Source organism: Podarcis cretensis (assembly GCF_951804945.1).
Source record: "Podarcis cretensis genome assembly, chromosome: 10".
NCBI classification, from domain to species: Eukaryota; Metazoa; Chordata; class Lepidosauria; order Squamata; family Lacertidae; genus Podarcis; species Podarcis cretensis.
In genome coordinates, this window is record NC_137179.1 from 2,098,456 (window position 1) to 3,086,238 (window position 987,783).

The window sequence follows — 987,783 nt, forward strand, 5'->3', positions numbered from 1 at the left end:
GCCAGGATGTGGCCTTGAATTTGTACTGTGCCTCTTGCTTGCATGGTAGGAAGATTGAGAAAGAGAGAGAGAGTGTGTAGAAATTAGCCTTCTGCACACAGGTAGTGTGTATGCACACAGGTAGTGATGTATGGAAGTGAGAGCTGGACCATAAAGAAGGGTGGTTGCCGAAGAATTGATGCTTTTGAATTATGGTGCTGGAGGAGACTCTTGAGAGTCCCACGGACTGCAAGAAGATCAAACCTCTCCATTCTGAAGGAAATCAGCCCTGAGTGCTCACTGGGAGGACAGATCCTGAAGCTGAGGCTCCAAGACTCATGAGAAGAGAAGACTCCCTGGAAAAGACCCTGATGTTGGGAAAGATGGAGGGCACAAGGAAAAGGGAGGACAGAGGACGAGATGGTTGGACAGTGTTCTGGAAGCTACCAGCATGAGTTTGACCAAACTGCGGGAGGCAGTGGAAGACAGGAGTCCCTGGCGTGCTCTGGTCCAGGGGGGCATGAAGAGTCAGACATGGCTAAATGACTAAACAACAACAACACAGGTAAAATTCACATTTGCCAATTGGGCCACTTTCCCCCTGGCTCCACCCACCACTGCCATGTGCCCCCTGGAAGATTGCCCTGGAGGGCTTACGGCTCCCAAGCTCAAATCGTTCCTTATCCCTGCTGTAAAAGGGGGCCAGCCAAGGTCCCTAGAGGAACCTCACAGCTGCCTTTCTCCACCTGCTTTGTCTACTCGGGTGTGGCAGAGAGGCCGCCTCGGCCGGGCTCTCACCTTTTGCTTTGCTGAGTCCCCAGCCACTGATGTAGCAGAAAGACAGCGCGGCCACGCTGACGGTGCTGTCGGGCATGCAGGCCGGCTGGATGTAGTCGCTGCAGATGATGGGCTGGTCCAGCTCCATCAGCGCCACGTCGTTGACCTGCGTGGTCGGCTGGTAGGCTTCGTGCACCACCACTTGCTTGATGTAGCGCACGTGGACCTCCGAGCCAAGGATGGAGAGCTTTGAAGCACCGATCACTGCGCGCCAGTGCGGAAGGCTCCTGGAGAGCAGAAGAAGCTGTGAAGCTGAGCACAGCTGAGGATTCCAGTACCCCAAGAACTGCCTCTCCCCTTACGAACTGACCTGGACCCAGGAGGTCCAGAGGCTGGCAACAGGAGAATAGGGCCTTTTCAGTGGTGGTTCCCCTTTTGTGCAATGCACTCCCCAGGGAGGCTCGCCTGGAACCATCATTATATATATTCAGGCAGCAGGCAGAAAGGCATTGCTTTGTAACCAGCCTTTTAGGCATGGAGAACTTACTCGTTTGATATTCAGTGGACACAGCTTGGATATTTTGTAATACTAAATTGTATGCAGGTATACTGATTAATCGTAGAATCGTAGAATTGTATTGTAGGGTCATCCTAGTCCAACCTTCGTTTCAGAAGTCACAATTACATATACAGTTATATATACAGTGGTACCTCAGTTCCCGAAAGCCTCCGTTATCGAATGTTTCAGAAGCTGAACACCGAAAACCCAAAAGTAAATGCTTCCGTTTTTGAACATTTTACTGAAACCCAAATGTGCGATGTGGCTTCCGCTGAGTGCAAGGAGCACTTACAACCAATGGGAAGCCGTGTCTCGGTTTTCAAATGTTTCGGAAGCCGAACGGTCTTCCAGAATGTATTACGTTCAAGAACCGAGGTACCACTGTATTCACGTTTCAATGATCATTTCCATTGTATCCCCTGTGGCTTTGTGTTTTTTGTTCCTTATACTTGGGGACCCGCCCCCCTGTTTTCCCCATTGCCCCCTACATGGCCTGGTTCCCAGTGGTCAGGGCATATGGCCAGTCATGGGGGGGGGGGCATCTTCCTTCGCCTCATCCATCCCCAACCACTTTGGCTCCTGCTTACTTTTTGCTTCCAAAGCAGTGGGCGGCTGTGAGGACCCACCGGGCAGAGATGAGGGCGCCTCCGCAGGTGTGCTTGTGCCCCGTCAACGTTGGCAGCTGCAAGCTGACGATCCAGGGCCAGGCCCCCGGCAGGGCGTCGGCCCCACCCATAGTCCGCCCTGTGCCGCCACCATGGCCTGGCACCAAGGGGCGCCTTCCGCAGACTCTGGAAAGAGAGGTGGTGGTCAGTGCTTCCTCGCTCCCAGTGGTCCGTTCTGCACATCGAGAGGCAGTGTGGTGCAATGGTTAGAGCGTCAGACTGGGGCAAGAGCAGGGTTTAAATCTCCTCTCAGCCATGAAGCTCACTTGTGGTAGTGACCTTGCGGGCCAGACACTCGCTCTCAGCCTAACCTAGGGGGCTGTTGTGGGGGATAAATGAGGACCGAGGTGGCGAACCATGTGCACCACCTAGAGCTCATTGGATCAAAGATGCATCAATGCAATAAACATCTTGCCTGGTGCCAGCTAATGTTTTCACTAGAGAAAATGGCATGGCTCATGTTCCCGCCCAAATTGCTCCCTACCGTCCTTAGACACTGTTCTTCCTTAATCAATGAACCTTTGGGTCCATGCAGGTCTTGAACTTTGTTAGTGCTCGCCCATCTACATTCATCCTCAAAGTGGGGATGTACTCTACGTGGGGCTGCCCTTGAGAAGGACGCAGAAACTCCAGCGGGTGCAGAATGCCACGGCGAGACTCCTTACGGGGTCCTCGCTGCGGGATCACATTCACCCGGTGCTATACCAGCTGCACTGGCGCCCGGTGGTGTACAGGATCAGATTTAAGGTGCTGCTTTTAACCTTTAAAGCTCTATATGGCCTAGGACCCTCGTACCTACGGGACCGCCTCTCCTGGTATGTCCCATGGAGGAACTTATGGTCTTGAAACAAAAACATCTTGGAGGTCCCAGGCCACAGAGAGGTTAGGCTGGCCTCAACCAGAGCCAGGGCTTTTTCGGCCGTGGCCCCGATCTGGTGGAATGCTCTGTCCCAAGAGACTAGGGCCCTGTGGGACTTGACATCTTTCTGCCTGAAAGACAGAGCTGTTCCACCAGGCCTTTGGCCAAGGCGCAGCCTGACCCCCTCCTTTGGTGATCCTCACAGAGCTCTAGCCCAACGGTTGCCATTGATTTGATTTGAAGTGATTTTAGTAATAATAATAATAATAATAATAATTTATTATTTATACCCCGCCCATCTGGCTGGGCCTCCCCAGCCACTCTGGGCGGCTTCCAAAAGAATATTAAAATACTATGATACATCAAACATTAAAAGCATCCCTGAACAGGGCTGCCTTCAGATGTCTTCTAAAAGTCTGGTAGTTGTTGTTCTCTTTGACATCTGGTGGGAGGGCATTCCACAGGGAGGGCGCCACTACCGAGAATGAATTGATTTTAGAATGTTGTATTACTTTACTGTTGTTAGCCACTCTGAGCCCGGCTTTGGCTGGGGAGGGCGGGATATAAAGCAGGACCCAGGCACATGGAGCCCTCTCCACACCTGCAGTTTCCAGCATCTAGTATTCAGAAGTCTTGCTTCCTCCAGCACTGGAGGCAGAGCAGAACCTTCCTAATAGCCACGAATAGTCCTCTCTTCCAGGAATTTGAAAGCCACCCAAGTTGGTGGCCATCTCTGCCTCCTGTGGGGGAGAGTTCCATTGTTTAACTAGGCACTAAACGAAGAAGCATTAAGCTTCCTGCTGGACTCTTGTCTGTTCCCGTCACTTACTCGCAAGTATCAACTATGGCACAGCTGGGCCAGACAGTGGCAAGGATCTGGAGTAGCAGGAGCAGCCATCTCATCCTCCTCTTGGCTCCAGATGCTACTCCTATCACCGCATTCTCCCACCGCTCTTGACCTCACAAATGCACTTTGCCAAGCCGCATCCAATCAGCAGGGAGACAGTATGACATCACACGGAACGGATGTTCTTTTTTGATCCGGAATGCATTGGCAACATTAATAGAAGCGCCTGGGCCAGGTCCCCCAAGCCCAAGGGTGGAACGGTCCTCAAAGCATCACCCATGGTCTGGGCTCCCAGCCTTGGGAGATGTGTCTCCAAGCAACCTTGGCTGCAGGCACAGCAGGAAGAGTGTTCTGCGCCCGACCTCTTTTGCATAAGAACACCGGGAGAACCTCCTGGATCAGGCCGAAGGAGCCCCGTCTAGTCCAGCACTCTGTTCTTGCAGTGGCCAACCAGGTGCCATGGTGGGAAACCGGCAAGCAGGATTGGAGCGCAAGAACACTCTGTCCCTGCAGTTTCCAGCAGTTGGTATTCAGAAACATTGTTGCCTACAGTTGTGGAGGTTGGCGGTTCGAATCCCTGCAATGGAGTGAGCTCCCGTTGCTCTGTCCCAGCTCCTGCCTACCTAGCAGTTCAAAAGCACGCCCGTACAAGTAGATAAATAGGTACTGCTGCGGCAGGAAGGTAAACAGCATTTTTGTGTGCTCTGGTTTCCGTCACAGTGTTCCGTTGTGCCAGAAGCAGTTTAGTTCTGCTGGCCACATGAGTTGGAAAGCTGTCTGTGGACAAACGCCGGCTCCCTCAACCTGAAAGTGAGATGAGCACCACAACCCAAGAGTCGCCTTTGATTGGACATAACCATCCAGGGGTCCTTTACCTTTACCTTTTTACCTGTGTGCAGAAGGACTCTCTTTTATCCACCCTGAATATTCTCACTTTCAGCATCATTAGATGCCCACAACCTCTACTGTTATGAGACAGAATAACTTTTTCTGCATCTGCTTTCTCTGTACAAACCTTTAACACGTTGCCTCTTGCAATGCCCCAGCCGCTGCAAACTCTCCTTATAGGGCAGTCGTTCCACCCCCTCAATTGTTTTGATGGCCCTTTTCCGAACCTTTAGCAACCCTACAATATCCTCTTCAGGGTGAGGTGACCAGAACTCTACACAGCACACTGTTCTGGTACTCCAAGTCTGTACGAGAATCCCCATAACCCATTGCATTTTCCCTTGCTAGGGTACCCTAAGAGATAAAGTCAGACACATTGCCTGGCACTCAGGAGAACCAAAGGCACCGGTTTGACACACCCGGCAGAATGAAGTGGTTAGAATTCCGAGATAGGAGGGGGGAATCTCCCTTTTCAGAGCTTCGGAGGTAGAGAGTGCCAGTTTCAAATGCTCACCCATGTATAAATAATCCTCCGCATGTAAATAATAATAATAAATTCACATCAGAAGAGTGGTCTTCTAGCCCAGCTCATTCCCTGCCTGTTTTGCACTGAATTTGTCATGTGGAGGAGCATTTTTTTAAAAAGGGTTCTCCCCTCCAGCTGTGATGCAAAGTGGTATATTCCATTCTCCACCAGATTCTGATTCCTGCACAGTGAGCCAGGCTAGAGTATAGAATATAGCGAGAGCTGCCTTCCCTGATCCAGATGTTTTGGACTACAACTCCCATCAGCCTCAGGGAGCACCAATGGGAAGTGACCTTTGCTGGGAGCAATAAGTTACCTGGTTGCAATAAGTTACCTGGACCATTGGGTGGGAGGATAGACAGAAAGGCAACCTATTCTTCCCTCGCCGGTTCCTTCTCTTTCAGCAGCTGTTTGTTGGTAAAGTAGGTGACCTCCTTTCTGACTTTGTGTCCTCCCTCCCTCTTCCTTCTCCAGGTCAGCATGAGTTAGTGTGCACTAGTGCCTCCATCTTGGCCCTGGGAGAAACCTGTGCTCAGAATGCCTTTGTTTGGCACGACAAATAAGCCTCCAATTTGCTTTGTCCTTTCAACCTCACTGGGCTTCTTTTTCTGTGCAGCGCTGCAATATATTTACAGCAGGCCCACATCCTACATGTGGGGTTATTATTACAGGGGTTTGTAAGACCCCTGGAACCACACATGTACACATCTCGTTTGACTATCCTTTAGTTTGTAGTTTGTTAATGGATTCCTGGGGGCATGGCCCTGTCCGAAGGCTAAGGGGGTTAGGGCCCAAGGTACACCCCCTAGTGGTGACCCTGGGAGAGTTCCTAGTTGATGTGCATCAGCAGGACTCCCCCTACTGGTGGTTAACCCTCCCCGGACTTCAAGCGGACGGGCTGAATCCGGATATAGTTGGTTAGGACCAATGCCTAAGCCAATACCGCTCATCACCAGGAACCAATAAAGTTGTGGGTTTTTTTAGCCCATTAACCTTAATAATTGTGTCATGTGTCATTATTTCCACCGGTGTGTGTGTGTGTGTGTCAGGAACTCGCCATGCAAGCGGGAAAGTGTTAAGGCAGGAGCCGGTTGTCATGAATGGTGGGATGGAGGGGCAGCAATGACTTGACCTTTGGTCGCCTGCATTGCTGCAGCATGTCAGAATGGAGCGGGGAAGGGGTGAGCTGGGGGCAAGGCCAGCATGGTGCAATGCAGGGGGCAGGAGGCAAGGGACAGCTCTGCCAGGGTGTTTGCACCAGGCTGAACTTGCTCCCTCCTTGGACCCCTCCTCTGTCCTGGTATTTAGCAGCAGCTCAGGCAACCAGGAGTGAGGTGGGCTCTGCCACACCACAGTGCCACCTGCTGCTTACTCTGAATCAGGTAAAATAACCCAGAGCCTAGCCCTGTGCTCCTTGCTGAGGAAGGGCAGGAAATACTGTACTTTTCTGTGTATAAGTTGCCCCCATGTATAAGACGTCCCCTATTTTGGGAGACTCAAATTTAAGAAAATGGGGAGAGATGGCTCAGAGTTGTTGAGCTTTTTTGGGGGGGAGGGATTGCCAAAAATTGCTCACCCGCATGCGGCACAAAATCAGCCTCTCGTCTGTCCCCTCGCTGGCAGAAGCTGCCAATCGCCCACCCAATTGCCACAGAGTCAGCCAATCAACACCAGCCCTTGGTGCAGCAACCAATAACAAGCCCAATAGCCGCTGACAGCAACCAATGGCAGCAACCAATCAAACGTCCACCCTATGTACTATCCATGTACAATATGACCTCCACTTTTTAACCTAATCTTATACACAGAAAAGTACGGTAAATGCAATCAATCAATAAACGATGATGATGGTACCAAAAAAACGACTAGCAGAGCAGAAACAAGGAGCAGTAAACGGGTGAATATAAAAATACTGTATATTTGTAAACAATAAGGAGATGGAACGAAGAGTTGAATTTTATCCCATCAAAAAAATGGATTGGCTGAGGCAACCCAGCCAGATGGGTGAGGTATAAATAATAAAACTATTATTGTTATTGTTAAAAATGGAGTTGTGTCAGGGGAAAGAAACAGTCTGTGTGTTCCTCCATCCAAAGTGACCTTCCAGTGGCTCATTAAAAGTGAGTAGATATTATGATTATATTTATTCATGTCCCTCCTTTTTCCAAGTCAGGAACTCAAGGCAGCTTACAGATAAAATAGAGATGGCTAAAATCATAGGGGGTAAACAATGCCTAGAAAGTGCCAATGAAGGGTTAGAGCCTGCCACCTTCTAAGGGAGTCCATTCCACTGCCAAACAGCTCTTGCCGCCAGAAAACTCTTCCCAATGTTTAGTCGTAATCTCCTTTCTTGTCATTTGAATCCATTGGTTAGAGTCTGACCCTCTGGAACAGCAGAGGGCAGGACTTATTTTGCTGCCCCGCCCACTTTTGCCTTAGCCACACCCACTGCTGGCATATGGCCCCTGGGGAGGGGCTCAGAAGGAAGTGTGGCCCTTGAGCTGCAAAGGGTCCCTCACTCCTGGGTTTGATGGATGGAAGAAAACCTAACATGGCATAAGTCCATTTTCTACCTACCCCTGCCTTCCCACTATGCACTGCCCAGAGAGGAATGACCAGGACAAGCTCAGTAGAAGTCTGGCACCACTTTTATTTTTAATGTGCTTGTACAAGAAGTTCCCACAGGACCCACCCAAAGAAGGAAGAGGGTCTTCTCACCAATAATGTGCCATGAGTCGAGGAGCTTCCAGATACTTTGGGCATCTTGTCTGGTTCCTTGGGTGGGAATTCATCCTCAGGCTGGCTCTGACATGAGCTCTGACAGAGTCGCCATCATCCAGAATCCTCCTGCCATCTTTTGCTTCCCAAGACGGTTGCAAAAGGGCAAACTGAGGATTGATTCGTGCCGGAGCCCAGCTGCAATCTCTCTGAGTGACAGCAGCATGGCAACGGATGGGATCAGGGTCAGGCCCATAGCTGTGCTTTGAACCTGTGGCCAAGACCTCTGGTCTGTGTTTGTGGTTGAAGGCCTATTTGCCCCAGTTACTGGGCCTGGTTCGGCGCGTGTACTGCCACTGGGTCTGTGGTCGCGCCATGGTGGTCCAGGGCTGGTACTGCCACCGGGTCGTTGGTTTCACCGTGGTGGCCGGCTTCCGCTTGGGCAGCCTGTAAATAATGCTAGGCCGCACATTCCAGCCCAGGAACTTTGTGCTGGTGAGATACCAGGGAGTTGTCGGCTTATAGGGGGGTAAAGTGAACTTATAGGGAGGGAAAGTCCTCTTTGGGCCCGTGTACCAGCCCCACGTGCTACGAGGCCGGGAGGTCGTGGTTGCAACATAACCGGGGCGTTCAAACGAGTAAGTTGGCCGGGCCTTGCCCCCGTACCCGTAATACTTGCCGTTCACCAACATATGAGTGGGTCTCTTTAAATTGGGTGCCGTTGCCCAGGCTGGGGGTGAAAACAGGGTGGAGGCGGTGGAGGGGGGCTTGGTCGGGGGCGGTGTTGGTTTGAATGGTGGGACAAGAGCGGAGGCAGGAGGGTTCTTCAGTATTCTCTGGATCCAGTAGTAGAAGTGCTGGGTGGCGGTGAAGACGCCTGGGACCTTCCCGACCGTGCAGCCTCTGCCCCAGCTGTTGAGACCCACGACCCAGAAGCGCTCGGATCTCGCTGGCCTGCACATGAGGGGGCTGCCCCCATCACCCTGCAGCGGGAAGAGGGAAGCGGCATGAGGAGCAAGGGCAGAGGCAGCCCATCTCATTTTGCCGGCAAAGAGGGGAAGCGCCACCCTGTGTGTCCATTTCCACCCCCCTTGATACCCCCACCAAAGCCTTGCTTGCTGGGGTCACCTGGTTGCAGGTTGCAGGTTCTTTTGTTATTATTATTCACATAATAAACATTCTTTACAACAAACAACTCCAAAATAAAAATCATATACAGTGGTGCCCCGCAAGACGAACGCCTCGCAAGACGGAAAACTCGCTAGACGAAAGAGTTTTCCGTTTTGGAGGCGCTTCGCAAAACAAATTTCCTATGGGCTTGCTTCGCAAGACGAAAATGTCTTGCGAGTTCCTGCGGGGTTGTTCCCGCCCCCCTTTTCTAAGCCGCTAAGCCGCTTATCCGCTAAGCCGATAAGCTGCTAAAAGCCACTAAAAGCCGCTAAACCGCTAATAGCGCTAATCCGCTAAGCCGTCAATGGGCTTGCTTCGCAAGACGAAAAAAACGCTAGACGAAGAGAGTCGCGGAACGGATTCTTTTCGTCTTGCGAGGCACCACTGTATAGCAAAACCGTAAGTCTCATGTTTTCATTTACACTGATCTCTGGGTTAAACCACAGAGCCTAGGACTTGCCAATCAGAAGGTCGGGGGTTCGAATCCCCGCGACGGGATGAGCTCCTGTTGCTCAGTCCCTGCTCCTGCCCACCTAGCAGTTCGAAAGCACATCAAAGTGCAAGTAGATAAATAGGTACCACTCCGGCAGGAAGGTAAACAGCGTTTCCGTGCACTGCTCTGGTTCGCCAGAAGCGGCTTAGTCATGCTGGCCACATGACCCGGAAGTTGTATGCCGGCTCCCTCAGCCAACAAAGCGAGATGAGCGCTGCAGCCCTAGAGTTGGCCACGACTGGACCTAATGGTCAGGGGTCCCTTCACCTTTACCTTTACCTTTCCAATACTTTTACCGTATTTTTCCTTCTATTACACGCAGATTTTTTCTCCTAAAAAGGAAGGGGAAATGTCTGTGCGTGTTATTGAGCAAATGTGTGGTCCCTGGGGCCAAATGGCGCGAGGGGAGGCAAAAAAAATCAAATCGCGCGTCTCGGAGAAGGGAAACCTGAAAAGCGGAAGCGGCTACTTTCCTGCATTCTGCCTCAGGGTCTTACTGCCCACCCACCTCTGTTTCCTTGCTGTGTTTGCTCAAACGGAACAAAGAGCAGGGAAAGCCCCTCCCCTCCAGGCAAGCAGAGGGGAAAGCTGAAAACATGCAGGAGGGAAGAGAGAGAGAGAGAGCGCGCGAGCTGGCTGGCTTGGGTGGGTAGGTGAGGGAAAACTTTTGCCTTCCTTTCCTCCCTCCCGTTACACCCCTCTCCTGCATTCTTAGCCAGCTGCTTCTCTGCACACCCCTCTCGTGCTCCTTGTCCGTTCTGTGTTTTTCCTTCCCTCCCCACTTAAAATGTGGTTAAAAAGCATGGATCCACATGGATCCTCAGGATCTTTGCATTCGGTCACCCCAAATTCACCATCAGATCACATAGCATGTCCATGGCTACAGCCTGCCCCCCAAAAATCACGCACCCACTGTTGCCTGGGGCTGCAATGGTGCAAAAACGTGGTTAAAAAGCATGGATCCACATGGATCCTCAGGATCTTTGCATTAGGTCACCCCAAATTCACCATCAGATCACATAGCATGTCCATGGCTACAGCCTGCCCCCCAAAATCACGCACCCACTGTTGCCTGGGGCTGCAATGGTGCAACAACGTGGTTACAAACCATGGATGCACAGGGATTCTCAGGATTTTTGCATTGGGTCACCCCAAATTCACCATCAGATCACATGTCTGTGGCCACAGCATGAAGCACAAAAATGATACATCCACTGTTTCATTCAGAATGTTTTTTCCCTTGTTTTCCTCATCTAAAAACGATGTGCGTGTTATGGTCAGGTGCGTGTTATAGTGCGAAAAATACGGTACTTGATATTTCTTGCTGCTTTCTGCTTTCCTTATAGAATCTTTATGGAAATTTAAATCTCTTAAATCCTATACCAATCTTTAACAATTTCAATTAATCCCTTCACCTCCCTCCCCCACAACCCAGTACTTCCCTCCACCCCTGTGCGATACTCTTTACTAGTATTTTTGTTATTTTTGCGTTACTCACTTTATTTGTTATTCGATCCTTAATATAATATTATCCTATCTCCTTGCGCCTTTTATACTTTTGCATATTAATTTTTAAGCTTAAAAGGTTCCAGGTTCTGGCGGCATCACACAAGGGCCCCACCAGATCACTCGAGAGCCTCATGAGATCACATGGAGGCTTCCCTTGACCTTCCTGAGACCTGAGCAAGCAATGGCAAAGTTTCTAGTCTCCTGAGATATTGCCAGAACCTAGAAGCTTCTCTTCCCTTATCTGGTGGCGGTGGTTCCTGTGGATTCTGCCACCTGAGGCAGCCTGCCTCATGGACAGGCCGGCCCTGGGCAAGGAGACTCAGTCATTCAGAACCCCTGAGGAGCCAGGGAAGGGCTAATTTCACATGGCTGGAATCCACTGCCAGTGCCGCCGCTCTGCGAGCGCCCTTGCACAACTCAGTTAAAAGGGGCTTCTGGAGGGGAGGCCTGGCGTGGCAGCACCTTCCCATTCTGCCTCAGGTGGCAAAATGGGATGCACCAGCCCTGCAAGGAGATCCTTGCTTTCAGGAACTGCAGCTGCAGTGCACATCCAATGGCCTTCGCTTTCAATGGGATTTGCCCAACAACACTCTTACATGGGACAACGCACAGCCAGCCACAGTTTTACCACTGACAGGAAGGAAATGAATCAGGTGGGCTTGCAGAATCATAAGATTGTACACTTGGAAGGGGTTCCGAGGGTCATCTAGTCCAACCACCTGTGGTGCAGCAATCACAGCTAAAGGATCATAGCAGGTGGACATCCAGCCTCCTTTGAAGAGAGTCCCCAACATCGAAGATTACTCTTTGCGCTAGCAGAACTGCCAAATCCATGTTGGAGCCCAAAACCAACTCCCTACTCTGAAGGAATCTGTTAGCCAGGCACCAACAGACCCCTGCACATTTTACTTGAGCAAAGGACCTTTAATGGGAGCATGGGGGGGCACATCTTAGGCTCCTCCCCCTGTTGAGTGGCTCCTCCCACTTTCCCACATGCCTGGGCTTCGTTTCTGCAACAAGGAGCCTGCTCTGAGCTTGCAAGTTCCTCCTTAGATGCCTGAACCATCAAGAGCACCAAACCTGAGACCTCCGTTAGCTTCTGATCCTGGTTGCTCAGCGTGTAGTCTAAATACTCTCTGCTCCACAGCAAGCTTCTTCCTCACACTCCCGCTGGCCTCCACTGGCCCTCCCCAGCAGGTCTTGGCTTGTAACAGGACGCCTCAGTTTAGAAGGCCAAGGTGGAGCTCGGAAGACCAGAACCACCATGATGGGGAATGAGGACACGGGGCTTTAGCTCGCACCTACCTTACATCGGTCCACCTTTGCTTCTTCAGATATGACGCAGATGTTCTCCTGTATGATCTGTCCGTCATACCACTTGCTGCTGTTGCAGATGTCGGAGGGCATTATGGTCACCCTGGCCTCTTGCATGATGTCCGCATATGGGGCACGCCCTGTGGGCAGAAAGCAGGGAGAAGGCCGAGCTGGTACCTGCCTGATGGACCTTAATTTCTAACGCAAGAGGTCTTCTGGGCAAAGCTCATCAAGAACTGACAGCACCTGACCTAGTGAAAGCCCTTGGTCCCAAAATCTTGGGTGTAAGAAGATGGGCTGAGGGTTTCTCTCCTCAATGAGAGAACGTCACTCTGCTCCACCTACCCAAGAGATACTTTGTGATATCAACATAAGCGCTGACCCAACTGCACTGGCTGCCAATTAGCTTCTGGGCCCAACTCAAAGTGCTGGTTTTCACCTATAAAGCCTTAAACGGTTCAGGACCACAATATCTCTCAGACTCTAATAGCCAGGGAGAAAGGGGCTGCTATCCAAAATCAGGTTAGGAAAGGCTTATAGTTTAGTTTGCTTAAGCATTGGACCAGAAATCCAGGCATCTGATCTCTTCTACATGGGATGAATCGCACACAGCTGTTGAGTTCTGGTCCTTCCTTCTGAAGATGCCATGACAGAACTCTTAGCTTCTAGGGGAGAAGGCTGTGGCAGGTGATGGGAGGCACCTGTGGAAATGATGCTGCACAGCTGCTGCATATCAGGATAGAGGATGCTGGGCTGGTTTGGCCAACAGACAAGGCAGCTTCATGCATTTGTCCAGGGCAGCTGACTACCAGCTCCATCTGGTATGCAGGATGAGACCCTACCTGCCTGCAGACTGTCTCGCAAGAGTGGTGCATCTCTAGTTATCTCCCGCTTGGACTACTGCAATGCGTTCTACGTGGGGCTACCTTTGAAGGTGACCTGGAAACTGCAATTAATCCAGAATGTGGCAGCCAGACTGGGGACTGGGAGTGGCCACTGAGACCACATAACACTGGTCATGAAAGACCTACATTGGCTCCCAGTACATTTCTTAGCACAATTCAGCATATTGGTGCTGACCTTTCAAGCCCTAAACGGCCTCGGTCCAGTATACCTGAAGGAGCGCTTACACCCCCATCGCTCAGCCCGGACACTGAGGTCCAGCTCCGAGGGTCTTCTGGCAGTTTCCTCACTGTGAGAAGGGAAGTTACAGGAAACCAGGCAGAGGGCTTTCTCAATAGTGGCGCCTGCCCTTCTGGAATGCCCTCTCATCAGATGTCAAAGAAATTAACAACTACCTGATGTTTAGAAGACATCTGAAGGCAGCCCTGTTTAGGGAAGTTTTTAATGACTGATGTTTTAATGTATTTACCTTTTGTTGAAACCCAGCTAGATGAGCGGGGTATAAACATATTGCTATTATTATTATTATTACTACTATAATTAGGGACGCAGGTGGCACTGTGGCTTAAACCACAGAGCCTAGGACTTGCTGATCAGAAGGTCGGCAGTTCGAATCCCATTGCTCAGTCCCTGCTCCTGCCAACCTAGCAATTCAAAAGCACATCAAAGTGCAAGTAGATAAATAGGTACCACTATGGCGGGAAGGTAAACGGCGTTTCCGTGGGCTGCTCTGGTTTGTCAGAAGCAGCTTAGTCCTGCTGGCCACATGACCCGGAAGCTGTACGCCAGCTCCCTCGGCCAGTAAAGTGAGATGAGTGCCGCAACCCCAGAATCGGCCACGACTGGACCTAATGGTCAGGGGTCCCTTTATCTTATTATTACTATTACTATTATTATTATTATTTAAACAGCAACAATCCATTGACTAAGAGATTAGTACAAGGGTGGGGGATGCATGGACCTCCAGAAGTTTTGGGGCTCCATCAGCCCCAACCAATGTCCAAGGCTGATGGAGACTGAAGTCCAGCAACATTTGGGGGACTGCAGGTTCTCCCACACCTGGACTTGTCCCTCCAATTTCTGCAAAAGTGCTGCCCTCTGTTATGCCATTCCCCCCTCCCTCAATTCCTGTGCTCAGCTTAAGGTCCTTAAGAGTCTCCAGAGCAACAATTCAATCCCTCTTCCTTTCCTCGCCTTCGCTTCTGAAACTCCCAGCGGGGAAGCATCCTGATGACAAGAGGCTGGCTGGCTCCCAGCCCTACCTCAAGACCTGAGGCTGTCAGGGTGATGGAGAATGGACCACGAGAGGCCCCTGCAAACCACGTCTCTTTGTGGGGAGGGGGAGGGGGTGGTCCTCACACTTTATCTGTGTGATGCCCCAACCACAGGTGTAGCAATGGGTCAGGGAATCCACCTCCAGGTTTTCGTCTGGCAAACAGGCAGGCTGGATGTAGTCGTTGCAGACCACCGGCTTGTCCATCTCAATTAGGGTGATGTCGTTGAGATACCCCTCGTGGCGGAAGTGTTCGTGGTCCACGATTCTCTTGATGGAGCGGACCTGGGCATCGGGGCCGGGATTGGAACGCTGCGTGACGCCAATGTGCACCTTCAAATACTCAACTTTTACAAACCTGGGGGGCGGGGGGAGGGAAGACTTAGAATGAGATTTCAGAGAATCACAGAATTGTAGAATTGGAAGGGGCGTCAGGGTCATCTAGGACAGCCTTCTGCAATACAGGAGTCACAGCTAAAGTATCCCTGACTGTTGGCCGTCTAACTTCTACTTAAAAACCTTCAAGGAAGGAGAGTCCATCACTTTCTGAGAAAGTCTTTTCCGCTGTCAAACAGCTCTTACCATCAGGAAGTTTTTTCCTGATGTTTAGTTGGACTCTCCTTTCTTCCAATTTGAAAACATTGACTCAAGTCCTCCAGAGCAGCTGAAAACAAGCTTGCTCCGTTTTTCATGTGGCAGCCCTTCAGATATTGGAATACGACTATCCTATCACCTCTCAGTCTCCTCTTCTCCAGGCTAAACATACCCAGAGCCTTCAACCGTTCCTTATCAGGCTTAGTTTCCAGACCCTTGATCATCTTGGTTGCCCTCCTCTGCACACCTGCCAGCTTGTCAACATCCTTTTTAAATTGTGATGCACAGAACTGGACACAGGATTCCAGGTGGGGACTGGACACTAAACTTCTGTGGATACAGCTACACCACACTATTGTTGTCTACTAAGACACCTAGAACCTTTCCACCTATACTGTTGGCAAGCCCCGTGTTCCCCCATTCCATATTTGTGCGTCTGCCAAGGCACAGTTGAAATTCATTTTGTTAAAGTTATCCTGAATCCTGATTCTGTGGTATTAGCTGCCCCTCCCAGTTTGGTGCCATGTGCAAATCTGATTAGCATCCCTTCAATTTCTTCATCCAAGTCATTTATGAATGATTGGTGCTAGGCAAAGCCACTTTCGCCCTACGGAGGAGGTGGGGTTGTGGGCGTCATGGCCCCAACATGTGTGCGGTGGCTGGAACCAGTCGCTGTGCAATTGGGGAGATTCCCGGCCGCGTCGTCACCTGGCCAGCCAATCGGCTGGCTCAGGGGGTGTGGCCTGCCTTATTTAAAGCAGGACGTGGCCGGGGATCTCCCTCTTTGCCACCTGCCAGTTGTTCCTGCTTTTCCCACCCTCCCGCCCTATATTGTTTTCGTTCTTTGAGCTTGCTATGGACTTTGGTTGGTCGCCATTGAGGGGCCTGGTAGGAATTTTTCCACTTGGCAAATTGGTACCAGCCACTTGGTTTTCGCCTACCTTGTAGAAAATTGTCACAACTTTCTGGGTATTGGTGGTTAGGCATTGGTATATTTTTGTAGATGGAAGAGGAGAGGTAGCACCATCACCTGCCCCACATATTGAAGGGTAGTTTGTTAATGGATTCCTGGGGGCGTGGCCCTGTCCAAAGGCTAAGGAGGTTAGGACCCAAGGTACACCCCCAAGCGGTGACCCCGGGGGAGTTCTTAGTTGATGTGCATCAGCAGGACTCCCCCTACTGGTGGTTAACCCTTCCCGGACTTCAAGCAGAAGGGCTGGAGTCAGATATAGTTGGTTAGGACCAATGCCTAAGCCAATACTGCTCATCACCTGTAACCAATAAAGTTGTGGCCTTATTTAGCCCATTAACCTTAATAATTGTGTCATGTGTCATTATTTCTACCTGGGGGGGGCCGGGAACTCACCACGCAAGCACCAGGCTCAGGACAGAACCTTGAAGAGCATTCCAGGACTCACCCAAGGGGCTGAATGTTTTGGGGAAATCTCTGGTGTGTGGTTGTGTGTGTGTGTGTGTGTGTGTGTGTGTGTGTGTGTAGCACAGTGGAAAGAATGGTGTGTTCAGAAAGTGGCCCTTGGGTCATCAGCACCAAGCATGATGGAGTAAGAGTCCAAGGAACATGAAGCGAAAGTGGGGGGAGGGCCAAAAGGGACCACTTGGGGTCTGGTACAGGAAAGGAATAACAGCTGCTTGTTGATCTAGCCAACAGGATGCCCTGTCTTCCCCAACAAACAGCAATGCTGGCTTGGGCTGGTAGGAGTTGCACAAACAAAAAAAGTGTAAACCCCCCCCCCCAAGAGCAAATACAGGGTGAGTCCTTTAAAAGAGGCCCCCGTGGATACAGAGTACACATGTTCCACGGGGCCTCTCTTAAAAGACTCACCCTGTATTAGTGAAAGGCACACTCAAATAAACATTTGTCTTTGTGAAAATAATGTGTATGGGGAAATTCCTTGCCAAGATATGTTCTGTATTTCACTCCATAAGACGCACCTAGTTTTCAGAGGAGGAAAACACACACAAAAATATTCTGAACGAAACAGTGGATGTATGATTTTTGTGGTTCATGCTGTGGCCACAGACATGTGATTTGACAGTGAATTTGGGGTGACCCAATGCAAAAATCCTGAGGATCCATGTGGATCCGTGCTTTGTAACCACGTTTTTGCGCCATTGTGGCCCCACGAAACAGTGGGTGCCTTATTTTTTTGGTGCAGGCTGTAGCCATGGACATGCTATATGATCTGATGGTGAATTTGGGGTGACCCAGTGCAAAAATCCTGAGGATCCATGGGCTTTTACCTCCCCCCTCCTAGGCAGCCTCCTTTATCGCTAGCGTCCTTTATCACCCTCCTGATCACTTGCCAATCAGCTGCTCAGCAGCTTCGTTTTGACACCCCCTTCCCTCTTTCTAAAAAAAAAAAAAAAAAAAAAGCACGATCTGCTTTTTGCCCCTGGGCAATTCGGCTTCAGGGACCACGCATTCGCTCCATAAGACGCACAGACATTTCCCCTTACTTTTTAGGAGGAAAAAAAGTGAGTCTTATGGAGTGAAAAATACGGTATATCCCTATAGATCGGAACATTAGATGAACCTTCATACAGAAAACGCTTGCGAATTTTCATTCCGACTGATGTGGGCATGGGGAGAAGCTGAGTAAAGTCGAAATGGGGCAGTTTGTCTACCTGGCTTTGCTTACTTTTGGATCATAAAGCAGTGAGCGGAGGAAAGGATCCACTGGGCGTTGATGAGGGAGCCTGCGCAGAAGTGCTTGGGCCCCTGGCTGGTCGGGAACTGGAAGCTGACGACCCACGGCCATGTCCCCGGCAAAACGTTGGAGCCGCCCACGATCCTCAGCGAGTTGCCGTGGCTCATAGCCAACGGGCGGCTTCCACACACCCTCCTGTGAAGAAGAGAGCAGATCAGGGAGACAGACAAGGAAGGCGCGGTTTATAGGTGCAGGTGGGAGGAGGCAGGTGAGGCTGCACAGGCATCATGGCTCATGAGCTCCATTCCATTTTTTTTAAAAAATAAATTTTTATTAAGATTTTAAAGGTTACAACAACAAATATATATATATATATATATATATATATATATATAACAGAACAAATAATAACTAATAACAGATAATAACTAAAAACAGAACAATACATAACAACAAACATCATCAAAAAACAAAAAGCAAAAAAGAAGCAAATCAAACCTTTACATCACATACTTTCATTCACTTACTTCCTTGACTTCCTCACACCTCCCATTTTTGTATTCTAGTTCAGTTAGATATTTCAGCAAATTCTTTCCATCTTTGTTTTTATCTTAATAATTTATCTTAATATACTATAATTTTGCATTCTCTTCTTTCACCAATTCATTTTTGCTTAATCCTTTATATTTTTTCTGCTAAAACCACATAATTTTATTCCAACATCTTTCTAACAATCCTTAATTTTACAATATTTCTGAAGATAAACTTTAAATTTTTTCCAATCTTCTTCCACCGACTCTTCTCCTTGGTCCCGGATTCTGCCAGTCATCTCAGCCAGTTCCATGTAGTCCATCACCTCCATCTGCCATTCTTCCCGGGTGGGTAAATCTTGTGTTTTCCAATACTTTGCAATAAGTATTCTTGCTGCTGTTCTGGCGTAGCTCATGAGCTCCATTCCAGTGGATGAAGAAGAGAAGAAGAGTTTGGATTTGATATCCCACTTTATCACTACCTGAAGGAGTCTCAAAGCGGCTAACATTCTCCTTTCCCTTCCTCCCCCACAACAAACACTCTGTGAGGTGAGTGGGGCTGAGAGACTTAAAAGAAGTGTGACTGGCCCAAGGTCACCCAGCAGCTGCATGTGGAGGAGCGGGGAAGCGAACCCGGTTCCCCAGATTATGAGTCCACCACTCTTAACCACTACACCACACTGGCTACATCAGAACTGCAGCCCCACACGACAGGGACCCTGTTAGCAGTGGCGTAGCGTGGGGGGTGCAGGGGGGCCCAGCCGCACCGGGCGCAACATTTGGGGGGGGGCGTGCTCGCACTCGCAGCTCTCTGCCCCTACCTGGCTCACTCACTCTCTCTCACTGCAGTGCTGGCTGTGCGAATCCGATCCGAGCTGCCGGGTCGCCGCCCACTGTGGAGGGGGAGGGTGCCAGGCGTGCGTTGCGGTGCGGAGCGGAGAGAGAGCGAGGGAGGGACTATCTGGGGGAGGGACAGTGCAGCGGCCGCCCAGCACAGCGCTGAGCGCGGGAGAGAACCACACCCGACCAGCCCAGGCAGCAGCAAGAAGAAGCTGGCAGCGGCGGCAGGTTAGGGGTTAGGGGCGCAAATTACTTGCCTTGCCCCGGGTGCTGACAACCCACGCTAAGCCGCTGCCTGTTAGACTTGGAGAAGTTTAGACCACAGCGCCACCCGCGTCACTTATGGACTCATTGTTAAAACTGTGTTTATGGAAGACAATCTTACTTGGCCACGAGGGATTGCCAAGGAAGAAGAAGACTCAGAAACATTGCCATCCTGCCTAGTAGCCATCAATAGCCTTCTTCTCCTCCACAAATTGTCTAATCCTCTTTTAAAGCCATTGCTGCCTCTCCTGTGGCAGGGAGTTCCATAGTTTAACTATGCACTGCGTGAAGAAGTCCTTTCTTTAATCTTGCAGCAAAAAGATGGTATCTTGCCATTCCGCATAGGCAAAATGGTACCTTCAAGAGCAATCTGAGAGACTCTGGTGTCCTTTTACTAATTATATGGAACAGAAATGTGATTCTGAATTATTTAAAGCTTTCTCACTGAGGTTATAAATGGAAAGCATCTTCGGGATATCAAAACTGTAATTTTGGATGTTCATGCATAAAAATGCAATTAAAATAACTGCATATTCTGAGGATAACTACATTCTAATTTATGCTTATGCAAATTTCCACCCTGTCTCTCTGCCCCTCGGGTACCCACAGCAGTAACTAACAACATTTTTTTAAAATAATAATAATAATAATCCAATAATGAAGCCAAATGCATGCAATGTCAAAACACAGAAATAGTTTTAAAAACAAGAGCAGATCAAGAGAGAAGCCAGCTCAAATGGGAAGCATCCAGCATGAGCAGGAGAATAGTCAGGTCACCAGGACAGATTAAAAGGGTTTTTGCATTTATTTCCCACCTCTTCTCCAAGGGGCTCAAGTTAGTGTATATATAGCTCTTCCTGTCACCCTTCCCCCCTCACAACAACCCTGTGAGGTAAGTTTGGCTGAGAGACAGTGTGTGGCGCAAAATGACCCAGTGAGCTCAATGGCCAAGTAGGGGGTATATCATGGGTAGGCAAACTAAGCCCCAGGGGCCGGATCCAGCCCAATCGCCTTCTCAATCCGGCCCGCGGATGGTCTGGGAATCAGCGTGTTTTTACACGAGTAGAATGTGTGCTTTTATTTAAAATGCATCTCTGGGTTATTTGTGGGGCTTAGGAATTCGTTCTTTCTTCTTCTTTTTTTTTTAAATGATATTTTATTCAATTTTCACAGTAAAACAATAAGCAAAAAGAGCACAGGGAAAAATACAAAAAAAAACACAAAAATACATGAAATACAGATTAACATAAGAAGACAATAAGAAAAAAGAAAAAAGAAAAAATCCCTCTTTTTTTAATATCTCTTCTTTAGTTAACATATTTTCCTGACTTCCTCACGCCTCCCTTATTTGTCTTCCACTTAAAAATTGGTTCAGCAAATTCATCTAATAATTTATCCTTTATTATTTTTCCTCCCATATTTTAACTTCAAAATTTTCATCTAATATTAGTCCATTCTTACCTAATCTTAACCTTGTTGCATCTTAACCTTGTTTACATGAGTAGAATGTGTGCTTTTATTTAAAATGCATCTCTAAGTTATTTGTGGGGCTTAGGAATTCGTTCTTTCCCCCAAAAAATATAGTCCGGCCCCCCACAAGGTCTGAGGGACAGTGGACCCGCCCCCTGCTGAAAAAGTTTGCTGACCCCTGGGGTATATGAACCCCGATCCCCAAGATCATAGTGCAGCCCTCTAACATCTACACCACACTGACTCACTGTTGTGCGCCCGGAAAAGGCGTTATTTGTTCACTAGCGGACTGCCATGGAGGCTCCAGAACATCACTGGGGCTAACTGCGATGGACGGACGGGTCCTCCTCCCCCTCTCCCCGATTCTGGTGTAACTTACGTGCAGGTGTCATCCTGCGCATGCGTGGACCACAATGCGGAAAGAGCCAAAATGGGGAGAAGCAGCCACAACATCCTACATGGCGCAGCGCGTGACGGGTTCCACTAGCGATTCCCATTGCTCGCGACATCACAAACTGTCCTTTTGGGGTCTGGCCAATCAGCTTGTAGCCAATATGACATCACACATGGTAGAATGACGTTCTGGGTTTTCTCTTTGCTCCCTGGAATGGATGGTGCCCAAGAGTCCAGGCCCAAGGTTCCCATATGCCCTGGGCTGGAATTAGGTTGGATGAGGCCCTAAGCGACTGAAGGTCATGGGGCCCTTGATATGTCCAGCTGTCCTTTGTCAACAACAAATGGTCACTGATTTTTGTGTTGAATATAAGCTATATGGTCATTGATGGACCTAATAGGTATCTAAAGCCATTTGCACATAAAAAATAGGAGCCCACAGCCCACACAACACAAAACACTGTTTCTGTATGTAGGTTTTATTTTATTTGTTTAAACCCAAACCGGAATTAAGATTGCCGGAAGAAATATCAACAACCTCAGATATGCAGATGACACAACCTTGACGGCAGAAAGTAAGGAGGAATTAAAGAACCTTTTAATGAGGGTGAAAGAGGAGAGCGCAAAATATGGTCTGAAACTCAACATCAAAAAAATGAAGATCATGGCCACTGGGCCCATCACCTCCTGGCAAATAGAAGGGGAAGAAATGGAGGCAGTGAGAGATTTTACTTTCTTGGGCTCCATCATCACTGAAGATGGTGAGAGCAGCCACGAAATTAAAAGACGCCTGCTTCTTGGGAGAAAAGCAATGACAAACCGAGACAGCATCTTAAAAAGCAGAGACATCACCTTGCCAAAAAAGGTCCGTATAGTTAGAGCTATGGTTTTCCCAGTAGTGATGTATGGAAGTGAGAGCTGGACCATAAAGAAGGCTGATCGCTGAAGAATAGATGCTTTTGAATTCTGGTGCTGGAGGAGACTCTTGAGAGTCCCATGGACTGCAAGATCAAACCTATCCATTCTTAAGGAAATGACTAAACAACAACAAAATCTTATGTTGGAAATGTACATCCAGTTTTTTCCTTTAAATTTTTTTGCGGCCCCCCAAGAGAGTGGGGCCCTAAACTATAGCTTGTTTAGCTTGTACAAAATCCGGCACTGCATTTGCCTCCGTGGGTTTGGCATGCTCTCAAGCCAAACAACTTTGAAAACAAGCAACAAGATCGCCTCAAATAACTTTCGTGATTGAGGCCTCTGGAGTTCAAATGTTTTCCAGTCAGAAAAAGGGTTTCTCAACCAGTCCCTCTGCCTTGGAGCCTCCATGAGTGGCAAAGGATTCTGGGTGCAGCACACTTCCTGGTGCCCATTACTGCTTTGAATTTGCAAGGCCATTGTCCAGTGGCAAGGAGAGAGTGAAGAGAGGGGAAAGTTTTTCTCCCTCTCTCCTAACACCAGAAGTCATGGGCATCCAATGGAGCTGAGTTTTGGAGGTTTCAGCACAGATAAACAGAAACTCCTTCACCCAGCGCATAGTTAAACTATGGAACTCCCTCCCACAGGAGCCAGTGAAGGTGTCATGAAGGAGCCAACCCCTAGGGAAGGTTTGCAGCCAGATCCCAGTGAAGGTTTGCAACCAGCTGAAAAAAGCAGCCAGGAACAGAGAGGGTTAACTGCCAGGCAGGATGAGCATCGGCTAGTGCCAGCTGCCCCATCCCTTGGAGTGCCATTTGATAAGGGAATGGCTGAGAGCAGGCCAGAACCCAGCCAATGCTCTCAAGAAGTGCAAACTGGCGCAAACAGAGAAGGAAGCAGTTTGTCAGAATGGGAAGAGATTGGAGCTGAGCCAATCCCTTCTAAGACTAGGCTAAGGGGAGGGCTGTTAGACCGGAAACAAAGCAAGAGGCACAAAGTGAGAAAGTTCAATATCTTCTGTAAACAGCGCTGGTAGCCATGGCATCTATCTGTTCATGCAGCTTTCCCAACAGATAAAATGTCCTATTCAATTCAAGCGTAACTTTTTTCTCCGCCGACATCCTTGAAATGTCCAAGGTCAAAGCTAGTTTCTCAGAGTTTTTATCTTTAGGCTAATTTCCCAGCTGCATTCTTATGACCATGTCCCAAAACTCCCTCTAGTGGAAAGCAGTCTATCAATCCTTCCAGCACAGTCCCAAAAGTCTCAAAAGTAAATTAATAACAATTCCAGTTACCTTTCCTTCTTTTTAGACACAGAAATGGACAATGGAAACAAAGTCTTTCTTTGTATCTTAACAGCTAGCTGTCAAATTTGACAGCTGTCAAACCTTTCTATTCACCGTCGATGGGCTCCTCGCGGACCTCTCCCGGGTTTGGAGACGTGACGCTTCAGTTCCTAAATTTTACCTTTTCCAGCAGGCTTCCCCTGCTTCCAAAGGGAGTGTAAGTAATAGTTTCAATCAGTGAAGTTTTAATCCTTTACGTAGAACTTTCCAAGACCTTAGTTAACAATCTCTTTGCTTCAGTCTATTTACAGAAGGGGGACTTCCTGTTTAGACCTTCCCCCGTTCCTTGCCAAATTAAATTGTTTTAAAAACCTAATTTCCCGTTCTACTCACGGGTTGTTGTTTGAAATCCAATTGTCCACAAGAAAAAGTCAGCACTCTCCGGCTACGGCTGTGCGGCTTCACTCCGTAAAAATAGCGGTCGATTCAAAACACCACGTCACTCACCCCACGTCGTTTCGAAGCCCCCAAAAAGGGGTTTCCCTGCGGGTAGGGGGGGGCGCTCCTGGTGTCAGCCGAATCCCACGTTCCCAGGCTAAATTTATTTTACGGTCTATATACAAAGAATCCATCAGCATGCCTGTGCTCTCTCAGCATCAGTACAGAAAAACATCACACACAGAAGTGAAACTAAAGTTCCAACAGTATTAAGACTTCCTGTCTCACGCTCTCAGACACTCACGTGATATAAACAACATCGTGCTACGTACTGGAGCAGCACGGGTGGATAAAAATCCTAACATCACTCCCCCATTTTTAGGTAACCCTCACTGTGAAAGCTACTGCAGCATCAAGAGACAGAAACATTTGTCATACACATAGTATACCCCTGTTGTACCAGTTCCATTCTTGGAACTACCTGCAACTGGACTGACCAGTTCAAACCTCTGGTTACCTGTCTTCCATGGGACCAGAGCTCTTGCTCTATCTTGGTCTGAGGAAACAGTGTTGACTCTTGCAACCTTCAGGTGTGGCTTTGTCTCTCCTGTGGACAAACCTTGTACTCACTCAAGACCTCAGTGTCTGGTTTGAGCTGCTAGCCACAGCTATACATGCAACAGCTGTGTTAGCAAACTCCCAAGAGTACCTCTTGGGTGGCAATCCCTTTGTGACTCTCTCAGATCTACGTATCAGGTGCAAATCCTCTTTGCTGGCTGGTTCTTCCTTGGGACTTTTGGGAGAACCATGACCAACAGTAAACAGTGGCTCTGGCAATTCCAGTTTGGCCTCAGACGATGGCCTGGACATTGCTTGTGTACCTCTCTCAATAACCGTGTCATCTGTACTAGAACTCTCAGTGGTGCTTTCAGCGTCACTCTCAATGTCATAATCTATATGTGTGTTGGCATTTATGGGGAAACTGTGGAGAAACTCTCCTGTCATGGAGTGCATTCTGCATTCCTAGTAAGAATCACTGTGTCAGAATCAGGCAATAAAACTCTGTATTGACCTTTTTCATAACCCATGAAAATGCCTTGTCATCATGACTGAGGCGTCTGGAGCTATCTGTTGTTTTGACAATAAATCATCCCTTTTAATTAACTTCACTTACTGGAAGTGAGAGCTGGACCATAAAGAAGGCTGATCGCCGAAGAATGGATGCTTTTGAATTATGGTGCTGAAGGAGACTCTTGAGAGTCCCATGGACTGCAAGAAGATCAAACCTCTCCATTCTGAAGGAAATCAGCCCTGAGTGCTCACTGGAAGGACAGATCCTGAAGCTGAGGCTCCAATACTTTGGCCGCCTCATGAGAAGAGAAGACTCCCTGGAAAAGACCCTGATGTTGGGAAAGATGGAGGGCACAAGGAGAAGGGGACGACAGAGGATGAGATGGTGGGACAGTGTTCTTGAAGCTACAAACATGAGTCTGACCAAACTGCGGGAGGCAGTGGAAGACGGGAGGGCCTGGTGTGCTCTGGTCCATGGGGTCACGAAGAGTCGGACACGACTAAATGACTAAACAACAACAACACTGTGTGATCAAGCCAGGGACTGGACTCCTGACAAAAGGCCACCCACCTAGACGGGCTGTAAAGGAAAATCTGACAAATTCATGGAAGCGAGTGCTATTTATTTATTTATCATAATTCATTCATTCTTTCATTCATTCGTTAAATTTATATACCACCCTATCTATACCTGGAGGTCTACCAGCCATGATGTCTTTGCTTCTGCCTCTACAGTTGGAGGAACCCACACTTGCATTGTAGAAGGCATCTGATAAGGTATGCTGGCACCTCAAGATTCTTTGCCACGTTATTGCGGACCTCTATGGTGCTTCTGAGCATTTCAGCATTAGCTGAGAGACTGTAAGCTAACATAGCCTGGAAAAAACTATTCCTAAAGGAGAGTTTACATTCCCAAATGCTTGTATTTATTAGCAGACTATATAATCCAGGGGCCATCTAAGACTGCTTGATGAATCTGTGTGTGCATGCATGCACATATTTGTGTGTGTCGACTATGTGAGAGAGAACACGAGGTGGACCCTGGACCAGAGCACGCCAGGCACTCCCGTCTTCCACTGCCTCCCGCAGTTTGGTCAAACTCAAGCTGGTAGCTTCGAGAACACTGTCCCACCATCTCGTCCTCTGTCGTCCCCTTCTCCTTGTGCCCTCCATCTTTCCCAACATCAGGGTCTTTTCCAGGGAGTCTTATCTTCTCATGAGGTGGCCAAAGTCTCCCTACTAGTTCCTTTTCACCCTTGGGGACCCAAGCTCTCCTATTCAAATGTTCACCATGCAGGGACTCTCCAGATCTGTGGAGGAGAACGTATGGGGCAGCAGCAGTTGCAGAAGAAGGCTGCGTGGCCGAGGAGGAATGGAAGCGGGTGCAACGGGCTCATGATCCACATTAAGCTGAGGTGTGGACAAGCCCCATTTGATGGGCAGCAGAGACAGATCTGAGTCTGGTGATGCAGTGCCTTGGAATTCCACTGGAGGGCTGGAGCATCTCTCTGATGGGCTATCTCAGCCCCTAGGAATTGGCTCCTATACACACTGTGTGGGGTAGGGTGTGTGTTTATAACCCCCCCCCCCCGAGTATCTTAAGAGAAACCTTGTAGTGATGCCACCTCCTTGAAGGGCATCCTGATCAAATTTGCAGATGACACCAAACTGGGAGGGGTGGCTAACACCCCAGAGGACAGGATCACACTTCAAAACCACCTTGACAGATTAGAGAACTGGGCCAAAACAAACAAGATGAATTTTAACAGGGAGAAATGTAAAGTATTGCACTTGGGCAAAAAAAATGAGAGGCACAAATACAAGATGGGTGACACCTGGCTTGAGAGCAGTACATGTGAAAAGGATCTAGGAGTCTTGCTTGACCACAAACTTGACATGAGCCAACAGTGTGACGCGGCAGCTAAAAAAGCCGATGCAATTCTGGGCTGCATCAATAGGAGCATAGCATCTAGATCAAGGGAAGTAATAGTGCCACTGTATTCTGCTCTGGTCAGACCTCACCTGGAGTACTGTGTCCAGTTCTGGGCTCCACAGTTCAAGAAGGACACTGACAAACTGGAACGTGTCCAGAGGAGGGCAACCAAAATGGTCAAAAGCCTGGAAACGATGCCTTATGAGGAACGGCTAAGGGAGCTGGGCATGTTTAGCCTGGAGAAGAGGAGGTTAAGGGGTGATATGATAGCCATGTTCAAATATATAAAAGGATGTCACATAGAGGAGGGAGAAAGGTTGTTTTCTGCTGCTCCAGAGAAGCGGACACGGAGCAATGGTTCCAAACTACAAGAAAGAAGATTCCACCTAAACATTAGGAAGAACTTCCTGACAGTAAGAGCTGTTTGACAGTGGAATTTGCTGCCCAGGAGTGTGGTGGAGTCTCCTTCTTTGGAGGTCTTTAAGCAGAGGCTTGACAACCATATGTCAGGAGTGCTCTGATGGTGTTTCCTGCTTGGCAGGGGGTTGGACTCCATGGCCCTTGTGGTCTCTTCCAACTCTATGATTCTATGATTCTGTGATTGAATTCATCTCTCACAGGTGCAGATAAAAGAATCATTTTGCAGTGGACAAAAATTCTTTTTGTGGATGCAGAGAGTGACGACGCAATCTGTCTCTTATGTGTGTCCTTTGGGGATGAGGGAAGAGGGACCCTGGAAACTGAGAAATGAGAAGGACAGGTAGATGAACCGTTTATTGATTTATGGTGTTTGAGTAAGAAAGACTCCTAGAGCAGCTTACAAAAATGTAAGGTGGTGCTTACTTCTCAGAAAAACAGAGCAGACAAGGAAAAGGGAACAGGATGGAGAAGGGAAAGATGGGTGGAGAATTTATTCATGGAATTTATGTATTTAATGTACTCAGGGCATTTATTCAGGAATGGGGAGGTGCACACACGGGGTAAATGTGCATTTTGGTTGAAGGATGGCGATGGGGGCCTTTGGGGGAGAAGGAGAAACTTCAGCCCCCAGCCCAGGAAGCCTTTCAGAGGACCAGCATGTTTCCCTCTGCAAAGTCCTTCTTGGGAGTGATGCCAAATGGAAGTTTCCAGAGAAAAGACGAAGGCCGCAATTCACCCATCTGGTGGGGAGAGGGGAGACGGACCTGCCCTGTTAGGACCCTCATCAAAAAGTTCTCATGGAGCAACATTCCAGGACCATGGCTGGCGGGAGTTCAAAATGGCATCCAACTTTGGTACCACTTGCATTCCGGGGCAAGAAAATAATAATATTATTTGGATTTGGACTGATTACAGGGGTGAAATTTGGACTGGTGGGGCGGTGGGGAGTAACTCACCAACCAGTTCTGGAGCTCATTTTGGTGAGCGACATTTTTCTTCCCAGTTAGCCTCCGAGAGCTGTTTGATGGTGGCAATGTGATGGCCGAAGTTCTAAGATTTGGTACGTTGCTCGGGATTGCCTCTGGGTGACTACTGGCAGAGGAAGGTGTGTGTGGGGTGTGTGGTGCACACTGGGTGTCAGTCGTGAGGGTGGGCGACATCATCGCACCACTCCCTGTTGAATTTGCAGTGTCCCAAGCACAGCGGAATGATGAGGAGTACGTGCCACATACTATTACTTTATTTACACTTCAAAGCTGGTAGATTACAGAAAAACATCTTGCCTCTGCCGGAGCAGAGAAAGCATCCTCTCTCCTCTAAAGCACGGAGAGAACACAGTGTGAACAGTGAAAAACAGGAAACCAGTGTACGTCACATCCAGTCTCCTTTCCCGTGAGAAACTCCAACAGCAATTGACTGTGGAATGTAAACACCTGTCTCGTGACAAGCACTTTCGCTGCACAGTGAAGGAAGCAGAAACCAACACTCCCAACCCCACCCCATGCTCGCCTCATGGGAGGTGCCCCCGGACACTGGCTGTGTGGACAGGAGGCAGCTAGGGATGCTCGCCATACGGGCGGCTAGCTGTGCCACCCCACGCTCATCATGCGGGTGGCTAGCCCCGCCCCCACGGGCCAGTTGCCCCACCCCCACACTGCTCCAGGTGCCGGGGCAGGTAGCTCCGCCCCTGTGGGTGACATCAAGTTTTTACACAAAGAGGGTAAGAGTAGTCTTTCCACCTGCCCCATGAAAACCACACTGTTAGGAGTTCAGCCTACACTCGAGTAGGACCCTGGCAGAGACACATGCCCGACTGGCATGTTCTCTCCCTCCTGGTCGATCGTTCGGGAGCGTCATAAGCTTTCTTCAGCCAATCGACACCGGCACATTTAGGGATCCGCAGAGTTTGCGCAGTTGTGTTAACAGACCTCAGCAACTCAGCATTTTGGCTAATCTACTTTATTTACACATAAACGCACACGGAGCACTGGAACATGGCTCCCTCTCTCTCCAGCATCAGACAGCAAAGAGAAAAAGGACAAAGGACAATAGTCCCACTTCATGGAACACAGGAACACAAACATCCTGTTTTCGTCACTTCCCACTCTGTGGAGTCAAAACATACACCATCATGTGAAAGACAACAATCTCATGACTGCAATCACGGAGCAGGAATTCTAACACAAACATCCCAGTAGCCTCATTCTATTTCACTTCCATTGACCCCCCACCCATCTCTCTTCTGCCCTCAGAGCATTGCCTACTTAACTGAAGGGGAAATATATGAATAGATGACTCTTGGGGTCCCTTCCAGCAATACAATCTCTTGATTTGAAGGCAAAGGATCTCTCTGCATCTAGCAGCCGCTGAAAAACACTCTCTGACTAAAGGAGAAATCACCAGGGGAAATAAAACCTGAGAACCTCATTTTTTAAACACTTCTTTGGTGAGGGGAGGGGCAGAGACAAACCCCAGAACCTGCCCAGTTATGCTAGAGAGGAGATCTGCTGGGTGATGGTGCACACGCAATTCCCCCTTTAAAAAGCGCAACAACTTTGGGCCATCTCCCCTCATTTGCTTTAAATTTAGTCCCCCCAAATAGGGGGTGTCTTATACACGGAAAAATACAGTATGTGCTGTCCCATTTCCCTTGATGCCCTAAGCCTGTGCTTATTTTGCTTCATGGTTCATCCAGCCCTAGTCTGCCATCAAATTTGTCTGCTGTCAAAAGAAGACTGTTGTTCTCACATAATAAACGCAGCGGCAAACCTGATGATCCTCCTCGGGGCATAGTTTACAACCTTCTGATATTCCAGGAGGTATTTCAGGTCGCTTATTCCTATAGATGATGTGTTCTTCATTCAATGTGTACATCAGGAGTCACTTTTTTTACCTCCTTTTCTCTCTTGATGGTTTTAGCTTTCATCTTTCCTGACAGCTGGACAGATATCTCCTCCTTAAACCACCGAACCTTTGATACGTCTTCTGGTGCCATCAGCACAGCTGCAGAGTAGGTTCAGAAGAAAGCTTTGGTTCTGGAGAAAGTTTGGATGGTATTAGTGTTATCAGAGAGTAAACACTAGGGATAAGGATCCCCATTGTCCAACAGACAGTTCTGAAGGAGCAGGGATGTTTGCTCTTCAAATCCCCAAGTAACCAGGCCTTTGTTGACTGAAAGTGTTATCTAGGAAGCATCCCCCCCCCTCCATCTACCACCTGTAACCTCAGAGTTTAGAAGATGCACCTATTATGTCAGCTAGTAGCCAACACGACTATGTTCTTCCTCCGTGGTTGGAGCTGATATGTCTCTGAGTAAAACCAGCTGCTGGAATCCGCAGGACGAGAGAGGGGTCTTGGGTTTGAATCCTGCTTGCAAGTTTCCCATGATGGGCACCTGCTTGGCCACTGTGAGAACAGGACATGGGACCACATGGGTCGTTGCCCTCCTTTCTTATAGTCAAGAGTCCTTTGTAGCCTGCCAGATGGTAGTGTCAGGGTACTGGAGCCAGTGTGGTATAGTGGTTAAGAGCGGCAGTCTCGTAATCTGGGGAACCGGGTTCGCGTCTCCGCTCCTCCACATGCAGCTGCTGGGTGACCTTGGGCCAGTCACACTTCTCTGAAGTCTCTCAGCCCCACTCACCTCACAGAGTGTTTGTTGTGGGGGAGGAAGGGAAAGGAGAATGTGAGCCGCTTTGAGACTCCTTAAAGGGAGTGAAAGGCGGGATATCAAATCCAAACTCTTCTTCTTCTTCTTCTTCTACTGGGGAGGGGGGGCAGAAGAGCACAGGGAACCTCCAAGTTGTTGAGCAGTAGCACTTGGTCAGGCAGTGGAGAGAGTCACCTCGGAGGAAGCAGAGGGGCAAAGCGAGGCAAAGGCTCACAGATGTTACTGTGAACCCAAGCACCTCGCTCAGCCAGGCTGGTTGGGAAACAGACATGCTGCTTCCGTCACCCAGTTTTCGCAAGGGGGTCAAACGTAAGGAGGGGAGGTGGAGATTTGGGGTGTCTAAGTTCTTATGCTGGGGGGGGGACAGGAAGAGGCTACTCCTGGAATCTGCAAGTGACTGAGACAGACATGAACTTTGGGTTTCTGCCCTGTACATAAAGGTAAAGGTAAAGGGACCCCTGACCATTAGGTCCAGTCGTGGCCGACTCTGGGGTTGCGGAGCTCATCTTGCTTTATTGGCCGAGGGAGCTGGCGTACAGCTTCTGGGTCATGTGGCCAGCATGACTGAGCCGCTTCTGGCGAACCAGAGCAGCACACGGAAATGCCGTTTACCTTCCCGCCAGAGCGGTACCTATTTATCTACTTGCACTTTGACATGCTTTCGAACTGCTAGGTTGGCAGGAGCAGGGACCGAACAATGGGAGCTCACCCCGTTGTGGGGATTCGAACTGCCGACCTTCTGATCGGCAAGTCCTAGGCTCTGTGGTTTAACCCACAGCGCCACCCGTGTCCCTTTACACTGTACATAGTTTGCAGGTCAGAGTCCTTACACTGTAAAAAGCAGGTCGGAGTCCTGGCTGTTTACTCTTGAGCAACCACCTGCAAACCTGACAGGTACCATGTTTTTTTGCACCAAGTGTGACCTGGGAGGTGACGCTTGACCTCAGCACACAGATATATCCCGGCCACTGCCAGTCATTCTGAGATTCAGAAGCATACCCTCCAACATTTCTCTAAATGAAAATAGGGACATCTTACTCCATAACAACATCATCATTATCATCATCATCATCAACAACAACAACAATTTTATTATTTTTTATTATTATTATTCATACCCCGCCAATCTGACTGAGTTGCCCCAACCACTCTGGGCAGCTTCCAACATATATTTTATAAGAATATATTTTATAAGAATTCCAAGGTCCCAAATATATATATAAATGTAAAAGGCAAACGCATAAGTATATAAACCACAAGTCTGAAAAAGCACAGGAGAGCAATTCTGAAGCCATTTTGACTCTCCCAAATTGACCTCAATATATTTCTCCTTTGTCTTTTTGCTTGCAAATCATGTCTTAAGGCCACATTTGTGTATGGATAGGGTGAGCCTGTGACCTGGATTCAGGAACTAAAAGTATTAACCATCACAAACGAATGGCCAGGCTGCCCAGGTGAAGCAATCAGTGACCATTATCAGGTATCCTGACAAACACGATTTCTGCTGGAGACTGCCTCCTTCTGTGATGTATGTTTGATGCTTTAGGGAGGTGGTCTTGGGCTACAGGGTGGGCAATTTCAGAAGTCTATATAAGGGCTTGCGCACCATTGTTCTAGGTTCTCCTCCCTCCTGCGTGTGATGAGTGAGGACCTTGTTGCAACAGTTTAATAAAGAACATGCTCACTAGCCGCTTTGCTTCTCAACATTCTCTGCTTGGCCTCTGTTATTTTCTCCTACCGATAGGGAACCCACTTAAGGACTCTATACAGGCTGTTGGATACCCCATAAGGGGAAAGGAGCAGGTTTTTTTTTCCTTATAACATATATAAAAACATAATAAAACATTTTATGAGTAAGCCATCTTGGAGATCCTTCTATGGCTAGGGAGCGATATCATCTGCCCTTTTAATTGACAATGACCTTAAGCTGCAGGCGAGTGGCTCAGCTAATAATGCATGTTATTTCTTCACTTCATAGCTTTTTTAGCCTGCATTTGGGGATAATCTCCCGCATGGGACAATACAAAACACAGTCTGGAACTCTGAAGCATTCCCAAAGCCTTAAAGTTAGCCAGCACATCAAAACAAGAGTCCACACAGTGCAGTCATGAAAACATGATATTAGCAGACCCAGAACGGCACCACCGTATCAGCGGCCTGCTTAAAAACAACCTCATAAAAGCAGCAGAGAACAGATGCTCAGAAGAGGAATCTCCTTTGATCCTAAAGCCAGCAAACATTCTGGAAATTTTGTCCAATGCAGACATGGCTGGGAGGAGGGCACAGGGCTCCTCTTCCTCTTCTGACATCTTTGTGTTGTGTGTTGAATGCCTGTTGGGTTACCCCAGTTCCCCTCGAGGCCCAGGCACCCAGCCCAACTGTCTTCCCACCAAATGGATGCTTTAGCTGAGATTCCTGCACTGAAGGGGGTTGGGTTAGATGGCCCTTGGGGTCCCTTCCAAGTTTGATTCTGTGATTCTAGGAAATTGTTACTTGGAAATCAAAAGCAAAACAAGACCGTAAGGTGTGGCCAAGTTTACAGGTGCTTCTGCCGACACCCCAATGTCATTCTTCAATATCTCAAGGCAAATGACACTACTTCAAGGACCGCCTCTTTCCATATGAACCTACCCAGACTCTGAGATCATCTTCTGAGAGGCCCTTCTTTATGTACCTCCTCCAGAGGGTGACAACCTGAGAACGGGGCCTTCTCTGTAGTGGCTCCCCGTTTGTGGAATGCTCTCCCCAGGGAAGTTCATTTACGCACCAGGCAAAAATGTTCCTTTTTAACCAGGCCTTTGGTTGATTTGATTTACATCTTATGCCCTCTTAGAACGTGGTGGGGTTTTTTTTTGGGGGGGGGTGCTATTGGGTTGTTGTTTTTATGTATTTTGTGGTTTTGTATTTTGATTTTATTCTGTGAACCAGAATAAATGACAGGCAGGGCCACTGCCGACTGACTACAAAAGGTTGCACGAAGATTGACAGTTTACAGAAGCAGAGAAATATTAATGGAAGAAAAGGAGCGTGGTGAGACAACATTGCTGATCTATTAAGTTCAGAACCAGCCCTTCCTCCTCCCAAGGGAACCTCGGGTGACAACCCTTAAATGGTAAAACATATAACCAACTAGACAAGCAGGTGAACAATATTTCGGTAGCCAAACAAGGGGCTTAATCTAAAACAAAATAGCAAAGCATATGACAAATTCAAGAGGGTGAATAAGGCTATCGGTGGCTACTAGACACAACGGCTATGTTCTCCTTACCCAGTTGGAGCCAAGAAGCCTCTGATTACCGGTTGCCAGGAATCCTAGAAGGGAAAAGTGCCACTGCTATGCTCAGGTCGTGTTTGTGGGCTCTCCATTGGCACTGTAAGAACAAGATGCTAGATACCTGAAGGAGCGTCTCCACCCCCATCGTTCTGTCCGGACACTGAGGTCCAGCTCTGAGGGCCTTCTGGCAGTTCCATCACTGAGAGAAGCCAAGTTACAGGGAACCAGGCAGAGGGCCTTCTCGGTGGTGGCGCCCGCCCTGTGGAACGCCGTCCCTTCAGATGTCAAGGAAATAAACCAATATCTGACTTTTAGAAGACATCTGAAGGCAGCCCTGTTTAGGGAAGCTTTTAATGTTTGATGCATTACTGTATTTTAATATTTTGTTGGAAGCTGCCCAGAGTGGCTGGGGAAACCCAGCCAGATGGGCGGGGTATAAATAAGTTGTTGTTGTTGTTGTTGTTGTTATTTGATGGGTCCCCCTCTGGCCTGATCCAGCAGCCAGCTTCTTCCTTGTGCTCTTCTTGTTGTGGGTTTGGCAGGGGGGTCAGTCTGGAGCGCCAGGGGCAGAGTGATCTGCCCACAGGGGCAGGGTGATCCGCCAAGGGGGGCACCACAGCGAACTGCCCCTGGAGTCCGCCTGGCTGACGCAAGCCCCACGCTGCCGTTTTGGTCAGTGCTGGGCCCTGAGCCATTGCCTCACTCCCAGGAGAGACGCCTGGCTCTGGCGTGCTGCAGGCCAGGCCCCGCGGTAAGTGCTGACCCCTGCAGTGTGCCATTTTGTTTTTTTTTTTAATAAATTTTTTATTAGTTTTCCAATTTTTAAAAAACACAACAAGAACAACATACAAACAAACACATAAATTCATAATTTCTTAACCTTATTTTCATAAGCCTCTTTTCTCGGACTTCCCCATACCTTCCCCTTTTTGCATCCTTTTTTGTTTTTAACAATTATTCAACAACCCTTTTAACCAATTAAATTTAAATTCATTCTCCTTTTCAATTTCACCCTAAATCAAACAAAATTTACCGCTGTAATTCTACGTCTTCCTCTCCCTCTGCATTTTAGCACTCCTCAATTTTATAGTAGCTCTTAAGATATATTTTAAACTTCTTCCAGTCTTCTTCCACAGTCTCTTTCTCTTGGTCACGGATTCTGCCAGTCATTTCTGCCAATCCCATGAAGTCGATCACTTTCGCCTGCCATTCCTCCAGCGTGGGTAGCTCTTGTGTCTTCCAATACTTTGCTAGAAGAATCCTTGCTGCCGTAGTAGCGTACAGAAAAAAGTTTTTATCCTTCCTCGGCACCAACCGGCCGACCATACCCAAGAGAAATGCCTCTGGTTTTTTATGAAAGGTGCATTTAAGTACTTTCTTAATCTCATTATAGATCATTTCCCAGAAGGCCTTAATCTTTGGGCAGGTCCACCAAAGGTGGAAGAAGGTACCTTCAGTCTCTTTACATTTCCAACATTTATTATTGGGCAAATGATAAATCTTCGCAAGCTTGACTGGAGTCATGTACCACCTATAAATCATTTTCATAATGTTTTCTCTTAAGGCATTGCATGCCGTAAATTTAATACCTGTGGTCGCAGTGTGCCATTTTGTCACCCCCCTCAAGGACGACACCCAGGGCAGTACACACCCCTCACACCACCCTCCCCATGCCTAGGAGGGAATAGTGCCACTGTTATGCTCAGGTCGTGCTTGTGAACTCTCTCTTGGCACTGTAAGAACAAGATGCTGGATTTCATGGGTCCCCTCTGGCCTGATCCAGCAGCATCCAGATTGTGGGTTTGGCGGGGGGGTCAGTCTGGATGATGCCAGGAGTTCCTTCCAGTACTTGGGGTCCTGTGCTCAGTAAGGGTTAGAATCGAATACAGGATTCAATTGCTAGTCACACAAGTTTCTGTGTTGGACAATGACTGGAGTGTCCTCCTCAGCGTCCCAAAGGAATGAGGCAGTTTGCAAGAGCTACATCTAAGTGAGGGGGCCCTCCAGGCTTTCCTTCACCCCCCCCTCAACCAGCTGCTAGATAGGAGAACAGCAGCAAAAGTTGGGGTGTGAGAGCTGAGCTGGAACCAGGCTGGAAGCTGGAGACACGGAAACCTGCTTGCTCTGTGCTGGACTGGACTACTGCAATGCGCTCTCCGTGGGGCTACCTTTCAAGGTGACCTGGCAACTACAACTAATCCATGCTCTGCCTTCCCTGCTTCCACACGGCGCCTCTAGTCTTCTCCCCTGATCGGCCATTGAATGCCCACAATCATGAGATGTAGGAACTTTCCATGATAGCTTTTGGCTTTTAAAAAGAAAGCCTTGGAAGACCACACTTTGTGTTTGGCAATCGGTTCTGGAAAAAATCCTTTTTAATTATTATTATTTTATTTATGATTTCTAGTTTTATACATTTCAATAATTTTACACTCATTTTAACATTTCAAAACTCGACTTCCTTCCCTCTCTTTCTGCCGTTCCTGAAATTAATTTTTTATATTTTCTGCATATTCCAAGTTAACTTAATTTGCTCATTTATTCATCTTCTTTAAATACATACTCTTCTAAAACTGCAGGTTATTACAATAACCCTGCCAATGTTCTTATCTGTTTACAGTTTATTTGTAAATATTCAACAAACCCTTTCCATTCTTTTATAAATATGTTTGTTATCTTGATTTCTTACTTTTCCGGAAAGTTTTGCCATTTCTGCATATCCGATAAGTTTTTGTATCCATTCTTCTTTCTCTGGGACTTCTTCTTCTTCTTTCCACTTTTGGGCAAAGTTTTCCTAAAATTTTCAATAAGGTTTAAAATAATAAAAAGAAATCGCTGGGTTATCTGATGGTGTTAGCCACTTGCAGATGCTTTTGTAAAATAAAAAAGCAACTGATAAATTTAAATAAGAATAATGGTGGCAATGGTGATGATAGATGGAGATGATTTTATTTTATTAATGCATTTGCACCCCATCTTTCCCCCCAAGCAGCTCAAGGTGGAACCCATGGCTCTTCCCTTCCTCATTTAATCCCCACAACAACCCTATGAGGTACATTAGAGGAAGAAAGGAAGCATCTCCATTCCTATGGTCACCAAGGGAGCTTCATGGTGGAGGTGGCATTTGAACCCAGATCTCAGTCCGACGCTCTAACCACTACACCACCGCTGCCTCCCCCTCTGCTGTTTGCTGTTCCGCAAAACCTGTCTGCTTCCATTGAGAAGTTTCTGCATGTCAGTACCTCACTCCTTCCAGATTATCAAGAATGTATAAGAATTTGGCGAATGCTTGTTGGAGATGTGGAGGAAATAACGGTGACATGATCCACATGTGGTGGAAGTGTCAAAAGATTAAGATTTTTTTTGGGGGGGTAATATACGATGAATTAAAAAAAAGATGATGAGGATAACCTTTATTAAAATACTGGAGGCATTTCTATTATTTTAGACAAAGAGACCCCCAAAAATTCAAGAGAGTTATTCTTGTATGGAACTGCAGCGGCTCAAATACTCGTGGCCAAGGAATGGAAAGATCAGGAGGCTCCCCAAAAAACAGATTGGCAAATCAAATTACAGGAATTTGTGGAGATGGCTCAATTGACTAGCAAACTCAGAGGAAACTCAAAGCAAAAATTTGCGGGAAAATGGGATGGTTATAGAAGATATGTTCAAAAATACAATAATAGTTTTGACTCCATGGTAGCATTCGAGTGACAAAGGAAGTAAAAGGAGGTGGATAACAATTAAGGATTTGTTATGTTTTCTGAATGTATTGGAAAATTTATATACAGTGGTACCTCGGATTAAGTACTTAATTCGTTCCAGAGGTCCATTCTTAACCTGAAACTGTTCTTAACCTGAAGTACCACTTTAGCTAATGGGGCCTCCTGCTGCCGCTGCACAATTTCTGTTCTCATCCTGAAGCAAAGTTCTTAACCCGAAGTACTATTTCTGGGTTAGCGGAGTCTGTAACCTGAAGCGTATGTAACCCGAGGTACCACTGTAGGAAGTTTTATTGTTTTGTGTACATTCAATTGTAAGATAAAACATATGCGAAGGGACTTGACAGGACGTCAAAATTGAAGAAAAGATTTTGTAAGATAAAAGGGGAAAAATATTTATTTTCATTATTATCATTCTTATTCTTTTTGTGTGTGCGCATTTTGTATGGGATGTTTGGGAGGAAATAAGACGGTAAATAACAAATAACAAACAAACTATTGATATATGTGATTTTTATTTCTCAGTTGTATTTTGTGGTAGTATGGCTGTAATGTTTTTTGTAATATAAAATCATTCAATAAAAATTATTTTAAAGAAGAAGAAGAAGTTTCTGCATGTCATGAATGTCCCTGGACATGTTTTAACTGCACAGTTCCTTTTATTTATTTTTTGAAAAAGCAGAATAGTCCTTTTTTGTGCTGCCAGCTGCTGGGCCCAAGAGGAAAATAGGGGGAGCGGGTCAGACTGCAGTGACAATGCAGACATAGAGAATCTCCCATCCCTTCCTTTCATCTCCAGCTCCTGCCTTTGATCTCTCTGATAAGAGGACCATCCCTGTCTGTCCGGTTTGCTGAATCTCTCTAATCTCTTGTTTGCTTTGGGTGGGGTGGGGGCTTTGGGGTTACATCTGCCACATGTCCTGCAGAGAGCAGGATCTCCCCAGATGGAGGGGGTATAAAGGCAGCAGAAGCCACCCATCTCCTCCACTGGCTGACCTGCAATCACCTCCCTTTGGGAAAAGACGGACAGGTGAGTCTCAAACCGCTTCCCCTTCCTTTTCTTCCCCTTTACGCTAGAAAGCAGCAAGCTCTCCTTGTTTGATCGGTGGGTTTAGCCAACTGACGTTTGGCAGAGGATTAATATTTTTATTCCTTTTTTTGAAAAAATCATAGCCCTTTAGCTGGAGATTTGCTCGCCCCTTTGAGCAAATCTGGCACCCAACGCTGAGCCAAAGAGCTCACACAGAAGCATAGCTGTCAACTTTCAGATTTGAAAATAAGGGATCAGCAGCCTCAAAAATAAGGGATCAGCAGCCTCACCTGTCCCGGGGACAGTCTACGGGATATCTAACAATCTGAGATAGCAGCGGGAAACGGCACTGCAATAAGGGAATTTCCCGCAAATAAAAGGGGAGGTTGACAGCTATGCACAGAAGGGAAACTTTCTGTGCTTGCCAGGCCTGTTGTTGGCACCTTGCAAGTGGGTGCTCAGCAGAACAGCAGCACCTAGAAAGCACAAGGGCTTTGCCCTGTCTCCGCTGCTCCCCCCTGGAAAACCTATTCTTTAGGGATAGGTAAAGGTAAAGGGACCCCTGACCATTAGGTCCAGTCGTGACTGACTCTGGGGTTGTGGCGCTCATCTCGCTTTATTGGCCGAGGGAGCCGGCGTACAGCTTCCAGGTCATGTGGCCAGCATGACTGAGCTGCTTCTGGCGAACCAGAGCAGCGCACGGAAACCCCGTTTGCCTTCCCGCCAGAGCGGTACCTATTTATCTACTTGCACTTTGACATGCTTTCAAACTGCTAGGTTGGCAAGAGCAGGGACCGAGCAACGGGAGCTCACCCCATCATGGGGATTCGAACCGCCGACCTTCTGATTGGCAAGTCCTAGGCTCTGTGGTTTAACCCACAGCGCCACCTGCGTCCCTTCTGTAGGGATAAATCAGAGCAAATGTCAGTTCAGAGAAAACCCTGTAGTTGTTTGCTCTGATTCAACGGTAAATATCAGGTTTCTCCCGGGGAAAGAGGTGGAGCAAGAGCAAGTCTGGATGAAACCATAGAATTGTAGGGTTGGCAGGGATCCCCAGGGGACATCTAGTCCAACCCCTTGGAATCGTAACAAGAGAATCCCTGACAAGGGCTGGCCCGGCTTCCGAGATGCTGTTGAAGTACTCAGAGGCATACAAATGCTTACAAAGTGTATTAAACAAAAAAACCTGCCCTTATTCCCTTATGGGGAACACAAGAGCCCTTATAGAGTCCTTTGTAGGTTCTCCATCAGTCGGAGAAAATAACAGAGGCCAACCAGAGAATATTGAGAAGCAAAACAGCTAGTAAGCCTGATCTTTATTGATCTGTTGCAACAGGGTGCTCCCCTCACACGCAGGAGAGGAGGAGGAACCCAGAACAAAGGTGTGTCCGCCCTTATATAGACATTTTAAATTCCCTGCCCTGGAGCTCAAGACCACTCCCCACAAACATCATACCTACATCACAGAAAAGGCAGTCTACAACAGAAATTTGAGTTACAGATAGGTAGCCGTGTTGGTCTGCCATAGTCAAAACAAAAAAAATTCCTTCCAGTAGCACCTTAAAGACCAACTAAGTTAGTTCTTGGTATGAGCTTTCGTGTGCATGCACACTTCTTCAGATACACCCAAGTGTATCTGTGTATCTGAAGAAGTGTGCATGCACACGAAAGCTCATACCAAGAAATTTGAGTGTTGTTGTTTTTCCTGTCTGGCAGGTTTTCTGATAATGCCTTATCTGATTGCCTTTCCTGGCAGTCTGGCCATTCCTTTGAGATGGTGATTTCTCAATTCCTGAGACAATGGGAAGGTTCCCTCACCCCCCCCCCCTGCAGAGAAAACATTTGGTCAATTTAGGAGTCAAAATGGTTTAAGGGAGTCAAAATGGATTCAGAAAGGTCTTCCTGTGCTGCTCCAGACATTGGTACATTTATGAACATTTATTATACAGTGGTACCTCAGGTTACAGACGCTTCAGGTTACAGATGTTTCAGGTTACAGACTCTGCTAACCCAGAAATATTACCTTGGGTTAAGAACTTTGCTTCAGGATAAGAACAGAAATCGTCTTCCGGCAGCAGCAGGAGGCCCCATTAGCTAAAGTGGTGCTTCAGGTTAATAACAGTTTCAGGTTAAGAACGGACCTCCGGAACGAATTAAGTACGTAACCAGAGGTACCACTGTATATATAAGACCTTTTTTTTATTATTTCAAAAGAAACAAACAGCACTGGCCACCCCAAGCCGTCAGTTCAGGGATGGCAAGGTTGTCTCCAAACATTTCTGCTTCTGGCACTGAATGGGCAAGGACCACAGAGCCCTCCTCTCTTCTCCTGATTCCTCTTCCTCTCTCTCTTTCTTCCTGAAGAAGAAGCAAGAAGATGGGTCTGGTTTCCTACTTCAGCCTTGGGCTCCTGGGATGCTTAGTAGTCGGACCCTTCATGAGTGGTGAGTTCCTCCAAGACCCCAATGGGGATGCATGGCCCCCCACCCTGTCTCTTGCACCCTGAAGATTTTAAGGGGATCATCCTGGTCCAGTGCCCATTATTATTATTACAGTGGTGCCTCGCAAGATGAAAAGAATCCGTTCCGCGAGTCTCTTCGTCTAGCGGTTTTTTCGTCTTGCGAAGCAAGCCCATTAGCGGCTTAGCGGATTAGCGCTATTAGCAGCTTAGTGGCTTTTAGCGGCTTAGTGGCTTAGCGGATAAGTGGATAAGCGGCTTAGCGGCTTAGAAAAAGGGGGGGGAGGGGAAAAAAGTCAGAAAAACTCGCAAGACATTTTCGTCTTGCGAAGCAAGCCCATAGGGAAATTCGTCTTGCGAAGCACCTCCAAAACGGAAAACCCTTTCGTCTAGCGGGTTTTTCGTCTTGCGAGGCATTCGTCTTGCGGGGCACCACTGTACTATTACTATTACTACTACTATTATTATTATTATTCCTGCTTTTTTCTTTAAAAAATGTTTAGGGGTACTCTCATTTTGATGCAAGAAAACCACCATTTTATAGTTCAAATCGGGGAAAATAAATGGAGAAAAGTACAAAGATTCACAAAATGTTTAGGGGTATGCGTGCCCCTGTGTACCCCCAGGAAAAAGCACTGATGGTGGTGAGGTTGAATTTATACCCTGCTCTTTCCCCTAACAGGGACACAAGGCAGCTTACAGATAAAAATTAACACAGCTAAAACCCCCTTGGGGAGGGGAGAACAATAATTTTTTAAAAAGCGACTAAACTTTGATAGTATATATGTGTATCCTGGTGTGTAAGAGAGAGAGAGAGATCTAGCCAAACATACAGATCATTGCAATAAAAGCCACACAGCAGCTGCACTTTCCTTAAAAGCAGTCCGTTCCCAGAACCCTACTGGGGCAAGAAAGCATTTGCCAGCGACAAGGAGGGGCAACAAGGAGGGAGCCGGTCTGGCTTCCCTAAGGAGCTGCCTGGGAGTTTTGGTCCTAGCTTTTTGACTGTGTCATTTTAATTTGTCCACCTCGAGTCTCAATCTGGAGATCTGCACCGGGTTGTATATATAGAGTGAGAAATGTTAGTTTGTTCTTGGGTTGTTTGGTTGCTTAGTGAAAGCTGGTAGTAGCGATGTGTGTATAGTTGCTCAGTCGCTTTTGCAGAAAGTACTCTGCAAGGACACTTTCCTCGTGGACTCTTTTATGCCGACAAGGGTCCAAGGACCAGGCTGAGGCGACAAAGGGAGGTCAGAACCCTTTTTTAAATAAAACAAACACTGACAAGATCGGCATACAGTGGTACCTCGGGTTACAGACGCTTCAGGTTACAGATGATTCAGGTTACAGACTCCGCTAACCCAGAAATAGTACCTCGGGTTAAGAACTTTGCTTCAGGATGAGAACAGAAATCGTGCTCCGGCGGCGCAGCAGCAGCAGGAGGTCCCATTAGCTAAAGTGGTGCTTCAGGTTAAGAACAGTTTCAGGTTAAGAACGGACTTGCAGAACGAATTAAGTACTTAACCCGAGGTACCACTGTATAAATAAAATAAAATAAGAATAGCAAATAAGCCTGCAGCCCAGACCCTTTGTGCCCACCATTAGAATGGGGCATGCTACCCAGAGGTGCCCCTCCCTGCCCTCCTCTCTCCTAGGATGGGTGGCTGGGGGGGCAACCAGGAGGTTCTGTATCTCTCACGGTGATGCTCTGTGTCCCACGCAGGAGGTGTACGTGCTGCACAATGTCCCAACAACTGGCTGTCTTTCCAGGGGAAATGCTACGGTTACTTCCCCCAGGAGGTGTCCTGGCAACATGCGGAGGTGAGCAGCGTAAAAGGAGGGCTCCCCCCAAGATGGGGTGGGAGGGAGCCCTCCCCCTTTGTGGGTCCTGCTAGCAACATGAGCAGGGATGCGGGTGGCGCTGTGGTCTAAAACCACTGAGCCTCTTGGGCTTGCCAGTCAGCGGTTTGAATCCCCGCGACGGGGTGAGCTCCCGTTGCTCTGTCCCAGCTCCTGCCAACCTAGCTGGAAGCTCCTGCAGCCAAATAGAAGCAAACCGTTTGGCTTCTGAAAATTGTTAAAAAACAGGAACACTCACTTCCGGGTTTCGATCGTTTGGATGCCGATTTGTTCAGAAGCCAAGGCATTTGAGTTCCAAGATACGACTGTATTTATTAAATTTCTATAAGCTAAAAAGTCCCAAACTCTGCACCCTTTCCCCTGTATTTATTAAATTTCTGTATTTATTAAATTTCTATAAGCTAAAAAGTCCCAAACTCTGCCCCCTTTCCCCACAGGGGAGTCTCCCCACCCCATAGATAATTTTGGTTCTGAACCTTCTCCAACTCCTTTTTGAGGTAAGGCAACCAGAACATGACTCAGTATTCTGAATAGCTTGGACTCACCTTTTCCCCTCCCTCGACCAGAATGAATGCCAGCGCCTGGGGGGACACCTGGCCTCCCTTCTGGACAGGAACGAGCACAATGCCGTGGCCAGGTTCCTGCAGCAGGCCCAGAGGTGGGACGACGACGATGTCTGGTTCGGTCTCTCCATCCCTGGCAGGGTAAGTGAGAAGCATCATCGCCCATCAAAGAATTGTAGCCTTGGAAGGGCCCCCCAAGGGTCATCTAGTCCAACCCCCTGCAGTCCAGGAATATGCCCCCATATGCTGCTGTTGCTTGTGGTGCGTGTTGACGTTCCAGCATCCATGTTTCCATGTGGGAGAGGCCAGAGCACCTGAGAAATTGCTGGAAGGGAGAATTCAGGCTCTCACCTGAATGCAGAATTTCCACAGCCCCAAACACAGTTATCCTCTGACAGGGCACTTCTGGGGGTTCCCCACACAGCCCCTGAGGTTTGGTCAGCCTTTACTAGGGACCAAGCCTTTGGTGTGGGAGGCTTTGCCCTGTGGAACTCCCTGCCAGGGGAAGTTCAGCGGGAACCATAGAATTGTATGTTGGAATTCCTGCTCCACGTTTGCAGTCATGGGATTGTTGTCTTTCACATGACGGTGTATGTTTTGACTCCACCGAGTGGGAAGTGACGAAGACAGGATGTTTGTATTCCGTGAAGTGGGACTATTATCCTTTGTTCTTTTTCTCTTTGCTGTCTGATGCTGGAGAGAGAGGGAGCCATGTTGCAGTGCTCTGTGTGTGTTTATATGTAAATAAAGTAGATTAGCCAAAATGCTGAGTTGCTGAGGTCTGTTACGCAAGCTGCGCAGACTCTGTGGATCCCTAAGTGTGCAGGTGTCAGTTGGCATCGGTTGCTGTGATGTTCGGGCAGAAGAAAGCTTTCGAAGCTCCCAAACGATCAACCAGGAGGGAGGGAACATGCCAGTCGGGCATGTGTCTCTGCCAGGGTTCTACTCGAGTGTAGGCTGAACTCCTCACATTGTACAGTTGGAAAGGACCCTGACGACCTTCTAGGCCGACCCCCTGCAATGCAGCTGTCCCATACGGGGATCAAACCTGCAACCTTGGCGTTATCAGCACCATACTCTAACCAGCTGAGCTATCCAGGCTGACATCCCGACCTTCTTCCAGATGCCGTCTAAAAAAATGGTGTTATTCACAGAGTCCTTTGAGATGAGTTTCTTTCTACCAAACAGTATTTATTTATGCATTTGTTGTATTTTATTTCATTTATAAAAAATGTTACGTAGCGCCTTGCTGGGTTTTTCTGAAAGCTCGGCCCCTAAATGTTCCAAATGCTGGTTCCCAGATACATTTCTCGACTTCCCCATTTGCAGAGCACCACCTGGGCCTGGGCAGACGGCAGCCCCGTGAGCTACACAGCCTGGGAAAAGTACAAGAGCTATCCCGCTCTGAAAGGCGAGCACTGCGCTGCCCTGGATGAGTCTTCAGGTGAGGAAGTGTGTGCGAGAGAGAGAGGGATTTAGAAGGGTGGCTCTGTTCTGGACACCAGGCAGCGCTCTCGGCAGGAATCATTCACGCTCGGCGCCGTTCATCTGCGGAACTCCCTGCCGCAGGCTGTTGCGATAAGAACTCAACGGGGTGTGACACAAATGGAAATATAAAGGCAGTGCGGCATTTGTTAGGTGGGTTCCTGTGGCAACGTGTATGTTTGTCGCAGGGTCTGCAGTGAACAGGAGGGGAAGGAGCTATGGAACTCGCTGCCACAGGAGGCAACCCAGTCCTTTTAAAAAAGGACCAATTCATGGAGGTGATGGCTAGCAATGGCTACTGGCCACAATGGCTATTCACGGCCTAGGACCCTCGTACCTACGGGACCGCCTCTCCCGGTCTGCCCCGCAGGGGACCTTAAGGCCCATAAATAGCAACACCCTAGAGGTCCCAGGCCCTAAGGAAGTCAGATTAGCCTCAACCAGAGCCAGGGCCTTTTCAGTGATGGCTCCGGCCTGGTGGAACGCTCTGCCTCATGAGACCAGGGCCCTGCGGGATCTGATCTCTTTCCGCAGGGCCTGCAAGACAGAGTTGTTCCGCCTGGCCTTTGGCTTGGAATCCACTTGATCCCCTTCCCCTCTTTCCTTTTTCCTTTCTCCTTCTGTGATGAACTCCTATCTGGGGACTTTTTTCTGGCCCACGTAGGACCAGTCTGGATAGTTGGCCTTGGTGAAGACTTGACGTTTTCATCCCCCAATAGTTTTTGATTTGAGTTTCTACTGAAATGAGGCTGCATTTCAATGTTGTATTTTAATCTTGTTTTTAAGTTGTATTTTAATCGATTGTTTTTATACCTGGTGTTAGCTGCCCTGAGCCCAGCCTTAGCTGGGGAAGGCAGGGTATAAATAATTTTTTAAATATTATTATTATTAATTATTATTGCTGGAAACCGCAGGAGGGCAGAGGGCTCGGGTCCTGGGGTCCTGCATGTTTTCCTTTTGGGGCATGTGGCCGGCCTCTGCAAAAACAGGCTCTTCGGATATTCTTATTGGGCAGGTTTCCCACGACTGACTCCTCCCTCTCTCCCCTTTTCCAGGGTTCATGCTGTGGGACAACGATTCCTGCTACGACCGGAACCCCTTCGTCTGCAAGGTGTAGACAAGCACACCTGGTGGGCAGGAATCCTGGAAGCTTCAGCACAGACCACAACCTGCCCTGCTCTGGGCGGGTGCCTGGAGACCCCGGTCTCCTGTCTCCAGCCCTGCACAGACCCCTCTACACACCCCATTTCTCCCTCTCTCAAATCAGCCACCCCCCAGCTCCCTTGCTCTGACTCTGGATGCCAACCCAGGCAGGCAACAGCATGGAAGCCGCAATAAACTTCTCTTGAGCATGTAGAATGCACCGTCTCTGTTTGTTTTCTGTGGGGGACTACACTTTTTTAAGGGGATACATGGAAATTGGGACCCTCTAAAGCATGGGTAGGCAAACTAAGGCCCGGGGGCCAGATCCAGCCCAATCACCTTCTAAATCCTGCCCATGGACAGTCTGGGAACCAGTGTGTTTTTACATGAGTACAATGTGTGCTTTTATTTACAATGCATCTCTGGGTTATTTGTGGGGCATAGGAATTTGTTCATCCCCCCAAAAAGAATATAGTCTGCCCCCCCCAAGGTCTGAGGGACAGTGGACTGGCCCTCTGCTGAAAAAGTTTGCTGGCCCCTGGTCGAGTCCAACCCCCCTGCAATGCAGAAATCTCAACCAAAGCATCCATGCCAGTCATGGCCACCCAACCTCTGCTTAAAATTCCCCAAGGAAGGAGGGTCCAAAACCTCCCTGGGGATGTTTGCTGTGTGGCCTTCAGGGGACGGGGAGACTTTTCCTTGGCACATCCAAAGTGATAGCATAGCTGAAGATAAAAGTCTTGCAGGAGTGAGGGCAGATGGTGTGCACAGGGTCAAGAAGGCAGTTGAGGTAGCCCCAAAGGCTTAGGCTGTTCTCATCTTTCGGTGGGGCAACGAAAAGTATGGACAATGGCACTCTTGGGGGAACGGGCAAAAGAAGGGAGGCCTCTAGCTGGTACAGGTGGTGGTGGTGGTTTTCTGGAAACCTGGTATCTTTTCTCAACATTCTCCATCAGAAACTTCTTTGACACCTTCCGGAATCACTCCTGCAACTGTGGCAGAAGATCTTTTCTTCCATAGCCTAGCAGGGTGGGGTGGTCCTGGTATGTTCATGGGGCACTGTTGTGGAAATCCACGAGACACAAAGATATATGAAGGTGATGCAGTCTGGGCATCTGATGCCACACCGCCCAAGGGTTCCATTGCCAATGGAAAATGAAGCCATCACTTCCTGGCAGCAGCCAAGGGGGGCCTGTAGAAGATGCAGCTGCCCAGAATCACAGCATCCACAGTGGATGTGCCAAGACTAGAGGACCTCTCTTCCCCATTTCCCTCGCTGGGCAATCCACGGTTGTTTGACAGAGTTCTTGGGCTTGGCCTGCTTCTCACCCTGCCTGTCCCTTCTTTGGAGAAGCTCCCTCATCCCAGCCCCGTCTTCATGCCCACCTTAAGATCTGACCTGCACTCAGCACACCTCCAGTGGTAAATCATTTGAGGAAAGATGAACTGGCAGTGTTGGCCAAGAAAAATGTTGGGTGGGTGGGGGGAGGCTGCAAGACTCTTCGGGAAGCCCCGGTGGGCTTAGTGCAACTTACTCCTGTGTAAGCACTCGTACGACTGGGCTGCTTAAGAAGAGTTTGGATTTGATATCCCACCTTTCACTCCCTTTAAGGAGTCTCAAAGCGGCTCACATTCTCCTTTCCCTTCCTGCCCCACAACAAACACTCTGTGAGGTGAGTGGGGCTGAGAGACTTCAGAGAAGTGTGACTGGCCCAAGGTCACCCAGCAGCTGCATGTGGAGGAGCGGAGACGCGAACCCAGTTCCCCAGATTACAAGACTACCGCTCTCAACCACTCCACCACACTGGCTCTCAAGTGGAACCCAAGACTTGCAAATAATCTCCAAAAAGCTCTCCCAGCAGGGATGCTCAAAAACTGCCTCCTTTGGGGTTCAGAGATGCACACTTCTTTCTAAAGCTTTCAGATTTATAGAATCATAGAATCATAGAGTTGGAAGAGACCACAAGGGCCATCGAGTCCAACCCCCTGCCAAGCAGGAAACACCATCAGAGCACTCCAGACATATGGTTGTCAAGCCTCTGCTTAAAGACCTCCAAAGAAGGAGAAGGATTCAGCTGAGTTTTCGTGGCACTAAGAAACTGGGACCCATTAGGCAGCTTCCACGTGGATGAGAGCAGGAAGGGCCAGTGCTGCAATCGAGGGCCAGGGCATCCCTCTGTGGCCCCTTCCTCCTCTCCCTGACCAAGGCTATTGACTTGGGCCCAGCCTTGCGAATTTGGCTCCAAGGATGCGTTGCCAATAGCCAATAGACTGGGGGGGGGGGTCCTGGAAGTTTGCCAACGTAACTGAGTGTGGAAAAGAAGGTTGTTTAGCAAGGTGTTCTGGGAAGGAGATGGGGGGGGGGGAAGGCTGGCTGGGAGAGATGCCTTGGATTCTAAGGTTGCAGTGGTGTCGGGGACAAGCCCCTCTTGAAATGACCGTGCTGTAAGTTCTGGATGTTAGGATATAGTTCCATTTCACCTTAAAAGGGTCAGGCATGACTGTTGTGTATCACATGCCTGTTTATGTCCAGCACAGTCTTCTGTTGGGAACTTCCCTTGTATGTTGCTTTTGCTATACTGCTGTTTTGCTGGACATGAAGGCAAGCAGACATGTTTTTTTTCCTTTGTTCCTGAACTACACTGAATAAATGCTGTAAATATGCTTGCACATTTCTCTGTCCGCCTCTTCTGCTGTACGAAGATTTACGCACTCTGCTGACAGAGCGTGCATGGGTCTCTAAACGTATCTGAGGCTTGTGTCACTAACTGATGCTGTTCCAAGGGAGACCGGCTGCCGGCCGGTGGCTGGAGCCAGCTGGGGGCCTGCCTGATGCCCCCGTCTCCCCGGCAGTATCCCAACACTGGACCCCCTCCACGCAGGCTGAAGGTGCAAATAGGTGAATAAACCATATTTCTTGAAACTATGACAGTCTCTGCCATGTCTCAGGACTCCAAAGGAACCACAGTGCTGGGAATCTCCCGGAGTCTTGCAGAGAGTTGGCCCCCGACTTGTGTTACAATACTGCGCAAGAAAGACCATTGGTCCAATAGAGGGGCTTTGCCACACGTCCAATTGTGCTGTGCCTAGAAAGCAACTGGCCCCAGGGATTTCCTCCCTTTCCTATCTGAGTGGTTTTCTGTTTGCCACGCTGCTCTCCCCTGGAAAACCAGCTCTTTGGGACTAAATCAGAGCAAATGTCAATCTGGGGAAACCCCGATGTTCGCTTGCTCCAATTCAGCGGCAAAGTTTGGACGTTTGCCCCGGGAAAGCAGAAGAGCAGGTGAGCCCCCAAAGCAAGGCTTTGCCTCTGTTCTCCAGCAGCTGTGCAGCAAGGAGGTTATGACTGCTGACCAATACCTGGAGTAGGCAACACGGTGACCATGTACATATGCAATAAACAATCTTTGTAGAATGCCTTCAAACCATAACAAGTCCAAGATGAAATCTTTAGTCTCAAAGTCTCTGGAAATCTTTAAATGAAGCAAGGTACCAGACTTTATGGGACGCGGGTGGCACTGTGGGTTAAACCACAAAGCCTACGACCTGCCGATTAGAAGGTTGGCAGTTCGAATCCCCAAGACAGGGTGAGCTCCCATTGCTCGGTCCCTGCTCCTGCCAACCTAGCAGTTCGAAAGCATGTCAAAGTGCAAGTAGATAAATAGGTACCACTCTGGTGGGAAGGTAAATGGCGTTTCCGTGCGCTGCTCTGGTTTGCCAGAAGTGGCTTAGTCATGCTGGCCACATGACCCGGAAGCTGTACGCTGGCTCCCTCGGCCAGTAAAGCGAGATGAGCGCCGCAACCCCAGAGTTGGTCACAACTGGACATAATGGTCAGGGGTCCCATTACCTTTACCAGACTTTATACGATGACAGACAAGCTGTGAAGCTTTGTGTTTTCAGCAAATATGATGTCCAACACTGAACAGCGATTCCGGATATTGCCTACTAGAATCCTTCGTCAGCGTGGTGGGAGGATATAGAATTGCTTCATGAACCCATCTTATTTCGAATGAATGTATGTAAATGAAAATATCCAATAATAATAATAATAATAATTTATTATTTGTACCCCACCCATCTGGCTGGGTCTCCCCAGCCACTCTGGGCGGCTTCCATAAAAACCAAAAATACACTAAAATATCACAGATTAAAAACTTCCCTGAACAGGGCTGCCTTAAGATGTCTTCTGAATGTCAGGTAGTTATTTATTGCTTTGACATCTGATGGGAGGGCGTTCCACAGGGCAGGCGCCACGACCGAGAAGGCCCTCTGCCTGGTTCCCTGTAGCTGTGTTCCCAATGCTGTGAACTACATTATTACATGAGCATTGTTCCACGGGATTGGATATTTTCATTTACATACATTCTATATGTAGTCTATATATAAAAGATTGTTCATTGCATATGTCATGTTGCCCAGACACTGCTGATGTTCTCTTTGCAACACAAAGGGGTCAGTGTGAAAGGAAGCGCAGGTGAGCCCCCAAAGGAAAGCTTTGCCCCTGTTCTCCAGCAGCTATGCGGCAAGGAGGTTATGACTGCTGACCAAAACCTGGAGTAAGCCTGCAATTTTTCATAGAAAGATCCGTTCTTTGTGCCTCGGCTGGGGCTGGAGAGGGATGGGCCCTGGGAATGCACACACCACCCAAGAAAGAAGCTGAGGGGGAGCCCCCAGCTCCTGCCACCCCCCCTGCCCAACTTGCATTTCCTCTGCCCCCTCCCCGTTCCCTCTTAAGAGACACCTACAGCAGAACAACTTAGAAAACAGGCTCAGCGCCAGGCACCCGCAGCCAAAAGTGTTCCTCCTTTATGAGTGACATCGTAAATACACCCTGCCCCACTCTCTTGCCCGTCTCCTGCCAGCCTCTGGGGTCCCTCCATGGGGCGCCTCCTCCGGGCAGAGAGGGCTGGGGGGGGGCAAGCAGCTGGCAGTGGGGCCCAGAAGCATCCTCTGGCTTTCCGCTTGCCAGGAAGGAGCCAGCTCTGCAGCCAGCTGGCCGGGTTTGTGTGTCTCTGTGTGTGTTCCTTGTGGCTCTGGTCAGAGTGGGCCCAGGACAGAGGGGTCACCGCCATTGGAAGCCCAGTCCAAGCTCAGTCGGCCACTTTCTTGGGTGGCGTTTCAAACAGGGCTGCAATGTCCAGCATCGCCCGGTGGATGTTCTTCCCAAAGCGCTTGGAGTCCTGGGGAAGAAGAGAGAGTTGGGAAAGGTTCAGGAAAGGGCAGTCAAAATGACCAAGGGGGTGGAGATACTCCCCTGGGTGGAAAGGTTGCAGCATTTGGGACTCAAGAGAGAGGCGACATGATAGAGGATTGTGTGATTATGTTTGGCATGGAGAAAAAGGGCAGGTGGAAGTTTTTCTCCCTTGTGGAAGTCCAGTGAAGCTGAACATTGGAAGATTCAGGATGGATAAAGAAACTTCTTCACACCGCACATTAACTATGGAACTCACTGCTGCAGGAAACAATGATGCCCCCTCCCAAGTTGGATGGCTTTAAAAGAGGATTAGACAGTCATGGAGGATCATAAGGCTATGCTCTGTCTCCGCAGTTGAATCAGCAACTGAAATAACCAGCTGCTGGAAACCAGAAGAGGGGAGAGTCCTCCTGCGTTCGAATCCAGCTCACAAGGTTTCCCATAGGCATCTAGGTTGGCCACTATGAGAAGAGGATGCCAGACTCAATGGGCCATTGGCCGAATCCAGCAGACTCTTCTTATGACAAAGGGATGCTCAAGGCAACTTCCCAAATGGGCCTCATCCCCGTAGCCCCCAGGAGACCCCAACCCTGCCTCCCCAGTCACGCTCACCGTCTCAGGGCTGGAGAACTTGCTGGAGACGTGGAAAGTGATCAGGTTCTCTCCAGCAATGATGTAGGAGACGCCATAACCATCATCAGCCACCTGCAGGGAGCAGAGGGAGAGGTGCTGAGGCCCACGGCAGAAGTGGGGTGGCCAGTTCCGCACCAGAGGGAAAGTGCACTAAAGGCAGAGGGGCAGTAGGGGCTAGTGGCACCGGCAGGTGTCAGAGGCCGCCTGCATTTCAATGACAGCTTCCTGGGGTCTATCAACAACAACAACAAATTTATTATTTGTACCCCACCCAGCTGACTGTGTTGCTTCCATCATGTATAAAAATATTGAAAACCTCCTGATACGAGGCTGCCTTCAGATGTCTTCTAAAAGTCAGATAGTTCTTTATTTCCTTGAGATCTGACGGAAGGGCGTTCAACAGGGCAGGCACCACCACCAAGAAGGCCCTCTGCCTGGTTCCCTGTAACTTGGCTTCTCGCAGGGAGGGAACCACCAGAAGGCCCTCAGAGCTGGACCTCAGTGTCCAGGCTGAACAATGGAGGGTGGAGACGTACCTTCAAGTATACTGGGCTGAGGCCGTTTAGGGCAGGGGTCAGCAAGGTTTATCATGCCTGGGCCAGATCGGTCCCACAGAGATCCCTCCATGGGCCAGAGAGAATGCCCGCACCCACGATTTTCTGCGTCTGCGCAGACACAATATTCAGCATATGCGCATGCACAGTTTTCAGCGCCGTGGAAGCAAGTCCCTGCGCTGCGCTGCTCCGGTTTAGCACAGTGCATGAGCAGGCGGCTTGGTTCGAGGGAGGCTTGTGGGCTGGTCAAATGACCTCCACAGGCCACTTCCGGCCCATGGGCCTAAGGTTGCTGACCCCTGGTTAAGGGCTTTCAAGGTCAGCCCACACACTTTGAATTGCGCTCGGAAACATCCTGGGAGCCAATGAAGCTATTTCAGGACCGGTGCTATGTGGTCTTGGTGGCCACTCCCAGTCCCCAGTCTAGCTGCTGCATTCTGGATTAGTTGTAGTTTCCAGGTCACCTTCAAAGGTAGCCCCACGTAGAGCGCATGGCAGTAGTCCAAGAGGGAGATAACCGGAGCGTGCACCACTCTGGCGAGACAGTCTGCGGGCAGGTAGGGTCTCATCCTGCGTACCAGATGGAGCTGGTAGACAGCTGCCCTGGACACAGAATTGACCTGCGCCTCCATGGACAGCTGTGAGTCCAAAATGACTCCCAGGTTGCACACCTGGTCCTTCAGGGGCACAGTTACCCCACTCAGGACCAGGGAGTCCCCCACACCTGCCTGCCCCCTGTCCCCCAGAAATGGGCTACCCAGTTTTCCCTGGGAATGTCAAGGGTTCAACCTGGAACCTTCTACATGCCAAGCAGATGTTTGAGCTACGTCGGCTCTTCCTTTTAAACAACTCCATTGCCCCCCCCACTTCCCTCCACCCACCCTGGGGTCCCCAGAAAGCCTTTCTCCATTCTCCCCCGTCTTTTACACAGCTCCTACTCACTGGGCCAAAGCCCCCTCCTGAGGAGACGTGGTCCGGATTGGCTTCCATGTCAAACATTTTGATCTGCTGCTGGGGGGTCTGGCTGGTTGAGAGGCGCCAGGGCTCAGACAGCACCTACAGGAGGCAGGGCAGGAACAGAGTGAGTGGTGGTTTCACCCCCCCCACCCACGCCCCTGCAAAAGCACCTGGGTCAGCCGCCTTCGCTGGACATGCGAGGAGTCGCAGGACGCCAGTCGCAGGGAGCCCCTGGCTGCGCATCGAGGCTCAACCTGCCTAGTCCAGGTGGGTGGGGATGGTGGCCAAAGCCCCGAGCTGCGTCACCTTGGCGAGGAAGGGCGAGTCGACCCCCAGGTAGCGAGAGACCACGTAGAGGCAGAAGAGGTGCCTGTCGATGCCAGAGCCCGTCATGGCCAGGCGGTACATGTTCTGGTGCTTCTCAGCCGCCACCTTGAACAGCCGCAGGGATTCGGCTGGCTGCAAGGGGGAAGCGTAAATTTATGGAGGAAGCAGGTGGAAGAAAAAGGTTTTCCTCCCTCTCTCGCAACACCAAAACTAGGAGACATCAACATTATTATTTTTTTCTGGAGTACCATACAGATATATTTTCGCACTTATTATTTGTAGGGATGTGAGTTCAGCAGTGCATTCCTTTGCAGCTTAAAAGAGAAGCTTTGATAGGTTAGTTTTAGCCTTTTTGTTGTTGTTTAGTCATTTAGTCGTGTCCGCCTCTTGGTGACCCCCTGGACCAGAGCACGCCAGGCACTTCTGTCTTCCACTGCCTCCCGCAGTTTGGTCAGATTCGTGTTTGTAGCTTCGAGAACACTGTCCACTCATCTCGTCCTCTGTCGTCCCCTTCTCCTTGTGCCCTCCATCTTTCCCAGCATCCGGGTCTTTTCCAGGGAGTCTTCTCTTCTCATGAGGTGGCCAAAGTCTTGGAGCCTCAGCTTCAGGATCTGATTTAGCCTTTTAGTTTAAGTAATCTAGGATGCTTTTAGGCAGACTGTATCCTCCTGGCACCTATCTAGCAAACATGGCTGTTGATTTGACTGCATTGTAAATATCCCACAATAATAGTAATAATAATAATAACAACAACAATAAATTAATAACGTTGCCTTGATTTTGGAGCGCTTTGCTTTTGGAACGGACATCTGGAACGGATCAAGTTTGAGAACCAAGGTACCACTGTATAACAATATATAACAGAGAGAGTGGGAGGAAGGGAGAGAAAGCACAAAAGGGCTTCTGACAGGCAGGAAGGAAGGGGTCAGGATGAGGGCCAAGGGGGCAACGATGAAACTCACAGTGCACTTTGAGTTGGACATGCTGCGCACGAAGGCTGTGGACTCACTGGTGCAGGATCGAACCGTCTCCGTCCTCCCTTCCCTGAAGAGCCGCGTCATGGAGGCCTCATAGGTGAGGCAGAAGCGGCCCTTGTCCTGGAAGAAGAGGCATTGAGGACGTGGGCTGGGGGTCACGAGAGGAAGCCAAACCTGAGTGCCCCCATCAGGGCTGGATTTCGGTTTGATGAGGCCCTCAGCTACTGAAGGTCAACAACAAATGGTCGCTGCTTTTTGTGTTGAATATATGCTATGTGGTAATATATGGTATCTCAAGCCATTTGCATATGTCTCCATGCAACCAGTCCATGCAGAATGCAGGCTCCCTATATATAGAAAGGAGCAAACCAGGGATATTTGAGGGCATAGCTGTCAACGTTTCCCCTTTTTTAAGGGAAATTCCCTTATTCCGAATAGGATTCCTCGCAAGATAAGGAAAAAGTTGACAGCTATGTTTTAGGGAGCAGGCTAGCAGGCGAGGCCCATGACTTACATCATAGGAGCCCACACAACACACAAACACTATTGCTGTATGTAGGTTTTATTTTATATGGTTTTTATCTTATATTTTGGAAATGTACATCCAGGTGTTTTTTCCTTTTTGGGAGCCCCAAGAGAGATGGGCCCTAAGCTAGAACTTGTTTAGCTTATACGTAAATCCGGCACTGGCCTCCACGCCCCCAACTTTGCAAGGATCACATCCAGACCCCCATCCTCTCCTAAACCCCTTCTCAAGGCTTTGAGCGCCCTGACACTTCAGGAAAGGGTCCCAGCTAGTGGTCCCACCCCCATTTTTTTTTTGGGGGGGGCGGAAATACCACCCCCTCCATTCCATAAACTCATCCCTCATACAACTCTATAAAAAGCATTATTCAGAATAGCAGTTTGCACAGCCCACTTAAGGGAGAACAACAATAAGATTCAACGCGGTAGCAATCAGTTGCACATTTCTTCAAAACGCTTAAAATAGCTAAAGCTATTTAGCTTAACAAACAAAACTGGTGGACTTTGGTGGGGTCTCCAATGGCCATCTAATCTGACCCCATGCAGTGCAGGGGTCACAGCTGAATAATCCATGATGCAGGGAGGATAGAGGGAGGTTTGTGCCAGGGTGGATTTGATTTAAATCAAATGGATTTAAATCACTAGTCAGTAAGAGTTGTTTTAAAGCATATTTTTTACAGAAAGGTTCAATCTTGCTGACATCATCTTAATATTTACAACCAGATGAAGGTTTCATTTTTGGAATAATAAATTTTCAGAGTAGTTTTTACAGTTATATCAGAAATTACTGATTTGGTTATACTGTTAGAAATACATAGACAGATAATTATGAAATTATTGTGAGGTTTAATAAGTTAACTGTTTATATTTGTACAACTTTTCTGCGGTACAATCATTTCCCTAATAACAATTTAAACAATTTATTTAACTAAAACAATAACATTATAGCATATGTATCCATGTTTGTTAACTGATGTGGTTAAACAATTAAAAACAACTTAGACTGAGTTTTAGCCCACATGAAAAACTTAAAACAAATCCTTACTTCCAGATGAAGAGCCTTTGGACTATAATGTAACTTCAACAGAAAACCTCCAAACCTCCAAAAGCATTTTATTTTAAAAATCCGATTAATTTTTTTAAAAAATTCGATTTAAATTTTAAAAAATAATTCATTTTTATCCACCCTGGTTTGTGCGCCGCAGCCGTGAAGGAACCCCTGCTTTTGCACGCGGCCAGTTGTGCAAAGGTCAGCCCCACATCCTTGCCTCGGACCCCACCTGCCACTGTTCATTGGGGAGGGGGTGGGCGCTTACCCGAAAATGCGCCAGCTGCAGGGCGATCTGGATGAAGCTGTCTGGACTGGTACGGCACTTCTTGATGCGACCTTTGCCAAACTCCGTGAAGCGAAAGGAGTGGAAATCCACGTCGTCCGCCAGGGTCCTGGCCACGCGGTACGAAAGCTCAATGGCCTGGCTGCACTGGAAGGATATGCCGGGGGAGGGGTAAGAACCAGGAGGGAAGCCCCAAACCCTGCCCCACACTCTCAAGGGTGAGGAGGGGGCACAACAGCTCTCGGTTGGGAGCCAGAGAGCAGCATGGGCCGTGTGGCCCTGCAGATGTTCCGCACAGCGCCTGGCACTCTGCTGGAGCAAAAAATGGGGGTGCTGTTAATCTGAGGGCTCTCTTGGACAAAAAACAAGGACGCCAGCCAGGAACACCAGAGCAAAAGAGCAGCCAGTAGGCTTGGTCTTTATTGAAGACTGTCACAACAGGACTCCCACCTGCCACCAGGTGAAACAAGATGGAAGCCCCGAACAAAAGAGAACCCAAACTTTTATTAGCGGCTAGTCCCCATGTTAAAAAGGTAAAGGGCCCCATGACCATTAGATCCAGTCGTTGCCGACTTTGGGGGCGCAGCGCTCATCTCGCTTTACTGGCCGAGGGAGCTGGCATACAACTTCCGGGTCATGTGGCCAGCAGGACTAAACCACTTCTGGCAAACCAGAGCAGCACACAGAAATGCCATTTACCTTCCTGCCAGAGCAGTACCTATTTATCTACTTGCACTTTGAGGTGCTTTTGAACTGCTAAGTTGGCAGGAGCAGGGACCGAGCAACGGGAGCTCACCCCGTCGCGGGGATTCGAACCACCAACCTTCTGATTGGCAAGTCCTAGGCTCTGTGGTTTAACCCACAGCGCCACCCGCACTCCTAATCCCCATGTTACACCCCCCCAAACTACATCACTCATACATCACGGTTACATCATGAAGGGGGAGGTCTGGTGGCAGTAATCTGAGCACCCTGGACCCTGCCCCATGGTTCCCCTTGCCCTCCACCAAACACCCATCAAGTGAAGCAAAAGAGATCTTTACATTTCCCTGTTTCCCAGCCAAGTTCATCACACCCTTTTGTCTTCATCAGGGTTTGTTATTTCTGGAATGGCTACCTGTCTGGCACTCAGGTATCAGGATGCCAGGAATTATCCCTCAGGCAGAGGGGCTGCTGAGCAGCTGAGCTCACATGTCTATATGAACTTCTGAAGTTTTCCCTGTGAGCCAGTACATAAAGACATTTATCAGTGAATTCTTACATTTGGTATCGTGCAGCAGAGGCCCTTTGAATAGATAGGAAGAAACTGTGATGAAGTGTTTTGTGGGGACAAATCATAAAAGTCACAAAAGTGATTGTGCTTGTTTTGGCAGTGGGCTGCATGTGCATGATATCTGCTGGAGGGGAACACCCCCCCAACCTATACATAAATTCCTACAACAGTGCAAAGCCTACCTCCTCAGAAATGTCCCACGTCAAGCGCTGTGGCATGGGGAGGTCTGTGTTGGGCACCCCGTGGCAATGTCCGCTGCTGCAGTACCCCAGCTGGAACTCATCTGTGGCCAGCATGAACTGGGGAGGAAGGCAGAAAGGATGAGAGCTGTGGGGGGGGGGGAGAGAAGTTCCTATAGAACAGGCACCCCCAAACTTGGCCCTCCAGATGTTTTGGGACTACAATTCCTATCATCCCTGGCCACTGGTCCTGTTAGCTAGGGATCATGGGAGTTGTAGTCCCAAAACATAGTCCCTTATGTTTCCCTCCCCTTATGGTCTTGATTGAGGCTGCATTTTAAATTGCATTTTAACCTGTATTTTAAATTGGGGGTTTTTCCCCTCTCCCCCCCCTTTCCCCCCTATTTTACTGTGATTTTATTGGTGTTAGCCACCCTGAGCCCGGCTCTGGCCGGGGAGGGCGGGGTATAAATAAAATTTGTTGTTGTTGTTGTTGTTGTTGTTGTTGTTGTTGTTAAACACCTGGAGAGCCGGGTTTGGGGGTGCCTGCTATAGAATCACAGAACTACACAGTTGGAAGGGGCACCCAAGGTTCATCCAGCTCACAGCAACCCTCTCTCACAGTTGTTCACATGGGGGAGTCAAAAGGAGGGACTCCTCCCTGCCTGCGTCTCACCTCCCAGAGGTGCCCCATGATGGGCGCATCGGCCCACGAGTGTTCAGCATTGGCACCCAGCTTGCCGTTGCGATACACCACCAGCGTGAAGGACTTGTCGAACCACCTGCAGAGAGAAGGACGACCCGCGTCAGAACAGGGCAGAGGCTGGGGCAAAGCCAGGCAGCCACATGCACAGCCCGACTGAGGCTGGATGAGGCCCTCAGCTCCTGAAGATCATGGGGCCCTTTCAATGTCCAGCTGTCCTTTGCCCACAACAAATTGTCACTTTTTTGTGTTGAATGTATGCTCTACGGTCATTTATGGACCTCATAGGTATCTCGAGCCATTTGCACATAACAAAACATGTATTTTAACAAAGTGATTGCTGAACTGAAATACAATTAAGAAGATGTCTACTAATAGTGACAGGGACGCAGGTGGCGCTGTGGGTTAAAGCCTCAGCGCCTAGGACTTGCCGATCGAAAGGTCGGCGGTTCGAATCCCTGCGGCGGGGTGCGCTCCCGCTGCTCGGTCCCAGCGCCTGCCAACCTAGCAGTTCGAAAGCACCTCCGGGTGCAAGTAGATAAATAGGGACCGCTTACTAGCGGGAAGGTAAACGGCGTTTCCGTGTGCGGCTCTGGCTCGCCAGAGCAGCGATGTCACGCTGGCCACGTGACCCGGAAGTGTCTCCGGACAGCGCTGGCCCCTGGCCTCTTAAGTGAGATGGGCGCACAACCCCAGAGTCTGTCAAGACTGGCCCGTACGGGCAGGGGTACCTTTACCTTTACCTTTTACTAATAGTGACATAATTCTTAAGCTCTAACTTAACATGATTTTTTATTCATAAGAAACTTACTATTGCAAACACATTGGCATTTGGCAATAACAAAAGTTCCTTTAGAAACACAATTTACAAAGACTCGTAATCTAGTCTCTAGAAACTTGCTATACAGTAACATGAAATAATAATAGGTGTAAATATATGATGCAAATAATTAAAATATCCCTCCGGATCTGGCCCAATCGCCTTCTAAATCCGGCCCCCGGACGGTCTGGGAATCAGCGTGTTTTTAGATGAGTAGAATGTGTCCTTTCATTTAAAATACATCTCTGGGTTATTTGTGGGGCATAGGAATTCGTTCTTTCCCCACTCAAAATATAGTCCGGCCCCCCACAAGGTCTGCGGGACAGTGGACCGGCCCCCTGCTGAAAAAGTTTGCTGACCCCTGCACTATGGGAATTTAGAAGTGTGATAGCCTTAGGAACATGGAGGAAGCCCAGGAAGATTGAGAAACACAGCAGCCATTTGTGGGAGCACCTGCCGCTCCCCTGAGCAGCTGGCACCTGGAACAGGTGAGATCCCTCAGAGCAGCAGGTGGGCAGGTGTGTGTGCTGGGCTGCCCAAAGAGCTCTTTTCTTCCCTGCTCGTCAGGGGGAGGGTATTTATGGGCTCTGGGCAAACAACCAGGAGCAGAAGCATCATGCCAGGTGCCCAACGGCTGCCCCAGGCGACTCGTGGAAGCGAGCCAAGCCACGCCTGCAGAACCCTACCCTGAAGGAATTCAAGAGCGAGTAATCATGGATCAGGAGTGAGGACGAGACATATGCACTATATTGTTTTAAACCGATATTTGGAGAAAATCATGATAATAGTTGTTGTTTTTAAAAGAGCTGGCAATTTATCGTGAATCAAGTGTGGTATTGGAAAATCTGGGGGCAGTCTATGCATCGCCCTTGCTAAATCTGCCCAAACTCCTTTCTGCCTCCTGCAGGCAGAGAATCACCAGAACTGGCTGTGGCTGAAAAGACTAAGAAAACACAAGCAGCGTTTCCAGTTCCCCCTGCCTACGGCTGCAAATCTCAAGAGCTGGCTGGCAAAAACAGTCAGAATCTCTCTGCAGCCAGTGGTCTGCTTAAGAGGCTGCTTAAGAATGCTGGTCCGTTACTAGGCGTGCCAGATTTACGTATAAGCTAAACAAGCTATAGCTTAGGGCCCCACTCTTTGGGAGAGCCCAAAAAAATTTAAAGGAGAAAAAAACTGGATGTACATTTCCAAAATATAAGATAAAAAACCAATAAAATAAAAGCTACATACAGCAACAGTGTCTTGTGTTGTGTAGGCTCCTATGATGTAAGTCAGTGTTTCCCAACCTTGGGCCCCCAGCTGTTTTTGGACTACAACTCCCATCATCCCTAGCTAGCAAGACCAGTGGTCAGGGATGATGGGAATTGTAGTTCAAAAACAGCTGGAGGCCCAAGGTTGGGAAACACTGATGTAAGTCATGGGGCCTCCAGCTGTTTTTGGACTACAACTCCCATCATCCCTAGCTAGCAAGACCAGTGGTCAGGGATGATGGGAATTGTAGTTCAAAAACAGCTGGAGGCCCAAGGTTGGGAAACACTGATGTAAGTCATAGGCCCCGTCTGCTAGCCTACTCCCTAAAACATCACTGATATTGACTATGAAACAATAAATATCCAGAATAACTGTTCAGTGTTGGACATCATGTTTGCTGAATACACAAAGCTTCACAGCTTGTCTTTCATCGTACAAAGTCTGGTACCTCGCTTCATTTAAAGATTTTCAGAGACTTTGAGACTAAAGATTTCATTTTGTCCTTGTTACGGTTTGAAGGAATTCTATAAAGATTGTCTATTGTGTATGTACATGGTCATCGTGTTGCCTGGACATTGCTGAAGAATATGTAGAAAGCACAGTAAGGTGAATTGGAAGTCAAAAGTGTGCGTGGAGTTAGAAGCCTTGTTCTTAGTGTGTCTGCAGTTGTTACTGACGTACTGTTCTTTTCCTTTAGTTTGTGCTGTTTTATGTAAACTATTTTGCTATATACAGTGGATGCTCGGGTTGCGAACGTGATCCGTGCGGGAGGCACGTTCGCAACCCGCAGTGTTCGCAACCCACAGCGCTGCATCTATGCACGCGCGGGTTGCAATTCGGTGCTTCTGCGCATGCACAAAGTGCGATTTAGCGCTTCTGCGCATGCGCGACCACCGTAACTCGGAAGTAACCCGTTCCGGTACTTCCGGGTTTCGGCGGGTCCGTAACCCAAAAAAACGCAACCTGACTCTCTCTCTCTCTCTCTCTCTCTCTCTCTCTCTCTCTTTCTCTCTCTGTGTGTGTATACAGTGGTACCTCGGGTTAAGTATTTAATTCGTTCCGGAGGTCCGTACTTAACCTGAAACTGTTCTTAACCTGAAGCACCACTTTAGCTAATGGGGCCTCCTGCTGCTGCTGTGCCGCCGGAGCATGATTTCTGTTCTCATCCTGAAGCAAAGTTCTTAACCTGAAGCACTATTTCTGGAGTATGTAACCTGAAGTGTATGTAACCTGAAGCATATGTAACCCGAGGTACCACTGTACATAGGTAAAGGTAATTTAGAGGAAATAATAATAGTAATAAAAAGATATGACTTGATGTTGAAAATCAGACTCCGCCCAGCCCTAGTGAGGACCACAGCGGTGGCGCTCAGAAGGGAGGTCCGGCTAGGCAGGTGGGCAGAGCGAGAGACACTCCTTACCTGTCGTAGCATCTCCCGTGCAGGAGGCTCTTGGAGTAAAGATCCAGGCTGTCCTCGTGGTCTGGGGAGAAGCCTTGCTCGTCCTCGTCCAGGGTCAAGAAGAAGGCGGCTCGCTCAATGCAGTCCAAGGAGGCCTTGTTCTTCCCTCGGCCAAAGTATTTCTTCCGGGCTTCGGCCCACGGACCCCTGAAATATAATAAATAATAATAATAATAATCAATATATTATTTATACCCTGCCCATCTGGCTGGGCTTCCCCAGCCACTCTGGGCGGCTTCCAACAAAAGATTAAAAATACCGTATGTTTTGCTCTATAAGACTCACTTTTTCCCTCCTAAAAAGTAAGGGGAAATGTGTGTGCGTCTTATGGAGCGAATGCAGGCTGCGCAGCTATCCCAGAAGCCAGAACAGCAAGAGGGATCGCTGCTTTCACTGCGCAGCGATCTCTCTTGCTGTTCTGGCTTCTGGGATTAAGAATATTTTTTTTTCTTGTTTTCCTCCTCCAAAAACTAGGTGCGTCTTGTGGTCTGGTGCGTCTTATAGAGCGAAAAATACGGTGCATTAAATTGGAAAAATACATTAAAATTGAAAAATACATTAAAAGCCCTAAAAGGAAGAGGAGAGCAGCCAAGTCATCCCAAAGGAGGCTCCTCTGTCTGGGGGGGGGGGGGAATAAAATTCTATTGGGGGAGGGGGCTCCCCTGCTGAACTGGGTGGGGGGACTTGACCTGGGAGAGTCCCCCCTGCCCCCTCCTCCTCCGGCCGCAGCGCTTACCGTTCCCCGGCGGTGAGAGCGGCCAGCCGCACCTCGTTGGGCTGGGGGGGCGAAGGGTCGTCCAAGATGCGCTGGAACTGCATCTCTAGGTCGCGGGGGGAGAGCAGCTTCCCCGCCTGGTAGAGCCACAGCTTGTAGAAGCGGCCTTTGTGGAAGACGGCCAGGTGCCTGCTGTCCGACAGGTGCAGGAGGTAGTCTAGGGGCAAGAGAGAGCCAGGATGAAAGCACGCCTTCCTCGTATATCATTTTTTTATTAAATTTTCTGTTTTGCAATTTAAAATACAGTGGTGGTCTTCTTCTTCTTCTTCTTTGGTCATCCCTCGTAGCCGAGTACCGTATTTTTCGCTCCATAAGACACACTTTTTTCCTCCTAAAAAGTAAGGGGAAATGTCTGTGCGTCTTATGGAGTGAATGTGCGGTCGGTCGCCGGCTCCCTCCCCCCCCCCCCTTTCCCAGGCCTCCATTGTTGAATGTTCTGCAGACGGAGGCCATTTGTTTCCCCAGCGACATGGGACTGGCTGATTAGATTATCCGTCTGGAAACTGTAGAAACGGCCCCCTTTCCTTTCCTAAAAAAGCTGCAGAACTGTGAGCTGAACCCCATAAATACAGGATTTTTTTCCCTTTGCAAAGTAAGCTCAACAACTTTGAGCTCATCCTCAAAAAAGGGGAGGTTTTTCCCCTTTGCAAAAGAAGCTGCACAACTTTGAGCTGATCCTTAAAAAAAGGGGGTTTTCCCCCTTTCCTTTTCTAAAAACTAAGTACATCTTATGGTCAGGTGCGTTTTATGGAGTGAAAAATATGGTAAGATTGTCTTCCACAAACACGGCCTTAACAGTGAGTCTGTAAGTGACTGTGGAGGCCAATTCTGGATCCACACGTCCTTCCACAGTGGGGACAGAGGTTTCTGGGTGGGAGTTGATCCCGGTGAGGGTTTGCCAAGCGTGCCTTCCTCTTAGCACGTTTCTCCCTTGCGTCCTGAGTTTGAGTGTCTTCAAAGCCCAGGACACCTTTGGGAAAGGCTGTTCTCCAACTGGAGCGCTCGCAGGCCAGTGTTTCCCAGTTGTCAGTGTTTATACTACATTTTTAAAGATTTGCCTTGAGACAGTCTTTAAACATCTTTTGTTGACCACCAGCATTACGCTTTCCATTTTTAAGTTTGGAATAGACTAGTTGCTTCAGAGGACGATCATCAGGCATCCGCACAACATGACCAGTCCAATGAAGTGGATGTTGAAGAATCATTGCTTCAACACTGGTGATCTTTGCTTCTTCCAGTACACTGGTATTAGTTCGCCTGTCTTCCCAAGTGATGTGTAAAAATTTTGGAGACTCCGTTGATGGAATCTTTCGAGGAGTTTATAAGTGGTCCATGTTTCACAAGCATATAGTAAGGTTGGGCACCCACGACCCCAGGCACCCACAGTTGCGGGACCAAGCTGGCACTCCCGCAGAGAGTCCTGAGGGCCAGGTAGAAAGGTCCACAAGGCTGCTTTTCTGCACCGCGCCTGAGGAATTTCAGCGCATCACACTGGTGAGCTGGCAGAGGGCCCCTGCCCCTGCTCCGCCATGCCACCTGCTTCATGCTACCCGAAATGCCACCCACCTGCCTCCTCTCCAGGGATGCGGGTTGTGTTGAACATCCTCTCCATCTGGTAGGAGCACATGGGGACCAAGCCCAGCGCCATCACCTGGGGGCAGGGACAAGGAGCGTTAGCCGCTTATCGGGTTAATCAGTTTTCGGTTCAGCTGCTGACGAGATTGCTAATGGTAATAACATAAGCCAAAAGTTAGCATCACATCTTTAAAAAATATATTAAAAACTACGGGCTAGGACCTGGGAGAGACCAGGATTCAAATCTCCCCCCCCCCCCTTGGCCATGAAACTCATCGGTTGGTCGTGGCCTCTCAGCGTCGCCTACCTCAAAGGGTTGTTGCAGTATAAAATGGGGAGAACGATGAAACCCACCTTGAGCAACTTTGAGGAAAGAAGGGGGGGCATAAATATACAAGGGGAACTTCCACTTTGAGAAATGTCATGACGTGGCATAAAAATTATTTTAACTTCTCTTGGGATCCTCAGGCAGGACCTGTGGCAAGAGTTGGCCTGTCTTCTGTCCAGAGAGCCTGTGAATCAGGGGCATGTCTTGCAGGCAGGCAGGCAGAGGGAGTGGAGTGGAGTGGTTGGAGCAGGGGTCAGCAAACTTTTTCAGCAGGGGGCCGGTCCACTGTGCCTCAGACCTTGTGGGGGGCCGGACTATATTTCGGGGGGGGGGGAATGAACGAATTCCAGAGATGCATTTTAAATAAAAGCACACATTCTACTCATGTAAAAACACGCTGATTCCTGGACCATCCGCGGGCCTGATTGAGAAGGCGATTGGGCCGGATCCGGCCCCCGGGCCTTAGTTTGCCTACCCATGGGTTAGAGTACCAGATGCCACAACAGTCCCGCTGCCTTGACGGACTCTCAACAGAACAGTGTGTTAGATCTGATGCCACACTGACATTCACCAGCAAACACCTTTTGGGTTTCAAGGTTTTGAAAATGGGGGAGCACATTGGATTCGCAAAAATAGGATGACCTAAATTCCCGGATAGTGATGTATGGAAGTGAGAGAGCTGGACTATAAAGAAGGCTGATGGCCGAAGAATGGATGCTTTTGAATTCTGGTGCTGGAGGAGACTCTTGGGAGTCTCATGGACTGCAAGAAGATCAAACCTCTCCATTCTGAAGGAAATCAGCCCTGAGTGCTGACTGGAAGGACAGATCCTGAAGCTGAGGCTCCAAGACTTTGGCCACCTCATGAGAAGAGAAGACTCCCTGGAAAAGACCCTGATGTTGGGAAAGATGGAGGGCACAAGGAGAAGGGGACGACAGAGGACAAGATGGTTGGACAGTGTTCTCAAAGCTACCAGCATGAGTTTGACCAAACTGCGGGAGGCAGTGGAAGACAGGAGTGCCTGGCGTGCTCTGGTCCAGGGGGTCACGAAGAGTCGAACACAACTAAACGACTAAACAACAAAAATTCCCGGATCCTTCTTTCGGGAGCCCCCCACCCCAACCTCCAACCCCCTTCCCTGGCCCTGACTCACGGGTGGAAGGTCCTCGTGATCCAGGCGTCGTCGGTACAGCATAATGGCGTGCACGGCATTGGCTGCCCGGGCCGCCTGGTTGTGGGTGGGCGTCACATACAGGAAATCCTGGCCAAGGAAAGAGGGTGGGGTTGGAAGTTTGAAAGCACATCAAAATGCAAGTAGATAAACAGGTACCACTCTGGCGGGAAGGTAAACGGCGTTTCCCTGCTCTGCTCTGCTTCACCAAAAGCGGCTTAGTCCTGCTGGCCACATGACCCGGAAGCTGTACGCCGGCTCCCTAGGCCAGTAAAGCGAGATGAGCGCCGCAACCCCAGAGTCGGCCATGACTGGACCTAACGGTCAGGGGTCCCTTCACCTTTACCTTACTGGGACACCTGCCCATAGGAGCGGGGGGTGGCGGGGCTGGAGCCCTCCTGCGCTCTGCCCGCTTGGTGGCCAGATCCGGCCGGTGGGATGGAGACCTGCCCCACCTCCAGGAGCACATGCCCCCCCCCCACTCACCATGACGTAATAGTTGCTGTTCACCATGATGGGGCTTCTTCCTCGGAGGTAGATGTACTCCTCCCACCAGTCGCTCACCTGCCGGAAGTACAACAACACCTGTCACAGCCCGGCCAGGTGGGCAGAGGAAGGGAGCGGCAATATATAGGAACACGGGAAGACCCCACAGGATCAGGCCAAAGGGATCTGGATCTGGGCCAGCACCCTCTTCTCAAAGGGGCCATATGCGGAAACCCACAGGCAGGATCTGAGCACATTATCCCGGAAGCTAGAACAGAGCCATCCTGACAAGCCTTTTGGTCCCCCATGAATTTGTCTATTTCTCTTTTAAAGGCATCCTCTTCTCCCTTGCCAAAGTCCCTTCTGCCCCCCAGGACTTCAGTCTGGAGAAAAGGATAGTGATTGGGGCATGATAGAAGTTTATAAAAAAAATTAGGCACGCCATTGAGAAAGTGGATGGGGAAATAAAGCGTCAAAATCGAGATGTGGAAAATATGGAAACGACGAGGAGAGGCAGGACTGAGATGTGGAGATATGCTTCAGAGATCCAGCCTGTGGGGAGCTCTGAAAAATTAATAATTATAATTTGGACTATAATTTGGTGTGTGTTTTTTTAGTTTTTAATTTTAATTGGAGTATTATGATTGGATATATTAACTGGGTGTTTTTCATTGGAAAATCAATAAAAATGAAAAGCCGCCCCCCCCCCCCAATTCTCATAAAACTAGTATTTGATGACATTCAGTGGAGCTGAGCATTGGAAGATTCAGGACGGATAAAAGAAAGTCCTTCTTCGTGCAGTTAAACTATGGAACTCACTGCCACAGGAGGCAGTGATGGCTACCCAGGTGGCTATGAAAGAGGATTAGACAAATGTTGGGGTGGTGTTGGGCGTATGTGCTGCGGAAGCTCAGTCAAGCAATTAAGCTCACCACAGAGAACAGTGGTTTGGCAGAGCTGTCTTTACTAGACCAAAACCAATATCCACCGCTACACCCACTATTTGCAGAGGTTACAAGTGATCTTCTCTCTCTGAGCCCAGAGAGGGCTCTTTAACTTCAAAGTCCTTGTCATGATAAGTCGGCAGCCAAGTCCTAAGTTCAGTTGCTTGCAAAGTCCTGCAACTGATAGACATCTCTAGGTTCTGGCAATTTTCCAGCACCTTCCCCATAAATGATCTCTCTCTGAGCCCAGAGAGGGCTCTTTAACTTCAAAGTCCCTGCTGTGCTAAGGTCCAGATTTGGATAAGCTCAGGTATGGAACTCACTCCCATGGGAGGAAGCGACGGCTTTGAAAGAGGGTTGTATACATTCATGGAGGAGGAGAGGTCTTTTGACGGCTCCTTGCCAGGATGCCAATGCTTTGCCCGCCACAGTGAGAGGCAGCCATACCAGCCGGGTATGGGAAGGGAAGACAGCCCTTGCGCTCGTGTTCTGCTTTCCAGCTTCCTACAGGCGTCCAGTGGCTTGACCCAGCAGGCACTTATGGGAGGCTTTTGCCTAGGGAGCCACAGAAGGGGTGGGACGCCGGGTAAGAATTGGGGGTAGATGCCCAGGATGGAGAAGAGGAGGCAGGAGCTGCTCTGAGGTCTGGCAGAAGGCATGCAGGTGGAGACACCCTGGGGGGCTGCTCAAGTGCCCCACCCCCATTGACATGGGTCGGAGGGTGCGCCATGGCGGGGCAAGCAGACTCACGTAGTTGGTGGCCCACCAGGACTTGAGGACGAGGTATTTCTGGAGGCGGGGGGCAACGTTAAGCTGGAAGTCCAAGGCTAAGGCCTCCATGTCGTCATACTTGTCTGCGTCCAGCAGGGGGCGGACAGATTCCAGGTACTGCAGGAGAAGGAAAGCATGGGAACATTGGAAGGAATCCTGCGCCCTTGGGACCCCCCATCGCCTTGCCCCAAGGCAGAGGAGATGCAGGATCCGAGCTTGGAAAGGGCCTTGGCATCTCCTCTGCCTGAAGAAGGTCCCCGGTTCCATTCCTAAGAGGATAGGTCACTGGGGAGAGCATGAGACTCTTAATCTCGGGGTCGTGGGTTCGAGTCTCACCCCAAGCAAGCAGGGGGGTGGGCTAGATGACCCTCGGGGAATCTATGACCTCCAGCGTGGCATAACGGTTAGAGTGTCAAAATATGGTCCAGCAGAGAACAGGGTTCAAATCCCCATGCAGCCACAAAGCTTCCTGGATGTGACCTTGAGAGCCAAGTCGCCGTCTCTCAGCCTAGCCTACCTCACGGGGTTGTTGTGAGGAGAACGATGCACACCACCTCAAGGGAAAGGGGGCAGATAAATGGAACAAGTGTACCAAGCTACCAAATAAAAAACAGGGCTGAGAAAGGCTCCCTGCCTGGGACCCCGGAGGGATGCTGCCAGTCTGTGCAGACTGCACTGGGTTGCATGAACCAATGGTGTGGTTCGTATGGTGAAAGGACATGCTCAGTGGAAGAATATCTGTCTCGCTAGAGTGGTGCATGCTCTAGTTATCTCCCGCTTGGACGCCTGCAATGCGCTCTATGTGGGGCTACCTTGGAAGGTGACCCGGAAACTGCAACTAATCCAGAATGTGGCAGCTAGAAAGGTGACTGGGGGCGGCCGCCGAGACGACATAACACCGGTCTTAAAAGACCTACATTGGTTCCCAGTACGTTTCCAAGCACAATTCAAAGTGTTGGTGCTGACCTTGAAAGCCCTAAACGGCCTCAGTCCAGTATACCTGAAGGAGCGTCTCCACCCCCATCGTTGAGCCCGGACACTGAGGTCCAGCTCTGAGGGCCTTCTGGTGGTTCCCTCCCTGCGAGAAGCCAAGTTACAGGGAACCAGGCAGAGGGCCTTCTCAGTAGTGGCGCCTGCCCTGTGGAATGCCCTCCCTTCAGATGTGAAGGAAATAAGCAGCTATCCTATCTTTAAAAGACATCTGAAGGCAGCCCTGTTCAGGGAAGTTTTTAATATTTAATGCTGTATTCTTTTTAACACTCGATTGGGAGCCGCCCAGAGTGGCTGGGGAAACTCAGTCAGATGGGCGGGGTATAAATAATATATTATTATTATTATTATTACAGTGGTACCTCGGGTTACATACGCTTCAGATTACATACACTTCAGGTTACACTAACCCAGAAATATTACCTGGGGTTAAGAACTTTGCTTCAGGATGAGAACAGAAATCGTGCTCTAGCAGCGCGGCGGCAGCAGGAGGCCCCATTAGCTAAAGTGGTGCTTCAGGTTAAGAACAGTTTCAGGTTAAGAACGGACCTCTGGAACGAATTAAGTACTTAACCCGAGGTACCACTGTATTATTATTATCTGCCTTGCATGCAGAAGGTCCTGCATTCATCACTCAGCACCTCCAGCTACGGTGGGAGAGAACCCTGCCTCAAACTCCACAAGAGCTGTTTCCAGTCAGCGCAGGGCATACTGGGCTGGATGTGCCGGTGGTCGGCTCAGATCAGAGCCTGGCTGCAAAGCGAGGATGCCGGTCTGAGCTGCCTTGGGGCTGAAGCAAGATCTCTCTCTCCCAAGCTGTCCTGACTTGGAGGAACGGAGCCCCAGTCCCTCTTGCCTGGCTGCCATTCCCCGCCCAGGCATTGAGCGCCCAGTGCTTTGCCCGTTCCTCTTACCCTCTCGATGGTGTCCTTCACGCAGGGCACGGGCAGCTTGGGCAGGGAGGTCTGGAAGCTGTAGAGCATGGGGTTGCACCCGGACATCACCTTCACCATGGCCTGCCAAGAGAGGGGGAGGCAGATTTGACCGGTCAGCCCTGTGGGCCACAGCACTCCACATTCCCAGAGAGGACAATTTACTTGCTCACTTTAGGGGCAGTTGGGTGGCACTGTGGTCTAAACCACAGAGCCTAGGGCTTGCCGGTCAGAAGGTCGGAGGTTCGAATCCCTGCGACAGGGTGAGCTCCCATTGCTCGGTCCCAGCTCCTGCCAACTAGCAGTTCCAAAGCACGCCAGTGCAAGTAGATAAATAGGTACCGCTCTGGCGGGAAGGTAAACAGCATTTCCATGCACTCTGCTTTCCGTAACGGTGTCCCGTTGTGCTAGAAGCGGTTTAGTCCTGCTGGCCACATGACCCGGAAAGCTGTCTGTGGACAAAGGCCAGCTCCCTCGGCCTGAAAGCGAGATGAGCGCCGCAACCCCATAGTCGCCTTCGACTGATCTCAACCGTCCAGGGGTCCTTTACCTTTTAACCTTTACCTTATATGTGCAATCTCACTGTATACAAGTTGTAAGGTAAAGGTAAAGGGACCCCTGACCATTAGGTCCAGTCGCGGACGACTATGGGGTTGCGGTGCTCATCTTGCTTTATTGGCGAGGGAGCCAGCGTACAGCTTCTGGGTCATGTGGCCAGCAGGACTAAGCCGCTTCTGGCAAACCAGAGCAGCGCACGGAAACACCGTTTACCTTCCCGCCGGAGCGGTACCTATTGATCTACTTGCACTTTGATGTGCTTTTGAACTGCTAGGTTGGCAGGAGCAGGGACCGAGCAACGGGAGCTCACCCTGTTGCATGGATTTGAATCGCCGACCTTCTGATCGGCAAGTCCTAGCCTCTGTGGTTTAACCCACAGCGCCACCCACGTCCCTATACAAGTTGTACAAGTGACAATGAAGTATTTCAATATGCTGCCTTTCCACAAACGATGGTGCCGCGCCAAAAATCGACATGCAAACAGTAAAAGTGCGGCTCGGACAAAAATACTAATTCTGCCATGTAAACTGCACGAGGAACAAAAAGCGAGGGAGGAGCACCTGGAAAGGTGCAATGGAATAATTCCCCTACCCCCCCCAGCCCCCCGCAATCGCCGCTCACCGCCCAGATCTTGGTGCTGCGGCTGGTCTTCCCGTGGGGCTCGAACATCCAGCCGTGGTAAGAGAGAAGAAGCTTGAGGGTCTGTCGGCAGAGCAGGATCCCCGAAATCCAGGCACCCGTGGAGAAAAGGACAACACTCAGCAGGTTTTTGCTCCGGGGACTCAGGCAGTAATTGCAGCTGTGGGGAAGAGAGGGTTAATAATGGGGGGGTGCCAGCCCCGGGGACGTGCTCCTCCTGGGTGATGCTGTGGCATCCCCTGCCTCCTGGGGGCCCTCCTCCTCTTCTAGACGCTCGAAACTACAATTCCCACCAGCTCCAGCACCATCCAACCACGCTAATAATAATAATAATAATAATAATAATAATAATAATAATAATAAATTTTATTTATACCCCGTCCTCCCCAGCCAAGACTGGGCTCAGGGCAGCTAACACCAGGTATAAAAACAATCGATTAAAATACAACTTAAAAACAAGATTAAAATACAACATTAAAATGCAGCCTCATTTCAGTAGAAACTCAAATCAAAAACTTTTGGGGGATGAAAACGTCAAATCTTCACCAAGGCCAACTATCCAGACTGGTCCTACACGGGCCAGAAAAAAGTCCCCAAATAGGAGTTCCACCACAGAAAAAGAAAGGAAAAAAGAAAGAGGGGAAGGGGATCAAGTGGATTCCAAGCCAAAGGCCAGGCGGAACAACTCTGTCTTACAGGCCCTTCGGAAAGAGATCAGATCCTGCAGGGCCCTGGTGTCAGGAGACAGAACGTTCCACCAGGCCGGAGCCGGTGTTGAAAAGGCCCTGCCTCTGGTTGAGGCTAATCTGACTTCCTTAGGGCCCGGGACCTCTAGGGTGTTGCTATTTATGGACCTTAAGGTCCTCCGTGGGGCAGACCGGGAGAGGCGGTCCCGTAGGTACGAGGGTCCTAAGCCATGAAGGCCATGATGGGAGGTGTGGCCCCAAACAGCTGGAGCAGAGGCGGTTTTAGGGTTTGCTGTGACTGTACTGGGTGCCGTGCTACAGGGGGCACCCAAACAATGATGCAGAATGCAGCGCTAGAGGCGGCGGGGGGTGCCGGATTTTATAGCCACTGGCTGGAGGGCACCAGGTTGGCAAAGGACACTAACGCTCTAAACTTGCCCTTCTGACTCTTTCACTCCTGCAGCCCAAGGACAAATCTACACTGGCCGGTTAAAACGTTAAAAATAACAATGAGACACCAGAGGGCGTTACAGAGCAGCCATACGTCGGCAATGGGAAATTGCATTGAGAGCTGGGCAACTTTTTTTTGTATAGCCTTTAATAGTGTTTTTACAGATCAGTGTAGATCCAGCCCCACGTTGTCTCTTCAAGGGCATCTTATGGCAGGTGGCTGCTTTCTAAGGTAGCTGATTCTAAGCCTTCTTTAGCCTTGAATTCTAAGCCTTCTTTAGCCTTGGTTTGCAGTGGTGGCCAAACTTGGCCCTCCAGCTGTTTTGGGACTACAGTTCCCATCATCCCTGGCCTCTGGTTGGTTGCGAACATGCCTCCCACACAGATAACGTTCGCAACCCGAGTGTCCGCTGTATATTAATAGTGAAATAATTATTAATCTTCGTTTTGGAACGCTTTGGCTTTGGAACAGACTTCCGGAACGGATTAAGTTTGAGAACCAAGGTACCACTGTATATAGAAAGGAGCAAAGCAGTGATATTTTAGGGAGCAGGCTAGCAGGCGGGGCCCATGACTTACATCATAGGAGCCTACACAACACAAAACAAAACACTGTTGCTGTATGTAGCTTTTATTTTATTGGTTTTATATCTTATATTTTGGAAATGTACATCCAGATGTGTTTTTTTCCTTTAAATTTTTTTGGGGCCCCCAAGAGAGTGGGGCCCTAAGCTATAACTTGTTTAGCTTATGAGAGGGAGTTCTGTATACTTCGGCCCAGTATACCTGAAGGAGCGTCTCCACCCCCATCGCTCAGCCCTGACACGGAGGCCCAGCTCCGAGGGCCTTCTGACGGTTCCCTCCCTGCGAGAAGTAAGGTTGCAGGGAACCAGGCAGAGGGCCTTCTCGGTGGTGGCTCCCTCCCTGTGGAACGCCCTCCCAGCAGATGTCAAGGCAATGAAGAACTATTTTACTTTTAAAGGACAACTGAAGGTTGCCCTATTTAGGGAAGTTTTTTAATGTCTGACGCTGTATTGTTTTTAATATTTGGTTGGAAGCCACCCAGAGTGGCTGGGGAAACCGAGATGGACAGGGTATAAATAATATATTATTATTATTATTATTATTATTATTATTATTATTATTATTATTATTATTCTGTTGCACAGGCAAAAATCCTTGCTCCAGAGGATCTGTTTCTTCAGACACCACGCGTCTCTCTTGCTTTGATATCCCAGGAGATGAGGGAGTGCAGACCTGGGATGCAGAGGTTCGGGGGAGACCTGGGAGGGAAGGAGATGAGGTGGGCACTCACCTGCGCGGCAGGTGCCTCTGGATCCTGAAGATCAGCCCCATGGAGACGTCGACGTGGAATAAGCTGGAGCCCAGGGTTGTTGCGAAGATCGCCAGCCAGCCGGAAGGTGTTCCTGGGTAGACCCCGGTCAGGATGCTGTTCTGTGGGAAGCAGCCGTGTCAGAAGGGAGTGACAAAAACAAACCCCTGCGTTGCAATACAGAGATATCTGCTCAAATACAGTGGCAACATGTGGCTAATGAATGTATGGTAACAGATGTGCTACTATTGGTAGCAGAAGGTCGTCCAAAATTTTCATTTTCCAAATAATATCCAAATAATATATTTATGTCAGTCCATAACCAAAGAGTAGTCAACGTAATGAGTTACTGGCAAGGAACACCACGATGCTGGCCTTTCAGTGTCCAAGAACTATTGCACAGTGGTACCTCGGATTAAGTACTTAATTCGTTCCGGAGGTCCGTTCTTAACCTGAAACTGTTCTTAACCTGAAGCACCACTTTAGCCAATGGGGCCTCCTGCTGTTCTCATCCTGAAGCAAAGTTCTTAACCCGAGGTACCGGTACTATTTCTGGGTTAGCGGAGTCTGTAACCTGAAGCGTATGTAACCTGAAGCGTATGTAACCCGGGGTATCACTGTAGTGGGTGCTCCAACGTAACGAATACAATAGCAATCAGCAAACAAGCAGAATGGTATACAGTCATACCTCGGGTTACAGACGAGTCAGGTTGCATTTTTTTGGGTTATGGACTGCCAAAACCCGCAAGTACTGGAACGGGTTACTTCCAGGTTTTGGCGGTCGTGCATGCAAGGAAGCGCTAAATTGCGCTTTGTGCATGCGCAGAAGTGCCGAATCGCAACCTGCGTGTGCGCAGATGCGGCGCTGCGGGTTGCGAATGCCGCGGGTTGCGAATGTGCCTCCCGCATGGATCACGTTCACAACCCGAGCCTCCACTGTATCCGGATTGGATCAATTGTTTCGAAGATGAATCTTTGTCAGGTGACGATGGAATTAAACACATTACATGCAATGAATGACAACAAAAATAAACCTGCAACCTGCAGAAGGGAGGCCAGAGGTGAGGGAGCACAAGGAACCCAAGGGGTCAACCCCATCTGCATTGGGGGGGTTGGACTAGATGACCCTGGGTGTCCCCATTTCCCCCCCCCCCACACACACACACCGGCATTCATTTAAGCAAGGATTTGGGAGCTTCTACAGCCCAGGAAGCACCTTCTCCTAACAGATCAAGGTTTGCCAAAGCTCTACAACCGGTATCCCGAATTCGGAGCAAGCAAGGGCTGTTTTCGTTGCACGAGAGGGTCCACCTCTGCACCTGACATATTGTTATAGATCCGGGTAAACCCTAGAAATCAATAAACTGGGATATGGATTAAAGTGCAGAACAGGGCCAGAGAGGGAATTCAGGGAATTCCCAGGCTGGCTTATGGAATCCAGCCTGACCAAGCAAGCGCCATTAAGGGGGGGGGGAGAGAGAGATGGGCCCTTGAGGAGAGGAATCCTTTGGCCTGGGGGGGTGATGGGGTGTAGGTCCGAGGGGACAGGAAAAGGGAGGTTTCAAGCAGGGATTCCTGGGAAGAGGAAGGAGGAAGAGGGGGGATCCATCTTTGATTGATTGATTGATTGATTGATTTTGTATATGGCCCGATACCGGGGGTCAGCAAACTTTTTCAGCAGGGGGCCAGTCCACTGTCCCTCAGACCTTGTGGGAGGCCAGATTATATTTTTTGAGGGGGGGGTGATGCAAGAGCACCACGAGTCGCAGTGGCTGCTTGCTTGTGTCTTGCGAACGGCAGGGGCTGGCAGCGGTGGCGGAGGGATGATGAGTGGTGCGCAAAGGGCTCCGGAGAGGGGCTGCTTAAAATGGCGGCCGCTCGAGCGCTGCTGCTGCTGGCACCAACAAAGCCCAACCCCCTTGATGTTGGTTTCTATTTCCCTCACTGAGCAGCAACTGCAGTCACAAGGCATTGTTTTGCATTCCACAGTCAGAGTTACCGTTGGATTCCCATGGGAATGGGAGACTGGATGTGACGTTCACTGGTTTCCTGTTTTTCAGTGTTCTCTCGGTGTTCTTTGTTTCCGAGAGGAGTTGCTTCTCTGCTCTCACAGAGGCAAGATGCATGTTTGTATTCTCTCAGCATAGAGTGTAAATAAAAATTAAGAATGTAGCACATACTGCTTATCCTTCTGCTGTGTGACGACGCTCTGCTTGGGCTCAAGATAAGACGCTCTGCTTGGGCTCAAGATAAGACGGGCCCATAAGATGGGCCGAAGCTGGTCAAAATCTCACACTTCCTCCTCTAGGCAGGGCAGGGAGAAACCAGGAGGAGGGAGGTAGGAGTCGCTGCCACTGCCATGGGAGGGAGAGGGAGGCAGAGGGAGGGAGGGAGAGGAAAAGATCGCATGCGCTGGTGATCCAAGCGGCGATTCCTGGACTGTCTGCAGGCCGGATCCAGAAGGCAATTGGGCCTGATCTGGCCTGTGGACCGTAGTTTGCCAACCCATGCCCTATACCCAGGCATCAGGCAGCTGATGCTGCGGCCTCTTGGAATGACTCTGCTGTAAGATCTGGACCCCATCCAGACTGAAGGTTTAAATAGGTGAATAAACCCTATATATTCAAGCACGACAGTCTCCGTCGTGTCTTCCATTCTCCAGAGGGACACAGACCCTGTGTGGATGCCCAAGACCCCCACAGATTCTTGCCATGGCTTGGCAGAGAGAGGCTGGCACCGGGCTTCTGTAACAAAATAAAGCAGAGCCAGGCAAACTAATGCCAGTGCACTGGAAGAAGCAAAGATCACCAGTGTTGAAGCAATGATTCTTCAACATCAACTTCCTTGGACTGGTCATGTTGTTCGGATGCCTGATGATCGTCCTCTGAAGCATCTACTCTATTCTGAACTTAAAAATAGAAAGTGTAATGCTGGTGGTCAACAAAAGAGGTTTAAAGACTGTCTCAAGGCAAATCTTAAAAAATGTAGTATAAACACCAACAATTGGGAAACACTGGCCTGTGAGCGCTCCAACTGGAGAACAGCCTTTACCAAAGGTGTCATGGGCTTTGAAGACACTCGAACTCAGGACACAAGGGAGAAATGTGCTAAGAGGAAGGCATGCTTGGCAAATCCACACCGGGATCAACTCCCGCCCGGAAACCAATGTCCCCACTGTGGAAGGTGGTGTGGATCCAGCATTGGCCTCCATGGTCACTTATGGACTCACTGTTAAGACCATGTTTGTGGAAGACAATCTTACTCGGCTACGAGGGATCGCCAAAGAAGAGCCTGATACATTTTGGCACCCGTGGCAGACCCCAAAAGGATGCCTGCCCTCCCTGAGAGGGGAAATCTGCATCAGGAACAAAGGGGAAGAAAGACTGAAATTGGGATCTGCTGCGCTGGAAAGACCTACCGCCTGAGGCAGCCCCCTTCCCTTGCCTCTTGGGTGGGCCGGACCTGACCTGACACAAGGCATTCTTATACCACTTCAACAGCCATGCTTCCCCCAAAGAACCCTGGTTTGTTAAGGGTGCTGACCCTCCACACGGCTACAGATCCCAGCGTCCTTAACAAACTACAATTCCCAGGATGCTTCACAGCTGTTGAGTTTTGAATGGAGGGATACCTCTGTGAAAGCCATGCACTGGAGGGGATTATCAGATATGGCACTTTGGAATAGATGAGGCTAACACAGGTGAAATAAAACCCAAGGTACACAGAAGGGGACTCTGAAACTCTGGAGGAAATTGTAGCGCTGGAAAGGACCCTAGAGGTCTTCTAGTCCCTGCAATGCATTGGAAGGAAACAGATTCCGCGTTGTTCCACTCGAACTCAGATCCTGCTCACCTTGATGCGGGCGAAACGCTTCTTCCAGGAGGAGAGGCCAGACAGGTAGATCTGCTTGAGGGCTTCTCGGCTCAGCTGGAAATCCACCCCTTCCGGGGTGACCGTGAACTGGAAGGCCACGGCCTGGTGGGCTTCCGCCATCTTGAAGGGTCCGCTGTCACCTGGACGTGGGGGCGGGGGGCGGGGAGGAGGGGTTGAGAACAGCACCCACAACCAGACAAATCCACTGTCCCCAGAAAACCCAGAGCGTTCTTGTAAAAGACTAACCCTGAAATAGGAATAAAAACATATATGCCCCACATCGCCGACCCTCCAAGTGTCCCTGTTTTCCCAGATTTACAGAAGCCGCCCTGCTTTTCCTTAAAAGCTAAAGGAACCCCTGACCATTAGGTCCAGTCGTGGCCAACTCTGGGGTTGGGGTGCTTATCTCGCTTTACTGGCCAAGGGAGCGGGCGTACAGCTTCCGGGTCATGTGGCCAGCATGACTAAGCCGCTTCTGGCGAACCAGAGCAGCGCACGGAAACGCCGTTTACCTTCCCGCCAGAGCAGTACTAATTTATCTACTTGCACTTTGAGGTGCTTTCGAACTGCTAGGTTGGCAGGAGCAGGGACTGAGCAACAGGAGCTCACCCCGTCGCAGGGATTCGAACTGCCGACCTTCTGATCAGCAAGCCCTAGGCTCTGTTTCCTTAGGATGTCTCTATTTTCATTGGAGAAAAGTTGGAGGGTACAGAGTTATGCGACCCCCCCCCACCTGCAAGGGTCTGGGCAACTTTCTGGGATGCCTGGCAGTGGTGGGCGGGGCCATGGGCCAAGGTGGGCGGAGCAAAAAATGCAAATTGCACCCAGGTAAAGTGGGCTTGCTCCTCAACGCGCACGCACACACACACACACACACACACACACACCTGAGAATGGCAAGCAAGAGGTAGATCAGACTTCCAGGATAAGCGTCCCCTGCCAGGCAAAAATAATCAAGGAGGGGTATGATTTATTTATGGGCTACTTTTAAAATTAGGCTGCTTTTTAAATTGCATTTTAACCTGTATTTTAAATTGGGTTTTTTGTTTTTGTCCTCCCCCCCCCTATTATGTTTCCATTGTAATTTTACTTGTGTTAGCCGTCCTGAGCCCGGCTTTGGCCAAGGAGGGTGGGGTATAAATAAATAAATAAAAATTATTATTATTATTATTATTATTATTATTATTATGTGGAGGGTCGGTGAGGGGTGTTGCCTGAAGACAGGGGGCGTGTCCCAGGGGCAAAGAGAGAAATCTGGCCCCCAGGCCTGAGGTTCCCTGCCCCTATTCCTAGTGGTTAGGATTTCACACTCTATAGGGTCACAATTCCTGTATTTCAAAACACTTCACTTCACAAGACAAGAAATAAACGATGCAATCAAAAGCAGCAGTGCTTTTTTTCTTTTCTTTTTTAATGTTTAGGGGGTACTCTCATTTTCCTGCTCATATTGAAACAATGCCCCTCAATGAGGCCAAACTTAGATTCACAAAATGTTTAGGGGTATGTGTACCCCTGTGTCTCCCCAGAAAAAAGCACTGAAAATCAGAACAGCACAATGTAGCGACGTAACCACTAAAAACCATAGCTCCGTATATCAGTCTCAGATTATCTAATGTACATCCCCCAAAGCCCATTGAAAGAGATACGCTTAACTGCCTGCCACTGCAAAGCCACGGTGCCACTACAGAAAAGGCCCTGCACAGGAATCCGCCCCCTGGGCTTCCTACGGCCAGGTACACAGGGCAGGGCCCCCTGCTTTGCACCTCAGTGCGTGGGCAGATCTGTAGGCCAAGAGGAGGTTCCTACTTTATTTTAAAGAAGGGGATAGCACCCGTTTAAGAAACAACAAGGAGTTTGGCGCGCTTGCATCTGCTCGGAAAGTACCACCCAAAGCAGCTCCCAGGAGAGAGGCTGAACCGAGCCAGGATCAGAGCGGAAGGTCTAGCTTCCTCCTTCATCGCATCTCCATGCTGGGGAAAGCCCGTCCTGTTGAATTCCTGCCCGTCATGGAGCTGTCAAAGGCACAGCAGCCCTGCCAGAAGGGGGGAAGAAAACAGCAAAGTTGGCGATGGAAATCACCCCCTCTTGGGCTGCACAGCACCAAAGGCAAGCCAAGGGGTTTCTGCAGAAGCAAAGTATTTTGGAGTGCCAGGGGTGCGAGTGCGAGATCCAAGAGGAAGGGGCTTCACACCTCCCCCTGCAAGATGCAGGTCAAAGGTAGCTGCTCACCGATGGATGTCTTCTCAGGGCAGGGGGTCCGCCTCTTTCTTCTGAGCCCCCAACTGCCATGGAATCCCCAGACCGAGCACCTTCCTCCCTGCTCCATTTAAAGAAACAGGTCTACTGTGGGCATCTTCTTCATAGCAAGAAATGCGGAGCCTCTAGCAGCCGAGGAGCAGGCAGAAAGTCACCGGGGGAACTTTGTGATAAGAATTTTAAGGTCTTAGCTATGTAATAAATGTTCATAAATGCACCAAGCAAACACGTACATAAATATAGAAACCCCATGTCTGAAAAGCCCACAGAAAAAAAGTCCTGAACACATTGACCTCAATTATTTCTCTGCAAGGTCAAAGTGGGAAACCTTCCCATTGTCTTTTTCCTTCACAAATCCTGTCTTAAGGGCACATTTAAGATATGAATAGGGTGTGAGGCTGTGACCTGGCTCAGGAACTAAGTATTTATTATTACAAAAGACTGGCCAGGCTCCCCAGGGTATCTAATCAAGTGACCATTAAACAGGTAACCTGGCAGACAGGAGGTAAACAAAGCACTCAGATTTCTGTTGTAGACCGCTCTTTCTGTGATGTAGGTATGATGTATGGAGGAGTGGTCTTGAGCTGCAGGGCAGGGCATTTAAAATGTCTGTAGAAGGCCTTGTGTGCCATTGTTCTGGGTTCCCCCTCCCTCCTGCGTGTGGTGAGTGAGGACCCTGTTGCAACAGATCAATAAAGATCAGGCTTACTAGCTGCTTTGCTTCTCAGTATTCTCTAGTTGGCCTCTGTTCTTTTCTCCTACTAATAGGGAACCTATGTAAGGACTCTATATGGGCTCTTGGGTACCCCATAAGGGAACAGGGCAGATTTTTGTTTACAACAACTTCTCCCTTCACAGCACCCCCACGTTGTTGTTTTTAAAATTGATTTCCAATATATAACAAGAGAGAGAGAAAAGAATACAGAACCACAATCCTCACTTGCCCCCCCCCCCCACTCCAGGACAGATCAATCTAGTTAAGATTGCCCAAGTCCGATCTGTAATTTTGGTCATCGCCATTCTCCGGCATATACCGTATGTTTTGCTCCATAAGACGCACCTGACCATAAGATGCACCTAGTTTTTAGAGGAGGAAAACAAGAGAAAAAAAATTCTGAATGAAACAGTGGAGGTATCATTTTTGTGGTTCATGCTGTGGCCACAGACATGTGATTTGATGGTGAGTTTGGAGAAACCATGTGGATCCGTGCTTTGTAACCACGTTTTTGCACCATTGCGGCCCCACGAAACAGTGGGTGCCTGATTTTTTTGGGTGCAGGCTATAGCAATGGACATGCTATGTTATCTGATGGTGAATTTGGGGTGACCCAATGCAAAAATCCCAAGAATCCATGGGCTTTTACCTCCCCCCTCCCAGGCAGCCTCCTTTATTGCGTCCCTTATCTCCCTCCCGATCGCTTGCCGATCAGCGGCTTTGTTTCAACACCCACTTCCCTCCTTCCCCTCCCCCCCAAAAAAAGCACAATCTGTTTTTGCCCTAGGGCAATTCGGCTCCAAGGACCACGCATTCGCTCCATAAGATGCACAGACATTTCCCCTTACTTTTTAGGAAGAAAAAAGTTCATCTTATGGAGCGAAAAATACGGTATTTTATAAAAGGATGCCATATTTCAACAAAATCATCTACACCACTTGTATTCTTCAACGCGTGCAATCTCTTTGTTATTTTTTTCTGATGCAGCAATAGCCCCTGCCGTCGGTTTCCAGCAAGAGACACACAGATGTTTCCTTCCTTTCCAATGCTGTGTCAATGCATCTACCTGGTTGTGCTGCTGTGGAAAGCTCATCTCTGCTAAGGAAAGAAAGGGAAAAGGCAAAGGGAGAGGACTTTCTAAACAGTGGCTCTCCTTTGCCTGCCCAGGAAACGGCCAGCTTACATGGCCTGCTGTTGTGTTCACCATAATGGCTATCGATCTGAAATATTGTTGAGGGTTTGGGAGGCCAGTCAAGATGTTGTCTTGAGTCCCTCTCCATTCTTGGGACCCTGTATCTGTGCAGGTAGAAAGACTCTCTCAAGGCAAATCTTTAAAAATGTAGTACGCACACAGACATCTGGGAAACACTGGCCTGCAAGCACTTCAGTTGGAGAACAGCCTTTACCAAAGGTGTCATGGGCTTTGAAGACACTCAAACTCGGGACACAAGGGAGAAACATGCTAAGAGGAAGGCACGCTTGGCAAACCCTCACTGTGATCAGCTCCTGTCCAGAAACAAATGTCCCCACTGTGGAAGGATGTGTGGATCCGGAACTGGCCTCCACAGTCACTTGTGGACTCACTGTTAAAACTGTGTTTATGGAAGACAATCTTACTTGGCTACAAGTGATTGCCGAAGAAGGAAGAAGAAGAAGGAGAAGAAGAAGAAGAAGAAGAAGAAGAAGAAGAAGAAGAAGAAGAAGAAGAAGAAAAGAGCAAGCTTGCCAAACCAGTCCTTTTGTCGGAAGGTCGGCAGTTCAAATCCCCGCGACGGGGTGCGCTCCTGTTGCTCGGTCCCTACTCCTGCCAACATAGCAGTTCGAAAGCACATCAAAGCGCAAGTAGATAAATAGGTACCGCTCTGGCAGGAAGGTAAACGGCGTTTCCGTTTGCTGCTCTGATTCGCCAGAAACGGCTTAGTCATGCTAGCCACATGACCCACATGACCCGGAAAAACTGTCTGTGGACAAACGCCGGCCAGTAAAGTGAGATGAGCGCCACAGCCCCAGAGTCGCCCACGACTGGACCTTACGGTCCCTTTACCTTTACCTATAAAGCAGGGAACTCTTGTGAGAGCCCATCCCCGGCTGCTGACCATCACCACTGCCTCCTGGGGGAGTGAGTTCTGTACATTAACAGGCCTCCTATACCCTTCAAATATGTACAACTGGGTGGGAGAGGGGGCTTTTTCGTCCTCCCTCTCTGCCAGCACTTGCTGGGAGCAGCAATGCAAGGGAAGAAGGCAAGTCGTGAGCCAGGAAGAAGGCAAGTCCTGAGCCTCCTGCCACTCAGGACTCACTGTTTATATCTCCTGCTGGGAACAGAGCTCAGCCTTGGCTCAGGGAGGCTGTTTCCATCACGTGGGGCTGGCCTGGGGCCAAGAAGGGAGGTCTCAGCCTCTGCCCTGGGCGTCAGGCGCACATGAGCCACAGGCACCCTCCGGTGCGTCACTCCCAGAAGACTGCTGTCAAATGAGAAAAGGGTCAGCTTCAGGAGCCATGAGAGAGAGAGAGAGTTCTTCTCCTGAGCGCGTGCAAAGTGCATTTCTTTCGACAGTGAGCAATCATGCCAATGGAGGAGGCGTGCGGCGTGGCTTCTCCACCGAACACCCATTGCATTCTGAAAGTGGTGCCTAACCCAGCCTCCCTCCCAACTTCGTTCCAAAAAGGCAGCAAAATGGCCAAACAACATTATCTTTGTTACGGCTCCCTAAATACAAAGAGCAGCTCTGTGCGATGCGGACGCTTCCTTCGTTATTTAAAAATGATTTGATAGCCAGAAGGCATACTCATAGAATCATAGAGATGATGATGATGATGATGATAATAATAATAATTTATACCCTGCCCATCTGGCTGGGATTCCCCAGCCACTCTGGGCAGCTTCCAACAGAATATTAAAATACAATGGTCTGTTAAACATAAAAAGCTTCCCTAAACTTCCATCATGAATGTTCTACTTACTCACCATCTACTTCTGGTCGCTTGCATACACAATGAAATTTGCCACCAAAATCTATATACAGAGATGGAAGGGACCAACAAGGGTCAACCCCCTCCCCCGCCCCCTGCAATGCAGCAATCTCAAACGCGAACCCATGAGATTGAAAGTCTCAGGCTCCACCGACTCTGACCTGTTCTGTGAAAGACTTAACATTGTAAGCCACTCTGAGATACTTTTGTAGTGAGCGGCAGGTAAACATAAATATTAATACGAATAGAAGCAGCATCGGACTATAACAAAAGTGCCTCTGACCACAAAAGAAGTGCCTTCTGGTTCCACTGGTCTGTATATTCAGGTACCGCCAGTGCAGTTCAGAAGCACCCTGCGCCTTTACAAAGCGATGCAAAATGCATTGAAGGGGTTGGACTGGATGACCTTCGGAGGTCCTCTCCCGCTCTAAAATTCTAAGGTTCTTTGGGAATGTGGAGCCTGCCCCTCGGACAACCCTCCCCAACAGCAATCTGATCCACTGATGACTCAACAAAGTAACAAACGATGTACTTTACCAATAAAGGCAAAGCAGGGATCCCTTATCATCTGTATTTTTTCTTATCATTTTCTGGGTTTGTTTTGAGTGAGGGGGGGCCTGGAGGGGGTGAACGGCTGCCTTGGCCGCTCATCCCCAGCTGGCAATTCCTGCGTTTGTTTAAAAGGGGGATAAGACGCGGGTGGCGCGGTGGGTTAAACCACAGAGCCTAGGACTTGCCGATCAGAAGGTCAGCGGTTCGATTCCCTGCGACGGGGTGAGCTCCCGTTGCTCGGTCCCTGCTCCTGCCAACCTAGCAGTTTGAAAGCACACCAGTGCAAGTAGATAAATAGGTACCACTCCGGCGGGAAGGTAAACAATGTTTCCGTGCGCTGCTCTGGTTCGCCAGAAACGGCTTAGTCATGTTGGCTACATGACCCGGAAGCTGTACGCCGGCTCCCTCGGCCAGTAAAGCAAGATGAGCGCCACAACCCCAGAGTCGGCCACCACTGGACCTAATGGTCAGGGGTCCCTTTACCCTTTACCTTTAAGAGCAGTGAGTGACACGCCCCCAAGGACTAGCATCTGGAGTCCCTTTGCTCCTGGGGGTCTCTGCCCCTGAGCACGGAAGGCCTGGCCAAACACCCCCCACCCCCAATTCCACCCATGTCCCCCTGAAGCTGCAAGACCACCTGGCTGCCCAGCCTCCTGATCTCACACAGAGGGAAGATTTGGGACAGACAAAAGGACTTCTTCACGCAGCACAAAGTTAACCGATGGAACTGCCTGCCACAGGAGGCTGTGCTGGCCACCAAACTAGGCCATAGCTGTCAACTTTTCCCTTTTCTTGCGAGGAATCCTATTCAGAATAAGGGAATTTCCCTTTTAAAAGGGGGACAGTTGACAGTTATGAACTAGAGGGCTTTAATAATAATAATAGTAAATTTTTATTTATACCCCACCCTTCCTGGTTCAGAAAATCAGGCTCAAGGCGGCTAACAACAAATTCAAAACACTTAAATGATGCAACAAAAAACCAGCATAAAATACAGTATAAAACGTGAATAACAATAAATTCAGAATTCAAAAATCAGTTTAAGGGGAAAATCCATCCAATAAACATTAGATGATCACCAGGGCTAGCTGGCTAAATTAGTCCTGTTTGGGCCAGCGAGGAGACCAGGGGAGAATTAGCTGTGGGATCCCAGAGCAGGTAATCTTCATAAAAGGGGAGGGGGAGGGAAGGAAGGGGAATAAAAGATCAAGCTAAGTTCAAATTGAAAGCCAGGTGGAATAGCTCTGTCTTACAGGCCCTGTGGAAGGAAGTTAAATCCTGCAGGGCCCTGGTCTCCTGGGACAGAGCATTCCACCAGGTCGGAGCCATCACTGAGAAGGCCCTGGCCCTGGGGGAGGATAATTGGACTTCCTTAGGGCCTGGGACCTCTAAACTATGGTTGTTCATGGACCTTAAGGTCCTCTCAGGGCAGACCAGGAGAGGCCGTCCCGTAAATACGAGGCCTGGACAAATTCCTGGGGGAGGAGAGGGCTATTGATGGCTACTAGCCATGGCTGGAGGCAACAACGCTTCTCTGGTTTGAAACCAGAGGAGGGGAGACACAGGACTGGATGGCGTCATGGGCCTGATCCTGCAGGCACTTCTAAAGCTCTTAACCAGATGCAACCCCCCCCCCCAAGAAGCCCTTCCCTCCCCACCTGCGATGCTCAGCACCAGAAATTCAAAGGCAGCTTCCCTCTTTGGAACCACCGCTGACCAGGGGGCATCACTGGGCAAGAAATGGGTAGGGGGGGCACCAGCTGCTCCCGTGGACTTCAGTAGGCCCCCAATATTCAAATCAAGGGGGGCACGAGCACCTCCTTGCCTATCCTGACACAACACAGTGGCTACCTAGTGGCTGAGATTCCTGCATCGCAGGGGGTTAGGCTAGATGACCCTTGGGGTTCCCCACAGGAGTCGCCGTAATTCCCTGAAATTGCCCGGGGGGGGGAAGGGGGCCTGTGGGATTTTCTAGGGAGGGGGTCTGTCTTCTCCCCGTTGAAATATCGTAGCGTCTTTGTGATCCCTCCGGGGTGTCAGAAAAACCCATCGCCGCAGTCCACCCCTCGCTGCTGCGGACGGGGGGGGGGTTGTTGCGACGGGAAAGCACTCTGCACGCACTCAGAGACGCCGGTGTTTTTCCTCTGGGAGAGGCCCGGCGCAGCGCCCCTCCCCGCGTCCAGAGCGCACTTTTGCGCCGCGCCGTCGGGGAGGTCAGGATCCGGTCTCCACCCCGCACCCGCGCCCCGATCCTGCAAAAAAAAGGCAAGGCTCCAGAGCCCCCACCCCTGCCAGTCGGACGGTAGGCGCTGGTACCTGCTCGGGGACTGGGAGGCGAGGCGAGGCGGGGCGGGGGTCCCCGTCGGGCGACGGCTCCGCTGCAGCCCTTCCCCGGGAGACGGGACGGCTGGCCGGCTGGCTGGTTCTCTGGCGGGGCTCCCTGCGCGCCCGTAACCTGACACTGGCGCGGCTGCGGCTGCGGCTGCCCTACTTGGAAGGAGGGAGCGGGCGGCGCCCCCACCTCTCCAAGGCTCTTCTGCGCCACAGGGCGACGGGGTGGGGTGGGCTGGGGGCACCCAGGACGCTGCCTCGCTCCCCTGGCCGCCCCCTCCGATCATCAGCTGGGGAGACCTCCCCCCTTCTCACAAGAGCAGCGCCAGTTCCCTTCGTTGGCGGCTGCAGAAGCGCCCTCGCCCCTAGGCATGAAGACCCCCCAGCCTGTATGTTGGGCGGTGGGGGGCGCGAGGTTACCCGCAGGTTATTGGCTCATAGCTGTCAACTTTTCCCTTTTCTTGCGAGGAATCCTATTCTGAATAAGGGGATATTCCTTAAAAAAAGGGAACGTTGACAGCTGTGTATTGGCTGCGCAGGCTGGGCTGATCGATTTATTCTACTTTTCTGATGACATTTGTATCCAACTTTCCTCCGAGGAGCTGAAGGTGTCGTATGCGGGTCTCCCCCTTTTATCCTCACAGCAACACCGCGAGGCAAAGAATGGGCGTGAGTGACTGGCCCAAAGTCACCCCCTGTCGAACTTTGTGACTCTGACCACTAGGCCAGATGTTGATGGGAGTCAGGCTCCAAGAGTTTTTGGAGGGCCACAGGGTAGCCCTCACATGATTTCAGGCACATACGCTTCCTGAGTGCGTGTCTCTGGGAGCATGTCCAACAGAACCCACTGAAAAAGCATTTGCTGTGCACATCAATTGTATTTTAAGGTGGCTGCAATATATAGATATATAGATTAGAGGCCCAGGTCGGACAGGGAGGCAGAACAGAGTGGGATTATGACTCCCCATGATCTGGACACTGGACTTCTGTTGATGCAGCCCAGAAGAGGCTTTTTTGCTGCTGCGTCACACCGTGGACTCATGTTCAGCTTGTGGGCCACCAAGACCCTGAGATCCTTTTCACATGTGAGTTCCATAGTTTGACTCTGCACTGTGTGAAAAAGTCTTTTATCTGTCCTGAATCTTCATTGAAAACCCACAAATTCTCCTTTTGGGAGAGAGAAAACTTACCGGTACCTCTATCTGCTTTCTCCAGGCCATGGAGAATTTTATCAACTTCTGCTGTGTTGCCTTCTTACTCACCTTTTTTAAAAAGTCCCCAAAACCATCCTAGGGGAATCACTCCACAGACACCCCCCTCGGTTATTTCAGTTACCCTTCTCCACCCCTAAGGTTTCCTTACTGAGCTGCTGCAATGCCGCTGTAACTGTGTGATGTCTTGCACATTCTCACCTGTGCACAGTGCAAAGGGAACCCTCTCCAGGAATGAGTTCCCTGGGTCTCCTCCAATCACCTGCACCAGGAGATGCAGAGATAAACCCTCCAGCACCCCCCCCCAACAGCACCCAGGTGGCCAGCTTGCTTGGGACTGCGCCTCCCTGCTTGCAAGCTCCAAGGCTTTTACCTGCAACCTTCTCCTTGCGTGGCTGACCTTCCTTCGTCCAGGTGAATCAGCTCAGCTGGGCCCAGGTAGCTGCTGTTGCAGCAGGCTGCAAGCAGCAACCTGCAGCCTGGGACGGCCCCTTGCAGCCGGAAGGGCATTTGGAGGAGACTCCTGGCTCCCTGTGCGCCAAGCTGAGCCATTCCCCCCCAGGAGTCACCAGGCTGCACGGATAGAGGAAGCAGGAGGGGCCAATCCTGCTGCTTTTGCTAAGCAAAAAGGGGTGTGTGAACAACAGGCATTGTTCCAGCTCCACCAACTGGACTTGCTCTGCAAGGTCTGTGCAAACTCCACTTGGCCTTCAGAGAAAAGTGTCTTCCCAAGGTCCTGGATAAATGTCAGAACGTAAGCAGAGTGCTGCTGGATCAGGCCAAGGGCCCATCTGGTCCAGGATCCTGGTCTCACAGTGGCCAACCTATTATGCAAGCAGCATCTGAGCGCAAGAGCAGCTCTCTCTCCCCTCCTGTGGTTTCTAGCACAGTGGGACCTTGGTTCTCAAACGCCTTGGTACACTCAAACAACTTGGAACCCAAATGCTGCTAAACCCGGAAGAAAGTGTTCTGGTTTGCGAACTTTTTTTGGAAGCCAAACGTGCTCTGTTTTGAGCACCACACTTCCATTTTGAGTGTTTCTGTTTTGGCTATTTATTTTGAGTTATTGTTTTTGCAGCTCTTTTTGTGTGTGTTTATGTGACTCTGTAGAACCCAGTTCAGCCACTGATTGGTTGTGTGACTGCAGCACATTGATTACTGCTTTCATTTTATGGGTCCATGGTCTCGTTAAATTGCTCTTTTAGGGGTTGTTTTCCAAAGTGTGGAACAGATTGATCCATTTTGCATTGCTTTCTATGGGAAAGCGCACCTTGGTTTTGGAACGCTTTGGTTTTGGAACGGACTTCTGGAACGGATTACGTGTGAGAACCAAGGGACCACTGTAACTGGGAATTGGAAGTATTGTGGAGGCAGAGCAGAACCATTGTTTCTAGTAAGTCATCGGCAACCCTCTCTTCCTCCTCATATGAATTTCTCCAACCCTTTTAAAGCCATCTAGGTTGTTGGTCACCACTGCTTCCTGTGGCAGGGAGTTCCGTAGTTCCAGTCCAAGGCTCAGTTTCCTTAGACTGAAGGGCAAGGGAGACTGTCTTGTCTTTAGAGAATATGGATTTATTTACACACACATATAGCCAGTTGCTAGAAACCACAGGAGGCATGGATGTAGCCAGGATTTATTGCAGGGGGCAGGGGCACAGAACAAGTTATCTGTGATGCAATTGGTCAGTTAGTTAAGCATTTTTATTTATTTGCTTGATTTTTTCGGGGTGCGGGGAGCAGCTGCCGGGACGGAGAGACCGGGATGCCTTTCCTGCCATCTTCCAACCCAGCCAATTTTTTCTCCTTCCTAGGAGGAGCTGGCTACCAGCCAGGTGATGTGGGGAAAGGCCCACCCCCTGTCTCCATGGCAACAGTGCAGGTGAAGGTGTTTAGCTGGCTCAGCTGGAGCCATTTAGCCTCATGAGGAAACTGCTTTGGCCACTTCAGCAGGTTCTCCTAAAAACTTCACGGATATAGAATCACGGGCCTGGAAGAGACCGCCAGATATAATCTGGACCTTCCCCACCTCCCCCCACCTGGCCCAGTAACAGTAAAGGTAAAGGACCACTGGATGGTTGAGTCCAGTCAAAGGTGACCCTGGGGTTGCGGCACTCATCTCACTTTCAGGCTGGGTCATGTGGCCAGCAGGACTAAATAATAATAATAATAATAATAATAATAATAATAATAATAATTTATTATTTATACCCCGCCCATCTGGCTGGGTTTCCCCAGCCACTCTTGGCAGCTTCCAACAAAAGACTAAAATACAATAACCTATTAAACATTAAAAGCTTCCCTAAACAGGGCTGCCTTCAGATGTCTTCTAAAGGACTGGTAGTTGTTGTTCTCTTTGACATCTGGTGGGAGGGCGTTCCACAGGGCGGGTGCCACCACTAAGAAGGCCCTCTGCCTGGTTCCTTGTAACCTCACTTCTTGCAGGGAGGGAACTGCCAGAAGGTCCTCGGAGATGGACCTCAGTGTCCGGGCAGAATGATGGAGGTGGAGACGCTCCTTTAGGTATACTGGACCGGGGCTCGGAAATGTACTGGGAGCTGCTTCTGGAGCAACGGGACAGCGTGATGGAAACCAGAGCACATGGAGACACCGCTTACCTTCCACTCCAGAGCAGTACTGATTTATCTACTCTCACTGGTGTGCTTAATAATAATAATAATAATAATAATAATAATTTATTATTTATACCCCGCCCATCTGGCTGGGCCTCCCCAGCCACTCTGGGCGGCTTCCATAGAAAGCAAAAATACAATAAAATATCACACGTTAAAAACTTCCCTGAACAGGGCTGCCTTAAGATGTCTTCTGAATGTCAGGTAGTTGTTAATCGCTTTGACATCTGCTGGAAGGGCGTTCCACAGGGCGGGCGCCACTACCGATAAGGCCCTCTGCCTGGTTCCCTGTAGCTTTGCTTCTCGCAGGGAGGGAACCGCCAGAAGGCCCTTGGCGCTGGACCTCAGCGTCCGGGCAGAATGATGGGGGTGGAGACGCTCCTTCAGGTATACTGGACCGAGGCCGTTTAGGGCTTTAAAGGTCAGCACCAACACTTTGAATTGTGCTCGGAAACGTACTGGGAGCCAATGTAGGTCTTTCAAGACTGGTGTTATATGGTCTCGGCGGCCGCTCCCAGTCACCAGTCTAGCTGCCGCATTCTGGATTAGTTGTAGTTTCCGAGTCACCTTCAAAGGTAGCCCCACGTAGAGTGCATTGCAGTAGTCCAAGCGGGAGATAACCAGAGCATGCACCACTCTGGCGAGACAGTCCACAGGCAGATAGGGTCTCAGCCTACGTACCAGATGGAGCTGGTAAACAGCTGCCCTGGACACAGATTTGATCTGTGCCTCCATGGACAGCTGTGAGTCCAAAATGACTCCCAGGCTGCGCACCTGGTCCTTCAGGGGCACAGTTACCCCATTCAGGACCAGGGAATTCTCCACACCTGCCCGCCTCCTGTCCCCCAAAAACAGCACTTCTGTCTTGTCAGGATTCAACCTCAATCTGTTAGCCGCCATCCATCCTCCAACCGCCTCCAGACACTCACACAGGACCTCCACCGCCTTCACTGGTTCTGATTTAAAGGAGAGGTAGAGCTGGGTATCATCCGCATACTGATGAACACCCAGCCCAAACCTCCTGATGATCTCTCCCAGCGGCTGCATGTAAATGTTGAAAAGCATGGGGGAGAGGACAGAACCCTGAGGCACCCCACAAGTGAGAGCCCAGGGGTCTGAACACTCATCCCCCCCCACCACTTTCTGAACACGGCCCAGGAGGAAGGAGCGGAACCACTGTATGACAGTGCCCCTAGCTCCCAGCCCCTCAAGACGGTCCAGAAGGATGTTATGGTCGATGGTATCAAACGCCGCTGAGAGATCCAGCAGAACTAGGAAACAGCTCTCACCTTTGTCCCTAGCCCGCCGAAGATCATCAACCAGTGCGACCAAGGCAGTTTCAGTCCCATGATGAGGCCTGAATCCCGACTGGAAGGGATCCAAATGGTCCGCTTCTTCCAGGCGTGCCTGGAGTTGTTCGGCCACCGCTCGCTCAATCACCTTGCCCAAGAATGGAAGATTTGAAACTGGGCGATAGTTGGCCATCGTGGCCGCATCTAAAGATGGTTTTTTAAGAAGCGGTTTAATAACCGCCTCTTTCAGCGGGTCTGGGAAGGCTCCCTCACGGAGGGAAGCGTTCACCACCCCACGAAGCCCATCGCCCAGTCCTTCCCGGCTAGCTTTTATAAGCCAGGATGGGCAAGGATCCAGGAGACAGGTGGTTGGCTTCACTCGTCCAAGCAGCCTGTCCACATCCTCGGAGGTAACAGATTGGAATTGATCCCACTCAACTTGACTAGACAGAACTCTAGCACTCTCCCGCCCCGGCCCTGCTCCCACGGTGGAGTCTACTTCTTCCCGAATCTGAGCGATTTTATCTGCAAAAAACTTTGCAAAATCATTGCAGGAGAACATGTGGCCCGTACTGGGCCCCGATGTTGCAGGTGGTTCCACTAAATTGTGAACCACCTGAAAAAGTCTCCTGCTGCTGTTTTCTGCAGATGCAATAGAGGCGGTGAAGAAATTCTTCTTCGCCGTCGCTATCGCCACTTGGTAGGCTCGACGTTGAGCTCTAACCTGTGTCCGGTCAGATTCGGAATGAGTTATCCGCCACCGGCGCTCTAGCCGTCTCAACGATTGTTTCATTGCCCTCAGATCCGTGGAAAACCACGGGGCTGTCCGGGCTCCATGCAATCGAAGAGGGCGCTTCGGAGCCAAACAGTCAATAGCCCTGGTTAACTCCGCATTCCAGCGGGCCACCAGGGAATCGGCTGAAAGGCCATCAACATGGGATAAAGCATCCCCTACCACTCTCTGGAAACCATTTGGATCCATTAAGTGGCGGGGGCGGACCATCCGAATTGGTCCCACCTCCCTGCAGAGGGGATGGGTCGCAGAGAAGTCCAGTTGCACCAGGAAGTGATCTGACCATGGCACTTCTTTCGTTTCGCTTTTACTTAGTGTCAGATCACCAACATCCATAGAGGTAAACACCAGGTCCAAGGCATGTCCGCGACTATGGGTTGGGCCAGACTTATTCAGGGACAGCCCCATGGAGGCCATGCTTTCCACGAAGTCCCGAGCGGCCCCTTGTAAGGTCGTGTCGGCATGGATGTTAAAATCCCCTAGGACGACCAGGCTAGGTGTCTCCAGGAGAACATCCGCCACGACCTGAAGCAGCTCGGGCAGGGAATCCTTGGTGCAGCGGGGAGGTCGGTACACCAAAAGGAATCCTGTACTGCCCCTATTGCCCAACTTCCAGAACATGCACTCGGAAAACTGGGTCTTCCCAATAGGACGCCTGGTGCAAACTAATGACTTCCTAAAAATCACTGCAACCCCCCCTCCCCGCCCACATGACCTGGGTTGCTGTGCGTAAGAGAAACCTGGTGGACAAGCAGCGGCAAGGACAGGCCCATCTGCTTCATCCAACCAAGTCTCTGTTACACATGCCAGGTCAAGTCCTCCATCCATGATCAAGTCATGGATGGCAGTAGTCTTATGAATCATTGACCTGGCATTGCACAGCAGCACCTTCAGGTCATGTGGGTATCCCTTGCTGATTCTAGTATCCATCCGGTCAGGACCAGACCCGGAGGCAGGGATAGTCCTCAGACAACGACTAAACCTGCCTCCTCTGTAATGACATGGTCTGGTCTTAGCGTAACTCCTCCTCCTACCCGTGATCACTGAGATCGGTTGTCCCAGTGCATCCCCCCCTGTGGAACATGCCCCAGCCATTTTGTGGGCTGGGGCCCACTCCCCGGCAGCCCTGACCCCTCCCCCTAAGAACAAAATAACACCTTAAACAAACAAAACCAATAAAACAATACAAACAAAAAATGTAGAAATTACAAAACATCAAAAAAATAATTAAAAAATAATAATCCCCAAACCCAACCAAACATCCATCCCACCCCCACCCCCCACATATAAAATTTTTTTAAAAAACATTTTAAAAACACTCTGCCCCTCCGGCAGTAACAACAACTGTCCTAGTGAGGCTTGTCAGGCCCCGCCCTGGGCCAGGTGGTAAGTGGCAGGAAGGAGCAGGACCCTCAGGCACTCAGGGGGGTCCTCCTGGGCAGCAGGCAGCAAGCAGCAAGCAGTCCTTGTGAGGCTTCAGGCCCCGCCCCAGGCCAGATGGTAGGTGGCAAGAGCAGGGCCCTCAAGCACTCACTCAGGGGAGTCTTCCTGGGCAGCAGGCAGCAGGCAGCAAGCAGCAAGCAGTCCTTGTGAGGCTTCAGGCCCCGCCCCAGGCCAGATGGTAAGTGGCAAGAGCAGGGCCCTCAAGCACTCACTCAGGGGAGTCCTCCTGGGCAGCAGGCAGCAGGCAGCAAGCAGCAAGCAGTCCTTGTGAGGCTTCAGGCCCCGCCCCAGGCCAGATGGTAAGTGGCAAGAGCAGGGCCCTCAAGCACTCACTCAGGGGAGTCCTCCTGGGCAGCAGGCAGCAGGCAGCAAGCAGCAAGCAGTCCTTGTGAGGCTTCAGGCCCCGCCCCAGGCCAGATGGTAAGTGGCAAGAGCAGGGCCCTCAAGCACTCACTCAGGGGAGTCCTCCTGGGCAGCAGGCAGCAAGCAGCAAGCAGTCCTTGTGAGGCTTCAGGCCCCGCCCCAGGCCAGATGGTAAGTGGCAAGAGCAGGGCCCTCAAGCACTCACTCAGGGGAGTCCTCCTGGGCAGCAGGCAGCAGGCAGCAAGCAGCAAGCAGTCCTTGTGAGGCTTCAGGCCCCGCCCCAGGCCAGATGGTAAGTGGCAAGAGCAGGGCCCTCAAGCACTCACTCAGGGGAGTCCTCCTGCTAGGCTGGCAGGAGCTGGGACCAAGCAACGGGAGCTCACCCCGTTGTGCAGATTCGAACCTGTAACACTACGGAACTAGTGTCTGAGAACAGGTCCTCCCTTTGCTTTGAGGGTGGGAGAGGAAGTGTCTCTGAAATTTTGTTGTTGTTTAGTCATTTAGTCGTGTCTGACTCTTCGTGACCCCCTGGACCAGAGCACGCCAGGCCCTCCTGTCTTCCACTGCCTCCCCCAGTTTGGTCAAACTCATGCTGGTAGCTTTGAGAACACTGTCCAACCATCTCCTCCTCTGCCATCCCCTTCTCCTTGTGCCCTCCATCTTTCCCAACATCAGGGTCTTTTCCAGGGAGTCTTCTCTTCTCATGAGGTGGCCACAGTATTGGAGCCTCAGCTTCAGGATCTGTCCTTCCAGGGAGCACTCACTCAGAAATTATACAGGTGATGAAATTAAAAGTTGAAATGTGTGTGCGGAGGGCGAAGCGAGAGAAGGTTAGAAAGGGATGGATGTGCTTGCAAAAGAACCGTGAGGAGAGAATGGGAACAGCATGCGTGCGGCAAATATTGCTATCAATCTTGAGAACAAGCAGAAATAGAAGTGGGTATGTCTCGTGATTATGGGACGCAGGTGGCGCTGTAGGTTAAAGCCTCAGCGCCTAGGGCTTGCCGATCGAAAGGTCGGCGGTTTGAATCCCTGCGGCGGGGTGCGCTCCCGCTGCTCGGTCCCAGCGCCTGCCAACCTAGCAGTTCGAAAGCACCTCCGGGTGCAAGTAGATAAATAGGGACCGCTTACCAGCGGGAAGGTAAACGGCGTTTCCGTGTGCGGCTCTGGCTCGCCAGAGCAGCGATGTCACGCTGGCCACGTGACCCGGAAGTGTCTCCGGACAGCGCTGGCCCCTGGCCTCTTAAGTGAGATGGGCGCACAACCCCAGAGTCTGTCAAGACTGGCCCGTACGGGCAGGGGTACCTTTACCTTTACCTTTATGTCTCGTGATTAATAACCTAGTAGAAGGAAATAATTACTGTATATGGACCTGACTGCCCCTTTGCTTCCCTTTGCTTGAAAGTGTATAGAATTCATAGACTCCTAAGGTTGGAAGGGACCTCAAGGGGTCATCTAGTCCAACCCTCTGCAGTGCAGGAATCCCTTTGCCCAACATGGTGCGTGAACCCATGGCCCTGAGATGAAGAGTCTTACGCTCTGCCGACTGAGTCCCCCCCCCCCCCCCCACTTTTGGTGTGCCACTCCTCAACTACCATAGTTTTCCATGCATTAGACAAGGTTTTCCCCCTCAAAACGAACATTTAAAAATGGGGGGAAGGGAGCGTCTTATACAAGGGAGCGTCAGTGCATTTTTGTGACTCGGGCTGGGTAGCTTCCGCGTGGGTGTGATTGTCAGCGGTGTGATTTTTGAGAGTGATAAGGGCTGTTGTGTATTTCCTGTTGTTGCTGCGGCTTCTTCTTGCGTTGAGGGAACAGCTGATAGGCGGGTTTAGCGGCAGGGCAGATCAGACGTGCCAATTTTCAGCAATCCTCCCTCTAAAAGGAGAGAGCTATTCTGCCTGGCTTTCAATTTGAACTTAGCCTGATATTTTATTTCCCTTCCTTCCCTCCCCCTCCCCTTTTTATGAAGATTACCTGCTCTGGGATCCCACAGCTAATTCTCCCCTGGTCTCCTCGCTGGCCCAAGTGGGACTAATTTAGCCAGCTAGCCCTGGTGATCATCTAATGTTTATTGGATGGATTTCCCCCCTAAATTGATTTTTGAATTCTGAATTGATTGTTATTCACATTTTATACTGTATTTTATGCTGATTTTTGTTGCACCAATTAGTGTTTTAAATTTGTTGTTAGCTGCCCTACTGGGGGCAATCCACAACTACTGGGGGTAATCCACAAAAAACCTGCAGAACTCCTGGCAATGCCCCCCATTTTCTTCTAAGCTCCCCCTAAAAATAGGGATCTCCTTATACATGGGGGGGGGGGTGTTATACACAGAAAAAATACGGTACTTGCTAGTGGAGATTGTCACACCAGCAACACCAAAATAAACATATTGTTTGTCTTGTTCTCTATGCAGGCAGGCCTTGGCGGAAAGGATATTTGGGGCCGTTGACCAGCACGTTCGTCGTCTCTCTCCCTCCTGAACAGGAGTGGCGGGCAGAGGTGGAGGATGGACCTCTACCATATGTGGTGGACATGTAAAAAGGCGAAAGGCTTTTGGGAATCAATCTACAATGAGCTCAAAAAAATATTTAAATATACCTTTCCCTAAAGACCCTAACCCTAACCCTATATACCTTTCCCAAAAGACCTGAAGCCTTTTTGCTGGGAATGATGGGTAAAGAAATCAAAAAAGAAGACAGGACGATATTTCTTTATGCCACCACGGCAGCAAGAATTATGTGGGCACAATACTGGAAAGTGGAAACCATTCCCAGCATAAATGATTGGCAGATTAAAATGGTAAACTATGCTGAACTTGATAGACTAACAGGCAGAATACGAGATCAAGATGAACAGAAATTCCAGAAAAATTGGAGTAAATATTGGAATTATATTGGAACAAACTCATAAAGTGAACTGGCTAGAACAATTCTATCAGCGAGTGAATTTAAGACTTAAAGATTAAAAATCAAGTACGTAACAGAGGAAAATATTTGATACTTACCAAAAGGGTGGAAGGGAGTCTAGGGCTCGGTTGAGCCCAAAACATTGTGGGGTTTTTTTGTTTTTGTTTTTTCCTTTTTTTCCTCTTTTTTCTTTTTTTTTCTTTCTTTTTTTCCTTTTTGAAGATTTCATTTTACTTTATTCTTTTTTATATATAGTTGGGAGAAAGGAAATGTTAGCCTATGTACCCATACTGTTATGACCTTTTGTGTATTTTTCCTTTTGATGTATATCTGTTTATGCAAAACTTTAATAAAAATGTATTAAAAAATAAAAATAAAAAAAGGAGTGGCGGGCAGAAAGCGAAGCAGGTGATGATGGCATTGCAGGCTGCGCACTTGGAGGCGGACGCCTTCCTTGTCTGCCTGGTCCACGCTCTGATCACTGAGCAAGAATAGGTCATGGGCCTTTGCCTCGGCGAGGTCAGAGCTGGCCGAATTTCTCACATTTGCTCGGTAATCATTCTGCTCCGGTCAGATAAGAGGAAAGATCGGGTGGAGATTTCCCCGGAGCAGACAGAAGCACAGAGGTTGCTAAGTTAATGGGATAGCCCACAAGGGTTGTGGGCTGGTATCCTTCCCACCCCCACATCACTGGCCATCGCACATCGACCTCTGCACGCAAGCAATGTATCAGATGTTGGACAGAGACTTTGTGGGGCTGATCTCCTGTTTCGGTGAGGACAAAAGCACAAAGACAGACCGGATTGTCTTCACCTGCTTCCAGCCCCTTCAAGGCCCAAAGAGCTCCTGCAAATATGAAAGGGTTCCTGTTCACCTGATTCCTCACACCGGCATGGGGAAAACGTGTCTTGAGTCCATGATACCATTCCCCAGGATCTTGCGTCAAGAGGAGCAAGATGCCTTCAGGAAAATCCATAGCCTTTCTCATCTGGATCCTATCACCAAGATCCACAATGGATCGGTGTTTACTAAGAAGCTGTGCAGCCAGATGTTGATCATCGGTGGTCCTCTGATGCAGTGGCTGGAGGGTCTCTTGAAGAGAAAGGAAGACAGGCTGTAGGCGCTGCAGCAGGAGAAACAGAAACTTCAGGAGGAACTTGCTGCCCTGGAGAGAGAAGAACAGAACCTCACGGCCTGAGAAATGAAGCAACAGCCCAAGAATTGTAAGCTTGGCTTCATCCTTCTTTGCTGCTTCTCCATGCCTTCCCATCTTGTTGGGTGTGTTCTGTGTTTGTGCAGCACAGAAGCTTTAAACTCACCACATGAAACATTTGTTTAGCAGAGTTGTTGTTTACTGCACACACACAAACACGCACTGCATATACATATGCTTTATATCCCGTTACAAGTAGGACTCTCTCTGTTCCCAGAGAGGGTTTTTTTGCTTCAAAGTTCTTGCTGTCCCACAGTCTGCAGCAAGTCCTGAGCTCTTTCAAAATCCTGCAACTCAAAGCATTCCGTTTTCTACTGCAGTTCCAGTCTCCAGTCTCCTCCTGCTCAGATCTCCCACGCTTTCCCGACACTGAACACGGTTAAGCAGGCAAATAATAGTTTATACCAGTAACAATTCAAAATTATACGTTTCAGAATCCATTCTTTTTGTCACTGGTTACAGATATCAGAATTAAATGGAGAAACAGCGAGGAACGAAAAGGGAATAACTTATGTGCACCAAACTGTATTGTATAATGTAGGTACCTTCCTACGATATGCTTCATTGTTTGTGAAATTAATAGTCACTCCAAACCACAAATAAAATAAAATAATTCTGTATGACTGGCAAATGGTGTCTGGATTTTATGGGCTGCCCGGGCTGTGAACCCAAAGGGTATTGGGTACTGAACCGCAACATTTCTCCAATAGATGCAGGCCACTCCAGGCACGGGGGTTGGACTAGATGGGATTTAGGTGCCCTCCCTGTGCCCTGCAATTTTGTGATGATTTGTAGTAAGCTTAAGCCTGCAGCTCCTTCGCAGCAAAACAAGAAGTTCTGAAGGACCCTGGGCAGTTGTGAGTTAGGGGGAGCATCTGGGTCAGAGAGAAGCCCCAGGTAGCTGTTTGGGCCTGGGGCAGGGGGGAGACGCACTCCGTGTTGTGCGTGCAGAATCGGGAGTGGAGAAAGGAGCCAGACCACCCTTTTCGTTTGCAGCAGCAGCTGTTTTGCAAGCCGTGGTGCTATAAATAGAGGCCGGTATTTGGGTGAGAGGGCAAGGGAGGGCGGGGGAGGGTGCTGCCTGCCCAGCAAGAAAGCTTGACCCAGGAATGGCCCATCTCGGCTGATAACATCAGACAGGTCGAGGTGCCTTGAGCCGCCAACCGACTTTGACAAGTCACCAATAATCTGGTCCAAACCCCAGAGCTGCCGGACAGACGGGAAAATAAATTATAAGATTTTAAGTGATATCAAACAAGCTCAAGAGCAGGGCTGAAAATGCTTCCTTGAGTTTATAAAAAAGGTATGAAAACCTCAATGACAAGTTTTAACGTCAGCAGGTCAGGAGCGCTTCACCCTGTTTTTGAGTCTGTTTGAAACTTAAAACCTCAATTTCTTAATAGGGCTATGTTTAAAACTTGTTTGAGTCTCTGCCCTGTTTTTGAGTTTGTTTGAAACTTCAAACCTTAATTTTGTATTACTATTGCTTGGTCCTCTTAAAAAGGGCTATGTTTAAATCTTGTCATTGAGGTTTTCATACCTTTCTTTAACAACAGCAGCCAGGAGCGCCTCAGCCCTGTTTTTGAGTTTGTTTGAAACGTCAAACCTCAATTTCTTATTACAGTGGTACCTCTAGATACGAACAGGATCCGTTCTGGAGCCCCGTTAGCATCTAGAGGTAAACGTATCTAGCGACGGCACGTCTGCACATGCACGCGTCACTTTTCACCGCTTCTGCACATATGTGTGATGTCATTTTGAGCATCTGCGCATGCGCAAGCAGCGAAACCCGGAAGTAACGTGCTCCGTTACTTTCGGGTTGCCGCGGAGCACAACTCGAACGCAGTGGCGTAGCGTGGGTTGTCAGCACCTGGGGCAAGGCAAGTAATTTGCGCCCCCTAACCCATGGATTTGCGCCCCCTAACCCTAACCCTAACCCCCAGATGTTGTGCCCGGTGCGGCCGGCCCCCCCTGCACCCCCCACGCTACGTCACTGCTCGAACGCGCTCAGCTCGAAGCATATTTAACCCGAGGTATGACTGTACTACACTCAAGGTGCTACACTCAATATGCCAGCAAGTTTGGAAAACTCAGCAGTGGCCAGAAGATTGGAGAAGATCAGTCTACATCCCAATCCCAAAGAAGGGCAGTGCCAAAGAATGCTCCAACTATCGCACAATTGCACTAATTTCTCACGCTAGCAAGGTTATGCTTAAAATTCTACAAGGAAGGCTCAAGCAGTATGTGGACCGAGAACTCCCAGAAGTGCAAGCTGGATTTAGAAGAGGCAGAGGAACCAGAGACCAAATTGCAAACATGCGCTGGATTATGGAGAAAGCTAGAGAGTTCCAGAAAGACATTTACTTCTGCTTCATTGACTATGCAAAAGCCTTTGACTGTGTCGACCATGGCAAACTATGGCAAGTTCTTAAAGAAATGGGAGTGCCTGGTCACCTCATCTGTCTCCTGAGAAATCTCTATGTGGGACAAGAAGCTACAGTTAGAACTGGATATGGAACAACTGACTGGTTCAAAATTGGGAAAGGAGTACGACAAGGCTGCATTTTGTCTCCCTGCTTGATACGGAAGGAGGGGGGGGGTACCTTTCCTCACCCCTCCTCCTTGTGACTACGGGGCCCGAGGCGATGACCTCGGTGGCACCCAGCTCTGCCGCGACTCCTGAACCCCCACACCGTTGCACAAGCACCACACTATACCCCCGACTTTATAAATAATATCTTCTCCTTATATATCTTTCCTTCTATATACAGCCTCCGCTTGAGTCTTGTTCCCCTATTTCTAATGAGTAGACCGTATCATATTGTTTCCCCATTGACCATAATGGCTGCGTTTTAGCCAATCAGGAACGTGCATTCCCCTGCAGGAGCTAGCTCAGGGAGCTCTTGCACGCCTCATTTAACCTCCTGATAAGTTGTTGACGGCCCCCCGCTGCTACAACAATGGATCCGAAACTAGCGACCTCGTAAAACTGTCAAAGTCCTGTTACATTGTATCCATTTGTTTCCGCTCTCAATTTACAATATACACTTGACCGGCAAGAAGCCGAAAACTTCGGAAAATAATATAAAATCGGCCGAAGCTTCGATCTTCTCCATTTTAATGTTATTCTACTCGATTCCCTCCGGACTCCATGATGCTACCCTCGACGCCATAATCCCCGAACCGACAGGTCACGTACTCAGGGAAACCTTAATCCTGTCGGATGGTCCAGCCAAGCCCTTCCTCCGGACAATACCAGATAATGGGCGATGCATGGCTATGCCATTGTCTTGCCATCACCTGTACTCAGGAAACGTTTATGCATATCTCTACCACTCCAGGCAATCTCCGCTCTGCCTACCTTATTATACTGCTGATCTCTGTTCTACCTACCTTACTATACTGCTGATCCATACGATCTCTGCCCTGCCTACCTTATTGTACTGCTGATCTCCGCCCTGCCTACCTTACTATACTGCTGATCTATGTAGCCCCCACCTTGATTTGTGTAAACCCACCACCCAATTTCTTGTACTGCTGATCCGTGTAACCCCACCTCTTTATGATGTATATGTGACGTTTTCTGCACTGTATTCTGGGACCTGGAGGGAACCTTTAAAAGTTTATGTCACCCCACTCTCGGGGTTCAATGCCACTTGTTGAACCTGTTGCGCAATAAACTTGGGATCTCCGTTCATTGCTCCTGTCTCCGGCTGAACTCATTTTTCCGCTAGGACCCGCGGACATTGTCCGACGAGCCGGGTGGCAAGGAAACTCAGCACCCGGAATTTTTCCGTAACATTTGGCGCCCAACGTGGGGCCGGGCGGTTCTCCCGTGTTGCTGACCGGGGGCCCCGAAATCTTCAGCCGGCACCAGGCCATTTTGCCTGGGAAGATCCTTAGGACCCCCGGCCATCTTCCGGGCGGTAATCGAACGTCCCAGGGTTCAGCCCAGGAGCAAGGGGAATCCGGCCGGCATACTCATCGATCCCGGGATCAACGTTGAAGACGCGTGAGTATAGTGGAGAAACCCAGTGCACTGGTGGTAAGGGGGTGGAATCTCCTGGCAACTGAATTCTCTGCCCTCCTCTCTATCGATCCTTCTTACCCTTTCCCTTGGTCCGTCGCGAGAGAGAACGGGGACCACTGCTCAACCCAAAAGGGGGTTCTGAGCTCTATCTCTTCTCCTCTCAAACCCTCCAGTCAGCTGCACCAATTGGGGGTCCGAAAATAAGACGGAGAGACCCGGCTTGAAAAGATAGCCGACTCCCCGCAACGGACTCTCTCAGTTGAAGCAAGGGTCTGGAATTCTTCTTCCGAACTTCCCGAGCGCCCTTACGGAGGGGGCAGGAAGGGGTCTGACTTTCTGTATCAATCCCAGCCGCACCGGTCGGGCCACGTAACACGTGAATCGTGCGTGAGCCCGCTTCCGAAAGCAAGGGGGATTTTCCGTTCAAAATCTATCAAGGGACCACCCGATCTGGCACCGCACGGCGCGGGCGTTCAGTAGGGCCCCCTTTTCCTAAGATTGTGACGATAGGTAGGAGGTTGCCAGGAGGGATAGTCCAGGGAGGACTGGGCGGGACTTGGCAGAGTGGAAGGAAACCCCAGGAAATTGAAGAGGAAGTAGGAAAGGAAGAGAATAGGAAAAGTAGAAACCCAGGAAATTGAAGAGGAAGTAGGAAAGGAAGAGAATAGGAAAAGTAGAAAGAGCTCTCAAAACCCCGTTAGGAAACCGTTGACAATCCCCAATAAACCCTAACGACCCCCCTCTCCCTCTTTTTACCCAGACACGCGTGAATAAAATGGGTACCCAAGCTTCTAAACATGAGCGGGCTCACTCCGGGAAGAAGGCTTCAAGGAAGCCATCTGAATCCCAGAGGGACCCCGACTCCCCTCTTGAATTTGTCATCTCCTATTGGAAGTCTATCCCCGGGCACAACTTGCTGTCGAAGCAGAAATTAGAAGATCTATGTAAAGAAACCTGGCCGGCCGGGACTGCCTCTGCAAAGCCCGAGTTACGGTGGCCAACAGGGGGCTCCTTTAATGAAGACCGCCTGAGGCATCTAAGAAACTACTTGATGGAAGAAAAACCCCGTCAACTAGGGTATTTAGCCGCATTTGAAGCCGTCCGAGGACTGCTCCACGTTGCAAAGGGAGGAGCGACCTACCAACTGCCTATCCTGAATCATGGAAGGTCTCCTCTGCCCCCCCCTTACGAAGGACACCCTATAGACGACTCCGTGGAACAAACGCTCATCCCCTTTTACTACAGACAAACTGTTCCACCCGCCCCAAGGGATGACCAGGATAATGATAACAGCGAAGAGACAGAGGAACAAGGGGCACGGGGGGGGGGGCGAGTCAAATCATAACTAGGCAACGAGCCAGAGGAATGCAAAATGCTACCTCGGAAAACCTTAGCTCCCTCCCACCGGCTAGAGAAGTTCAGGGTACGACCTCAGAAAACATCAGCCCTTTGACACGAGCAAGGGAGATACAGAATGCGATCACGGAAAACATCAACTCCTTAGCCAGGGAGGTACAAAATGCTACCCTAGGAACCTCACTCCCTTTAGAAAGACCCGAAGAGACCCCAGAGACGTCCAGGCAATTGGACTCTACGGCCGTCCAGATGCCCTTAAGGGCTCTGCCAATCCCACCGTTGCAGCCGGACGGAGCCCCCCGAATGATATATACCCACCAACCATTCTATACGGCAGACCTGGTAACTTGGTCGAACCAAATGCCATCATTGAGGGACGACCCAGATAAATGTCACCGTCAGGTCAGCGCAATATTTTCAACCCATAAGCCGACCTGGCCAGACGTTCACGTTCTCCTGAACGCACTTTTCAACGAGGCTGAGAAGGCAGATATTTTAGCCAAAGCCGGAGAAATGATCGAACTCCCGGATTATCAGACAGGACGCCCGGTAGGGTTAGCGGCGCTCACAGCCCAATGCTTGCGCACCGAACCGACATGGGATTATAATACCACAAATGGAATCTGGTGCTTAAATTTGTTTAAAAAGGCAATCTTAGACGGCATCAAGGCCGCCGGACAACGCACCGTTAACTGGACGAAGGTCCAGACCGTGCTACAAGGAGCAAACGAACACCCGTCCGACTACTATACGAGACTTGTATCCGCCATTAAGACCTGGGGAGGAATTGATCCAGAGAACTCTCAGCACGAAGTCATAGTGAAAGGCTTCTTTAAAGATCAAGCCTGTCCCGATATTAGAAAAGCCTTAAATTTGCAGATAGGATACGATGGGAAAAGTATCAGCGAAATCCTCTCCATCGCTAAATCAGTCTATAACTCACGAGATGAGAGGAAGAAAAGGGACCCCAAACCTGAAACCGAACAAGTCCTAGCCCTTAGTATGGAGTTAAACCCTAGTAGGGGCAGGGGCTTCAACCGAGGGAGGGGAATCCGAGGAGGAGGAAACCCCAATCCCCATAGGCCTTGGGGACCTACCACCACCGGATGCTTTTATTGCCAAGAAGAAGGACACATTAGGCGGTTTTGCCCCTACCTCAATAACACGATCTACGGGACACCACATCCAAACGCAACCTATGGATATGGAAACCCACCGCCCATCACTTACAACCCTCAGCCAGCCTCTGCCCCCCACAAACCACCACCGCCTCCAACTATACCTGCTCAAACCCAAAGACCCTTACCAGGACCAAAGGCTCAAATGCCCGCGATCACTCCATCCACCCGCCCGTGGGCCAACGCTACAGCACCTCCCTTACACCCCCCTAACCAACCCCCTCCGGACGATCAAGGGAGTTATTGACAATTAGACGGGGATCCCAACCAAACCCAAACTATCTGCCCAATCTTAACGTTATCCTCCGAAGAACCATTCTGTACCATTGAGATAGATGGCCATCCATATCAATGTTTATTGGACACAGGAGCCACTTATTCCACCTTAACGGATAGCCACCTGGAACCAAGTCCGGAGACCAGAAAAGTCATGGGTCTGGATGGGATACCCCGCACTTGCCCACTATCGCGTCCGACTAAAGTTACCCTCGGACCCCTACTAGCTGAACATACCTTCCTTTTAACCAACAGCCCGGTGAACCTCTTAGGAAGGGACCTACTTTGCAAATTAAATGCCACCATTAAATGTTCTGAGGAAGGCATCTACTTACATATGCCAGAGGAATCCATCCCCGCCTTCCAGGGAATAATTGAAGAGGCAAAAATAGACAGGCAGTTCCCGGAACTCCCTCCAGAACTGGAAAATGACTTGCCCTCCTCTCTATGGGGCACTGAGTCAACCTCAGTAGGTCTTTTGTTGTCGGCAGCCCCAGTCAAAATCGTCTATAGAACAGACTTACCCTTTCCGTGTACAAAGCAATATCCCCTACCTAAAGAAGCCATAGAGGGACTAACTCCTATGATAGAGGACTTCCTCGAGAAGGGCATCCTGATCCCTTGCGCATCCCCTTGTAATACCCCAGTACTCCCAGTAAAGAAACCATCGACAGAAGGAGCCCCAGTCCGGTACCGTTTTGTCCAGGATCTGAGACTGGTGAATCAATTTGTAATACCCCGCCATCCAGTAGTCGGCAATCCCAATTCCCTCTTGAACGCCATTCCAGCAGAAACCAAATGGTACACTGCCGCAGACTTGTGCTCCGCCTTCTTTAGTATCCCCCTGGACCCAGCCAGCCAATTTCTTTTCGCCTTTACCTGGGGACCCAGTCAATTAACCTGGACGAGGTTACCCCAGGGATACGTGGAATCACCTGCAATATTTTCGGCCATCTTGCACCAAGATTTACAGGATGTCCAGCTCCCTGCAAACTCCGCCCTCTTGCTTTACGTGGATGACCTCCTTCTCTGTTCCACCAGTGAGGAAGCATGTAAGATAGACACCAAACATCTCCTTGCAGAACTAGCCAGAAAAGGACATAAGGTGTCACCAAAAAAGTTGCAATACTGCAAGCAAGAAGTAAAGTACCTCGGGCATATCCTAGGAGTAGGCACCCGAAGCTTAGCGACCGATAGAATAGAAGCAGTCACTAAGATTCCCCTTCCTAAAACTAAACGACAACTTCGGGGATTTTTAGGTATGGCTGGCTTCTGCAGAGCCTGGATCGCAGGATACAGCGAAATAACAAAACCCCCTGGGAGGCAGAGAAATAAAAGAGAACAAAAGGGACTGTCGGACTTATCCGATGTCGCTGCCAACGGAGAGACTGTCGGTCGAGCACTCTTCCCTGCCTATGGGGCCGGCTCTAATCATGTGGACATCCTCCGGCTTACCGACATCCTTCTGAAATTCATGCAAGAGGCAACCCAAATCACCAACTCTCTGATGTCGGAGCTGTCAGAGGTGAGACAACTTAGTTTGCAGACCAGGATTGCGACGGACTTTCTCCTGTCCAGCCAAGGAGGGACCTGTGCCCTGATAGGCACTGAGTGTTGTACATATGTGACTGATCAGACTTTGAATATTACCGGACATTTGAACAATATCCACGAGCTGGCAGGGAAACTAGATGAGATACGACATGAAGGTCTATCTGACATAGACTTGTGGGGATGGTTACCCAAGCTCGGATGGCTCCGACAGTTACTCAAGGTGATACTGTTTACTGCCCTTATTATTATCCTTTGTGCCTCAATGCTCTGCTGTACTATACACTGTGTCTCTCCTTGTTGCTCTCTCCTCCGCTGTCCTACTCAATCCACCCCTCTTCCTATCCGAGCTTATTCCCGCTCCCCCAGTGCCTCTATATTCCCTGAATATGTACAAATGAGACACCTAGGGGAAGGAGAGTACGAAATCACGGGGGTATAGGGTGCGGAGAAAAGATTTGCAAGTTCTTACAGAACTTTAATGCAAATCTATCTCCGAATGGGGGACTGATACGGAAGGAGGGGGGGGTACCTTTCCTCACCCCTCCGCCTTGTGACTACGGGGCCCGAGGCGATGACCTCGGTGGCACCCAGCTCTGCCGCGACTCCTGAACCCCCACACCGTTGCACAAGCACCACACTATACCCCCGACTTTATAAATAATATCTTCTCCTTATATATCTTTCCTTCTATATACAGCCTCCGCTTGAGTCTTGTTCCCCTATTTCTAATGAGTAGACCGTATCATATTGTTTCCCCATTGACCATAATGGCTGCGTTTTAGCCAATCAGGAACGTGCATTCCCCTGCAGGAGCTAGCTCAGGGAGCTCTTGCACGCCTCATTTAACCTCCTGATAAGTTGTTGACGGCCCCCCGCTGCTACAACAATGGATCCGAAACTAGCGACCTCGTAAAACTGTCAAAGTCCTGTTACATTGTATCCATTTGTTTCCGCTCTCAATTTACAATATACACTTGACCGGCAAGAAGCCGAAAACTTCGGAAAATAATATAAAATCGGCCGAAGCTTCGATCTTCTCCATTTTAATGTTATTCTACTCGATTCCCTCCGGACTCCATGATGCTACCCTCGACGCCATAATCCCCGAACCGACAGGTCACGTACTCAGGGAAACCTTAATCCTGTCGGATGGTCCAGCCAAGCCCTTCCTCCGGACAATACCAGATAATGGGCGATGCATGGCTATGCCATTGTCTTGCCATCACCTGTACTCAGGAAACGTTTATGCATATCTCTACCACTCCAGGCAATCTCCGCTCTGCCTACCTTATTATACTGCTGATCTCTGTTCTACCTACCTTACTATACTGCTGATCCATACGATCTCTGCCCTGCCTACCTTATTGTACTGCTGATCTCCGCCCTGCCTACCTTACTATACTGCTGATCTATGTAGCCCCCACCTTGATTTGTGTAAACCCACCACCCAATTTCTTGTACTGCTGATCCGTGTAACCCCACCTCTTTATGATGTATATGTGACGTTTTCTGCACTGTATTCTGGGACCTGGAGGGAACCTTTAAAAGTTTATGTCACCCCACTCTCGGGGTTCAATGCCACTTGTTGAACCTGTTGCGCAATAAACTTGGGATCTCCGTTCATTGCTCCTGTCTCCGGCTGAACTCATTTTTCCGCTAGGACCCGCGGACATTGTCCGACGAGCCGGGTGGCAAGGAAACTCAGCACCCGGAATTTTTCCGTAACACTGCTTATTTAACTTATATGCAGAATTCATCATGCGAAAGGCTGGGCTGGATGAATCCCTAGCCGGAATTAAGATTGCCGGAAGAAATATCAACAACCTCAGATATGCAGATGACACAACCTTGATGGCAGAAAGTGAGGAGGAATTAAAGAACCTTTTATTGAGGGTGAAAGAGGAGAGTGCAAAATATGGTCTGAAGCTCAACATCAAAAAAACGAAGATCATGGCTACTGGTCCCATCACCTCCTGGCAAATAGAAGGGGAAGAAATGGAGGCAGTGAGAGATTTTACTTTCTTGGGCTCCATGATCACTGCAGACGGTGACAGCAGCCACGAAATTAAAAGACGCCTGCTTCTTGGGAGAAGGGCAATGACAGGCCTAGACAGCATCTTGAGAAGTAGAGACATCACCTTGCCAACAAAGGTCCGTATAGTTAAAGCTATGGTTTTCCCAGTAGTGATGTATGGAAGTGAGAGCTGGACCATAAAGAAGGCTGATCGCCGAAGAATTGATGCTTTTGAATTATGGTGCTGGAGGAGACTCTTGAGAGTCCCATGGACTGCAAGAAGATCAAACCTCTCCATTCTGAAGGAAATCAGCCCTGAGTGCTCACTGGAAGGACAGATTGTGAAGCTGAGGCTCCAGTACTTTGGCCACCTCATGAGAAGAGAAGACTCCCTGGAGAAGACCCTAATGTTGGGAAAGATGGAGGGCACAAGGAGAAGGGGGCGACAGAGGACGAGATGGTTGGATAGTGTTTTCGAGGTTACCAGCATGAGTCTGACCAAGCTGCGGGGGGCAGTGGAGGACAGGAGTGCCTGGCGTTCTCTGGTCCATGGGGTCACGAAGAGTCGGACACGACTAAACGACTAAACAACAACATGACTGTACTACTGCTTGGTTCTCTTAAATAGGGCTATGTTTAAAACTTGCCTTTGAGGTTTTCATACCTTCGTTGTAAACTAGAGGAAGCATTTCCAGCCCTGCTTTTGAGCTTGTTTGATATCACTTAAAATCTCATAATTTCTGTATTTCCTTCTGAGGAAACTGATTAGTTCAGTAAAACGAGTTTTCTAGCCGGCATCTCATAAAGTCTTCGTTTAATTCTAGTTTATTTTTTGATTTTTGTTATTCTATAGTCGATTACTTCTTGTTTCAGGGATTTTCACGGTAATTTCTTTTGTGTAATTTCTTGGTTCCGCGACTGTCTTATTTTCACTGGACAGACAGGAAAAGACAGACAGACAAAAGGGAGGAGGGGGGACGGGAGACTCAGAGTCCCTGGAGTCCCTTTGACTCTGTTTCTTCTTCCCCACAGCCTTCCGGGGGGAAGTGGAGCAGGAAGATGGCCTCGTAGGACAGGGGAAAGGGTGGCGGAGGCAGCGGGCGACAGTCCGGGACCCCGAGTTCCACTTCCAAGAGGGCGCCCAAGTCAGGAGAAGCCATATAGAGGGTGCCATCCAAAGCCAGGCCTTGCCCGGCCAGGCTGCACTTGGGCAGGGTCCGGGCAGGGCCCCACTGCCGGGTGCTGGGGCAGAAGGAGGTGACCACGTTGTCTTGGGCGTTGCCCCCCACCACGAAGAGGGGCTCCGTGCCGCCCAGGAAGTAGAGGCCAGGCAGGTCAGCGTCTGCCCGCGTCAGAGTCGGAAGCAGCTCCTGCCACGTGTCTGCAAGGAGAAGAGAAGGCGGGGATGTAACCACCCTCAGGCTGGACTCACAGCCCAGATCCCCTGCCCTCGCACCCACCGCCAGCCCTTGTTCATACCCCTGTCCTTCCCTGCCCACTTAACTCACAATCAGCCACCTCCGTCTTCCCCATTGTGTGCCCACTTGACCATGCTGATCAGTGGAACCGCCGCAAAATATCTGTTCTGCTTTCGTGAGAACTCCTGGCATGGCTGCACCTACACTTTGGAACTCCCTGCCTCTTGATGTACTCTTCCCTCTACTCTTTTCAGCACCCGCCGAAAAGGTTCCTGCTTAGAGGAGCCTCTCCAGATGTTTCGAAACTTACAAGTTTTAACCTGTTTTTAAAGTAAAGGTAAAGGTATCCCTGACCATTAGGTCCAGTTGTGACCGACTCTGGGGTTGCGGTGCTCATCTCACTTTATTGGCCGAGGGAGCCGGCGTACAGCTGCCGGGTCATGTGGCCAGTATGACTAAGCCACTTCTGGTGAACCAGAGCAGCGCACAGAAACGCCATTTACCTTCCCACCAGAGTGGTACCTATTTATCTACTTGCACTTTGACGTGCTTTCAAACTGCTAGGTTGGCAGGAGCAGGGACTGAGCAACGGGAGCTCACCCCGTCGTGAGGGTTCGAACCGCTGACCTTCTGATCGGCAAGTCCTAGGCTCTGTGATTTATCCCACAGCACCACCCGCGTCCCATAACCTGTTTTTAGTCTACAGTTATTTCAACTTTCTGAAAGTTTCAAATCATTGTTCATTTTTCTGGGTCGTAATATTACTATCCAGGGCTTTTGGGGGGCCAGAACTCACCAGAACTCAGTTCCAGCACCTCTCACCCTTGCCCTTATAAGAGAACAAGGTTCAAGGCTGAGTTCTGGCACCTCTTTTCCAGGAAAAAAGCACTGTGGTTATCTTTTTTTGTAAACCGCTACGAGGGTTTTCTTTTTTTTAAAAAAAGAAAAAATCAGTGTGTAAACCTTCTGCAATGAATAAAAATAAGTACTGACACCCCTATCTCTTTTCTCACACATAACACCACCTTGCCTTCCCCTCTCTGCGCAATGCTGTGGCACATGAGTGCCAACTTGGCAGCGCAACCATGGTGGGTGCTTTGCAGTGTGCCTGACCCTGGCACTGAATTTTGTGGGTACCTGGCTGATTGATGGGGAATTTTGTGGGTGCTCAGGCACCCAGGGCCCCAGGGAGTCGGCACCTATGGCGCGGCACATAGGCTGCTTCATTGCCCGCTCCTCACCAGTGGCCACATCGTAGCACAGCAGAAGTTTCTCCCCGGTGCGTTGTATGCTGCCCAGGGCATAGATGCAGCCGCCATGCGCTGTGCAGAGGGGCAGGTCGTGGGACAGGGAGACGGCGAAGGAGAAGTCGCCCATGGGGAGGGAGGAGACGAAGGCCCAGGAGTCAGCCCAAGGGTCGTAGCGCTCCACGGCCGTGTACAGACGGGTGCTGCTGTCTGGGGGCAGGAGCGAGTCCAGGAACCAGCCCCCCACAGCATAGATGTGGTGCCCCACCACAATGCTGCTGAAGTGTCGCCGGCGCTGCAAGAGGAACAGGAAAGCAGAGAGTGTCAGGAAGGGAGAGGCACTGCTGAAAGAGAATAAGATTGAAGGAATGGGTTTCTGTGCAGTCAGTCTGAAACGGGACCCAAAATCCTCATTTTTCCTTCTCCAAGGAAGCATTTCTAAAATGCAGTAACTTGAGCACTTGAGCCAATGTATAAACAGAAACCCAGCTGTATAAACAAGTGCTCAAAGCCCTCTCCGTTATCAGTCCGTGACGGCAATGGATGGCCTTGCCAGTTCCGAGTGGAGCAGGGATGGCACATCTGGGTCTTATCTTACACACTGACGCACAGACCTTGTCAGGTCTGACAAGAGACCCGGGAACGGTGCCAGGAGTGCTCTTAGAGTTGGTGATCTTCCTGCCCCAAGATAAGAGTATAGGAACAGGAAAAGGAACAACCTTTTATGGTCAAGAGTACCGGAACAGGAATATCTGTTTATGGTCATGGATGTCAACTTACGTGTATAAGCTGACGTGGCTGGATTCCTGGGGAAGGGGGGGAGAGGGTGCCTGGAGGATATATATACTGCATGAAATTTCTCATTTCTTTGGACTTGCTGTGGACTGACCATGCAAGTGCCTTCTGCTATCCGGAGAGCAGAATAAACTCTTTCTCTGAATCAACCTCGGTGTCATTTGACTTCCTTTCTCCCTCCTGGGAGCAACGCAGACCCCACCAATCGGTACAGTCTAATAAGGCTACAAGATGAAAATGATGTACCGGTGGTATCTAACCCTGGTTAAATTAGCAGAAATGTATAGAACAAGATCTAATAAGTGTTGGAGATGTAAAGACCAGGACCAGGTGCTCAGCCTGAACTCCTATTTACACGGAGGAAGCCGCAAAGGCCATTCACTGTTAATAACTCATTTTTAAACTGCCCCCCTTAAAAATCAAATCACCCCATGCTGGGAATCATGGAATTGGAGCTTTTCGTTTGTTTGTTTTTGTTTCATGCTCAGATTTTAGGAAACAAAGCAAATGGAAGAGGGGCAGATGAAAACGATGGACTTTATAGAAGTGGCGAAGCTGTCAGGAAGGATCCGTAACCAGCAGGATTGAGTATTCCACAAGGACAGGAGTAAATGTATATATACGATACTTGAAAGATCACTGTAAGCAATAAAACATCACTAGCAGGGTTGACTGAAGACTTGTAATGGGCAACTTCCTCCCTTTTAAGGATAATATTAATTTCAATGCTATCTGTAATGAATCAACTAGAATTGGAAAACGTACAAAGGCAGTGATATAAAGGTTAATTTTGAAAGCCATGAGACGGGAGGGACGGAAGTCAATAGGCTCTAATGAGCAAAAGAGATAATGTGGATACAGTGGTACCTCTGGATGCGAGCCGGATCCATTCTGGAGCCCCATTCGCATCCTGAAGTGAACGCAACCCACGTCTGTGCATGTGTGGGTCACGATTTGCCACTTCCACACATGTGCATGGCATCATTTTGACCGTCTGCGCATGCGCAAGCAGTGAAACCTGGAAGTAACACGCTCCGTTACTTCCGGGTCACCACGGAGCACAACCCAAAAATACTCATCCTGAAGCTACTTCAACCCGAAGTATGACTGTAATAATGATGTGGCTATACTGTATATTATAAAATGGAAAATCAATTTATACACACACACACACACACCCCGTATTTTTCCATGTATAAGACTAGGTTTTCCCCCTAAAAAATAATGTCCAGAATTTTGGGGCGTCATACATGGGGGCCATCTCTCCCCATTTTCTTAAATTGGAGTCCCCCAAAATAGGGGGGCATCTTATACATGGGGATGTCTTATAGACGTAAAAATACAGTGTGTGTATGTATGTGCATATGTGGTACCTGAGACACAGCCCTGGCCTTAGAGCAGGACCTGACCTTATTGGGGGCGGCGGTGGGTGCCCACGTTCCCGTCAAGGGGTTGTAGCGGAAGGCCGCCATTCGGAAGGTGAAACTGCGGGGGCCCCGCTTCTCCCGGTAGCCCCCCATGACGAAGAGGTAGTTGAGGAGCTGTGCTGTGCTGAAGCTCCACTTCTCGGCCTGGAAGGGCAGGCGGGTGGCACAGCGCCAGTCCCCCTCCTCGGGGGGCAGAGGGCGGTGGTAGAGGCCCCGCAGAGACTCCAGGGGGACCCCGGGAGCCAGGCTGATGTTCTCCTTGCGCAGGGCGCACAGCATGGGGTGTCCCTTGAAGCGGAGCTGTGCCAGCTCCTCCTGCAGTTGGGGGTCCAGCCGTCCAGTGATGGGGGCTGGCAGCTCCAACAGGTGGGCACTCAGGTAGCTGGACACCAGGGCCCTTAGCTCAGGGCATCCCACAGCCTCCGCAAAACCCAGGTATGACAGGCAGTTCTGGGGGCTCAGCAGAGGGCTCAGCGCCGCCCAGCACTGCTCCAAAAACCCCGGGAGCATCAGGTAGCTGGCGGTCTGCACCACTGGCAAAAGGTCTTCCTCTTCTAGGCTGAAATGCCCAGAGAAGACCCACTCCAGGATGGTGCGGAAGGTCCCCGAGGGCACGTGGCTCAGATCCAGCTGCCTCTCCGAAGCCTCCTGCATGCGAGATCTCGAGAGGGCCTCAAAATAGGTGCTCTCTGCCGCCAGGCGGGCCAGATCCACCTGCCAGGCAGAGAGAGAGAGAGAGAGAACATAAGAAAATTATGTGAGTACAGTGGATGCTTGGGTTGCGAAAGTGATCCGTGTGGGAAGCACGTTCGCAACCTGCGGCGCCGCATTTGCACATGCATGGGTTGCGATTTAGCGCTTCTGCGCATGCACAAAGTGTGATTTAGTGCTTCTGCGCATGTGCAAGCGCTGAAACCCAGACGTAACCCATTCCGGTACTTCTGGGTTCGGCACGGTGCGCAGCCCGAAATCGTGCAACCCGAGGTATGACTGTACTTGGAATTCGCGAAAATGACGGCGTCAATAAGAAATCAATCAACAGACAAAGTCAAAAAAGAATGGGAATGTTTTAACAATTACTTAACAAAACAAGGTTCCAACAATAAGACTTGGCTGTGTCTAGAATAATCTCGCAGATAGTAAAATATTCCTCTTCATTCCAAGATGAGTAAGAAAACAATGAAATACAGGGGAAAAAATAGGAATACTCAAACTGAAACTGTAATGAGGTAGAAGGAAGTCAACAGTATAATAAATTGAAAAGGGATTCAACCCAAATTGAAGGCTAAACACAAAAAACAGTAATATTGGTTTGAATTATATTAAGTATTACTTTACAATAGATAGGTATTTTTATTGTTTAAATTGTCATTTTGACACAGTTGTTTATTCTCTTCTTTTCTCCCCCTTTTTTCTTAGATATTGTGTTGTATACATTACTACAGAATATATATAATTTATACATTACTATATAAATCTTAGATTTGTAAATAATTTCACTATATATAAGTCAAGATCTAAATCAGTATAAGAATAATCATTGTAAGATTGTTTCATCTTCCTTTTTTCTGTTATGCGTGCTTTTTTCTATTTGCTTTTTTCTGTATATTTTTCTTAATAATAATAAAAGGACATAAGAAAACCACCTTCACTGGATGCATCCCTCTTCAAAGCCATTATCTTTGCAGTATCTATTGCATTTAAGCTCCATGCTTCTCCAAGGAGCCCCGGGTGACTTGTGTGGTTCGCCCTGCTCTCCTGCCCACTTCCCACAACAACCTTGTGAGGTAGTGACTGGCTCAAGATCACACCAGGTGAGTTTCATGGCCAAATGTCGGAGGAATTTGAACCTTGGTCTCCCTGGTCCTATGGGACATGGGTGGCGCTGTGGGTTAAACCACAGAGCCTAGGGCTTGCTGATCGGAAGGACGGCAGTTCAAATCCCCATGACCGGGTGAGCTCCTGTTGCTCGGTCCCTGCTCCTGCCAACCTAGCAGCTCGGAAGCACGTCAAAGTGCAAGTAGATAAATAGGTACCACTCTGGTGGGAAGGTAAACGTCGTTTCCATGCACTGCTCTGTTTTGCCAGAAGCGGCTTAGTCGTGCTGGCCACATGACCCGGAAGCTGTATGCCGGCTCCCTCGGCCAGTAAAGCGAGATGAGTGCCGCAACCCCAGAGTCAGCCACGACTGGACCTAATGGTGAGGGGTCCCTTTACCTTACTCCCTGGTCCTAGTTGGACACTCGAACCACTGCACCCCACAGGCTTTTGGGGGCCATCACTGCCCTCTTGTGTTTTCTAGGGGCCACGGCAGGTGAGAACTAGACAGAAAGGTGCATTTTTTAACTGCCTGTGGCGATGGGTTGTCGGAGCTTGTGGCCTGAGAGCCAGCCTTGATTCTGTTCAGAGACCGGAGCTGCCTCCCCTTGCTGCTATTTCCTCTTGCTTGCATTTAAAATAAAAATAAAATATTTATAAAGATACTTGCATACCACTGTGTATACAAATATGCATCAAAGCCATTTACAGCAATAAAACATAGAACACTACAGTAAAGCCATACATAGGTGAAAATCAGGCATCAGTTAGTCACAAGGACATGTTCTTAATCGCCTGCATAGAGGAAAAAGTTTCCAGTAGGAGTTTGAAAGTTGGCCCAGAAGGCGCCTGCTGAGTTTCCAGTGGCAGGGAGTTCCACAGGGCTGGGCCAATGGCACTCAAGATTTGGTTTCCCATCTGTGAAAGACCAAAATTGGGCACCCCCTTCTCTTGCTTTCCATCCTATATTGTTGTGGTGCCCGCTGCAGCACTCTCCTGGCTCAGTGCTCCCTGTGGTGGACTGGTTGCTCCCCTGTAAACCTGTCTCTATTCCCATGGTTGCCAAATGAGCCTCTCCAAATCGGGGGACGCTCTGTGATGCTCCTGCAGGTGATCTTAGCGACTGAGCTGGGCTGTAAGGGTTCAGACAGTCTCTGAGATATTCTGGACCTGAGTTGTCCAGGGCTTGGCAAATTGATACAAGCACCTCGACCTTGGTTGGGTAGCAGATGGGCAACCAGTGCAGGGTTTGGTGTTGCATGTTCTTCACCAGATGCTCCCATCAGACCACAGCATCCCGCACCTGCTGGAACTTCTGAACCAACCCCAAGGGCAGCCCCACATTGAGTAGTCCAGATTTGAGGTTACCCATGCATGGACTATAGTGGTCAGGCTTGTCCAGAAACGGTCATAGTTGGCGCTGTTGCGATTCCATTCCACCCTTTGCTGCAGACATGGGATTGTTACATGTCACACGTCTGTTTGCATTCCAGCACAGATTGCTGGCGTGAGTGGTACTTCCGCTCTGTATTGCTTCTGTTTTCCTTCTCTCTCCAATGTTTTCTTTGTCCTGGTTTATGTTTAATAAATGCGTAGTTTAGTATGTGTCTGCAGCCTCAAGCCTCTTCTGTTGCCCAGTTTACACTGCTGAGTAAAGTGTCCTCAAGTCTGCAAGCTTGAGTCACTGAGCAGAGGATCTCCGCAGCGGCAAGGCTGAAGGGAGACACTCCAGCTGGGACTGAGCCAGCTGGCCTTTTGACCCCCCCCCCCCCGATTCTAACAGGCTTGACAGGTGAATTTGCATCTGACTCCCGGGGAAAGCCTCCATGCAGCCTGGATAGCTCACCATGGTTAGATAACCATGGTGCCGATAACACCAAGGTTGCAAGTTCTATCCCCGTTGGGGACAGCTGTCTATTCCTGTATTGTGGGTGGTTGATGATCCTTAGGATTACTTTCAACTCTACAGTTCTATGATTCTACGATTCTTGCCACCCCTTAGCACAAGAGGGCACCCCGCCAGACCCTACCTGGAAGCTGTAGGGCTGTGTGTGGACCGTGAGCAGCTCAGCCTCACCATCTCCTCCCCGGTAGACCCTCAGCTCGGGGCAGCTCTCCCATGGCTTGGGCAGGGGCCCCTGAGCACCCTGCCTTTTCCAGGACAAGGCGATGAGGCCCCACAAAGCCCAGAGGGCACCGGCCAGGAAGTCGAATGCCCGCTTGGCGAGGCGGGCCCAACCCAGCCAGGCAGATGCAGCAAGAAGCCCCTGTAAAGGGGTCGAGCGCAGACCTCCATGGGGCATGGCCAGGGGATCATTTGCAGGTCAGAGCGCCCCTTCAGCCGTCCCAAAGCACACACAGGCCACGGCACAGAGTTTGGCTCGGGCGCCGGAGCTATTTTTAGTCTGTGTTTACAGCAGAGCAGTCATGTTGGTGCCCAGAGCCGTCACCAGGAGCGGAAGGGGCCACAGACGTCAGAAAGTTACTGGGGAAGACTTTCGGCTGGGAGAGGAGAGATCGTGCAGAACACTAACGTTGTGTTTCGTTAGCCCCCAAATGGAAAACGAGCGAGGTCCCAACCAAAGAAGCATGGCAACTTAAACTGCTGGAATATGTGCAGCTTGCAGATCTAACTTACAGAATAAGAGAACAAGAAGAACATTCTTGTAACAAACTTAGCTGGTCTCTAAGGTGATACTGGACAATTTTTTAAATTTATTTCAAGAAGAACATTCGTTTAAAGAAGATTGGGAAATGTTTATTGAATATATGGGGGGAAATGGCGTGCACTTGGAAAATGTGGGGAGCATTAAGATAAATTCAACAGTGTAAATAAGTTTTGATGGAAGTAATATACAGCAGAGCCTCAGGTTGCGAACGTGATCCGTGCAGGATGCACGTTCGCAACCCGCAGCATTCGCAACCCATGTCTGCGCACGCGCGGGTTGCAATTTGGCGCTTCTGCGCATGCGCGACCGCCAAAACCAGAAGTAACCCATTCCGGTACTTCTGGGTTTTGGCAGTCCACAACCCGAAAAGACACTACCTGAAGCGGCTGTAACCCAAGGTATGACTGTAATGGAATACTGAATGGTTTCGTTTATATAAAATATGCAGGGATTTATGCTATGCAAAATGAACCACGGAACGAGAAGGGAAGTCAGATATTTTAAGGTCGTTTAAATGTTACAAATATTATGCATAAACGTATCCTTTCGACTTGACAGCTCAGGGAAGTTACCTAGCTTTAAAAATCATATAAAATCAACTCCTTTGCCAGTTTCCTTCATTCCACCGCCAATTTGCGTCATTGGCTAAGGGCTTGGAAACCACTCGGTCCCCTCCATAATCCCTCAAGCGGGAGGTCACATACTCACAGGAAGGTACTCATAGGTGTCGATCGCTGGGCAAAAGCTCTCCTCCGGACTTGCCCAGGAGGCAGACTATGCAAACCAAAGTTCTATTGCTGTTTTGCAGTAGGTGCTTAGAATGTACTTCCCAATACATATCCTGTATTTGCCTGTTCCCTTGACACATTCCTCCTATGTGAATCATGTATAACCCTCCCCTTTTCTGATGTAGCAATGATGTTCCACGAACTGCATGCTGGGATAAGATAGAAACTTTTAAAAGTCCTTGTCACCCCATCCTCGGGGTTCAAAATTCCTCTTTCAACCTGTTGCGCAATAAACTTTGATCTACAGCTATTTGCTCCGGTTGGTGGCCGGACTCCTTCCTTTATTCCGCAGGGACCCACGGGCTCTGCCTGATGAGCTGGGTGGCTGAGCAGCCTCGCACCCGGATTTTTCTGTAACAATGATCAAGGCTCTGGAAGCCAGACCTTATGAGGAGCGCTTGAAGGAGCTGGGTATGCTTGGCCTGGAGAAGAGGAGACTTGAGTGGAGATAGGATAAAGGTAAAGGTAAAGGTACCCCTGCCCGTACGGGCCAGTCTTGACAGACTCTGGGGTTGTGCGCCCATCTCACTCAAGAGGCCAGGGGCCAGCGCTGTCCGGAGACACTTCCGGGTCACGTGGCCAGCGTGACATCGCTGCTCTGGCCAGAGCCAGAGTCGCACACGGAAATGCCATTTACCTTCCCGCTGGTAAGCGGTCCCTATTTATCTACTTGCACCCGGAGGTGCTTTCGAACTGCTAGGTTGGCAGGCGCTGGGACCGAGCAGCGGGAGCGCACCCCGCCGCAGGGATTCGAACCGCCGACCTTTCGATCGGCAAGCCCTAGGCGCTGAGGCTTTAACCCACAGCGCCACCTGCGTCCCTGAGATAGGATAGCAACCTTCAAATATCTGAAGGGCTGTCACATGAAAGAGGGAGCAAGCATGTTTCCTCCTGCTCCGGAAGGGAAGACCCAAACCGATGGCTGCGAGTTACAAGAAAGGAGACTCCGACTAAACACCAAGAAGGACTTTCTGATCTTCCTTGGAGGTTTCTAAGCAGACGTTGGATGGCCATCTGTCATGTTGGATCTACTTGAGATTCCTGCATTCCAGGGGGCTGGACTAGATGACCCTTGAGGTCCCTCCCAATTCTATTATATTGGTTGCTGGGGGTAGCAAGTGGGGGGAAGTTTCTTTTTCTTTTTCTTTTTTTTAAAGAATTATAGCTATTTGTTTACTGTCAGCATAAACAGTACCGTGCAGTTGCCAGATTTTTCAGAGGAAAAACAAATACATGACTGTCAGGGAACTGACATCAAAGGGAGAAACGGAGGCAGGGCTCCAGAGCGACGCCGGGGAGGGAACCAGCAGAGGGGAAGGGTTTGAGCGTGGCACCAATCGAGAGGAGAGGGACACGGAGGAAGAGGTGTCAGGGCTCCAAGACCCTTCAAGCGAAACTAGCGGAGAGAGCGCTGGCACGCCCCAGCCTTCCCCTTACTTGCGCAGACGCGTTCCGCGCAGAGAACATAGGAGGAGACTTGGGGTCAAGCAGCTTTTATGCTGGAAGAGGTTCAAGAAATGCCCACTGGCGGATTCTGCAAGTGACTAACAGGTCACGGAGGGCGAGCTCTAACCCTAAACATGGTTGAGCAATCGATCTAATTGAAGTGGAGGCAGTTTACACACAAGTAATCACCCTACACCATTACAATGACCAATTGAAAAAGCAACCTATTGAGACAGTGGAGAGAAAGAGGTGAAAATTCTACCTTTGCTAAGAATTTAAAACGATGCCCTGTATTCTGTAGACAACTTTCTACAGAAGTGTGATGACCAACTTTATTCCAAAGAGTCAGAAGCAATATTTTTTACACTTAACTGGGAGTTAGGGGGAATATTACGTTTGGCCTAATATATTCTTCCTTTCAGCCTTCTTTAAAATTCTCAGTATGGCAGGAATCCCTTTTGCTCATATGCTGACCAGATATATTATCCAAATGGATACATGCGTTTGATACCATCAACCATAACATCCTTCTGGACCGTCTTGAGGGGCTGGGAGCTGGGGGCACTGTCATACAGTGGTTCCGCTCCTTCCTCCTGGGTCGTGTTCAGAAAGTGGTGGTGGGGGATGAGTGTTCAGACCCCTGGGCTCTCACTTGTGGGGTGCCGCAGGGTTCTGCCCTCTCCCCCATGCTTTTCAACATTTACATGCAGCCGCTGGGAGAGATCATCAGGAGGTTTGGGCTGGGTGTTCATCAGCATGCGGATGATACCCAGCGCTACCTCTCTTTTAAATCAGAACCAGTGAAGGCGGTGAAGGTCCTGTGTCAGTGTCTGGAGGCGGTTGGAGGATGGATGGCAGCTAACAGATTGAGATTGAATCCTGACAAGACAGAAGTACTGTTTCTGGGGGACAGGAGGCGGGCAGGTGTGGAGGACTCCCTGGTCCTGAATGGGGTAACTGTGCCCCTGAAGGACCAGGTGCGCAGCCTGGGAGTCATTTTGGACTCACAGCTGTCCATGGAAGCACAGGTCAAATCTGTGTCCAGGGCAGCTGTTTACCAGCTCCATCTGGTACGTAGGCTGAGACCCTATCTGCCTGCGGACTGTCTCGCCAGAGTGGTGCATGCTCTGGTTATCTCCCGCTTGGACTACTGCAATGCACTCTACGTGGGGCTACCTTTGAAGGTGACCCGGAAACTACAACTAATCCAGAATGCGGCAGCTAGACTGGTGACTGGGGTCAGCCGCCGAGACCATATAACACCGGTCTTGAAAGACCTACATTGGCTCCCAGTACGTTTCCGAGCACAATTCAAAGTGTTGGTGCTGACCTTTAAAGCCCTAAACGGCCTCGGTCCAGTATACCTGAAGGAGCGTCTCCACCCCCATCATTCTGCCCGGACGCTGAGGTCCAGCGCCGAGGGCCTTCTGGCGGTTCCCTCCCTGCGAGAAGCAAAGCTACAGGGAACCAAGCAGAGGGCCTTCTCGGTAGTGGCGCCCACCCTGTGGAACTCCCTCCCATCAGATGTCAAAGCGATAAACAACTACCTGACATTCAGAAGACATCTTAAGGCAGCCCTGTTCAGGGAAGTTTTTAACGTGTGATTTTACTGTATTTTTGGTTTCTATGGAAGCCGCCCAGGGTGGCTGGGGAGGCCCAGCCAGATGGGCGGGGTATAAATAATAAATTATTATTATTATTACACTGAACACCTAACAGGACGAGATAGCTTTCGACGTGGTTTAAAGTGGAAGGGAAAGTTTCTATTGAGCTCTGGTTCCTGTTGTGGGGCTTCCCTCTGGGGGAACTGGCTTGCAACCAATTCTACGACTAGAGACATCCGACCTCCTCGCCTGGTGCAGACACCCCAAAGTGATCAAGCCAGGGACAAACACACAGAGGATCCTAGTGGATGGAGTGCCAGGCTTTTATTGGCAATTGCAGAGATTACATTCCATGGTTATCATGAGTGATGCCGGAAGAGAGGAGCAGCCCTGAGAACAGAGAGAGAGGGCAGGCAGCCTGCCAAAGGCTAGCTTGCGCCCGGGAGCCCACCGCATCCCTGGCTCTCTCTGCTGGACATTCATAGAAATGCAGATACAACCAAGTTAACAAAGACTAAAAGGTGTCATTTATCTCCCACCGCCCCCAGCAAGCAAACCTATTCTTGGGGAAAGGAAGAAACAAGGTGGAAGGCCCCCTCCCCTGCAAAATCTGACCCTCCAGCAGGTCCAAAAGCTTGTGCTGCTGCTGGGCAAGGGGCAGGAGCCGCCCCCCAAGTCCTGGCCTCAACTGCCTGTCATTCCGGAGAGGCTCCGGTGAGGTGGGCTGGGATTACATCTGGGGAGGGAAGACCTCCAGAGCAAACCCTGCCCCCCCCCCCAGGATCCTCTGGGGCAACCTTGCCCTCTGGACCTGCCTCCGAAGCCCTCCCGCTGCCTCCCCAGTCCTGGCCAAGGCGTCTCCTTGGGAAACTGCACGAGGGAACCAATCCAGTAATGGGAGACGGCGGCCAGAGCTGGGGGTCCCTGCAGCACCAAGTAAGGCCTAGAGACCCTCTACCTCTGCCCTAAGGCTCACTGGAGTGGGGGTGGGGGGGCCTCACTAGCCCTTGGTCTTCCGTTGCGCAGTCTCTGTCCCCAAAGGCAGCCCCCCCATGCCATCTGTGGCGAGCACTGAGGCAGACCAGGAGGGCCCGTGAGGAGTCTAAGATCTGGAAGGGATGGGCTACGAAGGGAAGGAGAGGGGTATATTGTGCATAGATCTGGGGCAGGAGAGAAATCTCTGGGGGAGAGGGCTGAGCATGGCCAAGGGAAGGCACAGTGGTGGAGGCAGCAGAGGGCATGGAGGGCCGGGGGCAACAGAAGGCGGAATGGAAGCAGGCGAGGGCCATGGGGCGGCTCACACATCCCCTCCCTGTCCCAAAGTGCAGTGATCTCCTCTTCCCAGCCTCCCCGTGCCCAAAGGACCTCCATCATGGAGTGACCGCCTGCCGGAAGCCATGCCTGCTACATTTAGCTGCCTGGCATCCTCCGGGTCTGCTGCCACCCCACGGGGGCTCCTTGGCCCCCTTGCCTGGCTACAAACCAGCCCAGCCAGAAGCCAGAGAGTTTTTGCCGCTGCGGAATGAGAGCTGGCCAGCCAACCCTCTTCCTGCGTCTGGGGAGAGAGCTTTGGTCCACTGGCAACAGTGCCTCTTGAGGTCCAGGAGTTCGAGTTCAGGTCCCGCAATGGCGCCAGCCAGGCTGAAGCCTGGGCGCGGAGGCAGGACGGGCGAAGGTCACTCGCAGAGAGATTTCTGCTGGAAGTAGGCTTCGAAGCGGCACTGGGCATATTCCTGGGAGGTAAGAGGAGGGGAGGAAGGAAGAGGGCAGAGTCAGGGTCAGGCATTGCACCACCTTTCCCAGAACATGAGAAGCCACCAGCACCCAGTTCTAAAGGGGTGCTCTTGTTGCATAATGCATCCCTCTGCCTTCACAAACCACTGGAAGTTCGCTGAAAGCATCACATGAGAAGAGCCTGCTGGGTCAGCAGTGCAAGGACTCACCAGGTAGCCAAACTCGATGGTGGAGATCTTGGCCTGCAAGATGGACCACAAGCCCCAGAAGAAGTGGGAGGCCATCGCAAATCTGGGAGAGAGATGGGGAGGAGAGGAGTCAGGGAAGGAGGAAGAGGAGCTGGAGGCGAGGCAACGGGGGTCCAAAGCGGCCCCTCTCCATCATATGGAAGGGTACTGGCTCAGGGATGGAGCAACTGCCCTGGGCATCCATGCTTCCAGTTAGGCAAAGATCAAAAGACGACCCGGATGATTGCCAGATTATGTGTACAGATCTGTAGGTGCAGACCATCCCCCGACCCAAACTAGTTTGTTAAGAAAATCCCCAAACTCGGTTCCATGGGTGACTCTGGGTCACCTCTCTGCGGTAGCTTACCTTAAAAGTTTTAAGTGCCTATACGCTTATCGCATTTATAAATTTTAAATTTATTGTTGTACATTGTTTTAAATGTTTGTTTTCCTTCTGAGATTGTACCCCCAAGTGTGTTTTATAAGCTGGTCTCCAACCGTAATAAATTATCTATTATCTAAAAATAGGGGCAGAGAATGAAGCATGAGTGACACCTTGAGCCCTTTGGCAAGATACAAATGGCACAAATGGGAAAAAGAATGTGAAATATTCCTGCCCCTACTGGAAGCTCCTGGTAGGGCTGGCAGAGCCCGTTTGAAACCCTGGAGAGCCTCTGATTGATTGATTGATTGATTGCATAGATAAATAATACAGATCTATCTCAAAGGCACACTCCTCCATTGTCTCCATTGTCTACACTGCCTCTCTCTGCCAGTGTAGGCAATAGTGAATTTGACCTTTAAAGCCCTTTGTGGCTTAGGGCCCTCGTATTTATGGGACCGCCTCTCCTGGTCTGCCCCGCAGAGGACCTTAAGGTCCATGAATAATCATAGTTTAGTGGTCCCAGGCCCTAAGGAAGTCAGACTACCTTCCACCAGGGCCAGGGCCTTCTCAGTAGTGGCTCCGACCTGGTGGAATGCTGTCCCAGGAGACCAGGGCCCTGCAGGATTTAACTTCCTTCCGCAGGGCCTGTAAGACAGAGCTATTCTGCCTGGCTTTTAATTTGAACTTAGCCTGATCTTTTATTCCCCTTCCTTCCCTCCCCCTCCCCTTTTTATGAAGATTACCCGCTCTGGGACCCCACAGCTAATTCTCCCCTGGTCTCCTCGCTGGCCCAAATAGGACTAATTTAGCCAGCTAGCCCTGGTGATCATCTAATGCTTATTGGATGGATTTTCTCTTTAAATTGATTTTTGAATTCTGAATTTATTGTTATTCACATTTTATACTGTATTTTATGCTTTATTTTTGTTGCATCAATTAAGTATTTTAAATTTGTTATTAGCCTCCCTGAGCCCGGTTTTCTGAACCGGGAAGGGCAGGGTAAAAATAAAAAAAATATATTATTACTATTATTTATTAATTCCCAAGGCGACTTTCCTGTGTTCCCAGACACTGACCGGCTGATCTCCAGAAGCATCTCCTCCTCGAGGCGCTCCTGCTCTTCCTGGGACGGGCGCGCTTTCTTCCCAGCCGCCTCCTCCAGGTAGCAGCGGATAAAATGCAGCTGTGGAAAGAGTAGCCTCAGGGTGAGTTGGGAGAACAGAGCCGGGTCCTGACAGGGCAGGCTGCTCCACTCTCTGAGTTCGCCTTGCTCTGGCCTGCTTGCCCGAACATGCTCATTACTGATCCTCTTAATTTGATTTATAACCACCTCAAAGTCCCAGAGCAGGTCACCATGCTTTCAAAAGGCAACACTGGAAACTAAAAAGCTTGTGCTCTTCGGAGACCTACAGTTGTTTCTCCCCAATAAATATTTCCCTTTAAATAAAAAAAGACGATTTATTGCTTTTCGATGAAGCTGAGAGGCAGCTCAGAGAAATGGAAGAGGCTGCTAGACCAGGCTGGATGATGGACTTGGATGATGGACTCAAGGGCATCCTGATCAAATTTGCAGATGACACCAAACTGGGAGGGGTGGCTAACACCCCAGAGGACAGGATCACACTTCAAAACGACCTTGACAGATTAGAGAACTGGGCCAAAACAAACAAGATGAATTTTAATAGGGAGAAATGTAAAGTATTGCACTTGGACAAAAAAAATGAGAGGCACAAATACAAGATGGGTGACACCTGGCTTGAGAGCAGTACATGTGAAAAGGATCTAGGAGTCTTGCTTGACCACAAACTTGACATGAGCCAACAGTGTGACGCGGCAGCTAAAAAAGCCAATGCAATTCTGGGCTGCATCAATAGGAGTATAGCATCTAGATCAAGGGAAGTAATAGTGCCACTGTATTCTGCTCTGGTCAGACCTCACCTGGAGTACTGTGTCCAGTTCTGGGCACCACAGTTCAAGAAGGACACTGACAAACTGGAACGTGTCCAGAGGAGGGCAACCAAAATGGTCAAAGGCCTGGAAACGATGCCTTATGAGGAACGGCTAAGGGAGCTGGGCATGTTTAGCCTGGAGAAGAGGAGGTTAAGGGGTGATATGATAGCCATGTTCAAATATATAAAAGGATGTCACATAGAGGAGGGAGAAAGGTTGTTTTCTGCTGCTCCAGAGAAGCGGACCCGGAGCAATGGATCCAAACTACAAGAAAGAAGATTCCACCTAAACATTAGGAAGAACTTCCTGACAGTAAGAGCTGTTTGACAGTGGAATTTGCTGCCAAGGAGTGTGGTGGAGTCTCCTTCTTTGGAGGTCTTTAAGCAGAGGCTTGACAACCATATGTCAGGAGTGCTCTGATGGTGTTTCCTGCTTGGCAGGGGGTTGGACTCGATGGCCCTTGTGGTCTCTTCCAACTCTAGGATTCTATGATTCTATGATTCTAGGCCAGTGGCCCATCTAGTCCAGTTGCCCACGGTGGCAAAATCAGATACCTGCGTGAAAATCTGAAAGCAGGATTTGAGCACAATAACAACTCTCCCCTCCTGTGGTTCCCAGCATCTGGGATTGAGAAGGATTGCTGCCTTGGAGACACAGCACAGCTATCCTGCCTAGGAACCCTCAAAAGCCCTCTGCTCCTCCTTGAATTTGCCCAATCCTCTTTGAAAGCCTTCCAAATTGGTGGCCCTCGCTGCCTCCTGTGGCAGTTGAGTTCCATAGTTCAACTATGCGTGGAGGACTTCCTTTTCTCTGCCCTGAATCTTCCATCACCCAACTTCATCGGATGTCCACAAGTTCTGGTCTGACAAGAGAGAGAAAGACCTTTTCTCTACCCACTTTTTGCGTGCTGCGCATCATTTTATAAACTTCTAATGTGTTGCCTCTTTCCCACCTTCTCTCTGAACTAAAAGGTCGCAGACATTGCAATCTATCTTTGTAAGGTCATTGTGCCATCCCCTTTCCTAAACTTTTCCAAACTCTGCAATATCCTTTTTGAGGTGAAGCAACCAGAATGTGGTTGTACCAAAATTTTGTACAGTGGTACCTCGGTTTAAGAACTTAATTCGTTCCAGAGGTCCATTCTTAACCTGAAACTGTTCTGAACCAGAAGCAACACTTTAGCTAATGGGGCCTCCCGCTGCCGCCAGGCAATTTCTGTTCTCATACTGAAGCAAAGTTCTTAACCCGAGGTACTATTCCTGCTGAACTGTTTCCAAGTCAGGGACTCTCACAGTTTCCAATTGTGTCTGTAACCCGAGATACCACTGTATAACAGCATGACAAAATTGACAGCCTTCTTCCGAATCTTCCAAAACTCTGCCTCTGTATTTTAGTGGAGTTTAGTGTGCTTTGGAACAAAGTGTGACAGATGAGGGAGGCAGGAATCAATGTTCAAATAAAAATTCCTGTCGTCTTGCTGCTCTGGGCAGGGGCTTCTGAGAGACCCCCTGCCCTCCAGCCTCCCTGAGCCTTCAGCCTCCAGAAGCATTAAGGCTACTCAACTGACCAGTTCCAAACACTGCTAAGTCAAACGGGCACCAATGGCTGGTCAAGCCAGCAGCAACTTAGTGTAAGAGCCTAAGAGGTTTCTGCCAATTACGACGACACCCTCCAAAAAACCCATTACTTGATTAGATTTGAAACGAAAACTCTTGTAATCTGTGATTTATAACAAAATGTTATGCAAATGTAAGGGAGAGACAGTGATATTCAGAGGACCCAGCTGTTGATATACTGGCATTTATTCTGGAAGCCCAAAGGCAGGCCCTGTAAGTCAGAAATGGGTTTACAAAGCAATTATAATGCTTTCTTTATAACTACGCAAATAAAAAATCAACACCCCTGCCCCCTGCGCAAAGACTGCAGGAACTACAGAAGACAGGCGTCTGCTTTCAAATGCAGTAATGGGGGAACCTAAATGCTTGTTGCAAACCACTTTTGAGATGTAAAGGCAGCCAAAATTATCAGGTATTTGGGACTTTAGAGAAAAGACGAGTGAGAGGCAACCTGATAGAAGCTTATAAAAATTATGCATGACATGGAGAAAGTGAAAAGAGAAAAGTTTCCTCTCTTCTCTCACAACACTAAAAGTGATGCACAGCCAGCGAAGCTGAATGTTCAGAGGACTTATTGCAAACTGCTTTTAGCCAGGGTTTCCTGTTGGCCTTGATATTAATTCTCCTTCTACCTACATTTACTCAAACTGTGATTCATCAGCTGTACGTTATATGAATGCACATGTGTCATTCTACTTCTCCCTTTTGCTGTGGACACTTCAGCGCAACGGCAAACCGCAAACATGGAATAATTTGGCGTCAACGGAGAAACGGCCACTTCCTTCAAGCGAGAGACGTCACGTCCTTGTGGCAAGCAGAGGGCAGGCGTTACCTGTTGCTGGCGGCTGGGGTAGTTTTCTGGGCTGGCTTTGTAGAAAGGCCACTGGTCGTGGGCGTAGTTGTACACCCATTCGCAGAAGTGATTGGCAATATCGAAGCCCCTGCAGGGAGAGAGGGAGGGAGGGTGAAGCTCAGCCCACTGGACTCTGTGGCTGAGAACCAAGCCAGGATCACACCCGCCCCTCCAATATGGGCAGGTCCCTCCAGTTGGCCTGCTGCAGGGCTGGGGCATGGGATGCTTGCCAACGGGCTTCACTGGAATGAAACCTCTTTTGAGAGTTTCATGGTGGGAAAAAGCCCCATCAGTAGTTGGGCAGCAGGCCTGCCCCCCCCCCCCATTTTTCCTCAGCACAAAGAAATCCAGAGGCTTGCCTGGTTAAGGGGTCACTGCCCCTGTGGTCATTGCCAGGCCTCTTGCCACCAATAACAACAACAACAATAATAATTTATTATTTATACCCCGCCCATCTGGCTGGGTTTCCCCAGCCACTCTGGGCAGCTTCCAACAGAACACTAAAATACAATAACCTATTAAACATTAAAAGCTTCCCTAAACAGGGCTGCCTTCAGATGTCTTCTAAAAGTTTGGTAGTTATTTTTCCCTTTGACATCTGGTGGGAGGGCGTTCCACAGGGCAGGTGACACCACCGAGAAGGCCCTCTCCCTGGTTCCCTGTAACTTGGCTTCTCGCAGGGAGGGAACCACCAGAAGACCCTCGGCGCTGGACCTCAGGGTCCGGGCAGAACGATGGAGGTGGAGACACTCCTTCAGGTATACTGGACCAAGGCCGTTTAGGGCTTGAAAGGTCAGCACCAACACTTTGAATTGTGCTCGGAAATGTACTGGGAGCCAGTGTAGGTCTTTCAAGACCGGTGTTATGTGGACTCGGCGGCCGCTCCCAGTCACCAGTCTAGCTGCTGCATTCTGGATTAGTTGTAGTTTCTGGGTCACCTTCAAAGGTAGCCCCACGTAGAGCCAATTGCAGTCCAAGCAGGAGATAACTAGAGCATGCACCACTCTGGCGAGACAGTCTGCGGGCAGGGAGGGTCTCATCCTGCGTACCAGATGGAGCTGGTAGACAGCTGCCTTGGACACAGAATTGACCTGTGCCTCCATGGACAGCTGTGAGTCCAGAATGACCAAGTCCCGATGTCTGCCGCCCGCTTCCCTCCCTGCTCTCACCCCCAGCTCACCGGTAGTTGTAGCTGCTGTACTCGAAGTCGATCAGCATGAGGCGGTCAGAGGCGGCGGACTCACGCCCAGCCAGGAGCAGGATGTTCCCTGGGTTGTGGGGAGAGAAGGAGGAAGAGGAGAAGGCATCAGCGGCCACTCGCCATGGCAGCTATGCGCTCCATGCCCCTCCAGTGTCAAGGGCAGCGTAGTGTAGTGGTTAAGAGTAGTGGACTCGTAATTTGGTGAACCAGGTTCGATTCCCCGCTCCTCCACATGCAGCTGCTGGGTGACCTTGGGCCAGTCACACTTCTCTGAAGTCTCTCAGCCCCACTCACCTCACAGAGTGTTTGTTGTGGGGGAGGAAGGGAAAGGAGATTGTTGGCCGCTTTGAGACTCCTTTGGGTAGTGATAAAGGGGGATATCAGATCCAAACTCTTCTTCTCTTTTTATAAATATATTTATTTCTATCCCACCTTCTCCTCCCCCCTGACAAGAACTCAAGGCAGCTCAGTTGAAACAGAACCTTGTGGGGAAGCAACTGTTAAACGCATACATATTTTGTAGGTATAGGTAATTTTACATGTAATATATATGTGTAACAAAACATTTCTTTCCCATCGCCATCTGTATTTTTCTCCAATGGTTTGATTTCACTCCCAAAAGTGCCCTTGTACCCTGAGACAGATGGATGCCAACAAAAATTGTGCACAGTGTATGTCTCCCTCTGTGTGATCTACAAAAACATACAGATAATTCCAAGAAAAACAGCCCTCTTGTTAAAAGCAGCCAGTTCCCCAAAGCCTGTTGGAACAAGGGCAGCACTCATCTGCTGAATAGGGATTCTATATCTGCTGCTGTAGGTATTCATCTGCTGGCGGAAGGAGAGCCAGGAGGGAGCCCGTCTGGCTTCCCTAGGCAGGGAGATCCAAAGACTGGGAGCTGCCACCAATAAGGCCCTGTCTTGCGTCCCTACCCAGTATGTCTGTGAGGGGGATAGGAACGAAAAAAGGGCCTCCTCTGGAGCTCTCAGAGCCCAGTCAGGTTCATATGAGGGAACAGGATCTTTCAGTATTCCTCTGGATACCGGTTTCTGGGAGTCACAGGTGGAGAGAGCCCTGTGGAACTCAGGTTCTGCTCCCAGAACTGGCCTCAATGGGCCCTTTGGGTCTGATCCAGCTGCAAGGCTCTTCGTATATGGCCTTCCATTCAGGGTGGCTGCAGGCACTGCGTCAGTGGCGTAGCGTGGGGGGTGCAGGGGTGGCCGGCTGCACCGGGCGCAACATCTGGGGTTTAGGGTTAGGGGTAGGGTTAGGGGGCGCAAATCCACGGGTTAGGGGGCGCAAATTACTTGCCTTGCCCCGGGTGCTGACAACCCACGCTACGCCACTGCACTGCGTTGCTCTCATAGCAGAAGGTGTGCCTTGCCCCGCTCTGCTCCAAAGAAGCAATCTCAGCATCATTCAGGGGGTGGGGAGTGGGACTCTGAGCACCACCCAATATTCACAGGCCCCTGGCCTGAACCTGGGGGAAAGATCACACCACCACCCCAGCTTCGCTTCCCCACTTCAGTGTTCTCACCTTCTTGCACGTCGTTGTGGCAGAAGACCACGGGGGACGGGGTGGACTCCAGCAGCTCCCTGAAATTCCAGGAGAGAGAGAGAGAAGAAAGAGAGTTGGAAGAACGAGGAGGGTGTTTACTTTGCACAGGGGAACCCCCCACCCTGAAACAGAGCATATTTGCAGAGGGAAAGGGCCCCCGAAAAGAAAACACAGAAAATATTCACATCCACCCCATCAATTCATGGGAGACAAGAGGGAGTTTTCTCCTGCTCCAGAAAGCAGGATTCAACCCGAACCAATAGATTCAAATGACAAAGAAGGAGATTCCAGCTCAACTTTTGGAATAACTTTCTGATGGCAAGAGCCATGGAATGGACAACCTTGGAAGGTGGTTGGAATCTCCTTTGCTGGAGGTTTTTAAACAGAGGTTGGATGGCTGCCTTTTGCTGTGTTTCCGGCATTGCAGGGGGTTGGTCTAGATGGCCCTTGGAGATACCATCTGTCTCTACAATTCTGTGATTATCTTGGCCAGAAATGCATCTTCCCTGTTTCGAGGCCGGTTGCCTCTCGCAGCCAGAGGCTAAAGGCATGTCGCTGCTTCAGACAAGTCCAACAACTGGTCCATTTCCTCTGGAGTTGGAGTCCACCCCCCACGGCTGCCCCAAAGCCTTCTGGCAGCAGAGGGGCTGAGGCAGGCAAGGGACGTGCTCTGCCACTTAGAGCTATGGACCCTGCCTTGGCAGGGGGCGCGTGACGGACAGCAAGGGGCAAGGCATCCCACCATGGACTTGCTAGTTCTGCCAGGGGGCACAGCACTGATCCAAGGCCCCCGATTCTGTGCCCCTCTGCCGCCCGCTCACCTGAGGCTGCGCATTTCCGCTTCCAAGTTGTACGCCTTGAGCTTGTTGAGCTTCTGCAGCTGGGCTTCCTGGGGGAAGGTCAGATCAGAAATCTGCCTCAAGTACCTGCCAACAGGGGGAAATGAGAATCGGTCAGTCACTGGCTTTCTCCAGCCACAACCCAACAGGCTGTGATGGCCTGGGACTCGGGACCAGAGGAGTCTCAGTCCGCACCGGATCCTTTGCCTCAGGCATCATCTGAACCGAGTCTGGGGCCTGATCCTGAAGAGTCCCAGTCTGCACAGGTTCCCCTGCAACAAACACCAGCTGGGCCGAGTCAGGGGCCTGAGCTGCCCTGGCTCCAGATGCGGGGATGACCTCGTTGCCTCCAGCTGGGCCTTCTTTCTTTTCATATATACAATGGTACCTCAGGTTACAGACGCTTCAGGTTACAGATGCTTCAAGTTATAGACTCCGCTAACCCAGAAATATTACCTCGGGTTAAGAACTTTGCTTCAAGATGAGAACAGAAATCGTGCTCCGGCGGCACGGTGGCAGAAGAGGCCCTATTAGCTAAAGTGGTGCTTCAGGTTAAGAACAGTTTCAGGTTAAGAACGGACCTTCAGAACTAATTAAGTTCTTAACCTGAGGTACCACTGTATATATATATTTAACATTTTTATTAACATATAAAACACATACGTATACATTTACGCAATACACGTACACAACACACTACCTTCTTTTCATAACATAAAACATACCTACATTACTCTATATATTACCTACCTATACTGTACTTTCCTGCCAACCTAGCAGTTCGAAAACACGTCAGAGTGCAAGTAGATAAATAGGTACCGCTCTGGTGGGAAGATAAACGGCGTTTCCGTGCGCTGCTCTGGTTCACCAGAAGCGGCTTAGTCATGCTGGCCACATGACCCGGAAGCTGTACGCCGGCTCCCTCGGCCAGTAAAGCGAGATGAGCACCACAACCCCAGAGTCGGCCACGACTGGACCTAATGGTCAGGGGTCCCTTTACCTTTTATAGTGTACATATCAACATAGCTACACACCTACCCCACATGGACACCCACCAAGTGACTTGACTTCTAGCCGTTCTTGTTACTTTTCCAAGTAGCCTAAACGCATTTCGTTATTTCTTTAATCTCTTCTTCTGTCTTGACTTTCCTTTCCTTTCACTCTAATCATTTTCTGGATTCACACAATATCTGTCAGAAATTCTACTTTTCCCACATAAATGTTGATGTATTCCTTAAAGATAGCCCACTCCTTATTCACTTTTTGTACCATATCTCCTCTTATCCTCCCTGTTAGTTCAGCAAAATGGAAGTATTCCATCATTTTAGATAACCTGTTTTGGTTGGGACGCTGCTGCTTTTCCAATTCTTGGCAATCAATAACCCTGCCGCAGTAGTTGCATACATAAAATATTGGTCTGACCGTTCTTTTTATTTCCTCTGACATGATACCTAGGAGAAAGGATTCTGGTTTTCTAGCCTGCAGCTTTCAAAAGCACAAGAAGCCTTACTTCTCCATCGTCCCGAACATCCACTTGGGCTGCTTATTGAAGGGCATCACCATCTCGTGGAAGCGAGCCATCTTTGTGGCGATCTCCCCCGAGATGCTGGGGTCGGGCAAGTCCTCCGTGGTCAGGCGCCGGCTCTGCGGGGAAGAGACATGGGCGCATGAGAGCCTCTTCCTCTCCCGCCCGACGGAAGCCAATTCCCTTTGCGAGCAATAGCTCCGTGGACACCTGCCCCAGAGGTGTGGGGACCCCTGCGCAACAGAGCGCAGAAACAGCAGGCAAGAAAACATCTATTGAGAGTCCGTATCACAGGTGGGAGGAAAGTTGGGTGTGCGTGTCTGGGGCCACTAAACCACAGCCGGAAAATGAAGGAGGGCATTGGCTCGGACCCAGGTTCCAATGTTTGTATGTTGGCAACATCCACAAGCGGACCAGCCTACCTCACAGGGCCTCTGTGATGAGAACACTGGACAGCCAACTTGTACAAAGCATAACTCAGAATAGCAGCTTCCACAACCCATTAAGGAAGATAATATGACACTGGCTCCCGGTGGAGTACAGGATCAGGTTTAAGGTGATGGTTTTAACCTTTAAAGCCCTATACAGCCTAGGACCCTCGTACCTACGGGACTGCCTCTCCTGGTATGTCCCATGGAGGGCCTTACAGTCTTCAAACAAAAACATCTTGGAGGTCCCTGGCCACAGGGAGCTTAGGCTGGCCTCAACTAGAGCCAGGGCTTTTTCGGCTGTGGCTCCGATCTGGTGGAACAAGAGACTAGGGCCCTGCGGGACTTGACATCTTTCCACAGGGCCTACAAGATGGAGCTGTTCCACCAGGCCTTTGGCCAAGACACAGTCTGAACCCCTCCTTCTGTAATCCTCATAGAACTCTAGCTCAATGGTTGCCATTAATTTGATTCTGAATTGATTTTAGAATGTATTTCAATTAATTGATTGTGATTTTATCTAAACTGTGTTATTTTTACTGTTGTTAGCTGCTCTGAGCCCAGCTTTGGCTGGGGAGGGCAGGATATAAATAAAATTATTATTATTATTATTATTATTATTATTATTATTATTATTATTATTATTATTAAATTCAAAGTGGAAACAATTAATTGCATTTATTCAAAGCCCAATTAAAACTATTTAGTTCAGGTTTCCTCAAACCCGGCCCTCCAGATGTTTTGAGACTACAATTCCCATCATCCCTGACCACTGGTCCTGCTAGCTAGGGATCATGGGAGTTGTAGACCAAAAACAACTGGAGGGCCGAGTTTGAGGAAGCCTGATTTAGTTTAATTAATTCCAACAAACCTGATGAACTTGAGCCAGCTTTTCCAAGTCTGAAAGTCATTTACACCTCCCGTATTCCTTCTGCCAGCCCCTCAGGTAGTCCCGCCCCCCCATGAACCACTGATCCAGGGCACAGTCAACAACCCACCGGGATATATTCCTCCAGGCGCCCCTGGGGGAAGATGCCGTAGAGTCGCGGTCCCAGCATCCGCTCAGCCAGGATGGCAAACATGACGCTCTCGAGAACCAGCGAGTCGACCCCCTGCAGGAGAGAGAAAAGTGATGGGGTCAGATTCTGCCCTTGCCCCCCCCCTCCCCGAAGAGAGAGGGTGTTGCACAGCCCTGGCAGAGAAAGACGTGCAAATCATAGAACTGTAGAGTTGGAAGGGACCCTGACGGTCATTTGACAGTCAAACGGCCTCAGCAGGGAAGGCAGCAGAATTGTGGGGCCTCAAAACCCTGGCCCCAGAGGGACAGAGAAGGCAAAAAGGATTCGAGATCAGGCTGGCCACAAACGAGACCCTGAAGTGGCCTAAGAAGAGAAGAAGAGCCTGCCAACGGCCCATCGAGTCCAGCATCCTGTTCTCACAGTGGCTGACCAGATGCCTTTGGGAAAACCTGCAAGCCGGATTCACACCAGAGCAGCACTTTTCATTCCTGTGGTTTCAAGTAACTGGGATTCAGAAGCATTCCTGCCTCCAGCTGTGGGTGGCATAACAGAGCCATCCTGGCTGGTAGCCAATGATAGCCCTCTCCTCCTTCCAGGAATTTATCTAATCCTCTTCAAAATCCACCTAGGTTGGCGGCCATTATAATCTAATCACCAAATAGCACTTTAAACTTGGGTTATGGTCGCCACAATGGAATGTCTAGGTGCCTTTTTGAGTTATTTTATTATTGTTATTGTTGTTGTTGTTGTTGTTGTTATTATTATTATTTTCATTATTTTATATGTTAAAGAAAAAACCTCAGAGCGGTTTAAAAGGTAAAGGTACCCCTGCCCATACGGGCCAGTCTTGACAGACTCTGGGGTTGTGCGCCCATCTCACTTAAGAGGCCAGGGGCCAGCGACACCTCAAAACATCAAATTAAAAAAATCCAGAATACAGTGGAGCCTCGGGTTACATTGCGTCCAGCTTACGTCACCCTCGGCTTGATAATAATAATAATAATAATAATAATAATAATAATAATAATAATTTATTATTTATACCCCGCCCATCTGGCTGAGCTTCCCCAGCCACTCTGAGCGGCTTCCAACAAAATATTTAAATACTGTAATACATCAAACATTAAAAGCTTCCCTAAACAGGGCTGCCTTCAGGTGTCTTCTAAAACACCGGCACAAACCTGGAACAGGTTACTTCCAGGTTTACGTTGATCGCACAGAAGCGCAATATCGCATGTGCGCAAACGCGACGCTTTGGGTTGCGTCACTTTTGGGTTGTGGTGGGGCCTCTGGAACGGATTCCCGTCATAACCCGAGGTTTAAGCTTCAAGGAAAATATTTCAGATCCTTCTCTAAGTGACATTTTGCTTTCCTTAGTCACCTACCAGGCATATAGAGATTCCCATGTGGTCGCAGATGCAGTTGCAAAATGCACCTGGTGACTGGCTAATTTCTAACACTGCTCTTGTGGGAGGCATCCCCCAATCCCTGAACAAGCTTCAACTTCTGCTCTTTATGCTAACCAGGAGAGCTGCTCCTTTGCAACCAGAACTGGAAGAGGATCTAGACCCGCCCACCCAGGCTGCCCTCAAGAGACAGTGGTAAAAAGCAGAAGAGCGCCAGTATCCACACAAGACGCCATCTGGGGTAGGAGTGCAAATTGCAGACGAGAGCCCCAATTCTTGCTGGATCTTCAAATGAGGGGCAGGGCTGCATTTAGACACCTCTCTGCTCTTGACTAAAGTTTCCCGCAAGGTCTGTCAGCGCTACATCAGTTCTTCTTCAGCCCTGGGGGAGCCAGCACAGAGAAGGCCATGCCAAGGGGTCGGGGACCGGAAGATCTCACCTGGAGGATGACCCCGTAGATACGGAGCAGAACTTGGCGTGGCTCATCTTCCGCAGTCACAATGTGATCCGGGAGGGTGCACTTGTAGAGGAGGTTGCTCAGCCCCCCGCTGTGGAGAAAGCACAACCCAGGAGGGGAGGAAGAGTCAGAAACGGGGAGGGGAGGTGGAGACGGAAGAACAGCAGAACTGGCAGGGAGAAAGAGCCTCCAGGCAGGAGGCCAAACACCCCCCCATCCCAAGTGTCTGTGTGCGAATGCTCAGACTTTAATAATGCAAGAAGAGCTTCCTGGATCAGGCCAATCGCCCACCTAGGCAAGCATCCTGCTCTCACAAGGGCCAAGCAGAAAACCTGTAGTAGTAGTAGTAATTTATTACTTATACCTTGCCCATCTGGCCAGACCTCTCCAGCCACTCTGGGCAGCTCCTAACAGAATATTAAAAACACAATAAAACATCAAACATTAAAAATGACCCTAAACAGGGCTGCCTTCAGATGTCTTCTAAAAGTCAGATACAGTCATACCTCGGGTTACAGACACTTAAGGTTGTATTTTTTCGGGTCGCGGACTGCCAAAACCCGGAAGTACCAGAACGGGTTACTTCCGGGTTTCGGCAGTCGTGCATACACAGAAGCACTAAATCGCGCTTTGCGCATGCGCAGAAGTGCTAAATCGCAAACCGCACACGCACAGATGCATCCACTGTATATAAAAAAAATGAAAGCTGCAAGCTAGACTACCCCGGTTGCGGCTAGGGCACTGGGAGAACATTACCAGTGGCTGCTCGACACAATGGCTCAGCGCTGCCTCTCCAGCTGGAGGCGGCAATGTTTCTCAATCATCCCAGTTGCTAGAAGACGCATTAGGGAAGATTTGCTCCTGGGCTCAGATCCTTATGTTTTATGCTATGAAAATTAGGTAGTGTGTTGTGTACGTGTGTTGTGTAAATGTATATGTATGTGTTTTATATGTTAATAAAATAAAAAAAAGGAAAAGTCGTCTCCACTGTGCGGGCAACAAAATGCCAACAAAACCAGAGGCCTTTCTCCTGGGCATGGTCGGCCAATTGGTGTCAAAGAAGGATAGAACTTTCTTTATGTATGCTACAACAGCAGCAAGAATACTTATTGCAAAGTACTGGAAGACACAAGATTTACCCACCCGGGAAGAATGGCAGATGAAGGTGATGGACTTCATGGAACTGGCGGAAATGACTGGCAGAATCCGAGACCAGGGAGAAGAGTCGGTGGAAGAAGATTGGAAGAAATTTAAAGTTTATTTACAGAAACATTGTAAAATTAAGGAATGTTAGAAGGAGGCTGGAATGAAGTTATGTGGCTTTAGCGGAAATATTATAAAGGATTAAGTAAAAATAGATTGTTAATGGATGAAAGGAGGAAAGGTAAAGTTACATTATATTAAGATAAATTATAGGATAAAAATTGGGAAAGATGGAAAGGATTTGCTGAAATAGCTAACCGAACTAGAATACAAAAAAAGGGAGGTGCGAGGAGGTCAAGGAAACAAGTAAATGAAAGATAAGTTATGGGAAGGTTTGTTGTGTTTTTTAATTGTTTCTATTTTTCTGTTTTTTATTATTTTTTTCTTTTCTATTCTCTTCTTTTTTTATTGTGATGTGTTGTTATGTTTTTGTTTAACTTGGAATTATTTCTTTCTCTTTTTGTAGCATTTAAAACTTTAATAAATATTATTTTTTAAAAAACAAAACAAAATGCGAATTTTAGCTACTCCCCAGAAGATATTCTGCCCTCCTTCACTGCCCTGTTGCTTGCCAATCTCACCGGCAGCTCCCACCCCAGCCTCTGCCCAGCCATGCTCTGTGCTGGGCAGGGCTCTGGCAGTGTGGGAAGCGTTCCTGGAATGCCTTGTGAAGGAGACAGTGACCCGTAGTAGGCCGGCTGTGGCACATCCCACAGCAGAAAGGAACAATTGACCCACACCCCTCCTCCTCTGGGGGCAGGAAAGGCGCAGAGCCTGCAAGGAAGAAGTGAGTCATTTTCCGGAGAGCTGAGCTGTCCAGCTGCAAAAGCAGCAGCAGCGGAAGCAAATAATAATAATAATAATAATATAATAATAAATTTATAATAATTTATAATAATAAATAAATACCCCGCCCTCCCCAGCCAAGACCGGGCTCAGGGCAGCTAACAACCAATAATAAAAACAAGTTGATTCAAATACAACTTAAAAAAACAAGATTAAAATACAACATTAAAACATTAAAGAAGCAGGCCAGAGGGATTTATATCTGTCTCTACATACAGGGGCGTAATTGCAAGGGCCTACGGCTTCAAATATCTGAAGGGCTGTGATGTGGAAGATGGAGCAAGGTTACAAGGAGCAGCGGCTTCAAGTTACAAGATAGGAGATTCCGACTCAACATCAGGAAGAGCTTTCCGGAGGCAAGAAATGTTCGCCAAGGGGGGCTCCCTCCGGAGATGCTGGGCTCTGCTTCCTGGGAAGGAGGTTGGATGGCTCTGTTTGAGAATCCCTGGCAGATCAGCCACCCAACCGCCGCTTAAAAAACCTCCGGCGAGATCCCACTTCCGAACAGCTCTCGCCAGCAGAAGGTTTCTTCTTCTTCCAGGTGTATTTAGTCAGGGTCTCGCTTCTTGGAACTTGAAGCCACTGGCTGGGTCCTACTCACCTGAGCAGGGGGAAACAAGCTTGCGAAACCACACAACAACCCTGTGAGGTAGGTCAGGCTGACGGAAGACAGCGACTGGCCTTCCCCGGGAGCTTCATGGCAGAGTTGCAGGGGGACTCGAACCCTGATCTGTCTGAGGTTCTATTCTGACACTCTAACCATTACGCCGCACTGCCTCTCCTCCCCGTTTAACCTCCTCCCCAACAGGTAGGTTGGGCTGAGGGGCAGTGACCAGCCCCCAAGGCCACCCTATGGCCAAGAGGCAGAACTTGCTTCCCCCCAGATCCTAGTCTTCGTTTGACCCCCGACGCCAACCCTTCCAGGTAGGCTAGGCTGGGAGAAGTGGTGCCTGGCTCCCAAGGTTCATGGCATCAAGCCCAGCTCCCTCCCAGGTCCTAGTCCCGCGCTCTAACCATTGCAAGGCACTGCCTCTCCTCCCCATTTCACCCTCACGCCAACCTTTCCAGGTAGACTAGGCTGGGAGAGGTGTTGCCTGGCCCCCAAGGTTCCTGGCATCAAGCCCAGCTCCCTCCCAGGCCCTGGTCCAGCGCTCTAACCATTGTGCCGCACTGCCTCTCCTCCCCATTTCACCCCCACGCCAACCCTTCCAGGTAGGCTAGGCTGGGAGAGGTGTTGCCTGGCCCCCAAGGTTCCTGGCATCAAGCCCAGCTCCCTCCCAGGTCCCGGTCCAGCGCTCTAACCGTTGTGCCGCACTGCCTCTCCTCCCCATTTCACCCCCACGCCAACCCTTCCAGGTAGGCTAGGCTGGGAGAGGTGTTGCCTGGCCCCCAAGGTTCCTGGCATCAAGCCCAGCTCCCTCCCAGGCCCTGGTCCAGCGCTCTAACCATTGTGCAGCACTGCCCATTTCACCCCCACGCCAACCCTGCGAGGTTGGCCAGCCTGAGGTTCTAGCCCCATTTCACCCCCCCCCCACACACACAAATATAGCAACCCTGGGAGGTTGGTTCACGGGCGAGATTCGAACCCCGCTCCCACTCGGGGCTCTTTTCTGAAGCGCAGGTCTGGTAAGCTGGTGCGCCGCTATTCGACGCTCTACGGCAGGAGCGGCGAGTGGAGAGAGGCTGACGTCACCCGGCGCGGCGGCGCGGCTCTTCGTCGCATTACGGCGGTGGGGGCGGGGCTCACCTGACGGGGACGACGCCGAGGTCTTCGGGCGCCGCCAGGCAGCGCCAAGCGCCGGCCAGGAACTCCCGGCACCAGAGGAAGGCGCGGAGGCGCGTGGGCCCGGGCACGGCCGGGGAGCCCCGGGGCGAGCTGGGCACGGCGAAGTCCCCTCCGGACCCGTTTCCCTCAGGCGACTCCATCCCGCGGCCCGCTCGCCTGCGCTGGCCGGAGCCCGCCAATCAGAGCAACGCTCGCCTCAGCGCCTCGGCCAATGGCGGACGCGCCGGGCCTTCGCCCCACCCACCGGGCCCCGGCCCGCCCAATCGCCTCTCCGTCGCTTGGACGGCCCCTTTCGCTCTCATTCGCCGCACGTTCTCCTTGTCTCCGGCTTTGATTGGCCTCTCGCGGCGTCAACGGAGCTGCTGACGGAGAGGTGGGCGCGGCCTTGGTGAGACCCCACCCCGCAACTCCGCGGCCAATCCGGAGCCGCCGCTCCAGATCCGCCTCTGGCGCGGGGGGCCAATCACAGCGGTCAGGGAAAAGGGAAGCCTAGGCGCGGGAGACACGTGTTCGAGTGCTTGTGGGAACGCGCAGGCGGGTCGGGGTCGGGCTTGGGGGCTCCGGCCAAGCTTCTGGGACTGACGGTGGGTTCAGCTTCTGCAACCCCAGTGCTTGAGATATAGAGCATGGGGTGAGGTGGGTGGGGGGCAGGGCCGGATTGAGGTTTGATGAGGCCCTCAGCTCCTGAAGGTCATGGGGCCCTTTCTATGTCCAGCTGTCCTTTGCCAACAAGAAATTGTTGGCTGTTTTTTGTGTGTTGAATATATGCTATATGGTAATTTATGGACCTAATAGGTATCTCAAGCCATTTGCACATAACAAAATATGTATTTTATCAAAGTAATTGTTGAACTGAAATGCAATTAAGAAGAAGTATATTAATAGTGAAATAATTATTAAGCTCTAGCTTAAAATGGTTTTTTATTCATACCAAACTTAATAATGCAAACACATTGGCATTTGGCAATAACAAAAGTTCCTTTTGAAACACAATTTACAAAGACTCCTAATCTAGTCTCTGGAAACTTTGCTATAACATGAAATAATAATAGTTGTAAATATATGATGTAAACTACTAATAATTATAAAGAGCAGAATGTAGGCACCCTATATATAGAAAGGAGCAAACCAGTGATATTTTAGGGAGCAGGCTAGCAGGCGGGGCCTGTGACTTACATCATAGGAGCCTACACAACACAAAACACGGTTGCTGTATGTAGGGTTTATTTTATTTGTTTTTTATCTTATATTTTGGAAATGTACATCCAGGGTTTTTTCCTTTAAATTTTTTGGGGCTCCCAAGAGACTGGGGACCTAAGCTATAGCTTGTTTAGCTTATACGTAAATTTGGCACTGGTGGGGGGCAACATCTGGGGCCAGCCAGGTATTCTGGCCCTCAAAGCCCATGGCTGGAGGGGAAGACGCAGCCCCTGCCTCTGAAAACAGTTTAGGGGAAGGGGCGAGTAAGAGGCAACACGAGAGAAGTGTATAAAATAAAGCCTGTGACAGATGGAGGGAAGCTTCCTCATGGGGATTCGAACCGCTGACCTTCTGATCAGCAAATCCTAGGCCCACAGCGCCACCCGCATCCAATTTTACAATATAGCAGTATTCAAATCTTTTTATTTATATAAATTCTTCCCCCTGAGGTTCCTAAGGTTCGTAGCCAGAGGGTGATTTTGCCAAACTCACCTGCCTTGGGGCAACAGGCAAACTGACCAGCTCCCTGCATACCATGAGAGAATTCTCTGCAATGCTCGTTCCGTGGCAGACCTGTGATTTGGGTAGTGGGGACACCTTGGTGTGCAAGGATTTGCAAAGAGTTTCCCAGGACCTTGAAAGCACCTGCACTGGATAATCTTATTTGCCTCTTTTGAACTTCGCTGTTTTGTTCCAGATGCCCACAAACGTGGAGATCAAGGCGCGGGTTCGGGACCGGGCTGAGCTACTAAGGAACGCTGAGCGGCTGAGCGAATCCCCAGGCTGTGTCATTCTTCAGACGGACACTTTTTTTCCTGCCCCCAATGGGCGGCTGAAGCTTCGGGACTTCAGGGTGAGTGAGCAAACACAGATGGGGGTCTTTCTGTGCTTAGATGGAGGGTGTCTCTGAACTCTGATAATCTGCTTCTTTGTCTAGTCAGAGCAGTGGTTCTCAGAATAAAAATTAGCAATACATGGGAAAACAAAAAGGAACAACTCCTAGCAGTGCTTGATTTACAATGCAGAACACACCTTCTTTAGAATACAATCATGGGGCATAAAACGATGCAACTACATAAGAACATGAATCATTCCCAAAATAGAATTATATCCAAGCCTCTTACGTATGTACCTTAAATATGCATACATACTCAATGAGAGGTATGAGTGAGCTTGCTTTTTTGCCGGATAATCTCATTTATATTAGGTCTAATTTGAGACAAATAAACTCTCTTCATCTACACAAAGAAGCCTTTCTTTTTTCTAATCTTTCAGATTGGTCAGAGTTGAAAATCCCTGTTCACAACAATATGACATGGAGAACTGTAGAAGAATGCTATGCTATACTATATCTAAATATTTGAATGTTTCTTATCCTTGACTCTCCCTGCCACACCAATGTGGCACTCCACTCCCTTTGAGAACCACTGGGTCAGACGATAGAGAGGGTTGTTTTGCCTGTGCCTACTGCACACAGGTAAAAACATCTCTTTTTATTGCCCCACCCACTTTCGCCTCTGGCTCTGCCCACCATTGACTCGGGTGGCGCTGTGAGTTAAACCACAGAGCCTAGGGCTTGCCGATCAGAAGGTCGGCGGTTCGAATCCCAGCGACGTGGTGAGCTCCCGTTGCTCGGTCCCTGCTCCTGCCAACCTAGCAGTTCGAAAGCACGTCAAAGTGCAAGTAGATAAATAGGTACCACTCTGGTGGGAAGGTAAACGGTGTTTCCGTGCGCTGCTCTGGTTCCCCAGAAGCGGCTTAGTCATGCTGGCCACATGACCCGGAAGCTGTACGCCTACTCCCTCGGCCAGTAAAGCGAGATGAGCGCCGCAACCCCAGAGTTGTCTGCAACTGGATCTAATGGTCAAGGGTCCCTTTACCTTACTGCACACAGGTAAACATCTCTTTTTATTGCCCCACCCACTTTTGCCTCTGGCTCCACCCACCATTGACACACAGCCCTTGAGCTTAAGACGGGTCCCCAGCCCTGGCCTTGAACTTCCAACTGCTGCCCGATTTCCCCTGCTTTGTTAGACTGACCTCACAAGCGAGCTGTCAGCCTCCAGGAGACCAAAGCTCAAACTCTGCGGGTGGGTGGATAAATTATTAGACAGGAAATCTATCGTCAGTCCAAGGGTGAGGCCATTCTGGAGTTCTCTTAGCTCAGAACGGTCGAAGTCAAGAGCCTGATAACCATCTCTAGTAGTACTTTAAATCCCTTTTCAAGGATCCTTTCAGTTTCCAGAGTGCTTTGTGGACTCGTATGATTTTTCTTCTGAAAGATCTTGTGAGGGAGAGGCCAGTACCCATTTTTACTGGTGGTGAGCTGAAAAGTCTCCGTCCCTTTTAGGTAGTGGTGATTGAAAAGCCACATTTGCAAGAGAAAGAAGGTTCTTTTTATCATATGTGGTGCTCTTGTAGTAAGGCTAAAGTTTACTGGGAAATGATGTATAATGAATTGGTTTAAAAGGTTTAAAATAACCTTTGTAAAAGGTTTAAAATAACCTTTGTAAAAAAACACAAGATGCTTTTCTTTTGGGAATTATAAGGACAGAACTACCTAAAAGGTATAGAAATTTATTTATGTATGCGACAACAGCAGCAAGAATGTCACTCGCCCCAAAGTGGAAAGAAGCAAAAGGTAGAATGGATACAAAAACCTAGGGAATACGCAGAAATGGTGAAACTTACTGGAAGAATAGGAAATCAAGATAACAAACTGTTTATAAAATAATGGAAATGGTTTGTTGAATGTTTACAAACACACTGTAAACAGATAAGAACATAGGCAGGATTATTGTAATAACCTGCAGTTTTATAAGAATATATATTTAAAGTTGATGAATAAATTAAGTTAATTTAGAGTATGCAGAAAATATAAAAAATAAACTTAAGGAACTGCAGAAAGAGGGGGAAGGAAGAAATGTTAAAATGATTATAAATTTATTGAAGTGTATAAAATTGAAAATAATAAAAGAAAAGCCACATTTGCAAAAATGAGATGATAATAATAATAATTTTATTATTTATACACCTCCCTGGGAATCCATTTGTGGCATGTTGCATTTCTTCTCAGACTGAATTCTGGGAAATAGGACAGTGCAGGGGGAAAAGAGGGGCATACTTCACATCCTGATGAATGAAAATGGTCGTACCATGAATTTCCTTTCCTCTCGGGGAGGCGGCTGTTTCATCGCCCGTGGGCTGACGCCAAATCTTCTCTTCCAGGAGGGCCGTGGGCAGCTGGTCTTTTACAACCGCTCTGACGCCGAAGGCCCCAAGCTCTCGCATTACACCATCTCACCCACGGATGATCCCACCGGGCTTACGGTAATTCCTTCTGGGGTGGGAGCTGTTTCTCGTGTGCTTTCTAAGGGCTCCTGAATGCTGCCCAGCAGCCTACCTGGATGGGGGCTCTCTAACAACAACAACAACAACAACAACAATATTTATTTATACCCCGGCCATCTGGCTGGGTTTCTGCAGCCACTCTGGGCAGCTTCCAACAGAATATTAAAATACAATAGTCTATTAAACATTAAAAGCTTCCCTAAACAGGGCTGCCTTCAGATGTCGTCTAAAAGTCTGGTAGTTGTTTTTCTCTTTGACATCCAGTGGGAGTGCGTTCCACAGGGATGGCGCCACCACCGAGAAGGCCCTTTGCCTGGTTCCCTGTAACTTGGCTTCTCACAGCGAGGGAACCACCAGAAGGCCCTCGGAGCTGGACCTTGGTGTCCGGGCAGAATGATGGAGGTGGAGACGCTCCTTCAGGTATACTGAACTGAGGCCGTTTAGGGCTTTAAATGTCAGGACCAACACTTTGAATTAATAATAATAATAATAATAATAAATTTTATTTATATCCCGCCCTCCCCAGCCGAAGCCGGGCTCAGGGCGGCTAACAACATTAAAACAGTGTGACATTATAAAACATTATAAAAATGAATTAAAATCAAAATTGATGGCAACCATAAACTAAAGCTTTGTAAAGATTGCCAGAGGAGGGGGTCAGGCTGCGCCCTGACCAAATGCCAGGTGGAACAGCTCTGTCTTGCAATTGTGCTTGGAAACATACTGGGAGCCCAACGTAGGTCTTTCAGGACCAGTGTTATGTGGTCTCAGCGGCCGCTCCCAGTCACCAGTCTAGCTGCCGCATTCTGGATTAGCTGTAGTTTCCGGGTCACCTTCAAAGGTAGCTCCATGTAGAGCGCATTGCAGTAGTCCAAGCGGGAGATAACTCTGGCGAGACAGTCTGTAGGCAGATAGGGTCTCATCCTGCATACCAGATGGAGCTGGTAGACAGTTGCCCTGGATACAGAATTGACTTCCACCTCCATGGAGAGCTGTGAGTCCAAAATGACTCCCAGGCTCCCAGCACAGCTACCCCATGCAGGAGTGGCCCCCCTTCTCTTGGAAGCTGTGCTCTTCCCATCCAGCCTCTTGAGCTCAGTCCGAGTGGCCTTTCTGTTCTTTCTGCCCAGGACCCTGCATAAGAAGAGCCTAGTTTCTGAAATCAGAAACCAGGAAGAACAGAGTTTCAATGATGAATGGAGGAAATGTATAACTTACCTTGGAGACCACTGTAAACAGTTGAGCTCTTTAGCAGGATTTGAATAACACTTGTAATGTAACAAGAACTAGGAACGTATGGGAGGTTTAAAAAATTGAAGTGACTTAAAATATGCAGCGGAAAAGGACTAGTGACAGAACCCACAGAGGGGTGGGGGGAAGTCCAGAGATTTGGTTGAATGTTCGTTTATCTTTTTACTATTCATGATTTTGGATGCAAATTTTAGTCTGTAAAAGCATATGCATATATATAGCATAAGAAGAGCCTGTTGGATCAGGCCAATGGCCCAACTGGTCCAGTGTCCTGTTCTTGCAACCAGATGCCTGAGCACAACCGTGGAGGCAGAACATAACCACCAATGCCTGGTAGAAGAGTTTGGATTTGATATCCCGCTTTATCACTACCCAAAGGAGTCTCAAAGCGGCTAACAATCTCCTTTCCCTTCCTCCCCCACAACAAACACTCTGTGAGGTGAGTGGGGCTAAGAGACTTCACAGAAGTGTGACTGGCCCAAGGTCACCCAGCAGCTGCATGTGGAGGAGCAGGGAATCGAACCCGGTTCACCAGATTATGAGTCTACTGCTCTTAACCACTACACCACACTGGCTCTCCAATGCCCCTCTCCTCCCTGAATTTGTCCATTCCTCTTTTAAAGCCATCCAAGTTGGTGGCCATCCCTGCCTCCTGTGGCAGGGAGTTCCATAGTTTAGCTCTGCTTTGTATGAAGGAGGACTTCCTTTTCTCTGTCCTGAATCTTCCATCATTCAGGGCCCTTGGATGTCCACCAGCTCTAGTGTGAGGAGAGAGGGAGAAAAGCTTTTCTTTATCCCCTTTTCCACGCTGTGCATAACTTTATAAATGTCTATTATGTTTTATATACAGTGGTACCTCGGGTTACATACGCTTCAGGTTACATACACTTCAGGTTACAGACTCCGCTAACCCAGAAATCGTGCTTCAGGTTAAGAACTTTGCTTCAGGATAAGAACAGAAATCGTGCTCCAGCGGTGCAGCAGCAGCAGGAGGCCCCATTAGCTAAAGTGGTGCTTCAAGTTAAGAACAATTTCAGGTTAAGAACGGACCTCCAGAACGAATTAAGTACTCAACCCGAGGTACTGCTGTACAGGGGTCCCTTGGTTCTCAAACTTTAATCCGTTCCGGAAGTCCATTCCAAAACCAAAGCGTTCCAAAATCAAGGCGCGCTTTCCCATAGAAAGTAATGCAAAACAGATTAATCCATTCCAGACTTTTAAAAACAACCCCTAAAACAGCAATTTAACGTGAAATTTACTACCTAATGAGACCATTGATTCATAAAATGAAAGCAATAATCAATGTACTGTACAATAAAATAAAATAAATAAGGCAGTATTGTAGATGATAAAAATAAAAATTAATTTTTTTTCTTACCTGCACTGATGATAGTCATTGTTTCCACAGTCACACAATCAATCAATCAATCAATCAATCAGTAGCTGAACTGGGTTCCACAAAGTCACAAAAACAAATTAACCGAAAGAGCCTCAAAAACAAAAACACAAAATAAATAGCAAAAACATACTGAAATGTTCGAAAACAGAGGCACAGCTTCTGATTGGTGCTGGGCCCCCGGAAACAATAGCCGACAGCCGCATCGGACATTCGGCTTCCAAAAAGCGTTCCAAAACCTGAACACTTGCTTCCGAGTTTTCGGCGTTTGAGAACCAAGGTACCACAGTAATGCATTTGTTTTAGTGTTTGAATTGTAAACTGCTTTTGGTGCCTTAGTAGAAAGGCGGGATATGAATCCAGCGAATAATAATGCTGTCGCTGACCTCCTCTGACTGGCAGCTGCTGTCCAAGGCCTGAGATGCAGAGGAGAGCCCTTTCCCAGCTCTGCTCCCTTGAGAGCCTTTAACTCAAGACCTTTTGTGTGGCATGCGCAGGCTGGTTGGTAGACCTGGTGGAGAACCTGATATGTGCATGTGTGAATGCTTCTCTCCCTCTGCCTGACCCCCACTCACTCTTCCCCTTGCAGGCTGTGCTGTCCCAGGCCCTTGGGGTGCAGGGGACGGTGAAGAAGGAGCGGCGCCTCTACCTGGTGGGCCAGACCCGTGTCCATGTGGACCGCGTGGAAGGGCTGGGTGACTTCATGGAGCTGGAGGTGAGGGTAGCTGGGGGTGTGTAGTGCCTTTGGGAATCTTTCCAACTCACTTCCCAGGTGCTAGGTCAGCCGGCGGATGTGAAATTTGGCCCAGGAGGGAGGCATTGCTCAGATAAGAGGCTTGGGAGTTGAGACCGAATGCAGGATTTGGCCTGGAGAAGGAGCAAAGCGGAATAAAGGCCCAGTGGGATCTGGTTGCACCAGGGGAGAGGAATCTGGTCAAGGTAGCAGATCCAAGGGGAGGTGGAAGAAATCTAGGCAGGTCAGGGGGACTAAACAGAAGTGCAGGCAGAGTTCTTCCAGCTTCTTTTGGCAAGGGATGCAAGAAAACCAGAAGCCAAGAAACCAAATCAATGTCGGAAATCAAGCCTATATCGGGAGTAACTGGCAACACTCCCAGGCACCCGGCTTGGTCTCCTGTTGACCTCCCTGGCTGCATTCCCAGCAAGATCCAGGCTAGGTCGCGATAGGCGATTCTTCTCAGCATGAGAAGAACACACCCCCTCCCTCCTGCTCTCCTGGCAGGGAAAAGGAGATAGACAGAAACGTTTTTACATGCTTTTATTTCTGTCTTTGAAGCATAACAGAAAACATAACTGCTTTCTTCAAGCTCCAGCAGTCGAGAGACAAACACTTCCTATACTTCCTGTACAAGAGCAAGAGAAAGGTCTCATATTACACTCTGAGCTAATTCCGGTGCATTGCCCTGTGAATTGACTGTCCCTCTGTTTCCCACGGAACAGTCCCAACATTCCATCATGTGATGTTTTCAAGCTAGCAGTTTGCAGCTGTATTGCTTCTATATCGTAACAATCAAACCGTCTTGCTAAATTGGGTTCTAGTTATGGAGTTGGGCAGAGAGTCCTCTATATTATCTATACAGGTGAGGGGGCGGCACAGGGGTGCTCATTGTTTAATCGCTGCAGCTCCCTGCCGGGACCTGATGAGGCCCCATCCCAAACCACCCTCCCAGGACTGCAGCAGACTCTGCTTTGAAGATGGAGGCTGGGAGCTGGGGGCATTGTCATACAGTGGTTCCGCTCCTTCCTCCTGAGCTGTGGCCAGAAAGTGGTGGTGGGGGATGAGTGTTCAGACCCCTGGGCTCTCACTTGTGGGGTGCCTCAGGGTTCCATCCTCTCCCCCATGCTTTTCAACATCTACATGAAGCCGCTGGGAGAGATCATCAGGGGGTTTGGGTTGGGTGTTCATTAGCATGCGGATGATACCCAGCTCTACCTCTCTTTTAAATCAGAACCAGTGAGGGCGGTGAAGGTCCTGTGTGAGTGTCTGGAGGCGGTTGGAGGATGGATGGCGGCTAACAGATTGAGGTTGAATTCTGACAAGACAGAAGTACTGTTTTTGGGGGACAGGAGGCGGGCAGGTGTGGAGGATTCCCTGGTCCTGAATGGGGTAACTGTGCCCCTGAAGGACCAGGTGCGCAGCCTGGGAGTCATTTTGGACTCACAGCTGTCCATGGAAGCACAGGTCAAATCTGTGTCCAGGGCAGCTGTTTACCAGCTCCTTCTGGTACGTAGGCTGAGACCCTATCTGCCTGCGGACTGTCTTGCCAGAGTGGTGCATGCTCTGGTTATCTCCCACGTGGACTACTGCAATGTGCTCTACGTGGGGCTACCTTTGAAGGTGACCCGGAAACTGCAACTAATCCAGAACGCAACAGCTAGACTGGTGACTGGGAGCGGCCCTAAATGGCCTCGGTCCAGTATACCTGAAGGAGCGTCTCCACCCCCATTGTTCTGCCCGGACACTGAGGTCCAGCGCCAAGGGCCTTCTGGTGGTTCCCTCACTGCGAGAACCAGGCAGAGGGCCTTCCCGGTAGTGGCACCCTCCCTGTGGAATGCCCTCCCACCAGATGTCCAAGAGAAAAACAACTACCAGACTTTTAGAAGACATCTGAAGGCAGCCCTCTTTAGGGAAGCTTTTAATGTTTGATGGATTACAGTATTTTAATATTCTGTTGGAAGCCGACCAGAGTGGCTGGGGAAACTCAGCCAGATGGGCGGGGTATAAATAATATTTTTTTATTATTATTATTATTATTATTATTATTATTGACACGCACACTCATAATTGGCTTCAGTCTAGGTTTTCCACCTCACTGGTAGACCAGCCCACTCGACTCCCCCAAGGGATCTCCCCCTTAGTGCGGGAAACACGGAAGACGTCCCAACAACACGTTACGTGGAATGGCCTTCGCTGCCACCAACTTGGATGGCTTTAAAAGAGGGTTAGAGAAACTCATGGAGGGGGAGAGGGATGGCGATGGCTACAAGCCAAGCTAGCTAGACTCTGCAATAAATGCTTCTGAATCCCAGTTGCTTGAAACCTCAGGAGGGGAGAGCTGCTCTTGCGCTCAAACTGTGCTTGTGGGTTTGCCTTTGGGGTATCTGGTTGGCCACCATGAGAACAGGAACTGGACTGGAGGGGCCCTTGGCCCGGCCCAGCAGGCTCTTCTTAGGTTCTGTTCCATCCCCATAGGTGGTTCTTCAGGAACAACAGAGCCCCCAGGATGGCGAAGAGGTGGCCCGGCAGCTGATGAAGGAGCTGGGCGTTCGCCAGGAGGACCTTCTGGCAGGGGCCTACCTGGACCTGCTGCTGGCGGGAGGAGAGCCTCGCCCCTGACGCTGGACCTTCCTGGCCCATTTGAAGGTCCTCTTCCGGGATTGTGTTTCCTTATCTGCTAGATAAACAAATCAAAACGCAACAGGTGCAAGAAGGGATGGAAACTGAACTTGGCTCAGCAGAGAAGGTGGCTTCTTTTCACCTCCGTGGTCCAGACTTGGTCTTAAATAAAGTCAAAAACCTACTCCAGCTTCAAATGGACTGAAAAGCCCAGAGCTCATAGCTGTGTTGCCTTTTGTAGTGCGACTCATGCAACACGTTGGCGACTAATATACACAGAACAATAATTATACATACTTTATCAACCTTCTGAGAAAAATACAAAATGTTAAACAAAGCCACAGAGAGTTGCGAACTACCCAACCTAAAATGAACTTATAATGTCGGGTTTCAATAGATTTTTCAAATGCTTAACTCAGTCTTTTGGATAAGTTCATGAAAATAGCAACAAAAGTTAAGTTCTGTGTTATTCACAATACTGAGAGATGCTGGTGGAGTTGTAGATAGAGGTTAATAAAGTTGTAGACAATGAAGTTGTAGACGACAGGGTACCAGTGTTTTGCACCTGTTTCGCCCTGGCAGTCCAAGTAATCAAGAGGCTGCTGTTCGCCCCTGATGGGGCCCTTTTACTGGGGCTTGCAGGTAGCACACTCCCAAGGTAGTTTTCCGGGCTTCTTCAGTGGTCTAATCTCAAAGTCTTGATACGTATATTGATATTCAATCTTATAGAGAATACTCTTTCTTGGCTTAAACTTAAGAGACGGATTTGCTTAGTGTATCAAGACTTTGAGAACTTACCTTTTGAATTTTTCTCAGAAGGTTGATAAAGTATGTATAATTATTGTTCTGTGCATATTAATCGCCAGCGTGTTGCATGAGTCGCACTGCTTCTATCAGCCGCACAGGTTGCATTTTTCTAGCAGTGTTGCCTTTTGTGGCCAGAATGTCCTTTGGATTTAGCCTCCCTGCCCCACCCCCAATATACTAGCAGCCCAGGCGACTCTTTTGGGCAGCAGCAGCAGTGTTGGGGGCGTGAAAAGTGGCTTCATACAATCCTAGAGTCCTCTGTGGCATTTCAAGGGCACCCAGAGTGCGCTACCCAGGCCCCAGCAAAATGCCTCTGCTGAAACGTATCTGAGAATGTGAGTTCATCACAATAAACCTGTTTATCACGAAGAGGCCACAAGGGTCTTTGTTGTTTTATCTGCAAATGTGCCCCTCTGCAACCGCAGTGACCCCTCTGGATCCTGGGTGCTCTGTCTCACAGCCAGCATGTGCAACTGGTTACCAGGCTCCGTGTGGTTTCGTTTCCACTACCCTGTGGCTGGTTTAATGTGCAGAGCGGTGGCCGCATAAGACAGGGGTAGGCAACCTAAGGCCCAGGGGCCAGAGGCGTCCCAATCGCCTTCTCAAACCGGCCCACGGACGGTCCAGGAAGCAGCGTGTTTTTACATGAGTAATAATAAATAATAAAAAAATTTATACCCCACCCTCCCCAGCCAGAGCTGGGCTCAGGGCACCTAACACCAGTAAAATTACAAAAAATATATAATGGGGGGGGGGAACCAATTTAAAATACAGGTTAAAATACAATTTAAAATGCAGCCTCATTTTAAAAGTAGCCCATGGATCAAAACCATAACGGGAGGGAAGGTCAGACTTGAGTCCAAACCAAAGGCCAGGTGGAACAGCTCCGTCTTGCAGGCCCTGCAGAAAGATGTCAAGTCCCGGAGGGCCCTGGTCTCTTGTGACAGCGTTTCACCAAGTCGGGGCCAGTACTGAAAAGGCCCTGGCCCTAGTTGAGACCAATCTAACCACCTTGCGACTTGGGACCTCCAAAGTGTTGTCATATGTGGACCTTAAGGTCCTCCATGGGACATACCAGGATAGGTACGCAGTAGAATGTGTGCTTTTATTTAAAATGTATCTCTGGGTTATTTGTGGGGCATAGAAATTTGTTCATATTTTTTTTCAAAATATAGTCCGGCACACCACATGGTCTAAGGGATGGTGGGCTGGCCCACAGCTGAAAAAGGTTGCTGACCCCTGGCATAAAATGTCAACACAGGCGATGAGCAGTTGTGGTCTGCGAGCTCCTCCAGCTGCGCGCTAAGCTGTTCCAGGAAAGGAAGGAAGCTGGTTGGTTGGGGATGTGTCCTTTTCTGAACAGATGTTGATCCAGCTTGTTCTCTTGCCCTAAATGGCACAGAAAAATCAATCCTAAGTGCGTTGCCTGAATAACAGAGCAGAGGCAGATTGCGACAGCAGCAGCAGCGCCAGACCCACTTGGCAACAGTGAGCAGCAATTTCTTTAAAAATAATAATTTGTAATCCCCGTTTTTAATCCTCAGTCTTTTCATTCGCCTCTCAATTCTTCCTTGCATTGGGTAGCCACTCACTATTTCCACTATTTTTATTTCATAAAATCTAAACATCACTTGTAAAAAATAAAACAAACAAAACCCAACCATCCCTCAAAGCGATTTACACAAAAAGGATAAAACAATAAAATTATCAATAAGAAAAATAAACAACAGTAAGGCTTCTGCAAATCTAAACAATAGGCTAAAAACATATTAAGACTTGCATCAACTTCCTAAATATCTAGACATACTTGTTGAAACAAGTACAGTGGTACTTCGGGTTAAGTACTTAATTCGTTCCAGAGGTCCATTCTTAACCTGAAACTGTTCTTAACCTGAAGCACCACTTTAGCCAGTGAGGCCTCCTGCTGCTGCCGCGCCGCCGGAGCACGATTTCTGTTCTCACCCTCAAGCAAAGTTCTTAACCAGAAGCACTATTTCTGGGTTAGCGGAGTCTGTAACCTGAGGTGTATGTAACCTGAAGCGTATGTAACCCGAGGTACCGCTGTATTTCTTAGCAGATGCCGAGAAAAATGCAGTGAAGGGGCCTGGCTGATATAAACAGGCAAGGAGTTCCATAGTGTGTTTGTGCTGCTGTACAAAAGAGACGAGTTCTTAAAAATGCAGAGCGGTTATTATGGGGCACCTGTCAAGTTGGCACCAAGGAACAAAAGCAATCTTGTAGGTAAGCCAATTCCAAGGACTGTATATACTAAGAGTAACTCCTGGAACTTGGCACTCCTTTATGATATACTAGGAAACCCCAATACCCCAGGTGGCTTTCTCCCTGCATAACTGTGCTTATTTAAACTTGTTTACCTAGAAAGTTGGGGTTTGTAAATTCTTTTTTAAAAAATAGTTTTTATTAAGTTTTTCTAATTTACATTTCAAGATAATCATTTAGACAACCTTAAATCAATGACTTCCCTCTTTCTTCTTCCGCACTTTATTTTGCATGTCATACATCCCTGCATTTTTTTACACGAACTAAAGCATTCAATAATCCATTGTTACACCATCAAAACATATTTACACTGTTGAATTTATTTTAATGCTACCAGTGTTTTTAAATGTACAGAACTTTCACCCAAATAATCAGTTAACATTTCCAGTCTTCTTTAAACGCATGTTTTTCTTTTCTTATTCTATATGTTAAATCTGAAAGCTGCACATATTTCATCAATTTAAGTTGTCATCCTTCTTCGGTTGGGATCTTGCTAGTTTTCCATTTTGGGGCTAACAAAACACGAGCCACAGTAGTTGCATACATAAATAACCTTTTTTGACACCTGGGAGTTTCTTTCTGAACTATCCCCAACTAAAAGGACTCTAGTTTTTTTGTGTGTTTTTTTTGGAAATGCATTTTTAAACATTTCCCCCCCAATTTATTGTGGATCATTTCCCAATACTCTTTTACCCTTTTACAAGTCCACCACATATAGAAATAGTCTTGTTGGCAGGATTTAAATAAACATTTGAAACTTTATTTACAGAGAACAAGAAGTATAACAATGTGATAACATAATATTGTATATAAGCAGCAGAATGTATCATCTGATGTAATAAACCAGAAATGGTAGTTGAGGGAAGTCAACAGGGAGGGGGGAAATTAGAAAATGGTTGAGAAAAGAAAATCAAATATATATATATATATATATATATATATATAACAAGTCTGCCACATATGATAAAACACCCTCTACCTTGTTTCACCTCCAGCACTTATCTGATTCAGACTTAAACATTTTAGCAAGTCTGCTCGGGGTTAGATACCATCTATAAATCATTTTCAGGTAGTTGTCCTTCAGTGAATAATATGCTGTGAGCTTCAGATCGGCTCTTCCTGGCATTTGTAAATTCAAGCAAGGGGGAAATCTGAGCCACCCCCCTTCAGCCTGCTCCTCACACAAGTGATGAACTCACAGGTCCGCTTGGTTGCTTACCTTCCTGTTTTTCCCACTGGAGCAGAGACGCTTGCCAGCTGGGCCTCCTCCCCTCCTACCTGTACAGGTGACTTTCCTAACCACCAGGCTGCTGTTGTTTTCTCCTAGCAACAAAGTGATGCCCCACCTCCAAAAAAAAGGGGGGGGTTCAGTGAAGCCAAACTGCGTTAGGGGAAAGTGCAGCCAGGCATTGTGTGTTGTGCATTGATAAAAATCACAGAATTGCACAGTTGAAAGGGACCCAGAGCGTCAGTCTAGTCTATGGGTAGGCAAACTAAGGCCCAGGGGCCGGATCAGGCCCAATCGCCTTCTCAATCTGGCCGCGGCCAATCTGGGAATCAGTGTGTTTTTACACGAGTAGAATGTGTGCTTTTATTTGAATTGCATCCCTGGGTTATTTGTGGGGCATAGGAATTCGTTCATTCCCCCCCAAAATATAGTCTGGCCCCCCACAAGGCCTGAGGGACAGTGGACCGGCCGCCTGCTGAAAAGGTTTGCCGGCCCATGTGGTCAAACCCTCTGCAATACAGGAATCACAGCTAAAGACTTCATGACAGCATGCCATCCAACCTCTTGTTTCAAAATCTCCATTGAGGAGTACCATTCCACTGCTGAACAGGTCTTACCAGCTCTTGCCATCAGAAAATTATTCCTAAGATTTATTCAGAATATTTCATGTCATTTGTTTTCTTTCCATGGTTCATTTTACATAGCATAAATCCCTGCATATTTTACAAAAGCTATACCATTCAGTATTCCATTATTGCTTCCATCAAAATGTATTTGCACTGTTGAATTTATCTTAATGCTGCCAGCGTTTTCAGCTGTACACAATTATTTTCCATATGTTCAGTAAGCGTTTTCCAGTCTTCTCTAAACATATGTTCTTCTTGTTTTCTTATTCTATAGGTTAAGTTTTCAAGTTGTGCATATTCTGTCAACTTAAGTTGCCATTCTTTGGTTGGGACCTCACTCGTTTTCCATTTTGGGGCTAGCAAAACACAGACTACAGTTGTTGCATGCATAAATAACCTTTTCTGACACCTAGGAATTTCTGTCTGAATTATTCCCAACAGAAAGGACTCTGTTGTTGTTTTTTGGGGGGGGAGTACTTTTAAGCATTTTTTTCCTATTCATTATAGCTCATTTCCCAATACTCTTTTACAAGTCCGCCACATATGATAAAACATACCCTCTACCGCATTGCACCTCCAGCACTTATCTGATTCAGACTTATACATTTTAGCAGGCCTACTCGGAGTTAAGTACCATCTGTAAATCATTTTCAAGTAGTTCTCCTTCAAAGAACAACATGCAAATTTCAATTTGCTTTTCCTCAATTTCCCCCAGAGGTTGAAATCTATATTGTGTCCTATCTCTACTGCCCAGTGTGTCATTGAGGCTTTAACTAACTCATCTTTAGTTTCCCATTCTAATAACAAGTTATACATTTTAGACAAAAGTTTACCTTTGTTTTGTGGGAGTTCTTTTTCGAATTGTGAGCTTTGGTCTGAAAAACCATTCTTTCCATCTTATTTGCACATGTCATGTAACTGATGGTATTGTAACCAATCCGTAACATGGCTTTCCTGACATTTGAATCCATTGGTTCGGCTCCTACCCTTCGGAGCAGCAGAAAGCAATTATTATTTATTATTATCAAAGCAAGTTTGCTCCATCTTTCAGGTAATAGCCCTTCAGATTCTGTGATACTCTGTGATTCTATGAAGCAGCCAATGTGGCAGTGTGCTTTTCAACATCTACAAGAAGCCGCTGGGAGAGATCATCAGGGGGTTTGGACTGGGTGCTCATCAATATGCGGATGATACCCAGCTCTACCTCTCTTTCAAATCAGAACCAGTGAAGGCGGTGAAGGTCCTGTGTGAGTGTCTGGAGGCGGTTGGAGGATGGATGGCGGCTAATGGATTGAGGTTGCATCCTGACAAGACAGAAGTACTGTTTTTGGGGGACAGGAGGCGGGCAGGTGTGGAGGACTCCCTGGTCCTGAATGGGGTAATTGTGCCTCTAAAGGGCCATGTGCGCAGCCTGGGAGTCACTTTGGACTCACAGCGGTCCATGGAGGCGTAGGTCAAATCTGTGTCCAGGGCAGTGGTTTACCAGCTCCACCTCGTACGCAGGATGAAACCCTCCCTGCCCACAGACTGTCTCGCCAGAGTGGTGCATGCTTTGGTTATCTCCCGCTTGGACTACTGCAATGCGCTCTGCATGGGGCTACCTTTGAAGATGACTCAGAAACTGCAATTAATCTAGAATGTGGCAGCTAGACTGGTGACTGGGAGCGGCTGCCGCGACCACATAACACCGGTCCTGAAAGATCTTCATTGGCTCCCAGGATGTTTCCGAGCACAATTCAAAGTGTTGGTGTTGACCTTTAAAGGCCCAAACGGCCTCGGTCCTGTATACCTGAAAGAGCGTCTTCACCCCATCATCCAGCTTGGACACCGAGGTCCAGCTTCTTCTTTTTTAAAAAAATAATAATATTTATTAAAGTTTTGAAAGTTACAGAAAGAAAAAAGAAAAAGAATTAAACATAACAAAACCATACAATACAACCCAAAAACAAAAATATTACATATACATAACAAAAATTAAAGAACAGTTAAAAAAAAGAAAAAAGAAACACAACCAATACTTTCAATACAAAATAAAAAAATTCCTTCCAGTAGCACCTTAAAGACCAACTAAGTTAGTTCTTGGTATGAGCTTTCGTGTGCATGCACACTTCTTCAGATACACTGAAACAGAAGTCACCAGACCCTTCTATATAGTGAGAAGGTGGGGAGGGGTAATACTCAGAAGGGTGGTGGGATTGGGTAATACCCCTCCCCACCTTCTCACTATATAGAAGGGTCTGGTGACGTCTGTTTCAGTGTATCTGAAGAAGTGTGCATGCACACGAAAGCTCATACCAAGAACTAACTTAGTTGGTCTTTAAGGTGCTACTGGAAGGAATTTTTTTATTTTGTTTTGACTATGGCAGACCAACACGGCTACCTATCTGTAACTAATACTTTCAATGTTAGTAACTTTCTTTTGCTTGTTTCAGCGACCTCCTCACACCTCCCTTTTTTGTATTCCACTTCGATTATTTATTTCAGCAAATCCTTTCCATCTTCCTAAAACTTCTGTCCTATCATTTAACTTAATAAATTCTAACATTTTTTCCTTTAATACAATTACAATCTATTATACTTAATTCTTTATAACATTTCTGCTAATGCCATGTAACTTCATTCCAACATCTTTCTAGCATTCCTTAATTTTACAATATTTCTGTAAATAATCTTTAAATTTCTTCCACCGAGGTCCAGCTTCGAGGGCCTTCTGGTGGTTCCCTCCCTGCCAGAAGCCAAGTTACAGGGAACCAGGCAGAGGGCCTTCTCAGTAGTGGTGGCTGCCCTGTGGAACGCCCTCCCAGTAGTTGTCAAGGCAATAAACAACTATTTTACTTTTAAAAGACAACTGAAGGCGGCCCTGTTTAGGGAAGTTTTTAATGTCTGATGCTGTATTGTTTTTAATATTCAGTTGGAAGCAACCCAGAGTAGTTGGGGAAACCCAGGTGGGCGGGGTATAAATACTAAATTATTATTATTATTATTATTATTATTATTAGTCTGCTCTTTGAGAGCGGGAGAACTTTCTGCCCCGATGCTGCCTCCCCTCCTGCCCTCTTGCACCCCTTCCCTGGGTGCAACCTCCTTACAGCCAGCTCCTCCACCAATCTCAGCAGATCCCAGTGTGCCACCAGCAGAGAACCACAGGAGGGGTTCTTTGGAATGAGACTGCCAGAACAGATTGTCCCAGGTGCTTCAAGATGGTGAGCCAATGTATAGGGAGAGGAACAGTGAGCAGAAACAGGTCAGCCTTACCTGGGGAAAACTTCCTGATGTCAAATATAGTAATTAAATTCCAAATATAGTTGGAAACATGATGCTGGGCTTAGATGGAGCTTTGCCTGATGCAGCAAAGGGATCCTTGTGTCATTGGATCCAAGTACCTTCCCCAAGGCAGGGTCTTCTTCTTGGTGGGTCCATTTGACCAGATGGGGCACTCAATACCCATTTGAGGCAAGGCCCAGGAATTGCAGAAATCCCTGCAAAGCAAAGGCCATCAAGCAAAGCAGCCAAAAGGGCAAGAGAAGCCAGAAAGCAAACCATTACACTGATGCTGAGCGGACGACTGGGACATGTTCAAGGTATTGATGCTAATACACAAATCCGTGCTCAGGTGACCCGAAATACCTCCTGCCACTGCACAGACCTGCGAAGTCCATATGGGGAAATTCTTGTGGCACCACCACCTTATCAGGGTGGTGACCTGAAAACGGACATTCTCTGTTTTCGCCCCTGCACTGTGGAGTGACCTCCTTCCCTCTGCCGTACAGGAAGCAGTAACCCTCAGCAGTGCCTTCAAACACCCTTGCGAAGGGTTAACCTTCTGCCCAGGTCTCTGTTCTAAAATTCTAGAGCTCCTCCAGCCTTGCCTCATAGGATTTGGTCACCAGACCACCTTCTGTCACACACTCACCAGGTTCTTTTAATATCCTTTTTAACCTGTAGAACCCAGAACCAGGCACAGATGTTTTAATGTATTTTTAATCTCCTGTTGGAAGCTGCCCAGAGTGGCTGGGAAAACCCAGCCAGATGGACGGGGTATAAGTAATAAATTATTATTATTATTATTATTATTACTACTACTACTACTACTACTACTACTACTACAGAACTACAGGGAATGTGACTAAAAGACTAAACAACAACAACAAGACTTTAAAATTCTTATCACAACTCGTTGCCCCCCCCCCTTTTCCCTGACTCTGCAGGCTCTCTCCTCATATCCTTATGGAGGACTGGTGTACACATTCCTTAAAAGGTAAAGGGACCCCTGACCATTAGGTCCAGTCATGACCAACTCTGGGGTTGTGGCACTCATCTTGCTTTATTGGCCGAGGGAGCCGGCGTACAACTTCCGGGTCATGTGGCCAGCATGACTAAGCCGCTTCTGGCGAACCAGAGCAGCGCATGGAAACGCCGTTTACCTTCCCGCTGGAGCAGTACCTATTTATCTACTTGCACTTTTGACGTGCTTTCGAACTGCTAGTTCGGCAGGAGCAGGGACCGAGCAACAGGAGCTCACCCCGTCGCAGGGATTCGAACCGCCAACCTTCTGATCGGCAAGTCCTAGGTTCTGTGGTTTAACCCACAGCGCCTCCTGCAACCCTTACACATTCCTTACACTGAAGTAATTATGAGTGTGTGCTTCTGTGACTACTGCCAGGTGTCTTTAGAGCATCAGGTGCTGCTGTTAAGAGACAGGGTGTTGTGTGGGCAGACTCCTCATCCCATTCCAGCGTTTCATCCAAACTGACAGCTCTGATGACCCCATCATTTGAGCGGTGATGAGATCAGTGTTGGCAGCCGAGGAGGCTGGTCGGCATAAGGTGCAGGTGGGCCATCGCATGTGTCCGTCACGCCGCCAAGAGCAGCCTATCCGCTGCCCCAAGGGAGCAGCTGGTGCCCTTCCCTAGATGTAAGGGCTGCCCGCCTTGCAGCCACCAAGCACCACCTTGGCAACCCGGAGACGTCGCCTGAGGCTCCTGGGAGCTCCGCACAGACAGCCGAGCCTGAGGCCACAAAGCATGTCTCTCATCCAAGCAGCCACCCAATGGCGCTTGTCACGAGGAGGCCAGTCCCTTCAGCAGCCGGGCTGGCCCAGATTCCTCCAACAGTTGCTTGGTCCTAAAATACCCCACCCCCGTGTAGAAAACCGCGGGCGTGAAGCAGGCTTGCAGATACATCCCTATCCATCGGCTGCATCACTATGGCAATGCGCCCGCCTCCCCCGGCCTCCGGGGAGGAGTCACGGGGCAGCTGGGACGCCCACATAGCCACCTCTCTCCAGGAGAAGCTGGCAAACTAGGGGAAACCAATTAGTGCCCTGGCGGTGGGGGTACGACACCCCCCTTTTTTCAGCTCCTTCCCCTCTCTGGGGAGAATGGAGACCCTCGCTGCGTACATAGAAGCATAGGGGACCCAGGCCTGTCGGAGGTTGCCCTTTCGCCCACGGTGGCGAGCGGTCCTTCCCACTTCAGCACCGGGCACACGGACAGCTCCCCACGGCCGTTGTTTCAGCACCAGAGCCGGCGGACAGCTCCCCATCCTCCTGCCAGGCTCCGGGCGGAGCGGTTGGTGGCGGAGAAGCGGGGAGTTTGCTAAGTGGGGTGTCCAACTCCCAAAAAGGGGGGGCGAGAGGAGAGGTTCCGTAGACTGGCTCATCCAAAGCCTTCCTCCCTTTGTCTTGGGAGGCGGGGATCGGAGGCTCAGGGCGCGAGTCCTTCTCTCCTCCCCCCCCCCCCGCCCCTCGTGCGCCGCCTTTGCTATAGCGGCGCCGCATCTGCATTGGGGGGGGGCGCTGTTGAGCCTCGCCCCTCCTCCCCCGGCGTCGTCGAGCCGGAGAGCGACGGGCTAGTGGGTATTGGCTCAGGCCGCCTCCCTCCGCTCCTCTCCGCAGCCAGCGGCCCCCCCACCTCCGCCGCCCCCCCCCCCCCCGGCCGCTGTTTACTCGGGCCTTGCCGGACGGAGCGCGCGTGATGGCTGCAGTGGCGAGCGGCTCCGGGCACCAGCATCAGCAGCCTCCGCAGTGACAACCCCCGCCCGCCCGCCTGCCCTCTCCAGCGCAGCCCGGCCCTCGCCGCCGCCCCGCCCGGCCCCCGACAGCCTCGCCCTGCCGTGCGCCCCGCCAGCCCCAGCCTCAGCCCGGCTCGGCTGCGCCGCGGAGAAGATGGCGGATCGGGCGGAGATGTTCTCGCTCTCCACCTTCCATTCGCTCTCCCCGCCGGGCTGCAGGTAAGCCGACGCGCTTCGCTTGGCGCAGCCCCGCCCGGCCGGGCTCCGGGGTGCCCGGGGGTGGGGGAGTGGGGGCGGGCGGGCGGGCGCGGAATCCCCCGCACGGCATCAAACCCCACCCCGGATTGATGAGGTTGGGGGCTGGAAGGTTTCCTTAACCTAGAGCTGGAAGCTCACCCTGCAATGAGTGGGGGGTGTCGTTAGGTTGGCCTCCCCAGATTTTCCCCCAAGGCCTTCTAGGACGTAGAGACAGGCTCTCGACCCCAGGAGGACACAGTGGGCAGGGGGAAATATACCCCCCAAGGCCTGGCTGTTCTCTGTTCTCGCCCCCCTCGGAAGAGCATCTGCTGGGCTCTGCCTCGTCCCGGAGGCCTGGGCCGGCCCCATGCCTCTTACCAACCACCAGACTCTGGGCCTGCTTCGGGTCCCAGGCAAAGCCCCCCCCCCGCCCCCACGGCCTACCCTTACAAAGGGTTGGCCTCATCCCTTCCGTGCTGAGAACCCCCCATTGGATCCATCCCTTGCTGTTTTCAGGGGCTGGGGGGGGTCCCTTGGGGAATTCCCAATTCAGAGACTGCTGCAACGCTGGAAGCCGCCACCCCCTCTGCCCCGCCCCAACGTGCCCTTGGGATCAACACCGTGCAGAGCTTTGCAAGCTCCCCCACATATTTTCTGCCTCCCCCTCCTCCCATCCATCCAATCCTTTAATGTGTTTGTTGCCAAACCCAGCAGATTTCGCTTGATTAATCTCCTTGCCCCGCTGCTTTGCAAGCAAAGTGGATCCCTTGGCAAAGCCCCAGCCATCCCTCGAACCTCCCCCCCCCCTTTCTCTCACGCTCTAGGCTTTTATCTCCTTCTTCCCTCCCTGTCCCCACTGGGGGCCTTGGATCCCATTTGCAGAGATGGGCCTCCTTTAGATGGATCTGGCAGGCAGTGGGAACAGGTGTATCCTGGCTTGGCCTGGTGCCCTCCCCAAGTACTGGTGCGGAAGAGGAAGGGCCCAGTCCAGGCCAAACAGTAGCTGTGCCCAGGGCTCTATTAAGGCAAGAACCACACCTGGTTCCACGGGCAGGTGGCGGCAGGTGGCTGATGTGAGGCCCCACACCTGGGGAGTTGCGTCAGGGAACGAGGTCCCTAATTGCACACAGGGCATCAAGGTGGCCTAAAAAGCATTGGTGATGTTCAGGGTACCTGGGAGGCGCCAGGTAGTCATTCCTCACCTCCATCTCTTGAGTCCAGGAAGCCAGATCCACCTTGATGCAGCGATGCCACAGGGGATCCTGCTGCCTCCCCCCAGGGGCGGGGAGATCCAGCACGTCCCTCTTGTAACCCCTGGTAACTGCTGCAGAGCTGGTATAGTGATGTGTCGTGTTTGCTGCTGCTGCTGCTGCTTTTAGAGCCTACCTCTCCATCATCAGTGCTTGGAGAAGCGTCACCCTGGAGATGGGGAAGCAATGCTTGGGTTTCCTGTATAAGGGAGAGGAAGTTAGGAGTTGGTGTCTGTTCTGTGGGGCTCTATAGAGCTGGAGAGATGGAGCTTCCGGGTGTGAGGGTCCTTGGAAAAAACCAAGGGATGCTTTTCCTTGCATCAACCTCCAAGGTTGTGTTGGGTGAGGACTGTGCTGGACTCCAGCAATCACCACAGCTCAGGTCAAGGGGAAGAGATGATGTCCAGGGGTCCCTGGTGGTTGTCACATGGGCCCACGGGGAGCATTTGGGGATGGTAGGGTGGCCAAAAGGTGTGGACTACGTTGAGGAGAGAGATGACTGGCTGCCTATGGTTCTCATCAGCTGTTTCTCTGAAGGAGGAGGTGGGAAGGGGGTCTTTCATGATGTCTGCTGTTCTCATACTCAAATGTGAAAGCACAGGAGCACCATATTCCTCTGGGTTGACCTTCCTTTTAACAGCAATTACATTTCAAGACTTTTTCACTTACTGTAATAATAATAATAATAATAATAATAATAATAATAATTTATTATTTATACCCAGCCCATCTGGCTGGGCTTCCGCAGCCACTCTGGGCAGCTTCCAAAAGAATATTAAAATACATCAAACATTAAAAGCTTCCCTAAACAGGGCTGCCTTCAGATGCCTTCTAAAAGCCTGGTAGTTGTTGTTCTCTTTGACATCTGGTGGGAGGCTGTTCCACAGGGAAGGCGCCACTACCGAGAAGGCCCTCTGCCTGGTTCCCTGTAACTTCGCTTCTCGCAGGGAGGGAACTGCCAGAATGCCCTCAGCGCTGGACCTCAGTGTCTGGGTAGAACGATGGAGGTGGAGATGCTCCTTCAGATATACTGGAGCCGTTTAGGGCTTTAAAGGTCAGCACCAACACTTTGAATTGTGCTCGGAAATGTACTTATTGTGGGAGAGGATGCACCTACCAAAGGAATGGGAGTTTGTGGATGTGCTGGGGAGCGACTATGGAACTCCCTGCCTCTTGAGCCACCAACTTGGGCAGCTTTAAAAAAGGACCAAACAAATTTGTGGAGGATAAAGCTATTTATTGTCGGCTGCGAGCCACAATAGCTCTGCTCTGCCTCCACGGTCAAAGGCAGGGATGCTTCTGAATCCCAGCTACTGGAAACAACAGGAAGGGGAGAGTGTTCTGGTGCTCGAATCCTGCTTGTTGGTTTCCCACAGGCATCTGTCTGGCCAATGTGAGGACAGGATGCTGGACTCGGTTGGCCTCCTTTGGCCTGATCCGGCAGGTTCTTACTTAATTTCTCCAACACCTCCAGGAGCTCACATAGCAGAATAGACTGCCCCTTCCCCATATGAGGGCTAAGAGAGCAGCAGCCTTCCTCAACCTGGTGCCCTCCAGATGTTTTGGCCTTCAACTCCCATCAACCCCCCATGGCCAGCTTCTATAAAGTTCAGCTCTGGCAATGAAGTCCACCAAAAGCCTAGCTAGATAACCAATGGGCATCTTAAGGTGAAAAGGGGAAGGCAGAGTGGAGGGCATTTCAAGGGTTGAGCCTGGCGACTGAGGAAGCTCTCCTTTATGCTGCCACATGGCTGCTGTCGTTGTTGTTTAGTCGTTTAGTTGTGTCCAACTCTTCGTGACCCCCTGGACCAGAGCACGCCAGGCCCTCCTGTCTTCCACTGCCTCCCGCAGTTTGGTCAAACTCATGCTGGTAGCTTCAAGAACACTGTCCCACCATCTCGTCCTCTGTCGTCCCCTTCTCCTTGTGCCCTCCATCTTTCCCAGCATCAGGGTCTTTTCCAGGGAGTCTTCTCTTCTCATGAGGTGGCCAAAGTATTGGAGCCTCAGCTTCAGGATCTGTCTTTCCAGTGAGCACTCAGGGCTGACTTCCTTCAGAATGGAGAGGTTGGATCTTCTTGCAGTCCATGGGACTCTCAAGAGTCTCCTTCAGCACCATAACTCAAAAATTATGGTAGGCCTTGGCTATTGTTGTACAGAACAACTAAGAGAGTCTCCCTTGCAGATCCTGACAAATGGACAGATAATAATAATAAATAATAATAAACTGGCCAGAGCCGGGCTCAGGGTAGCTAACATCAATAAATTTTCAGTAAAAACATAATAAGGAAAAAGAGAAAAACAATTTAAAATACAGGTTAAAATGCAATTTAAAATGCAGCCTCATTATAAAAGTCAAAACCATAAGGGTCAGACTGAGTCCAAACCAAAGGCCAGGCGGAACAGCTCTGTCTTGCAGGCCCTGTGGAAAGATGTCAAGTCCCACAGGGCCCTGGTCTCCTGTGACAGAGCGTTCCACCAAGTCGGGGCCAGTACTGAAAAGGCCCTGGCCCTTGTTGAGACCAATGAAACCACCTTGCGACTTGGACCTCCAAAGTGTTGTTATTTGTGGACCTTAAGATCCTCTGCGGGGCATACCAGGAGAGGTAGTCCTGTAGGTACGAGGGTCCTAGGCCGCATAGGGCTTTAAAGGTCAAAACCAGCACTTTGAACCTGACCCTGTACTCCACCGGGAGCCAGTGCAGTTGGTAAAGCACTGGATGAATGTGATCTCACCCAGATCTGCCCAGGAGAAGCCATTCTGTCAGGTAACCAGGCTTCAGGCAGTGTCGGGCTTTGTAAGCCAGTATTGTTACACGCCACCCAAATCTCCTGGTGGCGAGAGATTCCAGGAGTTCCAGAAGCACTTACCCAGGTCCTCCTTCCTTGGAAAGAAGGTCAACAGAGATTGTGTGGTTTTATCTACACATATATACAGCCTGAGGCTAAGGAAGAGGGGTTCTCAGCATTAACACCCAACAGATCTTGCTTCTCCATTAGTCATGGCTTTGGGCCCAGCGTAGAGCAAGCAAGTCTCTGTGTCTCCAGCTTCCAGCCTCTCCGCAGCTCTGCTCAGACTCACTACTCTAGCTATTGCTGGGTGAGGGTAGGGTGTGGGGAAAGGGCCCACCCATTAGTTTGGAAGGCCTCATCGCTTAGTTGTAGCTCTTGCAGAGTGGCTCATTCTTATGGGATGAAGATACTTCAGTGGCCAGTTCATGCCATTGTCTTGCAAAGAAACTTGTCTGACTAGGTTTTGGCAACATCTTTGGCTCCCAGTATGTTTCTGAGCACAATTCAAAGTGTTGGTACTGACCTTTAAAGCCCTAAACGGCCTCGGTCCAGTAGACCTGAAGGAGCATCTCCACCCCCATCGTTCAGCCCGGACACTGAGGTCCAGCGCCGAGGGCCTTCTGGCGGTTCCCTCCTTGTGAGAAGTGAGGTTGCAGGAAACCAGGCAGAGGGCCTTCTCGGTAGTGGCGCCCGCCCTGTGGAACACCCTCCCACCAGATGTCAAGGAAATAAACAACTCTCTGACTTTTAGAAGACTTCTGAAGGGAGCCCTGTTTAGGGAAGTTTTTAATGTCTGATACTGTATTGTTTTTAATATTCAGTTGGAAGCTTCCGGGTCATGTGGCCAGCATGACTAAGCCGCTTCTGGTGAACCAGAGCAGCGCACCGAAATGCCGTTTACCTTCCCGCTGGAGCAGTACCTATTTATCTACTTGCACTTCGTGCTTTTGAACTGCTAGGTTGGCAGGAGCAGGGACCGAGCAATGGGAGCTCACCCTGTTGCGGGGATTCAAAGTGCCGACCTTCTGATCGGCAAGTCCTAGGCTCTATGGTTTAACCCACAGCGCCACCTGTGTCCGTATTATTATTATTATTATTAAAACAAAATAAAAAAATTCCTTCCAGTAGCACCTTAAAGACCAAGTTGGTCTTTAAGGTGCTACTGGAAGGAATTTTCTTATTTTTTTTTGACTATGGCAGACCAACACGGCTACCTATCTGTAACTGGAGCTATTATTATTATTATTATTATTATTATTATTATTATTATTATTATTATTATATTATCTGCAAAGGCAGAGAAGTAATGGGAACGACAGGCTTGGGTATGTAGGGCCAAATCTCCATGTGCTGCCCCACCTGTGGCCCGTGGCTGGCTCTGCTGCATGATGGACCCAACCAGAAGTGAACGCAGATGTGCCCCGGTGCATGAGCCAAGAGAGCATAAAGGCATTGCTGGGTCTGTATGGGTGGGCGCAGCACATAGCGGCCATGTTCTGGTGGGCCAGGGGCACCAGCAGCCAGAGCAGGACCCCCCACATACACACATCCCAAGGGAAAAGAAAGTCCTTTTTCATGCAGCACATGGGCGCCCAACCTAGATGGCCTCAGAAGAGGATTGGGCAAACTCATGAAGGAGAAGAGGGCTCAGTACAGTAGTCCCTTGCTTCTCAAACTTATTCCGTTCCAGAAGTCCGTTCCAAAACCAATGCGTTCCAAAACCAAGCCGCGTTTTCCCATAGAAAGTAATGCAAAATGGATTAATCCGTTCCAGGCTAAAACAGCAGTTTAACATGGATTTTACCACGGGGAGGCAAACTAAGGCCCTGGGGCCAGATCCAGTCCAATCGGCTTCTAAATCCGGCCCACAGACTATCTGGGATTCAGCATGTTTTTACATGAGTAGAATGTGTCCTTTTATTTAAAATGCATCTCTAGGTTATTTGTGGGGCATAGGAATTTGTTCATCTCCCCTCAAACAATATAGTCCAGCCCCCCACAAGGTCTGAGGGACAGTGGACCGGCCCCCTGCTGGAAAAGGTTGCTGACCCCTGGATTTTACTATCTAACAAGAAGACCATTCATACGTAAAATGAAAGCAATAAACTATGTACTGCTATCCACACACTCTATCAGTAGCTGAACTGGGTTCCACACAGTCACACACACACGCAAAAAGAGCCACAAAAACACAAAATAAATAGCAAAAATAGACAGACCTCAGCGTAACACTCAAATCGGAAGCGTAACGCTCAAACTGAAGCATGTTCGGCTTCTGAAAAGGGTTCGCAAACCGGAACACTTTCTTCCAGGTTTGCAGTGTTTGGGTTCCAAGTTGTTTGAGAACCAAGGTGGTTGAGAACCAAGGTCCCACTGTACTGTCAGTACTGACCGTGGGGTCCTCAGACTGGTGACAGGGGTAGTGACCCACCAGGTCTCTCCAGAGATCTCTTTGGACTGTTGTCCCCAGGCCATGCATCTCACTGACCAACTTTTGACCCTCCTTGCATGATTTGGGCAGCTGCGATGTGTCCTCGACCTCCGATCATGCTTCTTGCTTGTCTGGATAGGGGTTAGAGCTGTTTAGGGTGTGTGTTTGTGTTTGTGTGTATAGATTTACCAGTCTACCATACAAAGATTTTTTTTTAAAAAATATCACATTTGTTGCTTTGCCACTGTTGCTTCTGGCTCCCAGGATGTGGCCCGTGCAAGACTACCCAGAAGGAACTGTGGCCCTCAGTCTCAAAAAGGTTCATTAGCCCCAGTCTCTGCGGACTGGAAGATGCTCTGCAAAGCCTACTGTGAGAGTCTTTCCCAATCCTACATGGAGATGACAGGGATGGGAAAGGACCTTCTCTTGGTCCCGCCACCCTCACAGGTCTGCTTGGTGGGGATGTGCGAGAGGGGCCTTCTCGGTGTCTGCTGCCAGGCAACTTTGGAACTAAAGAAGCCAGCAGGTTAAGACTTTTCTTGTTCCAAGGGGTTTTTTGGGAACCGGCTGCTTTTAATGAAAGAGCTGGTGCCGTGCTGCTTCCATGGTATTATCTGTATCCTTAACAGATTGTGTGTGTCTTAAATTGCTTTTTAATCATTGCCTTTTCCATGGTTTTAGCTCTTTCTGTTTTGTCTGTAAACAGCCTTCAGTCCCTGTCTTTGGAAAAGGTGGGATAAAAATAATAAAAATCAAGTAGTAGTAGTAATAATAATAATAATAATAATAATAATAATAATAATGCATTCCACTGTCAAACACCACAACTCCCATCAGTCACAATCTGCATGGTGGGTTGATGGGAGCTGTACCCCCAAACAGGTTGATCCAACCTCAGCATCTGGGGCCTTCCTGGAGTAATTGAACTCCTTGCTGGGGTTTCATGGGAGTTGTAGTCCAATAACACCTGGCATCCACCACATGGACTGCCTCTGATCTAATGGTACATGCACACTGCGCATGGCAACTGGCCTCCACCACCCAGAGTTACCAACAAAGGACCCTGAGAACTCATCTCTGCAAAACATTCAGGGGCTTCAAGCGATTCATTCCTGGCAATAATTCCTGGCTCTTTTCACACAAGGAGCATGAGTCTTGGTAGGAGGTTAACTCACACGGTTGGCAACAGCATGGCTGAACGGACCCAGGGCTGACTCATGTGGTGAAAGGCCTTAGGAGGGGAGGAGAAGAAAGCAGGGAGTTGTGTTTTGGAGCTGGTGGTCCCCTCATGGCTCTTTGTATCATTAAACGCCACCCTGATCTCCAAGTGCTGAGAGACTCCCGGGGTTCCAGGCGCATACCCAGGTTGCGCTTCTTTGGAATGAAGGTCAGCAGAGACTGTGGTGTCCTTAGGATAGATGGTTTTATCTACCCACACACCCACACAACCTGGGCATAGGACTGGGGTCTCAGTGCATTAACCCCCCAGATATTGCTTCTCCATCAGTCGCAACTTTGGATCCAGCACAAAGCATGCAGGTCTCTTGTGGATCCAACTTCTAGCTTACATTCCGCTCTCTCTCTCACACCTCTTTGGCTATTGTTTTCCAACCTAGCAGCTAGGTGAAGGGGGTGGAGAAAACGCCCACCCATTAGCCCCGGAGGCCCCCTCAGTTAGTTGTAGCTTTCCCAACCGAGCCCATTTTTTTGGGATGCTGATGAGGACACTTAAGTGGCCAGCTAAGGTCACTGTTTTACCAAGGGATGCGGGTGGCGCTGTGGTCTAAACCACTGAGCCTCTTGGGCTTGCTGATCAGAAGGTCAGCAGTTCGAATCCCTGTGATGGGCTGAGCTCCCATTGCTCTATCCCAGCTCCTGCCAACTTAGCAGTTCGAAAGCACGCCAGTGCAAGTAGATAAATAGGTACCACTGCAGCGGGAAGGTAAACAGCGTTTCTGTGCACTCTGGCATGGTCCTCCATGTGCCAGTAGTGGTCTAGTCCTGCTGGCCACATGATCTGGAAAACGTTCTGTGGACAAACACTGGCTCCCTCGCCCTGAAAGCGAGATGAATGTCGCCTTGGACTGGACTTAACTGTCCAGGGGTCCTTTACCTTTTTTTTTTACTGTTTTACCAAGAAACTTGTGGATTGGTTCAGCAACAGAATACTCTATTAGATCGTAACCACCACCATCCCTCACCCAAGGATCATCTTATCCAAACCTCTGCAATGTAGGAATCACAGCTAAAGAACTCGTAACAGATGGCCCCCCCCAACCTCTGTTTTCAAATCTCCAGCAGTGAGGAGTTTGTCGCCTTTTAAGAGAGTCCGTTCTGCTCTTACTTTCACAAAGTTCTTCCTAATGTTGAGCCGCATTCTCCTTTCCTATAGATCATGTGCTTTGCCTCTTCACTGACTGTGCTTTCAGCATATGGCGGGGGTCTGCCCCCTAGGAACTGTTTTGCTCATGCCGGGAATATTGTGCTGCAGGAGTTGAATCCAAGAACATCCTTGCATTAGTTGCTAGCAACACTTAATGGTGGAGAGCAGGCAGCAGAGAGAAATTGCTCTCCAGGGGCCGGACTGTACCTGCTTGTTTTCACCTTCGCCTCAGCTTCTTCCTTCGTCTCTTGGCAGAGCTTAGTTTTTCTTTTCCTTTTTAACCAGATGGTGCACGTGCCTGTCTTTTTTTTTTTTTAAGAATATTTATTAAAGTTTTCCAAAAAACAACAACACAATACAAGACAAAACAGGAAAAAAGAAGAAAAACAACAAAAATACAAAAATACAAAAATAATTTAAAAATAAATAACGTTTTCATTACTTATTTTCTTTTAACATATTTTCCAGACCTCCTCATACCTTCCTTTCTTGTATTCCAATTCAAAATGTTAGTTCAGCAAATCCTCACCATTAGTTATTACTTATTTCTAGACCTTTTTTTTATATCTCTTAAGCATTAAAGCTGGAAACCACTTAATTTCTATCCAACATCATTCTAACATTCATTAATTTTACAGTATTTCTGTAAATAGTCTTTAAATTTCTTCCAATCTTCTTCCGCCGACTCTTTTCCCTGGTCTCAGATTCTGCCGGTCATTTCTGCCAGTCCCATATAGTCGATCATCTTCATCTGCCATTCTTCCAGAGTGGGTAAATCTTGTGTCTTCCAATATTTTGCAATCAGTATTCTTGCTGCTGTTGTAGCATACATAAAAAAAAGTTCTGTCCTTCTTTGGCACCAATTGGCCAACCATGCCCAGGAGAAAGGCCTCTGGTTTCTTCAAGAAGGTATATTTAAATACCTTTTTCATTTCATTATAAATCGTTTTTTTTAAAAAAAAATAATTTCAATTGATTTTTCCACATATTTTTAAAAATAACTTCCGACTTATATATAACATAGCAAATATTTGGCTACCCTAGCCTATGGCTTCCATCCTCCTCGGCTGATGGTTTTCCAACTTACTCTCTGATATTGCATTTTATTAATAATAATAATAATAATAATTTATACCCCGCCCATCTGGCTGAGTTTCCCCAGTCACTCTGGGCAGCTTCCAATCAAGTGTTAAAAACAATGCAGCATTAAATATTAAAAACTTCCCTAAACAGGGCTGCCTTCAGATATTATAGTTATTACTATTAAATCCTTTTCATAAATAAAAATTATAAATTATACCTTGCAATAATTAATAAAATTATCCTTACAAAACTTCTTGTAACCCTACTAGCGATGTCAGTTGTTTACAGTTGTCCTTCAAATACACCATAAATTTATTCCAGTCTTTCAGGAAAGTTTGGTCTTGCTGGTTCCGAATTTCCCCAATTAGTTTAGCCAACTCAGCATAGTCCATCAAATCTTCTTTCGTAGGCATCTCTTTCTGCTTCCATCGTTGGGCTAATAATAATCTTGCTGCAGTTGTTGCATATAAAAACATTCTTTTATCTTGCTTATGTATTTCATTACCTACAGTACCAAGTAGGAAGGCTTCTGGGTTTTTGTTTTTTTCACAAATGTATATTTCACTCTTTTTTCCTTTTCTTTTTTTGCACATCTGACCCTCTCAAGGTTATGCCTGCCTAGCTGGGTGTGCACATACCATATTTTTTGCTCTACAAGATGCATTTTTCCCTCCTAAAAAGTAAGGGGAAATGTGTGTGCGTCTTATGGAGCGAATGCAGGCTGCACAGCTATCCCAGAAGCCAGAACAGCAAGAGGGATCCCTCTTGCTGTTCTGGCTTCTGGGATTCAGAATATATATATATTTTGTTTTCCTCCTTCAAAAACTAGGTGCGTTTTATGGTTTGGTGCGTCTTATAGAGCAGAAAATACGGTATTTAGCATTAGGCAGATTTTAAAATAACAAAAACCCAGCCAGACCGAAAGAGGTTACCCCCAAGATCGCCTTACCCCACATGAGCCCACACAACTGCTTCAGTGCGTGGCATTCTTACTGACGACACATAGCGCCCATTCTGTATTTGTAAGAATTTGATCGTTCAGCATGGCAGCACCTGCGCTTTGGAGCTCCCTGCCTGCTGAAATCAGGCAGTCGCCTTCACCCTTCTCTCTTTGGCACCTGCTAAAAACCTTCTTTAGGCAAACTTACCCAGATGCTTAGGAAGTTGTTGATTTTAATCCGTTTTTATATTTTAGCTTTTGTCTGCTTTAAGGTACAGTTGAGGGACGTGGGTGGCGCTGTGGTCTAAACCACAGAGCCTAGGGCTTGCCAATCAGAAGGTTGGTGGTTCGAATCCCCACGATGGGGTGAGCTCCCGTTGCTCGGTCCCTGCTCCTGCCAACCTAGCAGTTCAAAAGCACGTCAAAGTGCAAGTAGATAAATAGGTACCACTCCAGCGGGAAGGTAAATGGCGTTTCCGTGCGCAGCTCTGGTTCGCCAGAAGCAGCTTAGTCATGCTGGCCACATGACCCGGAAGCTGTACGCCGGCTCCCTCGGCCAATAAAGCGAGATGAGCGCCGCAACCCCAGAGTCGGCCACGACTGGACCTAATGGTCAGGGGTCCCTTTACCTTTTTAAGGTACAGTTGTATTATATTTTTTTATTTTCTTGTTTGTATCTTTTTGTAAACTGCTTTGAGGCTTGTTTGCTTTTAAGGTCAAACTGGGCATAAATTTTATGAAACAAACAAACAAACAAACAAACAAACCCTAAAGGGGAGGGGACATCTACCTAGAGCCCTAGATCTTTTTCACATGTACCCTTATCAAGGCAGGTGTTTCCCCATCCTATATCTGTGCATCTGGTTTTCCCTGCCTAAGGGCAGGACCTTACATTTGCCCCTATTGAAATTCATTTTGTTAGCTTGTGCCCAGCTCTCCAGTCTGTGAAGGTCGTACTGCAGAATCCTGTTCAAATCTCTCACACAGATCTCAGGCGTCCTTCCATCCATCCGTCAGGAGACCCACAGGAGAACTCAGAGTCAATTCCCTGGGGGTCAATTTCTTTTCTTATCCACAAGGCTAACCTTATCAGAAAGCCTGACCCTTGCTCGGCTGCCAGAGAAAATGAGCCTCTTTTCCACTGCCGAGTCATTTAAGCAACTTTGGCACTGCTCCCGCTCTGCCTCCCTCCTTCGCCAAGCGGGCAAGACATCTGACGGAGGGTCAGAATTTGCTGGGTGGTCACAAATGTGCAGCTCGAGAGACTGTGGTGCCGACTTGGCAAGCTGAGAAGGATTTGCTTTGCCTTCTCGTTACATCAGCCAGCCTGTCCTGTCCCCAAGGCAGCAGAACCACCTTGCCCAGCTGGTGCCAAGGACTGTCCTGGCATCAGCAGACTGGTGGTATTTTGGATTACATTAATGGGAACCTCTTATCTGGGATGCGAGTGGCGCTGTGGGTTAGACCACAGAGCCTAGGACTTGCCGATCAGAAGGTCGGCGGTTCGAATCCCCACGACAGGGTGAGCTCCCGTTGCTCGGTCCCTGCTCCTGCCAACCTAGCAGTTCGAAAGCATGTCAAAGTGCAAGTAGATAAATAGGTACCGTTCCGGCGGGAAGGTAAACAGCGTTTCCGTGCGCTGCTCTGGTTCGCCAGAAGCGGCTTAGTCCTGCTGGCCACATGACCCGGAAGCTGTACACTGGCTCCCTCGGCCAATAAAGCGAGATGAGCGCCGCAACCCCAGAGTCGGCCACGACTGGACCTAATGGTAGGGGTCCCTTTACCCTTTACCTTTTAATGGGAGCCTCTTATCTGGGACTTGGGGGGGGGCAATAATAATGATGTGGGTTTGGGGGGGGGTCTGTCTGGATGACACCCTTGGCTCCCTTCCAATTCTTGGGGTCCTGCGCCCAGTGAGAGTTAGAACCCAATAGAGGACTCCATTGCTGAACTAGCCAGAAAAGTTTCTTTGTAAGAGATTGACCTTATCTGGCCTCAAGTGTCCTCATCAACATCCTAAAAGAAGAAGTCAGGTTGCAAGAGCTACAACCAAGGCTAACGGGTGTGCCTTTACTGCCCCCATCACCTAATTACTAGATGGGAGAACAATAGCCAAAGGGTTTTGCGTGAGCTAAGCTAGAAACTGGTGAGAAGATGGATCAAAAGCTGTGTGTAATAGAGAAGCAAGATCTGTTGGGGTGTTAATCAGTCATTTTATTTGTATGCCACCTTTCCAAACATAAAACCATCCTCAAGGTGGCTTACAAAATATGAACAATTACATAATTACAAACGTAGCAAAAGTAGTCATAAACAATAAATATAATATCAAAAAGCACACAACCAAACAGAGCAATTTCCACATAAATCATAAGATCTAAAATAAAGACACCGAAAATTAATACAGTCGTACCTTGGAAGTCGAACGGAGTCCACTCCAGAAGTCCGTTCGACTTCCAAAACATTCAGAAACCAAAGTGTGGTTTCTGATTCACTGCAGGTTTGTGGCGTTCAGGAGCCAAAACGTTCAAGAACTAAGCTGCTCAAAAACCAAGGTACGATTGTATCAGTAACAGCAACAATCCCTGCCCAACAAAAACCCCTAAACAATACCCTAGCCCATGCATAGGCAAACTCGGCCCTCCAGATGTTTTGGGACTACAACTCCCATCATCCTTAGCTAACAGGACCAGTGGTCAGGGATGATGGGAACCGTAGAGGCAGCAGCAAGAAGAAGCTGGCAGCAGCGGCAGGTTAGGGGTTAGGGGCGCAAATTACTTGCCTTGCCCCGGGTTAGGGGGCGCAAATTACTTGCCTTGCCCTGGGTTAGGGGGTGCAAATTACTTGCTTTGTTCCGGGTGCTGACAACCCACGCTACACCGCTGCCTCTGGCCTGTCTTGTCAGTTTGTGTTTTCTAATCCCTTTCAGACTCTAGTCTAGTTCCTTCTCATTTTATCATCTTCCCCGACTGAAGAAAACGACTTCAGAAGGCTGGAAGCAGCCAAGGGGCCCAGTCCTCTTTGTCAGGCTACACCAGTGGCAACCAAATTTTTTTGGGGGGAGGCTCCCCCCTGGTTCCATAAACCCAGGGGTTTTTTTCCAGCCGGAACTCACCAGAACTCAATTCTGGCACCTCTCAGGTGGGCACCATTGCCATTCTAAGAGAAAGAGTTAGGTCAGGGGTTGGCAAGGCTTACCAGGCATGGACCTGCGGAGATCCTCCGTGGGCCGTACTGGCGCAGCGCAACACCAGAAATCACATCTGCACATGTCCTCGGTGCCGGAAATCACTTCTGCGCATGCCCAGATGCCAAAAATCGTGCCTGTGCAGAAGTGATTTCCGGCGTCTGGGCATGTGCAGAAGCGATTTCCAGAGCCGCTGAAGAGAGTCCCCACATCGCGCTGTGCCGCTTTAGCGCAGCGCAGGGAGACTCACCAAGCGGGCGACTCATGGGTTGGTTAAACGGCCTCCGTGGGCCACTTTTGGCCCATGGGCCTTAGGTTACCGATCCCTGAGGTAGGCGTTCTTGGTGAGTTCCAGCACCTCTTTTTCTAGCAAAATAGAATGGCATAAACCTAACCCCAGGGCCCCTATCGTACCCGATAAAAAAATTATTATTCCAAATAGTGGTTTGCACGACCCACTAAGGAAGATAATAACACAAAGAAATTCAAAATAGGAAGACTCAATTGCACCTTTAGTCAAACTCCAGTTAAAACTATTTCGTTTAATTAATTCAACTGAACTGAACTTGATCCAGCGGCGCCAGCTATTACCAATAATTGGCTATCTTGTGATGACTCAGAATTGTAAATGGCCAAAGGAAATGGTTTTGAAAGCGACGAGGGCAGAAAAACTTTATATATATATATCTATATATCTATATATATATATTAGTTTTACATAATTTTATACATTTTAACTTTCACCATTTCAAACATTAAAACAAAAGGCTCTTTTGAACGTTCGAGCCTCCTTCCCTCCCTTCCTGGGTTCCGTATTTAAAATTAGATTTTCTGCATCTTTTACCATTATCCATCTGTTACATATCCATAGGTACTGTCATTAATTCCACATTACAAGTGTCATCACATCCCTGTCAATGATTTTAACTGTTTACAGTGGTCGTTTGAGTAACTTAGGAATTTACTCCAGTCTTTTAAAAATACCATAATTGAGCTTCCTGGTTTCTGATCTTCCCCGTCTGTTTCGCCATCTCTGCATACTCCATCAGTTTTGTCTGCCATTCTTCTCTGAGCAACAACAAGCAACATGTCGGCTAATAATATACTGACAATATTTTTATAGCACTGTTTCAGAATTCATAAACAGAAGACGTGTAATATGTGCATGGAGTCACAAACTAATAAGAATCAAATAAATGTTCCATGAACAGGAATGGTAGGAATGGTAAGGCACTGTCAAAATCCCTGAAATGGATTAATAGTCCCCAAAAGTACCGTATTTTTCGCCCCATAGGGCGCACTGGCCCATAGGGCACCTAGTTTTTTTGGGGATATATATATATTTCCCACCCCAGCCCCCAGAACAGGCTGCTATCCGCAAGCCTTGTGAGCCCGGCGGGAACTGCCGCGGGCTCGCAAGGCTTGCGGACATCTGCCCGAAGCCCAGGGTGCGCTCCGGAGTGCGCTCCGTGCTTCGGGCTGCAGGCTGCTGCTCGCAAGGCTTGCGGATAGCTTGCTGAAGCCTGGAGAGCAAGAGGGGTCGGTATGCACTGACTCCTCTCGCTCTCCAGGCTCCAGCGAAAGCCTGCATTCGCCCCATAGGACGCACACACATTTCCCCTTCACTTTTGGAGGGGAAAAAGTGCGTCCTATAGGGCGAAAAATACAGTATATCAAATGCATCAGCTTACTGCACTTTTTAGTGATAACTGATCCATGGCCATTTGATGTACTTTTGGGGGCTATTAATTTGCTGATGAAGAATTATCATTGAAACAGTTCATTATCTTGGAAGAAGTGTTCTGTCTGCTGCTGTGCTCAGAGCACCCTATTGTGGCATTCAGAGCACCCATCATCTCACGTTTGTAGGATATTGACTGTGGAAAGGGCTTCTGCCTCCATTTCAGTGATCCTTGACAGTGACTTACCACCCCTACCCTTCCTGTTCATGGAACATTTATTTGATTTTTATTAGTTTGTGACTCCATGCACATATTATATGTCTTCTGTCTATGAATTCTGAAACAGCATAGTGCCGACAAAAATCCGTATAGTTAAAGCTATGGCTTTCAAGGTAGTGATGTATGGAAGTGAGAGCTGGACCATAAAGAAGGCTGATCACCGAAGAATGGATGCTTTTGAATTCTGGTGCTGGAGGAGACTCTTGAGAGTCCCATGGACTGCAAGAAGATCAAACCTCTCCATTCTGAAGGAAATCAGTCCTGAGTGCTCACTGGAAGGACAGATCCTGAAGCTGAGGCTCCAAGACTTTGGCCACTTCATGAGAAGAGAAGACTCCCTGGAAAAGACCCTGATGATGGGAAAGATGGAGGGCACAAGGAGAAGGGGACGACAGAGGACGAGATGGCTGGACAGTGTTTTCGAAGCTACCAGCATGAGTTTGACCAAACTGCGGGAGGCAGTGGAAGACAGGAGGGCCTGGCGTGCTCTGGTCCAGGGGGTCACGAAGAGGCGGACACGACTAAACGACTAAACAACAACAACAATAGTGTTATACAAATATTGTCAGTACATTATTAGCCAATGTGTTGCTTGTTGTTGTTCAGAGTGTTCTGTTCTGCAACACAGGTGATTTTCTTGCCAGTGTGGTGGAGTGGTTAAGAGCGGTGGTGGACTCGTAATCTGGTGAACTGGGTTCGCTTCCCCGCTCCTCCACCTGCAGCTGCTGGGTGACCTTGGGCTAGTCACACTTCTCTGAAGTCTCTCAGCCTCACTCACCTCACAGAGTGTTTGTTGTGGGGGAGAAAGGGAAAGGAGATCGTTAGCCGCTTTGAGACTCCTTCGAGTAGCGATAATCAGGATAGCAAATCCAAACTACTCCTCCTCCCCCTCCTCCCCCTCCCCCTCCCCTCCTCCCCCTCCCCCCTCCTCCTCTTCTTCTTCTTCTTCTTCGGTGTATTCCTCTCTGAGGGCAGTAAAATTTTCAATAAGAATTGAGGAGGGTGTTTTGCTCTAGACCCTCTAGATAAATTAATAAAGAAGCAATCACTGTGCTCAGAGGGACCTCCTCCAGCTCCCACCACCACCCCCATTGCCTCTTAGGACTCTCCTAGGTACTGTATTTTTCGCCCTATAGGATGCACTTTCCCCCCTCCAAAATGAAGGGGAAATGTGTGTGCGTCCTATGGGGCGAATGCAGGCTTTCGCTGAAGCCTGGAGAGCGAGAGGCGTCGGTGCGCACCGACCCCTCTCGCTCTCCAGGCTTCAGGAAGCTATCCGCAAGCCTTGCGCGCCCGGGGGAAGTTGCCGCGGGCTTGCAAGGCTTGCGGGCAGCAGCCTGCAGCCCAAAGCACGGGACGCCCTCTGGAGGACGTACCGTGCTTCGCGCAGGTGTCCGCGAACCTTGCACACCCGGTGGGAGTTCCCGCGGGCTCGCAAGGCTTGCGGGCAGCAGCCTGTTCTGGGGGCTGGGGTTGGGGGAAGCTCGGGCTTCCCCCGTCCCAGCCCCGTGGCTAGGGGGGGGGGAATGATTTTTTTTTATTCATTTCCCCCCCCAAAAACGAGCTGCATCCTATGGGCCGGTGCGCCCTATAGGACAAAAAATATGGTAATTCTCCTCCAAGGGACAGAAATCTCCACCTTGGGTACCACTGGGCTCCACTGACTGCCTAATTCTGAAAGAGAGAGCTCACTGGGCACCCTAAATCCTGATGTGCAGTTCATTACTCATTGGTAGTGAGTGACATACACTCTGCACATGCTCAGCAATGCCCTTCTTTGTCATCAGGTCCCTTTTGTTTTGCCAGTGCTGATACTGGCCCTAAAAACCGGATTCGAGCCTTAGCTTAAATGAAATCTCGGTGCTGCTGCAGCTGCTGACCGTTTGACGTTGCAGGCTAATGCTTTTCTCTCTTCAAGAGGCAGGAAAGCACTGCAAGCTATTAAAGGAGGCAGGGCGAGCACAGAGCTTAATAAATCAGGAGAGGAATATGGATCTGGCACAGGTCCCATTGGGCAGATTCTTACCTTTGCCGCTAACCTCTGCAGCATCAGATGAGTGAGGGAGCAGGCAGGGTGGACCTGAGAGGAAGAGGCAAGGTCTTGTTTTGGACTATACACGCAACTCCCATCACCTTCAGCCACAGTTGGCTGGGCCTGATGGGAATTGTAGTTCAGAACACCTGGAGGGTGTCAGATTGTGGAGGATCTCCAAAGAGCCATGATGCCCAAAGATGGAAGCAGGTCAGCCTAAGTCGTGGTGGGGGGATGGGCCCTTTCGCTCAGGCCTCGCCCGTCCACTGCCACCAGATAAGAGCATGAAAAGAGCCTACTGGATCAGGCCGGGGCCTCAGCCCAGTATACCTGAAGGAGCATCTCCACCCCCATCATTCTGCCCGGACACTGAGGTCCAGCGCCGAGGGCCTTCTGGCGGTTCCCTCATTGAGAGAAGCAAAGCTACAGGGAACCAGGCAGAGGGCCTTCTCGGTAGTGGCGCCCACCCTGTGGAACGCCCTTCCAACAGATGTCAAAGCGATAAACAACTACCTGACATTCAGAAGACATCTAAAAGCAGCCCTGTTCAGGGAAGTTTTTAACGTGTGATATTTTACTGTATTTTTGGTTTCTATGGAAGCCGCCCAGAGTGGCTGGGGAGGCCCAGCCAGATGGGCGGGGTATAAATAATAAATTATTATTATTATTATTATTATTATTATTATTATTATTATTATCTCCGTGCCGGATTTACGTATAAGCTAAACAAGCTATAGCTTACGGCCCCAGTGGGGGAAAAAAGAACTGGATGTACATTTCCAAAATATAAGATAAAAAAGCAAATAAAATAAAACCTACATACAGCAACAGTGTTTTTGTGTTGTTTAGGCTCCTATGATGTAAGTCATGGGCCCCGCCTGCTAGCCTGCTCCCTAAAATATCACTGGTTTGCTCATTTCTATATATAGGGTGCCTACATTCTGCACTGTGGGTTAAACCACAGAGCCTAGGGCTTGCTGATCAGAAGGTCGGCAGTTCGAATCCCCGCAACGGGGTGAGCTCCCGTTGCTCGGTCCCTGCTCCTGACAACCTAGCAGTTTGAAAGCACGTCAAAGTGCAAGTAGATAAATAGGTACCACTCCGGCGGGAAGGTAAACGGTGTTTCCATGCACTGCTCTGGTTAGTCATGGTTAGAAGCGGCTTAGTCATGCTGGCCACATGACCCGGAAAACTGTCTGTGGACAAACACCGGCTCCCTCGGCTATAAAGCGAGATGAGAGCCACAACCCCAGAGTCATCTGCAACTGGACTCAACGGTCAGGGGTACCTTTACCTTTACCTTTTACATTCTGCATGGACTTTTCAACAATTACCGTATTTTTTGCCCTATAAGACTTACTTTTTCCCTCCTAAAAAGTAAGGGGAAATGTGTGTGCGTCTTATGGAGCGAATGCAGGCTGCACAGCTATCCCAGAAGCCAGAACAGCAAGAGGGATTGCTGCTTTCGCTGCGCAGCGATCCCTCTTGCTGTTCTGGCTTCTGAGATTCGGAATATTTTTTTTTTCTTGTTTTCCTCCTCCAAAAACTAGGTGCGTCTTGTGGCCTGGTGCGTCTTATAGAGTGAAAAATACGGTGCTTTGATAAAATACATATTTTGTTATGTGCAAATGGCTTGAGATACCTATTAGGTCCATAAATTTCCATATAGCATATATTCAACACAAAAAACAGCGACCATTTGTTGTTGACAAAAAGCAGCTGGACATTAAGGGCCCCATTACCTTCAGTCGCTTAGGGCCTCATCAAACCTCAATCTGGCCCATCTCCTCCAGAATCCTGTTCTCACAGCTGCTGAACAGTTGCATGTGCTGTAGGAAACCAGCAAGCAGGAACGGAGCGCAAGAAGAACTCTCCTGACTCTGCAGTTTCCAGCAACTTGGATTCAGAAGCAGAACACAGCCTTCCTGGCTAGTAGGCACCCCAAAATCCAACTCTTCTGGACATCAGTCATACCAGAAATATGCAAAATAACTAAGCAAGTATTAGAAGTCACCCCAGAACTGGCCCTACTGAACATCTTCCCAGACCATAATGCCCATTCACATCACAAAAAGCTCATAGCCCACCTACTCTCAGCAGTCAGAAGCATCCTAGCCAGACACTGGAGAGACTTGTCAGGAGGAAGCATGGACCAAAGGACCAAAGTATGGGAAACAGCCTTATTAGAAAAACTAACCAGTACAGTCATACCTTGGGTTACAGACGCTTCAATTTGCGTATTTTTGAGTTACAGACGTGCTGAAACCCGGAAGTACTGGAATGGGTTACGTCCGGGTTTCGGCAGTTGCGCATGCGCAGAAGTGCTAAATCATGCTTTGCACATGCGCAGAAGCACCGAATCGCAACCCGCATGTGCACAGATGCGGCGCTGCGGGTTGCGAATGTTGCAGGTTGCGAACGTGCCTCCCGCACGGATCACATTCGCAACCCGAATGTCCACTGTAAACTGAAACTGACATGGGGACAAATAGAAGAGGACACCTTCACCCCGGTATGAGTCCCCTTTATCGCATATGTAGCCCAACAAGACAACGACAAGAATCTGCCGACAGCATACGAATCAATCTGGCTAACCTGATCCAAAAATACACATGTTACCGGAAAACTCCGAGGGCTCCCTTGGACAAAAAGTAACGACACCAACCAGAGTAAATTGGAGCAAATCAGCAGCCTGTAGGCTTGGCCTTTATTGAGTGTTGCAACAGGGTGCTCCCCTCACTTGCAGGTGAGAGAAAAGACACAGAAAAATGGTGTGCAAGACCTTATAAAAACTTTTGAAATTCCCCTCCTCTAGGTCAAGCCCACCCCCAGAAACATCATGCATACATTACAGAAAGGAGGGGTTGAGGGAGGAGTTGCGGTGGTAACCTGAGTGTCCTGTCACCTGGCTGATTCCCTTCTCTCCCCCTCCCCATGAGTCACTTCCAGGAGACAAAGGGGAGTTGGCAGTTTCCTGCCCCCAGAGGGAAGATCTGATCAGTGTCCTTTGTTCCAGTCCAAGCTGAATCCACTCCCATATGCAAGCTCTTTGTGATCTTGATTGTCTTCTGTCTAGGACCATCAGGGTTGGCATAGCAACTAGACAGGGCTCCTGTGGATGTGCTGGGATGGTGAAGGGATTATGGCTGCCCTGTATCAAACCTTCCCCATTTTGTAGTCCTTCCTTCATGGAGTAAAATAAAAGTGGAACAGTGCAAATCCGATGTATGATTGATTTTCTATGAATTTATAACAGAAGCGTAGCGTATGTAGTGTGTGAGTGTGAGTGTGTGTGAAGTTTGTACAAACTGAATGATGGGGGGGGGGTTCCTGCTACACACACACACACACACACCCCACTCACACACAAAAACAAATCTCACTATAGCCAACCAAAGACAACCAACCACACCCAAGGCCAGGGGTCAGCAAACTTTTTCAGCAGGGGGCCAGTCCACTATCCCTCAGACTTTGTGGGGGGCCAGACTATATTGGGGGGGATATGAACAAATTCCTATGCCCCCAAATAACCCAGAGGTGCATTTTAAATAAAAGGACACATTCTACTCATGTAAAAACATGCTGGTTCCCGGACCATCCACAGGCCGGATTGAGAAGGCGATTGGGCAGCATCTGGGCCACAGGCCTTAGTTTGCCTACCCCTGCCCTAGGCCACCCGCAACCTCTCTCACCACCAAGGAAATACAACAAGCAAATAGTTTTAATGTATTTTTAATTTCTGTTGCAAGCCGCCCAGAGTGGCTGGGGAAACCCAGCCAGATGGGCGAGGTACAAATAATAAATTATTATTATTATTATTATTAGAGAACCCCCCACAAGTGATGCTGACACAAAACCCCACACATATACTAAGTAGAAGAATAGAAGCATTGCCACCTCACCCCACCCCACTCACCATTCCCCCTCCCCCTCTTCCCCCCTCTTTTCTTCCTAACCTAACACTTTATGCAACACTAATGTCTCACAACAAATGAAACTGATCTGTAGGAAACACAACTTGAAAAAAGAGACAATGCAAGTATTTTTGTAAACTAAGAAATCATATATATATATATAGCCCATTCCTCCATGAATTTTTCCAATCCTTTTTTAGGTTGGCAGCCATGACTGCTCCCTGTGGCAGTGAGTTCCATAGTTTATGTGGCGCCCAAAGAAGTGCTTTCTTTTAGCTGTCCTGAACCCCATTCTTCTCTCTGTCAATTTCCTCCATGCCACACAGATGGGTGCCCCTTGCACCTGGCATTGGGGCAGCCCAGCTCCACTGGAATCTCTGGCGCTTGTACAGCAGCCAAGCATTTCTCTGGTTATATAAAGCCTGTGGTTAACATACATGAGGATTTGCGGGAAAATCGTATTACTACTGTGAAAATGTTAATTGCAAGAAACATTAATGACGGCATGTCGGGCAATTAAGGCCTGGCTGGTGCAGAGAGCCCAGGGCTTGGTGAGGAGGTGTGGAAGGCAGATGAGATAACAGGCTTATCTAAGGAGCAGAAGAAATGCCAGATGTATCAGAAACAGTACATTCTGATGAATTTATTTATTTTTTAGACCTGTGGTTCGCAAACCTGCCTCGTCGGTTCCATAATCTCACCCCAAATGTCCCCCCAAAAATAATAATTCAGAACAGTGCTTTGCTTCAGACCTACTCAGGAAGATAACCGCCCCCCCAACCACGAAATTCAGAACAAGAAATTTCACATTTATGCAGGATCCGGTTAAAACTAGTTACCTTGATTAAGGCAACAAAATGGAGGAACTGGATGCTGGGATACCAGCTTTTCGAAGTCTGATAGCCGTTTACACCTCCAGCGCTTCCCCCCATTGCCGACACCCCTTGCATCTTAGAGCCCCCCCCCCACTTTGGGAACTGCTGGCTCAGATCGTAAGCTGCTCACTTTGTTCTGCAGGGATGCTGCAAGCGCGATGTACTTAATAACACATGGGATAATGAAGGAAGATGGAGGGCGGCTGCTGTTTTGTCTACAAGGAAGAGAGCACAGCTGGGGGTCTCCCAATTGCTTTCCCCACCCCCACTGAGCCAGTGAGTTGGGAGAAAGACGGGCGTATAATTATTTCGCCCCCCACAAAGGACCACTATTTCTCTCTGGGAGAGGGTTGGGAGAGACTTTTGCTGCGTGGGCAGAGAGATTTTGCATTTGTGCAAAAGATGAATTCGCCTTCTAAGATTAAACGGTGAGGAAAACCACCACAAGAAGCCAGCCCGCAGGTGGGTAGGCTCAGCTTGATAGAGCATAGGTAGGCAAACTAAGGCCCGGGGGCCGGATCTGGCCCAATTGCCTTCTGAATCCGGCCCGCGGACAGTCCGGGAATCAGCATGTTTTTACATGAGTAGAATGTGTGCATTTATTGAAAATGCATCTCTGGGTTATTTGTGGGGCATAGGAATTCGTTCATCTTTTTTTTCCAAAATATAGTCCGGCCCCCCACAAGTTCTGAGGGTTAGAGAGTCCAGGAAGGGTTAGAGAGTCCAGGAAGGGGTGCGTCTGTTCCGCTGCCAAACAGCTTTGGAAGAGTCCTCCCAGGCCTGAGTTTCTTAGAGCTAGAGGAAAACGCTTGGCTAATTTATGGAAGAGCAGGGAGGGAGACTGGGCTTAGGCTGTGAGTGAGAAGGCTGAACTGTTCAGCAAAGCTCTGGGACAGCTGATTGGGTAGAGTATGAGGCTGTTAACCTCCAGGTCGTGGGTTCAAGACCCGTGCTGAGCAAAAATTCCTGAATTGCCGGGGTTGGACCAGATGAGCCTTCCAGCTCTATGATTCTTCTAATTTATGAAGCAGCATCTTAAGAACACTTTTTGCAGGGGGTTAGACTAGATGACACTTGGGGTCCCTTCCAACTATACAATTCCATGATTCTAAGATAGAGCGGCATTTTTCAGGGCGGTTAAGATCCCTTTTGAATTAAATGTTGGGATGCCTGGAGCCTTCCTGGTGGTCCCTTATTCCATTGTCCTGCCCAGTGCAAGATTTACGTTTAAGCTAAACAAGTTCTAGCTTATGCCTCACTCTCTTGGGGGCCTCAAAAAATTTAAAGGGAAAAAGAACTGGATGTACATTTCCGAAATAGAAGAGAAAAAGCTAATAAAATAAAACCTACATACATACAGGAACAGTGTTTTGTGTTGTGTAGACTCCTATGATGTAAGTCATGGGCCCCGCCTGCTAGCCTGCTCCCTCAAATATCACTGGTTTGCTCCTTTCTATATATAGGGTGCCTACATTCTGCATGCACTGGTTGCAGGGCAACATGTGCAAATGGCTTGAGATACCTATTGTTGTTGTTTAGTCGTTCAGTTGTGTCCGACTCTTTCTGACCCCCTGGACCAGAGCACGCCAGGCACTCCTGTCTTCCACTGCCTCCCGCAGTTTGGTCAAACTCATGCTGGTAGCTTCGAGAACACTGTCCAACCATCTCGTCCTCTGTTGTCTCCTTCTCCTTGTGCCCTCCATCTTTCCCAACATCAGGGACTTTTCCAGGGAGTCTTCTCTTCTCATGAGGTGGCCAAAGTCTTGGAGCCTCAGCTTCAGGATCTGTCCTTCCAGTGAGCACTCAGGGCTGATTTCCTTCAGAATGGAGAGGTTTGATCTTCTTGCAGTCCATGGGACTCTCAAGAGTCTCAAGAGTCATCCACCTGGAGCAGAAACCGGCAAGCCACTCCCATATCCCTGCCAAGAAAACTCCATGGACTCTTGAGAATCTTGAGATACTTATTAGGTCCATAAATTACCATCTAGCATATATTCCACACAAAAAACAGTGACAATTTGTTGTTGACAAAGGACAGCTGGACATATGAAGGGCCCCATTACCTCAGTAGCTGAGGGCCGAAATCCAGCCCTGTCCCTGCCCCTGTCCCCCATCTCACAACGTTCCACTAACAGGCACCCCCTCTCTCCTCTCTCTTCTCCAGGCCTCCTCAGGACATCAGCCTGGAGGAATTTGATGACGAAGATCTGTCTGAGATCACCGACGACTGTGGCATCGGCCTTAACTACGACTCGGACCACTATGAGAAGGTGAGAGGGGCAGTGGACGGGGTCAAGGAGGGATCGGTGGCATTTGGACACCAGATCTGTCACCGACGTCCTCTTTCCTGCAGAAGCCCCAGAGCCCAGCTCTGTGGGAGCTCCACAACTTGCAGCTCCTCTGCTCCCGAATAACTCTCAAAACATTTGTTTCCCGGGTTTTCCTTTTGCTTTCAATGGAAATAGGAATGTCAGAATCTTCCTGCTGGATCAGGCCAGCCTGATACACAAGTGGGATGCAACAGCAATAGCCTCCTCCCCCTCTTGCTGGCTGCCATCCTCAAGTAGACTGGCTCTGTCCATGGAGGTTCCATTTAGGAATCACGAGAAACTAAGGAGAGCCCTGCAGCGGCTTGGCCAGGCCAAAGGGGTCCTGTCTCGCAGTGGCCAAGTGGAGGCCTCAGACCCTGCTTGCGATTCCCAGTCATAGAATCATAGAATTGTAGAAGGGACCCCAGGGGACATCTAGTCCAACCCCCTGCCAAGCAGGAATCACAGCTATTTAGGGCCAACACTGCCTTAGATAAATGTCTGGTGCCCTTTAGAGTGAGACTTGGGAAAAGGCGTCTAAGGAATGTATTTTTGCCATGCACACACACAGACACACAGAAATTTATTATTATTATTATTAACCCAGTTGAACCAGATCCTGCAACAGGAGGTGAAAATTCCTGTTTAATTCCTGTGTTTTCGGCTACTGCTAAAGGTACAGGAGAGCAAAACAGAAGCAGCTTTGATCTCTCAAGGAGCATCACTGAAGCCCCCAGTGTGTGTGTGGGGGGGAGGGTGGGCAATTTTTACACCTTCCCCTGGAGTAATAATAATTATTTATTATTTATAACCCCACATATCTGGCTGGGTTTCCCCAGCCACTCTGGGTGGGTCCCAACAGAATATTAAAAACACAATAAAACATCAAGCATTAAAAACTTCCCTGAACAGGGCTGCCTTCAGATTTCTTCTAAATGTCAGATAGTTGTTTATTCCTTTGACATCTGGTGGGAGGGTGTTCCACAGGGCGGGTGCCACCACCAAGAAGGCCCTCTGCCTGGTTCCCTGCAACCTCACTTCTCGCAGGGAGGGAACCACCAGAAGGCCCTTGGACCTCAGTGTCCAGGCTGGACGATGGGGGTGGAGATGCTCCTTCAGATATACTGGACCGAGGCCGTTTAGGGATTTAAAGGTCAGCACCAATACTTTGAATTGTGCCTGGAAATGTACTGGGAGCCGATGTAGGTCTTTAAGGACCGGTGTTATGTGGTCTCGGCGGCCACTCCCAGTCACCAGTCTGGCTGTCACATTCCAGATTAGTTGCAGAGTTAAGAGCAGGGGTCAGCAAGTTTTTTCAGCCGTGAGCTGGTCCGCTGTCCCTCAGACCATGTGGTGGGCTGGAAAAAAATATGAACGGATTCCTATGCCCCACAAATAACCCAGAGATGCATTTTACATAAAAGCACACATTCTACTCATGTAAAAACACCAGGCAGGCCCCACAAATAACCCAGAGATGCATTTGAAATAAAAGCACACATTCTACTCATGTAAAAACACGCTGATTTCCGGACCGTCCGCAGGCCGGATTGAGAAGGCGATTGGGCCGCATCCAGCCCCCAGGCCTTAGGTTGCCGACCCCTGGTTAAGAGGGTCTGGAGACTTTCCCTTCCTTGTTTAGCCCATGTGGGTCTCTTGCTGGTGCTGAGAAGCCACCTTCGGCAGAGCCGGTGGTTGACAGGTCACCTGCGGTGCGTTTGCTGAGTCAGTGCCTATTCCCTGCTGCTGAGTCAGGGAGAGAGACTTCCCTGCCAGCAGTTTCGCGCCCTGCGAAGGCACAAGACACTCAGCACTTTCCGTCTTGGGAAATTGTGGAGCAGAAGATAAGGACACAAGAAGAGGCTGCTAGATCGGGCCAGTGGCCCATATGATCCTGCATCCTGTTCTTCTCACAGAGGCGACCCAGATGCCCATTATGGGATGCCTGAACTCAGGATCCGAGCACCAAAGCAACGCCCCCCTCCTGGGGTTTCCAGCAACTGGGAAGGTGGTGAAGGTCCTGTGTGAGTGTCTGGAAGTAGTTGGAGGCTGGATGGCAGCTAACAGATTGAGGTTGAATCCTGACAAGACAGAAGTACTGTTTTGGGGAGATAGGGGGTGGGCAGGTGTGGAGGACTCCCTGGTCCTGAATGGGGCAACTGTGCCCCTAAAGGACCAGGTGTGCCGCCTGGAAGTCATTCTGGACTTGCAGCTGTCCATGGAGGCGCAGGTCAGTTCTGTGTCCAGGGCAGCTGTTTACCAGCTCCATCTGGTATGCAGGATGAGACCCTCCCTGCCCGCAGACTGTCTTGCCAGAGTGGTGCACACTCTGGTTATCTCCTGCTTGGACTTCTGCAATGCGCTCTACGTGGGGCTACCTTTGAAGGTGACACAGAAACTACCACTAATCCAGAATGTGGCAGCTAGACTGGTGATGGGGAGCGGCCGCTGAGATCACATAACACCAGTCTTGAAAGACCTAAACTGGCTCCCAGTACGTTTCCGAGCACAATTCAAAGTGTTGGTGCTGACCTTTAAAGCCCTAAACGGCCTGTATCCCTGAAGGAGCATCTCCACCCCCATCGTTCTGCCCGGACGCTGAGGTCCAGCTCTGAGGGCGTTCTGGTCACTCCCTCCCTGCGAAAAGCCAAGTTACAGGGACCCAGGCAGAGGGCCTTCTCAGTGGTGTTGCCTGCCCTGTGGAACGCCCTCCCACCAGATGTCAAAGAGGAAAAACAGCTACCAGACTTTTAGAAGACATCTGAAGGCAGCCCTGTTTAGGGAAGCTTTTAATGTTTAACAGACTACCGTATTTTTAATCTTTGTTGGAAGCCGCCCAGAGTGGCTGGGGAAACCAGCCAGATGGGCGAGGTATAAATAATAAATTATTATTGTTGTTGTTGTTGTTGCCTCTGACTGTAGAGGGCAGAGTGGAGCCATTCTGGTGAGTAGCCATTGACAGCCCTCTCCTCTATGAATATGGCTCAGGGCCGGATTTAGGTTTGATGCGGCCCTCAGCTGCTGAAAGTAATGGGGCCTTTGATATGTCCAACTGTCCTTTGTCCACAACAAAATGGTGCTGTTTTTTGTGTTGAATATATGCTATATGGTCATTTATGGGCCTAATACATATCTCAAGCCATTTGCACATAACAAAATATGTACGGTATTTTATCAAAGTAATTGTTGAACTGAAATACAATTAAGAAGAAGTATATTAATAGTGAAATAATTCTTAAGCTCTAACTTAAAATGATTTTTTATTCATAACAAACTTAATAATGGCATTTGGCAAAAACAAAAGTTCCTTTAGAAACACAGTTTACAAAGACTCATAATCTAGTCTCTAGAAACTTGCTAGAACATGAAATAATAATAGGTGTAAATATGTGATGCAAGCTATTAATAATTATAAAGAGCAGAATGTAGGCACCCTATATATAGAAAGGAGCTAACCAGGGATATTTTAGGGAGCAGGCTAGCAGGCGGGGCCCGTGACTTACACCAGAGGAGCCTACACAACACAAAACACAGTTGCTGTATGTAGGTTTTATTTTATTTGTTTTTTATCTTCTATTTTGGAAATGTACATCCAGTTTTTTTCCCCTTTAATTTTTTTTTTGGGGGGGGGGCAAGAGATTTCAAATGGGACAACTGATGGAATGTTTAGTATAAGTAAGATTCAAAACATGACGCTCCTTTTTACTGTAGATATTCTCCTGTACTGTGAGATAGGTAAGGAATCCCAAAATTGCAGCTCTTTCTCCAAGACACAAAACAGCTTGACTACATTTTTTAATTTATTTGTAGCCCATATTCCCAAATATATCCAAATATCTAATAGGATTTTGTTTTTCTCCCCCTGCCAGGACTGTCTGGTGCTGGAGAGATGTGAGCAGCCCAACCCCATCTCCACCTTCCAGGACGATTTCCAGGAGTTTGAGATGATCGATGACAACGAAGAGGAGGAGGAAGGGAACGGGCTGGAGGAGGTGCCCCCCTCACCCTCGGGGTCTCCAATCCCTTCTCCCACCCCAGAGGAGACCCAGAAGCATCGCCCTACCACTCTCAACCTGACCGTGACGGGCACACAGGTAAGTCTGGGAGAAGAGCCTTGGGCACCCGGAGTTTTGCAAACGCAACTCCTGGGAGCAACTTGGTCCCAAAGCATTCTGCAACAGCAGGTTTGTTGTTGTTGTTTAGTCATTTAGTCGTGTCCGCCTCTTCGTGACCCCCTGGACCAGAGCATGCCAGGCCCTCCTGTCTTCCACTGCCTCCTGCAGTTTGGTCAAACTCATGCTGGTAGCTTCCAGAACACTGTCCAACCATCTCGTCCTCTGTCCTCCCCTTTTCCTTGTGCCCTCCATCTTTCCCAACACCAGGGTCTTTTCCAGGGAGTCTTCTCTTCTCATAAGTCTTGGAGCCTCAGCTGCAGGATCTGTCCTTCCAGTGAGCACTCAGGGCTGATTTCCTTAAGAATGGAGAGGTTTGATCTTCTCGCAGTCCATGGGACTCTCAAGAGTCTCCTCCAGCACCACAATTCAAAAGCATCCATTCTTCGGCGGTCAGCCTTCTTTATGGTCCATCCATTCACCCGCGATAAAGGGGGCTTACTAGGAATCTAATATTGAGATGCTTACACAAGCCTGCAAAGAGCTATGTGCTGTGCATGTAAAAGGGGAATGTAAAACTTTGCTAAGTAAAGGAACTTGCTAGCGCGAGTTAGGAAAGATATTAATAGACAATGTAGCCTTTTTAATCCATGGGTAGGAATAATTGTTGCAACCGAGCGAGACAAAAGGAGCCAAACAACACCAAGGGGTTAATCCAGAGAAAGAGCGTTTTATTCTGCCATGGGGGGGGGGGGGGCAGAGGCACCTGTGTGATTCAGTTCACAAAAGACAGGCCGCACCGAAAACATTTTACAAGCAGGTTTTTATCCTTTTTTCAAACCCCTTTTTTCCTCTCCCCCTTCACAGATTCATACATAGAAATGTTGCTTTTCGTTCTCTGGCTCTGTTCACGGAAGTATGTTGCAAATCAATGTACCAGGACAAGGTTATCTGGGATCTGGGAAGCGAAAAGCTTTACTGTTCTCAGCTATGGGTTTGTTACAGCGTTTTTGTTACCAAGAGGACTGCTTAGCTCGTGCTTTTTGTCTTAGAGGAAAATGCAGTTTTTAAAATGCGTACGCCGAGGCCTGGCTGGGGGGGGGGGATTCACAGGTTTTTTTAGGGCTTTCTGGGGTAACCCTAACTGTACCCCTTCAACAGTATATCCTGACTCCCTGAACATTCCCACATCCTGAGCCATCCAAGCAAGCGAGAGAGACGGACTGACTCCAGGAGCATTTCGCATCATAAATAAACCAGGAAGGAGTCGCTCTTCATCTGCATTAAAAGCTGCAAGCAGAGAGCAGAGTCCTGCTTTGCACCCCCAAAATGAGGCTGGGAGAAGGGAGTCTTCCCTGCCTGGCAACTGCTGCTGCTGCCACCACTGGCCTATTTGATGCACAGATGGGTTTCCAGATCTGACAGGATGTCCAAGAGTTTGGATGGCAGCGCCTGCGATGCCCAGAGAGGCAGTGTGGCGTTTGCACGGAGCCCCCAGTCGCCTCACGGCCACCAACCAGGTCCTCCCCGGTAAATCAGTTCGTCTCAGTCAGGTTCTTAAGTTAACAAAGAAGAGTGTAGTTTATTGCAGACACAAGTAAACTCTAACTGCGTTCAAAACCTTGTTACTCTTTACCTTCTTAGTCTTATTTTTATCTTGCCTCTAACTTTTCTACCTCCTCTCACACAAGAACCAACTGCACTAACTGTCTGCCAACTGCTTTCCCAACTGCCTTTCCCAACCAACCAACTAAAACCAACCGACCCAAACCTCGGGCTAAGCCCTTTTATAAGCCTCTACCTATTAACTCTTTCTTTCTTTCTTTTTAAAATGATATTTATTCAAATTTTCAAAAATACAAAAGCATTTAAAAATATCAACCAAGTAGAAAAAGAAAAAGAAAAAGAAAAAAGACAAAAAAGGAAAGAAAAAAGAGAAAAAACTATATAAATTCACAATTACTTCATTTCATTATCTTATGTCTTAGACCTCCTCATACCTCGCTTTTTGTATTCCAGTTTAGTCATTATTTCAGCAAATTCTTCCCATATTTGTCAAAAATACTTTATCTTAACAATCTTTCTCAATTTAAGAATATTATCTTTAACTTTATCTTTTACCTTCGAAACCATAAACTTTAAAGTTTAAAATTTAAATTTATATTTATACTTAATACTTAATCAAATCTTTCTGCTAAAGCCAATTATTTCCTTTCCGGCACAAACTATTATTTCATTAATATTACACAAAAATAACAATATATATATATATATATATATATATATATATATATATATATATATAAAGTTCTCTTCTAGTTTTATCCATTGTCCCTTTCTTCCTGGTTTCGGGTTGTGTCCGTCCTTTCTTCCCTTTAAATCTTGACCTTCAGTCTGGTGTTCTGATGTCTGAGGCTCTCAAGTCACTTCCATGCCCCCTCTGCTGACTTTCTTGATCCTGATTATAATACGACACTTCCTGCGAGAAGTGAGGTTACAGGGAACCAGGCAGAGGGCCTTCTCGGTGGTGGCGCCCGCCCTGTGGAACGCCCTCCCATCAGATGTCAAGGAAATAAACAACTATCTGACTTTTAGAAGACACCTGAAGGCAGCCCTGTTTAGGGAAGCTTTTAATGTTTGGTGTTTTATTGTGTTTTTAATATTCTGTTGGGAGCTGCGCAGAGTGGCTGGGGTATAAATAATAAATTATTATTATTATTATTATTATTATTATTATGTGTGCGTACGTGCGCGCGCGCGCACACACACACACACACGGTGGAAATAGGGCTGAGTGGACCTTTGAATGATGTGAAACTGATAGCAACTCAAACAGGCTGAGCTCTGCCTCCTTCACTGCAGGGGGTTGGACTAGATGATCCTCAGGGTCCCTTCCAAGTCTAAAATTCTCTGATTCTCCAATTCCTTCTTCCAAAAAGCACCCAACTGGATGTTGGATCGGTGCATCTTTAGTCTTCCCTCCTTTTCCCACGGAAGCAGCTGCTTCAAACCCTCCCCCCCCCATCTCGTGTCAGTTCATGTGCTTGTCACTAAGCCCTTTTCGGAATTAATCTTTCCCAATCTCGCCCCCCCCCCAACTTTAATCTGCTGTGTCATTAACCCTCCCTAGAGGGCTCAGTCGGCAAGGCTGCAAGTGCAATTTTCCGAAATATGCATTCCGAATAATGTGCCGTGCGGAAGAGAGGCAGGAAGGCAGAGGAACGGCAAAGAGGCCTCGCTTTCTGAAAGCACCTTAGCATTCCAAAAGATGAATGAAAACATCTTATACCACCAGTGCCCCGGGTTTTTGTCAACAATGAACGGACGGGTTCCGATTCATTCACATAAAAACCCTTTCCTAAAGCCACTTATGGCAGTGCACAGATCAGGCTGGAATAAACCTGAGGACACTTGCAAGAACTCAAGTTATTTTCGCACAGCTGGCAGCACCTGTGGAACTCCCTGCCTCTTGATATCACTGCACGCTATTTTGCAGCCTGCTGAAAACATTTTTGCGTAGAAAAGCCTGTCCAGATGTTTGGAAAGTTTTTTTTTAAAAAAATAATTTTTATTAATTTTCATCATTAAGAATACATATCACATCACATTGTAACTTTAACAAATTTTTCACTTTTGGACTTCCATCAGCCTCTCTGATAATCATCCGAATTAAACTTTTTAATTACACATTTCCTGAATTTACTATTGCCTTTTAGTATATACCCTTCCATACCTGTTTTTCTTTTTTGCAATATTTCTTAGGCTCTTACAGAGCTTCTTTAAATGCCACCAACGTTATTTCATTATCACTTATTCCTTCCCAATACTCCACCAACTTTCCCCAGTCCTCGATAAACTTTTGATCTCGTAGATATCTGATCTTCCCTGTCAATTTGTCAAGTTCTGCATATTCCATCAGCTTCATTCTCCACTCCTCTAGTGTTGGTACTTGTTCCTGTTTCCAATTCTGGGCCAGTAATATTCTTGCCGCTGTTACTGCATATTGGAAAAGTTTACAATCCTTTCTATTTATTTCATTTCCTATGATTCCTAAAAGAAAAGCCTCTGGTTTCTTAACAAATGTATATTTCAACATTTTCTTCAATTCATTATAAATCAGTTCCCAGAAGTTCTTCACTTTTTTACATTCCCACCACATGTGATAAAAAGTACCATCTTTTTCTTTACATTTCCAACATTTCTTACATGTTTTATACATTTTTGCAAGTTTCACCGGTGTAATATACCATCTATACATCATATTGGTGTGAGTTTTAATTCTGTTCTTAGTCCATTGTTAACTTTTTAAGAGTTTTTAATCATTAGCTTTTCTTATTAATGATGGTCATCTGTCGTAGATAATTTAGTTGTGATTTCTGCATTTCAGAGAGTTGGGCTGGATTACCTTACAACTCTGCATTTCTAAGATAATTTTATTTTTATCCTTTTTTTCTAAACCTCTTTGAGGCATTGTTGTTTTGCTTTCATGGAATCATAGAACTGTAGAGTTGGAAGGGACCCGATGGATCATCTAGTCCCAACCCCTGGCAATTCATGACAGGTGCTCATCCAATCCCTCCAATGGGGTAAAAATAGGAGGTTGGATTTTTTTTGCAATCAAGCGTTGTGCAAATTTTATGAAATAATTAAATAATGCAGAAAAGTTTGGCGATGCAGCTGTTTTCTCACCAAAAGCAGGCATTCCCAAACACATTTCACCTGGAAAGGCACCATTTTAAATTCCCTTGGATACTTCTCCAATTCAAGAGTTGCTTCACAAAATTCATCTATGTTCTGATCTGCACATTAATCCAAATCAGGTAACCTCATACCAGAATTTGGAGTATTTGTGCTTCATGTGGCAGCTAGAATGGTGACTGGGAGCGGCCGCCAAGACCACACGACACCGGTCCTGAAAGACCTACACTGGCTCCCAGGATGTTTCTGAGCACAATTCAAAGTGTTGGTGCTGACCTTGAAAGCCCGGAATGGCCTCGGTCCAGTATACCTAAAGGAGCATCTCCACCCCCATCATTCTGCTCGGACACTGAGGTCCAGCTCTGAGGGCCTTCTGGTGATTCCAGCATTGTAGGGGGTTGGAATAGGTGGCCTTTGGGTGTATCAACCCTACGATTCTGTGATTCTTCTTATTAAATTTCTTCCCCCCCTTGTTTCCCCCCAAAAGGCCATATATTGTTTAATTAGCCCAAGGCCTGGGAGAAGAGGAATGTTTTTGCCTGGTTCACACACACACACACACACACACACACACACACACACATTTATTAGTTTCCATTTTATCACATTTAAACACATCCTCATTACTGTATACTCTTTACATATTTGCTCTATCGAGCTTCAACTTTCCTCCATCCCGTCTCATGACTTTCATAGTTCATGATTACTTCATAGCATTTATACGTTTTGCAGTTTACGTTTCACTCCTTCCGTTTATCACAAAATTTCAAATAAATATGCAGAAGGTACAAATCATACACCTTGTAAGTTTTCTTACAACAACCCTGCTAGTGTTGTTAATTTTTTACAGTTATCCTTTGGATATTGTACAGATTTACTCCAGTCTTTTTTGAAAGCTTGATCACGCTGGTTTTGGATTTTCCTGGTCAGCGTTGCCAGTTCTGCATAGTCCATCATCTTCATCTGCCACTCTTTTTACGAAGCAATTTCCTGTCACTTCCGTTTTTGGGCCAAAAGAGTTCTTGCTGCTATTGTCACATACATTAACCACTTAATGTCTCTCCTTGGGGTCTCTTCCCCTGCTACAGCTAACAGAAATGCCTCTGGTTTTTCCCCCAAAAAATACTTTTAAAAATTTTCTTTAACTCACCTCTGCTCTCTTTTCCTCCCCTGCATGACCAGGACTCCCTGAACAACAACAGCGGCTGCAACCCAGCGGCCCCCTTGCAAAGGGCCACCTGGCAGGAGACTCTGCTCCACACTTCTTCTTCCTCCTCCTCCTCTTCAGTGCCCCATGCCGGTGAGTGCTCTCCCATACCCTTGGCCCCCTGGGAAGAACTGGCTCTCCACAGCAAGCAGAAACTGTCCAGGAGGGTGGAGGTACAGAGGTGCAGAGACTTTCAGCCCACCGGTCTAAATAACCCCGTGCGGGTCCCAGTTAGATCACTTGGCCTTCACTCCAACAAATCACATTCTGTGTGGTTACAGGTAGGTAGCCGTGTTGGTCTGCCATAGTCGAAACAAAATTTTAAAATAATCCTTCCAGTAGCACCTTAAAGCGTAGCTGTCAACTTTCAGATTTGAAAATAAGGGATCAGCAGCCTCACCTGTCCCAGAGACAGTCTACAGGATATCTAACAATCCAGGATAGCAGTGGGAAGCAGCAGGAAACGGCGCTGAAATAAGGGAATTTCCCACAAAAAAAGGAAAGGTTGACAGCTATACCTTAAAGGGACCCCTGACCATTAGGTCCAGTCGTGGCCAACTCTGGGGTTGCGGCACTCATCTCGCTTTATTGGCCGAGGGAGCCGGCGTACATGTGGGAAGCATGACTAAGCCGCTTCTGGAGAACCAGAGCAGCACACGGAAACGCCGTTTACTTTCCCGCCGAAGCAGTACCTATTGATCTACTTGCACTTTGATGTGCTTTCGAACTGCTAGGCTGGCAGGAAAGTAGCACCTTAGAGACCAACTAAGTTTGTTCTTGGTATGAGTTTTTGTGTGCATGCACATGGAAGCTCATACCAAGAACAAACTTAGTTGGTCTCTAAGGTGCTAATGGATGGATTTTTATTATTATTATTATTCTGCGTGGGGTCAGGTATGGAAGAGGCTGCAGAGGAACAGCTGAGAGCTGACAATGGTTCCTTGCAAGCAGGGCTCACTGTTGGTGTCGATCAGCCGACAGGGAATCTTGCTAGTGCCAGGAACTCCATAGTGCATTCATTCTCCGGCCCCCTCTGCATTCTTCCTTCTGCAGAGGAATCTGCCTGCATGGACACTGCTTCCTCCATCCCGACTGCAAGTCCCCTTCCAAGGCGCCCTCCCAGTGCCAATCAGCTGATTGGTGCAGAAAGTGTGTCTCCATAGAAGGTTGCTGCAACTGCCAATCAGCTGAATGTTGGCAGCTGTTAGTCAGCTGTTGTTGTTAAGGCATCAGGCAATTGAGTCACAGGTGGGCGGCCCCATCCCCTTGTCCAAGTTGGTGCACAGCAGGGGCTGTGGGATAGTGATCCATGTGACAGTCACCTCCAGGCTTGATTATTGTAACTCACTCTACGCGGGGCTGCCCTTGAAGCTGACCCAGAAACTCCCCTTACAGTTTTGATCTATTTAAATTGCATTTTAACCTGTGTTTTAAATTAGTTCCCCCCCCCCCATTATGTTTTTATTGTAATTTTACGGGTGTTAGCCACCGTGAGCCTGACTCTGGCTGGGGAGGGTGGGGTATGAATAAAATTTATTATTATTATTATTATTATGGATCCAACACCCTACTTCTGTACTAGAGGGATTCAAGGGATGGGCTGTGGAGTCCAAGAGCCACAGGACCTGCCAGTCAGGGTCTGGGCCATGGAATGGCAACAGCAAAGGCCTTTGGAGGTCTGGGATGTATCACACGATGATAGGTCGGTCCAACTAGATAAGGCCCAGGATGAGCAGCAGGCTTCAGGTCTAGGCGGTGGTTGTGTAGACTTCCCCAGGTTGCTGGCTTTCACCTCACTAGAGCGTTGTCAGGATGGTTCCTGAGTCCTGAACTTTGCTGTCTGCTCCTTCCCCTTGCAGAGAGATCCTCCCCTGTGCACCCGTGTCTCCAGGACGGACCGTGTTCGGACACTCGGAGTGGCACAGGCCCTGGCCGAGCCCAATCTCCTTGCAAACCACCGCTTTATGATGCCGAAGGGAACAGCCAGGAGCTGCGGGAGGCCCCGCCCCCTGCCCGACCTGGGGAGGACTACAACATGAACATCGTCTCCTCCATGCCCTGCTCTCAGCCTCCTTCAGCTTCATCTGTCCAGGCCCCCAGGGAGGTTGCAGAAGACCCCCAAGGTCCCAACACACGCCTGGCGTCCCAGACACCCGTCTTCAGCCCCCACAGGTCACCGGCAACGGAGATTTACTGCGCCAGGTTCCAGAGGGATGCGGCAGGATGCCAGGAAGCAGAGAAGGTGGCTGGGGGCTCCCCCGTCGTCTTTGCTGGAGGGAAATCAGGGCATGGGTCCCCCATCTCACTGATTGACCAGGGAGCCTCCCCGCTGTCGGACGACGAGCCTCCCAAGGGCCGCCGAGACACCGGGTCTGGAAGGAGCCACCCCACGGGAGACCATGCCGCCCCGACCAGAACGGCGACGGAATCCCTGAGCTCTGAAGGAGAAAGCGCCCACAGGGGCCGGGCGCCCAGCGTGCAAGGGCCACCTTCCGCCTCTTCGGACACCACGTCTCCCTCGTCAGACCCTGGTATTGAGGCAGACCTCACCAGCCGCAACTCCAAGTCCTTCCCACCATGCAGCCGGCACAGCGAGGACCTCAGCTCGCCTGGCTCCGACTCGGACGTGGAGGGCGAGATCGAGGCGGCCTTTGCCTGCAGCGGGAACCGCCTGGCCAGCAACATGATCTCTAGCATCTCGGAGACGGAGCTGGACCTGAGCAGCGACAGCAGCAGTGGACGCTCCTCCCACCTCACCAACTCGATCGAGGAGGCGAGCTCCCCGGGCTCAGAGGCTGAGCTGGAGGCGGACCTGGAGTCCCGGGGAGTGCTGGGCCTGAAGGACACCCTCCTGCTAGACGTGGGCAAAGAGGAGGAGGAGGAGGACGGGGTGGCGGTGGCACCGGAGAGCGCAGTGGTGAGGAAGGACAGCCTGGCAGCCCTCAAGATAGAGGAGTTCTACGAGGACCCGTCCGCTCCCGTCGAGCCAATGGACAGGCCTCTCTCGGACTCGCTGGACCTGGAGATCGACCCCGACCACAGCCTGGAGACTCTGCGGCGCTCCTTCTACTTGCCGGTGGGGGCCAAGCTGGTGCCCAAGGGCCGCAGTGACAGCGACGACCGAGCGGGGAACAGCGAGTACGACTCCGATTCCGACTCCGAGTCGGAGCCGGACCTGAGCGAGGATTCCGACTCCCCGTGGCTGCTCAGCAACCTGGTGAACAAGATGATCTCAGAAGGCTCGTACCCCATCAAGTGCGCCGACGAGTGCTTCCCGGCGGCCCACTCCCTCTCGGACACCATCTCTCCTGCCTCCGACCTGGAGCCCGAGATCCCCAGCGAGGCCCTGGGGGAGGCACAGCCCGGCCCTCCGCAGAGCATTGAGCTGGTGGACATGGAGACCCTCCGGTGTTCGCTACGGGAGGAGGAGAAGCCCACCGAGCCAGGGGGCCCGGCGGACGAGGTGGGGCCCTACCTGTTCATGAGCAACCTGACCAACGACACCATTGCTCCTGTCTTTCCTGGGAGGCCACTCTCCAGCTGCTGCAAGAGCGGCGGCGGCACCCCAGCCAAGGGCTTGCCCCCCAGGGAGGTAGCGGTCAAAGCCGACCCAGCCACAGGGCCCGAGGACTGGGCAATCGACGGGGACCTGGACTCTGGCATCTTGGAGGACAACGACATGATTGACGACGTCCGGTTAGAGGGCAGTGAGGGGCTGGACGTCTCCACCGCCAAGACCAACCGTTGCTTCAGCTTCGCCTACTCTCCCGAGGAGGAGGAGGACGGGGAGGCCCCTTCCCTAGGCAGCCTGAAGGGCTCCCCCTTCTCCGAGGAGATGCCCCTGCCCCCGCCCACCATAGCCCTGGACGACTCCCTGGCCTACGACTCCGTCAAGTACACCCTCGTCGTGGACGAAAACACCCAGCTGGAGCTGGTCAGCCTCAAGCGTTGCACGTCGGTGCTGAGCGACGACAGCGAGCTGCTGCGGGCCTGCGACGCCGGCGACCTGGAGGACGCGGGAAGTGACTTTGGGGAGGGACTGGTGGCCCCGGATGGGCGCAGCTCTTCCTCGGAGGACTCCTCGCCCGAGGCTGACCTCCACTTCTCAAAGAAGTTCCTCAACGTCTTTGTCAACAGCACCTCCCGTTCCTCCAGTGAGTGCCACCCCCTCTGTGGCCGGAGGGGGCAGGGTGGGTGGTGTGGGAGGGAGGGAGGGAGGGAGGGAGGGCACTTCCTGAGACCAGCACACGACTGCCTGTTGCCACCCCAGTCACCTGGATGCAAGATCCAAGGGCCCTTCTGCGTTGGTCTCCTGGCTCCCAAGCAACAGGGACCCTCTCAGGGCCTCACCTGCTGCTGCCCCATTGTGGCCACAGACGGTCTTGATTGGCTGTCTTCCTGCCGACAGGCAGGCCTCTGCAATTGGCTTCCTATCCTTAGAAGAAGAAGCCCTCTGTTCAAACAGTTTGATTGGTACAGATGCCACACCCTGCCCTTGATTGGCAGAGGTGCCCCACCCCATCCCTGATTGGTACAAGATGCCCCACCCCATCCCTGATTGGTACAAGATGCCACATCCCATCCCTGATTGGTACAAGATGCCACACCCCATCCCTGATTGATACAAGATGCCACACCCTGCCTTTGATTGGTACAAGATGCTACACCCCATCCCTGATTGGTACAGATGTGAAACTCCTTAACCGATTGGTGCAGCAGGAGCCCCCATTCCTGACTAGTGCAGCCCCCCTTCCCTGATTGGTCAGCCCCTTGCTTTGGGCAATCCTCTGTCTGCAGCCTGCTGTGATCCTTTCTCTGCCCCCTCAACCAGGTACAGAGTCCTTTGGCCTCTTTTCTTGCATGGTGAACGGGGAGGAGCGGGAACAGACCCACCGAGCCGTCTTCAGGTGAGAAGGGAGAGGGGAGAGGTCTGAGGGTTCCCCAGCCCTTTGCTTTGAGGCTCCTTCAGGCCAAGAGATCAGTCCTGCAGGGCTGTCTTGGGGGCGGGGGGCTCCCACACTCCCCCGCAAAGCAGAAGAGCATTCGAGAAACCCCTTTGAGAAGAGGGAACCAGGCCCCACTTACGCTGTTTGCCAGGGACACGCCAGTCAAGGCTTAACCGTGGCTCCAGAAGAGGCTTTTCAACACCCTGGATCTCAGCAGCACTCTAATATGACAGAGGGTGCTGCCAGGACACAGGGTCCCGAGTCAATTAAAAACAGCAGCCCCTGCTCAAAGGTAAACCACCACACCACCTGCTGGTATACAGACCAACAGGGGTCCAGATTCAGGAATCCAGGGGATGAGGCCATCCCCTGCTAGAAATTTAAGAACCTCGGAACTGCCTGGATCAGGCCAAAGGGGACCCATCTTGTGCAGCATCTTGTTCTCACAGCAGATGCCCCTTTTGCAGGATCCGAGCACAAGAGCCCTCTTTCCTATTGTGGTCAGTAGCGACTGGTAGATTATTCCCCCTCCATGAATTTGCCCAGTCCTCTTTTAAAGCCATCTAAGTTGGTGGCCATCGCTGCCTCCTGTGGCAGGGAGTTCCGCTGCCTAAAAAAAAGGAGGGGAAAAAAACTTTTATGTCAGTAGGCTCAGTAACCCAAGGAGTCTAAAGCAGTGGGCTTAGAACCAGAGTAATTTCACAGGAGCTCACGCCAACTCTTCCAGCAGCAAGAGTTATTTAAGGATTGCAGCAATTATCATGTAAATCAGAGGATCCCAAACTTTTTGAAGCCTCCTGCCTTTGAGTTCCATAATCCCAGCACCCCACTGCCTTTTGAAACGCAGCACAAGCACACAAAAGAGCTAATAAAGAACTGAGCTGGAAAGAGGACAGAGAGAAGTTTTTCTCCATCTCTCCTAAGGCTGGAACCTGTGGACACATGTTGAAGCTGAATGCTGGAAGATCACAGAGTTAATCTATGGAACACCCTGCCACAGGAGGCAGGGGTGGCTACCCATCTAGATGGCTTTAAAAGAGGGTTAGATAAATTCATGGAGGAGTTACAGATAGGTAGCTGTGTTGGTCTGCCATAGTCAAAACAAAATAAAAAAATTCCTTCCAGTAGCACCTTAAAGACCAACTAAGTTAGTTCTTGGTATGAGCTTTCGTGTGCATGCACACTTCTTCAGATACACTGAAACAGAAGTCACCAGACCCTTCTATATAGTGAGAAGGTGGGAGGGGTATTACTCAGAAGGGTGGTGGGATTGGGTGATTGGCAGATAGCTGTGATGAGCCTGTTGACGACTCTTAACGACTGCAATAGGTCTTACAGGAAAAAGCAAGGGGTGAGAAGGTGAAAAATGGCTTTGTCATGTATAATGAGATAAGAATCCAAGGTCTTTGTTCAGACCAGGTCTCTCCATGGTTTTAAGTTTGGTAATAAGTTGCAATTCAGCAGCTTCTCTTTCCAGTCTATTTCTGAAATTCCTTTGTAATAGAACAGCTACTTTGAGATCTTGTATAGAATGTCCTGGGAGATTGAAGTGTTCTCCTACTGGTTTCTCTGTCTTGTGGTCATGGAGGAGGAGAGGGCTATTGGTGGCACTCCTGCTTGGATCCTGCTCCCAGTAGGTTTCCAAGCACAACACAAAGTGTTGGTGCTGACCTTGAAAGCCCTAAATGGCCTTGGCCCAGTATACCTGAAGGAGCGTCTCCACCCCCATTGTTCAGCCCAGACACTGAGGTCCAGCTCCGAGGGCCTTCTGGCGGTTCCCTCCCTGCGAGAAGCAAAGTTACAGGGAACCAGGCAGAGGGCCTTCTTGGTGGTGGCGCCCGTCCTGTCAAATGCCCTCTGTCAGATGTCAAGGAATGAAACAACTATCTGACTTTTAGAAGACATCTGAAGGCAGCCCTGTTTAGGGAAGCTTTTAATGTTTGAAGTTTTAGTGTGTTTTTAATCTTTGGTTGGAAGCTGCCCAGAGTGGCTGGGGAAACCCAGCCAGATGGGGGGGGGTAGAAATAATAAATTATTATTATTATTATTATTATTATTATTATTATTATTATTGCAGGCCTAGAGTCCTACAGGGAAGGGAAGCAGCGTGTTGGCTGTGGGCCCCCAAAGTCTCCCCCAAACTTAGTGATTCTGAGATAACATCAAGAAGCTGCTTTCTACTGAGTCAGACCCATTGGCCCATCCGGCTCAGTCTAGCCTACACTGGTTGGCAGCCACAGCTCTCCCATCCCCACTTGGGACCCTTCTGCTGCTGAGCTGCTGTCATGGCCTTTCCCCAACTGGCCCCTTCTCCTGCCTCCAGGTTCATCCCTCGCCACGAGGACGAGCTGGAGCTGGACGTGGACGACCCCATTCTGGTGGAGCTGGAGGAGGACGACTACTGGTACCGGGGCTACAACATGCGCACGGGGGAGAGGGGCATCTTTCCAGCCTTCTATGCCCACGAGGTGGTGAGCCAGGCCAAGGAAGTGACAGGTGAGCCGGGGGGGTGTGCCGGTGGCGCTGCCGGGCCGGGAGGTGGTGGCAGAGGGGGGCAGAAGAAGCTTCCTGGCTGCCCAATGTCAGAGGTTGGCTGCACAAAGGCCAGAAGAGGGAGGAGGAGGAATTGGGTCGAGGGAAGTATAGTATAGTGTGATGTAGCGGTTAAGAGCGATGGACTCGTAATCTGGTAAACAGGGTTCGCGTCTCCGCTCCTCCACATGCAGCTGCTGGGTGACCTTAGGCTAGTCACACTTCTTGAAGTCTCTCAGCCCCACTGACCTCACAGAGTGTTTGTTGTTTGGGGAGGAAGGGAAAGGAGATTGTTAGCCACTGTGAGACACCTTGGGGTAGTGATAAAGCGGGATATCAAATCAAAACTCTTCTTCTTCTTCTTCTTCTTCTTCTTCTTCTTCTTCTTCTTCTTCTTCTTATGATGATGACCCATAAGGGAAATGGTGCATGTTGGGTATAATGCCTGTGGGAAGTCAGGGAGTCAGAAGAAAAATTCTCCTCGACCTTAGTTAACAGGTCCTTTGCTTTAAGTTGTTTACAGAGAGGGAAGGGTGACTTCCTGTTTAGACCTTCCCCGATCATGCCGAATTTAGAAAAAAAATTCTTTAAAGTTTCAATTTCCGTACTACTCACGGGTTGTTACTTTAGAGTCCAAATGTTCACAAGAAGAAGTCAGCGCTCTCCGACAAACGGCTGTGCGGCTTCACTCCGCGGAAGAAGCAATCGACTCTCAGCACCGCGCCACTCACCCCGTCCCTTTCCGGAGCCTTTAAAAAGGCTCCTTTGCGGCTTGGGGGGGGGTGAAAATGGTGCCCGCTGAGTCCCCACGCTCACAGGCTTCACCCGCCTGTGATTTTTTTAGGGTCCCCGCTTCGCCGCAGTGGTAAGACCCGATCCCGCAGAACCGATCCCTCCGGAGCTCAGAGGGAATCCGCCATTAGCCGTTGGCGCTAACCCAGGAAAGGATATATTGTTTATTTAATACCCTTCCTAACTTGCGTTACCAAGTTCCTTTACTTAGCAGAGTTGTTTTTTTAAAAAGATATTTATTAGAATTTCCAATTTAATACAAAAAGCCAACAGAAAACAAAAAATAACAAAAATGCACAAAAAATAACAAAAATACAAAAATACACAATTAAAAAAAAACAAAACAAATATAATTCCCATTACTTATTTCCATTACCTTGTTTCCCGGACCTCCTCTCACCTCCCCCTTTTGTATTCCAGTTCAAATTTCCGCTTTAAAGTCTCTTTGCTTTGCTCTATCTACAAGCAGGGGAAGCAGACTTCCTGTTTATACTTTCCCCTTTCGGCACTGATTTTATCCAATTTGTTCCTCCAATTTAAATCAATAAACCTACTCATGGGTAGATGCTTTAAAGTCCAATTGTTCAGGAAAAAGTCAGCGCTCTCCGGCCACAGCTGCGCAGCTTCACTCCACGAAAGAAGCAGTCGACTCTCAGCACCGCGCTGCTCACTCCGATCCGTTCTGAAGCCTTTAAAAAGGCTCTTTCACAGTTCGGAGGGGGCGCAAATGGTGCCCGCTGAGTCCCCATGCTCACAGGCTTCACCCGCCTGTGATTCTCAAGGGTCCCCGCTTTGCCGCAGCGGCAGGACCCGATCTCGTGGAGCTGGTCCCTCCGGAGCTCAGAGGGATACCGCCATTAGCAGGAGGCGCCAACCCGGAAGTCCTCCTACTTAGCAGAGTTTACATTCCCCTTTTTACATGCACAGCAGATAGCTGTTTGCAGTCTTGTGTAAGCCTCTCCCTATTTTACACAATTCAGTATTTAATTGTACTGTGTATTCCTGGTAAGTTCCCTTTCATCTCTCTTGAAAGAATAAAGACACGACAATCTTATTTAAAGTCAATGAAAGTTGTTTACTCACACCAGTTCACAGTTGGATCCCTGAAGGCAGACTTAGTTCAGTGGCAGAGAGCAGGTGGGGCGGGGCTGGCACTTGTCCTGGGGGTGTGGTGCGCCACCTGTGGGGGTGTGGTGCCCAGCGTGGGGGGGGGCACTCAGCCGTGATGGCACTCCACCGGGATCGCGCTGCCGGGGGCCGTGTGCTCCCCCTGCACTCCTCTTCCTCTGCCAGTGACTTAGTTACAAATCTATACATGTGGATCTACCCCAAATGGGAGAGTTGATCCCAATGCTTCTGCTAACTGAGGGCAAGAACTGTTCAGTGGAATGGACTCCAGCTGCAAACGTGGCTGGAGGGCCGCCTGTCAAGGGATTCTTTACTTGTGACTCCTGTATCGCAGCGGGTTGGGCTAGATGACCCCTGGTCCCTTCCAACCATTGTATAATTCTGTGCCTCCCAGGCTCTGGCCTGAGAAGCTAGCAGAGCAGTCCTAGCCAAGAAGCTGCTCTAAGGATGGAGAAAGCAAAAGAGAGAGAATGTGACAGCCTGTCCTTTTCTGCAAGAGTGGGAGTGGCGACGAAAGGGGAACTGTACCTTGACTCTCTGCTGGGTTCCTTGCAGGCCTGAAGCGGAATCCGTGCTGGGTGGAGCGCTTCAACGTCCAGTTCTTGGGCTCGGTGGAAGTTCCTTACCATCAGGGCAATGGCATCTTGTGTGCCGCTATGCAGAAGGTGAGGCAGGGAAGAGGGGCTGTGTGCGTGTGTCTGTCTGTCCATGCAATGCTCTCTTGGGGCTGCTGCCAGGACAGAGAATCCGACCTGCTATGTGTGGGAATGTTGAGGGTGGCAGGAGAGGATATATTGTTTATTAATATCCTTCCTAACTTGCGCTAGCAAGTTCCTTTACTTAGCAGAGTTACATTCCCCTTTTTACATGCACAGCAGATAGCTGGTTGCAGGCTCGTGTGAGCCTCTCACTGTTATACAGTTCAGTCTGTCTCAGATTAAATTATACTGTCAGGGGCAGCTCTGACATATACGTTTCTGGTAAATTCCCTTGAATCCTTCTTAAAAGAATAAAGACGCCACAATCTTATTCAAAGTCAATAAAAGAAGTTTATTCACCTCAGTTCACAGTTGGATTCCTGAAGGCAGATTTAGTTATAAATATATACGTGTGGATCTACCCCATGTGGGGGAATAATCCCAGTGCTTCTGCTAGCTGAGAGCTAGCAGAGCGGTCCTAGCTAAAAGCTGCTTAAATGAAGAAGGAAGTCAAAAAGAGAGGGAGGTGTGCTACGTGACAAAAGGAAGGATGTTCCAGCCAGGAGGAACAAGAAGTTTCGACTGGCTGCACCAAACATCCCCTCACATGTCTTCTCTAGCATTTCAAGGAATGCTGTACTTGACTGCTCTCAGTGGAGTACTGTATTTTTCGCTCTATAAGACACACCTTTTCCCCTCCAAAAATTAAGGGGAAATGTGTGTGCATCTTATGGAGCAAATGCAGGCTCCATGGCTTCAGGGAAAGCAACGCGAAGCCTCCGGAGCACAGCGGGAGCGCTCCTGCCACGCTCCGGAGGCTTCACGTTGCTTTCGCTGAAGCCAGGAGAGCAAGAGGGGTCGGTGCGCACCGATCCCTCTTGCTCTCCTGGCTTCGCTTCACTGGAGAGGCGCTGCACAGCAGGAGGAGAAATGGAAGGGGCTCTGTTTCTCCTGCTGCTTCGCTGAAGGGGCCCTGCGCAGAGGGAGAGATTTTTTTTCTTGTTCTCCCCCTCTAAAACTATGGTCGGGTGCGTCCTATAGAGCAAAAATACAGTACATCCCACACTACGTCTGCCTGGTGCCATGTCCCCTTGTCCTTTTCCCTTGGGATACACCGTCTAAACTCGGCGGACCCCTTCCCGTCTGAACCCGCACCCCTGCATGTGCACCCACCCTCTGTCCTTTGCAGATTGCTACCACCCGCAAGCTCACAGTACACCTGAGACCCCCAGCCACCTGCGACCTGGAAATCAGCCTGCAGGGCATCAAGCTTATCCTGACCGTGAATGAGTACAGCCGGGATGAGGAGGTGAGTGGCGGCAGCAGGAGGAGGCGGGACTGGGGTGGGCCTGTGCAGCTGAGAAGGCCTTTGGGGTCCACGTCCCCAAAGACTTTGGCGAGGTGCCCAGCCGAGCAGGAGGCAGGATGTGTTCAGGGCACTTGCTCCAGTGTGGACTTGCATGCCCGTGGTCTCACTTGGCAGAGTCTGCTTCTGTCGGGAAATCCCCCTGCCCAGAGGGAGAACTTGGGCAAGGAGGGGGCAGGTGCAGCCGTCGGGGGCCTAATGGGGAAGTGGATTTATAGGGGAAGGGGAGCCTGCTTCTGCCCCATTTTCTCTGGCTCAGTCCTACAAAGGAGGGAGTGGCGTGATAGACCCACATTTCAGGGGAAACAGGCGTTTGAACACCCAGTTTGAGACCCAGATGGCTCCCCTCAGCCACTTGCGGGCATCTCCTCTCATCATCCCTGTAAAGGTATCCTTCCTTCCTTCCTTCCTTCCTTCCTTCCTTCCTTCCTTCCTTTCTTTCTTTCTTTCTTTCTTTCTTTCTTTCTATAGCACCTTATGATGGTTTATTGCCTTCACCTCTTGGCATAAATCACTTCCGGCAGAGTTAGTTGCCGGTGGCAGTTGCTCTAAGTCAGCGGTTCTCAACCTGTGGGTCCCCAGATGTTGTTGGACTACAATTCCCATCATCCGTGAGCTTTGGCTTTGCTGGCTAGGGTTGATGGGAGTTGTAGTTCAACAACAACATTTGGGGATCCGCAGGTTGAGAAAGGCTGCTCTAAGAGATAACTCTCAAGACACAGGAGCATTCCAGTCCATTAGCTCTTTATGGACGGGTATGAAGTGTTCAAGGGACGCAGGTGGCGCTGTGGGTTAAAGCCTCAGCGCCTAGGACTTGCCAATCGAAAGGTCGGTGGTTCGAATCCCTGCGGCGGGGTGCGCTCCCGCTGCTCGGTCCCAGCGCCTGCCAACCTAGCAGTTCGAAAGCACCTCCGGGTGCAAGTAGATAAATAGGGACCGCTTACCAGCGGGAAGGTAAACGGCGTTTCCGTGTGCGGCTCTGGCTCGCCAGATGCAGCTTTGTCACGCTGGCCACGTGACCCGGAAGTGTCTCCGGACAGCGCTGGCCCCTGGCCTCTTGAGTGAGATGGGCGCACAACCCCAGAGTCTGTCAAGACTGGCCCGTACGGGCAGGGGTACCTTTACCTTTACCTTTATGAAGCGTTCATGGTTGCAATATACGCAGAATAGTCCATTTAAGCTACTGGTCCCAGCAGCAAGGCATCTCATACAAAATGCAGCCGCCTTCGGCATTCATGCATAGCTGCAAGCGGTTGTAGCAGCAGGTTCATCAGTTGGCAGGCGACGAGAAAGTCTTAGCACACTCACCGACTCTTTCTCCTGCTGAAAGAGAAACGAAAAAGCCAGCCTTTTTAAGGCTACAAGTCCCTGACACTGTGCGAAAGAATCCAATTAACCTTATCTCGCTTCTGTTTAAGCAATTAGGCTTCTCGGGTCAGTTTCTGGAACATGCTCCACTTCCAGTTAATAGAAACTCACTCAGACAGTTTTCTGCAAAACAGCCTTCATCCAAAGATCACAGGGTGGTTCACAACATGCTGTGATTGGACTTGTTCTATGATTCTAGACTGGAGGGGGGGTCAGGAGACACAGGAGTTCACAGTGGTACCCCTGCTGAAGATTTCTGGAGCCCCTTGTGAAAAGGCCTTGAGGGGATTGGGGGGTGGTTCATCCCGGGGTGTCCTTTAAGCCCTCCCCGTTCTCGTTCCAGTTTGAGCGCTGCAGCCATTTCTTCCAGATGAAGAACATCTCCTTCTGCGGCTGCCATCCCCGCAACAGCTGGTGAGTTGCACACACACACCCCGCCCCTAGGGGAAAAGCCCGGCTCCGGGGGCAGGAGGGCTGCTTGCCCCCAGGGCGTGAGGTTTCCTTGCTGCGGCACCTCAGGCAGGAATCCCCTCCTTGGCCGTAAAAATACAGCAATGGCAGAGGAAAAGAACTAGCCTGTTGGCTGCTCTTTCCTGATACCCCAAACCACTGCCGGGGGGCTCTTCTTATATTCTTACTTTAAAATTTTAGGGCTACCTTTAAAACTGTGATGCATGTGAGATGGTCAGCTGAGGGTGGGCCTTGCAAGCTGGCTGGCTGGAGAGGTCCTACCGGTTCCTGCATTGATGACCTTTTGGGCCCCTTCTAACTCTAACATTTTAACGATTCTATGATTCCCACTTTTGGTGCTGACCCTTCCCTTCCCTTCCAGCTACTTTGGCTTCATCACAAAACACCCCGTGCTGAGTCGCTTTGCCTGCCACGTCTTCGTTTCCCAGGAGTCCATGCGGCATGTTGCAGAGTGCGTTGGGTGAGTGGAGGGGGTCGCGGAGCTTTTTGGCTGTGGACTGATGGGAGCTGTCCAAGGTATCGAGAGCACCCTTGAAGCTGACCCAGAAACTCCAGCAGGTGGAGAATGCCGCAACGAGACTCCTTATGGGGTCCTTGCCACGGGATCACATTCATCCAGTGATTTACCAGCTGCACTGGCTCCTAGTGGAGTACAGGGTCAGGTTTAAGGTGCTGGTTTTGACCTTTAAAGCCCTAGGACCCACGTACCTGCGGGACCTGGTATGCCCCATGGAGGACCTTAAGGTCCACAAATGACAACATTTTGGAGGTCCCAGGTTGCAAGGTGGTTAGAAGGGTCTAAAATAGGGGCAGGGCCTTTTCAGTACTGGCCCCAACTTGGTGGAACACTCTGCCATGAGAGACTAGGGCCCTGCAGGACTTGACGTTCCACCCCCACCCTGCTTAGGTGGCGAGCCGATTTGGGCTCGCCCGCAGAGGCTGATGGACCCTGATAGATTCCGTCAAGCCTTGCGGGACCTTTCTCCCCCTGGCGACTCATTGACTGAGCTTGTTGAGGGCTGGAATACCCAGCTCCTGGCAGCCATCAATGAGATCGCACCTAAGCGCCCTCTGCGACTCCGCAGAAACCGGGCTCCCTGGTTTACCGAGGAGCTCCGGAAAATGAAGCGGGACCTCAGACGGCTAGAGCGAGTATGGCGGGGTGCCCGTGACGGAGCCTCAAGAACATCTTATAGGGTTTTTATGAAAACCTATGAGATGGCAGTGAAGGCCACTAAGAAGTCCTACTTCTCGGCCTCCATTGCATCCGCTAGCTCTCGCCCGGCGCAATTATTTAGTATAATTCGGTCTTTAACATCCCTCGAAGGACACCCAAATTTAAATAACAATTTGACACACAGCTGTGAGGCATTTGCGAGCTTTTTTGCGGAGAAGGTCCTGTTGCTCCGCCATGACCTCCCTGCCAATTTGGATACAATAAAGGAACTGGAGGCCCCTCGACTGTCCTCGGGTTCAGTATTGGACCACTTTGACCGGATATCCCCAGCCGATGTGGACAGACTCCTCCGAGCTGGAAAGCCCACCACTTGTCCTCTCGAGCCGTGCCCGTCCTGGCTGATTAGAGCGTGTCCAGACGAGGTGCGGGCCCCCCTGGGGGATATCATCAATCTGTCCCTTGGCACCGGGACATTCCCAGGGGAACTGAAGGAGGCAGTGGTGCACCCGCTCTTAAAGAAAACATCATTAGATCCCTTAGATCTATCCAATTACCGCCCAGTTTCGAATCTTCCATTCCTGGGTAAGGTGATTGAGAGAGCGGTTGCTGAACAGCTTGGTAGGTTTCTGGATGAAACATCGGCTCTGGATCCATTCCAGTCCGGCTTCCGCGCTGGTCATGGGACCGAGACGGCTCTGGTCGCCCTAACAGATGATCTCCGCAGGCAGCTGGATCGAGGCGGGTCGGGGCTGCTGATTCTTCTAGACCTGTCAGCAGCCTTCGACATGGTCGATCACAAACTCCTGGACCACCACCTTGCCGACGTGGGGATCCATGGCACAGTCCTTCAATGGCTGCACTCGTTTCTCTCTGGTCGGGGACAGAGGATGGCGCTTGGGGGGGAATTGTCATCCCGCCACTCCTTGGTGTGTGGAGTACCTCAGGGTGCGATACTCTCCCCGATGCTTTTTAACATCTTTATGTGCACCCTCGCCCAGCTTGTCCGGAGTTTTGGGCTGGGCTGCCATCAGTATGCTGATGACACCCAACTCTATCTGTTGATGGACGGCCACCCTGACTCGGCCCCAGACACACTGATCAGATGCTTGGAAGCTGTGGCTGGATGGTTACGTGGGAGCCGGTTGAAGTTAAATCCTTCAAAGACAGAGGTCCTCTGGCTGGGACGGGATGATATGGGATTGAGGGGGCAACTCCCATCTCTTGCAGGGGTGCAATTAGTGCCAGCACCGTCCGTTAAGAGTTTGGGTGTAATCTTCGATACCTCCCTCTCCATGGAGGCGCAGATGGCAGCTATAACAAAGGCGGCATTTTTTCATCTCCGCCAAGCTAAGCAGTTGGCTCCTTACCTCTCTCGCCCTGACCTAGCCACTGTGATCCACGCAATGGTCACCTCCAGACTGGATTATTGTAACTCGCTCTACGTGGGGCTGCCCTTGAGACTGACCCAGAAACTCCAGCGGGTGCAGAATGCCGCAGCGAGACTCCTTACGGGGTCTTCGCTTAGAGATCACATTCATCCGGTGCTATACCAGCTGTACTGGCTCCTGGTGGAGTACAGGATCAGGTTTAAGGTGCTGGTTTTAACCTTCAAAGCCCTATATGGCCTAGGGCCCTCGTACCTACGGGACCGCCTCTCCTGGTATGCCCCACAGAGGAACTTACGGTCTTCAAATAAAAACACCTTGAAGGTCCCAGGCCACAGAGAGGTTAGGCTGGCCTCAACTAGAGCCAGGGCTTTTTCAGCTGCAGCTCCAACCTGGTGGAACGCTCTGTCACAAGAGGCAAGGGCCCTGCAGGACTTGACATCTTTCCGCAGGGCCTGCAAGACAGAGCTGTTCCACCTGGCCTTTGGTCAGGGCGCAGCCTGACTCCCTCCTTTGGCAATCTTTACAAAACTTTAGTTCATGGTTGCCATCAATTTTGATTTTAATTAATTTTTATAATGTTTTTATAATGTTGTACTGTTTTAGTGTTGTTAGCCGCCCTGAGCCCGGCTTCGGCTGGGGAGGGCGGGATATAAATAAAATTTATTATTTATTATTTGACATCTTTCTGCAGGGCCTGCAAGACAGAGCTGTTCCACCTGGCCTTTGGTTTGGACTCAGTCTGACCCTTATGTTTCTCTCCCCTTATGGTTTTGATTTATGGGCTACTTTTAAAATGAGGCTGCATTTTAAATTGCATTTTAAGCTGTATTTTAAATTGGTCCCCCCCGCCATTATGTTTTTTACTGTAATTTTACTGATGTTAGCAGCTCTGAGCCCGGCTCTGGCCGGGGAGGGCGGGGTATAAATAAAATTATTCATGATGATGATGATGATGATGATGATGCTCGGATCCTGCATGCTGTTTCCCATTGGGGCACCTAGTTGGCCTCTGTGAGAACAGGATGTTGGCCTAGCTGGGCCGTTGGCCTGATCCAGGAGAATCTTACTACGTTCTTTGCTCCAGTGCTGACTGGTTCTTCCTTCCTTCCCCTTCCAGCCGCGCCTTTCAGGAATACTACCAAGAGCACCTGGAGTTTGCTTGCCCCACAGAAGACATTTACCTGGAGTAGGACCTGAGCCCGGAGTGCCTCCAGCTTCTGCACCCCCTCCAGAGACTCTGACCCAGTGCCCCAGGACCCTCGACTCCGCCAGCCTCGACACCACCCATGCCACCATTTTTCAACCCAGCACCCTGCTGCAGCAGAGGGGAGGTGGGGTGGGGCAGGTGAGGGGGCAGAGAGATGGGGAGGGTGGCAGGTGCTGGCTGTGTGCAGTTGCCCCCTGCCCTCCCCCTCTCCCGGAGCCCCTCTCCCAAAACACCCGGGAGGAGATCTCTGGGGAGGGAGCCTTCCTCCTTGAAGCAGGTTGAGACCAGCTATGGGGCTGGAGGATGAATTTGGGAGTGGCGAAGCCAGGAGTCGGCACTTTCCAGGAAAGCTCCAGGCTTTGCATGGCGGCCCCCTTCTCATGGGCTGGGAGGAACGCTTGGGGCACAATGGCAGCCATCACTCTGCCCCCAAGCCCATCCCGGTCCTCTAGAAACACACTCTGGGGCTGCGGGGACCTCCCATACCTCACCTGCTTCCAGGCTAAATTCCTTTCTTCTGTGTGAGAGGTGTGTGTGGGGAGAGGGAACAAGGAACCCCTCTCCCTGGCCCCCCCACAGCGTGCGCCCATCCCTGGGCCAGGGCACTCTGCTCTCCCTTCCCTGATCCTCAGCCCCCATTGCCTCAGTTCCACACTTGCCATGTGGGCTGCCCCGTTGCCATCCCCTGGGGGGGGGGCAGTGCATGCAACTCCAGCTCATGCAGTGCCATAGGAAACTACACCGCCCTGCCCCACCCTTTCCCCAAAATCTGCATCCCTCACTGCTATCACTCACCCTGCCAGAGACACTGTTGGGTTGCAGGAGGTGGAACAGCCTGCATGCTGCTTGGGGGGCGGGGTGCTGGGAGCTGAAAGGGCCCCCCCAGATAGGGCGTTTGGGGTGTGTGTGAGCAAGGAGCACGTGTGGGGCAGGGCTCAGCTGGTAGGCTGCCCACCTCGCAAGCAGAAGGTCCCAGGTTCCATCCTCGATAGCATCTCCACGCAGGACTGGTAGAGACCCCCTGCCCAAATTCCTGCAGAGCCACTTAATGGACCAGTGGTCTCCGTATGTGCCAGCTTCCTATGGCTTGTCCTGCCTGCGGAGGCGTCGGAGTCAAGGTGGCCCATGGCATCGACCATTCATAATCTGGCAAATTCCCCCGGAGGATGGGGGCAGAGGGCGGCTGATCTGGATCCGTGGCTCACGGCCAGCTGTGGTCTCGCCCCGCAGTCCTTCTCCAGCGCTGCCATCTTCCCGTTCTTCCTCCGTCGCTGAATCAGAGCATATCTGGGGGGTTGCTTGTCCGGCTCAGGCGCCCTCTTCTCTTTCTTGGCCTTCTCTCCCCCCCGCCCCCACTCGCCCCGGCTCTCCTTGCCGCCTCCTGCCTCGCCCCCCACTGCTGTGCCTGGTGACCTCCTTTGCTTGCCAGCCCCGCCTGTTTCCACTCAGTGCTAGCTGACTGATGTAGCGCTCACTGCTGTCCGTGTATGTAACGACGATATTTATCCGTAACCTTAACCGAGCAGCGAAGTGACCTGTACAAACCCCGGTTCAAAGGCCCTTCCTTCTCACTGCCTTGTCATGGAGTTGGTCTTTCAATAAAATATACGCTTGGTGTCACCACAGGTCGTGCCTGGTCTGCTCTGTCTTGTTGTTGGTTTTTTTAAAATATATTTATTTATTGTTATGCATCACCCTGATCTGTGGGTGGTGAGAGAGTCCAGGAGTTCACGGCACTTACATCCAGGGTTTGTTTTCCTTGGAACAAAGGTGTGTTTCAGACTGTGACGTCTTTAGGATGTATGGTTTTATTTCCGCATATATACAACCTGAGGGGAGTGGAGTCCCAAATTTGGCACCTTGTACGCCCCCTTCTGGCACGTCCTGCAGCCAAGCTGGTGCCATTGCTCTGTTTTCTTTCGACCACATCAGCGAGCCCAAAAGGGTGGGGGTCTTGTCATTTGGGCAGCCCAGGGACTTCAGACACACTGCCCAGCTCTCAGGCTTCCTCCCCCATGGCAGTAATTAAGAGGATCAAATGAAAGCAACATTTTACCAGTTAGATTCTTTAATAATCACAGTGAGAGGCAAAAGACCGTGTCTCCCTAGAAATGGCGGTGCTCCCAATTAAGGTCTACACCCCCTCCATCCCTATTAATCTATGTCACTCCTACGTCTTGTAACCTGAGCTTGTACCCTCTGCACTTTCTGTTCCGAGACTTTCTGAGCCCTTCTCAACCTTGGGGAGGGCGGTGGAGGAATGCTGTCCAACAACTGTGAATCCGTTAACCCTGTCTCTTCCAGTGTTTCTTCTCCTAGCTGTTCCCCAGCCCATATTTCCCAGCTTCTGCCTTCCAAACTATGCCCCTCTGCAAACCACTGTTCCAAATCTATGCAGTCCTCCTGCTCCTGGGAAGATTCAGGATCGGGGGAATGGGTGGCTCCCACCATCCCTGTGTTGGTTTCTGCTCTCTTCACTGTGCAGCGAAATGCTTGTCACAAGACAATGTTTACATTCCAGTCAGAGTTGCTGTTGGAGTTTCTCACGGGAAAGGAGACTGGATGTGACGTACACTGGTTTCCTGTTTTTCACTGTTCTCACAGTGTTTCTCTCCGTGCTTTAGAGGAGAGAAGATGCTTTCTCTGCTCCGGCAGAGGCAAGATGTTTTTCTGTAATCTACCAGCTTTGAAGTGTAAATAAAGTAATATAGAGTATGTGGCACGTACTCCTCATCATTCCGCTGTGCTTGGGACACTGCAAAATCAACATTCATGGTTATGGGCCTAGAGGTCGGATCGGAATGCAGAGGGATGGATCGGACGATATCTCTGTGCGTCAGGATGATTGATGAGAGGTATGTTGCTCATGCTCCGGGCAGCCTGCCAGCTTCTATTTAATGGCTTTATGGCTGGACTTTGAACTTTTATGGCCATTTTGCCGGGCACAGGCAAAGGCGGAACAAGCTCCTATGCTGGGGAAACCGAAAGTAACTTTTAAAAGTGCTTTTGGAATAAAGCAGCTGCAGCAGTGACGCAGCTTGATTTAAGGCAGCAGAGAGAAAGCACTTTTGAACTTGCCTTTGGAATGAGGCTTGAAGCAGCACAGACACAGCTTGTATAAAGCAGCTTGATTTAATGCAGCAGAGATGATGCAGAAGGCTAATGCCAGAGTCATGATGGCTAGCTGCAGAAGGCTGGCTGATGCAAATGGGGAATCTGATGCCAATCAGCCACATGCTCAGCTCAGAGTAGCTTGTGATACTGCCATGATTCAGAAAAAAGCAGACCGCCAGGGTGATAGCTGCATGGGTAAGGGGGAGTCTTCACAGACGTCATCCCAGAGTGCAGTGGAACCACCAGATGGCGCCAAAGCTTTGAAGGCAGTGAAATGCTACTCGTGTGGACTTCTAGGCCATATGAAGAGGGAATGCAAATATCCCAGGGCAAAGACAGCGCAGCGCAGTGGAAGCTCATCGCGTGGAAAAGGCCAGAGCAAAGGCAAAGGTCCGGTGTCCAGGACAACGCAGCACAAGGCAATGGTCTCACGCTTCACTCCAGAGGTTGCAAAGGTCCAGAAGACGTCTAGATCTTTCTTCGTTGTTGATTCGGCTGCAACGCACCACATGTGCAACGATAAGCGACTGTTCGTGTCTTTTACACCGCAGGAAGGTGCGATTCACCAGGCGGATGACCACACAATCCCCAGTAAAGGCTACGGAATTGTTGTTCTTCACAGTTTGGACTTATCGATACAGGATGTGCTTTATGTACCAGATGCCAAACATAATCTGCTCAGCGTTGGACAGCTGAATGAGCGGAAAATTGACGTTTCCTTTAAGAACAAAAAGTGCATCATCACAAAGAAAAATGATTATGTATTGCATGCTGAATATGTTGATCGTTTGTATGTTTTGTATTATGATGATGTTGTGCAGGATGACACTTGTTGCATTGCAGGTTCTAACAAAAGTTTGCATGCAGAATGTATTCATGATTTTCATCGAAAATTTGGTCATTTGAATTTTGAGGCAGTATCTAAAATGCCTGCCTTGGTATGACTATTAAACCCTGCAGGTACCACATGAAGTGCAAGGCATGCGCAGCAAACAAGGTGAAAATGGCTGCGAAAGGTAAGGTGTCTAGTAGGCAAGCTACAGAACCATACCAAATTGTTCATGCTGATTTGGTTGGACCACTAGCGCCCTCTTTGGGTGGAAACAGGTACTTCATGGTTCTCATTGATGCATTTTCCAGGTATATTTATGTGTACAATCTCAAGCAGAAATCAGAGGCTTTTCCAAGGTTCAAGGAATTCTGTGCTTGGTTGGAAAATGTGCATGGTAAGAAGATGAAAATTATTTTCACTGATCGCGGGGGGGAATTCACTTCTCAGCAGTTTGAAGCTTTTCTGTCTGAGAAAGGAATTCAACACGATTTGTCTAGTCCTCGCTCGCCATGGCAGAATGGACTTTGCGAGAGGGCAACCCACACCCACTGATGAAGGTTCTGATTCTGAGTCTGAAACTGAATCGGGTGATTCAGAGGATTTCAAGAGTGCGAAAGCCTCTATGCGACCCTCTGAAAGCTCTGATCAAGAATTGGAGGAACCATTGTTCACAGTAGGTCACTTTTCTCCTAAGAAGGAAGAGGAGAGTGTTGAAGACTTAAGGCTAATTTGCAGGTCACAAAGAGCCACAAAAGGCAGACCTCCAAAGAGATTTGCTGATGAGTTTGCCAAGATAGCAGTAACAGCTGTTAAAAGCTCCAAGAAGGTATTTGAACCTTCAAGTTTCCAAGAAATCCAGGATTTGGATTCAAAGGAAGCTGAGCCATGGTTAAATGCCATGAAAGCTGAGCTTGATTCCTTAGAAAGGAACAAAACATGGGACCTTGTTCCAGTAGTTCCAGGAATGAAACTGCTTGGAAGCAAATGGGTCTTCAAAGCGAAGACTGATCAAAATGGCAAGATAGTCAGACACAAAGCCAGATTGGTAGCCAGAGGTTTTGCACAGGTACCAGGTGAAGACTATCACGAGACCTACTCACCCACAGTGAGGTATGAGAGCATTAGGCTTATGCTCAAGCTAGCTGCAGAGGAGAATCTACACATTAGTCACCACGATGTGAATACAGCTTTTCTGTACGGATCTCTAGATGAATCACTTTATATGCTTCCACCTGATGGCGTACAGGTAAAACAGGGATTTGTTTGTGCTCTGAAGAAGTCCCTTTATGGTCTCAAACAAAGTGCACGGTGTTGGCATACTAAACTCACTGAAGTATTGTTTTCTCTAGGTTTTAAGCAAGGGAAAGCTGATCCATGTGTATTTGTCAAAGAGGAGGGGCAAAAGAAGCTGTATTGCTTGTTTTATGTTGATGATCTTTTATTCTTTTGGGATGATGTCACAATGTACAATAACGCCCTAGCTCAACTGAAAGAGCACTTTGACATGAAAGATCTTGGTGAGGTAAACAACTACCTATCTCTGGAAATAGAAAGAGATCAAGATGGTAACATTCTAGTACACCAGTCACGGAAAATTGCTGATGTGTTAAGCAAACTAAACCTGATGGATGCTAACCCTGTAGACACACCGATGACAACAGGTTATCAGGTAGATGACACTGAAGAAGCATTTTCTGACACTACACTGTACAGAAGTGTGCTAGGCAAGCTAAACTTCATTGCCAGATGTTCAAGACCTGACATTGCTGTTAGCTGTAATTTGCTAAGCAGACAAGTCAACAATCCTACTGTTAAGGATTGGAAAGCTCTGAAACGCGTAGCGCGCTATTTGAAAGGCACTATGCATTACAGACTGAGATTTAACAATCAGAAGTCTGGTGGTCTTGAGATATTTGCAGATGCAAGTTTTGGAAGTGACACTACAGACAGGAAAAGCACGTCTGGAGTTTGCTATATGTACAATCAGGGTCTATTTGATTGGTCATGCAAGAAGCAAACAACAGTTAGCTTAAGTACTTGTGAAGCTGAACTGAATGCACTGTCTTATTCACTTAAGGATTGTGAATGGTTGTTACAATTGTGCAAAGACATGAAAATTCCTGTCAAATGTCCAATCCAGGTTTACCAGGACAACAAAGCATGTTTGGCTTTGCTGAATTCTGAAGGTTGTAAGCAAAGCACGAAGCACTTGCAATTGAAGCTGCAACATGCTAGGGAACGTATTCAGAAGGGACTCGTAACGGTGTCCTATATGCCAGGTAATGAAATTCCTGCTGATGTATTGTCCAAAATTGTATCAAGGGATCAACACTGTACCTATGTGCAGAAGTTGGGTTTGTACTGATATTGTACGAACACGCTGCCCAGTGATGTTCACAGAAAGGGGGAGGATGTTGGTTTCTGCTTCCTTCACTGTGCAGCGAAAGTGCTTGTCACGAGACAGGTGTTTACATTCCACAGTCAATTGCTGTTGGAGTTTCTTACGGGAAAGGAGACTGGATGTGACGTACACTGGTTTCCTGTTTTTCACTGTTCACCCTGTGTTCTCTCCGTGCTTTAGAGGAGAGAGGATGCTTTCTCTGCTCCGGCAGAGGCAAGATGTTTTTCTGTAATCTACCAGCTTTGAAGTGTAAATAAAGTAATATAGAGTATGTGGCACGTACTCCTCATCATTCCGCTGTGCTTGGGACACTGCAAAATCAACACCCTGCTCAGTCCAGTCCTCCTCAGACACCAGCCTTGAGTCCTAGGGAGGTCACTTCAGTGCTGTTAAGACAGCAGAACCAAAGCAGGAGGAAGCAGTTATAAGTTACCAGTGCCTGCAGCCATAGTGCATGCTGCACCTCATTGACTCTCAAAACAGATGGGTGCCAATAGCAGCAGCAGCGATAACAACAACCTGAGCATAGGAGGGAGCAAGAGAACGGATCACTCCAGGAAAGAGGGATATTATTTATTATTTATTATTTATTATTTATTATTTATTATTTATTATTTATTATTTATTATTTATTATTTATTATTTATTATTTATTATTATTTATATCCCGCCCATCTGGCTGGGCTTCCCCAGCCACTCTGGGCAGCTTCCAACCAAATATTAAAATACAGTAATCTATTAAACATTAAAAGCTTCCCTAAAGAGGGCTGCCTTCAGATGTCTTCTAAAAGTCTGGTAGTTGTTCTTCCCTTTGACATCTGGTGGGAGGGCGTTCCACAGGGCGGGTGCCACCACCGAGAAGGCCCTCTGCATGGTTCCCTGTAACTTGGCTTCTCACAATGAGGGAACCGCCAGAAGGCCCTTGGAGCTGGACCTCAGTGTCCGGGCTGAACGATGGGGATGAAGACGCTCCTTCAGGTATACTGGGACTCCGCAAGGTCAACCCTGATGCTGGAGGATGACATTGGGGAAGTGCAAGTTTCCCCTCCCTCTTGGGTGTCCTGCCACAGCTAAAAATTGGCCGCTGTTTCTTTAATGCTAAAATAACTAAGCATGAGTCAGCGGCCTGCAATGCAACAATTTGTACCTGCATATATAGAGTGGTCAATGTTAGTGTTTGGTGTGGGTTGGTTGGATGGTAGAAAGCTGCTTGCGTTTGGTGTGTGTAAAAAGCTGTCGGTCGTGGTTGGAGAAGACTTTTTAAGAATAAAAACAGCAATACTCTGCAAGAATACTCTTTCTCAAAGACTCTTTTGTGCCAACTAAGGTCTGAGGACAAGGCAAAGGAGTAAAAAGGAGGTCAGAACTTTTTCTTTTTCAAACACTGACATGTCCAATGAAGATTCAGGACAGATTTTGAGGAAGTTCTTCTTTATGCAATGCCTAGTTAAACTATGGAATTCTCTCACACCTGAGACAGTGATGGCCATCAGACTAGAAGACTTTAAAAGAGGGTGAGAGAAAATCCTGGAGGAGGAGAGGGCTACCCATGGCTTCTAGCCACAATGCTTCTGGAGAACCATAGAAAGGAGAGGGCTCTTGTGCTTGGATCCTGCTTGTGGTTCTCCATGACAAGCATCTGGCTGGATCCTGGACCAGCTGGGCCATTGGTCAGATCCAGCAGCCTCTTCTTATGTCATCCTCCTCCTCCTCCTCCTCATAATTTATTATTTATACCCCGCCCATCTGGCTGGGCTTCCCCAGCCACTCTGGGCAGCTTCCAACAAAAGATTAAAATACAGTAATGCATCAAACATTAAAAGCTTCCCTAAACAGGGCTGCCTTCAGATGTCTTCTAAAGGTCTGGTAGTTGTTTTTCTCTTTGACATCTGGTGGGTGGTCGTTCCACAGGGCGGGTGCCACCACCGAGAAGGCCCTCTGCCTGGTTCCCTGTAACTTGGCTTCTTGCAATGAGGGAACCGCCAGAAGGCCCTCGGAGCTGGACCTCAGTGTCCGGGCAGAACGATGGGGGTGGAGACGCTCCTTCAGGTATACTGGACTGAGGGCATTTAGGGCTTTCAAGGTCAGCACCAACAATGATGGGGGTGGAGATGCTGTTCAGGGGTACTCTCATTTTGACTCAAGAAAATCACAATTTTATAGTTCACATCAGGGGAAATAAATACAGTAAATGAACAAAAGGACAAGGATTCACAAAATGTTTTGGGGTATATGTACCCGTGTACCCCCAGAAAAAAGCGCTGGTTTATAACTTGATTCTAGCAAGGCTCCGGCCTCAGGCCATCTCTGCACAGACCTTCCTCTGCATATTTTGAATTTATAGTACCTATCAGTGGCCACATCATATGGCCATGCTGCCCGTGGCTGATGGAACGTGGTTCAAAACAGAAAGCCCCAGCTTGGGGAAGACAGCCTTCTCTGAAAACCCTGCTGCTAATATGTGCAGCCCTGCTTTGCTCTCGAGTTTGACAGCGCTCTGTGTATGTGTCTGCAAGCTGCTAGTTCATATTGACCAGAGAGGTCACAATGATCTTTTTAGGTCAAAGAGGGAACTGCAGTGCTAAACTACTCACTGCTGGAAGTACCTGTTGCTACTGCCGAGTAAGGAACAGGAAGCACATCTGAAAGACCTGCACAACAGACTCTGAATCTTTTGTTTGCAGCTGGGAGGTCATGTCTGAAGCAATCCTGGCTCGTGCAGAGTTTGTCACTGGAGAGAATGCAAGATTCATCTTGGAGCCTTGCATTTCCATGAGGGTTGCTGCCCAAGCCTTCAGACCACAAACCAGCCTAACAAAATAGCAGAAGAAGCAATCGTAGAAGGGAACCCAAAGGGTCATCTAGTCCAACCCCCCCCCCAGCAATGCAGAAATTACAACTCAATAATTCCTGACAGGTGGCAATCCAACCTCTGCTTAAAATCCTCCAATGAAAGGGAGTCCAGCACCAGCTGAGGGAGTCCGGTCCACAGGCAAACAGCTCTTACCTCCCGGAAGTTCCTCCTAATGTTTGGTCAGAATCTCCTTTGTAATTTCCACCCATTGGTTCAGATCCTACCCTCCGGAGCAGCAGAAAGCCTGCTGTGTCTTCCACGGGTCGGCCCTTCAGATATTTGAAGATGGCTATCACATCACCTCTCAGCCTCTTCTCCAGGTGAAACAGACCCATCTCCCTCAACCATTCCTCATAAGGTAGCGGTTCTCAATCTGTGGGTCCCCAGATGTTGTTGGACTACAACTCCCATCATCCCTGAGCTCTGGCCTTGCTAGCTAGGGGTGATGGGAGTTGTAGTTCAACAACATCTGGGGACCCACAGGTTGAGAAAGGCTGTCATAAGGCGTTGACTCTGTATTGGATTTCTGTTTATAGTCTCTCCATTTCTGTGGAGCTCTAGGGGGCATGCATGACTCTGCCCCCCCATCCCAATTAACCCCCAAAGCTACTCTGCTTTGAGGTAGGCCAAGCTGGGAGGCAGTGGCTATCAACAAGGTCACCCAGTGGGAGCTTTATGTCCAAGTGGACATTCAAACCCTGGTCTCCTAGGTCAGTGGTGTCCCAACTTTTTTCAAAGAGGGCCAGATTTGATGAAGTGAAGGGCCGTGAGGGCCAACCAAAGTTGTTAACCATTTTTTAGGATTGAAGTTGTTGAGCTTTTTTAGGGTTGAAGTTGTTGACGGTTTTTTAGGATTTTACCCCAGGAAGGAAACTGCCACAGGGGCCAGATTAAACCAATTGGCAGGCCCCCAAAACAGACTTTGGACATGCCTGTCTTCACACTGGTCACCACAACAACCTTGTGAAGTAGGCTAGGCTGAGAGGCAGCGACTGGCCTCCAACGCCACCCAGGAAACATCATGGCTGAGTGGGGGGATTTGCACCAGGCCCTGGTAGTCCACTTGACTCTAACCACTACACCACACTGTCTCAATGTCTGCATAGATGTATTTGCAAATTTAGGATGACCCCTTCGACTGCACCTCATCCAAGGTACAAAACACGCAGGATTATATTCCTTCTCCCCTTGACGGAACAAAGAGCTAAGAAGCAGCCAATAGATTTCTTATAAATTTATTACATAATAATAATTGTCATAATAATAATCATCATAATAATAATATAAGAAACATAGATCTCTCTGTGTGGGGGGCGTATCACAAGGTCAGGGGTCAGGAGGTGTGTGAGCTCCCTCCCCACTCCCTTACTCTGCGGAAGGAGAGATCTCCTCAATAAATCCATATAAAATAAGGGGTGAATTCAAAGAGACCCTGTCAATAAAAAACAATCAAAGAAACCAAAGGGCACAGGTGGGTGGGTGGGTGGGTGGGGTGACAGACAGGGGAGGGTGAGACCGGGGGCTGCTTTGGGTGAGGGTGGGTGTGCCTCTTCTGCGGACGTGGGTGGGTTTTTCCAGGGGCGGGAAATTCAAAACCGCCCTTAAGTTTCGGGGCAGCAGCCAAAACAGCGTCTCACCTCGGACGGGTGGGGATAATGGCGAGTTGGGTGGGTGGGAGGGTTGATGGATTTTGAGTCGGGACCAGAAACCCAACACCCTGAAAATGAAATAAAAATATTCCAGAGCAAAAAAACGAAAACCCTTGTCCCTAATTTTGTACAGAAGGTAACAAAAGTCATTGAGAAGCCAATGAGAAATCACAGTTAGCTCCGTGTGCAGCTGTTGTTATCGCCTCCTGGGGCCCCCTCCCCACTGCTGCATACTGGGGAGGGGGGGTTGTGTTGGTTCTCAGGACAACCCTCACCCTCAAGATGTCCTAGTCAGGCTCTCTTTTCCTGCCTTCCCCGAAATGGCTTTTTGGAATGGAATGCTCTGGAGAGAGAGATTTGGGGTCACCTCACCCAGGAGGGCAGAATAAATTCCAGACAGATCTATCTACAAACAGAGACCAGTCAAAGGGTCCTTTTGCTTCAGCTGGGAATGAAACAGGGAGGGAACATCAAGCCACTGAGCTGTCAGGGGCCTCTGCAGATGCAAAATGGTTCCTTCTGGCAGAGCTGCCATCTTGGAGGGAGTACATGGGAAAGGAACAGCACAAAAGCGTTTCTTCCCGCTTACGTGGCACGAGACTCACAAGGGACTCATGAGGCCACGGAACAAGGAACTCGAGGCAGAGCCTGCGGCTCCATGGGACACTTTCTTCCTTTTGTCTCCCATCTCAGGCCACAACTTCCATCTCCTGTCAACCCCTCTTGCCAAGACAAAAGTGGGAAAACTCCATATTGGATGCAGCCTTGGTTTTCCAAGCCCACCTAAAAGCAGCCTGGCTCTACAAGGGAGACCTGGGAAGCAAGGGGTCTTCCAAGAACAGTTGCTGCCTCTGGCTGTTCTCCCTGGCCCTTTTCATTTGATGATGGGACCATTTGAATTTTTTAGGTCTTCCCCCATCAAAGGAGAAGAGGGCCTTGTGCCCCCGATCTTTCGCTCCTGCTGGAGGCAACGGCAGGAGAAGGACGCTGTTTCCCACCCAGGCGAGTGAAGTTCCAGCCCATAAAACTGTCTTAATAATTTAATAACAATGTTATTATTTATACCCATTTGGCTTGAAGTGGCGTTTTACCCTTTAACTATGGCCGGATCAAAAGGGACTGGTTCAGAGAGACACCCCTTTCCCCCGCAAGACACCTTTTGTGCTCACGGCCAGACAGAGCTCAGCTGACCAGAGCTTCCATTTGCTAGATGCAATGGCCCTACTTTAGGAGCTGAGTTTCAATGACTTTAACACAGAGTCAAACGATGAGCAATGTCCCATCATGAGTGGAGGGAGATGGAGCCTTTAACCTTCCCAACTGTGCAAATGAAAGAGTGAAAATGAGGAGAATGTGAAGAACTGAGGGGTTCACTCTAAACAACCTTGAAGACACGTCACCAAGTCTGAAACCATGATTCTAACCTGCTGGAGGATCGGTGCACAGCTATGCATGTTGACTCGGACCCAAGTCCCAGTGACTTCAGTAGGGCTTACTCCATGGGAAACGCGCAAAGGGGGTTTCAGCCTGAGACAGCCAAAACTCTGGGGGGCATTTATTTCAGGGGTATTAATCTTGCAAAAAGGGGAGGCCTTTTTGAAATGTTCCCATAGGATTTGGCAGGTAAAATTCGCCAAGCATTTGGACTCTACGTTGTTTGGGGTCAGTGGGAGAGCCGGGAGTTCAATTCAAGAATGTAAGGAGGGATGAAATGATTCAGTCTCCTTCAGCCCTTGCCTTCAGCGGCTCAAAACTCACCATTGTGTTTCCCTATTTGCTACCTTACGAGAGCACATTCTGGACTAGGCACCCAAGGTTGCTGGGTACCATGGAAGAGGAGAGCCCTCTTGCCCTTGGGTCCTGCTTCCTGGTCTCCCCCACAGGGAAGTTTCTGGGCCCCGTGAGAAGAGGATGCTGGACTAAGATGGGCCATTGGCCTGATCCAAAAGGCTTCTTCTGACCTTCTTAGGTGGTCTACATCGGATTCTAATGTCTTCACAATGAGGTGGACAGCAACCAGTATCAAGAAGGGGTTCAGAATCAGGTTACAATGTGGCAGGTGCAGGATTTCGGTTGGGTATCACTTTCCTTTGTGCTATGCCTGACCAGGACTTAGCCGTGGTGTCCCCATGGCCAATGGCGCAAGGCCTCAGGCTGTGCATTGAGGGGATCACGCAGTGTTCACAAACACAGTTACGGCTGCAGCTGCTTAGTGGGGAAGAAGCTGAGCAGCCTCCGCCCAAGGGGAGGCTCAGCTGGCCTTCGAGAGGAGCAGCAGGAAGCAAGAGCCCTGAGGTTCTCCAGCCCTCATGAAGAGGGGGCAGAAGCGTTGCAGGGTCAGAGGGCTTTCCTGAGGAAGGAAGCAAGAAGGCGTCCAGCTTTCCCAGTCCTGGAGTGAACTTCCTGCAGACAAGTTCCGTTCTGCAGTCTTCAAGCCTCCATCTGCGGGATGAGGCTGTGTGCAGGTAGGTGGGTGGGCAGGGTCTCCTCATGTCGTCCCAGAAGCAGCTGCAGAAGGGACAGAGACCCAGAGCCCACGGCAGCCACGGGCTGCAACAAGGCACCTGCACTCAGGCAAATAGACAACCAGAGAGACTCCAACCGGTCTCACGGGCGGCAGATACCACGAGGGAGGGAGTAGGGTGGTGGCAGTAGAATGGAAGTCAGTTTCCACCAAGTGAGGCGGCCATAGCCATCCTAGAGCAGCGGGCTGAAAATGGTTGCAGTTTCTCTGCCCACATGAGGGGTTCTAGCTGGGCTGAAGGGTGGAGATGATGGGAGGAAAATGTTGGCTTGCAGTTGGACGGCAAGCATGCGGCGGGACTGAGCAGCGCAATGGAGCAGAAGCCAGAAGGAAAGAGCCGGGAATGGGATGGTTGGTGCCCCCTTATTACCTGGAGCTGGCACTCATTTCTATAGGATTACCAGGCATGAGACCACAGGTCTACTGACTCAGGCCAATGGCCCACCTAGTCTTGGATCCTGTTCTCACAGTGACCAATCAGATGCCTGCAGGAAACCATCAAGTAGGACTCTTCCCTCCTGCAGTTTCCAGCAACTGGTACGAGACATTAGAAGGAAGCAACCAAGCTGGCTGCCTCTGAGGAAATACTGTGCACCTGGGGTGTCTTAGAGAAGCAAATGCCATCTCTGGCTTTCAAGGCAGCAGAAACAATCCCCTCACATGATCATAGCACTGAAACATTGGGAGGGACACAAAGCATCCTCTAGTCCCCCCTCTGTGATGCAGGAATGTCAACGAAAGCATTCATGACAGATGGCCAGGTTGGGCATTAAATGGGTTGGCATGTAACTCAACTGTGAAGGCAAAGGTGATGTGGGGACCAGGGTGAGTTATTGGGGTGGACGGAAGTAGGCAAGAGCAGGGTATGGTGGGAGAGGAGAGCACTTGACCTTCTGTGCTGCCATTCTCCAGATCTCTGTAGTGCTGTGATGGGAGCAGAGGACCTTCTCAGAACATGCTTGTCCTGCATCAATGTGGAAGGCAGAGAGGCACCTTCTGGTCAGGGAAGTGGTGGGTGGCCTGACGGTGAGGGGAGGGGTTTGGGGGTGGAGCAGGATCAATGAGACACTGGTAAAGCATGAAGGTGGGTTAGGACTAGGGAATGAGCAAATCTCTCAATCATGCCTTTTCTTTTTTTTCTTTTTTAAAGTAACAAAGTATGCATGAAAATTCACCAGCGTTATAGTGCAAATTTCTCCTAACAAACACATTTTTGTATACGATTCCCCCTCAAATTTTCTCATGCTATTTTATGCATAGCAAGCACGTTTTATGCATGCTTTACCCTAGAACATACATCTTGACACACATTACTTGGTTGGAGAACTACGTTGCAAAATTTGTAGAAGTGCACATTTCAAAGGATGGCTGTGCTTTGGTTGACGTCTCATTTTGGCAAGTGGGACTCAGGTAGGTCCACCTTTAAATGCAAACGGAAACCGGAGAAGGCATTGAGAGAGAGAGAATTGCTTCATGAGGTGCCACCTGCAAAACCCTCGAGTTGCAGTATATTCGCATGCTAGAGTATGCGAATGTAAAGGGCTTGGGAAGCGTAGCAAGGCATGCATGGAGAACATATCAGATGATGCAAGAGTTAGGTAGACCAAGGCAATGTATATGGGTTATTGTCATTCCACAGCTGGGTATTCGAGGACAGTTTCGCAATGAATGCCAATGCCAATGGCAAACCAATGTTAAGACGGTATGATCTGGTAGTGGCAGCACCAGAAAACAATATATGATGGTGGGATGTTGGAACACAGCGTATGTTTGTGCTTTATGGCAGCCTTCCTTATCCTTGTGCTTTCCAGATGTTTTGGACTACAACTAGCCCCACCAGTGCTGCCGTAGGATGCCAAGTTAGAGTCCAAGGCCTCTGGACAGCACCAGGTTAGGACTCTCCACAACAAAATTGTTCTAGGTTTTAGCAACGTCAGAGGTGACGCTGGCCATGCCTTGGATCAGGGCCACCTTGCAATGCCCCGTTTGTGGAACTCTCTCCTGCCTAGATTGTAAGAATGGAAGATGAGCCCTGTCAGATTAGGCAAGTAGCCCATTTAGTCCAGCATCCTGTTCTCACAGTGGCCACCAAGATGCCCCATTGGCAAGCCCGAAAGCAGGGGCAGAGTGCAAGAGTGCTCTCCCCTCCCACGGTTTCCAGCAAACGGTGTCCAGAAGCATTGCTGCCTCCAACTGCAGGAGCAGAGCAGAGCCATGATGACTACACGCCACCAATAGCCTTATCTTCCTACATGAATTACTCCAATTCTCTTCCAAACTTCTGTTTTACTCCAAACAAAGTAGGGCGTCAGTTGTCAAGATTATGGATTGACAGAGATGGCAACACTGACCTGGTGCTTTGTGGGCTGGTAGTTCTCAGGGCTGGGCGATGTGGCTTTGCATTTCATAGCTCAATGTCCTGTTGTTTGAAAAGGAGAAACTGACACCGGACTAATTCCGCAATCCTAAACACACCATGGAGTAAGCTCTAATGAACACAGTGGGATTTGCTTCTCGATACCCACACAGAAGGTGGTGCTATAAACACTTGACTATTCAGCACTAAGGTGATGGAGCATGATGTGCAAGATGGTGCTTATGCTCTGTGCTCGGATAATGCTGTGGGTAGCAGAAGGCATGATTCAGCTTATAGCAGGTGTGCAAGACAGGTTACAGTCTGGGAACAAGCCTGGAAGGATTAGATATACCAGGTCAATTCATATTCCCTTTTCTCAAATGTGCTCTTTAGAAATCAGATGTGAAAAAGTGAAATGTGTAGCTAAGGCAAACACAGACAAAAAAAAGCCCACACATAACTTTGAGAAGTGGGGTGGTGGCAGCGGGTGTGTGTGGGGGGGAACCACCACCTGTGTTAAGTCAAACTTTTCTGTGTTACGATATATTCCATTGGCAAGTTGGGTTTCATTTGGTTTAGAAAGGTTCGAAATTTTGGATGGAGCACAATTGTTCCATCTTCCTAACTTCCCACTATTGTGAAAAAGTGTGTGAGTGAGAGGGAGGAAGCGAGCTAGAGTGTGCAATTCACATTGCCCATTCAAGTGAGTCGAATGCCTTCCCTCCCATCATGGCTATGGAGGCAGTGATGGGGCAATCACTGTGCAAGGGCCACTGTGGATAGAATTGACAGCCCCCTTGAAGCTCAGAAGAGGCTCCTGTGCTTTTAAGAGCTCTATGGCACGGAAGTCCACACAGGTGCAAATACCTGTTGAGCTCCTTCCTGATGTTGAGTTGGTTCCCCCTCCCCTCACACACACAGACCTCCCCACCAGAGAAATTAGCAGTTCTACTTGGTACTGTCTTTTACTAGGCAAGTATTTAATGCCAAGTGGTAGTGCCCTGCTCTGAAAGGGCAGAGGGAGAAGCCCCCCAGGCTCTGCCCTAAGCCTTGACTACAGAGAAGAAACTTGGAACAGCAACCCCATCCTCGCCCAGCAGCAGGAGCAATTTGCAAGCGAGGATGCCCTGGGATGAGGAGACGGGCCAGCTCTCTGACAGCTTGCTCACTCCTCTACTGAAATAAACTCAGAAAAGTTCAGAGATGTGTGAGGGTTGGCGAGGATTTCTCTTCTCCTCCCCTCTAGCACCAGAAGAAGTAATGCCTTTTACAGAGGAAACTGACACGGGGGTTGGCAGTCTGCTTCCCAAAGCCCCATAGCCTCTTTGGAGGGGAACCATTCCCAACCATTCTTGCATGGACTGGGCCATTTGGCGCATGGGTTGGAAAAGAGCCACGGTGGAATGATAAAGGACAGGGAGATCAGCACCCACGGGTGGAGCAGAAGCGTCTCTGGGGGAGTGGGCTTTCTTTCGTTAAAGAGCTACCCACTCCCTCCTTCCCTCCTCCTAGGCCCCAAAGAGGGAAGGCAGTATGAAAAGTGTGTCGCCAGCGAAAAGTGTGGGGTCCCCCTCCAAGCTCAGTGTGCAGGAGGAAGGCAGCTGAGGGCAGCCTCGCCTCTAGGTGGGAGCAGAGTTGCACCTCCAGCTGTGCAGTTAGGGCCAGACAGAGTGCATAAGGACCAATAAGAGGCACCCAGTTGCGCAGGTGACAACAACCCCTCGTTTCAGCTGTGCCAGCCCCCTCATTTGCAGTCTTCACTAGCAGAGACCAGCAAGAGTGTTGGTGCCATCCTCAGATGGCCAGGGTGTTTTGATATGGGTAGAGTGACCCTCCTACCTGGCCCCAGTTCAGAGGGCTTCCCTTCTGCTGCCTCCTCCAGCACCTGGGCCTGGGTTTTTTGGGGAAGGGGCTTTGCGACCACCCACAGCCTAATCACTTTCCCAAAGGTGCGGCTCCACCTCGGACTTTTCCCGCCACCACAGCAGGGACTTCCAGGGCACTTTGAAGGAAATGCTAAAGGGTTAGGTGTATCTATCTCCCCCCAGCAAAGAACAGATTGGCAGGGGCATTTTTTTGGGTGTGTGTGGCCACTCCCCAGAACCAGCCCTGCAGCTCTGCCCAGCAAGAATGGAAGACTTGGTGTGTCCCCAAAACCAAGTGCAAAGTTGTCTTTTTTTTAAATCACCCCACCCCCACCCCACCCCCGGCAATTCTTTAAAATTCAGAGCGCCTGAAAGGAGCTTTTAAAAAGACTCTCTCTCTCTTCTTCTTCTTCTTCACATTCATTGTCAGTCACTAAAAACTCCCATAAATGTCGCAAGAAGGAGCAGCGAGGGCTCTCCTCTTCTAGCAAGATATAGCTTTAGTAAACCATAACAAAACAAGGTGGCTATAGAGATATAGATATATAGATATTTGTTCTTTTTTTTTTTTCCTTTTCAAATATATAGCTGATTAAAAAGATGCAAAAGATGAGTGACCAGGACGGAGTGGGCGAGATCCCCTGGCGTTGGCATCTCCTCGCTTGGATCACCAGCAGATCTATGGAAATGCACAGAGATTATAGAGACTCCCTTCGACGCGTCCCCACGACAACCCCCCAGAGAAAACGTGACCTCCCCCCCTCCCCCATGAACGTTGGCAAAGTAGGAGCTGCTGGGTTCCCCACTTGCCTCCCTCGGATGCCCCAAACATGCTTTCCTATCCATGCGACTTCAGTCCCCCTCTCCCCAGGGCAAAAGGAACAGAGTCCTCAAAAAGGCAGGTCCTTTTCATCTCTCTCTCTGTGTGAACGTTGCGCTCTCTCTCTCCCTCTCTCTCTCTCTCTCTGAAAGTACATCAATCTTCTTCTCTTCCTGGCAATGAGATGACCCTCTTGGGGGCAATATGTATGCATGTTGCGTGGGGGAGACAGGCCTGCTGACTCAGCCTAGGGCAAAGGTCTCCTTTCCTGCCCTTCCCAACAGGACTCCTGGTGGCCAGGGCAATGCCCCGAGAGTGCACCCTGGGCCTGTCCCAACACTGTCCCTGCTCAGAAGCTGCAGTCCAGCAAGAGCTCCAGCGCTCTGCTCGGCTTCCCAGGAATCCCCAGGGAACAGCCACTGATGATGGTCTATTGGTACCTGCAAAATGCACACCTGGCTTGGAATGGCCAGTGAAGCCACCCCAGAGCCACTAGCGAAGAGCTCTTCTGGGACACCATCTCCGCCTGCCTCAACCCAGCGAACCTAAACCGATGGGTTCCTGTCCTGCTAAATAGCCCTCTTCTGTGCCACCTGCCTGCCAGCCTAGGCCAGCATGCTCCACATGGGTGCAAAATTTCGGGAGGAGCACCCCTTCTTGCCCCCCCCCCCAGTAACAGCCCGCCCTGCAGCAACGCTCTTGGGCAAAGGTGCATCAAGAGACGTACAGCCCAGGTTTCCCCAACTTGCCCAACAAAAGGGCCGGGCATCTTCATGCAACATTCCTGCTCCCTGAGGCATCGTGGCTCTGACTGCATGGATGCCAGGGACCCCAGCCCACCCTGGGGTGTCGAGAGAGAGGGAAAGAGAGAGTCGGCGCTCACCAGTTCCCCGCCCGTCAGTGCAGTGGCCAGAGTAGAATAGAAGCCATTTGGTTCCTGTTTGCTAGTCTAGTGGTAGAAATGCCCCACCCCACCCTCTAGGGAGTCGGCCCCGGCGGAGGAGGCCAGCAGCGCCGCCCGGGACGGTCAGCTGTCCACCAGCTGCTTGAGCGCCCGCTCAATGTTCATGCGGTGCCCGACCCGCGTCACCCCCAGCTCCACAAAATCCTCCTTGGTCAGAGCCGGCAGGTGGGTGCCCTCGATCTCGTTGTCCTCAAATTTGTCCCGGTGTTCCACCAGGTTGATGCTCTCCAGCCAGTCCCCGACGTCGTACTTGTTCCACAGCTGGAGGGGCTTCTGCATGAAGGGCCGAGGCGGGTGGAGGGCGTGCAGGGGCCCCCCCGAGGAAGGCGAGGGGGACGGGGACCGGCTCCGGGCGCTGACGCTCCTCACCACAAAGCGCACCTCCTTGGGTTCGTGTGGGATGGAGAGGCTGGAAGATTTGAGAATGGTGGGCGGGGTGAGCCCGTAGGGACGCACGGAGCTCAGCTGGTCTGTCCTATCCAGTGTGGGCTTTACCGGGCTGGGGGTGCGGCGGGTCACAGGGTAGCGGCTGCCGGGACGGACGGTGTAGGTGGTGCCCGAGCTGCGCTGCGAAATGGTGCTCAATTCTCCTAGACTACTGAAAAGTCTGCAGAGAGAGAATGGGACAGACACACAGAGAGAGAGAGAGACAGAGAGAGAGAAAGCAGTGGTGAGGGAGAAGTCCTCAGACACCAGAACACACACAGACACACACACACACAAGCACACACACACAAGCACACAATCTACACAGGAGAGTAGGGTGGTTGTGGTCTGCAGAGCCCACAGCTGATGCTACCTCATGGCAGTCAGAAGCCCAGCGGCCTCAGACTCTCTTCTTGTCCCGTCAAAGAGACAGACATCTCAGGTAGTTCTCTAGAATGTGCACCTCCTATCTCTAAATCGCTGGCCTTTCCTAGGGTGGTCCAGGTAATCTCCTCCTGCTAGCCCCCAAATCTGCCCAGAGATCAAGAGGTCCTGGACATGCCCAAAGCAGGAAATCTATCATGACTAGGACACCTGCATCTCCCGTTATGTCCCACAGAGGACCTTAACAGTCTTCAAACAAAAACAACTTGGAGGTCTTGGGCCACAGGGAGGTTAGGCTGGCCTCAACCAGAGCCAGGGCTTTTTTGGCCGTGGCCCCAATCTGGTGGAATGCTCTGTCACAAGAGACTAGGGCCCTGCGGGACTTGACATCTTTCCACAGGGCCTGCAAGACAGAGCTGTTGCACCAGGCCTTTGGCCAAGGCACAGTCTGACCCCATCCTTCGGTAATCCTCACAGAACTCTAGCCTGATGGTTGCCATTAATTTGATTCTGAATTAATTTTAGAATGAATTGATTTCAGAATGCTGTGTTACTTTTATTGTTGTTATCCGCTCTGAGCCCGGCTTTGGCTGGGGAGGGCGCGATATAAATACCACTACTACTACTACTACTACTACTATTATTATTATTATTATTATTATTATTATCTCTGAGGAGCCTGACATGCAGCAGAGCTTTGCGCAGGGGGTGGATCTTCAAGGAAATGTGATTTGGGCAAGGGAGAGCACTCCTTGCTTTTCTGCTATCCACCCAAGAGTGTAATTGCTGGTTTTCTAAGAAAAAAAGTCTGTTGCTTTTTCCAAAGATTGACCCCTGTAACATTTTTAAAAAACCAAACAGGATCTAGGGGGGCTGGGAAATGACTGTCCAGTTCATTTTGTTCCTGAAAAGAATGGTAGAAAGCATTATGAAAGGCAGAATTACCAAGCATTGATAAGAGCAAGCTTTGCTGAAGCAGAACCAGAAGGCAAGTCCGGTCTCTTTAACCTTTTAGAATAGTTTGTGTCAAGGAGTGTTTAGACAAAGGTGGTTCACTGGATGTAGAAGACTTGAATTTTCAAAATGCTTTTGACAAAATGCCTTGCCAAAGACTCCTGAGTAAGCTTAGCAGCCAAGGAAAAAGAGGAGAGGTCTGCTTGTAGACCTGGAATCGGTTAAGTTGCAGGAAGCAGAGAGTTGGAATAAATGGACTGTTCTCCAAATGGAGAGAAGTAGGAAGTGGCGTCTCCCAAGGATCGGTGTTGGGACCTGCGCATTTTAACTTGTTCATAAATGATATAGGAGAAGTGAGGTGGTCAAGTTTGCTAATGACCCTGAATTGTTCAAACAAAATGGGGCTGGGACACACAAATGGGGTCTGAGCTGGTGGTGTTTGGCCAGGAATGAGAACTCAATGAACATGCTGCGAAAGAGGTGAATTCCATGCTAGGGATCTCCAGAAAAGGAACCGAAGCTAAAACTGCCAATGTCATAATGCCATTGTACAAATTTATGAAGTGTCCACACTTGGAATACTGCGCACACTTTTGGCCTCCTTAACTCAAAAAAGATATTGTGGAGTTGGAATGGAGTGACTGTCCCAAGAGGAAAAGTTGCAGCATTCAGGAATTTTTAGCTGAGGAAAATGTTAAGTGGAGGCAAGAGAGTGGTGTGTATAGTTGATGGACTATATGGAACTGGCGGAAATGACTGGCAGAATCCGAGACCAGGGAGAAGAGTCGGTGGAAGAAGACTGGAAAAAGTTTAAAGATTATCTACGGAAATATTGTAAAATTAATGAATGTTAGAAAAAAGGTGGAATGAAGCTATATGGCTTTGGCAGAAATGTTAGAAGGAACTAGGTATAGATAGATTGTTAATGCATTAAAAGGGAAAAAACTAGGCTACAATATGTTAAAATTAACTTTAAGATAGAAAATAGATGAAGATGGAAAGGACTTGCTGAAATAGTTAATTGAAGTGGAATACAAAAAGGGAGGCGTTGAGGAAGTCAATGAAACAAGTGTATGAAAGTTAAGATTTGAAAATATTGGAAGTGTTTTTAATTGTTTTTGTTTTGTTTTGTTAATTTAATGTTTTTGTTAATTTAATGTTATGTAGTGTTTTTGTTTTTGTTTCTGTCTTTGTATGTTCAATTTTTCTTTTTTCTTTTTGTAATTTCCAAAATCTTAATAAATATTATTTAAAAAGAAGAAGAAGAGAGTGGTGTGTATGATTCCACACGATGTGGAGACGCTTTTCACCATCTCATAACCCTATAACCTGGGACCATCAAATGAAGCTCAATGCTGGGAGATTCAGGACTGACTGAATGAGCCACTTATTCACTTGGCTGAACTATGGGACTCATCCCAGCAGGACTTAGTGATGGCCACCGGCTTAAGCAGCTTGAGAAGAGGACTGGGCAAATTCATGGAGGGGGGCTACCAGTGGCTACTAGGCTCCCCTGTCAATGTCAGAGACTCTCCAAAAAGAAGATCAGTAATTCAGACGAGCCATACAGCTTCAGGGTCTGTGTCTGTGCATACGTCAAGCAAAAGACCACAAGCTGCTGCTAAAGTGTCAGATGGTGAGTTGCTCTGTCTCAGTTCAAAAGGAATCCGACAAAGCAGATTCAAGTACCACTTATGATGCTGGCCCTGCCTCTTGAGTGGATGTGGGAGGGCACAGAGAGCCCACAAAAACCTCTGGGACAGGGAGTGGTGCGGCTTGGTGGAGGAATGAGGGCTGGGTTTCTGAGATTGCAAGGGGCACGCCTGCCACTCTCTGAGCGCACAGCTCCTTTACATGCTCTCATCTCGGGAGAGGACTTCTCGTCTTCAGGCTACGAATCCTCAATGCTTCATTGCCCATGCCCCCCAGGCTAACAGAAAGGCTTGGGCCGCCACCACATTCCCAAAGGTTGAACCAACACCCTGGTTGCACCAACACCTTCCATTGCTAATCTGCATTGTTGCTTGCTGAATTTTGCTGAATATGACAATGTGCCTTGAGGCTCACTCATATCTGCGTTCCCTGGATGTTTCTTTGAACAGGAAGCCACCTGCTCACCTGGTCCCTCTGCTGCTGAGAGCCCCTGCCAGACCCCAGGAAAGGGTCGGTCAAAGGGCCACTTGCCTCTAGGCCAGGCTTCCTCCCCAGTGTAGGGATCGGGGCTGAAGTGGGATGGACTTGTCTTAAGAGCTCAAGCTTGGTGGGCATTGGGGTTCGTGTGGGGTGGGGAGGGCAAATGGTGGCCACAGGCATGAAAGTGGGAACAAAGGCAAGTGTTGGTCGGGGAGCTTCGGCCAACGCTTCATCTCCTGGTGAAGGGAATGGGTGATGCTTTAAGCACCATAGAAGTACATGTGAAAAGGATCTAGGGATGTTAGTAGACCACAAGCTTCACATGAGTCAACAGTGTGATGCAGCAGTAAATTAATAATAATATTAAAAATAATAATCTAGGTTGCATCCACAGAAATATAGTGTCCAGGTCAAAAAAGTGATAGGACTGCTCTAGTCTGCCTTAGTCAGATCACACCTGGAATATTGTGTCCAATTCTGGGCACCACAATTTAAATATATTCTCAAGCTGGAATGTGTGCAGAGGAGGGCAACCAAGATGACCAAGGCTCTGGAAACTAAGCCTTATGATGAATGGTTGAGGGAGTTGAGCCTGGAAAAAGAGGAGGCCGTGGGGAGATATGAGAGCCATCTTCAAATACCTCAAGGGCTGTCCCATGGAAGATGGAGCAAGCTTGTTTCCTCCTGCTCTGGAGGGTAGGACCCAAACTCATAGCTTCAAGTTACAAGGAGGGAGATTCTGAACTCCCTTGGAAGGTGGTGGTCTCTCCTTTCTTGGAAGGTTTCAAAGCAGCAGTTGGGTGGCCATCCCTCAGAGATTCTCTAATTGGAATTACTGCATTTCAAGGGGTTGGATTAGATGACCCTTAGGGAGATTCCCCCAACTTAACCATTCTATGACTGAAGCCTAAAGCAGATGCTTTGGGATGTGTGGTGTGCATGGATGGAGATGGGTGAATGTGGAAAGCATCCCATTGGCTTCTTCATGGGGCTGCCATCTAGCAAGAGCTGGCTCTTGAGGACCCGAGAGACAGCCCTGAGCTCAGCCCTTATGAGGCTTGACCAGTGGGAACCATGTGTCGTAGCATTTTTAATCTCCCAGTTTTGCATTTCTCGATCTACCTGCTTGGCCTCTTCCAGATGGCGCTGCAGCTTCTAGCTGTTCTACTCTAAGAGCAGCCAGCAATCAAACACTCCCGGAAAAACTCTTGAAAACCTGCAAACGTTTCCCAGCAGCTGTGCCATGAAGGCAGGAAGGCCCTGTACTCTTCAGGTCAAGTGCAGGAAAGGAAGAAGAGCTGGGTCATTGGCCGGATCCAGCTGTTATGCTATTAGGTAAAGAAACCCCTGACCATTAGGTCCAGTCGCGGATGACTCTGGGGTTGCGGCACTCATCTCACTTTACTGGCCGAGGGAGCCGGCGTACAGATTCCGGGTCATGTGGCCAGCATGACTAAGCCGCTTCTGGCGAACCAGAGCAGCGCATGGAAACGCTATTTACCTTCCCGCCGGAGTGGTACCTATTTATCTACTTGCATTTTGACATGCTTTCGAACTGCTAGGTTGGCAGGAGCAGGGACTGAGCAACGGGAGCTCACCCCGTCGTGGGGATTCGAACCACCGACCTTCTGATCGGCAAGTCCTAGGCTCTGTGGTTTAACCCACAGCGCCACCCGCATCCCAAAATGCAAGTTGTATTGGCCGGGAATCAAACCCGGGCCTCCCACGTGGCAGGCGAGAATTCTACCACTGAACCACCAATAATCTTGGCAGCCACTTCAAGACAACTTATTCTGGGCTAGCCAAGGATTAAAGTGGACTGTCTGCCTTTCTGCTTGCAAACACTAACAATTATTTAAAACCCAAATCCCTTTGCATTGAAAGCACCTGTGCATTGTACTGGCACAGAAAGTCTAAGAACTCGTTGCTTTTTACGACTGCCTGCATTGGAGACTGATCCTGGCAGCCAGGAACTGTCCTTGGCATGCAGCAGTTCAGCAGAAGCCATGGGGTGTGTTCGCAGGGAGCCTTACAGCAGGGTGGTCCTTCTTTTCATGGGTGGGCTGTGTGACCAGCTCAGTGCCCAAAGAGGGATTCATTTCCTCACGCATCTCCACGCATGCCAAACAAGTGACCAGGGCAGATGGTGTGGCATCCAGCCAGCACCTGCCATGCTGTCCTCTCAGAATACAAGCTCCGCTGAGAGTCCATTTGAATTGGCTGTTGGGCAGGAGAAAGACCTGTTCGTCTATAGTTGCAGAGAGTGTCAGGATCACGACTTTCTACTCTTGGGATTGGCTTGGTTGGCAGGAGTGACCCATGGTGGGGTGGTCCACAGCACAGGCACAGCCAACCTGGGACCTTCTTGATGTTGCAAGAACATAAGAAGAGACTGCAGGATCAGGCTAAAGGCCCATGGGGTCCACCACCCTGTTTTCAAAGTGGCCACCAAGCAGGATCAGAACACAAGGACGCTCTCTCATCCTGAGTTTCCCAACAACTGCTATTCAGAAGCATTGCTGCCTCCAACTGTGGAGGTGGAACATGGCCAGCATGGCTAGCAGCCCTGGATAGTCTTCTCCTGCATGAATTTGTCTAATCCTTTTTAAAAGCCATCCAGGTTGGTGGCCTCCTGTGGACTACACTGGCCAGTTTAGCCATTGGAGGACACCATTTTCTAGACTGCATCCACAGAAGTCTAGTGTCCAGCTCAAAAGAAAGTAATAGCCCTACTCTATTCTGCCTTGGTCAGACCACACCTGGAATACTGGAATACTGCGTCCAGTTCTGGGCACCACAATTCAATGAGGTTGTTGACAAGCTGGAACTTGTGCTGTGGAGGGCAACCAAGATGGTCAAGGGCCTGGAAACCAAGCCTGATGAGGAATGGCTGAAGCAGCTGGGTATGTTTAGCCTGGAAAAGAGGAGACTGAGAGATGTCATAGCCCTCTTCAGGTAACTGAAGGGCTGTCAGATGGAAGAGATTTGTTTTCTCCTGCTCTGGAGGGTAGGACGCAAGCCAGTGGCTTCAAGTTACAAGAAGGAAGGTTCCAACAAAATATCAGGAAGAACTTTCTGACAGTAAGTGCTTTTCGACAGTGGACAGGTGTCCCTCGGGAGGTGGTGAACTCTCCTTCCTTGAAGGTTTATAAGCAGAGGTTGGATGGTCATCTGTCAGGGATGTTTTAGCTGAGATTCCTGCATTACAGGGAGTTGGGACTAGATGACCCTTGGGGTCTACGATTCTATGATTCTGGCTGTGGCACATGGTGTGGCCCATTTTTTGAGCCTGTCATACAAGAAGACTGTGAAGGCAGCTGTAGAGCAACATGGACCCAGTTTAAGGGCTTTGACCTCACTCTAAAGGTAAAGGGACCCCTGACCATTAGGTCCAGTCATGACCGACTCTGCGGTTGCGACACTCATCTCACTTTATTGGCCGAGGGAGCCGGCATACAGCTTCCAGGTCAAGTGGCCAGCAGGACTAAGCTGCTTCTAGCGAACCAGAGCAGTGCACTGAAATGCCATTTACCTTCCCGCTGGAGCAGTACCTATTTATCTACTTGCACTTTGACGTGCTTTTGAACTGCTAGGTTGGCAGGAGCAGGGACCGAGCAACGGGAGCTCACCCCGTCGCGGGGATTTGAACTGCCGACCTTCTGATCGGCAAGTCCTAGGCTCTGTGGTTTAACCCACAGCACCACCCGTGTCCCTGTAGGAATCTCTTAAATCTCCCCTGCCCACACTTTACTCAAATGATGCTGACCAAGGAGAAAACCTTGGGGAACCCTAGGTAGCGCAAGGGCCTTTTGAGAGGCTTGTGTGTTTGGATGAGGCCCTGGGTAGGCTGCAATTGCCATGGACAACTCGCTCTTTCTCTCCCTCCCCGTGTCCTGCTTTGCCACCAGTAACATGCAAACAATAGCCATCCTATTCAGAAGGCAACTGTGAGGACTCACAGCGTTGTTAAGTGGTTTGCGGCCTGTCAAGTGCTGGGAAATGATGCTCATAATAACCCCCATCTACTCTGCTGACCCCCAACCCCTGTGCTGGCCTTGCCAACTGAGAGGTGGGGCTGGCTCTTCACAGCACCGCCCCCCCTTTCGCTTCAGGAAATCGGGGCAGAGAACCGCTGGCAGAGAACTGGGCAGCCCCAGAGTCACAGGGGAGAGAAATGTGGTTTTAAGCCAGAGCTGGTGGTGGTGTCATGGTCAGAGGGCTGGGCTAGGATCTGGGAGAGACCAGAGTTCGAATCCCAACTTGGCCATGAAGCTCGCTGGGGGTGTAAATTTGGAGGACGGTCCCCTGCCTCTCAGTCACAGGGCTCTTGTGGGCATTAAGTGGTCTGTGTGTGTGTGTGTGTGTGTGTATGCTTCACCTTGAACTCCTTGGAGAAAAAGGCGGGATAGAAATGCAATAAAATAAATGGACAAAGTGGCTTTCAGGGCCAAAAAGGGTTTTGCACTTGATCTTTGCTGGCTCTTGCTGACCAAATGGAGACAAGGTGCCAGGGTGGGGGGAGTTTTCCTTGGAGCCTGAAGGTGTTAATGGTGGTTGGAGGAGAGAATCTTCTAGGTGCCTCTTTCTGAGCTGGAATGTGGAATCCGACACAGCCCGAGTGCTCTTCAGTTAAGTGAGCATCATTTTCATTCCCACTAGATCCTGAACAGATCAATATGGACTAGGGAGGTGTAATCCTCAAACCACAAACATTTAAGTGCTCTCTCTCTCTATCTCCCCCACCTTGCTTTCGCTAAACAGAATTTAATAAGAGAGCACGATCCTGACAAAATTAAGCACTTTCAAGTCCCGGCTGCTTCGATTAATGCTCCCAGTGGAATGCTTAATGCTCCCAGTGGAACACAGATTGGGGAGAGTCAAAAGTGCTTAAAAAGGTAAAGGTAAAGGACCCCTGACAGTTAAGTCCAGTCGTGAACGACTCTCGCGTTGCGGCACTCATCTCACTTTACTGGCCGAGGGAGCCAACGTTTGTCCACAGACAGTTTTTCTGGGTCATGTGGCCAGCATGACTAAGCCGCTTATGGTGAAACCAGAGCAGCACACGGAAACGCCGTTTACCTTCCCGCTGGAGCGGTACCTATTTATCTACTTGCACTTTTATGTGCTTTCGAACTGCTAGGTTGGCAGGAGCTGGGACCGAGCAAGGGGAGTTCACCCCGTCACAGGGATTTGAACCACTGACCTTCTGATCAGCAAGTCCTAGGCTCTGTGGTTTAGACCACAGCGCCACCCACATCCCTCAAAAGTGCTTAGCTGGACCTTAAACATTCCCCACAGACGCTTTGCAAGAGAAAATGGAGACAATTCAATGAACCAGATTTATGTCGGGTTAAAAAGGATCTCTGCCTGAGCGCCATCTATCATGGACTAGATGACTCTTGGGGTCCCTTCCAATTCTATGAATCTATGAGGTCTGGAGACTGAGTGCAGAGCCTGGGTAGCTGACCTCTTCAGGATCAGGGTGGGGAAGAAGATGAGGGAGCCTCAGGTGCTGATTGCAAGTGCCTTGTTTGAAGGAGACTGGGGAGAAGCTAGAGAAACTGTGGACAGGGACTTCCAGGAGCAGAGGGCATCCCCTTGCCTCTTTTTTCAACCTCCCTGGAGTTATTAAAAGTTGATAACTATGCTAAGGTTGCCCTCATCCGTGCTAAGGACTGCCTTTTGCTCTCCTTGGGTGCTTGTCCATCACGCCATCTCCCTTTCTGCGCTCAGGGCAGAAAGTGTCGGGACCAAGCCAGGTTTGCCCAGCCAGGCTTGCCGGAGGTGAAAGGGCCCTGGGGCAGGGGTGGGAGGGGGCTATTTTCAGGTGTGTGGAAGAAACAGCCAATGAGAAGCCTCAGCACCGAGACACCAGCCAAGTGGACGTTCGCTTGCCCCAAGCAAAAGTGCTGCCACAGCCACGGATGGGATGGAGACAAGACGCAGTTCCGAGATCACACATGACTGGATGCGGTGGACATGGGACAACCTGAGCTCATGTTTGCAGCAGCATGGACAGCAAGGTTGGGGGAAAGCCCTGGAAGCGTTGCCAGGTGGCATGGGCAGAGGGATGTGACAGGGTTTGGGGCAGGTGGGTTTCAGCCGCTTAGTGGAGCTCAGGTGGGCTCATGTGGAAGCGGAAGACCAGCACTCTGCGGACCCGAGAGGTGGTCTGCTGAACTCTTGAGTGGAAGCGGAACATAATCCATGCCTGGTGCTCAAGGGGGCGGCAGCACCCGTAGGCCCTACTCATAAGGCCCCTTGGCTCAAGCTCTCCTGGCCCTTTCCAAGACTGCTCTCAGCAGAAGGATGAACATCTCACACCCCTCTGGCTTATAAATGGTGGGCCCCATTTGCGGCCTATGGGAGGGAAGGGCTTCGTGGCCACGATTTTGTGGGTCTGCTTTGGGCAGCGGGAGGAGTGTGAAGAAGACTGTGTGCACACCTTATTTCCTGGGAGCTGCCTCCTCCAGCTGGCGGACCTCAGGTTGGCTCAACTGATCAACATCACACACACACACACACACACACACACACACACGGAACAGCAGCAACAACACACCCAGGATACACACCTACACTCGCACAACTGGAGCACAAGAAGTGCTTTTGGGTGGGGACAAGCAGACCCCAAGGTGCTCCTGAGGGCAAAACGCTTGGCCAGGGACTCTGGGTGGCCACAGAGGGGCAAGTGGAAGGCTTTGCAGGGCATGTCAGAAAGCCCTGCGGGGCACCGGCACCCCTATTAGGGGAACAGCCACAGGAGCGAGGGTCCACGCAACCCTACCGAACTCCCACCGTCCTCTAAACCACAGAGTTCCTTCCTGGATGTCAGAAAGAGGATGCAGAGTAGTTTGGGAGGCCTGCTTGCCTCCCCCTCGTGGGCTGGAGGTCAAACTTCTTCCTGGAGATGGGAATTGGGTGTGGTCAAGAAGGGGAACCCCTGCCCACCACCCACTGGTGGTGACTTGCTTTCCAAACCCTCTTGTTCCCAGCTTCCCTCCCCACCGGAAACGGCTCTCCTCGGCCATGCTCCGCGTCCCTTGGGAGGCTGACGGGGGCTTCCTCCTGGGACTCGGTGGCACAGAACATCACGAGACAGGGAGACAGACATGCTAAGGGGGCACAGAGGGGCAGGAAGGGGACAGACCCACACTGCACAGCAAGCGTTGCCACCGCCCTCCTCCCGGCACCCCCAAGCCCAGCCCAGCCCATTGCACAAAGTAGCAGCAGCAGCAGCAGCGGCGGCGTCACAGACAGACGTACAGAGGGACGGAAGACATGGGGTTGCTATGAGATGAGAACATGCTCACTTACACAACTCGCCCACCCTCCTGAGGCCTGAGGCGGTTCTAGACAGAGCAGCGGAGACATGCAGATGGGAGAGCAGGAAGAGAGGCAATGAGAGAAATGTTAGCATCAGTCCAAGGCGCCAGGAACAACAGAGAAGAACGAACAGACGTCGGTCACAAACCAGGCTGGGGCCGCTGCAGCTCCCAGAAGCCAACTTGCCTCCTGGCCGGGGGGCCGGCTGGAGAACGGGAGGGCTGGTGGGTGAGGTCAGGAGGAAGGCCTTCGAGGGCAGGGGTGCTGCGGAAGACACCCCTCTTCCTCTCTGTGACAGGCAGTGCGGAGAAAGCTGCTGGGGTGGAGAGCCAGCTGGACCCTGACTTCCCACCCCCGGTGCTGGTCACCTGCTCAGATGCGCCTGTCTGCCCCAGGCCACTCGCCTTTCTCTCTGGGGACGGAGCTGATCTGCCACCAGGGTGGGGTGGGCAGTGCATAACCGGCCAAGTGGGGGGGGCAGGGGGTCAAGCCGCTTGGGAAGCAAGATGGTCAAGGGATCCAGGCCAGTGGCACCATGGATTCTGGGAGGCAGCTCAGTTCTGGTCAGTTCCTGGTATTCATTGAGTCACATCTGCTAGAGGAAATGACACATTCATCATCGCATGGATTCGACAGCCAAAGCCAGAGACAAAGCAAAACAAGGGGGGAGGGGAGGTTCAGGGTCGGGTCATGGATGTGGGGTGGAGGGAGGAGGGTTTGGGGGTGGGGTGGGGAGAACAGAGACAGAGGCTGGGAGAGGGGGAGAGGACTCGAAATGAGAAGGGTGCGTCACAATTTGGCACGACACCTGCTTACCCCAGGAATGTGCAGAAGTGTTGGAGAGAGCATTTGTATGCAGAGCCAGAGGTCAGAAGAGCGAAAGGCTCTGGGAGAGGATCATGTGCCCCTGAGAGAATCAACTGTGGGAGGCCCCCCTCTCCAGAAAGCAGAAAGGGGCTTTTGGGAAGCGAAGGCTGAAATCCAACCTCCTTGCATGCGCAGAGCCAGCGGGCAACTCAGAAGCCCAGAAGGGCTCTGCCAGACCCTCCCTCCCATGTGCCACACATCCGAAGATTGCACCTGCCATCTTTGACGCTCCACCATTGTGTGGGATGCTCCCCAGCAGGGCAGCGAAGCTCTCGCAGTGACAGCAAATATCTCTAAAAGTTCTTGGATGCCAAAGGGAACCTCCCCGCAAAAAAAAAAAAAAACCCCAGCAATAAGAAAAAGCTGGCTGCCCCCATGCCCCATTGGGTCCACACCAGTTGCAAAGTATGAACGGAGAAGTGTACCGCTTTGCAAAATGGAGGTTGTGGTCCCGGACTTGGCACTTAATCTGGGAATAAGGGGACTGACTTCTGGGTGGGAATTTGTAGGGCTGTGCTGATTTTCTGGTGGTCAAAGGGAGAGGGGCACATGAGTCTAGAGGCCATTGGGAGCCGCACTCCTGACAATGCTCTGGCTCCTGAAACCCATCGCTTACCCTCCAAATCCCTCTCTTACCCTCTAGTTCAGCGGTTCTCAACCTGTGGGTCCCCAGATGTTGTTGGACTACAACTCCCATCATCCCTGAGCTCTGGTGTTGCTAGCTAGGGGTGATGGGAGTTGTAGTTCAACAATATCTGGGGACCCACAGGTTGAGAAAGGCTGCTCTAGTTCATCTCTTAGTCTCTCACCTGGCTCTTGAATTTCATCTACAAGGGCCAACGTTGCATTCAAGCACATCATCTCTGCAATCATGAAGACTGGAAACAGAATTCTGAAGCTTTTTGGATCCTCTGCGGATGCCCAGACCTGACTGGGAGGCTTGTACAGGCCATGTTTTCTTCGGAGGAATGGGGTCGGCTTTCTCTTTCAATGCAAAGCAGTGACAGCCCCATGTCTGCTGGAGCAACAGTGTGATCGTCACATAAGCACAGTGGATATGGCCTTAATTTGGTTGGGATAAGATGATGTTTTTGTGTTTGTGAAAACCAGTTTGCTCTTTTAGGAATAGAGCGTGTGTGTTTTGGGGGAGAAGCGGAACCCCCAAACAAAATCCCAGCACTGCACCTTCTTGCTCCGGAGGGTGGAGCACACATTATTTAAAAAATAAAAATAAAGCTCTCTAAATGTGTGGGTGCAGCCATTAACTACCCCCTCTCTTTCCAAACAAAGCTGTCTGCACTTTGCGGCTCCCATGGATCTTCAACCTTTGGGGAACCCCCAGCTGCCCTTGGAACCACATCCAAAACTCCCCCCCCCCAGCACTGCAGTCTCTTTTGGGGGGCATAGCCAGGACCGCCCTGCGGATCCTCTTGCAATGGTGGTGAAGGGATGGCTGTGTTCCTGAGGATTTTGCAGAGGGTCTCCCGGAGCACCTTCTGGGGTCGGGTGCCAACACAGGAAAGCCTGTGAGCCGCTGGCAGAGGTGGTATCACAAGAGGGGCGAGGGGGGAGCCCTGTGTCTCTCACAGAACATGGGGGAGGTGAGCACATCTCCAGGTCCCTGAAGACTCGCTGTCTTCAAGAGCCCATCACTGAGGACACTGAGGTCCTCCTCTGAGGGTCTTCTGCTGGTTCCCTCACTGCGAAAGCGAAGGTACAAGGAACCAGGCAGAGGGTCTTCTCAGTAGTGGCACCCTCCCTGTGGAACACCTTCCCTTCAGATGGCAAGGAGATAAAGAACTAAACAACTTTTAGACTACATCTGAAGGCAGCCCTTTATCAGGAAGTTTTTAACGTTTGATGTTTTGTTATGTTTTTAAATATGGTGTGAGCCACTCAGAGTAGCTGGGGAAGCTCAGACAGATGGGTGGGGCATAAATGATAAAAGTATTATTATTATTATTATTATTATTATTATTATTATTATTACCCTGTCTCATCAGCCACCTTCCCTGGGTTTCTTTCCTTCTTGGCTGCTTCAAGGTGCTCCTTTCCTTTCCTTTCCATTCCTTCCTTCCTTCCTTCCTTCCTTCCTTCCTTCCTTCCTTCCTTCCTTCCTTCCTTCCTTCCCCCCTTCCCCAAAGGTCTGTCCTTCCACCCTGCACCCCTGAGCACCCCAGGCCATCCCACCCTGATGGTTTCCAGTTCAGGAGGCCACTCTTTCCACAAAACTTCTCTCTGGTGAGTCCTTTCCTCTATATTTGCAAAGCTTTCTAATTATGATACCCACAAATTTAGAGAGACACACACCTTTCCAACCCCTCCTCCAGGGTCACTCATTGAATTAAGAGGCCACAACACGCAAAGTTGGCGTGTTGAGGGAACCCTTCTGAGCACGGCCCAGACCCAGGCCCTTAATCCATGGCACACTGTTTACTCACTGGGTCACTGGGCACAGCAGAGGGTCGCTGGTGGGTCTTGGGCATTGGTCCAAGAAGGGGCTTTGCAATGTTGCCTCCTGCCACTGCAAAACCACACCTGAGCTTAGACATCCTTGCCCTGCTGCACCTGGGGCTGAGATGAAGAAGCTGTGGGGTGCATTTAACCCTTGCTGCCCTCTGCTTGCTTGCCTGCCAGGTGACAGTTTTCTCCTGCTGGCAAGAGAGGTTTTCCGCTTGCTGCATCCCCTCCGCTTGCCCAACCCAGCTCATCTTCTGAGGAACAGAAGCCAAATTTTCTAGTTGCCATGGCAGCTTGACTACCATCTCCTTGTCAGCTCGAGAGCCTCACACACGAAGCAGGGTGCGAATTGGAGAAAGGAAGGCGGAAGGCAGCCTCTGCCAACCTGGTGCCCTCCGGCCTGCAAATGATGGCCAGGGCTGTTAGGAGATGGGAGTCCAAAGCGTTTGGGAGGCTATGGGCTATGGCTGATGCTGCCTTATGGCCCTCCCCTCTCTGCCATTCAGCTCCCACTGGCTGCAAGACATTCCTGAGGGTGGCTGCAGAGACACGTCTGGAGAAGTTCAGTGGGGCCACCTGGGAAAAAGAAATCTTTTTCTGGATTGGGGTTCTTGGCAAGGGTGATGTGGGGACAAAAAGCAGCTTAGTCTTAGGCTTCAACCTGCTCCTAGTGTTCGCAAACACACATTTTAGCTGTGTGCCAAGATTCCAGGAGGAGGTTGCCACACAAAAGCCACTTTGGACACCGCATTGAGTGTCACAAGGTTGACTTTGAGAAATAGAGTATGGCTGCATTTTACGCGGGGCATGGCGGCAAGGGTTTTGCATATGCATGGAAAGGGGGGCAGAGTGAATCCGCAGTCCTCCCAAAGCCCAGGCACTGAGAGGGCGCTGCTTGCTGAGTGGCAAGAGATGCTCCTGCAAGATCTCACAGGAACTTTGATGGCTCCACAAGGTCCTGCAAGAGCACCCCAGGGCTGACACGCTAGGCGGGCCCTGACCCTACCCCCACCTATAGCCTCGACTTGGACCACACAGCGGAGCTCAAAAGCTCCTTACGCACCAGGTAACCCCTAGCAGACCTGGTGCAAAAAGAGCTTTCCAGTTCTTTGGCTTCCGTGGATTTTACTCGCGTGATTCCAGCCAGCCAGCCAGCTGTCATCGGCGCACGGCTGAAACAGCGCAAATTAAACACGTGTGAGATGCCATCGTACTGCGCTCTGCTTCAGCATCATTTCCAGGGATGCTCCAGTGAACTGAGACTCAGCATCAAGGCGGAGTCCCAAAAACGGCACATAGCTGAAGCACCCTCACGTAATCCCAGGATGGAGGCATGCTCAGGAGACGACTTCTAAAAGTCGCTGCAAGAGCTGTGTGAGATGTACTGGAATAGTTTGAATGGATTAGGCCTGTCAAATGTCTTGTCTCTGAAAAACGCCCTCAAAACCCAGGAGCACTGTTTGGAATAATTCTTTTGCATGCTGCCTCAGTTTCCCTGGGGGGAAACCGCATCCAGTTAGGTTTTGCACCCTATCAAAATTTAGAGCCATCTCTCAGGGGCACAGTGCTGTGAAAGAGACACTCCTTGGGAATAGATTTAACACCGCCCCCTGCCCCCCAGGCCCAACTCCACCCCCCCTCCATGAACATGCAGGAGCCAGAGGCCACGACCCATTGCTCATCTCCCCACTCGCCGGGCTGAGCAATGGGGCACATGAGCTGAGAAAGGAGAGACGTTAGTGAGCAGATGAAGTGAAGCTGTCAGGGGTCGGTAGGTTACGCATGCATGCTGTGATTTGTTACCCACAATGCCCCTGGATCCTTGTAGGCTGTGTGCCTGCAAAATCAGGAAGACGCCTCCTCCTCTCTCTGGCAAAGAGCCCTTCCCCTCCCCTTGGCTGCTTTTGGATTGGGTCCTCTCCTGTATCTGCTCAAAATCTGCAGAAAGTGAGCACCCAGTAACCCACAACCTACAAGAGGCATTTTCTCTCTTCCCCGTCCCATGGCAAACATCAGGCTCTGCTCCTCGAGACTCTGCCTTGCCCAAAGGGTGGGGAACGGCTTGGCACCAGCCTTGCGGCTCCCTGCTGTGACTCGGGAGAAGTTTGGCACCCTCTCTGCCAAAGTTCACTCTGCCACAGAAAGCATCAGCAGACCACACGTCTGTGGCCAGGGTGGGAAGTGGCATGGCATGTAATTAAATGCCATTGCCAAGGAAGGCACTATGGACTGGATTTGATTTAGGATCTCACATTCTCAGAAAAAGAAACAAGGAAGTAAGAAGCTACGGAGAGTCTTAGCCCAGAATCCTCTTCTCACAGTGGCCAAGCAGGTGCCTATTATGGGAAACCCACTAGCAGGATCCCAACACAAGACCCCTCTTCCCTCTTGCAGTTCAGAAGCATTGATTCCTCTGACTGTGGAGGTGGAGGAGAGCCACTGTGGCTTGTGGCCATCAATGGGCCTCTCCACCTTTGGCATACACTGTGCCACAAAACCACAGCCCTTCTCCTCATTTCACCCTTTGATATCTCAAGGTTTTCCGGAGACCGTTTTTTTGAGGGCTGGGTGCTGCAAGACAATAGCCCCAAGAGCCAACCTTCCGCACAGGAAACCGATCTTGTGAATACTCCCAACGTACAAACAAGCCACGATAATAAAAAACGAGGCTCAGGAACCTCCTGGCTCAAGCCACATGATGATGGCAAGATGTAAGGATGCCAAAGTTGGCTTGCAGGGGAGTAATCGCAGCATTGGTTGCCATACCCAAAAAGCCTGCTCTTTTGCCTCATGGCATAACTACTGCCATGGCAAGCAAAGGCTGTGTGGCAAACCTGGGCACCTCAGGGGGTGGTGAACTCTCCTTCATTGGAGATTGGATGGCCAGCCAACAGGAATTCTTTCTCTGGGATTCCTGCCTTGCGGGGGGCTGGATGACCCCAGGGGTCCCTTCCAGCTCTGAGATTCGATGATTCTTCTGTTTCTGCAGCGGCTTAGCATGGGTTGTCAGCACCCGGGGCAAGGCAAGTAATTTGCGCCCCTAACCCCTAACCTGCCACCGCTGCCAGCTTCTTCTTGCTGCTGCCTGGGCTGGTCGGGTGTGGTTCTCTCCCGTGCTCAGCGCTGCGCTGGGCAGCTGCTGCACTGTCCCTCCCCCAGATAGTCCCTCCCTCGCTCTCTCTCTGCTCCGCACCGCAACGCACACCTGGCACCCTCCCCCTCCACAGTGGGCGGCGACCCGGCAGCTCAGATCGGATTCGCACAGCCAGCACTGCAGTGAGAGAGAGTGAGTGAGCTGCGAGTGCGAGCGCGCCCCCCCCAATGTTGCGCCCGGTGCGGCTGGCCCCCCCTGCACCCCCCCACACTATGCCACTGTGTTTCTGTGCACCTGCCTTTGCCTGACCTGGGGCCTGCCGGTTTGTTTTGGCTCTTTGCAGGAGACGGACGCAGCGGCAATGCCTACAAGGAACTGGGGGGTGTTGTTAACCTCAACAGCTGGAAGCTCACGTCAGGGACATGGACGCCTTTTGACTGAAGACAGAATTAATTGATGAGTTTATATAGAAAGAGGAAGCGTTACCCTAGGAGCTAAATGCCTAAAAGGCTTATTTCTCTTCACTCTCTTTTTCCGATCTGTAGGAATACAAAGCAATTGCGGGTTTTCCAAACAGCACACTGAATATATAAATAAATAGATATAGATATAAATCCTCCTCTTTTTTCTCCACATTTAGGAACTGACTCCAAAGTCACACATCCAGAGCACCCAACTGTTGCTTAAGAGAGAACAAATTGTGAAATGGACCTTCGCTTTGGGGATGAGTCGGCCTCAGGCGGCACTGTGTCTTGAGCAGGGTTGCCTAGTGGGAGGCGAGGGCTCTTCTCTGCACCCTTTGACCTTGGGACCTGGACCGGAGGATGTGGCTGGGCTCCTGTGCTGACCTCAGCCTCGTCCCCAGTGCTCCGACACAGTCCTAGAGTCAAAGGGAAGGGGATGCTCTGGCCTGGGCAAGATGTCTGCGTGACAAGGAAGGCCAGTAAAGGCAGGATCCCTTTCGCTTCAGAGCTCTTGGGATTGGATAGCCGGGAAAGGGCAGAAAGGTGGGAAGGTCGGGATGGAGGGAGGAGGTCAGTCTTAGGGAGGTTTGCCTCTTTGAAGTTCCATACAGAACTCACAAAGGATTTGCAATATCTATACAGACACACAAACACAGAAATCGATAAGATATATTTATCACGGCATGCGGCATGCGCTTTTAGGGACCAGGGAGAAATAACGTGGGCATTGTTTTCAAAACATTGCTGTCACTCATGTCATGACATTGATGCTCTCCTGCCTTGCAGATGGTTGGCTCAGATGCTACAATTCTATGACTAGTCAGAAATCTTGCCAGTTCACTGTCAGTAGCTCAGTCAATATGGCAATATGGGTTTGAGCCCCACGTTGGGGAGAGATTCCTGCATTGTAGGGGTTGGACTAGAGGACCCTTGGGGTTCCCTTCCAACTCTACAAGACTATGATTCAAAGGGCTTGCTCTTGCCACCCTTCTTGTTGACACCAAGCTGTGACTCTGAAGCTTATAAATGGATATGAAATGAACCACGCAGCAGCATGGACTGTGCTGAAGAGCCTTATCAGCAAAGGGGGTCGATTTCAATTAAAAACAACCCACGGGAAGGTCTGAAGTTTGATGGGAAATGGCAAAGGAGAGGGTCATTTGTAGGAGGGGAGAGTCTGTCCAGACAAGCAACTTCTGTGTAATCTGCTCCTCGGAGGTACTGTCCTAGCTGCATCCCATAATCCCACTGCCTCCAGTGTGTGGCACATGCCCTTTTTTTCTAGCTGCTGTCTCGCATTTCCTCCTTCCCTGCCCAAACTTTTATGCACTGCACTCAGACTTTCTCTTGGAGAGCAGCTCCACGTCTAGTTCATCCTTAAAGCAGTCGGAGGGCCCACAATGCATGTGTGCAGGGGTTGACAGACAGGCACCTATTACTGCCATGTGCACTCTGTGGGGCTTCCCTTGCACATGATCCAGAGGCTACAGTTGGGGCAAGATGCTGCAGCATGAAGTTGTTAGCAAACAGCACTTGTGCTCAGGAGACCTGCACTGGCTGCCAATTTGCTACCAGGCCAGGTTCAAGGTGCTACTGCTAGTATATAAAGCACTTAACAACTTGGGACCAGTCTACTTGACAGATTGCTTTGCTCCATATAATCCCATCTGACTGCTTCCATTGGAGGAATTTGTACTATTGCAGTTGCGACATAATACCCATTCTGCCTTTGCAAGCATTCGATTGATTAGTGTGGCAACACCTAAACCAGGCATAGGCAAACTCGGCCCTCCAGATGTTTTGGGACTACAACTCCCACCATCCCTAGCTAACAGGACCAGTGGTCAGGGATGATGGGAGTTGTAGTCCCAAAACATCTGGAGGGCCAAGTTTGCCTATGCCAGACCTAAACTCTGGAACTCCCTGCCTACTGATCTCAAGCAGGTGCATTCACTGCATTCCTTTCAGCGCCTGCTGAAAACATTATTGTTTGGGCAAGCCTACCTAGAGGTGTAGAAAGTAAGTGTGAATCTTTTCCTGTTTCAGTAGCTTCACCGTTTGCATGCTTTAAAGCATTGTTGTGACATTTTCTTCTCGTAAATGGCCTTGAGGTATTTTAAACAATCAAGCAAAAAGGAATCTCTGCTGCAGGAGCTGGCAAGGAGACTCTGGCGGGCAGGAGGAGGGGCGAGGAGCTCTGCCCCCTGGCCGCACTGGCTTCCAGGGCTTTGAGCCCAGCCTCATTTGGTGAGCCAAGGTCTCCTCAGCCTGGGCAAAACCTAATGCGACCCGTGAAACTGGTTTGGCTCCCCACTTTCCCCCTGGGCAGCACATGGGTGCAGTTGAGCAAATGTGTAAGTTGCTTTAGATTGCCTTGGGCAAGATAAATAAACTAACCAATGTAACAAACAAACAAATAAGGTGTGGTTTTTTTTTAAGGTGAGAACAGACACACCCAAGTGCTAGGAATGCACCCAGGCTCATCGTTTTGGGACAGTGGGGGAACAGGGGACGGGAGCATGTGAGGAGAAGGCTGGTCTGGACACACTCCAAGGGCAGGGGAAGGAGGGAGGGAATGCCCGACTGGGGGAGGGGATCAGCCTTTCCCTCATCTCCCCCTGCCTCTGCCCCCACCATCTTTGAAAACAACTTCCAGGGGTTCTGCCTGCTGCCCCCCAGCCCTACCATGCTGGCTGGAGCCGTGGAGAGCTTCTGCCTTATACTGGCACCAGTGCCCCCTTGGTGCATCTAGCTGAGTATGGTACGATCGCATCTCACACGGGGGTTCGGTTCCAAGTGTTCTGCATATGCGCATAAACACGTATACTGCGCACTTGGACCCACCTCCCCGTGCGAGCAACCCTAGTTTAGGGTTGCCATATTTTGAAAAAAGACAACACATTTTCCGACTTCTCCTTTTAGCTATGGATTGCTATGATGGCTGTACCCATTAAAAAGAGGACGTGTCCTGGAAAAAGAGGACGTATGGCAATCCCACCCAAGTTCCCTAGAGCTGGCGCGCTGAGCAGACTTTGCCCCCCAAGTGAGGCAGAGAGCTTAAAAGTTCTTTTTGCACCGGACAAACCTAGCACAAAACCTTATGGGAATTCAGATGGCCTCGTGAGAGCATCCCATAAGCAGTGTGCCAAGAGGGCCTTGCCTCTGCCCACCCTGCAAGCACATCAGAGAGTTTTAAAGATGTGGCATTTCCCAGAACCACAAGTGCTGTCCAGCTCTCCTGACTTGAAACCTGCACAATTCCAACCAGCCAGCCTCCAGCTGCGTATGGCTGAAATGTCACGGGTGAAACACGCGTGAGATGCGATCGTACTGTATTTTCTACACCGGCCGGCAGCCGTGACTCTCCAGAGCTTCAGGAAGCGGGTATTCCCAGCTCTGCCTGGAGGTTATGCCACTGGTGAATCGAATCTGGGATTTCCTTCTGCCTGCTCTCCCGCCCCCTTCTCCCGCCTCCTTTCCCAGCCACCCCTCTGGCTTACCGTGCTGCGACCACGGGGGACTTCTTCCCAGGATCCAACACGCTCCCAGCGGGCTCCTCCCCCAGGGAGCGTGTGTCCTTGTTCAGCTGCTGGAGCCGGGAGCTGAGCTCGCTGATCACAGTTGGTTTGTCATCCTCAGCCCCATGCGTCGGCCTGCTGTCCAGGGGGTCCCCCCACAGCTTGGACCTTCGCTGAAAGAGGTAGCGTGGCCGGCCGATGCTGGCGGAAGCCAACATGGCCGCGTGTTGCTGGGAGATGAGCTCGCTGTCCGAAGACTGCTTCAAGAGAGGGTCCCTGAAAGTAACCGGCCCCTTGCTGAGCTGGGACTTGAGTTTTGGCTTTGGAGGCACTGGTGGCTTCTCGAGTATAAAAGTTTGTCCGTCCGCAAAGGAAGTGTAGGTGTCAGTGGGCTCCCCGCTCTCGGAGGACAGCGTGGACATGCTGGAGACGGTGGAGATGGTGCTTGTGGTCTCCAGGTGGTGATCGCTCGAGCTCCTGGTGTCCACCTCTTCCACTCCAGAGTCCGCCGCGGACTCCGGGGCCGTGGGGGCATCAGAGGGCTTCCCTGAGGGTGTTCCACCAGCGGTAGAAGGTGCTACAGCGGCCGCTGGCATGGATGGCGTGGCGATGACGGGAGAGGCCAGCTGGCTGATGGGGGTGCCGGGGGTGGTGACCAGGACCCCGTTCGCAAACTCGTCCGGCGGAGGAACCAGACCGATCTTGGCCAGCTCCTCTCGTGTCTCCTCGTCGCTTGAAGACAGCTGGGCGGGTGGCAGGGTGACCGTGTAGGGCTCCACCTCCTCCTCTGAGCTCCCTTGACCCAGGGTCTTGTCAGAGACCGGGCTGACGGGTGCCACCCCAGCCACGGGGCTGGGCTGTGCCTCGGCCAGGGATGCCTCCGTGGGCTCCAGGCCCCCCTCGGGAATGGGCGGCTTCTCCTCTTTCGCCTCGAGACCGAGGTCCTGGCCATTGCTCGTGGCGTGGACCATGACGAGGCCGGCCGTCTTCTGCTGCGACGTGTCCACGATGCTGATGATCATTGACTTCCGGTCCTCCGCTTTCCTCTCCTCCTTGGCGGGGGTCTCGGCCCGTGCCTCGCCCTCTTTCCTCGCTGCAGCTGGCATCCCCCAGTGGCTCTGCGCCGGGGACAAGACTCCCGGTGTGGGTGCCTTGACCCCGGGCGAGTAGGCGGGCGAGGCGAGGGCCCCTCCCTCCAGCTCCCCCCTCTCGTGCTCTTTGGTTTGGATGTCCACAAACAGGGGCGCCGCGCGGTCCGAGTCCGGGCTGTGGATGGGGGTGGGCGCCCTGGAGGGGACCTGGGTGGACAGCGCCCGCTCCCTTGCGGCCAGCGCAAGCGCCAGAGGCGAGTTGGGATCCAGGGGCTTCCCCGTGAGAGGGTGGATGAACGTCGACGAGGAGCTGCTGATCAATGGCTTTAAAGCTGAGACAGGGGAAGGCAGAAGGACGTCCCGGCTGCCCAGGAGCCGCTCGTCGATCGACCTCGACTGCTGCAGTGATGGCATCTCGATGGTGGGGGGGCTGCCTTCAATGGCCCCGACCGAGAGGAAGACAGTGGATTTCCGCTTTTCGTCGAGGCGCCGATCTCGGTCCTTCATGACGCCGGCGATGGCAGTGGCGAAGGGGAGGCTGGAGGCGTCCACCTGCTGCGGCTGGTACTCCATGCCCAGGCGGTGGCTGCGCCGGGTGGGGGACGGCTCCCTCGTGAAGCCCCCCATGATGGAGAGGGCTGCCCGCTCCTGGGCATCCTCCACCTGCAGCTGCTTCACCAGCGGGCTCTTCTTCCTCTGGGGCTTGGCGGGGGTGAAGAGGCTGACGTTGAACTGGCCCATGTTGGCGTAGGGGTTGTCCACGGCACGTCCCTTCCGCTTCAGCTTCTCAGGCGGGGTGGCCGAGGGGGCGGGGCGGGGGATGTCGGTGGGCTCCACGGGGACGTGCGAGGAGTCCTGCAGGATGATCATGGAGCGTGCCCGCTTCTGCCGCTCGGGGTAAGGGAGGGGCGTCCTCGCCTGGTCGTACATCTCGGCCGCGCTGATCACCTGCGGCAGCCCGTGGAGCTTCGCCTCCAAGCCTGGCTTGAAGCTGGAGCGGATTGTGTCGTAGACCCTTCCCGGGGGTGGAGGGGGGGAGAAGGATGGGGGAGGGCCCGTGTCAAAGTAATAGGGGGACGGTGGAGGGGGAGGGGCCGTCTGGGGCGGGGGCGGGATGCCATGCCCTTCCCGGACCGTGTCTTGCATGGAGGTGCTTCGGGGGAACTTTCCGTCCATTAGGGAAGCAGCAAATTTCTCATCTTCACCTGTAAACCAGCACAACAGGAAACGTCAAGGATTGCTCAGCGCGAAAGGAAACAACGGGTTGGCAAAGCAGTAAGTGAGTCACAGACCCCCTCACAGGCTGACCCTGGTCCTGCTGGCCACTCCCCCTCCTAAGGCTCAGGTTGAACTGGGGACGGGCAGCTTGTGGTGACCCCCCAGGTGCTGTTGGACTCCACCAATGGCTGAGTAGGGCATCCGAGTTGCCGCTGAGACCATATTACACCGGTCCTTAAGGACCTACATTGGCTCCCAGTATGTTTCCAACCACAATTCAAAGTGTTGGTGCTGACCCTGAAAACCCTAAACGGCCTCGGCCCAGGATAACTGAAGGAGCGTCTCCACCCCCATCGTTCTGCCCGGACACTGAGGTCCAGCACCGAGGGCCTTCTGGCGGTTCCCTCGCTGCGAGAAGCGAAATTACAGGGAACCAGGCAGAGGGCCTTCTCGGTGGTGGTGCCCTCCCATCAGATGTCAAGGAAATAAACAACTACCTGACTTTTAGAAGACATCTGAAGTCAGGCCTGTTTAGGGGAGTTTTTTTAATGTCTGAAGTTTTGTTCTGTTTTTAATGTTCTGTTGGAAGCCGCCCAGAGTGGCTGGGGAAACCCGGCCAGATGGGCAGGGTATAAGTAATAAAATTATTATTACTATTATTATCTGTGTTCAGAGGTGGATACTGGCTGCCAGTAGTCAAAAGGGAGCCCAGGTCTGGTTGGGCTTGTGCCTTCATGCAGCCCCCCACTTGTGGGCTTCCCATTCGGGCATTTAGCTAGCCACACTGGTCCTGGATGATGAGCTCCCTTTGGCCTAATTCAGCTGCTGCCTGCAGCAGCAGCAGCAGGGCTGTTCTAGAGCACTTTTCTAAGCAAAACCTCTGCTAGCGCCTCTTTTGGAGAAGGCTCAGTGGGATTTGGGCTGGCATGGCCTGCCTCTTTAGTTTTCTTTTCAAATGGTTTTATGGAACTTCAGAATATTAAGAAATGAGTTTCTCAGACATACAGGCAACGACCATTTTGAGCATTTCCAATTGATGAGGGGGTCCTTGGAAGAGGGCGATTTTAGGAACTAACATTGTACAGTCATACGTTCGGTTGTTACGTTCGGTTCAGGTTACGTCTTTTCAGGTTGCGTCCTGCGGCGACCCGGAAATAACAGAACGGATTAGTTCTGGGGTTCACCGCTCGTGCATGCACAGACGCTCAGAACGACGTCACGGGCATGCGCAGAAGCGACAAACCACGACCCACGCACGCGCAAACGTGCAGGCGTGGGTTGCGTTCTGCTCATGTTGCGAACAACCCTCCAAAACAGTGGCACCTTGGTTTAAGAACAGTCCGGTTTAAGAACGATTTGGTTTACAAACGCTGCAAAACCAGAAGTAGTGTCCCAGTTTGCGAACTTTACCTCGGTCTAAGAACAGAATCCGAACGGTGGAAGGGCAACGGTGGCGGGAGGCCTCATTAGGGAAAGCGCACCTCGGTTTAAGAACAGTTTTGGTTTAAGAACCGACTTCTGGAACGGATTAAGTTCATAAACCAAGGTACCACTGTAATGCCAAGACAAATTATAATAAACTTTACCATTAACTTTGCAACGTTTCACTTATTGCATAGACTTCTTTGCTGCTACAGGATGTAGAGGGTGGGATAGAATGATGATGATATTTTTAAAAAACCAAAAAAGGAAGAACTCCTCCCTGGTTTCTGTAAGCCAAACCATCCCATTACATGGGGATACTTTCCAGGCATGTGCTCCACTATTTGTATATGCAATAAAACCATGCCAGACATCATGGGAATTGTCATGTTGTCATGTTTCTCTTGTCCCCTTGATGCTTTTAATTTGTGCGATAGCTTTTCCAGTAAGGCTGTTTGCCAAACTATGCGATAGTACTGCAGTCCCCTGTCCCATCCAGCTAAGGCAAGGACTTGCCACCCGTCTAAAATGCTCAAACATCCCATTGCAACTTTACTGCGGCTTTGTTTGCCAAATCTGTGGGATGATCCATTGAAAAGTTTCAGCTCTCTGGAGTTCTTGACATGGATGCTGGCAGCTGCCCAGATCCTCAGTTGCCCCAGCTTTTGCTTCAGTATAAAAATACACAGAGCTTAGCATTATCTAGGCGGGGAAAACAAGTCACAAATTATGTGTTGCCAATGGCTTGGAGAACCTTGAAAAATCTTATGCTGCTTGATGGGGGTTTATCTTCTATAAAACAAACACAGCCCCAGGACTCCATCTCTACAGTACAATGTGAAATTTGGCTTTCCTAATCGTCTTAAGTGCTCTGCCAACCTAATATTAAGTCTCTTCTGGATATAATGTGCTGCTTTTTTGGGGGGGCACTTCTATTATTTTTATTGTATCCATTTCTTTGATTTACTTCAATAAAGACTTTAAAAGAAATGCCGTCAGTGTCCCAGTCCTGTAGGATGCTGGCCATGCACACAAAAGCGAGAGCACAGAGCCAAGGAACATGGCATATTCAGGACTAGCAACCTCAACAGACAAGGGGCAGCAGGAGGAGCCCCAGAGAGGGGCCACCAAGGAACAGACTAACCCAAGGAAAAGGCCAAGAAGAGCCAGTCTCTTTCAGCCGCTCGTCCATGTGGTCGTCCTGTTCTTCAACTCCAGCTGGCCTTGTTAATGAGAAGCTGCTACTGTAGATTCCGGCGTATTAGGTGACTGGGCATATAAGACGACCCCCAACTTTTGCTGATCAATTTTAGAGTTATAAAGTTTGAACGCCACCAGGGGCAGAGCACACACCCCTCCACTGCCTCTGCCGTCGCAGCAGCAGCAGCCCAAGGCGAGGCGTTTGGCGGGCGGGCGGGTGAGCGCCACGCTCGGAAGGACTTTCCGCGTCCCCTTCTGTGGGGAGGGAAGAGGAGTGACGGCAGAAGGGGGGCCTCTGCTCACTGTCTCCCTCTCCTCCTTCCCAACACGTATACCCAGCATATAAGACAACCCCCAACTTTTGGGGTGATTTTCCAGGGATAAAAAGTCGTCTTGTACGCTGGAACATACAGTACTTAGAACTTAACTACTTAAAAAGGTAAAGGTAAAGGTACCCCTGCCCATACGGGCCAGTCTTGACAGACTCTGGGGTTGTGCGCCCATCTCACTTAAGAGGCCAGGGGCCAGCGCTGTCCGGAGACACTTCCGGGTCACGTGGCCAGCGTGACATCGCTGCTCTGGCGAGCCAGAGCCGCACACGGAAACGCCGTTTACCTTCCCGCTGGTAAGCGGTCCCTATTTATCTACTTGCACCCGGAGGTGCTTTCGAACTGCTAGGTTGGCAGGCGCTGGGACCGAGCAGCGGGAGCGCACCCCGCCGCAGGGATTCGAACCGCCGACCTTTTGATCGGCAAGTCCTAGGCGCTGAGGCTTTAACCCACAGCGCCACCTGCGTCCCCTAAGAGAAGTAATAGTACCACTTTATTCTTATACTTAGCCCTCCCCAAAACAGCACACGGAATTCAGGCCACTGCCCTTCAGAGTTCGCACTGCTCTGAACTTTGCAGTGTAGTTTTCCACCTACGTAAACACCCAGGATAAAGTGTGCAGGAAGAGGAAGAGGAAGAAGAGGAAGAAGAGGAAGAAGAGGAAGAAGAGGAAGTAGAAGAGGAAGAGGAAGAGGAAGAGGAAGAAGAAGAAGAAGAAGAAGAAGAAGAAGAAGAAGAAGAAGAAGATGATCTTGGTGAAAAGAACATACAAATATATTATGGGGAACCGCTTTGCAAAAACGTGCATATTAGCAGAAACTCCCACTAAAAGGCTGATGAATTTTCATGAGGATGTTTTTAAAGAATATATAAAACGGCTAACTGATGTGGAAATGTGGAGAACTGGATTTCAGATTGGCAAAACAAGAAACTTTAAACTGGCCAATTTGCACACCCCTTGCTGCGATTGCATTTCAACACATGCCGGAGCCTCTACAAGTGAAATTGAAGCACCTCAAAATCCCCTAAAAAAACAGTTGGCGTTGGAAGTCCCCCTACAAGTGGACCTGTCCTTAGAGCCACCAGCTGGAGGTGTATTTACTAATTCCGGCCCCAAAGCCCGCAAAGAGAGGCTCACAAGACAGCAGTTACAAACCTTCTCTTTCCTGCAAACACCCCTCCATTATACTGTCTATCGTGCTCCTCTTTCTGGACAGGCCGGTGGCATTTCTGCACCACCAGAAGGTGGGGTCTACTCCACAAATAAACCTGTAAGCCCAAAGCGAACTACCAAGTTTCACACAGCTCATTTGGGGCACAGAGCCGCAGCCCAGCCAGCCCAACCTTCTGCAAAGGACTGGAGAGGGGGCAGCGATTTGACCCTTGGGTGCAGTGACCCATTTACCTCTGGCATCCTGCCTGCTTTGCACAGCAGATGACCGGCTAAGGGAGCTGGGCATGTTTAGCCTGGAGAAGAGGAGGTTAAGGGGTGATATGATAGCCATGTTCAAATATATAAAAGGATGTCACATAGAGGAGGGAGAAAGGTTGTTTTCTGCTGCTCCAGAGAAGCGGACACGGAGCAATGGCTCCAAACTACAAGAAAGAAGATTCCACCTAAACATTAGGAAGAACTTCCTGACAGTAAGAGCTGTTTGACAGTGGAATTTGCTGCCAAGGAGTGTGGTGGAGTCTCCTTCTTTGGAGGTCTTTAAGCAGAGGCTTGACAACCATATGTCAGGAGTGCTCTGATGGTGTTTCCTGCTTGGCAGGGGGTAGGACTCGATGGCCCTTGTGGTCTCCTCCAACTCTAGGATTCTATGATTCTATGGGTCGCTTTCCTCCACAAGCCTCCTCCTTGCAAAACACTTGCTGCCATTTTTTCTTAGGAAGCTACACCGCTGGCCCACCTAGCTTGGCATCACCCACTGGCAGCAATGGCCCGCTGGGATTTTGGGATGGGAGATGCTGTCATTGGGGATTGGGAGCTTCTGCATGTGAAATTCTGGCACTCTGCTACAGAGCCATAACCTGAGGCATAGAGGATTCCCAAGGCCAGATTCTGTGCCACAATGAGGCATCCATTCATCCCATTGTTTATGTGGCTTTGGAAAAATCAGACAAGACTGGAAGCAGGGCTGTGCCTTCAAAGACACCACTCCTCAGTCCAGCCTACCAGTCCAGACACTCAGGATCCACTGCCCAAGGAAAAGACATATAAAGATTTGGAGAGATGGTGGGAAGTGATTGTTGTTTAGGACTTGATAGGGTGAAAGACTTTGTCCTGGCATCTGAGTGTCGACGCCAGGCCAAGATCAGCCCATCACTATAGAAGGTAGAAGCCACCATCAAAGAAGATATGAAAAAATAATTAATGAACTATGCAGGACATATTAGTTAATTTGAAACCAAAGAAAGAAAGAGGACATTGGGTTTTTGTCGTTGTTGCTGTTGTTAAAAAGGGAAATGTTTAATACATACTTTTTTTAAGGGTTGTGTATAGGTTTTTACATCAGTAGAACTTTCAAAAATCACTTGTATGAAGATGAATCAGGTTTTAGAATTGGATGGTTAAGAATATGAGGCTTTATGGACATGCAGGAATGAGCTAATATAATGGAGCCAAGAAGGGGAGTGGAGGGAAGTTAAGATTTAGGATTTGAATTTATATATTTGATTTGTTTTGCTTTAAATTTGTATTGTTTTTGTTTTGCTCTTTGTTGTTGTTGTTTGGGGTTTTTTTTGGAAAATTAATAAAATGTTATCAAAAAAAAGAAAAGGGGGGGGGGGTAGAATCCATTGCCCAAGGAACCCACTGGCAGAGCCACAGGAGGAGATGGGGCGGGGGGAGAGTTTGAAGGTTGCATAGTCCCTGAAGCTCTGTCCCCTTGAGCTGGTTTGGAGGTTCTAGCAAGGGAGAGCAATTATTGTATACTCTTGACTGAAGAACGGTGCACTCCTTCTATGTGGGATAGTTGTCCTCTTCCATAGAGCATGCAGCTTCGGGAGGGAGGGAGGGGATACCTGCCTAGCCAGCCAGATCAGCCGAATCAACCCTGGTGATCAATGGGGTGACAGATGTGGCAGCCAGATTGCCCTCATGCCCAGAGATGGGAAGAAGACAAAGTCCCTACCAGAGAAGAACAGCAGATGAAGCTGACGGACTATGCCGAAATGGCTAAAATGACCGGGGGAACCAGAAATCAGGAAGACCAAAATTGTAATAAAGAATGGAGGGGGGATTAATAACTTATCTTAAAGACCACTGTAAACAGTTAAAGGATTGGAATATCACTTGTAGTTTAAGGGTGAATTTTGGGCACAACGGGAAAGGTAAAGGGTTTGGATTATCATAAAAGATGCAGGAGGAAATGATTAATAATAGGACCCACAAAGGGGAGGATGAAAGTCCAGGAGATTCCTTTGAATCTTGTTTTTATGATGTTTGGTATATCTCTGTTAAATTTTAATTTGAAAAATCAAATATATATTTTTTAAATAAAAAAAGCTCTGCCCTGCCCGGTGCCCAGTTCCCAATCCTTCCCTGAATGCCCTGACCAGCCCCACATGGTAGTTTTCCATTTCAAAGCGCTCCCTCCCTCCCTGCTGTTTTCTGCAGAGAGGCTGCGACTCTTGGGATCTTTCGTTTAGAGGAATGGCGAGCGAGAGGCAACACCATAGGAGTTTATAAAACAATGCCTGGCATGGCAAAAGCAGATGGAGGAAAACTTGTCTCCCTCTCTCCTAGTGCTAGAACTCGTGGACACCCAAGGAAGTGGAATGTTGGAAGATTCGGGACAGATCAATTCTCATTCATGCAGCACAGCGTTAAACTACGGAACTCACTCCCACAAGAGACAGTGATGGCTATCAGCCTAGATGGGCATGCTTGTGAAACATGGACCACTTATGTCAGGGAACTGACATCGGAGCGAGAGGTGGAGGCAAGGCTCCAGAGCGATGCAGGAGAGGGGACCAGCAGGGGGGAAGGAATTCAGCGTAACACCGGTAGAGAAGGGAGGGAGATGGAGGATTCAGAGAGAGGTCTCCAAGACCCTTCACCCGAGACCAGTGGGGAGAGCGCGGACACGCCTCTGCCTTCCCCTTACTTGCGCAGACGGGTCCCGCGCAGGGAAAGTAGGAGGAGACTTGGTGTCAAACAGCTTTTATGCTGGAAGAGGTTCAAGAAACGCCCACTGACGGATGCTGCAAGCGACTGACCGGCCACGGAGTGTGGTCTGTCAGCCAAGGCACGGTTAGCCAGGCAATCTAACCAAACTGAAGGCAACTTATGCACAAGTAACCCCTTACAACCATTACAACTTATAAATGCCATCTCCAACTTCTTGAAAGATTTCATCCACAAAGATCACCAGTGTTGAAGCAATGATTCTTCAACATCCACTTCGTTGGACTGGTCATGTTGTGTGGATGCCCGATTATCGTCTTCCAAAGCAACTACTCCATTCTGAACTTAAAAATGGAAAGCGTCATGCTGGTGGTCAACAAAAGAGGTTTAAAGACTCTCAAGGCAAATCTTTAAAAAATGTAGTATAAACACCAACAATTGGGAAACACTGGCCTGCGAGCGCTCCAGTTGGAGAACAGCCTTGACCAAAGGTGTCATGGGCTTTGAAGACACTTGAACTCAGGACACAAGGGAGAAACGTGCTAAGAGGAAGGCACGCTTGGCAAACCCTCACCATGATCAACTCCCACCCGGAAACCAATGTCCCCACTGTGGAAGGACGTGTGGATCCAGAATTGGCCTCCACAGCCACTTGCGGACTCACTGTTAAAACTGTGTTTATGGAAGACAATCTTACTCAGCTCCGAGGGATTGCCAAAGAAGAAAAAGAGAGCAGAACTGGGCATATCCTTCTTGGCAGCTGTTTTTTGGGTATGTATGCAGACTCTTCTCTGTCCCGCTTGCCATGCGATTCAGTGGAGAAATCTCTCCATTAACCTACATGGGGTGGGAGAATAGAGTGTTTCACACCAAGGTTCCTTAGCGGGGCAGGTGGGCTTCCACCCTCACCTGTCTCTTGTGGGGGGTGCAACCCATTCTTTCTCCGCATGCAAGTTAATTGAGAAAGCAACCCCGCCATTAACTTGAACGGGGTGGGGAGAGAGGCTGGACTGCCAGGGCAACGACTGTCCTTGGTTGACCCCTGAGTTGGCGAGGCTCATTGATGGAAACATGAAATAGAGCCTTCAGTGTCATTGGCCCAGTCTTTGGGGAGCTCTGCCAAAGGAAACCAAGAAGTCAATTTTGACACGTCTGCCGAAAACTTCTTCATTCCATCAGGCAATTAAGAATACCTTTCCACAATAGCTCATTGATGGGCCTCTGAATTTAAATTTTTATGTATTTAATGTTTATGACGTAGTGGTATATGCAGATTTGCATAAATAGAATCATAGAATCATAGAGTTGGAAGAGACCACAAGGGCCATTGAGTCCAACCCCCTGCCAAGCAGGAAACACCATCAGAGCACTCCTGACATATGGTTGTCAAGCCTCTGCTTAAAGACCTCCAAAGAAGGAGACTCCACCACACTCCTTGGCAGCAAATTCCACTGTCAAACAGCTCTTACTGTCAGGAAGTTCTTCCTAATGTTTAGGTGGAATCTTCTTTCTTGTAGTTTGGAACCATTGCTCCGTGTCCGCTTCTCTGGAGCAGCAGAAAACAACCTATCTCCCTCCTCTATGTGACATCCTTTTATATATTTGAACATGGCTATCATATCACCCCTTAACCTCCTCTTCTCCAGGCTAAACATGCCCAGCTCCCTTAGCCGAGGAAAGAAAATGGAAAGAAAAAAAAGGAAAGAAAAAAAGGAAAGAAAATGGCTGCAGTATTTGGACTCTCCTGCTTCTCTTTTACTATTGCCAAAAATGGCCTCATAACCAAGTGAGATACATCCATGAGCAGTAACATGCGCAGCCATATTGAGAGGCTGTGCAGAGGAGGGTGACCAGGATGATCAAGGGTCTGGAAACCAAGCCTGATGAGAAACGGTTGAGGGAGTTGGGGATGTTTAGCCCAGAAAAGAGGAGACTGAGAGGAGATAGGATACCCATCTTCCAATATCTAAAGGGCTGTCCTTTAGATGGAGCAACCTTGTTTTCTCCTGCTCTGGAAGGGAGGACTGGATCCAATGGATTCAAGTTACAAGAAATGAGATTCCAACTAGGGTTGCCATATTTTGAACAGCAAAAAAAGAGGACATATTTTCCAACATCTACTTTTAACTACACAATATTTTTCGCTCTATAAGACGCACCAGACGATAAGAGGCACCTAGTTTTTGGAGGAGGAAAACAAGAAAAAAAAAATCTGAATCCCAGAAGCCAGACCAGCAAGAGGGCTCTGGCTTCTGGGATAGCCTCTTACTGTTCTGGCTTCTTGGACACCGCCGCGAAGCCTCTCCTGGGCAGCGGGATGAGGGCTCCCCCTGCCCGGAAGAGGCTAAGCTAGAAGCCAGGAGAGCAAGCGGGATTGCTGTGCAGCTAAGCCAGAAGCTAGAACAACGAGAGGGAGCGCTGCACACCCTCTTGCTGTTCTGGCTTCTGGGATAATAATAATAATAATAATAATAATAATAATAATAATAATAATAATAATAATAATTTATTATTTATACCCTGCCCATCTGGCTGGGACCCCCCCCCCCCAGCCACTCTGGGAGGCTTCCAACAAAACACTAAAATACAATAACCTATTAAACATTAAAAGCTTCCCTAAACAGGGCTGCCTTCAGATGTCCTCTAAAAGTTTGGTAGTTATTTTTCTCTTTGACATCTGGTGGGAGGGCGTTCCACAGGGAGGGAGCCACTGCCAAGAAGGCCCTCTGCCTGGTTCTCTGTAACTTGGCTTCTTGCAGTGAGGGAACCGCCAGAAGGCCCTTGGCACTGGACCTCAGTGTCCGGGCAGAACAATAGCCCGGGATAACCGCGCAGCCTGCATTTGCTCCATAAGACACACACACACATTTCCCCTTACTTTTTAGGAGGGGAAAAGTGTGTCTTATAGAATGAAAAATACGGTATCTATTGCTATGATGACTCTCATTTCACATTCCCATGAAAACGAGGGCGTGTCCTGGAAAAAGAGGTCACATGGCAACCCTAAACAGGAAGAACCTTCTAGCTGGGAGAGCTCTTCAACTGTGGAACGGACTCCCTTAGAAACCTTCATTGGAGGTTAGCAAGCAAGGGACTGGACTAGATGTGCCCTGGTTTCCTCTACAGTTCTATGATTCTGCTGCTCCATGAATCTTGCCATCGTTCCTCTTCCCCCGAGTGCTTTGCGACTCTGTCGAACTGGATTCCAGGAGTATCTCGGAATACCAGCCCTCGGCTCCGAAGTGAATCACTGGCGGATTGTTGCCATTGTCCGTAATTAACTCTTTGGGAATCCCTGGAGGGGAGACGTGGTCGCTCACAATGCCTGGCGACGGGGCTGTTCTCTGTGTTGTCCAACATATCATTAAAAGCGCGCCAGCAACTAGCAGGGTGCTAATCGGAGGCAATTAGTCCTTTTTAATACCAGCAGAGCTGAGTCAAAGTGGGTCAGAGGATGTGCAGGGATCTCATGAAATCACAGAGCCAGAGAGGAAGAGGCCATGTGTTCTACTCTCTTGCCCTGTGGTACGATTCACTTGGCAGAAAGAGCCCGTGACCAACGCTTTTATACACCTTCACTAGTTTCTTTTCCAGGGACAGCGCTTGGATAACCAACTCAAAAAGAGGCAGGAGGGTTGCTGGATGAGGCCAGTGGTCCATCTAACACAACATCCTCTTCTCAACAGTTCAAAAAGAGGAAAAGTCCCCCAAATGAGGAGGTTGGTAAAAAGGGAAGTTGAAAGGCAAAGAGCATTAAGTCTCTTGGGTGTGGTTTACAAAAACACAATACAGTCAAACCTCAGTTGTTGAATGTAATCCGTTCCAGACTTCCGAAACATTCAACAACCGAGGCATCGGATTCAGGTTCCAAAAAAACATTTGAAAACCAGAGCATTTACTTCTAGGTTTCCGGCGTTCGGGAGCCGAAACGTAAGATAACGGAGGCGTTCGGAAACCGAGGTTTGACTCAATTGGAGCATAGATCAGGTACTGTGAGGGCTAGGGGGACATCGGAATGGTTGATGAGTTTAGTCAAAGATGCTGTTAGAGGCAATAAGGCTTCCTTCAAAAAAAGCACGGAAGACTTGCCCAAAGGAAGAGAACAAAAAGAATACGAGGAAGTGAAAAGAAAGCTGCCAATGTCCTAATCTCAAAGGCAAGCAATGTCCTAATCTCAAAGGCAAGCATGATAGAAGTTTCTGAAATCATGCATGGCATGGAGAAAGAGGATACGGAAGAGTTTTTCTCCATCTCTCCTAACTCTAGAAGTCATGGACATCAAATGAACCAAGCTGAAGGTTGGAAGATTGAGGATAGATAAGAGAATAGTCCTTCCATGGAGGTCTGTTAGCAGAGGCTGAATGGACGTCTGTCATGGATGCTTTAGCTGAAATCCCTGTACTGCAGGGGGTTGGACTAGATGACCCTCGGGGTCCCTCCAACTCTGCAATTCTAGGATATGAAATAGGACTTAATTCTAAAAGAGCAGCTACAACAGTCTGCAACAGCCAACGCAGAAGAGCCCCTTCAGGCCCCACAGAGGTCAATGTCTATTGTGGCAACTGCTCCCTTGCAGGTAATTTGCTTTTGACTCATTAGCCTGGCATAAAAATATCAGAGCCCGATGACTGCCCTCCTCCTTTGCCCTCCTCCTCAGATCCTGCTGCAGCCTGCTCTGAATCCACTTCCTTTAAAAAAAAAAATAATGCCAATCATTGCCTTTTAAAATTCTAATTCTGGGTCTACCTGGAAGGGTTCCACTATGGAAAGCCAATCTTGGATCTCTGCTTCCCCATTCATCTGCCTCAGCGTCACAATGAGGAGGAACAGTTCGGGAGATGCTGGGCTGTGACTCACAGCCATTTATTCATCAGCGCCTCCAGAACATTTCCAGGAGCCCAGAAATGTCTCGCATCATGAGGTCGCCCTTCCTCGCTTTCTCAATGGGAGCAGCGTTGTGGCCACAGCTTTGGTGTGATGGGGATAGAGAAGAATTCCTTGGGTCTCCTGAATGCCACCAAATCCCATTTGGGGTTCCCCATCTATCTGATGGGCATTGGCTTCTCAAGGCCCTTAACTTCAAGGATGCTCCAGACCAGGGAGAGGCAACCAGCAGTAGAAAAAGCTGAATGCTATTCTAGGCTGCATCAAGAGAAGTAATAAAAGGGAAAGGTAAAGGTACCCCTGCCCGTACAGGCCAGTCTTGACAGACTCTGGGGTTGTGCACCCATCTCACTTAAGAGGCCAGGGGCCAGCGCTGTCCGGAGACACTTCCGGGTCACGTGGCCAGCGTGACATCGCTGCTCTGGCGAGCCAGAGCCGCACACGGAAACGCCGTTTACCTTCCCGCAATTAGCGGTCCCTATTTATCTACTTGCACCCGGGGGTACTTTCGAACTGCTAGGTTGGCAGGCGCTGGGACCGAGCAGCGGGAGCGCACCCCGCCGCAGGGATTCGAACCGCCGACCTTTCGATCGGCAAGTCCTAGGCGCTGAGGCTTTAACCCACAGCGCCACCTGCGTCCCCTAAGAGAAGTAATAGTACCACTTTATTCTGCCTTGATCAGAGCATGCCTGGAATACTGTGCCCATTTCTGGACAACACAATTTGTGAAGGATGTTGACAAGCTGGAAGGTGTGCAGAGGAGGGCAACCAAGATGATCAAGGGTCTGGAAACCAAGCCTGATGAGGAACGGTTGAAGGAGCTGGGTATGTTAACTTTCTGAAAGTAAGAGCTATTTGGGAGGTGGTGGACTCTCCTTCCTTGGGGGTTTTTAAGCAGAGGTTGGACTGTCATGGATGCTTTAGCTGAGATTCCTGCATTGCAAGCCGCTGGACTAGATAATAATGATAATAATAATAATAATAATAATAATAATAATAATAATAAATTTATTTATACCCCGCCCTCTCCAGTCAAGACCGGGCTCAGGGCGGCTAACACCAGGTATAAAAACAATTGATTAAAATACAACTTAAAAACAAGATTAAAATACAACATTAAAATGCAGCCTCATTTCAATGGAAACTCAAATCAAAAACTTTTTGGGGATGAAAACATCAAATCTTCACCAAGACCAACTATCTAGACTGGTCCTGCGTGGGCCAGAAAAAAGCCAGGGAAGTCTCCAAATAGGAGTTCCATCACAGAAGGAGAAAGGAAAGAGGGGGAGGGGATCAAGTTGATTCCAAGCCAAAGGCCAGGCGGAAAAACTCTGTCTTACAGGCCCTGCAGAAAGAAATCAGATCCTGCAGGGCCCTGGTCTCATGAGACAGAGCGTTCCACCAGGCCGGAGCCAGTGCTGAAAAGGCCCTGGCTCTGGTTGAGGCTAAGCTGACTTCCTTAGGGTCCGGGACCTCTAGGGTGTTGCTATTTATGGACCTCAAGGTCCTCCGCGGGGCAGACTGGGAGATGACCATTGGAGATCCCTTCCAACTCTACAGTGAGTCTATGATTAACCTGGTCCCATCCAGATGTTGCTGGACACAGCTCCCATCAGCTGCTGCCAGACACCCTGGCCCTAGGGACTCTCAGTTTTGGCCTACAAGTGCAGCTGTGTTACAATCTCAGGCTTGCTGTGCAAGCTGATGGGACATCTGGAGCCTGAAACATCTGGAGGGCACAGGTTGGTGAAAGTTGATCCAGCAGGTCACTGAATTGATTTGGCAGGGCTACACCGATTGCTTCTCTTTACAGGACACTGAGTTATTTGGGGCTGTGGAAAGAGAGCGCCCCAGCATTCCTCCAGCCTCTTGAAATATTTCACATCCATCTGGGAGTCATCCATTTGTTCTCTTCTCCTGCCAGCTGCAGGCAGGGCTGCTCATACTCTTCCTCTGCAATGTTTGCTGTTCGAATAAGCGATAGCTTCAATTCTGCAGCACAATGAACTCAGGGCAAACCCAGCTTCTTCTATATATTTTGAAACGGATTGTAGGAAGATTCAGAACAGAATTTTTTTTCATGCAGGACTTACAGGAGGCCACCAACTTGGTTCTTATAATTGCACTCCAATTGCACACCCAAAACAACCTCTCATTTGAGCCCTGGTTATAAGGCCAGAGGTCATTTAAGCTGGCACTGTTTCCCTCCTGCCCAAGGCATTCCAAAGAGACCATTTCATTTCTGCAAAGACAAAGGCTTCTGAGCCGCGTGAGTGAGCAGGGCTGGTTTTGTGGTCAGCGAATCAAACCTGGTTTCCAAAGGACTGACCGGGTAGGGACACCCCTGCCATGCATATGCTCCATCAGGCCACAGACCAAAGCATGGAGCTGTCCACTACAAAAGCCAGGAAAAGATTTTCCTCGACAGTCACACAGAGTGGCTACCAGATGCCAAGTCTCTTATTACACCAGAAGGATGGCAAGTGGTTTGTCTCCCAGGTGGCTCCTTGTCAGGAGGATGAGCCTTCCTCAAAAGGTTCTTCCACCTGCTGAGGTTTCCAAGATAAAAAAGAAGAAGGTAACGGTAAAGGACTCCTGGACGGTTAAGTCCAGTCAAGGCGACTCTGGGGTTGTGGCACTCATCTCGCTTTCAGGCCAAGGGAGCCGGTGTTCGTCCACAGACAGCTTTCCGGGTCATGTGGCCGGCAGGACTAAACTGCTTCTGGCGCAACAGGACACTGTGATGAGTGCCAGAGCGCATGGAAACACTGTTTACCTTCCTGCCACCGTGGTACCTATTTATTTACTTGCACTGGTGTGCTTTAGAACTGCTAGGTTGGCAGGAGCTGGGACAGAGCAACGGGAGCTCACCCTGTCGCAGGGATTCAAACCGCCAACCTTCTGATCGGCAAGCCCAAGAGGCTCAGTGGTTTAGACCACAGCGCCACCTGCGTCCCTATAGTCTCCAAGATACAAACATCTCAGCCACATCATTGATGGGCCAGATTGTCTCTTGAGCTCTCCCTGCATCCTAACCCCACAGGGCACCATCTGCCACCTCTGTGGGCTGCTTGTAATGGTTCTGGTCAGCAGTGGATGGCATGGGAGGGCAGAGGTGCCCCATCAGACGTCCCTGTCGATGAGTCACAGCTGCTTACTGGGCGGAGGAGAAGGTAGGACAAGGCGGCATAAGATCAGAGGAAGAGCTTGATGTGTCAGGCCAATGGCGCATCCACGCCAATATCCTGCTCTCACAGAGGCTGAGCAGCTCTCCCCCTCTCTGTGGTTTCCAGCAATGGGTATTCAGGTGCATTGCTCCCTCCAGCCGTGGAGGAAGAGCTGAGCCCTCACATCCAGTAGCCATGGATGTCTCCATGTCCAATCCAAGTTAGGCGCCATCACTGCCTCCTGCCACAATTTCACTCTGCGCTGCCTGAATAACTTTTTTTTGTTTGACTATGCTGAACTAGCAAAACTGACCTGTGGGATCCGAAATCAGGAGGAAACAAAATTCCAAAGAGACTGGAGTAAATTTATAGAATATATATGTAATAACTGTAGAAATTTGAAGACTTTGGCAGGAACGAAATAAATCTTACGACGTAGATAGGACTGGATACAGTAAGGAACTGTGGAAAAGTAACTGAAGTAAGAAAACCTGTTGAAGGGAGGGAAGGAAGTCAACGTCCGGCAGAGTGTGGGGGAAGAATGTGGGCAAATGACTGTTAAATTTCACTGTGTTTTGTTTGTCCGTATTAAAGGAAAAACCAATAAAAAGCATTTTTTAAAAATGAAGAAAAAGGACTTTCTTTTGCCTGTCTTGAATCCCCCAACATTCAGTTTCATTGTATGTCCACGAGGCAGGGAGGGTGGAGAGGCGCCGAGCTAAATTCCCACATGGACCGATGAGTGTGGAGGCAGCGACAACGGGAGACGATGGGACACAAGCTGCCTCAGACCAGGTCAGGCCTTTGGTCATCTGGAGCAGCTATGTCTACCTTGACTGACAGCCGCTCTCTCCCCCTTATCGTATTGTGGCCCCACAGGTCTAACGCACAGCAACGGCAAGGGAGACATTTTTGATGACGGCGAAATGTAGAACCGTTGCGATAGCAAATCGTAGAACCACAGAACCACAGAGCTGGACGTTGACTGCACTGCGCTGAGCCCAAAAGACCCGAGGGGAACAAAAGGGCTGCAACCTGCCCTCTGGGACCCAAACACAAAAGCACCCTAGAGAAGCTGCCCTGTACCGAGTCAACCCATTGGCCCATCTAGCCCAGCTCTGTCTGCATGGGTTGGCAGCAGCTCTCTGGGGTTTTAGAAAGGGGCCTGTCCCTGCCTCACCTGCCGAGGATCAAACCTGTGGCATTTTGCATGCAAACCATGCATTCCACCACTGAGCCACACAGCCCTTCTGCACCTGCAGATTTTTCAGTGGACAACTCAGTTAAAAAACCACCAAGATGCCGAAGTATTTGTCTGTTCACCCTGCTCTTGCTAGAATCCAAGGGTTGGGCGTTCGGGGAACACAGATGACAAACATGAGACACACATTCCAAGGGGCAGCTCCTTCTCTGAGATAAGAGTGCGCAGAGGCAGCGCTATGGCGGGTGCATGAACCACTGTTTCTTTTCTGGCATTTTAAAAGGGCCAGCGGTTCTTTAAAGACAAGAAGGCAAAGCAGGGGAGATACAGAAGGCCTCCCTAATAGCTGATATTCCTATCTTTCCTCAGACCCAGGGGGAAAAGATGCTGGTTTTTAAAAGAGAAGCTGAGAGACAGGGCAGCTGAATGCCAGAGAGGAGTCAATAGAAAAAAGACTGTCACAGAACCGAGAAATTACACAAAACAAATGAAATACCGTGAAAATCCCTGAAATGAGAAGTAATCGGCTAGTAATCTTTAACATCAGCAGTAACATCTACACCATGGGAGCGTTTCAGCCCTGTTCTTGAGTTTGTTTAAAATCTAAAACAGCTTATCTGGCATTCCTTTCTTTGAATTTGTGCTATTTAGGTTTTTAAAACCTTTTTGTAAAGGCAATACTAAAGTTTTCACAGCCGAGTCCTCAACTCCTTATTGCTACTGCTTGGCTTTCTTCAAGCTGGGCTGCGTCTAAAACTTGCCATTTAGGTTTCCAAACCTTTTTTGTAAACTCAGTTTTAGAAATTGTACTTTTGAGTCCTCAATCCTTTATTACTGCGCTTTGCTTCACCTAGGTTGAGCTAGGATTATAACACTTCAGAATTTTTGGGAGTTTTACCCCCTTTCTTTGAATTTGGTCATTTAAGGTTTCTCTATTTCCTTCTGAGGAAACTGAATAGTTCAGTGAAACGAGGTTTGTAGCCAGTGTCCCATTAAGGCTTTGCTCAATTCTAGGTTTTTCTAATTTTTTCCTTAAACTTTTTGATTTTTGTTATTTAGTTTAATTCTATAAGATAATATTTCTGGTCGGTTACTTCTCGTTTCAGGGATTTTCACGGTATTCCATTTGTTTTGTGAATGCCAGAGAGGAGTCTCTGCGCCCCTGGAAGCTGTGGCGCAACGGTCCTGGCACCCATGGGAGAAGCCTGGGGTCGTGGTTTGGGGTATGGCAGAAGCACCACACCTACCTACAGATTTTGTCCGCGGAATTCCTTTGCGCAGGGAAATGTGGGGTTTCTCTGGACCAGTGTGGGCCGCCATCCCCTGCCGCTCAAACAGAGACTGGAAAAAAAGAGAGGGAAACAAGGGTTACTCTTCTGCCTGGCCGTAAACAGCCCTGCATCATAGTTTTGTGGAGGTGGAAAGAACCCTAAGAGGCCATCACCCCCCATGAGATGCAGGAATCCCAGCTCAAGAATGCCTGGCAGTTTGATGGCCAGGTCTCAGGCACATAGCTGTCAACCTTCCCTTTTTTTGTGGGAAATTCCCTTATTCCAGCGCCGTTTCCCACTGCTATCCCGGATTGTTAGATATCCCTGGGACAGGTGAGGCTGCTGATCCCTTATTTTCCAGGCTGCTGATCCCTTATTTTCAAATCTGAACGTTGACAGCTATGCTCAGGCATTCGTGAGCTGGGATTCTGGCACTGCCGGCGGCTGGGCTAGATGCCCCACCTGGCTGCTTCCCAATTCTACAATTCCACAATCCCTGGGACTTTGGTTTCCGCCAGCTCTGGAGAAAAAGCAGCGAGGCTTTGAAGAGAGGCTGCTCTCCACCTTGACAAGTGCTTTTACTATCTTAAAAATGGATGCATCGCCTACGTTGTTGAAAGAAAGAAATAAAATTGTCCAGTAGAACCTTAGAGACAAACTAAGTATGTTCTGGGTATAAGCTTTTGTGTGCATGCCCACTTCTTCAGATACACTGGAACAGAAGTCGCCAGACCCTTATATATAGTGGGAGGGTGGGGTGGGGTGGAGGGTAGGAGATGGATGACTGACTCAATGGGTATGGTAAACCTGTTGACGACTGTTAACGACTGCAGTTAGTCCTACAGGAAAAAGCATGGGATAGAAAGCTTGCAGACGAAAGCTTGTACCCAGAACAAACTTAGTTGGACAATTCTTTTATTTATTTTGACTGCGTCAGACCAATACGGCTACCTACCTGAATCTACGTTGTCAAGACCACCTTGACCGCTTCAGTTGGCGGAATCAGCACTACAGTGGTACCTTGGTTCTCAAACACCTTGGAACTCAAACAACTTGGAACCAAACACTGCAAACCTGGAAGTAAGTGTTCCGGTTTGCGAACTGTTTTCGGAAGCCGAACATCCTCCGTTCTGAGCGCCACACTTCCGTTTTGAATGTTACGCTGAGGTCTGTCTGTTTTTGCTATGTATTTTGCATTGCATTTTTGTGGCTCTTTTTCGTTTCGTTTTTGTGACTGTGTGGAACCCAATTCAGCTACTGATTGATTGTCTGTGTGACTGCAGTACATTGTTTATTCCTTTCATTTTATGGATCCATGGTCTCGTTAGATAGTAAAATTAATTTTAAATTGCTGTTTTAGGGGTTGTTTTTTAAAGTTTGGAATGGATTAATCCATTTTACATTACTTTCTATGGGAAAGTGCGCCTTGGTTTTGGAACACTTTGGTTTTGGAGCGGACTTCCGGAACGGATTGTGTTTGAGAACCAAGGTACCACTGTACTGCAGGTGCCCTATAACACCCATTCCATGTTTCTAAGCACTTGATAGTTTAGTGTGGCAGCACCTTTGGAACTCCCTGCCTATTGATATCAAACAGGAGCCTTCACTGTACTCTTTTTGGTTCCTGCTAAAAAACCCCCAACATTCTTGTTTAGACAGCCCAGAAGTTTAGGAAGTCGATGTGAATTCTAACTTGTTTTAGTACAGTCATATCTCATGTTACGTTTGCTTCATGTTACGTCCTTTCAGGATATGTCCCGCGGTGACCTGGAAGTACCAGAAAGGGTTACTTCCGGGTTTCGCCACTCGCGCATGCGCAGACGCACAAAGTGACATCACGCACATGCACAGAAGTGGCAAATTGCAACCAGCGCATGCGCAGACGTGCTGCTGCAGATTGCGTTCCTTTCATGTTGCAAATGGGCCTCCGGAGCGGATCCTGTTCGCAATCAGAGGTACCACTGTATTTTAATTTTCAGTATGTTGCAATTTCCCACCTTGATTTTCTTGCCTTATCTTTTTGTAAACCTCTTTGAGGGTTGGGGGTCTGGTGTATAAATTCCATGAAATAGACACACACACACACACACACACTCTCCGTTCCTTACTTATCAACCAGGGCAAAGCATTCCAATGAGATGGGCCGTGTCCTTAGCTTTCTCTGGCTTCCTGTCCCCAAAAGGCTGCTCCGCCCGCAAACCCTGGAATCCTTCCCAGTTTGTGGCTTTCCTTGCCGCACCCCCTGCCCTGCCCCCCTGCCCGCTGTGCTCCCGTATCTCTCACACTGATCTCCGCAGGGGTAATCCTTCTGCTGGTGGGTCTCTGCTTCACAGTGGCTGCCCTGGAATCTGCCTCCACGATGTCCGCTCTCAGCGAGGGCTCGGCGGCTGCCAAGATCTCGTCCAGCTTCTCTGCAAAGTCAAGACACAGCGTCCCCGTGAGCCATGCTTGGCCTCTGAAAGCAGGAACTCAACACAGAGATGGGCTGGGTGTATTGCCGGGGGGGGGGTGCACTTGCATGCCAGCAAGGGAGCCCTGCGGCCTTCTGGGTGGCTGGTGAGGCATTGCTCCCTTCGCCTTGTAGGAGAAAAGAGCCCCCACCAACACAGGAACCCCGCAGCTCCTTGAAAGGATCAGCACCCAAAGGGCCACGATTGGGTCTACGAGATCGCCTATGCACCTGTTCCATGGAAGTGAGAGCTGGACCATAAAGAAGGCTGATCGCCGAAGAATTGATGCTTTTGAATTCTGGTGCTGGAGGAGACTCTTGGGAGTCCCATGGACTGCAAGAAGATCAAACAGAGCCTCGGACTTGCCAATCAGAAGGTCGGCGGTTCGAATCCCTGTGACAGGGTGAGCTCCCGTTGCTCTGTCCCTGCTCCTGCCAACCTAGCAGTTTGAAAGCACGTCAAAGTGCAAGTAGATAAATAGGTACTGCTCCGGCGGGAAGGTAAACGGCGTTTCTGTGTGCTGCTCTGGTCCGCCAGAAGCGGCTTAGTCCTGCTGGCCACATGACCCGGAAGCTGTACGCCGGCTCCCTCAGCCAGTAAAGTGAGATGAGTGCCGCAACCCCAGAGTTGGCCACGACTGGACCTAATGGTCAGGGGTCCCTTTACCTTTACCTGCCTCCAGTGGTAGGGAGTTCCACAGTTTAACAACTACGCGCTGCATGAAAAAGGACTTCCTTTTGCTCTCCTTCAGACAGAAGCTGCCTTCTCCATCAGCGCAGCTCTCTCCGAAAGCTGGCCAGCTCCAGGTTTAGAGAGGCGTTCGCCAACCTGGTGCCCTCCAAATGCACAGGTTTTTTTTGGGGGGGGGCTACAACTCCCCATCAGTCCCTGCCAGCACAGCTGGTTGAAGTTGCAGTTCCCCAACACCTGGAGGTTGCTTGAACCTCTGCCCTACGCGACACCCTTCCGCTCTGAAGTTTCCCGAGCAACTTCCCCCCGCCTGGAACTCTACAGAGAGAAAACCAACAGTCTAAATCACAGTCTCCCTAAGCTGCTTCTCTAAGCGACAACTGACTGTTGAATGTTTTCTTTAAATTTTAGGTTTCATTATTGTTCCACAAGATGTGTATGTCTTTAAGGGCCAGAGCAAATAATGTGACCTAGTTTTACAGCTGTGAGGCAGTATAGCAGGTGCTGTTATGTTAATTAAGCTGTTGGGTACAGTATATAAAGAGCATCACCTAGCTCTCTCAGGACCCTGGTGGATGGGTTGGGTCATGCTTATTGATATATTGTAAAAGGAGTTTCTGTTTTTGTTATTAAAACCTAGCAAAAGTTACTTTTGTGTTCCTTGTAGTGTGTGGTCTCCCCAGCACGCCTTCTGCAGCACAACTAATCTGCAAATAGCCAACATCTTTGGTTATGGGCCCAGACTGCACATTTTTGGACTTTGAGAAAGGTTTGAAAACTCCTTCTCCTGTTGGTGTGGTTCTGTGGGTCTGGAAGAGTTCCAGAATGGCTGACTGGGTTTCAGAAGCTGAGAAAGCTCTGACGTTCCCACAGCTGACAGATGAAAACTACAGTTTATGGTGGTTTTGGGTGGAGGCACTTTTGACCTCTTGAGAAGTGTGGACCTATGTAACTAATCTGCAAATAGCCAACACTGACGTCTAGTAGGGCATTCTCAGGCTATGAGGCACCTGTGGCATTCCTCTTAAGTGGAGCGAGTGACCGTCGTGGGTTGTTCCAGACTCGGTTGCTGCTGCCAGCCACGCAGGGTTCTGTCTGGGCTGGAGACTTGCTGCAGTTTGCTTTGAGAAAGCCATTGGTTGGGCCAGTGCAAAAGGCTGGTTTCCCCATGGTTTCTCATCACAGCCTCCCCTCCTCCTCTCTCCTCCTCTCAGGCCCCTTCATCCCTCTGGATGAGACCGTATGGCACACCCACCACTTCCTGCCAGGAGCTGCCAGCAAACATCTTGATGCTGCTTGTTTGGGCACATTCGTCTGCTTGCCCTGATTTGGGCCTCCTTTCTCTGCCTGAAGCCCCTTCCCCCTTCAAGTCTCACAGCTGCCCAGTCTGATGGGCTCACTTTCATGCCCAGGCTCTGAATCTAAGAGGCACCTCTCCCCACAAGGAAGATGGCAACACACCTGCCAGCCACCGTTATGCGATCAGGGAGACGCTTTCACCATTAGAACCACGGCAGTCGTAAAGAAAGAAACAGCCCACTGCTCCATTGCTTGAGAACTGCTGGTGCAAGCAGGCACCCGGGTCAATCCTTTAAAAGCTTGTTTTAATAATAAATAATAAATTTTTATTTATACCCCGCCCTTCCTGGATCAGAAAACTGGGCTCAGGGCGGCTAACAACAAATTTAAAACACTTAACTGATGCAACAAAAAACAGCATAAAATACAGTATAAAACGTGGATAACAATCAATTCAGAATTCAAAGATCAATTTAGGGGGGAAATTCATCCAATAAACTTTAGATGATCACCAGGGCTAGCTGGCTAAATTAGTCCTATTTGGGCCAGTGAGGAGACCAGGGGAGAATTAGCTGTGGGGTCCCAGAGCAGTTAATCTTCATAAGAAGGGGAGGGGGAGGGAAGGAATGGGAATAAAAGATCAGGCTAAATTCAAATTGAAAGCCAGGCGGAATAGCTCTTGTGGAAGAAGGTTAAATCCTGCAGGGCCCTGGTCTCATTGGACAGAGCATTCCACCAGGTCGGAGCCATCACTGAGAAGGCCCTGGCCCTGGTGGAGGATAATTTGACTTCCTTAGGGCCCGGGCCTTAAGGTCCTCTGCAGGGCATACCAGGAGAGGCGGCCCCGTAAATACAAGGGCACGCAAGAAAAATCTCCTATGTCGCATATTAGCTGGCCTTGCTTGTCTCTGGGTGGTTCTAGACTGTTGCCTTATGGCATTTAAAATCCTCTGTTGTTGTGCCGTTAATTACAAGTGGAATTGGAGTTGATTTTCAATGCTTTGCATAGGGTACGCATATTCCTTGGGAGCACCCCCTGCTATGCTCTGCCTAGATCAGGGTGTGATGGCAGGATAAAGGTGAACATCCCTCAGCACATCAGCGGATATGTTTGCACATAACGCCATGCCAAAACACAGCTTATGGCCGATGCGCACCTGAGCTCTGGCTTGGCTTTCTGCTCTTTAAAGCTCCATGTCTCAGTGCCCTTTTAGTTTATCCAGAGCATTCGCCATGGCAAACTGCTCTTTAAAGCTCAGTTGGAGCAAATGTCAATCCGCAGAAAACCCGAATGGATGTTTGCCCCGATTCAGCTTTAAAGAATGGGTTTTTGTGGAGAAAGCTTGGGGCAGAGACTGCTCGGACACAGAGCCTTGATAAATTGTGGACCTCTGCCTGGAAAGAACAGGACAAAAGTTAAGTCTGGAGAAGCCCTTAGTGTCTGAACCTAGGGTCATGGGGACCAAGATGATGAAGAGTCTGGAAGCTGAGCCTTATGAGAAGCAGTTGAGGGAGTTGGGGATGTTGAGCCTGGAAAAGCAGAGACCGAGAGGTGATGTGAGCACTTCTGAAGGGCTCTCACATGGAAGATGGAGCAAGCTTGTTTTGTGATGCTCCAGGACCTGAAGTGATGGGTTCAAGTTACAAGAAAAGAGATTCTGACTCAACATCTGGAAGAACTTCCTGAGGGCAAGAGATGTTTTCACTGCCATGGTCTCCCTCGGAAGGTGGTGGACTCTCCATCATTGGAGCTTGGCTGGCCAGGTGTCCATGGATGTTTTAGATGTGATTCCTGCACTGCAGAGGGTTGGATTAGATGACCACTGAGTTCCCTTCCAATGCTACAGTTCTGTGATTCTTTGATTCTACTAAAAAGCCTGCTGGATGAGGCCAGTGGCCCAGCTAGTCCAGCAACCTGTACTCACAGGAAGCGACCAGATGCTCATTATGGGAAATCCTCAAGGAGGATTAAGTGTGCGAAACCACCCAGTTTCTGAATGCCTGAGGACTCCAGCCTGAAGCTCGCAATTGGCGTGGCTGAAGGAGCTGCTGTTTCACACTTTCTTGACGATTTTAATGCTTGTGGAATTTGCATTTGGCTATCAGCAACTTCTGGGACGCAGGTGGCGCTGTGGGTTAAAGCCTCAGCGCCTAGGACTTGCCGATCGAAAGGTCGGCAGTTCGAATCCCTGCGGCGGGGTGCGCTCCCGCTGCTCGGTCCCAGCGCCTGCCAACCTAGCAGTTCGAAAGCACCTCCAGGTGCAAGTAGATAAATAGGGACCGCTTACCAGCGGGAAGGTAAACGGCGTTTCCGTGTGTGGCTCTGGCTCGCCAGAGCAGCGATGTCACGCTGGCCACGTGACCCGGAAGTGTCTCCGGACAGCGCTGGCCCCTGGCCTCTTAAGTGAGATGGGCGCACAACCCCAGAGTCTGTCAAGACTGGCCCGTACGGGCAGGGGTACCTTTACCTTTACCTTTATCAGCAACTTCTAGGGATGCGGATGGCGCTGTGGGTTAAACCACAGAGCCAAGGACTTGCCGATCAGAAGGTCGGCGGTTCGAATCCCTGCAATGATGGGGTGAGCTCCCGTTGCTCGGTCCCTGCTCCTGCCAACCTAGCAGTTCGAAAGCACCTCAAAGTGCAAATAGATAAAAAGGTACCGCTCTGGCGGGAAGGTAAACGGTTTTTCCGTGCGCTGCTCTGGTTCGCCAGAAGCGGCTTCGTCATGCTGACCACATGACCCGGAAGCTGTACGCCGGCTCCCTTGGCCAGTAAAGCGAGATGTGTGCCGCAACCCCAGAGTCGGTTACGACTGGACCTAATGGTCAGAGGTCCCTTTACCTATCAGCAACTTCTAGCCATCTATTCTTTGGGAATCTGGAAAGGAGCAAACACAAGAACTCCCTCCTGGTGTGGTTTTAGGCCACGATAAGTTCGCACCGATCTATTTATGTAATTCTTTTATTGCACTTTACATTTTATCATGTGGATACGGAGCTCTGGCAATAGAAACTGCCATTAAAAAGCTATAAGAGAGGGGAACAGGAGCCTTGAGGCAATTGCTCTGAGGCTGAGGAAACGGTGTCCCCAATTAGTTTAGTGGTTCCTCTCATCTTGCTGGCTTTTGGAGAGCGTGCAAAACCTGAAAGGCCCAGGGCTGCTGCTGAGGGGTCACCATGGCCCTGAGTTACCATAGAATTGCAGATTGCAAGGGACCCCTAGGGGTCATCTTGTCCACCCCTCTGCAATGCTAATGAAGGTGCTGCATTGATTACTGTTTTTAACTAATTGCAATCGCTGTTTATTTTCTGCTGGAATGCAGGAAGCCTATACATGGGGTGTGTCGTTTGGATATATGTTTTGTGTGCGTATGTGGGTGTGCACACAGATCTTTGCACAACGCAGCCACATTCATGCAAGCAAACAAAACACCCTAAGCCCTCGCCATTCTTTGAACCTGAAGCGGTGTCTGGCGGCATTGCCCCGGAGCTCAACATCCATAAATCCACACGGACACACTGGCCGGTCTTCAAGAAGCTGACCTCACAATCGCCAGGAAAACTTTGTAGAGGCTGCATGGCTGGACTCTCATTCCATGGGCTGCACTGCCGTCCTCCCCACCAACAAACAACGTGAACTTAGGACATGGTTTGCCAGGCTGGCACGAAGGCTTCGTCTCCCAAACCTCCCTCCTTCCACAAACAGAACATTGCAAAGACCAGAAATGGCTTAGGAGAGCGAAAGGTCCACTCTCCCATGTGCCCTGCGGCCATTAGCATGGACTGGGGTCCCAGTGCACCTTCCCATCATGCTGGGGAGAGAGGGAGGGAGGGAGGAAGAGAGGTAGGGGCAACTTGGATCAAAAGGGGTTTGGAAGAACCCTGGAGACAGGCGGTTGAACTCACCCCCTTTCCTCCTCCGCATTGAGGCTTGGAATCAAGAAACAAAAGTACAGGACATCAATGGTGTGCAGGGTGCGCTCCCCCCTTGCCCCCACACCCGCGGCATGCTGCGCCCCCTTCTCTGCTGCCTCTGCCACAGCAAGATGGCTCTCTAGGGAAGGGTCTTGGTCTGTCCCCAAGTTTTTTTGGGGGGTAGCAAGATGCATTCTGTGATGCTTCCCATGCAAGCCCCCACCCCGTCATGCACCCTCTCACCTTGGGGAGGCATGCCTTCCCAGCCTCAAATAACAGCACTAGGGGATTTGCACATCCCCCCCCCCACAGCAGGCCAGCTCAGTTTGAGTCACCCCCTCGACTGCCAAAGCTCAGCTTTGGAAAGGGAGAGGGATCTCTGGGCATGTGCTGACTGCCTTCCCCTTCCACACAGAGTCTAGGGACAGGGGTTCTGAGTGGATTGGAGCCCAAGCGCTGGAAAATAGCCCCCCCCCAGCAGAGAATGTTCTTACAGGCTGGGGAGGTGGGAGGAAGGGAGGGACCCCCTTTGGGGCTCAGTTCCCCCAGCCTTTCAGCACATACAGGGTTCCCTGAGCCACCCAGGCCAGCCCCACATCTGATGTACACGAGGCTGTGGGGTGGGGTGGGGGGGTGTAGCATTCATGCACAACCCGCTCCTCCCATTATCTCCTCTGTTTCGGGCCAGGAACCCCCCACCCCCAGAATTGCCGAAGAAGCCATGGCTGGCGATTTTCCATACGAGGCCTCCCCAAGGAGCACCCTGAGCAAAGACAGACCCCAAAGGTGGGAACAGTGACCCCCCTGGGATGCCAAGACTTTTCTCTGGAGTGGGGTGAAAGCAAAGGGGCGCAGGAAACCATGGTTCTCTCCCACCACCCCCACCGGGCACTGACTTTTGTACACCACCAAACCTTCCCTGCTCAGAGAAAGAGCAAAGCGTTCCTGCATCTAGAGATGGGTTGGGGGGGCAGTTAGTGGGGCAGGCACAGGGGTACAGCCCCGTTAGCCCAGCTAAGCAGGTCCAGGCCTGGTCAATGCCTGGGTGAGAGACCTCTTGGGCACCCACCCAAATCTATGCCACCTCAAGGTCCGGTGAGGAAGGAAGGTGGGAGAGAGCAAGGCTGAGAATGAGTCGAAAGGACGACAGGCTTGGAGGGTGGATGGCTGTGCCCGGGCACCATGAGGGCAAAGGCCCAGAGCTGGGCACAGAGAGGGAAGTTCTGCTGGAAGCGCCAGGGAAAGCAGTCTGGCATTAAGCAGGAAGTCTCAGCAGCATGTTGTGGGCAGGAATGGGCACAGCGAACGCAGGACCAGGAGGGGAAACCAGGCCCCACAAGGACCACGCCAGGGAAGTCGGGAGAGGGGAAACGTTGCTGTTCGTGCAGGGGGGAGAGTGTTGGGCCAGGACCCGGGAGAGGCCTGGGTGCAAATGTCGCCCACCCACTCTCAGCTCACCGGGCGTGACTTTGGAAGCCAGTCACTGCCTCTCTCGGGCCAACCCACCTCACAGGGTTGTTGTGCTGGTTAAATGACATGGGAGAGGCCAGGGTTCAAATCCCCCCACTTGGCCAGGAAGCTCACTGGGCGTGACCTTGCTGCACCCCCAGTCTCACCTACCTCCAGGGTTATATTTGGGAGGGCAATGGCCTTGAAACAGCCTCGGAGCTGGAGCCGAGGGCAGGTGGGTGTGGCCAGGGCACCCCCCAACCTCACTTGGGGAGGTGGTGCGTGCCTGAGGAGTGGGGGCAGCAACCCTCCGCCCCGCCCGCCATGCATGCTCTCCTTTGGGTCCACCCCCCTCGACCCCCCCCCCCCGCCGCCCCCTTGCCAGGACTCACCCAGCTCCTCCAGCTCAGCGGTCATAGACTTGGATCGCAGCGTCAGGGTGGTGCTGGGCGCCCTCTTGGGCGGTGGCGGGGCTGAAAGGAAGAGGGAGGGCATTTTGCACTTGCGGTCCAGCAGCTTCCTGGGCGTTGCCAGGTGCAGGTGCCACTTCTTCTCCACGGCCTGGATCTCCTCGTACTCCCGGGAGGAGGAGGAGTCGCACTGCTGAAGGATCTTGTTCAGGCTGCGAGTGGAGGCAAACTTCTTCATGGTCCCGCGGCCGGCGGGCCGGGGTGGGAGCAGGGAGGGCAATCGGGACAGGGGCAAGAGAGTGTTCTGGCCGGGACCCTCAGCTCAGGGGGCTCCCGGGCATGGTCTGCCCAATCCTGCCGCTCAGCAGACCCTCTCCCTGGCCGGCGGCCCCCTCCCTGCCAGGGAGGCCATGGGCAAAGGCGGCACGGCACCAAGGTGATAGCGCTGGTCCTAGGTCCTCGTTCCCATGGCCAGGCCCTCGTTCCCCTGCCTGGCCTGGCTCTCCATTAACTCTGGGGGCTGACACTGCCCTTGGGGACTCTGCCCGGTGGCAGTGCTGCCAAGCGGCTTGGGCACGTGGAGACCTCGCTCCGGGGCGGAGGCGGCAGCGGCAGAGGCAGAGGGCACGGCTGGTCCCCGGCTCTCCCTAGCCAGCCCGTCCGGCGGCGGCGATGCCAGAGCGAGGCTCCATCTGCCATGGGGTTTGTGACAGAGCGGAGGAGCGGAAAGGCTGGCTCGTCGCTCCGCTCTCCCTCGCCCCGAGATCCGTAACAATGCGGGCTTCAACGCTCCCCGTCGCCATGGAAACCGGAGCTCGGAGCTGCTGCCGGAGGCGCCTGCATCAGAGACCCCCAAAACAGGGGTGGGGGGGGGGAGCAGAGAAGAAGCACGATTCCCACACAAGGCGAGCCGGGGAGGAAGCTGTGGGCCCAGTCGGGGTGGGGTGGGGGCAAGGCCAGAGAGTCGAGGGGGGCGGAAGGACCTCTGTCCGCCACGCGATCCTGCCCTTGCTGAAGCAGCGAGCAATTGGGCTGTCTCCTGCCAGGAGATGGGTGGCAGCCGGCTTGTGCAGGAGGTGCCCGGGGTCTTCACTGCCAGAGAAGGTCTTCGCGGTGCCCAGCCCAGAGGGTGCACTTTCTGAAAGCAGGAGACAGGTGCTTTGCTGGGTGCCGGCCACCTGGGTGCTCAGGGATGGATCTCCACGTCTGCAGGAGGTGCTGAAAGCTCAGAAACATCTCTCTCTCTCTCTCTCTCTCCCTCCAGCCAGGGAATGTGCAGACCCTCCAGGAGGCAGTGAGCAGAGTCAGCAGCGTGATGCCCACCGCACAGCTCCGTCTTCCCCACGACTCGCACTCTTGCGCTCTGGCAGCGCGCAGGATAATTACAGCTCTGGGTGGCAAGTTGCCTCCCTTCCTCTCCCCGCTGCTGGCTCTCCAAGCCGCCTGGCTCCCTGCCACCCAAGCAGGCAAGGAGGGACCCTGGAGCTCCCCCCACAGCCGTCTCCTCCTTCCCCACAGCACAGACCCACGGGGCTAAAAATAGGAGCCGAGCCCACCCTCCCCCTCGCTCTGTCTCCGCTGTGTGGGAGGGAAGCTGCCTCACTTTCCCAGCTCCTTCCCCACTCGCCACAGGCGAGGCTTCTGTGGCACCAGGGAGTGGGGGGGGGGAGCAAAGGCAGCCACTGCCCCACCCCATACCCGGAAGGAGAGGTGGTGTGGTGTGGTGTGGGGGCTCAGCCAGAAAGGAGAGCTTGTAATGGGCGGGTGCTCCTCACATGGAGCATGGGAGGCGCATGAGATGTGACTGGTTGGTTCTCATGCCAGAACTACAGCTTCGCTTCCCACCCAGTCCTTCCTCAGGGCTAGCTTCTTGACAAAGCCAATGGTAGAGTCAGAAGGGACCTCCAAGGCTCATCAAGTCCAACCTCTGCAATGCAGGAATCTCATCCCCGACAGAGGGCCACCCAACCTTCTGCTTTAAAACCTCCAATGCGCGCGCACACTGAGCAATCCTCATCATCCATCTATTTCGTGCGGCGACGCCTCTGGCACAACTTTTAGGAGGGGCAGATGCCTGCTTCTTGGCAGAAAAGCGATGACAAACCTAGACAGCATCTTAAGAAGCAGAGACATCACCTTGCCAACAAAGGTCCATATAGTTAAAGCCATGGTTTTACCAGTGGTGATGTATGGAAGTGAGAGCTGGACCATAAAGAAAGCTGATCGCTGAAGAATGGATGCTTTTGAATTCTGGTGCTGGAGGAGACTCCTGAGAGTCCCATGGACTGCAAGATCAAACCTCTCCATTCTGAAGGAAATCAGCCCTGAGTGCTCACTGGAAGGACAGATCCTGAAGCTGAGACTCCAATACTTTGGCCACCTCATGAGAAGAGAAGACTCCCTGGAAAAGACCCTGATGTTGGGAAAGATGGAGGGCACAAGGAGAAGGGGACGACAGAGGGTGAGATGGTGGGACAGTGTTCTCGAAGAGACCAGCATGAGTTTGACCAAACTATGGGAGGCAGTGGAAGACAGGAGTGCCTGGCATGCTCTGGTCCAGGGCGTCACGAAGAGGCCGACACAATGACTAAACAACAACAATGAGGCAGCTCTATGGATGGTGGGCACCCCCATCCATATTGATCGATCAAATATTGGCCTGTTTTTCAATCACAGTTGAATCCTGTGGACCATCCCAAGGGGCCAATGCACAGCCAACTTCCTAGAGTGCTGCCAGGTTGACCTTTGCTTGCGATGGAAGCCTGGGTCTCCCTCAAAAAAAGCAACTCTCACTGGCTGGCCGTGAGAACCAGAGGCTTCACTTCACACAAGGAGTCCTTCACAGCAAAGGTCGCTGCCTGGTGGGCAGAGGAAGGGGTGTGTGGTGGGGCGGACCACCCCGGGTGTCTTCGCTGAGGGGGGTGACATTTGGTGTGCTGCCCACCCGTGACTCCCAAGCCTACCCCAAGCTGTCAGGGGAAGGGGGATAGCTGCCCCACTTTGCCAGTGGTATTTACCCCTTCCCCCTTCGTCTTGACAGCTCTGGGGAGTCTTGGGAGCCACGGGTGTGCAGTGCGCCGAATTTCCGCCATCGTTGGCTCACTCTGTCCGTGGCTGCAGGGTGCATGCGCTGCTCTGTGCACCCAAGCGGCTATCCCGCGCCTACAAGGGCACCCTCCGTGCCACGCCTGCCCTGGGCAGTGTGGGCATATGCTCTACCACTGGGCAGAGAGCCTGGCTGGCAGCACTGGGGCCTGGGTTTGAATTCCTACCCACTCACAAAGCCCATCAGATGGCAGACAAAATTAATGGGCTATGCAGAATTGGATAAAATGACAGGCAGGATTCGAAACCTGCGGGGCCAGAGATTTACAGAAGATTGGAAGAAATATACAAATTATTTGAAGAGCAACTGTAATCAACAAATTACGCTAGTAGGGCTACAAGAAGTTTTGTAAGGAGAAATATATGAAATATTGCAAAGAGAAAGAAGAGAGATATTAGTTGTGAGATTTAAATGTAATAGTGAAAATAAGAAATGTAAATTAAGTAAATAGATGGGAAAATTTTCAGATATGATGGATGGAATTCAAAAAAAATTGTATAAGATGTAAAAGTATGTTTAATTGCAGTGGTACCTCGGGTTACATACGCTTCAGGTTACATACGCTTCAGGTTACACACTCCGCTAAACCAGAAATAGTGCTTCAGGTTAAGAACTTTGCTTCAGGATGAGAACAGAAATTGTGCTCCGGCGGCGTGGCAGCAGCAGGAGGCCCCATTAGCTAAAGTGGTTCTTCAGGTTAAGAACAGTTAAGAATGGACCTCCGGAACGAATTAAGTACTTAACCTGAGGTACCCCTGTATTGTTGAAAAATTAATTAAAAAAAATATAAAATAAAAGAAGCCCATCAGGTGACAACAGGCCAGCCACGTGGCATTCACAGGCATAAAGGTAAAGGTAAAGGTACCCCTGCCCGTACGGTCCAGTCTTGACAGACTCTGGGGTTGTGCGCCCATCTCACTTAAGAGGCCGGGGGCCAGCACTGTCCGGAGACACTTCCGGGTCACGTGGCCAGCGTGACATCGCTGCTCTGGCGAGCCAGAGCCGCACACGGAAACGCCGTTTACCTTCCCGCTGGTAAGCGGTCCCTATTTATCTACTTGCACCCGGAGGTGCTTTCGAACTGCTAGGTTGGCAGGCGCTGGGACCGAGCAGCGGGAGCGCACCCCGCCGCAGGGATTCGAACCGCCGACCTTTCGATCGGCAAGCCCTAGGCGCTGAGGCTTTAACCCACAGCGCCACCTGCGTCCCTATTCACAGGCATAGGGGAGACTGAACTCCTGTTAGCTCCTTTGGCTAACAGCCCTTGGAAGCCTTATTGCCCAGGAATCAGCTCATGCTCCTTTCAAGCCATCCAAGCGAGTTCCAAAGTCTAACGGAACACAGTGCGAAGAAGGTTTTTCTTTTGTCTGCCCCCAACAGCCTTCTGCACCCCATGGAGCCCCCAAAGCCCATGTTAGGCTGGCAGGGGTTTGCCATGAGGTCCCTGGAGGCTGATCCTGTCGAGTGCTTGGTCTGCACACCTGCCAGAGGTCAGCTCTGCAGGTACGATTTATTATCCCTGCTAGGAAGCTTTCAAATTAGAGTATCAGGGGCCTGGCAGAAATGACCGGCAGAATCCGAGACCAGGGAAAAGAATCGGTGGAAGAAGACTGGAAGAAGTTTAAAGACTATCTGCAGAAACACTGTAAAATTAAGGAATGCTAGAGGGATGTTGGATAGTAACTAAGTGGTTTTCAGCTGTAATGCTTAAGAGATAGAAAATAAGGATTTGAAATAAGCAAAAGATCGAATGGCGAGGACTTGCTGAACAAACAATTTTGAACTGGAATATAAGAAAAGGTGGTATGAAGAGGTCTGGAAAGTAAGGTAAAAGAAAATATGTAAATGGAATTTATACATGTTTTTTTTTTTTTTTAAAAAAATTGTTTTTATGTATTAACCCTGAAAATTTTAATAAATATTAAACAAACAAACAAAAATTAGAGTATCGGAAGAGCCTGCCGGATCAGGCCCTTGGTCCATCTAGTCTAGCACCCTGGCTGACCAGATGCTCTCGAGGGAAGCCCAGGAGCAGGATCTGAGCACAAGCTGAGCCCTCTCCCCTCCTGCATTTTCCAGCCCTTGGTGTTCAGCAGCACTGGGAAGGGACCACGAGCGCTATCTAGTCTAACCTCCTGAGAAGCAAGAATCCTTTGCCAATGAAGGGACTCGAACACATGACCAAGAGTTTAAGAGTTTCATGCTCCAACCACCTTCTCCTCTATACATTTGCCTGATCCTCTTTCAAAGCCATCCAAGTTGGCCCTCACTGCCTCCTGTGGCAGAGAGTTCCGCAGTTTAAGAATGCTTTTTCCCCAACATTTGGCTTCATGGAATGCCCACGAGTTTTAGTCTTTGGAGAGGCAGAGAAAAAGCCTCTTTCCACGCTCTCAATGCCGTGCAGGATCTTGCAAACTTTGATCATGTCGCCTCTTCCTTGCCTTTGCTCTGAACAAAAAAGTCCCCAGAGGAGGAGCTCGGAGCTATCCTGTCGACGCGGCTCCTCTCTGAAGCTGCCACAGCCCTGTCCTCAGCGCAGCATCTCCCGCAGGCTAAAATCCACCCCCAGGTGCTCTCCTCCATCCCAGCCAGCCTTGGGGCATCACCCTGCACTCTTCTCTCCAGCTGAGGCCCCAGGGAGGCTTCCGACTCTCCAGCGATGTGGGCAAGTTGGGCTGACCCCACTGGGCACCCATGCCGGTGCGTCTCCCTCCTGCTCCTGAGCAAGCAGCTTCTGGTGCAGCGGATCCCTCTGAGGTCCTGGGCCTTGCAGCCCCTCTGCAGGATCTTGGGAAGGCGATCCGGGGTCCCCCGGATCTGGTCCTGAGCCACGTTGCCCCTCGGCCGGCCCGTTCCACGAGGGTTGTGCATTGCACGCTGTCTTCTTCTCTCTCTCTCTGCTCTTTTGGTAGGGCTTCATCCAGCGCACCTTTCAACACTTCAGGCCTCTCCTTGGAAGTGTGGGCAGCTATGTGTGAGCCACCCCACATGACGTGGGTCACTGAGGCTGCTTTCCTGACAGGCCCTAGGGCGGCCGGATGGTGGGATGTACGAGGGGGGCCGTTGATGGCCCCCAGAGCCACCCCAAAGATGGGGGAATGAGAGCCAGGATATAGGAAGGGGGCACGAGAGCCAGGCTGGGCTGGGTGCCAGGGGGAAAAGCAGGAGACCCGGAGGAGAGAGGGGCAGAGAAGGGCCAGGGCTGGGGTGTTTTTTTCGGGGGACACGCTCTGCACTCACCTTTCTTCCGAACAATGTCCTCCGACTCTGGCTTGCGGCTGACAGAGACAACTTTCATCACCAGGTGGTTTCCCCCCTGGCGGATCAGAGACACCACTTGCTTGTGCCCAACCTTCACCACGTTCACACCGTTCACCTGGGGAGGGAAGGAAGGAACAGTGAGGAGGAGGAGGAGGAGGAGGAAGCTGCCCTGCGGGGCCACTTGGAGGCCTGTTTCGGAGACTCGGGAGGGACCCCCAAAGGTCATCCAGTCCAGCCTGCCGCTTAGGAAACGAAAGGTCCAACAAGATGGGAGAGGAGGTGGCCAGGATGATGATGATGATTATTAATTTCATTTCTATACTGCTTTGTATTTTTAAGAAAAACGTCAAAGCGGTTTACAGCATATTAAAACAATCCAGAATCCAAAATTTCTGAAGAAAAGCAAATATAGTCAAAGTAACATAATTAACGGAAAACTAAGATAAATGTTATCTTAAAAGATTTCAAAATAAAACATTACAAAGAAGGCCAACTCCAGAATACATATTTAACAGAAACGAAGTTAACAAACAAAAACTCTTAAACATTTTAAAAATAAAACCCCCAAAACTATTGCTAAGTGAAGTCAAATATAAAATGCTCGTTTAAAGCTGCATAGTTAACAAGAGAATAACGGCTGAATAATCCAATATTTATTTATATTTTTAAAAAATATTAAAGGGGGGGGTGGAGTCAACCAGCTCATACGAGCAAAAATTTATTGTGAGTAATATGGATGTTGTTTACCGTATTTTTCGCACCATAGGACGCACCGGACAATAGGACGCACCTTGTTTTAGAGGGGGGAGAACAAGAAGAAAAAAAATCTCCCCCTCTCTGCCCAGTGCCCCTTCAGCGAAGCAGCAGGAGGCGCTGCACAGAGAGGGGGAGAATTTCCCCCCTCTTGTTTTCCCGCTCTAAAACAAGGTGCCGTTCAGGCGGCTACCTTGGAAGCCTGGTGTGCACCGACCCCTCTCACTCTCCAGGCTTCAGGTTCCTTTTGACCTGCTCTTTGGGGCTGGCAGGGGAAGCCCACCACCAGCCCCAAAGAGGAGGTCAGGGAGCAGCGGAAAGGCGCAGCGCAGAGGCTGCTGCCATAGTCGCATGTCACCTCTCCAGCTGGGAGAGGGTCGCGGGGCTATGGCTTCTTTAGCCCCTCACACGCTCTCTCAGCTGGAGAGGTGGCATGCGGCTAAAGAGGCTCATGCCATAGCCGCGCGTCACCTCTCCAGCTGGGAGAGGGTTGCGGGGCTATGGCCTCTTTAGCCCCGCGCGCGCTCTCCCGGCTGGAGAGGTGACGGCGGCTATAGAGGCTCCAGCCATAGGAGCGCGTCACCTCTCCAGCCAGGAGAGGGTTGCGGGGCTATGGCGTCTTCGCTCCATAGGACGCGCACACATTTCCCCTTCATTTTTGAAGGGGAAAAAGTGCGTCCTATAGAGCGAAAAATACGGTATATATTATGAAGTGGAAACTTAATAAAATAATAATCCAATATTTAGGCCAAAGCGCCACTTTTTGCCCAATTAATATCCCCCCCCCTCGAGGCAGAAAGATGTTCCAGGAGCCACCGTTTGCTTGAGAAGCTTGTGCTTATTTGGGGGAATAACTGTTTACAGGTGGAACAGACGGGAAGCAGGTGCTCAGGGAGGGTGGTGTGAGGGCCAAATATAGCACCAGCCCCCCCCCCTGCCAGACTGCTCAGACTTCTTTCTCCATCCAAACTCAGGAGGTTTCTTCTCTGCTCCAATCCCCCCCCCATCTTTTTTTGTCCCACACCCTCAGGCCTAAAGACAGGGACGGCAGAATCTCTCATTTTTTTATTCCACTCAATTTCTCATTTTTCCAACCGTAAATGTGGCTGTCCGTTTGCAGCGATTTGTGCTTTCTCTCTCTATATATATAAAGAAATCCTCGTGAAAATCAGTCAGTGTTTCAGCGCACATTTCTCCTAATATGCACATTTTCGTACACCGTTTTGACTAATATGCATAGTTTTTTGTGCACAGCTTTCCTTAACATGATGCGCTTTGTATACCATGTGTTGAGTTTGCTTCAGGTTGCGCATTTTCAAGTTGTGTCCCGTGGCGACCCAGAAAGGGTTACTTCCGGGTTTCACCGCTGATGCATGCGCAGACACACAGAATGGCGTCATGCGCATGCGCAGAGGCGGTGAATTGTGATCCATGCACGCGCAGATGCAGTTTGCATTCTTTTCAGATTGCAAACAGGCCTCTGGAATGGATCCTGTTCGCAACCAGAGGTACCACTGTATATGTATCTTTTTCGAACACTAGAACCACGTCAAAAAATTCAATTTTCAAAGGATCGCTGCTGCCTCTGTGCTTGTGTGTTGGTTCAAAAGATGCAAATTAGGCAGTTTTGCATTAAAATTGAAAATTTATCCTCTGTCCCTATGCCTAACCCTACTCAATGGTTTCAAAAAATGGCTTCAAGTGACAAGTAAGGAGATTCTGACTGAACAACTGGAAGAACTTTCTGATAGCAAGAGCCATTTGACAGTGGAACGGTCTCCCTTAGGAGGTGGTGGACTCTCCTTCCATGGAGGTTTTTAAGCAGAGGATGGATGGCCAACTGTCATGGATGCTCTAGCTGAAATACATGCATTCCAGGGGTTGGACTAGATCAATGTCCCTTTCAACTCTACAGTTCTGTCGTTGTTTAGTTGTGTCCGACTCTTCGTGACCCCCTGGACCAGAGCACGCCAGGCCCTTCTCTCTTCCACTGCCTCCCGCAGTTTGGTCAAATTCATGCTGGTAGCTTAGAGAACACTGTCCAACCACCTCGTCCTCTGTCGTCCCCTTCTCCTTGTGCCCTCCATCTTTCCCAACATCAGGGTCTTTTCCAGGGAGTCTTCTCTTCTCATGAGGTGGCCAAAGTCTTGGAGCCTCAGCTTCAGGATCTGTCCTTCCAGTGAGCACTCAGGGCTGATTTCCTTCAGAATGGAGAGGTTTGATCTTCTTGCAGTCCATGGGACTCTCAAGAGTCTCCTCCAGCACCAGAATTCAAAAGCTTCAATTCTTTGGTGATCAGCCTTCTTTATGGTCCAGCTCTCGCTTCCATACATCACTACTAGGGAAATCATAGCTTTAACGATAAGGACCTTTGCCTACAGTTCCATGATTCTATTAGTCTAAACAGCAAACATATTTAAATTCATCCAGTAGCAGCTTGGTAAGTGAAGAGCTAATGCAAATCTGGATTCTTAGTTTCAAAAGAGAAACACTGGCAGGATGATAATCTGGAACACCGTTTATAAAGCAGTAGAATCGCAGACTTGAAGAGCTTGAAGGGACCCAAGGATCATCTAGTCCAACACCCTGCACTGCAGAAAATCTGGTTGATCATTGTGACAACAGAGTGCTGGACCAGATGGGCCCCCTTTGGCCTGATCCAGCAGCCAATCTCTTCTTATGCTCTTAGCAAGGCTGGAGCTTCAGTTGGGAGTGAGGCACCACTTTCCCCCTCCTTTTTTAAAAACTTTGGGTCCTTTGCTGTTGACCTGCCTCTTACCCAGCACTACCCAGGAAACCCATTTTCTTCAGCATTCCTTATTATTTGCTTGCACAAAGTTTGCGGGGAGGCTAGACGGCATTCCTTCTGGTGGCTTGCAGGTAATTCAGATGACCCTGCACTAAGCAGCAGTTCTTTCGCACTTCTCACCGCAATTCCCCTTCATTGCCAAAAGTCCCACCTTTGAGGGGTGTGAGCATGTTGTGCAAAGAGCTCCAAGCCAACGTTTAACTGCATAGCCTAAATTTGCAGGTATATAACTGAATCCCATAGGGACGCAGGTGGCGCTGTGGGTTAAAGCCTCAGCGCCTAGGACTTGCCGATCGAAAGGTCGGCGGTTCGAATCCCTGCGGCAGGGTGCGCTCCCGCTGCTCGGTCCCAGCGCCTGCCAACCTAGCAGTTCGAAAGCACCTCCGGGTGCAAGTAGATAAATAGGGACCGCTTACCGGCGGGAAGGTAAACGGCGTTTCCGTGTGCGGCTCTGGCTCGCCAGAGCAGCGATGTCACGCTGGCCACGTGACCCGGAAGTGTCTCCGGACAGCGCTGGCCCCTGGCCTCTTGAGTGAGATGGGCGCACAACCCCAGAGTCTGTCAAGACTGGCCCGTATGGGCAGGGGTACCTTTACCTTTACCTTTAACTGAATCCCACCCCCCACGAAAGTGGCAGCTTGGAAGTTTCCCTTGTTCCACCACCCTAAATAAAGCTAATCTCTTCTTCCAATGCGATTACCACATTCTTCGTTCCATAAGATGCACCTGACCATAAGACGCACCTAGTTTTTAGAGGAGGAAAGCAAGAAAAAAATATATATTCTGAACAAAACAGTGGATGTATGATTTTTGTGGTTCATGCTGTGGCCACAGACATGTGATTTGATGGTGAGTTTGGGGTAGCCCAATGCAAAAATCCTGAGAATCCATGTGGATCCATGCTTTGTAACCATGTTTTTGTGCAATTGCGGCCCCACAAAACAGTGGATGTGTGGTTTTTTGGGTGCAGGCTGTAGCTATGGACATGCTATGGGATCTGATGGTGAATTTGGGGTGACCCAATGCAGAAATCCTGAGGATCCATGTGCTTTTACCTCCCTCCTCCCATGCAGCCTCCTTTATCGCTAGCATCCTTTATCTCCCTCCTGATCGCTTGCCTCCTGATCGCTCAGCAGCTTCGTTTCAACACCCCCTTCCCTCTTTTTTTTTTTTTTTTTTTAAAAAAAAAGGACGATCTGCTTTTTGCCCCTGGGCAATTCGGCTCCAGGGACCATGCATTCACTCCATAAGATGCACAGACATTTCTCCTTACTTTTCAGGAGGAAAAAAGTGTGTCTTATGGAGCAAAAAATACGGTAGATTCTTGTCTAATTAAGAGTCCTGCATGTTGATGGCAGTGTGGCTTCTGGGACCTGGCTCCAGAGGTCTGAGCCTTAGAATGCCCTTTTAACCAGAGGAGAAACTGAGGCAGGCCTGGTGGCAGCTGCGGACTAAGGGGGCTGCTCACAATGTCTCTGGCACCAGCTGCTCCAGTGCTCAGAGCCAGCTGGGCTCAGTGGTGCCATGCCAGTCCCAGAGTCTACCAGCTAGGTACCACCTAGCCAGATGAACCTTCCCAAAGCACACCTGAGCCCTGAAGGCCACAGCATCTGAGACAGAGGTGGGCTTGCGGTGAGTCAACGCTTCTGAAACAAAAGCTGTTTGCTTCAAATGCCTGCTTCTCCCAATGACATCCTTCAGCTTCCTTTCTCTCCCCAGTCAGAAAACTGAAATGTTGGTTCAAAATAGAAATTCTTGCTCAAAAGTGTTGAATGTCATTCCTCTTAATTAGACTTGCAAAAATAGCCGGTTTTGCACACTGAAAAGAAGGCAGCAGCAGCAACAAAAGATGAAATTTAATGAAAGGCACTTGGACAAAAATCACTTTGGGGGGGGGGGTCTCTTTAGGGTCTCCCCAGACATGATGGAGTTCTGCCAGCCGGGGCGGCAAGGTGGAGACCAAACCAGCCTGGCAGATCCCTCAACTCTGACATAAGAGCATAAGAAGAACCATCTGGATCAGGTCCATCGAGTTCAGCACCCTAATCTCACAGTGGCCAACCAGATGCCCAGGATTCGAACACAAGAGCACCATCACTCTCCCCTCCTGTGGTTTCTACCAACTGGGATTCAGAAACATGGCTGCCTTGAACCATGGCCTCAGAGTCAAACCTCCTCCATTAATTGCATCATGGACATGTTGCAGAATATGGCACAACAAAAATACTAGCCTGGTCCCCACACCTCCTAATACTGAACCTAAAGATTATCTCCTGCTTGGACTACTGCAATGCACTCTACTTGGGGCTCCCTTGGGAGGTGACCCGGAAACTGCAACTAATCCAGAATGCGGCAGCTAGACTGGTGACTGGGGGCGGCCGCTGAGACCATATAACACCAGTCCTGTAAGACCTACATTGGCTCCCAGTATGTTTCCGAGCACAATTCAAAGTGTTGGTGCTGACCTTGAAAGCCCTAAACAGCCTCGGTCCTGTATACTTGAAGGAGGGTCTCCACCCCCATCGTTCAGCCCGGACACTGAGGTCCAGCACCGAGGGCCTTCTGGCGGTTCCCTCATTGTGAGAAGTGAGGTTACAGGGAACCAGGCAGAGGGCCTTTTTGGTGGTGGCACCTGCCCTGTGGAACTCCCTCCCACCAGATGTCAAAGAGAAAAACAACTACCTGACTTTTAGAAGACATTTGAAGGCTGTCTTTAGGGAAGCTTTTAATATTTGATGAATCATTGTATTTTAATATTCTGCTGAAAGCCGCCCAGGGTGGCTGGGGAAACCCAGCTAGGTGGGCAGGGTATATTATTATTATTATTATTATTATTATTATTATTATTATTATTATTATTATTCTTCAGCCAGATTGTGTGGCAGGAAACTCAAGAGAAAGGAAAGGGAGTTCTTCACAAAGCACACGCTGAAGCTATGGCGCTCCCTAGCACATGATGGTGGGACAGCCACTGGCTTTGGTGACTTTTTGGTTTAGAGAAAAGGTGAGTCAAGAGGCGACACAACAGAAATTTATAAAATTATGCCTGGCATGGAAAAAGCAGCTTGAACAACCCTTTTCTTTTAACACTGGAATTGGTAGACGCCCGCTGGAGACGAATGTTGGAAGATTCAGGACAGATAAAAAGAAAGGACTTCTTTATGAAGCTCATAGTTAAACTGTGGAACTCTCTGCCACTGGAGGCAGGGATGGCTGGCAACTTGGATTGTTTTAAAAGAGGACTGGGCAAATTCATGGAGGAGGAGAGGGCTCTGGGTGGCTCTTTGCCACAATGGCTATGCTCCGAAGAGGGAAAGCCAGTGCTCAGTCACTTCCACATTTGCCCAACCCAGGGTTGTGGCCAGCGCCATGTCTGAACAGGCTCACCAGAGTGTCATTCCAGAGAACCAGTCTTCCTTTTTTTTTCTAGGGATGATGGTTCAAAAGGACCGCCTGCTGTGCTAGAAGCCACATTACATGTCACAGATAAACAGCAAAATTCTTGAGCTCTGAGGCTGCTCTTCTCTGCAATGGCCTTCGCTTGAACAAATGCAAAATTAATCTTCATTCTCAGTCAATGGTGAAGACGTTTCTTCGCAGCCCTTTGCTTTTGTAGCGCTGTGCTAACAGCTCTGTCGCTGATCCAGAAACTAGTTTTCTGGGAGCGGTGAGGAGCTCTGTTATCAAAAAGTGGAGCAGCAGGAAGACAATTCCAGATTTTGCCCTCTGCCCTGAAATATAAAGTTGCTGTCAGAGAATGCAGCCCTTCCGATGGATTCCTTGGAGGCTGCCTTTGTGAATGTCATCTGTCATGTCTGATTAAGTTGAGATTCCTGCATTGAAGGGGGGTTGGACTAGATGACCCTCAGGGTCCCTTCCAAATCTATCATGCTGTGATTCTATGAATTGGCCAACTCTGAAGATGCGGCAGGAGAGGAACTTAACTGTGCCTAGCCAGAGGGAAAACTCAAAGGGAGATTTCCCAGTGCTCAAACCTGGATGGAAGTTCTAGGTGTCTGGTGATGAGGAGGCCATGCCACAGCACACAGAAACTCTCCTCTCTCCAGCACATCATCATCATCATCATCATCATCATCATCATCATCATCATCATTATTCATACCCCAACCATCTGGCTGAGTTTCCCCAGCCACTCTGGGCAACTCCCAACAGAATATTAAAAACACAATAAAACGTCAAACATTAAAAACTTCCCAAAACAGGGCTGCCTTCAGGTGTCTTCTAAAAGTCAGGTAGTTGTTTATTTCCTTGACATCTGACGGGAGGGCGTTCCACAGGGAGGGAGCCACCACCGAGAAGGCCCTCTGCCTGGTTCCCAGCAACTTCACTTCTTGCAGGGAGGGAACCACCAGAAGGCACTTAGATCTGGACCTCAGTGTCTGGGCTGAACGATGGGGGTGGAGATGCTCCTTCAGGTATACTGGACCAAGGCCAAGTAATGGGGGGAAATCACATTACCTTGACACTAGCTGCTATGTGCAGAGCAAAGGTACAAAATAATAATAATGAGGGTTACCAATGACTACTAGCCAAGATGGCTGTGCTTCTGTGGTCGGAGGCAGAAATGCTTCCGAATATCAGTTGCTCAAAAACACAGGAGCGAAGAAGGCTCTTGTTTTTGGGTCCTCACTGAGGGTTTCCCTTGGGGGCATCTGGTTGGCCACTATGAGAAATTGAGGCTGGACTAGATGGGCCACTGGTCGGATCCAGCAGCAGTCTCTTCTGATGTCCTTTTTTTTTAAAAAATACTTTTTTATTCAAAATTAAAACAAAACATATTATCCAGAAACATATCATTCTTATTTCCCCCCCATTTTTCCTCCCTCCCCCCACAGAACCCACCCGCCCCCACTTCCCTCAGTTCCAGTCTTTGACTTCTATAAAAATGCTGTTTTCTGCATGTTACAAAGTTGTATAGATCCTCCAACTATTTAGCTGATAGTTATCAATAAAAAGTTTGTGACTGTTTATTCAAAACCAGCCAAGGAGTCCACTTCGGTTTGTTGCGTCTTCAAATACTTTGTAAAGGGTTCCCATTCATCTTTAAAGTCACAGTTATCCTTGTCTCGTAGCTTGTATGATGTTCTTAATCCATCTATCAGATGGCTGCCTCTGGTCTCACTTGTGCCTGCTGTTCTTTCTGGAAAAGCCACTTCTGCCTTAGGGAGGAGGTGGGGTTGTGGGCTTCACGGCCCCTCCACGTACCCAGGGGGTGGGAGGCCAGCCCCTGCACGATTGGGGGACTCCCAGCTGTGTCACCCTCTGGCTGGCCAGTTGGGATGCTCTGGGGGTGTGGCCTGCCCTATTTAAGGCAGAACGCAGCCGGGGATCTCCCTCTTTGTCCGTTCACCAGCTGCTCCGGTTTTCCCACCCTCCCGCCCTTGAAGGTTTGCTTCCTTTGACCTTGCTATGGACCTCGGTTGTTCACCGTTGAGGGGCCTGGTAGGAATTTTTCCTCTTGGCAAATTGGCACCAGCCACTTGGTTTTCACCTACCTCGTAGCAAATCGTCACAACTTTCTGGGTATTGGCGGTTAGGCATTGGTATTGTTCTGTAGATGGAAAAGGGGAGGTAGTGGCATCACCTGCCCCACATTTGGAAGGGTATTCCTGTCAGCATCGCCCTTGAGCCAGTGTCACCAACTGGACTCATGCACTTCAACCCCGACAGGGCTAGGCGAGCTGGGTAGCACTTCCAGAGACCACCTTTTACACAGGAACAGGTCAAAGTGCTGTGGACTCACAGCTTAAAGTTGTGAGCACCGGATTCACTTCCACAATACAGTCGTCACACAGCAGAGTATTGCAGAGTCTGGCAGTGTATAAACGACTCGGAGAGCAGCTCTGTAGAATATCTTCTTTTATTCTATAACTACAACTATAATACAAAACTATATACAGAGCTAAATAGGTCTAAGCATAAATGAATGCTGCACTGAGTGTCTGCAGCTGCTCTTAGCAGCAACCTTATCTCTACACACGATCTCTAACACTCAGTCTCTCTCTCTCTCTCCGACACACTGACTGACTGACTGACTGACTGACTGACTGACTGACTTGGTGCTGGAGCTGAATAAGTAGAAAGCAGTACACTGCTCCTCCTCTCTGGAGAATCAGCAGACTCGTCAGGAGATTCTTGGATATGGGAGGGGTGAAATCTCCTCAATTCCATTAAAGGATTCTGGGGGGCGTGGCCCTGTCCGAAGCCTAGGGAGGTTAGAGCCTAAGGCGCGCCCCCTATCAGTGACCCCGCGGGAGCTCCTAGTTGATGTGCATCAGCAGGACTCCCCCTACTGGTGCTTAACCCTTCCCGGACTTCAAGCAGACGGGCTGGAGTCAGATATACCGTATTTTTTGCTCTATAAGACTCACTTTTTCCCCTCCTAAAAAGTAAGGGGAAATGTGTGTGCGTCTTATGGAGCGAATGCAGGCTGCGCAGCTACCACAGAAGCCAGAAAAGCAAGAGGGATTGCTGTTTTCACTGCACAGCGATCCCTCTTGCTGTTCTGGCTTCTGAAATTCAGAATATTTTTTTTCTTGTTTCCCCCCTCCAAAAACTAGGTGCGTCTTGTGGTCTGGTGCGTCTTATAGAGCGAAAAATACGGTGGTCGGTTAGGTCCAATGCCTAAGCCAATACCGCTCATCACCTGTAACCAAGGAAGTTGTCGCCTTTTTAAGCCCATTAACTTTAATAATTGTGTCATGTGTCATTATTTCTGCCTGGGGGCGGGGCAGGAACTCGCCACACAACTGAACCCGAGGGCTTCTCCATGCATGACCCACAGACCTTAGCTGCAGGAGAACAGGGCTGGATGAAGACCTTTTCTTCATGCACCAAAATGCACAAGTCTCCTGCTCCACCAGATCCAGGCATGCCTCACCTGGACTTTTGCCTTTGCACATCCCACCAGCCGGGAAACGTGAGTCTCCCTCTCGCCAGCTGCTCCCTGGCTGCTGTTGAGTAATGCATGAAATACGGCCACACTTCTGGGATTCGGCTGGTGGCATCGCTAGTGACAAATGGCACCATGAAACGCCGTTCGTCTTCACCGCTGCCAACTCCCTTAAAACAAAAGCAAGTGCAGACCGTGCGTCTATTGCAAGTTCATTTCCTCTTATGGCCAGCTGCCTCGGGCGGCCCTGTTGCAAAGGGAGAAGGCAGCAAGGATGCATTTTAAATAAACATTAGCAGACCAGCTCCTTCTGCCCTTTTGTAACCTTTCTTGCTATGATGCATTTCCTTATTCCAGAGGCTGAAGCTTCCTCACTCTGCCCAGTGCCAAGGCACCCCACAACTCATTGGCAAGCCCCCTCTCACCACCCCATAGGGGCAAGAAAATGTGTAGCTGGACCCAGGGTAAAGGCTGGTGCAAGAAGAGGGTGGAGGGAAGGGTCTGCTTTTTAAACTGCCTGAAAATATGCTCACCTTTTCCTTCGATTGGGAAAGGGGTTTGCAATGGCTATGATGATGACATCTCACAATACAGTGGTACCTTGGTTCTCAAACTTAATCCGTTTCAAAACCAAAGCGTTCCAAAACCAATGCACGCTTTCCCATAGAAAGTAATGCAAAATGGATTAATCCGTTCCAGACTTTTAAAAACAACCCCTAAAACAGCCATTTAACATGGATTTTACTCTTTAACGAGACCGTTGATTCATAAAATAAAAGCATATTGATTCACAAAATGAAAGCAATAATCAATGTACTATCCTATAAAATAAGAGAGCAAAAACAAAAGTGTCAAACTTAATCTGCTCTAGAAGTCCATTTGACTTCCAAAAAACATTTGAAAACCAGAACACTTACTTCCGGGTTTTCGGTGTTTGGGAACCAAGGCGTTTGAGTACCGAGGCATTTGAGAACCAAGGTACCACTGTACTGTCACAGCTACCCCTACTACTGTTAAATATTTGTGCATGGCGTTCTTAAAAACACAAACACATGCATTAAGGACTCAAAACAACCACTTGCCAAATCCTAAAACAACAAATGTAACAGCAAAAAGTTTTAAAATCTGCAATAGACAGAGAAGCAAGGTTCCAAAACTGCGAGCCTTTCTAAACAACCGGACATTCTGGAGTACCCTAATGCTAGCACATTGATTCATGGATGAGAGTCCACTTGCAACAGACACCTATGGAAGATTTCCATAAAACTGTAGAATCACAGAAGGGTTGGAAGGGATCCAAAGGGTCAAGGGGCCCCAACTCCTTGAAATGCAGGAGTCACAGGTGAAGAAGCCCTGGCAGGTGGTCATTCCACCTCTACTTAAAAAACTCCAACGAAGGAGACTCCCACACCCTTCCACTTGCCACCAGAAAGTTCTACCTGGTGTTTAGTCCGAATTGCCTTTATTATTGTTTGAAGCCATTGGTTCGTGTCCCACTCTTCAGAGCCAGAGAAAAAGCTGGCTCCCTCTTCCATGTGACAGCCCTGGAGATATCTAAAGGTGGCTCTCAAATCTCCTCTTTTCCAGTTAAACATACCCAAATCCCCCAACCATTCCCCATAAGGCTTGATTTCCAGACCCTTGATCATCTTGGTTGCCCTCCTCTCCACACCTTCCGGCTTGTCAACATCCTTCTTAAATTGTGGAGCCTAGAATTGGATGCAGAACTCCTGACCAAGGCAGAACAGAGCAGTACTATGACTTCCCTTGACCTGGACCTAGAAGAGCATTAGCCTTTTTTGCTGCTGCATCACACTGTGGACTCATGTTCAGCTTGTGGTCTACTAAGACCCTGAGATCCTTTTCACATGCACTGCTAGTAAGCCCAGTGTCTCCCATCTCATATTTGTGCAGCTGTTCCTTCCTGCCTAAGTGCAGAACCTTACAACTGTGCATTTGTCTTGTAAACAGAAGCTTTTTTTCCACCCGACTCCTTAAATTACAAAACAGGGACCTTCTTCGTTGTGGCAGCATGACTGAACAAGCTTGATGCTTCAAGAAATCTGGAATTTGGCCTCAAGGACAGAGAACAGCCGAGCACAGTGGCCTGATCGCACGTAAGCTTCTTCCAAACTGTGACTTGCCATGAAGAAGAAGGCATGCTGGCGCCCAGAGAGAAATGGTGGCAGCTGTCACTCATTCCCCACTGCTGGTGCTGCAGTATCAAGAGCTAAGCCATGGTTTGTCAAAGAACCAATGGAGTTGGAAGAGTCCCTAAGGATCATCTAGTCCAGGGACAGCCAACTTCCAAGAGACCGCGATCTACTCTCACATTAAAAAACTGGCAGTGATCTACTCCGTTTTCTGGGGGTTCAGGTCAAAGTTGTCGAGCTTTTCTTAGGGGACGAAAAACCACTCACCGACAGATGGCTAATGAAACTGTCAGCGAGGCTTCCACCTTTCATTCTAGCGATCTAGAGGGTGGGGCAAGGGGTGGGGCCGGATGGAGGAGCCAGCGATCGAATGTGATCTACCTAATTTTCCCAGGGATCGACCAGTAGATTGCCTCCACCAAACAAGGCATGAGCGGCAAAGCACACCTTGGTTGCAGGTGGTGGTTTGTTTGGAGCAAGGCAACTTCAGGTTTGCATGTAACATGAAGCCAAACTCTTGCTTGGCTCCCAGTAAAAAGGTAAAAAATGGTAAAGGACCCCTGGACGGTTAAATCCAGTCAAGGAGACTATGGGGTTGTGGGGCTCATTTCACATCAGGCCATGGGAGCTGGGGTTTGTCCACAGACAGCTTTCCAAGTCATGTGGCCAGCATGACTAAACCACTTCTGGTGCAACGGGACACGGTGATGTAAGCCAGAGTGCATGGAAACGGCGTTTACCTTCCAGCTGCAACCATACCTACCGTATGTTCCGGCGTACAAGATGACTTTTTATCCATGGAAAATCACCCCAAAAGTCGGGGGTCGTCTTATACGCTGGGTATACGCATTGGGAAGGAGGAGAGGGAGCCAGGGAGCAGAGGCGCCCCTTCTGCCATCGCTCCTCCTCCCTCCCCACAGAAGGGGGCGCAGAAAGTCCTTCTGAGTGTGGCGATCACCCACCCGCCCGCCAAATGCCTTGCGCCTTGGGCTGCTGCTGCTTCTGTGATGGCAGAGACAGCGGAGGGGTGCGCGCTCTGCCCCTTGCGGCACTCAAACTCTATAACTCTAAAACTCTAAAATTGAACAGCAAAAGTTGGGGGTCGTCTTATACGCCCAGTTGCCTAATACGCCGAAATCTACGGTATTTATCTACTTGCACTGGCGTGCTTTCAAACTGCTAGGCTGGCAGGAGCTGGGACTGAGCAACGGGAGCTCACCCCCGCCGTGGGGATTCGAACTGCCGACCTTCCGATCGGCAAGCCCAAGAGGCTCAGTGGTTTAGACTACAGCACCACCCACTCCCCTTTAGCTCCCAGTACTGCAGCGTCAAGACCAGTGCAGAAGGCAAGTGGCTATTATTGTCCCTCTTGGTACCCGCATGTTTACACATTTACAGGAAGTTTTAGTTTAGTTTGGTTTACACTAACACAAAAAACCAGGCACTTCTGCAAAAAACAACCCTGGAGGGAACGTGGACCACAGGGATCAGGCAGGAGCAATGCGAGAGAGCAGTTGATCCCCAAGCAACTGGTATGTGAGATGTAAGAAGGCACCCTGTGCTGATGTTTTTGATACAACCAGTGGGGTGTAGTGGTCAGTGTGTCAGACTAGGACCTGCGAGACTGGGGTTCAAATCCCCACTCAGGCCCTGGGTGACCTTGGGCCAGTCCCCATCTCTCAGCCTAACCTACCTCACAGGGCTGTCGTGAGAATGAAATGAGGATGAGAACCATTTACTCCACTCTTTGCTCCTTGGGGGGGAAAGGTGGCATAGAAATTGTGATAGGAATTTTATGGTCTTAGATATATGGTAATGTTCATAAGTGTACCAACCGAGCACATATATAAATCAGCACAGAACCATTTTGATTCCTAAACTGAGCAAATGTTTTCTCTGCAAGGTCAAACTGGAAAAGCCTCCCCATTGTCTTTTCCTTCACAAATCCTGTCTTAAGGGTATGTCTCTGTTTGAATAGGGTGTAAGCCTGTGACCTGGCCCAGGAACTAAGTATTTATCATTACAAAAGACTAGCCGGGCTCCCCAGGCAATCCAATCAAGTAACCTGCTAGACAGGAGATAAACAACAGGAGAAAAACAACATTCAAATTTCTGTTTTAGACCGCCTTTTCTGTGATGTAGGTGTGATGTATCTGAGGGGTGGTCTTAGGTTACACCCCTTCTGTGATGTATGTATGATGTTTCTGGGGGTGGTCTTGATCTAAAAAAGTAAAGGTACCCCTGCCCGTATGGGCCAGTCTTGACAGACTCTAGGGTTGTGCGCTCATCTCACTCTAGAGGCTGGGAGCCAGCGCTGTCCGCAGACACTTCCGGGTCACGTGGCCAGCGTGGCAAGCTGCATCTGGCGAGCCAGCGCAGCACACGGAACGCAGTTTACCTTCCCGCTGGTAAGCGGTCCCTATTTATCTACTTGCACCCGGGGGTGCCTTCGAACTGCTAGGTTGGCAGGCGCTGGGACCGAACGACGGGAGCGCACCCCGCCGCAGGGATTCGAACCACCGACCATGCCATGCGATCGGCAAGTCCTAGGCGCTGAGGTTTTACTCACAGCGCCACCCGCATCCTGATCTACAGGTCTTGATCTACAGGGTGGCAATTTCAAAAGTCTTTATAAGGCCTTGCACAGCATTTTTCTGGGTCCCTCCTCTCTCCTGCAGGTGAGGGGAGCACCCTGTTGCAACAGATCAATAAAGGCCAAGACTACAGGCTGCTGTTTTGCTCCAAGTAATCCTGGTTGGTCTCTTTGTTTTTGTACAAGGGAGCCCTCGGATTTTTCCGTTAACAGAAATGTAACATAAACGCAATAAATAAAGAGCGCCTTTATCTAGCGCAGAGGAGAACCCCAGTTCCCACGGTTGGCAGATTCGACCCTCCTCCTTTGCCGGCCACGCTCTTCCGGGACTCACCTCAATCAGGAAGTCTCCCGTGCGAAGTCCTGCTCGCCAGGCCACACCTTCCACGTCCACGGACTCCAGGTATTGGAGAGCCGGGAATGCGGGCGTCGGGGTGAACTCCTCGATCGGAGTCTCCGCTGAAACAAAGAGAGACCCTCGGTCAGGGGGGAGGAAGCTGGGATTTGCACGTCCAAATGTGGGGAGGAAAAAAGACGGGTGCCAGCGAGAGATTCCTGGAGACTGCAAAATGTTCCCTGGCCACAGTTTGCTCAGCTGCCAGGCAGCTTCCTAACCACAGACAAGGCCTACACAAAATGAACGTTTCCGAACGTTCTTTTGGAAGCCGAACGTCTGGCGGGGCTTCTGTGGCTTCCGGTGGGCTGTGGGAGCTTCCTGCAGCCAATCAGAAGTCGCGCTTTGGTTTCCGAATATTTTGGAAGTCAAACGAACTTCCAGAACGGATTACCCATTCAACTTCCAAGGTACGACTGTATTATTATCATTATTACTATTTAGCAAGAATTTTATCATTCATTTTTTATGTGTTTGGGTTGGTTTTTTAAAAAAAATATCAATCAGTATATTTGTATTCTTTGTATCGTGTTTATGATGATTGTGTTGAATATTAAATTGTAAAACCCTATATATATATATTGCCCAATCCTCTTTGAAAGCCGTCCAAGTTCATGACCATTCCTGCGTCCTGTGGGAGGGAGTTCCAAAGTTTAACTATGGACTATAGTAACGTTAAAGTTTACTGGGAAATGATATATAATGAAAATAAAAGGATGTTTAAAATAATTGTAAAAAACAACAACCCAAAGCTTTTCTTTTCGGAATTATAGGGACAGAACTACCTAAACTGTATAGAAACTTATTCATGTGTGCTGCTACAGCGGCAAGAATGCTACTTGCCCCAAAATGGAAAGAAGCAGAAGTCCCAGCAAAGGAAGAATGGATACAAAAACTTAGGGAATATGCAGAAATGGCAAAACTTACCGGAAGAACAAGAAATCAAGATAACAAACTTTTTATAAAAGAAGGGAAATGGTTTATTGAATATTTACAGATAAATTGCAAACAGATAAGAACATTGGCAGGGTTATTGTGATAACCTGCAGTTTTATAAGAGTATCTAATTAAAGCAGATGAATAAATGAGCAAATTAAGTTAATTTGGATATGCAGAAGATATTAAAAATAAATTTAAGGAACTGCAGAAAGAGGGTGAAGGAAGTCAAGTTTTGAAGACTTCCGGGTTGGCGCCATCGCCGAATGGCGGACTCCCTCCGAGCTCCGGAGGGAGCCTGCTCGGCAGGGGATGGTTCTACCGCGCCGGCGACGCGGGGACCCTCAAAAACCATGGGTGCTGAAACCCATGGGCATGGTGACTCGGCTGGCACTGTTTGCGCCCCCCCGACCACGCGAAGGAGCCTTTTTAAAGGCTGCGGAGCGGGTGACAGGGGGGTGGTGGTGCTGTGAGTCCTCCGCTTCCCCTGCCGAGCGAAGCCACATGCCATTTGGCGGAGAGCGCTGACTTCTTCCATTGAAAATCTGGACTTAAAAGAACAACCCGTGAGTAATTGGAACTTGGATTAAAAAGGGGAATAAATTTTTTCTTAAATTCGGAGCGAGCGGGGGAGGTATAAAAAGGAAGTCAACCTCCCCCCTGTTGTAGAGGAGCTAAAGCAAAGGACCTGACAACTAAGATCGAGCGCAACCTTTTCTTTTGATAAAGATATTAATTTCGCGATGGAAAATTATAAGCTGGGCTGGAGGAAAAGAGTGGAATGTGAATTAAAATACAACCCCCCCCCCGGAAGCCCTGGGAGCGATCCGTGAGAGCGCCTGGAGAGGAGAAATAGAGGTTTTGACAGCTGTCAAAGGAGCTGCCAAAACTGAAGAACAAAAAGAGAACTTTGTTACGAGGACTTTGCTGGTTACATTTGTTATAAATTGGATATAAACTGTTTAAAACAAGGAATAATAAGTTACTTTGACTGGTGGGTGAGATCGGGAATGAAACTGAGTTACTATAATCCCTCTAGAGGAGCTGTGGGTTATTACAAGTATCGCTGGCATGGAATTTGAATCGGACATTTTATCTCCTGGGAAACTGCAGAAATGGAACACTATTTTGTCTACAGAGGTCTACACACTAAAGGAGACAATAGATTTATCTATTGAAGAATGGAAGGGACTTGACGTTTTGTTCCTGAATAACAAAGCCTCTGTAGAGGAATTACAAGCTTTTTGGAATTAGAACATTTGTGCAGGAGAGCAGGGGGAAAAAAAGAAGAAAAAAAAGAGAGAGGAGAAGAGATAACATCAAGAACAATAAGAAAAACAAGAACTGGACAAAGTTGGAAGATAGACCCTTTCTAAGATTGGACATTTGAAATTAAAGATGATTAAAAGACGGTAAAGATTACTAAAAAGATGGCAAAGCGGACTGGTGAAGGATTATGGCTTAGATTATGGTTCAGATGTGGGAGCTCCAGGAGACAGTGGATTTGATGGACATTGGGAACGCAACCGGGAAAGGGGGGAGGGAAATTTGGAATCCAAAGGGTGTTAAATTATATTTTATTCTTTTTTTAATTCTTTTATGTTAATCTGTATTTTATACTAAAGAGGGGAACTCGTGGAAGGGAACAGGTCGATTTTAGGGGATGGGAAAATATTTTTTAAATTGGGTTAATGATAATAATTTTAAAATTTGGGGTAAGAATTTGTTGAATCTATTTGAAAGAATTGGAATACAAGAGGGGGTGGGGAGGGGGAAGTCCTGGAAAGATGATATTGAAAATAAGGCCTTAAATTTGGATGTTTTTCTTTTTTTTGTTATATTTGAAAATCTTTAATAAATATTATTAAAAAAAAAAAGGAAGTCAAGTTTTGAAGTGTTAAAATGATTGTAAAATTAGTGAAATGTATGAACCTGAAAAGCACAAATAAAATAAAATAAAATAAAATAAACTATGCACCTCACGAAGAACTTTTTTTTAAATCTGTCCTGAACCTTCCAGCATTCAGCTTCATTACATGTCCACAAGTGTTAAAGCATGTTGACAAACGCAGATGTTCTGGAGTCTGTCCAAGGAACACTGGCTGTCAGAACCATTTAGACACCCACCCGACGGCTTCCATCACGGTTTTAAAGAATCCAAAAATGAAACTGTTGCTGCTTCAAGGAAAGTATCTAACTTAATTGCTAAAATCTGCCTCCATGGTGGCTGGAAGGTAGCCATGTAACAAACTTATTTTGGCCAGTATGGGATTTAGGGGAAATTCAAAGATATTAGGTAAAGGTAAAGGGACCCCTGACCCCTGTTCTCCACCTTGACAAGTACTTTTACTATTTTAAAAATAGAAGCATCGCCTACGTTGTCAAAATAAATAAAAAAAATTGTCCAGTAGCACCTTAAAAAGGTAAAGGGACCCCTGACCATTAGGTCAAGTCGTGGCCGACTCTGGGGTTGCGGCGCTCATCTCGCTTTCTTGGCCGAGGGAGCCGGCATACAGCTTCTGGATCATGTGGCCAGCATGACTAAGCCGCTTCTGGTGAACCAGAGCAGCGCACGGAAATGCCGTTTACCTTCCCACCAAAGTGGTACCTATTTATCTACTTGCACTTTGATGTGCTTTTGAAGTGCTAGGTTGGCAGGAGCTGGGACCGAGCAACGGGAGCTCGCCCCATTGCGGGGATTCGAACCGCCGACCTTCTGATCGGCAAGCCCAAGGCTCAGTGGTTTAGACCACAGCACCACCCGCATCAAAGATACTACTTTCAGCCTAAGGTCACATTCAGGCTCTCAGGATTTGCAAGGGCTTTCCAGAAATTTAGATTTTTGCAACACAACTGGATTACAGAGCTCTGTTGACCAAATGCAACAAACCCACTTAAAACAACAACAAAAGGACCTTTAGTGATTAGGAAAGGGAAATTGAAAAGTGGGAGATGATCAAATGATGAACGGGATACTGTTTAAAAACCCTGTAAGCAAATCAGGATGGTTGCTCGTTGCCATGTAACCTCCCTGCAAGCAAATGGGAATAAATGTTTGATAAAGGCTGGCTGTGATCTACCCTCCGAAAAGCCTCGTGCAAAGGAATCGGGACGGATGCTGAATAATGAGGTCGACTGGAGGAGCCCTGATTCCTGCGCCGTATGAAGTGGTTGAAAATATTTCTAAAGGCTAGAATTGTTCCATGGCTGGCTGCAAAGGAAATGCGCCTCTCAAAATGCGTTTAGCATCCTTTGAAGGTCTCAGTTAAGGCGAAGAAAGAGGCTCCGGCTAAAAGGTGCGTCGCGGAGAAGAAAGGGGTCCAGGAGGACGAGAGGCGAGGGAGGGAGGCGAGGCTGCCTTTGAAAAGGGAATGTCTTGCCCCAGTGAGCAGAAGAAAGAGCGCAAACACTTTACCGGGAAGAAAGGAGGAGCACAAATCTGAAAACAAATAGCAAGTGCCTCAGAAGCAGGAAACCATTCAGAGAGGCAATGGGGAAGGGGTAAGAGAAGGAGCTAAATAAGGCAGAAGAGACCAACAATTTGTCCAGAGGAGGGCAACCAAAATAGTCAAAGGCCTGGAAATGATGCCTTATGAGGAACGGCTAAGGGAGCTGGGCATGTTTAGCCTGGAGAAGAGGAGGTTAAGGGGGGATATGATAGCCATGTTCAAATATATAAAAGGATGTAACATAGAGGAGGGAGAAAGGTTGTTTTCTGCTGCTCCAGAGAAGCGGACACGGAGCAATGGCTCCAAACTACAAGAAAGAAGATTCCAACTAAACATTAGGAAGAACTTCCTGACAGTAAGAGCTGTTTGACAGTGGAATTTGCTGCTAAGGAGTGTGGTGGAGTCTCCTTCTTTGGAGGTCTTTAAGCAGAGGCTTGACAACCATATGTCAGGAGTGCTCTGATGGTGTTTCCTGCTTGGCAGGGGGTTGGACTCCATGGCCCTTGTGGTCTCTTCCAACTCTATGATTCTATGAATTGATCTGAGATGGTCGCAATGGCAAGATATGATAAAGAGATTAGCATAACCGAAGGATTGCAGAAACTGTGAAGAACAGAGGTTAGCCCACAAGCTAAAAAGGAGTGGATCCAGGGGGCTTTGGGGAGCTCTTGCCGAATTTATGAACTTAAACCAGGGATGGTGAACCTGGGGGAGAGGAGCCCCTCCAGAAGTTGTGGAACTGCAGCTCCCATCATTTTGACCACTGGCCAGCCTGGCTGGAGCTGGGGTCCAACGACATCTCTGGCTCTGGACTAAAATATTTCCCATTCTTGACTAAAACGTTAAATTCCTGTGCAGTCACTGGGTTAGCAGCAAAAGCTATCAGTCTTCTACCAAAAGCATTGTCGATGACCCCCAAGATGCTAGTACTCATCGGTCACTGCCAACCCTATAAGTTTACACGCAAAATTGGATTATTACTTTTTGCCTCGGTGCGTCTGGCTGTTAACCAAAAGGTTGGTGGTTCGAGCCCAGGAATGGCTATGGGCAAGATTTCTGCATTGCAGAGGACTCTAGGATTCTCTGATTCAAATGTCTGTTTCTCCAATTTGGAGAGATCCTTTTGGATCTTTGGTGTCCCTTTTTCGTTTTAATCCTTCTCAATCACTTGAGTGCCCGATACATCTATCTGATGAAATGTTTGTTTTGTTCATAGTTTTCCACTGTTTCCAAACACTTTGAAAACTGTTCTGTGAAGGGAGGACGCCTTTGTGATTGACATGAGGGCTGGCCAATCAGTGCTATGGACTGCCGGCTCCAAGTAGAGGCAAGGCAGCTTTGTGATTGACAGAAAGGGCAGCCAATTGGCGCTGTGCAGATTTAGCTTTGGCCCAGACCAGGCAAACAAAAAACCCCTGAAGTCTGAGACCTTTTGACAAGCCCCAGTTCCAAAGACCATCTTGCCCTGGGGCTCAGCTGACTTCCACTAGGATGGCTGGCAGAGTCCCTGATGCTCTCAAACTGTCCTGGTTCCCACTCCATCAAGAACTTGGAACTCAGGTTGCTGTTCCTGCCAAAAAACTTTTAAAGCTCAGATCAGTGTGGCACACAGGCAAAATGCCAGTTCGGTAGCAAAGCAGGGGTAAATTTTAGCAATCTTTTGTAATGCACTGTGAGAGTCCAATATTTGGCGTCCCCAAATGGATCTTCTCACATATGAGTTGTCTCAATTTTGCCTCCCCCCACCCCTCGGCTAGGCGTCCCGTGAGGCAGAACCACCCACACCACCCTAAATCTGGCTCTGGCAATGGTGTTGACCCCACAACAACCTGCAACCCCATTTTGTCCTCTGTCCTGGCCCAGAAGCCTCCTCTGGGCTTGTGACTCCCGGTCTGGATTCCAGCTTAGACCAAATGCTGCTCTTCTTGAATTGCATAGCAGTTTCATTGTCCAATTGCATGCCATATACACACCTATATTTAGAAAACTGCTTTGCATTATTGTGCAGCTGGTTCGGCAAGCTGCTGGTTCTAATTTCCTTAGGGCTGTGGGGGTTTTGGATAAAGAGTGACGGGCAAAAAGGGTGCACTTTTGATGAAGCAGCCGTGAGTCATCAGCAGGTTCTACCTCGGAAGTGATGCATGTCTGGAGAGAGACTGGATGTGCTGAAAGGTGAGAATCAGCCCCCAGAAAGGAAAACGTCAGATCCCTGCCAGTTAGAAACCCTGGAGAGTTCATGAGTTCTAGTCTTATGAGAGCAGGAGAAAACCTTTTCTGATCCACTTTCTAAATGCTATGCATGATTTATAAACTTCTACCAGGTAGCCCATCTTGGAGAACTCTGATTCTAAACCTCTGATACCTTGTGGGGTATCTTCAGGAGAACAAAAGGCTCAGGAGCAAACCTTAGGTAAAAAGGTAAAGGTAAAGGACCCCTGGAAGGTTAAGTCCAGTCAAAAGCAACTATGGGGTTGCAGCGCTCCTCTTGCTTTCAGGCCAAGGGAGCCGGCGTTTGTCCACAGACAGCTTTCTGGGTCATGTGGCCAGCAGGACTAAACTGCTACTGGTGGGCCTTCTGGCGGTTCCCTCACTCCGGGAAGCAAAGCTACAGGGAACCAGGCAGAGGGCCTTCCCAGTGGTGGCGCCCTCCCTGTGGAACACCCTCACATCAGATGTCAAAGAGATAAACAACTACCTGACATTCAGAAGACATCTGAAGGCAGCTCTGTTCTGGGAAGTTTTTAATGTGTGACATTTTAGTTTATTTTTGGTGTTTGTTGGAAGCTGCCCAGAGTGGCTGGGGAAACCCAGGCAGATGGCCGGGGTACAAATATATTATTGTTGTTGTGTCTGGTACCCGCTGGGACTGGGAAGGGACAGATACAATGGGCAAGAGATTTGGGGTATAATATACAGCTTTTATCACGGGAGAAATTATGGAGACACAATTTGAAATTTATGGCATGTTGTACGTTGAAAGGAAATGATATTAAAATGATGTACTATTGGTATTTAAGAAGAAGAAGAAGAAGAGTTTGGATTTGATATCCCGCCTTTCACTCCCTTTAAGGAGTCTCAAAGCGGCTAACATTCTCCTTTCCCTTCCTCCCCCACAACAAACACTCTGTGAGGTGAGTGGGGCTGAGAGACTTCAAAGAAGTGTGACTGGCCCAAGGTCACCCAGCAGCTGCATGTGGAGGAGCGGGGAATCAAACCCGGTTCACCAGATTACAAGACCACCGCTCTTAACCACTACACCACACTGGCTCATTTAACTCCCAGTAAATTAGCAAAAATGAAGAAGACAGGTACAAATATCTGTTGGAAATGTAAAGAAAAGGAAGGCACCTTCTATCATATGTGGTGGACGTGCAAGGTAATAAAAGCGTTCTGGGAAATGATATATATTGAATTGAAATTTTTTTTACAAATAACTTTTACAAAAAACCCAGAAGCTTTCTTATTAGGAATTTGAGGTGCCGAAATCCCAAGGGAACAGAAAAGATTGTTTATGTATGCAACCACAGCTGCACAGATTATATTGGCCCAGAGATGGAAAGAAGACAAAATCCCTACCAGAGAAGAATGGCAGATCAAATTGTTGGACTATGCCAAAATGGCAAAGATGACTGGAAAAATCAGAAATCAGGGAGACCAAAATTTTAATAAGGAATGGGGTGAAATTATAATTGACCTGGGAGACCAATGTAAACAGTTAAAATTGTTAGCAGGATTGCAGTAACACTTGTAATGTAAGAGGAACTATGGATACAATGGGGATGTTAAAAAAATGTGGATTTTTATAAAAAGATGCAGTAGAAAAGGTTTAACAATGGGACCCGAGGAAGAGGGAAGTATTGAGATTTGTGGGAATCTTGTACTTATGGAAGGTGTTGTGGTATGACTGTAAATTTTAATATGTAAAATGAAATAGACAAATTTGGAGCAGGGGGAGGGATGGAGCCACTCCACAATCAGGAACGGTTGCAGGGTTTGGGACTCTTCAGTTTAGGGAAATGGAGAGGAAGAGGCAACACGATAGAAGATCATAAAATTATGCATGACAGAGATGAAGTTTTTCTTCCTCTCTCATAAGACCAGAGCTTATGGACAACCATCACAGCTGACTGTTGGAAGATTCAGTGTGGATAGAATAATAGAATCATAGAATTGTTGACTTGGAAGGGACCCCAAGGGTCAACTAGTCCTACCCCCTTCAATGCAGGAATCTCAACTAGATCATACATGACGGGTGGCCACACAACCTCTTCTTAAAAGCTCCAAGGAAGGAGAGTCCACCACCTCTTGTGGAAGTTCATTCCAGTGTGAAACAGCCATTATCCTCAGAAAGTTCTTCCTGAAGTTTAGTTGCAAACTCCTTTCTCGTAACTTGAAGCCCTTGGTTTGGGTCCTACCCTCCTGAGTAGGAGAAAACAGGCTTGTTCCAGCCTCACAGAGCGCATATTTAACCCATGGAACTCCCTCCCACAGGGGGCAGAGATGACCACTGATCTAGGTGGCTTTGGCAGGGGATCAGACAAATTGATGGAGGAGGAGAGAGCTATCCAAGGCTACGCTCTGCCACCACAGTCAAAGGTGCTCTTGCACTTTAATCCTGCTTGCTGGTTTCCCAGGCCATAGCAACAGTCTGGAGCTCTCAAAGGCTCGCAGGGCTTATGTATGTACACTTCCCCTTGTGCCCTGCTTTCCCCCAGGAAAAACCCGCTCTCTAGTGCTTGATAGGAGCAAATAGCAATTCAGGTTTTCTCCAGATTGATGTAGCAAAAAATCCATGCCTAGAAAGTGCAGGTCAAGCAGAGAAATGCTTGGACCAGTGCTTTCTAGGACGTGAACAAGCGGAAGCGTGGGCGAGCCCTCTATTTCTCTCTCCTGCCCAGGAAGCATCATCACCTCTCAAGCGCAGAAGTTTAGCTGCTTCCACTCCGACAACAAGGGAGAGCGAGAATGTAAATGCGGATTGTCGGGATACCATCAGTCTCTGGAGCTTCAAGAGGCAAAGGCCCCCCTTGGGGAAGTGCGAGGGAGAGGGGTCGTGTCTGCTGCCTAGGCTTGGCAATGTTGTCTTGGAATGGAAAGAGCCATCGTAGCTTGGCATGCAGAAGGTCCCAGGTTTAGTCCTTGCTAGAAGGAATCCCTGGAAAACTGCTGCCTGCTAGCCAGTGTAGACAGCACTGAGAGCCAGGGTGGTGTAGTGGTTAAGAGCGGTGGACTCGTAATTTGGTGAACCGGGTTCGCTTCCCCGCTCCTCCACATGCAGCTGCTGGGTGACCTTGGGCCAGTCACACTTCTCTGAAGTCTCTCAGCCTCACTCACCTCACAGAGTGTTTATTGTGGGGGAGGAAGGGAAAGGAGAATGTTAGCCCCTTTAAGACTCCCTAGGGTAGTGATAAAGTGGGATATAAAATCCAAACTCCTCTTCTTCTTCCTCTTCTTCTTCTATACGGAGCACAGTTCTGGCCTAGGAGAAGGCAGCTCCTTCTTCCTCTCTTGCAATGCTAGGTTTCCGCACTCTGTTCCTCTGTTTCAAATTGTTTGCTGTTGGTGAAACTGATCCTGTTTATTTGTATGTGAAGGCTCTCCCCCATGCTCAGAGAGTCACAGCTGAAGGGAGACGAGAGGAGACGGAGGAGGATGGAGTGGGGACCCCAGAGACTCAACAGAGGATTCATGATGCGCATGAAGGGTATGGAGGCTTTAGAGCTGGAGAAACCAAGAAAAACAGCTTCAGCTCCCAAGGCAAAAACCCCTTGGCAGGACTCACAATGTCCAGCTAGGCCTAGAATTGGGCAGCCTTCGTTCATCGCAGGCACCCATCAGAACCCTCTTCAGAACCCACATTGTGCTTAAAATGCCCCAGATAATCATAGTTACAGGTATGTAGCCGTGTTGGTCTGCCGTAGTCAAAACAAAACAAAATAAATAAAACAAAACAAAAAAATTCCTTCCAGTGGCACCTTAGAGACCAACTAAGTTTGTTCTTGGTATGAGCTTCCATGTGCATGCACACTTCTTCAGATACACTGAAACAGAAGTCACCAGACCCTTATATATAGTGAGAGGGTGGGGAGGGGTATTACTCAGAAGGGTGGTGGGAATGGGTGATTGGCGGATAGGTGTGGTAAACCTGTTGACAGACTGTTAGACTGTTAACGACTGCAATTGGTCTTACAGGAAAAAGCAAGGGGTGAGATGGCTAAAAATAGCTTTATCATGTATAATGAGATAAGAATCCAATGTCTCTATTCAGACCAGGTCTCTCCATGGTTTTAAGTTTGGTAAAGGTAAAGGTAAAGGGACCCTGACCATTAGATCCAGTTGTGGCAGACTCTGGGGTTGCAGCGCTCATCTCGCTTTATTGGCCGAGGGAGCCAGCATACAGCTTCCGGGTCGTGTGGCCAGCATGACTAAGCCGCTTCTGGCGAACTAGAGCAGCACACGGAAATGTCGTTTACCTTCCTGCCAGAGCGGTACCTATTTATCTACTTGCAGTTTGACGTGCTTTCGAACTGCTAGGGTGGCAGGAGCAGGGACCGAGCAACAGGAGCTCATCCCGTTGCGGGGATTCGAACCGCTGACCTTCTGATCGGCAAGTCCTAGGCTCTGTGGTTTAACCCACAGCGCCACCCGCGTCCTATTAAGTTTGGTAATAAGTTGCAATTCAGCAACTTCTCTTTCCAGTCTGTTTCTGAAATTCTTTTGTAATAATAAGACAGCTACTTTGAGATCTTGTATAGAATGTCCTGGGAGATTGAAGTGTTCTCCTACTGGTTTCTCATAATCACACTGCAGTTCTTGCGCTGACCCTGCAAGGTAGGACACTGTCTTCATCCCATGAACCAGGAGGCTCTGAGAAAGGAGGGGGGCTGGCCTAAAGCCACCCACTGCTAAAGAAGCGAGATTCGAACTGGGGGCGACCTCTTAGTCTCAATGCTACTCTGGCAGCTGGCTGCTCAGTTTCCCCCAAAGGAACTGGGTTCTTGGGAGGAGAGAACTTTTATGGAGAAGTCCAGATCAAGGGAAGGCACAGAACCATTCTCTTCTGCCTTGGTCAGGCCACACCTGGGGTCCGATGTCCGGTTCTGGGCACCATAGTTTTAGAAGGATATTGACAAGCTGGAAGGTGGGCAGAGGAGGGGAACCAAGACCATAAAGGGGTCTTGTGAGGAATGGTGGAGGAAGTTGGACACCTTTGGCCTGGAGAAGAGACGACTGAGAGGTGATACAATGGTCACCTTCAAATGATCACAAGCGCTCTTCCATGGAAGATGGAGCAAGCTTGTTTTCTGTTATTAAAAATGGTAGGACCCAAACCAGTGGATTCAAAGGAAGAACTTTTTGACGGTAAGAGTGGTCGACAGTGGAACAGACTCCCTCAGGAAGTAGCGGTCTCTCCTTCCTTGGAGGTTTTCCAACAGGGCTTGGATGGGCGTTTGTCCGGTATTCTTTAGCAGGAATTCCTGTATCGCAAAGGGTTGGACCAGATGACCCAAAGGTTCTATGACCCTAGGTGACCTCTCCACCTCCCAAGAGCTTTGGGGATATCAATGTAGGCCACAGACCTTTAAATTAGGGGCATAGCATCTTTGGCCCAGATGCTCTTCTCCGAGTCAAGGCCCACCATAAATATGCAAAGCACAGATACATACGTTTTGAATAATTTATTGTATTTTCGTGATTCAGCTTTCCAAAGAAATGTGTGTTTGGGGGCACGGTTGAGCCAAATGGATGAGCGGAGGTCAGAAGGATTCTCTCCAGGCTACTGAGGGCCTCTTCCTTGAAGGCAACAACCACAGCAATAGGCGGGTGCGCAGCTATGGGAATCACCCCAAACGGAGACACAGAGGTAGAGAAATAGCTTTGCTCCCCACTATCAGAGATGCTATCCCCAGAAGAGATGGTTGACTCTACCACTCATGTTTGGCTCCAACGATTTGAAAATGCAAGCAAAGAGACATTGTATCCGTCCTCTTATTGTTCGGAAACGCCAGCGCCCATTCCCTTGCTTTTGTTCAAGGTGTGTGTGTGTGGCTTTCCTCTTTGGGGGGAGAGGCTCCTGGAAGCCTCTGGACCCCAAGACCACTCTATCTCTGGCAAAGGGGGGGGGAATTGTTTGCTTGCTGACCCCTTAGGCAACCCACTCTCTGCAGGCACGGCAGGGCTGGGAAAACCCGCTTGGCTTTTTTGGAAAGGAAAGCTCTGGATCGCAAGGACACAGAGATGCTACAGCAATACTCATCCCCCCCCCCCCAATCAGGCAAAAGGCACTCCTCTTGAGATGTTTCTCATTGCCCTTCTGCCCACCCCATAGGGCAAAGCCCACCCCCCAGCGGCTCATGTTTCCTTGCACATATTGACAGGACCATCTTGACGGAGCGTCTCCACCCCCATTGTTCTGCCCAGACGCTGAGGTCCAGCACCGAGGGCCTTCTGGCGGTTCCCTCACTGCGAGAAGTGAGGTTACAGGAACCAGGCAGAGGGCCTTCTCGGTGGTGGCGCCCGCCCTGTGGAACACCCTCTCTCCAGATGTCAAAGAGAAAAACAACTACCTGACATTCAGAAGACATCTGAAGGCAGCTCTGTTCAGGGAAGTTTTTACTGTGTGACATTTTAGTGTATTTTTTGTCTTTGTTGGAAGCCGCCCAGAGTGGCTGGAGAAACCCAGCCAGATGGGCGGGGTACAAATAATAAATTATTATTATTATTCCCACTATCGCCTGGGTGTTTGGGTGTCTTCTATCACTAGGACCAAGGTGGTTGTGGTCTCCCTCAGGACACCAAAGCTGTTGAGATGTCATCCAGGCATGATGGGAATTTTGCACACTTGGACCTCGCACCGGTTCGCTGTTGTGAGTCAGAAAATGGGCGCCCGCAGCACCCCGCAATCTGTAGCAGAAGCCAGGGAAGGGCACCATCGCGTGAGCTGGGATCTCCAGTGGCGCTAGCACCAAGGCTCAGGGAGACATCTCCTGCAAGAGCTGGAGGTTCTCTCCCCACACCTGGAGGCCAGAAAGCAACTCCTGGCTCCAGGCAGCTGCTCCTTCCTTCCCTGCTGAACCACCTGGTGGTGCAGTGGTTAAGAGTTCTGGACTAGGACCTGGGAAGTAAAGGTAAAGGGACCCCTGACCGTTCGGTCCAGTCGTGGCCGACCCTGGGGTTGCGGTGCTCATCTCGCTCTATAGGCCAAGAGAGCTGGCGTACAGCTTCCGGGTCATGTGGCCAGCATGACTAAGCCGCTTCTGGCGAACTAGAGCAGCGCACGGAAACGCCATTTACCTTCCCACCGGAGCGGTACCTATTTATCTACTTGCACAGGAGCAGGGACTGAGCAACGGGAGCTCACCCTGTCCTGGGGATTTGAACCGCCGACCTTCTGATTGGTAAGTCCTAGGCTCTATGGTTTTACCCACAGTGCCACCCACGTCCCTCCCAGGACCTGAGAGACCAGGGTTCAAATACCACACTCAGCCATCATGAAGCTCACACCGGATGGCCATGGACCAGTCATTGCCTTCTCTCGGGCAGGCCTACCTCACAGGGTTGTTGTGAGGATAAAATGGGGAGAGGAAGAACCATGTCCCTTGAGCTCTTTGGAGCAATGGAAGCAAATGGAATATATATGTGTATGTATATGTATATGTATGTATATGTGTGTGTGTGTGTGTGTGTGTGTGTGTGTGTATTCCCCCAAGAGGGAAGGGGGTGGTCCTGGTGGGCTTCTCGCATGTTACAAAGGGAGCCTGCAAATGAATGTGTGTGTGTGGGGGGGGGTAAGGCAGAATCGCTAACAGAGCTTTGGGAAGACGCTCCCTCAACGTGAAGGGCTGGGAAATAGCAGAGAGGAGGCTGCAAACTCTCAGGGGGCCCCCTCCTCCTTTTTCCTGCCAACCATAAACCCACCCAGGGGGTGTCCTGATTCCTTTGCATCTGGAGTAGAGGCAATCGCTTGGCAGTCTCCCCAAATCACACACCGACATCCCTCTCGGTCCATCCCTTCAGGAGGTGCGTCCCCACCCCAAAGCCCAGACTTCAGTCTCCCTGGGTATGCCCCCACCCCCAAGAAAACCCCTCACTACCCCACTCCGAGGAACAAATTCCCCCAGTGCTCTCTCTCTCTCTCTCCCATTCCAGACACAAAGCCCTCTTGCAGCAGGAATCTAGCCGACCACCCCCCCTTGGCAAAGAAGCCACAGCTTGTGGGGCGGGGAGGGAGGAGAAGTGCTTTCCAATTCCTGGCAATGAGTATGTGGGTCACGGCAACCCGCCCCCTCCGAGAGAGGAGCAGGGGAGTCCTCTTCGCGGAGGTGTGCTGCACCCAGGGGGAAGGTATTTGGGAGAAAGGAGCATTTCTCAGGGAGAGGCGCCCCCTTTGCTGTGGGGTGCCCGTTTTGGGGAGGAGAGGCATCACAGCGCGCAGGAGGAGAGGGCACAACCTGTGCCACACACAGCCACACACACAAAGGATCCCCTGCGCTCTCGGGCATCCAAAGGGGACCATCTTTGTGTCCCCCTTTCCCTGAGAAACGCTGCCACCAGACCCCTCTGGCGGGCAGGACCCAGTGCCAGGAAGCCCCGCCATCACCTGGGGCCAGCTTCATGCCACTCCCATCATGCAGCCAGCCCTCTCCCTGTCCTCCCACCGCCCCCGCCCCCCCCCCCAGTCCACCGGGTCTTACCTTTGGCGCCCCGGAGGACGAAGCCAAAGCCCTCATGCTCCCTCTTCTGCAGGACGGCTGCCTTCTCCTCGATGATGTAGTCACTGGGCAGGAAAGAGCACAAGAAAATGAAGCCGGGGGGAGCCGTCAGCACCATCGCGCCCTGCCTTCCAGGGGGGGCCCTCTTCCCAGCCAGGCGCTCATCGCAGGCAGGAGCCCGTCAGGCGGGGAGGCGGGCAGAGGCTCTCGCCCTCCCGCTCTCCCCGGGCAAAGGAGGCTCCTTCCTTCCCCTCCCTGCTTCAGAGGGGGGGGCGCCAGGCCCTCCCCCCTCCCCGCCGCCCGCTCCCCCCACCCCCGCTCAGTCACCTGCATGTGGATGCAGAGCGCTTACTGATCCCGTGCGCGAGGGGGGCTTTCCTTTCAACGGAGCCGCCTTAGCTGGGGGGTGGGGGCGGGCAAAGAGACTCTCTCTCTCTTTCTCTCTCTCCCCCCAACTAGGAGAGGGAGGGAAGGTGCCCAGCGGTTGCGTGTTCGTGTGCATGTGGGGTGCAAAGGGGGGGGGGGGAGTGTGCACCGGGAGAGGGCGACTGTGGAGTTTCTTTCTGCTGTCACTCTCACCTTCTCCTAAAACTCCCCTCTGTTGCTAAGTAACTGTCTGTCATTAAAAAGAATAGAGAGGGGAGAGGGAAGGGGGGGGTGAGGCAGAGCTGTGCTCCACTGCCTTGCTTTTAACAAAGCTGATGCTATTTCTCAATGGAAGAAAGAGAGAGAGGGAGGGAGAGGGAGAGAGGGAGAGAGAGAGAGAGAGAGAGAGCGCAGGCAAATCCATCATTTTGGGGAAGGGGGCCAGTATGATGGTTGGTGGTGGGGAAAGGGGAGAAGAAAGCCCCCCTGCTCGAGACAGAGCCCAGCGTGAAAGGCTGCTGTGCAAACCCTCCCTTCTCCACCTGGTCAAGGGCTTCACTGGGCATGGCAGAGGAGGTTTCCACAAGTGGCTCTAACACATGAGGTGTGCTGGCAGGTGCCATGCTTCCTCTCTCTCTCACTCACTCACTCATGCATGCATGCACACTGCAGCAGAGACACACGCCCAACACCCACCCACGCTCTTACACGCACCAGCCCCCCCCCCCCACGTTCTCTCTGCCTGCCAGGGTTCTCTGGAATCCATGCTCAGCTCAGGCACACACCCTCGGCTGGAAGCGCTGCTGCGGCCGGGACCTGTGTGCTGCTGCCCTCTCCAGGGCTGTGCGAGTGGTGCAGGGGTTCAAAGGAAGGGCCACCTGTGAACCAGGTGTGGGAAGAAGGTAGACAGACGGGGAAGGGTGGGAGAACTCCCGAGCGGTTTGCAATCAGCTGGCAGAAAGGGTTCCTGGGGAGCAGCGAAGTGGCTTTTGACACCTAAAACTGGGCCACTGGGCTACAGGAAGCTAGCTGGGGGGGGGGGAAGAGAACCCACTTTGGTGCTGAAAATGAATTTTGGGTCTCAGGATGTGCTCAGAGACACACCTCACCTTTTAATTCTAGCTCTAACGTTTTCAGCAGAGACATCACCTTGCCAACAAAGGTCCGTATAGTGAAAGCTATGGTTTTCCCAGTAGTGATGTATGGAAGTGAGAGCTGGACCACAAAGAAGGCTGATCGCCAAAGAATGGATGCTTTTGAATTCTGGTGCTGGAGGAGACTCTTGAGAGTCCCATGGACTGCAAGAAGATCAAACCTCTCCATTCTGAAGGAAATCAGCCCTGAGTGCTCACTGGAAGGACAGACTCTGAAGCTGAGGCTCCAAGACTTTGGCCACCTCATGAGAAGAGAGGACTCCCTGGAAAAGACCCTGATGTTGGGAAAGATGAAGGGCACAAGGAGAAAGGGACGACAGAGGACGAGATGGTGGGATAGTGTTCTCGAAGCTACCAGCATGAGTTTAACCAAACTGCGGAAGGCAGTGGAAGACAGGAGTGCCTGGCGTGCTCTGGTCCAGGGGGTCACAAAGAGACTAAACGACTAAACAACAAAATGTTTTCAGTGCTTGGTTCCAAGTGGCAGATCTTAGAGTTCCAGTTAAAAAGCAAAGTAGACCTGAAAAGGCTGAAACCTGCCAGTTTTTCCCCCCACCCCCAGGGTAAAGTTCCTTCAGTTGGGTTGGGATGAGTTTCTGTGGAAGAAAACCCAGCCTCCATGCTGTGGTCAGTGGGCAAAGGTTTATTCAAAACCCTGTTTATCAAGACGAGGCAATTTTGCTGGAGAAGACCCCCACTAGCCAGACTCTCTTGAAGCCGACGGATAAGCTGTTCTGTCTACAGACAGAACTTGCCAGCTTTTATAGGGATGAGAAAGTTATTGCAACGTGGTTAATAAGCGACCACAATAAATTAGCTTTGCAGGAAAAACACAGGAAAACAGAAATGCTGGTCAAAAAACCTCAGATATTCTATACTTCCACCAGTCTTTCTCCCATCTCCCTGCTGGCTCCTTTTTGCACTCTAAAAGAGGTAAGGTAAAGGTAAAGGACCCCTGGATGGTTAAGTCCAGTCAAAGGCGACTATGGGGTTGTGGCACTCATCTCGCTTTCAGGCCGAGGGAGATGGCGTTTGTCCACAGAAAGTTTTCCAGGTCATGTGGCCAGCAGGACTAGACCGCTACTGGTGCAACGGGACACTGTGATGGAAACCACAGCGGTACCTATTTATCTACTTCAGGGGTTAGCCATGGGCCGGTCCACCATCCCTCAGACCATGTGGTGGGCTGGACTATATATATATATATATATATATATATATATATATATATATATTTGGGGGGAATGAACGAATTCCTATGCCCCACAAATAACACAGAGATGCATTTGAAATAAAAGGATGCATTCTACTCATGTAAAAACACGCTGATTCCTGGACCATCTGCGGGCCGGATTGAGAAGGCGCTTGGGCCGGATCTCGCCCCCGGGCCTTAGTTTGCCTACCCCAAATCTACTTGTACTGGTGTGCTTTCGAACTGGTAGGTTGGCAGGAGCTGGGACTGAGCAAAGGGAGCTCACCCCGTTGCTGGGATTTGAACTGCTGACCTTCTGATCAGCAAACCCAAGAGGCTCAGTGGTTTAGACCACAGCACCACCCGTGTCCCTTCTAAAAGAGACAGGGCCTTAGGACAAACTTGGGCCTATTGCAGTCCAAGGCTTTGCAGACGCAAGACCTCTCCATTCTCCTTCCCCAGTCCTTGGTCAAGCCAGCAGTCACCTCCAAGCCTTGCAAGACTCCTAAGGGCGATCCATTCATTTCTCTTGTTTAATTCAAATCTTTGGCCATTGAGGCAACCTGATCAGAGGCTGACCAGATGCCAGCAAGCAGGATTAGTGCAGAAGTCCCCTCTTCCCAGCCTGTGGTTTCCAGCAACTGGTATTCAGAAGCATTGCTGCCTCTGATTGGGCTAGTAGCCATTGATAGCCCTCACCTGGAGTACTGTGTCCAGTTCTGGGCACCACAGTTCAAGAAGGACACTGACAAACTGGAACGTGTCCGGAGGAGGGCAACCAAAATGGTCAAAGGCCTGGAAACGATGCCTTATAAGGAACGGCTAAGGGAGCTGGGCATGTTTAGCCTGGAGAAGAGGAGGTTAAGGGGTGATATGATAGCCATGTTCAAATATATAAAAGGATGTCACCTAGAGGAGGGAGAAAGGTTGTTTTCTGCTGCTCCAGAGAAGCGGACACGGAGCAATGGTTCCAAACTACAAGAAAGAAGATTCCACCTAAACATTAGGAAGAACTTCCTGACAGTAAGAGCTGTTTGACAGTGGAATTTGCTGCCAAGGAGTGTGGTGGAGTCTCCTTCTTTGGAGGTCTTTAAGCAGAGGCTTGACAACCATATGTCAGGAGTGCTCTGAGGGTGTTTCCTGCTTGGCAGGGGGTTGGACTCAATGGCCCTTGTGGTCTCTTCCAACTCTATGATTCTATGATTCCTCCTCCAGGAATTTGCCTAATTCTCTTTCAAAGCCATCCAAGTTGGTGGCCATCATTGCCTCCTGTGGCAGGGAGTTCCATAGTTTAACTATGTGCTGCATAAAGAAAGACTTTTTAAAACCTGTCCTGAATTTTCCAACATTCAGGTTCCCTGGATGATACTATTGGGATATTATTGGGAAAGCATAATGCTGGTGGTCAACAAAAGAGGTTCAAAGGCTCTCTCGAGGGAAATCTTAAAAAATGTAGTATAAACACTGACAACTGGGAAACACTGGTCTGCGAGTGCTCCAGTTGGAGAACAGCCTTGACCAAAGGTGTCATGGGATTTGATGACACTCAAACTCAGGACGCAAGGGAGAAACGTGCTAAGAGGAAGGGACGCCCTCCCTGCGGAATGCCCTTCCATCAGATGTCAAGGAAATAAACCACTATCTGACTTTTAGAAGACATCTGAAGGCAGGCCTATTTAGGGAAGTTTATAACGACTCATGTTTTAATGTATTTTTAACCTCCATATAGGCGGGGTACAAATAATAAATAATAATAATAATAATAATAATTATTATTATTATTATTATTCCCAAGGCAGTTAACAATAAAAAAGCAAGAACCTGTTCACCTTTTCCTATATCCCTACATCACTACAGAGAGATAATCCACATTAAGCTGTGAAGCTTGCATTGCAGGGGGTGGGCTGGATGACCTTTGGGGGTCCCTCACAACTTTACAACTCTGTGTTTCTATTACTTCCCCCCACCCACCCCTGCTGGAAAAAGAGAAAGAGAGTGTGGGGGTCAAGGGCAGTGACCCTCTAATGATCCTGGACCAAATGAAATATCCCCAACCAGATGTTCTGGACCACAAATGCCCACCACTGGCCGAGGCTAATGATGGGAGGCATGGTCCAGAAGATCTGGGAGGCCCCAGGTGGGATGGAGGGTTTGATGCCTGGACCCTGCCCTTCCGCTCTTGCTAGAACATGCAGATCACCCCAAAGCTGCCTTTCATTCCAGCCTCAGTTGACTTGAAGCCATGTTTTTTTTTTGGGGGGGGGGAATGCTAGTCTACGCTGACATATCGGTTGCCGTGGAAACCACGCCAGAGCACTTCAAGGATCAGAGAAGCAGAGGGAGAAGAGGAAATTGACAAAGGAGGAGCCTGTGGAGGAAAGAAGAGGCGCTGCTCTCAAACAGAGGAATGTAGCAAGCGCCTTCATCTAAGACTTTGCTATCTGCACAGACGGACAGCAGTGGCTCTCCAGGGTTTCAGACTCAAGAAGTCTCTCACAGCCCTGACTAGAGATGCTTTTGGGGACTGAACAGATGCCCGACCACTGAGCTATAGCCCTTCCTCTTGGGAGGAGGGGCAGGGTGGATAAAAATCAATGGTTTTTAAAAATAAAAATTGGATTTTTTTATTATTTAAATCGGATTTCTTTGATTTAAATCAGATTTCTTTGATTTAAATCAGATTTCTTTGATTTAAATCAGATTTCTTTGATTTAAATCAGATTTTTAAAAATAAAATGCTCTTGGAGGAAAAATCTTTCTAAAGATAGTTTTCTATTGAAGTTACATTATAGTCCAAAGGCTATTCATGAGGAAATAAGGATTTGTTTTAAGTTTTCATGTGGGCTAAAACTCAGTCTAAGTTGTTGTTTTTAATTGTTTAACCGCATTAGTTAACAAACATACATACATATGCTATTACGTTATTGTTTTAGTTAAATAATTTCTTTAACTTGTCATTAAGGAAATGATTATTTTTCTCCTGCCTATAAAGCACAGCAGAAAAGTTGTCCAAATATAAACAGTGAACTTATTAAACCTCCCAACGATTTCATAATTATGTGCCTATGTATTTCTAATAGTATAACCAAATCAGTAATTTTTGATATAACGGTAAAAACTACAATGAAAATTTATTATTCCAAAACGAAATCTTCATCTGGTTGTAAATATTAAGGTGATACCAGCAAGAATGAGTCTTTCCGTAAAAAATAAATAAAAATGATTTAAATCAAGTCTTACTGACTAGTGACTTAAATCGTGATTTAAATTGATTTGATTGAAATCAAGTCCACCCTGAGGAGGGGGAGGAATAGGGAGCAAAGGCCGAAATCAAGAGCAGACCAGAGCTTGCAGACCCGGTGCTGCTTCGCAGAATCATAGAATCACAGAACTGTAGGGTCGGAAGGAACCCCAAAGGTCATTCAGCTCAACCCCCTGCAATGCAGGAATTACAGAGCTCTGAACAAGACTTTTCCAACCTGGCACCCTCCAGATGTTCGGGGGCTAAAATTATCACTGGTTGGCAAAGGCAGCTCTGAGCAAACGGCCGGCATCCGTCTGCATCGGGAGACAATGGAGGAGAGCACCTTGGGGTGAAGTCAAAGTGTTGGGAGCTTGCAGCACCTGCTGTGGCTGCAGAGACCAACAGGGGAGAGACAGGTTTTGCTGCAGGTGGGGCAGAGGAAGGCATCTGGCTGCGCTGCTGCTGGCACATTATGCCATTTCTTCTGACACCCAGCTCTACCTCTCTTTCAAATCGGAACCAGTGAAGGCGGTGAAGGTCCTGTGTGAGTGTCTGGAGGCTGTTGGAGGATGGATGGCGGCTAACAGATTGAGGTTGAATCCTGACAAGACAGAAGTACTGCTTTGGGGGTACAGGAGATGGGCAGGTGTGGAGGACTCCCTGGTCCTGTATAGGGTAACTGTGCCCCTGAAGGACCAGGTGCGCAGCCTGGGAGTCATTTTGGACTCACAGCTGTCCATGGAGGCACAGGTCAAATCCGTGTCCAAGGGCGGCTGTCTACCAGCTCCATCTCGTATGCAGGATGAGACCCGCCCTGCCCTGAACTGGGAAGGGTGGGGTATAAATAAAATTATATCATCATCATCATCATCATCATCATCATCACAGGTACAGTGGTGCCTCGCAAGACGAAATTAATCCGTTCCGCAAGTCTCTTCGTCTTGCGGTTTTTTCGTCTTGCGAAGCACGGCTATTAGCGGCTTAGCGGCTATTAACGGCTTAGCGGCTTTAAGAAAAAGCAAACAAACTCACAAGAACTCGCTTCGAGCAAGCCCATAGGTGCGAAGCACCTCAAAAAACGGAAAACTCTTTCGTCTAGCGAGTTTTTCGTCTTGTGAGGCATTCGTCTTGCGGGGCACCACTGTATCATGTGGCAAAGGGAAAGTTAGACCTGGATGGCTGACTAAGAATCATTCCCAGCCAGCCTGACCAATATTCAGGGCTGTTGTGAGTTTTAGTCCAAAATACCTGGGGTGGGGTGGGGGGGAGGCATCAAGTTGTGGGGAGGCTGCTCTGGTGTTCTGATGAGGAGGGCAGCCCCTGCCCCACCAGAATGCAAGAAACCAGCCAGCTACGGCCTGCCATTATCCCAGTGACATGAGAGTAAGCCTACTGTCTGCTGGGGAGGACCCGGAGGCTGTTGCTCTCTCCTCCCTCCACCTCTCCCGAGCCCAGCTCCATCCAGATGGCCCCGTGAACAGTCACTCCTTTAATCTCTCCTCCTGGAGAGCTAAGCCTCCTGATTGAGTCAAAACAATCCCTAAATTATCTGCTTATTCCCAGCGCCTTCATTTCCAGGCCTGATCTCAGATCGCTTCCGCCCGTCCGTCAGCCAGACTGAGACTTATCAGCTGCAGCAAAGGAACGGAGGGCTTCCCTCCTTTGTGGACCCCTGGGTTCTTCGGTCTCGATGTTTTCCCCAAACCTTAGGGTGGCAATCATGCAGAAAGACTTCCAGAACAGAAAAATGGTATGGATCAGGGCAATGACCCATCTTCTCCAGCACCCTGTTTTCACAGGGACCAACCAGACGCCCAAATGAGAAACCCACAAGCAGGATTCGAACACAAGAGCAACTCGCCTCTTCCGTGGTTCCCAGCAACGGGTATTTGGGAGCCTTGCTGCCTCCAGCTGTGGAAGTGAAACATGGTTATTCTGACTAGTAGCCATCAATAGGCTTCTCCTCCATGTATTTGTCCAATCCTCTTTTAACTCCTCAATGGCAGCGGCTTCAAAGCATCATTGAAGGCTGTTTGAAAGTCTCGTTGCAGAAAAAGGTCCCCACCCTGCTCTTTCAGAGCCCGAAAACCAGAGGCTGAAAGTGCAGTGCAGTAGGACTGTTTGCAAAAGGGCTTTCAAACAGCCTCATGCTCAGCTGTTCCCAGGAGGGGAAGAGGGGTGTACAGTGAAGCAGAGCAGGATTTAACCCCTGGCTATCAGCTGATGAGCACTGCACACATCTGGGTGGCAATGGGTGGAATAGCTGAGAGAGAGAGAAAGAACAGGAGCAAGTCCAGTGTTCTGAAAGCCCATCTCCAGACAAGTCCTGAGGGCAAGGATCTGTAAAGAGTTTTATTGTTGTTCTGGTGATGGGGACTTAAGTGGTGTTGGGGAAGGTGTCTGATAAAGAGACCTCATGTTGAACTTGTGTCACCCTTGTATACCCCTCCCCATTTGTGACATGCTAGTGATGTAGTGATGATGTCTCAGTGATGCTGCTCATAGAATCATAGAATCATAGAGTTGGAAGAGACCACAAGGGCCATCGAGTCCAACCCCCTGCCAAGCAGGAAACACCATCAGAGCACTCCTGACATATGGTTGTCAAGCCTCTGCTTAAAGACCTCCAAAGAAGGAGACTCCACCACACTCCTTGGCAGCAAATTCCACTGTCCAATAGCTCTTACTGTCAGGAAGTTCTTCCTAATGTTTAGGTGGAATCTTCTTTCTTGTAGTTTGGAACCATTGCTCCGTGTCCGCTTCTCTGGAGCAGCAGAAAACAACCTTTCTCCCTCATCTATGTGACATCCTTTTGTATATTTGAACATGGCTATCATATCACCCCTTAACCTCCTCTTCTCCAGGCTAAACATGCCCAGCTCCCTTAGCCGTTCCTCATAAGGCATCGTTTCCAGGCCTTTGACCATTTTGGTTGCCCTCCTCTGGACACGTTCCAGTTTGTCAGTGTCCTTCTTGAACTGTGGTGCCCAGAACTGGACACAGTACTCCAGGTGAGGTCTGACCAGAGCAGAATACAGTGGCACTATTACTTCCCTTGATCTAGATGCAATACTCCTATTGATGCAGCCCAGAATTGCTTTGGCTTTTTTAGCTGCCGCGTCACACTGTTGGCTCATGTCAAGTTTGTGGTCAAGCAAGACTCCTAGATCCTTTTCACATGTACTGCTCTCAAGCCAGGTGTCACCCATCTTGTATTTGTGCCTCTCATTTTTTTTTGCCCAAGTGCAATACTTTACATTTCTCCCTGTTAAAATTCATCTTGTTTGTTTTGGCCCAGTTCTCTAATCTGTCAAGGTCGTTTTGAAGTGTGATCCTGTTCAAAGTGTATTCTTGGGGGAAAGAGGGAAGTTTCAAAAGAGCAGGTCACCGCATTCTCAGGGTTCTTACTCCTGTGGGGACCTGTTGTGCAACAATAAGGAACATGGTCTACTGACTGCTGCTTTGCTGGAGCCTCCTTCTTTTACTGACCGCATGGACCCAATGGGGGACTTGCACCCCGACGAGCTGGGCTGTTGAGTAGTCTCTCACCCAGGAATTTTTTCCCTTAGCAGAAGGAAGGTGAGATATAAAAGGAAGTAACAAAAAAGTAGCTAAAACTAGCCAGAAAGGGAGACAGTAGAGTGAAATCGGGGATGAAGTAGAATGGGGCTGCCACCAAGAATGCCCCGCCATGTGTCACCAGCCTAGAACTGGCACAATGCCAACACCCATGGAACATCCTAGCAGGTTTGAGCGCCTTGGGTAGCAATGCAGGTGGTAGATCTAGATGTCTGACGCTACGATTCTTTGATTCTGTGCTTCACGTTAGCTCTGCCACCTCGGAAACGCGGCTTCTCTTGTACACACCACAAAGCTCTCCCCGCCTTCTAGGTCGATGCAACGTGGAATGCAAGATTGCCAACTCAGAAACAAGATTCACACGAGGCTCCACACACTCACACTCACACCTGGCACCATTGTGGGAGGAAACCTGCTCTGCCAGCCCACAATTGCCCCACGGACCTCCCTTTCCTTGGAGTGGAAATCCTGGATGCAGGGCAGTCACTATATGCCAGGAGGGTCCTTACCTGTGAGAAGTGAAGTTGTCGTACGAGCCCACAGTGTAGTGTCGGAAGAGCCTCTTGGTCCTGTCTTCTCGGGTTTCTGGAAGGAAAGAGCAAATGTTTCTCAGAGACGTTGAAAGTCGGGAAGCACCTTTCAACCCCTTCCCTACCCTCACCTCCCATGGGATGTGCTCATCCCAAGCTCTACATGGACTATAACTGGCCTTTCAACCAGCATGATAACTGCTGCTACCACAATGGTGCCAGGGTAGCTATGGAGCAAGAAGCAAAATTGGGGGGGGGGATAGGGGCCATTGGCAAACTGAATATTAGGTTTGCACCAACAATTTCTACTTTTAATCTCAAAACTCTTTGGCGTTGCACCTGTTGGTTTTACATGTGGGCTTAATGTATTGCATTTTGCTTTTTATTCCCGCCCCCCTGCACAATGCCATGGTAATTCGGAAGGATGGGTTTATAAACCCTGCAAAGAAATAAGTAAATGGTTAGTATCGGTGGGCCGCCTGGACAGTGGCGTAGCGTGGGGGGTGCAGGGGGTGCCGGCCGCACCTGGCGCAACATCTGGGGGGTTAGGGTTAGGGATAGGGTTAGGGGGCGCAAATCCAGGGTTAGGGGGCGCAAATTACTTGCCTTGCCCCGGGTGCTGACAACCCACGCTACGCCACTGCGCCTGGAAGGTTGATTCCCTGAGGAAAGCCACCAGGCTAAGCCGGAGGGATCTGTCTGCGTGGCTGACCTAAGTGGGCGTGGTGTGTGCTCTCCAAGGAAGGAAGCGAGTCTGGTCTGGACCAGGAATGCTGGGAGAATGCTCAGGACCCCTAAGAAGTGGAGACCCTCAAGCCATGAGCTGGAGCTTGAGAAAGGCTGCAACCGAGTCTCTGGATGTTGATGTCTTTGATGTGTAGCCTGCAGACATGGAACAGGAGAGTTGACCTGGAGCAGGACCTCAGCAACAGCCCCCTGACTCCTCGGCACTCTCCAAAAGCTTTACTTTTTCATCTCTTGACCATGCTGAAGCTAAGATGGATCAAGGACCAGTGAGAAAAGCTTCTTAAGTTTCCTCCCTAGCAGGCCAGCTGTCCGGTGTCTCAAGCAAGGGGGTGGCTTGGATCATAATGGAAAGGCAGGAAGGAGCAGATGTTTGGGAGAAGTGAGGAGAGAGGATGCATGGGTGGCTTCAGCAATCTTGGTTTGGGAGTTGTTTCTCATCGTTCACCTAGCTGATGTGAGGTGGCCTCTTCTGCTCCTGGAAGAAGGATGCTGTTGACCAATGCAGAGTCCAGGCAGGCAGGATGAGACCCTTTCTGAAGCCACAACATGGAAGCCTGCTTGCTTCCCATTTAATTCTCCCAGAACTTGTCCATGAAATCCAGGCCGCTTGCTCCGTGGGAAGGAGCCATTTTCATAGGACAGCAGTTCAGCTTGTGAGAAATGGTTGATGAAGCACAGCATGGCTCCAGCCCTCGCCTTCTGTGCCACAGAGAAACAGGGGGGCATTGTGGAGCATCAGACTCAAAAGTCCTTTGGGGTGGTGTTTTTGAGGGCAAGAGCTTTCCTGGCAATGTCTAAACACAACTTTGGCAAAAGTGACCGGCCCCAGACTGCAAGCAGAGAGGTGCCATTCCCCCTTGCCACCAGCAGGTGGGGCACTTCCCCTACTCTGGAGGAAGCACCTGGGCTACTGCTTCTGAAGTGTTTAACCTGCTTACCCTCAGGTCTCTCATCTCCGCATCTCCAATAATAAGCGGCCCTTTGAGCAAACAGATGTTCCAAATGGAGGCCAGCGCCAGCCAGGCCTTCTAGGGCAGGTGAGGTTAGAAGGCAGTTGGTTCTGAGAAGGTATCTGCAGCTGTGGCCAAGTGGAAGGGCAGGAATGTGCCAGGTTGCTGCTCAAAGCTGCCCAGGCTGCTGTGCCACACTTGGTGGGCACAAAAGACATTGGGGCAGAAGGAGAGGGGCATCGCCGCCTCCAGCTTCAAGGAGCGACAGCTTCCTTTCGCACTATGCCAAGAGAGGATGAAACCTACCTCAATCGCATCTCATATGTGGGGCTTGGTTCCATGAGTTCTGTGTAGACTCAAAACACGCATATACTCAAAAACTTTCCCCTTGCGACCATCCTTACTCTTTCGAAGCCCAGTAAGCAAGGCAGAAAGCTTAAAAGCTCTTTCTGCACTGAGCAAAACTTGCATACCTTTAATTTCTGCAATTTCAGGCTGGACTTCAACCACGCAAGGTTGAAATCGCACAAGTTAAATGTACGTAATACATGGCCGAATTGTACCTGCTCTCCCCGTTCCCATCCATGCTAGCAAAAAGCGTAGCAGGATGCCCATATTCCATAGCTCTGCATGCAGAAATATTTTGTGGCCAGGAGGGGGTTTGCAAACTATTTCTGCTCGTGGGGTATGTAGTTGTGGCTTACCTACTGAACTACTGTATACCTGAAGGAGGGTCTCCACCCCCATCATTCAGCCCGGACACTGAGGTCCAGCATCAAGGGCCTTCGGACGGTTCCCTCACTGAGAGCCAGTGTGGTGTAGTGGTTAAGAGCGGTAGTCTCGTAATCTGGGGAACCGGGTTCGCGTCTCCGCTCCTCCACATGCAGCTGCTGGGTGACCTTGGGCCAGTCACACTTCTTTGAAGTCTCTCAGCCCCACTCACCTCACAGAGTGTTTGTTGTGGGGGAGGAAGGGAAAGGAGATTGTGAGCCGCTTTGAGACTCCTTAAAGGGAGTGAAAGGCGGGATATCAAATCCAAACTCTTCTTCTTCTTCTTCTGCAAGAAGTAAGGTTACAGGGAACTAGGCAGAGGGCCTTCTCGGTGGTGGCACCTGCCCTGTGGAACACCCTCCCAGCAGATATCAAGCCAATAAACAACTATTTTACTTTTAAAAGACAACTGAAGGTGGCCCTGTTTAGGGATGTTTTTAATGTCTGACACTGTACTGTTTTTAATATTCGGTTGGAAGCCACCCAGAGTGGCTGGGGAAATCCAGCCAGATGGGCGGGGTATAAATAACAAATTATTATTATTATAACCCTTGTGGTATCAAAGAGGAAACGGCAATTGCTGGACCCCTCGGGAAAATGCAGGACATTATCAGGGTCCTATAGCCTAGCCAAATCACCCAGATACTTGGCTTTTCCATGCATGCATCATTCTAGCTGAGGGGCCAGGCCACTTTCTATGTCACTGGGAGGTTTTTATAGCCGCCCCCCATGCAAGGATCCCGTCGTATTTCCCTCAACGCCGCTGCGGTCTTTGTCGCTCTCGGTGGTGCATTCATACATGGTGTGCAGCAGGCAATCCGGCCTCCCTCAAAGTGCCCAGGTTCCATGCAGGAGCAAACGCCCCATCTGAAGTATGCCGAGTGCCCAAGTGCTTTGGGGAGAGGGTGGGGTGTGCTGTGCAGGTGGAGATCAGGTGGACCAGATCCCAGGGGAAACGGTGAAATTAGTGGAAGCAGCAAGGCTGATTTCCGAAGTTGCAAACGTGCAGTCCGGAGACACTACTGAGTGCAGAAGACTGTGGGGACGGGTGTAGGACGTGGTGCCCTGTGTTTTGTGAGAGGAGCACTCCAGGGACGTCTGTGCGGCCACTGACCCTGGCCATGCAGCTCCGCTCCCTTGTGCCTCAAAAGCCTGGACCGTTTACCTGGTCCCGAGAAGGACCTCCTGGTGGGGAGCGGTGGGTCGGGCAGGGCCAAGCCTTCCACACGGATCCTCTTCGTTCCATGCTTGGCGAATCTCTTGCTTGACGTTGCTGCTGCGACCCTGGAGGAAGCTGACCCTGAGAGCCAAGGAATTGACGACAGAGAGTGCCGGTTGGCTGGACAGCTTTGCTTTCTGCATCCAGCACGGGGCAGATTGGCTATTTTGGCACAATCATGTTTTCTTTCGTTTTCCTGGCACGTGACCTTTTCCAAGCCAAAGGCTGCGGAGTGGGGGAGGGCAAGCCTGGACCAAGAAGGACCATGGTGCGTGTTCCAGCACAACTTAGCAGCAGCAGTGATGCTGAAGGCAGAAACCAGGGCCATCTTTACCCGGGGGTGCAAGGGGTGTGGGGCACCCGGGTGCTGAATTCTGGGGGGTGCCTGCCGCCCACTGCTGAAGCTGCCTAGCCTGTTAACTATCTACCTGTTATGAAATAATAAATAATTTTGATCAAGCTAGAAAAACAAAATACATATATACCTAGGTATTACCGAAATGTATACCTACTCTTTCGCTAAAGGACTTTCGACTCTGTGCGCTCATTTACCAAAGACGCGCCACACCAGCAGCGGCGCTTGTCATTCAAAACGGCGGCACTTCAGACTCAATGATGGCACTTGTCATTCACAACGGCGCTGTGCACACGATATAAACTCTTACATCTAAATATTATGTTACGTATTGTATTGAGCTGCTATGCGGCAGCGGGGCTAGTCAGCAGCACCTTTGACACGACTGATATTTCTCCTATGTAGGTGCCTAAACGATACTTATAAGTTTAAGTGTGTTGGTGTTGTATACTTAAGTACAAGTGTATTGTAAATGAATGAATATACATTTTTTAAAAAAACCAGAAGCATTTTTTACTTGGTATTATAAGTGAGGACATTAATAGACAGGATGTTAAATTGTTTTTATATGCAACAACAGCGGCAAGAGTATTGTTGGCCCAGAAATGGAAGCAAGAAGAAATTCCGACTAAAGAAGAATGGCCGATGAAATTAATGGACTATACAGAACTGGATAAAATGACAGGAAGGATTTGAAAGCGGCGGGACCAGAGATTTACAGAAGATTGGAAGAAATATACGAACTATTTGAAGAGCAACTGTAATCAACAAATGACACTAGTAGGACTACAAGAAGTTTTGTAAGGAGGAATATATGAAATATTGCAAAGAAGAGAGAAGTTAGTTATGATATTTAAATGTAATAGTGAAAGTAAGAAATGTAAATTAAGTGAAAAAGATTGGGAAATTTTCAGATGTTATTGATGGAAGTAAAAAAAAGTGTATAAGATATAAAAGTATGTTTAATAATTGTTGAAAATGATATATTAAAAAAACATATATGTATGTATATGTGTGTATATATACAGTGGTGCCTCGCAAGACGAAAAGAATCCGTTCCGCGAGTCTCTTCATCTTGCGGTTTTTTCGTCTTGCGAAGCAAGCCCATTAGCGGCTTGGCGGATTAGTGCTATTAGTGGCTTAGGGGCTTAGCGGATCAGCTGATAAGTGGCTTAGCGGATCAGCTGTTAAGTGGCTTAGCGGATCAGCTGTTAAGCGGCTTAGCGGATCAGCTGTTATGTGGCTTAGGGGATCAGCTGATAAGTGGCTTAGCAGATCAGCTGATAAGCGGCTTAGCGGATCAGCTGTTAAGCGGCTTAGCGGATCAGCTCTTAAGTGGCTTAGCGGATCAGCTGTTAAGCGGCTTAGCGGATCAGCGGATCAGCTGATAAGCGGCTTAGCGGATCAGCTGTTAAGCGGCTTAGCGGATCAGCTGTTAAGCGGCTTAGCGGATCAGCTGATAAGCGGCTTAGCGGCTTAGAAAAAGGGGTGAAGGAAAAAAACCCCGCAGGAACTCGCAAGACATTTTCGTCTTGCAAAGCAAGCCCATAGGAAATTCGTTTTGCGAAATACCTCCAAAACGGAAAACCCTTTCGTCTAGCGGGTTTTCCGTCTTGCGAGGCATTCGTCTTGCGGGACACCACTGTACATACTAAATAGATATATATAGATATATATATGTATGTATATCTAAATGAATGAGCAAATAAAAAAGTTTGTTTCTTTTTCCTCCCTTCTTTCGTAAACAAGAGATAAGGCGTAAGCATGGTGCCTGACATAAGCATAATAAAAGTTAATTTGGGGGCTAAACTAAATTTGGGGGCGCTGGGCGGATCTTTCCACCCCGGCGGTGCATATGCTAAATACAGCAACAACCTTTCTCTGAGGCTTCATTTACTCTGCAGGAGTAAATGGTCGCTGGGGGGGGGGGGGACGGGACGACCCAATCAGCTGACTTCCTGGCCTCATCTCCATTTTCTGGAGCTGCACAAACAATGAAACATAGATATCAGGGGTATGCAAACACACATGTATGCCCAAGGTGTTTTATGTTTTATGTGTGACGTCGTTTAAAAATGTGTGATTCGCAATTGTCAGGGTTTCCTACAAACTGTGAAATAAATGCAAACCACAATTTGTAGTAAGAGCCCTAAGTCTTGTTTTTAAAAAGCCCTTTGTTGACCACATAGAATTATACTACAGTGGTGCCCCGCAAGACGGATGCCTTGCAAGACGGAAAACTCGCTAGACGAAAGAGTTTTCCGTTTTGGAGGTGCTTCGCAAAACGAATTTCCTATGGGCTTGCTTCGCAAGACGAAAATGTCTTGCGAGTTCCGGTGGGTTTTTCCTCCCTTTCCCCCCCTTTTTCTAAGCCGCTAAGCCGCTTATCTGCTTATCCGATAAGCCGATAAGCCGCTAAAAGCCGCTAAAAGCCACTAAAAGCCGCTAATAGCGCTAATCCGCTAAGCCGTCAACGGGCTTGCTTCGCAAGACGAAAAAACCGCTAGACGAAGAGACTCGCGGAACAGATTCTTTTCGTCTTGCGAGGCACCACTGTACAACAAAGGGCCTGGAAACCAAGCGTTATGAGGAATGATTGAGAGAGCTAGGTATGGTTAGCCTGGAAAAGAGGAGACTTGAGAGGACTTGTGATCTTCAAGTATCTCAAGGGCTGTCCCATGGAAGATAGAGCAAGCTCGTTTTCTCCTGCTCTGGAGGGGAGGACTCGAACCCATGGCTTCAAGTCACAAGAAAGGGGATTCTGACTAAACCTTGAGGGTAAGAGCTGTTTGAGTTTGAGACAGACTCCCTCAGAAGGTGGTGGACTCTCCTTCCTTGGTGGCCATCTGCCAAGCATTCATGAACTGCGACCCCTGCATCGCAAGGGGCGGGACTAGATGACCCTCGGAGAGCCCTTCTAACTCCGTGGATGTTTGATTCTATGTACAAATTGTATCCTAATCTGGAAGGGAGGCCATTAATTGCTGGGGAAAGCTCGTGGGGAAAATAGAAGAAGTTGTTGGGAATGTAAAAACAAAGAAGGTACTTTTTATCATATGTGGTGGTAAAATCATTCTGGGAAATGATATATAATGAATTGAAAAAAATGTTTAAGATAACTTTGGACAAAAAAAGAGGCTTTTGTTTGTTCGTTAGGAATTATAAGTGAGGAACTACCAAAAGAAAAGAAAAGACTGTTTCTGTATGCAACAGCAGCAGCCAGGATGCTCTTAGCCCAGAGGCAGAAAGAAGAAATAGTACCGACCAGAGAAGAGTGGCAGACCAAGCTGATGGAATATGCCAAAATGGCAAGACTGACAGGAAAATATCAGAAACCAGGAAGACCAAGTATTTGTGAATGATTGGAATAACTTTTTAACAGATCTGAGATCTATGCCTGATTCACTGTAAACAGTTGAATCAGGCATAGGCAAACTCCGGCCCTCCAGATGTTTGGGACTACAATTCCCATCATCCCTAGCTAACAGGAACAGTGGTCAGGGATGATAGGAATTGTAGGCCCAAACATCTGGAGGGCCAGAGTTTGCCTATGCGTGGTTGAAATCACTGGCAGGAATACAACGGCACTTGTAAAGTAACATGAACTTTGGATATGATGTATAGACTAAAGGAAAAGATGCAAGAATAAAATTTAGAAATGGAAGTCAGGGAGGGAGGGAGGGAGGTCTGAAGGTTTGAGAGAACCTTTTTCTGTTTCTTTTTTTGTACGTGTAATCTTTATGTAAAACTAATAAAAATTATTTCAAAAAGGAAAACAGAAGAGGCAGGTGTTACCATCTCACTCTCGTCTCTCTCTCCCCCCCCCCCATCCTCCTCCTTGTGCCTGCTGAGTCCCACATGGGGCAACACTGGGACTGAGAAGGATGTGGAGATCCCCCCCCCCGCCCCCCAGGACTGGGTGCAAGGTTGAAGGTGGGCAGGAGAGGGCTGGCTGGGAGCAAACAGAGAAAAGTGGGGATTTTCCCTGAAGGAACAGCCTGCCCTGGAGCCACACTTAGATCGCAGGACTGGGAGAGACAACTTGTTGCCCCTTCAGGAGACAGGGCTACACAAATGGATGGGGTCCCTCCATTTACACACACACGCACACACGCACACACGCACACACACACACACACACACACACCCCAAGACATTTGGCAGCCCTGAGAGCCAACTGGGGAAAGCCTGGAAGAGGAACCATCTACTGGGGGTGCTTTGACCTCTTCTGCAAAGCAAAGATGGGGTCGGCACGGGAGCTCATCTGCTTCCTGCCTGCAATGAAGCCCCTGAAAAGCTGAGCTTGGCCTGCTGGGCTCTGTGGTTTCCCAGAACCCCCTTGGTCCCTTGTGGCACAGAGGGTGAATATCCCATTAACCTTCCAGGCTCAGGCCATCGGATGTCAAGGGTCCTGGCCGCATTTGCTGCCAGATTATTATTCTGCCCTCCACCGGTCAAACGCTGGCCTTTGGCCTCCCACTCCCCCCTGCCCCTTTGGCTTTCTCTGTCGCGGCTTGTGGGGCGGGGGCAAAGGTTGCTGGAAACAGCTGCTCTGTCGTGGCATCTTGCAGCGAGCCAGCTGACACACTCCGGGTGTCGCCGCCGCAAGGGATCTTTCCGCAAAGAGAAGCCGGCAGAGGGAGCTCGAGGGTCGCTGTGGGGCGAGTCTCTTGCTTCTGAGGCTCCTGACAAGGCGCTGGACCTGCAGAACGTTCTGCAAGGCTCCTGGCAAAGCCAAGCCAACTCGAGAGGCTGCAAAGTTTGGCCTGCCTGCAATTTGCACAATTCTGATTTCTTTGCAGGCAGGACAGGAAGCACTGTGCAAATAGCAGCCTTGGTCAGCAAGGCTTTATTCTGAGCCTGGTCAGTTGAGCCTTTTGCAAGACTCGGACCTCTTCCTCAGTGGCATAGCGTAGGTTGTCAGCACCTGGGGCAAGGCAAGTAATTTGCGCCCCTAACCCCTAACCTGCCGCCGCTGCCAGCTTCTTCTTGCTGCTGCCTGGGCTGCTGCCATGGGGCTCTGCTCCAGCCTGCGCCCGAGGCTCTTCGACGACTCCGGAGGCGGCGAGCGCCCCCCCCAGATGTTGCGCCCGGTGAAGCCGCCCCCCCCTGCACCCCCACGCTACGCCACTGCTCTTCCTTTTTGCAAAGAGGTGTCAAGGGCACTAATGCGCACGGCAGATGGGCAACTCTTTCTTGTCAAAGGTAACACAGTCGCTTCTACAGCTGCCTATGTGCCCACCAGCGACTAGGCAGCAATTCCTAGGTTGGGGCTCTAGGGAGCCGTGGCAGCAACAGGGGACACCCCTCCCCCCCCCCCCCCCCCGGTTTATGTAGCTCTCCTCCTCCTCCTCCCCTCCCCCCTTGCACAGGCTTTGAGCTGTTCAACCAGCCCAGAGGGCTTGGAATTGCTGATCGCTGGTGACTTCTAGCCTCCTTTCCGCAAGGGCTAAATCCTTTGCCTAAAACTGTGCACCTCGCAAAGTCTGTGACAAGGTCACAACTGCTTCTTTCTGCCGGTTTTCCCTGCACAAAATGCAGACCAGCATCCAAACTCTCCCTTGGAGCATCGCAAAAAGTCAACTTTATGATCATGGTGCTTGAGAATGAAGAGGCACCCGGAATACACATGCCGTCAAGGGTCGGAGAGGGTAGAACAGCATGCCTTCTCCAACACTTCTCACTCTTAGGAGCAGGATCTGTGCAGGCTCTCCACCTTCACCCTAACTTACACCCTCCTCCCACCCACCCAGTGCCAGGGAGCGGCAGGACACTGGGGGAACTGGGCTGGAGTATGACTGGGGAGAGGGGCGCAGTGATTTGGGGGGGACCTGTACTGGCCAGAAGGCGAGAGGCAGAGGCAGAGGAAACTTCAGAGTTGGAGGGTGGAGCGAAGGATGGGTTGCAAGAAGAGGAGGAAGAGGCAGGGGAGGAAAGTGAAGGGTCAGGTACTGCCCCACCATCTCCCAGAACCAGGAGGTGTGTGAAAGGCAGGGAGCAGAGTACGTTTCCACCCAGGCACAGTCTCTGGCTGCATGCACGCCCTTCAGGGAAGTTAGGTGAACTGATGGAGGGGGGAGTGGTCCCCAGTTGCTGTAACTGCTCCATAGTCCAAGGAATAGCTGCCTAGATGCTAGTCCGGCATGGGGGGGGGGCAGTATTTGAAGTGTCTGCTTTAGATAACAGAGATAACTTTCTGCCGTGTTCATTCCTTTGGCCGTGAAGTGCCCCTGACAGTGTGTGTGTGTGTGTGTGTAGTTATTATTATAACTCTCAATTATATTATGTTGATTCAGTTATGTTGATTCTTCAACACCAACTTCATTGGACCGGTCATGTTGTGTGGATGCCTGATGATCATCTTCCAAAGCAACTACTCTATTCCAAACTTTAAAAAGGAAAGCGTAATGCTGGTGGTCAACAAAAGAGGTTTATAGACTGTCTCAAGGCAAATCTAAAAAAATGTAGTATAAACACCAGCAATTGGGAAACACTGGCCTGCAAGTGCTCCAGTTGGAGAACAGCCTTTACCAAAGGTGTTGTGGGCTTTGAAGACACTCGAACTCAGGACACAAGGGAGAAATGTGCCAATAGGAAGGCACGCTTGGCAAATCCACACCGTGATCAGCTCCCACCCAGAAAACAATGTCCCCACTGTGGAAGGACATGTGGATCCAGAATTGGCCTCCACAGTCACTTACTCACTTGTTAAAACCGTGTTTATGGAAGGCAATCTTACTCGGCTACGAGGGATCACCAAAGATTAGAAATTCTTCATACTTTCAGCCCTTAGTGACCACTCTTTGCTAGCCTCTCCAATGGGGACATTATTCAGTGCTAACAGCTAAAGGTAAAGGTAAAGGTACCCCTGCCCGTACGGGCCAGTCTTGACAGACTCTGGGGTTGTGCGCCCATCTCACTTAAGAGGCCAGGGGCCAGCGCTGTCCGGAGACACTTCCGGGTCACGTGGCCAGCGTGACATCGCTGCTCTGGCGAGCCAGAGCCGCACACGGAAACGCCGTTTACCTTCCCGCTGGTAAGCGGTCCCTATTTATCTACTTGCACCCGGAGGTGCTTTCGAACTGCTAGGTTGGCAGGCGCTGGGACCGAGCAGCGGGAGCGCACCCCGCCGCAGGGATTCGAACCGCCGACCTTTCGATCGGCAAGCCCTAGGCGCTGAGGCTTTAACCCACAGCGCCACCTGCGTCCTAGTGCCACACAATGTCCCTCAAGGAACTGTGAAGCGGGTGAGGTGGCAGAGGGCCTGATCCTGCCAGGGGTTGGCAGGAAGGAGAGCAGGGGCTGGTACTGAGTTTTGCCTCCCCTTTCTTTGCCCTCCCTCACCGCCTCTCCCTCCACCGCTCTGCCTCCTGCCCCTCTTCCCTGCCTCTCGCCTCCGGGCACTTGGTCCTCCTTTGAAAAAACACACACGCTCCTATCGATCTCATTCCAGATAAGAGAATAGAAGCGGCGTGACTTCGTGACGGAAGCTGGATTTATGGGCTGTCCTCAGCCAGAAGGCTCATTCTCTTCCCGACTTCTAAATTTAGCCGCTGCTGAGCTGGTACTTAATGGAGCCGTCAAGGAGGCACCGGGGATTGGGGTTGATGGATGGAGAGAGGAGGAGGAGGAAGAAGAAGAGGAGGAGAGGACGGGCAGGCAGGTGGGGAAGAGAGAGACAGGCAGCCAGGCTCTATATAGGGAGGTAGCAGGAGGGCGCTCACAGTCTGGCAGGCCAGACAGCAAACACGACCAGGCCAACTGTTTGTGCATGTGTGAATGTGCACGCAACATGGATCTGAAGCAAGGCAGTTGAAAGCAGAGATTTCGAATCACCAAGAAAAAAAGAGACGCAGACTTAAATGACAGGTTTATCTCAAGCTTCCTGTTTTGCAACTCACGGCCCTTCCTGAGCATCTTAACGGGTTGTTGTTATTATTGATACATAAGGGCTTGCAAGCGAATGGCACTCTCGTGCTACCCAGATACGCCACCCCAAACCTCTGCCCGCACGGCTCCTATGTGCCTTTCGCAAAACACAATGCCATCTCTCTAGAAATAAGAGCCGGGCGGCGTGAAATGAACAGACTCGCCTTCGGCTCTCGGCTCTCAAACAAGGACACTAAGCAAGACCACTTCATTGAAGACAAGGACCGGAATCCAGGACAGCGTTACGGGTGCTGGATTTAGGTCAGGCATAGGCAAACTCGGCCCTCCAGATGTTTTGGGACTACAAATTCCCATCATCCCTGACCACTGCTCCTGTTAGCTAGGGATGATGGGAGTTGTAGTCCCAAAACAGCTGAGTTTGCCTATGCCTGATTTAGGTCCTACTCATGGGCAGAACCAAATTATCTGCGATGCAACTGGTCAATTAGTTAAGTATTTTTTAATTTATTTACTTGATTCGGGGGGGGGGCAACTGCACCCCCTGCACCCCTCTGGCTACACTCATGGTCCCACTGCCCAGAACCAACAAGAGGGCTGGCTGGCATTTTTATTATTAGTAGTAGCAGTAGTAGTATTTATTGATTGCTTTTCAATTTATTTATTTACATAAAAAAATCTAATTACTGCTGGATTGTAAAACAACAACAACCTCAAGGTTGTTTGCAAAAATGATGACCCCCCCCCAAAAAAATAATATTTACAACCCTACTTTAAAAAAACAAACAAAAGTTAACATTTTTAAACAAATTAAAATTAACTCATGCTCAGGTGAAATCACTAGTTAGCATGTCAGGGCCTTGTTCGCTATTGGAATTAATGTGGCAATTGCTCCGCCAACTGAGGATGGCCATGTGCCACTGGGATTTCCCACGGGTATTTGGTGCCACCCTATGAGAAGTGGATGCTGGACTAGGTGGGCCACTGGCCTCATCCGGCAGACAATTCCTTTGACTTTTTATGATGTTGTTGTACTGTTGAAAGGCGTCTGGGCTCCTTTGGGAGGGAGGGAGGTTGTGGTTAAACCAGGGGTCAGTAAACTTACCGCACCTCGAGCCGGTGACTCCAGCACTGATTGCGCGGGGGAGCATGTCCCCCTACGTGTGCACACACGCTGTTTCTGGCGCACTTCTGGGTCGGAGGAGCACTGGAAATAGCTTGTGTGCATGTGCACGGGCCTCCTCCGACCCGGATGTGCACTGGAAATAACGCATGCGCACGTGCAAATAACACTTGCACATGCACACAAGCTATTTCTGGTGCTCCTCCAACCCGGAAGTGGGTAGCTGTGCAGCGCAGCGCCGGTAAGAGTGGGCAGCGGGTGGCGGGGGTCACCGTGGGCCGGATAAACAAGTCCCTTGGGCCTTATCCGGCCCGCGGGCCTTAGTTTGGAGACCCCTGTGTTAAACTGTAAATGTTACAGTAATAAGGAATGGCCCCCTTGGTCCCTGATCTAGAAATGCCCATGCAACATTTGACTCAGGACGGATCCTTGCTCTCAGTCGCCTGTGGATTTGGAGGAAACAGGCATTGCAATGACCTTCCACGCACAACGCACCGGGGAAAACACTTTTGCACATTAAAAGTGCTTAACGCAAACAATTAGAGAGAAGAATCCTTAAACCTCTCCTTAAAACCAATTTCTTCCCCAAAACAATCCCCGCTAAGCAAGCTCCTTAAAGCCTTTTGATTTAATGCAAATCTGCAGGAGGAGAACATGAAGGATTTCATGGTGCAGCGACAGGCGTGGAGAGTCTGGGGCGCAGTCAAAGGAAGGCTGGGCCGGAAAACCCAGCTCTGCCCCTTGGGCATGCTTATCGCGTAGCCCTCGCATGCTCCTCTGCCGGCACGACAGCAGGGAGCACAATTGATGCAGCTTCTGGGATGCAGGGTGACAAAACACTACCGCTTTAATCCCCGCTCTTTCCCAACTTCAGGCTTGGCAACCCGGTACTTATGCAGCCAGAACCAGCCCCACCCACCCCATGGGGGGGGGCGTCAGCATGCTCAGGGAAACCCAGAGGTTTGCAGGACTACATGTTCCCTCCCTCCCCCTGCAAAAAACCCCAGGAGGGGGTAAAAAAAAAAACACCCCAAAAAGAAGAGAAAGGATGAAAATGAAAACTGTGCTATGCTTGCACTCAACATTTACTCAACCAAGTTTCAAATTCAGTGACAACCCTGTGAGGTAGGTTAGGATGGAGGTAGTACCTTGCATTAAATCACAGCTGAGAGGTGACTTGAACCCGAGTCTCCCCAGGAAGCTCACTGGGGTGACCTTCACCCAAGCAGAGCTGGCTGGGACTTAATGACCGCGATGCTCTCTTGCGCTCCAATCTTAGCAGTGATCGTGCAAAATGTTTCCAAAAGTTGGGAAGCTTGAAGGAGGCTAAAGGTGGGCGGAAACTCTGCTCAAAGTCCAGGAGGCCAATCAAGAAAACACCGGTTGGGTTTAATCTGGCAAATATTGGGGTTCTCAAATTTAAAATAGGTTTGGTAATAGGAGGGGGATGATTGCTCCTATGTCACAAGATGATCCTCTGGGTCACTCTCGAGCCTACAATTCTGTTACTTAAAGTGGATGGAGAATAGGTAAAGGATGTGGGATAAACCACAGAGCCTAGGACTTGTTGATCAGAAGGTCGGCAGTTCAAATCCCCACGGCGGGGTGAGCTCCCGTTGCTCGGTCGTTGCTCCTGCCAACCTAGCAGTTCGAAAGCATGTCCAAGTGCAAGTAGATAAATAGGTACCGCTCTGGCGGGAAGGTAAATGGCATTTCTGTGCACTGCTCTGGTTCGCCAGAAGCGGCTTAGTCATGCTGACCACATGACCCGGAAGCTCTACGCTGGCTCCCTCGGCCAGTAAAGCGAGATGAGCACCACAACCCCAGAGTCAGCCACGACTGGACCTAATGGTCAGGGGTCCCCTTTACCTTTTTAAAAAGGTAAATGACCCCTGGACAGTTAAGTCCAGTCAAAGACATGGGGTTGCGGCACTCATCTCGCTTTCAGGCCGAGGGAGCCGGTGTTTGTCCACAGATAGCTTTCCGGGTCATGTGGCCAGCAGGACTAAACCGCTTCTGGTGCAACAGGACACCGTGACAGAAACCAGAGCGCACAGAAACGTCTTTTACCTTCCCACTGGAGTGGTACCTATTTATCTACTTGCGCTGGTGTGCTTTCGAACTGCTAGGTTGGCAGGAGCTGGGACAGAGCAACAGGAGCTCAGCCCATCACAGGGATTTGAACTGCCGAACTTCCGATCGGCAAGCCCAAGAGGTTCAGTGGTTTAGACCACAGCGCCACACACACACGGGAAGAATACATATTGGTGGAACCAGAAGAAAATATCGCCCAGGTTCGAGAAGGGGAGGGGGGCAGCTCTCCCCACAGAGCAAAAGGCAGCTTGGAAGAGGGGTAGTTGCCCCTATCATGGGCCGGGTGCCTGACCCACTTTGCTTCTAGTCAGACAAGGTTCTATGCTCTGTTTAACGCAGAAACGGTTTCCCCTGCTTTGCCCAACCCAATGCCTCCAGCTGTTTTGCACTACTGTATGAACCAGGGCCAGAGGAATGGGCCAGAACTGGTCTGTGACCTTTGCAATATTCCAAGGACCTTCATTCTGGCCGCAAAGAGAACATAAAACAGCAGAGAGTGTCTAAAACGCTATTGGAAGCAACTGATACTTCTCAGCGCTTGTAGGACAGATATAAATGAGTCCCCCCACCCTTTGTTCCATTCCTTGTGGGCGACAAATATGTTTGCGCCCCCCCCCCCCGGTCAGTGACACCCCCACGTCCGTGGGCCCTGGTTAAAAATGGCCCTTAACTCGCATCGATTGTGAGCAAACCTGATTGTAACATTTGAATACGAAAATGTTAATGATAATCAAGAGCTGCTTAAGAGTAATTAGCTAGATGACTGAAATCCACAATTGCACATGAAGCCTTCGGCAATTAAATGTTCCTGATTTGGAGAGAAAGGGAGAGGCAGCAATTTACTAGAAAATGCAAAATATCTGGCAAAAAAAGGGGGGAGGATAAAAGGGGGAGCAAGTCAGCCATGTCCTCCAGCCGTCTCTTTCTCTTTCTTTCTTTCTTTCTTTCTTTCTTTCTTTCTTTCTTTCTCCTTCCCTCCTTTTTTCTAAGGGACCTGACTCATCCCTGGATTTTTCCTCTGATTTTTGAAGCAACTCGCCAGTCATATCACCAATTGCTCCCCCCCCCCGAAATATCTGCCTCATCCACTGCACCTGACACGGTGCCCAGACAGGATCCTGCAACTCCCAACGATGCCCAAGACCCCTTTCTTGGGGGGCTCACCCATCCCGCTGCCCACTTTGCTGTCTCTCCAAAGCCACTGTTGCTCAGCTCAAGCTCCTCTCCCTGGCACAGGAATCCCATCTTAAACCAGCCCCTCCATATACTTATCATCACGACAAAGCTTTCATTCTTCCCCCTTTAACTGCCCCACCAACCTCACTCTGGAGACTGTGGAACTCACCACCACAGGAGGCAGTGAAGACCACCAATGTGAATGGCTTTCAAAGAGGATTTGACAACTTCATTTGACAACTATCAATGGCTCCCAACTAACCACAGTGGCTGTGATCTGAATGCCAATTGCTGGAAATTGCAGGCAGGGAGGGTGTCACACTCGTGCTTGAATTCTGCCTGAGGGTTTCCCATAATAGGCATCTGGTTGGGCCCCATAAGATCAGGATGGTGGACTAGATGCCGGCGGCTCCCAAGTAGCTTTTAAGACACTCTCTACTGTTTCATGCTCTATTTGCAGGCAGAAGGAAGGTCCGTGGGATATTGTAAAGGCCACACAGACCAATTCTAGCCTGTGGGAGAACTGTGGGGCAATGCCCTTGGCTTGATGCAGAAGCAGTAATAGAAGAGGAAGAAGCAGAGGAGGAGGAGGAGGAGGAGGAAAAAGAAGAAGACCTTAGTTGAAGAAGAAGAAGGCGAAGAAGACGAAGAAGAAGAAGAAGAAAAAGAAAAAGAAGAGGAGGAGCTTACTGGAAGAAGAAGAGGATGAAGAAGAAGAAGAGGAAGAGGAAAGGGAAGAAGAAGAAGAAGAAGAAGAAGAAGAAGAAGAAGAAGAAGAAGAAGAAGAGCAGCTTAGTGGAAGAAGAGGAAGAAGAAGAGGAAGAAGAGGAAGAGGAGGAAGAAGAAGAAGAGGATGAGGAGGAGGAGGAGCTTAGCGGAAGAGGAAGAAGAGGAGGAAAAGGAAGAGGAAGAGGAAGAGGAAGGGGAAGAGAGGAAGAGGAAGAAGAAGAGGAAGAAGAGGAGAAAGAGGAAGAGGAAGAGGAGGAGGAGGAGGAAGAAGAAGATGATGAAGAAGAGGAGGAGCTTAGTGGACTAGCATCCTTGCTCTCTCAACTCGAAAAAATGAAGGTAGGCTTCTTGCCATCATCTCTCCCTGAGCAGCCCCCAACTCCCATTATTTCCAGGGCCAAAATGGAGCAATCACAACAACAAGCCTTTGCTCCTCATTTGCAGTAGCTGTACATGGTGTGTGTGTGTGTGTGTGTGCATGTGCAAAAGGCCCCTAAAGACAGACACCTGCCTTGCCCGTTCTGTCCCTCAGGTACCACAGGCAAGCCCTTCCTCTCCAGACAAGGCTGTGTTAGGTACAAGAACAAACGAATAATAGAATCTTAAGAATTCAAAGGGGCCCAAGGGGCATCTAGTTCAACCCCCTGAAATGCAGGAATCTCAGCTAAAGCATCTCTGACAGGTGGCCATCTAACCTCTGCTTAGAAACCTCCAAGGAAGAAGAGTCCACCAGCTCCCGAGGGAGACTCTTGAACAGCTCTTATTGTCAGAAACTTCTTCCTGGGGTTTAGTTGGAATCTCCTTGTTTTAGACTTGAAGCCATGGGTTCAAGTCCTACCCTCCGGAGCAGCAGAAAACAAGATTATTCTGGATCAGGTCCATGGCCCGTCTAGTTCAGCATCGTTTCCTCACAGTGGCCAACAAATAATAATAATAATAATTTATTATTTGTATCCCGCCCACCTGGCTGGGTTTCCCCAGCCACTATGGGCAGCTTCTAACGAAGATTAAAAATACATTAAAATGTCACACATTAAAAACTTCCCTGAACAGGGCTGCCTTCAGGTGTCTTCTAAATGTCAGGTAGTTGTTTATCTTTTTGACATCTGGTGGAAGGGCGTTCCACAGGGCGGGTGCCACCACCGAGAAGGCCCTCTGCGTGGTTCCCTGTAACTTGGCTTCTCACAGTGAGGGAACCGCCAGAAGGCCCTCGGTACTGGACCTCAGTGTCCAGGCTGAGCAATGGGGGTGGAGGCGCTCCTTCAGGTATACTGGACCAAGGCCGTTTAGGGCTTTAAAGGTCAGCACCAACACTTTGAATTGTGCTCGGAAACGTCCTGGGAGCCAATGTAGGTCTTTCAGTACCAGTGTTATATGGTCTCGGCGGCCGCTCCCAGTCCCCAGTCTAGCTGCAGCATTCTGGATTAGTTGTAATTTCCAGGTCACCTTCAAAGGCAGCCCCACAAAGAGTGCATTGCAGTAGTCCAAGTGAGAGATAAGCATAGCATGCACCACTCTGGCCTGGCAGTCTGTGGGCAGGGAGGGTTTCATCCTGTGTACCAGATGGAGCTGGTAGACAGCTGCCCTGGACACAGAATTGACCTGTGCCTCCATGGACAGCTTTGAGTCCAAAATGACTCCCAGGCTGCACACCTGGTCCTTCAGGGGCACAGTTACCCCATTCAGGACCAGGGAGTATGGCTGCCCCTGAGCATACAAAGCCTTATCTTCCATGAATGTGTCTGAACCTCTTCTAAAGCCATCTCTGGGTTGGGAGCCAGGCCCGCCTCCGGAATGAGTGACTTCCTCAGTTTAACTATGTGCTGTGCTACGAATCCCTAATGGTAGGGCTGGAGAAAAAAACCCAAAATGCTGGTGGCAATCTGTGCAGACAACAGTGGACTGCATATGCAAGAGATCCGCCCCAGTCTCTGGCTGATTCCCCAGCTCCCGTGCTCGTCTCTGATCTGTATCGTTCTCTTTCCTCTGGAGAGAAGCGGCCTTGAGAAGCCAGGGGTCACCACGTGCAATTTCCAAGAGGCCAGAGGGCTGCTGAGGCCGTGCACCCCCTGGAAATGAATCACAGGCAGTGGCACCGCATACGTGATCAGCTGTGTCGAGTCCACAGGGTTTGGCCTTCTGTAAGAGAGCTACCAACAAGCCGCTGTCACCCTGACCGTCACCATTTTGCATGGGAGAAGAGGCGGCCGAGGCGGCAATTAGACAGTGCCCTCAACCCGCAACCAAGAAAACGCAGGGCGAGTCACGCCAAGTCTCCCAGGCAAAGAGGCGCTTTAGAGAAACCTCGGGCGGCCTGTGTCTGCCAATCATGCAGGCGGAGCAAATGTTGGGGTGATCGCAGGGCCCTGGCAGGCAGGAAGAGAGAATAATGGAATTGCAATGCTAGAAGGCACTGTCAAAAGTCATCTAAGACCAATCTTTCCCAAACTTGGGTCTCCTGATGTTTTTGGACTACACCCCTGACCATCCTGCTGGCTAAAGATGATAGGAGTTGCAGTTTCAGGACCCTCGTACCTACGGAACTGCCTCTCCCGATATGCCCCACAGAGGACCTTAAGGTCCACAAATAGCAACACCCTAGAGGTCCCAGGCCCTAGGGAAGTTAGATTGGCTTCAACCAGAGCCAGGGCCTTCTCAACATTGGCTCCGGCCTGGTGGAACACTCTGTCTTCTGTAACCAGGGCCCTGCGGGATCTGATTTCTTCCCGCAGAGCCTGTAAGACCGAGTTGTTCCCTGCCTTTTCTGGCCCACGTAGGACCAGTCTGGATAGTTGGCCTTGGTGAAGATTTGACGTTTTCTCCCCCCAAACAATTTTTTGATCTGGGCTTCCACTGAAATGAGGCTGCATTTTAAGTACAGTCATACCTTGGGTTAAATATGCTTTGGGTTGAGCATTTTCGGGTTGCGCTCCACGGTGACCCAGAAGTAACAGAACGAGTTACTTCCGGGTTTTGCTGCTCGCGCATGCACAGACGCTCAAAATGGCATCACGTGCATGTGCGGAAGCGTCAAATTGCAATGCACAGTCACAGGTTGCGTTCGCTTCAGGATGCGAACGGGGCTCCGGAACGGATCCTGTTCACATCCAGAGGTACCACTGTAGTATTTCAATCTTGTTTTTAAGTTGTATTTTAATCAATTGTTTTTATACCTGATGTTAGCCGCCCTGAGCCCGGTCTTGGCCGAGGAGGGCAAGGTATAAATAAATATAAACAAACAAACAAACAAACAAACAAAACAAAACAAAATAAAACAGTTTAGGAAGCACTGATCTCTAGACCAACCCTCTGCGATGCAGGAATTGCAACTAAAGAACTCCTGGCAGATGGTTATCCAAGGAAATAGACTCCACCACCTTCTGGGATTCTTCGTTCCACTGCCAAATGACTCTCACTTTCATTTTGGATGGCTACCTGCTGGGGGGGGGGCGGGGTTGGACTGGGGTGCCTTCCCCACCCTACAATTCTATGGTTTTATGATCCCACAGCCACACAGCCTTCCCTGATACTGAAGCCCACTCCCAGGGGGTTTAGGCTAGGACTGGGGGTCCTTCCGGACCCCAGCTCCCTGGTTGCACCCTCACCCCTCTGGGCTGCAGGAAGCGTGGGGCGGCTGCTCCAGTGGCTGGCAGGCTGCTCCCCTCCCGGCGTAATTGATAATAATGACAGAGGCTGTGGGAGAGATGGAAAATCGAGTCGGTTTTGCCTCCTCATCTATCAACTGGGTGCCTCTAGATCCTCTCCACCCCCCCCCCCACCCGGTGCCAACGCCATTCAGCTCAAGCGCCCTTCAGGCAAGGGCACCGATTCTCTGGAGCTGGCGGAAATGACTGGCAGAATCCGAGACCTGGGAGAAGAGTCAGTAGAAGAAGGTTGGAAGAAATTTAAAGACTATTTACAGAAATATTGTAAAATTAAGGAATGTTAGAAGGATGATGGAATGAAGTTATGTGGTTTTAGCAGTAATGTTATAAAGGAGTATTTAAAGATGGATTGTTAACAGGTGAGAATGTAAAGTTATAATATATTAAGATAAACTATTAAGATAAAAGCAAAAATGGAAAGGATTTGCTGAAATAACTAATTCAACTAGAATACAAAAAAGGGAGGTGCGAGGAGGTCAGGGAAACAAGTAAATGAAAGTCAAGTCATGGAAAGGTTGATTTGTTTTTAATTGTTTTTTACCTTTTTGTGTTTTGTATTTTTCCCTTCTTTTTCTTTTCTTTTTTAATATTGTAACTTTTTTGAAATCTTAATAAATATTATTTAATAAAAAAAAAGGGGCACCGATTCTCGATGGCTCCCGCGGGGAGCAAAGGGGGAGGAGATTGCAGGGGAGCTGGACCTTCCTCACTGCACCCTACAAAGTCCCTGCTGCTGCCTCACGGCCCCCATGTGAATCCAGTGAATGTGGACCTCTGAGGTTGGGAAGGTGGCTGCAATAAGACCTGCAGCAGCAGCAGCAGTTGGTACTTCCAGAGCGCTGGGGAAGAGACTGACCATCATTGCCCCCCCCAAAAAAAACCCCCCCACATTTGCCTTTTGTTGCTGCCAGACTCCTCTGGATTAAGGAAGTGGGACTCAACCACACACAATCTAGCCCGGCGAGAGGAGCACAGGAAGACCAGAAAAGCCATTGCCAGTTAGCTCTCATTTTGCTTTCATAGAATCACAGAGTCAGGTGGGGGGACCTGAGGGTCATCTAGTCCAACCCCTGCAGTGCCGGAATTTCCCCCATCCAGTGTGAGGCCATAAACCTTATACGAATGTGCGAGCAGTTTTGTTGCTGCACCACTAAATTATCATTTATTTTTTTTGAATATTGAATTTATTCTGTGTTTCTTAATTGGTTGGGTTTTTTCTTGCCATTTACTGACGTTTTGTATATTTCGATGTTTCGAATGTTTGCTGTAAGCCGCTTTCGGCACAGCTGAGGGTGGAAAAGAGGCATATAAGTAAACTCAATCAATCAATCCATCCATCAATCAATCAATCAATCCACCATGGCCGGTCCCAGCCAGCTGCTCCACCAATTCCCTAACGCAGGGTGACATTCGGACATCGCTGGCTGTAGCTGGCAAGAGAGGGAGAAAAGCCAAGCAGCGCAGGAGCAAAGCTGGGCTCAGTGAGGGTGCCTGGGCCACCTTTGGCCCTTGAAAATGGGTGGACTCCATGCCCAGAGGAAGATGAGGCTGGATTGCTGCCATGCGCTCTACGTGGGGCTTCCCTCGCGCCTGACCCTGCAGCTGCAAGTTAGTGCAGGATGCTGCAGCACAATTGCTGACAGGAGTGGGGCCTTCTTAGCACGCAGCACTTGTGCTCAGAGACTGGCAGAAGTTGCCCATTTGCTGCCAAGCCAGGCCCAAGTCTGTAAAACTCTTAACAGTTTGGGACCAGCTGACCCGTGAGATTGCCTTGCCATGTACAGCTTCAGTCGGCAGAATGGGCACTGCTGCTGGTGCCCGTTCCGCCTTCGTAAGACTTTGATCTTTCCGTGTGGCAGCAGGCACACTTTGGAACTCCCTGCCGATTGATACTTCACTGTTTGGTGCCTGCAAAAACATTTCTGCTTAGACAAGCCTACCCAGACATGCAGAACGTTGATGTATTTGTTTTTAGTTTCATAGAATCATAGAATCATAGAGTTGGAAGAGACCACAAGGGCGATCGAGTCCAACCCCCTGCCAAGCAGGAAACACCATCAGAGCACTCCTGACATATGGTTGTCAAGCCTCTGCTTAAAGACCTCCAAAGAAGGAGACTCCACCACACTCCTTGGCAGCAAATTCCACTGTCAAACAGCTCTTACTGTCAGGAAGTTCTTCCTAATGTTTAGGTGGAATCTTCTTTCTTGTAGTTTGGAACCATTGCTCCGTGTCCGCTTCTCTGGAGCAGCAGAAAATAACCTTTCTCCCTCCTCTATGTGACATCCTTTTGTATATTTGAACATGGCTATCATATCACCCCTTAACTTCCTCTTCTTCAGGCTAAACATGCCCAGCTCCCTTAGCCGTTCCTCATAAGGCATCGTTTCCAGGCCTTTGACCATTTTGGTTGCCCTCCTCTGGACACGTTCCAGTTTGTCAGTGTCCTTCTTGAACTGTGGTGCCCAGAACTGGACACAGTACTCCAGGTGAGATCTGACCAGAGCAGAATACAGTGGCACTATTACTTCCCTGGATCTAGATGCTATACTCCTATTGATGCAGTTTACCGTAGTTTATTTCTGATTTTACCTCCTAAGTGTTTTGTTTTGTTTATATACCACAACCGAGTGGTATATAAATTTTATGAAACAAGTAACATACACAAGAAGCCCGTTAAGATAAATTCAACAGTGTAAATAAGTTTTGATGGATGTAATAACAGAATACTGAATGGTTTAGTTCATGTAAAATATGCAGGGATTTATTTATCTGAAAAAGCGTGCATGCACACGAAAGCTTATACCAGAACAAACTTAGTTGGTCTATAAGAGGGGTCAGCAACCTTTTTCAGCAGGGGGCCAGTCCACTGTCCCTCAGACCATGCAGTGGGCCAGACTATATATTCCTATGCCCCACAAATAACCCAGAGATGCATTTTAAATAAAAAGGCACATTCTACTGATGTAAAAACATGCCGATTCCCGGACCGTCCACAGGCCGGATTTAGAAGGCGATTGTGTGTGTGTTTATCACATACCTAAGAAGTCTGGGATTTCTTTTCTCTTCTCTGCACCACCTCCTACGCCCAACCACGACCACTTGCTGGAGGTGTGTGCATGGGGCCAAAGAACCACAGAACTGCAGAGCTGAAAGGGACCCCCAAGGGTCATCCAGCCCAACCCCCTTTGACAAAGAATGTCTGGCAATGAGCAGTAGCATCCTGCTCTCTTTCCAAAGAGGCTTCGGTGAGGCCTTGGAGGTAGCCTGCTTGCCCTGCCTTGCGTTCCGCTACTTCTGACTGCAATTAGTGAGCTGCCGCAGATCAACCCAGGCGGGGCCGAGATCCCTGCCTCAGCACACCTCAACAAGCCTTGCTGGCGCGGAGCCATTGAGCAGGTGGTTGCAGCTAACAGAAAGGCATGCAAATTAATGCAGGGCCAGGGACTCATCAGCATCGCCAGCCAGCCAGCCAGCTTGCCTGTCTGCAGCCAGGAGAGTCCCCTCCTTGGATCTCTGCTTCCCTACAACATCCGCCCTCTTCCGCCTACAACAAGGTCCCTCCTGTACCCAGCGCCAGCTGCCCTCGGCCACCCCCAGCTGCCCCAACAGGCCCAGTCCAAATCCTGTTGCAGGCCCAGTGTGCCTGCAGATTCCTTGCCGGCGCCCCAACCTCCTTGTATTTGTGTGCAGACATCTCCCCACGTTCCTGCTTCCCTTGCTCTCATTATTCATCGACTGCTGCAGTCCGTTCCCACCATCTGCTCGCTAATTCTAAATTGGAGGTGCGTGCCAAGTCACCGAAATTAAGTCAGCGTCCCCCTCTCTCCCTACCTAGGCCAAACCTGCCGGTTTCTAGAGCAGGAGAACAGGATTCAGCAACCCAGGGAGAGGAGTCTATGCCGGCCAGAGGCAGCTCTCAGGTTGCAAGCCTCTGGGTTAAGAAAGAAATGCAGAAACTTTAAGGAGACTTCCTGGACATGGGGAAGCAGAGGGGGCAGGTGCCCACCGGGACTGGGAGGGAGGCCAGCAGTAGGTGGCACCAGGTAAAGGTAAAGGGACCCCTGACCATTAGGTCCAGTCATGGCCAACTCTGGGGTTGAGTTGCTCATCTCGCTTTATTGGCTGAGGGAGCCGGCATACAGCTTCCAGGTCATGTGGCCAGCATGACTAAGCCGCTTCTGGCGAAGCAGAGCAGCGCACAGAAACGCCGTTTACCTTCCCACTGGAGTGGTACCTATTGATCTACTTGCACTTTGACGTGCTTTCGAACTGCTAGGTTGGCAGGAGCAGGGACCGAGCAATGGGAGCTCACCCCGTTGCGGGGATTCGAACAGCCAACCTTCTGATTGGCAAGCCCTGGTCTCTGTGGTTTAGACCACAGCGCCACCCACATCCCCAGGTGGTGCCAGAGCCCATGGCAAAGCAGAGCCAAGGCATTCTAGCTTTCTTTCCATTCTTCTCAAGACCAAGGCAAAGAAGAAGGAGGAGGACAAAAGGTTGTGCCACCAGCCTTTGGATGAGTTTTAAGGAAAAAGGTAGGCAGCTGAGGGCAGGACTGAGATGGGCCCCATAGACCTTAAAGGAGCAGCCTTCCCTGTGGAGAGGTGTCCTAGGGGGGGAGTTTCTTAGGAACCTAAGAAGAGTCTGCTGGGTCAGGCCAAGGAGCCAACCAGATGCCCATCCTGGGAAACCTAAAAACAAGACCCAGGAATGAGAGCCCTCTCCCCTCCATCACTGCCTCTGACCATTGTGCCTGGCAGCTATCGATTGACTCATCCCATGGATTTGCCTTATCTTCCTTTAAAGCCACACAAGCTGGCTGTCATCACTGCCTCCTGTGGGAGAGAGTTCCACAGGTTAACTCTGTCGAGGGCTTTAAAGAGGACGAGATAGATTGAGGGTGGAGGAGAGGACCATGAATGGCTCCTAGCCATGATCTAGGCTCTGCCTCCACGGCTGAAGGGAGAGGTGCTGCTCTCTATGCCACATGCTGGAAACCACAGGATGGGAGAGGTATCTTGAGTTCGAATCCTGATTGTGGGTTTCCCATGGGGGTATCCAGCTGGCCACTGTGAGAACAGGATGTGAGACTAGATGGGCCCTTGGCCGGATCCAGCAGCTTCTTCTGACGCTGAGCTGCAGCCCTTCCCTGGATGACCCCCCCCCGATCCGCCTGTTATTCATTGTGTCGTATCTTTATTTATTGATGTATTCTGCCAACTAGCACTCCCCCACCCAATGCTGTAATAAATAAAAAATAATAAATTTTGTATTTGTGCCCCACCTTCCCTGGGCAGAGCCGGGCTCAGGGCGGCCAACATCATAAAACTAACACAGTATACAAAAACATCAGAACATTACAAACAGGCAATCAATTAATTAAAATGCATCTTAAAATTAGTTCAGAGCAAATTAAAGTCTGGTAATTAAAGTCTGCTAATAAGTAATTGTTATTATTTTATTTATCCCAGCTTTTTCCCTGACAGTGACTCAAGGCGGATATCTATCTAGACACACACACACACACAGACACACACACACTAACACACAGAGAGAATCTTGTTATTGTTGGCATCTGTCTATCTCGAGCGACAATGGAGTGTGCATTGGGAGGTGAAGTCTAGCCACTGTGTTAGCAGCAGCAAAGTGACTTCCTGGGGTGCAGGCCTGGGCTGTGTGTCTGCAGATCCTGAGATGCCCAGTTGACAAGGTCTTGCTGATGGGGTCCAAAGGAAAACACAGAAAGGCATTTGGCACCAGCTTGGCTGCAGGAGTTGCTGGAAGGAGGCGTACAAGGTGTCAGGAGTTCAGCCTACACTTCAGTAGGACCCTGGCAGAGACACATGCATAGGTGCCGACTCCATGGGGCCTGAGGGGGCCCGAGCCCCCTCAAAAATTCGTTTGGGGGGCTCCGCCCCCCCAATAATTTAAGAAAATTATTAGTTATATTATGCTTTGTAAAATCACAAAATTATGTTGGTATTTTTTATTTTCCTTGTTTGACGATAGTTACCTTTTAAAATACATTCAGTAATGAGTTAAAACAAATAATTATTACGGTAGTAAAAGAGGCAGCGCGAGTAGTTTTGCTCGGTGCGTGCGACTGGCCCAGCCCCTTTCCTTTACCTCTCTTCTGCTCTCCCGCCGGGCGCCTGAGGGAGAGTTACTTAGCGGTTCTGAGGAGCCGCTGTTGTTTTGGCAGGGGAAAAACCACCGCCCGTGAACCGCCGAGCTCCCTCTCTCTTTCCAGCCTCTCTCTCTCTCTCTCTCTCTCTCTCTCTCTCTCTCTCTCTCTCTCGCTATGGCCAAGGAGGAGAAGAAGCCCTTCAGCCAGTCTATGGCCGAGTGGCGGAGGTTCATCTACAACCGCCAACAGCGGCGAGTTCCTGGGGCGAACGGCCAAGAGCTGGGGTGAGGAGGGCGAGCGAGCGCGCACGCGCGCGCACGCGGAGAGGAAGGGAGGGGAGGGTGCGGCCGGCACGAGGGGCGGTGGGAGGCGCGGCGCGGCGCGGCGGGCACTTGCCTTGCCCGCCACGCATCTCTCTCCTTCTCGGTCTCTCTCCCTCCCTCAGCTGGCGAGGGGGCCACGAGGCGGGCGGCAGCAGCAGCAACGGGCCGGGAGCGGCTCTTAGAAAACTTCCCGGGGCAGGACCCCGGTATGGGCCCCCCCAATATTTTTTATAAGTCAGCGCCCCTGGACACATGCCCGACTGGCATGTTCCTTCCCTCCTGGTCGATCATTCGGTAGCTTCAGAAGCTTTCTTCAGCCCGAACATCACAGCGACTGATGCCAACCGACACCGGCACACTTAGGGATCCGCAGAGTTTGCGCAGTTGTGTTAACAGACCTCAGCAACTCAGCATTTTGGCTAATCTACTTTATTTACACATAAACGCACACGGAGCACTGCAACATGGCTCCCTCTCTCTCTAGCATCAGACAGCAAAGAGAAAAAGGACAAAGGACAATAGTCCCACTTCACGGAACACAGTAACACAAACATCCTGTTTTCGTCACTTCCCACTCTGTGGAGTCAAATCATACACCACCATGTGAAAGACAACAATCTCATGACTGCAATCACGGAGCAGGAATTCTAACAATCCATCCAACTGTCTTAGGGACTCTGCTCTGGATTTGTGTAGGGTTTGCTCTTTAGCCTTCTCCCAAAGATATCCTGCAAAGCAGCAGAGGTTTAAAGTCAGAGTTTTCCTTCTCCTAGATGGGCCCCCTACCCAGGTGGTTGAGCCCCACCTGCCCCTCACTTCCCTCTGCAGAAACCGCCTTCTTGACCATTGGATCCACTTCTGATCCTGTCAGCTCAATCTGCCAGAGGCTGTCTTTCACACAAAGGGGAAGCCCCTAACTCCCTGAGGGTTCAAGACCAATCAGCTACCCTCACCTCCTTTAGCCGGCCAGTCAAAGCTTCTCCTGGGATTGTGGCCCCTGTTGCATGCTGCCAGCTTCTGGGAGCCACAGGTGAGAGGTGAGTGCAGGGTGGGGACCAAAGGTGGACAAACTGCCTCAGAAGGAGCACAAGGTGTCCCCCACTGGAGGCTCTATCCCTCTCCTAACACCCCATATATACAGTGGTACCTCAGGTTAAGAACTTAATTCGTTCTGGAGGTCCGTTCTTAACCTGAAACTGTTCTTAACCTGAAGCACCACTTTAGCTGATGGGGCCTCCTGCTGCTGCTGCGCCGCCAGAGCACGATTTCTGTTCTCATCGTGAAGCAAAGTTCTTAACCCGAGGTACTATTTCTGGGTTAGCGGAGTCTGTAACCTGAAGCATATGTAACCTGAGGTACCACTGTATATTTATGTGTGTATTCAATTGAAACAGAGCATCACGACAAAAACAGCCCTCCCCTTGTTGTTTAGTCATTTAGTCGTGTCTGACTCTTCTTGACCCCCTGGACCAGAGCATGCCAGGCACTCCTGTCTTCCACTGCCTCCCGCAGTTTGGTCAGACTCATGTTTGTAGCTTCGGGAACACTGTCCAACCATCTCATCCTCTGTCGTCCCCTTCTCCTTGTGCCCTCCATCTTTCCCAACATCAGGGTCTTTTCCAGGGAGTCTTCTCTTCTCAGGAGGTGGCCAAAGTCTTGGAGCCTCAGCTTCAGGATCTGTCCTTCCAGTGAGCAGTCAGGGCTGATTTCCTTCAGAATGGAGAGGTTTGATCTTCTTGCAGTCCATGGGACTCTCAAGAGTCTCCTCCAGCACCATAATTCAAAAGCATCCATTCTTTGGCGATCAGCCTTCTTTATGGTCCAGCTCTCACTTCCATACATCACTACTGGGAAAACCAGAGCTTTAACTATACGGACCTTTGTTGGCAAGGTGATGTCTCTGCTTTTTAAGCAGCTGTCTAGGTTTGTCATTGCTTTTCTCCCAAGAAGCAGGCGTCTTTTAATTTCGTGACTGCTGTCACCATCTGCAGTGATCATGGAGCCCTCCCCTTTAAAGCAGCCAATTGCCAAAAGCCTTCACCTGGAGGCAGAACAGGACAGCAGGGATGGTCAGCCTGGCTTCTCTGGGGAGGGGGTTGCAAAGTTCATCTGTGGGGGCAGCTGCTGCCCCCCCCCCGACCCTTTGGGCTCTTCCACTGTCTTAGGCACAGAGAAGGCAGGATAGCTCATCTCTTGCTGCCTCTGTGCTGGCCTGGCCTGAGAGCCCGTTTCTCCTTAAAAGACTCCTTCCTTCGTGGTCTCTGCCAGCCCTTTGCATACGGAGAGCCAAAGAGGGCAATCCATCACCCTGACAGGTGGAGCGTTGCCAGGGGTGAGTCACATTTACATGGGGGGGAGGGGGAAGGAGGGATATTGACGGAGTCCACAGAACCACTAAGGAATTGCGGGTGCAAGGGGGGGGGTTCCCCAAGAGTTGCCCATGCAGCAGCCGTGTGCGATGCAAGGAGTTGCAGGGGCTCCCTTGCGCAATGTCACAAAAGATGCACAGCTCAGCTCCTGGAGAGCTTTGCGAAGGGACATGCGTCAGGGCAGCAGAAACACGCCACTGGTGCCAGCGTCAGAAAACAAGACTCTCAGCCCAGAGCTGGGAATCCTCACGGCTCTACCAGCAAGACAGCTGCAATGCTGACAGGCGCAGTGATGTCACCGGGGGGTGGAGGGGTTGAATTATACCTAGGGAAGGGACCCCAGAGGGTTATCCAGTCCAACCCCTTGCAATCATAGAATCATAGAGTTGGAAGAGACCACAAGGGCCATCGAGTCCAAGCCCCTGCCAAGCAGGAAACACCATCAGAGCACTCCTGACATATGGTTGTCAAGCCTCTGCTTAAAGACCTCCAAAGAAGGAGACTCCACCACACTCCTTGGCAGCAAATTCCACTGTCAAACAGCTCTTACTGTCAGGAAGTTCTTCCTAATGTTTAGGTGGAATCTTCTTTCTTGTAGTTTGGAACCATTGCTCCGTGTCCGCTTCTCTGGAGCAGCAGAAAACAACCTTTCTCCCTCCTCTATGTGACATCCTTTTATATATTTGAACATGGCTATCATATCACCCCTTAACCTCCTCTTCTCCAGGCTAAACATGCCCAGCTCCCTTAGCCGTTCCTCATAAGGCATCGTTTCCAGGCCTTTGACCATTTGGGTTGCCCTCCTCTGGACACGTTCCAGTTTGTCAGTGTCCTTCTTGAAGAAAGCTGGACTAAAGCAACTCCAGTGGGGCTTGATGGACTGACCAAACATCCTTCCTTGCGATACTTGCCCATGCCTCGTCTTTAACATGAGGAGCCCACTGTGTAAAAACACACAAATGCAGTCATACCTCAGGTTACAGACACTTCAGGTTGCGATTTTTTGGGTTACGGACCCGCCGAAACCCAGAAGTACCGGAACGGGTTACGTCCGCGTTTCGGCGGTCGCGCATGCGCAGAAGTGCCAAATCGCAACCAGTGCGTGTGCAGGTACGCAGATACGGGTTGCAAATGCTGCAGGTTGCGATCGTGCATCTTGCACGGATCTCGTTTGCAACCCAAGCGTCCACTGTAGAAAAAAACAGGTTCAGGCCCACACAGGCTGAAGGAGGAGTTTCTCTTTGAAACTTGAGATCACCAGGCTCCAGTCCTGTTTGCTACATCTGCTTCACCGATCCAAGAATTTTCTTGCACCGGAGGTAATGAAAATATATCAATATGGTACTTCTTTTGATGATTCTGGAGTATCGCTTGTATGTACTGCATGCCTTGTAATAAGAGGGTACATTGTGACGGATACAATTCGTTGTACAGTGGTACCTTGTTTCTCAAACTCAATCCGTTCCGGAAGTCCGTTCCAAAACCAAAGTGTTCCAAAACCAAGGCGCGCTTTCCCATAGAAAGTAATGCAAAATGGATTAATCCATTCCAGACTTTTAAAAACAACCCCTAAAACAGCAATTTAACATGGATTTTACTATCTCACAAGCCCACTGGTCCATAAAACGAAAGCAATAAACAATGTACTGCAGTCACACAATCAATCAATCAATAGCTGAATTGGGTTCCACACAGTCACAAAAACAAAACAAAAAAAGCTGCAAAAATGCAAAATAAATAGCAAAAACAGACAGACCTCAGCGTAACACTCAAAACGGAAGTGTGGCAATCAAATCGGAAGAGTAGCACTCAAATTGGAAGCGTGACACTCAAAACGGAGCATGTTCTGCTTCCGAAAAAAGTTTGCAAACCGGAACACTTACTTCTGGGTTTGCAATGTTCGGGTTCCAAGTTGTTTGAGTACCAAGGCATTTGAGAGCCAAGGTACCACTGTATTTCGCTTGCCATCTGTTGTGTCTTTGTATGCTGGCCTGAACCCCCCGTTCCGTCTTTAATACGAGGCAATGCTATTTAATAAATAAAAGTGTCTCTGTGCACGTACAGAGTTTCCACACACTTAGAATCATAGAGCTGAAGGCTTTGAAGAGACCCCTGAGGTTCATGTAGCACAGGGATCACACCTAAGGAATCCCTGACCACTGATCCTACCTCTATTGGGAAATCTCGGGTGAAGGAGAGTCCACGCCCGCCCCCCCCATTCTGAGGGAGTCTGTCCCACTGTCCAAGATCTCTCACTTAGCAGGGAACAGCAGAGCAGAGCCCAACGTCTCTGGCCATTCTCGTTCTGGAACGGAAGGACTGCGACACACCTGCCCTGGCTGTCTTCCGAGAGCATGCAGCCAGGCCATCATTTATTATTGCAGTAAGTCTGGAGGAAGTTTATAGAGCAGCTCTGATCCCGCCATGAAACCTTATAAAAGAGCTCTGCAGGATCAGGCCAAGGGTCCATGTAATAATAATAGTAGTAGTAGTAGTAGTAGTAGTAGTAGTAGTAATAATAATAATAATAATACAGTGGATGCTCGGGTTGCGAACGTGATCCGTGTGGTATGCTCATTCACAAACCACAGCGGCATGTTTGCGCATGTGCGGGTTGCGATTCAGCGCTTCTGCACATGCGCAAAGCGTGATTTAGCGCTTCTGCGCATGCATGACCGCCGAAACCCGTCCCAATACTTCCGGGTTTCGGTGGTCCACAACCCGAAAAAACACAAGCTGAAGTGTCTGTAACCTGAGGTATGACTGTAATAATACCTTTATTGTCAATGTACAACCTGTGTACAATAAAATTAACCTAGCCTCCCCCCCCCCCACAAACACTCAATCTCATTGCACTCTGTGTGCTTGTCGCACAACACACCAACCCCGAAAGTCAGTTGCACTATATTATTTTCTGTTCAGCAGCCTAACAGCCCACGCATAGAAACTGTTTTTTAGCCTGTTGGTACGACTGATTATACTTCTATATCTCCTGCCCGAGGGTAGAAGATTAAAGAGGTGCTGGCCGGGGTGTGAATCATCCCTGAGAATTTTCCTCACTCTCCTAAGGCAACGATAGCTTGCAATGTCATCTAGCGGGTTCAGGGAAAGCCCATGATATCATCCGCTGTCTGCAGAGACTTTCTGTCCGTGGCTGTCAAGCCAACGTACCACACTGTGATACAATACGAGAGGGCACTTTCCGGTAGAAGGAGGGTCATCAATTGTTGTTTAGCAATTGTTCTTTTGCAAGACCTTGAAGAAATGGAGTCTCTGTTGGGCCTTCCTAACCACCTGAGTTATATTATTTTTCCAAGTGAGGTCGTCACTAAGGTAAACTCCCAGGAATTTAAAGGAAGAGACTCTCTACACACAACCCCCCCCCCCATGTACAATGGGGCTAGTTCCCCTCTCTTCCTCCGAAAGTCCAACACCTTCTCCTTTATCTTGCTAATATTTAGGGGCAAGTTATTCTCTAAGCACCATGTAGATGCTTTTTGAACCTCCCCCCTGTATTCTGATTCATCTCCACCTGTAATTAGACCCATTATGGTAGTATCAACTGCAAACTTAGTAATTACAGTGGATGGATCAGATGAAATACAGTGGTACCTCGGGTTAAGTACTTAATTCGTTCCGGAGGTCCGTTCTTAACCTGAAACTGTTCTTAACGTGAAACACCACTTTAGCTAATGGGGCCTCCCGCTGCCGCCGGAGCACGATTTCTGTTCCCATCCTGAAGCAAAGTTCTTAACCCAAGGTACTATTTCTGGCTTAGCGGAGTCTGTAACCTGAAGCGTATGTAACCTGAAGCGTATGTAACCCAAGGTACCACTGTACAGTGATATGCATACAACAAGTACAGGTAGGGACTCAGCACACATCCCTGTGCGGCGCCAGTGTGCTGAGCTTCAGGGAGGTATATTTAATAGACCCAATCCTCACTGTGTCCGATCATTCTCACAGGGGCCAACCAGATGCCCAAATGGGAAACTCCCAAGCAGGATTCGGGCACAAGAGCAACTCTCCCCTCCTGTATTTTCCAGAAACCGGGATTTTCGGAAGCCTGGCTGCCTCTGACTGTGGGGGGGGGGCAGAGAGGAGCCATTGTGATTAGCAGCATCTTTCAGCATCTGGAGTAGGGGGAAGGGGGAGCTTTTTCAGGCCGAGGGCCGCATCCTGTCCAGGGCAAGCTCCCGAGGGCCGCACACCAGCTGTGGAGAAAGCCAGAGGCAAGAGCAGGCTGAGCAATCCATTTCTCCTTTGTGAGCTGCCTGTTTTCTCTGCACACTCGCCCTGCCCCCTTGTCCTCCATACAGGAAAGAAGAGGCGTTCTCAGTGCCCAGGGCCTCATCCTGACTGAAGGAGGGCTCGCTCAGGGTCCTGAGCACCAGGTTTAAAGGCCTGGAGAAAACAGCCGTTCCTTTGAGTGACAGGCCTCGACAGTGGCCAGCGGTGCGGAATGGAGAAGTGAGATGAGGGATGCTTTTGGAAAAAGAAGGTGGAAATGTAAAGTAGTAAAATTATTTTGGGAAATGATATATAATGAGTTTTTTTTTTTGGGGGGGGATGTTTAAAATAACCTTTTCTTAAAAAAAACCCCTGAAGCCTTTCTTTTAGGAATTCTAGGTGCTGAAATCCCAAAGGAGCAGAAAAGACTATTTATGTATGTGACCACGGCTGCGTGGATGTTATTGGCTCAGAGATGGAAAGAAGATAAAGTCCCTAGCAGAGAGGAATGGCAGGTGAAGTTGATGGACTATGCCGAATTGGCTAAAATGACCAAAAGAGTCAGAAATCAGGAAGACCAAAATTTTAATGAGGAACGGGGGACATTTATAATTTATCTTTAAAATCATTGTAAACTGCTAAAATCATGTGTAGGCAAACTAAGGTCTGGGGGCTGGATCCGGCCCATGGACGGTCTGGGAATCAGCGTGTTTTTACATGAGTAGAAAGTGTCCTTTTCATAGAATCATAGAATCATAGAGTTGGAAGAGACCACAAGGGCCATCGAGTCCAACCCCCTGCCAAATTTTATTTAAAATGCATCTCTGGGTTATTTGTGGGGCCTGCCTGGTGTTTTTACATGAGTAGAATGTGTGCTTTTATCTAAAATGGGTTATTTTGGGGGCATAGGAATTCGTTCATTCCCCCCCCCTTAAAAAAAATATAGTCTGGCCCCCAACAAGGTCTGAGGGACGGCGGACCGGTCCCCTGCTGAAAAAGTTTGCTGAGCCCCTGGCTAAAATCATTAGTAGGATTGCAATAACACTTGTAGTTTAATAGTGAATTTTGGATACAATGGAGATGTGAAAAGTTTGGATTATCATAAAAAATGCAGGAGGAAATGATGTAACAAAAGGACCCACAAAGGGCAGGAGGGAAGCCCAGGAGAGTCCTTGGAATCTTGTTTTTATGCTGTATGTTGGATATGCAACTGCAAAATTTTAATCTGAAAAACCACATAAATAAGAAGGGATGCTTTCCCTGCAATTCCTGCATTGGAATTGGACTAGATGACTCTCGGTGTCCCTTTCAACTGCATTTCTGTGATTCTGTGGCTCTGGCTCTCACTGCACATCCGCCAGGTGCCTCTGGGAGGGAGCCCTGCTTGGGATCCTGCCCCGCCTGCCTCGCCTGCCGGGAGGCGAGAGGTTATCTGTGTTTCGAGAAGGACGTTTTTTAATTTGCCCACTTCTCTCGGCAACAGCTGCCTGGCCTTGTCAATCACGGCTCGGCAGCCCACGGGGCTCCACTGCGTTATCAGTCCATGCGTCCGTGCGCTGCATGCACAACGCTCAAGCCCAGCGCGGAGACGCGCACGGCCTCCAGAGCAAACTTTTGCAAAACGCTTCTCCATGTAACACGTAGTCAAACTGTGGATCTGGCCCCTGCAGGAGGCAGGGAGGGCTACCAACTTCTGAAAGAGGAATGGACACCTTCGTAGAGGACAGGGCTGTTGATGGCTCCCAGACACAATGGCTCAGCTCTGCCTCCAACGTTGAGAGGCAGCGGCACTTCTGAACCCCAGTGGCTGCAAACTGCTGTGAGGACAGGAAGCTGGACTAAAAGTACTCATTTTAACGTCCATAATAATAATAATAATAATAATAATAATAATAATAATAATAATAATTTTATACCCCGCCTGCCCCGGCCAGAGCCGGGCTCAGGGCGGCTAACCAGTAAAACTACAATTAAAAAACAACACCCCAATTTAAAATACAGGTTAAAATATAATTTAAAATGCAGCCTCATTTTAATAGTACAGTGGTACCTCAGGTTAAGTACTTAATTCGTTCCGGAGGTCCGTTCTTAACCTGAAACTGTTCTTAACCTGAAGCACTACTTTAGCTAATGGGGCCTCCTGCTGCCGCCGCACCGCCGGAGCACGATTTCTGTTCTCATCCTGAAGCAAAGTTCTTAACCTGAAGCAGCATTTCTGGGTTAGTAGAGTCTGTAACCTGAAGCGTATGTAACCTAAAGTGTATGTAACCTGAGGTACCACTGTAGCCCATAGATCAAAACCATAAGGGGAGGGAAACATAAGGGTCAGACTGAGTCCAAACCAAAGGCCAGGCGGAACAGCTCTGTCTTGCAGGCCCTGCGGAAAGATGTCAAGTCCCACAGGGCGCTAGTCTCCTGTGACAGAGCGTTCCACCAAGTCGGGGCCAGTGCTGAAAAGGCCCTGGCCCTAGTTGAAACCAATCTAACCACCTTGCGACTTGGGACCTCCAAAATGTTGTCATTTGTGGACCTTAAGGTCCTCTGCGGGGCATACCAGGAGAGGCGGTCCCGTAGGCACACGGGTCCTAGGCCTAGATATCAATGACTTCCCTTCTTCTCTTTCCATGGTTCATGTTACATATCACAAATCCCTGCATATTTTACAAAAACTATACCCATTAATTTTCATTATTACATCCATCAAAGATTATTTACACTGTTGAATTTTTCTTAATGATGCCAGCGTTTTCAGCTGGGCACAATTATTTCCCATATATCAAGTCAACATTTTCCAACCTTCCTTAAACGTGTGTTCTTCTTGTTTTATTCTATATGTGAGTCTGCAAGTTGTGCATATTCCGTCAACTTAAGTTGCCATTCTTACTTGGCTGGGACCTCGCTCGTTTTCCATTTTTGAGCTGACCAAACACGGGCTGCAGTAGTAGCATACATAAATAAGCTTTTTTGACACCTGGGAATTTCCGTCTGAATTATCCTCCTTCCTTGGAGGTTTTTAGCAGAGTTTGGATGCCCATCTGTCTTGGATACTTGAGCCGAGATTCTGCATTGCAGGGGGTTGGACTAGATGACCCTTGGGGGACCCTTCCCACGCTACACTTCTATGGTCAACAGAGTCCAAAGACACAGATCCCAGCTTGGAGAAACCGCTAGAGGAAGATGTGCAGCAAGGCCAGTGAAAGGAGAGACCCAAGGGCCACTTAAAGCTTCCTGGAGGGCCACATTTTGTCTGTGGACCTGAGGCTTCACACCTCTGCCCTGAACGTACCCTAGTGAATGAGTTGCACTGTCCTGGCAATTGCCTCTCCAGACTCAAAGATCCCCTTCTAACCTGCCTCTGTCCCCTTGTGAGTCACTCCGGGCCTTTGAAGTGCCTTTGTGGAACGTTTACATTTTGCACCCTTTGGTGTGTGTCCCCCTCCCCTGCTTTTTCGGTGCACAATGAGACAATCGAAGGAGAGGGAGAGGGAAGGGTGACCTTTAAAAGCCACCCGGGAGGAATGAGCGTCACCAGAAAACGAGCGACGGAGAGGAGCCTGTCAAGTTATCAAGAATAACAAGGAGCTGCTCATTTGCCTGTGATGGGAACAGCCAGCAGCAAAGTCTCCCCTCTCTCGTAGACCCCTTGCACCCCACACCAGCAGAAGCACACCCCACAGCGGGCTCCCGCACCTCCGTATTTAAGGAAAGGGCATCATGTGGGGCTAGGGACGGATCCTGCAGCACAGAGCGCCTCTGGGTGGCACCGGCGGCCAATTCCCTTGGGAATTGTTGAGAACGAAGAGCCTTTCCCCTGAACTGGCCACCATTACCCAGTCCAGACATTTCCCGTCTCGAAATGTCAAGTTGAAATCTTGATGGGTTGAAACTTGGTTTGGGCAGAAACTGTTTTCTCCAACGGCCCACCTCTTTTCTCAAATACAAACCAAATTCTGGCTTCTGTATCTGGCAAGTCTAGTTCACTGTCCATTTACAAGGGCCTCCTACACAACCAGACGAAGCTTGGAAGGGGCAGAGAGAGATTGAGAGGTTCTCAATAGAAATGTCTTTCATCTGAAAAATTAAAAATTACTTGAAAGTACCAAATAGGCCTAGGATTAAATTAGGATCCAACTAAATAAGTGGGATTTACAACAGTAAGAAAAGTGAATAAGTTAGATTACAATTGGAAATATTTTTGTTTAATGATGATATTGGAAAGCTGTTACATCCAGAAACAAGGAAACTCAGAAGGGAGGGACTAGGTGAAGTCAATAATATGTTTATAAGGTTGGATTTGTAAAGAATTAAGTTTGTTTTTATTGTTCACTTGTTTATTGTTTTCATTTTTGATGTACTTTCTTGTCTTTTTGTTATTCTGTTATGTGATATTTGCTATAATTGTGGGAAATCTAATAAAAAAATTGTGAAAAGAAAAGAAAAGAAGTGTCTTTCATCTGGCAGACGTGTGGGTGCTCTTCAGACTCCCCACTTCAAGCAAACAGAAGCCCTTTTCAGCTCCTCTCCACTCTTGCACCGGCCTGGGTGGGTCTCTGCCAATACACTCAGAGTCTGAACTGCCAGAAACATTTATTTGGGCAGCTCCAGAAAGGCGGCAATAGGGGACGCAGGTGGCGCTGTGGGTTAAAGCCTCAGCGCCTAGGGCTTGCCGATCGAAAGGTCGGCGGTTCGAATCCCTGCAGCGGGGTGCGCTCCCGCTGCTCGGTCCCAGCGCCTGCCAACCTAGCAGTTCGAAAGCACCTCCGGGTGCAAGTAGATAAATAGGGACCGCTTACCAGCGGGAAGGTAAACGGCGTTTCCGTGTGCGGCTCTGGCTCGCCAGAGCAGCGATGTCACGCTGGCCACGTGACCCGGAAGTGTCTCCGGACAGCGCTGGCCCCTGGCTTCTTAAGTGAGATGGGCGCACAACCCCAGAGTCTGTCAAGACTGGCCCGTACGGGCAGGGGTACCTTTACCTTTACCTTTAGAAAGGCGGCAAGGAGGAAAGGGTGGAAGGTTTTCTTAGACTGATCTGCCTTCAAAGCGAGGTGATGTTGCAGAGGAAGGCAACAGCTGCCAAACACCACTTTTTCCACTGTCCAAAAGCTGTGGGACAGCGCTGTGCTGGATCACAAACTGCCAAGAGACTCGGCGCTTGCTTTTTTAAGTTTCTAGCCCTCCATGAAATCTCAGAAGAGAGTGTCTGAACCTGGTTTCCAGCTGCTGCTCGGGGGTTTCAGAAGCCTGTTGCTTGGCAAGTCTGCATGTGGCACCGAGTTCTAATCTTTCTGCACCTCTCAACAGCTTTCCTTTAACTAAATTTCATTGCAAGTGCCAGAAGTTGACCCCACAGGTGTACACAAAACCGGCAAGCCACCACACTCACAGGCATGCTTCATAGTGTTATGGGGGGGCACATCTTTAAAGCTGTTAAAAGTTACAAATATTATGCATAAACGTATCCTTTCGACTTGACAGCTCAGGGAAGTTACCTAGCTTTCAAAATCATATAAAATCAACTCTTTTGCCAGTTTCCTTCATTCCACCGCCAATTTGATTCATTGGCCAAGGACTTGGAAACCATTCGGGTTTAACAGGGAGAAATGTAAAGTATTGCACTTGGGCAAAAAGTGAGAGGCACAAATACAAGATGGGTGACACCTGGCTTGAGAGCAGTACATGTGAAAAGGATCTAGGAGTCTTGGTTGACCACAAACTTGACATGAGCCAACAGTGTGACGCGGCAGCTAGAAAAGCCAATGCAATCCTGGGCTGCATCAATAGGAGTATTGCATCTAGATCAAGGGAAGTAATAGTGCCACTATATTCTGCTCTGGTCAGACCTCACCTGGAGTACTGTGTCCAGTTCTGGGCACCACAGTTCAAGAAGGACACTGACAAACTGGAACGTGTCCAGAGGAGGGCAACCAAAATGGTCAAAGGCCTGGAAACGATGCCTTATGAGGAACGGCTAAGGGAGCTGGGCATGTTTAGCCTGGAGAAGAGGAGGTTAAGGGGTGATATGATAGCCATGTTCAAATATATAAAAGGATGTCACATAGAGGAGGGAGAAAGGTTGTTTTCTGCTGCTCCAGAGAAGCGGACACGGAGCAATGGTTCCAAACTACAAGAAAGAAGATTCCACCTAAACATTAGGAAGAACTTCCTGACAGTAAGAGCTGTTCAACAGTGGAATTTGCTGCCAAGGAGTGTGGTGGAGTCTCCTTCTTTGGAGGTCTTTAAGCAGAGGCTTGACAACCATATGTCAGGAGTGCTCTGATGGTGTTTCCTGCTTGGCAGGGGGTTGGACTCCATGGCCCTTGTGGTCTCTTCCAACTCTATGATTCTATGATTCTATAATCCCTCAAGTGGGAAGTGATGTACTCACAAGAAGGTACCCATAGGTGTCAATCACTGGGCAAAAGCTCTCCTCCGTACTTGCCTAGGTGGCAGACTATGCAAACCAAAGTTCTATTGTCCCTTTGTAGTAGGTGCTTAGAATGTACTTCCCAATACATATCCTGTATCCGCCTGTTGCCCAAACACATTCCTCCAATGTGAATCATGTATAACCCTCCCCTTTTCTGAATTAGCGATAATGTAGTGATGATGCTCAACAAACTGTATGCTGGGATAAGATAGAAACTTTTAAAAGTCCTTAACACCCCATCCTCAGGGTTCAAAATTCCTCTTTGAACCTGTTGTGCCATAAACTTTGGTCTACAGCTATTTGCTCCAGTTGGAGACGAGCTGGGGGACTGAGCAGCCTTGCACCTAGATTTTTCTGTAACAATAGGAATGTCGTAACAATGCGTTGCAAAAGAAGAAGGTGGAAGAGCAGCCAGCAGCTGAAACCAGAGCTGACCTAGGAGGCATCTGCAAAAGAACTAAGCTGTTCCTCTGACAAGGAACCCGGAATATATCTTCTGGAGAAAGAAAAGCAGAACCTGCCTGCTCAGTGAGGCAGCTCTCCTTGGAAAGAAGGCCACGAATGCAAATGGTTTTAAGAGCCGTTTTTGTTGTTGGGGTGGGGATAGCAGAAGAGGGTTTGGTGGCAGCTAGCTAGAATCACCAGAAGGAAAGCTTCCTTGATAAGAGACGGTCTATCGGGAAGCACAAGCTACTGGAGACCTTAAAACAGAATGGGTTTTGCCACCATATACAGCTTTGGCTCTATAGATCTGAAGGAGCATCTCCACCCCCATCGTCCAGCCCGGACACAGAGGTCCAGCTCCAAGGATCTTCTGGTAGCTCCCTCATTGCAAGAAGTGAGGTTGCAGGGAACCAGGCAGAGGGCACCCGCCCCATGGAACGCCCTCCCATTAGATGTCAAGGAGATGAGTAACTATATAACCTTTAGAAGACGTCTGAAGGCAGCCCTGTCTTCGGAAGCTTTTTAACATTTGATTTTTTTATTTTGTTTTTATATACCGTACTTTTCCGTGTATAAGACAACCTTTTTTTATTTTAAAAGTATATTAAAAATTGGGGGTCGTATTATACACGGATAGCGCATAGGGGAGACGTGTGATTGGTTGCTGCCGCGAGCCAGAGATTGTCATTGGGTATTTGGCATGTTATTGGTGACTGCGGCAATGGCTGGTGTTGATTTGCTGTCGCTGTGACACTAGGGCGGGTGATTAGCAGCTTCTGCCGGCGCAGGGACAGACGATAGCAGGCTTTTGTGATGCGTGCGAGTGGCAGTGTATGTCAGGCGGGTGAGCGATTTTCGACAATTCCCCAGGAAAAAACCCTCAACAACTCAGGGCAATCTCCCTCTTATATATGGGGGAGTACTATACAGTGGTGCCTCGCAAGACGAAAAGAATTCGTTCCCCGAGTCTCTTTGTCTTGCGGTTTTTTCGTCTTGCGAAGCAAGCCCATTAGCGGATTAGCGGATTAGCGCTATTAGCGGCTTAGCAGCTTAGCGGATCAGCTGATAAGTGGCTTAGTGGATCAGCTGTTAAGCGGCTTAGCGGATCAGCTGTTAAGCGGCTTAGCAGCTTAGCGGATCAGCTGTTAAGCGGCTTAGCGGCTTAGCGGATCAGCTGTTAAGCGGCTTAGCGGATCAGCTGATAAGCGGCTTAGCGGATCAGCTGATAAGCGGCTTAGCGGATCAGCTGATAAGCGGCTTAGCGGATCAGCTGATAAGCAGTTTAGCGGCTTAGAAAAAGGGGGGGAAGAGGAAAAAACCGCAGGAACTCGCAAGACATTTTCGTCTTGCGAAGCAAGCCCATAGGAAATTCGTTTTGCGAAGCATCTCCAAAACGGAAAACCCTTTTGTCTAGCGGGTTTTCCGTCTTGCGAGGCATTCGTCTTGCGGGGCACCACTGTACACAGAAAAATACGGTATGTTGCAAGCCTCCCAGATGGGCGGGGTACAAATAGTAAAACTGTCATCACCCCCCACTTGTGGAACTGCCCTGTGGTCGAAGTCTAGCATCCACCAGAAGATAAAACACTGAGCTATGTGGACCACCTGGAAAATTGGTTTTTACATTCAAGGGGCTTCTCCCTGAGCCAAGACAAACCCCTCCCCACCCCACCCTGAGCAACGCCCTGGGGTCCCTTATGATGCCTTCTCTGAGCAGGACCAGGCAGGTTTCTGCAAGCGAGCTCTTCCTTCTCCTCAGGTGTGCGGAGCCATGGGGGACCTTACCTTGCCTCGAGTCGTACTGTCTCATCTGCACCTCCTCAACACATTCTGCCGGGAACCAGCCCGTCCGCCCCTTCACGGTTCCTTCCCAAAAGCCTCCTTCTCCGATGCTGAGCACTGTGGGAAAGAGAGGAAGAGAGGTCAGGGAGCGCCGTGGAAAAGAGCAGAGAGGAGCCACCAAACCACAGGCCCCCCAGTTGTGCCCATGTACCCCAAAACAGAGATGGTTCCAGAATAACAAATCACTTTGATTCAACGGCGCCCATTCTCCCTGGCTGAGTTTTCTCCCTGGACTTTGCTGTCACGACTCTGGACCCTGCCTGGACCCTGGTTCCCCAAACTCCTTTCCTAGGGCCCTGGGCAAGACTGGCTAGTTAGCTTCAGCCCTGTCTTTATGCAAAGTTGCCATGTGTCCTCTTTTTCCAGGACACGTCCTCTTTTTCAAGTTTAAAATTTCTGTCCTGTTGGATTTTTGTTTCGCTTTTTTTTTTAAAAAAAAAAAAAATCTACAAAATGTACATAATTATATATGCATTAAACATTGTAGGACGGAAATAAAAGAGAGAGAAAGAAACAGAGAAACAGAACCTGTGTAGAATGGAAAATAAAGGGGGGGACACCCAAAACTGTACTTCACCAGATCTTAATCTATTACAGTATTTGTAAGAATGGATTCCAAATATCATTGAATTTGTCCATGGCACGTCTGCATTTACAGTATATGCAAGTTGCTCATATGTTGCGAGTTTGAATAAGTCTTCAATCCCATCGTAAAAGGGAGCCAGATTTTTTGAATGCAGATTTTTTTAATTTGCCAAAATGTCTCTGGCTATACTTTTCTGGATGAGAAATAGACATAACTGGTGGCTGAAGAGTTACTTTCCTCTTCTCTTCTCCTGGCCCCCTCAGCAATAGATCACAGCTTCTATAGCCTACATATAGCAGCGGTATTTAAAATTAGAGTCGTCATAGCATCCTTTTTTTTTGCTTTTCAAAATATGGCAACCCTAGCTGGGCTTATTTTCCAAGGTGTTTTTCAAAAAAAAAAGGGGGGGGGTTTCAAAAGGCATTTTTTAAATCATCCCTCTCAACTAGTTTGGGTGAGAGAACAGAGCTTCTTGGTGATGGCACCCAGGTTGTGGAATGCCTTAGGAACATTAGGAGAGGCTTCAGGATCAGACCTTCGGCCCATTTAGTCCAACACTGTGATCTCACAGCTGGCCCTCGGATGCTCCAAGAATAATCTTGCAAGCAGTACTTGAGTGCAAGAAAAGTTGCAATTCCCAGCAACTGAGATTTAGAGGTATATTGTCTCTGGTATTAGAGGGAGAAGGAAGTCATAATGGCTGTCAGCCATCAATAGTGTTATGTACTGAGTTGAATAGGATCCAAAAGGCAGCAGTCTGATTGGTCCTAGAACAATAGGGTCCAGAATGCAGCAGTCTGATTGGGCCACAGGAGCCACCCAATCCAGCTCCAGGTGGAAGTGAATCCGCAACCTGATTGGCCTACAAGTGAATCCCAGAATTAGCCAATCACATGGGGCCCATTGTGTAAATAATGTATATAAAGCAGACATTCTGGGGGAACTTCCATTCCTCCTCACCACTATGAGCTGAATAAAGAGCATGAAATCCACACTCGACTCCGAGTATATTTCAAATAGCAATATTGGAGATTCTCACCCCACCCTGAGATCTGCCTAGCCCCTGCGCTTACTGTTTTTCTGGCTGCCCACTTTGAAAACAGGATACTGGACTAGATGGGCCATTGGTCGGACACTGCAGCCTCGTCTTCTGTTTTGCCGACTGGTTAAAACTTTCCCGTTCCAGCAAACGCCCCACTTCCAGAGCCAGTTCCCATTTTAACGCTGTTGCTTTAGGCTCTTACGGGAATGTCGTCCTTTTTTCGTGGTGAGAAGCTCCCCTGCCCCTGAGAGATGCAAATGCCTGGAAGGGGCAAAGCCTCAAGTTTCCTAAATGAAAGTGAGGAGCCGTGACTTGAGGGGTGAGAAAGGCCATTCACAAAGTCTCCGGTCCCATGTACTACAAAAATGGGTTTTGGGCTGAAGACCCTGGGCTCAGCTGGAAGTTGACAGGGCTTGAGAGGGGCAGGGGCTGGACCAGGGGTTCTACTCCACACAAGGCAATTTCCTCTATTATGACTGCTTCTCAGAAAGGCAGCTGCCTGGGACCCCTATCTATCTATGTACATATTTATAATCCATGCTTACGAAAGACTACAACCAGCAAAAGGCATTCATAAACCTCTACCATTTATTTGTTCATCATGGCATTAGCATCCCACCATTTTCTGCACAGAGTTCAAGGAGCCATGTGTGGTTCTTCTCTCATTTAATCCTAACCACAACCCTGTGAGGGACACGGGTAGTGCTGTGGTCTAAACCACTGAGCCTACGGCTTGCCGATCAGAAGGTTGGCGGTTCGAATCCCTGCGACGGGGTGAGCTCCTATTGCTCGGTCCCTGCTCCTGCCAACCTAGCAGTTCGAAAGCACGTCAAAGTGCAAGGAGATAAATAGGTGCCGCTCCAGTGGGAAGGTAAACGGCGTTTCCGTGCGCTGCTCTGGTTCGCCAGAAGTGGCTTAGTCATGCTGGCCACATGACCTGGAAGCTGTACGCTGGCTCCCTCGGCCAATAAAGCGAGATGAGCGCCGCAACCCCAGAGTCAGTCATGATTGGACCTAATGGTCAGGGGTCCCTTTACCTTTATAACCCTGTGATGTAGGCTAGGCTGAGAGATGCAGCGGTTGGTCTGCCCTCAAAGGTGATGAAGATTATAATACCCCACCCATCTGGCTGGGTTTCCCCAGCCACTCTAGGAGGCTTCCAGCAGAATATAAAAACATTTAATATATATATATTTTAAAAAAAACCAAAAACCTTCCAGATACTTCTCCCAGGTCACAGTTTGACACTCTAACCCAGGGATCAGCAACCTTTTTCAGCTGTGGGCCAGTCCACTGTCCCTCAGACCATGTGGTGGGCCAGACTATATTTTGGAAAAAATATATGTACGAATTCCTATGCCCAACAAGAGTTTTTGGATTTGATATCCTGCTTTATCACTACCCGAAGGAGTCTCAAAGCGGCTCACAATCTCCTTTCCCTTCCTCCCCCACAACAAACACTCTGTGAGGTGAGTGGGGCTGAGAGACTTCAGAGAAGTGTGACTGGCCCAAGGTCACCCAGCAGCTGCATGTGGAGGAGTGGGGAAGCGAACCCGGTTCCCCAGATTATGAGTCCACCGCTCTTAACCACTACACCATGCTGGCTCAGAGATGCATTTTACATAAAAGCACGCATTCTACTCATGTAAAAACACCAGGCAGGCCCCACAAATAGCCCAGAGATCCATTTTAAATAAAAGGACACATTCTACTCACATAAAAACACGCTGATTCCCGGACCATCCGGATTGAGAAGGCGATTGGGCCGCATCCGGCTCCTGGGCCTTAGGTTGCCTACCCCTGCTCTAACCACTACACCACACTGCAGACAAAATGTATATTGCATAGGCCTGCCTAAACAATAGGGCTTTCAAAAGATGTCTGAAAGAAGGCAGAGGCAGTTCCTGATGAATATCCACCGGCAGGGAGTTCCGCAAGACAAGGCCCACCACACTAAAGGCTCCGCCCCTTCTGGAGGCCAACTGAAATTTGGGACCATATGGGGGGTGTCCCGTGAGCACCTGCAGGAACGCCCCCCCCCCCCCGCAAACTCTTTCGGAAGCAATGCAGTATCACAGAAGCAGCCTCTGTACAGACACAGTCCCTTGAGACAGAGGGGAGGGACCTTTTCTTTTACTTTGTTTCCTGAATCGGGACCGAGTGAAGATGCATCACAGATCCAGACTCCTATACAATTGGCTTTTCCATCATTTTTGGGTGGGTGGAGGCCTGCCTGCACCCCGCCTCTTTCTGCCCCTGTATTTGCACATCAATGCTCCCTTGTCTGTTCAAAACCACCAAATTAGATTTGGAGATGCACAATTTAACTCTCTAGCTCATCAGGAAAGAAACCGGGAGAGGGTGGGTGGGAGAGAGAGAGAGAGAGAGAGATCTGGGTGCAAGCCAGCAGCTGCCCTTTTCTCCCAAATGATTCCGGCTCCTTCCAATTAACGGCATTGTATCATTCCACACAATTTAACCCAAAAGATTCGGTTAACAAGACCAAGGAAAGGACTCGGTCCACACGCTCGCTGGAACAGAAGCACTGCGCTGCCATATTGACCGTGCAGAAGTGGGTAAGGAAGGCAAGAGGGGGGGAGGGGGAGGAAACCCAACATTAAAAGCCTCTCGTGGGTTGTAAATCAATATGTATTAATGGCTGCATCAGAGGCAGGAATGCAGACGGAGAAGCTGGTTAAAGCTCCAATGTTTTAAGCTTGCAGCTGGTGGCTTCAAGGGAGATGCCAAGCGCCTGGATTTCGCTGCCCGGCGGTTCCTGCCCCCAGTCTGCCTTCCTGGTAAGCTGGAATTTGCAGTCCCTGCAGAGGAACACCAGGCCCTTTCTCTGTGCATCTGCCCCCACCCTGCTTGGTTCCATAAATTCGTCCCTATAAAACAGATTATTCAGGATCGTGGTTTGCATCACACACACAAAATGCAAAACAGTAACAACTCACTGCACTTTCATTCAAAATCCAATTAGAACTATTTGGTGCCATTAATTCAACAAAACTGATGAACTTAACCCAGTGATACCAGCTTTTCAAAGTCTGGGAGTAAATGACACCTTTAACACACACACCCCCAGTGCCACCCACCTGCCTCTTAGAAACCCCACCCCACCCAGGTAACCCCACTGCCCCACTTTGGAAACCAACGGGTTAAACTCTCAGCCCTCAGCCTGTAATGAAACTCAGCCAAATTTGTGTAAATGAAATGAATGCAGATTCATTCTCTCTCTCTCTCTCTCTCTCTCTCTCTCTCTCTCTCTCTCTCTCTGACACACACACAGAGAGAGAGAGAGGGAGGGAGGGAGAGAGAGAGAGAGAGAGCATTTCTTCTTCCTCTCTTGACTCCCACCCAAGCAAAATGTAGATTGCAAGCTCCTTGGGTGCAGGGACCTCCCTTTTCTGCTTCCACTCTAAATTTGTGCTGGTGGTGGTGGCTTTATAAAATAACGAGGTGCATTCAAACTAACTTTTACTCAGAGTCAATCGGGTGAAATTAATGGATTAAGTGTTAATCCGAAATTAAGTTACTCATGGCCATTAACGTCAACAGGACCGAGTAAAAGTCAGCTGACTACAACCCAATATCGGTTTATTTAAAAGCATTTATAAGCCACTTAATAGATTATTGTTTTTTTGCAATACACAAGTGGTGTAGGGCATACAAAGCAACCAAGACCATGCAGTCACAGGGCTGTAGAGTTGGAAGGGACACCCAGGTTCATCTAGTCCAACCCCTGCAATGCAGGAATCACAGCTAATCACATTCAAAGGAAACACAACCTAAGACCAACAAAATGGTATCCTAAAAGCACATGAAACAGGGATTCAGGGGGTGCAAATACCTAAAACAGGGAAAGCCTAAACGCCTAACCCCTTGCTATAAAATAAAAAGGTAAAGGGACTCCTGACCATTAGGTCCAGTTCTCCTGACCATTAGGTCCAGTTGTGACCGACTCTGGGGTTGCGGCGCTCATCTCGCTTTACTGGCCGAGGGAGCCGGCGTACAGCTTCCGGATCATATGAGCGAACCAGAGCAGCGCATGGAAACGCCGTTTACCTTCCCGCTGGTGTGCTTTCAAACTGCTAGGTTGGCAGGAGCAGGAACTGAACAACGGGAGCTCACCCCGTCGCAGGGATTTGAACCGTCGACTTCTGATCGGCAAGCCCTAGGCTCTGTGATTTAACCCACAGTGCCACCTGCGTCCCATATATATAAATTAGTTGTTCATAAATGTACCAAGCAAACACATATAAATATGTAAACCACATGTCTGAAGCCCACAGAAAAGTCCTGGAACCATTTTCTCTCTCCCAAAATGACCAAATATTTCTCTGCAAGGTCCAAGGAAACGGGGAAATCTCCCCATTGTCTCTTTGCTCACGAATCCTGTCTTAAGGACAGATTTAAGATATGAATAGGGTGAGCCTGTGACCTGAGGAATTGAGTAGTTATCATAACAAAAGAGTGGCCAGGATGCCCAGGTAATCCAATCAGGTAACCTGGCAGACAGGAAGGAGCAACACACCCAAATTTCCACCCCTTCTGTGATGTATGTATGATGTTTCTGGGGGCGGTCTTGGACTCCAGGGCGGGCAATTTCAAAATGTCTATATAAGGACTTGCACACCTTTGTTAGGGGTCCTCCGCTCTCCTGTGTGTGAGGGGAGCACCTTGTTGCAACAGCTTTAATAAAGATCAGGCTTACTAGCTGCTTTGCTTCTCAATATTCTCTGGTTGGCCTCTGCTATTTTCTCCTACCGATAGAGAACCCACAAAAGGACTCTATAACATCCAGCTTCTGCTCTGACACAGCCCTTGGGGGAAGGAGCCAATTCATCCACTCCCAGCAGGGCGATTCTCCCACTAAAAGCACACAGCTGATTTTCTTCCTACAGGGGAGAAGACAATGAACCTGGTATCTTCTCCCTGGCCATTGGAAAAGCAGCTGGAGAAAGGAATAATGGGGAGAGAGAGTTGAATGGTCTACACTTGTGCAGAAACAATGAAGGCTGCTGGGCCGGTCAGATCCTGCACCTCTCCACCAGCAACTGTCAGGAAGTCCTGAAAACAAATGCTACGAAGTCCCCCAATGGCATGCTCCCAGTACATTTCCAAGCACAATTCAAAGTGTTGGTGCTGACCTTTAAAGCCCTAAACGGCTTCGGTCCAGTAGACCAGAAGGAGCATCTCCACCTCCATCGTTCTACCCAGACAATGAGGTCCAGCTCCGAGGGCCTTCTGGTGGTTCCCTCCCTGCGAGAAGCCAAGTTACAGGGAACCAGGAAGAGGGCCTTCTTGGTGGTGGCATCTGCCCTGTGGAACGCCCTCCCATCAGATGTCAAAAAGAAGAACAACTACCAGACTTTTAAAAGACATCTGAAGGCAGCCCTGTTCAGATAAGCTTTTATGTTTGATGGACTACTGTATTTTAATATTCTGTTGGAAGCCACCCAGCGTGGCTGGGGAAGCCCAGCCATATGGGCGGGGTATAAATAATAAATGCTATGCTGTGCTATGCTGTGCTATGCTGTGCTATGCTATGCTATGCTCGGCTGGGCCCCCAGGGAAGTTAAGTTGTGAGGAATGCCTGGGCTGGGCACAAGAATCGTGGAAATGCAGAGGTGGAAGGAAGGTACACGAAAGGGACATCTAGACCACCACCACCCCCCATATGCAGGAGAAGCCTGGCCTCTCTGCAATGCAAAACTCTGGACCAGGGTGGATTTGATTTAAATCAAATCAATTTAAATCACGATTTAAGTCACTAGTCAGCAAGGTTTGATTAAAATCTTTCTTTCTTTTTTACGGAAAGACTCATTCTTGCTGGTATCAACTTAATATTTACAACGAGACGAAGGTTTCATTTTTGGAATAATAAATTTTCAGAGTAGTTTTTACCGTTATATCAAAAATTACTGATTTGGTTATACTATTAGAAATACACAGGCAGATAATTATGAAATGATTGTGAGGTTTAATAAGTTCACTGTTTATATCTGGGCAACCTTTCGGCTGCACTTTATTGGAAGGAGAATAACAATCATTTCCTTATTAACAAATTAAACAATTTATTTAACTAAAACAATAACATTATAGCATACGTATCCATGTTTGTTAACTGATGTGGATAAACGATTTAAACAACAACAACAACAACAACAACAACAACATTAGACTGAGTTTCAGCCCACATGAAAAACTTAGAACAGATCCTTATTTCCTGATGAATAGCCTTTGGACTATAATGTAACTTCAATAGAAAACTATTGTTAGAAAGATTTTTCCTCCAAAAGCATTTTATTTTAAAAATCCAATTTAAATAAAAAAAATCTGATTTAAATTTTTTAAAAATCCAATTTTTATGGTTTCCCCCCCAAAAAATCATTGATTTTTATTCCCATTGCTCTGGACCCTGCTTGCTGGCTCCTCACTGGGCATTTGCTTGGCCACTATGAGAACAGGATTCTAGAATCATAGAATCATAGAGTTGGAAGAGACCACAAGGGCCATCGAGTCCAACCCCCTGCCAAGCAGGAAACACCATCAGAGCACTCCTGACATATGGTAGTCAAGCCTCTGCTTAAAGACCTCCAAAGAAGGAGACTCCACCACACTCCTTGGCAGCAAATTCCACTGTCAAACAAATTCTGGACTACCTTTGGCCGGATCCTGCAGCCGTGCTCTCTCACACCCACCCTCCACAGCGATGCAGCAATCCTGCAAGCGTGACCAACAGACTGGTCATTGGCGCAGTGGCAGCTGGTCTGCAGACCTGCCTCCCCCCCACCCCCACCCCGCCTGCCCTACAAGTTGTTCCATGCGGCAGCCTCGCTTGTTAGCAATTCAGAATGTAATCAGAGAAGCACATTTGCAAACGCCCAATTAATCTAATAAACAGGCTGCACGCTGAGCCTCTGGCAGGCGTGTGTGGGGCTGGCTAATTTCAACAGAGGCAGGTTTGAGCAAAGGGAAATGGCTTGTTTGGAGGGGGCAGGAAATGGCAGGGCAAGCTGCAAAGTTAAATACCTCCCACCGTTATCTTAGCATACCTGCGATGATGTCAGCACAGCTCTGCATGGTCACAGAGGAATGCAATTCACAAACACACACACACCAGGACACAAACCTGCACTGGTCCTTTTATTGACAAAACACATCATGGAACATCTGTCTGATGGCTCAACTGCCCCAGCTGAAAGAATGAATTTCAATATGTACAAATGTCAGGCTCTGCGCTGAGGCGGGAAGATCCAGATGCACAAATATAAGATGGGGAACCCCTGGTTTACTAGGTGGACATGTGAGAAGGATCTGGGGGTCTTGGTGGACCACAAGCTGAACATGAGTCCACAGTGTGATGCAGCAGCAAAGAAGGCCAATGCTAATTCTAGGACAAAAAGCTACAGTTAGAACTGGATATGGAACAACTGATTGGTTCAAAATTGAGAAAGGAGTACGGCAAGGCTGTATATTGTCTCCCTGCTTATTTAACTTATATGCAGAATTCATCATGCGAAAGGCTGGGCTGGATGAATCCCAAACCGGAATTAAGATTGCCAGAAGAAATATCAACAACCTCAGATATGCAGATGACACAACCTTGATGGCAGAAAGTGAGGAGGAATTAAAGAACCTTTTAATGAGGGTGAAAGAGGAGAGTGCAAAATATGGTCTGAAGCTCAACATCAAGAAAATGAAGATCATGGCCACTGGGCCCATCACCTCCTGGCAAATAGAAGGGGAAGAAATGGAGGCAGTGAGAGATTTTACTTTCTTGGGCTCCATCATCACTGCAGATGGTGACAGCAGTCACGAAATTAAAAGACACCTGCTCCTTGGGAGAAAGGCGATGGCAAACCTAGACAGCGTCTTAAAAAGCAGAGACATCACCTTGTCAACAAAGGTCCGTATAGTTGAAGCCATGGTTTTCCCAGTAGTGATGTATGGAAGTGAGAGCTGGAACATAAAGAAGGCTGATCGCCAAAGAATTGATGCTTTTGAATTATGGTGCTGTAGGAGACTCTTGAGAGTCCCATGGACTGCAAGAAGATCAAACGTATCCATTCTTAAGGAAATCAGCCCTGAGTGCTCACTGGAAGGACAGATCCTGAAGCTGAGGCTCCAAGACTTTGGCCACCTCCTGAGAAGAGAAGACTCCCTGGAAAAGACCCTGATGTTGGGAAAGATGGAGGGCACAAGGAGAAGGGGACGACAGAGGATGAGATGGTTGGACAGTGTTCTCAAAGCTACAAACATGAGTCTGACCAAACTGCGGGAGGCAGTGGAAGACAGGAGTGCCTGGCGTGCTCTGGTCCATGGGGTCACGAAGAGTCGGACACGACTAAATGACTAAACAAATTCTAAGCCAATGCTATTCTAGTTAAAGCTATGGTTTTCCCAGTAGTGATGTATGGAAGTGAGAGCTGGACCATCAAGAAGGCCGACTGCCGAAGGATTGATGCTTTTGAATTCTGGTGCTGGAGGAGACTCTTGAGAGTCCCATGGACTGCAAGAAGATCACACTGATCCATTCTGAAGGAAATCAGCCCTGAGTGCTCACTGGAAGCACAGATCCTGAAGCTGAGGCTCCAAGACTTTGGCCACCTCCTGAGAAGAGAAGACTCCCTGGAAAAGACCCTGATGTTGGGAAAGATGGAGGGCACAAGGAGAAGGGGACAACAGAGGATGAGATGGTTGGACAGTGTTCTCAAAGCTACCAGCATGAGTTTGACCAAACTGCGGGAGGCAGTGGAAGACAGGAGTGCCTGGCATGCTCTGGTCCAGGGGGTCATTAAGAGTCGTACACAACTAAACAACAACATTCTAGGCTGCATCAACAGAAGTCTAGTGTCCGGATCAAGGGAAGTCATAGTCCCGCTCTATTCTGCCTTGGTCAGATCCCACTTGGAATCCTGTGTCCAGTTCTGGGCACCACAGTTTAAGAAGGATGTTGACAAGCTGGAAGGTGTGCAGAGGAGGGTGACAAAGATGATCCTGGGTCTGGAAACCAAGCCTGATGAGGAGTGGTTGAAGGTGCTGGGTATGTTTAGCCTGGAGTGTGATGCAGCAGCAAAAAATGGCCAAAGCAATTTTAGGCTGCATCAACAGAATTTGAATGTACAGGTCAAGGGAAGTCCTAGTGGCACTCTATTCTGCAATGCAGAAATCACAGCTTAAACATCCAGGACAGATGTCCAGCCAACCTCTGCTTAGAAACCTCCAAGGAAGCAGAATTCACCGTCTTCCAAGGGAGTGGAGTTCTGCTGCATATGGTGTCTGCTTCCAGGCCAACCCTCTGCTGTCCACCGTGACCCCCCAGATGTGCCCACAAGGAAGCCCCCAAAGTCAGGGCACAAAGGCATCAGCCCCCACCCCAAGCTATCCGTCCCCCAGCAATTTCAACCCACAGACCTTAAGAGAGTCCTGCCAGGCCACTAATCTTGTCACACACTGAACTGGCAAAGGTCGTCGGAACGCCCCCCCCCCCCAGTGTTGACTCTGCCCACAAACTCCCCCACCAGGCAAGAACACACTGCATGAATTTTGCATTTTAGTGGATTTCAAATGATGCCTTATTTATGCTCCTTTTCCAAGACACTGTCTACGTTTCTGTCACGTCGAGGGATATAAATATTTCAGCTACACAGACAAATGGCAACAGAGGCTTGAATACAGCGCCCTGCTTTTAAAATTAATAATTGTATTAATCTAACACACAGCCCTGAAACACCTTAATAATGTCATAGTCAATTTAATGGTAACCATAAATCAATTATAACAGATTCCTGTGTCGGTGGAGGCAGACAGCATAAGCTAAAGCTCCTTGCCGAAAGCTGTTTCCAAAGTGTTTGTTTTATTGATGGCCTATTAATTTGCTATTGTGCTCGGAGCTGCTCCTTTCAAATTATTGCTTGCATTTGTAAACCAGTTTGAACGCGCTCAGTGGGCAAAGCAGAGTAAAAATATTTGAAATAAATAAATGCGCAGGGACCAAGGCGTGGAACTTTTCTGCTTCTTCCCATAACCAGTTCACTATAGTGTACCCTCGCACGCTCACAGCAGGAAGGTGAAAAAGCCCCAAACTCTGGGCGCACGGCTGTGTGCCTGTGTGTGCATTCACTCCGAGAGAGCCACTCACACCCAGGTCTCCAGCTGCTCAGGCGGCTGATCATTTCACACTCATTATGTATTTTAATTAAACATTTATGTATACAAGAGATGCCAATCAAGGCAAGCCAGCCTAGAAGGGAATTAATTTATTCCCCCCAAAAGCTAATGAGCACTTTTTAAGCTTTAACAATTCATTAGTCCCTTGGAATTGACAAGCTCAATTTTAAATGCAGGGTCAGGTCCGCAGCGCCAACCACACAAGCCGGCCAAGGATGGCGCTGGGTGCCAGGGAAGGGGTGGCATGGCGGCACTCCTCCCGGCACATCTCCTCTGACCATGAGCTTTGGTGCTGCTTGGCTTGGTGGCCTCTTTATGTGAGACTCGAGCAAAGTCAATTTAGCCCCCATCCTCACCCCAGTGGGGCACGAAAGCGAGGGAGCGAGGGATGGCTGTGCCTGAGATTCCTTAAATCTATTCCCCCCCCTCCCTCCCAAGAAGCCCAGATGAAATCAGGCAGGCAATTCTCCCCCGAATGCAAGTCCTTCTTCATGCAGCTCGTGGCTAAACTATGGAACTCCCTGCCCCATGAGGCAGGAATGGCCAACTTGGATGGCTTTGGAAGATGATGAGACAAATTCATGGAGGACAAAGGGATGTGATGACTGAATTCAAATATCACAAGGGCTCTCTCATGGCAGAGGGAGCAAGCTTTAGCTGTATTGCAGTGGGTTGGACTAGATGACCACTGGGTCCCTTCAATTTTAAGTCAAGAATTGTGGGGCTTCTCATTCAATCACGCCCATCATCGTCTGGAAACGATGCCTTATGAAGAACGGCTAAGGGAGCTGGGCATGTTTAGCCTGGAGAAGAGGAGGTTAAGGGGTGATATGATAGCCATGTTCAAATATATAAAATGATGTCACCTAGAGGAGGGAGAAAGGTTGTTTTCTGCTGCTCCAGAGAAGCGGACACGGAGCAATGGTTCCAAACTACAAGAAAAAAGATTCCACCTAAACATTAGGAAGAACTTCCTGACAGTAAGAGCTGTTTGACAGTGGAATTTGCTGCCAAGGAGTGTGGTGGAGTCTCCTTCTTTGGAGGTCTTTAAGCAGAGGCTGGACAACCATATGTCAGGAGTGCTCTGATGGTGTTTCCTGCTTGGCAGGGGGTTGGACTCGATGGCCCTTGTGGTCTCTTCCAACTCTATGATTCTATGATTCTATGATTCTATGATCAGTGGGCTCTTGCTCAAGGGCACAGCACTCTCCCTGCAACAATTGGAACCAAGGACCCTTCTATATCTGTACTACAGCTGCAAACTTCCCCACAAAGTTCCCTATGCTGTCTTAAAAAGGAACGCAGCAGGCAGGCTTTCAACAGGTGGAGCTTTCTCTCCTGGCAACGGGAGCTGGCACCTGTTGGATTCCTGCTGGTGCTGGAGGCGGATGCTCAAGTTGAGCTCAATTTGCAAGGCCCTCAGGACCAGGAAAGGATAAGCAAGGACCTAAGCAGCAAGCAAAGACGCGGGTGGCGCTGTGGGTTAAATCACAGAGTCTACTACTTGCCGATCAGAAGGTCGGCAGTTCGAATCCCCGCAATGGGGTGAGCTCCCGTTGCTCGGTCCCTGCTCCTGCCAACCTAGCAGTTCGAAAGCACGTCAAAGTGCAAGGAGATAAATAGGTACCGCTCCAGCGGGAAGGTAAATGGTGTTTCCGTGCGCTGCTCTGCTTCGCCAGAAGCGGCTTAGTCACGCTGGCCACATGACCCGGAAGCTGTACGCTGGCTCCCTTGGCCAGTAAAGCGAGATGAGCGCCGCAACCCCATAGTCGGCCATGACTGGACCTAATGGTCAGGGGTCCCTTTACCTTTAAGCAGCAAGCAAGGGTTTTGCATGTGGGTGGGTAAGACAATGAGGCGGATTTTAACACCACCACAAGTGATGCTAACATGGCAAAAGGCCACCATGGGACTCTGTGCATTGCATGTGCGAATGCACCCACATGCACCCACAGTAACTAGTCATGAAAGCCCATGCTTCCAACTCTCTACTGCACAGTGCGTTCCAGAGGTAATGTCACACACCAGTGAGAACACACACACAGCTGATTATCCTGGTGGATGAAATTATTTCTTTTAAATGACAAGAGCGGCTTCGAGGGACCCTTCTACCATTCAGCAACCACCTTGTGTATCGATTACCGTATTTTTTGCCCTATAATGAGGCATCTAATCATAAGCTTGCATTTTTATTAAAGCTTATATGTTTAATCAGGGCTTGTATTTTAAGAATGAGTTTAAAAATGTTCTGTTTCATGCCAGGCAGAAGACCATGCCTAAAAACCTTGGCAAGATATTTTTACTCCTAGACAAGGGGCCCCCCTGATTTATAGCAGAAAACAATTCTCAAAGTCGTAAAAAGGGAATTACAGGCTGACAGCCAAGGTTACACTGACCCTACAAATTAAGGGTGGATAAATAGTAAAATGAGCCATATCTTCTTCCTAAGGTTAAGAAGGTCAAGAGCAGTGAAAAAGCATCTAGCTGGCAGAAACAGAACATTTTCTGGGAAATCTTTTCTAAAGCTGTTTGTTTCTTAAACTAAGATCCTTTTAAGATTTCTTTTCCTTTTAAAAGGTTATTTATGTATTAAATATATTAATTTAAATATAATTATGCAAAGGATTTAAGAAATGCTAGATTCTTATTTCATATAGTTGGAAGAGATCACAGGGGCCATCAGCCATCAGCCCCCCCCCCCTTGCCAGACAGGAGACGCCATCGAGCACTCCTGATATATGGTTGTCAGGCCTTTTGTTTAGAAACCTTCAAATGAAGGAGATCTCTCAATGTTGATGTGAACTCAATCCTTGACATGCATAAGATAAAAATTCAAGATTAATTATCTGTTTTGGAAGGCAATAGGGCAAGGAGGGCAAGAGGTGAGCTGGTAATTAAGATTCCTTGTTGAGACACATGTAAGATATATTACTACTTATTTGTCATTTATAGATAGAAGAATATATAGCTTTTTGATTTCCATAAAAGGGCAAGAAGGAAATGGGTGTATCTTTTGTGATTGGTTCTAGCAAACAGCCAATAGGAATTTCAACCAGGCTGATTGGACAGAGGCAGCCACAGGAGGAGCAAGGGGGCTGGATTAAGGAAATATAAGTGCTGGCCAGAATGGCAAGAGGCCAGGCCAGAGCTTGGTAACCATATACCACTGTGCCTCATATTTATTTGTCTGACAAATAAATTACTATTTTAATTTCTCTATTGCTGCGTTGAATATTTCATTCCAGCTAAGCGTTAACCACAAGCAGGGTGCTACAATAGGACGCACTTTTTTCCCTCCAAAATGAAGGGGAAATGTGTGTGCGTCCTATGGGGCGAATGCAGGCTTTCGCTGAAGCCTGGAAAGTGAGAGGGGTCGGTGCGCACTGACCCCTCTCCCTCTCCAGGCTTCAGGAGAGCCACAGCACCAGCCCCACAAGGTTGGGGGACAGCGGGGAGGCGGAACGCCGCCATCCCGCTGTCTCCCGATGTGGTTTGGAGGCTGAAGGCGGGGAGACGCGTGCTTCTCCCCGCCGCCAGTCCCGCAAGCTCTGGGGACAGCGGGGAGGTGCAGCGCGTCTTCCCGCTGTCCCCGGATCTGGTCTGCAGGCGGGCAGTGGGGAGAAGAGCGCTTCTCCCCGCTGCCTGCCCCGCAAACTCTGGGGACAGCTGGAAGGCGCAGCGCGTCCTCCCGCTGTCCCCGGACCTGATCTGCAAGCGGGCGGCGGGGAGAAGAGTGCTTCTCCCCGCTGCCGGCCCCACAAGCGCCTGGGGGGGGGAAATAATTTTTTTTCTTTATTTCCCCCCCAAAAAACTTGGTGCGTCCTATGGGCCTGTGCATCCTATGGGGCGAAAAATACGGTATGTGCCCGGGTAGAAAATCTGCACAAATTTTGCAAATGCTGCTTCACCCCTTGCAAGATCTCACTTGGCAGCACCAGGGATTCCTGTTCCTTGTTGCTTCTAGCATGTCAGCAGACTCATGGAAGGGAAAGATACAAAATTATTCCCCAAACAGATCAATAATGCAAAAGCTCTGATTGCTATCTGTGCTCATGAGAAGACGGGGGCCAGCAAAGAGGAGGGTGGGTTAATTGCTCTGAGGAAGAATTTAAGGCTTGCTGAAAGGGGGCCCTCATAGCGAGAATGGAGAAGGGCAGGCCTGCCCCACTCCCCACCCCACACCCCAAAGTGGGTGCGACTGAAGGAGTAGCCACTGAGCTCCAGGACCAGCTTGCAAGAAAAGATGCAATTGCCTCACCTCAAAAAAGGATATTGCAGAACTGGAAAACGGTTTAGAAAAGTGCCACCAAAACAATCGAGGGGGTGGAGTGACCACCTTACGATGAAAGATGGCTGCGTTTCTGACTTTTTCATTTAGACAAAAGGCGAGGAAGAGGCGACATGGAAGAACCTTATAAAATTCTGCACGGCATGGAGGAAATGGAGACAGAAAAGGTTTTCTCCCTCCCTCGCAACACGAGATCCTTGTAGACATGCAACAAAGTTGAATGTTGGGAGATTCGGGACAGACAAGAAAGTCCTTCTTCCCACAGTACATGGTTAATCTATGGAACTCTCTGCCACAGGAGGCGGGGGCAGCCCCCAACCTCGATGGCTTTAAAAGAGGACCGGACAAATTCATGGAAAAGAAATAGATCGATGGCTTCTAGACAAGATGGCGATCTCTGCTTCCACAGCTGAAGACAGCAGTGCTTCTGGATATAAAACATGGGAGAGGAGACGGCTCTTGTGCTCGAATCCTGGCTGTAGGTTTCCCAAGTATAACCAGAGCATTCACCACTCTGGTGAGACAGTCCGCAGGCAGGGAGGGACACAGAACTGACCTGCACCTCCATGAACAGCTCTGAGTCCAAAATGACTCCCAGGCTGCACATTTGGTTCTTCAGGGACACAGTCACCCCATTCAGGACCAGAGAGTCCCCCACACCCGCCCATCCCCTGTCCCCCCAAAACAGTACTTCTGTCTTGTCAGGATTCAACCTCAATCTGTTAGCTGCCGTCCATCCTCCAACTGCCTCCAGGCACTCACACAGGACCTTCACCGCCTTCACTGGTTCTGATTTGAAAGAGCGGTAGGATGCTTTGAGGAGGCCCATGCCCTGTGCTCAGATGGGACGTGGCCCATTGGCCGTTCTGCTCCCTTGTACAGCCCCCACTGCCACGGATCTGTGATCCCAGCAGCTGAGGTTTACTCTCTGAGCCACCGGTCAGTTTCTGGGCACAACTCAAAAGGCCTGGTTTTTAGGGCTTGGGGTCACAAGGATCTGAAGGAAGGCTTCTTCCTGTCCTCAGAGACCTTCAACACAGCCCCCCACCCCGGGGGGGGGGTTGGAATCAAGAGGAATTTTTTTTTTGGGGGGGGGGGAGTCCTCTTAAAATGATTCTGAAAAGATTTCATGGAAGTAGAGGAGCTTGTTTGAGAACACGGAAAAGGCTGGTTCAATCTATACCTGAGATCTAACCCAGAAGTAGTACCTCGGGTTAAGAACTTTACCTCAGGATGAGAACAGAAATTGTGCACTAGTGGCGTGGTGGCAGCGGGAGGCCCCATTAACTAAAGTGGTACCTCATCTTAAGAACGGTTTCAGGTTAAAAACAGACCTCTGGAACAAATTAAGTATATAACCAGAGGTACCACTGTATCGTCTTCCAAAGCAACTCCTCTATTCCGAACTTAAAAATGGAAAGCGTCATGCTGGTGTTCAACAAAAGAGGTTCAAAGACAATTCAAGGCAATTTTTGAAAAATGTAGCATAAACACCAACAATTGGGAAACACTGGCCTGCGAGTGCTCCAATTGGAGAACAGCCTTTACCAAAGGCGTCATGGGCTTTGAAGACACTCGAACTCAGGACGCAAGGGAGAAATGTGCTAAGAGGAAGGCATGCTTGGCAAATCCACACCGGGATCAACTCCTGCCCGGAAACCAATGTCTCCACTGTGGAAGGACGTGTGGATCCAGAACTGGCCTCCACAGTTACTTACAGACTCATTGATAAAACTATGTTTATGGAAGACAATCTTACTCGGCTAAGAGGGATCGCCAAAGAAGGAGGAGGAGGAGGTCTTGAGAGCCTGCGGAGAGAGCAGGCCTTCTTCCACGGATGTAATTGAAGAGGCAGCTGGAGAGTCTCATGGTGTCTGTGTGTGTGTGGGGGGGGGGTGCCTCTCGCCCGGAGGCCGGGGACCCCCTGAGATGAGGAAGCCTGATAATCCGAGGTGGGAACTGCCACTGGCAGGCTCCGAGAGTGTTTGCATCACTCAGGTGGCAGAAGAGTTTGTCAGAGGGAGGCCAGCCGAGAGGCGATGGCAAGCAAGCGCCTGCTGGCACCCTCAAAGCCCTCAAGGAACCTGCTGCCAAGGTGGGCAAGCCCTGCTTTCCAATTACGCCACTACAGCCAGGGGCAGCCCTTAAGGGCGAGGTGGGTGAAGAGAGCCAGGGAGCCATTTGGAAGCCATGGCAAGGAAGGAGCACTGCCCGTTTCCAAGGGAGGAATCCCTGACTCACTGAGGGAGCCTCAAGCACAGCCTGGCTGCCCGCCTGCCTGTGATCTGCTTCGACAGCCACCCACTCGCCAGAGGTGGCCAAGTCCTGATGGAATAGCAAGAGATCATAGAATCATAGAATCATAGAGCTGGAAGAGACCACAAGGGCCATCGAGTCCAACCCCCTGCCAAGCAGGAAACACCATCAGAGCACTCCTGACATATGGTTGTCAAGCCTCTGCAAGTTCCTGACATATAGTTGTCAAGTTCCTGGGCTCCACTGGGTGGGGGGAGTAGGGATTCCTGGGGGAATCTAGCTGGGTTGTGGATCAAATCTGCCTTGAATTGCACTCTCACATGTGCAAGCCCACACCTCAGGGCTAGAAAAATGCAACCTGTGCAACTCACGCAACATGTTGGCAATTAATATACACAGAACAATAATTATACATTTTTTATCAACCTTCTGAGAAAAATACAAAACATTAAACAAAGCCACAGAGACTTGCAGACGGTCCGGGAATCAGCGGGTTTTTACATGAGTAGTGTTAAGTTGTGGGTGAACATATCAGACGACACAGCGATTCTTCAGACCCCTCTTGTTTATTCACAGGCCAGAACAGAACTGAACTGAAGGGTTCAGCCAGCCTGCTTATATAGAGCTTCACTACAACGCAACAGTAACCACTTTCTGTAACTATCCAATTGCTGAACGTCACTTTCAATCCCTTATTTGCATATGTGGACCTGAGTGAAAACTATCTACAGTATCCCCCTGCTGGCCCAGGGTGAGAACTTCAGTACATAACAAGTAGAATGTGTCCTTTTATTTAAAATGCATCTCTGGGTTATTTGTGGGGCATAGGAATTCGTTCATTTTTTCCTTCAAAATATAGTCCGGCCCCCCACAGGGTCTGACCCCTCCTTTATACATTGAGATTTCTTACCTCCCCTTGACCAAACACTGCAGCATTTCTTCCCAGGGGAATCGCTCCATCCCCTTGGGAGTTTGGGGTGCCCTTTTCTGAATCTCTTCCAACGCTAGAGCTGGAAGGAATATGGGAATCTGCCTGACGCTGAGTCAGAGGACTGGTTCATCTAGATCAGTATTGTCAGTATTACTGACTGGCAGCTGCATCTCTCCAGGTAGGAGTCTCCCCAGCCACACCCAGAGATGTCATAGAGACTCGAACCCAGAACCACCCTCATGCAAAACAGACACTCTAGCACAAAGCCACAGCTCTGCCTCACATGGCTCAGCAAACACACACTCTTTCTGAAGAGGCCTCAGGAGGTCAAAGGTCAGGCATCTTCCAGAAGCAAATCCTAGACCCCTGAACCTGTATTCTCCTTGGAAGTTCCCTAGATCAGGGGCGAACAGCTGGTGTTCCTTGGGGTGTCACCAAAAAATAAATAAATGCATTGTTTAATTGCAGGTTATGAGCAGAATCAAGGCAAGGAGAGGGGCCAGGGCAGGTTTGTTTGTTTGTTTCATAAGATATATATACCACTTGATTGTTTAAAAAAAAGACGAAGTGGTTATCAAGAGAATAAAGCAAGAAGATTATCAGTTAAAATTGAGACTTAAAATAACTATTTGAATCATTCAAAACATAAATTCAACAATACAGTGGAACCTCAGTTTTTGAACGTCTCCGTTGACAAAGGTTTCAGAACTCGAACACCATAAACTGTAAATGCTTTTGTTTTTGAACACTTTTTGGATGTCAAACATGCCGTGCAGCTTCTGTTTTGAGTTTCCCTATTGTACTGAGGCTTCCGTATTGAGTTTTTGGTTTTCAGAACTCGAACGGTCTTCCGGAATGGATTACGTTTGAAAGCCGAGGTTCCACTGTAAAGGAACACACATTAAAACACACATTCATTCTCTACATGTCTGGGCGGACTCATCTAAGCAAAAATGTTTTTAGCAGGCATCAAAAAAGAGTACATAGAAGTTGCCTTTCTGATGTCAACAGGCGAGGAGTTCCACAGCTTAAGTGCCCCTGCCACCCTAGGTTAAAGATCCCAGCTAAATAAACCAGGTCCATCCCTGTCAGAGGGGAGAGGAGCAAGGAAGGAGGAAGCCTTGCTTCCTGAAGGCCAATTCAGCTCCAAGAAGGTGGCAGCTTCAGTGGGGGTTGAGATGATGAGATGAGCAGCAGGAAGCACGATTTCAGGTGAGCAACACTGCCAGGTGGAGGGCGGAGGAGAGACCCCGGCCCCATGGCGCAGTAAGCCCCAGGAGACACCTGCAAAGTGTTTGCACACACAAGCGCGATGGTATGGAAACCCCTCGCCCTCTGTCCTCAGCATGAGATTTCCGAAACAATTCTGCAACTTTTCATAGGTTATGCAAAGCAAAACAACCCACATTGCATACAGACAGGCAATACGCTTGCCAGCTCCCCCCAAAAGCACCTTTTCAACCACACTTACCTGTAGCCACCAGAGGATCTCGCTCCCAGATACCTGCATGCTTTTATGTTACTACCATGAGCACCAGCTAAACACATACACAGAGAGAGCACCACTTAGGGGGGTCTAACACCCCTCCTCTCATTCCAAGCACAAATGGTGGCCAAACTCTTGCATGGAGAACGGGCAGACTCAGGGCAGGGTATGGAAGAGCTATGAGAAAAACAGGTGGTCCAGGAGGGGCAAATCCACCGTCCTCCAAACTCCTCCTTTCCCAAGATCTCAGCACCGCTGCCAGGACCCCACACTACCCCTCCCCTCTATGCCACCCACTGCAAGGAAAGAGGCAGCACAGCAACATCGACATAACATGTTCTGACTGCCACATTTGGAGCAGAAGCAGCCCTGATGCCACCTGGAGGGCAGCCCCAATGCCAACTCCATACCTCTCGGGGACTAGAGTCTGCCCAGGAATGCTTAACTAGTGACCGACTTCATGCCGGCTGGCAGAGCAGGTCAATGCCAACCACACATTGCATGGCCAACGGATTGAAATCAGAACTCAACACTCAGGTTAGTTATGGTTAGGACTTGCATTCCTTTGTTGAGGAAGGTGCACATCCTTAAAACCCCAAAGAGGAGTGTTGAGGGCCTTCCATGTCTATTATGTGGGGTACAGAGGGGCGGACAGGAGAGGCCTCTTCTACTTTCCTCTGCTCTTCAAATGGCATCAGGGCATTGCATCACCCCAAATCCCTGCTGGAGAGCGACTCTTTGACCCCCTTCTTTCTCTACATGCTAGCTACAGTCTGCTAGGAACAAGGAGGCATCAAGGGAGGGAGGCAAAGGAGTGTGGACCCCCAAGCAGCTGACTCCCCCCACCCAGCCCCCCAAAGACGCCATCGGGTGACAAGAGACAGGACGAGGCAAAAGGGGTGGGGGTGATCGAGGAGGAGAAAAGAGAGGAGGATGAGGAAAGCCATAGTTACCCAGCTGATGAGGCGATGATTCGTCTAGAGAGGAGCATGGATGAGGATGAGAAAGCAGAGAGAGAGATGGGGAAGAGCGTCCGGCTGGCAACAAAGCAGATGGTCAGAGACAGAAAAACCGTCACAAAACAGAGCAACCTCTGGCCTGCCCAGCCCTTCCTGGGGAAAGTTCAGCCTCTGCACCACCCACACGGATACGGGCGGCCCTCCAGCCCTCCCCCAAGCCCCTTGAGGTTTTAACTAGGTTGTTAAGGAGAAGCCCCTCCTGCCACCCCCTTCCTCTCATTAATTCCGCTCCTGCCCCCAGGATCGTTGGCTCCTGCCGTCTGTTCCATTCCGATCCTCCCAAAGGAGCCCAGGGCGGCAAGCAAACAATGCAGCAAAATAAGAAAGGTTTTTTTAAAAAAATAAAAACAAACGAATAGTGCATTTTAAATGCTTAAGAACGATCTGAGTATATTTCAGATCCTACATCCTTACAGCTCGTAACTTCAAGGTTGCAATGAAGGGGATCTTCCAGTCATCAAATGCCAGGGTGAAGCATATCTCTTGTGCCTCCTGAGACAGGGCGTTCCACAAGTGGGGGGGGGGGCTGCCACCGAGAAGGCCCCTCCATGCATCAGCACCAACCCAGGGGCCAAGACGGCCTCCCCTGCCAATCAGTGAAGGCTGATCTTGAGAGAGGTGCTTGGCCCCCCAAGCTGTTACTGCCTTTGTACACTACGATAAACACCCTGAATGCCCTCCAGATGATGGAACTACAGCTCAATGGATGCTAGTGAAGAGCTTTTGGGACTGTTGACACAGGGTCCCCATAGCACCCCAGAAACTGCATTCTGCACTAGCAGACGATCTCCAAGGAAAGCCTCATGCAGAGTAAGGGGCTATAGTTCAGGTGCGAAGGCACTAGAAGCACGGGCACCTCAGCTTCTCTCATTCTGTTCAGAATTGGCAGCCCCTTGTACCAGGCTTTCCTAACCTGATGCCCTCCAGGTGACTGAACTACAACTCTCATCGGCCCCAGGAAACCACAGCTATGGGACACTGTGGCTGGTGGCAGTCATGGTCCAGAAAGCTAGAGGACGCCAGGTTGAGAAAGGCTCTTTTGAACCTGACGTTCTCCTGGTGGCACCAAAGTCGCGTGTGTCCCACTGCTGGGGCAAGGCACCCACAAATCAAACATTCAGCGAAGAGGATCCCACAGCCCTCCTGAGAAGCCAGCTCTACTGCCGAACTGCTCTTTTAACAATCTTGTTCTAATTTGTTAACAAGTTCCTCTTTGCATTCATCTGGCAACTTAACCCCTGCAGCGGGGGGCGGGGGGACGGGACGTCAACTGCACCACCTTCGATTCTGAGTGGGCACCATCTTTCCTGAAACTTATTTTCTGAGGTCTTAAAAAAAAAGTGTGGCAGCAGGTTATGATGTCATAACACATACAAAGCAGGTTATGATGTCATAGCACATACAAAGCAGGTTATGATGTCATAGCACATACAAAGCAAGTGAGATAAGAGAAAGAAATGGTGACACAAGACATCCATATTTCCCAAGCTGGTGTTCTTGGTGAATGCTGAGCATTTAAGTCTGAAGCATAAGTAGTAAAATCCTACCAGGTGACATAAAAGTGTTCTGGATCCCATCCCCCCATGTGTGATTCTCTCCCCCCACCCCACTAGCCAATTTCTGTAAGTTCTTAAACCACAGAGGCAAATTTAGATTTTTCAAGGTTTTCCATTGCTGGGCTATTGAAATCCTAGCTGCAACTGACATCCATGTCACAAGGCTGGGCAATGTGTCAGGAGGTGTTGGGCTGTTCAGATGATAAGACCCTCTTCTCGACCTCACGGATGTGGCCCAAAGGAAAGCAGAGCAAGACGTCTGGCGCCAGCTTGGCTGCAGGAGTTGCAGGAAGAAGGTGGAAGGGCACTGGCGGCGGGAAGCCTCATTAGGGAAAGCACGCCTTGGTTTAAGAACAGTTTAAAAAAGGACTTCCGGAATGAATTATGTTCGTAAACCGAGGTACCACTGTATGTCCTGTTTAGTTCAGAGTCCGTGAGCAACTTTTTCTTAACCATCTTCTTTGGGGGAATGTCTCCAAACAATTCAAAGAATCATAGAATGGGATGGGACCCCAAGGGTCATCTAGTCTAACCCCCTTCAGTGCAGGAATATAGGTGGCCATCCAATCTCTGCTTAACAACCTCCAAAGAAGGAGAGCCCACCACTTCCTGAGAGAGTCCAATTCACTGTCAAATAGCTCTTTCCATCAGAAAGTTCTTCCTGATGTTTAATTGCCATCTCCTTTCTTAAAACTTGAGTCCGTTGGTTCAGGGCTTCCCCTAGACCAGCAGAAAGAAGCTAGCTCCGTCTTCCATGTGCCAGCCTTTGAGATATTTGAAGATGGCTCTCCTGTCTCCTCACAGCCTCCTCTTTTCCAGGCTAAACATACCCAGCTCCTTCCAGTGCTCCTTATCAGGCTTGGTTTCCAAACCCTTGCTCACCTTGGTCGCCCTCCTCTGTACACCTTCTAGCTTGCCAATATCCTTCTTATTCCCTTTATGTATCTGCAGCTGATAAGAAGTCTTTCAGCTGAGCAATTTTCTTTTTGTTGCAAGAAGTCTTTCAGCTGAGCAATTTTCTTTTTGTTGAGAAGCTCTTCTTTTCAAGACACAGACTGGGCTTTTCGACAGAAACAGCAGTGCTTCACAAGGCCAGAAAAGGCATGTGAAACTGGTCCCTCTGCTAGCTTATTGCCTGTTGTCCTTTTTTGGAGTATAGTACAGGTAACATTCATGGGACGCAGGTGGCGCTGTGGGTTAAAGCCTCAGCACCTAGGGCTTGCCGATCGAAAGGTCAGCGGTTCGAATCCCTGCGGCGGGGTGCGCTCCCGCTGCTCGGTCCCAGCGCCTGCCAACCTAGCAGTTCGAAAGCACCTCCAGGTGCAAGTAGATAAATAGGGACCGCTTACCAGCGGGAAGGTAAACGGCGTTTCCGTGTGCGGCTCTGGCTCTGGCTCTGGCCAGAGCAGCGATGTCACGCTGGCCACGTGACCCGGAAGTGTCTCCGGACAGCGCTGGCCCCTGGCCTCTTAAGTGAGATGGGCGCACAACCCCAGAGTCTGTCAAGACTGGCCCGTACGGGCAGGGGTACCTTTACCTTTACCTTTACAGGTAACATTTCATAGGCAGAGGGCCTTCTCGGTGGTGGCGCCCACCCTATGGAATGCCCTCCCATCAGATGTCAAAGAGAAAAACAACTACCTAACATTTAGAAGACATCTGAAGGCAGCCCTGTTTAGGGACGTTTAATGTTTTAATGTATTTTTAATATTTTGTTGGAAGCTGCCCAGAGTGGCTGGGGAGGCCCAGCCAGATGGGTGGGGTAGAAATAACAAATTATTATTATATTTGTGGGTCTTTTATTATTATATTTGTGGGTTTGCATTGGATATGTGCTGGGTGCATATTAGAATAAAGGAATCATAGGATTGTGGAGTTGGAAGGGATCTTTTGCACAGTGTGGGGCACAAACACACATCCCTGAGATTAAGGAAGCACAACGACGATTGCACAGTAGCAGCCTGAGCAAAAGGCAGTTCCTGCTTTCCCGGTTTAGCAGCAAGAGCAGGACATGGGGCTTTCAAGAGACACAGCTGGTCCGTGCAGCTTCGCTGGCTGGCTGCAAGAGTTGGGAAAGCCTGGTGCCAATTCAGCCATATGTGGCCTCTGAAGCCAAGGAGGGGAGGAGGGGCGACAAAGACAGAGCGATGCAGGCAGCCTCTTATTTTCGATGGGCTCAAGCAGGCTTTAGAAGCAGGAATGGGCCTCTAGCAAAGGTTATGAGGAACGCCCAATGAGGGCCGCCCATAGGCAGGGAAGGGGGCGGCAATGGGGCTTTGGCTGTGCAGGCCCCTATCCGCCATGGCAGAAAGCAACGTAGAAGGCCACTGGGAGGGACGGTAGCACTTTGGCTGCAGAAAAACCCTCAAAAGGAGCATGCAGAAGAGGCCCATCAGGAACCAGAGTGGCATAGCAGAAGGCATAAACTCTGGAGGAAGGAGACCGGGAGGACTCTAGATCAAGGGAAGCATCTAGATCAAGGGAAGTAATAGTGCCACTGTATTCTGCTCTGGTCAGACCTCACCTGGAGTACTGTGTCCAATTCTGGGCACCACAGTTCAAGAAGGACACTGACAAACTGGAACGTGTCCAGAGGAGGGCAACCAAAATGGTCAAAGGCCTGGAAACGATGCCTTATGAGGAACGGCTAAGGGAGCTGGGCATGTTTAGCCTGGAGAAGAGGAGGTTAAGGGGTGATATGATAGCCATGTTCAAATATATAAAAGGATGTCACATAGAGGAGGGAGAAAGGTTGTTTTCTGCTGCTCCAGAGAAGTGGACACGGAGCAATGGTTCCAAACTACAAGAAAAAAGATTCCACCTAAACATTAGGAAGAACTTCCTGACAGTAAGAGCTGTTTGACAGTGGAATTTGCTGCCAAGGAGTGTGGTGGAGTCTCCTTCTTTGGAGGTCTTTAAGCAGAGGCTTGACAACCATATGTCAGGAGTGCTCTGATGGTGTTTCTGTGAAAGATCTGATAAGATCTTAATTGCACTGGCCATCTAATTGCTTTATGGCCCCAATTAGCCCCAGTGGTCCGGCACGCTCCCCAGCAAGCTGCGCAGACCCTCTCTTTGCCTCCAGTTTCGCCTTGCAGAGTAAAAACACAGCGGATCAAAACTGTCGCAGTCTGCTTCAGATCCAAATACACCAAGCACTGTGTATGTCCAAATTCAACAGTTCTTTATTGTAGCAAATATTTACAGCTCAGCATTTCCCAAAATCTCCTGGACTGCTAGCATTCATGGCGTCCAGCTCGTCTCTCTCAGAGACACAGAGAGAACAACAACTAGAACTCCTCCCTCTTTCCACACGTCAGAATGTGAGGCGTCACAGAACATCTTAACCCTATAAGTTCTGAATCCCAACACCCCCTCTCGCTGAGCATTCTGACAAGACCTGTGGATGTACCTTTGCAGACCTCTGTGAGATCAATCCCTTCCCCAATGCCTTGCGCCCTCTCCTGGCGTCCCTGTCAGGCATCTGTGGAACATCCTCACAACTCTCAGATTCGCACTGTGCGAAACTTACCCACGCACCTGTTGCCTGATACCTCTCAGGTGGAATTCCCTTCGTTGTGCGACTGGACCTCCTGGGCACAAACTCAGGCACTGCCTCTGACTCACTGTGGTCAGCAGGTGTGTCCTTTGCATCCTGGGATTCCCCCTCTGACTTAACGCGTCTTCGAACCTTTGGAACTACCCTCACAGGAGAACTAGGCTCACTCTTGGGCTCTCTTTTTACAACTTGCGGAGATGCCCCATCCTGCTCCTGACTTTGGTCAGTGAGCTGATCGTCATCAGCAGACTCAGCCCCTGGCTCTCCTTCCTCCTCATCAGAACCTTCCTGCTCTGAGTCAGAAAGACATTCTGAAAGAATATCGCGTCTGGCAGGGGTCTTTGACTTTTCCTCCTGCTTACAGAACTCAGCGTGTTTACTGATCAGCAGCTTACTCTGATCACCTGACGGATATGCAAACCTCCATGCACGAGCCGTTGGCTCATACCCACAGAAGATCATTTTCTGGAACTTGGGTTCACCTGGCCCTCGCAAAGCTTCAGGCACCAGCAGCGAGGCCGTTGATCCGAACTCACGGAGGAAGTGAACCTGTGGCTTCCTCCCGTGAAGCATGAAAAACGGTGTATCTCCTACCACTGAATTGTAGGACCGATTCCAGGTGAAGCTCACATATTTAACTGCCTCCATCCAAAACTTTGAAGATAACCCAGAATCTGACAGCATCACCTGTGCAGCCTTAACCAGAGCCTCACTTCTGAGCTCTGCCACCCCCCTCTGTTGAGGAGAAGTCACTGTGTGACTTATCCCTTTCTTGTGAAAGAACTTCTGCAAAGCAGACCCAGTAAACTGTGAACCTCTGTCACTAGCAATTTCCCTGACCTTCGTGGAGAACATTAGTTCCACCTCCTCAATCCAACGTCTAATCAGCTGTGCTGCATCTTCCTTGGATTTGAGACCATGTGTCCAGGTGTTCTGCGAAAAATCATCCTGCAGTGTCAGCAGAAACCTGGCCCCTCCCAAACTTGGTTCCTTCATGGGACCCAACAGATCTATGTGCACAAGATCAAAAGGTTTTGTGGTTACCCTCTCCACCCTGGGGTAACTGCACCCTCTTACCTTTGCCTGTCTGCAAGCCTGACAATCTAGGACTCTTGCACATTCCGCAATTTTACAGCCTTTGGAAACCTCAGGTAGCACCTGTAGTTCTTCAAGACAGGCATGCGCTGTCTTCTTATGCCACACACACGAACATGAAACATGAGTGGGAACTGTAGCACGCAGGGCTTGTGCTTTCTCAACCTTCCCCTCACCCTCCAGGGATGTTTTAAGAATGAAGAGATCATTCTGCCCCTTTGCAACTCTGACCAGTTGCTTCCCTCCTTTGGAGATTGTACAAACATCGTGTTCAAAGCAAACCTTAAACCCCTTTTTCAACAAATAAGGCACAGATAAAATACAGTGTTGCACTCCCGGCACAATGCAAACTTCCATCTGCTCCTGCAAAACAGAAAACAATACATTTGCAAAGTTAGTCACATTTTTCTTTTCCCCACTTGCAAACTGAACAGTTTTCCCAGCCGGAATTGCCTTGCAATTCCACATCTCGACTGCAGGGGTCTCTGGGATCAGGTTGCAGTTAGCTGCTGAGTCGATTACAAAACGAAAATTAGTGTGTCTCTCAGAGCTGTCTTCAAACAAAGCCATACTGGCAACAAACGTATCGCTGCCCCCTCTCTCTGGGCTTCTACAGCAGTTCTGTCTGGTTGTCTTGGCAACCAACTCCCCCTTGCTCAGGACCTCGGCAGCTTCCGTAGAAGTAGCCTCCTCCGTTGCCTTGGAGACCGGCCTGGCCTCTGCGTTCCCACGCGACTCTTTAGGCCTTATCTTCACTTTGTCCAGGTGGCCGACCTTGAAGCGTCTAGCTCTCCTCAGCCTTCCAGACTTTGGCTGAATACGACAATCCCCAGTGGAAAAATACTGCCCAGGGCTCCTTTCAGCTGGCCTGGCCCCCCTTCTTCCGGAAGAGCCCTCTGTGCCAGCCCTGCCCTCGCTGAAACTGCGTTCCACTTCAGCACTCACAGTGGAAAACTTTTGAAACTTGCCTTTGGAACTCTCAGCCCCCCCGACTTGCACCTCAGGGACTGGGGCTACAGCCAGTTCCAGGCTCTGCATGACTCCTCCAGGGCCCTGGCATCCTGCTGAAGTTTCACACAAACTTCTCAGCACCTCCCAGGCAGCCCTTGCTGACTTTACGCCCTCCAAACTGGGCAAAAGTGATGCATGTACGCATGCTTTCAGCATAGCAAGCTCTCTTTGCATTCTCTGCTGGCTTTCTTCAGGCAACGCAGCCTCAAAGCCTGTAACGTCTGTCCCTTCAGGACCTGAATTCAGGGGACGTGGTTCTCTCTGGCTTGCATTCCAAAGCCCAGTAACCAGAAACCAACCCCTTACTCTTCTGGACCAGGTTGCCCAACTTCTTAAAATGAGCTTTTCAAGCGGAACGTCCTCAAGAACCTGGCTGTCCGCCATTCTCTCCTCTTTCCCGGGGCCCCAGCTGCTGTACTCACGTTTCACCAGCCAGCTCTCCGGCACCCGATTCTTCACAGCTGCTTTTCCAGCTCTCTGCCTCAGCAACTCTTGCCTCTCTGCAGCAGGCAGAACACAGAACGCAGACCTCCGCTCCGTCTAGCGTCCTCCAGCTATTGCCAAGCTGACTTCAAGACTTCAAAGCTCACCGGCAGACTCTTAGCAACAGTTTTATTAGCGGTAATTAGGTCCTCCATAACCTGTGAAAGATCTGATAAGATCTTAATTGCACTGGCCATCTAATTGCTTTATGGCCCCAATTAGCCCCAGTGGTCCGGCACGCTCCCCAGCAAGCTGCGCAGACCCTCTCTTTGCCTCCAGTTTCGCCTTGCAGAGTAAAAACACAGCGGATCAAAACTGTCGCAGTCTGCTTCAGATCCAAATACACCAAGCACTGTGTATGTCCAAATTCAACAGTTCTTTATTGTAGCAAATATTTACAGCTCAGCATTTCCCAAAATCTCCTGGACTGCTAGCATTCATGGCGTCCAGCTCGTCTCTCTCAGAGACACAGAGAGAACAACAACTAGAACTCCTCCCTCTTTCCACACGTCAGAATGTGAGGCGTCACAGAACATCTTAACCCTATAAGTTCTGAATCCCAACAGTTTCCTGCTTGGCAGGGGGTTGGACTCGATGGCCCTTGTGGTCTCTTCCAACTCTATGATTCTATGATTCTATGATTCTATGACTCAGGGGCAGAGCAGCCAGGAGAGATGAGGAAGGGCAACAGAACAGGCAAGGGCCCAGTCGTAGGGCAGCAGGGGCTGAAAGGGAAGGAAAATGCCAAGAGCTCAGGGCAACTGGGGAAGGAGCTTGTGGGAAGGTCAAAGAGCAGGAAGATTGGGAGCATAGTTCAGAAGAAGGTTGCAGGTTTAGTCTCTGGCAGCGTCTCCTCTTAAAACTGGGGTTGCCAACCCGGTGGCCATGAAGACCTTCACTGGGGACCCCAGGCTCAGAACTTTCATTTTTGTAAGAAAAGCATCAAGTTAAGGTAAGACGGGGAATGTGTAGGAGAAATGATTTTGGGGAGATCTGGAAGGTGTTTGTAGAATTTGTACTGTTAAAACGGAAAGGGGTCAAACCATCGCAAGAGGTGTTGAAATTTTGGGAGGTTGGATACTTACAATGGAATGGTCTCGGTGGTGGGGTGCATATTTTTATTCTTATTTATTTATGATCATTAGTTTGTCAAAATAAAATAATTTTTTTGAAAGTATCTAGCCCTCTTAGAAATAAAGTTATAAAGCAAAATGTGCAGGCATCCTTCTAAGAAATTTTCGTGGAATGCTGGTGAAGAGCAGGAGTTAACCTTTCCAGGGGCAACAAACACAACATAAACACCACCTTGACATATACCAGACAGCTTCAAAGAGGTGGAAAGGAATTTGTGGTCATATCAGCAGTGGGACCAACAGATTTAGGTTTCTAGGTGGGGCTGCAATTTCAAATTAGTAAGGACGGTCTTCTTTGGAGTTTTGTTTTTGGCATGCACCTGGATCGTTCAAAGCAAGTGGTACAAAAAAACCCATCTTGTGCAATCCTCTCCGTTCCTCTTACACCCTTTGACAGGCCACCCGCATCAGACGATGCTCTGAAGAGAGCTTTCCCCGTAACCATGGCAGTGAGACGCAAGTCCTTCCTGGCAACAGCTCCAGCAAAGCCTGATTCGCATGCGGAATTCACAAAGCCATCACACAAACACCGTCCTCCTTCCAGAACATGGATTTTGCTGTAGGGTAGGGCTGGGGGACCTGGGGAGGGGGCTCCCGTCATCCCTGCCCATGGACCATCCTTGATGGGAGCTGGAGTACAGCCACATCTGGAGGACCACAGATAGGCCCCACCTCTGCGCTACAGCACTAACCAGGCCCTGAACCCATTTCATCATCTCCAAAGGTTTGTCTGCATGATAGCGCTGGTCTTGGCTTAGCTCATTTGCCCCCTGCTCATTTGCTGGGCTGCACGTTGCTCCTCTCAATTCCTGTCTTCATGCAAAGGGAACCAGAAGTCACCTGGGACAATCTCCTGGCAAAAAGCAGGACCTTTCAGCCATATGTCCCCCAATCTTACAGCAAGTGGGGCAGTGAAATACAAATTCTGCAGACGCAGAATGGTCAGAATCAAGTCTCAGAATTCTGCAGAATAACATATCCATGCAACTCTGGAAACAGTATCAATTATTTGGAGATGCAAATCCAGGGAAGAAATCAGGGTGGTGATCACATGGTAAACATTAACCCTTCCCTAGGTTCACACTCAAAAGCTTAGTCGATTTAGGTGTGTTTAATTAAGTCTTTTTAATTTGCAGGCAGGCTTCTAACCTGAGTAGGTTTAGTTCTCTGTGGTGCTATTTTAATTTCTCCTGCTGGGTTTTTTTGTTTTGTTTTTGGCTGTTTCTCATTGTGATTAGCTGACTGTTTTATTAGAGAGGCGTTTTATCATTGCTCTGCTTTGAGAATATTTTGGCTGAAAGGCAGATTGTAGAATAAATTGATATTTTCTAGATAAATCATAGCAACAACACCCCCCCATCCCGTTTTCTATAGGTGCCTCCAAATAAGCAAACGCTTCAAAATCAGAAGATATGCAAAATGTCAAGGAGAAAAATTTGCTGGATTTTACAGGTGCCAGGAGTAGCCCAACCATAAGTGAATACAAGATGCTGCCTTGTACAGTCAGACCATGGGTCCTGAGGAATTTCTCAGCAACTCCTTAGTACCGTTAAAACGCCAGCTTTGTTGTGTCTTCATTCATGTGACACATAGGCCACAAACATATATAAAAAAGCTGCGCCTGTACCCTCTCCTCTGTGCCACTGACCGGATTCCATGTAAGCCTTGACCCAGCTAGAATGACTTTGAAGCCATCAGCCAGAAAGGTCTTTAGACTTGCTCACCATCCCAACTCTTCCCCAGCCGGGTTTATTTTTTACTGTGCCAGCCAAGTCCTTCTCCCCGATTCTGCAAATGTTCTGCTCTCTTGCACCTTCATTCCTCAGGGAAGGTCCCTCCACAACGGCTGTGTCCTGCCCTCCACTGCCTGAGGTAGGACGTCTCTGAATACCAGTTCTTGGAGCTCAGCAATGTGGAAAGTTCTGCAGTGCTCAGGCCCTGCTTGCTTTCTTTACAGAAGCGCCTGTTTGGCCACCGTGAAGAACTGGCCTCTGGGCCCACCCAGGAGAACTCTTCTGAGTTTCCTAAGGAGGTTAAGCCATGAGCTACATCACAGCTCGCTATCCCCACTTTGCTCTGCAGCTCAAGATGCTCATCAGTGCCCTGGTAACAACAGCCACCGCAAGCAGCGGGCCTGGAGGGCAAAGTGGGGACCAAGCCAGGCCTGACATTTGCTGCTTGCCAATGCACGGCCGAAGTACCTGCTGCAGGCAATGGGAGGAAGGCTCTGATTGGTGGCAATGCAGTTTCCCCAGCAGGTGTTTGGGGAAGGTGGGTGGGGATCTGGCTCCGATTCTGACCACAGCAGAAGCAAAGGATCAATGCTCCCTTGTGTCATGCTATGGGCCCGATCCAGCTCTCTTCTTCACCTACTATCCACTCTTTAAAACAGCCAAGCAAAGGCAAATGGTACGACGAGCATCATGCCCAGCTTGGCACTGAGTCTCCAGTTCAGAAGGTTGGACTGGCCAGCCCCCAAAGCTTTGGAGTAATGCACTGACAGACTGACTCTTTACCACCTGGCAGAGGATAACCCAGAAGGGCAGCATTCAGAAGACAAGACGGTAGATCGGAGGTGTATCTGAGTAAAGGCACAGGCACACCGTGGAGATCAACCAGTCCTTTTTTAAAAAAATGTTTCAAGGGTGTGTAGTTTTGCAAAGGTCTTCTTAAGCAGGCTTAGTTAGCCCCAAGGCTGAATTAGGTTACGGTCCTGAGGGTTAAAACAGCTTGGAAACTAGTGCGGTTCAGCAGCAGGAGTGGATACCCAGTGAGGGAAGCTGCAGATTCCCGTTTCCTTGGACGTTTGCAAGGAATAGCCATCTGTCAGGAACACTCCAGGCATAGAGCGTTCTGGCTCCAAGTTCTAAGAAACCACTTGGTGTGCCTCTTCCAGCCAGAAGAGCTGCTTCACATGTCACAATTTCAACCAGCAGGCGATACTACACCTCCACGAAAAATGGTAGCTTACGAAGTGCATTCTTGTCTTTGCACCAGGAACTCGCAACAGAACAGTGAGCTGCAACCCGAGACCCTCGCAAGGACACTTCCCCAGGGACTGGGGGGGGGGGGGGAGGTGAACCAGGCATCTCACACGAAACCCAGATGCGACAGTTCTTCTGACACCCGCCTGCTGCATAAGCCCAGACGAGTTGCCAGCTCTTCACCCATCTGTTGCGTTGCACGAGCACAGAAGTTGTGCTCAGACCCCCGGTTACTTGCACCCACAAATGGAAGGACTGCTGCTCCATATCTGCTAAAAGCGACAACAGAAATCGCTGGCAGGTGCAGTCGGGTCATCCGTGTCCTAAAATGAACCCTGGTGCTTCATCAATCCGGCCACAGACACAATCCATTTGCCAGCGATTCACAGTGGCACATTTTTAATGAGTACGCAGACGTAAGGGTAATTCTCCTATTTGCAATAAATCTCTCTCTCTCCCCCCCCCTCCCCATCCCGCAGGGAGAAAGTCAAGCACCAAGCAAATCTCAATTGCAAGATCTGACCATCCTTCACCCAGAAGGAAAACAAGACCTCTTTTGCCATCTCACAGGAAGGCCAACATGGCCCACAATAACCACCTCTACAACCTGGCAGGTGGGAAATTCCCAGATTTCAGATCCACAGTATATTTGGGGGGGGGGGGAGAGAGAGAGAGAGAGAGAGAGAGAGAGAGAGAGAGAGAGAGAGAACGGACTTGGAGTGCCACCACCTATGCATCTTTCAGAGACATCTGCCTGGCTGCTGTTGGGTCCAGGAAGACCCTCTGACCCAGAGTCCACGCTAAACACAAATGCTCCCCAATCACCCAGACAGAACCCTTCCCCCCACCCAGAAGAATCCCCTGCCCACTCCCCTGAACCCATTCCTCCTACTTCCCAAAGCACATTCTTGGCAACATCTCCTCTGGCTGACGCTGCCCAGCCTAGGCTTGCCATACCCACCCACCCCACTTTACCAAAAGTTATCTGCCAGTGCCAAGTCAATCTAAGGATACTCCAGCAAATTGGGTACCAGATGCGTGGGTGGCCCGGCGCATCTTCCCAGCTCCTCCTCCTCCCTCCGTCGCCCCCCCCCCGCCCGCCATGAAGGAGGTGTGTCCAACTGCCCCCTCTCCCTCCCACGTGCCCCCAACCCCCCACCCCGCTCTGGCACTCACCCTTGACGGCTTCTCCTCGGTTGAGCTGGATCTCGCCCTCGCCCTGCGGCGTGTAGCTCTTGACGGCGATGAACTTGCGGCCGGGCACGGCGCTGTACAGCTTCCTCTTGGGCCCTCGCAGCGGGGCCGGCGCGGCGTGCGGGGTGGGCTCCACGCCCGGACCGGCCCCCGGCGCGCCCCCCGGCCCGCTGCCGCTCCCGCTGGGGCTGTAAACGAAAATATACGTTATGGTGGTGTTGCCCGGCGGTGGCGGCGGCGTCTGCTGCTGCTGCTGCTGCTGCGGGAGCGCCATGGCCGCCCCGAGGGAGCCCTCCTTGGATCGGGGCCCGCCCGGGAAGAAGGCAGGAGGAGCGCAGAGGGAGGGCTCGGCGAGCGAGGGGAGGGGGCTGGTCGGGGCTCAGCGCATCCCGGGCAGCGGCGCCACCAGCCTCCGCCGGGGCCGCCGCCCCGAGACGGGGCCCGCCGCTCGTCGTCCGCCCGGGGCGCCGCCGGGCCAGCGAGGCTGCGGCCGGGCGCTGCCTCCGCCTCCGCGCTCCGCCGCCTCCGCCCAGGGCAGCGCCATGGCTCGGCCGGCCCCGCGCCCCGTGCCGGCCCCTGCTTCGCGCCGCCCGGCTCAGCTCGCCCGCCGACGGCGCCCGGCGCCCGGCGCCTCCGCTGCGCCTCCGCGCCGCGCCCGCCGCTGCGCCTCCCGCCGCCACATGGCGACGACGGGGCGGCTCGGCCACCCAGAAACCCCGCCCGGCTCTGGCGGAGCCTGGCGGTGCTGATGCTGCTGATGCCGGGATGCTGCAGGTGCCGCCGCCGCCGCCGCCGAGCGGCTCCTCCTCTTCCTCCGGCGGGAGGCGGGGAGCCACCCGGGCTGCCGACGGGGATCGGAGGAGCGTAGCGTGGCGACGGACCCCGCCGGGTCATCTAGTCCAACCCCCGGCAAGGCAGAGATGCGCCAGCGTTGGCGCTGCCTTCTGCCCGCGCTCCCAAGGCAATGGGGCTTTGAACACACACACATGTCCCCTCCCTCCGTGGTTTTATGGGCAGCCAGGACTTCGCCGCCCGGCTGAACGAAGCTGGCAACCCCGGGAGACGCGTTGGCATCGTGCAGACCCTCCCTACCATGGGTGCCAAAGCCCACAAAATTCAGCATGGAGCGGCCGGGCACCCACAAATTTTGGAGCCAGGGCCATGCACGCTGCGTGGCACCCACGGCCCCGGGTACCCACGGTGACGGGCCCAAGCTGGCACTCCTGCTCCCTTCCTTGCCTGCCTGGCTTGCCCTTCCCAGCCTCTCTGGAGCTGCTCTCGAGTGTCCGCGGCTGGACGCAGCCGGCCTGCTTTGCCCACCGAAGACCCTCCTTCTCCACCTCGAAGCCGCCCCCTCCCCTTCCCGGCACGACCAGGGCTGCAAGGGTTTTTAGCGGGGAAAGAAAGAAAGGAGGGAAAGGCTGCCGTCTTAAAAAGGAACGCAGCAGGCAGGCTTTCAACAGGTGGAGCTTTCTCTCCTGGCAACGGGAGCTGGCACCTGTTGGATTCCTGCTGGTGCTGGAGGCGGATGAGCGCCCATCTCCGCAAGATAGAAGCCGCGGCTAGGGGGCGGGGAGGCGGATTCCGCCCTATAGAAGCTCCCTCCTTGGTTCTCTCCTCCACGCACCCCCCCCCCCAGTTATTCCTGATAATTTTATCATTCCCTGCCATGACCCGAGGCCTCCTCAAAGCTGCCTCAGGACACAGAAAATGGTGAAGTGACAGTAAAGGCAGAGCATGTGCAGAGTGCGTTTAATAAAAATAATAAAAATATATTTTTATTTGTACCCCACCCTCCCCGGTGGGAGCCAGGCTCAGGGCAGCTAACATCATAAATCAGGAAAGGATGCTCAGCTACAGCAACACAGTATTTGGGCTAAAAGGAAGCTCCTCCAAGCCAGAGATTGAGCCTCCCAGGTTGTCAGGCACTCACAGACTCCAACCCCCCTAACACATCTCCCTTTCCTGCCTCCTCAGCTGCCCCCCACCCAAGCCCTTTCCTGCCTAGTTCCTTCTCGCTTCCTGCCCTCTGTGCCCAAGAAAAAGGATTTAGACTAAGAGGACAATTAGACGCAGCGTCGTGTAGTGGTTATCGTGTCGGAACAGGACCCAGGAGACCAGGGTTCGAATCCCCACATGGCCACAAAGCTCCCTGGGGGGACCATAGGCCAGTCACTGCCTCTCGGCTGAGCCTTCCTCATGGGGTCGTTGTGGGGATTAAATGAGGAGTGAAAGAGTTTCTTGGATGTAATAATAGCATGCTGTACATTGAAAGAGAACTACCATATATGAAAACTATTGGTATAGTTGGTATCTAACTCCTACTAGGTTAGCAAAAATGTATAGAATTGCTACCAATATATGTTGGAAATGTAAAGAGAAAGAAGGCACTTTCCACCACATGTGGTGGATGTGCAAAACAACAAAAGCATTCTAGGAAATGATATATAATGAATCGAAGAAATACCAAGGGAGGAGAAAAGACTTTTTATGTGTGTGACGACAGCTGCGAGGATGCTTTTCCCCCAGAGATGGAAGGAAGACAAAGTTCAAACCAGAGAAGAAAGAATACTCAATATGAGGGACTATGCTGAATTGGCTAAATTGACTGAGAGAATCAGAAACCAAGAAGACAAGAAATTTAATAAAGAATGGGACAAGTTTATAGATTACCTTAGAAAGCACTGTATAGGTTTAAAAACGTTAATAGGTCTGATATAACACTTGTAATGTAAGAATTTTATGATTAAAACAGGATATATGGTAAACAAAAAATTGGATAAATGTTATAAGATGCAGCAGGAAAAGATTTGCAATGGAAACCATGGCGGGGCAAGAGGAGGTCTAAGGATTCAAGGAACCCTATAAATGTAAAAAAAAAATATGATTTTATTTGAATGTAAATGATATATGAAAAACCTGAAATGTGTGTGTGTGTGTGTGTGTGTGTGTGTGTGAGAGAGAGAGAGAGAGAGAGAGAGAGAGAGAGAGAGAGAATGAGATGTAATAATAGCAACAAGCTGTTGGGGGCAGACGGCCAGTTAAAGAGCAGAAAGCTGGACAGCCCCCTTCTGGGATGCAGGAGGCTATGGCTCTGCCCAAGTGCTACCTCCTGGCCCCCCTTCCTAGTGCCCATCTTGACCCTTGATGGGCTCCCAGCTTCAGAGATGGAACCAAACAAGCGGCAACACAATGATGGAAGAGCAAGCACCCACAAGTGTGCCCTCCCCTCTCCAGTAATTTACAACAGAGGGAGCTTCCTCCTACTGAGTCAGACCACTGCTCCACCTAGCTCCATACAGTCTGCACTGGCTGGCAGTAGCAGCTCTCCAGGGTTTCAGAAATATTGACTGTTTGACACAAAGCTAGGCAAAGGGAGCCTCCCGGGAAATGAGGGAGGGTTTTCCATGAAAACCTAAGGCCCACAAATCTCTGTTTGGTTGAAATCAACCACTGTCTCCTCCCTGAAATGCCCAGAGGAGGACACATTCCTGCAATGCATCTTCTCTTTTTACAGCCCTTGGCAAGCCCTTGCAAGAGAGGCTAGAAATAATAATAAAATGTTTCTCCAGCTGTGTTCGAAGCAAGAGAAAGAACAAGCAAGTGCTAGTAGGTCCTCTGCATGGAGAAGACTGGAAAATGTTACTGGGTGACAACTTTGCCTCTTGTCGTCACCCAAAAGGAAAGTGATGCCCAACCTGGTGATAACCGAACAAGTGGTGTAAGGAGGGAGCTGCAGCACAAGATAGGGGGGGAAATGTGGTAAGGGAATACCTTTTTGGTTTCATTTAGTCGCGTCCAACTCTTCATGCCCCCCTGGACCAGAGCACGCCAGGCATTCCTGTCTTCCACTGCCTCCCACAGTTTGGTCAAACTCATGCTGGTAGCTTCGAGAACACTGTCCAACCATCTCGTCTCTGTCATCCCCTTCTCCTTGTGCCCTCCATTTTTCCCAACATCAGGGTCTTTTCCAGGGAGTCTTCTCTTCTCATGAGGTGGCCAAAGTCTTGGAGCCTCAGCTTCAGGATCTGTCCTTCCAGTGAGCACTCAGGGCTGATTTCCTTAAGAATGGAGAGGTTGGATCTTCTTGCAGTCCATGGGACTCTCAAGAGTCTCCTCCAGCACCAGAATTCAAAAGCATCCATTCTTCAGTGATCAGCCTTCTTTATGGTCCAGCTCTCACTTCCATACATCACTGCTGGGAAAACCATAGCTTTAGGAGCACCTAGCTAGGGAGCACCTAGCTACTTTAAATGAATTCAAATCTCCAGGCAGGGCCTGATAAACTGCACCCAAGGGTACCAAAGGAGCTTGCGGGTGTAATCTCAGAGCCTCTGTCTATAATCTTTGAGAATTATTGGAGAACAGGTGAGGTCCCTGAAGACCAGAGGCAGGCAACAGTTGTCCCCATCTTCAAAGGGCGGGGGAGGAGTGGGGGAGATAAAAAAGGCTACTGAAGGAGAGTCCACCACTTTCCAAGGAAGTTTGTTCCACTGTCATGCCATGTAGTGATATTTAAAAAAGGTAAAGTCCAATCACGGTTAAGTCCAGTCAATGCAACTATGGAGTTGCGGCACTCATCTCCCTTTCACACTGAGAGAGCTGGTGTTTGTCCACAGACAGCTTACTGGGTCATGTGGCCAGCAATGGGACAGCATGATGGAAACCAGAACACACAGAAACACAGTTTACCTTCCCACCGCAGCGGTACCTATTTATCTACTTGCACTGGCATGCTTTCGAACTGCTAGGTTGGCAGGAGCAGGGACTGAGCAACGGGAGCTCACCCCGTCGTGGGGATTCGAACTGCCGACCTTCCGATTGGCAAGCCCAAGAGGCTCAGTAGTTTAGACCAAAGCGCCACTCGCACCCCCTAGTAGATATATAAATGACCGTCTCTGAGGATGTCCAGAGTTTAGCCCCTAAGTATCTGAGAGGAGGATGGAGAGTGGCTAAGAGGTGGAATTTCCAAGCAAGGCTGAGTCCACACTACTGCCTCTCACTTCAAAACTGAGGAATTATTTGGGGGGGGTGTCCCTCTGCTGACAAGCCCCCATAGCTTGCCATTCCTCCTCCTCCAGCTTCTTGCCCTTCTCTGCTTAGTCATGGTAGGTGAGGAGAAGCAGCAGCAAAAATACAAGAAGGGCAGCCAGAACAGCATCTGAATGCTAATGGAGTCTCTCTGCCCCTCTGCCCCCCCCCAGCTGCAGGGGAACGAGGAAGAAGATGGCAGGCTGAAGAGGGGAGAAGGAAGGTGGTGGCCCCCCAGCTTGGTGCTTCGGAAGCCAGACAACCCCTTCCATGAACCTCGAGCAAGCAGATATTGCGAAGCCATTCTAGCTCCACGTTTGCATTTTGGGTGGCAGGTTTTGAAATGAGTGGCATTGGTAAGGTTTACTTGAGAGCAGGTTTCTTCAATAACCCCAGGTTGCGGGGGGTTGCTTGGGAAATGAGACCAAAGACTTTATCCTCTCTCTTTGTTTCAATACAATCATACCTCAGGTTGAATATGCTTCATGTTGAGCGTGTTTGAGTTGCGCTCTGCGGCAACCCAGAAGTAACAGATCGAGTTACTTCCGGGTTCCGCCGCTCGCGCATGCACAGATGCTCAAAATGACGTCACGCGCATGCGCAGAAGCGGCGAAAAGTGATGTGCGCATGCGCAGACATGCCGTACCATCGCTAGTTACATTTGCTTCTGGGTGCGAATGGGGTTCCGGAATGGATCCCATTCATATCCAGCGGTACCACTCTGTGTGTGTGTGTGTGGGGGGGGGGTTTGCAGCTCCCTGGTTTTCATTATTGTTAAGGTCTTCGCCGCCAGCTGTGGCCAAGTGGCCCTTTCCCAGTGATAACTTGCAATCAGATTCTCCTATGGCATTGACTGGGTTGTACATTGCATTGCTTTTATCCGAGGGCCGTCGTTTTGGGTGTTCCAAGTATAAACATAAATTTTAATTCCATTCTTCAGGCCCTGCAAAAGCCGAAACGATATGGATCTCATTTGTATTCCTGTGTGTATCGACTTCTAAGCAGTTTGATGGAGATGGTGGTATTATTGACGCATTTTTGGCCGCTGACGAAGACTTATATGAGTTAAAATGCATTTGGGTTTTCAATATTCTTCTTCGTATAACATATTATATGGGCATGCCGCTTCACTGACTTTCTTCACTTTTCATTGTTAGTTTGTGGACCATCCCTAGGCATTCCTTATACATTTTATTCATTCCTATTAAATGTGATTCTGTGACTTGTAGTTGTTCTCTTAACTTCTGGGTTTGTTGTATCTTCAAGGCCAGGGCCAAGGCCACTATTGTTGTTGTTGTTGTTGTTTAGTGGTGTCCGCCTCTTCATGACCCCCTGGACCAGAGCATGCCAGGCACTCCTGTCTTCCACTGCCTCCCGCAGTTTGGACAAACTCATGCTGGTATCTTCGAGAACACTGTCCAACCATCTCATCCTCCATCATCCCCTTCTCCTTGTGCCCTCCATCTTTCCCAACATCAGGGTCTTTTCCAGGGAGTCTTCTCTTCTCATGAGGTGGCCAAAGTCTTGGAGTCTCAGCTTCAGGATCCGTCCTTCCAGTGAGCACTCAGGGCTGATTTCCTTCAGAATGGAGAGGTTTGATCTCTTTGCTGTCCATGGGACTCTCAAGAGTCTCCTCCAGCCAGTGGCGTAGCGTGGGTTGTCAGCACCCGGGGCAAGGCAAGTAATTTGCGCCCCCTAACCCGTGGATTTGCGCCCCCTAACCCATGGATTTGCGCCCCCTAACTCGTGGATTTGCCCTAACCCCAGATGTTGCGCCCGGTGCGGCCGGCCCCCCCTGCACCCCCCACGCTACGCCACTGCCTCCAGCACCAGAATTCAAAAGCATCAATCTTCGGCGATCAGCCTTCTTTATGGTCCAGCTCTCACTTCAATACATCACTACTGGGAAAACCATAGCTTCAACTATAGGGACCTTTGTTGGCAAGGTGATGTCTCTGCTTTTTAAGGTGCTGTCTAGGTTGGTCATTGCTTTTCTCCCAAGAAGCAGGCGTCTTTTAATTTTGTGGCTGCCGTCACCATCTGCAGTGATCATGGAGCCCAAGAAAGTAAAATCTCTCACTGCCTCCATTTCTTCAAGGTCACTATTACTGAATTTTATTGGCTGCATTTGCACCCCACCTTTTCCTTGAAGGAGCTCGAGGTGGTTTCGTGGTTCTACCCACTCCTCCATTTAATCTGCGCAACAATCCTGGGAGGTAGGTTAAGCTAGGAGGCAGTGACTGGCACCCAAGGCCACCACCAGTGAGCTTCATGGCAGAGTGAGGATTCAAACCCTGGTCCTCCAGATGACAGCCTGATACTCCATTCATTACACCACTGCTGCCTGCATAAGCTTGACAGAATAGAAAAGTTTCCAGCAGGCATTTGAAGGTTGGTGCAGAAGGAGCCTGCTAATTCTTTATTGGCAGAGAGTTCCACAGGACTAGGCTGATGGTACTAAAGACTTGGTCTCTTGTTGTTGTTGTCAAACAAGCCTCACCAACAACACTCCTGCAGGTGATCTCAGTGATCAAGCTGGGATATAAGGGCTCAGGTGGTCCATTAATTGGATCCTGAACCGTTGTTGTTGAACCTGGCTCAGTAGTAGATGGGCAGCTAATGCAGTTGGCAACCTTATTCATTTAAAAACAAAACAAGAACGTCACAACTTATGGCAGTGCTTGATTTACGTATAAGCTAAACAAGCTATAGCTTAGGACCTCACTCTCTTGGGCCCCCCCCCAAAAAAAAAAAATTAAAGGAAAAAATACCTGTATGTATACTTCCAAAATATAAGATGAAAAACAAATAAAATAAAACCTACCTACAGCAACGGTGTTTGTGTGTTGTGTAGGCTCCTATGATGTAAGTCATGGGCCTCGCCTGCTAGCCTGCTCACTAAAATATCCCTGGTTTGCTCCTTTCTATATAGAGGGTGCCGACATTCTGCATGGAATGGTTGAATGGCAACATGTGCAAATGGCTTGAGATGTCTATTAGGTCCATCAATGACCATATAGCATATATTCAACACACCATTTGTTGTTGGCAAAGGACAGCTGGACATAGAAAGTGTCAGTATATGGAAACATCGCAGCTGCAAACAGACAGATTGTTGACATCACATGATGCGGCTATCTGTGGGAAGGAATTTCCCCGGATGTTCACAGGCTGGAAAAGTCTCTGTGAAGAGTGTAATTTGAAACCTTCCGTTTGCGCATGCTCAGGAAGTTTGTCACACTTGCTAGAAGAACTGAACTGAAAGGATGTGTTTTTCTCTAGTGCTGTAGACAGAAATAAAAGGATGTAAAATAGACGTTTCTGTCTGTCTCCTTTTCCCTGCTAGGGAAGAAGCAGGAGGGAGGGGTTGTGCATTTTACCCACGCTTGGGAAAATGTCGCCTATCAAAATCTCCCAGGTCTGTCTGGATATCAGCAAGAGGAGGTTACCGGTATGCAAGCTCCGAGGACAGTGAGAGGGGCCAGCCTCTGTGGAGGGGGCTTGCAAACCGACAGAAAGGGCCCCATTATCCAGGGCCTGGGTTAGGGAGATGCTTATTGAGCATTCATCTTGATTTGCTGACAGGGATGTTAGATGGCATTGGCTATTTATTCATCACTCATTCTGATACCTTTGTGGGGAGGTCAGACTACAATGTGTCCAGCAATTGTTACCCCCCTTTTAAAGCTAATTGCCTAATTTTTGCAGATCCCCGGCTACTACAGGGATCAGAACATAATTGTCTTTTAGTCTGACACTTCTCCAAATTTTGCAATAGATGTTTAGAAATGCATAGACTGAGGAGGAGGAACAGGAATATCTACCCAATGAATCATTGTATTTTAATATTCTGCTGGAATATTCTGCTGGAACCCAGCCAGATGGGCAGAGAATGAATAATAATAATAATAATAATAATAATAATAATAATAATAATAATTACAACTGCTCCCTAAGGTCACCCCAGTGAGCTTCATGGCTGAGTGAGGGGATTTGAACCCTAGTCTCTGCCAGGTGCTAGTCCGACACTCTAACCACTACACCACCCTGCCTCTCTCTAGCCATTTCACAAGCTCGGGGTTTGATGCATCTCCTCCCCCAAATAAAAACCCAGGACTGCTGCAAGTAACGACTTAGGTGCAGAAGAGAGAGCTGCTAAAGTTGCAAGCCCCTCACTGCTTCCTTCACTTATTAAAATGCCGAAGCAATAAAACAATGTGATTAAGAATAAAATAGAGCACACTTGAAAACATGCGAAACAGTCACATGCTCTTGCAGCCGATAGGTTTGTTGGCAGTTGTAGTCCAAGAAAGCACAGCTGGTGGGAAACATCTGTAGGGCACCTGGTTGCCCAAGGGTGCCCCATGCAGCGCGAAAGAAACTTTCTGGATCCTAGTGAGGCATACCTGAAGCGAAATGAGTTAATCTAGAGGCAGGAGGGTCTAGAGGCAGAACGGCTAAAAGGTATTATTTGGGGGCTGCTGGCTGTGAAGGGAGGCAGCTCTGAGTAGGTGCCTGACACAGATTTTGCATCTGGCCTCAATTCCAGCCTCCCTGGGTCAGCCTGAGGCCCTCCCTAGAGCATCGCCGCTTCTGGCTTTGCTACGAAGCCGCCAGAGAAGATCTGCTTTGCTTAAAAATAAATAAATGCAGATTAGTCACTCATAAGGCACTGGCAAAAATTGCTCTTAGACTTACGTTAACTGTTTAAGTGATGTATGGCGTGCTCAGGTTGAGAGCAGCAGTGGGAAAACTCTGTGGTTTGAGTAACTGTGCCATATTTCTTAGAAGTAGCAGGGAGAAAACCCTCCGCAGCCCTGCTCAGAATCACCTTGGTGTTTGTGAGTTTTTCACAATGTCCAAGTCTTCTCCCGGCCTGCGGTGTTGGCCCACCCATGGTGATGGTGCCATACTCGGGCTCGGCGCCACTCTGGAGTCTGCTTTGGTGCCAGATGGGCACCAACGGGCAAATGGTGCGATGCGCAAGACATCCTGCCCTCCCACTTCCCCGTTCATCGCAAGCTCAGGATAGTTTTGTAAGCCCCATGCCCATTTAAAAAACTCACTCAGTTTCAGAGCAATCAACGGGCCTTTCATCAGCAAGAGTAAAAGGTTTGGCACAGAAGCTCACAATTTGGCTGGCTCATTTGCCCAGCTTGTCATGTTCAGCTGTGCTGCCTATTGACCAAAGAGAGCCGCAGATCCCAGAATCTTTTCTCTGGCTTAGAACGTTAAATGGGGCTCTGTTGCAGGTGCGTTCAGCACGTTACAATCTCATGGGCATGAGTTTGCTTTCGCAAGTAGCAAGACCTTCAGCGTCTGCCCCTCCCAAGCAGCTGGCTTTGGGCACCTGGTCCACAAAGGCTGAAGGCACATAGAATCATAGAATTGCAGAGTTGGAAAGTACCCTGCGGGTCATCTAGCCCAAACCCCTGAAACATATCATTCAATGTTTAATATTCAGAGCTAGAGAAGAAATTCTGGGGGGGAAGAGCCCTCATCAGAAGACCTGAGCCTTCAGGTCATGCGCCTATCCCATTCTCATAGTGGCAGACTAGATGCCTGTTGAGTCAATACACAATTTAGCCGAGTGTTATAGGCTGCACACATGGGACCGCCAGATCAGGTAACAATGAGCTCGTGTGCCAACTTTTGCCAGCCCAGTGACCTCCAGATGTTGATGGACCATGGCTCACATCCTCTTGATCAATGGTCATGCTGGCTGGGGCAGAAGTCTAGCAGCATCTGGAGGGCTCCAGGGTGGGGAAGACCAGGCATAGACAATTTATGATGATGATGATGATGATGATGATGATGATAATGATAATGATAATAATAATAATAATAATAATAATAATAATAATAATAATAATATATTATTTATACCCTGCCCATCTGGCTGGGCTTCCCCAGCCACCCTGGGTGGCTTCCAACAGAATATTCAAATACACTACTCTGTTAAACATTAAAAGCTTCCCTAAACAGGGCTGTCTTCAGTTGTCTTCTTAAAGTCTGGTAGTTGTTGTTCTCTTTGACATCAGATGAGAGGGCGTTCCACAGGGTGGGCGCCACTACCGAGAAGGCCCTCTGCCTGGTTCCCTGTAACTTGACTTCTTGCAGTGAGGGAATCGCCAGAAGGCCCTCGGCGCTAGACCTCAGTGTCTGGGCAGAACGATGTTTGGGACTACAATTCCCATCATCCCTAGCTAACAGGACCAGTGGTCAGGGATGATGGGAATTGTAGTCCCACACATCTGGAGGGCCGGAGTTTGCCTGTGGTTGGAGAAGACTGTTCTAGTCCATCCTTAGCAAGAATGTGATGCTTCCTTGCGTGTCGGCTGATGGCACAAGGGACGTAGGAGAGAAGCTAAGAGAGTAGTCAAACCCTCTGGAGAACGGAAGAATGGGATGAGGGAGGGGAACCCATCCAGACAGGCTGGTCTCAGTGGCCAAATAACTCTTAGGTCTGTCTAGCCACCATTGAATCTTCTGAGGCAAAAGGTTTTAGAGAGCAGCAGAGTTTAGGGAAGATATGATTCTTTAGCTGCGATTCCTGCCTTGGACCAGATGGGCCCTTGAGGGAGGCATTCCAACTCCACAATTCTATGATCCCATGAAATTTCTCCAGCTTCAAATCTGGGGGAGAGGGAGGGGAAGACATAGGGGATTTTTTTTTTTTTTCAGGGGTGAAAGGGAGTTGCCCTCGCAACAAGGGAAAGAGAAGCACTCCCACCTGCGAGGGGAGAGCAGGTGATGGTGATGCTGGAGGGTTGCAAGGATGCTGGAGACCAAGGCAGAGATGGTTGCTGGAGGCAACATGGGTTGTTAAGGAAGAGGCTTCAGCTCAAGGTCTCCCTGGTAACATTTGGCGAGAACAGAGAGAGCAACTGCTCACTAGATCTAAAGGGGTTAGGAGGAGATGTAAGCAAGGAAGGAAGGAAGGCTGAGGGGAATCTTCCTAAAGGCCATTCAGCAAAGGATAAAGCCACACAGGGTTGGGGACAAATCTCATGCCATAGAGATTTTTTTAAAAAAAGAATAAGCTCAGATATTATACTTTAGGGACAGACGTTCCTGTCTCCAGACTGAGCACAAAAGTGTGCTGCCTCGCCTCCAGGTCAGAGACTCTCACCCACACTTTTGCTTGACCCATATTCTGACAAGACAAAAGTACTGTTCTTGGGGGACAGGGAGTGGGTGGGAATGGAGGACTCCCTGGTCCTGAATGGGGCTACTGTGCCCCTGAAGGACCAGGTGCGCAGCCTGGGAGTCATTTTGGTCTCACAGCTGTCCATGGAGGCGCAGGTCAATTCTGTGTTCATGGCAGCTGTTTATCAGCTCCATCTGGTATGCAGGATGAGACCCTCCCTGCCTGCAGACTGTCTCACCAGAGTGGTGCATGCTCTGGTTATCTCCCGATTGGACTACTGCTATGCGCTCTACATGGGGCCACCTTTGAAGGTGACTCGGAAACTGCAACTAATCCAGAATGCGGCAGCTAGACTGGGGACTGGGAGCAGCCACCGAGACCACATAACACCGCTTCTGAAAGACCTACATTGGCTCCCAGTATGTTTCCGAGCACAATTCAAGGTGTTGGTGCTGACCTTGAAAGCCCTAAACGGCCTCAGCCCAGTATACCTGAAGGAGCGTCTCCACCCCCATCATTCTGCCTGGATGCTGAGGTCCCGCGCTGAGGACCTTCTGGCAGTTCCCTCCCTGCGAGAAGCAAAGCTACAGGGAACCAGGCAGAGGGCCTTCTCGGTGGTGGCGCCCACCCTGTGGAACACCCTCCCACCAGATGTCAAAGAGATAAACAACTTCTGGTACCTGACATTTAGAAGACATTGGAAGGCAGCCCTGTTCAGGGAAGTTTTTAATGTGTGACATTTTAATGTATTTTTAACCATTGTTGGAAGCTGCCCAGAGTGGCTGGAGAAACCCAGCCAGATGGGTGGGGTACAAATAATAATTTATTATTATATTATTCTGACCATGTACTTGTTGAACTGAAGCTTCATTAAGTAAAATCCCTCTGTGGATCTTCCGTGTGTCCGATAAGATCTGGTTCAGAGGGTAAGATAGGGTTTCCAATAAGACACAGCCAGAGAATGGCCTCGGACCCAAGGGAACTAAACAGCACACAATGCAAACAAAATATGGGTCAGGCAAAAGTGGACTGTGGCTTTCCAAATGCTGGGGGGCGGGGAGAGTACATGCTAGGACAACAGGCCCTCCCAAGGGAGTTGTGTCGCTCTGCACCAAAGAATCCTGGGAACTGTAGTTTGTCAAGGGCGATGGTGATTGCAGCTGTGCATGCTAAACTATGTGGGTGGCGCTGTGGGTTAAACCACAGAGCCTTGGACTTGCCGATCAGAAGGTCGGTGGTTCGAATCCCCACGACGGGGTGAGCTCCCGTTGCTCGGTCCCTGCTCCTGCCAACCTAGCAGTTCGAAAGCACGTCAAAGTGCAAGTAGATAAATAGGTACCGCTCCGGCGGGAAGGTAAACGGTGTTTCTGTGCACTGGTCTGGTTCGCCAGAAGTGGCTTAGTCCTGCTGGCCACATGACCCGGAAGCTGTATGCCGGCTCCCTCGGCCAACAAAGCGAGATGAGGGCCGCAACCCCAGAGTCGGCCACGACTGGACCTAATGGTCAGGGGTCCCTTTACCTTTATGCTAAACTACAGTTCCCAGGATTCTTTGGGGAAAGCCATGTGCTCTAAATGCGTGGATCTGTCCCTTATGTCATGGGGAATGACAGGCAGACAGTCCTGCCCACCAGCTAAAGTTGCTTGTGGTGTGTGTGGGGGCATTGGGGAGGGAGAGCTCAGTATTTGGCCTGCCGTTCCCCATCTCCTCATCTGGGATGCAAAGGGCTTGTTTTCACTCACCTGTTTTTACATTATTTCCCCCAAGAGCTTCAACTGTTAATTACACGGTTTGTGCCCGCCTCCGCTGGGCTGGAGTTGCCTCTTATCGCTCGCCCCCGCCCGCTCCATGCTGAGAAATCTGTGCCCACCCCAATGCACATTGAGCAGTAAGTAAAGCTAACTTTAATAACCGAAGAAAGCAATCCGTAGGGGTGCAATTTTAATATAAAAACAAGGGCGCTTTTTGCCGGCGATCTAACACTGTAATTGGTGGTATGTCCTGCAGAAAAGCACAAAGACGGTGTCTGAGGCACCCACCCACTTGTAAGTAGAAGCTAAACGGTTTCAGCTAAATCTCTGAGGGCGCCCTGTGATCATAGGGGTATTCCTGATCTGACAAGAGGCAGCCCAGGCACTTGGTGGAATGAAGCTAAATTAGTGAGGCTCCAACGACCGTAAGCAGCAGTGGCCAAGCTGGCCGGCTGCCTGTACTGGCTGGTAGGGCAACAGTTCTGTTTGTGAGAGGAAGCAGATGGGGACACAAGGCAAAAAAAGGGGGGGGGGCTTTGAATGGAGTAAACAAGGCCAAATCCCAAGGGCCAGCCCCCCTTCCTCTGTTCCTGACCACCTGTCCAGGAACAACAGCCTCTGCGAGGAGCGAAGGGGGATGAGGAAGGCCGGCAAAGTTAGCCAGGAGAAGAGCAATGGGGAAACTGAAGCTAAGCCACAGAAGGGCAATGGTATGTTCCAAGAAGCGGAAGAACCAAGCACGCAGCTTGCTGCATTGGGGTGACTTTCTGGTTTAGAGTAAAGGTAAGGATAGAAGTTTTTAAAATTATGCAAGGGATCGAGAAAGTGGAGAGTGAACATGTTTTCTCCCTCCTGATAATAGAAAAAATAAATAAATAGGGGTGCTTGGCTTTTGCTGCTGTGATAGAAATTTTGAGGTCTTAGATAGATGATAATATTCTTAAAGAGCAGAGACATCGCCTTGCCAACAAAGGTCCGTATAGTTACAGCTATGGTTTTCCCAGCAGTGATGTATGGAAGTAAGAGCTGGACCATAAAGAAGGCTGATCGCCGAAGAATTGATATTTTTGAATTATGGTGCTGGAGGAGACTCTGGAGAGTCCCATGGACTGCAAGAAGATCAAACCTCTCCATTCTGAAGGAAACCAGCCCTGAGTGCTCACTGGAAGGACGGATCCTGAAGCTGAGGCTCCAAGACTTTGGCCACCTCATGAGAAGAGAAGACTCCCTGGAAAAGACCCTGATGTTGGGAAAGATGGAGGGCACAAGGAGAAGGGGACGACAGAGGACGAGGTGGTTGGACAGTGTTCTCGAAGGGACCAGCATGAATTTGACCAAACTGCGGGAGGCAGTGGAAGACAGGAGTGCCTGGCGTGCTCTGGTCCAGGGGGTCACAAAGAGTCGGACACGACTAAACAACTAAACAACAACAATGTTCATAAGTGTACCAACCAAGCACGTACATAGATCAGCACAGGAAGACCGACCTGAAGTCATTTTTGATTCCCAAACTGACCAACTCTGCAAGGAGGGGGGGGGGTCAGGGAGCCTTCCCCTTGTCTCAGGAGTTGAGTATTTTAATGGGTGACAGACTATCAGGAAAGGCAATCAGATAACCTGGCAGACAGGAAAAACAACAACACCTCTTCTGTGATGTATGTATGATGTATGGAGGGGTGGTCTTGAACTCCAGGGCAGGGAATTTAAAATGTCTATATAAGGACTGAAGGTACCTTCTTTCACCTTTGGTGGACCTGCCCAAAGATTAAAGCCTTTTGGGAAATGATCTATAATGAAATTAAGAAGGTACTTAAATGTACTTTTCATAAGAAACCAGAGGCATTTCTCTTGGGCATGGTCGGCCAACTGGTGTCAAGGAAGGATAGGACTTTTTTATGTACGCCACTACAGCAGCAAGGATCCTTCTAGCAAAGTATTGGAAGACACAAGAACTCCCCACACTGGAAGAATGGCAGACAAAAGTGATTGACTTTATGGGATTGGCAGAAATGACTGGCAGAATCCGCGACCAAGAGAAAGAGACGGTGGAGGAAGATTGGAAGAAATTTAAAGCTTATCTTAAGAACTGTTACAATATTGATGAGTGTTAAAATGTCAAGGGGAAGGAAGATGCAGAATTACAGCCGAAAATGTTTGATGATTTAAGGTGAAATTGAGAAAGATAACAAATTTAAATTTAATTGGCTAAAATGGTTGCTGAAAAATGGTAAAATAAGGATGTAAAAAGGGTGAGGTATGGGGAAGTCCGAGAAAGGAGGCTTATGAAAATGAGGTTAAGAACTTATATTTGTGTGTTTGTTTGTATTTGTTGATGTTTTTATGTTGTTGTGGTTGTTTTGTTTTAAAACTGGAAAACTAATAAAAATTATTTAAAAAAATAAATAAAATGTCTTTATAAGGCCTTGTGCACCATTGTTCTGGGTTCCTCCTCCCTCCTGCGTCTGGTGAGTGAGGACCCTGTTGCAACAGTTCAGTAAAGATCAAGCTTACTAGCTGCTTTGCTTCTCAATATTCTCTGGTTGGCCTCTGTTATTTTCTCCTACCAATAGGGAACCCACAAAAGGACTCTATATGGGCTCTTGGGTACCCCATAAGGGGGAAAAGGGCAGATTTTGTTTACAACACTGCCCAACGCCCAACAACAGAACTTGTGAACCTCCAATGAAGCTGAATGTTGGAAGATTCCAAACTCATAAAAGGAAGTCCTTCTTCACCCAGAGCATGGTTAAACTGTGGAACTCCCTGCCACAGGAGGCATGGCCACCAACATTAATAATAATAATAATAATAATAATAATAATAATAATAATAATAAAATTTTATTTATACCCCACCCTCCCTGGCCAGAGCCAGGCTCAGGGTGGCTAACACCAGTAAAAGTACAATAAAAACATAAAGGGGGGGGGGACGACCAATTTAAAATACAGGTTAAAATGCAATTTAAAATGCAGCCTCATTTTAAAAGAAGCCCATAAATCAAGACCGTTAGGGGAGGGCAACATAAGGGTCAGACTGAGTCCAAACCAAAGGCCAGGTGGAACAGCTCTGTCTTGTAGGCCCTGCGGAAAGATGTCAAGTCCCGCAGGGCCCTAGTCTCTTGTGATAGAGCGTTCCACCAAGTCGGGGCCAGTACCAAAAAGGCCCTGGCCCTAGTTGAGACCAATCTAACCATCCTGCGACTTGGGACCTCCAAAATGTTGTCATTTGTGGACCTTAAGGTCCTCCGTGGGGCATACCAGGAGAGGCGGTCCCATAGGTACGTGGGTCCTAGGCCGCACGATGGTTTTAAAAGGGGGATTGGGCAAATTCACAGGGAAGGGAAGAGCTACTGGTGGCTACCAGCCAGGAGGCTTCCAAGATTTGCAGGCAGAGATGCTTCTGAATCTCAGCTGCTGGAAGTCACAAGAGGGGAGAGAGGCCTCCTGTGCTCAGATCCTGTTTGAAGGTTTCCCATTAGGGCCCCTGGTTGGCCCCTGGGAGAACAGGATGCTGGACTAGATGGGCCACTGGCTTGATCAAGAAGGCTTTTCGTATGCTCTTGCTCAGAATAATAAATAAATAATAATAATAATAATAATAATTTATTATTTATACCCCGCCCATCTGGCTGTGTTTCCCCAGCCCCTCTGGATGGCTTCCAACAGAACACTAAAATACAATAACCTATTAAACATTAAAAGCTTCCCTAAACAGGGCTGCCTTCAGATGTCTTCTAAAAGTTTGGTAGTTATTTTTCTCTTTGACGTCTGGTGGGAGGCCGTTCCACAGGGCGGGTGCCACCACCGAGAAGGCCCTCTGCCTGGTCCCTGTAACTTGGCTTCTCGTAGCGAGGGAACCGCCAGAAGGCGTACCAGATAGAGCTGGTAGACAGCTGCCCTGGACACAGAATTGACCTGTGCATCCATGGACAGCTGTTAGTCCAGAATGACTCCCAGGCTGCGCACCTGGTCCTTCAGGGGCACAGTTACCCCATTCAGGACCAGGGAGTCCTCCACACCTGCCCGCCTCCTGTCCCCCAAAAACAGTACTTCTGTCTTGTCAGGATTCAACCTCAATGCATTAGCCGCCATCCATCCTCCAACCGCCTCCAGGCACTCACACAGGACCTTCACCGCCTTCACTGGTTCTGATTTGAAAGAGAGGTAGAGCTGGGTATCATCCGCATATTGATGGACACCCAGCCCAAACCCCCTGATGATCTCTCCCAGAGGCTGCATGTAGATGTTGAAAAGCATCTCACATTGCCTGTTTTGGATGGGTCTGCAGGCACAGGGGAGACCTGAAAGGCACTCTGCCCTCCACCCTTCCAGAAGCTCCAAGGCCCCTCCTGCTTGGGATGCCTGGACTCGGCTAAGTATGTCAACTCCACAGGAACAAAGGAGGCTTCCTTCTTACGCCAGGCCAAGCTCCTTGACCATCCAGCCCAGTGCAGCTAACTCTAACTGGCAGCTGCTCTCCAGGGTTTCAGCTGGAGAAAAGCCTTTGCCTTTGCCCTCACCTGTCTTTACTGGAAACTCGGGGGTTAAAATATGGACACCCACCCCCTGCAGAGAGCTGCTCCCTCTCCATTAACCCACAGCCCTCCTCTCCACAGGGGGCACCCGGCCAGATTAGGGATCAACAGGGGGAGCTTTGAAAGCAACTGAAGGATAGACAAACAGGGAGCCATCCCTGAGCTGATCAAAGTCATCTTTTGCCTCCAGGAAAGGATCCTTCAGTGATAACAAGGCTCCTCTACCTTGAAAGGCCTTTGAAGTCAGAGTGATGATGACTGTTCAAAGGCGGGGAAGGTACACAGAGCCATTTCGCCCAGGACTCCACTGTGGTTAATCAGTAAGTTCTCCAGGCTGTTCATCCAGGGCTAACACACGGGTCTGTGTCTCTGTTGTGAGGACAGGAATAATATGTGAGAAAGCCCTGTGTTGTGTTGTGTTGTGTTGTGTTGTGTTGTGTTGTGTTGTGTTGTGGTGTGGTGTGGTGTGGTGTGGTGTGGTGTGGTGTGGTGTGGTGTGTTAATAAAGGAACCCGCATGCAATAAAACAGCATCAACTAACATGATGAAGTTGGGTGCACTAATTCCCAATGCATCTATTATGAGTAAAAATTAGCCATACCGCTTTAAGTTAATTCTGTTATGGTATCAGCTAGCATTTAAGAAGGGACGCAGGTGGCACTGTGGGTTAACCCACAGAGCCTAGGACTTGCCGATCAGAAGGTCGGCGGTTTGAATCCCCACGATGGGGTGAGCTCCCGTTGCTCGGTCCCTGCTCCTGCCAACCTAGCAGTTCGAAAGCACGCCAGTGCAAGTACCGTATTTTTCGCCCCATAGGGTGCACCGGCCCATAGGGCGCACCTAGTTTTTTTTTTTGGGGGGGGGAATAAAGAAAAACATTTTTATTTCCCTCCCCAGCCCCCAGAACAGGCTGCTATCCACAAGCCGTGGGAGAGCTGCGCGAAGTCGTGCAGCTCTCCCACGGCTTGCGGATAGCTTCCTGAAGCTTGGAGAGCGAGAGGGGTCGGTGCGCACCGACCCCTCTCCCTCTCCAGGCTTCAGCAAAAGCTGCATTCGCCCCACAGGACGCACACACATTTCCCCTTCATTTTTGGAGGGGAAAAAGTGCATCCTATAGGGCGAAAAATACGGTAGATAAATAGGTACCACTCCGGCGGGAAGGTAAACGGCGTTTCCGTGCGCTGCTCTGGTTCGCCAGAAGCAGCTTAGTCATGCTGGCCACATGACCCGGAAGCTGTATGCCAGCTCCCTTGGCCAAGAAAGCGAGATGAGAGCTGCAACCCCAGAGTCAGCCGGGACTGGACCTAATGGTCAGGGGTCCCTTTACCTTTACCTAGCATTTAAGAACCTATGAAGACCCTGAGATCTTCTTCTGAGGCCCTTTTTCGTGTGCCTCCTCCCCGAGTGGTCCGGAGGGTGGCAACATGAGAACAGGGTTCAAATCCCCCTCAGCCCTGAAGCTCACGGGGGACCTTGGGGGTCAGCCACAGTCTCTCATTCTAACCTACCTCACAGCATGAAATGGGGAGGAGAAGACCTTTGGCACCTTGAGTTCCTTGGAAGAAAGGTGGGATATGAATGCAATCAATCAATCAATCAATCAATCAATCAATCAATTGTATTGTAAAAGCATTTGCACACTGAGCCTGGTGCTCCTGAGCATACTTTGTTTGGGATCAAACTCAGTGGAGCCGACTCCTGAGTAAAGGTGCACAGGATCCGGCTGCAGAAATACCACAATCCCAATGACTCTATGGCCATGAGTGCGGGAAGGAAGCCAGCTTGAGAGCAGCTGAAGCCATTTCAGGAAAAACGCAGACTCATTCGAGGGAGGGGGGGTGAGGGGGTGTGTGCACTCCGTATATTCTCCGCCTTGCTCTTTCTCCCAGTCAAAACCGTCCCCCCCCCACTTTCTGCAGGTGATAAATCAGAGCCGTTTCCACACATCCATGTCCATGCATCCGTGCGTGATGTCTTAAAGCAACCAGACAAACTGAACAGGGCCAGGTGGCATTCGGGCTCCCAAGAGAGTCGTTTGCCACTGAGCCCGGCTGGTACCACCTGGGGGGGAGCCGGATCTGAACCCCTCCCTGGCACTGATCTCGGATGCTTACCAAGGAGGGTGGCAGTGTCTGAAAGAGGCTGCTCAGGAATGGTTTTGGAAGTGGTGACTAAGGACTCACCCTGTCTTCCATTTACTCCATGACTTCTAGACCCGGGTCCAAGAGGTTTTTATACTGTCCCCAGGAAAACGCTCTGTTTCCCACTGAATCAGGTTTTCTGAAGATGGATGTTTGTTCCGATTTAGTGGTTGAGAGCTCATTCACACGGACTTTTGTGCTGCATCTCTAAGCACAGTTGCCTTTGCCGCTTGGTACCAATGTGCTAAACTATGAGGAATACAGATAGCCTGCTGCCCGCCCCCCCAGCCCCTCCCACCATTCTTGTTATTTCTAAATCCGTCTTTCAGTGTGCGTTTTTTAAGACCAGGCCCTCTCCCTTCCTCCAGCACACAAGCGAAGACGGCGGTTTCAAAAACAGGGACATGAGAAACTATCAAGGGCAGTTTTGTCATTTGCCGGGTCTGTGAGATTGATTTGCAAACGATGTTGGCTGCATGCAGCAGAATAGCCAATTAGCTGCCGGCCTCTCTGGCTTACGACGACGCATTTCCGATACGGCCTTCACCCGCAGAATGGGTTTGACACCATGGCTCACGAGCAAAACCTGCCCGCAGAGATCACAGGCAAGGGGGTAAATAAATAAACCAACCTCCGCCCCACCCCCACTTCCACAACAACCGATTCTGAGAGAAGCAACAGGATTATCACCACGTGCGATGGACCTTGCGCAATGGCCCATCGGGAGCTACATGGGCAAGTCTGAACCATCGCGGTTCTCAACCTGTGGGTCCCCAGATGTTGTTGGACTACAACTCCCATCATCCCTGAGCTCTGGCCTTGCTGGCTAGGGTTGATGGGAGTTGTAGTCCAACAACATCTGGGGACCCACAGGTTGAGAAAGGCTGATCTATAAGATGCAGAAGAAACTTAGAGAGAGAGAGAAAAGGGACATGGAGAAGAACAGCTTGTCACTCAGGGGCAGAGAGCATTTCTCCAAAACAACAACAACAACAACAACAACCAGCAACTCCGCTTGGCTTCTCAGCCTGCTTTCACAAGAGACATTTATACCCTGGGGGAAAAAATGCACATGTGCTCCTAAACAATGATGTCACACCAATGCAAACTCAGAAGCACACTCAAAGATTTAAATGTGCCGGCTCTGGAGAAAGACTGTGGTCATAAAGTCATTGGGATCATAGGGATGCGGGTGGCGCTGTGGTCTAAACCATTGAGCCTCTTGGGCTCGGGGTGAGCTCCCATTGCTCTGTCACAGCTCCTGCCAACCTAGCAGTTCAAAAGCCCACCAGTGCAAGTAGATCAATAGGTACCGCTGTGGTGGGAAGGTAAACAGCATTTCTGTGCACTCTAGTTTTCATCACATTGTTCCATTGCACCAGAAGCGGCTTAGTCATGCTGGCCACATGACCTGGAAAGCTGTCTGTGGACAAATGCCGGCTCCCTCGGCCTGAAAGCGAAATGAGCACCGCAACCTCATAGTCACCTTTGACTGGACTTAACCGTCCAGGGGTCCTTTACCTTTACCCTTACCATAAAGTCATAGAATTGTTGAGTTGGGAGGCATCTCGATGGCCATCTAGCCTAACCCCTTGCAAAGCAGGAATCTTGCCCCAAGCCTTCCCTGGGTGGCCTCGAACCACCAACTTTCTGGTTAACAACTAGATGCACTGACCCATTGCGCCACCTGGAGAGTCCACGCTCTGAAAGCAACTCTGGGGACAGGGAATTAAGCATTAAAATGTGTGTGTGTGTGTGTGTGTGTGTGAGAGAGAGAGAGAGAGAGAGAGAGAGAGAGAGAGAGATAGATATTCTGGCTTGGCCCTCTGAGTATGAGGGTCCAGTGCAGCTAAGCTCCTGCAAATGGGACAGATGGTAGGAGATAGTCTCTAAGGACCTGGAGTCCAGAGCAAACACAAGTATATAAGAGAAACCCCACAGCTGGATCTGGCCAAAGGGGATCCACTTAGCTGAGCATCTTCTTTTCAGATGCCCGCAAGCAGGACCCTTGCACAACAGCGGCAGCTGTCTCCCCACCTGCGACTTCTCAGCATCCAATGTTCAAAGGCATAACAGCCTCCAACAGAGGAGGAAGATGTTGTAGCTAATGTTCATAGTTTCATGGCTGTGCATGAAAGCCAGTGGAGATAGTTGACTCGATAGCAGGACCTCCAGCACCAACTGAAGCTCCTGAAGACTCCTCAAGTAGGGTTACCAGACATTCCTGGTTCCCGGGGATAGTCCCCGGGTTTGCAAATCTGTCCCCAGACAAATTCCATCCCTGGAATATCCCCAGATTTGCAAATCTGTCCCTAGGAAATGCGGCAGCCTCAGCCTCAGCAGCCCGGAGCCAGCCTGGTAGCGCAGTTGGCTCTGGCTGGCTTCAGGAGCTGTTCACTGCCATGGTGCCCGCCATTTTTCCTTCCCGGAAGTCCCCATATGATGTGTTGTGCACAAGACACATTATATGGGGACTTACGGTGAGGAAAAATGGTGGGTCCCACGGCAGCAAGCAGCTCCTGAAGCCAGCCAGGGCCAACTGCGCTACCAGGCTGGCTCCGGGCTGCTGACTGCCGCTGCCACCGCCACTGCCGAAGGGGAACCAGGGACATCCGGCAGTACAGATCTCCTGCCCCTTTCCCCTTTGTTTTGACTGATCGGGGGAGGCTCGGGAATTGCGGGCGGGTGGCCATTGCCCAGTTTTTTAAAAACTCTGTGCATTATGTTTCACAGGGTGCAAAAGAAGGGCTTTGCACCTTGCCTGGCAGAGATACCACGCACCTTGCACCCCTCCTGAGCAACGGCCACCCACCTGTGATCTCTCAAAACAAAGGGGGAAGGGGGCAGGAGATCAGGGAAGGCTTGGGAGTCATGGGCAGGTGGTGCGTAGTTTCAGCGGCGTAGCGTGGGTTGTCAGCACCCGGGGCAAGGCAAGTAATTTGCGCCCCTAACCCCTAACCTGCCGCCGCTGCCAGCTTCTTCTTGCTGCTGCCTGGGCTGGGGTATTTACGGTAAGGTAGCCACGGCGGCCGCGGCGGGTCCGTGTCAGGTGATCTGAGGCGAGTTGCCGCTGGTGCTGCCGCCCAAACGACGCCGCTTGCCCGGAGGAGGAGGGCAGAGAGGCGAGGAAAATGCAACATGGCCAAGCAGCTGCAACAGCAGCGGCGGGGCTGTGAGGAGGGGCTGCCTGGCGCGCCCTCTATGGCCCTGACGTGCGGGGACCGCGGCGAGCGCTGAAAGCCGCTGCCTGCCAGACGCCTTCAGCCCGGACGCGCGCACAGCTCATCGGTTCCACGAGACATGGGGCTCTGCTACAGCCTGCGCCCGAGTCTCTTTGGTGACTCCGGAGGCGGCGAGCGCCCCCCCCAGATGTTGTGCCCGGTGCGGCCGGCCCCCCCTGCACCCCCACGCTACGCCACTGCGTAGTTTAAAAAACTCTGCGCATTTATGTTTCACAGGGTGTGAAAGAAGGGCTTTGCACCTTTATACAATATGCATGTGTGCTTGGGCACAGGGTCTTTTGCCTCACCATCCCCACTACTGATTCCCTGTTGCTTCTCAGCTTCAAAAAGAAAAAAGTGTCCCCGGATTCATTGAAAAAAATCTGGTAACCATATCCTCGAGGGAAGTCCCAAAGTGAGCCCATGACAGGAGGGTGCAGTACTTCTGCCAGATCAGGCCCACTGCATGAGACAGATGTCTGAAAGGATACCCTCTGCTTTGTACAGCTCCCATTTTTGTTGCCGTAGGGCCTGTGCAAAATAACTTGCTGGTGGTTTGTCTGCTTCCCAGGGGTCAGTCCTAAAAGCACGAGAGGATCCTCCTGGACCAGCCCAGGCAGGTGGGGTGGGTGACCCCTGCGTCCTTCCAGGAGGGGTGACCTGACCATTGGCCCTGCTGGCTTCTGGGGCTGATGCAAGAATGTCTTGGGGAGGGGGGAGAACAGATATCTTCTCCCATCCCTAGTCCAGCATTCATGTTGAAGGCAGGCTAGAAAGCAACAGCGCCAGTCCCTCAAATGAGAACTGACTCCCCTAGAATGGCAGAATTGGGACAATGCAGGTCAGAAAGCAGATAAAATACACAAATAAGGAGAAGAATGTCCTGGGTTCTTTTCCCAGAATCTCCGGGAAGAGCTGGGGCTACACCTCCTGCTTTAAAATAATAATAATATAATAATAATTTATTATTTATGGTTTCCCCAGCCACTCTGGGTGGCTTCCAACAAAGATTAAAAATACAGCAAAATGTCACACATTAAAAACTTCCCTGAACAGGGCTGCCTTCAGACTTCTTCTAAATGTCAGGTAGTTGTTTATCTCTTTGACATCTGGTGGGAGGGCGTTCCACAGGGTGGGTGCCACCACCGAGAAGGCCCTCTGCCTGGTTCCCTGTAGCTTTGCTTCTCGCAGTGAAGGAACCACCAGAAGGCCCTCGGAGCTGGACCTCAGTGTCTGGGCAGAACGATGGGGGTGCAGAGCTACTGCAGGTCAGTGTGGACAGTTCTGGGTTTGCGGTAGACCAGTGTTCTGAGAGCCAATATGGACTAGGACCTGGGAGACTAGAGTTCGAATCCCAACTTGGTCATAAACTGCCCTGGGGGGCTTTGAGGGGGGCAGTAAAGTTCTCTCAGCCTACAGGGTTGTTGTGAGGATGTTGAACAAGGAGGGGCAGAGCCATGTACGTCACTCTTTGCAGGAAAAACAGCAATAAATAATAAAACAAATATTTTAAAACGGACAAGGGGGAGACACATTGAAGCAACAACGCCTGTCGTTCCCCCCAAAAGGGAGAGCTATCTGAACAAGCCCAGAGACTCGCCTGGAATGGCAGAATCAGGACGATGCAATTCAGAAATCAGAGAAAACTCGCAAATAAGGGGGAGAAGGAAAACAAGATAGACAAAAGCCTCCGAGTTGGGGGGGGAGCTCGCCGTGTTCAAAGGGAGCAAATCGGAGGCACGACTGCAGCGTATTGGAACCCGGAGGAAATGAACAGAGAATCACCAGAGAGCAATGTGCCTGCATAAACAGCTGCTTAATCACCCCCAAATCAAGAAGGGAGCCGTACAGGAAAGGGAAAGGAGGAAGGGAAGACTGGCACGGAGGAAATCAGAGAGACACTGACGGCACTTCAGACTGATTTGAAACCAGCAGAGGATACACCAGAGGAAGAGGAGAGAATGGGAGGTGAGCTGGGTGCCCAATGCCCTTTTGCTAGCCTACAGTCCTCTGAGGGTTTGAGCAGCTGGCTCCATGAAGGCCAGGTGAAATATACTCGGAGTTGTGAGTGGGTTTCATGCTCTTTATTCAGCTCATAGTGGTGAGGAGGAATGGAGGTTCCCCCAGAATGTCTGCTTTATATACATTATTTACACAATGGGCCCCACGGGATTGGCTAATTCCGGCATTCTCCTGGAGGCCAATCAGGTTATGGCTTCACTTTCACCTGGAGTTGGATTGGGTGGCTCCTGTGGACCAATCAGACTGCTGCATTCTGAATCCTATTGTTCTAGGACCAATCAGACTGCTGCATTCTGGATCCTATTCAACTCAGTACATAACACCAGGGCTCCAAAGGAGGAGGCCACTGGTGTGCTTGCTTGTTGCTTAAGTCAATCTGTGAGCCCCCCCCCCCCTCATGAGCACAAGTTCCTCAGGTGGCACACAATTAAAAGAACAAAACAATGGGATAAAAGGCAAGCATGAAAGCAACGGCAGCCGGCAAAACTGAGCAGGAAACAAGGATACAAACCAGCTACAAGAAATGCAGGGGTACTGGTGCAATGGAAGAAGACTTCACCTGGTGATGTTGCTGCCTGGTGAGCTTCTCTGCAGAGGGCATTGCAAATATGGGGTTCCATGCCACCCCCCCAAAAAAAAATCCTAAAACCTTCTCTGCAGTTATCAGTCACCGAATCCCAAGTGGTGGGTGGCCTCTGAAGAAGTGTTATGTACTGAGTTGAGAGGTGATGGCATACTTTTCTCAGACACTCGCCACAACCGAGCAGAACTACTCACAAATTGACAAGGAGGGTCTGGCAATCGTGAAGGGAGTAAAAAAAACCAACCCATTATTTATTGTACGGGCGTCCCTTCACCATGGTGACTGACCACAAACCATTGCTTGGTTTGTTTGCTTCCAAAAAGCAGACTCCCCAAGTGCTGTCTCCTCGCGTCCTCAGGTGGTCAGTTTTCCTTGTCACCTACCAGTATGCACTGATTCACCACCCTGGGAAATGTATTTCAAGAATACTGTAAGATTTGGAAAGATTCACAGGGCAGAGCAACCCCCCAGTCTGGGGAGGTGCTGGCAGAGGCCCATGGGATAGTAGTACCCAACATTTGGAGGGAGCCGGGGGGGGTGAAGGCTGCAGGTAACTGAGCCTTCAGGTAACCAAATCCAAAGTCATTTAGGGCTTTATAGGGAACAACCAGTACTTCAGAACCTTAAGAGAGCCTGTGCTGGATCAGGCCCATGGCCCACCTGGTCGAGCATCCTGTTCTCACACTGGTCAACCTGATGCCCCAATGGAAAATGTTCAGAAGCATTGCTGCCTCTGACCGTGGATGCACAATGAATTCATCTAATCATCTTTTAAAGCTATCCAACCCTGCAATTCTGTGATTCCCTGTTTCCATGAGAGTAGGAGTTTCATGGTTACCAGCTCTGTTTCCCCCTTTAAAACACAAAACAACAACTACAGCATGGAGGACAGAGGCATGAATGGCTCCTAGACACAATGGCAACGTTTTCTCTCCACCAGAATGTTTTCTCTCTTCAGAATGCCTCTGAATAATAGCAGTTGCTGGGAATTGACTCACTCGCTGGATCATCACTTAAAAATGGAAAGCGTAATGCTGGTGGGTCAACAAGAGAGGTTTAAAGACTCCCTCAAGGCAAATCTAAAAAAAATGTAGTACAGTGGACGCTCGGGTTGCGAACGTCTGCGCATGCATGGGTTGCAATTCGGCGCTTCTGTGCATGCACAACTGCCAAAACCTGGAAGTAACCCATTCCGATACTTCTGGGTTTCGGCGGTCTGCAACCCAAAAAAATGCAACCTGAAGTGGCTGTAACCCGAGGTATGACTGTACAGTGGCACCTCGGGTTAAGTACATAATTCGTTCTGGAGGTCCATTCTTAACCTGAAACTGTTCTTAACCTGAAGCACCAGTTTAGCTAATGGGGCCTCCTGCTGCTGCTGTGCCCCTGGAGCACGATTTCTGTTCTCATCCTGAAGCAAAGTTCTTAACCCAAGGTACTATTTTTGGGTTAGCGGAGTCTGTAACCTGAAGCATCTGTAACCCGAGGTACCATTGTATAAACACTGGCAACTGGGAAACACTGGCCTGCGAGCGCTCCAGTTGGAGAACAACCTTTGCCAAAGTGTCATGGGCTTTGAAGACACTCGAACTCAGGACGCAAAGGAGGAATGTGCTAAGAGGAAGGCACGCCTGGCAAACCCTCATTGTGATCAGCTCCTGTCCGGAAACCAATGTCCCCACTGTGGAAGGACGTGTGGATCCAGAATTGGCGTCCACAGTCACTTATGGACTCACTGTTAAGACCGTGTTTGTGGAAGACGTTCTTACTTGGCTATGATGGATTGCCAAAGAAGAAGAAAGAAGCTGGGAATGGCAAGATGGGAGAATGCTGCCGTGAACGCTGCCCTCAAATCCTGGCTTCCCCAAATGAGCATCTGCGTGGCCACTGTGAGAGCTGGACATTAAGACTAGCCTTTGGCATATTTCTGTACATATCTTTTGTATTTATCCCATTTTGTGCAAATGATTTTTTGCCTATGGCAGCATTCGAATGACCTTGGATAAAGAAATATAGGAGAAATAAGATTAACAGTACAAATTGTTGTAAGAATGTATTGGAGAATATATAAAGAATAGATAACTAATGGTAGGTACGTTCACTATTATAAGAAAAGCATACAATGGGAATTGACAGGGAGTCCGGAGTGTTTATGATCTTTTTCGTTAATAACTTTTGTTAATAATCTTTGTTAATAACCGCATAAAAAGTAGCATAAACACAGCTGAAGCTTAAGGTTTATAACTATGTAAGAAAAGACAAGTATATGTTTTGTGTATGTGCGTGTATATGATTGAAATCTCAATTTACTCTACGAGATGTACTATATATATGTAATGTATTGTAAGACTATTGTGCTGGTCCAGGGGGGAGGTTACCATGGGGCGAGGTCCAGGACCTGAGTTGAGGGTCGGCAGATGGTCCTCCTCGGGCGAAGCGGGGTCCACAGCGAGGAGCCGGGCAAGGACAGGAACTCTGGGGGAAACAGGACTGGATGCTGGCCGAAACAGCTCTTCATCGACGTTGCTCCCGCAACCTGGGACCGGGCTGACTGGCCTTTATCTTCTCTGAGGCCAGGGGCGGTCCCGGCCCCCAGGAGACCCGCCTCTCCTGGCCTTAAGGCGAGCACTCCTCCTGGGAGAAACCAGTTCTCTTCGCCTCTCTGCCCTGAGCCTCTGCAGTTCAGGAGAGGCTGGTGGGTTACTGGGTCCAGGGGGAGACTCACCTGTAGGCACTGAGTCCTCAACCACCTCTGGAGCCAGAGTGGATTCATCTGGTGTCTGCTCCTGAGGATCTGGCACAGGTGCAGGCACTTCAGAATCAAGGCCCTGCCCCAGTTCAGCCGGCCCTGGAGGCGGGGACTCCTGTGCAGGCTGGGATTCCTCCGGTTCAGCCTCTGAATCGGATTCCCAGGCCATCACAACTATTAATAAAGCTTGTTACATAGCAAAAGAAGAAGAAGATGACTAGCCTTTGGCCGAATCCAGCATGGCTCTTCCTATGTCCTTAAGAACAAGAGAAACGACAACAGCAACACGTAGGTGACCACTTGGGATGAACTGCCAGGCAAAGGTTTCTGGTTGCTTTTCAAGAACACTATGGCTTTCCTTTGGCAAGGGAGCTCACGCACCACATCCACCGATGCCAACTGCATGTGGAACGCATCCAGCCAGAGCTGGAGGGAATTCCCCAGACGGGTCAGGTGGGTTTGTAGTCAGGCTTCAAGATGCCTCTGGCCCTACGTGGTTTGACAACCTGCCCATCCTGAGCTGACAACTTGCTTGGATCCATCACTCGCCAGAGGACTCTTCTGACTCGCAGATTCCCCAGGTGTGATCTCTGGCCCTGCAGCTGCAGCCTGCAATCTTTGCTCAAAACATAACTTTGGACCGCGCTCAGAAATGTCCTATTTTCCTCCAGCATTGCTGATTGAAAAGGCAGGGCTGAGGGGCACAAGGCAGATAGAATTTGCTGCACGTGGGGCTACTGCACCTTCTTGAGACTGGTTTCTGCAAAGTAAGTGGGTGTGTTTGCCCCCCATGTCTCCCCCTCCGTAGCTATTTTAGGAAACGGAGATTGGGGGGGGGCAGAATGGCAGAGGAACTTCTTCATAAGGAAGACCTTATTTTACACCTACACTGATGGAGGAGAGCTTGGGGTTGTGGTGGCTGCTCAGGGGCTAAGGAAACGGACCGTCTGCCCATTTTCATTTTCACCAAAGACCAAAAGAGGGTTCCTCCAAGACTGCCCCCTCCCCGCCCTGCAGGTGTCCCTCAAGAAAGGACACCTAGGTGCTTGTGCATCAAGTTGTCAAGCAGTGTTTGAAGACAAGAGCAAACTGCCCCCACTCTGGCTTCACTGGTGCCAGGATCCTAACCCAGGAAAGAGAACATGGGTGCTGTAACCCCTCCAATACAGGGCTGAGGGACAAGGGGCACCTTTGCAAGGAAGGGAGGCAATGGGGGGGGGGGACAATGTTGGGCAACGGGTCACCTCTGAAGTCCTAAAGGGGCTGCAAAACAAGCCCAGTTTCTGGTGGGTTTGGAGGCGGGTGGAGGGTGGGGTTGCTCTGAGATGTTCAATTCAATTTTGTTGTTGTTGCAGTGCTTTATTGTCTATACTCAAGTTTTATATTGCTTTATTGCATGCTTACAAAAGCCACCTTGAGCCTCTGAAAGGAGCTAATATATCAATGGGGAAAATGAACGTTCAAGGACCTTCAAGACAGGCGAAGAGCTTGGCTGCCAAGGGGTCAAGTTCTTGAAATGCTGGCCTTCAAGACAGGCTCCCAGTCGTGGAAAAGCAGCACCTGGTCTTGTGGAGGAGAGGCTCCTTAGAGACGGAGAATTTCCGAGGACACAAACCAAGTGGAACCTGACCTCTGCTGGCTGCGGCATTCCCTCCCCCTGCCCCACCGTGCCCTCAGTTAATTGCTTCTGTAGACTTTGCTCCTACCAGCTTCTAAATTGTCTTGAACATCTTCACAGCCTCTTTGGAAACTTTCAGCCCCAGATTCCCTTCCTTGCATCAGAAGGGAGAAAAACTCAGCCCTCTGCTAATTAGAGCCAATTAGTGACAAGAGTCACACTCAACTCTTGGAGGAGGCAGCCAGAAGCTGAAAGATACTGAGACCTCCATCACTCCAGATCCTCACCACTAGGGCTCACCCATGATTGCACTTGTCCCATGTCTAGAAAGTGTGAGTTTGAGCCATTTGCCACTTCTTCCACCGCTTTCCCTGGGGGGAAAGAAACCCTCTTTGGTGATAATTCAGAGCAAACATCAGTCTGGAAAAAATCCAGTTGACGTTAGCTCCAATTCAGCAGTAAAGATCAGGTTTTCCCAGGGGAAAGAGTTGAAGGAAATGCAAATCTGTATGAGCCCATCAAGAGCATGGGAGCCAGGAAATGTAAAGAAAAAGAAGGTACCTTTTATCAAATGCAGTGAATTTGTAAGGTAATAAAAGCTTTCTGGGAGATGATATATAATAAAATGAAAATAAAAGTTTAAAATAACCTTTGTTGTAAAACCAGAAGCGGGTGGCGCTGTGGGTTAAACCACAGAGCCTAGGACTTGCCGATCAGAAGGTTGGCGGTTCGAATCCCCGCGACGGGGTGAGCTCCTGTTGCTCTGTCCCTGCTTCTGCCAACGTAGGTACCACTCCAGTGGGAAGGTAAACGGCGTTTCCGTGCGCTGCTCTGGTTCACCAGAAGTGGCTTAGTCATACTGGCCACATGACCCGGAAGCTGTACGCTGGCTCCCTCAGCCAATAAAGTGAGATGAGTGCCACAACCCCAGAGTCGGCCACGACTGGACCTAATGGTCAGGGGTCCCTTTACTTTACCTTTTTACAGGTACTGACATACCAAAGGAGCAGAAAAGGCTCTTCATGTATGGAACAACGGCCGCCCAGATGTTACTAGCCCAGAGCTGGAAAGAAGATAAAGTCCCTACCAGAGAAGACCAAGCTGATCGACTATGCCAAGATGGCAAAGCTGACTGGGAAACTCAGAAACCAAGAGGATAAAAACTTTATAAAAGAACGGGAATTTTTAAAAAAGTTATTTAGAAGACGCCTATAAGCAGATGGAAACAGGAGCAAGATTTTGACTCGTAGTGTAAAAATTATTATGAATAATATGGTTTGAGATAAAAATTGGAGTATGGATGAATATGCAGTTGTAGACATTTAAAAATTGATCCCATTGGAGGGGATGGGCAGAAGTCTCGAGATTCGGAGAATCTCTTTATACAGTGGTACCTCTCGATGCGAACGGGATCTGTTCTGAAGCCCCGTTCGCATCCTGAGTAGAACATAACACGCGACTGCACATCTGCGTGTGCGCGGGTTGCATTTCGCCGCTTCCGCGCATGCACGTGACATCATGCAGGTGAGCGCCTGTGCATGCGCGAGCGGTGAAATCCAGAAGTAATGCGCTCTGTTACTTCCGGGTCGCTGTGGAGCACAACCCGAAAATGCTTAACCTGAAGCTACTTCAACCCGAGGTATGACTGTACAAATTTGTTCTCACAGTTTGTGTTCATTTATATTTTGTATTTGTAAAACCAATATTATTTCACGGGTCAGGGGCGGGAGACAGGGGAAAGCATGGAAGCCAGCATGTTCCAGCTCAATCCTACCAGACACATCCAATTCCATCACTGATGGCATCAAGAGACTCTTGATGTTCTGCAGCTTCAGACGTCCACAATGGTCCATCAAGTATAGCATCCTGTTCTCCTCATGTGGCCACACAGATGCCCCTATTGGAGAAGCCCACAAGCAGCCGGAGGAAGGCTCTGCCTGCCTGTGATTCCCAGAAACTCGAAGCTGTTCGACAGTGGAATTTGCTGCCAAGGTGTGTGGTGGAGTCTCCTTCTTTGGAGGTCTTTAAGCAGAGGCTTGACAACCATATGTCAGGAGTGCTCTGATGGTGTTTCCTGCTTGGCAGGGGGTTGGACCCGATGGCCCTTGTGGTCTCTTCCAACTCTATGATTCTAGGATTCTATGATTCTATGAATCCAGAGGCTTCACTGCCTCCAGCAGTAGAGGGGGAACCTCTCCATTGTGCAAGACTATTCAGGTTAGAAATCTGACATCGTAATTTGATTCTTTTTGTTTATGGCCCCAGTTCATGAGGGTTTTCCCCGGTGGCTTAACGAAATGAACGAAGCAAGTACAAAACCTGCTAAATGTTATTGCGTGTCAGCCGTTATCAAATTTTGATCTTGATGTATCAAATGATGATCCTGAATATCAAATATTTGCTCAGCATTCGTACACCCAGAGAACATTTGTAGAATATTCACCCATGAAAATTCCTGGAAGAAGGCTTTGAAGAGAGGCTTTTCGTTTTGTTTTTTTCCCTTAAGGGAAAATTAATTTCAGGTCTCTATGACTGCAGCTTAAGAACATAAGGAGAGCCTGCTGGATGAGGCCAAAGGCCCCTCTAGTGGTCATCTAGATACTTGTTCTTGCCCAACCCCAAAAAGCTGCTCAGAAAGAGGTGCTGGAACTTCTTAGTCTTGTAGCCTATTATGTAGTTATCTGAAACCCAAGACTAAAATCATAACATAAGAACAATGAAAAGATGAAGAATTTTGCAACCATAAGGTCCACCAAATCATTCTAAGACCCACAACAGATCTGGAGGTTCTTCCAGTGCTAATTTGGAGAGTCGTTGCCAGCTTGGGCAGGAAAGCAGCGAGGAAGGAAGGCAAAACAGGGATCTAGAGCTGCCTTTGGTAGACTCCAGCCGTTGGCCTCCTTAACAGGGCCGTCTTTACCCAGAGGTGCAAGGGGTGTAGGGCACCGAATTCTGGGGGGCACCAGGCACCCATCGCTGAAGCTGCCTAAGCTCTTAATTATCTACCTGTTATGAAATAATAAATAATTTTGATCAAGCTAGAAAAACACAATACATACAGTGGAACCTCGGGCTGTGAACATGATCCGTGTGGGAGGCACGTTCGCAACCCACAGCATTCGCAACCCGCAGCGCCACGTCTGCGCATGCGTGGGTTGCGATTTGGCGCTTCTGCGCATGCGCAAAGCACGATTTAGCACTTCTGTGCATGTGTGAGCGCCCAAACCCGGAAGTAACCTGTTCCGGTACTTCTGGGTTAGGCGAGGTGCGCAACCCAAAATCGCGTAACCCGAGGTACCACTGTATATACCTAGGTATTACCAAAATGTATACCTACAGTTTCACGAAAGGACGTTTGACTTTGTGTGCTCATTTGCCAAAGACACGTCGTGCAAGCAGCAGCACTTCACAAGCGCAGCACTTGTCAAGCCATGCGAGATCAGTTGGGTCAAAGGTGCTGCTGACCCCGAGTGAAACATTGCAATTTGTGTTTTAATTTCATCACTTAGAGTTCAAATTTGTTTAGAGAAATCGTTAAAAAAAGTGTGGTGTCTTGACATGAGCCAACAGTGTGACGCGGCAGCTAAAAAAGCCAATGCAATTCTGGGCTGCATCAATAGGAGCATAGCATCTAGATCAAAGGAAGTAATAGTGCCACTGTATTCTGCTCTGGTCAGACCTCACCTGGAGTACTGTGTCCAGTTCTGGGCACCACAGTTCAAGAAGGACACGGACAAACTGGAACGTGTCCAGAGGAGGGCAACCAAAATGGTCAAAGGCCTGGAAACGATGCCTTATGAGGAACAGCTAAGGGAGCTGGGCATGTTTAGCCTGGAGAAGAGGAGGTTAAGGGGGGATATGATAGGCATGTTCAAATATATAAAAGGATGTCACATAGAGGAGGGAGAAAGGTTGTTTTCTGCTGCTCCAGAGAAGCGGACACGGAGCAATGGCTCCAAACTACAAGAAAGAAGATTCCACCTAAACATTAGGAAGAACTTCCTGACAGTAAGAGCTGTTTGACAGTGGAATTTGCTGCCAAGGAGTGTGGTGGAGTCTCCTTCTTTGGAGGTCTTTAAGCAGAGGCTTAACAACCATATGTCAGGAGTGCTCTGATGGTGTTTCCTGCTTGGCAGGGGGTTGGACTCGATGGCCCTTGTGGTCTCTTCCAACTCTATGATTCTATGATTCTATGACATAAGCATAATAAAAGCTAATTAGGGGGCTAAACTAAATTTGGGGGCACTGGGTGGATCTTTGCACCCCGGCAGCACATATGCTACAGGTGCCCCTGCTCCTTAAGGCAGCATTGTAAACTCTGATGAGGCAGAGGGCCTTCTTGGTGGTGGTGCCCACCCTGTGGAATGCCCTCCTACCAGATGTCAAGGAAATAAACAACTATCTGGCTTTTAGAAGACATCTGAAGACAGCCCTGTTTAGGGAAGATTTTAATGTTTAATCTTTTATTGTGTTTTTAATATCCTGTTGGAAGCCACCCAGAGTGGCTGGGGAGGCCCGACCAGATGGGTGGGGTATAAATTGTTGTTGTTGTTGTTGTTTTAATAGCAACTCTCCAAGGTCTCAGACAAAGATTGGTTTCCCCCAGCTCTGCTACTTAAGTGGCAAAAACACGAATCTATTTGGCTTTTAACACTTTTGAAATGTTAAGATTTTGTTTTGAACTTTGCATTTCTTTTGCATTAAACAAAGCTTAATGATGATGATGATGATGATGATGATATCAAGGAAAGACATCCATTTCCCTTTCTAAAGTATCCATTTTTGCAGTTCATCTCAGTTGGCCAAGATATTTGCTTGCGAGCATCATTTTTCATGCTTTGGGTGGTAAAAAACACCTGAGAGATGGCTTTCTTCTGGTCCCTTCCCCAACCCCCCCTTTCGAGCTGCAAGGTAGAATCTGTCAGCTTCACACCATACCAAATGGAGGACAGACAGATGGCCAAACAAGGCCTGTGAAGAACAACACCTCCGCTCCATCTCCCCGCCTCCCTGGGAAAGATTTCACAAAGTCAATCCGCCATCACGCGCCACAAGAGAGAGGAGTTTGCCTTTCCAGCACCCTGTGGGAGCAGAACATTGTATCCTGCTTCCAGGCTGACGTTCGAACGGCAGGCCTCCTCCTCCCTTGCCAGGATCGGGTCTCTCTGAGGCAGCAGCCACCTGTTCAACCTGCTCAAAAGCTCCAAATCTCACAGAAGCCCCACCACCACCCACTTCAACCCCACAAGCAGAGGGCTGCTTGGTCCCCTTTCTCTACAGGTGACATACTTGGAGAGCGAAGATGCCAAGAGGGACTTGGACCTTCTAAAGATGCCTCCCTCAACCAAAGCCTGACAGGGCAGAGACTTGAAGCATCACTTGCAGGGAGCTGTCCGCCGGGAGGTCAGGCAAATCCCTGTTAGCGCTTGGATATGGATACTGAAGATCCATTATTGGTTAAAACTTACCGCATTTTTCGCTCTATAAGACACACTTTTTTCCTCCTAAAAAGCAAGGGGAAATGTGTGTGCGTCTTATGGAGAGAATGTAGGCTGCGCAGCTATCCCAGAAGCCAGAACAACAAGAGGGATCACTGCGCAGCGATCCCTCTTGCTGTTCTGGCTTCTGGGATTCAGAATATTTTTTTTCTTGTTTTCCTCCTCCAAAAACTAGGTGTGTCTTATGGTCTGGTGCTTCTTATAGAGTGGAAAATACGGTACCTTTTGTGGAGTTTGGTGGTTAATGGGTTAACCTCTGGTATGCCCTGTGCCTGGGAGGGACTTCTACGAATTAACCACCAAACTACCCATTAACCACCAAACTCCACAAAAGGTACCGTATTTTTTATCAATCCTGCTTTGATCAATCCAGCACTTTTTCCCCTGTTGGGTTGGCACCCTTAACCCTACTGGATTCCTCCCAATCCAAATGGAAAGCTACACTGTATGAAAAGCTAAGTGGCTTGGGGTTTTCCCCACAGGCCCTGATAGTTGTAGGTTATGAGAAAGCTAGAGCAATAATCTGCCAACGAATTTGGGATGTGGAACTGCAAAGCCACGTGAGCAAGATGAATAAACACCCAGCAATAAAAGATAATGGGAGAGGATTTACCCCAGCAAATTATCTGTCAAAATTACAAATACCTAAATACAGACGGTCATTTCAAAGTGTTGGTGCTGACCTTTAAAGCCCTAAACGGCCTCGGTCCAGTATACCTGAAGGAGCGTCTCCACACCCATCATTCTGCCCGGATGCTGAGGTCCAGCGCCGAGGGCCTTCTGGCAGTTCCCTCATTGTGAGAAGCAAAGCTACAGGGAACCAGGCAGAGGGCCTTCTCGGTAGTGGCACCCGCCCTGTGGAATGCCCTTCCAGCAGATGTCAAAGCGATAAACAACTACCTGACATTCAGAAGACATCTTAAGGCAGCCCTGTTTAGGGAAGTTTTTAACATGTGATATTTTACTGTATTTTTGGTTTTTATGGAAGCTGCTCAGAGTGGCTGGGGAGGCCCAGCCAGATGGGCGGGGTATAAATAATAAATTATTATTATTATTATTATTATTATTATTATTATTATTATTATTATTATTATTATTTACCCTCACTAGATTCAACGTGCTGCCATCTGCCTTATTGGAGGGCAGAGTCGAGGGTAAACCGTACGCGGAACGAGTCTACCCCTGTGGCTGGATGGAGGTAGAAACTGTCTCTCATGCCTTGTTATGCTGCCGTTTCTACGGGGATAGACATTCGGTATTTATTACCCCTGCTATGCAAAAATCTCCAAATGAATCCGGACTTCAGTGTCTAAAATCCCTGGTAGAGGACAAGGATCCTGAGATCACGTTAAGGGTAGACAAATTATGTGCGATTGCCATAAAACTTAGGAAACAAGCTGTGCTATTGTAATGAGTAAGGCCTTAAATGATAATTTTAGGTTATACGTTAGTGACTAAGTTTTAACTTATATATATATTTTAACTGTTGCTATACCTGTAGTGTCCCTGCTAGACCTAATTGCAAATTCAAATGTATCCCTATCATGTTTTATGACTTCCTCGATATTGTATGTGGGCTGGAACTGGTCTGTGACCAAAATAATAATAATAATAAAATATTTCAGTGACTTGGACCTTCTAGGGATGCCTCAACCGAAGCCTGACAGAGCAGAGACGTGAAGCATCACTTACTCCTAGGGAGGGAGCTGCTTTGAGAAGTCTGGCACTGACACCCCCAGTTGGGCCCGTTTAATGACAAAATGGCATTTGAATGCTTGTTTCCCAGGCTTCCAAGGCTGGACCAGTTGAGCTGCAGGAAGGCCAAATCTGGACTTCTCTCCAGGGAACGGAACTCAGAAAGTCTGGTAGCCTTCAACTGGACGCTCAAGTCTGCATGCTCAGGGAATAGGGAATCAACATCTCCCACTGCCCACTCAACCAAGGTTTTTAATTCACTCTTGGTGATGGTTTTTTTGGCCTCTGGGAAGCAGTAGGGATGGGCCCAAAGTCCACAACAAATTGTTGCTTCTGTACAGAGAGCCACTTCCCTGAGAAAGTCAGCCATTTGAAGAAGGGGGTCTTGGGCTCCCCCCAAAACCTGACACAAGCCACACATGCTGCTGTTGGCACTCCTGAACCTAAAGTTAATTTATGGAATTGACAACACTCACAGCGATGCTCTAGATCAGCCTTTCTCAACCTGTGGGTCCCCAGATGCTGTTGAACTACAACTCCCATCACCCCTAGCTAGCAAGGCCAGAGCTCAGGGATGATGGGAGTTGTAGTCCAACAACATCTGGGGACCCACAGTTTGAGAACCCCTGCTCTAGATCTTTAGCGGAACAAACAAATGCATAAATAAAAACAAGCCATTTTGCACCCTCCCCCACTTAAATGTGAGAGTTACCCACTTCCTAAGATGAATCGAGCAGTTCTGCCCAGGGCAGGAGGAATGAATTGGTTTGCATAAACAATTAGCCCATTTCTCATTTGCTACGAAAGTGAATTCTAAGTGAGATTTTAATCGGAGTGCCCCTTTGTGAAAGCAGCTGAGAAATGATGGCGCTTTGGTAAAGAAACAATGAAGCGTCACTTCACCTGCACACCCAACTGAAGTGATTTCCACAAGAGGATGATTTCCTGACCAGGGCAAATCTTTCTGCTGTTCCAAATGGCTGAATCACATGCCCCAGAACCCCTTGCTATGCCACAGCCCACATTGGGAAAGAAAGCTCTAACTGCACCTTGTTCTACCAATCACTCTCAAAAGATTAGAATCCTCAGTAAAGAAGAGGAGGAGTTTGCATTTGATATCCCGCTTTATCGCAACCCTAAGGAGTCTCAAGGGACGCGGGTGGCACTGTGGGTTAAACCACAGAGCCTAGGATTTGCTGATCAGAAAGTCAGCGGTTCAAATCCCCGCGATGGGATGAGCTTCCGTTGCTCGGTCCCTGCTCCTGCCAACCTAGCAGTTCGAAAGCACGTCAAAGTGCAAGTAGATAAATAGGTACCGCTCTGGCGGGAAAGTAAACGGCATTTCCATGCGCTGCTCTGGTTCACCAGAAGTGGCTTAGTCATGCCGGCCACATGACCCGGAAGCTGTATGCCGGCTCCCTCGGCCAAAAAAACAAGATGAGCACCACAACCCAAGAGTCGTCCGGGACTGGACCTAATGGTCAGGGGTCCCTTTACCTTTACCTAGCATTAAGAACCTATGATGACCCTGAGATCATATTCTGAGGCCCTTCTTCGTGTGCCTCCTCCCCGAGTGGTCCGGAGGGTGGCAACATGAGAACAGGGTTCAAATCCCCACTCAACCCTGAAGCTCACGGGGGACCTTGGGGGTCAGCCACAGTCTCTCATTCTAACCTACCTCAAAGCGGCCAACAATCTCCTTTCCCTTCCTTGCCCACAACAAACACTCTTTGAGGTGAGTGGGGCTGAGAGACTTCAGAGAAGTGTGACTAGCCCAAGGTCACCCAGCAGCTGCATGTGGAGGAGCAGGGAAGCGAACCCGGTTGACCAGATTACAAGTCCACCGCTCTTAACCACTACAGCACTGCTTGGCTTAGTTATGTTGCCAGCACAGCCCTGGAAATAATTGTTCCAGCTGCAGAGGGCAGCAAATACTGCATTTATTTATTTATTTGCAAAATGCCTCTCAAGTGACCTGGTGTCAGGGCTTGGAGGAAGACAGGCTTTGCCAGTATTAGCTCCAGGGCTCCCCCTCCCCCAGAAAGGGGGCTCTTGAGCGTGGCACTCACTGGCTCCCATACCCTGGAAGAGGCAGTTCGTGGCAACTGAGAATTCTCTTAAGCTGTGCCTTCTTCTTATGGATAGTCTGTGCAAAGCGGCAACGGTGGGTGGTCCTTTGCTGGTCTTGGGGCCCGGGCAAGGGCCTAGTCGTGCCACTTTCTGGAGACAGCCTTGGCTTTTGCCATCTCCCAGCAACAACAGCAGCAAGCACAGAAGGTAACATGGCAGCCATTCAGTCATATGGAAGCAAGAAAAGGAAAAGGATCGCCCAGGGACACACTACTGAAGTAAGGTCCTAAACCATATCCCAACGGATCCAAGTAATGGTGAAGTAATGGAAACCTGCTGCATCACCATCTCCAGGTTGGACAAGCTGTTGCCCATTCCACCCATGTGTCCGCCTGACCCATCACATACCCCGCCATAGAGAAGCAAAGGCTCAGGTGAGGTGCTAAGAGGCACGGCTAAAGTTGGGGGAAGCATGTGAACAATCAGGACCCTAAACTAGGCTGGAGATTGTTGTTGTTTAGTCATTTAGTCATCTCCGACTCTTTGTGACCCCCATGGACCACAGCACGCCAGGCACTCCTGTTTTCCACTGCCTCCCGCAGTTTGGTCAAACTCATGTTGGTAGCTTCAAGAGCACTATCCCACCATCTCGTCCTCTGTCGTCCCCTTCTCCTTGTGCCCTCCAGGCTGGAGATACCAAGCTCCAAACAGGCAGGTGGGTTTCAGGACCAAGGCTAGCAACCCTGCTGCTAAAGCGAGGAGACGTGATATCTCAGCACTTACGTGGAGAAGCAGCTCCCAAGGTTTTATGACTTGGCCAGGGAATATTTCCTGACAGTAAGAGCTGTTTTTGACAGTGGAACGGGCTGCCTCAGAAGGCAGTGGGCTCTCCTCCTTGGAAGTTTCCAAACATGGGTTGGGTGGTCACCAGCCTTGGATGATCTACTCAAGATTCCTGCAGAGCAGGGGGTTGGACTGTGAACTGAATGTGTGAGTAAACTTCTTTTATTTACTTTACACCAGATTGTGGCGTGTTTATTCTTTTAAGGGGGATTTAAGGGGAATTACCAGGAAACTGATATTAAGAGGCTTAAACAAGCCTGCATCCAGCTACCTGCTGTGCATCTAATATAATAATAATAATAATAATAATAATAATAATAATAATAATATTTATTATTTGTACCCCGCCCATCTGGTTGGGTTTCCCCAGCCACTCTGGGTGGCTTCCAACAAAGATTAAAAATACATTAAAATGTCACACATTAAAAACTTCCCTAAAAGGGGAATGTAAAACTCTGCTAAGTTACAGAACTTGCTAGCGCAAGTTAGGAAGGATATTAATAAACAACATATCCTCTTCTGCCTCCCTGAACAGTCACACAGCAAGTGCAGAGAGACACCCCAAACCCCATGTCTGTATCCATGATGAGGCTCTGTTCCATGTAGACACAAGTCAAAGCATTTGCAGAAAACCAGCGGAAGGATTCTTTGCTTCCAAGGCTGCTTGGATTACTTAATTCCCAGTGAAAACCCCGCAACCCGAAAACCACAACAGCTGTAAGCACAACACTTCTGATGATGGCAATTATGGCTATCATTATAGTCCTTTCCCATTCTCGTAGATGTTAGGTGCTTTAGAATAAATAATAATAATAACAATAACAACAGCAGCAATAAGTAAAGGTAAAGGTAAAGGTACCCCTGGCCGTACGGGCCAGTCTTGCCAGACTCTAGGGTTGTGCGCTCATCTCACTTAAGAGGCCAAGGGCCAGCGCTGTCCGCAGACACTTCTGGGTCACGTGGCCAGCGTGACAAGCTGCATCTGGTGAGCCAGCACAGCACACAGAACGCCGTTTACCTTCCCGCTGGTAAGCGGTCCCTATTTATCTACTTGCACCCGGAGGTGCTTTCGAACTGCTAGGTTGGCAGGCGCTGGGACCGAACGACAGGAGCGCACCCCGCCACGGGGATTCGAACTGCCGACCATGCGATCGGCAAGTCCTAGGCACTGAGGTTTTACCCACAGCGCCACCCGCGTCCCACCGCAGCAATAAGTACAGAAAGTATAAAACACACACAATAAAAAGCCATTTGCTTCCCTTGCTGCTGTCTTGCCAGCCTCACCTGGGGAGCTGGTCTTTCGGCTACAGAACCACAGGGGCTGTTGTTTTCTCACATGTACAAGTAGGAAAATTTAATCAATTGATCAACCGAGAAAGACTCATGCAATTAATCAGCTAAGATTTCCATTTATTGGGCGACAACCCTAATATGAAATAATAGCAGTAACAGCAGTAATGATATCTGTGCAAAGATTGTATGAGCTATTAATCTTGTTTTGCATTGAGCTTGTGGCGCTGAAACCTTGGTACACTTAACACGAGATGTGGGGGAAGATAATGATTTGGCTGCCAGGCTGTTGTTATTGCAATTATTTGTATGGTTCTTTAAAATGTATATAGAGAGTTTTAATTCTATCCACGTTTAATTTCTTTTTAAAGGATTTTTTTCTATGTTTTTTAGCTGTTCTTATTTTTATCTGTAAGCCGCCTTGAGTCAATGTCAGGCGAAGAGGCTGGGTATAAATATTATTATTATTATTATTATTGACAAGAAAGAAGTGAGAACAGTTTCTGATGGGCTCAGAGGCTGCCCTCTGGCCTTTGCATTCTCCCTAAAGAAGCGTTAGTTTGGAGAATGCTATTTGTATTGGCTCACACAGTGTCCCTCCTAGGAGAAGAGGTAAATGTCTAACCATGGAAGGTGGAGAAAGCTTGTTTTCTTCTGTTCCAGATGGTAGAACTCGAACCAATGGCTTCAGCTTACAAGAAAGGAGATTCTGACCAAACATCAGATTCTTAGTTTAGAGGTCCCTAAGGAAGTCAGACTATCCACCAGGGCCAGGACCTTCTCAGTGATGGCTCCGTCCTGGTGGAATGCTCTGTCCCATGAGACCAGGGCCCTGCAGGATTTAACCTCCTTCCGGTAGGCCTGTAAGACAGAGCTATTCCGCCTTGCTTTCTATTTGAACTTAGCCTGATCTTTTATTCCCCTTCCTCCCTTCCCTCTCCCCTTTTTATGAAGATCACCCGCTCTGGGATCCCACAGCTAATTCTCCCCTGGTCTCCTTGCTGGCCCAGATAGGACTAACTTAGCCAGCTAGCCCTGGTGATCATCTAATGTTTATTGGATGGATTTCCCCCCTAAACTGATTTTTGAATTCTGAAGTTATTGTTATTCATGCTTTATACTGTATTTAAAACACTTCAATTAAGTGTTTTAAATTTGTTGTTAGCCGCCCTGAGCCCGGTTTTCTGAACAGGGAAGGGTGGGGTATAAATGAAATATTATTATTATTATTCTGACCACTGGAACGGTCACCCACAAGAGATGGTGGACTCTCCTTCCTTGGAGGTTTTTAAGCAGAGGCTCGATGGCCATCTGTCATGGATGTTTTAGTGGAAATTCCTGCATCACAGGGGGTTGGGCTTGATGACCCTTGGGGGTCCCATTCAACTCTACAAATCTATGATTCTATGTGAGCAGGTGGCATTGTAGCACCCTTGGCTCATGTGCATTGCTAGGGGGGAGACGGGTGGTTCTGCACTCCCCCAGCCCTCCACAAAGCAATAGCCACTGTTATTGCCAACACATGGGCAGAGATGAGTGAGAATGTTTTTTTTCTGGAGAAGAAGCAAGGTGGGCGAGGGCAGGAGGGGTGGAGAAGGTTCAAGGCACTGCTTCTCACCAGCTGCAGGTCTCTCATTTTATTGCATCATGAAAAGGTGGATCAGGCCCCCATTGGGATGGTTGGGGTGTGGGGCTGCTGCCGGTGAGATTCTGGGATGGGTGGGGTGTGGGGCTGCCGGTGGGAGGGTGCCCCCCCCCCCGCACAGAGCACCTCTGCCTTGAGGCAGAGAGGCCATTTCCGAGACCGGCTTCTGACTCCTGTGGTTGAAATTCAATAAATGGATTGTGGGCGGGCGAGGAAATTAATTCACATGACTAACAAACACACACGCAAACAGCCAGAGACAGGCACTTGATTATGGTGGGGCCTCTGGGGATGGGCGAGAGAATATTAAAAATAAAACCCCAAGGTTTTCCACCGCTGCTTTTTTTTTGGGGGGGGGAGCACCAACTGAAGGTCTGAGTGAACAAGAGGAATGAGGGGGAAGGATGGTTGGCAGAAATCCTCCAGAAGAGGAAAGGGAAAGGTTGGAGAGCAATGCATTTTGCTGGGCCCTGCCTACTCAAAGGAGTGAGAATCCTGGCCACCCTTTCCAAGCATAGGCAAGATGGCTAGACCTGATGGTTCAAAAGATCTGGGGAGAACCTGGTTGGGGAAGGTTGGACTAGGGAATGGGGTCCTGGAGGTGATTCCCCACTTTTTGATATGTTCTCTTCCAAGCTGCAGCTTCTCTCTATTGGATGTAAACGCTTTATCACTTTGCCACAGAGCTCCAGCATGGCAAGGGATGCCAAAGGCCACCGCAGATCGAGAAAACGAATGGCTCCTGCAAAGTTCCCCGAGGGTCCCTGGAAACCTCTTGGGAACAGGCTGAGAAACGCCAAGGAAGGGCTGCAGAGCCTCTGACTTGGTCCAGCAGAAACGTCAGAGATGGCTCAGAATATGAGTGACACAGGAGACGCACACGTGCGACGTGGTTAGTTCTCGCATTCTCCCGTTGCCAGATCCTGTTTGATAACATTGTATTTTGCAGAATAGTGTATAACCTTTTTCTTTCCTTTTGAAAAGAAAAAACTACCGTATTTTTTGCTCTATAACTCACTTTTTCCCTCCTAAAAAGTAAGGGGAAATGTGTGCATCTTATGGAGCGAATGCAGGCTGCGCAGCTATCCCAGAAGCCAGAACAGCAAGAGGGATCACTGCGCAGCAATCCCTCGTTGTTCTGGCTTCTGAGATTCAGAATATTTTGTTTCTTGTTTTCCTCCTCCAAAAACTAGGTGCGTCTTATGGTCTGGTGCGTCTTATAGCGTGAAAAATACGGTAATTGAAAAATATTTAAAAGAAAGAAATTCATTCTCCTAATCTGAATGTATTTTTACAAACCCCAAACTTCGCTGTTTATTATTGACTTACGTACTTATTGCATTTAGATCCCACCATTTTCTCCCAGGAGCGCAAGGTGGTGTGCATGGTCCTCCACTCCTCCTTATTTCATGCCCACAACAGCCCTGTGAGGCAGGTTAGACTTAGAGGCAGTGACTGGCAGTGAGCTTCATGGCCAAGTGGAGATTGGAGCCCTGGTCTCTCCCAGTTCCTAGTCCAACTCTGACACTAACTGCTACACCACGCTGCCTCCATCCGGATCAACTAGTCCCACAAGAAGAAATAAACCAGGCAGGCCTGTTGATATGATGACATGCAGGTGCATTATGCTGACTTGCAACCATCCTGCCAACGAGCCCATGGAACGCCTCTGCCCCTCTGGGCTCCGGAGCTCAGAGGATCTAGCCTTCTCAGCCCTTCCCTTAATACCACTAGGAACTGATCCCCGACACCTTCTGCCTGCAAAGTGAGTGATCGACCACGGAGCCATGACTTACAAGGGCAGGTGGCTCCATTCCAATTTACACAGAATCTTTCCAGAGGCTGCAGGAAGATTTCTGCACAACTCAACCACTTTGCCTCCTGTTTCTTAAACGACGGTTGGGTTTAAAAACAACATCCACACTTTGCTTCTTGCTCGGTGGGGCTAACACGGTTGCTAAGATCCCTTTGAAGATCTTAGCAACCACGTTGGTCCCCCAGAATAGGAAGCAGAACAGCAGAGACAAGCTTTGTATTTTTTACAATGATTATTATTTACTCCAAAGGGTGTTTCAGTGTATGAGGGAAGCTGTTGACCTTGAGGGCAGCAAGGAAGCCATTGGGGAAAAGGCTCACTGATTTGGGTGTCATCAGCAGGTTTCTGAGTTGTCTCTGTCAACAGGGGGAAAAAGAGCCCCACAACCATAGAGGGAAGAACATCCTATTTTGCCATAAAAACAAACCACCCCATGGCCTTTTAATTTCTACCTGGTAGAGGAAGCCCCTTACTCCAGAATATCCCACTACTCAAATGGAGAGGAGGTCCCATATCTGGGCAAGCATCCTGCCTCTGTTACCGCCATCAGTGCATTCAGAGAGGGATCATAACAGGTGTGGGCAGACTTCAGGCTGATGGCATCGACTGTGTGGTTTTCTTATGAGAACCCCAGGATCTATCCATCAAAGCCAGGTACAAAAGACACAGAATTAAAGAACAGGGTGTCTCCGAGCACATACCAAAGCCAGGAGTTTGCTCACAGTCCTTCCACTCCCACTTTACCCAAGTTTTCTGCGCTGCAGCAGCCCCTTTTGTCATTCCTATTGTTGAACAACCGGCAGCCAGAAACTCTTGCCAATTTACACAAATCGCCCAGAGATCTTCTGCCCACTCTGGATCAAAGTGATTTACTTCACAAGCATTTCAACAGAGTTTCCTGGACTAAGATTTTAAGTAGCACAAAAGGTTACCCAACGGAACATCTCTTCCTGCATGTCCTGTTGCAGGAATTTATGTATAGGTTGGGGGGGGGGGTTGCCCCTCCAGCAGATATCATGCACATGCAGCCCACTACCAAAATCAGCACAATCACTTTTGTGATTTGTCCCCACAAAACACTTCATCACAGTTTCTTCCTATCTATTCAAAGGGCCTCTGTGCACAATACAAAATGTAGGAATTCACTGATAAATGTCTCTATGTACTGGCTCACTGGGAAAACTTCAGAAATTTGTATAGAGATGTGAGCTCAGCTGCTCAGCAGCCCCTCTCCCTGAGTGATAAAGCCACTTCCGGGCCTGCCCCAGGAGGTAGGGTTGCGGGCTTCACGCCCACCCCACGTGCGCGGGGGCTGGTTCCAGCCCCCGTGAGAGCAGGGGAATCCCCGTCGGGCCCGCCCCCCAGCCAGCCAATCAGCTGGTCGGCGGGGGGCGTGGCTTGCCCTATTTAGGGCCGGCGCGGAGGGGGCTCACACTCTTTTCGCCGGCTCGCCCCCACGTTTTCCCACCCTCCCTCCCTTTAAGTAGGTTTTGGCTTAGGTAGGTCTTTGACTTTGCTATGGACTCCGGTCTGTCGCCGCAAGGGGCATGGTAGGAATTTTTCCCAATTGGCAATTTCGGGCCTTTTGGTTTTTCGCCTACCTCGTAGCAGCTCGTCACAACTTCTCGGCATTGGTGGTAGGCATTGGTAAGAAGGGGTTAAGACGATGCGTGGGGGGGAGGATCGCCATCACCTCCCCCCAGCGAGTGAAGGGTGGTCCGTTAAAGGACCCTGGGGGGCGTTGCCCTGTCCGAAGCCTATGGAGGTGTGGGCCAAAGGCACGCCCCAGAGCGGTGACCCGGGGGAGCTCCTAGTCGACGTGCCTCGCGGGAGTCTCCCCCGATATAAGGTTAACCCTTCCCCGTGTCTCCAGCAAATGGGCTGGAGCCGGATAGTCGTTAGGACCAATGCCTATGCCAATGCCTCTCATTCCTGAATTCAATAAAGTTGTGGCCTAATTCGCCCAATTAACCTTACATTACGGTGTCTTGTGTCTTTATTTATCCTGGTGGGGGCGGGAACTCGCCACGCAATCCCCGGCATCCTGATACCTGAGTGCCAGACAGGTATCCATTCCAGAAATAACAAACCCAGATGAAGACAAAAGGGTGTGATTGACTTGGCTGGGAAACAGGGAAATGAAAATATCTCTTTTGTTACACTCCATGGGTGTTTGGTGGAGGGCAAGGGGAACCATGGGGCAGGGTCCAGGATGCTCAGATCACTGCCACCAGACCTCCCCTTTCATGATGTAACTGTGATGTATTAGTGATGTATTCGGGGGGGGGGCTGTAACATGGGGATTAGCAACTAATAAAAGTTTGGGTTCTCTTTTGTTTGGGGCTTCCATCTTGTTCCACCTGGTGGCAAGTGGGAGTCCTGTCACGACAGTCTTCCATCAAGACCAAGCCTACTGGCTGCTGTTCTGCTCTGGTTTTCCTGGCTGGTGTCCTTGTTTTTTGTCCAAGGGAGCCCTCAGATTGTTAACAGGAGAGAGGGAGCCTTCTTTGTCAAATGCTCTCCCCCAAGAGCCTCACCTGGTTCCTGCTGCAATGTCATTTTTGTGCCAAAAACCTTCTCACTCTCCCAGACCTTCTGACATATTTATGTTATTTCAACATCTTTAATTTTAACCTGGTTTAATCGGATGGCAAATAATTTTAGCTACCAGTTAGGATTTCAGTTTTTATACAATTGCACTGGTGTTGATACTTCCTCGCTCCCCTCCCCCTTGTTGCTTGCCTGTGTTATTTTTGAAACATTTGTATTTTGCTGGTATTTTGCTGTTTTATTTAATACAGTGGCACCTCCGGTTGTGAACAGGATCCGTTCCAGAGGCCCATTCACAACGTCTGCGCACACGCGGATCGCGATTCGCCGCATCTGTGCATGCGTGTGACGTCATTTTGCATGTCTGCGCATGCGCGAGTGGCGAAACCCAGAAGTAACCCTTTCCAGTATTTCTGGGTCGCCGTAGGACGCAACTTGAAAACACGCAACCTGAAGCAAACTCAACACGAGGTATGACTAGGAAGGTATGATTAGGAAGAACCTCCTGACAGTGAGAGCTGTTTGACAGTGGAATTTGCTGCCAAGGAGTGTGGTGGAGTCTCCTTCTTTGGAGGTCTTTAAGCAGAGGCTTGACAACCATATGTCAGGAGTGCTCTGAGGGTGTTTCCTGCTTGGCAGGGGGTTGGACTCGATGGCCCTTGTGGTCTCTTCCAACTCTATGATTCTATGACTGTACTGCACACCTCCTTGGAGCCCAAACTCTTGGAATGCAGCTCGTTCTTTCTGGGGAAGGCTGCTCTGAAGAGGAAGGGGCATCAGGGAGCCACAGTCTACTCTGTTTGCCCCAAGTTGGATCAGTCTCAATAAGAATTATTCCCTTCCTTGCCGAGTAATCACATCATTCCATCAGACTGCCACCTGGTGGCTCATTCTGATTATGACACTGGCAGTTCACCGTCTCTAAGCCAGGGAATCCTGAGCCTCAAGGATTGCTAACAGATGCTGGGCCAACTCTCTTTCCTTGGTGCAGGATTGTGTTAGCCTGCCTGACAGCCCCCTCAGGTTGGCTGGATGGAAGGCACTCTGTGATTATTATTATTTTTTAAAGTCGGAAACTGATGGCATTTTTTATGCCCCGTGTCTACAGCATTCTTGAGCTTCAGGACCGCCTTGTTCGCAGTCCTCCATTAGTGATATTTCTGCCAAATGGTTATTTACCACCAGGTGAGTCCTGACCGTCTTGGCTGTCTCTTAATGCAAACCCAGGTCATCAAGCCTGAGCTTCCACAGCCCCCACTGACCATGAACCACCTTCTTCTTCTCTGGTCATCACTTGTAGCTGAATAAGATTGTCTTCCATAAACACAGTTTTAACAATGAGTCTGTAAGTGACTGTGGAGGCCAGTTCCAGATCCACACATCCTTCCACAGTGAGGACATTGGTTTCCGGACGGGAGTTGATCACGCTGTGGATTTGCCAAGCGTGCCTTCCTCTTAGCACGTTTCTCCCTTGCGTCCTGAGTTCGAGTGTCTTCAAAGCCCACAACACCTTTGGTAAAGGCTGTTCTCCAACTGGAGCGCTCGCAGGCCAGTGTTTCCCAGTTGTCAGTGTTTATACTACATTTTTAAAGATTTGCCTTGAGACAGTCTTTAAACATCTTTTGTTGACCACCAGCATTACGCTTTCCATTTTTAAGTTCAGAATAGAGTAGTTGCTTTGGAAGACGATCATCAGGCATGTGCACAACATGACCAGTCCAACGAAGTTGATGTTGAAGAATCATTGCTTTGATACTGGTGATCTTTGCTTCTTCTAGTACACTCGTAGCAGCAATGTTCTATGCTTAAGATAATATTCTAGTCTCTTGCGAAGAATGCTGTTTTAAATGTGCATTTTATATTTGACTGCCTTTAGTACAGTAGTACCTCGGGTTAAGAACTTAATTTGTTCTGGAGGTCCGTTCTTAACCTGAAACTGTTCTTAACAACACTTTAGCTAATGGGGCCGCCACACAATTTCTGTTCTCATACTGAAGCAAAGTTCTTTACCCAAGATACTATTTCTGGGTTAGCGGAGTCTGTAACCTGAAGCATCTGTAACTCGAGGTACCACTGTAATGTTTTCTTTTGAAACATTTAAGATATATTTTTAAAAGTTTGCCTTGTTAAATGTACATTCTGCAGTTGACCTCCTTTGTAATGTTTTATTTTCGAATCTTTAAGATAACATGTTAGTTTCCTGTTAATTACGTTGCTTTAAATGTATATTTGAGTTTCTTCAGTAATGTTTTATTCTGGGTTGTTTTATTTGATGCTTTAATGTGTAGTAAACTGCTTTGGGATCTTTATATAAAGTGGTATAGAAATTAAATGAATAATATTAACAATAAGTAATGAATCGTTAATCAAGAAACAACATGCCTGACAGTGCATTAACTTCTGGGGAACGTAGTGATGCTGATGGGCGAATAATTACAAAAGGAACTAGTGACAAAGACATTTACAGGAAAGGGAGGGTTTTTCTCTGTTTTTATAGGTTTAACATTCCTATGCAGAGCACCACAGTGTCAAGGACATCCTGTCCCCAGCAAAGCCCTTTGTGGCATGCTGCCTGTCACTCATAGCATGACATTGAACAGCTTGCTACCATCCCAAGCTGGGAATTAATAACCAAAACTGGGACAGACCATCGGAGGTGGTTATTAATACTGAAAGAAACTCGACAAGTCCAGACTGGTCACTTCCTTCTCCCAGGTCTGTCCAGGCACCATCCCAAGAGATTCTTCTCCATGTTAGTTCAAGGGCAATCGCTTCCCCTCCCCAGATACCAAGTGAGGGGGTTTTGAGACCCCTTATTAATTTGTCCCCCAGGTCCACTGGTCAGAAGCAGCAAGGAATAGCCATGCACACCACCCAATCGCCCCAGAAAAGGCTAGAGAAAAGCAGGCAGTATGGAGGTACAGGCGCAGCCACTGAAATTCTTGATACTGGAACAGCGTAGCTGTGATTTCATACATCAGAACTGGCTAACCTGTTGCCCTATAGATCCAACAATGCCCATACAGCAGCGGCTGGGGCTGATGAAAGCTGTTTTCCAAAACATATGGGGAGGGGGCAACAAGTTGGCCAAGGCAGGTGTAACTTGCAACTGGCTGCAACCACCGTTTGCGTCAACTTCCCCTGCGTGTGAAGGTTACATAAAAGGACATGAGAGATGCCATCTTCCATGGCCTCTCCCTGTCCCCACAACTTTGCCAAGATGCCAAAGGGCGCAATGGCTGCTCCCCAGAATCTCCCCCGCGCGATCGCTTTCTCACCCCACCAAAAACTTGACCCAATGTAGACGAGGGGAACACCCAGTTGGCCATTGTGTTGGTTCATAGTCTGAAATACACCACTGTGGATCGCTTTCAAGACCCACCCCTTGGCGGTTGGCAAGTATCACGATGGACCCAGAAGCTTGCATTGATCAGATTGGGTCTGGAGGGAGGGGAGACGGGCAGCAGAGGTACCCACCTCCCTCGGAGGGGAGGACAGGCCTTTAAGGCAGCCTGCCTTCAGCACGCTGGACAGCTCCCCCATCCTCAGAGGCGCCAGTCAATGGAAGGGATAGATGCAGACCCCTGAGGGAGAAGAGGGAGCTGTCCAGCATTTCAGCAGCGCCACTGGCCAGCCCACCCCTCCCACATTAGAACCACAAATGTGGCTGGAGCCCTCTCCCCAGCTTGCGGACCCCCAGAGGAACTCGGCCACCACCAGAACTTCCTTCATGCCCCCCCAGGAAGCAGCCAAGTCAGCCAGGAAGCAGTTGTGTGTGACCCTGGGTGGTCCGAGGGGGTCCCCCCCTTTCCTCCCTCTGTCGCGTGGCTTCTCTCACCTGGCCTTGCCGCGGCTGCTTCTCCTGAGTGTGTGGGCATCGGCCTCCTTCTCTTCCCGCACGCGCTGCAGCGATGGGGAGCGGCTGTGGGCGCTCCGGGAGCTGCTCGTGCTCACCAGGCTGCTGTCCCCCAACCCCACCCCGACAGCGGCTTCCTGCATCTGAGCCAGCAGCTGTTGGGGCAGGCCGCGGAGCGAGGGCACTGGGGAGTAGGACGGGCGGCTCTCGGACTTCAAATTGTTGTCGCTGGCAGACCGCTGCAGCAGGCGGGGGGAGGAGAGGCCGCCCGTGCCGATGATCCGCCTCCTCTTCGTGTAGCTGGGAGTTTCTCTAAAAGGCACTGCAGGGGAGAGAGAGAAAAGGAGGGGAGACCCGGGATGAATTAGCGACATCAGCTCCGCCCATCGGCGTTCGATGACACAAAAAGCAACGCGCTTCAATTCGCCTTAGGGCTGCTAAGTTAACTCCAATGCACTTTGACTTCGCCTACTAAGAGGACTGCTGGAGGACTGGTGAGATGTAAATGGCCCCCCAGAAGGGATCACTGCCACTATTGCACAAATGTTACAAAGCAGAATGGGAAGTGGAGAGCCTAAGGTGAGCTCCTGCTAATTAGAGCAGAGATTGGTAACCGTGGGGCCAATTCAAGGCAGGCCCTGCTACAGTTCCTCAAGGAGGAGAAGACAGGCTCCTCCCCCAGAGTGGGAGGTTGCTTGACCAAAGGAGAAAAATAAGGGGGAGCCTGGTTGGAGTGGGTCTGGCCAGCTCATAGAAGTGGGAGCAGCAGGGGACACGACAAAGCAGACCACCTCACTCAGAAACAAAAGCCCCCCACTGCAGATCTGGAGAGGCAGATCAGAACCATATCTGGTTCTGCACTCCTGTCCCTTCTTGGGTTGAGAGCATCTCTGCAAGCAGACATGCGATTCCTGCACTGTGTAACCAGATCCCATTTCCCCCCCCTGAGATTGCTCAAGTTTTCCCAGGCTGATGGCAACAGAGAACAGCTCAAGACCTGGCTGTGCTGCGAAGGTATTGCCTGCCTGCTACGCCAGGAGCTTAAACAGCCAGCTTTCCAGTTCTCCCCATCCGGGAGCCCTGCCCACCCTTCTCTGCTTCCACAGTTTCACAGCAAAAAGACCAAGGAGGCGTTCCCACGCCCCTCTGGGGCTTCACACAAAAACTGCATTTCCCCTCCACTGCATCTCAAGAAAAAATGACCTGAATATGGGTAGCCCCCAAGAAGCAGCTCCTGGTATTGAAAACATCTGTCGCAAGGAATGTGACAGCTCCCTTTAAAAAAGCTATCAGAGGAACATATTCCTTTTAAAGGTGCATGATTTATTTATTTGTGCAGAGCTGTTTGTTTAAAACTTTTCTGCCGTGTCCTCTGCCGTTAGGGGGCACCTGGGGTGCTGTACAGCAAAGATTAAAACAATGACCTAAAACTCCAGGTATGGAGAGGATTTAAATGCAGCCCAAGGGATGTGAACACTGCTTTCGTTTCAGCCACAAATTGTCGGTGCCAGTTTCTCAGAGCTACAGCGGATATCGGACCGCGCGTGATAAATGTCACTCTCAGTAAGCAGGCTGCAAATAACTGTTTCTGCTTCCAACCTTCTCTCGTTTCTAGGGACATAATATGCAACGCCAATGGCCCATCCAGTCCAGCATCCTGTTCTCACAGTGACCAATGGGAAACCCACAAGCAGGATCTGAGCACAACATTCTCCCCTCCTGTGGTTTCCGGTAGCTGGGATCCAGAAGCATTTATTGCATCCAACTATGAAGGACGAAGCACAGTCAATTCCAAGTGTTGGTGCTGACCTTGAAAGCCCTAAATGGCCTCAGCCCAGTAGATCTGAAGGAGCATCTTCACCTCCACCATCCAGCCCGGACCCTGAGGTCCAGCTCTGAGGGCCTTCTGGCAGTTCCCTCCATGCAAGAAGTGAGGTTACAGGGAACCAGGCACAGGGCCTTCTCGGTGGTGGCACCTGCTTGGATTACTGCATAGCGCTCTATATGGGGCTACCTTTCAAGGTGACTCAGAAACTACAACTAATCCAGAATGTGGCAGCCAGATTGGTGACTGGGAGCAGCCACCGAGACCATATAACACCGGTCCTGAAAGACCTACACTGGCTCCCAGTACGTTTCCAGGCACAATTCAAAGTGCTGACCTTTGAAGCCCTAAACATCCTTGGCCCAGTAGACCTGAAGGAGCGTCTCCACCCCCATCATTCTGCTCAGACACTGAGGTCCAGCTCCGAGAGCCTTCTGGTGGATCCCTCCCTGTGAGAACTGAGGTTACAGGGAACTAGGCACAGGGCCTTCTCGGTGGTGGCGCCCGCCCTGTGGAACGCCCTCCCATCAGATGTCAAGGAAATAAAGAACTATCCAACTTTTAGAAGACATCTGAAGGCAGCCCTGTTTAGGGAAGTTTCCAGCAACTGGGATTCAGAAGCATGGCTGCTCTTGACTGTGGAGGCAGAGCAGAGCCATCAATAGTACCAGACTGGGAGTGTGTGTGTTAGACACCCATGGGAGCAGCATTCCCATAAAATGCCAACTTGTGCCAGTATGCAATGCACCACCTGGAGCTGGTTGCAGCAAACTCCTGCCCACTTAAAAGGTTGCTATTCTGCCACACCCTTCTCATTCCCCAGCCATACAGCTGCTGCTGCACAGGAAAGAAATGATCTCTGTTGTTAAGAGTCTTCCTGCATTCAGGACAGTGCCAGATTTACGTATAAGCTAAACAAAATCTAGCTTAGGGGCCCCACTCTCTTGGGGGCCCCCAAAAAATTTAAAGGAAAAAAATACTGGATGTACATTTCCAAAATATAAGATAAAAACAAATAAAATGAAACCTACATACAGCAACAGTGTCTTGTGTTGTGTAGGCTCCTGTGATGTAAGTCATGGGCCCCGCCTGCTCCCTAAAATATCACTGGTTTGCTCATTTCTATATATAGGGTGCCTACATTCTGCATGGACTGGTTGCAACATGTGCAAATGGCTTTAGATACCTATTAGGTCCATCAATGACCATATAGGTATATTCAACACACACACACACACACAAAAAAAAAAAACAACAAAAAAAAAAACAACCAGCCACAATTTGTTGTTGACAAAGGACAGCTGGACATATCAAGGGCCTCATTACCTTCAGTAGCTTAGGGCTTCATCGAACCTAAATGGGGCCCTGATTCAGGACATCGGAATGTCAAGGCTAAGCGGAAACCCATCTCCCTGACATACTTGCTACCTCGGCAAAGGCAGGGGGGTGTTAGGGGGGTGTTACTCTGCCTATAGGCCAAAGATATTGTCAGGGCCTGGAATAAGGAGGAATGGTGGGAGCAGTCGCCCCCCGCCCATCACTTTTCTTGAACCTTCCCAAGGGCAGGAGGACAGTATGAATTTAGAAGAGGGGCATAGTCCAGAGGGGGAAAGCTGGGAAATACTGGGTGAGGAACAGCTAGAAGAGGAAACACCGGGAGAAAGAGAGACTGGCAAATTCAGTGTCCTTGGACAGCATTCCTGACCTCCCCCCCTTCGCCTAAGACTAGACGGGCTCTGAGAGTCATAGAACAGAGAGCGCAGAGGCAACAAGCTCAGATTACTCAACGTAGGAGTGGCGTAGATTAATGGGGACGGAGGGGGTAAACCTTAACTGGGAGCAACGCTATTTCTAGAAAGATGTGCATTCCTTCGTCTCTCGCTGTGATTATTAAAGAAACTAACTGGTAAGAACGCTCCTTTCGTTTGATTTGCTTATTCCGATTCCCCGTAGCTTGACAGATATGGGGAATGCTTTCAGTCTGTAGAAAGCTTTCTGGGGGCCACACAGCCAGATGGGGCCGAAGGCAAAAAGGGGGTGGAGTGGAAATGTCAGTCAACAAACTACATTCCAGCCAGGCTAAAGTCAAGAGATTTTTTTTTGCATACCCAGACTCTGCCCTCTGCCCAGGCAAGCAAGAGGCCTGGTCCCATTCCTAGGATCCGTATCCCAGCCTGGAAAAAGCCGCCCTCAAAGGCTAGTGTGGCCCCAGAAGCATTTGAGGCATCTCTGGGCTCTGCCTTCTTTTACTGCGAAATCTGAAAACCTGCACTGAAAACCGGAGGACAGTTGTGGTATTCATTGGGGCTCCTTTCCAGGCAAGGTGCCTGCAGGATTTCAGCCTAAACAGTTGCTGGGGGCAGACAAGGACACTGGTGGCTCTTGGCATGGCTTCCTGCCCTCCAGAGGAAGCCCCCCGCCCCCCCAAACCACTTCCCAACACAGCTAGCCAAGGAATCCTCTGCGAGCCGGCCTCTTTCATTCCTTCATCTTCCTGGTCGCTTTCTGCATCTGTGACTCTTGCCTCAGAGATCCATAGATTGCAAGCGCTTGCCCGCCTCTCCGTCGCCATGGCAACCTGATGCATTTATCCCGGCTGCTATCAGTCTAATGGCTCTGGCTTTCAGGGGATTCATTCCAAGCCCTCCATGCTCCCTTCTTGATGATCGAGCCTCATCTGGATCCCATTTTTTTATACAGTGGTGCCCCGCAAGACGAATGCCTCGCAAGACGAAAAACCCGCTAGACGAAAGGGTTTTCCGTTTTTTGAGGCGCTTCGCAAGACAAATCTCTCTATGGGCTTGCTTCGCAAGACGTTTACGTCTTGCGAGTCTTGCGATTTTTTTTCGCTCCCCCCCCCCTTTTTCTAAGTCGCTAAGCCGCTAATAGCCGCAGGTACAGGATCTCAGGTACAGGATCTCAGGCAGATTCTGGCAAACAGCAACGTTGCTCCCGCAATCTGGGGTGGGGTCCAGCAGCCTTTTATCTCTGTTGGGGTAGCGGCTGGTCCTGATCCCCCAGCGACTCACTTCCTTGTCTTGCCTGAAGGGGACCACTCCTCCTGCGAGTACTCCAATCTCTCCTTCTCTCAGAGCTGAGTCTCTGCAGCTCAGGAGCTGTCGGTGGGTTACTAGACCCAGAGGCTGCCTCAGCCTCTCCTGACCCACAAGGACCCTGTGAGGTAGGTAAGGCTGAGACAGGGCAGGGACTGGCCCCCAGGGTCACCCTGGTGAGCATCATGCCTGAATTCGAACCCTGGTCTCTTCCAGGTCCATGTTTACCTGCTGAGAGGACACAGCTTGTAGCTCAGCGTTCAAGGCACTTATCTGCTCAGAACTTCCAAATTCATAGAATCATAGAGTTGGAAGAGACCACAAGGGCCATCGAGTCCAAGCCCCTGCCAAGCAGGAAACACCATCAGAGCACTCCTGACATATGGTTGTCAAGCCTCTGCTTAAAGACCTCCAAAGAAGGAGACTCCACCACACTCCTTGGCAGCAAATTCCACTGTCAAACAGCTCTTACTGTCAGGAAGTTTTTCCTAATGTTTAGGTGGAATCTTCTTTCTTGAAGTTTGGAACCATTGCTCCGTGTCCGCTTCTCTGGAGCAGCAGAAAACAACCTTTCTCCCTCCTCTATGTGACATCCTTTTATATATTTGAAAATATCACCCCTTAACCTCCTCTCCTCCAGGCTAAACATGCCCAGCTCCCTTAGCCGTTCCTCATAAGGCATCGTTTCCAGGCTTTTGACCATTTTGGTTGCCCTCCTCTGGACACGTTCCAGTTTGTCAGTGTCCTTCTTGAACTGTGGTGCCCAGAACTGGACACAGTACTCCAGGTGAGGTCTGACCAGAGCAGAATACAATGGCACTATTACTTCCCTTGATCTAGATGCCATACTCCTATTGATGCAGGCCAGAATTGCATTGGCTTTTTTAGCTGCCGCGTCACACTGTTGGCTCATGTCAAGTTTGCGGTCAACCAAGACTCCTAGATCCTTTTCACATGTACTGCTCTCAAGCCAGGTGTCACCCAGCTTGTATTTGTGCCTCTCATTTTTTTTGCCCAAGTGCAATACTTTACATTTCTCCCTGTTAAAATTCATCTTGTTTGTTTTGGCCCAGTTCTCTAATCTGTCAAGGTCGTTTTGAAGTGTGATCCTGTCCTCTGGGGTGTTAGCCACCCCTCCCAGTTTGGTGTCATCTGCAAATTTGATCAGGATGCCCTTGAGTCCATCATCCAAGTCGTTGATAAAGATGTTGAATAAGAAGGGGCCCAAGACAGAACCCTGTGGCACCCCACTAGTCACTTTTCTCCAGGATGAAGAGGAACCACTGATGAGCACCCTTTGGGTTCGGTCAGTCAGCCAGCTACAAATCCATTGAGTGGTAGCATAGTCAAGTCTGAATTTTACCAGCTTCTTTACAAGAATATCATGGGGCACCTTGTCAAATGCCTTGCTGAAATCAAGGTAGGCTACATCCACTGCATTCCCTTCATCTACCAGGGTTGTAATTCTGTCAAAAAATGAGATCAGGTTAGTCTGACATGACTTATTTTTCAGAAATCCATGCTGACTATTGGTGATCACAGCATTCCTTTCTAGGTGCTCACAGACTGTTTGCTTAATGATCTGCTCCAGAATCTTCCCTGGTATTGATGTCAGATTGACTGGGCGGTAATTATTTGGGTCCTCTCTTTTCCCCTTTTTGAAAATAGGGACAACATTTGCCCTCCTCCAGCCTGCCGGGACTTCGCCTGTTCTCCAGGAATTCTCAAAGATGACTGCCAGTGGTTCTGAGATCACATCTGCCAGTTCTTTTAATACTCTTGGATGCAGTTCATCTGGCCCCGGAGACTTGAATACATCTAGACTAGCCAAGTATTCTTGTACTATCTCCTTAGTTATTCTGGGCTGTGTTTCCTCTGCTGAATCATTTGCTCCAAATTCTTCAGGTCGGGCATTGTTTTCTTTATTGGAGAATACTGAGGCAAAGAAGGCATTGAGGAGTTCAGCCCTTTCTGTGTCCCCTGTTTGCATTTCACCATCTTCTCCTCTGAGTGACCCCACTGTTTCTTTGTTCTTCCTTTTGCTACGAACATACCCATAAAAGCCTTTTTTGTTGCTTTTAACCTCTCTAGCAAGCCTGAGTTCATTCTGTGCTTTAGCTTTTCTGACTTTGTGTCTACACATGCTGGCTATTTGTTTGAATTTCTCTTTGGTGGTTTCCCCCCTTTTCCATTTTTTGTACACATCCTTTTTTAATCTTAACTCAGTTAAAAGTTCTTTAGATAGCCACCCTGGCTTCTTTAGGCACCTTCCATGTTTCCGTCTCATTGGTATTGCCTGAAGTTGTGCTTTTACTATCTCCCTCTTAACAAACTCCCAGCCATCATGAACTCCCTTTCCTTTTAGTATTACTGTCCATGGGATCTCACCCAGCACTTCCCTAAGTTTTATGAAGTCGGCTTTCTTAAAGTCAAGAAATTGAGTCCTAGTATGCTTGACTGCTCCTTTCCGCTGTATAGTAAACTTCAGAAGAGCATGATCACTCGCGCCTAATGATCCTTCCACTTCTACCCCACTAACCAGGTCATCAACATTGGTTAGGACCAGATCTAAAATGGCTGTTCCTCTTGTTGCTTCTCCCACTTTCTGGACAACGAAGTTGTCTGCAAGGCCAGTGAGGAATCTGTTTGACCTTATGCTCTTGGCTGAGTTTGACATCCAGCAAATATCCGGGTAATTGAAGTCCCCCATTACTACTATCTCCCTTCCTTTTGCATGCTTGGCCATCTGTTCCAGGAAGGCATCATCTATGTCCTCCGTTTGGCTTGGGGATCTATAGTAAACTCCCACAATGAGGTCCCTGTTATTCTTCTCTCCCTTAATTTTGACCCAGATGCTCTCACTTTGGCTTTGAGGTTCTAAATCTTGGATCTCTTCACAGGTATACACACCCCTGACATATAACGCCACTCCTCCTCCTTTCTTGTCTGGTCTGTTTCTCTGAAATAGATTGTATCCCTCCATTATTACATTCCAGTCATGGGACTTATCCCACCAGGTTTCAGTGATGCCTATTATGTCATATTTAGTTTGCTGTACCAAGAGCTCAAGCTCATCTTGTTTATTTCCCATGCTTTGCGCATTAGTGTACAGACATTGAAGTCCATTAATCATTCCCCCGTGTCTCTTATTTAAGGATTTTTTCCTCCCACCACTAGGTCTGCGTGCTGTTTGCTCCATTTGGTCTATGACATTTGGATGATCATCTTCATCAATTGATAGACTCCTACCTTCAGGAGCACTGTCTCCCTCCCCCACATTAGTCAGTTTAAAGCCCTCCTGATGAGGTTTCTGAGATTTTTGGCAAAAACATTGCTCCCAACCCTGCTCCGAAGAGGCTTTTGTTCAATTAAAGCCTTAAAAATCTCACCAAAAAAAACCTGCAGCGACAAAGACTGTAAATGAATGTTTAGGAGCAGAAAAATTCTGAGAGCCAAATGTATTCATTTTTAAAAAAAAGAACTTAAAGAACTTAGGTAAATGCTGATTAAACTATGGGGTGTGTATATCCTATGAAACTGTTCAATCAGAGTGTTGAGTCAGAGAGCCCAGCGCTACTCTCCCTGATGGGCTGTGATTCACTAAGTCCAAACTGTTTTCAAAGAGGGCCAGATATGATGATGTGAACATGTGTGAGGGCTGACGATTTTACTCCAAAGTTGCGGGGTTTTTAGGATTGAAGTCATTGAGCTTTTTTTTTTAGGACTGTCACAGGACTGGCAGTCATTATACCGAACAGCGGGCTGGATTAGGCCCCCGGGCCAGGCCATAGACATGCCTGCACTAAGGTCTCACGCTAACAGTTTTTCCCAGGACAGAAAAATCCCGAGAGGTGCTTGTAAAGAAATAACTACAAGCGTGCCTCAGAGCATGTGCAGAGTGTCCCGTCCCCCTTCGGTGAGTAATCCCAGCCAGCCTCCATCCAGTTGGGACTCAGGAAGAAAGAAAGACGTCCTTCGGAGTAAGTGGCTGAAGTATAAACAGCTACTTGCCATGATGGCTTTAGTTGAGATCCATACTTTAGCTGAGACTCCAGCATTGCAGGGGGTTGGACTAGATGACCCTCAGGGTCCCTTCCAACTCTACAATTCTACAATTCTGATTCTATGCTCTGTCTCCACAGCTGGGGCCGGCAATGCTTCTGAATACCAGTTGCTGGAAAGCACAGGAGGGGAGAATCTTGCTCTTGCAGTCAATTCCTTCTTTCTGGTTTTCCACAGGTATCTGGACTGGGTAGACCACTAGCCTGATCCTGCAGGCTCCTCTTATGTGGCTAGTTGGGTATTGGATTGATCTGGCTGTTTGTGCTGGGCCCGGGGGTTAACCCGAGCAACGCGGTCCAGTTCCGGTTCTGAATACAAGGGTTCCATGAGGAGCCAGTTCAACAGGGCCAAGGCAGGAAACCAGGCGAGGTCAGGCACAGGATCTCAGGCAGGATCCTGCATACAGCAATGTTGCTCCCACAACCTGGGGCAGGGTCCAGCAGCCTTTTATCTCGGCCGGTCCTGATCCCCTGGCGACTCACCTCCCTGTTTCGCCCAAAGGCGAGCACTCCTCCTGCGAGTACTCAGGTCTCTCCTTCTCTCAGACCTCAGTCTCTGCAGCTCGGGAGACGTCGGTGTGTTACTAGACCCAGAGGCCGCCTCAGCCTCCCCTGACCCAACCGGTAGTGGAGCAGCTGTAAGTGATGGCCCAGCTGGAGGCAAGGAGGTCATCCCCACATCTGGAGCCAGGGCAGGCTCAGGCCCCAGACTCGGCCCAGCTGGAGCTTGTTGCAGGGGAACCTGTGTAGACTGGGACTCTTCAGAATCAGGTCCCAGACTAGGTTCAGCTGCCACCTGAGGCAAAGGATCCAGTACGGACTGAGACTCCTCTGGTTTTGAGTCTGACCCCGAGTCCCAGGCCATCACACCATTCTTATAAAAGCTCTCTGAAACCAATGAAAGAAAGCAACCATTTTGGCGCAGGGGAGCGGAACGCCTTTGAGCGCTTGAAGTGAGCAGAGGCAGATTTGTGTCTTGCGTGCTTCCACATCCCCCCCCTCCAGGATCTCCCGATGGCGCTACCAGCCAGTGCCACCCTCTGGGCACCTTGACAGGGAGGGAGGGGGCTTTCCAAGTGGAGGGGCCAGGAGAGCTCTCCGTGGGAGGCGGCAGTTTGGGTTTGTGCTCAATGAGCCGAGCAAGGTAATCATTATTTCCCCACCATCAGCTGCTTGGGGGAAATGCTTAATTGCATGTCGGTCTGATCACAGCTAGGCTGGCAGTGTCACAGGCAATTTTTGGCAAGCGAAGGGCTCACGCCAGCCTCGTTTCTGAGCAGTCAGGAGCCGAGCAGCTGTAATGGTGCAGCCGCGGCAGCTGGGAGTTCAGGCTCCTGGCAGAAGCCACTTGCTTTCTTCAAAAGCCCAACCGTTAGAGAATCTGGGACTGGGTGAATGAGCAGCTTGGGTGCCAGGAAGCAAACAGAGGGGCCTGCCCAGGCCCCCATTTCCTCTGGGAGCAGCTTTTGGTTTATGGGTTCCTCTTGGGCTCATCTACCTGCCGGCAGAAAAGGAGCGTAGAAGACGTTTTGGGTGCAGATTGGAGGGTCAGTACCTCCACTGCCCTTTTAGCCTTGCCCTTTGGGTACAATGACCATCTTATGCAGAATGCTTTCAGTGTACAAAAGATAGAATCATAGAAGGGACCCCAAAACTCCTCTAGTCCAGCCCTCTGCTGTGCAGGAATCACAGCTGGAGTATCCCTGACAGGGTCTTGCTTTCCTGGGAAGCTGGTTAGGCTCAGTGATCACGAAGGGGCTGGGTCTGTTTAGCCTGGAGAACAGAAGACTGAGAGAGGACATGAGAGCCATCTTCAAATACCTGAATGGCTGAAACATGGAAGGTGGAGGAAGCTTGTTTTCTCCTGCTCTGGAGGGTCGGACCTGAACCAATGGATTCAAATTACAAGAAAGGAGACTGAACATCCGGAAGAACTTTCTGAGAGTAGCAGAAACAGGATGGACAACCCTGGATGGTGGTGGAAATTCCTTGTGTCAAAGAATTCCGGGCATCAATTTGGGAGATTTTTCTTTGGTCCCACCTATTTCCCCGGGAAAACCCAGAGTTTACTGCTGAATTGGATCAAATGTGAATCCACAGAAAACCCAACTCATATTTGTTCTGAATCAGCAGGAAACCACAGGAGGAAAAAAGCAAAATGTGCTTAGAAATCACGGGACAGGCAGAAGGGTGGTGAACCCAGAGTTACAATTCCCCGCAACCCTTAACAAACCCAGACTTCTTTTTTGGGGGGGTTGTGCTTCAGATGTGCCTTAAGGAAAGAGGGCTTGTCCACACTTCCAACTGCCCGATGCCTAGAAAGCTGTATCCCCCCAGGGGAAATCTACTCTTTAGCTCTAAATCGGAACAAACGGCAATCTGCAGGAAACTTGATCGCTGTTTACTCCGATTGAGCACCAAAGAGTGGTTTTTCCTGGGGGAAAGCAGTGGGACAAGGGGAATTGTGGATGAATCCAGAGTGCGTCTGCCGTCTATGTCCCACTGCATCTGTTCTCCTATGCAATGGCTGTGCCGGCTGTTTTAGTTGTGCTGTGCTGCAGCTCACCAGCAGAGCACAAGTTCGAATCCTGACAAGGAAAAATATCCCATCTGAAACCCTGGAGAGATGCTGCTGGTCAGTGCAGACAATGCTGGGCTGGAAGGACCAATGGCATGACTTGGTATAAAGCACACAAGAATGTAAGTGGAGCACGGCTGGATCAGGCCCACAGCCTACCCAGTCCAGCCTCCTGTTCTCACAGCGGCCAACCAGACGTCCCGGTGGGAAGCCCATGAGCAGGATTCGAGCCCAAGAATTGTAGAAATGTTGGAAGGGATCCTGAGGGTCATCTAGACCAACCCCCTGAAATGCAGGAATCTCAGCCAATGGATCCATGCCCATCTCTGTGGTTTTCAGCAACTGGTATCCATAAACTTTGCTGCCTCCAACTGTGGAGGAAGAGTAGGGTCATCGTAGCTACAAGCCATTGATGGCATCCTCCATGAATCTGTCTAATCCTCTTTGAAAGCCATCTAGGTTTGTGGCCATCCCTGTGGGAGGCAGTTCCACAGATTAACTCTGCACTGTGGGAAGAAGGACTTTTTTTTTAAGAACCTGCCCTGAATCTTCCAGCATCTAGCTTCGTGTTATGTCCGTGAGTACTCTTAACCGTGAAATAATAAAGATCTATTTCTCGCCCTTGATTATGAAGCAGATTGTCTGTGGCTTTGCAAAAGGGGAAGGGGGGCTTTTAAAGGAGTCCCTCCATGCTGGCCACGCCTGTCAAGGACACATCCTGCACGTGACTGTGCACTGAGGCAGTGGGAACAGCTTGTCACACTGATGAGTGATTCAGCTGCAGAGGTCCAGGTCCTGCGCAAAGCTTCTCTCGCAGGGGCTCCAGGCGCTTTCTGATTCTTGCAGCTGCCGCCCCCAACCCGTCACACTCTCAGCCCTGCAGCCCTCCAATCTCCATCCTTCCGTAGCAGCTCCCAGAGTCAAGCGCAGCCCAAGGTGTGGCAAATCTGGCAGTGAGCAAGGCCCAAAGCGATGGAGGGAGAGGGGTGCTTAAGTGGGGGGGGGAGGCGAGGAAAGAAGACGGGGCTGCAGGTGAGGAGTCTTCAGCCTGGAGAAGCTATTTCGGGTGGTAAATTGCACATGGCAGGAAGGTGCCAGATCAGAGAATCATAGAAACACAGAAACAAAGAGTGAGAGCTGGACCACAAAGAAGGCTGATCTCCAAAGAATGGATGCTTTTGAATTCTGGTGCTGGAGGAGACTCTTGAGAGTCCCATGGACTGCAAGAAGATCAAACCTATCCATTCTGAAGGAAATCAGGCCTGAGTGCTCACTGGAAGGACAGATCCTGAAGCTGAGGCTCCAAGACTTTGGCCACCTCATGAGAAGAGAAGACTCCCTGGAAAAGACCCTGATGTTGGGAAAGATGGAGGGCACAAGGAGAAGGGGACAACAGAGGACGAGATGGTGGGACAAGCTACCAGCATGAGGGAGGCAGTGGAAGACAGGGTCTGGTGACTTCTGTTTCATTGTATCTGAAGAAGTGTGCATGCACACGGAAGCTCATACCAATAACTAACTTAGTAGGTCTCTAAGGTGCTCCTGGAAGGAATTTTTTGTTTTTGTTTCGACTACGGCAGACCAACACGGCTACCTACCTGTATCTCACTTTTAGAGGACATCTGAAGGCAGTTTTTAATGTCTGATGTTTTATTGCTTTTTTATTATTATCATTAATTCTGTTGGGAGCTGCCCAGAGTGGCTGGGGAAACCCAGCCAGATGGACGTGGTATAAATAATAAATTGTTGTTGTTGTTGTTGTTGTTGTTAGGCTCACGAGGAGTGACCTTGGGCAAGTTGCTGCCTCTCAGCCAAACTTGCCCTCACAGGGTTGCTGTAGGGATTAAATGAGGAGGGGGAGAAGCACCTAGGAGAGCAAGGTGGGATATGTATGGAATAAATAAAAACAAATAAAACAAATGTGCTAGTCCACAAGACTCTTGGTTCTTTAGGGGAAAGGACTTCAGGTAGTGGAACTGAGGGAAGAGGGCAGCAAATGCCCCTGAAGGACCGATGGGATTGTTTTCTAATTTCAGGCAACCGTTGCTAGCTTTCCAGCTGCATGTGCACGGATGGAATGACCTCTGTATTCAGAACTGGGAATAGCATAATGAGCACCGCGGCTGGTTGTGTGAAGGGCAGGGAGGAAGGGGGACGGGCGGCAGATTCGTGGAGGAATTCGGAAGGCAGTTGGCAGATTGATTCTCTCGGTCTGCAAAACTTGAGTCCTACAGAGCCTGCAGCAGCTCTGAGCCGTGAGCGTATCCAGGAGAAGGTTAAGTGGCAGCTGGAACAGAGCCTCTCATTACCCATGCGGAGAAAAGGCGCCACTCAAGCGAGAGGTCAGCTTTTGGATATGGGCACTTTTTTTCTTTTAAAGCTATCTGGCAGGAAACAGCATCGCTAAGATCCAGCGACTGGAAGATGAAGAAAACAAAGTTCAAACGAGGAAGGGAAGAAGGAGCGTTCCTTGTGATCAGGAGCAGTCACGAGAATCATGAACCCTGGGAAGGAGGGGATGTCACATTGCCAGAGCCAGGATGGGCCTCGGAAGACATGGGAGAGATTGACCCCGTGGGATGGGGCGAGGTGCATGAAGCACACGGCCAACAGTGGCGCACAAAGGGCTCAGGCCGAGTGGATGATCTGGTTCTGACTGCAAACCAAAGAGCCACGTCACTGCATCAGATGACAGGAAGCAACATAGAAAATTGCCTTGTACGGATCCTGCTGCATTGTGATTCCTGCATTGCAGGGGGACAGACTAGATGGCCCCTGGGGTTCCCTTCCAACTCTATGGTGCTATGATTTCTATCCCACCTTTCCTTCAAAGAGTTCATTGTGGTTCTACCAGAACGCTCTCTGTTCTAGCCTGGCCCTGAATGGGGCAACTGTGCCCCTGAAGGACCAGGAGTGCAGCCTGGGAGTCATTCTGGACTCACAGCTGTCCATGGAGGTGCAGGTCTATTCAGTGCCCAGGGCAGCTGTCTACCAGCTCCATCTGGTACACAGGCTAAGACCCTCCCTGACTGTGGACTGTCTTGCCAGAGTGGTGCATGCTCTGGTTATCTTTCGCTTGGACTACTGCATGGCGCTCTATGTGGGGCTACCTTTGAAGGTGACCTGGAAACTACAACTAATCCAGAATGCGGCATCTAGACTGGTGACCGGGAGCAGCCGCTGAGACCACATAACTCAGGTCCTGAAAGACCTACACTGGCTCCCAGTATATTTCCGAGCACAATTCAAAGTGTTGGTGCTGACCTTGAAAGCCCTAAATGGCCTCGGTCCAGTATACCTGAAGGAGCGTCTCCACCTCCATCGTTCTGCCCGGACACGGAGGTCCAGCTTCAAAGGCCTTCTGGCGGTTCCCTTCTTACGAGAAGCAAAAGCTACAGGGAACCAGGCAGAGGGCCTTCTCGGTGGTGGCACCTGCGCTGTGCAACGCCCTCCCACCAGATGTCAAAGGAATAAACAACTACCAGACTTTTAGAAGACATCTGAAGGCAGCCCTGTTTAGGGAAGCTTTTAATGTTTAATATACTGTATTTTAATATTCTGTTGAAAGCTGCCCAGAGTGGCTTGGGAAACCCAGCCAGATGGGTGGGGTATAAATAATAAGCCTCAAAATAACCCTGTGAGGTGGGCCAGTCTGAGAGACTGTGATCCCAGGCTGCTCTGCCAGGTCCTCATATACCGTATCTGCTGCACTATGCAGAGGTCACCCCAGGAAGGCTTGTCTGGAGTTCCAAGAACTGGCAGGGAGGGGCAGATCACCTTAGCTGGAAAGCCGTTGTGTTGACTTTGTCCCCCTCTCCCCCTGCTTTTGGTGGCAGCTTTCTGAATGGATCTTTTTAAGGAGCACGTGGTTTCAGGAGGGATTCCACAACCAGGAGATTGCAGCTCCACAACCAGGAGATTGAGGCTTGGGGAATCCGCAGGAGGCACAGAGGCCAGCAGGCTCCAACGGCCAAGGAGTAAGAGGCTTAGTCAAGGACCTTTGCGTGGTTACGCTGAATTTTAAATTTCACTGCTCTCCATTTCATTATTGCTGTTATGTACTGAGTTGAATAGGATCCCAAAGGCAGCAGTCTGATTTGTCCTAGAACAATAGGATTCAGAATGCAGCAGTCTGATTGGTCCACAGGAGCCACCCAATCCAGCTCCAGGTGGAAGTGAATCTGCAACCTGATTGGCCTACAGGAGAATCCCGGAATTAGCGTAAATAATGTATATAAAGCAGACATTCTGGGGGAACTTCCATTCCTCCTCACCACTATGAGCTGAATAAAGAGCATGAAATCCACTCTCGACTCCAAGTATATTTCAGCCGGATTTAGGTTTGATGAGGCCCTCAGCTCCTGAAGGTAACGGGGCCCTTGATATGTCCAGCTGTCCTTTGTCAACAACAAATGGTCGCTGATTTTTGTGTTGAATATATGCTATATGGTCATTGATGGACTTAATAGGTATCTCAAGCCATTTGCACATAACAAAATATTTATTTTATCAAAGTAATACACAACACAAAACACTCTTGCAAACACACACACACACACACACACAAACACTTAGTGGCCCTGCAAGTTCCTCTATGTGTTCGAAAAGTACAGGAAATAAATATGATCACTTCTGTGCTGAGTGCAGAAGCACAGCGCCGATCAGGGCTTGGCCATGGCCTTCCTTGAGCACCCCCTCCCCCAGCACTGGCCAAAGGAGGGGTCTGCTGGGAGAATGGACCTTTCAACCACTGGGAGGGGGTCATGCCACTGGCAGAAACAGCCATGACCTTGGCAATGCCAATGGATGCCCAGCCCTGCAAATGGCACTTTGAGTCCAACTCAGTCCCCGCTCCTCGCAGGTGTTTCTCCTGGCCCTGATACCTGCCCTTGCCTTCACCTTCCCAGGAGCTGGGATGAGGTGCCCAGCACAGGTCTGGATGTGGCCTGGCCCCCCTCCCTTGCCACCTGGCGCCTCCAAGCCCCACAGGCTCTTCCTCGGCTCCTAATCCCACTTCTCTGCAGGCGTTTCAAGAACCTTTCTGAGGGTTCGCTTCAGGCTGTTCCTTCGCCAATTCCCTTGGCTTGCAGGAGCTGGCCATCTGGACCCGCTGCCCGCCTGCCCGCTCTCAATCCCTCTCACCCTCCCTTTCCCCCCAGTGCTATTTGACCTACTTGGACTGATAGCCACCTCTCGCCAAGGCAGCCTTTCCGCCTTTAATTGATCTCGTGCCGCCTCCGCCCTCTCAATGGAACAAAATTAAATAAGTCAGTTTTGGTAGCCAAGCCGTTTGACAATTCTCATTAATGTAATCTCCCTTTCATTTGTTAATGGGCCCTGCTCTCTGCCTCTGATCCTGCGCCTGATAGGTGCTCGAGAAACTGCCATTCTTCTCTCGCGGGAAACCGAAGCAACTCCCTAGAAAGGGAGGAGAGACAAGCTTGGGGTTTTCGTCTCCGCCTGAGTACAAAACTCCAGAGGCCTTGAGGTTGCAAAGCTCCTGTTTGAATGAACTTCCTTGCCTGTCATCTGGGCTGCACTCCTCCAGGCTGTGGTGTGGGGGCTCCCTTGATGGGACACCCCTCCGTTTGAAACAAAAATGCCACGCCTGCAGAAAGCTAGCCTGTCAAGGAGAAGACATAGTTTGAAGCCTTCACCTTGGTCTGAAAATGCTGTTCTCAATGCAGAGGGAATTTTGTTACCTCTCAGTCATGAGAGGGGCAGCCCAGATACTGACTGGGAACCAGATGCTGGTTTGGTTTCTTGGTGCAACTCAACACAGCAGCTGCCGTGACTCAGAAATTGTGCAATGTGAAACAAAAGAGCAGTCAAGTCCTAGAGTGAACATGTTTACACATGGGAAGGAATGTTTGTCCAGCCAGCAGGTCAACTTCCTGTTTCCTTCTGGGCTGGGACAGACTTCCTCTGCATGTGACTAGAGGTGGGCGTGGCCTCACCTGTGCAGGTAACGACAAAAAGCACAGGGCAGGGCAGCCATCTCTCTCTCTTTGACTACATGCATCGAAGAAGCAACATCTGCTTAGCCAAAGATGCTCTCTTGGCTTCCAAAGGGACTGTCTCCTTATGAGATAGTTTCCAGGTTTATGTTACTTTTCTGAGATAAGTCTGCCTTCTGGGATCCGATTGTGAACAGAATGTGAGTAAACTCTTTTTATACTTTTATAGAAGATTGTGTCGTGTCTCATCTTTTATGAGGGAATAAGGGGAAAATACCAGAACAGTTATTATAGAGGCTTTAGCGAGCCTGAGCAAACGCATCCGCTGTGAGTTTAAAAAAGGGGAATGTTACTCTGCTAAATTGTGAACTTGTTAAGACAAGTTGGAAAGGCTATAATCAAACAATATATCCTCTCCTGCATCCCTGAACATTCCCACAGAAATGAACCGTTTGCTCCCGGATTCCTCCTTCTGTGCTGCTCATCATTTCATGCAATGCTCTCTCGTCTCCTGCCATTGAATTTCCTCTGCCCAAGCTGAAAAGCCTCTGTCTCCTCCAGCCTCCCTTCTATGTGAGATGCACCCTCCTTCCTTTGATCATTTCCTTCAGTCTCTGCCAAGCAGGAGCCCAGAAGAGCAAAGACCATTCTAAATGTAGCTGCACCACAGAGGCAGGTCACAGCATGCATTCTCAGAGGAGGAAACACCAGCATTGTCCCTGCAGGAGCTGCATATGGGATGGAAGGGGTGTGGGGAGCAAGGCAGAAGACACCCCAAAGAGGCACAGCCAATCGCCTACCTCAAACCAACCACAAGATAAACAGATGCCACCTTGCCACCTTCTGTTCCTCCTCCCAGAGTCACCCTCCACACACTAGACAGGCTAGGCCAGAGGTTCCAGAGGTATCCAGTCTGCATTGCAGCTCCACAAGGAATGCAAAAGGTCCCTTCTGTTGGCTGTTGGGTGGCTTAGGGCCCTTGTATCTACGGGCCTGCCTCTCCTGGTCTGCCCTGCAGAGGACCTTAAGGTCCATGAATAAGCATAGTTTAGAGGTCCCAGGCCCTAAGGAAGTCCAATTATCCTCCACCAGGGCCAGGGCCTTCTCAGTGATGGCTCCAACCTGGTGGAATGCTCTCTCCCATGAGACTAGGGTGAGAGCAGCCAGGACTTTATGACGGAGCTGGACTCGCTGCCAGAGGTTCCCAAGGAGGTCACCGGTTCAAAATCTACTGCAGGGCGGCGAGTCTCCTGATCAAGGGGCTCCCTACCCCCAGGAAACCCAGACGTCATGGGACAAAAATCTCCAAGTGTGATGTTCCACCTCTCATCCACTTCAATGGGTAGGTGCCCTGAAGCTGCCAACTCAAGGTCAATTCAGGGAAACCAGGGAGAGGTTTCCAAGCAGGGCAGTGTTAACAAGGTAGCCAGGCTGGCCCTTTCTCAAGTCCTCTGGTCCTCCTGGCATCTCCTCCTTGGCCCTCTTGCCCCAGCCTCCCACCATTGATGGTCAAAGGGCCTCTCAGCTGCACAAGGAGATAAGAAGTGCGTGGAAAGCCAAACACTCTCACTCACCAACGTCGGACTCTTTGTGGGTTTTGATGATTTCGGCCAGTTCAAAATTCCCCGCAATTATGGCCACCTGAAACGAGGGGAGAGGACAAAGAACAGGAGTCAGGTGGGGCTGCTTATTCCAGATTCGTCGAGGTTTTTTAAGCAAAATCAACGATCACAGAGATTTATATTGTTCAATCTTACAACGACCCTGTGAGGTAGGGCCACTTACAGCAGCAGCCTTTTACCTTCTCATCCCTTAATGAACTCTCCATGCTGCTGCACCCTCCCCAGAGCATATTCTGTAATTTCTTTTCCCCATCAGAATTGCTGAGCTAGAAGGCAAAAGTCTTCCAAAGCCTTTGCAATGATGTCCTTTCTGAACAGGGATGAAGAGGTGGCTATGATCCCCAAGCACAGGGGTCAGCAAACTTTTTCAGCAGGCAGCTGGCCCACTGTCCCTCAGACCTTGTGGGGGACCGGACTATATTTTTTTTTGGGGGGGGGGAATGAACAAATCCCTAAGCCCCACAAATAATCCAGAGATGCATTTTAAATAAAAGGACACATTCTACTCATGTAAAAACACAGTGATGCCCTGATTCACCCAGTCAGTGAGTCTGCTGCCCTGATACCTAAAACAGGGAACAAAGAGGTATGGGGTATGGCAATGGCCCCACAAGCCCAACTCAGGCATTTTCTAGGATGTGGGCAGATCAACAGGTGCAAATGAGTTCCCTGAGTTCCCTAAATAAACACCATCTGGAGGGTGTTGGGAAGGCTGGCGTTGGGTTTATCGCGGCATGAGGCACAGTGTTGTGCATGGGTTACAGTGCTGGAATTGGATGAGGAAGACCTGGGTTTTAAATACCAACCCAGGGCCTATCCATGATTCCTCTCATCCCACTGGTTTCCCTAGGGAAAACTGCTCTTTAGCACTCAATCAGAGCAAATGGCAATTTGGGTTTCTTCAGGATTGATGTTTTTCCTGATGCAACACTAAGGAGCTGGTGCAAGGGTGCTGGGGCAAGGAGAAAACAGCTCAGACTCGTGCCAGAAAACTGCTTGGACCTGTGCTTTCTAGGCAGAAGTGTGGATGGGACCGCAGTCATAAAACCCCCCAGGTGACACTGGTCCAGGTACCCTCTCCTCAGTCTCCTGTCCCACTTACAAGAACACTGAATCAACAGAGTGATGCAGCAACAAAAGAAGGGTAAGGCTTTTCTAGGCTGCCTCAACAGGTCTAGTGTCCAGGTCAAGGGAAGCTCTCTTCTGCCTTGGTCAGACCACATCTGAAATACTGTGTTCAGTTCTGGGCACCATGATTTAGGATGGATGTTGACAAGATGGAAGGCGTGCAGAGGAGGGCAACCAAGATGATCAAGGGCCTGGCAACCAAGACTGATGAGGAGCAGTTAAAGGAGCTGGGTAGGTTTAGCCTGGAAAAGAAGAGACTGAGAGGAGATATGAGGTAAAGGTAAAGGTAAAGGTAAAGGTAAAGGTAAAGGTAAAGGTAAAGGGACCCCTGACCATTAGGTCCAGTCGTGGCAGACTCTGGGGTTGTGGTGCTCATCTCGCTTTATTGGCCGAGGGAGCCGGCGTACAGCTTCCGGGTCATGTGGCCAGAATGACTAAGCCGCTTCTGGCGAACCAGAGCAGTGCACGGAAACGTTGTTCACCTTCCCACCGGAGTGGTACCTATTTATCTACTTGCACTTTGATGTGCTTTTGAACTGCTAGGTTGGCAGGAGCAGGGACCGAGCAACGGGAGCTCACCCCGTCGCAGGGATTCGAACTGCCGACCTTCTGATCGGCAAGTCCTAGGCTCTGTGGTTTAACCCACAGCGCCACCTGCGTCCCTTTTGGAGATATGAGAGCCACTTTAAAATACCTCAAAGGCTGTCAATTAGAAGATGGAGCAACCTTGTTTTTCGCTGCTCCAGAGGGAGCCAAACCAACAGATTCAAACTGTAAGGAAGGAGATTCTGATGGACCATTAGGAGGAACTTTCGAAAGTGGAGCAGACAACCTCAAAAGGTGATGGACTCTCCCTCCTTGGAGGTTTTTAGGCAGAGGCTGGATGGCGTCCTTCAGGGATTCTTTAGCAGTGATTTCTGCATTTCAGGCGGTTGGGCTAGATTATGCTTGCAGTCCCTTCCAACTCTACAATTATACAATTCTATGATCAGGGATGGCACCCTGGAACTTACTGAAAGAGTGGTCTACAAATGTACGGATCTGTCATTGCCTGGTGGCTGCCACATCCTCTTGACAGGACCCAATAAAGACCCCAAAGGGAGCTGAGAAACAGGATGAAAGTTCAGCTGCTTCTTTCCTCTGGAGTCCACAAAGGCGGGGGGAGGGACAACAGAGGGAGGGGGTGTTAATAATTGCTTCTGACAAAATGGAACTGAAACAGATCCAAGATGCAGCAGTCTGATCTCAAGTATGAAATGGATGCAGAAGACCGTGAAATGCTGCCACCGTAATGGAAACTCACAAAATGGCACACATTAGCAGAGATGGAGAGGCCAGATGAATCCCTGGCAGCGGGGGAGGGGGAGGCGGTCAGATGTTGATCACCACCAAGGCTCAGAGTCTCAGGAAGTTGAAGCAGAATGAGACAGACAGGCCAGCGCCTGCAGAAGTGCCCACTTCACAGAATCATAAGAGCTGTAGGGTTAGAGGGACCCTGAGGATCATCTAGTCCAACCCCCTGCAGTGCAGGAATCTCCACTAAGGCATCCATGACAGCTGTCACCCAACCTTTGCTGAAAAACCTCCAGTGAAGGACAGTCCAAGGGAGCCCGTTCCACTGCCAAAGAGCTCTTCCCATCTGACGTTGGGTCAGAATGTCCTTTCTGGCCGCTTGAATCCATTCGTTTGGGTCAGAAACCAAGTTTGTTCCACCTTCCATATTATAGCCCTTAAGATATTTGAATATGGCTCTTATGTCTCCTCTTTTCCAGGCTAAACAAACCCACCTCCCTCAACCGTTCCTCACCAGGCTTAGATTCCAGACCCTATCCAGGATTGTCCCTCTGGCCCATCTAGGCCGGTCTTGCTCTAAACAGCCATGGCTCACCAAGAGCTCCCCTGGGCTTACAGCCTGACATCTTATTCACCTGGAGATGGATCTCCCGGTCTTCCCTTGTTTGCACAGAACACAGGGCACTGAAATGCCAGAAGCAACATAACCTGTTGAACTCACAAGTAATTGGGCATAAAAAGCCTAAGAAGAGCCTTGCTGGATCAGGCCCGTGTCCCATCCAGCATCCTGTTCTCACAGCAGCCGGCCAGAATGCACTTTGGGCAAACTTGCGAGGAGAACACCAGCACCAGAGCCCTCTCTTCTTCTGTGGTTTCCACCAATTGGCATTCAGAAGCAAAACTGATGCCTCCAACAAGTTAGGCTGATGCAGACTTGGAAATGGTTCAGGAGCTCTTGGCTGCCCCAACATTTGTGCTCAGCTTCTGAAACACACTGCATGCCACGAGCTCCTTTGGGAGCCACAACTTTCAGCTATGGCAAGGTCTGGTTGTGGGAGAGCTGTTTGGGTGGGGCTCAGCTTGCAGGTGCTCAGAGGAGCTCCAGTCGGGGGTCAGGGACCCAGGGGCACCCCTATTCACACATACCAAGGCTGAGCTCTGAAAGCAGAGCATGGGGCTCCTCAGCGGCGCCATTGCACAAACAGTGCTCCTGAGCTGCAGCTTGAGCAAAGTCTACCCCATCAGCCCACTCTCCAGGCATCGGAGGAAGAGTCAGGGCCTGTGGCCTTTCTTAAGTCATAGAGATCCTTCCTTGGCGAATCGAATCCTGCTCCTCCTGCTGCTGCTTCTTGCTGCCCTTCCCGCGGGAGACTTGCTGACAAAGGCCTGCGATAAAAATAGCCCTGGATTTATCACTCACGCTGTCGGCATGCCAAAGCAGAACCGGGGGGATGCGCGAAGGGGGCCATCTCCAAAGCGCAGGTCTTGCGGCTACTCCAGTGTCACCTGCCCCTCCATGCCCAAGCCAAGAGGGCCACTGGCCTCATTGGGCACCCTGGGGTGGCCTCCCTCCTGGGCCAAAGGAGCCCAGCATTGAGGTGGAGATGAGAGGCAGCTCTTTCAGACATTGTCAGAAACTGCCTCCTAAACTACATTTCATGACTCACAATGGGAAGACAGGAATGAGGAACGGGAGGCTGGAGAAACAGCTTCCCGACGCCCAATCGGGCTGAGCGCTCCACTTTTCCTAGGCCTTTCTGACTGGCTGAAAGCCCAGTTGAAACAGGGCAGCTGCCCACCCCAGACCTTTAGACAAGGTGTCAAGGTCCGGTCTATGGGCGATCGAAGTCCCGGCTTAGGACGTCAGGACCGGGGGCAAGATGGCAGGGTGGGAGCAGGAATGAGAGTACAGAAGCCAGGGGTCCAAGGTTAAGGAAGCAGGGAGTCATGAAGTCACGGGTTGAGAAGCAAGGAGTCACAGAGGCAAGGGTCTGAGGGTCGGGAAGCAAGGTGTCACGAAGTCAAGGGTCTAAGGATCGAGAACCAAGGGGTCACGAAGGCAAGGGTCTGAGGGTCAGGAAGCAAGGAGTCACGAAGTCAAGGGTCTGAGGGTCAGGAAGAAGGGAGTCATGAAGTCAAGGGTCCGAGGGTCGAGGAGCAAGGAATCAAGGAGCCGAGGTTCCGAGGAGCAGGAAGCAAGAAGCCAAACGCAGCAAGGCAGGAAACGAGTTGCTGTGGCAAAGAGCCAAATGGAAATGCTGACTTATATCCCTTCCCGGCTCTTGCCACCAGGTGCTGTGAGTTAACAATAGGCCTCACCTGTGCAGCTGCACCTTGCCTCTCCAGAACAAACTTAGGAAGGCCCCAGTCCTGCGAAGCCCTATTAGTCACAGGGCCCGGCTCCTGCACGCACTCCTGACAGAAGGTGAGTCCTGCCCCTCTTGCTCTAGCAGGTTTGGCATCAAGGTGGTGGTGGGGAGGAGGCACTTTGCACAGCACAGTTAACCTATGGAACTCCCTGCCACAGGAGGCAGTGATGGCCAGCAACTTGGGTGGCTTCAAAAGAAGATTAGGAAAATTTGCGGAGGAGTAGAGGGCTATGGATGGCTAATGTTTCTGGATGGCAGTTGCTGAGACCACGGGAGGGGAGAGTTGTTCTTGTGTTCAGATCCTGCTTTTGTGGGCTTCAAAGCTGAGGCACCTGCTTGGCCACTGTGAGAAGAACAGGATGCTGGACTAGATGGGCCATTGGCCTGATCCAGCAGGCTCTTCTCATGTTCTCCTGGGGGGACATGACTCCCCATTGCCCCATCTCTGTTTCCTTAGCCAGCAGGAAGCCTGGCTGGAGATTTGTGCATGTCCCATAGCTCCCTGCTAAAATCCCACAACTTTTCATACCACAAAAGTTCTGATGCATTCTTTTTATCCTGCTTTTGCTGTGCTGGAGCACAAGAAGCAACGCAGTAACATTGGGGAAGCATTGCAGAACAATGAGTGAAGCAGCCTTATGTATGGTCCAGGGTAACTCCACGGCAATGCATTGTTATTGCATCAATGACATGCTTGCTTGTTGGTATCTCTCTCTCTCATCTATATCTATATATCTATCATCTATCTATCTATCTATCTATCTATATCTATCATCTATCTATCTATCTATCTATCTATCTATCTATCTATCTATCATCTCTCCATCATCTATCTATCTGTCTTCCAGAACAATTAACAAGACTGTCTTGTTAGACAGATAGATCTATCTATCTATCATCTATCTATCTATCATCTATCTGTCTTCCAGAAAGACAAACAAGACTGTCTATCATCTATCTATCTATCTATCTATCTATCTATCTATCTATCTATCTATCTATCATCTATCTATCTATCATCTATCTATCTATCTATATCTCTCTATCTCTCTATCTCTCTATCTCTCTATCTATCTATCTATCTATCTATCTATCTATCTATCTATCATCTATCTATCTATCTATCATCTATCTATCTATCATCTATCCGTATGTATTTAAAACCTTGATTGTAACAAAAGCCTCTGTTTGTAATAATGTTGAATAATTCAATCTCCCCCACCACAAAACCCACCAATTTGGAAGCCACCCGCCCCCTAGATAAGAAGGTCCCTTTCACTCTTTCCTCCGAGAATAAGAAGGGAAGGGAGTAGTTGCTTTAAATTGTAGGGGTGCAGAATGAGGCTCCTTGCTATTAGCTGCAGAGAAGGTCACCTGTGGCATGGTGAGGTTGCCCGGGTGGGGTGCATTGAGGATGCAGACATGGTTTTTTTGCAAAAATTTCCTTCCTTGCAAGTCTTCAAGCCTTATGCCATGCTTGCTGCACTCAGATCCAAGTGGGTTTCAGAGTTGGCCCTGCCACTTCCCCTCCCCTCCCCCAACCTGGGAAAGCTGCTCTTTAGTGCTAAATCAGAGCAATCGCCAATCTGGAGAAAACCCAATCCATGTTTGCTCAGATTCAGCAGTGAACCGAAGGAAAGCTGTGAGGCAAGCAAAAGTGTGTGTGAGCCCCTAGCCAGATAGTTAATTGGCAGCCACTGAGGATGAGCTTTGAGATGCATTATTATAATTATAATTGGGAGGCACAATTCAAAGTGTTGGTGCTGACCTTTAAAGCCCTAAACAACCTCAGCCCAGTATACCTGAAGGAGCGTCTCCACCCCCATCATTCTGCCTGGACGCTGAGGCCCAGGTCTGAGGGCCTTCTGGAGGTTCCCTCGCTGCGAGAAGTGAGATTACGGGGAACCAGGCAGAGGGCCTTCTCGGTGGTGGCACCCGCCCCATAGAAATAAACAATTATCTGACTTTTAGAAGACATCTGAAGGCAGCCCTGCTTAGGAAATTTTTAAATGTTTGATGAATTATTATATTTTAATATTTTGCTGTAAGCTTTCCAGAGTGGCTGGGGAACCAGATGGGCGGGGTATAAATAAATAAATTATTATTATTATTATTATTACTACTACTACTACTTATTGTTGCTATTGCCTCAATAAAATACCCTGAGTCTGGGATGTGGCCCGAATGCTCACCATGCTGGCTGTTGGGGTGGAGTGCCCTATAGCGTCTGCAGGAGGGTCCAACTCTGCTCTAGAGTGTGGTTCTTCTTCCCGTGCCCCATAGCAAGCAGGGTGGGTCCAAGGCCCGGCTGACTCTATAGGATTTCTGCCAAGGGGCGCAGATCTGACTGGCCCCTTCCCCAATAAAGCTGCCATTCTTGGCATGCCTCTCCCTCCTGGGCAATTTCTGCCTCTCTTTCTGTTTGCTGCCTGCGCAGTTGGCCCTCCCAAGAGAGGAAGCCGATGGCACGGATGGGCAAGAACCCACACGGGGGGCCTCTGCCGCATCTTCTGAGGGAGACATGGAAGGGTGGAACTGGGAGGGCAGCCCAGGAGGCAGAGACCCTTTCCCTGGCCCCACTTCTGGGCTCTCCTACCTGGAATGCTGTCTGGCTGTTGTAATTCCGGATTTCCTTGCTTGCACCACGGAAGAGAAGGACCCGAGCGCAGCTTTCCTGGCAAGGGAAAGAGAAAGGCAGAGTGAACTCTCCTGAATTTTTTTTTATTTTTTTTTTGGGGTGGGGGGAGCAACATGGGAACAGCCTGCACTGCCAAACTGGCAATTCAGAGCCGAGTCAGAGACCGAGGAACTTCTGGGTTTCCCGTGGTCCACAACCTGAAAGCACGTAACCCAAAGCGTTTGTAACCCGAGGTACCCTGTAGGATAGGGTAGGGTTGGGGGCACAGTGGATGAGTTTCTGGAACTGGGGGGGGGGCAGGGAGTGTTCCCTGAAAAGGTTTGAGAACAAGTATTTTACTTTCTGGGAAAGAAGGAGAGGTGTCAGAACTTAATTCTGCAGAGTAGGCTTGAACCTCCGCTGACTTGGAATCCCTGGACCCCAGACTCAGCTTCAGCTACACTTTCAAGTTGTAAGGGGAATGCACTCAGTACATGCTCAGGGGTGGTTTCCTTTAAACTGCTCTGCATATCCTGGAGCTGAATCTTGAGGAGGGCCAGCTGGGAAGAACCCCCTTGAACGCCTCTTTCCCTGTCGGCTTTCTTCATGCAGGCAAAAGGAATGCAGAATCGCAAAATTGTCACGTTGGAAGGGACCCCAAGTGTCATCTAGTCCAACCTGCCTGCCTGCAGAACTGCACTGGTGCAGAAGGAGGAGGGCTCTTGATCCCCTTCAAGGGCTGATCTGCCAGGGGAGGGGGCCCAAGGTCAGAGCGAGGGGAGGCAGGACTCACCTGGTTGTAGAGAGCACAGACGTGGAGGGCTGTGTTCCCGGATGCGTTCTGCGCTGTCATGTCCGCCCCATAGAAAAGAAGGTGCTCTAGGTGTTGAACATGCCCATAGCGACAGGCCTGTTTGGGGAAGGAAGGAAGGGGGGGCAGAGAAGTTTCAGTTCAGGTGGGTGGTCGCACGGGGAACAGCAGCAAGTGCTGGACTCAACAAACCACATCAACAGTGCCCCCTGCTCTCCATGGCCCTCCACCATCACCCTCCGAAACACACACACACCACAGGCTTGCCTTCCTCCAACATTGAATTACTTATTCTGAATCATCTATGCTGCATTTTGCAGACATGATTCCATAGCTGAAATAACACTTTAGAAAAGCGTTATTTTGGTGGGGGGCAGGGTAGGGGTGAGTGGGATCCACCAAGATAATAATAATAATAATAATAATAATAATAATAATGTTTATTTCCTTGACATCTTTTTTTTTTTTTAATATATTTATTAAAATTTTTAAACATAAATGCAGAAATAAAAAACAATGAAACATATATCATAACATATTTTCTTAGCTTCATTGGACTCCCTCACGTCTCCCGTTCCCACTTGCATCATTGCCAATTCTTACCCGCAATTTATCATCTTGTTTACATTCTTATATCCCATTCATTTAAAATATAATCTAATAATGCTCCCAAAGGTTTATGTTTTTTCCTCAATCTCACTTGTCATCCTAATTCCATCTAGTTTAAAAGGTAAAGGTACCCCTGCCCGTACGGGCCAGTCTTGACAGACTCTGGGGTTGTGCGCCCATCTCACTTAAGAGGCCAGGGGCCAGCGCTGTCCGGAGACACTTCCGGGTCACGTGGCCAGCGTGACATCGCTGCTCTGGCCAGAGCCAGAGCTGCACACTGAAACGCCGTTTACCTTCCCGCTGGTAAGCGGTCCCTATTTATCTATTTGCACCCGGAGGTGCTTTCGAACTGCTAGGTTGGCAGGCGCTGGGACCGAGCAGCGGGAGCGCACCCCGCCGCGGGGATTCGAACCGCCGACCTTTCGATCGGCAAGCCCTAGGCGCTGAGGCTTTAACCCACAGCGCCACCTGCGTCCCTTCCATCTAGTTTAGTGGTGCTCAATTATTTATGATCTAGCATCCTTCTTAACATTCAACCAAATTACAATGCTTTTTTAAATAAATCTTAAATTTCTTCCAATCTTCTTCAACCTTCTCTTCTCCCAGGTCTTGGATTCTGCCGGTCATCTCGGCTAGTTCCATATAGTCTATCAGCTGCATCTGCCACTCTTCCAGTGTGGGTAGATCTTGGGTTTTCCAGTGCTTAGCGATAAGTATCCTTGCTGCTGTTGTTGCATACATAAAAAATGTTCGGTCCTTCTTTAACACCTTCTGGCCGACAATACCCAAAAGGAAGGCCTCTGGTTTCTTAGTGAAGGTATACTTAAATACCTTTTTCAGCTCATTATATATCATTTCCCAGAAAGCCTTCACTCTAGGGCAAGTCCACCAGAGGTGAAAGAATGTTCCTTCATTTTCTTTACATTTCCAACATTTATTATCAGACAAATGGTATATTTTGGCAAGTTTAACTGGGGTCATGTACCATCTATATATCATTTTCATTACATTTTCCTTCAAAGCATTACATGCAGTGAAGTTCAACCCAATGGTCCACAACCTTTCCCAGTCCTCAAACATAATGTTGTGCCCAATGTCCTGTGCCCACTTTATCATAGCCGATTTAACCATTTCATCTTGTGTATTCCATTTTAACAGCAAGTTATACATTCTTGAAAGTACCTTAGTCTTAGGCTCTAACAATTCTGTTTCCAACTTCGATTTCTCCACCTGGAACCCTAACTTTTTGTCATTTTTAAAGACTTCTTTAATCTGAGTGTAGTGTAGCCAGTCTCGCACTTTATCCTTCATTTTCTCCAAACTCTGCAATTTCCAATTGTCTCCATCTTTTTCTAGTATTTCCCAATATTTTGGCCATTTGGCCTCCATATTGGGTCTTTTTCGGGCCTTAGCTTCCAGCGGTGAAAGCCACCTTGGAGTTTTATTTTCCAATAAGTCTTTATATTTTGTCCAGACATTAAACACTGCTTTTCTGACAATATGATTCTTAAAGGCCTTATTGATCTTAACCTTGTCATACCATAAGTATGCATGCCAACCAAAAGCATTGTTAAAACCTTCCAGATCCAAAACGTCAGTGTCCTCGAGAAGTAGCCAGTCTTTTAGCCAGCAGAAAGCTGCGGCCTCATAGTACAACTTTAGGTCTGGCAGGGCAAAGCCCCCTCTTTCTTTCGCATCAGTTAATATCTTAAACTTAATTCTGGGCTTTTTGCCCTGCCAGACAAACTTAGAGATGTCTCTCTGCCACTTCCGGAAGCACTCCACCCTGTCCACAATCTGTAGTGTTTGAAACAAAAACAACATTTTTGGCAATACATTCATCTTAATAGCAGCAATTCGGCCTAACAAAGAAAGTTTCAATTTTGTCCAACTGTCTAAGTCTCTTTTAATTTCAGACCAACATTTTTCATAGTTATCCTTAAAAAGACTCAGATTTTTTGCTGTTATGTTTACCCCTAGGTACTTTACTTTTTTAACCACAGTTAGTTCTGTCTCTCTCTGAAACCGTTCTGACTCTGTATCTGTCAAATTTTTTCCCAGCACCTTAGTTTTCTGTTTGTTTAATTTGAATCCCGCCACCCGACCAAAGTCTTGAATCAATTGTAACACTCTTTTCGTACTAGATTCTGGCTCCTGCAGGGTCAAAACTAGGTCATCTGCAAAAGCTTTAAGTTTGTATTGTTTCGCTCCGACCTGGATTCCTTCCACCAACCGGTCCCCTCTGATCATGTTCAAGAGCACCTCCAGAACCGAAATAAATAGCAGAGGGGAAATGGGGCAGCCTTGTCGTGTTCCTTTTTCAATTTGTTTATTTCCTTGACATCTGGTGGGAGGGCATTCCACAGGACGTGCGCCACCGCCGAGGAAACCCTCTGCCTGGTTCCCCGTCACCTCACTTCTCGCAGTGAGGGAACCGCCAGAAGGCCCTCGGTGCTGGACCTCAGTGTCCAGGCTGAACGATGGAGGTGGAGACGCTCCTTCAGGTCTACTGGACTGAGGCCGTTTAGGGCTTTAAAGGTCAGCACCAACACCTTGAATTGTGCTTTGAAACGTACTGGGAGACAATGGAGGCTCCTTGTGCTTCGTATCATGGGCCAAACACCATGGGGCTGCCTTCCACTAAGGCCAGATTCTCCCTGTCCCAAGGACAGCCATGGTTGACGTGCCAGCCAAAACCATTCAAAGGCACTCCCGGCCTCTGAGGCTAACTGAGCCTCTGGTGACAAAGATTGATCTCGGAGCAGCCTGCAAACTGCCACCGTGTTTTTTCAATCCAGAACGGGCAACCAGTCAGTTTCCCGGACATGGGAACAATCATCACAACTCCCCATCAAGTTCAGTTTATTGGCCTTCATCCACTCCACCCCAGACAACAACCCAGATGATGTACGGCCTCTCCAGACTCAGGTGTTGTGGAAAAGCAGAGCCAAGCGTCATCTGTGCTCCAATGGCCTCCTGCTCCAAAATGTCACCATAACCCAGTGTAGCAGCTACCTCACTTTCCCCAACGTGCTGGAGCACAAGAAGGCAGCAATGCAGTAACATTGGGGAAGCATTGCAGAACAATTAGTGAAGCAGCCGTATGTACGGTCCAGGGTAACTCCACACCAATGCATTGTTATTGCATCGATGACATGCTTGCCTCCTGCTCCAAAATGCCACCATAACCCAGTGTAGCAGCTACCTCACTTTCCCCAACGTGGGGCCTCTTCCGCCAGGCAACTGCTTGGGGGCTGAGCTCCCCCTTCCTGGGTGCTAGCCTCCCCACCCACCCACCTGCAGCCGCCTCGCAGCCTCACCTGATGGATTTCTTGCCAGCCGTTTTCATCGATGCAGCCCACCTTGGCGTAGTCGTGCAAGAGGAGCTCACAGCAGTAGGGGTCCCCTCCAACCATGGCACTGTGGTACAGAGGCGTTAATCCACGGCTGTCCTTGTAATCTGTAGAGGCACCCAGGTCTAACAGCGTCTGTGCAAACACAGTCACAGGCAGGCAATGGGGGTCGGTCAGTGGTTGCTGGACCTCTCGGCGCGAGAAAGGCGAGGGGGGCGGGGCAGAGGCAGACCACACACCCAAAATGCCAGGACCTGCAGGAGTACCACTAGGAATTTGGAGGGAGGCGGGTTGCTGGTTTTTTTAACAGCTTTGCCCACCAAGGATGCAGTCCAGGAATGCCTGGGCATGAAGTGGAAGTGGCAAGAGTTGGTTTCCTGGCGTGGCTCAGGGTGTGAGAAGGGTGGTTTCCTCTATCCAAGTCTCAAAATGAATTCAATAGGTGGCTTTAGGCAAGCAAAAATCTCTCTTGGCATAGGAAGAAGAAAAAGAAGAAGAAGAAGAAGAGTTTGGATTTGATATCCCGCCTTTCACTCCCTTTAAGGAGTCTCAAAGCGGCTAACATTCTCCTTTCCCTTCCCCCCCCCCCCCAAACACTCTGTGAGGTGAGTGGGGCTGAGAGACTTCAAAGAAGTGTGACTGGCCCAAGGTCACCCAGCAGCTGCATGTGGAGAAGCGGAGATGCGAACCCGGTTCCCCAGATTACGAGACTACCGCTCTTAACCACTACACCACACTGGCTCTCTAGATCCCCATTTACGGCCCAGGAAGACTAAAGTGGCCTACCATACAAGAACGTTGCACACATTACTGACTTAATGTAAACAAAGCATTTCATGAATGCATAAAATGTGTTATATGAACCATCATCACCATTCTTGGAGTTGGCGTATTTTTTTGGGTGGGGGGGGAATTCACAACTTAATCTTGGAGATGTTGATTTTGCTGTGGTTCTTTTAATTTTTTCATCTTTCGTCTTATTATGACTTGCATGGGGATTGTTTAATCTTGCTGTGCACCTTTTGATGTTTCAGTTTGCTGCTCATGACTACTTTTGTTATAGTTTCACAATATATTTTTGCTGCCGCGTAAATCTTTGCATGCTGTGAGCTGCCTTGAGCGTGGTTTCAAGCAACAGAAAGGCGGCGTGAAAATAAACTATGGTGATAATGACGAACATGTAAATGGTGCAATGCGCACCGTCAGATCGCCCTAGTGGACCTCAGAGCTTCATATCCACACCCCCAATTTTATTAAGGGGACGGCAGGGCCGGCCCAAGACATGCTGGTGCCCGAGGCAAACCCCAAAATGGCCACTGCCCTCTTGTGGTTTCTAGCAACTGGGATTCAGAAGGATTGCTGCCTCTGGCACTGGAGACAGAGCAGAGCCATCCTGGCAAGTAGCCATAGGAAGCCCTCTGCTCCTCCTTGAAGTTGACTACCGTATTTTCCACTTCATAAGACACACTTTTTCCCTCCTAAAAAGTAAGGGAAAATGTGTGTGCGTCTTATGGAGCGAATGCAGGCGGGAGGCTCTGCTCAGGGCTCCCTTTAAAGAGCCGCACGGACCGTGTGTGCGGCTCTTGCTGGCTTTTCCCCGAGGAGGGAGAAGGGACTAACGGGCTGCCTGTCGTCCCTTCCCCACCTCCCGGAAAAGCCAGCAGGCTCGGCTCGGCTCTTTAAAGGGAGCGCTGAGCAAATTCAGAATATTTTCTCTCTTGTTTTCCTCCTCTAAAAACTAGGTGTGTCTTATGGTCAGGTGCGTCTTATAGAGCGAAAAATACAGTAATCTTCTTCTAAAGCCACCCAGGTTGGGGGGGGGGGCAGGACTGCCTCCTGCGGCAGGGAGTTCCATAGGTTAACTCAGTGCTGGATGGTCCGCCTCTACAGGGCAAGGGAGGGTGGTCTCCAGGCTCTACAGGAAGAGCAAGCAGGATGCAATGATGAGAATCAAGGCATTCGCCCCCATCCCGTTTGGGGGCAGTGCTAAGCCACCTCCCCATGCTTGCCTCCCCCCACGCACCAAGAACATCCAGAACCTGCAAAGCAGCCAGTTGTGACACCCCCAGACACAGGAAAGTGGCCCCCAGCGTGGTGAGTGGGAAACACCCCCCAAAAAACCCCCACGAGGTTAGGCAGAGGTACTGGGCAGATGCATGGGAGGCCGGTCAGCTCCGAGACCCTCTGCTCATGGGTGGCAAACTCATAAGGGGGAGAGGGGGTGCGGTGGAATTGAGGGGGGGGGGCTAATAAGTAAAGCGAGCCGAGAGCAGCAGGAGGAACAGGAAAGCGGCTCCAGGCAAACTCACCATCAGGGCAGTGTGATTCCGGCACCGGACGGCTTTGTGCAGAGCCGTCATGCCCTCTCGCGTCCGGAAATCCAGGTGGGCACCTCCATTCCTCAGGGCTTTGATCATGTCGATACAGTACTCCAGCTGGGCGGCCATCGTCAGGGGGCATTCTGGACAGGCCCCCACCCCGCCCCAGGAAAGAGAAGGTGCACATCTGAGAAACGCATTCGGAAGAAGCTCTCCATGAACTCTTGGCCCATCCCCACAACTGAGGAGGGGTGGGCTTGCCTCGCAGCCCCCATCCCACTGAAACCCGCCCCCTCCCCTCATGACAGGACCTGCCCTAGATCTCCTGCTCTTTCTGCTGGGAAACAGTAGCAGTGGGAGTTGGGTCTGGGATGGGCGAGAGAGCAAGAAGCTGCAGGCAGGTCCCAGGTCATCGCTGGTATCTAACACCAAGTAAAATTGCTAAAATGTACAAAACAAGTTCAAAACTCTCTTGGAAATGTAAAGAGAAAGAGGGTACTTTTTTACCATTGGTAAAGGCGTTCTGGGAAATGATATATAATGAACTAAAGAAAATGTTCAAAAATACATTTGTTAAATCACTGGAAGCCTTCTTACTAGGTATAATAGGTGGAGAGTTACCAAGAGAAGACAAAAGACTTTTTATGTATGCAACGACGCCAGGGAGAATGCTACTAGCCCAGAGATGGAAGGAAGGAGGAGTACCAACAAAAGAAGAATGGCAGACGAAACTGATGGAGTATGCGGAGATGGCGAAACTGACGGGGAATATCCGAAACCAAGAAGATCAAGTATTTTCGAAAGACTGGAGTAAATTTGTAATTTATTTAAAAGACCACTTTAAACAGCTAAAATCTGTGGCAGGGATGCAATGACACTTGTAACGTGGAAATATTTTGGATAATTATGGTTATTTAACAGATGGATAAGGGCAAAAGATGCAGCAAATATTTACCGGTAATTTTAAACGTCGAACCCATGGAGGGAGCGAAGGAGGTCCGAAGGTTCAAGAACCTTGTACTTTAATGTTTGAAATGGTTATGTTAAGATGTATAAAATGATTAAAAAAAAACAATAAAAATATATTTTAAAAGGACTAGTTCCATGGCTTCAGGCAAGGAAGATGCCCAGACCCACCTGGTTTTGCAGGTGCTCTGTGCCACTGAGCTATGGCTCTTCCTCCTCAGAGAGAGAGGCTGAGAGTTGTCAAGTGAGCACTAAAAGAGGGTGAGATACTGGATCGCTTGGAGGGATCACCTGGTCCAAGCAGGAATCGGAAGGAAACCTCCCAAAGCACCCCCAACAGATGCTGCTTCATATCCTTTAACTGGGCACATCCTGACACCAACAGGGGCAGCAGGATTTGCCCCAGGGGCACAGTAAAGTCTGGAAATATCAGGAGGTCTTTGGGCATGGAGGGGAGACCAGTGGCGTTTCCGAAAGAATAGTAGGAAATAAGGGCATCAGTTTTCGTTATTCTTTAAAGCAAAGTGCAACAGATGTTTGCATCCATGTTTTGCTGGCTAGCCTTGGGGTGGTTTGCTAAACGTGTCTGAAGTGAAGCTGTTTCATTCTTGTGGGTACAAGTCACATCTTGTGGCAGTCAAGTACAACATTCCTATAGTGGACATGTTTACACATGGGGAGGAATGTTTGTCCAGCCAGCAGGTCAACTGCCTGTTTCCTTCTGGGCTGGGACAGAATCATAGAATCATAGAATTTATTTAGCTTTAAAAGTGGATTTCAAAAAATATATCTAGAATCATAGAATCATAGAGTTGGAAGAGACCACAAGGGCCATCGAGTCCAACCCCCTGCCAAGCAGGAAACACCATCAGAGCACTCCTGACATATGGTTGTCAAGCCTCTGCTTAAAGACCTCCAAAGAAGGAGACTCCACCACACTCCTTGGCAGCAAATTCCACTGTCAAACAGCTCTTACTGTCAGGAAGTTCTTCCTAATGTTTAGGTGGAATCTTCTTTCTTGTAGTTTGGATCCATTGCTCCGTGTCCGCTTCTCTGGAGCAGCAGAAAACAACCTTTCTCCCTCCTCTATGTGACATCCTTTTATATATTTGAACATGGCTATCGTATCACCCCTTAACCTCCTCTTCTCTCTTCTCCAGGCTAAACATGCCCAGCTCCCTTAGACTTCCTCTGCATGTGACTAGAGGTGGGCGTGGCCTCACCTGTGCAGGTAATGACAAAAGCACAGGGCAGGGCAGCCATCTCTCTCTCTTTGACTACATGCATCGAAGAAGCAACATCTGCTTAGCCAAAGATGCTCTCTTGGCCTCCAGCTAAGAGAGGACAAAGGGATAGTTTCCAGGTGTATGTTACTTTTCTAAGCTAAGTCTGCCTTCTGGGATCCGATTGTGAGCAGAATGTAAGTAAACTCTTTTTATACTTTTATAGAAGGCTGTGTTGTATCTTATCTTTTATGAGGGAATAAGGGGGAAATACCAGAACAGTTATTATAGAGGCTTTAGCGAGCCTGAGCAAACGCATCCGCTGTGAGTTTTAAAAAGGGGAATGTTAACACAAGTTGGAAAGGCTATAATCAAACAATATATCCTCTCCTGCATCCCTGAACATTCCCACAGGCCTAGCAGTCTCCTGCTCACAGGTGGAAGTAATTCAGATGGCCCCTCTCATTGAGTTCATCTATCTCCCTCCACCCCCGGGAACAAAAGCAGAAAGTCAGGATGGTGGAGCTCAGAAGCTCAGGTGGCTAATTCTCTTTTTTTTAAAAAAAAAAATGAATTTTTATTGAGGTTTTAAAGATTACAGGGAAAAAAAGAAATAATAACAATCAAGAAAAAGAAAAGAAAAAACAATACGTATGGGGGGGAAAACATCGTCAAAAACCATAAAACAGAAGAAAAAAGATAGAAAAAAAAACAAAAACGAGTCAAACCTGTACATCACTTGCTTACATTCCCTTATTTCCTTGACCTCCTCACACCTCCCATTTTTGTATTCTAATTCAATTTGTTATTCCAGCAAATCCTTCCAACCTTATTTTTATCTTAATAATTTGTCTTAATATACTATAATTTTACATTCTCTCTTTCACCAACTCATTTTTACTTAATCCTTTATGTCATTTCTACTAAAACCACATAATTTTCTTTTCCCAACATCTTTCTAGCAATCCTTAATTTTGCAATATTTTTGAAGATAAACTTTAATTTTTTTCCAGTCTTCTTCCACCGACTCTTCCCCTTGGTCCCGGATTCTGCCAGTCATCTCAGCCAGTTCCATGTACTCCATCACCTTCATCTGCCATTCTTCCCGGGTGGGTAGATCTTGTGTCTTCCAATACTTTGCCATGAAAGTGTGTGGGATGCTCAGCCACTCGGGCACCCCCCCCCCCCCCCGTTGAAAAGCAAAATGAAAACGCAGCCATGGAAAACTGCAGTTTTGGGTTTGTCACCCAAAGTTAGAAGGGGCAGCTAACCCCACTCCTCCCAGGCCATTTTCCCCTGCTCATCAGAAGAGCCCTCTCTCATCTGACCGTAGGGGGCCCCTCTGGGCCAGCATCCTGCCTCACAATGGCCAGCACCTGAGTGCAACAGCCGAAGATCTCTGCAATTCTGAGCAGCTATCATTCAAAGGGCGGCAGAGGCAGAACACAGCCATCCAGTGAGGCTTTGCTCAAGATCTCCCTCTCTTCCCCCTTCCTTCTCTCTCACAGACAAACACACAGGAGAGTTTGTCTGAGAGGGGAAAGTTTTTGTTTTTTAAAAATAGGTAAAGGTAAAGGGACCCCTGACCCTTAGGTCCAGTCGTGGCTGACTCTGGGGTTGCGGCGCTCATCTCGCTTTACTGGCCAAGGGAGCCGGCGTACAGCTTCCGGGTCATGTGGCCAGCATGACGAAGCCGCTTCTGGTGAACCAGAGCAGCGCACGGAAACACCGTTTACCTTCCCACCGGAGCAGTACCTATTTATCTACTTGCACTTTGACGTGCTTTCGAACTGCTAGGTGGGCAGGAACAGGGACCGAGCAACAGGAGCTCACCCCGTGGTGGGGATTCGAACCGCCGACCTTCTGATCGGCAAGTCCTAGGCTCAGTGGTTTAACCCACAGCACCACCCAGGTCCCTAGAGTGGAGTTAGGCATTAGTGATCTTCAGCTTTTTAGTTTGGGACTTAAGTCTTTTGCAGAGCTGGGATGCCTCCCCCCAAAATAATAATAATAATAGTAGTAATAATAATAATGGTAAATAATCAACCCACTGCCCATCTCCCTGGGTCTTCACTTGAAAGGTCTGAGGCAGAGGAACAGAAACTTCACTCCAACAAATCACATCTCCTAAAAGCCATTTCCATCCCAGCGTTTCTCCCTTCCTGCACAAAGCATGAGGTGCAAACAGCAGCAGAAGCTGGATTATTTCCAGCCCATAAAGGTTTACGAGCTCACAGCTGCAAGTCCCGTGCAGCCTCTGCATGCCAGAAATGGAGCACAGAGCCGCCCCGGCCTGCTGTGGACTCAGCATCTCGTCCGGAGCCTCTGAACCCGACCTTTCCCGAAACCCCAACAAGCCACTAAGATCCCTTCTGCACTTGGGGAGTCAGAAAGCTCTCAGGAGCCCGGAGGGATAGTCTGGCTTTGAATGACACTGCGATGGATAAATCCAAGGGCAGAATCTCTCTCTCGCTAGAGAAAGCCTGATATTTTTGGTGGGTCATTTGAGGATTCAGTACAGGAGCATGAAATCTCTGAAGCGCACGCAAAGCGTTGGAGACCTGGCTTTGTAGCCACAGCAACCCAGCGGCTCCTTTTCTGGCAAAAGGGCTTGCCACCTCCCGCTTGGAAAGGAGAATCATGGAATTGCAAACATTCTCCGTCTTCCATGGGACAGTCCTTGATACATCATATCTCCTCTCAGCCTCCTCTTCTCCAGGCAAAACACACCCAGCTCCTTCAACCATTCCTTACAAGGCTTGGTTCCTAGATCCTTGATCATCTTGGTCGCCCTCCTCTGCCCATCTTCTAGTTTATCAACATCCTTCTTAAATTGTGGCACCCAGAACTGGACACAGTATTGCAGATATGGTCTGACCAAGGCAGACTAGAGTGGGACTATGACTTCCCTGGGACACAGGTGGCGCTGTGGTCTAAACCACAGAGCCTAGGACTTGCCGATCAGAAGGTCGGCGGTTTGAATCCCCGCGATGGGGTGAGCTCCCGTTGCTCGATCCCTGCTCCTGCCAACCTAGAAGTTCGAAAGCACATCAAGTGCAAGTAGATAAATAGGTACCACTCCGGCGGGAAGGTAAACGGCGTTTCCGTGCGCTGCTCTGGTTCACCAGAAGTGGCTTAGTCATGCTGGCCACATGAACCGGAAGCTGTCTGCAGAAAAACGCCGGCTCCCTCGGCCTATAGAGCGAGATGAGTGTGCAACCCCCGATTCATCCGTGACTGGACTTAATGGTCAGGGGTACCTTTACCTTTACCCTTTATGACTTCCCTTGATCTGGACCCTAGACTTCTACAGCCTGGAATAGCATTAGCTTTTTTTGCTGCTGCATCACACTGTGGACTCATGTTAAGCTTGTGGTCCACTAAGACCACTAGATCCTTTTCAGGCAGGCAGAGGCGATACAACCTGCTCTGGTATGCGGAGCGGTGCTCATCCGAGGGGGCGTGACGCACATCCCAGGGGGCGTGGCACACTGCCCGCAGTGCATGGTGCGCATCCTGGGGTGTGTACAGCAAGTGGTGCACGCCCGGGGGTGTGTGCCGCCAATCGGGGGTCAGCATTTTGTCACCCCCCTTCGGAATGGTACCCGGGGTGGCCTGCCCCCCCCCCGCCCCCTCGGAACGCCGCTGCAGGCAGGAAACCTTTCTCAGGACTCAGCTATACAGCTGCAAATATGTTTTAAGTGTGTTTTAAGTGCATTATACAAAAGTGACATGAGATGGCAATGGTGAGCTTATGGCAAATCCAATATATTTTTCAAAACTTTTTTTTTTAAAGCTTTTTCACAGCGTTTTTTTTGTGTGTGTCTAGATTCCTCCCCAGTCCTTCCTGAAGATGCTGCCAGCTGAACCAAGCTGAGGCCTTTCCTCATCTCTCCTTTGGAGGAGGCTGGGAGTGGCAGAGGGAGACACGCCAGGGACGGGAATTGATCCTTTCTCCCAGCTACTGAGTGGTGGAGAGGACGGAAAATGATGGGGACAAGGAACGAAAGATCCCGACAGAACTCTCTTTTTTTCCCAGCCACCCAGCCAAATGGCACTGATGACACTTGAAGCAATTCTGCACAGCAAGGCTAAGCTCCACAGTCCTAGATAAGGAGATATTGATGGTTTCTATTTTCGGCTTTTATTTTTCTCCTGTTTGCCAACTGGCAAGGAGATCGACCAATGTTGCGGCGTGTGCTGATCGTCCCCCTCCGCTCCAGTGCTGCGTCTCTTGGTAATTAATTGTTGTTCGGGTGAAACCAGGGAACTTGCACGCTTTTGCTTCATAAATATAACAGGCAGCAATATCGTACCAGCCAACCATTTGCTTAAATTATACATAACACATTTGTCTCCTTAAAGGGCTAAATGAAGTTTATTAAGCTTGCCCTTATTGCTTATTAAACCTGTGCCTCCTTGGGTCCCTTCGCAGTGGCCTCCTGCCCCCTTCCGCACCCACCAGAGATTCCTCAATGGGACCTTTGAAGGAGGGGTGGGAAGCAAGGGTGCCCCCCCCCCCAATGCTGCTGCAATGCAGCCACCACCATCCCTGGCCATTGGTCACACTGACCAGTGGGAATAAAAACAGAGGAAGAGCCTACTGGATGAGGCCAAAGGAAGCCTGTTTGGTCCATCACCCTGTTCTCACATTTGCCAAACAGATGCCTGCGAGAGGCTGGTGGGAGTCCAGCAAGATCTGACCACAGCCAGGTAGAGAAAACCCCTGGAGGAAAGAGCTGGTGTCAGCTAGTCTCCCCTCCCGACAGGTAAGGGGAGACCCAGGACTTCTGGGCTCCAGATCTTCCGACATCTAAGGGATTTTGTTTAGTTTCTTATATTTTTTAACATATTTTTTATTATATTTTCTGTTCTACAATTTTAAATACTCGTTTTACATCCTTTAGGTATCAATGACTTCCCTTCTCCTCTTTCCATGGTTCATTTTACATATCACAAATCCCTGCATATTTTACAAAAACTATAGCATTCAGCATTCCACGCAGGGACGTCCAACTCCTGATAGACTGCAATCTACTCATAGCATAAGAAAACTTGCAGTGATCTACCCATTGTTGTTGGATGGACCAAAGTTGGTGAGCTTTTTAGGAAGCCACAGTTATTGTTTTCCCCTTTTTTTGGGGGGGGGGGAGATAACTGATCTACCTGTTGGACATGCCTGCTTATTGCATCCATCAAAGCTTTCTTAAACTGTTGAATTTATCTTAATGCTGCCAGCATTTTCAGCTTTACAGAGTTATTTCCCATATACAGTCATATCTCTAGTTGTGTTAGGTTCAGGCTGCGGATTTTCGGGTTGCGAACGTGGCAAACCCAGAAGTGTATACTTCCGGGTTTCGCTGTGCGTGCATGCACAGAAGCATTCTGCATGCTTTGCGCATGTGCAGGAGTACTCTATGGAGTCACGCACATGCACAAAAGTGGCGCTCTACTTACAGACTTTTTGGGGTGCGAACGACACCCCGGAACGGATCGCATCTGTAAGTAGAGGTATACCACTGTATTCAATAAACGTTTTCCAATCTTCTCTAAACGTATGTTCTTCTTGTTCTCTTATTCTATAGGTTAAGTCTGCGAGTTGTGCATGTTCTGTCAACTTTAGTTGTCATCCTTCTTTGGTTGGGACCTCGCTTGTTTTCCATTTTTGGGCTAACCAAACATGGGCCGCAGTTGTTGCATACATAAAGAACCTTTTTGGGCACCTGGAAATTCCAGTCTGAATTATCCCCAACAGAAAGGACTCTATTGCTTTGTTTATTGTAAAGGAAACCAGCACAGCTTTGAGCTAATCCAGAGGTGGAGGAACCTTTCTCAGCCTGAGGGCCACACACCCTTCTCAGCAACCTTCCAGGGGCCACATGGGAATAGTGGGCAGGGCCACAGACGAAAGCAGGAAGAGCAGCACGTGTCATCTTTACTCTGAACGCTAGGCTGGTTTCTACATGCAGACCCCCAGACCCCTCTGTCCCCCCACCTAGGCAAGCAAGAGGCATGAGCAGAGTGCAGGGGCCCATCTCAGCCAGGCACGAGAAGTTGGGGAGCAAAGCAGGGCCGGTAAGAGCTGCGCCTGGGGAGAGTCCCAAGGGCCACGAATGGTGGCTTTGAGGGCCACATTCAGCTTTAGGGTCTGAGGCTCCCCACCCCTGAGCTAAGCCCCTGCCTGGTCCTTTTCCTTCTTGCTTTCCTGACCCCCCTCCAGCCTCCCTTGCCCAAGCACCACCCAGAGCCTCTCCTTGCAAACATTCCTCTTCTCACCTCCGCTATCCGGGTCGTGGAAGTTGGGGTCCAGTCCCTTCTCCAGCAGCCTGCTGACCTTCTCCACGTTCAGCGTCTGCACATATTCCATGAACTTCTTCAAATTCGCCTGCGGTCAGAAAACCCCAGAAGAAAGATGTGTGAACGCTGATTTAGAACATTTATAGACTCACTAAACACTTATAGCTTTGGGTTTGTTTTTGTTATGTATTTTGTGTTCTCATTTTGTTATGTGGTCAACAGCCCTGATTCTTCAACATCAGCTTCGTTGGACTGGTCATGTTGTGTGGATGCCTGATGATCATCTTCCAAAGCAACTGCTCTATTCCAAACTTAAAAATGAAAAGCTTCATGCTGGTGGTCAACAAAAGAGGTTTAAAGACTCCCTCAAGGCAAATATTTTAAAAATGTAGTATAAACACCAACAATTGGGAAACACTGGCCTGTGAGCGCTCCGATTGGAGAACAGCCTTTGCCAAAGGTGCCATGGGCTTTGAAGACATTCAAACTCAGGACACAAGGGAGAAATGTGCTAAGAGGAAGACATGCTTGGCAAATCCACACCATGATCAACTCCCATCTGGAAATCAATGTACCAACTGTAGTAGGATGTGTGGGTCCAGAATTGGCCTCCACAGTCACTTATGGACTCATTGTTAAAACCATGTTTATGGAAGACAATCTTACTTGGCTATGAGGGATCGCCAAAGAAGAAAGAAGAAGAAGAAGAAGAAAGGTCTTCAGAAGGCGGCTAGTATACTACTACTACTAATAATAATAATAAAATAATAATAGATACATGCTCATTAGCAACTTGAAATCTAACAATGCTATTTCCTGCCCCTGGTTGCATTTCAAGTCACGTTTCATGGAATCACTGAATTGTAGAGTTGGAAGGCACCCTGTGGGTCATCTAGTCCAACCCGCTGCAACGCAGAAATCACAGCTAAAGAGTCCCTGACAGATGGCCAGGCACCCTGTGCTTAGAATCCTCCAATGAAGGAGAATCGGCCACCTTCCGAGGGAGTCTGTTCCACTATCAAACAGCTCTTGCCCCCGCAGACATTTTAGCACCTGAGGCAAAAATGCTGCTCGCTCCCTGCTAGGGAAGAAGGGGTGAGTGAAAATCAAGAACGAGGGGGAAATGAAGAGCTCCATTGGGATCTGCTGCTCCTGTGGATTCTGCCGCCCGAGGCAGCCCTCTTGCCTTGCCTCATGTGTGGGCCGGCCCTGGGAGCAGCTTTCTCAAATGTACGCACCTCAGCTTAATGTGGCTGATGTTTTCAAATCGGACAGAAGCTGCTTTGAGGGGAAACGTGCCAAGAAGCATTTCTCATGAAACTACAGGGGAAATACGGATTTTGGCAATTTCCATGTGCACATGGTTTTAATCACCTGTGGTGGGAGCACACTGGAGGCTGTGTATAATTGCACACAGCCTTAAAGCGCATAGGTGAGGGCCCTCACATACCAGTTGTGCATGCAGAAAAATATGGCTGTGGGATGTGATCCATGAGAGGCAGTCAAGTACAACATTCCTTGTAATGCTAGAGAAGACATGCGAGGGGATGTTTGGTCCAGCCAGTCGAAACTTCCTGTTCCTCCTGGCTGGAGAATCCTTCCTTTTGCATGTGATAGAAGGTGGGCGTGACCTCACCTGCCCAGGTAACAAAAGGACGAGTCACACAGCACACCTCCCTCTTTTTGATTTCCTTCTTCGTTTGAACAGCTTTTCAGCTAGGACTCCTCTGTTAGCGTTCAGCTAGCAAAAGCATTGGGATTATTGCCCCATATGGGGTAGAGTCACACGTACATATTTGTAACTAAGTCTGCCTTCAGGAATCCAACTCTGAACTTCTTTTATTGACTTTGAATAAGATTGTGGCATCTTCATGTTTTTAAGAGCGATTCAAGGGAACTTACCAGGAACGTGTAATTCAGTCTGAGACAGATTGAGAGGCTCACATGAGCCTGCAACATGCTGTGCATGTTAAAAAAAAAGGGGGGGGTGTAACTCTGCTCCATAAAGGAACTTGCTAGCACAAGTTAGGAAGGATATTAATAAACAATATATCCTCTCCTGCAACCCAGAACATTCTCACAACCACTGGGTGATTGATGGCACTCACACATCTCCCTGTACTTCCAGTGAATTTGTACCATGCTCCAGAAGAAGCTTCCCCATTTCCCTGTCATTGCGGACATTCGCTGTACAACTAAACAGCCAAGACTGGCAATCTGTTTCCGGCCTCTTGCCTCTCAGCAACAGCTTCTCTGGGGGACCACAGGACATCTGCGGATCTGCCAGAAGACGTCGCGGGGGCTGCCTCCTTTTATTTATATCCCTTGTTCGCATGGTGCAGAAGTGCCACTCTTAAGTGGCACAATCTCCCCCTGGCTGCCTCACAAATCAAAAGCACTCGGAGAGACAAGATCAGACCCCTCAAGGCCACCTCTCCATCGGGGGCCAGCCGGCGGGAGTCGCTCTTGACCAAGTTTTGCTTGCCAGTGGCACCTTCTGCCTTCAGGCTCCCATGCAGATTTCACCGTTACGCCTCTCCCCAAGAGAACACGGGCAGATGGAGGGCTTTGCTCATGTATTTAGCTTGCCATGCCCTGCCCACCACCCCAATTAGACAGCTTGGCATGTGGGTGACTTTATTTAAGTGACTTTGAGACGGCTGCTGGAAGGTGGCTGAGCAAAGGTGTGTGTGCTGGTCCCGGGGGCTAACCGAGAGGCGGGTCCGGGTCCAGTCCAAGGTCGATGGTGCCGTATGGAGGCTGTCCATCAAAGCTGTAGCTGGGTCCAAGGCAGGGAGTCGGGTGGGGTCAGGAACTCTGGCAGAAGAGCAGGACAGGGTGCAGGCAGGAACAGGCTAGCAACAACATTGCTCCCGCAACCTGGGACTGGGGCTGGCTGGCTTTTATCTGCCCCAAGGCATAGGGCGGCCCCGGTCCACAGGTGACTCACCTGGCCTAGAGGCGAGCACTCCTCCTGTGGGAACTTAGTTCCCTCCGCCTCTCTGCCCTGAGACTCTGCAGCTCAGGAGAGGCTGGAGGGTTACCAGACCCAGAGGCAACCTCAGCTTCCTCTGACGGGGCTGAGAGTGGAGCACCTGCAGGCAATGGGTCCTCCATCACCTCAGGGGCCAGAGCAGACTCACCTGGTGCCTGCACCTGAGGATCCAGCACAGGTGAGGACCCTTCAGGCTCAGGCCCCAGCCCAGGCTCAGCTGGTTCTGGAGGCGGGGACTCCTGTGCAGGCTGGGATTCCTCAGGTTCAACCTCTGAGTCCGAATCCCAGGCCATCACAGTGTGTGTTCCTTGCTCCCTGGACAGCAAAGAACAGCTCTCAGGGTTGATGGAACACAGCTTTTCAAAATCTCTCCCCCACCACTTTGGTGTTCTAGAATTGTGCTTTCTTCCCCTTGCAAGGCCAACTACACCATGGGCATCTTCCTTTGGAGCCTCTGGGCAAGGCTCCAAGATTATCCTGTGAAAACACAGCTCTAACATGCCACTGAAGATGTTTTATTTTGGAACATGTGGGCATCACAAGCTGCACATGAACCGTTGCGTCCTGCCTTGGTCAGGGCCTCACATGGAGTCCTGTGTCCAATTCTGGGCACCACAATTTAAGAAGGATGTTGACAAGCTGGAACGTGAGCAGAGGAGATGATCAAGGGCCTGGAAACCAAGCCTTATGGGGAATGGTTGAGGGATTAGGGTATGTTTAGCCTGGATAAGAGGAGACTGAAAGACGATATGATAGCCCTCTGCAAATATCTCAAGGGCTGTCACGTGGAAGAGGGAACAAACTTGTTTTCGCCTACGGGACTGCCTCTCCTGGTATGCCCCGCAGAGGACCTTAAGGTCCACAAATGACAACATTTTGGAGGTCCCGAGCTGCAAGGTGGTTAGATTGGTCTCAGCTAGGGCCGGGGCCTTTTCAGCACTGGCCCTGACCTGGTGGAACGCTCTGTCACAAGAGACCAGGGCCCTGCGGGACTTGACATCTTTCTGCAGGGCCTGCAAGATAGAGCTGTTCCACCAGGCCTTTGGTTTGGACTCAGTCTGACCCTTATGTTTCCCTCCCCTTATGGTCTTGATTTATCAGCTACTTTAAAATGAGGCTGCATTTTAAATTGCATCTTAACCTGTATTTTAAATTGGGGTTCCCCTTATTATGTTTTTACTGTGATTTTATTGGTGTTAGCTGCCCTGAGCCCAGCTCTGGCTGGGGAGGGTGGGGTATAAATAAATTATTATTATTATTATTATTATTATTATTATTATTATTATTATTATTCCTGCTCCTGAAACTAGTTCCCAAACCAATGGCTTCAAGTTACAAGTAGATTCCAATTAAACACCAGAACTTTCTGACAGTAAGAGCTGTTCAGCAGTGGAAAGGACTCCATTGGAAAGTGGTGGGTTCGCTTTCCTTCAGGGTTTAAAGCAGAGGTTGAATGGCTACCTGTCAGGAATACTGTGGCTGAGATTCCTGCATTTCAGGGGGGTTGGACTAGATGTCCTTGGGGGTTCCTTCGAACTCTGCAGTGCTGTGATTCTGTAGAGGAAAGGCTTGGGAGGGCTGGCCTGTGCTCTGATTCTGGAATTGCAATCCATTCCTGAGGCTCAGCAGGCACTCAGACAGAGGCGAGCAGCCCTCCTGCGCAACTGCAGAGCCTTGCCCCCCGTCCCATGCGCCCTGCTGCCTGCTTTGCAAGGGACTCCCTGCTGCTGGCTCCTCCTCTGATCTCCAGCCAAGGGAAAGGTGAAACCACAGGGAGAAACCTCAGGGCAGCGTCCGAAGCCTGGCAGAAGCCTGTGATGCTCTGCAAAGAGCGTCTTAGAAAGGGAAGAGCGGGGGGCGAGGATTGAAGGGGCGCTTGGGGTGCAAGGCAGAGGCTGCATCTCTCTTGCGGCAGACAAAGGAAGGGGCAGGGGAGCCATCTCTACAAAGGCAGTGGCAGCCAGACAGGTACAGAAAGAAAGAAAGAAAGAAAGAAAGAAAGAAAGAAAGAAAGAAAGAGCAGAACAGAGTGAAACTATGGAACTCCCTGCCACAGGAGGCAGTGATTCCTCTGTAGTAATGTACAGCTGCAACATATTTTGGGAAGGGGTGGAGAACATCACTCTGTTTAAGTGCCTGCCTAGCTATCTCCACTCTCAAAGTTCTTGTAGTTCACCCAGAGCCAAATGCCATATTCTTTTATTCTTTCCTGCTTTAACATGGAGTTACTGCTGATCATCATAAGTTGGCACATTCTGCTCCTCACTTGGGCTGTGTTTACTCTTTTTTTTTTTTAAAGAATATTTATTCGTATTTCAAGAATATTACAAAGACAGAAAAAAAGGAAAAAATAACAAAAATACAAAACTAAAATCATTTAAAAACAGATAAAATTTCAATTACTTTTTTTCTTTTAACTTATTTCCCAGACCTCCTCGCACCTCCCCTTTTTGTATTCCAATTCAAATTATTAGCTCAGCAAATCCTCATATAACTTATTATAACTTATTATAACTTATTATGACTTATTTCTCAACCTTTACATTACAGCTGGGAACCACTTAATTTCTGTCCAACATCATTCTAACATTCATTAATTTTACAGTGTTTCTGTAGATAGTCTTTAAATTTCTTCCAATCTTCTTCTGCCGACTCTTTTCCCTGGTCTCGGATTCTGCCAGTCATTTCTGCTAATCCCATATAGTCTATCACCTTCATCTGCCATTCTTCCAGGGTGGGTAGATCTTGTGTCTTCCAATACTTCGCAGTAAGTATTCTTGCTGCTGTTGTTGCATACATAAAAAAAATTCTGTCCTTCTTTGACACCAATTGGCCGACCATGCCCAGGAGAAAGGCCTCTGGTTTCTTCAGAAAGGTATACTTAAATACTTTTTTCGATTCATTATAGATCATTTCCCAGAAAGCCTTAATCCTTGGGCACGTCCACCAAAGGTGAAAGAATGTTCCTTCAGTTTCTTTACATTTCCAACATTTATTGTCGGGCAAATGATAAATTTTTGCAAGCTTGACTAGTGTCATGTACCACCTATATATCATTTTCATAATATTCTCTTTTAAGGCATTACATGCCGTTAATTTCATACCTGTGGTCCACAACTGCTCCTAGTCAGCAAACATAATGTTATGTCCAACATCTTGTGCCCATTTAATCATAGCCGATTTCACCATTTCATCCTGAGTGTTCCATTTCAACAGCAAGTTATACATTCTTGACAAATTCTTAGTTTTAGGATCTAACAATTCTGTTTCCAATTTTGACTGTTTACTCTTAAGGGATCATCCAATGCATCTCCAGTATTCCTTCCGGATTATGTCTTTTTCTTTAGCCAGGATTTCACATAGCTCTAATGCTTTGCTGAGAGTTTCTTCCTAGTTTCCACACCTGTTTTCCAGCATATCTTCATATATGTCCACCAAAAAGGCAATCAGGTAGGGGGAACTATGACTTGGCTGCAATTCCAGTAGCTGTCCTAAGCGGTTTAGATGTTTTGAAAGGCCACAGAAGGTAGTGATGGCTACCAACTTGGACAGCTTTAAAAGTTAAAGGTAAGTAGCCATGCTGGTCTGCCGTAGTCGAAACAAAATAAAAAAAATCCTTCCAGTAGCACCTTAGAGACCAACTTCGTTAGTTATTGGTATGAGCTTTCATGTGCATCCCAATAACAAACTTAGTTGGTCTCTAAGGTGCTACTGGAAGGAATTTTTTTTATTTAGCTTTAAAAGTGGATTTCAAAAAATATATCTATTAATGTGTCAGTACAAATGGAAGGGACGCAGGTGGTGCTGTGGGTTAAAGCCTCAGCGCCTAGGGCTTGCCGATCGAAAGGTCGGCGGTTCGAATCCCTGCGGCGGGGTGCGCTCCCGCTGCTCGGTCCCAGCGCCTGCCAACCTAGCAGTTCGAAAGCACCTCCGGGTGCAAGTAGATAAATAGGGACCGCTTACCAGCGGGAAGGTAAACGGCGTTTCCGTGTGCGGCTCTGGCTCGCCAGAGCAGCGATGTCATGCTGGCCACGTGACCCGGAAGTGTCTCCGGACAGCGCTGGCCCCTGGCCTCTTAAGTGAGATGGGCGCACAACCCCAGAGTCTGTCAAGACTGGCCCGTACGGGCAGGGGTACCTTTACCTTTACCTTTACAAATGGAAGTTGTTAATATTGCAGTTGTTGTATAAGGGATTGCTATTTTGACCGGAGTGTAATTGAAATTAATAAGATCTTGAAAACGCAGAAATAAAGTAAACCATCAAACCATGAATTCTAGCATGCGCCCCCCCCCCAACTTAAATTATATAATTTGGTATCTGAATGATTGGTATTAGTAATTGTATTATGATTTGGCATTGTTATAATGAGGCGATTATTGGACTGCTATTGAAAGCTAACAAAAATTATTATCAATCAATCAATAAAAATGAAAAATACCCTGGAGGAAAGGGCTATTGATGGCTACTTGCCACCGTGGCTCTGCTGGGGCAGAGGCAGCCATGCTTCTGAATTCCAGTTGTTGGAAACCACAGAAAGAGAGGGCTCCCATTTTCAAATCCTGCCTGCTTGCTGGTTTCCCATAATGAGCATCTGATTGACCACAATGAGAAGAGGGCTCTGAACTGGGTGAGCCACTGGCCTGATCTAGCCGGGCGCTGCTTATGGGTGCCGTCCACAAAGGCCCACAGACTGGAGGCCCACCAAAGGTAGAAACTTTCTTAAAGTCTCACATATGCTATTGTGCTGCAGTAGTTAAGAGTGTCAGATTAGGAGATGGGAGAGACGAGGGTTCAAAGCCACGCTCAGATTTTAAGGGGCAGTCACTGCCTCTCAGGAACGGGGGGCCCTGTGGGTTAAATCACAGAGCCTAGGACTTGCTGATCAGAAGTCGGTGGTTCGAATCCCCGCCACAGGATGAGCTCCTGTTGCTCAGTCCCTGCTCCTGCCAACCTGCAGTTCATAAGCACGTCAAGTGCAAGTAGATAAATAGGTACCACTCTGGTGGGAAGGTAAACGGCGTTTCTATGCGCTGCTCTGGTTCGCCAGAAGCGGCTTAGTCATGCTGGCCACATGACCCGGAAGCTGTACCCCGGCTCCCTCGGCCAATAAAGCGAGATGAGCGCCACAACCCCAGAATCAGGGGGTCCCTTTACCCTTTACCTTTACACTGCCTCTCAACCTAAACCGCCTTGCAAGGTTGTTTTGAGGCGCAGGGAGAACCACGGACGTTGCCTTGGCCCACTTGAAGGAAGAGGCAGGATAGAAACGGAACAAGAGACAAGTAGATGCTAACTTCACAATATGCGCAGTGGTTTTATGACAACGTCGCTTTGCTTTCCAACATGTGGCGGCCTGCCGCTTGCCCACTTGCCCACCAGCTCTCAGCCAGAGAGACCCACTGAGGGAATATCCCAGAGGCTAAGTCATGAGCCGACACACTAAAAAGTTATTAATTTATTATTATGCATTTTGCTGAGGAGTTGTGGATTTTCATTAAAGTTGCTGGTGCTGGGGGAAAAATCCCAACTGCTTGTGCTATTCTAATGCAGCTCACCACTAATTTTACATATAAATATGCATCTATAATTTATATGCGTTCCAAAGATATGCAATTGATATTTAATTAAATTTCCTTCTTCTCCTAATAATCTTTGTGATTACAAGGTATGCAATTATTTACTAAACCCTGAAGCCTTTTCCTCCCATCTCAGCCCTGGCAGCAGAATCTGGCTGCTGCTGCAGAAAATCCCTCTCCCATACCCTCCAACATTTCTTTGATGAAAACAGGGACCTTCTGCCCTACACCAGGACGTTTCTCCCATGTCTGATCTCCCGCACCCACAGACATCATATGCACATATACGTCTGTCACCTTGAACCAGTTACAACCTCAGCCTAGCCTACCTCGCAGGATTGTTGTCAAGAGCAAATGTGCGAGGGAAGGGGTCATGTGCGACCCCCTTCCACAGGTAAATGGAATACAATAAATTTCTACCAGTGAGCTGCCTTGAAAAATTGCGAAAATAATCAGGAACATACCAGAGAGTAAATCCTATTGAACTCAGTGGGACTTACATCTGAGTAATACCGCTTAGGCTTGCAGGGTAAGGCTCCATTTACAGTAAAGGAATAAACACTCCACACCTTTTCCCTAAAAACTGCTGGCTACTGAAGCATTGCAAGTAACAACAACAACAACAACAACATTTTTTTTATATCCCTCCCTTCCCTGCCAAAGCCGGGCTCAGAGCAGCTAACAACAGTAAAATAATACAGCATTCTAAAATCAATTCATTCTAAAATCAGTTCAAATCAAACTGATGGCAACCATTCGGCTAGAGTTCTATGAGGATTACCAAAGGAGGGGGTCAGAAGGTGCCTTGGCCAAAGGCCAGGTGGAACAGCTCTATCTTGCAGGCCCTGCGGAAAGATGTCAAGTCCCACAGGGCCCTAGTCTCTTGGGACAGAGCGTTCCACCAGATTGGGGCCACGGCCAAAAAAGCCCTGGCTCTGGTTGAGGCCAGCCTAACCTCCCTGTGGCCCGGGATCTTCAAGATTTGAAGACCATAAGGTCCTCCATTGGACATACCAGGAGAGGCGGTCCCGGGTTAAAGAATTTAAAGCAGATTGCTTACATTTTCCTGCAAAATTATAAGAAGGGCTTTGTATGTCAGAGTCATCATTTCCTTCATTTTGTTACAGAAATGACGGGGGGGGCACACACCCAGGGAGTGACCAAAGGGACAACAATAGACATCTGCAGAGGCAGTTGAACAGGGGTAGGCAACCTAAGGCGCATGGGCCACAAGCGGCCCACAGGGGCCATTTAACCAGCCCTTGGCGAGTCCCCCCGCAATGCGCTAAAGCACGGGGACTTGCTTCTGCAGTGCCGGAAATTGGAAATCATGTTTGCGCAGATTCCAGAAATCGCAGGTGTGCGCACTCATGCGTTGCCCGCAATCCGGCCCACAGAGGGATCTCTGCTGGAGTGAAATAGCCCAGTTGAGCAAATCAGGTGTTCTGAAAGCCCATCTCCAGACAAGTTCTGAGGGCAAGGATATAGAGAGAGTTTTATTGCTCTTCCGGTGATGGGGACTTAAGAGGTGTTGGGGAAGGTGTCTGATAAAGGGACCTCATGTTGGTCTCGTGTCACCCTTGTATACCCCTCCCCATTTGTGACATGCTAGTGATGTAGTGATGATGTCTCGATGATGCTGCTCAAAGTGTATTCTGGGGGAAAGATGGAAGTTTTAAAGGGGTTCTTACTCCTGTGGGGACCTGTTGTGCGGTTGTACTGACCGCTGTTTTGCTCCAAATTACCGTATTGTTCACTCTATAACACGCACCTGACCATAACACGCACGTAGTTTTTAGAGGAGGAAAATCCGTAGGCATGCCACCCGTAGGCATTCCCTCCATAACATGCACAGACATTTCCCCTTACTTTCTAGGAGGAAAAAAGTGAGTGTTATGGTGCAAAAAAACGGTACTTGGCTGGAGCGTCCTTTTACTGACCGCATGGACCCATGGGGGACTTGCACCCCGACAAGCTGGGCTGTTGAGTAGGAATTTTTTCCCTTAACAATTTGGTGCAGGGCTTTTATTTTCAATATCAACATGACTCCTTTTTCGCACCTCTGCACCTTCTGATTCCAGAAAGAACAGGTTGGGGAAAGCTGCCCTTGAGGTCCACAGGGTCTGGGTGCCTCCTCTCCAGGCCCCACATCTGTGGGGAGGAATCACATTGAACCAGCGCTGGGTGGATCTGGGAAGAGCAACCCTTCCCTTGCAAGTGGATCCCCATGGATCCACTACGGAACTAATGAAGCTTGAGCTTTAGGGTCCCTAATCCCAGAGGGGCCCCAGAAGTGGCTTTAGTCCACATGCTTAAAATTTTGGGGTCTACCAGTTGGGGGATCGATTGGGTTAACTTTTTCTTAGGAGACAGGCCCCTGCTACACCTCTGGGGAAAAAAATGGCCTGTTTGCCTTTAGAGCGGCAATTTTAAGGAGAAAAGTTTGCAGGGATGGTAAGCTAAATTCTTCATGGGAGCAAACTCTTATCTGGCATAATGCCTCATTATTTTAACCACATAATATGTTTTATCCTGTTCTGTGTGATATTTCGTTTTCTTTCTCTTTTTGTAATGGCTTTGGTGTCACAAATAAAGAATATGTGTTTATTCCTTCCTTGTAGTTTTTACTGCAGATAAACATGGCTACTCTTCTGGAACAAGCCTGCTGCTTTGCAAGATTCCCCTTTGATTATTTTTTAAGATGTTTTAAATGAGGGAGAAGAGAGAGATGGAGAAACGCGGAAGCAGTTTCAGGAACTCTGTTTGCTTGTCGCACGGACACACACACAAACACACACACACACACATCCCTTCTCACCAATCAATCTCAGGCCGATCAATCTGGCTCTGGGAACGCCTGCTGCTGCCCCTCTGCTCTCCCATCAGCCGTGGACATGAGGACGATCTGTCAATAATATGCTACATCTCTGCCTGGGGAGCTGACTCTCAGTTGCCACCGCTCTGGCCCTGTACACTTAGCAGAACCCAAGCATCCCTGACAATCAGGATGCCTTTCCCCTCCCCTACGGCCCCCAGCCGGCATGCAAGGATGGAAGGGAAGGGAGATGCAGCCTCAAACTCTTGAGACTCCTCTGTATTAAAAAAAAAATTCATAACAAACCAAAGGCAGCAGCACTGAAAATTCAGAGGGCAGACAAGCTTTGCCTGCAAAGCAGCAGCAGTCTTGTTTGATGGAAAGGGTGCAATCCACAGAACCATGTGGCTGGGGTGTGTGTCTGTGTGTGTCTGGGGAGAGAGGGGCAGTTGAGGACAGGTGTGGCCTGGGGAGACTTCTGAGGGCCAAGTAGAGAGACCTGGACAGATGCATCTGGCCCCCGAGCCCTGCTGCAGTTGCATCTACCGTTGTCCCAAAGGCTTTTGAACCTTCTAAAGGTAAAGAAGAAGAAGAAGAGGAGGAGGAGGAGGAGGAGGAGGAGGAGGAGGAGGAAGAGGAAGAGGAAGAAAAGGTAAAGGACTCCTGGATCATTGAGTCCAACCAAAGGCGACATGGAATGAGGCGCTCATCTCGCTTTCAGGCTGAGGGAGCCAGTGTTTGTCCACAGACAGCTTTCCGGGTCGTGGCCAGCATGACTAAACTGCTTCTGGCACAATGGAACACCGTGATGGAAACCAGAGCGCAAGGAAACGTCGTTTACCTTCCCACTGCAGTGGTACCTATTTATCTACTTGCGTGTTTTCAAACTGCTAGGTTGGCAGGAGCTGGGACAGAGCAACGGGAGCTCAGCCCATCGCGAGGATTCGAACTGCTGACTTTCTGATTGGCAAGCCCAAAAGGCTCAGTGGTTTAGACCACAGCACCACCCATGTCCCTTCTACCTGTGAACCTTCTACCTTCAAGGCACGAACTCCCTGCATCAATTTATCTGCTAAGAAGACTCTAGTTTTCCAGGGTGTGAAATTGGGAAGAGATTTTGCTTCCCACAGTGTAGAACATCCATATGCCCCCAAGAGCCGCAGCCAGAATGGCTCTGAGGCTGATGGGAACTGTGGTCCAGAGCATCTGACAAAGACTGACAAAGGAAGACTGTTCTTTCTCACCCCATGTTCATCCCATGTCAAGAAGAGGTGGCGCAGGACTTCAAACCAGTTCCAAAATCTGCCAACTCCATTGACCAGAAGCAGAAGAGGACAAATGTACCGTGAGCAGTGATCCCTCTTTGAAACAACCTTCCATTCCCTGGAAAACAGAAGCCCTGCTGTTTTAGCTTTAAAAGCCTGGAAGCCAATCCAGGAATCCAAGCAAAGTCACTGCAGTTTGGCTTCTGCCTCTTGCGGGAGAAAGTTGGCCCATGCCAACTGTGCCCCCTGGTCCACTCTCTCTGACCAAGGGCCTCTTCCATATTGATTGATGCCCTCAGGGTCACACTCTGACCGCAATCCGATCCAGTCCTATGGGGCAAGTGTTAAAATACCAGCGGTCCGCCCGGCTCACTCCTCGCCAACCAAGGAAGGAGTGCAGGGCCAATTCCGTCCTCTGCTTGGCCTGGCAGGGCTCCACCGCTGAAGAGCTGGCTCATGAAATGTTCGGAGTACTAAAACAGCTTCTGGAAATTAATTTGCTTCCGGCTAGAGCCTCTGCAAAAGGGCAGCATGGAGAGAAAGGAGTCGTCGGCCTTTGGGGGCACAAGAGCTGCAGGCAGCCAAGGATTCAGGGACTCTGAAATTATTATTATTATTATTATTATTATTATTATTATTATTATGGCTTGCTTAAAAAAAACAACTACAGAAACATTTGCTCAGACAAGTCTGAGAAAAGCATTAGAGCAGAAATCATGCAAGCAAATATAAGTGGGATTCACCAAGAGTCACAGAATCATGGAATCGTAGAATTGGAAGAAACATCAAAGGACATCTAGTCCAACACCCCGCCCCCCTGCAGTGCTGGAGTCACAGCAAAAGAATCCTTGGCAGATGGCCATCCAACCTCTGCTTAAAAACCTCCAAGGAGAGTCCACCACCTCCCGAGGTTGTCTGCTCCACTGTGGAATGGCTCTTACTGTCAGAAAGTTATTCCTGCTGCTTAGTCAGAATCTCCTTCCTTGTCATTTGAAACCACTGGCTAAGGAGCCCTCTGGAGCAGCAGAAAACAAGGTTGGTCCACCTTCCATGGGAAAGCTGTTTGAAGACTGCTAACACATCACCCCTCAGGGTTGGTCCAGATTTCCGCTTGTGTGGTTTTGCCTTTGCCTTGATGCTCCCCCCCTAAAAACCACTCTTTGGAGCTAAATCGGAACAAATGGCAATCTTCGGTGTTCCAATTCAGTGCTAAGCCACTGGTTTTCCTGGGGCTGTGGATGAGCGGGGAGCACAGCAAGCAATGTAGGTTTTAGCAGAAGTCAAACTGTAACAGAACGGAAGCAGCACCGATTGAGGGAGAAAAAGAAACTGTTGCCTTCTTGCACCTCTAAGCAGGATCGAACTGTTAGTGACTAACTAACTTCCAGTTGTCAGGAGTCCCAGTTAGAAGGCAACAGAGGCAAACGTACAAGCTCGTTCCCCAGGGAAGGCAGCCCATTTATTTATTTTTTGCAACTTTGCCCGTTTTCAAGGCACTTCGCTCTGATCGTGAGGAAGATGATGTCTGGTAATGAGGATGACCTCTCAGACAGCAGGAAGAAGACCAGGAGAGAGATATGACTGCTTAATTGCAAAGCCCGTAAACAGCTTTCATTTAAGGAAAATGTTCAGAGGCTCACGCTGACACCAATTTGGCTCGACTCTAAGGAGCGCTGATCTGTTGGAGAGATTTTCCCCAAGCGCCGGCATTTGGAGTGTTGTTTCAAGGGCTGCATCATGCGCCAGCTTTTGCGGCACAGAAATAAACCTGATCTATGCACTGTTTTCTGCAGGCGCCCCTTATGAAAACACACCCTTTCCCTTTCGGCCTGATGGCATCATACTTGAGCCCCAGCTGGGAGATCATTCCTCCATGAGGGTGGGAAACTTGGCAAGGCTTTCAAAGGCCAGTCTTGGCTTTCCTTGGATGCTTCAGTTACACAATTCCGAAATTATGTCCCACAAACCTGCGAAAGGAGAGAGGAGCCGAGTCTCTGGTCAACAGAGGACCCCCTGGAGAAACCCCCTCCAGATGTTACCCCAACAGAGATCCTGTTTGTGTGTAATGTTAGAGCTTTGCCTCTCATGACCCTCGGCGGGTCAAATGCTATTGAAACTGTGTCAGGAGCGAAGGAGGATCTTGGGCCAAAGCGAAAATCTGGAGAGCAGCAGCAAAATAAACAAGGCAGTCGTGCGGAATCCTTTTTCCCTGTTACTCCATATGGCAGCTCCAGATGAGTTGGAATCAAACCGTACATTCCATTCCACTGAAGCTGACAGCAAGCTGCTCGATGAAGTCTCTGAGAGATTTCTGCAGTCTTGCACAGAACAAACGAAGGAGCTGGGAAGAAAAGGAAACCAGCGGACGGACCCAATTACCCTCTCGGCTGTGTCAGCGCTGTCACCTGTAGGATGATACTTTGCCTTTGGTCCCAGGCCTCGCATAGCATGCTGCTGCACACATTATATAGAAACACACACACACACACACACACACACACACACACACACACACACACTGCCTGGTATAGTCAATGCGGGGCATATTATTGCCTCTTTTCATGACCTGAATTCCGCTTCCATTTGCAGGGAGAAGATGTCCTAAGGCAGCCACTTGGAACTGTCAGGGGAGCCCTGGCCTGTCCCCTGAGGGTCCTCATAAAATGGGAGCTGGCTGCGCCGCTGATATATCTTGGCATCAGCAAACGATTCTATGGAGGGGTAACAACAACAACAATAACAACAATAATTTATTATTTATTCCCCGCCCATCTGGTTGGGTTTCCCCAGCCACTCTGGGCGGCTCCCAGCAAAATATTAAAACACGACAAAACATCAAACATTAAAACTTCCCTAAACACGGCTGCCTTCAGGTGTCTTCTAAAAGTCAGATAGATGTTTCTTTCCTTGACATCTGACAGGAGGGCATTCTACAGGGTGGGCACCACTACCGAGAATGCCCTCTGTCTGGTTCCCTTCAACCTCACTTCTCGCAGGGAGGGAACCGCCAGAAGGCCCTCAGAGCTGGATCTCAAAGACTGGGCTGAATGATGGGGGTGGAGACTCTCCTTCAGGTCTACTGGGCCGAGGCCGTTTAGGGATTTAAAGGTCAGCGCCAACACTTTGAATTGTGCTCGGAAACATACTGGGAGCCAATGTAGGTCTTTCAGGACCGGTGTTATATGGTCTCTGCGGCCACTCCCAATCCCCAGTCTAGCTGCCGCATTCTGGATGAATTGCAGTTTCCAGGCCACCTTCAAAGGTAGCCCCACATAGAGCGCATTGCAGTAGTCCAAGCGGGAGATAAGTAGAACATGCACCACTCTGGCGAGACAGTCTGCGGGCAGGAAGGGTCTCAGCCTGCATACCAGATGGAGCTGATAAACAGCTGCCCAGGACACAAAATGGACCTGCATCTCCATGGACAGCTGTGAGTCCAAAATGACGCCCAGGCTGCGCACCTGGTCCTTCAGGGGCACACTTACCCCACTCAGGACCAGGGAGTCCCCCACACCAGCCCGACCCCTGTCCCCCCAAAACAGTACTTCTATCTTGTCAGGATTCAGCTTCAATCCATCCAGCATCCATCCTCTAACCACCTCCAGGCACTCACACAGGACCTTCACCGCCTTCACTGGTTCTGATTTAAAAGAAATGTAGAACTGGGTAGGGAGCCATTCTGTAGACATTCTGTAAAAGGTCAAGGTAAAGGACACCGTTTACCTTCCCACTGGAGTGCTACCTATTTATTTACTTGCACTTTGATGTGCTTTTGAGCTGCTAGGTTGGCAGGAGCAGGGACCAAGCAACGGGAGCTCACCCCGTCGTGGGGATTCGAACCGCCGACCTTCTGATCGGCAAGCTCTGGGCTCTGTGCTTTAGACCACTGCGCCACCTGTGACATTCTGTAGCCACTCCCATTTCCTCCAACTGCTCTCCTCCTCCACCACGGTCCAATTCTGTTCACACCAGAATAATGCGTAGTGGCCCCCCTGCTTTGGAACACCCTCCCCAAATAGGCTCCTCTAGCTGGCTTTTAGTTTTAGCAGCAAATGAGAGTGCTTCTACATGCAAGGCGGTTTCCTTGGCTCCCATTCTCCAGTCCGTGTTTTCAGGGATGCCGCTGGGAAGTGGGTTTTAGACATTTCATTTGAGCGGCGTGTGCTTTTTATGCCATGATTGCTAGCCTCTATTGTTCATCGTTTTGCATATTTCATGTGCAATGCTTCATGTATTTTCCTTTAACCAGAGAGAGAGAGAGAGACTTATGAATTTATAAACTCAGGAAACAAACATGCAGGTTTCATGGGGGTTCATGGAAGTGTAACCAATGGGATTCTGTCCTGCATGACTAACTTAGACAACCTCCAGCTTCTCCGCCCAACTTGGTCTAAATAAAGCCAAGGGATGAGAACTTGTTGCCACCTGTATGGGGTCTGCCTGATGCACACGGTTTAGGGATCAAATGCCTGAGTTAACTGGATGGCAGTGAGAAACACCAGGGCTATGTCACAGGGAGTGTTAGAAATCAAAATATTTTTGGTCTTTATGGTCCAGCTCTCACTACTGGGAAAACCAGAGCTTTAACTATACAGACCTTTGTTGGCAAGGTGATGTCTCTGCTTTTTAGGATGCTGTCTAGGTTTGTCATTGCTTTTCTCCCAACAAGCAGGCGTCTTTTAATTTCATGAAAGGTGGTGAAAGGTGAATGAATGAATGAATGAATGAATGAATGAATGAATGAATGAAATCATTGACTGGACGAGTCTTCAATTGAGTGCCCATTGACTCTTCACTTGACCGCCCACACGCTTGCTTCCAATCAGGATTTTATGGGAAACGCTCCTGCCTTCCCATAAAATCCCAGCACCACAACCCTCTGAAGGCAGAGCTGGCTCATCAGGGCTGCGTCGCCGCTAAGAGTTTGCATCCCACCTTCCTGCCTCTTTCTTTTTAAAAAAGTTTCGTTCCTTTCCTTACCTGGCTTTGCCTGCTGTTTTGTATTTCATGGATTTCCCAGTTTTATCAATGCACCCTCCTCCAACCCCTGCATCCCTGCCTTTTTGTCTTTATTTCTCTCCTCTCCCTCTCAATCTTATATTTTGCTTATGGCATTTGACGTGTTAGTGGCATCACCTGCCATTATTTTGCGATCTCCCCTGCACCTTAGTCTCCCTGCATGCAATTCCACTGGCTGTACTGTTGGCGATTTAGTGCCTTGGAACATGTACATGTTTCAGTCCGTCCTGGATTCTGGTTTAACCCTTGCACTGCCTCAACTGACTTCTTAAAAACAGGCCTGCTGGATTAAAAAGGGCCACCTTGTCCATAAGCAGCTGGCCAGGTTCCTCCAGACAGACAGACAGAGAGAGAGAGAGAGAGAGGCTGGGGAGGGCACAAGGGCAACCAAGTGTCACCTCCAGTGTTTGCCCTCAGCATCTGATAGTCAAAGGTAGAATCAGAATCATAAAGGGACCCCCAAGGGTCATCTTCTCCAACCCCCTGCACCGCAGAAATCTCAGCTAAAGCATCCATGACAGATGGCCACCCAATCTCTGCTTAATAATAATAATAATAATAATAATAATAATAATAAAATTTTATTTATATCCTGCCCTCCCCAGCCAAAGCTGGGCTCAGAGCGGCTAACAACAATACAGTAAAAGTAACACAGCATTCTAAAATCAATTCATTCTAAAATCAGTTCAAATCAAATCAATGGCAACCATTGCGCTAGAGTTCTGTGAGGATCACCAAAGGAGGGGGTCAGGCTGTGCCCTGGCCAAAGGCCTGGTGGAACAGCTCCGTCTTGCAGGCCCTGTGGAAAGATGTCAAGTCCCGCAGGGCCCTAGTCTCTTGGGACAGAGAGTTCCCCCAGATCGGGGCCACGGCCGAAAAAGCCCTGGCTCTGGTTGAGGCCAGCCTAACCTCCCTGTAGCCCAGGACCTCCAAGATATTTTCGTTTGAAGACCATAAGGCCCTCCATGGGACATACCAGGAGACGCGGTCCCGTAGGTATGAGGGTCCTAGACCGTATAAAAAAAACCCTTCCCTTTACTAATATTGGCTGTCCTTTTTTTTATGGCGACCACAATTGCATTCAGCAATGCGAAGGGTTGGTAGTTTGGTACTAGGCAGGCTGAGGAACGCTCACAGTAAAAATGCTCTGGTGAAATACGCAGCGGTAAAGACAAGAAGCCGGCAAGTGGAGACCCCCAGTGCAGCAGAAACAGGAGCAGAGCCTCCAACGAGGAGGGAAATAGGAAACCTCATCCATGAAGGCTGCCCCTTATTGCTCTTTCACAAGCATGGAGGCCTAATAGTTCGTGAACGCTGAAGGCGCCATGCCAGAATTACCGATCACTCCCATCACAACCTGGGATTTATCTCCGGGCTTCGAGGAAAGAGTTATGAGCGGGTCAGCTGCACGCCAGGGAAATGGTCTGTGCTCTGCTGCAGTCCAGCTGGTGAGAAGCCAGGTGAAAGGAGCCTTGCCGTGTCTTTCGTTCCCACAGCTGAAGAGCTTGCTTGGAAACCAGGGTCCACACCTCAGCCACACATCATCTTGGTTGCCCTCCTTTGCACACCTTCCAGCTTGTCAACATCCTTCTCAAATTGTGGTGCACAGAATTAGTACTATGATTCCCTTGATCTGGAATTGATGCAGCCTAGAATAGCATCTGCCTTTTTTGCTGCTGCATCACAGTGTTGGCTCATATTAAGTTTGTAGTCCACCAAGACCCCTAGATCCTTTTCACATGTACTACTGGCAAGCCAGATGTCCCCCACCCTATATTTGTGCATCTGGCTTTTCCTGCCTAAGCGAAGAACCTGACATTTGTCCCTATTGAAACTCATTTTGTTACCTTGCACCCAGTTCTCCAATCTGTTACTGGTCATCTTGAACTCTGATTCTGTCTTCTGCAGCATTAGCTACCCTTCCCAGTTTGGTGCCACCTGCAAATTTGTTGAGCATCCCCTCAATTCCTTCATCCAAGAATGAATATAGCAATTTGTGAAAAGGTGGCATCAACGCCTCAGCGGAGGAGGAAATAACAGCACTGAGTACATGGTGTGGCTTAGGGTGGGGCAGAAGGTGAACAGGCTTTTCAGGGCCCCCTCCTTCTTCCCTGCACAGATAAACTATATTTTGGGACTCAAAATTCAGACGGACACATTTTGACACAGCTACAAATCATTTGGTGCTCTAAGGGTTAGTAAGCAATTGGCCAGGCTGACTCTTGTGTTCCTGGCCCCCACCCAGGGGTGCTGAGATCCTCAGGACACCTCTCAGGCCTTCTCTGGGCTCCAGGTAACTGTGGCAGGCTGGCCCAGATCGCATCTCATTTACACAAAACTGCTTGGCGTCAGCAGACAACTCCTTTAAGTGTGCTTGGAGGGGCGGCTGCCAAAGTTGGGATATGAAGTTAATAGTCAAGAATGTGCTGGTAAAGGAAAGGAGGGGCTGGAATGAGAGGGGAGAGATGTTGCGGGGGTGTTTGGCTCACAGCTGCCCAGCTAGTGGCCCTTGGCGAAGCAGCCCATTATCCTCCATTAGGAAGGAATTGTAAGGAAAATCAACAGCCTCCAGAAAAGGGCAGGGGGGGGGGGGAATCCAGCTCATTACAAAAAGGAAAGAGGGAGGGGAAGAAATAGAGGAAGGAAGGAAAGAAGGAGTGCATGTAGCAGAGGCTCCTTTTCTTTCCCCCAAACTGCAACGGAAGGGAGGAAATGAGATGTTCTTCTTGGAAGGAACTGACTCCAACTGCCCTTCAGGAATCATCACCAGCTGGCAAGGCAGGAAAGTCCAGGACAGGGACAGGATCTGTGTGTGTGGAAGGGAAGCCACAGGTGGGCTAAAGCCCTCCACCACCAGTGCAGCCCCTGCCCACAGGTGTCCAAGGACAAGCCCCCCCCCCAATCCAGCCCGCCTGCTGTCACAGAGGAAGCTCGAGGTTAAACAGCAAGCAAGTAGGTACATCTCATCTGTTTGCCACCACGAGCTGTCAGATAATCAATTCCCTGACGCACAATGAAAAAGAAAGAAAAACTCAGAGAGAGGGAGAGAGAGAGAGAGAGAGGTCTTTAGCTGCCACCCCAGCAGGGAAGTCTCAAAGGAGGAGGAGGGGGAGCCTCTATCCTGGATGAGAAACCCAGTCTAGCCTCAGGATTGGGGACAGAGCCCCTTGCAGACCACCACCCCAGATTGAATCCTGTGCCAGCGCACCGAGGATCCGTCCAGATTCTGAGGTGGCATCTCCAAGGTCTGAGACTCAGGTTCGTATCCTGCCCCCTCCCCCTGCTCCCCCCTCCACTGCACCCCCCAGTGTGAAGCAGACAGTGTGGAACCATCAAAAACCCATGAAATAGTAAGAGGCCACAAGGCCAGCCTAAGAGGTGCTGGAGAATGAGGCTAACAGTCTGCTTGCCCCCCCCCCCCGACTTTGCTCAAAAAAGGAGCGATCGGGCCTTGCAGCACAGAATCACAGAACTAGAGTGTTGGAAGGGACCCCCAGGTCCCCTCGTCCAAACCCCAGAGCCTGAGGACATTTCAGAGCGGCCGCAGAGAACAATTTGCCGGTGAACTGGTGCCCTGAGGGTCTAATCCATTCATGTGCTGTGGCTCTGACACCCTTAGCGGTGGCCGAGAACCAGCCTCTGTGCAGAAGTCAGCTTCATTTCCATCCTGCTAGCACCCTTCCACCCCAGGGGCGAGAGAACGGTGGTGCCCTAGTTATCAGCCCATGTGCCAGGGGCAGAAATCCAGCTGGAGGGCAGCGGAGGGGCACAAATGGCCAACGCACGCCCACAGCAAGGCCACGTGTCAAAAGTGGAGGCCAGCCCAGGCAGCCTGGGGGGAGTCCCCATCCCTTTCCCCACCAATGGAGTGGCAGTGAGGAAGGTCAAACCCAGAGCGTGTGTCTAAGTGAGGGTGGGGTACCTTGCTTTTGGCTCTGGACCTGCCACGCATCGGCTTTTGCTCCTGGTCTCCCCGCGGGGTCGCTTTCCTTCCCAGAGAGGCGCCCATCTTCCTCCCCACAGCGCTGACTCTGTCCCTCGCTCATCTCCACACTGGCTTGAGGACAGGGCGTAGAGCTCACACCCAGACGGACACACACGCACACAAATGCTCACTGTCAGGCGGACACACACACGCACTCGCACATTCCACAACCTTCCCTCCGTCCAAGCAAAACAGCAGCGGCTGTGCTGAGGGGATGCAGCGCGGCCAGCTTTGCAAATGACCCTTTCTGCAAGCCCCTCACTGCTGCTGTCGCAGGAGGCGTTTGTGCCTTCCCTCCCTTCCTGCCTCCCCCCCCTCACCCTGCCAGACCTCTGCCTCTCTCTCCTCTCTCAGGCCAGCTGTCCCGAACGGCCCCTCTGGTGCCGCCTGACCCAGAAGGAAGGGGGCAACTGCCAACCACCTGCCATTGGCTCCAAAGGCTGAAACTCAACACCATGTGAGGTTCCAGAGGACAGAGAGCCCAGAAAAGGATGGGCTGGGGCTGGGGGGGTGGAGGCAATGTCCTCCCTCTCATTTAGTCATTTGTTTATTTTTTAAAAAAGAATGCTGTCCTGCTTTTCCTCCAAAGCAGCCAACGACAAGACATTCAGATCAATAAAACAGTGTCATGAAAGAGGCAGCCACAGCAGGATCGATACCATCCCAGCAGCAGAACGCGCTTCTTTGCCGGTTTGCTTTGTTTGTCCCTGCCTCTCCTCCGAGGAGCTCAAGGTGGCGCGCAGAGTCACCTCGTCACAACGACCCTGCGAAGTAGGCTGGGTTAAGAGAGCGGCTAGCCCAAGGGAGCTCTGGGACACAGGCAGGATTCGAACCTGGGGCTCTGTGGTGCTAGACTTGAGCTGCCGCACTGCCGTACATCAGACATCAACCTCCCTCAAAGAGCTTCAGTGTTTTAACCAACTGGAGAAATACACTGTTACACACCACCAGAAATTTGTGTATTTTTATGTTCTGGTGTGCCCTGAGATCTGCACATGACGTTCTGGAAAAATATACAGTCGTTCCTTGGTTCTCGAACAGAATGTGCTCCAGGACCGTTTGACTCCCAGAACCATTTGAAAACCAAGGCGCAGCTTCCGATTGGCTGCAGGAGCGTCCTGCAGCCAATCAGAAGCCGCACCGGACATTCAGCTTCTGAAAATCGTTCGAAAACCAGAACACTCACTTCCAGGTTTCCATCGTTCGGGAGCCGATTTGTTTGGGAGTCAAGGTGTTTGAGATCCAAGGTATGACTGTAATGAAATGGTATATAATGAGATCTTATTTAATCCCAGTACCAGAAGATTAACTAAGCAAGCCATATAATAGGGCTCTAAAGTGAGTAAATACAGCCTAGCAGCCTAGCTTCCCTAACTGGTTTCCAGCTGCTTTTGAATAATAATAATAATAATAATAATAATAATAATAATAATAATACCCCTCCCATCTGGGCGGCTTCCAACAGAATATTAAAATACAATAATTTATTAATCATTAAAAGCTTCCCTAAACAGGGCTGCCTTCAGATGTCTTCTAAAAGACTACAGTTCCCATCATTCCTAGCTAGCAGGACCAATAAATACAAATTTAATAAATAATGAGAATAAATAATAAATCATATGTAGCTTTTTGATTCAGCATTCGAGAGTGGGGGAAGTGGCAGGGGAAGTTAAAAAAGAGCTCAGACATGGACCGGGGAAGTGTGGGCCTGGGCTTAGAAACTGTGGGGCAAAACTTAAATGTGGATGAGCCCTAAGATGGACCTATGTCCTCAGTCACAGGCAAGTTTCTGGGAGAAAGCATTGCCTGGATTCTTGCTGTGAGGTTTTCCTTACGGAAGGAAACAGCAGCTCCTGGAAAGATCAGGCCTTTGCTAGATATCATTGCCCATCCTCAAGCAGAACCACGGTGAGAAACTGTTTCAAAACCCAATTGAAAATCCCTCCTGAAAACAGCCGCAGGGTCTACTCCAATCAGTATATCCATGGACGAGTCACAATTCAGACTCTGGCTCACATCGCTGCCACATGGCTCTCCCCATTCCGTGAGACATTCTCCAGAGATTTCTGCACCTTTAGCCATCACAAAAGTATAGCCTGCCTAAAAAGAGAGCCGGGTTTCCTTGTGCAGAATTGCAGCAGTGGAAATCAAAGAGCGCTCCTAAAAGCACCTCCAGGGATCACAAGTCTTCAAAAAAAAAAAACCACAATTCTGTGATGATTTTACTAACAACATTTCCTTAATTATAGAGGGTATCAAGCTATCTCCTCTGACTCATGATGAGAAGTTCAAAATGGCTCACACTGGCCTAGAGGTAATTAACTCTGCGGAAGATTTGTATCCGCACCAAGATAAGGCTCATTGAACGGAACGGAGCCTCAAAGTATTCTGAACTGCACAGAAGCCGTCCACAGACCAAGTCAATATTTGCGGCTGCTTACCAAGTGCCACTTTGCAATCATTTTCTGAAGGCTGCTTTCATTGCCAAAAGGGCACGAATGAAAACTGCTATCTTAACCCAATCAGAGGGAATTGCAGGGGGCGGAGGGGGGAGCACATTGCCAACCGCACGGAGCAAAGACAGCTTCTTGCAAAATAAAATAAAGGCTGCTCTGCGATATTGCTCATGCACACAGAAAAAGACAGACGAGGAAGGGTGGAAAGAGGCTCCACTGGCCAGCTCTTCAAACTGCCAAAGGCTGGTATTCATACATCTGCAGGGCTTCTCCTGCCTTTTCCCCCAAGGAGCTCAGAGCACCAGACGTGAGCTGCTTCGGAGACAGGAGAGAAACAGGCCAGCCTTCCCTTGGAATGAACATCACCCTGGTGCTTCCTCAAGGTGAGGGCTCATCATTGCTAGAGGCAGAAGGCCAGGCCAAATGGGCTCCTTTGGCCTGATTCTGCAAGGCTCTTTCTAATAAAATAAGATCGGGATTTAGTCCAGCAGGTCCTCAACCCTTGGAACAGACAAGGGACCAACCCAAGCATTTTGTGGCCTTGGCCACAAGGACAACAAGCTGTCTGCCAGGCTCTGCAGCAGCAGACCCAACCTATGGGTCCCCAGATGTTATTGGACTACAACTCCCATCATCCCTGAGCTTTGGCCTTGCTAGCTAGGGATGATGGGAGTTGTAGTCCAACAACATCTGGGGACCCACAGGTTGAGAACCGCTGGACCAGATGATCCCTGGGTGTGCCTTCCAACTGCACAAGTCTATGATCTTGCCTGCTGGATGCCTCTGGGTGGGTTGGAGGGATCCATCTGGACAAACAGGGCGGGGGGGGGGGGGGCAGCGTGGAGAGATCATCATTTCTTCCCAGCTTTCCATCTGCAGCATTTTCCCCTCCGCCCAACAGTTGCTGTTTCCTAGATGGACTGAAACCTCAGAGACGCTCCCCCCCTCCTTCTCCCTGCGCAAGAGCGCCAGAAACCAGGCCGGCACCCCTGGAGCTGGCGGCCACATTGAGCGGCCCTGCTGTGAGCAAAAGGGAGGGGTGCAGGCAGGAGGGGAGAAGGGGGAGTGGGCATCATTTCATGTCTCAAACAACAAGAGCTGCTTCAGCAGCTGAGACATACTTCACGGGGCCAAGTGTTGAAGCCCCCTCTTAGGCGGTGGGGTAGGCAAGCAATGGCTCAAAGACCAAGGAGGCATCCGATTGGCACTCTCCAACGGAAGGGCTGCAGCTCAGTGGCAGATTGCCTACAGGTAAAGGTAAAGGGACCCCTGACCATTAGGTCCAGTCGCGGACGACTCTGGGGTTGCGGCGCTCTTCTCGCTTTACTGGCCGAGGGAGCCGGCGTACAGCTTCCGGGTCATGTGGCCAGCATGACTAAGCCGCTTCTGGCGAACCAGAGCAGTGCATGGAAATGCTGTTTACCTTCCCGCCAGAGTGGTACCTACTTATCTACTTGCACTTTGACGTCCTTTCAAACTGCTAGGTTGGCAGGAGCAAGGACTGAGCAACGGGAGCTCACCCAACGGGAGCTCGAACTGCCGACCTTCTGATCGGCAAGTCCTAGGCTCTGTGGTCTAACCCATAGTGCCACCTGCGTCCCTGCTCTGCATGAAAACAGATTGCCTGCTTTGCATGAAAACAAATCCACATTTAATTCCTGGGATCTCTAGGTCGGGCAAGGAATGTCTCCCACCTGCCCTGGTCTGAAACCCTGGAGAGCGGCTGCCAACCAGTGTAGTTAAAAGAACGTTAGAAGAGCCTGCTGCTGGATCAGGCCAGTGGCTCAGCTGGTCCAGCATCCTGTTCTTCTCACATAGGCCAACCAGATGCCCATTATGGGAAGCCTGAGAGCAGGATCCGAGCACATTAGCCCTCTCCCTTCACATGGTTTCCAGCAACCGGTACTCAAAAGGATAAAACCATGCTGGGTAGTAGCTATGTGTCTTGAAATAAAAATGTGTCTTGAAATAAATAAAAAAATGTACCAAGCAAACACATACATAAATATATAAACCACATGTCTGGAGCAGCACAGGAAGACTGCCCTGAAACCATTTTGACTCCCAAGCTGACCAAATGTTTTCTCTGCAAGGAGGGAGCGGGTGAGGGAACCTTCCCATTGTCTCAGGAATTGGGTAATCACCATCTCAAAGGAATGGCCAGACTACCAGGAAAGGCAATCAGATAAGGCATTATCAGAGAACCTGGCAGACAGGAAAAATGACAACACTCAAATTTCTGTTGTAGACCACCTTTTCTGTGATGTAGGTATGATGTATGTAGGGGTAGTCTTGAGCTCCAGGGCAGGGAATTTAAAATGTCTGTATAAGGACAAGCACACCTTGGTTCTCGGTCCTCCTTTCCTGCGTGTGAGGGGAGCACCCTGTTGCAACAGATCAATAAAGATCAGGCTTACTAGTTGCTCTGCTTCTCAATATTCTCTGGTTGGCCTCTGTTATTTTCTCCGACTGATGGAGAACCTACAAAAGTCTCTATAAGGGCTCTTGTGTCCCCCATAAGGGAATAAGGACAGATTTTTGTTTATTACAGTCTAATCCCCTTTTAAAGCCACCAAGTTGATGGCTATCATTGCCTCCTGTGGGAGTAAGATCCATAGTTTAAAGAGATGCCCCAGTGGGAAACGCGAAAGCAGGATTCAAACTCCCCTCCTGCAGTTTCCAGCAACTGGGATTCAGGATCATCGCTGCCTCTGACTGTGGAGGCAGAACACAGCCATCCTGGCTGGTAGCCATCAATAGCCCTCTCCTCTTCCTCCATGAATTTGCCCCAAATCTCTTTTAAAGCCATCCAAGTTGTTCGCCATCACTGCCTCCTATGGCAGGGAGTTCCGCAGTTTAAGTATGTGCTGCATGAATAAGGACTTTTTGAATGTGTCATTCATCGGATGCTCACGCATTCCAGTGTTACGAGAGAGGGAGAAAGACTTTTCTCTATCCACTTTTCCATCATTTTATAAATTTTTATACATTTTGCCGTCTATACCCATCATGGAAGACCCAGAGCGAACGGCAAAGGCCAGCTATAGGTACGGTAGCTTTGAGCAGTGGTGTCACCTGGACAGGGCTCTGGGAGTAGACGCCAGGGTTCCCACTCAACAGAACAAGGGGGGGGCAGATGCAACGCTGCGGTCTTCCCACATCTTAATACTGTTATGAAAATTACGGGGCGGGGAGCACATCTTTAAAGTTGTTAAATGTTAGAAATATTATGCATAAATGTATCCTTTCGACTTGACAGCTCAGGGAAGTTACCTAGTTTTAAAAATCATATAAAATCAACTCCTTTGCCAGTTTCCTTCATTCTACCGCCAATTTGTTTCATTGGACAAGGACCTGGAAACCACTCTGTCCCCTCCATAATCCCTCAAGCGGGAGGTCATGTACTCACAGGAAGGTATTCATAGGTGTCAATCGCTGGGCAAAGGCTCTCCTCCGGACTTGCCCAGGTGCCAGACTATGCAAACCAAAGTTCTATTGTTCTTTTGCAGTAGGTGCTTAGAATGTACTTCCCAATAAATATCCTTTATTTGCCTGTTCCCCTGACACATTCCTCCTATGTGAATCATGTATAACCCTCCCCTTTTCTGATGTAGTGATGATGAAGTGATGATGCTCCACGAACTGCATGCTGGGGTAAGATAGAAACTTTTGAAAAACCTTGTCACCCCATCCTCAGGGTTCAAAATTCCTTTTTCAACCTGTTGCGCAATAAACTTTGATCTACAGCTATTTGCTGGACTCCTTCCTTTATTCTGCAGGGACCCACGGGCTCTGGCCGAGGAGCTGGGTGACTGAGCAGCCTCGCACCTAGATTTTTTCCATAACAATACACATCAACACCCACAGATCCTGCTCTCACACCTCCAACACAATGACATCAGAGTCTAAAACTACCTAACTGCACCCAGCACTGGGCCTGAGAAGTGCTGGGGGCTGGGTCATGTGCAAGGGCCTCCCCTGCTCGCCTTGAGGGTGGCGGTCTCGTCTTACCTTTGTGTGCAACTTGGCAAACTGCTTGTCGTCCAGCAGGCTCTGGATGTAAACTCGCCTCTTGTACCGGAACTGGAGAACAAGAGCAGAGGGGAGAAAGGAGCGTCACCCACAAATCGCCAAAACAGGACCTGTGCCAAGGGCAGCCCACAGCCTTCAGAGGCATTGAAGAATGTCAAGAAAGCCCAGTTGCAGGATCAGGACCAAGGGGGTGGGCTTTAGTCTAGCATCTTGTTCTCCCACTGTCCAACCAGGTGTCTGAATGGAAAGTCCACAAGCAGGACCTCTCCCCACCTGCGATTCCCAGGAGATGGTATTCGGCGGCTCAGAGCTTATCCACACTTACCTTTCCTCCGCTGTTTTCACACATGATCCACACTTTAAAGCTCTCTCTGAGCACCCTTTTTTTACATCTGGAGATTTAAAGCTGCTCTTTAAAGCTGAATCAGAGCAAACATCAATCCACAGAAAACCCAAATGGCTGTTTGCTCCAATTCAGCTTTAAAGAACAGGTTTTGGCAGGGAAAAGGGCACTTGGACACAGAGCTTTAAAATTGGACCTGAGAACTACCCCCATTATTTTTTTAAAAAGTAATACATGGGTAGGACCGAATCACTCCATGCCTGCTCAATCTTGGCTGTAAAAAGGCTCAGAGAAGAAGTCAGTACTCTCCTAAGAATGTTCTTGGGCTCTGATGAATTGCCAGGGTAGAGGAATTCTAGTGTCACCCTCTTTCCCACCAGAGCAAACATGTTCCATACTGAGAGTTGGGAATTAAAAAAGAGAGAGAGAAAGAGAGAGAGTTGGGAGAACGGGCAGGTCCATTCACCTGGGTGGGCACAGAGGAAGGGGGAAATTGGTTAGGTCTGCTGGGCAAACAACCTGGGGATTTTTCTGGGAAAACCCGCTGTTGACCGCTGAGGGACACCCCACACGTCCGCTTGTCTTGGGCCTAGAAAGCACAGCTCTGAGCGGGTCAGCTGCAAGTAGCCTCCCCCTTACCTCACTCCTTTCCCAGGGAAAAGCTGCTCTTAGGCATGGAATGGGAACAAACAGCAACCTGCATAAAACATGATTGCCACTTGCTCTGATGGAGTGCAAAACAGCAGTTTTCCCCGGGGGGAAAGCAGCGGGACCAGAGGAAGTGTTTAATCCACAGAAAAACCAACTGGCCTTCGTTGCGATTCAGCAGTAAACAATGGGTGTTCCCCAGAAAAGGTGTGGGGCAAATGGAAAGTATCTTGGACCTGCGCTTAGAAATCAGTTCAACATGGAATACTGTGCAGGATTTAACTTCCTGTGAATTGAGCTTTTTGAGGAAGGAAGGAAGGAAGGAAGGAAGGAAGGAAGGAAGGAAGGAAGGAAGGAAGGAAGGAAGGAGGGAAGACCAAACTTCCAGTTGTCATGGGAGAAAGATAAAAATTAGGCCCCATCCAGGAAGAGTCTTGTGAAAGTGTTTGGGGCCCTGAGCAGGTCCTGTGTGGCTGGCATCAGTCCGTCCTTCCCATTTTCCAAGCACAAAAACCCATCCAGCTCTTCTCCTCCGACCCCTCCCTCCCTTTCCTAAATTTAGCTCGGTGGTGATTCATTGTTTTCGAACCTGAAGAGCTATGTGAAGAAGAGGTGGCAAAGGTTGGCATTTTAGAACTAACTGACAAATCAGAGAAGGAGCAGGCTGCTGGGCCCGCTTGGCATTCACTGAGGAGCTCTTGAGGGATCTCTTTTGCTAAAAGCCATGCCTAACATTAGCGGCCCCCCCCTCCCCATACCTGAGGCTTGCAGAGAAGTTCCTGCAGCATCTGCTTTCGGAAAGGGATTTGGGGAGCAGGGAAGATATGGGGAAACAAAAGTGGGTGCCTGCGTTAAATTGGTGGGAAACGGCTGCAATCCCCCTGTTATGTACTGAGTTGAATAGGATCCAAAATGCAGCAGTCTGATTGGTCCTAGAACAATAGGATTCAGAATGCAGCAGTCTGATTGGTCCACAGGAGCCACCCAATCCAGCTCCAGGTGGAAGTGAATCCGGAAGTTATTGGCCTAGTGGAGAATCCCGGAATTAGCCAATCACATATTGCCTATTGTGTAAATAATTTACAGTGGTACCTCAGGTTACATACGCTTCAGGTTACAGACTCTGCTAACCCAGAAATATTACCTTGGGTTAAGAGCTTTGCTTCAGGATGAGAACAGAAATCGTGCGGCAGCAGCATGGTGGCAGCAGGAGGTCTCATTAGCTAAAGTGGTGCTTCAGATTAAGAACAGTTTCAGGTTAAGAACGGACCTCCAGAACAAATTAAGTACGTAACCAGAGGTACCACTGTATATAAAGCAGACATTTTGGGGGAACTTCCATTCCTCCTCACCACTATGAGCTGAATAAAGAGCATTAAATCGACTCCGAGTATATTTCATGCCCAAATCTGATTGGGGTGGCAACATTTGTCAGGTGCCAAGGCACCAGATGCATCCCACACATCTACATTTAGACCACATGGTGCAGCTGCTTTTGGAGGCAAAAGATCACAGGCCAGGGAGCCCCCAGCCAGGATGGGCCAAGGTGACCCGCAGCCCCTCTGCTGCAAGAATTAAATGATAAGCCAGTATTTCTAAATGGGATTTTAATAGATCTTTGAGGTCCAAGTAAGTGGTTACTGAGAGCACCCAGCCTGACCTCCGGTACAGCAATGAGGTCATAGAATCATAGAATCATAGAATCATAGAGTTGGAAGAGACCCCAAGGGCCATCGAGTCCAACCCCCTGCCAAGCAGGAAACACCATCAGAGCACTCCTGACATATGGTTGTCAAGCCTCTGCTTAAAGACCTCCAAAGAAGGAGACTCCACCACACTCCTTGGCAGCAAATTCCACTGTCAAACAGCTCTTACTGTCAGGAAGTTCTTCCTAATGTTTAGGTGGAATCTTCTTTCTTGTAGAAGTCTCGCTGCGGCATTCTGCACCCGCTGGAGTTTCTGGGTCAGTCTCAAGGGCAGCCCCATGTAGAGTGAGTTACAACAATCAAGCCTGGAGGTGACCGTCGCGTGGATCACAGTGGCTGAGTTCACAAGTCAAGGGAAGGTCTGGGGTTGTGGCACAACTTCTTAGTGGAAGATTCTGACCACTGCGGCACTTTTCTAGCCCATACATGGCAATAAATAGAAATAAATCTAGCTGAAATTCCTGCATGCAGGGGGTTGGATTAGATGACCTTTGAGTCCCTTCCAACTCTAAGATTCTAGGAAATCGATGGTTAAAACCAGCACCTTGAACCTGATCCTGTACTCCTCTGGGAGGCAGTGCAGTACGCTCCACCCGCCCCCTCTTCCTCCACCAGTAAGCAAAGGCTGGCAATCCCCATGCCATTCAGAAGCTTGGTCTCTGGAGAAGGAATGCCCCCCCCCCGTTGGTTCTATTCCACCCAAGCTGAACATGGCCCCCATGCCCCAAGGCAGGCCCAAGTGGGGCTGGGGGTTGTAGCTACGGAAAACGAGGAAGGTCTGTGGGTTGGTACCTCCAGGTAAGGGACCGGGGTGTCCGGGTTCAGGGGGTACTCCCTCAGCAGCCGCTCTTCGTCCAGGAACTTCCCGGCCCTGCCGTTGAAGGCTGGCTGGAAGAGGCCATAGTTCAGGACGTCCTTCAGGCTGTGGTTCAAGGTGCAGAGAATGCGCTGTTTGGAGACCCAGACGGGGACATCAGGGTTAAGCCGCATACACTTCTGTCAAGGGGGAGAGAGAGAGATAGAGAGAGAGATATGCTGCTGAGCAAATTGGTACAAAATGTGGGCAGGGTGGGGGGAGAGGCATTGGGTTTTGTTTGCATTTTAATGAGAAGCCACCGTGTTCACTCTTCTTGAACCAATATGCAAAGTGAAGCACAGCTATCCTTCAAAAGCCACACTTGCCTGCATTTTGCAATGCAGTTCTCCGGCAAAAGTGCGCAGAAATAAATTGCATTGGAGGCGGGGGGGGGGAGTGTGCATTAAAATACATATGCAAGTTAAAAAACAAACAAACAAAAAAATCTCCCAACTAAAAATGCATTCTGTTAGGGGAACCCGCTTTGCAAAAATGTGCACATTATTTATTTTTATTTATTTGCCTCCTTAAATTTATATGTCACTTTATTGTAAAGGGGAAAAACCTCAATGTGGTTTACGAAAAGAATAAAACAATGTCAAGGGTCTCCTCAGCCAAAGGAATGCACACGACAGATTGTTAACTCTTTAAGGACAAAGCTGACACTTAACAGTAGTTTCCATGGCTCCAGATACCACACACATCATTTTAGTCCAGGGGTCAGCAAACTTTTTCAGCAGGGGGCTGGTCCACTGTCCCTCAGACCTTGTGGGGGGCCGGACTATATTTTTTTTTGCGGGGAAATGAACGAATACCTATACCCCACAAATAACCCAGAGATGCACTTTAAATAAAAGCACACATTCTACTCATGTAAAAACACCAGGCAGGCCCCACAAATAACCCAGAGATGCATGATAAATAAAGAGACACATTTTACTCATGTAAAAACACACTGATTCCTGGACTGTCTGCGGGCCAGATTTAGAAGGCGAATGGGCTGGATCCGGCCCCCGGGCCTTAGTTTGCCTACCCATGTTTTAGTGTCTAGGGAGCTATTCCCAGGTCTGTACTCCATGGAGCAGTTGCAGCAGAAGGAGGTCCACTCCCCCTCCACCAGCTTAGGAACCTTCTACCAATGGGCTGCACACAGACAGCCAGAGACTATGCCTGCCTGGAAACTGCCTCTGCTCCTCCCTTTTCAATCCCCTCTTGGTTCTGTGAGACTGTGGTGCAGGAGAGCATAGGGAAGACTCCAGCCCTTCATTTGCCTGACCTGCCTCTTCCTCCTCTTCTTCTGACCCATCCTGCACTCCACCCTCCAGCTGTGAAGTTTCCCTTGCCTCCAGCTCTTGCCTCCTGGCCGGTACAGTCCCCCACAAATCACTGCCCCTCTCTCCCGAGTCAGACACCAGCCCCTGCACAGTTGTCAGCATCTCCCCTGTCCCTGACGAACCATAAAATTATCTATAAAAACAGTTTTAAACAGCTACATTGTTAGCCTATTTACTTATTTCATAAAATCCATACACCTCGTTACAAAAAACTTTCAAGTGCTTGACGAAAAAGATAAGACAAATAACATTGCTGTTTAAACAGAATGAACAACAATTACTTAAAGCGTCCAAAAAAAAAATTAAACTCAACAATAAACGAAAAACAAATTAAAACATGAACCAGTATTCTAAATATCTGGGTAGACTAAACAAAATAGGATCAAGCAAAATTGCAAACAAACATGTGCATATTAAGAGAAATTCTAATTTAAATGCTGATGAATTTTCATGAGGGATTATTAAATATATTCATTTATCTTACAGAAAGGATGTTGAAATGTGGAAAAATGAACTTAAGGCTGAAAAAACGAGCTATTGGGAGAGAACGAAATGAACTGCCCTTCCCTTTGCACACAAAACGGCAGGCAATGCTTTTCAGGGTAGGCAGAAAGAGGGTCCCCAGAGTCTGAAATGCACAGAGATTACCTGTGCAGGTGGGCCTGGTTCCCAACATGTTGTGAGGAAATATTAAGAGATAAATGGTATCAGTTGTCTCTATACTAACACACAGAGCATGGGAAAAAAACACAATGAATTTGAGCTCATACAGGATGGCAAATATGACCTAGGAGTCATTACTAAAACTTGGTGGGATGAGACACATGACTGGAATGTAGGAATTGAGAAATATAACCTACACAGAGGAAATAGAACAAACAAGAAGGGAGGAGGAGGAGTAGCATTATATGATATGGAGCATGGAAGGCAGATTGAGACTATAGGGGTAAAAAATTGTAGGAGAGAGGAACAACAGTGACCTTACTGTGGGTGTCTGCTATAGACCGCCACGCCAGACTGAAAATTTGGATGATGTCTTCCTAGAGCAGATCACCAAACATTCAAAAAGGAGAGAAATAGTAATCATGGGGGACTTCAACTTCCTCCATATCTGTTGGGACTCAAGAATGTAAGGTCCGACAAATTCCTCCGTTGCCTCGCTGGCAATTTCATTTCCCAGAAGATGGAAGAAACAACAAGGGAATCATCTATCTTGGACCTGGTCCTCACCAACAGGGAGGAACTGATAGATGAAGTGGAAGTGCTCAGAAACTTGGGAGGAAGTGATCATATTCTCCTGGGTTTCAGGATACAGAGCAAAGGGAAAGCTGTGTAGTTGGGAATGCAGTCTAGACTTTAAGAAGGCCAATTTTTAAAAGCTGAAGGAGCTGTTGGGTGAGATCCCATGGTCAGAAATACTCAAAGAGTCAAGTTGGATGGGAGTTTCTAAAATGAGAAATATTGAAATTCTAAATGCAGACAATTCCAACAAGAAAGAAAAGTGAGGGGCATCTAAAGAAACTGGCATGGTTAAATTTGAAGCTTAAAGATGAGCTGACATTTTAGAAGGGCATGTATAAGAAACGGAAGAAAGGGGAAATAACAAAGGAGGAGTACACACGAGTAGCCAATAGTTTCAGGGAGAAGGTCAGGAGGGCTAAAACTGAGAATCAGCTCAGGCTTGCAAGTAAGGTTAGAAAAGAAGTTTATTTGGCTATCTTCAAAGCAAGAAGAACAAGAGCAAGCAAGTCGTAGGTCCTCTGCATGGAGAAGATGGAGAAATGCTATTGGGTGACAGAGAAGAGGTGGAATTGCTCTGTCTTCGCCCAAAAGGAAAGCAATGTCCAACCTGGTGATAATAATGATGAGTAAATGATGTAAGGAGGGAGCTGCAGCCTAAGATAGGCAAAGAGGTAGTAAGGGAACACCAGGCTACTTTAGATGAATTCAAATCTCCAGGGCCTGATGAGCTGCCCACAAGGGGACTAAAGGAGTTTGCGGATGTAATCTCAGCGCCTGCGTCTATAATCTTTGAGGATTCTTGGAAAAGAGGTGAGGTCCCAGCAGGCAAAATGTTGCTCATTCTTTTTAATGAAAACTGCTTGAGGGACACATTTTCTGCTTCAGCAGACGCTGCCCAAGGGTGATGCCAGCAAAGGAGGGATACCCTGCAGCCTGTTCTGAAGTGCATGAGGGATTAAGGAAGGGATCTCTGTACGTTGTCGTTCTTCGTCTGCTATAGTATGTTAAAATTTGAGACTTCAGTCTAGAGCATAAGAAGGAGTCCTGCTGGATCAGGCCAATGGCCCACCTGGTCCAGGATCCTCTTCTCACACTGGCAACCAAGATGGCCATGATGGGAAGCCAGAAACCAGGAGTCAAGCACAAGGGTCCTCTCCCTTCCTGTGGTTTCAGAAGCACTGCTGGCAGAGCATTGGAATTACGTCATGGCTGATAGCCACCCATGGGCCTGTCCTCCATGGATTTGTCCAATCCTCTATTAAAGTCAAGCAAGTTGGTGGCCATGACTGCCTCCTACAGAAGGGAGATCCATAGTTGGACTGTGCACGGCTTGAAGAAGGACCTTCTTTTAGGCTGTCCTGAGTTTTTCAAACAAGGTAGATTCGAGTCTACCTTTCTCAACACAAGCCAGAGGCAGCTTCTCTTTTTCTTTTTAATATAATTTTTATTGAGTTTTGCTGCACATACAACCACAGAAAGATTCCATCCAAAATTCAAACTAAAACTAAGGATAAACAAATGCATAAAAATACATAATAACTAATTATCTTCCCCTCCATCAAGAACCTGTGGTTATTATTCTGATACATGGAAGTGAGAGCTGGACCATAAAGAAGGCTGATCGCCAAAGAACTGATGCTTTTGAATTCTGGTGCTGGAGGAGGCTCTTGAGAGTCCCATGGACTGCAAGAAGATCAAACCTCTCCATTCTGAAGGAAATCAGCCCTGAGTGCTCCCTGGAAGGACAGATCCTGAAGCTGAGGCCCCAATACTTTGGCCACCTCATGAGAAGAGAAGACTCCTGGAAAAGATCCTGATGTTGGGAAAGATGGAGGGCACAAGGAGAAGGGGATGACAGAGGACGAGATGGTTGGACATTGTTCTCAAAGCTAGCAGCATGAGTTTGAGCAAACTGCGGGAGGCAGGAGAAGACAGGAGTGCCTGGCGTGCTCTGGTCCATGGGGTCACAAAGAGTCGGACATGACTAAACGACTAAACAACAACAACATTATTCTGAATGATCAAACCTAAGCACTCTAGTCTTTTGTATTGACTTCCATCTACCACCTCAATTTGAGTCATTTTTTTCTTTCCTTAACTGCCTTCTTGAAATGTTTTTCATTTCTTGTTATTAACTTATTTAACTATGATAACTGTTTTGTCTTTTGCAGCTGCTCTTTCTCCATGTCTCAAACCAGCCCAAGACCCTGGTTTCAGGAAATCAACACCTTACTCTGCCTTACTCTGGAAACATGAGCAGCTGCCTTCAACCCCCAACAGTTTGAAGCCGTTTCATTGCAGGAGGTGGTTGTGCACAGCAGTCATTGCTTAGCATGTTTTGCAAGTGCTGCCAGCTCCCTCTCCCCACAACAAGCCACAAACCGTGCCTCTCCCTACCTGACCCAAAAAGGGGATGGAAATGCAGCCCATGATCCCATCCCTGGTGTTCAGGAGTGGGAGCAGCTAGAGAAAATGCTTTTCTGGTACTTGATTGCTACATCACAAAGCGAAAGATCTATTTCTACTGAAAGCCCAGGACAGGATGTGGGGGACGCTCTGAATTTAGAATCAAAATGAATAATACAAAGGGATGTGTGCTGATCAGACTAACTGCTTCCATAATGCATCTAGTGGAACAGTTACTCTTCGTGAAGCTTCCCCAGAAATCCAGGAGATTGGGAAATCTGGCAATGGACCTCAGCACCTTTAATAAATAATAATAATAATTTGGCAGGCCTGTGTCCCCCAGCCCCACCCCCAGAACAGCTTTGACAAAACACCGCTTGCATTCTGAAGTTTTGCCCACTAACACATCCTTGCAGAAGGCTACTGCGGACTTTTTTGAAAAGGTCTCTCTTGCCCAAGCCCAGCAAAAACCACCCGATTTTGCACCTGGAAATCCAGACCATCTCTGAGGGTTGCGAACAAGGCAAGAGGAGGTGGCAAGGCTGGTGCTGATCTGTGACACTCATGGTGTACCTGCTCTCTCCCAGCCACCCCTGCCAGACTCTTTCCCGCAAGCCCCTGTCGAGGAATGGTCAACGTTATGAAAAAAAATCATGCTCCACTCCTGTGGCCACAATTACTTCACAGGCAAGTGTTTTTTTAACAAGGAGGTAGCAGTGCACCCCACAAAAAACCACTTGGTGGCTCGGTCTTATGTGAGGGGCAATCATCTGCAAGCCTTCAAGGGGTCCTTCCCCTCTGAGATGCATCCCCTACAAATCCCCTACACAAAGCTACCTCACAGGAAGACACGACGGAAGCAGCTGACACACCAAAGGTCTCCAGCTGCCTTGACAAACCTGTGGGATGTAATCCACTGGGAGCAGTCAAGTACAACATTCCTTGTTTTCCTAGAGTGGACATGCAAGGGAACGTTTGGTCCAGGCAGTCAAAACTTCCTGTTCCTCTTGGGCTGGAGCATCCTTCCTTGCATGTGACTAGTGGGTGGGCGTGACCTTACCTGTCCAGGTAAAAGGCTGCCTTTCTCTCTCTCTTTCCCATCTTCCTTTCATCCTGCAAACTTCCTGGACTAAACTGCTGGCTGCCAGCCAAGCAGTCGCCCAGGTCATTTCCCTTATGGGGTAATCCCGTTAGTATAAATTTGTAACTTTAAGCCTAAGGCCTGCCTTCAGGGATCACACTGTGCTCTGCCCGATCATGAGTAAACTTTCTTTTTACTGCTTATGAATAAGACTGTGGTGCCTTTATTCTTTTAGGAGGGATTCAAGGGGTCTTATCAGGAAAATATTAGAACACATTTCAATCTGGACAAGCCAGATGGAATTGTGTACTGTCTTAAGAAACTCACACGAATTTGCAACTAGTTTTCTGCTGTGTAAAGGGGAATGGACTCTGCTAAGTAAAGGAACTTGCTGGTTCAAGTTAGGAAGGATATTAATAAACAATATATCCTCTCCTGCCACCCTGAACATTTTTGCAAACCTCCTCTGGATGTGTGGCTCTGTGGGGCCTCCTAGCCCCAAGCAAGCCCCTGATAAAGAATTTCTTTTCTTTAAAAGAATAATAATGTTATTTTATTAATAAGCAAAATAAACCAAAGACAAAGAGCATTGTACACAGGTTGTACCTTAAAGTTGTACATTGGCAATAAAGGTATTATTATTATTATTATTATAAAGAAGTCCTGTTGCAGCAGGTTGAACATGGCATAAGGTTGGACAACTTCTTGTTCCAAAATATTACAAGAAATACCTTTCCCCACAAAGCTGTGAGGCTGGTTTGTGCTCTTTTGTGGCAAGTTAGCCTAAGCATAAATTGGCCCCCTCCTGCCATCTGCAAGAAGCTCATCTTAAAAGAAAATCCAAGATGTTGGCAGCCAGCAGCCTCTTTACTTGAACTGCACAAATTGGGGCACAGGCTGTCACAGCCGCTGATGGGCACAGAGGGGCCAAGTACCCCTTGAAGTGCCAGCAGAGGACGGCTTGACAGATTCAGGGCATGGAAGAGGCAGGGCAGCCCTCCGTTCCCAGGGAGTTCTCTGCTGCACAAGGACAGAGAGGGCCGGGAGGCTGAGGCCGGGATGGTGCTCCTGTCTTCTGCCACAAGGAGTTGGGGAAAGGAAGAAAGCAAACTGAGCATTATGCACAAATGTGTGAGATGGACAGCACCACCGTTCTTGCTTTTCACGGAGTAGAATGGCAGCTTTGTAGGGAAGGTGACTTGGGGTGGAGAAGAGATGGAATCCTGTCCCCATCTACCATGTCTCTGTTCTCTTTTCCCATGACCCCCTGCTTCAAAATGTGGCAATTCTGTGGTGGTGGTCACAGTGGTCAGTGTAAGCAGATGGAAATGAGCAGGATCTTGATTCACTTGTGGTGTAAAAATACTATGGATAATGTGGTTTGATATAATCATTGGAGTACTGATGAATATGCAGGTGCAGGTTCTTAAAATGGAGGGAATGGGGGGGGGAGTCTCAAGATTCAAAGAATCTATCTATCTATCTATCTATCTATCTATCTATCTATCTATATCTATCTATCTATCTATCTATCTATCATCTATCTATCTATCTATCTATCTATCTATCTATCTATCTATCAATCATCTATCTATATCTATCTATCTATCATCTATCTATCTATCTATATCTCTCTATCTCTCTATCTCTCTATCTCTCTATCTCTCTATCTATCATCTATCTATCTATCTATCATCTATCTATATCTATCTATCTATCTATCTATCTATCTATCTATCGATCTATCTATCATCTATCATCTATCTATCTATCTATCTATCTATCTATCTATCTATCATCTCTATATCTATCTATCTATCTATCATCTATCTATCATCTATCTATCTGTCTATCATCTATCTATATCTCTTTCCTAGTGTGTGTTTATTTGTACTTTGTAATTGTAAAATCAATAAAAATGTGTTGTTTTTTAAAAATGTGGCAAATCTGATCTGCCCCCCCCCCATAGGGGAACCTTAATGTGGGAGGCACAATTTGGAACAGAGAAATAGTTGCCCTTCCCTACTGTAGTCCATTTCTCCGCTACCTTTCCCCCCTCCCCGATCAAAGCGGTCAAGTGGTGTCAGGAGTCCAGGTTCCCAGCTTGATAACACAGTAAGCGTAGTTCATTAAAAAGGATGATTTATTGTCAAAACAAACAGATAGCTCCAGATGGCTCTAACACAGCCTCCGACATCATCAGTCAAGATGACCCTTCTGAAGATCCCTTCCGGTTTCTACTGAAAATGGAGAACTTTCGCATCTTACATTGCTTGCTTTGATCCAGTCCAACAGCCCTCCCCTTAAGCGACTCTGAGGAGGGATTGGATCAGCTCCCCCCTCCTCCCTTTCCGACAAACTACTTCCATCTCTGTTCGCGCCTGTCTGAACTTCCTGAGAGCTTTGGCTGGGTTCCCACCTGCTCTCAGCCTTCCCTTATCACCCAGCATTCCAAGGGGCGGGGGAGTTGGCACTAGTTGCTGTTCATCCTGCACGAAAGTTAACTCTTTCTGTTCCTGGCTGCTTTCTTCCGTTGGCTGCAAACCTTCACTGGGAGCTGGCTCATTCCTGACAAGTGGACACATTTTGGGCAAGGCGATGTTGCCAGTCTCCCTCCACCGTGCACCTTAACCGCTCTCTCCCAGGAGCGATCCAAGACACGAGCCATTGCCATGAGGGCAAAGGCCTTTGTCAGAGCCTCTGCTGCTCTCCCATGGCAGTGGGCAGGAGGGGGTTCAAGAGTCTCCCAGTGGGAGGGTCAATGGGCACAGCCAAACGCTGCTGCTGGCCACTCAGCTTCCATCTGGCCTCTTGGGAATCAGGAGCCTCTCTTGCGACGGAAGACTCCCCGCTTCCTGGTGGGAAATCGTGCCACACGATCCAACCATGCCTCTCTCCCTTTGCTTCTCATTCTGGTAAGGGATCTGCATTATGCCTCTTTTCAAAGGCAAAGCCTTTGTCACAGGGGTGCCAACAGAATCTCCCGGCCTCCAAACGCCAACAATCACTGCCAGCAAATGAGCGGACATCAAAGGCCGCCTGGCAGGGCTGTCTTGCGAGATCTGAGCCCTCGTTAAATGCTAAATGACTGGTGCAGGCAGCGGCTCGGTGGCAGAGAGTGCTGGGGTGCAGGGAGCTGCCTAATTAGCCAACCAGCCTGGACAATACGGCCGACCCCAGGTGACCGCCTGCCTTGGGAGTGCTTGACCAGCTTGCTTTTAAAACCCGTATTATCTGGGGGTGGGAAGGGAAGGGGGGAGCTGGTTCGCCCTTCTTCCGAAAAGCTGCAGATTCTTACATTGAGGAATGAAAAGGTTGAAAAGCATGGAGAACAGCTGCCATCCCAATATTTCCGTTTTGGAAATCTCAGCAGTGCCAAAAGGGGACTTCCTCAGCCCAGGTTTCCCACAGCTAAGAGGTGGGATTGTCCCTCATCACAGAATCATAGAATTGCAGAGTTGGAGGGAACCCTGAGGGTCATCCAGTCCAACCCCCTGCAATGCTAAAGCATCCATAACAGAAGACCACCCAAACCCTGCTTAAAAACCTCCAAGGAAAGCGAGTCTCTGTTATGATCTGGTTTACAGGTGATCGAAGTCCCAGCTGAGGACGTCAGGACCGGGGGCAAGATGGCGGGGTGGGAGCAGGAACGAGAATCCAGAAGCCAGGAGTCAGGAAGCCAGGAGTCAAGAAGCCAAGGGTCCAAGGATTAGGAAGCAAGGAGACAAATGCAGCAAGGCTGGAAGCATGTCGAAGGGAAATGCTGACCTTCTATCGCTTCCCGGCTCTTGCAACCAGGTGCTGTGAGTTACCAATCGGCCTCAGCTGTGCAGCCACGCCTTGCCTCTTCAGAACAAACTTAGGAAGGCCCTACTAGTCACAGGGCCTGGCTCCTGCACACACTCCTGACGGTCTACAGCCTACCAAAGGGGACTGTTCCACTGTCAAACAGATCTTACCATCAGAAAGCTCTTCCTGATATTTAGTCAGAACCTCCTTCCTTGTCACTTCCATCCATTGGTTTGGGTCCTCCCCTCTAGAGCAGCAGAAAACAAGCTTGCTCTGTCCTCTGTGAGGCAACCCTTAAGATATTTGTAGATGGCTCTCATGCCACCTCTCAGTCTCCTCTTCTCTGGGCGAAACATACCTGACTCCCTCAACCGTTCCTCATCAGGCTTGGTTTCCAGACCCCTGATCATTCTTGTCTCCTTGCTCTGTCTGCACACCTCCCAGATTGTCAATATCCTTCTTATGTCTTCGATGCCTAGAAATGGACACGGGACTCCAGGTGGGATGTTGCAAGTGGCTTGGCTCACTGGCTCGAGGTAATCGCTCTTTGCTGACGAAAGCAGCCTTCCCCAACCCGGTGCTCTTGAGGTACTTTGGACTACAGCTCCCATCAGCCACAGCCAGCATCAAAGGAAGTGTCCGATCCTCATTCCCAGAGTGTTCTGCTGTCCTTTCCCTTCCCAGAAAAAGAAGGAAATCTTCCGGGGAGTCGTTTTGTTTCGCAAGAGCTTTCAAGTTGGCTTCAGTTGTGCAGCCTGGATTTGCCAGGTTGTGGCTGAATCCCGCCCAAAAATAGTGACAGGGGCAAAGAGATCTGGAGGGCACCAGGCTGAGGAAGTGTGTTGTGTGTGTGTGTGTGTGTGTGTATACATCCTCTGCAAATAACTTTTCTACGTGTTAAGATTCCCTATAAAACTCAACACTGAACATCAAAGGACATAAACTAATATGTGCACTATCGACACTTTGACGATTACATTCACACCCATAATGTTTGTTTGATAAAGTACGTTTTAGATATATCTATATATACTCCAACATGCAAGAGGACGGTCAAGGTCTCCTCTGTTCACTGAAGCCGTCTGCTTGTTCTTTAACAGCCCACTGATGGGTGATCAAAGGAGAAACAGCTGCTCTAATGAACAGAGGAGGCTTTCATCAATGTGGGGTGTGTGGTCCCCCCCCCGGTACTAATTATGAACCACTGGGGGGGGTAGTCTTTGGGTTTGGAGCCTGCCTGGCAACCTGCAGAAAAGTTCTGCAAGGTGTGTCTTGAATTAGTAGCACAACAGATTTCTTTCAGCTGGACAGGCTCCATGGAAGCCAGTGTGGCAGGACAGGATGTGAAGTGGGAAGGGGTCACAGCTCAGAGAGAGCGGAGCACGTTGGCGTCACATGCAGAAAGAAGGTCCAAGGTGAAGTTCCTGCTGAAAGGTGCATGCAACAGAATCACAGAATTGTAGAGTCAGAAGGGACCTCTAGCCCAGCTCCTGCGATGCAGGAATCTCAACTAAAGCATCCATGGCCCTCCAACAGGAGGGTTGCCATACGTCCGGAAAAACCCAGACGTGTCCTCTTTTGCGGGGCCAACATGCCCATCAGGGAAGATTTTTACATTTTAAAGGAAATGTTTTTTGTTTGGGGGGGGGGCTCAGACTTAGGCTGCTCTGCATGCCAAGGCTGCTGCCAACCTGAGTTGGGGAAAGAGGCATGTTGGAGCGGCAGTGGCAGCCCCGTGTGCACCTCTTTCCCCGTCCCGGGCTGGCAGTGGCTCAGGCTGTCCTCTTCTTTGCTCTTCAAGATATGGCAACAAAGGGGGGGGGGCGAATGGCTCCTACCCTCAGGAATTTCTCCCTAAGGTTCTGCCATAATCTCCTCCTTTTCTTCTTCTTCTTTTTTTTTTTTTTTTTTAGTAACTCGAATCTGTTGGTTTGGGCCCTCTGCTCCAAAGCACTCCTCGCCTTACGCCCAAAGTCAGATTCTTTTGGGGACATGGGGTCGCAAGGATGACGATCAAAGATGCAATCTCTGCCCCAGCTTGGCAACTCTGTGTTGTTGTTGTTTAGTCGTTTAGTCGTGTCCGACTCTTTGTGACCCCCTGGACCAGAGCACGCCAGGCACTCCTGTCTTCCACTGCCCCCCGCAGCTTGGTCAAACTCATGCTGGTAGCTTCGAGAACACTTGACCAACCATCTCATCCTCTGTTACCCCTTCTCCTTGTGCCCTCCATCTTTCCCAACATCAGGGTCTTTTCCAGGGAGTCTTCTCTTCTCATGAGGTGGCCAAAGTCTTGGAGCCTCAGCTTCAGGATCTGTCCTTCCAGTGAGCACTCAGGGCTGATTTCCTTCAGAATGGAGAGGTTTGGTCTTCTTGCAGTCCATGGGACTCTCAGGAGTCTCCTCCAACACCATAATTCAAAAGCATCCATTCTTTGCGATCAGCCTTCTTTATGGTCCAGCTCTCACTTCCGTACATCACTACTGGGAAAACCATAGCTTTAACTATACGGACCTTTGTTGGCAAAGTGATGTCTCTGCTTTTTAAGATGCTGTCTAGGTTTGTCATTGCTTTTCTCCCAAGAAGCAGCCTTGCCGTGGCAAAGGGGCTTGAATAACTGAGAGAAGCTATGAGCTATGCTGTACAGGGCCACCCAAGATGGACAGGTCATAATGGAGAGTTTTGACCAAACGTGATCCACCTGGAGCAGGAACCGGCAAGCCACTCCAGTATCCCTGCCAAGAAAACTCCGTGGACAAAGACACCTGGCAACTCTGTAGAGCTGCTTATTTGTCCCGCTCCCTCCGAAGCCAGATTCTGTGTACTAGAAAACTCGCTTGCTTCTCCTGGCAATTCAAAGCACGATAAACAGCCAGAATGTTGGGAAACAGCTATTGCACACAGAGAGGCTAAAATTCCCCCTGTCAATACAGAAACCGTGTGCTCCCCCGAGGGGGGCAGCGGGAGTGAATGCTAAGTACCAATGACAGTGTTTGGTCCATTTTAACCCTGCTATTAACTCAGCTGCACTGCAGGGGAAAGCTAACCACAGCCCCAAAGTGGGAGGCAGCGGGGTGCGGTGGTTTGGCCTTCCAGCAGCACCAACAGTGTGCGCGAGAAATACGGAGGGCTTTTTTTTTGCTAATACATTCAGGGGCAGAGGGAGAGCTGCGATCATTAATACGTGAGGAGCGGGGCGGAATTAATGCTGAATCGAAAGAAAGCCGGCTGCTGAACTGCATATTTAAGGCAGGCTCTTTAACAAGCTAACAAAAAGGGGAAAGTCCGGGCGATTAACGCTCTCTGGCAGGACACGGTTTAAATTAAGGCCCTGCTTCCGCGAAGCAATTAAAGCCGCGCTTTGGTCTCTCTGGAATTCAAAACGGCTCCATCTGGATACTTGGAAGCGGAAAGTGCCCACAAAACAGCCCTCCCGCTCTGGCACCTCCCGGGTCCTGCTGGAATCAAGCGCGCGGCCAGGAGGCGCACGTTGCCACTCTCGGCCGTGCGCCACGGCGTCCCTGGAGGAAGAGGAGGCTTAATCAACCCAGCGGGCCAGAGCCGGTGGGCACACCTGAGCCGGGTGGCGGGAGAGCCGGGCAGGTGAGCTGTGCATGCTCCCAGCCTCCTGTTGCTGATCAATAAAGGCACTCTGAGCGTTGGGGAGGGAGGCTACCCCCTTCCCCATGGCATGCATCAGGAGCAAATCAGAGCTGCAGAAACCAGCCTTTGCTAACCTGCTGCCCTCCAGATGTCTTGGGCTGCGGCTCTTACCAGCCTCGGGAGCTGAAGGTCTCCGGACAGGGAGCGAAGCGCCCAGGGGGCACCAGGTTGGCAAAGCCTGCTTCAGAAATGAAGCAGCTTGAGGGAGGACAGAGGAGGTGTGGGATCTAATCACGCCAACCAATTTGGTTATTTCCCCCTGCCTTCGTTTGATGTAATCACGAACTGCTGGAGAGAAAGTGGCGGGGGGAGGGCGGCGGGGCGGGTAGCGGCTGCCCATCTGGATTTTAATAAAGTGCCCACGCTGACTCACAGACTGTTCCTTATAAATTCGATTCAAATTAACTTGGAAGCAGCCTCACCAACACGCGCACGCAAGCAGAACACCCGGGAGGGTCGTAGCCTCACGAAGCCGAGCTGCCGCAGGGCCTGACTTGGGGGGGGGGTGATAGAGGCTTGCCCAAAGCAGACCCCCAGCCTCGTGAATGCAGAGCACCGGAAGGTACCCAGCGGGTCTCCAGGGCCACCTCTTCAGCCCCCCAATGCCAGGGCCTGCCCTCACCCGCCAGCCCATGCCTAGTATCGCCCAGAAGAACCCAGAGCACCACAAGCACCAAGGCAGGGAGAACAGAAATCAGCTGGCAGAGAGTGCCAGGCGACCCGAGGGGAAAAAATAAGTTAAATTCATGAACCACTGAATTAAATTCATGAATGAAACGTTAAACCATCACCAAGAAAAAGCCCTTATCTCTAGCATGTTTGCTTTAGAGGAGACCTTTCTGTCTGGCTCCACATAAAGTTAAAACACACACACACACACACACACACACACACACACACCCCAAGGACTTGAAAAATGAGCAACATTTCCTTCCTTCTGAGAGCAAAGAACATCACTGGGCGCAATAGACAAAGTCGGGAAGATACGGCCCAAGACGCTCGTCGCGCAGTCTCTAATTTTTCTCATGTCAGTGAAAACAGGGACGCAGCCCAGTGGGACCAGGAGAGACGAGAATCCTTCCACTGGTGAAGGAGGATGCAGGGAGCGGAGGGTGGGAGGTAAACCAGAAATGCACCCAGGGCGTATTCAGGTTAATCCAGCGAGGGGAAAAGCAACTCCCAGCCCAGATGTCGGGAGGAGGAGGGATCTGCTTGTTGCGGAGCGAAGTTATTCCAGGGGGAGGAGCAGAGGCTTAGCTGGAGAGGCGCCTGGCAGCCTCAGGAGCTGCTCCAAAGCCACCCGGTGCATCTCAGCCCCCCTATCCCAAGAACTCCGGGTGCGCAACAATTAAAGGGATCCGTTAAAAGCAAAACAGGAGGATTCCTTCTCCTCAGCAACCGCTAAAGGCTGTGCTCTTCTGCTTTGGTTCTCAGGGGCTACGTTTCAAATTCGCAGGCAGTGGATTTCGCAGGATCCTCCCACTGGATCCTGGAGATCCTGGGTGTGTGTGGGGGGGGGGGGCACCAGCCTCCCAGGGCAGGAAGATGCCGTCCCGGGCTCCGGAAAGGACCACAGAAGCTGCCGGCGCTGCTTCGCCAAATCCAAGCATAGCTGTCAACGTTTCCCCTTTTTAAAGGGAAATTCCCTTATTCCGAATAGGTTTCCTCGCAAGAAAAGGGAAAAGTGGACAGCTATGAATCCAAGTGCAGGGGGGTGGTCAAGCCAGCCCTTCAAACATGCCAGCAGGATGTCAGGGGTGGGGGCACTTGGGTAGGGGGTGGCTGAAGAAGAGTCAACGGGTCCAAATTCAGGCCAAGCCATGAAGCTCACCTGGGCTTGGGAACTTTCTCTCCCTCCCCCTAGCCTGCCTCACAGGGCTGTTCAGAGGCTAAAAGAGGGGGGGGAGCCATGTATCCCCCCCAAGCCTGCTTTAGACAAAGGGAGGGACAGGAATGTGATAAATAATACAATAACTGCTGCTGCCCCCCCCCCCGGGAAATTACCCAATGCTTGCCTCCCAGCCCGAAAGGATCACTTCCTCCACCAAATATTCTATCAGTGTGGATGAGAGTGGATGGATGCAAGTGGACTGCAAGGATCCTGCACCGTCCAACAATGGTGCAGAGGTGACTGAAAAGGTGGTGGGCTCTCTTTCCTTGGAGGTTTTTAAGCAGAGGTTGGAGGGCCATCTGTCAGCGATGCTTCAGTCGAGATTTCTGCATTGCAGGGGGTTGGTACGTTTCCGAACACAATTCAAAGTGCTGGTGTTGACCTTTAAAGCCCTAAATGGCCTCGGCCCAGTAGACCTGAAGGAGCATCTCCACCCCCATCGTTCTGCCCGGACACTGAGGTCCAGCTCCGAGGGCCTTCTGGTGGTTCCCTCACTGTGAGAAGCAAAGCTACAGGGAACCAAGCAGAGGGCCTTCTCAGTGGTGGCACCCATCCTGTGGAATGCCCTCCCACCAGATGTCAAGGAAATAAACAACTATCAGACTTTTAGAAGACATCTGAAGGCAGCCCTCTTTAGGGAAGCTTTTAATGTTTAACAGACCACTGTATTTCAATACTCTGTTGGAAGCCACCCAGAGTGGCTGGGGAAACTCAGCCAGATGGGCGGGGTATAAATAATAAATTCTATTCCATTCTATTCAGAGGTTGGAGGTCCATCTGTCAGCGATGCTTCAGTTGAGATTCCTGCATTGCAGGGCCTTCGTCTGGATGACCCTCAGGGTCCCTTCCAACTCTATTATTTTATGATCAGGCAGATGCTGGAACCCTCCTTCCCTCCCTAACTACCAGGTATCCTCTGATGTCCTCCTTCCAAGCTGGCCTGGCTAGTGGAAACAGAAGTGGGACTGGGGAGGCAGGGAGAAACTCTCCCCTGGGAGCAATGACCAGCATTAGCAATGCAAGTCACATGGGGGGGGGTTTCCTTGTGAGATGTGGGTGTCACCACTGCAAAGCTCAACAGACACCTTTGTCATGCAAAAAAAGTGTGGCTTCCACATTCAGACAGGCAGCCCCCTTTTTTACAGAGAGTCTTTGGATAAATCTTCCCTTTCTGATTCCTGTGGATATATTGGGCCAGGGTAGGCGGTGGCAGAAAGGAGGCTTTTAAGTGTGGCGTTTGCAAAAGGCACCATCGTGCAGAAAAAAGGGGAGCAGGCCCTGTTCTATAAATATTTCTCATCTATTTTTCTTTAAGTCAGATGATATATTCATGTTTCATAGGAACAGTGACATGATTTCTATTCCAACAGCAGGAGCTGGTGCAGATGTTAAACAGCATCTCCTGAAGCAAAGTAGTTCTAAACCCAGAGAGCCTGGTAACGTTCACTGAAGAGAGAGAGCGGGAGAGGGAGGGAGAGAAAGAAAAATATACAGACACACACTGCAAAGACCCTCTAAGACATGGGTAGGCAAACGAAGGCCCGGGGGCCAGATCCGGCCCAATCGCCTTCTCAATCCAGCCCACGGACGGTCTGGGAATCAGCATGTTTTTACATGAGTAGAATGTGCCTTTTTATTTAAAACGCATCTCTGGATTATTTGTGTGACATGGGAATTCTTCCCGCCCTCCTCCAAAATATAGTCCAGCCCCCCCCCCCCCAAGATCTGAGGGGCAGTGGATTGGCCCCCTGCTGAGAATGTTTGCTGACCTCTAAGAGCACCTCTAAGATGAAGAATGCTAGTTCCCCCAACCCAGGAAACATTGCTCTTTAACCCTGGGGGTAGCCAGCTCTCTGGGTATACTCAGATCAAGGTGGTCTGTCTGTCTGTCTATTACACCCCCCCCCCCTAGGAATGTTCCTTGCAGTCTTCCCCATAGCCTGGTGCCTTCCAGATGCTTTGAACTGCAACTCCCATCAGCCTCAGACTGTGTGACAGATAATCAAGGACCCTGCCGATCCTAGTCCAAAATATCTGGAGAGGAGCAGCCTGGGGAAAGCTGTTCTTAGAGTCCTGGGGATTTCCACACTGAATTCATTGGGGAGGTAGGCCCTGCCACCAGCATAGAATAAAGGAATTGTAGAGGTGGATGGGATCCCCAGGGGTCATCCAGACAACCCCCTGCAGTGCAGGAATCACAACTGAAGAATGCCTGACGGATGCCCCCCCATACCCTGCTTAAGAACCTCCCGTGAAGGAGAGCCCGCCACTTTCTGAGGAGGTCTGTTCCACTGCTGAATGGTTCCCAGCCTCAGAAATTTCAACCCAGTGTTCAGTCAGAATTTCCTTTCTTGTCATAGAATCATAGAATCATAGAGTTGGAAGAGACCCCAAGGGCCATCGAGTCCAACCCCCTGCCAAGCAGGAAACACCATCAGAGCACTCCTGACATATGGTTGTCAAGCCTCTGCTTCAAGACCTCCAAAGAAGGAGACTCCACCACACTCCTTGGCAGCAAATTCCACTGTCAAACAGCTCTAACTATCAGGAAGTTCTTCCTAATGTTTAGGTGGAATCTTTTTTCTTGTAGTTTGGAACCATTGCTCCTTGTCCGCTTCTCTGGAGCAGCAGAAAACAACCTTTCTCCCTCCTCTATGTGACATGCTTTTATATATTTGAACATGGCTATCATATCACCCCTTAACCTCCTCTTCTCCAGGCTAAACACCTGAATCCATTAGTCTGGGTTCTACCCTTGTCATCTGAATCCATTAGTCTGGGTTCTACCCTCCAGAGCAAGCACCCCCAAACTCGGCCCTTCAAATGTTTTGGGACTACAATTCCCATCATCCCTGACCACTGGTCCTGTTAGCTAGGGATGATGGGAATTGTAGTCCCAAAACATCTGGAGGGCCAAGTTTGGGGGTGCCTGCTCCAGAGCAGCAGAAAACAAGCTGGCTCCATCTGCCACATGGCAATCCTCCAGATATTTGAAGATGGAGATCTGACCATCTCTCGGTCTCATCTTCTCCAGGCTAAACATGCCCAAGCCCCTCAGCTGTTCCTCATAAGTCTTGGCTTCCAAACCCTTGATCATCTTGGTCACCCTTCTCTGCACAGGTTCATGCCCCTCCTTTCCCCATGTTTGGTCACTGAGCCACTGACCATAAGAGTCTGGGTGCTGGATCCGACCTATGGCCCACCTAGCAGAGCATTCTGTTCTCACGGTGGACAGGCAGATGCCCTGATGTTTATGCCTCCGCCTGTCAGGAATCAAAGGATGGAGCGTCTTCCCACACACTGCATATGCCCTGCATATAGCACTGTACGCAAGAGTGCCAGGAAGATAAGCAGGCTGTGCCGACATGTGTCTGGCAACGGCAGGATCAACTCCGCTCAGCCTTGACCTTGTGGGAAAAACACGTCTTGTCAAAGAGAAACCTTTTCTCTGTAATTAGCCTACAGGTGGGTGTGATGATCAGCCTGGGGCCTCCTTCTAACACATTTCAGGTGGCCCCAGGTGGTGGCTCGCTTGAAAAGGAATGAAGGCATGAAGCATGACTCATCCACAAGCCGCTGGAGCCCACGCGGAGGGAAAACAAGCCACGGGGAAGTCCTCCTGGCCTGAGGGGGTATGCGCAGGGCAGGGGATGTCGTGGGTAAGCTGTCACTCAGCTGCAATGCAGGGGGGTTGACGATGCAAAGGTCATGGAGACAAGGGGTGGAGTGTGTCCCAGGTACTGTGCAATGAAGATTGGCATGGCTCCTGCTACAGTCAAACAGAATAACCTGCAACTTGGTTTGCCAAAAGAAAGGGCTTGTTGCTGTTTAGTCATTTAGTCGTGTCTGACTCTTCATGACCCCCTGGACTAGAGCACGCCAGGCACTCTTGTCTTCCACTGCCTCCCACAGTTTGGTCAAACTCATGCTGGTAGCTTCGAGAACACTGTCCCACCATCTCGTCCTCTGTCTTCCCCTTCTCCTTGTGCCCTCCATCTTTCCCAGCATCAGGGTCTTTTCCAGGGAGTCTTCTCATTTCATAAGGTGGCCAAAATATTGGAGTCTCAGCTTCAGGATCCGTCCTTCCAGTGAGCACTCAGGGCTGATTTTCTTCAGAATGGAGAGGTTTGATCTTCTTGCAGTCCATGGGACTCTCAAGAGTCTCCTGCAGCACCAGAATTCAAAAGCATCAATTCTTCGGGGATCAGCCTTCTTTATGGTCCAGCTCTCACTGAAGAAAGGGCTTATCTATGCTTTATTTCTGAGTGCCCCCTTTTTTTTGCTCTGGAGCTTTCTCTGCAAAAACCCGCTCTTTAAAGCTAAATTGGAGCAAATGGCAATCCATGGCAAACCTGAATTGCCATTTGCTCCGATTGAGCGTTAAAGAGCAGGTTTTCATAGGGAAAGCTCAGGGGTGCAAAGAAGAGCCTTCAGACAAGGAAGCTTTAAAGCTTGGACCTACGTGGGGCAAAAGGTGGATAAGTCAATGTCTATCATTGGATCTGGGAACAACCCACAAACGCCTGGCGAAATCCAACACCATGCAGCCACCCCAAAGCACGGGGTCTTGTGAATTTCTGTGCCTTTAGGGTTTCAGAAGAGAGGTGTGCAGGCCAGCTGTAGGAACAGAGGAAGGTGCCTTACAATGCTGAGTCAGACCCTTTGACCATCCAGGGCAATACAGCCCACACTGACTGGCAGTGACTCTTCTGGGTTTCAGCCAAAGGGTTGCCTCCCAGCACAACTGGAGATGCCATTGGGGTCTGATCCTGGAACCTTCTGCATGGAAACCAGGGGCTCTACTGCTGAGCTACAGCCCGTCTCTCAAGCATCCTATGAATATTTGCTTAGAAGTGAGTTGTGCTGAGCTCAATGGGACATATTCCCAAGTAATAGGATTCCAAACCACAACTGCTTATTTCATTCCTCCATGCCTCTGAGCTCATCCTCCAATATATACCATAATCTTTCTCTCTCATTAAAAAACAACCAGTTTCCTTTTCTTTTTAATCTCTTTTCATACACGCACGTACGACATTATTTCTTAATTTATTTTGCACAAACAATATCCCACCCTCCAGGTAAATACTTGTGGATAATCAGTAATTTCTCTCCATTATTATTGCCTCGTGGTTAATTCTGAACTGTGCCATCACATCCACCAAACATTAATAAAAGCTCTGTAAGTAACCTTCGGTTCAGCCACTAGAGTTTAAGTGTGCTTCAGATTTATGCTGTGTGCGAAATGAGAGTGAGAAGGGCTCTGCCACATGTTGCATTGAGCAGGCAGAGATGATGCATACCATTCTTCGCCAACCTGGTTCCCTCCAGATGTTTTGGACTAAAATTCCCATCAGCCCCAGCCAGCCGGACCATGCTCCCATCTGCCCCAGTGTTGTATGGCCATGCCAGCTAGGATAGATGGGAGTTGTAGTCCAAAAATATCCAGAGAGTGTTAAATTGGGGAAGGTTGCTCCCTCTGGCTCCCAGTTAGACCACTGGCCCATGTCTGCTTCTGAAACAGAATCATAAAATTGTAGAACTGGAAGGGACCCATCCAAACCCCTGCAATGCAGAAATCTCAGCTAAAGAATCCCTGACAAATGGCCAACACACCTGTGTTTAAAAACCTTTGGTGAAGGAGAGTCCACCACCTCCCAAGGGAGACCATTCCACTTTCAAACAACTCCTGGCATCAGAAAGTTCCTCCTGATGTTTGGTTGGAGTCTCCTTTCTTCTCACTTGAAGCCATTGGTTTGGGTCCTTCCCTCTGGAGCAGGAACAAACATGCTTGCTCCCTCCTCCATGGGACAGCCCTTGAGATATTTGAAGATGGCTCTCCTATCTCTTCTCGGTGTCCTCTTTTCCAGGCAAAACATACCCAGCTCCTTCAACTCCTCATAAGGCTTGTTTTCCAGACCTTTACCATCTCATCTGCCCTTATCTGCACACCTTCCAGCTTGTCAACATCCTTCTTAAACTGTGGTGTCCAGAACTGGACATGGAACTGCAAGTGGAAACAACTCTTCAAGGTCCTGGATAAAGAAAGGTCTTCCGCAGCCCTGATATCTGGGAGCATTTCATTATCACACACAAACCCAAACACAGAGAGAATGCAGCTATTTTGCTTTTTGCCACACACACACAAAACAGTCATTTTGTAACTGGCACCCACAAAACTCTTCCATTATTCCAAAGCTGCCCACTAACCCAAAGAAGTCGGTGACTCCCTGCAGTAGTGAATTCCACAGTTTAACTATTTGACGTTGAATAGGTACCGTATTTTTCGCTCTATAGGACGCACTTTTCCCCCTCCAAAAATTAAGGGGAAATGTGTGTACGTCCTTGGCTTCAGCGATAGCAACACAAAGCCTCCCAAGCACAGAGGGAGGCTTCAAGGATAGCCGCCTGAAGCCTTTGGAGTGCAGTGGGACCTCACGCTGCGCTCTGAAGGCTTCGGGTTCCTTTTGCTGAAGCCAGGAGAGCAAGACTCTCCTGGCTTCAGCAGAGAGGGAGAGCTGTGCAGCGCCCCTTCAGCGAAGTGGGAGGAGAAATGGAAGGGGCTCCGTTTCTCCTGCCGCTTCGCTGAAGGGGCGCTGAGCAGAGAGGGGGAGATTATTTTTTTCTTGTTCTCCCCCTCTAAAACAAGGTGTGTCCGATGGTTGGGTGCGTCCTATAGAGCGAAAAATACGGTGTTTTCTGTTCCCTATGATGAAACTTCCAAAACTCAGCTTCGTTGCACATCCTCCAAGTTCTAGCATCATGAGAGAGGGAGGACAAACCTTTTTCCACACATTACGTGGTTTTATATACCTCTAACATACTCCTCGCTTACTCACCATCCCCAACCTCTGCGAAGCTAAAAAGCCCCCGTCATTTCCTGTGATGAAACTAGTATCAGGTGAGGATGTTTGTGTATGACTGAGATTTCATCGACCCAACCCTGCGTATGGGGCTTTCAGAGCATCTCAAACACAACTGAGCTGATTCAGACATACGGCTGCTGAGTCATCAGGGGTTGAGTAATTCCTTGTTTTGACTTAGCTGGTCAGGTGATCCAGCGATGCCTCATGTAATTGGATCCCGGGATGCCCCATTATTGGATTACTATACCAAAAGCATACTGTCCCTATTAAATCACGTCATACTGTAAATAAGGCAAGTCACCCTGCCTGCCACATGGCAGGGCCTTTTCAGTGGTGGATCCCCGTTCTGAAAGTCCTTTCGCAGAGCTGTGCAGCCAGCCCACCAGTGGCTGGCCTAGAAGAGGCCAAGGAAGCCTCTTTTGCCCCAGAAATCCACACTTTCCCCTCCCAGAACTTGGCACAACTTCATCAGGGAATTTCTGCTACTTCTGCTATGCATTTTATCATTGCAGCTTTTTACACAGCTCCTCTGATTTTACAATGGGACATTTTACTCATATGGATGTTTTGCTGATATTTTATAAAGTGCAGAATTCAGTGGCCAGGTTGCTCACTGGAGCAAGATGGTTTGAGCATTACACCAATCCTGGTCCAACTGCACTAGCTACCGATTAGTTTCCAGGCCCAATCCAAAGTGATGGTTTTGACCTATAAAGCCTTAAACGGCTCAGGACCACAATACCTCAAGGATCGCCTCTTTCCATATGAGCCTACCCAGACCCTTAGATCACCTTTGGAGGCCCTCCTTGTGTGCCTCCTCCTCGAAAGGTTTGGAGGGTGGCAACATGAAAACAGGGCCTTCTCTGCAGTGGCTCCCCTTCTCTGGAATGCTCTCCCCAGGGAAGTTCGCCTGGCGCCTTCATTATACACCTTTTGGCGCCAGGCAAAAATGTTTCTTTTTAACCAGGCCTTTGGTTGACCTGATGCTAGAGAGAGATGGAGCCATGTTGCAGTGCTCTGTGTGTTTTTATATGTAAACAAAGTAGATTAGCCAAAATGCTGAGTTGTGTAACAGACCTCAGCAACTCAGCATTTTGGCTAATCTACTTTATTTACATATAAACTCTGCGGATCTCTAAGTGTGTTGGTGTCTGTTGGCATCGGTTGCTGTGATATTCGGGCTGAAGAAAGCTCTTGAAGCTCCTGAACGATCTTCCAGGAGGGAGAGAACATTCCAGTCAGGCATGTGTCTCTGCCAGGGTCCTACTCGAGTGTAGGCTGAGCTCCTGACACTCAGGACCAGCCTTTGGGGTGGGGAGGGCCAAGGCTAAGGACTGGCCCGCTTCTCAGGCAGCCTCCTCTGAGCACAGCAACAGAGTCGCTGGAAAAGAGGCACGAAGGTGAGACAAATCAAATTGGACATAAGGCTGTGCAGGTTTCGTAATAGGTGAGGCGACATGATGCCACATTATGCAGCAGGCTCCAAGCCACACCTCGGCTGCTGGAGCATTCGCCTCTGCTTTGCTTGCCAGCTTAACACTGGGCAGCTGTGGGCAGTCACCCAGCACCTCATCCCTACACAAAAGAGAGGTTCTGGGTCCCCTTGCCCCCTAAGCCCTGATGTGTGTCCCCAGTCAGGAAGGGGCTTGAGCTGTCTAGCTTGCCGCAGGAACAATTGTACCCCTGTACATGGCCAGCGCACTGATGAACAATGGGTAAGGGGCCTCTCAAAGGAGGACTGGTGTATAAATCTGTGAGTGGTGTGGAGAGAGTACAGAGAGGATGTCTCCTCGCAGTCTCAACACACGGGAGCTTGGAGTCAGTCCAAGGAAATGAACCTGCAGTGGGGTGAGAAAGAACTAAAAGGAGAGGGAGTTTATAATAGAGAAAATTCCTTGCCATATGATGCCACGATGGCTAAATGTGTGCGTAAAGCAGAGCTTTCCAAACCGTGTGTTGCAACACATTAGTGTGTCAGCCGCAGTGTGTAGGTTTGTCACACGAACGTTCCCAGGGCTGGAAAGGGGTTCGTTTAACCTCTGGTTCGTTAGTAAAACTGAATTACAGTACAGTGGTACCTCGGGTTACATACGCTTCAGGTTACATACGCTTCAGGTTACAGACTCCGCTAACCCAGAAATAGTACCCCGGGTTAAGAACTTTGCTTCAGGATGAGAACAGAAATTGTGCTCTAGCAGCAGCGGGAGGCCCCATTAGCTAAAGTGGTGCTTCAGGTTAAGAACAGTTTCAGGTTAAGAATGGACCTCCAGAATGAATTACGGTAAGTACTTAACCCGAGGTACCACTGTAGTACCTTGCTTTTTGAACAGAATGCATTCTGAGAGTCCGTTCAACTTCCGAAACATCCGGAAACCAAGGTGCAGCTTCCGATTGGCTGCAGGAGCATCCTGCAGCCAATCGGAAGCCACGGAAGCTGTGCCGGACATTTGGCTTCCAAGGCAAAGTTCGCAAACCGGAACACCTACTTCCGGGTTTGCAATGTTCAAGTTCCAAATTGTTCGTGAACTAAGCTGTTCGAAAACCAAAGTACGACTGCAGCGGTGTATCTAGCCGCTCGGCCGCCGGGTGCGGCACGCGTGTCCTGCAGCTGGGGGCAAGCCAGCCATGGGGGTGGGGGGCGCTGTGTGGAGCCTCTCCGCCGCCTCGCCCTCAAGCTGTAGGGCGGCCAAGGGAGGGGTGGTGGGCAGCCACAAGTCTCACACTGCTGTTTTAGGCAGCACGGACCTTGTAGGTGCCCAATCCACCACGTCACTCCCAGGGAAGATGCGTGGCTCGGGCACGCTTCAGGCCCCATGGTAAGTGCTGGACCCCGCGGTGTGGCGCCCAGTGCCAGCCGCGTTTCGTTCAGTTTCTTGACTGAACTGAAAAGTTTCGTGAACCATGACTATGAAAAGCAGTAGAGATATGAGATGATCAGAACCCTCCAAACTTGAAGCATGGGAAGTCCCATTACAAAATTTATAATTTTGCAGAATATTTGGATTATTTGATATGTATTTGTATAATTTGGAATATTTAATGTGATTGGATTGGATTGTTAAAATGGAAAATTTAATAAAAATGAATTTTAAAAAAAGTTCCATGAGCCCATTTTTTAAAAAAACAAAGACTCATATTTTTGTCATTTTGTCACACCCACCCCAGTGATGAAACCCGGGGCAGCCCACACCCCACGCACCCCCCTTCCTCCACCACCACCTGACAATACTGTGCTGCAAAATGATGCACATCTAAAAAGTCACCAGCATGAAATGTCTGGAAAGCTCTGGCATAAAGGATTAGAGAAAATCAATGGGCAAATCCATTCACAGCTGCTAGTCAGGGCAGCTAAAAATGGAACTTCCATATTCAGAGGCAGTCGACCTCTGGGTAGGAAAAGTGGGAGACCAAAAGTCAGTTGTGTGGCTAGTTCTGCTTGGGGGTCGTTCCTGAGTCACCTGACTGGCCAGCTCTGGACGAGATGGACCTTTGAACTGACCCGGCCAGGCAGCTTGGAAGTCCCTTGGTGGGTTTCCTGCCTCCTCGCCCTGTTCAAGTATGGATTCCCAACACTCAGAAGGAGGCATCTGTAAACTGCTGGGTTTCAAAGAAAATAGACAAGCGTTTATGAGCGCTAAGTGACTAATGTAAGACGAGATTAGCTGAACAAGGCACAGTATTACATTTCCTTTTTGCTCTTCCAACAGAAAGGAAGAGTTATGCCAATCATACTTAGAAGGATGCAAAGTTTCAGCTGCGAAGCGTAAGAGGGAATTTGAGATTGCAACAGCAATATGCCGGGTGTACAAGGACTTGGAGATTTTATTTTCTGGAGCTGCTTCCCCCTCTCTTCCTGCTTCAACTATAAAAAAGAAATGGAGCACAACTCAAAGCTACAGGGAGGGAAACAACGGGCAGCCTCCGTTCTTTTCAAGGGAGGAAGGGGGCTTTTGCAGAAATCCTCGCTCTGAGCTCAGGTGCCCAGATGTGTGAAAGGACAGAAGCTGCTCCTGCACTCTGATTAGCTGGACGCAAGAAGGAATTTCGGCAGGCATAACCGGCATGACAACGTATCGCTATTTCACTCTGCGATTCCCTCTTGCAGTTTCTTACAAAAAAGGCCACCTTTACCTGCTGAAGTTTCCTCCTTTAATAGACAGCTATTAAAGTTCCAGGAGCCTCATCTTTTTTTTGCATCTGGCCCCCTGATCTGAGCCTGGTGAGCATCGCCCACTTTCTGTGAAAGTTTCTTGGCTCTAAACACCTCCATGTGCAAGGAGCTGATGGCTTTTTAAGGCAGGAAAAGCAAACAATCCCCTTTGCCTCTTTGCCTCCTGCCTGCCACCGAGGGAAGCTCCCAGTACGTTTCTGAGCACAATTCAAAGTGTTGATGCTGACCTTTAAAGCCCTAAATGGCCTCGGCCCAGTATACCAGAAGGAGCATCTCCACCTGCATTGCTCAGCCTGGACACTGAGGTCCAGCTCCGAGGGCCTTCTGGCAGTTCCCTCCCTGTGAGAAGCAAAGTTACAGGGAACCAGGCAGAGGGCCTTCTTGGTGGTGGTGCCTGCCCTGTGGAATGCCCTCCCATCAGATGTCAAGGAAATAAACAACTATCTGATGTTTAGAAGACATCAGAAGGCAGCCCTGTTTAGGGAAGTTTTTAAATTACTGATGTTTTAATCTCCTGTTGGAAGCCACCCGGAGAGGCTGGAGAAACCCAACCAGATGGGCGGGCTATAAATAATAAATTATCATCATCATCATCATCTTCATCATCATCATCATCATTATAATCCATGCCACCTGTCAATTTTTGAAGACCCCTTTGCTTGGCTTAGAAATGCCTCATTTTGGTGTCCGGAGACACACACAGAGAGAATCTGAGCTGGAATGGTTCATCTGTGCAGAGACAGGAGAAACAGCAGTGAGGCACAGCACAGGGTCCGTCCTTTACCAGACAGCACATTCCTGCTCCCCAGATCAGGACATCAGAAAAAACCACACCTCCCTCCCAAATGTGTGTGTGTGTGTGTTTTACAAGATTGATATATGACTTGATTGCAATGAAGCCTCGACATGGTTCTGGAAGAAGGCTGCATGTGTCCTTTCCCACTTCCCCACATATTGGACATGATGACTGCCCAGAGGATCACCCACACCAAACCCCACAAATGCAAGATAAGATTCTCTCTCTCTCTCTCTCTCTCTCTCTCTCTCACACACACACACACACACACACACCATATTCCCGCTCAAAGGAAACAAGGAACTGCAGTGGAGCGGATGCTATGGGAGAGGCTGCTCTCTAGTTACCAGGGCTCTGCTTCCTGGGAGATCCTTTCATGACTCACAGCTGCTGACAGTCATATTTTCTGTGAATTTGCCCGGAATGAGTGATGGCAGCTGCTGCCCACCTCACTGCCAAGCTCAGCAAGGCCAGCCCGATGTCCCGCAATGAAGGAATCACTGCTAAAGAACACATAACAGGTGGCCATCCAACCTCTGCTTAAAATTCTCCAAGGATGGAGGGCCCACACACTTCCCAGATAGTCCGTTCCACTCTCAAACAGCTCTTACCGTCCAAAAGTTCTTCCTAATCTTTAGTCACCCCCAACTCCCTCCACCATTCCTCATCAGGCTTGGTTTCCAGACCCTTGGTTATCTTGGTCGCCCTCCTCTGCACACCTTCCAGCTTGTTAACATCCTTCTTAAATAGTGGAGCCCAGAACTGGACACAGGATTCCAGGTGGGACCTGACCAAGGCAGAATAGAGCGGGACTATGGCTTCCCTTGATCCGGACACTAGACTTCTGCGGATGCAACCTAGAATAGCATTAGGCTTTTTTGCTGCTGCATCACACTGCAGACTCATGTTCAGCTTGTGGTCTACTAAGACCCCCAGATCCCATGCATGAAAAGGTTATCTCAATTACTGCTTTGCATTCACCAACAGCAACAGATCAGAGAGGTACCTAGGCAAGGACCAGACCCTGTGGTCCCCATGTCTAGTCTGTGGCCTGATAACATCATCCACAAGATCCTGTTGCAGGAATTTATGTATACATTGGGGGGGGGGGTTGCCCCTCCAGCAGATATCATGCACATGCAGCCCACTACCAAAACCAGCACTATCACTTTTGTGACTTTTGTGATTTGTCCCCACAAAACACTTCATCACAGTTTCTTCCTGTCTATTCAAAGGGCCTCTGCTGCACGATACCAAATGTACCAATTCACTGATAAATGTCTCTATGTACTGGCTCACTGGGAAAACTTCAGAAATTTGTATAGACATGTGAGCTCAGCTGCTCAGCAGCCCCTCTGCCTGAGGGATAATTCCTGGCATCCTGATACCTGAGTGCCAGACAGGTAGCCATTCCAGAAATAACAAACCCAGATGAAGACAAAAGGGTGTGATGAACTTGGCTGGGAAACAGGGAAATATAAATGTCTCTTTTGTTTCACTTGATGGGTGTTTGGTGGAGAGCAAGGGGAACCACGGGGCAGGGTCCAGGATGCTCAGATTACTGCCACCAGACTTCCCCTTTAATGATGTAATCGTGATGTATTAGTGATGTAGATTGGGGGGTGTAACATGGGGATTAGCAGCTAATAAAAGTTTGGGGGCTCTTTTGTTTGGGGCTTCCATCTTGTGAGTCCTGTCGTGACAGTCTTCAATAAAGACCAAGCCAACTGGCTGCTGTTTTGCTCTGGTATTCCTGGCTGGTGTCCTTTTTTGTCCAAGGGAGCCCTCAGATTATTCCATTAACAATCCCTAAGCTACTGCTGCCTGATCCTTTCTGCTGGAGATGCTGCCAGGATTCATAGCCCGGGACCCTCTGCCTGCAAAACGTGTGCTTTGCTTCTGAACTTTGAGCCCATTGGAGCAAGGCAATGGGAAGGGGAGGTCAGAGGACTCTTCCAAGAGGCAAGGCAAGATGGATGTGCATTGCACGGGCAGGGGTGGAGGAAGGGGGTGCGGTGGGGGCAGGCCACCCCGGGTGTCACCACTGAGGGGGGTGACAAAATGCTGGGCGGCACTCACCACGGGGCCTGCACCACGCCTGAGCCATGTGTCTCTCCTGCAAGTGATGCGGTGGTTTGGGCGCCCACAGTCTCTGCACTGCCCCAAACGGTCCACCTGCTGCCTCCCCCTCAGCTGTAGGGCAGCTGAGTGGGAGGAGGCATGCAGACTCCTTGGTGGCCCCACAGAGCATCCTGCCCCGGCTGGCTCTGCCTTGGGTGCAGGGTGCGTGCACTGCCCCAGGAGTCCAATCAATTTGCTCTGCCGCTGATTGGCGGGCATCGGCAAAGAACAGAACCTCGCAGCAATGTTATGGTTGGGGCCCATCCCAGTCTGCCAACCAACCAAGAGCAGCTAAACTGTTAAACCTTCGCCACAGTCTCCGTAAGCTGGAGATGTGGGGTAGCAAAGAATTTATGTAACAAGCACAGCCAACGTGGAGGAAGCTGAATAGCTCAGGCTGACTCTTCAGGCCTGCAAGGCAGCACCTGCCTGCGAAATGAACAAAGGATGTTCCTCCTCACTGGGGCCTCTTGTTCAATCAGTTCCTAACTGTGTTTTCTTAAAACATCTTGTAAAGCTCTGGAATCTGTGTGCTTTCAGCGCGTTTGCAGCCTAGCTAAGCTAAATAGATACACGCACCCCATTTGCCTGATTTACAGTCCGCAGCCCAAATCTCAACCCTGTGGCAAATTTCAACCCTGTGGCCAGGCGAGATGGGCTTCCAAATAGCTCAGACTCAGCACAGTTCCCAGCGGAGCAGAACTCAAGCTTCCAAGCCAAGAGATAGAGGCTCAAAGGACTCCCACCAGATAAAATCCGGCAAGAGAATACAGCCATGCCACGCCTCAACCAAATACCCACGATTTTCATGTATGCATTGGATTCATTTCCCCTGCACAAAGTTTCCTCGGGTCCTCCAAGGTTGACCCCAAAGGGTTTGCAGTCTCTCCTAAATTTGCAGTTGCAATGGCAAAAACAATAACCAGCAGCTGACCCTTCCCCCCCCCCCCCTTAGCTGTTGCCAGCATCTGAAAACTTCCTTCTTGGGTGTAACAGAGTAGAAATGTCATTCTGTGCTCCTGGATGAAGTCTCATAAAGTTGCAAGGGACCTCAGAGGTCAACTTGTCCAACTCAGTGCAGTGTCTTTGGTGCAGGATTGCGACTACAGCATCCCTGAGAGGTGGGCCACCTGAATCTTGCTGAATCCCTCCAGGCACATGGCTCTGCCAACAGTTAAAATAAGAAAATCTCCCCTGAATGGCATGCACTCTAAAATCATGTCTCTTCTTAACCTTCTCTTCTCCAGGCTACTTCACGCACTTCAATAGTAATAATAATAATAATAATAATTATTATTATTATTATTATTATTATTATTATTATTATTTATTATTTATACCCCACCCATCTGGCTGGGTTTCCCCAGCCACTCTGGGCGGCTTCCAACACGATATTAAAATACAGTAATGCATCAAACATTAAACGCTTCCCTAAACAGGGCTGCCTTCAGATGTCTTCTAAAAGTCTGGTAGTTGTTGTTCTCTTTGACATCTGGTGGGAGGGCGTTCCACAGGGCGGGTGCCACTACCGAGAAGGCCCTCTGCCTGGTTCCCTGTAACTTGGCTTCTCGCAGTGAGGGAACGGCCAGAAGGCCCTCGGCGCTGGACCTCGCTGTCCAGGTAGAACGATGGGGGTGGAGATGCTCCCAGAGCTCCTAAACTCCTCATCCCCATCCTGGTCACCTTCCTTGAGACATGCAGTGCGTGGACAACATCCTCCATGAAACACGGTTCCCAGAGCCGGGCAGAGTAGCTCATGGCTCCAGCCTTTCTCCATTTCCTCCTGTTCTGCAGCTGAAGGAGAAAATCCTTTGAAGGAGATACCTTCCTCATCTTTTCTTTTCCTTCTCTGCTTAATGTTCATGGTGGGCAAGGGAGAGTTTAGTTTTGTTTGACTCCCAGCCCGCCTCTCAATAGCATCTGTTGTTTCATCCAGGCCCATTTCATTTGGGTGCTACTTCTTCTCCGCAACAACCCTCTAATTAGTTTGGAGAAACTGCTGCTCCAGGGGATCTTTAGAGAGTCTTTTGTGTCCAACTCACTAGGCAAGAAAGCCCCAGCAGCTGAGCCCCAGTGCACAGAAGGGAGCCTTGCGAGGCAGCGCTCACCAGCATCCACGGGGAGCCATCCATTAAGGATGAAGTTAATCTCAGCGTTTGCCATCAACCCAGATTTTAATAAAAATAATCTCCCCTGGAGAGGGCTGTGATATAGAGCTGCAGTGCCGCTCCTCACATTACGGCCCAGGTTTTCTCCAGAAACACTGAGTTATGGCTCAATTACGCTCACACTGTCCTCTAGGCAGAGCCAGTATCGAGAGGAGGGAGGCTGCACAATCGTGAATCCCCCTAGCCCTGTCCCCCGCTCTCTGCTCTTGCACGCTCATTCCCACATGCAGAGGGGGTGCTCTTTCACGACCTCAAAGGATCATCAATATGTGGATGACACCCAGCTCTACCTCTCTTCCAAATCGGAACCAGTGAAGGCTGTGAAGGTCCTGTGTGAGTGCCTGGAGGCGGTTGAAGGATGGATGGCAGCTAATGGATTGAGGTTGAATCCTGACAAGACAGAAGGACTGTTCTTGGGGGACAGGGGGCGGGCTGGTGTGGAGGACTCTCTGGTCCTGAATGGGGTCACTGTGTCCCTGAAGGACCAGGTGCGTAGCCTGGGAGTCATTTTGGACTCACAGTTGGGACTCACAGAGGCACAGGTCAATTCTGTGCCCAGGACAGCTGTCTACCAGCTCCATCTGGTATGCAGGATGAGACCCTATCTGCCCGCGGACTGTCTCGCCAGAGTGGTGCATGCTATGGTTATCTCCTGCTTGGACTACTGCAATGCGCTCTATGTGGGGCTACCTTTGAAGGTGACCCAGAAACTACAACTAATCCAGAATGCAGCAGCTACACTGGTGACTGGGAGCAGCTGCCGGGACCATATAACACCAGTCCTGAGAGATCTGCATTGGCTCCCAGTACGTTTCCGAGCACAATTCAAAGTGTTGGTGCTGACCTTGAAAGCCCTAAACGGCCTCTGTCCAGTATACCTGAAGGAGCATCTCCACCCGGGGGCGGTGAGTTAATCCCCCCATTGGGTGTCTTCTTGTCACCCTCCTTAGAGATGGCACCTGGGGCACACTGCCCCCCGCCCTATTCCTCTGCCACTACTCACATGGGGAACTTACCACACCCAAAGCTGCCATGGTGTTGTGAGCTAAGGAATAAATCATCGCTGGAAGAGCAAGCCGGCCAGATTTCTAACAGCTTGTTTCCAGAAACACACTCCATCTCCTAACATGCTTGATCACAACAACACACAACACCCTCCCTTCAAAAAAACCCCCCTGCTTTCTGCTCATCTCCCTCTCTCTTTCCCTGCTCTTTATTTTCCCTTTCCTGCAGCCCTGGCTGAGCCTGCTCCCATTGGGCATTTCCCATTTCTGTCAAGGAGTCAAATGAAGAGGCCGCCGCGGAACAGCAGATTCAGCAGGGCAAATGGATCTTATCCTGCCGCTGTGAAGACGGTCTGAGAGGATGAAGCACACTGTTAGTGGCAGGATCCCTGAAGCCCTCGCCTGGCTGAATATGTCCTCCACCACCCCCGAATCATTCACAAGAACAGAAGAAGAGCCCCAAAGCAGCAAGTTCAGGCCAAAGAGGGACCACCTAGGGCTCGTCCACATTTTTGCTCTACCTAGAACAGCGGTTCTCAACCTGTGGGTCCCCAGATGTCGTTAGACTACAACTCCCATCATTCTTGAGCTCTGGCATTGCTAGCTAGGGGTGATGGGAGTTGTAGTTCAAAAGGCTGACCTAGAAAAAGCTGGTCCAAGCCGTTTTCTGCTTTTCCTGTGCTTTCTAGGGAATGCCTTTCTATATCAATTGTTTTGTATATATTGTTATGGGGGAGGGGAAAATTTCTGGATGAGAGACTACTCAACAACCCAGCTTGTCGGGGTGCAAGTCCCCCATGGGTCCATGTGGTCAGTAAAAGAAGGAGGCTCCAGCCAAGTAATTTGGAGCAAAACAGCAGTCAGTAGACCATGATCTTTATTGCTGCGCAACAGGTCCCCCCAGGAGTAAGAACCCTGAGCATGGGGTGACCTCCTTTTTAAAAAACTTCCCTCTTTCCCCCAGAATACACTTTGAGCAGTATCATTGAGACATCATCACTGCATCACTAGCATGTCACAATTGGGGAGGGGTATACAAGGGTGACGGGGGACGCAGGTGGCGCTGTGGGTTAAAGCCTCAGCGCCTAGGGCTTGCCGATCGAAAGGTCGGCGGTTCGAATCCCTGCGGCGGGGTGCGCTCCCGCTGCTCGGTCCCAGCGCCTGCCAGCCTAGCAGTTCGAAAGCACCTCCGGGTGCAAGTAGATAAATAGGGACCGCTTACCAGCGGGAAGGTAAACGGCGTTTCCGTGTGCGGCTCTGGCTCGCCAGAGCAGCGATGTCACGCTGGCCACGTGACCCGGAAGTGTCTCCGGACAGCGCTGGCCCCTGGCCTCTTAAGTGAGATGGGCGCACAACCCCAGAGTCTGTCAAGACTGGCCCGTACGGGCAGGGGTACCTTTACCTTTACCTTTACCTTTATACAAGGGTGACACAAGTTCAACATGAGGTCCCTTTATCAGACACCTTTCCCAACACCTCTTAAGTCCCCATCACCGGAAGAACAATAAAACTCTCTCTATATCCTTGCCCTCAGGACTTGTCTGGAGATGGGCTTTCAGAACACCTGACTTGCTCAACTGCCTCTTGTTGCCCCCCCCCCCCGGTCACTCCCTGGGTGGTGGGCCGTGTCTGTGCTCTCACGCTTGGGGAATTATGGTGGGATGCCCTGTTCCTGCTGCCTACATGACTTCCTGCTTCTTGGTTCATGGAGGAAGGTGGAGCCCAAATTCCCCTTTCTTTTAGGGTTAAAATGGTGTTGGAATGAGGAGAGTCAGTTAAAGTATGGATTTTCTACGAATTTATAAAGCTAGGTATCTTCCCTGAGCTGTCAAGTCAAAAGGATACATTCAGGCATAATATTTGTAACATTGTAGCAACTTGAAATATGTGCCCACCCCTGTAATTTCCATAACAATATGTAACCGTTCCATATATGTCTCTGTTATACTGTAGATTGCTTCAGAATGCCCCATGGGAAGAAATTCATAAATGAAATTATTATTATTATTATTATTATTATTATTATTATTATACCTGTCTAGGAAACGCAGAAAAGCAAAACTCTTTGCATTTACCACAACCGTGGTAAAATCTTAAACTAAATGGTGTTTTTCAAAAAGAAAAACCTTAATGGTAGCATCTTGCAATAGGAGGCCCATATTCTGGTGGTGTTTTTTTGGATGTTTACTGAGTGAACGGGCAGAATTTCCCCTCTTATATCTCTACAAGGGGGGGGGGGGACTAGAAATACCGGTATGTGTTCTTCAGAAAGAAAAGAAAGCTGAAAATTGGGGGGTAGAACATTGCAAAGAAGGAAGGTTCACACATACATGCGCACTCTCAGCTCACAAACACTTCTGATGCTCAGGGATGAGGGGGAAATTTGATTTTGTTTGCATTATAGCCAGCAACTATCCAACCTGCACTTCTTGAACCAATACACAAATCAAAACACAATCATCCTTCAGAACTTGAACTTCTCTGAATTTAGTGATTCATTCCTTCAGTCAAACAACATGCACAAAAATGCATTTATTGGGGGAGGGGAGTGCGCATTAAACCGTATATATTAGGAAAATGCATTATATTGGAGGGAATTGCTTTTAAAAAAAACATTCACGTTAGTTAAAATGGCATACAAACTTGTGTGCATTAAGAGAAGTTTGCACTTAATAGCTGATGAATCTTCTTGAGAAAAGACAAACAAACTGAAAGTTGCTGTGAAGAAGTGAATTTAAGATGAGGAAAATGATGTGTCTCAGCCTTCCTGAGGTTGTGGGCGAGAGGCCGACATGGGAATATCAATTCCTCTGCAGCCAAACCCTTTAAGGACAGCATTGGATCAAATAGCAGAGCTTTTGGAAGGCAAGAAATACGTGGATCTGAAATGGTACATGTTACGGTGTTCCGATAGCTGGGATGAGATAAAGTGGAAATGATGGTTCTTCTGCATTTTGAAAATAAATAATGTAAAAGCTGCAAAAATATATAGAGAGAGAGGCAAAATGAAAGAGAAGTCAACAGATTTGTGTGTTCCCATGGACACCACAAGCCCCTTTTTCCTGACTCCAGAAACGTCCCACTCTCCCTTCAGGAAACAAAGACACCTAGGTGGAAAGTTACTTGGAGACAGGAAGCCTTGGAGCGGCTGGCAGCAACCCCCGCTATGCCACTGGGTGCCTGCATCCAGGACACACACATGGGAAGCGGCTGGCCTTATCATCCCTGGCTGACGGGCGCCAAAAAGCAGCCTTCGGTTGCACTTCCACGGCGCTGCATTTGGACGGCACCCGGGAAATGAAGCGTAAGGCAGGCTGCCGAGCAAATTAGGGAGATGCAAAGAAAGGCCGAACAGCTGCCTCATTCTCTCTGCACCATCCATCTTCCACTCGGAATGAGGCAGGGGGGGCTGCAGGGGAAAATGGGCTGTCATCACGAAATTAAAGAGGGTGTCATAAAACATCCATTCCCCCACACACATGGGGGGGGCCCTCATCCATTGCAATCGCTGGGGGGGTGCAGGATGGGGGGGCGGCAATTTGTGTGTGGAAATCAGGAGAAAGCGCCTGGAAAACACGAACGTATTGTAAGAATGTTTGGGTCTGGCCAAAGGGGGCCCATCTAGTTGGGCATCTGGCTCTCCCAGTGGCTGACCGGATGCCCCCCCCCAAGGGAAACCCATGAGCAGGATCCGAGCAGAAGAGCAGTACTCTCCCTTCCTGCGGTTTCGAGCAACTGGTGTTCGAAAGCATTGCTGCCTCCATTTGTGGAGACAGAGTAGAACCATGATGGCTAGGAAGCGCTGACAGCCCTACGGATTTTGCCAAAAATACACGCACTGAAACTAACTGCACCATCACTCTCCCAGTCTTCCAAAGCAGGGGTCCCGTTGCTAAGCCCACTGTGCAAACACTGTCCAGCAAAGCCTTGCCCAAGCCACAGCCAACATGGCAACCAGGATCGCCAGAGAACAGGTCCCCACCCCATGCAAAGTGCCGCAAAGCCTGGACTTTGTCCTGCAGCTGGATCAAATATTTGCAATGGAGGTCAGCCACGTGCCTCTGTGAGGCCCCCAAGCAGATCATGAAGGCAATAGCTCCCCTCCCCCCCACCTGCTCTTTGACCCCTTTGGTAGACTGCCAATGCACATGGAGGCTACATGCAGCCATCGACAGACCAGCTCCTCCTGCTGCTCCTCTCCATGGAGTTCTCCTTTGAAGCCATCCCACCCTGTTACCTTCACTACATCTCATAGCAGCAAATCCCATAAGTGTGTTTCATGAAGCAGACCTTCCATTGGCCTGGCCAGAATCTCCTACCAGGTAGGTAGGGGACTCCAAGTTCCAGTTTTCTAAAATAGAGGGAGGGAAAAAACTTTCCTCTATAGCAGCGGTTCTCAACCTGTGGGTCCCCAGATGTTGTTGGACTACAACTCCCACCATCCCTGAGCTCTGGCCTTGCTAGCTAGGGGTGATGGGAGTTGTAGTTCAACAACATCTGGGGACCCACAGGTTGAGAAAGGCTGCTCTATAGACTTTCTGCACACCACACTTCACTTTGCAAACCACAGTCATCTCCCTGTGCCTTTCAAGCATCCTTAGTTCCTAAACTATAAAGCCACAAATGTTTTTCTCCTTCCCTTCCCTGGTCATTTGGGCTGCCCTTCCAGCACAAGTGGGGAGGGTGAACCTCTGCTGCATAACCTCTTCTTGTGGGATGTAATCCACTGAGAGCAGTCAAGTACAACATTCCTTGAAATGCTAGAGAAGACATGCGAGGGAATATTTGGTCCAGCCAGTCAAAAACTTCCTGTTCCTCCTGGCTGGAGCATCCTTCCTTTTGCATGTGATAGAAGGTGGGCGTGACCTTACCTGTCCAGGTAACAAAAGGACGAGTCACACAGAACCCTTCCCTCTTTTTGACTTCCTTCTTCCTTTGACCAGCTTCTAGCTCTCAGCTAGCAGAAGCACTGGGATTATTCCCCCATATGGAGTAGATCCACATGTACATATTTGTCACTACGTCTGCCTTCAGGAATCCAACTGTGAACTGATGTGAGTAAACCTCTTTTATTGACTTTGAATAAGATTGTCATGTCTTTATTCTTTTTAAGAGGGATTAAAGTAAACTTACCAGAAACAGACAATTTTATGTGAGGCAGACTGAATTGTATAAGGCTCACACGAGCCTGCAATCAGATATCTGCTGTGCATGTGAGAAAAGGGAAGGTAAACTCTGCTAAGAAACTTGCAAGTGCAAGGAAGGATATGAATAAACAATATATCCTCTCCTGCCACCCTGAACATTCACACACTTTTCACATGCACTTGAATCTGCCCCCCTTCCCCCACTCTCCCTTTCTCTCTCCCAACTCACTGTCCGCCTGCCACCCCCAAATTGCACTCTTTGGAGAACGCTCCAAACTTGACTTAGCACAGTTTGGACTCTCATGGGCTACATTCCCTTTTCATCTTCTCCACATCACACAGCCGACAAAGGGGAATACTGAGCCCAGGGACTGCAGGCGGATGCCTGCTTCTGTAACCAATTAATGAAGTTGACTTCACGTGGTCTGTGCAAGCAGTGTGTTCATGGCCACCAGGGATGCCATCGCAGCGTAACATCCTCGTGCAGGCCACTCCTAGGCTCGGTCCTTTTTCTTTTTCCCCCTTTTTTAAATTTCTTTTTATTGAGATTCACTTAAATAACCAAAAGAAAAAAACAAATCAACAATTTCAAAAGAAATCTCCAAACATAACACAAAGATAACATCAGTTTCCGTTACAGTTCTTTGTCTTCTTCCTTGAATCTTTATATCTTTAGATATTTAAATCTTTCCTCTACGCACCTATTGACCTCCTTCCCTCCCGATTTCGGGCTTCTTAATAAAAATTCTTTCTTTTTCCTGCAGCTATTAGTTGTTAATGGTTTGCGCATCGTAAGATTTATATCAAACCTGCTATAGTTTTTAAGTTTCTATAATTCCCTTCAATGTATACCATAAATTTATTCCAGTCACTAATAAACTTTGTATTTTTTTGGTTTCTGATTTTTTGTGTCATTTTTGCTAATTCAACATATTCGAATAATTTTATTTGCCAATCTCTGATCGTTGGGGTGTTTGGACTTTTCCAATTTTGTGCAATTAATATTCTAGCCGCGACTGTAGCATACTGGAATAGTGTCTTATCTTCTTTTTTAATTTCATCCCCAATTATTCCTAGTAAGAAGGCCTCTGGTCTTTTAGGGAAAGTGTATTTAATTTTTTTTTTTAACTCATTATAAATAAGTTCCCAGAATTTCTTCATTTCTTTGCAGGTCCACCACATATGGTAGAAATTGCCTTCTTTGATTTTACACTTCCAGCAGGCCTTGTTTCCTGTTTTGTACATTTTCCCTAGTTTTGCCAGTGTAATGTACCACCTATACATCATTTTTTCCAAATTTTCTCTGAGTGTGACACATGCCGTGAATTTCATTCCACTAGTCCATAATTTCAACCACTTATCATATTCTATATTGTGTCCCAAGTCCATTGCTCATTTTGTCATGACCTCCTTTATTTCTTCATCTTTAGTGTCCCATTCTAGTAATATGTTATACATTTTGGATAATAACTTGGATTTACCTTCAATTATTTCTATCTGAAATTTAGATTTTTTTTCTCATTTATCCCTACTTTTTTGTCTTCCTTCCATACTGCATTTATTTGATGGAATTGCAACCAGCCTGTTAATTTGTCTTTCAACTCTTCATATGTTCTCAATTTCCATCCTAGGCTCGGTTCAGATGCTGAGATCTAGAAACTTGCTTTGACAAACAAGGACACACCCTAGAGAGCTGGCGGCGTGCAGCAGGTGCCCGAATGCAACCTGCTATGTTGCAGACGGGTCTCCTGCAGAGTAAGGACAAAGGGCACAGCTCCAAACAGCAAAGACTCTTGACTGTGCACATTCTCCCCTTGGCTCCTGGAAATGGACAGCCCTCTCCCCCTCGCAGACAATAAGTTCTTTCCTGCCTTTTGCTGGGTCTCTGGCCTCCTACAGGAATGTCAGGGAATCAGTGCTCTTGGCCTTCCTGCGCACTATTTGGGTTCAAAAGAGGGTCCCTGGATAAGGCCAGAGGGAAACTACTTGCACGCAGTAGTGTGGGGAAATGGTGCAGAAAACACTGAGAAGAAAGGGGGAGCTCTCACAGAGAGGAGGTACCAGGCAATGGCTGTGCAAGGAATCCGGGGTGCACTTCTCAGTTCCCTGCCCTTTTGGGTCACCCTACAAATATGTCCAGGATGTGGGTGGCGCTGTGGGTTAAACCACAGAGCCTAGGACTTGCCGATCAGAAGGTTGGCGGTTCAAATCCCCGCAACGGGGTGACCTCCCATTGCTCGGTCCCTGCTCCTGCCAACCTAGCAGTTTGAAAGCACATCAAAGTGCAAGTAGATCAATCGGTACCACTCCGGCGGGAAGGTAAACAGCATTTCCATGCACTGCTCTGGTTCGCCAGAAGCAGCTTAGTCATGCTGGCCACATGACCCGGAAGCTGTACACCGGCTCCCTCGGCCAATAAAGCGAGATGAGTGCTGCACCCCCAGAGTCATCCGCGACTGGACCTAATGGTCAGGGGTCCCTTTACCTTTTAACAAATATGTCCTGCTTGATGGGTGACCCTGGTGACCCTGGTGGTGGGGGCAGTGATAGGAGCAGACTGCTGAGCTCCCCTCCAAACATGACTGAATGGGCAACTCTAAGCCTTGCTCTGGTGCCCCACTCCCTCCCTGTAGGCATGGCCAGTAGGGTTGAGCAGGGAGCAGAATTCAATTCAGTTCTCGTTTATAGGCAAACCTGCCCAATTTGCACTTTCCCAGACCATGAGGCACCCTTCAAACCCACAGTTCTCCAGATTTTGCAGAGCAGTTCTCCAGCCAAGTAATGCATGTGGGAAAACACATGTCTTTAGTGCGCACAGCATGCAACAATGCATTATGCATTAGGGTAAATTGCTCTGCAAACATGTGTGCATTAGGGGGAAACTGGAAACAAAAATAGCTATATTAGGAGAAATTTGCAGTGAAACGCCGGCGAATTTCCATGAGGAGCGTGTTAAATAAACAGATAAGAATATGACATGGAAATGTGGAAAACTGGACTTAATGTTTACTGAAATGGGCATAACCATCCAATTCCAACAGGTGGCCAGTGGCACAGAGGGCAGAGCAGGTGTCACTCAATCAACAGGCAGCCCGAATAATAAGGTACCTAAACTTTGATGGGTCTCAGCTGGGCAGCTTCCTGTTTAGCACAGAAGATGCTGAGCTGAGAGGGTGACCTGCCATTCTTTGGGGAGGCTTCTGTCCACGTTTAAAGATACCTTTTCATCAGGGGTTCTAAAATGAGGGCTGTGCTCTTTGGAAGGAGACAATTCTATCATCCTGTCTCAGCTTCTGCGCTCTGGCTCTGCTCCAGCCTTCAGCTGAGTAGCTGCTCCACATAACACGACAGGCAAGCAGCTCAAATCCATCTTCCTGAACATTTCTTACACAACATGCTATGCTCTGGGGTCTTCTCAGCCTTTCAGCTTCCTTCCAGCCTGCACTTTGACTCTCCTGGGAAGCTGCCTTATGTCGAGTGAGACCCTTGGTCCACCCAGCTTAGGACTGTCTGCACCGGCCACCAGCAGCACTTCTCGGGCAGGAGGAAGGTCTTTCCAGAGCTAGCTGGGGCCTTCTGCATGCCAAGCAGGTGTTCTGCCACTGAGCTAGGGCGCTTTGTCGCCATCGCGCTTGAGCCAAGCTGCTATAATCTTATCCCACCCCTTCCCATCCACAACGGGGGGATAATTATAACCTTACAGGTTTGTTAGGAAGATTGCTGAAAGGCAAGTTATGTGATACCTCTGGAACACTCAAAACATGCTTTATAAATGCCTGGCATTCTCCTTACTGCCAGCCAGCAGCTACTGCTGATCCTATCTTGTTGCATGTTTGGGGGTTGGCCTGGGGAAACCTCAGCTAGATTCCAGGATTGCAGTTCTATACTTTTGCCTATGAGTCGCGGGCATCTTCTACTGTAGCCCATGGCCTCTTGGAAGATGCCAACTTAACAGGGGCTGCCCTGTTAAGAAGCCACTGGATCACTTTCTACAGGATGATGCCTCATTGGCTCACTCCCTTTCCGAGCCAAACCGGGTTCCGTTTTCTTGTGGAGTGCTCGCCTGAGCACCCATGTTATCTACCCCAGCCCAGGGATTTAAGATCAGTAGAGGAAACCCTACTAGTGGTTCTCTACTTTCAGAGGCTTGGGGACCACAGCCGCCGAAGCAGACTGCTTGGTGGTGGCCCCCAGAATGTGGAACCTCCTCCCACTTGCTCTCTCTCTTTATAGCTCCTGTCCTTTGAAAACCAAAGAAGTTATTTTGGGTATCCTCCCTGTTCTGTGTTCTGTGAATTATGATCCAGGGGTTATGGAGGTGGTGTCCCCCCCCCCCCTGTGCTAATTGTATTTTTATATGCTGCAACCTGCCCTAGGACCCACCCTGGGCAAGCAAGAAATACAATTAATTAATTTATCCATTCATTCATTATAATTAATAATACCACCCAGCCACTCCTGTGAAAAATGCCCTCTGGCCATTCCAGTCTCGGCTTCTCTTTCTCTCTGCCTACCAGATAAACACTCAGTTTGTTTCTATCCTCCAAGTGAGCACCCTCTTTCTGGCGGCTAATATATTCTCATCTTCCTTCCTCGTTATTTTTTCATTGTGATTAATATTCCCTCTGAAGCATGATTTCTGGGATCGCTGCGTAGCCAAGCATCTGACAGGCTGAGCCTGGAGATTATGTGATTCTGCTTTGCGGGTACATGGTTATTTTTTGAGGGGGGGGGTTGACTTTCACTGCTGGGGGGGTGCAGTTCACTGAATAACAGAGCAACTAAGAGGGTCTGCTGGGAGCCAGGAGGAAACTCCTATTTAAATGCCCATGAAAGCTCCAGGCAGCCAAACCAGGAAAGTCAGGAATTGTCCCAAATGATCAGGGAGGCGGGGGCGTGAAAAGGAAGCATGCATGTGTGCGCATTGGCACTGGGGGTGGTCATCTCTACATGTGCACCATCTTCCTGATTTAAATCCTGCTGCGATTTCCTCCAACAGGTGTGTGCACGGGGAATACGCAGGTAACATTCCAGCAAGCCACTAGAGGAAACACCTGTTGGGCTCCAGATGTTGCTGCAATCTCATCAGCCCCAGCTAGCAAGGTCAGGGCTCTCTAGGGCTGATGGGAGTTGTAGTATATCTGGAGAGCACCCGGTTGGGGGAGGCTGGGATAAGCAACACTGCCCTTCAATTCATTTTTATTTGAGCAGCCTATGCATTTTGTATTTTTTAAAAAAACAACAACAACCACCTGACGTAAAATATAATGCTGCACAGAAAGAACCTTGACCCCCTGCAAAATGCCATGCATTATTATTATTATTATTATTATTATTATTATTATTATTATTACTGCTACTACCCCCTTCCTTTGTTCTCCTATTCCTTCTCCTGGTTCTCTCCCATCAGGTCTCCAGGGGCAACCTCAGGGCTCTCTTTACTGGCCTGGACCACTGGGGAATTGCTGCTAGAAGGCCACAGGATGCTTCTTTATTAAGTTCTGCAATATTCACCCGGTGCCTTTCCATAGAAAGTACAACTTACAAATTAGAAACTGTGGCAGGGAGTTCCACAGGGCAACTTCCCTCTGGGCTAATTGTGGCCCTTGGCTCTGGAGGTCCTGTGGCTCAACTCCATAAGAGCCTCTCTCCTGACCCAGAGGCTCCAAGTAGAAAAGGCTTCTTGTTCTGTATTTTCCCTCCTCTGCCCAACATGCCTCTCAGTGTATTGTCGCTCATCTCCTGTCCTTTAGTCCGCTTTAAGACTTCACTCGTACCCTCCCCCTGCCCCCCAAATGGCCAGTTCCCTTCATCCTTGTAGCTCATTCTGCACCCTCTTGGTCTTCCTGCATCAGCTTCCCTGTCTGACCCCTTTCCTCTCTGCCCCCGCTTGGTCATCATTACTTCCAGAGCTGCTGCTGATACTTCACATCTGTCCATCCAAAAGTTTCTCAGATGACCAGGAATGATGGGAGTTGTAGTCTAGCAACACCTAGAGTCCACCCCTGATTCAGTAGAATGAGTCTGGTTTCACACAAGACGGAAGGACTCCACTTTCTCAGGCCTCTGGTTCTCCCACCTTGCATCAATTCACTCTGTGCCTACACAGCCGGAAAGGGGGGGGGGGTCCACAGCTTCAACTGCTCCAACAGGCCCCTTCAGGGAAGGTGTGGGGGCCAACGGAAGAGCTCTTCAGCTTTAGAAGGCCATGGGAAAGGAGGGAAGCCATGTTTCTGCACTCGCAAACTCTGAGCAGATAACGGCCTGGCCAATGACAGCAGCAGCACGCAGAACAGCAGCGCTGTCAAAACAAATCCATCCCATTGCCTACCGTTACTGTACAAAATGGGTCAATGGAGTGAAACCCGAAAGCATTGGCTGGGAGTTGTGAAGGGGCTGAGCCCCATGCCAGAGCTAGTGCAGCGGTGCTGGAGCTGCTGAGCTGAAGCAGGAGAAGAACCACTGGTCCTTGCAGTGTATGCGGATGATATCCAGCTCTACCTCTCTTTCAAATCGGAACCAGTGAAGGTGGTGAAGATCCTGTGTGAGTGCTTGGAGGTGGTTGGAGGATGGATGGCGGCTAACAGATTGAGGTTGAATCCTGACAAGACAGAAGTACTGTTTTGGGGGTACACGAGACGGGTGGGTATGGAGGACTCCCTGGTCCTGAATGGGGTAACTGTACCCCTGAAGGGACAGATGCGCAGCCTGGGAGTCATTCTGGACTCACAGCTGTCCATGGAGGCACAGGTCAATTCTGTGTCCAGGGCAGCTGTTTATCAGCTCCATCTGGTACACAGGCTGAAACCCTACCTGCCCGCAGACTGTCTCGCCAGAGTGGTGCATGCTCTAGGTATTCCTCACTTGGATTACTGCAATGTGCTCTATGTGGGGCTACCTTTGAAGGTGACCCGGAAACTACAACTAATCCAGAATGCGGCAGCTAGACTGGTGACTGGGAGCGGCTGCCAAGACCATATAACACCGGTCTTGAAAGACCTACACTGGCTCCCAGTATGTTTCCAAGCACAATTCAAAGTGTTGGTGTTGACCTTTAAAGCCCTAAACGGCCTCCGCCCAGTAGACCTGAAGGAGTGTCTCCACTTCCATCATTCTTCCCAGACACTGAGGTCCAGTGCCGAGGGCCTTCTGGCGGTTCCCTCGCTGCGAGAAGCCAAATTACAGGGAACCAGGCAGAGGGCCTTCTTGGTAGTGGCACCCTCCCTGTGGAACGCCCTCCCACCAGATGTCAAAGAGAAAAATAACTACCAAACTTTAAGAAGACATCTGAAGGCAGCCCTGTTTAGGGAAGCTTTTAATGTTTAATAGGTTATTGTATTTTAGTGTTTTATTGGAAGCCACCAAGAGTGGCTGGGGAAACTCAGCCAGATGGGCGGGGTATAAATAATTTATTATTATTATTATTATTATTATTATTATTATTATTATTAATTATTATTATTATTGCAGTGGGTGCAAGGCCTCTGCGGCTCAACGCTCTTCCAGAGGCCTCCCAGCTTCTCCTGAATTAGCAGCCCTTTGCATCAGAGGCACTGAACTTGCGCACAGAGCATAAGGACCTCAGAAGAGCCCACAGGATCAGGCCAATGGCCCATCCAGTCCAGCATCCTGGTCTCACGCTGGGCAACCAGATGCCAGGAAGCATCCAGTCCAAGGGGGTTGTCCTGGCACAGGCCTAAGCCTGACAAGTTCTCGTGGCTGCCTTAGGATGACCACACTGCTTTCACAAGAACCCCAGTTGCTCCTCTGTAGACCCAATGAACCCAAACTCTCCCCCCTTATTTAGTGCATCCCAGTAGCGCTAGAGAGCTGGAAGGGACCACGGTCACTTCCCAAGTCCAGATGCCTTGGACAGGCAGCCTCAGCTGGTGAAGGTCGGAAGAGTCTGCCTCAAGAATCTCACCGACCTCAAAGGCCAGTCCAAGGGAGGAAGCGTCACATGAAGAGGCTACCTGACACTGAACTGGCCATGCTCTTCAGGACTCACAGCTCTGACACCTTTCCAGGTCTCCTGTCATCTTCCAGCAGAGGGAATACCTGAGCCCACACAGTTACCACAGAGGTCATGCTGCCATCTGAGGGCTATAGCAAGGGGAGAGGGCCACAAATGATACTCTAAGCTTCTTGGAGGAAGGGCAAGAGATACATGCAATAAAAACATAAATAAATGCATGTATATATGCATAGGTGCTACCTGGGGCTGTCAGGAGTGGTAGTACAAAATACCTAGGGGGCATTGAGGTAGGGAAGTGGTGTGTGTGTGCGCATGCGTGCGCGCGCACACATGTGCGCACAAGCACACATATGCCCATAAAATTCCTGGTATAGGTAAAGGGCCCCCTGAGCATTAGGTCCAGTTGTGGCCGACTCTGGGGTTGCGGTGCTCATCTCGCTTTATTGGCTGAGGGAGCTGGTGTAGAGCTTCTGGGTCATGTGGCCAGCATGACTAAGCCACTTCTGGCAAACCAGAGCAGCACACGGAAACGCCGTTTACCTTCCCGCCGGAGTGGTACCTATTTATTTACTTGCACTTTGACGTGCTTTCAAACTGCTAGGTTGGCAGGAGCTGGGACTGAGCAACAGGAGCTCACCCCGTTGCGGGGATTCGAACTGCTGACCTTCTGATAGGCAAGCCCTAGGCTCTGTGGTTTAACCCACAATGCCACCCACGTCCCTTGTAGCTGTTAGCAAAGGAATGAGATTTGGGTGCTTGGCAGGCCGGCTTTGCTCTGTAGGTGCTTGGTTGTCAAAGCAACGTCTGCCTTCAGAGGGAGCTTTCCAAGGTCCTGAAAGGTCTGCCTGCCCTTATCACCTGGATCCTTCTCTTCTCCCAGCAGGTGGTCCTACTGCCTCTCAAGACTGCCCAAGAGATTGGGCTATTTTCCCACAGCTGCGCAAGTGGCTCAAGGCAGAGTCTGGACTTTGAAGAGGCTCAACTCAGTCTTCAGGCAAATACACAAACATTTGGTAATTTCTTCCTTTTCTCTCTCTTTAACAGCAAAATGCTTCTGGACTTGCACCCTTCCCATTTCTTTCCATGCCAAGAAAGAGCAGAGATTACTCTCATTCCCCCCCCCCAAAAAAAAATGCAAATTGTTCATCCTGTGTCAAACTGATGGCTCACCCAGACACGAGTATCCTGCATCGGACAGGTCCAAGGGCTGAAGGGAAACCACAGCAGACACCAAGTGTAATCGCAGCAACTCAGGTCATGCATTTGCCACCTCCAGCAATTCTAGGCTCAGATGCAACTCAAACAAAGAGACAAGATGTCTTGAGCTTATTTTGCAGCAATTATCTTATGGGGTCTACTTCAGAATTAGAAAGACTCTTTTCCACTGCTGATTCTGGTGGCAAAGAGTTCCACAAGTTATCCATTTGCTGTGTGCTATGCTGCCTTCAAGTCTGCAGTATACTGCTGCCAGGCACATTACCTTCACTGAATGATGGGAGTGTCGCAGACCCCATTCCCCAGAGAACTACTGCTGCCAGCCAGTGTTAAATACACACAGAGAGAGAGATAATATGGGAGCATCCTATGTTACATGGCAAGTATTCCCAGAAATGCACATTTCCTTTTGCCAGAGATTCAGAGGCATGGAAAGAAATTGCTGCCCTCTTCCTAGCTATGGGCAAAACAGGTCTTAACTGCTAAAACCCGGAACGGGGTGTGTGTGTGTGTGTGTGTGTGTGTGTGTGTGTGTTTCAGTTAAACGACTTCCCCCAAATCCCAAGTTCTCACCACAGCCTCTAAAAGGTAGTCTATAAAACTGTAGCAATAAGCAGATACCATGTATCGTACTGTTTCCTCTGACTATCCAATACAGAATCAAATAATTGCCAAAATTCAACGGTTTGACCCATTTCCTTGGTTCCAATGGCTAATGACTCCTCCATAATCCCTGAGGCATACAGTCCCGTACACAGCACCCCTCCCTTGAGGGAAACAATGGACATCCTCTGATGGGTTTGCTAAGGCCAGGTGTTCCCAAAGGCCATCCTCCTCAAGAAGGCTGGAGGGCAAGGAACGGTGTAAATAGTTTTATTGTTCTCTTGGTGGTGGGTACTTAGAAGGTGAACTCAATCTGAATGATGGACTCATGTTACTGCACAAGATCCCCTCCTTCTTGGTGACACGGTGTATCTGGAAATGTATTATTGAAGGGGGGGGGGGAGTTTTAAAAGTCCATGCAACCCCATGCTCCGGATTGTGTTTGTGAACCTCACTGCAACAATAAAGATCAGTTCTACTAACCGATGTCCTGCCAACCTAGCAGTTTGAAAGCATGTCAAAGTGCAAATAGATAAATAGGTACTGCTCCGGCGGGAAGGTAAACGGCGTTTCCGTGCGCTGCTCTGGTTTGCCAGAAGTGGCTTAGTCATGCTGGCCACATGACCTGGAAGCTGTATGCCGGCTTCCTCGGCCAGTAAAGCGAGATGAGTGCCGCAACCCCAGAGTCAGCCACGACTGGACCTAATGGTCAGGGGTCCCTTTCCTTTACTACTGACCACTGATTTGCTTCTTTACTTGGCTGGAGATTCCTTCTTTTGCCGACCAGGAGAGACCCGCGGGGAGTAGCACCCCGACGAGCTGGGCCGCGCAGTAAACCTGCACCCAGAATTTTTTTCATAACATAACATAAACCCTTCGTCTGCACAGCCTTCTCCCTGCCTGCTTCTGAGGCTCCTCTCAGCACCTTTCTCCTGTGATTATATCCTCTTGGAAGGACACTGACCAGAATTGCACACAAAGTATTCAGTCCATGGGCGCATCACTGATGAATAATGAAGGAGCTGCATTTCCATAGCATCCCATTTACTTCCCCTAACTGCCTGTTGGCATCCTGGATTGCTGCAGCATGTGAACCGAGAGCAATTAGTAATTACTCCGAGTTCTCTTCTCTCTCTGCCCCTCCCTGGCAAATGGTAATACCTGATTTGAAACCCCACCATGCACACGTGCTTCTCTTTGCATGTATCAATACTGAATTTTGCATCTGCTGTTTGGCGCTGCCAACCCTCTCAGGGCTGCGCAAGCTCATTCTTACAATTCAGAGGCTGCCTTAGAGGCTCCGCCGTCTGAAGCAATCCACAGTCAGAGCTGCAAATTTGGTAATTTTGGCTCTGCACACGCGGCGGCTCAAAGCGAATTCTGTGCCTCCAAGGTGTGCACATTTGTCAAGTTGCCTCGTCCAGGTGGCAGCTCACACTTTTCCCATATTTAATTTGGATTTTCCCTATGGGGGAACTATGCAGTAAGTGAAGGGGCTAACGTGAAACATTTACAGTTATATCCCAGCTTTCCTCCAAGAAACTCAAGGTGTTGTACGTGGTTCTCCCCTTCCTCTCTTTATGCTCACAACAACCCTGTGAGGTAGGTTGGGCTGAGAGTGAGTGACTGGCCCAAGGTGAGCTTCATTGCTGAGGGGGGGGGCGGATTTTAACCCTGGTCTCTCCCAAGTCATAGGACCCTCATACCTACGGGCCTGGGACCCTTGTACCTATAGGACCACCTCTCCTGGTATGCCCCACAGAGGACCTTAAGGTCTGCAAATAATAACACCCTGAAGATCCAAGGCCCCAGGGAAATTAGACTGGCCTTGACCAGAGACAGGGCCTTTTCGGCCGTGGCCCTGATCTGGTGGAACGCTCTCTCACAAGAGACAAGGGCCCTGCAGGATTTGACATCTTTCCACAGGGCCTGCAAGACAGAGCTATTCCGCCTGGCTTTCAATTTGAACTTAGCCTGATCTTTTATTCCCCTTCCTTCCCCCCCTTCCCCTTTTTATGAAGATTGCCCACTCTGGGATCCCACAGCTAATTCTCCCCTGGTCTCCACGCTGGCCCAAGTAGGACTAATTTAGCCAGCTAGCCCTGGTGATCATCTAATGTTTATTGGATGGACTTTCCCCCTAAATGGATTTTTTATTTTATTGCTATTCATGTTTTATACCGTATTTTATGCTGTTTTTTGTAGCATCAATTAAGTGTTTTAAGTTTGTTATTAGCCACTCTGAGCCCAGTTTTTTGAACCGGGAAGGGCAGGGTATAAATAAACATTTATTATTATTATTATTATTGAAGCTGCAAGGAGCAGCATGATGGCTCTGCCCCCCTGGTGTGTGTGTGCGCGTGCACACAGAGACAGACACAGAGTCTGTACTTGTACACACAGTTGCTCAGAGAAAGTACACCTCTTCATGTTCCACTCAGCCAGCTGCTTTCCTTTTTTCATTCAGATGGGGGGGGGGGAACACATTCCTTTCATTGCCTTGAAACACACACACACCGCTTGATACCTCCTCTAGGCAAAGATTGGCACTTCATCGCCAGGCCCACTGCCTTCCCACGCAAATCCTCTGATCCATACACCCACCTTGAAATCCAGGGGGGCCTCCCCAAGGAGCACACATCCAGGGACAGCCGCAAATGCATAACCTGGAATCGCACTCAGCACCAATTCCTTTCCATGCCCTTGGTTAGAGCTCAGGGGTGAAGCACGTCCACTGCAGGCAAAAACCACCAGACTCAGCTCCTGCCACCTGTGGGCCAAGAGCTCTCCGGCAACGAAACAGAAGATGCTGGACTAGATGAGAGGAAGCTGTAGATGTCCCCCACCCAACAGAGACGAAAATGTCACTGGTGCTGAGTGCAGTGGGAACAGTGGAGGGGGCACAAATTGAGTGCCGCGCCCCCCAGGCCTCTCAGGGCCTTGGACCACCGACAGACCCACAAGCAACAGGTATCCAGGGTAAGATATGGTCCTGGCCTCCCCACTGAACAGGATTTGAGGATGAGTGTCATGAAAACTGTTATGTACTGAGTTGAATAGGATCCAAAAGGCAGCAGTCGGATTGGTCCACAGGAGCCACCCAATCCAGCTCCAGGTGGAAGTGAATCTGCAACCTGATTGGCCTACAGGAGAATCCCGGAATTAGCCAATCCCGTGGGGCCCATTGTGTAAATAATGTATATAAGGCAGACATTCTGGGGGAACTTCCATTCCTCCTCACCACTATGAGCTGAATAAAGAGCATGAAATCCACTCTCGACTCCCAGTATATTTCCAAAACCTCCTTTGCCGGAGGAAAAACTGTAGCGGCCCCCAATCCTGGCTCTTCCATTGCTGCAATTCTTTGCAGGAAGGGGGTGTCAAACTCCTCGCTGCTGCCACCACTTGTTTCTTCCTTGACGTTCTCCCCCAACTCTGTCCAGCAGGGGACCCCCTTTCCATCAGCACAGAGGACGGCTGTCTTGGGACAGATGGTTGCTAATCTACTACACCATGTCGCCAATTTGCTTCCTGATTTACAGAGTTTTGTGCCAGGCCTCTGCGGCCAAACCGGAACTCGGTGCTGGTCCACGAGGGCTACACCTCTGCAGAGACAGCAAGCAAAAGCTCTCTCCACAGAAGCTCTCGTGCAGTGACCAGGAGATGGCTGTGTAGACTAAAAATAGGGAAAGATTTGGTGCCGAGGAAAGCTGGATTCTGTGACCCGCATGAATTATGCAAATGGAGCAGATTTCTGCGTTGTCCTTTGTGCATAATTCATTTTGCAAGCTTCCCCCTGTTGCTGAAAGTGTCCTGGTGTGGTCGTTGTTGGGAAGGCAAAAGAGGGACACGGGGCACGGAGACCACTTCCAGGTGACCTGATTCATCCCAATTTGTCCACGGAGCGGTTAGATGGCATCATGTCAAATAAAGCACACACGTTTTTCAGTAAATTTTCCCCTCTCCTATCACAAAGCACCTGCTTTTTGCGGGGGAAGCGGGTCTGCTGGGCAAGAGCACTAAACAGGCATTAACGGCGCCAACTGATTTGCCTATACAGTGGTACCTCGGGTTACAGACGCTTCAGGTTATAGACACTTCAGGTTACAGACTCCGCTAACCAAGAAATATTACCTCGGGTTAAGAACTTTGCTTCAGGATGAGAACAGAAATCGTGCTCTGGCAGTGCAGTAGCAGGAGGAGGTCCCATTAGCTAAAGTGGTGATTCAGGTTAAGAACAGTTTCAGGTTAAGAACGGACCTCCAGAACGAATTAAGTTCTTAACCTGAGGTACCACTACAGTAGATACATTTTATGAAATGCATATAAGGCAGGAAACCAGAGGCCTCTCCCAGCCTCTGTGTGCTATTGTACTACCAACCCTACTGTCTGCTTGTGAAACATGAACCACTTATAAACACCATCTCCAACTCCTCGAAAGATTCCATCAACGATGTCTCCGAAAAATCTTACACATCACTTGGGAAGACAGGCAAACTAATATCAGTGTACAGGATGAAGTGAAGATCGCCAGTGTGAAAGCAATGATCCTTCAACATCAGCTTCGTTGGACTGGTCATGTTGTGTGGATGCCTGATGATCGTCTTCCAAAGCAACTACAGTGGTACCTCGGGTTACAGAACGGACCTCCGGAAAGAATTAAGTACGTAAGCAGAGGTACCACTGTATGTGAGTGAATCCCACCAGCAAAACTGCGACAGACTGGGAGCACCCTGGTGACTCTGCCCCCCTGCCTGGAAGCCTTGCTCAAAACCCACCCCTCTGGCTTCCAGGGTTCCTTTCAGCAGAAATCACCCACACACGTTTCCAAGCATTCCTTTGCTGCCAGAAAGAGAAGAAACCAGCCTAGTTCTGTTGTGCTTTTTATCCCCAAAAATCAAACAAACCAAAAACCACAAATTGCTGGCTTAATCCTGCATTCCACATTCTGGCAGATTCACGGTGTACACACACATATAAACACACGCACATGGGATCAGTCTACTGCATACAGGGATCAGCAAGGGGTTTGCAAACTCCTTTGGGCTTTGGACAGGCTACAGATCAAAGTAGTTGGGATCGCAGGGCAGGGGAGTCCATGAGTGGAGAGCAGCGATAACTCCTCACGCCCAGAACACAACGCTTTGTAGCTGGTACACCCAGCACATTATTTTTCCAGCGGACTATTTCCGCACTCCTCTTTCGAAGCAGCACGGAGGAAAGCAGAGATAAAATGGCACCCTTGTTACTGCTGGGGGCTCAGTTGTTACTAGAAGCCACATAAATGGCAAAGCAGCTTCGCCTTCTCGGTAGTGGCACCTTCCCTGTGGAACTCCCTCCCACCAGATGTCAAAGAGAACAACAACTACCAGACTTTTAGAAGACATCTGAAGGCAGCCTTGTTTAGGGAAGCTTTTAATGTTTGATGTATTATAGTATTTTAATGTTTTTTTGGAAGCCGCCCAGAGTGGCTGGGGAAGCCCAGGCAGATGGGTGGGGTATAAATAATAAAGTATTAATATTTATTATTATTTATTATTATTATTGGGACGCAGGTGCCGCTGTGGGTTAAAGCCTCAGCGCCTAGGGCTTGCCGATCGAAAGGTCAGCGGTTCGAATCCCTGCGGCGGGGTGCGCTCCCGCTGCTCGGTCCCAGCGCCTGCCCACCTAGCAGTTCAAAAGCACCCCCGGGTGCAAGTAGATAAATAGGGACCGCTTACCAGCGGGAAGGTAAACGGCGTTTCCGTGTGCGGCTCTGGCTCGCCAGAGCAGCGATGTCACGCTGGCCACGTGACCCGGAAGTGTCTCCGGACAGCGCTGGCCCCTGGCCTCTTAAGTGAGATGGGCGCACAACCCCAGAGTCTGTCAAGACTGGCCCGTACGGGCAGGGGTACCTTTACCTTTTATTATTATTATTATTATTATTATTATTATTATTATTATCATCATCATCACCTCTGGCCAATATGAAAGCACACACACACACACACACCCCAAATTCCCCACATGCATTCTGAGAATGTAAACAATTAACTCTTCAAAGAGGGCCAGTGTGGTGTAGTGGTTAAGAGCGGTAGTCTCGTAATCTGGGGAACCGGGTTCGCGTCTCCACTCCTCCACATGCAGCTGCTGGGTGACCTTGGGCTAGTCACACTTCTTTGAAGTCTCTCAGCCCCACTCACCTCACAGAGTGTTTGTTGTGGGGGAGGAAGGGAAAGGAGAATGTTAGCCGCTTTGAGACTCCTGAAGGGGAGTGAAAGGCGGGGTATCAAATCCAAACTACTCTTCTTCTTCTTCTTCAAAAATTGTCATCCAGAGAGTATTGTAAGCCACAAGGCTCTTGGATAAGAAGGACCTAAAGGCATCATAGAACCATAAAAATGTAGGGTTGGAAGAGACCCCTAGGGTCATCTAGTCCAACCCTCTGCAGTGCAGGAGTCTCAGCTAAAGCATCCCTGACAGATGGCCATCAAAACTGTGCTTTAAAACCTCCAAAGAAGCAGAGTCCACCACCTTTCAGTGGAGTCCCTTCCATGGCCGCACAGCTCTTGCCCTCAGAAAGTTCCTCCTGTTGTTTGGTTGGAATCTCCTTTCTTCTCACTTGAAGCCATTGGTTTGGTTCCTCCCCTCCAGAGCAGGAGAAAACAAGCTTGCTCCATCTTCCATGTGACAGCCCTTAAGATATTTGAATATGGCTATCATATGTCCTCTCTGTCTCTGCTTTTCCAGGCTAAACATGCCCAACTCCTTCAACCATTCCTCATAAGGCATGATTTCCAGATCAGGCTTGACTACTGTAATTCGCTCTACGCGGGGCTGCCCTTGAAGCTGTCCCAGAAACTCCAGCGGGTGCAGAATGCTGCAGCGAGGATCCTCACGGGGTCTCTGCCATGGGAGCATATTGACCCAGTGCTTTTCAAGCTGCACTGGCTCCCGGTGGAGTACAGGGTCAGATTTAAGGTGCTGCTTTTGACCTTTAAAGCCCTTCACGGCCTAGGACCCTTGTACCTACGGGACCGCCTCTCCCGGTATGCCCCACGGAAAGCCTCAAGGTCCATAAACAGCAACACCCTAGTGGTCCTGGGCCCTAAGGAAGTTAGATTGGCTTCAACCAGAGCCAGGGCCTTTTCAACTCTGGCTCCAGCCTGGTGGAACACTGTCTCATGAGACCAGGGCCCTGCAGGATCTGATTTCTTTCCGCCTGGCCTTTGGCTTGCAGCCAATCTGATTCCTTCCCTCTCTTTCTTTTTTCTTTTCCTTCTCCTCCTGCGATGAGGCTACATTTTAATATTTTAATGTTTCAATATTTTAATTTTGTATTTTAATTTTGTATTTAATTTGTAATCATTCAACTTGTTTTTATTATTGCTTGTAAGCCGCTCTGAGCCCGGCCTTGGCTGGGGAGGGCAGGGTATAAATAAAAATTATTATTATTATTATTATTATTATTATTATTATTATTATTATTAATTACCTTCCTCTGCACACGTTCCAGCTTCTCATCATCTTTCTTAAATTGTGGCACCCAGAACTGGAGACAGTATTCCAGTAGCATGCTGACCAAGGCAGAATAGAGCGGGAAGATGACTTCCCTTCATCAGGAGACTAGTATCAACAGAAGTCTAGTGTCCAGAGCCATCTTTAAAGCCACCCCAAGTTGATGGTCACAGGAATGAGCCCTGGATTCCTGGCAGATGTGGTGTGTGCCCTACCCTTCGACCCCCTGTTCCCTTGACATTTTCAATGTCCTATTAGATCAGGTGAATGGGAATGAAGTGGGGGATCTTGTCACAGCTAAAGAGCAGAAGGCCTCTCATCTCGTGGCCCGAGAGGTACATTTCCCTGGCACAGAGGGTCATGAGTTGCTTCTCTTGGGCTAGGCACAATTGCAACATCGCACAGGATCCCAAGGGGCACTTCTCAGGTGACCTCTTACAGTAGGCCCACAGCTCACATAGGGCTTACATTTGGGGGGGGGGTCGTGCACAAAGGCAAAATCACAGACCCCCAGAACTGCACCCGCAAGGCCTATCTCTACCTTATCGGGCTCTGGAAGTGTCACGGTCCAGTTCAGGGTGATCTAAGTCCCGGCAGGGGACGTCAGGACCAGGGGCAAGATGGCGGGGTTTGAGCAGGAACGGGGGTCCAGAAGCCAGGAGTCAGGAGCCAAGAGTCTGAGGGTCAGAGAGCCGGGAGCCAAGAAGCCAAGAGTCCAAGGGTCAGGAAGCAAGGAGTCACAAAGTCAAGGGTCCGAGGATCAGGAAGCAAGGCAGGAAGCGTGTTGCTGTGGCAAAGAGCCAAAGGGAAATGCTGACCTTATATCCCTTCCCAGCTCTTGCCACCAGGTGCTGTGAGTTACCAAGTGGCCTCACCTGTGTGGCCGCCTCATGCCTCTCCAGAACAAACTTAGGAAGGCCCCAGTCCCGCAAAGCCCTACTGGTCTCAGGGCCTGGCTCCTGCATGCACACCTGACAGGAAGGCTGTTAGAGGCTCCCACGAGATCTCCTGGAGATGTCCAAGATTTTGCAAAGCCCCATTAGACCTCGCATGACCTGGTGAGCAAGGTGGAGAGCTTAAAACCCAGCATGGGAAGAGCTTTTCAAACCCTTTGCTTTGCTCCTTGGGCTCTGGGAAGGGTCATGTGAGATCTTCGACAGCCCCTTCTATCTGTTTCCCCGCCCCGCTCTCCATTTATTTATTCCTTTTCCCACCACCTGCACAAAACTGCAATTGCGTGAGTCCATCACGTGCAAGTTGTGGGCTTTCTGTACTCTGCTCCAGTCAGTCCTGCCATCCTAGGCTGACGGAAGGAACAGCTTCCAGAGCCATTTTTACAGAGAGACAATAGAAGGGGGTTATTCAGCTGCCCAGAGTACCGAAGTTGCTTAGTGTTGCATTAAATGCTATTTTCTTTGCCAATTCTGTGGATGAGTTATTGGAATGTTAACAGACCATTTTAGAGGTTGGTCGTTAGCCTAGTTTAGTTAACCATTTGGTGTTACGTTGAGTAAATCAGGCCAGTTTCTCCACTGCTAACCGAAAAGAAACGGCTCCAGTTGCTTGTCGCTCAAAACAGAAACAGCTTGCCATATGGCAACGTGGGAATCAGAAATGGCTCCTGCGAATCGGACACGGACGCAACAGCAACTCTGATTCAGCCAGGGCCACAGACACACCATGCGTTAAAAGCACATGGCTGCCCCAAAGAATCCTGGGAACGTCACCAAGATGCAATTCCTAGCACTCATAAGCTACAGCTCCCTCGGTTCTTTAAGAAGTCATGGGCTCTAAGCACATGCTCTGTTTGCAGCCTGGTTTTTAGAGGCACATAGTCAACCTGAAAAGAAAAAAAAAAGTCATGGAAAATAAATATGAATCTTACGGCATGTTATGCGATAAACAAAAATGGCCCACAGATGGTATTTAACTCCCACCAGAAATGGTCTAAAAAAGAAGAGGGTAAATGTTGGAAGTGTAATGAAATTGAGGGATCTTTTATTCACATGTGGTGGTCCCGTAAAATAGTTAAGGAATATTGGGCAACTACATATAATGAATTAAAAAAGAAACTTAAACAACATTCCCAATGACACCTGGGATTTTCCTCTTGGGGATGGGAACAACAGAGGTCCCCCCCAAAAAACAAAAGCGTTTACTACTATATGCCGCCTCCACAGCTAGAACCTTATGGGCACAAAGGTGGAGAACAAGTCTATTACCAAGGAAGAATGGCTGAGTAAACTGTTTGAATATGCTGAACTGGCTGGTCTGACAAACAGGATAAGAGAAAATGAAGATAAGGAGGTATGGACAAGGTTTATTGACTATTTCAAGAACCCTCATGGACAAATGCATAGCTTAGCAGGTCTCATTTAAATCCAGCACAGATGGAATAGATAAGAGTATTTAATAGATGACAAATTGGATGATTAAAAAGATGTGGATTACGCGGAGTCACACTTCTCTGAAGTCTCTCAGCCCCCCTCACCTCACAGAGTGTTTGTTGTGGGCGAGGAAGGGAAAGGAGAATGTGAGCCGCTTTGAGACACCTTGGGGTAGTGATAAAGTGGGATATCAAATCCAAACTCTTCTTCACATGGCACTTAGGGCATGTGAGACCATGGAAGGAGCTGTTGTTGACACATGAAGGATCTGGTCTGGGTATATGCTAGGTCACCTCACAGCCTGAATTGTCTTCAGTTCATGCATACTCATGATCCCTAAAAACGTCCCCGGGATATGAGGGCAGGGGGAGAGGAGGGCAGAAATAAGATTCTAGACCTCATGACTACCAGGCAAGTCTTTGACAAAGTGCAACTGGAACTCAAGATGCAGCTCCCAGGAGGCTTTGGGGCACTTGTGTCCCTGTCCAAGTCCTTCAAAATATCTTTGCCCTTTGCCTCACCAGTGCTTGCCAAAATACTCCCAGCTTCTAAGAAAAGCAAATCCTGCAATCACCATCAATTATGCATTTTTTAAAAAAAAAATTCAATATTGGTGGACAACTGGAGTGCAGTTGTCTTTTTTTGACTTTGCATAACTCATGCACATCTGCCCACAGCGCTGGGGCTGCCTTCCTGTGTCCTTCAGTCCTAGATTTTTGAGTTTTCACCCAATACCATTAGGTGCCCACTGAGCTTTTGCTTGCGAAGTTAAACTCACGAGATGTTTCCTCTTGGGATTTCCCCCCATGATCAAGAGAAATGACATGCTGGAGTATTTGCACAGAAAGAGCAGAAGGTCTCCCACCGGGAGCCAATTTCCAAGCAGATCTCCCCGCTCTCATCAAATCTCTTTTAAAGTCAGAAATGTGAATAGCAGCCCTGGGTGATTGGCTCTTGGGGCAAAGCACTCTGATCTGGTCTCTCCCTCCCTGTGGCACCAACAGACAGATGGAATTTCTCACCCTCTCAACCCCAACCCTCACACCAGCTCTTTTCTGTCCTCTTTCACTGTTCCTCACATCTTATTTATTTTGTTCCAGCACATCATTTGTGACAGCTAAGTTCACCCCACTCAACTCACCTGAGTGAATAAGTATTCATTTGCTTTGGATTAGTCATGACAATGATTTAATTTCAAGATTTGCTGTGATGCTCAGTAGCGTATTTGATACTGCCACACGGATATACCGGATGTACCGAGCGAAATCAGCCCCATCAGATTCGACGGGAAAGATTTAAGCCCCCAAAGTTTCCCAGTCAGAAACTTTACCTAACTCAAACAGCCTCACCTTCCTTCCCAGGGCTTGCTTGAGCTCCATCAGCAAGGCAAGGCCCTCTTGCAAATTTATGCAACATTCTCCTAGGACACGGGTGGAGCTGTGGGTTAAACCACAGAGCCTAGGACTTGCCGATCAGAAGGTCGGAGGTTTGAATCCCTGTGAAGGGGTGAGCTCCTGTTGCTCGGTCCTTGCTCCTGCCAACCTAGCAGTTTGAAAGCACAAAGTGCTAGTAGATAAATAGGTACCACTCCGGCGGGAAGGTAAACGGCGTTTCTGTGCACTGCTCTGGTTTGCCAGAAGCGGCTTAGTCCTGCTGGCCACATGACCCAGAAGCTGTACACCGGCTCCCTCGGCCAATAAAGAGAGATGAGCGCCGCAACCCCAGAGTCGGCCACGACTGGGCCTAATGGTCAGGGGTCCCTTTACCTCCTAGGTTTGGCCAGGCTGCATCACTACAACAAAATGTGCAAACTGAAAACAGGAACAAACCCAGAATCTGGAAGACTTAGGTGCCAGTCATAGGTGCCAGTCAAAAAGGTTTGCCCTGGCATATCTCCATACACCATGTGGCAGGAACGGCAGTGCTCAGCAGCCTCCTCAGCACCTCTTTGAAAGCAAAACCAGACTCTGGATCAGGCCACCATAGCAGGAAAAAGACACTCCATCCAATGTACCCCTGAAGGCACGGATATCACACAAGATACCAGAGATCCTAAGAAGGAATCCCTCAGCTGGGCCTGTCCTGAAAGCAACCAAGGAATGAAATATAGGGGTCCCTCCCAGGTTGAGCTAGGCACAAATTATGAAGGGGTCCAGTTGTCGCCCTATCTGAAACTAGTTCAGAGAGAAACTGTTGGTCTCATTCTGTCTGTTCCTAATGTTTCTGAGAAGCTAAGAGGAGCCTGGAGGCAGCTGGATCAGGGCAAAGCAGACCCGTCTAATCCAGCACCCAAGAAACCTGAAAGCAACAGCACTCCCTGCCTGACTTCTAGCAACTGGCAATTAGAATCATAGAACTCTAGAGTTGGAAGGGACCCTGAGGGTCATCCAGCCCACGCCCGTGCAATGCAGGAACGGCAACTGCCTCCAACAGTGGAGGTAGAACATAGAGAACCATCATGTCTCATCCTTCATGAATTTGACTAACTCTCTTTTAAAGCCATCCAAGTTGATGACTGTTGCTGCCTCCTGTGGCAGGGAGTTCCACAGTTGAACTATGTGCTGCATGAACAATTCCTTTCTTTTATCTGGGCTTCATTGGATGGCCATTGGTTCTAGTGATATGAGATGGGGAGCAGACCTTTTCTCTCTCCCCTTTCTCCCTGACAAGCGTCATTTTATAAACCTCTATCACATCACCTCTGAAGGCTCATGCACACTTCCCCTTGCGCCATGCCTGAAAAGCAGGGGTACGAGCGGTTTCCCGCTTCTCTTGTGCTTTCTGTGCATGAGACAAACATCAACCCAAAGAAACCCAGATGGACCTTTGCTCCAATTCGGCACTAGAGATGGGTTTTCCCGGGGTGAGCAGCTGGGCAAGTGGGATGTTTCCCCTTTAAAAGTGTTTATAGCAGGGGGGTTGTTTCAATGGGAACCATGGCGATGGGACTTTTAACCCTTTCCCTGAAACAAGCAAAATTCCCCCCTACCCAAAAGCTGATAATTGCCCATGGGGCAAAAAAATACGGGTACCATTTAGGTACCCATGGGGCAAATTGCAATAGATTTGGGGGGGGTGGAGCGATTTTTAATTAAGAAAATGATGTGGGGAGGGCATAACTGTAGCTGGGGAGGGGCTAGCCAGGTGAAGCCTCCAGAGGAGCTCCATTCGGGCTGCCAGCCTGCCTGCCTGCCTCTGTGTGTGTGTGTGTGTGTGTGTGTGTATGCAAACACACAAGGGTGTGTGTGTGCCCCCAACTGGGTCTTTGACCCGAGTGAAATAAAACCCAGTTCTGCCTCTAGTGGGGGTTTTCATCATCACCCTCCCCCAGTGCAGCGGTCCCAATCCGAATGGGCAGCAGCACCCACAGCTGTGATTCAAAGTGTTTCCAAAAACTGGGGTCTTGGTTGAGGAGCTCCTGGTTCACGTCCGGCTCGGTCACGAATCTCGCGGTGCCCGCATGGCCGTTCGTCCTCCACCCCACCCCCACCCCCGTGACTCTGGGGCACCTTGCTTGACGAACCTCCTTCCTGGCAGGGACCAAGCTCTTTGCCTCCACAACCTGAGCCCTTTCAATGGTGATGCTCTGGGCTGATTAAAACCCTCCCCTGATATCCAGCCCGATCCTCCTCTTCTTCATTTCTTCCTTGCTTGCCGCTTTCCAGGATCCAGGCTGCCTTCCTTCGGCATGACCTACATTCAGTGTTCCTAGACGGACGCCCTTGTACTCGCTCGGCTCTTATCAGGATGCCAGTGATGGCCCTGGAGGGGCTGGGGGGGGCAGTGGAGCACACACATCCCAGACCTCCCTTCCTATACTCTGCAACATCACCTCTGGGTGCTCAATAGCTAAAATGTACAACCATCACTCCAAAACTGACAACAACTTGCACAGCACAGCTGCTTAAGAATATCGGGAAATGTGAGCCACACACGGCAAGAACCAGCCCAGAGCCAATCACAGAATGGTAGGATTCTAGAGTTGGTATGGGCCCTTAAAGTCATCTAGTCCAGCCCCTGCAGGAATCACGGCTCAAGAATCCTTGGCTATCCAAATTCTACTTTAAAACTTCCAATGAGGGAGAGCCCATATAATAATAATAATAATAATTTATTATTTATGCCCTGCCCATCTGGCTGGGTTTCCCCAGCCACTCTGGCCGGCTCCCAATAGAATATTAAAAACACGACAAATACAGTGGTACCTCTGGTTAAGAATTTAATTCATTCTGGAGGTCCATTCTTAACCTGAAACTGTTCTTAAGCTGAAGCACCACTTTAGCTAATGGGGTCTCCTGCTGCTGCCGCACGAATTCTGTTCTCATCCTGAAGCAAAGTTCTTAACCCAAGATACTATTTCTGGGTAAGCGGAGTCTGTAACCTGAAGTGTCTGTAACCCAAGGTACCACTGTACATCAAACATCAAAAACTTCCCTAAACAGGGCTGCCTTCAGATGTCTTCTAAAAGTTGGGTAGTTGTTTATTTCCTTGACATCTGATGGGAGTGTGTTCCACAGGGAGGGCGCCACCACCGAGAAGGCCCTCTGCCTGGTTCCCTGTAACTTTTCTTCTCACAGTGAGGGAACCACCAGAAGGCCCTCGGTGTTGGACCTCAGTGTCTGGGATGGACGATGGGGGTGGAGACGCTCCTTCAGGTATCCTGGGCTAAGGCCGTTTATGGCGAGAATCCCATATGCACAAAGATGGAGAGAGGAGACAGTCCCTACCAAGAAGGAGTGGCAGATGGAATTAATGGAAGATGCAGAATGAGCAAGCTTAGCTAGCAAAATTAAAGAGCAAGAAGAGAAAAGTTTTAAAGAGGAATGGAAGCCATTTGCAGACTACCTAAAAAAACCATTGCAAAAATGTTAGAACTTTTATTGGTTTGGCATAAGCTAAGCATTCATAGTTTATAATGAGAAGAATTTGAATGTTTAAATAGTTAGAAAAAATAGAATGTGCAGCAGGAATGGTAAAGTTTGAGGAGCCATGAAAGGATGGATGGGAAGTCGATGGAATGGAATTATGGATTGATGGAATAGATCTATTTTTTCTCCTTTCACTTTTTCCTTTTATTCTTCAGTTCTGCATTTTGTGCTTTTATAAATCCATAATTATTATTTTTTTAAAAAAATGAAAATGAAAAACACTTGAGGTCACTGGCCAATCTGAACCGATGAGCAAACTCTTCTCCTTCCACACCCCCCCCCCCAAAAAAATATGGCAACTACTCCTGACCTGGGCAATGCCCATCAACTGTACCATAAGCAAGCGCAAGTCTCTTCCAGCTATCTCTGGCACACACATCAAAGCAAGGGCCAGAAAAGTGCCAGCCCTGGACACCCCACGGCAAATTTACCCAACCCAAATTTACCCCACGGCAAATTTACCCAACCTCCAGAAGTTTTGGACTACAACTCCCATCAGCTTGCCTGGGGCTGATGGGAGTTGTAGTCCCAAACAGCTGGGGGGCACCAGCTTGGGGGGGGGGTGCTGCTCTGGAGGCCTTGCCTGCACAGGAGTCGCTCCAACGTGGCTGCTAGGACCCCACAGCTCCAAGCCGTTTCTGCTGAGGGTGTGGGGGGTGCCATTCGCCCTCCAAGTCGGCAACGTTGCGCTGTACTGACGGAAGTCCCCCCCCCCTGAGTTGCAGGAGCACAGCTGGGAGCATCGGTGCACACAGCTCCCGCCCCTCCCTGATGTCACCCAGCAGTCTTGCATGCATGCTAAACATCTGGCACAGCTTCTTGCTGGGCTCCCAGTTCAGCACACCCAGCTCCCTGTGAGCCGAGGAGCTGCTGGCGCCAGTTGCCCCCCGCCCCAGCCCTCTGTGGCAAAGGTGGGTGAAGCAGGAAATAACCCCCAGCCAACAGAAGTCCCCTGCAATTGGCAGAGCAGGCAGGCACTGCCCCAGCTCTGCAAGCATCCTCAAGGAGCCCCAGAGATGCCCACTGGCCTGGATACCTGTGTAGATCAAATCACCTGAGGACACACACACACACACACACACACACACACACACACACCTGCTTCCACATTGAGGGGAGGGCAGCGCACTGCAGGATCCAAGAAGCGGCAGAGCCTCAGCCCCCAAACATGCGCAAACATGACCAACATGTCCAGTCTCAGAAATGTAAGAAGCAGATGATTGAGAATCGTGGACTCAGGGACGGAGAATCATAAAGCGTCAAAATCGAGATTTGGAAAATATGGAAACAATGAGGAGTAGCAGGACTGAGATGTGGAGATACGCTTCAGAGATCCAGACTGTGGGGAGCTCTGAAAAATTAATAATTATAATTTGGACTATAATTTGGTCTTTTTTATTTTAATTGGAGTATTATGATTGGATATATTAATTGGATGTTTTTTATTGGAAAATCAATAAAATGATTTATTTTTTTAAAAGGAATGTAAGAAGCTGGTTTATCCCAAGCCAGGCCCCACTGGTGAATCTAGATCAGTTTGGCCACCTCATGAGAAGAGAAGACTCCCTGGAAAAGACCCTGATGTTGGGAAAGATGGAGGGCACAAGGAGAAGGGGACGACAGAGGACGAGATGGTTGGACACTGTTCTTGAAGCTACCAGCATGAGTTTGACCAAACTGCGGGAGGCAGTGGAAGAAAGGGGTGCCTGGCATGCTCTGGTCCAAGGGGTCACGAAGAGGCAGACATGACTAAATGACTAAACAACAAAAAATGTCCACACTGGCTGGCAGCTATGGCTCACCAGGATTACAGACAGGGGTCTCTCCCACTCCTACTTGGAGTTGATGGGGGTACAAAGTAGAAACTGAACCCCATAGAGGGGAGGCTCTGGGGCACAGACCTAAATGGCCTCCGGATCCGCAGCAGAAGGCCAGCTAGCACTTGTCGGTAGCAAGTCAATTACACTTTGAGGCGCCCTCCTCTCTTCCTGCTCCCCATTTTCCAGGGCTATCTCTGTGGCACCGCCCTCTGGTTTCACTGCTAAGGTTAAGGGCTTTGCTCAAGTTGAAGCTATAGGGCAGAGAAGGCGGCCATCCCATGAAAGCAAGGCTTAGTCAAGCCCCGCTGGCACTGCCACCCTCTCACCCATGCCTTGCTTGTTGCTTCCTCCGTGCAGCAAACAGGGAATTTATTTCCCGGATGGAGCAGTTTGCAGGGACGATTCCAACCACCACCTCCAACAAGAACACCAAAGCTGTGCCCAAACTTTCCACCCACACAAATAGCCAGTTTTGATGGCAAATTGATCAAAATGCCCCTCATCCTCCAAGCCCACTGGGTTGTGTCTTCCCACTCAGGGACAGGGAACCTGTTACACTCCAGACATTGTTGGACTACAACTCCCAGCAGTCCTGAGTGCTGGCCGGGACTGATGGGAGCTGGAGTCCAGCAGCAGCTGGAGAGTCTCAGGTGAGCCATGGCAGAGCCAGCAGCACCTCCCTCAGTGACCAGCTCTGTCCTTCTGAGGACTGAGCGCCCTGCTCAAACCTCCCACTTGCCAAAACCTCTCCCCCATGGGCCAAACATCCCAGTTCTTATCTGCTTATCACAGACAGTGCGCACACCACAGCTTGGTGGCAAAGGCAGCCAAATGGCCAATTCCACACTCTGCTGTGCTCGCCACATTCCTTCATGCTTCCTTGCCCTGAGGAGAGATTCATACAGCGGTACCTCTGGTTGCGAACGGGATCCGTTCCAGAGGCCCATTCGCAACATGAAAAGAGCGCAACTTGAAGCGCCGTATCTGCGCAGGTGTGTGGTGCGATTTGGCGTTTGTGCGCATGTGCGAGCGGCAAAACCCAGAAGTAACCCTTTCTGGTACTTCTGGTTCACTGTGAGACATAACCTGAAAGGATGTAACATGAAGCAAACGTAACATGAGGTATGACTGTAATTTATTTGGAGAGTGCCCATGGCCTGAGGGGCTCCAGAGTTAGCACTGAACAGGTCTGTCTTGCCTTCATTGCTGACAATGTCTTCTTCCCCACCTAGAATCATGGAATCGTACAGTTGGAAGGGAACCCTGAGGGTCATCTAGTCCAACCCCCAGCAAAGCAGGAATCTCAACAAATGAATCCATGACAGATGGCCATGCAATCTCTGCTTTAAAAACTGCGCTGTTCCAGCATCTCCTTCTTCCCTGTCCCAATCACCCTCTGAAAGGGTACTCTAGGGTATTGTGGACTTTTAGAGAGGAAGAGAGTCAAAAATGTCACTAATAAAAACTTCTGGCCTACCTGGGAAGGCTGTTGTGATGATGATGGTGATAATTTATTATTTATACCCCACCCATCTGGTTTCCCCTGCCACTTTGGGAGGCTTTCAATAGAATATTAAAAACATGATAAATACATCAAACATTAAAAACTTCCCTAAACAGGGCTGCCTTCAGATGACTTCTAAAAGTCAGATAGTTCTTTATTTCCTTGACATCTAATGGGAGGGCGTTCCACAGGGCGGGCGCCACCACCGAGAAGGCCCTCTGCCTGGTTCCCTGCTAGAATATCATAAAACGGACACAAGAAAAGCAGGGTGCAAATGCTGTTTTTGATCCCGAACTCACTCATAATGCCACTTTCTGATTAAAAAAAAGGAGGGGGGATATTTGCCACATTCGTTGGATGGCAGCCATTTTGAAGCCATCCTCAGCCAATAAGACTTTTGCCAAAACCTCACCACCCCATGTTTGTTCCAGGAAGAAGGGATCATAGTAAGTTTTCCAAACTATGCTCAAGCTGAGACTTTGGAGAGCCTCCAAGTGGTAGAGAGTCCCCACGGCAGCTGAGCAGCAACAAAGAACCCCTCGTAAGAATCCCTGCCTTCACCCAAATTCACGGCACCCAAATTCACAGCACCCAAAGGCAATGCCACCCCGAACAGATATCCCCCCTCTCTTATTTCCACCCTCAGGAGAACTCTGAGCCAGGAATAGGCATTCTGCTGCTGCTTCTGCTTCCTAGCAGAGGCAGCTAACCAGCTGGGGGGGGGCAGTTTTGAGTGGGGGTGGGGGGTGGGAAGGGATAGACATGTGAAAGAAGACCAGGTAAGTGCAGGAAGAGCTTTGCTGAGCAGGAGGGGATTGAGGAGGGGCTGGCTGGCCGCAGAGTGGAGCCCCCCCCCAGCAACACAGGAAGAGCCCTTGGTTCTTTCACCCCACCTCCCCAAAAACCTCTTCTCTGCTCTTGCATCAGGCTGTGCAGCAAAACCACAGCCCTCCCTTCATTTCCAGGCTCCTTTCCTTTGCTGCCTCTACCAGGTGAGTTCTAGGAAGCCCACCTGATGGTTTGTACTGCTGCCGGTTTTCTCCCCAACACTGTTGAGAGCAGCTCTGTAAGGAAGCCAAGCAAAGGAGGTGGGGGATGGGGGGGCAGGCTCTCCTCTCTGGGTCAGCCAAAAGGAGCCTCAGGCAGCTCCTACCCCCACCCCACCCCCACCCCACAACCAAGATCAGCATACATACCCCAAACATTCTCCTTCCCCATCACTGCCCGTCTCAGCCCTGGGGCTGCTCTGCAAGACCTCTGCATTCCCACCCAGATGGTGCAAAGAGGAATTCACCCCCACCATCACCCACCCATGAAGCAGAGGGAGCTGAGCCGTGTGTGTCCCCCCCCCACTCCACCCATCAGCACCTGGGGGGAGAGAAGGCTGTCAAGAACCAGGGACTGGGAGGTTCGGGTCCTTGTGTGGGAACCTGTAGAGCCCCCCACAGATCAGGGGTCTCAAGATCACAGGAGGCTGAAGGCTGAGAGGAGGCACATGCAGAGACCCCTCTGCCTTTGTATCACACCAACACCACCAATAGGGCAGCCCCACGGATCTTCAGTGGGTCCGAAATCTGCACAGGACAGGCAACTCGCCTCAAAGGGCACACACACATTCCCCACCCCATAGATCTGGCACAGTCCCCACAGAATAGATGTGGCCAGAGGGTGGAGGGTAGGGAGGATAGCCCAAAGCCCCACAGAAGAAGAGAAGGCGCTCCCTCTAAGCCCCCAGCCATCCAACAGAAACACCCCACAGGATCAGCAGACAAGCTGCCAGACCCTTGGAAGCTTGGCCCCACAGAAAGCACACCCCTCATCAGCAGCATAGAAGGATGGACACCCCCCCCCCAAAAAAAAAGAAGAGAAGAAGACACAGCACAGCTTCCCAGGGCCAGAAATACATTCTTCAGTTTGCTAGGACAGGCAAACTGTCTCTTCTTCAAAATGCTCAGAAACAGTTGTAGAAGTCCAGTCACACAAAAAACATGAACACCACCCCCAGCTCTGGAGTGGGACAGCCACCCCCCCATTGCATATCTCCCCCCCCTTTCAAGAACTCCTCTCAGGGCAGCTGGGCACCCTCTGCCCAGCCATCAACATTCTCCCTCAGCTGGTTGGGGCAGAAGCGGGTGGTTGTTGGCCCCTTGGGAGAGCAAAAGCGCCCAGGGGCCCTTTCCTACCCCGCCCTGAGCCCCATCCTGCTTCGACTGGGAGGGGGCCTTCCTATATGGCCCCAGCCTCTATCTCTATCTCTCCGTGCCGCTCAGATGCAAGCCGGTCCTCCAGGAAACGCTCCGCTCTCTCTCCTGCTCCCCACCCCAGCCCCCACCCGCCCGCCCATTCCATCACTGGAACCACAACCTGGGTGGGGTACCCCCTCGCCCAGGCTGCGGAGCACCCTCCTGCCTGGAAAGGGGCATCTCGGAGGCGGAGGATGCCGCCTGCCAGGAAAGCAGGGAAATCCCAGTGGGGCTGGTCACCTCCCCACCCCCCTCTCCATCCCACACCCCCCTCGTGAGACTGCAGTTGCCGTAAAAGTTTCGCCAGCCATTCCACAGGCAGCGGAAGGCGAGCAGGAGGCGGAGGCGGCTCTCGCTGCCCCATCCCGGGGAACTTGCGCATCCCTGGGGCCTCCGGCGGGTCTGCCCCCCACCCCACCGCCAGCCCCGGGTGTCCCTCCGGCGTGCGGGGACCAGGCCGGCGGCCGAGCCTGCAGCCTCCCTCCCCGGTCCGAGGCGCGCAAGGCGGGCAGAACGAGAAGCACTCACCGTTTGCTGGAGGTCTGGGATCCCGATGCGCACGACAAGGGCATTGGGCGCCGGCTCGTCCATCCGCCCGGGCGGTGATGCCAGCTTGTCGGAGCAAGGGCCGGGGCCGGCGGTGGCGGGGGGCTTGATGGTATCATACAGGGTCTCCTCCTTGAGGCTGCCTTCCGCCGCGCTGCTCTCCCCGGGATCGCCGTTGACAACGCAGAGCTGGTGGTGCTGGAGCGCAGGAGGAAGAAGATGCTGCTGCTGCCGCTGCCGCTGCTGCTCCTCGTCGTCCTCGTCGTCCTCCTCCTCCTCCTCTTCCTGATGCTGCTGCTCTGCTTTCTCCTGCTGCTGCTGCTGCTGCTGCTGCTGCTGCTCCGGAGTCTCATGTTTGCTGCTCGCTGGACTAAGAGGCATGCTCTGTGCGCCAGAGGAGTGTGCGGCGGCGGCGGCGGCGGCGGGCGTGCGTGAGAGTGGGCGAGGGTGAGAGCACAGAGGGTAGGCAGGGAAACTAAGGAAAGCACATCACACTCCTGGGGCACAAGCACACAGGTGGGGTGGAGGCAGGAAGGGCGGCAGCAGCGGGGAGCCATGGGGTATCAGGAAGGGGGCAAGGGAAAGGAGGCACCGGGCAGGAGGGCAAGCAGGGTGGCCGAAGCACAGAGACCATGCACAGAGAAATGTGCACACAGGTAAGGGCCACAAGGGGAGAAGGGGGCCACAACGCCCCATGCCAGGGCAGGGCAAAAAAGAGGGGGGGGGAGTGATTGCACGGCGTGGGAAGGAAAGAGAGAGAAACGGGAGTGGGGTGGGGAAGAGAGAAAGAACAGATATACACACATTAAAACCCTGCCAGCAATTGTTCCCATCCTTGCCAAAGCTGCGATGTGGACTTTCTGGGAATTTCTGAACTGCATTGGGCAATTTGCGTCGTCGGGGAGATTTCCCGGTGCCCGAGAAAGCCGCCCAGTCGAGCATGTGCGTTTCACTAGCACGGTGTTTAGCCAAAAAAAAAAAAAAAAAAGGAAGCTCACTCCTTGGAGGCTGCCATGCCGCCCTAATGCTGCGCCGGCAATTGGCACCCCTTCGCTGCTACTGATGAACTTAGGAAATGGGAAATTGTCCGCAGAAAAGGAAGGCCCCGGGACAAAAGAACCCCTCCGTGTCAGAGAATCACCTGATTTAGGAAGCAAAGCTTATACACACTCCCCAGCCCCCGAGGAAGCAGCGTGCAAGTGAAGAGGCGTTTCCTGGAATCCTTTGCAACATCAGGAAGGATTCTGGGAGAGCAAGAGGAAAGTTCATTGAGAGCTGCGCCCCCAGCATGCTTTGCAACACTGCAAGGGGTCCTGGGGCACACACCTGTGGGGCGGCAGAAGGGTGCAGCAAAAGGACAGAGGCTGCTTTTCAGAAGGCGGGGTACCCAGAGGCAGGAGACAATGCTCGGGACAAGAGTTCTGCTGAGCAGGTGCAGAGTGCACAGAGGAACTTGTCACCAGAGTCAGCCCCAACTCACTTAGAATTAGGGAGATGTGAAACCAGGCGTCATAAAGAATCCTGGTGTGTCTGGATGATCCCTGTAGATACACTGCTCCCCCAGGCCCATGTACGAGTCTGTCTGCCCCCCCCCCCATCTCCATTGCCTTTTTCCAGTCATTGGCTCTGGAGGTTCAGCTCCCTCAGGCCAACTGCGCCAATGCACAGATTGAGTGAGGGCTCCACACGGCAGCCCAGAGGTTCACCCTTTCCCTTTTCCTCAACCCATGGCTCTTCCATCCCGGCACTTCTCCCATGGAAACCGGCTCTTTACCACTGAATGGCAGCCTGCATTGCTCTTTGGTCTGGTTTGGCATTAAAGAGCAGGTTCCCAAGGGGAAAGCAACAGAGCAAAAGGAAAAGAAAAACAGATTGGATGTGGCATTTTAAAGCACAGGCCTGTGCCTGGAAAGAGCAGGGCAAAAGTTAAGTGTGGATGAGATTGCAAAACATGGCCTTCTGATTATAATTCCCACCCGGCAGCCTCCCATCATGACCAGTTCTTGGCAGTCAGGGGTTTCACAACGAACGTGGGGCAAGTATTGCAAGCAGATACTTACTGCCTTTAAATTCAAAAACAAGGGCTAAGTTCCATACTTCCTAAAACAACTCATCAAATCCAAATGTCTGAAGCAAATTCAGGCAGGGGTAATGCCTCAGCAGTCTAAAACGGTTTGATTCAGGCTCTGAAATACTGCCAATTTTTTAAAAAAATTAACTTTGCTAAACCTGAGTTGCTGGCTTGCTGAGATCTAAGGCTAGAACCCTACAGCTCACAGAACACATTTGCCCAGGTGAGAATAGACCTTTCCTCAGAGTAAGCACACTGGATTCGGTTGCACATCTAGTAAAAAGCCCTTATTTTCTTTGGCAATGTTTCAGACACCAGCACCCAAATTTACCAGTGGATTATATCACAAGGCTTCCTAATGACTGGGCACAAATATTAACATATCCACTCTATTGGGAGGGGCTGTTTATGAGCTGAAGTGTCTCTTCACAGATTTTATGATCCCCAGCCCTGCAAGAGCTCACCCAAAAGTGCAAAGTGTGAATGTGACAAATGAGTGTTTGCCTCGCCTAGGTGCAGCTGTCAGAGAGCCCAGACTGGCCGAGGCCCCCTGTGAAGCCTTCTTCCAAAGCCAGGTTTGCCTCGGAGAAACATCTGAAAAGACACAGAGTGCAGAGATGGGAGTGAAAAGGCCTAGATTTTCAATAGCTGGCAACTAAGGAGATTCTCCCCTTTTGTTTCTGCCGCTTTGCCTTCCTGCAGACGCTGCAATCCTGCTCGCATTCATTTCCGCGGCTCTCAGGCGCAGCGTGGAAGAGCTTCAACCACCAGCTGCAACAGCAAAAGACTTCATGGCAGTACTGGGCCAAGCGAGCGGGTTGCGGGAGCGAGGAAGGCCAGAGAGAAAGTTGGGGCACAGAAGGGAAGAATGACTCACAAAGGAGTTCTCTGCCTTCTAAAGGCTCTTCGGCTCAGGAGGACATCAAGGAAGGTGGGAACAAGCGCAAGAGAGTTGGCAAAAATATCCCCAGAAGAAAGGCCCAAGAGCAAGAGCAAGAAGAGAGGGAGGGGGTGCTGAGCCCCAATTGTCAATGGGGCCAGCCCCCTCTGCAGGCGGCACTGCTCTATGTAGGGCTGACTCTGAAGTCTGTTCAGAAACTTCAGCTGGTGCAGAATTCGGCAGCCAGGTTGCTCGGCGGGGCAAGACATTTGAGTATATTGCACCGATCCTGGCTCCACTGCACTGGCTGCCAATTAGCCTCTGGCCCCAATTCAAAGTGCTCATTTCATTTCATTCATTCATTTGAGGCGTTTTAGCCCGCTCTTTATTAAAATCAATCCTAGAGTGGCTTAGGACAGTAACTCTTAATACATACTCAACAAGAAAAACCATTAAAAAAAACTAATCAAAACAATCACAAGCAAATCAACATCAGCCTGAGTAGACTCCTCCTTCGTTCCAGCTCATTTAACTACCGTATTTTTCGCTCTATAAGATGCACCAGACCACAAGACGCACCTAGTTTTTGGAGGAGGAAAAGAAGAAAAAAAATATTCTGAATCTCAGAAGCCAGAACAACAAGAGGGATCGCTGCGCAGTGAAAGCAGCGATCCCTCTTGTTGTTCTGGCTTCTGGGATAGCTGCGCAGCCTGCATTCGCTCCATAAGACGCACACACATTTCCCCTTACTTTTTAGGAGAGAAAAGGTGAGTCTTATAAAGCAAAAAATATGGTAACTGCCTGAGTAAATGCATGTGTTTTGACCCATAAAGTCTTAAATGGCTCAGGACCACAATGCCTCAAGGACTGCCTCTCTCCAGAGGAGCCAACCCAGACCCTGCAATCATCTTCTGAGGCCCTTCTTTATGTGCCTCCTCCATGAGAGTGGTAGCATGAGAACAGTGGCTCCCCATTTGTGGCATGCTCTCCTCAGGGAGGTTCATATCTTTCGGCAAAAGCATTGCTCTTCAACCAAGCCTTTGGCTGTTAATCAATCCACGGCCTGCATTTCTACACCAATGTTCGCCTGCACAAACCTTCGCCAACCTAGTGCACTTCAAAGGCTTTTGACTACACAGCTTCAACCACACTGCCTGAGTCTGGTCCAGTGGGCACCAGGTTGGAGAAAGATGGCTGATACCCATACCTCCCTCAACCCATTATACCTGAAACAGGATACTTCATACCCTCATCCAAGAGACCTAAGAACCTCAGAAGAGTCACTGGATCAAGCCAATGGCCCAAAGTGTTGGTGTCGACTTTTAAAAGCCCTAAACCAGGCATAGGCACACTCAGCCCTCCAGATGTTTTGGGACTAGAACTCCCATCATCCCTAGCTAACAGGACCAGCGGTCAGGGCATAGCTGTCAACTTTCCCCTTTTTTTAAGGGAAAATCCTATTCGGAATAAGGGAATTTCCCTTTTAAAAAGGGAAACGTTAACCTATGGATCAGGGATGATGGGAATTGTATTCCGAAAACATCCAGAGGGCTGAATTTGCCTATGCCTGCCCTAAACAGCCTCGGCCCAGTATACTTCAAGAAGCATCTCCACCCCCATCGTTCTTCCCAGGCACCGAGGTCCAGCGCCGAGGGCCTTCTGGCAGTTCCCTCACTGTAAGAAGCAAAGTTACAGAGAACCAGGCAGAGGGCCTTCTCGGTGGTGGCGCCCGCCCTGTGGAACGCCCTCCCATTGAATGTCAAAGAAATAAACAACTATCTGACTTTTAGAAGACATTTGAAGGCTCCCTGTTTAGAGAAGCTTTTAACGACTGATGTTTTAATGTATTTTTAATCTCTTGTTGGAAGCCACCCAGAGTGGCTGGGGAAATCCAGCCAGATGGGCGGGGTACAAGTAATAAATTATTATTATTGTCAGGTGCTGGTGGTGGTTGCTCATGAGTAACCAGGCAGGACTCCGACCTGTCTTTTACAGGTTTTATTGGTGCAAACTATTTACAGTGCAGAACCCCAAAGTTCATGTCCGTCTAGTCACTTGCAGATTCCGGGAGTGGCCTCTTCCGGTTTCTCCCCCAACATAAGAACACCCCAAATCTCTGCCTCCCCTCCTTACTTTTCACCCCTCTGCGCAAGCTGGGCGACGGAAATGGCGTGGCTGTTTCCTGGCCAGCCAGACTAGGTGAGGCGCTTGGGCTTTCAGTAGCATTTTCGAGCCCTTCCCTCGCCTGGCTACCCCCTTCCCCCTCTGCTCCTCTGGAGGTGGCGCTTTCCCCACTGCTGGACTCAGCTCTCTGTATTCCCCATTCTGGGGACCTGGCAGTGCAGGAATGTCCCATGTTCCTCACAATCCTGGGTTTGCCTCAGCAGGCTCTCCAGAAGCTGCCTTGAGGGCGCATTCCGAATGCGCAACCCCCATCTGCATGCAACATTTCCATATCACAGTCCCAAGCCTGGGCATGCACAATGTGCATGATCAGCATGCTCTCTATGCATATCAGATGTGCTACATTAGCGTCCCTCTTTCGACGGGGAGCCTGCGGGCGAGAGCCCTGCTTCCCCTTCATTTGATAGGATACCACTTTTGCAAGCACCAAACGGGGACAAGGAAAGCTCCTGGAGTCCCGGGGTGTGCCAAATGCCAACAGGAGACAGCACAAGAAGGGGGAGGGTCGAGAAAGGGGCGGGGAGAGAACAGCAGGCCACTAGGCTGAGGAAGGCCCCAGAGAGCAGCTGCCAGTCAGAGCAGGCAGCACTGGAGAGCCTTTTCGTGCCAAAGGATTGCATTTCATTCTGGGCAAAGTCCCTAGGGCCACATGCCACTGGTGCAAAAGTGGGGTAGTGTCACGGACCAGGCTGAGGAGTACAGCTCTGATGAGGAATGGTGAGAACCTTCCCCTCCCTCTGCTCCTGACCAGGATCCTGAAGCTGCCCAGGAGCAGTATAGATTTAGAACAGTGGTTTGTAGATGGGCACAGTTCAGAAGACAAAAGTTGGGAAGAACTGGGGGGTGAACAGCAAAGTGAAGAAGAACTGGAAGAGAGACTCTCTCTCACTGGAAAGTATTCAGCCTATCAGTCCAAGGTCACGTAGAGCAGATAAGGTAGCTACACAAAAATCACGGTGGTTGCAAGATCAGGTTGGAAAACAGAAGTGACTAGGGGGGAAGTGGGGGGAAACCTTAACTGGGAACACCTTCCCTTTTTTGCTGTGATCATTAAAGACTGTGCTGGGCCCGGGGGTAACCCTTGAAATGCGGTCCAGGACCGGTCCAGAATCCAGAGGTTCCACTAGGAGTCAGTCCGACAGGGCCAAGGAAGGATACGAGGCAGACCAGGTAAGGAAAGGGGCAGGATCTGTCATACACCAATGTTGCTCCCACAACCTGGGGCAAGGTCCGTCAGCCTTTTATCTCTGACGGGTAATGGCAGGTCCTGATCCCCTGGCAACTCACCTCCCTGTTTGGCCCGAAGGCGAACACTCCTCCTGCGAGTACTCAGGTCTCTCCTTCTCTCAGACCTCAGTCTCTGCAGCCTCAGCCTCTCCTGACCCAACTGGTAGTGGAGCAGCTGTAAGTGATGGCCCAGCTGAAGGCAACAATGTCATCCCCACATCTGGAGCCAGGGCAGGCTCAGGCCCCTGACTCAGCCCAGCTGGTGTTTGTTGCAGGGGAACCTGTGCAGACTGGGGCTCTTCAGAATCAGGCCCCAGACTTGGTTCAGCTGCCGCCTGAGGCAAAGGATCTGGTGCGGACTGAGACTCCTCTGGTTCCGAGTCTGAGCCCAAGTCCCAGGCCATCACAAAGACTCTTTTCGCTTTGTCCTGCTTATCTACAGCCAGGCGGGCGGGGCAGGGACGGATCCCTCGAGCCTGACAGTTAGGCACTCAATGTAAAATTCACCTATGTGCGGTTGGCTAGTTTTCTACATCTTCTCATCCACTCCTCTCCATCCTCTATCCAAGGGGGCAAAAACACATTTCAGGCAGGTAAAAACACTCCAGGAAGAGAGTTGTAAGGTGCTAAGAGCCACCTTTCCCACCCGCCAGATTATTAATTAAAATATTGCCAAGCCCTCACTTGCTTTCCTTTCACCGCCATGAACTCCCATCTCAATGGCCCTTTAACAAGCAGAGAAAAATCATAGAATCATAAAATTGTGGAGTAGGAAGGGGTCTCCGAGGGTCATCCAGCCCAACCCCTGCAATGCAGGACGGCACCAGAGTTTGCTCCGAGACCCGGATTAAATATGGATTAGTCTTTGGTGGGTGGATTCCACAATTTGCTATTAGTGGTGGGTTCACGCCAGACAAGCCCCACATCCTCACATTGGTTTTCCAGTGATGCTTACTCCATATTGCCCCATTGTTGCCATCTGGAGGGCACACTTGTGCGATAGCATGTCTGAAGCGAGACCGAAAGCAAAACCAGAACGCAGGGAATGCGCAAATCGGAAGCAAAGCAGTAGGTCCACCCAGGCACAAATAGCATAGAATGTAGGGTCATGATGAGCTCAAGTCAATAAAAAGGGCATGCGGTTTTAGTGATATCTTGCAAATGTGTTCCATGTCTCTTGGGCGAGGACTTTATCATGCTGTTTAGCACAAGTGCAGAGTGCCTTGTCTCTCACCGCTGATAATTGTCTCTTGGGCCACGAGTCCAGGAAAACCTGCATTTTATCACTGAATCAGAGCAAATGGCAATCCGTAGAAAACCTGATTGCCATTTGCTCCAATTCAGCAATAAAATATGGGGGTTTAATAGTGGGTTTTCACAGGGAAGGCTCGTGGGGGTGGAGCGCTTGGACACAGAGCTTTAAAGAGCAGATCTGTACCTGGAAAGAGCAAGGCCAAAGGAAAGTATGGATGAGCCCAGACTTGGCGCAATCTTCCTCAAGGCGCTTCCAGGAGGAGCTTCCTCCCTGGTTAGGTATGCTCTAAAAGGTCAAGGTAAAGGGACCCCTGACCATTAGGTCCAGTCGTGGCTGACTCTGGGGTTGCGGCGCTCATCTCACTTTATTGGCCGAGGGAGCCGGCGTACAGCTTCCGGGTCATGTGGCCAGCAAGACTAAGCCACTTCTGGCAAACCAGAGCAGCGCACGGAAACGCCGTTTACCTTCCCACCAGAGCAGTACCTATTTATCTACTTGCACTTTGACATGCTTTTGAACTGCTAGGTTGGCAGGAGCAGGGACCGAGCAACGGGAGCTCACCCCGTCGCAGGGATTCTAACCGCTGACCTTCTGATCGACAAGCCCCAGGCTCTGTGGTTTAACCCACAGCGCCACCTGCGTCCCTCAGGTATGCTCTGCTTTCCTTCAAATCCCTCTTCAAAACCCACTGACTCCTCTAAACCCACTGGTATGGGTTGGGGTCCACCAAGGGGCAGATTCAATAGACCTGCAAACTGACAAAACAACAACAACAACAACAGCAGCAGGTCATGCTGATTGCTAAGGAAAAAAATCCAAAATCCATCACCCTTAGGCAAAACCTTTAAAGGGGGACAGAATAGGTTTGGTTTTGCTTTTATTATGCAATTTGTGGGGTTTTTTATGCTGTATTTTTATGTTGCAAACTGCCCTGAGATCTACAGATGAAGGACGTCGTACAAATTCAATAAATAAATAAAACTAAAGTAAACAGTAGCTCCGCCAAACCAAATGCACAGCGCTGTGAGCAAGCTTTCAGGGTTAAAGCAGCAAAGTGTGTCTTCTGTCCATTTCTTAGGAAGAATCACAGCAAGATGAAGAATACCCGACTAGGTTCTACTAGACATTATGTCAGCTCCAAATTGTACCTAGGACTCCTGGGGCAAAGAAATGCCTTGTGGCTGCTGCCCCATTTTTTGGAAATCTAAAATGCAGCAGTTATACAGATCTGCCTCGAGCCATGAAAAATTAAAGCAGAGATTCCTTGTTAGGCAGAGAACCTTAAAGAGGAGCATGGCAGGGTTTGCAAGAGCAAGCCACAGGCTCGTTTTAGGTGATACACCAAGTTGCTGCTGCTGTTGTTTTTACAAAAGTCAAATTTGGTAGCATTGCCTAGCGGTTGTAGAGAACGCAGCACTTGCCTGCATTCAAAGTCATTTGCCTGGGCCTCTAACTACACAGACAAGTGAGCCCAGAGAAATTCAATGAAGCTGCTCGATAAAAGAAGAATTTTCTTTCGTTGGAGCTGCTCATGTGCTGGATTCTGAACTTCCTGACCCGTTGCACTCCCCTCCTCAACTCCTCAAGATGTCCCTCCACAGCTTTCTAAAGAAAACATGCACAAACAATGACCAACCTCCACGCCAGAGCTGCCGCAAGTCCCTCCCGGCTTGCTTGAGAAGAGTTACTGATTGACCTTAGGGGAGGAACAACTGCCTCCGATTTCAGCCATTCCGGAAGACAGGCATGCCCGGGAGGTGGGCACCCTGAAAGTGGGCAGACCCAACAGTGAGAGAGACGGGCAGCTTAGAAACACCAGCCTTGAAGCTCTCGGCAGGCTGGCCGGAATGCAGAGCTCTCAATGAATAACTTCCCATGCCCTTCCTGGGAGGTGCAAACCCTAGTGGGCTGGGCAGGGGCACCTCTGCCACCACAGCCCCTGCAGGGGACGGGCCAGGAGGCCTCCCAGTGATCACCGTTCATTGGCCAGAAAGGCTCACTCACTTTGCCACTCGGTTGGCACAGGCCCAGCTGGTACCTGCCTGACCTTGTCCTCAAGCGCCCGTTGCCAGCAGCACTGCACTGCTCTTGCCAAAAACCCAGTGAGGGGCCGCCAGTGCTCAAAGGTCTGCTGGACTGCAGTGCGCCCATTTCCTGGCATAGGTATTGGGACAAAAAAGAGGCACACCACTCTTTGAAAGCGTGCATGCCCTCTTGGGCAGAAATGCTTGTGCAAACATGCAGGCTGACCGGATGACCTCTCTGGGAGAGGCAGAGAGAAGCCCACATTTGGTCTCTTCTTGGCTTCAAAGAGCTTTGCAGTGAAGGCTCTGAGGAAGCAGAGTCTTACTGGCCAGTTTCCAAAAGAAGAGATATGAATAAGATAAGATAAAACTTTATTCGCATTAGCCAATGGCCATAGCAACAGTAAAACATTACAGTATACACAGAAAAGGAAATTTGAAATAAGAGCACAATTTAAAGATATCTACTACAGAGCCTAGGGCTTGCTGATCAGAAGGTCGGCGGTTCGAATCCCCACGACAGGGTGAGCTCCCGTTGCTCGGTCCCAGCTCCTGTCAAACTAGCAGTTCAAAAGCACGTCACAGTGCAAGTAGATAAACAGGTACCACTCCGGCGGGAAGGTAAATGGTGTTTCCTTTCAATGGGCCACCTCTGGCCTGACCCAGCTGGCTAGTCTTACATTCTTAGGATTTCCCCTCCAGAAAGAGTGGCTGGCCTGTTGTCGCCCCGAGTGCAACATGCTGTCCAGAACCGAACACAAAAAAGAGCGGAACACCATGCAACTTCCCTGCAAACTTTGAGCAAGTCAAGACGAACGCTCAACAAACACGTCGCCCGGAAGCAAAGCACATCCCAGTTGCATGGCATTAGGTGCAACGGGTTCCAGTGAACCTGACTTAAACTGGCTTCGGTTCGCCGCTTTAAATCTCTGCCCAGGAGGCTTGGTGCCCTTTTAGGCGGTTTTCACACTCGCCACTAAGAAGCACCTCCGAGCCGTCCTGCCTCGCTGAGCACTGCAAACGTGGGAGGACTGAAAGCAGAAGGAGACCCCCTCGGAAACGGAATCACATGCCTTCTCCTTCCTGGCCGGTTTAGCCACCGCGTCACCAAATTCAGATATGCAGAAAGCGTTTTGAGTGTCATGTGTGAAAACACCCTTAGATGAAGAGGCAAGGGAGGCGGGGGGGGGCTGACAAGGGAGGGGGTAGAGAGGCAGGTGGCAACAAAGGCCTGCCATGTAAGGTGAAGAAAAAGCTCTTAGGCCAAGCATTGCTCTGTGGCTCAAAGGAGCTGGGGCGAAATGGCTGGAGGAGGAGGAGGAGGAGGAGAGAGGTGTGTGTGTGTGTGTTTTTTTGAAGGGAAGGGCAGTAGTGAGATGTTCCTCCATTCCAGGAGAAGGGTTTGGCAAGGGAGCATGTGCAGAAATTGGAGCAGGGTCCTTAGCTGGAGCAGCAGGAGACGCCTTCCCTTCATTGGAGGACGCCCTGCAAGCATGCCCCACTTGGGCTCAGCCTCACTTTGGGGGCTCCTTTGGCTGCTGCGAGGGCCAGAGGCAGGACTTTGCAGGTCTGTTCCACGACAGCTTGTGACGTGTGGGCAAGTGAGGGCTGAAACAATGGTGCCAGTCATTGCAGAAAGCACGAATGGCTTATTATGCACATTCCTCCAAGTTTGCTGCTGCTGCAACCCGCCTAATGCAGGAGATGTCCGCATGGTCCCTCCCCACCCGTGTGCACTATGAGAGGGGCTGGAGGCTCCATGCGCTGCAAGGACAGGGGGGCTTGTGGCTGGCAGGAGCATTGATCACGCCCGGTTACAGAGCACACGACGGAGCTTGATGGGTAATTCCACAGCCAATTGATTTTCATTCCCTCTTCCTGCCAAGGTTAGTGGGTCACCAGGGATGTGCAACTGATTAAAAGCCAAAGGCCTGCCAATTGCGGCTCGTCAGCCGGCGGATAACAGTGCTTGCTTGATGGAGACGGTGGCAGCGCAGCGTCAGCCGCAAGCCGAGCCACCCAAACCCAGAGTCACACTTGCCGGATCCGATCCCTGGGCTATCGGCGTACCCAGAAGTTTCCCTGGCAGAAGCCCCATCAGGCAAGGCCCTGTAGAGCTGTCAAAGCATGGAGCATTAAGGAGATACTGAGTCACCACCAGGTGCTTCTCAGCCACCTTCTAATTGGTCCATTGGTCCATATAATATTGCCATTCCGGACACCCAGCTCGGAGTGAGTTCTTTGCAGCTCAGCTGCAGGCACTGCTTTCCCCCTGTCTCTGGCCTGAGGGTCCCTGGACCTGCAACCACATACACCTGTTTGTGAGGAAGAGCCAAGCAGGACCTTGGGAGTCTGGTTGCCATCCTGGTCTGGTCCCTAAGTGAGGTCTGGGGATCTGAATGCAGTCTTGTTTAGGAAAGCTTTTAATGCTTAATAGGTTATTGTATTTTAGTGTTTTGTTGGAAGCTGCCCAGATTGGCAGGGTATAAATAAATTATTATTATTATTATTATTATTATTATTATTATTATTATTATGCATAGCCTGGATCAGGCTGGCACTTCTCACACCAATGTTTTCCTTCCATCACCTCCAAAAGCAGATGATTTGGGCTACTGGCATGATCAAAGGTAAAGGGACCCCTGACCATTAGGTCCAGTCGTGGCCGATTCTGGGGTTGCGGTGCTCATTTCGCTTTATTGGCCGAGGGAGCCGGCGTACAGCTTCCGGGTCATGTGGCCAGCATGACTAGGCCGCTTCTGGTAAACCAAAGCAGCGCAAAGAAACGCCGTTTATCTTCCCGCCGGAGCTGTACCTATTGATCTACTTGCACTTTGACATGCTTTCGAACTGCTAAGTTGGCAGGAGCAGGGACTGAACAACAGGAGCTCACCCCGTCACCGGGATTCGAACCGCTGACCTTCTGATTGGCAAGCCCTAGGCTCTGTGGTTTAACCCACAGCGCCACCCGCGTCCCTATTGGGTCACTTGAAAACCTCAAATGGGGTGGAGAACCTCAGGCCCCGAGGTCAAGTGTGGCCAGCCTCTCCCCAGGACACAATCCTCCCTCACCAGCCCTGCTCTGCACCCTCCCGGAATGACTTTGCCTGGCTGGAACATGCCCTTGCAACTCTGATGCTTCTCCGTTGCTGGGATGAAGCACAGGGGAGTGGGTGCGAGGGGGTAGGAAGTTGAAACCAGAGAACGGCAGGAAGGTGGAAATTGTACGTTTGCCACTCCACCTCCTTTTTGGAGGTCTTTAAGCAGAGGCTTGACAACCATATGTCAGGAGTGCTCTGATGGTGTTTCCTGCTTGGCAGGGGGTTGGACTCGATGGCCCTTGTGGTCTCTTCCAACTCTATGATTCTATGATTCTATGATTCTATGATTCTATGATTCTATAATTCCTTTTGCCTCTGGCTCCATCCACCACTGCCATGTGGCCCCTGGAAGGTTAACGAGGAGGGAATGTTGCCCTCAGGCTCAACAGGGCTTCTCTACCACTGCAGCCACAGAAGAGGGGTTGATGGGAAACCTGGGTGCATACTGTGGTGGTGACCCCATGGGCTTCCCAACTCCTGCCTCCTGACCCAGAGCAGCTCTTTGGCATGGCATGCCTCGCTGGGGCTTGTGGTTAGGCAACAGCTGCCGCCTCATCTTTCCAACAGCAAACAACGATGCGCCACTGATAGCCCAGAGACCTCCCTCCTCTGCTGACTGAGCGACACCGTTCTGGCCCCCAGCCAGAGCCCTCAGCCATCTTCCCAGAGCTCTCTCTTTCTCTCCCCGAAGGCCGCACCTGCCCGCTGGCAGTTCACCAAGAGACAGCAGCTGCTTTTGCAAAACGCACTGCTGAAGAATCTAGCCACTACCTGGAAGAATCTAGCATGGGAGGCGGTGGATGTTGTTGTTGTTTAGTCGTTTAGTCATGTCCGACTCTTCGTGACCCCCTGGACCAGAGCACGCCAGTCCCTCCTGCCTTCCACTGCCTCCCGCAGTTTGGTCAGACTCATGCTGGTAGCTTCGAGAACACTATCCAACTATCTCGTCCTCTGTCGTCCCCTTCTCCTTGTGCCCTCCATCTTTCCCAACATCAGGGTCTTTTCCAGGGAGTTCTTCTCTTCTCATGAGGTGGCCAAAGTATTGGAGCCTCAGCTTCAGGATCTGTCCTTCCAGTGAGCACTCAGGGCTGATTTCCTTCAGAATGGATAGGTTTGATCTTCTTGCAGTCCATGGGACTCTCAAGAGTCTCCTCCAGCACCATAATTCAAAAATTATGGTGGCAGATAAACCACTCTGTTGGCCTGTGGCTTCAGTGAGAACCCAGGTCAGGATGACTGCATGTGGGACTCCGACAACTGTGGCCTCTGCAGTCCTGATGCTTCAACGCTTTGTTACTTGTTTATTAAACATATACAGTAGATTCAACTGCAACAAGGGCAGCAAGGTCCTCGAACCCTTGTATAATGGACAGATGGTATTTATCCATCTTAGCAAACATAAGGTCTCACATCATCCACTTTTGCTTCCCTGCTGTTAATCCCCATGGCATAGGGGTATAATTTAAAAGCTCATGCACATCTGCAGATATCAAAGATTCTGCCAGCACAGAACATCTACAGATAACAGCCTCCTGCCTTGAAAGTTAGGAAGGAAGTTTCACAACCCAGACCCTCAGGCTCAGGCATGGAGCCAACCATCTCAGCCAGGTGGCTCTCCTGTCACACAACAAAATCAACAGCATCAAGTTGCAGGACCAGAAGCGTCGGGTAGAAAGGGTGCTGCAATGCAAAAGTCCTGGGGATTCCTGCCCGCTGCCCCAGGGATAGGAACCATGGCAAGAGAGAGAACTGGGAACCAGGTGGCAGCCAAAATGAAGAACACTTGCTTTGGAGCTGCATCAGGGAATCAAAGAAAAGAGGATTGTGTGGAGTGGGGTGGTCAGAAAAGCAGGAAGCATTGAAAGAGAGGCTCCAGAAAGACCCAGGAAGGAAGGGCTACTAGTCATGATATCAATGGCTACTGCGCATGATGGCTATGCCCTCACTCCATAGCTGGAGACAACGCTTCTGAACAAGCAGTTGCTGGAAATTTGTGCTCAAATCCTACTTGCAGGCAAGTGTTCAGCTACTGTGAAAGCAGGAGGCTGGATTAGAAGGACCACTGGCCTGATCCAGCAAAGTATTTTTATGTTTGAAAGGAAGTGTGGGAAATTGCAGCTAAATGTAACTAGTGTCTCAGCCTGCGTACCAGATGGAGCTGGTAGACAGCTGCCCTGGACACAGAATTGACCTGCGCCTCCATGGACAGCTGTGAGTCCAAAATGACTCCCAGGCTGCGCACCTGGTCCTTCAGGGACACAGTTGTCCCATTCAGGACCAAGGAGTCCTCCACACCTGCCCGCCCCCTGTCCCCCCAACTGTCTCCAGGCACTCACACAGGACCTTCACTGCCTTCACTGGTTCCAGTTTAAAGGAGAGGTAGAGCTGGGGATGCAGGTGGCGCTGTGGGTTAAACCACAGAGCCTAGGACTTGCCGATCAGAAGGTTAGCAGTTCGAATCCCCATGACAGGGTGAGCCCCCGTTGCTCAGTCCCTGCTCCTGCCAACCTAGCAGTTCAAAAGCACATCAAAGTGCAAGTAGATAAATAGGTACCGCTCCGGCGGAAAGGTAAACGGCGTTTCTGTGCGCTGCTCTGGTTCGCCAGAAGCGGCTTAGTCATGCTGGCCACATGACCCAGAAGCTGTACGCCGGCTCCCTCGGCCAGTAAAGCGAGATGAGCGCTGCGACCCCAGAGTCAACCACGACTGGACCTAATGGCCAGGGGTCCCTTTACCTTTACCTAGAGCTGGGGATCACCTGCATACTGGTGAACACCCAGCCCAAACCCCCTGATGATCTCTCCCAGCAGCTTCATATAGATGTTAAAAAGCATGGGGGAGAGGACAGAACCCTGAGGTACCCCTCAAGTGAGTGACCAGGGGTCCAAACACTCATCTCCCAACACCACTTTCTGTACACGGCTCTGGAGGAAGGAGCGGAACCACTGCATAACAGTGCCCCCAGCTCCTAACTCCTCTAGAAGGTCCAGAAAGATACCATGATCAATGGTATCAAAAGCCGCTGAGAGATGCTGCATGACAAAGGAAGGAAGGGAACGTGCATTCTGGGTTATGTACTGCTGAGTTGAATGGGATCCAAAATGCAGCAGTCTGATTGGTCCGCAGGAGCCACCCAATTCAACTCCAGGTAGAAGTGAATCCGCAACCTGATTGGCCTACAGGAGAATCCCGGAATTAGCCAATCACGTGGGGCCCATTGTGGAAATAATGTATATAAAGCAGACATTCTGGGGGAACTTCCATTCCTCCTCACCACTATGAGCTGAACAAAGAGCATGAAATCCACTCTCGACTCCGAGTATATTTCAGTGCAACAGCATCACCAGAATGATGCAAGAAGCAGCCTTGAGAGCTTCTATCGAAAGCGGGCTCAGAGATGCCCCAGGACTTGGACTACCTATTGAGCTCCACCTTGCTTCTCTCCCAGATTTGCCTTGAGCAGCATCCCGGTGCTCTGTGAGGCGTGGCGGGGTGGACAAAGAAGGGATCAGGAATCCACATGGCAGGAGAGGAGAGGCTGGAGAGCCCTGGCAAGCTGGGACTGGCTGTGCTACAAAACCCCCTTGGCTGGAGGTGTGACGGGGAAAGGAATGGCAAGTCCAACCTGCTCCTCTGCAGGCCTGTAGATTTTCACATTGTCTCTCTTGCACACACACACACACACACACAATTTTATCCTCAGGCCTTAAACGGAGGCAGTTCAGTCAAGGACACAGACCCAGGAGGGAGACAGAGGAAGCGGACTGAAAAAGCAGTGTGTGAATGAGTGAGTAAGAGAAAGAGAAAGGGAGTGAAGAGCGAGGAGAAAGGCATTGCGGGGGAGGAGTGGGGGTGAGCAAATGGGAATAAAAGCGTGGCAGGCATCTTGGCAGCAGCTCGCCCACCTGATCGGCAGGGAGAAGGGGACCCAGAGTTCCTTCCGTTCCAAGGAGAACGCTGGCTCCTTGATCCAGGTACGGAGGAGCTTGGGCCCATGCCCCCCCCCCTTTGCCAGGACTGCAGATGCATTCGCACACGACCGTCAAACATGCAGGTCCACCCACCTTCTGTATACGGAAGACACATGGATTTTCGTCATGAGGGCATCAGCATTTGCACCAACCCCTGCCCTATTTTAGCATCATCTGCAGCTCTCACCTCCAGGCTTCACTTGTGGTCCTTAGGGGGCTTTGGGGGCATTTAATGCATTACACTTCACCCAACCTGGGCTTGCAGTTGGTGACAGGCTCAGCTGGCAGCCTCAGCTAGGCCTAGCCTCTCTGAAGAGCGTGCCTGTACGAAACAAGGGTTTTCAGACACCTGCTTCCCATGTCAACAGTTTAAATTTTTCGCTAGGTAAAGGTAAAGGTACCCCTGCCCGTACGGGCCAGTCTTGACAGACTCTGGGGTTGTGCGCCCATCTCACTTAAGAGGCCAGGGGCCAGCGCTGTCCGGAGACACTTCCGGGTCACGTGGCCAGCGTGACATCGCTGCTCTGGCCAGAGCCAGAGCCAGAGCCGCACACGGAAACGCCGTTTACCTTCCCGCTGGTAAGCGGTCCCTATTTATCTACTTGCACCCGGAGGTGCTTTCGAACTGCTAGGTTGGCAGGCGCTGGGACCGAGCAGCGGGAGCGCACCCCGTCGCAGGGATTCGAACCGCCGACCTTTCGATCGGCAAGTCCTAGGCGCTGAGGCTTTAACCCACTACATAGCTTTAAATAACCCAACACACCACCTTCTTCCATATTTACGACATGGCCCAACAATTATCAGCTTGTGGGAATAGAAAGATAGACATTGCCATTGAGTCCACAGGGTCTCCTGAAACATCGCCATTCCGCCAGCTCTCAAAGACACACCGGTTTACACAAGCATTTTCCTAATCCCTTGATTTGGATCTCCTGTTTTTACCGTTGTGTTTTCAAGATGCTAAGTTGCTTGGTATTTTAATTGTGGCTTTTAACTGGTTTCATGTTGAAATATATTCGGAGTCGAAGAGTGGATTTCATGCTCTTTGTTCAGCTCATAGTGGTGAGGAGGAATGGAAGTTCCCCCAGAATGTCTGCTTTATATACATTATTTACACAATGGGCCCCACGTGATTGGCTAATTCCGGGATTCTCCTGTAGGCCAATCAGGTTGCAGATTCACTTCCACCTGGAACTGGATTGGGTGGCTCCTGTGGACCAATCAGACTGCTGCATTCTGAATCCTATTGTTCTAGGACCAATCAGACTGCTGCATTTTGGAAACTATTCAACTCAGTACATAACACATGTATTCAGCTTTTCTATTTTGTACACCGCTGTTCAGGCATTAACTGGCATATAAAGTGTTTGTTTGTGACCCAAAAGCACCCGTTCTCTTTCGAGAAACGAGAAGGATGCCTCTGTGGTTTTTCAAGCCAGGTGTGAACCACGTTGCAACATCCATTGCAGCGCTTTGTCCTGGGTGGTTCAAGGTGCGAAACCTCCTCCTCCTCTTCCGCCTGTCCTGTGCTACCTCCCCCCTGCCCCTCCTACCTATTCATTTCTGCTCCAGGAAACTGTAGAGGACTCCAGAAGCCACACACCCCAACTCCAGCCGTACCAGGGCAGATCCTGACTCATTCTGTATTCAAACTGCATCAAGCTAACTCCCAAAGGGCCTCAGATATGCATGGTCTTCCAAAGATGAGAGGAAATGCCTGAGTTCATTTTCCTGTTTTGCAGGAAGAGGGGCTAGTCATCCCAAGTCTTTGCTGGGCTTGGTTGTGTCCAGCAATGAGACGCCATCTGCAGGGATCAGATTGATGCTTGACCATTCCAGCAACACATGATCTCACAACTGTTTCCTACTCACTTCTCCATTTATCTATATTTTACCAGAACAAACAACGATGATGTCAGAAGAGGCCTCTGCCCCGGGGAGCTTACAAATTCAACGTAAAATACGGGGCAGGCCGGAGAGGGAAGGGAGGGGCAAGTGAAACAAGGATTTAAAGAACATCAATAATTTTTTACATTGTGTGTCATTGTTTCTTAATTTGATCCTTTTATGCAGGTATTTTATGCATTGTGACTTGCTGCTATTTTATTGATTATAGCTTGTAATAATTTATTGCAATTGTTAAGAGAGAGTTTATGTTGTTTGCTGATATTTTGAGAGTTAATTTTCACCCACACTTTTGCCCGGCACTTACCTGTGCTTTCTCAGACTGTGTCCGAGCGCTTTTTTCCTCGCCCCTCTTTCCCCAGGAAAAGCTGCTCTTTAATGCTGAATCGGAACAAACAGCAATATGGATTTCCCGCAGTTGATAAGAGCATTAAAGCATGGGGGTTTGCGAGGAAAGCAGCAGGGCAAAATACAAACACAGACACAGTTTCCTAATTCCCCCATGTGGACTTTCTAATTCAGTCCATTACATGGCCTGCTGCCACATGGGTGGTGCCACCTAGAGGTTGAAAGGACACAGTGCAGCCCCAGTTCTCTGCATCTTGGAGCTACCGTAGTTCCCCCAATATAGCAGTCCCTCAGTTTCCCTCCAGCCAAGTCTCTCACTGCACAGCTACATTTCACGCTCCGAGGAGTCTCTCTCTGCCACACACACACGTGCCAGCTTTTTCCAGGAATTGTTAGCCACACTTCCTGTTTTCCAAGGGAGAAGAGGAACTCCTGAGCAGTCGAGCGGGTTCTGGGCTGCAGTTCTCCAGCCCCGCACTCAAGCTAAGTGTCTTTTCACGGAAGAGTCGTTTGCAAATGGAAACAGGGCACGGAACATCAGGTACAACAGGGGCTCCATCCAAGGCCGGATTTAGGTTTGATGAGGCCCTAAGCTACTGACCCGGGTGGCACTGTGGTCTAAACCACAGAGCCCAGGACTTGCCAATCAGAAGGTCAGCAGTTTGAATCCCCACGGCAGGGTGAGCTCCCGTTGCTCGGTCCCTGCTCCTGCCAACCTAGCAGTTCGAAAGCACGTCAAAGTGCAAGTAGATAAATAGGTACCGCTCTGGCAGGAAGGTAAACGGCATTTCTGTGTGCTGCTCTGGTTTCGCCAGAAGCGGCTTAGTCAAGCTGGCCACATGACCCGGAAGCTGTCTGCAGACAAACACCGGCTCCCTCGGTCTGAAAGCGAGATGAGCGCCACAACCCCAGAGTCGTCCGTGACTGGACTTAACGGTCAGGGGTCCCTTTACCTAAGCTACTGAAGGTAATGGGGGCCTTGATATGTCGAGCTGTCCTTTGTCAACAACAAATTGCCACTGTTTTTTGTGCTGAATATATGCTATATGGTAATTTATGGACCTCATAGGTATCTCAAGCCACTTACATGCACCCAGTCCATGCAGAATGTAGGCACCCTATATAAGGAAAGGAGCAAACCAGTGATATTTTAGGGAGCAGGCGAGCAGGAGGGGCCCATGACTTACATTATAGGAGCCTAGACAACAAAAAACTGCTGCTGTATGTAGGTTTTATTTTATTTGTTTTTTATCTTATATTTTGGAAATGTACATCCAGGTTTTCTTCCCTTTAATTTTTTGGGGGCCCCCAAGAGAGAGGGGCCCTAAGCTAGAGCTTGTTGAGCTTATACGTAAATCTGGCACTGGCTCCATCATTGGCAGAAGATGCCACCCTAGAAAAATCCGCCTGCGCAACAATGGCAGGATTAGTGCTGGGGGAAGAGGGTGGGTGCTGAGCAGCAGGATAAAGGGGACTCCAGGGGGAAGGGGCTGGGGTCCCTGCGACACTAATGGGCCCCTCTGGCTTACCAGGCAGTGGTGGTGGCGAAAGCACTCCCCTCCACCTCCCCAGGGCGGCCCTTTTAATACCCAACTCTGCCTCAGAGTGGCCGGCATCCTGTCACTCCTGGCATTGTGGAAACAGAGTCCCAGCACAAAGGAAGCTGCCTTAGGCTTAGACTACTGGTCCACCTGGTTAGCCAATCTGAAAACAGGATGCTGGACAAAGTGGGCCATCAGCTTCCAACGCATTAGCTGAAAGCCAACCGTCTTCACTTTCCGGTAGTGCATCTCCAGGACTTCATAGAAGGGACACCCAAGGGCAATCTAGTCCAACTCCCTGTGGTGCAGGAATCGCAACTGCAGCCTCCCTGGCAGGTGGCCACCTAAAAGGTAAAGGTAAAGGTACCCCTGCCCGTACGGGCCAGTCTTGACAGACTCTAGGGTTGTGCGCCCATCTCACTTAAGAGGCCAGGGGCCAGCGCTGTCCGGAGACACTTCCGGGTCACGTGGCCAGCGTGACATCGCTGCTCTGGTGAGCCAGAGCCGCACACAGAAACGCTGTTTACCTTCCCGCTGGTAAGCGGTCCCTATTTATCTACTTGCACCCGGAGGTGCTTTCGAACTGCTAGGTTGGCAGGCGCTGGGACCGAGCAGCGGGAGCGCACCCTGCTGCAGGGATTCGAACCGCCGACCTTTCGATCGGCAAGCCCTAGGCGCTGAGGCTTTTACCCACAGCACCACCCGCGTCCCTTAGGTGGCCACCTAATCCCTCTTAAAAAACCCTCCAGTGAAGGTTTCAGAGAAGGGATATTCCTCAGAGATGCTCTTGGGGGCTGAATGTGGTACCTTCGACATGCAAGGCAGCTGCTCTACCAACAAGCCACAGAGGAACACCAGGACTGACCAAACCTATGGAGGTGGAGGAGAAAGGGGGCATATTTTCCTCTCGGCTGCTCCCAGCTAAAGGGACCAGCTTGCCACTTCTGACTTAGAATCATAGAATCCTAGAGTTGGAAGAGACCACAAGGGCCATCGAGTCCAACCCCCCTGCCAAGCAGGAAACAGCATCAGAGCACTCCTGACATATGGTTGTCAAGCCTCTGCTTAAAGACCTCCAAAGAAGGAGACTCCACCACACTCCTTGGCAGCAAATTCCACTGCCGAACAGCTCTTACTGCCAGGAAGTTCTTCCTAATGTTTAGGTGGAATCTTCTTTCTTGTAGTTTGGAGCCATTGCTCCGTGTCCGCTTCTCTGGAGCAGCAGAAAACAACCTTTCTTCCTCCTCTATGTGACATCCTTTTATATATTTGAACATGGCTATCATATCACCCCTTAACCTCCTCTTCTCCAGGCTAAACATGCCCAGCTCCCTTAGCCGTTCCTCATAAGGCATCGTTTCCAGGCCTTTGACCATTTTGGTTGCCCTCCTCTGGACACGTTCCAGTTTGTCAGTGTCCTTCTTGAACTGTGGTGCCCAGAACTGGACACAGTACTCCAGGTGAGGTCTGACCAGAGCAGAATACAGTGGCACTATTACTTCCCTTGAAGTAAGTGCTTCCCCAAGCTCTGCATCTACCATTATGCTAAAAAGAATGCCCTACCTGTTGAATGTCTGTGCAGCTGTTAAAAGGCAGCGGATGTCACTCAAAGGGTGGTATGCAGAAACATGGCTGCAGCAAGGCCTCACTGGCAATGCCAGGGTCAGGCCGCCAGCGTCACGGGGGCAGGATGCCACCAGGAAGCCATGGCTGGAGTGCAGGCGGCCAGCAAAATTGTGCCAGTACAGTAATTCCCTACCCCAACCTGTGATCCTTAGGCTGCCCCACTGGCAGGACACCTGTCCTCTGACCTGGGAGAGGAGGCATGGCCCAGTGCGCTGTGGGGGGGGGGGTTCAGGTTTGGCAAGCGGTGGGTGGGTGGGGAGGGGGTCTTTTAACATGTTCAGTGCATCTTCTTGGCACAGGAACGGTGTGGAGCAAAAGCTGCCTCTGTAGCCATAGGAACATCAGTTAACACACTAACCTGTGTAACCATGGGAACCCGGGTGCAGCATCACAGCAGAGAAAACTCGGGGGAAAGGGGGCTTGCCCCAGTTGGGGGGTCTTTCCACCAAGCCCCCTACCCCCCCCAAAAAAAACTATTTTCAGAAAATGTCCAGGCTATTCTTTTTTCTTCTTCTTTGGCCCTGACTTTTCTTTTTTTAACTAGACGTGTCCTGTGGGAAGCAGCAGTTTTTATTCTGAATTATAATAGGTGAGTTGGAGCACTGCTCCATCTAGCCCAGTGCTGTCTACACCAATTGTCAGCACCTCTCTCCAGGGTACCAAACAGGGGCCATTCTCAGTCCTACCTGAGATGTCAGGAAATTATTATTATAATATTTATATATATTTATATATATCCCTCATTTTTCCCACCCTGGGACTCAAGGCGGCTTACGCTGGTAAAATAGGAAAAGCTAATAACATGAAGATGCCATTGTTAAGATGTACCGTATTGGCCTGAATATGAGCCTCACTTTTTTCCCCAAATTCCAACCATGAAAAGTTCAAGTGCGGCTTAAATACGTGACCTTACAAAAATTGGCTTTTACGATACCGCTGCTGAAACAGACATGCAGTAAAAGGGAACAGGTGTGAGTGCCTGTGGAATTTTAAGAGAATGGCTTATATTTGTCTTTTTTCTCTCTCCATGAATTTTAAAGGTGAGGCTTGTGTTCGGGTGCGGCTTATATTCGGGCCAATACAGTAATTAAACACAAATAGAATTTTGAAAATGTAAAACAGATCTGTTAAAAACACAGCTGATAGCAACAACAAAAAACAGCACAGCACCAGCCCTTTCCTCAAAAACAGTTCTCCAAAGCCTCTTGAGTTCGAGCCCAGCATTTGGTGAAAGATTCCTGTATTGCGGGGGGCTGGATGAGATGACCCTCAGGGGGTCCCGATTTTACCAAGATATTGCCTTCCCCATAGCTCCCTTGCAGCCATCCTTAGGAGTTCTTGTCCCTGCAAACACCTCTTGCGGCACAACCACCTGTGGGTGGCAGGGGTTGGTGGAAGGTCTCTAGTCTTGCCTCGCGACAAGAGGGGGTAGACTGGATGGCCACCAGATTCCCCACAAGGCATTCTCCCTATTTCCACAGCTCTTCTGGAACACAGCATTCTTCCTAGGAAGGATCTGCAGGAAGCCCATTGTCCTGTCCCCAAGCACCCAACCAACGAGGCAACCTTACCATCAATACATCTCTTCTGCCAAACAGAAAACATGTCGCAGACCCTCTCCCTGGGAAAGCGGAGGGTTCCTAACAGCAGTTGGAGAGGTGGGTATTTCGGAGAGAGTGCAGAACTTTAACTTAGGAACACGATCCCGGTCTCTTAGGCACAGGGGTTCAGATGTGAGCAGTTAAAGGCAATTGAACAACAGCAACAAACAACGGTTTCCTCTTTCTAATATTTATTGGAAACATATATCCTGCTCTGTTTGTTAGAAAGGTGGGGTATAAATAAATAAATGGCTATCCTAGAGGCTCAAGGCAGGCAACAAATGAAAAAGAGCATTGCAACACAAAGCAGAATAAGGAGCCGGCCAAATCAAATAGATACTTCCATAGCAACGTGGGTAGGAAACTTGAGGTTACACGTTCATTTCTACAAAAGGGTTGTTTTACCCCAGGAAGTACCATCTGGCACAGAATTTGGATTCTGGAGGATTTCAGACTGAGAAAGTGTCAGATTCAGATTCAGCCCCTAGTTCCAGAAAACCCTCTGGAAAAGTAAAGGCCGCAGCTGCAGAATATTTCAGCCTCAGGGCTCCCCGGCTCCCCAAATATACCCTTGCTCACTGCCCCTCTGCCAGAATCTCTGATTATGCTCCCTCCTACAGTCCTCTCTGGTGCATTCATTAGTTAGTTCATTAATTATTATTTATTGCACTTATTTGTCAGGGGTTTTGTTGTTGTTGTTTTTAATGAAAGGGAACTCAAGGGGACTTCCAAAGGAGCCCTGCTCCCTCGGTCCTACACAAACATTCCAACTTCTCAGATCCTCAGGCACAAAGTTTTATTTACTGTTTCTGACTTTTGTGATGTTGCAGTTACGTGGTTTTCTTTTTCATGCTGTAAGCCGCCTTGAGTGTGGTTTGAACTGCGGAAAAGAGGCATGCGAATAAAATGATGTCTGTTTGTCTGCATGCATGAGTAAGAAGACTTGCAGAAGCACACCCCACATTACACTTTGCCAGACATTCCTCTGCCTCAAATCTCTGCCTGGATGCGACTCACGAGAGAGCAAAAGCAGTGGTGCCATGCCATAGGTGGCCGGGTGGATCTGCGGCATGTGTTTGCTTGCTTACAGCGGGTGCTATGGATGGGGGCCCCCTGCTAAAAGTGTTTTAGTTTCAACAAGCCTGGTTAGATGCTTTTAAAAGCTGCTGCAGGTTTTAATCTGTTTTCCGTTTAATGTAAACTCTCAGAAAGTGTTGAATTGTTGTTGCTAATTCTTCCTGCAGATAGCTGTATCATTTTATCCTTTTTGTAAACTGAGGGTTGTTGTTTTTTTTACAATGAAGTGGTGTAGAAATTTTATGGTGGGGGAGAAGAGATCTGTTGTGAAAAAACAGTCTGGAATTGGCTGGGGCCTGGGGAAGCTAGCCAGCCCTGACTTGAACACATCCCAGGCAGTACCCAGGGACCAAAGGGCAGTCGTGAGCAGAGGCCCAGAGGCCAACCCCCCCCCCTCTGCAAGGCAGCCCAGACGCCCCCCCCACTCCCTTTCGCCACCTGAGAGTGGACAGGGCCAATCCCTCCTTCGGAAACCAAAGGACATGAAACTGACCTGCAGATGTCACCGTGCGACCAAGGAGGGCATCTTCTCCAGACCCCCAGGTTCATCGTCCATCTCTTGGGGGGCCAGACAAAGCATTGCGCATGTGCAAGGGCAGGGCGTGGGTCAGAGAGGGCTTTTTTGCCCAACCCAAGCCACCTTCCAGCAGTTGCCTGGAGTGAGCCCAGCTATGCTAATCAGGATCAAGGAGCCTCCATCTGTTTGTCTGGACTTGAGCAGCTAATCTCCTCTCCTCTCCCTCCCTGGCCCCTCCCCCTCTCAGCCATCTCCATCCCTGGGATGGGGGGGGGGCAGGAGAGATCACCTGAACCACCTTTATCACAAAGCACAAAACTCCGTCTCAGGGGCAGAGCCAGTGCAAAAGGCCAAGTTCCGGGAGTCTCCTTTGGTCAAATCTAATTTCTGCTAGACAGCCTTCCACCTGCAATATTGGATTAAGACCTGCCCATCTGTGGGTTAAACCACAGAGCCTAGGACTTGCCGATCAGAAGGTCGGTGGTTCGAATCCCTGTGACAGGGTGAGCTCCCGTTGCTCGGTCCCTGCTCCTGCCAACCTAGCAGTTCAAAAGCACGTCAAAGTGCAAGTAGATAAATAGGTACCTCTCTGGCGGAAAGGTAAATGGCATTTCCGTGCGCTGCTCTGGTTTGCCAGAAGTGGCTTCGTCATGCTGGCCACATGACACGGAAGCTGCGCGCCGGCTCCCTCGGCCAGTAAAGCGAGATGAGCGCTGCAACCCCAGAGTCGGCACGACTGGACCTAATAGTCAGGGGTCCCTTTACCTTTCTACCTGGCACAGCGGTGTCAGACTGGGACCTGGGAGACCAAGGTTCAAATTCCCACTTGGGCGCATTGCTGGATTAAGGTATAAACTAAACAAGCTATAGCTTAGGGCCCCACTCTCTTGGGAGCCCCCTAAAAATTTAAAGGGGAAAAAGCACCTGGATGTACGTTTCCGAAATATAAGATAAAAAACAAATAAAATAAAACCTACATACAGCAACAGTGTTTTGTGTTGTGCATTACTTTGATAAAGTACGTATTTTGTTATGCGCAAATGGCTTTAGATACCTATTAAGTCCATAAATTACCATATAGCATATATTCAACACAAAAATCAGTGACCATTTGTTGTTGACAAAGGACAGCTGCACATATAAAGGGCCCCATTACATTCAGTAGCTTAGGGCCTCATCAAACGTAATTCCGGCCCTGCTCGGGTGTGACCATGGGCCAGACACTGCCAGACCCTCCAAGGATCCCTATTTTCCAGGGACATCCCTGATTTAGAAAAGCCGCCCCAGTTTCTGATTTTATCCTGGACTGTCCCACTTTTCCTTAGGATGTCCCTATTTTCATTGGGGAAATCTTGGAGTTATCCAACCCCCAAGCTGTCTTGTATGGTGAAGTGTTTTATTATGTTATTATGTTTATATATAATAATAATATAATAATATTTTATTTATACCGCACCCTTCTGGGTTTAAAAACTGGGCTCAGGGACACTGACAGCAAATATAAAACATGTGACTTAAAAAATGCATAAAACAGCATAAAGCTGGTAAAGCACTGGGTGAATATGCTCCCATGGCAGAGACCCCGTGAGGAGCCTCGCTGCAGCATTCTGCACCCGCGGGAGTTTGTGGGACAGTTTCAAGGGCAGCCCCACGTAGAGCGAATTACAGTAGTCAAGTCTGGAGGTGACCGTCGCATGGATCTCATACACACACACACACACACACACACACACACAATGGTGGCGCTGTGGTCTAAACCACAGAGACTAGGACTTGCTGATCAGAAGGTCGGTGGTTCGAATCCCCGTGACAGGGTGAGCTCCCGTTGCTCGGTCCCTGCTCCTGCCCACCTAGCAGTTCGAAAGCACATCAAAGTGCAAGTAGATAAATAGGTACCACTCCAGCGGGAAGGTAAACGGTGTTTCCGTGCGCTGCTCTGGTTTGCCAGAAGCGGCTTAGTCATGCTGGCCACATGACCCGGAAGCCCTCCCCAATTGTTTGTCCCCACATTCTGGTATTCGGAGGTAGATTGTTTCCAAACATGGAGGCTCCACTTAATTTTCCCTTGCTCATAGGCACACATGGTCTTAAATTCTTCCACAAGGCAGGCTAACCCTTGCTTGCCAATTCTGGCAGTCTAATAATACAGATTCCAAGATGCAGGCTGTAACTGGGTCAGTAAAATGGCACATAAGCCAAGGAGCCAGAGGAGGGCAAGGGCCTTTGGGAAGAGAGGAAGAGAGAGAGAGAGAGGATCTGAAGAGAAATGATTTAATGCTCTCTGAGAAACGCAGGCAGGCAAAAGGCTGCCCTAATGTCCGCAGCTGCAACCTCAAGGCCGTAGTGAGTGGGTGTAAATGGAAAGAAGGATGCAAAACGGCCTGTGAAATGGTGCCACTTTGCAGTTTGCAGAAATGGGTAGACTTTTAAACACCCACCAGGGTTTACCCACATGTCCTTTTCCTCTGCTCTTTCCAGGCATGGTCTACACCAGGGACGTCCCAAGAGACTGCAATCTACTCACAGAATAAAAAAACTGGCAGTGATCTACCCCTTTTTTGGGGGGGGGGGTTTGACCTTTTTTTAGGGAGGGAAATCCCGTCTGGGGAGGCGGGTAGGGCTGAGCTTTTTTTAACGAGAAAGGTCCAGTGATGCAGAGGAAAATGTCAAAAGCCGCTCACCAAAAGATCGCTAGGGAAACAATCTGCCTCACAACGGAAACGCCGTCTTCCGTTCCAGCAATCATGCAAAAATAGAGGCCGGAGCGAGGCCAGATGCTCTTATTCCATCACAAATGAAAAGGAGCCCGCGATCGACCAGGATCGACCAGAGCCTCCCGTGGATCAACTAGTCAATCCCGATTGACCTGTTGGACACCCCCGGTCTACACGTTAAAGCTCTGTGTCCAAGGACCCCCCCTTTTTTTTTGCTCTGGGGCTTTCCCACAAAACCCCGCTCTTTAAAGCTCAATCGGAGCAAACAGAAATCCACGGAACACCTGAATTGACATTTGCTCCAATTCAGCTTTAAAGAGCAGGTTTTTGTGGGGAACGCTCAGAGCAAAGAAACCCAAAACATTCAGATATGGAGCATTAAATCTCACACCTCTGGCTTGAAAAAGATGCCCAAAAGTTAAGTGTGCACAGAAGGAAACTAGGAAGCTTCCTTATATTGAGTCAGACCCTTTTGGCTTTCTATGTCAGCATTGTCTACACAGACTGGTAGAAGCTCTCCAGGATTTCAGGCAGGAGTCTCTCCCATCCCTATTGGAGACGCCAGGGATTGAACCTGAAGCCTTCAGCTTGTAAGGCAGACTCTCTACCGCTGAGCTACAGAGGATCCTCAAAGGCTATGCAGGCATTGTGCTTTTCTTCTGGTACCAGTTGCATGCTGGGCGCCGTGCAGGATGCCCAACCAGGACCTCAGAGGACCTAAAAATCGACAAAGAGCTAGCAGAGAGACCCTCCAGATCATCTAGTCCAGGGGTGGGGAAGCTTTGGCGCCCGAAACGCTGCTGAAGAAGCCCCACCAGCTCCAGCAAGCATGGCCAAGGGCTGGTGGGTAGTCCAGCAACATCTTTGAGGCCAAAGGCTGCCCCCAGCTGCGTAGCCGGATGCACTGGCACCAGACACGGCGTCTTACGCTACTGCCATCTGCACTCTGAGTCCACATTCTCAAGGGACTAATTCGGTTGTGTAAACCGGACCTTGGCTGAGTCAATCCTAGTAGAGAAGGGATGCCAAGGACCCAAGGAAGAAGAAGAAGAAGAAGAGTTTGGATTTGATATCCCGCCTTTCACTCCCCTTCAGGAGTCTCAAAGCGGCTAACAATCTCCTTTCCCTTCCTCCCCCACAACAAACACTCTGTGAGGTGAGTGGGGCTGAGAGACTTCAAAGAAGTGTGACTGGCCCAAGGTCACCCAGCAGCTGCATGTGGAGGAGCGAAGACGCGAACCTGGTTCCCCAGATTACGAGTCCACCGCTCTTAACCACTACACCACACTGGCTCTCCAGTCTTCTTCTCCCTCCCTGCCCATGCCAGAGTGTCCACTTCCCTCATATCCTTGGGAACACGCATACTTAGTGGGAGGGGAGGCGTGTGGATACGAGCCGCAGATGGTCTGTAGCACCAGAGCACAATGTCTGTTTTGGCACAGAGAGCTTACGTTGTTATTGCACAGGCCTTGTGCTTTTTCTGAGCAACTAGTGGCACGACACACTCAGATTCAGCGATTGGGATGGGGAGCAAAGAGGAATCTTCACCTGAGAAGCACCTTCGCCGATGGATTCAATCGCTGTGAGCATAAATGCATCACAGACTGGAAAGCTCTTTGCACAATGGAAGTACAGTGGTACCTCGGGTTACATATGCTTCAGGTTAAATACACTTCAGGTTACATACACTTCAGGTTACATATGCTTCAGGTTACATACACTTCAGGTTACAGACTCCGCTAACCCAGAAATAGTGCTTCAGGTTAAGAACTTTGCTTCAGGATAAGAACAGAAATCGTGCTCTGGCGGCGCGGCAGCAGCAGGAGGCCCCATTAGCTAAAGTGGTGCTTCAGGTTAAGAACAGTTTCAGGTTAAGAACGGACCTCTGGAACGAATTAAGTACTTAACCCGAGGTACCTACTGTATTGCAGAACGGAGAGATACGGTAGCCTAATTTAAGATGTACAGATGGGTAACAGGAGACCAGCCTTCTTCATTCTGGTGCCCTCCAGGTGTTTTTGACTATGACTCCCATCAGCCTCACCCACCTGTTCCCCGCCCCAGCAGCCAGTTAAGGGTTGCCCCCTTTCCTAGGGAGCAGAGGTTCAGTGTGTTAAGCAGATGCAAGACAGGCAGGTGTCAGTCAACAGCTGATGCACGACCTGTTGCAGCCCCCTCCATGCCAGGAAAAGCTCCACCTGCTGATTCCTGGTCCTCTGCTGCTGCTAAACTTAACAGAGCCCCCAGCCCTAAAGAAGAGCCAATCTTGGGAGTCCCTGCACAGCAGTCAGAGTGTGTGGATGTGCTCCGTCCCGGAAGGTACCCTGTGCATGCTCAGATGCACTCTTCTTTCCTTTGTTACCTGCTGCTCAGCACATCAGACAGAGTTCCAGGTTGACTGAAACAAACAGAAAATCCACAGGAGGTGGAGGGAGTGGGGAAGCCACTATTCTCCTGACACTTGCTCCTCTCCCAGCACCTCTGCACCGTGGGAACCTGCAAGCATCATGCTGCGGTCCAGCACACTCCCTGCTGCATCCATGGGGGAGATGTGCTAGAGCCTGGATGAGATTAGAGTTTCCCCAGGGCTGTAGTCAGCAAGGGGGAGACTGAGCTTTGAGAAGGCCTCTGCCACTTCTCTGTGTAGCAGATCCAAACTAGAAGCGTGCAAACACACACACACACACACACACACACACACACACCAGCCATGCCCTGCCCCCTCCCTCTCCCTGCAAGGAGGGCAAGATGGCGGCTGTCTTGTAGGAAATTAAAAATGCATGACTTGGAATTTCTGCAAGCAGCGCTTGGGCTGCAAAGCGAGGCTTAGCGATGGCAGCAACAGCACAGGAGGGAAGATTAGACAAGAGGGTGCCATACGGGAGGGCAAGAGGGTGGCAGCCAAGGGAAAGGGGGTAAGAGGCGACGGGGGAAGCCCTTGCTGAAATGGGGCTGTTCCCAAAGCAACACAAGGAGCCTCTTTCTCTTCTCCTCTTTGGCGATCCCTCGTAGGCGAGTAAGATTGTCTTCCATAAACACAGTTTGAACAATGAGTCCCTAAGTGGCTGTGGACGCCAATTCTGGACCCACACGTCCTTCCACAGTGGGGACATTGGTTTCTGGGTGGGAGTTGATCCCAGTGAGGGTTTGCCAAGCGTGCCTTCCTCTTGGCATGTTTCTCCCTTGCGTCCGGAGTTCGAGCGTCTTCAAAGCCCAGGACACCTTTGGTAAAGGCTGTTCTCCAACTGGAGCACTCGCAGGCCAGTGTTTCCCAGTTGTCAGTGTTTATGCTACATTTTTTTAGATATGCTTTGAGAGAGTCCTTAAACCTCTTTTGTTGACCACCAGCATGACGCTTTCCATTTTTAAGTTCGGAATAGGGCAGTTGCTTTGGAAGACAATAATATTGTGTTCGAAGCCACCCAGAGTGGCTGGGGAAGCCCAGCCAGATGGGTGGGGTATAAATAAATAAATAAATAAATAATTATTTCACAGTTGTCAGTGTTTATGCTATATATTTTTAGATATGCCTTGAGAGAGTCCTTAAACCTCTTTTGTTGACCACCAGCATTAAGCTTTCCATTTTTAAGTTCCAAATAGAGGAGTTGCTTTGGAAGACAATCATCAGGCATCCGCGCAACACGACCTGTCCAACAAAGTTGATGTTGAAGAATCAGAAGAGAGCTGGCAAGTCAGTAGCAATCATCTCCATGCTTATAGAAGCCCAGATTCAGAAGGTGGCATGAAGGTGCTCCACCACATTTACTGGATACATTTGAAAGCTGCCCTGGAGACCACGCCCAGCTCTTCTCACAGAATCATAGAATCATAGAATCATAGAGTTGGAAGAGACCACAAGGGCCATCGAGTCCAACCCCCTGCCAAGCAGGAAACACCATCAGAGCACTCCTGACATATGGTTGTCAAGCCTCTGCTTAAAGACCTCCAAAGAAGGAGACTCCACCACACTCCTTGGCAGCAAATTCCACTGTCAAACAGCTCTTACTGTCAGGAAGTTATTCCTAGTGTTTAGGTGGAATCTTCTTTCTTGTAGTTTGGAGCCATTGCTCCGTGTCCGCAGCAGAAAACAACCTTTCTCCCTCCTCTATGTGACATCCTTTTATATATTTGAACATGGCTATCATATCACCCCTTAACCTCCTCTTCTCCAGGCTAAACATGCCCAGCTCCCTTAGCCGTTCCTCATAAGGCATCGTAGAATTGTTGAGTTGGCAGGTCCCCCAAGGATCATCTAGGTCCAGCCCCCTGCCATGGAGGAACCTCAATGAAAGCATCCGTGATAGATGGCCATCCCACCTCTGCTTAAAAACCTCCAAGGAAGGAGAGTTCACAACCTCCCGAGGGAGACCGTTCCACTGTCAAACAGCTATTACTGTCAGAAAGTTCTTGCTAAGGTTGTGTTCGAATTTCCCTTCTTGTCATTTGCAACCACGGGTCCGGGTCATCCTCTCCAGAGGAACAGCAAACAAGCTTGCTCCATCTCGCTGCTTGTCCTCACCCCCGTCGGCCGCTTTTAACTGAAAAGACAGCTTCTCAGAAAGCCAAGACGTTTCGAAAGAAACCAAAGGCAATTCCAGCCCTGGGGGAACCAGCAGCCTTCCCACAATGCAAAGCTCAGCTTGCATCTGCCCTAGGAAGAAGCTGAGCTGTTGGAGCATCAACCTGCCAAGCGAGAAACACAGCCCTCCCCTGGGATGGTGCTTCCTTCCCACACGGAGATGACCACATTCTGGGCACAAGAGAGACAGTGGTCCAGAGGGGGAACAGTAGAGCCCAAGAGTTGCAGCCAGAATCTCTCCCAAAATGGCCACTTATAAAGCACTCAGACTGTGCATGGAGGGGTATGAAACCAAGAGGGCCGACATGTCCCGCTGTACAGTCCTCCATTTGAAGGGCTGGCAATGACCTCTTTGGGCGTGTCTTCTATCTGAAGGGCTCTCTAGCCCAGTGGGAAGATCAAGATCCCCAAGACAGGTGAGCAGGAGGCCCTTGGAATTGCCCATTGACCGGACAACAGGCTCAGCAAGCACCTGGTCACAGTCTTCCCCAGCACAACAAGAGGTGTCACAATTCTATTTAGACTAAAGCAATTCTTTCTTTAAAAATAAAAAATAAAATTGCATTATTGACTACTGACAGCAGCTCTCCGGGGCTCCAGATGGGGTCTTTCCTAGCCCTGCCTGGAAATGTATTTATTTGTTTATTTCAACGATCCTGCTTAATCACAGTCATCTCGAAATACTGTACAAGAGAGTAAAAACGAGCTAAAACTATAAAATCAGAACTCAATCAAAAGTCTGCTGGATTAATTAATCAGTAGGAGCCAGGAAAATGCCAGGAATCGAACCTGCAACCTCTTACACAAAGCTGATGCTCCGCACCTGAGTTCCTCCCTCTCCCAGGATCTATTTCAACACATTCACATATGCAAATTGTATGCAAATGTGTGGGGCCCCCCCTTTCGTCCTTCTTCCTATTTTGTCTTGGGCAATGCGCAAGCGGTCACTCTAATGCAGGAGTCAGCAACCTTTTTCAACAGGGGGCCGGGCCCACCATTCCTCAGACCATGTGGTGGGCTGCCTTCTGGCTGCCCAGAGCTGCCCTCTGGCTGCAGGCTGGAGACATGAAGAGACGAAGGAGTCTTTCGGATAGCATGGAGCCAGCAAAAACAAACATGCAAGCACCTTCTGCCCTGTCGGGTGGCAGAGGCTTGCCCCACAAGATATGCACCGGAAGTACGCTTTTCAAAACATGCATTTCCCGCAAAATGCATACCCGTATTCTGAGGACATCCTTTTTTAAGCATCTGTAACCACAGAGCCTAGGACTTGCCGATCAGAAGGTCGGCGGTTTGAATCCCCATGACAGGGTGAGCTCCCGTTGCTCAGTCCCTGCTCCTGCCAACCTAGCAGTTCGAAAGCATGTCAAAGTGCAAGTAGATAAATAGGTACCGCTCCGGCGGGAAGGTGAACGGCGTTTCCGTGCGCTGCTCTGGTTTGCCAGAAGCGGCTTAGTCCTGCTGGCCACATGACCCGGAAGCTGTACGCTGGCTCCCTTGGCCAATAAAGCAAGATGAGCACCACAACCCCAGAGTCTGCCATGACTGGACCTAATGGTCAGGGGTCCCTTTACCTTTATACTCCCACAGAGACTACCTTAAAAGGTAAAGGTACCCCTGCCCGTACGGGCCAGTCTTGACAGACTCTGGGGTTGTGCGCCCATCTCACTTAAGAGGCCAGGGGCCAGCGCTGTCCGGAGACACTTCCGGGTCACGTGGCCAGTGTGACAAAGCTGCTCAGAGCCAGAGCCAGAGCCGCACACGGAAACGCCGTTTACCTTCCCGCTGGTAAGCGGTCCCTATTTATCTACTTGCACCCGGAGGTGCTTTCGAACTGCTAGGTTGGCAGGCGCTGGGACCGAGCAGCGGGAGCGCACCCCGCCGCAGGGATTCGAACCGCCGACCTTTCGATCGGCAAGTCCTAGGCGCTGAGGCTTTAACCCACAGCGCCACCTGCGTCCCCTAGAGACTACCTTACACTGCATTTAAAACCAAAATCACATTTGGATAAAAACCTTTTTACCTTTCACTTGCCACAAGGTTCTCACATCCTTTCCTGGGCCCTGACTCAGTTGGCACACCCACCCAAAATCATCAGTGCACTGGGACACACCCTGTTTTCTCAGACTGTGCATTGATGCCTTCCCACCTGTGATTATTACAGATAAAAAGGAGGCTGTGCTCAGCTTTTGCTGAGAAAGTTGCCAAAGTGGAAAGGGGGGGGGGGTTCCACACCCAGTAATTCCCGAGAGATGCCTGATCCTTTGCACATTTTGGGGAAGTGTTGGCAGCCACCGCTCCCCTAAACTGCTTCTAGGGCAGAGGCAAGGGAGAAGGGACTCGCCTCCATTGTCAAGGCAACCAGCCCCCCCCCCCCGCACACGATGATGCACCTTTGCACGTGGATGTCTGCACTACATTATTTTCATCAGATGCACACTGGGAGGCGAGGGAGTCTAGGCCCAGTTGCCTCAGCAACACTACATCTCAGTGCAATGCGAGGGAAAGTAGTAATTAAAGCTCCCCCTCCCTTCTCAGCCAGTGGGTTAACAGGAAATGACTAATTAAAGGAAAGTTGAGCATCAGTTTACTATGAATGCCCTGGCTATGCTGAACAGGTAGTAATGAGAGGAAGGAGCCAAAATCAAGGAGCTTCTAATTAAAGGCATAGTAAAGGTAAAGGTAAAGGTACCCCTGCCCGTACGGGCCAGTCTTGACAGACTCTGGGGTTGTGCGCCCATCTCACTTAAGAGGCCAGGGGCCAGCGCTGTCCGGAGACACTTCCGGGTCACGTGGCCAGCGTGACAAAGCTGCATCTGGCTGGCCAGAGCCGCACACGGAAACGCCGTTTACCTTCCCGCTGGTAAGCGGTCCCTATTTATCTACTTGCACCCGGAGGTGCTTTCGAACTGCTAGGTTGGCAGGCGCTGGGACCGAGCAGCGGGAGCGCACCCCGCCGCAGGGATTCGAACCGCCAACCTTTCGATCGGCAAGTCCTAGGCGCTGAGGCTTTAACCCACAGCGCCACCTGCGTCCCTAAAGGCATAGTAGCCCCCTTAGAAAACTGAGACATCACTTTGCCAGCAAAGGGAAGTTAAAGCTATGGTTTTCCCAGTAGTGATGTATGGAAGTAAGAGCTGGACCATAAAGAAGGCTGATTGCCGAAGAATTGTTGCTTTTGAATTCTGGTGCTGGAGGAGACACTTGAGAGTCCCATGGACTGCAAGAAGATCAAACCTCTCCATTCTGAAGGGAATCAGCCCTGAGTGCTCACTGGAAGGACAGATCCTGAAGCTGAGGCTCCAGTACTTTGGCCACCTCATGAGAAGAGAAGACCCTGGAAAAGACCCTGATGTTGGGAAAGATGGAGGGCACAAGGAGAAGGGAACAACAGAGGACGAGATGGTTGGATAGTGTTATTGAAGCTACAAACTTGAGTCTGACCAAACTGCGGGAGGCAGTGGAAGACAGGAGTGCCTGGCGTGCTCTAGTCCAGGGGGTCACAAAGAGTCGGACACAACTAAACAACTAAACAACAAGCCCCCCAAGAGCCAAAATATCACTCAGCTTGTCCACTGGACAGGCCAGTGATGTGAAAGTATTTTCAGTGGGGGTGGGGTATGGAGTCGCCACTACTCAGGTATGAAAGAAGACAGGAGAATAAAAGGGAAAGCACTGGAGTGTAACAAACAACATAGACTACAATAAATGGTGTAATCTTTAAGGTGCCACAAGACAGTTAATAATAATAATAATAATAATAATAATAATAATAATAATAATAATATCTTTATTGTCATTGCCCCCTCTCAGGGACAACGAAAATTACTTGGCTGCTCCATCCACCCAGGTAGGGCACTCCACACAAAATCAGAACAACTATAAAAACACTAATTAAAACAATACAGCAAGGAAGATTAGATGACTTTCAAAGTCCAGGTTTCCCATTCAGGGCCGAGATCGCTCTGGAGAAGAAGCTGTTCTTGAGACGGCTCGTTCTTGTCTTCATCGTCCTGTATCTCCGTCCCGACGGCAGGAGCTCGAAGAGACAGTGACCAGGATGTGATGGATCTTTTACTATGTCCAGTGCCTTCCTATGGCACCTTGTGGCATAAATCTGCTCTAAGGTGGAGAGTGGGCAGCCAACAATGCTCTCTGCTGCCTTCACAACTCTACACAACCCCATCCTGTCCTGGGTAGTGCAGCTTCCGTACCACACACATAAGCCATAACTGAGCACGCTCTCAATGGCACAGTGATAGAAGGCAAGCAGCAGTTTCTGCGGAAGATGGTTTTTCCTTAGGATTCTCAAAAAGTACAGTCTCTGCTGCACCTTCTTCACAAGCCCCCTTGTGTTGACACTCCAGGACAGATCCTCTTGTAATTCAATACCCAAGTTACCTTCCTTCCTGAGACCCTAGCGTAACTGCGATTTAAAATGGCTGTAATAATCTTCCCAAATGATTCTTTATTTCTTTTAAATCACTAATTAATTAACAAGATTTTTCCACCAAGGCAGGCAGGTACAAACGGGCCACTTTTGATTCCAGGTTTCCCCCGGCTCAGGAGATCTCTGCACATGAGCACATTCTCCACACCTAATTCCCTTCCTGGATCAGGAATGGGAGGAATAAATGGGATTTGCATTTCGAAGCAATGGGAGACACATCCGAAGATGGACGTGTGCCAAGAAATCATGGCACCAACGAAAATGGGGATGAGCCCCAAGTCAGCTTCCTACATTCCTGGAGAAAAGGGAGAAAGGGCGTTGGCCTTCATCCATGCTCCATGCCCTTGCCATGCTCAAGCCCCCCTTTTGACCTGGGATAGTTCAGTCAGTAGGGTATGAGACTCTTAATCTAAGGGTTGTGGGTTTGAGCTCCAGGCTGGGCAGAAGACACCTGCAGTTCAGGGATGTTATGTACTGAGTTGAATAGGATCCAAAATGCAGCAGTCTGATTGGTCCTAGAACAATAGGATCCAGAATGCAGCAGTCTGATTGGCCCTAGAACAATAGGACCCAGAATGCAGCAGTCTGATTGGTCCGCAGGAGCCACCCAATCCAGCTTCAGGTGGAAGTGAATCCGCAACCTGATTGGGCTACAGGAGAATCCCGGAATTAGCCAATCACGTGGGGCCCATTGTGTAAATCAGTGTTTCCCAACCTTGGGCCTCCAGCTGTTTTTGAACTACAGCTTCCCATCATCCCTGACTAGCAAGACCAGTGGCAAGGGATGATGGGAATTGTAGTTCAAAAACAGCTGGAGGCCCAAGGTTGGGAAACACTGGTGTAAATAATGTATATAAAGCAGACATTCTGGGGGAACTTCCATTCCTCCTCACCACTATGAGCTGAATAAAGAGCACGGAATCTACTCTCAACTCTGAGTATATTTGAAGGGACAAGATGGTCCTCATGGTCCCTCTGAACTCTGCCATTCTAGGAAACGAGCCCTCAAGCTGCTATGGCTTCCCTTGTCATTTCTGGCCAAAAAGAGCCAGGATCCCAGGTGGAGAAGCATTATTATGCGCCTGGTGGGCAAACTAAAGAGGAAACAACATCCGCTGCCCCATTCTTGGGGTGTCAAACCTCTTGTTCTTCTGAACTGCCTGGGTGACACAATGGACACTCCTCCCCGGGAGCTGTTTTGGGGGCCTTCCAATGATGTTACCTCCGGCAGGCCTCCTCAGAGAACTCATCAGACACAAGGCCCAACTTCCTACAGCGCAGAAGAACGGAGAACAGGCGCTCCATCGAGCAGCAACACCAGAGCGGAACCCTGAGCAGGCAGGAGCTTCCTGCAGCATGGTTGCCATAGCAACAGGTAGGGTCTCCGAGCCCAGGCTGTCTGCCATCCCCAGCATCTAGGGTGGGGGGGGGAACTCTCCTACTGCACCCCCTACCCTGTATTCATGAACGTGGGAAACAGGAGTCTGGAGGTGCCCTCTGGCTGCAGGCTGGAGACATGAAGAGACGAAGGAGTCTTTCGGATAGCATGGAGCCAGCAAAAAAAACACACGCAAGCACCTTCTGCCCTGTCGGGTGGCAGAGGCTTGCCTCACAAGATAAGCACCGGAAGTACGCTTTTCAAAACATGCATTTCCCTCTACCACGCAAAACGCATACCCGTATTCTGAGGACATCCTTTTTTAAGCATCTGTAACCACAGAGCCCAGGACTTGCTGATCAGAAGGTCGGTGGTTCGAATCCCCACAACAGGGTGAGCTCCTGTTGCTCGGTCCCTGCTCCTGCCAACCTAGCAGTTCGAAAGCATGTCAAAGTGCAAGGAGAAAAATAGGTACCGCTCCGGCGGGAAGGTGAACGGTGTTTCCGTGCTTCTCTGGTTCGCCAGAAGCAGCTTAGTCCTGCTGGCCACATGACCCGGAAGCTGTACGCCGGCTCCCTAGGCCAGTAAAGTGAGATGAGCGCCGCAACCCCAGAGTTGGCTACGACTGGACCTAATGGTCAGGGGTCCCTTTACCTTTTATCACCAAATGGTGTCTTGCTACCACAACGCTGTGGGCTCGATCCTAGCCAGGTGGGAGAGATATACACCTGCACTCAGCTCCCTGGTTTGCAGCCATCAGCACACAGGTACAGGATGTGTTGAATAAGCACCGCTGAACTGCCTGCCTGCCTGTGCAGAGGGGATCCTGGCTGGCTGACAACAGCCCTTGGCATGTGGAGAGGAGCACTGGGCCCCAGGATGAGCTGGGGGAACCTGCATGGGGGTGCCTGGTTCAGGCCCCTAAATATTTGTACACCTGGGGCCATGGTCCCCCTGGCACCCTCATGCTGTGCCCCTGCCCACATGTCCTGGGTGAGTGACCTCTGAAAGGTGCAGCAATGAAGGTGGGAAGAGGCTGCAGCAGAGACAGACAGAGGGATGTGAAACGGATCTGTTCTGTTGGTTTTGCAGAGGGAAAACCTTCCTGCCCTCTCTCCTGTCTCACCAAGCAGCATCCTGAACCCTTTCTACCCTGGCTGCTCATTGTAAGAACTCCAGGCCCTGGTACCCGAGTTTGCTTTTTTCCTCTTCCCTACCCATGCCTTTCTCCTTTTGTGCTGTGTCTTTTTGGCAGAAGGCACGACCTGTCCTTTTTAAAAACTGGCCTTGAATCTGCCCCACGAGCCTTGTAAGAAGTGTGTCAAATAAATCATGAATATATAGGGTGGGGGTGGGGAGATGGTTGGGTGGAAAATCAGGGCTCCCGAGTCTGTGGGGGCCCTGGGGGAAGCATCTGGGGGAACCACTGGCAGTCATCTTTGAGAATTCCTGGAGAACAGGCGAAGTCCCGGCAGACTGGAGGAGGGCAAATGTTGTCCCTATTTTCAAAAAGGGGAAAAGAGAGGACCCAAATAATTACCGCCCAGTCAGTCTGACATCAATACCAGGGAAGATTCTGGAGCAGATCATTAAGCAAACAGTCTGTGAGCACCTAGAAAGGAATGCTGTGATCACCAATAGTCAGCATGGATTTCTGAAAAATAAGTCATGTCAGACTAACCTGATCTCGTTTTTTGACAGAATTACAAGCCTGGTAGATGAAGGGAACGCAGTGGATGTAGTCTACCTTGATCTCAGCAAGGCATTCGACAAGGTGCCCCATGATATTCTTGTAAAGAAGCTGGTAAAATGTGGACTTGACTATGCTACCACTCAGTGGATTTGTAACTGGCTGACTGACTGAACCCAAAGGGTGCTCATCAATGGTTCCTCTTCATCCTGGAGAAGAGTGACTAGTGGGGTGCCACAGGGTTCTGTCTTGGGCCCGGTCTTATTCAACATCTTTATCAATGACTTGGATGATGGACTCAAGGGCATCCTGATCAAATTTGCAGATGACACCAAACTGGGAGGGGTGGCAAACACCTCAGAGGACAGGATCACACTTCAAAATGACCTTGACAGATTAGAGAACTGGGCCAAAACAAACAAGATGAATTTTAACAGGGAGAAATGTAAAGTATTGCACTTGGGCAAAAAAAATGAGAGGGACAAATACAAGATGGGTGACACCTGGCTTGAGAGCAGTACATGTGAAAAGGATCTAGGAATCTTGGTTGACCACAAACTTGACATGAGCCAACAGTGTGACGCGGCAGCTAAAAAAGCCAATGCAATTCTGGGCTGCATCAATAGGAGTATAGCATCTAGATCAAGGGAAGTAATAGTGCCACTATATTCTGCTCTGGTCAGACCTCACCTGGAGTACTGTGTCCAGTTCTGGGCACCACAGTTCAAGAAGGACACTGACAAACTGGAACGTGTCCAGAGGAGGGCAACCAAAATGGTCAAAGGCCTGGAAACGATGCCTTATGAGGAACGGCTAAGGGAGCTGGGCATGTTTAGCCTGGAGAAGAGGAGGTTAAGGGGTGATATGATCGCCATGTTCAAATATATAAAAGGATGTCACATAGAGGAGGGAGAAAGGTTGTTTTCTGCTGCTCCAGAGAAGCGGACACGGAGCAATGGTTCCAAACTACAAGAAAGAAGATTCCACCTAAACATTAGGAAGAACTTCCTGACAGTAAGAGCTGTTGGACAGTGGAATTTGCTGCCAAGGAGTGTGGTGGAGTCTCCTTCTTTGGAGGTCTTTAAGCAGAGGCTTGACAACCATATGTCAGGAGTGCTCTGATGGTGTTTCCTGCTTGGCAGGGGGTTGGACTCGATGGCCCTTGTGGTCTCTTCCAACTCTATGATTCTATGATTCTATGATCTATGCCAAAATGCTTCTCGGCCCAATATTTCCTCCACCCATCCGGTGGAATGGAGTTATTGTACCCGCTCACTCCAGGCAAATAGGATTCCCACCTCAAGGACAGCGCTAGACCCTGAGCCCACACTCCCCGACTCTCTCGTGTGCGCACCTGACAGCGCATCAAGTCCTCCAGACCACATAATGGCTTTGGAGACAAATAGGCAAATTACTCTCTCTGTCCCCTTGGCTTAGATGAAACCTAAAGATCCAGCATCCAAGGCATTAATCCACCCAGGGGGCCGTGTGGGTAATAAATTAAATGCTTATTGCATATGCATCTTGTCGTTACCCGGCTCCTCCTAACTGGGAGCGAGATTTACGAGTTTATTATTGGAACCGATAGATTAAATCTCTTCGGAGGAGTATAAATTATGCAGATGAGCTGGTGTTGCAATACGAAGGAAAACATCCAGCATCTGATGACAGTTCTGGGTGCATTTTAAACCTTCCCAGAGGCACACTAGGCTCTAGCTAGGTGTGCATTTATTGAAAGGGAACAGAGGGCATGGGATGGCATGGCTTTCCCCCAAACTGGAGCCCTTCAGGTGCTCTCTGGAGACTGTAATTCACATCAGCCCCAGCCAGACTCATAGGCCGACCATGTAGGGCACCAGGTTGGGGTAAGTGGCTATGCTCTCGCTAAACTCACTAAAATAAGACCCAAACCTTGGGGCTGCTACTGGTCAAAGCAGACAGTGTTGAACAAGATGGGGCAGCATTCACACTCGGCACAACTGGCAGCTTCATATGGCCAGATAAGATGACGATTTCGCTGAATATTGTGAATTGTCCAATATGCCCTCAGAGCCAGTGTGGTGCAGTGTGGTTCCAATGTTGGCCTTGAGAAGATTTCACCCCTCCCATATCCAAGAATCTCCTGACGAGTCTGCTGATTCTCCAGAGAGGAGGAGCAGTGTACTGCTTTCTACTTATTCAGCTCCAGCACCAAGTCAGTCAGTCAGTCAGTCAGTCAGTCAGTCAGTGTGTCGGAGAGAGAGAGAGACTGAGTGTTAGAGATCGTGTGTAGAGATAAGGTTGCTGCTAAGAGCAGCTGCAGACACTCAGTGCAGCATTCATTTATGCTTAGACCTATTTAGCTCTGTATATAGTTTTGTATTATAGTTATAGTTATAGAATAAAAGAAGATATTCTACAGAGCTGCTCTCCGAGTCGTTTATACACTGCCAGACTCTGCTATACTCTGCTGTGTGACGACTGTATTGTGGAAGTGAATCCGGTGCTTACAACTTTAAGCTGTGAGTCCACAGCACTTTGACCTGGTGGTCTCTGGAAGTGCTACCCAGCTCGCCTAGCCCAGTCGGGGTTGAAGTGCATGAGTCCAGTTGGTGACACTGGCTCAAGGGCGATGCTGACAGGCCTAGGACCTGGGAGAGCAGAGTTTGAATCCCCACTTGGCCATGAATGGAGTCAGTCACTTCCTCTCAGCCTAACCTACCTTGCAGGGTTATTCGGAGGACAAAACGGGGAGGAGGAGAACTCTGTACGCCACCTCGCGCTCCTTGGACCTGACCTAGCCACTGTGATCCACGCGACGGTCACCTCCAGACTTGATTATTGTAACTCACTCTACATGGGGCTGCCCTTAAGACTGATCCAGAAACTCCAGCAGGTGCAGAATGCCACGGCGAGACTCCTTACACATTCACCCGGTGCTATACCAGCTGCACTGGCTCCCAGTGGAGTACAGGATCAGGTTCAAGGTGCTCGTTTTAACCTTTAAAGCCCTATACGGCCTAGGACCCTTGTACCTACAGGACCGCCTCTCCTGGTATGTCCCACAGAGGACCTTATGGTCGTCAAACAGGGAGGTTAGGCTGGCCTCAACCAGAGCCAGGGCCTTTTCGGCCGTGGCCCCGATATGGGGGAACGCTCTGTCACAAGAGACTAGGGCCCTGCGGGACTTGACATCTTTCCACAGAGCCTGCAAGACAGAGCTGTTCCACCAGGCCTTTGGCCAAGGCAGAGTCAGACCCCCTCCTTTGGTATTCCTCACAGAACTCTAGCCCAATGGTTGCCATTAATTTGATTCTGAATTGATTTTAGAATGAATTGATTTTAGAATGTATTTCTATTAATTTATTGTGATTTTATGTAAACTGTGCTACCTTTACTGTGGTTAGCCACTCTGGGCCCAGCTTCGGCTGGGGAGGGCGGGATATAAATAAAAAAAATTATTATTATTATTATTATTATTATTATTATTATTATTGGAGGCAAAGTGGGATATAAACGCAGTACACGAATAGGCAAATAAAGAAACGGATGCTGTCAGCTTGTGACACCACCCTGCAAGTCCCCCACTGAAGAGGGTGTTCTGCTGCCCTATTCAACAATCCTAAGGAAAGGTCCACTTGCATTGGCTTTGTCCTGCTGGCATGGCAGAATCATGGACACATGACCAGGAGAAGAGGCTCCTGAGTGCTAGGAACTAGTGGGAGCTGCAACCCAAATGAGTTTCTGTTGCTAGTATCCAGAACCTTTGGGTTCTGCTGCTCGCGACGGCCACCTCTCAGGAGCACCTGTGACAGCCGTTGCTGGTCTTGCATGCCCCCTGCGAGCTCCCTGCATTCTGCCAGCTGCAGCGCCTGCCGCTGTGGGTTCTCACACAGCCAGAGGCATCTTCGCTTTCATCTTCCCTTCCTTCATCGCCACAATTAAAATTTAAGTAGCACACAGCTTCGTTGCTCTGCAGCATTCTTTGGACTCAATACACAAGAACAGCAGAAGAGACCTACACTTGGATCAGGCCACAGCGGGGCCCATCGAGTCCAGCATGCTCTTCCCACAGTGACCAACGAGATACCCCACTGGGCAGCACCTGAGCGCAGCAGCACTCGGACCATGTGCAATGCCCAGAAGCTGGCGATCTTGGCGCATGCAGCCTCTGACAGCAGAGGCAGAATAGCCAGCACAGCCAGTAGCTGCTGAGAGCTTTATTCCACCCCGTTAATTTGTCTAATTCTCTTTTAAAGCTGCCCAAAAGTTGGTGGCCATCAGCATTTCTTGTGGGAGCCAATCCCCTAGCTTAGCTCTGCATAGCAGATCACTTCAGAACAAGTAATAATAATTAATAACTTTATTGTTTATACCCCACCAATCTGGTTCACTCTCATCACAACCCAACACAGATCTTTCTTTGCATTTTTGTTGTTGGTCTTCATTGTTTTAGCAATGTGATCCCCAAATTCCTTTTGGGCACCCCTTATTACAACTCTCGGCTTGTCCACACTTCCGCTTGACCTGTGCCTAGAAAGGATGGGTCTGAGGGGTTATCTGCTTGACCCGTGCTTTCTAGGAATGGATCTGAGCAATTTTCCCCTGGCCCAGCAACTTCCCCAGGGAAAACCCGCTCTTTAGCTCCAAATAGGAACAAATGGCAAAATTTGGAAAACCCAAATTGCTGTTTGCTCCAATTGAGCGCTAAAGAGTAGTTTTCCCCAGGGGAAAGCAGCAGAACAAGAGCAAGTGAGGGTAAGCCCTTTATCTCAGTGATTCCACCACAGGCCCTGGACAAGTTGGGGAGATGTGTGGAAGGCACGATCCTGCTCACCCACCTTTCTTCCAACCCAGCCTTTCCCATCCTTATGCCCTCCAGATACTGCCTGAGGTTGATGGAAGCATGACTGTGCCAGCTGGAGGTGATAACAGCTGAAGTCCAAAACATCTGGAGGGCACCAGGTTGGGGAAGGCTGCTCTAGCCCATCTCCCAGGCTGCCAGGAAGCAGCCCTTACTGGAGAAACAGATCTCCTTCCCTGCAGGGTCTTCAGAAGCAAGATGGACCCGGTTTACCTCTTGCTATGTCTCCAGCACAAGAACAGCAGCCTATTTACAACAGCCACCACCTCTTCATGTAGCGGCTGGTATTCTGGGTGCTTTACATGAAACAAGACAGTAAAATAAGAGCCAACAGAACACAGATTTAGAGAGATGATGAAGCAGAGAGGAAGAGAGAGAGAGGTGCTAAAGGCAGAAGCCGGCAGTGAAACCTCTAAAAGGCTCTCAGGGAATGAGAGATTTCTCTGCCGTCACAGAGAGGGAGGGTCTCAAGGGACGATCGTAAAGACAGGAAGGGGGTGTGAGGAGTTCTAAAAGGACCTCTCCAAACTGCATCAACGGGCATTAAAATGGCAGGTGCAATTCAACGTATGCAAAGACTCATTTATTTATTTTGTTTATTGAATTTATATACTGTACCCAGAGGTCTTGTCCCACTGCTTTCCCCCAGGGAAATTGCTCTTTAGTGCTCAATTGGAGCAAACAGCAATCAAGCTTTCTGCGGGTTGCCATTTATTTATTTATTGCATATTTATTTATTGAATTTGTATGCCGCTCTTCATCCAAAGACCTCAGAGTGGTTTGGAGCATAAAAGTTTGTTCCCATTTAGAGCTTTTCCCAGGCTACTCAAGTGCTTTTTCAAGGAGGCAAAGAGGCGAAGGTTTTGCAGGATGAAGTTGGCTCCTGCACAGAAAGGCCTGATCATGGAACAAATCTGGAAGATGGTGTCTGAGCAAGAAGTACCAGCAGGGAAAAACTACCAGCGCTGGTTCTCTTCTGTAGCCAGGATCTCCACCTTTCCAGGCCTTTCAAGCCAGCATGTTTTAATATCCCCGAAAGCCATCTTTCAATATGGCGGGATCCTTGGCTATTTTCTTTTCAGGGGACCTTAACACACCTCACTGAGCTTGTGAAAGGTTTGACAGTGATGCATAGTCCAAATCGCGGCTTCCTACCACTTCCTAAATGAATATCCTTTACCAAGATTTGCTGAGAGTCTTTGAGCTGCATTCTAGATATGCTTTAATTAAATTGTTCAGCATCGGCCAATAACTCTGGGAAACCCCAACTAATTTAAAAAATAAAAAAATCAGGATGGGCAGGGTGTCCCTATAAAAATGTTTTGTGGAAGTTACTATCGGAATCATCCATGGTTTCTCGTGGAAGCCCCAGGAGAAGAAAGGATGAATGGGTTTTATTCAATATTTTGTTCTTTGGTGCCTGGAAGAGGAGCCTTAATGAGGAGGACTGAGACTATGCTTGTAAGGCTACGTCTAGAGTTCCCAAGAAGGGTTGATTTCTGCAAAAGAATCTTGCCAGGGCTGGAAGCTGCCTGGAATTCCAATCTGAAAGCCGTGCAGGCTAATCCCAGTGACCTGAAGGTGGGCCCCGGCTATCCTGGAGGGAGGGAATGGCCATTGGCACATGGTCAGAAGCACTGCCATCGTTCATAATTAACCCTCCATGTACCTGGGCGGAGCCTTGGCATGGAAACGAGTTGTAGGTCTGAGCTTACAGAACTCCTGGTGGGCTCTGGCTCCAACTGTGAGGGCCTGGTTCTTGGGCTCAGACTCGGAACCAGAGGAGACTCAGTCTGCACCAGATCCTTTGCTTCAGGCATCATCTGAACCAAGTCTGGGGCCTGATCCTGAAGAGTCCCAGTCTGCACAGGTTGCCCTGCAACAAACACCAGCTGGGCTGAGTCAGGGGCCTGAGCTGCCCTGGCTCCAGATGTGGGGATGACCTCGTTGCCTTCAGCTGGGCCGTCACTTACAGCTGCTCCACTACCGGTTGGGTCGGGGGAGGCTGAGGCAGCCTCTGGGTCTAGTAACCCACCAACATCTCCCGAGCTGCAGAGACTGAGGTCTGAGAGGAGGAGAGACCTGAGTACTCGCAGGAGGAGTGCTCGCCTTTGGGCAAGACAGGGATGTGAGTCACCTGGGGATCAGGACCAGCCGTTACCCCGACAAAGATAAAAGAAGAAGAGTTTGGTTTTGATATCCCTCTTTATCACTCCCCTTCAGGAGTCTCAAAGTTGTTCACAATCTCCTATCCCTTCCTCCCTCACAACAAACACTCTGTGAGGTGAGTGGGGCTGAGAGACTTCAGAGAAGTGTGACTGGCCGAAGGTCACCCAGCAGCTGTATGTGGAGGAGCAGAGACGTGAACCCGGTTCCCCAGATTACGGGTCTACTGCTCTTAACCAAGGCTGTCGGACCCCGCCCCAGGTTACGGGAGCAACATTGTTGTATGCTAGATCCTGCCTGAGATCCTGTACCTGTCCTTGCCTGGTTACCTGCCTCGTGTCCTGCCTTGGCCCTGTCGGACTGACTCCCAGCGGAACCTTCAGATTCTGGACCAGTCCTGGACCACATTTCATGGGTTACCCTCGGGCCCAGCACACCAACTAAACCCCAATCCTACCCTGGCATCTGATGCCAGGTTGTTTAATGCTGATGGGCACTTCCATTATGGGTGATATCCAGACCTTGAAAGGAGAACAGTCCTGCTTCTCTGTCTCTCACAGACCCTTGGCCTCCACAGAGACACAAAAGCCCCTCTTCCCTTAAGCTCCACTTCCTCTCCCGCCTCCTCCTTCTCCTCCTCCCTTTAATGTATGACACTCAGCCAGCCACAGAGTAAATTCAAACTGAAATGCATCACGTCGGAGAACAAATGCTCACGTAAGAGAAAGCAATTGTTACACAGAGGGAAAGAGAAAGCAGCAAGGGAGAGAGAGAGAGATCTCCGCTCTGCCCTTGGCTCCCTCACAATGCGCCAACATAATTCTGTCCTGGTTTACAGATTTTGCAAGACTCTCGGCCTGAACTACCTGTCAATTCAGGTTTAGCCAAGTTTCTTAATTAGTTGCTTTTTTCAGCAAGCTAAGCAGGAGCTGTCTAATTTACACAAGTGACAAACATAACAGAATAATAAAGAAGAGCTTATATGCCTATTTCTCAGCCCCAAACCGTTAATAATGCCAAACTCCTCCATAAGAAAGCTCCCACTTTTAGCAGAGAATTAGATTATCTGAGCAAATGCAACCCCTGAAATGTTAAACATCGTGGTTTCGCTGGTCGCTTCTGCCTGTAATCGAGATGGGTGCATGTGTCGCTCACGGTAGGTGGGACAGAGGGCACAATGGGAAGCCAGTTTTTCACCAGGTTTCAGAAGAGGAAGAGAAAAAAGCCCTCTCAGTGCTCCCCAGAAGATGCAAAGCAAAGATCCTCTTTGATTGCTAGTTGTATTTCCCTGAAACCAATAAATGCCGTTGGGGAAGATGAGAGGCTGCCCCCTCCCCGTCTTCTAGATGCATTTTGCCACCCCAGAATCCCTTCCATCCCTGCCCTGAAGGATGCCAACCTATAATCCTCAGACCAGGCCATGGCAGTGCACAAGGAGAAGAATGCCCACGAACCCAGTGCCCTCTTGGACCAGTCCTGGGTCAAGGAGGCTGCTTGGCAGGGCGGAGCAGGTGGGATTTTAACAACAAACCTCCTAACCCCTTGGGCCGAAGCTCCGCCTGGCTGGATACAGCTTCTGGTCTCCCTTAAACAATGCAGCCTGGGTCCAGCACTGGCTTGGCGGCAGCTTTTCCTGACATTCTTCAAGGCCCCCAGAGCATCTAAAAAAAGGTGTAGGATCCCAGGCAGGAAGCTGCAGCTGCCACTTCAATGGAATGAGAACAGCCGTTCTTCCGGAGGAGGGGAGCCACCCATGGCTGGCGCCTCGAGGGCAGGGTCTTGCCAGCTCAGACACGCTGTGCGCTCTCTCTCTCTGGGTTTCCACAATGTCCACCTTTTCTACAAAGCCTCCAGCAAAACCCCATCTCTTCCCTGCCTGAGACACACGAAGCTCAGAATGCACACCAGCCCTTTCCACCTCTTTCCGCCTCCCTCTTTAATTCCCCCTATATTGAACAATCTGATTGCCAGCCTCCCGGGCCAGCAGGGCCTCGCCTTCTGCAAAGTGCCACACTCATTGTGCACTCTGCCAATGAACTCAGTAGCACAAGCTGGACCTGGCACAAAACGAGGCATCTTTGCCCTGCAAAAGAAGGACTCTGGAACAGGGGGCATGTGATGCTCTTCAGACCCAGAATAAGGAAGGGATAAAGGATGCATTTTCTCTCTCCCTCCAGTCTTTCCCTGCTCCAGGGCTGCCAACCCCAAACCTGAGCAGATTCCGTAGGCCTTTTGTAAGTCCATGCAAGTACCTGAAAGTGGGCTTGGTAGCAAGCAAGCAGTGAGTGTTCGGTCCTTTCGAAATTGGTGTCCTATGTTCTTGGTAGGGCGCCCCGGAGACAAGCCTGACCCATGTATCCTGCACTAGGTGCAGCTTTCAAGCCATCTTCAAGGGCAGTCCCACAGAGAGTGCATTACAGTAGCCCAGTATTATTACTACTACTACTACTACTACTAATTCTTATTTATACCCAGTCCATCTGGCTTGGTTTCTCCAGCCACTATGGGCAGCTCCTATCAGAATATTAAAAATGCAATAAGACATCAATCATTAAAAACAACCCTAAAACAGGGCTGCCTGCAGATGTCTTCTAAAGGTCAGGTAGTTGTTTATTTCCTTAACATCTGACGGGATGTTCCACAGGCAGGGTGCCACTACCAAGAAGGCCCTCTGCCTGGTTCCCTGTAACTTAGCTTCTTGCAGTGAGGGAACCGCCAGAAGGCCCTCGATGCTGGACCTCAGTGTCCAGGCAGAACGATGGGGATGGAGACGCTCCTTCAGGTATACTGGGCCAAGGCCATTTAGGGCTTGAAAGGTCAGCAGCAACACTTTGAATTGTGCTCCGTATGCTCAGTACTGGGAGCCAATGTAGGTCTTTCAGGACCAGTGTTATATGGTCTCGGCGGCTGTTCCCAGTCACCAGTCTGGCTGCCTCATTCTGGATTAGTTGTAGTTTCTGGGTCACCTTCAAAGGTAGCCCCACGTAGAGTGCATTGTAGTAGTCCAAGCAGGAGATAACTAGAGCATGCACCACTTTGGGGAGACAGTCCATAGGCAGATAGGGTCTCATCCTGCGTACCAGATGGAGCTGGCAGACAGCTGCCCTGGACACAGAATTGACCTGCACCTCCATAGACAGCTGTGAATCCAGAATGACTCCCAGGCTGTGCACCTGGCCCTTTAGAGGCATAGTTGCCCCATTCAGGACCACAGGATGGCTCTCCTTGTCTAGAAACAGAGCTAGCAAACCAGCTGGATCTGCCACAGATCTGCCACAGAGGCCCTTCAGTTTCATGGCTCCAGAAGCACCCTCAGACTGTGCACCAGGTCCTTCAGAGGCAGGGCAGCCCCATCTAGAGGAGGCAACCTCCCCAGTTCCCAGACCTGAGCACATCCACTCCCAGCGCCTCCATCTTGTCAGGATCCAGATTCAGTCCCTGCATCCAAGCATCAGCCCAAGACCTGCACAGCCTCACCGGACACATTTGGTAGAGAAATAAAACTGGGTCACCTTCAGCAGCGTATTGGTGACCACCACCACCCTTCTTCCAGATGCCTTGACTGCTCTCAACGGCGTCATATAGATTCCACACAGTGCCAGGGTCAGAATGCAACCTGTGACAGCCCACAACCCAGAAGCCGAAGGATCGGGCCGCTGTCATCCTAAGCCAGTCTGGCAGCAGCCTTGCAGGGAGGAGCAGAAACCATAGCAAAGCTGCGCTTACAACTTCCCAAGCTGCAAATCTGCTCCAGAGGGATGCTAGAGCACCAATGGCGGTGATCAAGGGGGACCAACTGGGTTACATTTTCTCCTGTCTCTCCCCCATTACAAGTCACCTGTTAGGGCAGCCAAAGTTGATTCCGTCCCCAAACTAGGCCTGAGCCCAGACTGGGATGGGTCTAGACCAGGGGCCAGCAAGCTTTACCAGCCATGGGCCGGATCACTCCCATGGAGATTGTCTGTGGGCCGGACTGGCGCAGCGCGATGCTGGAAATCGTGTCTGCATATGTCCGTGGCACTGAAAATCACTTCTGTGCATGCCCAGATGCCAAAAACTGCACCTGCACAGAAGCGATTTTCGGTGTCTGGACATGCGCAGACGCAATTTCTGGTGTCTGCGCATACACAGATGCCATTTCTGGTGCCACTCGGCAGGGGACTTACCAAGCGGGCGGCTCAGTTTGCGGGCAGCTCGTGGGCCAGTAAAACGGTCTTCATGGGCTGCATCCAGCCCATGGGCCACATGTTGCCAACCCCTGCTTCTCCCAAGAGTGCCCTACAATTTCACTAAAACCATAACAACTGATAGTCGTGTAAACGCTGCAAATATTGCCATATTTTTTAAGACTGGGTTTCTCCCCTCCCACCCCTTTTGCCTTAAAATATTTTTTCTCTGTGTTTCCCTGCATCCCTACTCATGTCCAAAGAGTTAATTTTGCTTCGAGGCAAGGCTGCAAGGGAAGGTCGCCCCCACCGGCATTTCCATGCAGCTTGCTACCTTTTACAGGGAAGGGGGCAGAACATTTCTGCTCCCTTTATTCAGCTCTGCCTTTGGAACAGCCACGCGGCACACTGCTGGGCTTTTTATGGAAAGCCGCCCCCAGGATGGGAACGAGCAGAGAAAGAGAAGACCGAGGAGGGGGTGGGAAACAGGACTGAACAGAGAGTCCCCTTTGCCAGGCAGCTTGCAAAGGAAACTCTCCCCCAAGTGGGGGGCTGTGGGCACCGAGAGGAAGACGCTGGGCGTGAGCAAGGGCTACAATTACAGGTGGGGCAGGAGGCAGGAAGAGGATATGGGTGGAAAGTCACACACTCAGCACCCCACGGGGCTGCCAGCCTCTTACCAGTCTCGCATCTGCCCCAAGCGCTTTGCACGGCCACCGCAGACCCGCCGGTGGTGAACCCAGAGGGGGGGAATGAACAACAGCGACGTTTTTAATCTTTAATGACCTCCCCAAGCCTCCCCGCGAACCTTCCTTCTCCAATAACAAGTGTCTCCCGTGGCGACCAGAGACGCAGGCTAAGATTACGGGGCAAGTCCAGGGGATGCTTTCAGAAGTGACGGGCAGTGCCCGTTTATGCCTCTCCTGCATGGGTTGCAACTATGCAGCTGGGAATCTTCAGAATGCGGTTGGTGACATAGCAGAGACACTCCAGGAAGGGGGCAGCGTGACCCTGGCGTGAGCCACCTCAGGCCACGCCACTTCATACAACCGCAGTCAGAAGTGGACTTTTGGTTAAGTTCGTCCACCTACCAGTTGTTTTCTCTCTGACCACAACCCATGGACAGAATGAGACCTCTTGAGCTGCTCGCAAGAGGAACAGGGTTTCTGAGCGTGGGGGCAGAATCCAGAATGCATTTGCATCATGGCCGTGATCACATAGGAACAAGTGTTGGCAGTGTGTGGGCCAGTTCAGGGACGGGTCCACCAGGAAAGGGTCTTTTTTTAAGCAGAGCTCTGTGGACGGTACAGTCTCAACAGAGGGGCCTCTGCCCTACAGTGACTGAGCAGAACCCACCAGAAATCTCTCGAGCAGACCAAGATGGAAAATCATTGCCCCTCTCCATTTGCCCACAATTGCACAAAGATTGACGTAGCCACTGGTCCATCCCTTGCAAAAGGGCCTGTAGGGGTTCTTTACAAAGCTATTGTACTAGCAACCTTACTGTATGCTTGTGAAACGTGGACCACTTATAAACGCCACCTCCAACTCCTTGAAAGATTCCATCAACGGTGTCTCCGAAAAATTTTATACATCACTTGGGAAGACAGGCGAACTAATGCCAGTGTCATGGAAGAAGCAAAGATCACCAGTGTTGAAGCAATGATTCTTCAACATCAACTTCGTTGGACTGGTCATGTTGTGTGGATGCCTGATGATCGTCTTCCAAAGCAACTACTCTATTCTGAACTTAAAAATAGAAAGCGTCATGCTGGTGGTCAACAAAAGAGGTTTAAAGACTGTCTCAAGGCAAATCTTAAAAAAGGTTTAGTATAGACTTTTAGAAGACATCTGAAGGCAGCCGTGTTTAGGGAAACTTTTAATGTTTGATGGACTATTGTATTTTAATATTTTGTTGGAAGCCACCCAGAGTGGCTGGGGAAACCTAGCCAGATGGGCAGTGTATAAATAATAAATAATAAATAATAAATAATAAATAATAAATAATAAATAATAAATAATAAATAATAAATAATAAATAATAAATAATAAATAATAAATAATTAGTATTAGTATTAGTATTATTTAAGTACCAACAACTGGGAAACACTGGCCTGCAAGTGCTCCAGTTGGAGAACAGCCTTTACCAATTGTGTCATGGACTTTGAAGACACTCGAGCTCAGGATACAAGGGAGAAACGTGCTAAGAGGAAGGCACGCTTGGCAAATCCACAGCGTGATCAACTCCCACCTGGAAACCTCTGTCCCCACTGTGGAAGGAAGTGTGGATCCAGAACTGGCCTCCACAGTCACTTATGGACTCACTGTTAAAACCATGTTAAAACCATGTTCATGGAAGACAACCTTACTCGGCTATGAGGGATCACCAAAGACGTCAGCAAAGGTGCTGTGATCTTTTTGGATGCAACCTCATTTGTGTTGTGTGGATATGTAGACCTGGATGAATCACTGGGGGAAGTAGAGGCAGACACAGACTCCAAAGGGTGGTGAAAGTGACTGAAGAGCACACTTTGCATCTGAGGTCACCACCAAGAAAACTCATTCAAACTACTTTCCCCACACTTGGGGCTCATCCAGACTTCCACTTGTCCTGGGTTTTCCACAGAGTGATGTTTTCTCTGATTCAGGGCTAGAGAGTTTGCTTTTCCCAGGGAAAGTAGCGGGGCAAAAGGGAAACCACTTGGACCCATGCTTTCTAGGCATGGAACAATGTGGACAAACCCTCAGAGATGTCCCCCTAAGAATGCCAGACTGTAGCAAGGAGCATACAGACATTCGGGTGCTTCTCACATGACGTGTCAGCAGGCTACAAGCAGGATGAGCAGTGAGCATCTCTGCCTGACTCTCCCTCCATCCCAGAACTCTGTCGGAGGCTGCAATGGTTAGCTGAGGGCTGGGTGGGCATGGTTTGGAGAAAATAGCTTCATGGGCGAAATAGGACTTCCTGGTGGCCAAGATTGGCCAGCATGCCAGCAGCTCCCTGCCCCCGCTGCAACCCCTCCAAGTGCAAGCTGTTCTCACAGAGCGCGTCCCCCTCCATGCTATTCCTCTCATACGGGCCCTGAACCCAATGCGAGCCCGTTTTCCCTGTGATTCCCATTCCAGGAAGGGTCACTGGCTGGATGGGGCATTTCCAGTAAAGAAGGAAGAACTTGCTATTGGAGCAACAAGGAAGCAACCTTTCGACTGCATGCTTATCGTACTCCTAAACCATGACCCTTAAAAGCAAACCAGCTAAGGCCCTTCCTGAAACTGGCTGAGCAGCCCATTTGTATTTTGCCAGGATGGTATTATTTGATTTTGAATTGATTTTAAAATGAATTGATTTCAGAATGCTGTGTTACTTTTATTGTTGTTAGCCACTCTGAGCCCAGCTTTGGCTGGGGAGGGCGGGATATAAATAAAATTTTATTATTCTTTTATTATAGCAGCTGGAATGTGAGGTGCTGGCAGGTTGGGCTTGAAACCCTAACAGAGTCATGAAGCTCACTGGGTGACCGTGGGGCCAGTTGCACTTTCTTTGCCTAACCTACCTCACAAGTCAAAACAAAATAAAAAAATTCCTTCCAGTAGCACCTTAAAGACCAACTAAGTTAGTTCTTGGTATGAGCTTTCGTGTGCATGCACACTTCTTCAGATACACACTTCTTCGTGCATGCACACGAAAGCTCATACCAAGAACTAACTTAGTTGGTCTTTAAGGTGCTACTGGAAGGAATTTTTTTATTTTGTTTTGACTATGGCAGACCAACACGGCTACCTATCTGTAACTACCTCACAAGGTTGTTGCGAAGACAAAATGGAGAGGGAAAGAACTATGCTCCCCACCTTCAGCTCCTTGAAGGAAAAGTGGGGTGCAAATGTGATAATAACATTAGATTTGTCTACTTCATTTGCAGATCAGGATCTGGGCATCCTCCTCCTAACTAAGGGGCGATGCTGGAACGAAAACAAGCCACACCTGCCAAAATTAAAGCACCACACCGTGCAAGGTGAACAGAACACACATTCCTAGGAGAACCATTGTTCAGTCCTTGTGCAATGCTGCCTGCCTGCCTGCCTGCCTTCCAGCTGAGCCCAGCCCAACCCCAAACCCCACAAAGCTCTCCTAAAACTTCCCACATCAGCCCTGATGAGTGCCAGCCTGCCAGCAGGGCTCAAGGCGGCTGGTCACGTCTGACAAGGGCATTTTCCAGAGGAGAGGCAAAGCGGCCTCCAGCTGCCGTCTGCTTCAACCTGCCTCCCGCCGGTGTTTCACCCTTTCCCCGAAAATTTCTCTTGCCACAAGGAGGAGCGCAACAGTGCCAGATGTGGTGGACTACATTTCCCAGCATGCCACAGGCATTCTGAGTCCTTCCTTCGTGCCCTAGGCAGCCCTAAAACCAAGGTCAGCAGGGGCAATAGAGGTTCTCTGTACAGTGCAAGTCACACCTGCTCTTCTATAGGCCTGTGACCCACACCTGCTAGTCTTTCATACAGATGTGGACCCAGAGAGAGGGGGGCATTAGTCCCCACCTCTAGGACTGTTCCAACACTCCCCTGTACTGAGACAAAATCTCACCCAACTCTTGCATTAAAATACCCCAGGAGGATAATTTTATCTTCCTTAGGCTTCTCTCCCGCCCAGAAACCAATGTCCCCACTGTGGAAGGATATATGGATCCAGAATTGGCCTCCACAAGTCACTTATGGGCTCATTGTTAAAACTGTGTTTATGGAAGACAATCTTACTCAGCTACAAGGGATTGCAGAAGAAGTACTTAGACGCGGGTCCACTGGGCACAGAGAGGGTGTGCCAGTGTGCGATCGCACATTGATACTGCAACTCACACAGGCGCACAGCCTCCCACAAGCCCTTGTCACCCACATGCCGATTCTCTCACTAGGGCACGGAGCTGACCCCCTGCGCCCATATGTTGGCACAACCCTCGTTGTGCAGCCACAATACTTGAGTCATTCTAGCACACCTCTCCCTTACTCTCACCTTGCCACACTTTCTCCAGTGCACTTCCGGCTTGCACACTAACGCAAAAGTACTTCCTACTTTTTGCACACCGTGCACGTCCCCCTGGGCATCCTGTGCCAGGCACACTCTTCCCCCTGCCTGCCTGCCTGCCTGCCTGCCTGCCTGCCCAGCTGCAACTGCTATCCCGGTGCAGAACACTCTGTGTCCACTCTCAAGAGTTCACATGCTGACCGAGGGTCTTCTGACTCTTCCATGCCCACCTTGCCTTCCTCCCCATCGCACGCCACTCACTTTCTTCTGGCGGTGAGTGAATTGGCCCCATTCCGCCCCCTGCTTCTCCAGTGCCCACACATGTCGCTTCCGCCTCTTTGCCCAGAGTTTGGCAGCTGCCCCCACAGTGTGCCAAGGGGCCGTTTGGAACCCTCCTGCCCGGAGGGACCCTTACCTTTGGAGGAGAGACCAGTAGCAGTTCTGGAGTGGACTGTCAGGACCTGAGCAACCATAGCAGCGCTTGCTAGCTCCCTCGCTTGCTGGAGAGTAAGGGAAGGAGGGAGGGAACAGGGGGGCGGATGGAGTTGGGGGGAGAGAAAGAGAGAGAGAGGGAGGGAGGGGGAGAGTGTGTCTGGAGAGGAAAGAAACCAGAAAGATAAATTTTCTGCTGCGAACTCAGCCCCCTCGGCAGCCTGGGGAACAGAGTGTTAGTTTAAAGTGTTGTCATGGCAACGGGGGTATGTGTGATTTGGGGGGGGGGAGAGAGAGAGACAGAGAGAGAGAAGCAGGAAAAGTTCAGAGCTGGCTGTTGGAAGCCTCTCCAGTCTACAGCCAAGCAAGAAGGCAGGCAGGCGGGCAAAGACAGAGGGATGGATCCCTGGGTGAAGAGAGACCAGGCCTTAGGGGAGGGGGCATTGCCCCTTTCCCGCCCCCCACTGAAATATTTGTCCGTGTCCCTCCTGCCTCTGGCAGGAGACTGCTGCTGGTCTCAGTCTCACCAGGAAGTTACAGACTCTGGCCTGGAAGGAACTGATGGTTGCTATTGGAATCAGAAGGGATGGGCACTTTGTGCATGCTCCGTGAAAGAATCTGCTGGATCAGGCCCATGTCCCACCTAGTCCATTATAGGCATAGGCATCCTGGCTAGGAGCCCTTAACAGCCCTCTCCTCCTCCATGAATTGGTCCAATCCTCTTTTAAAGCCATCCAAGTGGCTGGCCGTCTCTGCCTCCTGTGGGAGGAAGTTCCACAGGTTAACTATCCATAAACATCTGAAGGTTGCCAGGTTGGGTGAGGTGGATCTCCAGCCCCGGACAATGCTGGGCTTGCCTGAGTGTCAGCAACGGCTGCAGAAAACAAGTCAGGGCATCAGAATCTGACTTAGGCCAGGTGCCCTGCAAATGTTTTAGTCTCCAGCGCAGTGTTTCTCAACCTGCGGGTCCCCAGATGTTATTGGACTACAACTCCCATCATTCCTAGCCAGCATGACCAGTGGTCAGGGATGATGGGAGTTGTAGTCCAACAGCATCTGGGGACCCACAGGTTGAGAAACACTCTGTCTAGCGGGACTCAAGGGAACTGTAGTCCAAAACATCCGGTGGGCACCAGGTTTAGGGGCAGCTGACTCAACACAACATGATCTGTGCTGACTGGCCATGGCTTCCCGGGGGTGTCAGGAAGAAGGGTTTCACAGGATCACAGAACTGGAAAGTTGGAAGGGGTCCCCCAGTGGTCATCTAGTCCAACCCCCTGCAGTGCAGGGTTTCCTGCTACTTGATCCTTTTCACTGGAGAGGATTTAGGCAATGGCAGTGACCTTCTGCAGAGAAGGAGACACTCAGGACTCAGGCATCGTAGATGGTGGTCTGTCACCTTACGAGGCAAGTCCAGCTTGACGTTCCGAGTTCCCGGGGACAGTCCCCGGATTTGCAAATATGCCCCCGGACAAATTCCATCCCCGGAATGTCCCCTGATTTGCAAATCTGTCCCCGGGAAACATGGCAGCGGTAGCCTCAGCAGCCTGAAGCCGGCCTGGTAGCGCAGTTGGCTCTGGCTGGCTTCAGGAGCTGCTCGCTGCTGTGCCACCCACCCTTTTTCCTCACCCATATGATGTGTGATTTTTTCCCTCACCCATATGATGTGTCTTGTTCGCTTTACTGAGGACGTCCGGTGGCACAGATCTCCTGCCCCCTTCCCCCTTTGTTTTGACTGATCAGAGGCGGCTCGGGAGTTGTGGGCGGGTGGCCATTGCCCAGTTTTTCAAAAACTCTGCACATTTATGTTTCACAGGGTGTGAAAGAAGGGCTTTGCACCTTTATACAATATGCATGTGTGCTTGGACCCAGGGTCTTTTGCCTCACCATCCCCACTACTGACTCCCTGTTGCTTCTCAGCTTCAAAAAGAAAAAAGTGTCCCTGTATTCATTGAAAAAAATCTGGTAACCATAAGTGAGGCACTCCTGCTCATGCTAAAATATCACTGTCCAAAGACCAGCCTGCCTCCAGGCTTTTGTTGGGATTCCTGCAATGAGGGGAGGGGGTTTGAACTAAATGACCTTTGGGTCCCTCCCACAGATCTACAATTCTATGGTTCTATGAATGCTAAGCCTTCAAATGCAGTTTGAAAGCTAGCAGGTGGCGAAAGGAGGCGAAAGAGGAAAGAAGGGCATTCTGGGGTGCCAGAGAGTCTGTGGGGTTTTCCACAGAAGAGACACACACGCAAAGACCCATTTATCCAAAGGCTGCCTGGCTCAGCTGAGCACCGGGACTTGCCAGCCACTCCCTGGAGCCTATTTCAAGCACTCCGTGACATCGAAACTTTCCGAGAAAAGAAAAGGGAGAGCGGAGACCCTCCGGAAGCTGAATCATAGTCAGGGACGCCATTCCCCCACCCAAAGCCTTCCTGCCCGTGAGCAACGGCTGGTTGCAAAGACGGCTCCAGGTCTGGGGAAGATGGGGGCTTGGGCAAGATCCTGTCACGGTCTGTCCCAGTGCCGGATTTACGTATAAGCTAAGCAAGCTATAGCTTAGGACCCCACTCTCTTGGGGGCCCCAGAAAAATTTAAAGGGAAAAAAACCCTGGATGTAAATTTCCAAAATATGATAAAAAAACAAATAAAATAAAACCTACATACAGCAACAGTGTTTTATGTTGTGTAGGCTCCTATTTAGATCAAGGGTCAGTAAACTTTTTCAGCAGGGGGCCGGTCCACTGTCCCTCAGACCTTGTGGGGGGGCTGGACTATTTTTTTTTGGGGGGGAAGGGATGAACAAATTCCTGTGCCCCACAAATAATCCAGAGGTGCATTTTAAATAAAAGCACACATTATACTCATGTAAAAACACCAGGCAGGCCCCACAAATAACCCAGAGGTGCATTTTAAATAAAAGGACACATTCTATTTATGTAAAAACATGCTGATTCCCAGACCGCGTGTGGGCCAGATTGAGAAGGCAATTGGGCCGGATCCGGCCCCTGGGCCTCAGTTTGCCTACCCCATGCTATAGATCCTTATTAGGTCCATCAATGACCATATACAGTGGTACCTCACGTTAAGTACTTAATTCGTTCTGGAGGTCCGTTCTTAACCTGAAACTGTTCTTAACCTGAAGCACCACTTTAGCTAATGGGGCCTCCCGCTGCTGCCACGCCACCGGAGCACAATTTCTGATCTCATCCTGAAACAAAGTTCTTAACCTGAAGCACTAGTTCTGGGTTAGTGGAGTCTGTAACCTGAAGTGTATGTAGCCTGAAGCGTATGTAACCCGAGGTACCACTGTATAGCATATATTCAACTCAAAAAACAGTGACAATTTGTTGTTGACAAAGGACAGTTGGACATATAAAGGGCCCCATGACCTTCAGGAGCTGAGGGCCTCATCGAACCTCAATCCGGCCCTGGTCAGCCCCTTTGCTGCCTGTCACCACCATCTCATCGGGCCCCAATCCACTCTCCAGGGAGGGCACAGCAAGCGGTATCTGCAGCTCCTTCTGCTGCCCCTTTGCTTACAGGGGACAGGCTGACAGGCAGAGGAAATGGGTCCTGGGGTGGGGGGGCTTGAGTTGTGGTGGGGGCCTTGGCAACTGCCTGAGGTTGCCAAACCCTGGCGCTGACCCTGACTAAGCCAAAAGCAACCGTTTTTGACTTTTGGGCTCATGGACACTTCCATTTGTCTCCTAATTTCCAGGCAGGGGTCAGAGGGGTTCTCCCCCACACCCCACTTTTCCAGGGAAAACCCGCAAATTACTGCTGAATCAGAACAAACGTCCATTGGGTTTTCTGCAGAGGGCTCCCCCAGGGAAAGCAGCCAGGATGACAGAAAACCTCTTGATCTTGTGCCTAGAAATCACAGGTCAAATGGAAGTGTGTACGAGCCCATTGTCGTGGGTTTGTGGGGCTAGTCTACACGATGACCGAGTCCCTTCTATTTCCTGGGGTCCTGGATCCAGCAAGGCTTAACATCAAATGCAGGATTCATTCTAAGCAGAGCTTGGGGGGCCATCTGTCAGAGATGCTTCCGTTGAGATTTCTGTATGGAAGGGGTTAGACTAGATGACTCTGGGGTTCCCAACTCTGCAACTCTGATTCTATTATTCCATTGTTGCACTAGTCAGACAAGTTTCTCTCTGAGATAATGTGCTGGGCCCGGGGGTAACCCGAGCAACACGGTGGAGGTCTGGTCCCGAATCCAAGGGTTCCACGAGGAGTCAGTGCAACAGGGCCAAGGCAGGAAACCAGGCGAGGTCAGGCACAGGATCTCAGGCAGGTTCTGGTAAACAGCAATGTTGCTCCCGCAACCTAGGGCAGGGTCCCACAGCCTTTTATCTCTGTCGGGGTAACGGCCAGTCCTGATCCCCTGGCGACTCACCTCCCTGTTTTGCCCAAAGGTGAGCACTCCTCCTGCGAGTACTCAGGTCTCTCCTTCTCTCAGACCTCAGTCTCTGCAGCTCAGGAGATGTCGGTGTGTTACTAGACCCAGAGGCCGCCTCAGCCTCCCCTGACCCAACCGGTAGTGGAGCAGCTGTAAGTGATGGCCCAGCTGGAGGCAAGGAGGTCATCCCCGCATCTGGAGCCAGGGCAGGCTCAGGCCCCTGACCCGGCCCAGCTGGTGCTTGTTGCAGGGGAACCTGTGCAGACTGGAACTCTTCAGGGTCAGGCCCCAGACTCGGTTCAGATGCCGCCTGGGGCAGAGGATCCGGTGCAGACTGAGACTCCTCTGGCTCTGAGTCCGAGACCCAGGCCATCACAGATAATGGCTAAGAAAGGGAGTCTGGAGGAAGAGCCCTGGTGTGGTCAGAGGTCGCTGAGATTGTTTTAGGGCTCGTTCAGACTTGCCCTGCAGCTTTCCCCTGGGGAAAACATTTTTAAAAGTGGAAGCTGTAGATGAATTTAACAGGCCTGAATGAATCAGAACTGTAGAGCTGGAAGGGAACCCCGAGGTCATCCAAACCCCTGCAGTGCAGGAATGACTTAAACCAAGACGATCATCACTTCTGAATGCAACCTTCCCCCCAACTAATTGCCTCCAGATGTTATGGACTACAACTCCCATCAGTCCCAGGGATCTTGATGATTACAGCATGCAAATCCCCAGAGCTCTCACAACATCAACCTGCTGCCTGTGTTCAAGGGGGCATCGCCTTCTGAAACAGCACAGAAGTCTCCAGGGTGCTGCTCTTTCCCAAGCTAACAGAGCTTGCAAATTAAATGAGCAAAATGATCCATTTGGATGGCCGTACCTTAAGAGCATTATGCTTAACCATCCCAATTTACTGGGGATATATCACTAGTTTCCTGGCCTCTGGCCCTGCTAAACTACTCATCCTGTTTTTGCCTTTGGAGAACGTCTTGTTAAAATTCCATTAGAAATGGTTACTCGAGCTGTGCCTCCTTGGGGGTACAACTCCCTCCCTGTGGGGTCTGGCTCAGGGAGAGGGGGGTCTTCAGAAGGGGTCCAGGCTCCTGCTCCATGTAGGAAGTCCAGAGCATCTCCAACAGAGGCTTGAAGACTTCCAACAATGGAGAGAACCCACCCGTTCATTCCTCCAGCTCACTGATGCATTGGATTAAATGCTCTTAGGTTCCCTGCGGACTGCCATTTGCAGTAAAAAGCAGTTTTTTGCAGGAAAAGCACTAAGGCAAAAATTTAAGGCGCTCAGACAGGGTGCTTTGAAGCACTGACCTGTGCCTAGGAACATGGCACAATAGGAAGTCTGGACGAGCCCTAAGACAGTTCTCCTGTTGCTAAACCGAGATCGACTTCCCTGTAACTCAGACCCATTAAATTTAGCACTACCCTCTTGATTTGCAGAGAAATATTTTCACCATTCTATGTGAGAGAGCCCTTCAGGCATTCAAAGAGTGCTTTAAAAGAGGATTAGACAAATTCATGGAGGGTAAGGCTATCAATGGCTGCTAACCTTGATGGATTTGTTCTGCCTCCACAGTCAGAGGCAGCAGTGCTTCTGAATGCCAGCTGCTTGGGTCCCGACCATGGGATTCTGATGCTTGACCACTGTGCAGACAGGATGCTGGACAGTGAGACCTGTTCAATGGGGGAACAATGTCACGGTCCAGGCTGCACCTACTTGCATGGGCTCCTCTTCCAGCCCCACTGCAGCACTGGACCCCAAGGACTCCCTCGATCGGCGCTCGGAATCTCTCTCGGACAGGTGCGTGTCAATGTTAATACACAACGTGCCAGTTCATCCTTAATGGGGGATGAAGTCCCTGATGGAAGTGGAACCGACAGGCAGCTTCATTCCACAGGGTGTCTGCAACCCACCAACGGAACTCTGCAGTGTACAGTGGTACCTCGGGTTAAGTACTTAATTCGTTCCAGAGATCCGTTCTTAACCTGAAACTGTTCTTAACCTGAAGCACCACTTTAGCTAATGGGGCCTTCTGCTGCTGCCGCACCGCCAGAGCACGATTTCTGTTCTCATCCTGAAGCAAAGTTCTTAACCTGAAGCACCATTTCTAGGTTAGCGGAGTCTGTAACCTGAAGCGTATGTAACCTGAAGCATATGTAACCCGAGGTACCACTGTACTCGGTAACCAGGCGAGCCCCCTGCTGGAGGTTCTGCAGGGCCATCTCAGCCATCTGGGTACGGTTCAGCTCCCTGAACATGCCCTCCAGGGCGGCAGGGAAGTCGTCCAAATTTCCCAGCAGAGGGTCATCAGCCTCAAGGTATACAGTGACCCAAGAAAGTGCTGTGCCCATGAGTAGGCTGACCATAAAGCACTCCCGGCTCCGTGGGGTGGGAAAGTCTGCTGCACAAGTGGCGAACATCAGCCGACACTGGCTTACAAAGCCTCAAAGGGCGCCACGCTCCCCCCTGAACCACTCCAGCAATGAGACGGGGGGGGGGGGAGCACGTTGGGCCGGGGCCGCAGCAGGGGCCACTCAAAGTGCTGGAACCTCCCCCTGGAGCATAGCTACCTGTGCATGCAGGTTTTGCAGCACAGTGGTAAGATCTATGGGTCAGGCTCTGTCCATCTTGCTCCCTGGCCGGGACGTAGGTTGGCCACAGCAAACTGTCACGGCCCAGTCCTGGCAGAGGACGGTGGGACCGGGGGCAAGATGGAAGGGTAGGAGCAGGAACAAGAGTCAGGAAGCCAGGAGTCAAGAAGTCAAGGGTCAGAGAGCTGGAAGTCAAGAAGCCAAATGCAGCAAGGCAGGAAGCGTGTTGCTGTGGCAAAGAGCCAAAGGGAAATGCTGACCTTCTATCCCTTCCCGGCTCTTGCCACCAGGTGCAGGGAGTTACCAACTGGCCTCACCTGTGCGGCCGTGCCTTGTCTCTTCAGAACAAACTTAGGGGGAGCCCACAAGCAGAGCAGACTGGTCTCAGAGGCATGGAGTTGCCACGCAGTTTGCACAGCTAAACACTGTTCTCCAACAGCAAGCTTTCCAATCCTTTTTAATTTAATTTTATTTTTTGAATCCCCTTTGAAAGCTAGGGGCCTGGCATCATTAGAACCCTCCTGAACCTGACAAAGAAATCAGAAAATCTCTCAGAAGCCAGTGTGGACACCCAAGGATCATCTAGTCTCCCTGCAATGCAGGAATATGCAGCTGTCCCGTACGGGGAATCGAACCTGCAGCACCACCACGCTCTAACCAAATGAGCTATCTGGGCAGCACTGATATGATGCCTAAACAATCTGCAAGGAAGCCCAATCAACCATCCTCCAAAAATCTCTTGACAAGGGACAACCCTTCTGGATCTGCACACCATTGTTTTGTGTTCCTTAGGCAGTTGCGTCGACCAGCAAATTGACACAAAGTACAGAGAATAAGGACCAAAAGTGTATCTTTATAATATGTGATGACAAAGAATTAAGAGAAAAAGAGAGGGTAAGGATTTGCTGAATTAAATATTTGAATTGGAATACGAAAAAGGGAGGTGTGAGGAAGTCATGAAAATAAGTAAATGAACTGCAAGATATAGAAAGAGGGATTTGTTTTTAATTGTTTTTTGTTTTTCTAATTGTTTTTGTTTTTTCTTAGTGTTTGTATTTTTTGTGTTTTCTTTTTACCATTTTTGTAACTTTTTTTGTGGAAACTTGAATAAATATTACTTTAAAAAAACAAACAAAAGTGTATCCTGCAATCTCTTCTCTCTCTCTCTCTCTCTCTCTCTCTCTCTCTCTCTCTCTCTCACACACACACACACACACACACACACACACACACACACAACACACACACACACACACACACTTTCTCCCACACAGAGTAAACCAAGAACCTCGGTCAGCCGCGAAAAGCCTTTGGGAGCACAGAAGTAATTCATAGGAGAAGATCTGGGCCCCAGCAAACACCACGTGAAAAGGTTACGGCTGCTTCTGGCAAGGCATGCGACAACAAAAGTCATTTCCAGCGCGTGTTATTTTACTTGGCTCTTTGAGAACAATATTTGCTGAGTCTCCCTCCAGAATACCCAACCTCTCGCTGTTTGGCTTCACTTCAATTGGACTTAAATGCTGCATGCAAAGAGCACAGACCTTGCGCTGAACCCAGCCATGGTTCTGGAAGTGGAGTCTCCACAGACCTAACGATACACAGCAGGGAATTCGCGTGAAGCTCTTGTTGGTACAAGGGCAGTGAACCAACAGATGAGCAAGCCAGCTTTCCCCAACCTGGTGCCCTCCAGATGCTGTTGGATTGTAACTCTCATCGGCCCCAGTTAGCACAACCCATGGTCAAGGGAGACGGAAGCTGAAGTTTCACAACACCCAGAGGGAATCAACTGAGCAAGGCAGAGTTAATCATCTGCCTTTTAGCCAGTTAACTCAATAATCTTAAAAAAATAGTTGCTTGTTATCCAAAGCTTATTGCACCTGTCTTTTGGCAGCTGTTGAAGGAAGGGAAAAGTAATTTTCAGGTTAAGTAATAAAAGCGAACTCAAATTAGAAGGGGGAGGCCACTTTTAACATTGATTTCATCACACCTTCTTGTTGAACCAACACGTAAGATAAATGTCATTCAATTACCTTCTCCTGTCATTGTCAAGACCAAAAGCAAAGATGCGTTTTTAAACTGGGTGCATCAAAAACAAATCAAGTGTCCTCACAGAACTGTAGAGTTGGAAGGGGTCACCAGGGGTCATCTAGGGAACCCCCTGCGATGCAGAAATATGTCATCCAACGTGGGGCTCGAAGCCACAAGCCTGGTGTCAGGTGTGCATGCAGGAGCCGGGCCCTGTGACCAATAAGGCTTTGCAGGACTGGGGCCTTCCTAAGTTTGTTCTGAAGAGGCAAGGCGCAGTTACACAGGTGAGGCCGATTGGTAACTCACAGAACCTGGTGGCAAGAGCTGGGAAGGGATATAAGGTCAGCATTTTCCCTTCAGCTCTTTGCAACAGCAACACGCTTCCTGCCTTGCTGTGTTTGGCTTCTTGCTCCCTGACCCTTGGCTTCTTGACTCCCAGCTCTGACCCTCGGACTCCTGGCTTCCTGACTCCTGGCTTCTGGACCCCTGGCTTCTGGACCCCTGTTCCTGCTGCCACTCCACCATCTTGCCCCCGGTCCTGACGTCCCCTGCCGGGGGACCATGCATGAACCGGACCGTGACACCTGGGATTAAGAGGCTCATGCTCTACTGACTGAGCTATTCCTGACCATTAGGTCCAGTCGCGGACAACTCTGGGGTATAGGTGACAACAAAATAGAAGCTTCTCCAGGGGCAGCAGCAGCCAGGGTGGGCAGGGTGCTTGTGCGGGTGCCGCCCCTGGGATTCTGCCGCCTGAGGTGGCTGCCTCAGTCTGTCTCATAGGCCGGCCGGCCCTGCCATAAACCCACAGGGAGCAAACTGCTGAGGGTCACCACACATGTGGAAGGCTGTTGCTCCATTGCTCACCTCAAAGCCCAGGGTTGAGAGGTTTGGCCCAGGCAAACACCACTTGGAACCTCACCTTTGCTCCCAGGAACAATTAATCCTGTTCTGAACTATTCCCTAATGCCTTCTGCATTGCCACAAATGACCTGCCCTGAGCCAAGCCCACCCAGAGGGCACAGGTGCTGCCTGTCTGGAGATATATATATATTATTACATTTTCTGTTTTACAGTATTAAATACTCATTTTTACATCCTTAAAATATCAGTGACTTCCCTTCTTCTCTTTCCATGGTTCATTTTACATATCTTAAATCCCTGTATATTTTACAAAAACTATACCATTCAGTATTCCATTATTGCAGCCATCAAAACATATTTACACTGTTGAAGTTATCTTAATGCTGCCAGCGTTTTCAGCTGTCCACAATTATTTCCCATACATTCAGTAAACGTCTTCCAATCTACTCTGAATGTATGTTCACCTTGTTTTCTGATTCTATATGTTAAATCTGCAAGCTGTGCATATTCTGTCAACTTAAGTTGCCATTCTTCTTTGGTTGGGACCTCGCTAGTTTTCCATTTTTGGGCTGACAAAACGCAGGCCGCAGTAGTGGCATAAATAAATAACCTTTTTTTTACCCCAGGGAATTTCAGTCTGAATTACCCCCAACAGAAAAAACTTGGGTTTTTTGGGGAAAGTACTTTTAAACATTTTTTCCCCAGTTCATTATGGATTATTTCCCAATACTCTTTTACCCTTTTACAAGTCCGGTAAAGAGGTAAAGGTAAAGGACCCCCAGACAGTTAAGTCCAGTCAAAGACAATTATGGGGTTGGGGCGCTCATCTTACTTTCAGGCCGAGAGAGCCAATGTTTGTCCACAGTTTTCCAGGTCATGTGGCCGGCATGACTAAACCGCTTCTGGCGCAATGGAAAACCATGACAGAAACTAGAGTGCACAGAAACGCCATTTACCTTCCTGCCACAGCAGTACCTATTTATCTACTTGCACTGGCATGCTTTTGAACTGCTAGGTTGGCAGGAGCTGGGACAGAGCAACAGGAGCTCACCCCATCATGGGGATCTGTCTCAAGGCAAATCTTTAAAAAGGTAGTATAAGCACTGACAACTGGGAAACACTGGCCTGCGAGCGCTCCAGTTGGAGAACAGCCTTTCCCAAAGGTGTCATGGGCTTTGAAGACACTCAAACTCAGAACGCAAGGGAGAAACGTGCTAAGAGGAAGGCACACTTGGCAAATCCACACTGTGATCAACTCCCACCTGGAAACCAATGTCCCCACTGTGGAAGGATGTGTGGATCCAGAATTGGCCTCCACAGTCACTTACAGACTCACTGTTAAAACCGAGTTCATGGAAGACAACCTTACTCGGCTACGAGAGATAGCCAAAGAAGAAGAAGAAGAAGCCACCCATGTCCCTTTTACAAGTCCACTACATGTGAAAGAACGTTCCCTCTACCTCATTGCTTCAAAACCTCATTGCATTAAAAGGCCCACGTTTTGCAACCTTTTGTCACAAGGGAATAGCTGTTCCATCTTCTTGGTCAATTTCCCTGACCTTCTCTAGATGTCTCCCATCTCTACAGCATCCTTCAACAAGTGAGGAAACCAGAACCGTATTCCAAGCATGCTCTCTCCATGGATTTGTACAGCAGCATTACGATCTTGGCAGTTTCACTTCCCGCCCTGCTGCCCCAATATTTTTTATCTGACGCTTGCCATTTGCAGTGAGCTTTCCCTAGAGAAAACAAGGGAAGCTGCATGGCTCCAGGTCCAACAAGCCCAACACTACAGCAGCCTTACACGGACCCCCTGCCCTTGCATCGCCACCACCTCCCAGTCCTGCAAAGGCCCCGTCCCTTACCTTGCAGAGGCTCACACTCCGAGTCCAGCTTCCCTCTGGACTCAAGATGGACTCTGAGAGGAGAGCTGCAGCTCCCGGCTCAGCCCCCTTCCTTCCTTCCTTCCTTCCTCCCTCCAGCCCGCCTGCTTCCCTGCCAGGAAAATGAAAATAAAAAAGGCGCACACCAGACTCTTAGGCACACCCCACTTCCCTCTTCCCAGTTCCAGCCACGTTTTGTGGCACATTTGCCTACCTGGAAAGGCAGCAATAGCAGGTCTGTGGGGGGGGGGGTTAGTGGCCCCCAGGAGGGTTGACTCCAACGAGTGGCTTCTGCTTTACTTTAAATGTTGTGAGGATCCTATGTCCTTTTAAAATGTGGGTTTTTGGGGAGGGGGGAGGGGTTATTGGGTTGTTTTTATTTCAATTACGTATTTTGTGGTTTTATGTCTTATTCTATTCTGTGAACCGCCCTGAGACCTCCAGGTATAGGGCAGCATAAAAATTCAATGAAGAGGAAGAGGAAGAGGGAGAAGGAGAAGAAGGAGAAGGAGAAGGAGAAAGAGAAGGAGAACAGGGGTCAGCAAACTTTTTCAGCAGGGGGCCAGTCCAGTGTTCTTCAGACCTTGTGGGGGGCCGGACTATATATTATTTTTTGGGGGGTGAACTAATTCCTCTGCCCCACAAATAACCCAGAGATGCATTTGAAATAAAAGCACACATTCTACTCATGTAAAAACACACTGATTCCCGGACCGTCCGTGGGCCGGATTGAGAAGGTGATTGGGCCGGATCCGGCCCCCAGGCCTTAGTTTGCCAGAAGAAGAAGAAGAAGAAGAAGAAGAAGAAGAAGAAGAAGAAGACAACTAGAGAGTCAACCTGCTGACCACGCCTCAGGCAAATGGGGCACAATGATCAAGGAAAAGCTCAGCTCCACAACTGGGAGTAAGTGGCAATTGTGTGCATGTTTTTGTACAATTTATCCTGGTTTTGCTGGTCAAGGGGCCAAAAACACTGAAGCTCCACCCATAACCCCTGAGAATCCTGCTCCACCACCTCACTGGCTTCTGGGATCTTTGGCGGGCACTGTGATTCCTTTCAGGTACATCTTCACATTGCTGAATTCATCCATGGTTGGGTCATCAGGGCTCTTTCTTAGAGTACCTTCAGAATCAGAGGGCTTTCCTTTGGCTCCAGCTCCCGAAGGACTGCAGCAAAACCAAGCACTTGGTCCTCCTTCCAGGTGGACTGGAGATACAGTACTAAGCAGAGTTTGGAATTCCCAGGACAGGTAAGTCCTATTGGATGGCTCAGCCAATTACGGCAAGGGGCTGATAACACCAAGGTTCCAGTTACAGATAGGTAGCCGTGTTGGTCTGCCATAGTCAAAACAAAATAAAAAAATTCCTTCCAGTAGCACCTTAAAGACCAACTAAGTTAGTTCTTGGTATGAGCTTTCGTGTGCATGCACACTTCTTCAGATACACCAAGGTTGTAAGTCCAGTCCCCATAAGGGACAGCTGCCTATTCCTGCATTGCGGTGAGGGACGGGGGGGGGGGGGGGGGCTGGACTGGATGAACCTCAGGGTCCCTTCCAACTATGATTCAAGATAACGTAGAGCTCAGTCCTGGCCATGTGGCATTTGCAAGTTAAAGGGGGAGGGGCCAATGCTGGAGACTGGGTGAAGGAGAGGAAGATCTGGCTGTTGTCAGGGCCTCTTGTCTCAGGATGCAGGCAGGATAAACTATCTGGACAGCTTTCCGGAGCCGTGATTGTGACTTCCTCTTGCTCTAAGGCAGCTGAGCTGAAAAGCCCCCAGACCTCCAGCTTGGCGGGAAAAGCCTCGCCAGACTTCCTCCTCCTCGAATTGCACAGCAGAGACACTCTGCCTTTAAATCAAGAGCACAGAGATATAGCAAGAGCAAGAGCACCTCAATTTCAGTTAAAGGAACCCAACTTTTCTCCTTAAAATGGAAGCTGTCCTGTTCTGCTGCCTGCACACCCTCGTTCCCCACCCCACAGGTTAGCAGCTCACAGGTCACAGCAAAGGAGCCAAGTCCATCCAGCCTCATTGTGCTTCTCTTGCAACCTTTGGTCATTGCAATCCTTTCCCTGCTGCAGGCTCATGGCAATGGCCAGAGCCCAGCCTTAGCAACTGTGGTTCCTCCTGAGGTCACACCTCATTCCCAGAATCCCTGCATAAGCATCTTTTCTTATTTCACCCTGTTCCTCCTTAGCCTGCTAGTCAAAACTTCGCAGCTCAGGTTTAGCAAAGTGTCCCCTACCTTACCTTGAGGCCTTGCCGGGAACTGTGTGTTGCAACACAACAACCTGAGGCCTGTGATGCTTCCCTTAAATTTGCTTGCAAAGGATCAGCAGTCTTGCAAAGTGCACATCAAACCCACACCTCTCTGCGCTCACCTTAATTGCCCAGGAAATATCATGCAGGAAGCAGATTGAAGATAAAAACGGATCGGAATAAAGGCAGAGTCAAGAGGGCATATTTCAAAGGGGGGCAGGAGTGCTTTGAAACTGTGGTGCCCCCACTCAAAAGACAGAGGCGGTAGGTCTGCTGGCCAATGGACCCAGCTTACTCTTTGCTGTGCTTGACACACAGCAAGATAATAATGCAGGAGGCTCAGAGAGAGCCATGCATTTCTGCAGCTTCTTCTTCCAAGAGCCACATTCTCAGGGCTCTCACTCTGGGCCTAGGAAAAATAAGAGGGAAAGCTCCCTGTGGCACTGAAGAGGGGTGCCCACTTCTCTTGACAGCATGCTTCTGCCCCTTTCCTGTGGAAGGTGTCACAGGAAACACCCCCCCCCCAATCATTCAGTTTGTACAAACACGACACACACACACACACACTCTCACACACGACATACGCAACGTTTCTGTTATAAATTCATAGTAAATCAACCGTATATCGGATTTACACTGGTCCACTTTTATTTTGCTACATGAAGAAAGGATGGCTTGATACAGGATGGCCATATTCCCTTAAGCTTACCAACACGTACTCAGGAGCCCTACCCAGTTGGCATGACAACCTTGATGGTCCCAGACAGAAAACCATCAAGGTCACAAAGGACTTGCATATGGGAACTTAGTTGGTCTTTAAGGTGCTACTGGAAGGAATTTTTTTATTTTGTTTTGCATATGGGAGTGGATTCAACATGGACTGGAACAAAGGATCAGATCTTCCCTCTGGGGGCAGGAAACTGCCAGCTCCCCTTTGTCCTCTGGAAATGACTCATGGGGAGGGGGAAAGGAGGAACCAGCCAGGTGACAAGATACTCAGGTTACCTCCACAACTCCTCCCTCAACCCCTCCTGTTTGTGATGTGTCAATGATGTAGTCATGATGTAGTTGTGATGTAGTTCTAGGGGTGTAGCTTGGGAGATTAGTAACTAATAAAAGTTGGGGTCCTCTTTTGTTGGGGGCTTCCATCTTGTTTCACTTGGTGGCAGGTGGGAGTCCTGTCGCGACAGTCTTCAATCAAGACCAAGCCGACTGGCTGCTAACAAGTGTTGGAAATGCAGAGAAAAGGGAGGTATCTTCTACCACATGTGGTGGACTTGTAAAGAGGTAAAGGCTTTCTGGGAAATGATATAATGAGTCAAAGAAACTGTTTAAAAACCCTTTTGTTAAAAAACCAGAAGCCTTTTTACTGGGTATAGTAGGTGAAGAGATACCAAAAAAAAAAAAAAGATAAAAGACTGTTCATGTATGCAACCACTGTGGCAAGAATCCTTTTAGCCCAAAAATGAAACAACAAGAAGTACCAACGAAAGAAGAGTGGCATGTGAAGATGATGGAACTGGCGAAGCTGATGGGAAAAACCCGAAACCAGCGTGATCAAGTGTTCCAAAAGGACTGGAGTAAATTCATACAATATTTGAAAGATTGTTGTAAGCAATTAACAACACTGGTAGGGTTATCTGAAGACTTGTAATGAGAATTTTTTGAGAAATTAAATTTTGAGGTATTTAGTAATGAGTTATACTAGAACTGGGAAATATACAAAACTCTGTGATATAAAGGTTAGTTTTGAAAACTAAGAGGTGGGAGGGAAGGAAATCGACAGGCTCTAAAGAGCCAAAAAAGTAAAATGGATAATAATGATGTGATTATATATGTTTAAATGGAATAATTAATTAATAATAATAATAATTTTAAAAGGACATTTATTTGGAGGGGCCCTGGATTACAAGGAGGTTTATCTGCAGGGCACAAGGCACAGCTTGGCTCCGAAGAAGCCCGATCGCTGGTGAAGAGTTGAGAAGTGGGTGACGCAGCCACCTTGTTCTTTCAGGCAAGAGACTAGCAGGGCTGCAGCTCATGCAGATGACAGCAAGCCTTGTGAAGGACCGGATGTGCACAGACAAAGCCACCTGGGGGTGGGGGAGGGAACTGAGTCATTCGGGAGATATGAATGACGTCAGCCATCCACTCTAGGAGGACAGGAAGAGACCTTGGGGAGGAAGTCGCCCTGATCAGGGCTGCAAACACGGAGAGAACAAAGGAGGCTGGAAGGGGAAGTTGACCCAGGAGCCTGCCAGGATGTCTCTTCCTGGACCCCTCGAAATGGTCTGTGCATCTGTGCGCGTGTGCACAAGGGTCAGGGGGATAAAGTGGATGCTGTTTGCTTCTACTGTAAAGGGGAACGTTCTTCGTTCACAATAGCCAAAACAATACACAAGCCAGAAACTGAGAGAAAGCAAAATGGACAGAATCACCCCTCCCAGGTGTGTACACCTGTGCTCGCCCCCATCACGTCACCTGATAAACTCCAAAGATGCCCATGTAAAGGCTGCCATTCTGAATGTTGGAAGTGTTACGGAAAAATCTGGGTGCGAGGCTGCTCAGCCACCCAGCTCATCGGGCAGAGCCCGTAGGTCCCTGCGGAATAAAAGGAGGAGTCCGGCCACCAACTGGAGCAAATAGCAGTAGACCAAAGTTTATTGCGCAACAGGTTCAAAGAGGAATTGAACCCCGAGGATGGGGTGACAAGGACTTTTAAAAGTTTCTATCTTATCCCAGCATGCAGTTCGTGGAACATCATTGCTACATCAGAAAAGGGGAGGGTTATACATGATTCACATAGGAGGAATGTGTCAAGGGAACAGGCAAATTCAGGATATGTATTGGGAAGTACATTCTAAGCACCTACTGCAAAAGAACAATAGAACTTTGGTTTGCATAGTCTGGCACCTGGGCAAGTCTGGAGGGGAGCTTTTGCCCAGCGATTGTCAACTATGAGTACCTTCCTGTGAGTACGTGACCTCCCGCTTGAGGGATTATGGAGGGGACCAAGTGGTTTCAAGTCCTTGGCCAATGAAGCAAATTGGCAGTAGAATGAAGGAAACTGGCAAAGGAGTTGATTTTATATGATTTTTAAAGCTAGGTAACTTCCCTGAGCTGTCAAGTCGAAAGGATACATTTATGCATAATATAACATTTAACAACTTTAAAGATGTGCCCCCCCCCAAAAAAATTTCCATAACAGAAGATTCAGGACAGATCACAGGAAGCAGCACAGAGTTGAGCTATGGAACTCCCTGCCACAGGGGAAGTAGCGATGGCCCCCAAGGTGGAGGACTTCCAAATTGGACGGGACAAATCCATGGAGAAGAGGGCCATCATCCAAGGTTACTAGCCATAATGTCTATGCTCTACCTTCACAACCGGAGGCAGCAATGGAAACTTCTGGAGGACAGTTGTGTGGCTATTCCCTCCCCCCCCACAGGTGGAATAAATGAAGACAACGGACACAGAGTTTTAGGTTAATGGGCGAAAATGGCCACAACTTTATTGATTACAGGAAAGAAGGGTATTGGCTTTAGGCATTGGCCCTAACCGACTATCCGGTCTGACCGGGAAGGGTTAAACACCAACAGGGGGAGCCACCCGAGATGCATATCCCTAGGCGCTCCCCGATGGGTTACCGCTCGGGGGCGCGCTTTAGGCCCTAGCCTCCGTAGGTTTTCGGACGAGGCGTCGCCCCTCGGAGTCCTTTAACGAACTACCCTTCAAGCATTGGGGGAGGTGATGGCGTTCCTCCCCCCCAACCTCATCTGCATGATAATACCCCGGCCAATGCCTACCGCCACCGAGCCGCAAGCCGGCTCGCCGCCAATACCCTCAGACCTGTAACCAATCCCTAAGGCCTTGAAAATTATCTGCCAACCAAATAACATTGCCAGCATCAGATAGATGCACGCCATCCCAGCGATAAATGCACGCCATCCCAGCGATAAAGCATTTCCTTGTCAAACCGTATGCATGGGTGCTGAATGACCCGACCGCCCCATGCGGCCACTCTACGAGCCACCGTGCGCTCCACAATCCTCCTAGCTTTGTTCACAGCCACGGGTTTTTTTTGCATCCCGCCAACATCGCCTTTCCAGCAAAGATGACCAGATTATTGTAATGTTTTCATGGGATGCCCTCAACAATTCCAAGTCATTGATAATGTTCCATATCAAGTCCACCCCTTTCCTATACGCCAAGTCGTTCTCGCTCAGCTGGATGACCAGGCACTGGGTGGGCCCTCAATGCCACTCCCACCCAGGGCTGCCACTCTACGCACCACCGCCCAATGCCAGGCTTTCCTAGGCCTGTTTATGGCTATCGGGCACCTGCAATCTCTCCAGACCCGCCTCTCCATCCACGAGGCCCAAATAAAATAGTAGTGACGTTTGGGTAAGAGGCCTTAAGTTCCTCCAAGTCACTAAAGATATGCCACATAAAGTCGACTGCCTTTCTGTAAGCTAACACTTTTCGCCTAATTGGTTAACTAAAGCATCTGGGGGCCCCTCCGCCGCCGCTCTGGCCCTAATAGCGGGCAACATTTTTTGGCCCAGCGCATTCTCCTTCAAGAGATCCAAGATATATTTATGTAGCTAAGGTGCGGCCCGAGACCGGAATTGATGGCGCGGACCCTGGCCCAATGCACCATGCTGTGCCCGATTATCCAGATGCGCGCCCTCGTAGCTCCTGCACCCTAGGTCCCCATTAGCGGCATGGTTTATATCCCAGTGGACGGTGCAGGGCCTATACTCCAAATATGCATCACAACGTCACCTGAAAGCAAAAGAAGGTAACAAAGCCAGGTCAGGTATACTGTGAACAATCACAAGGTCTTATGAATATATCCTTTATATGCATCAGACTTCCCTTAATGCATCAGACTTCCACTGCCCCCAAGTCCTTCATCCTTTCAGATGAGAGTCCCAAATGCACTGCTGTGGTGGCAGCCCCAATCCGAAAGGAGTTAACCGTGAATTTAGCTGAGGGTAAACCTCAGGCAGCAATCGCCCTTCGCATAACGTGCATGGACTGATGCCGTGCAAGGCCGGAGCCATCCCAATGTTCGAGGGATGGACCTGAGACGGTTGGTCCCATGTACATGAATTGTTTAGTGTCCTTTACTGCTGATCGGTTTTGGAACATTGGACATGCAGGACTAAATTGGATCTGAACAAGGTCAGGTCTCTCAAACTACCTCGGGCAATGGAATCTGGTTGGCCCTTACAAACCACTTCGCCACTGCGCATAACGCCAAAGGCAATGGAGTATGCAGCTGTAAATAACTGGGCCTTGTCCTCGGACCAACAGATACTTCTTAATTTTCTTTCTTCTTTTTTTTTTTTTTATGGTTTATTATTATTATTATTATTATTTTACATTTATTTATTTATTTATGAATTAGCATAGAATGTCATAAGTTAAGGGCCTTCTACCATCACTTTTAGGAGGCTGCGGCCTGCGCCAGCCCCACAGTGCCCTTTACACTAAGAAGGCCACACCAGGGTCTCTGGATTAAACAACCTTACAGAAAAAGGAGATTGCCGCCTACTGGATGTTTAAGAGTCTTTGCTGCACGACCCAGCACTCTCCAATGTACCAAGTATTGCAGAGCTTCAGCCTTGGTAGGAGGCGTGTGAAGCTTAGGATTTTTTAATTTACCTTGAGGTGTGTCAAGCGTAGGGTTTTTTTTTTTTTTTTTTTTTAAACTATTATTATTATTGTCATTATTATTATTATCATTATCATATTTATAATTATTATTTTATAAGTTTGCCTTGAAACTCCATAAAGTCCACCCAAGCCCTTTTAAAGATCTAAGCGTGGGCGGGGCTCCTGAAGCTAATACTCCCTTCAGGACATCATGTTCCCAAGGCTCCAAAGGTGCTCCCGGAATGGCTGTGGCAATTCGCTGCACCTGTGCATCCGTGATGCCCTTGTTAACCCCAGGGGTAAATTTGTTAGAGAAGTAGATGTTTATTTCTAAGCACTAAAGGTCAAAGGTCCGGGACAGGTTTGCCACTCTAGGAGTGCGATAATTGTTTAGACGGGACACTTCCCGAACTGATTCTTTGGTTTGGGGGGGGGGGTTCCCCGAGTTAGGGGGTAATGAAATGAGGATCCTGAGGCCATAAGAGAAACTCTTTGCTGCCTCTATTTTAGGGTATCTATCGAGAAGGGTTCTAAGAGGTGAGAGCTCAACAGAAGAGAACATCCCAGTCAAGGGCCAAATTGATACCAGTTTCTGGCTGTTCTTTTTGGCGGGTCTGTGAGCTTTTCAAGACCCCTGATGGAAATGCCCCCTGCTGCCCGGAAAAGGCTGTTTACCTTTAAAACACGAAGACGCTGGGTGGTTACCTAGGCACTTCTCACATTCATGCACATACTTACAATTTGGCCCTTGGCACACACCCGTGTTGTACTCCCAGCAAACCTCATGGTGAGGGACTCGCTTGGCTTCAAATTTTCCGACTTTCCTTTTCCCACATAGGGACCCATATGCTCCATCCAGTAATTCTGGTCGCTCGGAACGCAGCAGGTGGTGGGCAGCAGGAAGCTTTTCTGAATCGTCCTCGGCATCAGAAGGCTTACTTCTTTTGCTCTTCTCGGCCGAATGCTTCTTCTTACTTAGACTTCTTTCTCCCTTCCACAGCATTCCCTGTGGAATACTGGGAAAGTCTGGGGTATACTGAGAGGCAGAAAGGTTATAATTGTAAGCATGAGCCCTACCTCCCGAGGATCTGTCATTGGAAACCCAGGGACACGTAGACCGTAATTATGTGTGAGGATGCATAAATGGATTGCTACCCGAATGTGGAACCCTAAATAAGGAGGCCAAAGTGCAAAGGAGCTCCTCACTATTTCGGAAGAGGCCGTAGTGACCATGGGCCTGAATTGTTGGTAAAAGGTTTCCAAAGCAGAGGAAACACTGACTAGGCCTGTGGGTTGCAGGGCACAGGAGGCTACCCTGACCCATCTTGGACACAGGACCCACTGTTGAATCATTGGCTGCTCTCAGCACTGCTGCGGTGGCCGCGGAGGTGCCAGGGCGGTCCACAACGTTAGGTGGCGTATCCGGGATGCATTCTTGGGTGAGCGCAAGAGGTGCCGCTGCCACCTGGCCTGCGGGCCTATATTGCCTATAAAATGTCTAAAAAGCATTGAAAAACTGTGCCAAAGTATGTGGGTTACTAGGCACTACGAAGGCCTGAGGCCCCTCTTGGTTCCCTTATGCCCCCCCCCCCCCCCCAGATACAGCAGGCATTACAAAGCCTGGGACCCCTCCTGGTTCCCTTGTGCCACCCCAGATATAGCGGCATTTTGAGCAGACATAGTTTGATACCCTTAATTAGCCTGGTTCAGTAAAATCAACGCCAACTAGCTTGGATTATATGCGTGAGCTGCGAGCAATATCACGGTAGTTCAGTATTGTCTGCACTGGTGAGTTTAAAGGAATCAAAGATGCCTAACTAATCTCCAACAAATTGTATTTAGCTGCAAACAATATCACCGTAGCTCATTATTATCTGCACTGGATAGCAGACCAAAATACCAGCCCACACCTCAAGCCATGTATTTAGAGGAATACTAATGTCAGCAGCTATGCAGCAAGCTAGAGGTAGAATTATACATTGTAACCCAGCAATACAGCAGTGAAAAATGATAAGTTGACTTATGCAACAAACCTATAAGCAAAGCAAAGCTCCCAAAAGCCCTTAAGCACTATTATCAAAATCAACCAAATGATTTAAAATTGCCAGATTAAATATATACTTATAAACTAACTGATGAAATACCAGAAAGAGATGAACGTAAAAGAGGCATGAGCTATTTGCTTTAGATTCCCTATAACCTGTATGCAAAGCTCGCAAGAGATTGCAGGCGAAGAAACCCTTTAATAAATCAAATGACGTAAAACCTGGATCTCTTTTCCTTATAACTATGAATTAACTATACCAAATTATAAACTTAAAGCCTAGGCAGAGAGTAAATGACACAGCTCCACAGAGCACCGCAAGCTGAATGAAATAATTTGAATTCCAATATACTATGCACTAATGCTTCAATTTGATTTAAATGTGTTTCATAAATTCCCAGAATGAAATTCTCGAGAGTGTAAGTATAAACAAAAGCAGTCAAATTAATTAGAGGATATTAATTCTAAGATTAGCCTAGCCAGAGACGCTGTAGCTCTATACAAGCTTATGCACCAAGAGGAGGGGCTCCCTGCAGCCCCTTGCATGCTCATATATAAGCTAGGCTCTATTAATAGTTGCGCTATCATCCTTTGTTTATATTGCTTATGTTTATTTCCTTTGTTTATATTGTTTATATTGCTTTTGAATTTAAAACCAAATAGAAAGTGAGGGGCACTCAAAAAGTAGATCCCACATGGTTTTGCCTCTCCTAAAATGGCCGCCGCTGCAAGGCCACGTGGGCAATCAAAATGGCGGCCGTAATGCGTTCCCACTGCCTAGCGGCAAGGAACATGTGCGGAAACACTTAACGCTAGCCCTTTAACACTGAAAAAAATTCCACAACCGCAAGAGCAAAACCTGCAGGCATTCCCCACGTACCCCTTATGAACATTAATTATTTCCCTGGTTTTTCCGCCGGTTAGGCTTAAAAGGTAGGGTTTTTAAAATTACTTCCCAGGTGGAGTGCCTATAGTAAAATGGCCACCGCCCGGAAGGCCATGTGGGCGGATGAAATGGCGGCAGGGGCACGGTGGTTGCCCGGCAACGGCACAGCTGCTTCCGATGCTTTCCAAGTCTAAACTTCCGCGCGAAAATAAAACAGCCTGTAGAAACTCACCCCCTCAAGAATGCTGCTGAAATGATTATTTGACAAGAAATTCTGCCCCCTCACCCCAGCAGGAAAAAGAAACACAACCGGCACCAAACGCAGCCCGCTCCCGTTCAGCCTAATTGCACCACGCTCCCCTGCACAAACCCCTAGCTAAAGCCTGAAGCCCCAACAGCAAAACCTGATTGGATGGGTGCGCTGCGTCCTCCGAACGGCCGTTCTTCCTTGAGCTCCTTGCAGGACAGGCAGTCAGCAGCCGAGGGCAGGCAACGGATCACCAGAAAAAGCTCCACAAAGCTGAATAAATTCTTCTGAAGGGGGCATGCAGCAGCAGGCAAGGCAAGCTCCTGAGGGCAGGGAACTTGCACCAAAACACACAGAGCTTCCTGTAAAACTACAGACGTGAAAGAGATGCTGGAAGGAAAGCACACAAACACACACACACACAGTGATTTTAGCTCAATTACAGCTCCGGTGTTAAACTGCAGCAGCTGGAATGGAGCGCAAAGGGGGAAACCCCCAGAAGGAGAAAAGCCCCACAAAAATAGAGATAACAACTCCTGAAAATCAAGCAGTTTAGAAATCAAGCAACACCAGCAGCGAATGCTGAAAATTCCCTGTAAAAGAAAGGGAGCTTTTTCTGTGAAGCTACAGCATATTCCACGAGGTGCCCTGCAGCTCAAGAACAAAGGCAACAAAGAAGCAAGGCAGGAACGCTCCAGGCAAGGCAGATAAGATCTCCCACAAGCAGGAACAGCTGATATGCGGGAAACGTGAGGGCTGGCTGGGGAGAGGGGAGAAACGAAGGGGCAGAATGGAGACTGTTTAAATTAGCTGGGGAGAGGGGAGAAACAAGGGGGGCAGAACGGAGACCGTGTAAAATCAGCTGATTAAAGAGCATTCAAACCATGGGGAGAGAGGGGGAGAAGCAAAAGGAGGAACTGAGGAAACTGAGGAAAAAAAGGAGGAACTGAGGAAAAAACTGAGGAAACTGAGGAAACTGTAAAAACTGAGGAAACTGAGGAAACTGTAAAATCAGCTGATTAAAGAGCATTCAAACCATGGGGAGAGAGGGGGAGAAGCAAAAGGAGGAACTGAGGAAACTGAGGAAAAAAAGGAGGAAACTGAGGAAAAAGGAGGAACTGAGGAAAAAAAGGAGGAAAGGAGGAAACTGCGTCGTCTCCAGGGAAGAAAGGGGGCGAGCCAGGGGCTGCCCTGACCTTAAGTGGCCCTAGGAAGGCCCGCCCCTGCCACCAGCCAATTGGCTGGCACCACAGGGTATGCTAATTGGGTGAATCCCTGTCTCCTGCGAGGCTGACGCCAGCCTCGCAGAGTGAGTGTGGGCGGGGTCGTGATCCCACAACCCCCCCTCCTCCTGAAGATCGGAAGGGGCATTCTGGAGGACAGAGGGCTCCTATGCTGCAGTTGCAATTGCAGGTTCCTCAAGGTTATGCTTAAAATTCTACAAGGAAGGCTCAAGCAGTATGTGGACCGAGAACTCCCAGAAGTGCAAGCTGGATTTAGAAGAGGCAGAGGAACCAGAGACCAAATTGCAAACATGCGCTGGATTATGGAGAAAGCTAGAGAGTTCCAGAAAGACATTTACTTCTGCTTCATTGACTATGCAAAAGCCTTTGACTGTGTCGACCATGGCAAACTATGGCAAGTTCTTAAAGAAATGGGAGTGCCTGATCACCTCATCTGTCTCCTGAGAAATCTCTATGTGGGACAAGAAGCTACAGTTAGAACTGGATATGGAACAACTGACTGGTTCAAAATTGGGAAAGGAGTACGACAAGGCTGCATTTTGTCTCCCTGCTTATTTAACTTATATGCAGAATTCATCATGCGAAAGGCTGGGCTGGATGAATCCCTAGCCGGAATTAAGATTGCCGGAAGAAATATCAACAACCTCAGATATGCAGATGACACAACCTTGATGGCAGAAAGTGAGGAGGAATTAAAGAACCTTTTATTGAGGGTGAAAGAGGAGAGTGCAAAATATGGTCTGAAGCTCAACATCAAAAAAACGAAGATCATGGCTACTGGTCCCATCACCTCCTGGCAAATAGAAGGGGAAGAAATGGAGGCAGTGAGAGATTTTACTTTCTTGGGCTCCATGATCACTGCAGATGGTGACAGCAGCCACGAAATTAAAAGACGCCTGCTTCTTGGGAGAAGGGCAATGACAGGCCTAGACAGCATCTTGAGAAGTAGAGACATCACCTTGCCAACAAAGGTCCGTATAGTTAAAGCTATGGTTTTCCCAGTAGTGATGTATGGAAGTGAGAGCTGGACCATAAAGAAGGCTGATCGCCGAAGAATGGATGCTTTTGAGTTATGGTGCTGGAGGAGACTCTTGAGAGTCCCATGGACTGCAAGAAGATCAAACCTCTCCATTCTGAAGGAAATCAGCCCTGAGTGCTCACTGGAAGGACAGATTGTGAAGCTGAGGCTCCAGTACTTTGGCCACCTCATGAGAAGAGAAGACTCCCTGGAGAAGACCCTGATGTTGGGAAAGATGGAGGGCACAAGGAGAAGGGGGCGACAGAGGACGAGATGGTTGGATAGTGTTTTCGAGGTTACCAGCATGAGTCTGACCAAGCTGCGGGGGGCAGTGGAGGACAGGAGTGCCTGGCGTTCTCTGGTCCATGGGGTCACGAAGAGTCGGACACGACTAAACGACTAAACAACAACAACAACAACACAGGCATCTGGTTCATCTAGTCCAGGCATGTCCAACCAGTCGATCGTGATGTACAGGTAGATCGTTCGGGTGCTTGCTGTCGATTGTGGGACTCAAATTAGAGGGCATGGTGCGCTGGCTTTTCCCTCCTTCCCTGGAGCTGGCGGCTGAGGTGGTTAAGGAGAATGGCAGTCGTTTGTCTGCTGGCGGGTGGAGCACTGTGTGCTATTTTAAGCAGCGGATTATTGTATGAGTGTATTTTTTTGCAAACCCCCCTAAAAGAACCACATTAGCTCTGTGAAACACTGTCCCCCAAAAACTCAATAACTCCCCCCCAAAAAAGCTCGACAACTCTGGTCAACCCTCCCTCCCCCAAATGCCAATGCATAGATCACTGCCTTTTTTATATATACTGGGAGTAGATCGCAGTATCTTGGGAACTGGACGCGCCTGATCTAGTCCAACCCCCTTGACCAGTGCAGGGCTCAAACCCGCAACCATGTGATTAAGAGTCTCACGGTGCAAGACCACAATAATCCGTCCTGTGGAAGCACCCAGAGAATCAGCTCCATACAGGGGGATAATGGAGGCCGCACTGTTAAAGGTGAGCTTGGCACTCCTGAGCAACAAACCTGCTCTTTCAAAAAAGTTTTTTTGTGGGAGGGAAAGTGCAGTGGGAAGAGTGGGGTAATGGTGACCTTTGCAAACAAGTCAGGATGCATGCTCAATCAACAGTGGCACTGTATAGCCCCTGCACACATTTTGTGCAAAGAAGTCAGGATGCATGCTCAGTCATCTGGAAGAGCCCGAGGAAGACTGGCAAGGAGGCAGGGCTCCAGACACCACAGGATTCCTCATCTGGGCAAACAGAGCCTGTTATCTCAGGAGAACAAATCCGAGGTAACAGCCTCTTGAGTGCGGATTATGTAAGCAACCCCAGAGTTATATTGATTTCCTAGGGACAGCCACTATTTTCTCTCTGTGTAACCCATTTCCTAGAGGAGCCTGGGCACATAATACTGGTGCATATCCTCTTAACGACACAACTGCTCGGCTGGTACAATGCGCCAGTTCTGTGCCTCCCCATAGAGCAACTGGGCTGAATTTTGGAATACTTCAAATGTCCGTATTTTGGAGATAGACTTGCACAGCACACAGCATTATACCCACATCGGTGACATTTTTTAAAAATGCACACACACATCGAGACAGGGAAACACACCTTTTGGAGTTTCCGCTTCCAAGGAACTTTGGCGGCCTAGGACTTGCCGATCAGAAAGTCGGCGGTTCGAATCCCCGTGACAGGGTGAGCTCCTGTTGCTCAGTCCCTGCTTCTGCCAACCTAGCAGTTCGAAAGCACGTCAAAGTGCAAGTAGATAAATAGGTACCGCTCTGGCGGGAAGGTAAATGGCGTTTCCATGCGCTGCTCTGGTTCGCCAGAAGCAGCTTAGTCATGCTGGCCACATGACGGGGAAGCTGTACGCCGGCTCCCTTGGCCAGTAAAGTGAGATGAGCGCCGCAACCCCGGAGCCATCCGCGATTGGACCTAATGGTCAGGGGTCCCTTTACCTTTAAGGAGTCTCAAAGCGGCTAACAACCTCCTTTCCCTTCCTTCCCCACAACAAACACTCTGTGAGGTGAGTGAGGCTGAGAGACTTCAGAGAAGTGTGACTAGCCCAAGGTCACCCAGAAGTTGCATGTGGAGGAGCACGGAAGCGAACCTGGTTCACCAGATTACGAATCTACCGCTCTTAACCATTACACCACACTGGCTCTCAATCCAGAATCCTGTTCTCACAGTGGCCAAACGGGTGCCTGTGGGAAACCCTGCCACTTTATCGAGTAGCATAAGCTAGGCAAGCAGATCTCTGTCATAAGGGGCTCCTGGGCCGCATTTCAACCTTTTCCCCTAGACATGAGTCTGTGCTGCTACGGAAATTACAGGGGGATGGGGCACATCTTTAAAGTTAAATGCTAAATGTTACAAATATTATGCCTGAATGTATCCTTTCAGCTTGACAGCTCAGAGAAGTTACCTAGCTTTAAAAATAATATAAAATCAACTCCTTTGCCAGTTTCCTCCATTCCAACGCTATTTTACCCTTGGAAAAGCAACTCCAGGAAGTGCCCAGAGGTGACAATTGCTGAGCTGTATGTTGGCCAAGGAAAGCCTAATCCCATCACCGGACTTGCCAAGGGGCCAGACATGCAAAGGAAGTTCTATTGTACTTTGGGTGGTGGGACTTCAGAGGTGTTTGCCTATGCTAATCTTATACCTGGGTCTTGCCCTTATGCTAATCTTGTACCAAGGACTTGTCTGGACATGGTTGCCAAGGTTAAACTAGTGTGTAACCCCTGTCTACCCCTCCCCTTTTGTGACATGTCAGTGATGTAGCAATGATGCTTTGATGATGCTGTGTGTTATGTACTGGGTTGAATAGGATCCAAACTGCAGCAGTCTGATTGGCCCTAGAACAATAGGATCCAAAAGGCAGCAGCCTGATTGGTCCTAGAACAATAGGATTCAGAATGCAGCAGTCTGATTGGTCCTAGAACAATGCAGCAGTATGATTGGTTGGCAGGAACTACCCAATCATGCTCCAGATAGAAGTGAATCCACAACCTGATTGGCTTACAGTAGAATTCCGGAATTAGCCAATCATGTGCAGCCCATTGTGTAAATAATGTATATAAAGCAGATACCTTGAGGGGACTTTCATTCATTCCTCCTCACCACTATGAGCTGAATAAAGAGCATGAAATCACTTTGCGACTCTGAGTATATTTCACTGGCGACGAAGGTGGGATCCCGCTGAGCTGACTGCCACACATAGCACCGCAGCACCGCCACCTGCCGCATCGCTGCCTCGCACCGTGTATCCAGGCTTCAGCTCCGGGACACAAGGAACTCAGAATGGCAACCAACAGCAGCTTTTCGCCGTTCAACCCAGCATCTGGAGACTGGGAAGCATACGCCTCCCGTTTCACCTTCCTCCTAGAAGCCAAAGGGGTCACCGATGAAGAAGACGCCAAGAAGAGGGCAATATTCTTCAGCGTCTGCGGAGAGGAGACGTTTGAAATCGCCCGGGCTCTCCTTGCGCCTGAAGACGTCGCTACTGTTCCATACAAAACAATAATGGAACAGCTGAAGGGGCACTTTTCGCCGCAGCCCTCAGTGGTGGCTCGTCGAAATGCCTTCTACGCAAAGCGGCAAGCCCCTGGGGAAACCATAACTGGGTTTGTGACCTCTCTCCGCCAAGCCGCCCGGTTCTGCAACTTCTCAGAACTGGAGAACATGCTTCGTGACCGCCTCGTCGGTGGCCTGAGGGATGAGAAGCTGCAACAACGCCTCTACGCTAAGAAGGACCTAACGTTCCAGGTCGCTCTGGAGGAGGCCCTGGCAACGGAAGCTGCCGAGAGGTCGACGCAAGAGGCACGGCCGAGCCAGCCATCCCAACCGAGGGTCCACCATGAAGACCTCACCGACGACTCAGGATCCAACAGGGAGGAGGTGCACCGAGTACAGCAGCGCACTCAAGCAGCCCACATACCACAGCTGCCTCGACGAGAAGGAGGGAACTGCGCAAGCTGCGGAGAAAGTCACGAGAGGAGGACCTGCCGTTTCCGCAACGCAGAGTGCAGGCAGTGCAGAAAATCGGGACACATTGCCCGGGTGTGTCGGGCTCGGCTCACCCGACGCCAGGCATCAGATGACCAATCCAAGAGCCCCAGGTCCCGGGGCCCAATGCACCAAGGCAACTCGACTGAGCTCACGGACTTCCAGGTATACCAGTTGCCCCACCCCAACGTAGAGAAAATTTATGTTGACGTACAGATAGAGGGGGCCCCATGCCGCATGGAGCTTGACACGGGTTCAACTCTATCCATAATCTCGGCAAGGACCTTAAGGAAACTCTGTCCTACTGGGGGTCCCAAACTCAGGCCGGCCCCATTCACCCTCCGGGACTTCCAGAAACGTAAGGTCCCCACAATGGGGGTGGGGACCTTCAGGGTGCAATACCGAGGGCGGACGCGGCAACTGGAATTGCTGGTGGTCAAGGGCCCCTACATTAGCTTACTGGGATTGGCATGGTTTGGACCACTGGGGCTAGCCGTCACCGGGGTGAACCACACTAGCTTACAAGTGGACGTGGACGCCATATGCAAGGAATTTCCGGGGGTTTTTGATGGGAAATTGGGACAGTATACGGGCCCCCCCATTGCTCTACAGCTTGACCCCACAGTACGACCGGTCAGGCTCAAGGCCCGCCGGGTCCCGTTCGCCCTGAAACCCCGTATAGACGAGGAATTGGACCGGCTTGTGGAGCAAGGAGTGCTGGAGCCGGTGCCTAATGCCCCCTGGGAAACCCCAATTGTCACACCCGTCAAGCCTAATGGTTCGGTCCGCATCTGCGCAGACTACAAATGTACCATAAACAAGGCCCTTACGGCCCATGCATACCCAGTGCCAGTGGTCAGCCATGTTCTTGCCACCCTGGCTGGGTCGAAAATTTTTGGCAAGCTGGATTTGGCCCAAGCATATCAACAGCTGCCAGTAGATGAGGCCACAGCAGAGGCACAGACGATTGTGACGCACAGAGGAGCATTCAGGGTAAAGCGGCTGCAATTCGGTATCAGCGTGGCACCAGGCATATTCCAGAATCTAATGGACTCTCTACTTAAAGGGATTCCTGGCGTCACCCCCTTCTTCGATGATGTGTTGATTGCCGGGCCCACACCAGAGGAGTTTGAGGACCGCCTCCGCACCGTTCTGCACCGTTTCCAGACGGCGGGTCTCAAGGTGAAGCGGGAAAAATGTCTACTAGGAGTGCCTCAGGTGGACTTTCTGGGATTTATGGTGGACGCAGAAGGGGTCCACCCGACTGGGGACAAGGTACGGGCCATTTGTGATGCCCCAGCACCCAAGAACAAGACTGAACTTCAGGCCTTCTTGGGACTATTGAACTTTTACCATTCCTTCCTTCCCCACAAGGCGGCGGTAGCGGAGCCCCTACACAGACTCCTGGACAAGCGGGCCCCTTGGGTGTGGGGCCAGCGCCAGGAGGCCGCATTCCAGGCAGTCAAGGACTTGCTTGTCTCAAACTCGGTCTTGGCACACTTCGACGAGAGGCTGCCGGTGGTGCTAGCATGCGACGCCTCGCCCTATGGAATTGGCGCTGTCCTGGGACACCAACTCCCGGATGGAAGAGAGGTACCAGTGGCATACTTTTCCCAGACACTCAACGCAACCGAGCGGAACTACTCGCAAATCGACAAGGAGGGTCTGGCAATCGTGAAGGGAGTAAAAAAATTCCATGATTTCTTGTACGGGCGGCCCTTCACCGTGGTGACTGACCACAAGCCGTTGCTTGGCTTGTTTGCCCCTGAAAAGCAGACCCCCCAAGTGCTGTCTCCTCGTGTCCTCAGGTGGTCAATTTTCCTTGCCAGCTACCAGTATGCACTGATTCACCGTCCGGGGAAGGCGATGGGCCATGCGGACGCCCTCAGCAGGCTACCACTACCGGAAACAGGCCCCGACCCAGCACCTGCACAAGAGGTTATGAGCCTGGAGCTGCTTCCTGACCGCCCCATTCAGGCACAAGAAGTTGCACACCATTCCAAGAAAGATAGGGTCATCTCCCGGGTCCTGGACTGGGTGTGGAGGGGATGGCCCAGCAGCAGCCCCGGGCCAGAATTCGCCGGCTACACAACCCGCAAACATGAACTGTCGGCCCACAAGGGGTGCCTGTTATGGGGAAGCAGGGTCGTTGTTCCCCAGCCCCTCCGCAAAAGGGTCCTCACAGCCCTACACAAGACACACCCAGGGGTAGTAAGAATGAAGGCCCTTGCCAGGAGTTATGTGTGGTGGCCAGGGATCGATGGAGAGATAGAGGCCTGGGTCAAACACTGCCAGGCCTGCCAAGAATCCCGCCCAGATCCCCCAAGGGCCCCAGTCCAGTCCTGGGAGTCCGCCCGAGCACCATGGTCATGCCTGCATGTGGACTTCGCTGGCCCCTTTCAGGGGAAAACATTCTTCATAGTGGTGGACTCCTACACCAAATGGCTGGAAGTCGCACTGGTACCGTCCACTTCTACGTCCGCAGCCATCCGGGTACTACGCAGGCTGTTTGCAACCCACGGGCTCCCTGACACTCTTGGAGATAGACTTGCACAGCACACAGCATTATACCCACATCGGTGACATTTTTTAAAAATGCACACACACATCGAGACAGGGAAACACACCTTTTGGAGTTTCCGCTTCCAAGGAACTTTGGCGGCCTAGGACTTGCCGATCAGAAAGTCGGCGGTTCGAATCCCCGTGACAGGGTGAGCTCCTGTTGCTCAGTCCCTGCTTCTGCCAACCTAGCAGTTCGAAAGCACGTCAAAGTGCAAGTAGATAAATAGGTACCGCTCTGGCGGGAAGGTAAATGGCGTTTCCATGCGCTGCTCTGGTTCGCCAGAAGCAGCTTAGTCATGCTGGCCACATGACGGGGAAGCTGTACGCCGGCTCCCTTGGCCAGTAAAGTGAGATGAGCGCCGCAACCCCGGAGCCATCCGCGATTGGACCTAATGGTCAGGGGTCCCTTTACCTTTAAGGAGTCTCAAAGCGGCTAACAACCTCCTTTCCCTTCCTTCCCCACAACAAACACTCTGTGAGGTGAGTGAGGCTGAGAGACTTCAGAGAAGTGTGACTAGCCCAAGGTCACCCAGAAGTTGCATGTGGAGGAGCACGGAAGCGAACCTGGTTCACCAGATTACGAATCTACCGCTCTTAACCATTACACCACACTGGCTCTCAATCCAGAATCCTGTTCTCACAGTGGCCAAACGGGTGCCTGTGGGAAACCCTGCCACTTTATCGAGTAGCATAAGCTAGGCAAGCAGATCTCTGTCATAAGGGGCTCCTGGGCCGCATTTCAACCTTTTCCCCTAGACATGAGTCTGTGCTGCTACGGAAATTACAGGGGGATGGGGCACATCTTTAAAGTTAAATGCTAAATGTTACAAATATTATGCCTGAATGTATCCTTTCAGCTTGACAGCTCAGAGAAGTTACCTAGCTTTAAAAATAATATAAAATCAACTCCTTTGCCAGTTTCCTCCATTCCAACGCTATTTTACCCTTGGAAAAGCAACTCCAGGAAGTGCCCAGAGGTGACAATTGCTGAGCTGTATGTTGGCCAAGGAAAGCCTAATCCCATCACCGGACTTGCCAAGGGGCCAGACATGCAAAGGAAGTTCTATTGTACTTTGGGTGGTGGGACTTCAGAGGTGTTTGCCTATGCTAATCTTATACCTGGGTCTTGCCCTTATGCTAATCTTGTACCAAGGACTTGTCTGGACATGGTTGCCAAGGTTAAACTAGTGTGTAACCCCTGTCTACCCCTCCCCTTTTGTGACATGTCAGTGATGTAGCAATGATGCTTTGATGATGCTGTGCGAACTGTATTCTGGGATATGGTGGGAAGTTTTAAAAAGAAGAAGAAGAAGAAGAGTTTGGATTTGATATCCCGCCTTTCACTCCCTTTAAGGAGTCTCAAAGCGGCTAACATTCTCCTTTCCCTTCTTCCCCCACAACAAACACTCTGTGAGGTGAGTGGGGCTGAGAGACTTCAGCGAAGTGTGACTGGCCCAAGGTCACCCAGCAGCTGCATGTGGAGGAGCGGGGAAGCGAACCCGGTTCACCAGATTACGAGTCCACCGCTCTTAACCACAACACCACACTGGCTCTCTAAAAGTCAATGTCGCCCCCTGCTCTGGGTTCACTCACTGCTTTTTGAACAATAAAGGATCTCAGTCTACTGACTGCTCTTTTGTGCCAAATTACATGGCTGGAATTTCCTTCTTTTCCTGACTGCATGGACCTGCGGGGGACTGGTACCCCGACGAGCTGGGCTGCTGAGTGGTCTCTCAATGCAGAATTTTCCTTAACAGTGCCCAAGAGCTTTCTTCTTCTTCCTCTGCCCTACTGCCCCCCCAAAAAACAACAACACCCCCTTATTGCCACTGAATTGGAACAAATAACAATCTGTTGGAGACCTGGGCTAAGCGGTGTAGCCAATGGCTAGCTTGCACAGCTGCCATTCTGTCTATGGCCTGCTGCTGGCCCTCCATGCCATTGACCAGACCCCGTTGTTAAAACAGGGGGGGGGGGGCAATTAAACAAGTCCCCCAAAATCCCAAGTCCCCACCACAGCTTCTAACTAAGGCCAGGACAATGACCATTTGCACAGGCACCATACAACAGCAAGGCGGCTCAGAAAAGCAGTCTATAAGATTATAGCAATAAGTGGATACCGTGAATCATTCTGTTTCCTCCAACTATCTAATAGAGAAAACTGTAGAAGCTTCAAATAATCGCCAAAATTCAACGGTTTGACCGATTTCCTTGGTTCCAACGGCTAATGACTCCTCTGGAAGAGGGGAATCCAGGGCTCCCCCTGACTCCATAATCCCTTAAGCATAAGGTCACTTGCCCCTCCCTAAGATGTGAACTCAGCCTCACAATAGGAGGCAGGAGGGGATCAGAAATCCATGGGATGGTGGATTGAATGCTGATACTTTTGAAGGAGAATCTCAGGAAAGCCTTGCAGCTAGGGGGATGGGTAAATACCATCCCCCTTCATCTTGGGGAAAGAGGGTAGTTAAAAGGTGTGGGAAACTGAGGTTATTGGCACGGGTGGGTGACAGGCTCATGTTTCTAAATGCTAAACACTCCTACTTTGTGACATGTTTGTGACGTACTGATGATGCTGTTAGAAGTGTATTATGGGACATGGGGGAGAGGTCTTAAAAGTTCGTGCAACCATATACTCGGGGGTTCCTACTCTTTGTGTGTTTGAACCTTGTTGCAAATAAATAATAATAATAATAATAATAATAATAATAATAATAATTTGTGTTGTTTATACCCCACCCTTCCCGGTTCAGAAAACTAGGCTCAGGGTGGCTAACAAAAAAAATTTAAACCCTTAATTGATGCAACAAAAACAGCATAAAATACAGTATAAAATGTGAATAACAATAAATTCTGAATTCAAAAATCAGTTTAAGGAGGAAATCCATCCAATAAACATTAGATGATCACCAGGGCTAGCTGGCTAAATTAGTCGTATTTGGGCCAGCGAGGAGACCAGGGGAGAATCAGCTGTGGGGTCTCAGAGCGGGTAATCTTCATAAAAAAGGAGGGGGAGGGAAGGAAGGGGAATAAAAGATCAGGCTGAATTCAAATTAAAGGCCAGGCGGAATAGCTCTGTCTTATAGGCCCTGTGGAAGGAGGTTAGAACCTGTAGGGCCCTGGTCTCATGGGACAGAGCATTCCACCAGGTTGGAGCCATCACTGAGAAGGTCCTGGCCCTGGTGGAGGATAATCTGACTTCCTTAGGGCCTGGGACCTCTAAACTATGGTTATTCATGGACCTTAAGGTCCTCCGTGGGGCAGACCAGGAGAGGCTGTCCTGTAAATAAAGATCTACTGATCACTGTTTGCTGACCAGAGGGACATGTGGGGAGTGGCACCCTGGCGAGCTGTAAATCCACACCCCAGGATTCCCCCCCCCCCCCTTATCACTATGGAGGAATCTCATTTGTTCTGCTGGCTCTCATCAGGAGGTGTGTGTTCTTGGGCAAAGGGCCGGAGGCTCAGAGACTGTCAAAGAAACATTTCAGTAAAGCATAGTATAGTATCAAATAATATATATAGAGGGGGGCGGGGACCAGAAACAGTTTCCAGGCCTCTTTTCCAGAGCCTTGGCTATTCTACAGTTCTCCAGGAATTTTCAACTCTGACAAATAGAAAACAGAAAGGCTTCTTTGGGTTGTTGAGGAGAGGAGAGTTTCTTCTTTTAAATTAAACCTAATGTAAAGGAGATTGCTCTGCCAAAGCAAGTTCCCACCTCTCACTGAGTTTGCAGACCTACTTAAGGTGCATATGTAAGAGGCTTGTTTATAATTATATTTTGAAAACAATGCCTGTTCTTTTGTATCTGCATTTTATGCTTTCTGGGTGTCTCATGATTGTATTATAAAGCAGTTGTGTTCTGCATTACAAATCAAACACTGCTAGGAGTTGTTTAGTTTTCTTTTCCAATGTACCTCTTATCAATAAAGAATTCAGTGCGGCATGAGCTAATTTTTATTCTGAAAGTATGGCCAAGAGAAGAAAAAGTTTGAGAACCACTGTACTTAGGGCTCGTCCATTCTTTCCTTTGTTCTGCAATTTATTCCATTTGTCCCATGATTCCCAGGCACGGATCCAATAGTTGTTGTTGTTGTTTGTCCTGCCACTCTCCCTACGAAAACCTGCTGTTTACCACTGAATTGGAACAAACATCTGTCCATAGAAAACCCGATCACTGTTTGCTCTGATCCAGCAAAATCCTCTCGGACCCGTGTCTACAAATCATGGAGGAAACAGATGTATGGATGAGCCCTTAGCCAGACCATTGGTTAACCCAGGATTGTCTCTGTTGACCAGCTATGGCCCTCCGAAATTCCCAACAACCCAACGTGGACCATCTGCATTCATCACATATGTTCTGCCCTATGGCCCTTCCCAAATAGTGTCAGGAACCATGCTGAGGAGGGCTACAATGAGGAGGCAGGGCAGGTCCCCCTGACCCTGAACGGGACGGGGATGGCCTTAGAGGGAGATGTTCGTTATCCCTCACTGTGATTATTAAAGAATTCTACCTGGTAAGAAGACACTGTTCACTTTGTTCTGCTTATCTACTGCCAAGGCAAGCCAATTCCTTGAAGCCATAGGGACATAGGAAGCTGACTCAGGACATTGGTCCATCCATGTGCTGGGCCCGGGGGTAGCACGAGCCACACGGTCCAGGTCCGGTCACGAATCCAAGAGTTCCGTGAGGAGTCAGTCCAACAGGGCCAAGGCAGGACACTAGGCAGGAAACCTGGCGAGGTCAGGCACAGGATCGCAGCAGGTTCTGGCAAACAGCAACGTTGCTCCCACAACTTGGGGTGGGGTCCGACAGCCTTTTATCTTTGTCGGGGTAACGGCCGGTCCTGATCCCCCGGTGACTCACCTCCCTGTCTCGCCCAAAGGCGAGCACTCCTCCTGCGAGTACTCAGGTCTCTCCTTCTCTCAGACCTCAGTCTCTGCAGCTCGGGAGACGTCAATGGGTTACTAGACCCAGAGGCCGCCTCAGCCTCCCCTGAGCAAACCAGTAGTGGAGCAGCTGTAAGTGATGGCCCAGGTGGAGGCAACGAGGGAATCCCCGCATCTGGAGCCAGGGCAGGCTCAGGCCCCTGACTCGGCCCAGCTGGTGCTTGTTGCAGGGGAACCTGTGCAGACTGGGGCTCTTCAGAATCAGGCCCCAGACTGGGTTCAGATGATGCAGGGGCAAAGGATCCATTGCAGACTGACTCCTCTGGTTCCGAGTCTGAGCCCGAGTCCCAGGCCATCACAATCGAGCTCAGTATTGCCTACCCTCAGCTGTCAGAGTCTCCCCCAGCCCTGGCTGGAGATTAAGTTGGGGCCTGAACCTGAGACCTTCTGCATGCAAGGCAAGTGTTTTGCCACTGGACTCTCCTGCATGGAATGCTTTGAGATTCCGGCATCAAAGGGGCTTGGACTAGAGAAGCCCCAGGCTCCCTTTCAATCAATAATGATTTGATGAGCCTCAGCCCTTTCAAATGTGCAGAAGTTGGCTGGTTGAATCCCTGGTATTCCTGAGTTTTCTTTCTTCTTTCTTTGACCCCTGGATGGTTAAGTCCAGTCAAAGGCGACTATGGTGTTGCAGCGCTCATCTCACCTTCAGGCCAAGGGAACTGGTGTTTGTCCACAGACAGCTTTCCAGGTCATGTGGCCAGCAGGACTAAACTGCTTCTGGCGCACGGAGGACCATGACAGAAGGCAGAGTGCATGGAAATGCTGTTTACCTTCCCGCCACAGCGGTACCTATGTATCTACTTGTGCTGGTGGGCTTTCAAACTGCTAGGTTGGCAGGAGCTGGGACAGAGCAAGGGGAACTCACTCCGTCATGGGGTTTCAAACATCTGACCTTCTGACTGGTAAGCCAAGAAGAAGAAAAGAAGAATTTGGATTTGATATCCTGCTTTATCACTACCCGAAGGAGTCTCAAAGCGGCTAACATCTCCTTTGCCTTCATCCCCCACAACAAACACTCTGTGAGGTGAGTGGGGCTAAGAGACTTCAGAGAAATGTGACTAGCCCAAGGTCACCCAGCAGCTGCATGTGGAGGAGCTCTTAACCAGTACACCACACTGGCTCTCATAAGAGGCTCATGGGTTTAGACCACAGCACCACCCACGTCCCAAAAGAACACAGGTCTGGAGAAGACGCCACTCCAGAGACCCAGCAGCAGCTCTGGGAGAGATGGGCCCACCTTAGTCATTCATTATGTCATTTGGGGGCAAAGGTATGTCAGAGGACTTTGGCCAAGGAGTCCGTCTCCCTGCTTGTTTCTGCCCCCCACCTTCTCCCCCCCCCCCCCCGCCGCCTTTTCGCATTGTGCCATTTGAATGGAAGGTCAGAGGGTGCGTAGCCAGAGCTAAAAACAGACACGAGCAAGGCAACAGGAAATGAGCTCAGCCAAAAGGGTGGCAAACGGCAAGCCAATCTGCTGGGGACTGAATTGGGAGAACAGCTGCTGCCTCGGCTGCCTGGATACAGAGGAAGTGCACAGTGCTGGGCCAACTCTCCTCTGAACTGAGTCCTCCTGGGTCAAACACATTCTCCCTGAGAGCAGAAAGGGGCTCCCTAGTTCATGGGCCCCTGGCTCCTATTTCTTTCTCTGTGGCAATTATGCCCTACCAACCCTTCCCTTCAAGGGGCTCAGGGTGCCACTCAGGGTCCTCCTCCCCCCTGGTTTTAATCATCTCCACAACCATGCAAGGTAGGTTCAGCTGGGAGATGGTGGCTGGCCCAAGGTGACACCCAGTGAGTTTCATGGCCAAGCACGGATTCGAACCCAGCTCTCCCAGGTTGTAGTAGTCCAAAACTCTATCCACTACAGCACACGGGCTCTTAAAATGCTGGTTCTTGGGCATCCCCGCTGGCAGCAAAAAAGGCTGGTGCGTCCAGTAAAGGTAAAGGGACCCCTGACCATTAGGTCCAGTCATTGCCGACTCTGGGGTTGCAGCGCTCATCTCGCTTTGTTGGCCGAGGAAGCCAGCATACAGCTTCCAGGTCATGAGGCCAGCATGACTAAGCCGCTTCTGGCGAACCAGAGCAGCGCACGGAAACGCCATTTACCTTCCCGCCGGAGCGGTACCTATTTATCTACTTGCACTCTGAGGTGCTTTCAAACTGCTAGGTTGGCAGGAGCAGGGACCAAGCAACGGGAGCTCACTCCGTCGCAGGGATTCGAACCGCCGACCTTCTGATCGGCAAGTCCTAGGCTCTGTGGTTTAACTCACAGCGCCACCCGCATCCCTGGTGGATCCAGTAGCTATCGCCAAACACCCATGATCTCACTGCCCCCAATCAGTTCCCACATAGCTAAGATTCAAAGTAAACAGACAAGGTTGGCTCTCATTCCCAGGGGAAGCAGGTGAAGCAGCGATGGATGGTTACAAACACACACTGTTTCCTGAAGCAGCTGCGAACAGCTTGCGCAGGGCTGAGGGGCTGTTTTCAGTCCTTACAAAGGAGCTAGGATCCTGAAAAGACAGGGGCACCGTTGTGGGCATTTCCCATCTCTGGGCAGTGGGTTTCAGATGTGCTTGGGCTCTCGTTGAAGGAGCCGGCACACAGCATGCCCAGACCACTTGATCCAGCACCAAGGCTTGGTGCCCAGGTGGCCTCAGAGGCTAGAGGTGCATAACCCCAGCTAGGGATGTCCTGCCAGCTATGGCCACACGTGAAACACAGCTCTCCTGCTCCCCCCTCACCACCTTGGAGGGCACCCTCGCCCTTGCCTGCACTACCCCTTCCGCTTGGCACCCATGAGGGCTCCTTCCTCCTAGCCTCCCCCCCCCCGCCTCTCCCATGCCTTCATTTTGGCAAGTCTTCCCCACTCTGCTTGTGGTTTCCATGGTGACCTTGCTTAAGATAAAACGGGCTGCTCCTCGAGTCAATCTCCCATCTCTGTGTGCGTGTGCATGTGTGTTGCGCATAGCCAGGCGCGCACACACACTCCTCTCTAGCACCCTCCGTCTTCCTGATGGGGTGGGGCTCATGTAGGGCTGAGAAAGCCGCCCTACACTGGATGAAGGGGGAGCTCACTGACCCCTCTCTCAAAGAGGCCTCTGTACAGGTTCCTGCCCCTATCTCAGCATTGCTTTGAGCCAGGGGAGCAGCAGGTGGGGCAGGAGGACCCAGGGCAATCCTTCTGGGGCTACCTGTTGCATCTGGCCAGCAATTTTCACAAAACCTTCAGGGCACAGTGGCAAAGCCTGTGGGGCTCCTGCTGTTTCCTTGCTTTCTGGCCCATGAGATTGCTAACCAGAGAAAGGACCACCCAGGCAGCTCAAGCCACCCCAAGCACCCAGAATCCTCCTGTTCCTGGGCATCAGGTGACGTAAGAGCCAAACCTATACCACTGCCTCCTATAACACAGTGTCTTTCCCAGGGGAGACCACCCTTGGGTGCCCAAATCCATTCCTTCCATGAGTACCTGAGACCGATGGAAGGCTTCAGACTTCCTTTGCTCATTGCACACCTGAGAACCTTGAAGGTCCCACAGAGGGATCCAGCCAGACAACACGCAGCTGTCCGTCATGTGCATAGGCGGGGGAGGCATGGGCCTTGGACTCTATTGTGTGAAACACCCCATAGTACAATGTGCAGAAGACCCTCAGGCACCTTTGAGGGTGAGTTGTCAGGCTGCATGGTGAGATGACCTGTGAAGGCAAGCGGCCACCACTCTGCAGACAGAGGTTGGTGGCAGCAGTGGGTCAAGGATCGCTCATAGCAGGTGTGCTGGGCCCGGGGGTGACCCGAGCAACACGGTCCAGGTCTGGTCCCGAATCCAAAAGTCCCGTGAGGAGTCAGTCCAACAGGGCCAAGGCAGGACACGAGGCAGGAAACCTGGCATGTCAGGCACAGGATCACAGGCAGGTTCTGGCAAACAGCAATGTTGCTCCCACAACCTGGGCCGGGGTCCACCAGCCTTTTAGCAGCCTTTTATCTGTTGGGATAACGGCCAGTCCTGATCCCCTGGTGACTCGCCCGAAGGTGAGCACTCCTCCTGTAAGTACTCAGGTCTCTCCTTCTCTCAGACCTCAGTCTCTGCAGCTCGGGAGACATTGGTGGGTGACTAGACCCAGAGGCCGCCTCAGCCTCCCCTGACCCAACCGGTAGTGGAGCAGCTGAAAGTGATGGCCCAGCTGGAGGCAAGGAGGTCATCCCCGCATCTGGAGCCAGGGCAGGCTCAGGCCCCTGACTCGGCCCAACTGGTGCTTGTTGCAGGGGAACCTGTGCAGACTGGGACTCTTCAGGATCAGGCCCCAGACTTGGTTCAGCTGCCACCTGAGGCAAAGGATCTGGTGCAGACTGAGACTCCTCTGGCTCCGAGCCCAAGCCCGAGTCCCAGGCCATCACACCAGGGGTGGAGGAATGGGGGTGCGGTGGGGGCAGGTCACCCTGGGTGTCACCACTAGGGGGGGTGACAAAATGCTGGGTGGCACTCAACGTGGGGCCTGCAGCACACCCGAGCCATGCATCTCACCCGGGAGTGATGCAGTGGCTTGGGCACCCGCAGGCTCTGTGCTGCCCCAAATGGTCCGCCCGCTGCCTCCTCCTCAGCTGTAGGGCGGCTGAGTGGGAAGAGGCAGGCAGACTCCTCTGAGGCCCCACGGAGGGTCTTGCCTGACTCACCCTGCTCTGCAGATGGTTGGCCCCACCCCTAGGCACAGGGTATGCCCGCCACCTCAGGTGCTCGATCGCCTTGGTCTGCTGCTGGCTGCTGCTAGTGCCTGTCAATGTCAGATTTCGGGGGCTTGGCTTCCTCCCCACTTGGCTGTAGATAGCATGTCTTACTAGCAACAGAAATGTTTAATGAACACAGCAAAAGAACAAGCGACCATTCTCAGAGTGCAGGTGAACCCAATTAGGATTCTGCCCACTTCCCTCTAGTCACTTCCATCCTTTCCTCTCCTAGCCACCTGATTTCTCAAGCATTGAGCCTTTTGTGAAGCCACCTTATCTAAGCTCCTAGCCTTGGGAGTGAGAGACTGCACATCTTCCAGTGAGAGACAGTCGGCTAGCTCACTCTCTTCCCATTCTTCTTGCTGTTCGCCTCCCAGTTCCGCCCAACTATTGCCTTCCGAACTGTGCCCCTCAGCAAACCACTGTTCCAAATCAACACTACCCCACTACTCCTATGGAGTTTCAGGATCCTGGCCATGAGCAGGGAGAGGAGTAGGCTCCTACCACTCATCAGAGTTGTACTCCTCAGACTGGTCTCTGACAGTCGGCTGCCTTGCACTCCAACCCCACTGGCCTGGAAAACCCTCAGTGTCTGTACCAAAAAGGAAGGAAAGTGGAGCTAGACCCCAACCCTTCTAAGAGATCCCTGCTCTGATCTACAGCCCCATATCCTTCATAGCACCAACACAGGAAAAGCACTCTGTATGTGATTGAGGAAAGCAGTCTGTACATGCTCAGAACCTCCATTCTTTTTAGCATTGCAACTATTTAACAGTACGGGGCTTACCTAGATTCTGGAGTGCAGCTGAGGCCCAAAATAACCACTTCTCCACCCACCATAATGTAGAAATAAACTTACATCTGTCAAATCACGCAATGAAGATTCAGACAGGATTTGTAGGGTGAGATTGGACTGAGCAGTACAGAAGAAGCCCATTCTATATGTGCTGGACCCAGGGGTTAACCCAAGCAACACGGTCCAGGTCTGGTCCCGAATCCAAGGATTCTGCGAGGAGTCAGTCAGGCAGGGCCAAGGCAGGAAACCAGACAAGGACAGGCACAGGATCTCAGGCAGGTTCTGGAAAACAGCAATGTTGCTCCCACAACTTGGGGTGGGGTCCGACAGCCTTTTATCTCTGAGGGGGTAACGGCCGGTCCTGATCCCCCGGTGACTCACCTCCCTGTCTCGCCCGAAGGCAAACACTCCTCCTGCGAGTACTCAGGTCTCTCCTTCTCTCAGACCTCAGTCTCTGCAACTCGGGAGACGTCGGTGGGTGACTATACCCAGGGGCCGCCTCAGCCTCCCCTGACCCAACCAGTAGTGGAGCAGCTGTAAGTGATGGCCCAGCTGGAGGCAATGAGGTCATCCCCGCATCTGGAGCCAGGGCAGGCTCAGGCTCCTGACTCGGCCCGGCTGGTGTTTGTTGCTGGGGGACCTGTGCAGACTGGGACTCTTCAGGATCAGGCCCCAGACTTGGTTCAGATGCTGCCTGAGGCAGAGGATCCGGTGCGGAGTGAGACTCCTCTGGCTCCGAGTCCGAGCCCGAGTCCCAGGCCATCAGACTCTATAGGGACACATCTGTAAGATTCACAGCTCATTTATCCGTGTGGAAGAGACAACAAGCTGTGTAAAGCACACTGGTTTGTGTGGAAGAACGCATTTGTGCAGGCCTGGTGTGGCTGCCTCAGTAGTTTCCAACATTACTGGGCCCAGACTGGGTAATGTTGGGCTTGTTTTCTGCTGCTCCAGAGAAGCGGACACGGAGCAATGGATCCAAACTACAAGAAAGAAGATTCCACCTAAACATTAGGAAGAACTTCCTGACAGTAAGAGCTGTTTGACAGTGGAATTTGCTGCCAAGGAGTGTGGTGGAGTCTCCTTCTTTGGAGGTCTTTAAGCAGAGGCTTGACAACCATATGTCAGGAGTGCTCTGATGGTGTTTCCTGCTTGGCAGGGGGTTGGACTCGATGGCCCTGGTGGTCTCCTCAAACTCTATGATTCTATGATTCTAGGATTAGAATCATAGAACTTTAAAGTTGGAAGGGACCCCCTGCAATGCAGGTATCTCAACTCAAGCATCCATGACAGAGGGCCATCCAACCTCTGCTTAAAAACCTCCAAGGAATGAGAGCCCACCACCTCCCGAGGGAGACCATTCCACTCTTGAACAGCTCGTAGCACCAGAAAGTTCTTCCTAAGCTTTAGTCTGAATCTCCTTTATTGTAACTTGAATCTATTAGTTTCGGTCCTACCCTCCAGAGCAGGAGAAAGTAAAGCTTGCTCCATCTTCCATGTCACAGCAGTTTAGATCCTTCTTAAATTGTGGTGCCCAGAATTGGACACAGCATTCCAGATGTGGTCTGACCGAGGCAAAATAGAGCGCTGCTATGACTTCCCTTGACCTGGACACTAAACTTCTGTTGATGCAGCCTAGAATAGCATTGGCCTTTTTTGCTGCTGCATCACAGGGTTGACTCATGTTCAGCGTGTGGTCCACCGAGACCCCTGGATCCTTTTCACATGTCCTGCTAGTGAGCCAGACGTCCCCCATCTGCTCTTCCTGCCTAAGGGCAGAACCTGGCATTTGTCCCTATCAAAATTCATTTAGTTAATCAGGTTTTTTTAAAACTATATATATATTTATTAAAGTTTCAACAATTACAGAAAGAAAAAATAAACATAAAGCCCATTAAATAAAAACAAAAACGCAAAAAAAGAAAATGCATCAGATCTCCTCTTTACCATTCTTTCATTAGCTTATTTCCTTGACCTCCTCACTCCTCCCTTTTTTGCATTCTAGGTCTATTATCTATTTCAGCAAATCCTTTCCCTCTTTTAAAATTTTTGTCCTGTAAATTGTCTTAATATAATGTAACTTTACTTTTCCTCCTTTCAGCAATTAACAGTCAGTTATTCCCAAATCCTTTATATACTTCCTTCTAAAATCATTAAATATTGTTCCAACATCCTTCTAACAGATATTCATTTTACAGTGTTTCTGTAAATAGTCTTTAAATTTCCTCCAATCTTCCTCCACCAACTCTTCTCCCTGGTCTCGGATTCTGCCAGTCATTTCCGCCAGTTCCATATAGTCCATCACCTTCACCTGCCATTCTTCCCGGGTGGGTAAATCTTGTGTCTTCCAATACTTCGCGATGAGTATTCTTGCTGCTGTTGTAGCATACATAAATAAAGTTCTGTCCTTCTTTGGCACCAATTGGCTGACCATGCCCAGGAGAAAGGCCTCTGGTTTCTTCAGAAAGGTATATTTAAATACCTTTTTAATTTCATTATAGATCATCTCCCAGAAGGTCTTAATCCTTGGGCACTTCCACCAAAGGTGAAAGAATGTACCTTCGGTCTCTTTACATTTCCAACATTTATCTGATCACTACGCTCTGAAAGCCAGGATTGACGTTCCACCCCCACCCTGCTTAGGTGGCGAGCCGATTTGGGCTCGCCCGCAGAGGCTGATGGACCCTGATAGATTCCGCCAAGCCTTGCGGGACCTTTCTCCCCCTGGCGACTCATTGACTGAGCTTGTTGAGGGCTGGAATACCCAGCTCCTGGCAGCCATCGATGAGATCGCACCGAAGCGCCCTCTGCGACCCCGCAGAAACTGGGCTCCCTGGTTTACCGAGGAGCTCCGGAAAATGAAGCGGGACCTCAGACGGCTAGAGCGAGTATGGCGGGCTGCCCATGACGGAGCTTCAAGAACATCCTATAGGGTTTTTATGAAAACCTACGAGATGGCAGTGAAGGCCACTAAGAGGTCCTACTTCTCAGCCTCCATTGCATCCGCTAGCTCTCGCCCGGCGCAATTATTTAGTATAATTCGGTCTTTAACGTCCCTCGAAGGACAGCCAAATTTAAATAACAATTTGACACACAGCTGTGAGGCATTTGCGAGCTTTTTTGCGGAGAAGGTCCTGTTGCTCCGCCATGACCTCCCTGCCAATTTGGATACAATAAAGGAACTGGAGGCCCCTTGACTGTCCTCGGGTTCAGTATTGGACCACTTTGACCGCATATCCCCAGCCGATGTGGACAGACTCCTCCAAGCTGGAAAGCCCACCACTTGTCCTCTCGACCCGTGCCCGTCCTGGCTGATTAGAGCGTGTCCAGACGAGGTGCGGGCCCCCCTGGGGGATATCATCAATTTGTCCCTTGGCATTCCCAGGGGAACTGAAGGAGGCAGTGGTGTGCCCGCTTTTAAAGAAAACATCGTTAGATCCCTTAGATCTATCCAATTACTGCCCGGTTTCGAATCTTCCATTCCTGGGTAAGGTGATTGAGAGAGTGGTTGCTGAACAGCTTGGTAGGTTTCTGGATGAAACATCGGCTCTGGATCCATTCCAGTCCGGCTTCCGCGCTGGTCATGGGACCGAGACGGCTCTGGTCGCCCTAACAGATGATCTCCGCAGGCAGCTGGATCGAGGCGGGTTGGGGCTGCTTATTCTTCTAGACCTGTCAGCAGCCTTCGACATGGTCGATCACGAACTCCTGGACCACCGCCTTGCCGACGTGGGGATCCAGGGCACAGTCCTTCAATGGCTGTGCTCGTTTCTCTCTGGTCGGGGACAGAGGGTGGCACTTGGGGGGGAATTGTCATCCTGCCACTCCTTGGTGTGTGGAGTGCCCCAGGGTGCGATACTCTCCCTGATGCTTTTTAACATCTTTATGCACCCCCTCGCCCCACTTGTCCGGAGTTTTGGGCTGGGCTGCGATCAGTATGCTGATGACACCCAACTCTATCTGTTGATGGATGGCCATCCTGACTCGGCCCCAGACGCACTGATCAGATGTTTGGAAGCTGTGGCTGGATGGTTACGTGCGAGCCGGTTGAAGTTAAATCCTTCGAAGACAGAGGTCCTCTGGCTGGGACGGGACGATATGGGATTGAGGGGGCAACTCCCATCTCTTGCAGGGGTGCAATTAGTGCCAGCACCGTCCGTTAAGAGTTTGGGTGTAATCTTCGATACCTCCCTCTCCATGGAGGCGCAGATTGCAGCGATAACAAAGGCGGCATTTTTTCATCTCCGCCAAGCTAAGCAGTTGGCTCCTTACCTCTCTCGCCCTGACCTAGCCACTGTGATCCACGCGACGGTCACCTCCAGACTGGATTATTGTAACTCGCTCTACGTGGGGCTGCCCTTGAGACTGACCCAGAAACTCCAGCGGGTACAGAATGCCGCAGCGAGACTCCTTACAGGGTCTTCGCTGCGAGATCACATTCATCCGGTGCTATACCAGCTGCACTGGCTCCCGGTGGAGTACAGGATCAGGTTTAAGGTGCTGGTTTTAACCTTCAAAGCCCTATACGGCCTAGGACCCTCGTACCTACAGGACCGCCTCTCCTGGTATGCCCCACAGAGGAACTTACGGTCTTCAAATAAAAACATCCTGAAGGTCCCAGGCCACAGAGAGGTTAGGCTGGCCTCAACTAGAGCCAGGGCTTTTTCGGCTGTGGCTCCAACCTGGTGGAACGCTCTGTCACAAGAGACAAGGGCCCTGCAGGACTTGACATCTTTCCGCAGGGCCTGCAAGACAGAGCTGTTCCACCAGGCCTTTGGTCAGGGCGCAGCCTGACTCCCTCCTTTGGCAATCTTTACAAAACTTTAGTTTATGATTGCCATCAATTTTATTTTAATTAATATTTATAATGTTTTTATAATGTTGCACTGTTTTAGTGTTGTTAGCCGCCCTGAGCCCGGCTTCGGCTGGGGAGGGCGGGATATAAATAAAATTTATTATTATTATTATTATTATTATTATTATTATTATTATTATTATCGGGCAGATGATAGATTTTTGCAACCTTGACTGGTGTCATGTACCACCTGTATATCATTTTCATTATATTCTCTCTTAAGGCATTACATGTGGGACACTGGTGGTGCTGTGGGTAAAACCTCAGCACCTAGGACTTGCCGATCGCATGGTCAGCGGTTCGAATCCCCGCGGCGGGGTGCGCTCCTGTCGTTCGGTCCCAGCGCCTGCCAACCTAGCAGTTCGAAAGCACCCTTGGGTGCAAGTAGATAAATAGGGACCGCTTACTAGCGGGAAGGTAAACGGCGTTCCGTGTGCTGCGCTGGCTTGCCAGATGCAGCTTGTCACGCTGGCCACGTGACCCGGAAGCGTCTGCGGACAGCACTGGCTCCCGGCCTATAGAATGAGATGAGCGCACAACCCTAGAGTCTGGCAAGACTGGCCCGTACGGGCAGGGGTACCTTGACCTTGAAGGCATTACATGCCGTGAATTTCATACTTGTGGTCCATAACTGTTCCCAGTCAGCCATCATAATATTATGTCCAACGTCTTGTGCCCATTTAATCATAACAGATTTCACCGTTTCATCCAAAGTATTCCATTTCAACAGCAAGTTATACATTCTTGATAAGTTCTTAATTTTAGGATCTAGCAGTTCTGTTTCCAATTTTGATTTTTCCACCTGGAAGCCATTTTTTTTGTCCAAATTGTATGCCTCCATTATCTGGTAATAATGAAGCCAATCTCGCACTCTATTTTTTAATTTTTCAAAACTCTGCAATTTTAGTCTGTCTCCCTCTTGTTCCAAAATTTCCCAATATTTCGGCCATTTGGCCTCCATATTGAGCTTTTTCTGAGCTTTCGCTTCCATTGGTGACAGCCACCTTGGGGCATTTAGTTAATCAGTTTGTTTGTGAATGGACTGAAATGCTACTGATTTAATAAACCCATAAGAATGGAGCTGCAGGGTTGCTGTTATTTTTAATCTTAGAATATTCTAAAAACCCATACAGTCATACCTTGGTTTTTGAACAGCTTAGTTCTCGAACATTTTGGCTCCCAAACACCGCAAACCTGGGAGTGACTGTTCTGGTTTGCGATCTATTTTTGGAAGCCGAATGTCTGACGGGGCTTCCACGGCTTCGGTTTTCGAACGTTTTGGAAGTGGCACGGACTTCTGAAATGTCTTCCATTCGATTTCCAAGGTACAACTGTATTAGGAAAATATTTTGATTAAGCCATCCAAAAGATTACAGAAGAATGCACAAGTTTTTGGGTTCTGCATGTGATGGCCTGGGATTCAGGTTTGGACTTGGAACCAGAGGAGTCTCAGTCTGCTCCGGATCCTTTGCCTCAGGCGGCATCCGGAACCTGCCTGAGACCCTGTGCCCGACCTTGCTTGGTTTCCTGCTTCATGTCCTGCCTTGTCCCTGTCGGACTAACTCCTCGCGGAACCCTTGGATTTGGAACCGGAATGGGACCGCGTTGCTCTGGTTAACCCCCAGGCCCAGCATACTGCAGAACTCTTCGTGGGTTTTTTTTAAAAAAAGGCTGATGTTGAAGCCACAGAAACTGTACCAGGTTGGAGAAGTTGGCTGTGGAGGTGGGAGAGAGAGAGAGTTTAGGCGCAGTGGTAGCCCAATGCACTTTATGTAGATCACTCAAGTGACTGTGGGCTTAGGGTGCTCATATCAATGAGGTACATGTGCCAGAATCTCCCTGCAGATTGAGTCTGCTGCTAATTAGTATGTGTGCAGAGTGTGTGGGGGAGATTTTTCATCCCCGGCACAAAAAAATGTACTCCGCCGGCCTTGCTCCCGGAGCAGAAGCAAAGTCACACAGCAAGGGAGTGAGAAGGCGGCTGTGGAGCCTCCACCTCAAGCCTGACTCACACTTTCTGGCAGCTGCCAATCACACAGCTGGGCATGACTCACTTCCATGGCAACAGAATTTGTGTCTGTGTGCACACTGGCATGCGCCAACCTGGTGACCAACCCAGATGTTTTCGGACTACAACTCCCGCTTGGCCTTTTGCGGCCAGCGAGAGTTGTGTTGCGGAACATCTGGAGGGTACCAGATTGACAGGTGCACGAGCTTTCAGCGCTGTGCATTTGAGCCCTTTCCCTCTAAAGGGAACCCACAGAGCTGGGAAAGTGCAAAATGTGGCGCAAAAGGGAGCCTGGCTGGATGAGCCCTGCATCTGTGTGCGGAGTCTGTGCTATTAGCCCTGGTGCTAAGTCAACACATTTCCTGTGCATCTATCTGCTTGCTTGCAGAAGGGGTGGGGTTAAATAGAAATAATAATAATAATAATAATAATAATAATAATAATAATAATAATAAATTATTTATACCCCGCCCATCTGGCTGGGCCTCCCCAGCCACCCTGGGCGGCTTCCATGGAAACCAAAAATACAGTAAAATATCACACGTTAAAAACTTCCCTGAACAGGGCTGCCTTCAGATGTCTTCTGAATGTCAGGTAGTTGTTTATCGCTTTGACATCTCATGGGTGGGCGTTCCACAGCGCGGGAGCCACTACCGAGAAGGCCCTCTGCCTGGTTCCCTGTAGCTTTGCTTCTCGCAATGAGGGAACCGTCAGAAGGCCCTCGGCGCTGGACCTCAGCTTCCGGGCAGAACAATGGGGGTGGAGACACTCCGAGGCCGTTTAGGGCTTTAAAGGTCAGACCAACACTTTGAATTGTGCTTGGAAACGTACTGGGAGCCAATGTAGGTCTTTCAAGACTGGTGTTATGTGGTCTCGGCGGCCGCTCCCAGTCACCAGTCTAGCTGCCGCATTCTGGATTAGTTGTAGTTTCCGAGTCACCTTCAAAGGTAGCCCCACGTAGAGTGCATTGCAGTAGTCCAAGCAGGAGATAACCAGAGCATGCACCACTCTGGCGAGACAGTCCGCAGGCAGATAGGGTCTCAGCCTACGTACCAGATGGAGCTGGTAAACAGCTGCCCTGGACACAGATTTGACTTGTGCCTCCATGGACAGCTGTGAGTCCAAAATGACTCCCAGGCTGCGCACCTGGTCCTTCAGGGGCACAGTTACCCCATTCAGGACCAGGGAATCCTCCACACCCGCCCGCCTCTTGTCCCCCAGAAACAGTACTTCTGTCTTGTCAGGATTCAACCTCAATCTGACTTTGCCGTCCGGTGCTGGCAGGGGCTGATGGGAGTTGTAGTCCCAAAACATCCAGAGAGCACCGAGGGGGTGAAGGCTGGGTTAAAGTGAGTTCTGGATGCCTCTGTGCAATTTTTGATGCTTCTGCTGCTGTCCTCTGCTCAGACGTGTAATGCATCTGGAAGATGCATATACCTGAAAATCTCAAATCCCTGGTAGAGGACAAGGATCCTTAGATCACTTTAAGGTTAGCCAAATTCTGTGTTCTAAGGGCATACCCGGGTACATAAGATTATACCCGGGTACATAAGATTGCAATATTGCACATACTGCTGAAATGGAATACACAGGATGAAACGGTTAAATCAGCTATGATTAAGTGGGCACAAGATATTGGACGTAACATTATGTTTGCTGACTGGGAAAGGTTGTGGACCACCGGTATGAAATTTACGGCGTGTAACGCCTTGAGAGAGAATATTATGAAAATGATCTATAGGTGGTACATGACCCCAGTCAAGCTTGCAAAAATTTACCACTTATCAGATAATAAATGTTGGAAATGTAAAGAAAATGAAGGTACATTCTTTCACCTCTGGTGGACATGCCCAAGGATTAAGGCTTTCTGGGAAATGATATATAATGAAATGAAAAAGGTATTTAAATATACCTTCTTGAAGAAACCAGAGGCCTTTCTCCTGGGTATGGTTAGCCATGTGGTGCTAAAGAAGGACAGAACGTTCTTTATGTATGCTACAACAGCAGCAAGGATACTTATTGAAAAGTATTGGAAGACACGATCACTGCAGATGGTGACAGCAGCCACGAAATTAAAAGACGCCTGCTTCTTGGGAGAAGGGCAATGACAGGCCTAGACAGCATCTTGAGAAGTAGAGACATCACCTTGCCAACAAAGGTCCGTATAGTTAAAGCTATGGTTTTCCCAGTAGTGATGTATGGAAGTGAGAGCTGGACCATAAAGAAGGCTGATCGCCGAAGAATTGATGCTTTTGAATTATGGTGCTGGAGGAGACTCTTGAGAGTCCCATGGACTGCAAGAAGATCAAACCTCTCCATTCTGAAGGAAATCAGCCCTGAGTGCTCACTGGAAGGACAGATCCTGAAGCTGAGGCTCCAGTACTTTGGCCACCTCATGAGAAGAGAAGACTCCCTGGAGAAGACCCTGATGTTGGGAAAGATGGAGGGCACAAGGAGAAGGGGGCGACAGAGGACGAGATGGTTGGATAGTGTTTTCGAGGTTACCAGCATGAGTCTGACCAAGCTGCGGGGGGCAGTGGAGGACAGGAGTGCCTGGCGTTCTCTGGTCCATGGGGTCACGAAGAGTCGGACACGACTAAACGACTAAACAACAACATTGGAAGACACCAGATCTACCCACCCAGGAAGAATGGCAGATGAAGATGACAGACTACATGGGACTGGCAGAGATAACTGGCAGAATCCGAGAACAGGAGAAAGAGACAGTAGAAGAAGATTGGAAGAAATTTAAAGACTATCTTAATAAATATTATAAAATTAACGAAGGTTAGAATTGACATGGGTTTAAAAATTATGTGGTTTTCAGGGGTGTTGATTATGGAAAAAGAATAGAATTATTAAAAAATATGGGAAGTAAGGGAATGGATTTGCTGATTAGATAATGAAATTAGAATACAGAAGGGGGAGGTATGAGGAGGTCGGGGAAATTAGGTTTAAGAAAATAAGGATGGAAATTATACTTGTTTCTTTTTGTTTTCTGTTTGTGTATGTTTTTATTGTTAAACTTTAATAAATATCATTTAAAAAGAGAGAGAGAGAGAGAGAGAGAGAGAGAGAGAGAAAGGGTGGCATTGAATGGGCACAGACACACAGGATGGAGGGCAATCTAGAGATAAGGTGAGTGACCAAACCAGTTAGTTGAGATTTTGAAAACTCCCATTACTGAAGTGACTGGTGTTGGGTGTTTTCCTATAGTTAATTTTTAACATCTATGCAGCGCTTTCAGTTGGATGGGGGGGGGGGGGGAATGCTTTTCAGTTAATTGCTGCGAATACATTGCTGAAATGTTGATATAATGTTTTGAAATGCATTGCTGGTATCCTTATTGAAATGCTGACTGATTTTGCTGCTATTGTAAGTTTGTTTTGCCTAAATCAAAAGGAAGGATGGAAGGAAGGGGAAGCCCGTGGCAGTTGCCTAATTTGGGTGGTTTTTGTTTTTAAGTAAAATATTAAATAAACTTTTGGATGATCATAATTTCATATTTTATTTTGAACTGCATTTTTCATTTTGAACTTTCTCCACGGGGCACGTACAAAATGCCCGTCCCCCATTTTGTCCACACAAGAACCCTGTGGTGTAGGTCAGGCCGAAGAAGAATATGGAAAGGGTCTGCTCTGGACCCAAATCTCCCTGGCCTTATCTGACGCCATGCAACCCCACTTTGTAAAACTGTGCAAGTGCCGCTTCTGTCTCAAGACAGCTTCCTGATGGAAGCAAGTGACCCTCTCATCAGCCCTCCAAGTGGGGGGAATGACTGGCCTGCCCATGGATCCTTCTCCCCTTTACATCAAAGTGCTGCAGGTGCTGCTTCCAAGGTACAGTGGTACCTTGGTTCTCAACCGCCTTGGTACTGTTACCGGAAAAATCTGAACTGTTACCGGAAAAATCTGAGGGCTCCCTTGGACAAAAAGTAAAGACACCAACCAGAGTAAATTGGAGCAAATCAGCAGCCTGTAGGCTTGGTCTTTATTGAAGAAAGACTGTCGCGACAGGGTGCTCCCCTCACTTGCAGGTGAGAGGAAAGACCCAGAAGAATAGTGTGCAAGGTCTTATAAAAACTTTTGAAATTCCCCTCCTCTAGGTCTAGCCCACCCCCAGAAACATCATGCATACATTACAGAAAGGAGGGGTTGAGGGAGGAGTTGGTGGTAACCTGAGTGTCTTGTCACCTGGCTGGTTCCTCCTTTCCCCCTCCCCATGAGTCACTTCCAGGAACTTCCAGGAGACAAAGGGGAGTTTGCAGTTTCCTGCCCCCTGAGGGAAGATCTGATCAGTGTCCTTTGTTTCAGTCCATGCTGAACCCACTCCCATATGCAAGTTCTTTGTGATCTTGATTGTCTTCTGTCTGGGACCATCAGGGTTGGCATAGCAACTGGGCAGGGCACCTGTGTATGTGCTGGGATGCTGAAGGGATTATGGCTGCCCTGTATCAAACCTGCCCCATTTTGTAGTCCTTCCTTCATGGAGTAAAATAAAAGTGGAACAGTGCAAATCCAATGTATGGTTGATTTTCTATGAATTTATAACAGAAGCATAGCGTATGTAGTGTGTGAGTGTGAGTGTGTGTGAAGTTTGTACAAACAGAATGATTGGGGTGGGGGGGGTTCCTGCTACAGTACTCAAACAACTTGGAATCCAAACACTGCAAACCCAGAACTAAGTGTTCCGGTTTGCAAACATTTTTTGGAAGCTGAACTTGCTCCGTTTTGAGTGTTACACTTCCGATTTGAATGCCACACTTTGGTTTTGAGTGCCACTTTGAGGTCTGTCTGTTTTTGCTATTTATTTGTGGCTCTTATTTTTCGTTTTTGTGACTGTGTGGAACCCAGTTCAGCTACTGATTGATTGTGTGACTGCAGTATACTGGTACCTCTGGTTGTGAACGGGATCCGTTCCGAAGACCCGTTCGCAACATGAAAAGAACGCAACCCACAGGGGCGCATTTGCGCACGCGTGGGTTGCGATTCGCCACTTCTGTGCATGCACATGACGTCATTTTGCACGTCTGCACACCGCAAGCGGCAAAACCCAGAAGTAACCCTTTCCGGTACTTCTGGGTCACTGCGGAACGCAACCTGAAAAAACGTAACATGAAGCAAACGTAACATGAGGTGTGACTGTACATTGTTTATTGCTTTCATTTGATGGATCCATGGTCTCATTAGATAGTAAAATTCATGTTCAATTCATGTTTTAGGGGTTGTTTTTAAAAATCTGGAACGGATTAATCCGTTTTGCATTACTTTCTATGGGAAAGCGCACCTCGGTTTTGGAATGCTTTGGTTTCGGAACGGACCTCCGGAACAGATTAAGTTTGAGAACCAAGGGACCACTGTCTCTGGCTCTGTCCTCCAGGAACCAGCAGTGGCAGGCTCTCCGATGCAGCCGCAGCCATGGCGCTTGTGAACCTTGTGCAGCCAGGGAGAAAGGAAAGTTCCGCTAAGTTCTTGCTGACAAGAAGAACGTCTTCCTGTGCTTCTAGGAATAATGAGCCCCTGTCAAGATGGGCTTGGTGGTCCCTTTCCAAAGGGATTAATTAAGAGGCAAGCCCTGCCGGGATTCAGAGATGTACGACAGCCAGTGTAGCTCAAGGACCAACAAGCAACCCTTGACCCCCCCTCCCCCCGCCCAGGCAAGCTGGGTTTGGGGCTGCTGCAGAGGCCTGGGTGAGCGGCTCCATTTCCCAGATTCAGTTTCCCAGCTGGAAAATGGGAATCAGTTAAAGCCCACCTTGTGGGGATGGTGTGTTGTCAAGCACAATGGGGGAATCTACTGCTTTACAGAAGGCCATCTTAAGCATATCTGGTGCCGTGGTGCAAAGATCATCTCTCAACTCCATTCCCAGAAATCGAAACACCGAGACCTGTTCCACGCACTTCCCCTCAATAATCAGTGGCTGAATATTCAATTTACATTTCCTAAAGTCCACAATAATCTCTTTTGTTTTCTTTAAGTTAAGGAGTAAGTTGTTTTTCCTGCACCACTCCCCCAACTGCTCAACTTCCTATAGGTCTCCCTGCCTTCATCTCTTCCTATAGGTCTCCCTGCCTCCGTCTCTGCTGGGCTTCAACGGTACCCAAATGACCCAGCCGAGTTGCCTTTGCTTCACAACAGGGTTGCCTCTGAGCCGTGCCTCCTGTTTTTTGACTTTCCCATCGGATGCAAGGCTGAGCTTTTCCCTACACACACACACAGAGAGAGAGACTCCTCCCCTGAGGACCCAGCCTGCCCATCTTCACCCCCAGCACGTATTTGCTCTTTCTGTCGTTTCCCTTGGCTGGAGGCTTATTAAAAATGAGACTTAATAAGGGAGAGCCAGCCAAGCACAGCCACCTCCCGGATCCCTTAATCTGACTCCCTCGGCCGCTGCAGCCGGCTTAAGCGCCTCACGGCTGCCCTTGCTGATCCCCGGGGGGGGGGGCTGCCAATGAGAGCTCCCCTCTCCGGTCGCCAACCCCTCCCCCTGTCTGCCTCCCCCCCCCCCCGTTTGCTGACAGAAAGAGCAGAGAGTGGCAACACTGCACTCAGCCTTTCCCACGGCCCCCAAAGCGAGAGCAAGCTGGCAGAGAGAGGAGGCACTCCGCATATGTTCAGAGGAACACCTCATCCTTCCCCAACCAGGTGCCCTCCAGATGTTTTATACTGCAGCTCACACTGGCCTGCGCTTGTTGGGGCTGATGGGGGTTGTAGTCCCAAACCTTTGGAGGGCACCGGGTTGGGAAAGGCTGCCTTCCCCCTTCCAGGGAACTGACGGCAATAGGCTCTGGCTGGTGCAAATCCAAGGGGAAGAGGGGTAAACTCAGGGAGACAGTGCACCTGCTTGGCATGCAGAAGGTGCCAGGTTCAATCCCTGGCATCTCCAGGTGGGGTTGGAAATAATAATAATAATAATAATAATAATAATAATAATAATAATAATTTTTTATTTATACCCCACCCTCCCCAGCCAAGGCCGGGCTCAGAGTGGCTTACAAGCAATAATAAAAACAAGATGAATGATTACAAACTTAAAAACAAAAATAAAATACAACATTAAAATAATGGAACATTAAAATATTAAAATGTAGCCTCATCGCAGGAGGAGAAGGAAAAGAGGAAAAGAAAAAAAAAGAGAGGGAGGGAGGGAATCAAACTGGCTCCAAGCCAAAGGCCAGGTGGAACAACTCTGTCTTACAGGCCCTGCGGAAAGAAATCAGATCCTGCAGGGCCCTGGTCTCATGAGGCAGAGCGTTCCACCAAGTCGGGGCCAGAGTTGAAAAGGCCCTGGCTCTGGTTGAAGCCAATCTAACTTCCTTAGGGCCTGGGACCACTAGGGTGTTGTTATTTATGGACCGTGAGGCTCTCCGTGGGGCATACCAGGAGAGGCGGTCCCGTAGGTACGAGGGTCCTAGGCCGTGAAGGGCTTTAAAGGTCAAGACCAGCACCTTAAATCTGACCCTGTACTCCACCGGGAGCCAGTGCAGCTGGAAAAGCACTGGGTGAATATGCTCCCATGGCAGAGACCCCGTGAGGAGCCTCGCTGCAGCATTCTGCACCCGCTGGAGTTTCTGGGACAGCTTCAAGGGCAGCCCCATGTAGAGCGATGTCACCTGTCCTGAAACCCCAGAGAGCCACTGACCTTCAGCTAAGAGCCAGTACAGTGGTACCTTGGGTTAAGAGCTTAATGCGATCTGGAGGTCTGTTCTTAACCTGAAACTGTTCCTAACCTGAGGTACCACTTTAGCTAATGGGGCCCCCCGCTGCCGCTGTGCCACCGCCACGTGCTTTCTGTTCTCATCCTGAAGCAAAGTTCTTAACTCGAGGTAATATTTCTGGGTTAGCGGAGTCTGTAAGCTGAAGCGTCTGTAACCTGAGGTACCACTGTACTGATCAAAATGGACTGATGCAGTGATAACCACCAACTTTAAAAGAGGATTAGACAAATTCAAGAAGACTCTTGAGAGTCCCGTGGACTGCAAGATCTAACCTCTCCATTCTGAAGGAAACCAGCCCTGAGTGCTCACTGGAAGGACAGATCCTGAAGCTGAGGCTCCAATACTGTGGCCACCTCATGAGAAGAGAAGACTCCCTGGAAAAGACCCTGATGTTGGGAAAGATGGAGGGCACAAGGAGAAGGGGACGACAGAGGACAAGATGGTGGGACAGTGTTCTCGAAGCTACCAGCATGAGATTGACCAAACTGCGGGGGCAGTGGAAGACAGAGGGCCTGGCGTGCTCTGGTCCATAACTAAACGACTAAACAACAACAAAAAGGCAAATTTGTGGCAGAGAGTGTTCTCAAGTCCTGCTGACAGTCACACAACCAAGCAAGTGGGCACAGAGCTCGCCAGCTTTTCCCTGGCCCTGTCCTCATGCCTTTCACAGCAGCCTGACACACAGAATTTATGTGGGTGAAGCTTTTCTCATCCTTTCATCTCCCTTGCCAAGTTAAACCTTCAGTCTGTTCCTGCTCTCCAAGACACTAGAGGAGAGAGAGAGTGAGAGAGAAGGCACAGCAGCCTTTGAGTGGCAAACGCCAGATCTCGCTTCATGGCAGGCCCAGGGACAAAAGGAAGACACCCCACGGCCAAGGCAAACTTCTCCAGCCCTGCTGGTCTTTCTGTTTTCCATCTGGAGTCTCCCAACAGTCAGCTTCGGTGGATGCCCACCAGAGGATTTCTCCACCCACTTACTGCAGGCCAGGCATGATTTTAAACATTTATTGTGGGATGTGATACATAGATAGCAGTCAAGTACAACATGCCTTGGTTTCCCTTAGTGGACATGCAAGGGGATGTAGATGCAGAGCAAATCGCAGTAATCTAAGTGACCGAGGCGTGCGTTGTTGTGGCCTGATCCACATCCTGCAGAAAGGGGCTCAGCTAGCACACAAGTAAAAGCTGGGCAAAAGCAGGCCACCTGGGCACCCGAGAGCACTTCTGTTCCTTCAGAGCAAATTCAGCCTTATCCCGAACAGGCTGTACCTTCAAGCCTGAATTCATCCCAGATGAAGCCCTGCCAGGCCTCCTCCAACCTTCCTGGCTGGGACTTGAAGCAGGGTTTGTGCTAGAAGATGGTTCAAAAGGGTGCAGGTCATGCCAAGGCACCTGAAGGGATGGCAGAAGCTCAGAGGGTGGCAGCACCTACCTTGGCAGCAGGATCCCAATCAGGGTCTGGCAGGCCCGTGCTTCTCCTTGAACGTTGCCTGTCCCTCAAGGTCACTGTCAGCGCATGTCCTGGCATCAGGAAGGGACCGCTGGGTTGCGGCAGGGCAGAATGGGTGCCTTGCATGCTCAGTCATACCCGGCTTCCCAACGGGTGGCTTCCTGGGGGAGGGGGCTGGCAACGGCCAAAGTGGAAGCTGGAGCCCATCAGGGTGGCCCTCCCTGGAAAGAGTCTCTGCTGGCTGTTCCCTAGGAGCTGCCTGCTGGAATCCACCCCCACCCTTTGCACAAAAAAGGCCTTTCAATGTAGATGGGGGGGGGCAGGCATGCAAGGAAAGGAATCCCCCTCCCACGCTTTAGCGACTGCTGCCAAGGCACTGGGGCCATCAAACTGCCCATTCAGCTGGTGCCCCTTTGGGTGGCTGCTGCAGGGAGGGTGATGGGGGAGTGGCTGCCACTGTGCCCCCCACAAAAAAAAATAAAATCTCCCACCGCCCCATGTCCCTGTTAATCTAACTCAGCAACACACCGTGATCAACTCCTGCCCGGAAAACTATGTCCCCGCTGTGGAAGGAGGTGTGGATCCAGAATTGGCCTCCACAGTCACTTACAGACTCACTGTTAAGAACATATTCATGGAAGACAATCTTACTTGGCTATGAGTGATCGCCAAACAAGAACATGCACATCTCTCTCTCTCTCTCTCTCTCTCTCTCTCACACACACACACACAGAGAGAGAGAGAGAGAGAGAGAGAGGGAGAGAGGGAGAGAGAGGGGGAAGAGAGAGAGAGAGAGAGAGAGAGAGAGAGAGAGAGAGAGAGAAATGCACATGTTCTTCATTTTTGGCTTCTTCTTACTTTCCCTCTTAAAAGACTGGAACAAACATCCCCTTTGCATGTCCACTCTAGGCAAACAAGGTATGTTGTACTTGACTTCTACTGGTGTATCACACCCCATTTCGAGTTCTTCCAGCCCTCAGATTCCACCAGATTGTTGAAAGACCCTCTAAGTGGTTTGTGAGAGGTCCAGGGGGCAGTAACACGAGAACAGGGCCTTTTCTGGGATGGCTCCCTGTTTGCGGCATGCTCTCCCCAGGGAGGCTTACTTGGTGCCTTCTCATCTCTGTCCCAAAGGGGCTGGAGGTGGTGAAAAAGCCAGAGGTGGAGACCAGCACTCCTGGCCACTGGGGTAACTGTGGCCTCAAGTGAAAATGTTGGCTCCAAGAGACTCCCCAAGCTCTGGCCCTGCTCCTCCCAGGGGCCTGCAAGCCCACCCAGAACAAGCTGTCACCCCCACCTCTTGGACTTGAGAACTTGGAAGACACCCCACACCTCCATCTTTCCAAGATTCAATTTATTGGCCCCCACCCAGGCAATAACGTTCTAAGCTCAGGGAATGAGTTTGCTACGGGATGATATAATCTGGAGACATGTCCCCTCTCCCCACAGACAGCCCATTAATTCTCTAGGAATTTTATCTCCCCCCCCCAATAAATTTTTATTGTTTTCTTTAAGTATTCTTTTTCCAACAATCCGTACCATCACAATATATTCTCTTTGACTCTGCCGAGTCTTGACTTCCCTCCCTCCCTTTAGTTGGTGTATTTATCACATTCTTATTGTGTATATTACTCTTATAGCTCTACTATTTTACATTGAAGGTATTATTCCAGTCCTGCTGGTGTATTTAAGTTTTTACAGTTCTCCTTTAGGTATTCAATAGATTTACTCCAATTGTTCTTGTATCTCTGGTCCTCTTGGTCCCAGATCCTCCCTGTCAATTTGTCAAGTTCCGCAAAATCTGTCATCTTCACCTGCCACTCCTGGATGGTTGGTATATCTTGTGTTTTCCATTTTGGGGCCACAGAGCCTAGGACTTGCAGATCAGAAGGTCAGCGGTTCGAATCCCCGCAACGGGGTGAGCTCCCGTTGCTGGGTCCCTGCTCCTGCCAATCTAGCAGTTCGAAAGCACGTCAAAGTGCAAGTAGATAAATAGGTACTGCTCTGGCGGGAAGGTAAATGGCATTTCCATGTGCTGCTCTGGTTCGCCAGAAGCCGCTTAGTCATGCTGGCCACATGACCCGGAAGCTGTATGCCAGCTCCCTTGGCCAGGAAAGCGAGATGAGCACCGCAACCTCAGAGTCGGCCACGACTGGACCTAATGGTCAGGGGTCCCTTGACCTTTAGGGTTCTTGCGGCGGTTTTGGCATACATAAACAAATTCTGATCTTTTATTTTAATCTCCCTTCCCATTAGACCTAGCAAAAAAGCTTCCGGTCTTTTATCTAATAAGCCTTTTTAAAAAAAGAAAGAAGGAAACAGCCATGTGGGGGGGGGGGGGTCAGCATCACTTTTTGTGACAGCGCCTTCTGCATAAGAGCATGGCTGCGGTGAGAGAGGGTTAAACCCTCAGGGGCTTCAGTTTTACTTTTTAATTGGATGCAGATATTTTAAATTGTTAAATGTATTGCTCCTCGCCCTAAATCTAACCCTGGCTAGTCCCCATGCTTGCTCCCTTTGGGTGCTAATGCTGGGTGATTTCTCTCTCTCTCCCTCCCTCCATGCCCCCCACCTTCCTCTCACCTCACCCCCCCCCCCCGCCTCTAGGTCCCTGTTCCTGGCATTTCCTTGGCAGCAGCTCCCATTTCAAAGCACTAGCTCTCCAGTCTGTTAATTGAGTACAAATGAAGCAGGCCTGCAATTAACCGTCTGGCCCACCACCACCCCCCCAGCGCCGTCTGTCGCTGGGGTTCTGTCTGGCCCGGTGCCCCATCCGCTCCCCCCTTCTGGCTGGGCACTGTGCCGACTCCTGGAAATGCCGCCCTGTGCCATTTGTGCCCAAGTGGTGGGCGAGACCCGTCTTCAAGCAGGCGCTGCCAGATCCGGGAGGAGGGCATCTTTGTGGCAAGACGATGGGAGGCCCTTGCCAGCTGTGAACAAGGATGGGCACGCAAGGGGCACCCTCGAACATCGAGGCCTCTGCTTGCTGCCCATGTCGTGCCCTCTGACTTTCCCACCATGCCCACTACTGGCCTTTGCCTGCAGATGGCACAGGCCCCATCTAGACCCCTTCCTTCCTTCCTTCCTTCCTTCCTTCCTTCCTTCCTTCCTTCCTTCCTTCCTTTCTCTCTCCCTCTCTCTCTCTCTCTCCCCCTTCCTCCCCGCCCAGCCTGTTTCTCAAGTCTCTCTCTCCCTTCTGCCTCCCACAACCCGCCATGCCTCTCTTCTCTATTTCACGGCTTCTGCCACGGCCAAGGAGAATTTTTTTGCGCCTGAGTGGCCACCCTTCTCTAGAGCAAAGCCCTTGCTCGGCAAGAAGGCAAGGGCCGGCTCCCTCCTCGCATCTCCGCTGCCCAAAAACTCTCGCAAAAGGTTCGCGCGGCAGCCCTGATCCAGACTTGTCGGCTTCAGACAGAAAGCTGCGCTGCGCTTTTTGCAGAGAGCTTTCCCGGAAGATGCTGTCTTGCGCCCGCGATTTCGCATCATCCCACGCCTTCCACCCGCAGCGCAGCCCCGGGCGCAGTGACGCTGCTTTGCCCGCGCGTTGCGCACACGCAGCTGAGATCCAGAGGAAGAGAGGCAGGGCAGACGGGGTGAGCACGGAAGCGAGGAAGGCACAGCATCGGATTCTGGGCATGTTTAAAAGGCATGGAGCATGGGAGCGATACTGGAGACCCCTGAGCATACACAGAATGCGATACAGTCTGCTTGAGATGCAGCCAGCCCCATTGATCTGTTGCACTTTACGGGATCTCCTTAGGGAGGAAGGGGGGTTAATAGGAAGAACGAGTCATCTCAGTGGAGATTCCTGCACTGCAAAGGGTCGGACTAGATGACCCTGGCTGCTGGGGGACCCCTTCCAAGCGGAGGAGGCGCAAGGGCGAAGCTAAGCGGGAGGTGGCGGCGGCGGCGACGCAGGCGCTAGGAGCGGATCCTGCTCGGGACCGCTTCTGGGATCCGTTCCCGGGCCCCGCCCTTCAGTGGACTCACCAACTCTCGGAGACAGCAATTCCCAGCCTGCCCCGCGCCGCGGGATCTCGGGGGCGCGCGCAAGAGCAGCTGTCGCCGGTGCTGTCGCTCAACCCGGTGGGTCTCTCCGCGATGGGCGAGGCGCGCGGAGGGAAGGTGGAGCGTCGGGCGGATGATGCCGGGGCTGCACCCGGTCGGGGCAGACTCGCCGGGTCGTGGGAAAGGGACAGGCGGGCGGACGGGCGACCTCTCTCTGCGGGCACAGCTGGCACCGCCATGCCCCTTCGCGCGCCCTTTGCGCTCTCGCGCCCCGGATTCCCCCCAGTTCTGCAAACGGGGGGATAGATGCCCGGGCGGGGCTCCAGAGTGGCCACACTTCTGCTTGTGCCATGCCTAGAGCGAATTCGATGCGAAACCCAATCCGGGGAAGACCCAGTGACGTTTGCCGGGGAAAGCGCACAGGCGTAGACAGGATTTTTGTTAGGGAGGAGGGCGACGGTCGCCCCCAAATTGTTGTGCTTCTTTTGTCGAGTGGGGCGGGCTTCTGCTTGCCGGGGGTGGGGTGGCAGAACCTCAGGTAACTGAGCATTTTTAATGCTTTTCCATGACCTTTTTGAAGCACTGGGGAAGTGAAAGTGTGGGCGTGCCCCGTGAAGTCAGCTGCCGGACCCTGCGCCCCTGATGCCTCTCAAGGCATCGCCAGGGACGTTCCCCTGCCCCCCTCCAGGCATATTCTTGGAGCACTTCTGAGGTTGGGTGAGTGTTGCTCTGGGCGGATGTGGGCTTTGTGGTGGGGGACTAAGAGGAGCTTTTGCAAGTGCTTCTCGGGAAGACTAATTTAGGTGCTCTTCCTTGGAAGCTGGCCTAAGATGCAGAGGCTGAGGGGGACCCCACTGGATTAGATGGAGGTGAGCTTCTGAAGAAGCAAAAAAATATATATGCACTCTAGACAGGGAACTAGAAATGTGGAACAAAGGTTGGTGTGGATCAGGGCCGGATTTATGAATAAGCTAAACAAACACTTTCTTAGGTCCCCACTCTCTTGGGGGCCGCAAAAAAATTAAAGGAAAAATAAACTGCATGTACATTTCCAAAATATAAGATGAAAAACAAATAAAATGGCTTTAGATAGCTATTAGGTCCACAAATTACCTTATAGCATATATTCAGCACAGGAAACAGCGACAAATAGCGACAAAGGACAGCTGGATCCTTCCGGTTTGGTGCCTCCGGTAATGGCGGAATTCCTCTGATCGGGAAGAATTTGCCCCGTGGGAATCTGGGTCTGGCCGCCACAGCGAAGGCGGAGACCCATAAAAAAAATCACAGGCGGGAGAAGCCTGTGAGCGTGGGATTCGGCGGGCACCTTTTGCGCCTCCCCTACTCGCGGGGAAACTCGGTTTCGGGGGTCCGGAGCGACGTGGGGTGAGCGGCGCGGTGCTTCGAATCGTCTGCTTCTTCCACGGAGCGAAGCCGCATAGCTGTTGCCGGAGAGCGCTGACTTTTTCCTGTGGACAATTTGATCTTAAAGTAATTACCCGTGAGTAGAGCTGAAGCGGGAGAATTGGATTTTTTAAAAGTTTGATTTGGCATCGCAACGGGGAGGTTCAATACAGGAAGTCCACCTTCCCCTTTTGTAAATAGACTGAAGCAATGAGGCTGCAAACTGAAGTCTTGGAAAGCCTACTGTAAAGGACTAAATTTCCACTGGTAAAGAACATTAACCCCCCCCCTTGGAGGCAGGAGAAGAGGGGGGAAAGTTGTGGATTGAGTATGCCTGCAGGAGAGAGCGAAGAGAGCTAAAATATTGCCGCTCTGACTCTGGAAACGGGCTGCTAGCAGGACTGACGTCTTTTGGAATGCTTATTGACAGTGTTTAAAATGTTCATTGACAGCTAGCTAAATAAGAGAATACATTGTTTCTATTGTCTCCGGCTGCTTTTAAAAAGGAGTAAAAGTAACTGAAAATTGAAACTAACTTTGGATTGTTGGAAACTGTGTTTAAAAGAGGACATTACGCCTGGAGGTTTTGCTGAACATGATTAGAAGGGACCGGTTGGTTGAAGGCATACAGGTCGGAGCCAAACAGTACAAATTGAGAGCATTTGCAGATGATTTAGTATTGACGTTACAGGAGCCAGAATCTAGTACTAAAAGGGTTTTAGAACAGATAGGTAGCCGTGTTGGTCTGCCATAGTCAAAACAAAATAAAATTTTTTTTTCTTCCAGTAGCACCTTAAAGACCAACTAGGTTAGTACTTGGTATGAGCTTTCGTGTGCATGCACACTTCTTCAGATACACTGAAACAGAAGTCACCAGACCCTTCTATATAGTGAGAAGGTGGGGAGGGGTATTACTCAGAAGGGTGGTGGGATTGGGTGATTGGCAGATAGCTGTGATGAGCCTGTTGACGACTCTTAACGACTGCAATAGGTCTTACAGGAAAAAGCAAGGGGTGAGAAGGTGAAAAATGGCTTTGTCATGTATAATGAGATAAGAATCCAATGTCTTTGTTCAGACCAGGTCTCTCCATGGTTTTAAGTTTGGTAATAAGTTGCAATTCAGCAGCTTCTCTTTCCAGTCTATTTCTGAAATTCCTTTGTAATAGAACAGCTACTTTGAGATCTTGTATAGAATGTCCTGGGAGATTGAAGTGTTCTCCTACTGGTTTCTCTGTCTTGTGGTTCCTGATGTCGGATTTATGTCCGTTTATTCTTTGGCGTAAGGTTTGGCCTGTTTGCTTTGTAGAATATCTTCTTTTATTCTATAACTATAACTATAATACAAAACTATATACAGAGCTAAATAGGTCTAAGCATAAATGAATGCTGCACTGAGTGTCTGCAGCTGCTCTTAGCAGCAACCTTATATCTACACACGATCTCTAACACTCAGTCTCTCTCTCTCTCTCTCTGACACACTGACTGACTGACTGACTGACTGACTGACTGACTTGCTGCTGGAGCTGAATAAGTAGAAAGCAGTACACTGCTCCTCCTCTCTGGAGAATCAGCAGACTCGTCAGGAGATTCTTGGATATGGGAGGGGTGAAATCTTCTCAAGGCCAACATTGGAACCACACTGCACCACACTGGCTCTGAGGGCATATTGGACAATTCACAATATTCAGCGAAATCGTCATCTTATCTGGCCATATGAAGCTGCCAGTTGTGCCGAGTGTGAATGCTGCCCCATCTTGTTCAACACTGTCTGCTTTGACCAGTAGCAGCCCCAAGGTTTGGGTCTTATTTTAGTGAGTTTAGCGAGAGCATAGCCACTTACCCCAACCTGGTGCCCTACATGGTCGGCCTATGAGTCTGGCTGGGGCTGATGTGAATTACAGTCTCCAGAGAGCACCTGAAGGGCTCCAGTTTGGGGGAAAGCCATGCCATCCCATGCCCTCTGTTCCCTTTCAATAAATGCACACCTAGCTAGAGCCTAGTGTGCCTCTGGGAAGGTTTAAAATGCACCCAGAACTGTCATCAGATGCTGGATGTTTTCCTTCGTATTGCAACACCAGCTCATCTGCATAATTTATACTCCTCCGAAGAGATTTAATCTATCGGTTCCAATAATAAACTCGTAAATCTCCCTCCCAGTTAGGAGGAGCCGGGTAACGACAAGATGCATATGCAATAAGCATTTAATTTATTACCCACACGGCCCCCTGGGTGGATTAATGCCTTGGACGCTGGATCTTTAGGTTTCATCTAAGCCAAGGGGACAGAGAGAGTAATTTGCCTATTTGTCTCCAAAGCCATTATGTGGTCTGGAGGACTTGATGCGCTGTCAGGTGCGCACACGAGAGAGTCGGGGAGTGTGGGCTCAGGGTCTAGTGCTGTCCTTGAGGTGGGAGTCCTATTTGCCTGGAGTGAGCGGGTACAATAACTCCATTCCACCGGATGGGTGGAGGAAATATTGGGCCGAGAAGCATTTTGGCATAGATCATAGAATCATAGAATCATAGAGTTGGAAGAGACCACAAGGGCCATCGAGTCCAACCCCCTGCCAAGCAGGAAACACCATCAGAGCACTCCTGACATATGGTTGTCAAGCCTCTGCTTAAAGACCTCCAAAGAAGGAGACTCCACCACACTCCTTGGCAGCAAATTCCACTGTCAAACAGCTCTTACTGTCAGGAAGTTCTTCCTAATGTTTAGGTGGAATCTTCTTTATTGTAGTTTGGAGCCATTGCTCCATGTCTGCTTCTCTGGAGCAGCAGAAAACAACCTTTCTCCCTCCTCTATGTGACATCCTTTTATATATTTGAACATGGCTACCATATCACCCCTTAACCTCCTCTTCTCCAGGCTAAACAGGCCCAGCTCCCTTAGCCGTTCCTTATAAGGCATCGTTTCCAGGCCTTTGACCATTTTGGTTGCCCTCCTCCGGACACGTTCCAGTTTGTCAGTGTCCTTCTTGAACTGTGGTGCCCAGAACTGGACACAGTACTCCAGGTGAGGTCTGACCAGAGCAGAATACAGTGGCACTATTACTTCCCTTGATCTAGATGCTAAACTCCTATTGATGCAGCCCAGAATTGCATTGGCTTTTTTAGCTGCTGCGTCACACTGTTCGCTCATGTCAAGTTTGTGGTCAACTAAGACTCCTAGATCCTTTTCACATGTACTGCTCTCAAGCCAGGTGTCACCCATCTTGTATTTGTGCCTCTCATTTTTTTTGCCCAAGTGCAATACTTTACATTTCTCCCTGTTAAAATTCATCTTGTTTGTTTTGGCCCAGTTCTCTAATCTGTCAAGGTCGTTTTGAAGTGTGATCCTGTCCTCTGGGGTGTTAGCCACCCCTTCCAGTTTGGTGTCATCTGCAAATTTGATCAGGATGCCCTTGAGTCCATCATCCAAGTCGTTGATAAAGATGTTGAATAAGACCGGGCCCAAGACAGAACCCTGTGGCACCCCACTAGTCACTCTTCTCCAGGATGAAGAGGAACCATTGATGAGCACCCTTTGGGTTCGGTCAGTCAGCCAGTTACAAATCCACTGAGTGGTAGCATACTCAGGTCCACATTTTACCAGCTTCTTTACAAGAATATCATGGGGCACCTTGTCAAATGCCTTGCTGAAATCAAGGTAGGCTACATCCACTGCGTTCCCTTCATCTACCAGGCTTGTAATTCTGTCAAAAAACGAGATCAGGTTAGTCTGACATGACTTATTTTTCAGAAATCCATGCTGACTATTGGTGATCACAGTATTCCTTTCTAGGTGCTGACAGACTGTTTGCTTAATGATCTGCTCCAGATTCTTCCCTGGTATTGATGTCAGACTGACTGGGCGGTAATTATTTGGGTCCTCTCTTTTCCCCTTTTTGAAAATAGGGACAACATTTGCCCTCCTCCAGTCTGCCGGGACTTCACCTGTTCTCCAGGAATTCTCAAAGATGACTGCCAGTGGTTCTGAGATCACATCTGCCAGTTCTTTTAATACTCTTGGATGCAGTTCATCTGGCCCTGGAGACTTGAATACATCTAAACTAGCCAAGTATTCTTGTACTATCTCCTTAGTTATTCTGGGCTGTGTTTCCTCTGCTGAATCATTTGCTCCAAATTCTTCAGGTCGGGCTTTGTTTTCTTTATCGGAGAATACTGAGGCAAAGAAGGCATTGAGGAGTTCAGCCCTTTCTGTGTCCCCTGTTTGCATTTCACCATCTTCTCCTCTGAGTGACCCCACTGTTTCTTTGTTCTTCCTTTTGCTACGAACATACCCATAAAAGCCTTTTTTGTTGCTTTTAACCTCTCTAGATCCTAGATCCTTTTCACATGTACTGCTCTCAAGCCAGGTGTCACCCATCTTGTATTTGTCCCTCTCATTTTTTTTGCCCAAGTGCAATACTTTACATTTCTCCCTGTTAAAATTCATCTTGTTTGTTTTGGCCCAGTTCTCTAATCTGTCAAGGTCGTTTTGAAGTGTGATCCTGTCCTCTGGGGTGTTAGCCACCCCTCCCAGTTTGGTGTCATCTGCAAATTTGATCAGGATGCCCTTGAGTCCATCATCCAAGTCGTTGATAAAGATGTTGAATAAGACCGGGCCCAAGACAGAACCCTGTGGCACCCCACTAGTCACTCTTCTCCAGGATGAAGAGGAACCATTGATGAGCACCCTTTGGGTTCGGTCAGTCAGCCAGTTACAAATCCACTGAGTGGTAGCATACTCAGGTCCGCATTTTACCAGCTTCTTTACAAGAATATCATGGGGCACCTTGTCAAATGCCTTGCTGAAATCAAGGTAGGCTACATCCACTACGTTCCCTTCATCTACCAGGCTTGTAATTCTGTCAAAAAACGAGATCAGGTTAGTCTGACATGACTTATTTTTCAGAAATCCATGCTGACTATTGGTGATCACAGTATTCCTTTCTAGGTGCTCACAGACTGTTTGCTTAATGATCTGCTCCAGAATCTTCCCTGGTATTGATGTCAGACTGACTGGGCGGTAATTATTTGGGTCCTCTCTTTTCCCCTTTTTGAAAATAGGGACAACATTTGCCCTCCTCCAGTCTGCCGGGACTTCACCTGTTCTCCAGGAATTCTCAAAGATGACTGCCAGTGGTTCTGAGATCACATCTGCCAGTTCTTTTAATACTCTTGGATGCAGTTCATCTGGCCCTGGAGACTTGAATACATCTAAACTAGCCAAGTATTCTTGTACTATCTCCTTAGTTATTCTGGGCTGTGTTTCCTCTGCTGAATCATTTGCTCCAAATTCTTCAGGTCGGGCTTTGTTTTCTTTATCGGAGAATACTGAGGCAAAGAAGGCATTGAGGAGTTCAGCCCTTTCTGTGTCCCCTGTTTGCATTTCACCATCTTCTCCTCTGAGTGACCCCACTGTTTCTTTGTTCTTCCTTTTGCTACGAACATACCCATAAAAGCCTTTTTTGTTGCTTTTAACCTCTCTAGCAAGCCTGAGCTCATTCTGTGCTTTAGCTTTTCTGACTTTGTGTCTACACGTGCTGGCTATGAACTCCCTTTCCTTTTAGTATTACTGTCCATGGGATCTCACCCAGCACTTCCCTAAGTTTTATGAAGTCGGCTTTCTTAAAGTCAAGAAATTGAGTCCTAGTATGCTTGGCTGCTCCTTTCCGCTGTATAGTAAACTTCAGAAGAGCATGATCACTCACGCCTAATGATCCTTCCACTTCTACCCCACTAACCAGGTCATCAACATTGGTTAGGACCAGATCTAAAATGGCTGTTTCTCTTGTTGCTTCTCCCACTTTCTGGACAATGAAGTTGTCTGCAAGGCCAGTGAGAAATCTGTTTGACCTTATGCTCTTGGCTGAGTTTGACATCCAGCAAATATCCGGGTAACTGAAGCCCCCCATTACTACTATCTCCCTTCCTTTTGCATGCATGGCTATCTGTTCCAGGAAGGCATCATCTATGTCCTCCGTTTGGCTTGGGGATCTATAGTAAACTCCCACAATGAGGTCCCTGTTATTCTTTTCTCCCTTAATTTTGACCCAAATGCTCTCACTTTGGCTTTGAGGTTCTAAATCTTGGATCTCTTCACAGGTATACACATCCCTGACATATAACGCCACTCCTCCTCCTTTCTTGTCTGGTCTGTTTCTCTGAAATAGATTGTATCCCTCCATTATTACATTCCAGTCGTGGGACTTATCCCACCAGGTTTCAGTGATGCCTATTATGTCATATTTAGTTTGCTGTACCAAGAGCTCAAGCTCATCTTGTTTATTTCCCATGCTTTGTGCATTAGTGTACAGACATTGAAGTCCATTAATCATTCCCCCGTGTCTCTTATTTAAGGATTTTTTCCTCCCACCACTAGGTTTGCGTGCTGTTTGCTCCATTTGGTCTATGACATATGGATGATCATCTTCATCAATTGATAGACTCCTACCTTCAGGAGCACTGTCTCCCTCCCCCACATTAGTCAGTTTAAAGCCCTCCTGATGAGGTTTCTGAGATTTTTGGCAAAAACATTCCTCCCAACCATTATGAGGTGCAGCCCATCACTTGCCAGAAGTCCATCTTCAAGAAACTGCAGTCTGTGATCGAAGAATCCAAACCGTTCCTGTTTACACCATTTGCGAAGCCAGCTGTTCACTTCCACTATTTTTCCCTCTCTCCCTGGGCCACGTCATTCAACTGGGAGGACAGATGAGATGACATTTTGTGCATTTAATTGCTTCAATTTCCTGCCCAGAGCCTCATAGTCTCTTTTGATCTTCTGGAGGCTATTGCTTGCAGTGTCATTGGTTCCCACATGAACCAAGAGGAAGGGGTTTTATGATTCCTTGCAGTCGTTCAGTTACATCTTGGATCTTAGCCCCGGGGAGACAGCACACTTCCCGAGACATCTTGTCAGGCCCACAGATCACTGCTTCTGTTCCCCTCAGTAGGGAATCCCCTATCACCACTACACGCCTCCTCTTAGGTTTGGTCGGGGTTCTTCTGTGAGCTGTCCATTCCAAGGTCACCTGCACATTCCCTGAGGACTGACTTTGCTGCTCGTCTTCATATACCTGATCGACTGTAATGAGGGAGAGATCCTCAAATGGAGTCTGCTCTTCGTCTTCCATGCTAGGGGAGAGGACCTCAAAGCGATTGCGTATTTCTAAACAATCAGAGCGAACCCTGGGCCTCCTACTTCTTTGAGTCACGTTTCTCCAAATATCTGGCTCCTGTGTTGGTGAACTAGCCTCCTTCTCAGGGAAGTCCCCTGTCTCCTACTTGGTGGAGACGGTGTGCTCTGTTGCTTCCAGAAAGAGCTCCAGCTCTCTAATTCTTTGGAGCGTAGCTACACGTTCCTCCAGTTGCTGGACTTTGTCTTTTAAGAGGGCAATCAACATGCAATTGCTGCAGGTAAAGCTGCCTGCAACCTTTGGCAAGATGGCAAACATTGCACAGGAACCGCAGGCGACTGCAGCTGTTCCCTCACTCTCCATCTTGAGAACGTGTCGTTGGGGGTGGCTACAGCTGTCCTCCATCATAAGAAGCGTGCAGACAGGACAAATAGGTAAAGGTAAAGGTACCCCTGCCCGTACGGGCCAGTCTTGACAGACTCTAGGGTTGTGCGCCCATCTCACTTAAGAGGCCAAGGGCCAGCGCTGTCCGGAGACACTTCCGGGTCACATGGCCAGCGTGACAAAGCTGCATCTGGCGAGCCAGTGCAGCACATGGAAATGCCGTTTACATTCCCGCCAGTAAGCGGTCCCTATTTATCTACTTGCACCTGGGGGTGCTTTCGAACTGCTAGGTTGGCAGGCGCTGGGACCGAGCAACGGGAGCGCACCCCGCCGCAGGGATTTGAACCACCGACCTTTCGATCAGCAAGCCCTAGGCGCTGAGGCTTTTACCCACAGCACCACCTGCGTCCCATACAGGACAAATAACTCCCCCACAAAAGACCCTAGGTCTCCCCCAACAAACGTTTGAGACTAGCTCCCCTAAATCTAAAAGATGGATCAAACACAAAGAAACACACGAGAAAACCCTTTTTGCTACTTCTTCAGCTGCTGCCCTGCAATCTACAGGATAGAAAACAGAGGAAGATGGAAAGGAATTGCTGAAACAATTAACAGAAGTGGAATACAAAAAGGGAGGCGTGAGGAGGTCGTGGAAATAAGATATTGAAATTATTTGATGCACTTTAAATTGTATTTGTTTTGTGTTGTTAGTTTAATGTGTTAGTGTTATGTAGTGTTTGTGTATGGTATCGTATTGTTCTTGTTTTTTGTAGTGTTTAAATTGTTGGAAAAGTAATAAATATTATTTTTTTTAAAAAAAAAAAGACAAAGGACAGCTGGACATATAAAGGACCCCATAACCTTCAGTAGCTTAGGCAGGCATCCCCAAACTCGGCGTTCCAACTGTTTTGGGACTACAACTCCCATCATCCCTAGCTAACACGACCAGTGGTCAGGGATGATGGGGACTGTAGTCCCAAAACATCTGGAGGGCCGAGTTTGGGGGTGCCTGGCTTAAGGCCTCATCAAACCTAAATCCAGCCTTGGGTGTGGATGAGCCCTAAGCTTTTAGAGTTCTTTGAGAATGTAAAAAAACAGTTGTGCGGATTTTGCTGATGAACACAGTGTACTTAGATTTCGCAAAGGCCCTAACCCCATGGGAACTTGGCAAGAAAGTGAGAAAAGGTGTCTTCATGTGGGCTGCTAACCTGTTGCTGTTGTTGTTTAATCGTTTAGTCATGTCTGACTCTTCGTGACCCCCTGGACCAGAGCATGCCAGGCACTCCTGTCTTCCACTGCTTCCCACAGTTTGGTCAAACTCATGCTGGTAGCTTCGAGAACACTATCCAACCATCTCGTCCTCTGTCGTCCCCTTCTCCTTTTGCCTTCCATCTTTCCCAACATCAGGGTCTTTTCCAGGGAGTCTTCTCTTCTCATGAGGTTGCCAAATTATTGGAGCCTCAGCTTCCAGTGAGCACTCAGGGCTAATTTCCTTAAGAATGGATAGGTTTGATCTTCTTGCAGTCCATGGGACTCTCAAGAGTCTCCTCCAGCACCAGAATTCAAAAGCATCCATTCTTCGGCAATCAGCCTTCTTTATGGTCCAGCTCTCACTTCCATACATTACTACTGGGAAAACCATAGCTTTAACTATACAGACCTTTGTTGGCAAGGTGATGTCTCTGCTTTTTAAGATGCTGTCTAGGTTGGTCATTGCTTTTCTCCTAAGAAGCAGGCGTCTTTTAATTTCGTGTCTGCTGTCACCATCTGCAGTGATCATGGAGCCCAAGAAAGTAAAATCTCTCACTGCCTCCATTTCTTCACCTTCTATTTGCCAGGAGGTGATGGGACCAGTGGCCATGATCTTCTTTTTTTGATGTTGAGCTTCAAACCATATTTTGTGCTCTCCTCTTTCACCCTCATTAAAAGGTTATTTAATTCCTCCTCACTTTCTGCCATCAAGGTTGTGTCACCTGCATATCTGAGGTTGTTGATATTTCTTCCAGCAATCTTAATTACGGCTAGGGATTCATCTAGCCCAGGCTTTTGCATGATGAATTCTGCATATAAGTTAAATAAGCAGGGAGACAATATACAGCCTTGTCACACTCCTTTCCCAATTTTGAACCAATCTGTTGTTCCATATCCAGTTCTAACTGTAGCTTCTTGTCCCACATAGAGATTTCTCAGGATACAGATGTCTTTCTGGAACTCTCTAGCTTTCTCCATAATCCAGCGCATGTTTGCAATTTGGTCTCTGGTTCCTCTGCCTCTTCGAAATCCAGCTTGCACTTCTGGGAGTTCTCGGTCCACATACTGCTTAAGTCTGCCTTGTAGAATTTTAAGCATAACCTTGCTAGCGTGTGAAATGAGTGCAATTGTGTGGTAGTTGGAGCATTCTTTGGCACTGCCCTTCTTTGGGATTGGGATGTAGACTGATCTTCTCCAATCCTCTGGCCACTGCTGAGTTTTCCAAACTTGCTGGCATATTGAGTGTAGCACCTTAACAGCATCATCTTTTAAAATTTTAAATAGTTCAGCTGGAATACCATCACTTCCACTGGCCTTGTTATTTGCAGTGCTTTCTAAGGCCCATTTGACTTCACTCTCCAGGATGTCTGGCTCAAGGTCAGCTAACCTGTTAAAGAACAGGAATACACGAGTAGGAATCAGTGGAGAGTTTTGCTGGTGGAAGGATGTAGAAAGCAGAGCCCTCCAAAATCCGAAGTCCCAACCAGTGTTGTTGTTGTTTTAAAAAATGTTCAGAAATAATCTCAAGGAAGGGTTAGCAGTGAAGTGGCCCTGCTTCCAGATAACATCACAATATTCCGTGTGGTCGAAACATAAAATAATTGTGTGTAGTTCCAGAAAGATTTCTCCGAACTGGATGACAACAAAAAGGCAGGTGTAAGTGTAAATTGATGGAAACTGGGACGGATCCTGAATTCACACAGCGTCTGACCTGGCAGTGACTTCACGGGAATGGGATCTTGGCATCGTGGGATCATTAACCCAGTGTGTAGATAAGCAAAAGGCAAATTCCATGCTAGGGTTCCTTAAGAAAAGGATCAAAAACAAAACTGCAGATCATTTGTAATGTGCTCTGCACATCTTTGCTGTGACCACATCAAAACCTCAATATATTGCAAAGGGATATTGCAGAGCAGCACAAAGGGCAGGAAAGGAGAAGCGAAAATTCTCTGTGTGGAAAAGTTGCAATGTTTGTGGCTTTTTAGATTAGAAAAGCAGTCACGGGAATGGTGTGGCGAACATGATCATATTCATGGTATGGACATCTGCAGGAGTTCTTCCGGCTGTGGGGAGGGAAGTTAAACACAGAAAGTGTGGAGCTGGCTATAAATCCCTATGAAAAATGAGAAGAATAGGGCATATGCATTTTTTTGTCTTCCATTACAGGTTCTATGAATGTTGGAAACATGGGTGTAGGGGAAGTGGAAAGAGCGAATGTTTCTTTCCCCCCTCTTATAATGCTGGAACTCAGAGCCCTTCAGTGGAGCTGAATGTTGGAAGATTTCAGGACAGACGAAACAAAGTCCTACCTCACTCCGTGTACAGTGGTGCCCCACAAGACGAATGCCTCGCAAGACGGAAAACTCGCTAGACGAAAGAGTTTTCCGTTTTGGAGGTGCTTCGCAAAACGAATTTCCTATGGGCTTGCTTTGCAAGGCGAAAATGTCTTGCGAGTTCCTGCGGGTTTTTTCCCCTCCCCCCCCTTTTTCTAAGCCGCTAATCCGCTTATCCGATAAGCCGATAAGCCGCTAAAAGCCGCTAAACCGCTAATAGCGCTAATCCACTAAGCCGTCAATGGGCTTGCTTCGCAAGACGAAAAAACCGCTAGACGAAGAGACTCGCGGAACGGATTCTTTTCATCTTGCGAGGCACCACTGTATCCTTAAACAGTGTTGGCTACCACCTTAAATGGCTTGAAAAGAGGGTTTGGCAGATTCATGGTGGATAAGCGCTAGTTAGCCGCACTGGCTGTGCTCTTCAGAATCAGGACACCAGTTCCTGGGATTCCCAACTGGGGAGAGGAGCTGTTGTGCTTGGATGCTGCTTGGGACTTCCCACTGGATCATCTGGTTGGCCCTGTGAGAACAGGATCCTGGATTAGATGGGCCTCATTTGGCTTGCTGCAGCAGCGTTCTTCTTTTGTTTTAAGAGAGTCTTCTTTCTTTGGTCTTCATGTTTTTAGTGATGCACTCTTCAATATCTCCATCCCTGCCGAGCTGTCGCTTCTCCGTGCAGACTTGTCTTCTACAGAGCACCTGCCATCTGCCTCAAAGAGGAGGATTATCCGTGACAACCTCCTAGTGCTGTGATCTTGCTATTCTAGAGTCGGGGTGCAGGTAGCTGAGAAGAGGCAATGGTTGTTTTGAGCCGGAGAGGCTAGAATATTTGGTTCCTGCCCTGTCTCTGTAGTCACTCCAGCAAAGCTTCTTCTGACTGTAGACCAACAGGCTTCCTGGCACCAACCTTGGCATTAAGTACCTGGGTAGCATCTTTGGGGATACGCCTTCATTAGCCATGCCTTCTCTGGGACTTGTGCTTCTGTGCCTGGTGGCCCTGGCTCCGCTGAGTTCAGCCAGCCAGCCCCCCAACATTGTCCTCATTTTCGCCGATGACCTGGGCTTTGGAGATCTGGGCAGCTATGGGCATCCCACCTCCTCGACACCCAACCTGGACAAGATGGCGGCCGCCGGCCTACGGTTCACCGACTTCTATAGCAGCAGCCCCGTCTGCAGCCCCTCCCGGTACGCCAATCCCCATCTCCCTTTCTTGATCAATTGTTGGGAGTTAGTTAATGTGACATAAGTCAAACCAAAGGGGACAGTCATCTTTCCCGGACTCAGTCCCTCCTCCCCAAGCCCCAGATATGCAGTTATACAGACTATGCTAACCGTAAAATGTTCTGGACACCAGTACACACACGATGACTGGTTCTTGCATGTTCTATCGCTCCCTTCCCTTAGTCCTTGGGCAGGAGTGGACTTTGGTAATATGGCACCCTGAGCAAGGACAAAATTGGGCACCCCTTCCAACCTTGAGTCATTATTATTGGGTATTATTATTACCATATTGGCCCGCAAATAAGCCACACCTTTAAAAAAATTTGGGGGGGGGAGGAAAGACAATACTGGAATATAATCTGCTCCCTTAAAATTGGGTTACAGGCTGAAAATTCCTGCGTTTGGTAGAATTGTAACTCTGAGCCAATTGAAGCCTTTGATCTTGCAAGCCCGCAAAAGTTTCCATACAACCGCTAAAATCATAAATCACTATTCAATCGCCACAATTCCACAGGCACACTTGTAAATGGCAACAGTCTGAAGCTTGCAAATTGGCAAGAAAACATGTTTTGTTCCCTTTTACTGTACATCTGTTTCAGCAGCGATATAAAAACCCATTTTTGTAAGGTCGCAAATTTAAGCTGCAGTTTAACTTTTCATGGTCGGAATTTGGTGAGGGGGAAGTGAGGCTTATATTCAGGTTAATACAGCATTATTCTGCACCCACTCTGCTCAGCGCCCAGTGGGGGGGGGGGAAAGGAACTGTCCACATTGCCCTAAATCTGGCGCTGCCTGGGGCACCTCTCCTTGAGTGGGCAGGTGACTGCATGTTCCTTTTGGAGTGGGTGGGGTTTGGCTGGAGCTATGTGACTGCCTGGCTGTTGGCCCAGAAGTCTGGTGTCTTTCCTACCTGCTCTCACCCCTCCAGGGCAGCCCTGCTGACAGGTCGCTACCAGACCCGCTCCGGCATTTACCCCGGCGTGTTCTACCCTGGCTCCCGAGGAGGCCTCCCCTTGGCCGAGGTGACTCTGGCGGAGCTGCTGAAGGGGCGAGGCTATGCCACCGCCATGGTAGGCAAGTGGCACCTGGGCCTCGGACTGAATGGGACGTTCCTGCCCATACACCAAGGGTTCGACCACTTCCTGGGGGTGCCCTACTCGCATGACCAGGTGAGATGCGGCCGGGTGGGCAAAGCAGGGAGCAGCGCAGGCTCAGAAGGTGTGAGGCTTGGAGTCGCTGCAGGAAAGGAAGAGAGCTGGGCTAGGAGACGCTTGTACAGCTTTGGGCTGCAGGTGAAGCAGTTTTAATGAGAGGGTCTAACTCAGATCTGCTTGGGGAAATGCGAGGTTTTCCCCCACAGTTACAGCATTCACTGTGAATTTGGTGGTTTGTTCGTTTTTTTTACATAAAAAAAGAAAAGCACTGAATTCAGCAGGTTCGGATTTGAGCCTGACTACCTTGGGACATGGGTGGTGCTGTGGGTTAAACCACAGAGCCTAGGACTTGCCGATCAGAAAGTCAGCGGTTCGAATCCCCGCGACGGGGTGAGCTCCCGTTTCTCGGTCCATGCTCCTGCCAACCTACCAGTTCGAAAGCACGTCAAAGTGCAAGTAGATAAATAGGTACCGCTCCAGCGGGAAGGCAAACGGCGTTTCCGTGCGCTGCTCTGGTTCACCAGAAGCGGCTTAGTCATGCTGGCCACATGACCTGGAAGCTGTACCCTTGGCCAGGAAAGCGAGATGAGCACTGCAACCCCAGAGTCAGCCATGACTGGACCTAATGGTCAGGGGTCCCTTTACCTTTTACCTTTACATTGATATTATATTGGCAATACAATATCACTTAATTCTTTGGAAAATGCCTCTCACAAACGAATCACAGAACTGTAGAGTTGGAAGGGACGCAGAGTGTTATCTAGGCCAACCCCCTGCAATGCAGGGATCGTTAAGCATTAAATTAACAATGCAATGAACTTTAAACATTACATTTCAGAATATGGCCCTGAGCCCTATTTACTGGGAAGCGGCAGCAGGAGAAGGCTGTTGCCTTTGGGCCTGGAATTTGGGGGTTTCCTGGGAGCATCTGTGTAGTTGCCCCTCTTGGGAATGGGCTGCTGGTCTGGATGGGCGTTTGATGAGCCTGCTCTGGCAAGGCTCTTGTTAAGTTCTTCGCTGTGAAATGTTGATGAATTGTGTGTGTGAGAGAGAGCAGTGCCAGATTTACGTATAAGCTAAACAAGCTCTAGCTTAGAGGCACACTCTCTTGCCCCCCCCCCAAAAAAAAATTAAAGGAAAAAAACCTGGATGTACATTTCAAAAATATAAGATAAATAACCAATAAAATAAAACCTACATACAGCAACAGTGTTTTGTGTTGTGTAGGCTCCTATGATGTAAGTCATGGGCCCGGCCTGCTAGCCTGCTCCCTAAAATATCACTAATTTGTTCCTTTCTATAATAATAATATTATAATAATTTATTTATACCCCGCCCATCTGGCTGAGTTTCCCCAGCCACTCTGGGCGGCTCCCAATCGAGTGTTAAAAACAATACAGCATTAAATATTAAAAACGTCCCTAAACAGGGCTGCCTTCAGATGTGTTTTAAAAATAGGATAGCTGCTTATATCCTTGACATCTGATGGGAGGGTGTTCCACAGGGCGGGCGCCACCACCAAGAAGGCCCTCTGCCTGGTTCCCTGTAACCTCACTTCTTGCAATGAGGAATCCGCCAGAAGGCCCTTAGCACTGGATCTCAGTGTCTGGGCTGAACGATGGGGGTGGAGACGCTCCTTCAGGTATATTTCTGTATATAGGGTGCCTACATTCTGCATGGACTAGTTGCATGCCAACATGTGCAAATGTCTTGAGATACCTATGAGGTCCATCAATTACGATATAGCATACATTCAACACACAAAACAGTGACCATTTGTTGTTGACAAAGGACAGCTGGACATATCAAGGGCCCCATTACCTTCAGTAGCTTATGGCCTCATCAAACCTAAATCCGGCCGTGTGTGTGTGTGTGTGTGTGTGAGAGAGAGAGAGAGAGAGAGAGAGATTAAGGTTAAACTTCATCATCGCCCATATGGGAGTAGTGCTGGTGGAGCTAGAACAATGAGTGGAAGCCCTTAAATGGGCTTCTAAGGCAATGAGCGCCTGTGGTTTTGTGTGCATTCTGTGCCTCTGGCATGCTCTGGCTGCTCCTCTCTCCTGTGATAACACCGCCTTTCTCCTTTCTTGTCCTGCTGCAGGGCCCCTGCCAGAACCTTACCTGCTTCCCCCCGGACACGCCCTGCTTTGGGACCTGCGACCAGGGAGTGGTTCCCGTCCCCCTGTTCTGGAACCAGAGCATCATACAGCAACCTGTGTCCTTCCCACACTTGCAGCCTCTCTACAACGGCTTTGCCCGAGACTTCATTGTTGCTTGCGCACGGCGCAGCCAGCCCTTCCTGCTATATTATGCCTCCCATGTAAGTTCCAGAGCTCTTTGTGCAGGCTTGGGGCAAAGAACCCAGGCAGTTAAGTTTTATTCCTGTCCTTTGGGTGGGCTGGAGACTGTTCTCTGGAGTCCAGCAGAGCTCCAGCGCTGCCTGTGGCTGTGTGAGATGCGCTTGTATGCCACACAGGCAAGAATGAGCGGCCGCATGGTCTTCCACCTCTCTTGTTGATGGGGATTTTGATGCACCCCGCTCCCCTCTGAAGCCAATATTATTATTAATAATGATTTATTATTTATACCCTGCCCATCTGTCTGGGTTTCTCCAGCCACTCTGGGCGGCACCCAACAGAATATTAAAAGCACAATAAAACTTCAAACATTAAAAGCTTCCCTAAACAGGGCTGCCTTCAGATGTCTTCTAAAAGTCAGATAGTTGTTTATTTCCTTGACATCTGATGGGAGGGTGTTCCCCAGGGTGGGTGCCACCACCAAGAAGGCCCTCTGCCTGGTTCCCTGTAACCTCATTTCTCACAGGGAGGGAACCTCCAGAAGGCCCTCGGCGCTGGACCTCAGTGTCCGGGCTGAATGATGGGGGTGGAGACACTCCTTCAGGTATACTGGACCGAGGCCATTTAGGGCTTTAAAGCACCAGAACTTTGAATTGTGCTCAGGAACGTACAGGGGGCCAATGTAGGTCCTTCAGGACCGGTGTTATAAGGTCTCAGCAGCCACTCCCAGTCACCAGTATGGCTGCTGCATTCTGGATTAGTTGTAGTTTCCGGGTCACCTTCAAAGGTAGCCCCACATAGAGCGCATTGCAGTAGTCCAAGCAGGAGATAACTACAGCAGCTGTTTCTTCACACAGAGCAGAACTGCTGCAAGTCTCTTGTCTTGAGCGGCTTTTGAAAAAGGGTTGTGTGCTTTAAAAGAATAGTCTGAAGCAATCCCATTGACGGCTTAGCGGATTAGCGCTATTAGCGGCTTTTAGCGGCTTTTAGCGGCTTATCGGCTTAGCATATAAGCAGATAAGCAGCTTTAACGGCTTAGAAAAAGGGGGGGGGGGAGGAAAAAAACCCCGCAGGAACTCGCAAGACATTTTCGTCTTGCGAAGCAAGCCCATAGGAATTTCGTTTTGCGAAGCACCTCCAAAACGGAAAACTCTTTCGTCTAGCGAGTTTTCCATCTTACGAGGCATTCGTCTTGCGGGGCACCACTGTACAGTGTGGTACCTCTAGTTACGAACTTACCGGTAATTCGTTCCGGAGGTCCGTTCTTAACCTAAAACTGTTCTTAGCCAGAGGTGTGCTTTCGCTAATGGGGCCTCTTGCTGCCGTTGCACCACCGGCACACGATTTCCGTTCTCATCCTGGGGCAAAGTTCTCAACTCGAGGTACCTCTTCCAGGTTAGCAGAGTTTGTAACCTGAAGCATTTGTAACCTGAGGCATTTGTAACTTGAGGTACCACTGTATATAACAAGGGAGCCACCACAGAGAAGCCCCAGCCAGGAAAATGGGAATGGTAGAGATCAACTTTTGGACAAATTAAGCTGGGGGTGGGGGTGGAGCATGGCGGTACACATAGTTTTAATTTCATAGCATCTGCTCTATCAACAGTAATGAGCCAGAATGTCTAAAGGGGGAGAGAGGTATTCCCTCCCGCATTATCCTTGCAAGCTCCCCAGAGGTGTCTTGCTGGGCCACCTTGGTCACTGGAACCAGCAAGGCTCTTCCGAGGTTTCCTGGTGAAACTATTCTGCTGAAGTTAGGAACATTGACAAGTGCCTTGTTCTCTGCTCATCCACAGCACACGCATTACCCCCAGTTTGGGAGCCAAGAATACGCAGGCCGCTCGCCCAGGGGCCCTTTCGGAGACGCCCTCCTTGAGTTTGATGGATCTGTGGGGCACATTTTGCAAGTTCTGCAGGATGGCGGGATAGCTGAAAACTCCCTGGTGTTCTTCACCGCCGACAACGGGTGAGGCTGCTTCTCACCTCCAAGATATCTAACCCAGAACTGGGTCTCAACGTGTGTTTTTTTGCTCGGGAAGCAGGAAAGATTGGCAAAGACTGTGGCGGATTTGATTAGGACGGACAGTGAATTGCTGACATTGCAGACTAGTTCTGCTGCCATATATACTTTTTGACTACGGCCGAGCTCCTCAGCTCCTTGAAGGCAGATTGCTCCATCTGGCCATAAGATATGGCTGCAGAATTTGGGAAGCTTTGAGTTCCAGGCAACTTATGTGCATTGAACACATGCAAGTTCAACTGTATGCGGTTGACATTGCACAAATTAAACACATGGAAGGCAGAGAGCTTAAAAGCTCTTTTTGCGCAGGGCTTCCCCAGTGTGGAAGGAGCATTTAAACTCTCAGACTTCCTTACTGGGCTCTGGAAGGCTCTCATGAGATCTTGCGATGGCCATGCAAGATCTCACAAAAGCCTCCCAGAGACCAGTAAGTAAACTCAGTGTTTGAAAGCTCTCTTTCCCATTTGTGGTGAGGGGTTAAGACCCTTTTGGCATGCCGGCTCTGGAAGGTAAAGATGATCGCACAGGGGCACTTCCAAGGCATTGTTTTGACCATACGCGATTTTGGCTTTATACACACAGCCCAGGGAAATTAATCGCTGCGTAAGACGCAAGTGATCTGCACCACGTTTGTTAGAAAGGGGATGTTTTAATGGAAAAGGAGCGAGGTCCCAACCAAAGAAGAATGTTAACTTAAACTGATGGAATATATCTAACATATGGAATAAGAAAACAAGAAAAATGCACGTTTAAAGAAGACTGGAAAATGTTTACTGAATATATGGGTGAAAATTGTGTTCATTTGAAAACGCTGGTAGCATTAAGATAAATTTGACAGTGCAAATAAGATTTGATGGATGTAGCATTTGATTACTGAATGGTTTAGTTCATGTAAAATATGCAAGGATGTAAGGTATGTAAAAGTGACGCGGGTGGCGCTGTGGGTAAAACCTCAGCGCCTAGGGCTTGCCGATCGCATGGTCAGCGGTTCAAATCCCCGCGGCAGGGTGAGCTCCCGTCTTTCGGTCCCAGCTCCTGCCAACCTAGCAGTTCGAAAGCACGTCAAAGTGCAAGTAGATAAATAGGGAATAAATAAATAGGGAATAAATAAATAGGGAATAAATAGAGGGAAGGTAAACGGCGTTTCCGTGTGCTGCGCTGGTGCCGGCTCGCCAGAGCAGGTTTGTCACGCTGGCCACATGACCTGGAAGTGTCTCCGGACAGCGCTGGCCCCCGGCCTCTTAAGTGAGATGGGCGCACAACCCTAGAGTCGGACACAACTGGCCCATACGGACAGGGGTACCTTTACCTTTACCTAAGGTATGTAAAAGGATGTGGGTGGCGTTGTGGGTTAAACCACAGAGCCTAGGACTTGCTGATCAGAAGTTCGGCAGTTTGAATCCCTGCGATGGGATGAGTTCCCGTTGCTTAGTCCCTGCTCCTGCCAACCTAGCAGTTCGAAAGCACGTCAAAATGCAAGTAGATAAATAGGTACCGCTCCAGCGGGAAGGTAGATGGTGTTTCCGTGTGCTGCGCTGGTTCGCCAGAAGTGGCTTAGTCATGCTGGTCACATGACCTGGAAGCTGTCTGCAGACAAACGGCAGCTCCCTCAGCCAGTAAAGCGAGATGAGCGCTACAACCTCAGAGTTGACCACGACTGGATCTAATGGTCAGGGGTCCCTTTACCTTTAAGGTATGTAAAATGAACCATGGAAAGAAGAGAAGGGAAGTTATTGATTTTTTTTTTTTAATGATATTTATTAAGTTTTACTAAAGGTAAAAAAACAACAAACAACAAACATCAAAAATACAAACAACATCAAAAATCATAAAGAGAAAAAAAAGAAGACATAAAAAAAGATTCAACCTAGTAATAAAAAATTAAAAAGAAAACTCTGGTTCATTTTAATAGTCTTCAAAACCTTATTTTCCTTACCTCCTCCCACCTTCCCTTCTTGTATTTCACTTTAAAAGTTTTTTTCAGCAAGCTCATTCATATTCATTTTCATCCTTTATCTTTCCCTTTGTACTCTTACTTATCTTAATCGCTAGAACCCCATCATTTCATTTACACTGCCCTTAGCACTCATAGATTTTACAATAATTTTGTAGATAAACTTTAAACTTCTTCCAATCTTCTTCCACCAACTCTTCTCCTTGATCTCGGATTCTGCCGGTCATTTCTGCTAGTTCCATATAGTCTATTACTTGTATCTGCCACTCTTCCAAGGTGGGTAGATCTTGTGTCTTCCAGTGTTTTGCGATGAGTATTCTTGCTGCTGCTGTAGCATACATAAAAAAAGTTCTATCCTTCTTTGACACCAATCGGCCAACCATACCCAGAAGAAAGGCCTCTGGTTTCTTTAGAAAAGTATATTTAAATACTTTTTTCAGTTCATTATATATCATTTCCCAGAAAGCCTTAATCCTCGGGCAGGCCCACCAAAGGTGAAAGAAAGTTCCTTCCGTTTCTTTACATTTCCAACATTTGTTATCAGGCAGATGATAGATTTTTGCTAGCTTGACTGGGGTCATGTACCACCTGTAAATCATTTTCATAATATTCTCTCTTATGGCACTACATGCCGTAAATTTCAAACCGGTGGTCCACAACCGTTCCCAGTCAGCGAACATAATGTTATGACCAATATCTTGTGCCCATTTTATCATAGCGGATTTAACCGTTTCATCCTCAGTATTCCATTTCAGCGGCAAGTTATACATTCTGGGAAGTTATTGATTTAAGGTTGCTTAAATGAGGGAATATTGCATCCTAGTGTTCATTCCCTCTCGCTTGCAGCCCTGAAACTATGCGCATGTCCCGAGGAGGGAGCTCTGGCCACCTCAAGTGTGGCAAAGGCACAACGTATGAGGGTGGAGTGAGGGAGCCTGCTGTGGCCTACTGGCCAGGCCGCATTGCCCCAGGTATGTCCGGCCCTTGCAGCCTCAGGGTTGCAGAAACTGCTAGAGCAGGTGCAGTCCTGCATCCAGGGGTGGAGCAAGGTGGGGGCGGACTGTCCCAGGTGTCATTATTGAGGGAGGTGACATTCTGCACACCGCCTGCCTGCGATTCCCACCTACCGCGATCTGTTGGGGGAAGGGGTGGATCTGCACCGCTTTGCCAGCAGCCTTCTCCACTTTCCCCCTTCGTTTTGACAGCCCCGCACTCCCTAGCTGCTTTAGGAGGCAGGCAGGGAGAGGACGGGAAGGAGGCAAGCAAGCGAACAAGCAGGGGATGGAGGGAAGGAAAGAAGCAGAACCTCCCTCAACTCAGGACCCAAAGCCTGTAACCCCAAAAGAAGCTCAAGAACTTTGGCCAACCTCCCCTAAAAAAAAGGGACGCGGGTGGCACTGTGGGTTAAACCACAGAGCATAGGGCTTGCCAATCAGAAGGTCAGTGGTTCGAATCCCAGCGATGGGGTGAGCTCTCGTTGCTCGGTCCCTGCTCCTGGCAACCTAGCAGTTCGAAAGCATGTCAAAGTGCAAGTAGATAAATAGGTCCCGCTCTGGCGGGAAGCTAAATGGTGTTTCCATGCGCTGCTCTGGTTTGCCAGAAGCGGCTTAGTCATGCTGGCCTCATGACCCGGAAGCTGTACGCCGGCTCCCTTGGAGATGAGCGCCGCAACCACAGAGTCGGCCATGACTGAACCTAACAGTCAGGGGGCCCTTTACTTTTACCCCTAAAAAAACCTCAACAACTCCTGGCAATGACAGTGGGTAGATCACAGCCAGTCTTTTTATACTGTGAGTAGATCTCAGTCTCTTGGGAGTCCAACTAGATTTCAAGGGGGGAGGGGGTGACAAGAAATTTTCCACACTGGGTACCACCTAACCTTGCTACACCACTGCTTGCATCTGCCCTGGCTACCCCTTCCTGCCTTGTGTTCAGAGGATGCCACAGCACATGTCTTCCCAATCTGGGCTTGGCACTTTGTGGTTTCTTTAAAAAATAATAATTTAAGGACTGTCTCCCCATCCTGGACCTTGCAGGCCATGCTTACAATCTGGCAGGAAGGACAGGGGTTGCTTTGGCTGGCGGTGAAACTGGGTGTATTGCTTGCCTGTTGGTTACATGGGGGTGTTATAATTAATACTATTTTTAATGGATTTCTAGGGGGTATACCCTCCCCGGGTGGGCTAAAACAAGTCAACGTCAAAATTTAAAGTACCATACCCCCATTGTCTTTCGCTGCCCCTTCTTTTCCTGTCTGTTTCTGCATTCAGGTGTGACCCATGAGCTGGCCAGCACCCTAGACATCCTGCCTACCGTGGCGGCCTTGGCTGGGGTTCCTCTCCCCAATGTCACACTGGACGGCTACAACCTCAGCCCCATCCTCTTTGGAAGTGGGAAGGTGAGCTTTCGGTTGGTTTCTCCTTCTCAGCAGCGGCTCCCACAGTCAGTGTGAATTGAAATGGGCTGCTGGGTGGAGGAGCAGGTAGGGGCAGGGAAGCGGGGTGGTCCGTTGACCCCTCTGCACTCCATCCTGTTTCCTTGGTGCCACTGCAGACGGTCTTCCGGGATTGCAGCAGTTCCACCACGTTCCCTCCGACACCATTTGAGGGACCGCAAGGCGCCGAGCGAATCTCTGGGGCAGTGGTGCTTGGGGGGAGCTTGGTGACGCTGGAGAGCAGCTGTGCTACCTAGTTTGAGAATTGTGCTGGATTTAGGTTTGATGAGGCCCTAAGCTACTGAAGGTCATGGGGCCCTTGATATGTCCAGCTGCTGCTGCTGGAGCAAATACTTCTGTGCTTCCAGGTAAGGTTAGGCTAAGCATGTGGGAATGTTAAGGATAGTAGGAGAGGATATATTGATTAAATATTATCCTTCCTTCACTCACTCTCGAGTCATGTAACAGAGCAGAAAGCTAGTTTGCAGATTAGTTTGAATCTCTTTAATTAAGCAGAGTGGATTATTCCTGGTGTCCCCTTTTATCCTTCTTAAAAGAATAAGGACATAAGAGTCTCTCCTTAAAAGTAACAAGAAGTTTACTCACATTCAGTTCACGGTATGATCCCCGAAGGCAGGCTTTAGCTAGCAGTTACAAATACAGAGAAAAGTGTGGCTTACATCCTTTGTAAGGATCAAAGCCCATGTGCTGCTAGCTGAGAGCCAGCAGACAGCAAAATGCATTAAGAGAACAGCATCAAGAGAACAAAAATGGCAGCAGGAGGGCAGTATGGAATCAAGAAAGAGAGATGGCTGCGTGACTCGTCTCTTTTATGGAGTCAGCCAGATCCACGCCCATCTCCCTGGTCACATGCAGGGGGAGGATGCACCAGACCAGTGGAACAGGAAGTTGCACTGACTGGATGTCCCCCTGCTTGTGCCCATTCTAGGGAAAGAAGGAATGTTGCATTTGACTGCACCAGTGGATTACACCCCACAAAGCAGACCTCTTGCTGATGGCGTCCCGCTCAACGTTTTCTCTGTTGGCAGCCAATGAAGTGGAAAATCTCATGCTTTGCATATTACCCTCCCCACATTGTTGTTCCTTAAATTTATATGCTGCCTTTCAACCAAATATCACAAGGCATATCATTCTGGCTCCTCTTTCAGAGTCCCCGCCAGACCATGTTTTATTACCCCCCAGCCCCCAGCCACTTGCTCGGCGTCTTCGCAGTCCGCTATGGAAAATACAAAGCCCACTTCTTCACACAAGGTAAGCCCAGGGCTTCATCCTGCCTTGCTCTCCCTATGGTCACCTGAACCCCTTCCTGACCTGGGACGGCAATGGTGCGGCATGTCTCCTTTTTGTGTCATTGCAGGAGCCTTCCATAGCGACACGACCCCCGACCAGGACTGCCATGGGACGACCCCCCTAACGGGCCATGAGCCCCCGCTGCTCTTTGACCTGGAGTCAGATCCTGCGGAGAATTACAACCTCCTTCGAGGCGGCCCTGTGGGACCCGACGTCCTGTCTGCCCTCAAGGAGCTCTCTCTGCAGAAGGCGCTTTTCGATAAACAGATGGAGTTTGGGGAGAGTCAGCTGGCGAGGGGCAGCGACCCTGCGCTGGAGCCCTGCTGTTCTCCTTCGTGTAGCCCAAAGCCTTTGTGCTGCAGCTGCGCGTCAGCCTCTTAGCCTCCCTTGCATAAGCTCCTGCCGTACTCTGTACATGCACAGCTGAACAGTTGCGAACTCCAATGAGGGCTTTCAGCACCCTTTTCACTGAGGGAAATCCACATGTTAGGGACATAGGAAACCATACTGAGTCAGACCATTTGGCCCAACTAGGTCTGTATTGTCTAAACTGACTGGCAGCAGCTTCCTGGGGTTTCAAGGAACGGAAGTCCACAGCCCTGCCTAGAGATGCAGGATTTGCACTCAGGACCTTAGTGCCTTTAAAACAGGGGTCAGCATCCCTCAGACCTTGTGGGGAGCCGGACTATATTTTGGAAAAAAATATGAACAAATTCCTATGTCCCACAAATAACCCAGAGATGCATTTTAAATAAAAGGACACATTCTACTCATGTAAAAACATGCTGATTCCCAGACTGTCAGCGGGCCGGATTGAGAAGGCGATTGGGCCGGATCCGGCCCACGGGCCTTAGGTTGCCTACCCCTGCCCCTGCTTTAAATGTCCCTGGATCCTCAGAGAGGCTGGTCCAACAGTTCGAAAGCAAGACATGGTCTTAGAGGTGGTTGCAGCAAGCAGCTTTGCCTCTGCCCATGCCAACATACTCTGTAAAACCTTGCCACTTCGAGTGTTCGCGATGACTGATCCTCTTCTTCTTTCCTTGGAGGAGGACTTTGTGGGATCAACCTCCAACCGTGCCTCGCTCATCTCCCCCGAGGGAAGTGTTCTGGGTGACTTGCATTTAGGAATGAATTCCGTCCAGCCAGAGGTTGCCTGGTTTGCTCTGTGTTCTCTGTGACAAATGTCTCTCTGCTCACTGGAATTCGCCAGTCTTCAGGCAGAGCCTGGTTGGGGGTTGGCTTAACTGTGGAAGCATACATTGGACTATCTTCTCCCTACACCTTCCCTATGCCCTCTGTCGCACCCTTTCTCAGCCCATCGGACGGCCCTTCCACTTCAAGGGGGTGGCTCATATCTTAAGAAAACTAGAAGGCAGCGCTAGAACCACAGCGCATCCCAAAAAGAAGCCAAGCTGTTTACACGGTTGATGTATGCAATAATAAAGAACTTGAGAAGCCTGGGATGAATTGAGAAGCCCAGATATTCCTTTGTTAACATCCTGCCTTTCTTCCTCCGTGGAACCCGTGGGGTTCCTAAGTGGTCAACCATCCATGCATTGACCTTTACAGGTTCAGCATCAGCAAACTGGTGGCACCATGTGCCCTCACCTCATGGGAAACCAGCTATGTACAAGGTCTGGTCCTCACCAGGGGTGGGGAGTGAAGAGGAACCAGGCATCAAAATGGATCATCTCAGTTTTTGGATTGGGGGCAGCAGCTGAGCAGCTCCAAGCAGGCTCTTTGGCCCAAATGCTCAGAGTAATCATCATCATCATCATCAAACCTTTTATTGGCATCACATACAAACATCCATAGTAAATCAATACAGAATGACCACCTCCCCAATGTCACAGAACATTTGTCAAATGAAAAGAGGTGAAAAGTCTAACGTTACATCTCTAGGTCTCCAGGGAGATCAGACGTCTGCAACGTGTTTCTGCGACAAAAAACCAAATAAAGATATTTAGCTGCTAATTTGGTGAGCTCCTGATCATTCCCCAGTAATAAAAAGTGTATGACCTCCAACTCTGGTTTCCATTCGGGCGCCACTACCGAGAAGGCCCTCTGCCTGGTTCCCTGTAACCTCGCTTCTCGTAGGGAGGGAACCACCAGAAGACCCTCAGACCTGGACCTCGGTGTCTGGGCTGAACGATGCAGGTGGAGACGCTCCTTCAGGGATACAATGTTGAGGAAAGTATCCTGCAACCTCTTGGAGACACTGGCAGGGTCTGCCACAGCAACATCAGGAAGGCGTTTCCCATATTTCCTGCAGGTGACTGGAGAGGCAAATCTTCTGGAAACTAAAAGCAAACTTCCTCATGGGAAGCAAATGGTGCGCTAATCTGGAGGAAGGCTGGACTCTCCGTAGTATCTCTCTGCTTGTGAGCTAATGAAGCATCGTGCGGATTTGAACGCCACCTTGGCTTGTAGGCAGTATTCTTCCTCCTTTCCCCCAGCTGGAAATTGTAACAGTGGTCTGCCTAATAAGGATGTTGCAAATGTGGCTGAGATATCCTTTCAAGGCTCAAAATGGCCTTTATCAATGCAGTCTTTTTATTTCACATTTCATACCATATTTTGGTATATGATCCTTCAGTCCCAGGAACAATAAATGAAATTGTAATAAACTTGGGCTCACAGAGGTATTTTTTCCAGGGAAGAGATGTAGTCAGGTCTGCATTTTGCCAGGTGATTTTGTTTCTTAAAAATGGGTGGGGGGGGGTAGTATTATATGGATTATTTGCTGTTTATAGTCTGGTTTAAAACCATGTATATATTTGAACCCCGCCCCCTTTAAATTGCCTCTGGCTGTTTTGGGAAAGGTGGGTAAGAAAATGTAATAAGAGTTGTGAACGGCATACAATTTGTATTTGCTAATATAACAACAACATATACAGTCATACCTCATATTGCATCCGCTCCATGTTGCGTCTTTTTGCGCTGCAACCCGGAAGTACCGGAACAGGTTACTTCCGGGTTTCACCGCTTGCGCATGCACAGAAGCACTAAATTGCGCTTCATATATGTGCAGAAGCGCCAAATTGCGCCGCACGCCTGCAGAGACACAGCGCTTCTAGTTGCGGGCATTTCACATTACAGACGGGCCTCTGGAATGGATCCCTTCCATAACACGAGGTACCACTGTAATCAGTTTTAGAAAAATAACTAGCTAGCTAAGGAAAGTGGATATGACATTTGGTCATCTCACCTCTGCCTATAAGAAGAACCTTTGGGCACAAGAAACATCAGAGAAGGAATTGGGAAACCGATTTCAGCCTCACCACCTGGCCAAAGGTCTCTTGGTGATGTGCAGGCATTTGCCAGCCTGACCCCAGGGTGTTTTGCAGGCTGAGGTGGATCAGTTGCTCTCAACAGCCCCTGTGATGTTTCCATAGCTCTATGGGTTTCTCTATGAGCATCCTTCCAAGGGACCGCTGGGGTTATTTGTGAAATTGGGCAGGCTGTGGATTGAGTCCCGACATCTGCTGCTCAGATCAGACCAAACAGAAAGGCCTTGCTGGGCTTCCAGAAGATTGCAGGCTTCCAGAAGGTCTATTGTGTAGAGGTTCCACAGCCCAGCCATGATGACCAGTCCTCCCCCAGAAGTTCTTTGGAGACACTGTAACGCCCAGTGCTCTACTGCCCGCAGAGAGGTTCTGCCTGCTTCCTGGAGACTCTTTCCTTGGAGGTGGTGCTACCTTGTGTCTGGTCCACAGGGGATGGGTGACCTGTTCATCCCACCCCCTTCCTCGGTGGACATGGCCAGGCTCTGTCTCCTAGCAACGCAGAAGGAGAACCCACCGATGTCGACATCTTGCTGCTGAGGCCAAACGATGTGGAACCGCTACCAGGAACCACAGCTCATAAAGGGAGTCCCAGCTGGGCTGCTTCTGGGGGTCGTGGCCTTGCTGAGGTTGTTGGGGACACATGGCTATGATCCAGCGGGTAAGTGGGGCTTGGGGTCTGTGGCTGGGGGTGAGACCTTTATCTCGTAGTCCCTTTGACCAGGCCCAAACTAGAGCTCTCACTTAGCCATCCTCTTTAAGCATGTTCCCACCAAAAAACAACCCAGATCTTAATGAAGCCAGACCCACCCATTTTTGGAGCTGCCTGTGTTCCATGAGAGGTGAATTGTAGCTGTGTTTTATTCAGATTAACTAGGGCAGAAGAGAAAAGCAAAATGATGGTCATCTTCTGGGCTCCTGAGACAAGTCTGGTTAAGGAGGTTCAACATAAAAGAGGCTCCCGTTCCACCCATTACAGCGTCCTGATAATTTTGGCCCTGTGTCTGAGGCTTTGGTGCAGGCAGATGTTGAAAGTCAGGGCATCCAAACAGCTCTTCAACATACCTGGTGGAATATTATCACGATGCCTGCCTTAGGGCCTGATTCTCTGTTTGCTGTGAGCTGGAAAATCCAGGATTCAAACGGCCCTCCAGCCTAAAAAATGGTGTTGAAGCAATAATTCATTTCGCACCGTCTCAGTCGGCACTTGGAGCACTTAGTGTTCTGCTAAGTAGGTAGCTGTAGAAATGTCTGTATATATTGGAGAAGTGAAAGCAAACCACTCTCGCTATCACCCTGAGAGTTTGGAGAGATGATTAATATCTGTTAAGGGGCAATACTGAGTATCCGAAATACCTTTCGTCTGATAGAAATTGCCGTAGATTTGCCCCAAGATGGAGAACAGATCTTTTATTAAGACCAACCCCAACTCACAAAGCACCTTCAAGTGCCGCAGGAGGTCCTTCCCTAGCTAGATGTTGAGGAAACAAAAAATAAATGTGAAAGGGGGGAAAGGATGTTTCTTGCAAAGAATATGATGGCCGTGCTCTCTGCATTGTTCCCATCCTAAGATGAGGCAGAAGGAATGAAGTTTTTACTAGACTTGAAGGCTCATCCAGACTTCCGCTTGTCCTCTCACTTTCCCTGGGGAAAACTTGCTCTTCACCTCTGAATCGGACCAAACATCAATTGGGTTTTCTGTGGATTGACATTTGTTCCAAATCAGCGGTAAAGAGCAAATTTTCCTGGGAAATGTGGTGGGGCAAATTGAAAACCGTTCAGACTCATGGCTACAAAGCATGGGGCAAGCAGAAAGCATTTCAGAACTATCCTTGCTAGGTCCAAGATAAACAGAAGTGCAGACAAGCCCACACACAGTTCCACGTCCTGATTCCCCTTGGCTTATGTCTGCTATGAAGTAAGTCCCATGGAACGTGGCGGTCCTTCTTACTTGGAGTCAACACATATCATTTCAGGCTACAATTAGTTATCTGCTTTTGGGGATGCAAGTGCTAGCATCTGTTTGAATCTGCCTTTTGCAAGCAGTTTGTCTCTTTCTATTTTAGGGCCCCCACCAGATACCCCCTTGATGGGTAAAGTCTCTTGTCAGGTCTCAGTTTGGGGGGGGGGAGGCGGCATTCTTAGGACGGCAGTTTAAAGATCAGGACTACCAGCACAAATACAAGATGGGGGACACCTGGCTTGAGAGCAGTACATGTGAAAAGGATCTAGGAGTCTTGGTTGACCACAAATTTGACATGAGCCAACAGTGTGATGCGGCAGCTAAAAAAGCCAATGCAATTCTGGGCTGCATCAATAGGAGTATTGCATCTAGATCAAGGGAAGTAATAGTGCCACTGTATTCTGCTCTGGTCAGACCTCACCTGGAGTACTGTGTCCAGTTCTGGCCACCACAGTTCAAGAAGGACACTGACAAACTGGAACGGGTCCAGAGGAGGGCAAACAAAATGGTCAAAGGCCTGGAAACGATGCCTTATGAGGAACGGCTAAGGGAGCTGGGCATGTTTAGCCTGGAGAAGAGGAGGTTAAGGGGTGATATGATAGCCATGTTCAAATATATAAAAGGATGTCACATAGAGGAGGGAGAAAGGTTGTTTTCTGCTGCTCCAGAGAAGCGGACACGGAGCAATGGCTCCAAACTACAAGAAAGAAGATTCCACCTAAACATTAGGAAGAACTTCCTGACAGTAAGAGCTGTTTGACAGTGAATTTGCTGCCAAGGAGTGTGGTGGAGTCTCCTTCTTTGGAGGTCTTTAAGCAGAAGCTTGACAACCATATGTCAGGAGTGCTCTGATGGTGTTTCCTGCTTGGCAGGGGGTTGGACTCGATGGCCCTTGTGGTCTCTTCCAACTCTATGATTCTATGATTCTATGATTCTAGTCTAGAATTATTATTTTTATACGATACAATATGATACGATATGATAATCTTTATTGTCATTGTCCCAAACAGAACAACGAAATTGGAAAAAAAATCTACATAAGACATTCAAAACCCACAAACCTGCTATCCCAGCTATCCCAACCTGGTTAGCCCCCTAAAAACTCTGATACCCCATTTTAAAAATATAATATACTCCCATAGAGACTCCTTACACTGCGTTTAAAACCAAAATCGCATTTGGATAGAAACTGTTTCTCCGGCGGCTAGTCCTAGTCTTTATAACCCTGGACCTTCTTCCAGAAGGCAGAAGCTGAAAGAGATCATTTCCGGGGTGCGCACTATCCTGCGCTATCTCTGCAGCTTTCTTATGGCTCCTGACAGCATAGATTTGATCCAAGGTGGGAAGAGGGCACCCAGTTATTCTCTCTGCAGTCTTTACAACCCTTGACAGCATTGTTTTTTCTCTGACCGTGCAGCTCCGAAACCACACACACAGACCATAGAAACACAGGCTGCTGCCTTAGAGCTCATCCACACTTGCCCCATGATTTTTAGGCGTGGGTCCATAGTTTTTCTCTTGTGCTGTCTCTTTCCCCAGGAAAACCTGTGGTTTACTGCTGAATCAGAAAAAAAAATGCTAATTGGGTTTGCTGAGGATGGAAATTTGCTCTGATTCAGTGGTAGACAGCGGATTTTCCCAGGGGAAGTGGCGGGACGGAAGAAAAACCTCTCAGAGCCCTAGAAAACATGAGACAGATGGAAAAGATCATGGGACAAACGGAAGATGATCACTTAGGCTGAGACAGCTGCTCCATTTGTTTCAGGTGTATCTTCATGGCTTCAAATGGGGGTCTTGCCAGCCCTACCTGGGCATGCTAGAGACCAGGGGCGTAGGAAGGGGAGCAGTGGGGGCGGTCCGCCCCAGGTGCCCTCACGGAGGGGGGTGACATTCAACGTGCCTCCTGCCCTTGACTCCCAAGCCTACCCCAAGCCATCGGGGTAAGGGGGGAGCTGAGCCACTTTGCCAGTGGCATTGCCCCCCTTCCCCCTTCGTTTTGACAGCTTGGGGGAGGCTTGGGAGTCGCAGGCGGTGTGCCGAATGCCCGTCATGGACGGCTCTCTCCGCCCCTGGCTGCAGGATGCGTGCGCCACTCCGGGCACCCGAGCAGCTATCCCACGCCTGGGAGGGCACCCTCCATGCCACGCCCCCCCCCCCGGAGCACACCCACCCTGGGCAGAGTGGGCATATGGTCCGCCGCTGCTAGAGACTCAACCTAGACCTTTCATTTGCAAAGCGTGAGCCTCACCACAGAACTATATCTTTGAAACTTTGACCTTTAAGGTTTGCAGCTGTATTATTTTAGAAGCCACAGCACACATCGTTCTGGAAGAGGAAACATTTGCAGAAGAGTTCCCCTAACCTCTGTTTCCACAAAAAAATTCCAGGGGGAAACAAAAAAACAGCAACAACCGAAATGAAAACATGTACACAAACACACACACACCCTTCTCCTTTCCCAATTGTCCTTCAAGGTCAGTTCTGTAATTCTGCACCTTGACAACCAAGTTCCTGCCAGGAGGTCAGCCTACACTCGAGTAGGACCCTGGCAGAGACACATGCCCGACTGGCATTTTCCCTCCTTCCTGGTCAATCGTTCGGGAGCTTCAAAAGCTTTCTTCTGCCCAAACATCACAGTGACCGATGCCAACCAACACCGGCACACTTAGGGATCTGCAGAGTCTTCGCACCTTGCGTAACAGACCTCAGCAACTCAGCATTTTAGCTAATCTACTTTGTTTACATATAAACACACACGGAGCACTGCACCATGGCTCCCTCTCTCTCCAGCATCAGACAGCAAAGAGAAAAAGGACAAAGGACAATAGTCCCACTTCACAGAACACAGTAAGACATCACTTCCCACTTTGTGGCGTCAAAGCATACACCGTCATGTGATAAACAAAAATCCCATGACTGCAATCATAGATCAGGAATTCTAACAGTTCCATCCTTCAGCCTTGCTCAGATATTGGGTTGTCTTTTAAAAGTTGGCAGGCCCATGACATCATAGAGCCTCACCCTATGATAAGTGTCCTCTCTCCCAGTGCCCCCCCCCCAGAGGTACTGAAGGGCTCGCAGTACCAGCACCATTTTTCCTAGAAGTAAAGAACTGCACTATCCTATGAAGCTCAGGCTTTCTGATGCCACAATGTCCCCCTTTGTGGGATATTCAAGCTGTCTTTGCACAAGCTGGCCACACGATGGCACCACTGACTTCCAAAAACAGGAGCTGAGACCTCAGAATCAAACTTCTTTGCATACTGAGAAATTTCTTTTCTTTTCTTTTTAAATCACCTTTATTATATATCAATTTACATCAGTTTACATACAACTTAGACAATACATACAATACACACCACTACATAGACACACCATAGACACTAACTTCTGATTCTTCTCGTTGTGCTATTTTACACTTTGTTTATCTATACACATTTTTATTATTATTATTTTACTTTCCCATTTTTTATCAGGAAAAATTTTGCTGTGTACTTTCTCTATATTTAAAGATTCATTCTATGTCTGTCAGGAGGTTAACATTGTCACAGTAATTTTAAAGAAATTATTTAAATATTATCCAATTATCCAGCCCAGCTCGTCTGGGTGCAAATGCTCCACGGGTTCATGTGGTCAGTAAAAGAAGGAAACTCCAGCCAAGTAATTTGGAGCAAAACAGTGGTCCATAGACTATGATCTTTATTGTTGCACAACAGGTCCCCACAGGAGTAAGAACCCTGAGCATGGGGTGACCTTCTCTTTTAAAACTTCCCTCTTTCCCCCAAATACACTTTGAGCAGCATCATATACATCATCACAAATGGGGAGGGGTATACAAGGGTGGTGCTGTGGTCTAAAGCACTGAGCCTAGGGCTTGCCGATCAGAAGGTTGGCGGTTCGAATCCCCGCGACGGGGTGAGCTCCCATTGCTCGGTCCCTGCTCCTGCCAACCTAGCAATTTGAAAGCACGTCAAAGTGCAAGTAAATAAATAGGTACCGTTCTGGTGGGAAGGTAAACGGCGTTTCTGTGCGCTGCTCTGGTTCGCCAGAAGCGGCTTAGTCATGCTGGCCACATGACCCGGAAGCTGTACACCAGCTCCCTCGGCCAATAAAGCGAGATGAGCGCTGCAACCCCAGAGTCATCTGGGACTGGACCTAATGGTAGGGGTCCCTTTACCCTTTACCTTATACAAGGGTTACACAAGTTCAACATTAGGTCCCTTTATCAGACATCTTCCCCAATACCTCTTAAGTCCCCATCACCAGAAGAACAATAAAACTCTTGACATCTCCTTTCACACAAGGCTTGTCTGGAGATGGGCTTTCAGAACACCTGACTTGCTCAACTGCCTCTTGTTGCCCCCCCCCCGTCACTCCCTGGGTGGGGGGCCGTGTCTGTGCTCTCACACTTGGGGAATTATGGTGGGATACCCTGTTCCTGCTGCCTACATGACTTCCTGCTTCTTGGTTCATGGAGGAAGGTGGAGCCCAAATTCCCCTTTCTTTAAGGGTTAAAATGGCGTTGGAATGAGGAGAGTCGGTTAAAGTATGGATTTTCTGCCTATTTATAAAACTGAGCTGTCAACTCGAAAGGATACATTCAGGCCATTGTAACAACTTTAAAGATGCCCTCCCCATCATTTCCGTAACACACTGGAGATGTGTAGGTCCAGATGTGGGGCAGAGAGGATCTTTGGCCCTGGAGATGTTGCTGAACCTGAGCTCTGACCATGCTCTCAGGGGCTGATGCAAGTGGAAGCATAGCGGGTGCAAGTATGGCTTAATTTGTGACCAAAATTTGCTGCCAGGATTTCTTGAGCCCCAGCAGCTTAACTTCTTGAATGAAGCTCCCCACACCCATATTTCTTGATGCCAGGCTGGAGCAAAGTTCCCTGGCAAGTTTGGCCCTGTCAGATGCAGAGCCTTTCGTCCTCTGGTGCTTTCTTGAAGAAGTCGGTTAGGTGTGTTAGAAGGAGGCTGGAATGAAGTTATGTGGCTTTAGTGGAAATATTATAAAGGATTAAGTAAAAATAGATTGTTAATGGATGAAAGGAGGAAAGGTAAAGTTACATTATATTAAGATAAATTATAGGATAAAAATTGGGAAAGTTGGAAAGGATTTGCTGAAATAGCTAACCGAACTATAATACAAAAAAAGGGAGGTGCAAGGAGGTCAAGGAAACAAGTAAATGAAAGATAAGTTATGGGAAGGTTCGTTGTGTTTTTTAATTGTTTCTATTTCTCTGTTTTTCTGGTTTTTATATAAAAAAAATTCTATTCTCTTTTTTTATTGTGATGTGTTGTTAAGTTTTTGTTTAACTTGGAATTGTCTCTTTTTCCTTTTGTAACATTTAAAACTTTAATAAATATTATTATTATTATTTTAAAAAAGAAGTCGGTTAGGTGTTTGCTGCGCATCCCTGAAGTCCTGCCTCCCTGAGCCGCTTTCAACGTTCTTTCCTTCCCTTCAGACTGCGGGAAACGACCCCTGGCCCCCATCCACGGCGGCAGCATGAGAATTGTGGGTGGTGTCGATGCCCTGGCTGGAGAGTGGCCCTGGCTTGTCAGCGTCCAGATCCCCTCTTCCAAGGGAACACGGCACTCGTGCGGGGGATCCATCCTTTCCAAGCGCTGGGTCCTCACAGCAGCTCACTGCTTCAAGACTAAGAGAAGGCAAGTATGAAAGATGGCAGGAAAATGGACATCTCTGGCCTGCTGAGGACAGGCAGAATGTCCCCGAGGTGGGAAGGCAAGGCAAGATTTCTGCCACAGGCTGAAGATGTGTGGTGCCTCTGAGCAGTGCAGATTGCCTTTGTCTATCCACAAGAACCTCTCCAACATGTCAGAATATGTGGGGATGTTCAGGGTGGCAGGAGAGAATATATTGTTTATTAGTATCCTTCCTAACTTGAACCAGCAAGTTCCTTTACTTAGCAGAGTCCATTCCCCTTTACACAGCAGAAAACTAGTTGCAAACTCGTGTGAGTTTCTTAAGACAATACGCAATTCCATCTGGCTTGTCCAGATTGAAATGTGTTCTGATATTTTCCTGGTAAGACCCCTTGAATCCCTCCTAAAAGAATAAAGGCACCACAGTCTTATTCATAAGCAATAAAAATAGTTTACAGACAATCAGGCAGAGCACAGTGTGATCCCTGAAGGCAGGCCTTAGGCTTAAAGTTAAAAAAATGTACAACCATGTTAGTGGTGTGAGGTAGGGGGAGGAGAGAGAGGTGGGAAAATATTGTTTAAAAAGGTGTAGTCATAGGTATATCAATGTAATCAAATCTGAATTGTCAAATTGTGTTATTATTGTTATTATGGTTTTTGTTGTATGTGTCATTTGCGGTTGTTGTTTGTATCGAAAAAATGATTAAATAGATTAAAAACAAACAAACATGTACAAACAGGATTACCCCAGAAGGGAGATGACCTGGGCAACTGTTTGGCTGGCAGCCAGCAGTTTAGTCCAGGAAGTTTGCAAGATGAAGATGGAAAAGAGAGAGAGTGGCAACATGCCTTGGCCTTTTACCTGGACAGGTAAGGTCACGCCCACCCACTAGTCACATGCAAGGAAGGCTGCTCCAGGCCAGGAGGAACAGGAAGTTTCGACTGGCTGGACCAAACGTTCCCTTGCATGTCCACTCTAGCAAATCAAGGAATGTTGTACTTGACTGCTCCCAGTGGATTACATCCCACAGAATAGTGGGCAGAGATTCTAGGCAGACTCAGCTGCTTGCTTGAAACTGGACACTGGTGGGAGCTGTCCGCTTCCTCCTGTCCTTTCGCCATGTCTCAGAAACTTTATGTTGCTTCATTGGCTCATCAGGTGTTTCCCTGCAGTGGGTCACCACCAGAAGGCCCTCGGCGCTGGACTTCAGTGTCCGGGCTGGATGGTGGGGGTGAAGATGTTCCTTCAGGTATACATGTTTATCAGTATTAGGGTGTTCAGGAATTATTATTTCCCCCGTTTTTGCAGCAGTAGTCAGGGAGAACTCTGTTTAAAAGAACTCCAGAGGGCCTTGCGCTAACCATGTTCTGTTTTACCTGCAGCTCACTGAATCGCTGGAGGATTGTGGTGGGTGCCACCGACCTTTCCAAGTTGCCGGACGATGTGCAAATCCGCTCGGTGCACAAAGTCCTCCTCCACCAGGATTACAACCCGCGCACGGAGGCCAACGACATTGCACTGATAAAGCTCGAGAAACCTGTGACATTTAGCGACTACGTTCAGCCAGCCTGCCTGCCTCCTGTCACCATGGGCTCTGATACCAGCTTCTCAGACTGCCACATCAGTGGTTGGGGCACCACCTCCCAGAACAGTGAGAGACTGGGAGCAGAGGGAGGCAGGGATGGGGGCAGCTCAAGTAGGGGTGGAAACGCAGCTGTGTAGATAACAAACAGGGCAGGGGGAGATAGAGGTGCTGCTGTGGATGGCTGGTACCCCAGTCCCCACAAACTTCAGATCTGGGAGAATAGGAATTAATGAAGGCTTATTTCAGGTCAGATGGAAATCTGGCTGCTTCCCCTCCATAAAAAGGTAGTTGTTTTCTGGTGCTTCCTTCTCTGGAAGTGGAAAATAGATCCAGCCCACATGTGGTAATTAATACTAGAAAAAACTGGCCAGGCTCCTAGATTCAAAATATTAGGCTTTGCACACTCCCCCGCAGGAGAGAGCCTCCAGCAGAGCTTACAACACTCTCAGAGTTAACCCCCAGAATAGCGTAGAAATTGGGATATTTCGCCCACTTTCTTCACCCCTCTTGCAACGAACAGGCAACACCCTGTTAAGTAAGTTTAAAAGCTTTACTTACTAAATTGAAAGGTCTGGTTCATGCATTATTCCATGCAGCAGCAAGAAGAACACAGGTAGAATTGTCTTGGGTGTAAAATACATACGGTCTGTACTTTGGAACAAGTTCAGACATGTCTGCCCTGGTCAGTTACATGACTAGAGGAGAGTGAGCAAAAGAAAGAGAAGCAGCTTCGCTTCCCCCCTCATGGAGGTAAGGGGGAGTGGCCTAGCTGGTCTTAACCCTTCATGCACTAACTAGCACTCATGCATGTTTAACTGCAACTCCCACACCTTCCTCCTTCCATTTTGCTTACAGGAACTTTAAAAATACCCTAAGGTGCTGAAATGCTTTGGGTAGCACACAAAAGGAGGGGGGGGTGTAACTTGTTTTGGTTTCTTCCTCTGCCAAGCTACATTGAATGCCTATTTTCATTTGTGTGTGTGTGTGATCCTCAACCTACGACTTTAACAACAACAACTACTGCACACACAGACGCAAATACCTATTTAATGTAACGTGTAGTTTTGCCAAGCTATATTCCAGCAGGGAAATTGTGTGTGTGTTTGGTTAGGGAAGGGAAGAGCTGTGAATTGCAGTGCTTGGAGAAAGCAGAAACCAGCCTAATCTGCTGGCTTTCCTGACAGGTGTGAAGACATCAGACATCCTTCAGGAGGCAAAAATCAACATTCTGGACACCAAGAAATGCAACAGCAGCCAGTGGTACAGTGGGGCCATGAGTCCTCATACCATATGTGCAGGATATGAGGAAGGGGGCATTGACAGCTGCCAGGTAAGGAATCCCACTGGCACTTTTTCACACTGGCACCGGCTCCCCAGCATTGCTGGCAAAGACAGGTCTTCCTTAGCGCAGCTGCTTGAGATCCCTCTAACTGTCAGACTGCAGAGGAACCGACCCACAAGGCAGGTTGCCAGGGATGGACAAGACAAGGAAAACTCCTTACCATCTGTTTTTATTCAATATCCACAGAGAGAGGCTTGGAAATGTGGTGCCTCAGAATAATGGCGTTGCTCCGAGTGAGTCTCCACCCCCTCCGTCTCTCCCACTTCCTCATGAGTCATCGCTACGGGTGTTGGAAAGGGCCTTTAGCCTTTGAGCTCTTTGCTCTCCCACTTTCAAGGCCCACCATGTCTTGGGAGAGGGAGGGCCTGGAATGTTTTCTAAAGACACTGAGTCCATCAGCTGTCACTCCCCTGTGCTTCTTCTCTCCTCTTCCTCCTCCTCTCATTATTTCCCCCTCATCTGCCTCTGAGTTGTGACCTCCCTCAAACCCCTGTTGTAATTCTGAACTGTCTCCTTCTTCTCTGGAAGGGTCAGGCTGGGGAGGCGGTCCCCTCCTCCCTCCTCTGCCCAGTCCCTGACACTAACTGAAGATGCCCGGGATTGAACCTTTGATGAGCAAAGCATATGCTCCATCGCTGAGCTAAAGAACGCCTTTTGCTTTGGGCAACTGGGGCAGTGCCTGTTGGGATGCGTCTGGGAAGACGGGGGCATTTGGCAGGCCCCCAGCTGGCTCCAGCCCTTCGGCCGGCAGCCGGGCGAACTCCAGATCTCAGAACAGCATCAAAAACTGCAACTCAAGCCTCAGAGACCTTTAGAGACTGAGCACGCAAGCCAGCAGAGATAAGAACTCTTTGCAATGGAAGTAGCAGACAGAGGCATATGTAAGCATATTTACAGCATTTTATTCAGCAGCATGACAAAGCAAAAACATGTCTGCTTCCCTTCGTGTCCAAGCAAAAAGCATAGGCAAAAGCTATATACAATGGAAGTTCCCAGCAGACTGTACTGGAAGTAAGCAGACATGTGACATACAACAACTCCACATGCCTGTTCTAAGGGTGGAATGGAACTATATCCTAACAGTGCCCTCTCCCACACACAGTGGACACCCTTTGAACCTAGAACTTGAGACCACTCTTCCTCACCTCTTCCCCTCCACCAAGGGTGGGGAACCTCGGGCCCTCTAGACATTGCTGAGCTACAATGCCCATCAGCCTCAGCAAGAATGGCCAATGGCCATGGCTGATGCAAGTTGCAATTCGTCAGCAGCTGGAGAGCCACAGGTTCGCCACTCCTGCCTCACACTCTAATAATACCATACTCTCTGCTTTCTGTCTGCCTTGCTGCATGGAGTCTGCATTACTGTGGCCTGCTTTCCCTCATCTCACTTCTGTATTTGGGCTCATCCATACTTCTGCTTGTCTCATGCCCAGAAAGCATGGGTCAGAGTGGTTTGCCACTCAGTCTGTGTTGATGTCATGTGAACAATGGGTGAAACTGCACAGTGCTTGGACTCATGTCTTGAGTTAGCACATCTTCCCATGTCTGGATGTTCAGAGATAAGGGTGCCAGGTGTACTGGGTTACCAAAGCAACACCCGCGAGGTTGAATGTATGACTTGCCGATTCTTCCACCCTCCCATTGGTCCAGGAATGTAGACCAATGAGCATAATATGGCATTGTTTTCATTACGTTCCTGTCCTGTTTCACGTTTGTGTTTTGTCCTGTTTGCCATCAGGGTCTGATTCTGAATCTGCGAGAGTCGGAGGAAAGGCTGTGGGCTTTACACAGCAGCATAATCTACCATGGGGATAATGTTAGCAGATCTGTCTGTACATATGTATGCTTACTTCAGAGACCAGATGAATTGAATCTAGTATTATTTAGCTTTGTCTGGCATCTGGAGATAATAAACAGTTGATACGAACTGTGTGGAAGAGGAGTTTTCCCCTTAACTGGGGACTCTGGGGGGAAAAACTGTTCTGCTGGGAGCGGGAGATCTCTGAAGACTCTACTGGGGCTTCGCATGCACAGCTGAGGTCGAGGTGTGGTGAGCTGCCAACTGACTTCCGCATGTCACCAGCAACCTGTGCTTTCTAGACACAGGTCTGAGCGGTTTTCCTTTTGCCCCAGGGAAAACCGGCTCTTTAGTGACAGATTGGAACCAATGGCAATGGGGGAAAGCCTGAAATGCTGTTTGCTCCAACTGAGCACTAAAGAGCATTTTTTCTGGGGCTGAAAGAGGGAAGCAGCAGGACAAGAGAAAGCATGAATAAGCCCAGGGTTAATCCCCCCCCCTCCAAGACCATGTCAGAATGTTGTCGGTGGGTCTCAGCTGTTGCCCAGGAAACTATAAAGTCAAGGGAAGGTTTCTTACTGTCCTTTTTTATTCAATATTTACAGAGAGAGGATGTAGAACCCAGCCTCTTGGATAATGGCATTGTCCCGAGTGAATCTACATTCACCCCCAGGTCTCTCCCACTTCCTCATTCGCCACTTCTACGGGTGCTGTTATGTGCCCTCTGTCTTTGAGCTCTTTGATCTCCTACTTTTAAGGCTTGCAGGTTCTGGGAGATGGAGGATCTGGGAAGCTTTCTGATGATACCATGTCAGCTAGCTGCTGCTCCGCTTCTGCCTCCTCCTCCTCTCCCATTATTTCTTAACTTTCCCCCTCATCTGCTTCTGAGATGTGACCTCCCTCAAACCCATGTTGTAAATCTAAACTGTCTTCCTCTTCCCCCTTCCTGGAACGGTTAGGCTGGGGATGTGGTCTCCACCATTCTTCCTCTGCCCAGTCCCCAACAGACCTCCTCACCCAAGTTAATCAAACTAAGGGATTAGTTGAGAAAACACTGTAGCCCTGTAGTCATTGGTACTCCAAAAGCGAATTTGTGCCTCGTACCATTGAATTTCAGATGGGGAACAGATTTTCTGAAAATACAATTCAGACTTTTTCTCCCAAACCATAAATCTCATGGCAGCATATGCAAAAATATGGAGATCAATGCAGTTTTAAAACAGACAATTAAAAAAAAAGCTCAGAACTAATCAATTCTGATAATCAATTTTACGAACAAATGCATTTAGAGAGAGCGTCTGCTCTATTATGACAAATGTCAGCTCTTTCCCTGAAGGTACGTTCTAAGGAACTTCACACTCACCTTGGAAACAGACGCGGCAACTTCATTATGTAGTGATAGCGCCATGTATTTAAAGCCCATTTAAAGTTTGGCTTGTCCCAAAGAATCCTGGGAAAGGCAGTTTGCTGGAAACTGTAGTTCTGTGAAAGATAAGTTATGGTTCCCGGGATTGTTGAGGGAAGCCATGTGCTTTAAATGAATAGTGTGAATGTGTTCCTGGTAACACAGTCAGAAGCACAAGACAGATGGGCGTTTCTTGGCAAGCAATGATGAGATGAATGGCAGGGGGTGAGTCTGTGATGTCATGTAGCAGCTAAGAAGGTTCATGTGGTCTTTGGTCCTGGTGGCTGGAGGGGCTTAGACTTGCACCTACACCATAAGTGTGAGGGGACCTTGCTTTGCTTTCCTGAAAGACTACTTAAGTTCCTTCCTTCCTTCTCTCTGCAGGGTGACAGTGGGGGCCCCCTGATGTGCAAGACAAGCCAAGATTCCCCATATTACGTGATTGGCATCACCAGCTGGGGAAAGGGCTGTGCCCAGGCAAACAACCCAGGAATCTATACCTTTACCAAAGACTTCCTTGAATGGATCTTGGGGGAGATGGTGGAAGCCAAAGGGCAGAAGCCCAAGAAGAAGAAGAAGAAGAAGAGAAAGTCACCTGGTGGAATAACGCTCCTGCCTAACAGAAAGGACATCTTGGTGACACAAGAGCCAGCAACCAACCCAAAGGTGGCCACTGGTCCTCTGTCCACCACCACTCCTTCAGCAGCACCTGAAACCCCCACAGAGGTGCTCACAGTTCCTCTGCCCACAGATGCCCCAGAAACTTCCTCACAGGCGCTCGCAGTCCCTCTGCCCACAAATGCCTCTGAAACTTCCTCACAGGTGCTCACGGTCCCTCTGCCCACAGATGCCTCCAAAAAGTCCCCACAGGCGCTCACAGTCCCTCTGCCCACAAATGCCTCTGAAACTTCCTCACAGGTGCTCACAGTCCCTCTGCCCACAGATGCCTCCAAAAAGACCCCACAGGTGCTCACGGTCCCTCTGCCCACAGATGCCTCCAAAAAGACCACACAGATGCTCACAGTCCCTCTGCCCACAGCTGCTTCTCCAAAAGCCCATGGTGCTCACGCAACACATCCCACCAAACGCCGTCCTCGAAGGCCCAAGGCAACTTTGAGGTCCCCACACAAAGATCCAGAGCCAACCATCCTTGTGGAGCCCCCTTTCATACCCCCAATAATTACACCTCCCCCTATTGAAGCCCCATATGTCCCTTCAGAACGAATGGTCACCCTGGAAGCACCCTATTTCCCCCAAGAAACAGCACCCAAACCTCTAGCTCCTCCACGTATTCCTAAAGAAATACAGCCCACTGCTCTAGAGGCCCCCTACATCCCCCCTGATGTGACTGCATCTCTGGAGCCCCCCTATATTCCTCTGGGGGAGCCTTACACTGCCCCAGAGCCTCCATTTCTTCCTCCACCACCCAAATACATCTCTCCAAAACAAGACAGTGTCTCATCCAATTCCTCAGAGTCCCCGTATGTCCCACAAGAAAGACCATTCGCTCTGGATCCCCCATATATTCCTCCAGAGACATCAGTCACTCTGGAGCCTCCATACATCCCCCAAGAAACACCCCCAGGGGCAACTGCCATTCTGGATCACCCATACACTCCGCCAGAGAACCCAGTCACTATAGAACCCCCATTCATCCCCCCAGAGAACCCTGTCATTTTACAGGCTCCATACATGCCTCAAGACAAACCGGTCACTCTGGAGCCTCCATACACCCTGTCAGAGACACCGGTCACCCTAGAACCCCCATACACTCCTCCAGAGACGCTGGTTACCCTACAACCCCCATACACTCCTTCAGAGACATCAATCACCCTAGAACCCCCATACACTCCCCCAGAGACATCAGTCACCCTACAACCTCCATACACTCCCCCAGAGACATCAATCACTCTAGAACCCCCATACACTCCCCCAGAGACATCAGTCACCCTACAACCTCCATACACTCCCTCAGAGACATCAGTCACCCTAGAACCCCCATACACTCCTCCAGAGACACCTGCCACTCTGGAACCACCATACACCCCACCAGAGGCACTTGTCACTCTAGAACCCCCATACACCCCGCCAGAGACACCTGCCACTCTGGAACCACCATACACCCCACCAGAGGCACTTGTCACTCTAGAACCCCCATACACCCCGCCAGAGACACCTGCCACTCTGGAACCACCATACACCCCACCAGAGAAACCTGTTGCCCTAGAACCCCCATACACCCCTCCAGAGCCACCTCTCACTCTGGAGCCTCCATACACCCCGCCAGAGAGACCTGTGGCCCTAGAACCCCCATATACCCCTCCAGAGCTGCCTCTCACTCTGGAGCCTCCATACACCCCTCCAGAACCACCTGCCACCCTAGAACCCCCATATATCCCCCCAGAGACACCTCTCACTTTGGAGCCTCCATACAATCTCCCAGAGACACCCGTCACCCTGGAAGCCCCCTACACTCCCCCTGAGATCCCGTACACTGATCCATACCCTCCATACATCCCTCCAGAGGCCCAAAATATCCCAGAAGGTTCAGCTGAGAACCCAGAGGCACCATATAGCATTCAAGTGGCTGCTGACCCTCCCAAGTCTTACAAGCGTTCTCCAGCATTCTATGCTATTCGCATTCCCCGAGCTGCTCCTCCAGGCCGACGCTGGCAACCTTCCAAATAAGAGAGTCCACACATGGGGTGCATCCTGCCTACAGCTCTTTGTCCGTCTGACCCTCAGGCTGTCCTCAACTAGCCAGTTCTTCAAAAGGCCACACAGCAGTAAGTGCCATCCCTCTCCCAAATACCGTAATTTGCACTTCGATACCATGACCTTTATCCTCACATGCCAGGGCCCAAAGCTCCCTTGGATTTTCAAGATTACCAAAGAGAAGGGATGCGATTAAAGCAGTTGATCGCCAGTCCGTAGCAGATAGCGGGACTTAGGAAGGAGCTCTCAGTGGGAACATATGGACTTACGGAGGAGCAACGGGATGGCACACAGGGTGCAAAACCTGCCCTGCTTTATGTCGCTGGTGGCCTTGGGACTACGAGGTGGTTAATTCAAAGTAAAAGAGGAGGAGATGCGTGAGGGAACATCCACATTGCTGAGAATCCACGCACAGACCTGCCACGTGGGCTCACCCTCTGCTGCAGACGCAGGAATGCCTTAATTCCAGAGGGGAAGGAGTCGGAGCAAAATGCTACCATGCTTGCTTGGAAACACGCAGGTCTAGCATGTGCCTGAGAAACTGATTCCGGGTCCTGCCAGTGCCCTCCCTCACCCTCAGGAACTATGGGCAACTGGAGGAAATCTGGCGGTGTAGGAATTCTGCCTCTTCTGCCTTGTGCTCTATTCCCACTGGAGGACAGAAAGCTATTGCTCCAGTAACTCTGGTTCAGAACATGGTGGGCAAAAACCGATTATAAAAAGAGGGAGGGGAAATTAAATTGGCCTGCGCTTATTTATTTTTAATTGCAAACATTAAGGTTGAAATCATATAGACCTTTCGTTAAGCTCAGTTGACTGTTGCCGGGATGCACTTCCAAGTATGCTTCCATCCGATGGCTCCATAAATCTCTTTTAAACAACAACTTGGTTAATAGTATCCAGTCTAAGCTGGAGCTGGATAGCCCAGCAGTGAATCTCTGAATTAATTCTCTCTGCTAGGCTTTTCTAGCAGAACCAATCCAATCATTTCTCAGATATGAATATTTACACTAGGATGGCCAGATCCAGCCCTCTGGGCTGCAAGAAGTGGCCTGCCAGCTCCTGCAGTTTTATCTTCCCAAAGGATCACAAGAACGTAAGAATAGCCTACTGGATCAGACCAAAGGGGGTCCATCTAGTCCGGCATCCAGTCAGATACTTATGGGCAGAACATGAGCACAAGGGCCCTTTCCCCTCCTGAGCTTTCCAGCAACTAACATTCAGAAACATTGGTGCATGTAGATAAGTGTATTCACACATACACCCACACACCAATATATGCAACCAAACACACCACCGACAGAGATCCAACCAGACCTATGCTAGATCTACACAGCTGTAAAAAAACAACAACCACCCGCTTTGAAAACACTCTTTGGGGGAAACCGTTGTAAAGCTCACAATGGAAAATATTGTGTTGCAATTTCAGCTTTACACTGGTGTCACAGTGTTATAACACATTTATAATGTTGTAGTTTGACTAATGTAGCTGAGTCCCTAGGGGCCATTTAAACTTTAAATCCCCTTACGCAACAGCTCCCCCTGTAGGGATTAGGCGAAGAACTGCAGGCATCGCCTCCACTGAAAGCAACGGAGAACGACGGAAACTTGGCAAACCAGTGGGGTCAGTTAAGGCTGCAATTAGCAGGAGTTATTAATCTCGGCCAATTTTATGAATGAAAATTCAGGAGAAACATGAATGAACACTACAAATTGTACGGAAATGGTTTAATTGCAAATAAAATAAAAGTCAAAGCAAAGATCACACACGTTAACCAAAGAGGTTCCAGGTTGCAGTGCCTGACCCAGTCACAATCTGCCACAATCTCCAAGGCACAGGATCACGTAGACCAGGCTTTCTTAACCTGTGGATCCCCAGATGTTGTTGAACTACAACTCCCCTCACTCCTGGCTAGCAAGGCCAGAGCTCAGGGATGATGAGAGTTGTAGTCCAACAACATCTGGGGACCCACAGGTTGAGAACCGCTGACGTAGACAGAACCCAGTCTTGGAGAATTGCAAACAGGTAATGGGGGGGAAAGAACAGTGATCAATACACAAATATAGAAGTGGTTAACGCAAATAAGGTGAAGGGAATATGGCAATGGCTGTGACTGCTCAGTAATCCTGTTTAAGGGATCCAGGGAACTCAAAAATCAGCACAGATCAGACTATTTGCCAGGGGATTTTTTCTATCTCTCCAGCTTCCCTTTACAAGTGGCAATGCTAGTTCTTTGTGGAACTCAGCCAGGAAAGCAAAGCTTGATCTTGCTAGTGCTTAATGGCACAGGTCCGTGCTTTACAGTGCCGTGCTTAATCACTTTTTTGTGCTTTCCCCAGGAAAACCCACTCTTTACTGCTGAATGTCAACTCACAGAAACCCCGAATTGTTGTTTGTTCCAATTCAGTATTAAAGAGTGAGTTTTGTGGGGGAAAGTGCTGAGGCAATAAATAAATAAATCAATTGCTCAGCTGCCTGTACCTAAAAAGCACAAGGCAAAAGGTGAGCGTGGATGAGCCCTTACTGTATTCCCCCATCCACCCTTTTATTACTTTGAAGAGAACCATGTACATTGATGGTGCTTAACAACAGTATACTTGACTTTATATCTGCATGCGGTACTCCTGCTTTTGAAGGTGAGATATTTGAGTAAATGCAACAGTACGTGCACCACCTGAGGTCTCATCCACACTTAATAATAATAATAATAAATTATTTATATCCCGCCCTCCCCAGCCAAAGCCGGGCTCAGGGCGGCTAACAACAATAAAATAGTACAACATTCTAAAATCATTTCATTATAAAATTAATTCAAATCAAATTGATGGCAAATTGATACTTTTCCTCTGCTCTTTCCAGGCACAGCCCACAATTTAGAGCTCTGTGTCCAAGTGCCCTTTTTTTCCCACACCAAAGCTTTCCTCACAGAAATCCGCTCTTTAAAGCACAATCGGAGCAAACAGCAATCCATGGGAAACCTGAATTGACTTTTGCTCCGATTCAGCTTTAAAGAGCAGGTTTTTGTGGGGAAAGCTCCCAGGGGAAGGGCACACACATGCTCCTGGAAGGCATGGGACAAGAGAAGTGTGAATAAGACAAGACATTATTTGCTTAACAACTGAAGCTTCTCTCTGCTGAATTTCTAGAATCTGAACACACACAAACCCCTGTGTTGCAAAATGTAACAATCTACAAAAATGCAAATGCAATACGCTGGCTAAAAACTGTTAGTGAATATATAATTGGTTATGATGTCATTCAAAATATACGAATAAGCCAGTTCAAAATTTTGTATGCCTCACGTGATCTCATTTATGCATAAGAGATCCTCTATATTTTATTCTCTCTCTCTTTTTAAATATTTTAATTCATTCACACTCATAATCACAAATAATGAGCATTACACAAGATTCTTCTGAATATCAAGACTTTCCTCCTCCCCTCCATGGGTTATTTAAGTAACTTTTTAAACTGGATATTATAACTCCATCTAATTTACAATCCTCCTTTGTATCCAAAATCTGTGTAACATTACAAGAGTCATTTAAAACCTGCCAAAGAGTTCAGGTATTTACAGTGGTCTTTCAAATATAATATAAATTTGTCCAATTCTTTGTTGATGTTTTGATCCTCCTGGTTTCTGATTTTCCCAGTTAATCTTGCAATCTCAGCATAGTCCACATTTTATTCTCACTGCAACTCTGTGCTTTAAGAAACGGGACAGCAGATTGCTCTAGACCACCCAGTAAGCTTGGTGACTGAAGAGGGATTTGAACCCAGGTCCCCGCAGTTCCGGTGGCGCTGTGGGTTAAACCACAGAGCCTAGGACTTGCAGATCAGAAGGTAGGTGGTTCAAATCCCCGTGATGTGGTGAGCTCCCGTTGCTCAGTCCCTGCTCCTGCCCACCTAGCAGTTCAAAAGCATGTCAAAGTGCAAGTAGATAAATAGGGGCTGCTCTGGCGGGAAGGTAAACAGCGTTTCCATGCGCTGCTCTGGTTCTCCAGAAGCGGCTTAGTCATGCTGGCCACATGACCCGGAAGCTGTACGCCGGCTCCCTCGGTTTATAGAGCAAGATGAGCGCCACAACCCCAGAGTTGGCCACGACTGGACCTAATGGTCAGGGGTCCCTTTACCTTTTCCCCCGCAGTTCCAGTCCAATGCTACACTGCACATACTCTATTCTAATCCAAATTTAACAAATAATAATAGTAATGATTCTAAGTAAACTATCTTCAAGCACTCTGCGGGGTTACGCAATCCTCCTCTTCAGCTGGGCAGTGGAGCATGGTGAACAAAGAGTTAAAGATTCCTTCCCAGTTTCCCTCTAACTCCATGCTCAGGTGCTTGAATGCATCCGTGGTGCAGCCCCGAGACTTCTCAATGCACCTTCCTGGGGATCAATGGCTCGTTCCATAGGAAACTAAAGAACAACTGCCGGCACTTCTGTGTGATGTCATATAGAACATAGTTCTATATGATGTCAAGCGGCGAGAGAGCAGGAAGCAGCAATCGCAAAGAGGATGAGAAGGCTGCTTCTCGCTCTCCTGGCCCTCCTCACAACCTGCCCTATGCGTGCCGCAGATGACAGCTGCAGGTGAGTGGCCACAGCAAGAGCAGCCTCTGTTCCCCTGGATGATGCCACTAGCTCATTGCAAAGACGTCTTTCCCAGAAAGCTGAATTATGCAGACGGCATCAGTTCCACAGCCTGCAGGGCGCACAGCTTTGCCAGGGTGGGGACAGGCTTGAGTGCTACTAGTTACCTAGGGTTGCTGTCTTTCAAAAAGTAAAAACCAGGAGACACCCCACAAGTTGTTGAGCTTGTTAAGTTGTGGGTGAACATATCAGACGACACAGCGATTCTTCAAACAGCTCTTCTTTATTCACAGGCCAGGACAGAACTGAACTGAAGGGTTCAGTCAGCCTGCTTATATAGAGCTGCAGTACAACGTAACTGTAACAATTTTCTAAAACTATCCAATCACTGAACATCACTTTCGATCCCTTATTTGCATAACTATCTACAGTATCCCCCCTGCTGGCCCAGGGTGAGAACTTCAGTACATAACAGAGCTTTCTTTTTAGGATACCGCCGAAATTGTTGATCCTACAAATCACCCCTCTGAGAGGCAGCATAAGTAATGCGGAGAGCTGAACCCCTCCTGGTAGAATAGGATAGCCCACTTCCCCTGAATTTAGAAGAGTTGGGTTCAGCTCCTGAAAGCATTGGAAATAATAATAATAATAATAATAATGATAATAATAATAATAATAATAATAATAATAATAATAATAATAATAATTTTATTTATACCTGGCCTTCCTCGTTCAGAAAACCAGGCTCAGGGCGGCTAACAACAAATTTAAAACACTTAATTGATGCAAAAAAAACACACCCCAGCATAAATTACAGTATAAAACGTGAATAACAATCAATTCAGAATTCAAAAATCAATTTAGGGGGAAAATCCATCCAATAAACATTAGATGATCACCAGGGCTAGCTGGCTAAATTAGTCCTATTTGGGCCAGCGAGGAGACCAGGGGAGAAGTAGCTGTGGGATCCCAGAGCGGGTAATCTTCACAAAAAGGGGAGGGGGAGGGAAGGAAGGGAAATAAAAGATCAGGTCAGGTTCAAATTGAAAGCCAGGCAGAATTGCTGTGTCTTACAGGCCCTGCGGAAGGAGGTTAAATCCTGCAGGGCCCTGGTCTCCTGGGACACAGGTGCTATATCTGCTGAAGTGCATAGATAAACCCCATTTCAGCTGCAAAATGCCCTGTTTTCAGGTGTTCTAACCACAAGCTCTGTTAAAGATAAGCTTCTAAGCGAGTCAACGCTTACTTAGTTGAAATATGTGTAGCACCCTGCTTGTGGTTAACGCTTAGCTGGAATGAAATATTCAACGCAGCAATAGAGAAATTAAAATAATAATTTATTTGTCAGACAAATAAATATGAGGCACAGTGGTATATGGTTACCAAGCTCTGGCCTGGCCTCCTGCCATTCTGGCCAGCACTTATATTTCCTTAATCCAGCCCCCTTGCTCCTCCTGTGGCTGCCTCTGTCCAATCAGCCTGGTTGAAATTCCTATTGGCTGTTGGCTAGAACCAATCACAAAAGATACACCCATTTCCTTCTTGCCCTTTTATGGAAATCAAAAAGCTATATATTCTTCTATCTATAAATGACAAATAAGTAGTAATATATCTTACATGTGTCTCAACAAGGAATCTTAATTACCAGCTCACCTCTTACCCTCCTTGCCCTATTGCCTTCCAAAACAGATAATTAATCTTGAATTTTTATCTTATGCATATGTCAAGGATTTTGAGTTCACATCAACATTGAGAGATCTCCTTCATTTGAAGGTTTCCAAACAAAAGGCCTGACAACCATATATCAGGAGTGCTCGATGGCGTCTCCTGTCTGACAAGGGGGGGGGGCTGGTGGCTGACTTAATTTCAGGATAGTTACAACTCTTACAACTATATGAAATAAGAATCTAGCATTTCTTAAATCCTTTGCATAATTATATTTAAGCTAATATATTTAATACATAAATAACCTTTTAAAAGGAAAAGAAATCTTAAAAGGATCTTAGTTTAAGAAAGAAACAGCTTTCCCAAAAATGTTCTGTTTCTGCCAGCTAGATGCTTTTTCACTGCTCTTGACCTTCTTAACCTTAGGAAGAAGATATGGCTCATTTTACTATTTATCCACCCTTAATTTGTAGGGTCAGTGTAACCTTGGCTGTCAGCCTGTAATTCCCTTTTTACGACTTTGAGAATTGTTTTCTGCTATAAATCAGGGGGGCCCCTTGTCTAGGAGTAAAAATATCTTGCCAAGGTTTTTAGGCAACTGGTCTTCTGCCTGGCATAAAATATTTGAAAATCATTAAGCTTTTTAAGATACAGGCCCTGATCAAACATATAAGCTTTAATAAAAATGCAGGCTTATGATTAGATGCCTCATATGCTCAGAGTCCTGTAGTGATTTCATGCTCTTTATTGCAGCTTGTAAAACAGTGATTGAATCCCCCCCCCCACACACACACCTCAGGCTTTTATATACATTATTTACACAATGAGTCCCATCTGATTGGCTGATTCTGCTTCCCTCCTGGAGCCTGATTGGTCTTTTCCTGCAGGCCAATCAGTTGTTGCATTCTAGGATCCTACCAGCCTAATAGGCTAGTTAACTTCCTCCTGGAGCCTGATTGGTTTTCTCCTGCAAGCCAATCAGTTGCATTCTAGGATCTTACTTGCCTATTGTTGTAGGATCCAAGCTTAGTACATAACATTATATAATAATAATAATAATAATAATAATAATAATAATAATAATAATTACTATTTAAACCCTGCCCTTCTGGCTGAGTTTCCCCAGCCACTCTGGGCGGCTCCCATTTGAGTGTTAAAAACAATACAGCACTAAATATTTAAAACTTCCCTAAACAGGGCCGCCTTCAGATGTCTTTTAAAGATAGGATGGCTGCTTATTTCCTTCACATCTGGTGGGAGGGCATTCCACAGAGTGGGCGCCACCACCGAGAAGGCCCTCTGCCTGGTTCCCTGTAGCCTCACTTCTTGCAATGAGGGAACCGCCAGAAGGCCCTCGGCGCTGGACCTCAGTGTCCGGGCAGAACGATGGGGGTGGAGACGCTCCTTCAGGTATACATTAGCTGTTGTAACCTTCTGGCCTTTGGTGAGGAAAAAGCACATCATTTTCATTTCTGACAGCGATGTAAATGGTCTTGGGGAAGCTATTGAAGGGCAGGATATATAAGCTAACCGAGGAATAAATCCTGCCGGTCGTCTTGATGCCCTTTCCGCTGTTCTCCTTTCCAGTGGAATTTGTGGGAGGCGCCCCTTGGCATCCAGCCACAGCAGCTCCCTTCAGATGGGGGGAGGCGTCAACACCTTGCCGGGAACCTGGCCTTGGATCGTCAGCATCCGGACACCTTTCCGGTCAGGTTATCAGCACACCTGCGGAGGGTCCCTCATCAGCGCCAAGTGGATTCTGACCGCAGCCCACTGCTTTAGAGATAAGAGGTGAGCCAAAGGATCTGGGGCAAGAAACAGACTTGTAGGGCGGCTTTAAAAGAGGACTGGACAAAACCACAGAGGTCAAGCTGTCAGTGCCTATAAGCCACAGTTCCTATGCTCTGCCCCTCGTGCTTCTGAATACCATCTCATGAGAATCGCAAGTGGAGACAGTTGCTGTCTGTGGGAATGTTGAGGAAAGTAGGAGAGGATATATTGATTAAATATTATCCCTCCTCACTCCCGCTAGTGAGCAAGCAGCAGAGCACATTCCCCTTGCACGTTGCTGGCACCAAGTTGATGGATTCGTTAGAATCACTTATGTTGAGCAATCCAGACTGGCTTGTCCAGTCTGGATTGTTCTTGGTAAGTTTCCCCTTTTATTTCCCTCTTAAAAATATAGTCATACCTTGGGTTAAATTGTTGGCTATTTGCAGTATAGTAACGCTGCGCCTGCCAACCTAGCAGCTCGAAAGCACCTCCGGGTGCAAGTAGATAAATAGGGACCGCTTACCAGCGGGAAGGTAAACGGCGTTTCCGTGTGCGGCTCTGGCTCGCCAGAGCAGCGATGTCACGCTGGCCACGTGACCCGGAAGTGTCTCCGGACAGCGCTGGCCCCTGGCCTCTTAAGTGAGATGGGCGCACAACCCCAGAGTCTGTCAAGACTGGCCCGTACGGGCAGGGGTACCTTTACCTTTACCTTTTAACGCTGCAGAGAGCTTGCTGGGGAGACCATGCATTAAAAAGGGACTAAAAAATAACTTAAACAAGGTTTTAATAAGAAAAACAAAAACACCTTATACACTAAATACATCAAGAAACAAACCAGACCCAACCACCAACCCATCCCCCAGGGTAATGGGAGAGCTAGGTGCTGCTCCTTATATACTACACCCAATTGCTGACACAGCTTAATCAATACAACCTAGCAGCACCTGCTATGTTTCACAGCTGCAAAGCTGGGTCTCGTTATTTTGCTCTGGCCCTTGCTCTGGCCCCTTAAAGACATACACATCAGGTGGAACAATGATGAACCTCTACATTTAAAGAAACCATTCAACAGAAATATGCTTCAGGTCGAGTGTTTTCAGGTTACGCTCCGTGGCAACCCAGAAGTAACGGAATTCATTACTTTCGGGTTTCACCGCTCGTGCATGCACAGACACTCAAAATGACGTCACACGCATGTGCAGAAGCAGCAAATCATTACCTGTGCATGCGCAGACGCGCAGACGCGGAGTTATGGGTTGCGTTCTACTCAGGATGCGAACAGGGCTCCGGAATGGATCCCATTCGCATCCATAGGTACCCCTGTAATAACATGACAAGTCGCGTAGTGTTTTCTTGCTCTTTATTGCAGCTCATAAACAGTGAAAGAATTTTCCCCAAAACCTTGGGATTTATATACATTATTCACACAATGGGTCCTGTGTGGTTGGCTGACTCTGCTTCCCTGATTGGGCTGCTCCTGCAGGCCAACCCGTTCTAGGATCCTACCTGCCTATTGTTTTAGGATCCAAGCTCAGTACATAACAAAGAGTAAAGTTTACTTACATTCAGTTCACAGTATTGTCCTGAAGGCAGGCTTTATCTTGTAGGTACTGTACATGTGTAGAGAAAAGAAGTCTCGGCTAAGCTTCAGACTTTCTACCTTGTGTCTTCCATCCTCTGGAAGGGTGAGCCATGTGCTGCTGGCTAAGAGCCAGAAGAGAGGAAGATGGCAAAAAAGCAAGAGAGTCCAAAAAGAGGAAGATGGCTGAATGGCTAGCCCTTTTGTAGGGTCTGCTAGGGTCACGCCCATCTACCTGGTCACACAAAGGGGGAGGAGGCTCCAGAGCAGGTATGACAGGAAGTCCTCCCTGTCTGGAGCCACATTCCCCTGTGTGTCCACTCTTGTTGTTTAGTCGTGTCTGACTCTTCGTGACCCCATGGACCAGAGCATGCCAGGCCCTCCACTGCCTCCCGCAGTTTGGTCAAATTCATGCTGGCAGCTTCGAGAACACTATCCAACCATCTCGTCCTCTGTTGTCCCCTTCTCCTTGTGCCCTCAATCCTTCCCAACATCAGGGTCTTTTCCAGGGAGTCTTCTCTTCTCATGAGGTGGCCAAAGTCTTGGAGCCTCAGTTTCGGGATCTGTCCTTCCAGTGAGCACTCAGGGCTGATTTGTTTCAGAATGGAGAGGTTTCATCTTCTTGCAGTCCATGGGACTCTCAAGAGTCTCCTCCAGCACCAGAATTCAGAAGCATCCATTCTTCGGCTATCAGCCTTCTTTATGGTCCAGCTCTCACTTCCGTGTCCACTCTAGGCAACAGGAAATGCTGTGTTTGACTGTTTCAGTGATGACACATCCCACACTGTCACACTCAAGTCCTGCATGCTGGCTTCTCATGGGGACATCTCATTGGCCACTGTGAGGACACAATGTTGGACCAGATGGGCCTCCTTTGGTCGGACCCTGCTACAGGGCTTTTCTGACCTTCGGCACCTCTTGAAGAGGGCAGTGAGCGTTGAGAGCGGAGGGAGGGAGAGAGGCGGAGATTTCACACAGGTGCCAAGGAAAAGCATGAAGGGGGTCATTGCACCCATGGGTGCCACTCTGGCAACCCCAGTGCTAGCTTACGCTCCCCTTCTTGGGGAAGGGGCAGAACTCAGTGGCAGAGCATGGGCACTGCCATCAAATGGTCCCAGGTTCAACTCTGGTCAGCTGTGGTCAGAGCTGCTGCCCATCACAGCAGACAATACTGGGGTAAATGGGCAAAGTGTTGCATGAGACGCTTCCTGTTTTCTTTTTCTGTTCTAGATATCTAGAAAATTGGGAGCTGCTGTTGGGTTCCACCGTGCTCTCCCGGCCTGGCCCTGATGCGGAGGTGCGCTTCCTCAAGAGGGTGGTGGAGCACGAGAGCTACATCCCACAGCAGCAAGTCAACGACATCGCCTTGATAGAGCTGGATGACCCGATCCAGTGCAGTGACTACATCCAGCCCGCCTGCCTGCCAGAGAGCTTTGTGGACGTGTCTGCCATGGCCCATTGCTACATCGCTGGCTGGGGTTACACGCAGGAGAAATGTGAGAGAGATGCAGCAATGCCTTGATGCTCCGTTAGGCCTGGGAAAGGATGGGAAGCAGTGAAACAGCCATGCGATTAATAAGAAGGAAGCCCAGTCTCTGCTGGCAGTCTCTCTCCCCACCCCACCCAAAAAAAACCCAGCCTCCAAGGCCCTAAAAGCATCAGTGCTGAAAAATCAGAAGTTTGCAGCAGAAAAGCTGTACTGTGAGCCAAGGGCATATGATCTCCATACACCTTGGGGCTGCAGCTGGTGGGCTGAGGTCATAACTGAGATGCTTTGAGCTAAGAACGGTTATGTATGCTTTTAAAACAGGGGTCAGCAACCTTTTTCAGCCATGGGCCGGTCCACCATACCTCAGACCTTATGGGGGGCTGGACTATATTTTGGAAAAAAATATGAACAAATTCCAATGCCCCACAAATAACCCAGAGATGCATTTTAAATAAAAGCACACATTCTACTCATGCAAAAACATACTGATTTCTGGGCCGTCCACAGGCCAGATTGAGAAGGCGATTGGGCCGCATCAGGCCCCTGGGCCTTAGGTTGCCTACCCTTGTTTTAAAAGAAGAAGAAAAATGAAGAGAGGAAAGCAGGAAAGGGGTGGCAAAGCTGAGAGAGAAAGAGTGAAGGCATCAAAGGAGAAAAATAGACACACCGTGTAATATTGGACTGCAAGCAGTAGTCTACAAACTCAGTTTGGCTCAACATCAGTGTAACTGTTGTTGCTTGCCCCAGGGAATCCTGGGAATTGTAGTTCATGAGGATGCTGAGATGCATGTGTTAGAGATCTCTTAACACTCATCCCAGGGTCCCTTGGTGAGATAACTATGAAACCAGTTCAAGTCTGTGGGTTGTTGTCCCAATTCAAGTCATGTCCTTTGATACGCAGAGTTGGAACAGGACAAATGGTTTCCAAAAAGACAGAACCATGCACAAAAGTGGGGGCTAGGGATGAAGAGCAAGGAGGGAAGGGTGCACAGATTTATACGGGCTGCAAAGGGTGCACAGTTTAGGCCAGCCGTGTCCAAACTTTTTTCAAAGAGGGCCAGATTTGATGAAGTGACCGAAGGGCCAACCAAACCTATTGACCTTTTTTTAGGATTGATGATGTTGATCTTTTTTTAACAATTTCACCCCAAAGTTGTTGAGGGTTGGAGTTGTTGAGCTTTTTTCAGGGTTAGAGTTGTTGACGGCTTTTTTAGGATTTTACTGCCAGGATTGAACCGATATTAGGCCCCCAAAACGGACTTGGGACATGCGTGGCTTAGCCAAACCTGATGCCCTATAAATGTTGTTCAACACCATCTTCCATCAACCCCACCCAGCATCACCCATGGTAGAGGATGCCCTTCAAATAATAAGCCCTCAGGAAATGTAGTTAAAATCACTGAATGGAAAATGAAATCATTCAATGTCACTCTGAAGGTATGGCTAAGACACAAACCTCTCATAAACTGTAGCAGTGTTAGAAACAGAGATATGAAAGCTAGAAACTGAGATATGGAAGCTAGGAGCTAAATGACACCTTAAGACTAGGTCATGGGTGTTGATTTGTAGCAGTTTCCAAGTGCACAGCGGAATGATGAGGAATACGTGCCAACATGTTCTATATTGCTTTATTTACATTTCAAAGCTGGTAGATTACAGAAAAGCATCTTGACTCTGCCGGAGTAGAAAAAGGCATCCTCTCTCCTCTGAAGCACGGAGAGAATCACACTGAACTGCAAAGAACAGTGAAAAACAGGAAACCAGTGTACGTCACATCCAGCCTCCCTTTCCCGTGGGAAAAACTCCAACAGTAACTCTGTGGAATGTAAACATTGTCTTGTGACAAGCCTTTCGCTGCACAGTGAAGAGAGCAGAAACCAACATCCTCCCCCTTTCTGTGAACACCACTGGGCAGCGTGTTCGTACAATATCAGTACAAACCCAACTTCTGCACATAGGTACAGTGTTGATCCCTTGATACAATCTTGGACAATACATCAGCAGGAATTTCATTACCTGGCATATAGGACACTGTTACGAGTCCCTTCTGAATACGTTCCCTAGCATGTTGCAACTTCAATTGCAAGTGCTTCGTGCTTTGCTTACAACCTTCAGAATCCAGCAAAGCCAAACATGCTTTGTTGTCCTGGTAAACCTGGATTGGACATTTGACAGGAATTTTCATGTCTTTGCACAATTGTAACAACCATTCACAATCCTTAAGTGAATAAGACAGTGCATTCAGTTCAGCTTCACAAGTACTTAAGCTAACTGTTGTTTGCTTCTTGCATGACCAATCAAATAGAGCCTGATTGTACATGTAGCAAACTCCAGACGTACTTTTCCTGTCTGTAGTGTCACTTCCAAAACTTGCATCTGCAAATATCTCAAGACCACCAGACTTCTGATTGTTAAATCTCAGTCTGTAATGCATAGTGCCTTTCAAATACCGCGCTATGCGTTTCATAGCTTTCCAATCCTTAACAGTAGGATTGTTGACTTGTCTGCTTAGCAAATTACAGCTAACAGCAATGTCTGGTCTTGAACATCTGGCAATAAAGTTTAGCTTGCCTAGCACACTTCTGTACAGTGTAGTGTCAGAAAATGCTTCTTCAGTGTCATCTACCTGATAACCTGTTGTCATCGGTGTGTCTACAAGGTTAGCATCCATCAGGTTTAGTTTGCTTAACACATCAGCAATTTTCCGTGACTGGTGTACTAGAATGTTACCATCTTGATCTCTCTCTATTTCCAGAGATAGGTAGTTGTTTACCTCACCAAGATCTTTCATGTCAAAGTGTTCTTTCAGTTGAGCTAGGGCGTTATTGTACATTGTGACATCATCCCAAAAGAATAAAAGATCATCAACATAAAACAAGCAAGACAGTTTCTTTTGCCCCTCCTCTTTGACAAATACACATGGATCAGCTTTCCCTTGCTTAAAACCTAGAGAAAACAATACTTCAGTGAGTTTTGTGTGCCAACACCGTGCACTTTGTTTGAGACCATAAAGGGACTTTTTCAGAGCACAAACAAATCCCTGTTTTACCTGTACGCCATCAGGTGGAAGCATATAAAGTGATTCATTTAGAGATCCGTACAGAAAAGCTGTATTCACATCATGGTGACTAATGTGTAAATTCTCCTCTGCAGCTAGCTTGAGCATAAGCCTAATGCTCTCATACCTCACTGTGGGTGAGTAGGTCTCGTGATAGTCTTCACCTGGTACCTGTGCAAAACCTCTGGCTACCAATCTGGCTTTGTGTCTGACTATCTTGCCATTTTGATCAGTCTTCGCTTTGAAGACCCATTTGCTTCCAAGCAGTTTCATTCCTGGAACTACTGGAACAAGTTCCCATGTTTTGTTCCTTTCCAAGGAATCAAGCTCAGCCTTCATGGCATTTAACCATGGCTCAGCTTCCTTTGAATCCAAATCCTGGATCTCTTGGAAACTTGAAGGTTCAAATACCTTCTTGGAGCTTTTAACAACTGTTACTGCTATCTTAGCAAACTCATCAGCAAATCTCTTTGGAGGTCTACCTTTTGTGGCTCTTTGTGACCTGCGAATTAGCCTTAAGTCTTCAACACTTTCCTCTTCCTTCTTAGGAGAAAAGCGACCTATTGTGAACAATGGTTCCTCCAATTCCTGATCAGAGCTTTCAGAGGGTCGTATAGAGGCTTTCGCACTCTTGAAATCCTCTGAATCACCTGATTCAGTTTCAGACTCAGAATCAGAACTTTCATCAGTGGTTGTGGGTTGTTGTGGTTGCTTTTGACTATCCTCAGTCTCATCACTGTCATCAGGATAACATTGGAAAATTCCCACATTCTCCCCCCACTTGGCATTGTACTCAACACTTCTTGTGAGCTTAATTGTCTTAGAGTCACTCATCCTTATTCTGTAAGAACCTTTCTCATAACCTAGAAAGATACCATGCAAACCACGCTTGTCTAACTTGGAGTTTTGTGGTGAGTGAACCCACATGTCAGAACCAAAAATTTTCATGTGTTTGATGTATGGCTTCTTGCCAAACATCTTCTCATAGGGGGTACAACCAATCGCTGAAGATAACCTGCGATTATAACTGTAAGTGAAACATGAGAGAGCTTCGGCCCAATAACTCTCCGGAAGATTTGCATCATGCAGCAAAGTTTTTAACCCTTGAAGCAATGTCTGATTTGCTCGTTCCGCAAGCCCATTCTGCCATGGCGAGCGAGGACTAGACAAATCGTGTTGAATTCCTTTCTCAGTCAGAAAAGCTTCAAACTGCTGAGAAGTGAATTCTCCCCCGCGATCTGTGAAAAGAATTTTTATCTTCTTACCATGCACATTTCCCAACCAAGCACAGAATTCCTTGAACCTAGGAAAAGCCTCTGATTTCTGCTTGAGATTGTACACATGAATATACCTGGAAAATGCATCAATGAGAACCATGAAGTACCTATTTCCTCCCAAAGAGGGTGCAAGTGGTCCAACCAAATCAGCATGAATAATTTGGTATGGTTCTGTAGCTTGCCTACTAGACACCTTACCTTTCGCAGCCATTTTCACCTTGTTTGCTGCGCATGCCTTGCACTTCATGTGGTACCTGCAGGGTTTAATAGTCATACCTTCAACCAAGGCAGGCATTTTAGATACTGCCTCAAAATTCAAATGACCAAATTTTCGATGAAAATCATGAATACATTCTGCATGCAAACTTTCGTTAGTACCTGCAATGCAACAAGTGTCATCCTGCACAACATCATCATAATATAAAACATACAAACGATCAACATATTCAGCATGCAATACATAATCATTTTTCTTTGTGATGATGCACCTTTTGTTCTTAAAGGAAACGTCAATGTTCCGCTCATTCATCTGTCCAACGCTGAGCAAATTATGTTTGGCATCCGGCACATAAAGTACATTCTGTATCGATAAGTCCAAACTGTGAAGAACAACAGTTCCGTAGCCTTTACTGGGAATTGTGTGGTCATCCGCCTGGTGAATCGCACCTTCCTGCGGTGTAAAAGACACGAACAGTCGCTTATCGTTGCACATGTGGTGCGTTGCCGCTGAATCAACAACGAAGAAAGATCTAGACGTCTTCTGGACCTCTGCAACTTTTGGAGTGAAGCATGAGACCATTGCCTTGTGCTGCGTTGTCCTGGACACCGGACCTTTGCCTTTGCTCTGGCCTTTTCCACGCGATGAGCTTCCGCTGCGCTGCTCTGTCTTGGCCTTGGGATATCTGCATTCCCTCTTCATATGGCCTAGACGTCCACAGGAGTAGCATTTCACTGCCTTCAAAGCTTTGGCGCCATCTGGTGGTTCCACTGCACTCTGGGATGACGTCTGTGAAGACTCCCCCTTACCCATGCAGCCAGCACCCCGGCGATCTGCTTCATTCTGAATCACGGCAGTGACATAATCCACTGTCAGCTGAGCGGTAGGCTGTACAGCAATCTGAGTCGCAACAGACTCCCAACCTGAACCCAAAGATTGTAGTATCATGAAGGAATACACAGCCTCTGGAAAGTTGAGTCCTCTCTGTTGCAGCTCATGTCTCAGATTCTGCATCTCCATCAGATGTGTACGCACATCTCCACCTTCAGCAAGAGCCATATTATGCAGCTTGTTAAAATAAAACATGGTAGATCCAGCTTCTGTCCTCAAGTGTGCCTCTCTCAAAGCGTCCCAGATTTCTCTGGCTGAGGTCTTATCACGCAATAGACAGAGCTCTTCTGGGGATACTATCAATGTAAGAGTTCCCCTTGCTTTGGAATCTTTAGCCTTCCATGCATCTGTAATTGGAGCTGGGGGGGTGTCTGTAATAACTTCAAACAGACCCTCTTTCCGCAGAATAGCCTCTGCATAGAGAACCCAGTCCACATAGTTCTTCTTATTGAGCTTGGGAATCCCACAAGCATCCTGAAGGGCCATCATGACTCTGGCATTAGCCTTCTGCGTCATCTCTGCTGCTTTAAACAAGCTGCTTTATACAAGCTGCGTCTCTGCTGCTTCAAGCCTCATTCCAAAGGCAAGTTCAAAAGTGCTTTCTCTCTGCTGCCCTAAATCATGCTGCGTCACTTCTGCAGCTGCTTCAGCCCTTTTAAAAGTTACTTTCGATTTCCCCAGCATAGCCGCTGCCTGTTCCCGGCAAACGGACCTAAAAGTTCAAAGTCCAGCCATAAAGCCATTAATTAGATGCTGGCAGGCTGCCCGGAGCAGTAGCACATACCTCATCAATCATCTTGACGCGCAGATACCGTCCGATCCGTCCCTTTGCATTCCGATCCTTTTGCCGGCATCAGATGACTGCGTCTTCTGGCCCATAACCAAAATGTTGATTTGTAGCAGTTTCCAAGTGCACAGCGGAATGATGAGGAATACGTGCCAACATGCTCTATATTGCTTTATTTACATTTCAAAGCTGGTAGATTACAGAAAAGCATCTTGACTCTGCCGGAGTAGAAAAAGGCATCCTCTCTCCTCTGAAGCACGGAGAGAATCACACTGAACTGCAAAGAACAGTGAAAAACAGGAAACCAGTGTACGTCACATCCAGCCTCCCTTTCCCGTGGGAAAAACTCCAACAGTAACTCTGTGGAATGTAAACATTGTCTTGTGACAAGCCTTTCGCTGCACAGTGAAGAGAGCAGAAACCAACAATGGGCACAACAACGGAATGTCTAGGCACACTTTTTAATAGCAAGAATACAAAGCTGAAAGTGAATGAACTGCAGCTAAAATATTATGTTTGTTTTTCACATGGTCTACTCTAGTCCTTCCGCTGCCCACCCCCCTAATATTCTTAAGGGGGTCTCTTCTCCTGTCTTCAGAGAGTAGCTGGAAGTGGGGAGGCAGAAAAAGGTCCTCCTTTCCTTCCACTCTGCAGTTTTAATCTGAAATTTTAGGTGCAGTACTGTGCCCAGAGCTCAGAAATCGCTTGCCCTAATGAAATCCCCTTGCAAAATGCGCCTAGAACAATGGGAATTTTTTTTAAAAAATAAATTTTATTAGTATTTTCCACACAACAACACGAAAAATATCGGAAAATGATAATACACAACACACAAAAACCAACATTCAAAAACTAAAGAAAGGAACAAAAAAACAAAAAAACCACACAAATCCATATCTTACAAGTTAATACTATAAACACTAAAACAACAACAAGATATTGACTTCCACCAATCCCACAGCACCTCCTTTATCTCTCATTGTGTCTTCCTGTTTTCCTGATCATCTCTATCCTAGCATCCAGATATAAATCCCTCTTTCTTATCCTTTCAATTCACAAGGTTATTCCAGACTCAGCCAGATTTCTGTCCTCGAAGCTTGACTTTGGAAGTATTCATTTAGGCACTCCCAGAACAATGGGAATTTTGAACACTGAACTGTAGTCTGTTTTTAGAGATACAATGGCCCAACTGTCACCTTTGTGTAAGTCGATCTGCACCTGTTTCAGAAGTTCTGCCTCTGCACACATTCTGATATTGACTTCTTTTATTGACCCAGTCAAGCACATGGAGTGAGATTCGCCAAGGAATGGGAACCCACAGCCCTAGTCCCTGGCAAGGAGCTACTGGGTCAAACAGCCTTCTTAGCATAACTCACCACATAGGGAGGCGAAGGATGGCTGGTTCCAAGGGTTTTTTCCGGGAATAGAAAATGAGTAGTCAACAGAGAAAACGGCTGGAGCGTTCACTGGACGGGTCCTGTGCATGTAGAAATTTCGTAACTGTTTTCTCCTTACAGCGAATGCTCCATCTGACATCCTGAAGGAGGCCAAAGTGGAACTTATTTCCCAAGAAACGTGCAATAGCACTTCCTGGTACTATGGAAGCATCAGAGTCAACAACCTGTGTGCAGGGTTCGAGGCAGGAGGCATTGACACTTGCCAGGTACGTGAATTTGGGCTGCTGCCACTCACCTGCATCTTCCAACTTTCCTGCGTCTTTGGCCAGATACTTCTTCAATTCCCTCATCACCAGCTGGTGCTGAGGAAAAGTTACAAGGCAGGGCTGAGGTGTGCCCCAGCAAGCATCAAGGCCAAGCATTTAAAAAGGGAGTAGAATCGTTGGAAGGGACCCCAGGGGGACATCTAGCTCACCCCCCCTCCCGCAATGCAGGAATCTCAGCTAAAGCATCCTGGACAGAGGGCCATCCAATCTTTCCTGTAAAACACCCAAGGGGATAAAATGAGGGCATCTGCCACCATTGTGTTCTGTGCCATTCAGAAAACGTACACGGTCCCAGTCTGATGAAACCTAGCACCTTCTGCGTGCAAGTCAAAGCGATTTGCAAACGTCCCAGAGAAACAGCACCTTACAAAAGATGGCACCTCACCAAAGCTCGAGTTTTTTGGGGGAGGTTTTTTTGGATGAAAAAACTCTTTATTGAAATTCATTAATGTCATTACAGATTTAACTTCACACATATACTATATATATATATATTTAAATTAGTTTAACTTAGAATGTTAATTTAACCTTCTTCTTTTTTTAAAATAAATTTTTATTAAGATTTTAAAAGTTACATGAAAAAAATAGCAAAAAGAAAACACCCAGTTAAACAAAAAAGAAAACAAAACAATACATAAAAACAAGTCACATCAAAGGAAAAAAAATAAAAAAGGAAAACAGACAAAAAAGAAAAAAAATGCATACAATCAAAGAAAGAACAAATCAAATCTTTATATAACTTTCTTTCCTTAGCTTATTTCCTTGACCTCCTCATACCTCCCCTCTTTGTATTCTGGTTCAATTAGATATTTCAGCAAATCATTCATCTTTGTTTTTATCCTAATAATTTATCTTAATATACTGTAATTTTACATTCTCTTCTTTCACCAATTAACCATCCATTTTTACTTTATTTAATCTTATTTCTCATTAAAACTAATATATTTGAACTTGATCTCTTAAGACATTTCCCCATGGGTCATAAAAATTTCATTCCACGATTTTTCCATCTCTCATTAAATTTTTTTAAATCTCCATATATACACTTTAAATTCCCAATTTTCTTCCACCATCTCCCCTCCCCGGTCTCGGCCCCTGCTGTCAGTTCCATCAACCCCCAACAGTCCATCAACCTGGAGATCTTATATCCGAGGCTCTTAACTCTTCTTCACGTCCCTTCTGCCGATCTTCTTGATAATCTTTGGTGCTAGAAAGCAGATCTCGGGGGAGCTCCAACCCAACGATGCTTGTATTCCTTCTTAACAGGTCTGCCAGATTTCCATAGTTAAAGCTAGGGCCCATAAAGTATTCCAAATCTTGTTTCACAATTCTTCCAAGTCCAAAGGCCCCAAAAGCTCCAATCTCCTCCAGGCTCAAATTCATATCCCAAAAGTCATTTGATCCCTGCATAAGGGGATCTCTCCACCTTTCCTTTTCCAGATCAGGCCAGGCACCCATCTTCAAAAACTGGCTTCTCCTAATTACAGTCATATAAGGCCTCAACTTGTAATCCTCCATTTGCCTCTGTAGGGTTAAGGCTCCCCCTTGTATTGCTTTATACTCAACAGCAACTTTCTCCTTCTCTGATTCATCAATTTGTTCAGTTAAGAAAGATTCATGTGCCGGGTTCTTGTCAACTTCTATGCTGATACCCACTTTTGTTCCCAAAATATCAATATTAGTAGCCATAACATCTGTCTGTTTATGCAGCTTTCCCAACAGATAAATTGTCCTATTCAGTACAGACACTACTTCTTCCTTAGCCGATGTTCAAGGTCAGAACTGGTTTCTCACAGTCTTTATCTTAAGGCCAATTTCCCAGCTGCACTCTTGTAACAATGTCCCAAAACTCCCTCTAGAGGAAGACAGTCTCCATTTGTATCAATCCTTTCCAGCACAATTCCAGAAGTAAATTAGTAACAGTTTCCAGTTACCTTTTCTTCTTTTTAAGTGCCGAAGCGAACAATGGAAACAATGTCTTTCTTTTAAAGCTAGCTGTCAAATTTATCCTGTTTACCGTCAATGGACTTTTTGCAAACTGTTCCCAGGTTCAGAGACGTGGTGCTTCGATTTTTAATTTTTCACCTTCTCCTGCAGGTTCACTTGATCAAAATTCCCCCCTCTTCCCCTACTTCCAAGGGGGGTAATAGTTTCAATCAGTGGAGTTTTAATCCTTTACGTAAGACTTTCCAAGACCTTAGTTAGCAACTACTTTGCTTCAGTCTACGCTGTGGGTTAAAGCCTCAGCGCCTAGGACTTGCCGATCGAAAGGTCGGCGGTTCGAATCCCTGCGGCGGGGTGCGCTCCCGCTGCTTGGTCCCAGCGCCTGCCAACCTAGCAGTTCGAAAGCACCTCCGGGTGCAAATAGATAAATAGGGACCGCTTACCAGCGGGAAGGTAAACGGCGTTTCCGTGTGCGGCTCTGGCTCGCCAGATGCAGCTTTGTCACGCTGGCCACGTGACCCGGAAGTGTCTCCGGACAGCGCTGGCCCCTGGCCTCTTGAGTGAGATGGGCGCACAACCCCAAGGTGTCTGTCAAGACTGGCCCGTACGGGCAGGGGTACCTTTACCTTTACCTTACTTACAGAAAGGGAAGGTGGACTTCCTGTTTGAGCCTCCCCCGTTCGGTGCCAGATTAAATTATTTAAAAGTTCAATTTCCCGTTCTACTCACGGGTTGTTGTTTAAAATCCAATTGTCCACAGGAAAAAAGTCAGCGCTCTCTGACAGCAGCAATGCAGCTTCGCTCCGTGAAAGAAGCGGTCGATTCAAAGCACCGCACCACTCACCCCACGTCACTCCGTATTCCCGATACCGGGTCTCCCTGCGAGTAGGGGGGGCGCAAAAGGTGCCAGCCGAATCCCAGGTTCACAGGCTTCTTCCGCCTGTGATTTCTAAGGGTCTCCGCCTTCGCCGTGGCGGTCAGACCCTGTTTTTCACAGAGCCAGTTCCTCCCGATCGGAGGAGCTCCGCCATTGCCGGAGGCGCTAACCCGGAAGTCCTAACCTTCTAATTCCACTTAGATATCAGCTAAGCTAAAAACATATAATGGTACATGAAGTAAAGTAAAATAAATATAGACTTCCCATCATTTGCCAATATAGCTGACATTTGTGATTTTGACTGTACTTATAATTATTGTTGTTGTTGTTGTTTAGTTTTTCAGTTGTGTCCGACTCTTCATGACCCCATGAACCAGAGCACGCCAGGCACTCCTGTCTTCCACTGCCTCCCGCAATTTGGTCAGATTCATGTATATAGCTTCGAAAACACTGTCCAACCATCTCGTCCTCTGTCGTCCCCTTCTGCTTGTGCCCTCAATCTTTCCCCACATCAGGGTCTTTTCCAGGGAGTCTTCTCTTCTCATGAGGTGGCCAAAGCCTCAGCTTCATGATCTGTCCTTCCAGTGAGCACTCAGGGCTGATTTCCTTAAGAATGAATGTGTTTGATCTTCTTGCAGTCCATGGGACACTCAAGAGTCTCCTCCAGCACCATAATTCAAAAGCATCAATTCTTTGGCGATCAGCCTTCTTTATGGTCCAGCTCTCACTTCCATACATCACTACTGGGAAAACCATAGCTTTAACTATATGGACCTTTGTCGGCAAGGTGATGTCTCTGCTTTTTAAGATGCTGTCTAGGTTAGCCATCGCCTTTCTCCCAAGGAGCAGGCGTCTTTTAATTTCATGACTGCTGTCACCATCTGCAGTGATCATGGAGCCCAAGAAAGTAAAATCTCTCACTGCCTCCATTTCTTCCCCTTCTATTTGCCAGGAGGTGATGGGACCAGTGGCCATGATCTTCGTTTTTTTGATGTTGAGCTTCAGACCATATTTTGCACTCTCCTCTTTCACCCTCATTAAAAGGTTATTTAATTCCTCCTCACTTTCTGCCATCAAGGTTGTGTCATCTGCATATCTGAGGTTGTTGATATTTCTTCCGATGATCTTAATTCCTGCTTGGGATTCATCCAGCCCAGCCTTTCGCATGATGAATTCTACATATAAGTTAAATAAGCAGGGAGACAATATACAGCCTTGCCGTACTCCTTTCCCAAGTTTGAACCAATCAGTTGTTCCATATCCAGTTCTAACTGTAGCTTCTTGTCCCACATAGAGATTTCTCAGGAGACAGATGAGGTGATCAGGCACACCAATTTCTTTAAAAACTTGCCATAGTTTGCTGTGGTCGACACAGTCAAAGGCTTTTGCATAGTCAATGAACCAGATGTCTTTCTGGAACTCTCTAGCTTTCTCCATAATCCAGCGCATGTTTGCAATTTGGTCTCTGGTTCCTCTATCCCTCTGAAATCCAGCTTGCACTTCTGGGAGTTCTCGGTCCACATACTGCTTGAGCCTTCCTTGTAGAATTTTAAGCATAACCTTGCTAGCGTGTGAAATGAGTGCAATTGTGCAATTGTGCGGTAGTTGGAGCATTCTTTGGCACTGCCCTTCTTTGGGATTGGGATGTAGACTGATCTTCTCCAATCCTCTGGCCACTGCTGAGTTTTCCAAATTTGCTGGCATATTGAGTGTAGCACCTTAACAGCATCATCGTTTAAAATTTTAAATAGTTCAGCTGGAATACCATCACTTCCACTGGCCTTGTTATTTGCAGTTCTTTCTAAGGCCCATTTGACTTCACTCTCCAGGATGTCTGGCTCAAGGTCAGCAACCACACTACCTGGGGTATATGAGACATCCATATCTTTCTGGTATAATTCCTCTGTGTATTCTTGCCACCTCTTCTTGATGTCTTCTGCTTCTGTTAGGTCCTTTCCACTTTTGTCTTTTATTATGGTAATCTTTGTACGAAATGTTCCTTTCATATCTCCAATTTTCTTGAACAAATCTCTTGTTTTCCCATTCTATTGTTTTCCCCTATTTCTTTGCATTGCTCGTTTAAGAAGGCCTCCTTGTCTCTTCTTGCTATTTTTGGGAAATCTGCATTCAATTTCCTGTATCTTTCACTATCTCCCTTGCATTTTGCTTGCCTTCTCTCCCCCACTATTTGTAAGGCCTCGTTGGACAGCCACTTTGCTTTCTTGCATTTCCTTTTCATTGGGATGTTTCTTGTTGCTGCCTCCTGTATAATGTTACGAGCTTCCATCCATAGTTCTTCAGGCACTCTGTCCACCAAATCCAAATCCTTAAACCTGTTCCTCACTTCCACTGTGTCTTCATAAGGGATTTGATTTAGATTGTATCTTACCGGCCCAGTGGTTTTTCCTACTTTCTTCAGTTTAAGCTTAAATTTTGCTATAAGAAGCTGATGATCTGAGCCACAGTCAGCTCCAGGTCTTGTTTTTGCTGACTGTATAGAGCTTCTCCATCTTTGGCTGCAGAGAATATAATCAATCTGATTTCGATGCTGCCCATCTGGTGATGTCCATGTGTAGAGTCGTCTCTTGTGTTGTTGGAAAAGAGTGTTTGTGATGACCAGCTTGTTCTCTTGACAGAACTCTATTAGCCTTTGCCCTGCTTCGTTTTGAACTCCAAGGCCAAACTTGCCAGTTGTTCCTTTTATCTCTTGACTCCCTACTTTAGCATTCCAATGAGAAGAACATCCTTCTTTGGTGTCATTTCTATAAGGTGTTGTAAGTCTTCATAGAATTGGTCAATTTCAGTTTCTTCAGCACCAGTGGTTGGTGCATAAACTTGGATTACTGTGATGTTAAAAGGTCTGCCTTGGATTCATATCGAGATCATTCTATCATTTTTGAGATTGCATCCCAGTACAGCTTTTGCCACTCTGTTGTTGACTATGAGAGCCACTCCATTTCTTTTACAGGATTCTTGACCACAGTTCTTGAGAGTCCTTTCAGCTTTGGCCCAGCCGCTTCATCAGCTCTGAATCTACTTGTACTTGTTCTCCGCTCTTCCTCAGTAGCATTTTGGACGCCTTCCGACCTGAGGGGCTCATCTTCCAGCGTCATAACTTTTATATGCCTGTTGCCTTTCTCCATTGAGTTTTCTTGGCAGGGATACTGGAGTGGCTTGCTGGTTCCTGCTCCAGTTGGATCACGTTTGGTCAAAACTCTCCACTATGACCTGTCCATCTTGGGTGGCCCTGCACGGCATAGCTCATAGCTTCTCTGAGTTATTCAAGCCCCTTCGCCATGGCAAGGCAGTGATCCATAAAGGGGACTTATAATTATTACCTTACATTGAATATATTTTCTAATACTTTATTACAACCTAGCAGAGGGAAGATGAGGGACTTTCCTGGAGGTTTTTAAGCAGAGGTTGGGTAGCCATCTACCATGGATGCTTTAGCTGAGATTCCTGCATCATGAGGCTTGGACTAGATGACCCTTGGGCCCCTTCCAACTCGATAATTTGATGATTTAATAATTCATTGACATTTTTATTATATTAAAACAGGCATAGACAAACTCGGCCCTCCAGATGTTTTGGGACTACAACTCCCATCATCCCTAGCTGACAGGACCAGTAGTCAAGGATGATGGGAATTGTAGTCCCAAAACATCTGGAGGGCCGAGTTTGCCTATGCCTGTATTAAAGCATATTATTATTAAAACTAATATAATGTAATATATAAAAATAATATATTGAGGTAATATTGTTATATAAAAATAATAAGAACAGCATTTTTTTCTATGACTTCTTATTTTGTTATATACTTCCTTTCCTGCTGCATATCTAGGCACTGAGCCACACTTTAAAGTGCCATGTCCGAGTGGGTTGTTTTAATTCCTGCTCCTTTCCTCAGGAAAAGCTGCTCTTTACCGCTGAATTGAAGAAAACAGCAATCTGCAGAAAAACCCAAATTGCTTTTTGTTCCGATTGAACACGAAAGAATGTGTTTCCCTGGGGAAAGTGGCAGGACAAACAAACGAAAAGCACTCAGACCTTGAGCTTGGAAGCACAGACCTGTGTCTAGAAAGGTCAGTGTGGATGAGCCCTCAGTCAGACCACTGGCCATCAGTACTGTCTACACTGACCGGCAGCCATGGCCCTCCAGGTTTCTGGCAGGAGTCCCCCTGTCCACCTGGAGATGCCACTGGGGACAGAACCTGAGACCTTCCTCTGGCAGGGCAGGGGCTCTCTCCACTGAGTGGCTGGCCTTCCCCTTCCTCACACGGCTGTCCTCTCCCTTCGCACTGCAGGGCGACAGTGGCGGACCCCTCATGTGCCGGGAGGATCGCTCCGAGCGCTACTGGGTGGTGGGGATCACCAGCTGGGGACTGGGCTGTGCCAGAGCCCAGAAGCCCGGCGTCTACACCTCCACGCAGCACTTCTTCGACTGGATCCAGAGCTACACAAGGCCGAACTCACAACCGCCCCCGGCGCCGACCGAGGAGGAAGAGCAGGCGCCTGAAGAAACTGAGCCACTCGAGCCAAATCTGCACATGTCTGAGTCGGACTGGTCAGAGATATTAGCCCCGCCGCAAACGGAAACAACACCGGAACCAAATCCTCAGCCGCCGCCCCAGGAACCCAAACGACCCAGACTGCTTCGGTTTCCACAGCTGCCACCCGCATCTGAAGCACCACCCCAAAGGGCAGAGCCACAGCCTGTAACAGACACCACAACCATGACCACCACTATCACCACCACCACCACCACTACCACCACAACACCCACCACCACTACCACCACCACTACCACCACGACACCCACCACTACCACCACCACTACCACCACGACACCCACCACTACCACCACGACACCCACAACTACCACTACGACACCCACAACTACTACCACGACACCCACCACTACCACCACGACACCCACAACTACTACCACGACACCCACCACTACTACCACGACACCCACAACTACTACCACCACAACAACGACCCCGTATGATTTCAGACCATATATTACAAAACGCAAAAAGAACAGAGGAATGATCACCAGCGTCAGCTACGGCAGCAGTTGGGGTAACTGGCCTCTCAAACGGGTGCCATTGCAAGCCTGACGTCGGCGTTTGTGATGCAGCCCGTCCTTTTATTAACTTTATAAGCGTTCAGTTACGCAAGCAAAGTGTTCCACAATGGAGCGTGTCGGTATATCCAATGTGTTGAAATCGTTGTGCTTAAAAATAAAAACATGCCACGCTTTGCTTGTGTTTGAATGGCGATTGCTCGGAGTCCCAATATTGCAAGCTTTGAAATTTTGGAATTGACTGCATTTCGGAAGTGACAGGGCAAAAAAATAAAAGCCACTGGGGCACAGACCTGAAATCCCCAGAAAGTGCAGTACGAAAGGGAGTGTGGATGAGCCCCAAGAGAGGATTACTGGCCTAACTGCTTTTTGTCTGCATCTCCTCCCTCCACTTTTCCAGGCATCCTTTTGACCTCAGGCTTCATGGTCCATCTTATTGGCAAAACCTATTTGGTGTTTTGCAACTTTCTGACTAGTTGCGGGACATTAGCCAGACCTAGCAGAGTAAACGCAGAATCCACAGAAGCAATTGGCAACTTGGCTGCAGACAGGATAGATGAAGCAGGAACAAGGAACTTGTAGTTAGGTGTTTATTATATACAGTGGACTATTTACAGGAACAGAACACGGATCTTTTGCTAGCTCTCTCTGACACGACTCACAACTCCTACACTCACACAGAACTCTGAACACTGAGCTCTGAACCAACACATTCCAGTTAGCTTGCCATTAATTATCACTCCCTTGAGGGAGCTTGACCAATCATGGAGCTGTCCCCATGCCTCTGTTATCACCAGGCAGACTTACCGGTACTCCTTCACATGACCTTTTGGCTGTCTGCCAAACCTTAATTGACTCTGTGTGAGTAGCTGCACGTCCACAGTTTCCCAACACATCTTTCCATTTATCTATAGGTATTTATGGTATTTCTAGGCCATTATTCCAAAATGACTTGACCACATACAGGTCTTGTCAAATAATGTACTTATTTATGAGAGCAGCCACAATGTACAGACATATCAGGAGTCCAAGTTCCCAGCTTGATAACACAGTAAGCGTAGATAATTAAAAAGGAGGATTTATTGCAAAAATAAATAGCTCCGGATGGCTCTAACAAAGCCTCCAGCATCATTACTCAAGGTGACTCTTCTGAAGACTCCTTCCGGCGTCGACAGAAGATATTGAACTTAAGAACTTTACGTCTCTTGTTTTGCTTCCTATCTAGCAGCCCTCCCATTCGCTGACTCTTCTGACTTAGTGGATCAGCTCCAACCTCTTCCTTTTCTGAGAGGCTATCTCTGAGCCTATTTGTGCCTATTTGTGCTTCCTGCGAGCTTTGGCTGTGTTCTAGCCTTCTCTCAACTACTGCCTTATCATCCTGCCTGTCAAGGTCAGGAAGAGCCGAAGTCTGCAGCTGCCAGCTCTCCCCTGCCTGACTAACATCTAAGCCTGTCTGTTCCTGGCTGCTTTCTGCAGTTGGCTGCAAACCTTTGCTTGGAGCTGGCTCATTCCTGACAAGGCATCCCAAAACTTTTCCTCTCTTTTGTGACAAACTCAGATGCTTCAACTCCTACCAGTTGAAAAACAGGTATACAATTTCGCCTTCATGGAGCAGAATGATTGTCACAACTCACTGCAATATTTTACAAAATTTAATTTCGAAATAGAAAACCCGTATTGCACAATTTCGGTACCACAAGCCTTTCTCTTTCTCTTTGGCATGTTCTTTTCTGGTAGTATTTAGGAATGTTTGGTTTTAATTACTCTGCTGTTGATTATAAAATCTAGAGGGTAGAACACAAAACAAGGAATTCCTTTTTTTTTATACATATTTATTAAAGTTTTTTGAATACAAATGCATAAATAATAAACAACATTACTTATATCATAACATAATTTCGTCACTTCTTTGGACTCCCTCACGTCTCCCGCTCGCACTTACATCGTTACAAAAAAATTTTTCCAAGCAAATTACCCACTTGTTTGCAATCTTATCTCCGCACAAAACAAGGAATTCCATCCACTTTTTTGTCTTGCACAGAACGCGGGTACAACATGATGAACATTTCGGGGTGGGGTCTCTTTTGACCAATAGTTCAGACATATAAAGAACACACCAGAGTCATGTTTGGCTCAGTTCATTTTATTTAATTCATGCCCTCCTTTTCTACATGGGTTTCCAAAGCAGCTTAAAAACGGAGGAAACACAAGAGAAAATAAAACCCATATTAAATCAACCGACAATCTGATAATCTGAGATCTTACCCACAATTCTGCTTGTCTTGCTGCTTTCACTGGGGAAAAACCCATTGTTTACTGCTGAATCAGAATAAACGCAAACTGGGTTTTCTGTGGAGTGGCGTTCGTTCTGATTCAACAGTGGGTTGGTTTTCCCAGGCAAAGAGCAGGGCAAATGAAAACCTCTTGGACCTGGGCCTTGAAAACACAGGACAGGCCGAAGTGTGGATGAGGCCTCAGAGAGTCCCATGTTTTTGACAGAAGCACTGCAACTAGATGATCCTTGGACTTGCTCCTGATGCCTCATCAGCACTTAGCGGTGCCAGAGAAAGGAGTACTCCTGGCAGAAGCAAACTGCCGTGTGACCCCATAACCCGTGCCATGGGCTGGCAGTACAGGCCTAGGATCTCATAGCTTAAGGATGATGATGATAATAATAATAATTTATTATTTATAGTCCACCCATCTGGCTGGGTTTCCCCAGCCACTCTGAGCAGCTCCCAACAGAATACTAAAAACACAATAAAACATCAAAGATTAAAAGCTTCCCTAAACAGGGCTGCCTTCAGATGTCTTCTAAAAGTTAGGTAGTTTTTTATCTCCTTGACATCTGATGGGAGGGCGTTCCACAGGGCGGGCGCCACCACCGAGAAGGCCCTCTGCCTGGTTCCCTGTAGCTTTGCTTCTTGCAATGAGGGAACCACCGGAAGGCCCTTGGAGCTGGACCTCAGTGTCCAGGCTGAGCGATGGGGGTGGAGACGCTCCTTCAGGTATACTGGGCCAAGGCCATTTAGGGCTTTCAAGGTCAGCACCAACACTTACAATTGTGCTCGGAAACGTACTGGGAGCCACTGTAGGTCTTTCAGGACCGGTGTTATGGTGGTCCCGGCAGCCACCTCCTGTGATCCTGGATTAGATCCTGCCACATTCTGGATTAGTTGCAGTTTCCGGATCACCTTCAAAGGTAGCCCCATGTAGAGCGCATTGCAGTAGTCCAAGTGGGAGATAACCAGAGCATGCACCAGTCTGGCAAGATAGTCCGTGGGCAGATAGGGTCTCAGCCTACGTACCAGATGGAGCTGGTAGACAGCTGCCCTGGATGCAGAACTGACCACCCCCTCCATGGACAGCTGTGAGTCCAAAATGACTCCCAGGCTGCGCATCTGGTCCTTCAGGGGCACAGTTGCCCCATTCAGGACCAGAGAGTCCCCCACACCTGCCCGCCTCCTGTCCCCCCAAAACAGTACTTCTGACTTGTCAGGATTCAACCTCAATCTGTTAGCCGCCATCCAGCCTCCAACTGCCTCCAGATTGCAAAAGGAGTTGCAGAGACTGGAGACTGCGGCAAATGGGGTGACAATGAGATAAGTGTTGCTACACCTCTTTATAGCTCTTGCCCACCACATGAGCAGACAAAAGGCTATGAGCAAACTTGCTAGGCTTTGCAGATGGTCTAGAGTTGCCCTCATTGGCTTTGGCCACAGGAGACCCATGGAAAACCAATAAACATGATTTCAAACACCAGAAACAACCCCTGTTGGATGAGGATTCCCACCCCCTGCCCAACCCATGATTTGAACAGAATATGTGGCACGTACAGAACTGCCTTATACCTAGTTGGACCAATGGTCCACCTAGTTTAGTATTGTCTGCACTGACTGGCAGCAGCTCTCCACATCTGGAGATGCCAGTGGGGATTGACCCTTCTTGAGGACAATATTCTTGGGTTACAATGGCTATGCCGCAAGAGGAGAGCCAGGAATTTTTCTGCTGCATTGCCAGGCCAACCCTGCCTCAGGCCGGCCCCTCACAGAACTTCCATGGGAGACCCTCTTCCACTCCGCTGAAAGAGAACGGCAGGCTCTTCCGACGTGATGTCATACTTGCCTTGTGCTGATTGGCCGAGGCTCCAGAAGCGCATGGTTTGTGATGTCACATGAGCAAAGAGAACAGGTGGCGGAAGCTGCCACCGGTCGAGACATGTAGGATGAAGTGGCTTCCTCTTCCTCTTTTGGTCCTTTCCGTATTCATCTCTGAACATGCTCTAGGTGAACCTTGCAGGTAAGTGGCATCAGAATCCAGTGGGAAGGTGGGAGGGAGATGAGAGCCCCAGCCCAGCCCTCCTGCTCAGACAGGCATCCGTTGTGGTGGACACCAAGCCCTGCCTTTGGCTTTCGTATCAGGTCACACATATTGCAGCCGCTGCAGACACTCTCTCCCCTGCCTCTGTCCCAGGGTGGTCTTTCCTGGCCTCCTTAAATTTGGGGTTCAACCACACTTCCACTTTCCCCGTGCCTAAAATGTAGGGGGCCAAGCAGTCTTCCTCTCCCCCCACTCCTTTCCCATGGAAAACCCGCTCTTTAGTGATAGATTGGAACAAATGGCAACCAGGGTGGAATCTGAATCACTCTTATTGCAGTTATTCGTATTGCACATAGGAAAGTAATTGGATGAATAAAATTGACTCTTCTTTGACTAAAAATTGCCCAGTCCAAAAATTCGGTTCATAAGCTTTACTAACAGAACTTGTTCCAAAACAGACAAAAAACAAAGTAAGTTACAATAGTTGCATGATATCACAGCCCAAGCACAGGTACAGCACCTTGGAAATATAAAATTACTTCTTCCAGAGCGGAAAACAAAGCCTGTCTCTCCCACAGCCCCCATTACAGCTGGAGGTTGTGTTTTCCTAGAGAGAATCACCTCCTCACGTCTTTTCTTCCAAGGTGCTTGAGAGAGAACAAGGACCCAACTCCCACAAAATGTAGGTTTGCAAGTGAATACTACTTGCATACACTCCGTGGGATCTAAAGGTTAAACACCTTGTGACAGAGTAGCAGAGACACATTCCAAGTTAATTATCAACCTGTTGGGTTCTCTGCAACTCCTTTGTTTAGCTGCAGTGGAAGTTTCCATGCTCTGCATTTAGCAGCACACATACAGAGTTATTTTCCATTTTAATGGAAATTTAATTAAACAATTTAATTAAACAATTGTACTCAACGTCCCTCTCCTCCGACTATGTGCTCAAGAGCACCTTTCCCTAGGAAAAAGCAGTGGGACAAGAGGAAAGCCTCTTAGCCCCATGTTTTCTAAGCATGGCAGAAGCGGAAGTGTGGATTAGCTCAGAGCAATCGGCAATCGTCTTTTTTGTGAGTTCCCATTTACCCCATGGGTTTCCCTGGAGGAAAGGAGCAGGGCAAACGGAAGTGTGAATGAGCCCTAAGTAAGACATTTAAGGTAAAGGTAAAGGGACCCCTAACCATTAGGTCCAGTCGTGGCTGACTCTGGGGTTGTGGTGCTCATCTCACATTATTGGCCAAGGGAGCCGGCGTACAGCTTCCAGGTCATGTAGCCAGCATGACTAAGCCGCTTCTTGCGAACCAGAGCAGTGCACGGAAACGCCGTTTACCTTCCCGCTGGAGCGGTACCTATTGATCTACTTGCACTTTGATGTGCTTTCGAACTGCTAGGTTGGCAGGAGCATGGACCGAGCAACGGGAGCTCACCCCGTCACGGGGATTCAAACCGCCAAGTCCTAGACTCCGTGGTTTAACCCACAGCGCCACCCGCGTCAGACATTTAGATCACTTTAAATGAAGTGAATCCCCTTTTTGACATCCTTCTTGTTGTTCCACCAACCCCTGTGACTTTCAGCTGTGTTCCAACCAAGAACATGCCTGCAATCCTAACCACACTTACTTGGAAGTAAGCCCCATTGAACTCAATGAGACTTACTACTGAGTAGGTGTGATTAGACATGGGCTGCAGGGCACCAGGCAAACACATCTAGGGAGGGAGTTCCATAACTGAATCCTGCTTTCTGGTTTCCCACGGCCACCGTGAAAACAGGACGCTGGTCTGGAAGGGCCATTGGCCTGATCCAGCAGGCCCTTCTTATGTTGCCGCGTTCTTACAACTTGGGTGAGTTAGGGGCTTCCCCTGCATGTGAAGACAGATTCCAGCAGATGGAGCAGAAGAAACCAAGAGATGGAAGTGAGGGGCAGGTGGGGCACATCCACCTGGGAAGGGAGCCCATAGAGGAGAAGAAAAACTCTGGTCCTAAACCAAAAGGCTCAGGAATAAACACTACACAAATCTGGAGTGGAGTCCCTAAGGTGGTTGGATGGCGTATTGTATGCCTCCTTCCAGCAACTCCTGCAGCCCAACTGGTGCCAAACATCTGCTCTCCTTTGGACTACATAAACAAGGCCGAAAAAGGGGGCTTGTTGTCTGGGCAGCCCAGGACATCCAGACACATTGCCCAGGCTTGATCCCCAGGAGGTCACTTCGAGTCAGTTTGGTGTAGTGGTTAAGAGCGGTGGACTGGTAATCTGGTGAACCGGGTTTGCTTCCCCGCTCCTCCACCTGCAGCTGCTGGGTGACCATGGGCCAGTCACACTCCTCTGAAGTCTCTCAGCCCCACTCACCTCACAGAGTGTTTGTTGTGGGGGAGGAAGGGAAAGGAGAATGTTAGCCGCTTTGAGACTCCTTAGGGCAGTGATAAAGCAGGATATCAAATCCAAACTCTTCCTCCTCTTCTTTGGTCCTGCTAATGCAGCAGTTTGACTTCACCCCTGGAGGTGCACCCATTGTCTCTTGAGACAGACCAATGTCAACAACAACTCTGGTGCCATCACAGAGAAGTCCTTTTCCCACAAAGTCGCCTGTCTCGCATCCCAAGGTGGGGTTGTTTGGGAAAGAGCCTCTGGCGAAGGCTTGGCTTGGGCGGGTTCCTTGGCAGAAGGAGGACCTTTCAGGGAGGGGCATTCTGCTTTCCTAAGTCTTGTGTGCCTCTCACCTGTCACACATGGCATGTGTGGGCTGCCCGCGCTTTGTGTCCCTTTCCAGTGGAGTCTGCGGGAGACGTCCGTTGGCGCCCAGCCATGGTGGCTCAGTTCGGATTATCGGAGGCACACAGGCTCTCCCTGGGACGTGGCCCTGGCTCGTCAGCATCCAGGTCCCATCCAACCAGGGCTACAGGCACACCTGCGGAGGCTCCCTCATCAGCTCTCGCTGGGTCCTCACTGCAGCACACTGCTTCTTAGACAGAAGGTGAGCAGGGTACCAGGGGGCAGCTACATGTGGCAAGGGGTGGGGGACTTTGCTGTAGAGTTTCCAGATGTGCTGGCCCTGTAGATCATTCAGCCTGGCAGATGTAATGCCGGCTAAGATGTGGAGCTCATGTCAGGAACATGGCCCCCCAGAGTGCAGCGGAAGAGTCAGCCTCAGAAATTGAGCTAAGCAAGCAAGGGGCTATCTCTGAAGATGTGAGCTGGCTGTCAGAGTCTAGGAAGGGCAGTCCAGCCCCCCTCCTTCCCAGGGAAGATGCTGTTTGCTCTTAAGAAGAGGGAGAGTTGGATGGAGGCCAGAGAGTTGCCAGGCAGCCAGCAAATAAGGCAGAGTCTGAGGCTGCATCATCTGGGAGTGAAGAGGAGGTAGTACTAGCAGTCCCCGTACTAGGAGACTGGAGGGGCTCAGAGAACAACGGAAGGGAAGGAGAAGGAAGGCAGGATTTAGGCATCCTTCCTGTTGGGAGAGGGATGGTGATTCAGACTGATCAACTACTATTAATACGAACAGGTGGGAAGCTGTGCTGTGGATGTGTTTTTCTTGTAATTAAACCTACATAATGTCAGAGAGACATTGTTGCTTATCAGGCTGCTTGCCTACCAGAGATCACTATAGCGCATTTCATCCTTTAAGCCAAAAAAAGGGGGTTGGGGAGGCAACAAGCAGCAGAAAGATCCCTTCTTCATATCTAAAAGGCACAGCACAAAAGGAAAGGGGGTTGGGAGGGAGGAGGAAAAAAGAAACTCAGGTTTCTAGCTACGAAGTTCTAGAATTTAAAAATCGGTACAGTGAGGTGTGTGCCAGAAAGCCCCAAATTTATGTCATTTCTCAGCCAGGAATTAATGGTTGTTTCAGGATAGTTGTAGTCCAAAACATTTGGATGGCACCAGAGTGGCAAGTGCTGGCATGATACAGATTTTGTCACCTCATTACAGTTCCCAGGGGAGGTGAAATTAGCATTAACCTAGTTTAAGTCTATGGGGTACCTAAGCCTAGTCTGAACCCTGTGGTTTTATGAACTGTTTTGTATCATTAATTCCACATGGGTATGGTGCATCGCAATGGTTGTTTATGATCTATTCTGCTAGCCACCCTGAAAGTACAGTTGCCCTACATGCGCTGCTTGTACAGAAGTTAATAACAATAATAACAGCAAAAGCAAAGGCCATTGTTATCGCTGGCATTATTATTTGGGTGCCACACTCATGGTACTTATCTCTCTCCATAAAATGCCCTGAACAGTGCTGCAGGCAGCCAGGAATGTCCTTGTTCAAATCACAGAATCACAGAACTGTAGAGTTGGAAGGGACCACGAGGGTCATCTAGTCCAACCCCTACAATGCAGGAATTGTTCATCCTCAAAACCACGATGCTGAGATTACGAGTGTCATGCTCTACTAAATGAGATAATATATAGCTTATATTATATTATATTATATTATATTATATTATATTATATTATTATTATATTATATTATTAATATTTCCCCAGCTACCTAGAGGGTGGCAACACGAGAACAGGGCCTTTTCTCTGGTGGCTCCTCACTTGTGGAATCCTCTCCCCAGGGAGGCTCGCCTGGTGCCATCATCACATATCTTTAGGCACCAGGCAAAAACATTCCCCTTCTCTCAGGCCTCTGGCTAATTAAGCCATTTGTGGCCTTTTAAACTGCGGTGGGTACTGTTTCGCTTGTTATGTATTTTTGTGTTTTTATATTGTAAACTGCCCTGTCGTCCTCCGGTGAAAGGTGGCATAGAAACTTAATAAATAAGAGAATAGCAGCAGCATTGGCAGATGAAAGTGATGGACTATATGGAACTGGCGGAAATGACTGGCAGAAACCGAGACCAAGGTGAAGAGTCTGTGGAAGAAGATTGGAAAAAAAATAAAGTTTATTTACAGAAACATTGTAAAATTAAGGAATGTTAGAAGGATGTTGGAATGAAGTAATGTGGTTTTAGCAGAAATGATATAAAGGATTAGGTAAAAATTGATTTTTTAATTGGTGAAAGACGAGAATGTAAAATTACAGTATATTAAGATAAATTATTAGGATAAAAACAAAACTGGAAAGGATTTGCTGAAATATCTAATTGAACTAGAATACAAAAAAGGGAGGTGTGAGGCAGTCAAGGAAATAAGCAAAGGAAAGAAAGTTATGTAAAGGTTTGAGCTGGGTTTTTTTCTAACTGTTTGTATTTTTTCTGTATTTTTTAGTTTTCCTTTTTTTGTTTTTTCTAATTTTCTCTTTGTAATCTTTAAAATTTGAATAAATATTATTTTTTTAAAAAAAGAGAAAACAGCAGCCGCAACAACAACAACAACAACAATAACAACAATAAATCAATCAAACAACACCACCAACAATTTAAAATAGTCCCTCCCTCATACCATCCTTGGAAACCCAGAGACACCTGCGATACCATTCAGTCTAACCGCTTTTCATGGGGTTCCTGAATCTCTCCCCAAAATCATAGATGAATGGCACACGGTTCAAAGAGAACCTCTTTCTTCCCCCTTGGTGGGCCAGTTTTCCATCTTTCTCTTCTACAGGTTTCTCGATCAGTGGAAGCTGGTGATGGGAGCCAACCAGCTTTCTGACCCTGGCCCCAATGCTCAGGCACGCACCATCAAGGACCTGATCGTACACCCGCAGTATATCCAACGGATAAACCTCAACGACATCGCCTTGATGGAGATGAGTGCGCCGTTCAACTGCAGCGACTACATCCAGCCGGCCTGCTTGCCTGACATGGACGTGGATGTGATGTCTCTGACGCATTGCTATGTCAGCGGCTGGGGAGTGACAGATGTGTCAAGTGAGAGTCCTGGGGTGGGGTGTACATCAAAGAGGGTCTCACAGGGGAAGCGTTGCCTGGCAACACCTGGTGGGAGGACACCACATCTGCTACCCTATGCGTACATAACCGGAGACCAGCCACCTCTTGGATGTACTGGGAGTCCCTAAACTAAAAAAATGTGATTCACCCAGCTCCTGGACCGGGTAGGGTCGGTGGGTGGCTATATTCCTACCTACCAAGGGGTGCATCGAAATGGCCAAAGATGGCAGGACTGGGAAGCAGATATTGCTTCTCCAGAGGCTGTAGGACCTCCCAGCTGATAAGAGGGGCCAATGGGAATCATAGCCCCAAACCACCTGGAGGGCACCAGGTTGATGAGAGCTGGTTCAGAGAGTTCCCGGATCAGTTGTTTTGACTTGGAAGCCAGGTTGCTTCCTGAGGAGAGATGCTAAAGCGAGACTTCCTGCTTGCAGAGCCAGGCGTGACCTCGGACGTCCTGCAAGAGGCGAAAGTCAACCTCATCCCTTCCCACATCTGCAACAGCACCGGCTGGTACAATAAGCGCATCCACCCCAACAACGTCTGTGCTGGGCACGAGCAAGGAGGCATTGACAGCTGCCAGGTACGCAGTGGCGCAAAGCCAGAGGCTGCTTCTCCAGGGAGGGGGGCAAGCGGAGGGGAGGGGCAGGATGAGGGAAGCTCCCTCCTCTTGGAGGAATGGCCTAACTCTGTCCCACCCAGGGAAATCCCCCTTCCATCCCATATTCAGACGGCCCCCGTGGCTCTCAATATGTTATTATCTTCCTGCCTTTCCCTCCAAGGAGATCCAGGTGTCAGACGTGGTTCTCTCCCTCATTTAATCCCCACAACAACCCTGTGAGGTAGGTTGGGCTGAGAGTCAGTGACGGCCCCCTAAGCTCACCCAGTGAGCTTCCTGGCTGAGTGGAGATTTGAACCCTGGTCTCTCCCAGGTCCTAGTCTGACCACTACGCCACACTGCAGCTCTCAGCAAGGAGGGAAAGGCAGGTAAATCTCATTTGGGGCTCTCTCTCGCCTGCTCCAGAAGACGTGCTTGGCTGTCCCTCAGAATTCCCCATCCTACAAGGTTTGCCTGTCCCACCACAGAGTCCTCTTGCTCCCAGATTATTCATCTTTTTGGCATTGGGAACACAGGAAGCTGCCTTATCCCAAGTCAGAACATTGGTCCACCGAATCTCCATTACATGCAGAAGGTCTCAGGTTTGGGCATCTCCAGCCAGCTTACTCTGCCTGGGGACTCATCCACAATTACCTTACCTCGGCTCTTTCCAGGCACAGGTCTATGCTTTAAAGCTCTGTGTCTGATCACCCCCTTTTGTTTAGTTTTTGCTCCAAAGCCCCGATCTTGAAAGCTCAGCGAAAGCAAACACAATCCTTGGAAAACCCAAATTGATGTTTGCTCCAATCGAGTGCTAAAGAACAGGTTTTCATGGGGCAAAAAAGACACTTAGGCTGGATCTACATTGACCTGTTTAACATTATTAGAACGTTATTAGATATGTCATTCTAAAATGCCACAAGGCATACTTGTTAATTAAAGTGGTGGGTTTTTTTACCTTGGTCTTTTTCATCAAAATGCAATCTTCCTGCTTCTGGTTGCTCTGCTGTGCCCTTTGGTGCCACGCCTTAATAACACATTATGAATGTTAAAAGCGGAACATCATGTGTCCATATACATTTTCAGAGTCATTCCTTAACCCTTCCTTAACATTTGAAACCATGAGTGTAGATTCGCCCTCAGACGCAGAGCTTTAAAACATGGAAAGAGCGCCTGGAAAGAGCGGGGCAGAAAGGAAGAGTGAATGAGCCCTCACACCCTGGAAAGGTGCTGCCAATCAACATAGACAGTTCTGAGCTAATTGGAGCAACAGGCTGATTTAGTGTAAGGTGGCTTCCAGGGGTCGTATGGCTCTCTTTTGCTCTGCCCTTCCCAGAATTCCACCTCACTGCTGAAATAGAGCTGGGGCATGAGTGAAACAACCCCTGCGCGATATTCTCTGCCCATCTGCAGAAGCCCTGCTTTTTGTGTGACCCCGTCTCTCTTGCATGCAAGATGAGGGATGCCTCCATCCTTTGTGGTTGTCATGAGAGCTCCTTGGTGGTGCTGCTGGCGGATGTGCAACCCAGTTCTCCTGAGTGCAGCTGCACCCTCTTCACTCGTCTCCCGTCTTTTCCTCCTGCCGCAGGGTGACAGCGGAGGCCCCCTCATGTGCCGGGAAACGAGGTCTGAGCGCTTCTGGGTCATTGGAGTCACCAGCTGGGGGACGGGCTGTGCCAAGGCACAGAAGCCAGGCATCTACACGTCCACACAGCACTTCCTCGACTGGATAAAGTGGTCGACCAAGGAGGACTTCTTCCAAGGCGGCTTTGTGGGGAAACCTACAACGATAGCCCCGCCCCCGCCCCCGCCCCCAGCACAGAGCTCAACGTCCCAGGTGTGGTGGCCCACGGGCCCCTACATCCAGATGCCGCTTGAGACCTTTGCCAATCCTTGGAAGAAAACCACCAGGCAGCGGCCTGCGTCCCCCAATGAAATCCAGCAGTTTGAGAACTGGGCTTACACCCAGCCTGTCGTGACGACCCCCCCTCCCCTTTGGCAGCAACCGCCAGCTGAGACCGAACCCCCCCTGCAGCCCGTGCAAACCCAGCCGCCCTGGGGGTCCTACGGCTGGACCCCGACGTGGACCGTGGCTCCGGCCCGGCCAACATGGAATATGTGGGTGCTGACTAGGCAGCCCCCCAGAACCTACCCACCATACACTGTGCAGCAATACCCTTCGTGGAACATACAGGTGACCCGGCCTCCCCCCAGGACCAGGCTCACGCAGAAGTGGACCTTTGGTAAGCCTTCTTGGGTGGGGACTTACTACTGGAACATTAGGAAGAACAGGCCAGTCAAGTAGCCGGACAGTCCATCCCGGCCCCTGGCCACTCAGCTGCCCTGCCCTCCCCTTTTCAAATTAACCCTGTACAAGCTGCTGCAGCCGTCAGCTCGGTTCCCCTTCCCTTACTGCACATGAAATCAGATCTCGCAAGCCGTCTTCCCGGGACAAAATGGTTATCTTTTAAGTACATAGAGATACAGACACACACACACATATGCACTTTTTTGCCAAGCCGTGGAAATTGCTGGAGGGATGGGGCAGGAAACAGGCAAGCGTTGCATGTAGGGGCAAAGCTCGCTTCTGAGATCAATCTGCTCCAGAGGACCCAACGTTGCTGCCTGGACTCTGCCCCCCTGGGGCTCCCTAGAGGGGCAAGGGGGTTCCCAAATGCACCCCAGACATTTCAGTGCCCTTGTGCATTCACACCAAAGCCTTTGTGGGAAGACCTTGTGGTTCCAGCTGTCTCCCGGCAGCTGTTCTGTAATGTGCAGGGCACATCTGTAATAAATTGGTGCTTTCTCAGCTGGCTCTCCCTGCTTATTCTATTGCTTGGTATGGGATTATGAGTGGGAGGAGCTGTCCGTTTCATTCCCTCATTTTTGCAGTCTCACGTTCCTTTCTCCACATGTCCATCTCAGTTTGAGAATTCTTCATTCGTGGCGGGTGGGGACACACACACACACACACAGCATTTTAGTGTGAATTTCCTCTAATGTATATGTTGGTGCGGTTGCAGTGGGTCGTATATGGGGAGTTCAAGGGTCGTGGGGTGGCAGGTAACACTATGGCAATACGAGAAGTTTCTGAGCCAAGATGGGTGACCTGGAGTTTTTCTGTCATCTCTCTTGGATGCTTTAGTTCAGATGGCTGCATTGCAGGAGGTCGGACTTAATGACCCTTCCAATCAGTGCTTTTTTCCTAGACATGGGACTCACCGTGAATCATAGAATCATAGAGTTGGAAGAGACCACAAGGCCATCGAGTCGAACCCCCTGCCAAGCAGGAAACACCATCAGAGCACTCCTGACATATGGTTGTCAAGCCTCTGCTTAAAGACCTCCAAAGAAGGAGACTCCACCACACTCCTTGGCAGCAAATTCCACTGTCAAACAGCTCTTACTGTCAGGAAGTTCTTCCTAATGTTGAGGTGGAATCTTCTTTCTTGTAGTTTGGATCCATTGCTCCGTGTCCGCTTCTCTGGAGCAGCAGAAAACAACCTTTCTTCCTCCTCTATGTGACATCCTTTTATATATTTGAACATGGCTATCATATCACCCCTTAACCTCCTCTTCTCCAGACTAAACATTCCCAGCTCCCTTAGCCGTTCCTCATAAGGCATCGTTTCCAGGCCTTTGACCATTTTGGTTGCCCTCCTCTGGACATGAAGTTGTTACCATAAGTGCCACACTTTTTAGCAACAACAAGAAAGAGGTGCAGGCACTGCATGCCCTTGAGTTTTAAGTTATTATAAGTTTAGGTCAAGTCTGCTGCAACTGGATTTCTTATGGACAGTGCCAATCCTGATTGCATTGGATTTGTGACTATTATGCTCATTTGTCTTCAGTAGCAGTAAAACTCTGCTGGATGAAATACAATTGCATCTGGTCTTTTTTAAAAAAGAAAAATAAATCCTGCAATGTGTTAAAGTTGTTACTCTGCTAACTATACATTGGAATCTGCTCTGGATCCATAAAGGTAAAGGGACCCCTGACTATTAGGTCCAGTCGTGACCGACTCTGGGATTGTGGTGCTCATCTCACTTTACTGGCCGAGGGAGCCGGCGTACAGCTTCTGGGTCATGTGGCCAGCATGACTAAGCCGCTTCCGGCGAACCAGAACAGCGCACAGAAACACTGTTTACCTTCCTGCCAGAGTGGTACCTATTTATCTACTTGAACTTTGATGTGCTTTCGAACTGCTAGGTTGGCAGGAGCAGGGACCGAGCAACGGGAGCTCACCCTGTCACGTGGATTCGAACCGCTGACCTTCTGATCGGCAAGTCCTAGGCTCTGTGGTTTAACCCACAGTGCCACCCACGTCCCTGCTCTGGATCAATACTAAGTAGAATTTCAATGGCAGTTTCTGGGCATCGTTTCTTACCTCCTCAAGATACAAAGGTCTTTCAGATACTGTATATACTGTATATACAGTGATCTTGAGATGGAAAATGCAATCAAAGAGAAGATGTTCTAGACTGGCTGCATATTTCTTCTAAACACAGCAAAGAGCTAACATTTATAGATACACTTAATGACTGTCCTAAAACAGTTAGTAATGGAATTGACCAGAAGAATATAAACTCTGGGTTTTATCTCAAGTGACAGCCAGGATCTGGTTAGAGATGAAAGTGCTGCTGAACTAATTGGGAAGAGTGACCACAGTGCTGTCAAATTCAATTTATATATGTACTGGACAATTGCCAAGTAAGTTCATTGTAGTCACCTTTGACTTCAAAGAAAGGGACTTCCCAAAAATGAGGGAGCTGGTAGAAAGGAAGGTAGAAGGCAAAAACCCTGCAGAACACTTAGGGGTTATTCAAAACCACAATAAGTGGATTTCAACTATAATGGATTTCAACTATAATACTTGAGGAAAAAATACCACCTGGGCCAAGAGGATGCCAGCATGGCTAAAGAGCAGAGTCCAGGAACCAGGGACAAGGCAGAGGGCCTTCTCGGTGGTGGCACCCTCCCTATGGAACTATACAACTTTTAGAACACATCTGAAGGCAACCCTGTATTGGGAAGCTTTTAATGTTTGCTGCTTTATTATGTTTAAATATTCTGTAAGTTGCCCAGAGTGGCTTGGGACACCCAGCCAGATGGGTGGAGTATAAATAAGAAAATTGTTGTTGTTGTTGTTGTTGTTGTTGTTGTTGTTGTTGTTAGGAAGCTATTAGGAACCTATTAGAGGCAGGATGGCTTCCTTGAAAAAATGGAAGTCTTGTCCAAATGAGGATAAAACAAAGAAATGCAAAATTGGGCCAAAAAAAGTGCAAGCTGAAAAGAAGGAATATTTAAAAATTGGTGCATCCTTGTTTGGGCATCTTGCCCTGTTGCTTCTGTTAATATTAATTAAAAAGAGAGAGAGGAGGAGGAGGAGCATAAAGCAGTGATGATGTCAGGCTGCTCTCTGGACAGAACCTGGATTCATGTGTTTTATGATGTCATGAATTCTAAGAAAAGGTGGTGGTGGTAGACCCCGTAACCTTGGGAAGCTGCCCGAAGGATGAGATGCTTGGTCCTTTCTGTTCTGTTCCTTGCTGCATTCCAGCCCACTCATAACACCACGGTCAGCAGCTGCGAGTAAGGGGCCAAAGAGGCTTTTGGGATGATGGGTGGCATTTTGTAAGGAAAGACAAAATAGGGAAGAAGTTTTTTTGTTGGGGGGGGGAACCAAGCTCGCCACATGACCCGGAAGTGTCTCCGGACAGCGCTGGCCCCCGGCCTCTTAAGTGAGAGTCTCCTCCAGCACCAGAATTCAAAAGCATCAATTCTTCGGCGATCAGCCTTCTTTATGGTCCAGCTCTCCCTTCCATACATCACTACTGGGAAAACCATAGCTTTAATAACCTTACTTCTTCCAGAAATCAAAACTGTGTCTCTCTCCCATTGCAGCCTGCATTCGCCTACCTAAGGCAACTCTCCTGGAGAGTTGCATGATATTCCCCCCACTCTGACTGGGAACAAAGAACCAAAGCCCAACTCCCCAAGATGGTGATTTGCACATTGAATACCTTACTCATGTGACCTAAGGTTAAACACCCATGCACTAGCTAGCAGAGAACAATACCAGTTAATTATCAACCAACCCATTGAGGTGCTTGTAGAGCTCTTCTTGCGCTTCAGTGGAATCTTCCAGTTAAACCCTTTCAGCATTCTCCATCTCAGTGTGAATTAAGCAATTCTATGTAACATGAACAGCCCTTGTCTTCTGCAAGGACATTTGCAGGTTGCCAGCCCTGGAGGGCACCATGTTGTCCAAAGCTGACTTAGCTCATGGGCAGTGAATGGGGTCTCTGGTGCACAGGGATCTGGTCCCGTGAGTGTCTCCAGTTTTGTACTTCACTCTGTTGAGGTGGTGAAGAAAGAGATGCTTGTCTGCTGCAAGAAAGCATTTTGGGGGAAGTGTGGAAGTCAGGCGTGTCCGAGTCTCTTATGCCAGCTGCACAATCCACCCACGTCACGCACATGATCTGTTGACGCTCTCTATTTTTTTCAGTGGCATCTGCGGAAGACGACCCTTGGCAAGCAGCCATAAGTTGATGCGTATTATGGGCGGCAGCGATGTTCTTCCAGGGACCTGGCCCTGGACGGTCAGCATCCAGACAAAAGGACGAGGGAACGTCTACATCCATTCCTGTGGAGGTTCGCTCATCAGCCCCCAATGGGTCCTCAGTGCAGGTCACTGCTTCCCAAAAGGAAAGTAAGCAGAAGGGGAAGTCTGCTTAGCAGAAGGCCATTCCTGGGGAGGGTTGTGGAATCTGCAAGCTCAGCAGCCTGGGTGCATCTCAAGGAAGCAGAGTCCCTTCTTCTGCCTTCCAGGTGATACTTGGAGGAACTGCAGTTTGCCTGAACACAGAGCCGTCCTCTTGGGATGGTGGAATCTACAGCCCAGGAACTGCCCTACTGGATCAGGACTAAGGTCCAGCTGGTCCAGCGTCCCATTGGGAACCTCAGAGGGCTGGGCACTCAGAGGCAGAGCAAGGTGGGTGCGGTGGGTGTGGTCCACCCTGTCATCCCTGAGGGGGGGTGACATCACCCCCTAGGACACTCACCTCACACCCCTGGGATGCCAGCCCCCCCCCCCGGGTGCACACCACTCTGGGTGCCAGAGCAGCTAGCTCCGCGACTGTGGGCACTCAGGCCGATCCACCCCCTTTTGATTCATAGAACTATAGGGCTCACCCACAATTCCATTTGTCCTTTGACCTGTAGGCACAAATCTGAGAGGCTTCTCCTTTCCCCCACACTGTTCATCGCTGAATCAGAACAAATGTCAATCAGGTTTTCTGCAAATCCATGCTTGCTCTGATTTAGATGTAAACGGCAGGTTACCCCAGGAAAAGCGGCCAGGCACAGGAACGAGGACTGAGGACGTGGGCGTTTAATGGGGGTGTTGTTCTAACTTGGGTGGGTGTTGTTTATTGTTTATTGTTCTTAAGTATTACATGCTAATTTGCATTTGTCTTTTTTGTTTTATAAAGCTGATTAATATTCTACAAGTTTTTAAAATATGTTTGTGGGAACGGAGTTATTGTTTCGTTATTTTTTTATTTTTTTATTTTGTTTTGACTATTGTGTTTTCATCTTGGATTTTTATCCTGTGGACCTCCCTGAGATCTTGTGATCAAGGGTGGTATACAAATCAAATCAAGTCAAATCAAATAAAAAAAATAACCTCTGAGACCCATGTCTAGAAATCACATGGAATCTACATGACACCAGTCAAGCTTGCAAAAATTTACCATTTGCCCGAAAATAAATGTTGGAAATGTAATGAGACTGAAGGTACATTCTTTCACCTTTGGTTGACATGCCCAAGGATTAAGACATTCTGGGAGATGATTTACAATGAAATGAAAAAGGTATTTAAATATACCTTTCTGAAGAAACCAGAGGCCTTTCTCCTGGGCATGGTCGGCCAATTGGTGCCAAAGAAGGACAGAACTTTCTTTATGTATGCAACAACAGCAGCAAGAATACTCATTGCGAAGTATTGGAAGACACAAGATTTACCCACCCGGGAAGAATGGCAGATGAAGTTGATGGACAATATGGAATTGGTGGAAATGACTGGCAGAATCCGAGACCAGGGAGAAGAGTCGGTGGAAGAAGATTGGGAAAAAAATTAAAGATTATTTACAGAAATATTGTAAAATTAATGAGCTTTAGAAAAATGGTGGAATGAAGGTATATGGCTTTGGCAGAAATGTTATAAGGAACTAGGTACAGATAGATTGTTAATGTATCAAAGGGAAAAAAACAAGGTTAGAATATGTTAAGATTAATTACAGGACAGAAAACAGAGGAAGATGCAAAGGAATTGCTGAAACAGTTAATTGAAGTGGAATACAAAAAGGGAGGCATGAGGAAGTCAATGAAACAAGTGAATGAAAGCTAAGATTGAAAATATTGGAAGTGTTTTTAATTGTTCTTGTTTTGTTTTGTTAATTCAATGTTTTATGTAGTGTTTTTGTTTTTGTATTGTATTATATTGATTAGTTTAATTCTTTTTCTTTCTTTTTGTAATCTTTAAACTTTTAATAAATATAATTTTTTTTAAAAAAAGAAATCACAGGGAATCATAGAATCAAAGGGAACAAACGGAACAAACAGGAGTGTGCAGGAGCCTTCAGAGAGCATTGCTACCTCTGACTGTGATGGAAGAGCATAACCATCCCAGAATCTGCCCAATCCTCTTTTAAAGCCACGTAAACTGGTGCCCGTTGCTGCCTCTCGTGGGGGCAGGTTCCCCAGCTTAGCTATATGCTGCATGCAGGATGTCCTTTCGTCTCTCCTGAATCTCCATGGGGTGTCCACAACTTCTAGCATTACAGGAGAGGGAGGAAACCATTTCTCTTTCCACTTTCTCTGCACCACGCATAGTTCCAGCAACCCTCAACCATGTCACCTCTTCCCCACATTTTCTCTAAACTAAAAAGTTCCAAGCGCGGCAGCCTTTCCTCGTAGAGAAATCCCTCCACACCCCTGACAATTTTGGTGGTCCTTTTCTGAACCTTCTCCAGCTCTGCAGTATCCTTTTGGAGGTGAGGTCAGCTTCACTGGATATCCAGGTGTTCCACCCTCGTGAGAGAGGGAGGGAGGATTTTTTCTCCATCCTTTCTCTGATAATCAGGGAGTCCAAGAACAGCCTCCCAGAAGCAAAGCAATACCTGCTCCAGTACCTGGAGCAGTGTGTGTCCCAGGGGACATGATGTGCTGCCCGTGGGGGCGTGGCATGCATCCTGGGGGCATGGCACTCCCCCCAGGGATGTGACATGCCACCCAGGGGCATGGTGCACCACCCATGGGGGCGTGGCACGTGTCCTGGAGGCGTGGCACATGTCCCGAGGGGTGCTGCCAATCGGGGGTTGGCATTTTGTCACCGTCCCTTTGGAATGGCACCTGGGGCGTGCTGCCCCCCTGAACCTTGGAATGCACCTATAGCCTCCCACAAGCCGTATATCCCTGTTCTTGGTCCCACCTGCAGAGACCAGTACAAGCTTGTTCTTGGCTCCAACCGGCTCACCAATCTGGGCCCCGAGGCCGAGCAGCGCTTCATCAGGACGCTGGTGAAACACGAGAGGTACGACAACAAGCTGAACAGCAGAGAGGTGGTGTATAGAGACATCGCCTTGCTGGAGATGGACGAGCCCGTCAACTGCAGCGACTACATCCAGCCAGCCTGCCTGCCTGAAAAAAGCCTGCCGGTTTTGATGTTCGGCCATTGCTACGTCAGCGGCTGGGGCGGCCTGCAGCCAAAAAGTGAGTTTTATGTTCTATGACTTCCCTTCTTCTCTTTCCATGGTTCGTTTTGCATACCATAAATCCCTGCATATTTTGTGTAAACTAAACCATTCAGTAGTCCATTATTACATCCACCAAAACTTATTTACACTGCTGTATTTTCAAGTGTACACAATTTCAAGTGTACACAATTTTCATCCATATATTCAATAAACATTTTCCAATCTTCTTTAAACGAATGTTCTTTTTGTTCTCATATTCTAGATGTTAAATCTGCAAGCTGTGCACATTCCATCAGTTTAAGTTGCCATTCTTCTTTAGTTGGAACCTTGCTTGTTTTCCATTTTGGGGCTAGCAAAGCACAATGCACAGTAGTGGCTTACATAAATAACCTTAGAATCATAGAATCATAGAATCATAGAGTTGGAAGAGACCACAAGGGCCATCGAGTCCAACCCCCTGCCAAGCAGGAAACACCATCAGAGCACTCCTGACATATGGTTGTCAAGCCTCTGCTTAAAGACCTCCAAAGAAGGAGACTCCACCACACTCCTTGGCAGCAAATTCCACTGTCGAACAGCTCTTACTGTCAGGAAGTTCTTCCTAATGTTGAGGTGAAATCTTCTTTCTTGTAGTTTGGATCCATTGCTCCGTGTCCACTTCTCTGGAGCAGCAGAAAACAACCTTTCTCCCTCCTCTATGTGACATCCTTTTATATATTTGAACATGGCTATCATATCACCCCTTAACCTCCTCTTCTCCAGGCTAAACATGCCCAGCTCCCTTAGCCGTTCCTCATAAGGCATCGTTTCCAGGCCTTTGACCATTTTGGTTGCCCTCCTCTGGACACGTTCCAGTTTGTCAGTGTCCTTCTTGAACTGTGGTGCCCAGAACTGGACACAGTACTCCAGGTGAGGTCAGACCAGAGCAGAATACAATGGCACTATTACTTCCCTTGATCTAGATGCTATACTCCTATTGATGCAGCCCAGAATTGCATTGGCTTTTTTAGCTGCCGCGTCACACTGTTGGCTCATGTCAAGTTTGTGGTCAACCAAGACTCCTAGATCCTTTTCACATGTACTGCTCTCAAGCCAGGTGTCACCCATCTTGTATTTGTGCCTCTCATTTACATTTCTCCCTGTTAAATACTTTACATTTCTCCCTGTTAAAATTCATCTTGTTTGTTTTTGACATCTGTCTGAATTTCTGTCTGAAATATCCCTGACAGAACAGTCTCTGTTTTTTTTAGGGAAAGTACTTTTAAACATTTTAAAAAATTCATCATAAATTATTTCCCAATACTCTTTTACCCTTTTACAAGTCCACAACATATGATAGAATGTACCACCTATTTGATTCAGTCTTACACATCTTAGCAAGTCTACTTGGAGTTAGATACCATCTGTAAATCATTTTCAGGTAGTTCTCCTTCAAGGAATAACATGCTGTGAATTTCAACTCACTCTTCCAAAGTTTTTCACAGAGATTCAAATTTATATTATGTCCTATATCTATTGCCCATTGTGTTGTAGAAGTTTTGACAAGCTTGTCTTTTGTTTCCCACTCTAAAAACAAATTGTACATTTTAGATAAAAGTTTTTCTTTGTTTTGCAGAAGTTCTTTTTCAAATTGTGAGCTTTAGTCCAAGAAGCCATTTTTCCTGTCTATTTTAAACATTTACTGTAACTGATGATATTGTAGCCAATCTGTAACATGGCTCCTTACACTGTCCATTGAATTTGCGTTCCCTCCTCTGTAAAGTACTGTAAAGCAATTCCCTATATGTAGCCCATTGTCTACCCTTTTTAACTCTCTTAATTGTGATAGCCTCAACTGGAGATAACCATAATGGTGTTTTACTTTCCAGCAAATTTTTGTGTTTCTCCAAAACTCTATACAGATTCTTCCTTAGAATATGGTTCATAAAACTTTTGTAAATTTTTGCCTTCCCATACCAGAGGCATGAATGCCAGCCAAATTTTATATCTCTAGGTCAAGGATGTCTGTATTATCCAATGTAATCCATTTTCTTAACCAGCAAAAACAGGCTGCCTCATAATAAATTTGCAAATTTGGCAGGACAAAGCCTCCTCTTTCTTTATATCTATCATAATTTAATGTTTAATTCTTGGCCTTTTCACCTGCCAGATGCATTTGAAAATATCCTTCTTCCATTCTTTGAAGCAGCCTGGTATTGATTGGAATAAAAACAGCATCCTGGGCAGTAGATTCATTTTGATAGCTGGGATTCTGCCAAACAAGGAACGGTTCATTCCGTCCCAAATCTCCAACTCTTAATCTCTTTCCAGTTTAAAATAGCTATTTTCAAATAGATTGAGATTTCTTACTGTGAGCCAGATTCCCAGATATCTAACTTTTTAACATATTTTCAAACCACATTTTTTTCTAACAGATTTTTTGACTGATCATCCATGTTTTTAATTAGCATTTTACTTTTGTCACTTCTCCAAACCTTTTAATTTCTTCTAGTGCCTTGGAAATACTCTCTAAAGGTTTTTCCAATGTTAACACCACACCATCTGCAAAGGCTCTTAATCTGTACACTCTATGTCCACCTCAATACCTTTAATTTCCCTATTAGTTCTTCTATTCTGAAGGAATATTTCTAATATCATAATAAACAGCAATTGAGATAAGGGACAACCTTGTCTTGTTCCTTTTTCTACTTGTCATTTGTCTGAGAGTATGTTGTTTACTAAACAATTTGTGGATTGGTCAGTATAGATCACTTTAATTCCAGTCAGAAAGGAATTGCCTATTTCTATTTTCTCTAATAACCAAGAAATGTTATCAAAGGCTTTCTCCGCATCTAAGAATATTAATGCGGCCTGTTTTTCAATTCTCACTTCCAAATACTCAATTACATTAAGTACATTCCTTATATTGACCTTCATTTGTCTGCCTAGTAAAAATCTGGCTTGGTCTCTGTGGATTGACTCGGTCCTTTTTAGCCTATTAGCTAAAATTGTGACAAAGAGTTTATAATCACAGTTCAGTAAAGAAATAGGCCTGAATTATTCCCGTGCCCAGTATTCTGTTCATGGTGTCATTAACCGGTTTGATGTGTGCATTCTGAAACTTTTCATAATAAATTGCTGTAAGACCATTCATCCCCAGTGCTTTGCCATTTTCTGTATTGCCATTTGTACTTCCATTATCAAAATGGGTGCATTCAAACTTCTCTGATTTTGTGTAGATACTTGAGATAACTCGGAGTCATGCTTTCTAGGCACGGGATGAGTGGAAGTGTGGACGAGCCCTTCCAGTGGGAGGAAAGTTAATAAATAAAATGGAAGTGACCATAGCAAAAATTATAGCTCTGAATGAATAAACGCTTCTGGTTGGGCTGGTTGGGAGAAGTTTTCTTTCGCGGTGTTCCATCCCTGTTTCACTTCCCCTCTCTTCTGCATGGAGGAGATTTTCCTCATTCTTGCCTGTAATTATTTTGCTTTGGAAATATACTGGGGGGTTTTTTTGGCTGTATTTATCACTTTTGGAATCTTCATGGTTGAAGGCTCAGGATACCGTATCTATTTATGAAATAAAAGCATGGTTAGTAGGGATTTTTTTCAGCCAGAACTCACTGGAACTCTGTTCCAGCACCTCTAAGGTGGGTGCTATTGCCATTATAAGAGACCAAGGAAGGTGTTTGTGGTGACCTCGTTTCTAGAAAAATAGCACGGCTGGTCCACTGACTGAGAGCAGCTAGCTGTTAGGCAGGTCTTAAGGCTTGTCCACATGTCTGCTTTCTTGGTTCGGCTCTGAGGGGTTTCCCCCTTTCCTCTCTCCTTCCCCTGCCCCAGTTAGGATTCATGGGCAGGGCACCCCCTGGTCAGACGTCCAGCTGTCTATCTCCATTCCCACCCCACTGCTTTCTGCTCACAGATTTCACCCCTCCTGATATCATGCAGGAAGCGCCAATGAATACCTTCAGCAGAAAAAAATGTATGAAGTGGTGGCGCAGGAGGATCCCTACACAGAACATCTGTGCTGGACATGAAGAAGGAAACATTGCAATCTGCAAGGTAGGTGAACCATGGTCAGGAGCCAAGGTCAGGATTTTGTGCTCACCTGATTAAGGGGGTGGCACCCAGTGGCCATAAATGCAGTAAATAAATGAAATTAGTGTACTGTGCTGCCCCCTGACAGGATGGCTGAGCCTTGTATCCTTACCCCATTTGCCTCTGCCTTGATCTCCACAGCATCATGCCTGCACCTCATTCCACCACCTTCTTTTCCCCCTCCCAGGGTGACAGCGGAGGCCCCCTCATGTGCAGGGAAGAGAGGTCTGAGCGCTACTGGGTGATTGGAGTCACCAGTTTCGGACCCGTGTACTGCGGCACAGCGAAGCTCCCAAGCGTCTTCATCTCCACACAGTACTTTCTAGGCTGGATCGAAAGGAACTCTAAGCTGCAGCTCTCAGCTCCCAGACCCACCCCGCTGCTGGCGCAGACCACAAAACCGCGCAAACCCAGGACTTCACCTACCACAGCCAGGCCCAAAAAGCACAGGCCTCCCTGGGTGAGGCCCCCACTGTGGAGTGGGGGGCTTCCTCCCTGGGTAAAGACCACAACATCCTCCATCCCTCCCTGGATGAGGGAGAACTATGGGAGGCGCCCAAGGCCTGACCACAGGTCAGGGTATAGATATCAGCAGCCCTGGCCCCAGATGGCACCTCAAAGCCAGTTTGCAGATCTACCAGGGTACTACCCTGGCTCCGAAGACTATGACGATCTGCTTGTGCCCTCAGGAGAGCAGGATTGAGAGGGGCAGTTGGGGCAGGGGGGGGGAGGCATTATGAAGCAGAGGGGGCAGGCTAGCGCCCTCCGTGATAAGCATCAGATATTCTATAGAATAATAAAATGGAGACGGTTTGAGCAAGCTGCATGGGATTTGGCAATGGGTCTTTGTGTCTTTCACACCATCATCTCACCTAAACTCAGAGAGATGTGTTGGGAAATGGCCAAATCCAGAGCCATATTCTCCTACTTATGTTCATAATTCCTCCAGATCTTTCTTCCATTAAATGGAAGTGGTGGAAAAAGAAAACAAGAAAAAGGGAAGGGAAGGATGAAGGATATTCTATGTTTAAGAATCCAAAATGTATAAAATGCATTATGTTCCTGTTAAAACAAAAACCCTCCCCCAATGTTACACAATATTTCTTAGTAATTGCCACTTTAATTAGAGTGAGAAAACAGAGCCATTTTTTTAAAAGTCCTGCTGCACCCTTCTGACACTAAGCCCTGTCTTTCTTCACCTGCTCCAACCCACAGCTTGTGCTCAAGACAACTTACAACACTATATTGAGAAAAATATCAAAATATTGTTACCAAAGATGGGTGCCTGCCTGTCCAAGACAGAAATGGCAGCCTTGAGCGAGTTTTTAGAGAAGAATCTGGTAAAGAGCTTCATCAGACCTTCCAAGGCACCAATGCTATTTGTGAAGATGAAGGACACTACAGAACTTAGATTATGCATGGACTATAGGAAGACCAATGCCCTCATGGTTCCTAATCATTATCCTCTACCAACTATTATAACCTGATCTGTGTGAGGGAGGGAGATGAGTGGAAAACAATGTTCTGCACTAGGTATGGCAGCTTCAAATACCTGGTCATGCCCTTTGGGCTTCAGTTAGGGACTGCAACGTTCCAAGCCTTCATCAACCACATCCTCAGTGGCCTGGTGGATAAGTTCATGGTCGTTTACCTTGATGATCTTTTGAACTTCTCTGAAAGCCAGGAACAGCACATGAGACATGTGGCAGAGGTGCTGCAGAGGCTGAGAGAACACCTCCACCTGCTTTATGCTAAGTTAGAAAAATGCCAATTCCACGTCTCTATGGTAGATTTTCTGCATTACCGCCTCACAGCAGATGGGGTACACATTGATCCAGCTAAGGTGCAAAGCGTGGTGTCAAGTCAGGAACCCAAGATGAAGAAAGACCTTCAGAGATTCTTGAGGTTCGCCAACAACTACTGCAAGACTCACAGCACCTCTCACAGATTACTTGAGGTGCAAGAAGTGCTTCCATGGACAGCTGAGGCACAACAGGTGTTTGAGCAGCTCAAAACCATATTTTCCTCAGAGGTGTACCTAGTTCATGCTACCCCTCACTGGCTGCTGATCGTGGAAACAGATGCCTCTGACAAAGCAGTGGGGGGGGGGTGCTGCTGCAAGAGGACCAAGATGGCAACCAAACCCTTGTGCCTTCCACTCTAGGAAGCTGACTTCTTCCGAGTAGAACTACACCATTTGGGAAAAGGAACTTTTGACTATCCGTGAAGCCCTTGAAGTGTGGAGACATTTCCTTGAGGGGGCACAACACCAGGTGGAGGTGCGCACTGGCCATCCAAATCTGGAGTAAGGGCAGACAATGAGACGTCTCAATCAATGACAGGTTTCTTGGGCGCTGTTCTTTGCCAGCTTCGACTTTAGAGTACAGTATGTGTCCGGCAGTCAGAATCAAAGGGCGGATGCTATTTCCAGGAAGCTGGAGTACCAGGATGATGAGCCAGTTCCAGTGTATCAGCACATCTTGAAATCAGAGCAGTTACAGCTAGCAGCTGGGTCAGTTGTCGAAGTTTCCAAATTCCAGTTGAAGACACAGGAGGATGCTTTTGCGAAGGGCAAGTTAGTAGTGCTGCGGGGAAATGCAGGTGACGCTGAGGGGTTCATGGAAAAGGATTGGCTACTGTATAGAGGGGAAGCTCGCTATGTTCCAGAAGGAGATCTCCGAGCCAAGATCCTACGTCAGTGCCATGACAACACTACAGTGGGACACTTTGGGCAGCACAAAACGCTATATCATGTGACGAGGCAATTCTGGTGGCCAAGATTGAGGGAGAAGGTCAAGGAATGCGTCCAAGCCTGTGAGGTTTGTCGGCGGGCAAAAAGACCCAGGGAAGCACCTGCAGTATTGTTTCAACCACTAACCACACCGCAGGGACCATGGGAAGCTGTAGCTATGGACTACATCACTGATCTGCCAGAGTCACTGCAGAAGACAGTGATCTGGGTGGGGGTAGACTTGTTCACAAAGATGGCTCACTACATGCCCTGTAAGGGGCTGCTGACCACACAAGAGATGGCACAACTCTTTGTAGAAAATGTATTTAATTCACATGGGCTCCCCCTTAAAGTGATTTCAGATTGGGATACCCAATTCACCTTGCAGTTCTGGAAGAAGCTCATGCCATTACTCCAGGCAGAAGTGTCCCTCACTCAGCCTGACACCCAGAGACTAATGGGGAGTTGGAAAGGGCTAAGGCCATGTTAAGCAGGACCTCCAGTGTTATGTGAACTACCAGCAAGATGATTGGGTGTCCAAATTGCCCTTGGCAGTGTTTGCGTACAACAGTGCACTTCATGCATTAACTCGGCAGACCCCCCTTTTATGCCAGTTACAGATACCATACATGTACTTTCCCATCACAGACCAACACCGTGTCAGTACCAGCAGCAGAGGACTTCATAGAAGACTTAACAGCCATCTGAAGTTTGCTAAGGAAATGCTTGGACTATGCTAAGGAGTCGTATAAGATAGCAGCAGATGCCCATAGACAACCAGGTAGTGAGTTAAAGGTGGGGGATCAGGTGTGGCTGTCTACAAATGATTTGCCCTAGTGAGGTAGATGCAGGAAACTAGATCCTCAGCAGGTGGGGCCAGTTGAAGTGTACTTTCAGACTCAGATTGCCAGTATCAATGAAGATACACAGTGTATTCCAAAGATCCGTGCTGTCCCCAGTAGTGCTAGCACACACCTAACAAACTCCCAGGCAAGCGCCCCCACTTCCTGTTCTAGTAGAGGGAGAGGAGGAGTTTGAAGTAGAGCAGATTCTAGACTCACTCATGACATGAAAGAGACTGCAATACTTGATTGCATGGAAGGGTTATGGGCCCGAAGAAAGATCGTGAGAATATGCAGAACTTGTTAATGCCCTGGAATTGCAAAGGGAGTTTCATAGGAACCACACCAACAGACCAATACCGAAGGGGTGGGGGGAGGAAGAAAGGGGGGGAGGAAAGCTCTGGATAGGGGTGTGATGTCAGGGACTGGACCAAACAGGAAGGCTGGGGAGGGTACCCTCAGTCTGCTCGGCTCCTCTTGGAAGAGGAGGGGGAGGGGGAAGCTTCACCCTCACCCTTTGTCTCCAGCAGTTTCTAGATGTCATGAACACATCTGTCCCAAGTAGAGAAACACAGCATGAGTGGAAGCAGTCAGACAGCTGGGAGCAGTCCTCCTTCCCCTGACATGGAATGGAATGTAGATAAGGCATTGGCAGAGAGTGGGAGGGAGAGAAGTCATCTCGCTCAAGAAGCAAAGGCAGCTTCAGAAAACAGGAGGGGTAGCATTTCCTCACTGGAAGAGGTGGCAATAAATCCCCTGAACCCAAAGAGTAGACATATGAGAAAGGTATTACATAGGAAATAAACCCAGAAATGTAAGGGTCATAGGTTCAGAATATTCCGCAGAACCAGGAAGCACTCTTCAGAAGGGTCAACTGACTCGTAAGACATGGAAGCTCAGACGTCCGAGGCTAATTGTTTGTATTGCAATAAATCTTCAAGCTAACTATGACTTGCATGCTGTGTTATCAAGCAGCCTGGGCTCCTGACACAAGATGAGAAGGGGACAGGGTCAAATTACAGCTGAATGAAGAATTGCCTAGTTACGAGATTGTAGAGGAGGAGGGAAGAGGGAAGGAGCAGCAAGCAGAGACCTCCCTGAAGAGTCTGGGAGATCCTCCTTTCCCAAGGTCCTGTCAGTCCCTCTGAATTCAAGAACACAGATTGCAGAGGAGTGTGACACCTGGGACTTTTCATAGGTACTCAGGATGTTGTTGGGGACGCAAGAGGGGGGCTCAGAGTAGGCAATGTCTCCTTTGCATGGAGACATGGATTCTTTGTCTTGCTACCAGATGACTGAATAAAAACCATAAATACGGACATGCTTGTTCTTCTTGCCTTTGGTGCTACTGGGGAAGGAGAGGATTCTCCATGCCTGACACTACCTCTCTCTGCCAAGCAATAGCAAGAGCCCATGGGGTCCCAGACACTCACACAGGGTCTGTGCTCCTTTGGAGAACTGAAGACATGGCGGAGACTGTTGCAGCTTTAAGAAATATGATTTATTCACCTGGTCACACCTCTAGTCTACATGGAGGGAGTCTAGATCTTACGGCACACACATTTCGAGAGGCAACAGCATAGGCAACCGTCTGCCAGCCTGCCCAAGATGGATCTCAGCTCTTCTCCCTTCTTCTCTTTCCCAACAGACCTTGCTCAAATATCTCCCTTTTCCTGTCCCCTAAGACACACACCCCATCACTTTGGTCAGGTCTCACTCCCCAAGTGAAAGGATTCTCTCCAATGGCCCATTGACACCTTTTGTCATGTTAACAGGTTTGCTGTTCCCTAAGTCAGCCAGGCTGGTTTGCATAACCCTGTCCGGCACAGCTCTGCAGATTGTCCTTTTAACCCATATCCCAATTAATCAAAATCCCAGCCTTTATTCATTCCTAGGATTTGGGGGTAGGGTGTCAGTTTGCATTTCTTAGTGCAGAAAGTATAGATGTGTAGAGATCTTTCCTATTCTACTTAATTCAAGAGGGTTTTGGAAGCTTCTCTGTGTGAAACAAGCAAACAGAAGATTCATGATGTTTGGGGTATTCCTTCATAAAAGTTAAGTACAGCTGGCTTAATCAGGTTTTTTAATCTCTTCTTCAAGGTCATGCTGACTATAAAAGGAAGGAGAGAAGGAGCCTAGGTTTCACTTTCTCTTTCTGTCTCTCTTCCTTCTGGTGTGGTATACAGTGTTAAGGTTTAGACTTATTGTAAGTTATTATAAGTTAAGTCTACTGCAACTGGTTTTCTTATGGACAGTGAATGTATTGGATTTGTGACCATGGTGCTCATTTGCCTTCAGTAGCAGTAAAGCTCTGCTGGATGAAATATTAATTGCCTCTGGTCTATTTTTTATTTATTTTTTAATCCTGCAAAGTGTTTAAGTTTTTACTCTGCTAACTATAGGTCAGAATTCTGCTCTGGATCAATATTGAGTAGAATTTATTGACAGGTTATGGGCCCAGAAAGTTCTTTTGATGTGCTGATGGGTTCCTGAGGCTGAGCAGAGTGCTGAGGAGATCTGGTTGTGCAGTGCCAGAGTGTTTGCTGTGAATGAGCAAAGGAGTAGCTGCACCAAAATGCTGGAGGGTGAGGAGGACCTGGAGAGTCTCCGTGCCTGGGCAGCGGCGGTGAAGCAGCTGGAGTGGATGCCGGCCGTGGTGATTTACTAGTTGGGTAGCTATTGTGGAACAGCCTTACAGTGCTGAGAAGCTGGAAGAGGCTAGATTCTGGAAATGGTTGTCAGCGGTTGGTGCAGATGCAGCATTGGGAGGTATGGAGAACCTAGAGGGGCTGGGAGCTGGCAGCAGTTTTACTGGTATGCAGGGGACGTTTATATTTGCCTACTAACAGTGGTAAAATAAGCTGTAGTCCTATCTTAAAGGAGTAAGTGATTGATTAGGCCTGGGAGACTGGAAAGTGTCTTAATGGTTTTATAGCAGGTCATTTGCTGAGCCATGTTTCCTTTGGGAGAGCATCCCACATTGCAAACTCTTTTGGGGTAATAAATTAACTGTAATAGTTTGGAGTATAAACTGTAAAATGTGAAATATAAGGTGTTCTAATTCGTTGTAAAATACACTTTGGAATTCTTAAACGTGGAATATCCTTCATCCTTCCTTTCCCTTCTTTCTTGTTTTCTTGTTCTTTTTTCTACCACTTCCATTTAATGGAAAGAAAGAACTGGAGGAATTATGAACATAAGTAGGAGAATATGGTTCGGGATTTGGCCATTTCCCAACACATCTCTCTGAGATTTGGTGAGTTGATGGCACGAAAGACACAAAGACCCATTGCCAAATCCCAAGCAGCTTGCTGAAACCATCTTCGTTTTATTATTCTATAGAATATCTGATGCTTATCATGGTGGCCTCTAGCCTGGCCCCTCTGCTTTATAATGCCTCCCCCCTACCCCAGCTGCCCCTCTCAATCCTGCTCTCCTGAGGGCACAAGCAGATCGTAGTAGTCTTCGGAGCCAGGGTAGTACCCTGGTGGATCTGTGAACTGACTTCGAGGTGCCATCCGGGGCCCGGGCTTCTGCGGTCTGTACCTAGTCCTGCGGCCAGGCCTCCGGTTACCCCAAAAATAGTTCTCCCTCATCCAGGGAGGGAAGGAGGACCTTGTGGTCTGCACCTGGGGAGGAGGCCTCACACCCCACTGTGGGGGCCTCACCCAGGGAGGCCTGTGGGGTCTTGGCCTGGCCGCTGTAGGTAAAGTCCTCGGCTTGCGCGCTGTTGTGGCCTGGGTCTGCGCCAGCAGCGGGGTGTGTGTGGGAACCGACAGCTGCAGTTTAGAGGTCCTTTGGATCCAGTCTAGATAGTACTGCGTGGAAATGAAGACGCTTGGCACCTTCGCTGTGCCGCAGTACACGGGTCCGAAACTGGCGACTCCAATAACCCAGTAGCGCTCAGACCTCTCTTCCCTGCACATCAGGGGGCCTCCACTGTCACCCTGGGAGGGGGAAAAGAAGGTGGTGGAATGAGGTGCAGGCATGATGCTGTGGAGATCAAGGCAGAGGCAAATGGGGTAAGGATACAAGGCTCAGCCATCCTGTCAGGGGGCAGCACAGCACAACAATTTCACTTATTCCCGGTGGAGTAGAGGGTCAGGTTTAAGGGGCTCGTTTTGACCTTTAAAGCCCTATGCGGCCTAGGACCCACGTACCTACGGGACCACCTCTCCTGGTATGCCCCGCGGAGGACATTAAGGTCCACAAATGGCAATATCTTGGAGGTCCCAAGTCGCAAGGTGGTTAGATTGGTCTCAACTAGGGCCAGGGCCTTTTCAGTACTGGCCCCAACTTGGTGGAACGCTCTGTCACAGGAGACCAGGGCCCTGTGGGACATGACATCTTTCCACAGGGCCTGCAAGACAGAGCTGTTCCGCCTGGCCTTTGGTTTGGACTCAGTCTGACCCTCCCCTTACGGTTTTGATTTAGGGGCTACTTGTGCTGGTCCAGGGGGGAGGTTACCGTGGGGCGAGGTCGAAGACCTGAGTCCTCCACGGGTGAAGTGGGGTCCACAGCGAAGAGCCAGGCATGGACAGGAACTCTGGGGGAACAGGACTGGGTGCTGGCCGAAACAGCTCTTCATCGACGTTGCTCCCGCAACCTGGGACCAGGCTGACTGGCCTTCATCTTCTCTGAGGCCAGGGGCGGTCCCGGCCCCCAGGAGACCCGCCTCTCCTGGCCTTAAGGCGAGCACTCCTCCTGGGAGAAACCAGTTCCCTCCGCCTCTCTGCCCTGAGCCTCTGCAGCTCAGGAGAGGCTGGAGGGTTACTGGACCCAGGGGGAGACTCACCTTCCCCTGACAGGGCTGGGAGAGGCGCACCTGCCGGCAATGTGTCCTCAATCACCTCCGGAGCCAGAAAGGATTCACCTGGTGCCTGCTCCTGAGGATCCGGCACAGGTGCAGGTGCTTCAGAATCAAGGCCCTGCCCCAGTTCAGCTGGCCCTGGAGGCGGGGACTCCTGTGCAGGCTGGGATTCCTCCGGTTCAGCCTCTGAATCGGATTCCCAGGCCGTCACACTTCTTTTAAAATGAGGCTGCTTTTTAAATTGCATTTTAACCTGTATTTTAAATTGGGTTGTTGTTGTTTTTTCCCCTATTATGTTTCCATTGTAATTTTACTGGTGTTAACCGCCCTGAGCCCGGCTTTGGGCGGGGAATAAATAAATTTTATTATTATTATTATTTGCATTAAATTCCTGCCTTGCAGGGGGTTGGACTAGATGACCGCCCCAAGGTACATTCAACTCTACAATTCTAAACGTATACCCTGCTTGATTGTACAACAGCAACCCCAAGGCAGTTTACGAAGAGAATGAAACAATAACGAGTAAAACCAACTCTTGAAAACATTCAGAAGATAAAACCAGCTACAAACTGAAAACGGATTGAAACATATACCAACATCCTACATTTAAAGTGTGTGACTCCCTCCCCCACAAGAATTGTGGGAACTGTAGTTCACTCCTCATGGAGATCTGATTCTGGGCACCCAAATTTCAGTTCCTTGAGATTCTTTTTTTTGGGGGGAGGGGGAATGTGCTTTGACCGTGTGGTGTGTAGACAGCCTTGGAGAGCAGCCTCAGCTCAGCTTGCCAGGCATTGAAACTTGGTGAGCCACAAAAGAGCTGTGATGTGGAGCCAAAGAGTGCTACCCTTCATCAGGTGAGCACAAAATCCTGACCTTGGCTCCTGACCATGGTTCACCCTACCCTGCAGATTGAAATTGTTCCTTCTTCGTGTCCGGCACAGACGTTCTGTGTAGGGATCCTCCTGCCCCACCGCATCCCACATTGGATTCTAGTGTAGAGACTCGTCGCCCCTTCTTGCATGATATCAGGAGGGGTGGAATCTGTGAGCAGAAAGCAGCAGGGTGGGAATGGAGATAGACAGCTGGACGCCTGAACAGGGGGTGCGCTGCCTGTGAATCCTAACTGGGGCAGGGGAAGGAGAGAGGAAACGGGGAAACTCCTCAGAGCCACGCCGAGAAAGCAGACGTGTGGATAAGCACTAAGACCTGCCTAACGGCTAGCTGCTCTCAGTCCGTGGACCAGCAGTACTATTTTTCTAGAAAAAGAGGTGCCGGAACTCACCACAAATGCCTTCCCTCGTCTCTTATAACAGCAATGGCGCCCACCTGAGAGGGGCCAGAATGGAGCTCCACTGAGTTCTGGCTGAAAAAATCCCAGCTAACCATGTTTTGATTTCATAAATAGTTGGTGTTGGTGTTGACCTTTAAAGCCCTAAATGGCCTTGGCCCAGTATACCTGAAGGAGTGTCTCCACCCCCATTGTTCTGCCCTAACACCAAGGTCCAGCTCCGAGGCCCTTCTGGCAGTTCACTCACTGCGAGAAGTGAGGTTACAGGGAACCAGGCAGAGGGCCTTCTCGGTGGTGGCACCCGCCCTGTGGAACACCCTCCCACCAGATGCCAAAGGAATAAACAAACTCATCCATGCAAGACAGAGGGGAAGTGGAACAGGGGTAGAACAACTGGAAAGAAAACCTCTCCTGCGAGGAATGAACCTTGTGCTGCCCAACCAGGAGCATTTATTCATTCAGAGCTATAATTTTTGCCATCGTCACTTCCATTTTATTTACTAACTTTCCTCCCACTGCAAGGGCTTGTCCACACTTCCACTCGTCCCCTGCCTAGAAAGCATGAGTTCAAGGGGTTTGTGCTCTCTAGGCATGAGTCCGAGTGGTTTTCTGCTTGCCCTGTTACTTTCCCCAGGAAAACTCACTCTTGACTGCTGAATAGGAGCAAACAGCAATCTGCGGAGAACTCGACTGCAGGTTTTCCCCGGGGGGAAACAGCAGGATAAGCGGCAGTGCAGATAAGTCCTAAACCACCCCGGAAAATGCCAGCTGGCAGTGAAGGTGCAGCTGATGACTTTATTTCAAACACTTCAGGTGGGCCAGTCCTCCTGCTTTTCACAAGGTTGCTCTCACCTTTTGGCAGGAGGCCGCCCCAGCCGCTGATGTAGCAATGGCTGAGCGTCAAAACCTCCATTTTTTCGTCAGGCAGGCAGGCTGGCTGGATGTAGTCACTGCAGTTGACGGGCTCGTCCATCTCCAGCAAGGCAATGTCTGCGAACACCACCTCTCCTTGTTTCAGCTGGTTGTCATACTTCTCATGTTTCACCAGCCTCTTAATGAAGCGCTGCTCAGCCTCTGGGCCCAGCTTCTTGATCCGGTTGGAGCCAAGAACAAGCTTGTACTGGTCTCTGCAGGTGGGGCCAAGAACAGGGATAAATGGCTTGTGGGAGGCTGTTCTTGGACTCTCTGAATGTAAGAGAAAGGATGGAGAAAAAATCCTCCCTCCCTCTCTCACGAGGCTGGAACACCTGGATATCCAGTGAAGCTGGCCCCACCTCCAAAAGGATATTGCAGAGCTGGAGAAGGTTCAGAAAAGGACCACCAAAATTATCAGGGATGTGGAGAAACTCCCCTATGAGGAAAGGCTGCCACGCTTGGGACTTTTTAGTTTGGAGAAAAACTGGGTAAGAGGCGACATGGTTGAAGCCTGAGAGGTTTTATTATTTATTTGATTCAACTTGATTTCATTTGTATATTGCCTTCATCACAAGATCCCAGGGCCGTTCACAGGATAAAAATCCAAGGTAGAAACACAAGTAAATAGTCAAAACAAAAAATAACAAAACAATTCCGTTCCCACAAAAAAACCTGTAGAATATTAATCAGCTTTATAAAACAAAAACAAAAAAAACAAATACAAAATACCAGTTAACACAGAACACTTAAGAACAATAAACAACACCCACACAAGTTAGAACATCACACCCATTAAAAGCACAATTTTAGCACAAGGGGGCTGGTCCACGTTCTGGGTCCTCGTTCCTGTGCCTGGCCCCTTTCCCTGGGAAAACCTGCTGTTTACATCTAAATTGGAGCAAACATGAATTCATAGAAAACTCGATTGACATTTGTTCTGATTCAGCGATGAACAGTGTGTTTTCCTGGGGAAAGCAGTGGGAGATAGAAGAAGCCTCTCGGATCTTTGCCTACAGGTCTCAGGACAAATGGAATTGTGGGTGAGCCCTATATTCCTATGAACCAAAAGGGGGCGGATCGGCCCGAGTGCTCACAGTGATGCAGCTAGCTGCTCTAGCACCCAGAGCCGAGTGCACCCAGGGGGTGGGGCTAGCCACCCACGGAGGCGGGGATGGCATCCCAGGGGGGTGAAGTGAGCATCCTGCGGGGTGTGCATTCCGGGGGTGTGCTGCCCGCAACGAGTGTCCCAGGGTGGCGGTGTGATGATGTCACCCCCCCTCAGGGATGACACTCAGGGTGGACCACACCCACCGCACCCACCTTGCTCCGCCTCTGAGTGCCCAGCCCTCTGAAGTTCCCAATGGGATGCTGGACCAACTGGACCTTAGTCCTGATCCAGTAGGGCAGTTCCTGGGCTCTAGACTCCACCATCCCAAGAGGATGGCTCTGTGTTCAGGCAAACTGCAGTTCCTCCAAGTATCACCTGGAAGGCAGAAGAAGGGACTCTGCTTCCTTGAGATGCACCCAGGCTGCTGGGCTTGCAGATTCCACAACCCTCCCCAGGAACAGCCTTCTGCTAATCAGACTTCCCCTTCTGCTTACTTTGGTTTTGGGAAGCAGTGGACTGCACTGAGGACCCATTGGGGGCCAATGAGCGAACCTCCGCAGCTAGGAAAGTAGACGTTCCCTCGTACTTTTGTCTGGATGCTGACCATCCACGGCCAGGTCCCTGGAAGAACATCGCTGCCGCCCATAATACGCATCAACTTATGGCTGCTTGCCAAGGGTCGTCTTCCGCAGATGCCACTGAAAAAGATAGAGAGCGTCAACAGATCATGTGCATGACATGGGTGGATTGTGCAGCGCTTTGAATATTGTGATCACACATTTTACCTTTTTTTACTGACACAGACTCCTCATATATCATCTGGTATTTTGCAGGTCCTTTATATAGTTCAACAAATTTTATTTTTTTTTGGGGGGGGGGAATTCTACTATTATTATTATTATTATTTTTTAAAAATCCAGCCTTATCAATTTTATGTAATTCATGATAGTAACCTTGGGGGATCTGTTTGGATGCCATGGCTATAGGTGGTAATCAACAAGACTTGTCATAGAATCATAGAATCATAGAATCATAGAGTTGGAAGAGACCACAAGGGCCATCAAGTCCAACCCACTGCCAAGCAGGATACACCATCAGAGCACTCCTGACATATGGTTGTCAAGCCTCTGCTTCAAGACTTCCAAAGAAGGAGACTCCACCACACTCCTTGGCAGCAAATTCCACTGTCGAACAGCTCTTACTGTCAGGAAGTTCTTCCTAATGTTTAGGTGGAATCTTCTTTCTTGTAGTTTGGAACCATTGCTCCGTGTCCGCTTCTCTGGAGCAGCAGAAAACAACCTTTCTCCCTCCTCTATGTGACATCCTTTTATATATTTGAACATGGCTATCATATCACCCCTTAACCTCCTCTTCTCCAGGCTAAACATGCCCAACTCCCTTAGCCGTTCCTCATAAGGCATCGTTTCCAGGCCTTTGACCATTTTGGTTGCCCTCCTCTGGACCCGTTCCAGTTTGTCAGTGTCCTTCTTGAACTGTGGTGCCCAGAACTGGACACAGTACTCAAGGGGAGGTCTGACCAGAGCAGAATACAGTGGCACTATTACTTCCCTTGATCTAGATGCTATGCTCCTATTGATGCAGCCCAGAATTGCATTGGCTTTTTTAGCTGCCGCGTCACACTGTTGGCTCATGTCAAGTTTGTGGTCAACCAAGACTCCTAGATCCTTTTCACATGTACTGCTCTCAAGCCAGGTGTCACCCATCTTGTATTTGTGCCTCTCATTTTTTTTGCCCAAGTGCAATACTTTACATTTCTCCCTGTTAAAATTCATCTTGTTTGTTTTGGCCCAGTTCTCTAATCTGTCAAGGTCGTTTTGAAGTGTGATCCTGTCCTCTGGGGTGTTAACCACCCCTCCCAGTTTGGTGTCATCTGCAAATTTGATCAGGATGCCCTTGAGTCCATCATCCAAGTCGTTGATAAAGATGTTGAATAAGACCGGGCCCAAGACAGAACCCTGTGGCACCCCACTAGTCACTCTTCTCCAGGTTGAAGAGGAACCATTGATGAGCACCCTTTGGGTTCGGTCAGTCAGCCAGTTACAAATCCACTGAGTGGTAGGATAGTCAAGTCCACATTTTACCAGCTTCTTTACAAGAATATCATGGGGCACCTTGTCAAAAAATGCCTTGCTGAAATCAAGGTAGGCTACATCCACTGCGTTCCCTTCATCTACTAGGCTTGTAATTCTGTCAAAAAACGAGATCAGGTTAGTCTGACATGACTTATTTTTCAGAAATCCATGCTGACTATTGGTGATCACAGCATTCCTTTCTAGGTGCTCACAGACTGTTTGCTTAATGATCTGCTCCAGAATCTTCCCTGGTATTGATGTCAGACTGACTGGGCGGTAATTATTTGGGTCCTCTCTTTTCCCCTTTTTGAAAATAGGGACAACATTTGCCCTCCTCCAGTCTGCCAGGACTTCTCCTGTTCTCCAGGAATTCTCAAAGATGACTACCAGTGGTTCTGAGATCACATCTGCCAGTTCTTTTAATACTCTTGTCTCAGAGTACATCCACCAAAAGTAATGGACCTAACTTGTTTGTGTTCATTGCTTTCAATCGGTCTACTTCAGAGGGTTGGCTGAAATGCCACTAAATCTCATGAGACCCTGAAGGCAAAATGGAAGGAGAGCAACCCTGGTAAATGGACAGGCAGACAGAAGACCACCTGGGGTCTTTTTCCAGGAAAAAAACTTCTTCCCTATTTTGTCTTTCCTTACAAAATGCCACCCATCAACCCAATGGCCTCTTACTCGCAATTGCTGACGGTTGCGTTATAGGTGGGCTGGAATGCAGCAAGGACCAGAACAGAGAGGACCAACCATCTCATCCTTCAGGCAGCTCCCAAGGCTACAAGATCCACCTCACCACCTTTCCTTAGAATTCATGACATCATAAAACACATGAATCCAGGTTCTGCCCAGAGAGCATGTGGGCAGCCTAACATCATCGCTGCTTTATGCTCCTCCTCCTCTCTTTTTTTGAGACACACAAATGTTATTAATATTAACAGATGCCAAAACGAGGATAATAATAGTAACAACAATAATAATTTTATTATTTATACCCCACCCATCTGGCTGGGTGTCCCAAGCCACTCTGGGCAACTTACAGAATATATAAAACATAATAAAGCAGCAAACATTAAAAGCTTCCCAATACAGGGTTGCCTTCAGAAGTTGTATAGTTCTTTATCTCCTTGACATCTGAAGGGAAGGTGTTCCATAGGGAGGGTGCCACCACTGAGAAGGCCCTCTGCCTCGTTCCCCGATTCCTGGACTCTGCTCTTTAGCCATGCTGGCATCCTCTTGGTCCAGGTGGTATTTTTTCCTCAAGTGCAGTATACATTATTGTTGAGATCCTCTTATTGTGGTTTTGAATAACCCCTAAGTGTTCTGCAGGGTTTTTGCCTTCTACCTTCCTTTCTACCAGCTCCCTCATTTTTGGGAAGTCCCTTTCTTTGAAGTCAAAGGTGACTACAATGAATTTACTTGGCAATTGTCCATTACATATATAAATTGAATTTGACAGCACTGTGGTCACTCTTCCCAATTAGTTCAGCAGCACTTTCATCTAACCAGATCCTGGCTGTCACTTGAGATAAAACCCAGAGTTGATGTTCTTCTGGTCAATTCCATTACTAACTGAACTAGGACAGTCATTTAGTGTATCTATAAATCTTAGCTCTTTGCTGTGTTTCGAAGACATATGCAGCCAGTCTAGAACATCTCCTCTTTGATTGCATTCTCCATCAAAAGCTCAGTGTATATACAGTATCTGAAAGACTGGGGGGGGGGGATTCCCGGTCACGTCACATCCCGGCCAGCCAATTGGCTGACTCTGGGGGCGTGTCCTGCCTTATTTAAACCAGGATGCGGCCAGGGATCTCCCTCTTTGCCACCTACCAGCTGTTCCTGCTTTTCCCACCCTCCCGCCCTATGAGGTTTTCGTTCTTTGACCTTGCTATGGACCTTGGTTGGTTGCCATTGAGGGGCCTGGTAGGAATTTTTCCAATTGGCAAATTGGCACCAGCCACTTGGTTTTCACCTACCTCGTAGCAAATCGTCACAACTTTCTGGGTATTGGTGGTTAGGCATTGGTATTGTTCTGTAGATGGAAGAGGGGAGGAAGCGCCATCACCTGCCCCACATATTGAAGGGTAGTCCGGTAAAGGATTCCAGGGGGCGTGGTCCTGTCTGAAGCCTAAGGAGGTGAGGGCCTAAGGCACGCCCCCTAGCGGTGACCCCGGGGGAGTTCCTAGTTGATGTGCATCAGCAGGACTCCCCCTACTGGTGGTTAACCCTTCCCGGACTTCAAGCGGATGGGCTGAAGTCGAATATAGTTGGTTAGGACCAGTGCCTAAGCCAATACCGCTCATCACCAGGAACCAATAAAAGTTGTGGCCTTATTTAGCCCATTAACCTTAATAATTGTGTCATGTGTCATTATTTTCACGGGGGGGGGGGGGACTTGCCACGCAATAGCATCAGATCAATACTTTCTGCTCTACAAAATGCAAACTGACAAAGCCAGCCCAGAAATTCGCTGTCTGGCATAGCCCTGCAGCTTGTGCTTTAATCCATATCCCAGTTAATCAAAATCTTAGACTTTGTTCATTCCTAGGGTTTGGAATGAACCTGGTCAAACAAACAGATGGCACTACTACCAACCAATACCGTTTTCAAAATATTACCTTAGGGAGGGGAGATGGCATTTTAACCTTAACAACATCCATTCTGGCTAGAAAATCCTGCATTCCTGGACTTTTTTTGTCTCCAAAAACATGACTGGGGGCTCATGCGCATTTCCACTTCCCTGCCACTTTCTGAAGGGAAAACTTGCTCAACCACAGCAAACGGCAGTTGGGTTTCTGCAGATTTAGCACTAAAGAGTAGGTTTTCTGGGAGAAAGCGGTGGGACAAAGGCAAAGCTACTTGGACCTGTGCCTGGAAAACATTTGACAAGTTGGGAAACTGCCCAAGCCTGTGCTTTCTAACAAGTGGAAGAAGCATGGACGAGCCCAGAGACTTATTCTAGGGACAACAGGATCAGAATGTTGGGGTGAAGAGGCAATGAAACAACTCGCAACCAACAACATAAAGAAAACTCGCATGCTTGTAATCAGGCTTGACCAGCCTCGTGTCCTCCAGCATTTTAGGACTACAAATCCCATGAATCTCAGCTGGCAAGGCTGTGTCAATTGATGCTGATGGGAGCAGCAACCCAAAGCAACTGGAGAGAAGAAGAAGAAGAGAAGAAGAAGAAGAGTTTGGATTTGATATCCCGCTTTATCACTACCCGAAGGAGTCTCAAAGCGGCTAACATTCTCCTTTCCCTTCCTCCCCCACAACAAACACTCTGTGAGGTGAGTGGGGCTGAGAGGCTTCAAAGAAGTGTGACTGGCCCAAGGTCACCCAGCAGCTGCATGTGGAGGAGCGGAGACGCAAACCCGGTTCCCCAGATTACGAGTCCACTGCTCCTAACCACAACACCACACTGGCCAGATTAGCCAACACTGCTATAAGTAAAGCAGTAGTGGGGAATCTCAGGCAGGGGGCCACATGGGGTCCTCCAAGCCTTACTCACTGGCCCTCACTTGCTCCCAGCCACACCTGGTCTCCATAGAACATTTCCCATGTCAGCCCTGTTTCCCAACAACCTTGGTGCTTTCACCTGGATGGAAGGTATCCTTGGACTCTGATAATGACCCTCACTTGACCAGTAGAGAGGGCTGGTGTGTAGAATCCAAGGCAAGCTTTAGAATTGTTGCTCCACCAGCTTTTGCCCTGGCTCCGCCCACCATGGGCAAGATTATTAGGAAGGGAATATGGTCACTCCGGACAAAGAAGGTTCCCCACCCACGGACCCCTGAACTCACGTCCAAACCCAACTGGCCATTGAGTTTGCAGGGTCTGTAGACAGCCGCCTTCCGCTATGGATATCTTGAATTTTTCTGGCATTGTTGCATTGACACCATTGTGATATTTTGTTAATGACCTTGGAGTTTCTAAGGGAGGGTGGTGTAAAAATGTTTTAGTAAAATAAATGCTGCTAAGCCATGCTCCCTGCCTCCATACACAAATTGCCTCCAGGCACAAATACACACAACTTACATGAAGTCCTCCTCATGACTTCCAGGTAGTTCTCGGCTTTCTGCCCAGGTTTCCCTGATGCCACAAATCATCCTTTCTCTTCCCTAACCCTGTATTGCAAGGGGTTGGACTAGATGGTCCTTGGGGTCTCTTCTGGCTTGACAATTCTTTGATTCCAGCTGTCCATTGCTGCTTCCTTCACTTTCTCTTCCTGCTCACCAAGTGCTGAGTTTCAAACCGGCTTCTTCCGTTCTTGCACCTTTGCCAAAGCCAGTTGTGTGATGTCAGAACCTAGGCACACCTGGTTTGTGACGTCATGGATTCCAGGAAAACATGGTGGAGGAATCAGCTCCCAGAGCTGGCAGAAGGATGAGCAGGTGGCTTCTCCTCATTCTGGCCCTCGCTGATTTCCGGCCCACCCATGCCGGAGACCCTACCTGCAAGTAAGTGCCAAAATGGACCAATGTAGCAAGGAGGTAGCACAGAGGCATCTCCCTCTGGATGTGGCCTCCATGACAATGGAGGCACAACTGAGCCCGAGTGGCCTTTTCCTCCCCAATCTATATCCCCTGCGGTCCACTCAGTGTCCTGACATCTACTAAGGAAAGTCAAACCCTGTTCTTGGAGAAGGCACAGGTGCTTGGCATCTTTTGCCTTTGACAGAAGTGTTTTCAGATCCCTGGCATTTAGATCAACTGTGAGTTGCCCAGGTCACTAGGCAAAGTGAAATCTCCCACAGGTTTATTCTAGACTAAACAGGTATATTCTACAATCATAAAACTGTGGAGTTAGAAAGGACCCCAAATGGTGTAGCATGGGGGGGGGGGGAGCCAGGCACAGGGGCACAACATTTCAACACTCGGTGATGCTTCAGTACAGCTGTGTGCTTTTGTCACTGGGCTCAGCTGAAAATGACTTCTCCATGTGAAGCAGGAAGAGATCTCTCCAGAATGACTCTTCTTATCTCTCCAGCTGTAATCTCCTGGGTGACACGGACGCCTTACAGTTGTATGCACATGTGCACTCTGTCTGTTTCCTGCCCACCCACCCCCTCTGTGTGACCCCGGGTGATGGCAACCCATGCTATGCCACTGATCTAATCCAAGCCCTTGCAATGTAGGAATCACAGCTAAAGAATTCCGGGCAGAGGCTATCCGACCTCTGTTTACAAAGGAAGGAGAGTCCATCACCTTCTGAGCTTATCACTTCTACTCTTGAGCAGCTCTCAGGAAAGCTCTCCCTTGTGTATAGTCAGAATCTCCTTTCTTGCAGTTTGAATCCATTGGTTCAGGTCTTCCCTTTGGAGCAACAGAAAATAAGCTTGCTCTGCCTTCCATGTGGTGCTAAGCACGACAGTTTGGTGGCATTGCATTTTAAAAGAATACAACACACAGGTCCCTCAGCAACTATCTATTGGGCATCAAAACAAGCATAGTGTGAAAAGCATAAGAAAGGAAGTAAACGCCTCAAGGGATGGAGCCTCCAAACTCCTTTCGGTTCTACAGAGGCAGCAATACATGGGCGGCTGAAAACTAATGGAAATGTTCCTTTCCAGGGGAGCCTGTGGAAGACGTCCGCTGGCAGTCAGTCAGTACTTGAGGAAGGTCATGAGTGGCACTGACGTCCTGCCAGGAACATGGCCCTGGCAAGTCAGCTTCCAGTACCCAAGCCAAGCTGGACTCTGGGTTCATTTCTGCGGAGGTTCACTCATCAGCTCTCGCTGGGTCCTCAGTGCAGCCCACTGCTTGAAGATCAAGACGTAAGCCAAAGGAGCAGCTGCTCCTCGGGTAGGAGAACATGGCAGGGTCTACAAAGCAGGCAGCCTGGGGGCATCTCATGGAAGCAGAGTCCCATCTTCTGCCTCTGCCCAACATGGAGTGTGAAGGTCTCTTTAGTTGTGATGGGTGAAAGCCACTGTTATATTAGTCCTTGGGGGATCTGTCTCAGTTTTGACACTCTGAAAGCAAGCATCTTTAGGGCTGCTGAAAGTGCAGACTGACCATGAAGAGTCCTCTCTCCTTCTGCAGCTTCCAGCAAATGGATTTCAGAAGCATTGCAGCCTTGAACCATGGAGGGAGAGCAGAGCCATCATGTACTTTGAATGTATGGCATGTATGCAGCCCTTAGAGTGACCCAGGACAATGAGCTGGTTCCTTCTACCCTTTTACCAACCGCTCCCTTTCCCCTTTCTAGCCCCTTAATCCGATGCCCCTTCCCACCTGGGTCACAAAAGATGTGAAAAAGGGTCCCTGGCCAGACAGCTGGACCAAACTCCTTGGCTCTGACTTGCCTCTCCATCTTATTCCTCCATCAGCTGAGCTGTGTCAGGGTTGGGGCTCTAGGCCTTTCACGGGAGCATCCAGACCTCTTTGGGTAACCTTTGTGCGGTCCAAGAACATTGTGCCACCAGCAGACTGGCAGAGGGGACATGAAAGAGATTTAAGAGCCTCGGATTTAAGATCTCCGGGTTGATGGCTTTTTGAGATTGATGGACTTATGCTGGGGACTGAAACCGGGAAGGGGTTTGGGTGGAATGGAAATTGGGAACTCAATATGCATATAATATAATTTGTTTTTTTGTTTTTTTAATGAGAGTGGGGAAATTTGTGGAATGGAATCTTTTCTGACCTTAGGGAAATGTATTAAGAATAAGTATAGATATGTAGCCTTGGGTGAGAGTTAAGATTGGATAAAGTAAAAGCGGTTTTTAAAAAAATGGTAAATTTAAGGATTCTGTTAGGAAAGAGAGAATGTGCAAGGATTTGCTGAATTAACAATTTGAATTAGACTACAAAAACGGGAGGTGTGAGGAGGTCAAGGAAATAAGTTAAAGAAAGAAAAACATGTAAAGGTTGGATTAGTTTTTTATTTTATCTTTTTTAAAAAATGATTGTATTTTTTCTCTTGCCTTTTTTATTTTTCTTGTTTCTTTTTCTTACTTTTTTGTAACCTTTAAAATTTTGAATAAATATTATTATTTTTTTTAAAAAAAGAACATTGTGCCACCAGCAATTAACCTATTCTTCCCTTCCAGAAAAATCTTTAAGGTGGTGGTTGGCATCACCAAGCTCTCACAGCCTGGTCCTGATGCCCAGCAGCGCTGGATAAAGAGGGTGGTAGACTACAAACTCTATGAGGATGACGAGTCGCTTCGCTACGGCCTCTCTGTGGTGGAGCTGGTGGAGCCGGTCCGCTGCAGCGACTACGTCCAGCCGGCCTGTTTGCCTGACGACAGCGTGGTACTTTCGATGCTCACTCATTGCTATATCAGTGGCTGGGGCGACATGGGTGAGGAAAGTGAGAGCCCCAGGACCTCCCCACGACAGCAGCCCCCTGTGAGGACTGACCCCACCCTGGGAGATCAGAGTGCAAATATGTCCCATGCCTTCAATGCCAAGTGTAACAAACACACAAGAATCGCAAGAACGGTTGTGAACAAATGTCTGGTCACAGAAGGTGGTGGACTCTCCTTCCTTGCCGAGGTTGGGTGGCCTTCTATCCCTGCAATGCAGGGGGTTGGAATAGACCCTTCCAATTATAGGATTCTAGGATTGGAATGCCCATTTCCTTCTTTCAGGAGCTGTGTTCATTTTTTTTTAATGAATGTTTATTAGCATTTTCAGAAAAGAACAAAAATAAACAAAAGAACAATAACAAAAATACAAAAGTCCAAAACTTAAAAAACACTTAAAAACACATAGAATTTCAATTACTTATTTTCATTTAACTTGTTTCTCGGACCTCCTCACACCTCCCCTTCTTGTATTCCAATTTAAATTGTTAACTCAGCAAATCCTTATTACTTATTTCTCAACTTTAACTTAATAATTTATTTTAACATGTTGTAATTTCATTTCCTCCTCTTCCATTTCCTCAATTTATTTTTACAAACCTTATTTTCATTTTTAAACCATTTTGAGAACCGATTTTAACTTGTCCAATCTTAAACCTAAATATTTATACATCGTTCCTTTCTTAAACATTTTCCTAAAAGTCGACCAATATTTCCTTTCCACAGCTTTCCCAATTTCCATACAGATAATAAAACAAAATAAAAACAAAGCAAGTTATAGTTATATACCCTTTGGATTCCCAGACTCCACCCACCCCTTTCCCGGTTTCAGTCCCCAACAAATGTCCATCTGTCTCAATATACTGTTTAGCCTGGAGATCTCACATCTGAGGCTCTTAAATCTCTTTCAATTCCTCTCTGCCGGTCTTTTTGATAGTCCTTAATATTAAGTCCCAAATCTCGGAGAGGCTCCGGCCCAACAGAATCCATGTTTCTTCCAGCCAGACCTCCTTACTTAAAAGTAAGACCTATGGGGTACTCCAAATCTTGTTTCATGCTCCTTTCCAGTCCAAATGTCCCCAAAGCTCCAGCTTCCACCTTGTCCAAGTTTATAATTCTTCGGTCTTCAGATCTCCACATAAGGAGATCTCTCAGTTTTCCACTCTCCAATTCAGGCCAGGCTTTCCACATCAAATTTTTATTTTCCTTTGTTACTATCATGTCAGACCACAAGTTGTAACTCTCCTTTAACATCTGCAAAATTGCAGCTCCTCCTTCCTTTTCTTCAGGGGGAACATATGTCTCCTTCTCCATATTCTCATGGCTCTCTGGTAACTGAGAGCTCTCAGGTTTCTCTAATTGTCCAATTGAATAGGCTTCCTGCTTCAAATCCTTATCAGGTTCAACCACATTGTTTACTTTTAAGTCCAGAATTATGACGCTTCTAGCCAAAGCATCAACTAGGCCTTGTAACAAGAGAACAAATGTTCTATCCAATTCAACCTGGATTTTCCCTCCTCCAGCCATTGTAATGTCCCTAAACCCCCTCTAGGGGGATTTTAGTTCCTTAATGTACCTTTCAGCTCAAAGTCCAAAAATCAAGTTAGTTTGTATCAGCCCTTTCTTATTTTCCAGAAATTGCAACAAATATAACCAGCAGCAGCATCAAAAACAAAGTTCTCCTTTTCCTTCTGACAGCTAGCTTGACAGCTGTCAAGCTCTTGAATGCTTCATCAACAGGCTCTCTCGCGGGACGCTCCCGGGTCTGGGGGGGTGAAACTTCAGCTCCCAAAATTAATCTTTTATCCTCCAGTAAAATTTCTTATAATGTCAAACCGTGAAAGTTAAAGTCTTTTTTTTAAAAAAAGAATTTTCTCGACCTTAGATGGCAGATCCTTTGCTTTAGCTTATTTACAAAGGGGGGGGGGACTTCCTTTTTAACCCTTCCCCGCTCGTTCCTAATTCAGCAAAATTTTCCTTAAATTCCAATTTCCGTATTACTCACGGGTTGTTACTTTAAAGTCCAATCGTTCCAAGGAAAAAGTCAGCGCTCTCCGACAATGGCTTGCAGCTTCACTCCGCAGAAGGAGCAATGTACTCTCAGCACCGCGCCGCACCCCGTCCCCGTTCCGGAGCCTTTAAAAAGGCTCCTTCGCAGTTTGGGGGGGCACAAATGGTGCCCGCCGAGTCACCAGGTTCACAGGCATCCGCGTCTGTGATTTTTAAGGGTCCCCGCATCACCGCCGCGGACAAGACCCGATCCTGCGGAGCCGATTCCCTACGGAGCTCGGAGGGAATCCGCCATTAGCCAATGGCACTAACCCGGAAGTCCCTTTCAGGAGCTGTGTTCAAATCCCAAAGTCTTACCATCCTCCACCCAGCCCATGACAGGAAAACACTGTATAACAAGACCATATGTCCCTTCACGTATTTGGGGAAAACACTGCTGCTCATGGGGGGAGCTTCTGCTACCTTCTCTTCCCTCCTTGCTCCCTTGCTTGCACTGAGAAGGCCCTGGCCCTGGTGGAAGATAGTCTGACTTCCTTAGGGCCCGGGACCTCTAAACTATGGTTATTCATGGACCTTAAGGTCCTCTGCGGAGCAGACCAGGAGAGGCGGTCCCGTAAATATGCAGATGACCAAAAATAGCTTTAGCATGTATAATGAAACAAGAATCCAATGTCTCTATTCAGACCAGGTCTCTCCATAGTTTTCAGTTTAGTAATAAGTTGTAATTCAGCAACTTCTCTTTCAAGTCTATTTCTGAAATTCTTTTGTAATAAGACAGCTGCTTTGAGATCCTGTATTGAATGTCCTGGGAGATTGAAGTGTTCTTCTACTGGCTTCTCTGTCTTGTGATTCCTGATGTCAGATTTATGTCCATTTATCCTTTGGTGTAGGGTTTGGCCTGTTTGTCCAAGATAGAGAGCTGAAGGGCACTGCTGGCACTTGATGGCATACACAATGTTAGAAGATGATGAATTAAATAAGCCTAAAATGGTATATTTAATGTTGTTGGGTCCAGTGATGGCGTTATCTGGGTGTCTGTGGCAGCAAAGTTGGCATTTGGGTTTATTGCAGGTACCCGTGTCCATGTTAAGTCTTGTTGCTGTATTATTGTGGGTGAGGAGTTATTTAAGATTGGGTGGCTGTCTGTAGGCAATGAAAGGTCTTCCTCCCAGACAATGACAGTTCTCTTTCTCAAGCTCTGGGAGGAAGACCTTATATCCAGAACAATCTTAATTGGTCTCTAAGGTCCTACTGGACAAAAAGAAATCAACTGCGTCAGACCAACATGGCTACCTACCTGAATTTATTTATGGCTTAGGTTTATATCCCAAGTTTTCTACAAGGAGCTCAAGGTGGCAAACATAGGTCTCCACCCCTTTTTATCCTCAGGACCAGCCCTGGTAGGTAGGTTAGCCTGAGAGTGGGAGACAGCCTGGGGATTATGCTACAGTATTTATTTAGCTATCTCTCAGGGTTTGGAGGGCAGGTGTCTCGACAGCTGCCTTGCCACATGGCGTTGATCGAAGGGTCATAAATCAACATCCTCCATAAATATCTCTCATTTAATTCCTGGATGCAAACTGAATGCTTCTTCCTGCCTTCCACTCACAGGGCATAAAATATCTGGCATCCTGCAAGAATCAAAGGTGAAACTCCTTTCTCTACAAACCTGCGGCAGCAAGAGCTGGTGGAAGCGGAAGGTGGCCGATGAGATCCTGTGTGCTGGATACGAGGAAGAAGGAGGCGACAACTCCTGCAAGGTTGGCAAGGGCCGAAGCCTTCTGGGGCTACAGCTGGAGAGGAGAAGGGAGGACTGGATTTGCTGCCCCCTAAGGAGGCTGCAAAGGGACGTGGGTGGCGCTGTGGGTAAAAGCCTCAGCGCTAAGGGCTTGCCGATTGAAAGGTCGGCGGTTCAAATCCCCGCGGCGGGGTGCGCTCTCGCTGCTCGGTCCCAGCGCCTGCCAACCTAGCAGTTCGAAAGCACCCCCGGGTGCAAGTAGATAAATAGGGACCGCTTACCAGCGGGAAGGTAAACGGCGTTTCCGTGTGCGGCTCTGGCTCGCCAGAGCAGCAATGTCACGCTGGCCACGTGACCCGGAAGTGTCTCCGGACAGCGCTGGCCCCTGGCCTCTTAAGTGAGATGGGCGCACAACCCCAGAGTCTGTCAAGACTGGCCCGTACGGGCAGGGGTACCTTTACCTTTTAAGGAGGCTGCAACTTGCACCTCTGAGCAAATGTCCCCCTTGCAGGGGCAGATTCATGCGTGCCCCACAACACAAACTCACACCCCTCCTGTTATGGAAAAATCTAGGTGCGAGGCTGCTCAGTCCCCCAGCTGGTCGGGCAAAGCCCACGGGTCCCTGCGGAATAAAGGAAGGAGTCCAGCCACCAACTGGAGCAAATAGCTGTAGACCAAAGTTTATTGCGCAACAGGTCCAAAGAGGAATTTTGAACCCCGAGGATGGTGGGACAAAGACTTTTAAAACTTTCCTGCCATATCCCAGAATACAGCTCGTACAGCATCATTGATACATCACTGACATGTCACAAAAGGGGAGGGGCAGACAGGGGTTACACTAGTTTAGCCTTGGCAACCATGTCCAGACAAGTGCTTGGTACAAGATTAGCATAAGCAGATATGTCAGGGCAAGACTCAGGTATAAGATGAGCCTAGGCAAACACCTCTGAAGCCCCACCACCCAAAGTACAACAGAACTTCCTTTGCATGTCTGGCCCCTTGGCAAGTCCGGTGATGGGATTAGGCTTTCCTTGGCCAACAATCAGCTCAGCAATTGTCACCTCTGGGCACTTCCTGGAGTCCTTTTTCAAAGGGAAAATAGCTTTGGAATGGAGGAAACTGGCAAAGGAGTTGATTTTATATTACTTTTAAAGCTAGATAACTTCCCTGAGCTGTCAAGTTGAAAGGATACATTCCGGCATAATATTTAACAACTTTTAAGATGTGCCCCCCCCCCGTAATTTCCATAACACCACCCAATCCAGACCACCACCCACCAGCCCATTTTCTTCATTCCCCTCTGCACCCAACTTTGCAGGACTGCTCACCAGCCCCATGCCAAGTCTGCTTTGTCAATGCCACCAATCTGCCCACCCCATCCCTCCCCTTTCCCAGCTGCTGAGGACCCCACTCAGCTCCAGCCCCACCTTCCTCCTTCACTCCTCATCTCCCCCATCTTCCTCTCTAATGAATGCTCCAGCCTCCACCCACCTCTCTCCCTTACAAAGCACCCAATGCCCCATTTGAGCCGCCCGCCTCCCTCTCAGGAAGGCCATAGCTCAGCAGGAGAGCAAGCACCTGCCTTGCATGCAGGTCCCAGGATCAGGCCCTGCTGGCATCTCCAGATCTAGCTGGGAGAGACCCCTGCCTGGTATCATGGAGAGCCACCGCTGCCAGTCAGTGTCGAGAATATTCCGCTGGATGGACCGAATGATCTGACCCAGCGTTTCTCCATATTCCTAGTCCTGCTTCTACAGACCCACAGCTTTCTGGTGAGCTATGCTGAGGAACCAGCAGATGATCTTGAATGGCATGGTCCTTCTCCAAAAGTGGCTGCTGCTCCTTAGGGCTTCCTTTCCCCAGAATGCCCATCTGCCCACCTGCTGACTGCCTCCCTCCATCCTTTGTTCTCCCCACACACAGACCGACGTTGGTGCCCCACTCATGTGCCGTGAAGCAAGGTCCGAGCGCTACTGGGTGATTGGCATCGCCAGCTTGGGGGTGCCCATCTGCAGCCTGGCGAAGCGACTGGGCATCTACATCTCCACGCAGCATTACCTCCACTGGATTGAAAGGACCACCCAGGAGAGACTCTCTGCGCCCAGCCGCCAACCGCTCCTGGCACAGAGCCAGGCACCAGATGCAACCACACCCAGCCCAAAGCAGGACCGTAGGGCTTCGCCCATGCCCAGTGGCAGGCCTTGGCCCAGGCCCACAGGATGGCATGCAGCTCCCTGCACCAGGCCCACCCGGCAGAGTCCTCCATCACCACCTGGGTGGCTGAGACACACAAGGTGGCACCCCAAGAAGGGAAGGCCCCCAGGCCAGGCCAGGCCTACTGCCAAGCCAAACCAGGGGGCAGCAGCTCCAGGCTATGGGGATTTTTACAGCTGGGATCAGGGGTACATTAACCCCAGGCCTCAAGCTCAGCCACCAGTTCTGCAGCCAGGGCAGCTGCTGCCATGAGGGGAGCATGGCATAAAGTCAAAGCAGCCAGGATGCCATTGATATGTATAATGTACCTATGAAGATATGTGAATGAAGGCAAATTGATGAGACTTTTTGGACTTTGGGCAGTGGGCACCAATGGGTTTTGTGCCATTGCTGGACCCAAAAGGTTTTGTGCTGTCGCCGGACCCAGATTTGTTGAAAAAAGACCCAATCCAGGACCATTCTTTGCCGTTTGTTCTTTGTGTCCCTTTTCTTTGAGTGGTTTAAAAGATCTGATGCAATTGCAGCAAGGTTTCTCTTTCAACTTTTTTTGCAAACCCTTGGCATCTATACCCAGTTAGGGGGTGTTACATTTAAATCTCCCGCTCTATGATCTAAGAAAACCATCTCTGCATGTCTCTTCCTGGAAACCAAGGTTCCCGTACAGCACAAATGTAAGAAGGGCTGCTGTTCCCCCCAGTGCTAGTCCTTCTCAGAGGAAAGCTGCTGAAATTAATGGGCCTAAGTCACGTTGGCACTGGGCAACAGAATCATAGAGCGGTAAAGTTGGAAGGGACCCCCAGGGGTCATCTAGTCCAACCTCCTGCAGTGCAGGGATCTCAGCTAAAGCATCCATCACAGATGGCAACCAAGTTTTCTGGAAATTTATTGTTAATATTGTTATTATTGATTAGTCCCTCTTCTGTGTCTAGCTGTGGTTTGCCAATAGAGCCAAATGCAGACTTGTTTTAGCAGCTGGATGAGGCCCACAGAAGGCTCACGTATCCCTGGTTGAGGGATCCCACACCTGCCCACTGGCTTATAGGATTCAGGACCAGCTTTCAGCAACAAAGATAAGCAGTGGGTCTTTCCCCCCACCCCACCCCCTTGACCTGTTGCACTGGGTAGATGAAGCAGGCGTTGGTGTAACCCCTTTGACCTCAGTGTTTACTGGTGAACAGACATAAGAACCTAAGAAGAGGCTGCTGGATCCGGCCCATGGCCCATCTGGTCCAGCATCCTGTTCTCACAGCGCATACCCCTCAACTGTCACACCTTGAGCAGGACGTCCCAGAATTACAAAAGCCCTTCCAGCTTCTGTTTGGATCCCAGGATGTCCCAATTTTCGGAAATTGCGCCTGGATGCTATTTTCAACAGACAAATCACAGCTATGTCTTCTAAAATTGTATAGTTACTTATCTCTTTGGCCCGGGGTGTGTGTGTCCCATAACTCCTTATCTTTCTCTGATGAAAAAAGGGACATCCTAAGGAAAAGTGGGACATTCCGGGATCAAATCAAAACCTGGGTCAGATCCTGTAAATCCAGGACTGTCCTTGGAAAACGGGGGTCCAAGAGGGTCCGCTGTTGTACACAATTTGAGTGTGCATGGGTAATGCAGGGCGAAAGGGGCACACGGAACAGAAAGGAGCCCTTTGCACACACGACTAGGGCTATAATGGGTGCTTTGCCTTGGCACTCTCGTACTCTCATAGGCATAAGGAAGTGTACCCTGTGCTGCAAAGAATGGATGTTGCAGTTGGCCAATGCCTGCAGGGATCAACATGACAGGATGCCCACTCCATGGGGCAGAAAGCCTTACTCTTTCCATGCTTCTGGGCACATAAACACTTCTCTCAGATGGAAGGGTTGTTCAAGAGAAGAGAAGAGAAGAGAAGAGAAGAGAAGAGAAGAGAAGAGAAGAGAAGAGAACTTGTGATGATGTCAGGCTCTCCACCTGCTGATCTGACAGATCTTCCGTTTTGTGATGTCATGGATTCCAGGGAAACATGGAGGAAGCAGCAACACCTGGAGCCGGCAGAAGGATGGGGTGGTGGCTCCTCCCTGTTCTGGCCCTCGCTACTTTCCGCCCCAACCATGCCGAGGAAAGCACCTGCGAGTAAGTGGGGAGAGAGGCAGGAGGGGGAATCCCACCCACCAACTCCTTCTGGATGTGGTCTTGAGGAGGACCATGGCTGACCCATGGCTGACCCATGGCTGATACATGGTTGCTCTCACTCCCCTTCATTGTGGTGGGTCAGAACTAGCATGTAAATACAGAGTCTGTTCTCAGAGGGCATCTTTCTCCATCTCTCAGAATACTAGAATCCATCTGGGTCACCCAAGGAAGCAGAATGGGGGACCAGTCAGGGGGACAAACAAAATGAAATTTGGATTTGCTGAACAGTCAATTTTTGCCACTGACCCCACCCACCACTGAGATGTGGGCCTCAGAAGACAGTGGCCCCTGGGCTAGAAAAAGTTCCCTCTGCCTTAAAAGCCTGAGAGCGATGGGCATTTGGGAGGCATCCAGAAGTGCAGCTGGGCATATCCAGTTTCTTCTCTCTCTTACCAAGCTGGCCAAGAGGAAGGGACTGACCAGTATTGGGGGCAGACTGGGGGGAGGTGATATATAATAATGATAATAATAATAATTTTTTATTTATACCCCGCCCTCCCCAGCCAAGGCCGGGTTCAAAGCGGCTTACAAGCAATAATAAAAACAAGATGAATGATTACAACTTAAAAACAAAAATAAAATACAACATTAAAATAATGGAACATTAAAATATTAAAAAGAGAGGGAGGGAGGAAGGGAATCAAATTGGCTCCAAGCGAAAGGCCAGGCGGAACAACTCTGTCTTACAGGCCCTGCGGAAAGAAATCAGATCCTGCAGGGCCTTGGTCTCATGAGGCAGAGCGTTCCACCAGGCCGGAGCCAGTGCTGAAAAGGCCCTGGCTCTGGTTGAAGCCAATCTAACCTCCTTACGGCCTGGGACCACTAGGGTGTTGCTATATGTGGACCTTGAGGCTCTCCGTGGGGCATACCAGGAGAGGCGGTCCCGTAGGTTCGAGGGTCCTAGGCTGTGAAGGGCTTTAAAGGTCAAAAGCAGCACCTTAAATCTGACCCTGTACTCCACCGGGAGCCAGTGCAGCTGGAAAAGCACTGGGTGAATATGCTCCCATGGCAGAGACCCCGTGAGGAGCCTCGCTGCAGCATTCTGCACCCGCTGGAGTTTCTGGGACAGCTTCAAGGGCAGCCCCACGTAGAGCGAATTACCGTACAGTAGTTAAGCCTGGAGATGACCGTCGCATGAATCACTGTGGCCAGGTCGGGGCGGGAAAGGTAATATATATATGCAATGTCTCTGATCCTCTTCAGATGGCAATCTGCGTCTTGCTTTCCAGCGGAGTCTGCGGAAGGCGTCCCATGGCGGGCACGCATACCCTCCTCCGGATTGTAGGCGGCAGCAACGTTCTCCCTGGAACGTGGCCCTGGATGGTCAGCTTCCAAGTCATTACACGGAAAGGATATGTCAGTTTCTGTGGAGGCTCCCTGATCAGCCCTCGATGGGTCCTCAGCGCAGCCCACTGCTTTCAGAAACCAAAGTAAGCAAAGGGTTCCCAAGGAGTGTGGTCACGGGGTCTGCAAACCTGGCACCCAGGGCGGGGGCATCTCATGGGAGCAGAGTCTCACCTTCTGCCTTCAGACGGGTGGCTGCTGTCAGCATCGCAGGGCGTCAAAACTCAGAGTCATCCTCTTAGGACAATGGAATCGGAAGCCCAGGAAAAGCCCTGCTGGATCAGAACTCAAGGTCCAGATAGTCTATTGCAGGCATGTCCAACAGGTCAATCGCAATTGACTCATCAATTGCGGGACTGATCTTGGTCGATCGTGGGCTGAGAAAGAAAATCCTTTCTCCGCAGCCTCGAACAAAGCAGCAGCTCTTGCTGCTGCCACCATTCTCATGCAAGCCTGAGCTCCTCCTTCTCCAGCCGAGCCTTCTGCCTCCAAAGTCAGCTTGCCTCCCTTCCCCACCACCCGCTCTGCGCTTTGGGGGTGGGGGAGAAAGGGCTGCTTTGGGAGCGGGGAAAGAGAAAAGCCCTGTGTGCTTCTACTATCTCCTCTGATCCATGTAAAGTAATGTAACAACACACCGTATTTTTCACTCTATAGGACACACCAGACCATAGGACGCACCTTGTTTTAGAGGGGGAGAACAAGGGGAAACATCCTCCCCCTCTCTGCTCAACGCCCCTTCAGCGAAGCGGCAGGAGAAACAGAGCCCCTTCCATTTCTCCTCCTGCTTCGTTGAAGGGGCGCTGCGCAGAGAGGGAAAACTTTGCAGCGCCTCTCCAGCAAAGCGAAGCCTGGAGAGCAAGAGGGATTGCTGTGAACCGACCCCTCTCGCTCTCCAGGCTTCAGTGAAGGCAACCCGAAGCCTTCGGAGCACAGCAGGAGTTTCCACTGCGCTCCGGAGACTTCAGGCGGCTTCAGCGAAAGCAATGTGAAGCCTCCGGAGCGTGGCAGGAGCACTCCCTCTGCGCTTCGGAGGCTTCACATTGCTATCGTTGAAGCCAAGGAGCCTGCATTCGCTCCATAAGACGCACACACATTTCCCATTAATTTTTGAAGGGGAAAAGGTGCATCTTATAGAGCGAAACATACGGTAGTTTGACTTTTCTCACTTGTTTAGTTACTTGTCCATCTGGTAACTATTTGGGTCTGACATTATGATATCCAAACATAACTATTGCATTTGTGAAATAGAGATCCATTTATTTACTTATTTCATAACTTAATGACTTTGGAGGGTGGTAAATCACTGCCAATTTTTGATAGTGGATAGTAGATCACAACTGACTTGAAATTGGACATGCCTGGTCTAGCGGTTCTCCTGCAAAACTTGAAAGGACACTGGGACTAAGCTGGCCCCCTACTCTTTGATTCATGTTTCCGGGACTCATCCTATAGGTTCTTTCAACTATGAAGTGTTACTGAAGTTTTCAGTTTCAGGGCCACAAATCTGCAAACTGGACAGGCCTTTCTGGAGTTCTTTTGAGAAACTTTTGCTCCAGAATTTGCCACTCCAGAGTTTAACGAAAACAGCAGAGGTAGATGAAAAGTCAAATTTATTACACTTTAAAAAAGGAGAGTAATTGGCATATTTACTAGAGGTTTTAAACAGAATTAATGAATAGCAATGTTTGTAAGAATGCATGCGTTGGGGTAAAGCGTCCTGTAAAATGCAATATTTCATGAAAAGAGTGTACATAAGCAATTTGTTTGGGGGCAAATTGCTCTGCAAAAATGTGTACATTAAGAGAAACTTACAGTAAAACGATGATGAATTTTTATGAGGACTTTTTTAAAAAATGACGCGGAGAAGATTAGAAACATGATAAGAACCAAAACCAACACCCCAAATGTAATTTCCAAAGATTTCCCTCCACCCCATGGATCAAAGCAACTCTTCATCGCTTCATCACTTTACTTAAAACTTTGCCCCAGTTTGATGAGGGACCACCAATGAGTAAGCTGTTCGCATCTGGTTTTCCAGATCCACCTGGTGGCATTATGCGAGAAGGGAGATGTGCAGGTCATAACCAAATTGGGGGAGGGGAATGAGGCAAAGGACAGTGAGGCCTGCCTGCTCCCCCCTCTCCTCAGACCCAGCTGTGCTCCCTGTACTCCAACATCCAGCCAACTTCGGCTGACCTTCATTTTGTTCAGGAGCACAGTCCTCCACCCTGTGCGTATTCTTTGTTCCAGGGACATACCATGGATAAGACTGTCGATTGGTGCCAACCGCATCTCCAGCCCTGGCCCCGATGCCCAGAGGCGCTCGATCAAGAGGCTGGTGAACCACAAGCTCTACAGGCGTGATTCCGGCAACAAAATACACAACGACATTTCCTTGGTGGAGCTGAACGAGCCAGTCAACTGCACGGACTATATTCAGCCAGCCTGCTTGCCGGATGACAGCGTGGTGGTTTCCTTGCTCAAGCACTGCTATGTCAGCGGTTTTGGAACCATGGACCCGAAAAGTGAGATCTGCAGGGAAACCAGGCCCCCAGAAGGAGTGGCCTGGCTGTGTGCCTAAAGTAAATTTGCAGACCACACCTTCCCTGCCGATCAGTTTCGCCAAAGAAACGTAATAGCAATGGTAGTCAGGGTGGAAATTACAGTGGCCACAATCGTAGTCTAGAATTTCGATTCCTGCGTTGTAGGGGGTTGTGCAGGATGCCCCTTGGGGGTCCCTTCCCACTCTAGGATTCTAACTTGGTAGTTACGGTTGGGCTGTGTACATCAGAAGCCCTGAGTCTTAGAGGTGAGGCAGGTGTGTGCATGTTTCACAGGGCAGAAAGGGATAGAGATGGTTGGTTTTGAGAGCCATTCCACTTCACAGCTTCAGGGCAGATCACCTTCTCCAGACATAGATGCTTGCCCCCAAATCTCAGCTTAGTAATGATGGCTTTGCACGCAGAAGATTGAGTTTCAATCTCTGGGCAGGGCTGGTGGAAACTCCTGTCTAACGCTGCTGTCGCTCAGTGTATGCAATACTAGGACAGATGGAGAGATAGGGAGGGAGAGATGTGGTTTCAGGAGGAAACGGAGAGTTTTGGGGTCTCTAAGGGCCCCTAGAAACCAGGAGCTCACCCTACTCTGCAGCCTGACGTACCCTTGTCTCTGATCTCACCCCCAGCCCATCAACAAGGTTTTAGGGGGGGGGGTGATATTGCTGCACCTGCCTTCATGTCTCTCTCCATTAGTCCTGGGGGTGAAAGTTGTGTGGAGAGTGAAATCTGAACTGAGACTCCCCCTCCCCCACTTTCCCTTTCTGTTCTCAGCGGGGGAAAAGCCCGATATCATGTTGGAAGGTTCTGTCGACATCATCCCCACGGCGACTTGCAGCAGCCCGGTCTGGTGGTCCAAGCTGATCCTTGAGGAGAACATCTGCGCTGGACGCTTGGAAGGAGGCGTAGCTACATGCAAGGTGGGTGAAGCTATGACAAAATCAAGGCTACAGGTTTGGCTTGGGAGCGAAACCTTCCGGTGCTCCTGGAACAGCAGAGCACTTGCTCTGAACATGCAAAACATCCCTGCAATTCAGCTTCCAGCATCTCAGGCAGTAGCTGTGAGAGAAGGGGAAGGCCACTCCAGGGACCAATCCTTGGAGAGCTGCAGCTGGCCTGAGCAGAAAATGCAGGGCGAGATTCACCAGTGGAAAAATTGGCATAAGGCATTCACATAAACATGAATGTCTTCCTTGGAGTTCAGGGGTCTTCCTTAACAGACACAGGGCAGATGAAGATGATCCCCTTTGCCCTCAGCATCCCTCCAAGCTCTGCTCAAGAGGTCGCCACCCTTAGCATCTGGACTCAGAAGGCATCACAGTAGGGGCCATTGCCTCACTGGTGGATATGAGTCCTTTAATGCCAAACCACCAAAAAGGTCAGCTCAATTTTATGTTAGTTTCTGTTTGCCACTGTGCAGCTGCTTAGAGTCACAGGACTCTGTTTACATTCCAGAGACAGTCCAGGCTGTTGGACGTCTCACGGGAGACGGGATGTGACGTTAGTGGTTTCCTGTTCCTTTGTTCCTTTGTTTGAGTTGCTCTCTGCTCTCACAGAGAGAGGATGTGTTTTCTTTGCTCTCTGCGTAGCTTAGTAATAAAGCACAACATGTAGCCATAAATCTCATCACTTCTGCATGCTGCTGGAATCTCTGCTGGATGGAAATGTGCCTGAGGCCTCCTCAAAGTCTCAGGTCATTAATTATTTGTTGGGAGGAAAATGAGCTTTATCAGTTTGGCCGAGCGGAGATCCCAACAAGATATTTGCCAAAAGAGAAAATCCCACAGTGGAAGGGTGTCACCAACAGTGGCCACATTTCTGGAGATGCTGCAAGAGACTGACGGTGGTGTTCTAGTGGTGAGCATAGCTGCACTCCAAACAGCTGACCTCGGTTTGGTTTTCAGCAGACACAAAAAGCCCTACTTTGTCCTGGTTGGCTCGAGCGTGGTGCTGAGAAATCCAGGGTTGCTGGTTCAATCCCCATATGGGACAGCTCCAAAGGGTTGGACTAGAGCAGGGGTAGGCAACCTAAGGCCCGAGGGCCGGATGCAGCCCAATCGCCTTCTCATAGAATCATAGAATCATAAAGTTGGAAGAGACCACAAGGGCCATCGAGTCCAACCCCCTGCCAAGCAGGAAACACCATAAGAGCACTCCTGACATATGGTTGCCAAGCCTCTGCTTAAAGACCTCCAAAGAAGGAGACTCCACCACACTCCTTGGCAGCAAATTCCACTGTCAAACAGCTCTTACTGTCAGGAAGTTCTTCCTAATGTTTAGGTGGAATCTTCTTTCGTGTAGTTTGGATCCATTGCTCCGTGTCCGCTTCTCTGGAGCAGCAGAAAACAACCTTTCTCCCTCCTCTAGGTGACATCCTTTTATATATTTGAACATGGCTATCATATCACCCCTTAACCTCCTCTTCTCCAGGCTAAACATGCCCAGCTCCCTTAGCCGTTCCTCATAAGGCAACGTTTCCAGGCCTTTGACCATTTTGGTTGCCCTCCTCTGGACCCGTTCCAGTTTGTCAGTGTCCTTCTTGAACTGTGGTGCCCAGAACTGGACACAGTACTCCAGTACTCAATTCAGCCCACGGACGGTCCGGCAATCAGCATGTTTTTACATGAGTAGAATGTGTTCTTTTATTTAAAATGCATCTCTGGGTTATTTGTGGGGCATAGGAATTCGTTCATTTTTATTTTAATATAGTCTGGCCCACCACATGGTCTGAGGGACGGTGGACTGAAAAAGGTTGCTGACCCCTGGACTAAATGATTCTCAGGGACCCTTCCAACTCTGTGATTCTATGACCCTCAATATGCAGAGCAGGGGCTCTGTTTCTGAGCTACAGCCTTCCCTTAGATTAGATGAGCTTCCTTGGAAGTCCACCTAGGCCAACCATCAGCTCAATGGATGGTCCAGGGTGCAGGATGCAACTCTGTGATGCTTCCAGCTCTTTGATTTTGCAGCTCCCAACACCTTCCAAAGTGCCAGTCCTTACACATTGCTTCATCCTGCCAACAGCAACAGATTATTTGCACAAGCGAAAGTGCTGTTACAGGTCCAACACCACAGCCGGAGCTTTCATATGATATCTTCACAAACCTTTCCTCTTACAAAGCTCCACTTCTGACCCATCGGGCTGTCAGCACGCTCCTCCTCACAGGAGCCTTTTCTCTCCCGCTTGCAGGGCGACAGCGGTGGCCCCCTCATGTGCCGGGAGCAGAGGTCCGAACGCTACTGGTTGGTTGGAATCACCAGCTGGGGACCGTCCTTCTGCGGCCAGGAAAAAAGGCCGGGGGTCTACACCTCCACACAGTTCTACCTCGACTGGATCAGGAAGACGACCAAGGAGGACTTTTCCCTACCCAGCCACACACCGCTATTGGCAGAGCCCCAGGCTACGCCACGGCCACACCCACCTCCAAGGCCACAGCCCCAACCGGGACAAAATGGGAATTTGCTATATCCCAGGCCCCCTCCAGCAGCCTGGAACATGAACGGGCCTTGGCCACCCCCCAAGACCCGCCCTCAGCATCGTCCTGTGCTCTGGTATACGAACAGACCCAACTCCCGCCGTACACGGTATAGGAAGCCGGTAAGGTGGCGTCTGAGGACAAGGGCCCCAGCTTTGCACGCGCAGATTTACAGGCCGTGGGTCATGATTAACACACCCCCACCATGGATTGAGTTCCAGGCGCAGGAGCCACCCGGGAGCCAAGTTTCTTACAATGGAAATGGTCCCTAGCTCAGCCGCTTGAAGAGTAGCAGTCAAGGGCTGATTTTGACTGCTAGGCTTGGGTGGCAATGCCAGGGGTGCCCATGGGCATGGTGGATGGGCTGCCCCTGCCAGATCTCAGAGCCCACAACCCGTCCTTTGCTGGTCCTGGCTTGAATATGAAGTTGCATCCAGATGGGAGCTTAATACTGCAAACAGCTTGTTGGTGACACTTTTTAACAAAATCAAAACATCAAAGTTCTCTAAATGAATAAAACCACAAATGAATGGATCAACAGGTGAGTGTTGGTGTGCTGCTTTTTGCAACCCAAAGCAACAGCTCTCCTGAATCATGCTTGGGAGGCTGTAAGGTGAATTATTTGTGTCACTTGCTGTGATCTACTTCTGTTCTTTGAGCTGCAGATCCAGGCTGTTCCCAGGAAGCTGCAATGCTCTATTGGCTAAGCCAGGCCTACCTGCACCAGGTGAAAGGGATTCCTGAAGTCATGGTGCTCCCTGGAGTTGCAGCCAAACCTCATTTTCCAGCCACAGGTGCATGCTTGAAAGCTCCAGGTCCAAACAGTTTTGTTTCTCTCCCAGCTCTTTCCCGGGCAAAATCTGCATTTTACCACTGAATTGGAGGCAATTGTTTCCACCAATTCAGCAATAAAATGAGGGAGAACCAGGACAAAAAACCCAAAAAAAACCTGTGCTGGTACAGGGGGGGGAGGTTACCGTGGGGCGAGGTCCAGGACCTGAGTTGAGGGTCGGCAAACAGTCCTCCTCGGGCAAAGCGGGGTCCACAGAGGGAAGCCGGGCAAGGACAGGAACTCTGGGGGAAACAGGACTGGATGCTGGCCGAAACAGCTCTTCATCGACGTTGCTCCCGCAAACTGGGACCGGGCTGACTGGCCTTTATCTTCTCTGAGACCAGGGGCGGCCCCGGCCCCCAGGAGACCCGCCTCTCCTGGCCTTAAGGCGAGCACTCCTCCTGGGAGAAACCAGTTCCCTTCGCCTCTCTGCCCTGAGTCTCTGCAGTTCAGGAGAGGCTGAAGGGTTACTGGGCCCAGGGGGAGACTCACCTGTAGGCACTGAGTCCTCAACCACCTCTGGAGCCAGAGTGGGATCACCTGGTGCCTGCTCCTGAGGATCCGGCACAGGTGCAGGTGCTTCAGAATCAAGGCCCTGCCCCAGTTCAGCTGGCCCTGGAGGCGGGGACTCCTGTGCAGGCTGGGATTCCTCCGGTTCAGCCTCTAAATCGGATTCCCAGGCCATCACAAAAACCCTGCTTGGACACGGAGCTTTAAAGCCCGACCGTAACGCATCGCCAAAGGAAGTCAGGAGGTGGCCTGAATGCCCTTGAGCCAGTCACTGCCCCTCAGCTTAAGGCTACTTCAAAAGGCTGTTTTGTGGGTTAAGGGTGGAAAGGGAGAATCATGTCTGCCACCATGAGCAACATGGGGGTGGGCAGGAGTGGGATAGAAATGCAATAAATAAAGATATTGTTATGTTCCGAGCTTGGATCCTAGAGCAATAGGCAAGTAGGGTATGTGAGATAAGAAATGAGTCTGGTGCGCTTCTGCTGCCACTCAGCTTGCAGGACTTGTAGCAGAGTAAACACAGCGTATGCTCTTGTGTGCAAGCATGCAGGAAAAAAGAGTCTGTACGCGGCTTCTCCTCTAAGCAGCAGCAATAAATCAGAATCTCCGGAGATGGCATCATGTCTCCCTTCGTCTCAGTCAAAACCGAAAGCAGACTGAACATAGAACAAAGAACAGATCCCCAGATGGAGACCGCACCCCCCTCCCAGTGGGCAGGACGCAGACTCTGAGCTGTTTAACCCTGTAAGCTCCTCACACCCCCTCTCGTCCTGCACTACTGGGGGCATGTAAGCATACCACTTACCCCAAAAGCAACCCTGCACAGAACTCACTCTGTCTCTGGAAGCTCAAAGGTTTAGTAAACCCATCTGCCAGATTCTGCTGGCTTGGACAGTACTTTAGATTCACCAAGCCTGTCTGGACACTCTGACACACATTTTGGAAATGTATGTCCAAATGTTTGATTCTGGACTTGAACTGTCCAGACTTTGCCAACTTCAGACAGGGTTGATTGTCTACCCAAACAGTGATGGGCTAACAACAATCCCCACATATTTCTTGGACCAAACAAGTGTAAAACTCTAGTTCCCTACAAAGCTCTGACAACGCACTGAACTCAGCTTCTGTAGAGGAAAGCACAATGAGACTTTGCTTTCAGGACTTCCACCCAACTAGAGATTCCCCAAACTTTATTACCATCCCAGACACAGACTTCCTGTCTTCCAGATTCGCCCAATCACTGTCAGTCCAGGAGGTGAGCTGTGCTTCACCCTCAGCTGACAGTTCGAGACAGAAATCTTTGGTATCCTGCAGGTAACACAGCACCCTCTTGATACCATTCCAGGCACTCACACTTGGCTTTGTAGCCTCCCTGCTGAGCAGATTGGTAGCAAATGCTATGTCTGGTCTGCTCCACTGGGAGAGATACAACAGACTACCCAGAGCTGACTGAAAGATCTCAGCGTTTTCGAACTCAGCACATTCCCCAAGCTGACTGTCTTTCACGTAGCTCATCTCCGTGGGTGTTCTGACCCCTGCACATTCAGACATTCTGAACTTCTCAAGCAACTGCTCAATCTTGCCTTTCTGACTGAGCAAGAAGCTTCCATCCTGGGTTGTATCAAACTGGACGCCTAGGTAAATTTTCACTGGACCTAGGTTTTTGAGTTGGAAATGTTTTCCAAGCTCTTTGGCATAACCTTGAATCTGCTTCTCGGTCCTGGCCACGTAGATTATATTACCCACAAACACCGAAACTAGCTCCTGTGACTCTCCTGACCCCTTCAGGTACAGGCAGCTATCAGCAAGACTCCTCTTGAAACCCATGCTCTGCAAGGCTTCGTTCAGACTCAAGTTCCAGTTCCTGGCCGATTGTTTCAGACCATAAATGGACTTGTGGAGCTTCCATACTTCATCAGGCCTATTGCCCTCAAACCCTGGAGGAGGGAGCATGTACAGATCCTCCCTCAGGTCTGAGTTCAAATAGGCTACATCCACATCAAAGTGATGCACCTGTTGACCTTTCTGTGCAGCAACGGCTAAGAGCATGCACAGAGTTTCACTTGTGGAAGTAGGAGCATACACTTCAGTGTAATGCAGCCCCTTCCACTGTGTGAAACCTTTGTCTACTAGTCTAGCCTTGTACTGCGGTTCTCCAGTTGCCGTGGGTTTAAGATGGTAAACCCAACAACTGCTCATGGCCTGCTTGCCTGCTGGCAGCGTCATGATGGAGAACATGCCTAGAGGATCCATTGAGCTCAGCTCTTTCTTCATTGCCACTTGCCATTTTTCTGGCTTCTGCTTCAGGCAATTTCTGAACTTCCTCAAAGCTCTCTGGTTCACATTGAGCCAGACCGACCCACATGCTAGTGACCTCAAAACTTTCAGGTGGTTTTCCCTTTGTAGTGCAAGCTGACCGCCTGAGCGCTACTTCAGGTACCCCCTCTGACCCACTAGGGCCAGCTAGAGTGTCCTTGCCCTCAGAGGACTCCCCCTCTGACTTACTGCATCTTCTGGACTTCTCAACTGGACCTGTGGGCGATGAAGTTGCACTCCTTTGCACTAGCTTAACAGCTTTAGGAGATGCCCTTTCCTGTTCTTGCCCTTGGTCAGGGATCTGATCCTCAGCAGCAGGATCAGTTTCAGCTTCTTCCTCCTCAGCAGAGTCAAGCAGACTTTCTGAGAGGATGTCAGGATTCCCATGGATATGTGTCCATCCACTTTGCTCACAGAACTCAGCACTCCTGCTAACTAGAATCCTAGACTGTTTACCTTCGGGATAGGCAAACCTCCACCCCTTGGTCCCTGGCTCATACCCACAAAAGATCATTCTTTGGGACCTAGAGCCACCCTTTCTACGCTTGGCCTTTGGTACAAGGACCAAAGCCTCACACCCAAACACACAGAATAAATGCACCTTGGGCTTCTTACTATGCAGCAGAAAATAGGGCGTGTCCCCTACTACAGAACTGTACGAGCGGTTCAAAGTGAAAGATGCAGCCTTTCATGCTTCTGTCCAAAAGTGTTGAGGTAACCCTGTGTCAAAAAGCATGGCTTCTGTTGCCTCCTGCAGCGTGCGGTTCCAACATTCTGTCACCCCATTCTCCTGAGGAGAATGCATGACTGTCAACCTGTGGCATATCCCTTTCTGGTGGAAGAAGTTCTGCAGCGCAGATTGGGGGAACTCCTCACCACGATCTGATTGAAAGCTCCTGACCTGCAGTGAGAACTGTAGTTCAACTGCAGTGATCCAGTCTTTCACCAAGGCAGCAGCTTCTCCCTTGTGCTTCAGAGTGAACAACCACCCATTTTGGGAAGAAATCATCTACCAGAGATAACACAAATTTCGCCCCACCCAGACTGGCAACTTGCATAGGGCCGCAAAGGTCTGCATGAACTAGCTCAAAAGGTTTTGTGGTTACCCTGTCAGACCTAGGATAAGTGCACATTTGAACCTTAGCTTTCTTGCAGGCCCTGCAATCCAGGTATTTGGCACATGCCTTCATCTTGCATCCCTCAGTGCAACTTGGGATCTTCTTCACATACCCCCAGTTAACGTGTGACAGTCTCCTGTGCCACAGATGATGACACCCATCGTGGATGGGAATGTTAGCACACTGTGCTTGTGCTGGCTCAGTGGGACCTTTACCTGCAATAAGCATTTCCAGAACAAACAGCCTGTTTTTGCACTCAACACTGACCAGTTGTTGCCCACCTCTGGAAATGGAACACACATTATTTTCAAAACACACTTTGTAGCCATCATTGACAAGAGAAGAAACAGACAGCAAACAACACTGCATCTCTGGCATGACGTAGGCCTCAATCTCTGCCTGTAAAAAAGAAGCGAAAACAGAGCCTGAAACAGTTAGTTTACGCTTGGAACCATCTACAAGAGTCACACTTTTTCCTGTCATTACAGCCCTGCAGTTCCTCAAAAGACCAGCAGAGGGCATCAGATGGTGACTGGCACCATTGTCAATCACTCAGCTCAGCACTTGGCCTTGATCACAGCTTTTCACTGTTGCCATAGAAGCGGCCAGGTGGTGGTGTGACGATATGTCTCTGTCAGTTCTCTTGGGGCCTCTTTGAGCCTTCCCATGCTTGGCAGCACCTCTAATCTGGTTGCCCTGGGAAAAGGCCTTAGAGGCTTCCTGTGGCTCCACTGGACACTGTCTAACCAGATGGGAATCAGAGCCACAACGAAAACAATGACAAGGTGAAAAAACTTTCACTGTTTCTTCACTTCTCCCTGCACCCCCCACACACACCTGGATGCAAGACAGCCTAGGCCTGCTCGCCCTCCATCTTTCTGCCAGCATTGTTCCTCATCACACAGCCTACCCGAGATAAACTCTAACCTCAGCTGCCCCACTGGCATGGTCTCCAAGGTCTAACACAAATTCTCATAGCTTTTATCCAATGAGCTCAGAAGAATGTAAACTTTTAATTCTTCAGGGAAGGCCACATTGAGCTGCCACAGTTTACTGAACGCAGCCAGCATATGTGTAATGTGGTCTCTAACAGGTTCGCTAGGACGTAGTTTCATCTCAAAAAGAGTCCTTGTCACATGAATCTTGGCCCCTGCTGTAGTCTGTAGGTGCACTCTCTCCAGAGCCTGCCAGATTGCCTGTGAAGTCCCTAGCCCATCAACATGGGGCAATTGGGAAGAGTCCAAACTGAGCACCAGTAGACCCATCATTCTCTGGTCTTGCCTCAACGCAGCAGTGGCTGTTACTCTTGCAGCTGCAGCTGCACCAGCTGGTGCAGGGACTGGGGCATTCTGTGTACAGTTCCAGAGCCCCTTGCCTGTAAGCCAGGCCCTGACTCTTCGGGACCAATCCTCCCAGTTGTGCCCATTGAGCCCCTCAAATGGGACATTGAAGGTCTCCTGAGCCTCTGCCTTCTTCTCCCCCGGAGCTTAGCCTACTCATGCTCCTGCCAGCCAGTCCTTGAAGAGGCGATCTCCAGCAAGGTCCTTCTTCACCAGCGAGTTTCACTGCCTTGCCTTAAGCACACAGCATGGCAGGATCTCTAGCTGGACTTCTCTGCAGCTCTTCACACACAGACACAGCACAGGCATGACTGAAAACCTTCATAACCTGGAAGGTTAGCCCCCATAACCTATGAGATAAAGAATGAATCCAGTGCACTTCTGCTGCCAGTCAGCTAGCCAGACTTGTAGCAGAGTAAACACAGTGTGTGCCCTTGTGTGCGCATGCAGGAAATAGGAGTCTGTACGCAGCTTCTCCTCCCCGTCCCTTTAAACCACTATACAATACGGACACTGAATGTATGAATGAACTTTGTATCTGCATACTACCGGCTGCCGCCCAATCAGGAGAGCTCAATTTTGACAGCTAGCCAATGGTGGGTATCGTACAGCAGCCCCTAGCGGCAAGAAGCTCAAACAGCAGGGAGCTTCTTTTACCATGCCTTTGCAAAATTGTCCAGCTCAGCTCTGCAAAACTGTTCAGCCTTTCACGCTTCATTAAGCCCCCTGCTGAGCTAACAATGGGTTCAATGTATTAAAAGGTTATTAATTGGTTTCAATCATTCAAAGGTTGTTACCATGTATATTTGTTGCTATCAAACCACCGTAGCTTTTATTTAGCAGCTTGGGAAAAAGGACTGAGCTTTGGAAATTCATATGAAATCCATTTCTTAGCCAATTCCTTTAATTCCAATGCTGTTTTGCTCCATGTAGAAAGCACTTTCACCCCTTCACCCACTACCATTACCCGGGGGACGGGAAGTCACGTAGGCAGAGAGGCTTGAACTGTCCGCCATAACCCTCAAGCCTGAGATCACGTACACATTGCCCCTCCTCGAGAGAACACCCCAGGGCGACATTAGCAAGGTTATCAGGCTTGCCTAAGTATCAGGCTGCACATCTCTGGACTAGCCCATGGACAAAGATGTTTCCCAAGTGCCAGTGTTCTCTTGATGATGGGTACTTAAGAGGTGTTTAGAACATGCTTGTCTATGCTAACCTTGTACTTGAGGACTTGCCCTGACATGTCTGTTTATGTTAATCATATATAACCCTTCACCTTTTGACATTTTATTGATGTAAAAAAGACGTTTTAGTGACACTGTATGCAATATCATATGGGGAACCGTGGGAAGTTTTAAAAGTGAATGTCACCCCATGCTCAGGGTTCTTACTGACGTTTGAACCTGTTGCGCAACAAATAAATATCTCTGTCTACTGACGGCCATTTTGCTCCAGTTTATGACTGGGATCTCCTTCCTTTCTGACTGGGAGCACCCGTGGGCTCTGCCCAATGAGCTGGGGTGTTGAGTAACTTCACAACTTCACAATTGTAATCTAATTGCTGTCGTCATTCTTGCTAGTTCAATAAATTCAGAAAATTTAAATTGCCAATCTGCCACTGATGGTACTTCCTCTCCTTTCTAGTTTTTGACAACCAATATCCTGGCAGCAGCTGTTGCGTATAGAAAGATTATTTTCTTGTCCTTGGGGATATCACTTGCTACTTATTCCTAAGAGGAATGCTTTCGGCCTTTTTTCAAAGGTTATTTTAAACCTTTTTTTTAACTCCTCATAAATATTTTCCCAAAACTTGTTAATTTTAACACATTCCCACCAAACATGCTATAATGTTCCTTCTGATAACTTACATCTCCAACATACATTCAATGGTAATTTATAAATTTTTGCTAATTTGGCAGGAGTCATGTACTACCTGTAGAGCACTTCATTATATTTTCTTTAATAGTATAACAGATGGTAGAATTAATGTCATATTTCCAGAGCCTTTGATCCATCAGTATCGCATATCTAAAATCCTGTCCCCACTTAATCATAACCTCTTTTATCTCTTCATCTTTAAGTTCCCATTCCAATAGCAAATTATACATTTTTGACAATTGGGGAGGGGGGATTTTGCAGTAGTTCTATCTGGAATTTTGACTCTTCATTTTGAAATCCAATTTTCTTATCTGAGTGAAATTGATCATTAAGTTGGTGGTATTGTAACCAGTTAGTAACAATACTGTTTGATTTCTTACAGTTTTTTAAAAAATCATTTTTATTGATTTTCCAATAAAAACAGCCAATCAACATGTTCATATCATAATCCAATTAAAAACTAAAAACTAAAATAAAAAAAGACCAAATTGTAATCCAAATTTTGATTATTATTTTTTCGGGGCTCCCCATAGTCTGGACCTCTGAAGCATATCTCCAAATCTTCAGGCCTGCCTCCTCTCATTGTTTTCATATTTTCCACACCCCGATCTTAATGCTTTAAAGTTCTCTGTCCCTGGCTCTGAGATTCTCAGTCATGTCAAAACTCATATATCCCTCTGTCTGTCGAATACAGCTTTATTTGTGTATATATATATTTTCAACTGTCTATTTGCCAGCTCAGCTTTCCCTGACTCCATTCCAGTCTTCCAATCTGGGCTGTTGTCCAAGTCTATCATCTGAAGTTTAATGACGCAGCAACTCCCAAGTTGTTAAATCATTCCAATCCGGGCTGTTGTCCAAACTTTTCATTTGAGATTTAATAACATAGTAACTTCCACATTAGGGGACGCAGGTGGCGCTGTGGGTTAAAGCCTCAGCACCTAGGACTTGCCGATCGAAAGGTCGGCGGTTCGAATCCCTGCGGCGGGGTGCGCTCCCGCTGCTCGGTCCCAGCGCCTGCCAACCTAGCAGTTCGAAAGCACCTCCGGGTGCAAGTAGATAAATAGGGACCGCTTACCAGCGGGAAGGTAAACGGCGTTTCCGTGTGCGGCTCTGGCTCGCCAGAGCAGCGATGTCACGCTGGCCACGTGACCCGGAAGTGTCTCCGGACAGCGCTGGCCCCTGGCCTCTTAAGTGAGATGGGCGCACAACCCCAGAGTCTGTCAAGACTGGCCCGTATGGGCAGGGGTACCTTTACCTTTACTAACTTCCACATTGTTAGGTTCTTACTGTAAATTGTTGAGCATACTGTTTGCAATATTGTATTGTAAATGAACTGTATTCCACAGATATAAGTCATTTGGTGATCATTCAGCCTCTCGGAGACCACACAATCCCCCCTCCCGGCCCTAGGGGGGGGCTGCCAGACATTCATTCAGCCTTCTCTCCTTCTCATAATAAAAAACTTCTGCAAACAGCTGCACTATGTTACCGGAAAATCCAAGGGCTCCCTTGGACAAATCAAGACACCAACCAGAGCAACTTTGAAGCAAATCAGCAGCCTGTAGGCTTGGTCTTTATTGAAAAAGACTGTCGCGACAGGACTCCCACCGCCCACAAGGTGAAGCAAGATGGAAGCCCAGAACAAAAGAAGACCCCAACTTTTATTAGCTCCTAATCCCCTAAGTTACACCCCTAGAAATACATCATATATACATCATGACTACATTAAAAATAGGAGGGGTCGAGGAGGGGCTGCGCAGGTAATCTGAGTACCCTGACACCTGGCCGGAGCCCCTTCTCTTCCCCCACATGAGTCATCTTCAGGAAACAAAGGGTAAGGCCTGCCCCCTGAGGGGAATCCGGTCACGGTCCTTTTGTCAGAGTCTGTGCGGAATACACTAACGTAGGCAGTTTGTTGTGTCCTTGATAGTCTTTCGTCTGAGCCCATCAAGATGACTATCAAGGTTGTCATGCCCACTGGGAAGGGTCGCAGAGTATGTGACTGCTCGGTCAAGGGATTATGGCTGACTAGTATCAGGCCATCCCCCCCTTTGATAGTCCTTGTAATATGAAGCAAAATAAAAGTGGTCCGGTGAAAATCCAATGTACGGCTGATTTATGGTGAATTTATGAAGAATACTGTCCTTGAGGTTCAAAGCACTTTTGCCTTCCGGAAGCGGCTTGCAACATTTTGATTAAATCAGTCACGGTCAATTGAACTCGGAAACTTTGTATTGAGAGCTGTCAAAGATGGAGAAGCGAGTGCCCGCTGCCTGCAGTACCTGCGTGGCCGCAAGGGGCGCTGTTCGGTAACGCTGATTGGCTGAAGCGGCAGCCGATTGACCCGGAGTTCAGGCGGCCGGTCCACCCATAATAAAGATAGGGCGAGGTGGAATGTTAAGGGAAAATACATGAAAATAAGGGGTTCTGTCAAGCTAGCACTTCCTTATTTGCGGAAGGCTTTCTTTTCTTCTGGGACGCAGGTGGCGCTGTGGGTTAAAGCCTCAGCGCCTAGGACTTGCCGATCGAAAGGTCGGCGGTTCGAATCCCTGCGGCGGGGTGCGCTCCCGCTGCTCGGTCCCAGCGCCTGCCAACCTAGTAGTTCAAAAGCACCTCCGGGTGCAAGTAGATAAATAGGGACCGCTTACCAGCGGGAAGGTAAACGGCGTTTCCGTGTGCGGCTCTGGCTCGCCAGAGCAGCGATGTCACGCTGGCCACGTGACCCGGAAGTGTCTCCGGACAGCGCTGGCCCCTGGCCTCTTAAGTGAGATGGGCGCACAACCCTAGAGTCTGTCAAGACTGGCCCGTACCGGCAGGGGTACCTTTACCTTTTACCTTCTTTTCTTCTTTTAGGGGATGCCCCTCTAGAAGGGGCATCTCCAGGCTGGGGAAGGTGGGAGGTGTGTGTGTGCTTGTGCATTACAATGTAATGAAGGGGGGGGGGTCTCCTGCTACAACTATATGTTGTCCCAAATTGTTATCTCAAGTCATTACAAAGGCAGCCAGCAAATATTTCCTGCTTCCCTCGAAAAAGGGAGGAATTCTCATTTTTCTGTGCTGCGTCATATTAACAAGGGCCATCTTGTTTCTTCTTTTATCTTTATTAAGTCTTTCAAGTCTAAGTAAAGCTGTGCAGTTGAGTACTTAATTATAAATAGAAGTCCATCTGTACTCTTTTTTAAAAAATAAAAAGTTTTGCACCTTGATGCAAGCTGACAATCTCGGACAATCTGAGGGTCTGCAAGACAGTCCTCCCCCACCCTGGGGAGTCTGCCAGGGCTAATGACCCCCATATCAGCCCTGAATTACCGGCACGGCTGGGATCCAATTGTATGGGAGTCAGCCATTTCCTACCGCCGGAAACAGGAAGCTGTACATGAGTTCAGTTTTAACTGTCCTTGTTTTCTTTTCTTTTTATAAAATAAAAATGTTACCCCATTTATTCCATATTTATCTTTTTTATCGAAATCGTCTCTATTGTGCAGCCCACCATGGGGTCTTTGGTTCTAGTACATTTTGGTACTTCCTCCATACTTTAAATAAAGAATTCTCTTTCTAGGACTATAATGGGTGCCTAGCCTTGGCACACTGGCACTCTCAAAGGCACAAGGAAGGGTACCCTGTGCTGCAAAGAATGGATGTTGCAGTTGGCCAACGCCTGCAGGGATCAACATGACAGGATGCCCACTCCATGGGGCAGAAAGCCTTACTCTTTCCATGCTTCTGGGCACATAAACACTTCTCTCAGATGGAAGGCTTGTTCAAGAGAAGAGAAGAGAAGAGAAGAGAAGAGAAGAGAAGAGAAGAGAAGAGAAGAGAACTTGTGATGATGTCAGGCTCTCCACCTGCTGATCTGACAGATCTTCCGTTTTGTGATGTCATGGATTCCAGGGAAACATGGAGGAAGCAGCAACACCTGGAGCCGGCAGAAGGATGGGGTGGTGGCTCCTCCCTGTTCTGGCCCTCGCTACTTTCCGCCCCAACCATGCCGAGGAAAGCACCTGCGAGTAAGTGGGGAGAGAGGCAGGAGGGGGAATCCCACCCACCAACTCCTTCTGGATGTCATCTTGAAGAGGAGGGAGGCAAAACTGACCCCATGGCTGCTCTCACTCCCCTTCATTGTGGTGGGTCAAAACTAGCATGTAAAGACAGAGTCTGTTCTCAGAGGGCATCTTTCTCCATCTCTCAGAATACTAGAATCCATCTGGGTCACCCAAGGAAGCGGAATGGGGGACCAGTCAGGGGGACAGACAAAAGGAAATAGAAAGAGGACAGAGGGAGGGTGGGAGAGAGAGGTAGAAAATAGCTTACTAATTTGGATTTGCTGAACAGTCCATTTTTGCCTCTGGCCCCACCCACCACTGAGATGTGGCCCTCAGAAGACAATGTGGCCCCTGGCTTGGAAAAAGTTCCCTCCTCCCTGGGAGTGATGGGCATTTGGGAGGCACCCAGAAGTGCAGCTGGACACCTCCAGTTTCATCCCTCTCTTCCCAAGATAGCAAAGAGGAGGGGACTGACCAATATTTGGGGCAAACTGGGGGGAAGTGATATATATGCAATGTCTCTGATCCTCTTTAGATGGCAATCTGTGTCTTGCTTTCCAGCGGAGTCTGTGGAAGGCGTCCCCTGGCGGGCAGCCATAACCTCCTCCGGGTTGTGGGCGGCAACAACGCTCTGCCCGGAACGTGGCCCTGGACGGTCAGCTTCCAAATACTTACTTATACGGGATACTTCAGTATCTGTGGAGGCTCCCTGATCAGCCCTCGATGGGTCCTCAGCGCAGCCCACTGCTTTCAAGAACCAAAGTAAGCAAAGGGTTCCCAAGAAGTGTTGTCACGGGGTCTGCAAACCTGGCACCCAGGGCGGGGGCATCTCATGGGAGCAGAGTCCCACCTTCTGCCTGTCAGAGAGCCATCCTCCACTGCTATCCAAGAAGTTGTTGACCTTTTTTTAGGATTGAGGTTGTTGGGCTGTTTTATGATTTTACCCCAAAGTTAGTTGTTGAGCTCTTTTTTTTTAGAATTCAGAATCCCAGTAACAACCCTCATCAATGGCAGGACTGATCTGAAATAGAGATCAATTTGTTTGTTTGTTTGCTTGCTTGCTTATTTATTTCATAAACTTAATTGACTTCGGAGGGTGGTAGATCACTGCCAGTTTTTGATTATGGATAGTAGATCACAACCGACTTGAAGTTGGACATGCCTGGTCCAGCAGTTCTCCTGCAAACACTAGGACTTAGCTGGCCCCCTTCTGTTTGATTCATGTTTCTGAGACTCATCCTATAGGCTCTTTCGACTATGTAGTGTTACTGAAGTTTTCAGTTCATACACAGGCCCACAAATCTGCAAACTGGACAAACCTTTTGGAGTTCTGTTGAGAAACTTTTGCTCCAGAATTTGCCACTCCAGGGTTTAATGAAAACAGCAGAGGTAGATGAAAAGTCAAATTTATTACATTTAAAAAAAGGAGAGCAATTGGCATATTTACCAGAGGTTTTAAACAGAATTAATGAATAGCAATGTGTGTAAGAATGCATGCGTTGGGGTAAAGTGTCCTTTAAAATCCAATATTTCTTGAAAACAGTGTACAAAAAAAATTTGTTTGGGGGCAAATTGCTCTGCAAATATGTGTACATTAAGAGAAATTTACACTAAAACAATGATGAATTTTTATGAGGACTTTTTTAAAAAATGACGCGTAGAAGATTAGAAACATGATAGGAACCAAAACCAACACCCCAAATGTAATTTCCAAAGATTTCCCTCCACCCCATGGATCAAAGCAACTCTTCATCGCTTCATCACTTTACTTAAAACTTTGTGGTTTTTTTTTGAATAATTTTTATTGGGTTTTCACATTTTAGAAACACACACACAAATGAAAAAAAAACCAAAACATGTATGATTTCATAACCTTACTTTCTTAACCCCCCTCCCTGACTTCCCCCCACCCCCCCTTCATACATCCCAAATCCAATAATTAGCTCAGCAGGTTCTTATCTCTCTTCTTTAACATATTATTGTTGTTTTTAAAATTAATTCTTATTACTTGGCCAAATTTTACTTGTCCAATTTTCTTATAAATATTAAGTCCTTTTCTAAGGTCGACCTAAATTCCCTTCCACGAATTTCCCCCTTTTTATATAAAATGTAGGTCATAATAGCCAAACACAAAAGTCATAAAAGTTTTAAAGTTCTGTTCTCCCCTCCCTCCCTACCCCGGTTTCTGTCCCTTCCCAAATAGATGTCCACAAAACAGTTCTTAGCCTGGATTCCTCACATCAGAGGCCTTCAAGTCTCTGTCAGTCTCTCTCTGCCGGTTTTGTTGGTAGCCCTCTTTGTTGGTCCTCAGTTCTCGAAGGAGCTCTGGCACAGTCTCGTCAAATTTTCTTCCATCCAAAATACTTGGTAACAGCTGCTGCAACAAGCCAACTGATCTCCCATACTCAAAGAGGAAGCCCCAATCATATTTCTTGTTTCTTTTAAGTTCCAGTATTCCAAGTGTTCCATGGGCTTCCTCTTTCCACTTTCGCATCTTTCGCAGATTGGTAATCCCAAGATCTTCTTCTTTATGTTCTAGCAGTGTAGGCTTCAGATTGGTACTCTCCTGTAGTTTCTTAACTCCTTCTTCCCTCTCCTCCAGTTCCAAAAATGTCTCTTCTGGTTCAGCTGCAGATTTTGTTTCAGTCAAATCCTTTATGCATTCAGCAGGGTTGCTTGTTTTAGAGTTCAAGGTTATAAGTTGTTTGTTCATAGCCATGCTTTGCTCTTGCAGTATTCCCACGAGAAAAAACATTCTTTCCATCTCTGCCTGTAATTTTCCATCTGTAGCCATTGTAATGTTTCAAAGTTTCCCCTAGGGGGATTCTAGTTACTTAATAGTCCTTTCCCAACAGTCTGTTGCTTTGTTATTTGTAACTACTTTGTTCCCAAGCACTTTAATTCAAATATAGCAAGTTTAGTCCAGAGAGATGTTAAACAATAAAGTTTTTAACTTTAACTGCCCGTTTGACAGCTCCTTTGACAGCTGTCAAACTCCTTGTTCCTTTTCCTCCAGCTCACACACAGGGACACTCCTGGGTCGGGGGGGGGGGGGGGTTAGACAGAAGCTTCTAAAATTCGACTCTTACTCTCCAGCACAAATCTTCTTCTGTCAAATTCATGGAATTAATGTCTTTTAACTCGTACCGAAAAAAAAAAAAGATCTCTCCACCTTAGTTCTCTGATCCTTGCTTTAAATCTTTTGTAGGTAGAGGGGGTGCGGACTTCCCTTTAGCACATCCCCCGGTCGTACCAAATTCAAAGGTAAAAATTTTAAAGTCCAAATTCCATTCTACTCACGGGTTGTTTCAAGTCCAAATTTCAGGGAAAAAAGTCAGCGCTCTCCGGCCATGGCTCGCGGCTTCGCTCCACTGCAGTAGCGGTCTACTCACAGCACCACGCCACTCTCCGTATCCTCTCCGTAGCCTTTAAAAAGGCTCTTCGTGGGTTGGGGGGGCGCTTGAGGTGCCCACCGAGTCACCAAGTCCGCAGGCTTCCGCGCCTGCGGTTTCAAAGGGTCTCCGCGTTGCACTTTACTTAAAACTTTGCCCCAGTTTGATGAGGGACCACCAGTGAGTAAGTTGTTTGCGTTTGGTTTTCCAGATCCACCTGGTGGCATTATGCGAGAAGGGAGATGTGCAGCTCAGAACCAAATTGGGGGAGGGGAATGAAGCAAAGGGAGGTGAGGCCTGCCTGCTCCCCTCTCTCCTCAGACCCAGCTGTGCTCCCTGTACTCCAACATCCAGCCAACTTCGGCTGACCTTCATTTTGTTCAGGAGCACAGTCCCCCAGTCTATGCATATTCTTTGTCTTTGTTCCAGGGAAATACCAAATATCACTCTGTCGATTGGTGCCAACCGCGTCTCCGACCCCGGCCCCGATGCCCAGAGGCGCTCGATCAAGAGGCTGCTGAACCACAAGCAATACGTGCGCTTCTGGAACAAAACCTACAGCAAAATACACAACGACATTTCCTTGGTGGAGCTGAACGAGCCAGTCAACTGCACGGACTACATTCAGCCAGCCTGCTTGCCAGACGAAAGCGTGGCGGTTTCCAAACTCGGGCACTGCTATATCAGCGGTTTTGGCATCATGGACCCGACAAGTGAGATCTGAAGGGAAACCAGGCCCTCAGAAGGAGCGGCCTGGCCGTGTGCCTAAAGTAAATTTGCAGACCACACCTTCCCTGCTGATCAGTTTCGCCAAAGAAACGTAATAGCGATGGTAGTCAGGGTGGAAATTACAGTGGCCACAATCGCAGTCTAGAATTTTGGCTGGATTTTGGCTGGATGACCCTTAGAGTCCTTTCCCACTCTAGGATTCTAAGTTGGTAGTTATGGTTGGGCTGTGTTTGTTTTGAGAGCCATTCCATTTCACAGATTAGTTGGATTCGTTGTAGTTTCCAGGTCAGCTCCACGTAGAGCACATTGCAGTAGTCCAAGCGGGAGATAACTAGAGCATGCACCACTCTGGCAAGACTGTCTGTGGGCAGGTAGGGTCTCAGCCTGCGTACCAGGTGGAGTTGGTAGACAGCTGCCCTGGATACAGATTTGACCTGTGCCTCCATGGACAAATGTGAGTCCAAAATAACTTCCAGGCTGCGCACCTGGTCCTTGAGGGGTACAGTTACCCCATTCAGGACCAGGGAGACCTCCACACCTGCCCACCTCCATCCCTGTCCCCCCAAAACAGTACTTCTGTTTTTTTTTTTAAAAAAATAATTTTTATTCGTTTTTCAAACACATAATAGAAACAGTACAAAACAAAAAACAAAAAATTCAGAACACAAACAAAAACATACAAAACATTTAAACCAATATAACTTCAAAATTATATTTTCATACCCTTCTTTCTTTTGACTTCCCCATACCTCCCCATCCCTGCATCCTTGTTGAGTGATTCTTTAGCAACCCTTTAGTCAATTATCCTGATTCCCTTTCATTAAATTTCCTTTAGCTTTTTAGTTACAGCTGCAATTCTCTGCTTCTTACCCCATGACATCTTAGCATTCCTCAATTTTACAATAGTTTTTAAGGTATATTTTAAATTTCTTCCAGTCCTCTTCCACTGTCTCCTTCCCCTGGTCGCAGATTCTGCCCGTCATCTCAGCCAGTCCCATAAAGTCCATTACCTTTGTTTGCCATTCTTCCAGAGTAGGTAGTTCTTGCATCTTCCAATACTTCGCCAGTAGAATTCTTGCTGCTGTGGTGGCATACATAAAGAAAATCCTATCCTTCTTTAACACCAATTGGCCAACCATGCCCAAGAGAAAAGCCTCTGGTTTCTTAGGAAAAGTCCACTTAAGGACCTTCTTAATTTCATCATAGATCATTTCCCAGAAAGCTTTAATCTTTGGGCAGGTCCACCAAAGGTGGTAAAAAGTGCCTTCAGTCTCATTGCATTTCCAACACTTATTGTTAGGCAGATGATAAATTTTTGCAAGCTTGACTGGGGTCATGTACCACCGATAGATCATCTTCATAATGTTTTCTTTTAAAGCATTACATGCAGTAAATTTAATACCGGTAGTCCATAACTGTTCCCAGTCAGCAAACATAATATCATGACCGATATCTTGTGCCCATTTAATCATAGCTGATTTCACCGTTTCATCCTGTGTATTCCATTTCAACAACAAGTTATACATTCTTGATAAATTCTTAGTATTGGGTTCTAACAATTCTGTTTCTAGTTTTGACCTCTCTTTCTGGAAACCTATTTTCCTGTCTTGCTTGAATGTCTCATTTATCTGATGATAATGCAACCAATCTCGAACCTTGGGCTTTAATTTCTCGTAACTCTGAAGTTTAACCCTTTCACCATCATATTCTAGAATTTCATAATATTTTGGCCATTTAGAGTCCATATTAAGCTTTTTTACTTCCCTAGCTTCCATTGGTGACACCCACCTGGGGGTTTTACTTTCCAACAAATCTTTGTATCGAATCCAAACATTATACAATGCTTTCCTTACAATATGGTTTTTAAAGCCTTTGTACACCTTTGCCTTGTCGTACCATAAATATGCATGCCAACCAAAGCTATTGTCATACCCTTCCAGATCCAAAATGTCTGTGTTCTCAAGAAGTAGCCAGTGTTTCAACCAGCAAAAGGCTGCCGATTCATAATAGAGTCTTAAGTCCGGCAGGGCAAACCCCCCTCTATCCTTTGCATCAGTTAAAATCTTAAATTTAATTCTGGGCTTTTTGCCCTGCCAGACAAATTTTGATATGTCTTTCTGCCACTTCTTGAAACAGTCCATCTTGTCCAAAATCTGCAACGTCTGAAATAAAAATAGCATTCTAGGCAATACATTCATCTTAATAGTAGCAATTCGGCCTAACAAGGAAAGTTTCAACCTTGACCATATTTCCAGATCCTTCTTTACTTCTAACCAACATTTTTCATAATTATCCTTAAATAAGTTCACATTCTTAGACGTTAAGTTTATCCCCAGGTATTTCACCTTTTTCGTTATTTCCAAGCCTGTTTCATTCTGAAATCTCTCTCTTTCTTCCATTGTTAAATTTTTCTCCAACACTTTCGTTTTTTGTTTGTTCAATTTAAAACCTGCTACTCGACCAAATATTTCAATTAGTTCTAATACTCTTTTAGTGCTAGTGTCTGGCTGTTGCAGAGTCAATACTAGGTCATCTGCAAATGCTCTTAGTTTGTAGTGTCTAACTCCGACCTGAACTCCTTTAACCAACTGGTCCTTTCTAATCATGTTTAACAAAACCTCCAGGACTGATATAAAAAGCAGAGGGGATATTGGGCATCCCTGCCGTGTACCTTTTTCTATAAATATTTCTTCCGTTACCACATTATTTACAATTAACTTAGCTTTTTGTTTAGAATATATTGCACCTATACCGTTTTCAAAACCTTGGCCTACCCCCATCCCTTGGAGATTCTTTTTCATAAAACTCCAACAAATGTTGTCAAAGGCTTTCTCCGCGTCCACAAAAATCAGAACAGCCTTCCTGTTAATGTCAACTTCTAACAGCTCCAAAATGTCTATAATGTTCCTCACATTGTCTGACATATGTCTCCCTGGGAGAAAGCCCGTTTGGTCCTTGTGAATCTCCCCTATCAACACTCTTTTCAGTCTTTTTGCCAAAATGTCTGCAAAAATTTTGTAATCCACATTGAGTAAAGATATAGGGCGGTAGTTTCTAACCTGGTTCTTCTCAGTCTCTGTTTTCGGTATAAGTGAGATGAAAGCCTCTTTCCATGATTCAGGTGCCTTTTTCCCCTCCAGAATTTCGTTGCAAACTTCCTTCAGTGGTTGTATTAGCCATTGGTCCTGGTGATTTTCCCAATTTCATATTCTGAATGGCACCCTCTATTTCTTGTTCTGTTATTTTCTCATTTAAGATCCCTTTACTTTGTTCTGAAATTTTTGGTAAACCGTATTTTCTAATAAATTCTTCTATTTCTTGTTCGTTGACTGGCCCTTGTGCATACAATTTCTTAAAAAAACTTTGAAAGCAATTACTTATCTCATTAGGTTTGTGGATAATTTTCCCATCCATTTCTAGACTTGTCACAGTGTTCAATTTCTGTCTTTTTTTCAATTGCCATGACAGAAGTTTCCCACATTTATCAGCTGATTCAAAAGTCTTTTGTCTCATTTGCTTTATCTTCCATTCTATCTCTTGATTCATGAGCTCCATGTATTGCATCTGATAAAACTTTATTTCTCTCAGGATCTCATGGGACTTTGGTTTGGACCTCAATTTCTTTTCTCCTTCTTTTATTTTTTCTAAGATTTTTTCTTTCCTCTCATTTTGTTTCTTCCTCTTTATAGAGTTCTGTTGAATTAGGAAACCTCGCATCACGGCTTTACTCGCGTCCCAAATTATTCTTTTCTCCACTTCTGTTCTCCAATTTATCTCAAAGTAATCTTTTAATGTTTTGAGGGCCTTCTTATAAATCTCTTCATCTCTGAATAGGGTGTCATTCATTCTCCATCTAAAGGATCCAGTTGTTGTTAGTTTCATCTCCATCTTCACAGCGTTATGGTCGGAGCAGGTTTTTGGGCAGATTTCTGCTTTTTTTGTTCTTGACGCCAGGCTACTAGAAATCCAAATTTGGTCGATTCTTGTCCATGTCATTTTTGCTTCAGAGAAGAAAGTTCCCTCTCTCTCAAGAGGGTTCCTTATTCTCCATATATCAATCAAGTCCATAGTTTCGGTCATTTCAAAAAAAGTCTTTGGTAGTCTCCCTTCCTTTGAAATCACTTGTCTCTGTGCTTTATCCATGTCTGTGGAGACGACTCCATTCATATCTCCCATCATTACGATTTTATAGTCTAAAAAGTTGATTAATGTCTCATGCAGCTTCTTAAAAAATTCAGCCTTCCCTTCATTTGGGGCATATACTCCAACTATCAAAATCTTTTCTCCTTGAATTTGTATTTCAATTGCCAGGTACCTTCCTTGTTCATCTTTAAATATCAATTTTGGAGCCAATTTTTCCTTTGCATAAATCACAACACCTCTTTTCTTCACTTTATCTGATGAGATAAATTCCTGTCCAAGTCTCTTGTTTATCAGCAATTTCCTATGTATCCTGGTCCTTGAGGGGTACAGTTACCCCCTTCAGGACCAGGGAGACCTCCACACCTGCCCACCTCCATCCCTGTCCCCCCAAAACAGTACTTCTGTCTTGTCAGGATTCAACCTCAATACATTAGCCGCCATCCATCCTCCAACCGCCTCCAGGCACTCACACAGGATGGAGGTGGTTGGTTTTGAGAGCCATTCCACTTCACGGCTTCTGGGCAGATCGCCTTCTCCAGACATAGATGCTTGCCCCCAAAACTCAGCTCAGTAATGATGGCTTTGCATGCAGAAGATTGAGTTTCAATCTCTGGGTAGGGCTGGTGGAAACTCCTGTCTAACGCTGCTGTCACTCAGTGTATGCAATACTAGGACAGATGAAGAGATAGGGAGGTAGGGATGTGGTTTCAGGAGGAAACAGAGAGTTTTGGGGTGCATTAAAAACTTAGGTATTTGTGAAAATAATGTACAAAAATGCATTATATTAGGGGAAATGGCTTTGCAGAAAGGTTTCTCTTAGGAGAAATTAGTATCCAAATGCCTGGTGAGTTTTTTTAAAAATTCACAAACCGATGCATGAACAGGGAGATCCAAACTAAAAATAGAAAAATAATGAGGAAAACAGCAGTTGACAGCTTAACCCATCACAACAAGTGAACCCCAACAAATTCCCTGGGGTTTACTCAGGAAACAATAGAGGAAGGAGTGAAACACTAAAGACTGCATTTCCTTGAGACCCCAGGGGGTTTGCCATATTGGTCCAAATGTGTTTTGTTCTAAAGGGGGAGGAGGGATGTGGTTTCAGGTGGAAACGGAGTCTTGGGGTCTCCAGGACCCCCCAGAAACCTGGAGCTAACCCTACTCTGCAGCCTGACATACCCTTGTCTCTGATCTCACCCTCAGAGATTAGGGGGGGTTAGGGGGGTTGATATTGCTGCACCTGTCTTCATGTCTCTCTCCTTTAGTCCTGGGGGTGCAGGTGGGGTGGGGAGTGAAATCTGAACTGAGCCCCCCCTCCTCCCACTTTCCCTTTCTGCTCTCAGCGAAAAAAATGCCTGACATCATGCAGGAGGGGGCTGTCGACATCATCCCCAGGGCGACTTGCAGCAGCCCGGACTGGTGGTACCACTATATTCTCGAGGAGAACATCTGTGCTGAAAATTTGGAAAAAGGCACTACTATGTGCCAGGTGGGTGAAGCTATGACAAAATCAAGGCTACGGGTTTGGGGGTGAAACCTTCTCATGCTCCTGGAACAGCAGAGTTCTTGCTCTGAGCATGCAAAACTTCCCTGCGATTCAGCCTCCAGCATCACAGGCATCAGCCGTGAGAGAAGGAAAAGGCCACTCCAAGGACATATCCTTGGAGAGATGCAGCTGGCCTGAGCAGAAAATGCAGGGCTAAATTCACCAGCGGAAAACTTGGCATTTGGCATTCGCATAAACATGAATGCCCTCCTTGGAGTTCAGGGGTCTTCCTTAACAGACCAGGGTAGATGAAGATGATCCCCTTTGCCCTCAGCATCCCTCCAAGCTCTGCTCTAGAGGTTGCCACCCTTAGCATCTGGACTCAGAAGGAGTCACAACCCAAGTAGGGGCCGTTGCCTCACTGGTGGATATGAGTCCTTTAATGCCCAAACCACAAAAAAGGTCAGCTCAATTATATGTTAGATATTTGCCAAAAGAGAAAATCCCACAGTGGAAGGGTGTCACCAACAGTGGCCACATTTCTGGAGATGCCGCAAGAGACTGACGGTGGTGTTCTAGTGATGAGCATAGCTGCACTCCAAACAGCTGACCTTGGTTCAGTTTTCAGAAGACACAAAAAGCCCTACTTTGTCCTGGTTGGCTTGAGCGTGGTGCTGAGAAATCCAGGGTTGCTGGTTCGATCCCCGTATGGGACAACTGCAAAGAGTTGGACTAGAGGATTCTCAGGGACCCTTCCAACTCCACAATTCTATGACTTTCAAGATGCAGAGCAGGGGCTCTGCTTCTGAGCTACAGCCTTCCCTTAGATTAGATGAGCTTCCTTGGAAGTCCACCTAGGCCAACCATCAGCTCAATGGATGGTCCAGGGTGCAGGATGCAACTCTGTGATGCTTCCAGCTGGAGCTTTCATATGACATCTTCACAAACCTTTCCTCTTACAAAGCTCCGCTTCTGACCCATCGGGCTGTCAGCACGCTCCTCCTCACAGGAGCCCTTTCTCTCCCGCTTGCAGGGCGACAGCGGCGGCCCCCTCATGTGCCGGGAGCAGAGGTCTGAACGCTACTGGGTGATTGGAATCACAAGCTGGGGACCACCCTTCTGCGGCCAGAAAAAGAAGCCAGGGGTCTACGCCTCCACGCAGTTCTACATCGACTGGATCAGGAAGATGACCAACGAGGACTTTTCCCCACCCAAAAAACCACCGCTAATGGCACAGCCCCGGCCTACGCCACGTCCACACCCACCTCCAAGGCCACAGGCCCAAGCAGGACAAAATGGGAATGTGCCATATCCCAGGCCCCCTAAAGCAGACGGGGTCACCAGGCCTTGGCAACCCCCCAAGACCACTTCCAAGACCCCTCCTATGGTCTGGCCCACCACCAGACCTTGGCCACCCCCTAAGACCACCTCCCATACCCATCCTGTGGTCTGGTCCACGACCAGACCTTCACCACCCCACAAGACCACTCCCCAGACCCCTCCGGTGGTCTGGCCCACGACCAGACCTTCACCACCCCACAAGACCACTCCCCAGACCCCTCCTGGGGTCTGGCCCACGACCAGACCTTGGGGACCCCCCAAGACCACCCCCCAGACCCATCCCACGTCCTGGTCCACACCCAGAACCAACTCCCATCCCACATGGTGGACCAAAGGAGGGCGTCCCAGGCCCATTATATGGTACATGCCTCCCGGAACGAGGCCCACGGGACTGGGCGCCTTGACTCCCCCCCAGCGCCCAATCTGGGGCCTAACGCCTCCTCCATGGTCCATGAGGCCGATAAGGTGGCATCTGAGGACAAGGGCCAACTTGCAGCATTGGCATGGGCAGATTTACAGGCCGTGGGTCACAATTCGCACACCCGCACAAGGGATTGAGTCCAGGTCGCTGAAGCCGCTGCAAAGGCAAGTTCCGGCGCCACCCGGGAGCCAATTGGAAGTGGTCCCTAGCTCAGCCGAGGGCTGATAAGGACTGCCAGGCTCAGGTGGCAATGCCAGGGGTGCCCGTGGGCATGGTGGGTGAGCTGCCCCTGCCAGATCTCAGAGCCCATGATCCGCCCTTTGCTGATAACAAACTAAATGCATCTTCCCCCCATTTGATTTTCTTCTTCTTCTAACTTCTCCCATAATGGATCACATGTGCAAAATTCATCTCATTGCCTCACCGCTGTTTCCTCAGAGTTTTTCAACCTGAATATGAAGTTGCATCCAAATGGGGACTTAATACTGCAAACAGCTTGTTGGTGACACTTTTTAACAAAATAAAAAAATCAAAGTTCTCAAAATGAATAAAACCACGAATGAATGGATCAACAGGTGAGTTTTGGTGTGCTGCTTTTTGCAACCCAAAGCAACAGCTCTCCTGAAGTGGCTGTAAGGTGAATTATTTGTGTCACCTGCTGTGATCTGCTTCTGTTATTTCAGCTGCAGATCCAGGCTGTTCCCAGGAAGCTGCAAGGCTCTATTGCAGGGGTGTCCAAACTTTTTTCAAAGTGGGCAAGATTTGATGAAGTGAACATGTGTGAGGGCCGACCAAAGTTGTTGAGCTTTTTAGGGCTTTCCCCCAGGAAATAAACTGCAACAGGGGCCAGATTAAACCGACCGGTGGAGTGGATTAGGCCAGACTTTGCACATGCCTGCTCTATAGGCTAAGCCAGGCCTACCTGCACCAGGTGAAAGGGAATCCTGATTCCATGGTGTTCTCTAGAGATGCAGCTAAACCTTGTTTTCCAGTTGTAGGTGCATGCTTGAAAGCTCCAGTTCCAAACAGTTTTCTTTCTGAGCCAGTGATGTGTAGTGGTTAAGAGCGGTAGACTCATAATCTGGTGAACCGGGTTTGTGTCTCCGCTCCTCCACCTGCAGCTGCTGGGTGACCTGTTACGATATGGAAGCAACACAGCTGCAAACTGCTAGCTTGAAAACATCACATGATGGGAATGTTGGGACTGTCAGTTCACAGGGCAATGCACCGGAATTTGCTCAGAGTGTAATCTGAGACCTTCCTCTTGTGTATGTACAGGAAGTACAGGAAGTCTTTGTCACTTGATTGCTGGAGTTTGAAGAGTACAGACACATTTTCTGTAATGCTGAAGAGACAGAAATAAAAGCATGTAAATACGTTTCTGTCTATCCCCTTTCCCTGCCGGGGGAGCAGGAGGGAGTGGGTGTGCTCTTCCCACGCTGGGAAGAATCGCCTATCGAGACCTAGCCTGGATCTTGCTGGGGAATGCAGCCAGGGAGGTCAACCGGAGACGAAGCCAGGTGCCTGGGAGAGTTGCCAGTTTCTCCCGATATAGGCTTGATTTCCAACATGACCTTGGGATAGTCACACTTCTCTGAAGTGTCTCAGCCCCACTCACCTCACAGAGTGTTTGTTGTGGGGGAGGAAGGGAAAGGAGAATGTTAGCCGCTTTGAGACTCCTTCGGGTAGTGATAAAGCGGGATATCAAACCCAAACTCTTCTTTAGTTGTTCTTCTTCTTTCTGCCCCAGCTCTTTCTCGGGCAAAATCTGCATTTTACCACTGAATTGGAGGCAATTGTTCCCACCAATTCAATGGTAAAATGAGGGTTTTCCCGGAGGAAAGAGCCAGGACAAAAACCCCCCAAACCCTGCTTAGACACAGAGTTTAAAATCCCTGACCGAAATGCAGCAGCAAAGGAAATCCCTTGAGCCAGTCACTGCCCCTCAGCTCATAAAGCTGTTGTGTGGGTTAAGGGTGGAAAGGAAGAACCATTGTCACCACCTTGAGCAACATGGGGGGGGGGAGTGGGATAGAAACTGAAATATACTCGGAGTCGAGAGTGAATTTCATGCTCTTTATTCAGCTCATTATGGTGAGGAGGAATGGAAGTTCCCCAGAATGTCTGCTTTATATACATTATTTACACAATGGGCCCCACGTGATTGGCTTATTCTGGGATTCTCCTGTAGGCCAATCAGGTTGCGGATTCACTTCAACCTGGATCTGGATTGGGTGGCTCCTGTGGACCAATCAGACTGCTGTATTCTGGACCCTATTGTTCTAGGACCAATCAGACTACTGCATTCTGAATCCCTGTTTTTCTAGGACCAATCAGACTACTGTCTTTTGGATCCTATTCAACTCAGTACATAACAGAAACACAATAAATAAAGGTATCAAGGCATTTATACCCCATCCCACTTTGCTTTCTGCTAGTGCCTGCACTGCAGCTTCCTGATAATGAAATTCTGCAGTTTTAAACATCCCAATTATTCCATGTTTTGTTTTTTTCAGCAAAAGGCAGCAGGAGGAAGATGGTATTACAATCCTCTGCTCACCTCTGGACAGCTGCTGCACTAAGCAGTGATCCAGTTTAAAGATGCAAAGCAGAAAGGATGTGGGTTTGGGGGAAGGCAGGACAGGAAAAGGGTGAAGATCTTTCAGATGGGATTTTGAAGAAATAAAAAAGCATCGGTCACAAATCCAAGAGAGCCAGTGTTGTTAGAGTGTGACATAGAGTGTGGGTTCCCTGCCAGCAGAGCGCAATGCACACCTGTCTGCAGGCTCATCACCTGCGGATTGCCACAGCTTTGTGGGATGTAAAACACAAGAGCAGTCAAGTACAACATTCCTAGAGTGAACATGTTTGCACATGGGAAGGAATGTTTGTCCAGCCAGCAGGTAAACTTTCTGTTTCCTTCTGGGCTGGGACAGACTTCCTCTGCATGTGACTAGAGGTGGGCGTGGCCTCACCTGTGCAGGTAATAATAAAAGTACAGGGCAGGGGCAGCCATCTCTCTCTTGCCTCTCTTCCTTCGAAGAAGCAACATCTACTAAGCTAAAGATGCCCTCTTGGCTCCCAGCCAAGAGAGGAGACAGGGACTGTCTTATTATAAGATAGACTCCAAATGTATATTACTTCATTAAGCCGAAGTCTGCCTTCTGGGATCTGATTGTGAACAGAATGTGAGTAAACTCTTTTTATACTTTTGTAAAAGACTGTGTCGTCTCTTTTATGAGGGAATAAGGGGAAATTACCAGAATAGTTATTATAAAGGCTTAAGCGAGCCTGAGCAAATGCTGCCGTTGCAAACTTAAAATAAAGGGGAATGTTTTACTCTGCTGATATTGGAAACCTGTTAACACAAGTTGGATAAGGATATAATCAGATAATATATACTCTCCTGCATCCCTGAACATTCCCACAGGTGGAGCATTCTTTGGCACTGCCCTTCTTTGGGACGCGGATTCATGTGTTGCAGGAAACCCCCCCCCCCCCACAATCATTCAGTTTGTACAAACAACACACACACACACACACACACACACACACACAACCACAGGACATACATGACACTTCTGTTATAAATTCATACAAAATCAGCCGTACATTGGATCTGCACCGTTCAACTTTTATTTTACACCATGAGTGAAGGACTATCAAAGGGGGGAGACTTGACACAAGGCAGCCAACACGTCCGCAGTGAGCCCTACCCAGTTGGCATGCCAACCTTGATGGTCCTGGACAGAAGATCATTCCACTCACAAAGGACCTGCATATGGAAGTGGATTCAGAACTGTAGCAGGAACCCCCCCCCATCATTCAGTTTGTACAAACTTCACACACACTCACACACTACATAGGCTACGCTTCTGTTATAAATTCATAGAAAATCAACCATACATCGGATTTGCACTGTTCCACTGTTATTTTACTCCATGAAGGAAGGACTACAAAATGGGGAAGGTTTGATACAGGCCAGCCATAATCCCTTGAACATCCCAGCACATCCACAGGAGCCCTGCCCAGTTGCTATGCCAACCCTGATGGTCCCAGACAGAAGACAATCAAGATCACAAAGAACTTCCATATGGGAGTGGATTCAGCATGGACTGGAACAAAGGACAATGATCAGATCTTCCCTCAGGAGGCAGGAAACTGCTACTACCTTTTGTCTTCAGAAAATGACTCATGGGGAGGGGGGAGAAGGGAACCAGCCAGGTGACAGGACACTCAAGTTACCACCACAACTCCTCCCTCAACCCCTCCTTTCTGTAATGTATGCATGATGTTTCTGGGGGTGGGCTAGACCTAGAGGAGGGGAATTTCAAAAGTTTTTATAAGGTCTTGCACACCATTTTTCTGTGTTTTTCCTCTCACCTGCAAGTGAGGGGAGCACCCTGTTGCAACAGTTCAATGAAGGCCAAGCCTACAGGCTGCTGATTTGCTCCAATTTACTCTGGTTGGTGTCTTTGTTTTTGTCCAAGGGAGCCCTCGGATTTTTCCGGTAACAGTTCGGACTGAAACACAGGACAGTGACCAGCCCTTGCCCCTGGGGGCAGGAAACAGTGAACTCCCCTTTGTCCTCAGGAAAGTAATCATGGGGAGGGGAAGGAGGAACCGGACAAGTGACAAGACCCTCAGGTTACCACCACAACTCCTCCTCCTTCAGAGAATTCACACTTCTCTGATGTCTCTCAGCCCCACTCACCCCACAGAGTGTTTGTGGGGGGGAGGAAGGGATAGGAGAATGTGAGCCACTTTGAGACTCCTTTGGGTAGTGATAAAGCGAGATATCAAATCCAAACTCTTCTTCTTCTTCTCCTCCCTGAACCCCTCCTCTGTGTGATGTAGTCATGATGTAGTCTTGGGGGTGTAGCATGGGGGATTAGCAGCTAATAAAATTTGGGGTCTTCTTTTCTTGGGGTCTTCCATCTTGTTCCTCCTGGTGGCAGGTGGGAGTCCTGTGGCGACAGTCTTCAGTCAAGACCTACTGGCTGCTCTTTTGCTCTCCTCTTCCTGGCTGGTCTCCTTCTTTCTGGTCCAAGGGATCCCTCAGATTTTGGAATCCGCTTCTGGCTCCAATTGTATCGGCTGCTTTGCTGAGCCTCTTGGCTGTTGTGCCTGGACGGTGCCTGTGTCCAGGGTCCTTGTCCTGGCCTGAGTCAGAGGCTGGGGTGGGGAGCTGGGATTTGGGGGGAGTCGTTTAGCTGCCCCCCTCCATTCCCGGTTTGAACAGCACCAATGCCTAAAACACGGAGGGATCTAGGCTCGTGGGGTGGGGGAGGGGAGGATCTTGCACTTGTGGGGGGGAGACCCCACGTTGCAGCTGGATCTCCGGGATCAGCCCCTCCCCCGTTCTCTTGATCCAGAAGGAAGTGGGGAGGGGGGAAACCTTCTTCTCGCCCCCTCAATTCTTTCCCTCCCCTCCCGGACCTCCTCCTCTCACCCCGCCCCCCCCCACAACCCCAGATCCCGCCCCCATAAGTCCCACCCCTCCTTCCTCCTCCTCCAATCCGGCTTCTGCTCCGGGAATGGGGGGTTGAGCCCCCCCCAACCTCCCTTCTTCTCCCGGAAGTGGAGCTTCCACTTCGGATTTCTTCTCTGCGCCGTAGCTCTAGGGGGCGCGCCTTCTCAATGGGGAGGAGGGGCGGCAGGTAAATCCCCCCCCCCCGTGGATGTTGCAGAAAAGGAAAGGAGAATCGGGAGCGAGGATTAAGAGGTAAAGGGGTCACGGGGGGGGGAGGCTGGAGAAAAGGACCCAGAGACCCCCTCCAGCTCCCCCAAGCGCCTTCCGTGGGGCCTGGATCCCGGCACGCGTGCTGCGAAGGGGGCTTTCCTCGCAGGGGCGGAGATGGGGCGCCCACCCACGAGGACTCCCCGGCCCCGTTTCCCCCGCGCAGGCATCCCTGGGGCGCGGAGAGAAGCGGGCAAGGAAAGGGTTAAGGGGTGCGGGAGGCGCCGGGATAGAGACCCCCCTGTCCCTCCCCGGCTCATCTTGGGGGGGGGGGCCCTAGGATGGAGAGATGGGGCGAGCAGGGCGAGGTGTCAGTCGCGCCGGAGCGCAGGGGAAACTGCGGGAGAGAGGGAGGGGAGGAAGGGGAGCACTGGGTGGAGGGAGGGAGATAGGAAGAACAGTCTTTGGGGACACGTCTCCCTCGTGGCTTTCTTGGGGACTCTTCCGGGGGGGAGGCCGCCTTGGCTTCTCCCTCCCGCCCAGGAATCGACCCCCCTTCAAGGCGACCAGAGAAGGATCCCTGGAAAGTGGGGAGTCCTGTCCCCATCACCCCTTCCTTCTTGCAAGCTCCATCCTCTTCCCGCCCCATAAGCCCCTGCCCTGTCCAGACACAGCCATTCTGCCCAGTCCAACCACTGGTCCCCTGGAGAGGAGAGGAAATCCCGAAAGGAAGAGGGGAGGGGAGGGGCCTTCTCAGAAGCGGCTCTTGGTTTCCGCAATCCCACCCAGGAAGCAGCCAGAAACCTTTTCCTCTCTCTCAGGCTTCCATCTTTATTGTCTTTTCCACTGAGGGTGAGGGTAATGTACACCTGTCATCAGAAACAGGGGTGCAGAGTCCATGGAATGGCTCTCAGGGCTGATATAGAAGTTGTACCTCAAAAGCATTTCTGTTCCTCTTATTCTTCATAGGCAATGTCAGAGTGAATGACAAGCTGAGATACTATCCATCATCATCCGATGAAAGCAACTGCATGAATCTTTCCAGTCAAAGGACCCATTTTCATGATAGACAGTGCCTGGGGCTGGAGGCTCTACACACCGGGTGTGCCTGTGCAGGCCAAAGACTGCCAGTATTAGCACAGGTGAGGTGTGTGACTTTCCCAGATTTGCAGAGTGTATGTGAATGAGAGTTTGTGGGTGGATTATAATTTACGGCAACCCTGTGATTTTCTCCACCCATAACATTTCGTGAGCTGATATTGCAGTACGAATTCCAACATAACTACAAAAAATCGCAAGATAATAATAATAGTTCAGTGGTACCTCGGGTTAAGAACTGAATTCGTTCTGGAGGTCCGTTCTTAACCTGAAACTGTTCTTAACCTGAGGTACCACGTTAGCTAATGGGGCCTCCTGCCGCCGCCGTGCGATTTCTGTTCTCATCCTGAAGCAAAGTTCTTAACAAAAGGTACTATTTCTGGGTTAGCAGAGTCTGTAACCTGAAGCGCCTGTAACCCGAGGTACCACTGTAGAAGTTATAGTATTAGTATTTTCCCCCAGCCCCTCTGGGCAGCTTACAGTACATATAGGTAAAGGTAAAGGGACTCCTGAGCATTAGGTCCAGTCGCGGACGACTCTGGGGTTGCAGCGCTCATCTCGCTTTATTGGCCGAGGGAGCCAGCATACACCTTCCGGGTCATGTGGCCAGCATGACTAAGCCGACTCTGGCGAACCAGAGCAGCACACGGAAACACTGTTTACCTTCCTGCCAGAGTGGTACCTATTGATCTACTTGCCCTTTGACGTACTTTCGAACTGCTAGGTTGGAAGGAGCAGGGACCGAGCAACGGGAGCTCATGCCGTCACGGGGATTTGAACTGCTGACCTTCTGACCGGCAAGCCCTAGGCTCTGTGGTTTAACCCACAGCGCCACCCACATCCCTACAGTACATATCCAAGACAGCAAAACATCAAACATTAAAAACCTCCTGATGCAACTGTCTTCTAAATGTCAGATGGTTGCCTGTTTCCTTGCCCTCGGAAGGGGGGGCATTCAATGGGGCATGTAAAGGTTGTAAGGGGTTACTTGTGCGTAAGTTGTCTTCAGTTTTGGTTAGATTGCCTGGCCAACTATGCTTTGGCTGCCAGCTCACACTCTGTGACCGGTCAGTCACTCGCAGAATCCGTCAGTGGGCGTTTCTTGAACCTCTTCCAGCATAAGAGCTGTTTGACGCCAAGTCTCCTCCTCCTTTCCCTGCGCGGAACGCGTCTGTGCAAGTAAGGGGAAGGCAGAGGCGTGTCAGCGCTTTCCCCACTAGTCTCTGGTGAAGGGTCTTGGAGACCTGTCTCCAAATCCTCCATCTCCCTCTCTTCTCTACCAGTGTTACACTGAATTCCTTCGACAAGGTTAAAGTTCATAAAGGCTTTAAAAACCATATTGTTAGGAAAGCATTATACAATGTTTGGATCCGATATAAGGATTTGTTGGAAAATAAAACCCCTAGGTGATTATCACCAATGGAGGCTAAGGAGGTGAAGAAGCTTAATATGGAATCTAAATGGCCAAAATATTTTGCAAGAAAATGGCAAATTTAAATTACAGAGTTTTGAGAAAATAAAGTCCAAGGTACGAGATTGGCTCCATTATTATCAAATAATGGAGACATTTAAACAAGACAGGAAAATTGGCTTTCAGGTGGAGAAATCGAAATTAGAAACAGAATTGTTAGAACCCAATACTAAGAATTTATCAAGAATGTACAATTTGTTGCTGAAGTGGAATACAATAGATGAGACTGTCAAATCAGCTATGATTAAATGGGCACAGGACATAGGTCAAAATATTATGTTTGCTGACTGGGAACAGTTATGGACCACCGGTATTAAATTTACGGCATGCAATGCCTTAAGAGAAAATGTTATGAAAATGATTTACAGGTGGTACATGACCCCAGTCAAGCTTGCGAAGATTTATCATTTGCCCAATAACAAATGTTGGAAATGTAATGAGACTGAAGGGACCTTCTTTCACCTTTGGTGGACCTGCCCAAAGATTAAGGTCTTCTGGGAAATGATCTATAATGAAATTAAGAAGGTACTTAAATGTACTTTTCACAAGAAACCAGAGGCATTTCTCTTGGGCATGGTCGGCCAACTGGTGTCAAGGAGGGACAAGACTTTTTTTATGTACGCCACTACAGCAGCAAGAATTCTTCTAGCAAAGTATTGGAAGACACAAGAACTACCCACACTGGAAGAATGGCAGACGAAAGTGATTGACTTTATGGGATTGGCAGAAATGACTGGCAGAATCCGTGACCAAGAGAAAGAGACGGTGGAGGAAGATTGGAAGAAGTTTAAATTATATCTTAAGAACTGTTACAAAATTGAGGAGTGCTAAAATGTCAAGGGGAGGGAAGAGGCAGAATTACAGCTGAAATTGTTTGATGATTTAAGGTGAAATTGAGAAAGATAATAAGCTTAAATTTAATTGGTAAAAAGGGTTGCTGAAAAACTGTAAAACAAGGATGCAAAAAGGGTGAGGTATGGGGAAGTCCGAGAAAGGAGGTTTATGAAAATGAGGTTAAGAAATTATACTTGTGTGTTTGTTTGTATTTGATGATGTTTGTGTGTTGTTGTTGTTTTGTTTTAATTGGAAAATTAATAAAAAATTATTATAAAAAATATATATACACTGAATTCCTTCCCCCCTCCTGGTCCCCTCTCCGGCATCGCTTTGGAGCCTAGCCTCCGCCTCTCGCTCTGATGTCAGTTCCCTGACATCCACCTCCCTCCCAGGACCCCCTCCACCCCCGGCCTGACCCTGTGACGTAACTTTGTCTCTCTCTTCAGCCGACGATGCAGGGAACCCCCGGAAGGAGCTGCTGTCGTCCTCTGAGGACTCAAACCCCGCTTCCCACCCGCTCCGATTCCTTCGCGCGGGACGGGCTTCCCAGTCCGATTCCTCCTCCTCTGACGCTTCTCCTCCTTCTTCTTCGGAAGCAGGAAAACCCATAAAATCCTCCTCCTCATCATCTGTGGTTCCAAATTGCTCCTCCCAGAATCTCTCTATTGGTTTGGGCTTCCTCGGATACCTGTTGTGGAACTCTTCCACCAGATATCCATCATCTATCTCCCCCGCGGGAACCCACGTGTTTTCTGCCTCGGGTTCTCCCTCCCAAGCTACCAGGTACTCCACCTGCCGCCCCCGCCATCGTGAATCTAGGATCTCCATCACCTGGTTGTGGTGTTCCCTCTCCTCCACTTGTGGGTGTGTGAGGCCTTCTCCTCCTTCCCCCCGGAACCTCCGCTCCTCCCTGTACGGTGAGAGCAGTGACCTATGAAACACCGGGTGGATTTTCATGCTGTCTGGCAACTTGAGCCTGAATGCCACCAGGTTCACTTGGTGTGTTACCTCAAAGGGTCCCAGCCGTTTTGGCCGGGTTTCTTGCACCCTCCCTTAAGGGTAGCCCTTGGGTGGATAACCACACCCGGTCCCCCACCCTTATAGTCTTCCCTTCCCGGCGACGCTTGTCTGCTTGCCTCTTGTACACTTCCTTGGCCCTTTCCAGGTTCATCTTAAGCTGCTGGTGCAGGGCCTCCATTTCTTCCACAAACTGCTCTGCTCCGGGTACACTCCACCCTTCCTCCACCCTCCCAGGAAAGGCCCTGGGGTGACATCCATAATTAGCCATGAACGGGCTCATCCCGGTGGACACATGTTCAGCATTATTGTATGCAAACTCAGCCAGTGCTAGCTTCTCTACCCAATCGTTCTGTCTCTCGTTCACGTAGCAGCGTAGGTATTGCTGTACAATACTGTTTGTTCTCTCTGCTTGCCCGTTGGTCTCCGGGTGTCTCGCCGTTGAGAATCCCACCTCAACCTGCAATAAGTTCTGCCCTCACGGCACGTACTTGATCTCAAAGAAGAACTTGGAGAACTCCTGTGCCCATCGAATCTGTCTCTGGTTGAGAACTCGAGCTGTTCTCCAATATTCCAAGTTCTTGTGATCTGTGCACACCTGAATCTTGTGCTGGGCTCCTATTAGTAGATGTCTCCACTGCTGAAAGGCTGCGTAAATTGCTAGCAGTTCGCGATCATACACCGTGTAGTTTTGTTCCGACTTGCTCAGCTTCTGTGAGAAGAAGGCGCACAGTCTCCAGGCGTGTTGGCTCCCTCCCGGCTGCAGCAACACCGTTCCCACCGCCCGGTCTGACGCGTCTGTCTCCAGCCTCATCGGCTTCTGCAGATCCACGTGCAGGAGCTGTTCCTCCGACACGAACGCCCTCTTTAGCTTTTCGAAGGATCGTTGGGCACTTTCAGTCCAGACGAACTTCTTCTTGCTGCTGAGACAATCCGTGATGGGTGCGGTCAAGTGGGCGAAGTTCTTGATGAACTTCCGGTAGAAGTTGCTGAACCCGAGGAACCTCTGCACATCCTTCCGGGTTTTGGGGGTCTTCCATTGCAGCACCGCCTGCACCTTGCTGGGGTCCATGGCTAGGCCCCTGTCTGACAACTTGTATCCCAGAAATTCCACTTCTCTGGCGTGAAATTGGCACTTCTCCAGCTTGACCCACAACTGATGCTTCTGCAGCCTCTTCAGCACTTCCCTGACGTCCTGGACATGCTGTTTCTTATTGTCCGAATAGATCAGGACGTTGTCCAGAAATGCTACGCAGTTTTTGTACAGCAGGGGTCCCAGCACATGATGCATGAAGCTTTGAAAACAGGCTGAGCCTGACTGTAATCCAAATGGCATGACCAGGTACTCATAGGCCCCTAGGGAGTTAAACATGGTGGTTTTCCATTTGTCCCCCTCCCTCATCCTGATCAAATTGTATGCTCCCCTAAGGTCCAGCTTGGTAAAGATCTTCCCCTTCCTTACCCGGGTTAGAATGTCATCAATTCTGGGCATTGGGAAGGTCATGGGTTCCTATACTAGGTTCAATTTTCTATAGTCCACGAACAGCCTGGGCTGATCAGTGTTTTTTTTGTCCACAAAGAACACAGGGCTGCCCCCCACTGCCTTAGATTCCCTTATGAAACCCCTTTTTAGATTCTTATCAATAAAGTTCCGCAACTCCTGCATCTCCCGGTCCGACATGGCATACAGCTTACCCACTGGCAGCTGCGCCCCAGGGAGTAGGTTGATTTGGCAGTCGAAGGGCCTATGTGGTGGCAGCCTGTCCGCCTCCCTCTCGCTGAACACCTCCTGTAAGTCAGCTTACTGTGGTGGCACTTCTCCTCTCAACTTCAGTGTTGTTCCTGCCACTCTGGCCAACCTCAACCTGGGCTCCCCCCCCCAGACAGTGCTCCAAACAGTGAGCTGACCCAAAGGTGACTGTCCGTTGATGCCAAGCCACCACTGGATCATGTAGCACAAGCCAGCTCATGCCTAGTATTATTGGGGGTCCCGCCAGTGTGGCCACATGAAAGGCAATGGTTTCTGTGTGTCTGGAAACCCTCATTCTCATTGGTGGGGTCTGATGTGTCACCTCCCCTCCCAGCAGCTCCCTGCCATCTATTGTGGTGACCTGGAGGGGAAAATCAAGTGGCAGCAGGTGGAGTTGGTGCTCTAGTGCGAACTCCTTGATAAAAAAATTACAGGAGCTGCCTGAATCCAGCATTGCCTTCACCTTGACTGGGTGCCCATTTGGGAGTTCTAGCACCACTTCGATCGCTATTGACGCCTTGGGTGGGTCTGGTTGGGGCACTTCCATTAGTTGCTCGCCTGGCTGCTGTGCCCCTCTGTGGGCAGCCAAGCGTTCCCATTTCCCTGCACCTTGTCCTCCGCCCCCTCCTCCTCGCTACCAGCGGCTCCCACCATCCCTTGCCAAGCCTTTCTTTGTGGACAGGCCCTGGCAAAGTGTCCTGGCCATTGGCAGAGGAAACACTTCTTGGTGCTTTTGCCAGTCCTTCCCTCCCTTTTGCCTCCTTGGTTGGTGCTTGAAACCTCTCTCTCGCGCGCTCCATCGATTTCCATTGGCTCAACGGACCCGGAAGGCTGCTTTGGCATCTCAGGAATGTGGTAGTCAGGGCAACGCTCTCCTCTCCCTTCCCGCCTTTCCAAAGCGCGCGCTTCCTGGCGAGCTCCTATCGCAAGCGCAGATTTGGTCAGTTCGTCCATAGATTGCGTGCGGGGCGTGCGGGAGAGCTCATCCTTCACTGTTGGGGACAACCCCTCCTCAAACAGCATCCGTATGGGGGGGTCATCTAGATCCCATTCGAGCCGGTGTATTAGCATCGCAAAACGGGACCAATAGTCTCTAATGGATAGGTCCCCCTGCTTGCACCTCATCAACTCCTGCTGTGTTACACTCTGCCCAATTTGGCTTGAATACATCGCGTCCATAGCTTGGAAGAACTTCCGAACGTCCCTCATGGCAGCATTCTGCGTGGCCATTAGGGGCCTGACCCATTCACGTGCCCCATCCTGAAGGTGCCCCACGATATATGCCACCCTCTCTGCATCGTCAGCAAAGTCATCGTGCTGCAGTTCCAAAGCGTACTCTATTTCCGTTCGGAACGTGTTATAGTCCTGGGGCTTCCCCCCAAACTTGTGTACCAGTCCCGGCACCTTCTTTGCCACTGGGGTGGGTCTAACCTGCGCATCCTGAGTTCGCCTTTCATCCAGCCGCGCCGTCAGCAGAGCCACATGCTGCTCCAGGTCCCGGTTCCTCTTTACCAAGTCCTGCACACTTGCAGCTTGCTCCGCCGCCCCGGCACCTCCAGTCTGCCTCATGGTCCCCTGCCTGCGCACAAGTAACTTCAGGGACTGACGGATTGCTGTAAAGGTTGTAAGGGGTTACTTGTGCTTAAGTTGTCTTCAGTTTTGGTTAGATTGCCTGGCCAACCATGCTTTGGCTGCCAGCTCACACTCCGTGACCGGTCAGTCACTCGCTGAATCCGTCAGTGGGCGTTTCTTGAACCTCTTCCAGCATAAGAGCTGTTTGACGCCAAGTCTCCTCCTATTTTCCCTGCGCGGAACGCGTCTGCGCAAGTAAGGGGAAGGCAGAGGCGTGTCAGCGCTCTCCCCACTAGTCTCTGGTGAAGGGTCTTGGATGTTAGAAAATGAAGCTTAATTGGTTTACGACCCCAATTAGCTGCAGTTTATAGCGATCTTCGGTCCGGCACGTTTCCCTCAGCTCAGACCCTTCGTTCCGCCACGAAAGTGCAGAGTAACACAGCAGAGAAAACTGTTGCTTCAGATCCATTAGCCTTTATTACAGCAGAATATTTACAGCTCAACATTTCTTACATTTCCCTGGACTGCAAGCATTCATGGCTGCCTCTGCGTCCGTCTCTCTCAGGCAGCAGACACACACAACAGTAAGGAGAAACTCCTCCCATCTTCCAAACCTTCGAAACCTGACGTCAGAATGTGAGGCGTCACTCAGAACATCTTAACCCTGTAAGTTCTGAATCCCAACATTGGAGACCTGTCTCCAAATCCTCCATCTCCCTCTCTTCTCTACTGGTGTTACGCTGAATTCCTTCCCCTCTGCTGATCCCCTCTCCAGCATCGCTTTGGAGCTTACCCTCCATCTCTCGCTCTGATGTCAGTTCCCTGACAGGGCAGGAGGCCCTCTTCCTGGTTCCCTGGAACTTCACTTCTAACAGCAAGGGAACCAGCAGAAGACCCTCGGAGGCGGACCTCCCTGTCCTGACTGAGCGATGGGGGTGAAGATGCTCCTTCAGGTCCACAGGGCCAAGCTGTTGAGGGCTTTAGGTTGCAGATCTTGCTCCTCCATAATGATCGCTGTATAGTTAGCAGAGTAGGAGAAAACACTCAGAGGCAGCAAAAAAATAATTCAGCTGAGAAATTTATTACCGAAGACAGATAAGCATAACAGGATCCCAAAAATATCAAAAACTTTATTTACAGTAAAACCCTGACTTAGCATACCAAAACAGGACGCAAGTAAGAAACAGACAGACAGAGTAGAGTAATATCAGAATATGAAGTGGGAGCAGGCGCATTTCAATACTGTAATTTATATACACTTCAATGTCGGAGTAACCCTGGGACTAGATAACAAGCCTCCAGGTGGACGTTCCCCAACTGCCCTTCACTTTCCTCTTCCGCACGGGCAGAATCTGCCTTCTGGACTGTGGGATTCACGGTTGTTGTCCTCCTCTCCATCCTCCAGGGCTTGACTTCAGGTGCAGCAGAATTCCCCAGCCCCCCAAGGATTTGAGACCCATCAGTTTTCCTCACCTGGTTCAGCCGGCCGGTTGAAACCGTTTCTTGAACCCCTGTTGCATGCTGACAGCTTCTGGAGGCCACAGGTGAGAGCTGAGTGCAGGGTGGGGACCAAGGGTGGAAAAATGACCCCAGAAGGTGTAGGACATGTCTCCCACCAAAGCAACTACAGCTCCCCAACACCCCATGACATCTAGATTCAGGTAGGTAGCCTAATTGGTCTAACACAGTTGAAATAAAAAATTAAAAAATAGTCCAGTAGCACCTTAGAGAGCAACTAAGATTGTCCTGAGTATAAGCTTTTGTGTGCATGCACACTTCTTCAGATACACTGACACAGATGTCACCAGACCCTTGTATATTGTGGGAGGGTGGGGTGGGGTTTTTCTCAGAAGGGTACGCCTACTACCATCTACTACCAATCACTATATGAAGAAGTGTGCATGCACAGAAAAGCTTATGCCTAGAACAAACTTAGTTGGTCTCTAAGGTGCTACTGGACTATTTTTTTTACTTTTTTACTTGTACTGTGTCAGACCAATATGGCTACCTACCATTAAGTACAGTTATCTCCTTGCCTTGAATATCCTGCTTTTCAGTGCCAGATTAGGATAGCCCTGTGTCAGAAGACAAGCACAGGATCAGGCAGCACATCATCATTATAAAGAACCATTGGGGTGGGTTTTTCCGCCTGGGATTCCCATGTGCCATCTGCTTTCCTTCTGCTTCTCCTGCTCTCCCATGCAATGTGAGGCATGTAGACAGAGGTCCATCTCCAAGAACAGGAGCTTCCCTGAGCACCCATTCAGCTGACCCCAAGCACCAAGCCTTGTCACTACTTCTCTGATTGACCCAGACCACAGTCCCTGGAAGAGATGAAGGCCTGGGTCTCCCAAAATAGTCCATATCGACCTCCTGAGGTCAGTGAGACTGTGCAGGTGATTCATGAAGATCTAGAGGTGGAAACGGGGGCAAACACTTGATTTGAAAGGCAGTCCCACAAGACAACAGTATTCCAAGGTCATGCTGTGTTATTAAAGATGATTGAGGATTATGAAAGTTTGCTGATGCATTAGTATCATTTGACATCATACCATTTTCATTTCCTAAAAACTGGGAACATGGGGAGGACATGGGAGAATGTGGGAGATGTTGAAATAAGAGAAGGTGCTAATGGCAGTTGATGTGTCCTTTTCCCCCCTGTGTTCTCTTTCCTGAAACCCAAACAGGATTTCCTTTCTGCCCACTCTGAAGAAGGTGATACAGAAGACAGTCAGAATTCTGGGAGATGGGGAACCTTTCGTTTCATTAGGAATAGCCATTAAAATGTGTGAAATGTGGAATATGCTTCACTGAATGAGCACACATAGTTCACATCAACGAACACAAAAAGGACAGAACCCATTTAAAGGTATGGAGTGCGGAAAGAACTTCTCTTTCAATGCAACACTTAGAACACACCAGGGGACTCACAGAGAGAGAAAACGTTTTAAGTGCAGGGAGTGTGGGAAGAACTTCAGTCAGAGTGGACACCTCAATATACATCAATGGACACACACAGGGGAGAAACCATATGAATGTATGGAGTGTGGAAAGAACTTTAATAATAGTGGAAACCTTAGAAGACATCAACGGACTCACACAGGGGAGAAACCACATAAATGCATTGATTGCGGAAAGAGCTTTAGAGATAATGGAAACCTTAGACAACATCAACGGACTCACACAGGGGATAAACCATTTAAGTGCATGGATTGTGGAAAGAGCTTCAGTCGGAGTGGAGACCTTAGAAATCATCAACGGACTCACACAGGGGAGAAACCATATAAATGTATGGAGTGTGGAAAGAGCTTCCGTAAGAGTGGACACCTCAATATACATCAACGGACACACACAGGGGAGAAAGAATTTGAATGCATGGAGTGCGGAAAGAGATTTAGTGATAATGGAAACCTTAGAAGACATCAACGGACTCACACAGGGGAGAAACCACATAAATGCATTGATTGTGGAAAGAGCTTTAATGATAGTGGAAGCCTTAGACAACATCAACGGACTCACACAGGGGAGAAACCATTTCAATGCATGGATTGTGGAAAGAGCTTCAGTCGGAGTGGAAACCTTAGACAACATCAACGGACTCACACAGGGGAGAAACCATTTCAATGTATGGAGTGTAATAAGAGTTTTAGTGGTAATGGAAGCCTTAGAAGACATCAACAGACTCACACAGGGGAGAAACCACATAAATGCATTGATTGCGGAAAGAGCTTTAATGATAGTGGAAACCTTAGACAGCATCAACGGACTCACACAGGGGAGAAACCATTTCAATGTATGGAGTGTAATAAGAGTTTTAGTGGTAATGGAAGCCTTAGAAGACATCAACAGACTCACACAGGGGAGAATCCATTTAAGTGCATGGAGTGGGGAAACGACTTCAGTTATAGTGCGAACCTGAGAATACATCAACAGACTCACACAGGGGATAAACCATATAAATGCATGGAGTGTGAAAAGAGCTTTAGAGATAATGGAAACCTTAGACAACATCAACGGACTCACACAGGGGATAAACCATTTAAATGCATGGATTGTGGAAAGAGCTTCCGTCGGAGTGGAAACCTTAGACAACATCAACAGACTCACACAGGGGAGAAACCATTTCAATGCATTGATTGTGGAAAAAGCTTCAGTCGGAGTGGAAACCTTACACAACATCAACGGACTCACACAGGGGAGAAACCATTTAAATGCATGGAGTGTGAAAAGAGCTTTAGTGATAGTGGAAGCCTTAGACAACATCAACGGACTCACACAGGGGATAAACCATTTAAATGCATGGAGTGTGAAAAGAGCTTTAGTGATAGTGGAAGCCTTAGACAACATCAACGGACTCACACAGGGGAGAAACCATTTAAATGCATGGAGTGTGAAAAGAGCTTTAGTGATAGTGGAAGCCTTAGACAACATCAACGGACTCACACAGGGGATAAACCATTTAAATGCATGGATTGTGGAAAGAGCTTCAGTCGGAGTGGAAACCTTAGACAACATCTGCGGACTCACACAGGGGAGAAACCATTTCAATGTATGGAGTGTAATAAGAGTTTTAGTGATAATGGAAAACTTAGAAGACATCAACGGACTCACACAGGGGAGAAACCATATAAATGCATGGATTGCGAAAAAAGCTTCAGTCAAAGTGGAGACCTTAGGAAACATCAACGGACTCACACAAGGGAGAAACCATATAAATGCATGGAGTGTGGAAACATCTTCAATCAGAGTGGAGACCTTAGAAATCATCAACGGACTCACATCGGCAAGAAACGATTTAAATGCATTGATTGTGGAAAGAGCTATAGTGATAATGGAAAACTTAGAACACACCAACGGACTCACACAGGAGAGACAATTTTAAGGTGCGGAGTACAGTAAATGCTTCACTCTGAGTGGAAATCTTAGAAAACATCAGCAGATACGTGAGGCAGAAACCATTTAAAGGTATGGTCTGTAGAAGGAGCTTCAGCCATAGTGGAACCCTTGATCTATGTCAACAGACTCACACAAAAGACAAACCATATAAATATCAGCAAAGTAGATAGAGGTTCACTCTTAGTGGAAGTTCAAAATCAACACACTCATGGACAGGAAGAACTTTAAGAGTTGAAACCCTTCAAACCATCACAAACTCAAAGAGGAGAAGCAGTTTAAATACAAAAACTGCAAAAAGCGCTTGATTTATAACGGAGTATTTAATGAACAGGGACGCGGGTGGCGCTGTGGGTTAAACCACAGAGCCTAGGACTTGCTGATCAGAAGGTTGGTGGTTTGAATCCCCGCTACAGGGTGAGCTCCCGTTGCTTGGTCCCTGCTCCTGCCAGCCTAGCAGTTCAAAAGCACTTCAAGTGCTAATAGATAAATAGGTACTGCTCCGGCGGGAAGGTAAACAGCGTTTCCGTGCGCTGCTCTGGTTCGCCAGAAGCGGCTTAGTCCTGCTGGCCACATGACCCGGAAGCTGTACACCGCCTCCCTCGGCCAATAAAGCGAGATGAGCGCCGCAACCCCAGAGTCGGCCATGACTGGACCTAATGGTAAGGGTTCCCTTTACCTTTACATTTATTTAAGGAACATCTAGGGACTCTCACATGGGAGAACCCATTTAGATGTATGGAGTGTGGGACGCCTTCCTCTCAGAGTCCACTCTGAGCAATGAACTCAGCAGGAAATCATTCCTACAAGCATGAGGCATATGTGAAGTTCTGTTGTTTATATGTAAAACTGTATAATAATGAAATAAGGCAACATCTCACAATAGTGAGTATAATTTTAGATGAAAGTACCTTTGGTTTTTGCACCAAACTCTGTCACCCCCACCCCCACCGCATGATCTCCAAGCACTGCTTCTTCACCAGAACTTCATCGCTGCTTCCTGCCCTGCGCGTTCTGAAGAAAACTTGAAATACTGAAATTGAATGGGAGATTTCTCCCCCAAGCCTAATTTCAAGAGGAGGAAGGAGGGGCTGTAGGTACCAGGGAAGTCTCCTGGGGGGCTCATCTTCACTCATGAACCCCATGGGGCAACCCCAGATCGGCTGCGTATTCTGGAGTTTGAGGAAGATAGTATTTTTCCATAGTCCCAGAAGTTTTGCTTCAATCATGCTACTCGGGAGTTTTCCTACCGGAGGACCACAGTGCTGTGGCTGCTGTTGTTGTCATGGACTGGCTGGTGAGGGGGGGGAGGCAGAAGCTGGGGGACCCACAGGGGAAGAAGGCTCGGATCCTATGGACTGGTGGTGGGATGAGCAGAAAGAGGGAGAAAAGGGAGCAGAATGGGAGGGAAGATGTTGCAAGTTGAGGAGGAAACAGGGTTTGTTGAGCGGGAAGAGGCTGGGGCAGAGAGCAGTTCAGGCTCAGAGGGAGGAGAGGAGGGAGCCAGGAGACCCAGAGGAGGCCGGCTGCTGAAGCATCCAGGGAGACTCCCCCTCCTGCTGCGACCAGCACATGCCTTTGAGTCTGGAGGTTAGAACTCTTAGAATGTGGGGATCCCATTTTTCAACCAAAACAAAAACCCGCTACCTTTTCCCAGGTCTTTCCTGACCTGACAGTCGTTCGTCTTCTCTACAAAGTCCTTTTCCCTCCCTTTATTTACCATGGGGTCCCAGCAACCTTTTCTGCCTCTTACACTCTAGGGAAAAGAGTCCCTTTCCATTGGACACCTGGCAGCCCAATGCCAAATCCAGAGAGAACGGAAAGGAACTGTAAACACCCTTGCGCTCTGACGCGCACTAGTCACTTCCTCCCGGATCTTGGTGCTGCCGGTGCAGCTGCATTTACGAGAAAAAGAGAAATTGGAAACTGAGCCCAAGTCCCTTGCTATCCAAAGTGGCCACTTGGACCAGCCTTGGGGCATCTTCCTTGGGAAAAAGGAAAAGTTTCAGATCTCAGGTTCCCCGACAGGGATTGAGAGCTTTGATTGGCGTTCTCCCCTTGCAGTTCATTGCCTCTCTAATTGCAGAACCCCAATTCTCCCGTTCTCCCCTCCCCCTCCTAGCTACCTCTTGCCAGGAAGGCTGGGAGTGAAGACCATAAGCAAAAGATACAGCAAAGGATGAGAATCTTGGTTGCTGGGTGTTTCAGAGAATCCCGCCCACAATTTTCTCCATTCCTAGACTCACCTTCCATGTTTCCGTCTCATTGGTATTGCCTGAAGTTGTGCTTTTACTATCTCCCTCTTAACAAACTCCCAGCCATCAAGAACTCCCTTTCCTTTTAGTATTACTGTCCATGGGATCTCACGGTCCAGAGGAGGGCAACCAAAATGGTCAAAGGCCTGGAAACAATGCCTTATGAGGAACGGCTAAGGGAGCTGGGCATGTTTAGCCTGGAGAAGAGGAGGTTAAGGGGTGATATGATAGCCATGTTCAAATATATAAAAGGATGTCACATAGAGGAGGGAGAAAGGTTGTTTTCTGCTGCTCCAGAGAAGCAGACACGGAGCAATGGTTCCAAACTACAAGAAAAAAGATTCCACCTAAACATTAGGAAGAACTTCCTGACAGTAAGAGCTGTTCAACAGTGGAATTTGCTGCCAAGGAGTGTGGTGGAGTCTCCTTCTTTGGAGGTCTTTAAGCAGAGGCTTGACAACCATATGTCAGGAGTGCTCTGATGGTGTTTCCTGCTTGGCAGGGGGTTGGACTCGATGGCCCTTGTGGTCTCTTCCAACTCTATGATTCTATGATTCTATGACTGTGAACAGAATGTGAGTAACCTCTTTTTAAACTTTTATAGTATAAAAATGTGAGTAAACTCTTTTTATACTTTTATTGCAAAAAAGAAAGTTGATAATCGATGGGAGAAATATTCTAATTTACAAAGAAATCCCAAAATGTCTGTTGAAAAAGAGACAAATGTACCAGACTCTGACAGAGGCACTGAAGACAAATGAGATACAAGTGGGAATTAGATCCTCAGAAAAATTAGGAAATTATTGGCAGAAATATAAAAGAGACCTGGGAGGGAGTACAGTTCAAGAAAGAGAAGAAAGAGATAAAGGACAGGAAAGTCCAGGAGGAGTATAAAAGAAACAGAAGCTCTCATAACTATTTTACTGTACTTAAATGCAATTCCATATTTTATGTTGGTATTTGATTTTGTGTTTAATAAAGATTAATGAACTTGAACATTATATCGTGGAACAACAATGGATTGAACAATAAGGTGAAAAGACACAAAACCTGTTGGTACTAAAGGGTTAAGAGGTAACAAGTCGCTCTAATCACTGAGCAGCTGGAAGTCATTAAGCATCCAGGAATGTGAGTTAGTTTGTATAAAGAGTCAGCTCACCCGTGTTTCTCCCTCTTGTTCCCCCTTTGACCTGACTCGCAGACTCACTTTGTGGCCATGGGCGTGTTTGCTGATATGAGTTATGTTTAGAGTAAAGTTTTCTTTATGCCGGAGATAAAAGCATGTGTGCTTTATTGCCAGGGTTTTTCTTTTGTGAATAAAGTTTTTCCCTGAGTTCCAAAGTGCTTGCTCCAGGATTCTTCATTGAAAGGTACTGACTCTCCTGCCTTCTTCAGCCGCTGCACAAAATTCTCTGCTGAGATAAGACTTATGGCGTTGGAAGCGCACTGGATGTTTACTTAACATTAAACTAATTAAACTTTAATGGACATAACCTAGCATATTATAAGAAAGAAATATTGGGACGCCATTTGTCTCCAGGAAACACATATAGCAAAGAAACATGACAAAGTTTTGATAAATAATAAATTAGGAACAGAATATATAGCATCAGATGCTTCCAAAAAGAGAGGAATAGTTATATACATAAATCAAAAGATAGATGCAAAAATCCTATTTAAAGATAATGAAGGAAGAATGTTAGGAATACAATTGACAAAAGGTAGAGGAAAAAATAATCTTGGTTGGGGGTATACGCACCAAACGGAAATAAAACAAACTTCTTCAAAAAAACCTTGAAGATTAGCTATTAGAATACAGTAATGACAGTATGATCATTATGGGATACTTCAATGGAGTAATAACTCTGGAACTAGATAGAACGGAGAGAGAGACAACATCAAGAAAAGGGAAGCTCCCAAGAGAGAAAGGAGAGAGAAGCATATAAAGGACAGACAATATACCTTTTATTCATATGCTTAAAAATCAGCCAGTCGTATGGAACTAGATAGAACGGAGAGAGAGACAACATCAAGAAAAGGGAAGCTCCCAAGAGAGAAAGGAGAGAGAAACATATAAAGGACAGACAATATACCTTTTATTCATATGCTTAAAAATCAGCCAGTCGTATGGATGTAATCTGGACTTCAAACAATCTAATACCTTTTATAAGTAAAATTGTGATCCTCCCGAAAACGATATCAGACCATAATCCAGTAATGATGGAACTAAGATATAATAAAATTAAAAACAGAAGTTGGAGGTTGAATTTTATGCCATTTGTTCTTTGTGTCCCTTTTCTTTGAGTGGTTTAAAATATCTGATGCAATTGCAGCGAGGTTTCTCTTTCAACTTTTTTTGCAAACCCTTGGCATCTATACCCAGTTAGGGGGTGTCACATTTAAAACTCCCGCTCTATGATCTAAGAAAACCATCTCTGCATGTCTCTTCCTGGAAACCAAGGTTCCCATACAGCACAAATGTAAGAAGGGCTGCTGTTCCCCCCAGTGCTAGTCCTACTCAGAGGAAAGCTGCTGAAATTAATGGGCCTAAGTCACGTTGGCACTGGGCAACAGAATCATAGAGCGGTAGAGTTGGAAGGGACCCCCAGGGGTCATCTAGTCCAACCTCCTGCAGTGCAGGGATCTCAGCTAAAGCATCAGTGACAGATGGCAACCAAGTTTTCTGGAAATTTATTCGTAATCTGGAAATTTAGCCTTGATTAGTCCCCCTTCTGTGTCCAGCTGTGGTTTGCCAATAGAGCCGAATGCAGACTTGTTTTAGCAGCTGGATGAGGCCCATCTGGTCCTGCATCCTGTTCTTACAGCGCATACCCCTCAACCTCATTCCAGCTTCTGATTGGATTCCAGGATGTCCCATTTTGACTCTCGCTTGAGTCACATGATGGAAAAATCAGAGATATGTCTTCAAAAAGTTGTATAGTTACTTATCTCCTTGCCCCAGGGGGGTCACATAACTCCTTACCTTCCAACATTTCTTTGATGAAATAGGGACATCCTAAGAAAAAGCGGGACATTCCAGGATCAAATCAGAAGCTGGGTCAGATCCCGTAAATCCAGGACTACCCCTGGAAAATAGGGTCCTTGGGAGGGTCCGCTGTTGTATACAGTTTGAGTGTGCACAGGTAATGCAGGGAGAAAGGGGCACATGGAACAGAAAGGAGCCCCTTGCACACACAACTTGACTCCAGAACATAGGCTTTTGAGCATGGTGCCAAAGAGAAGAAGAGAAGAGAAGAGAAGAGAAGAGAAGAGAAGAGAAGAGAAGAGAAGAGAAGAGAAGAGAAGAGAACTTGTGATGATGTCAGACTGTCCACCTGCTGATCTGACAGATCTTCCATTTTGTGATGTCATGGATTCCAGGAAAACATGGAGGAAGCAACAACACCTGGAGCCGGCAGAAGGATGGAGTGGTGGCTCCTCCCTGTTCTGGCCCTCGCTGCTTTCCGCCCAACCCATGCCAAGGAAAGCAACTGCGAGTAAGTGGGGAGAGAGGTCAGACATGGGGAGGAGGCAGGAGAGGGAATCCCACCCATGAACTCCTGGATGTGGTCTTGAAGAGGAGGGGGGCACAACTGACCCCATGGCTGCTCTCACTCCCCTTCATTGTGGTGGGTCAAAACTAGCATGTAAAGACAGAGTCTGTTCTCGGAGGGCATGTTCCTCCCTCTCAGAATACTAGAATCCATCTGGGTCACACAAGGAAGCGGAATGGGGGACCAGTCAGGGGGACAGACAAAAGGAAATATTTCTTTTCTTGAAAGAGGACAGAGGGAGGGAGCGTGGGAGAAGTAGAAAATAGCTTACTAATTTGGATTTGCTGAACAGTCCATTTTTGCCTCTGGCCCCACCCACCACTGAGATGTGGCCCTCAGAAGACAATGTGGCCCATGGCCTGGAAAAAGTTCCCTCCTCCCTGGGAGTGATGGGCATTTGGGAGGCATCCAGAAGTGCAGCTGGGCATATCCAGTTTCATCCCTCTCTTCCCAAGATGGCCGAGAGGAGGGGCAAACTGGGGGGAGGTGGTATATATGCAATGGCTCTGATACTCTGTAGATGGCAATCTGTTTCTTGCTTTCCAGCGGAGTCTGCGGAAGGCGTCCCATGGCAGGCAGCCATAACCTTCTCCGGGTTGTGGGCAGCAGCAACGCTTCCCCCGGAACGTGGCCCTGGATGGTTAGCTTCCAAATAAAAACTTTCAGGGGATACTTCAGTTTCTGTGGAGGCTCCCTGATCAGCCCTCGATGGGTCCTCAGCGCAGCCCACTGTTTTCAGAAAGCAAAGTAAGCAAAGGGTTCTCAAGGAGTGTTGTCACGGGGTCTGCAAACCTGGCACCCAGGGTGGGGGCATCTCATGGGAGCAGAGTCCCACCTTCTGCTTTCAGAGGGGTGGCTGCTGCTAGCATCGCAGGGTGTCAAAACTCAGAGCCAGCCTCCAGCGGTATCCAAAAAGGGCCAGATTTGATGAAGTGAAGGGCCTTGAGGGCCGACCTTTTTTTAGGGTTGAAGTTTTTTAGGATTTGGAAGCCCAGGAACAGCCTTCATCAATTGTGGTTCTGATCTTGGTCGATTGTGGGCTGAGAAAGAAAATCTTTTCTCTGCCGCCAGTCTCATGCAAGCCTGAGATTCTCATTCTCCTCCTCCTCCAGCCGAGCCTTCTACCTCCAAAGCCAGCTTGCTTTCCTTCCCCACCACCCGCTCTGTGCTTTGGGGGAGGGAGAGAGAGAAGCCCTGTGATAGTCTCCTCAGAGAGAAAGGGCTTGAATCCTTGTGCACTCCATCTGTCTCCTCAGATCTCTGAAAACTAATATAAAAATATAGTTAGACTTTTCTCACTTGTTTAGTTACTTGTCCATCTAGTACAGTGGTACCTTGGGTTACAGACACTTCAGATTACAGACGCTTCAGGTTACAGTCTCCACTAACCCAGAAATAGTACCTTGGGTTAAGGACTTTGCTTCAGGATGAGAACAGAAATCATGCAGCAGTGGGAGACTCCATTAGCTAAAGTGGTACCTCAGGTTAAGACTAGTTTCAGGTTAAGAAAGGACCTCCAGAATGAATTAAGTTCTTAACCCGAGGTACCACTGTAACTATTTGGGTCTGTCATGATAATATCAAAACATAACTACTATATTTGTGAAATAGAGATCCATTTGTTTGTTTCTTTGTTTGTTTGCTTGCTTGTTTCAGAAACTTAAATGACTTCGGAGGGTGGTTGATCACTGCCAGTTTTTGATACTGGATAGCAGATCAAAACCTACTTAAAGTTGGACCTGCCTGGTCCAGCGGTGCTCCTGCAAAACTTGAAAAAAAAGACACTGGGACTAAGCTGGCCCCCTTCTGTTTCATTCATGTTTCCGGGACTCATCCTATAGGTTCTTTCGACTATGTAGTGTTACTGAAGTTTTCAGTTCGCACGCAGGCCCACAGATCTGCAAACCGGACAAGCCTTTCTGGAGTTCTTTTGTGAAATTTTGCTCCAGAATTTGCCGCTCCAGAGTTTAACGAAAACAGCAGAGGTAGATGAAAAGTCAAATTTATTACACTAAAAAAAAAAGGAGAGCAATGAGTAAGGAATAGAAATGTGTTTAAGAATGCATGCATTGGGGTAAAGCGCCCTTTAAAATGCAATATTTATGCAATATTTCATGAAAACAATGTACACAAACAATTGGTTTGGGGGCAAATTGCTCTGCAAAAACGTGTATATTAAGAGCCATTTACACTAAAATGATGATGAATTTTTACGAGGACTTTTTTAAAAAATGACGCGGAGAAGATTAGAAACATGATAGGAACCAAAACCAACACCCCAAAGATTTCCCTCCACCCCTTTAGCAAAGTCATGGAAAGTTCCCCCACCCCTTCAGCAAAGCAACTCTTCATCGCTCCCCTAATAACATCGCCCCAGTTTGATGAGGGACCACCAATGAGCAAGTTGTTTGCATCTGGTTTTCCAAATCCACCTGGAACACAGTCCCCACTCTGTGCGTATTCTTTGTTGCAGAGAAATACCAAATATCAGCCTGTCGATTGGCGCCAACCGCATCTCCAACCCTGGCCCCGATGCCCAGAGGCGCTGGATCAAGAGGCTGGTGAACCACGAACTCTTTGAGCACTTCTTGAACGATACCTACAGGAAAGTGCACAACGACATTTCCTTGGTGGAGCTGAATGAGCCAGTCAACTGCACGGACTATATTCAGCCAGCCTGCTTGCCGGATGACAGCATGGTGGTTTCCTTGCTCAAGCACTGCTATGTCAGCGGTTTTGGAATTATAGACCCGAAAAGTGAGATCTGCAGGGAAACCAGGCCCCCAGAAGGAGCGGCCTGGCTGTGTGCCTAAAGTAAATTTGCAGACCACACCTTCCCTGCCGATCAATTTCACCAAAGAAACATAATAGCAAGGGTAGTCATGGTGGAAATTTCAATTCCTGCGTTGTAGGGGGTTGTGCTGGATGCCCCTTGGGGGTCCCTTCCCACTCTAGGATTCTAAGTTGGTAGTTACGGTTGGGTTGTGTACATCAGAAGCCCTGAGTCTTAGAGGTGAGGCAGGTGTGTGCGTGTTTCACAGGGCAGAAAGGGATAGAGGTGGTTGGTTTTGAGAGCCATTCCACTTCACGGCTTCTGGGCAGATCGCCTTCTCCAGACATAGATGCTTGCCCCCAGAACTCAGCTCAGTAATGACGGCTTTGCACGCAGAAGATTGAGTTTCAATCTCTGGGCAGGGCTGGTGGAAACTCCTGTCTAACGCTGCTGTCGCTCAGTGTATGCAATACTAGGACAGATGGAGAGATAGGGAGGGAGGGATCTGGTTTCAGGAGGAAACGGGGAGTTTGGGGTTCTCCTAGGGCCCCGAGGTAACACAGGTGGCGCTGTGAGTTAAACCACAGAGCCTAGGACTTGCCGATCAGAAGGTCGGCGGTTCGAATCTCCGCAATGGGGTGAGCTCCTGTTGCTCGGCCCCTTCTCCTGCCAAGCTAGCAGTTCGAAAGCACGTCAAAGTGCAAGTAGATAAATAGGTACCACTCCGGCGGGAAGGTAAATGGGGTTTCCATGCACTGCTCTGGTTCGCCAGAAGCAGCTTAGTCATGCTGGCCACATGACCCGGAAGCTGCACGCCGGCTCCCTCGGCCAATAAAGCGAGATGAGTGCAGCAACCCCGGAGTCACTTATGACTGGACCTAATGGTCAGGGATCTCCTTTACCTTTAAGGGCCCCCAGAAACCAGGAATTCACCCTACTCTGCAGCCTGGCGTACCCTTGTCTCTGATCTCACCCCCAGTCCATCAACTAAGTTTTAGGGGGGTGATTCTGCTGCACATGCCTTCATGCTTCTCTCCTTTAGTCCTGGGGGTGCAGGTGGGGTGGGGAGTGAAATCTGAAATGAGCCTCCCCCTCCCCCCCACTTTCCCTTTCTTCTATCAGCAAGAAAATTTCCCGACATCCTGCAGGAGGGTACTGTTGACATCATCCCCATAGCGACATGCAGCAGCCCGGACTGGTGGTCCAATAGGATCCTCGAGGAGAACATCTGCGCTGGAACCTTGGAAGGAGGCGTAGCTTCTTGCAAGGTGGTGAAGCTACAACAAAATCAAGGCTATGGGTTTGGCTTGGGGGCAAAACTCTCTGGTGCTCCTGGAGCAGCAGAGCCCTTGCTCTGAACATGCAAAACTTCTCTGTGATTCATCCTCCAGCATCTCAGGCATCAGCCATGAGAGAAGGAGAAGGCCCCTCAGAGACCAAATCCTCACAGGAGCCTTTTCTCTCCCACTTGCAGGGCGACAGAGGCGGCCCCCTCATGTGCCGGGAGCAGAGGTCCGAACGCTACTGGGTGGTTGGAATCGCCAGCTGGGGACCATCTGTCTGCGGCCAGGGAAAAAGGCCGGGGGTCTACACCTCCACACAGTTCTACCGCGACTGGATCAGGAAGACCACCAATGAGGACCTTTCACTACCCAACCACCCACCGCCAATGGCACAGCCCCAGCTTATGCGACTGCCACACCCCCCTCCAAGGCCACAGCTCCAAATGCGACAAAATGGGAATGTGCCATATCCCAGGCCTTGGCCACCCCCCAACACCAGACCATGGCCACCCCCCAAGGCCATTCCCCAGACCCCTCCTGTGGTCTGGCCCGCCACCAGACCTTGGCCACCCCCCAACACCACCCCCCAGACCCCTCCTGTGGTCTGGCCCACCACCAGGCCATGGCCACCCCCCAACACCACCCCCCAGACCCCTCCTGTGGTCTGGCCCACCACCAGACCATGGCCGCCCCCCAACACCACCCCCCAGACCCCTCCTGTGGTCTGGCCCACCACCAGACCATGGCCACCCCCCAACACTACCCCCCAGACTCCTCCTGTGGTCTGGCCCACCACCAGACCATGGCCGCCCCCCAACACTACCCCCCAGACCCCTCCTGTGGTCTGGTCCACCACCAGACCATGGCCGCCCCCCAACACTACCCCCCAGACCCCTCCTGTGGTCTGGCCCACCACCAGACCATGGCCGCCCCCCAACACTACCCCCCAGACCCCTCCTGTGGTCTGGTCCACCACCAGACCATGGCCACCCCCCAACACCACCCCCCAGACCCCTCCTGTGGTCTGGCCCACCACCAGACCATGGCCACCCCCCAACACTACCCCCCAGACCCCTCCTGTGGTCTGGCCCACCACCAGACCATGGCCACCCCCCAACACTACCCCCCAGACCCCTCCTGTGGTCTGGTCCACCACCACACCTTGGCCACCCCCCAACACTACCCCCCAGACTCCTCCTGTGGTCTGGCCCACCACCAGACCATGGCCGCCCCCCAACACTACCCCCCAGACCCCTCCTGTGGTCTGGTCCACCACCAGACCTTGGCCACCCCCCAACACTACCCCCCAGACCCCTCCTGTGGTCTGGTCCACCACCAGACCTTGGCCACCCCCCAACACTACCCCCCAGACTCCTCCAGCATCCTGGTACACGACCAGACCTTTGCCACCCCCCGAGACCACCCCTCAGACTCCTCCTGTGGTCTACCCCACAACCAGACCTTGGCCACCCCCCAGCACCACCCCCCAGACCCTTCCCATTTCCTGGTCCACCCCCAGAGCCAACTCCCATCCCACACGGTGGCCCAAAGGAGGGCGTCCCAGTCTCGTTATATCGGACATGGCTCCTGGAACAAGGCCCACAGGACTGGGCAACTCAACTCCCTCCCGGGGCCCAATCTGGGGCCTAACGTCCATGCGGTTGGGAAGATTGCATCTGAGGACAAGGGCCCCAGCTTGGCATGGGCAGATTTACAGGCCGTGGGTCTCGATTCGCAGGCCGTGGATCACGATTCGCACAGCCCCACCACAGATTGAGTCCAGGTTGCTGAAGCCGCTGCAAAGGCAAGTTCCGGCGCCACCCGGGAGCCAAGTGGAAGTGGTCCCTAGCTCAGCCGAGGGCTGATAAGGACTGCCAGGCTCAGGTGGCAATGCCAGGGATGCCCGTGGGCATGGTGGGTGAGCTGCCCCTGCCAGATCTCAGAGCCCACGACCCGCCCTTTGCTGGTAACAAACTAAATGCATCTTCTCCCCATTTGATTTTCTTCCTCTTCTAACTTCACCCATAATGGATCACATGCGCAAAATTCATCTCATTGCCTCGCCGCCGTTTCCTCGGAGTTTTTCAACTTGAATATGAAGTTGCATCCAGATGGAAGCTTAATGCTGCAGACAGCTTGTTGGTGACATTTTTAACAAAATAAAAAAATCAAAGTTCTCAAAATGAATAAAACCACGAATGAATGGATCAACAGGTGAGTGTTGGTGTGCTGCTTTTTGCAACCCAAAGCAACAGCTCTCCTCAAGTGGCTGTAAGGTGAATTATTTGTGTCACCTGCTGTGATCTGCTTCTGTTATTTCAGCTGCAGATCCAGGCTGTTCCCTGGAAGCCGCAAGGCTCTATTGCAAACTTTCTTCAAAGAGGGCCAGATTTGATGCAGTGAACATGCATGAGGGCTGACCAAAGTTGCTGAGGCTTTTTTAGGATTAAAGTTGTTGTACTTTGGGGGGCTTTTCCCCCAGGAAATAAACTGCAACAGGGGCCAGATTAAATCGACCGGTGGACCAGATTAGTCTGGACTTTGCACGTATCTGCTCTATTGGCTAAGCCAGGCCTGCTGTGATCTGCTTCTGTTATTTCAGCTGCAGATCCAGGCTGTTCCCAGGAAGCTGCAAGGCTCTATTGGCTAAGGCAGGCCTACCTGTACCATATGAAAGGTATTCCTGAAGCCATGGTGTTCTCTAGAGATGCAGCTAAACCTTGTTTTCCAGCCGCAGGTGCATGCTTGAAAGCTCCAAGTCCAAACAGTTTTCTTTCTGCCCCAGCTCTTTCCCGGGCAAAATCTGCATTTGACCACTGAATTGGAGACAATTGTTCCCACCAATTCAGCGGTAAAATGAGGGTTTTCCCAGAGGAAAGAGCCAGGACAAAAAAAACCCTGCTTGGACACAGATCTTTAAAGCCCTGGCCAAAACACAGCACCAAAGGAAGTCCCAGTGCCCCTCAGCTTAAGCCTACCTCATAAAGCTGTTGTGTGGGTTAAGGGTGGAAAGGGAGAACCATTGTCACCACCTTGAGCAACATGGGGGGTGGGGGTGGGATGGGATAGAAACGCAATAAATAAAGGTATCAAGGCATTTATACACCATCCCGCTTTCCTTCCTGCTGGTGCCTGCACTGCAGCTTCCTGATGATGAAATTCTGCAGTTTTAAACACCCCAGTTTGTTGGGAGTCATTCTGCAAAGAAACAGAAAAGATGATTATAACTTTAAGAACCTTTTCTGTGAGTTCTGGATGTGGTTTTCTAGGCTGATTAGACACAGCTGGTGATGTGTATAAAAGAAGAGAAGTTGCAGTTTGAATTTTGCCTGCAGAGAGAGAACACCCACATGCTTTGTGTTTGTTGTTTTTGTATAGCTGTAATAAAACCTTTGTTTGAGTGTCTCGTGGTCTCATGGTTCTGTCATCTGCCACCAGAAGAAAAAAAAAACCCTCTAACAAATCATTCCATGGTTTGTTTTTTCCAGCAAAAGGCAGGAGGAGGGGGATGGCACTGCAATCCTCTGCTCACATCTGGACAGCTGCCACCCTAAGAAGCAGTGATCCAGTTTAAAGATTCAAAGCAGGAGGGATGTGGGTTTGGGGGAGGGCAGGACAGAAAAGGGGTGAAGATCTTTCCAATGGGATTTTGAAGAAATGAAAAAGCATCGGTCACAAATCCAAGAGAGCCAGTGGTGTTAGAGTGTGGCATAGGTGCCAGAGCACCCACCAAATTCCCCTTGAACGGGCTGGGCACCCACAAATTTCGGTGCCAGAGCCATGCACACTCACTGAATCATTGGAGTGTGCTTTCAAGGTGCGGTGAAAGGACAGGCACAGAGAAACCTGCTTGCTTCAGAGACTTTATTGCTGCCACACTGTGGCAGTCGGAAAGGAGGGGAAAGGAAGAGCTTTTTCTGCCTGGCACAGGAGAGGCCAAACAGCAGAGAAGGAAGCCCACCAGGACAGCAGAGAACAGAGGAGGCCCCCGCCTCTGCTGCTCACTCGCAGCCATTTTCCGCGGCAGACATCTCAGCCTCGTACTTGCAGACATAGCTGTTCTTACGGCTGCAGAGCTCGTCGTTCCATTTCCTGAAACCTAAGCAGTGAGACAGGAATTAGCACCGCACCGCACCCTGTCTCCATTCCGCCAGGGACAGGGAGGAAGAAGGGGAGCGAGGGGATGCCCAGCCCACAGAGTGCAATGCACACCTTTGCCCAAGCTTCTCACCTGTAGTTCGCCACAGCTCCACGCACCACTCGCCAGTCTTGCCATGATTATTGGGCTGCCCGGTGCTCCACTGCGTGTGGTCGGCAATGAGCCCATCACTCCACTGCCAGGATGTGCTTCCAGGAGTCTGGGGGAACACAGAAAATGAGGAAGGGGTGGCCCTTGTGCCTCGAGGGGTGGGTGGAAGGGGGAGGACATGGGCTCCCATAGGCTCATAAGAGCAAAGTTCATTCAGGGCACCTTCCCCCAAAGCACCCAGTAATGGTTGGTAGTGGACCACCCTGCCACAGGCATCAGGCTCGATCTGGAGAGGGCTCCCAACTAAGTGAGAGGCAGCCTGGTGTAGTGGTTAGAGCATCAGACTAGGAGCTAAGGAGGACCAAGGAGCTCATTGGCTGTGGCCTTGGGAGCTGGTCCCTGCCTTCTCTCAGCCTGAGAAGACTCGATACAACCTCACAGGGTTGTTTTGGAGATTAAGTGAAGAAAGGGAGAACTACAGGTGTGCCTTGAGCTTCTTGGAGAAAAGGGTAGAATAGAAATGCAATAACTAAGTAAAAATAGCACTTGCCTGGCATACAGAAGGGCTCAGGGCAGAGTCCCCCATGGCATCCCTAATTAAAAGTGTCACAGCCTCCGATCAACACACTTGGACCCTTGGCTAGATGGGCAACACGAGAAAGCAGCTTCCCATGCTGCCAATGACAAACTCTTGCTTTTGGCTAACAAATAGGAACTCACAGAATTGGAGCGTTGGAAGGGGACACCAGGGGCCATCCAATCCCCTGCAATGCGGAGGAACCACACCTAAATAGTTCCTCTGTTTAAAGACTTCCAGGGAAAGAGAGTGTGCTGACAGCTCTTTCCTGAATGGAATATGATGCATCCCAGAGGCCCTTCTGGCAGGGAGAAGAACAGAATGAGGGCTGGACAAGGTGACTGTTAGCTGGATTTGTAGCTGATATTAAAGCCAGGCTCTTTGTAGTGCAGCAAGACCGTGCATTGCTTTGGGTATTTCTCAACTTAAATGTTTTGTGGGGTTTTGTGTTTTTCTTTTGTAATATTGGATTTATTCTACTCTTGCCACATTGTCGATTTGTTCTCATTCTTTTGTCATTTGCCAACATGTTCTGTATTTTGTATGTCTGCATTTCCAGGACTCTGCTATTTCGATGTTCTGAGCGTTTGCTATATTTTCCGTAAGCCAATCTAGGCACATATCATAGTAGTGTAAAAGCAGCATGCAAGCAAACTCGGTCAGTCTCTGGTCCTGCCCTCCAGCAATGATGAGGAGGGGGAAGGAGCAGCCTTGAAGCAGAGGAAGAGCAAGACTGGGGCAGCGGGGGGGGGGGGGAGTTCCTCACTCATGCACTGCTTCCTCCTCCCCCATTTAAAACAAAAGGTGTGGGTTTGCACACTAGGGAGAGGGAGTTTGCACAGAGCATAGATTAATGGAAGCAAATAGAAAGGGCTGGGGAGAAGCTAAGAGCCTTTTGGAGCACACCCATGTTGACAATAGTCATCTTTTCACGGTCATTTAACAAATAATAATAGGTGACATGAGCATCTCCTGGACTGATGGGAACAGTCAACTTCTCTCTCTCTCTCTCTCTCTCTCTCTCTCTCTCTCTCTCTCTCAGAAGCATTATTTTAAAGTTCTCAAAATGTGGTCATGGAGAGCAACAAGGAGATCATGGCCTTTAAACCACATGTGATGCACCTTCTTGCCTTCAAAGCATCCTTAACTCCTCTCAGAGCTACAATTCCCAGAAAGGCCTTAACAAACTACAGTGCCCAGAATTCTTTGCAGGAAAGACGGCTCTTTGAATGTGCTTCAGGAGTGTAGAAGGCACGCAGCCAGTCTGCCAGTTTGCTTCCAGGGCAAGCTCAAGGCATTATTATTAGTATATAAAGTCCTCAATCACTTGGGACCCGTTTACCCGTGAGATATCCTTACCCCACACAAGCCCACCTGACTGCTCAGCGGAATGGGCACAACTGCAGGTGCCACGTAACGCCCATTCCACATTTTCAAGAACTCAAATCTTTTTGTGTGGCAACGCCTTCTCCTCTGGAACTCCCTGCCTCTTGAGATCAAGCAAGCGTGTTCCCTGCACTCTTTTCTACACTCCTGAAGGCTGTTGTGAATTCCAACCTGTGTTAGTGTTTCAGCTTCCTGTATCTTTTAAACTACGGCTGTGAATTTATCTTTCTGAATGAGCAATGGGCATTACCGTATTGGCCTGAATACCGCACTTTCCCCCCCCAAATTCCGACCATGATAAGTGCAGCTTAAATTCACGACCTTACAAAAATTGGCTTTTACGATATCTCTGTAGGATTTTCTTCTACTTTTGCCATTTACAGGTGTGAGTGTCTGCAGAATTTTAAGAGAGCGGCTTATATTTGGGTATTGTCTTTTTTTCTTCCTCCCCCCACCCTTGAATTTTAAAGGTGTGGCTTATTCGCGGGTGCGGCTTATATTCGGGCCAATACGGTATGTAGCAGTGCCAATTCTGCAGAGCAAAACGGCTGAGGGGGTGGCATGTGGGTCCCTGCTTGAGATGTATGGTTTGGGGGCCCAACTCAACCCTGTAATGGCAAGTTACAGGGCCTCGATCCAATATACCTGAAGGAGCATTTCCACCCCCATCATTCTGCCCAGACACTGAGGTCCAGCACCGAGGGCCTTCTGGTGGTTCCGTCACTGCAAGAAGCCAAATTACAGGGAACCAGGCAGAGGGCCTTCTCAGTGGTGGTGCCCAGTGGAACGCCCTCCCACCAGATGTCAAAGAGAAAAACAAGTACAAGACTTTTAGAAGACCTCTGAAGGCAGCCCTGTTTAGGGAAGCTTTTAATGTTTAACAGACTACTGTATTTTAATATTTCGTTGGAAGCCACCCAGAGTGCCTGGGGAAACCCAGCCAGATGGGCAGGGCCTAAATAATAAATTGTTATTGTTATTGTTATTGTTATTGTTATTATGCTGTGTTTTATTGCTACAACCTGCCCTAGGACCTTGGGGTGAAGGGAAGGCAATAAAGAACAAAATGAAATTGTTTGAAGGGGGTAAGCTCTGGGGAGTGGGGATTGCTTAAGATGGGGGTTGGTGGGTGCGCATGGGGTGGGGAGACCAACCTTGGCAATATTGTGGAGCCCGATCCAGACGTCCCCGTCAGGCCGAAACCTGGAGAGGTACCTGCGGAGGCGGCAGCACTCCTTCTTGGTCAGGATGGAAGCCAGGTGAGAGCCTTGTTGCTGGCACTCTTCCTAAGCAGGGGCAGGACAAGAATGCGGTCAGTTCAGAGGCGATTTTATTAGGAATCCTAACAGTGAGCATTCCAAATGAAAGCAAAAGAATCTTTCTTTACGCAGTGACAGCAGCCAGAATTTTAGAAGCCAAATAGTGGAAGAGCGAACTTACACCATCTGGAGAGGAATCGCAAAAATGATGGAGGCAATAAGAAATCAATCAATGGACAAAGTAAAAAAAAAAGACTATTTGTTAAATAAATAGTTAAGCTAAGCAACAAGTTGATTAAAAAGAAAGGAAGATGGAAAGGACGGGAAGTCAAATGTTGATGGAGAAAATCTATTGTTAGGAAATTTGTATATATATTACTTTTTTATGACTTTGAGTTGTGGGTAACAATGAATTCAAGTTTATGTTGTATGGATGCCATTATGAACAATAAAGAAAAGAAAATACAAAATAAAAAAAGAATGGGAATGTTTTAACAATTACTTAACGAAACAAGGTTCCAACAATAAGACTTGGCTGTGTCTTGTATAATCTTGCAGATAGAAAAATATTTTTCTTCATTCCAAGATGAGGAAAAACAATTAAATACAGGGGGGAAATAGGAATGCTCAAACTGAAACCGTAATGAGGTAGAAGAAAGTCAACAATATAATAAATTGAAAAGGGATTCAACCCAAACTGAAGGTTGAAATGTACAAAAAACCACTAATATTGCTTTGAATTATATTAAGTATTACTTTACAATAGATAAATATTTTTATTGTTTCAATTGTCATTTTGACACAGCTGTTTTTTTCTTTTCTTCTTCTTTGTTTTTTTCCCCCTTAGATACTGTATTGTATAACTATAATACTATATATATCTTAGATTTGTAAATAATTTCATTATATATAAGTCAAGATCTACATCAATCTAAGAATAACCATTGTAAGATTCTAGATTCAGGTAGGTAGCCGTGTTGGTCTGACGCAGTTGAAATAAATCAGAAGTATCTGAAGAAGTATCTGCATGCACACGAAAGCTTATACCCTGAACAAACTCAGTTGGTCTCCAAGGTGCTACTGGACAATTTTGTGATTATTATTTTTTTGACATTATAATATTGTTTTATCTCCACCCTCCCTTTTCTTTTTATGTATGCATTTTTCTGTTTGCTTTTCAATGTATATTTTTGTAAATAAATAAATAAATAAATAAATAAATAAAGCCGTCAGTTCAAGAGCGTCTCTTTGGAAAATCAGCCTTGCCGGGTGTTGGGTCTGGTGTGAATGATCCATGCACGACTCGGGACTCACCTCAGCCTCTTTCCAACACTTCCGGTCAGAGAAGTATCCATAACAGCTGCCCTCGTAGAAGAGCCAGTCCGTTGGGCAAGGAGAAGAGGGGCCCTCTATCGAGTCTTCAGCTGCTTTTGAAAGAGGGTTGGGTGAAGACCAGAGAGAGAGAGAGATACAGGATCCTGGGATTCTCTAGCTGTGGTTACTGCTCTGCTGGGGGTTAGACTAGATGGCCTTTGGGAATCCCTTCCAACTCTACATTTCTGTGACTAGATGGGCCATTGGCCTGGCAGGCTTCCTGATCTCTTAAGACTTTGTGCAAAGATCAGCACAGCCATCAGGCGTCACCAGCAAAAATTAATCTCCATCTCCTGTGAGAAGAATATTCCCCACATAGACAATAGCAGGGTAAACACAGAAGAAACGAACAAAGATAGCCAGTTTACTTACTTCAAGCTCTTTCAATTCCCCATTAAGCCAAGTCAACAAAATGAGGAACCGGCAGGAAACAGGCAGTGCTCTGTAATGGTTGCCCATGAAGCTGACTGGGGGCTCACTGCATTTCTAGGCCCCGATCCAAGGCTTCAAGGTCCGTTTCTCAGGGGTTTTTGATTTTTTTTGTCCCACATGCCCCTCTGAATGCCAGTCTGGTCCTTCCCTTTGGCCCTTTGCCCACTGATTCTCCAAGGCACAGAGGAGCGAGGAGGGACCCCGACTCACCTGCTGCAGAGGGGCTGCCAGCCCAATGGCCAAGGAAGCTCAGAGCAATGATGATGTAAGCCGCGGTCCCCATGGCCTGGATTCTTCCTTGCCTGGAGGGAGATGGAGGGAGGGAGGAAGCACAGCAGAGAAAGGCAAGGATGTCCTGCAAGCCCCAAGGCTGGGCAGCCAGGCTGGCTACTCCAGAAGGCTTTGGGTACCAGCTAGCAGGTCTCAGAGGAAAGTTGCTCCACCCTCAAACTCCTGGGAAATTGTTAGCAATGATGACAAGGGTTGTCACAAGGAAGATGGTGCAAGCTTGTTTTCTGCAGCTCCAGAGGGGAAGACTCGAACCCATGGCTTCCAATTAAAGGGTAAAAGGTAAGGGACCCCTGACCATTAGGTCCAGTCATGACAGACTCTGGGGTTGCGGCACTCATCTCGCTTTACTGGCCAAGGATCCGGAGTACAGCTTCCGGGTCATGGGGCCAGCATAACTAAACCGCTTCTGGCGAACCAGAGCAGCACACGGAAACGCCGTTTACCTTCCTGCCGGAGCGGTACCTATTTATCTACTTGCACTTTGTGCTTTCAGACTGCTAGGTTGGCAGAAGCAGGGACTGAGCAATAGGGGGTCAGCCCGTCATGGGAATTCGAACCACTGGCCTTCTGATCAGCAAGTCCTAGGCTCTGTGGTTTAACCCACAGCGCCACCCGCGTTCCTTTTGGCTTCCAATTACAAGACAGGAAAATCCAATTAGCCACCAGGAAGAACATTCTGACAGCAAGAGCTGTTCCACAGTGGAATGGTCTCGACTCGGGAGTTTGGGGACTTTCCTTCCTTGGATGCATTTAAGCTAACAGATGGCAGCTAATGGATTGAGGTTGAATCCTGACAAGACAGAAGTACTGTTCTTGGGGGACAGGGGGTGGGTGGGGGTGGGGGACTCCCTGGTCCTGAATGGGACAACTGTGTCCCTGAAGGACCAGGTGCACAGCCTGGGCATCATTTTGGACTCACAGCTGTCCATGGAGTCACAGGTCAATTCTGTGTCCAGGGCGGCTGTCTACCAGCTCCATCTGGTACGCAGGCTGAGACCCTCCCTGCCCGCAGACTGTCTTGCCAGAGTGGGCGGGGTATAAGTTGTTATTGTTATTGTTGTTGTTGTTATTTATTAAAGCAGATGTTGGGTGGCCATCTGTCATGGATGCTTTGGTTTCCTGCATTACAGGGGGTAGACTAGAGGACCCTCGGGGTCACCTCCCAACTCTACAGCTCTTCACTTCTAAGGGAATGCCTACATAAAATCAAAGAAACCCTCAGCTCCAGCCCTCGTGAAACTAGACAAAGGACAGGGGCCTTTTTCTCACCAGTCACTCACCTCTGTGTTTAAAACGCTCCCTTTTTGCGCTGGTCCCCGGGTGCAGAGTGAGGCCGAGGTGCCAAGCGGTTGCTATATACCCTTACAAGAGGGAGGGGCTGGGAGACTTAACCTGGGCCTGGCATGTCTCAAAACCTCTTGCAAACAAAGTCTCAGGAGGATCCTGTCCCTCCAACCAATTTGTGACAACTTGGGCAGGCGCCCAGTGGAGGAGGGGGGCCAGGCAGCAGCAGCAGAAGTTCTATTGAAGTTCTTTCTATATGAAAGATCAGCTAGGGGAGGATTTGAACTCCTGACACAAAAGAAAAGGTACGCAATGAAGTTATTATGGCAGCAATTGATAGAGGCCTCCAATTCCAGTAATCCATCATTATTCTGGAGAAGTGTTGCTGTACAGCCGGATAGGGGCCTATCACATCTATCCTGCTGCATATCAGTGAAAGCCTGGGAAACACACTTTCATAATCTTTACGAGGAATCTAGCGATGAGTCCTATGCATTAGACATACCGGAAGATCAGATTCAGCCATGGCCAGCAGTCTCAACAACAGAGACTCATTTGCTGATTGACCAACTAAAGAACGGGAGAGCTCCCGGAATTGATTGTATACCAGCGGAAGTTTTAAAAACCAATGCGACCTGGTGGGCCCCCGTGCTAGCCTCTCTGTTTACATATATAGATAGAACTGCACAGATTCTGTAGCACCCTGCTTGTGGTTAACGCTTAGCTGGAATGAAATATTCAACGCAGCAATAGAGAAATTAAAATAGTAATTTATTTGTCAGACAAATAAATATGAGGCACAGTGGTATATGGTTACCAAGCTCTGGCCTGGCCTCTTGCCATTCTGGCCAGCACTTATATTTCCTTAATCCAGCCCCCTTGCTCCTCCTGTGGCTGCCTCTGTCCAATCAGCCTGGTTGAAATTCCTATTGGCTGTTTGCTAGAGCCAATCACAAAAGATACACCCATTTCCTTCTTGCCCTTTTATGGAAATCAAAAAGCTATATATTCTTCTATCTATAAATGACAAATAAGTAGTAATATATCTTACATGTGTCTCAACAAGGAATCTTAATTACCAGCTCACCTCTTGCCCTCCTTGCCCTATTGCCTTCCAAAACAGATAATTAATCTTGAATTTTTATCTTATGCATGTCAAGGATTGAGTTCACATCAACATTGAGAGATCTCCTTCATTTGAAGGTTTCTAAACAAAAGGCCTGACAACCATATATCAGGAGTGCTCGATGGCGTCTCCTGTCTGACAAGGGGGGCTGATGCCTGATGGCCCCTGTGATCTCTTCCAACTATATGAAATAAGAATCTAGCATTTCTTAAATCCTTTGCATAATTATATTTAAACTAATATATTTAATACATAAATAACCTTTTAAAAGGAAAAGAAATCTTAAAAGGATCTTAGTTTAAGAAACAAACAGCTTTTGAAAAGTCTTCCCAGAAAATGTTCTGTTTCTGCCAGCTAGATGCTTTTTCACTGCTCTTGACCTTCTTAACCTTAGGAAGAAGATATGGCTCATTTTACTATTTATCCACCCTTAATTTGTAGGGTCAGTGTAACCTTGGCTGTCAGCCTGTAATTCCGTTTTTACGACCTTTGAGAATTGTTTTCTGCTATAAATCAGGGGGGCCCCTTGTCTAGGAGTAAAAATATCTTGCCAAGGTTTTTAGGCATGGTCTTCTGCCTGGCATAAAATATTTGAAAATCATTAAGCTTTTTAAGATACAGGCCCTGATTAAACATATAAGCTTTAATAAAAATGCAGGCTTATGATTAGATGCCTCATTCCCCCCTTTCAAGCTCAAGGACCTTCATCCCAAGTGTCCTTGATAGCTTGACCTTCATCATATTCCTGAGGTAAAGCTCTGTATAGGGCCATGATATGAGGTAGAGTTTCATTTGAAATCATCTTGCTAATTGTACTTCTAAAACATGAAATGATACATGGCACCATACATAAAACCATTATTACTACTGTCAAGAAAAACAAGCAAGACAATAGTATCCCTTTGAGTCCTGCGACATTAGGTAACCAATTGGTGAGCCATCCCATATCCCATCCTTCCCATGTTTGTACTGGGACATGTGCTATATTCTCCATCTTTGTGGCCAACACACGGATTGCCTCACCATTATCAGAAATGTTGAAGCAACAGGCATTCCCTGTCAAGTTCAAGACTCCACATAGGCCTCCCTGCCTGGCAAGTACATAATCCATTCCCATTTTCAGCTGCAAAATGGCGGCTCTACTTTCATCCAACTGTTGTGCAATAAGTCTCAAACTCTGGGCCGTTGCATTGGTTACAAGTTCCACTACTGCTTGCAATCGAATTATTCTGTTTAGATTATAAATAGGATCCCGTGCCCCTTGTATGAGCTCACCAGGATTCCATGAGGCAGGATCATAATAGGCTATAATGCGCTCTGGTGGCCAATCATCAGTACCGCTCCAACTTTGGGTACTTCCTCCTGCTATATGAGAAATGTCAGCGTTTCTTCGTGTACGCTTGGCCGAACTAGTGGGCATAATCCACATTGGTGGTAATACCCATCCCAAGAAACAAGTCCCACTCCATTTGGAAGGGAGTTTCTTGTATGCCCATTCTCCACATATCCACCACAACCATCGGGTCTGAGGTTTTTGGTACGTGGAGTGCAGAAGGCGAAATATCAAAAGGGGTAGAGAGTTCACAGTGCAGTATGTTAGATTGCCTTCTTCTGTCACAGTTATGTTCCATACCATTTTCCATGCATGAATAAAAGGAGGTGCACAGGGCAAGGTATTCCGAGTTCGATACGTAGTACCGTTTGCCCAGGTTTGACTATTCTTAATATAATCCCAAGTATAGTGGCAATGAGAAGAGCCTATCATGGTAGGATCAGCTGCATCTGATGATTTATGCACACAGAATTCCCCTTGCACAGGTATAACTCGTATTGGTTTAGTTGAGTTCCATCCGGGGAAATTCTGTACTTCTGTTTGGTGTGGCATTTCGCTTACCATACCAATGGCATTTAATGGTATCGGTAATAAGGGCATACCTCCCTCTGAATCATCTGGCCCAAGAGAGCAAACAAGGCAATTAGTCCTATTTGCAACATTGGCTACCATCTCAGCTAAGCCTACCCACATATTGTGGTCATGGCGGAATCCATATTTAGCAAATTTGGTCAGATTCAAGGACCCTTCCCCTTCCCAAGGGATCAGGATTAATAATAAAATCATGTTGATGTCTAGTATATGCATTCCTTCCACAAAAAATTACCTTATTGTGACAGCAAATAAATATTAGCCCCAATATAATTCCCCCAGTGACAAAAATGGGGAACCACCAAGACCAAAACATATATCCCGAGGATCCCCAATGAGTAATATCCCTTATAATTGTTCCACAAGGGGGCAGTCAATCAATTGTATAAGAGAATCTTCCCATTCACAGTCACTGGTTCAGACGCTCCTCAAGCTTCAGGCGTGCGCAGGTCAGCCAGCTTCCAGGTTGTGGCTGCAGCAGGCCGGTCGTCTAATGTTGCCCGTGACCTAGCCCGTTCCCGGTAGGGCTAGATACAGGGGTTTTTGGAGAGAGTCAGTTTTAAAGGATTAGAGGGGTCACCTTTGCACGTCCAACTGCCTTCAGACTTCTTCAAACGAGAGTGATGAATCCAGGGGGTCACCTCAGCTACCTTCACCGCTGTTGGAGTAGAGAGCAAGACGGTGTAAGGTCCACGCCACTTAGGTGCAAGTGGATCGCGTTTCCACTCTTTCACCCATACGCTATCGCCAGCCTGGAACTGATGAATCGGCTCGGCAATGCTGCACGGCGTGTGCTCGAGGGCCCACCTGTTAAGAGAAACAAAAACACGGGAGAGAGATTGCACTTGTTCCTGTGTCACATGGTCTCCTATTTGTTTAAGGTCAGCTGGAATATCCTGAACAAAGGAGGGTGGCCTCCCATACAGGAGCTCAAAAGGTGACAACTTAAGTCTTTTTGTGGGTGCACACCGAACACGAAACAGTGTTATGGGTAACACATCTACCCATCCCAATCCCGTTTCCTGGGTTAATTTTGCCAATTGGGTTTTCAGAGTCCGATTCATTCTTTCAGTTTTCCCTGAACTCTGAGGCCTATATGCTGCATGCAGTCTCCATTTCACTTGTAGGACTCGACATACTTCTTGTACTACTTGATCAATGAATGCTGGCCCATTATCACTTCCAATGCATCTAGGTAATCCAAACCTCGGGATCAATTCAGTGAGGAGTCTCTTAGTTACCTCTCGTGCCTTTTCAGTTCGGGTGGGAAAAGCTTCAACCCATCCGGTAAAAGTATCTACAAACACAAGGAGATACTTGAATCCCTTAGAAGGGACCAACTCTGTGAAGTCCACAATTAGGCTTTCCATGGGGACGTATCCCACATGCTGAATTCCAGGAGGTTGTACCGGTCCCTGCCTGGGATTGTTTTTAGCACAAAGAACACATTTCTGTGAAATGCAAGTTGCTAATTGTGATAGATTAATAATATACAACTTCCGACTGAGACTCTCTCTGGTTGCAGTACCGCCAAGGTGAGTAGATTCATGATAATTTCTTACAATTGTGCCTGCTAGATGATGAGGTACATAAATCCTATTATCCGGCAGGATCATCCAACCGTCCTTCACAACCGCTCCTTCCTGTTCAGCCCACTTCCTCTCTTCTGGGGTATAGTGAGGTTTAACTTCTTCTGGAACTACCTCTGGTATGAGGGCTGCTATAAATCCTCCCACAGGCTTTTGGGCTGCCTCTCGGGCTGCTTTGTCAGCAGCATGATTTCCTCTGGTTATTGGATCCCTTCCTCGTCCATGACCTTTGCAGTGCATTACAGCAATCTGTTCTGGAGCCCATACTGCTTCCAACAGGATTTCTACTTCAGGTCCATATTTCAAGGCCTTCCCGTGGGCTCCGATTAGACCTCTTTCTTTCCATAGAGCTCCATGTGCATGCAGGGTTAAGAAGGCATATTTAGAATCAGTATAGATGTTTGCCTTACATCCAGCTGCCAATTGCAGAGCTCTAGTTAAACCTATAAGTTCAGCTTTTTGTGCTGAGGTGCCAGCAGGCAAAGCTTCAGCTTCCACAACTTCCTCATTAGTGACCACAGCATATCCTGCTCGTCTGGCACCTTCATGCAGGTAACTGCTACCATCAGTATAATATACAACATCTGGATTTTTCAATGGCTCATCTTTCAGATCGGGTCTACTGGAATAAACTTCATCCATTATTTGGAGACAATCATGTGATTCTTCATCATCTACCTCTGGTAGGGGCAGCAAAGTCGCTGGATTGAGCATATTCACTACTCGTAGATGAATTCTGGGATTTTCACACAATAGGCCTTGGTATCTAGCCATCCTTGGGTTCGTTAGCCAATAACTACCCTTATATTCCATGAGTGTCAGAACAGCATGAGGTACATTCACATACATCGTCTGGCCAAAGGTAAATTTATCAGCTTCTTTGACAAGGCTTGCAGTGGCCGCTACTGCCCTTAGGCATGGAGGCCATCCTTTTGCTACTGAGTCCAATTGTTTAGACAAATAAGCTACTGGACGGTTCCAACTTCCTAATCTCTGGGTCAGGACTGCCGCTGCAATCCCATTCTGTTCATGTACATACAGCTGAAAGGGTTTTTCCGAATTAGGCAATCCAAGGGCTGGGGCCTCCATAAGTCGTTGTTTGATAACTAAAAAGGCTTGTTTCTGCTCAGGTCCCCATACAAATGGGTCCTTTTCTGCACCTCGAGTGCTTTCATGTAAGGGCTTGGCCAGACTGCTGAAATCAGGTATCCATAGTCTACAAAACCCTGCTGTTCCCAGGAATCCTCTAAGTTGTTTTCTTGTGGTAGGTTCCTTGATAAGGCAAATAGCTTCTTTCCTCTCTGGTCTCAATGCTCGTTGTTGGTGTGAGATGTCAAAGCCCAAATATTTGACCTTTTCTAAACATAACTGTGCCTTTTTCTGGGAAACTCGGTAGCCAGCTTCCCAGAGCAAGTGGAGCAGTTCCTCTGTCCCTTCTTTACAGGTATCAAAATCCTTTGCCGCTAGTATAAGATCATCCACATATTGCAGAACCACCTTTTCTCCCGGTATTGAGGGGTAACTTGTTAGATCCTTCGCCAAGGCAGTGCCAAATAAAGTTGGGGAATTTTTGAATCCCTGGGGCAATCTTGTCCAGGTTAGCTGGCCTTTTGTTCCTGTCAAAGGGTCTTCCCACTGGAAGGCAAATATAGGTTGGCTCTGTGGTGCCAGCCGGCAACAGAAGAATGCATCTTTCAAGTCCAATACAGTAAAAAATGTTGCTTCTGGTGGGATCAAACTCAGCAAGGTATATGGGTTTGGTACATTTGGGTGCAAGGTCTCGATAGCCTGGTTTACGAGCCTCAAGTCCTGTACTGGCCTGTATTCATCTGTCCCAGGTTTTCGAACAGGCAAAAGGGGTGTGTTCCATTCTGATTGGCAGGGCTTAAGCAGACCATATTTTAATAGGCGGTCCAAATGTTTCTGGATGCCCTCTGCTGCTCGCCGGGTTAAGGGATATTGCTTTACAGATACAGGGGTAGCCATAGGTTTTAGGGTTACTACAATTGGAGCTATATTCTTAGCCATTCCTGGTGGGCTATTTTCGGCCCATACTCCTGGTGGCACCTGTAGAGTTCGGAGGAGCTTGTTTAATTCTGTATCTAATGTGGGTTGGACTTGCAAGGCTGACATTAGGCGCCATGATTGTTCCTTAGGTACTGAGAGGGTAATTATTCCTGCTGCTTTTGATGGCAGTTTCATTTCTGGACCTCGAGGAGTGAAGGTGATTTGGGCCTGCAATTTGGACAGCATATCTCTGCCTAAGAGAGGTATTGGACACTCAGGTATATACAAAAACTGATGGGTTAAACGATGTCCCCCAATCTGGCATTCCAAAGGTTGGAGGAAAGATCTCTTAGCTGACTGTCCAGTGGCACTTTTAATGACTACACTTTTGGATGCCTTTTTCTGCAATAGTTCTGGGAGTACTGAGTATTCAGCCCCAGTATCAATCATAAAGTCTATTAAATGGCTCCCTAATTGAATCGTGACCGTGGGCTCCTGGAAGCCTAACTTTATGGAGTCCGGTCGTTCCTAGTCTTGGGTAAAATCCTCTTCTGCCAGTCCAATGAAATTGTCTCTACTCCGTCCTTGTCCAGGTCTCTGATATCTTCCATCTCGGATCATTCCCCGTCCCCGTCCCTGGTTTCTTGGGCTGGAGCCTGGGCCTGGGCCTGGACCTGGACCTGGGCGTACTTCTTCCAACCTCAAGGGTTCAGGACACTCCCGCTTCCAGTGACCCTCCTTCTTGCAATTTGCACATTGATTCCTTCCCAGTGGTGGATTCTTTCCCCGTCCTCTCCCTCCATTTAAGGGGCGGTAATCTTGCTTCACTGCTGTGGCTAGCATTACCATCTTTTCCTTCTGCCACTTCTTCTTCTCTTGTTTCTCAGCCTCATCCCTATTCCGATAAACTCGGCGTGCAATGGCCATAATTTGGCTCATCAGCATCCCTTCCCATCCTTCTGATTTCTGAATTTTCTTACGAATGTCAGAAGCGCACTGGGCCACAAATGTAGCAGTAATCATTCTGCTGTTTTCAGGGGCTTCAGGGTCAAAAGGAGTCCATATACGATAGGCTTCCTGCAGCCTCTCTAAAAAGTCTCCCGGACTCTCATTTGGTTTCTGTTCTACTTCTGAGACTTTAGACATATTAGTGGGCTTCTGGCATGCCCTGCGGATACCTTGCACAAGTGTCTGGCGGTAGGTGGTAAGTCTGGCCAGGTGAATTGCATTGTTTGGATCCCAGTTAGGATCTTCCAAGGGAAAGTTGTCCTGAAGATGACGATCAATATTAAAAATATTTCCCACTCTGGCCTGCTCACGCAAATATATCTGTGCCTTTTCAATTATGTCTCTCCTTTCCTCAGTGGTGAAAAGAGTATTTAGGAGCTGGCGACAATCTGTCCAAGTAGGACTATGAGTATTTACTATTGAAGTCACCAAGTCCATCATAGCCTGAGGTTTTTCTGCGAAAGATGGGGTGTGTGTTTTCCAATTCATCAGATCCGTAGTCGTGAATGGAATATATTGCAGGGTCGAAGTTCGAGGTGGCCGTGGTCCGGGTTGCCCGTTAACCAGCACAGGCTCCTCAAGTGCATCAAATACTCTTCTAAGAGGGGCTACTACGTGACCTTTTTCTTCACTTTGCTCTAGGGGCCTCAAATCATAGGGGATGGTATTTGTCCCAAGGCGTTCTTTTAGCAGCTTTATACGCCTGGCTGTATTGCTTGCTGACCGATCAAGGTCTCCCTGTAACTTCTGTAATATTTCTCTAGGACTTGGATGTACAGGGGTTTGGGGTAGGCAATCAGTTGTTCCACTAAAGGAGACTGTAGATGGAGGTCTATTAGGAGTCACAGGTGGAATAACCACTTCTGCTTGGGCTTTATTATAGGACTCCAATGCCTCCTGAAGATATTTATCATAATCTATCAAGGAATCAAGCTCTGTGACTCCACCCCCATTATTCATTCCAGTTTCTTGCCTTGGAGTTACAACTGGTGGAGTGTTTGGATTAGGCTCCCTTCGATGTGGAGCATAGGGTGGAGGTGGAAGCACCTCTTCCTCTGGTCCCTCAAAAATGGGTTTGAGTTTATTTGGCAAGATTCCTTTCCTAGCTTCGGCTTTTACAGCCAATAATTTGCATCGTTTGACTTTGCATTCCCTTATCCATGGAGGATTTTTATTTAATGTGCTCAGCCAAGAATCTATATATGAAAATTGTTCTGGGCACCCTCCAGTTTCTTTGGTGATATCAGACCAAAGTTTGCTTACTAAATTTATATCAAAGGTTCCCTGAGATGGCCATCCAGTATTGTATTTCGGCCATTCTAATTCACATAACGTTCTCAAGCGCTCTGGCGTCATTTTGACTCCATATGCCCCTGAGAAGGCTTTCTTAAAATTATTTAACATACATTCAAGAGGTGTATTTCCCCCCTTTGAACCCCCAACTCCCATTGTATGGCCCTGTGAAGTATCCACTCAGTCACACATACACACGCTTTGTGAGATTCCTTGCCCAGATGGAGTCGCCTCACTGGGAACCGAAGTACTACTCACTCCACACTCAGGTCAGCTACAAATTGCTCTGTACTTTCTCACACATACAATGCGCTGGATACTTCACCACACTCTACCTCCCAACCTTTCCCTACACCAGATCACCATCTGATGTACCCAGCCACCTAGCGTACTCAGTTCCCCCTTACTGAGACGCAGAAGTTTGATCAAGACTTCTCTTCCTCCCAATTAATTGGAGGGCCAAAACCCCTTTGTGCACTTACCCTTGGCTGGTTCCCCCCGGTCCGTCGCCGCCAGTGAGCAGGGTATCAGACAGACGAGTCTTCTGCGTTCCCCTGGAAAAATTTCCCAGTGCGCGCTGGATAAGCAGTTTAGAGGTCCTCTCTCTTGTACCCTGCCCAGTAGGGCGAAGGGGCTGCGTTCCAGCAGACCACTTATCCGAGTCACAGAGGCACCATAAAATGTAGCACCCTGCTTGTGGTTAACGCTTAGCTGGAATGAAATATTCAACGCAGCAATAGAGAAATTAAAATAGTAATTTATTTGTCAGACAAATAAATATGAGGCACAGTGGTATATGGTTACCAAGCTCTGGCCTGGCCTCTTGCCATTCTGGCCAGCACTTATATTTCCTTAATCCAGCCCCCTTGCTCCTCCTGTGGCTGCCTCTGTCCAATCAGCCTGGTTGAAATTCCTATTGGCTGTTTGCTAGAGCCAATCACAAAAGATACACCCATTTCCTTCTTGCCCTTTTATGGAAATCAAAAAGCTATATATTCTTCTATCTATAAATGACAAATAAGTAGTAATATATCTTACATGTGTCTCAACAAGGAATCTTAATTACCAGCTCACCTCTTGCCCTCCTTGCCCTATTGCCTTCCAAAACAGATAATTAATCTTGAATTTTTATCTTATGCATGTCAAGGATTGAGTTCACATCAACATTGAGAGATCTCCTTCATTTGAAGGTTTCTAAACAAAAGGCCTGACAACCATATATCAGGAGTGCTCGATGGCGTCTCCTGTCTGGCAAGGGGGGCTGATGCCTGATGGCCCCTGTGATCTCTTCCAACTATATGAAATAAGAATCTAGCATTTCTTAAATCCTTTGCATAATTATATTTAAACTAATATATTTAATACATAAATAACCTTTTAAAAGGAAAAGAAATCTTAAAAGGATCTTAGTTTAAGAAACAAACAGCTTTTGAAAAGTCTTCCCAGAAAATGTTCTGTTTCTGCCAGCTAGATGCTTTTTCACTGCTCTTGACCTTCTTAACCTTAGGAAGAAGATATGGCTCATTTTACTATTTATCCACCCTTAATTTGTAGGGTCAGTGTAACCTTGGCTGTCAGCCTGTAATTCCGTTTTTACGACCTTTGAGAATTGTTTTCTGCTATAAATCAGGGGGGCCCCTTGTCTAGGAGTAAAAATATCTTGCCAAGGTTTTTAGGCATGGTCTTCTGCCTGGCATAAAATATTTGAAAATCATTAAGCTTTTTAAGATACAGGCCCTGATTAAACATATAAGCTTTAATAAAAATGCAGGCTTATGATTAGATGCCTCAATTCCACATGACTGGGGGACTTCCATCATTATCTCCATTTACAAAAAAGGCTTGAGGGATGATCCCTCCAACTACAGACCTATAAGCCTCCTGAATATAATAAGTAAATTATACGCTAAACACCTCAGTGAGAAACTGTGTGAATGGATAGAAAGAGCGAAGATTCTTGATGATGCACAGGCAGGATTTAGACAGGGGAGATCCACAATGGATCATTGCCTGATCTTACAGCATCTAGCTGAGAAATACACGTCGCAACACAATCAACACCTATTCAACACCTATTCGCAGCATTTATAGATTTTAAAGCAGCCTTTGACTCCATCTCAAGAACCCGACTCTGGGACAAACTCAACAAAACATCCATAGACCGACGTCTGCTGCTACTAATATTTAAACTGTACAACAACACACAACTTCGTATAAGATGTAGTCAAGAAGGTCAACTCTCTAATTTCATTAGAACAACAAAGGGAGTTAAACAAGGATGCATTTTGGCCCCCTTTTTGTTCAACATCTATATAAACTCCCTAATAGACCACCTACATGGAGCGGATACACATGCCCCAAAATTAGCAGACAAAAAGCTGCCTATCCTACTCTATGCAGACGATGCGGTTATACTATCCCAGACTCAGAAGGGCCTCAAAAGAGCCCTTAACAGCTTATCCCAATATTGTAGAGAAGAGAAACTAGCAGTGAACTACCCAAAAACAAAAATCATGGTTTTCTCTAATAAAATAAAAATATATAGATGGAATTTAGACAATCAGGAGATTGAACAAGTGACATGCTTTAAATACCTAGGAGTTATATTCCAAGCATCAAGGAAGAAGACTGCCCACATAAATTACAGCTCCTCTACAGCACAAAAAAGTACAACAGCAATTCTAAGATACCACCGTACAACGGGAGAAAATTTCATTCCTGCTGCAATTAAACCACTCGTTTCCCTCTCTAATCTAGACCCATACGAAAAGATACAATCAGGCTTCCTTAGATCACTCCTGCAAACACCCAAATGCGTCCCAAACACCGCCCTACGACTGAAAGCGGGCTTATACAGCATTAAAACCAAAGTATGGATAAGAACCTTATGCACTTGGCTAAGACTTAACAACTCGCCGATTGGACTACTTTCCCTGATGCTTCTTGACAAATTCCAATCTAGTTGGAGGAAGGGCACTCTCAGAAAACTGGCCACATACGGTCTCTCCCCAGAGTATTTATTAAGTTTAGAAAGGGGAAGGGCCAAGAACATAATCAAAGAAAGACTCAGGGACATTGAAGCCCAAAATGACTTTAATCAACTTCCGATAACCTATAAACACCTGTACAATTCCCAAAGACCCCATCTAGCAAACTATCTCAAAGTTCTAGACAATGCAAAACACCAATGGGCATTTTCCAGGGCCCGCTTTAACGCTCTCCCTTCAGCTCTTCTAGAGGGAAGATATAACAAAATACTGATCGAACAAAGATTATGTCCCTGTAACAGCAACGAAATCGAAACCATCGGGCATGTCATCTTATACTGCCCTTTATATCGAGACTCAAGAAAGGAGCTGATCGAACCGATCCTGAGGAAAATACCCCGTAGTACAGACGACACCTATATCAGACACCTCCTAGCTGATAAAGAGCCCGAAATCAACAGGCCTGTGGCAAAGTATTGTTACATTGCAACAAGAATAAGACGAGCAATGATGCCAGCAACAGAGTTCAAATTGTAAACACCGAAGGAATGATACCAAACAGTAGCGACATTTGAATTTAATTCTTAAGACCTTAACAGACGAAACCTGGTCATAAATATAAGCACCAATTCTGTGAATTGGTTATATTTCCACTGTTATTTGTAGCACAATACTGCTTATAATGTCGTATTTCTTTTATAAATTGCTTTCTGGTCATTGACCGTATTAAAATGAATAAAGAAGCAGCTTTCAAGCTGAATATATTTTATTCCCACCCAAGTTGGGGTTGTCATCTTTTTTTATCATCATCTTTGGTGAATCACCCTGAGATCTGCGGGTGTAGGACAGTATGCAAATTTAAAAAACAGTATTATTATTTTTTGAAAGAGGGAATGTGTACACACACACACACACACACACACACACACGCTTAATTGAAATAAACAAAAGAAACATTCTTCATCATCCATTAATACAAAAATATAAAACAAATCAACTAAAAGAAATGGGGGGGAATTTTCTAATATAATAAAGAATATCTTCTTACTTTACAGAATTTGTATGCCAAGTAAAGAGGGAATGAAAATATAGATCAAAATGTTTGCAATTTTCTTCTTGTGTCTGCACGTCTATCGATTGTCCACAGATGGAAAACCTTGTCTAAAATTGATGCCACCTTAGGGTGGGGTATCATAATGGAAAATTGCACTGCATGAAAAACTTGCCTGCTGCACCCATTTTTTGAACGGAAAAACAGAGTGAACCTCTATTGTCTTCATTTGGTTGTATTTTATTGGATACATTAAAAAAAGAAAATTTGGCAAAGTTGACATATAAATCATGTGAGAAGGACGATTGTGACTTCAAGAATGGGATTTTTTTACAAACTATCTAAAAAAAAAAACAACCCAAAATGATTTGGACTCCTTGGCAGGTTTTGAATAAGCACCCACAAATTTATTAGTAGAATATATGATAGATAAGGCAATGATATGTACAATTTTTAACATGCAGAGAAAAATATGTGTAAACAAATCAGAGAGGGGAGCTGAGGGAAGTCCTTAGTGGGTGGGAGATGGAGGGATGGGGGGAGAAGGGGGAAAGGTAATTGGTTATTTTGATTGATAATTCGTTTTGCTAAAATTGGGAAAGAAAGAAAGAAAGAAAGAAAAGTGTGTGCTCTCAAGGAGCTGAACCCAAGCCAGAAGCATCACCGAAGCACCATGGGAACTGTAGTTTGCTAAGGGCATGAAGAACTGTGAAGAGACCTCAGTTCCCCTCACAGAGCTTTGATTCTCAGAGTGGTTCTTAACCATTAATCCCTCTTCATGCTGAACCCTGAGAACTGTAGTTCTAGGAGCTGAATAGCCAGTGTGGTGTAATGGTTAAGAGCGGTGGACTCGTAATCTGGTGAACTGGGTTTGCTTCCCTGCTCCTCTACATGCAGCTGTTGGGTGACCTTGGGCCAGTCACACTTCTTTGAAGTCTCTCAGCCCCACTCACCTCACAGAGTGTTTGTTGTGGGGGAAGAAGAGGAAATGAGAATGTTAGCCGCTTTGAGCCTCCTTTGGGAACTGATAAAGCGGGATATCAAGTCCAATAGCTGTCCCCTAACCAGTCTCAGCATCCTTAGCAAACTGTGGTTCCCAGGATTCTTTGGGAGAAGCCAGGACAGTCAAAAGACATGAGGTCCAGCTCCGAGGGCCTTCTGGTGGTTCCCTCACTGTGAGATGTGAGGTTACAGGGAACCAGGGAGAGGGCCTTCTCTGTGGTGGCGCCCGCCCTGTGAAACACCCCCCCTCCATCAGATGTCAATGAGATAAACAACTACCTGACTTTTAGAAGACACCTGTAGGCAGCCCTGTTTAGGGAAGTTTTTAATGACTGATGTTTCAATGTATTATTAATCTTCTGTTGGAAGCCACCCAGAGTGGCCGAGGAAACCCGGCCAGATGGGTGAGGTATAAATAAATTATTATTGAAGATGATTGTGTGGTATAAGAGTGCTTTAAATATATGGCTTGGATGTCACCCTCAAGCTTTCCTGGGCAAAGAAATGACTCTTTGCTTGTTCTTAGTTTGGGATGCAGGTTGTGGAACTCTGGCAAACATTGACCTGGCAGGAGAAGGGGCTTCCTGGGCTGTAAAGGTAAAGGGACCCCTGACCATTAGTGCCAGTCGTCACCAACTCTGGGGTTGCGGCGCTCATCTCGCTTTATTGGCCGAGGGAGCCAGCGTACAGCTTCCAGGTCATGTGGCCAGCATGACTGAGCCGCTTCTGGCGAACCAGAGCAGCACACAGAAATGCCGTTTACCTTCCCGCCGGAGCGGTACCTATTTATCTACGTGCACTTTGACGTGCTTTCAATGGAGGGAGGTGGGAGAAAAGGGGCTCTAAACTGATGTTTCAGCCAAACAATGCCTCAAGGATATATTTTTTCATTTATTGTGGGAGCCTTTTCCCCTAAGCTGCACCATATTGTTGTTGTTTAGTCGTGTCTGGCTCTTCGTGACCCCCTGGACCAGAGCACACCAGGCCCTCATGTCTTCCACTGCCTCCCACAGTTTGGTCAAACTCACGCTGGTAGTTTTGAGAACACTGTCTCACCATCTCGTCCTCTGTCGTCCCCTTCTCCTTGGGCCCTCCATCTTTCCCAACATCAGGGTCTTTTCCAGGGAGCTGCACCATATGGCCCATGGTAAATCCAGCAATGGAAAATTTCCAAGGTGACCCCTTCCCCTGATGCCCTAAGCCCATGCTCATTTTGCTTCGTGGTTCATCCAGCCCTGCTCTTGGAAGGTGGTGGTCTCTCATTCATTGGAGGTTTCTTAACAGAGGTTGGAGGACCATCTGCCAGTGATTCCTGTATTGCGGGGGGTTGGTCTAGATGACCCTTAGGGATCCCTTCAACCCCCCCCCCCAATACTTTACTTCTGTGATTTGTGGAGCATCCCCACCAGCCCTGGCTGCAGATATGCAATGGGTTGTTTTTATTTTACCGGCTTTTCCTCTGCAAGGGGAAATCCCGATAAAGTGAAAGCATATTATGGGCTGGCATTGTGGCCATTGCAACAAAGAAAACCTCACATGCACTGTGAGACACTGGCACACAGAAACGACACTCCAGGCAGAGCAGTCACCTTTGCACCTGTTGTTCTCCAAAAGCTATCAGAAACAGGATGCTGAACTAGGTAAACCTGGTCCTGAGGTGTCAGTCTATCACCTGCTCAGTTTGAAGCACACCTGCTCCCCCTGAGCAGGTCTATAGGCTACAAGCCACAACAGGTGAGCCTGGTGTAATCCCAGCCAGTAAGCCCTCTTTCCGCCTTCCCCAAATATTTGCTCTCCTGAGCCGCTGGCATCTCCTTGTCCTCCTCTCCTGATCACTCTGCTTCATTTCAGTGATGAAATGGCCTCTTCCCAGAAGCAGAAATATTGTTGATTTAGTTAAATGTGTCTTCTGCTTGGCCTGCTGAGGTTGTGCGTCCGGGACACTTGAAAGACACAGGGTTAGGTTTTACGAGAAATTTTTGGATGGGTTGGAAAAGGCAAAGACTGGACTATGAGACTGGGGTTTATTGTTTGTGTCACAAAAGGGCAGAGTGTTCAAAAATGGATTTTGGGTCAAGTTTGGCATCTCTGGGGGGCAACTGACACAACGGGTTGTCTGTGCCAACCCCTTTTGGCTAAGAAAAATATCCACACCAGACTTCTATCTGGCTTAATAGCTGTTGTGCCAAGGAATCCTGGGGAATCCTGTGGATATCTAACTGAACTGAGACACACAGGATTCTTTGGGGGAAGCTCTGCCAGCCTCTTCCATGCTCCTTGCAAAAAGGAACCTAGAGTGATAAGTTATAAACTGCCCAGAGGAAGGATTCAAGGAAGAGTGGTGGACTCTCCTTCGCTGAACACTTTTAAGCAGAGGTTGGATGGATACCTGTCATGTAGGATCTAGTTGATATTCCTACATTGTAGGGGATCCGTTCCGTTCCGGAAGTCCGCTCCAAAACCAAAGCGTTCCCAAACCAAGGCGCGCTTTCCCATAGAAAGTAATGCAAAACGGATTAATCTAAACAGCACCCCTAAAACAGCAATTTAACATGGATTTTTACTATCTAACGAGACCATCGATCCATAAAATGAAAGCAATAAACAATGTACTGCAATCCATCAGGAGCTGAACTGGGTTCCACACAGTCACAAAAACAAAACAAAAGAGAGCCACAAAAAAACACAAAATAAATAGTAAAAACAGACAGACCACAGCGTAACATTCAAATTGGAAGCGTAACACTCAAAATGGAGCATGTTCAGCTGCCAAAAAAAGTTTGCAAACTGGAACACTTACTTCAGCTTCACAGTGTTTGGGTTCAGCGGCGTAGCATGGGTTGTCAGCACCCGGGACAAGGCAAGTAATTTGCACCCCCTAACCCGGGGCAAGGCAAGTACTTTGCGCCCCTAACCTCTAACCTACCGCTGCTGCCAGCTTCTTCTTGCTGCTGCCTGGGCTGGTCGGATGTGGTTCTCTCCCACGCTCAGCGCTGCGCTGGGCGGCCACTGCATTGTCCCTCCCCCAGATAGTCCCTCCCTCGCTCGCTCTCTGCTCCGCAACGCAACGCACACCCGGCAGCTCGGATCAGATTCACACAGCCAGCACTGCAGTGAGAGTAAGTGAGTGAGCCAGGTAGGGGCAGAGAGCTGCGAGCGCGCGCCCCCCCAAATGTTGCGCCCAGTGCGGCTGGCCCCCCCTGCACCCCCCACGCTACGCCACTGTTTGGGTTCCAAGTTGTTTGAGCGCCAAGGCGTTTGAGAACCATGGTACCATTGTACATTCTCCCAGCCCTGTGAATGCTAGAAATTGCAGCGGAGGGCCATTTCTGGCCACTTTCCCTTCGTCCTCCCTGGCATGAGATCTGAGGACAAGAAAGGGGGCAGGAACATAAGCCGGAAAAGCCAAGCCACACACCCTCCCCCCTCGAAAAAAAGTGCTGCCCACCATGCCGCTCACACCCAGCCATATAGTTTTATTACGCTTTGGATTTCTTTCTCTAGTCTCTGCCAGCCGGTGCCTCGGTTTCCCCAGTGGCATCGCTGCCCAGCCTTCATCTCTGGTGCCCAGACCGAGCCGAAGCGCCTCTGCCCATCTCTCTACTTCAGGCCTGCGGCAGCCAGGCTGCTTAGCCGGTTGAGGGGCTGCAGCCACGAAGGCGTTTCTTGTTGCCAGAGTCCGTAGCTTCTGCTGTCTATCCAAGGCAGGAGGTCCAAATCCGTCTCGGAAGGCCTGAGCTCTCGGCTGTGCCGGCGGGACATCTTGGAGAGGCGCCCTTTGCACCGGGCACAAACCAGGGGGGCGGGCATGTCGTAGAACAGCACTGAGGGGCAGAGGACAGGAAAGCGGGTGAAGGAAGCGGGAGGGCTCAGATCGCACTGCAAAGGCGCCCCTGCAAGGTGGAATTAAGGGGGCAGGCATGAGACCACCCCAAACACTGGGGCCCATATATATATATATGCCCTCCTCACTGCTCCAAACTGTGGAACTGGCACTGCAATGGGTGCTTCATAATCCCCATCCTGTCTTTGCAAACAGCTACACTTTGGAACTCCCTGCCTATGGACACCGCTTTTCAGTACCAAGTAAAATTTTTGAGTTATTTTAGAGTTATGGCTTAAAAATGAAAAAAAAAAATTAGAAAACTACTAAAAACATTACACCCCAAAATTTTCAATAACACCCCCCAAAAAAATTTTCAATAATAAAAGTAAAAAAAAAAAAGCGCATTGACCTTAAAAAAAATAAATCAGCTGCTGATTTTATGTATGCTAGATTCATCACTGTTGAATATTTTAATTGAGTGCCACTAGGACCTGGGAGAGACTCGAGAGCCTCGGGTTCAAATGCCCCCTCAGCCCTGAAGCTTTCACTGGGTGTGCTGGGGCCAATCACTGCCTGTGCACCTAAACCACCTTCCAGGGCTGTTGTGGGAATGAAATGAGGACTAGGTCTTGAGAGAACAGGGTTCAAATTCTCACTTCACCCTAAACTCACTGGGGGGGGGGTCCCTGGGGGGGGCGGTACCTGCCATCTCTCAGACTAAGTTACTTTACAGAGTTGATGGGAGGATTAAATGAGGAGGGATAGAAAGCCACATATGGCCTCTTGTGGTCCTTTGAGTAAAAGGCAGGATATGGATGCAATAAACAAATAAGCAGCAAAGTGCTTCCTTCTGTTAACAATCCCATATCTAGAAGCACTAATCTGGATTAAAGTAAAGGTAAAGGACCTCTGACAGTTAAGCCCAGTCATGAACGACTCTGGGATTGCGGCGCACATCTCACATTACTGGCTGAGAGAGCCAACGTTTGTCTGCAGACAATTTTTCCGGGTTATGTGGCCAGCATGACTAAGCCGCTTCTGGCGAACCAGAGCAGCGCACGGAAATGCTGTTTACCTTCCCGCCAGAGTGGTACCTATTTATCTACTTGCACTTGGACGTGCTTTCGAACTGCTAGGTTGGCAGGAGCAGGGACCGAGCAACGGGAGCTCACCCTGTCACGGGGATTCAAACCGCTGACCTTCTGATCGGCAAGTCCTAGGCTCTGTGGTTTACACCACAGCGCCACCGGCACCCCGCATTAATCAGTGCCAAATGGTTAAACCTGCCCTGCCTGGGGGCTCCAGCTCCATCTCCTTGCAATGCTGAGAGTGGGAGTTTCTGGTGCCTGGTTAGGAAAAGGAATTCCTTCTTCCTCTCCAGAAGATTCTGGCACCCGTTTTCTCTCTCAGCAGTTACTCTTCTGGAGCAGGCATTCCCCAATCTATGGCTCTCCAGATGTTTTGGTCTACAACTCCCATGATCCCTAGCTAACAGGACCAGTGGTCAGGGATGATGGGAATTGTAGTCCAAAATATTTGGAGGGCTGAAGGTTGCAGATGCCTGTTCTGGAGTCTCCATCCTATCTGCGGCTACAGCTGCTCCATTAAAATTGAAGGAGTCTCTTGGCTCAGCTGGGGTGGCTTCGGGGTTTGTGAGCCACCAGCAAAAAGGTAAAGGTAAAGGACCCCTGGATGGTTAAGTCCAGTCAAAGGCGTCTATGGGGTTGCGGCGCTCATCTCGCTTTCAGGCCAAGGGAGCCGGCGTTTGTCCACAGACAGCTTTCCGGGTCATGTGGCCAGCAGTACTAAACCGCTTCTGGCGCAACAGAACACTGTGATGGAAGCCAGAGCGCACAGAAACACAATTTACCTTCTCACTGCAGTGGTACCTATTTATCTACTTGCACTGGTGTGCTTTCAAACTGCTAGGTTGGCAGGAGCTGGGGCAGAGCAACGGGAGTTCACCCTGTCGCAGGTATTCAAACTGCCGACATTCCGATCGGCAAGCCCAAGAGGCTCAGGGGTTTAGACCACGGTGCCACCCGCATCCCTGTAGCTGCCAGTGGCCCCCTTTGAAAAGAGACAACTTGGCCTCTGAACTCCATGCACCGGTAACTTCCAGGCTGGGCTACTGCAATACCATTTATGTGGGGCTGCCCTTGAAGACGCCTCGGAAACTTCAGCCATCCCAAAACACAGCAGCCAGATTCCTGTCTGGGGTTCTCATATAAGCCCCATTTTAAAACAGCTGCACTGGTAGGGGGTTCATTTCCAGGCCCAATTCAAGGGCTTTGCGTTGGTGTTTAAAGGCCCTAATGACTTGGGCTGCAAATACAGTGGTACCTTGGTAAACAAACAGCTTGGCATCCAAACAAGTCAGCTCCTGAATACTGCAAAATCCGGAAGTGAGTGTTCCAGTTTGCAAACGATTTTTGGAAGCCAAACACCCAACACGGCTTCCGATTCAGTGCAGGAAACTCTTGCAGCCAATCGAAAGCCACGCCTTGATTTTTGAATGGCGTCGGGAGTCGAACGGACTCCCAGAACAGATTAAGTTCGAGAACCAAGGTACCACTGTATCTGAAAGGCCACCTCCTTCGCTACAGACCCTTTCGGGTGCTGGCATTGGCAGAGGTGGGGGCTCTTGTTGGTTCCTCCACCCTCAGAGACTTGGGGTTGGCGTCCCGGGGGGAGAGGGCTTTCTCTGTTGCAGCCCCTAAGCTGTGGGCCTCCGTCCCCACAGAGGTGTGCCTGACACCTTCATTACTCTGCTTCCATCCCATAGCGAAGATGCACCTCTTTGCTCTGGCTTTCGCCACTCGAGGTACATGTCCCTTAGGAAACTGCCTTCGTTTTACGGCTGGAGGTTGTTTTAATCTGTTTTTAACATTGTCCTTTAATGCCTTAACTTGTGCTGGCAATAAATAAATTCATAGCAATAATAACAGCTGCTCCCTCCAGATGTTGCATGGTGACTCCAGCTGCCGGCATCCTTTACCATTCGCTGTGCTGGCTGGTAGTTATAGGGCAACACAGCTGGAGGGCACCCGGCTGGGGAAACCCTCCTTTGCACCCAGAGCCATTTACTTTGACCCTCATGCCCAGCAGATCCTGAGGGCCTTTGACATGGCACACACCTGCTCCACTTTGGAGACACAGACTTGAGTGTCTGTCCCACTGCTTCCTCCCTCTGACTCGGCACACCTGGGATTTGCAGGGGCTCAGTGGCATCTAATGGCAGGTGGGTTCTGGCTATTGGCGGAAATAAGCACTTTTTTGAGGGGGGGAATTGCTTACCTTTAATGTCATTGGAGAGAGCCGAGAGTTCATCATTGTAATCTCCTTGAAAGGACACCCTGTCAGGGAAGGAGACAAAATGCAACACAAGGATGTGGCTTAAACCGTATGGAATATGCCTCAAAGCTCTGTGTTCTGTTTTAGTAATGCTAATAATAATAATTTAAAAATATTATTACTACTACTATTATTATTTATACCCCGCCCATATGGCTGGGTTTCCCCAGCCACTCTGGGCAGCTCCCAACAGAATATTAAACAGAATAAAACTTCAAACATTAAAAAGCTTCCCTAAACAGGGATGTTAAAGCTCTGGTTTTCCCAGTAGTGATGTATGGGAGTGAGAGCTGGACCATAAAGAAGGCTGATCGCCAAAGAATTGAAGCTTTTGAATTCTGGTGCTGGAGGAGACTCTTGAGAGTCCCATGGACTGCAAGAAGATCCAACCTCTCCATTCTGAAGGAAATCAGCCCCGAGTGCTCACTGGAAGGACAGATCGTGAAGCTGAGGCTCCAGTACTTTGGCCACCTCATGAGAAGAGAAGACTCCCTGGAGAAGACCCTGATGCTGGGAAAGATGGAGGGCACAAGGAGAAGGGGACGACAGAGGACGAGATGGTGGGACAGTGTTCTCGAAGCATGAGTTTGACCAAACTGTGGGAGGCAGTGGAAGACAGGAGGAGTGCCTGGCATGCTCTGGTCCAGGGGGTCACGAAGAGTCAGACACGACTAAACGATTAAACAACAAACAGGGATAGTTAATCTACGGAACTCACTCCCACAGAAGGCATAAAAAGAGGCTGCCAATGGCCCATCCTGTTCTCCCAGTTGCCAACTGGGTGCCCATCATGGTAGACCATTAAGCAAGAATCGAGCACAAGAGGAACTCTTTCCCCTCCAGTGGTTTCCAGCAACTGGATTCAGAAGCGTCGCTGCCTCCCTCCATGCCATGATTCCTTTTTTAAAGCCCTCTCAGTTGGTGGCCACCACTGCCTCCTGCGGCAGAGTGTTCCATCATTTAACTTTAATTATGGAGTTGGAAGGTACCCCAGGGGTCACCTAGTCCAATCACCTGCAATGCAGAAATCACAACCAAGGCGTCCACCACTAAAGCAACTTCTTTGCCTTTAAAGCTCATTCCACTTTCCCAGCCATCGCACAGCACAGAGTGGACTTTGCCGCTCTGGGGTGGTCGCTGCTTGTCTGTTTTCTGCCCCTCCAGCCCAGAGCTGCCGTTTTCTCCCCACTGACCTGGGCAGCTGCCCCCCTCAGGCTAGCCCCAGGCAGAGGGAGTCCTGCCCAGTCTCATCATCTGCCAGCCATTCCCAGGGCACCCTTTGTTGTGTCAAAAATGTACTCTCGAGCCTGCAAGAAAACACTCCAGCTGTTGTGCCATAGAGCACTGGGAAGTGCCCATCAGGACATGAACCAACGGATCCAAATTATCATTATTATTTATTAACTTTGCATGCCCCCCCCTTCATCCGCAGATCTCAGAGCAGTTCACAGCATAACTGGCAAGAAAGGAGATTCTGACTAAACATCAGGAAGACACAAGAAGTTGTGGCCTCTCCTCCTCCTTTGAAGGTCTTTATGCAGAGGTTGGGCGGCCCTGTCAGGGATCCTTTTGCTTTGGTTCCTGCATTACAGGGGGTTGACCTGGATGACCCTGGGGGTCCCTTCCAAACCTACAGTTCTATGATTCATTGGCGGGTTGGCGGTTTTTCAAAACTCCTTTAAACTAAACATTAGGAAGAACTTCCTGACAGTAAGAGCTGTTTGACAGTGGAATTTGCTGCCAAGGAGTGTGGTGGAGTCTCCTTCTTTGGAGGTCTTTAAGCAGAGGCTTGACAACCATATGTCAGGAGTGCTCTGATGGTGTTTCCTGCTTGGCAGGGGGTTGGACTCGGTGGCCCTTGTGGTCTCTTCCAACTCTATGATTCTATGATTCCTCCCCAGGAGGAAATAAATGGTGGCCATCAACTTGGGAGGGTTTTTAAAGAGGATGAGAGAAATTCAGAGTCACAATGGCTATGCTCTGCATCTAATTCTTCAGGACCCCAGAGGGGAGAGTTGCCCTTGTGTTCAAATCCTGCTTGCTGCTTTCCCACGCTGGGCATCTGACTGGCCACTGTGAGAACAAGAGGCTGGACCAGATTGGCCTGACCCAGACGGCTGTTCTGATGTTCTTAGATTAACTCAGGTTGGGCAGCCGCCTGCCTGGGATGATTTCTGCTGCGAGTCCTGAATTTTATGGGGTTGAGCTAAATGACCCTCCCAGCTCTACAATTTTGCGTCTGTTGGTAATGAGCCCCATGAAATAAGTCCAGGCCACTTACTTCCTCTTGCCTTTGTCCTTCGGTGGGCTTTTCGAGATGTGAGCGAGGGCACCCTTCACCTTCTTGCCTGCTTTCTTCATTTCGCTCCTTCCCCGGGTTGCCCTGTCCACGAACTGTGGCCATAATGGGAGGGTGGGAGAGAGAGAGAACCAGAGAGGCTGCTGTGAATCCAAGGCAACTCCCATTTCCCCCTGGCTGCCCCCCCACCAGGTTCATTTATTTATAACAAGTATCTGTGTGCCGCTCTGTCATAAAAATGCACATCAAAGCTGTTTGCAGCAATCATAATGCAAAACCCTGCCAAAGTTGCAAACAAGCACCAATTAGCCATCCTTCAAATTATTATTTGAGGGCATTTAATTTTACAGTATTAGATTCAAATGGATTATTGAATATTGCTTTGTTTAATATAAGTGGTTTAAAATAAATAAAATCACTTTACAATATATTGTGACTTTTCACACTGGATCAGATTGTTAATGTTTTGTGCTTTATTATGTTTTTATATGTGTTGGAAGCTGGGGTCTATATTATTATTATTATTATTATTATTATTATTATTATTATTATCCCCACTTGGAGGAGGTGGCTCACTGGCACAGTCCCTGCCTCTCAGCCAAACCCTCATAGGGTTCTTGTGCGGATTAAATGAAAAGCAGGATAACCATGTAATATCTGTTCTGCATTTGCAAGAACCTGATTTTTTTTAGTGTGGCAACTTTGGAACTCCCTGCCTCTTGATAGCAAGCAGGCACCTTCAATGTGCTCTTTCTGGCGCCCACTAAGAGCAGCTTCTGTTTAGACCAACCTGCCCAGATGCCAAGAAGGTCAGCGTGAATTCTAACTTGTTTCAGTAAAGGCAGTGACCATTTTAGGTGTGTCTGATGTGCATGACCACACACACACACCATGCTAAACCCTAAAGTGACCCAAAAATGTCCCCAAAAGGGGCGAAATGGGCCGGTTTGCAGGTTTTTTCAATGGTGTTTCAAATATACATTCTTTCACTTAAATGCATCTGAATGCATTTTAAGAGGGATTCAAGGGAACTTACCAGGAACGAACAATTCAGTCCCACATAAATGGGAGTTTGCCTGTATTTTAACTTTTTGTATGTTTTAAAATATTGTCGTAAATTCTTCCGGGTTTGTCTTTTTGTAACCTGCTTTGAGGTGTTTCTCCCCCACCCACCGCTTACAATCAAGCTCCTCAGAGAAAAGAAAGGGAGTGGAAACGCAAAGGAAAGACACAAATAATGCATCGCCCAAAGACAGAAAATTCACATGGAGAGCTTGGACAGGCCAATAAGGCAGAAAAACCTTCTGCAGCCCTGCGCAGCCATTTTTCCCTGAGTGACCTCTCCCTTTGACTTGCTCCAGCAGAGTGTTGGGAACATTCCTAACCACCAGCCGCAGCAACTTTGCTCAGCTGCTGAAGATGGTGACCCCACATCCACCCACAAGATGTCCAGACACCCCCAACATGGGGCCAGAGCAAGAACTGTGGGAATGTTCAGGGCGGCAGGGGAGGATATATTGTTTATTAATATCCTTCCTAACTTGCGCTAGCAAGTTCCTTTCCTTAGCAGAGTTACATTCCCCTTTTCTATGCACAGCAGATAGCTGGTTGCAGGCTCGTGTGAGCCTCTCGCTATTAAACAGTTCAGTCTGTCTCAGATTGAATTGTACGTTCCTGCTAAGTTCCCTTGAATCCCTCTTAAAAGAATAAAGAGACCATAATCTTATTCAAAGTCAATAAAAGAAGTTTACTCACATCAGTTCACAGTTGGATCCCTGAAGGCAGACTTAGTTACAAATATGTACGTGTGGATCTACCCCATATGGGAGAATAATCCCAGCGCTTCTGCTAGCTGAGAGCTAGCAGAGCAGTCCTAGCTAAAAGCTGTTCAAACGAAGAAGGAAATCAAAAAGAGGGAGGTGTGCTGTGTGACTCGTCCTTTTGTTACCTGGACAGGTAAGGCCACGCCCACCTCCTATCACATGCAAAAGAAAGGATGTTCCAGCCAGGAGGAACAAGAAGTTTTGACTGGCTGGACCAAACATCCCCTCGCATGTCTTCTCTAGCATTACAAGGAATGTTGTACAGTGGTACCTCGGGTTAAGAACTTAATTCGTTCCAGAGGTCCGTTCTTAACCTGAAACTGTTCTTAACCTGAAGCACCACTGTAGCTAATGGGGCCTCCTGCTGCTGCCACTCTGCCGGAGCACAATTTCTGTCCTCATCTTGAAGCAAAGTTCTTAACCCGAGGTAGTATTTCTGGGTCAGCAGAGTCTGTAACCTGAAGTGTATGCAACCTGAAGCGTATGTAACCCGAGGTACCACTGTACTTGGCTGCCTCTCATGGATCACATCCCACAAGAACCGCCTCCCCCAAGACCTCGGACCGCGTCCTTCCCTGTGCCGGAGTTTGCGAGAAGAGCAGCCCCCTTACCTCACCAGAGGAGCTGCTGGAGGGGCTGCTGCCGCTGGGGACCAAGCTGTGGCGGATGCGAATGTTGGGGTCCTTGGTGGTGATGGAGAGGCCCTTCTGCAGGATCTCGGCAAGGCGGCTCCACAGGGCAAAAACGGCGTGGGGGTGCTCCTGGTGCAGCTGCAGGTAGTAGACCTTCCCCGTCACAGTCTGAACGCGCAGGATGCGCTGGGCTTCATCGTGGACGGACAGGCGGACGTAGCGCAGGGGGAGCAGCCTGGGGCAAAGCGGCAGAGGCGGTCAGGATATGGGCGCTGCTGGGCAGGGGAGGCTCAGAAACAGTGTGGTGCAGTGGTTAGAGTGTTGAATTAGGACATGAAGTCCCACATTTACATATAAGCTGAACAAGCTCTAGCTTAGGACCCAACTCTCTTGCCCCCCCCCCCAAAAAAAAATTAAACAGAAAAAAACCTGGGTGTACATTTCCAAAATAGAAGATAAAAAACTAATAAAATAAAACCTTCATACAGCAACAGTGTCTTGTGTTGTGTAGGCTCCTGTGATATAAGTCATGGCCCCCGTCTGCTAGCCTGCTCCCTAAAATATTCCTTGGTTTTCTCCTGCTCTGCCTCTCTGCCTAAGCTACCTCACTATTGAGTGATATAAAAGGTAAAAGTAAAGGGACCCCTGACCATTAGGTCCAGTTGTGGCTGACTCTGGGGTTGCGGTGCTTATCTCGCTTTACTGGCCGAGGGAGCCGGCGTACAGCTTCCGGTTCATGTGACCAGCATAACTAAGCCGCTTCTGGTGAACCAGAGCAGCGCATGGAAACACCGTTTACCTTCCCGCCAGAGAGGTACCTATTTATCTACTTGCACTTTGAGGTGCTTTCAAACTGCTAGGTTGGCAGGAGCAGGGATCGAGCAACGGGAGCTCACCCCGTCGTGGGGATTTGAACCATTGACCTTCTGATCGGCAGGTCCTAGGCTCTGTGGTTTAACTCACAGTGCCACCTGCATCCCATTAGATAGCTATTAGGTCCATCAATTGCCATATAGCATATATTCAACACAAAAACAGTGACCATTTGTTGTTGACAAAGGACAGCTGGACATATCAAGGGCCCCATTACCTTCAGTAGCTAAGGGCCTCATCAAACCTAAATCCGGCCCTGAGAACACGGAAGAGACCAGGTTTCAAATCCCCCCCCCCCCCAGTTGTGAAGCTCACCTCGGGCCAGACTCTGCCTCTAGCTAAGCTACCTCACTACTGAGTGTTATAGAATGCAAATCCAACCTTTTTCTGCCATCCCTCAGACCATGCAGTGGGCCAGACTAGATTTTGAAGGGGGAGATAATGAACGAATTCCTATGCCCCACAAGTAACCCAGAGATGCATTTTAAATAAAAGGGTACATTCTAGTCATGTAAAAACACGCTGATTCCCGGACAGTCAGCGGGTCGGATTGAGGTGATTAGGCCGCATCTGGCCCTGGGCCTTAGGTTGCCTACCCCTGTGCTGGACTACAGTGGTATCTCGGGTTAAGTACTTAATCCATTCCGGAGGTCCGTTCTTAACCTGAAACTGTTCTTAACCTGAAGCACCACTTTAGCTGATGGAGCCTCCGGCTGCTGCTGCTGCCGCACCACCCAAGCACAATTTCTGTTTTCATCCTGAAGCAAAGTTCTTAACCTGAGGTACTATTTCTGGGTTAGCGGAGTCTGTAACCTGAAGGGTCTGTAACCTGAAGCGTCTGTAACCCAAGGTACCACTGTATACCAACAGATCCCTTTTCTGCACTTTACCTGGTCAGCTCTAGAGGGGGACGCCTTAAAGCCTTGCTGTGGCTCCTCCGGATCGGGACCCTGTGGCGCCCCATCAGCAAGACGTTGGGGAGCGGCAGGCAGGGGTCCGAGGAAGTCACTCCCATGGTCACGATGGTGGGCGAATTCGTGATGTCTACCCATTTCCCCTTCTTGGTCACCTGTCGAATAAAAGCAAGCACCCCCGGCCCAAACCAGGCTAACATCACAAGTTGGAAGGGGACACCCCAGGGGCCATCTAGTCCTACCCCCTGCAATGCCGGAATCTCAGATGAAGTATGCCAGGCAGGTGGCCATCTGACCTCTCCTGAAAAACCTCCCGGGGGGGGGGGGGAGGGGAGCTACCTGGATGAAGTTGCTCTCAAAGACTGCCGAGTTGGGAAACAGGTTGTAATCTGGGGAGCGGACCAGCTGGCACAGCAAGCCCCCTTCCAGGCCCAGCTCTTCCCCAGCACTGTGCTTGCGAGCCAAGGCCCCTCTAGACATGGGCACTCAAGGGGGTGAGCATGCCTTGGGGGGGCCTCCGTTGCCACTCTTGGCCCTCCCTGGCCCAGCCAGCCAGCAGCAGCCGGGCTCCTCTGCTGCCGCAGCATCAGCGATGACCCCCCGCAGAGGGGCGGGGCTACTTGACTGAAGCTGTGATGTCACACTGGCCAGCTGGGGGGGGGCTGTTCCTGGGAGGGGGCAGTTGCTGCCCAGCAGAGGCATCAGCAACACAGCTGGGGTGTTGTGTATGTGAATTTCTGTTCCTTTTTGCCGTTCTGGAAGTAAGCTTCTGGGTAGCACAGAATGCTTCTTCAATCATAAACATTCACGGGAGTTTTCCATACCTGGGGGGGGAGGAGCACCTCAGCTGATTTCTTCTTAAGGCATCTTTTGAAATCAGTCACCCTTCCTTCAAAAAATCAAAAGCCCTTTCCAGCAAGTGGGCCATAGCTGTCAACCTTTCCCTTTTTTAAAGGGAAACGCCCTTATTCTGAATAGGATTCCTCGCAAGAAAAGGGAAAAGATGACAGCTATGAAGTAGGGGGTGACGGGGGGAGCTTTTTCAAGCACCCCGTTTCCCTGCTCCCCAAAAAATTCCCTCCCCACAAATAAAGAGCTCGTATTTTGAGTTTTATATATATTTATTTAAAAAGAGTTGCCATTTATTGAAGTAATCACAAACGTTCCCTTTCAGAAGAGACCAGCTCAACAGGCTTAAAATGTCCATCCTTCTTTCTTCAGAGAGGGAGGCGCAGCAAAGAATTTAGGATACAGCCTTGCTTTTCCAGCAAGATCCAGGAGGTGGTATGCAGCACAAAAAAGGCACCCCTGAACCACCCACCCCAAGGCTAGAATTTTCCCAAGTCTGTCCTTAAAAATACTTTTAGCTGTTTCCACTGAAACTCTTAGCAGCCGCCACCAGGGGGCCTGCGAGAGCCCTTCCTTTGCAGCTGCCTTTGCTCCTTCCAGACCAAATAGCATCCTTTTTGGGGTGTCTTCGTAAACTACAGATATTAAAAGCACAGGGATTTTGTTTGAAGCACCTCAAGGAGGGCAGGGCAGCCTGGCAACACCAGGGGTGGGTCTCTTACTCTTCTCCAGCGCCCCCTGCCCAGCCTCTGGGGTTGCCTTGCCCACAGCTGCCCTCCCTTGCAAGGGATGAGTTAGGGACCCCCTCCCGCAATATACTAATGATCCACAGTCCAGCAGGCCTCTCCCACCAACTGATGCTTGCAGGTGGGCTGGCGACAGCATGGCTAAACCTTGGGGTAAGCAGACAGATTCCTAGCAGACTTTCACAGGATGAGAACACAGATCCATTATTGAGCCGAAGAACAGGGGGAGATGTTTCTATGAAGGGTGCCCAGAATTTTGCTCGGTGTGCCCAATCCTGCGCCCCAATTTTGCCAAAGGCAGGTCCGTCCAACAGCCAGGCTCGGCCACTGGGCACACCTTTTCTGTGTGCGTAGCCAAGAGTCTAGAGCTCAGTGAGCCCGATGCAGCCCAGTTTGTTGAGAATCAAGGCCTTCTGCGTTCGGAAAAGGCTATGAAGCGGAAGAAGTCTGCCATATTCTTGGCCCCAAGTCGCTAGTCCTCAGTGTTCTTCTCCATGTCCCGCAGCAGAAGATCAATAGGTGTCCCTTTTGCAGAGTCTGGGCTTGCTGTGGGGCTGAGGGCAACGTCTCCATATCAATCCACAGGGGTTCCAACACCTGCCCCATAAGTCTCCCAATTCACAGGGTGCAGAGGTTCCCCCAGGCCAGCTGGGCTTCTGCTGCTAGCCCCCTCTTTCACCAGGGCAGGTTGGCAAAGGCACATACAAACCCAGCCCCATGGACGTTAACCCCATCCCTCAAAAAACCTCCACATAATCCGTGTCATTTTGGTTTGCCGCCAGCGAAGCCCCTCGGCTCATGCGTAGGGGCCAATCTCTTTGCTTGTCCTGAGCTTGTCATCCCCCGAGAGGCCTGGGGGGGCTCTGTCCGCAAGGCTGCTGCCCTCCGATTCCACCCAGCGGCCAGGGAGGCAGGGGTCCAGCCCATGGGAGGGCATCAGGTCTCCAAAGAAGCCCATCAGCCCGAAGAGCAGAGACAGAAGAGACAGTACCAGGCCCAGGAGGTAGATCTTCACCACCCACTGCATGGTGATGGCGGGCACAGATCCGGGACTTGCTCCTGAGAAGAAGAGAACAGACCCCTGAGTGGCTGCAGCTCACACCTCTGATTTTGGCCACAGAGGCCCCGCCCTCCCCCTATTATCTATTCCCTGCACTTAAATCTCAAGTTTTCCTCCAAACTCAAGGTACCTTACATGGTTCTCCTCCCTGCAGCCCTACAACAACCCTGTGAGGTAGGGTCAGGCTGAGAGAGGGCAGTGGATGACACCCCCCCCCCAAGGTCACCAAAAGAGCTTCTCATACCCTTGACTTCCATTGGTGAAAGCCACCTGCGTGTTTTTCCTTCTAAGAGATCTTAATATCTTGTCCAAACATTATACAGTGGTGCCTCGCAAGACGAAATTAATTCATTCCGAGAGTCTCTTCGTTTTGTGGTTTTTTCGTCTTGCGAAGCACCCCTATTAGCAGCTTAGTGGATTAGCGCTATTAGCGGCTTAGAAAAAGGGGGGGAAGGGAAAAAACTCGCAAGAACTCGCAAGCCCATAGGGGAATTCGTCTTGCGAAGCACCTCAAAAGATGGAAAACTCTTTCGTCTAGCGAGTTTTTCGTCTTGCGAGTCATTCGTCTTGCGGGGCACCACTGTATAGAGATTTTCTAATTATATGATTTTTAAAACCTTTGTGAGCCTTCATCTTGTCGTACCACAAGTATGCATGCCAACCAAATACGTTGTCAAATCCCTCCAAATCCAGCACATCAACACTGTCTAATTGAATCCATTCTTTTATCCAGAAGAAAGCTCCAGCTTCGAAATATATCTTCAGGTCTGGCAGGGAGAATCTCCCTAATTCTTTAGTGTCCGTTAGTAACTTATATTTAATTCTGGGGTTTTTTCCCTGCCAGATAAATTTAGACAATGCTTTCTGCCATTCTTTTAAACACTTAACATTATCAATAATTGGTATGGCTTGAAATAGAAACAACATCTTTGGCAATGGGGATGGCATTTGAAGCCTGCTGTCTCCCACGTACCTGATATAATAATAATAATAATAATAATAATAATAATAATAATAATAATAATTTATAGCCCACCCTCGCCAGCCAGAGTGAGGCTCTGGGCTGCTAACATCAGTAAAATTACAGTAAAAACATAATGGGACGTGGGGGGGGACTCAATTTAAAATACAGATTAAAATGCAATTTAAAATGCAGCCTCATTTTAAAAGTAGCCCATAGATCAAAACCATAAGGGGAGGGAAACATAAGGGTCAGACTGAGTCTAAACCAAGGGCCAGGTGGAACAGCTCTGTCTTGCAGGCCCTGCGGAAAGATGTCAAGTCTTGCAAGGCCCTAGTCTTTTGTGTCAGAGCATTCCACCAAGTCGGGGCCAGTACTGAAAAGGTCCTGGCCCTAGTTGAGACCCACCTAACCACCTTGCGACTTGGGACCTCCAAAATGTTGTCATTTGTGGACCTTAAGGTCCTCCGTGGGGCAAACCAGGAGAGGCAGTCCCTAATAATAATAATAATAATAATAAAATAATAATAATAATAATAATAATAATAATAATAATAATAATAATAATAATAATATACAGCCTGCCTGGGTTTCTCCAGCCACTCTATGAGGCTTCCAGCACAATATAAAAATATAAAATGCCATTAATCATCCAACATTTAAAAAAAACAACTTCCCTATAAAGAGCTGCCTTCAGATGTCTTCTAAAAGTCAGATAGCTGTTTATCTGTTTGACATCTGATGCAAATAATAACAAGGAAATTTTATATTTCATAGTTAAACTATATAACGCACTGACTCTCAGAGAAAGCTTTAGATTCAACCCCAACACACCATTGGCAGGCCTCTCAGATTAATCGTTCAGCCTTCTCAAACTCAGATGCGTTTATTTTATTTGTTTCCCAGAATTGATAAACCGCTTCATTGTAAAAACCGAGGAAGCCTCGGTGAGGTTTGCAGAAAGATAAAAGGAGGAAAACAAAGGGGAAAGATTACAATGTATTAAAACGTGCAAAAAAAATCAAAACTCTACTATAATCCGGCGAAGGTGCCTGCTTGATATCCATAGGCAAGGAGTTCCAAAGGGTACATGCACAGTGACTGAGTCCTCTCCAATGTAGAAGGGGTGGGGGTTATGTGACTCCTGGGGAAGCGCCAAGCTGAAGCAGTTTTGGGGGCACGGGTGGGGGGGCAGGACCATCACGCAAGTAAACTCTGAGCTCAGGTTTTGTTGCTGACAATGCCTACTTAGCCCAGAAATGGAAGCAAGAAGAAATTCCAACGAAAGAAGAATGGCAGAGAAAATTAATGGACTATGCAGGATAAAATGGCAGGAAGGATTCAAAACCTGCGGGACCAGAGATTTACAGAAGATTGGAAGAAATATACAGACTATTTGAAGAGCAACTGTAATCAACAAATTACCCTAGTAGGGCTACAAGACGTTTCGTAAGGAGAAATGTATGAAGCATTGCAAAGTAGAGAAAGAATAGAGATATTAGTTATGAGTTAAATGTAATTGTGGAAGTAAGAAAGGTATATTTAGTGACTAGATTGGAAATTTTTCAAATGTGACTGATGTCAAAAAAGCTGGTATAAGATATGAAAGTGTGTTTAATTACTGTTGAAAATGATATGTCAAAAAACTAATAAATATTTTATATATAAAAAGATAGATGCTGACAATGCCTCACTCCGGTCAGCAATGCTATGAGTTGAAAGGGACCTCCAAGGGTCATCCAGTCCAACCCCCTGCAGTGCAGGAATCTCAGATAGAGAATCTGCTCTGAAACTACGTGGGCTCTCTTTCCCCACTCCTCCACGTGCCTCAGTTTCCCCAAGAGCAGGCTCTGACTGGCCTACGCAGCTGCCTACCAGCCTCCGCCTCTGGTGAAAGGAAGGGGAGCCCCAAAGAGAGCCAGAGGGCAGCATAGGAGGCCCATTTTCTAGAAGCAGGGCTGGGACTGTCACTTAGCCATCAGGGCAAGTGCAAGGAACTGGGGCCAAACTGCCTCTCAGGCTCAACTTCCTCGCAGGGTTGTGGTGGGGACTATGACCAGGGTTCAAATCCTGCCCTGCCCAGTACGGCCATGAAGCTCACCTCGAAGGCCAGTGCCTTACTTTCTCACCAATCCTTACTTCGCAGGGTTCTTGGGGATTAAGGGAGACGGAGGGGAAAATTAGAAACCAAAAGAATACAAAGTTTATTAATGACTGGAATAAATTTATGATTTATACTGAAGGGAATTACAAGAACCTAAAAACTATAGCAGGACTGATATAGATCTTACGATGTGCAAATCATTATAACTATCAACTGCAGGAGAAACAAACTATTCATACTAAGAAGCCTGAAACTGGGAGGGATGGAAGTCAATAGGTGTGTAGAAGAATGATTAAAATACTTAAAGATATAAAGATATAAATGAGAAGACAAAGAAGCGTAATGGAAATCGACATTGTTCATACGTTATCTATTGATATTTATTTAGTTTTCTTTTTTGTGTGTGTTGGGGTTTTTTACAACTGTTGTAACCGTTGATTTGTTTTTCTTTTTGGTGATCTAATGTGAAAATTAATAAAAAGAATTTTTTTTAAAAAAAAAAAAAAAAGGGAGACGGAGGGGAACCATGTAAGCCATACCTTGAGCTCCTCGGAGGAAAGGGAGGGATAGAAGACCAATAAATAAAATGACTTTGAAGGGCCCGAAGGGAGGCGCTCTGCACGCGCTCCGGAACGCATGACTCCTGTTGCAAGCGCTTCAACTAGCAAGCCTCCCAGATACAGCAATTAAAGCGGAGCAGGAGGAGCAGATTTCAGCCCAAAATGTTGAAGTAGGCAAGAAGGAACTGGAAGGCGAACGCCCCTGCCTGGACCGAAAAACAACCCATGTTACTAAACCAGGCTAACCCGGAGCACGTGCAGAGTCCCTCTGGGCTGACGGTTCGCCCCGGATCCAGTCGGACCGCGGGTGGTTAGTCGTGCGTGTGTCGTGGGGGGGGGGGCGGGGGCGGGGGACGACTGTCTTCTCCGACCCGGGCTCCGTCTGGGAGGGCGCGGACGACCCTGCAGGGTTTCCCAGGTGCCCGGGGCGCCATTCCCAGCCCGCCCCGTTGGCGATGGGCCCGGGACCCTTCGACGGGCAGAGGCTCCCCTACTCCCGACCCATGGCGTCCCTTCTTCCCAGTGGGGGGGGGGGAGAGGCGAGGAGCCCTCGAGGCTCAGTGCAGCCCCGACCCCTCTTCCCCGGACGACCCCAACGATGGACGGGACGGAGGGTGGGGGAAATAACTTACCGGATCTCCTTCTCTTCCTCTCCCGGTAGCGGCGACGCGCAGCCGGCCACGCGTCCTCCTCTTAAAGCTCCTCGGACGGGGCGGCGCTGACCCCGCCCCGCCCGGAAGGGAAGCTTTGTTGGACGGGGCGGCCGTGGGAACTGGCGGCGCGGGGCCGATCCAGGGTCTCGGAGCGCATCTCCCGGCCCCTCCCCTCCTGAAAGCTCGGGGGCGGGGAGGGAGCGTGGGGAGGGGCTCCCTGATGCCTTTGCACGCCTCCCCCTCCCCCCCCCGACGGCTGTACACGCCTTGCACGTGCCACACGCCCGGGCTGTGCAGAAGCCACCCTCTCCCCCCCCAGCCCCTGCAGTGACCTCTCACCCACTGGGCTGTTGGCCAGAGAAGGGGGGGCTAGCCCCGTCTGACACGCCGCCTCCCCCCCCCCCGCCGCGCGCGTCCCGCCAGCTCCGAAGATGCCTCGTGAGTCGTGCCTCGACTTCTGCACCGCTTGCTCTGCTTTTTGGCTCTCCCTCCGAAGGGAGGCGCGCTACCCCCCAATTGGACCCCGCGCTCAAGCACCCAGTTTTTATGGGGAGGGGCAGCGGCCGTGGAAAAGACAAACCCCCTAGCGGGATCGCTAGGAAAGGAACTGGAAACGAAAGGGCCATTATCGTCCTGCGTTGAAGGGGGCTGGACTAAATGACCACGGGGTACCTCACGACTCAACGACCCTGTGTTTCCTAAGGCCACTCTATGAATGTTTGGTGCGACCAGATTTGGAAGGCTGCCTCCTCGCTTCATAGACCCGGCGTTTGTCCACAGACAGTTTTTCCTGTCATGTGGCCAGCATGACTAAGCCCCTTCTGGCGAAACCAGAGCAGCGCACAGAAACACCATTTACCTTCCTGCTGGAGCCGTACCTATTTATCTACTTGCACTTTGACGTGCTTTCGAACTGCTAGGTTGGCAGGAGCTGGGACCGAGCAACGGGAGCTCACCCCATCGTGGGGAATCGATCCACCAGCCTTCCGATCGGCAAGCCCAAGAGTGGTTTAGACCACAGTGCCACCCACGTCCTCTTATGCCCTTAGGTCCTTGCATTTGATCACAATAGCTGAATAATCTGTGGCTGGGAACGCCTTGCTTGCCGCAACCAGGAATCGCACAAAATCTCGGTCTTGGTGCAAAGCGCTTAAGCTCCCACGCATTTTTAAACATAGCCACTGGCAAGGCCTCCTGGTTCCTCAGATTTCCAACTGGCAAGACAACAACCCTCTGCATTCTCTGGGCTGACCTGAGCAAGGGCAAAGAAACAACCTGAGTGATGAGGCAGGACCCCAAAGGCAGCCAGAGCCCTGAGGCTTTCTGTCACCTTTCATCCAGAAAACAGGTTCAGGGCATCCAGCATTCCTTTGGGCTTGGGGCACACATAGCAAGCGGCTGCCAGCTTGCTTTGTGCCTGGGAAGAATGGGGCAGAGGGGAGCCTGCAAAGAGCAAAATGGCCCTGGGCACATTTGGAAGAACTCAATTTTCTGGCAGCACTTTGGAACTCCCTCCCTATTGATATCAGGCAGGTGTCTTCCCTGTGTTTTCACACCCAGACTTGCCGCTTTCCCCCGCTGGCAGAGTTCCCCAGGTGTCAAAATTCAGGAGGCAATTACTCCTGATTGAAACACAATTAGGGCTGTCCCATGGAAGAGGGAGCAAGCTTTGTTTTCTCCTGTTCTAGAGGACAGGACTCAAGAACCAGTGGCTTCAAGGTACAAGAAAGGAGATTCCGACTCAACATACGGAAGAACTTACTGGTGGTGAGAGCTGTTCAACAGTGGAATGGTCTCCCTTGGGAGATGGTGGACTCTAAGCAGAGGTTGGATGGCCATCTGTCATGAATTCTTGAGTTGAACATAACATACAATAAGCATAACATACAACAATACAAACAACCAAATAAAATACTTCCTTTATCCTGTATCTGGCCTCCTTATGTTCTGTATTACGGGGTGGGGGGTTATGTTATGTTGTAAATAAAATTTCTAATAAAAAATTTAAAAAGAATTATTGAGCTGAGATTTCTGCATTGCATGGGAGTTGGACTAGATAACCCTCGAGGGTCCCAACTATGATTCTATGACTCTGTGTGTGTGTGTGTGTGTGTGTGAGAGAGAGAGAGAGAGAGAGAGAGAGAGAGAGAGAGAGAGATTGTCTTAAAGGTAAAGGGACCACTGAACATTAGGTCCAGTCGTGGCCGACTCTGGGGTTGCGGCGCTCATCTCACTTTATTGGCCGAGGGAGCCGGCGTACAGATTCTGGGTCATGTGGCCAGCATGACTAAGCCGCTTCTGGCGAACCAGAGCAGCGCACGGAAACACCGTTTACCTTCCCGCCAGAGAGGTACCTATTTATCTACTTGCACTTTGAGGTGCTTTCGAACTGCTAGGTTGGCAGGAGCAGGGACTGAGCAACGGGAGCTCACTCTGTCGCGGGGATTCGAACCGCTGACCTTCTGATCAGCAAGTTCTAGGCTCTGTGGTTTAGACCACAGCGCCACCTGCATCCCTAGAGATTATCTTACAAGTCTCATAATATCAGGATTCAAGCAATGCCTGAGGTTGTGGGGTGTCAGGCAGTTTCTGCGCTGTGGAACCCAACCACATGGCTGATGCTGTGGCCAATGTTGTCCCTGGGCTCTGATCCACTCAGCAAGCAAATATAGGCAAGGGCCGAGGGGCAACTGAGTCCAGGGCTTGCACTTCCACACCAGACCAGCCTCTTCCCCTTGATTTCAAAATCATGGTGACAAGTCTGGAACAATCTTTTGCTGGCAGCACTGAATGTACCAGCCCAGGGAGAGACATTGTGAGCAGGTGGCCTCATTCTCACTGCGGAGGTGAACTTGGGTCTGGCTGGGGCAGGTGGCAGAATGACCCTGTGGGATGCTGTTCTGCAACACATGCAATGACTTGCACTCGGGGAGAAAGCAAAGCTAGAATCTGGAGTCAGTGATCGCCAGCAGCCTAGATGGCTTTGTAGTAATAATAATATAATTTTTTTTGCACGATGCCCATCTGACTGGGTTGCCCCAGCCAATCTGGGCAGCTTCCAACAGAATATAGAAAAACACAACAAAACATCGTACACAGACTCAAAAGCTGTCAGAAGAAGAAGAGTGTGGATTTGATATCCCGCTTTATCACTACCCAACGGAGTCTCAAAGCAGCTAACATTCTCCTTTTCCTTCCTCCCCCACAACAAACACTCTGTGAGGTGAGTGAGGCTGAGAGACTTCAAAGAAGTGTGACTGGCCCAAGGTCATCCAGCAGCTACATGTGGAGGAGCGGGGAAGCGAACCCGGTCCACCAGATTACGAGTCCACCGCTCTTAACCACTACACCACACTGGCTCTGGTGGGACACTGAGGATCATCCAGTCCAACCCCCTGAATCTTTTGCCCAATGTTGGGCTCGAACTCACAAGCCTGGGATTAAGAGTCTCATGCTCTACAAACTGAGCTATAAAAGTTTCCTGGTATGAGGATGCCTTCAGATGTCTATGGAAGGCCATATAATTATTTATGTCTTTGACAAATGACAGGAAGGCATTCCACAGGGTGGGCACCACTACTGAGAAGGTCTTTTACCTGCAGTTAGCCAAATTCATGGAGAAGAAGTCCGTCTGTGGCTCCTAGCCAGGATTGCTCTTCTCTGCCTCCACTATTTGAGGCAATAGATGTTTCTGAAGACCAGTTGTGGAAATCACCAAAGGGGAGGGCAGGGCTCTTGTGCTCAGATTCTGCTCGAGGGCTTCACATCTGGTTGGCCCCCGTAAGAACAGGAGGATGGACTCAATGGGTCACTGGCGTGATCCAGCAAGCTCTTCTCATGTTGTCACAGTGCAGGTTGCGGGTCTCCCACAGGGGAGTTCAGAGCGCAGTGTGGCCTCCCGTGGCCTCGGTTCTGAGGACGTGCTCCTGAATCATCCGAGGTGGGGCTGGTAAGTCCTCGTCATGCTGCGCCCTCCTCCTCTCTCCTCTCCTCCTCTTCCAGGCCGTGCTGATGCAAGAGGAAGCCCAGGACTGTTAGCAGGGATAGTCTGCAGAACAGAAAGAGACTCAGACAGGACAAAACGTCCTGGGGAAGATGCAAGAATGCAAGAGAAAGAGAGCGACACGTTTGCAGCTGCGCGGGATGATTCAGGGGCACAAGAGGAAAACAAGCCCAGCTGGCAGGAGTCAGCCACACTGGGGCACGCATTTTCTGTTGCCACCTGGTTTTGGCACCTAGTGGCATTCCTGCCCCCTCAAAGACTTGGGAGCAGACAACACACACTATTGAGAACCAGCATCCTGCTCTCACAGTGGCTAAACAGAAATCCCAGGGAAACCAGCGAGCAGGATTCGAACTCCCTGCTCCTGTGGTTTCCAGGAACAGGGATTCATAAGCATGGTTGCCTCCAATTGTTGAGGACAGTGCAGGTTATTGCACAGTACCATGAACAAAGCAAGTGAACCATAAATGAAATGAGAGGTGGCAACACACCCATTTTTAAAAGGACACTCGTATTTCTCATGCTGGCATGAATGCTGGATGTTGAGCACCTTAAGTCCAAAGCATGGGAAATAAAATCGCACTGGATGACAGGCAAGCATTCTGTATCCTCCTGGAAACATACAGTTTATGTGTGTGTTTTGTTTTTTCCTGCAATAGCCAAAGTCCGTAAATTCTTATGGCAAATGAAGGCAAATGTAGATTTTTTTCAAGGATTTCCAATCCTGGGAAATCTTAGTTGCAGTTGTGGGGAAGCCTGAACAGGTGATTGAATTGCTTTATCTATTGTTGAATATACTTGAGGCCAGACTAATGAAACCTGAGGGCATTCCCACCGGAAATGAAGGGATTTCCCTCACAGTCCACAGCCCCCACCAGCAATCCTGTGTTGACGTCTGAAAGGTCAGGATTTTGAAAAACAAAAAACAGCCTTAGGAGGTGAAGGGACTAAACCTGTTTTCTGCTGCCATTTCCCCACCCCGAAACTCCCGCCTCTCAACTCCTTTTCCAGAGACTCCCTTATACTGGGGAGGTTTTAATCAATGGCCACATGGACACCTGTTATGGATGCTTTAGTGGCAAGTCCTGCATTGTGGGGGTTGGACTGGATGACCCCCTGGGTCCCAACTCTGCAATTCTCTGAAAACCAGCTTGGGTATTGATTTCAAGCCGAAAAACGGACAGCAAGGAAAAGTTTAGGGCCCCTATTCACCCAACGCGACTCCTCTGCTCAAAACCACCCTCTCCTGAGGCTATTGCTACTTTTAAAAAATACATCAATAGAATCAGGCATATATTTCTCTGTAAGGATGCCTTTTCTTCTCCGAAATGATAAAGGGGGCCTCTTGGGAATGGAGAGAAGAAGGTGTGGGGTGGGGAGGAATAGGTAGCAAAGATAAAGCGAAGGGTCTTCAGCAGGAATAATCCAAGTTCTCCTGTCTGGAGACAGGGTGTTTTTCACACTTCTTGTGGGGCTGATCAGTTTAAGCCTGGGGGCTCTTCCTCTTTTATTCTGGCTATCTTGGACCAAGGCTGATATCACACACTCCAACCATCTCCTGCGTATGAGTCAACAGAGGAGATTGCCAAGGTCCTTGGCTAAAGATTCATGATGTTGCATCATTGCTGCTGCCAGAAGACCGTGGTTTACGGCCCTAAAATGTCCCAAACACTGCAACCTTCCTTCTGTGGATCTCCAGGATCACAAGACAGAGAAGGGTGATCCTTCTTAGCCCACCTGGAGATGCTTTGAACCCCAGACCAACTGCATGAAAAGGGTGCTGGGCTGCTTAGTGGTGGCCCCTCCCCAGTAAGAAGATAGGAAGTAGCCTTCTCCTCAGAGAAGCCCTTTGTCCATCTGGGCAGTAAACCCTTAGGTGTAATTCCTGCATGGTGGGGGTTTGACTAGATGACCAGGGGGGGGGGTCCCTTCCAATTCTAGGATTCTGCATTGCCAATGGCCCTCAGTGGCCCTGCATTGTTTCTTAACGGCCAGGTCATTCGCATGGGCTAGTCCAGGAATTCTCCTGAAGCTTGTATTTCTCCCTTCACATCTCAAATCATCAGAATCTTGCCATCTATTAATTTTCAAGGTTTGGGCACTGCCCCCACAAACTTAGTACAGAAGATTGGTAATATTTTGCTTGTCTGCAGCTGCTTCGATTTTTTCTCTCTGCTGCTTAGAGATATTGTTAATAGATGGTCTATAGAAATTCAGTAATCAATCAATCAATCTCTGCTGCACTCCCTGTCATGAGAGAATCAGGGCCAGAGAGGGGAATAAAGAAAAAATGACCCTACTGATATCAGATTATCATTCTACCCAAAAGCCCCAGAAGAATAATAAACTGTGCCTTGAAGAATACATCGTTGGGAATATGTCCTTTTGCTGTGTCTTTTCATGTATCGTTGAATGTGATTTAATGTGCCTTTTGCTATTCCTGTTTCGCTGATACTGAAATGTATCTTTTTCTCTAAGAAGTGTACCTATTTCTTCATGAAGGTATCTTTTTAAAAATGTGTTTCCCTTGCAAAATGTATTTGTGAATGTATCTTTACTGAAATGCATAATAATAATAATAATAATAATTTATTATTTGTACCCCGCTCATCTGGCTGGGTTTCCCCAGCCACTCTGGGCGGCTTCCATAAAAACCAGAAATACACTAAGATATCACAGATTAAAAACTTCCCTGAACAGGGCTGCCTTAAGATGTCTTCTGAATGTCAGGTAGTTATTTATCGCTTTGACATCCGATGGGAGGGCGTTCCACAGGGCGGGTGCCACTACCGAGAAGGCCCTCTGCCTGGTTCCCTGTAGCTTTGCTTCTCGTAATGAGGGAACCGCCAGAAGGCCCTCGGCGCTGGACCTCAGCGTCCGGGCAGAACGATGGGGGTGGAGATGCTCCTTCAGGTATACTGGGCCGAGGCCGTTTAGGGCTTTAAAGGTCAACACCAGCACTTTGAATTGTGCTCAGAAACGTACTGGGAGCCAATGTAGGTCTTTCAAGACCGGTGTTATGTGGTCTCGGCGGCCGCCCCCAGTCACCAGTCTAGCTGCCGCATTCTGGATTAGTTGTAGTTTCCGAGTCACCTTCAAAGGTAGCCCCACGTAGAGCGCATTGCAGTAGTCCAAGCGGGAGATAACTAGAGCATGCACCACTCTGGCGAGACAGTCCGCGGGCAGGTAGGGTCTCAGCCTACATACCAGGTGGAGTTGGTAGACAGCTGCCCTGGATACAGAATTGACCTGCGCCTCCATGGACAGCTGTGAGTCCAAAATGACTCCCAGGCTGCGCACCTGGTCCTTCAGGGGCACAGTTACCCTATTCAGGACCAGGGAGTCCTCCACACCAGCCCGCCCCCTGTCCCCCCAAAACAGTACTTCTGTCTTGTCAGGATTCAACCTCAATCCATTCGCCGCCATCCATCCTCCAACCGCCTCCAGGCACTCACACAGGACCTTCACCGCCTTCACTGGTTCTGATTTGAAAGAGAGGTAGAGCTGGGTATCATCTGCATATTGATGGACACCCAGTCCAAACCCCCTGATGATCTCTCCCAGCGGCTTCATATAGATGTTAAAAAGCATGGGGGAGAGGACGGAACCCTGAGGCACCCCACAAGTGAGGGCCCAGGGGTCTGAACACTCATCCCCCACCACCACTTTCTGAACACGGCCCAGGAGGAAGGAGCAAAACCACTGTATAACAGTGCCCCCAGCTCCCATCCCCTCTAGACGGTCCAGAAGGATGTTATGGTCGATTGTATCAAAGGCCGCTGAGAGATCCAGCAGAACTAGGAAACAGCTCTCACCTTTGTCCCTAGCTCACCGGAGATCATCAACCAGCGCGACCAAGGCAGTTTCAGTCCCATGATGAGGCCTGAATCCCGATTGGAAGGGATCCAAATGGTCCGCATCCTCCAGGCGTGCCTGGAGTTGTTCAGCAACCACGCGCTCAATCACCTTGCCCAAGAATGGAAGATTTGAGACTGGGCGATAGTTGGCCATACTGGCCGGGTCTAAAGATGGTTTTTTAAGAAGCGGTTTAATGACCGCCTCTTTCAGCGGATCTGGGAATGTTCCCTCACAGAGGGAAGCATTCACCACCCCGCAGAGCCCATCGCCCAGCCCTTCCCGGCTTGCTTTTATTAGCCAGGATGGGCAAGGATCCAGGAGACAGGTGGTTGGCTTCACGCGTCCAAGCAGCCTGTCCACATCCTCGGGGGTAATGGATTGAAATCGATTCCATGCAACTTGACCAGACAAAGCTCTAGCACTCTCCCGCCCCAGCCCTGCTCCCACGGTGGTGTCTAGCTCCTTCCGAATATGAGTGACTTTATCTGCAAAAAACTTTGCAAAATCGTTGCAGGATATCTTGGGGTCTTTACAAAGCCCCGGTGCTAAAGGTGGTTCCGTTAAATTAGGAACCACCTGAAAAAGTCTCCTGCTACTATTTTCTGCAGATGCAATAGAGGCGGTGAAGAAAGTCTTCTTCGCCGTCGCAATCGCCACTTTTGGTAGGCTCGACGTTGAGCTCTAACCTGTGTCCGGTCAGATTCGGAGTGAGTTTTTTGCCACCGACGCTCTAGCCGTCTCAGCGATTGTTTCATTGCCCTCAGCTCCGAAGAAAACCACGGAGCTGTCCGGGCTCCATGCAATCGGAGAGGGCGCTTCGGAGCCAGACAGTCGATAGCCCTGGTTAACTCCGCATTCCAGCGGGCCACCAGGGAATCAGCTGAAAGGCCATCAACATGGGATAAAGCATCCCCTACCACTCTCTGGAAACCATTTGGATCCATTAAGTGGTGGGGGCGGACCATCCAAATTGGTCCCACCTCCCTGCAGAGGGGAAGGGTCGCGGAGAAGTCCAGTTGCACCAGGAAGTGATCTGACCATGGCACTTCTTTTGTTTCACTTTTACTCAGTGTCAGATCACCCACGTCACTAGAGGTGAACACCAGGTCTAAGGCATGTCCATGACTATGGGTTGGGCCAAACTTATTCAGGGACAGCCCCATGGAGGCCATGCTTTCCACGAAGTCCCGAGCAGCCCCTTGTAAGGTCGTGTCGGCATGGATGTTAAAATCCCCCAGGACAACCAAACTAGGTGTCTCCAGGAGAAAATCTGCCACGACCTGAAGCAGCTCAGACAGGGAATCCTTGGTGCAGCAGGGAGGTCGGTACACCAAAAGGAATCCTGTACTGCCCCTATTGACCAACTTCCAGAACATGCACTCAGAAAACTGGATCTCCCCAGTAGGACGCCTGGTACAAGCTAGTGACTTCCTAAAAATCACTGCAACCCCCCCTCCCCGCCCACATGACCTGGGTTGCTGTGCGTAAGAGAAACCTGGTGGGCAAGCAGCGGCAAGGACAGGCCCATCTGCTTCCTCCAACCAGGTCTCTGTCACACATGCCAGGTCAAATCCTCCATCCACAATCAGGTCGTGGATGGCAGTGGTTTTATTCATCATTGACCTGGCATTACACAGCAACACCTTCAGGTCATGTAGGTTTCCCCTGTTGATTCCAGTATCCATCCGGTCAAGGCCAGACCCAGAGGCAGGGATAGTCTTCAAACAACGACTAAACCTGCCTCCTCGGTAATGACATGGTCTGGTCTTAGCATAACTCCGCCTCCTGCCCATGATCACCGAGATCGGATGTCCCAGTGCTTCCCCCCCCCTGTGGAACTTGTCCCAGCCATCGTGTTGGCTGGGGCCCCACTCCCAGGCAGCCCTGATCTAGCGCCTTCAAAACAAAACACAAACTATACAGAACCAATAAAACAACAACAACAACAAAAAGGAACAGAACAATTATACTAAAATTAATCCCCAACCAAATATCCATCCCACCCACCCCCAACAATGGAAAAAAAGAAATAAAGAAATAAAAATTGAAATTGCCACCGACTGCTTGAGGACATTTTAAAGCACATTAACCACCTGGAACAGGGAAGCAATGGCAGAACACTTCCCACCCTTCCCCAAGAGTTTGTTCCAAAAGTTTGTTCCTGGGCCATGCCCCCTGGGCCAGTTGGAAAAGGCCCTGGAAGGGAGCAGGCCCTGCAGTCCTCACCCAGCCGATGGTCTGAGGCCTCACTGCAGCAGGGGTCCCTTTATAGCCAGGAGAGAGGGCCTGGGCCACGCATGTATTTGTGAATGTATCTTTACTGAAATGTTGTACTATGCTGTACTTTTCTGAATGTATCCAAAATGTAGTTTTGAAGAATGTAACAATCAAAGTATCTCAAATGTATGTACTTGACTCAAACTTGTATCCAAAAGGCTGCCAAAACTCTCCACCACACTGCCATCTACTGGGTCTGCAAACGATACCATGAATACACACAGATATAAAAGTAGTTTTATTTTCCAATAAGTATGCAAACATCAGGCTACCACACCCGAATTGATAGCAATGCAGAAAATAGGATTTCACATTAACATTTAAGCCATTTCCCGAACATCCAGCCTCACGATCTGCATGCTGACTGTCAGCAGTTGCGGAGGTATTTTCCTGTAGATAAAGGGAAAAGCCATTTAAAGCAGATCCAGAATTAAATAGGACGAAGATCGAAGATCGCCACATATTACTCGAGCCCTCCAGAAAATTGACACCTCCCGAAAGTCTTTCAACATCCTACTGTTATGGTAAAATCTGGGTGCGAGGCTGCTCTGCCACCCAGCTCGTCGGACTAAGTCCGCGGGTCCCTGCGGAGGAAAATGAGCTCAGCCGGAGACAGGAGCAAGCAGCAGAAGATCCAAGTTTATTGCGCAACAGGTTCAAGGCGAGATTGAACAGCGAGAAAGGGGTGACATGAACTTTTGAAACTTCCCTCCATGTCCCAGAATACAGTGCAAAATACATCCCAGTTACATCATGAATACATTAAGAAGGGGTTGGGTTACACAGGTTACATCATGAATACATTAAGAAGAGGTTGGGTTACACAGGATTAACATATGGAGGAGGGAGGGAGGAATATGCAGAGCTGGAGATATGCGCAGATAAGCACATCCTGAGTACCGGTGATGAGAAGACAATGGTCCATGTACTGGCATTGCCCGGAGGAAAGGCTTGGCAGAGTGATTTGACAGGATTAGGGTCTTGACACCTTGCTTGAGGGATTATGGAGGACAGGGGAGGTGTCATGGAGTCCTAGAGAAATTGAGCAAATTGGCACGTTGATTTTCTATGAATTTTATAGGTTTTAGTCCCTTTTGACATTGACAATTGGAAATAAATGGATATATTGTAGCGAAGAAGAAGGTGAAGAAGACATGCCCCCCCCTTCCGTATCACCTGGGTCCAAAACCCCTTTCCCCTCAGTCGCACAAGAACAACACACACATCGTATAAATACAGGAAAACACGGCATCTGCATTTTATGAATGGGATTTATGGACTTTGTGTTTTATGAATGGGATTTATGAATAACTGAAACTCACCAATCAAGAACACTTTGTTTTGACAGCTAGCCAATGGGGGAATCTGTAGATGGCTGGAACTGCCTCCAAACTAGCCTTTCAGCTCAGCCTTTGCACGATTGTCTCAGCGCCCTCCTGCTGCTCAGACTATGGGCAAAGTATATTAAATGTAGCCATTATGGTTTCGATTGCCTAAAGTTGCTACACTGTTACAAAGATTCAGTTACAGATAGGTAGCCATGTTGGTCTGCCATAGTCAAAACAAAAAAATCCTTCCAGTAGCACCTTAAAGACCAACTAAGTTAGTTCTAGGTATGAGCTTTCGTGTGTATCTGAAGAAGTGTGCATGCACACGAAAGCTCATACCTAGAACTAACTTAGTTGGTCTTTAAGGTGCTACTGTAAGGAATTTTTTGTTTTGTTACAAAGATTGTGTCTGAATGTATCCTTTCAGCTTGACAGCTCAGGGAAAGATACCTAACTGCAAATTCATATAATTGCCATTCTTTAACCAATTATTCCCATTCTGACGCCATTTTAAGGTGAATGTAGGCTTCCCCCTCCTCCATGACCCTGGAAGCGGATAGTCACGTAGGCAGTGAGAACAGGGCCTCCTGCCATAATCCCCCGAGCGTGAGAGCATGTACACTTCGCCCCTCCCAGGGAGTGACCAAGGGGCGACAATAGACTTCCACAGAGGCAGCTGACCAAGCCAGGTGTTCTGAAAGCCCATCTCAGGAGAAGCCCTGAGGGCAAGGATGTATGTGGATAGTTTTATTGTTCTCTGGGTGGTGGGTACTTGAGAGGTGTCCAGAGATGTATCTGATAGAAGGATGAACTGCTGAACTTGTGTAACCCTTTGATACTCCTCCCCACTTGTGGCATACTAGTGAAGATGCTACTATGAATAAATCTGAGTGAAGAGGGGGGAGTTATAAAGGTTGAAGTCACCCCAGGCTCAGGGTTCTTGCTCTATGTGGGAATCTCTTGCACAACAATAAAGATTGTGGTCTACCGATCGCCAGTTTGCTCCAGATTACAGTGGTACCTCTAGTTACGAACTTAATTCGTTTTGGAGGTCTGTAACTCTTCAAGGTTAGCGGAGTTTGTAACCTGAAGCGTTTGTAACCTGAGCTGTTTGTAATTCGAGGTACCACAGTACTTGGCTGGAACTTCCTTCTTTCACTGACCTCACAGACTCATGGGGGACTTGCACCCCAACGAGCTGGGCCCTCTCAACCCGGGATTTTCCTTATCACTGGCCATCCCCTTTGATTATAGGGGTCAATGCCCCTATTCCTCCAGCAGGAGCGATTGTGGGGATTCCATTCAGCTGTGCCATTCCCAAAGGGCAATTCTTCTTTAGCCATGGTGGGAGCCAATGGGCTGGAAGCTGAAGAGGTTTCCCTTTGAGTAGGCTTTGCTTTGCTTTCTGCTGACCTCAGTCTCTTGGATTGTGGCCAGCTTTCCTCGTCCATTTCCCTGAATGCTGAGCAGTGTTGGATGTGTGGGGAAGCAAAATTCACCCCAGAACTTTTCTGCAGGGTTCCCTTCACTGAGCAGAAGGAAGGAGGGAGGGGGGAACACGTACTAAGAAAGGGACAGTACTCTGAATGGAGAGGAGCAGAAAGCAGAGTCCCCTCAAGATCAGTATTGGGACCTGTGGCTTTTCAACTTGTTCATAAATGATCTAGACTTAGGAGGGAGCAGGGAGGGGGAGGTTGCTGATGGCAGCAAATTGTCCATGGTTGTTCAAACAGAGAGAGATTGCAAGGAGCTCCAAAGGGACTTCTCCAAACGGGGTGAATGGGCCGAAAATACAGTTCATTGTCAATGAGATTAAAGTGATGCATGTTGGGACAAAAAAACCCTACGCCCATTAATATAATGTACAGGCTCATGGGGTCTGAACAGGGCTTCTTTGTGTGCTCTAGGAGACATGGGGAGAGGGGAGCTGGTCGCAGCAGGAGGGGGAGTCTCCCTGGATGCTTCAGCAGCCGGCCTCCTCTGGGTCTCCTGGCCCCACCTCTCCTGAACTGCTCTCTGCCCCAGCCTCTTCCTGCTCACCAAACCCTGCTTCCTCCTCAGCTTGCAACACCTCCCCTCCTGGTCTGCTCCCCTTTCTCCCTCTATCTGCTCATCGCCATCCCACCACCAGTCCCTGGGTTCTGAGCCTTCTTCCCTTGTGGACACCTTCTTCCCCAGCTGGCGCTCCCCCCCCCCCCCCGCACCCAGCAGTTCCATGACAGCAAAAGCAGAAATAACAGTAAAATCAGTGTGATGGTAATATGAACTGTCGTCCTCTGGCAGGAAAACTCCTGAGTAGCACGATTGAATAAAAACTTCTGGGACTATGGAAAAGTACTGTCTTCCCCAAACCCCAGAATAAGCAGGAGCTCTGGGGTTGCCCCATGAGGTTCAAGAGTGAAGATGGGCCTATCAGGAGACTTCCCTGGTACCTGCAGTCCCTCCGCTCCCCTCTTGCAGTTAGGCTTGCGGGGAAATCACCCACTAACTTACAGTATTAAAAGTTTTCTTCAGAAAGCGCAGGAGGCAGCGATGAAGTTCTGGTGAAGTAGCAGTGCTTGGAGATCATGCGGGGGGGGGGGGGGTGACAGAGTTTGGTGCAAAAACCATCTTGCATGCTTGAGTAGAGCAACTCCAGGGCATGAGCCAAGTAGCAGCAGGGTAGGGGCCACATGTAGAGCAAGTCCCACACTTAGGTCAAAAACACACAGAGAAGCAGCGGGACTTCTTCAGTAATAGTTTACTGAGCTTTCAAAGCACACAGTTCTCACTGGGTCTCCAGTGAGGCACAAAACTTAGCTCCTGAGAGCAAATCCAGTTTCAGAAGTAAAAAAATACAGCACGAAGGATATCTAAGTCAGGCACACAAACCGGCAGAAGGGAGCAGAAACACACACTGTAATTCGCGGTGTATTACCATATCAGCTGTTCTTCAGATGTGCTCTAGAAACCGGTATTGGACCAGATATCAATATATCGCCCGGCCCTCATCCTCACTCACCACCAGCAAACCAGATTCATCCTCTCTATCGAAAGGTACTTTACCTCTTAGATTATACTCACATTGTTTGACATTGCCTTCAAAATTTTGTTGCTGTTCACCTTAACATATAAACACAAGAAATTCAAATACACGTCGTGTGTTTAAGACTGATTTCCTGCTGAGTTCATTGCTGTGAAGAAAAAGTGGACACTGAAAGGAAAATGTCCCACACTCCATACATCTAAATGGGTTCTTCCATGGGAAAGTCCCTGGATGTTCCTTAAACACTCCATTGTAAATAAAGCCCTTTTTGCAATCTTTTCATTTAAACTGCTTCTCCTCTTTGAGTTTGTTAATGGTTTGAAGGGTTTCACTCCTAAAGTTCTTCCTGTCCATGAGTCTGTTGATGTAGGACTTCCACCAGGATTGAAACTCTATCAACTTTCCTTATATTTATAAGGCTTATCTTTTGTGTGAATTTGTTGACATAAACAAAGCATTCCACGCTGACTGCAGCTCCTACCATACTCCATACATTTAAACAATTTCTCCCCTGTGTGCCTGCTGATGTATATTGAGGTGTCCACCCTGACTGAAGCTCTTTCCACACTCCATACATTTATATGGTTTCTCCCCTGTGTGAGTCCGCTGATGTATATTGAGGTTTCCACCCTGACTGAAGCTCTTTCCACACTCCATACATTTATATGGTTTCTCCCCTGTGTGAATCCGCTGGTGTAATTTAAGTTCTTCATTCTGACTAAAGCTCTTTCCACATTCCATACATTTAAATGGTTTCGTCCCTGTGTGAGTCCGTTGATGTCTTCTACGGGTTCCACTATCACTAATGCTCTTTCCACATTCCATGCATTTAAATGGTTTCTCCCCTGTGTGAGTCCGTTGATGTGTTCTAAGTTTTCCATTATCGCTAAAGCTCTTTCCGCACTCCAGGCATTTAAATGGTTTCTCCCCTGTGTGAGTCCGCTGATGTATATTGAGGTTTCCAGCCTGACTGAAGCTCTTTCCACACTCCATACATTTATATGGTTTCTCCCCTGTGTGAGTCTGTTGATGTCTTCTACGGGTTCCACTATCACTAAAGCTCTTTCCACATTCCATACATTTATATGGTTTCTCCCCTGTGTGAGTCTGTTGATGTCTTCTACGGGTTCCACTATCACTAAAGCTCTTTCCACATTCCATACATTTATATGGTTTCTCCCCTGTGTGAGTCTGTTGATGTCTTCTACGGGTTCCACTATCACTAAAGCTCTTTCCACATTCCATACATTTAAATGGTTTCTCCCCTGTGTGAGTCCGTTGATGCATTCTAAGAGTTGCATTGAAATTGAAGCTCTTTCCACACTCCATACATTGATATGGTTTCCCCCCTGTGTGAGTCCGTTGATGTGTTCTAAGTTTTCCATTATCGCTAAAGCTCTTTCCGCACTCCAGGCATTTAAATGGTTTCTCCCCTGTGTGAGTCCGCTGATGTATATTGAGGTTTCCACCCTGACTGAAGCTCTTTCCACACTCCATACATTTATATGGTTTCTCCCCTGTGTGAGTCTGTTGATGTCTTCTACGGGTTCCACTATCACTAAAGCTCTTTCCACATTCCATGCATTTAAATGGTTTCTCCCCTGTGTGAGTCCGTTGATGTATTCTAAGGGTTCCATTCTCACTAAAGCTCTTTCCGCACTCCAGGCATTTAAATAGTTTCTCCCCTGTGTGAGTCCGCTGATGTATATTGAGGTGTCCACTCTGACTGAAGCTCTTTCCACACTCAATACATTGATATGGTTTCTCCCCTGTGTGAATCCGTTGATGTCTTCTAAGCTTTCCATTCAAACTGAAGCTCTTTCCACACTCAATACATTGATATGGTTTCTCCCCTGTGTGAATCCGTTGATGTGTTCTAAGCTTTCCATTCTGGCTGAAGTTCTTTCCGCACTCCCTACCTTTAAATGGTTTCCCCCCTGTTGGTGGTCATTGATGTGAACTATGGGTGCTCATTCAATGAAGCACATTCCACATTTTCATTTCTATTCCTAATGGAACGAAAGGTGCCGCATCCCCTGGAGTTCTGACTGTCTTCTCCATCTATTTCTTCAGAGTGGGAGGAAAGGGAATCCTATTTTGGTTTCAAGGAAGAGAACACATCAAGCTCCATTAGCACCTTCTCCTATTTCAACGTCTCCTACATTCCCTCACCTCCTACCCATGTTCCCAATTTTTAGGAATTGAAGTTGCTATGTCAAATGATAGTAATTAATGAAAAACTTTCAAAATCCTCAATCAATGTTCATAAAGCAGCACGATTTTTAAAAGAATTATGTGCTGTCTGATCTCATGCCCGTCTTCTTGCCACTTACCACCTGGGCCAGGGCGGGGCCTGAAGCCTCACAAGGACTGCTTGGTGCTTGCTGCCTGCTGCCCAGGAAGACTCCCCGGAGTGAGTGCCTGAGGGCCGTGCTCTTGCCACTTACCATCTGGCCTGGGGCGGGGCCTGAAGCCTCACAAGGATTGCTTGCTGCTTGCTGCCTGCTGCCCAGGAAGACTCCCCTGAGTGAGTGCCTGAGGGCCCTTCTTCTTCCTGCCACTTACCATCTGGCCTGGGGCGGGGCCTGAAGCCTCACAAGGATTGCTTGGTGCTTGCTGCCCAGGATGACTCCCCTGAATGAGTGCCTGAGGGCCCTGCTCTTGCCAATTACCATCTGGCCGGGGGCGGGGCCTGAAGCCTCACAAGGACTGCTTGGTGCTTGTTGCCTGCTGCCCAGGAAGACTCCCCTGAGTAAGTGCCTGAGGGTCCTGCTCTTGCCACTTACCATCTAAGACCAGACCATGTCATTACAGAGGGGGCAGGTTTAGTCGTTGTCTGAGGACTATTCCTGCCTCCGGGTCTGGTCCTGACCGGACCGATACTGGAATCAGCAAGGGATACCCACATGACCTGAAGGTGCTGCTGTGCAATGCCAGGTCAATGATTCATAAGACCACTGCCATCCATGACTTGATCATGGATGGAGGACTTGACCTGGCATGTGTAACAGAGACTTGGTTGGATGAAGCAGATGGGCCTGTCCTTGCCGCTGCTTGTCCACCAGGTTTCTCTTACGCACAGCAACCCAGGTCATGGGGGCGGGGAGGGAGGGTTGCAGTGATTTTTAGGAAGTCATTAGTTTGCACCAGGCGTCCTATTGGGAAGACCCAGTTCTCTGAGTGCATGTTCTGGAAGTTGGGCAATAGGGGCAGTACAGGATTCCTTTTGATGTACCGACCTCCCCGCTGCACCAAGATTCCCTTCCCGAGCTGCTTCAGGTCGTGGCGGATGTTCTCCTGGAGACACCTAGCTTGGTCGTCCTAGGGGATTTTAACATCCATGCCAACACGACCTTACAAGGGGCTGCTTGGGACTTCGTGGAAAGCTTGGCCTCCATGGGGCTGTCCCTGAATAAGTCTGGCCCAACCCATAGCCACGGACATGCCTTGGACCAGGTGTTTACCTCTATTGATGTTCGTGATCTGACACTAAGTAAAAGCAAAACGAAAGAAGTGCCATGGTCAGATCACTTCCTGGTGCAACTGGACTTCTCTGCGACCCATCCCCTCTGCAGGGAGGTGGGACCAATTCGGATGGTCCGCCCCCGCCACTTAATGGATCCGAATGGTTTCCAGAGAGTGGTAGGGGATGCTTTATCCCATGTTGATGGCCTTTCAGCTGATTCCCTGGTGGCCTGCTGGAATGTGGAGCTAACCAGGGCTATTGACTGTTTGGCTCCAAAGCGCCCTCTCCGATTGCATGGAGCCCGGACACCCCCGTGGTTTTCCACGGATCTGAGGGCAATGAAACAATCGTTGAGACGGCTAGAGCGCCGGTGGCGGATAACTCATTCTGAATCTGACCGGACACAGGTTAGAGCTCAACGTTGAGCCTACCAAGTGGCGATAGCGATGGCGAAGAAGAATTTCTTCACCACCTCTATTGCATCTGCAAAAAACAGCAGCAGGAGACTTTTTCAGGTGGTTCACAATTTAGCGGAACCACCTGCAACATCGGGGCCCAGTACAGGCCACATGTTCTCTTGCAATGATTTTGCAAAGTTTTTTGCAGATAAAATCGCTCAGATTCGTGAAGAAGTAGACTCCACCGTGGGAGCAGGGCCGGGGCGGGAGAGTGCTAGAGTTCTGTCTAGTCAAGTTGAGTGGGATCAGTTCCAATCTGTTACCTCCGAGGATGTGGACAGGCTGCTTGAGTGAAACCAACCACCTGTCTCCTGGATCCTTGCCCATCCTGGCTTATAAAAGCTAGCCGGGAAGGACTGGGCGATGGGCTTCGTGGGGTGGTGAATGCTTCCCTCCGTGAGGGAGCCTTCCCAGACCCACTGAAAGAAGCGGTTATTAAACCGCTTCTTAAAAAAACATCTTTAGATGCGGCCACAATGGCCAACTATCACCCAGTCTCAAATCTTCCATTCTTGGGCAAGGTGATTGAACGAGCGGTGGCCGAACAACTCCAGGCACGCCTGGAAGAAGCAGACCATTTGGATCCCTTCCAGTCGGGATTCAGGCCTCATCATGGGACTGAAACTGCCTTGGTTGCACTGGTTGATGATCTCCGGCGGGCTAGGGACAAAGTTGAGAGCTGTTTCCTAGTTCTGCTGGATCTCTCAGCGGCCTTTGATACCATCGACCATAACATCCTTCTGGACCGTCTAGAGGGGCTGGGAGCTGGGGGCACTGTCATACAGTGGTTCCGCTCCTTCCTCCTGGGCCGTGTTCAGAAAGTGGTGGTGGGGGATGAGTGTTCAGACCCCTGGGCTCTCACTTGTGGGGTGCCGCAGGGTTCTGCCCTCTCCCCCATGCTTTTCAACATTTACATGCAGCCGCTGGGAGAGATCATCAGGAGGTTTGGGCTGGGTGTTCATCAGTATGCGGATGATACCCAGCTCTACCTCTCTTTTAAATCAGAACCAGTGAAGGCGGTGAAGGTCCTGTGTGAGTGTCTGGAGGCGGTTGGAGGATGGATGGCGGCTAACAGACTGAGAGCTGGTGGTGGGATCAGTTGCTATGAGGTTATGAAGAACCTTTCTTGTTTTGGGAAACCAGATGAAGCTGGTTTAAACTGGAGTGAGCCAGGCTTGTTATCCAGTCCCAAGGTTACTCTGACATTTAATAGAATATAAATTACAAGGCCGAAAGGCACCTGCTCCCACTTCCTAGTCTCCTATTTCTCTACTCTGCATGTGTGATTCTTACTTGAGTGCAGTTTTGGTATGCTGAGTTAGGGTTTTACGTAAGTTAAGTTTTTGCTATTTTTTGGATCCTGTTATGCTTCTTTGCCTTCAGTAATAAATTTATTTGCTGAATGAGATCATTATGGAGCAGCAAGATCTGCAACCTAAAGTCCTCAACAGCCTTGGCCCTGTAGACCTGAAGGAGCATCTCCACCAACATCGCTCAGTCTGGACAGGGAGGTGGTCCCTCGAAGGTCTTCTGCTGATTCCCCCCACCCCCCGCGAGAAGCGAAGTTACAGGGAACCAGGGCGAGGAAATGGGCAACATTCTGACATTTAGAAGACAGCTGAAGGTGTAGCAGGAACCCCCCACCCCAATCATTCAGTTTGTACAAACTTCACACACACTCACACTCACACACTACATACGCTACGCTTCTGTTATAAATCCATAGAAAATCAACCATACATCGGTTTTGCACTGTTCCACTTTTATTTTACTCCATGAAGGAAGGACTACAAAATGGGGCAGGTTTGATACAGGGCAGCCATAATCCCTTCAGCATCCCAGCACATACACAGGTGCCCTGCCCAGTTGCTATGCCAACCCTGATGGTCCCAGACAGAAGACAATCAAGATCACAAAGAACTTGCATATGGGAGTGGATTCAGCATGGACTGAAACAAAGGACACTGATCAGATCTTCCCTCAGGGGGCAGGAAACTGCAAACTCCCCTTTGTCTCCTGGAAGTTCCTGGAAGTGACTCATGGGGAGGGGGAAAGGAGGAACCAGCCAGGTGACAAGACACTCAGGTTACCACCAACTCCTCCCTCAACCCCTCCTTTCTGTAATGTATGCATTATGTTTCTGGGGGTGGGCTAGACCTAGAGGAGGGGAATTTCAAAAGTTTTTATAAGACCTTGCACACTATTCTTCTGGGTCTTTCCTCTCACCTGCAAGTGAGGGGAGCACCCTGTCGCGACAGTCTTTCTTCAATAAAGACCAAGCCTACAGGCTGCTGATTTGCTCCAATTTACTCTGGTTGGTGTCTTTACTTTTTGTCCAAGGGAGCCCTCGGATTTTTCCAGTAACAAAGGCAACCCTCTATCGGGAGGTTTTTAATGTTTGATGTTTTACTGTATTTTATTTGTACTGGAACCAGGCAGTGGAAGAGAAATTTAAGATGGAAGCCTGAGAGAGAGGAAAAGGTTTCTGGCTGCTTCCTGGGTGGGATTGCAGAAATGAAGAACCACTTCTGAAAAGGCCTCTCCCCTTCTCTCTTCCTGGACAGGGCAGGGGCTTATGGGGTGGGAAGAGGATGCAGCTTGCAGGCAGGAAGGAAGGGGAGGGGGGACACGACCCCCCACTTTCCAGGGATCTGTCTCTGGTCTCCTTGAAGGGGTGGCCCATTCCTGGGTGGGAGGGAGAAGCCAAGGCGGCCCATCCGGAGATTCATCGTGGGCATCATGATGGAAATCTCTCCCCAAAGACTGGTCTTCCTCTCTCCCCCCCCACCAGTGCTGCACTTCCCTGCCCCAGGGATGCTCCCCCACTCCACTTCCTCAACTCCCTCCTGAGGCATCTAATCATAGCCTGCATTTTTATTGAGGCTTGATCAGGGCCTGTATTTTAAAATGAGCTTAAAGATCTTCAAATGTTTCATGCCAGGCAGAAGAGCAGCTGCCTAAGAACCTTGGCAAGATGTTTATTCTCCTGGATAAGGGGGCCCCCTGATTTATAGCAGAAAACAATTCTCAAAGTCGTAAAAAGGGAATTACAGGCTGACAGCCAAGGTTACACTGACCCTACATATTACAGAAGATAAAAAAGCAGAGAAAAACATAATTAAGAGTGGGTAAATAGTAAAATAAAACCATGTGCCTCCCATTAAACTTGAGCCATATTTTCCTAAGGTTCAAAGGTCAAGAGCAATGGAAAAGCATCTAGCTGGCAGAAAGGGAGAGAGTATTTTGGGAAGTCTTTTTCTAAAGTTGTTTCTTTCTTAAACTGAGATCCTTTTAAGATTTCTTTTCCTTTTAAAAAGCTATCTATGTTATGTATTAAATATATTGGCTTAAATGTAATTATGCAAAGGAATTAGAAGCTAAGAAATGTTAAATCCTTATGCTAGATTCTTATTTCATATAGTTGGAAGAGATCACAGGGGCCATCAGCCACCAGCCTAGCCCCCCTTGCCAAGCAGGAAACATCATTAGATCACACATATGGTTGTCAGGCCTTTGTTTAAAAGACCTTCAAGGAAGGAGATCTTTCAATGATGATCCTTGACATCTGTTTAAGATAAAAATTTAAGATTAACCATCTGTTTTGGAGGGCAATAGGGCGAGGTGAGCTGGTAATTAAGGTTCCTTGTTGAGACACATGTAAGATATATTACTACTTATTTGTCATTTATAGATAGAAGAATATATAGCTTTTTGTTTCCCATAAAAGGACAAGAGGAAATGGGTGTATCTTTTGTGATTGGTTCTAGCAAACAGCCAATAGGAATTTCAACCAGGCTGATTGGACAGAGGCAGCCACAGGAGGAGCAAGGGGGCTGGATTAAGGAAATATAAGTGCTGGCCAGAATGGCAAGAGGCCAGGCCAGAGCTTGGTAACCATATACCACTGTGCCTCATATTTATTTGTCTGACAAATAAATTATTATTTTAATTTCTCTATTGCTGCGTTGAATATTTCATTCCAGCTAAGCGTTAACCACAAGCAGGGTGCTACACTCCCTCTGTCCCAGAGTCTCCTCTGCACCCAGAGGCCTCCCTTGGCGCGGCTCAGCCCTCATCCCCCATCTTTCCATCCTGAGGGTCCACCCCAAGACGAGCAGATTAGGGACGGGGGGGGGGTCTCTATCCTGGCGTCCCTCACGCCCGTTAACCCTTTCATGGCCTGGCTTTATCCGTGCGGAGCCCACAGGACCCCAGGGATGCCTGCGCGGGGGAAACTGCGTAGGTTCCCCATGTCCGCCGCTGCCAAGGCGTCTAAGGGGCCAAGGAAAGCCCCTTTCCACGCGTGCAGGGATCCAGGCCCCACGGAAGGTGCTTGGGGGATCTGGCGGGGGTCTCTGGGTCCTTCTCTCCCCTCCCCCCGCGACCCCTTTACCTCTTTGTCCTCGCTCCCGAGTCTCATTTCATTCCTGCAACATCCACGGGGGGGGGGATCCTCCTCTTCCCATCCTCCTCTCCTTTCCGAAAGCGCCCCCCCCCCGCGAGCTACGCCGCAGAGCAGCAATTCGGAGTAGAAGCTCCACTTGCGGGAGAAGCAGGCAGGTTGGGAGGGGGGGCTCTCTCCCCTCATTCCGGAAACAGAAGCCGGATGGAGAGGAGGAGGAGCAGAAGGAAGAGGTGCGACATACGGGGGGATTTGAGGGTTGTGGGGGCGGGGTGAGAGGTGGATGTACGGAGAGGGGAGGAATTGAGGGGGGCGAAGGAGAGGAAGGTTTTCCCCCTCCCTTCTTCCTTCTGGGGATGAGGAGAGCGGGGAAGGGGCTGATCCCGGCAATCCAGCTGCAAAGTGCGCCCCCCCCCACACACAATGTTTACATTGCAAAATTCTTCCCTCCTGTTTTGCTCTCCTTACTATTTCAGCTCAGGTTTTACTGAAATGGGTGGATTCACTGAGGAAACGGGAGTAAGCGAAAGCATCAGTTGTAAAGAAGCAACTGTGTATACTTTGTTACCACCCAGTGAGTTGTGTTGCAAAGGCCATTTGCAGAAAGGCTCCTATTGTATCACCTGCGGCTACATGTTTTGATCTTTTTGCGGAAATGTTTTCCTCGGGCTGAGACCATTTAGGGCTTTCAAGGTCAGCACCGACACTTTGAATGGTGATCAGAAACGGATCTAGAGCCAGTGAGGATTTCTTAGGACCCGTGTTCAGGCGCCAGCTGTTAGGGGGCCTTTCAGCTGCTGTCCAAAACTGGATGTATCCCTTTCCGGAAGTAATCCATAAACCTCTCCTCCTCCGCCTTCTCGGGATGCCATTGGTGCGCGATGCTCCGGCTCTCAAAAGAGGGAGAGGCGTGTGTTGGGTGCGCTCGGCTTGCCAAGGGTTAAATGGAAACGAGCTAGATTCCTAGACAGGAAAGTAAGACGGGGGGGGGGGGGACAGGGTCCTCCAGAGCGAAAGCCCAACCCCTCCCTTTCCTGCAAGAAGTCGGGCGTGTGGTTGGTTCGGCTCTGCAGAGGCTGCCTGGGGGCGCCTGCTGGGATCCGGTGAGTCTCCTCTCTCCCAACATGGGGCCCAAGGGGAGAGCGGGGGTCCCAGCGCTGGATGGCGAGAGGGGGGCAAGTCAGGGCGCGGAGGGTCGCAGGAGGGCAGCAGCTCTGCTCTTCCTTTGCATGGATGCGCTGCTGGCCCCTTGGATCCAGGAGCAGGGAAATGCATGCAAATAAACCCCATTCGGATGTATAGATCAGTCCCCTTGTATAACAGAGGTTGGCCGCGGATGGAAACATTCAGACATGAAATATACCCTGGTCCCTAAAACCTCACCTGTGCAAGGAGAAGGAAGGAAGGAAGGAAGGGAGGGAGGGAGGGAGGGAGGAAGGGAAGAGAAAGCGCTTCCTCTTGCAGAGCAGAGTAAAACCTGTGGAACTCCCTCCCACAAGAGCCACGGAGGCCACCAATCAAGGTCGCATTAAAAGAGGAGGAGACCAATCCGTGGAGGAGGAGGAGAGGGCGATGGGGGGGGGGTTCCTCTGTTTTATGGGGCAGCCCTATGGCCTGCTCCTGCTCCAGTGCTTAGTTCCTCCAGATGCAAGTGTGTTCTCTGAGATTGCCTGGGGTTGAGCTAGATGATCCTTGGGGTGCCATCCACTTCTATAGTTCTATGAAAGCACCACTGGAGGTCTCACAAGCCAAGGCACCCAGAGCAGGAGAGGTCCTGCTGGAATGGAAACAACCAATGCAACTGTTTTAAAACAGGAATCCAATGTGTTTGTTGTGGGGGGACTCAGTGGGGAGGGGCAGACCCATGGATGCCACCTTGATCTCCTTGGACAAGGAGGTGGGAGAGAAATGCCCTTCATAAAGAGAGGCAGCCCAGCCAATCATCTGGCTGCTGTATTTTGGGCCAATTCCCAGAGTTGCCTTCAAGGGCAGTTCCACACAGAGAGCGTTGCAACCATCCCATCTGGTGCAGAGCAGGAAGGACCAGCGCCAAGTCTGGGATTGGGACTGTGGGTGGCAAACTAGCCTGAGCAGGACATGGGCACCTGAGCCTCAAGCGACCATGATGGACCCAGGTGTCCCCAAGTATTCATGACGGTTGGGAAGTGTTAAGCAATGTAACATCAACATCATTATTGTTAGTTCCCTGCCCGTCATCCAACTCTCCAAGAGCAGATTACAAAATTTAAAAAACATCAAGAAGAACAGTTGAAAACACATTACGCGCATAGAAAGGCAAGTCCCACTTTATTTGCTTTTGAGTGTTGTTGTCCTTTGACCCCACCCACATGTCACTTGGCCCTCAGGAGTTAGCTAGATAAGGGAATAAATGGGCCCTGAAGTGGGGTTGGGCAGGAGAGCAACTCTTGAGGAGCCCTGAGTTAGGACCCCCACTATAACCCAATGCTCAGATAACACTCAGTACAAATGACTCACTTGTCAATCACAGTCCTGACTTCATTCCTTGACTGAAAACTCTGAAAGGCAGGAGCAACCAGGCTGATTCATCTCTCAGAAAGACAAAGCAGTTCCCTGCACATCTTGCATGGTCACTTTCCCTCTAAGAGGGCTGGAGAATTACTGTATTTTTCTCTCCATAAGACACACTTTTTCCCTCCTAAAAAGGGGGAAATGTGTGTGCGTCTTATGGAGCGAGTGCAGGCGGGAAACGCCCCCAAGAGTCGCACACACGCTCCGCGTGGCTCTTGCGGGCTCTTCCCCCAGGAGGGAGTGACACGGCCAGTCAGTCCCTTCTCCCTCCTCGTAGAAAAGCCTGCAGGAGCCGTGCACCCTTTAAAGAGCGTGCAGCTCTTGCTGGCTTTTGTGGGAGGTGGGGGAAGGGACAGAGGGCAGCCCCTCAGTCCCTTCCCCCACCTCCTGGAAAAGCCCCCAAGAGCCACACTCCCTTTCACTAGCCGCATGGAGAATGCGTGCAGCTCTTGGGGGCTTCTCCCTTCTGGGGAAAAGCCTGCAAGCGCCGCACACACGCTCCACGCAGCTTGTGAAAGGGAGCGCTGAGCAGAGCCTGGGATGCATACAGGCTCTGCTCAGAGCTCCCTTTAAAAATATTTTTTTTTCTTGCAGCCCCTTCTAAAAACTAGGTGCGCCTTATGCTCAGGTGCATTTTATGGAGCGAAAAATACGTTTTCCATCTCCTTTCTAAAGAAACCTCAAGAGTCTGGGTTGTGGTGCAGTCCAGAGGTGACTCTTCCAAGACTCATACATACTTCCTCACGGAATATTTTTCTCTTCCAGGCAATATGTCAGTTTTGTAACAGGACAATGTATTTGCTTTGTAGAATTTGCAAGGACCTGTAATTCAGACAGACAGAGCTTGGCAGAAGATCAAGGGATTCTCTCTCTTGGAGGCTTCCTGAGAGCACAGATGGATGAGAAAAACTCAGCTGGCCCTGAAGCAGGAAGAAGCCATGTCATCAGAACGGGGAGTCGTGGGGGATTCTGGGGAAAAACTGTGCAGAAGATCCTGGGTGAGGAGGACACCCTCCGCTCAGAGGTGCAGAGCCAGCAGTTCAGGCAGTTCTGCTACCAGGAGGCCAAAGGACCCCGAGAGGTTTGCAGCCGACTCTACCACCTTTACCATCAATGGCTGAAGCCAGAAAGGCACACGAAAGCTGAGATGCTGGACCTGGTGATCTTGGAGCAGTTCCTGGCTGTCCTTCCACCGGAGATGGAGAGCTGGGTGAGGGAATGTGGAGCAGAGACCAGTTCCCAGGCAGTGGCCCTGGCCGAAGGTTTCCTCCTGAGTCAGGCAGAGGAGAGGAAGCAGGCAGAGCAGCAGGTGAGAGAGACTTTCCTCTGGATACGCCAAAGGGGCTCCGAATATGAGTGAGGGTATCTGAAAATTCTCCATCCTTTTTTGGAAAGCAGGCATTGAATGCTATCAGATTGCCCTTCAGTTTTTGCCTCTGTCTTCCTTTTCTAACTCTTCTTCATATTCTCTGTTTTGAAACTTTGTTGCTATTTCAGAGACAGGATCTGTTTGCAGAAATGGGCCCAGATTCCTCTGAGACCAAAAGGATTCTGTTGGACACCAGAGAGAGGCTGCTGGGTAAGGAAGGAGGCCGTTCTCCGTTTAGTCCCTTTCTGTGGATATCAAAACAAATCCATGGGTTCTTGTCATCTTTTTTTTTTTTTTTGGGGGGGGGGGAGACACTTGGGGCCAGGAGCACCAAGGAGGGAGATGTATTTTTTAACCCAACTAAATTATGAAATGGTTCCAAATGTCCAGATGCACTCAGAAGGTGAGACTTTTTGGAGAGCAGCTGCACTCCTGGCTTCCCACTTACCTCTGTCTCTTGCAGGTGACCAGATGATGCCAGCAAGACCTCCTCTTCCATCTATTCCTGGTGGGGAAGGAGAAGCAACGGCTGTGGAAGCAGCTCAGGTAGAGGGAGGGAGCCCTGTGGGGAAGGGGGCTGAGGGGTGGGGCAGCCAGGGTGCCTCTGGCCCCCAAGGAATCTCTCTCCTCCTCTTGGCTTCCGTCCAAGCTTCTCTTAAGGCATCTTTGTCAAGGGCAGCTTGGACATAAGCCAAGAAGCTGGGAATGCCATTCGAGAAACTTAATGTGCTGAGAATAAGGAACAGTCACCTTGCCTTAACTCACCTTCTGAAGGTCAGTAAGATAATTCATAAGTCATTGTTGTTTTATTTCTAGAGTTATCATTGAATGCTAAAATAGACTTCTAAGCAGTTCAAAAAGCCTAAAAAACAGTTCCCAGGATTCACCTATCCTGTTACATCAGTTGCACAAAGGGGCTTTCCACCCCTTCTCCTCCCCTCCATTCCCCCAGTGGACTTTTGGAAGTTGTCTTTAGGGCATCAGAAGGGTCTCCCCCACCCCCCCAAGAACAGGACATGGGGAGCAGAGAGGGGATCCTTCCATCTGGCACAGACAGAAGGATTTTAAGAACACAATGTAGAGTTCTACCCATTTACACTAAGATTAATGTCCATCACTAAATCACACAAGAAAAGAATTCCACTAAGACATTAAAAGCAGCACCCACAATTAAAACATGCAGCAGGACGATCCCACTGAAACAAAACACCATTTAAAGAGCAGAAAGAAACAGAGCAATGTGTAGCAGATAATCTTTATGCTCTCTAAAGAGGACCTTTTCCTTTCTCTCTTAGGGTCCAGTGTGCTTTGAAGATGTCGCTGTTCATTTCACAGATGAGGAATGGGCGTTGCTGGATCCTGACCAGAGAGCTCTGCATAAGGAAGTCATGGAGGAGAATCACGGGATCATGGCCTCTCTCAGTAAGGCTCCCTTGTGCATCATAATATCTCTTCGGAAATTTCATGCATCTCTCTCTGTGATAAGCCTCTCTGGTTTTGAGGGAGCTCTACATGGCCACTTGCAGCATTTGGGATTCTAATACCCCCAAACTCACCTTAAATAGAGGTCTATCGACTGTTTTGACCTTGGACATGATCAAGCCAGCATAGACCTTGCTGAGAATGGAGTGGGAACATGCTGGGAATTTGAGGTTAGGAAAGCACATCTTTGTTTGACACTGTCCTGCCTTGTATTGCCCAAAATCTTCCTGACACAGAGCTTGTGGAAGGCTTTGAGGGGGTTTTCTGATGGTTGTAATTGTTCACAATTTACCTCACAAAGCAGCTTGCTCAACACGCAGTCCTAGTAGACCTTCATCTTGGTATTGAACGGTTAGCATCCCATTCGCCCATACTCTTTTGGAGAGGTGAGCCGTTGCCGTAACTGCCTCGCCAGTACACTTGTCCAGGTCAGCATCAACGAAGAGGTTGTTGGTTTCTTAGGTAGACACAATCATCCACCACCTCCAGTGTCAAACTCGCATGGTTCTAGGCACATTTTGCAACAGGGAATGTCATAGACACGAGCAGTTTCTGAGCTCTGTGTGCAGAACTGCACCTAAGATTTCAGAATAAAACTGCAGAGTGGAAGGAAAGGACAACCTTTTTCTGCCTCCCCACTTCCAGCTACTCTTTGGAGACTGAAGGAGAGACCTTCTTTAAAAATCGGGGGGGGGGGGGTGAGCAGGGGAAGGACAAGACCATGTGAAAAATGAACATATTATTTTAGCTGCTGTTCATTCCTTTTCAACTTTGTATTTTTGTCATAAGAGAGTGCATATGGACATTCCATTTTTGAGCCCATAACCTAGGTTTAAGGTCCTCTTTATGTCCTGGCTGTCCTATCTCTGTTTCTAACACTGTCCACCTCTAGTGTGTGGTCAGCAGTGTTGATACATGGAATTCTTCCTCTATCACAAGGGTTAGAGATCAATATTCAATACAGTGGCACTCCATTTCTTTCTGCAGCTCTAATCCATTTCTTCATTGCAGGTGGTAATGATTTGGAAATTGAGAGTGAGGATGCCCATGAAATAATCCACACCATGGAGAAGCCATTGCCACTCTTGGAGTGTGGAGAGAGCTTCAGTCAAAGCTCCCATTCGACTACCCACCAAAGAAATGCTATTGGGAATAAACCCTCTCAGTTCTCTGAATGGGGGGAAACTTTCTGTTGGAATGAAAGCCTCACTTCACAGGAAATAATTCCCACAGGGGAAGACCCACTGAAATGCTTGGAATGTGGAAAGAGCTTCAGTAAGAGTGCGCATCTCATTTCACATCAAATAATTCATACAGGCAAGAAACCCTATCAGTGCTTGGAATGTAGGAAAAGCTTTAATACAAGCACAACCTTCAATAAACACCAGAGAATTCACAGGGGGGAGAAGCCATTTGAATGCCGAGAGTGTGGAAAGAGCTTCATTCAGAGAACCCATCTCACAGCCCATCAAATAATTCATACAGGTGAGAAACCCTATCAGTGCTCGGAATGTGGGCGGAGCTTCAATCACAGGACGACTCTCACGGTCCATCAAAGGATTCACAGTGGTGAGAAACCCTATCAGTGCTCAGAATGTGGGAAGAGTTTCTGCCAGAGAGCCAATCTCACTTCTCACCAAAGAATTCACACAGGGGAGAAACCATATCAATGCTTGGAATGTGGGAAGAGCTTCGGTCTGAAGCAAAGTCTCACTTCCCACCAAAGAATTCACAGTGGTGAGAAACCCTATCAGTGCTTGGAATGCGGAAAGAGTTTCTGCCAGAGAGTCAATCTCACTCACCACCAAAGAATTCACACAGGTGAAAAACCCTATCAGTGCTTGGAATGTGGCAAGAGCTTCAGTATGAAGCAAAGTCTCACTTCCCACCAAAGCATTCATACCGGGGAGAAACCCTATCGATGCTTGGATTGTGGAAAGAGTTTCTGCCAGAGAGGTGATCTCACTTCCCACCAAAGAATTCACACAGGGGAGAAACCCTATAAGTGCTTGGAATGTGGAAAGAATTTCCGCCAGAAAGTCAACCTCACTTCCCACCAAAGAATTCACACAGGGGAGAAACCCTATCAGTGCTTGGAATGTGGGAAGAGTTTCCGCCAGAAAGTCAACCTCACTTCCCACCAAAGAATCCACACAGGGGAGAAACCCTATAAGTGCTTGGAATGTGGAAAGAGCTTCAGTCATAAGCAAAGTCTCACTTCCCATCAAAGAATTCACAGTGGTGAGAAACCTTATCAGTGCTTGGAATGTGGAAAGGGCTTTGGTAAGAGGACCAAGCTCATGGCCCATCGACGAACTCACAGTGGTGAGAAACCATATCAGTGCTTGGATTGTGGAAAGAGTTTCAGCCAAAGGGCCAATCTAACATGCCATGAAAGAATTCACACAGGGGAGAAACCATATCACTGCTTGGAATGTGGGAAGAGCTTCAACCAGAAGCAAAGTCTCACTTCCCACCAAAGAATTCACACAGGGGAGAAACCTTATCAGTGCTTGGAGTGTGGAAAGAGCTTTGGTAAGAGGACCAAGCTCATGGCCCACCAAAGAATTCACAGTGGTGAGAAACCCTATCAATGTATGAATTGTGCAAAGAGTTTCTGCCAGAAAGCCCATCTCACTTCCCACCAAAGAATTCACACAGGGGAGAAACCATATCAGTGCTTGGAATGTGGGAAGAGCTTCAGTAAGAGGACCAACCTCACTTCCCACCAAAGAATTCACAGTGGCGAGAAACAATATCAGTGCTTGGAATGTGGAAAGAGCTTCAGTAAGAGGACCAACCTCATGGCCCATCAAAGAATCCACACTGGGGAAAAACCCTATCAGTGCTTGGAATGTGGGAAGAGCTTCACCCGGAAGGACAACCTCACTTCCCACCAAAGAATTCACAGTGGTGAGAAACCATATCAGTGCTTGGAATGTGGAAAGAGCTTCAGTAAGAGGACTAACCTCATGGCCCATCAAAGAGTTCATACAGGGGAGAATCATAGAATTTTAGACCTGCAGGAGACTTCTGGGTCATCTAGTCCACTGCAGGACTCTCAACTCAAGCTTCCATGACACATTGCCTTCAAACTTCTCCTTACAAACCTCCAAGGAAGGAGAGTCCACAACCTTCCAAGGGCCTCTCTAATTTGAAGCCATTGATTTGGGTGCCAGCCTCCAGAGCCGGTGAAAACAAGCTTGTTCAATCTTCCACCTGAGAGCCCTTCCTGTTCCTCAGAAGGCTTGGTTTCCCAACCCTTAATTGTCTTGGTCAACCCCCCTCTGCACACTTTCCAGCTTGTCAAAATCCTTCTTAAATTGGGGCACCCAGAACTGGACACAGGACTCCAGGTGTGGTCTGAACAAGGCAGAAGAAAGTGGGGCTGTTACTTTTCTTGATCTGGACACTTGACTTCTTTGGACGCAGCCTAGAATAACAGCCTATTTCGCTGATGTTGACTCATGTTAGTCTTGTGGTCCACTAAGACCCCAGGTCTTTTCCATATGTACTACTGACAAGCCTGGCATGTCCCATCTTATATTTGTGCAGCTGATTCATCTTGCCTAAGAGCAGAATCTTACCATTCTTCTTAGTGAAATTTATTGGATGCCTTTATATACCACCTGTTTCTTCAAGAAGCTCAGTGTGGTCTTAAGTGGTTCTCCCCCTCATTGTTTAATCCTGACAACAACCCTGTGAGGCAGGTTGGGCTGTGAAGCCATCACCCAGTGAGCTGCATGGCTGAGTGGAGATTTGAACCCAGGTCTCCCAGGTCCAAAACTCTTAAGCACTGCACCCCACTGGCTCTCGAATGAGACTCTTGGAAAGTGCATGCATGCGCGTTTACTTAAAGTTTCAGTCTTGGTGTTTGTATTTAAAGTTGTGTACACATGTATCAATGACATTAATATATATTATATTAATATATTAATGTAATTACAGTAGAAGAGTAAATTTTAGGTAATGCTAGATGGCGATAGGGTTAGTTTGGAATGCTGGGATTGAAAAATTGAACAATTTCCACATGAATCACAAGAAGATTTAAAATATAAATACAAAACGCCAACAGCAACAACCCCCGAAAAAGCCCCATGTCGTGTATTGGTGAAGTTGTTAGAAAATTTATTATGAGAAAGGGGTAAAAGTGTTAAAAGTTCATGCAACCATATTCTCGGGGTTCCTACTCTTTGTGTGGCTGAACCTTGTTGCTACAAATAAAGATCAGGTCTCCTGACCGCTGTTTTGCTCCTTTAACTTGCCTGGATTCTCCTTCTTTGCTGACCCCGGAGGGATCGCGGGGTGTGGCCCCCTGGCGAGCTGGGCAGCGGAGGAAATCAGCACCCCAGGATTTTTTCCTTCTCAGTGCTTTTCCACCTGAGCCTCTTACCTAAAAGCCTGACACCCCACAATGAGACAGGAATGTGTCCCTGCCCTCAGCAAACAAAATAGCTCCCCCCCCCAAGATACTGAGGTGCCCTGAGGGCTGTGCGGGACCCCCAATCCTTGAAATGAAAAGGGGAGAGGCTCAGGAAAGTTTCAGGGAGGGGGCAGCACAGGCTCCAGAAGCTCCTTCTTGCTAATTGCTCCATGCCACTCCCCCCCCCCCAATTACGACTGCCTCCCCCCTCCATGGCTCCTTCACAAGTGTGGGGAAGCTGCAACCCCTCTGCCCCCCGTCACATTTCCTTTAAGACCCCAAGTTGCATGGGGCAGGCTCACCTGCAGCGAAACAAAATGCAGCTGCCCTGGCCAAGTGAAGCCAGGCTGGGGGGCACCGTGGGAACCCTGGAAATGTGCCCCTAGAAGAAATGTGCCCCCTCTGTCTGAGGCAGCCCTCTTTCTGAAGCACCAAGAGAGTAAACGGACAGTTCTCTGAATGGAGAGGAGCAGAAAGCAGAGTCCCCTCAAGATCAGTATTGGGACCTGCGGCTTTTCAACTTGTTCAAAAATGATCTAGACTTAGGAGGGAGCAGGGAGGGGGCAAAGTTTGCTGATGGGAGTAAATTGTCCAGGGTTGTTCAAAGAAAGAGAGATTGCAAGGAGCTTGAAAAGGACCTCTCCAAATGGGGTGAATGGGCAGAAAATACAGTTCATTGTCAATGAGATTAAAGTGATGTATGTTGGGACAAAAAAATACCTCTTAATGTCATATACAGGCTCATGGGGTCTGAAATGGATTTCACTGTGTGCTCTAGGAGA

General features: G+C 49.1%; 23 protein-coding genes, 1 long non-coding RNA gene and 1 pseudogene across 55 annotated transcripts in view; 16 read left to right on the forward strand and 9 right to left on the reverse strand.

The window, feature by feature from the left end:
• The window catches only part of LOC307224858 (uncharacterized protein), a gene marked incomplete at its 3' end in the record, with an annotated part of 11,553 nt that extends 7,738 nt beyond the window's left edge, over positions 1-3,815 (reverse strand). Inside the window, exons 1-3 of the mRNA XM_079992028.1 lie at positions 3,669-3,815; positions 1,903-2,106; positions 778-1,043 (exon numbers count right to left, since the gene is read on the reverse strand). Coding sequence (XP_079848154.1) covers positions 778-1,043; positions 1,903-2,106; positions 3,669-3,742 — 544 coding nt within the window. The 5' untranslated portion in view covers positions 3,743-3,815. The remainder of the gene's footprint in view (positions 1-777; positions 1,044-1,902; positions 2,107-3,668) is intronic.
• A 3,975-nt stretch (positions 3,816-7,790) lies between these two features.
• Positions 7,791-21,344, reverse strand: LOC307225088 (acrosin-like). Of its 2 annotated transcripts, none has more exons than XM_079992815.1 (5): positions 21,227-21,344; positions 17,735-17,938; positions 14,567-14,838; positions 12,296-12,444; positions 7,791-8,801 (listed from the first exon to the last, which is right to left on the reverse strand). In XM_079992815.1, the coding sequence occupies exons 1-5, from the start codon at positions 21,298-21,300 to the stop codon at positions 8,130-8,132; spliced, it is 1,371 nt and encodes a 456-aa protein (XP_079848941.1). In that variant the 5' UTR covers positions 21,301-21,344; the 3' UTR covers positions 7,791-8,129. The 2 variants fall into 2 exon arrangements, with proteins under 2 accessions (XP_079848941.1, XP_079848942.1); XM_079992816.1 differs by having other exon boundaries at positions 17,721-17,938; positions 21,227-21,338.
• A 19,990-nt stretch (positions 21,345-41,334) lies between these two features.
• On the forward strand, positions 41,335-46,663 carry LOC307225262 (struthiocalcin-1-like). The gene is made up of 5 exons (XM_079993181.1): positions 41,335-41,440; positions 43,175-43,272; positions 43,878-44,015; positions 45,204-45,318; positions 46,415-46,663. The coding sequence occupies exons 1-5, from the start codon at positions 41,374-41,376 to the stop codon at positions 46,474-46,476; spliced, it is 480 nt and encodes a 159-aa protein (XP_079849307.1). The 5' UTR covers positions 41,335-41,373; the 3' UTR covers positions 46,477-46,663.
• Positions 46,664-51,291: 4,628 nt separating this feature from the next.
• CPT1B (carnitine palmitoyltransferase 1B) lies at positions 51,292-88,745 on the reverse strand. 4 transcript variants are annotated; one of them, XM_079992430.1, is made up of 20 exons: positions 80,433-80,575; positions 80,091-80,235; positions 78,183-78,343; positions 74,313-74,452; positions 71,844-72,021; positions 70,647-70,748; positions 68,722-68,859; positions 67,028-67,105; positions 66,524-66,631; positions 65,034-65,118; positions 63,429-63,624; positions 62,654-62,839; positions 59,135-59,240; positions 58,462-58,578; positions 56,989-57,153; positions 55,133-55,267; positions 54,150-54,302; positions 53,829-53,942; positions 52,312-52,404; positions 51,292-51,685 (listed from the first exon to the last, which is right to left on the reverse strand). In XM_079992430.1, exons 3-20 carry the CDS (start codon positions 78,321-78,323, stop codon positions 51,596-51,598), a joined length of 2,325 nt encoding a protein of 774 aa, XP_079848556.1. In that variant the 5' UTR covers positions 78,324-78,343; positions 80,091-80,235; positions 80,433-80,575; the 3' UTR covers positions 51,292-51,595. The 4 variants fall into 4 exon arrangements, with proteins under 4 accessions (XP_079848556.1, XP_079848555.1, XP_079848558.1 ...); XM_079992429.1 differs by having other exon boundaries at positions 80,088-80,235; XM_079992432.1 differs by lacking the exons at positions 80,091-80,235; positions 80,433-80,575 and adding an exon at positions 88,615-88,745.
• A 9,343-nt stretch (positions 88,746-98,088) lies between these two features.
• On the forward strand, positions 98,089-99,507 carry LOC307225532 (lys-63-specific deubiquitinase BRCC36 pseudogene; annotated as a pseudogene). The gene has a single exon. The product of its transcript is annotated as a lys-63-specific deubiquitinase BRCC36 pseudogene (transcript).
• Positions 99,508-109,713: 10,206 nt separating this feature from the next.
• Positions 109,714-118,366, reverse strand: LOC307225032 (kelch repeat and BTB domain-containing protein 13-like). The gene is made up of 4 exons (XM_079992681.1): positions 118,031-118,366; positions 114,165-114,896; positions 111,955-112,255; positions 109,714-110,676 (listed from the first exon to the last, which is right to left on the reverse strand). The coding sequence occupies exons 1-4, from the start codon at positions 118,301-118,303 to the stop codon at positions 110,282-110,284; spliced, it is 1,701 nt and encodes a 566-aa protein (XP_079848807.1). The 5' UTR covers positions 118,304-118,366; the 3' UTR covers positions 109,714-110,281.
• A 4,450-nt stretch (positions 118,367-122,816) lies between these two features.
• On the reverse strand, positions 122,817-141,725 carry CHKB (choline kinase beta). Its single transcript, XM_079992938.1, has 11 exons — positions 141,503-141,725; positions 137,689-137,797; positions 135,822-135,935; positions 134,381-134,514; positions 132,853-132,957; positions 132,011-132,069; positions 130,453-130,540; positions 129,252-129,360; positions 125,930-126,036; positions 124,451-124,532; positions 122,817-124,240 (listed from the first exon to the last, which is right to left on the reverse strand). Exons 1-11 carry the CDS (start codon positions 141,679-141,681, stop codon positions 124,184-124,186), a joined length of 1,143 nt encoding a protein of 380 aa, XP_079849064.1. The 5' UTR covers positions 141,682-141,725; the 3' UTR covers positions 122,817-124,183.
• Positions 141,726-141,944: 219 nt separating this feature from the next.
• Positions 141,945-153,270, forward strand: LOC307225295 (uncharacterized protein). Its single transcript, XM_079993239.1, has 5 exons — positions 141,945-142,125; positions 143,439-143,594; positions 145,970-146,071; positions 149,329-149,454; positions 151,951-153,270. The coding sequence occupies exons 2-5, from the start codon at positions 143,439-143,441 to the stop codon at positions 152,092-152,094; spliced, it is 528 nt and encodes a 175-aa protein (XP_079849365.1). The 5' UTR covers positions 141,945-142,125; the 3' UTR covers positions 152,095-153,270.
• A 9,859-nt stretch (positions 153,271-163,129) lies between these two features.
• Positions 163,130-217,154, forward strand: MAPK8IP2 (mitogen-activated protein kinase 8 interacting protein 2). Its single transcript, XM_079992255.1, has 12 exons — positions 163,130-163,266; positions 188,295-188,400; positions 192,309-192,533; positions 198,432-198,549; positions 200,316-202,610; positions 203,288-203,363; positions 205,726-205,898; positions 208,410-208,519; positions 209,742-209,861; positions 211,630-211,700; positions 212,119-212,217; positions 215,440-217,154. The coding sequence occupies exons 1-12, from the start codon at positions 163,202-163,204 to the stop codon at positions 215,510-215,512; spliced, it is 3,531 nt and encodes a 1,176-aa protein (XP_079848381.1). The 5' UTR covers positions 163,130-163,201; the 3' UTR covers positions 215,513-217,154.
• An 8,795-nt stretch (positions 217,155-225,949) lies between these two features.
• On the reverse strand, positions 225,950-720,402 carry SHANK3 (SH3 and multiple ankyrin repeat domains 3). 11 transcript variants are annotated; one of them, XR_013842778.1, is made up of 25 exons: positions 662,068-662,189; positions 605,304-605,818; positions 536,864-537,067; positions 533,354-533,425; positions 505,209-505,317; positions 496,735-496,886; positions 494,393-494,560; positions 490,446-490,562; positions 489,632-489,709; positions 482,198-482,264; positions 463,132-463,471; positions 411,069-411,274; positions 376,228-376,341; positions 333,783-333,858; positions 323,721-323,803; positions 308,582-308,706; positions 293,006-293,141; positions 286,642-286,722; positions 284,792-284,815; positions 278,730-278,857; positions 276,423-276,516; positions 256,517-258,830; positions 253,039-253,091; positions 246,123-246,723; positions 235,403-235,515 (listed from the first exon to the last, which is right to left on the reverse strand). XR_013842778.1 is itself a non-coding variant. In XM_079992135.1 (24 exons), the coding sequence occupies exons 2-24, from the start codon at positions 605,700-605,702 to the stop codon at positions 233,792-233,794; spliced, it is 5,337 nt and encodes a 1,778-aa protein (XP_079848261.1). In that variant the 5' UTR covers positions 605,703-605,818; positions 662,068-662,189; the 3' UTR covers positions 225,950-233,791. The 11 variants fall into 11 exon arrangements, 9 of the variants coding, with proteins under 9 accessions (XP_079848261.1, XP_079848258.1, XP_079848257.1 ...); XR_013842779.1 differs by having other exon boundaries at positions 235,418-235,515; positions 246,123-246,157; XM_079992135.1 differs by lacking the exons at positions 246,123-246,723; positions 253,039-253,091 and adding an exon at positions 225,950-233,803 and having other exon boundaries at positions 235,278-235,515.
• LOC307225429 lies at positions 240,573-242,799 on the forward strand. The gene is made up of 2 exons (XR_013843002.1): positions 240,573-242,171; positions 242,524-242,799. It is a non-coding gene; the product is annotated as an uncharacterized lncRNA (long non-coding RNA).
• Positions 720,403-737,102: 16,700 nt separating the features above from the next.
• On the forward strand, positions 737,103-751,121 carry ARSA (arylsulfatase A). Its single transcript, XM_079992751.1, has 8 exons — positions 737,103-737,985; positions 738,950-739,190; positions 741,277-741,495; positions 743,269-743,438; positions 746,293-746,417; positions 747,717-747,844; positions 749,050-749,152; positions 749,259-751,121. The coding sequence occupies exons 1-8, from the start codon at positions 737,759-737,761 to the stop codon at positions 749,570-749,572; spliced, it is 1,527 nt and encodes a 508-aa protein (XP_079848877.1). The 5' UTR covers positions 737,103-737,758; the 3' UTR covers positions 749,573-751,121.
• A 1,664-nt stretch (positions 751,122-752,785) lies between these two features.
• Positions 752,786-769,694, forward strand: LOC307224932 (uncharacterized protein). Of its 2 annotated transcripts, XM_079992323.1 has the most exons (6): positions 752,786-753,136; positions 759,910-760,111; positions 761,492-761,760; positions 762,879-763,024; positions 766,624-766,965; positions 767,110-769,694. In XM_079992323.1, exons 1-6 carry the CDS (start codon positions 753,025-753,027, stop codon positions 768,925-768,927), a joined length of 2,889 nt encoding a protein of 962 aa, XP_079848449.1. In that variant the 5' UTR covers positions 752,786-753,024; the 3' UTR covers positions 768,928-769,694. The 2 variants fall into 2 exon arrangements, with proteins under 2 accessions (XP_079848449.1, XP_079848448.1); XM_079992322.1 differs by having other exon boundaries at positions 752,787-753,136; positions 766,624-769,694.
• A 3,746-nt stretch (positions 769,695-773,440) lies between these two features.
• On the forward strand, positions 773,441-796,111 carry LOC307225061 (acrosin-like). The gene is made up of 5 exons (XM_079992755.1): positions 773,441-773,549; positions 776,802-777,005; positions 779,797-780,062; positions 787,803-787,948; positions 795,137-796,111. Exons 1-5 carry the CDS (start codon positions 773,476-773,478, stop codon positions 795,953-795,955), a joined length of 1,509 nt encoding a protein of 502 aa, XP_079848881.1. The 5' UTR covers positions 773,441-773,475; the 3' UTR covers positions 795,956-796,111.
• Positions 796,112-800,081: 3,970 nt separating this feature from the next.
• On the forward strand, positions 800,082-809,480 carry LOC307225073 (acrosin-like). Its single transcript, XM_079992784.1, has 5 exons — positions 800,082-800,220; positions 803,011-803,214; positions 805,787-806,052; positions 806,508-806,656; positions 808,260-809,480. Exons 1-5 carry the CDS (start codon positions 800,096-800,098, stop codon positions 808,974-808,976), a joined length of 1,461 nt encoding a protein of 486 aa, XP_079848910.1. The 5' UTR covers positions 800,082-800,095; the 3' UTR covers positions 808,977-809,480.
• A 2,673-nt stretch (positions 809,481-812,153) lies between these two features.
• Positions 812,154-821,517, forward strand: LOC307225142 (acrosin-like). 2 transcript variants are annotated; one of them, XM_079992957.1, is made up of 6 exons: positions 812,181-812,263; positions 812,576-812,674; positions 813,180-813,383; positions 816,171-816,445; positions 820,337-820,476; positions 820,700-821,516. In XM_079992957.1, the coding sequence occupies exons 3-6, from the start codon at positions 813,223-813,225 to the stop codon at positions 821,213-821,215; spliced, it is 1,092 nt and encodes a 363-aa protein (XP_079849083.1). In that variant the 5' UTR covers positions 812,181-812,263; positions 812,576-812,674; positions 813,180-813,222; the 3' UTR covers positions 821,216-821,516. The 2 variants fall into 2 exon arrangements, with proteins under 2 accessions (XP_079849084.1, XP_079849083.1); XM_079992958.1 differs by lacking the exon at positions 812,576-812,674 and having other exon boundaries at positions 812,154-812,263; positions 820,700-821,517.
• Positions 821,518-827,393: 5,876 nt separating this feature from the next.
• LOC307224879 (acrosin-like) lies at positions 827,394-838,503 on the reverse strand. 2 transcript variants are annotated; one of them, XM_079992047.1, is made up of 5 exons: positions 838,340-838,503; positions 832,704-832,907; positions 831,039-831,313; positions 829,800-829,939; positions 827,394-828,032 (listed from the first exon to the last, which is right to left on the reverse strand). In XM_079992047.1, the coding sequence occupies exons 1-5, from the start codon at positions 838,360-838,362 to the stop codon at positions 827,508-827,510; spliced, it is 1,167 nt and encodes a 388-aa protein (XP_079848173.1). In that variant the 5' UTR covers positions 838,363-838,503; the 3' UTR covers positions 827,394-827,507. The 2 variants fall into 2 exon arrangements, with proteins under 2 accessions (XP_079848173.1, XP_079848172.1); XM_079992046.1 differs by lacking the exon at positions 838,340-838,503 and adding an exon at positions 834,987-835,134.
• A 2,027-nt stretch (positions 838,504-840,530) lies between these two features.
• LOC307224859 (coagulation factor XI-like) lies at positions 840,531-848,039 on the forward strand (the record flags this gene model as incomplete). The annotated part of the gene is made up of 4 exons (XM_079992029.1): positions 840,531-840,698; positions 841,319-841,613; positions 845,239-845,387; positions 847,289-848,039. The coding sequence occupies 4 exons, from the start codon at positions 840,531-840,533 to the stop codon at positions 847,829-847,831; spliced, it is 1,155 nt and encodes a 384-aa protein (XP_079848155.1). The 3' UTR covers positions 847,832-848,039.
• A 1,430-nt stretch (positions 848,040-849,469) lies between these two features.
• LOC307225101 (acrosin-like) lies at positions 849,470-857,663 on the forward strand. 2 transcript variants are annotated; one of them, XM_079992868.1, is made up of 5 exons: positions 849,470-849,694; positions 850,984-851,184; positions 853,349-853,623; positions 854,428-854,573; positions 854,911-854,973. In XM_079992868.1, exons 1-5 carry the CDS (start codon positions 849,585-849,587, stop codon positions 854,947-854,949), a joined length of 771 nt encoding a protein of 256 aa, XP_079848994.1. In that variant the 5' UTR covers positions 849,470-849,584; the 3' UTR covers positions 854,950-854,973. The 2 variants fall into 2 exon arrangements, with proteins under 2 accessions (XP_079848994.1, XP_079848993.1); XM_079992867.1 differs by lacking the exon at positions 854,911-854,973 and adding an exon at positions 856,844-857,663 and having other exon boundaries at positions 849,534-849,694.
• An 11,326-nt stretch (positions 857,664-868,989) lies between these two features.
• LOC307225026 (uncharacterized protein) lies at positions 868,990-881,252 on the forward strand. The gene is made up of 5 exons (XM_079992666.1): positions 868,990-869,136; positions 869,708-869,934; positions 872,994-873,277; positions 878,780-878,925; positions 879,956-881,252. The coding sequence occupies exons 1-5, from the start codon at positions 869,005-869,007 to the stop codon at positions 880,907-880,909; spliced, it is 1,743 nt and encodes a 580-aa protein (XP_079848792.1). The 5' UTR covers positions 868,990-869,004; the 3' UTR covers positions 880,910-881,252.
• Positions 881,253-886,194: 4,942 nt separating this feature from the next.
• LOC307224993 (uncharacterized protein) lies at positions 886,195-900,642 on the forward strand. Of its 8 annotated transcripts, XM_079992518.1 has the most exons (5): positions 886,195-886,409; positions 887,334-887,506; positions 887,718-887,832; positions 895,515-895,653; positions 896,797-900,642. In XM_079992518.1, the coding sequence occupies exon 5, from the start codon at positions 896,924-896,926 to the stop codon at positions 899,006-899,008; it is 2,085 nt and encodes a 694-aa protein (XP_079848644.1). In that variant the 5' UTR covers positions 886,195-886,409; positions 887,334-887,506; positions 887,718-887,832; positions 895,515-895,653; positions 896,797-896,923; the 3' UTR covers positions 899,009-900,642. The 8 variants fall into 8 exon arrangements, with proteins under 8 accessions (XP_079848644.1, XP_079848643.1, XP_079848641.1 ...); XM_079992517.1 differs by lacking the exon at positions 887,718-887,832 and having other exon boundaries at positions 887,334-887,511; XM_079992515.1 differs by lacking the exon at positions 887,718-887,832.
• A 3,999-nt stretch (positions 900,643-904,641) lies between these two features.
• Positions 904,642-911,074, forward strand: LOC307224964 (uncharacterized protein). Of its 3 annotated transcripts, none has more exons than XM_079992413.1 (5): positions 904,642-904,754; positions 905,358-905,558; positions 907,285-907,568; positions 908,707-908,852; positions 909,059-911,074. In XM_079992413.1, exons 1-5 carry the CDS (start codon positions 904,645-904,647, stop codon positions 910,730-910,732), a joined length of 2,415 nt encoding a protein of 804 aa, XP_079848539.1. In that variant the 5' UTR covers positions 904,642-904,644; the 3' UTR covers positions 910,733-911,074. The 3 variants fall into 3 exon arrangements, with proteins under 3 accessions (XP_079848539.1, XP_079848541.1, XP_079848540.1); XM_079992414.1 differs by having other exon boundaries at positions 904,748-904,886; XM_079992415.1 differs by lacking the exon at positions 905,358-905,558.
• A 1,648-nt stretch (positions 911,075-912,722) lies between these two features.
• On the reverse strand, positions 912,723-919,777 carry LOC307225443 (C-type lectin BpLec-like). 2 transcript variants are annotated; one of them, XM_079993256.1, is made up of 6 exons: positions 919,716-919,777; positions 918,355-918,446; positions 917,653-917,765; positions 916,234-916,365; positions 913,099-913,225; positions 912,723-912,966 (listed from the first exon to the last, which is right to left on the reverse strand). In XM_079993256.1, the coding sequence occupies exons 2-6, from the start codon at positions 918,425-918,427 to the stop codon at positions 912,869-912,871; spliced, it is 543 nt and encodes a 180-aa protein (XP_079849382.1). In that variant the 5' UTR covers positions 918,428-918,446; positions 919,716-919,777; the 3' UTR covers positions 912,723-912,868. The 2 variants fall into 2 exon arrangements, with proteins under 2 accessions (XP_079849382.1, XP_079849383.1); XM_079993257.1 differs by having other exon boundaries at positions 917,653-917,762; positions 919,716-919,776.
• A 17,385-nt stretch (positions 919,778-937,162) lies between these two features.
• LOC307225150 (Golgi-associated RAB2 interactor protein 1A-like) lies at positions 937,163-948,029 on the reverse strand. Of its 3 annotated transcripts, none has more exons than XM_079992976.1 (6): positions 947,767-948,019; positions 947,404-947,582; positions 945,620-945,875; positions 943,168-943,280; positions 940,830-940,888; positions 937,163-937,599 (listed from the first exon to the last, which is right to left on the reverse strand). In XM_079992976.1, exons 1-6 carry the CDS (start codon positions 947,905-947,907, stop codon positions 937,307-937,309), a joined length of 1,041 nt encoding a protein of 346 aa, XP_079849102.1. In that variant the 5' UTR covers positions 947,908-948,019; the 3' UTR covers positions 937,163-937,306. The 3 variants fall into 3 exon arrangements, with proteins under 3 accessions (XP_079849102.1, XP_079849103.1, XP_079849104.1); XM_079992977.1 differs by having other exon boundaries at positions 937,163-937,530; positions 947,767-948,016; XM_079992978.1 differs by lacking the exon at positions 947,404-947,582 and having other exon boundaries at positions 947,767-948,029.
• A 30,200-nt stretch (positions 948,030-978,229) lies between these two features.
• On the forward strand, positions 978,230-987,110 carry LOC307224944 (uncharacterized protein). The gene is made up of 6 exons (XM_079992354.1): positions 978,230-978,280; positions 980,537-981,036; positions 981,225-981,306; positions 981,560-981,642; positions 982,392-982,518; positions 983,590-987,110. The coding sequence occupies exons 2-6, from the start codon at positions 980,623-980,625 to the stop codon at positions 985,656-985,658; spliced, it is 2,775 nt and encodes a 924-aa protein (XP_079848480.1). The 5' UTR covers positions 978,230-978,280; positions 980,537-980,622; the 3' UTR covers positions 985,659-987,110.
• Positions 987,111-987,783: the final 673 nt, after the last annotated feature.

What these genes read in the sequence shown, in the direction of transcription:
- LOC307225088 (XM_079992815.1), bottom strand. Translation starts at nt 21,300, where the DNA reads ATGTTGTGGCTGCTTCTCCCCATTTTGGCTCTTTCCGCATTGTGGTCC. An exon ending in GGGCATCACACAGATAAAGT is followed by an intron (nt 12,445 to 14,566) that starts GTGAGGACCACC and finishes TTCTGCCCACAG; the next exon opens with GGCGTGCCCCATATGCGGAC. An exon ending in CAAAGGTGGACCGATGTAAG is followed by an intron (nt 8,802 to 12,295) that starts GTAGGTGCGAGC and finishes TTCCCGCTGCAG; the next exon opens with GGTGATGGGGGCAGCCCCCT.
- LOC307225262 (XM_079993181.1), top strand. Translation starts at nt 41,374, where the DNA reads ATGGGTCTGGTTTCCTACTTCAGCCTTGGGCTCCTGGGATGCTTAGTA. An exon ending in AGTCGGACCCTTCATGAGTG is followed by an intron (nt 41,441 to 43,174) that starts GTGAGTTCCTCC and finishes TGTCCCACGCAG; the next exon opens with GAGGTGTACGTGCTGCACAA. An exon ending in TGCCCTGGATGAGTCTTCAG is followed by an intron (nt 45,319 to 46,414) that starts GTGAGGAAGTGT and finishes CCCCTTTTCCAG; the next exon opens with GGTTCATGCTGTGGGACAAC.
- CPT1B (XM_079992432.1), bottom strand. Translation starts at nt 78,323, where the DNA reads ATGGCGGAAGCCCACCAGGCCGTGGCCTTCCAGTTCACGGTCACCCCG. An exon ending in TGCAGCTGGCGCATTTTCGG is followed by an intron (nt 55,268 to 56,988) that starts GTAAGCGCCCAC and finishes CTCTTCTTCCAG; the next exon opens with GACAAGGGCCGCTTCTGCCT. An exon ending in ACTCGCCCTTCCTCGCCAAG is followed by an intron (nt 53,943 to 54,149) that starts GTGACGCAGCTC and finishes TGCCTCCTGTAG; the next exon opens with GTGCTGTCTGAGCCCTGGCG.
- LOC307225032 (XM_079992681.1), bottom strand. Translation starts at nt 118,303, where the DNA reads ATGCCCCATGGAGGTCTGCGCTCGACCCCTTTACAGGGGCTTCTTGCT. An exon ending in CACAGCCCTACAGCTTCCAG is followed by an intron (nt 114,897 to 118,030) that starts GTAGGGTCTGGC and finishes TCTGCCTGGCAG; the next exon opens with GTGGATCTGGCCCGCCTGGC. An exon ending in CCACCGCCGCCCCCAATAAG is followed by an intron (nt 112,256 to 114,164) that starts GTCAGGTCCTGC and finishes TTCCTCTTGCAG; the next exon opens with CGCCGGCGACACTTCAGCAG.
- CHKB (XM_079992938.1), bottom strand. Translation starts at nt 141,681, where the DNA reads ATGGAGTCGCCTGAGGGAAACGGGTCCGGAGGGGACTTCGCCGTGCCC. An exon ending in ATGTTCGGGACGATGGAGAA is followed by an intron (nt 132,958 to 134,380) that starts GTAAGGCTTCTT and finishes CCCTGTTGGCAG; the next exon opens with GTACTTGAGGCAGATTTCTG. An exon ending in CCACAACGACGTGCAAGAAG is followed by an intron (nt 130,541 to 132,010) that starts GTGAGAACACTG and finishes CCCACAACCCAG; the next exon opens with GGAACATCCTGCTCCTGGCT.
- LOC307225295 (XM_079993239.1), top strand. Translation starts at nt 143,439, where the DNA reads ATGCCCACAAACGTGGAGATCAAGGCGCGGGTTCGGGACCGGGCTGAG. An exon ending in ATGATCCCACCGGGCTTACG is followed by an intron (nt 146,072 to 149,328) that starts GTAATTCCTTCT and finishes TTCCCCTTGCAG; the next exon opens with GCTGTGCTGTCCCAGGCCCT. An exon ending in GTGACTTCATGGAGCTGGAG is followed by an intron (nt 149,455 to 151,950) that starts GTGAGGGTAGCT and finishes CCATCCCCATAG; the next exon opens with GTGGTTCTTCAGGAACAACA.
- MAPK8IP2 (XM_079992255.1), top strand. Translation starts at nt 163,202, where the DNA reads ATGGCGGATCGGGCGGAGATGTTCTCGCTCTCCACCTTCCATTCGCTC. An exon ending in CTCTCCCCGCCGGGCTGCAG is followed by an intron (nt 163,267 to 188,294) that starts GTAAGCCGACGC and finishes TCTCTTCTCCAG; the next exon opens with GCCTCCTCAGGACATCAGCC. An exon ending in ACTCGGACCACTATGAGAAG is followed by an intron (nt 188,401 to 192,308) that starts GTGAGAGGGGCA and finishes TCCCCCTGCCAG; the next exon opens with GACTGTCTGGTGCTGGAGAG.
- SHANK3 (XM_079992132.1), bottom strand. Translation starts at nt 605,702, where the DNA reads ATGCCTCTTAGTCCAGCGAGCAGCAAACATGAGACTCCGGAGCAGCAG. An exon ending in CCGAGGAGAAGCCGTCAAGG is followed by an intron (nt 376,342 to 411,068) that starts GTGAGTGCCAGA and finishes TCTTTCCCACAG; the next exon opens with TGCTCAGCATCGGAGAAGGA. An exon ending in ACAGTACGACTCGAGGCAAG is followed by an intron (nt 333,859 to 376,227) that starts GTAAGGTCCCCC and finishes CTTTCCTTCCAG; the next exon opens with AAACCCGAGAAGACAGGACC.
- ARSA (XM_079992751.1), top strand. Translation starts at nt 737,759, where the DNA reads ATGCCTTCTCTGGGACTTGTGCTTCTGTGCCTGGTGGCCCTGGCTCCG. An exon ending in TGCCCTACTCGCATGACCAG is followed by an intron (nt 739,191 to 741,276) that starts GTGAGATGCGGC and finishes GTCCTGCTGCAG; the next exon opens with GGCCCCTGCCAGAACCTTAC. An exon ending in AGCCCACTTCTTCACACAAG is followed by an intron (nt 749,153 to 749,258) that starts GTAAGCCCAGGG and finishes GTGTCATTGCAG; the next exon opens with GAGCCTTCCATAGCGACACG.
- LOC307224932 (XM_079992322.1), top strand. Translation starts at nt 753,025, where the DNA reads ATGTGGAACCGCTACCAGGAACCACAGCTCATAAAGGGAGTCCCAGCT. An exon ending in TGCTTCAAGACTAAGAGAAG is followed by an intron (nt 760,112 to 761,491) that starts GCAAGTATGAAA and finishes TTTTACCTGCAG; the next exon opens with CTCACTGAATCGCTGGAGGA. An exon ending in GGGGCATTGACAGCTGCCAG is followed by an intron (nt 763,025 to 766,623) that starts GTAAGGAATCCC and finishes TTCTCTCTGCAG; the next exon opens with GGTGACAGTGGGGGCCCCCT.
- LOC307225061 (XM_079992755.1), top strand. Translation starts at nt 773,476, where the DNA reads ATGAGAAGGCTGCTTCTCGCTCTCCTGGCCCTCCTCACAACCTGCCCT. An exon ending in GCCGCAGATGACAGCTGCAG is followed by an intron (nt 773,550 to 776,801) that starts GTGAGTGGCCAC and finishes TCTCCTTTCCAG; the next exon opens with TGGAATTTGTGGGAGGCGCC. An exon ending in GGGTTACACGCAGGAGAAAT is followed by an intron (nt 780,063 to 787,802) that starts GTGAGAGAGATG and finishes TTCTCCTTACAG; the next exon opens with CGAATGCTCCATCTGACATC.
- LOC307225073 (XM_079992784.1), top strand. Translation starts at nt 800,096, where the DNA reads ATGAGCAAAGAGAACAGGTGGCGGAAGCTGCCACCGGTCGAGACATGT. An exon ending in GCTCTAGGTGAACCTTGCAG is followed by an intron (nt 800,221 to 803,010) that starts GTAAGTGGCATC and finishes GTCCCTTTCCAG; the next exon opens with TGGAGTCTGCGGGAGACGTC. An exon ending in CACTGCTTCTTAGACAGAAG is followed by an intron (nt 803,215 to 805,786) that starts GTGAGCAGGGTA and finishes TCTCTTCTACAG; the next exon opens with GTTTCTCGATCAGTGGAAGC.
- LOC307225142 (XM_079992958.1), top strand. Translation starts at nt 812,187, where the DNA reads ATGAGATGCTTGGTCCTTTCTGTTCTGTTCCTTGCTGCATTCCAGCCC. An exon ending in ACCACGGTCAGCAGCTGCGA is followed by an intron (nt 812,264 to 813,179) that starts GTAAGGGGCCAA and finishes TATTTTTTTCAG; the next exon opens with TGGCATCTGCGGAAGACGAC. An exon ending in GAAACATTGCAATCTGCAAG is followed by an intron (nt 820,477 to 820,699) that starts GTAGGTGAACCA and finishes TCCCCCTCCCAG; the next exon opens with GGTGACAGCGGAGGCCCCCT.
- LOC307224879 (XM_079992046.1), bottom strand. Translation starts at nt 835,063, where the DNA reads ATGAGATGGTTGGTCCTCTCTGTTCTGGTCCTTGCTGCATTCCAGCCC. An exon ending in GCAACCGTCAGCAATTGCGA is followed by an intron (nt 832,908 to 834,986) that starts GTAAGAGGCCAT and finishes TATCTTTTTCAG; the next exon opens with TGGCATCTGCGGAAGACGAC. An exon ending in GAACAATTTCAATCTGCAGG is followed by an intron (nt 828,033 to 829,799) that starts GTAGGGTGAACC and finishes TCCCCCTCCCAG; the next exon opens with GGTGACAGTGGAGGCCCCCT.
- LOC307225101 (XM_079992867.1), top strand. Translation starts at nt 849,585, where the DNA reads ATGGAGGAAGCAGCAACACCTGGAGCCGGCAGAAGGATGGGGTGGTGG. An exon ending in CACTGCTTTCAGAAACCAAA is followed by an intron (nt 851,185 to 853,348) that starts GTAAGCAAAGGG and finishes TCTTTGTTCCAG; the next exon opens with GGACATACCATGGATAAGAC. An exon ending in TGGAACCATGGACCCGAAAA is followed by an intron (nt 853,624 to 854,427) that starts GTGAGATCTGCA and finishes TTCTGTTCTCAG; the next exon opens with CGGGGGAAAAGCCCGATATC.
- LOC307225026 (XM_079992666.1), top strand. Translation starts at nt 869,005, where the DNA reads ATGTCATGGATTCCAGGGAAACATGGAGGAAGCAGCAACACCTGGAGC. An exon ending in TGGCATCATGGACCCGACAA is followed by an intron (nt 873,278 to 878,779) that starts GTGAGATCTGAA and finishes TTCTGCTCTCAG; the next exon opens with CGAAAAAAATGCCTGACATC. An exon ending in AAGGCACTACTATGTGCCAG is followed by an intron (nt 878,926 to 879,955) that starts GTGGGTGAAGCT and finishes TCCCGCTTGCAG; the next exon opens with GGCGACAGCGGCGGCCCCCT.
- LOC307224993 (XM_079992517.1), top strand. Translation starts at nt 896,924, where the DNA reads ATGAGCACACATAGTTCACATCAACGAACACAAAAAGGACAGAACCCA.
- LOC307224964 (XM_079992413.1), top strand. Translation starts at nt 904,645, where the DNA reads ATGGAGGAAGCAACAACACCTGGAGCCGGCAGAAGGATGGAGTGGTGG. An exon ending in CACTGTTTTCAGAAAGCAAA is followed by an intron (nt 905,559 to 907,284) that starts GTAAGCAAAGGG and finishes TCTTTGTTGCAG; the next exon opens with AGAAATACCAAATATCAGCC. An exon ending in TGGAATTATAGACCCGAAAA is followed by an intron (nt 907,569 to 908,706) that starts GTGAGATCTGCA and finishes TTCTTCTATCAG; the next exon opens with CAAGAAAATTTCCCGACATC.
- LOC307225443 (XM_079993256.1), bottom strand. Translation starts at nt 918,427, where the DNA reads ATGGGGACCGCGGCTTACATCATCATTGCTCTGAGCTTCCTTGGCCAT. An exon ending in AGTGTTGGAAAGAGGCTGAG is followed by an intron (nt 916,366 to 917,652) that starts GTGAGTCCCGAG and finishes GCCCCTGCTTAG; the next exon opens with GAAGAGTGCCAGCAACAAGG. An exon ending in GGCTCCACAATATTGCCAAG is followed by an intron (nt 913,226 to 916,233) that starts GTTGGTCTCCCC and finishes GTGTTCCCCCAG; the next exon opens with ACTCCTGGAAGCACATCCTG.
- LOC307225150 (XM_079992976.1), bottom strand. Translation starts at nt 947,907, where the DNA reads ATGTCTAGAGGGGCCTTGGCTCGCAAGCACAGTGCTGGGGAAGAGCTG. An exon ending in TTGAGAGCAACTTCATCCAG is followed by an intron (nt 947,583 to 947,766) that starts GTAGCTCCCCTC and finishes TTTATTCGACAG; the next exon opens with GTGACCAAGAAGGGGAAATG. An exon ending in AAGGACAAAGGCAAGAGGAA is followed by an intron (nt 940,889 to 943,167) that starts GTAAGTGGCCTG and finishes CTTCCCTGACAG; the next exon opens with GGTGTCCTTTCAAGGAGATT.
- LOC307224944 (XM_079992354.1), top strand. Translation starts at nt 980,623, where the DNA reads ATGGATGAGAAAAACTCAGCTGGCCCTGAAGCAGGAAGAAGCCATGTC. An exon ending in CACCAGAGAGAGGCTGCTGG is followed by an intron (nt 981,307 to 981,559) that starts GTAAGGAAGGAG and finishes TGTCTCTTGCAG; the next exon opens with GTGACCAGATGATGCCAGCA. An exon ending in CGGCTGTGGAAGCAGCTCAG is followed by an intron (nt 981,643 to 982,391) that starts GTAGAGGGAGGG and finishes TTTCTCTCTTAG; the next exon opens with GGTCCAGTGTGCTTTGAAGA.